Source organism: Phalacrocorax aristotelis, chromosome 3 (genome assembly GCF_949628215.1).
Source record: "Phalacrocorax aristotelis chromosome 3, bGulAri2.1, whole genome shotgun sequence".
In the NCBI taxonomy this organism is placed as follows: Eukaryota; Metazoa; Chordata; class Aves; order Suliformes; family Phalacrocoracidae; genus Phalacrocorax; species Phalacrocorax aristotelis.
The window spans coordinates 22,399,782-23,500,003 of record NC_134278.1 but is presented as its reverse complement, the minus strand read 5'-3'; the positions used below and the strand labels follow the sequence as shown (position 1 = coordinate 23,500,003).

Here is a 1,100,222-nt window from a genome sequence, read left to right as displayed (position 1 = left end):
AAGAGGTCAGTTTTAAGGAAAACTCATGACACACTCTATTTTTTATTTCTTGTTCTATATTTATTATCTTTAAAGAAATGGAGGAATGTACAGCCTGCTCTGTCTGCTTTTATGCTTGAGCTCTTTTCTATTTTAAGTTCTGTCTTCAGGGTGTGGTTGGATATCAAAAATGTGAAAGTGCATCCTGAAGGCTGTGGGGAATGTGCCATAGGCAAGAACCAGCCATGCAGCAGGGCCAGTCCCAGGTTGCCTCCAGATAAATAAATAAATAAATAAATAAATTAATTAATTAATTAATTAATTATCCTGCTTTTCATAGATATTCACAAAACAGAACAGAAGGGAAAACTGCAATATTGTGTTATTCAGTGGTGTTGAAATTTAGGCAGCAGAGCACCTACCATCCAAAAATCATCCGGCACTGTAATTGTAAAATAATTTACATTACTTTCTCAAACTTCCTCCCTGACACTGAAGGCATCTTCCCCTGATCCCTCCACTTCCCAAACAGAAGTTCTTCCCTAAGAGGTGCTTTTTCAAAGCAGAGATTTAGCAGGGTATCAGACGGATTATTCAAGCACTTAAAACTGAGCATGTGCTAAAATCCTTTAGTGAATGTGGTATTTTAGAATTATCTCTCTATCTTATACCAGTCCCTTGATGTGGGTTGTTGAATTGATACAGGCTTAAGTAATGGCTCAACTACTTCCATAAAGAAGAAGACCAAGACCTGAAACAGAGCTTAGAAAAAAGATGCATTAGCTTTGTAGCTACTGGAGGAAACATCAAAACAGTAATGAAATGAAATGTGATGGTGTTAGAGTGGTTTTAGCCTGTAAGAGTGCCTTAATAATGGCCTTGTGCTTTTAGCTTTTTCCATTCCAAGAAAGCTAATGTAGCTTTGTATGGCAGCTTCTGAAGTCTGACTTCGTTAATATGCTAGCCTTTGATTTCTTCAAATGCTTTTACCATATTTATAATTTTATAGGAATTAAAAGATTGGTCTATCCTCATGTCTGCAGCAGTCCTAATTATTCACAAAGGTAAGGTTTCTATAGCCTGCTAGGACAATGGATACTGTGTACTGGTGATCATAAAGAAGCTTCTTGGGTTTCCTTCACAGCTATCCAGGTCTTTGCATCTCCCTTGGCATTACAAATGAAAGACAAAATAATGCATGCAAATTCAACTGTATGAAAAATAAATTGTGCTCTTTCTTCAGTTAGTGCCTTTGGTCAGAAGTTCAGGATTATCAGTTATGGGGTTCATATAGGTACCAAATAGAATGTGTCTTCTTCAAAAGAGAATACCTGAAGGACCTGAAAGACTTAATTAAAAAAATTTTGGAGGCAGTGCACCTACTTATGAAGATTAGCTGACAAGAGAGCGGTAACATACGCACTTGGATGCTGACAGCACTATAAATGTGTTCACACAGCTGAGCGCAAATCTCCGAAGGAAAACACACCTGACTGCCTTTTTCAGGTGGAGAGAGAACAACCCCATCCCAGCTCCTAAGAAGCTTAAACATTTCTCTCTCTACCTCCTGCTTTCTGCATACTTTCATTTTTCTTTATGTATTTTCTCTTCCTCTATTAGAACCTTTTTATTTTCTTTTTTGGTGCCCAACTTGCAAGTATTTTATGGCAGGGTACATGCAGCTGCACACTGTCAAAAGCTAAAACTACCTGTCCCAGAAATGAGGGTAGGTTGTGTGGAGACGAGACCACAGAAGAGCCAAGACATTTGGAGGAGGAGGAGACAAGGAAAGGCTGTGCAGCTCCTGGGAGAGAGGACAACAGCAGCTGCAAAAAAAACCCACTTGCTAGAAACTGTTTTATACAGCCAGACAGGGATTTTCAACCAACAATTCAACAGAGCTAGACTGAACTGCATCCAGAACAGCAGACACTTCTAGTACAAGCCTTTGAACAAATAGTAAAATACCTGAATGTACAAAATGTTGGGATTTTTTTTCCCCTGCAACATAAGATAAAGTGAACCTCTTAGTAAGTATCCTTATTTATATCTAAGAGACAAACACACCACTGAGTTACAGTGAGTCAATCATTTATAAGATATTTAAACATACTCTGTCACCCTGCTGCCCAAGGATCCACTCTGGAACACATCAGAGTCAGTGTTAAGGTTTTACTGACTCAGGAAAGCCCTGATTCATATCCTTCTTGCTTTAATGCCTCTTTAAAAAGTTGGCAGAGGGTTAGCTCAGCCACAAACAGAAAATACGGGGTTGCCTGGTGCAGCAGAATGTTTCAACTACTTATTTTGTGAGTTACTGAAAGTGGTAACAAGAGTATATTTTCCACTGCTTTGGACAGCATAAAATACTCTAGAACTGGTAACAGGCTGTCAGAGACACTTTAATTAAAATTGGGGGTTTAGCCAGTGGGAAAGCTTAGCTAAATACGTTTTGCTAAATTTTAGGGTGAGCCAAGCAAATTGCAGTCTCTCACAAGTTGACATGAAGTTACAGGTCAGATTTCAAATGTTGTTGGGGTTTTTTTTATTTAATCAAATCTTTTCAAATTGTTTCTGATAAATCTTATTGAAAACAACAGCACTTACTACAGGTTATTAACTGTAGTTAGTTAGACAAACCATACCATAGGAGACCCCTCCAGCAGCATATCAGTTCAGTGGCATGTCTACATTTACCATTACAATGAGATATATTTTTCAAGGAAGTGCAAAATAAGGACCATAATGATTTTTGTCTTACCCTGGTATATTTATTCAAGTGTCACACAATACATTCTGCAGATATCTGCTGTAGCAACAGTTATCTCATCAACTCATCTCAATGTCAGCAGCAACAGATTACATCTAGACAGGAGAGATTGTAAGAGGGCAGAGGCAGGAACTAGTTACGCCACAGTCATGTGGCCCAGAGGTTTCATCACCCTGGAAAATGCAGGCAAGACAGCTACAGTCCCGAATCCACCACTGGCTAGCACCATGCAAAAGTCTATTGGTAATGCCTTCAGGCTTTAGTAGCTGCCAGCTGTGACGGTTACTGCTCGTAACAGCATCTACATGCAGGAATCACACCAGACGTAAGCACGGACAGCCCAGTCACAGAAGCACAGAATGGTTGAGGTTGGAAGGGACCTCTCAAGGTCATCTTGTCCAGCCCACCTGCTCAAGCAGGGACACCTACAGCTGGTTGCCCAGGACCATGTCTAGATGGCTTTTGAATATCTCCAAGGATGGAGGCTACAAAACCTCTCTGGGCAACATGTGCCAGTGCTTGACCACCCTCACACTGAAAAAAAAAAAAAGAGTTTCTTGATGTTTGGAACCTCCTGTGTTTAATTTTGTGCCCGTTGTCTCTGTTCCTGTCCCCTCCTCCTCTTGTGTTGGCAGAGACTGAAGGTCACTAGTGCAGGCACACACACGACACTCTCCAGGTTCACAAGCACACACACATTTGCTGTCTGGTCGCCTACTCTCTCCCCGGTCTAGGTCAGTGCTTGCTGCAAACAGATGCACACACTCATACACCCATCCCACGGGCACCCCACACCCACGGGTCCCCCCAATAACTACATGTAGGGTTAGGGACACCTACACCCCCAGTCTGACTCCAATAGCTGGCACCCAGTTCACTCATGCCAGTCTCCCCAGTAACTGGCACTTAGTTCATGCAGCACCCCTACACATGGGATGAAGAGTGAGATTACACACAGAGAGATAGTTAAGAAAGGTTTTCAAGAAGACAGGACAGACCGCAGTGATCACGTGCAGGGCTCAGTCAGACAAGTGTACTGACTGGCCCTGTTTTACTCATGACTGGCCCCTTTTATACCCCTTTCTGCCTGTTCCTCTCTGTTTCTCCCCAATTCCTTCCCCACAACATCTCTTCATCGCTTTGCACAGATCTACCAATTCCCTGCCTCTCTGGTCCAGCATTCAGGATCTTCACCCACCCCATCTCAACACCTCCAGTTGCAAAGTCCAGGTTAGTTTTTTCTGGAATAGCCCATCAATTACTGTGACTGGCAAGGTTTATTTCTTCTCAGATATCTTCTTCAGATGGAGTTCTTCTCCATCATTTTTTGTCAGGTCTGTGTCTCTGTATGTTTATTGCCTTCACCTTTTCTTATCAACCTGATTTTAGGTGCTCCTCAATCAGATCATCTTGCTGGATTAAGCATTCTCACACTCCATTATCCTTATCAGTTAGTGCAACTAACCAGGTTCGTTTCTGGTTATTGACTGTTACAACTAGTCAATCAGGTTTTTGTGTCTGTGTTTTTAATGCTCCCCTTTTCCTTATCATCCCATTTGACATGGTCCTCAGTCACATAATCTTACAGAAAAAAACATTCTCACACTCCACATGTCCTCACAGAGATAACATGCTCCTGTTTCACATGGGAAAAGGAGAAGGAAGGGAGTACAAAACATCACACGGCAGATCACCTGCATGATGAGTCCAGTGTGAGAGCTGACATGAAAACATCAAACGCTATCAAGTTCAGGCATATCTCACTGTTCAGGTTTATTGAACTTTGTGTGGCATATCCATCAGTTCATGTCACTAGAAGCATGTAGCTATGTTGCGTATGGCCCATGCCATGCATGATAGACTATCTGACTTATAAACACACACAAATGTGCTCTAGAGTAATGAGCCTTTTTCTGTATTCCTCAAAGCAGGTTACTCTCATTAGAAACATGATATTGTTTGTTTTCAGGGCTGAATGACTCGCATCCACAATAGTTTGAAGGAATGATGCAGTTGAGGTCTGACCAGATTCCAGCGTAAACAGGCGAGAACTATTGGAAATGCAGCCCGGGCACGATTTTCTTTAGGAATACTAACAGCTGGACCCCTTAATTCCTGATCCTCACTACTGCTGGGTTTCTTTGATTGTTACAACCAAATGGATTGAGTTCACCACAGGTAGGTACAAGGAGAAGCGTGCTAAGACTGCCAGTCCCAGGCAGGCCCCAAATTTACACTGTTTTAACAGATAGTATTTGACATTTTTAGTAACAACAAAGGAAGAAGCCACTGCTTTGCAGAAGTGCCAATGAGTCACACTGATCCTTCTCTAACTGCTCTCTAGTTTCTTCTCCAGGTCTTCAAGAGCAATGCCATAGCGCGTGAAACAAAGCAACATTTCATTTCAGAAAACAGACTGACGAGTCCTACTTGATTATTCTGTCGCAACCTCTAACTACTGTTTCTCTCCATCGTCCATATTCTGCTGCTTCAAATCAAACTACATTTGGAGGTCACCAGTTCTCACCGTTACTGCTACTGCTCCTTAGTTATTGTATGGCTGCAAGTGTTCCTGAGGGGGAGGTTTCGCTGAATTATTTGCCCATCCCATCAACATTATTTACTCTTCTCGCTCTTTGGCATTCAATTATCACTACATCAGTCACCCGCTAGGGTCCTTGGTCCCCAGGTTAAAGAGACCCATTTGGTTTCAAAGTGTGCTTTTGCCCAAATAAAGACTGTAGGGTTGCCCACACAAACGCTCTTCACATTCAAATGCAGCTTAGACAAGATATTAATATTTTGCTCTTTTAAATTTTTTTTGCAAGTCATCTAGCCTGTGTCTTGTCTCACACACTGGGCTTGCTGAGCATTCCTCTGCAACTATATTTGTATCACATGGTGATATTTACATTGCTGACTGAAAATCTTTTACAGATATAAGTATATACATTTTGATTCCTACCTTAATGATATCAAACACTTTTTCCATTATTCTTCATTTTAATCTGAGGAAGTTATGGGTTCCAGATCCACAGATGGCAGTAATTTTTTTTTTTCTCCGTGGGCAGTATAGAGCCTGTTTCTTTTATTCTGAATTTCTATTGCAATAAGGCATCACTAGGTACCACTCTGGATTCTACCGTAAGGTATCCTAAATAACAGGTAGGCAGATTCAGAGAGCTGCAAGACCAAAAAAGGCTTTCTTCCAGCTTAAAAAATATCTTGAGGCCCAGGTCACATCAGAGCAACACAGAATGTAAAGCTTTGAATGCTTAGGACAGCTGTCCTCCCCCCCTGCTCTGTGGCCTGTCTGGTTACACTTGTACCCAATCCCACCCACTGGCAGTGTTCCCCAAGTGACACAAATACTACAGCAGCACAGGAGAGGAAAAAATCTTGAGCGGTCGTCAAGATGTCTGGGCACTTATGAAACAACGACAACAGCAACAAAACACATTATTTTCTTCCTCTGAAGGTGCTCACACACTAACCCTCACGCTTCACCTTCACACTGCAATTGCTAGACAAAATATCTGTTTCTGACCATATGATGCTGGTGCAGCCTGCTAGCACACAGCAGCCAAGACTTCTGTGAACAATGAGGTGGAAAAGACCAAAGAATTAAAACAAGTTTGGTTCTGGGATGTTTATAATAGTCGTTTTCCAGATGTGGGGAAAAGAGAGTGATTACTTAGAGAATATTAGAAGTAGGCAATGAAGTAAGAAGGAAGCTGGCATTATGTGCTAACCTTTGGAAAATTAGTCAGAGATGAGGGATAGACATAGGTCATGACAAACATTAAGCAATGGAAGAAAGAGTTTGCAGTGGTGCATTACAAAAAATGAGTCTTCTAGAAAGAGGAAGCTTGTCAAAAGGACACTTCAGGATTATGCTCTTTGCAGAAGCTTTCTGGGAAATACTAACTGAGCAAACTGCATTGCATTCCTGTACTAGAATATAAAAGCTTCAACTTGAACTTCAGCTGTGTGCACACAGAAAGACAGTATATACTTTGCAGATGTTTTTTCCTGCTTAATCCTAGGTAGAATTAGTATAAAGGTGTAAAGAATGTAACACTGATTGTGATAACTGCTGGCTGAGAGGCTGCCTGATAGCTTGGAAGGTCCTGTCTTCACAGGAGTCATGAAAGGAGCCAGCAGAGGCATGTGGAAGGGAAAGTAAGAGCTCCTTTCTGGTCTTTGTGAGTTTAGATAGGCAACAAAAAGTGGTGGCTGGTTTTCTGTGGATCTTTGATCAATCGCACATTTTAAACTAATGCATGATACATCTGGAACAGAAATGCTGTCTCTGTTTCCAGTTTTAAAAAAATATGGCACTGAAAAGAGAACAGACCACTACACATGTATTTCCCTACTAGCAGAAAGGACACACATGTGCAGTGTTACTCCCTCTCCAAGGAAAGTATGCCAGCAATTTCCTAGTGTGTCACATGCCCTGGGAAACAATTGTCCCTCATGAGAATCGCATGGAAATAGTCCATTAAAGTTCCAGTCTCAAGTAATATACAGCAGTTGTCTCAATATTTGGACTTCAGACTTGCTGTGTGCCTTGCTCACTATTACTCCTTGCTATTCCTCCTCCTCCCACCCCTCTGCCCCCATATAATAATTCTCAAGAAAGAAAAGGGAGATGTTAATTTGTCCCATTACTAATGCCAGCCCAGGGGATGAGAGGAGGACTAGGAAGACAATGCCACCATCTCTCACCACTTAGAGAGACACAGAATAAGCAGGGATACATATAATTTGCCAGCATAACAAATCATGCCGTCCATCAGTCTTCTGATGGGGCTCTCTACAGGCAGTTGCACTTCCTGCTGATGGACCTCACAGGCCCCTGTAAAGTGGTGGGCTAATGCTGGTCCTGAGAGCAGCCCTCCACATCCAGCCCTTCTGAACTCACAGCTGCAAAGGTACTATATTCCTCTCACAGAGCCCTTGACCTGAAATTGGGTGAGAGAAAGGAAACTACTCTGGGGAGCAGCACAACACATAGATTTGCTGTGTTCTTTAAATCCTTCCTAGGGACTTGTTATTTGCCATAGACAGGAAGAAGATACTAAATATACCTCTAGGCCTGGTCTAATAAAGTCATTCTTATGTTAAGGTAACAGTTATAAAATACACACCAGGGATCTAAAAGAGGAAAAGGTCAAAGAATTGATTTGCATTCCAGAAGCTAATGAACATTTGCTTGGTGAATGTAATCTGTTGAAAGAAAAGACTAAGGAACAGCAAGCAAGCAAGGAGGAAAGATAAATCAGAGCATGTATAAAAGAGATCAGAAGAGAAGCCAAGTACCATGACGTCTTTCTAGGTAGATACATTACAGCTAAAGATCAACACCAAAGATCAACAACTCCTTCCAGGAAATAATTTAAATAGTAGCCATCCAAAGATGGGACTGTCTATACAAGGTATTTAATAATATTCAAAATCTCCTCATATTTCTTTAAACTTTCAAGAAAGTTTCATGGCTTGCTAGTTTTGCCCACCATTTACAAGACTACCAACTAGCATTCCATTTACCATCCTTGGATTAATTGTTATGTACATTATTAAAATTTGCATACATAAGCATTTACACTGAAATGCCATGGTGATGATTAAGGGACTGGAGCAACTGACATACCAGGAGAGGGTGAGAGAGCTTGACTGTTCAGCGTGGAGAACAGAAATCTCAGGGGATCATATGAATGTGTATAAATACCTGAAGGGAGAGTGTAAAGAAGAGAGTGCCAGGCTCTTTTCAGCAGTGCCCAGGACTGTGGGGAGCTGGAGACCAGCACTGCTGCAGCATCGCTGGGGCAGGGACTGATGGCCCTGGGGCATGAAGTGGGGCCATGGGCAGGATAAGGGGAGGCTCTTTACATTTGGGAAGGAAAGTTGGTGAAAGCCTTCTCCACACCTCTGACTTCTCTTCAAACATGCTACGCAGTGTTGACCTTCAGTGAAACTACATTGATCAGGAAATGTCTACTGTCTTACATATAACACAAAATATAGCTTTTTGTGAGTAAGGAAAACAAAATAACAGTGCAGGATTTCTGTGGCAGTGTATTTGCACTTAGACAATTGGCCCGTTAAGCTGGTCAATTTTCTCTTAAAGCCTCATTTAACTTCTGCAATGTATTATGACTCACAAGCTCCAGTTTCAAATAGGTAAGTTGCAGTGAGATATTATTCCAGTATTGCCAATTATTTAAAGCTCATGCTGCAATATACCTAATAAATATCAAAGTTCATATTAAATACCATATTTACAGTATATTAAGTATTAGCTTGCATTCATCAGAAAGGGAACCAACATTTTTCCTGTGTAAGAAGTATAAGCCAAGGCCAGCAGACCAGCAGGATGTATCCATACCAGGCAATGACAAATGATTCAGAAAACTCTGGATGGCACCAGCCAAGCCCCTTTAGGACCCAAACACAGTTCAGCCATATCAACATCAAGTTAAACCCAAGTTAATAAGCCAGGCAGATATGAACACAGGGTAACATAGGCACATTCCCACACAGAATGACAATGCCCCACATGGATACCCCAGCTCAGCTTGGTGCCAGTTTACAGCCATCTGAAGCTTTTTCCATCAGCCATGTTCAGTATTAAAATATTTGGAGGTAAGTTGATGTTTTGGGGAACTGAATAAATCTGTATAGGAATTTTTGAGATAAAATTTTTTTTCTCATGGGAAAAAAGTCTGTACCAAAGCCACTTTGCCTCCAGATAATTACATTTGTCGATATGAAATTTTTAGGAAAGACTTCTCAGGTCCAAGGAGATGTTTCAGGCCAAGGTGAAGATGTATTTACATTGTTTATGAATTCTTAGGCTCCACTTGCTTTCACACTGGGAAAGCACAGACCAGAGATTAGCCCTGGGTGTAGGACACCACCTGTACCACGTAGTTTGAGGAAGAGATAAGAGGCCAGGCACGTACCAGGCGAGCAGCTGGATCTGAGGCTGCTCCCACCAGACTTGTAGCTGTCACTGCTGCAGGCTCACTACACTTGAGCCCAAGGCCAGAAGACCTTCCTCGGCATGAAGGAAGCATGAGACCATTTTCTGAAGGTATCCTCAGAGACAGCCTGCCCTCTGAGCTGTGAGAGGAGACAGCCACAGCCCTTGGCCATGCAGCTCGAGGCTTAGCACTCTGCCCTGTCCCCTCCCCTCAGCCCGGTGCTGTTTGGGAGCACCTCTGCTCCTCCACTGCAGCTCCTCCTCTTTGGTATTACCTTCTGCGTGGATTAAAAAAGGGCTTAAATCGTCCCTCTCCAAATGACTTGGTTTTGACACTGTGCCCAGTGTCTCTAAAATTTAAATAGTCAAATATCAAATGGAAATAGCTTAACTAGGAGAACATGCAGGAGCTCAAGCCCAGGACAAGCTCAGTACAGGCAAGAGAAGGAATTCTGATTATGACAAGTGTCAGTACTGCTTCAGTTCAAGAACTTTTTCTGAAATTCAGAAATCACAGTGAAAATTACATTTTCTGTCTAGTCTGGAGTGGAATATAGCTGTGATACAAAGGTTCTTTCACACATCTAATTCCAGAAAACATTACCAGCATTCACCTCTGTCAGCCCTTCATGCCTTTCCTGGGGAGCTGGACTAGGACAATTGTTGGTCAGTGTAATGGGTCTTATGGGACCATTCCAGCTGCTGTAACTCCAGCACTGTGCTTCAGATCATTTATTCTGAAAGTAATTTTTTCCAGGATCATTGTTTTGGAAACTGTTTTAGCCCCTACAGGCTGAGAAACATAGTGAGGGAAAAAGAAAAAAAAAACAACTTAGAGCTTCTCCATGCCAGGGGAGAACTTAGAGACTCTCCAGGATCTGCAGAGCTAAAGATCTGGCCCACTCTGTACGTTACTCCTGAGACAGTATAAAACCAACCTAGGCTATCAAAACAGAGAGCTGTAAGTATGCTGCGAAAGGCACATTGCTTATAGAAGCCAAAGAACAAAATAAGAAAACCAATAGAAAATAATACAAATGATGTGATGTCAATAAGAAAAAAAAGGAAAAATCATTGTCAATCACTTTTTCACACAAAAAGACACACTCACACAGTCCTCCTTTAAAATTCTTCCTCCTTCATAAACAGTAAACTGAGCAGTCAGATTTTCAAGGCATGGAAAACCTTCTAGATACTACATCACTTTTCTTTTTTCCCCCCAATTAAATAAAATTAAAAAAAGAACAACAAAAAAAGAACTAAGGCAAAGGAAAGTGCGAGATTATGGTTCAACAGTCAAAGTTTAAAAAGGCTTATTTCCCAACAATATTCTTTTTCTTTTAGCCAGACCCTCATTTGTCTTCCAATATCTCTACCTTGGGAGTTTCATGCAGTGTTTTTAAATAACACCACTATGCAGCTTAATGAAAATAATCAGCCTACCCTTTATGAAATAACTTTTTGCAAAATAACCCTGTTACACAAATTCAGGACTACTCAGTCTCTAGCCCTTATGATCCTCTCTGAAGATACAGATAGCACAGAAACTCTTCAGAAAGTGCTTTCATCAGGTTTCATTTTAAATTGAAAGACTGCAAGCTATGTACTTGTTACAGACACTCTCTTGAAAATAGCTAGTTCTGTAAAACACATTATTCAGAGAAAAACAGCTTTACCCTTACCAGATAGTTTAGCTAATTCCTTCTTTCTTTTCCTTTTTATTTTAAAAAAGCCGATTTTCAGGCAGCTAGGGCCATATGTTCTGTCTAGCCATCCATCTTACTCCCTCAGGTTACACTGAACGACACTTAAGAGCAATTGAAATCCAAATTTGGCTCACTAAATTAATTTGACAGATGGACTAGAAAAATGTCATTTGTAAAAGAAACTTGGATATAGCCATAAAACATTTTTCCATTTCTCTAGTCACTTTCTTTTCTTTTTCCTAATATGTATGTACAACAAACAGTTCATGCCTGAACATTGTTAGCATTTTAGCAATCTGGCCTATAAGTTCTGTCAAGACAAAATACACATTTTAAATGTTTGGCTCTGAAAGACTTTTTAGTGTCGCTGGAATGCTTCCTTTTTTCAAGGTTACCTAATAAGCCTCTTAACTTATGGTTAACTTCACAGAGTAATACTGATATCCTTGAATCATTTACCAATTACTGCAGCATACTCAGTGAAATAATGCTGCTGCTCCTTTAAAACAATACAAGAAATGCGGGGGTACAGAAGGAATGGATGATGTTCTTTTCTTTTCTTTGTGTGTGCTTTGGCACATAACGCAAAGTAACATTGTCTATTTAGAGAGACACAGAAAAAAATGTCAGCGGGAGAAGATGAACACACAGTGATTTCATTTGCGATTATTAAGCTCTGTAGGGAATCTTCATATCAGCTCTGTTTACTGCTTTCTACCTCTCAAAGCAACACAAACTTGCTTTTGGTGCTGCTCAGTGCAAGCCACTACCCACTAGATGGGGCCCCAAGGCAAGAAGTTCTCAGCTCACAACACCGGGTCCACCCCGAGAAGCTGCAATTCTAGAGAAATATACGGGCAAAAATTGGTCTGCAATATCAGCACCACAAACAAGTTTGAGAGCTCGAGCTGAATTTGGAACTTAGTTCATATGGGGGCTTGAATTCTACTAGCATCTACACCAGAAGGAAAACATACATCCTCCACCGCCAAGTTCTTGGCTACCTAATCCTTAAAACCCAACATTCTTAAGAAAAAAAAAACCCTGAGGTCCCTGTATTCTACCAATAAAATTCATAAGACTTTCACATATCTGTTTCTTACTACATAGAACTACGGCTTCACCTACCCACGTGGGAGGACATGGACAAAATGATGTGACACAAGCAGCATCATGTGTTCCCTCCCTATTGGTCCAGACAACAGCGATGCCAGCATCCCTCAGGAAAACATTTCCAGCAAGCAGTAGTCTTTGGAGACCTGTCAGCTATGGCTTGGTCTGCTGGGCACTCCGCCTCTCACAGAAATGCATCAGCTTCCCCATCCGGTTTCTGCTTTATAGATCCATGCCTACAGAAAATGTTGACCTTCACATATAAAGTAAGAGAAGGGGTCAAGAAACAAAAATCTCTGCACTTCACAGCCAGAGCCATAACCACTGATCCAAAACATCATGTTGATTTGCATTCACTTTGACCCACAACTGTTCTTCGTTTAATCTGTTCAAAATTGATCCTCAGCTGATGATTTACCACCTTGTAGATGATTGTCCTACAATGTGAATGTAGACTGCTATTATTATATAGCTTATCTCCACATTTGTACCTGAATTCATTACCATGGGCTGCCTTTACTGCCAGTGGAGAAAGCTACTTCACAAAGGCACTTCATTCTGTTCTGAAGTAAATGTCTAAAATTGGTCCCCTTAGGTCAAGTAGTTCAGATATAGATGTCGAAGCTGCAGAGGTCTTAGAAGTGGGTAGAATGGCCCCTGCATCTACTTCTCAGAGGAGAAAGATTTTCTTATCTTTGTGTTTAACAACACACGCAGTAGTCTTCTGAGTAAAATCATGAACTTTTCTCTCAGATTCATCAGATTTTTAAAGCAACTTTACAGCCGTCTATCTGTAACCATCTGATCATTTTCTGGGAGCATCCCACTGCTGAAGTGACAAAATTTCAGCTTTTAACTTAATTTATAAGTTACACTTATAATCCTAGGGTTACAAAGTTAACTGCAAAAGCTTAAAAAAATGTTTGAAAGGTTGAAAATGCAGGGTGGGAAATTATTAACATGATGAATCTTATGCAGGAGAGAGAAACATAAACCTTGAGCCTTGAAACTAATTATTTCAGGGAAGCCTAGTCACATTATGGTTAGACAATGCCATAAACCTCCCCACACAGACTTCTGTCAACCTACGGTCTGTTTCCGTTCTTGTGAAAAATCAGGCTTCTGTTGTTTCCCAGCTTGCAGGACAATTAATTTTTCATATCAGCACTGCAACAGCAGCAAGTGTAGTGAGGGGCACCAGATTGAAGACAACCTGGACAGGCCAGACATCTTAGAGTTGCTCATGGCAGAATGCACAATGGCCAAGCCAAGGTTGGCTGAGTAGTTATGCTGTCTATGTCTGCCTGGATCAGACCCTGGAGCATCAGCCTTCTCCAAGAGCAACTTCTGAAGGCAGGAATCACTGGCTACTCATGAACCTAACGGGAGATTCACAGGCATGGTAATGCCACCATCAATACTGTTACAATGCCAGAGTGCTTCTTGGCACCCTTTTGGACTAGGACATATGGTACTTTCCCAAACAATTTCTGAGTACAGGCAGGATTTAGCCTGAGCAAGGCACCATTGCCCATGGAGGTTTGGAGGTGGTCCTCTTGTTCCACTAGCTGAGAGCGCTTTATAGTGCAGGCATGGCCACGCCAGCAGTTCTAAGGAACAGCTGTGACAGCCATAAGCCTGTTCATTTTACTAGTACATATATACAGGTGATAAGCCCAGAACCTGGTAGATTTAAAAAATGGAGCACTTGATGAGAATGAAAAACTGCTAAGCAATACTGGCATTTGGAGGGAGGCCAAGGTAAGAGATACGCACCACAGGAGTAGCATGGAGGTAAAGCAGCTTGTTCATATTAAGGCAAGGTCACCAGCAATCTTGGAAGCCTGTAACCGGAGCAGCGGAGAACAACACGTCATAAGAGAATTAACAAAATTAAAATGAAGGAATGGAATCATTAACATGCAAATTCAGGATTCAAGTGGAGCAAAGAAGCCAAAACAGACAAGACTTTTCTCTTTTCTGTGTCCACACAGGCTGGCACAGGAGAAGGAACAGGAGCTCCAGACACCATTGAGTATTTGCAGTGTCCAAAACAGGAAAGTGCTTCTGACCAGGGAGACATGGGGAGAGCCAGTGCATTCTGATGACGCGAAGCCTTCCTCAGGAGCTCTGCAGGGCAGCTCCAGACTGAAGAGTGCTTTCTCTCTCCTTTACAGCTCTTTCAAACCAGACCCACCTCCATCCAGTAATTTCAGGAAGGGGGGAGGAGATCTATTACTTCATCCTCATGTATGTTGCATCTTTTCTTTGCTGCCTCCTACACTTCATCTGCCACTGCTTTAATCTGCCCACTCTCCCACTTTCACACGGCTTGTTTACAGCTCTGTGTTAAGAAGATAGTCCACCTGCATGCCTCGCTTTGCCGAGGTCGCTTTCCTACATGCCTGCAACTGTTCCTTTTCCCCACAGCAGCTTCAGACATTCTTTTCATTAATCATTTAATCAATCAATCTTTTTCCATGTGTTTGTTATTCTCTTTGAGGGGTTTTGATTTTCCAAGTTACTTTTCTCCTGTGCTTTATTAGACTATAGCATGCTTAGCTCCCTCCAAAGCTCAACATGAGAACTGAATAGGAATGGGGGAGCCTGTAAGCTCTCAGACAGTGCTCTCAAGATAATTAGAAACACATATAGTTAGAAACATGGCACCTTTATTCAATTTATCCAGAAATTACTCAGTAGTTCTGTGTGGCCTGAAGACGCATCAAGAAGTTACCACATGCAGAGTAAGTGCATCTAAAGCACATTTCAGGTACTGAGATTTTTGGTAATAAACCAATGAAGAAATGAGGATGTTGCGCATCCTTAGGTAGACCAATAACAACATTACTACCTTGACAAACTATTCATAGTATTCAGCCTGAGTCTTTTTAGCTGCAGAGAAAGCAAAAATTAACCTGATTTATTCTTGTACTTCCTAAATGAACAAAGAGAACAACTGATCATTATCTTCTTTAATAGCGCCCTTTTACATAATGAAAGACTTCTCATGTTCCACTCTCAGAGTTTAATTTTCTAGAGTAAACATAGCCAGTGCTCTGAAACTTCCTTCATTTCCTAAACCTTATGCTCCCTTTGCTGCCCTCTGAATTCCCTCCAGTGAGTCCATATTTCCAGTCAAGGACAATGCCTGAAAGTAGGTGCAGTATTTCAGCCAGTCTCACCCCTGCCCAGAAGAGAAATGTAATTAATCCTTGCTTTACAAATAATGCTGCTGTTCAGACTTTTTTCTAAATGGCAAATTTCTCTTCGGAACATAACAGAATCACACTGTAACCCAATATCCTTTGCTTTCCAATATCACCCCGAGGGACTTGGTGGGATTCTGCCACCTGGCCAGCTACTCCCTACTTCTATTTAACATTTAATTTCTCATCCACAAGAGCAGCACTTTGTGCCATTCGTTACTTTTCCATAAGGTGTGAGGGAAATACCCAGCTTTTTACTCCACTTAGGAATAGTCCACAGTTTTCATGCCCCTTGCTTTTTGCAGTATCTATTCACTGCATGACTCCTTCCCCAGAAGAAGATGCATACTGTAACAGTCTCTGTTCTGAAGAGCAAATTCCTCCTTGCTGTCATGAAGTTCATTTTTATTGCCAGCCATGGCATATGGGATAAAAGACACACTCAGCCTCCGTGTGCTTGATGCAGAAGGCAAAATCTGAAAAGGAAACAGGAGGAAACTGGAATGCTTGTTACTACAAGACAGAGATAAACATGAGACAGAACAAATGGTTAAAGAAAGCATATATCAGGTGTCCAGGATCTTGTCCAGGAAATTGACATAAAACAGATTATGTGGCATTAAAAATTAAAAAAAAAAATATTAAAAAAACCTGCTTACTTTAAGTTTTACATTGCCTAAACAGTCTGGGAATGGGATGGAAGAAATCTGGCCTTTCATTAAGTCCAGGAGATGAACAACTTTGTTCTGATGAACTCAGGGAAGAAAACTCAAAAGTCAATGGCTTTCAGAGAAAGCCATTCAGGTCAACAGCCTGAGCTCACTTTGGGCACCTGCAAAACCAAAAAAGCCATGGAGCATATGATGTACTTGCTGCCCACCTGGAACATCATGTACAAGGCAAGGCAGTATCAGGTGTGTCTGCCTGCAAACTGCATGACTGTAGTCATGACCCAAGGTAGCAAAAGCAAGGTCTGCATCTACCAAAATATTCACATCATTAGGTACAGTTTTGAATATACTAGGCTGCCTGGTTAAGAGGCTTTATGTCCTCTTGTTGGTGCACCTTCTAGTTATTCTACATTTATTATTTACCATCTCTGTGCTACCTCCTCTTGACAGCATTGCAGGCAGCTTGTCCAAATCTGTCCTGCAATTTCCTACACATTTTCAAAGCCATTCTGAAAGAGAAGAAAGGTAAAGCCAAGGCATTTCATTCAGTCCTAACCTGTTACAGCAAAGTCCTCCAGAAAAGACATATTTTTAATATCTCTACCTGTCATTAAATTTTCTCCCTGAGGTATTCCTCTTTCTGTGCTTGTTCGCAAATACAGCACCACTATGGCAGTGACATCAGCTTAGCTTCCACACCAAATAATCCCACTGAACCCCAGGGTGGAATTCAATCCCATTACAGTCAAAAAAAGGCATGTTCTCTATTGACTCACCTGGGTACAGCATCTCACCAGTGAGACTATACTAGCATGAACAGGTAAGCTATGCACAATATTTTGCAAATACAGAGGTTATTCTAGTTAAGAATTGAGGATATTTTATACATACTTTGGAATAAAAATAACGCATGTGCATGGTGCTATACAATACTCCTTAAATATTGTTAAGGCTATTCAAATGCAGAAAAAAAATCCCAATGTGACACAGAATAATAATTACTTTGATTAATCGGTTATGGTTTTAAAGAGTCAGTGCATTTTACGTAAGCTGCAATGACCTCTTTGAACAGCAGAGGACATTTAGTTACCCCAATTTGTCCCTTGAATGGTATCCAGAGGAGAGAACAGTGGGAACAGTGAGGAGACTCAGCCTGGGGATGGGTGGAGAGAAAGGCCCTTTTGTGCAGCGGCAGAGGCAGAATCCCACACGCTCAATTTCACACACGGACAAAGGAGGAAGGGGAACACTTATCTCTTCTGTTTTTTCTATGGTTTTTTTTTCAAGGTCTGCAGCACAAAATCCCTCCCAGGCAAGTTGTCAGCAAGGAGGAAGCATCCTGCATGCAGAGGCCCAGCCTGGGAGATTAGCGATATCACTTACCGCAAACCCGACACAGCAAGAGAAACTGCTGTGAAAGGACACAGCAGAGGAGAGGTCTGAGAACTGACTGCGTGAGCAAATAGTAAATACAGCTGCTGCTTTAATCATTGCACCAAGTTTCCAGCGATGAGCTGGATTCGCCATGCTACTGAAGCAATATGGGATGCCAGAGGAACTCCACAGTAGTCAGTGGAAAAGCTGGGATGAATTAAAGCTGAAGTAAAACTAGCATGGCAAAGATAAATACAAGCCTAATCCTGTACACCACACTGTATTGCTGCTGCATTGTGACTTCACTTGTTAAGCAAGGCTTATGCACAGCAGCAATGGGGCTTCTCTGCTGAGAGGAATGCAAGCTCCAGGAGGCTGGAGAGACTGCAAGAGACATCGTTGCCTGCAGTGATGGTGGCCCCCAGCTGAGCAGGGACCAACCATGTTGGTTTTTATCCCTGATCCCAGAGGCTTTTGCATTAAAGCTCTGCTGCATAAACAACTGAACAACACTGAGAGCAGGGACTGGAGTCCAAACCTGTCTGCAGCAAACTGCGGTGTCCAGCACCTTCTTGTGTCACTTCTTTCATGCCCCGTATCTCTCAGCATCATAGCACTGTTGTGACAAGAGGGGATGAGACTGCCTTCAGCCTGGAGGGTCTAGAACAGTGTGGTTTTAAACTTCTTAAAGTATGAAAGGCACTAGGAGTGGTCTTAGAGACAACACTATTAAGGAAGGGTATGGCAGCAGAACTACCACAGATTTTTAAAGGGCCAGAGCCAGTCTCACATTGAAAATAGTAATTTTAGGCAGCTAATAAAAGGGATGAATGTGCACTGTAAATCACAGTGAGCTGGAACAGTTCAGTTCTAGAGAGCGACAGCATTTGGGACAAGCCTCCATTCTGTGCTCACTGCCACCCCTGTAAGCATACCAATCATTGTGATGATCTTAAGGGTCCTTTCCAACCTAAATGATTCTATGATGCCATGAAACTAATTCATCAGCATCAGCCTTTTCTCCAGGCACACTTAAACCACTTATCTCCACTACACTGCAGACTGAGTCTAAGTGCCCTGAGAACCTAAATTCCCCCTTGGGCACAACTGAATGAGAAAGTACGGCACTATCATACCGCTCCACGTTTACACTATCTCCACGTGCTGTCCAAGTCCACCAACTAGGCCTACCACACTTACAAGCTCTCATTCAGCCAGACCTCCCAGAACCTCTTTTTTGGGTGAGGATCTGCACAAAATGCAGGGAGAGAGATTAGTCCTGTGTATCAGAGGCAACTTGTCAATGCTTTAATGTAAATGAGTGAAAAACAATATCATCCCTTTTCTCTGCCCAGGGAAAGTGAGCTCTTATTACCACAACCCCTTGATACAATCAGCAGTCCAGAAGGCTTTCTAGATGCCTTCCTCAGTCGTTTCTCTGAAGACTGCTATGTATGGCATTGAATAGTGAAATAGCTGATGGACTGTAACAGGGAAATAACACTATAGCCTAGTTCGGAGAGCAGCCACTGGGAGCGAAGGGTTATGCACTCCTGTCAGCTGTTCAGTGACTCTTTCAAAACCTTTCAGAAATAATCTGGAGTATAGGCATGTCCAAGCCTTTTGATGACTTAAGCTCTAATGTTTGCCCATACCTAGTTTTGCTTTCCTAGTTAGCTCTACCATGAAGCCTTCTTAAGTGAAATGCAGCTGATCCTGGCAGAAAACATTGTCTTAATTATAGCACTGCACCTTTTCCCCTGGCCAGAATCTGCAAGTTTAATTCACACCAGGCCATTCCTGCAATCAGCTGTCTTATAAATGAAGACCACAGTGCTTCAGAGACCCACCACACGACTTCCACATTGCCTCCACATAGGTGTGAGTCCAGCCAGGCTGAAAACCCAACCTGTATATCCTTCAGCCATCAGATAGGTAGCATCAGAGTTCTCCTAGGAAGGACATCACGATCTAGTATGGCCTTAATAAGGGTCACTGGCTTTGCCATGAAGAAAGAGATGGGAGAGATGGAGGTGGTTGGGAGAGGTTCAGGGTGTCAAATGCTGCCCACACGGCAGGGAGCTGCAGCCTTCTGCAGAACTGGGTACTCTTGATAGGACTACAAAAGCTGATGTGCTTCAGATATAGCCTAGAGAGTGTAAACAGAGCAGAGAGCCAGTAGGCTCTGCATCAGAAGTTTCCTCCACCCTGTAAATAGGATGCACAGCTGTAACAAGGGCTATGAGTCCCTCTTTTACCATCCAACCAAAAAATTCCCCACAACCAATGTCTCTACCACTACTACAACCTACTCCTTTTCCCCGCCTGCTTCCCTCAGCCTCCCCTGCCTGCCTGCTGCTGCCGTGGGAACTGATGGGAGCACCACTCGAGGCAGTTAAACAAAGCCGTGAGGGATAAGAGGGATGGAAGAGCAGACTACAGCTTCCAGCCCCTCTGCCGGCTCATGGCAGGCTTCTGGAGGGATCACTCTGGTGGCAGCAGGAGTATCTGGCAACTCACTTCAGCTTTGGAGAGACTGGAGATAGAGACAGGATAGGTTTGAGACTCTCCTCCTGCACAACTTCTGTCTGGCTGCACGTTATGCCATCAGTGTTTCTGAATTTAGATTAAGCCTGCAACAGATAACATTTGATGCTGTTTTGCCCAGGCATCCAGAATGACAAACTCTTTTGGTTTTTGTAAGCATTTCAGTCTTTCCTCCTTGCCCTAATCTGAAACCACAAAATACAAATGGTGTGTCTTCTTTTGATGCAACAACTGATTTCAAGGAAGTGCAATAGGTAACAGCAAACCAAACATGTGACCCAGGGGGGGCATTTGAGCAGGAGCCAAGCAGAGCTCTCAAACACGCAGGCTGCAAACCTTTCACCTGTCACTCTCAAGCCTCTGCTTTGTTTATGCTAGGAATTAGTAGAGTAGCAGTTAGCAATGCTGGTGAAGGAAACTGCAGGCTGGGTGTGGGAACAGGCCTTCTGTCTGAGCACAGTTCTTATCTTCCCTCGATGCTTATGCTCCAGTCACGTCTTATCTACCACGAGAGATCACTATCCAGCCTGCCTGTCCCGGCACTTCTGCACTGGCAGTATCACTTCATTATTTGTCAGCCAACCCACAAGTTTACATGTTTGTGCACATCTTGGCTGTCTTTTGCTTTACTGTTGTTTGCTTCATTTAGATTTATATGCCACCTACTAGTAGTAAGGCAATAATTTTGTTCCTTCTGTAATAAGTAATTTAATTCTGGAAGAAGTCAATTTTATAACAGTTGGAGGAACATTCATCAAAAGACTCAAAATACTGTTTCTTTATCCTGTGATATTTTTGACTGATTTTTCCCCTCTTTGCTCCTATCTCCAATACAGTTCCACTGATGTTTGTAATGGTCAGATAGACAACCTGACTTAAAATACTGCCACCAGTGCTTTAAATCCTGTCTCACATGGATTTCTTTGAGCTGGATTAGCAAGCACAAGTACAGTCCCAAAGGTCTCTTGTAGCTCTCTGGGCTAAATACCAAACCACGCTATCATCATCATAATTCAAACAGTGATTGTAACTATGGGATATTTTTATGTTAAAATATGCTGGAGTACGTGCAGTCACTGTCACCTAGGAGATGCTGAGTGAGTAGGAGTTTAGCCACAGATAATTTTGAAAAGTCATATTTTGCAGGGTGGACCAACTTGTCCTTTCTCTAGCTGGGAAGCTGTCCTTGTGACTATTGTAAAATAAAACATCAGAAACAATTTATCCTGAAAATGTAGATGCTTGCAACTGTAAGCACTTTAAAAATAGTAGTAAAGGGAGTTGGGTAGAAGCAGAAAAGAGAAGAACAGTATAAGAGGGAGAAGCAACACACAGGATAAGGAAATTACTGAAATCCCAGTTACTTCACAACAGACATAGAAGTGAAATCTATGGCTTTTGTATATAATTATGTAAGTTATTACCCTTGGTGCTCTGCCCATAAAAACACTAGTGAATACAATGGAGATAAAAGTGTCTCGTGCTTGTAGTCTGCCTAGACACAAACTTTTGAGGGGGGATAAAAAAATGAAGAAAAAATAAAAAGGTACTCTTTAAAACAAGGAATATTATAACCTTAAAAAAAAGGTCATATGAAAAGTGTCTTGCTTTTCCAAACAGAATAAAAAATTGGAGACAAACAGAGCCTGTAGGCTTAGTTTTGTGTGTCAACACAAACATTGCCCTGCAGACAAATCTTTGTCTATGCCCCTAAATTAAAGGAGCTGTCCTAGAGTTTTCTTAGATCAAAGAGAGAAACAAAGGAAAAGAAAACTATATGGGGAGAGAGAAAACAATAAGGTCTCTGTTTCCTTCATGAAATTTACTGGGAAGACCGCCATTTTACTGCAGAGCCACAGGCCTTTTCTATTTACAGATTCAAAGCCCAGTGCTAAATTTTTGAAGATGCTTGTGCCAGGTTCTGTTTCCAATTACCTGCACGCTGTGTGGTTTCCTAAGTGGGTTTCTGCTGAAACCGTGATCAGTCTAAAGTAATACCCACAAATGCTGGCTTGGATCAACAAGGCTATGCTCCATGCCTCCAGCAGCATCATCCTGCCGGCCAGAAAATGCCGTCTTTACTATCAAAAGAACCCAGCTAAGCTTAGATATATTTGGCTTTAATTTAGATGTAGGCCAGCAGCCCAGGAGAAATGTGGCAAGTGGACATAAGGGGAAACTGATAATAACTATTCTTTCTATAACACATTTTGGTGGGTTTTCCTTCCTCTCAAAGAGCTTGCAACGGTGAATGCAAGAGGTTGCACAGGATGCTTGAGCATCCAGAAGTAACAATTGGCCAGGTTTGCTAAAAACTTGTATCTGTAGAGAATTTCCAGCTTAGGGACCTGCAATTTTCCAGTTTTGAAAGGACAGGGGAGTTACATGCAGAAAGACTGCAGGAAGCAGCTCTTTTGGTAAGCAGGCTGTGCCCTTGAAATGGAGCAAAGCACCTCAATAACCAGTTTGGATGAAGACAGAGTTGATGCATCGCTGAGGGAAACTGGCTAGGTTTGCTCCATACTTTGTTTTGAAATTTTAAATCAGAGATGCTGTGGCAATCACCAGCAGACTGGCAGAAACAAGAACTGGCTGTTCAGTGAACTGCACCACCGAGAACGTTTAAAAGGTCTTGACACAGGGATGGCTAGTGCATTTTAGATACCCTTAAAACCTCCGGTTCTTACACCTGCATTTGGAAAGACACTGGCAAAAGTAACCCAGCAAGCAGATTTTTGGGAATCACAAATCAGCATTACCCTGTTGACTTCACATATCTAGGTTTGCAGCCTTTGACAAAACCTATGAAATCTAATAAGAATGCAGCCCTCTCCAGGGAATACATTTGGTTGTTTCCTTCCACTAAATATTAGAGGGTTTAACATTATTACACTTAATTAATTATTTATTTTTTTACTGACATAATTCTAAATTCTCTGAAGTCTACTAAAAGAAACACTGCAATGCTCTTAACAAGATTTTACTCTTCTAGGACTTCATCCGGAAGAGAAAAAAAAATTGAGTCTCACCTGTTTGAATTCACACAAAGGACTTTAATGACCTGTTCAGTGCTTTGGACTGTAAGAGTTAAGACAAAGACATAATCAGCCCCAAAATCTTAAAAAGTTAACGTTAAGAAAGTTAAAATTTGAACATTTGTAACCTTTACTGTATGCAGACTGTGAAGTACTTCATTTCAGACAAAGGGAGCAGAGAAGAGACTGAGAGGAAGATCTCCACTTTTTCATTGCACTTCTCTCCAGGCTGCATGTCCTTCTACCAGCATGAAGTACATGGGCAAGAGGCAAGGGTAGAGGAACAGCCACAGCAGCGGCAGTACCACTCCCGAACCGTGTATGTCTGTGTATTAACTCACATGCTTCCTCCACTGCAGACATCTGTGCATCAACAGAAAGGCAGGTGTCCCGCTGCCTTTGTCCTGGCTTCAGGGACAAAGGGTGCTGCAAAAGGCCACAAATAGGGACCAAAGTAGGAACAGTTTCACTCCACCTTTTTTATTCTGTTCAGCTCCACAGGAAAAAAATACTTTTCTCACATGGAGCAAATGCAGTACAAAAAAAGGAAACGGTAAAATAATGCACTCTGCAGTATGAGCCAATGTTTCCATAGTGCTTTACTGATGCAGAAGAGGAATTTATTTCCAATATCTGATGGGATGAATCATCCTTGTCTCCCTCCCCACCCCCACTTTTCAGAGAAAAGTGATGCTTAAACAGATTTTCCCTGGTAATAAATGGAAGTTTATGGCAGAACCAGAAATAAAACTAGGTCTTCCTAATGCCTGTATTTCCTATTGCTTATAGAGATCTTTTTCTTTTTTTGACTGAGTGTGTGGTAGCATATGTAGGAGTCCGAAAAATTTTAACAGGGAACTGTTTCCCAGGTAAACCACACCTACGATTTCTTCTTGGCTGAGATGGCTGAGCATGGTTTGCTCAAGCCTCCTTTCGCTCCCCAAACTCTCTTCCCCCTCTGCTGCCCCATCAGCCATGGCTCAGCAACGCAGGGGGTCCCTGCGTAGCTCTGGGGAAGATGAACTGCTGCAGTCACTCAAATGGCTGGGCTCATTTGCCCTTTTTAGTGCCCTCAGAGGGCAGGGCGAGTTCAGAAAAAGTGAACCTATTGCCTGGATCCCTTCGCACTTAAACTCTGCATGATGAAGCCCCAGGACCGATGAGGAAACCTACATTACAGCTGCTTCAAATACAGTAGCAACATCAAGAGTAGCCAATGCAAATACTGTTTTTTTCACTGCCCCTTCAAAAATAACTTCTTTTACAAGTTCTCTTTTACCACATGCAAGCTGAGCTATTTTCTTGGCTCTCGGGAGTGAAGGGCAACCTTGTAATTTGAGTAAGAGGAAGGCTGGAACTGCGCTTTCCCCGGAGACCTGCAAACAAGTAACAACCGAGCTGCTGCGCCTCCCTTGTTCTTGGGAGAGGGAATATACAGCTTCGCTCCTTTCTGCAGGCGCTGAGCCAGGCAGTCTGGTCAGGAAAGCAGCAGGAGCCAGAATGACTTCTGCTCCCTGTGTCCCTCCAGTCACTGCTTACAACAGGGAGTATCAGGTGAGCAGCCTCTGCTCCTTCCTCTTCTCAGCTAGAGGCACAATGCCCCTTTCTAGACTGGGATAAAAGCGTGTTGTAGGCATATATAGTGATACGTATATTGATACAAGCCTATACACTGACAGCTGGCTTGAAAAGTCATAGCAACGACAGCAAGTAAGTTGAGTTAAATGGCATTAGCACGCCAAAGTTAGCCGAATTAGAGACTTGTCTGGGCTAGGCTATTCAAACAAACATTACATATATCAATGTGCACTCTCATCGTACCTTTATGATCCAACTCTGTCAAAGGCAAACCGGAGTCGGACAGAGCCAGACTCTACATTTAAATAACACTTAACTGAAGTAGTGCTTAACAAGGAGATATGAAGGAAGTTGCTGATGAATTAAGGTGATTTCTCTCAAACTTTTCCATTAGTATTTTGACACTTCATTTTCTTTGAGGAGGGGCTGATAGAGTACTGCACCTCCAAGGCATTATCAAATCACACAACATATTTAATTTGTGACAGTGGAGTTAGTATATTCTTTGAAAAGATATGCAGGACAACAGAACTAGAGTAAGAACTCAAAACAAAGAGGTTCAACTTCTCTTAATTAGCCTGTGGAGGTTCCCACGCAGCACTGCCCCCGGTCCAGGAGATCTCTCATGGACCTGCATGATTTTTCCTTATGGTTTAAATCATATTTTTAAGAAGATTCTCTGCCTGACTAGAACTTCATTATGATCCAAAAAGAGGCTGGCAATGATGGCAAAAAGGGATTGTCTTATTTGCATTCCCTAAAGTGAAGGTATTATTAATCTCAGCTTTTATTCCAATCAAGATTCAGCATCTTCTTTATATGTATTTACAGGTATTATATGGCAGAGACATATAATCCAGCACTGCAGATGACAGATTCACTTGCCTGTGCAGAATGGGCAAAAATTTGCTGCGAACTTTCCACTCACCCGCTCTGCAATGTTTTTCCACATGTGCAAAGAACTGCAAAGCAGCAGAGTGAGAACGTGCCTCCCACCAAACAACCCCTTAATCTGCAATGCACTAACAAGCTGTCAATAAATTAGGCCCTGACCACTGAGCTAGTCGTTTCTAAATGGTGTGGGAATTAACTCTGCAGCAGTTTGTGCTCTTGCTTCGTTCCTCAGAGACCTCCTACCTGGTCAATGCTTTAATCCTGCAGTTACTTTTTCTTGTAGCCGCAGTCTGCAGTGACTAAAAGCACAGGTAAGCTTAACAAAACATGAAGAACTCTCGCATTATGACTAATTCAATTGCTCACAACTTTATTTCCTCAGGAAGCAAACAGCTTGGGGTTTATTGTATCATTCTGCCAAGGAGCAGATGGATTGTCTTCCCAATTTCATCTAGAAACTTAGGCCTTTACTAAGGGAAAAAATTAGGAGGTGAAGGATGGAAAGTCTGCCTGCTGCACAAAAGGAGTTTCATTGGTTTCCAGAAGGTAATTTTTCGAAATTCACAGGCCCCCTGTATGACCTATTGGAATATTCAAGCAGAGAGAGAAACACATGCAACCTGCAAAGAACGGGGCGGGGAAAGAGAAGGATAATTGAGGGGGGAAGGAGAGGGGAAAAAAGAGAGGATGAAATAAGAAAAAAAGAGAAAGGAGAAAAATACAAAGAAACAAATGGGGGCGGGAAAAAAGAAAGAAAATGGAAAAAAGGAGGGGGGAGAAAAAGACCTCACCTTCAAAACTCTCCACGCATAAGCTGCTCACTGGGGACTTCCTTGAGAACTGGCACTGCCAGCACACTGAGAGCGGAGCGATGAAGGGCACAGCAGTAGGACTGCCAGGATGTATCGTTTCCTCTCTCCTTCCCAAGGACAGATGTCATTCAGAGGATACTCACTCAGCTCTTTTCCATCAGTGCTACAGCCTCCTGGCTGGAGGGACCTGCCAGGCAGGTGTCACGGTTGTGTCAGGCCCTGCTCTCTGCTCTCGGCAGCTCCGCTTGCCCGCGAATAACTGCTCCCGCTGGTATTTATGAGATGCAGATGTTCTTCATACTCATTTCAAAAAGAAGCCTGCAGGTACGGCCCCAGCTGAGTAATAAATGCCTACTGCTCCCCTGACCTACTTGTACCCACCTAGGCTTTTTTAGTCTGTGAATGCTTTCTCTTCTGTTTGCAGGTGCCTAGACACCGCGGTCCTGAACCAGGACTGGGCCTTCTTTCTAGGCATGGTCCCAGTACTAATGGTTACTAATCATTGAGCTGCCTCTGCCCCACCCGCAATGGGTACATCTCTCCACAGGTTGTAAACTCACATTCACTGACATGGTTGTTTCGTACACTTGATAATGACTTGGTATGACCTGGGAGTTCCCAGGTACGCATGACTTCCCGCCTCGCGCAGTCTAGGAACTGAAGCAGATTTGTCTTTCCAGCAAGACCTCTCTGCCCTCAGGGGAATATAAGTCAACACCATCTGCCTCTGGATGTTTTCATACGAGAGCTTTTGTGATTTTTTGAAGTTCAGGACATGGGCACAAGTGACTCTAAAAACACGTGTTGTACCTGGAAACAGACAATAGCAGGGGATCCTCCGTACCCAACTCAAGAGGACTTTCAAACCTGAATCCTTTGTGCTGCAACTGGTGGTTTCTGTTTTTTCAGAACTGGAAAATTAATCTTGTGACATGGCACACATTATTGGACCCAGCCACAGCATTCACCAGACTGTGGATCCACCTGAAGCTCAAGCCTGGGGCCTGAGCAACCCGAGAGATGTAGGTGCAACGTGTTCCACGAACCAAGCAGGAGTATATACTTGAGATAAAATTTCATCGGCACTAAGCTTCCCGATGTCTAGTTCACAGCACAGAGAAAAATGACAGAGTGAAGGAATTTGTGTTCTAATTAAGTTAAAAAAACCACATTCAAGTTAGTGACTGCTTGAGTCTTACTCTATCAGAGCTTTTCTTCCTCCTTTCCAGTGAGGGTCCCTAGTAAATTACAACAGATTCAAAACTCTGGGGCTGAATGGAACAAGTTTTCTGGCAATCCAAGAGGTCTGGCTGAGTCATTCTGGATTTACCCTGGTTTAACCAGCAGCAGAATTTGGGTGTTCTGAAGAAGATGTAAGAAAGCTGAAATTCGTAGAGCTTGTGTGTTGGGGCAGCTAAGGAAATCATGGAAATGACACCAAGTCCAGCCCCACCTAGTCTTTCTATGAATCTTGGGAGTTTTCAAACAGATGATATGACTTCATTCCAAGCAAACTCTGTGATGAGAAAACAAGTAGGAGACAAAGTATGAAACACAAGTTGTGTTTGATTCTGCTTTTACTTACAGAGCTGTAAATGTACTCCAGCCAAAAATCTGACGTGTGTGACATAAGACAGGAGAGTATCCTGGAAACACCTACATTAACTTCTATAAACAAATAGTGTACTTTAACATACTGACAAGAAAAAAAAAAAAAGAAATAAAAATTAACTGAACTGGAGCTTCTGCTCATCTGCACTTAGGAAAGTGCTCTCACTGCAGAATATTTCATGTTCCCACTGCAGAATATTTCATGTTCCCACTATCCAGGGCGCTGTGAAATGAAAATATTCCCTTTTGTTTAGCTTTAGAAAGATTTCCTAAACTTTTTACCTTTGTGATAAACCATATAATTTTGTCTTTGCTTTATAAGAAGAAATATAATACTGTTTACTGATTGGATGGATGACAAAGAAAAACACCAATTACCCAGAAGTCCCTAAGGGGAAGCATCAGCTTTTTGCATGTATTTATTTAATTACAGCGTAAGTCGGAGTACATAAAAAGCTTTACCTATATATACTTCAAAAATGAAACTGTTAATACATCAGTTACACATATAATTCACCTGAACTGTGAACAGTGCCTAAAGCATTTGCATTAGTTAATCTCTTGTAAGTGGCAGCATTGACATTGTTAGTTCATGACTTCACAAATTTGTCCAAGGTTTATCCACTAAGACTTAAAAGCAAAGCACGACTCCTGCAAAAAGCAGCTTATTAAATGCTGTGGTTATTTGAGATGTATTGCAGGTGCAAAACAATATGACTAACAGCATCATTGGTAAAAACTCGGGCTGTTTAAGAAATATTTGAAAAAAACTGGCCCTGTAGTCATCACTGTCCCAAGTACCAACTCTGGTTCCCCTTTCCCCCTCTTTGTTTCAACTGGATAGATAGTAGGTATTTTTGACCCCTAATTCTTCTCTTCCGTCATATCCCTCTGCCCCACGCTCCCATTCCTTCCCATTGAGTAATTTATGAAAGTTAGAGAGCCTCCAAAACAGCCTGCTGATCCCTAATGCTGATGGGCTCATTCCAGCAGCCCTCAGCATTCAGTAGGCCAAAACGAATGAAAAGTGTGTGATTATATATTCTGAGTGCACAATTTTACTGAGCTCGTGTGTCAATCTCTGCTTTTAGTAGCAGTAACATAAAGTCAGAATAGTCCCCATAATCTACTAAATGTGTGGAACTATTACAAACTTGCATTAAATTATCTCAGGGTAGGAGTTGAGGCAGTAAATATACCTAAATAAAAACATACTTTGCTACAATAGTACGCGGGCTCATACTGGTAATAGCTACACAGAGATGTTCTGTCAAATCCAGTGTGAGTCTGGTGTGCAGAATAATGGCAGGCAAAAAAAAGAAATTCATTAAATGCTTGTTACTACAACTGCTCAATGGTACCACCATTTCCCCTTCTTGTGCTTTCTTGGGTTTCCCAGGAGCAATGCCACTGGAAAAAAAAAGCCGAAACAAACAATTCTGTCTAAATCTTCTGGGTTCGTTCAAGCAGAAAGCACTACACGTCAGTCCAGACACAAAGCAAATCCCGCCAGTACCACTACTGAGAATGAAGGGTAACACATCTATCGAGCAGCCAGCGGAGTGGATACCGTGGAGCAGGAAAAGCAATAGGCTACTCATGAATAGTGATAATCAGGACACGGCACTCTGAGAGCCAATCAAACAGCACAGGAGAGTTACAGCTTTCATGTGAATAATTTATTCTTTTATCACTTTCAATTTTACCAGGTATTTATTTACAAAGAAATCTTCTTTTGGACAGAATTTACATCAGCTACTGCACAATTTTATTCATTAATAGGGTACTATTAACATCCTTCCCATGTCGCTTAACAGCGCCTGTTTTGATCAAATAGGGTTTTTCTTTTGCCAATTATTCCTTTGACTTGGTTTCCAGGTGTAAATAGAATTTGTACAAATGCCTTTGCTGCAATTAAGGTTTCTTTTTATGGAACTAGTTAATAGATGGAAATAATAAAGTTGCATCTGTTATTAGCATTTGCTAAGATGCCTTGTTTCTTTATTGAAGCAGGGGTTTAGTTTCAGATGCAATGAAGGCTTCAGGCATTTCCATGTTAGGCACCTCTTTACCAAGGCGTCCCCCCTGAGAAGAATCCAAATTACCAGCTCGGCTGCCCAGTACAGCACATGGAGTCCCTCACCTCAGACTGGCAGCCCAAAATACAGACCCTGTCTGGAAAAGCTTTCCACAAAAGAAAACTAGCCCAGTTGCATCAACATGCACTAAATGTGTGCTGAATTGCCCATCCAGGAGCTGGAGCCTGGAAGCTACCCACAACTCGAGGTGCAGGAGCCTATGTGTGCGTTTGGAGGGTTTGCATCAGGTTCACTCCTGGAAAAGAGCTGTTAGGATGTGGTCCCGATACTCTTCTTCTAGTCATCTATATCTGAGAACATGCACAGGAAGTGGAAGGCCCGAGTTCAGTCCTTACTCAGCTTAAGGGAATCCAGGCCTACATCCTCTAGCAGATGACTCTGAAGAGAGGAGTACTCTAGGGAGCAGGAAGCAGAAAAATTTATCTCCTGAATGCCCTATTAAAAGTGGGAGAAGGGGACTGTGAGATTCATGGAAAAGACAGACAGCAGAGATGACTATGTCCCTCCAGCTAGTCTCAGATCACTAAGTGAGGGTCGGGGTTTGAATTTACCTACCTGGATCATTCTTGAGATTTTTAGCCCACTAACGTATAATACAAAATGCATAAATATTTAGAGATCAGGGGTTAGCTCCAAGAGGTCCTTCAATCCATTGCCAATCAGGCAGTGGGAGATGCGGACTGAATCCTTTGCAGGCTAAGAAAGCGAACACGTATATCCATGTTCCCATGCAAATACAGTAGCCTTCAGACTATTAGATAAAATAGCTGTTTTAAAAGCAAAACATACGCAAACACAATGTGATGGTGGCCTGGCCCTTTAGTCTGTACCATAAAACCATATTATACCAGTGGCTTCTGGGTATCGCATCATCTAGTTTCAAAGGAGTTGAGGCAGTAGCTAGGTAGGTGCGTAACTGCTCAGGGGGGAGCAGTTCTGAATGGGCAAAGGGGAACTGCTCAGCACCTTCCACACATCAAAGGGACAGAGGTTGCTCAGTTTCAGTTAAACTGGAGAGTTCTGGGATGACAATTTTGGTCTTAAATGCCTGAAGTCTTACCTAAATTCTGCTCTTAGTACCCAAGTTTGGTGGGGTTTTTTTGGATATGCTGAAGATATAACTGGAGGAAAAAACAACTCTCAGCAAACCTGCTCCAGGCTTACCAGGGAGGAAAGAGAGGCCTCAGAGTAGGAAGTCTGGCTAGAAACATGCCTCTGTTGTCAATCATCAGGCTGGGATTATGCAAAGAGTGTACAAAGGAAATAGGTTTGACAGACAGCTACTAATGAAGACCAGACTCTGCCGTCACACTGTGTAAACAGCAAAAGCAGGCAAGCACTTGATTCAACCTTTCCCAACAATATGAGCCAGCAAAAATAGAAACCACTACAAGTTTGTAGCATACTTATTACTGTAAAGATTGTGTTCAAATATATTTCTTCATGGTGTACAGCAAGAAATAATGGAAAAGGATAAGTTTCATTCTTTCCTGAAAGCCTGTGGCACATTTTTGCAGTTTAAATCACAGAGGCTTCCCAGAACATATTTAGCAGCATTTTCAGGCATTAGCAAGAATGAAAATGCTTCATTAATAGGAATGCAAAAGTTGTCTTGATTCCTCACTATGCTGTAGTATAAGAACTATACTACATAATATTTTGAACTATGAAATTTTATTGTATTGTAAGATAAAATAGATATTTCCTTGTGTGTTCCTGCTGACTCTACTAATTCAAAATCTGGTCTAGAGCTTATGTCTTTAGTTTAAGTATGCACTTAAGTGTTTCACTACACAGCTTGAAATACTTTCTACAATTAACATAAAAATGATACTGAAGGCAAACACATAATTTTTCTTTTCTGCTCAAGCTACAGCTCTGTAGTTTAATTTAGAGTCAATGTTTCCAAGGATTCCTGTCTGAGAATTAAGTCCTTCATTCAGTGAAAAAAAATCAATTTCTTTGTGAATCGCAAATGAATATGCCATCTGTGGTATTAAATTCCATTGCACCAACCTGTACTGAGGCTAAGATAAGCATCACACTCTGCAGGCCTACAGCTGCTTTAATTAGCTCACTAGGGAATAGGCTTGCTTGGCTAAGAACTCTTAGGACTGGACCACTGTGTTCTAGAGGATGGCTAATCAGATCAGCTGCATTAAAATCTTGTGCAAGATGGATGGAGAAAAGGAAAAAAAAAAAAACCAACATGAAAGTGAAGGAAAGAAGTATCTTTAAACTTCAGTATTCTCTTTTGTGAAGATGGTGTCTCTTAGGACAGAGCCTGCTGCCTTCCTTTGGAACTAGCAATAACATGTAAGAATGCTAATGTCCTGTTTAACAGAAAAATCTTAATAAAACATAAAAAGATCTGCTTTCTTTGATGTAAGGTCCTTATGTCTTCATAAAATATGAATCTATACTAGAACTTTGAGTATAAACAATTCCCTTCCACAGTCCATGCCAGTTCCAGGCTGAATTACCAACAGCAAAAACACTGGTTCCATTTTTCAGAAAAAGTTTCTCAGTGATTTACTGTAAAGCTAAAACATTTGCCTTGCCTATTGATTTTTTTAATATAAAACGTATAAAATAAATGTATGTGCCCTTTTCAATATAGTCTGTCTGCGTAGACAGTTTACACTTTTCCAGTTATGAGTAACGTGATGAAAAGTATGCTTCAACTTTCCACAGGCAGGAAGAAGCTTTGTATGCTTTTGTCTCTTTAGTATGCTGCTCCACAAACAGTGCTCTCGGGTGGTTCAGAATCCCAGTGACAGCGTACGCTATCAGCACGTACTGCAATTAACAAGGACTTACTGATTACAGCAACCATTAGATCGAAATAAATAAAGCAGTCTCTCATCAAAAGACAGGGAAATAACATCATGCTAGCGCACAATATCATCAACATGTGTAGCTCATTCCTATTTTCCACGCCTGTCTTTGATGGTCTTGCGCTAAGTTGGAAAAGCCTCTTGCCACAGGATACTGAACATACAGTGAAATGTTTAAGCTGTCTGCAGTCACTTTCAAAGAATTTACATTTGGTTTAGGTTAATTTTCCTTGACCTGCAGTTAATTAAAGAGCAGCTGAAGTACAAAATATTTCCCCCAACTCTAGTGGCATACATGGTCATGTCAATCGGTTGCTGTCTGAACAGCTTCAGTTCATTTTTGTTATAATTTAAAATCTCTGATAAAAAAGGTAATAAAACAATGTTTTTATACAGAAACCATTGCCTTTTTCAAATAAAGAACATATCAACATTTCGTATCTGCTATAATAGGCCACATTTTAAAAAGGTAACACGCCATTTTCTGTTTGGTTTTTTTTTTTCCTATTCCAAATACAAACATGTGGCACACGTTTGTGTTACTTAAAACTTTGTCTGGTATCCGTTAAATCATTCGTGGTTGAAATTCCTGGGACCACACAGTGCCGTGTCTTCTTTAAACCATCTATTGCACCAGAAATGAAAGGCTGTGATGGAGATATTCTTCCTACACTTTTCTAACACAGGAAATAGTTGGTTTAACATAAAAATAAATGCAGCTAAGCTACGTTGCCAGCAGTGTTTATCCCTTGGTATCATCCTGGAGAGAAAGAAAACAAATGGCAGAAAAAGCTCCAGCCCAGATTGGAACTTCGTGTAAACACACGACCAACACTAACAGTAACGTCCCATTACGACACTGTTGTCAGGAATTTTTTAGAAATCCAGGTGTAGAAAAGTTTTTCTCAGACTGGGAATTGGCACAAACGTAATCCAGAGATCATCCTTTATAGCAGCTTTGCCTTTCATGTGCTTGGCTTTCCACACAAAGCACAGCAAACATGAGAAGAGTGACAACCGCATTACAACCAAGTGGCTCCAACTCAACATCTTGGGAGCAGAGAGGAGGAAAGGGGGAGCCCCTTCTCTCTGCAGACATGCCAGAGAGGGTCCCCTCCGTAGGGGGACCTAGCTGCAACCCAGCTCTCCACTCAGGATGCCAGAGCCAGGCTGGCTACCTCACAGTGGGAGGGAGCCCTCCTGGTCCCCAGCTTTGTCTGGCCTCTCGGGCAGGGTGAGCACAAAGGGTAGAAGGACACCCTTGGCATCCAAGGGAGCTTTAAGAAGCTCTCCGTCGAAGGTGCCCTTGAGCCCACCATCTGCCTCCACCTCGCCGTCCTGGGCTAGGCTGAAGCGGAGGGTGCCGGTCCGGTTGACGCAGTAGATGGTGTTGCCCAAGGGGGCACAACGGAAGGGCTGGATGGGGCCACCACTGGGCCGCAGGCTGGCACACTGGCTCCAACGCTTGGCCACTGTGTTGTACCGGAAAACTTCAACACCACCACTAGTCCCGCTGCCTGGGCCCTGCTCCCCACCGCGGCCACTGCTCACATCGAAGCGGTAGATGAAACTCTTGAAGGCCACCATATCAGCAGAGCGCCGCCGGCTGCTGTTGTAAGGGCACTCCTGCCACTCGTCACGCTTCGGGTCATACTTGAGCAGACGATAAAACAGGGAGCCTCCTGACACATAGATCTCTCCATTGCAGGTGGTGGCCTCATGAGCCACGGCGAAGGCACCCTTGGGCAGGGGTGCCACGGAGCTCCAGCGGTCGGCCCGTGGGTCATACCTCTCCACGGTGAAGAGGCACTCACCCCCCACGGCATAGAGGTAACCGTCCAGGGCCAGCAGCTTGAGCTGTGAACGGGCCTGAGCCAGTGGCCGCACCTGGCTCCAGGTGTCAGTGAGTGGGTTGTAGCAGAAGACCTTGTCAGAGAGGCGGGCTCGTGGCTCGCTGCCCGCTGGCCCCGCCACAATGCCCCCTGCTAGGAAGAGGTAGTTGTGGAGGACACACATGGCACAGCCCTTGGCATTGGCCTCCTCGGGCAGGCGTGTCAGCACCCTCCACTCGCCGCTGGCCTCCTGGTAGCAGTGGATGAGGGAGCCACTCTCCTCCAGCGACACCACGGAGGAGGGGCTCTGCGGCCGGCTGCTTTCACGGCTCTGTGGCCGGCTGCCGCCACCTGGCCGCTCGAAAGCGTCACTGACCTCAGCCACCAGCAAGCAGGGCCGGCCAGCCTCCATGCGCCGCTGCAGGATGAGGTCCCGCTCAGTGCCACTGAGGCGGCCGTAGACCCCTGGCTCCCGCAGCACCTCCAGGTAGTGATCACTCATGAAGCGGTAGGCGGCCTCCCGCAGCTCCGCTAGCCGCTGCTTCTTGGCCAGGCAGAGGAGCTGGTAGCAGTTGTCGAGGCGGAGCTGGGCACGCATGGCCTCAGCAGCACAGTGCAGGGCACAAGGCATCTGGAGGACGCGGGCACCACTCACCACCTCAGCCAGGTTGTCATGCCGCACCTCGCCCATGCGAGCCGTGTACACGTAGTCGATGAGAAGCCGCAGCGCCCCGTAGCTCACCCCCTTCACCCGCAGGACGTCCCGCGAGGCGCGGGCGCGAAAGTAGTCACTCTTGGCCGCCAGCACTGACTTGTGCGCCCGGATGCGACGCCCCGACACCTCGATCACCAGGTCGGGCTCCTCCGTCGGCCGCTCCCGCGTCCCCACTGCCTCCTCTTCCTCCTCCTCCGGCTGGCAGGCGGCGTTGTTGATCTCCCACTGGCTCTCCACCACCCGGCCGCCGGCGGCGGGCGCCTGCGGCTCGGCAGCGGCGGCGCTGAAGCAGAGGGAGGAGCTGAAGCCGCAGGGGGCGGCCGGGGTGGGCGGTGGCGGTGGCGGCGGGGCGCCGGGCCCGGCCCCGCTCTCCTCCTCCTCGGCCGCGCCGCCGCCCTCCATGGAGGCGCGCTAGCTGCGCCGGCGCCGCGCCGCGCCCGTGCGGAGGGCTGCGGGCCGCCGCCGAGCGGCCATCACCTGCGGGCGAGACCGGAGAGCGCTCAGCTTCCCGCGGCCGGGCCCCGCCCCCCCTCGCCGGCTTAACCCTCCACCACGTCCTCCGCCTTAATATTCCGAGCCGCCCGGGGCCGGCGAGCCGGGTTCCCGGGGCTAAAGCCGCGCTTCTCCTTCCCCTGGGAGCTCCATCCTGCGGCTCGGCCGCCCCCCGCTGCCCGGGGCTAAACGCGCTAGCTTACCCCCCGAAAACCCGAACCTCCTCCTGGTGCGGGAATCGCCCCCAAGAGCACCTCAACACCCTGAAACGCGATTCTGGTCTTCCTGTGACTATGCAAAATTTTAAGTGGTTCGCACACGTTGCGTCGTTTCACGGCAAGTGGTCCCTACGCTGTGCTGGGCAATACAGAAAAACATCCTCTAAAGGCAGATACTTAAGAGTACTATCATAATTTATTCACCTTGTGCAACTTTTGCAGTGGAAGGTAGTGGTTGCAATCTATCCTGGAAGGAGATTCCCCGCTAGCCAAGTGTTCCTTTACGTGACCTTCATGAAGGTTTCTTCGTATCACTGCTCCTCATATGCATTCCCCCTGTTTAAAAGAAAGCATAAAAAATGGATGAGTTTTAAAATTGATACATTCTCAGTTCACTCAGAAGTTTAGGACTATTGGAGTTACATTTCCTTTAATAGGATATCTATAGTATCCTAAAGTGACCAGAGCATGCTAATAGATTTTAATTGTTTACAAAGCACATCAAAGGATTTTTTTTGTTGTTGTTATCACAAAAGCAATCTGACATGTATGTAACAGCATATGTAGCGAGATGTAAATTAGACTTCATAGGGACTGGTTCATGTCTGAAAGATTTATGGCTTCTGCTAACAAAAAGTAGAAGTGAGGAAAAATCACAATAGATAATTAGCACATGAAGTTTCTTCTGGGAAAATGGCAGGCTACAGGGCACGGCTGTAAGTAGGTTAGTCCCTGTCAGCACAATCACCACCCAGTTGTATCTTCATTTCACAAATGTGGTTTTTAGAATTTAACAAAGTGCTGTTTGTTTGCCTCATGTTTGTTTATGAATTTCCCAGGCTAGGTTTAAGTTTTGATGAATGATGCATTAAAACTGTCCAAATATACTTAATTTCATTTAATAAGTATCTGCAGCTCTGATTCTATTTTTAAGGAGGTTATTAATTTCCATTAAAATCCCTGTTGGCAGGTTTTTCACAGTCCTTAAGGAACACTCATTTCTATGTAAAATATGCCTTGTGACTTCCTTTCAGCAGAGATTATTTATTCATCCTTTTAAATTAATATTAGGAAAATCTAACTTTTTGATTTTTTTTTTTAAATGAAAGCATAATTGGTAGGTGACATTGTCTGGAAGCTCCTGACATGGGCAAGAAACCTAGAAGCCCATTCTTGCACAAGCAAACTTCACTTAAATGACAGTATCAATCTTCTCTTATGGGTTTTCTGTGAAGGACTTTCTACGACATTTGACCACATTCAGTTAGACAATAAATCAATACTGAGGTTTGATTTCTCCATATTTGAGCCTTTGAGACCATAACTAGGTTTCAAAAGCATTTGAAAACTCCTTGCTAGAATAAGCAGATTTCACAAGCTTGGTATTTCTCATCCGGATGTTTAAAAGTCGGGCACTTCAGAGCTTTCTATAACATTTGATGAACTTTGGATAGCCCTAGTGGCAAATTTCCTGAGGTTCAGACCCAAACTCAGTAGGTTAGGCTTTACTGACTTCTTTTCTGCAGCTTTAACTAAATGAGGAGAAATGCAGTGGTCTGTGTGTACACTCAGTGTGTCTGTGGAAGATATATTGGTTCGTTAATAACTTAAACTGGGCAGTATCCCAGTCAACATAGTTTTGTTTTTCCGGGAGTCTTCACAGTACTGAATTCACTAAGCATTTTTTATTATGAATTATTGTGCTATAGACACTGAGATTAACCTAGTTTCTGCTCCAGGCCTTCCAGAGCCCTGATGATCAGCTGTGTTCGCGAGCAGCTACTGTAACTGACACTGGTAAAATGACAAAGGTCAAATGGAGATGGTTAGAAAAACACCTAGAATGTCACGCTCTGATGTACTGTTACATTAAGAAAATTGCTACCAGTGTATCATTTGCAACATAAGTAAGTAATTTGTGTCTTCTCTGTTTCTTCTCTGTTCCCTCCTGGGCTGAGTGCCCTGATATTCAACCCTTATCTGGCTACAGTTCTGGATAGCTTGGCCTCCTCAATCATGAACATTCAAAAGGTGCCAATATACTTTCCCCTATTGCTCTCAATACTATGTTCTTTCCTGGATCCAGACACACCTCACTTCTGAGACCTCTTCTACTTGTGTTCCCCCTCTGCAGGAGGGACCGAATATCTTCAGATAGTTTCAAGCTCTCAGTCTACCACTTGGTTTTGCAAGTGAAACTATAAAGAAATAATGAGAGAGAATGCTACCAGAGATAAAAAGTGTGGGTTACTAAATGTAAGAAGTCAAAACCAGTAACTGTAATACCAATAATATCTCCATATGGTGAAATGTATGTCCTGCATCATGTCTTGAAGGAAAATCACCAATTAGAATATTAAAAGTTGTTACCAACAGCATCCAGAAAAAGTGATCTTTTCAACTTTCTTGGGTAATGAAAACAAGCAGGATGAGATTCTCCTCACGCACAGTAATCGCACCCTTCCCCATATTCAATTTTCTGCTTGGCTTAGAAGTCTGACTTGACACTGAAATGTTATTGAGAAAGAAGCTGCCACCCACCATAGCCCTAACAAACACCTGTGTTAACATCCTCTTGAGGAATCACAGGAGGAAGAAGGACTGATGGTAAGGCTTGCTAATGGCAAACAGCAGAATTCTGAAGAAAATTGTTTTCTGGTATATTTATAGCGAACTACCAAGAATATGTTGAATTTCATGCTGAGCATGAGGAGGATTTGAATCAAAGTATCACATGCAATTTAGGCAACAAAGAACTCTAAAGGGAAGCTGAAGACTTAGAAAAGCTAAAGGAGGGTTTGGAGGACTTCATCAATGACAGAGCATTGACTGCTCCAGCAATCTCATCACCTTTGCCTAGCTGAAAACAAAGTAAGGGAATTACACAAAGATGAAGCTGAAAAAACAATTTGGAGAAGTTGTGGAACCTTCCCATTATTGAGCAACAGGAGCGATCTGAGTTAAAAGGTCATGGATTTTGTACAAAACTAGAAGAAGCTGGAAGGGGCTGATGGAAATACAATACTAAACTCCTTCATTCTTTTCTTAGCTACAGTGATCAAAGAGTTGCATTGCTGTTCTGGTGACACAGAACATTCAGAAACTACAGAATCACAGAAGACACTATAGCTGTGCTGATTCAAAAGGATCTGAGCTCCTAGTGATCCCATTTGGCTTAAAACAAACTTGGTTTTAGCACTTTTTTCAAAACTCGTGAACAGGATAGGTACTGGAAAATGAAGCAAGCTGTTTAGAGTACGTGGCATCTGTGGGCTCATGTCACCTTTTATACTGGGGACTTCTAAGTCTGAATTACATGGACTGAAACTGTTTTCATTATCATGGGTTTGGTCTAGGGATGATGTAATGTTAATGGACAGAGGAACTGCCAACAAACACAAACTGTATTTACACTTGGCAATGACACACTTACAATATCCTGGATGTGTGCCCCCAACCTCAGATGCTGTGAGACATTGCTCAAGTAACAACACAGATAAGAAGGCAGGGCTTTTTCTGGCAGAGGAGCTGTAATGAAGAGCTGCAGGTAAAGTTTCCTGGCACTGCATTCATTTGGCAGTTCTTCTGATAAAATCCAATTAAATGCTTGTTTTTCATTGCACTCTCTATTTTTTTTTGTGCAGTGCCAGTAACCTTTGACCCAAACCCTGTCCTCTAGCAAGACCCACTTTCTTTGGGGAATATGCGCATGTGGGAGGAATTGGGTTATGCTCTCCAGTTCACCACTGCAAACTGTTCTGACTCAGTCCCAGGGTAAATAAAAGCAGTGCTTTCCCTATCATAAGTAACTCTAATTTACATAAGTAGGCTGTTCTCCCCAAGAGACACTACACCAGTTCAGAACTGACAGAAAGCTGTTCTGCTCCACCTTAATCCAGGAAATGCTTTTGTAAAAACTTGTACTGCCAAATTTTAGCCCAGTAGAGAATTCCCTCAGGATAGGGGCGTCATCTGATTGGGATGATTAAGGAGTCCAGAGAGGCAGGATCATCAAAAGAGAGAAAACATTCCTTGTGTTTATTTTAAAAACTAAAAGATGACTGTTAAAAGTAGAACTGGCCAGTACTATCATGCAGACTGAAGACATCCAGCTCAGCCCAGGAGAAGGCAAAACCTTCTGGAGGGCAGAGTTGAGTGTAGAGAGGTTTGCATATTTATAAAAATAAGCTGTTACACACCTGCTCATTGAGCAGTTCTGTGAAATTTGCGGGGGAAAAAAAAATGTTCTCTTTGTAGCTGGGGAAAACATCTGGAGCACAGAGATGTCATTTCTCTAAAAGAGCTTGCAGCACCTGAAATCTTGCATCCTATTACAGATTTAAACTCTAGATCTTAACTGCTTGATTAACCTCCTGCTTGTAAAAAAAAAATTGTCTTTCGATGGCCTACCTCAAGAAAAACTGCAGGAAGAATGAATTTTTTCCTTCCCTTTTTTAAAATTAGGAGTGCTTAAAATTGGAGTTACAATACAATCCTAGCATCTTGCCCTGCCTACTGGATGTACGCCTTTTGTAGTATTGCAGCCACATTCAAGTTGCCTATGCAGCTTCCTTGTGACCTCTCAAGGTGCTGTAATTTTCTCACAACATGTAATGGAGGTATGAATATTTTTATCTCCTAACTGCAAAATTTTCATACACCCATAAAGAAAAATAAAACATTTAAGAAATGCAGCTTATGATTACAGACCACACAAGAAACACGTGGGCAGCAGTTCCTCATCAGAAACTCTGAGGAAGAAAAAGGCTGTGTGTGTCTGGGCGGGGAGGAAGAGAGAGAGGAAGTAAATCATAATAAAAATATTCTCAAAAGCCTGATGAAATCAATATTATAGCTAGCAAATCTAAACTAAAAATATACAAGTTCTAAACAGTCGTCATGACCAGAGGAAAGGTTTCCTAACAGTGATAACCATAGAGACAAACATTCTCTAAAACAGAAACTATCTTTCTGAGTTCCTTCCAGTTGAGACTCTTCAGAAGGAGTTAGGGAGGAGCAGTGTCTCTCAGGAGTTCTCACACCGAAAGGAGATAACACTCCCACAAAAGCAAAATCTAGCAAAGGTTAAGTGCAAGTCCTCTCCAATATTCTTAGAAGAAAGAAAGTCTAACAAAAACAGAACAGTCAGAAACAAGTGTTTGAGCGATTATAATACCTTTGGGGAAAACTCCAGGGCTGATGTGATGTCTTCATCTACAGATTGGGAGATAATGGCACGGCAATACCATACTGGGGTTTTTTGTTTACAGTTTACAGCAAACAAAAAGTTTACAAACAAAACTTTTCATGGAGAATTGCTGCTAGTTCTAGACATGTCCTCGTAATTACAGGTCTAGATACAAGGTGAGAGCATGTAGTCATGTCTGATCAACTGAAGTTTGGTTATTTGCATCACATCTGGACTCAGCTAACACCACATTAGATGAACAGCTGTACCTCACATACCAGCACAGTCTACAGCTGAAAGGATGAATGCAGCCCTTGAATGTGTGTCATGGGACAAGGTTACCTTTCATCTGTGACATTAGTAGGTTTGCAGTGGAACATGAGGGAGGGAGGCAGGCCAGCAGGCTGACCGGCATGTATGTTCCAGGCTTTACATTTTGGAAGTAGTATTTAAAAATCTGGGAGGACAGAGAAAGGTACCAAAGTACTTAAGAGCTATAAAAAACCCACTTCAATGAGAGACTCACAACAGCACTCTGCAACCAGACATGAGCTTACTCCGTCTCCACACAGTGTATGCCAGTCTTGAGCCAACTCCAAAGCAAAAAGGTGATACTGAGCTTAGGTACCACCTCACAGCCACACTTCCACAGCTTTGGAGAGAAGGTGGCTTGTGCTAGTAGCTTGGGGAACAGGCAGAGCAAGCCTTAGTCAGCCTGAGAAATGTGGTGCTGACACTTCTTCAAGGCTTGGTATGTTTGCTCTCTGGCTTGATGAGTGCCCAAGTGTAGGCACATGAAAATTCTGCATACTGATGGCCTTCTCAGGCTGCAGGAGAAAGCCCTAAACAAACCAAGGGGTGGAAGCATAAACAAAGCAAAATATTTACACTACTGGGGGGACGGGGGGAAGACTACCACAGCATATTGTGGATACCGAACGTTCTGAATGTTTACATGAATTGATGAGGAGAGTAAAGAACAAGCTCAAGGAAGGGAAATCTATTGAAGGTCACCAAATACACACTAAACACTAAAACTGCATCCAGCTTAGCAGAATCCTGAGCTGGAAAATGGTCAGAGTATTAATATTCAAAGATAAAGTAGTATCTCATGGGGAAATACACATTTTTATCCTGCTACACACTTATTTCAATACTGGATTATGGTCCATGTGGGATGCTGGACTAGGTGGATGTTTGATCTGATATAGGAAGACCCTTATTCTGATGTGATAAAGGAGATCGGGAGTGTGCACCTTGCTGGAAGGCACTTGGGAGTCCAGGGGGAAGAAAATCTGGCAGGAGCAGACTAGATGATCTAGTGATCTTTTCTGACCTTAAATTCTGGAAATTGCTGTCAGTACACCAGGAGTACGGACAGCAAGCAAAGCATCAGCCTGTGATGATTAAAAGCCTCATCTGAGCATTAGTGGCGTGAACTGCTGTAATGTTGATTGCAGAAATGCTTTTCAGCATTAAACTGTGTTGTCAACAAATAAATAATTGCAAACATGTTCAAAGTCTCTGAGAACACTTTGGCAATGTTTGTACTAATACAGGAGAGGAGAATATCCACTGAGAAGCCAAGTGAAGCAAACCAGCAGATTTCTTCATATAGAATTTTAAAAACAAGAGTCAGGCTTGGTTTGCATTCCAAAAGAGCATGTACTGTATACTTGCAACACACCTGCTATGTATTGCATTTACTACAGAAGATTTTTGGAGGAAATCAAATTACTTGTTTAAGATAAAACTGGATTTTGCTTTTAATATCATTATGGAAAGGACATACAGATTAAAGAGCTCAAAGCACGAGAAATCTGCCAAAGTATGTCACCATTGTGCTTGAGAAAGACAGAATTTGAGAAGTAACAATAGACTTCAAAACAAAGCCAACAAAGTCCCATTCATCTGAGACTCAGGCCTACGAAAAGAAAGTAAAAGGAAAACTTCTAGAGGAGGGAATAATGAAAACGCTTCTTTTACCAGACAAACTCTAAATCAGGTACTTAAGGGAAAAAAAACCCCACTTCTGAAGACTGAACAGGCTCATTGATTTCTTGATAATTCAGAAAGCAGTGCTTAGAAAGGCAGAGGTCCTTCAGATACATGGTGAATGGCACCCTTCTCCTTTTTGGAGATCATATATTGTTTCTTTGCCCAGACACTTTTTCAAACTTAAGGTTTACAGTCACTCTAGCCGCAGCTAAAAGTTACACTACATCTAGTTAGACTTACAAAATAGTTCCAGGTTTCTGCAGACATTATCCCTACACAGACTTTGGACTAGATTCAGAGACAGAGAGATGTGCCACAACGCTAAACATGGCAAAAGCTGGCTTTAAGGGCAGTTTTATTTAGAAGATGGCAGTGCAACAGAGATACAAGACCTAAAACAGCCAGATCAGATAGCAAAAAAAACCCCTCCAGCATGACAGCCCTAACCTAAAAGGAGGAAAAGAATTAGCTTGCACAGACTTCCCTCTGCCATGGCAGAAGTGCCGCTGGTAGAGTTTGCTGTTGGGCCTATAACTGTGAACTGTTAGGTGACTCATGGGAGTCTGATTTCTTTTATTTATTTTTTCATGGAAACCAGGCCAGCGTGGAGAGACATGGGGCAGGCCTGAGGCCATATTCCGACACAGAATTGATCTGTGGGTGGGATGCACCTCCCAGTTCTGCAAGGGCAGAGACAGATGTTGTGTGTCTGAGCTGTACAGTACTGCTGTACCTGTACCTGTAACCAGCTCCTGGAATGGAATCTGGAACACATGGACAGGTCCTGTACCCATACACATCACGTGGGTGCAGTTGGATGCCAGTTGACTGGGATCCTCAAAAACCAACCTATGAGAGGTACCATGGGCTAGCCAGTAAATAAATATGAAAGACTCTGGTGATGAAATGCTTAACTTATGTGATCAGGAGGTGGTAGTTTTAACTTTGGGTGTCTTAGCCCAGAATTCTCTCCAAAATAAGCCTAAATTTTTTTAAAAGCTAGCAGTACTGACTCTTGCTGCTGCTGCTTTGCCTGTCTACAATGGTTAGAGCTCTGGCCAAACCCCATTGGAAACTCGCTGCTGCTCCTTCATCTGACAAGATTAAAACCCCCCAAATGTCAACTGAGTGCCCAAACCATCAAGACTATGAGAGAAGAGTTACTCTCCTTCAGACTAAAGCTGTATTACTGTTCACAGAAATAATAAAAGATGTTTAGAGAGAAAGAAGAACCCTGGGTTCTGTTCCCCGATGAAAGGTAACTTTCCATACTTCTTCCCATTACCTTTGGTGGGGCAGGGCTCAGCTATACTGCCTGGAGACCCAAGCCATCATGGCTTGTGCTAGGATTGAAAAACACTTCTGCTGATCTCAAAGCAGAAACACAAGCTAGAGCCATAGGTTCTTTTGCGGCGAGACTTTACTATCAGAAATACTTGTGCGCTGTCAGCACAGATTTCACCAAGCAATGGGAATGTTTTTAGCAGCAACTATGTAACTGAGGGCTTAACAAAATAGAAGGCTACTCCATACGGTCATAGGAACTGAACAAGCGAAGAAGAGAAAATTGAGTGTAATGCATGCTGTTTACATTACTAGAATATAACAGTTGCTGGCCAGTCTGAGGCAGAAATAAAATAGCTTTCTATTAAAATACTCTTATTTCCATAGCCTGACACTTTCTGGATTGGATGCATAACTTTTTTAATATAATGTGAATTTCATATGCTGAGCTTGGGTGTTCAGGCAAAGACTTTCTGGCTGCACTGGTTTCTCTGACTATATTCAACTTTTACATTTATAATTTAGTGCAAGCAGTTTAATATCTCTCACAACAGGGCTTTTTTTTCCATTCCACAGGGCAGATAGGTAACAGTTAGGATGCCTGAATTCAAGGGACAGAAAAGACTGCCTGGCTATCAAATCTTATTCCTGCAAGAATGGGCCAAAGAATTTTACTTCTGCACCAAGCCAATAACTTCTGGCTGAATTAGGTCAAAGCATTGTTCTGCTCAAATCATCCATCTCACATCTATATGGTTTCTTTGTTTTGGCCTGTAACCTTGATGGAAAATCAGGTGTCAGATGGATCATCTTGGATACCTTGAAGAGATACACATCCTGCTTTTCACTTTGGACTTCACTTTTTTTGTCTTCTACACTTTTATATTGCTGACTTGGCAGCATTAGTTTTTCCAAAATGATCTACGTTCTTTCTGAAGAGACATACAGACTGGCAGCGTAACCATAAAGAGTGCCTCAAAACTGTGCCCTCTGCTTTTGGACTTCCTGACGCAGAGGAGAAGTAAAGATTGTAGAATGACTGACTAACTTATGATTCATGCATGTCCTTTTGAAGTGCTACAGATTAAAGGTTTGTTAACGCATGCAGTTAAATTTGCACCATGTGCCACAGTCACGGTGCTATTCTTGCATTTGTTAGGTAGCAATCTGAGTAAAGCTGAACAGAGTCAGGACCTGGAATAAGAACTAAGACCTTCAAATCAGGCTGTGAGGCACAGAGGGGTTTGGTTCTATGCTGATGACTGGGGAGGTGTGAGAAGAAGCACACATTCAGGGGTCCCGGTTTGTGGTTCACGACCATTTTGAGATGTTGATATTTCACTTATAAGTCTAAAGTTTGGTTGCTTCTGACCTGGGAGAGATTTTAGATATACATCAACAACATCTCCTCAAAGCAGATATTGAGGCTTTTCAGCCACTGTACTCTGAAAAGTTGCCTGATTTTGGGGGTGCAATGGAAGTGTTCATTTCCCCATAAGGCTGCAAAATGTCTTGGCAGGGATACTGTCCAGGCATTGGGTTAACAATCTAATACATCCTTGCAACTCTGTTTCCCATCACAAAGGCCTTCTGGTCTTCTGTCACAGAGAATGAGTGGTATAGACCTCAACCTGACCAAAGAGAAGCAGCACCAGTGAATTTTATCATAGGAATGCATACGAACAGTCTTTGCCCTCCTTTTCCTATATCACAGTGTAAAAATTCTTGGGACACATGGCACTGCCTAAATCCAAAGCTCACAAAGCAACACACTCAAATGACATTTGCCATTTCTGCATCTGCTGTGAAAACCAAACTCCTTCGGGACTCTTATTATCAGTTGTTATTAAACAAGAAATACGCCATCTGTGTACTGCCCACTTCCATGGCTTTGGAGCGAATGAGGCTTGTGCTAGTAGCCTGCAGCTAGAAACTTCCACCTAAGTTTCACAGAGCTTTTTGATAAGGTCAGAGTCTGACAACACTTTAAATCCCATCCCTCTTGAAGTCAAGGGAAAATTCCCATTAACTTCATGAGCATCTGGATTTCCTATGCTGTCGTACAAATGTGTACAGTAGCTGTTTTTGAACTGAGGCAGTGCGGGAGTTACAATAAAGGAGAGATGAAAGAAAGCTACAGGATAAGATGAGAGCTCTCCCATGAAGAGATTTGTCTTTGACTGACAGAATCGGAACGTTTGTTGTTCACATGCCATTCCCATAGAAAAGGGTTGGCTTTTGGTTCTTACTGTCTAACACTTTAAAATATGGGTCGCAGAAATAATAGTTCATCTCCAGAGCTTAGGGCCTGTTCTTCCAATCTACTTACAAGAAAGGGAGAGAAGAAAGCAGAACTGCTTCCAAGGAAAAAAAAGAAAAAGGTTGCAGATCTCTGACAGGTTGATAATCTGAAATGACTCAGAAGTCCAAGATCCTTCCAGCAGTTAGAGATCCACATGCAAAGCTTACTCTGCTCCTTAAATACTCCTGGAGAAATCAGTGTCCAGAAAAATAACAAACAGCTTGTGCTAATCTGTGAATGTGTACGTGTAAAATAACTTCAATACTATTAATTAATGCAATTCATGTTGTGACAGACAACATAACAGCATGGAAGTTGCTTGTCCAACTTATGTGAATTTGTATGGAAAGGTTGTGGTTTCTGGTGTGTTTCCGAGTGAATTAAAAAAGGCTGTCAACCCATCTGTTTTAGCCAGAGGCATAGCAATGGCAGCTCGTGAAACATCGCACCTGAAAAGCATTTATGTGACACATCTTTCTTCTCCCTCTGACACACAGTGCAAAATCTGTAGAACTACTGGATTTTTTTCAGCTTGTTTTGCATTAAATAAAATTATTTAACTGATCATTAATTCCTGCCACCCTCACTGATGAGGTATAAGAAACTGGAAAGTACCAAGTGTGCAGTGCAGAACAAAGGACCTAGCCAACTCTTTTTTGCATTAACGCTCAGTCACCCACAACACTGACCCAGCCTTGTAATTCTTTCAAAGCCAAAACTGCCAGTTAGCATCCAAGGAACATTTTAGGATGAGGACAGAGAAAAGGCTACAGAATTGTTAACACTGTCTAAGGAAAACACAGCACGTATGGGCCCGATCTTGCAGAGGGTTACATGCAGATTTAAATGCTCTGGCCACAGGACTAGCCCCACTCGTAATGCCAACATCTATATACGTAAACTGAGTGCTTAATTAACTGCAGGAGGAAGGCAAAATCTCAATCCATTCACTGTACTGTCACGTGGTTACAAGTGCTGGCACAAGGGTGCAGGCAGGAATGGCCCAGGCAGGAGCCCTTCCCGCTCAGTGACAGCTCAGTCATAGATCAGGTTAAACTGGTCATCAAATCCTGAACTGCTATAAAGTAATTCTTCTTCAGTGAAAGGAACTGACAAAGCAACACTGAGACCAAAAATGAAGCAGAAAGAACGGATGATGGCAATTCCATTGAAAAGTAGAACAGCAGACATTAAAATGTCATGTCCCAAAAAGGCTAATGAGACGAAACACAATTAAAATGGGCTCATTTTTTAAATGCGTATTTCTAAGGATGTAAAGTGGTATAAAATGACTTCTCAGCTTCTGTTCATGGGAAAGAAGCAGCCTCCTGATTGCAATGCTGCAGAATCTCTGTAGGGGTAAACAGCAAAACCCCTGCAAAATCCATACAGGATCTTGGGGGAAAAAAAAAAAGTTTAATTAGTTTAGTTCTACTTTAAAAGAAATTGCAGGATTTCCTTTCATGTTTTATTATACCCTTCTTCAGCAGCCAGCTGCCCCTAATATCCTCTTGCAACAGGATACTACAGGATGCCGAAACCCCCAGTAAGTAGGATCTGGATCCAGTCATCTAACCACATCACTGTCTCTACGGTAACCTAGGCCAGCCCTAAATACTATAATCCTGCTTTACTATAGTAAAGCCAGTTAATGGCTTTCATTGAATGTTCCTGCCAAATAATGGTGCTCTAATATTTATTGACATTTCAAATCTGTCCACCTATTTGGACTACTTATTACACTGAAAAGTGATGCAGGCAAAGCATTCGTAGAAAAAAGGAAGCTATTAAGGATTTCAGTCTTTTGATATTGTCAAGGCGCAGTCCTGCAGACTCCAGCTTCTCAGAGCATCACCATTGACTTCAGTGCCACTGCTGCCAGGAGCGAGGCCCTGCGGGGGGGGGGGCGGGGGGGAGCTGGGGCAGGCAAGGGACCAGCCCTCGGCTCTTTGGCAGGTTCTCACCAGACAGTGCCATTAGCACTGGATGACCGGAGGATCCCATTGGCATGCGCTGGATATCCTAGTTAGAGTGAATAAATGCTGTGTGATGGGCTCTGGGAACAGAAAAATGCAGAACAGGCAGGATGGGCCAGAGAGTTAAACTGGGGAGCAAATATTGCTTTGTCAATACTAGTGACAGTTTAATTACTATTTCCCATACACATTCCATTTAATTCCTTTTTGGGAGATAGATGGTTAAGTCTCTGAAAAACAGAGGAGCTCTTTAGCTTCACAGATCGTATAAAAGGATTGTTTTATTGCTATTCGATTTTTATTGCCCTACTTTTTTTCTAGCTTTCTGTTCTAGTTTCTATTGTTCATTTTAGCTGCTAGGGAAAAGCTTTACAGTTTATTATTTCTAGAGGGTTTTTCTTCCTTGACGGGTGAAAAAAGTTGGCTATAGGATTTAATACTATCATTTGCTGCACTACATGTAAGTTTGGGTTTGGGAGCCGGCTTTTTATTGCTTTAAAGGACCAGACAGAAAAGCTTCAGACAAACGAAATTCAGTAGGACTTTTCTTCAGGCATTGCCACCTCCCACCCCTGCAAAAGGCGTGTGTGCACCCAGGGCTTGCACCACTCGTGCGCTTTTAGTAGGATGGGGAAGCACGCCATGAAGAATTTATAGCGGGAAGCAATTTGCTGCTGTTACACATCCCTAAACGTTAGAGCCATTTAGATTTTTAATAGGTCAGCAGTATTAAAAAAAAAAAAAAATACGCAGGCATCAGGTTTGGCTGCTCTGCGACATATGGAGAAGGGATATGGGGATATGCCCGGCCTCCCTCCTGCCCGGGGGAGGTGGATTAAGGGGGACTGAGGGAAGAGAAAAGCAGGATTAAACCTGACGGTGCTCCAAACCCACCCACCCACACCCCCCCGCACGTCTACCGCGGCTCCGTGTCGCGGTTTTTACCTCAGCTTTCGGGCTGATACCGGCACCGATCGTCCCCAGAGGCTCCGCGGCGGCGGGCCGGGAGGAGAGGGGAGGGGAGGCGGGCATGTCCCGGGGCCGGAGCGCTGCTCCTCCGTTCTCCTCCCGGCAGGGCGAGCAGGCAGAGGCTTACCTTTCGGCGACGTCCGGCGAGCCCCGCACCGCCCTGGGGAACCTCCCTCGGCCCCGCCGCCTTGCTCACCAAGGCGGGAGGCGGCGGGGGGAAGCCGGGAAGGAGAAGCGGGAGAAGGGGGGGGGGGTGGGGGGGAAGCGGCGAGGCGATGCCAGGCGACGCAAATGGCCGAAGCGCAGGGGCCGGGCTGGCGGAGGGGGCCGGGCGGCCGCGCTCAGCCCCTTTGTTCGCCTGACACACTCACGCAGGCTCGGAGGGGGCGCAGACCTGTTGCTCGGGGCGGCTCCCGGCGAGGGGCAGCCGCTGAGGCGGGAAGCAGCGGCGACGCCGCTCCGGGTGTTCGCCTTCCCCCGTTGGAGGGAGGCGGGGGAACGGCCCCACCTGCCCGCGCTGAGGAGAAACTCCCTCCTGGCGGCGCCGGGCGGGGAAACGGCGGGTCCTCACCTCCGGGCGCCGTCCCTGCGGCGCCGCTCCCCTGCGTGAGGCAGGGTTTGCTGCCCCGGCCCCAGCGCGGTGGGGGGGGAGGCAGGGCGCCCTGACGGGACCCCGCCATGCCGGAGACCTGACTGACCACCTGCCTCGGCCCCGGCACCCCCTGGCCGGGCCGAGCTCGCTGCCGAGGGGATGCAGCCGCAGCTTCTGGGTTAGCCGGGATTCTGCTGACAGACAACAACAAGGCAGAGGCCAGGTGCTTTCTCTTGGACTGCAGTTTGGGTCTGCGTCCCATCTTGCTCTTCAAAGCTGAGACCCTCGTCAGGATTCCCAGAATTAGACCCATTTCCCAGTTTCTTGAAAAAAAAAAAACCAACTCTTATGTTACATTAGTTGTACCCTGGGTCTGCTCCTGATGCAGTCAGCAGTGCTTACCCAGCTCACATGCCACTGCGGGCTGCAGTCTAACACTGAGACAGCAGACACTGACACCGTGCTATCCAAGCCTCTCTAAACCATTGCTGGTGCCTGGATATATCATATTAATATTGCAACGTATAGTTTTCCTACGCTACTGCTGTCTTAAAACACTATTCATCTGCAGCTTTTCTCTTTTCCCCTCTTTCCACTGACTCCAGGGTCCAGTCAGACTGGTTCTCCTGCAGCCGCCCAGCAAGTGGCTCCCGGCCCTGCAAGACACTCCTGAGCAGACTTGCAAAGCTACTCCCATCTCCTCTCCCGAGTTAACCCGACGATTCATTTCTTCCGTGCTGGCAGTGTAACCAATGTAGCTGTGTGTTCTTCCAGCTTCATGGTGGTGATGGTTAAGAGTGGTTGGGTCTTTTCTTACTCATTTCGTCCCATTGCTCCTACCTTTTGACTTAGTTTTGCTAAAACTCTTATGTCTTGAGTTAGCCCTTAATACACTAAAGTGCTTGCACGCAGTGCTGGGTAAGTGTAACCACTTGAAACCCTTGGATCCGCTCATGTTGTGCACTTAAGTGCAGCGCTTGATTGGAAGGCTGGTTTTCAAACTAAGGTTATGTCTCATCTCTACTGAGAGCATCCAGCATGCATTTTGGTGCTGTAAGATAAATAAGTAATAACCATACAGTGTCACAGGGGTCTTAGAATAATTGGTGACTACAGTGGCCTTGGCATAATTGTTAATTTCCCGCTGTCCCCTGATTTGGGTCCATTACATGATGGGACTGTTAGTTTCAGTATGTGGTTTTGTTCCTGGCTAGCTGGAAGAAGTTTCCATGTGATAAAGCCTGCCAGAAGTAACTCTTTGCTTCTGACATCAGGAACTAATCTTCCTGCTGTTTCATGGTACTTTAAGTATGATATATTTCAAGACGACACTAAAATTAGACAACTGATACAGGTCTGGGAAATTATTTTCACTTTTAAAATCCCTGTTATTCTGTTCCTATGTGGAGGATTGTCTCCCCTAGAGGTACCTGATTTCTGTTCACACTGATGAGAGCTATGTGACTGCGCCAGCAGTATCATATCCAAGATCATTTAGGATCGGTCTGACTCATGCTTTCTGACTATATGATGGTTTTAAGCACTACTGGATTTGCTTAGCTCCTTTTCAGGTTTAACTGTCGCATCGCATTCCAGTCTGTGCAGACACAGAGGTGTCTGAGCTACAGTTTCTGGAGACAACTGAAAAGCAGTGATGGGTAGGAAGTAGCATATTGTGTGTTTATGGGCCATACTTACCCCTGTGGCTGGAGCCAGCAAAAGACCTATACAAAATCCAAGCTCCATGGAGCTTGTAGTCTGCGAAATCAGGTAGCACTTGGCTGTTGCAGACTTTATTCTCCACCCTCATTGAACATTGCCAGAAGCAGATTGGGTAAAATGACCTCAGTTCTGCTTTTTCAAAGTTTAGCTTTGGGCAGTGATTCCCCAACTTTGTGAGCTTTGGTCTACTGTCCTCCCTCCAAGTTGCTTTCCTGTCCCCAATGCACCTTTGTCACCAAACCTTTAAGTGAAAACAGATATAAAGGAGAGTTGCTGACCTGTTAGCAGACCTTTTGCAAAGTAGTGCTGCTCTGTGGATCATAGGCTGGGAAACTTCCCATGGAGAATGAGGCTGCTCATCAACTAGTTTTTCAGTTTTCAGTAGAACTAGAGATGATGCTAAAACCTGGGACACCCATTGTAGAAATCATCTCAGTTCTAGCTGTGCGATTTCCTTACTTAACTTGAGTTCCCTGAGGCTCCACTTAAAATTAATGTACAGGAATAACCATGTCTGGAGGGCAATTTTTCTCACCTGTCTTAGACATCTTATCTTAGGATGAGTTGGATCTTCCTTTGGTGTTCCTTTTTTCTCTCCATTAGCTGTAAAGTCAGACTGGTACAGCTGTAGACAATTAACTTTTAAACACCTAAATTACATGAGATGAATCATTGTCCCAGTGTGGAGAAGGCCCTGTCCTAAAGAAATAAGGTATCACACAGCTCATTAAGATACACCATTTGGTGCCTGTCATGCATTTCTGTAGCTCAGCCAAGAGGAAAAATGTTCAGAGGGACTGGTAGCTTGCAGCTGCTGCTACTGGCCGTCAGGACTTGCTGGGATTGCCATGTTCTGCAAGGGGCAGTTAGCGTGGAGCAACAACAGTAAAGCGGTGAGCACAGCGAGGTGAGTAAACATGGGAAGGGAAGAGCTAGGTGCTTGCTCTGCTCTGCCCCAGAAGCCTTAGCTGGTTCCTGCCTGGTCACATACAGCAGCCGTCCTCTGGACGTAAAGCCCATCCTCTCTGTCTCTCACATACCAGCAATAGCACTCAATAATAAAAAGGAAATAAGGTTTGCAACAGAATAATTTTATCAGATGTTTCTCTGGTAAAAAAAAAAAACACAACCAAAACAAAACCCAATAAAATCCAGATGAAGAAATAGGAATAGGAAGGCTTCTTCATCTTATATACCTTTCTGTCTGTTTAATCCACATCAAGCAAAATGAAAGATTCTGAATTTCTTCTTCCTAGACTATGTCAGACTGTGATGTCTATAGTGCAGAAATGGGCAATAAAGCTGGATGCCATTCTCATGATCCGGTCACCAAATGGTGTCCTGATCCAGAGCGATGTGCAGCTGCTCAGAGCTTATCGGCACCCTGCTCTTCCTGGGAGAGGTGCTGCATTTCTTTTCTTTCCCCCGCTGCTGCAGCAGCAGCAGCTGCATTGCTGCAATTCCCATCTCTGAGGCTGTCGCGCACAACTGGGCTGCTTTGGTAGACTGGAGCAAATGCACTGTTCCTCAGTAAAATTAGCTGGCAGATCACATCAAAAATTAATTGGTGCAGTCTCAGGAGGTTTGATTCTTGGCCAGTGAAGCTACAGAATGTCTCATTTAAGGAGCTTAGGAATCATTTAACAGTATCATTGTTTCACCCAGATGAAATACTCAATCCTTATGCTATGGACCAAGAGGCCTTAAACTTTCCGAGATAACAGGCTCAGAGTGTAGCTCACACAGGCATACACAGACCAGCTTTTACAAGTAGGCAAGGTAGAATCCTGCAGGCAGCGTACCCATGGCAGCACAGAGCTGAGCGTGGGGCCATGCTCAATTATTTACCCAGCTAATTAGGTGGGCTGTGCAGCCTTCACTCGCTGAGTCCATTATGTTGTGGGCACACGTCCAGCACACTAGGTAGGGTTGGTATGCCTACACAGTCTAGGCTTGCTACCAGCGTCTGTGCAGATGCCCAGCTGTTGGTAGGCTATTCTTTTGTATTTTAGATTGGCACAAGGATGTCGTGGATAGATAAACATTGCAGCATCAAAATTCTGGAAATGGCACAGGTGAAACTCAGCAACGTTTTTCCCATGCATGCCAGCATAAGGATCAGATACCTAGCAGCCGTAGCTGCTGGTGGTGGTGGTGGTTTCTGCGGTACCCAGAGATCTGGTTTGTGGCCAGAAGCCAAAAAGTGAAAACAAAACAGACAGAAAAGAAAATGTGACCCCTTTTGCTTATCCTGTGCTTGACAGCTGTGTGAAATGCTTCTTCGTATTATAACACAACAGCCTCAAGGACTGGTTTGATACTATTGCTTGCACAGACAAACAACTTATTGAATTTCTGCTGGGCAGCCAAAGGTGCCTAAAATACGTTTTGTATATTTGGAATAAAAACCCCAGACATGCTGTAGGCATGTTACGTAGGAGGGGTTGAATACGACTGATGCTTACCCGAGCTGATCTGCCTTTGCATATTAGTTTTCACACATCCCTGTGATACATCCAGGTAGGAGAATGGCTGCATGGGAAGGGCCATCAGCCTGTAGCAGGTAGAGTGGTAGTAGTCATAAGAAGAAGCAGATCATAAAGATTTCTTCAGCGTTGGTGTGCATACTTTCATGCACCAGAGACAGATCAATATTGGTTTTAGTTTAAGAAAAAAAAACACATCAGGGGAGCACAACAAAAGAGAGTGTATTAGTGCAGATTTGATCACCCAAACCAATGTTCTGAGTTGCTAGAACAGCTTTTAATGAGGTTGAATGCATATTATAAGGTTAGAAGGTGGAGAACATACAGCAGTTACATAGATGAACAATTGAGAAAGTGTGCACATCGTCTCCTAATTCACTAAAAAGAATAAAAAAGAGAGGATTTGAAAAAGAATGAAAGCCCACCCTTGCTCTTTACAGTGCTCAGAGATTATCCAGTCCACATTTCTTCCCAGTCATAACCAGCCATGGATTGTCCCACCACCTGTCTCTTCAGCATGCGCCCATGACTACAGCTCTTCAGTTTCTGAGCAGAATACCCCGCGATCGGTACAGTTCTCCCAAAATACTGCTGTATCAACGAAACATCATCATGGATCAGTATAGGCTATAACCAGCGTCGCTTGCCTGGACGGTAGGAAGGGCCTGGAATGTGGATCCCACCTGACACAGCCTCAGGATGTGCGTCAGCAACACTTGAAGTGCTCCTGAGTTCAAGCAGTGTAGGTGCAGCTCAAGTTAACTGATGGTGTCAGTTGCCTGTGATTGGGCTTATGAGCATCACAGACTGCTCTGAGCAATGTTGCAGAAAAGTTGTTGTGCTTACAAATCTTGGCTGAACTAGGGGCAATCCTCATTAATGCACGCAGCCTGTGCTACCCAGCTCTCCAGAAGAGAAACCTCTTTAGAAAGGGAACATTAAAAAAACATTTAGTGTAGTCTGACAGGCATGTTCTGCACCTTGAAATGCAGACAGAGAGAACAAACCAGAAAAGCCCACAGGAAACAACTTTTACAATTTGCTTTGGAAAGTGTGAGTTAATACGTTTTTTTGTGCCAACGTTGAAAGTCACCCTGACGCTCAAGGTGAAACCTATAGAATTTCTCTCCGATGTGGTACAATAGAAAGCAAAAATGAAAATTCTGTAACTCTGTAGCTAAGCTGTAATTCTTGAATTTAAAACCTTTCTCATTATCTGAATTTGGGCATGTAAATATACAGGTTTTAGTGGAAATTAGGTACTTCGGTGCTTGAGAAAACTCTGCTGGAGGCTGACCTGTGTCTTTTGATGTCAAAATACTCCTTAAATCACATTTCCAGTGAAGTCTTACAATGATTTCATCTCCCCCAAGGTGTGTCTTTTTAATCCTAAGTGTTTTGGCTCATCTTCCAGGTTGGGACACTGGTTAATGATAAATGTGATTATTCCGGAGTATAACAATACACCCAACAGGAGAACTTGCAGTTCTGCCGTCAAGGCCTGTTTTGCTGGAGTAAAAAAGATTCCCTTTGAACACCTTTGAAGGTCGTGCTGTGAAAGACTAACTGCCTTTATAGGGCGGTTTATGGAGCCTGGCCAAAGCACTTGAATTGCTTTTGGTCATACGTTGACATTGTTGCATTTGAAATGGAGTCACTCGGTACATCTTCATTTGCCCAGGAGATTTTCAGAACCTTTCATCTGATGCTGTTTCAGTGTTGCTATTTTGATTCTTTGTTTTAGGAGGTGAAGAGTGTTTCTGGTGGTTCGGTAGCTGGGCATGTCTTTAAGGAAAATGCTGTGATCAAGTAAGCACAAGTACGAGAAAGCAGCAAATCATCTAATTCTGAAAATCTTGAGCTAGATCAAATAACAGAGAGATCTAGCAGCGTGCATGCTGCATTTGTGAGGAAAGTGGGATGTAGGTTCAACATATAGCTTTAAAATCAGAAAGGGTGAAGGAATTAAACCAGAATTTTGAGCTGTGGCATGGTGCAAGCAGCTGATGAACCATCACAAACTAATACCAAGACTCCTTGTACCAACCACTGCTATCTGTAAGGTAGGTGTCAAGTCTATGCTAGTACATATTTCTTCCTTCTGATTGTATGAGACTGGTCTCAGGTTCTAGAGCACTACGCATCCATCCCATATGCAGTAGGTTCTATGGGTGCATGTTAGGCTGCATCAGTATCAAGAAACCAGAGACAGCCTATTCTGCAAGTGGCACCACAAGTTTAGTTAAATCAGTCTCCAAAATACCCCAGGTGAGCGGCTGTGTGATGGGGGCGGCCCAGGCCAGGCTCAGTCCCAGAGAGCCTGTCATGGCCAGAACTACGATCACAGATCAGTGCTTGAGCTGTCACCCTAGTCCTGGCCAGTTTAGTAGCACAGGCAGTTTCAACAGCCACACGTACAGGATGCCTGCAAGGAGGGGGAAGTTTAAAGGGCTAATCATGGGCTTAGAAAGCAGCAATGGCTTTAATCTTTGTGCTTGTGTAGACTCATCATATGGCTTCAAGTCAGGCAAACACTTTGCAACGCAGTCTCTTCCTAGATATGGATGATATTAATCTGCCTTCTTAACAGGACTATTATTACGTGAAGTATTGTTACTATGAAGATATGTAAAACAATCTAAAAATACCGTATCTACTGCATGGTATCACTCATTGCAAAACAGATTAACTCCTACAGAACCCTCCATTATAGTTGCAGCTTTCAAACAACAGATTTTCCTCACCCCCAAATGCATTTCACAAAACTAATTTGTCTTTAGGCAGTCAGAAAATTAAATAGGACAGAAGAGAGAGGAACTGTGAAGTTCAGGCACCAAACCACAGTTCAGGAAACCATTCCCAATATTCAGTCCTCTCTCAAAGGGGCAGTGAACAATTTTTAGCCCTCAGTCTCCCATCCATAAGTAATGAGTTGTAAATTCCTACTGGGAGAGAATCTGTCTTAAGGTGTGTGAATGAACAGTGTCCTGCACTCACATGATTTGATTTTGATGTGTTTCCAAACCATGTACTCTCACTGTATCCTCCTGGACAAAATGTCCAGCACACAGCTGAATAAACACATAATGCAGCAGGTGAGCAACTGGCTGACATGTCAGGCTCAAAGGGTTATAGTAAATGGGGTTACATCAGGCTGGCAGCCAGTCACTAGTGGGGTTCTGCAGGGATCCATCTTAGTGCCAGTACTCTTTAATCTCTTCATAAATTACTTGCATGCAGGACTGGAAGGAATACTCATTAAGTTGGCTGACAACACAAAACTGGGAGGAGCTGTTGGCGCTCTCGAGGGCAGAGAGGCCCTGCTGAGAGATCTGGACAGACTGGAGAGCTGAGCAATCACCAACCATATGAGGTTTAACAAGGGCAAGTGCTGGATTTTTCACCTGGGGCACGGCAACCCTGGCTGTACACACAGGCATGGGACTGAGAGGCTGGAGAGCAGCTCTGCAGAGAGGGACCTGGGGGTTCTGGCTGATGGCAAGTAGAACATGAGCCAACAGTGTGCCCTGGCAGCCAAGAGGGCCAACCGTGTCCTGGGGTGCATCAAGCCCTGCATTGCAGCCAGTCGAGGGAGGTGATTGTCCCGCTCTGCTCTGCTCTGCTGCGGCCTCACCTCGAGTGCTGTGTGCAGTTTTGGGCACCGCAGTACATTAAGGATATAAAGCTACTAGAGAGTGCCCACAGGAGGGCCACGAAGTTCGTGAACGGTTTAGAGGAGAAACCATATGAGGAGCAGCTAAAGTCACTTGGTTTGTTCAGCCTAGAGAAGAGGAGACTGAGGGGGGACCTCATCGTGGTCTACAGCTTCCTCACAAGGGGAGGAGGATGGGCAGGTGCTGATCTCTTCTCTCTGGTGACCAATGACAGGACCTGAGGGAATGGCAGGAAGATGTGCCAGGGGAGGTTTAGGCTGGTTATTAGGAAAAGGTTCTTCCCCCAGAGGGTGGTGGAGCACTGGAACAGGCTCCCCTGGGAGGCAGTCACAGCACCAAGCCTGGCAATATTCAGGAAGCACTTGGACAACACCCTCAGAGACATGGTGTGAATTTGGGGTTGTCGTGTGCAGGGACAGGAGTTGGACTCAATGATCCTTGTGGGTCCCTTCCAACTCAGGACATTCTATGATTCTATGATATGTTAAAGAGATGTAGTAAAAGCAGGAACAAAAAGGCAGTTTTTACTAGCAACCAAACAGCTCTCAGTAACTCTTTTTGTTTATTTATAACAGTGCAGGTGCACACATAAAGTCTATTGCCCAGTGTGATAAATACAAGTCTCAGAATTTAAACACAGTCATGGGATACTGTATATATCCTTTAGGGCAGATTAAGTAGAACAAATTGCCAGTTAGCAACTGAAAATTAATTTCTCTTAATACTTTTGCTCTGCAATACTAATTTTCAATATTAATGCTTCTCATTTTGATGCATCATGCCTGCTGCCCAAGTGCTGATGCATGCTCCATGTAGACAGCATAGTATAAATTGTGCTGCTTAGGCACTATTTGGCTCCATTGATACAGGGGTCAAACTTATAAGAAACTACATAATTTCAAAACTGCATTTGCTGGTTTTTAAATTCTAGAAACTACAGTACTCAGAAATATACATCTTTGTTGTCCTAATCACATATCCTATTTTCCCTTTCATGAGTCCATTGATATGTTATTCAATAACGCATGCCACAACTTCTAGCCTTCTAGTTAAAATGACGACCCAAGAAATGCACTTCTGAAGTTAATTTTTGCCACGTTTTTATTAAATATTTTTATCAGTTTATACTTTGAACATAAATACACAAGTTTTATGGCTCATGTTATAAAGGACACTACTATGTGTTAGAAAACATATATAGAACATTTTGTAGTGGTTACACTTGCTCCCCTCTTTTCCTAATATTGTCCATAACTCCTATTAATCTAGAAAAGCAGTATCAGAAAGCAAAATCCAACCTACCCAGCAGCACAGTCTACAACAGCTGTAAAGACTATTTGCCAGCTGTAAGAAAAACTTTGGTTCCTGCCTGTTCTCATAGTAAGGTAATACCAGTTAGCTGCATATCAGAAAACAAACATCGCACCTTGTGCTCAGTTAGGTACCAAAAAAACTAAAAATACACATTGTTGTGAACTAAAGACTAACATACAGCTTCTCCTTTGATTTACAGCTTAGTAAGATAAATAAAAACATATTTTCAAAACACTGTAATGTTAATGAGGAACCCTGTTCTGTTCTTACCGAAGTTACTGGCAAAACTCTGGTGTACTTTTAGAAGAGCAGATTTGTACGTTGTTTCTACTGTTTTATTGATAAAACTGAAGAAAATGACACTTCATCTGGAAGATAGAATCAGCTTCACTTTAAAATGCTAATGCATTAATGCTAGCAGATCTTGTAATAACACCATGCATGGATGTTAAATATGTGGTGGACTTTGCTTATGCTCCTTAGTGATGAAGATCTGCACTGGGTTTGTGTAGCAAGGTTTTGGTAGCAGGGCAGGGCTACAGGGGTGGCCGCTGTGAGAAGCTGCTAGAAGCTTCCCCCATGTCTGATAGAGCCGATGCCAGCTGGCTCCAAGATGGACCCGCCCCTGGCCAAGGCTGAGCCCTTCAGTGAGCGTGGTAGCACCTCTGGGATAACATATTTAAGAAAGGGAAAATGTTGCTGCGCAACAGCAACTGCAGCAGTCAGAAGAGAAGGGTGAGGCTGTGTGAGAGAAACAGCCCTGCAGACACCAAGGTCAGTGAAGAAGGAGGGGCAGGAGGTGCCTCCAGGCAGCAGAGCAGAGATTCCCCTGCAGCCTGTGGTGAAGACCATGGTGAGGCAGGCTGTGCCCCTGCAGCCCATGGGGGTCCATGGTTGAGCAGATACCCACCTGCAGCCTGTGGAGGACCCCACACCAGAGCAGGTGGATGCCACACAAAGGAGTCTGTGGCCCCATGGGAAGCCCATGGTGGAGCAGGCTCCTGGCAGGACCTGTGGCCCCATGGAGAGAGGAGCCCACGCTGGAGCAGATTTGCTGGCAGGACTTGTGATCCTGTGGGGGACCCACGCTGGAACAGTCTGTTCCTGCAGGACTGCACCCCTGGGAAGGGACCCACACTGGAGCAGTTCATGAAGAACTGCAGCCTGTGGGAAGGACCCATGTAGAATTTCGTGGAGGACCGTCTGCCGTGGGAGGGACCCCACACTGGGGCAGGGGAAGAGTGTGAGGAGCCCTCCCCCTGAGGAGGAAGGAGCGGCAAAAACGACGTGTGACGAACTGACCACAACCCCCTGCACTGCTGGTGGGGAGGAGGTAGAGAAAATCAGGAGTGAAGTTGAGCCCAGGAAGAAAGGAGGGGTGGGGGGGAAGGTGGTTTTAAGATTTGGTTTTATTTGTCATTACCCTACTCTGACTTGATTGGTAACAAATTAAATTAATTTTCCCCAAGTCGAGCCTGTTTTGCCTGTGACGGTAATAGGTGAGTGATCTCTCCCTGTCCTTATCTCGATCCATGAGTCTGTTGTCATATTTTCTCTTCCCTGTACAGCTGAGGAGGGGAGTGATAGAGCAGCTTTGGTGAGCACCTGGCATCCAGCCTGGGTAAACCCACCACATGAGAGAGTGGACATAATCCTCCAGTCCCTCAGGAGTATGGAGAATAGAGCCTGGGGTCTTTCTATCGCAGGGGTAAAAGGGTACTGCAGGGTAGCAAACGGATACTAGATTATATATGCTTCATACACAGAAGAACCTTTTAACATGTTTTTCAATATACATACATTAAACTGTACAATGTAGTACTTCCACACAGCGGGCACAGAGCAGCTCCCAGGGCCACAGCTATGGAGGAGTGTAGAAAATGCAACTGGCCTTGGTCCCCCAGGCCAGGCAAGCCCAGGCAGCAGGCCAGGGAGAAAAGTTTGGGAAAATGCTGCCAGCTGCCTGGCATAGAGGAACTCTTTTTTTCCTTTTTTTTTTTTCTTTTTGCACCAGAAGTCATGCCAACACTAAGCCCATACCAACGCTGACAACACCCAGCTAAATTTGTGAGATTCAGAGCGAAAGACGCAGAATAAAAGCACAAAACAGTAAGGAAGACCCTAAGCCTACAATCCTACCTGTAATAAGTGTCCCTCGTGACTTGTTGCAGTCCGTGCTATTACGGCTCAAGAATCCTGTTCTGATCAGGATGTAGGATGTGGGCAAAATCTCCGAAAAGAAATCGGGGTGCGTATCTGATTTATGAAATGCCTATTTTGATGCTACCTAGCAGGCAAAGGCCGCGTGCGTTGGCATTCCCTCTGCCCCACATACTTGGCGGCAGGTGGCAGGGAAGACCTGATGCTACTCCAGTGCTCTGCCGAATTTGGTAAGTCAGCCCACCCACTGATTCTGGGGTCACCTTGATAGAGGTTTGCTTTTTACAGCAGACAGACTGAAAATTTGAGAGATACACAAATGTGCTGCAAAATAAAGAAAATAAATTCCAGTAACATTAAAAAAACCCCATATCTACTGCTATTTTGAAAAAAAAACCAACCCAACTTTATCTTATATGGAACAAAATAATTCAGTCGCTAGCACTGATTACTCTGAAATGTCATATGCTGGGAAACACTGTAGTTATGGTTGATGTTGACTTAAACTAGGCAGATTGAAACAAAACATGGTGGAACCAAGGAGTTTGTATTAGAAGAAATAATTTCAGAGCGAGCCACCCCCATACCGGGATAATAACAGTACCAAAGTAGCCAAAAGTTTTACTTGATTCTAGTCAATGCATACATCTGACAAGAGATATATTTAATTTGCATTTTACTGAACTGATGGACAGTGTTAGTGTTCTTAACATATTCAACTGAAACTTAACTGTCCTGATTTCTCTGCATCTTTCAGTGTATTGATGAGGGGGAAAGGATGTTCTCAGTGACTCCATTCAACATGTTACCTGTATTAAACATGCTCTGACAGAAGGATGTGCCTCATCACCACTTTTGGCAATGTCTTTCTGAGCTGAAGGCTTTGTCTTCTATTTCTCATGTGCGGAGACTAACGCAAAAAGCAGTTTCAGTAGGAATCCCAAATTCAGAGTTTCCTTTGGAAATACTTCGATTCATTCAGAAAAGACGATTAGGTCTCTATTTAGAATTCAGCCCTCTTAACACTACCGAAGCAACGCTTGCCCGACTGAGGGAATGACGCTGTGCACGCTGTTCTCACAATATCCATTTACAATACCATGCCCTGCAGAAAGTCTGGGTGAGAAGAGGTGACCGCCACTCAGATATGACCCTATCTCTGCTGCTGCTGTTGCGCTGTGACATGATTTGACAGGTGTTTGCCTGAAGACACAGCACAAATCAACTGACATAGGGCCTACGCCCACAATGATTACCTGCCCTTCCTGTAGATATTCCAATATTAGTATATTTCTCCCCAATTAATAATATGATTATTAATTTACTGGATGCGCATGCCTCCTTCAAAACAGCATAGCCCATGTCTAGCTTTGATACCGAGTTGCTGGGGGAGAATGCGTTAGCAGCACTACAACACACAGCTGTCCTGCGTCTGTATTTCTACTTGCCCTAAACCACAGCATCCTTAGAACTTTCTCTGTATAATAAAGGCGAGTCGCAGACACATTGCGCCTACCAAGAAAATTAGTGCGCTTTATGTACTGCAACATTTTTAATAATACTGAGCATTAGAAATAATAATAATAAATCTATTTTCTATGTTGAAATAAACAAATACCAATCAATTAATATAACTGCTTTTGTCCAGACCAAACTGGCATGCGGAATGATGTTACAAACTATTATAGTAATTACCAAATTAATATTAGCTTGCATTAGACTATTTATTGTTTAAAAATATTTGCTAATTTGTTAAAACCTACAGTCCATGCAATATGTCACTTTGGAAAAAGAAACAGCAGCTGATTTACATAAGCAAAAACCAGCATGAGACACGACTTGTGTTCCTTGCCGTCCCTAAGTGCTGTAGAACATAATTATGATATTTATAAATGTGGATATAAATAAGGTAGAGAACCTAAAACCATTTAAAAGTGTCTAACAGATCCTTTTTGTTCTAAGTATCAAGGTCAGCATCAATGGCTAAATATTTTCCAATCCCCTAACACTGCAGAGTGTTCTAAGTATGTGAAGACCCTGTCTTGCAACCCTTAATGCTGTGATCAAAGCCTACTGAAACTGCTCCCAGGTGTATAAAGTCTATCCATTTGGGTCCTAAGCTGGCATTTGCTGTTAAAGGATATCAGAATTTTTTTAATAGCAGAAAGTATCTTGGATTTAGTTCAGTTAGATATTTAATAGTGGGATTTGCCAGACCATCACTGAAGACACTAGTTCATCTTGTCGCTGCTGCTTAGTCTTCTTGTTCACTCTTCTGTGTCCTTGGCCACCAGAAATGACTAATACTGAGCTTACTTTCATTTTCTTGGATCTCTGTCTTTTACTTTTAAATGAGATATTCTGATCCTTCAAAAGCTCATAAATGTTACTGTCCTCTGGCCTATGTTCTAGGGAACTTGATCCGTGAGACAAAGTAAGGGATCCTGAAGATGATGACAAGTCACTTTTTTGTGCAATGGATCCTACTGAGCCCCCCAGCCAAACTGCGGTGTCATGGGTGTTACTAAGGGAAGAGGAGCTTGGTCTTTCACGGTGCAGAACGTTCTTTTGATCATCATCGTCTTTAGGTTCCGAGCCAGGAGGTAAGCTGTTCCTCAGTTTGTTTCTGTTCTTCTTGTTTATCGATGTAGCCATTATAAGAAACTTGACTGGGCCATTGTGTGCATGATACGACACCATTCCTCTTCCTGGAGCCAAAAGAACAATTAAAGAGCATAATTTATTTTACCAGAGTGTTGCACCATAATTAGTTAATGAAATTTGCTCAGAAAAGCATAACTCTTCAAACCCTATTATATGCATCCAGTCTGTCTTTTGCCTTGTATGTACATGATTTACAGAAAAAAATGTACCAAAAAAATAATCTATTGTACCACAAGTGTTTTAGGACTGTACTAATAAATCAGCTAAAACATGGCATTATGAATTTTAGTTGACATACTTTTGTGCTCTGTTCTCACAACAGAGTGAGTACAGAAATGCTGCTAACTTCTTTCTGTTGGCATTGACACAAATGTAACACTGAGTTTTCTCCAGTATTCCACAAATAAAATATGCGGTTTTAATCCTACTGTACCTCTGTAACTCTCCAGGACAGCATAAGAACATCTGTTTCACCGTAACAGACCCCTCCACACTATCCAGCAGGAACTAAAACACATCCTTCTGAATGGTTGTCTAGTTACCACGGCAGATTCATCAGGAAATGACTGAACGGATATTATTTTATCTTTTTTAAAAAGTATTTTAAAAGTATTTAAACAGTGGGACATTGGTGGTACAAAGAAGATTCACACTGTGCAAATCATTAGAATTTATGAAAAACAAATTGCATATGGCCAAATTCAGAAGCTATAACAATATCAGTATATGTGGCTTTTATAGTAAAAAAAGAAGAAAAAAAAAAAGTAGCATTCTACAAAATCAGCTACAATATGGAAAAGAGCTAGGCTATCAAGGGAAAAACCCATAGCCCTACAAATCACACTGTCTATCCTTAATTCCCTAATGCATTCCAGGTTATGATAAAACATATTCTGCTTTTACAGAAAGTGCAATGATATAAAGATGAATTATCACTATTGGAAGCACAACTGGAAAAGTCACAATTTTTCAGTTCAAATTCCAAATAAGGTATCAAAGGCTATAAAAATAGATCTCTAAATGTAACATTGCTAGATCTGTGAAATCTGACAAATCTTGACCGAAAATAAATGCAAGAATATACAGATGATATAAACCACAACAATCAAAACAGAAAATGGAAGAATAAATTGAGAGATTTTTTGATTCTGCAACTATGCATTTTCTCATATTGTATTTATTTTCACCTAACACAGTTTCCATATTTTGAAGAAGCATCTATACTGTATCATACTAGGTTATTGCTGCATATTTTGCTGAACACAGAGGATTTGGTTTTCCTTTTGCAAAGTTACATAAGGTTTTTTTTTCTTCCCTGAAGGAAGTTGCAAACAGCTTGTCGGATAAAATCTGCCAGCTTCCCTCCACAGCGCAGAAGCTCGAGCAGAATTCTGAGCCCAAAACATAGCACGGCAAAGCCCCTGTTAAACATACTTTTAAAATCTTGCTTCTGCTAGTACCTTAAACATCTGCAAAGTGACACAGCACCATTCATGTGTTCGTATTTCAAGTGGGGTAATATGAAAGTAACTCAATAAATGCATCTCTCCAAAATGTAAAAATCTTAATCACTGTCAAAAAAAAGAGAATATATACTCTCCTATATTCCAAGTCTCCTGTTTTGGGGAGAAAGGGCACAAAACCAATTTACTGAATAACCAGTCAGACAACATACTAAATTTTCAGTACCTATGTCTGAACCTAACACATCTATTTTCCTGAAATCTGGAAGAAAGATTGTTTGCATTCTCTTCTCATCCCCATATACTTGGCCATATTCCAACAGGATTAATGCCTATCCTACTCCTATGCCCTAAAGAAGAACAGTTGTCCCAGCTCAAACAACGGGGACAAAACTAGACAAGTATCTGGATATTCTGTAAAGCTCAGGAAGAGCAACAAATATAATTTCATCACACAGCTCTGATATATATCCAAACAATACATATTATTTGGCAGATTCACTTAAACTACTAAAAGAAGAGAAACGAAGTCTTTGGTATAACACTATTGTACTTGACCCATTTGAGAAATTTCACTCACCAGTTACTTTGGGAATCCCCTGCAAGCGCGGCACTGGCAATGCTACTATTATACCCAGGTTTGTTCCAACCAGCAATAAGCCATGGCACACCAGGAGGCTGGTCACAGAAACACGCTGCTGCCCTGTGAAGTTTAGGAAATGCTCCGTTACTTAGGGGTGATGATCTTTCCCTAGATCAAAGTAACTTCAGGCAAACACAATCAGCTGTACTGTCTCATTCAGCAAAGCACTCATCGCAAAGGCAAATACGTTGCTGGATTGTGGAATTAAACTTCACATACACAACAATTTAAATACTATTAAGCTTCTTCAACATTCTGTCCTAAATCTCTAAACCATAGTATCTAAAAGTAGACATAGATTATCTTTACAAATATGCTTTTATGAATATATTGTTTGTTTATTCTCAAGAATAAAACTGAAGGCATTTATCTTCACAATACTCAATAATATAGTGCCATAACACACTATACTTAAGACTCAAACCTGTTCACGATTACTTTTTTTCTCCTAGTTTTTATTCTGTGAAACCATATCAGAAGTGCTCTGTCTCCCGTCAGGGTTTGGGTCCTCCCATACAAGAATGGCGTTGGTAGGTATATTGGAACAAGTCCAGTGGAAGGCGACCAAGATGATCGGGAGACTGGAGCACACAGTGTACAAAGACAGGTTAAAAGAAGTGCTGTCTGCACCTCTCTGACAGGAGGGTGCACAGAAGAGTGTCAGACTCTCTTCGGATGTGTATAGGGTAAGACACAACGGACCAAATTTGGAACACAGGAAATTTGGATTGTAAGCAAGGAAAAGCTTCTTTGCCATAAGGCTGGTCAAACACTGCAATGGGTTGCTCAGAGAGCTTGTGGAATCTCCATTCTATCCAAAGATATTAAAAATTTGGCTGGACAAGTCCTTGAACAACCAGGTCTAATCAGGCCTACTTCAAGAAGGATGGACAAGATGAGCTCCACAGTAATTCCCAAACAAAATTATTCTATGATCTTCTAGAATATGTTATTTATGGGATTGCTATTTTTCCAACGAAAACAAAGAAATTTTTGCTTGCAATGCTTACTAAATATGTTTGATTCAGCTTAGATGGATTTTCAGAATGGCCTTCCCAAGTTTCAAAAATGGAAACTACTGCCTGCCCAAACTTCTGCCATGGCCCAAGTTCACGTGGAGGAGCATTTAAACTCTGCTGGAAACCTCCAGGTTCAAACCTTGCATGTAAAGTTAATCATAAATCCAAGAACATGTAAGAGAGCAGTCATTCCCATCTTCATCATAGCTCTCAAGCTGTTAATCAGTAAGTAGGGAATTTTGATTCCACGCCTGATATAACTTGGATGAACCCACATGTTCCACACTTTAGAAGAGGACCTTAATTATGGTGTTTCACAAATGAATACATTTTCCATCTTGTCCCTTGAAGCTGAGCCAATTTACATCGAGAATATATGAATCACAGACCCACTGGGAAAGCAGGGAAGGAGCAGCTTGACTAGCCCAAAGCACTGAACTGGAAAGCAGGAGGCAGACCACAGTTCAAGTCTTTCCTCACAGGACTCTACCAAAACAAAGTATTAACCCAGCAGTGGTGTGTTGTAAGAGGCATACGTAGGCTGCAGGGCCAGACCTGGAATTCCAGCTCTGTCTACCTAAAACCACATTCTAAAATACTCTAAAGGCGCAACGATTGGGTCAGCCTCGGCAGGTGTAACAAGCCCAGGTAAGCTGAAGAGTCTCCATCTACTCATGCAGACCTTCAGAGACACCTATGGTGTTTTCCATAAACTGTAGGTGTTTATGCTGGTAGGACTGCATCATCCCTCTTCAGCGAGATAAGCACAGATGGTCTATGCCTGTCAATAAATTACAAGCCCTTTGAAGCTTGGTGTTTGCTCTTTTGATTGGGATTTTTTGTTTAGCTGGTTTGCTTTTGGTGGGTTTCTTTTTGGTGTAGGTTTTTTGTTTTTTGGGTGGGTTTTTTTTTGGTTTTTTTTTTTTTTTTTGAGATATTCATGGCAATAATTTAGTTTCCAAAACAAAGCACACAAAGGCGCTCCTTCAGCACAAAAGAAGTTCAAACGGTGATGCCTGAACACCTCTGTGTATTGGAGTTTTCAGAAATCAGTACTTGAATTCCGTGATTTAGAGCTCAGGCTTGCTCAAGTTATGTATGACATGCAAGTCCTCTCCCACAACCAGTTGTGCCACAACAAGTGCAAAGTAACTGCAAGGTTAGCTTAACCTCACTCCATTTCACTTAAAGCTTGTTTTACAAAGTACAAACGTATATACGTTAAGTACAATTTTTAAACTTCTAAAATTATCAAAACCTCCAATTGTACTTTTATGTCTCAATCCCCTTGCAGAAGCAAGATACTTGCATTTTTAAACAGATCTTTAATGCTGTTTTAAGCATTTAAAATGTAAAATAATATGCATTATTTCATATGCCAACCCTGAAGCAATGTCTAACCAATAGTTTTTACCAGTGAAAAGTGGTAATATGCATTACTATTTCCATGGGTGAAAACAGGAAATTATCAGCCAGCAACTTAGAATCTTAAACACTGAGCACAACCTTTAGAGTGAACCATCTATATATAGTGAGGTCAAAAGGAAAATCGCTTTCTTTGAAATCATGGAAAAGCAGGAAACATCTGCATCTGAAAATATACTTTGAAATACCACATGACAACTCAAAAAATTGTATACAGTTTGAAAAAGCTATTAAAATATCTTAAAATATTAGTTATCTGCTAGCCAAGGTTTGAAATCATACTTTTCTTTGTTATTTTGTGACTTTTTATTTCGATATATTTCAAATTCAGTGAAATGTCCCCCCCCCGCCCCGTAAAACCAGTTCTCTAGAATGCGTTCTGCAGTAAGCACAGAAATTAGAAGTTAAGGAAACGTTATAAACGTAAATGCCAAAACCCACCAAATACTCTTATGACAACTTTTAGATCGGACTGTCCCAATGCAACGACAGAACTGTTAAAACCTGTAAAATAATCTGACCAAGATCATGACTTTACAAAGAACTGAAGCCTGAAGAAATCACCAAACTTAAGAAATTAAGCTTATACATGAACTAATGGTTTTATCACCTATGTTCTGCTCTATGTTCACCTTGCTCAGGTCTCAATTACAATTACTACCAGACCTGGGCATATCCTCATGTGTTCGCACATAGATCTTCTGAAGTCAGCCCTGGGTAGGTGCAAGGGCATACCGATGCATATCCTCTTATATGACCATGCTGCTCTTACTATATAAAAAATATGCCCGCTGTACAGATCTGTTGGGCTGACCTAAAATTTTCCCCAGATTTTGTCATAGTTTCCCAGCAGTAAAATCATAAAACAACTGCATTTTATGGTCTGGCACCTGGTGGGGTGGTGACAAAAGAAAGCCATAAGCCTCAAAGTATATTTTGTTTTCTGCAGAGAGGAAATGATTTTTTTTTTTCTTTGCTCTTCTCATCTCTTTCCAGGAAACACACATGCCATTAGAGGATACATGGATATAAACAGAATACAGCAACTTAGGCAGAAATGACCTCTTTGTTAAACACGTAACCTGTCATCGTCCATACGAGCAATGAAATTACATGTACCGAGGTCACAGAAATCTCTTTTAAAGGACAAACAATTTTAAAGCTGAAAGGAAAAACATGTTTAAGGATGTTCTTGAATAACGAAATATTGAATGTGACTATGAAAAGACAAGTAGGCTGTCTACTGAAGTACGGTATTCTTTATTTTCGGTGCAAGCTGTGATAAAGGCTGGTGAAAAGCTGCCTTTGTTGAGACTTCAACTACAGATCACAAACACTAAGCATAAACTTGCTCTACAAATGGAGTACAGTGCACTAGTGAAGTGGGTATATTTGTCTTCCAATGTTAATAGATTTCTTTTTCTGTTGCTCAGTATGGCCTCTGTTCAGCTAACAGAGCCGTGCTTGGGCCACTTCAAAGCAATCTAGCTGTACTGTGGTTTACTAGATAGTGAAATAAATAGTTACCTGAGCCTACAGAAATTATGCTCTTCCTCTCAACCATTTCTCTTACACCACTTGTGCTTTTTTTGGCGTTTTGTTATAGAACACAAGCTTGTTATACATTATGAGGAAATATTTTTGATGATAAATGAAGCAAAGGTATGGTACGATGATATATGAAGTGGACTACTCTGGACTAATTGTCTATCCTACAGTTGCCTCCATGACCCTTCTTTAACTTCCAGTCCTGTATTCCTACACACAAACTTCCCATAACTCCAGAAAGCAAGAGCCCTCCCAGCTCCATTCTTCATAAGCAGACTGCAGATTAAAAAAGTTACATCCATCAGATAAAAGATTCTGCCAGACACAGTCTGCTTTTTACATTACTAAACTTTGCTGAATGATAAGGACAATCACCCCCTGTGCCATTTCCCTTACACTTCATTCCTCTGTGATTCTGTCCTGCCCACTGTGCTGCAGGGTTGTCTTCCTCAAAGCAAAGGAGGTACATCCTTTACAACAAGGAGAGCAGGCAGTGATATTTAAAGCTGTCTTCTAAGAACAAAATTGGGAAAATCTAATGCTATGAAAACTGGTTACTAAGGTTATGAGAACCTCCTACTCCTCTATCTTAATTAGCTATCCTTTAAATATAGCACTGTAACCCTCAGCAACCACTCCTGACAGGGACAGTATTTTTTTTTCTTTTACTTCCCCTTTATAACAACAAAATGAAACAAAACAACTTCATTAACTTCATGGAGTGACATTCCTCTCGTTTACTTTGCTTTAAATGAAGACACAGATGACATCTCCAGGTAGCCTATCAGGCCAATATTACATATTGTTGTTCCTACTGAAATCTTGGCAAAAGAAGTCCAGCTTCTTTGAAGTTATATTGATATCTTGCCTTTTTAATCTCTCTTCTTAAGACTCTCAGCAATATTTTTACACTGATTTCTTCTCTCTCATGTCAATACAAGTTGAATTTTTACCTATGTTACTTTTGCATATTAAGGAACTTCTGTCAGATTTCAGAAAACTAACAGAGCTGTTTCCTTTAAAACTAAAAATCCTGAAAATCCTCTGTAAAGGCAAATACATATTTTGTAAGTATGCAGCTATTTCACTCCTTTTCTGTTTCACTTCGCTTTTTTTCTTTTTTAATCTCAGTATATACTACAGAGGCCTTGATTTTTGCTTTGGCTGCTTAAAGTTCCAAAAGGTCCTTACTGCTGCTTTATTATGTAAACCTCCTACTCCTCTGTCTTTTATCCTTTGTTGTGGCAGCATTATTGGGATCATATAAACAGGCCCAAGAGCGACTGCTAAATAATTGAAATTCATTTCATTTTTAGAATGGATTCTCCCTGGGAACATTTGCTATAATAATGTTGTTCTCCTGAAATAAATTTCCATTTCCATTCACTAGCATGCTTTTTGTGAAGACACTGAGGAAGAAAAAGAAAGGAACTAAAATGGGTAAGAATGACACCAAGGAGATATAATTAACTACAACTCTTTTACAAAAAATGGTATGTTACATCAGCAGTTTTATTACCATGGCAATGAACACTAAAGCTAAATTTGTTGAAGGTTTTTATATGCAGAAAATATGTATAAGGGAGGCCCTACTTCCCTTTTTCCCCCCCGCTACGAACAGCAGAACATATTAAAAGTTAATCTTTTTACAACTGATCTTGATTTCTTTGCATAACTGTGATGAATCAGATCAAATAACCTGTTTAAAGGCAAGCGATATGCTGCTGTTCAGTGTTGGAGCTAGTCAAACACCACGTGTAAAAAACACCCTGTCTAGAACATGATATAAATGGACACAATTTAAAAGAGCTTTATTGCAAAGCTAATGTCATCTGAAAGAAAAGATGATAAGAAGACAGAGACTGCAGAAGTGAAATATTTCTGATGCAAGATTTATACACCTAACTCTTGTAAGAATATAAATATAATCTCAGTGCAGGAAGAACTGGCTTCTGCTAGAAATGAAGCAATAAAGCTGGCACACACGTTGCCCATAAAACCACAGAAGCTCGGTCTACCGCAGTCTATAAACAGGGAGAGACAGAAAGAACGGCTGTCCCTTTGTGAACACCTTGTGCTCAGCTACACCAGTATCACTCCTCTGTCCATCTCCTAGCGCTGCCACAGCTCCCACCTCAAGTGCATGCTGATGCTGAGGTTCTGGCCACTCACTTGCAAAACTGATACAGGCCAGCGCAACTGTCTCTGACACTGATGATCTGGGGATGGTTTAACAGCTTTTGTCCTAAAACACTTGAACTCTATCCTAACAATGACAGGTTCCATCTTTACTTATAAGACTAACCTTTACTTATAAGACTAACCTTTTAATTCAGCAAGTTAAAAGCTCTGGTCAGGAAACACTGAACACACGCTGAAATGGCAGTGTGAGAGTGGTTCAGCTGAGTTTGCTGTGACTACTGATGTAACTAAAGTTAAGCAAGTGGTGTTTTGGTCTGGATCCTAGGCCAATTGACTCCATCATGTACTTTGACACTAAGTTCCAGAAGCAAATGCTGAACTATGAAAGGCAAACACATTTTCATGGCAGACTGCATTGTCCTACTGTTTCACAGTCACACACCCCCCCCGCCACACCCCCCCAAAGACTAAACAGCAGAATCCACCTGCTTATCTACATAATTACATTCATAACCTCTAAGGAGGAGAGCTGCTACTCAACCAGCTCACTGCAGACATTGTTCTTCTGGGCAGATGGCTCTGATTTACTAAAGCAAATAGTCATGAGACAGACTCAAAGTCCGAGACAGATCTTCTGATTCTGGCCTAACACTCTGGAGAATGACAGTGATAAAGACAAAACAAAAATGTTAGCATACGACATGATTCAGCTACCTGGCAACATATTGTGAACAGGTGTGGCAATGTTAATATCCTGGAGGTGTTTCAGTGTCTCAGTGTGGAACAGGCGAAGCGTGGATCCAGATGTGAAGGCAATCCAGATCCCCACTCCAGCAACAGCCATGTGAGAGATTACCATCCCTTCCTCTTGATGGGCTTCAAAATGGCTCTGTAAGAAAAAACAAGGAATCTGTGGGAAGATGCAACTGAACAACATCATTCAACCCTCCTCATCAGCTCTTCAGTGTAGGCACTGTATCTTTGTCCTCTGTGCCAAGGACAAAGCTAGCTTCCTCTGCTTTGCTTAGGATACGTTCTGGCTGCTGCATATGCCGTGATATTTTTCCTGTTACCTTTTTTTGAAAACACATCCTCATTAGTATGGAAGGATTCTCAGCTTGAGCCAAAGTTCTATGTAATGACAGAGTAACTTCACAGTAACTTAGATATTGTATTTAATAAAAATATCACATGGTAGGAGCTTGCAAGCCTCTTACAGCTCAGACATGAAAGGATTTTGTATTTCTTTATTGATACTCCATTGGGAAAACTACCACAGATGAGGTTCCTGGGAGCGGGCAGATTTTTTTCTTAATATGTTACTTATATCTACAGCAGAACTCTAAGCAATAAAAAATATTTTTCTTCTGCTGTTAGGGGGTCTTTTCAGAACAGGATACTAGAATCAAGGAAAGACTAATCTTTAGAAAGTAGAGTGCTTATGAATATAAATACACAATTATTTGCTCAACTATGTACTTAATATGAGCCTTCATACTGTGGCTTGCTTTTCAACTCATAGACACTTCTGAATTTCACAAGTATTAGCTATTTTGTTTTCCTGTCCTTCGAAATACTGTTGCTTCTCATTAGAAAGGGCAAAATCATCCTTCTCACAATAAGTAATACAAGGCTTGGAGGATAGACCTTTTTCCTTGATCTAGTGCCTTCACAGTTACATCTTCTGCATGGCTCCAGGAAGACAAAACCTCTTACATGCCCCTGTTAACATGCAAGATAAAGCTGTAGTAAATTTCTTTAATCATTAACAAGAAGTAGGGTTTTTTTTTTTCCAGTTTTGTCTTGTAAGTAGACTGTCTCTGAAGTTAGACGCAGCCTTTTAATGTTGTGCCAGCTATTAAGAAATACAGAGAGCTATTCTGATAAACATTAAGCTTCCTTGGCTAAATAAATGACAAACTGTTCCTTGGATACAAATCTCTCTCTGAGGGATATGGAAATAAATATCTGCTCTAATATTCACACCACATATTATATACTCTTAATTATATTTACAGATAAAATGCAGAAGTACCTGCTTCCTCCTTGTAGAAGTACACTTAAATTTTCCTTGTATTACAGTTAAGAGCTACATTTTGGTCATTTTGCATCAAAACCTAAATTACATGTTTCTCAGGATAAGCTCTTAGCCTAAGACAGTTATGTTTTGAATATGTTAAGGTTATAGATATACTGTTCAAATTCTCCATCTTAATTCAACAAGCAGGCCAAGATCAAAGAATAGAAGTTTAGACTTTCAGAAAGTGTAACTTTTGATATTATACTTGGTAGGCACTTACTTTTCCTTTCATGCCTTATTACTCCATAAATTAGTACTTTCTACTAAGAAATTGGCTGTTTAAAAACAAGGAGAATTTTGGTTTTTCATTCATTAACACTATTCTTCAAATGTTCAGTTTTTAGTACATGAACAGAGAAGTTTCTCTTCAGCTATTAGGCAGTGGTTTAGTTTAGCTTTTAAGTGTTACCGTATTACCTTTTGTCTCTTTGAATAACAACACTGGAGAATGCAAGGTAAGCACCTCTGGCAGGCACATTTATATTCACTGTTTTTCTCAAATAAGGTCCACTCATTCTGTACTAAATGATATACACAACTTGAAAATCATACAATTTATTCAACAGAAGAATTCACCCATTAACATCTTTCAAAGCCAAAAAAAGCTCTTATGACTGAATTTCCTGACATTCTCATCATGCATGCTTCATTGCAAAATGGATTTTAAAATAATAACTTCTGTTTACAGATTCATACATCCCTATAGTGATGACCAACTGACTTTTGAAAACTTCTCTGGGACAGATCCAAGGCTGCTGAAGTGAACCTGACCAGCAACTCGCTCTGTTTGAAATTAGAAGAAAAATGAAGCAGATCATAAGAAATTAATTTTCTCTGGAGTGGTCTGACAGCAGCTGACAATTCTGTTGGTGCCACTGTAAACTACTTGCACATGCAATTTTGTCACATTCCATTTTTTTACCAGCCAACTCATTATACTCCCACTCAGTCCATCCTGCCGTTCGTACAGCTGTCTGCTGAAACGCACAGACACATTTAAAGTAAAACTGTAATACTGTCAATACCACAAGAAGCACGTAAAAAGAACTATTCTTCTCATTCAAAGGGTCTTCTAACATGGAGCAGGAACATACCCCAAACCTGTACATTCTTTTACAAATGCGGAGGTTTTTGTATAGAGGAGAGCTTTGACATCTATTTCAATTACATGTTTACCTGAACACCAATAGCTGGCCTTTTTCTTCAATTATTTTTTTTCTTCTCATAACAAGAAATACAAAGGATCTAAAATGCATTATGACCTTTGTTATAAAAAAAAAATTGAACTTCATCCTGCTTTTCTCTTTTAGTTGTCATACCTACGTTCCTCTCTATTCAGAGCCCAGCTTTCTTTCCCTCAGGCTCTCTCATTCAAACTCTATAGCAACACGAGAGCTGCAGAAGACATTCTGGATGCTGCAGCCTGCCCAGCCACGAAGCCCAACACAGCTCACTATTGTTTCAGCAGCGCAGGGCATAGTGGGAGTCTTTCTTCTGAGGGGGTGCTCACTTGCACCAAACAGCTGTGCCAAGAACTGAACCACAATTTCTCAAGCTTCGTGAGAGATGGATAATGGGCATCATTGTCCACAAGGTAAAACAAATGACTTTTACTACTTTAAAGATGTTACAGTACTAAGGCAACATATACTCATGTATAGGGATTTTCATTTGTTTTGTTTTTCCAGCTGAGCATTTCAGAGTAACTTGTGTATAGTTAGCCAAGTTTTAAAAACAAGACAAGACAAAACAAACCAGGATGTAATGCCATTCTGTTGGTGACTTTATTCCGTTAAATACTCTGGCATTTTTTTTTTGTTTTTAAAAAAACACATACTGCCTTTGTAGAGTGTGAGGGTCTACAGGCAGAGACCACTATGGGATCAAGGCCTATACCCAAGAGCAACACAACCATCAGATCTAGAGTCAAGACTAAGGACACATTTCTTCTTCACAGAAAAAGTACTGGTGTGTATAATTATTATATAACACCAATTGATGCATTTCTCACACGTCCCTTGCCAAGGACCTTGAGGCGTTGTGCCAGTCTGGGGCACTGTGCCAATAAAAGACATTTCCTAAAACATTCTATTACAGTAACATATCATTAAAGCAAGTGAATTCAGAGTCTTATTGGTATCAGAGGGGAAAAAAAGCAGGAAAAGTGAATAACATCCAAACCCAATATATAGGATGCCAAACCTGCTAATTTATTAATAGTTATTGAAAAAAAAGCTTCAGTAAGAATCTTAGAAAAGCAAGGAGGCACAGAATGAGATTGTTCTCAAGGATAATGTACTTTGCACTTTGCAAAGGACCTGTGAAGCAGGGAGTGCCTCACAAGGACAAAGTGTACAAAATGGTCTTGAATACGGTCATGATCTTGCGCAAATATGGCCTGAGAAACTAGACAGATGCCTCTATAGATAATGTACATGACACAGAGCGTATGATATGTATGCATGATAGAAGTAAGCAATGAACAGACAAGCAGCTGTAATTTGAAGTATATGGAGTTATAAGGGAGTTCTGCAAAGAGAGAAGAATAACAGTTGAGCCCTGTGCAACATCTGGATTCCTGTTGATACAGCAAAGATGAGTATTATGCAAAAAATCTTGAGTCAAACCATTACTACTAACTCTCAACAAGAGAGAGCACAGAGGGAGAACAAACATTTCCTTGCTGCTGCTTCCCTTCATACAGCAAAACTTCTGCTCTGCACAGTAAGGAAGAGGTAACTCAGATACATTCAGCTGCTGATATTGTTAAAATATTCCTTACAGACAGTCTAAATTGCCTCATGTATAATATAATATTGAAACAATCTTGCCAATGGACATGGTAGGCACATCATAGCAGGCCACTTTTGAAAACATAAACCCAGGAAATTATCAAAACAAGTCAGGCAACTGAGCAGGTAGCAACAGCGAGAACATCGGGGAGGGTTTAGTCCTGTAAGATGGTGAAAACAAGATCAGTACTTGTATGTGTCTTAGGACTAGTAAAGAGGCAACAGAAAATCATAATTTGTTCCAAGTTCTATGAGGAAGATGACATGCTATGGTATGGATATTTGTGTGGAATAAAAAAGATGACCCTCAGCCAGTCACACAGAAAATCATAATGTTCTTGAACAAAATTATGTGTGTCGAGAAAATATTATTCAACCCATATGCACCATTTCCAGATGCACCAGTTGTTATACATTGTTTGCTGCAGCATTCATTGCCTGTGTATTAATTATAGCTATAAAAGTCAGTGGATCTATAATAATCTGAGGTCTGAATACAATGGATGGGTTAGTTCACAAAGCACTCTGGAAAATAAAAGAAACCTCCTGTGATGCTTTTGTAGGAAAATTTGTAGTAACAACTGAAAAATGAAACTACCATGCCTGAGAGATATTGATAGAATTTGTTATTTTATCCCTCTGAACTTCTGTTTTCAATACTGCAATCCATTGTGTTACACTGTATTTTGATAGAGTAAGCTTTTTACGTTCTTTAATCCTCAAAGCTTGTCTAACTCTGGTTTTGTTCTCCTGTGCCAAAATAGCACAGCATAGCCCAAACTGCAGTCATACCACCTGATCTAGGAAGAGCTTTTTGGCAGAATTAGGCCAGAATTGCCAAACTTATTTACAGAGATCTGGCTGTATGTAACCAACCTCACACAGGAACAATCTGGCTTTGATCTCTATATATTTCTTGGTGAGAATCAAAGAGATTCATCATCAAAATCTGTAAGACAGCAACCAGGTGTCCCAGAGCTACCCTGCCCTGGCAATGAAGCTAACAAAAGTCCATTTCAAGCACCTATCCAAATCACTCTCCCAAAGTCTTTCTCTCACCATACCGTTCAAACTATCAACAAAACAAGCCTTAAAGAAAAACAAAGTAGAAAAATATGACCTGAGCATCTACTGGGATGAAACAAATCACCCAGAAAGCACAGATAGAGACAGAGGAGATTGGGATGTTAGCTATTTCCCTGCAAACCCATGACAATGACTCACAGAATCAATTGTACCAAACAGACAATTGTTGGGAGAAAACACGATCATCAATGAAACAAAAAAGCAGCAACAAAGCACACAAAGGATGCGGCTGTGAGCTCATCGCAACTCCTGTTTGAAAGAACTTCATGGCTGTAAACATTATGCAACTCAGTGTAACTCTACTGTAAGTTGAAGAAGAGTCTTAATTCCTAACATTTCATCAGCTCTAAACTTTAGACCACCAAGACATTCTTTGGGTGGCGGCTGCAGTTTTGACAGAAATTAGGGTTTAACACTTTCTGGAAAATGTGGTCACAAATATGAGCTTGAATTCTTAACACACTTCTCTCCTTCCAGAAAAGATGACTTTTGTATGATTATTCATTGGAAAAATGTCCTTACACAAATTTTTGTAGGCCACTGAAAAGCAAAACTCTGAGGAAATATATTATGAAATCATCACAAGTAACAAATAACTATGTAGAGGCAGCCTCTTAATTAAACCTTCTTCTGGAATTAACAGGCAACTCCTATAGGCACCTACTTCTTTGCTGCCTTTCCTCAGATCTCATTTTTAGGCAGACCTTTTGCCCCAAATACTCTGTGAGTTCCAAGCACCTTATGGAAACCTGGGGGAAAATGAAAGCAAACCTAGGTCTAATGACACATCAGCAGAGAACATCACAGCAGAATTTCGAACAGCAGGGAGTGGGATTTAACAGAACTGAAACCATATTTCAATAAAAGCTTCCTGAATTGTGAAGCTGCTTAAACAGATTTTAATGTTTAAATCGCACCACTTATACCCTGTAGCATAGTTATGTGAGCAATGCTTTTAAACACATTTACCTCTATGGAATGTGTCACGGTGCTGATTATAAAAATTTGTCCACCACACGCAGCCCAAATGGTCTCCTCCATCACAAGCAGACTTCTAACAGGCAGAACCCCCAATTTAACTATCTTCTGAGGTTCCGTGTTCCACGTCCCATCTTCAATAAAAGAGAAGAAGAAAAGGTTATACACAACAAAATGGTAATCTTTGTTTCAAAACAGTTTTGAAAACACTATCTCTCAAGCCTACTGCTCGAATCTCTGCGAGTTGCCACTTCAAGCAAGACTGTGATGTACATATATTTAATTTTAGCTTCCAGGGTAGGTTTGTAAGGGTAATGCAACATTAAGGAGAACCACCAACATTTCAAGATGAATCAACTTCCAACTAGGACAGAATAATTTTTATGGGAAAAGTAGTCGGCAAGATTTCTATTGTAGGTTCTAATGAGCTCGGCTGACTCTCTAAGAGCACGCTGATGGAACAGACTTCCTGTGACTAGATGCTTCATTTAAGAATTTTTTTTAAAGAAATTAAAACTTAATTTTGTGCGATGTCCTTACTTCTGTTTTTTTCCCTCCAACTACAATCCAGTGTTTTCTGTAGACAGCAATTAGCAGATCCAAATTACATTATGCACGTGTATGTGGCACAATCAATTATTAAGAGACCTTCTGATAAAAACTGCATGCCGCCACTTACCGCTGTAGTCACCCTCATCTCTTTGAAACAAGGATTAGCAGATTATTTCTCTCCAAATTTAAGAGCTAGCAACATGGGCTTCTTGAAATAGTTGTAGCTGTCTCTTTTATACATACAATTTGACATCCTACATATGTCAAGAATCATTTAAATACTTTTATATTAGTTTATTTCTATTGTAAGCACTCATTGAACATAAAGTCTCAAAGACCACATTTCTACCCATTATTCTTTAGTAAAAATATCAAAATCTGTCCAAGTATCTGTTTTTATATTAGAATAAAATATGTCAAAAAGGACCCATTTCCTCACTTTAAAGCCTTCTTCCTGCATAAGCTGCAGAAAAGTTGTCTACTGACACCTGGTTTCAACTCAGTAACCACTTAAATTTTGATTGATGAGACCAAGGTAAACACACCTCTAGGCATGCACTTAAGTACCACTTTTTTCCTTTTTTCCCCCAATAACAAGTGCATCTTTTATTATCTGCTTAGGTAAAGGGGTATGAATTCTCCTGCTTCACAGTAACAGCAGCAACAACAATAATGAGGAGCCTCAGCTCTGGAGTACTTCTCATTGCTTCTGCCATCTGCACGATGCAACCTTTGCTGAGTCATTCTCAGGATGTGGCCCTCTTCCGAAAGCATCTTTGTAAAAATCACATTTTGTTTCAGGCCATCAAAATTGTTTTCATTATTTTAGTTTGCAAGTGAGAAGAGTGTTACCAGTTATTAGCCTGCAAGCTCTCCCAGCGATGTCAAACTCTCTCTGTATTATTTGTGACTCATATGTGCCATTAGCAATAAACTTCTGCAAAAGTTTTCATTTTCTAGCAACCACATTATTTTCAAATTAAATTCTTAAGCGGAGGCTGCCCATACCCTATGAATGCTTTATCCACTGCAGGCAGAGCACAAAGCTTTCAGAGAGCGGGGCTGCACGTGTGTGTGTATCATGACTTTTGTTGCGTAAGTTATGCTGACTGCAGAGGTTGTAACAGCATCCAGTATGTAGCACCCTCGTCATTTCCTTTTCAGGGACAAAACCAGCATAACTCTAGTATATTCTTACTGTGTCTTCTGAAGGATAAAGACTGTGAATTTGGGCAAAGAGCAGATATGCTGAGCAAGAAGCTATCTTTTCTTCTGTAGTTGTATCTTCACACTGAACAACACATTAATGTACAGACAAAACTATTTACTGAACTCACCAGCTCTTCCTGTTAAACACATTCAAATGATACAATAATCTATACATAAAGCACAGGTGATACTGAAGTGACAGGTGAATAGGAATTTTTGGGATCTCAACTGTGGACTCAAATTTTAAGCACAATTTAAATCCATTTCAAGCATCTAAGGTGGTTTTTTTCCTTTAATCTGGATCTTTATGGCCCCAACTTCTATGCAAATCCTCAGATGTCTAAGCATTAAGCCGTTTTATTAATTTTGATCAAGTCTTATTTAAAATTGTTACCTAGGTTTTGTAATAGTTTTGAGTGAAAAGGAAAATCAGTACTGGTGTCAGGTGGATGTTGACTGCAAAATAAAAATTCTAAAACAACTTACTGCAAAGTTAGGAGATGAGTTCAATATTAGCAATGTTATAAATACTACCAGTGTTATGAATATTTGATTCAACAAATATGCGTATCAAAACTCAGTTCTCACAAAACCATTTTCTGCCGGTGCTGTTATCACAGCACTTAACAATACAGTTAGCCTTAAGAGTTCAGTGAGATTGGACATACGAAAAATGTCTTGAAAATGCCATGTGATAAGGCTATTCTGCAGTGGCTTTTTATTCCTTCCTGCAAGCACTGCTGCCTTCTAGATCAGACAGCACCTGAGACAGATGAGGGGAGGGAAAAAGGAAAGAAAAAAAAAAAATAACAAAAGAGGGGCAGGGGGAGTCTCTCTGGTCTGGTAATTAGGGCAGTATTTAAACGGTGGGTGAGCTGTGTTCTGGTCCCTGCCTCAGTGAATGCTTAATTAATTATACAAAGTGAAATCGCACCGGAAGGAGAAATTAAGCACTGTGCATCTCTCCTCTTATTTTGTGGCAGCCAGGGAAATCGTTCCAGAGTTGGAAGCATGGGTACAAATCCTCTCAAGCAAGGCAAGGGATTAAGCCTGGTAATCCAACATACTTCTGCGAGTGATTTAACCTCAGGCTGCTGGCTAAAAAGCAAGATCATGACTTCATTTTGCTGACCAATAATTTTATCACCCACTGCAAAAATTACTTAGCAAGTTTGTGTCTAGTTCACAAGTTGTTTCAAGACTTATCAAAATCACACTTCTCTTAAAACATAATTCTCTGCCCCTCTCTCTAGATCTCAGCAGACCCTATTTGATACCTGCCTGCACAGACTTCTTGTTTGACACTGGCTATTTCATGTTATATGTCTGATCATTGCTTCTAAAAATCTAAGTGAAAAGAAGCATTATTTCTATTCTACTTGTGTAAACGCCTGCAGATTCAAGCCATACTTATGTTAGCAGGTCCAACAACTGGCACTATTCATGTATTTAATATTAGCTGCAGCACTTGCAAAAGATAAGGATTGGATGTTATAAATCCTTGGGTCGTTACTGATTTAATAAATAATTTTTTTTCCAAGAAAAAAGAAAAGAGGCAAGAAATAGTAGCCATGATAAAACTTTTGCCAACAAAATCTCGAGGCATAAAATAGGACAAAGGCAGTGCAAGCAACCCAGCAAACTATTTTCTGAAAAGCAGGAACTGAGCAAAAGAAAAATAAACAATGGACATGTATATAATGCATCTCCCAGAGACCTGGCTGGAGAATACCTACAGGAGCGCCCACAGAAGTGTGGCTTGTCTTAAAATTCTCTTCAATCAATGCCTTGTTCCTGCTCTCTAAATAAGCACTGTTTTAGTTATAGGAAGATTTTATGGTCATTGTTGTCTCTTGAATGCTGAAAAGCCAGACAATAAAGTTTTCTTCTACCTATGAGGTAAGCATATAGCTACCAAATGAGATGCAATATGCAGTTCCTTTATCCTATAACCAGAGGCTAGTCTGTATGTGGAAAAATCAGTTATCTACACCCTGAGCAAATAGAAGATTGAAGCCTGACACCTGTGGAAACAGGAAGGAAACAGTGAGAAAAGAGATAGGGGTTTTCCTTCTGCTTTGTGAGACAAGTCCGGTCTTGTATTAACAACATTCAGATTGCTGTACTTGCAAGTTTTAGATGACCTGGATCTAAAACTGGCCACATCAAAGCAGGTATAGACTCTTACTACAGAGACACCAAACGCCTAGGCCACAGGACATGAAAGTCACTGGCAGTCTCTATAACATTACTGTAATGGAATATAGGCATCTATATGAATTGCAGGTACAGGTATTTGCAGGAATGAGATATGTCTGCAAAATCTGAAAACAGGGTCAAATATAAAAACAAATCTAGGGGCTTCTAGAAATAAGATATCATAACTTCTGATATTTGCATACTAGATTAATATTTAAAACATGAGAATACAGTGAAGCACTGTTGTGTCTACGCACTAATAGATTTGTATTACGCCACTATTTGTAATACCTTCTGTAAGTCACATTCCTCCAAGTTATGTACCGTAGTTTATACCCCAATGTTGAACAGCATCTTGCAATGCTTGTATCAGACTGTTTAGCTGCATCAAAGTAAGGCATCTTATGCTTATAAAATATTTCCAAGACATTTCTAAGACATGTATAAGGACATTATTTCCATTAGTGCATTTGGTTATTAGTCTCCTGATTTTTATGGATTTTAGAAGAACAGTTATCCTTCTATTCACTCAAATTTAATTAGATAGGAAAGGTTTTAAAACAATGTTCATTTTTAGGACAGACTGTTCGCTGTTTTCTCTTTCTGTGATTTGTTTCCATAGAAGACAATGAAGGAAAGTAATATTATTTTACAATAATTTATAAAAATAAGTTTTATAATCTAATTTATAATTTATTAATATTTAGTGGTTTTAATAATTATAATTTGTTGGTTCTTTCCAGTCTTCATATGAGATAAGCTAACAAAATATAGTTTATCTCCTCAGAAAGTATTTTTAAAGTTTGTAGTAGTTTTCCCTTCCTTTACGCTTTCAGCTGAGCTGAACAGAACGTGCTTTTTAGTTAGTAGCTTCCTCTCTTGCTTAGCAGCACTATTGATGATTTCAGCAGAGCTGCCAACACAGCCCTGGGAACAGCGGTCACTGGTTAATTTGTGCAGTGGAACACAAACATTTTTTCCATCACATGGTACATAAACTAGCACTATTGAGGAGTAAGATGGTAGTTACGGAATTAAGTAGTTTAGCACACTTCTTACCCCTTGGAAATAAGCTGAGAGAGACACCCAGGTCTGCCTTTCTAAACAAGGTGGAACTAGAAATGTCATGTGCTACACATGCATATAGTAATTTTTTCCTACATATGCAACAAATTCTTCATGCTAGATAGCTGACAGAGCTCCACCTAAAATTATAGAGAGGGGTGGTGCTGGAAGTCCCAGCATCAGATATGCAAATAAGACTGATATCAGAAACACCTTGACATTGCTAACAGGTATTAGGTGACACTGCTAACAGTGATAACATAGTCAAGACAACAGTATTTACTTCTTTTTCAATATCACTGCTTTAGTCCTTTCCCTAACAGCTTAATACCATTACTTACTTTTCACAGCAATACCTCTCACCACGTCTACTGTAATTAGCGATCACACACCAGAACTGTATGCTTCAGACATGCTGAAGCAGTGCATGGATCCACCCAAACTCTGAAGTTTGACATCACAGAATCACCAAATCACAGGCTGGAAAGGACCTCAGAGATCATCTAGTGATATCAGTGCTTTACATTCCACATATTCCTTCTTGCCTCCATTTGTCAAAGTACACAATTGTCTTGACAAACTGATCAAGGTATCCTGCTACTCCTTCACTGTTGTAACTGCTTCCCCTTACTCTTGTATTTCCTTTCAGTTTTGGTCCTTTTCCTTGATATTAATCCTCTGATCAGTGTCATGAGGCCTCCTTGGACACGTAACTCATCAAAACTCTTGACCAACTTCAGAGCTGCCTATGTTTTTACCAGTGAAGTCTCTCTGAAGAACGTAAACTTCTGTTCTGCACACAGCCAGAATTGCCTCAGCAATTGTTTTACGTTCCATTGCAATCCTCAAAGTCGTGTGTTTCTTCCTTTCCTAAACCTCAGGGCCAGAACCTAGCAGCATACACCTACAGGAACAAGCTCTGCAAAAACCTACTAGAAGTCACAGCTTTCATTAAAACATGCAAGAAACTTCCTCTTACGGGCGCATGGGCTCAGTTCTCTCTATGGCAAAAGAAGATTCACATCAGTATCACTGGGCTTCCAGAAGAGAAGGTCTCTACCCACCCAGGCAAGGGCTGCTTGGAGGGGCAACAGCATCATTCCCAATCCCTTCTGCATACTAAAGCTGAGCCACTCTTGAAAAAAAGAGTTAAAAGACTGGGTGAGAGGCAACAGAGCAAAAGTTTTTGTATTAAATAATAATTTGATAAAATAGAGATCTCTTCAGCTGAGAGCCTGGTGTCTTAGCCGTTAGGATACTATGAGACATTACATGTTCTATTTCTCATATTCTGTTAAAAAAATAAAGGCATGATTCATCCTCAGCTTAAGAAACTGATTAGAGGTATAAGCTCTGCATTCTGAATCACAAGTGGCACTCCTCTTCCTCAGCAGCACCTGGAAGTAGGATGGCATTAAAAAGTGCCTTGTTTCAATTCCTTACTGGTTTGTTTGGACATTTCTCTACTCACAGAGTCACAGGTTGGAAGAGACCTCTAGAGGTCATCTGGTCCAGCCCCCCTGCTCAAACAGTGCCACCTAGAGCTGGCTGCCCAGGACCGTGTCCAGATGTTTTTTTAATATCTCCAAGGATGGAAACTCCACAACCTCTCTGGAAACTTGTACCAGTGCTGTCACCCTCACAGTAAAAAAAAGTGTTTCCTGATATTCAGAGGGAACGTCCCCTGTTTCACTTTGAGCCCATTGCCTCTGGTCCTGTCACTGGGCACCACTCAAAAGAATCTGGCTCCATCCTCCTTCCACCCTCCCTTCAGGTACTTAGAGACATTGATGAGATCCTCCTAATTCTTCTCTTCTCCAGGCTGAACAGTTGCAGCTTTCTCAGTCTTTCCTCACAGGAGAGATGCTCCAGTCCCTTCATCACCTGAATGGCCCCGTGCCAGACTCTCCAATATGTCCATGTGTTTCTCATACTGAGGAGCCCCAAAACTGGACCCAACACTCCCAACACACCAGTGCTGAGCAGAGGGGAAGGATCACCAAGCATGCTGAGCGCTGTGATTTTAATTGTAGGGGTGAGTGTGCAAGGGCTTGCTCATGTACACATGAGTGAGAGGCTACACATACCAGTCATGGGCCAGAAGGATAGCCATTGTAATCAAAGCAGCATGTCTTTTTTATGCATCTATTCTGTCATATTAAACAAACTACTAATGTATTAATTCTTCTACTCGTTGCCACAATCATTCTGAGGTTTTATTTTCTTATTCCTGTTTTTCTCCATACTCTTTACAGGACTTCATGGAGAGGAAATGTATATCAATGTCTAGAAAAAAGGAAGTAGCTGGAACTGACTACAGTATATCAGGAACAATACACCTATGTTATATAAAGATTGTGATTTCCCTTTCCTGAGATACTTTTGTGAATGGAAGTCAAACACACGCTGACCTTTTTTGCTGTTACATCACTCAGAAAACACATCTGCTGGGCTGCCTGCAATCATCACAAAGGGGTTTTGTTATGGTTTTTAAACAAAGACAATACAATGTCCTTTTTCCTTAACCTCATCTAGAAGTGTTTTGCCTGGAAATATTCCTAATAATTCAGCCTCAGGCAAACACTAAATACACACTATTTCAGACTGATAACTGCAGAAGTTAATAGCACTCTAAACACATTCCCAACGTACAAGGTGTCAGAAACTTTATAATCTGCATCATTACTATTCCTATATGTAACAGTGTTTAATGCATTAGCTGTTTCATGGTTCCTCAAACTTCTCACCCACATATAATTAAGGATTCTTAATTATCAGGGCTCCTATTTTTCAGGATTAACATATTAGCAGACCTACATTCCAGTCTTTCCGTGACATTTTCAAACGTGAGCTAATGTGGTGATGTGTAAGAACCGAGTAGATTTTATGATATCAGTAGCTCATTGACTTTCCTTTTAATTTATGTTCAAATACATTCAGGCTTAAGTACTTTTTAACTCATAAGTGAAAAGACACAGAGGTGTCTCAGGAAAACATGACTACTCTCCATAAAGGAAGAAATCTCACTGTGTACCTTCAGCTCTCCCACTAACACGGCACGTGTTACTCGGTTTCATAGACATATTTTTAAGTTTCCATTTTAAATTACTTCAAGACAAGACTTTCTGCAGCCAGAGAGAACTCTGGCTGCTGCCAATCTGATAAAGTTCTCTTGTGAAGGAAGTCAGAAAAGAGCACTTGCTGTTTGTAAACAAGCTGGGTATTTACATGTACTGAGCCATCTGAAAACAACAGGAGAAATTAGAGCTATTTGGGTATTGAAAACCAAATTACAGAAGTCGTGGGTCTTTGACTACATACATAAAGGTATTGAACTTCAGTGACTGAACTGATCCACTATGCTTTCTGCCCAGAGCGGAAGACACAAGGATCACAACTCTAATAGAGACTGTGAGGTGGATTTTCATCCTAGAAGAAAGATTACCCCTTTTCATTCATGGAGTCCCACAACAGGCTGCACCACCATTTTACCTGTGCATCCCATACATTTTTTCTTCTCAAGCTTCAAATCAAGATGCCTTGTAGTGCAGTGACCATATTTCATGTTCACTTTTAAATCTTTCCTTAATCTCCTTTATGCTGATGGACAAAAACCCAAGTTGAAGTGTATGGCTGGAAAGTAACTCCCCTCTGTAGAACAGAAGGCAACCCTCATGAATTGCATAAAGCTCTCGGGAGGCTGCATTCCCCCTCCCTCCTGTTTCACCACTCGGCTTCCTCTGTTTGGTAAAATAGGTCAGTGCTCATAAAAACACCCCTCCAGGGCTGACTGCCTCACATGACCACAGCAGCCAACTACAAGGAATACGAATGCTAACATGGGAGCAGCTGATTTGCACAACTTTCATGAGGCATGGAGAACTGAAATAATACACACAGACCAAACTGTAAGGAAAGGGACTACAAGATGAGTCAGAAAAACATGAGTGCATATTCCCCATCTCGGGGCTTCAGTGATCCTGACTGCAACAGGTTCTATGAATATCTAGCTGCACAAAACTGGAGTCTTCTGAGGAAGATGAACAGGGGACACTATGATCCTGATCAATACAGCGTCACCAGCTCAAAGTGATTCAGTCTGGTTAACCGCTCTGCCCTGTTCTTAACACCCTCTGTAGACAGCCAATGCATGCATCCTTTCTTACCTCTACTGCCAAGGATGCCACTGATGTTTTTGAAGTGGTCTTTTCTGGAATAAGTTGAGTGACAGCAATTACAGTCTTAAAACAGCTTAAACACACCAATCCCTTTCAGAGAAGATGACAGGTTTACTTTACTAACCCACCCAGGCACGTACAGAAACTGAAACATCAAAGATGATGTTATGAGACTAGGATCAAGGCCTCACTCCTGTGCCTCCAAAACAAAGAAAAATTTGCTATTTAGTGGTAAAAAAAAATTCTTAAAAGGAATTGAAATCTAATGTCTGGCTTCAGATCAGAAACGACAGCTCAGCAGGAAACCTGCTGGGCTGAAGGTGACAACTGGTGACAGGGAATCTTTTTCCCAACACTTTTTTTTCAGATTTTTTTGCTTGGGGGGGTGGGGGGAAGCATCCTGTACCTTTCCCAAACTAAGTCTCTATATTATCTAACACTGGCCATATAATTTGTTCCAAGATTCAAGATACTGAGCTTGGCTCTTTGGTTATAGGCCAGCAGGAGTTAGTAGCCAAGGTATAGTGCCACGCAAATGCAACTGCACTGTTTACAGGGCCCACGCGTTACAGAAGTATGACAGCCATTGTTATGCAGCTCACAATAAGATACACCAGATCTCTGCTGGCTCTGCACTTTGCAAGGTTAGGTGTCTCTGTGCTAACATCTCACTTAAAAAGTCAGGTTTCAAACTTCAAGCAAAGCCTCACTGATTTTGAACTGAATTAACTGTATATGTACACCTCACTGTAGGAAAATTAGTGAGATGTACTGGAAGTACAGGGGCAAGTGCCTGAATGAGCTCTGGAGAAGACAGTTCTGGTTCAGAAATATTACCTGTGATCCTCCTTTACTCAAATTATTTTAGCCAATTACTTCGCTAGATACAAAACAACCAACAGTGATGCCAATGCAAAAAGGAGTCCTACTGTGAAATACATGTGCCACACACATAGGAAAGACTTCTCCTATCTGTACAGTAAAAATGGAGTTGTCATTTCAAATGAGATACACAGGAATCTCTACCAATACGGAATTTTTGTCTTTCATAAACGCTAATAGTGGGTACTTGAGTGGAATTAGCATTGTGCTGTGTAAAGTACTGCCCATTATCACATAAACTTCTGGACTCTTGTAACACTGATGACATTAGGGTTTAAGCTAAAGGGCACAAATCAGTTTTCGTATGTATCATATGGTAAAGTGGGAACAATATCAAAGTTTCTACTATCCTTCAAAAAGAGAAAACAAGTCTTTTCAGAAGTACTGAGAAGTGCAGTAACCTTAGTTCAGCAGTTTTAAAGAGAATTTTTTTGGGAAAAAAAAGAAAGAAAAAGTGGAAAACTACTTCTGCCAAAATATACTGACATGCAGGTTCCTCAGGATGTTATCATATCATATCACTACATTACCTTCTGCTTTTGTGTAGATTGAGATGTTTCCATTTACCAAGCCAGCAAACAAGTATTCAGACATATATGTTAAGCTCATAACAGTTGATTTTTCAGGAGTGAAGAAGTGTTGAAGTCGAATTTTCTTTGAGCCTTGGCAACTTTTGTAAACAGAAATGCTATGAAAAGCAGCAAGAAAAAAAAACACATGTGAAATTATGTTTTATTTAGTTCTTACAAGAATATGCACAAAAGAGGTTTAGAATAAAATATTGGGGGGGAAAAAGATTTCCTTCTTGCATTCATAGGAAGATGAGTAAGGAAAGGAGTATCTTGACCCTCCAAAATGTCTACGTAGACAATTTGCAATTACTTATACGTTGACATATGACGACAATTTTCATATTATCTTGTCTGGAGAAACATATATTCAAAGAGACATCATACAAATTCTGCTCAAAGTCCTTATTATGAGGCTATTCGAAACTTCCTATTAGTTTAAAAAAAGATATGGATTAAGTATTACCTGGTGAACTAGGGAGAAGAGAAGAAAACCTCACTACCAGACAACAATTACACTAAAAATTCCCACCATTCCTACAGATTATTACCATGGGTATGTGAGGAATATGGTATAGTTCTATCTGGAATTAATGGCACTTCACAAGCAAAGATAATCAGTACAATTAGATGTTGGAATTTCTGGAAACATAGCATTTTCTTTGGAGAGTTTTTTTTCTCCTTCATTTATACCAGTTAGGGACACCTTCAAAAATCACATGTAGTTACATACTTATGCCCTCACTAGCTATAACAAGATCTGTTTGCTTACTGACCTATAAGTTTAGAAAATGTAGCTTTGTTCTTCAATATAAATCACGTGATGATGCAGTAAGGTCATCAGTTCAGAGCAAAATAATTCATGTCAATAGTAGACAGCAATATTATTTATACACATGACAAATCCTGCACAATATCGCCGTGCAGAAGGTTAATGAGTCCCTCATTAACACTTTTGCATTCTGAAAATGTTCCAATACCTAAAAATTATGTTGTAACATTACAAAAGTAGTATTTATATTTTTTGTTATTTTGTAACATTACAAAAGTAAAATTTATATTTTTCAGACATGATATATGATTAATTAATTCTCTTTCATTAAAGATATGAATTATTTTAATTTCAAATGCTACACTGTGTATTTTAAAATCACATACGAGTGTTTCTTCCTTGATTTAGGTGGAAAGGATAAGTTGAGGTCACTGGGATATCACATGGATTCCTTTTTTAAAAAGAAAATATTTTATTGGAAGTAACTCACACAGTTTTGCTATAAAATAGAAAACCTAATGAATAAATCATACACAAAACACTAAAAATGAGAATCACCTTCCTTCTTCCATGCCAAGGCAAATAGTAGGCACATTAGAAGATTTTGCAAGAACGTTTTCAGAGTTGAGCCCCTTATTTTGCTCTTTCAGTTTCTCCTCCTCTGGTATGTAGACCATGCAGAGAATCCGTGATTCCACATTGAAGCACTCAATAACCTTAGGGCTGGAGCTCTGAAATGATACTATTGCAATCTGGCCCATCTGATTAGTACAACTGCCAATCTGAATTGGAAAGAGGAAAGGGAAAAAAAAAAAAAAGACCAAGACTGATAACTGTCTCCATGAAGATCAGCATTAACAAGAAGGAACAACTGGAATATTAACTGAAGATTGCATCTTAAGTTATATGCATATATATGCATATATGAATATGAGTTTTCATGCGTTAAGACATAAATAAGAAAATAATTCAGCATAAAATACAAGAGATTTCAAAACGTTATATACACAAAATTTCCTTGTATACTCTCAAAACCAGTTCATTCTTTTTTGAAAGGAGGAATATTATGGCCTATTCTGATGTCTGACTCATACGGATACACATAATGTAATGCCATTACAATAAGTCTCCGTGTAATATTTTAGTATCCAGCGTTCTAAGTTATCTCGGATTCTCTTAAAACAAATAACATAGCTGAAGCCTCTCCTTGGCACAGTAACAGGTCTACAAATAAATGCTCTGTCCAAACAGAAAGAGGGATTATTAATATAATCCCTTTTGTAAACTTGCTGATACAGGATCCTAAAGTATTCCCTGATCCAGAACTAGGCATCATCAATATGTCCACAAATCTGTACACGTTACCGATCTGAGAAGAGTTAAAAAAACCCACAAAAACAACCAACCAAACAAAAAACCTGCAGTAAGTACTTTCATATAGTAACTCTTCATATTTATATGAAATGAAAAACCATAGCAAAGAGAAAGAAAGAACATTTTGTGGCAGTAGAAAGATTTTATTGCCATATATTTGTGATGACCGTTTACAAATAGCAAAGACAAAATGAAATTACATGGGTGAAAAAGACCACTGACACAAGCTATTTCTAACTTCTACTTTTAATTCACATCTTCCCTTAAAATTTCAGTACTGTAGTAACGAGAAAAGCTACTGAAATCATTAGCTTTTGTTTTTTTAAAAAAAGTATTGACTATCTCACTTTGCCTGCAGGAATATCTGCATATTTGGGATTATAAAATATGACAGAATAGGTTTTTCTTTTCCCCTATGTACAAACTTAAGCAGATTATTTATGGCTAAAATATTTTTAAGATATGGAAACAGACAATAGGACAGTGAGAACTCATATGCGTTTTAGCAGCCCTCATTATAAATTAGCACGTAACTCAGTTCTGAATGTGCTCAGCAGTTTGGAATTTGTTCCATGCCACACTAACAAATCACACACATAAGTGACACCCTACAGAGAACAGCAAGATCACATGGACAAAATTACTAGCCATCTTTTATAGAACTCCATCTGAAAACAAACGAACAAAAAAAAACAAAAGAGAAAGAACCCAAAATTTATTTCAGATCCGTATGTTGCTTAGAGTCTTGAAAAACAATGCAGAGAAACAGGAGACAACCCCCTTTTTAGCTTTTAAAGGTTATGCTTACCCAAAGAAAACCATGTTCCATGGCACAGGAATCTGACTCTGTTTCTCCAGAGAGGTACGGTTCAGGATTATAAGCAGCGCATTCAACCTTCAAACAAAGGAGAAGAGAGCAGTTACCACATTAAAAAGATATGCCTGTTTCTGCCTAATTTAGTCTGTAATTAACTAAAGCATTTACGGATATCAAAGAATCACAGAAGGCAAGAAGTCAGATTAGTCTGTCCACCTTCCCATGGGCAGGGTCAGCTGCACGTGTGTTGATCCAGGCACATTCCTTACCTACTCTTACAGACATTAAAAGCCAAAGACTACAAATTCTCTAGCTGACCTGCTGAAATGCTTCATGACCTTTATTAAGTTTTTCCAAATACCCAACCCAACGTAATCCTTGCTGTAATCGTCAATCTGTTACTTCTCATCTCAGCCACCAGGTACTTCTGCAGTGTCCTTTTACATAAGGCTGATATATGTCATGACCCTGCCTGAGCCTCTTCTTCATTAGGCTAAATGAACATTATCACTTAATTAAATTTTAAAATAATAATAAAAAAAATTTTATTCTTTTTAAATTCTTGATTATCACTTTTCAAGCTGGCAACTCTCCAGCAGATATATCAGCTTCATATATCTGAGAGTGCAGAACTTTCTCACCTGAACACGCTATTCTAGCAGAGCTGTCAGCAGCACATCATGATTAGCCCTTCTGAAGCTTGTTTGTACACATCCTATTGATTATTTGCTCCTTGTAACAGTATTACATTCTTAACCAATCCTTAGCTTGTTGGTCTATTAAAAATTACTTTTGCAGACCTTCTACTCAACTACCTCCTCAATCTGTGCTTGTGAAGCTCTGTATTTCTGCCTGAGCATAACCACGTGTCTGTCCTACAGACTGTCATCCCTCGGTTTTTTTTTTGTTTTGTGTGGTCCCCCCACCCCCAAATTATTTCTCCAGGTGCTTTACTCATTTTGAATGCCAATACTATAATCCATAATACCCCTACTCCTCTCAACTTCATGTCATCAGGTTTACTGTCAGTAAATTAATAACAATACTCATGATTTTATAATGCAGGCCATGTAAGAAAAACCTGAAAACTACACCATTCAAGATCCGTATTTAAGTCCATTCCAACTCTGAAAAACATTCAAGCACCCAGGCTCTGAAAACAGGCATTTTTATGAGCAGTCGTGGATTTCTATTTTCCCTAATATCCATGGCAGAGCTCCCTAAAGCTTATATAAACACTTTAAAATATATACAAGCAATTCATAACCATCTAGAGAATAAAAAGGTTTCTGATGAGGTGTGATACTAAATTTTTAGACAAGATTCTCTGTAATTCACACTAATGTTCTTGTCTCAGACATCAATGTCATTGCAGTACCAGAGACAATTTGGTTAGTATTAACTTAGCCAACTTTACCATAACCTGGAAACATCACCTCCCAGCAGTGAATAATTAAAAAAAAGAAAAAAGGAAACAAGCAGGCATAAGTTAGAGTTCTAAATTCCCAGTTGACTTAATTTTCACAAGCGCAAAGAACTTCACAAACCTCCCTGAAGTCAGCAGGCATCACTGAGAGATTAGCAGTAGTAAAAACAACACTATGCATTCACCAAAGCAATTTACGATAAGGATAAAAGATGGAAACCAATAGATGAGAAAAAGGAAAAAAAAGAGCTATCCCTGCCAGTCTTATCATATCTCATTGTCTCATTTAACACCTGCTGAAGCTATCGACTCATAGTGGTGATTTACAGTAGCTGCGACAGCTAAATACATCACTAGCAAAAGAGAAGACAGCCTGCATGCTGGATATTTCTTGGGCTGCTTGTTACACCTCTGTGTTACTTTGCATCTTAGTGAAAACCGATGATGTTTTTCCACAGTTTAGCTCTCAGTCTTGACAGAACTACTTTGCCTGGGGAGTAAACTTGCTCTGATGGAAGATGTTGTTACATGCTCCCTGCACCACCAGGCAGCCTGAGCAGCATGGAGAGAGATAACAAGCAGGATTAGCCAAGCAAAGGGTCTCTCTCCACACCAAGCTGTGGCCTGGTGCCCAAACTGCAGCTGAGGTTGCAGGAAACCCACCAATGATACTTAGATCATCTTTTCCAGTAATACTGAGGACTTAGGAGCATGAGGCATGACAGCTGGGCTCACACCCATGTTACCTTCAGGAGCTGCAAAACTGTCAGTTGACCCAGAGCTCAGACAAATATTGCCACACACTAATTTCCTGAGGTGACCAAGGCAAAGACCATCACCCAGCTGTACGGGCAACAGACCTTCCCTTCCTTCCAGAACAAGCAGATCCTGTTGTAACTTGATTACAAGAGTTGAGCCTGGGCCTTTGCGGCTCCTGGCATGGACCTACAGGGCTTAGAAACACACAGGCTCCAAGGAAATAGAAATATTTTAAGTTTCTGCAAAAAATTAAATTAGCTTGGTTATTTCACCAGTGGTGACTTTATAAAGTATTCAGTACAGAAAAACCTGTTAAATAAGTCAAAAATTACGATGGTTGTATGTGAGACTGGAAACTTTCAGTAGACTTTGGCTGCTGTAAACTGCAGCTCTGCTCCGAAAACCAGTATCACAGGAATGGCTTGATTTAACACTGTTACACATTTCAAATGCATTTCCAGCTAGCAAGTATTTTTCTCCAACATCCAGGCTTGTGTACTCAGACCTGAAGTGAAGCTGCCAGCTGAACTTCCCTCCTGTGGTAGGCTGTCCTAGCAACGAGGGTCTGCAGACTTACTGCTTTAAGCAGTACCCATGCCATGATGTTAATTTAACATTGGGATTCTGGCCATACATATACAATTTTATTTCCATTAGTGTTTTTGCACAAGTGTAACTGACTGATGGTCAATAAGAAATCCTGTTGAAGCACAGGAGAAAACAGTATCCAGCACCTTTCCCTTCCATCTGTTGGTGTGGACATGCTGTACTTACTGTCATCATTAAAGCCAGTGGTCAACAGGACTTCAAACTGACATTACTTTAGGAAATGAAACACTAAGACTACTTCTGTACCATTGTTCAGAACAGAACTACATTTTACGCAAGACCCCACAAAACTGAATTTAAAAAATTATTTTAAAACTATTGCTGTCTGTGTACTAACAAAAATCAGAATTTTGAGGAGGATTAAACACAGTTACACCAGTACAGGGCAGCTATCATGGTGATCAGACTCCTGCACTTTGTAAGCTGCACATTACTTTGGAGCCTCAAACAATTGGAAGCCTCACGACCAATTCAAAATTCCAGACAGTTCTCTTTTCACTGAGTGATGAGCCTACAACTGAACATGAATGCCCAACTACATAAAAGTAAACACTATGTTCCTTAGTGCCTCAAAGATTGCAGTATTTTGCATTCCTATGACCCTCTGGACCTTCCATTGATACTGGTCTTACACCAAGGTAATAACTCAAGAGAACTAATAGATGTGAAATAATAAATGTATTTACAATATGGTATTCTTTAGCAGTTATATCACAAAAAAGCAATTGTAAACTCATACAAAAATTTTGCGCACCTTAAACTCCTGTTGCTTGGCCATCATCACTGGCATGTGTCTAACAAGGAGAGGATGTTTCTCCTTTTTGATTTGATTCCCATCATCTTCCACACAGAACCAACCTAACAGGTTATCCTCCGCTGTAATGGAAAGAACAAACAACAAACATCCCACAGTACTTTCACTGAATAATCACTTACACTTCTATAAAGGAATAGAAAAAAACTCTGTTAGGGCTGGTTAACACTGATCAGGCTGTTCTTATGGCATATATGCATAAAAGACAATGTAAAACTATGAGCAAAAATTCAGTATGGAAGATTACATACATATTGATAACGCCAAAAAAGAACACCTTACGCTAGCAAAATGTTAAGGGTGTTCTCTTAATGATCTTGTCAGTAGGTTATTAAAAGATGAAAAGGCACAAACCTCTCCTCAGGCTCTAGGAAATCGGTTTCGCAAATAGCATTTCTCTGCCTGTATAGGTGACATCACGACCAACTACTACTTATTGTCATTATAAGGATCCTCCTCCTGTTTTATTATTTTGCCTGCCTTCAGTGAGATACCATAAAAGTACTGCATTTTGAGGATGTGCTGGTGAAACTTACTCTATAGCAAGTGCATATCCTTAATGTTTCTCAACTTAGGCATTCAAAATCCCAGGTACCTTTGGAAACCGATAACCCCTGCGCAAACACAGGAGACTCATAATGTCATAGGACAGCACATTCTTTATTGTTCCCACTTAGATTAGGTTTGTTTGTGATAACCCCTTCAGTGAAGGCTACCGATTTATATTAAAAAAAACCTCCCCCCAAAAAACCTCCAGTTTTACATATCCAACTACAGAAATATTGCATTATATTACAACAATACCCATAAGTGTACTTCATGCTCAGAGAGCTAAACAAATGAACCCAACAGCTTTACTGATTTTCTAGCTAAAATCATTCTGAGCTAAAACCAAGAAATCTGAACCTGAAGTTCAAAGTTTAAAAAGTTCATAAGATCTGAAGAAATAAGTTTATAATGGAATAACTTCCTCAGCTGTCTGTCCTGTAGTGTATCTCATTCTTGTTGACTTAGATATAACAACTACTAATGAGTATCACAGACTTCATTAAAATACTGCAGAAATTATACCCCTTCATAATAAAACCCCCATCCTACCTATAACATCATTACGTTGCAGTGATACACAATCACTACTATTTACTATACTGCAATGTTAACACCTGCAGATAGATTTTCACCAAAAAAAATTAAAAAAAAAAATTACACTATACGTTGAGAACTACCTTAACTTGATCGGAAATTTAAGTAACTAAGAATTACCAAGGGCCAGTTTAGCCATTTGTAAATTGTTGATCCAAGACTGTTTGATGGCAGGGGTAAATGTATTGAACACGGCTGTAAAGAAAGTGGGCCGCCCAGACCTGCAAGACACAAAGAAGAGCCACGCTAAATGCACTGAGTATGAGAAACAGTCAAGGCTAGAAATGTTGAGTGAGATGAAATTCCATTATTTTCTAATACTTAGACAAAGACACAGCTCCGATAAAAGCATGCAGGCTATGATATGCCATACTCCCGTCTTCTTACACTTTACATGAGATGCTATGAGAAGAACACCCTCCCTGGTGAAGGAATATAACAGTGGCTGCTCCCTATTAGCTGTCACTGCCACGGTTCCTCTCTTGCTTCTTCAGCCTGAAATGCAGGACTGAGGAATGGGAGAAAAACTACACTGCGGCCCTGGTACATGCAAGCTGCTAGCATTGTGGCACAAGAGCAGAAGTCAGAGGCTAACTGCGGAGACAGAAGAGGGGGGCGAGCTACAGATTCCCAAATCTTCCTTGGTACATCTACGCCTAATATATAAGCCCATTTAGAAAGTTTTGTAATCAAGATTACTACTGACTTGTCCTGTTTTCCTGGGAGTTGCAGCTGAATTCTACAGCGATCTGCCGCTCTGATTTCATCTTCTTTTTTCAAAATCAGTTTTTGTAAACCTGAGGTCCAGTCATGGGCTACAGATTGGTTTAAATTCTGAAAAATTAAAAAAGCTATGATTCAACGCCAGCCTACTGGCCTATTTCCAACAGGCTAACTAAGGTGATCTCTGCATATAACAAACAAATCCTGGCACCTGGGCCTATTTAGTCCACATTTTAATCATGGATAATTTAGCCATATAGGTAAACACATTTCAAAAATATCTGTAAAAAATTTGCTAACATATTTTATCTAATGATTTAATCTCTCATTGCTCAGAGTTTGATGATACACAAATGACATTCCCAAGCATCCGTCAGATTCAGGAATGTGAATTCGCATCAGGTGTATGCACAACCCTTTTACTTCATTTCAACGAGCAGTTATACTGAGCCCGCAGATTTTGTTTCTAAAGAAGATCTCATTAAAATGCCTACAAATCATACTGCCAATATGTTTTTGTTCAAATCTTTGAGCCAAAATGTTTAGAAAGCCACCATGAAAGCTCTCTGTGTGGCTGGACTCTGTTCAAGTAGGATGCTGAAACGATTAACCCTCTCTAAGCTTGGGTGTTCGGTCACCGAGGGTAAAAGCACACCTGAGTGACACTTAAAGCATCATTAGTAATGAGCATTCTTACACAAAAGTACACTAATTTTCCACAGTCAGATTTTTATGAAAATTGAAGTAGTTTTCAAAAATAGAGAAGCTGACCTCGTTCCTCACCTGAACTGTTCTAATTATCTTACACATCTCTACCTGGACACAGACTGAATTTTAAGTTTTCAGATCATAGTTGGCTCCAAATGGCAGTACAGGCAGAAAGCTTTTGTACATGTTAATGGGTGAATGTCCTGTGGCACCTGTGCTATACATATTCCCAATAACAGAGCTGAAATTCACCTTCAAATACTTGTGAAATTTTGTCAAAAATTACTGCTTCCATAAACTTTCTTCACAGTATGTATTTTCACAAAACATTATGTTTTATTTAATACCCTTGACACCGAAGGCAAGATATCACAAGAGACACTCAGCTTTTGTATACACATATATATTTACAGCCTATGGCTGTGTTTAGGAGTTAAAAACTGTACCTAAGCATATGTAAAGCATATAAAACAAAAGGCAAAAAAGCAATTTTTTAAACTCTTAAGACTGTGGAGAACTCCTTCTGAAATTCGGTGTTAAAGTACTGTATCTGTTTGCCAGAATATAAGCTAAATAAAAAGGAAGTGAAGAAAGCCAAAGCAAATTACTTTCAAAGTTCTTCCGAAAATCCTTTCATATTTTTATGATTTGCTCTCAGTTTTAGGTACAGCTCCACCCAAAAGCCAGGATTATGAGCTTGAAAGGGCATCAAAAGAGCTTCCTCCAAACAACCATCATCCTCCTACTACCTTGTCTAACTGCAAGAATCCAATTTCTCAAGATCAAAATGTAATTGTTTCCATCTAAGCTTATCAGCTACTGAGCAAATGCAGACACTTGTAGTACCCACCTACACTTAAAAACAATAACGAAAAACAAGATTAGAGAGACAGCTGTAATCTACTTATAACACTATACAGTTAACAGTAAATGAATTACTAGAAGTAAAAATCATTACACCCTTTACAGAGAGAATAAAAGAATGTCTTGCACAGATCCTAGGGAAAGGCAACTATGCTACTTTGCAATGGGAACATATTTGAAAAATAAATCCAGCTTTGTTTATTACCTGATAGTTTCCTTTAAGGCTGCCTATTAATTGACTAATTTGACCAACTACATTCAAGTCATGTAAAAGGTTCTGCAGATCATGGTACAGTTGCCCTGGTCCCATATAGAGCTTGTCTAAAATGAATAAAAACATAAGGTTATATATAATAAAAAGATGAAATTCTCAGTTGAAGGAGGAAAGCATGGCAAAGATAATATTAACATATATCGCTATTTCTTAACACTATGAAAATTAAGCTTATGAAAAACGGTGACGCTTTCTTTAGATTGCAAAAACAACTAACGCACCGATGTGCAGCTAGGTCGTTGTTACTTCTGAAAGTCAGAGTGGTTCATTTATACATATATCATTGATATTGCACTTTGCTGCTCCAGGCGTTTTTAATGTCCCCGCAGACAGGTAATTGTGAAATGCATCCCAGGAAATTACAGGTAGTAGCAGTTTGTTATCACATATTAGCTTTGCATGTACAGGTGTTATCATAGGCATTTACTTTCAGCTCACCTTATCATTGCCTTTTATTGTTACAATTAAGATCCAAGTTTGTTCACCAGTATGACAGAGAGCAGTATCTATAGTTTTAAGAAGCACGCACTAGAACTGTGACAAATATCACAGCTTCACTGGCCCCATAATCTCTCGCTGACATGGAAGTTTTGCTTTGCACCAAGCAGCAGACTCGCTGTTACACCTTAGTTTAAACATTCTTCCTGAAGGTTGCTTTTGGTCACATGATGAAGCCAAAAAATTCATTTGTAGCATTCACTATGGTGGTTTAAAACTTGCAATTTGTTTAATCAATTGCAAGACAGTTCTGGATGATTTATCCACATCCTACCTCTTAACATGAGCCTGCAATTTCGCCGAAGCATTTGAAATTTTATTGCACTCATGGTTAAGTAAAAAAAGGGTCTGCACTGAGATCAGCAACAAATCTTAGCAGCAGCAGAAATATTTTGCCCTAACCATCAATAAGTACGTATGTTTATGAGGTAACACTTACTCAGAAAAACTCTCTGATTAGAAGGCTAAGATGTCTATTTTAAACGCACAAAGCCTGCAGAGAACCCTGCTAATACATGCTGCCTCCTAGGCATTAAGTTAGGAGCGGAATGGCTATGTAATTCTTGTGGAAACAACACTCTCCCTCTCCCCTAAAACACCCCACCCCAACTCATACAGAGTCAGCATGTTTCCCTTTGGCTGAATGACAGGAACTGGGCTGGATTATCTTTCCAGGAAACCCCTGCAGATTATTTAGCTCACACAGCGTAGTATCCAAACTACAGACCCTTCACCCGTACTGCAACTTTGGAAGCTAGTCCATGGGCAGCAAACTGCCCTGGAGCAAAAGGATTTCAACCCTCTGTTGGCAAGACCGTGATCTAAATATAATGCTGGCTATCCGCTCTGCAGGCAGATCAGGAGCACAGCACGAGCCGTGCCACCTGGCCTGGCCGCCAGGGCAGTTCGGTGCTGGACACAGCCCAGCTGCCAGCTGAGACACTGCTAGCACCTCCGTTCCCTCAGTCTGCTACAGGGACTGGTGTATAAATCTAAATGCAGCAAACTAAACACAAAGCTATCAAAATAGCATAAGCCAGAATAAACATGAAAAATACAACACAGGAGACACTCCTTAAATCATTAGTATATTCTCAGTTATGTATCAAAATGACCGTATTTTCTAAAGACTTTTTCCTATTTGGAGGCATCATACAGATTGAGACCATCACTGGATGTTTTTGTTTAATGCAATTCACTGTATTAAGCTAGGAGTCTGCCTGCCTTAAACCCTGAAGTGTATAAAAATTCAAGGCTCAAGGAAAATGTTAAGGGTTACTTTATCTCTGAATTCTCCATTTCACCACAGAAAAATACAACATAAGCCTGAGATATTACACGTTCCCATAAAATTTTGAATTATCCTCTTGCCTTTAAATCTTCTGGTAAATTGAATCAGTGAAGGGATTTCTGTGCATTGCCCTTCAGCACTTAGCAGGGGAATGACGGCACTTACTACTACTTACCCAGCCAGAGAATAGATGCAACTTTCATCCACCCTTCTTTGCCTGTTCTGAATGTTAATTAAAAGAACAATCTAGCCTTTCTTACCCTTAAAACCAAATCAGTCTGTAAGAAAAGATAGTTATATTTATTGTACACAATGAAAAGAAATGACTGCAAAGTAGACCTAAGTGGAAAAGTTTTGAGATTATGGTTAGTAGCGTACGCTTGCAGATTTGTTCGAAAAAAAACCCAAACCCCACACACTTTTCTGGAACTGCAGACTACATGCTTCCCTTAAGCTGCATTTTCACTTTCTTCAATCCAAATACTTGAAAAATCAACATCTGTAAGTTGTAAATGCTTCTCTCCTTGAATCCCTCTTCTGTTACCTTACACCTTTTTTCTTACTAACATCTACGATAATTGCAGTTTGTTAAGCACCAGAATCACTAGTTCCTAGACACATCAAATTGTTGATTTTGATGGGGCTACTTGCAACAAAAGGGATGGGTCAGTGTTAATAGAAGTCTGGTGAAATCTAGTCAAAAGCCATGATAATGTGTTCTTGCACTGTAAAAGACACAAATGAAATCAGTCTTGTCCCAAATTTCTGTAACAAAAAAATAACTCCTGCAAAAGAAAATTTAGACTGATTAGAAGTAATTGGCAGTTTCTGGCAATTCACTTACCTGTTTTTTATAAACTCTACTACTAAACAAATCAAACTGCTGCACTGAAAAATATACTACAAATATTTTTGAAATTTATCCTTGTGGGTTTGAACCAAGAGAAAATTAATTACCCCCAGGCTGTGAAAAGCTGAACGTTTGTGATAATTCCCTTGTATAGGATGGATATTTTCACTTGAGTGGATTTCATTTTTTTTAAATTTTTAAAAGCCAGGATCACTCTTTGCAGCTTCATAAAGTACAGAGTTACCAGACATTTTATTTTATTATTGAAAGCAAGTTGGAGAACAGACACTAACCTGCCACACAGAACAGCAAGCATTCAGGCAACTCTTAGTTGCTGCAGGACTTTATGCCATGGTCCAACTGAAGCCATAAAGCTTTAACTACTTGCACAGATGGACATGCCCTGTGCGGTATATACATCCACCATGCCTGAAAAGAGCTGTCCTCTACAATTCTCTTTCTGGAGCTTCAAATGCTCTTAACAAATATCCTTGTTCCAGCCTTGGAAATAAGGCATAAATCTTGAATTTCATTCAGTAATTGTCACCTGAGTCTCTTTTGTCTGCGCCATGCATATTTTATAAGCTTTTAATAAGTCAGGATAAAAAGGATGCAATAAGAGTGTCAAAGCAAATAAACTAACCTGACATTTGAAATTATGTCACACAGAAAAGCCAAACAGAAGTCATTTTAGCCTCATTCATTAAAGACCGCATTCTTAGCACAGGAAAGGAAGCCAAAAAGCAAATCAATAAATAATTAGAGAGCCTGCTTCCATCCTCTGATGTTCTAGAAAAGACAAACAGCCCTCTTAAGAAAACATTTTAATAGTTAATCAAGGACTAGATCCATTGCCATGGCTAGTATCATTCTTTCATGGAGGTCCTTAGTGGGGCACAAACTGGAACAGAGGAAAATAACAGGGCTTCGGAGATCAGCAATAATGAGAAGAGAGTTCTCTAAGAACTGACCACTTGGTTTGCGTCTGGATGACGACTTCACAACTTAATCTCTGCGCTACATCCTGTAAAGCTTACCCACAATGTCTCTAAAAAAACAGGATTAGCTTCTCGGTGGTTAACAAAATGTTGACTACCAGTTGATCTGGCTTAGAATTGTCTGACGGAGGGTTTTTCCTGGGTGAAGGAGGTGGGGGCGACACACTAGTCTCTTCATCAGATGCATTTCTCAGACCACAGCCAAAAACTGGCTGCTTCAGCCCACATGTGTTCCCTGACCATTTGACTGCTGGCTATTTTGGGGTGGGTGTTCACTCTTTCTTTTTTCCACAGAAAGCACTGAAAAACTCTTGGCTTCACTCCAAAACAGATACATGGTTGGCTTCTGTTTGTACTTTGAAATGTTTTGCAAATTATAAAGCCGTTTCCTTCCATTTCTAAGCCACTCTTGCTAATTATCAAGCTCCAAACCAACTTATTTTTCCAATGTGGAAAAAAAAAAACCCTCCATGAGTTTAGAGAAGGTTCTCCCCAGCTTTACACATCCCACATCTTACAGAGGACGGTGTGCCCGGGCAAGAGAGAGTGCAGCGTGCTGTAACCGATAACCTCACATGTGGGTTTGGAGGCAACGCTTTTTGCATTCCACCTACAGATCAGGGGTGAAATCTTGGCCACATGTAAGTTAGCAGGAATTTTTTTCATCAACGCCTTTGTTGCTAAGATTTTACCAGAGGAATTTGTGCCTCCCTGCAACAGGCAAGTTTACTGCTAACAACCAGTAATTCATGCAAAATACCTAATTCCTTGCTCAGCTTCATTATGAAATAGATTCAAGGTTAAAAAAGAAAACAAAACTGCCACTTGCTTTAGAGGGAGGAAAGGAGGTTAAAGTTTAAATTGATTTTTGCTGCTACGTAAAATTGGGATGGGAAGATTCTGCTTTTTATGACAACTGCTCCTTAGCTGAGATATATCTGTGTATAATACTAACACTGATTTTACCTGCTGGTTTCCCAGTGTTACACTCAGTGCCACAGCTTTAAATTCACCAGTTTTGCCTGGTTTGTAGTAATTCTTCTGAATTGAAACAGAAGCAATTTTAGCCTATTTACATCCAGGCATTTTCAAAGCCTGCAGGAAACTCCCTGGGTGTGGTTATACTCAGTTTAACTTGGCTCAGGCAAAAGTAGGAATTGGAAGGTTGTGCATAAATACACACCACATGCAAGTGTCTGTGCTTTGGTGTGGGCAGAGGGGGAGAATTCCCACCTCTGGCAGCAGGCTGCTTTGCTAGGGTGCACAGCCAGCAGCTGCAGCTCTTCCCCTGCACAGCCAGCACGGAGGCAGCTGCTTTAATGGGCGCTGGCAGAGAAGCAGCTCCCTTGGGATCGCTGTCTATGCAGTTCATCTAAAATTTCAATTCTCATGGGCACCACAAGCATACTGGATACTATAATCCGGAACTGCTGACACCTCGTTCTTTCTTTCGAAGAATTACTAAGGGACGTATTTATTTACTGTGGTGATTTGCTCCTTGTACACATTTTCCACTAGCTTTTGCTGTGTGTTCTGATTCTCACGTGTGAGTTACTAATTTATCACAGATTTATGCTACTAAAGGGGAAAAGGAAAATATTGCAATGCCTGGAGTAAATGCAGTCACCCATAATCTAAACATCTATTCCTGGGTAAGGTCAGTGGTCCCTTCCCATACTAAATGCCCATTTATTCCCAGTTAGGAGGATTTTTTCATGTAATAGTATTACAGTATTACAGATCCAAATGCAACTAAAATAAAAGCCTCATTCAATATACTGTCAATATTGCAACTATTTTTGCAAACATTTCTGTATTGTTAAATTATCATGTTAAAGCCAAAGACTGTTAATAGATACACTCCTGGGTATCTCTTTTACTGCAAAGTAACTAATCTTGACAAGATCTGCCTTGACTATGATTATAGTAACAACCTTTTCCCCACATGGTTCAAAACCACAATACATCACTGTAAATTGCTTTGAAAAAAGCCATATTGACATGAAGTGAGAACTGATGTGTCATGGAAATTCAAGGTGCTTAGAAAGATTACTTTACTTCTGAGAGACACAGAGCCCTGAAGTCAGAGTAGGTGTTACAAGAAATCGAAGCTCACAAACGCTCACACGTGAAAACCACAACCAAAACCAAGAAAGGCTATTTTTCTTACTATAGTTCCAGCATTACTGAGGGGTAACACAAAATTAATGATATGCTTGAAGAACATGCCACATCTGAAGACTACTCCGAAAGGCTGGTAGATCCCAAATTTGACTTGCCATTTGCAATCTGGTCTTTGAGGCTGAATGCGTTCGTATTGCTTCCTCCCACTGAGCCATCTGTGTGCATCCAGGCAGCATACTGAAACATCAAATGTTATGAAGGGAAGAGATTTGGAAAAGATTCAATCCTCATCTTGAGCATAAAAATCACCTGGGATGAAGGGAGAAGTTATATATGTGGGAGGTAACTTTTCAAGTTGCTGTGTCTGAGGAAGGCATAACAAACTGGTACTTATATAGAATTACACACTCGGAACAAATAATGAAAAAACAGGTCCCTTCCACAACATTTAAGTCTACATTTGAACCCAAGGAGCTTGTACAGTGTTTTGGAAAGGAAAGCATCATACCAGATGAATTCTTGATCAGTTCACAATAAACCGGACAGATTTTATGAGACTTTTTTCCTCTGTTTGACAAGATCTCTTCCCCAGGGCAGCTCTAAGACATTTGTCCTCTGTGTGTTGTGTATGAGTGTACCCATAGGAGCAGGATCCGGTACCAAGTATAGCGGAAGAATTCCTCAATTGCAGTAATTGAATTGTGGGCCTTCATTAATGGCTTCTGGTTTCCCTTCTTTAAATTAATTCTCGAGATCTTCAGAGATTAGGAAATTATCTTAATTCAGGCATAACACTGTGTCTCAAACACTCTCCATTCTTGTGCTTCCTAAGGGTGGGCATCTTAAACTGAGCAGTGGGATGCTGTCAGCCTATTGTTACTTGATTAAAAAAAAAAAAAAAAAATCAAGTGAAACATTTCCAGGACAATCAAAGTCACATTTAAATCAAAACAATTGAACAGTTCTGACTGTACTTAAGTAGTTTTAAATATATTACTGCTACATCAGCATAGTTTAAACTAAACAGGTTAACATTCTCCCTAAGGAGGTCTAGTGGAAGTAATTTTCTCAGTGCACGTAGAAAAGACAACCTTTACATGACATTTTCATACACAAGCCATCTATTTCAGCAACAGATAAACAGAGCTGGCAAAAAGACTATGAATATTGGGAATACCAGGAACACTGTCATTCATTTAGCAGTTGATACTGATGCCCATTGTTAAGTATTATTCCTTTTTCCTTTACAAAAACCTTTGTACCAGAACACCCAGCTCTCACTGGAAGGCCAGTGATGAGGATCCCCTGCTGCACTGACACCTTCTCTTACACAGAACTTGACAAATCTAAGTACCAACTATACACAAGGGAGGTGCCTCCATACCTCTGATACCTTCTGCCTGGAAATTCTGTATAAGCATTAAAGCCAGAGACAAAGCAGATGAGATTTTGCTTTTAGATGCTGAACTAAAAGCTTCCTGCACATTGTGTTATGTAAGCAAAGCCCCTGACAGGTCCCCCAGCACCACCCTCCTCCTATTTGTGTCTTTTTACTAGCTCGCTCGCACTGCTCCTGTTTCCATAGGCACCGCAGAGAAGCATGTGGGTTGGTTGTGTTTTCTCATTTGTCCTCTATGAGAGCACTTTAATAGTCAATTGGAATGTCAGTAAAATAAAAAGTCTCGTGAATCCAAAAATCTGGTTTAAGACCCAAATAAGCCCACAGGTCAGTTTAAAGTTCATAAGAGAAAAGCAGACTTTCTGCCTTACCCGTTTGTTCTTTCATGCCAAATCCAACTCATCATCTCCACAGCCACATGCTCCCCAAAAATCTGAGCCACAGTAGCTCAATTGTAGCTCACCTGAGATCACATCATACTCTCAGGTCCAAACTACACAAATGTTCAGAGAACGGTATCAGTCTCCAGGTTTGGAAATTTAAGCAAATGGGAAGTCAGGAATGATCTCAGAAAACAAGAGCTCAGTTGGCAGCCATCAATGGAAAGCTGAGCAGCTACTCACACGTAGCTTCACAGCACAACCCTAAATTAAGTTCAGTATCCTGGTGCAGAAAGGAGCAGCATGAACGCGTACATAGTATTAGGTGATAAGCAATAAACCCCTGAGACTACTAGAACACAAACTATTTAATTCCAACATGGGGTAAGCAAGCCTAATTACCAATATAGTCAGGATGGATCATAATCATCAACCAACATGAAGGGCATTATCATAAACGTGAAATGACATTATTCACTCTAATAATACTTTAATGATGTAAGCACCTAAAGTTAATCTTTATGATCTTAATTACTGAATCTGATAATCTGAGCCTCTAAAACTCTTTAATGTATTTATTCTCACTGTCATGCAAGATAGGGATGTTCTGCAAGTCCTAATCACAAAAAATGAAGTACCACATGCCACATAGAGCAGAGCTGGGAAACAAACCTCCCAAGTCTCAATTCTGACAAAGTATTTTTAACATGCTTCACCTCCCTGTCAGCTGTTAATACCTTGCTCTCAACTGGTAATTACCTGAATGCTGAGGCCTGTCTCGCTATAAACTCATCATATCAGATCTGAACACCAAAGAAACAAGTTGCACAAGAACTACAGTCCAACCACAAAACTGCTTATTCACACAGCCTGAGCAATACAAAGATAAAATCAACAGCTTGCAACTGTAAGTACTCAGTAAGGTATTAACTTCATAGTGCTATACCATTTGTGTGTAGAATTACAAACGAACACCAAGGAAACGCAAAGCCTTTTGAGAGGGTGAGAAGTAGCTCATACAATGAGGGCATGGCTTCAGGATTATATTAAACTCTAGCTAATCCTGACTGCACAGGGAATTTCAGACATAAAATGCCATAAATATTTTTCCTGCTGACAGAAGCAGCTGTGCTGAGCCAGAGATGAGGAAAGAAGCGGAAGCAGTAGGGAACACAAGGGAGGAACACTGGAGCCCTGATATGCTGACACGTGTGCACCCCACAGCCTGGTTCATCAACATCACACTGGCAGGGACAACAGCCAGGTGTGTTCCCAGGCTGATGTATCAGAGAAACTCCAGTTCCTGGCTCTTCCGACAAGGAAGGAAAATCCTGGAAGCAAAGAGACTTTAAAGTGAAATAAAAGGTACCATGGCCCTTTCCTCTCACAGGTCCTGAGGGGGAAGGCTGAGGGCAGCAGGGACCTGGAAGCCCCTGGCCTCCACAGAACCTGTGGGGTGTGCCTGCATGGGCACGAAGGGCGAGAGAGGAACTGGATGTGAGAAGATAAAGACTGACATAAACAGGCAGTGAAAGTACATGTGTGAAGGCATTTAAATGATAAAAGTACTGCAGAGATCTCAAGACAGGTCTGCAGGTGACTGTAAACCGGCCAAGCTGCCAGCGGCTTACACTGGAGTTTCCACCAGACCCTCTATAACAACTCATGTGGAAATTGTACTGCGAGGAGCTTACCTTCCTCTTTCACACTCACTTGCCTATAGCTAGGTTTCTACTCATTTTACTGCTCTGTGTCAAGAACTGGATGAGACCCCAGCAACACAGAAAAAGGTTTATAGGAGGTGAACATCAAGCCCTGAAACCACTATAAAGAATACAAAAGGCAAAGAGAAGAATCTCATCCTAAATGGGTGAGACAAACATGTAACACGTAATTTATTCTATGCCTAATCCACCAGCTAGAAACATACATCTGCTTAACAAGTGAACTATTTAATGTCACCCAGTTTGCTCAGCTGAACAGGCTATTTCGAATTAGATTAATTTAAAGCCTCTGGTCTTCGTTTGTGTATATCAATGCTAGTTTACATTTATGACCATATTACATCTCCTTTAGTGTACAGTACTATTTTCAATAGTTTTAAAATGAAGATTTACATTATTACTCTATACATATTTCACAGCGATGAAAGTTCACCTAGCAATTCATGCCACATCATCCGTTTTAAAACCTTATCACCAGTGCTAGAGTTGATAGGCCACTTAAATATTTAGCCTTGCTTACTCTGGACATTGTATTACCATTGTCCAGCCTTAAAGTGATGATAAAGCTGACTTCTTTTCTTCCTTCCTCAATTCTGTATTTCTCATTAGACAAAAGAGAGAAAAAAACCCAGCTTTAATGGCAATAGCTATCACAGCAGCACTCTGCCTGGTTTTTAAGAGCTGTGCTTCCATGGAGTGAGACATTGACAGAAACACTAATGCACACTGTAGCCCAAACATCCCTACCTGTTTCCCTGGCAACACTCAGAGACCTGCACAAAGTGACTGCATCAAGCAGAAGGAAACTCAGAAGACAGAAATAATGCCCACACTTCAGTGTTGTCACTACTACAGTTGACAATAAACAAAACCCACAGAAATCAAAACCATGGGTGAGTGGAAGGGGAGCACAAATGTATCCCTGGAAGCCTGACCAGGAAAGGAGAGAAGCCATGGTTTAGCAGTGCTGAGGTTTGATCTCAGTTATGAACTGTAAACTTGTGAAACAAAAAAGTAACACTATAGCCATAGACATAAACGTGATAACCTGTTTTTCATTTTACTGTTATCTCCTACACTCATCACTGCATGATATATAGTACAGATGGGTCTTGCTCATTTTCTCTTTCAGCCTTTAGCCATATGGCTCAAATTAAATGGATCTTTGCTTAAGTAATAGGCTATGCTGTGTAGGGTTCCTAATCAACATCATCAGCAGCAGAACACTGCTGACAGGCACTGGTTTCCCACCTAGAAATGACAGGATGCTTAGCTCTCTCCTTTTGCTTCTTCAGAGCCTCTGTAGTCTGGTCCTCTTAAATAAAATCAAAGTGAAGAACTTTCACAGCTCACCATAGCTGTGAAATGTGAAATAGACAGCAGATAAATCCCTTCAACTACTGAAGATCATTCAGGATGAAGCAGCGTATATTAACAAAATAGATAACATAGGAACAAATGCATTAATTGCTTTAGATGTTTATAGCACCTAAAATAACAAATAAAGACAAAAAATTCACAAAAAATATAGTTAGTGATAACCTAGTGCTTGAATAGTCACTGATTACTCTTTCAATTCCTCTATGAGATAACATGATTATCAAAGATACCGCTTTACCTGTGGGCATGTTTAAGTGATCTGTGGCTTCCATTAGACTCCCTTTGGACACATTAGATGTCTGAGATTCTTTGAGCGTTTAGGGCTCCCACCCAGAGCACAGTGTATCTTATACATGGGGAAACTGAGGTACAGAAGTAACAAGACTCATGACATACAAGTAAACCCATGATGGAGCAAATATTAAAATTCAGGAGCCCTCTAAACTTGATGTCCATTTCCGCAGATCCATAATAAATAGGTTACCTACAGCTACCTTGGAAAAAAGGAAAAGAGAAAAAGACAGGAAAACCAAACCAAGCCAATAACCCAGACGTGAACACTGAATCCATTACTTTCAGTAGCATACAAACAGAGGAGGTGAAATCAATGCATGTACCAACACAATCACATGGAAGAACAGGATTCACTACTTTACATAAGGAAGACAGGTAATTAAAGGAAGTGTCTCTTTTTGAGCTCTTCAACCATTTATAACCTAGGGTCATGTCCATATTACATAATACCTGTGCTGAGTTCTTTTCAGGTCTTGAATCACAGTTCTTGTTTCTTCCATTTAGCAACCTCCTCTACCATTATAGTAGTTTTCATTTCTTATCATAAAAACAAGTCAAATGCTCCCATAACCACCTAAAACATGTTGAAATACCTCTTACTGAACTCCATTAGACAACACAATTCTTCCAGCACAAGTAAACCAAAACTAAGAATATACAACTTCCTGTTTATGACAAAAATACTCCTCTTTTCCTATATTAATTCAACTTTTCAGTACTATGAACGTGTCTGTGCTTCTGCACATGGACCAATTGGGAAGGAGAGGAGAACAGCAATAGCCTACCAGAAACAGTATGTGGATTTACTAGGAAAGAACTTTATCTTCCATCTTTCTGCAAATGTTTCCACAGAAGAAAAATAACACATCGAGCCTCTTTGGCACACAGAGTTAAGACAACTGCTTGCGCAGGAACCATTCAGTTGGGATGCCAGAGACTCATACTCGCAGATTTTCAAGCAAGACTAACTTCAATACATGAAACAGGACCCTGCCTGATTTGCTCAGAGAAATGCAATCTGATAAACATGCTATTTTTTATTGAAGACTGAGAATGAGAAATGTTTTACGCTTTAAATATTGTTACAGGAAGCAAACACAAATTATAATTGCACTCCGCTAGGAAACAGTATTAGAACCATACAAATAAAGGACTCTGCCAAACAGCTGAGATTTCAATCCTTCCCCGTGTTCATAACTAAAGGAACTCATAGCCTACTCCTGGTGCCAGGGGAGAACAACAGGAATAAGGCAAAAGCACACCAAGGACAGGAGCAGCATAGCAGAAGAGACTCTAGGAAAACTTTCCTGCTTTCCTGCCTACACCCTCAGGCCACACAGTTTCTCCTGCCAAAACACAAAGGGCTTAAAAACATGAACTTAACAACCCCTGAGTGTGTTCTCCTCTAGAATTCAGAGAGAAAAGACTGGTATGCAATGCAGAACCAGGTAGAAAACTGCAAACTGATAATTTTGCCAACTGAAAACCAAGCCCACACAGCCCTTGCTTTCCATCTTACAACGGTACTAAAGCATGCCCTTGATTTATACGTACTCATAAAACTTTTCAACCTTTCAGCAGTTGCATATTACAGCCTACTGTACGAGATGAATTGAAATTCAGCTATTAATTTCTCGGTATCACCTGAAGTAAAGTTTGCATCTTTGAACTAGACAGTCCTTTCCTGCAGCATTGTAGAAAGCCGAAAGCACCAACTGCATTTAGCCAATAATAAATAGCGAGATACACTTACAACAGTTACCTTCTCGTAAAAAGGATTTGGCGCAGAAAAGTGTGCCATAATTAGAGGAATGTAACTACTAACCAGTAATCCTCACAAGGACACAAACAGAATCTGTCAAGATTCCTTGCTAATCACAACAGTAATGTAAGAATATCAACCTTACAGGGGTCAAGTACTTAACGTGGTGTGCTGCAGATACAAACCAACTTTTCTCAGTTCTCCAGAAATGGATGAGGTAACCCCCCCTGCTACTTGATACTTTTACACAGAATCATCATTATTCTGTATCTCTCCAGTTCCCACAAACTCAAAATGCGAGCTGAAAATAAGGTCTGAGACATGGTTCTATGTTATGGAACCAGGATTTTGCCTGCAGCATCCCAAATTGTTCTTGATCATTAGATGTTATTAAAAACACATTCTGTGAGGCCACTGGGATTTCACCACAGCAGTTCCTTGGTACTCTTTGAAAACAGAGAGAAACATAACATAACTTTATGATGACTGCAAAGTCATGCACTTTCAGGCAGAGAACAATATTTTGCTGGTAGTGCTTTGTAGTTTGTAGTAAATACCAAATAGTCTCAGCAACGATGCGATACTACCATGAAAAAGATTGTGTCACCGTCAACTATAAAATGCAGGATCTTGGTGGATGTAAATAAACACACAGCAGTGAACTATTACATAAAGTCTTACCAGTCCTTTTCTTTTGCAGGAAGGCTCTACTTTCTGAGCTTCTGTAATCTTTAGCAGCCAAGAAGACCAGAACTAAAGGGACAACTCTAAAGAATAACACAATTAGGTGTATATTCAGACTTGTCTGTGAAGGCCAATTTGGACAAGTCTGCATTCAGAGTAACAGCTAATGCAGACACAGCAGTATATGCAAATAGCAAGTCTACGTTCTTCCTCTTTCATGACTGATTATATTCAGTTTAGTTGGATCACTTGGCAGAAATATTTGATTAAAGCTGAGGAAAGATTTATTCATTTGTATAACCAGTATCCTTCATATTCTTTTTGATTTTTGTATTTGATCCCTTTTATTAGGAAAAGAGTGAATTAATACAACAAATCAGAGCCTACCAAGAGAACAATTAGTTCAGCTCATCTTTTACCCGCTGAGGACCATTTAACCTGAAGGTTGAGACTACAAATGACGTACAAGGTAATTTCATTTTTTGTGATACTGTCACCACACATCATGAAACTGAGACATCTCAAAGCCAAGAGGTTCAGTAGGTTCTAAAGGACTGTTTGGGTGAGGGTTTTTCTTTCTCCCTTCATGTTCCACTTCCCCATGTGATCTTGCTGTCAGGCAAGGATTTGGTCTAATTGGCTGTGAAGCTGCTGCACCAAGACGCAGTAGGAATATTCAACAAGCAGTTCCTCTGACATTCACCTATGAGAGGGACCCCCAATTCTAAGTAATACGCTCCCTTATATACACTCTGCTCGGGGTCATGCATAGAGCATCTGGTAAATGATAATGTAAGAGCTTTAATCTCATTGTCTAAGTAGCCCATTAATGCTTAAAAGGAGTTACAAGAATGAAGTCATCATGGAAATCAAGACATAAGTACCTACAAAATCTTCTGTGGCTATTTACAAAGGGAGGAGCAAGAAGACCTGACAATAACCATCATGGAGAATATGGGGAGTATTAAATGCTGCAGCTGCACCTCAGGCCATTCTGAAGTATAATGTTTATGTCTCCTTACAGCAAAAATGCGGTAAAATTCTTGTGGCCAAGGGTGCAATATTAAGTAAATGTAGTGTGAAATAATGCCCAGAGCTAGCACTGAAACCAATGTAAATTACAGTCTGTTAATAGGGAGCACAATCTAGATATTAAATACACTTAAAAATACAATATTTAGGCAAAATACAGGTTATAATATTAACTCATTAGATATGAAAGGCTAAAGTAAACTCTTGAAATTCATACACCTCTTGAGGGTAGCTGGCAGGCCTGTAGGAGGGATTAACAAGCACAGAAAGAACTTGCAAACTTCAGAGCTCGAGGTCAGTTTTGGAAGGAGGCTAGAAGGAAATTACCTATTTGCATATTGTTTCAAAAATATTAATTAAAATGAAAATGGAAGGTTTTTCTCCTGAAGTGCTTGTTACTCTGCTTGAAGGGTGAGATACTATGGGCTTGAGAGAAGTAAATTCTACCCTGCAGTAACCACTCGTGTCCAGACTTATTCCACAGCAATGAGGAGGCTGGTCATTTTTCTTGAGAGAAACTTCATTGCTTTAACTATGGTATAAAGAACATATGCACGACCAGCTACCATGGGACAGCTGGCACACCACACCAAAACCACCTTTGTGCATGCCCACACACATTCATGCTTTAAAACTCTTTATGCATTCATGCATAAAACTAAACCAGGACACATACAAGCAATTCATGTTGCAAGGCAGGAAACTGGCTACCCCTTTATGGATTCTCAGTTTCCAAAGAAAGAGGTTATATTCCTGTTCATGTTACAGGAGTTTTCATGCACAAAATGCTTCCTTTGTTTTCAGTAGTCCATTGAAATTCAAATATGGATTTTAACAAAAAAAGTCTGTAAAAGTCAGTAACTCCTGTCACTTACTTGGCTTAGAGTTAATGATGACATTTTCAGCAGAGTGTTGGGGTGGAAACCTGCAGTTGTCTCCTTGGCCCTCGCTGCTGCCATACTCTATGACTTCCACTTGTCCCAGCGGTACGCTCCACTTCAATAAATACCTCTGACCAGTTGTCATGGTGCCACTACTTTCGTAGGAAGAGCTGAAAGGTGCACAAATTATTGCTGTGATAAGCAATTATGTTTCATGGCATCCTATTTATTATTTTAGCTTCTAAAATTTGCTGCTTGTCAGTCTGAGTATCATGCACAACTTTAAACAAATACATGCATCAGGCTGACTTTTGTGACTAACCTTTCCTGTGAGTGCAAAGAGCAGCTATGCAGGTGCAGATAATCTTGTTTACAAACAGCTTAGGACTGCCAACAACAGTCCCTACATTTCTATAACAAAACATAAATGACCATCTTTTAAGATTAACATGGATTTTGACATCCTTATGCAAGTGCTTGGGGTGATACTGTGGCTCCATCTTTTCCAAATTCTTTTGGATTGTGCTGTCTTTCAGGACAGTACTTGAAACAGTGATAAAAAGAAGTAACTGCTACACTACATGGATGATGGGACCTGTGAATGACTGGTACTGTGCAACATAACCTCCCAAGGGCTCATAAGCTAACATTTCTCCTGAGCCCCACAGCCCAGGATGTTCTTTACTGCAGACCTTTGCAATTGCTGTGGCTTCCGAGAGCAATCCCACGTGAGCCTCTGTTGCTAAAGGAAGTGTGTATCACAACAGGCGTTTCAGAGGAAACAGCATGCTGAGGAAGCTCACTTGGAATAGAAATGGCATTAATACTCCTTCTCCTTTGTGTCCTTCATTTCCTTATTCACATTCAAGCACATATAACAAACACTTATTATAAAGGACAGAAGAGATGTTAAAGTGAACAAACCAGGTTTACTTCACAGAAAACATGATGAAATAGAGAAGTTAAATTCTTGGGAGAAATCAGCAAAGTATATTTATCGTGAACAGTATCTTAACACTGACATTCCGCTACTCAGCTACCTATTCAGAACACAGCCATACTTTGGTTTCGTTCAAGAGGCAGTATGAACAAAAACCGCAAGTGCTACAGCTTAAGTAAATATTTATAAACTCTCGATCTAGTTCAGAAGAAATAAAACAAGACAAGTCAGGACACAGCTGTTCAGTCACTAGGGATAGCATCCACCCCATCCAAATCCTGCTACTTAAAAGTTAGGTCTCTAGTTAGAGAAGGTCATCTAGACTACATGTGAAGAAGGACTTTCTGAGGGTCATGTATTTCTACAGAGTACATTTCTTTTGACAGCTATATAAAATTGGTCTGGAACCAATGTTCTCCAGGTTCCTGGAATGCCTGACTACTTTTTCTGTAAAGGTTGGACAAAGGCAGTTAAGCAAAATAAGCTGATACATACTGGACAGCTAAGTGTCAAGTTTCTGAAGAAGTCTACTGTTCCAGGGTAAATCTGCAGGCATGCACCTTGAAAGCCACTGCTGTAACAGAAACCTAGCTTAGGTAAGATGCCTAACTTCTGTACAGCTAAAATGATGAGAAATAAAGCTCATCCTACATAAGTCCAACAGGCAAGGGGTACATTCTATAGCGCACACTTATTTTGAACCAAAAATTTTGGACTGGGTAGAGGTGTCATGAAATTTGGCAGTTGATTTCCTTCAGTCCATAACTATATTTTGCATGACAAAGGTAGTCCTTTCTGCACTAAAAATCTAAGAGCAGACCATGAATTAATGAAGGAATCCTGAATCCACACACACAGCTTGCAGGTGGACCCACCTGCAACTGAACACCCTGAGGAACTGACAAACCCTTTTCTTGCTGGTGAATAAAGCTAGAAGTACATTAAACTATTCTAAAACCCCACTGTTACATAAATAAGCAGGTTGGAAAGCAAACCTCAACAGCTAGAGAAAACCACAACTGAACTTTTTCAGAGTTAGCATACCCCCACGACACATGCATGCCCAATTACCATTCCAAAGGAGGTTGCTTAGAACCAGTTAACGTCCAGGGTAACAACAGTGATGCTACTGATAACCAGAACTGTTGACTTAATAAGGAACCCAGAGACTTGGCATAATCATGAACTTTTCACATGGAAAACAAAGACTGCACAGTTCCCACTTCAGCGACAATTACAAAAAAATCCAAGACAATAACATCATACAAAAGATAAAACAGTTAAACACAATTTTGCCCCAAACAATCCTAAGAAAATATCCAGGTGTTACTATAGAAATGAATAAATTGTAAAGGAGTAAAAAGTCATAATTTCTACAATAACTGGACACAAGCTTGTGCATTTTCTAAAGTGCAGTTATTACATGGTACTTCTCACTAACATGAGACCATGCATTCACACAATTGCAGAAATACGTACTGTATTCATACTTCAGTAATGAACTAAGATATCAACTGATATTATGCTTAAGACTTGGAAGTTCTTGGAAGATTTTAATGGTGCACATTTTCTCTGTCTGAACATACCATCACATCAAGCAATTATGTTACAAGCACCATTTGAATACAAGTGTGACCTTGGCATACTCAGAGATGTAGTAACAGTAATAATTGCAGCCAACTAAAACACAGAAGGCACTATGAAAAAAATGCTTTCTTCAAAGCACGTCAGCTTTAATCCTTCAATGTTTGGTATCAGAGATAAAAACTCCTTCCCCAGCTGGAACTTTGTTAGTGAGTTCCAGTTTTTTTCTGGCTACATGCATTAGCTTTGTATTTTTTTTTAATTCGCAGCTCGTGTCAAGTTACAGATTTGTGTGTGTGACAGTATGAATTTAGGAAAAAAATCCTACCCTGGCATGCCTGCACTCTACTAAAGACTAACACACAGAAATAAGTAGACACTGAAGAGCATTTCTATCTGTAATCTCCAACTGATTTAATTTTCTTACAAATTTACTCTAGAACTTCCAAACACCAGCAGGCAATGTAGAGTACTGTAAGAAAGCTAGTTATCCATTTATTTTGACTACTGCTACAAATCATTAGCCATAGTAAAACCAAAAAAGTTTTCAGTGTGTAACTTATTCCAGCTGAAGCTTGAATGATCATTTTAAAAATGAATCAAGTCTTACCGAATATTTACTGTTGCACACATCAGCACATCATTTAACATGAAAAGTCGTCGTTCTTTGGTTTTGATAATTTCTCCTTTATCATTGTAAACTGTCTCAACCATATCATCAGTCCGTATGAGGTATCTGTTTCCACTACTCAGTAGCTAGATTTTAAAAACAATTAACAACATATATTATACATGGTACATCTAACATGCGGTGCAAAAAATAAAATACTATGGGTTATCACTTGCCATCCTAGTACAAGTATTTGCAGGTGGATTTGCCAAGTGAATTAAGTCCCTTTACTGATTTGCCTTTCATTTAGAGAAAAGCAGTAACTTCTGCTGCCAGCAATGTGGCCTGCAGGGGTTTTCGGTCTTAATATGGAACATAATTGCTCTGAAAGTCTTCCACACTGATAAAGGTCACCCAGATTTAAAAAAAAAAAAAGGCATAGATTCCACAATTTCTGTTGTTTTCTTCCCTCATCCCTTCTTTCACAGCCCATTTAAGTGCTACGCATGGTCCCGACCATCCCAAAGGGAGAAGTCAAGGTGGAGGAGGAAGAGCACTCCTGCGCCTGCTCTGCCCACCTGGGCTCAGAGAGCTGGCCGAGGAGTGCAGCTGGCAGCCTTCCACAGGCTGTCAGGAAGATAACATGTACAAAAGATGTATGGCATGTAAATTGCTCCTGCCCTTCTGCCTTGAAGGGCTGAGGATCAACACTGTGTGCAAGCATGAAGTGATTCCTCATAGGTCAAATATACCTCCTTAGTGATCAAAAGAACAAAATTGTCTCTAACTCACCCATTTCCTACCCATCCACCTCCTTTACCACCTGTTCCACCCTGCCTGGCATTGTTCCAAAACTATTAAGCCACAAGGCACACAGGGTGCTACATAATTTGGAGCAACTATCCAGGTATAGCACAATTTGTCCCCCCCAGTGCAGAACATACAAGATTTTACAGTTTATCTAGACTAACAAAAGGAAACCTGTACCACCTCTCAAAATGTACAATCTATGACTTGAACTCCTTTAACCATTTGTAGATGATTAGTAGCTGCTTCAAGAAGCTGGAGTATGAAAACTAGAAAGTAAAGTGTCTGAACCCATCTTCTAATGCACTTAGAATGGAAATACTGTTCCAGTATGACAATAAATTCAGTAGCCCATTTTTTATAAATGGCCCAAAACAAGTGTGTTCTGGTTGACTACTATCTTTCCCGAAAACTATGTTTTTATGCATCACAAACAAAAATACCCTTTGCACTCCTTCAGCATGTCCCCATTACTCTATCCCAGAATGAGTCCAGTGTAATCATCTGTAACTTCATGAAAGCAATAATTGAAGTATTTGTGCCCTACCTCATGGGAAAGGAGGAAACATGTATGATGCAAATAAGACAAGCCTACATGTATCCACAGTACTGACAGCTACTGACAAACTCAACTGAAGATTGTTCCTTTCTTCCTGCTGAATATCTTCTACAGTTCTTCAATGACTTTTCTATTGAATGATCTGAATACATGAATTAAATAGGCTGGGGTGTTCCTTAAAACAAGGAAGACGTTGGACACATTCAATACCATACCTTGAACTGCTCCACAGCAGACGCACTGCAGTGTATGGAACTAGTTCGTTCCTTTATACAGGAGTAATTCCTCAGTTCCAGGATAAATCCAAAATTCAATTTTGACTTTATCAGAAGATGTGCATAAGACTTTACTACAGGACAAGGAAGCAGCTTTATCTATACTCTGCCAAAGAACACTAACACTGCTGCTGCTGCTATTTCAGCATGTCACCCGCTCCAGCACAGAGTGGTTTAACCAGTGAGCCTACTGAGTCCTGTAGGTCGCTCACATCTCACACCTACCACTAGAATGAACCCACAGAAAAACCTCAGGCATCTCTTCGGTGTCTGTTCTAAAGACTGCTCAACAAATAGTATACTAACTCTTCTATCACATGTTCTTACTTCCTAACCTTGTTCAGATAACGTTCGTTCATTGCTTTTGCTATTTGTTTTATTTCACAGCGCTGATCTGCATCCCTTTTCCTTTCATTTAACTTCTCTGCCAGCGTTTCAAGTTCCGTAAGAGCCATCTGTAGAGGTAATCTATCGGGATGTCCTTTATTAGTGTTCTTCAACATATCCTGAGGCAAAGCAATAAAACAAACAAAAAATTTAAGAAAATCAGATTTTACTTCAAAGTCAAGTTCAAAAGATTGCAGGATGTAATGTTATTGCTACATTCTTTAGCCAAGTACTACTAAAGAACAAGATCAATGAACACCTAATGAATACTCAGACAGCGAATCACTTATTTTCCCGAATACCTTAATAGTTCTTAAAGAAAGATACTGAATGGGGTCACATGCTGCTTATTTACAGGAAGAAAGTACAGCAAAGGAACTTGAAAATCAGTGTAAAAAATGCAAATATAAAGGTAAACTTAAAAATGCACACAATGTTAAGCATTATTTGAAAATCAGTAGTATAGTATAATATGTAGGTGTTTGTAAGCAATGATTTAAAATTAAAACTTTCCTGATATTTACTATCATAATGATATTGTATTATCTTTATCACTGTTGTTATTCCTCACTAAAACGCTGACAGCACGGTCATCCCAAAGTAAGAGACATTACTTCATGGAGATTGCAAGAGCCTCTAAAAATCTTTCCCTTTTGTAGGCATGCAGTGGAAAAATTTGAAGGAAATTTCTTTCCCACAGTGCTTAAAAATCCCTATGTATTCACTATGGCTTCCTGCCGCAATAAACTCCATTTCTTTTGCTAACTCAAAAACTCTCACCACAGCTAGCCACCAGCACATTCCCATCACGACTACCTCTGCTCCTTCTCCCTCAATAATTCCTGGATCTGCATCCCAAAGTGTGTCCTCCTCCTCTGTGGCACCCGCAAAACACAGCTAACTCACTGGGATAGACCTGCCGTGGTCTGGAAGGAGTTACAAACAGCATAAGTTGGTCTGGAGCAGGTCTGCGCTGGGGTATTGTGCCAGTCTTCCTTCAACTCCCTATTAGGAAGAGACCCAAGGACTCCCTGTCAAATCCTCAGCTTCCATGGGAAGGAAAACAAGACGTAGATCAGAAGGAAGCTGGTCCACACTCCAGCAGGTCCTGTGAGCCAAGCGGTCAGGGAGAGAGTGCGCTTTTGTTCCACATCCCACATATATTCTGAACTGTCCGAGGCATGAATTACATCCTCTTGCATTTTTCTTGAATGGAAGGTAATGCCACAAAGTTCCTAGCGACGTTTTGAAGTGTTATTACCTAATGAACTGATATGAACAAGTAGCACATTTGAACTACAGCTTTACTGCAAAGAGACTTAAAAGTTATATCTAACCTAGCAAGTAGTCTAAAGTAAATCTGGTTTACTAAGATTTTCCTGCAGTGTATTTACGGCCTGTCCCTGCAATCAGACTATGAGATCAGCATTATTATGATGCACTGAAATTTTTTCTCTGTGATTTCTCCATGATCCAGTGGTCACTTCCACTGCAGTGTGCTCCTCCAGCAGAAAACAGCTACCACAATTGCACAAGCAAACCACTTAAGAAGGCAACAAGAGCATCCCTTTGGTAAATCTTATTTACCTGCAATAGCAGAATGAACTGTGGGAAGCGCTGGATCGGTTTCATCATTAAACCATACAGTGTAATTCGATCAGGGCTTGACTCCTGGCACTGCTGCAATGCAAGAAAGCCACACTGTTTACTACTGTGAGCGTATTTCCATAAGTTGCAGAATGAAAGGAAAACATTTCCTGAAAATTCTTCTACATCCATTCATGCTAATTGTAACAGTGGTGCTGTAAAGATTCAATTTAGTATGAAGATTTCATTTAAAAATATTAAGTCTTTAAAAAAAAATAATTACTAAAATGATGGCATGTCACTGAACTGAAACCTCCTCCTTAAATACAGCTGGGATAAAGCTGCATCAGCAATGCAGCTACCTACGTATATATCGATACAGCACATTCACACTTTTTACATAAGCAGTCCACCGTAACATCTGCTTAACTTCAAGCACAACAAAAGGAATGCACTGGATCGAAGTCTTAAATTTGAAAAACGTAAGTGATCTGTTGATTCATAGACCATAATGTACTATTGCTGCTGTTTCCTGGGGCTAAGAGACCACAAATTTCTAACTACCTATATGTTTTTCAGAGGAAGTCTAAGGAAAACATCATAATCTCAGTGCTATGCAAGCAAAAAAAGAGATTTTCAGTTTCTGTGTTAAAAAAACTAAGGCAAAGTACACTGATTTATTTTTGGGAAATAAAAATGTAAGAATCTATTATTTTGATTATTGGGACTGGCAGATAAAACCAGACAAATTTCATTTGCATGTGCAGAAAAGCCCTGTTTTTGTAAGACATTTCCGCATTTGAAAAATATTTTGGCCAAAATCACAGATAACCCAAAACAAGGAGAGGAAATACTCAGTATTGAAAACAAAGCAAACTCAAACAATATTAAACTGGTGTTGTGCTTAAATTGCTATTTATTTCTACAACTATCAGCTTCACAACAATTGGTTTCCATACTTATCTGCACAAACACTTTGTTTGCCCGAACAGCAGCAGTGAAGATTCTGGTCTTCATTGCTGGTGGACAACATCAAAAAAAAGAAGGTACAGAAATGTCTTCTGTCCTCAGAGTTCAGCTGTGAGCCCCAAGCTCTGAGCAGTGCCAGGGTACATTATGCCCCTATTGGAATAACAGGCTTTTAATAGTGTGAGAGGTATGAAGTGACTATATATGCTCACTACAGAGTTTGGTCTTCATGGTGCCTAAGGCTTTTAGAATATAATCCTGTGTAGTGCTGGCCACACTCCAAAAAGCCGTTAGTTAATGTTAAGATCTGAAGACAGATTAGGAATGAGCCCCCCTAGCCACCCTGCTCTAGGCAATCTAAAAGCTTCACTACTTAGTTTGCCTAGGGCACTAAATTTCAGTGTTTGGCTGACCACTGCAACAGACCTGACAGGGTGACAGCTGAGAGGCACAACTCAATCCAGGACTCTCAGGAAATGGGACAAGCAGAGCTTCCAGGATCTCAGCAGTGTCACAGACAGCCTAAAAGCTTTGCAATGAATTTTGTATACCCTCTGTAAGCTATCACCCATAGGGATTCACAGCACTTCTACTGCATGTACCAGGCTCTCAGTGCACATCATCGGAAGCATCGTATTCATCAGGGTAGTATGCATTCTGCCCCAAAATTTTCAATTTCAAACCAAAACTGGAAACATGATTTTCAAAATACTAGGAAATTGTTGTGGAATGGAAATCAAGTTACACTACTCTACACAATACAATAAAGACGTTAGAAGTAAAATAAATACCAAGTAAGAGGATGCCTCAGATGGTGAACTACTGTTTGAAGTCCACCTGCTATGAAAGAGTCCCAATGTTTTGTCGAGTACAGTCACGCAAACACCAATAAAAACTGATCTGAACAACAACAAAACCACTCTTCACTTCAAAATACATCCTAGATCTAACATCATGTTATTATTCTGAAAATACAGTAGTGGAAGTGAATTCTCTGGGAACTTCCTTGTGACAAACCCATAAAACCAAAGTCTTTAAAGCAGTCACACAATATACAGTATCAGCAATCAAATTTCCTCATAAATTATAATTTATACCATCTTATTTATAACATATGCCCAGATGTTTTAAGATTGAACAAACTCACCTTTAAGAAGTCTAAAAAGGCAGGTTTGGTGGCACATGTTTTCTTGAGAATCCCTACTGCTGTACTGAAGTTGTTTACATATTCACTGTACGCATCCAACACCATAGACTTAGAAAACTGAAAACATAAAAGGGTAAACCTTAACTATAAATACAAAAGATCCCTGAAAGCGTAACTATCTAAACCCCTGATCGGTAAGGACTCTCCTTGCTCAGAGCTAAGGGCTTTGCTTGGCCTAGTGCTGGATCTACAGAAATACTGGTGATGCCTAATACAACCTTTCTGTAGAAGACAGGTTGGAAACCTAAAGATGTAACAGCTTTGAATTACAAAATGTAAATTTACAGAAATAGCTTCATCTTGGCTACAACACTAGGGTAGAGCCTGGGACTATGGGCAATCGAAGGGCATCTGCTGAGATTCAGAGCAGCTGCTGGGATCCCCTGATCATCCCACTGCTGCCTATCTTACAGATTTGGTGAACCAGCAAAGTCCCAGGGCCTTCGTGCCCCATCTTCCACTGGTAAGGGTTTATCAGGAAAGCAGATTGTGTGGCCTGCAATCAGCCATGTGAAGGCTAAGATTGCTGCCCGTTGCCTCCCTAGTAATTCTATCCCTTTCTTCTGCAGAGCTGGTCTCATTAATGCTACCTATCTTGCTTCAGTCCGAACAAGACAGGTTTGCTTTAAACAGCAAATCTTCAGTAACCTTTCATTTTGACTGAAATGGGGTCAAAGCACTCAGACACAGATCCCAGCTCTCTTACAGCAGGCATGAAATGGCAGTAATTTCCAGCAGCTGGGTGGCAACAAAATAAGGTACTCAAACCAGCAGGTAGGCAGCCTTTTCTGTCCACACAACAATGTCTTTCTATCAACCAAGGCCACTCCTTGGTTTCTCTAATTTAAAGCAGTGGCTAGTTCAGTCCTTTATTGGATGGACTTCTTTAAGGGTGGGATAGTGTTTTACAAATACTCTTTACCTCTACCCAGGCTCAGTTCAAATCCAAGAATTCAGGACATCACCTACTGTGTTTTCTTCCTGCTCCCAACCAACATACTGTGTATGAATACATACATTTTAAGAGATGCTGAACCTCAATCTCACTTAATTTTGATGGGTTTGTGAATCTCTATCTCCTGAGAAAAGAAACTGTTTACTTAAGGCTCTGAAAGCTTGATCAAAGCCTGAAAATTTTGCCCACAATCCTTTCACATCTGCCAACCAAGCTGAAGACGCGTTGGTGTCAGTTTCCTTACCAGGATGGTACATACATACTCTGACAGTTGTCACAGGCATTGAAGAACATGGGAATCAGAAACACAGAATCATAGAATAGTTTGGGTTGGATGGATGTTTAAAAGTCTAGTCTAACCCCCCTGCAGTGAACAGGCACATCTTCAACTAGATTAGGTTCCTCAGAGCCTCATCCAACCTGACCATGAATGTTTCCACGGATAGGGCATCCACCATCTCTCTGGGCAACCTGTCCCAGTGTTTCACCACCCTCATAAAAAATTCCTTCCTTGTATCTAGTCTAAATCTACTCCCTTTCAGTTTAAAACCATTACCCCATGTCCTGTCACAACAGGCCATGCTAAAAAGTTTGTCCCCATCTTTATAAAGTAGCCAAGTTAGACAGAGAGATATGGAGATGAAATAACCAGCCTAAAATAAAAACAGATTATCTGTTCAGATGCATTTGCTTACTGAAGCAACAAAGACATCACCAATCATTTCAACAGAGTCCCACTCAGACACACGACTCGCCAGCGCGATCTGAAACATTGAATGGCACTGAAGAATTTCCTTAATTCGATAAAAGACCATTTTGAGTTTTCTTTCACTCAATAATTTTGGTTCCATATCTGAAAGGGGCTTCTCATATTGCTGTGGGGGAAAAAAAAACCAAACCAAACATAAATAGATTTAAACAAACAAACGAGTCTTCTACAAGCAGAAAAAACAACTTATGTAACAGTATATATACACACGCGAAATCTCTGAACATTTGGCATGAAGCATCTGCAGCAAAATCTATGTGAGTCATACTACACATTCTTTAAGGACATGACTATTTTTCAAATTTCCCAATTATAAAATGCAAAGATATTAAGGTACCTCCAGAATTCTTTTGAGAGCATCCACGTAATTCTTCTCACTGTCAACTACAGAGCCCAAAATATACCTTCTCACAACCTGTTAAGAAACAAAGTTTTGTCTGAAGCTCTAATCAGGTAACACGTTTTTTCATAGTTAGAAATGCTGATAATAAAATACAAGAAACACAAAGCGATTTAAATACTGGAACTGCAATAAAATAATACTGTACCTCTTCAAACAGAATTAAATTTACTATTATTGGAAAAGTATTTATTATAAAGAACACAACAGTTATTGGATATCTATAATCTTTACTGAATGTTGCAATTCCAAGCTTTTCTTTTGAAACTGGTCTTTTATTTCAGGCATTAATACAAATAATACGTATAGATGATGATGGCTATTTCAGTGAATTGCTGTAACAAAACAGGTAACCAGTTTTCATAATCAGTCTTCAAGATTAATTTTCTTTTTTAATATGTTTTATAAATTTATTAGGAGTAGCCTGAAGGACAAACAAACAAAAAGATTAATTGCCTTTTTAAGGTAAGGCCACATAAACTGTACCACTGAGAAAGTACCTGAGTAAGTCAGCTTTCTTTTTGGGCATGGAATGTCCTGAGTTGGAAGGGACCCACAAGGATCATTGAGTCCAACTCCTGTCCCTGCACACGACAACCCCAAATTCACACCAAGTCTCTGAGGGCGTTGTCCAAGTGCTTCTTGAATAGCGCCAGGCTTGGTGCTGTGACTGCCTCCCTGGGGAGCCTGTTCCAGTGCTCTACCACCCTCTGGGGGAAGAACCTTTTCCTAATAACCAGCCTAAACCTCCCCTGGCACATCTTCCTGCCATTCCCTCAGGTCCTGTCATTGGTCACCAGAGAGAAGACATCAGCGCCTGCCCCTCCTCCTCCCCTTGTGAGGAAGCTGTAGACCACGATGAAGTCTCCCCTCAGTCTCCTCTTCTCTAGGCTGAACAAACCAAGTGACTTTAGCTGCTCCTCATATGGTTTCTCCTCTAAACCGTTCACGAACTTCGTGGCCCTCCTCTGGGCACTCTCTAGTAGCTTTATATCCTTAATGTACTGCGGTGCCCAAAACTGCACACAGCACTCGAGGTGAGGCCACACCAGCGCAGAACAGAGCGGGACAATCACCTCCCTCGACCAGCTGCAATGCAGGACTTGATGCACCCCAGGACACGGTTGGCCCTCTTGGCTGCCAGGGCACACTGTTGGCTCATGTTCTACTTGCCATCAGCCAGAACCCCCAGGTCTCCTTCTGCAGAGCTGCTCTCCAGCCTCTCAGTCCCATGCCTGTGTGTACAGCCAGGGTTGCCGTGCCCGAGGTGCAAAATCCAGCACTTGCCCTTGTTAAACCTCATATGGTTGGTGATTGCCCAGCTCTCCAGTCTGTCCAGATCTCTCAGCAGGGCCTCTCTGCCCTCGAGAGTGCCAACAGCTCCTCCCAATTTTATGTCGTCAGCCAACTTAATTAGTATTCCCTCTAGTCCTGCACGCAAGTAATTTATGAAGAGATTAAAGAGTACTGGCACTAAGATGGATCCCTGCAGAACCCCACTAGTGACTGGCTGCCAGCCTGATGTAACCCCATTTACTATAACCCTTTGAGCCTGACATGTCAGCCAATGGCTCCTCCATTGCATTATGTGTTTATTCAGCTGTGTGCTGGACATTTTGTCCAGCAGGATACAGTGAGAGACAGTATCGAAACACTTATTGAAATCCAAAGACTTACTGAAATCCAAGATGATCACATTAGCTGGCTTTCCTTGGTCAACTAGGTGGTTATCCTTGTAATAGAGGGTTAAATTAAGTTTGTTAGGCAGGAGTTTCCCCTCGTGAACCCGTGCTGGGTGGGACCAAGGACTGCATTGTCTTTCAGGTGTTTTTCAATAACTCCCAGAATAATCTTCTCCATCATTTTGCCAGGCATTACCACGCATAAGCGAAAACCCCATGCTATCTATATTCATACAAATTGATAGAGTTATAAGACCTTCAGGAAATATTACTGTATTTTATGTTTACAAACTACAGCCTATTTATCACACCTCCTTCTCCACCTCCTGCTTCTGCAATTCAGCTGAAACGCACATTGTACTCATGTGCAGGTGACATGACAGGAAGGACTGCAGAATCTCTTTGGTTTAAAATTTAAACTTACTGATTAGATTTCTTGCTGGTTTTAAGGATTTGTTTTCACTCAAATCTATTTCCTAATCCAGCTCATCACAGGGCTTTCAAAAGCAGGGCTCTGACAGAGAAGACAGCACAAGGGCAGGATCAAACCACTCCCCACAACTACAAGGGATGGCAAAACCACTTCTTTTGCTATTTTAAGCCAGCCTAAATGACCATGAAACTAAAATATCAGACTTGCTTCTCTCTGCTCCTGATCATCACGGCCTCCTGCCTCCTCTAGCATGGCTGCCTTTAATTCTCCACACCTGTATTTTGCATTAAGTGCAGGTTATGCAAGGATATTCTCTCCAGCACTGGCATTTCAAAGGAAGACTTCAAAACTATCTGAGGCCTTCCTTAAAGATATATATGGTAAAATTAGTTGTGTCTAATTTGTGTTTAGAATGGATTTAGCAGTGTCTTATTTGGTGTAATGTATCAGCTGCTCTGGTAAAAGATACTAACTCTACTTTTAGTCACAGTTCATTCTTCTGAAAAGAATAAACATCTGTAGAAAATGTTGGGGGTTTTTTTCAGGCTCTATAAAACACAAAATAGATACTTAATAGTGTCTACAGCTTATTGCAATAGAGAAGCACAACTTACAAGTGGCTTGCATGTCTTATATTTATATTCACATCTTTGCTAGTAACAGTAGCATACAGACATAAACAATTCACTCTAAGAATTCAGGTCCCAGTATTAAAATGAAGCAGAAGATATCATGACTGAGACCCAAGGCAGGACACAGTATTTAAACAGGCACCAGTTTTTAAACAAAAGCTATCATGCCACCTGCTGTTTAAAACAAGTACGTTCATAAAGTCCATGTCATTTGTGGCAAAGTAGTCCAGGTTGGCAAGGGCTTCTGGCCTTCACCCTCTCCATCTGGGAGACCAGGGGCTGCCGAGCAGTTTGCCGGACCCCAGCCTATGCCATGGAGCCAGGACTTGTGTTGGCTTCTGGTGAGCTGCTTGAGTTTTTCTGTCAACCTCAGCCCAAAGCCACACTGCCCAGCAGCCCCACCCTCACGCACATGGCCGCTGCACCCCTCCAATTTGGCATCGTCTCCAAATGTGCACTGCTGCTGGTATTTGGATTGCTAATAAAGGCATTAAACACCACAGACCAGACCAGTAGACTACAACTTTCTGAGCATGGTGTCCTTGCTTGTTTTGCAGAGGTAAGCGGCATCCTCTGCTCTCCGCTGTCCAGAAGCCAGCCATCCCAAAGGGACTCAGCCTGGTCAGGCACAAATGGACTCTGATCCATCTGTGCTGACTGTTCCCAATCACCCTCCTGTCCTTCCAAACCCAGAAAAAGCTCCCAGGAGCATTTGTTCCATCACCTTTGCAGGGACTGAGGTGAGGCCAGCCTGGTTCTTTCTTGCTCTTCTTAAAGAGCACGAGTGTGACTTTTTTTCCAGTCTTCTGATCACTATGATCTTAGACAACAGAGAAAGGCCTTACCCTCAGCACCCCTAAATCCATCCCTTCTGGTCCTATGGCCACCTGCATATGTCCAGCTGGCCTCAGTACACCCTAACCGCAGGTAATGCTTCACTCCAGCAGGACCTGCCTCTAGGCTCAGGGGCTTCAGAGGCCTGAGGACAAATCTCACCAGTAAAAGCTGAGGCAAAGGTGGCACTGAGCACCTTGGTCTTTTCAGCGCCCTTTGTCACTAGGTCCCTGTCCCATCAAGCAGCAGACCCGTATTCTTCTTAGCCTTCCTTTTGCTGCCAATGTACATATAAGAAGCCCTTCATTGTTGCCCTTCACACCTCACTAGCTCCAGCTGAGCTCTGGCTTTCCTAACTTCATTCCTGCCCACTTGGGCGGCTCCTCCTGGGTCGATGCTACTAGTTTGTTCCAAACTAAGAGCACTCTATTCTTCCAAAAGACGGTACATTTATTTTTAATTACCCACAAAAAAAACCCCAGTGAAACTCCCAAACATTTGGAAAGAAGGTATAGACAGCATTCAGATTGATGCTGAGATCTTACATTATTATGAAATCTTACTGTAACGTAACAGTTTGGTAGTTGCATTGTTACAAGATTAGCACTTCACTGTGCTAAACACATTAGAAAAAAAAACCCTCACCAAGTAAATAAAAAGAACAATTTATACCACTCTCCTCAGCTGCCCCTTAATTTGGTTTTTTGCTCATTTTCTGAAGCTACTGACCAACACATGACTTGACACCACAAGAAGCTAAAAACTCTCACAGGATTTATTTCCAGCCAAAATTTCTAACTGATGACAATTTCAGTGTTTTTTGAAGTGGTTTCCACAGTGACTAGAGAGTTTGAGGTAGAGAACAGAAAAATATACTCTTCTGTAGACTTGACTTTCCTGGGGACAAGGTTTTTCTAAAATCAGGAGAAACCTTAAGATTCAAAGAGCATTCTATTTTAAAACAGAAATCCTGGAGCACCTGGAGCAATATCTTCTGACTCAATGAAAATGTTTAAACTCTTTTCTTTTTCACTCAAAACAATCACATTTAGTTTGTGTTCAGGTAGTGAAACAATAGAATTATTACAGATGACTTTATAACACAAAACATTTTGCATCTCTGGCTGAATTCAAGACTGACGCAACTATACAGATGCATACCAATTTTCAAAAAAACTACTTATTCAGTTCTGAATTCAATGTCCACTTCATTTATGTTAATGCCAATATCTTTGAAGAGCAAGGAACCTGGAAGCCATTGATGTAGAGCAGAAGGGGAGGAAAAAGAGGCAGAAGGCCATATTTCCAAAAGCCTACTACCTGCTGTTGTGATAATCCTTCAGGCATAGGAGTCATAATTGCTTCTGTATGCATGCAGTCCACATCAATAAATAAATTTAGCTCCTCTTCTTCCAGGCATGATGCTCTATGATCTACAAATAATTGAATAACCAAAATGTCAACTTTTACAACACGTAGATTGAAAGAAGAAGAAAAACAAAGAAAGCAAAGATCCTATCATCCAAGCACAATCTTATTTTCACTTACCAAACAAAAGAAATTTCTAAGCATTTCTGTATCACCTGTGAAATCACATAAATACCACCACTGACAGGTGCTCTAATACAGAATATCTTTCAAAGGTATCTCAAAATCCTACAATCCACACAGAAGGAGACAACCTATGCATCTTTTTCTTGTCCTTTACTCCCTCTTCAGAGCCAGGAGAACAAGGCTGTCCAGAGTACAGGACGTGATAATCAGGGTTAAAACACTGTGGCTCCAGGGCCAGCAGTTTTAAATAAATGACCTTTGGGAAGAAATTAAACACACCCATAATATGATCTAGCTTAAAAAATTCCATACACCCTTCCATAACTGAACTAAAATAAGTAGCCAAATGCACCAAAATGTTGAATTTAATCAGAAATGAGAGTAAGGGATTCTGCATTGCTTTCTACCTACTAATTTTATGCAAAAAGCACCACCAAAGTGCAGTGATAGGTGGCAGTACACAGCCAGCCAAACAAGCAGACATGAGCAAAGGAGAGATAAAGAAAGAACAGTGTAAGAAGCAGTATGTGTCTTGGGGAAAAAAAAAGGAAAGTAAGGGAAGCAGATCTGTTGGCTGGGAAGAATTAATGAGTTTATGTGACAAATTTGTCGCCTGCTGATTTGGTAAGTGGCTAAGGGATTAAACCATCCACAGATATCCTGTGTTTGCTACCTAACCTCTAGAAATGTAAGGAGGAATGCCAAGTCCACTGTAACACTGTCCCGCTGAAGGAGATAATTTTCTCCTGTGCAACTGCAAGAAGCTGAGGATACATTTTTGATCTCTCAAGTTTGTACAATTCTCTTTCTGTTTTCTGTCTGTGAATTAGGTAGCTTCAGAAGCAGTTAGAGGCCATGGCAGGGATGTAAGATATGTCCTGGTCCTTACAGATAGGATGCAGCTTCACGTTACCTCGCTCACTAAAAATGTCTTGCTCCAGTCTTGTGGGTTTAGCTTCCCAAGATTGTTGTTTTACAAGCTCTGAAGTTACAACCATTCAATTAGCTGGGGAGAAACCTGAGCAGAAACATATACTACCTCTCAGACTTATTCTGAAGAAGTCAGTTTGTATTCAGTTACTACCCCCTGCCTCTTGCAAAAATTAACTGCGGACTGCTGCTGCTGAGGCTTATGGCAGAGAGCTGACATTTGTTCTTAACTAGAAAAAGAACACAAATACTTTTAGCTTTTTGATTTTAGACCACTTTCTGGTTTCTCAGTCCAAACTCAGCTTTCATCAAAAATCACCTGTGATAAACAGGAACAGTCTCTTCCCCTGCTTCCTCTCTTAAGCAAGGAAAGCTTTTGTCAGCCCTTGGCCATGAGAAACTTTCGAATAGTCAACACAACTCCGCTAAAAACCATGTCTTGTCAGCAGACTTTCCTGGCATTCAGGAGTTACTTGATGGAAGGAACTGGACAAACGTAGTACATGAACATAATTTCCATACTTTCGTATACCAATACCTAGATAGCATCTATGACACTGTTCGGTGGGAATTTTTGTTGTTGCTGTTTTTAAGCAGACCCTTCTCTGTGGTGCTCAGGTTTCTCAGGTCACTCAGGTTCTTGCCCCAAACCTAAAACTACTCAAGATGCATTGACCATACTGTCATCTGAACTGACATAATGAAGTATACCATACTTCATTGCTATAAAGCTGATTTCATGCATCCAGTACACAGCTCCCAGTACAAAAACCTGCTAGGCCATTCACTTTTCTCAGAAATTACTAGAGACTAACACATTATAATAGGCACATACCTTGAGAAATGAAGGATTTTGTTCTAATGAAGGAGCGACCCTTTTTCACAGCTGCTTTTGTCTTTTCGAGCCCATCTTTGGTACCTTCTCTAGCAGCTCGCATAAGCTTTTGCATCTGTAAGATAAAAAATACAGTCTACGTGTTCAATAAATAATAGGAACATGCTTGTGCATACCATGCAGAATACTTCTGATCAAAATATCTTTAAAAACAACACTGTCAAGTAGGTTAGGTTATAAATATAGCCCAAAGTCAAAGGAATATATAGTAAGTACACAGATCCATCAAAGCTCAGATCTAAGCACCTATACTTTTTCTTAATAAAATCAAACTTGGAGAAAGGGACTTACTTCATGTCAATATTGTATGCAAGCCTAAAATAGCAGGAATGCTTACGAACCCTTCTGTATCGAGCATCTGAACTCAGTCTCAAATGATCAGCTTTGCATTATGTAACAAATAAATAGTATGAACAGGTCTATAACAGGCAGGGTTCTTGCCCATCTTCCAATGTCCCACTAACTCTGTCAAAGTATTTCTGACCTAAAGATAATCCCCTAGACTCAGTTCTATATTAACTATATTCTTAAACAAACACTGTTTTGCAGAAAATGTTACAACTAATATTTTCATTAATTGAACAAATCAGTTGATATAATTAAGAATTTTATAATTTGATAATACACTACCACACCAAAAAGAAATTTCATTTAAAAAAAAAAAGTGTTGTTTTGCTAGGAAATGTTTACTAAAAATACCTGCTTTGTACTTTTGCTTTCCCAAAATGCCACCATGGAAAAAATTCCGACTACTGTCGGAGCTGTGCTGACACCATCAGCAACATCAGAACACAAACAAAGCTGTCTTGCTGCAATCTGGCAATTTCTCGGTTTGAGCCAAAGCTTCCAGGAAAAACCCAGCCTCTTCATACTGGCTCCATTCAGAATGGAAGGCTCTGAGATTCTGACTCCCGCAATTTGATCCCATGTGGCTGCAGAGTCAGGGTCAGGCTGGCCCTGCAGAGCTCACCCAGGTCTCAGACAGGCGCCGGGGCTGTACGCCTGGCTCACACTCTGGGATAAGGGCACCAGTCAGCAAGGAAGGACAATGCCCTATCTCATCTTCTGAAACTGATACCACTAAGCATGAGAAAAGGTCCTTGACAAAGTACTTTTAAGACAAACTGCATAATAACCCAGCACATTTAGAACTCATTTAATACAAATTATTGCCTGCTTTTTCAAGTTATTATTAGAAGAAAAATATAACATTGTCTATTTTGGAAAAAGCAATCATTCAAACATAGCTAGTTACAAAAATCAACTACGCTACCTTCAGCTCATGTTTTTGCTTTAGTTGCTGAATCTCTACTGCTCCCACAGTGTTTGCCATCAAATCTTTCATCTTTCTTTCATAATGCTCCTTTAAACGCGTTAGGTCATGAGAAAGCTACAGTGTATAAAAAGACACAATCTTTTCAAAAAGCCTGCAGTAAACTTCATGCTAAAGTACTCACGTATATCATGCATGTTGCCCAGTCTGCCTACTGATACACAGACAACTGAGGGAAAATTATCATTTAGGGACACTACAACCCCACGAATAGACCGTCACTCCTGTGCATCACCATACCTTTCAGAAACTCGGCCAGGTGCCCTTGCGCTATGCTGGCAACTATGTAAAGAGAGGGACAAAGGCACTTAGTCTAAGCTAGCCACATATTAGTTATGTTGTGTGCATCTCTTACAAACCATATGGAAACAACGCATCAACTTTACCCACAAGCATCACTGGGTGGAGCACAAACCCTTGTGAGTATATTTCTGACTATCCTTCAAAACAGTGAATCAGAAGAATTCTCAAAGGCTGAAGAACCTGCAGAGGTTGCTGGCACCCAGGAAGGTACAGATCAACAGTTGGACAAAACGACACTAACAGGGGAGGATGCATAGTCTTGTAATTCCCCAGTGCATGGGAATTGGGAAGCACATGCTTTCCCTCAGTTCTATCATATCTTCACTGTATGACCATGGGTGTTAACCATCTCATACATGAATACATCCATTTGCAAGGTAAGGAAACTATCCCACAGAAATGCTCTGGAATACTAATCATCATTTGTTAAACACTGTGAGAAAGCCAGATAGAAGAGGTTAAAATGTAACTATAATACAAGTCTAGTGGAAAAACCTGCAGCTCGATGTCAACAGAATTATTTGGCAACAGATGAAAGAACCAGGAAAGAGAAGGCCTACTGAGTTGAAAATAGGAGGAAGGTCCAGCATTTAGCTCCACTAGGCTGGGTGAGGATGCAATGACCTCCAGCATGATGATTCTGGCATTACAGCAGTATTATTAAGAACAGCATCTGGTTCACAGACTACAAATACTTAATAGCAGAAAAACCTTCCTGTCTCAAAATAAATAAATTTTAAAAAATCAAAAGTAATTAAAAATAAAAAGTTACTTTGAGGGAAGTCATACCAGCACTTACAACTAAAAATCCCACCTCCAACCTTCCCATACTTTTCAGCAGACAGAAAGAACAATAAGCAAGGCAGATCTCTCACAGGGTCTGAAAGACTACAGAAGGAGATGTGCTGGGAAAATACTGTAACACCCATCACAAGACCTGAGGAGAAGTGAGAGTGCAAGGAAAGGATACAGAGAATAGGTATAAAGTGGAGTGGTTTCTCAGCAATCCTGAAATTTGTGTCTTTCCTCACCCTCTGCCAAACCTCTTCTCTAGTTTCGTGACTTCTCTGCGTCCCAGTAACCCATCCAGATGCAGCAGCCCCCCTGACTTCTCCAGCCACCAACTAATGGGTGCCTATGCTCCTCATCCCCATTCTCACAAGGCAACCCTCAAAACCTTTTGTCACAGGCCTGGAAAAGCCAGGTGCAGGGCAGTACCCTGGAGCACGCCTCTGTCCTCCCACCACTCCTTGGTCTCTTGCTCAGATACTCTGTGCCTGATCATGGCATCATCACTCTCAACCCACTGCCAATAGTTTCCTGTGACAGATCAAAGTATACTTATAAGCAATTTAAAAAATGGCTTTAAACCTTGCTTTGTGCACATGTGTAAATAGCTTCCTATAACTATGGCCAAAGCTGAAGCTACAGATAACAGGAAACAATTAAAAAAAACAAACCAGCAGTGATGGTAAGATTACACACCTACTTGAAAAGTTATAAAAACATCCAAAGTTGTGTTTTTAACAACAACAACAAAAAATCAAACCCATTTGTCTTCAGTCTAGTTAAAAAACTCCCCAGAAACAAACAGCTGCAATAGCTTAAACATGTTTTAGTCAGGACAAACCCAAAACAAAACCAGAAGATGAGCTCTGATGATTTCGGTGGGCTCAAGTCTTGCAGTTAATTGCTCCTCCCTGATTTCTGAAGGGCAGGCAGCAAATATGGAGGTGGGGGGAAAGCAGATAACGTGTACTGGAAGGAAACGCAGACAGTGAAGCTTTTATTCCCATCAAGATAAGAAACCTGCAAAATGAAGACAAGAGTCCCATGGAAGAACACCCTGGCTGCTACCCCCACAGCCTCCAGCCACAGGGTGCTGCAGCAGCTAACAGTATGCAGCTGCGAAGTAGCTCTTGGGTGTCTATCCCTAGCCGCCATACACCGGGGGGCCCTGAGGATTTGCAGTGACTCAGGGCACGGAGCCCAGCCCTGCCTGTCCCCACTCTGCCCCACATCCCTATCCTCCAAGTGCTCAGAGCAGGGAACCAGCAGCGGGAGGCTCCCAGGTCCCAGGTAAGACTTCCCTCTCATAGGAGGGCAGAAGGAAAGCAGCTGAAGCAGCGATAGCACAGGAGTCCGAGGCTCATCCTGATGGGCAATCAGAAAGATGCAGCAAGGGCATGCACCCATCAGCGTCTTCCTGCCTCCTGTGGGCACAGATATAGCTGAAGATACTAGACCAGAGGTGTGTCACAGATGCATCATTTTAATCGCACTGCCTCTATTTTCTCCTTAGTAAACAGTACTGGCTTCTCGTTGATCACAAAAACCTATTATTTTGGGGGGTTTTGTTAAGCTCAGTCACCTTCAAACAACCAACATGATACAGATGTAAGACAGAAAAGCAGGGAGCACTGGCAAAGTTTTGTGACTTTTGAGCACCTGAAGAATCCCAAAACTTCATGTCTTGTCAGGCTTACCCCCATTTGTTCTTCACATTATTTTCCACGCTCATTTACCATTTACACTACTTCATCAGCTGCAAAAGAAGAAAAGGTGAGGAACTGCCCACAGGCAAAAATAATCCCATTTTTAATTTCACTTTTCTCCAATTCGAGTTTTTTCTCTTTTTTTAAGGAGCTTCTGTTTAATATTTTCATCTTTTCTTTTTCCTGTCACTCCCACACTGATTCACGTCTCCTTTAAGAAGATGCCGCTGGCATTTGAAACTGGACTGAGAAGGGAAATACAGGTGAGAAAGGTTAAGTGTTGGAAATCAGGATAATCTCAATGACTGAGCAGCACTGCAGGATACATACATGTCTCTTGTGGTTGCCTCGCAAAAAGGAGCTGGGAATTCCATTTTTACACTCAGAATCACTCTGTTCTTCATAGCTTTCAAACTCACTTGAACTCCACCCGTATTCCAGCGAGCTGTTTCCACCATCATCACCGTTTTCAACATCATCATAAATCATTTCCTCTGTAAGAATTAAACCAAAATAAAAAAAAGCTATACTGAAATTTCTGTTTGTTTGAACACCAAAAAACTTGTTCAGGATGTACTATAAAGAACTATACAGACTTCTGTACGCACACTTTAAAAAGTGAATTAAACCCAACATTCAAACAGCCAAAGTGGGTTGTCTTTGTTGGAACAGAGTACGAAAAGAGGACAGTGTAATGGGTGCACACCACGATCCTTTTAAAAATATGCCCTACTCAAACTACTCTGTTCTGTCCAAATCCCACAACATATTTTAGATGAAATTTAGATGAAGTTCGAACTGTAGCTGTGAACACCCATCTGCACTGACATGGAGCATCCTTCCATTTGCAAGCTTGCCACTTGCCCCTAGGAACATCTTCATCATCAGCTCAAATGATAAATGCTAAAAAATTGCAAGAATCAAATGAAAATGTCACTACTTCAAGTAGAACAGATCAGACTAAAGTAGCATGAAACACGTTACACTATCATATTTTATGACTAGTCATTCTTGCAATTCCACCAGTCACTAGGAGTCTCCCATATCTGCAGGTTACCTTGCCCATAGTCTAGTCTAAGAGCTTGAAGTATTAACCTTTTCAAGATCTAGAAAGCTATATTGCAAAGGCTGACTGAAGTATCACCTATTAAAGACACAGGTCTTTACATTGGCAGAGACATCAAGTATGACAAACTGACTCAGAACAAAATGGAAATTTTTAGTGCCAATTACTTATCAGGAAACAGGCGTGCACTGTACATGCAGCATCATTTGTCATTACAAGTACAGAAGTGTGGACACTTCTGCCAGGGATCCCTACTGTCAGAGGTTATAACGCTTCATTTAAAACTGTCTCGTATTAAATTCAGTAAACAAAAGTTGTGTTTTCATTTTAAGACTGAAATTTTATTGAAATTGAGAAAAAAAAAAATATACTCAAAAGAAAAGCTGACATATTTTACATACCTGTCTAAACCCTGGATTCTGTGATTTAAAAACTACTTTTTGACGAATAATAAAATTTTAATACTACCATTAATTAAATCCTTGAAAATTAACACCAAAGAATCTCTTCTAATTTCAAATAATCAGATTTTAACAATTTTTTAAAAAAACCTCCGTGCATATCAAAATTGTCCTTAAAATACACTTATGGAAGAAGACATTTTAGTGGAAATCTAGCACAAGGAAGTAAGTAAAAATAAGTCAAGACTTAGATAAGTCAAATTTGGGGCAGGCTATATCCAGTGATTTGGTGGACGTATCTTGTCCCTGTGTTAATGTAGACAGAGCTCTAACTGCAACTTTTTCAGAACAGTTGTGTCTCCCTGACAAAATATACAATTAATAAACATCAAGATCATGAAGGTACGAAGAAGAAATTTCCCTCGCTACCTATTTTCTCAGAAACTTTCAATGTCTTTGGGGAGAAACAGAAAGCCAAAATTTTAATTAACTTCATCTGGGTTAAGCTGAAAATTCGGATCGAGATGCTCAGCATAGCTTTGCTCCATGTGCCACATCCCACCCAGTGAAGCCCCCTGGCCTTCGTGTACATGTTTCCTGACTGAGCAGCCACAGCGCAAACACATCCCTGCCCAGAGCAGCACAGTGCATGTAGGGAACTTCCAGTAATAAAAGCATTCAAGTCATGAATGTAGCATAATACTTTCAAATAATAAAAGAAACAGATTTCAGTAATAATTTGTAAAACACCTTGCCTGAACAGCACTAAGGACAAGAAATGAAAATGTTAAAGCTTTAAAGATAAATGTGGTTTTCACACAAGAAAGCTTAAGTGTTTTTCTTCAGCACAACTGAAGTTCAAACTACAGTATCTATCAAACTACAACTTCAGTATCAAACACCTACACTGAGAGCCATGACAAGTAGATGCCTAATAAGCTGATCTACTCAAACACAAAATCAGTTACTAGCAACCAAGCTTTAAGCACAGCCTTCACTATAACCAAAAACTGAAAAAAAAATCTGAGCGAGAAGTCATTGAAACAAGCTTCTTGAGCCCTAGCTCCACCATTCCCAGTAAGGGTAAAAGCTTTGCTCCAGCACATCATCAGGAGCTGGACCACTCCAAAGCTGAAATTAAACATTTCTGTACAGTCACAATCCAGACGGTAAATAGCTGTTCTGAATCTCCTCCTCCATCTATCAGGTACTTTTATGTTGAAGGGAGACTTTCAAGAATAGAGCAGTTCCCTCTATAATCATGACAATGATGCATTATCATACATTATTCAACTACGTAAAACACCCTTTTTCCTACCTTTCTTGCCTTGTTTAGGTCACTACAGCTAATACGCCCAACACTGTAATTCTCTAACATACAGAATACTCAAGCATTTGGGACAGGATCTATAGAATATAGCAGAATTCTGCTTCTGAGAAGAGCAGTGTAGGAGACCTGCTAAGATGAAGTCTTCCAAGAGTCAGTTTAATTATGAACTTTGTAAGACCTACTGATTATTGACACAGTGTTAATTCCATTTACATATGTTTTGGTACTTAATGAACGTATCTATTCAGTATACATGCACATAATTCCATATTACATTGCTTTCAATGTGGTCTGTATAACAAAGACCTCAAACCTGGTTCAGAGTCTGAATTTTCTCTTGGCACATCATCATAAATTACTTCATCTGGGTCTAAAAGCAAAACAGAAAAACACAAGTGAGAATCACAGAATCATAGAATCGTTAAGGTTGGAAAAGACCCTTAAGATCATCGAGTCCAACCGCTAACCTATCACTGCCAAGTCCACCACTAAACCATATCCTCAAGCACCACATCTACCCTTCTTTTAAATACCTCCAGGGATGGAGACTCAACCACCTCCCTGGGCAGCCTGTTCCAATGCCTGACAACCCTTTCGGTGAATAAGTTTTTCCTAATGTCCAACCTAAACTTCCCCAGGTGGAGCTTGAGGCCATTTCCTCTCGTCCTATCGCTTGTTACTAGGGAGAAGAGAAACCCCCTAAAATGTGAATGTGACCAACAGTGTTTAAGAGGCATTTGGACAATACCCTTAATAACAATCTTCAGCTCTTGGTCAGCCCTGAAGTGGTCAGGCAGTGGACTAGATGATCATTGTAGGTACAACTTCCAACCTCCTTCCAGCTGAAATACTCTAAAGAATGTTGGTTATATTGGCACATATGACTAAAATGGAGATATGACCCATTCTCCAACTGCATTTTGCCGGTTCATCTAATCATCATTCAAATAATGCAATAATGCACAAAACCAGTATAAGGTATTTGTGAAATTTCAGAGTTTTATCTGCATTGTTTTTGATGAACTTTGGTAGCCTGAAAACAGAAATCCACTTCAACAGCCAACATGTGTCCCTCCTTTTTACAGCACTATGGTATGTTCTGTGCTTGAGGAAGGCTGCTCATTGCCTTCGTAAATGGCTGTAGAGAGGCTGTAATAGACAATTTTTTAAAATAATCAAAACTAAATCATGTTATGATCATTGTAGTACATTAAGAGGCAGGACGAGGATGAAAATTCTTCAGTCACTTCAAGTGACATGTAAGATGAACCTCCAGCCCAGTGGAAACAGGTGAGAACAGGCAGGATAACCTGTCCTCAAACCCCAGTGCTTCTGTTATGGTTTAAAATGCAGCTGCCAGCCAAGAGCACACACTAAGAAAAAGCAGCAATTTCCTGTCTTCCACCTTCTCCAATAACTTCTTTGGCAATTGCTGCATGAGGAGAACAATTTCATATACAGTCACAGAGCAGAGACTGAACTTGAGCAAATTTCCACTGTACACGTACTGATGGAGCCAAATGATCTCCTTAAGACAGTGACAGATGATTCCATAGGCTCCAAAAAGCACTCCACAGAAAACTGAATGTTAACTTTATTCTCAAATACACAATTTTGTTACACTGCTGAATGTTTTAACTGTGGTAATGCTGTTCTGGAACATATCTGAAAAAATATAATAAAAGTGAACATGGAGATATCTGTAAAATATACGTGTGCATATAGATACACACATACTATTGATCACAACTTAAAACTGACCTTCTTCTATAGTTGTACTTCGGTGCTCACCGATACTTACTTTCCATCCATGCTGTATTTGCAGGATCTGCAACCCACTTGGCCAGAGCATCATCCTCTCTCTTGGCCTGGTTATCTTCACTTGGAAGAAAAAAAAGGCCACAAAATAAAGCATTAAAAGCTACACCACACTGTTTTTAAACAACTGTGAAAACAAGACGATAAATATCTTGCTGCCTTCCAGTTCCCACTCTGAGGCTGCTGATTAATCAAAACTGCCTCTTCAGTATGTAATTAGGAGATTAATAATCTATTTAATAATGTGACAGTTTTAGTCAAGAAACTGAAAACACTTCCTTTCAATCTCAAGAAATACACTGCTTTTGAATTCTACCAGAGCACAGAAAACTCTTAGAAAGCAGTGAAGAGAGCTGCTCTTTCCCTGTAAATAAGACTAAAGATGTTCTGGACTACATCATGAGCCGTCGGGCTTGGCAAGGCTATTATCCTCCTCTAGTTGATGCTGGTGAGGCTGAACCTACCAGCAGCACATCCAGTTTTGGCTTCCCAACACCCCCCTTCTAGAGAACTGTGGAGAAACTGAAGTTACCTCTAGAGAGACATGAAATGGGGGACTAAACCACATGGCTTACAAGGAATGAGGTGAAAGACATGAAGCTTATTTAGTCTGGTAAAAAGGATGCTATGGGGTGAGCCAACAGCAGGTACAACTCCCTGAAAGAGAGCTACAGAAGTGATGGAGTTGGGGGTTTTTTTTGTTTGGGTTTGTTTTGGGATTTTGGGAGCTGGTTTTTTTTCAGGTGTCAGATGACACGCAAGGGAGAATGGTCAACAAACTGCAGTTGGAAGATTTGGTTTGGACATTAGGGAAAAAAATTCACCAAAGGGTAGTACAGCAGGGAAGCTGCAGCACCTCTATCCTTGGAGGTTTTCAAGGCTCGGCTACCAAGGCCATGCCTGATCTAATGGCGTGTTGGCAGTGCTCCTGCTGAAAGCAGACTGCAAGATCTCCAGCAATCTGTTGCAGCTGACTTTGCTATGATTCTATAAAAATTAAACCTAGTTTCATCAGAAATGGCATGCACAGTTATACATATGAAACTAGCACTGATTTTGGTATACAGCCAGAGTTACTGAGTTAAGAAAATGAAAATAAACAAACATGGAAGTGTCACAAAAGAAAAATAAAATATTTGATTTATCAAATGTAAGCCTTCTTAGGAATTAAGGTTTTACAGAACATTAAAACATGCTGAACTGGCAATCACCTATTTTGAGGCTCCTCTGAGTTCAGAGAATTACAATGACATTCTTCAGTTACTGACTGTGTACCTGCCAAGTAGAAAAAAATATAATCAGAAAAATGTTTGGAATAAAATGTCAGTGTGGTTCAAATGGTATGTTTTAGCATAACAAACTGATTTTACTAGTTCATTGCTAATGAATAATCTACTTCTCAAAAAAATTTTTATTCTTAAACATTTATAAAAATTTTAGAAGTTTCTTCACACTATTTTTGTAAGTGAAAGAATTCAGAGACACAGCTTTTGGTATAAGAGCTGTTAACAGGAAATTACAATGTCAGATGAATTTAATTGTAATCTCTCAAATACATATTCCTCTACAGGTAATAACAACCACACAAATACATTTGCTTTTACTTGCCAATATTCCCAATGGTGATAGACAGCAAAGGCTGCAAAACCAAAAAAGTATCATAGTACTTGGAATTACAGTAGAATTGCTACCTAGATAGAGAACAGCATATTGAAAATACAAAAATGAAAGAAAAGGCAGGATATAGGGAGCTTTCTGCTCCCCTGCTCTCTTAACGTTAATCTGTCAGCTTTGCCAATTCTAGTTAGCAAATGGAGGACTGTTCCTGTTTCTGCAATAATCCAAAGTTATTTCACTTTCAAGTTTCCTCTTCTGTCTTAAAATTGTTCTATAGGACAAACAGAACTTGTGAAACTATCAAGGAAAACATCCCATAGCAACTCTAAACCCACAAGGATTGGAAAAGAAACAGAAGTTCATTAAAGAAGGTAAAAGGGACAAGAACTCTGCCAGGACATAGATAAAGCATGATAAGGTATGAGAAGAAACCTTTTGGCTTGAACACTGAACTATGGCTCTGGAAATTATTTCATAACATTAAAAGGCAATTAGCATTAATCATTCTTAATGGCAAGATAAGACAGGAATCCTCACTTATACTATATGTTGTAATCCAGTGCCAGCAAAACAAAGATCAGGCATCACCAACTTAAAGAAACGTTGAGAAAGAACTGACTCTGTACATTTGTTTTTTCTTATGCATCTTTACTTAGGTGTCTCAAATCCTAGTACCACAAGCATTTTAAAATAAACTGATGTTTTTCTTCTAAATCTGACAAGAAATTTTAATTCATACTGAGAACTCTTTCTTTTCCTGTTTTGACACAAGATCGCCCACAGACATCCAGGCTAAGTGCTACACAAGCATTTACAAAACAGCACAGGTACCTGAAGTTAAACAAGGATTCCACTTCAAATAAAGTAAGGCGCATAAGTACAGTACCTTCTTCATCTACAGAAACGCTGCGTATTATGACAGGACTGGAGTATGCTGGCAGTATCAAAGGTAAATTAGATGGCACAGCATAGCCACAGGGGACAGGAACAGAATATCCACTGGACAAGTTTGGACTTGCACATTCGTCTTGAGGACTTGGTTCTGGTGATGAGGATAGATCCTTGTCTTGAATTGGTGAAATATTTATGACTGAGTAGGGATTTACTTTGGCTGGAGTGCCTTCCGCAGGAGGCGCTGATGTTCTTAGCTTCCCACTGTCTTCTAAATTATCAGCCCCATTAGCTGAAAAATTAAAGTTTTATTTTTCATACCTGTCCAAGCTGCTTAATATTGGTCTTTGCAAATGTCCTAAACACTGATATGATCCTTACTATACAAGTTGCTTACAGTCTATGACTCAAAATTCCCACACAGTAGTGCTATCCTCCCCATTTTAGATGAGGAACGCAACAGCAGCAAACAAGCTGGCTTACAAGGATGCCTATGGAAAAACAGTAACTGGATTCTAAATCCTGAATAGGAGGATTTCTGATAAGTAGCCAGGGTCCTCTTTTGCTTATCATAAGCACGTGGCTGAAAACAGCCTTAAACACTGAAGGTTAAAATCTGGATTCTAGGTGATTTTGGCTCTTATAAACACAAATACAAGAAACATTTTAGAAATAGCCATGAGGACAGAAAAAGATCACTGGAGGGACCCTCCTGAAAGCACAGTCCTGAAAATGCTCTGTTAAGAAAAGGGGAAAGAAAATAACTTTCCAAGTTTTCCTCTTTGAAAATATTTTCTATTACACAAAGTTCCTGGTATTTCTTGAGACAAGCTGAGGTACAGCAGAACTGTGTCCCACGCAATCAAAACTTTCTGAGCTGTAAGTACAGCCTCACAAAAGGGTGAGCGAGCAACAGATTTTCAGGGAAAAATGGAGTTTTAAGTTCCAGGTTGTCAAACCGCAGTCACCTGAACGGTTATCTATCTTTAATTGCCATGAGCACAAAGACTCTGCTTACAAAAAGAAATTGGATCAAAGTCAGCACAATAAGCTGTTTTCCATTTGAGCAGAATACAGCTATTTCCAGACCACACCTCAGCACTGGGAACATCTGTATGTGTTGTAACAAATGTTTTAATGTTTAATAAAATAAGACTTCTGTTGATGAACAAAACTCATATATTCAGACCCCATTTATTTTTATACATGTCATCTTAAGATCAGCAACCAGCAAGCTTGCCATTAAAACTGCAAGGGCATAAAGTTTTCCTGTAGCATGGCACTGTGACTGAGTCCAATGCATTGGTTTAGAAGTCACACTTGCATGGGAAACCTCACAGGAATTACATGTGATGGTCACTTGGCTCATCAAATCTACCACGAGCGTAACTAGCAGGAATATTCAGAGACACTTTTATGGTATTTCCATGGAAACATCTTTTCACAAGTATTTTTATTGCATTGTCATGAAAAGGCAACCTATAATCAGTCTTGACTATTTAGCCTAGCAGAGGCACAGCCTGACAGGCTGACTTACCTACGGCATTAGCCTCTTGGCGCTCTATGCTATTTCCAGGATCAGGAGGAGGTGGCATAAGGGCTTGCCTGTCTGCTTCTGGTATCTCATCTCCACTGTCAAAGTCAAACTGTTCTCCCTCGTCCCTTTCTTCATCATTCGTACCTGTGGCTTCTGGTTCACGCTCTAGAACTGTGCAGAAAGATACACTTTTGGTTGTTTGCTCTTAATAATGATTTCATGGGACCAGTAAATATTCCACATTACAAATGAAGCTTATACAATGAACCCTCAGATTTTTAGGTTCTGGAAGAGAACAAAAGCTCCTTGACATGTTGATAACCTCATGCAGTTTTCAACAAATTCTTTAATGTAAACAATGAATTTACTTGGAAAGCAATTAAGAACTGATACTGCAAATACCCTTGCTTTTTTCAAAACAAACCAAAACATTTTTAGGAAAACACTTAAGCAGCTGATTCTTTAAACAAGAAAAGTTCACTGATTAATTTATTTGTACAGGGATTTTGGGACTTTATAACTTCAAGTCATTTTTTCTTTCTAACTCCAACTCCTAAGTCTATTCTTTCTTAAAAGTGCCAAAATGCCAGTGATGGTAACTTCCTTCACACACATCATGAGACCAGCAGATTGGTTTTCCTACTCCAGTCTCGAATAGTTTTAAACCAATGACCTTACGCAACATGCTATTAGCCCTATTACCACGCACAAGGTGCACTTTGGTGGAGGTGGGAGGTTGACTTCTCAGTTCTTATCTTTGAAGAAGTAATGGCTGAAATAATCACACCCCAATACAGCTACAGCTAGGAAGTGGGAGCATGGTGGGTATTTTTGTCTTTGCTTGTGAGGACCCTGCAGCACAGATTTGGTGCTGTACACAGGACTAGGGAGGGGGAGCAGGAAAAAGTGCCAGGCAGTCTCCCTCTGTGCTATTTTTTTTACCTGCAGAAGACTTAAGAACCCACAAAGATTTAAAACCCTCACTGCCTTATCCACCGCTGGTTTTGCTGTGCATTCACATCGCAAGAAGCCTGCCCACAGCACCTAAAGCTTCTGTCAGAGATACTGCACAGAGGAAGAATAGCCAGAGCAGCTGCAGGGAGGGATACCCAAACCCACCAGCCTCCTCCCTGCTTCCAGAAGCCTTCACTGCAGCTCCCTGACACAAAAGGGCTTCATCCCTCCCTCCCTTGACCTGCCCTAGCTGCTCTCCCACCTTCTGGAGGAGAAACTCTCATCAGAGGTCCCCTTGAGGCAGAAATGTCATCTGTGGAAATTTTTTGGCCCAGCTAGCCTTCCTCCCGCAATCTGCCTCAAACCCATGATTGATATGTAACTTTTACACAGGTGTTCAGCAACGTATCAAAAATGTTATAAAAAACCCCTCATAACTATGGTATGAAAATACTAAAATAAATATGTAAATCCACAAATATATTATAAAAATATACAAGAAGTTGATACGGTTCCACCTGCCCCCTCTTCAAGTAACACAATATCAAAAACAATGTCTTACAAGGACGACTCAATCTCCTGAGTCATGACGATACTATCAGCTTTTCTACCATCCAGGCCACGTTTTGTATCTTTATGATAAAACCCACACAAACTACAGCTCTAGACTGCTTAGATTGTCATGGTAATCAGCATTCCTGTCAAGGCTTCTCTTTCTTCAGGCCGGCTGAGCCAGCATATTTTATCACAGCCACAAATAAGATCTTTCATGTAGCCTCTCTGTAGGAGAAAAAGTGAACTAATTGCAAAAATAGTAAGGAACAAAAAAAGGGGTTATCCTGCATTTATTGTCATGGTTTATGGCTGAGGCAGCAGGACACTTAATTTTGATGCTTTTTTTTAAATCCTTCCGTAAGAAGTCAGTCTTTGGATTAAGGCTTTTCATTTTTGCTTTTGTCCATTAGCAATTTTTTTCTTCCTGAAAGATGCAAAAATCCTGCAGAGCTCTTCCACATGATTGACAACAATCACAGCATTCTTCCCAATTCACCATCCACCTGACTAGACTTTGTACTACTGCAGTAGTAGACAGTAATGGGGAAAAGAAGGAAAAGGCGGGTGGCAGTGGTGTTTTATGTCTGTTTTTTCAGTTCCTTTACATTTTTAGTACATCTGTGTACTTCAGATTTGGGAACCACAACCCTGTGAAATACTAAGTAGAGTGTTTTTTGCGATTACCAGCGTGTGAAATGTTGTAGGCTAGGCAGATAAGTACGGCGATGGCAGCCACAAGCAGCTAACAGCCACAAAGCCACAATTTTCTGTGTATGTGCACTACTATCCGCCACTCCTCTCGCTGTACTATGTAAGTGAACCACAGCAGTAACCACTTCAAATACATAAAGTAGCTCTGTCTGCACTTTGTACGCTGGTAGGAGGAGGAAGATGAGGTTAGTGTAATGAGTTGATAATTTCTGCAGGATTACGCCACTCTACGAAACCAGGGTGCTGTTGGAGCAAGGCTCAGCCAAGAGTCATGAACCCACCTGCTCACAGGACGTCAATTCTACACATGAGCAAACAAAAAGTATGTATGTTTACAAAATGTCTGAGCCACGCAGGGGAACATCACAGGAGCATCAGGCATGTCTGAGGTTTAGTGGCTGCTAGGTTAGGCAGCTTCTCCATCCACATGCTTCCTCAGCACATATGAAGTAACTTAGGTATCAGATGCCTGATAACTCTCTACTCCAGCACTTTCACACTGACACAATTCCCCATGCACTCAAGTGCAGCGCAGTGCCCTGTGTCAAAGACAGACAAGACCTGCTACTGGCAAAAATAAATTAATTTGAGACCCTACAAGCAAAAGGAATGATCTGGCTGGAGAGCAGCCCACCTGGCTGGAGAGCAGCTCTGTGGAAAGGGACCTGGGGGTCCTGGTGGACAGAAAGCTCAACATGAGCGAACAGTGTGCTGCTGCGGCCAAAAAGGCCAACAGGATGCTGGGTTCCATCAAAAAGGGCATCGCCAGCAGAGAGAAAGAAGTCATTATCCCACTCTACTCAGCGCTTGTCAGGCCACACCTGGAGTACTGTGTACAGTTCTGGTGCCCTCTATACAAAAAGGATGTGGACAGGCTGGAAGGGGTCCAGAGAAGGGCCACCAAGATGATCAAAGGACTGGGAAGCCTGTCATATGAGGATAGGCTGAGAGAACTGGGTTTGTTCAGCCTTGAGAAAAGGAGGCTCAGAGGGGATCTCATCACCATGTACCAGTACTTATGGGGTAGTTACAATGAAGATGGAGACTCCCTTTTTACACAGAGTCCCATGGAGAGGACAAGGGGGAATTGGACACAAGTTGCTCTTGGGGAGATTCCAATTGGACACCAGAGGGAAATTTTTCACAGTGAGGACAGTCACCCATTGGAATAATCTCCCCAGGGAAGTGGTTGACTCGGCCACATTGGACACCTTCAAGAGTTGTCTGGACAGGGTGCTGGGCCATCTTGTCTAGACTGCGCTCCTCCTAGAAAGGTTGGACTAGATGATCCCTGAGGTCCCTTCCAACCTGTGATTCTGTAACTCAGAACCCAGGAGAAAAAGCTGGTCAACGGATGCATAATTCCCCTTCAACACACCTTCCCATTCCCCCTAAAAAAGGAACCAACCCGTTTTTTATGACTGTGGGAAGAAATCCTAACACAGGAATTGATTTCCTCAACTTGGATTAAAAAAATTGAAGGTGCCACCGAATTTTTTCCTGTTATGGCTGTTAACACTAAGCTAACATTTACTTTGCATCAGAAATAAACAAGGCGCAGAACCCTGTAAGTGGGCACTACAGCCTGGAAAGGTCCCCTAAATGCATCATTGATAAGGCAGTCAGTTAAGATTACAAAAAACACACACACACACAAAAAAAAGGTATAAATACTTTTCTCAGATTACATGTCCTTTAGAAAGGGCAGACTGGAGACAAATATTCTCACTTCAAAAGTTTTAAAACTGTATTTCATACATTCTAAATATTCTCCTTTAAGCTTTTAATCTCAACTGTATACTATTTCATTTGATGGAAAAATTATTTTAATAACAAAAAGAGAGGGTGGGAGGCTTTTTGCTTCAACTGAAGAGCTCCTCAGCACTGCAGATCAATAAGGATTTATGTCATACAAAAAAAGACATCTTGAGTAACTACAGTTTTGAAAATAGGTACTCTGTCTACATTGGTTTGTGTTATGTCAGAACAACACACGCACAAAAAAAAGCACTTGGGAAGTGCCAGAAGAAATCAGGAAGACACACAGCACAGTTACACTTGGTCTGAATCTGGCTACAAAAAACCACCACAGATCTTGCAAAATCTCATGCTCATGAAGAAAGCCCCAGTTCTTCCAACCCTTTAACTGGAAGTCAAAAGGACCAACCCAAAAAGTTCATTTCCAGGCAATTGTGCTTGCAGAGAAAAATTGGGCTGGTGAGGGGGGGATTTCCAAAGGCACACACACTCCCACCCCCACAAATCTCACAGAGGATAACTACTTTTGTTGTTTTTGTTTGTTTGCTTGTTGTGGTTGGTTTGTTTTGTGGTTTGGGTTTGTTTGTTTTTTGTGTTTTGGTTTGTTGGGGTTTTTTTTAAACATAATTTTAAAGTGCACTTTTTTATTTGCCAAGGTAATGATCATAGACTGCTTAGCATTACAGAGTCTACCCAGAATTACTTCAACTAATTAAATAAGATACTAAAAATCCAATTTGCCCTTTCACCACTACCCACACCCTTACCTTTATGTGTGCCAACCAGAGCAATGAGAATCCAATAAATGATTAAACTTCTTCATCTGATGCCAATACCATTCTGTAGCATTTACTTTACAAATGTGGCAGGGAAATACTTGCATTTCTAAAAATTTCCATTTGGAGTTTTAAAGCATGAAAAAACATATAATGGAAAAATTGCCTTCAAGTTAAATTAAGTATAAAAGTGCAAATTTAGGATTAGAAAAAGGATATATACTCTCAGAACTGTTAGCACAACACACAGATTTATGCTTTTTTCCTGTGGCATTTTATTCAGTGGAATGACTTTTTCTTAAGCTTACTTCAAAAACAAGCTAACTTGGGCTCTGTTTATGAAGACCTCCTGGGGCATAAGCAAATTTAAACAATTTTTGGTTGCTCCGCCAATTGCAAAGCATTTTTGGCACCATCTGCTTTCTTGTTCATTTTCCTTAAACTATTTATAGTTCAATGTAATACAGCTAAAGAGTTACAAGTTTAAGAGTGACATCAGTTTTAAAGCCAAGATTAAGCTAGTGAAGCTTCGTTAATAGTTTTCTTCAACAGTTTTAGAGATACAGAAGTAAGATAAAATAGCTATGCGCTTACTATCAAGTACACTTCAAATACAGTGCAAACACACAGGAAAAAAAGCACCCCAAAATTCTGTCCTCCCTTGCAATCGTGTAAATCAGATAATCCTGAAGAAGTCAACTGAGGTTTTTCCATGGAAAACCATGATACAGGAAAAAAGAAGCAGATCCCCAAGCAGGAACCATTCAGCAGTCTGGAGCATGGTAACAACAAATGTGGAATCCCAGGACATAAACAGGCACACTGCCATCAAGAATATCAATATCTAATGGTTTAAAGTTTGAAAAATGTCTTTAGAAACCCAAGTCAGGCTTCTGTATAATGAGGAATGTCATCCTTGCAATCAGTTGTAGTCTGTTTGGTTTTTTTTTTTTAAGTCAGCAGGGGACTATGGAACAAAAAGAGGAAATGCACCTATTATATTTGAAAGACTCTATGACAAAGAATTCTCTAAAGACTGCAGGACATGGTAAATATGCATGTTCTCAGAAGGGAAAACTATTTTTCCTTTCTCTTTCTAACATTTTTCTTCCAACATATGAATTTTTTGAATTTTTTTGGAGGGACCAGGGAGGGGCCTCTAGAGTGTAATCCATCTTGTATATTCCCTGAATGCCAATTTTTCTTTTTTTTTTTTTCTAATTGATAAACGCTTCTAGTCACTTTTACCATAGCACCACCTTTCACTGACTGATGAAGAAAATAAGCGTACAATGCTTCAGCTGGAAAATATCCAATTATTATTTAGTGGAAAAAAATTAACACAATTGAACCTAAAGCAGACTGGCAGGAGCTGCTTGTTCTTATTCCAATGTGCAGTTTTAAAACATTTCATTTTTTTCTCACATATTTGGATTGCAACAAGACACTTGGGACTGCATAGACCCACCTTTCTTCAAACTGAATTCCCCAAATGCTTCAACTTCCTACAAATTCTTGAGTATCTTGAAATATGCAAAACTTTTCAGTAAAAAATTTTTTTTAAAAGTTTACTAGTTCAGAATATTTTATGTATTATAAAATTTGGTAAGTTACAAAGGTTGCAAATCAAAGCAAACAGCCAGGCATAGCAATCCAAGTGCTTATTATTTAACCTTGATACACTCCAGACATTTCTCAGATGAGACACGCTTGCCTTTTCAGACCTTATTTCTAAAGAGTTAAAATCCACCCAGCTCCTTACGTAAGTGTACAAGGCACTAGACAGAAATAAGAAATGGAAGTGTGCAGATACCAGGAAATAACTGAATTTTTAAAGTTATAATTACTTTTGTAAAACTAACCATTTCGGCCCAAACATACCATGCCGACTGTACTCCATGATGAACAAGCTTTCAAGCTGTTCACTTTTTATTTTAGGTGAAATTTCATAGCAGAGTCTTGACGTTTGTCAAGAAGGTGAACCTTGTGCTAGGAAACTCTTGTGCCTGCAAAATTTCCCCTATTTGGCCAACTTATAAACTTTTGGAAAATGATGGTTGATTCGTATTCAGCAGGAATGTGACAAAAGGTTTTAAGAGACTCAGTCACCACTGGATAGCCTCTAGTTTCTCTCAGCTTTTTAACACTAATTAGACTGCATTCCTACAGCTAGAAAGCAACACGGTATTTTCTACCTGCTCACACCTCCCACTTGTGACCATGACTTCTTGAGTATCAGGAAAGAAAAATGAAGCTAAGTATTCTCTCGCTCTGGTACCTGCTTATGCGTCTCTCTTGCCTTCCCCAAATGACACCTCTGCTGGCACCTGCACAGGGAGAGGGGTGAGATGTGCAGAGTGTCCAGGCAGGGCAGGAGGGCCCCTGTAAGAGGAAGGCTGGCTTTAAGAGCAAGTGCTCCTGCAAACACTGCCCTTCACCCTCCCTGCTCTAGTTGTACCTGCTCAGGCAGAGGGGTCAGACAAGATGATCTCCAGAGGTCCCTTCCAACCCCTGGCATTCTGTGATTCTGTCACACTTCCAAGTCACAGTGTGACATTTGCCAGCACACCACTGGCATCCATAAATCAGCTCCTCATATGGTCACACAGGTGGAAAGAGTTTTTTTGCTGGGGGAAAAAAGTCTAAAGTAAAACTGTGTATGCAGAAACACTCAGGTGAGCACTCCTTCCCATGAGAAGCAGATCGGAGCCAAGGACTTCCATTCCCTTTTCACTTGCAGTTGTGCTGAGCTGGTGCTGCAGGAAACCCAGGTCCCCACGGTACAGGCATGCTGCTAATTACACACAGCTCATGAACGCATCCAGAGCATGACCACAATGTCACCATTACAAGTCTCTGGGGAAAACAGTTACAAAAACCAAACAGTACACATTCATGCAGAAAGTGTTTCCATCACTGGAAACAAAAGTGAAACCACATGAATGAACAGGCTTTCCCTGCAAATAAACAAAGAAATAAGTAAAAATGCCTCTTTAGTATTTCATAAATACAGACATCACATACTAATTATGTTGTCAAGCATGCACAACAGATACTATTCTTCTGAATAAAAAACAAACTCAAAATTGAAGTCAGAAGAATGATGAATCTGCCTGCTTAAGCTTCAGAGAGATACTGCTAACAGCAGCATGCTGAATACTAAATAATTTTATCTCTTGAAATAAAGCCCAAATCTGTGATGTTAGGAAATATTTACAAATACCAAAACCATTGAACCTTACCAACTACTTAAAATGCTAAAAATTTAAGCTTAAAGTTAGCTTAAAATTAAAATAATCAAGTTGCAATAAACCAGAAGTCTAAAATAAAAACATTAGACTTGAACTAGGCTGTGCAGACAGTAGAAACAGCAACACCAGCAGGACCTGTACTCATTTGTAACTCCACAAGATGCTTTTCAGTGTGCCCTGGTTTTAGCTGGGATAGAGTTAATTTTCTTTGCAGTAGCTAGTATGGGGCTGTGTCTTGGATTTGTGCTAGAAACAGTGGTGATAATGGAGAGACGTTGTAGTTGTTGCTATGCCGTGCTCACACTAGTCAAGGACTTTTTCAGCTCCGCGTGCTCTGCCGGGTGCACAAGAAGCTGGGAGGGGGCACAGCCAGGACAGCTGACCCCAACTGACCCCAGGGATATCCCACACCATATGGTGTCATGCTCAGCGTATAAAGCTGGGGGAATAAGAAAGACAGGGAAGATGTTCAGAAATGTGATAGCATTTGTCTTCCCAAGTAACCGTTACACGTGATGGAGCCCTGCTTTCCTGGAGATGGCTGAACAACTGCCTGACCGTGGGAAAGAGTGAATGAATACCTTGTTTTGCTTTGCTTCCATGCGCAGCTTTTGCTTTACCTATTAAACTGCCTTTATCTCAACCCATGATTTTTCTCACTTTTACTCTTCTGAATCTCTCCTCCATCACACCAGAGGGGAGTGAGAGAGCAGCTGCATGGTACTTAGTTGCTGACTGGGGCTAAACCACAACACAGGGCTGGCTACCGTATAATCAGAAAGGCTGCTAGACAAAATCAGCATTTTGTGACCATTTATTTTAACTGCCTTCATACTTGGCATGCTGGTGACACTGGTATTGCCTGCCACAGCCAGAAATGTAGACCAAGCATAGTCCCTGGATGAGCAGGTCTTTTGCACCTCAGCACCACATTAGTAGCTTCTACCATCAAAATTTCATGAAGAAATGTTGCTGATGTGCAACAAGTGAAGTCCTTAAAAGGAGATGCTCAAAGGAAGGTATGTACAGCTGTTATTTGGAAAACTGCATAAATACATGATAGATCCCTATCTACGCTGAATAACATCTATCCCTATTAAAGGCTATTAGCTTTCCATCAGTATTAAAGGAATACTGATACACTTCACATTTCATAGTATCAAGGTTAACAGTCTGAATTAGTATAAATGACACCAGGCAGCTAACACGAGGTATGGCAGGCAAAACACAAAAGCTACCTTGCTGTCTGGTATGTCTTCTGGTAGAGATAGGTGCTGATGATGGCTGCATAGCCTGCTCTGCCTCAGCTACTGTGCATACAAACTGCTGGACTCGCCTACAATGTGCTGCCAAATGGAGAGTCCACGCAGGGAATGGGAAAACCAGAAAGCTTCAATGAATCAGAAATCAAACAAACAGCAGAAAGATTACGGAGTCATTGGGAAAATGAAGTACCCAGCTCTGGCAGTGCAGGGATGGAACATGTTGGCTGACCATAGGATACAAGTGTCATGTGAAAAAAAAGGAAAGTTGAAAATTTTCTAGGAAATGTAGTTTTGTGCACATAGTGGATATGCTTGTGAGAAAATAACCATTTTTAAGGAAATTGCCACCCGTGCGAGCAGTCTGGCTTGTTCTTTATTCACATTTTTTCCTAGCAGATATCATCTATTAATATCTGGTTTTCTAAATAATTACTTTTTACATTGAAGCAATTACTGTTTAGTGGTTTGAGAAATATGCATTTCTCTAATACAGTTTGTTTAATTCTAATTAGCAACATGAAATTGTTGTATCACCTGATAATACCTCGGACTGAAAGGACTTTAAGCATAATTGGGAATCCCATGAAGCAGAAAGTGCCAGAAGGAGACCTTGGAGGCCTAAAACAGGGAACAAGAGACCCCATTTCTACAGAAAGAAACATACAGTTCAGATACATAAACTGTGTATCATACTAAAAAGAGCTGAAACCCACACAGATCAAAAGCTTAAGTATCCTAGGTCTTGGATCATGTCTAGCAACATCTTTCTACCAGGACATGAAGTAGCAAGGGATTTGACTTAATTTTTGGATTATGTTTTTTTTTTCTCTATCTTGACAGCAACCCTACATACTTCATAGACCGAATCGTCAGGTGACTTAGGCAAAGGGATGCCTAAATTCTGAGTCATTGGCCAAGCTGAACAACCTTTTATCTAGCATTGGCAAAACTGAAGCACTTGCTGGAACTCCCAAAAGCAGCACTTTGAGCCTGAAGGCACCTGACTTCCTCACCAGCACTAGAGGCGTTCATACACTCAGCCTCCTTCTGTGGTAACGACCGGGGCGGGGGCTCAGAAGATGCGTATGGCTTTGAGGGGTGTCCATTTGTCTTTTTGGACACACTATCACATGTTCCTTTTTCCCAACAAAAACTCCATCTAACACTCCCAGAGCGCTGCATACAACCTGTTCACACACTTAAAAATAACTTAGATTTAACTGTGTTTTTTCCTCATTGTATCCTGAACAAGGGAACAATCTAGAAATCAACTTTTACAGCAACTTACAGCATCTTTTACTGCAGAAAAATTTATAGGCTAGAATAGAATGGTTATGTCCTGTAAATCCAGGACAATACTGGACATATTTTGGATTACAGCTGGCTTCTCACCTACTCATTTCTGCTGTTACCCCTTCCCCAACCTACAGAGCGCTATACAGATACACTTATTTGTAAACAAAGTTTAACAGATGCCAAGTTTGACAAATCCATTATCCCAGTAGCTAATGGGGAAGGAGTTTTATAGCATCCTTTTTCTTAGCATTTGTTTTAATTACTGTTTTAACGCATCTTTTTCTTCTTTGCCCTAACAGACTACAGTCCTGTTATACCTCAAAAAAGTATACCTGTGGAATTCAAGCTAACTCACAAAAACAGCAATTCTTATATCAAGACTCACTAACTGAACTTACCAAAATCCTCTTTTACAATACCCTTTTAACACAGTTTCTACCAGCAATTCTATCACCTCAGTGAACACTGGCTTGAGCTGGGCAACAAAGGTGTTTCCTTGGGACCTTACAGTCCATCAGCCTCAGAGTCCTTCTCATTGCCTCCTTTCATGAGCAAGATAAAAGAATTATAACAATGTATAAAAAAAACTAATCTCGGTAAATTCTAGAGCAGAATCATTACAGAGGCTTTAGGCATGGTTAGTGAATATTTACAGGGATCAGTGAAATGGAATCAAAAAAGAACCAAAACATCCCTCGGTTATTTGGCAGCAATTTATCCTGGCCAGTTAATGCTAGATACAAGTGCTAAAAAGGCAAAAGAAGCAATGAAAAAATAATTTAAACCTCTCCTGATATGTTGGCTCACTGTTCGAAATAAAAATTTCAGAACTTAGCTTACACAAATATTCATTGCAAGAATACCTAAAAATCAGTACAAATACCTTTTCAATTTGTTTGTCTTTTAGGCAAACAATACTAGTTATGCTAGACCAAAGATATAGTTTTGCTGCCATCCCTTGGAAGCCCTTTATCTCATCATCAATTGCTCTTTTCGACCTGGGCCTTGCCCCTGCACACAGCTAGCAAGTTAATCCACATTTGATCATTTAACATATTACAAACACCTAGCAAAGATTTTATTGGATTACTTCAAAACAAAATAAGATATAATTACATCCATGCAAACTGTTTTCTTTGTAGATGCTAATAATAGAAATAAGTTTCTAATTAATCTATTTATTTTCTTTCTATTTCTTGTTTTTCCCTAATGCTCAAATACACTTGGCTAGAAGAAAAAATACATAATTAAGAGTGACATGTGACACTGTAGCTACATATTTGCAATGGGAATTTTCTTGTTACTCTTTCTTACACAGCTTGTCTGAATTGTAACACAAAATAATTGATCCTTACCTTAAACAATGCATTCTCCTTTATTTACTGAGAGAAATGTGATCTTTAGAAATAAATAAATTGTTCTGATACAGATGGGATGTCAGACACCAGCAAGCTACTGCCAGCTTTAAAAACAAGGGAGCATTCATAACTACAATTCATATTCTGTTCTCATTCTTCTGAAATCTTGGCTCCCCTTTTACCATCATTTGTAACTGTCTGTATGCTGAAAATAGATATCTAACAAACAATGCCGTTTAGCCCAAGACCAAGTCCCTTTATAGCTGCAGTTTAATTTAAGTGGTGTTCTTATTTTCAATCCTGCAATCACAGTAAGTAACGTCTTTTTAGTTTACTTTAGTCTGAAATACAAGCTTTTGTCCCCCCAGTGTTCTTCACTTCCATAAACTAAATCATAAAACATACAAGTGCTTTTCTTCTCAATATTATAAAAGCCCCAATTTAACTGCTTTTCTGTCACAAAATCAGCTTGCTTGAATAGTTAAATCCTAAATAAACTATGAAATCATTCACTAAACAGCACTACATAACCTGAAAGAACTCTATATAGCACACAGAATAAAAAGCAGTTCTCCCAGCAGAGAAATACAGTTGTCTACACTGAAACACAGCAGCTGTCCAGCAGCCCCCTACTAGGGTCGATCAAATTTTTTTTCTGTTTGGTTTTTTTTTTATTAGACTATGTAAAGTCATCCCAATGGGAATTTTCATGAGAGTATGGTTGTTCCTACTTCACTCCTACCCTAAGACTCAAGCCAGACTTCCTCCTCAGGGCAGAGGAACTATGACTATTTTAGTCTTCCGGTGCTGGCAGGCAAATGACAAAAAATAACCACGGAAGGACAAGATCACAGCACTTGATCACATACAGGATATCTAGATGTAAGTCCTTGGCCTCCTTGCTCTGCGTCTCTCCATATCAGGAACAAAGAAATATCCCTCTCACAGCCCAGGAAAGCTGATCACTTGTATAAAAAGGTATATCAAATGTTTTTACGATCGGTGTCTAGGAGACATCCTCAGTCTCTTTTCAGTTTAAAACACACAAATTTCATCCTATTGAAGAACATCTTAGGTCCCAAACTTCAGCAGAGCAGGGCTTTTCACCTAGCTTTACCCACAGTACTGGGGACAGTGGCGTAGGTGAGTGAACATCCAAGTCTACACCTGGTCTTCAAGGGCACCTCATGCTTCCCAAATGATTAAGAGTTACAAGAGATTCTCTCTCAGGTAAAGAGAATATTTGGCAGTTACACGAATCATAGAATTATGGAATCATTAAGGTTGGAAAAGATCTCTAGGACCATCGAGTCTAACCGTCAACCCAACACCACCATGTCTCCTAAACCATGCCCTGAAATGCCACGTCTACACATCTTTTAAATACCTCCAGGGATGGTGACTCCACCACCTCTCTGGGCAGCCTGTTCCAGTGCCTGACCACTCTTTCAGTGAAGAAATTTCAAATTAATTCTCACAATGTCCTTGTATGAACACTGACATTTCACTTTAAAATTTTAATAGAATATGTTAATTTCCTATAAGTAAAAAACCAAAATGTACTGAGTGTTCACAATTCCAGAACTCTATTGCGATACAGCCATACTCCATATCTCATCACTATATATTAACATACCCCTATAGACTCAATTAATTATAAAACAGAGCTTAAATCTTATTTTAGGTCTTACAACTGTTGTAAAAGGCAACTCAGTGTAGGACAACTGGGATGAATTGGTGGGAAGTATACTCAGTATGAGGAAATACACCCAATGTTTTCTAATAGTTTTCACAAAGAAGTCATATGAAGTATGATGCCATATACCAGAAATAGTGAGACACAGACATATTCAGAAATGAAAATGCAAACCCAGAAGCCTACCTGACACAGAGAGCTCGCCCCCACAGCTTCCCTTGGGCAGGAAGCTGTTCGTCAGGTATCCATCCTGCTGAGCAAACAAAGCTGGTTTTCCTTTTGAAATGGGCCCAATAAACACCTCTTAAGTCCTCACTTAAAGGACTTCCACTTTGCAAGATCATAAGATGTTTTCAAGTAAAGAAATGAAAAACAGCCAGAGGCCACATCTCCTAATAAAGAAGTAATAGCACAAGCACAGGCCATCACACACAAACATCATCCTAGCATTAAACATGCAATCTCCACACCTAGCTGGTCAGTGTGAAGACGACTCCTCTCCAAGAGAAGCACGATGTGATTCCTGGTTCTCAGAATTACCAGCTTTTTTATTCCTCACTGCATAGTCTGCAGTCCATAGCATATCCTTTTCTTGTCTAAATGGGTTTTGTTAAGGACACTCCATTACAGCAACCAATTAACAACATAATTATAACTTACAGCCGTGATAAAATTTGGCATTTTCATTTAGCTTTTGAAAAAGGACTATTTTGTTGTTGTTGACAGAGAGAACAAGAATCATCCTCTATTTTGTTTCACAAAATAGCAATGCAAATTTTTTATGTATGAAATCTTAAATACCAGCACTGCGCATAAATTCATATGCACAGACACGCTAAAGAAGGGAACAGGAGCTAGTACTATCATCTCAAGTGTCACTTTCGGAAGCAGTTTTTTTGGATTATGCTCTTAGCCAAGGAAGCCTTTGCACCTACCCGCCTCCAACTGCTCCCTGGCTGCTAACACATACATTAATTCAAAACATACAGAGAAAAAATCCAGAGAGTTTTTAATCATGGCTAAAAGAAGAATCTATTTTTAAAGCAGTCTGAAGGAGGGAGCATACAGGCATTATTTTTTCTAAAGTTTCTCAGTACTTGAATTTGCTCTGGGGTAAGGGAATTAACCAGCACAAACTTGTCACTGCTTAATTAATAATGCATGAATGGAATGTTCAAACAGCCATGAGCAGATATCTTGCATAAGCATAACAAATGCAATAAATGAAGGTAAAGTATGTTATCTTCCATTCCTTTATCGCATAGTTTTTCCCTACCAAGAAGCAGCAAAAGAAGCTCTACTATTGACCTTAACTGTACCTTAACTTAAACAAGGTAGAGATTCAGAAGGTCATTGCTAATGTAAAGGCATTATTTAACATTAATTTAATCGCATACATTTCATACACATTCTCACAACACCCCCATGACAGAAATGAAGGTTTACCATTATTTTTGCCCTTTGTATACATTAGGAATGATACAAATTTGTGGAAGTTACTTGTCAAAACCATAGAAAACCTACTTGACGAGAATAAAATTGAGATTTATAGTGCAAAGTATACACCTGTAAATGGAAAGGAACCCACGTGACTTTCAATATTACAGCTATGTTTGTTAGGACAACAAATAGGTAAAAGAAAAAATTCCCATGATGTCACAAGAACTTTGGAAAAAAAATAGCAAGGGATTTTATCTGTGGCCCCAGTTCAGAATTTTAAAATCATTATGCAAAAGCTAAAAATATTTTTTTATGATGTACCAAAAGGTCCTGCACCCAGCACACAGTGGGATCCTCATTCTCACTGCCAGCCCCAGTAACCCGCCCATGCACCCGCTGTGTGAAGGCCCTGGCAGGTGCAGGTGGCCAGGGTATATGCATGCCAAAAAAACTCCTCAACCATTAAAGGAAGGGGACATACAGGATTTTTTTGTAATCATTATGTGCATTTGCATCTGTACTTGGCCCTAAAATTCTCACTTATTTTCCACCTGCAAAATGGCTCAGGAGAATTATCTAGAAAGTGAACAAAAGTGCATTTGAGTGTAATTTTTAAAATTTATTTTCACTGATATTCTTAAAAAAGCATATTAATAAAAGGAGAGTTAGCAACAGTGAAGTAAAAAACCATACAAGTTCCAGTAATTTCAGACAAAGCTTTTTGAGATAACAGGGAAAACATCCATTGACACAAGATCAGGTAGAGCAGAATCTCAATTTACGTCAAATAATTCTAACCCCAGCCTATTAAGGAATGACATGTCTGAAAATAAGGATGCAGTACACGTAGCTCTTAATGTCACAAAGAGCTTTGCAGAGAAAGAACCTGAATTCTGGAATCATACTGAACTATGTCACCTTGAATCTCTGTCAGAGTATCCCACACACTGACATGTTGCACAAAGCTGGAGCTGTTGCTTCAATTATTAGCTGTCTTTGAAAAACAGCAGTCCCTGCTCAAGTGGAAATATTGATTCCTTAGGGATGGCTCTTCCCCCACAGCACTACATTGCTTTGGAGATGGATTATCCAATAGAGACAGTTTCACAGTAACTGCCACTAAACAAAACAGAGCAAAATTCAGGGTCCTGACCACATGGACTAGGACAGGAAAGGCATTTTTGCCAACAATAATCCCAGTGACATCTCAGAGCATAAATAAAACTGTCAACAATGCTGGCCAGAAATCTAACCCATTAAAAGCTAATTTCATAACTTTCTGCTTCTTTCACATTCCTGATTTCCTAGGTATTATCTAGTAACAGACCTCTATCTGTGGCAGTGTCTAAGTTAGAGAGGAAGCAGTTTTGATCTAGGATGGCAATTCCCAAATTCCTAAAGAGTTAACAGCTGAACAAAACAAAGAGAAATCCTCTTTCATACTTAAATGACTTCATATAGGTGTAAGCTCTGTGTGAACAATAAGAAAAATGTCCTGTAAGCAATAATGTACATTATTAATATATACACACATCAAGGTATACAACAGAGTGTGAGTCCATAACAAATAACATGTCCTATATGAGGGACAGACCAAAAATTTATGGGAAAGTCACTATCTATACAAACTGTGCTAGCAACTTTACCAAAATAAGAACAGCTGTACTGGGTTCAACCACAGGTCTCCATAACCCATGTCTCCATAAACTTGTGCTTTGGGATGATGAGAACAAGCATATTGTTTCTTTTAAGAAACCTCCCAGCATCCAAATATCAAAAGCCAAATCCTTTTAAGACTTAAAATACATAATACCAAGCACTACACAAAGGTGCGTTTACAGGAAATCAAGCAGGAAAAAAAATTAGCCACATTCTCTTACAGAGAACATAAACGCAGAAGGCAATGACACGGTATCTTTGTACATCCTATCTTTATGTGCTGTGAAATCTGGGCTATACAAGCGGCCATACGGCTACCAGTATACAGCTGGCAATAGGCACCCAGTGCTAACTTTACAGAACCAGCTCCATAGTCCAGCATACATAATACTATTCCATAAATCTGTGCTCTGACCGCACAAGGTTCAGCTACGCATGCTTCCCCTCTTCTTCCCATGGGAACACATGCTGGCTAGAGAACTGCAGCATCAGAAAAAGGTCCTTCAGCTAGAGCCCTCAGCAGACATTGCTCAGTTTAAGTAAGCTTGGTGGAAGCAGCACATGCCCTAACAGAAAACAACTCATCCCTCTCTGTCCTCTCAATTCAGACTCCACATCTGTCCAGGCATTTGAGACACTGGTCCAAATATCCTGCCTTTGCCACAGGCTTCACTTGTTTTTTCTCTACAGGGCACCATGTGTATGAACACTGATGCTGCCAAAGCACATAATGAAGGTGTGATGATAGAGTCCATACAATGCTGTCTCAAAAAACGTGTATTTGCAGATTTGGACTGTAAGGACCAATCGCTCCTCAGGTTTCTTCCCATCATGCCCTCACAACACCAGAAACCAAAGTTCAAGAACAAGACAGTGTAGACAACAGGAGCTCATATTTCAGCAAAATACTGCTGGGACCAAGTCTTAAGGTGATATGGGCAAAGGGAGCATTGGGGAGGTAAAAACACTTTTGGAAATATAATCTAATTGGTACAACAAAATTGGCTTTAAACCCCAAACTATTTCAATTACCTTCTGGTGGTGGGGGAGGGAATTCCTCTGTGTCCATCCTAGTGTATCCACTGCGCCTTTAGCAGACTGAAAAACCCTGCAAAAATGAAGGGAACATGTTTTGTAGCTGAACAGAACTTCCAAACACTGAGACACTCCTTTTCAAATTTGGCCAAGCTCATACCTATTAGCTAATACCATTATGGAAGAGAGGAAATGTGCCTGGCTTCTTGCTTCAAAATACAGCCAGTCCAAATTTTTATGTACACAGCTCTCAGTATGGGAGCCAATTCTTGTAATGATCTCAATAAGCCAGCTGAAGAAAGATGAAGTTTTCAAACTATTTGGTACTCTGCAGCTCCCACTGTGACAATCACAAGCAGATTACTAAAACATGTTATTTCAGTGTCTGTTTGGACTATATATTCTGTTTCAAAATCTTCATGAAGGGGAGGGGAAGAAAAATCTAGGAAGCTCATCTATTTGGATGATGCTTTTCTCCATTTGGCAATCAGAAATCACAAGTTTAAAGAATACACTTTATACACAGCTGCTTCTCTTTTCTTTCTTTTGGCAGTCTTAAAAACTTGGCTTGAGTCCTTTTACTTCCATCTCACCTGAGAGTGAAGCACAGGTCAGCAGTCTCTTGAGCACCTTCTCTTTCCTCCTCTTTTCTCAAATCCTGTTGGGTCTCATGTTTTAAGGAAAAGAATAAACCTACAAAGCATTCCCGTGCTTTGATCCCGAATGCACGCAAGAAGAGAGCAAAGCCCAGAACCCACAATAGAGATTGTCCTTCCTTCCCGATAACAGTAATTAATAGCAATATTCCATTATCATCTGGAAAGACAGACTGGATCTGTTGTGCTGAGCAAAACACACATGCTCTGCCCCAAATCCATTTTCACTCTAACTCAATAGATATTATATCAAAAAGAAAGTTTGCAGAACAAGGCTGAGGAGGAAATGTACGTTTCCAAAAGCCACACAAGACAGTGGAAGAGCCAATGCTAAATTTTCTGTCCTACTCCTGAGTAGCCTGTAGATGTTAATCTCAAGAAGCTACTCTTTCTGCTTCCAACAGCACACAAAGCAGCTCATGCCCTCAGAAAGTCTCTACAATCAAAGTACGAGAAGAGAAGGAGATAGTGAAATTCAAGGTACAGTGGAGGAATAATAAATAAATTAATCGGGATACAGAGGTCAAATAATTTGCCACTTACAGAAGAGGTAGCAGAGGTACCAGGCAATTTACCTCCCTGACATCAGGTATTCAAGGGCAAATCATCAGGACAGCCAGGAAGGATAAAACTCTGGTAGTGCAAGATCCTCATATGAGGAGACAATTCATAACAACTTGCATTTTGTAAGCACACAAAATTCCCTTTTAAATCTCTTAAGCTGTGGCAATTCTTAATCAAGTTGTAGACAAAAACAAGCAGCTTCAGAGCCAAGGCTCAGAAAGGATTCATACACATGTACAACATCTGTCTATAACAGACAAAATATCCACTATGTGCTTTCACTATACAGTGTCCCTTCTAAAGCCTCTCTCTACAATTTATAGCTGCAGAGCTCAAAGGCATGTTCCTGCTTACAAGTGTCTGGAATGCATTTTGCCACACCAAAATCATGAGCCAAAATGAGGGAAAATTATTATTTGAATAAAAGGCTATTTTTCTATATTCTTTTAAAGTTGAACCATCACTGTAACAGATTTTCAAGTGTGAAATGTGCAATAACCGGCAAACCTCCGAAAGCTAGTCTCAGCACCTCTTCCAAATACATCTTTAAGACAGTAGCTAAAAGGCCTTCAGAGTATTTTTTTTATTTAAACATATGATGCAAGTGCTTAAACACCTGTGAAAGTTAACTTCAGCAGTGATTTTAAAAATCAGTTTCTTCCTCACAAGTAACTTAACAACACTCAGAGGTGAGCTATGGAAGTTTTCAGGTTGTTTTCTGTTTTGATCTAGCACACAGCATCATGCTTCAAATTACACAAGAATTGTGTCGAAGAACAACACAGACCCAGTGTTAAGAGTCCTAGCCACTGACCTGCTTGCTCCCGTCTGAACAGTATAGTTATTCACAAGAAGACAGACGCACTTTCTCACTTAAGAATGCCTTAGGGGTCGGCTTATACATTGCATTAATTCATCTTGAGGTTCCACAGATTTTTCTCTACTTTTTAGATGCTGAGAAAAACACTGCAGCGGCAAAGAGAACTTCTGTATTGTACATTCCAGTACTACCCTCCATAAAAGGTAAATAATTGACATCTGATGTAGTATACGGCATGTTCACAGAACAATGTCTAACAGCACCAAATTTCAAAGAGAAGTTTTTCACTGTTCTATTCAGAGGCAGGGGAATTAACTCAAGATGAAGATGTCCAAATCAGGATTAAGCCAGAAGCTTTAATTTGGCTAGCAGCATACAGCACAGTTTGCATTTGTAGCTCAAATGTTTTCCCCGTTGACTGCTCCTAACAGAGTTACACAACACACAGCTATACAGGTGCATTCAAACAATAATTGTGGAAATCACAGCTCAAATTACGCTGAAAGGGACCTCTGAATATTCTCTCATACACTCAGGAAAAGTGTCTTCAAAATTAGATCAGGTTGCTCGGGGTCTTTTCCACCCAAGTTCTGAAACCCTCTGAACATGGAGGTTTCACCAGGTCCCAGGGCCCAACTGGGGTTACCCTTGCGAGCAGCTTGCGGCCATCGCCTCTCATTCTGCTGCTGCGCACTGGCTGTGCCTGGCTCTGTCTTCTTTCCAACCCCCCCTTAGGGAACAGAGGACTGCAGTTTGATCCCCCTCAGTCCTTTCTTCTCAAAACGAACACAAACCCAGTTCCCTCAGCCTCTCCTGACCCGTTCCCAACTTCAACCATGGCAGTGCCCTTCACTGGACTTGCTCCAGTTTGCCAGTCCCTCACTTGTACTGGGCCCCACATCGAACACTGTATTCCAGATGCAACACCATGACCACTTGAGTATATGTTACTTAGTTTAACGTAAAATTATTTAAGAAACTGAACAACTATGTGCTTTTAAGACACAGAATACCAAAATTTTCTTTCAAAGGTATTTAAAAATTCCAATTGGAAAAAACCAACCTATTAAACATGAAACACATGAGCTATTATATTAATGTGTATTGCATAATAAAATTATGAATATGAATAATTGAACAACCACCCTGACATACGGGACATGACACAAAGGTTATCAAAATACAAGGCTTTATTTCCCCTATAAAATGGATTTCTCAAACACAGTGTAACATCTAATGACTTAGACCGCTCTCTTCCAGGCTTCACAGCAATCACAGAAACACAGGGACAGAAAGCAGCCCTTGAAGTTACCTACCCCAAAGGTTAAGATGTCCCACTGGCTTCCCACTGCCTGACAATTCACCTGACCCTTCTTTCCTTCAGATGAGGGGCAATGTGGACCTCAGCGGTGGCCTACAGATTACCTCCTTTCCATCCCTTCCCCCACATTTCCCACGTGCACCCAAAGCACAGCAGATACTGGGAGAGAGGCCAAGGAGCACCCACACACTTTTATGAAAGGCAGGGGACCCATTCTGGCCAAAAGAATTTCCCTTTCTGCTCGCTTCCCCTGTCTGCTTCCCAGTCCTTTCCTGTCAAATTGCTAGGAGGAACAGGCAGCTCTTACTCCTATTTACAGACTGGAAGAGGAAAGACAACTTTCCAGCTGCACAAGTTCCCAGTTTAATTGTTGGCTTATAACAGGTTAGTCATTGAACCAATCTGAGCAAACCCACATAAAGAAAATATTCCAAGCCTAAGAGACTACTGCTGTTAAAAAAACCTGTTTTGTAGCAAGGCAGCGCAGCTGCACATCAAATTTCATTCAATAGCCTTCTCTAACTGTGGAACAAGCAACAGACCACCAGTTCTCACCTATCTGGATATAAATATCGATCAACATCTACATTTCCACTTCATCAAAACTATTTTCCAAAAGTCACTACTTATACAATAGCCAAAAGGCAACAGAAACAGGACCGATGCAAACTCTGACAAAACAACGAGGCAGAGCAGCATTCATTTCTGGTGGCACAGTACCTATCCACTGAGCTCCCAAGAGGCACACGCAGTCAAGTTTTCCAGCTCTAACACCCTAAGAACTGTAAAGGTGACATACCTTCTCTCTAAGGAGTGTGCACCGTAACTGCAGCAACATCAGGATTCTTAGTTCTTAAAGGTGCAGAAAGAATAAGCCAGTGAGAATTTTTTAATAGGAAACAGAAAATATGAAATGAGGAGATGGATTTACAAGGAACTTTGACTCACAGAGAAAGCTTAGTGGTGGCAAGCTGTAAAGCAACTTCTCTGAGAAAGCCTGAAAGCCTAAAATTTTAAAAAACCAAACAATCTACACAACAACACAAAAAACCCAACAAAAAAAAAAAGACCAAAAAACACCATCCTGTGAAGACAAAGCTCGTGAATGTCTAAAATTCTCTTGTGTCCACATCACTTACTGAATATTGCTGTGTAATGTCCAATTGAGTCTTCTTCCACCTATAACTGCAGAACTCCTGCTGGGAATTAAATCTTGCTGGAATTTGATACATAGACTCTTTTCAGAGTGCAGAGAAACAAGGAGAAAAAAGAATGCAGAAGAAGGAAGGTTATTATCTCTTTTTTTCCTCAATACTTCAAGATGTCTGTTACACAGAAAAAATAAAAATTGATAGCACAATTTGTTCTCCATACAAGACTATTCCTAAGAAACACAGACTGTAGGCTTTTTTTTAAAGAGACATTTTTATACTACAGTGGGTGTGAATGAAGCAGGCACTTATTATGACAGCTTACCACCACATGCTGTAAGCCACAGAAGGCAGCTGTATCAAGACTGGATCACTATTTCTTTTAATGTATATTTGCTTTTGTTAATAGCTAACAGTTCTATGCTGTACTAATTTTATTCTTAAATTTATTGAAGAAAGTTACCTAAGTCATAAGCAATGGAACAATAAGGAATTGCAGAGGTTCGAGTAGAAAATAATTATGAAGCCCAGTTCCTGGCTCAGTTAAATCAGGGGAAATTCTACTACCAGCTGCAACACAAACAAGGTCAGATCCACAGAGATGCACATTTTTCAGACTGCATGCAAAATCCACTTCCCCAAAAGCTACTTTGCTTCTTTTTCTGCCACCCTTTCTCACACCAAGCAGCATCCTGATAAAAGCTAGAGAACTATGCAGCAGCAAGGCCTGAAGAAGCAGCAATCCACAGGGACACCCTGAGAATATGCCTGAAGATTGGTATTCTGATCCTCCTTTTTTAAAGGGTATTATTTACAACATTTCTTCACCTAGAGCAGATTCCTGTCCAGTACATCAGCTGCAGGAGGGAAAAAGAAGAAGAAAGCAAAGGCTGCATTTACAGATTTGTCTGAGGGCTCCTAGCCCCAATGCAGGCAGAGAGCACTATGATTTTTTTTTAATATATTTATATTCTTCCCCTCTAAGGACAGATTATTATTGCAAGGCAAAATACAGAATCGCTGTTTCATAGAATCAGTCAGTTTGGCCTGTACCTTAGGAGGTCACATAGTCCAACCTGCTGCTTAAAGCCAGGTCAGCTATCAGCTGAGACCAGGCTGCTTTATCTACTGGGATCCTGAAAACCTCCAAAGACAAGAGACTGCACAACCTTACCAGGCAACATGTTCTCCTGCTTGCTTGTCCTCACCCCCCCCCCCCCCCCCCCCCCAAAAAAAAAAGAAAAAAAAGATTACTGCCCTTACATCTAGTTAGAACCACACTTACTTCAGTTTATAACCATTTTCTATTGTCATGCCACTTTCTTGATAACCTTCTGGCAGGCAGGGGCAGGCTGCCGTTAGGCCCCCATGAAGCATCTCCAGCCCAGCTCCCTCGGCCTCTCCTCCCGGGCAGTGCTACAGCTCCCTGACGTCATGGCGGCCTTGTACTAAACTTGCTCCAGTTTATCCACATCTTTCTTGTGCTGGGGCAGGGTGGGGTGTGGACATGGATGCAATACTACAGGTGTGGTCTTGCAAGCGCTGAGTGAAGGGGAACCCTTCCCTTTGAAGGAGCAATTCCTTCCCACGTGTAGAACCCTGACCTCATCCTTGCTGAATTTCACAAAGTTCACACCAGCCAGCTCCTCCAACCTGCTCAGGTCCTTCAGAATGCCAGTCCTGATCCCAGGCACATCCATTGCTCACCCCTTCCCCCAGTTTGGCATCATCTGCAAGCTTCATGAGCAAGGGCTAGTCACCTCCTAAGCCATGCATAATATTAAACAGGATGCATCCTACAACAGATGGCTGGGGCACTCCACTAGTTACCAGCCTCTAGGTAAGTTATAACCAACTAGCCACCTCTAAACCAACCATCCCACCAGTTTTCACCCATCTAGCAGTATACCCATCCAGATCGTGACATTCTGCAAAAGACCTGGCTGAACCCAATGAGACCATATGTTTTTATTAAGCTTAGCAGCACTGTACTTAATTTACAGATGGGAAAACCAAGACCTAAAAATATTTAAGGAATGAGAGGGAGTATGCGTAAAAAGTTATAGAAAACAGTGAAGGGAACAGGTTCCCAAGCATGCCAGTAGGGCACCTGACTTCTAGCAAATAAGCCTTTGCTCCTGCTTTTGTGCTGGCAACTGTTTGCATACCCAAAGGAAGAAGAGGGGCAGCACCCTGGGTTCTGGAGCCCATCCTGGCAGTCAAGAGCACCATAACAAGCACAAGCATCCAAAGAATTGTAAGTGAATGCTGGCATCACATACTTTCAGTCAGGACTGATTTTTCTGTTGTTGGTTTGTGCCACACAAACTAGAGGGCTGTGTTGCTGGTTCAAGACCACGGTGTTCCACATTGCGCACACAGGCAAAATGAAAATATATGAATACTAAAATTTTTCTTAATTTGCTCCAAATTTGATTGCAATCAGGTAACTTCATCTGGAAAAATAATCTTATTTCTGAATCTTCCTCTTTTAAACTTAATTCAAGGTAGTTCCTTCCAATATTGGAGATGAAGTATTTCCGTAATTGGAAACATCCTCAGGAAGACTTCTATTTTTAAGTCAGAGAGGATGCCTGCATGCTGTGTAACACTTCAATTGTGGTGTAAACCTATGTGTGGTTTAGTTGTATACATGTTATTATAATACACAGATAATTAGAATTATTATGCAGAGACTTTGTAAGTATTTTTTTATTTAAAAAAGCACCAAAATAGTCTTTTACTCTAGTAATTCTGATCAGCCTCGCATATAAAATACAGTATTTTTGTCACAGGGAAAATGCCCCCTCTTGAAAACTATTCTGATTCCCCAGCAAATCAAGTTCTTGGCTTACGGTAAGAAAAAAAATACACAAGAATCTTGGCTTCCAGAAAAGAAAAATACAAGGGTTTGTTGGTTTGTTTGTTTGTTGTTGGTTTGTTTTTTGTTTTGTTTTGTTTTAAAACGGATACAGTCAATAAAGCTTTTTTTTTTTCCCCTCCAATTTTACTTAGTCTGCATGTCTACCCCAAGAGCTGAAAGTCCTGGTCAAACCTGCATTAAATCCATGAGTCCTAGTTTTACAAAGCATAGGTTGTCTTTCAAGATACTGATGACAATTGATGAAAATTTCTACCAGAAGCTCTTTCCAATGATACAAGTGAAATGGTACATTGAACTGAAGATTCAGTTCCTACTGCTTGCTCAAACCTAGGCCCGACAAAGCCACTTTTCCTAAACATTTTCAGGTTTTCAGTACTACTGTCCTTGGAAAAGTAACACTACCATTTCTCATCAAGGACAATCCATTACAGACAATGAATCACATCATTACAAAGTGTCCAACTGAACAAATTTCTTTCACCTGATGAATAATTTTATTAAGAATATAAATACACACTCTTATTCCTGTGTTTCTGAAAAAAAACTATTTGGAGTAAAATATAGAAATACATTTTTAATCAGAGTCATAATGTATGCTCTAGAAAAATAGTACAAACTTCCTTGATTTTGCCTTTACAACACCAAATTATTATTCAAACAAATCAGAAATCAGCTAATGCAGCTATTAAAACATCAATTAAAGTAAGAAAGAAAAATAGTAATAGCACCTGCACAGTACAGCCCTCATCTTCAAAATCTCTAACACAGAAGTCAATTTCCTGTGGAAGCATAAGTTCTGCATCTAGTCCTAACACCAGCAGTATTCACTTTTTCCTTGGTTTGGAAGTGATCAAGTAGACCTCTTCCTTCCCCAGCTTCTATAGTTCAAAAGTGAAGTCTTAAGACTCAAATTAGTCAACCCATGGTTTGCAACAACACTGAATATTACGTATGAAATTCTAAAAGAACACTGAGGATGTCATCAAATGCTATAAAATGGTGAAAAACAAAGTCAAGAGCCATAAGCTCAAGACTCACTGTGGCCCTAGCAGGAAGTCTAGATATTGCTCTTTACTTCCCAATAACTTTTGATCCCATTTTACAGATTAGGAAGTTATGTTTATCCCCTTTCTTGAAATCTCTGAGAGGTATATTCTGAATCTTAAAGGAAAAAAATATTAATACGATTTCTGCAATCTTTCTGAAAGCATTTCTAGAAAAGAGGTTACAGAACAGAAATAAGAGTGAACGTTTGACCTTGAGTGTGGATCCTAATAGTCTGTATTCATGGTTCAGTCCCAAGTAACAAGTGTTGTACAGTACAGTAAGTCACTGAAACAGATTTTCACAAGATAATGCCCCTATTCAGCACCACGTAAGTAGAACAATTTATTTTGCACTGGTTAACTGTTTCACCCACACATTTGACATTAAGCTTCAGGCTTCCTGACTGAGCAGCAAACATGTAGGACATGAATCAATGTTGTGCAGTTATGCATCATTTCCCGCAGTCTTGCTGATTCAGGCAATCAGAGTAATATATGAATCAAGTTTTTGATCTAAAAAACACGTTTGAAAACATATTTTTCAAATCTTGCTTAGCATTACTTGTCATCATTCCCTCAAGAACAAGTTGTACTTTTACAATTCCCTGCTTGCAAAACAATCTGAAGTATTTTGGTGTGACTAAAACTCAGATTCTTTACTGTAAGAAAATGTCCAAATGATTTAAATCTCAAAAGGTGATAATAATGCAGCAATTTCCTTCCACAGATACATGACAGACCTTGAATCCCAAGATTCTGCTCTCTGCAAGCCACATATGCACACAATGACATTACTGAGAAAGATGTGATAACAGAAGGAGTATTAAGACATAGTTGTATAAGTCCATAACAAGAATCTTGGTTTATTTTGCTCCTATACCTCCACCACTCGACATAAAGTGCACCTTCCCCTCATAACACACCCACAGACTCCCTAAGTAATTCTCAGGCTTCAGTTTATGAATTGCTGATAACTTCCAAGCATCCAGGCTTGCAGCTTTTCCACTCTTCAAACTACTTCTACATCCAAAAAGAAATTTACCAATATTAATTTTCCACTAACAGATGTGGTAACAAGAATGACTTTGTACGAACAGGAACATGAACGGAAAAAAATATCTGCAATGAAAACTGTTTTTAACAAAAGAAGGTCTTGGATTTGAAAAATGCCTCACGTTTTGTAGAACATATACAAAACAGAAGACTAATTCATATCACTATCAATGAAGCCTCGTTCATTGCCCTGTAATAATATACGAAACATTCAAAAAACAAGACACACTTGATAAATGTATTTACAGCATTTAACATGATAACTCCAAAGGAAGTTTCTCTAAGAGACAACTGCTGCAATAGATATTCCACAAGAAGCATCCAAGGGTAGTATGGAAATGCACTTGCGGCTCAAAAAGCCATCAGGAAGCTGAACTTCTGAACACACAGTTTCAAAAATGCCTTTAAATTTAGAGGTCATGAGACAATTCCCCATGAGATCCCTTCTACAGTTCTAAATAAAAACTGTAAAATGGAAAGACATAATTAAAGAAAAAGCAAAAAAGGAAACAGAAATCACTTTATAGAAGCAGAAAGGAAATTACTATCCCACATATGTAAAGATGAAGAAAATAAGTACTACACACTGCTCATTTCTCCACCACATACAAAACTAAGAGCAATGTAGTGTTACAGATGCATGAATAAACTGACTGCTGCTCTGCAAGTCTGAATCAAAACTACTCCTCCTCCTCCTGGATGGCAGAATGTTTCCTGACTTCTTCAGAAATAGACTGAAGTTTATAAATTTTCTACAACAGATTCTAAAAATAATTTCTACTTTATACAGCAGCAGTTAATAGACTTCCTGTCTTACAAATGAGTAATGCACTATTCCCAGTTGCATTAAATCCCATTAACAAGTATGGAATTTGACAATAGCCCTTCAGGTTTTAGACAAGCTTGTTGTCTTCCTTCAAATGTTTATGAACTACGCAAGGACTCCTAAACAGCCCAGAACCAACTGAAGAACTCCTCTGGTGTTGAGATTTCTTCATATCAAGTTTATTAATGCTGAGACTAAATACTCTTGATTATAAAAGACATGGAAAGCAAAAGCAGTAAGTAGTAATGTCCTGGCAAAAAGAAAAAAAAAAAAATCAGTACAGGATTTTATACATACAAAATGAAAACCAAGAACACAAACAAACAAAGAAAAAGCTCTGTTAAGAGGAGTAACTTAAATAGACTGAAAGACACAAAAAAACTCCAAAAGCGTTTAAAAAAAAGCTATGACATCTGACATTAAAAATTCAGCCTACTCAAAACTAAGGCTGTACCTTAGTACACAAGGTCTGGGTACTACAGAGTTTACTGTGTAATACACAAAGCCTATGTGTACTACAAAGTTCGGGTTCTGGAAATCTTAAAGGCATGCTATACAGCTACTAGGTTTAGGATAATCAGAACCTTTTATATTTAACATATGACTAAAGTAAGTGTTTAGACTTAGTATTTCAATCCGGTGTAAATCAGCACACTTCCACTGAAGTGAATGGGGTAGAAGAAAAAAAAACACAAGATGCTGAAGTACCTAGACCCTCAATTTCAATCACAATAAAAATGAAAATCTAAATACTATTTCTGTAATACAGTGGATTTTTAAAGTTAATCTCAATCAATGTTAAAGCTTGTTTCACAGCATTGTACTCCGGGAAAGTACTGTTGCAGGCTACTCATGAGCAAAACCATACCCCATCTGCTCAGAGTAACCATAGCTCCTGGTCAGAAGAGGGCATGGAGGGAGGGAGGCAACTGCCTCTGTGGTACTTTGGTGTCCTCACCACCGACCTCTCAAAGCAAACAGCACAAGACTTGCACATTCGCTCTCAACGTCTCAGAGCTGTGATGCCAGCCGGCATGCACCCATCGCACATCTCCGTATCTTGTGGTGTATGGACTCCTGGATCCAGAGGGTCATGCCAGGTCCTGGCACTCAGCAGGAGCTGACGGACAGCAGGTTCCTCAAGCCTCTATCTGCCTCCACTGCCCTTCCCCCCACCGAATCCCCTGGTGGGTATCAGCCACCAAAGCCCGACACACTGGACACCCAGTGCCTGTCCCACCACAAGACACCTGCTGCCATTCACATAGTAGGTCATGTCTCACATACACCACCACAGGTAAGCTAAGAAATCCACAGACTATATAATAAAAATCTTTAAATGTCACTATCAAGCCTTCAGAAATATCAGATTTCAAGGTAGCATCTAAAGAACTACTGTTCATAACCAGATAAACACATGTAACTAGTTCATGGGCTACTCAGCCTGAGGGTAAAAAGAAAAGAAAAAGACGAGATGGATTAAACAAAGTAAATCAGACAGATTAACAAGATCAAACAGATCACCCAAGTGAAAAGAATGAAGGGCCCATTGAAGAAAACAGCTGAACAGCCAGAACCCCTGCCTGAATAATGGCCTTGCAGTCGTAGGCGCCCAACATGTCCCACGTTCAGGCAATAAATCTGTGTCTCCTGAGCGCCACCAGAAAATTTAAAAAATGTAATACTTCATTTCTACTGCAGAACAGATTGTTCACTGTGGTTCACTAGGCAGAGTAAAGGTTTTGAGAAAACATTTATTTTATTTACAATAATAATAGTGACAAACTAACACATGTTAGTATATTCTCGCTGCATTTATTCAGCATGAGACAGTTTTAAACAGCCAATCTTTCTTATTTCCTGACTCATGAAAAAAAACCAAAACAAACACCTATACCTTTCTTTGTTAGCAGTTCAATTGCACAACTGAAAAAATAAGACATTTTTTACATTGCAATTAAACAACTTCAAACCTGCTAGCACAAGGTAAAGGCCATGATCTTAGTAGCTTTGGAAAAAAAGTATTAAACAAACACTGAAATGGAAGAGGACAGAATTTAGGATGGATAAAATATTTTTGATGAAAAATACAAGCACTACCTAAAGGCCTTTAAAACAAGCCTTTGCTATGGGCAAATCATTAATAGCTGTCTTTCCTAGCACCTGGTATTGCCTCTGACAAAGCCCAGGCAATCATCCAGCCCAGGTGAATCACCGGCCAGTGTTTTAAAGCTGCTCGGGCCTTGCCCTGTAAGAACAGCGCACCTTTCAAAAGTAACTACATGGTTTGGGATCACCGCAAGGAACTATGTAACTCCTCCAGTAGTTAAAGTGTTAACTGCAAAGAAACCAAAGACAATTTTAAAACCTCCTTTGAAAAAAAAAACACAACATACAGAAATAGAGTATTTTCCTCGTCTCAAGAAAGCCAGTTTACCTGCAGACGCCAACTACAGAGCTGGTGTTGGACACGGCGGTTACGGCGGGGAAGGAAAGGAGCTCAAGCCGCCCGGGAGCGCGGACTTGCCGCCGCCCGGCCCGTACCCGGCGGGAGGAGCGGGAAGCTGGAGCGGGGCGGCCGCCGCCGCCGGAGAGCGCGAAGGGGCGCACAGGGCAGCGAGAGCCCAGCGAAAGCCCTGGCGGAGGAACTGCACCGACGACCGGAGCAAGAAGTCTGGAAAAGGAGCAGATGCCTCTACTAACGACCCCTCGCACCCTCGCCCCAGCACGGCGCCGCGCCGCCTCACGCCGGCGAAACCAATTTAATGATACATTAAGAGAAGAGGTCGGTGTTCCCCCCCGCGCCGAGGCGGGCAGGGGCCCCCAGCGCCCCGGGGCGGCGGCGGGGAGCGAAGGGACGCCAGCTCCCGGAGGCGGAGGGGTGCCTCCCCCGCCGCACCGAGCCCTGCCTCCACGGGCGAAACTTTCCGTGACTAACGCCGGAGCGAGACCCCGCCGCCACGGGAACACCCACCTCCTCCTCCTCCGAGGCCGCTGCCGCCGCCGCCGAGGGGAGCTCCGAGGCCGCCGCCCCGCCCGGCTCAGCTCGGCTCGGCTCCCCTCAGCGGGGTCTCCCGCGGCTGCCCCGCTCCCCGGACACGTCACTCAGCTCCCGCCACCCCCACGCACCGCACCGCACCTCACCTCACCCCGCCCCGGGGCTGGGGCCGCTGCCGAGCACGCACTCAGCGCCGAGCGGAGTTCCCCAGTCCCGGCGGAGCGGGGCGCCGCCCGCCGCCGCTGCCCTCGCCGCCCCTGGCCCGTCGCCGCCGCCGCTCCCGCCCCGCCGCCCCGCGCCCCGCCCGCTGCCGGGCCGTTTCGGGCAGCGCCCGCCGCCATTGGGGCAGCGCGAGGCCCCGCCGCCTCCCGGTTGGCGCAGCCGCCCGCCGGTCGCGGCGGGGCGGGGCGGGTGTGTATGTGTCCCTGTGTCCGTCCCACGCCGGACCCCCGCCGCATTCCTGACGCCGCACGTGACGACGACGCCCCCCCCCCACGGAGCACCGGCGGGAGGGAGGGCGGGCAGGCGGGTCGGCGGGCGGCCGCCGCCGTTGCCGGTTGCGGCGGGCCAAGAGCGGCGCTGCCCGGTGCAGCAGAACGGCGGCCGGCCGGCCCCAGCGCCCGGGCACACGCGTGACAAACGTGGCTTATTTTCCCCGCAGCCTCACTGTCACGAACAGCCCGTGGGCGCGCCGGGACGCGCGCTAGGCCACGGGCGCTGTGTCGGGGTTCAGCCTCATTTATCAGCTGAAACTCTTTCATAGGTCTGAAAATTAAAGCGCCTCCAAAGATGCTGGCGCCTCGCACCCGCCGCGCCTCGCACCCGCCGCGCCTCGCAGCAAGGCTCGCCGCAGAGCAGAGCTAAGTCGGCCCCACAGTCCCTCAGTGCCCACCTGGCACAAGCACCCAACGCTCATCCTGGAAGTAACGCCGACCACTCGCTTGTACCTTCATGTGACGACGATCCATGACTGAACGTGCCCCTTCCATAAAACTGCAAAAAAACCCTTGCAAGATGCGCTCATTTTGAAAACGTGCTTTACGATATACCCGTGCACGTATCTGTCACACTTGGATGAAAATAAACGCTCTTAAGTATGTTGTAAGTCCTTAAATACATTATAAATCCCTGATACCGGTTACAACTATTTAATATGGCTGAGTATTACATAAAAGCTTTGGGCCACTTCTAAGCATGAAAACTTCAAGCTAAATGCCATTCAAGGATCCTCGCGTCATCCAGCAGCGATCCTTTCCTATTTAAGTGCAGTCGTGCTACAACCAGTAATGAAATATGCCCAGATATGGTAAATTTATGAATTTCTGTTCATCACATGAAAATGCTAGTAGAAAATGGTGGCATTTCAAAAGACATGTGATTAATCCACCTTTTTTCCTGCATTTTTCATTTACCTAATAGTTTAACAATACATATTCACAAGTATCCCATGTCTTTGTGGGGGTTTGTGCTGCTTTTGGCTGGGATAGAGATAATTTTCTTCACAGTACCTGGTATGGGGCTGTGTTTTGGATTTGTGCTGGGAACTACTGATAACAGAGAGATGTTTTCATTCCTGCCGAGCAGGGCTTACACAGAGCCAAGGCCTTTTCTGCCCCTCACCCCACCCCACCAGTGAGCAGGCTGGGGGTGCACAAGAAGTTGAGAGGGGGCACAGCTGGGACAGCTGACCCCAACTGACCCCAGGGATATCCCACACCATGTGCCACCATGCTCAGCATATAAAGCTGGGGGAAGGAGAAGGAAGGAGGGGATGTTCAGAGTGATGGTGTTTGTCTTCCCAAATAACAGTTACGCGTGATGGAGCCCCGCTTTCCTGGAGATGGCTGAACCTGCCTGCCCATGGGAAGGAGTGAACAGATTCCTCGTGTGCACGGCTTTTGCTTTACCTATTAAGCTGTCCCAACCAACGAGTTTTCTCACTTTTTTCCCCTTCTGACTCTCTCTCCCATCCCACCAGGGGGAGTAAGCAAGCAGCTGGGTGGGGCTGAGCTGCTGGCTGGGGTTAAACCACGGCAGCATTCATACAACCTGAATTACAAATTAAGTAGTTAAAAGTATTACTTTTAAAAATGTTTCTGCTTTCACAAAGTTATTTCCTTTTAATACAGTTGATCACTCTAGGAACTTAAAATAGTTCTTACATAGCTCTGTAGGCTCTACATAAGAAAGAAAACGAGAAAAGTGGGACATATACAAAGGTTATGGCCAGGAATACCATTAAGGCATTCAGTTTGGCTTCCAAAAGAGACACCACTTTATCCTGTTGTTTCTCTCATTTTTTTGAAATATGTTGCACTTCACTCCCATCCAGCTGTCATTTCAGGAGTTGAAATGGCAGGGAATCAGCTTTTGGCAAACTGTTTAATAACTGCTTATCATTAGAGGCCGCATTAAAGAACAGGCACGTATCTAGACTAAGTACAACTAGCTCAATGCCATGATTAAAAAAATTATTTGCCAGCAATAACCTTCTCCTTTTGGCAGCCAACTCATTATCCACATGCATTAATTTCTCTTTTCACTGTCAGAGAGACAAACTTCAAATCCTTTCTGTAGTCCATTTTGAAACCCTTTTGATCTCTGAGAACCACTTCTTTGATTCCAGTGACCACACTTAAATATCCATCTCTAATTCCAATAAGAAGTTACTGGGGAAGAAACCTTGTTGAACAAACCCAGCAGGAGCAGATCAACTTACAAAACAGCAAAACTAACTTGCAAAATAACTTCCACTCTTCCTACTGTTTTCTAAGGCGACATCCTATTAGCAGTCATAATCTTGTCACTGCAATCACAAAAACTATTTATCTATCCTTCATTAGTTGTTGATAATTAGAGTACAGATAATGGCTGTCTCCAGCGTTAACAAGATGCTTTTCATAACCAGGTACCAAGATGATGGTGTTCAAATTGGTTTTACTGGTGATACACGTACAACGAGACCTCACCAGAATTTACTTGCTCTCATTACTGCTTACCGAGGCTTCAGCAAAGATACCTCTTACCTCCAAGCTACTGTAGGCCCCGCATCTACTCCAGTCCGTGTACTGGGCATCTTAAGGACACCGTGGACACAGAGCAGTGTCCTGGCCCCATGCGACACAATGCTGTGGAGAAGCGACCCTTCTTTTGTCTCCCTGGAAATTGGGTTGGTTGAATGTAGATTTAAATTGTATGACACCCAAGGACATACAACATCCTTCCTATGGCTTGCTTTCCAAAAAGTTGCATGAAACCTGAACAAAACTTGGGTTACCAAATTACCCAGTGAAGCCTGATTTTCTCAGTTTCTTCCTTCTGTTTACCAGCTGATGTAGTCAGCACTTTCTCTTAGGGAGTTTTCATCCACTGGAAATTCAGAACGTTTTTCTCCTGTTGTTCTCAGCTGTGTCCCCTACAAAGACAGTATGTCATCTGCTTACTGTAATCCTTCAGAAACCACTCAAAGCCGGGACATCAGACTGCCTTGCTTAACTTGAGCATCTACAGAACTCGTGCTGGAGCCTTGTAAAGTTACAGGTCCACTCTACGTCCCTTACCAAACAAGGCTGAACATCAGTACTTTAAAAAATTTTATTTATATAAATATTTTTTTTTTAAGAGGCAAAACACACAGCATTCTGAAATTCAGACTATTACATCAAAATAACATTTGGTTTTATAAAAGCATTGCTCATTCACGTTCTGATATCATGCCTACTGCTGGCCTGTCTTCCAGGTCTCTCTGAAGCACTACTGGGATGTGGTCTGTCAATTCTGAGTGCACCAGTACAGGTTAACCTGACAACTGAGTTTTATAATACTGTGATGTTTTACAAGCACTAGAACTTCTTTCATAAATGCCTTTAAAAACTCCCTGCTTACAAGGAGTCTTTGCAAGTCAAATTCTCATACTGCCGATTCAGACCGACTAGGCACAAGTTTTCCTAAATTTTAATATTCCTCACCACCAGAGCCCTCGTGTTACATCAGCTCCTTGTTGTCGTGGGCAGTACGTGAGCGACAGATGGTACAGCCGATGCCATAACTTATTGTGGTGGGATGACCTTGGCCAGCAGCCAGACCCCCACCCAGCCACATTCTCACTCCCTCTCCTCAACAGGGCAGGGGGAGAAAATAAGATGGAAAGCTTGTGGGTCAAAACAAAGACAGTAGTTGCTAAGTGATGTCCCTAAGTTGGGCCAGACAGACTCAACTCAGGGAAATTACATTTATTGCCAATTAAAATTAGAGCAGGGTGGTGAGAAACAAAGACAAATGTGAAAACACCTTCCCCCCGCCCCCTTCTTCCCAGGTTCAACTTCACTCCTTCATTCCTGGCTCCTCTGCCTCCCCCACACCGAGGTGCATGGTGGGATGGGAAATGGGGGTTGTGGTCAGTCCACAACAGTTCCCCTCTGCACTCCTTCTTCCTCACATTTCTCCCCTGCCCCAGCACGGGTCCTTCCCACAGGCTGCAGTCCTTCAGGATAAACCTGCTCCTGCGTGGGCTCCTCCAGAGGCTGCAGGGGAATCTCTGCTCTGGTGCCTGGAGCGTCTCCTCCCCTCTCTCCTCCATGTCTACAGAGTTGATTCTCTCACTTTTCTTCTTACTTCTCATTTTGCTTGTGTCATGGTTTTGCCCTTTCTTAAATACGCTTTCCCCAAGGTGCCACCACCTTGACTGCAGGACTCAGCCGTGTCCTGGGGTGGGTGGATGGGTTGGAGCTGGCTGTGTCTGGCACAGGGCAGGCCCTGGGCACCCACACCCCATACAGGAATATACACAAGTTATTTCTATAACACAAAATTCCTACTTTTCGTTATTTCATCATGCTGCGATAGCTCTCCTTCATTCTGAAGCTGAGGAAGGGAAACCCTTGAATGAATTCCTTGTCCCAGGAGGACCGTGAAGCACTACAGTCATATAACTGCAAAAGACACATGCAACTTTTGGCTGAAGCAGAGCTATTTCCAGTAGTGGAAAGGAAGTGCTAGTATAATATAAGGTACTGAGAAGACATTATATGAAATACTATGTGCAACTCTAAGCTGCCAACATTTAACAAAACGGAATTCAAGTGGGAAAGGTGGCAAGTAAAAAGTATGAGGATGGCCTGGAAAATACAACAGCAGATTGATTTGTACTTACAAATACTCTAAAGAGCCTCCAGGGGTAAAAAATAATTATGTAGGATAAAGAGGCAAGAATAAATTACTGTGAATTAGAACACACTGTAGGCTCCTTCAGCCCTGGGCAATACATTGCTTGGGAACTTTGATATCCCAAAAAAGGTCCTCAAACTTATCTTCAACCAGTGTCACAGTGGTACTTAAAACAGTATGTTGCTGAGGGGAAAAAAAAAAGAGTTAAAGCATCAGACAATTCAATTCAGCGCTGTACAACGTAACAACCACTCTCAGCTACCACATCCCAAAGCTTCCTAGGTTTTTTTTCATATTTAGTCCCTCTGACTCCTAAGCAAAGCTACTGCTGCTTTCCAGGATACAATTTTTTCCTGTAATTATGACCCACAAGACAAGATGATCAAGCTCTTGTTAGATGCTCCATGTCTACACAAACCACTTCTCTGTATTTTTGTAGTTTGCCTGCATGTCTTTGTTTTTCAAGGTATCGTAGTTATCACTTCGATTTACTCTTAGAAGATCCTGACAGCAGAAGTGCATGGTCCAGAAACATAGAAAAGTCAATCCTCTACCTTCTACAAAATTAGTCCTTTCTCAGGTATATTCCTCCCCCACCCCCGCTCAGTGCAAGCCCCACACTTAAACTTCAGTAAGCACAGTTTTGGTGACAAAATGCAGCATTCACATGGTAAAGTGCTTTTGGCAGCAGAAGTAGCAAAGCAGGAGAGGGAAGTTGCGGACCTATATAGCAATCGCAGTATAGGAGTCAGGCCAGGTTAGTAGCTGGAGCTGCCACAATCAATTATCAGTACTAAAACAAGGCACATCCTCACAAGTATTACTGTAAATGTCAGAGAACATATTGGTGAAAACAATGTCAGCTGAACTGGCACTCTAATGTGAACTAGGCAGTTAAGAGAGCAGAGGCAGCTGAAAAGAGAATCATATGAGGAAACAAGTATTTTAGACCAGAAGTAATGTGCCCTTTATCTGATGAAGCTAGTATTATCTTTCCACGCTCTCTGCTCAGGTCATATCCATAAGGACTCAGAAGCGACCCTAGCTGACTCATCAGAATGCACACAGAGCAGCAAGCAACAGCACAGCCAAGTTCCTTGCTTCCTTTGTGGAGGTGTGAGCCAGGCCTGCTCCTTCCCTTTCAAGCCAGGCCTGCCTGCTGCCTTGGACATGGTCACGTCCTTGCACGTTTACCGCATCATCATCTCTGTCATTGCGCCTCACTCAGCACTGTTTCACTTACAGAAAACAGGAAAGCACAATGTGCTGCAAGAATACTTGCTTCTGCTCTGTGACGCTACCCCTAGCAGAGCACACTAGTCAAACAGCTCCAGAGCGTGCAATGTCTCTTCCAACACGGGAAACCCATCTGGGGGCTGATGACCAGAGCAACAGGTGTGATTTACTTAATGATCATCACTTATTTTCTGTTCCAGATTATGAACTTATATATCAGTGAGTGCCGTGACATAAAATCACAAGATTGTCATTGCTGAATAACAGCATCAGCATAAGTGGGCTCTGATACTTTTCTGGGAATGTGGTTAAGAACTACTAATTAAATAATTTACCTATTAATTAAAAACATATGAACATCAAATCATTAATAACATTGAATTCCTTTCATAGATTATTTACAACAAAAAGGACTTTATTCACACAAATAGCATGCATTGTTTTTCTCATCCCAGTCTGTACCCACACACATTCCACCGTTAGTGGAGCTTTTACACATGAACATCATCTGCTTCAGTTAACCCTGGGGACTTCACTGCAGAGGCAGCTAGCACAACTATGCCAGCCAGTTGTTTACACAGTGCATTCTTGTAAGAATAATTAAAATGCCAGTAATTACACTATTTTCCTTTAACTTGCTAATACTAAAAAGCATCAGGAATTCATTCCTGCAAAGCACCATACAAGGCACATACATTTAATGCTGAGAATTGTATTTTGTTACATAGCAATGAGACAAATTTAAAAAAAAGAAACTAAGGTGGCTGATACTAAACCATGAAGTGCTTCACAGTTAAGAGACTAATGCAGAAACAGACATCACGCTTCAAATACACAGCCGGAAGGGTCATTTCCAAGTGACGCTTTTTAACCCTTTTTAATACATACTTACATGTAGCACAGCTTCTTGTGTTTTAGTCATGTAATTAAACATGCTCATGTTAATATGTTAAGTACTGCTGAAGGGACATTAGTTTATGATGTTTTATAGCTATTTCCATGGATATGACATTACCTTCAACTTTAACAGTATATTTCAAAATAAACAAGTCACCTTTTTGGTGCATGCACTGCAAAAACTGTTTAAGCTACAAATAGCAAGTAAAAAATAACAAGCATTATTTTAATCAGTAAATGAAACTCATAGACAATTATTCAATAAAATACTTTTATTTATGTGCACAGTGTAAAGAAGCTGCACCATTCAACAAAAGTTATATTGTACAAGAGCAGACTTGAATTTGCTTAACACTTCTAAATTCACTTTAAGTGGGAGTCTCCCTGAGGTTAAGAAAGGTGTCTTATAACTGTATGTGACATCAATATTTAATTCGGTGTTATGAGGAAAAACCAAAAACCCCTGAAAGATTTGGACATGGCTATTCAGTGGAAGAAGGGCCCAACAGTATGTCCTGTAAACTATTAGACAAAGACATCACAGATGACCAATACTGCAAGTAAATCTCTCAGAAAAATTGTTGGGTGGGAGGGGAAATGATGACAGGTTTTGGAAAAAAATCTGAGACAGGACATAAATGGAGGCCAATACAAACTGTGCTTGAGGAACACTGTATGAAGGCACCAAGAACCAGATGCCTTGCCAGGGTGCCTTAGATCACACATTTTTCTTAATAACAACTACCCCCCCATCGCTCCAAAACAACCCCCAACCCCCATCCCAACCCCCCACCCCCCAAAAAAAACCCAACAAAACAAAAAACACCAAAACCCACCCCAAACACCCCCATCATAGTTTCTTGGTTTTTTTGTGTAACTTCGGCCAGAAAGGTGACAAACAGCACACCTTGAATAAGCTTGCCCAACAAGAAAGCAGGGTGAGGTCTTCAACAGCCACCCAGGCAAACAAAAAATTAACCCAAATCCATACTATGCTAGAGTTCTCCAAATCATGGCAGCAGCACACCCTGTGACCTGATCCAGCCACTACTGAAGCTGACTGTGAATTTTTCTACATAAAATTGCAGATGAGGCCTTGTAAGAGAAGCCCATCAGGACCAATTAGTTTCACATTAACAAAGTTTATACTGAACTATGGCTAGTCTACCTTTGGGTTGAAAAGCAGCACTTTGGTGTCTAACTTCTCTTACAACTAAACCCTCTGTTAAAGAACTTTTTCAGTCTTGTTTCAGAGCAATGAGACAGTCATCCACAATCATAAACCAGAAAATCCTCTTGAAGGGAACAGCCGTAAGGCAGCAAAGAAAACACTGAAGTACAGAGGGGGGGAAAAAACCAACCAAAAACCACCAAAAAACAGGCTGTGTAACAGAACTGGCAACTGCAACTCTAGGCCATCCAGATGAAGAAGAAAGGTTGTCTTTATTTTTATGTCCTGTTATATTTCTAGCTAGACTGTAAATCTCCTCACCCCCCAAACCAACAGAAATAAAATGAGAGCTGTTATTTGCTTTATTGCACAGCTCTCTTGCTCTAGCAGATCTAGCAGTGCTTAGGTTAACAGGTGCTCTTAGGTATTATTAATTATGTAATTAAGACACACAAAAGATGAGATATGCCATAACAGTCTTTGCATGAAAAAACTCACATTAATATGCATACTGAAAAGATTGCCTTATTATGATAAAAATACTTTTAATGAAATATTTAAAATCCACTTATTAACATTACAAAAGTTAATAATACAAAATACTAAGCTTCAGAAGTCTGGTGCCACTGACACAACTATCCACCTGTCTGCTTGGACCACACCTCATCTCTTTTTTCAGTCCCAAATTCACTACTAACCCCAACCCTCCATATTCTTTTATTTTAGCACATAGAAACTTCAGATTCTTTAGCCAGCCACTACAAGAATTACACATTTGGCCCAAACTCATCTCTCTTCTGACACTTCCATTTTCTGTTCAGATTCTTCAGAATTCTGTAGCTGGGATTTTTGTAATTACCACCTTGTTTTATCGAATCCAAACTTTTAAGGTTTAAGCCGCATAGAGCACACCATCATTTCGGTATCTGGTGACTTCTCCTCCTCCCTCCCTACTGCAATTCCTGCAAGTGAGGTTTGGATTCTGCAAGATACTCATTTGGATTGCATATTTGGGTTCCGCTTCCGAGGAATTCGCCCCTCTGCTTTCTGCTAAAGTACTTTTAACATTACTCTCCCACACAAAACCCCATGGGAGAGGTACGTAATTTCAAGTTTTAGGGAGCCCTTTTTTCTATAGGATGGCATCCAGACAGGTGACACTGCCGAAACACTGCAGCCTCGTTCTGGCCTGCTTAGAAACAAGAAGGTAGCACAAAATTTAGATTTTCTCCAATGAATACCAGCACGATACCAGATAAGGTTGCTGTGTAAAATTACTATGACCCTCTCAGCCTAGTTTTGAATGGGCAGTTTCAGATATTCACCACTTCATCGCTATCAGCAAGATCTGGCTATACGTTTATGACCTAATAGTAATAAGTTTCCTCTCTCGTAGAGCAGCTCTTCAACTCTGCGCTCACACAAAGTGAATTAGGGAATACAGCAACTTGACCACAAGCTTCCTTCCTTCACTCAGAACAAAATCAAAGACATTCCCACAAAAAATTAATAAAATTGGGTTGTTTACACCAAACAGTGCTTCCTTTACACATTTAAAACAATATGCTCCACCACAGATCAGTACAAAAAGCTTCTAATACATGCCTTGACCTAAAATTCTTAACAGCTTGGGTTTGCACAGTCTTATTACTTTGGAAAACAGATCTGTGTAGCAGTCATGTCACACTACAGAACAAAGTTTCAAATGACAGACTTTTTATGTCACTAGTTCAGTGCCCCAAAACTAATTAATATCTTTGTCTTTCTCCTGCCACTAGGCGTCACTCTTCTGTCACAATCTTTATACCTCCGTCCACAGTCCAAGATTCCATCCAGGAACTGTCAGACCAATCCTGTTAGTGGGAGAACATCCACCACAATTTGCCAAGATCCTATCTAAAAAGCAACCCTATTCCTTAGGTCAAGGAAAGATTTAGTGATGCAGCAGATGAAGTGCAAAGGACTGTTAGCATCACTTTGAAGAACACACAAAATCAAATAAAAATATTAGGACAACTGAATTGAAGGTGGTGATGCAGGCTTTCCTCCACAGAGGAGTCAACTCAGATTCTAAAACCCTCTGTAACTAAGAGCATTTCCGAAAATAAGAGGAACAATAACAGGAGCACTAATGAAAATAGCTGCATGACCAGTCATGTGGGACCTACATAGAAAATAATTTTACCAACCAGCAATCTTTTCAAGGATGAAACAGAGTCAAACGTTCTGTTGTTGCCTCTTGCATGTCATGGATTTGAAGTCCAGAAGGGACCACTGTGATTACCTAGCTAGACCACCGGTATAACGAATGACTGCATCCCCACATGCATGTTTGTGGTGGACATGAACTGCTCCCATACTGAGGGCAACCTGGAAACTACAACTCACTTTGACAGCGAACACTTAAACAAATATCTTCCTCCTCCTCAAGTGCACTTAAAAGAACAACAACAACAAAAAAAAGATAGAAGACCCAACCAAAAAAACCCCCCAAACCCAGCCATGACTGCATTCTACCACTGAACAGTTCAGCCACTTGGAATGATTTAATGGCACACAAGAACTAGGTACCCATTCATACCTAACTTGGGTCATAATCGATCTTAATAAACAACATAGTTTCTAGTATCAGTATCTCTGACATGCATGAAATAGGATTCAAGCTAAACTTCATTCAAGCTGAGCTTAGTAGACAAATTAACTGTAAAGCCACTCTGAAGCATTAGGACAAAGGACACCATTAGAGAGCATGTCACTAAAAAATCATGAAGTATTGTCCAACCGGACAAAATTGTTGGCATAATTTGTAACTAAGAGGTTGAAGATCTTATGTGTACGCACATATGAAACACAAACAATGCTTTTAAATAATTCTGATGCATACAGAATACTACCAGCAAGGAATCATTGTGTTGACGAGCTTCTTGCAAAAGCTTCTAGTTCATGGGTAAAGAACTACTTCACATTGTGCTCTTCTGCTTTCCTACTAGGGAACAGCTGTTTCAGCGTTATATCCTCTTCTTTTGATGTGTTTTACCATTTGATTTTCCATTTTCCACTGCTTTATTTTCAAAGTTCCAGTCAGTTGGGCTGAGAAGTTGCCGAGTTTTTTTGTACGTCCAGTATGGGTTAAGTATTAGTGTAACAGCAAATAATCCCGAGAATAAAACAATAAAATGAATAAATCCCAGATTTTCCATCACAGAATTCCAATTGAAAATACACACCCACCACATGTGGTAAGTAAGAATTATGCGGCAGTGAAACAGGTGGATCATCACCCACTGATTTGCCTTCCAGAAAAAGGTATTAGCCCAGCCAGCCTAGAAAAACAAGAACAGAAAGTAATGCAGAAGTGAGATTGTTACTTCAAGAAAAGGAACTAAGGAATCTGTAGAACTAATAAGTATCCAGCTTTTACATAAACACGGTCTCAGGCATTTTTTTCCATGTAGAGCTATGATACTCCACATGCACATGGCATCCCAAACTCAGAATGAATCTATACCATCTCATCACCCACATCCACACAGCATCACACAGAAACCTATATGGAGGACTACAGAAATATCATCACGACAAAAGCAGGTATCAGAATAACACAGGTATCAGTTAAATGAACAGAGTTTTGCTGAAAAGCTATCTAGACAAAGCACACACATATTACCGATGGACAAGTGAGATGCACAAAAACCGTCACAAACATAATTTGAAGATAATCACGTTCTTACCTTTAGAAGTATCCAGGAAATGCATGACGAAGGAGTAGTCATCTCCAGCAATATTCCCATCAAAGGCAGATAATGTCCAGATTTCACATTAATTACTAGACCAGCCAAGCCACCAAAAGCAAGCAAGTGATGAGCTACCAAGAACACATCAAATGTTCTAAAAATAATGTTGGAGATGTGAACAGCTGCATTTTCAAGCAAGAAAAATCCAGCAGCTATTAAGCAGTTAAACCAACTCCACTTTTGCTGTGAATACACTTTGTCAGCATGAAAAACAGGATCTATGAGCAAAGCCCATAACCCAGCAACACAACTCTGAAGTCCAAATATACCACGTGTGACCGTCATATTCCAAAACACCTTCTCCTTTCCATGCAAGGCACGGTAAGTGGTACTCTTCCATGAAGACAACCAGTGAGACAGAAGAAATACTCCAAGGTAGATGAAAAAACCAACAGCTAAAAATGTCAAACGAACTTCCCATAAGAGATAGTCCCAGTCAAAAATGGTCCCGAATGCTGGCTCATCATTTGTAGGATTCATGTCTTCTTTTTTACAGAGCAAAGGCTGGCAAGGGGCTTGACACTTCTCGCCTGCACTACAGCCTCCTTTATGCCTATTCAGCCTCTGCTATTACACAAACCAGAAACCATGAACTCTTCGTTTCCATCTGGAACAAGGAGAAAAAAATTAAGTTAATTTTTAAGTCATCCATATCTGTAGCTGCTAAAACATCGAGAACTCAATTCCACTGCAGTTATGACTTTGGTCCTGTTGCCGTCAGGCACAGTCATCTCAAAGACAGGTAGACAGACAGAGTTAAGCGATATGTTTAAAATTAACTGGCCTGCAAACTCTGTACTAGTACTAAGTAATGCACTGAAACAAAAGCTGAAGAGGGCGAAGTAGGAAGGCAAGAAATAGGAAAAGAAAATACAGGAAGCAAACCCTGGTTTCTTACTTATGCAACTTGTATTTCAACAGTGCGCAGTTATTCTCCTACCCCATTATTCTACTCCCCTGCTTTTCCCTCACTGATTTTTCTACCACTTCCTACAGCTTTGGGTACAACTCAGAACCTCAAATACAAATCCGGGACATAAAACTACAAAAAACTTAATCCAGGACCACTCACACAGAAAAGGGCTTTCAGGATCATATTTCAAACCAAGACTTTGCAATCGGTTTCTGAATTTTAAACTTTACAACAGAAAACGTATTCCAAAAATGCAAGAAGAATATGGAATGCAGACAAACAACATTAATAAGTATTATTAACAACATTAGTGTAATTAACTGAGCAGCCCAGTACTAAGTGCCTCAAGTTAGCTGAAACTTCCCGAACACACCATAGCTCAAAAACAAAGATCTGTGGGGAGGGAAAAGCCAGGAAATACTGAAATATTTGAATACCAGCTCATTTTATGAACGATTTAGGCGATACCAGCACAACCACTAGACCCACCACAGCCTGTAAATGCTCAGCACCGCACCGTGTTTGGGAGTTCGGTGGGAGCTAGCTGAACAAGTCACAAGGACTACCGAGGGCTGAGCCCCTGGCGAGATGCTCCCGCCTCACTCCACCTGCGGCCAATGCCACCACCGCAACCCAGACCCCGTAGGGACCTGCTCACCCTGGCCTCTGCCCGCAGGTGCCCCCCTCCAAGGGGCACCTGGGGGGGACACCGGGGGGGGACACCGGAGGGGAGGGGGGAGGGCGAGCTTCAGGCCCCAGCCCAAGGCCCCACAGCCCCAAAAGACGGAGGAGAAGGTGGGGTCCCAGCAGCCCCACGCTGCCCACATCTCCCGGCAGAAAAAGGGGGTGAAACACACTAACTCGATGGCACGAACAGGCCCTGAACAGCGCGACCCGCTGCGGCAAGCCCTGACTGCAGCAGGGCCCCCGCAGCTCCCTCCCGCCCCCCAAACCCGGCGGCGGCAGCAGCAACCCCCACCCCACCCCACCGAGCCCCTCACGCAGAGCCGGGGCCTGGGCCCAGGCCACACACCCCGCTCACACCCCCCGCTCCTCACCAACAGCGCTGCCCGCAATGGTGGGCCGGTCCTTCCTGGCTCCGGGACGGCTCCGGGACGGCTCCGGGACGGCTCCGGGACTGCCCCGGGCACCGAGCCGCCTCACCGGCCTCCCGGGACCTCCCAGTCCGGCCCAGCCCGACCCGACCCGATGGTACCCGGGAAGCCGCCTTCCCCTCAGCCCCCGCCCTCAGCCGGGCAGGCGCCGTACGTCCTCTGCGCATGCGCCACACGCCGCCACCACCCCCTGCGCGCCGGGCCGTCGGCACGAACCACAGGGCGCCCCGGAGAGGGGGGGCGCGGCTGCACCACTGGGGCAGGGCGGGGGGGGGGTTCGCGCCCTACGCCCGGCTAGAAGGGAGCCTTGTTTACAAGGTGGTTTTCTTCACCTGACAGCAGGCTCATCACCGCCCCTGGAAAGTGAATAATATTTAACACGTACCTGTTCAACAATAATAATAATAAAAAGAAGTAGCAGTGATGCCGTAGCTAGTACCTTTACCTGTAATTTTCCAATTTCGTTAAAGACATTAAATTATTAAATGGATGTCATGAAGTTCTGCTACATGATTCTCTCCATACTTGTGGAAATTGATGCTGTCATCCCAGTGACTCAGCCCGGCTGGACCTTGTGAGCATCCCCTGGGGATGTCGGCTGAAACCCGGCTGGGCTCGGCTGCAGTTCCATGCCTGGGAGTTCACTTGGCTCCAACAGGCGTGACTGGCACTGCCTGCGGGTTTTGCCAGGGAAAAGCTCAGTCCCATCATGGACCACGTGGTTCCAAAAAACAGTGACAAAAAAAAGCAAGCCACAACTTCTCTTACACAAAGATTGGCCTGGAACAGCCAAAATCCTAAGATGGGTCTGCTTGTGGTGAGAGACCTGAGCTGGGAAGTCAGTCCTGGAAGTCTGACAGGTGCTCAGTTTCCAGACAGGGAGAGGGAAGTGCCACCATTCCTTCTGGAAAACTGGGTCCTGCCACAGTAGCCGGCTAACTGGGCAGGAGGCAATTTGTGCATGTGCTTCTAATTGCTAACATGATAACCGTGTCCCTGACGGACACACTCCCACCAAGCTCTGTGAAAAATAAGTTCTGTTCATATGCCACCTCAGTAGTTTGGATACGGGCAGGCTGCCTCAGCTGTTTATGGGAAACGTCTGGAAACAAAATCTCCTGCTTGTGTCTGCTTTTGACGTGCTGGGTGTGAGGCATTACACCTTCCCTCCGAGCTCCTCCACAGACAGCCCCAAGAGACACCAGGGTTTGGCTGAAGCCTTGCCCACATACCCTGACATTACCTGTGTGCCACTGTGGTGAGTCACACACCAAAGCACACCAGCCACTTCACTACCAGTAACCTCATCTCTGCCCGGGAGGCCCAGCCTCAGCAGTAAATGCAGGGTCAGAAATCTCAAAATACTCATTTCGTGCAAAAAACTCACTCTTTGTTAAGTGACAGAGATCCTAATGACATGGGCTAGCAAGTTGGTCTTGTAGACAGAAAGATTAATCTTTGCACAAAAGCGAGAGTAAGCTGTTTGCAAAAATTTGGGATATGGTCAGAGCCACTTACTAACTCTGAAGGGGAAAAAGGGCTATAGGGCCTGAGAGGTACCAAGCAGAAGAATAGGAGGAGCTGTCACTTGAGAATTGCTTCCTAGCTGGTGGTAGGTATTCATTTAATGACCTCTGTTCCCTAACAGATGCCAGACCTGTCCTGGATGACATAAAAAGGATGAGAAAGCTGAACAAGCAAAAGCTGGGTGAGCTACTGTTGGAAGAAATTGCTGTCCCAAGTAACATGATGGGGCTGATGCACCAAGGGCATGTGTTTTAGCTCCCCCAATATTATTTTTCCCATAGCTGTCTTTAAAGAATTCCTTTAAATGGTAACACCTTGAGGCAGGAAATTTTTTTACTTACATATAAGGAACTGTGATCGTACTGTAAAAAACAAGATCACAGATAGGCTGCTGTCTTTCTTGGGGATTTTCCTTCTCTTTGCTGCCTTTCTTGCCTCCTCAAGTAAAATCTGATTTTTTAATTACTACCAGCCATAGCCATGATGTAATGGTTTAGTGTTACTTTCTGAATCTACTGATAGGACAACCATACTTAGTGACAACTGTTTAATAGGTGCCTCATTATGGTAATTATGATCACTTCAAGTATTTCAAAATAGTTCTTCCTGCAGTGCAGCTCACCTTCCATAGTATGTCATATTCAGTTCTCCCTTTTACAGCCATTCTGGTTGGATGCTACAGCATGCCCTGTCCAAAGCTAGATTTCCTGACTATCTGCACTTTCTCGATTTTGGAAGACCTTCTCAACATCTTCAGACTGCCACGGCTGGAAAAGCAAAGAGCACCTCCAGGCAGAGACCTTGTCTGCAGTCTGGTTGATCTGCCCCTTGTAGCTAAGAGCCTTTTTATACTGGTTCAGTAGTGCTTGCCCGCAGTCAAGAACTGAAACTGATTTTTTTGCACTTTACAATATCTGTGTTTTAGTTGCCTCAGTGGTTACATCTGTGCAATCCTCCATGTGGGAGGTGCCTTTTACTTTAAAATGGGGTGGCTACATATCAGCTGCCCATTGAATATGATTTTGGCACACTCTATCTCCAAAAACATCCATAGAAATGGTGGCTTCAGAAGGTATTTTGACCACACTCCTGCTTCAAATGGGAGCCAGGAACTGTCTAGAAAAGTGCTAACTGGCACAGGCCAAACTTCTTCCAGGTAGCATACTAATAATTAAATATTGCATGTAGTAATGAAGCAGTAGCTCCTCTGTTGTATTTACTAATATACAGATAGCTGATAATTAAAAATGTCTTCATTTTTATAACTTTTTTTCCTTCATTCCCCAAATCGGAGTGCCACAATCCCAAGTCCTTCTCCTGCTCCCTCTACTTTTAGAGGCAGACTAATACCCCCACAGTGATGTGAGAGCACCTTAAAAGCAGAGGCTTAGGGGATGAGTATGGAGGACACAAGGCCAACCAGCGAGACCTTCAGTGAGAGGGGAGCCTGCAGTCTGTGCAGAGGTTGCAGGGCATGTGTGAGTGCTTGTGTGTATGTGTGGGGGGAATAAAGAATATACCCAACTGGTGCTTCTGTTGCCATTGGCAGTGGGTTAAGAAATGTGTTTTAGGGGTGGGTTGAGAAAGGAATTTCATTTCCATTAACCAATTAATCCATCCATTGCAGACAACTGTTTATCCTGTAAAGATTTGCCTTGGACATGTAGGGGCAAAAAGTCCAGAATAAGCCACCCTGAATTCTGCCTTTTGTTGTGGCAACAGAGGGGATTTTCTGTCTGCAGGAGACATGGCGTGATGGTGAAGTAGCCAGAAATTGTCTGTGGCAGCAGCAGAGGGATGGAGGTTGAAAGGAGTCCTGCCTGATGAGGCTGATCTCTGATCATTTGATAGCTCGCTCTCATCCTCTGAGTAGCATATGAAGGAACTGAAGTTACTGCCTTAGGTTATCTTTATTAATTTTTTTTTTAATTCCAGAGTACCAAAAACTTGTAGTCAGTGGTACTGTATGTTGGACTAAGTCCTATGAGCATAATTAAAACCTGAGTCAGTAATCTTCCCAGTAAAGGATGAAAAGTCTACTGTGACTTTAAAAGTCAAGACCTTGTTGACTTCTCAAAAGGTTTTAGCCCTCTCTTTCCAAAGTTTTAGAAAAGCTTGCACATTTATAGACACAGATCCATGCATAGATGCACAAATTGTGCTGACCTGTCATGTAATCATATATTTTCAGTGACATGCTTCTTGAATTCTTTTTATAAACTGAAATTTGCTCCTTCACCACCTACTAATCTGCAGTTGGCGTTCAAATCTATTGGAGTTGTTCTACTAATTGTGGGAGCTTTGCTTCAGGTCTGTGGGACGTTTACTACATGCCTGCCTCAGGGAAGTCTGTGGCAATAACAAATGTATAATCTCGCTTTGTTAATGATTTACACATACTCTCAGAGGTCTCCTGATTCTTGTCCAACAAGTAGTTAGGCAGTATACCTACATGCAAACTACAGTTATTCCAAGGAGCACTTTGAACATGCTTGGTTAAGGCATTTTTCCTCTCAGCTGGTAGGAAGCATGCTTGACTTCTTTCAGAAAACCTGTATTACAAGGCTTTCATGTGTGCCAAGGATTCAGAAAGTCTTTACGTTGCATAACATATTCATCTACCCAGGCTGATTTGCTTTCCTCAGTACTTGGAGATCATCACTAGTTGCTACAAACTCTTTCTATTTAAATGAGTTGATCAACTCCTTATGCTCCAGAACAGATAGTGATAATAGTTGCCTTGAATCAACTGATATTGCCAAAATTAAAAAAAAAAATCAAATACTATGAGCATCCAGACTTTGAGCTACCAGTTGTGGGAAAAATAGCAGCAATGAAACTGGCTGTTTCTGCCTGCTTGAATCTTTCCAGGTATTTAAAATAATGTAGAAGAACCAGAGATTCTTTGCTCAGTCCCACTCAAGATTATCCCCCATTTCTCTCTACTATAAGAACATTTTATGAAAATGCTGGAGGTGTACAACTGCTGTTGAATAGTGCCGTATATCCCAGTCTCACTAAAAAAATCTGTATCTTCTGTAGACACAGTTCAGCATGTTTATCATACCCATGCTGACCCTGTGATGTCTGGCCGTTCCTTGTCCACTGCTTAATGGGACCTTACCAAGTACAGCCTTTGGGCAATTATTCCTTCAGTATTTCCTCCCCTCTCATTCTTTTACTTCCATTCAAGGCAAGATATCCTACCCTTTTTCCTTCTGATCCTAATTTATTTCTGTTTTGACACAAGACACTCTCAAGCTCTCTCCTGCTTGGTCCAACCATTTATCTCAAGAATTTCTCTAAATCTCAACTTCTTTCTCCCACTAGCCCTGCAAAGCACAAGGCATTGCTGCACTTGTCTCCTTAAGCTCACACTTCACTCCAAAGCCTTCTTATTCTCTTTTCATTTTGCAACCTTGTCTTTATGTTCCGTATACCATAAACATCTTGAATCTTGAGTCTTGAATCACTGCTTAAATATATCTCATCATAATTTTTTTTCTCTCTCTCCTCCCTAATTCTGTTAGAGCCCTGGCCGGTCAAATGCCACTCTATGTTCCTCCCTGAGGATTTTCACCTCCTAGTGCCCAGTGTCACTGGTGACACTATACCACTTCTTTTACCCCATAGAGAAAATAAATAAGAATAATACCGACTGTATCCAGTCCTGGATGTAAGTTCCTCAGTTGCTTCTGGTTGGCTTCAGGTAACTAGTGTGACGTGATGATACAAGCTTGGGTTTGCAGTTGAACCTTTTTATTTCACCCTCACCAAGCTACATGTCTTAACAATGTTCACTGGAACAAGTTATTCTGCTGTAGTAGTTAGGCTCTTGCTTCACAGCTGTAGTCATGAAGGTTAGTCTAACTGGTGTTTCAGGTTTACCCAGAATCTCTAGTCCTTCCTTCTCCTCTCTCACACAGGTACCTCCAGTTCCTATTCAGGAATCAAATGAAAATCCTGTGTCTGTCTTATGGCATATATGCTTATCATTCTGGAGTTTTATTTAGCTCCAGCTAGTCTCACCTGAATAGAAACTAGAGACTTTGCCATCAGGCAAAATGATGATCAAACCAGGGGTTTGATGCCAGATTACCACCTCAGACCATCTTCAGTTGTATTTGTAGAGTTTCAAACAGTTCCTATGGAAACTATCTGAGATGAAGTCAAGGACCTTACAATTGCTACTTGGCAATAGTGGGCAGAAACCGGGAACATTTCTGTGGTCTCAGTCAGTAATCTAATAAGTTTACTTTGGGGGTTTTCAGTAAAATGATAGCAAATCCATCATATTGGCAAAGTTCTCAACATCTTAAATGACTTCTTGGAATATGCAGTCCATAAGCAGTAAATAGGGTGGAAGGGAACAAGCTATTTTCCTGTCTTCAGCTTCATCCAGGTGGAGACATTCAGGTATTTCACAAGTTGCAGTACTGTGCAATACTGATGACACTATAAGGTGACAATTAATACTAGAAATGGAGAACAAATCAAAATAAAAATTAAGTTTGTCAAAACGTATTGCTAGGGATGGTTGGGAGAAATGTAAGGTGTTTAAAATAGGAGCTGAGAGTGAGCTTCTTTCATGGCAGGTTATTCTAGACTTGCAAAAGATGGAAATCCTTTTTTATGTAGTCTATTTAAATTTATTTAGAATAAGAAGATTCTAACCATTTACTTCAGGAATTCCTAAAAATACATTCTACAAACCCATTTTAATGTAAGTAAATAGCAGTTATCCAGTCTTTTTTAATAGTTAATACAGTTTGTAATTTAACTAAGCCTCTGGTGCTGAAAAAACTTCCTGATACTTCCTTTCTCTCCAAAGCTAGCTTCATATGCAGTGCTCAAGAGTCAAGCATTTGATGTCTGCCACAAATCTACCAGTGTTAAATGAGCCTAGAGTTTTCATCACAGTCTGCTGTGTACTGCATTATAGCAACTCTGTGGTGTGCTGAAACGGAGGGCATCATCCAGCACATGACCACTGAACTGATTTATACCAATTCATGGTCAGGCCCTGTGCAGGCTTTTTCCATTTCGTCTATTCCATCCTTCCTGAATATTCACTTTCAGTAAAATGTAAACTGACCTTTACGCTATTTCACTAGACTCTTGCATACTACAATAGGTTCATCAGGTAGTTCAATATGAAGAGTAAAAGTTAAGGTCTTCCATTCACAAAAGTCATATCCACAGAGGGGAAAGAATATATTTCAAGGGTGAGAAGAGAGAGAAATGTGGCAGAGAATTCTATGCCAGGTTATTCTGTTCTATTTCTTGCAAGCTTAATCTAAACCCCACTGAAATAAATCATAACAGGTTACGGATATAACCCATTTTAGTAGCCTTTAGAGTATTTTAAGGAGATTAAAGAAAACACACAATCAACAAATGACAAAATTTAAAGGAAATAAGGTTTTATGTAATCTTACCATTAGTGCATCAGCCCACAGGAGATTTTCATGGTACCTTTTGAACCAGTTGGCCGGTTTCATCTAAAGTAAATGTGTTCTTAAAAGTTTCATAAAAATCAGTAGAAAGGAGCTCCTGATTAGTACCCCCATGAGAAGAAAGGTTGCACCACAAAACAATAGTTCTCTATCCTGTTTGGCTACAGGCCCATCAGTTATCACAGACAGCCCAAAACCAACAGTACCTGGCCAGATGCAGCCACATGGGCAGCTCACTTTGCAAGTTGTCAATGACTATGCAAGACATCCAGGAGTAATATGTTACAGAAGAATGAGAGAAAGTTATGGCAAAAAAATCACAGGAAACAAGTTTCCTTTGCCTTGCTTCTCTCAAAGCAATTTGATTTTGCGATTAGTAATGGCTACTCAGAAGCACGAACAGGTTTTTCAAGCCTAGTTCTCAGAAAAGTTCACATCCAACTTTGTAAAGATTTCAGTGGGATTTCTCACAGTTAAAAACATGAATAAATCTTTGTGGACTGAGACTGTAATCTGTTAAAACTGTGTACAAATATTTCCTCACATTCAAAGCGTTAGGCTGCAGCATAGCCACACAGGTGACCAGTGGGCTATGGAAGGAGCCAGTGGTCTGCAGGCTAAGCTATGCTACAGTTACATACCCACCCTCTTTTATTTGAAAATTATAATGCTACAGCACAATGCTATATCTGTTTACTAGGTGCACACCACACGTCAGAGATGAGTGTTGGTTACTGTTTGCTGCATGCTTTTATTTCGGAAGACTTAGGCATTTGAAAATACAGCACAAGGAAAATTAGAATATATTCTGCATAATTTTTGAAGTTTTACACTGATACAGTCTCCTGAATAAAGCAGGCCTCAGTGTAATGATTAACTTCTTACTAGATGCTATCTTCTCATCTGTGTTGAACTCGACAACTTCCCTAACTGTGAAGTCAGCCTGGTTTTCTTGTTCTTGAAAAAGGGATCCCCGTTCTATAAATGCTTGTTTTAACTGATTCTTAGTCTTCTTATATCTTCTAAGGCATTATTTTGCAATCAATTATGTTAATAAGGGAAAAGCCCCACTGAAAGTTATAGTAGAGGTCTTCACTGTAAACAGAATCGATTTTTTTCTACAAGGGTGGCAGTCCAGACTGAACTTCCTACTGAAGTTGCTAATTTTGTGAATTGACAGAATGGTGATACCTGCTTGCACAAACTACAGAAATCAATGGCCCTAATTCTTTGCCAGTTATTTGAAAAAGATAGCCAAAACCCCCATGCGTCAGGAATATCTTCTATTTCAGGAATCCAAATGAAATAAATGTCTGAAAAAAAGAGAACAAACTGAAGGCAGAAGAATCCAATTAGTTAGTCAACACCTCTATTATAAGGAGACAGGATCTCTGCTGTTCCAGCATCTCCAACCGATAGGCTATTACCAGAAACTAGGTTTTAGCTGCCAAGTAATTCTAATTCTGATTTGGTCTTGAGCCAATTCCAGGTTTCCTAAAGGACAAATGAAAGATCCATCAGGAAATACTTTTCCAGCTCAGGAACAGAAAGGGGTGAAATGGCTGTGCAGAATGAAACCTCTCTTAAGGTCTTTCTGCAGCAGTGAGCTCACTTTTCCCTATAAAATGAAACCTAAATTTACCTACACTACGAGAAATCAAACTGACTACCAAGGCGATAGCAGGTGTGGTCATGAAATAATTTTAGGAGAGTTTGCTGAGCATTCAGCCCTTCAGCACATATAAAGGGTCTCTGCGCTGACAAGCAATAGATTTCTATTTGCTAGGGTTATAGAAGTCACTGGATTTAAAACTGCATGACAAGAGAATCAGATTAATCATTACCACTGCTGAAGAGGATAAATGCAAAGACAAAAACGTACTGTGAGTACTTCAGAATGACAGATTTCTGAGAAAATCTGATCATCAATAACATATTGTAACAGCAGTAAGTAACAAAACACCAACTTCACCTGAAGCTGGAATACACACTTCTTATTTTACCCCATTTAAGTAGGTATACATTCCCCATTCTCCTCGTTGTATTCAATACAGAGCTAGCAGTGGTAGCTGGAAGCAGCATGAAGGAAGTGAATACATTGGCCCTAGCAACCAATCACTTAAGTGCAATCTATTAAATTAAGTTTTTGTGACTTGAGTTACTATGTCTCGCAAACTCCTCATCTATCACAGAAGGTGAATTTTTCATGAACGAGCTGAAGAATGGAAATGAGAAAATACCTCCAGCTTCTTCCAAAGTAACAGTGAGGAATGAATTCAAGTACTAATTAGAGCGGTACTGCTGCATAACAGAAGTTACAACTATGGTCAAGGCCAGTGTCTTTAGAAGTGATTGAATATGAACAAAGAAGGGAGCTTTAGAGTGCTCGATGGGCAAATTAAAATTCAGCATTAATGGGGAGATATGCAGATGAGATTGGGCTAGGTAGGAGCTGCCAGAGGAAAATCCTACTTCTTATTGTGCTCCTTATTTTAAAGAGATGAGAAATCAAGCTGTCATATACCATTCCCAGATTATTATCCGGAGCGTGACAGTTTCTGTTTATTAATGCGCTTCACTGATGAGACGCCAGGTGGTTAACATATACCACAATTTTATTACATTTTCCACTGTCCTTAAGCAAGTCGCTTTAACCTGTATAGTAAGCTCAATACATAATAAGACAAAAATTGACAGAGCAAGATACATGAAATCGGAGGAAGGAGGATACAACTTATTCAGTGGTCCAGCAGTCCGTGGCAAGGTCAAAGGTGATGGGGGTCTTAAGCCAGCTGCGAAGGAACTCTACCGAGTTGCTCCCATTCTCCAATTTTATACACTGGAGCTGTTGTGAAGCTCCTAGTCCCTACATATCTTTGTACCCAGAGGCTTAATCACCGCGGCACACCCTACTACAACTTCTGGAGCTGAACAGGGGCTGTTTGGGTACATAAAGTAGATAAATGAGGGGAAAGAGGAAGGAAGGCCTCATGGTTCAGCAAAAATGTTCGTGCTTCTATAATTTAAAAGAGCAACACAACTAAACCCTCAACCACGAGTTCTGCTCATGACTAGTGTTTAGTTGCGAGTGAGTGACAGTTTCTTGATTCGGTTTAAATACTTCCCTCAGGGTGTTCTGTTAGAAACTGTCTGGGCTCCTGACATAAGTTTAGACCTAATTTTCTGGCAGGTGATAAGCAGTGTAGGGAGTGGCAGAGACATATCATCGGAGTCTGCACAGCTGTGGCTGCGGGGCTAAGCAAGGCATGACTACCAAGTCTTCACCTAGTTCTGCCCCTCGCCTTGGCCTCATTGTGGCATTCCCCTCTTCCACAGACCCTTGACATTAGTCCAGTCCCAGGGTCAGGACCCCACACAAGCAAAGCTAAGACTGGGGCACATGTTCATTCCAAGATCTGGCTGTACTAGTGGAAGCTGTTGTCTTCAGTTGAACACCTCTCTTACCCACCATCCATCCAACAGCTTGCTACCTCTTCTAATCTGCTCCTGAGCTATTTATACACCATCACAGCAAGCTGGGCTTCTTTGAACAATAACCTTTTTCTGACCTGTCACATTTAGCTCCATGTAGGTAAGGAACACTTCTGCAAGCACCTCAGCTAACAACTGGGAGGGAACGTCTGGCAGGAGAGCCATAAAGGCTTTCTAGCTGACATAGCCTGGAGCTGGAGGACCTGTGCCCATTGTCTGGCTCTCCACAATTAGTGGTGACTTCCACGACTGCCATTTGGCACAATTTAATATGCAAAAGATTCATAAAGCATCATCCTTTAATGGCAGCAAAACCAGCATAAGTGATTTACAAAAGAGAAATCCTCGAGCAAATCTGTACACCATAGACATTAAGTTAGGCCAGTGTGTGATGTGGCTATAATTGGCAGGAGAAAAACACCAACATTGCACCAAATGCAAAATAGCATGTTGTTTTGCTAAAACTAGCAGCAAATTGAAACAGTCTCCTCCCTGAAACTACAATTCTTATTACCTGTATGTGCCAGATGTGAGGCCAGTAGCTGCTAGCAAGTAACTAACGAAAGAGAAACAGGAAATTGTAATAAAAGTGTTGGGTGAAATCTTGCTGCTGAAAGTAGTCCCTATAAACATTATGGTATGGTGACTCACCACATAAGTGTGGTGAGCCATGCCAATGCTTTTGTCCAATTCCCAGAGCTTCAGTATATTGTTTGGTGTATAAGAACGGGATATTCCTTCACCTCTAAGAAATGTCCCTTCCTCAGACTAAAGCCGAGTTGTCTTGGATGACACACAGTCATCACTTACATGGGTGAAAGGCAGTTCACTATGCTGATCTCTCTGAAATACTGAGATGTAACTTCAAGTTACAGCACACTACATAATGCTACCTAATGCTCCCAAGCCCCCAGAAAGCAGATTATTATTGCCATTTGACACACAGTCACAGAGAGGTTAAGTGAATCATCCCCAGCCAAAAATAAGGCAAAGTGATGATTAGGCTTTGAAAATGCCTGACTGTGAGCTTAACAGGAGGCACGCTTAGATGTATATTATCTTGACAAATGAGCACATTGTTCTCAGGCTGCTCTGCAATACATTTTAAAAGGTGCAACAGTAATAAAACCATCATGGGACATCTCTCTGGATATAGTTACAGCCCCAAATAATGTCACCTTTGTAATCCTTTTGGACAACGGTGCCTGTGAAAATATCCCTATTTGATCCCAGTGTGACCTCTGTAAGGGCTTGTTGACAAACACGGCAATATGATTTAGAGGACAGGATGTGTTCCAATGGTCAGTTTTAGGGTTGTTGCTGGCTGCGAGAGGAAGGAGATATCCTCTGCAAAGCATATCTTGATATTGTGATTTGGCTAAACAAATCAAGACATAAGCCTTGCAACACATAACCAAGCTATGAGGTTATTATTTGCAGTGGATAAATTAAAGAACTCAGTGATTAATACAGGCCTTACAATTATTTACTCCAGCCTTTTGAGTAACACAGGCCACTGGACATCCATTAATTAATTTGCTTCAAGCCAATAGATGTTGCTGAATTAAAGCATGTCTATCAAAAAGAAAACCAATGTTGATTTAATTCTTTTTAGTGATGGGCAATCTTTGATAGATTATTTCAACAGTTAGCATGCACACAGATAACTAATGAGAGCATTATTTATGGTCTGAATTAGTTTAGCTTCATCTCCCAGCCACTGAATCTCATTATACCTTCAACAGCTAGATCTGGCATTTATAAATTGTGATCAAGGGGCCTTTAATCTTTGATCATTTAAATAGATCAAGCTTTTAGGATGATTAAGCAATCTATAACAAGGCTTGTAGTTTTCATCTATAATTTTTTTGAATCTTTATCCCTTTAGACACAGTATTCTAGTAGTGGTTTTACCAGCAACATACAGGAAAATACTGTGAAAATGTTATTTCTATTTTCTACCCCCCTGTTTTCACACAAAGATTTCTTTCTACCTTTCTGTTTCCTGAACACTGTTGTGGAGGTATGTCCTATGTTCTTCATGCCTGGACTCATAGTCTTACTTCTGACTAGGGTAACTGTGCAGGCATTCCCTATGTAATCAACCTGTTGATCTCCCACTAATTCACTGCATGCCTGTTTGTGTGTCCAGTTGGCATTCCCATTGGGCTCGTAAGTAGGTGTTAAGCCTCTTCACCTGGGCACAGTTTTTAACTGAGATGTTGTAGTTGAGAACTGATAGATTTTTAAACAATTCTAGAGCTGTGATTGGCTTTGTGAGCTCTGCTAGTCTATTCCTAAAACACAAGACAGTGAACTTAAAACATTATTGAAGGACCTTTGGTTTGACACAATATGGAGGGTCTAACTTACCTACATGCAAATAGGCAGCAGAAGGTATCTATTTGTAGAGAAAAGAGCCTTTATACATGCACATATTTTTAAATAAAACCATTAAACTACACTTCTAAGTACTGTCAACATTTCTGGACAAGAAAACATAGTATAGCTATTTTATTAAAAAGAAGATCTTATGTTTAAAAAAACTTGCTTTTGTAAGATAGTATTAACTGAAATCTGTTTTCAGGAAAGCAGGTCATAGGCAGACATTAGACTAATGAAGGCAAATGAACCACAGAAACAAGTGTGATGTGATGTGCCAGAACCATATCAAAAAAGCTGGGCTGTGATGATGTAGAAACAGCTAGGGAGGGCAGAAAAAATGTGAGGCAGCATGCTGGTCTAAGTTTGGTGTGAGTCTTGCCCAGAAGACTCCAGGTGGTAGGAATGCAGGGCCTTTTAGATAGAAATTACAACTAAATTTACAGATGGCAATTTAAATAACTGGGTGGGTCATGAGGGTCTTCAGCTCACCAACATCAGGCTGCCACCACTAGAATCCTGTGAACAGTTAGCCATCTACAGTGCAACAGCCGCTCAACAGAAAACATTAATTCTGGAATAAACCAGTTTTAGCTGTTGCTGAACAGTGATTTCTCAACAGAAAGGACAGCTAATCTGCTACTGCAAACATATGTTACTGTGCACCATTGCACTGTCAGTAGCTGCTTGCCCGGGAAGAAGGCGTTGGGAGCGTGCTTCTGTGTGCACGGGGAGGGTATTGACAACGATCAGTGTCATCAGGCTTGTCTAATAAATACTCCTGTCACATCTACTCCCTTCTTCCATTTTGCAATACCCTCAAGCCTAATTCTCAAATCCCTCTCACCTCACTTCAGTGTCCACATCTCCACTCTTGTGCTGCTGCAAAGTAACACATTCTCAATCTCTTTTCCCTGCTACAACACCTTCCCTTCCCTGTGCCCCATCCCCAAACCTCTGTTGCCAAACTACCAACCTTTTCTCTTACAAGGCCCTTTATCCAAAGCCATGTGAGTGCCCCTAGGTGTCCTTCTCCCACCACCTCCTTGCCATAGCCTTTTAATCCTTCCCCCTGGTATTCCTTTCCTGTGTTTTGGCCTGCTCACACTCGACAGGTTAGGTTGCATAAGACTACTTTAAAAAATGGAGAGAGTGGCTTGAAAATTGACTTCTCAGAGCTGGCTATGACAGCTCAGTTGGTAGCATGTTTGCTTTCCTGCTGACAGGATAACAGCTTGAGATGGTCTGAAGGGAATCTTTTGCAGCTAAATCTTAAATCTTCTAAAATTAATGCTTGAAAGAGCTCCTTCTTCACAAGAAGAGCAAAATTTAAGGTAGACAACAAGTGAGGCCTTACTTGTATTTCTTATTTAGCACTTCACAACAGCTGAGTGATGTTTCTCCAGGGGCTGACAACCCTGAAGGAACAAATGGCTTGATGCCCTATCTGCTTTCAGCTCAGACTTCTTGCCAGATGTGCAATAGGATGGGAAAAGAGATCAGAAGCTAACTCAGCAGAAATGTACTAAATTTGGGAAGAAATATGGAACTGAGACCATAGAAGTCCATAGCCATAAAAACATTTATGTGCCCTGTTTTATGAGCTGCTGTGCAATCATTAAGCACCATCTGAGGACTGTGAAGGCTGTGCCACAGATGATTTACATCATGCTTTTCACAACTGCCTGAAGTAGAGGACAAAAAAAATGCCCTGTAAAACCCAAGGACATTTTGCATTGGAGGGTACTTAAAATACAAATATTTCTGTGTATGAAGACCAGTGTCAATATTTGAGGAGAGTATAGATGAGAGGACAGAGGTAGTGAACAGAGCGCAGATAATGTGGTAGAGTCATCAGACTGTCAGGCAAATGTTTAATGTGTAGTGTTGAACACCTTGTCTGTTCAGTACATTACAAGGCTCTGCAAAGGGGAAAGAAAAAACTTAAAAAGAGAAGAGACAAAATAGTTTCTGGAAAAAAAAACCTATAAATGTCTTTTTGGGAACAATAAACAAATATAAATTTTAAATATGTGAACAATGTTTATTGTGGAGTACCTCACTGCAGGGATAAGTGCTATTTAATACTTCTGTTTCTAGAAATGCTGTAGAAAAGAATCAGAAAAAGAAAAGGAAGAGTAGAAAAGAAATTTTATTTTTGAGTTTGGGAGGAGTTTCTATATATGAAACTTGTTTGTTCATATTAAACCTGACAGCTGGTAGAAAACAAGTGCAACATTACTTTAAACTAGAGATTTCACACCCTTGTCAGTGTTGCACTTCAATGCTTTATTACTCAATCTTGCTTTCATACTATAGTTAAAAATTTTGATTATGTTCATTGCTATGTCTAAAGGAGACATGATTTTCAGTTTCTTTGTTGTGATTTAGTAAATGTGCAAAATAAGATAATGTTACAAAATATTTATTTCTGAAGATTGAATGTCTACTTAGACTCTGTGAAAGCATTGTTTGCCAGCCACTTGTTTTTCTACCACAGGTTTCCCTAACACCTCTCAGCTATTTTGTTTACTGTGTGTGTTAGTTCATTTTAATAAGTATATTCTAAATTAAGCATTGATTATGAGTTAGAGGGTTTCTTTAATATGACGACATGGCTTTTCCCAGGTAAATGAAAAATGGTATCAGTTCTTTTCAACATCGCAGTATTTTTGTCTCATATATGTATGCATTTATCAATTGACATTATGGAGTTTTCCTTAAGCTAAGCCATGGGTGTACACCTATCATGTGGAAAAACAAGTAGACGTGCTTGTGATTTCTCTCATTTGAATGCATGCTGCAGGCAACTTATCTATGAAATAGAACAACGCGCAGTTTGAATATACACTTTATTTAGGAAAGATTGGTTGGAAGAAAAAAAGTCACAAATGTTCAAGGGTTGCCTCTGCCTTTAGACAACTGGTGAGCAGAGGAGAAAAGAGGACTAATCCTAGAACAGAATATAGTTTTGATGAAGTGGAAATGCAGATGAGCACTGGTGGTCTGTTGCTTGTCCCACAGTTAGAGAAGAGTATTGAATGAAATTTGATGTGCAGCTGTAGCTGAGAGACCGTCTAGTCCTGGAGGCAGAAGGAGTTGCCAGAGGTAGTGAGAGAGGAAACTGAGTCGCTGAGAGGAACACTGTCTTTCTCCTATAGTCTCTGGACAAGTATAAAGGTGCTTTTGTTTTCTTTGCTAAAATTGCCATTTGCTGTGGAATCAGAATTTCAGTCTCATGGATGCCCAGCCACCGACCTTTATTATAGAGGTGTTAGTGCTCTGAGATTGTGAGGTCTGCTATGGGACACTGCAGACTCCCTCCTCCTTCCATACCAGCTTTTGTGGTTGAAGGCAAGCGCTCTTGGTGGAAAACTTGAAATGATAGTTTGCAACAGAGTAGACTATTACAGTTGGAAGGGACCTTCAGCGATCATCTAGTGCAACTGCCTGAGCACTTCAGGGCTGACCAAGTTAAAGCATGCTGTTAAGAGCATTGTCCAAATTCCTCTTAAATGTGAGCAGGCTTGGGGCATTGACCACCTCTCTAGGAAGCCTGTTCCAGTGTCTGAACATCCTCTTCTTCAAGAAGTTCTTCCTAACGTCCAGTCTAAACGTCCCCTAGTGCAGCTTTGAACCATTCCCACGCGTGCTGTCACTGGATCCCAGGGAGAAGAGCTCAGCAACTCCCTCTCCACTTCCCCTCCTCAGGAAGCTGTAGACAGCAATAAGGTCGCCCCTCAGCCTCCTTTTCTCCAAACTAGACAAACATAGAGGTCTTCAGAAAGGAATAAGAGATGGTAGAAAGGGCATTCATGGTGTCTAACTCAGTCTGATGAATCATATCTCCCCAGTTTCCTTCTCTGGTCAATAGACAGAAAGTGTCTTGTCTAGGGAACGTCTCAGCCACTCAGCTCTGTATGCTCTGGGACCCAAAAGACATCAGGGCCTTGGTTACAATCTTCTAGGACCATACCTGTCCTGATAGCTTGGCTGTTGGAAACATGGAGTCAGCAGTAAGAAGATACTCTTGCAGTCAGCATAGGTCAGCCTCACACAGGCAACAAGCAATGCTGGCTGAAGGTCGTGGCTACATGCCTCCCTGCAAAGGGCAAGCATGCCTTTGGGAGAGGTTTGGCTTCTTGGCAATTGCACAGAGAACTGCCCAAGGTCTCAGGTGAGGCAATACCAGTGGGCTGTGAAGACGGGGCCAGGGATCCACGTGTGCCTGCCAAAGCCTGAGAGCCGATCCTCTGCCTTGCTGTCCCTCACTGTTAAGGTAGCTGAGGACCCTGGGTTGTTTCTTTCTGGGTTATCAGCCCCATACTTCCCCATGTCCCTCAGAAGCAGCCCAGGAAGACTTACTGAAGCAGAATAAATGTGATATTGGCAGGAAGGTACAACGCATGTCACGAAATAGCGAGCACATCAGTTTGCATAGGAACCATGCTGGCTAGTACTTTGGGTGAGCTCTGGCAGCCAGGCCATTACATCAGGAGTACAATAGTACTTGCAGAGAGGAGAAGCATCTACATACACCCCACCCCACCTCCCTACAGTGCTGCCTACTCAGAGAAGAGATATCATGGCAGATGTAACCTTCTGCTTTTCCTCCATGTCTTTTCACTACCTCTGAGAGCCACACCAGACAAGGATTCACTATATCTGCTATTTGGCCCTGTCAACTCATCTTCATAAATTACTGTACTTAGGCCTGCGGGTGCATTTCTCGGGTGCAGAATATTCTCCAAATTTTCTGCTCCTCTCCCCACAAATGATCTGGCATCACATTAGGGGAAGAGGTGGAACTTCACAAGTGTTGTAAGGTACAGAAAAACCTCTGTGACAAGATGGAAGCAGTTGGGGCAGATTCATGACAGCTCAAGAGTGTGGTGTCTTGGAAAGGTTGAGGAAGAGAGAGAGGTCCCTTTCACCATCCTCTGTCATGTCTTTGGGATTTCAGCCCTTTTCTGGAACAGTTGTACTGGGTCCCTGCTGTACTGGGACCATCTGGAAGACAGAATAAAGACAAATGTCTTCCATCAGGCACTCCAGATGATAGCTGTGGACCGAGTGGAGGCTGCCCACAGCGACCGAACATCTCCAGTAGCCCACCATGCTTGTTCAGTTTGGCTGGGAGCATACCAGGACACATCAGCTGCAGAGCTAATGGAGTTGGCACTTCATCAGCTGCCTTGAATTCTCCATCTACTTGCCAGAGACAGCTTGAAGCAGCAGGAGGTTCTTAATCTACTCAGATCAGACAATTAGAGACAGAACAAGGAAGTAGCACAGCATTATATCTCTGATATAGGAGGTACAAATTAGCTCATTCTCTCTCAGTTTCTCTATCCACACTCCATTTTGCCTTCAGACTAATCTGCAGACCGCTGCAGAGCTGTGCAGGTCACTAGTGCTGATCCTGGAGCCCGACCAGCTGCCCCAGGCTCATGGGATCCATAGCCAATATGCCAACCAGCTTGGTGCTCTCCTGCAAGCATGGTCTGGTACTTAGTCTGCCTGGGACAGGACATGCCAAAAGATGAACACAGCCTGAGCTCCACACACACAGCTGCTGTGCTGGAGAAGAGCATGACTCAGGAGACTGCACTGAGACAGCAGTGCAGTGACAAGATTGGTAGCTCCTTAGGTGGCTCACTTGTATGCTCTCAAATAACTACTTTGTTCAATTAATTAAATATTTTTGTTTGTTTGAGGTGGTGTGCTTTTTGTGTCTCCTTAGGGATTTCTAAGGCCCTTGCTGTCTCTTTTTTGCCCCTCCCTGGCCTGGAGCGGTGTAGAGGGTGTCTCCTCTGTTGTGAATAGAGGGCAGAGGGTCCAGGATCCAGTGCATAGCTAGTACCAAAGAGGTATCTCTGTGGAGAAGGGAGCAATGGAAATGGGTATCCACTATGGCTCCATCCTGCAGGGCTTCAGCCTTATAGCCGTCAGGGGCCCAGGAGTGCTTAACCCACCAAGCAGGGGCTCAGCTACATGGGAGATGCTGACAGGGCCACAGCACATATGGATGCCTTCCTAGTGCTTAACATTTGTGTCCCACAGCGGAACAGAGTCCAACCTGGTCAATGTGTGCCTAAATGGCCAGACAGCAGGTCTTCTGATCAGCCGGCTTTGTAATGTCAGGAGGCTTCATCTTCCCATACTGCCCATTAGTATGCCCCAAGGCACCGTACGGAGGCAGACAAAGCTGAAGCTTTGGAATTCAGGCTCCACTGGAAAAGAAGCAGCTCCAGATAACATTTGTTTTCCACATTTCTGTTTACTTTCTCTAATTAAAATAGGATATTACTCACAAAAACTACTGCAGTGGCCCCAGATAAAGCAAATTAGATTATTTCAGAAATTAAGGTCTGCAGAAAGCCAGCAGTCTAACTGATCTTATGTTCACAGAGTGAACTCATAGATGGATGTATCTCACAACTCTTCCAAAGGCTCCTCTAACAAAGCAAAGTGGTGGGTAGCACGCAGGTCCTGGAGGCAGGAGTTACTTGGGGATGACAGGGGCTGTGGTGCCCAGGGAAGGCACTGCCAGGCTGGGTCACTGCAGATTTGGTTATACAGTTCTTCCTCCACCCTGTGGCTGCATTTGGCTTTACAGACTCTTCCTGAGCAGCCAGGGACCTGCTGCGGGATATTCACATGCCATTGCCAGAAGTGGTAGGGCCAAGGCCCTTTTGACATTGGGGCAGGAGTTGGGGAGCACAGGGACAGGTCAGGGAATACATTTGGGGTCTCTTCCTCAACTTTACTATCTAAATCCACATCTGGCTTGAGGCAGGTGTGAGGGTTGCTGTTTTGCCTGGTGGTTAGTTTTGAGGCACAACATCCAGTAAATGGGACAGGGTCTGTGGGGCACTGGATGGCCATGGGGACAAGCAGCTTTATGCCACTCAACAGTGTAAGGCAGCATTACCTGGGAGAGGCTGACTAAATTCCTGTACAAGAACTCTAAAATTTCTTGCTCTACAATACTCCCTGAGTATTCAATTTTAGAACTTTATCTAGTCTAAAAGTAGCCTATAAGAAATATAATGAAAAAAATTAAATTGTTGCCCTACTATTCTTATCCACTAATGGGTTAAATGCATGATTTATAATTATAACAAATAAGGTAAAGCACACTGCAGGAGCGAGTGCTATAATAAAAGCTTCACAATAAAACAACTTTAAAGAGCTTTAAAACAGAAGTGTTGTGGCTATCCTGTGAAAGTAAATCCTGTGAAAGTAAAAGTAAAACTCTCCTGAGTTTCAGTGCTCAGAAATTAATTGCTCACAAAGATTTTGGGTACTGTTTCCAACAAGTATTTTGACTACGAAAGACATTTCTTGCTGTGTCTCACTTGCAAGAAATTAAGACATCATTTTCAAAGTGGCATTATAATACACCACAGCAATAGCAGTTAAAGGGTAAATAAATGTAATGAGATGTTCTCTATTAGATGGGAACTCAGCTGTAGTATTCTGTTTACAAAGATCTGACCCTTTTTGTACAACTCTTCATGGGATTTGTCACTTTTTGGCAAATTCTCCTTGCCTGAGATTCTCATTGTAGAACAGCACATGGCTGTGACTTCAGAGTTGCGGGTCCCCAGCTGAGAGGACTTAGGACGAGGCTTGTAGTGCACCTGCCAGCAGATCCCTGCCAGCCCTGGCACCTGAAAGCCATGGCAGGTTGGACCCCAGGTCACTTTTTGAAGGACTCACCTGTGCTCCCAGTTTTCACTATTTTCCTTTTCATTATTATTAATTTTTGCTTTGACACTATGCAAAAAAAATATAAAAATAATCATCTCCTGGGGAAAAAGACCCACACAAACAAAACCTGCAACTTTTCCCTGCCACTTCGCCTCCTGCCCGCTCCCTGCCCACATCCTGCCCGCCACCCCACGGACAGCACGGACAGGCTCTGCCCTGGGTGCGGGCAGTGGCCCCAGGGACAAGGCTGCAGAGGGGCTCGCTCTGCAGCAGGAGGCTGCTGCCACTGCAGCAAGGCTGGGCTGGGAAGGGCACAGTCTGCTGGAACCTGGCAGAATTTGTCTTACCTTTTCCCTGTAGCATTTCCAGTCTGCCAACAAATTACAATGGTCTTATTAGAGGGCTTTAAAGCTTTAAACTGCTTGGTTTAAAGCTCATCAATCCTAAAGCTTCCACAAAAGTTTTCTGCACCAACTGCTTGTCTGTATACAGAGGGGTAGAGGGGGTTGGTGGTTTGGAGATTAGTGTCTCTCTCTGCATGTTTGAACATTAATCCTGGCTTATTACAAAGAGAATGGGACACTCTCCCCTGGAGCAGAAAAACTATCTGTTACCTGTTTCAGAATGACAACAACCTCAAATAGTGAAGTATGGACATATTTCTTAGTGGTACACAGACTCCTAACATGGTTTCCAATCATCTTTCACAGCACTGCTGGCTAACCTTTTGGTGCCTAAGTCAAACCTCCAGACTGTGTTATTTTCAGCTGCTGCACCTCCTGTCTGTCTCTCCACTCGTATAACCCATCTCCTCCCCAGCACTTCCCCTGTGCCGTCCGTGAGCCCACCTGGGGACAGGCTGCTGCTGCCCAGAGCCCTGCTCTCTGCCAGCACCCTAAAGCAGCACTGCAGCTGTGGCAGCCTTCTCTTCCCCCAAGTCAGCAAGAACCTGGTGCTGAGAAGGATGCATGAATGTTATCTTCTGGAAAATAGACAGCAATGCTGCTAGGTAAGGTCAGGACTTAGAAATCACGGTGCCAGACACATCCATATTTAGAAAGAGACTATCAAAAAGGGACACAGCTCCCCACCTGCAGAATGACTCCCCAGACTAAACAGCAGCAGCATCACTTCAACACTTTTCAAGAACCTTACTGTTAACAAATCTGTTCTTCTGTTTAAACTTAACTCAGTGATAGAAATCATTCAAGAATGGAAGATGCAGTGGGAGCTTGCTTTGCAAATAGATACGGTAATACCACTTAAAGAGATGTAGCAGGCAGAAGGCTGGTGTGGAACATGCATAACATGAATCTGCAGAATTTTAATTGCCCTACTGTTTCAAATTAAAAAATAAGCTTTTTAAGCAAACAGTTACTTAAACCTCTTTAGTGTTTATTTGTTGGTAGAACCGAAATGAGGTCTGAAGCTCCCAAAGACTCCCTAGAATCTTGTCATTTATCCTATGTGCCTGAGGCTACAGCATGCACAATGAGTGTCTGTCATTTTTGCGGACTTTGCTGTGATAAATATAATGGCCCCAGCTCTCATTTGTATTAATGCCATATTAGTGTCAAGGGGTCATAAAGTAAATTCTGTTTCTTATCGAGGTTTAGGAGCATAGAAAATAGCAAAGCAATCATAGGCAAGCACGTGGTAATTGTCTCCCTGTTTTCTGAAGAAAAACATAAAATGGAGAAGAAAAAGGTGGATTTGCTGAATTCTGATCATTATGCTGGAAACAAGTACAATGCTGTATTTACTCAGAGCATTTAAGGGTAGATGATATCACTAGAGCATGTAATCTAACCTCCTGCACATCACAAGCCGTTAACGTTCACACAGTCGTTCCTTTATCAGGCTTCATCACCTGAGTTTGACTAATGCCTATTTTCAGAAAGCCAGTTATTGTGCTTCTGAAGGCTGAAAGAAATGAAGCATTTCCTTCTTTTATCAGCAGCTTGTTCCAGGGACTAATCTCAGTCTTAAAATGCATACCTTTTTTGCAGCTTGAAGCAGTCTAGCTTCCCTTTTTTGTGTTGCCCATTACGCTTTTCCTTTCTGGATTAAGAAGCCTATTAACTCCCAGTATTTTCTCCCTGGGAAAATACTGATATATTGTAATCAGATTACATGCTAGTTTTTTGAGCTTGGGAGAGGGTGGGTTGTATGGGGGTTTTTTATAAACTAAAGAGAGTAAATTATTTTTATGCTCATATGTGAGGCATTTTCTGAAGCTTACTATAACTTGCATGACTCTTAAAATTTGCCGGTGTCTTTTAAAGACTATACATGGACTATAAATAGTTCATCAAAAATATCAGGTTTTTTTAAAGCCTAATTATAGCTGAACTTACTTTCTTAGATGTTTTACATGTAAATACTTGTTTAAAGTTGCTTTTAATTTTCGCCATTCAATTAATTCCATCAGAATATTCTAGTTCATTGGTGCTGAGATGATTTTAAAAATTGGGCCATTTTAGGGAGAAATTAGTAATGGATTAGACAACTCATTGTGGATTTTTTTTTAAACTTCTGTTTCTCAACAATTTTTTTTCTTTCTGGTGCAGGCAGCATTTGTCCAAAGAAAGTAGCAGTTGTATTAATAGCAGTGGAGCTACATTAATCCGACATGGTGCAAGAGGAGCCTACTGAGGGGGCTGGCAGAGGAGCTCGCCAAACCTCCATCATTTATCAGCGGTCCTGGTCAACCAGAGAGGCCCCAGATGACTGGAAACTAGCGAATGTGAGGCCCCTCTACAAGAACGGTCGGAAGGAGGATATGGGGAACTACAGGCCTGTCAGCCTGACCTTGGTGCCAGGAAAGGTCATGGAGCAGATCATCTTGAATACCATTATGGAGCACATGCAGGACAACCAGGGGATCAGGCTCAGCCAGCATGGGTTTATGAAAGGGAGGTCCTGCCTCACTAACCTGGTCTCCTTCTATGATAAGGTGACCCACTTAGTGGATGAGGGGAAGGCTGTGGACATTGTCTACTTGGACTTTAGTAAGGCCTTTGACACTGTCTCCCACAGCATTCTCCTGGAGAAGCTGGCTGCTCACAGCTTGGACAAGCGCACTCTGCGCTGGGTTAAAAACTGGCTGGACGGCCAAGCCCAGAGAGTGGTGGTGAATGGAGTCAAATCCAGTTGGCGGCCAGTCACGAGTGGTGTTCCCCAGGGCTCAGTGTTGGGGCTGGTCCTGTTCAATATCTTCACTGATGATCTGGAAGAGAGGATTGAGTGCACCCTCAGTAAGTTTGCAGATGACACCAAGCTGGGAAGAAGTGTCGATCTGCTGGAGGGCAGGAAGGCCCTACAGAGGGACCTGGACAGGCTGGATCGTTGGGCCAGAACCAACAGTATGAGATTCAACAAGGCCAAGTGCTGGGTCCTGCACTTGGGTCACAACAACCCCAGGCAACGCTACAGGCTTGGGGAGGAGTGGCTGGAGGGCTGCCTGGAGGAAAAGGACCTGGGGGTGTGGGCTGACAGCTGGCTGAACACGAGCCAGCAGTGTGCCCAGGTGGCCAAGGCGGCCAATGGCATCCTGGCATGTATCAGGAATGGTGCTGCCAGCAGGAGCAGGGAGGTGATCGTGCCCCTGTACTCGGCACCAGTGAGGCCACACCTCGAGTACTGTGTGCAGTTTTGAGCCCCTCACTACAACAAGGACATCGAGGTGCTGGAGCGTGTCCAAAGAAGGGCAACGAAGCTGGTGAAGGGTCTAGAGAACAAGTCTTATGAGGAGCGGCTGAGGGAGCTGGTGTTGTTTAGCCTGAAGAAGAGGAAGCTGAGGGGAGACCTTATCGCTCTCTACAACTACCTGAGAGGAGGTTGTAGCGAGGTGGGGGTCGGTCTCTTCTCCCTAGTAACAAGCGATAGGACGAGAGGAAATGGCCTCAAGCTGCGCCAGGGGAATTTTAGGTTGGATATTAGGAAAAAATTCTTCACCGAAAGGGTTGCCAGACATTGGAACGGGCTGCCCAGGGAGGTGGTTGAGCCTCCATTGCTGGAGGTATTTAAAAGAAGGGTAGATGTGGTGCTTGAGGATATGGTTTAGTGGTGGACTTGGCAGTGATAGGTTAGCGGTTGGACCTGATGATCTTAAGGGTCTTTTCCAACTTTAATGATTCTATGATTCTACTTCCATAAGGAAACTACTGTCACGATTTTATCATAGAATCACAGAATCATAGAATGTCCTGAGTTGGAAGGGACCCACAAGGATCTTTGAGTCCAACTCCTGTCCCTGCACAGGACAACCCCAAATTCACACCATGTCTCTGAGGGCACTGTCCAAGTGCTTCTTGAATAGCATTGGCTTGGTGCTGTGACTGCCTCCCTGGGGAGCCTGTTCCAGTGCTAAGAAGATAATGAAGATAACATCTACAGATGATGAGGAATATCCTTTATCCTCTCTGCTCTCAACTAGGATGTCCGCTAGTACCCTGGCTACTCCATTTTGACTCTCTCTAGGTAGCTGTACTCTGCCAGTTAGCATCAGACTCCAGTAAATGATCCTTTATTAGTTCTTTGAAAATCCATTTTTTTAGGCCATTAAAGTAAATTGTGAACTGCCCTGTCTTTTCTCTAGGTGGATAAACACAACAGATACTTAATGCTTCAAGAATAGGAACAGCAGATTTTTCCAACCCCATATACACTAAAGGATGTTACTTTCCTCGTTAGAGAAAAGTTACTCAGCTTAGACTGAAACCAGACAGGAGCAAAGCGGCCTTCAGTAATTTTTCTACTTGGCCATTGCCTGTGTTGGTGGGTGGGAGCAGGGAAGGGGGGCAATTACAGCCTTGGTGAAGAAGATATTTCCTCATGTCAGTTTTCATGTTATGACAGTCCGTCCTGATTTTTACCACAAATTCTCATTCTCAAATTCTACTTTTTATTTCCCATATGAAACTAACAGGGTTCCCCCCTCCACACCCCTTCCCCCCAGCCCCGGTATTCAGAAATATGTCCCAAATGCTTGTGCCACAAATCCTTGTGCAGTCCTTGCAAATAAATGGTAATTCATTCTCTAGAGCAAAGCCTAAGTGACCATGTACGTTTGTAAGATCTGTTATTCCCAAGACTTATGTCTTGACTTGTGTTCAACAAATATGCTGCTGACCCTCCCTGGCATACTATGACTGATTATGCATTACTGAAATTAAATTACATTGGCAATATTTCGTAGTGGATTTGATCTGTTGATTATTTTTTTTCAAAGCATTAACAAGACCTGTGTATTACCTACAACTCTGAGTGGGGTGTTTTTTGTAATTTGAGTGAAGAACAACAAATAAAATGAGAAAAATGTATTCTGTGATTCAGCATTCTTGATGTTTTTATTTATCCATTTATGCCTCTTTGCTTGTCTTGTACCTTGTAATATGTTTCCTGGCCGTTAATTAAAATTATTGAAGTTCCTCTGTGTTCAGATAGGAACCTTGTTTAATTTCATTATGTATTTTCCCCCTCGCTGTATTACAAATCCCTGTGGTTACTTGTAGCTTCTCACATTTGCATATGGCAGTGAGAAACTGCACATTGGCAGCACTGGCAGTGGGAAAATGGAGGGAGGGTGCTGAGGAGCCTTCTGTGCCCCAGCTGGGAGCTCGCTCATCCTGCTTTCCACCAGCTCCTTTGGCCTAAGGAGGAGCTGTATTAAATCTGTTCTTTATTGGATGAGTGACATTTTTTCCCCCCTCTAAGCACTCTGCAAGTAGCTTTCAGTGCAGACTACTTAAAATCTACCATCCCCTCTACCCCCAGCTAAAATCCAGTTTGGTATTTAAAAGGACTAGATCCTTCCAACATTTTTACTGGCCTCCATGTGAAGGCTTCTGTCCCAGCAGCCCACCTTGGCCACCTTCAGCTCCTCTTTCACAAGTATTTCTACCCCTTTCCCGGAGCATACCCTTCCCACCCCCCAGCTCTTCTGTTCCTCCCCTCCAGGCTTGCTCCCCTCCTTCCTCAGTATAAGCTAGATTTCTTCCTTGATATCTTTTTCCATCCTGGGCATTAGATGGGAAAGCACAAAGATCCCCAAAGAGGTTTCCAGGTAGCAAAAACTCCTCAATTCCTTCCCCGTCTCTTCAAAGCTGGGAGAAACAAGTAGAGGGAAAATCCCGGTCTCCCATCCTCCCCTGTGCTGGGCCTTACGTGGTTGCTGTGCCCTGGAGCTCCGAAAATACAGCCAGCTTGAGCTGCCCATGCACAAATGGCTTCTGTTTTGTTTTCCACACACGGCTCATGCACAGCCGAGCTTTACTCCAGACATAGCATGGAGTTCCTCAGCGCTACGGCACCGATGAAATGATTCTCACATTTTTTAAAATACAAACAAAATGTGTTTTCTCCTAGTTCCACTTATCGAAATGAATTGTTTTGCCTAAAAATGTCCGGCCAGATAATTTCACCAGAAGCTGACACCTGACATGGACAATCTGAGATTGAATTGGATTAATAATAAGCACTTGTGTAAAGGGAATTTATCATCTACAGACGTGTGCATGCAGGCGTGTGTGTGTTTGTGTCTGTGCACAAAGATGCAAGCCTGATATGCATAGTTGTTATAGCAAATGAAGCTGAAGGGAGGGAAATAAATTAAAATTAAAGCAAAGCTCTTTGAATGACACAAGAATGGTGCAAGGAAACATTTGCAGAACTATATGACAACTTGAAATCCCCAAAACTCTCTGAAAAAGCATGAAATCAACACAATTTCAGAAAATTCTTGAATACGGTGCTTTGTGTTGCAGCATCTGCTGATATAGTCTTTTGATGATTTTTCTGCAATCTCTGTCCACAGGAAAACGTGGATTTCTTTATTACAGCAACATTCACTGATGGTCCAGATGTACCAACACAGTCCCAAATGTAGTTTGCTTCTCACCTCATTTTGTAGGAGTTGTAGCTCCCTGTAGCCCTGCAGGTGTAGTTGCTGCCAATCATGTGGTGTAATGTATCTTGTTGTCAGGCTATGGATGCTCAGCCTCAGACGTTATGAAGACATGAATTTTCTCCTCTGCACCACTGCAACATGCTGACAACATCTGGACCAAAACCCCTGTGGCAAAGGGACAAAGCTGGGGCCAAAGCCTTCCTGGCTGAGAAGAGGCAGGCACCAAAACCAGATCCAATGACTCCACAGTCTGATCACGCTTTGCCTTTGAGAAAGCATTTCCACCCTAACCTAGGCAGACACACTTCAGAGCCCATTTTTCCCAAATATTTCTGTTTGCTGTGGTGGAGAGCTGTGACTGCAGAAAGGGAAATGTGCTATTGCAAATGAAATCTGTTCAGGAGTTTGCTATCACTTTCAGGGGGAATGTGCTCAGATACAGCAATGGGTGGCAGTATAAACTTCTGAAATAGCCGTGTTCAGAAGTGCTGGCTGAGCCTGTTTGGCAGAGCAGCTGCGCTCTGCCTTGTGCCAAGCAGCCCCACAGCCCAGCTGTGCGGCAGGGCGCAAGGTGAGGGTGCAGCATTTCCACTGCATGCCACCTGCCTTTGGAAGGACACCCAGGAGGGCAAGCTGGGAAGGAGACGTGAGGTATTCCTGTCATTCCTCATGCTTTCCAGATCAGGAAAACTGGACTGCCGAATACTTCTTCCCTTCCGTTTGACACAGCCAAAAATAACTGAAGAATTTAGTGCCTCCCCAGACAGTCCCTCCACACAGTATTCAAAGGCATCCTTCAATCTATCCACTTCTGTGTTCCCTTCTTAACCAAGAAGGGTGGTAGGTCCACATTTATACTGGTTTATTATACTGGTTTTACTGGTTCATTTAGCATAATATAAGAAACAGGGAGGTTCCTTCCAGAATAAGGTAAAAAGAAGCAAGGGTCAAAGGAGGTTTGCTGTTCCCAGAGTTGCACAGGGCGGGAACTCCCAGGACCCCAGCAGTGTTTGTCTGTTTAGAGCAAAAGGAAATAACAGTTATACCTTTTGAGAGCTTCAGAAAAGAGGGCAGATCAGCAGAGAGAGCATGGTGGTGTGACAGGGGGTGAAAGGGCTGCCAGCTCCTCTTATGCTTTCTGAAATCCAGATCTCCCTGGGGAAGTGTAAGTTAATGCAAGGAGAATTACAGCAAGTTAGATCCTGTTTGGATTATAATAATCTTTCATTTTTAGCTACTGAGAATAAGCTTGTGAGTGAAAAGCAGCTATTGTTCCCTGCTACTCATCCCTGACATCTCCCACCCACTTCCCCAGGAACAATTTCCCCTATATATTTTACCTTGTAAACTACACCCTTTCATGAATTGACTGAGTTATCATTTGTCCCTGAATTCACCTAACCTTTCTTCACAGGTGAAAATACAACAGCTTCACTGGAAACATTTAATCTTTCTTCAAACAAGTCAAGGGTCCCAATATAGCATTAGACACTAGATAACAAAGATCATCACAGAAGATACTTACAACTATTTCATTTGTGGCAATAAAAACACAGCAGCTCATGGGCCAGCTATTCCATCTGCTTGCCAGAAGAGAGAAGTTTGGCCCCAGAAAGAGGCCAAGGAAGGGTCACAATCTGTTACATCTCACAAGGTAAATGCCATCGAAGCAAAACACATGTCACAGATGGCAAACATGCCCCAGAGGCTTCCTACAGCAAGTCTTTGAAGTGGCCCTGAAGTGCTGCCGCCTGCTCCTCAGGTCCTCCTCCGCGCAAACCCCATCCTTCCGCTGTGTCACCTTGTTCTCCTCTAACACAGTTCATTCAAGAGAGAAATTTGTAACCTCTCACTTACAACAGCCTTTTGATCACACTTATTTTACTTCGATATTTGCAGACAAGCCATCTGGGAAACACCACACAGAGGGAACCTCCCCTCCACGTGTGCTGTCACAGCTGGTACCCGCGTGGCCTTAAATGACCCTTCTGACCAAAGGGATAGATTCCCATTCATCTCCAGGCATTAGGCTTTCTTCTTCTTTGGTTACTATGTTCAGAATGTAAAATCCAATAGAGTGTTACAGCTTCTTACTAATTATTACAAATGAGGAGGCTCATGTGAATTTTTTTAATTCCATGTCACATTAAATAAGTGAATTGATAAAATGTATTTTGGAACGATTATCTTGGGAGAATGGAGTTAATCTGGGGGGAGGAATAAAAGATCTTGAATTTATTATATAGTAGTTTGTCTCAGAATGATACAACTACCTGTCCTACTTCAGGCTGGAAGGTGTCAAAATGCATGAGTTAGCTCGTCTCATGTACAGACTGTTTGCTTTCTGGCACAACAGATATGTATGTATTTGATTTGGGATCTGGCTTTAGAGACAGATACATAATGTGAATTAACTGAAAAATGCTTTTTCACCCTGAAGCAGAATTATGGTAAGATCCTGTTTCAAATCAGCTAAATTAATCATATATTCCTAATAAGCAAAGAATAAAGAATATCACATTTATGTTTGTTTTGATCTATAGGTTTTCCCTTTGCACAGCCCTATTCTCCTCGGCCTTCTTTTTGGCTTCCTCTCTCTGTGACTTAAAGAAGCAAATGGTTTTATCCTGAGATACAGACATGCACAAACCAAACCAAATATACATTTTTTTAATTTTAAAAAAATAAATGTATATAAAATTTACAGTCGATCCTCTTTTATTTCTGTATGGATAAATATACAAAAATACATACATATTATATATATACATGTGTGTATGTATATACACATACACACATACAAAGCCACATAAACTCATACAAATATATAAATATCAACAATCATAAAATTCTAAATACCAGCTTTTTTCTAAGATGTTGTCAATGCTTCATAAATTTATAAATATTTTACAAAATTTACTTTGACATATTCAAACTCCAGAACATAACATTCATCTGCTTCTCTTACTGTTCACTCATGATTTATTTCCTATCTGGCACAACTGATTTATCACCTCTTTTATGATTAGTTTTATGTCACTTTTTAATACTTAGAATCCTTGGTTTTTACCAAAGCTAATTTCCTTTTTAAAATTTGTTTGAAACAGTCTATTATCATATATTCCTCAAGGATCTGCATTTAAATTGATTTGTCATTATTTTCCATTCTGTTGACCTAAGCTCTGTCCTCCTTAAATATTTCAGTGCCAAGCTCTGCCGCAGCTATGATGAGGTTCAGCTGCAAGGAGGCGAACCAAGCATGGCAGCAACGGGTACACAGCTCTTCTGACAAGCCCCTCTGTGCTTTTGTGTATTGTCTAAATAGCTCACACCTATGTGGGCGAGCTAGCGTGGGTCATGAAGAATACAATAACCACACAGCAGTCACAAGGACCTTCTAGCAGATTTTGGCTGAACAAGTTAATTACCTCTATGTCTGGTAAGGATCTGAGCTTCCATTCAGCGGTAAAGGCTGAGGTGATGCTACTCCTCACGCGGCGCAGAAACTTTCCTTTGATTTTTCCCTTAATTGCACCATCTCAAGCAGCCCAGTGCCTGCTAATAATAAAAAGGGATATGAACCTTGCACTGAGAAAAGAACATTGCTGACGCAGCCACTATCACCAATTTTCTACGATCCCTTGATTTTGTATTAAGGCCTTTCATTCCTTTGTGATCTGACAGACCCATAACACACAGCAGAAGAAGCGGAGATCCAGCCATGACCCTGAGCACTCACCTCCCTATGAGCGCTGAGGCCGGCTGAGGTACATGTGAGCAGGGCGATGCAGGGGGACCAGCCGTGGCCATGTGGCTAGTAGCCACGGGGCTAGCCTCCTCCACCCACCTGCCTGGCCACCTTCTCCTTCTGAGAAGAGCTGGGGAACAGCTCTCTGAGCAGCACTTGCAGCTTTGGCAGGTGAATGCCTCTTTTACAGTTGCAAGTAGCCAGCTGCTTATGAATAGGATGGTGTGCCAAGTGAGGGGGGACCGGTGGTCTGGGCACACCCCTTTCAGAGCGTGTGTGCAGCCAGGGGCTGGGTGATGGTTCCTGTGGCTCTCCAGGGGATTCAGACATCTGCAAGGTTGTACAGGGTAGGCTTGCTACCTTGTATTACCGAGTCCTTGAGCTAAATATTTTTTCCCAGGAATCACTACCCTTATCCAAACAAACAAAAGTAAGCTAGACTTTTATGCTAATTATGATAATAAACTCCTTCCAGGCAATGGATAAACAACTGCATTAATGGTTCTTAACACCCTCTTTGTGTTGGAACAAGCTGGTCTTTTCTTGATGCATTTTCTGAACTCTGTTCACTGAGGTCATGCTTTCTAAACCTCTTATAATCCATGTTGTTGTCTTCTGAATTTTCTCCACAGCCTTCTCCATTCCTCCAAAGCAGGATTTAATACTCTAACCAAAACCTTACCAGTACTGAACAGAGTGCAGCAAGAACCTCTCTGTAGCATGCAGGCGATGTCCCTACATCCCCCAAATCTGGCTTGCCATTTTCTCAGTGGCATGACTGAGGACTCAGTGTCACTTCTAGATATTCTGAAACACCACTGCCTATCTACCTCACTCATTCGCATTTTGTGCTTGAGCATTTGCCTGAGATTCAGAAGGTGGTTCCTACCATCTGAGAGAACTTGGGTGGGAGTGGTTAAGATGAAGACAGCGACATTCAGAGAGTCTGTATCCCACCAATACCCAAACATGACAGTCTGGTTCTTAAATGCAGGCAGCCAAGCACACAAAAAGCATCCTGCCCTGTGCCCCGGCCCCACTGTGGTTCAAACCTAGGACAGAGACATGCTCAGCCTCCACCCAAGTCCTGAAAGGGGCTCAGCCTGTTAGAAGTCCTTAGAGACTTCATGTACAGCGAAATGCAGTGGCCAGTGAGATTGCTACTGCGCAGCCTGGGTGGGAGAGGAGGACCCATGCCTTGGATATCCAGGTTTGATTTTTATGGATCTGAAGACTTCTGCCTTCTATGGGTAATTTGTTTTAGCTTGGCTTGCCATGTCAAGTCCAATAACGCGTGTGCGCCATGATTTAAGATTGTGTATACATGGATGATTACACAGCACGATAATTTGTTAAGCCACACTAATTTAATGATATGCTAATGCATTTACTATTAGATTTCCCCTTTCCCTAAGAGCATGCGATTTAGCTTCTGTTGATTTAGCATCAGGTTGACTCTTATTTAGCTTGTGATCCACCATAGCCCACATCTTCTTTGCTCTACTTTTTCTTAAATGGATATTCTGTCACATCTAAGCTTGATCATGTCTTTTCAGTACAGCATTTTGCATTTTTTCTTTACTGAATTTCTTCATATTGGATTTGGAAAGTGTGTTCAGTTTTTTGGGATCACTTAGACGTTCTATAGAGAATATGATCAAAATTCAAACTGCTCCCAGGTTCATATCGTATGAGCAACGAATGTTATATTTTTTAGTAAATCATCAAAGTTGTCAATGAAATTACTGGCTCGTACTGAGACCAGATTTTTGTATGAATCTCCCACTCAAAAGCCCTTCTGATTTCAAAATGGGACAAGGATAATTGTATATTTAAAATAATATTTTCAGCTGCATCAGATTTATTTTTACAACAATTTTATTTATACAGTATTTTCCTAGTTTTATGTAAAAATGTTACACTGGAACTGTATCAAAAGCCTTAATGAAGTGAAGATGTATCACAGCCTACTGTTTTTACCCCTAATCCATTAGGACATTCATCCTGTCAAAGCACAAAATTAAATTGGTTGACACGATAGGATGCTGGCAAAGCCGTATTGCCTAGTTTTTATCACCATATTATCCTCTAGCTACTTATAAATTGATTGTTTAAAAATTCACAGCAGAATCTGTCCAGGGATTATGTTAGGGCTGCAATAGGTTATGTAAGGCACTTGTCTACATTTCAAAATTTTCACACTTCAGCTGTGCTGTTACGGTTAAAACAATAACAGCCTTCCACAAACTCACTGCCAGTGTCAGTGCAGTTCAACTGGAATAAATACGCTAATTCCCGAACATGTATTCTGCACCTGATTATTTGGTTCAGCAATTGAAATAAAATATGCCACATCTATGCTGCAGCTTTACTGACCTTACTAGTTCACCAGCAACGACTGTCCTCATTTGTATGGGTATGCCTATAATACTAAGGCTGACATGCAACCATCTGTAACACTATCGTACAAGAAACAGCCTGCTTGCTAGCCCTGAGATCCTTTCCAGATTGCAGGAAGGATCACCCTGGTTTAGGGAACTCATGAAGGCTAAGACAAGCTAAATGGTTATTGGATTTTCAGCTAGAAGTGATCAAGGCCTTTCGTAGTTGTAAAATATCAGTACAGAACTGCTATGAGTGATGCCCTAGGTCATAACATCTGCTGTTAGGAGATGGACAAAAAGAAGTGCTAAGCTGCTCTAATGACCTCGCTCTCTAAATTTAATTTTCATTAACTGCTGACATACAGCTGGAAAATTTTGAACCTTCCACAACAGGTATTAAAGATTAAAATTCCTCTTTACAAATAATAAGCCAGCAGAGTACTGATTCTTTAATTTTATTGGTCTTACTGCCAAGACCTTTCACAGCTTCGTAAACCACCTGTCCACGGTGTACCTAGCATCATTCATTAACTACGGAGATGTCAGCTACCACCTCCAGTTGACTCATGATGCCAAAATTAATCGTCTCTGCGTTAAATTTTCAAACAAACATCTTTCTTGGACTCCGTCCCTGCTTGGGAAGAGATCCCTGAGGGTTTCTTCCAACCCACTTCATTATCCTCCCTTTTTCTGATGGCTATGAAACAATTGACAACTGATGGGCTGCTGGGATGCTGCAACCACCGCTCTTCATTTTAATTAACAGCGTCTCACTTTTTGCCCTTGGTTTCTCTCCTGTATCTGCCTATCTGTTGTTTCTCACCTAGTGGTTGGGTTGCAAACACTCTGTGTTAAGGGAAATATTTTCATTCTGTAAATGTACAATGTTGTCTTGGTCCATAGCTACGGCTTCGAAGTGTTACGATAGTATATATAATAAAAGAGCAATAAAAATCCAATGATTCAAGCAGCTAAGCACTTTTCTATGCCAAATAAATTCGTATTTGTCACAGTATTTCTGGTACCTCCTTTATTTAGACTCAAAGAGTCCACACATCTTCATTTCATGCCTACTGTGGCTTCTGTCTTAGCAAGAAGTGTGGCCAATGCAAAGTATTGATTAAATTTTTGATTAAATTAAATGCTGAGATGCTAAAGCCATTCCCAGAAGGAGACTTGTCTGCCCTGGAAGGAGCTGGAAAGCATAAAGTGGGCTAAAAGTTCTTTGGGCTATTCTGTTGCAAACAGCAAAAAACACACACAGAGATGCTGCAGGATTCACCTTTCCAAAACAAATTCTTTCAGTTACCTCTGCCCAATAACAATTGCTTACAAGGAATTCAATTTCAGATGTTTTACATGCAAAAGAGGCTATTCTTCTTTCTGTTGATGGCATACAATGGTCTGTTTCAAAATCAGTGCATGATATTCTATACCAAGAGTATTAATGACTGTAAATCAAAACACATTGATAGCATTGCGTAACTGATTCGTTATTTGCCAAATTCCTTCAGATTTTTAAATGTGCCTTCCTTTGTATTCAGATAAAACGCTAACCAAATTAATTTATTGAAACTGAGTTTCCTGACACTCAAAAGGCTACATGTCTAAAGTAATAATTTGGTGTGGTCTACAAATTGTCTGATGGGAAATGGCATATTTTAACTAATGCAAAATTTAAAATGTAATAAAGAGTATACTCTATTTTTCTCAAAAAATTTAATTGCAGAATTATTTACAGGAGATGAACATAAACAATACATAAACCAATTGAAAGAGGCAGCTTCATAAAAGAGCCATGGGGCAAAACAGTGAAGCACATTTTCTTACAATCAGCTGGAGGTGAGTAGAGAATCATGAAAAAAGAATAACTCAATAATAAAACAATTCTCAGATATGTCTTCAAAGTAACAAATAACATTCTGGTAAAGAAGATATTACTGAGAAGCAAGAAATTATTGTAGCAATGAAACAACATACTGTACATTCAATTCAGGTATCCTGCATGCTACTGAATAGAATTTATCAAAAGAACCATAAAAGCATGAGAAAGAGAATTACATAAAATAGTTTAATTCTAGTGAAGTGTAGCTTTATACAGATGGTGAATATTTGGCACTCAGTTCATCCTCATTGTTGATATGATTTCTTATGTATATATATATTTATATATATTTATATATACTTTTAATGATAACTAAACAGCTAGTTTCCTGGTTCTAACATTCCTTGAAATTCTATAGGAGGCATTTAATTTAGTCCTTAGGCCACACGATTATTTTGGCATGTCACATGGTAAATGAAAGTATGAGTTTTGTCTCTGTACAGAAAATCCTGCACAGTCATAGTGGCTTTTCTTCAGGAAAGAACAGTTCTAGAGCAGTATAAGTCAGGCTACTTGAAAGGGAATTTTTCTTAATTCAGGAAAATAATATATAAAGTAGGCTAAAGAATACATACATGCTGAGCCCTTTTTCAATGAGATGGCCATATAATTAAACCTCCAAAGGGTAAATCAAAGCATGGATGTGAGCATGTGGATTCCACAGGTAACGACAAACAAAGCTAGTGTTTCTTTGTGAGGACTATAATCAGAGACTTGAACCTGCTACCAAGCCCTCTGCTTCATTGTGACCTACCCGAAAGGAAGACCTATGCCCTGTGAAGTAATGGCTCATCACTACGTCGAGCGGTAAGTCCTTCCCACCTCAGCAGGACTTGCCAAGTCAGATATTGATCAAATTATACTGGTCCAAATCTGACACTTCTTTCTGATTTCAGTTCCTTAGCGCTGATTCTAATACAACCGAGATCAGAACTTAGCCCAAAGCTCTGCAATAATTCATCTCACAAATAAGAAACTTGTGTAACAGTTTAGTTTTAGGAACAGGAAATTCTGTGTTGAATGAAAGAAGAGTAAGGGAAGGAGAAGAAAATTCCTCACTGATGGGCTGTTTTGGTGACTAACGGCCATATCTTCAGACAAACCTCCCCCTCATTCAAGCTTAGGTGAAAATATTCATGGTTTTGTAATAGAGGAGTAAAAAGTCCTGTCCAACAAGACCGATTTAGAAAAATAACAATTTGGCCTTAATAAAATAGAGAATTAAATTGCCAGCTGATGAAAACTGTTATGTTTGCTCAGTTAAAGAGCAAGCCGTGTAGACATACTAATTTACACTATCTACTCTCTGACTTCAAAAGCCCAGTTCTGTTTCAGCAATGAAAGATAATGGGAGAAACACCCATGTGTGAAAAGGTGGGACTGTGAACATGCAGTCTTCTTCTGTGATCATCATTTACGAAATGCGATATGCATTTAATGAGAAGGGATCTGGAATATGGTTTTTAGATATAATGAGTGCCATGGCCTCTTGCAGCTATTAGAATTTTATTTCATTAAGAGGAGCTGATTCAGCCTAAATATGCTGGTCAAATTCTCTTTTGGGCAACTTTCCATTTCAATTTCTGTTTTATACTTGCTGTCCTGAACAGCCTATTATGTAGTTAAACAGCTGCAGCATTACACCATAGAGGTAGCTGCATTTCAGAGATACATTAAGCGATTTCTGTACATACAGAGGGCTTAATTCCTGCCAGGAGTCTGTGTATGCTTACGAATATGCCATAAAACAGTTGTTCCCAAAAGATGGTCCCTGGAGGTGAACACGGTGACTAGTTGCAGAGGGGCCGTGGGGCTGCACTAAGGCAGTGAAGCTGCCACGGCCGTCAGTGCTGAGGCCGAGCTGCAAGAAAGGGGCATGGTCTACAGGAATGTGAGTGTTGACTGGTTCCTGGGTCCAACCGTCTGGGACCATGACACCGAAAAACTGTTATATCTATTTATATATATCTGTATGTCTATATCCTCCTTATGTTATCTGCAGTATGAACTAGCTGCCTCTAGTCTGCCTCTCCTGTCAATGCTGAGAGGCGTGTCTCCGTTGCTCTGCCGTACAAAGAATCCTTAGGGTTAGAGCTGAGGCTTAGTAAAGAGCAGCTGCCCAAACCAAAGCGTAGTCCTTACGCCTAAGTCCTTTGCCTCGTTATACCTCGTTAGCTTGGCCAGAGGGCAGAGAACAGGGTGCTTGGCAATTATGCCACAGCGGAAGGCTGCTTTTGCAGCTTGTGCCCCAGGTTGATCTCTCCCACTAAGAAAGCCATGGGGAAATGCACTTGCAAAGAAGAGACTTGCTGAGATTTCTGGCCGAGAGGTCTCAGCTGCAGGTGCCATCAGCTCCCATGCCTGGGACTGGCAGACATTGTTCTGGAACCTTAACGTGATGCTTTGCTTTCCCTGCTGATGCCCTGTAGGGATGGTACGAGCATTGCCCTCGCCTCTTCTTTGCTCAGGTCTTCCTCTTGGTTCAGTGAGTCTTTGCTCCTCCTTCAGCACAGGCTCAGACCGTAAGGGTCCTCCCAGGTGCTGCGAGGGTGGTGCAGAAGGAAACTCCCCGGCAGCGTGGGGACAGGCAGGAGAGTGCCCAGCATCTGGCCATGCTGGGTCACCAGGCTATGGGCAGGGTAACCTGCCCCAGCTGCAGCCCAGCCTGGAGCTTGTGTGTCAGCTAATAAAGTGCTTGGAGATCCTTCTGGAAGAAAGGCACTGTATAAATGTGTCAACCTGCCATACACCAGGAAGCACCTCTGTGGACCTTAAGGGGTTTGCTGATATGCCTCACCTCGAATGCAGTTTGAGGGTGGTATCACTACATCATAAGATGCTCTGGGAACAGTATCAGGAGTAACGCTGCTTCACGTTTCTTTTAAGCTCTGTCTAATGCTGAGGCTCCTGCTACAAAGGATTTCACAGCTTTTCAGCGCACACAGCTTGACACATGGAGCTGCCAGGACAACTTCAGCTCTCAAATTAACATGCGCAAAACCAGCGCTCGATGGGTCAGCCTCAGGCGTGCCCCCTGCCGCCACCAAACCCACCAACCAGGCAGGGCAGGCTCAAGGCTTTGAACACACAGGGCTGAGATGGGCTGATCTGCAGGCACGCTGCTCCTGGCGCAGGGGGACCTGTGTGGGGAGGACCTGGCACAAAGTGGCAGTGCTGCCCGAGAGTGTCGTGGGGCCAGGAGCCTCGCAAGGGCATTGCTCCCAGCAGGGCATGAGGAGGCTGCGGGTCACGTATGGCATGTCAGCACGTAGAGGTTGTTTCTTTACCTTGCAAAGCCACCCAATGATGGAACATACCCTCACTTTATACCCGATGCAGTGCTGAAGAAGATGGAACTAGAGTACTGATTTACTGATACGGCAGGACATAGGCTTATTAAAAAAAATTTCCATTATATGAAATGTATTTTTATGTATATATATATGAAATCCACACACCTTCCTATGCATGCTTTAATTCCTTCCTGACTGATCTGAAATCTAACATGGTGACAAGGTTTAAGCATGAATTAAAATGTCATTTTTGGTATTAAACTGTACGACGTTATTAGCCTTTGCACACTGCCAAAGGCCATTCTGATCAGGTCGACAAGAAATAATAAAACACTTCATAATGTGCTTCACCAATTTACAAAGAATTTCAAATCTAAAAAAATATACAAAGCAAAAGTAAGTATGGCAAATATCAACAATTTTACCAGTCAGGTCTTCTTCTTTATTTAAATTTTCATAATTCTGTTTATTATACTTGTGTTTTACAGGCAATGAAGAAATGAACAGAGACTTTCTATAAATTTCATCTGTTAAAATAAATATTAGTCTAATTAGTATTCAGTTAAGCACTAGACTATTCTGCTATATCCAGCTGTTCTGTGTGGGTCTACACCATGAAGTGTCTAAGTAGAAAGCATTCCACTTTCTATCTTTATGTTTATTTATGTTCCTCCTACATTGGTTTTGTAACTGAATTTTATTTTTATGATGTGGGGTCAGATTACAATTGATTTGTTTGTATGTTTATTAAGATACCACATGCTGTGTTTCTCATGTCAGGGACAGAAGCAATTTGACTTTGATTTAGTTGCAACACAAGTATGATAAGCATAATGTTATTTTTTTTAAACTAACCAGATGTACAATACATAAATAGAAATGGCTTATTTGCCTTTAATGATAGAATGTTACCTGTACAAGAATTTAAAATATTGCACTTCAAAACGTAACATGCACAGATAACATATTATCAGATTTTTCAGTAGGCATCCAGTTTACTTTTGACTCTTTTGTTTTTTTCTTTTTGAACAAAGTTGGAACAAATAGAAATCATAGATACCCAAAGCTTATATTGAACATTTCCTCGTAATGGCACAGGAAATGTAAAACACAGAGTTGGCATCATTCACCCAGGCCTATTTTTGCCTGAGAACATCCAATAAAATCTTAACATATCAAAAAGCTATCAAAATATGATTCTAAAATTAAAGACTTATACGGACTGCTCCAAGTCAGCTTTATTAGGTCAGCTGGGATCTAAGCTTATCTGTAATGTGTTGTTTTAACAAGTTGTCTTTATACAGTCTGATTACTGGCAGGTTCAAATACTAATTGTCTTAATTGCATGACCTGTTGCCGCAGGTGGGGGTCTTCAAGCAAGTAAGTCAAGTGTGATTTCTCCTTTAAGTCTACAGGAAAATTAGATAAAATGTATCAGCTGCCATATATATATATATGTATGTATGTATGTATAGGGGTGTGTGCGTCTATTTTAAATTTCTTAATTTTCAGAAAGACACTGGCTTTAGTTTTGTATTTTGTTTTGCATTTTAAATAGGATATCAGTTTTCAAGTCGAAAGTTGCCAATGTCTGCACGTACATTTGTATTTAAAATAGTACAACTAATATAGGAAGTAGCATCAGTATTGTACACTACCCAGGATCCAGCTCTTTCCTTAATAGAAAATGCCTTGAAAACACAAGGGATGGGAAATATACTGTTTTCATCTATAGAAGAATATTTCAGGGATTTTTTTTTTTTCATTTTGAAGGACATACATTCGTCTTGGTTTTTGCTTCCAAATATAGTTTAAGGCTATTTGGTAAAGTATATACCAGATATCAGGCTCAATTTACAGGGTTTTCTCCTCACAGAAACTTCTCAAGACTTCATCTCTGAAGATTCATATCTTGAAGCTAAACATGCTTTATCAGCTGTGCTCCAAAGACAGAACTCATGCTTAATACTACACACTGTAGGAAAAAGAGAAGGAAAAAGAAAAACAAAAAAAAAAAACCAAAAGAAAACAGATTTGAAGCAATGTCAGATCTGCATAACCTACGATACTTCATGTTTTCAGTCATCCGTCAGGCTGCAGGGTGCATGGGATTCAGATTTAAAGTGCTCATCAGGTGAAGAACCAAAGTGCTCGAGTATAATTAAATAGCTGTTCTGCCTATGGCTAAATACATTGCATTTGTTAAAGCAGGTAAACAGGGGGTGCGGCAGTTGGGGCTGTCTGTCTCACTGGGTTCACACTGTTTTGACCTACAATAGTGTTCAGTAGGATTCAAACCTTGGAGTCGGGGGCTGTGGGTTACTCATCTTATTGCGTCTTCACCTGAAGACTTCTAAGTGCTGGGTTGCTCAGTTGGCTCTGGAAGGTAGGTGAAGTGGAATAATTCTGTCTTAATTTGTTTTAAATTAAAGCCTCTTGACCATGGTAGTTACCAACTCTCTCTTCTGACAATGCGAGGCTTGAAAATATATTATTTTATTTTTATTCCATGGCTGGAAACCACTTATGTCTTGAGTCATGGTTGGTTTTGTTTTTAATGTCTGAAGCAAGCAAGAAGCTTATTCTTGCCATAAATGATACTGCATAGAAAAATAGTTCTAAAAAAAATACAACTGTAAACCACAGTTCACCTTTACCTTAACATAACCATTTAAACTTAGATATACTTACCACTCACATTCATATTTCTTAAACTGTTTACAACATCACAACTGGCATTTTAAACAAGCAAGATTTTTTTTTTTTTCTCAAGGATACCCTGGAAACTCAAATGATATAACATTTTGAGAATTTGAAATATTACATGTAGCACAGCTTTTGAAATGAAAGAGAGAAGGTTTATAAAATAAAGGTTAACACATAAAATAACTGTTAAAAATGCAGTGAGTGTTCCAAAGGAGCGAGTATAACTTTTTCTTTACACATCTTGCTACAGAAGATCTAACTTTTTAAGGCTTCCATTTTCCTTTCACCCATCACTCAAGTCCTCTTGCATTATAATTTTGCTTAGGTTTCGGAGTGTCATTATAGTGCTAACAGCAACCGTTCCTCAGTGGGCATTCCCACCACCACCAGACTTGTATGCTTCTTGGTTTCTGATGAACTTTGGAGTTTTAGTGGCTGGATATCCCTGTTCATCTCCAGAAACTTAACATGACATGGGAGGCCTAATGTAATTTTGCAGTAACAAAGACGAGAAGAGTGGCAGAGCACATGGGTAAATGTGTTAGCTGGGTTCTAGGAAAAGAAACTGGAGGTCAGAGAGATAAATGGGTTCTTTCTTTCCTGCTCTTTACATTTGTAGCACCTTCTACTTGGATTAGCTAATGCCTCTAGTGAATGGTGAGATGCACCCATTTATAGTTTGTTATTCTTATCCCTAATTATCACACATTTTATAAAAATATAAATAACAAAAAAGTAAGCTGGGTTCCATCTCAAGAGGTGTTTCTTGTTGTCCTCTGAGAATATATTGGATAAGTCAGGTCTCAACAAGCCCTATCCATTGTAGCTGATTGTAAGTCAGACAATAAATACAAAAAGAAGTCATTCTTGCGGTGAGCTCAGCAAATTCTGAGGAAATCAAAAGCATTCCACTGTGCTTATGGCACAAAGAACACAACAGCAAGGGCATATTTAGTGGAGAGAATGAGACAAAAATTACCAGGTAAGTGACAAACTGTACAAGCATTTTGTTTAAAAAAGGAACTCTGCAGCATTCTGTCTTTAAAGCCGGGTTTGAGCCTCTGGGATATATATCTCGATGCTGTCTGCACGCTCTGTGGCTGAATTCTGCCGGAAAGAGGCTGCTCTCTTAGCAGCCATTAGCCGTCTTCTAGCTTCTTGTCGCTGTCTGTCAGGTAGGTCCAGAGATTTCTCTCTCGTGATAGGGAATTTTCCTTTTGGGGGCTTCTTTGGTACAGGAGGAGGAACCTTTCTTTCTTCCTGCAATAGGGTATTAAAACTGAGGGTGAACTGTGTGCGGAAAGTACCGTCAGCAGAGCATGCAAATCGAAGACATGAAATGCAAAATACTGGTTACATACATCAAGCATGCTCAATTTGTGCTCTCCAATCAGCTGACTAATGGATTACATGGATAGCCATCCACACTAGGGACCCTGACAAAACCCTGTTGTTTCAGCAACCATTACAGATTCTGCAGTCCTGTGACTTAAAAAAGACCTCGCCTCCTTCTACTGTCCTCGCAGGTACGCTGCACATGCAAACTGTGTACCTCGCTTTCCTATGAATTTGTTTAATTTTAGCTGACACGTTATCACATTCATTATAAACAGAAACACACACTGGCTCTCCAATAAGAATTCAGCACATCTGTGTGGTCTCATCAAGTGAAAAGACTGTCTAAGATTAGCAGGACAGGATTTTTAATTAAATTAATCATACTGAGTTTAGCCTCAGCTGGATATGAGATAGCAGCTGCGTATACATGTCTATTAGTTTAGTCTCCTCTATGAATTGCTAAATGGAAGCATGCAAGCACCAACCAGAGAGAGAGTATAGGGCTAATTGTTCTGCTTGCCAGCCTGGACCATTTTAAAGAAAATTATAGTGAAGAATTATCAAATTATGAAGTGAGAGTCAGTAAATTTTGGTACCAAAGTAGCTGCAAATTGCTCTGCAGGTTTTAAATCAAGAATTGTTTTGAAGTATGAAATTGATATTTTACTCTATTTAGAGACACTGAAATATCATATAAGGGCCTTAAAAATATATTGTAGAATCACAGAATCATACAATAGTTTAGGTTGGAAGGGATCTCTGGAGGTGATCGGATACAACCGCCATTCAAAGCCCACTTGAAATTAGATGCAACTTTGAAGTTAAAGCAGGTTTTTCAACATCATATTTAATACTGGACTGAATAGCCCCAAAGAGAGAGATTCCACAAATTCATATGGTTATTATGAACAATCTTTCTGCTATATCACTCTTAAAATAATTGCAATAGTCCAGAGTATGGGCTGTTCCTTTTGGAGAACACAGTTAAGTTGATACACAGCAGGATTCAAATAATGCAAAAATTGAACTGATGTGCCTATGGTTTACAGACTCTTCATCGTTTGGTCTTTTTTTTTAAACTAACTCTGAGTCTAAATAACTACGGTTATTTAAGAACATAGTTCTACATTATCAACTCAACAGGAACAGTGCAGCAGCCTAGATGCTATTCCCCATGACATCCAGGTCTTCCAGTCTTTATTTTCTCTATTTCCTGTTTTCAGCCAGGAACAGAAGGGCTCCATTCCTGTTGTCCCATCTTTTTTTTTTTTTTTTTTTTTCCACTTTTAGTTATTTCCCTCTTAGGAACATCACTGTTGCTGTCACTAAAATAATTTCTTACTTCCAGTTGTCACTAGTAAGCAAGAGTTGCAAACTCACCATCCACCAACCAGTTGGCTGAAAATTAAAATCCAAGAGGAGCATGAAGAAATGAAAGAGTTGTCAAAATGCCTCCTAATTCCTCCCAAACCAAACAAGTATTCACCTGAGGCCAACAGTACTGACTCAAACCAAATGCTGTGTTCATCTGACTGATACAATAATCCGCAAGGATAGTGGGATAATCAAGGTGCGGGATGGAGCTCTAGAAAGGGGAAAGGCAGTTTCAGAATTACATTGCTTTTGTGGGCAATTTGCCACCTTTGGTTTGTAAGCATGGTGGCTGGTGTGTCTCCCAGGTGGTGGACTTACAGGGCAGAGGTGTGGGCATTTTGCCTGAAGTACTCTTTGCCCCGCAAACTTTCGTGGGCCAAGCTGTAGTTTGACCTACACTGTTTTGCCACATGCTTTTATCTCACTCCTGTTCGAGTATCAGTTGAGTCGTACAGGCGGGATTAAACACTGTAGTGCTCAGATCTGAGCTGCCCCAAATGTAGCAGAGTGCTGAGTTTGCCTTGATTGAATTCTTCGGCTATTGTCCTCGGTCTGAACTAATCAGAACATATTTTAGTTCAAATAATTAGAACAAAAGTGATATGGAGTAGACTAACTTAGCAAAAACCATTTTATTTGTTGTATAATTCAGCTCAGCACTGTTAAAAAGAAAAAAATCCTCACATCTGATGAAGGTTTCTGTGTATAAATTGGGCCATACCAATTAGATTTTTTCTAGGGTTAGAAACCTATCATGTTTTACTATTGTATGTAACACAAGGCGAAGGAGACCACAGGACTACAAATGGGGAGTAAATGGTATTGTCCATGGTCTGCTTACCTTCCTTTCAGGTGATTCTATTATTTTCCATTCATTGAGTTTCAACTGGTGCAGTTCATCAAACTTCATGCTGACATCTTCAATTGAGAGCTGCAATAAGTCCCAGAAACCTGCGAGGTCCTGGGAAGTTGGTCTCGGCATGGCACTCGGGTCCTGTCGTGCACAAAGGAGAGAATACGAATAGACCAGGAGGCTTTAAACAACGTGCTTTGAGGCAGGAAAGGCATCACGCCAGATGACATTGCTACAGTGCTGCTTTACAGCTGGGAGCTGTGACTGGAAAATTGTGCCTCCTACACAACCCAAACACAAATGAGTTGGATGTCATACGCAAGCCCTCCAGAATCCGTGCAGCATGGGAAGTTCCTTAGCACCATATGCTGTACTGACCTGCATTTCTAAAAAGGAACAAGCTGACAGCCTCTGTCTGCTGATTATTAAAGGGAAAGGCAACATGGTTCATACTTGGGCCAGCCTGAAGTCTTTCTGGTTAAACATTACATTCACAACAGCTTATTAGAAGACAAAACAAGACCACAAAGAAGTTATCAGCTTATGCTGAATTCAATGTTTACATTGTCTTGTGTTTTCAAATGTATATGTAAGGTATAAAATTTTGATGGGGACGTTAGGACTTTGTTTTCCAGGATGTAGAATCATGGGGAAGGCACTATCCCCATGTACTGCAATTAAGTGGTGCTACGTATGTAGCACCTAATGAAGCAAACATTGGTGGTAACAATTATCAAGATGACCCTTCATTTGACTATCAACCTGATGCCTGTGCTACATGAAAATGATATAAAAAGGTAGTATACAGACTCTTAACCCTATGTTCTATGAGCGTTGGTATTAGTTCAATAAGACAGTCTTGCCACTTCAATGAAATAGAGTTTAATTGATAAACATCTCTGTGCAGATGATGGAGAAATGTCTCTTCCCTTCCAGGGCATGAGGAAGAAGTTAAGATGGTCTACAAAGTAGATTTGGGAGAGATGGTGTTGAAACCAGGCCAAATGGACTCTGGATCTCCTCCTGCCTAGGCAAAAGCCACAACAACTAGTTTTCTACGTTAGAAACACTGGTATTATTGCTGAAGCAAGGCTCTGTACCCTTTCTTTTACAAATCTAGTGGACAAAGACATTTTACGTGTTGAACACAACCCCAGATAGCTGCCTAAAACCTGGCAGATAAGTCAGCATTTCTGTTGAATTCCTCCTTGAATTACACAATTCTAGGGGTGTTACACCAGGAATTGCTACTCAAACTTGGGTTTGTAGATGCCACTGTGGGACCTGAGTGCCTGGAACTGGACATGACAACATGCAGTGTTACCCCTAACTAAACCCCTTTAGGAATCCTGGCTAAGAACCAGCCTAAAGGCCTACCCACTTTGAAGTCTTCTTGACTAGAAGAAAGTCTCCTTTAATAGGGAGATTCAGGGACTTTACAGAACTGGCCATATAGATTATAACAGACTTCTGGGAAACATGATAGAACTCTAGATTAATGTTTGCTGAAAACAACTTGATTGGGTAGATCCCAATTTACTCCAAAACCATTTAAAATTTATGTCAGTAGTATTAATTACTCTAAAGAGGTCAATATCTCAGGCTTCAGGAAACTATTCTCTCTGTGAAACTTGTCAAGACAGTCCCACAGCAATATATCTTATATTGCAATCTGTTCTTTCCAGCCTGGTCTCCTCAGTCCCTCTCCCCAGTTTCCTCAAAATAGCCATAAAACGGTGCCACTCAATGAAATGCCATTGCCTCTGAATCAAGGCTAATTGCTCTTCTGTACCTTTGTGTGCCCCACTGCTCATCGTGTTTGAGAAGATCGAAGCCTCCAGTGTGGCTGCTTGCAGAGGAGCATGTGGTGCATTGTCTGGACACAAGAGGGCTGCCTCCTGCTGCTATCGCTTATGGATCCACAGTCCATGGATAAATGCTGGCACAAATGATTACTATTACAGCTAACTAAGTTTTGTAAAGATTGGCTTAAAGCTGTTTCTTCTCAGAAGCTGCTAATTTATTTGTATCTTATTTGGAATTCAGCTTTGCAGCCCTCCTTCTGAAGGAAGACTGAAGCAAGCAAAAAGTACCCAGCCAGTGCTCGAGCCGCTCTGTTTTTGCCTGCAGCCATGACATATTGAGTGATGATCTCACGAGCTGAGCAGGATCTGTGCCGACTAGAGAGTATGGAGGAAGACACTTCAAAGAAAGACCAGCGTGTAACAGGAGATAATGTGAATAATGCAGAAGGGAGTAGTTATTAATCAGTGATGGTTTTTTTTCTAGCAGTTAGTGGCTACAGTACACTGTAGGAGATAGCCAGCCAGAGTCTTTAAAAAAACTTCATCAAAGCTTACATTTTTATGAATTTACCCCAAGTGAGAGTCTTTGGTAAGAGAACTTAACCCAGAGCATAATAAAATGCATCCCCTGAAGTTCCCATGACCCTTTAGAAAAGTCCATAGGTGATGGGAGAGTTGCCTGGTTATATTTCAGTTGGAGGAAGTATATTCCTCTTCCTAAACCCTTGCTGCATTTTGAATTGGCAGAAGTAAACGCTGTTGTTCTTTGTCCTACATTTATGCTTATTGTTGAACACTGTTAGGGAAACTGTTGTGTGGTAGCCCTGTAAGTGCTAGATGTTTTCAAGTGGGGGAATGCTCTAACTGGCTGCTACCTGGCAGTGTTCCCGTGGGACACCGAGACGCTGCCTTAGGAGCATACAGAAAGCCTGCTGTGGATACGCAGCAAGTGACTATTTAACAACAAACTCTATCATTAGGCATAGGAAGAAAAGCCTCAAAACGTGAATGAGGTAAAAGTCCAGTTTTGCAGTTGCTGCTTTCTGCAGAGCTCATTGCTGATTTAATGAAGCTGAAGAATATTCAGAGCCTAAGTCTTCAGAGGGGGATAAAGCTGCTGTTAGGGAGTTCAAAGGTTTATTATCCAAATAAGAAGGAGAGAAATAAAATCTTGCTGGCTTTTTGTTCATGTTGTCTGCAAAGCTGTAGATTTCTCCTTGTGCTCCTATTGCTTTTGCAGTGATGAATCGTTGGCACTTCCAAACAGCTGAGGGCTGTGCTGAGCAGGAGCTGTGCTTGTTATTACAGTAATGCTCTCGAGCACAAGTGCTGGACCCACTTGAAGCTAAATGAAGTGGAGTGGAGGTTAGGCTCTCCAAATCTTAGTTTGCATAGCTTAATCAATCAGGTAATGAAGGGCACTTTGAAATTTGTAGTGAGAAACTTTTAGACATTGATGAAGATTTCCTTCTTTTACTGTGAAATGAATGGCTAGATAGGGAGCACACATGATGTATTTGATATTACAAACGTGGTCATCTCCTGCTTGCCTGACTTTGCATATTTCCTCTGTCATTCTGTAACAGCTATTAAAATTCTTGTTTTGACAGAGTCTTTGAAGTGGATAATTGGATTCTTTCCTAATGAGGACCACATAGCTTATCACTTTCTATCAGAAGGTAGGACATTTTTGGCATGACTTTCTCGGTAGTATTTGATTGCAGTTTCAGAAATTCTGGATGTTTAACTTTATGGATGGAAAGTAGCAAGTAGGTCTCTGCAGAACAAATGTTTCACCTTCAAAAGTTACGTGGCAAATACTAACAAGTAAAGAAATGTATCTAACCAGACATATAGGTCATGACTGCTGTCACGCACACAACAGAATTCAGCACTTTTAATGTGTGAGGTGTAAGGGCAGTTAAAAGGTGAAAGTTCACATGATTTTCAAGTGAGCCAAAGAAAGTAGGTGCTCTACCACCAGGCACAGCTAGAAGAATTATGTTCTTCTATTGATTAGTATCATCTTGCCACAACATTTATATTACTGGTGGCTGCTGTCATATTCATGAAGATAACATTTAGAATTGAATTAGTCTCTAATGAACTTCCAGAACAATAACAGTAACTCTCACAAGTATTATACTGCATCTGTTCCTTTAGCCCTAGGACATCTTATATATAATTGGCAATGCAAATTATGAAACCCAATTTTATGAACGTTATGTATATTCCCATTTCCAAGACCAGTCCTATTTTCAGGTAGGTAGAAAGTTGTATCACATATTCTCTGCTATTCTGCTATTTTACTATCCTCCACTTACTGCAATGTGAAAAATTTATCCGTTCTTACCAGAAATATAGTTACTATTTTAGGGTATTACAAAAATAAGCCATAACATTATGTCTCAGAAAACTTGCATTTGTTTCCTTCTGATTTTTTCTTTAATAAAGACAGTAAAAAAAGAAAAGATAAAGCACAGCCAGACTGAAATTACTGAAATTACATGTTTTCTTTGACAAAAAGATGTACTAACACCATACTTCAGGATTAAGTTTAAAAAAAAAAAAGAAAAAGAAGAGCAGTAAGGTGAAATGCAAAACACGAAAATGATGTTTCAGAATGCTGCTGTTTGGGTATGCTACACTTGTTTTGGTGTTGCCTTTGGATTAAAAATATTAAATTCCAAAATTGAAAGTTATGTTTTTTATGAATATCTTTAAATTCTTCAGGAATGGCCAGACATGGTAACTTACCAGATTTTGCTGACAAAGCCAATAAAATTGCTGGAATTTCTGAGACATGAGGAGCTGAGCGCTTCCAACAGCACTTCGGATCTTACCTAGGACTAAGCATACAGACACGTTATTACCAATAGATGTCTTTTAGCAGTCAATGCAAAATCCAGTTCAAAAAATATGTAGCTGAAATTACTGTGTATTTTATATAGGAAGTAAATATCTGGTTTTGCTGTTTGTGATTATATATGTAAAATATTTTTGAAAAAGATGAACATATAGCAAAGTTCTGTGGCACCTTACCCTTTGGCAATAATAAACGATATATAAAAACTCAGAACAGCTAAGACTGTATTTGCTTAAGGAAGTAGAAAGAAACAGGGGAATATAGACAGCTTCCTGAAATGGGCATACTGTGCTGGTTTTGGCTGGGATAGAGTTAATTTTCTTCATAGTGGCTAGTATGAGCCTGTGTTTTGGATTTGTGACTAAAACAGTGTTGATAGCACAGGGATGTTTTTGTTACAGCTGAGCAGTGCTTGTACAGAGTCAAGGACTCTCAAAAAAAGACCTTTTCTGCCCCTCACCCCACCCCACCAGCGAGCAGGCTGGGGGTGCACAAGAAGCTGGGAGGGGGCACAGCCAGGACAGCTGACCCCAACTGACCCCAGGGATATCCCACACCATGTGCCATCATGCTCAGCATATAAAGCTGGAGGAGGACGAAGGAAGTGGGGGATGTTCAGAGTGATGGCGTTTGTCTTCCCCAGTAACCGTTACGCGTGATGGAGCCCCACTTTCTTGGAGATGGCTGAACCTGCCTGCCCACGGGAAGCAGTGAATGGATTCCTTGTTTTGCTTTGCTTGCATGCGCGGCTTTTGCTTTATTTATTAAACTGTCTTTGTCTCAACCCACGAGTTTTCTCACTTTTCCTCTTCTGACTCTCTCCCCCATCCCACCCAGGGGAAGTGAGCAAGCAGGTGGGTAGCACTTGGTTGCCAGCTGGGGCTAAAACATGACAGCATACATACATATGTTTTTGAAAATAGTCTTAAATTTCAAAGTAAATTACAACACACCCCCCGATTTACATTTGCTTATGTAAATTGAAAACTATCAAAATATTCTTGCCTCAAGAACCAATTAGTTGCCTGGTCCCTCTGCTGTCAAAGGGAGCTTTACATGTACCTTAAATAATATCTTCTGGTTCTGCAATCACTAATGACTTCACTCTGTTGTATGGATGATCCCTGGATGAGCTCTCTTTATCCTGTCTGTTTTGGGGGTAAGGTTAACACATTAAACTACAACAAAAGATAATCCTACCATAAGGATGAGATCCTCAGAGAAATCATGTCTCTGAGACATGTCTTGGTACCCACATGAGGAATTGCAGGTTGCCTGCCCAGGAAACTACACAAAGACTTAAGCACAGGAGCTTCAGACAAAGTGGAACACAAGGGGGTGCTCCAGAGGTTTGCTGAATGATGATCAGCCCCAGGGTTTGCTGGGCTTTCCCCACTGTCAGTGTACCTGCCAGTCACAGTGTGCATAAGCACCGGGGAAAGGGACCAAATCAATTTTACTTGACTTTGCTTTCCAAGACTCATCTGTCTAAATCAAAATGCCTGGATGCTCTATAATCAGTAATCTGAGCTCATCAGCTCAGCCATGTTAGGCACTTATTTTTAGATGAGCTGAATCTCTTTCTGGATATGCCTATTTCTTTCTATTGACTGGACTGCCTAAGGGACTGGCTTATCCCTAGGAAACTAACTCCTCCTGGACTCCCACACTTGCTGGGAAAAATACCATCCTTGGGTAGGTAGCTATATACTTTCCTACACCTCCTCCCTACACATCCTTTCCTCCACTTCCTTTCCTCCACATCCATCACTATACTGAAAAAGCAACACTTTAAAAAGCATTATAACCTGGAGTTTTAATGGCAGATTGATTTTATCTGGAGAATTTCCAGATCTTTAAATAATGTTTAGGGTAAAGATAGAAAGAGGTAGTGGCAGGTAGGTAGAATTGTGTCCAGTTCTGGGCTCCCCAGTTCAAGAAGGACAGGGAATTTCTTGAGCAAGTCCAGCGGAGAGTTACCAAGATGATGAGGGGACTGGAGCATCTCCCTTATGAGGAAAGGCTAAAAGACTTGGCCTTATTCAGCCTGGAGAAGAGAAGACTGAGGGGTATTTCATCAATACCTATAAATATCTAAAGGGTGGGTGTCAGGATGATGGGGCCAGGCTCTTTTCATTAGTGCCCAATGACCGGCCAAGGGGCAATGGGCACAAGTTGGAACACAGGAAGTTCCACCTCAATATGAGAAAGAACGTCTTTCCCGTGAGGGTGCCAGAGCAGTGGAAGAGGCTGCCCAGGGAGGTTGTGGAGTCTCCTTCCCTGGAGACATTCAAAACCCACCTGGATGCGTTCCTGTGCCCCCTGCTCTGGGTGTCCCTGCTCAAGCAGGGGGGTTGCACGAGATGATCTGCAGAGGTCCCTTCCAACCCCTACCATTCTGTGATTCTGTGAGTCTGTGATCTTTTAATTCAACATGAGGAAAACGATAATTCACACAGGATGCAGAGGGTGGAATGAAGCTACAATAGTACAGCAGAACTGATCTGCAGCCTGTGATATAGAAAACATTAAACTCTGCCAGGTCTTAACATTTTGTTGTTATTTAGAATAAGTATAGAAGGAGAGTGAGTAGCATGTGAAACAATATTTTGGTAGTAGGTATTACATTTTAATTCTGCTCTCTCTATACCAGTGAAACATCTCCTTAACCAAAAGTAGCAGCAAGAGATATTCTGGAAGTTTTAGGCTCCAGTTCTGTGGAAACATACAAACTCTGTAACTTTATAAGCATGTGTTAATATGTAGACCTGTGGTTCTCAAACTCTATTCCATTTTCTGTTAGACAAACAGTACAGCTGCACCACAACACTAAATTAAACAGCAATATGCATAATTCATCAGTCCCATGTGGCATCCATTTGTGAAAGGGTTAAGTGGTTCAGGGCTGCATGAGTAATTCACTGGGGTTTTGTTTTTGTTTTGTTGTCCAAATGAAATGAAGCGTTTTAACTGGTTTGGGGATTTTGATCACCAAACCCCTCACTTTCCTCTATGCTGCTGTTGGCATATGGAAAGCAATGTTTTGGGGTGTTAAAACCTAAACAAACTTACAAAAACCTAAATAAAAAGGAAATGTTTAATATGATCTGAAAGAAACTGCTTTGATTTCATTTTCAGCATTTTCAATAAAGGCAAAGACTTAAGCAACAAACAGCCTTGCACCCTCCTTTTCCCTCAGTGCTCTGTAGCTCAGGACGTAAGGCAAACTCCCAGCGTGGGGTCAGAGTCCCTTCTTTGCCAGGATGGGGAACTGTGCTGCAGCAGCCCCTGACTGCCTATTCCACGCTATGTTCAACTATTCACTGGACAGAAAGAGACTGAGCATGATTCTCTAGGCTGATGGTGGTACTACTTGTCTCATAGTGAGTAAAGTTCAGGTGTTGTTTCCCCTGCTGAATTTCATAATTCATAGCTCAAATGCATAGCCTGAGTAAGGGACATTGGTTTTGCCCTACTGCAGGAATCTCGACAGATAGATCTTGACAGAATCTATATCTGACTGATATTTTCTAGTGAATCTTACAGTTACCCCAACCCCTGTATTAAACATTTGGTCTATCTTCATTATCATGAAGGATCATGTCAACAGGCATTGGTGACTTAAAGCCCAGTCAGACCAGAGAAGACTTAGGCACTGGCAACGCAGCATTTTGGCATGACACACATCCGTTGGTGTTCTGGGCTAGCTGCACGTGTCACTGAGTCACAGTGGTGCATACAAATGTATAATGACAGCCCGACCATTAATTGAAGATCTAACTCTATTTCCATTTCAATAAGTAAATCACATGTAATAAAACACAGAAGTTAGAGTCTCTCATATTCATGCTACTCTGCTCTGCTGTAATTAAATTAAAGTATTAAAACTCTTCAATTCATAATCTTTAGCACAATATTAATAGACAGCCAAAGCCTTGTTATTAATTTCATGCATTGGGGAATTATTCTGATGAATGCAGATTGATTATCTCCATGAAAGAATGATGAATGCTGGAGACTGGAGAGATTGAGATGTTTGGTGATGCCTAGAAGATTTTGCTTGTAAATAAATGATGATAAAATCTACCAACACACATAAATATATATAATTTTCATATAATCCATATACCTCCCTCCATTAAGATAATGTTATATTTACTTGAATGTCAGGAAAGATTCACACAACCTTAATTCTGCTCCCTGAAGCATATGAAGCACTCAATTTTTGTTGTGTAGTCCTGTATGGCTTCTATTTTGAAGACACACAAAACCCTGACCTTCAGTAGAAGCAGACTCAGGATTTATACCTTGGATAGAGATTGTGTCAGTTGCCGGTATACAACATGCACAATGAACACAATGGTGTCTTTTCCTCTGCAATAAGCATATTACAAAATTGCAAGTAATATATATGTGTTGTATTGCTTGAGAAATGCTGCAAAGTCTTGTAATTGAAAACGGTTTCATATCACAAAGGCAGAGGGGGAAAAGTTAGATCTATATTGATGAAACCAAGATTATAGTCTGATGCTGTAACTCTATTCTTGACAGGTTAAAAGCTTTGCTCAATTGTGTCACTGCTGCACCAGCAATGAGAAACTACTAACAATCAATCTGCTTCTGGCATTCATTACTGTTTATTTAAATTGTGTGTTTTAATTTAAATTTTCATTCCATTTGATTGTTCCATTTTTTTTCTATACTCAGAAATAAATTGCTCCACACACAATCTGAGAAAATAAGCTTGGAGAAAATACTCAAACTGGCATTTAGTTCACCCTCCTAACTCAAAGCAGGGCATAATATTTGTCTGATCTCTAAACCTAAATTAGTAATCTTCAGGAATATGTCTTTTCCACCATCAACAAAGCAGATAGGCGTAATAATAAATGTATAATGTTCAGAGTGACATTTTAGGACAGCACAGCTACCAGTTGGCAGTGCTCTGTTGGGTAGGCAGGGCAATGGGATCCTTGTGCACTGAGCGGGGATCGGTGCAAATTCACTTTTTACCTAAATGGAGCTGAGGTCAAAGAGGAGAAAATTTGAGCAGAACAACACAAACACGAGGAGAAATTCTTGGATTCCACACTATGGGACTGTCTTATATTGACTTTAAAGACTGTTTCAGGGCAATTAAGACATTCTGTGGTCATCTGCAACACTTCAGATGTAAATTTCAATGGTTCCTGAAGGATAAGTTTGTGAAAAGCATTAGGAAATTATGTCAGTAATTTCTCTTTGGTTAAAGGATAACCCATATTTGGTTAAATACCTACAAAAGCTTTTATGAATGATTAGTTGGTGAATATACTAAAATAAATTGGTTGTGCGGGTTCATTTGTTTTGTTTTTTTTCGACGTATGGGAGATTTAACTCTATGTTTTCTGTTGCTATTTGGACATGTTACTAAAGCCCTTGCAGCACTGTGGAAATATCAGCCAGAGGATTAGCAAGGAAAATCCAGCACCCACAGAATGAAGGGCTAAGGGGAGAGAAGGGCTTACTCTCTCTAATGCTGTGTTTATACTAGAGATCACTTTACTGTGTAGCTTTGCCTACAGAGGTCCTAACCATGGTGCAGAAGATACCAGCAAAACAACTTTTCTTCTGGCATAGTTTGTACTATAGCTAATTTTTTTGGACCTATTTTAGGACTTTTATATGAGATTAAACTCTGTGCGGCTGTTCTCCATTTGACTTGTGTACTGAAATATTTCAGTGGCCAAGCATGTGGCATTCAGAAGCCCAGGATGTCTTCTGCTCCCCTCTGCCAGACCTTGCCTACAAGCTGTGGGCAGGAACCATGGCCCCCCGCTGGGCTTGCCTGCTCTCCCCCTCCCTGCGCCAGTCTCCCTGCTCCCACCACAGGGCTCGCGGGCAGCAGAGTCCTGGCCCTCTTGGTCTTCAATAGCTTTGTGACAACTGTGAGCGTTTTTCTTGTCATCACTTACACACCAGTAATAGCCAAAAACAATTTTCAGGGTGTAAAACTGAAACGCCAGTCAGCACCCTTGAGAAACACATATTTTTGCTTGAAGGCACCCTGCTAGTGCAAACGACCAGATGACTTACCCTGGGAACAGTTACAGCCACATATATATTTTAGAGAGAGATATATATATATATGTATGTTATATAAACACTGAGAACACAAATAACTGCCCCCACAAACAATATATGAACTTTGCAGAGACTCCAAAATACAATTCATGGAAACTGACCAAATAAACAAATTCTGTGAAAAGAAAGAGAGAGAGGTTATTTCTGCTGCAATGATTATCTTCTTTTCTAAGACCTGATGAGTGAAGTTCTTAAAACAACATTATGGGAGAAAAGCTACAGTCAAAGAAAAAATCAATACAGCAATCAGACAGCTTTCTGTGTTCTCAGGGCTATTGTGCTAACACAGAAAATGAAATTGTTTTCTAAAATGCAATTCTATTTTAACTCTTCCTGTGATTAAAAAAAATAGAAATGATATCATAAAGGCAGCCTTCTCCTATGAGATGCAAAGCTATATTTGGTCTTCAGGTACAATTAATATACCCAGGCCAAAATAAATGGTTCAGCATTAATAATGACAGTTTGAATGTGCAGACTTTGCTGTGAAGTGTTTTGGGAATAGTAGCTCCTGCTGGAAGATGGAAAAACAGATTTAGTTGCTCCTGGCTCCCCCATTTGTGTGTATTTTCTTCAGGGAACTGCCAAATGCTTAAATATGTCAAGATACATTTCATGCTGGGATATCATTAAGCTTTAGTTCTTGTGGATACATACCTTTCAACCTCCATAGCTCAAACTGGGGATACAACATGTGTCAAACGCTCAACAGGGAAAAGATATTCACACTGAAATTTTAAAATGCTGTGAAGCTCATTGCCTCAGTGAAAATAATTCTTTGATAACTTCCTTTTTCTGGATGTAAGCTATATTCGGTGAAGGGATACCATTTCAAAGATAATGTAATTTGGAAATTATTTGAGGAAGATCTCTTGAAATGAGTCACATAAAATGGAGACTAGGAAGTCTGGGTGTCAGTTTTGACAATCAGCTGAAGACAAACATCTGATTTTGCATGTACTGTATAGACCTATTCTATAATAATTTATCTAACCTATTAAGGAGGGAGGTCAAACACAAGTAATTAATCTGTTTAGGTTAGTTTAAAAAGGTGATTTCAAGGGTCCATTTCAGTTGTCTTTTAGTAACTCTGTATCAGAGAATTGCTTTCTTTTTCTCTTACAGAGTAAAGTCACTCTGCAAACAGGGAAACATAAAATGCTGATAATTCATTTTGTTTTCTGACTGAAATGTTTTAGGTTAAAAGAGTGTCACTAACTCTGAATATTAATAAAAATTACTGAAACCCAATTTTTCCTCATGTCGTCTGTACAATTTCCTGAAAACTGTCTTCCTAATCGCAGTTTACCTGTGCAGCAAGGTGTTTCAGAGTCTTTCTGGAGTGCAAGAGCATAGCTTCACATGGTGGGAGGGAGGGTGGTTCTGCACCTGGGAATGGGTAGTCAGCTAAAATCAGCTCCTCCAAGTTTTCCTAACATAGTACACAGACAGCTTGATATCCCAGAGAATACCACTGCTAGCTCCCTGTCTGTGTCTCTGAGTAAGGAAGGAGTACTGAAGTGAGAGTATTTATTTCCACTACTCATTTCATGTGGTTGCAGATTTGATTAGGGCTGTGCATGAGGAAGAGCTTGCAGAGACAGGAGGTAGGAAAAGTCCACCCCTTACCTGCAGACTTCTCACCGGCCTCCCAGGGAAATAGAGGGGCTAACTGCCTGGGTGTTTCTCCCCTTGCTCCCTAATACTTCTCCAAAGAGATTAAAGTCTTTCTCTTTGAACTTCTGCTTCAGAATGAAAGCACTGATGTCCCCACGTCAGTAACAGGCAGCCTTGGAAGGAGGTGCTTTGGCATACTTAATGATGGCAGAGAAATGTCAGTAATCAGCCCGGCAAAGATTTGGTAAATTGAAAAACAAGACTTACACAGTAAGAATAAGTAATTAAAAAATAACCATTATGAAAGAAGGCTTGGAAATCCTCACACAGATTAAGCAAAGGAAAATATTTTATTATTTGTACTTTAACAGCCCCTAGGAGAGTATTAAAGTCTTCACAGTATCAATGCAAAGGGAAAATTCTCAGATCAGCTCTGCCATGCTGAAAATAAGGACAAAAACCTACACTCCAGAAAGCACTGGAGGCTGAAGGAATAAAAACAACCTTATGCTCTCCCCCACCCCAAACCCTATGTTGTTACTTGGCAGACTTGTGCACAATACAGTGGAGAAATATGACTGTAAAATAAAAAATGATGAGGTAAAAATGTAGATATGCTTTCTTTTAAAAAGGTCAGCTCAAGAAATAGGAATTGGCCTTTTAGTCGCCATGCAGGCCTGGCTCAAGACCAGAGGGTACACCACAGCAAGAACTCATTGAAGGGGAAAGGAGACGATCAAGAAAGAATATTCAGAGGTGATGATGAGATTTGTGAGAGTGCAGGAAAAGATGCTAGTAAGAAAACTTAATATGAACTAATTTGTGATCTGAGAAAATCTCAGCTGAGACAATAATTCAGATTGGCAGGGTTTGAAATATTTATAAAACTGAGCCTGAAGAACAGGGATAATTGACCTCAGAGGGAATCACAGGGAGCTGGCTACTCAGTGCTAGGACCACTTTGATATATTACTATCATTAGTGCTGGCTTGGATCTTGTTCCAAAATAGTCTACATTATTTTTCACTTTATCCCATCACTCCTTTCAAGGTGTCCACAGGACGTGGGAGAATCATAATGATTCTTGACAAAATTGTAATAAGAAAATGTAGCTGAACTATCTAATAGTGCATATGCCTGTGTAACTGCAGAAGTGCTTTAACTATTGTTCTTGCCTGCTCCTTTCTATTCTTCCAACAGACCCTTTATGATAGGCAGAAGTGCCTGTAAAGGAATGAAAACATTTAAAAAACGGCAGTTCATCAATACGAGGCAAATTCTCAGGTTTCAGAAAACCGGCAAAAAATGTTTACGTGTGCTCTGGCAAAGGGTCAAGCACTGGCGCCATATGAGTGGGAAGAACGTGTCAGAGTCGGAGCTGTGGATGGAGCTGTTGCACCATTTGAGCCATATCTCTACCAGACTTTGATTCTGCGTGTGACTCTACAGTTGACTCCTCAGCTACTTCTACAAAGCCTTACTCTGGGAAACAGCAGGTTGGACAGTCAGTTGCAGGACAGATATATTTACCTTATATCTAATCGTTCTGTAGAGTGTCTTTGGTGCTACAAAATTAGTAAGAAGAAACTACAGACCACAACTCCATCCTAACAGATTTCTTATTTTAGCAGACATCTATAAGAAAAGATACTGAAATGTTCTTACTTTCTTCAGAAAGATCATTTTCTTCTGCTTCTCTTTCCATTTCTTTACACCATCCTTCCATTCTCTTAGTTTCAGTATGTAGCAACTTCATAAACCAAGATCCGTCCCGTCGACAAGGAGACATTCGTCCAGTCTCTACTGTCTCAATGGCTGGCTCTAGCCAGGGTTCTGGTGGTGGAAGGTTTGAGGTGTCAACTGGGGTCCTATAATCTTCTCTGTAACTGAACAGTCCCTGTGTCCGTACAGTTCTCACTGCGCTGTATTGGGTGGGTGTGCTGGGCTCTGAGTGTTGCTGGAACGACGAGCCAAACTGAAGTCCCTTGTCCTCCATGGTGATGTGTCCTGGAAAGCCCTCCAGTTCCAGGTCAGCCTGGACAGCTGCTGTTACACTGTTTGAGCGCTTGAATCGTCCGTGTCTTGGTGAAGAGGGAGGAAAGAAAAGAGAATAAGGCATATAAATACATACATGGTGATACAGAGGCACAGAATAACATTTCAGCGAATGGATTCTGTCTTTCTCCTTGGACTTTGTGCTAAATATTTTTTTCTTTGTGCATATCTCACAAAAATAAGATAGTGAGTAACAACAAGAGAGGAAAACCAAAATGCATGGTGACATAATTGATCTGAATAAAGATACAAAAGAAAAAAATTTAAATTATCTCTGGAAGCAAATATTGATTTATTCTCGTACTACAAAATACCATGTATCATTACTAAATGAACTAGAAATAACTAGCAGAACTGTAGGGTTACATCTTCTGATAAATGTCTGTAAAGTACCTGTATAAAAAGATTGCAAATATTAAGAATTGTCATTAGATAAAATCTGAAAATCTGCTAAGTTAGGAATGTTGAAAATCCTTTAATAAAAAAAAATAGTAGCAGTAGGTTTAAGACTGTGGTATATTTCACTTGCCTCATAGAATGGCCATTAAATGCTGATTTTCTATTGTGATATGCCATGGAAAAATGACATTTTAGAAAAGCTTTATGTTAAAAAGTTAGAGAAGCAAAGATTATTTGTGAAATGTTTTTATATCTGAGCCTATTGTTTCAAAGAAGTATCTAGTCAATGACAGTAAAAGGCAGTTATCAGCCAGATACTGTTTGACAGCTGCCATGAAATGAGATAATGGTCCCAGTCCAGCACTTAACGGGCAGTGCCTGCCAGGGATAACCTGTGGGTTACTACATTGGCTAGCAGTTTTACAAAGCTAGAGAAGGACTGAACATGGAACAAGTGCAAAAGCTGGTTCTAGTTGAGGATAAAGGTACGGTGGGTTACATCCTAACCATTATATCCCCCTGCGTGGACTGGAAAAGCCTGGATCAACATGAGGCGTTCTACTGAAGGAAGAGTACTCCAATACACAGCTCTTTGTATTTTTTCTGCCAATAATGAAATTATATTAATCCACTACTTTAATTTAAAACTTACACTTCCTTCCCTCCAATTAGAAACTGGAAAGTTAACTAATTGCTAAGGAACTGCTAAGTAATATCTACAAATTTTACCAAATGACCAGCATGCATATAAGAAATTTGGCTTTGTGAATTATTTAGGGGCAGCACTTGCCAGATGTTTGTTATTAACTCTGTTTACAAATGTGCATCGTGTTATGAAAGACTACAGATTTTTGTACATGCTTGAATTACCGTTTTTCATCTTCCACTTGTATTCCAACAGAGTGGTATTCCCGTAGGCCTCTGCTTTCAGTATCTGAATCAGTTGCTGTTTCCACCTAATTCAACAGAAAAGATACACCTGCAGAGTGAGCACCGAGAACTCAGCACTATTTCTACCTGCACTCATTCAAAATAAATTATACATTTCCTCTCTTACTGCTAAGGAACACCTAGCACAGTAAAATAAATGAAATATATATTCAGCCTCATTCAGGTATCATTGGTTTGGTGTTGTGTTTTATAAAGCTTCACACAAGTGCTTCTGTTCTGCTACGTAATTCCCTATTTCAAAGCTAAGCAGATGCAATTACTCAGTTCAGTGGAACCAGGGAGTAAGCCTGGTCTGGAAAAGCTGTTCCTAGAACGAGGAATCCACAGGATAGCCCCTTTTTATAGTATTATAAAACAGTCTCATTATAGTCCTTGATTTACAAAATAAAATAAAATCTCAAGTAGCCCGATAAACTTGCAAGTGATAAAAAGAATTGCTGCAATGAAATTTTATCGACAACTGCGTTGACAAATATAGAACCATTTAAATGACGTGAGGCATAGAGCAGAATGCCGTATCTTACCTTTTTTAATAACATGGACCTGAAAATGCTATATCAAGCAAGTAATTTATGCACTTTTTATAGTATTCCCATCTGAAATATGCTTACCAAAATATATTCACAGTAGAGTTTTCTTCATAACTGAGACCACATTGCTTTTACAAGTTTCTGTGGGATTTCATATAACACTCCCCACGACCACATGGCCCCCAAGTCTTTGACACAGACATTTGCAGTGTGCAAATTATACTGAATCAAGGGAGAGTCAGGAAAAAAGAAAAAGAGCAGAACTGACTTTTCCTTTTGAATGATATTTTCACTGTTAAAAAAAAAAAAAATCAGCAACTAGTTTTTCAACATGCACACTCCATGTGTGAATTGGAAGTCTATCCTATGATGAAGACAAGATAACTTTTCCCCTTGCAGCAGTCACAGGCACCTCTAGAGGAGGCCAATGGCCTTTGCAGCTGTCTCTCACCTGTACAGTCCCAATCCCACCAGGTTTCTGGAAGGATGCAGAGGGAGGGGGGAAGGAGGATGGGAAGTGAATGTACGTGTGGGCTATACATTTTGAAGAATCCAGTTGCTGGTAATGTCGCTTTCCATCTTCAAGCCATAGCTCTATGTACATTTGCATGGAAGGGAATTCCAGCCAGCAATAAGTACACATTCATACTTACCTCAGTGTGGGTCTTGGAGATGTTCATGAAAACAGCTTATGCAGAAACCCTTTAGTAAATGTTAATGGCATGCTTGAACAGTACGGTATAGGATCAGGCACAGGTTTGCCAAAAGCTCCAGATACCAGTGTGGCAACTGTCAGGGAAAGACACATTTCCCAGCAATTCCATTTATTCTCCGTGAGGGTTTTGGGAAAGCACGCATGCTGACGTCTGTTTCCACCTTGGCAGTTCCATGGAAGCTGGCTATATTCACTCGGACGGGCAGTGCACTGAGATAAGTAAGATATCAGACTTGGTAACAGTCTCCAGGATTTGGTGTTGTCAGTAGAAAAAGAAAGATTCCTCTTGATGTTGGTGGTGAAAAAAGCCTCAACCACAGCGGTAGGCAGCTTGGGGAAGAAAACCCCACAACAACCAATCAAAAAAACAGGCAAGTTGGTTTCCTAGTTAAGATGGGTCTTGGCTGCAATTTGGGTGAGAAGCTTAAGCCATACTTGGAGGGTCACCATCTCCTGAAAGAACATTGCAGTAAGTAGAACAACCATAAGGTCCAGTGTCTTAGTGCAAGAGATACCTGTCAGGAAAGACACCCTTATTTATTGCATAGAAGTATCCAGAAAAGCCTTGAATAATAAGTTCAAGCCTAAGTGAGGGACTAGGGACTCACCTAGCCCTGTCAGGATGTGAGAAAAGCTGCATATAAAATATCTTCATTAGAGACAGGTTTGTTTTTCATTAGAGAAGAAATTAATAACTGGGTCAAGAATGAGGTACTCATCTAGCCTGTTGGGGGGGGAGCAGAGAGGCAAGTTACACTTGTAGCCTTGCAGAGACGAGAGCTCAGTCAAATATGCAAAGATATGTTTTGAAGAGTGAAGTCAACTTATTCTCAAAGGTAAAGGAGATGGTAGGTAGTGAATAAGAGCAGATAATACAAAATGCTTAGACTCTTGGGTACACCTGTATGAGTGCTAGCAGGAAGATCATGTCCAACGTGGGGAAACATTTTTTGGAGGAAGCTTTTTTGATGTTGAAATCCATAGCAACATCAGTGGTCAGGAAGTCTAAACTGCTGCTAAGAGCTATGGCATTTTGCTTCATCCCCAAAACAACCAGAGTCAGTCTGAGTTAAAACACATAATTTAGGAACTTGCTGAGTTTAAACTACAATAAATATTGGCATCAAAGGACATCTCTTCAACCAGGGGTTTCACCTCCTTCTGGAGATAAGAAGAGTGGAAGATCTTGTTAAAGTTGCAGAGACCATGGCCTTCTAAGCCATATCTGATGCATCATGTAACATCTGAGAATGAGCTAACAAAGTTATCTTGATCTCAGAGTTACTATAAAGGACTGGAGGAGGACAGTGACAAAGGAGACTGTAATTTCTGTTATTAAAGAACAGAAAGCACCCGGCAGTTTGGAAAGTGACACTGGAGGGATGCTTAAGATCATGACCTCAAAGTCAAGATTTTTTCCCTATCTTCAGAATACGCAGTGGTTATTAAAGTATGTGATAGTGATATAGGAAACCTGATCTCCTGAACATTTCCAGTCTATTGTCTCGGTAGCGAACGGGCATGAGACCGGTAATTACCAGGGAGTATTAGTGGATTTCATTGTGGCCTTACAGGCTTAGCAAAGAAAAGCAGATACCTGGTAGCGTTGTTGTCAGGTTATGAGAACATTCAATTTCATGCATTCTCCTCGAGGATGCATGAAGGTCTGAGCAATTTGTTTCCTAAGTCATGGAAGTTGCGACAGAAGGCAGAGGACAAATCTTCAATGTGTTCAAAGTGGAAGGTAATTATGCAAGTAGGCTCTAACTTCCCAGTGTCCCAGTGATGAGCGTAATACCTCAGGGCAGTGACACAGGGAACAGGGTTTTCCTTTTACATCTCCTCCCTCAGAAGTTTGAAGTAGAATTGACAAAACTGCCAACCTGGACATTATGGACAACAGGCAGTCAGGGTGATTTTGAGGCTGCATCTTTCTCCTTATAGAAGTAGAGGAAATGTCAAAGAGCCATGACCAGTCAGTCAAAGGTTGGAGAAGAGACTGGGTCTTTGTGCACAGCCTCATATGGCAGTGCTTCTGACAAGGTCTAATGACGGTGTAAAGGAGAGTCACAGTATAACTGATGAATGGCAATCCCAAAGTATGCAAAGAGTCATTGATTCTGTCGGGGTTCTTGAGGCTTCTTCACACCAGCTAAGATGCTGATGCTGATGGCATGATGATGTCAGTACACCCGCATTGCTCTGGACCACAGCCAGGACTGTGTTGGACAGCAAACATGGCTTCACTAAGGGCAAACTGTGCCTGACAAATTTTGTGTTTTTCTACGATGGGGTTACAGCATTGGTGGATAAGGAAAGAGTGACTGACGACATCTACCTGTACTTGTAGAAAGCATTTGATACTGTCCCTCACAACAGCCTTGTCTTTAAAATGGAGAGACATGGATTTGATGGGTGGGCTTGGTGGATAAGGACTTGGCTTGATGGTCGCACTCAAAGAGTGCAGCTCAATGTCTGGGTGGAGACCAGAGACAAGTGGTGTCCCTCAGGGGTCTGTATTGGGACCAGTATTATTTAATAGCTTTGCTGGGGACATGGACAGTGGGACTGAGTGCACCCTCAGCAGGTTTTTCGATGACACCAAGCTGAGCAGTGCAATTGATACTCTAGAGAAAAGGGATGCCATCTAGAGAGGAGGACCCATGTGAACATCATGAAGTTCAACAAGGCCAAATGCAAAGTCCTGCAGTCCTGCACCTGGGTCAGGGCAATCCCAAACATGGAAACAAGCTGGGTGATGAGTGGATTGAGAGCAGACTTGCAGGGAAGGACTTGGGTGTATTGGTGGATGAAAAACTGAATATGAGCTGGCAGTGGCCCAGAAAGCCAATGACATCCTGGGATGCATCAAAAGAAGTGTGGCCAGCAGGTTGAGGGAGGTGATTCTCTCTCTCTACTCCATTCTCGTTGAGACCCCCACCTGGAGTACTGTGTTCAGCTCTGGGGCCCCCAGCATAAGAAAGGCATGGACCTGCTCAGCTGGGTCCAGAGGAGGGCCACAAAGATGATCGGGGACTGGGGTACCTCCCCTGTGAGGACAGGCTGAGAGAATTGGGGTTGTTCAGCCTGGAGAAAAGAAGGCTCCAGGGAGACCTTATAGCAGCATTCCAGTACTTAAAAGGAGCCTACAGGAAAGATGGGGAAGGACTCTTTTATCAGGGAGTGCAGTGATAGGAGGAGGCATAACACTTTTAAACTGAAAGATGGTAGATTTAGGTTAGATATTAGGAAGAAATTCTTTGCTGTGAGGGCGGGGAGACACTGGAACAGGTTTCCCAGAGAAGCTGTGGATGCCCCCTCCCTGGAAGTGTTCAAGGCCAGGTTGGATGGGGCTTTGAGCAACCTGACCTAGTGGAAGATGTCCCTGCCCATGGCAGGGAGCTGGAACTAGATGATCTTTAAGTTGCCTTCCAACGCATACCATGCTATGATTCTATTCTATTCTATGATTCTATTGGACTGGGTCAAAAGGAAAGGACCAAGGTAATTACTTTCACTTGTGGGATTGTTGATCAAGATCCTTGACCTTGTTCAGATGAACTGCAACTCCAGATGATGGTGTCAGTGGTGCAGGCACAGGCTCCACAGCATTACAAGACTGAAAGTTTGACAAGGGAAAAGAAGCTTGTGGGTGCCAGGCTGAAGAAGCTGAGCAGATGGGAACATGGGATTCATCAGGGGCTCCTGCTCACTCACACGGCTCAGCATGGACAGAAAGGACATTACGTGCCAGACCAGACCTAAGCCAAAGCCAGACAAAAGAAGCTAAGCTGACATCTCCCCACGTGTCAGTCTTTTCCTCCATTTCTTTCTAAAGCACTGCACTTCCTTCATAGAGTGATATCCTTAGAATGACCATTTCTACATTCTATGCTCCTTGGGACCTACTGAATGAGTCCTGGGGGATGAGGTGGAGGCCAGATTTCTGGACACGGAAACAGGCTAGGAAGGTCAGTGGTACGACTTGCAGGGTTAACATACAGCTAGGAACGCTGTGGAGGTGAGCAATAGCCAATGGACAGGGAAGAGACTTTTACCTTCCATGAGGTGCCCCAGCAGCTCAGACATAGTGCTGTTGGAAACATGATGGCCTAAAGATGTAAACAAGGAAAGATCCCTACGGAGAATATCAGTTCAGCCAATTGATGTTGTTGGAACAAAGCAGGCAGACTGGCAACACACACTTTTCCTCTGTATTGCATATCAAAAGCATATCTGTTTTTGCCAACTCCATTGTTTGGTTTAGTAACAGATAGCATATCTTCTTTTGAACTCTGCTTCGATGTGTGAAGGCAGATTTCCCTTTTATATTTTGGATGGGCTGGTATCTTTCCATTGATGCAACACTGAGAAAAAGTCTTTTTCATCTACCTGTTTTCAAGTGCTTTCTTATTAGTATTTCATCTAGAAGTATATCCTGAATAACTTGCCCAATATGCAATTGACACCTCGAATTTACAGGCATAAATGAAGTAATCTGCTCTAAAATTTTATTCAAAACAAAATTATCAGGAAAATGATGGCCCAGGTATCAAAATAAAAATGACATTAGTTACCTCTAAATTTAAACTCTTGCCAAATTATCCTTCCTTCCAGCTTGCCGAGGCTGACACTGACTAAATAACCTGATGATTGCCTTCATATTTTCATGCTTTAATTTCCTCACTGTACCTTGTAACAGCAGGAGAATGCCCTTTTTTTTTGGTGTGTGTGTGCAATCTAGGATTGCAAATATTGTAACAACCAACAAAAAAATAGATCTGTATAATGGAGGAAAATGCCAACAGAAGAAAAGTGGGAAATATGAAAATAATTTGCACTCACAAAGGAAAAAAATGAACAAATAAATTGCATTTCTGAATGACAGCTATTATAGAGACTCCTGCTAGAAGACAGCAGGAAACTCTTTAGATTTAATCAGATTGGCCAGGCAAATTCAAATGAGTAGAGGAGAAAAAGTAATATGTTTGGTTTGATTGTGTGGCTCCTGAAACTCAAATAAGTCTTAATAAATCTGTTGTTATTCTCCATGATTCATTATTGTTTTAATACTTGCATGGGTTCTAGAAGCCTTAATATTTGCAAATAGGCCCAAAATCTCAGTAAAGCAAAATAATGTGACAAATTATATGTCTATCTGGTTATGAGGGAGTTTCACACAGAAGGTAAAACAAAAAATAGCCAGACACCGATCAAAAGCAAAAGAAATAAGAGGAGTAGATCTAATATAGCAGGTCATCTTCCTCTCTCCTTGCACACAAAGAACTAAAACATCTTAAAAAATGTGGTTCTTTATGCCATGAAAAATGTTGTTTTATGGGCTTATATAGTATGTCCATAAGGCTTATAATATTAATAGTAAGTGTAATGGAGCATTTTGAGACTATTTCTATTTTATTTGTCTTACCTTTCACAAAGGCATAATACTCCCCTCCCTGTTTTTTGCTGCCAATATAAGGAACAGACAATACTATGAATCCTCTGTGATCAGTCACTGCTGACCGATCCAGCCCAAAATTTGAAAAGTAATTATCAGATACCAGCACTGACTCGGTAATAAATGGTGCACAAGTTAATTATACAAACACAAATTATTTGAATAAATGCAAATCACTATTCCAAATAACTTGCTTGTTATAATCCATCTTGGTTTGTTTATAGGCACTCATTCTAGAAAAGGATGCATGAACTGACTAAATTATTCCTTCAAAGTATTTACTAAGCTTTTTTAGATGACAGTTTTAACTACTTAAAAGCAACCTTTATTTCTGTATTAGAGTATTATTCTGCTCTTAAACATAAGCACTGCAACATAAAATTGTAGTGTCCTAAAAATTCCAATCTAAGCTTCTATACATACTGTCTCTAAGGGAGCCTTGAAGTTAATATATCCAATGCGTAAGAGAACAGATTTTAACCTGGTGTCTTTCACTTCTCACTCATAAGCATCAGTATTAAGAGTCCTTCAGGCCACATTATCTCTCCCCATGCAACTTCACTGCCCTCAATGGGTTTTTGCTGCTGTAACCGATTTGTTCTATAATTAGAATTTAATACACAGTCTCTCTGATGATGCACAGGAAGGGAAATAATTCACCTTTCCTCTCTTGCATAGGCTTCCCAGTGATAACAAGAGTGAAAAAGGGAAGAAAACACTAGATTTGACACTAGATCAAGTACATGTAATTGTGAATGCAGATAACCATTCTTAGGTACAGGGAGATCTCATTTGTATGCAGTGACTTCAAAGTAGGAAAAATACTTCAAATAAAACTACAGTACTAACTGCTGCTGCTTTCCTTAACTGACGGAATACTTTTATCATCCAAAAAACATATACTCTTTCAAAATAATTTTTAGAAATCTGCCAAAATAAATCTACGTGTTCATGTTTGAGTGATTTTTTTGTGCCTCACCACCAGACTCCCTTTTGCTACTCTGCTACTTCCCAGCAGAACATCTGGAATACTCAAATACGTTGTGCAGCAGAGGAAGTGCTAATTACCACAAGAATGACCTATAATGGGTTGAAAACTTCTGCTGGTCTTTTAAGAAAGCACTTTTTGCTAAAAATGCGTGCCAGAGTTTAGAAACAGGATTTGTCTGAGAACGAACTATATGAGATAGTAACAACAAAATAATGCACACAGCAGTGGTTGCTCATAACTTTTTTGGTGCATTTAATGCTAAGTGGCAAATTGTTCTGAACCAACAAATATTCTGCAAGGCAGCAATCTGGGTCTTTCCCAGTTTGAATGTTTCATTATTTTAGATGGCAGTTAAGGAAACAAGCAACTGTAATTTGTGAAAAGAGTGAAAAAATAGATGGCTTTAAAATAACTATAGCTTTGTTTTAACTACAATTCCAACTGCTAAGCTTTTTGACAATTGAGGAGGTCAAACTGCAGCCACTGGATGGGAAGTCTGTCAACTGACTAAGCCTGTGAATTCTGACCTCTCTCTCCCTTCCTCTCCCCACCCCATCCCATTAAGGCCAGGTTATAGTCTCTGTACTACAGAGGTGTGATCAAAACTTCCACTGACTTCTGCAGGCCAAGGACTTCACGCACTTCTCTCACAAAAGCACAGTTTGACAGTTATTTTAGGAGCAGAATGAACACTCTTACCTCTAAAACTTTGGATCATTTATGATCCAAAGACCAGTGTAATCAATGCCAATATTTGTTTTGATTGTTGTGTGCACACTGAAGTAGAGCACTGACAAGGATTGTATATCCTAAACAGTACAAAGAAAAATGTAGATGTTCATCCAAGTAAGTAGGCCATGTGGGTACAAAATGCTTTGCCTTAAAGGGAAGTTCCAGTTTGAGACTGTAGAGTTTCTTGAATAAAGTTTTCACCCTACGATGTTAATAATTTCATTAAATATATATATAAATATTATGCAGAAGATCCCTTTCTGACACAAAAAATTAGTCAGGTGAGTTATTGCACTAATCCTCCTGAATACAGCTTTTGATTTATAAGAACGATTTGTTTAATGAAGATTCTGGAGATTAAAAAAAAACCCTAGGTATTCTGAAGCGTGATCTCCTGATGATAAATGAAGATGACAGAGTCCATTCTCTACGCTACAATTAGTGCTCATCTCCAAAAATATCATCATGAATCAGCCTCCACACTTACAAGATTTGTTTCCATCTCATCTACTTCCTGGGTTTCTGTTCATTTTGAGAAGCCTTGATGTCTTTTAAATAGAGAAGAAACAAAGGATTGCATGTTTTGAAATACTTGAAATAAATAAGGAGTAATTTCTAGACATGTTTTCTCATACATTTTACAATCCAAATGCTTTTAATATTAAATGGTTTATAACTAGAGCAGTTTTTGAACGTTAATCATTAGCATGTATACAAGGGTGTGCAAAAGAGCAAGGATAATCCCTGAAAATAAATTAGCAATAACATTGTTCTTAACTTAGTAGTTATTTCTTTACCCTCCATTTTAATTCAAATACTTTGATTAGTCTTCTGCTGTCAGGATAGAAGACCCGTATGAAGGCTATAGCTACTAGTATTCCTAGAGTTTTATTCTTTGTTCTATATATATATTCTTAAGAACGATGACTCAATTTTTAATCCTAGAATCAGTATTTTGCAATTCATTTGCATTTAGGTAGGAATCAACATTTTTTCCAGTGCATACTGACATGTCTGACAATATTCCTCTTGATTTAAATATGGCAGTGAGATAAAAAAAAACAAACCAAAACAAAACCCCAACAGCTATTTTCTGGGAAAGCTTTGTTTCTGAAGCTTTTTTGTTCAAAATTCCCATCTAGGATAGAGCTAACATACTGTGAGATGGGTTATGACATCTAGGATGTTCTCTGTCCTTGCAGACTGGGTGCTACTGATCTGCATAGTAAGTCCAATGCTCCCCTAGGAGCTTGGGCTCCCTATGCATGTGAATACCAGTCCTATGGCACATGGCTAGTACGCCAGAACTTTTTAAAAGGACTTCTATTCATAGCATGTACACTACACAAATCATATATACCAAAGTCATATACCAAAGACATGGGAACCCTAGGCTGGGGCCCTAGCAGTTCCACATGCAGAGACATCGCTGGTCATTCTTTATCTTTGTGCCTCTCTGCTCCTGCATGAAGCTCCATTGGCAAACATTCTCACACTACCGTGTTAGAGGAGTGAAACATTAAAAAATGCACAAATTAACCATCCTGATAGCAAATTAATTAATGCAAATAAATGCAAATTCAATGCATTACCCTGGCATGGCATGCTAATGAGAAAACAAGTCATTTAGTCAATCAAGGAAATATGCAAATAAAAACCATCCTTTTCTAAGGTGCTTTGATGCAGAAGTCTAAAAGAAATTAAATACTTCAACTGTATTTGCGGGGCATAAATTACTATTTACGTAGTTTGCAATAAGAGTATTCTACCCTGTGTTTTTATTCCTTACAAACCTGGCAACAGAAATACAACAGAATGCATTTTCTGCTTAGAAATGCTGCAGAAAGGTGTTTTTCACACTAATGTGAAGTTTGAAACTTACTGCAGAAAAAATACCAAACAACTAAAATGCGCTCTCAGGATACTGTGTTGAGGGCAATTTTGCAGTTTTAACCTTATCTAACACCAAATGGTACAACCAAGTGGTCTGTACTTCTCAAAAGATAACAGCTCATCCTTCTAAGACCTGCTGCTGCAAACAGTATTTGCCTTTTTCAGTGTGTGCACCTGAGGACCAGTATTACGGGCCAAGTATCAGGCGATAAGTCGCTACAGAAGATCCGCTGTCTCCATGGAAATCATTGCACAGATGTTTTTGAGGATTATAAGCACATATTATTAAACACACCACATAACAAGAAGGGTCAGAGCCCAGTGAAAAGTACTGGTCATCATCTGCGGTACGAAACAGGATCAAGTGATGTAATCAAAGTTTCAGAATTAATTGCTGAAATACCAGGACTGACTGAAGCAAGACACCAACATTGTTAAATACCACTGTGCACAGCTGCTGTAAAGAAGAGATAAGAACAGCACCGGGTACTATTCCTTTCTGAGGAGTAAGTTTCAGGTTAGGGGCTAAAAGGTACAAAAAATTACTTGCTGCTCCTTTGAGATTTTCGCTGTTATCTGTTAAGCCTCTCTGAACAATTTAGGATCCACTAATTACTTTGTAAAACATTTGAAAAGTAGCCTCCTGAATATTTTACCATTGCTGTTAAATTGCATTCTACTCTTTTGCATCTAAAGAAGCAGAAGCAAATACTTTTAAGTCGAGAAATGGACAAGCAGCTTACTGGCAAAGCCTACGCCTTCACATTAGTCTAATATGTTGTGGAACACCAAAATTATACCACACTAAGATGCTAAACAGTGAAGTGCAATCAGCAGCTGTGACATGCTTAACCCAAAGACTTTTCTCTGATCGTATTTTGAAATTAATGGAAATGGAATTACTACATTTTAAAGAAAATAATATACTTCCTAGTGGATGAACAGTCACTCACTGGGCTTTGTTACATGGACTATTACCTTCTCAAGAGCTATGTTGCTGCCCTCACAATACCTGAAACACCAAAATACATGGCATTTCTTCTATAGCTGATCTGGCAAAAGTAGAGGTTTTGAAGCACAGAAGTGAACTAGTGATGTAAAAGGGAATATTCACATACTTAAAATTACAGAGGTATCTATGTAACAGCAGAACAGAAGCCTAAATTTGCCTCTACTCCCGTGTCTCAAAGGACTTTGCATTCTTTGCCAGTTCAGCTGATTTTTATTACTACTTGGTATTTCCTAGAGATTTAAACAAATGACCATTGCTATCTGTAGTTAGTGCTTTCCACTTAGTAGAAGGGATAGCGTTCAGAATTTGCATTTGGAACTGTCCTACTTCATTCACCTGAAACAACAACACGATGTAACTCGGCTTTCCACAGCCTGGCAGACATTTTGTCAGGTGAAATAAATATTCCATTTTTTGGTGGACAAATGGAGGCATGCTCAAAGACCGTGCTTATTAATGTTACTTCATTACTTGCCATCTATAATTATGCTGTATCTATACCAGCACATTTATTTCTCTCCTTGGTACCTCCTCCCCAGCACAATTAAAAGTGAAAGTGGGGGAGGCTCTTTTTAGGTAGAATAACTTGAAGATCCAGCAGCACTACACATTTTCCAAGGTCAAAAGAGAAAGATAATGGGAAAAATACAGTCAAGCATTTTAAAGCTGGTGTAATTCTATAAAAAGGACTGTGAGTTCATAGAGGGAAGGAGATGAACATGCTGTTCACCTGTAGCTCTGCAGTATAATTTTCATATCAAGTGTTAATGACAGGTAACCTCCCTAGAGATTTATTCATTCATTTTCTTCCAGGTACAGCATATTAGCCGAAGACTTTTTTGCACAGCCACATTGCCATGATGTGAATTACAATTAACGCTAAGCAGCCAGGGGTTGTTTGTTAGATTATTAGAGCCAGTGAAGCTGAATGACTCATTCTATGCTATTTACAGAAAGAAGGCAAGCAATTCATCACAGAACAGATGTTAATGATAGGCTACCTGGATCCCTATAGAGGAACGTCGACTCTTAAGAAACTCCTCTGCTTTTGTTACTAAAATGGCCTTGTCACTGGTTCGTATCGAGGTGCTCTGGCTCTCGGACGCGTGGCGCTGTGCAGCCGCAGTTTCCAAGGCGAGATTCATGGCCTTGTTACTGTCCAAACTGTCGGTGGAGTTGTACATCCCTCGCCCGTCCTGCGGCCACGGGGAAATCCTCTGAGTCCGGCTGTCGTGATATGCGTCCTGGGTGGATTCTGTGCTGCTCTGGGCCGTGACTGATATCAGTGGCTTGGAAGTGGTACGAGGGGGTACCGGCGGTGGTGTTTTTTTGTAACTTGTGTAAGTTACAGCTATGGAAAGAGTTAAAAAAATAAAAAAGGGACAACACGATTAATCTGATGGAAGCTTTACAACAGAAATCATCTTAACGTTAAGACTATGCTACTTAAAAATGAAGATGGTGCAACATAGCCCTCTTTGTGAACCTTGTTATTAGCTGAAAGTGTCTCTCCGAGTCAGATGGGTATCCACAGCAACATTTTAATTTAACCAGGAAGCCAGGGGTGCAAACGGCAGTTCCAGATTACGGTGAAGATGAAAGAGAATTAGTGAGGATATGTGTGTTTGTGCGTTAAGGCTTGTGCTGGGGAAGTACACACTGGGGCTTCTGAGTTTGTTTCCGCACAGGGTTAAGCTGATAAGAGAAATAAAGGAAAAATTTTTTTCCCTTTTGTTATCATCTGAGCTGTGGGGTCTCTATTGATACAGTGTATTAAGAAAGTAGCATCAATATACGGGAGCAAAATACCATTCAGAAACTTCTACTTTACAGTATGCCACACTTTAACCTTTAAAAATAATTCCAGGTATACTGGCTGGAATTAGGCAAGATCAGCTACTTACACAGGAAGCATATGTTTTAAAAATATCCACAATACAGTTAATACAAGGAAATTCCAAGCTTGCATAAAATGTTACAATATATGCAAAGCTACTAGAAACTTGGACAACAAGCAAAAACTACAAGTAATACCAAAAGCGGTGACTTTTTAGCTATTATCCTGCAGTAAGCCTTAAATCCTTAAAACATACATTGAAGGGAGATACGCTTAAATGCAGAGACTATGGAAATATAGATATAAAAATGGGTCTGAAACAGTAAGAGAACTGGATATGCATGAGCAGAACTAAGACTTTAGTCTGATGAGCAGAGCAGGTCTGAGGCTGGTTTAACATAGACTCTACCCTGCAGCAAAAGGCTCAATAAAACATCCAAGAAAGCTCTACAAATTCAGCATTGTGCCAGTAATGCTTCCTTACAAGATTTTAGAGATTTCATTGAGATAGATATTTAGTCATTAATATCACACATCTAAATATTCTAATTGTCTAAAGCCACTATATTTTTTCGGTACTAATAAGAACATTTCTGTTACAGAAGTATTTTTCCCCTAAAGCACATGTAATTGTAATTCACAGACTTAGCAACTGATACAAAGATGCATTGTGATATAGCTGTCTGTATTCCTGTGCAGAAAAATCAAGTCCAATTCATTTCTTGTATACTTGTAGGAAGATAAAGAAAATTATTATGCTTCCCTGTATCAATAATGCTGAAATAGCATAATGTATACATACAGAGACCAGGATAATGAATGACTTAAGGAAAAGGTTTGCCTTTTTCTAGTGTTGTTGAATGTATTGACATTGCAACAGTGACTCAGAAAACCTTGGAATTGGGGTTACTTGAGTTCCTCTTCCCATTATACAAATATGGGCTGATGAGCAATGAAGTCAGGGGGAGCACCTCTCCCGTCGTGCTTTCTGATATGAGGCTAGGATGCAGGTCTCTGGAGAGAAAAGACTGGTTTAGGAATTTACTAATACCTGGGGCTGCCGGGCCTGCATCGCCAGGCTAGACTGTGGGAAATGTGAGCCTAGAGAAGTCTACTTTTAGATTTTGATTCTTGATAATCATAAATAAAGGGTGATCATAAATAAAAGAGAGTGAGGCAGAGCTAGGAAGTGAAAACCTTCATTGGAAGCACGTTCTGAATTACTACTGATGCAGCTCAATTCTGGTGCAGATTTAAAGAGAGTCTTGCTCTGAGCTAAACTGCTCTAACAGAGTGAAACACATTAAAACAGTCTCAGATTTTGAGACTGTATGCTTTTTTTGAAGTGCCGTTTTGTTGTCCTATCACCAATCTTCTGTCAGTTTTGTAGCCAGCAGTTAAGAAGAAAGAAAATCCCAGTATTTTTTTAGACGCTTTAGGGAATATGGAAGGTTCATGAAAGAAGGGAGAGGCTGTAAAGCTTGGAAATTAAGATGGTGTCTTCTGAGCTCAAGCAGTGGCTCTAAGGAATGTTTCCACTAAGGGAGTTACCATAATTCTGCTCTCCTGCCTTCCCCCTGCAAATGTAGTGATCACAAAGTGATCAAAGTGCTGGGAAACATTAGAAATAGAGACAATGGGGGTCAAATAGGGTGAGGGAAATCCAGAAGAGGAAGCTAATTTTACCCAGAACACAAGATAGCTTATCACTGTTATAACTAATTTACTGTTTTTTACCGTCTGTCTTCATGCAAAAGAAGAGCAGTGAATAATGAAACATATGGTAAATGTGATAATGAAACAGCAGAAGCAAGTATATCCCTACTACTCGGGCAGCAGATCACTTCTCTGTCTAAGGAACATAAATGTTAAACTTCTGTTGCAACCCTTCATAGCTAACTTAATCTTCATTTACATTTCTAAAAAATAAAATTTCTCCTTGTGGCAAACCCAAAACAGTCACCTCCTTTTTTTTTTCTCTCTTTTCTTTTTCCCCCCAGGATTGAAAATTTTATTCTGGAAATTTCTGATTGTTTCAGTAGAGTGACATGTCTTAAAGCCACCAAGTATTACAGTTACTGCAGTATTCTGGCAAGCATTTGATCATGAGCACTAACCAGGAATTAAAAAACCCACAGATGTTCAACACGGAGAAGAAAGCAGCAGAAAGTTTGTGAGAAAGTGGCCACATATTTACAGTGAAATATGGCAGGAAGCAATCCGATTAATTTCTAAGATACAGTCACAGTGATCAAATATTGAGCAGGGAGTAAAAAAATACATCTCTACACAGGTGATGAGTTCATATCTAGAACAACACTTTCAGAGCCACAGAAATCTAGGACTGATTGGAGACTGTAACAAAATCAGGTAAGAGGATGGAGGCGTGAATTTAGGAGGCAAATCTTGCTGCCAAATTGTATTTGCTTTAATCACTCAAGCGGTTATAGTGAAGTAAATCAGATAACTTAGATGAATACTGTGACCGAGACTTGTCTTACATAAACTTGGTATGTGTTGCTGACCTAAGAGATGACCACATAATAGATTAGGGGCTTGGTAAAGGACAAAAGTAACCCTGTAATCCACAGCTTACTGGTCATGCTTGGTCTTAGGTCTCTAAACAGTAGGTACTGGCTTAAGGTCTGAAGCATGAAATTTTATGTCACTTTCAAAAAATTTTTTCCATTATGTCTGTGATTGTTCCTGTTATCAGCAGTAATGTCTTTTTCCATCATGTCCAATTCTTGGCCCTAGCAGTGAGTCGTACATACTATGTATTACATATGGGAAGAAATATTTCCTTTTCCTAGCAGAAAATGAACTTCCTTTTCATTTATCATCCCCTGCTTACACTGATGGACAGGAGCTCCTGTCAGCTTTTCATAATTTGCTACTTTGCAAATTTTATTTGCCTTAGTGGTTATTATTTCAAAGTAAGCACATAAAACCTTCTCAGCACTGCTTCATGTCTTCACCATTTTTTGGTCTACAAACTCCAGAGCTGTGGTGGATTTTGCCATCCCCGCAGGGAGAGCTGATGCTGGGCAATGCAGCCCCAGGGTACCAAGCGCTGGCCCAGGACAGTGCACGAGTAACTCCATCCAGGGCACTGGTGCTGAAAGCTGAACTGGGGAAAAAGAGACTGGGATGGAGGATCCTTGTCTTCAGTCACAGCAGGACAAGCTGGTGTCAGCGCCAGCACATTGGCTGGGGATGAAACACAACGTGAGGACAGCAGCGTGCAGAAGCAGAGCACCGGGAAGACAGAGCTGTCGCAGTATGACTTTAGGCTGATTTAAATTGTGGACTTCAGCAGAAGCAGAGACATGCTTCATGTTTTGACATATAAAATATTAATCCTGGATAATCTTCTGTTGTTTCTGAGGCTCACAGAAGATGACCAAAGATTTCTGATTTCTTTAGTTTTCTGGGCAGTTTCAGTGTGCATATGCTGGGCACTCCTGGCAAGTCTCTTGCCAATCCTGCTGCTGAGCAATGAGGCTTGAGCAAAGTAAAAGCAACAGCCTTCTGCCGTGCTGTTAATCAATTTGTAAAATCTATAGCTGCTCTGAAATGCAAAGAAAAAGAAAGTAGATGGCGCAAGAAGTAAATATACCTTTTTAATGTTTAAACTAAACACAGAAGGAACTATGAAAAAGAAACTAAAATTTTCTTCCAGTTGTACTCAAAGGCTATCTTAATATAGAAAGCTGAATTTAGTTTTTGCATTTTTAATAAAGCAGGAATTTGGGCTCATAAGGTATAGTCTATCTCCATCTGTTAGCTCATGATCATCAACAGAAAATGATAGAAAAAATTAAAAAATGTTCTAATTCTAAACTATATGGGTATTTCAGACTTCCATTTGAATCAAAGTATTAACTGCTCAGGTACTTGCCCCGCTTCGACATAAACACATGCAATCGGCTCCACTGGATTTTCCTTTAAGGAAGGACATTGTAAGAGAAATGGACAGAAAACGAAATGGTTCTGTGCTGCTTCACAGCGGGCTGGACTAAATGATGATGAAAACCAGGTATAAATTGTTTAGGAGAAAGGAGCGGGTAGCAATGCAGCATAACATGCATCAGTTTGCCACTCAAGCAGGAAAAAGCGTAACGCATCAATTTGTTTTTATAAGTATCATTGCCTTTATGTAAAGACTGCAGCACCCATTTATGCTAGCTCCAGTTATCTTTTCCTAGCACATGACTTACATTTGACAACTTAACTGCCAGATGACCCTCACATATACAAGATTGCCTCTCAGTGCTGAATTTGGCACAGAGATGGCTACAAGTGACATGTTCTGACACCGCATTAAGTTCTCCTACCCAGAGTATCAGGCATTAATGGCAATACTGCAGAGTAACCAAGAAGACAATCCCAGCACCGGAGAACTGGCAATTTGAGGGTTTGGACACATACAATAGAAATCCAAGGAAAGCTTGCTGATAATTCATAAGTAACAGGATTTTTTTAAATTTTATTTAATTGATACACCTGGAGGCAGAATACCCCTCTTAATCTACAGTGCATTTGACTAAACTTGCTTAAGGTTACTGTTGCTACAGCCATAGGAATAAGTCAATTGCTCTGCCCATATTTCAGTGTCAACACAGTTCATACTAGAAATAAAATGACTAAAATAATTCAATTTAGATATAACTTCAGGTTATCCATAGAGGTTCACAGACAAAGGCAGAAAGAGAGATGTGATGTATCTGATGAAAAATCAGTGGCCGTAGGTGACATTCAGAACACCTTTCAAAAGGCAGCCTTTTAATAAATCACTGCTCTTGGTCCATTTGCAAGACAGAGTCACCTGAGGGGTTTTTACAAATCAATATAACCACTAAGCACTTAGTCAAAATAACATTATTTAGGCTGAGATCACAAAGTTAACTGGATGATGAATTTACATGAAAGCACCATCAATTAAATGAAATGGTTGTCCCTTATGACACATGGCAGGAGTAAACTGGATTTTCTGTTTTGTAAGGAGGTTTATTCAGAAGGAGGATAATTACTCTGCAGGGAGTGTGGAGGTGCCTTGGAGGCAGAGCTCCCAGGGGCATGTTGCTGCAGGCAGATAGGGCTTCTCTGAGGAACCACAGTACCGAGAGAAACACATGGCAGACTCCCAGGCTGACGCTAGATCTGCTTTGCACAGGGAAGGTGAATGCTAACCCTGAAACCATTTCAGAAGAGGAAAAGGAGACCTCATAATGAAAGGCCACAACTAAATCTAATCCTGTATGAAAAGAGTACTCAGTTATTGGTATAGTCTTTTGACCATCATGAATACTCCTCTGGCCAAAGGTTTTTACCATTCCAGCTAACATGTCCTTGAAATGCCCTGAAATCTCTTCACTGTGCTCCATCATGGTCATCAGGACCTCTGAGCTATTCTTAAAATAAAAATGTACCCATGGATGCATAACAGTTACTTCTCAAAACAAAGAATAATGAATGTTAAAAGACCATTAAGAAATCAAAGGGCACTTGGAGAAAAAAATCTCTGCCACTAAAAGAGTTTATATCCCACAAAAAAAGAACAAACTCTGATGATTTTTCTACCAAGCCATGGATGTAAAAAATAAGAATACAAATCCTTATCTAAAACATGTGTTGGGACACATCTTTTTATATATATCTCGTGTCAACGTCCATTATACACTGGTCTCCAACGCCAAACATAATTAAAAGGAGACTATAGAGTCAAACAGGCCAGTTTAATTTTTACAAAGGAAATCTGGCTTTTCCTAAAGTCAAATTCTGAAATGTTAGAAAGGGATTTCCTTCTTGGATCAGTAATACCTTTAAAGTTCAGTCATAACAAGATGATTTAGAAATGCTTAATTTTGACATGCATAGCCTCTGGCTACTTAATTAAGAAAAAGTGATCAGCTAGAATGAGGGGAAAAGGTTAAGGTAAACTACTCTGGATCCAAGTCTGCTGTTTTCGATGTGTGCCATCAGTGGCCACCTCAAAAACCTACATGGGTCATTTGGGGTCTACTTCCCCTTTTCAGTGCTGGAGCAGTATGTGCTCAGGTTCTGCAGAGAATTGCTCCATTACCTGACCCAAGGCAGTGCTAACTGAATGTAAATGGAAGTCCTTCAAAGTGCTTCTCAAACACATGCACTTTGCACTTAAATTGAAACATCGGCTGTATGTGAATGTAGGGCAGGTTAAGGAAGACATGTCACATTCTCATGCAGTGTGGCTTCCTCCAGCCCTTTTCTTTCCTGCTCCCTGGATAGGCCCACACCTTTGCTTGCTGCTCTGCTAGTGAAAGATCCTGTCATTTCTGAGGGCTTTCCACGTTCAAGGGCTTTTCCATTTGTAAGGTAATGAAAGTGGGGTTTTTTTTGAAATCTAAGTATATTCAAACCTTGCAAAAATAGTCATTAATTCTAACCAATGTCATACTGTGCTTGAAATTCAAGATAGAATTTTGTTTTAAATTAATTCTTTTAATTGAATCTTGGATAGATTTCCCTCAAACATAATCAGAGAGATACCTTAGTTATTAACTTATCTTCCTGCTTCTTCCCTTTTCTCATTCAGCCCTCCACAATTAATCCTAGCCAGTAAAGGGACCAGGTAGTTTCTCAGTAGAGAGTCTGTCTGAGCTTGGATATCCATGAGAAGGAACCTGTTAGAACCCTGTTTCTTGCTTTTCAGATTAAGCAGTAACAAGCAGTGATGTACTCACAGTGATATTTTTGTGAGATATTTTCTTGGAAAGACTGCTTACGCCCAGATGAGTTTTATCAGCACAGTTTATACGATAGGCTGCATTTTATTTCAACTATATAACCCAAAGCATTGTCTGGGTGGTAGGTATCTATAACTTCCTAGCCTTTTGTCCTGATGGGTCATTTTACATATATTATGTCTAGGTCAACCTGCATATTTGTTACACCCTAAAGTCAAATGTTAATTAATTGATCATCTCATGGTGCAATAGTCCAGGGGGAAAAATGCTGCATTTATCCTGTGCCAGTTTTTTAAGTAGGGTCTTTTTGTAACAATGAATTACATCATACCTTCAAGAAACTATATGAGAACTATACATGAGAATCCATCTCACCTCACATTAGTCACTTAAAAAACAGTCATCCAAGTCTAAGTTAGTTGTCTGATCTCTTTTAGAATTGCTGGGAGAAAAATAAGCAATTCTGGGGGCAATTCTCACCCATCTCAGATGCTTTTTTCACGAGGAAATGAATCATCCTATGCAGATGCCTACTTTTCTCCATCAACCGTAAAGACAATCAAGGACTACCAGCTCAGATCAGGACATCTAATTTTGAAATGCCTAAAGGGATGAGATAAACTCCAGCCAAAAGCTCTGTCCATGTGACAGTACTGGTAGGACTCTGGTATGCACTGGGACATAACCTCTCCTGTCTTCTGTTACCTGTGCTCATTGGGAAGATGGGAGCTTCCCGTGCTCTGATCCACAACCCCTGTGAGCTGGCTGTTAAAGCAAGCTTGTGTGCAATTTGCCTACATTAGTGACTGAATCCAAATTTCCTGCTCCTTGATGCCTTTGGCTGGAGCTACTACACAGCAGTGAGTAACAGCTTGGCCCAAGGTCCCTTTGTAGCTCCACAGAGGTATGAAAAGCAAACCTTCTGTATTTCTGTACCTTTTAAATTGATTGCACAGTTTTAGGCACTGGACTAGACCATGCTGTTAATCTCACTGAAGTTGTTGATATTGAAGTCAGTGAAATCACAGAATCACAGAATGGTAGGGGTTGGAAGGGACCTCTGGAGAGCATCTCGTCCAACCCCACTTCTTGAGCAGGGACACCCAAAGCAGGGGGCACAGGAACGTGTCCAGGTGGGTTTTGAATGTCTGCAGGGAAGGAGACTCCACAGCCTCCCTGGGCAGCCTGTGCCACTGCTCTGTCACACTCACAGGAAAGAAGTTCTTTCTCACATTGAGGTGGAACTTCCTGTGTTCCAACTTGTGCCCATTGCCCCTTGGCCTGTCATTGGGCACTATTGAAAAGAGACCAGTCCCATCAGTCTGACACCCACCCTTTAGACATTTATGGGTATTGATGAAATACCCCTCAGTCTTCTCTTCTCCGGGCTGAACAAGGCCAAGTCTTTCAGCCTTTCCTCATAAGGGAGATGCTCCAGTCCCCTGATCATCTTGGTAACTCTCTGCTGGACTTGCTCAAGCAGTTGACCAATCAGACCAATTCACACAAACTGAGGATCTGGACCATTAGCATAACATATTTTTGACATAGCAAGATTTGTACTTCTTATTTACGACTTTTTAAAAGAGTTTTTCAAAACAGCGTGTCACTGAGATACTGCTGTCATACGAATCCCATACAAAATGATGTTTTTTAAGCAGCATCTGTATTTTACATCTCTCTGATAAACAGAATCTATATAGCACTTGTGAAAGAAGACTGAAATCATTTGCATTACACATAACCTCAACCAGAATTCACTGGGGTAAGGCAAAATTACTGTATGAGTTTGTTTTTTTTTTTTTTTTAAATCTGTGTATGCATCAGGTTAGACCCAATATCCAGAGCAGATCCTCTTAGGCTTAAGTTCTGTACATCTCTCTGATTTTGTACAGGAAACTAACAGTTAAACGGGAAAGTGACCTCTAAATTTGGAAAAAGCTGGAATCTAAGTACACACTACAATCTCCCAGGAGAACAGCATAAAAGAAATTACTGTAATCAAGTTATTCAGTGCGTAAGTTGTTACCTCCATATTGAGGAAACTTAGGTCTGTAGGCAGCCCATGTTACGTAAACGATAAAATCTGTTTTGACAGTGTAATTAATGTTAGTCTCAAAACAGAAATGCAAATCAAACAAGACATCAAGATCAGAAACCGTAAGCCTTTGCCAAAGTTAAAATGTATGTGGGCAAGACAAACCTCATGGATTGCTGATGGACTAGTTACAAAGGGTTCTATTTTCGATCAGTTAATTAGCGAGAAATTATAGCCTAACCAGCATCCTGTAGATGGCAAAGTGCTGACAGCTGTTTTGCTCTTCTAAACAGTTCCTATGTGCCTCTAAAATACTGAAGTTGCATTAAAAAACACCATCTCAGTTTTTCAGTTGCAGGAAGCAAAAATGCACCTTTAAGAATACTCTAGTTCATCTACAGAACGTATGTGCGGCTTTTCAGGAATATAGATCACATTTGTTACATCATCAAAACAGTAAGAGACGAAGAGAAAAAAGAGCTCCAAAAGCTGAGAATCGCTCTTATTGGGCTACTCTTTTCACACTGAAATAACAGCAAATTTGAAACTGTTTTTCAGTAGAATCAAACCAATATTGCTGTAATTCTGTACTTAAAAAAACCCCAACTCTTCCTGACCTCCCACATACCCTTATCACTCAAGTCAAATAATTTCCGTCAATCTCCTAATCCCACTCACAGATGTATTACATAGGCTTATCATCAGTTTTATTTGTATATTTTCTGTTCTCATTCTTACAGTAACTGTGTGCAGCTTCTGATTTTCTTCAACTTACATTAAGGAATTCCAAACCGAATCGGATGAGAAAAACAGTTTGCTCAGTTAATCTTTAGGAAGTGTTGCACAACGGAATAATTTTAACAGTTTATTATGATAATGGTCCTACATTAAATAACTTAAATGATTGCAAAATATTTTAATTAAAGATAATTTAACACCTTTAAATCATTCTTTTAATCCACAGAGACCTACAAGTCTGGATACGATCTCAGTGCACTTTTGTGATAGGGAACAATGCAGGCAATACTTATATGAGGAAATCATTTTACCCAAGATGTGGATGGAGTCAGTGTCAGTGTCATAAGCAGTGCTGAGAAAGCTACTGGCAGGCTGCCAGCCCTGTATTTTGGTGCAGCAAATGATGCTGCTGGGTTTGAGCTCTCAACCCTGTAAGTCGGAGCATGGTGCTCTCAGTTATTCTTGTTTTCAGTGGGACAAGGATTTAATCTTTAGTGTCATCCTACAAGGCAATTTGGATAGGCCTGACTTTTACCTCAGCTTTATAGAAGTTACCTAGCTATACTATACCATCGTTGTAGACTATTTTTGTAAGCAAAAGAGAGAAATAGGAGCGTCCAGAGGACAACTTCTTTCATAACAGATACTAATCCTAAAGGAGATAAATCACATTTCATTGACTCCAATAGGACATTAATGTGACTACTTTTGACAGCCACATTTTAGATATATGTGTTAGGTGAGATGAATTTTTATGACTGAAATTTTATGTTTTTTTTCAATTGGGGGAAGCAGACAGAGTGGAAATATATGTATTTTTCTGGACACAAAACTATCCCAAAAGGTTAATTTGTATTTATACAACAAAAAAGAAATGCATATAAAAATCATGACTCATTGATATGTCCTTGATATTCTGTTCTCAGTCTCAGAAAGCGAAGTGATAGGTTACTCACTTCAAACTCAGTATCTTCTCTAAACCTGTTTGGATACCCTATAGTTGCCCTTGAGGATTAGTACTGGTATTTGTGGTTTCCAGTGTGTATATTTTAATGGACTGTATACTGAGACTAAACCTTGGCCTTACAGTGAGTACAAAGTTTGTTGGTAAGTATCAGGGTTATTGAGTGTAAGACATGTCAGTGTAGGTAGGGGTTTTTTGACTGTTGGTGTGCAATGGCATCCATACACTGTATCCAGTCTGAGTCAAACTCACCTAAACATAGGTATCTAATACCTTTTTAGTGGTCCTAGGCCCTTCTGCCTAGCCTACAGCTGCTTGTCCAGGAGGATGCAATTCTCTTGTAGGTCCCGTGTAGATGTCTCAAATGGTACCAGCCAATTATCTTTGAACTGAATTAGAATTTATTGTCATGGGAACTTAAGACAACTAGTTTGCATGAAAGCATCTATGTTTAGATTACTTGATCTGGAGGCAAATCCCACACTATTCAACTAACCTGTCTGGCCAAAGGCTAATTTTGTCTGGTTATGCCCTAGGAATGACACCAATTTTAGTATCTTTATGTTCTCTGATCCTCTGGAAAAATTCTTCCAAGTAATATTTTAAGTATCAGGTTTACCAATTGCCCTTCTAGGGTAGATCTGAGTCTGAATAAAATTCCTGCTACAGCAATGGAGACGTAAGTGCAAGCTTATCTTGATGAAACTCCATTTCAGGGAAGTGAAAATAGAGGATGGGAGTATGGCAGAGATGTGCAAGCATCCCAAGAGGTTTTTTAATATTGAGAAAACAGAGAATTCACTGGGAGTAAAACTAAAGGTAACTATAAAAGTCTTTCTCTTACTTCCGTGCCTCTCCACTCAAGCATAGATACAACTTTATTTAAATAATGAAGAACTTGCTTTGCCTCTACTTTCAAATGCCTCTGTTATTGGGAAGGATTTGGGTGGCAGCTGCCCACTAGCATTCTGTTCTCCTGGTAAAGGCAATTTTGCAAGTTAAAAATAATGTCTCTTAGGAGAAGCATATTTGTAAATGGTGAGCATTAATCAAAATGTCCTCGCCATGAGGCAGAGCAGTAGCGAAAGCACCTGGACTTGCCTCCCTAAATGCCTGATAACACATTTTTGGAAAGAGCTTTACTATCTAATGTACATTCTAGAAGGGAGGCATCCCTGTGGAAGCAAAACTTGACCTGCTTTAAAGTTTATTGCTATTTTGAAATGCAGCTGTCTTTCTTCACACATACCCTCCTCTATCAGCCCTTGTGCCTTTGCTAGGACCCACAGGAGAGGAATTCCTCTGTGGCTGCACACACAGATTTCGGAAAATATTTTTTATTGTAAAGAGCTAAAGCAGAACACGGCTCACACCCTTGTTGTACTGAAAGCATAACAAAGCTAAGGGCCAGTTTGTCAGCAAGCAAAACTGGGTCAACTTGAAGGGCATTATGCTTAGTTACATTAACTGATGGGTTGAGGCCCTGATGGATGAAATATTACATGTGAGCTAGTAAAAACTAGTGTCAGAATGCAATCAAAATTTTGCCTATATCCAGCACAGCAAGCATTGTAGTTCCAGTGCACATGTCATCATTATGGCTGCCTTCAACAAAAACCAGAACTGAATGCATGCAGAGCTCCTGAGAAGAATCCTTAGAGGTTTTTTACATTCACTGAGGAACACAGAAGGAGAAGCACTGGCAGGAGAGGGGTCCTGCCTTCTTTTTCATTACAAGCACAAGGAAGCACTATGAACAGGTACTTCCAGGCTCACTGGCCCTGCAAGCCTCCCACAGCTGCACAGACCCACCTGAGAACAAAACCCTCGGGCAACCTCAAGCTAAATAGCTGGGCTGAGATTTACTTCTGCCACTGTTAGCTTCTAACATGTCAGGAAGGCTTCAAACACCCGAGCAGTGAATCACCTTCCTTGCGTGACTTTTTTTTCTTTCTTATATGTTTTTTTTTTTCTTCCTCATAATATGATACAAAAAATGAACCTGAAAAAACTCTGTGAAAACTGATCCCACAGAACAGCTTTGAAGCCAAATTCTGCCAGGGAAGGGAACACGGGTGTCCTTTTTAATAAAAAAAAAAGAACCAGATGTCTGGCAAATCTAATAGGTTACGGAGGAATTATGTCAAGCACAGAACATCAGGAGCAATGGAGAAACACTCATTACACGTTTTTAAAACTAACCATAGATGGAAGTCAGCAATTTAATTTTTTATCTTTGCCTCTGAAGATCATCTGTATGAAGGAGAGTGAGAATTATGAAAAGCTCCTGGCTACTGCTCCAACTGTTTTCATGCCTCATCAGCCTGGAGAGGCCAGGCAGTCCCATTTAGCACAGCCTTACTCCATCTCAGGGAATCCCAGACTTAGGAACAGTTGCAATGGCCCCTTGGCCACCTTCTGTTGAACTCCTTGAACCAAAGGGCTTGTGTCACCTTCATCTCAGTAACTCCCTGGGCCACTTCCACCACCTAGAGCTGCTATTAAACAGCAGTGTCAGCACAGCAGCAGAACTTCAATATATTTAAAAGAATTAAAGACTAATTATTCCCCCCAGATATACCCAGAGCAATGAAAATGATGTGTGTGTATCCAAGTGTATAACTGGGCTCATCGTTTGTTAGTATAAGATTTATTGTCACAGTACAGGCACACAAGTTGGCATAGCATCAAAGTATTAACTCAGGATCCCCAAGTGCTCCTACAGATATATGGTATGTTTCCTGCAGAGAATTAGAGTGCCAGATAATTCCATGGAGCCCCAAAAGTAATTAAACAAAGTCAATAGGCAAATTATAACTCAGAAAACAGCCTTCTGTATCTTATTTGGACTTAAGGTTTTGTGGTTTTAAGCATACCTGTTGTGGATACCACTGCTAGCTATTACTTAGCAATGGATACCAATAAAAACCTCTAAGACTCAGCATTTATTTCTGTAGAGAGGACAGAAATTGTGGAGATGTTACTTCATACATATGTTTTCCCTCATTTGGCTGGGTTTTCCTAGCCATAGTGCTAGCATTGAATTAAGAAGACACAAGCAGCCACCTGGATGAAGTACCTAATTCTTGAGAAAATAAAAGAAAATCACACATTTATTGATCATAAAACATTTTTCTTTTAGGAATTGAGAAGTGTATTTTTCCAGTTTTTATATTTACATACATTTACAAAATCCCCTCTGAGCCTCCTCTTCTCCAGGCTGAACAGTCCCAGCTTTCTCAGCCTCTCCTCAGAGGAGAGATACCCCAGTCCCTTTGTCTTCTTAGTGACCCTTCACTGAAGTCCAGTAGCTCCATATGCAGTAGTGCTATGACTTAAACTTTTGCCTGGCCTTGGTATCCTCATATCTTTGAAAGAAAAAAAAAAAACACACCAAACCCTAAAAGAATAACTACTGTCATTATTGTTCAGAGAGCAAGCAGAGAATCAGTCCTTTTGGGGTCTGCAGGGGTAGCTGTGCTATGGAACAGTACAGTCTCTTGATGAAATATCATATTCTCATGCCTTTATGTTTGTAGGTACATGACCATGCAATCTTTTTACTGGCAATGAGAATTTTATGGCTGAATATCAAACATGTGCTCTAAAAATTCACCCTATGTAGTCCCTTATTTCAAAAATGGAAACCTGAAAATAGCTTTAAGTCAGGAGAAAGGAAGCTGCAATTCCTTAGGCATTCTGAGTAATCGTATGAGCTGTAATTAAAAACTCCCTCATGCAATGCGACCTTGTTTGTATTAATTGGTTTTGGAATTAGTGCTCAATAGTTCAGTAAACGTGGAATTCTGTGAAGCTTACTCATTGCCAAGGAGAGTCCTACTGGCTGAGAAAAGTAAAATGGACAAAAGACAGTTCCCTACGCCTTGTCTTTTTCAGTGGACTCTTTAGTAAGCTGAACTTTAGTAGAGCTATGAATTAGATAAAAGGAGGTGCATATACAACTGACCTGACAGGTTTGCATTATGCTACATTTTCTAGGCAACTGAAGTCTTTGTAATGCAGTGTACTGGCCACGTAGGCTAGTAACTGTATCCCCTAAAATCAGCAGTGCTTCATGCTAAGTTTCTCGCAAGATCAGCTGGAAATTCCTGACATGGGAGAAACTATCTCGGACATGTAACATAGGACAGAAATCCAGGACGCCTTCATGTACCATGACCCAATCCCGTTGTGCTGAAGTCCATTGCTGCGTGGAATTTTTGTCATTGATCCATTCATCAAAAAATACAGTTGTAGCCAAATAACTTGGGTTAGAGGAAAATGTGAAGTAGTTTTAAGACACTGAAGATGATGGTCTCTTTTATTCATCAGTTTAAATGCACAAGAACTTAACTGAGGCCACTCAGTCAGTGCTTGTTACTGGAGAATGATTTTTTACCTCTGACTGGAGTGCTTCTGTTCCTTCTTATAGGATATTTAGTCTTTTCTGCTTTAGCTGTTTCCATTTGCATATAAAAGCAATATTCCCTGAGCAGATATCCCACCTGACAGCTGAGTGTCCTGAGCAGCAGGCTAGAGCGGCAGTGACTCTCTCAATAAAGGTGAAAGTGCTTTATACAATGTATAATAATGCCATCAGGAGAAATTAAGTGTGCCTCCCACATCTGAACACATGATAACCTGGTGTTCAGGATATCCTGGATAGCCAAAGGTGCAAACACCAAATTACCCTCTGTCTCAGAGGAGGGATTTTAACATGTTCTTCTGCTTCACAACAGACCATCCAAACTGCTACCTCCAGTATCACTGAAACTCAGTAAGTATTTCTGCATTCATGGTAAAATCAAACAACATCAGCAGGAAGAACTGTAAGGAAACATCCTGAAATATTCTATAACATGGAGTAGGTCATATACAGGATTCTCTCTACGTATAAGATGTAATAAAAACTAAGCTGACCTTCTCAGGCAAAGGGGAAACAACCAGAGACCAGGTAAGATCTTCCAGACCTCCTCGCTGGTTGTTTCCATAGTACAATCCGGTGTTGTACCCGGGTATTTCAGTTACTTTTCAGTAGGACAGCCCAGGTATTGCAGGTGGGATAAGGTGTTACTGCGGCACTGCTCCCAGCTCTGTTTCCCAGCAGGACTATATGGACGGGGCCCACTACGTGCTGAGCTGGTGGTGCACGGCTCCGGTACCCCAGGTAGCTTGCATACCTCGCCTCAGCACCCTGCTATGCTAGCCAGACGTTACCAGGAAGGATCCTTCCTTGGAAGGAGCCTTCCAAGCTGACCGTGTAGCATAAATACGTGCAGACACACTTAGACAATAGGGAATCGAGCTGGTATTACCTGGAAAAGTGACCCAGATTTTATGCAATCTTCCTGAAAAGTGAAGCATTGCCTGCAAGACTAGCAAAGATGTAAGGCAGTAGTAGTTAGGATGACTACTGCACACTGACTTCCCATTCAGGAAATTACATGTTGTCTGTGATGGAGGGACAAGGTGGGAGGCAGCAGCAGCTGGAGCTGCAGTTTCTCAGCTGTGCATCTGACAGCTGCAAATAGATACAGTTCAGAGACAGAAAGCATACGCTGTCATTCAGGGTTTTGAACATGAAGTATTTTTTTTACTGGGTTTATTATCTCTTTACAAAATGAAACAGGATGGCTAGAAATGCCCTAACCACAGTGAAGTATGAGTCTTAGCAGGGGTAACACAGAGTCCAGGTGTAGCTTACAGTGTGCCAGCAATGCTGGCTGCCTCCTCTGCTTTGTCACTTGTCTCATTCATTTACACCTGCAGCAACAGGTAGTGCCCTATGTCTTGTCTCTTTAGAGTCTCCATCAGAGGTGGAGAAGCCTGGATCCACAAATAATTAAACTACATGGGTCTGTGCAAAAGTTACGTGCTCATAATAGCCATTATAGCTGCAACCTTCCTACCTTCTGAAAGCTGTTAATGCATCTAGGAATATTTTAGGAAACTGCATGCTGTAAATATATATTCCACACTTTTGTAATTGAATTCATAGATCAAATAGTATATTTTTTATTTTAGGTTTACATTTTTAGTTACATGAATTAATTTTTAGCTAAGTCTGTGTGTTATGATTTAATTGCTTTACAACGTCGATAAGAGGCAGTCATGACCTATATCACTAAAATTTCAAGTAATAATTAAATTGAAATGCCTGTTAATTTTCTAAGAAATCACTTTAGTTTCTTTGCCAAGAAGAGTTTTTTACATTAGAAGCAAAAAAAGAAATTAAGGTAATGTAATTTTCCTAAGAATTCAAAAGACTGAATTGGAACTGAAGGCTGATGTGAAACTTTGACCTTTTTGACATTTATTTGAATGAAGCCCATAGAAATGTCAAATATGTGCCAACACCATTTTCACATTTCAGGCAACTGTTTCTTTTACGATTTTCAGAGAGGGCTGGAGAAGCGAGATTTTTTTTTTTTAATTATAGTAACAATAGGAAGTAAAGCATCTCCCTCCAAAGTGACAGGGGCTGAAGAGAGCAATGTGGAAGAGTTACCCCTAAGGTTTTAAACATGAGAACTTATTTGGCAACTGAAATTTTCCATTAATAGTGAATCACATAATCCTTCTTGTAAATCAGATAAATATTTCTAATTTGAATATTTATCTTATATAGAAGCTGAGGACAAACTTGCTCAGTGGTACAGAGATAATATTTTGAATACAGAACCACACTCAGACCGGCATACAGTCCGTAGGCTTGGAAACAGTTTTGGCTCAGGAAACCACCTCACATCATCTTTTTCTCCACAATGTCAATATCACCTCACCACAACAAAGCGGAAAGATTGCATATCTGGGCAAGAAAATCTATTTGATAAATCATTTCCGAGATGAGGGAGAAGTCATGTGTGAAATGAAGGTTAAAGTTTTCAAAACCGCATTATTTAGCCAGCAGACTGCTAATCAATGCAAAATGTTTTCCATAAGTATGAAAACACTGGGATGCAAACATATTTACTGCCTAATCTGATTATTTTCCCAGGCACATCCTATTATTCAGCTTTGTTGCTCTAGAGAAAATAAAATTAATTCCTTTCAGTGAGAATTTTGGGCTTATCTAGCGTATAGACTCAAGACAGCTTACGTTCAAACCAATCCACCTGGTAACCAAAGTAATTCTGAAAGTATTCCCATTCAATACCTGGAGTCAGACACTAAAATAGATATTCAGTTGTGTCTTTTGCCATGAAAGGTTTCTTCATAATAATCACACAGTACTATATGACAAAGATGAAAGTTAGTCTCTGCGGTAGCAATAAAATCTCATATCATGATGCCATCTCTATTAAACAAAGGACAGAAACATCCCTAGAGGTGGCACTGTAAGCCACAACTTCTGATTTTACACAAAGTTATATATAGCAATTAAAATACTATGCTTAAGATAAAATAACATTTTATGCTACTTCTGGAATGCAAATTTATGTTATTCAACCTCAGCTTGCTTCCTTTCTGAGCTCCCACTGTTCTGTTATACAACAGATGTGTCAAGCAAATATTTTAGAAAGTATTTTTGCATGATACATTTTGAGCTCTATTTTTACCTTTGTAGATGGGTAGCTTGCACTGCAATTTAGTCGTATGCGGCAAGGACAATATCATAATTAGGAACTGACTTTAATATATTTGGAAACATAAAAGTGAATTTGGATGAATTAACAAAGAATACATATTTGTTACAGATTTAATTTTAATTATTTAACTATCTGTGCAATCTTTTCGCTACCAATACTAATCGCTAATATTCTAAAATAAAAAAAGCTATCATCTTTGCTAAGCAGCTAATAAGAGAAAAGAAAGTTGCCAGAAGAATGTTAAAAGATCCTAAAAGTGTATGGTATAACAATGAATGCTAATGGTTACTGAGGAGTAATAGCAGATGCATGAAGCTTGACGTAATCTTTATGATTCAGTGTATTGATACAACTGGTTACACCTTTTCTAAAGATAAGTAATTAATTCCCTGTTAAGTTAATTGCCTGTAAGTGTTTGGACCAAATATTTAAAATCTTGCTTCTCTTTTTCTTTTGGTACTTTAAGGACCTCAGTTAAAATCCCTGCAGCTGATCTCATTTAGAAGGTTGATTACCTGATAGATAAAAATACCTAAACATCTAACAACACCTAAATGATACCATTTGCACTTGCATTTTTATATTTGTGCCTGGATAACTGTATGTATAGGAAATGGAGGTCAACTTAAGGCTATGCTGAAGTACAGGTCCGTTATATTATGCCTGCAGGATTCTCCTCAGAAGGAGCTTATTCAAAGCTGTAGCCACAACGGTACAGTATTAAAAACCTTAAGAATACTGGTATCAATTATTATCACTACACAGGGAAATTGTCCCAGGGTCAAACATCCTTTTACAAAACAATACAACATATTTTTACGTGCAGAACAGTGGAAGGGTCATCTCAGATTTGCTTACCTGTGGTTGACCTGATAGTTGAAGTGATGTTGGAAGATGCCATCGCAGGTATACATTCATCATCTTGGGAATAGCCTGCCTGAATGGCACGCAAGTAACTGTGGCTTCTTGTTCGGAAACATCCAGGGAGGTCAAGGGCATCCATTGCCTGAGCTTCAACTTCACTAAACACTGATTCACACACCGATTCAAATTGCCCATTAACCTCTGCTTCACTCATCTGAATAAACAACAACAATGCATTTGATTTTTGACTTGCTTTTTTGTGATCATCACGGCCTCAACATCTCAAATGGACACCTGTACATTGATGAAGAACTGTTTTAGCAAATAGTTAAGATGTAGTAATCCCTTCTGATCACATTCACATTTTTTAACTTATATCAGCTGTTTATATGTATATAGTAAGTACATCACACATGCCATACAATTAATTTTACATTTTAATATTTTTTGGCATATTCAGAGGATTGTAAATACATTATTTAATGGTAACTAACAAGATCACTCTGCACTGATAGAAATCCATGTTCTGCCAGGATAGGAGAACAGAAATCAGTTATACTAATATTAGCTCTCAAAAGGCGAGGGTGGATTGCTGGGCCTCATCACTTATCGGCAAAGTTACTGCTCATGTGGACATTTACCCTGTGTGGCAGATTGCTGTCTTCCTCTCGCTATAAGGGGGCTCAAGGAAGTATCTCATACCTGAAGTGCAGAGGTGATGATTCTGAAAGGTTTGAGAAATATTGCATCTAGAGTGGTGTCCAGTGAAGTGTGTGAAAGAATAACCATTGACTGAAATAGGGTGAAAAGTGGTCAGACGAGAAAGTAATTCTTGGACCACCTTTAGCTGAGAAGGGCCCTAATCCAAACTCTTTCCCTGGTTAACTGGGTTAGCCGTTGAACTACTGTGGAAAACCCAGATGTGGCTACTACTGCTGCCTTTTCTTCAGCAGCATTATTTTAATTCTGACCCTTCCACCACCAGGTGTGCAGAGGAACCCAGCCTGTCAGAGCACCCTGGATGTGCCTACCCGCATCACCTACCAGGCTGGACCCTTGGGGGATTTCAGCACCACCCTCCAGCTCCCCACAGGGCTGGGGCAGGTGCCAGCATCTACCTTCTGACTCTGCCCTGAAGGTTGGGCATGAGGCAAAACTCTACATTTTTAGGTAGATTTCATGATAAACAGGGTTTAGTCAGGCTGGCCAGGCTTAGGGAACCTCTCAGTAGGGAACTGTGTATTGCAGTTTTGAACATGAGTGCCTAAATTCTACCTAGATCATTTTTAACAGGTTCTCTGAAGTCAGCCCTAACTACCTGTAAATGTACCTGAATAATTCAAAATTATGTTTATCTAAAATCAGGTAACACCAGACAGACAAATGCATGACCTCCTGATAATTTTTTTTAAAAAGAGTGCTAGAAATTGGATTAAGAATAAATCCCAAGTTAAATTTGTAGCATCACTGAACAGCACATCCAGTTGATATTGGTTTTTCTATACATCTGCTAAGTGCATTTTTCATTATTACTGTTGCTACTACATTATTCATTACAGAAACAGAGTAAGTGCAAATGTTTCAAATGTTTTAGGACTTTGATTAAGTAAATGGAAATTTCATACAGAACTTCTGATGATAATGAATAACTGATATTTTAATTTCATGTAAGACATTTTGGCTACAAAATCTCTTCTGAAAGGAATTACATTACCCTCCATAAAATTTGCTTCTAATAAAGTTAAGTAGACTAATGCAATTTCAAAAAGATTTAAAAAAATCTTAGAAATATTTTGCATACATCATTGATCGGGAAATTTATGGTAATGTAGTCCATAAACACTTCAAGTCCTAACCACTTCTTTCAAACTAAGGTCATTGATAACAGAAAAATAAAAGTTTTTGAACTTAAATTAAAAATCTAAACCATGGAACCCAGCATCTTTCTTGACTCTACCCTTGGTAAAGAGAGAAAAAGGAAGGAGCTCACACACACACAAAAAAGGCACTAAAAATACCACAAATCATACAAACTGCTATTATGTAGATGGGACAAAAAGGTGATGGTGTCATGGAAAAAGAACAGGAAACACCAAAGGTTCAGAACTTGCTATTTTAATACATTTACTTTGTGAAGTGTCTGTTAAATGCATTTATTACTGGTCTGGAAAGAGCTGGACTGTGAGGTAGGAAGTATGTTTTTGACACAAGATCACATAGTTTAATAAAAACTGAAAAAGAAAGTAAGGAACTATATCCAGCAGGTTTAGTTGATCTGGCCAATTGAGCAATCTACCTGCAAATGAAATCTATTGTGGACATCTTTCCAGGTAATGCACATTGGAATGAAGAACCTTAACCACTGCTGAAACCAATTAGTCGTTATGGACAGCTCAGTGAATATCTCCATGCACAGACATGGTCAAAGAGGCAGAAGATGTTAGAATAGTTCTATATTATAACATTGTTAGGCGACAGCCAACAGCACTTGCTTTGAATGCAGGATCTAATTCTTGTGAAACTTTCTCAAAACCAAAGTGTAATAAAAATAGAAAATAACCAAACCAGGGTAATGAAAACCAAAGCATGAAAATGATGGGGACAGGTTTCACAAGGGAGCTATGGAAAATAATGAAAGGTTTGGAAAATGACTGTCTGTTTCTAATTCGGATATGTGCTACACAAGATTATACTTAGATTTATCCCACATAAATTAAGGAATTTGACTGAAGGGCATTAGTCAGGCGACTAGTCCCTCCCAACTCTCTACAATCAGTGGAGACTGACAAGCATTTCCAGAGGGCTCTCTGCCCACTTGGGATGTGCATTGTCCTGCAATAAACTCTTTCACTCCATTAACTACACAGGAAGCTTTAGTTGTTGCCTCAGTTAAAAGCCTCAAGTTAGATTAGTTGTATCCAGGCCTGAATAGCCATGCAATACAAATTGAATGTGAATTAATATAAAATTGTTTCCAAAAGATTTTTTTAACATAAACGTTGTGCATAATTAGCTACTATACCCTTAGGTGCCTCACTAAATGTTCAAAGAAAAATAAAGTAACACATCTGAGACAAGGGCAAGGCCCTCCTGTCATGAAGGAACACAGGGAAGAAACATCAGGACCAATGAACATTAAAAACATTGGAAATTTTATGTAAAGTCCTCTGCTAAAGAGAACACGCACATACTTCATAATGCTGCTTGCACTTCAGGCCTGATTCAGATCTCACTTCAACATGAATTAGTACTAACTAACCAACATAAAACCAGCAAGGTGGAAAAATGTCTCTTTTCAGAAGTCCCCATACATTAAATAATTGATGGGACTTATTCTTTCACTCAGGAAGAGTGAGGGATTGAGTTTAGAGATGAATCACTGCTCCTTTGGAGCATAATTATTTCAATCTACATCTTAATCTAGCAACCCACATTTAATGAAATCAGAGTAGATATTTTCAGAGGATGAGTATTGCGGAAGTGTGCCCCTTACAGTCAGTCTGAATCTTAACATTTAAATATTTAATATAGACTGAAAATGAAAATACCAGTATTCATATTTTTAATGAAAATTAAACAGAAAATATTCTGTGTTCCTTTGTTTCTAGCATTCATTATTTTTCTTGAAATTTTGAACAAGGGTTCTATTCCTTAGAACTGAATTACTTTGACAATTCACATCCTTAGTTTGATATTAATTAAAAAAAAACAAAACACAAAAACAAAACAAACCATCTACTAGTAACAACTCTTGCATCTGTGATTAACCTATAAGAAAAGTTATAACAAGAATTTCCCACCTGACTAACACAGCTGGCCTGACTGAGCGTGCTCACTGCTCTCATATAGCTCTGATTCCTTGAGCGAAACTTTGGGGAATTGTAGTTTGCAGAGGGATCCAGGTTGTGACCCCCAGGCACGTCACTTGCAGTTTGAAGGTAGCTCTGACTACAAAGGAAAGAGGAAAAAAAAAGGAAAGGGTGTAAAACTACAGATGAAATCAATTAGGACACTAAAGACAGTCATTTGTACGAGAGACAAATCCATCACCCAGGGTCAAAATCTCTCTCTCTCTCTAAAGCATCATAGATCTGTTGTAGTCAAATGCCTTAGCACAAGCAGAGAACCCATCCGCAGTTCTGCTACCTAGATGATATGAAATTTGAAGTCTTTGCTGTGTTTAAACATCATCAAACCTCCTGGCAGTTAATGTTGAACTTTTCTAAAAGAGAATGTCTAGGTCAACAGGAACAAGAACCAGAGCTAAAGCAGGAACCAAAGTAACTAAAAATGTTTCTTCACAGATAAGATCTGTTACTCATCATCTGTTTTTCATCAAGGTGTTAGGCATCAAGAGACCTTTTATCTTCAAAGGATTGATATATTTTTACAAAAGATCGAAATATCCCACGTTCAGCTAAAAGAAAAATAGATCAATAAGGTACTCAGAGCAACTGCATGAAGCTCTAGAAACGCTTTTCTTACGACAAATCTCCCAGTTCAGAGGACTGGGACCCTGACACCATACCGAGCCCCTTTCAGTACGCTTTCACTACAATGGTATGTTAGTCTTCATCTTTTATATCAAATATATTGTTTATCTATCATTCCAGGAAAATAAAAGAAGCCTAAGAGAAGAACTTCGCTTTGAATACAAAATTTACAAAATTGAAAGTTGTCAACAAGGTTTACCAGAGTTCTCAGAACCTCTGAAAATCAGATTTTAGGAGCCATGTGACACTCATCCCTAAACAGCAGCGCACAAATTAATTCATGTTTCAGAAAATGTTGGGTTTCATGTTGTAAATGGGCATTTTTTTATATTTAATCCTTAAAGGCAGCTTTAACAAACCCACAGTTTCTAGGAACAATAGATTTGTGCCAGTTGAACGTCTGTCAGTACTGGCAATACAGCCATTTGATGCTGAGCTGGCGGAGTTACTCAGAGCAGCCGTGGCTGTGGCACGTGCCTGGGCTGTCAGGAATACCCCTGTGAAAGGGGAAGCTGGAAGGACCAGACCATTCAGTGAAGGAAAACCACAGGTTCAACTCCTGGTGCAGAATGAGGCCCAAACCAGGATCTTGCTCCTTAGACCATACTTATCAAACACTGGGCGTGACCATAGGCCGGTGCTCAAGGAAGGACTCAGCCTTCCTCACTAAGTGGATACAACCTGAATTTGGGACGGCAGCAGTCCCTGAGGAGCACTCAGGGAGGAATCTCAGACCCTTTATCACGGCTCTGACTACAGTAGAAAATAGCATTGAGCTCCATCTCCGTGTGTGGCCATGTCCTTTGATGTCAGACATGTGAGATGGCCCAGGGTCCCTCACATCACCAGCTGCAAGAGCAGATGGGATTTATAGACCCCCCCGACCTTACACTTGGGAGATCTGTTCTCAAGTGCTTCCACGTGTTCTCCCTGGCTTGGTCATCTCAGGGTCAACATAGACATACCCTTGCTTCCTCTGTGCATCTGCCAATGGCTGGGCTATCTGCTTCTCTAAGATGGGCTCCCTTCCTCTTCAAAAAGACAGGTTTTGTCTTCATCTTGGTGGAAGGCAGGCATCTTTTTTTTTAACTCTTAAGAAATTTCTCTGGAGGGCAAACATTTTTTTCTTCCTGTCTTTATTTAGTACCTTCTACAGAATACCTCTGTAACTTCAAGACAGAGGCGAACTATGTAGGAACTATGCTATAACTGCTAAAACCAAAATGAAAATGATTGAGATTGATGCAGGCATGTGATCAGAGGTTAAGTCAGTCATTACAGTCTAAGTGATTTGCAGATTAAGATAGCTGTCTGATAGTGGGTCTAATTTGGTTTTAGATGATGAAAACAAGAACTGTAGCAGCATTTTTTTGTTTCCATAGGTATGAAGACAAATACAATATATTAGGTGAAGTGGTGTAGAGCCTCCCTATCTATATTTAGTTGCTGGATGTAACTAAACCTCTTTTCCTCTAGAGGAATCAGGCTGATGACTGTCACCTGCTTTGTGTCATTCTAACTCTTTGCATATGCTTTACTAAATCTGTCTGGTAGTGTTAATTTAGTATTTTTCAAAACAGTTAGATGAGTCCCCTCTGAACCTTCTGCTTGTCACCAGGTGGTAAAATCTGGGATTCTGAGTTCAGAAGCAGTTTGTGAAAGAGACATTTGAGGTTTCGTCATTAAAACATTGGCCACATTAGGAAAAGATAGAGGCAATAGAATTAAATTATAAATTATTAATTTTTTAATAAAGTCCTTAAAAATTAATTAATCTAAACTCTTTCCTAATAACTGTCTCCTTTGCTAAGTAATGCTCAACAACCTAGTATTTCATTATCCTTGTGAGGTATTGCTATCACTGAATACAATCAACAATTTCTACAGTAATAATTTATTAGGGGAAGAAGCCTAGCATTCCATGGTACTGCTAACCAGCTGAGTTTTGATGGATGTGTTTGGACATCACCTGATAGTGAAATAATTCTTCATTAATCAGAGGAGAGCAATTGATTCATAGGACTGTAGCAAAATGAAAGAAATAATACATATGTTATGTTGTAAAAGCAATTTCACATTCATTTGATTAGTACTTTAAAGTTTTCCTGATAAAAAGAAAGATTAGTTTTCATTTCTAAGATATACACTCAAAGTTATCTTCTAGAATAAATGTCTCAATACATGGTAAAAATTATGATGTCACTACAAACATGATCCAGAACCAAAATGCCATAGACCCAAAAGTTACACCAGGAAGTTGCTCTCAAATGTCATTCTCTGTTGCTCAAGGAACTTTCATGCTTGTCAACAAAGCTACAAAGCACACACCACATGTGGCATTGGTAAATGCTGGCTTTTTAATGACATCCACCCCATCTATAAGCTTAAGAACAAAATTCTTGACCTTCATTTCCAAAACACCACACAGCTCTATCACTTTGATAAAAGAAAATAGTTTTATGCTCTGCAGTAGATGATCTTATATCTCAGCTGATCACTGAAGATGGGCAAGACAAGCATGAGCACATGAGATGGTTTGACAGTTCATCTCCAGGACCACACACAAATATACACATTAACATCAAAGAGGTAATTCTAAAGTTCAGCACTATGGAAAAGGAGGAAGAAGACGAGATTAACAGGTAAAATTAAATTGGTATGTCAGTCCTCTTCCCATTTGTTTTTCCAAACAGAAAGATCTTAGGAATGGATTTTCTTTTAAAAGCCTTTTTGCCCTCAAGGGTTGCTTTCCCCTTTCCATTGGCTAGGGCAAGTCCAGGGCAGCTAGGAAGAGGCCTTAAATTTAATGAGAAGTATCTTGGCTGCAAGCAAGGCTTAAAACCTAGAGAAACTTTTAGGAATGAGGCAGTCCCTGGTAATGACCTTGCAGCTCTTGAGAACCTCTACTCTAAAAGCAAAGCTTTAGGACTCCCAGTGAAGACAGTTAAGGTTGCAACAGCACTTTCAGTGCTCAGCAGGTTGCCAAAGTGTATTCGGGGAAAACAAAACACCATATTATAACCACATAAAGTGAACTACAGTATGGCATGCTTATCTGGGACAATATACCTGATAGATATCTGATAGCGTATCTGGGATAGTATGTCACCCTGATATACAGAAATGGGAAAGAGGTTAGGTTGCGTATTCCAACAGAAAAGCATAGATAAAGAATAAGGGAAGAGGCAGCAGTCCAAAAACAACAACAGAAAAAGAGTCCCTGCTTAGAAGTTTCTAGGAGTCTTGCATCACAGCTTCCCTTTTCTTGCATTCCTTTAGTCTGCAAAGGCTCACACCTCTGTATCCAAACATCATATGCCCTGCTGCCCCTTCCTCCTGTCCCAGAACTGGCATTTACCAAAACCCCCAAGTATAGCTCTCTTTCATTCCTGACCAACCCAGATCCTCATCTTTACTGCTCCCTAGAATCCTCTTAATTCCCAGTTCACAGTTGTCCTGCTCAAGATCTTCGAAAACACCATCACAGAAGCCAGCATTTGGCCACTTCTGTCCTCTGCAGATTTCAAAAGTAGCCTTAACACCCCTATCTGTCAGCAGAGTCCAGCTTACCCTTACTACAGCCATCTAATTCTACTCCCTCACTAGGGACATTGGCTTCCACAAAAGCACAAACTCTTCTTCTTGTAGAAATGAACTATTCTTGCCCACACCTCACCAAAACTGAAATATAAGAGCAGAATGTGGGAAAATAATTGCTGGAAAATGCTTGTTACTTTAGCCCTACAAGCAACAAGATGCGCTAAAAAAAAATATAAAAAATTAAAAAAGATAACATTTTTTACTCTTTTGACTCCAGAAAATTAATTTCCATCTATGATTTGCTGTATCTTGTAGCCAACCTTAAGAGGACTCAGTACAGTAAAAATGGAGGAAGACGTTTAAGTTGACTTACAGTGTAGTCAAAAAGAATTAGATAATATTTTAAAGAGATTTCAGGAGACGGAAGAGCACATCTGCATCTCCTTATCTTTTCCCCACTTATGTCATTGTAACGGAAGACTTGTAAAGCTAGAGAGCTATTTAGAACATGTTTTAAAGAAAGAAACAATCATGGAAGCTAATCCAATAGCTGCAATCAAGCATTAACTAATGCTAAGGGAAGGACTAATTTCCTCATCTTTAGCCATCTATTATTTAGCCATTTATTTCCTCCTCTATTAACTGTGTATTTTTAAAAGGAGTAAGATGCTTTCTTTACTTTAAAGACAGTAAATAACTAACGCTGGATGTTTTTTTTCCCCGCATTTCATTGTTTTATATAACATTTGGAAAGTTTATAAGACCATGGATCACGTTTGAAGCAGCCCGGTGACTTCAGCATATAGTGCTGGGGAATCTGAGGCACTCCTGCTGTGGTCTGTATCACAGCACCTTCCGCCACGCACTTGGTCTTTGTCTTTGTGCAGCACTCAGCCATGCTTTGTCATCACTGAGTTCAGATACTGATGAACACCTGGGAATGTCTGTGGCATGTTTCCTGAAGGCTCTTGTCATTGTTGTATGACAAGTATTACTGTAAGCCAGAATTACAACATGCAGTACCGTACCGTGGCTTATGCAACCACTGCACGTTTCTCAGAAGACGAATCTTTTTGTTATTTGGTGAAAATGTATGTATGATAGTAAAACAACATGGTTTCACTTTTAGGACACCTCAAAATGCCAGATTTAGACTGACATGATTTTACAGCATACAGCTAAGCCAGAGTCAAAACATAATGAAGAAACCCCCTAACTTGTCCCTACAAATTCAGATTCCTGAGCAGCAGTACTTGAGAGTCAAGACAACCCTAGTGGGAACATGCAGTATATGAGCCCTGAGAAAGGGATCTCTGTCATACTGTGTTTTTTTTAACAGTCTGTATTTTTTTTTTCTAATAAGGGTTTTATATCATATACTTTGTCATAAACTTAATAACTTTGTTTAAAAAAGTATGGACATGATGCCAACAATGCAGCAAATGCCATACCCTTGCAAGGTCATTCCTTGCTCTACTCACGTTCAAAACAATGATCACTCCCCAGAGTACCTGTTTTCTGTCAAATGTTTAGCCACCAGTGCACCCTGGGGCAAGAAGATAGCAAAAGTGAATGAGAATATTCCCAGGCCTCTAAAAGTTGCAGCAAAAGTCACCTTCTGACTCTGAATAGGTCTATCAGATTTATTAAGGAAGCATCAGATATAAAGAAATTCCACTTTCCATCAAATTAATTTTTGGAATGGTAATATTCTAAAATAGTACCTTTTTATTTTCATGATCATGCCTGCGTTTGTCCAAAAATCTGAGAATGAATGGGAACATTAAAGAAAGTACAATCACCTCTGTTTAAATCAGTATGTGCAATTCAGAAGTATCATTCTGGGACAAAAAGATAAAATTTGTAAAAGAATTCATCTTGGGCACCTAAAAGGGAGGTGCATTATGATTAGCAAGGTAGCATAAGTTATCAAAACCTATTTTGTTGAGAGATTTGCATTTCAATTGATATTCATTTCTCTGTCTGGATCTATCTTAACTATGTCTTTGTAGGTACATGAAATAACTCATCGATCAGAATCTAATGATTAAGCTTAGCTAGCAGTGCCATTGTATAGCAGCTGCTAGGCATACTGTGTCTCTGCAGATCCCTGCTGAAGTCAATAGAGCTCTGCAAAGGGGCACAGATGTGCCTGTGTGCAGCCCATTGGAGAACTCAGAGTATAGGCATTAAACCCACTTCTCCCTTCGGAATAGCACAGTTAGTCTGATTCTTTGAAAAAACTGGAAGTACACATAAATCTGGTGAATTTATCTGTAGCAAAGAATTTCTTTTCTAATCTTTGCCAGACTGGAGCTTCTCTTTGATCAGTGATAGAAATGAGAATTTGGGACAAATTAAATTTTTAAGATGCCTATATATTTCATCATTGACCCATAGCCTTTTTATAAAAAGGTGCCTGAAAGATATTGAGCATTTGAGTTATTACAGGAATATGTTAGGGAAGAGGTGGAGACTTCTGTTTCTCTCCTTATGAAATGCCTACTAATTACTGGTAGGAGAGAACCTTTCTCGTCAGTATTTAGGGATTTTGTACAACATGAACCAGAAGAGAATGAGAGGAAATCATCTGGAATAGTTAGACAGTCTGGTGGTTTGATCACTCCTTGCAAAGATACAGAGGATGTAGGCTCAATCAAGCCTGTACTCCAAATCAGGCAGAATGTGCATGTGATAAAAAAAGTCTGATGTGGGAAACCTAAACTCAGGGCTATTGTTTGTAAGAGATGACAGATGTGCACATACAGCTAATCTTAAAAGCCTTGTTCCAATATCCTGTTTTGAGCTTGCCCTGAAGAGTAGGCAGCAAAGTGGTCAGCAACAAAAAAACTGAGGCAGATGTTATGGCAAAAATTTAGAGGCATTTAAAGCATCACGTAGCAGTCCAGTAAATGGGTCTGATGAACTAAGCAGAACTCAAATATTGGATGTATGTTCCTAAATCCCTTTATGGCATTGAAATATTTGTAAATTTCTTCAGGAAGCTATCTCAGGGTTTTTTTTTATTTGCTTTTGGTACATACACATGTACACATGTAAAAAATCATAATTAGGCAGAACAAATATAGACTACAGACCATCAGGACTCAGGAAAGCCAAGAGGTCTTAAGTCAATAACTTACTTTATGACAAAGTTGAAGATATTAATGAGACTCTAATTTCTGGGGAAAAAATAGAGTAGAATTGGGAGAAGTGAAAATATATATATTATTTCTGCTTTTTAACAAAAAGCATCTTAATTTTCAAATCCTTGCCTGAAGAAGTGTTTCCACACACATACTTTATAATCTCATTTAGTTTTTATTAAAAGCTGAACAAAAGAGAAAAGCAGCTCTTGATCTTTTTCAAATGAAAAGTAAAACTAACATATTTGTTGAAAGCTAGAATGAATAAGCACCAGAAGCAAGAAACATATTTTCTCTTGGATCTCAGTATTTGTTCTTGCGAGATTGGCCTGAATCTTACTGCATTTTCACTGTAATACATCACATAATTGTATCTTTCAGACCAAAGCCTGTTTTATTCCTGAGAAGACTCTTCACTTCGTTCAGAGCCTTAGGCTCCCCTTTCTGTCCCTAATTCAGGGTAATACATTTCAGCCCTACAACATAAAGCTGGTATTGGCTACAATGAGGCAGGAGAACTGGGCTCAATTACTCCCTGGGTTTCACACCATGCTACTTCTAAGAGAACAAGGTGCCTAACACTTGTGAACGATATTTCCTATCATTCTGCAAAAGAAGAAAGAACAGGGACTGTCTTTTGACCCCGCAAAAGATGCTTCCTAGGTAGCCAGATGACTAGCTGCCCTTCATCAGCGTTCCCTCTTAACCCTGTGGACTAATCTAACCCAGATCTCATTGACTGCGGCAGAGAACACTATCACTGTGCCAGTGGCCCACTGATTGCATTATTAGTTGATAAGGCTTTGTAATTAGCCCTCAAACTCTCCTCAGTAAATCTCCAATTTCACCCCTCAGAGGCTCTGAGTAGATGCTACTACACTATAGGGCCTCAGAAAGCTACTAATGAAGTGTGTAATGAGGCTTTTTAGAGTCAGAAGATTGAGGAAAAAGCAAAGATAAATAAAAAGCATATAAAAGATGAGGATTGCTTTTCTAGACATTTCCCCCCTCTCTTCTACTGAAAATATTTCTCAGGAATGGCTTCAAAACCATTTCAATTTAAAATGCAGAAGAAGAGTTAATGGTAAATTGAAGTTTACCCTTAAAAATTAAAAAAGGCTTGCATCACTGGTGTGCAGCAATGGATAACATTGAGATAGGACATTAATTTCTTTAGCAAGGAAGCTGTGCTTAAACTCTCAATCTGTGATGCTTTTGCAGCACACCCACTCCTCCACATGTGCACAATTACCTACAGTCTGCAATATCAAGACTTCTCTCTGCGTACTTACCAAGTGGTATTTCTCTAGGAGAAATACCCACAAATTTGTCCAACACTAAACGATATGGTGTTGGCACTGTCATGGGCAAAGATGGATGATTTTTTCAGAGGTTTGGTCTCGCGCAGTCCTTCCAAACATCTCATTTGGTTTTCACTTTCTCATGTTTTAAGTGTGCTATGGTACACACAAATGGTTACAAATGGTAGGATTTTTTTTTTAATGGAGATTTCCCACATATCTTGGAGAAGCCTGTGCTGTCCCATGATTTCTGCTGAGCCAAGGGCTCTGGCAGTTAAGTGCTGTCAGATCTTCTTGTTGTAATTTAACCCCCTTGCTGTTTGCTTTGGCAACATTTTTGTTGCCATAATAGTCTCCAAAACAGAACATATGGACATGCCTTGGGTCATAGTCCAGATATTCTTTAAGTCAGCATAAGTTAGTGTGGCCACGGAGAGATGCAATCTCTCACTCTGAAAAGGGGAAGGGCAGGGAAAGGTTATTTTTAATTCAGATCACTAATTTGATCGGGTTTACCATAACCCCAGAAAACACTTGTGTCACAACCATTTCAGGTCATACTTAGGCATATTAACTTAAACTACTGAAAAAAGTGATCTTGCATTGAGACACCAGACTGTGAAGCAGAGTGGATGAAATATAGACATGTCTTGTGCTCTTCAAGTGTGCTGTGGGCTTTGATAGCATCCAATGCAAAGGTGTTAAACATTTGAGGGTGGCATGGCTGCTTTCTCTGAGAACACGACTCAGAGTTTGAGCCACTCACTTCCATAGAGGGGCCAAAACCTGGCAGAAAATTAGATGGAGAATATAGCAAGACAAATCAAAGCACCGCTGGTAGGATACTATGGCAGTCCACCAAAGAATTTGTGCTATGACAGAATTCCTTTCTCATTGAAACTCTACATTTTTGTACTGCCTCTCAGCCCACATGCCTTTCTGTCTGCCCACCCATCAGCTTAAGGTATCTGGACTACCAGCTGCCACAGTAAGGTCTGCCATTAGGGCATCACAACACAAAAGTACACATTGCTGTCAATAATTTTATTTTCTTGTAGCTTAACCTATTTCATCCTCAGCAGCAGCTAGTTTCCCATGAGTCACTTCAGAGCATAATGGAAAACTTCAGCACAGCACGAATATTCATTTGCATGAGCGATACCAGTATGATCTTCAAATAGACTCTGTTAACTTTGGGCTAAACGCTATTGTTATCCCTTTTGACTAAATGGTTAGACAGTTTTCAGAGTCTTTTGCAACACTTCAAAAAGGAGATACTGAAAAAGGAACTTGCTATTTCTACAGTGCTATCCTGTTCATTTACATAATCAGTATATTAAGTACTCTTTTCCTGAAAATAAGAAGCATCAAATAACCAGAACATTATCTTCAGTCATAGAACTGTTTTTCCATCACATAGTCCCAAATTCTTGTTTTCTTTTCAGCTTTCCCTTCTGGGTCCCAGTGTCTCTGATGCTTCCATCTCTCAGCTTTGCTTGTTTTTGTCACAAGTAGAGAGGAATGACATCTACTAGGTTGGAAGGATACCCTTACAAATCTCGTGGGTCTGCCTCTTTTCCAGGATTGCCCAAAACTTATTTAGGGCAGACATTCCCTTTGTTTCAGCTACCAGTTCCATAAACTGTTAAGATGTTTTGACCTTTACTGTAAATGAAAATGCCTAGCAGCATGCTACCTACCTTCTACAAGCTACCTTCTGTAAACTACCTTCCAACACAATTTAACTCCATCCCCAATAGCATCATAGCATGGCAAAAAACAATGGACTGAATTGAAAGGGCTTGAATTTCACCTCCAGAAGACCTGTTATTTTTCATAGGATACCAAAACTGACACCCAAAAGATTTTGTATAGAACCATAATGCAAAACAAACAAACAAAAATTAATATTTTTTCTCCTGGGGCTACTGGGAGTCACAATAACTTCCACAATAAATGGGATTGCTGGCACTGTTCCAAGAAAGCAAAAAGTTGGAAAGGAAGCAGATTCAAGTACGTGTCCTGTCTCCAGCACAGCAAGCCTTATTGCATTATATTTCACTCAAATGCAATTTAATAATGATAATAAATTACACTGGCCTTCGACTTGATGTTATAGGCCTAAGTAGTGCAACATACTACTTAGTCTTTTGAAACAGCATTCACAAAGAAAGAATTGAAATGCATTTATCTTCACTGAGTAATATAGATATTTAGGTGCATTTAATTTTTGAAAAATCCAGCAAAATTTGAGTCACTTAGGTTATAGCTATACTCAGAAACAAGCTAGGTCCATTACCTGACCTTTTGGCCAACTGACCCGTATGGTTAAACTTTCTTATCCTATAGAGAGGGTGGCTGCATCCAGCAGGGTTAGTCCCAGAAAGATGCCTGGGCACTATCTGGAAGAGCTCCAGGTGGCCTATACTGAAAGCGGGCTGGGGATCATGCTGGCTGTGCTAGCAGTTTGACAGAGGTGGTGATCAGATGGCAGTGGTTGGGCATATGCCATCTGTGTAAAACAGCAGTGGTCAGGCCCTGCACTCCTTTTTTATTCTCACTTGGAGTAAAACATACTCCTTTCTAAGAGTAACTTGAAAGTAATAATTTCAGAATTTTAATGCTTCTGTTAAATCATTTACATTTACCTATTTGTATGTTATTAAATAAAATTATTTATTTGGAAACATATGCATTTTTATTCTTTATGAATTTTTCATGTTCAATTTGCTGAATCTTTGAGCAACACAAACCAACAAAATAGAAATTTACTTTTTTCAAAGTAGAAACAGAATTTAAATGGGAAAAAACTCCTTGCAAAGATGCCTGATAAAACTCAGAGAAGAAACATGCACACACGTCAAAGGTCTGCTGAAGGTTAAGGTAAGGCTTTTCTAATTTTAATTTTATCCTATTCAGGATAGTGATAGAAAACTAGGCTTATTCTTATAAAACCCACCCACGTACGTTTTGCAGCCAATGCATGGTTTTATACCTCCAAAACTATCAATATTCAGGTTTCATTAAAGGTTTACTGGTGCTCTGTCAGACCCCAGTTCTCAGCGATCCTGTCCACCCAAGCAGAGGACTAAGAGACTATAAGCCTCATTTTATTTCTGTGCATTAGCTCCCTTCAACCTGGTAAACAAGCTAAAAAGCTGGCTAATGCAGCTGACATCTTGAATTATGCAATTTCTCATAATACATGCCAGAAATGCTATTCAGCCCAGCTATAAGTGCAGGAATGCTGTTCAAAACCTTGGCTTCTGGCTCAGCAGCATGATCAGCAGTACAAAGGGCACTCGGTATGCAATGGGGATTACTGAGCTGTGCCCGAGGAGGAAGGAAGGCTCCATAACCATCATCCCTTGCTACATCCTTCACAGAAATCCACCAGATATAAAAGGTAACCACAGTGACAGGGAGTCAGAGACATACTGGGAGGAGGTGGCTTGTGGTTAAAACCCAGGTTTGGGATCAGCACTTTGTATTCCTGTGAGACAAAAATTTTTCCGTCTGCTTAAGGGCTGCTGAAATTTGCAGGTTTTTGCAGGAAAGACATACAAGAACCACAATAGTTGTTACATTTCTGCCTGAAGTTTACTAGAAAAAAACATGTATGTTAGGCTGGCAGATTCAAGGTGTTGCCCCTCAGTTTAAGGGAAAAACAAGGATTTAAAAGATATTTGTCAGCAGCAGCCTGGCTGCTCAGTTATTCCTAGTGCAGTGTTTGCAACAAATTCTCAACTGAGCCCCTAATAATATTTCACAGTATTACAGAAAGCTTCCTCTTCCGACTGCAGTTAGTGGTAACTATGCCATTAAATCCTTTGGGACCATGAGCAGGCACAGCTGTCAACCCCAGTATACTGCATCACCATCGCACTGTGTTTTAATCAATTGTATTTTGAGTGGTGCATTTGCAATACATAGAAAACTGACAGAAGACACACCATTTAGTATTGACCTTCTAGTAACCATCTGCCTTCAGGATTTAACAGATTAGAAAGGCTTTTTTTTCTTGAAACATAACCTTTGTTTGAATACCTATGTCTAAATGCTCTTTGGATCTGTTCATAGGCTATGGGGGTCTAGGGCAGGCACTGAGACCTGTGACTTGCTGGAAAATTTGTGTTGTTATCTACATTCACTTGGGGAAGGCCCAACCCTAGTCTAAAACAAAGAACAGACTAGAATATATTTTATTTGGTCTCAGTACTTGGAAAGTTAGAACTGTCTCTGAGAAAAGGTTTTAATTTGTGGTACTAGCAGGGATATGACATACTCTCCAAAGCAGGAAGGCCATACGCAAGCCACCTTCTGGGAACAATCCCTAGCCTACACCAGTGCCCAGAACATGGCCAGGCAGTGGCTGGGAAAGTGCTAATAGATGCAGGTGGCAAGTCTGCTGGGGACCACTCCAAAACCTTCTCAGTGTACATGGTCAGGTTTCTGTACTCAGGTCTGTGTTGTGGAAATGTTTAATTTATCAGCAGGAAGACAGCCGGTCGATGTGTGGAAGTCTGAATAAGTCGACTATCTCCTCTATCCCTGTTGCCTTCAGAAGGGCCACTCCTAACAAGCCACAAACATTAAATCACTCTCCCTCAGCACATCTTATCCCATGAGGATAATTGCCATTTTGCAGGTCCCACAGCCTTCAGATTCACTTATGAGAAAATCTAGGACTGCAGAATTCACAACACGTGTCTCCACCATGGCTGAGAAATTACAGGCTCCTCATCCTGAAAGACCTCTACTCCCACTGACACAGAATCACAAGCTGAAAATTAACAGCTCTTTTTTTTGTTTTCCTGGGACTTTCACAAATTCAGACTGAACCAGTCCGTGTAGCCAGTGTGCCTCAAACCCAAAATTCAGCCCAGATACAATGACTGAGGATATAAAAAATTGAAATGTTGCTTCCAACCACTGTCATTAAAAGCTCATCTCTTCAGCTTTAGCAATCAGCCAGGTACAGGTCTGCCAGCAATACTTACGTCATAGGCCACGTTTCATCATCGGAACTAATATTGTAGCAAATCCTTCAGGTTCACATTCAGAACTTGGCTCAGTTGCCTAAACATAGGTCTCCGGCACCCTTTGAGATGCCATAAGGTATCCTGCCTGGATTTTAGTTGCTAATCAAAAGCAGAGACCTGCCAGTCTTGTTTCATGGTATCTCAGAAATCTTGCAGCAGCTCATGGTGCATCTGAAAAGCATCGGCCTTTGTGCATCTGAATTGAGCCTGCAGAGACATGTGAGCAAGCTATCTGAGACAATATAGTTGTAAACTGTTCTCTTCGGGAATAGTGAATGTTGACGGTTTTCTTCCAGATTACAAGCTAAATAATTCAATTTAATTAAGGCAAAAGGATTTTTGCCTAAGGTTTTTGTTTTGTTTTATTTTATTTTATGAAAAGGTGAGTCACTATGGTATTACCTACAGAACAATAAACAACCTTTGATCAAAGGTTTCACTCTTAATTTCTTCTTTTTATGTATTTCTCCCAGGCAAAAAGATCAATTTTCTAAACCGTGAGAAACAGTCACATTAACAGAAGCTGCAGATTTGAAATCAGGCTACTGCTTTGAAATGTCTTCAGAAGTATATTTTAGTTATAAAATATATATATATATATAGAGAAAGGACAAAAGGAGAGAAAATAAAGAACTATTGGAAAATATATATAACTACCTATATTCTTATAGTTTTAAAATTTGCTTTAGTTATTTAATAGGCCATATTGTAGGTAATATCAGTAAAAACCCCAGTCAAACAAATCCCTCCACAATGTGTTTAAATGAGTATGATACAGTATAGCTGATACACTGTACTGATTAAAAGGGTGTTAGATGCCAAATATATGATACAACTATGTATTTGTTATTACACCTAGTATATAATAGAGTGTATTTTCTATTTCAGAGAAAGCAATGAAATAATAAAGAATTATAATATAAAACAATCCTTCTAGAGAAGAAATATTCAGAACTTTAAGCTTTTGATAAAAATATGGATGTATTTCCTTTAGTAAACATAACAAACTCCTTCTGAAGTAGCAGGTCTGTTACACGGTTGGAGATAGATGGCAGATCCAGTAATCACAAGACACTGTAGCTACCTTAAAACAAAGACACAAAAGTCAGCTTTTTAACTACACTATCGTATTTTCTCATGGATACTGACCACAACCAGAAAGAGACAAAAGAAAATTACCAAGTCATGGCAACTGTCAGAAAGGTGTAAAACATGGTATAGTGAAACTTACTTTTGATGATCTCCCAGTGGTCTTTGTCCAATGGATTTTAATAACGACTCTGGTCGAACTGTTAATTTTGGTGATGTCTTGGGGCTAGTATCAGAGTCTCCACTTTCTTCATCTCCCATGGCCTTAATATAGCTCCCACTTCTCATTCTTCTGCAGGGGATCTCTTCGTCCTTCCCACCAGCTGGGTATCCTCCCCATTCATCCTGAGGTACCTAATGGAGACCATAAAACACACACCTGAAATGTGCATTATTCTTTTCATATATTTAAATACTTGCTTCAATTTTTCATTTTACAAAGACAAGTCATGATTTTTTTCTTCTTCAGGAACAGATCACTTAGAAAGAAATTTCTGTGGTCCACAAATGATTTGGCAATTTAATTCCAACTTCAAGATCGGAAATTTTCAGTTTATGAATGTTGGAACTAAGGAACAATCATGGTTTGTGAGCTGCGCTGCAACATCTAGTTGTAGACATGCTCTAAATTGCAGGAATTAGCTTAGCTAAACCTCTTAAAAGTCTGCATACAGATTTTCAGCTGATAAACAGTAGGTTGATCAGGTGTCTCAGACACAAAACTCACTGAAAGCTGAGCACTTCAGAGTCTTTTACCAAGTCTCCTTACATGGGGCTTTGGCTGCTTTTCAGGAAGGTGAATGAAGCATTTAAGTTAAACTATGCTGTGATTTTGGCATAAATGCATAGGATTCTGATTCACAGAAAACTTCGGTTAAAAAAAAAGCAAATGTGATTTGTCTGAAACTGCAAAATAGTTCATAGGGGCTGTAACATATTAGGAACACAGTTAATTATTAATACATTTGGTTGAGACTGCTTTCATGCAGTTGAGGTGGTTTTTCGAGTAGTAAGATTGGTAGTCAGATAATCCACAGCTGTTGGATGGATATCTCTCTGCGCCACAAATCGGCAGAGAACAGTGCAGGAGTACATTGTCCTATCCAAAGTGAAATAAGCTTGTTTTAAGACTTATGGATAAACTCAGCAAGCCTGTCTCTGTCAGTATTGCTGATTCTTTGCTTTTTGTTTAATCTTCCAGGGTGCTGAGTCCTCTGGTCCTAATCCAGAAACACACTTAAGCATATAAGCAACTCTCTGAAATCCACTATAATGGCTCATGGTTAAAAAGAAGGATGTGACAGAATACATCAGTGGTCCAAGGCTGATGCACTTGGCAGCTTCAAATCTTTATAAACATAGTGGCTTCATATATATTAAACAGTACAACAGCATAATTTACCAATATACTATAAATGTAAACTTCCAGGTAAACATACATTAAGGAGTTTCTCCAGAGCAGGATGTCTAATAAAGACTTTCAGGTCAAACATATTTGAGACCTTCTGCCGACAGACTTCACTGCAGAGATGAAGCTGATGCTCCCTTTGGTTTCAGCAGTCTTGGAGATCAGATTTAAATAACTAACATGATCTGCCTGTCATCTTTACTGCCCTTTCAAGATACATGAATTAGCCACACACCAGGTGAACAGACCTGGTGCTCTGAGCCCAAAAAAGGATTAAGAGGGAAATAAAGTTTTAAAAGAGTGTGAACAAGTAAAGATAGAGATATTAAATTAAAGAAACATGCTCAGGAGAGAAAAAAGAGAAGCTGAAGATGAAGTCAGATAAGAAGAGATGAAACATTGCACAGATCAGAAAAATGTTAGAGACAAATATCAGGAAAAAAAAGGAGTTATATTCTCATATGAAGTAACAGGACAGAGCATGAATCTAAGTGAAATATATGTTAGATCATGCAAAGGAACAAACTTTTCATATTACTCAGCTTTGGGTGGTGATTGGAAAGGGAGCATGAAAAATCTTCCCAAACTTGAAGCCTGTAAATGTGATACATCATCCTCATTTCTTTTCTAAGATCTAGTATGTATGAGATTGATGTTGTAGGAAGGATTTTTGAGATTCTAGGAGACCTAAAGGGTATTTACATGTAGTGATACTTGTAATAGCCAGACTTCTAAAATCACACAGAGTCACAGAATCACAGAATGGTAGGGGTTGGAAGGGACCTCTGGAGATCATCTCGTCCAACCCCCCTGCTTGAGCAGGTACACCTAGAGCAGGGGGCACAGGAACGTGTCCAGGTGGGTTTTGAATGTCTCCAGGGAAGGAGACTTCATAACCTCCCTGGGCAGCCTGTTCCACTGCTCTGTCACCCTCACAGGAAAGAATTTTTTTCTCAAATTTAAAAGGAACTTCCTGTGTTCCAGTTTCTGCCCATTGCCCCTTGTCCTGTCATTGGGCACCACTGAAAGGGGTCTAGTCCCATTCTCTTGACACTCGCCCTCTAGATATTTATAAGCATTGATAAGATCCCCCCTCAGTCTTCTCTTCTCCAGGCTAAACAAACCTTGGTCTCTCAGTCTTTCCTCATAAGAGAGATTCTCCAGTCCTCTGATCATCTTTGTAGCTCTCTGCTGGACTCTCTCCAGTAGTTCCCTGTCTTTCTTGAACTACAGAGCCCAGATCTGGACGCAGAACTCCAGATGTGGCCTCACTACTCCAGATGTGGCCTCACTAGGGTGAAGTAGAGGAGGAGGATAACCTCTCTTGATCTACTGGCCACACTCCTTTTAATGCACCCCAGGATACCATTGGCCTTCTTGGCCACAAGGGCACATTGCTGGCTCATAGTCAGCTTGTTGTCCACCAGCACACCCAGGTCCTTCTCAACATAGCTGCTTTCCAGCAGGTCAGCCCCCAGCCTGCACTGGTGCATGGGGTTGTTCCTCCCCAGGTGCAGGACCTTGCACTTGCTCTTGTTGAATTTCATGAGGTTCCCCTCGACCCAGCTCTCCAGCCTGTCCAGGTCTCGTTGGGTGGCAGCACAGCCTTCTGGTGTATCAGCCACTCCTCCCAGTTTGGTATCACCAGCAAACTTGCTGAGGTCATGCTCTGTCCCTTAATCCAGGTCATTGATGAATACGTTGAACAGGACTGGACCCAGCACAGACCCCTGGGGAACACCACTAGTGACAGGCCTCCATCCAGACTCTGCTCCATTGATCACAACCCTCTGAGTTCTGTTGTTCAGCCAGTTGTCTGTCCACCTCACTGTCCACTCATTTAACCCACGCTTCTTTTGCTTGTCTATGAGGATGTTATGGGAGACAGTGTTCAAAAGCCTTGCTGGAGTTAAGGTAAACAACATCCACTGCTCTCCCTTCATCTACCCAGCCAGTCATGCTGTCATTGGAAGCTATCAGGTTGGTCAAGCATGATCTTCCCTTGGTGAATCCATGCTGACTGCTTCTGATAACCTTCTTGTCCTCTACATGCCTGGAGATGACCTCCAGAATGAACTGCTCCATCACCTTTCTGGGGATGGAGGTGAGGCTGACTGGTCTATGGTTTCCCAGGTCCTCCCTCTTGCCCTTTTTAAAGACTGGAGTGTTATTGGCTACCCTCCAGTCCTCGGGCACCTCTCCTATCCTCCATGACCTTTCAGAGATGATGGAAAGTGGCTCAGTGTCAGCATCCGCCAGCTCCCTCAGCACTCGTGAGTGCATCCCATTGGGGCCCATGGATTAGTGAGGATCCAGCTTACCTAAATGATCTCTAACCAAATCCTCCTCAACTGAGGGGAAGTCTTCCTTTCTCCGTTTTCTCCATCTCTCCATCTGGAGAAAATCTCCAGTTTTTTTCTCTCTCCTCTGGGGTCTGGGATGCCTGAGTGCCTGCCTTAGCAGTAAAGACTGAAGCAAAATATACAATATAAATATATTTTCTTAAGCTTTTTTTTTTTTAATCTACAGCTGGCAACACTATTAACTGTAAAAACCTGAATTAGAGAGCTATACTAAGAAACATACTCTCACTTCTAAATGTTCTCTATTACTTGTATGTCAGCATAGCTAAAAACAAAATTCAAATGCTGAAAAAGCATTTATTGGCATCTACGTGGGCCCACTGCAAGATATCCTGTTCAATTTTCTGTACTAAAGCTGAATTATTATGTTCAGTCTTAATATTATTTTTCTAAAAACTCATAACTTTTTCATAGAATAATTATTTTGTCTTGAAATTTCTTCCTTCATTTTAGCTTGAAGATAATTAAATAGAAAGTTTAAAAAGACATTGATCAATAACCTTTTACTTACTCAAGTGTAAAAAATGACTAGTTTCTCAATTTTCTTTTTTTCTGAATTTCCATGTTCAAATAACTAGATAAGGGCTGGATTTAAATGAGTAAACACGGGCTTATTTGTTGAATGAAGTTGAAATCTTATTTTAAAAGATAGGAACGACTGTTTTTTTTCACATTAAAGTATCTAAAAAATTAAGTTTCTTCACTGTGATAAGGAGCTTCATTGGGACACATCTTACAGTTATGTGCATTACTATTTTTGCTGATTACATTTACTTCGCTTTCTGAATTCATCAGTTAAATGAATTCACATGAAAGCTAAAACTGAAGAAGCCCTGCTCCATTTGTGCTTCTGATGTACTCACGGTATACAAAACACACCAAGAATCCCTTTCTGATCAGAGTAACTTGTTGACTATCTCAGAAGCCTTTACGATTGAAAACAAAAATTATTCACAATTAAAATATATGTAATTTTTTACCCTTGAGCCATTCAAAGGAGCAGAATACAAAGAACACAGGGAAAATGCTTCTAGAGCCTGGCAAGGAAGTTTGACAATGTGTTATCTCAGAAGGCTTCCTGGAGTCCTTTTGCTGTCTTCAAAAGCCAGTGAAAGGGCCCTTGACATTGTTTTTCCTTATGGACTGAGAACAGAAGCAAAATTTGAGTCCCAGTACAGCCTGGTTCATCATTTACTTTAGTTATAGGTTAAATACTTGGCAAAATCTTTCCAAATCTAGGCCATCTCAGACCCCAATATAGCTTGAAAGAAAAGCAGAAATATTATACTAGTTCAAGAAAGATTTTTATTTTGAAATATTAACAAAAATATTTAACAGCATGTGTGATGGTCATTAAATGTATATTTTCCAAAACATGAAAAGGGCTTTGCAGCTTGCAGAAATGCTTTCTTACAATAGTTACCAGTGCCTAAAATTCCCATCTGCAGGGCTTGCAGCTGCTAATTGGGAATAATTACCCTAATTATCCACTTGCATATAGTCATGAGTGCTGATATTTATAATGTCTAAAAAGGCCTTCCTCCTGTTCTAGATATTAACATGAATCCTTGTATATGCAGCTTCTATCCACACAGGAGTCAGACTGCATATTACCATATGAACTTCCTTTTGTAAGAACAATGAGCTGACAAGGTCTGGATCTTTTCATTTAATTTTGTCACTGGCTGCTGATTTGCTTATAACTATTAGAGAAAATGATGAGTCTCTTTCATAAATTTCATGCACTGTTTCTGTGAGGAGCAAAACCAGGTTCAGAAAATTTGGGATTTTTTAATTGTTCTGCTATTGTTTCAGTGTAATATCTTACATTAGTCACCTAGGGCCAATTTTGTCAAAACACCTGGTACCTAAAACTTACTACATTTTATGGAGCTGATCCTGATAGTGAACTCCAGAACCTTAGGTAGGACCCTAAATTTCCCATAAAAGGCATTTAGGAGAGCTAGCTCATTCAGAGTAGCATCCAAAAGGAACCAAGAGGCCCCTTCAGTTAGCAACCAAAATGTGAAGCATGAAGAAGAAACTCAAATGCTTCTCCCTTCTTGGGTTTACTGTACCTGCTTACAGGTACAGCAGAGAGGCCCTTCTGTCATTTCCCATTCAAAGCCTAACACCATCTTCTGAAGAAGAAATTAAGAATCTTTTTGCAAAGAACTAAGCAGCCTTGTTCTTTTCTTCCATGATGAAATGGCTGTGGAAGTGGGAGATGTTACTGCTCTTCTAACCAATACCTTCTAATCAGTAGTGGTTGCAGTGGGAAGGAAAAGCCTTAGGGCTGATAAACTAACTGGCATGATCTCCTCCTCTTTTTGTAATTTGTGGCCTTTTCACGACACACTCACGTTGCCTGGGGAGGGCTGGTTAATAGAGAGGGACTTCATGTACAAGGAAGGGTGTGCTGCAGCCTCATGATCCAGGCACTTACCTGGAATGAGGGAGCTTAGTTATAGTCCCTGGACTAGTGTGAATTTTATGTTAAAGAGTGTTTGGATCAAACTTGTGGAGCATTTCAACAAAGAAAAAAGTGCCTTTGCTCCAAACTGTCTTACAGCCTGCTGCTCAGAACGCAATTTGGGGAATTGAGAAGACCGGGGTTTGACCTTGTACAGGCTAAGGAAGTAAATGAACTCACATCTTCACAATGCGTATTCTAGAAACTTTGTTACTATGAAAAATAATTTCCTTTTTTTAGAAGAAAAGTCACTATCCTTGTGTTTTGTTAGAAGTCCTTCCTTTACGTGTCTTGGTTGTGCTCAGATTAGACCTGTCAGAAGAAATGGATTTGAGATCCCTGACTGGACTTTGGCAGTAAGTCTGTCCCCTGATTCTCAGATTGCACAAATTCTGTGTGTAAGCAACAGCATGTTGTCAGGGAAAGCAGGGACGCATTCACCAAACCTCCAGAACAAACTAGGAATCATGGAATTGCTGAGGTTGGAAGGGCTCTGGAGGTCTCTAATCCAGCCTGCTGCTCAAAGCATGGTCAGGTACAGCAGGTTTCACAGGACTGTGTCCAGCTGGATTTTGAATGTTTCCAAAGATGGAAACTCCACAACCTCCCTAGGCAACCTGTTCCAATATTTGGCCACACTCAGAGGGAAAAAGTTTTTCTTTATATCTAATCAGAGATAGGTAATCTAGGCTCCCATTCAGGAACTAGTGCTAGCAGTCTGAATATTCAACCTTGTCTCTAAGAAATGATGATGTCAAAGCTTGAAGAACCGATGAAATATTAATTCTTCTGGACTTTGGCCACTGTTAATTTAAGCTTTTTAATTTCAGTTTAGGTTTTAGCTAAAGAAGTCAAACTGGCAACATCTACTGGCATTTCAACACAGATCTGCTCCTGTTGTTCCACATTTGCTCCCAGCTCCCAAAATTTTAAAGGTGTTCCACTGTTCAGAACTGCTGATCTGCTTAAAATCTGGCATATCACTTTACTATCTAAAATGAAACACTTCTAAATATATGGCTTCAGCTGAGGGAGCTGACTATCACTTCTTCATATTTCTCATTCTCAAAGGTTAAAATGAGGATTACCTACCTCACAGTAGTCCTGTGAAATCTAATTAGCATGCAGGTGTAAAATGCACTGAAATATTCATTATGACCTAAATCTTATTTTAGTAACATAAATTTCACATTTTACTAAAAGCAGAAGCTGTCTATGCATGAAATTAGACTATAGATGATATGAAGAAGGATAAGATATGAAACACTATGTAGTAGATACGTATTTTTTATTTAATTTTATGCTTTCTCAGCCTGGTCAAGAAGATGATTCCCCCCCTCCCACCCCTCCCTAAAAAAAAAAAGAACACAATCTGAAATATAGGTAAGAAATTTTCTCTTAAATCACACCTTCTTCAAGGAGCCTCAGAAAAACAGCCTTTGTGGACAGCTGTGAGTAGATGAAAGTAGACAACAGTCTTGCAAGGCAGACAGAAATGCTTTTTAGCATGGTAGAAAGTTTCCTTGATATTCTAATGGGAGGTGGGAGCTGGACCTCCTGTGTTTTGAAAATTTTTGCTGCAGAAGGAACAATTCTGAAGTTAATGACACTAATGACATTCCCTATTTACTGGCTGTGGACTCTAGAGCCTATTGGTTTAGCTTTTTGCAGAAGGGAAGAGTGCAGTATCTGAAAATAAAACTTTGTTTCCTCAGTAGCTAACCTTGTGTCTACACCTCAACGCCATTCTCAGTGAACATTTTAAACTAGTTTTTTTCTGTGGGTTTTTTTAATGTGCTTATTCATTGTTCAAATAACATGAATTATACAATGAAGCCATTAAAAAATCTCTACAAAATATGCCAGGGACTCCTCCTTGGCACTAACAATGCCAATACTCATAATTAGCTTTAATTTTCACATGCCACCCACTACTCCCTGAATTCCTTGACAGCTCAGAAGCACTGAGAGTTCTTGCAGCATTCCCCAAAAGTCCAACGCCACTGTCCATCAAGGTAGGAGTTAATCTGAGAAAGCAAGAGGCATCTTTGTCTTGCCAGCCATTCTCTCCAGGCCTTGCTATCAACAGCCATAGTATCACAGGACGAGAAAGACAATCACATAGATCCAAAACAATATGTGCTTTACACTGGGTTGAAAACAACTTGAATTCAGGAATTTGAGAGTTGGGAATGGACTGGACACCCATGTAGATCACAGAACACAAACATAATATTCCAGGTGGGAGATATTCCAATAGGCAAATCAGTACCAGCATTTTTTACTGCCTGATTTTAGTTTTTCTTGTGTAGTTCCAAGCAAAGCTGCGCTAACTGATCCTTGATAGAAAGAAGACTTCTGTCCAGTGTAGTCAGGATTGCTTAGTCACCACTTCTGTATTTTCTACTGCACAGTGTTCTTTTCATTTAAATAATACTTTATACCTCTTACCTCAACAGCGATGAGCTCAAAACAAAAAAGAACCAGCACTACGTTTCCTAATTGGTTCTCTAGCAACAATGTGAATTGTAATCTGAGGATGGTTAAATACTGTAAATGGTGGTGTTGTGAGGACTCTGTGACTTTTATTTATATGCCTTGGATGAATGTGGGCCAAATGCCCACCTCATAACCCGCTATGCTCACACTGCTGGCAAAGACCCTTGCAGTTCAGCCACCTACAAATCCTCTGCTAGGTTGCTAGGTCCTTCTGGGACCCTCTGTTGTCATTTCGATGACATCATCATATCATAATGATACGTCATCACATTCCCTCTGTGCCATTTTGACATGGTGGAGCGAGGTGCAGTCCGACGGCAGCAGTGGGCCTGTCCACATTATAAGTGATTTTTGCTTGCTAATCCTGGAGCAAACTGAGATCTTATGCCAGAACTTTGATATGAGATGAGCTTGGACTGAAAGGAGGGCTTGGCCTGTACTTAAATGAGAACCCAGATATACATAGCCTCTCAGTCTAAGACACAAAAACTGTAGGGATTCAACCAAGAAACCTGGGTTCCAGCTGGCTGCATATTTCCTTTGGTAAGTGACCCAGGATGCTGCCTGGTGGTCAGCTTACGCCACTTTAAAATTATACTACCATCAACTTCAGTGGGACAGGTTTTCCTTAAGCAATATTCAGCTTTTCAAGAAATGCTAGTAATGGTAAAGTGACTTACAAGTGGAAAATTACCCTAACAACAATAATAAAGATAAGTAAAGACAAGTATTCAGCTGAACTGGTGAGTTGCTCCAACTCGCTGTGCTGATGCACAGTCATCAGTACTAGCGAGAGAGAAGGCTGAAAATGGTACGGTGATTATCCTAGGGCTGTGCATACGTTAGTAAATGAAGACCACTGTCTTGCCCGGAGGTCAGCTGGCCTGAAGCACTTTGAACTCGTGCTGTTGAGCAGTCTTTGCCTCCAAACCAGTGTGACTACTAGGAACAGTCCCTGACCTGGCTAAGTCCTGAACTGTACCAGGATCTATTTAGGGAAATACTGGCTTGCTTGGATGAAAACAATGCCCAAGACAGGCTGAGCCACATAGCAGTGTAGAGGATCAGGATGCAGTGCCAAGGAACCTCTTCTGACACTATGCAGTTTGATAGCATAGGTGTAGCATAAGGTAGCATAAGGTAGCGATTATTTTAATAATGGTGGTCCACAGAAGCATCAAAGCCCAAAACTTGGAACTTCTCATGCTTGCCAAAAAATGCAGCATTTCTGCCAATTAATTTTCTGTAGTCATGCACCCAGAGTTTGTTTTTCTCTTTGGCTTTTTGGGCCAGCTCATAGCTGTACTTTCCTTTACAACTTTCTCTATAAATAGAATTAATTTAATTACAATGCAAATTCTGCTAAAACCAAGCACAGAAAGGCTAAAGACCTAAACTGCATTGCAGCTTGTCACTCACTACAGGTGAAGGAGAGACAGGAATATACCTGCCAGCTGGGCTGCTGACTGACAGGGCAGCAGACGAGGCCCAGTGTACCACAATATCAGCAACTGAAGCTAAGTACAAGTTTTCCTGGCAGATATTTTTGGGAGAGGTAGACTGAATTGCCTGAACTGCATTTGCAGGGTGGACAGAACCCAACTATCTGCGCAGTGAATAAAAACAGCCTATTTTTTTGACTGATGAAGTTGTGGGAAACAAGACTCCGTGAGTGCGAGGCATGTGCTTCTGCTCATATGGAGTCACCTGCATCCCTGTGGCCTCGCTGCATCATGTCCAATGCTCCCTCAGGCAGCTGGGGCCCTGTGCAGTACAGTGCAGGCATTGCAGTGCCTTACTATTCTATCCTTTTCTAGCCACTTTAGGAAATGGGAAAATAAAAGTATCACCGGCCTCTTCAGCTCAGACTCTCAACATTGCATGACCTATCAGCCAAAATCACCCGTAGGTCCCTCTGGAAATATCTTTGCCTTTACTATTGCAGACACTAAGGCAAACTCAGAGCTGTCACCTTACCATTACCTGTGTGAGTGGGGCAAGACCCCACAGACCATTCATGGCCACACAAAGTATAGAGTAAGAGACAAAAATGCCCTTAAAGGAAGACAGGGAGAGGTGCTCCCAACACAAAACGCACAGCACCTCCAAACCCACAGAGACTGCAGATGTAGCAAGGATTCCAACATTGCAGAGCTGTTACAAGGCTGGAGAGGGAAGAAGAACCTAAAAGGCAGCACACCCAGGGTTGACCCAAAAGGAGGACTGTAGTAAACAGTGTCTTATATAATCTAAGCAGGAAATGATATAACATTTTTTTCTATTTTTATAGGGCTACTACTGAAACAAACAGTGTATGTCTTTAAAACAAATAATTTTAAAGGCTGTATAGAATAGATCTATTTGCTGCTTATCCATTTTTCTCATTTTAACTAATGATTGACAGTTTTGAACAGTTCATAGAATCATAGAATGTCCTGAGTTGGAAGGGACCCACAAGGATCATCTAGTCCAACTCCTGTCCCTGCACAGGACAACCCCAAATTCGCACCATGTCTCTGAGGGCGTTGTCCAAGTGCTTCTTGAATAGCGCCAGGCTTGGTGCCAGGACTGCCTCCCTGGGGAGCCTGTTCCAGTGCTCCACCACCCTCTGGGGGAAGAACCTTTTCCTAATACCCAGCCTAAACCTCCCCTGGCACATCTTCCTGCCATTCCCTCAGGTCCTGTCATTGGTCACCAGAGAGAAGAGATCAGCACCTGCCCATCCTCCTCCCCTTGTGAGGAAGCTGTAGACCACAATGAGGTCTCCCCTCAGTCTCCTCTTCTCTAGGCTGAGTAAACCAAGTGACTTTGGCTGCTCCTCACACAGCTTCCCCTCTAACCCTCCACAAACTTCATGGCCCTCCTCTGGGCACTCTCTAGTAGCTTTGTATCCTTAATGTACTGTGGTGCCCAAAACTGCACACAGCACTTGAGGTGAGGCCACACCAGCGCAGAGCAGAGCAGGACAATCACCTCCCTTGACCAGCTAGCTATAGTTAACTCCAGATGATTCCAATTGTTTAGCTTACAGAGTGAAAGGAGTAGGTTTTTCCTCCCTAGCTACTGCTTAATGCTTAACTATCTGCACACTTTTGAAAAGATCAGTTCCCCTACCAGAAGTACCAGAGACTTTATCCATATAGACGTTCAGCCACTTAAACATATGTGCAACTCCACTTTAAAAAAAACAACCTCTAAGCACTATACTGTAAGATGGACAAAACCTGTTGGGGAAAAAAAAAAAGAAAGCAACATTTATGAATGCTTCACCATTTTTTATAGTCACCTCCTTGCAGGAAAAATGGTATAGACTGCTCAGGAGAGGAGCAGGGTCTGCCCTAAGCAGCATAGGAGGGTGTGAGAGCATTACAGCCCCAAGTGCGTGCTCCTGGCAGTCTCATTTGACAGATGCAACTGGCCTGGGTGTATAAAATAATAAGTTACTCCTTACTGAAAACTTCTTCGGAGCCAGCGACACCTTTGGGTAACTACTGCAAAGGTCAGCCTTCAGCTTTGGTGAGGTGAACATTGAAAAACAATTTGGTAGAACACTGTAGTAATCTTATAAAGGAGGGCAATACCGCCTGATTAAAGGGCAGTGGGATCATGACCTCCCTTTTCTACTCCTAGCTTTGACATTTCTACAGTAATAGGGACTTGTTTCGGCAGGTTTAAGAAAATACCAGCTCTGAAATCTTTCCACTCTTGTTCGGAAAAAAGCTTCAGCAATTCATTTCAGCCAATATGAGCATCCTAGCACAGGGGCATGGAAGCAGTGTGCTGTTGTACCACTGATTAACATTGCGATTCAAGACACCAGTAATCTGAGACAACTGTTTGGTCAGAGCTTTACACCATCACTGACTGAATATATTTATTTTCTGGTTTTGTTTTTGTTTTTTTGTCCCCCCCCGGAAGGGATATTTAAGAAGTATTCTGGGTTTTGTGACACATGAAACTATCAGCATTCTTTAAATACAAGGAAGTGCAGCTTTATTAAATCCTTTTTATTTTGTGTTCTTGAAGTTGTAAGTGCAATACTTCAGAGAGATGATGGGTAGAGAGAACAGTATAAGGAACAAATATGAGTGGCTGAGCTTGCTGCTCTATATGGGAGGGAGGACTACACCCTTGCTGACCTAGGGGATAACTTCACAGAGTGGCCCCAGGTGCTGCAACAGATGTAGGCCAATATTAACGCTGCAAAAGGACTGTGGGGCATTAACTGTCCCATCATTTCCCTTATTGTCTGGGCGTTACAGGTCTCTTGCACATCACTGCTGACCGGGAGGGAACAGGACTAGCTGAGACAGCCTTGTGGGACTGTAATGGGCTGTAGAAATCAAAATGGCACAGCACATGTCCATGCTGATTTAGGTTGTAGACTACCCTGCTACCCTACTAGCTACACTAGCTTTTTGTGGTGTGGAAACAACCCAGTCAATTCTGGAGTGATGGCCAGTCGTAAATCATTGTGAAGGCAGTGTAGGCGATAGTGATTTGGATGTTAGTATCAAAACTCTGCTGGCTCTGGCTAACTCCACAGTATGCATCAGTTGGTAGAGTATTGGATGTAGTTTCTGTAGTTCATATTTGGGTTTATGTCAAGCAAACAGATACCATCTAGTTTACAAAGATGAAGTGTTGAGAAAGGTGCACTGAGTTCAGATCCATCCATCCTTGCAAACCAGAGGGAGAGTGCAAAGCAGTAGCATGCCTCTCAAGGGCAACGGTCTCATTTGTAGGAATCTGTCCTGTCCCCAGAAGAGTTCCTGGAAAAATGGAACTGAGGGCTTAATGCCTATTTATCTATTAGCTTGTCCTCAAAGCTCTTTTCCATGAAGGCATAACTTAAACCAGCAAAGAGCCTTGTTGAAACTGCTGCTTTTTTCTTTTTTTTGAGAGACCAACTCTTGTGCTTTTCTTTCATTCTGTAGAGAACACCGCAGACATTATTACCCACAGGCTTAGCAGTGCCAGTGCTGTAACGGATGACGCTAGTACTTACATGCACTAGGAAGACAGGAGTGGGCTGAAGCCATTTTTAGAACAACAGGCTATTTTCTCTTTTAGTGCTGACTCATTCACTGTACCTTGTGGTATGTTTACCTTGATTGCTTGCCGCTTCACAGGCTGTTGAATGGCTGAGGGGGGAATATCAGTGACATGTAGCACTGTGCTCCAGAACTTCAGTGATGGTGAGTGCTCTGCTCTTGCCTGTCTTTTGGCTTTATTGTAGGGATTACTTTTCTTTAACTAGCATTCACAGTTATTTCAGTCCTGGAAACTGCAAGCGACACTGTTGTATTCATCATTTTAGCACAGCTGTCTGGTTCATATCCATTTTTTCTGTTGAAAATCTTTGTTCCTCACTAGTACTCATATCAGAGTAAAATTAATCAAAGTCATTGCACTGTATATGTGTTGAACCTAATTAGCCAAAACAGCTGATGAAGACAGAATAGATCTCACAACTAATTCATCTTTTTCTTAACATATTTTATATTAAAATTAAAATGACGTGAAAGCAGTAGCAGCCGCTATAGCTAAAGCTATACAAACGTGCTCTTTACTGCATGTGTGATCTCCTTGGACTATTCTGCATGCAGAGTAAGATGACAAAAGTGTTTTGTGTCCAGAAATGCACTTGTAGCTCAATTTGTCTGCATTCAAAACAGAAATTAAAGGCCCATACATAAAAACTGTTGTCAATCATTCACAAGAATGTGATAAATGCTATTACTGTACAGTTACAAACTGCTGCTCTCTGCTCCTGTGGTGGTAGTTGACCGTCTGGTTCACATTACAGCTAAGCTGAATTGACGACAAGCTTAAGCCCAAAGCAGCTTCCCACTCTTCCCCTCTCCCGTCTCTCTGCATGTTCCGGCCACTTCCACTGTAGCAGAAGTGATGTAAGTCTGACCTGAACTTTAGATGAGACAAAGAAGCACTATTTTATACAGTTTCATTTCTACTAATTTAGTTCTCTGAAACTGTCCACTTTAGGACTAGATGACCACCTATGCTGGAACAAGGCATGTTGACTGAATCACCTCTAACTCACAACAGCACACTCGCCATGCAAGGAGGTGCCTCAGCTGCAAGGACTATCTGTGGAGAAGCAGGGAATGTGAGAGGAGCCAGAGGAGCCAGAGGCTAAGCTTGTTGATTTACCAGGTTAAAGAAATACTTGCTTTCAACCCTGGGACATAACTTAAGCATATAATGTGCAGATGCCTTCAAAACCTTTTCTCATTTCCTGTTTTCAGGCATCTGTGAATTTGGTAGAAGGTCACTTCTTGGAAGTAAGTTTCCATTGGTCACTCTTCAGAGTTTCAGTTTTAAGGCAAAAGCAGCTCAGTAATTACCAGGGAAGACAAAATGGAAGCTGAGAAACAACACAGAAAACATGGTCTCAAGCACAGGCCTAAGACACTGCCATGGTCTTCCAGTTTGGGACTCTGTATATTAAAACCCTTCGGTGGAAAATAGAAGTAACAGTATTTTATACAGGTGTTGAAAGAAAAAATAACAAGAAGGAGACCAGTAGATAGAAAAGTGAGTTGGATACAGTGGATCCTCATAAAACTAGGTAGCAGAGTAAAAGCCATATATATATTATAAATTTATAATATTAATATATAAACATAGAAAATTAATTTTTATTATTCTGGGGTATATTTATGTGTTCATATATAAGATCACTGAAGGACTACAATTTCACAGCTTTGTTTTAAAAATAATTTAAAAATATATAGCTGACATCACTCAGGAGAAATGTCTTGTAATATCATGTGTTGCAATGCTATAAACACAGAGATCCTGTGAAGGGCCTCATGTTTTTTGCTAATCTGTTCACTTGTGCACCTCAGGGAAATCTGCTGCTGCATAATCAGCTTCATAATCCCTTCATTTTTCATTTCCAAATATTCTCGAGCAAGGCAGTAAACTCTCCTGGCTAGGGATCCTGACATGTTTCTCTACCTTTCTCAGTTTCTGAACCTAACGATTATTTTTATCCAATCATTATTTAGTGATGCTTCTTACACTCCCGTAAGAAAAGTTAAATATCCTTCCTCAGTTTTGTAGATAAAGTATTTGAAGTGTGCAGTGATTAACAAATTACATTTCCTGGGTCAGAAAGAAAGTTCATGGCAGAGCTAATAATGGGACTTATACTTCTTGTCTTAATGACAACAGTGTGACAGCACAGCATCCCTCAAAGTAGAAGTTTCAAAACCAAGCATTTAGTTATGACATTGACAGATGTGGTCCTTTCAGTTTGTTTGCTGACCTTGGGCTAGTGAATCAGCCAGCCACTTAACCTGAAGGATATCTGTGCTCTGAATGGCATATTCAGAGCATAGATATAGATATATACAGAACATATATCTTACTCAAATATTTTGTAATGAGAATATTCCTGTTGTAGAATTCCTGGTTTTATTGCTTTGGATACAACTATAGATTCTTTACGGTAGCAACAGAGCACTCAAATTTGCAATAGAGTATCTCTGTGAATGGCTACTACCCCATTTTTAAAAGGGCTTAAAATCAAAGATCACAGAGAAAGTCTCTAGTGCAGCAAAAATTTGAATTCACATGTCCTAGATTTTAAGCTGGATGAACCTGCCAGTGGATGAACCTTCCTAATTACTGGATAAAAGTTCCTTTCTGTAGCCATCCCAAATTCACAAAAAGCACGAAACAATGACTGTAAAAAATGTGCTTTCATGCTCCCTGGGCTTGCCATGGGGCTTGATCTAAAGCTTAGTGATAACCAAGTTAGTCTGTGAACTCAGTGTTTCATGTTCATGTGCAGATGCTGGTATAAGTTGGGAGTAAGGAGAAGGCCCATGAAAAGTAAAAACTGGTGGCTTCTCCAAAGGAAAAATGAGATGTAAAGGGGGGAAAGAAGAAACAATGAAACATGGTGAGAAGGAAAGCACAAAACCCAGCAGAGATGTAGAGGAACCAGAGGTGCCTGCACAGAGGTATGGGTACGTCATGGTAAGGAAAAAACTAGCCATACCTATACTTCTCTGTAATTTTGGAGCTGTACACTTGGTTTTAGAACACAGACACAAGTGGAAGTTTCTGCACAGGACGTACTTCCAGTTCTGGCTCATTGAGTTAGATCAAAAACTTCCAGGGAAGTGCAGGCTGTTTTACATACATGAGAACTGTACTTGCATATGATAAAATATCACAGCTGTCGGTCTAAACTGGAATCAATTTGCATGGTAATGCTACGAGGGTTGCAATTTCTTTATTTTCCTTTCTCTGTAATGAGGAACTTTCCCTGTTTCAGTAGGGAAGATTGATCCTGGATGTCTGCATATGCATTTGAGAGTGAATTTGAATGGCTCTTTGAGAGTGAGTCATTACTATTGGTCCCCTGCATGGAAGTACAACGGTTGCTAGTCTGTGTTTGTTGGCTTCTGCAGAGCCCACAGGAACTGAAAATCTCTAAATACGTATATCTGGAGTGGAGAATTACCCATGTTAATGTGAGAATTGGTTAAGATCTGAAGAAAGACAAGTTCCTTAAAAAGAAATAAAAGAGAAGATACTCAGAACAATATGGGCTTTGCAGGCTTTACTTGGTAAAAACACCTAAGGGAATATATGTATACTATGTTCTTTCCAGTGGCAAAGCTAGCCGAAGAAGTTACCCCCCCAGCTATTCCCTTCTTTCTGCTCTTCTCCCACTGCAGTTCTCTGTACACCCTGAGGTGCTAATGACATTTGCCCTGGGACTGTGCTGGACCTAAGCTATATAAATGTCTAAAAAAAGTATTTTGGAAGATAATTTTTAAACCCCTATCCCTTCAACATTCAGATCATCGTGCAGCATCATAAATGGCTACACTAGCATGACTTTGGGGTGGCAAATGTCCGCAAGCAGCAGGTATGAAAGTTTAAGTGTAGGAGAAAGTGGGAGCTTCTTGGTTGCTGCTAAAGAAAGCAAGCGTGTGGAACACCACCACAGACTGAGTACCAGACCTGAAATATTTCTCTCCCTGAGGTACCCATATAGCTTTTAACAAGGATAGCTTATAGTATGCTCTCAGGAGGTTCAGTTCATTATGATTTTGGGTGACCCAGTCACAAAAATGAAGTTTCTGAGTAATCGTCATCCCACCAAAGCAATTGAGTACACCTGTAAATCTATTCTCCGGTTACTTAGAAAAACCTAGAGAAAAGGAATAAAATAACACAAAAATAGAAATTCGCACAGTCTGTTTTTAAAATTACTAACTTGCAGATGTATTTGACACACTTTTTCTGGCCTCCAGACTGCTGGGAGAACTGCCCCTTTTTTAGTCTGATGTATGGATTTTATCAAAATATTCAGTGTGAACTCCAAAGATGAAAACACATCCGCTTACCTTAAACTCATTTCTATCACACCAGTTTTATTTAGTTTTTAATATGTGCCCTATAAACCAAGACAAAGGCCAGAGTTTTTGCACTTAAATGGAATACCTGCATTAGGTGAGCCGTACAGATTTTCTTTAAGAGACATACACAGACTACCCTTGTATTTTTTATGATGACTTAATGGCATAAACTGTGATGATTTTCCCATTAGAAATATTAAGAAAATCCTCCTCTTACCTGAAGGTAATGGCACGGCCTCAAGGAAGGTTTGATTTCCTGATGAACAAGAGGCTTATCTAAGTTCAGTGATGATTTGCGATAAGCTTCTTTAGCTTGACTTACTGTAAGCGTGGACCAAGAACTCCTTTTCATATATTTACCATCAGGGGTCATTGCTAGCCCTTCACAAGCCGAACATTTCACATCATTGTTACTTTTGGAAGTCTTCAATGAGAGATCCCCGAAATGCCCCTGGAGCGCCTCAGGGTAGCAATGGGTTATATGATCTGCATGGTGCCTATTTACCACACTAGGGGTTCGGTAAGTGCTATCACTGTCCAAATTATCATCAGAGCTCCACCAGCTGCTCATGCCAGATTTATGCTTGCTTTCTGGTTTTCGCTCCTTACTTTTACTCCTTTTGCTATGCTTGGAATGGTGCCCGTGATGATGGTCGTCCCCTCGACTGTCTCCCTTTGTTCCATTAACATTGCCCTTTGATGATCCTTCCAGAGAATGAGATTTAGTAAAAAGTTTCTGGACTGAATGAACGAGATGGCGTATTCTTCCTGGGCTCTCACTGCGTTGTTCCGCAGCTGTTGAGGTCCTCTGGTACTGTAAAGTGTGAAACCCATCCCGGTGAAGAGGAAGTTGTTTCTCAAATTGGTCCAAAAGATTCGCCGGAATACGGTTAATCTTAGGGTTACCGTGAGACATGGCGCAGTCGTCTCTTGAGTCGTAATGTGAGCTGTAGTGCATTCTGGGGAAAGTGCTACTTGACATGTGATCGCCCATTACCATGGGCATCATCATGCATTCAGAATGAATGGAGCTGCGTGGTGAGCAACGATGGTGGTCCATCGGGCAACTCTCTGTGGGGCTGAGAAGATACGATTGCCTTGGCTCCTGCCCATGGTGGATATGGTCGTGGGTGTGTTCACAATCTTCAGGGGATGCTAAACCACAAGTATGAGCTGAACATAACTGTGGTTGGTTGCGACTACCAGATAATCCTTTCATATTCCTCGGAGCAGGAGAGTATCTTTCTTCATTGAAGTGCTGAGAAGGTGACCATGAGTACTGCTGGTCTGTCAGGAGAACACATAAAACCTATGTTATGTGTCTGATTAAAAGATTAACTTGCAAAATCCAAGTATATTGCAAAACTAAACATTTTTTCTCTATGAGCTTGATGGAAAATCTCACCATTCATGGAATTTCATTCACCATTTTAAAACTGGTTAAAATTGCTCAGTATGAGCAAATTATGGAGTGAACGCAGCCCCCTTCCTGTTTGCAAAATTGTCTGCTAGCACTTCTAAATTTTATGAAGCTATTCATTATGCAAATTTACTCAAATAGATTTAATGGATACATTCAAATATTCAGTTTATTATTTGATCTTTGGAATTCATATGTCAAATTTTGTGAATAGTCATTTAAGTTACATGGGTCTAGTTCCTATTTTTGTGGTTTCTCAGTTGGATATCTTAACCTAAATGTATCCTTTTTCCATGGAGCCATTTTTGTATCACAAACTGAACTTCGTTTTCTTAAATCAATCTCAGCTTCAGGACCCTAAATTCACTGTTCATAAACATAAATAATAAACAGCAAAGAGAAAATTAATATGTACAGGCTGCAATGAAGCTTAATTTTTGTATCACCAAACAGTTTATGAATAAGCATTTAATGCTATTTGAACATCTGTTATCCTTAGTCCAGAAGTATTATTGCTAGCCCCATACATGTAAAGTCTTCTCTATTAGGCAGTTTTTCCCTTTTTACATCCAAATTACAAAATATTTATTTAACGACTCTGTTATTGCTGATAAATATCTTTAGGTACAAGCTATGAGTTTTTATGTACTCAATTATTTGTTCCTATGGATCATGTGCTCCAAGTTGTGGTTATTAAACGGGCATGATTACTAAATAAGAGTAGCTTGCAAGCAAAGAATTTGATACTCAAGCCTTTGATTCTTTTTTCTCTCATGCAATTTCTTGCAGCTGTCAAATGCTACAAACAGAAAATTAAAAAACTCAGAAATGCTTCAATTTGATTTTCACATTCACTTTCCCTCTTCAATTTCAGCTTATTTAAGCAATATTTCAAAAGCAGACAAAGATATAGGATGCAAGACAATCCTTTAGAGGATCAGACAGATGCAAAAGTGTTTACACAACCCACTTAGCACAGTCTTTCTGCAAATTTGCTATAAAGAATCTAAATAATCTTGCACAGGTGCCTGATACAAGGAAGTTGAAGGCATCAACGAGAATGGAAGCCAGAGCATATGTACTTGTTATATAAAACAACATAACTGGACCCTGGAGACCAGCCTGTAGAGATAACACAGTAGCCAATAGCACTTTGAAGGGTTTCTAAGCATATGACAAAACCCTCCTAAATCATATTCCTACTGCTGGTGAAAACTCAGTGCAGGATATGGTCATGAAACAGATCAATACTCATATCTCTCTAATTTTATTCAACTAGTAAGTGTTATGTCATGATACCTTCAGTACAGAATGCAATTTGTTGCAAGTCTTTAGCATCAGCAATCTCATAACCTAAATGCTCTAAATTTCCTATAGAGGAAGATGCTTACATAATTTTATTACATCCTAATTTCAACAGAGCTCCACATAATGTTTTAAAATGAATGTAGCATTAAACTAATGAACAATAAAGCATTCTTCATCCTAGGCACAATCCTGCCACACTAAAGTCAAAGAGGGGATTAAGGGTGCAGATGTCACCTGCAGACTTCATCATGATGTGAAACTGATGTGTGTGTGCATATATCCTTTACTGCTTCTATTTTGGTTTTATACCAGTTTCTTTTACTTAATTCTTGTTTATTTCACATTAAAATAAAAACTTTTTACTGTTGATTACTCAGTCAGTTGTACTATTTAGGTTATAATACCCTGCATAAATGTAGTTACAAAAAGGAAATAAAACTGTTTCTCTGAAATAGCATGATTTTGATTATCCAATTAAAAGTACAGCTATATATAGACAAGGTAGTAAATTATAACAGTGCATTGGGATTCAGTCACATAAGTAGCACTGTAATTAATGGTACTTAACCCAGTATATTACCAAACATTATCAGGAGAATAGTAATAATGGTCCATGTGTTGAACTTGGTCTGTTCTTCCCATAAAGGGTTCCCAAAGTACCTGACAGAGACTACTGCATTAGTTCTTACGGTCCCATGAGCTGTGGAAAGCACTGTTCTTTTACAGAAAAGGAAGCTGGAATACAGGCAACATCTTCCAAAGTGTTCATGGATTTGCTGACTTTCATTTTCACAGTAGCATTAGATGAGCACTGTTTCCTTATTAAATTGTTATAGTATTCTTCTCTGTTTTATTCTAACCTTGAAAATGAATATTTCCAGGGATTGAGAAGAGTGACTAAGCTGCCAAGTGCAAGGAAGAAATTCTGGAAATGCCTTAAGCTGTGGTTCTTGTCTCATGAGATTTCCAACCTGTTTATGTAGCACAACACCTCGTATAAAATTTACATAAAATTGCAAAGATTGGGTGACCACCTGACTCTAACCTCCAGCTTTAGAAGATTACTTGTATTTTCTGTTACACTGAGTTGACGCATTTGCCCTGCATGCAGTGCATTCACCTATCTCTGTATTCCTATCTAACATCTCAGGCTGCTGACTTGAAATATTGAACTTTGAGGGGTAGCATCCCCTCAAAAATACGTAATATTGTCTCTCTCAGGACTACTGTAACGAGGTACTTCATGCACCCAATCTCCCTGCACAATCAAAGGAGAGAAGTTCTGAGGGCCTAAAGCCAAACACCAAATTGCCCAAGGCTGTCAAACCAACACTAGCCATGGGCTGCACATGGATTCCTGTCTTGTTCTGCACTTAGGCCTGAAAATGAAATACCTCTCTGTTCAGGACCCTGAGCGGTCCTTGTGGCAGGCATATATGGCTGTTTTTTTACTACTAGACTAAATAGAGCTAGAGGATGTGGTCAGTCCATACAGTTAAACTGTTGCCATCATAGTTTCATACTATGCAAATAGGACTCTTCCAACCAATATATAGGTATGATTTCAAGAATAACATGGGCCAAAGATTGTTACAAATAAGCTGCCTGGATGTGGTTTTATTTTGGAGTGTGAGAAACTGCCATGATTCATCTCAGCCTGAAGTACATATCTAAAAAATGTCAGATGAATACCACCCTTCCTGTACATATTTATCTCTGCTGACTATGGTGAAAGCTGTGGATGACAAGTTCTGATGCAGAAAACTACATCATAAATATATACATTTAGGTGAGGCACATGTCTAATGCTAAAACATAAGAAACTATTTGACAGGACAAGCTAATTCAGTGGAACCACATGATGAGTAATGACCAAGGGTAAGGTGTTTTTTATAACTCCCATGTTAGATAAAAATAGGCATGCAAATTCTATTCCTAAAACAGCATCAGTGACCAGAACATAACAATTTGGAGCCAAGTCAGAAAACCCAAAGGGAGAAGTAAGGAGCACGTGGAGTGCACGTGCTGCCATTTATTCAGTACAGTCACAGTTTTGAACGCTGACACAGATGTCTGCAGGTGAAACGAATATTTGATGGCAACCAATCATATTTTTCACATTGGCACAACAATCCTCTGACTTCAGCTCCATCCATCTTTCAAATAGAGGTTAGTAGACTGGAAATCCAACATCCCAAGGGATTTATTTCTGAGATAAATAAGCATGATCAGAGGAAGGGGTGTATAGTAAAAGAGTGCAGAATAACTGTTGATGAATGAGAATGGGATTTTAGAGGTGGTGGGGTGGGAGGTGGGGTATTGAATTTCAGGGGACAGATGGTACAATATACTGGGAGGAAGAAAAGCAGAGAGAACTGTGATCACTGGGGAAAGCTGTGACCAAGGACATGTTAAAGCAAGATTACAACACTGACTGCATGGCATGGAGAACAGGGCATGCCATATGTGAAAAAGGAGAAATGTGGAAACAGTATTTGAGAAATGACGACATCCCACATCTTATGGGTGGAAGAAAGGGCACTTGGAACGTATAGGGAGGATGAGAGGCACAGTGTTGTGCCCATGCCATGACAAAGGGCAGGATGGCAATCCATGAGAGGTAATATGGGATTTGCAAGAAGCACCAGGGTTTGGAGTAGAGGGATGCAGGGAGTCCTCAGGATGCTGTAAAATTAATTTCCATTTTTTTGTGATGTACGATGTCCTATTAGCGATTGGTATGTAGCACACAGACCTGCACAGTGCTTTTCAAGTTTAAAGTTCATTGCCACTATTCACCTTTTCAACAGTCCTGTGACAGAGGTAAGTCCACAAATGGTTTATGTCTAATGGTTTTTTTCCACAGAATCTGTATGATCAGTGAAGCTTTTGAAAAAAAAAAATCAAGTATCAGGATTAGATTGACCTAAACTAACTTTTTTCTGGAGCAATACAGCTGTATGGAGTCAACCAGGGCTTCACTATGTGAATATCATTGAACAATTGGTTATAATGCTTCCAAATACAGACCAGAAGAGCTAACCCAACAACATTAAACTTCTGTTGCTCCTTATTGTGCCCAGCTTTATGGACTTCTTTTCCTGAAGGAGAAAATTTTGCTGCTTGAAGTTACTATGTCAAATACAGGAGACAATCAGTTTCCCCTGGTGTCATTAAAACTGCAACAGTTTTCTCAGCAGTTAAAGAAAGCCAACATCATTGGGTAGTACAGCTCAAAGATATACACAGGAATATACACACAACTCAAGAAGTAAAAGGGAAATCCTTGTCACATTGATGGCAATGACAAATCTTCCACTAACTTCACTGGGGTCAGGTTAGTTCTAAATATTTGCTGAGAAAAGTTCTTGGTCACTTTACCTGTGAATCCTGGTGTCACTTGAGGAGGGCTGTATTTAACAAAGACCACAATTCATGCTGGACTAGAATAAATGTGTTAGAAGCCTGTAAGGGTCCCTGGTCAGGAAGACAATGGCATGGAAGGGTGAAACTGGTTCTGCTGAAATACTGCCATTGATAGCATGGGGCCAAGATTTAATTCCAAGGATCCAAACCGTTTGGACCAACTATTCAGCTGAATGGAAATACCAAACCTCTAAGGTTTTTTTTTCTAATAAGAAATACTTATCATTGTTTCTTAAATGAAAATCAAACAAAAGAAATACTGCTAATATTTATGAACATCTTTGTTGAAGGAAATTTTTTTTTGCTTAGTGTTTCTGGAAGTCTTCTGAATTTGTCCTTTATTTAGGATATCACTGTGGAAGTTTACAATCCTCTGTAATACTGAGGGGACCTGCAAGAACTAATGTTCCTATATCCAAGCAAAAATATTTATCATGCATTCCTTCTATAATTGCCTTTTATTATTTCTTTAAAACATGGATATATTTTAAAGATTTTGCTTATTTTATAGAGCGCTCTCCTGGGAAAGAAATAATCTAAGCATTAATTCTCAAAAGCATTGATTATTGCCACAGAACATACGACTTCAATTTAAAATACCTTTCTACTTCAAAATCCCCTTTACTTTTTTTTTTTTTAAAACATTCAATACAGCTTTTAAATTGTCAGAACTGAAGAAAGTGATTTGATTTTTTGTTTGCTTCAGCATCAGTTCTTTGCAGCCTTTTGATTCACCAAAACTTTCAGAGTTTCAGCCTTGGTCTGACCCAAAACATTTCTTTTACTCTTTGGAGTTCATCATTATCTGCTCAGCCGTACACCCTTGGTGCTGCCTCTTGCTGCTTTGTCATTGTATTGTGAACTTTTCTGCTCAGCTCAACCCACTGAGATGGAGGAGGTCTCATCCTGATTTTCCTATGGGGTGCAGGAAGAAACAGCAGCCTGGTGACAAGTTCCCTTTTAAACCTGTTGCTATAGTAACAGGCAGAAAATCTCACTCTTTCCATAACCTTCAGACTGGGAATTTTTCAAATCAGGGTGCTGCCTCTTTTCTGTCTGGCAAACCTTTGTTTTGGGTCTGTGAGAAACGTTGCAAATATTAATTGCCTTTTCCCACAACCATTAGCGCCCAGATTTTCCATGTGACAAAGGGTCAAAGTGTGAGCCCTGCTCCTGGGACAAGGTGGTGGTGTAAGTACCCACACCCTTGGCAAGTTTGAGACAGGCCATCTTAATATGCTGCTCTCTGATTATTTACAAAGAGAAATGGCTTTGTAAAAAGATGGAAAAACCAAATGGAATTGCACAAGAAATTCACGATGAAAGGTGACAGCTGAACTCACCAGTGAAAGCCTGGACTGTATTAGCTGTATCTGCTGGTCTTTATCCTTCCCCTTAGGAAGACTGAATCAGTGACCTATGCGGCCAGCACTGTGAGAGACAGCTGTGGTCATGTACATCCACGCTGGAAGTACCTCCACCACCCTGGTGGTGCCAGTACAAATTGTCCTGCCCTTGCTAGAGGCTAAGCAGCCTATAACGAAGGTGGAGGTAGAGCACGGCAACTTTTTTCTGGGGAAATGGAGAGCACATCATTTAAGCTGCCCGTAATGGGCATACATTTAAAGGGCTGCACATTTTATCCTTTACAAAGGAGACAACACAATGAAGGCACTCAGTGAAGAAGACAGGCACAGCGAAGCAGTCAGATGAGTCAGTCTCTCATCTCCATCGCAGCTGTTGCACTCTCTGGGAAAGTAAACGTTGCCGATCAACTATGCGCTCAGGTATTCCAGAGGTCGGCAGGGCATGAGGGAGAGAAAAGCATCCCTCCTTTGCTAACACCCCACATCCCATGTGTGAAACTTAACTCAGGCTGTTTCACCTTGTCCCTACTTCTCTCTCTTCTCCTTGGAAAGGTCTTTCATTCGTTCCAGTGCAGACACTGGAATCAGCAGTCCACACGTGGTCTAACAATGGGATGAAGCTTCCCAATTTGGAAAAAACATATTTCCTTTGCAACAGAACTTAGGAGCCTCCTCAGCTGGACAGCCCTGTCAGAATGCACAAATCATTTAGAACAAAAATATTTGCTTCTTGGCAAAGTAACAAATGCGTAAACCCCTTTGTATTTTGTAGTAGAAATGGATGAATAATTCATAACAAATAACCTATTTGATTAATCTTACATCCTCACAAATATCTTCTACTGTTTCTAAATTGACCTTGGGCCTAATGGGATTTTTGCAGTTATCTGACATTATGAGGTGTTTAATTTTTAGAAATAGCTTCTGGTCTGCAGATTGTTAGTAGGCATTTGTTGCCAACAGCCTATAATTAAAAAGCAGGATTGTTAGCATGGTTTTATATGATGCTCAGGCCATATGATATGATTTTGTGCTATGACTGAAAGTAATTCATAGAGTATGCTCTCAAGCATAACTAAAAGGAATTTAAAGTTCAACATTTATTTTCTGAAAAACATTCCCCATTATTTCAATGACATTTTCTGTGGTCTTATCATCATCATCAGTAAACTCCTACAATACAATTTCTGGATACAGGCAAAGGAAGGATTTGAAGTGGAAATGTTTAGAGGTATGATGGAATTAAAAAACAGGCTATTTTTTGCAGAATCTCTTCAGCTAGTCACAATAAGCAAATAAGACACTGACACAGAGACATATCGGGGCATCTTGTATTTAAAACCTCTTCTAAGTTTAAAATCTCCACACCTGTCTACATAGTCTTATTATACAGAAGAAGGATAGTCCTGTGGTTAGAGGACTAACCTGGGAAATCTGCAGTCAAGACAAGGTTTCCTGTACAGCCATGAATTTTTTGTATGGTCCAGTATAAGGGAAGTGATGACAGTGGCTACTGAGAGGCTTAACCTTGCCTCACTGGGTTAAAGTTAACCTTTATGGATATCTCTTGTAGACTCCCTACCTCAGTTCCCTGTAGCACAAGAAGAATAAAAATAACTTCTGTACCTCTGAGGGTTCGTGCCAAAAAGCAGGGAAACATTCAGTCTCTTGGATAATGCCCATCGAAGAATTTAAAATAAAGTATTTGCTGCTGTGCCTGCAGTTTATTCTGTGTGGCCAAGCCCTGTGCCTGCTGAAGTCTTACCAGCTCCAGTCAAAGTCTACGGCTGTTTAACCATCCCTGGATGCTCTGGGGGAAGGTGGACTGAGGCACAGATCTGGCACAGAGGAGAGCCGAGTGCCCACTGCCAACTCCTTCTCTGTCCTTGAGAAAATGTCCTGTCATGCCTGTTATATGAAGCTAAAACCCATGAAAAGTGCAACGTGTTCAGACACTGACTGCACTGAGGAAGGCTGGACAATTAGGTAGAAAGACAGACAGACTGGAAAGTCATGCCTTTATTTTTTTATTTCAAGAACAGCTATATCCTTCCTTTCAACACATAAGGTCATAAAGGCATGATCATGCAATCAACAGTGATTGAATAACCATGAGTTACTGTCTTGACACTTGAACCCTACCAATTAATCAAAAGCACGACTGCATCAACTGTGAAATAAAAATACGTTTTCGTAACCTGCCCTCAAACTCCCTTACAGTTTACTTTGCAATTGGGGCAGGTTAAGAGCATTATTAGTAACTGCAACCTGTTTTATAGGTTTTGACCTTTTTCTTAAGACCAACTCAATATCCCTTCCTGAAAATAGTAATTTACTGAAACAAAAAGTCTTTAGTGTGAGTTCTATTTCTTTGGCTAGCATTAGAAGCTGCTAAGTGTTAAACTTGTGGAAAAATAAATGTTTTCCTTACCTATTAAAAGGAGTTAAATAATTTTTCAAAAATCTATTTTTCCTCCTTTACTCTGTGCATGTACTACCTATTAAAATATGTATTTAAAGAAAAGTTCACCCTATCTTCCCTGTTCATATGTTTCTTTTGCTATTTGAAGGCACTTTGAACACAGCACGTTTTCCATGCCTCTTGTTAAGATTGCACTATTTGTTTTTGACACCCAAAGGAAATTGTTGCTTTATACTGTACATGCCTAAAGTAAATAAGACTGTGAGAAGTTTATGGTGTGCATAGAAAAGAGTAGTTTCATGGCATGCTTACTTTTAAAAACATTAACACTGTTCAGATTTTATAACCACCAGCTAGAAGAAAGCTTGGAATTGGAAGAACTCCAGTTTCCATGAGACACAGAGTGAGCTGCTTGAGGTCATGCGTGTTAGATCTCTTGCCCCAACCACCATGCCCTGCTACCTTTTATCAGGTTGCTTATTTGAGATATTCCTAGTGAAAAGAACAGAATTTTTGGTGTGAGTGTGAATCTTGTAACCATGACAATACTTATCACCCTGAACTCTGTTAACAAATGAATGGTAATGGAAAAGCTATGAAATATTGTTCTTGAGAACAGACTACGAATGCTTGGGTAAGCTTTTTTTGAAGAAATCCATTGCACTTCTGCCTGTTTTAACTAATGAGGTCTTTTATAGAATCGATAATGTAAAAGAGTTGAGATCAGTCCCATCCCTTGATACCTTTTCCCAATTAAGGCAGTGGATCATTGGATTAATAATATTATTTAGTGACTATTCAGCACTTTCACTCTGGTGAGATACTGTGCAAACATTAATTAATCCCCACCAAAGCCCTGAAACCTCACTAGGAGATATTAAACCTGTTTTACAAATAAGGGCCTGAAGCCAGAGATTTTTCAGTACCAGTGAGATCGTAACTTGAAGCTCCTCAGGACAGTGACAGTCTAGAATAATGAATGGCCCTGCAGTTATTTATTGAACATATATAATTAAATACATGTTCCTTTTCCATGTTAAGTATAGGTGGCCTGTCCACCTTGGTAAAGACCGGTGATAATTGTCTTTTTGGCAGGAATGGTGACACATCATGATATGAGCTCCATTGTGTCCCTACTTACTCTCACCCTCATTATCAAAGCTTTTGTCGCCCGTGGCAGCTCCAGGTTCTGCCTGACTTGGGGCAATAATTTCACTTCTCAAGACAAGCCCCTTCTGTGTTTTTTTCAGGAATGAAAATAATTACACAGTCACTGGCGGGGTAGGGGGGTGGGGGAGAGACAGCGCGCCCATTTCCATAGCCTGATGATTAGAGTATCCACATAGATTTAGAATTCTCTCCAATGAATATTTAAGTTTATACATGTGCAACAGCAAGAAAAAGTGGAGACTGAGAAAGATCTAATAGTTTGTAGCTTTTTCACTGATGTTAAGTTCAGTTCATGGATTTGAACTCAAACCTTCAAGTAACAGAAAACAACATCAGGGGACGGACAGACAGACAGACAGACAGACTGACTGATATGTCCCAGCTGTCTGTAGTGGTGTTAATCACCAGCACAGCTGTAACTAGAGTGTGTCTATGCCGAACTTCACTGACTATCCCAACACTTTTATAGAAGTCTTCCCAATTTCCATCTTCCATAGTATGTTCCTTCTTGTTTTTCAGTGATTCTCTCTAAGGGAGAATGGGACATCACAGGTTTTTACATTACTGATGGTATCCAGTCCACCTATTTTGGCCATCTACAGTTTAGCAGCTAAGTCAGGAGGACAGGATTTCCTTCTGAAAATGTTAAAGCCACCCCCTTCTCTCCATTCATTACCTAGCGATCTTTGGTACTTCCTTTCAGAGGACTCCAGTAGGCACCCACAATTTAGGAGCAATGACAGATCTTTCCTTGCTTTTAGTGTATTTTTCTTCCAGTCCTCTGGCCATAAATAGCTGAAGTTTTTAAAATCGGCAGCAGTTTTTGGTTTCTTTGTAGTCTGATCGTGATTTTATTCTTGTTTTTTACTTTGCTGTTCCTCATTTCTGCTGACTTAATCCCCCATCTTTTTCCTAATCAGGGTGCTGGACGATTGATCAGTTTAGCGCATATCTTTGTGTTTATCTTTGATTACCTATTTCATGTGAGGGTCCTTACTCCTGTAGACACCTGACATTTAATACTATTGACTTATACATCATTTACCCTGGCTTCAGAAATTCTGCAGTTCTTTCTCAGCCAAATGGGAAGGAGAGCGACTTCGACATACTTCTAGGGCATGACTCATCTCACCCTATGTTAAGCTTCTAAAGTAGGCCAAATCTGCCATCTCCTAGAAAAGTCTATCAGTCTTCATTGGAAGAATGTCCAGAGATCTACAGTTTAGACATCTACATCTGAATCACTTTCCAACTGTTGGATGAGACGAATTCTACTCTGGGGCATCTGAACTCCTTCCTGTCTGCTCTGAAATGGGGCAGCAGGGCGAAAAAAACCCTACTGTCCAAGAAGGCCGAGAGATGTGCTCATTGCATGACTTCTCCATAGGATTAACTTCTGAAACTCCTATGGAGCCTCATGTTTAACCGTATCCTCCCTCTTACACTATTTTAATGTGAAACTGCCTGAAGGGTTTTCAGTCTCTTCCTTAACACATGCTTCTGTCCAGTCTTGGAACTTATCCTGTAGCTTTTTTCCATTTGTTTTTAATATTAAGTGGACAAACAAGTCCAAGACAGATATTTTTACACTGAACATTTATGGAACTCCCTGACTAGAGTGTAACTGAGTGGCAACACTACTTGTTTTAGAAAATCCTGTTCTAAGAGATTATTTAAACATAATGACATCCCCTGCCTGAATTAATGCTCCTTGTTCAAACTGTTCGTTTTTTTCCTTAACATAGCAACTATGATTTACCTTCCTATCAATGTGCAATAATAAGGTCAGGGCAAGAGTTTATAATATTCTTGTCAAATACAAAAACATCCTAATTACACAAAATAAACTGTCATAATGTATTAACATAAGCATATGCATAGAAGGAGGAAAATTACTGTTACACTAACTTTTGAAATGTAAGTACACTCACTTTAAGAAAAAGGAGCTTTAACTAGCAAACACACAGAAACCACTTTCCCTATTTCTCTTCCAAAAATAACCACATAAAGTAATTGTATATAAATCAAAATTTTGATGGATTTCACATAAAACAGTGACAACCTGAATATGAAATTCTGGGAACAGAAACACAATTTTGCACAGTCTAAAAGGTATATATCTGGCTACACTGAATCCAGTGGGACATTTTACTACTAGCTTTGTGAGACAGAGATATCAAGATTTCAGTCATGGGGTCTATGAGTTTCTGATTTCTTCTTGCTTCTGTTATTTTTTAAAATTTAAAAGGTAACACTGAAATCTCTTTCTGCAATTTTTGTGTTTTCTATGGGGTAACACAAAAATCAAAAGACAAAAGAAGGAGAGAAGATAATTTCCTTGAATGCCTTCTTTTGAGTTCTTGGTTGCCTGGATGTTACCCAAATCTGACATTTTTCTGCTTTTGATTCTCTAACCTTGTATAGAAGGTGAGAAATTCCCAGAAGGATTGGACTGAGAGGTTTTTGGCCGCTCTCGTTAACACCACCTGGTGCCACGGCCACCGGGGGCTTTGTGGCTGGAGGAAGGCTGCACCACCAAGCAGCCTCCTGAGCCGCACGGCTGCACCCAGCCTCTGGATGCACAAGCAGTACAAGTTATCTGAGAGATGATATCTGTACCTAGCTCCTCCTCTGGCGTCCCTGGAAAACTGAAGCCCGACTTGAGCAGATCGCCACCCTCTTCTTCTGAAAAGACAGAAACAAAGTAGCTATTTAATAACTCTGATACTTTAGTATATCCAGACATAAACTCCCCACAGTTTTTAAATCCACTCAGTGATACCTATTACCATTCAGAATCTCTGATGCCATGAAGCTGTTGAGCTGCTATCATCTGCAGTATCTATTCCTCTTTGCCGGTTGTTCTACTGTTCTTCTATTTTTTTTTAATTTTGCCAGACATTTTCACATCACTAGTGTCATAATATTCATAAATGCCTTTTTTTTTAAACATCTGTTACATTGTTCTTTTCAGCTTTGCTTAGTCACATTGAATTCTACTGACTTTTAGCCTTAAAGTATTTATTCCAGGAAGAATCGTTATTGTCAGTCCTCCAGTTGTACCTTTAGTGCTTCCCACCTCTGATGATAATAATGCCACTCATGATTCTCGGGCCACTTTTTTTACCTTTTATTCACAACCATTTCAATTCTGCAGTTCTGAAGTCTGACAATGCTGTGATGGTGAATTTCTCCTATCAATAACACTTACTTTTGTGCCAGAGACAACTTCTGTAATTCTGGAAAAGTACTTAAGCTCAGGTGCTGTGCCTGCTGTATGAATGCAGTGAGGTATGCAGCAACCTGCTCAATGGCCTGAGTGCAGTTCCTATATCGCTTTCAGAATTGCAGCTTGTTGCCTCTGCACTGTGCTCTTGTCATGCTGGTATACAAATTAATTTGGACCTGGCACCTAGCTCAGATAGTTCTAACAGAGGCTGCATATGGAAAATTGGGTCAGTAACACTTCCTTAAGGTACAAGATTGGCTTGAGAATACATAGATTAGGGTACAAAATATCACAGGAACGTGTTTCATGTACGTACACAATACTATCTTTTGAATTTTGTATAAATGTTTTTGCCCTACTATCCATACTTGCTGGTGTCTCAGCTGAGTGGAAGTTTTTGAGTATAGACAGCCTCCCACTCTACTCTTTCTTACCACCTGTGTGTGTTACACACACAGACACCTCAAAAGAACAGCGAGAGAATGGAGTACTCCATAGCCTCTCACTATACGTTCAACCAGCAATTCTTCAGAGAAAGACAAAGTGAGGTATTGCAGGCCATGTTCCTGCAGTAGACAACTGAGGACTGATGAATTCTAAATAACTCATATTAGTTTGTGTTTCTCATATCCTCAGGCAGACATTCCCGTAAGTTTAAACAGGTCAGACTTCTCTTAAAAGCACCTCAATCCCTGCATCAGACAAGCTGGTTTTTGTGGTTCAGCTTACAACAGACACGCTGTTTTGCCCGTTTCAATGCTCCATTTAACAAATACATGCATTTTGCTTATTTCTTGGTCCTGGTTGCACTTTTTATTTGTACTATGATTTCTTCCTAATTACCTCACAGCAAGCAAAATGAGTGAATACACTCGTGTGGGTACTCTCAAACAGTTGTCCCTGGTTTTGTCAATTTGTGAGGTTAAGAATATACGATTGATAACACTGGGCAGTATAGCACAGATACTGCATAGTAAATAAGTCCTGAGGATGTTAAGAATGTTGGATAAGCTGAGCTGTCAGATAAACATCTTCTTTATAGTTCATAAACTCAATTGTTAAATAAACTCACTCTGCTAAAATACAGCCTACTAGAGATCTCGTTAAGTGACGGATAAAAAGTCATACACAATTTAAAAAATGACTGGCATATGAATTTAAATTAAATTTCATTTGGAGAGGTAATGGACAACTCTAATTAAATAAAAGCACAAATTAGGCAGTTTCCATGGAGACTTTGCTCACATGATCTGCCTATATTGTATAACTCATATGCCTGTCCTCTAATTTGGCTGCACAGGAGTAACGAATCAAATGAAAGCTACAACAAAAATATTCTGATGGATCCTTTTTAATCATGTAAGCAACTAGGTGATCTTACAGTTAACTTCATAATAAAGAACCTGCACATTGAAACAGTAGGTTTGTATTTTTGAAAAAAGAAGCTATTAATTTATTCAAAAGTTATATAATGTAAATATATTCAGAAACCCTTATAAAATGATCCAAAGAAAATAAAATGCATAACATTACTTCTCCCTTGTAAGAGACAGCATTATTCTCACAAGCTCTGCCCAAAACTAGACTAAAATTTTAGGGGTAGGCTAAACTAGACTAAATGTTTATGTGTTTGGAGTGTTTGAAAAGAAGAAAATAAATTTCCTTTTCAAAAGGAAAGGGAAAGGTCATGCAATGGGATCCATAAATCAGATTCTGACTTTGCTGTAAGAATTCCTGCGTAAATTTGGGCACTTCAGTTAATCTCTTTCTGCCACAGTTATCCAGTAGAATTAGGATAAGAATTCATTTCTTTCTCATATAGCTACCCTATATGAGTATATTTGTTAGTGTCAGTGAGACTGTTGTCTAGAAGAGCCTATAGAGAGCAAAAAAAGTTAGAATTTCCATCCTGCAAAGAAGCTGTATTCTGTTTTGAATAGCGTCAATTGCAAATGTTTCAAAAGAACTTAGAATTCCTTTGTGATTCCCTTAGGTTTATGAATCTGCAGAAGGGATATGAATAGCTTTTAGTGATTAGTTTACTTCCTAAGTATGAGGACTTCTTATTTCTTTATATTTTATTACTGTATCTATATAGATTTCTAATTCATTGTTTAGACTGTCTTTTCAAAAGGCTACTGTCAGTTCCTTCAGCCCTTGAAGAGATTCAATTTTTGTATTCTGCACTTATGAAGCATAAATTAATCTAAAGTCTCAGTGGCTCTTGCAGTATTACAAAGGCGATCTTTGTGTGAGTTTGAACTGTACTTCAAAGTCATATTATTACTTCAGCAACAGACATACATAGTCTTTGTTTATTCGGTTTACATTTTTCCCAGAAATTACCATTTTTATTATTGACCATAGAAATGAAAAGCATATCCTACATTCATGAGCACAGGAGCAACCTTCATATCTCATGGTAATGAAGTCAGGCAGATTATCGCAGAATTCTTGTGCATGCTGAAATTCAAGTGTCATAAAATGCATGCATTCATTTTATGTCATTCACCTCCTCTATCTCATAGATGCATAGTATTTCAGCTTGCCCTTTGCTCAAGGTGAGCCTACTGGTAGAATGTTCTATACCAGTGGACATAGAGGAAAATGGTAGTCTTAGCAAGGAATGTTTTGATGGGCAATGAACTGCAAACAAAAATGAGATTCTGAAAATAGGGTGATTTACAATTTAAGGTTTTAAACAATGTATGGAACACACAGTCCACAGACAAGGGACACAATTACTAGTTAAAATGCCTTCTCAATATACAAAGTACTGCATCACAGACTGGTCTACATAGAAAGCAAAAACCTGCCTCTGAAACTGAAACTAAAAAATAGTGGGAGAAGTCTTCACTCTCAACAGGGCTCAAAATAGTGACAAAAAATGATAGGCTTTAAAAGTACAGAGATGTCTTCTTCTGTGAAAGCTGAATGTATAGTAAAATGATGCTGCGATCTACATAAATAGGCGAGCACAAACTGTCATTTACATCTAGTATCTCATTTTCTTTTTTTAAAATGTGATGGATCTGTCATGTGTTCCAGTGCAACACTGCACAGATGATGCTCAACACTGTGATAGGAACCTTTCACAGCTGAAGTTCTCCAGACTTAAACTTGGAAACGTCAGGAGACGTTGCTGAGCTGGAACCAGCTTGACAGATCAAGATGGCTCATTCAACCCTGAGGCTACTACATGCACAGTGGGAAATGACATGGGCCAGTGCACAAGATCAAGCTGGCGTGGCACATCTTTCTTTCTCAGAACAGGCTGGATGTCTGTCAGGAGTGCGCCCCAGCTTGTGCTGTTCCTTACCCTGCTAAGGGGACACTACCTAAAGAAGCAGGGGCCAAATCTGGACAAGGACATGTGCTGTGGTAGGAATCATTGCTGCCATTGCTTGGGCGTGTGGTGTGTTCCTGATGAGTTACAAGAAGAGAGGGAGCCTTAGCTGCTTCTGCTCAGTTTTCTGCGTCTAGAGAATAGGTTACAGTCCAATGTAAATCCAGAGTAAAAGTGCTGAGGGCCACTGAATTACATCCATGTAAAACTTGGGTAAAAGAGATACAGTTAATCTCTTGGGGGTCAATTTTGAATGGTGCCTGAGCTGCACTTGGTACTGGATTGCGGGTCAGTAGGATGTTACTTTGTGTTCTGGGTCAGGGAAGTGAAGTTTCTGTATGAGCTAATGGACACATGCTCTTTTCTATCCTGTTCCTGTCTGCCTGTGGTCTAAGTGAGCATTTTGACAGTCACTGGACAGAATCCATCTGATATTGTTGCTTTTCCTCAGTTCAATAATCACTTTACCCATCCTTCAAATTTTATCATCTCAGTTTTAACCTCTCAATCTACGCTCTGAGCCTGACCTATCAGTTTAAATTATCTTTCTTGACCTGCAAAGTTTTGCACCAAGATATGCCTCTACGTTGGCCCTCATTTTTTATGCATTCATTCTGCCCTTAATAACCAGGCATGCTGTTTCCATCTCCTAACCGTACTTCCTCCAATCCTATCCGTCCACAAAATAGGCCCCAGTCTCAGTGGACTTGTTGCTCACATACTTTAAAAGGCTCACATCAGCAAGACTTATAATCAATTAACTGCCTTCTCCATCACAATACGAGAGCAAGATTGAACTACAACTGATATTGAACTTCTCAGTTCATTGGTTTTTAATTTATTTATTATTGGCCTGCTCTGGACCTCCCACCGATTTTTTTCTACGTGTGTTTTTCTTTCAGCCTTTAAGCTCCCTATGGTAACTGATGTTCTTTTAGTTCTGTCTTACATAGCATCTGGCATATTAACTCTGACAACAGATGAAAGAAAACACAGGCCCTAAAATGTCTGGATTAAACAGCAGGTGCAAATTCATTTGATCACATAATTACAGAGCATAAAATGTGTCCAGAGTATGAATACAGGACTCTCACCATATCACTCCATGATCTGAGAAAACCAAATCACCTCTTCCAGACTAGAGATACTTAGAAATCTAGAAGAGATATCTCCTATACCTCGAAGTCTACCAGCCTGCTATCGAATTAAAGCATTTCTTGCAGGTGGCCTTTGACCCTAGCCAAAGATATCCCCAGTCTGTCACAGGGTGTGTATCAAGAATTGTCATTAGGCTGATCCTGACCTAAGGGAAATGGCCGAATGCATGCACACCTGGGTGCTGTTATGGACCCCCACCCCTCCTGGGAGACAGCTAATTGACTTGGTTTGGACCTTCCCCAAGGGGCCAAAATCAGTTTGGCAAACCTATTCCTTTTCTCAACTGATCTCCAGGGAGTCACATCCAATCAATATGACAATATCTATATCGTAAATGATGCATGGGGAAGTCCCGTTCTCTGGCCATGAGGTCAACTGACATGGTGTAGCCATATCTTCCAGAACAGGCTGGCTCCATCCAAACTGTTACTGGAAACGGTCCCTTGCCCACACTAACTCCCTAGACAAGCCTGGGAATTATTTGGGACTGTGAAAATTAGTTGGCCAAGCTTAAAACTAAGACAGGCAGCTCTCTAACCAACATTATAAATAATCAAATTCCTGTTCAGCCTTTGTCCTGGCACTATTTAATTTACTACTACATACGTAGCCCAGGTGGCAGTATTGTCAAACACATTATCCTTGTGCATTGTTTTGATACCATGCCAGTAAGCAACTAAGACACAGAAGCACAGCAGGGCTGGGTAAATTCCAATTGAAGTAAAAATTGAAGATGATAGTAGGAGATTTAAGGGTATCGAGTCTCCCTTTTCAAAAGGCCTGTATGAAAAGTATTAACAGTAAGAGGCAGTCTTACTGTTTAAGTTTAATTAAGCTGCTTTTGTTTTTCTCGTCATGCCCTCTCTTTTTTTGTTGTTATTTTTTTCTCATGCACACACATAAAAGTGTTCCTGATGGATTCAGCAAAGATCTGTTCATCCCATTACGCTGGCTCCAGCACTGGCCCAAAGTAGACACTGCTGGAAACAGGGCAAATACGTAGATGGCCTAGAATATCTTTCCAACTTCCTGCAATCAGCACTTAAGGGACTTCCTGAGATGGAAGTTTAATCTAGAACATAATTTTTAATAGCCACCAATGGATCTATCCTCTATGGATTCATCTAATCTTCTCCGAGCCCATTTATACTGATAGCCTCTACTGCATCCTGTGCCAATGCACCTCACAATTCAATTATGCTTTATTTGAAAAAGAATTTCCTTTTTGTTTGTTTATCAGGATGCCTGATAATTTAATTAGGTGCCCCTAGTTCTTTGGTTGTGAAAAATAATGCATCATCGATCCCTATTCACTATGTCTATACAATTTACAATTGTGGAGACATCTACCATATTCCTGCCTCAGTCCTCTCTTTTCCAAACCAAGGAAACAATCTGTTTAGTATTTTATTATGGCAAAGCCATTCTGAATCTTTCATCACCCTTCTCACTCTTCTTGGTACATTTTTATTACTCTGCTATGCCATTTTCAGACCCAGCAGCCAGAAATTCAAATGGCTTTATGGTATGGGTTTTTCCAGTGGCATGATGTGGTTCTCTGCTTTTTTTTTTCTTTCTTCTTTTTTAATATATTTTGATCTGCCCATTTCATAACTCAGAAAATTCATTACTCATACTAAGTTGTGCCCAAGAGAGACAATTTGTGCGGCTTTCCAAACACAAACACATTTCTTTTATATATTACTCTAATAAATATTGGAAGAATCCCAGCATTTTACTTAGCTAAGGTTACTACCAAGACTGCTAAAACCAATCACCCTCCCCACCCCCAGAAGGTGTGGAATTCCTGGTCTCTTGCTTTCGTTCAGCCTGTCCACTTTTATATAGCATAGTTCCAGACAGCAGGACTGTGAAACCAGGCTTCTGCTATCAAAGAGAGTAACCAGGCACACAGCCTATTAAATCAAGGAGAGGAAGCTGGCTGCGTCTCTCAGGTCTATCTCAGAAAAAGCATAAAATGAAATATATTGCAGGGAATCACAGAAGCTGTCAGAGGTCATCTTGGTCTCGGCAGCACCAGCTTCCGCCGCCCAGCTTTTGGCAGCTGAAAATTATCCACAAAACATGGGTTGCCTTAGCAATATTGTGGTGATCACCCTGAAAGGCTTTGGTTCCCCACAGCAGCATTTACTGAGCCAGCCAGGGTTGTTTTGCTCCTCGGAATCCTTTCTGATCTGCCTTATCCCTTTTACCCCAGAGATCTGCAAGTCCCTCTTCCCTGCTCCTCTTCAAGCAATAAATGCAAAAAGGTGTTGGATAATGCTGTGGAGTGTTAAAGCATATTCACTTTTCAGTCATTCTAGAATTTAAATGAGTAATTCAGTTAAATAACTCTATCTCTCCTTATCAAAAATTAACAAATGACTGCAAGCAAAAAGAGCGAGCCAGTGATAACACATTGTGTTCAGATATGGCTCCATGTGATCGTGCACTTCGAACAGCCTAGGCAATTCCTAAAACCCCTTTATTCCTCGATTTTTCACAGCTGAGTGACTGTGTCAAGCTCCTCAATGAGCTATTTACCTTTTATTGCTTTTCAGGGTCTGTGAAAGTAATCCCAAAACTTCTGTATTAAAAAGTGGGAATATTAAAGAATATTTTAGCGAATTATTGTGAATAATGACCCTTATTCTGTGAGCCCAAGACTTCTGGATACCCCAGAAAAACCTTTAGCTCTTCTCTCCTACAGCTCTTCAGAATCCATACTTTTTCCTCCCCCCAGGTAAAATGCAACAATGTCCTTCTGCACATATTCATCTTCCACCTGCGGTGACAGCTCTTGGAAGGACCTGCAGCTGCTTCCACAGTGCAGTCCTGAGGAGGTCCTAGAAGTTTGTCTTGGGTCTTGACAGAGAGTAAATAGAAAATGCAGGCCAGGAACATCATTAGAATGATTCTACACAGCTGCAAAGGCTTAACTGTGGTGTCAGAGAAGTGAATTGCTAACTGAGTTTATTAAAATACCTGAAGAAATTGTATGAAAACATACTTAAAAGAGACCAAAGTGAGGAAGAATGTCAGGACAAAGTGTAGGACAAAGTCCAGTAGTGAGAGTGTATACAAGTCAGAAAACTTTACTTACACTTCTAGAAATACACAAAATAATGTCCCTGGATTTCCCTGGTTTGTGAAGAGAAAACACAGGACCTTTGGCTTACTGGATGGGTGTAGATATTCAATGATCTTTCTATCTTCTGCATATGCATGAAGAATGGAACAGACATTTAGATAAAATAAACTGTAGATGCAATTAGTCTTTTCAATGTATTTCAAATGCAGTTGGAGGAAAAGCAGTTCTTTTGACTCTCCTTAAAAATAACTGACACCTCTAATGTTAAACTATGTTTGACATGAACATGGGTTTTGTAACCTTTCCATTTTCAGGCTAAAACTAGATATGCTTTCACTATGATTTACTTTACTGTTTGGTAAAAACCATAACCAGATCTACAACAATTATTACTAGCTGGTCATGGCATTCTGTTTTTACAGCTTTGTTTTATGGTAGGGCAAAAGCTCTGAACTCTGTCCCTGTCTTTCAACTGTTCAATAAGTGAGGTTTTTTAACACTAGAGAACTGCATTTGTTACACTGATCTGGGATATACGATGAGTCATAGTGGTCACTGGTTTAGCAAGGTAGGACACATTTAGCACGAAAAACCTTCGACCCCGCTGGGATACGAGGGCAAAGTCAGCAGTTCCACTGAAAACTGGAATTAGCTGTTAGTAGTTGCATCCATGAAAACCCTCAATAAGGCCTTTTCATATTAGATGATGAAGATCTATATTACCAGAGATGGGATGTGTATGGGTTTTTTTGTATGAGAAAGGTTGGAAGGAGAGCAGAGGAAGGGCCCAAATATATTCATTCCTACACAAACCAATTTTGGTGAGGGTTTCTGTGAACACTTGAATGCTGGGGTGGTATGATTGACAGCTGATTTTTTTTTAATTTAGTAAGTATGATTACATAAAATATGATATGTAGCTTCCTTTCGGCAATCTAAGCAGATATGGAAGGCCAGTACCTTTTAAATGAGCCATTTTCCCCTCTCAAAAATAGCAATAACCAAAACAAGGTTTCTTCCTAGAAAGAATCACAGGTCTGGAGCAGCTGTAGCAGGCAAAGACTGATGGATCAGGATGCCTCATTTCCTTGTCCTACATTTTCTTCGTCCTGTGGATACTACTAAAGTTATGCTCAGTGGCTCAGATCCATCCTCCAGAGTTACTTTATTTTCCAGTGATTGGTCACTCGTTCCTACACCCCCCTCTCATCTCCCCCCTGCAATGCACTTGCAATGCGAGTCTTGCTCTCTCAGCCGCTTCCTTTCATCTTTGTGATCTTTAACCAGCTCCCTTGTACCATATCCCTCTTTTTCCCATCTCCTTCAGAGATATGCTTTATTTTTTTCTTCTTTTTCCTTGAACCCCTGCCCTCCCCCACCCCAGGCCTTTCCTCTTTTTTTGGCTCCTCTTCTTCCAACCCCAGCCATAATTCTACTGAGGTGCAAGTAATATGTCACAGGTTAAAACTCACCTGAAGATTTTGTGCATGCATGTGTACTCCCAACTATATGCTCCACTGAGTTATTTATACCACAAGGTCTTTAATGAAAGACTGCAAGTAATTAGAAACATCAAAGAAACTGTTTTCCCTTCCCATAGCAATTTTCAACTACAAATTAAAAAGTCTCAACTTATAATTAACTTAAGATTCAGAAAATTGTTAAGTGAGAGTCTAAAATGAAAAAAAAAATCTGTATTTTCAAAATAACTCCATATGGTTTTGACCTTTTTTACAGGTTTAAAGAGGTCTGACGCAACATATGTTCAAGCTGAAAAAAAAAGGAAATTCTAAAAAATATCAAAATGGGATGCTTCAACAATTGAAAATCTGGGTGGTTTCCCCCACATTTTTACTTAAAGAAGGAATTTGTTTGGAAATGACCTATAAACAGTTTCAGCTTCAGGAAGATTGTCCTTTACAAAGAAAAGGCTTCTGCCAGCCGCCTCACCACAGAGAGCTTTCTCACTAAGGCATTTGTTTATCACTCTGCACAGTGGGTGCAACCCTCCTCGGGACCTCTCTGGTTGCTCTAGAAACCGTGTAATATATAGCACGTATTTCTGGGACTGCTTAGGATATGCAGACACACTGACACATTACATTTTAAAACCAATTACACTGGAGCTGAGGTGGACCTTTTTGTTTGTTGGTTGTGACATTTGACTACAACCTGTGCAGCCGCTGGGTTATTTGGATTTTCCCTATGACACAAACAGAAATGAAGGTGAAGGAGAATCAATTCTCTGTGTGGCCAGTGAAACTGGAAAGCAAAATGATAAACTATGTATACCGGGGTGGGCAGAATCAATATTTAGGATGTTGGAAAAAGGCATGCAGATGCTCAGACAGTTCCTAATCCTAAAGTTCAGTGGATTGATCTCACAAAAAGAGATGAAGTTTTAACTTCATTTCCCAAGCATAGGCTTTTCACTGAAGCACCTTGGAGCCTGGGCACTCTTGTCTGCTGCTGTTCATGGAGAGGAGTGGGCAGCTCTGGACTGATTGCTGCCCAGCCCACCTCTCCAGGGACTAAGGGGAGTGCTGGGTGGCTGGGCTCTTCACCTCCACTTCTCGGTTGATGGCTCAAAGCAAAATGAGATTAAGACAGATTGTTGTGATTAGTTAAAAAGGAATTGAGAAACTGAACAGAAATACCTGCTCTCCCGGCAAAGATGTTATTTGTTCAGGTCATGTCCCTATCTGCATTTATGTTTGTAGATGCTACACTGGGAGGGGGACGACCTAAATTTTGCATTTAGGTGTTGTTAATCCTACTTGAGCTACACAAGTAAAATAACTTCCAGACCTTGTTCACTGGAAGAATTTCTCGTTGAGGTCTGTACGTAGGCAAACCTCTGCACCCATGCAGAGCCAAAGTCACTGACATTATGCACAATGGGCTCTTTCTACTCCTGCACCTGCAGCACACTAAAGGTACTTTGGACAGATGTCAGCCTGGCCTTTTCCTGCCCTGGCAACAATGTATGGTCAGGAATAAATCCAGCTTGTTCTTTGGAGGAACTCACACAGCTGACAAATTCAACAAAAAAAACCCTGTTTAAAAATAACGGCTTAGGTACCCAATCAAATTTTGATGGTTTAATATGCTTAAGCATATCAGTTCTGCTGGTGTAACTATCCATCTGCCTGTAAGGTAAGTCAAATTAGTCAAGCCATAGCCTGCGGGGGTACCTGGAATTAGCTCGTATTTGTTAATAGTATAATGGTGTAAACAAGTTCAGTTACCAGGGCTCAGCAGACACATGATCACTTGCTAAGCTACAGCAACGCAACGGCATGGCAGGGCCCTCCCTTTGATCTGGTAATCATGGACACAAAATATACAGGGAACTAACACATCATTGAATTTACAGGTACATTTTGGGCAGTATCATTACCTTGAACACAGTACCTTTCAACTGCAATCTGTTTTTTGCACAATCTTACTTTAATAACTGTTTAGGACATCCACAAACATTTGCTGTTTGCTGGGATGTTACTTAAAGTCACGCAGTATTTCGGCCATGGCTGCATTTAAAGGACTCCTTTTCAGGGGAAGGAGGAGAAAGGCTTGTATAAGAGTCTTCAAGCTCACATTACAAACAGAAAACAAATTATTACTGTTGGGCCCATTTTGCTTCTCCATATCTTTGTTTATTCAAAGCCATAAGTAGGGCCACCAGAAAGGTCAGGGAGCTGCAAATGGAATATTGAGATTTTAATTTCTGGTGTACTGCTCAAATCAAGCCCAGGCTGGTAGTGACAAACTCATTGGCTGAAAACAAATTAGTGAATTCTATCAATTCCCACAGGAGAGGCGTCCATCACTACAAAACTTTCACCTCTCTTTTGTTGTCTCAGAATCAAAGGGCAAGTGGAATAAAATAACCTGGCAGCTTCTCAGGTTCTCACCCCGTCAGAGTCAAGTCACATCAGCAAGACAGTACTGGGAATCTTGCCTCCACATACCTATTATTCACCTCTGCAATTGGGTATGGTTCCTAGGCTGTCATTCTGATAGCTCTTAAGGACATTTGTGAGTGTTTCAGAGTGCAAAGCTGGTTTAGTCTTATAGAAATCTATGAGTAAGGCCTCCACATTTTCAGCAATTTGGTTTCCCAATAATGGGATTTAAAATGAGTTTAAATCAGTGCTTAATTTCTGCTCTTTCAGGACAATGGCAGTGATTAGTAATAATGTTTGACTTCCAGTTCCATATTTTTATGCAGCTGTAATGCCGTCTGCATTTGACTGCTGCTTTAATGATTACTAATAACTTTATGCTGAAAGTAATACAACTTTTTGTATCCATTCTTTGAACTCTGAGCAAAAAGCTAATTTGAGTTGAATTAACCAGTCCGTTCATACAAGATCTTCAACTGGTTAAACTTTATTTTGAGTCAGACCAAAGTATAATGGCAGAGACACTGAAAACACACCATGTATTTACACGTGGCAGGATGAGCATGACTGTGTGAAAGTGGCAGCTAAAACTAAACACAGCACAAAGACGTCACCCTGATAAGCAGCATATATCAATGCCTTTCCAGCCATCAGTTTCTAGCACTGAAAGGATTTAATGGGTTAAAGTTGACTGCTGCACCCTGAGTTCTTATATGTGGAATCATCTCCCACAGGACAGCAGTGCGGATGATCACCTATCAGAGCACCGATGGCTGCGCCCTGTGCTGTACACACAGCTGCAGTTTCTTATTCAAAACATAACCTTATTGTATGCATCTCAACTTCTTGGATTTCCTCAGGAATTTTTACACGACTTGTGCCTTGATGGATAAATAAAGCTGGGGGGTTTTGTTGTTGCTGGGGTGGGTTTCTTTTTTTTTTTGTTTTGTTTTTTCTTTCTCATTTTTCTAATATTAGAAAATGTCAACTCATTGAGACCAAAGTTTTTCTGCAGGAATGTATCAATTTTGATGAAGGCTTCCTCTTCCAGTCAAAGAGAGAAGGAAATCTGCCTTAGAAGGACTTGCTAATTTTGACACCGATTCAGCCTAGGAGAAGCAGCTGTCAGCTGTTACTTTATCTGGGTCAGGTTTGGGGTTAGAAAGCAAGTCCCTCACACTTTGATCAAGCGCTTAAACTCTCTTGATGTTCTGGCCTTGATATTTCCAAGTTTATTCTGTTAGAACTATTTAAATTAATTTAAATTCATTAAGAAAGAGGGAGGCTGATTCAGCACACCAAAAGTCAAGTAATGTCAAGTAAAGCATAAAAAGCACAAGAATGTGTTTGGGTTTCTCATATTGGCACCATTGGCCATACCCCTCTTCAGCTTTTCATTAAAAAAAAAGAAAAAGGAAAAAAAAAGAAGAAAGGTTTCTGGTGGGTCTGGCTGGGATGGAGCTAACTGTCTTCATGCCAGTCCATATGGTGCTGTGCTTTGCATTTGTGACTAAGTGTTGATGGCACACCAGTGTGGTGGCTATTGCTGAGCAGTGCTTGCACAGTCTCCAGGCTTTCTCTTCTCCCGCTTATGAAAGGGGACGCAGCTGGGACAGCTGACCCAAACTGACTGAAGGGATATTCCATACTATATGATGTCACGCTCAGCAATAAAAGCTCAGGGAAAGATGGAGGAAGAAGGGATGTTTGTGGTTATGGCATTGGTCTTCTCAAGCAAACTTTATGGGTGCCGAGTCCCTGCTTTCCAAGGACAGTCTGGACACCTGCCTACTGACGGGAAGTAGTGAATGAATTCCTCCTTTTTTTTTGCTTGCACATGCAGATCTTGCTTTCTCTATGAAACTGCCATTATCTTGGTCCATGAGTCTTCTCACATTCTATTTTCTCCCCATCCCGTGGGTGCAGGGAGTGAGCAAGCAGCTGTGTGGGTGTTTTGCTGCTGGCTGGGGTCAACCTACCACACAGTTTTGTTGCAGTTCTGAAAACCTGCAATCCTGAAAATTCCTGTGATAGTGAAAACCTGTTTCCTGTTCAGTCCAGTACAAAGCAAATAGTCAATCCACCAGATAAGACCAGTACATGTTCGCATATGCTCTGCACTTATTTTGCATTGCCATCATTTGCACCACCCAAATGCACAAATATGGAGATATTATTTTACAGCTCATTCCATAAAATATGGGGGGAAGGGGTCTTTCTCCAAGGAGTTTTATTTGAAGTTTTAAGGTTTATGGATAAAAGGGGAATCATCAGTGACTAAAACTTGCCACCTTTTAAAGAAATGCAACTGAACAGATGGAATGCTTTCACAGAAAGACACTAAATATTATACTCAAATTCACTTTTTCCTCCCCTCCAGAAGTTTACTACATCATATAGGCAGTGAAGGCAGGGCCTCCTATCCCATCAGAGCTCATTTCTGTAGTTTTCCATCTATCACATGCTGATTAACTGCTTATGACCATCTTGAAACCCTCTGTTCTCACACTTACACTTGCTCGATATCATATGCCCTTCTATTACGAATGATTACAGTATGTGTAACTTTAATTTGCGTATAAATCAACAGCTGCTAGGCAATAGCAACTCAGGCTTTAGCCAACAAGAATATACACAGGATCCTGGCAAAACCTTCACTGAAGCCTAAACAGCAGCAGCTTTGTTGTCATCAAGTAACCTGCAGTATAAATATTTATAATAAATAAACATTGATATAATAAAAATTGGTATAATAAATATAATTGATATAATATAAAAATTGATATAATAAAAATTGATAATGTTGTCCAGGACAGCATGATAGGGCTTACTTTGCCACTCACTAAGTTATGCTGCTGGTGTTCTGGACACACGGAACCAGCCCCACACAGACCCAGGAGCCTCTAAAACATCTCTAGCTGTTTTCCTTTGTTTGGTTTATCACTTGGCGACATCTCTCTTCTTCTCAAAACTCCAATTAAAAGTGATAAATAACAAGCAAAACTCCATTAAAAGAACTCCCAAACACAGAACTAACATGATATCTGTAAATCACTGTTCAGCCTGCGTGTTGTGGTCATTTCTCCTGTTATTTGCTCATCTTGGCATTATGGATTTGTCATGGTTTAACCCCAGCCAACAGCTCAGCCCCCACACAGCCACTCGCTCCCTACCCCCGGTGGGATGTGGGAGAGAATCAGTGATTTCAGTGGTACAAGTAAGAGCTGTGCAGTGTCAGTCTGCCTCAAGGCCAGTGTGATGGCCCAGGTCCATTTTATTTACATGTGTTGTGGTTTAACCCCAGCCAGCCACTAAGCACCACGCAGCCGCTCGCTCACTCCCTCCCGGTGGGATGGGGGAGACAATCAGAAGAGAAAAAGTGAGAAAACTTGTGGGCTGAGATAAAAGCAGTTCAATAGGTAAAGCAAAAGCTGCATGCACAAGAAAACAAACCAAGGAATTCATTCACTCCTTCCCATGGGCAGGCAGGTTCAGCCATCTCCAGAAAAGCAGGGCTCCATCACACGTAACAGTTACTGGGGAAGACAAACGCCATCACTCTGAACATTCCCCACTTCCTTCTCCTTCCCCCAACTTTATATGCTGAGCCTGACGCCATATGGTGTGGGATATCCCTGGGGTCAGTTGGGGTGAGGTGTCCCAGCTGTGCCCCCTCCCAGCTTCTTGTGCCCTCCAGCCTGCTCACTGGTGGGGTGGGGTGAGGGGCAGAAAAGGCCTTGGCTCTGTGTAAGCCCTGCTCGGCAGTAACTAAAACTCCCTGTGTTATCAACAGCTTCCAGCACAAATCCAGAATGTAGATCCATACTAGCTACTCTGAAGAAAATTATCTCTATCCCAGCCAAAACCAGGACAGAAGTATAAATACTAGTCCCTAAGTTTACAGCATCTCTGTCTGTCTGCTGTGCATTGATCAGCTCATGTTTTCCTGATGCTATTATGCTAGACTTAATATAAAAATAATGAAACAACTAGTTAATACTAAACTTGTTCTACTAGTAACTCCTAGTAGTATGATAGTATCAGTCTTTCTAATCTATGTAGAAGAATTATTATTATCAAAAATAGTTTATGAAGGGAGTGCATAACCTGGGGCAGCAAGGACCTTAAATGAAAGTTAGGGCAGCCTGATGTAGCCCCAGCTACTGAATTTTTAATGAAAAATAATAACTTCAAGGATGAGCAATAGCATTAGAAAACTTAATAAAAACAACGACGAAACAAACATTTGGGTCCCATAGGTAGGAAGATACAGATTTCTCTTGTATAAATGACTCTATTCATGTAACTGGCAAGTAAATATTGTGACAATATACACATAAGACTTCTGGAAACAAACTCACTAACCTACCATTAATAGTAAATAAATGGACATGTAAATGGAATGGCAATGTAGGGCTGCACTGTCAATACATATTGAATCCAAAAGTCATCATTAATTGGCATTTGAATTTATTTCCATTTACAGGAATCACACTTCCCCTGGAGATGCATCTAAGACAAACAGAACATGTGAAAGTATGAATAAAAGTGATTTCAGTGTTTCAGTCTAGCTTATGAAAAGTATTGTAGATTTTTTATTTTGCTGTTTATATTACGTAGTATGTTATAAACTCTGAGAGAGTCTCTGGGACTCTTTTCACAAGTAGCCACAGATGCTTCCCCTGGTTGTTTCTACTATTCTTGCATTTCTTCTCTCCATTTGACTATAATTAGGAGGAACATGATACATCTATAGAAAGGAAAACATCTGGCTGAAAAAGAAAACTTTCTTACATCATGATTCATCAGATTATCAGACATAAATTTTACAGGTGTAGTGGTAGAAACCCACTGCCTGCTTACCAACTGCAAACTGGAAAGATCTCTATCCAGCATACTAAGCAGGAGCATCACATTTATAACAGATTACTAGAACCCTTCCTGTTTGAAATATTTAAGACATCCTAGTGTAGAAGTATATATGTGACACTGTTACAGTATCCCTGATCCCAAAAGCCTTTCCTATAACTACCAAAACTTTTTCTTAGCCTTCCCACAACTAGCCCAAACTTTTTTAGCCAAGAATATATTTCTCCTGTTGTTGATAATTCACATTAAGAATTTACATATTTTGCTCAATCTTCTCCATTTTCCAAGGCCACGAAGTAAAAAAACACCTCTCAGAAGATATCACAAGATAATTGGAAGGGTCTTTCATCAACCTAATTACATGTCCAGCCTACTTTCATTGCTGGGATTTCACTGCATGGACTATTTCACTGGCTTCCCTCTTGAATTTTTTTTTTTTTTAAACATGTGTCATTTTTTCTATGGCTCCAGATTCCTCTTGGTGGTTCTGTTATGAAGTTACCTTTCTTATCTTATCAACACTTACAAATATCTGAAGGGGCAGGCATCAAGACTATGAGAACAGACTCTTTTCAGTGGTGCCTAAGGACAGGCCAAGGGGCAATGGGCACAAGTTGGAACACAGGAAGGTCCACCTAAACATGAGAAAAAACTTCTTTCCTGTGAGGGTGCCAGAGCAGTGGCACAGGCTGCCCAGGGAGGTTGTGGAGTCTCATTCCCTGGAGACATTCAAAACCCACCTGGATGCGTTCCTGTGCCCCCTGCTCTGGGTGTGCCTGCTCAAGCAGTGGGGTTGGACGAGATGATCTCCAGAGGTCCCTTCCAACCCCTACCATTCTGTGATTCTGTGATTCTTTCCAATACATGTCCACAACTCACCTCTACATGAAATAATAGGCCCTATATTAGCCTTGCATGTCTCAAACTTGGCTTTTCTCAGTATTTCAAAGCTGCCAATTATCTGCTGAGAAAAGCAACAGGCATTCTTACTTTGTACTTGTGCTCTACCTTAATTAATTTCCTCATTAAACTGTAAGTAATTAACATTCCCTGGCATTTAAATTGCATTTTTTGTATCAGGGTTTATTTATCTAAACATGTTCAAGATTTTCTCATCAGCTATCAACATTGCATTGTTCCTCTCCATTAATCTTACATCTATTTCATCATTCTGAGTCTCCTATAACATGATGTATCAATATACCCCAAAAATTCAGTGTGTTTATTACAACATTTGCCTATGCACATACCACTGGTGAGAAAAATATTAATACCAGCAAAATTAAATGGAATATTATTTTGTCTGGATTTGTTGAAAGGCCGAAATGTGTTTGAAAAGTATTTAAGAACTATAGCATATGAGGTGAAGGACAGTTCATGAGCAGATGAAAAAGAAATAGTTCACACCAATCAAGCACTTGCATATAGCCAAGCCTTCATGGCAAAACTAAAAAGAAATCTTGCTAACACCAGTGCTTCTGTTCACTGGAGTCAAGATGATTTATGAAGATGTTTTTATCCCAACAATTCTTCACCAGAACTCAGCAGGGGAAACAAATTAATTTTCCCTTGGATCCCCTCCTCTGTTCGTTAGGAGCATGGCTGCCGCCTGGAGACACATCCAGGCAGCATTTGCAGCTCTGTGACAGGCTCACCATGGGAACTACCCAATCTGGTGGAATTCTTCTGGCTGAAGAACTTAAAATTTTGGGGGTTTTATGTTGAATTAGTATTAATTAGAATTTCAATAACTTTCATGAAGTAGATTTTAATCCCTAGGTCCAGTTACAGCTTTTACTTGTCTAAAAAATATATTGTGTTGGAAAAAAAAAGGGAAGAAAAAGCCCATCCTGAGGAAAAAAAAAAGCAGAGTTTTTTCTGAAAGGAAACAGAAAAACCATTCCTAGAAAAAGAAGGTGGAGAATAATGCCAAATACAAGGCAGGATGTCTTTTTAAAGGAACTGGTATAAGTCTAAGAACCAAAGAAGCTTTAAGCAATTCTTTAGATATTAATCAACAGAATCTGATGACTGATAACTCAGTGCTTGAGTGGGACATCCGTTTACCTCTTTACTCTAAATGATGATATCCCTCTACCACAGAACAATGCAGTGGTGCCCACCTCCTTCCCCAGAGTCAAGAAATGAATGCAAATGGATAGTCAGGTATCTGGGACGTGAAAGAAGTTTGTGTAACTGAACCTAGTCAGAACTAAGGAACAGAGGGTCTTATTTTTGTGTTCCATTTTATTTGTCTAGATGACTGCTTAAAGACTAGATATTACTCTTCTCCCTTAATCATTACAGTCTAACTGAATACAGTTGGAAAGCCTTTCCAACTTAATAATCAGTTAAAAATCTGAAGTAAAAAAGTAACTTTAAAAAAACTGATTAAAACATAGGGTTTTCCCCATTATTTTGTAAGTTTCAAGTATCTTTTAGTATCAATATTCTACCTGATATACAAAATAACACTTTAGGCCAAAATTAACCTGTCATTTTTTCAATTGACAATGAATTCTGCTTGCTGAATTAATGTGAATTTTGGTGGCTTTATGTGGGTTACATAGTTGCAGTAGGTGGTGCTACCACCTGCTTTTTGTTTTTCTGCTTTTAACCATTAGCAATAAAAATTGAATTTAATTTACTACGTGGCTGGAGTCCTGAGACTTCTGTCTTCAGATATGCCAACTGTCTTGTTTTGACTAGGCAAAGCCAACTTTATGAGAAAAACAAAACAAAACAAAACAAAGCCCAGAAGACAGCTTTTCAAAACTTAAAAAAATTGCTTAAATTGTTTTCCAAGTAACTAAGTCAATGGAAAAATATACTATGGAGATAATATTCTGCATCAGAAATGACTCACCAGACAAATAATAGGTCTTTTCTACTGCTGTCTTCTTAGGTCTCAGGGTATTTTTCAGAGTATCCTTTAATCTAAGTCATTACCTATTTGGGGCCTATTTCTGCTATAACAAAATGTTTATGTCCACCTTTCCATCACTGTGTATCAAAATTAAAACCCAAATGCAATGAAATGTGGTCAATTCACAAACCTTTTTTATTCATCTCCCTTTTTCAATTCTTCATGTTAGTACTTTCTTATCCCTACTATTCTGGTATTTCTGTTGATAACTCCTCTTCATGATTCATACAAGCTGCACTATACTGAAAAAACTGGAACTTCTTTTTTGCTTTCTGAACATTACTCTGTCTGCAGTGCATACCATCTCCCTTCCCTCTCTGGGTCTTCTCTTTTTAGAGTGTTTAGTGCTAAAGGGTCAAGATGCCAGACTTGGGGTGTTACCTCTCTACAGTTAACAGCAACAAGGACAAGGCAAACTACAAAGCCTTAAAGGCAAAAAACCTAAAGGTTAATCATGCTCTGTAAGGTACAGAAATATGCAAAGGGAAACCCACAAGGAGAACATTGCTTTAGTTACTAGAAGAGGATCTCATGATAAAAGACCTCTTCCTTCATGGTGAGGGGTTCCTTTGCTCCTAAAAAAAAATAGGAGTTGATGACAATGACCAAAATGCAAGGACAGGATGGACAGGAGTCAAACACTGCATTGACTGAAAGTCTGAAATAATTAAAGAATATGAAGGCTTAATTTATGTACGGCTGAGCAACCAGAAAGCTGCAAAGAGTATGTTTCAGGTTTTATCCAGACCGTAGGCTGCAGATAGGGCACCTGGAAGTTGCAGAAAAGTTTTAACTTTTATCAGATAGAAATGAGTGGAAGATTCACACATTTTTTTAAAAGATCACCTGTTTACAATGATTCAGAGAGTGGCAAAAGCTACATAACAATTCCCTTTGCAAAGATTTTACTTCCACAGAACTGCTTTTGAGCATACAAAAAAAGCGCACCTACAAGTGTGGAAGAATTATTGACAGGAAAAACAATAAGTAGAAATTGTGAAGCATTGCTCTTGCAGGTGAATGTCAATGGGGCCAAGGGGTTGAATAGCAATAGGATGCAGTTTGCTGAAATAAATGAAGAGTCTGCATGGCAAGGTTAAGAATAAAGGAATATTTTTACCTCAGCTATTCTCCGAAGATATGTGTTGTCCTTTCTGCTGCTAGACCATAATGGAAAAATTGACCTTTCAGCATCCTTTCCCCTAAATTTCTTGTGTTAAATATTTCATTTTAATACACAAAACTGAGTTCAATATCCTATTCTCAGTTTCAAGAGACAGGTTAGTTCCACTGGCCATGCTTTCCAGTGCATGTTGAGGCACTCATACCCTGGTCTTTCAAAAGGAGATGAATTAAAATTCACAATTGCAGTTAACTTTCTGAAAAAGAGAAAAAAGAAAAAAGAATTGTGAAGTGGCAGCATCTGGGCAAATGAGGGAAGGCTGTGAATGAGGAACTCGTGGGTCCTAATTACTGGTTTTGCTGCTGGTTTGATTTTAAACCTCGGGCAAGTGACAGTCTGTCTGCCTCAGCTACTCAATCTCTGTTACAGCTGTACTCTTCAGAGACAGCGCATGAGTTTCTATTTCTGAGTCTATTCCGGCCTTCCTTGCCAAAGTGGCTGCGGTGGGGCCACTGGAAGCAGTGCTGAGATGGAGTGGAGTGGAGTGGAGCGGGCAGTGCTCGTGGAAGGGCTGTGTGCCTGTCCACCTGTTCCTGTACCGCTGCTCATCGCTTGAGCTGCAACCAGGGCAAAAGCTGCTCCCACAGACTGAGGCAGCTTAACACCTCCCCTGATCTCTGCCTGCCCCTGTCCAGCTTGCAGGGTCATAAATATAATGACTGCAAATATGATGGTTATAAAATATAACACAAAGCAACTATTAGTTATGAACTGTTTTTATTTTCATGCCCTAGATCCTGAAACACACATTCTAGGCTTCTAAGAATACTGTGACACCTAATTCAAAATCAGTAGGGACAGAAACTTAAATCCTGTTAAATTATTTTGGATATAGAATTTTATTTCACCCATATGACGCTATGTATAGATCAGGATAGCTAGATGGAGGATTTCAAACATACAGGAGGAGATGCTCCCAGTAATAAAGACATTGCAATGTAAAGACTAGATTCAGCACGCAGATGCCAAAATCTGTCGATAGTTGCAATACTTCAGCAACACTTGGAGAAAAAGAAGTCATGTGCAAAACAAACAAAAGAATGAAATATGGGAAGCAATCTGCTTTTCATTTAAATTGAAGTAATTTTAAGAGAAGGTGATAACACAAGTATTAAAAAAAATGTTGCTTTTCATCAAATCCACATTTTACTACAAAAGCTAGTTGTTTACCTTTGACTAGACTATCTGCATGGAATCATTTGAATTTAATTTTTTTATCTGCTGTCATAATTTCAGTTTGCAATAAAGTCAGTGATGAGAGATTTTCAGTGCAATTAAAGCTAACTATTATTCCTACAGTAAAAATAATAGGAAGAAAACTGACTTGAGAATATACCAAAATACAGTATAAAAATACCTCTAAAAGATAGTCGGCACGGCACTATAGAATAACAATCTCATATTTCCCTGTCCCATGAGATAGATCTTTTTTTTGGAGGGGTGGGTTGGAAAATAGGAAAACACAAATTTATGTTAGCTTCTATTTCCATGTGAGAATCACTCACATTTAGACTATATTTAATATAATTATTGTATACACTTTTGTTAGTTCTACACTACAGTACCATCCTGCCCAAGGCAATATCTAAATTCTGTTTCCATGGCACCGTTTACCTCCCCATGCCACTTGTTCTGTGTGCATTGCTAGAAAACCCTGAGAAATGTTGCATCGTTGTACCAATACTGAGCTATCATCATAAGCTGTGGGAAGGTGGAAACAAAGCAACATGAACCTTATTTCTTGATTTCTTTGATGAGAGTGTGTTTGTAGTGGTTTTTTCCTTCATCTGTAACCAAATTGCTACATTTTATTCACAGCACCGTAATAGTCTTCCAGTCCAGCTGTATTGTGCTGGATTCAAAAGAAGTTATATAGATGAGAAGTACTATCTACAAGCTCTAAGTACAGTAATAAATTAAACAATGTCCAGGAACGTTCCCAGGCTCTGGTGTGTAGTCAGATATATGGATAAATTGTCAGATTGGTCTGCGACATGCTTTTTGCTTGTGCCACCTGGCAAAAAAAAGAAGTACCATAAAGCGTTTCCAGCAGTGGTATGGGATCAGAATCTTTCAGGGAGATGAGCAGATCTCTGCCATTGCCAATGGACACTTGGCATGAAAGCACCCATGCGCACAGGCAGGTTTTGGAGGTTGACGGATTTACTAATAAAAGGTAGGTCAGACTATGCCAGCTGGCTTCACTGCCCAGCGCCATTCCTGGGCATATTTAGTTTACTTGCATAGATGGAGCTACAATATCCACCCCATGCTGGAATGCAAAGGGCAGCAAATGGCTCTTACAGCCATCTATGTTACATAAAGGCATAAAACTTCTAAACCTCTGGCTATAATTTGTTATTCTTTTCTAAGATATTATGGGTGAGATTTAATTCCTTACTAACTACAGACTTAATGAAGGCATCTAGGCTGCTGTGTTCTCAAAGAGTTATTCAGTACAGTCAACGGAGTCTGCACTGTGAGCTGAGACTCCACTGATGAGACCTTCACTGATTATAATGGGAACTTGGACATTTAGTTTGCCTGTAGACACCTATATTTGATATTTTAATCCTGAACTGAGTACTGCCTGACATGTTTGTGCTTGCCAGCGTTACCTAAGGTTGTTCTAAACATAGAGACACTAGAAAAACAGAAAATCATTTTCTTGATTTCAAAATTTTAAGTGAAGCTAAAGAACCAAATGATAAATCAAGAAAGCACAGTTCTAATTTCTACATGAAATCTCATTCCTTATTCTCTGCTCTAGCATCTTGGCTAACTTTAAGGCCAGGCAGCTTGGGGTGCGTAGCTCAGCTGAAGTGTCTCTCATTTAAAACTGGGACTGGAGCATACTCCAGCTCCCATTGACAAACAGGAACTGGAGCATGAGGAAAGCAGGTCCCTCTAGCATGTGGACAGATGGAGCATCCACAACAGAGAGCTGGGAAGTTCTCAAAATATTTGGTGGATGCCCTCTATGTGCCTCACTCTCCTCTCTGCCTTTTGCTGAGGATGGCAACTGTTGTTTCTCTTTTTCATCCCTTTCATTTCACATTCCTTCCTAGTCTCTGGGAAGGTAACTTGAGCAACACAGAACTCATTCCCTGGCAGTAGCCAAGAAGATCTTGGAGTTCTTCCCTTTCCTCTTCTCTGTTTCCTCTGTCTTCCTTCCCATCCTATCCACACCTTCCCCACACTTCCTATTTGGGGAGACGTATTTGATGCATCATTTTATTTAATACGTAACTACATCATGTTTTTTGTAAACAACCCTAAATTTGAGAAATGGTAGATCAGTTGACTATGTTTTAATTCTTATGGTTAGGAACTATTTCTGCCGGGGATACCAAACCCCAAGTTATTAATAATATACAAGTGCTGTTTTTTAAAATACCTAAATGTAATGATTTTCATAATTAAAAATTTTTAGATTCAATGTGTGAAAGCTAACTACTTGTTACTGTTAAACTGCTAAAATGATCTTAGCCAGTATTTCTTTGATGACTATCACCCAACGCATTTAAAAGATTTATATAAGAGAATAATGTGTTTCATCAGTAAAACCAGCTGACTTCATATTTTTAACAAAGGCCCAACTTACATCAACCGGTTTTCATTTCCCTTGAATTGCAAGTAAATTTATTGCTCAAATGATTTCGTAATTCCTCAAATGATATTATTACGACTGCGCAAATAGTGGCATCCTGACCTATTTATAACACTTTTCAAATATATTGTAATGTGTGATCTCTATAGGCTATGTAGCAATATAAAAAATGACAAAAAGAATAAAATATTCCCAGTGAACACTCTTTCAGTTACTCTACCAGTAAATGGTCTAGAGGGTTAGCATATTCATAAATACATATATTTTATGCAATTTAGTGACAGGAGTGCATGATTATCACATTGACAGTTTCCCTCATAATATATTTGCCTTCAGAAATTTATGCTTTCTATAATGAGAATCCTGGCCATTTTATTACATTTGGCACAAAGCACTTAGATAATATTCAAAGCCTGGAGAACAACATAAGATAAATACTCTACCATTAATGGTGCAGCTTTTTCACTTACAAGAACTCAGCTGTGCTAGAGCTGTTACCAAACTATTGCTAAAGGAACCAAGCAGTTTTCCCTCTCCCAACTTTCATTTATTAGATTTTCTTTTTACTTTTCATCAAAAAATAAGGTTCTGGAATGTAAAAGACACTATTAACATGGAGATAAAGGCCATCTGTACTAAACTGCATACTGTTTCAAAATGCATCCTCCAATTTAATTAAGGGGTAGCTACAAAGAAGATGGAGACTCCCTCCCTTTTTACAAGGAGTCCCATGGAGAGGACAAGGGGGAATGGACACAAATTGCTCTTGGGGACATTCTAACTAGACATGGGAATTTTCACAGTGAGGACAGTCAACCACTGGAATAATCTCCCCAGGGAAATGGTTGACTCGGCCACATTGGACACCTTCAAGAGTCGCTGGGCCATCTTGTCTAGACTGTGCTCTTCCTAGAAAGGTTGGACTAGATGATCCCTGAGGTCCCTTCCAACCTGGAATTCTGTGATTACATGTAATTTTTTCTTCTTTTGGTTTTCCTTCTTGCCTTTTTTTTTCTTTAACAGAAATATAAGACTGAAAACTGTAGAGACGAAAAGGGTCTCAGAAACTTGCTATGTGATAGTCTCCTTTTCTACAGGCATTAATTACTATCTGCTTCATCTCTGTGCACAACTGTATATACGCTTGTATCACTCTCATGAAGTTCACATGTTTGCTCATAATTGACAATGTTCTCAAAAGAAATACAGTTCGCATCCTTGTTCCAGCACTAGTATAGATGTGAGATACCAGAATTTAATCAATTATTTTGACAAAGACTTCCTATTTTAAACTTAGAGAACTCACTTTCAGGGCTAGATTTACAAGGGGATCTAGATTCTCAAATCTGGTCTGACTACATATATGTATGTAATATAAATGCCGCCTATCTTTCTAAGCAGGATCTATCCATCTACCTACCTAAGTAAGAGCCCAAAGATTTAGATCTCATATCCGCACTATGTTACGACCTCTAATGTTCCCTTCGAACCAAACATTTTGTCACTAATTTTGTCATCTCATACATACCATACTAGGCAGTGAGTAGGAAGCACCTAAACTGCCTCAGGAGACTCAAGGCAGGCATTTTTTTCACCTTTTTAACCTACTCCCTCAAACTCTTTTTCTAATGTTCTGCACTGAGCAGCCCTTTCAAGCTATCTGTAAAAATTCCTATCTTCTTATATAAATGGATTAAATATTACCCAACAATTATTGGTCAATGAACCAAGAAATAAATAATGATTATAATAATACTTGTCTCTAATATGTACCTCTCTCTTCATCAGCACATCAGTATATCTCAGATTTCTTGATGGAATAGTCAGTGTCATTATTCACAGTTTATGAATTGGGAAACAGTAAAGTAAGGGTTTTTTGCCTGAAGTCAGGCAGCAGGCTACTTTAATAACCAGGTCTCCTGAATCCCTGGGTAAAGCACTATTCAGATAAGCTACGAACACAAAAGAACCATTAAAGAAAGAAGCAATGAGCCAGTTGCTCTTCATAGACTAATAAACAGTCTCTAGCTATTTCTCTGTTTCAACAGACAAATCACACAAAAGGATTTACTCTTGTTCTTTTATGCCAAGTGGAAATCTGAGACTTGGGATGCTTTCCACTGAGATGAAAAAGAAGCAGAGGGAAACTCAGTTAAGGTAATTTAGTACCCCAAATCCCTTTCACATCCCATCTGAGACACACAGTATTCATGCTTTTATAAGAAAACTGGAGAGACAGTTGGGCTTAAGAAGTGTCTGTGTCTCACTCGCATTTCTGCCACAACAGTTTGGCCCTTTCAGTGTCTGAACAGTTATTTATAATCAGACATGTTCACTTGTCCATCCTGTGTAGCTTATGTTTGTAAGATATGAAAAGCAACTTGCATGGTGATGGGTCTGAGCTAATAAGCCTATTGCGAAGGAAGGTATAGCTAATAGCTTAGGGTCAGCATGGTGTTAGCCACATTCAGTCAGCTTTAATCTGCCCTGGAGCAATCTTGCACCTATCTAGAATATAGTCTTTTACACGCAGAACCAACCACTAGCTCCCTCAGCTTCACAAAAAGCAAAACTGGTTATATTGCGGTCAGCATAAAGCTCCTCCAAGCTGGTGTTTCCAGATGTATTGATGCAGCTGCAAAACACTGAGCACAGTGTACAAATAAACAGGTGCATTGAGTAAGTCACACAAAACTGTAGTCAACAATTGCTGCTCTGCAACCCATACGCACAAAACTAGTTTAAAGGTGTCTCAGGATGTGTATGTGATTTGCAGAGAAATTAGAATAATATAGCCATAAAAAGTAAGTCTAATTCTGAACATTTATTATCTGGATACAGAATCCAAATGACTACTTCAATATGTCACTTTGAATTTTGATAAGGTGATTTAGTCTTGGCTGACTACTTCAAAGAGTGACTATCCTTTGAAGTGATTTTGAGCTTTTGCACACATCTGTGTAAAACACCCATTACAGCCATTTCCGGGAACCACATGAGGATAACACACACAAAATATGTCTTGAAGGCTCAAATCCACCTTTGGACATAAAAAGACAGCTCTTGCTGAAGTCAGAGAGTTGCATATGAACCTCACACTAATCGAAGGAAAAAAATCCACACCTTGAGCCTGCTATTGCACACATCTCCAAAGCTGCACCCTGATTAAGTGTTATCTGTTTTCTGTCCCCCCAAGAAATCACTTTCAAGAACTACACTATAGCACAGAGCTTTCATAGCCAGCCTGTAAAATATACAGCCTAAATAAGCCTGAAATAGCACAGATTTCTAAAATGTCTGTATTAAGAATGACATATGTACCTGATTACATGTAGAAAAGTACCATACAGCTATGACATGAAACTATGAAGATACATGCTTGAATAACCCTCGGTGATAATGGGAAGACATTCAAGTACTGCCTTCAGCTGTTTCCTGTGCTTTTCCAAGCAGGCTGCCACTTCACCTGAGTCTGCAGGAGTCCCAGAAAAGAAGAAAAGACCTTGACTGGCTCTAAGTGAAGCAGATGATCTAGCAGAGAGCATCTCCCACACGAGGCATGGTAGCACAGCAGAGGTGTTCAATGTTTGCCAGCAGGAAATGACTATAGGGCTATAGAGAATTTGTAGCTATGAGGACATTCCTCTAAATTGAAAAATGAAAAAATTCCAAAGCAGCTGCTGGACAATGGCATCAGGAAAGTGCTGTTTCTGACTACTCTCCTCAAGACATCTTTTTTTCCCCTTTCCTCCGCCCATTTTCCATACATGCACATACATACCCTCCCTTAATAGATTCAATTTACTAAATCCACCAGATTTTGCATATTTAGTAGATAAAAAAATTACCTAAAACTGTTTCTGAACAATTAATCAGGAAGTCTAGCTAGCCAGCCTCTTCTTCCTCATAAATAATGTTTTTTAAATGAGGCTTAGGTCTTAATTTTAATCTTCATTGGAGCAAGACCAAGACATTTCAAAATTTTTCATGAGGAAGAGAAGATGTAAACACTGCTATTAAAGAACAGCCAAAAGGCAAAGGGTCAGATGCCCCGCTTGGTGTCTATATGCTGCTTGCTTTGATGCAGGGACTTGACTCTACATGTCTCAATGACAGCTGAGTACCCTAACCACCAGGCTAATGTTATTTTCTCTCCAGTTGGAGCTGTTCCATCTTGTTTAAATAATTAAGTATCCAGTGACCCATGAAGATTGTGTCTTTCTAATCCAGTGACTGGGGCATTCGCGTGGCAAATTGACCTGTTGATCTGATAAGAAAGCATTCTGCAAAGACATTTCTAGTCAATTCACCCCTAACAAAAAAGGAGAAAGTTGTTTTGGTTTAGGGTTCTTCCTCATCCCTGCATTAATTCTCTCAATAGCCACCTATCTCCTGACCCAGCACTGGTTGCTGGCTGCCACAGTGCTGGTAAGTTAGCAATTCTCTATGTAGCGCATTTGCAAAGAGTAACAAAATGTTTGCCAAATATGAAAGGGGTATAACATTTTATATATATCATAAAATGGATTTAAAGCAATTACTTCTGAAAATCTTGTTATGATTTGGTTTGGAAATGGGCTAAGGAAGAGTACATATATATACAGTTGCAAAATGCACATTTGGTACACTTACATATACTTGCTCGGTGTACACTTATAAAGTCTGTATGTAGTTTCCATCTCTCACATGGTACCAAGTACCAAAAAACTAATCTTGAGGAGGGTGTAGAAAGATTTAGTAGAGAAACCCATTAGACCCAGAGGGTCTCCAGATGGTGGAGTTGCAGGTCACAAAATTTGTTCTCTGCTGCTGCAGGAGGCACCACCGTATTTAATCCCTTTATGAACTTTATTAAGCAGGACAAATATCATAAACACTGTAAGAATCACGTCTCTGCAGTAAGACAAAAAGTTTGCTAAAGGACTACCAAGCTCTTCCTAGTCAAATCAATGCGCTGAATGAAAAGCAAACCTGGCCCTTCCAGCTGCTCACTCTGCCAGCCCTGCTTAAATGTCTCTGCTCAAAGTGCAAATCTGTATAAAAATCATAGCCCACATTTATGTCATCATGATGTCTGCTTGTTTCCAACATTTTTATCTGAAAACTCATAAAGAGGATTGGGGCAATCATGTAAATATTGTTCCAATTTCCTCCATGGGATTTAACTGTTAGCACACTTGTTGGGATGGGCTGAAGCCTGCCCAACTGGCCTCTCACCACGCAACACCTGGCCATATTTTGGGGCCCTTTCTCCAGGGCATTTTGGATGAGATAACGCTGTCCTGAGAGGGGACAGTTTAGCCACTTACTGTGGCCCATTTTAATTACTAAAATGGATTCAGTGAAAGGGGTTAAGTAGGTACAACTGACAACTTTTGTAGGGCTGAATACAGTTAAGGGGTTACCTGGCTATTGTAGCTTGGTTTCAAGTGCAGCTATGTATGTCTTTGGGAAGAAGCGCTGCGGTGACCTGGTGCTGACACCTCTGGAAAGACCCAGGGGCAGCCTGCCCGTCCTCCTGCCTTCCTGCCATGAGACCTGCAGTGGGGCAAGGCCGTCACAAGAGGCCACTGCTGGGAAAAAGGGTCTGCATCATCCAGGCCTTAGTTCTCCCATTATTCACCCATTTCCTGCCACCCATGCTACAGTGAGGACAAAGTAAAACAGACTACAGAACATACTGAAATGAGGTTAAAAAATGCAGCCCTAAAAAGTCTATATGAAGTCCACACCTGACAGACTGGGCAGATTTTATAAACCTCTCCCCGTTATTTTCCCTCGTGCTGGCTGCTGGCTTATTTTCCTATGTGCGGTTGTTTGGGAATTGGCACGAGGCTCAAGCAATGCAGTGGTTGCCATGGAGAGAAGCTCGAGTTTGCACTTTATTTATTTAATTTATTTCTGAATGACAGTGTGCTGCAGTATGTAAAATCTGCTTGACTTGCTAGCACACCGGATACCACGAACCTGGGGCTGTATTTAAGTGTAGCCTGTCTTTTGAAAAGCTGAACCTCATTTGCAGCTGATTCCATTTCTTTTTTTGGGATTGGATTTCCCTGGAGACTCATGTCTGAAATGTCCACTGAAGCAGAATTAACACTTGCCTCAATTAAATCACAATTTTTTTTGTACCTGATACAAAGATACCTTATGTCAGTGCTGTTACATATGCAATTTTGGGAGTGCGTGGAGCATGGTCTTTTCATTCCGGTTTTTTTTATTTATATAGCAACGAGAACCACGTAGAATCCTTCCTGCCTCCCTGAAAAGGACAGAATTTGCAGAGCAACATTTACGATTAATTAGCAATGAAAGATGCTACTGAATTTTATCCTTCAGCATTAGTGTAAATCTTGTCATGCTAAAGTGACACAGGAGAAACGTACAAATAAGTGAAGGTAATTTTCTTTTTAGGCTCACTAAATATAAAGCCACCAAAGCAGCATGCAATTGTTAGCTAAAAATTGTGTATGGGATAATGAATCTCTGTCCCTCTTTCACGCCCTCCTTCCAAGTTTTTGCAACTTTTAAAATGGTCAGTGTTTGAAACAAACCCACAGGAAAAGTGAGTCGATTTGTACCACTGTCACTAAACAAAAAGGGTAGAAAGACAAAGTAAATTTTTTTAATTATATGGATTATGAGTGAGCTGAGGATGTGGACATGGGAGGTAGACTTTGATCTGTCTGGATATTATAATTCACACTCTTTTATATAGAAAACAATTACAGCTTCATCTATATCTACTCCTTCATAAAAATAAGTTAAATTAAAACATTCACAGGAATATAGTACACTGGGTGTAAGCCGAGATTTTAAAACTCTGCTTCCGTCATTTGGCAGACTCAACCATTGTACTTTATCCAGTGCCTTGTGCATTCCCTGCTGCCTGGGAAAAGAGGCACGCAAAACAGCCATAGAAGATCTTCAGGCTGAGCACTACGTCTTTATTCTTATTTTCCACCCATTATATACTGCCAAGTTGCTTTGACAGTGCTAGCTATCTTTTAATTGGTTTGGTAGGTATTCTACAGTTTAGTCATATGCACTGATGATTAATTAAGCCAGCTCATATCTGTATTTAAATTCAAATCTAAGGAACAATATTAAATTTTGTCCTTCTCTACAAGATGAAATAGAGGGATAATCAAAGGATAAAATAATAGAAAAAGATCCTTTTCTTAGTTATAAAGGATGGAAATTAATAGATTGGCTCTGATTGGCGACTCTGTACTGTGAGAGTTATTTAACGACCCACACACTTGAACTGTATTATAGAATTAATTTTGAAGTAATTTGTTTCATTAGCACAATGTATGTATTTGCATTATGTCAAAGAAGTAATAGCAAGCCTTCATTGTTATGAGATCCTTACCTAAGAAGGTCATATGGCCTGTTGTCCTTGTGTGGGAGAGTAAGCCAATAATTCAGCACTAGAAAAGTTAACATTGAACTTTCCAGAAATTTGCATAGGAAAGAAACCCACTTAATGCATATGAATGTTTTATTATCTTGGTGTGACCTAGATTTTAGAAATTAGTTATGTGATTCAGGCAGCCTTAAATATGGACATCAGTAGAATCAGCTGCTACGAGAGGCCTAGAAATTATCCAGCATCTTCTGCTCTTCACTGGTACCTTCTCAAAAATTCCCTTCATGGTAACATGGTAACGTTTTTGAAAAGTTACTGCTTGAGAACTAGACTTCTGAATCTTTCCTGAGCACTACCACCATCTAAAAATCACAGACCAGGCAGCTGATTTGTTTGAATTTATGCTAGGGCTTGATATTTTAGAGACACTCATGATAACACACATTGACAGCATGGGGTGCAGCACAAAGCCCTGCCATGCAACAGGCGGGAATCCTAATCCTTAGCAGTTGGGAGCTCGTTGGCAGCATCACATGCTCTTTCCATTCCTGCTCTGAATCCCCCACCATGTGCCCTTCGCTGATTGTCTCCCACTCTGGAGGCAGCCATGGAGAACTAGAAGGTGACACCCACCACCTGTGGAGCGGAGCTGGCCAGTCTCCTGCTGGGGATTGCCATTTGAGAGTCTGTCCCTACATTTAGTGGCATGCAGGATATTGACAGTAAAAATCACAACCCCATGAAACAGCTCTAGCTTCAGTTTTCATTATTTACTTTAACCTTTCAGAAGCAGAGCCTAACATTTGGTTTCTCTAGGCTATGCTTACAAAGCCCAGCAGTGTGCAACGAACTGCAAGACACAGTTAACTGGCTGAAATTGCAAACAGGAGGTTTCTAGGCTTTCCCTGTAGAAGTTCCTACAGCAGGTGATATGTCAGCTTAAGAGAACATCAGTAGACTTGAACAGATTTCTTTTTTTTTAAGGGTTTTTTAATCTCCTCCCTGATACCAGAGTGGCATCCACCTGGGCCTTCAGAAGTAGACTGTCCTGCTGAAGCCTGTGCTGTTACAGACTAGAAACTTGAAAAGGGTTAAATACATTAGCCAGTCTACTCAAGAAAGGAACAGGAATGAAAAATGCAACTCCTTAAACCAATCTATCCTCCAGGCAAAACACTCCTATCAACCATTACGGAAAACAGGGTGTACTTCTTAGAGGATAACAGGCAGGAAAAAAAAAGTCCCAAACTCCAACTAACATTTATTTGCCAAACAAATCCAAGTGAGTTCTTTGCAAGGGTGACCAAGGAAATAGATGATAGAAAGGTGATGAAACCAATCTGTCTGTACCCAGGCATTTGATAAGCTGTCACTTCAGAAATTGGTGGGGAAACGAGAAGACAGGAACAAGTACTATATTGACATCATTGATTAAAAGCTGGCTGTCAGCCCAAACCAGAAAATGTTAAGCATTTAAGGTAACTAGTTAAAAGGTGGAGAGACAGAGGTCTTGACGCTGCCACGTCCCAACATCTGGGTTCATCCTGAGATACTTTTACTGTATTTTACATATGGTTTCTCAGGATTTCTTTCAAAGGAATAGAAAACTAAATGAAGAGAAACCTTGGAAAGGAGGACTTGTAACTTCTATGATTGCTACTGCAATTGAGAAAATTATCTAAACTCCACACATGATTTATTTTCTCCTTGTATCTTTATTTAATAACATTATTCTCCCTCATACTGCAGAAGTAGTTCTCTATGAAGACTATAGAAAGAGACTAGAAAAAGAGGGGGAAAAAATCTATCTTTTGAATTCAGTAAAAATAAAACCCAAGTTACTGGAAATTATTTTTATAACTTAAGATCAGGACCATGCTGTACACGCTGCACAAAACACTCAGGAGGACAAACAGTAAACTCTCATTCACTGAATTAAATGGAAAACCCAAGCATTGGTTTTAATAAAACACACACAAACAGATATTATTTCTGCTCCCTACCCAAAGACATGCTAACTAAAGCCCAGGCAGTGGGGAACGTCTGGCATGTCTGGAGGGCCAGCAGAAGTCCAAAGTGCAATGTGAAGACACATATAAAAAATTCAGGACAAATTTGGGATTTGTTCCAACTTGAAGCAGAAAGAAATTAAGTGAAGAAGCACGAGACTCTGTTGAGATTCAAACTAAAGGACATGTTTCTACAAGATCTCTTTCACATCACTCTCTTTGTATATGATTCTCCATTTAATTCTGTGCAATTGCAGCATTTCAGTTTTTAGATGTTCATAATCCAGGATCAGATCTTGTATGACCTGTCAGTTTTTTAATAACGTATCTTCAGTTTACGTTCAGACTTCAAGTAAAATGGGAAATCTAAAAAGATTAAAGCAATTGTGACAGTCCAAAGTAAAGAAGTGCACTTGCCTAAAACAAATATCGTCACTTTTTCCGATCTTATTATTAATAATACATGTATAAAGCATATTAAGAGCTACAAAACACAAACATGTCACTTCTTTCTTTACTGATGGCTCATGAATAACAGCTTCAAAAGCTGTGTGAGGATACACTTCCCACTACCTCAGCAATACAAAGAGCTTTAATCTAATCTCAAGATGGTACATTTACAGAGGTATTACTTAAACACAAAAAATGTGATCAATATGCTAAAAGACTCATATACAAAGTAATTTTTAATGTACCTTTGTACAGCTGAAAAACAATGGACATGAAAGTTATCTATTTCATGTTCATGATACAGAGATTTCCAGATTTGGTCTAGCTCAATATACGAAAGTTATTAGACCATGAAAAATGTGGGGTTTTCTTCTCTCTCTTACTTTTCTCCCCACTGAATATGAGGAATGGATCTCTACCAGAGTCATGTGGAGCTACTGCAATCTAAACAGATATAACAGCAGCAACTCAAAAGCTATTTCTGTTTAAAAACAAAGAAATAACTGTGATAACTCTCACATAATACAATCGGCAATGTTGGGCAGGTAATGGTCCTGATTATATTCCTTGGGTGTTTTGTACTACTGTTATTCAGCTTGCCTTTTCTGACTGGCAGCAGAGAGGAAGGAGAGAGGCAGCTCTTTCTCATGACCACATAGTGCCCTCATCATCAGTTCACGACAGCCCTGACTATTAGCCAGGCTGCTATGTGTACACCATCCTAAATTCCCTCAGCTCAGTGCAGTCACAATGATGTACACTTAATGCAGAATTTCTCCAAGAAAGCTGTACCTTCTGTCATCCCTCAGCCATGACAGTGTTTCTTAGTGGGGACAATTTCAAACAATGACAAAAGGCCAACTGCAACTGAAAAATCAAGGTAATACCAGAAATAAAGTAGATCATATTATTGGCCTGATCTTTCTGTGTGTTCTTATGATACTTTAAGATAAGAATATCAAAGTGTACAAACAAGTAGCTTGTAAATAATAATAACATGAAATTTTAGAATTTCATTTAGAAGCTAAGTTATTCAGCTTGCTTTCTGGTGCAGAAAGCTGGACAGTGTTGACCAAATGAATATAAGGATTCAGCTCAAATTATTACAACAGCTCTTTCAGAGAAATTACTCTTTTGGCTTTTCATTTGGGTGCTTCACCTTCCTGTACAAAGTGCACTAGAGGTCTAATTCTTAATGAAAGGCTTTATGAAAGACAATTAAAAGAAACAATGTAAAAAAAAAAAGCCTAAGCAAATATGAAACCTGATTAAAAACTCTGAGCTACTTTTATTTTAAATAATGTGCATCTGTTTTACAAAAAGCTGGCTGAAACATTTTAGTCCCAGGACCCTTTAAAATCTCTCCCCCGTCCCCCCGTCGCCCCCCCCCGTCATTCCATCCTTAGCTTCTTTTTTGTGTTTATATATCTTTTAGGGTGATTCCAGTTAGAACATCTCATCTGAAATTTGAATGCTAACCCTAAAAGAATGAATATAAATCCTTCTCAAAAATACAGCAGAGATTTGGGAACAGAATTATATTGGCCTTAACACATAAAGGTAAGTGCTCATATGTGACTCAAAACTTCCAGAGCTATCTCTAATCCTATAGTACTTGAAAAACTGCAAATTTCTAGGTGAATGCAGACAAGCAGCCATTTTTAAAAATGGAGATAACAATGTTTTTATAGATTCTTTATGAAAGAGATTATCCTATAGGACTGAAATATGCTGTGAGCAAGTTTCCAATTTGATGAGGAAAGGAAAAATCATTCCCCAAAACAGCTAAGGTAGCCACAGGGCATAACTGTTGTTCTTGAATATTTCTCAAAGCACCAAAGCTTATCTTTGTGTGTGTGTATTTATATTTCTTTGGTGTTTTTCACTATAACATCTCAATACTAATACAACATCTACTCTGTCTGCACTAAGAGATGGGTGGATGTTGCAGGACAAGGACACAAATCTACCTTGATACTGTTTATAATGCATATTTTCAATATCCCATGTGTTTCTAAAATTCTTTTGAGTATCTTGCTTGGGATCCTGGCCTAAAACATTACTGCCTTACTCTCATCTGAATTCCCTACGTGATTAGTAGTATCATGAATATTTGCAGTGAAATCTTGTGAATCTAATAAAATGTTACAGGTTGAGGTTTAAACTACAGTTATTCATACTTAAGAAGCTTCCTTAATACTCCACCTCTGTTCTCACCAGTGCCTCAGTAATGTAAATGCATTTGTTTAACATCAACTTGGGAGTTCACTGAGTCTTATTCAAAATGTAGAAACATTGATGGGACAATTTTCATTGATTTCAGCATTCTTGGCCTGTAGAAATTTAGCCATATAATACTGCTTCTAGAAATAATCACTTATCAGTCCATCTGGAACAGTACTCAAATGCAGAATAAGATAATATCTGAAATATCCAATTCCAAAAACACTTTGAATTGAAGTGGAAACAGCTGCATAGCTAGAAACTAATCACGTACTGGAAACAGTTTTCAGTGAGAATGACACAAATGCAATGCATTAATATTCATGAATATCACATGTATTATTATTATAATTAACCCCTATTCATATATCCATAGGTCTGGATAGGTGGACCACCCATTCTGGGTGGTGGATGGAAAATCAGCTGGATAGCTGGGTTTCCAGTGTTGTGATCACTAATGAAAGGTTCAGCCGGTGGCTGGATACTAGTGGCATTTCCAGAGGTTAAAACTGGGGTCAGTACTGTTTAACACCTTCATTAATGTCTGGAGGAGGGGACAGAGTCCACCATCAGCAACAGTATCAGTTTCAGGGGAAAGGTCAGTATGCTGGAGATTAGGACTGCTATTGAGAAGGACCTGACAGGCTAGAGAAACAGGTTGATAATAAACTCGCGACATTCAAGACAAATGCCAAGTCCTGCACTTGGCATGTAATAACCTCTTGCCACAGCTGAGGTCTGTGGACAATTGATTACAAAGCAGCCTTGCAGAAAAGGACTTGGGGTTCCTGGTGGATACCAAGTTGAATGTGATTTAACAGGGCAGCCTTGAGGGCTGTCAAACATTGGAGCAGGTTTTCTAGAAAGGCTGCAGATACCTCCATCCTTGGAGAGTTCAGACCTTGACTCTACAAGGCCCTGAGCAACTCCAGGTTGGTGTTGCTCTGAGTGGGACCTGGACCAGGTGTTCTGCAGAGGTCCCTTACAATTTGTATTACTTTGTGATTCTAGATTTTAGCAACCCGCTTATAAAAATACAGAATACTACGCATTTATACTAAAGATTACAGAAGTATCAGCTCTGTTGCATACTACGCCAACCCTTCTCCATCTTTTATGAGTGAATAGAGCTGTACTTCAGTGTTCTTGTGTAGCATCATATACATTTCAATTTTCACTTCAGAAAAATAAGATGGCGTATTTGTCATTCTTAAAGCAAGAAATGATTCTGCAAGTCTGACACTGCAACAATGAAAGTACAGCATGCTTATAAGCCAGATATTTTCTAGCTAACAAGATATTTGCTAGTATCTGTTTTATATGATTTAGTGACTACCCTCTGCATAGAGATAGCACACGATTCATAGCATATGCTCTTTGCTCAGTATGTTTAATAAATAGAATGCCTTCTGTTCATTTGACAACACAAATTTACTTGTCTTAAAAAATGACTTTGTATACCCTAAGAAAATGTAACATTGCAGAATTTGATTTAGTCTCTAAAACATGGCATTTTTTTTAAAGTATCATGCAACTAAAGGGCATATCTCTGAGTGTACGCAGCTACCTGGAACATAAAAGTTTACTGTGCTCCTTTCCTCTGACCTGCTTCCCAGTGTACCTCTCCATGAAACTCTGTTTACCCTGTTTTCCTTAGAACTGCTTTTTAGCACCCCATGGATTTTTATTACTTGCAGACTGCGCTTTAGTTAACCTGAAGCCTTTGAGGAGAGATTGGAGACTCTACTGTGTGGTAGCTTGGAGGCAGCAAAGTTCTTTGCTATGGAGATATAATGTGCGCTTGTGTTCGTGTCACAGCATCTGTATAAATATCAAGCTTGTTCTCTGCTGTATGTTGACAATTTTCTGGCTCTGCATGGTGTTCCTTCTGTCTGTCACTATGTTCTAGATGTCATCTTTCCTGCACTTCCTATGGTTTCCCTTTACTGTCTTCTTTTGTCTTTCTGACTTGCAACAGAAAACAACAAATGAATGTCACCTATTATATGACACAATGAATGTGGCTTCATATTGTCTTAATTTTTGTTTATAGTTGCTGTTGTTGTTTTACCCTCATTCATTCTAATTGTCCTTCATGTAATAAAAACATATTGATTTCAAAAGACAGCGAGTCTTGATACCTACCAGGAAGTGATGATCCTTTAATAGCAACATCTACCAATTCAGTACAGTACCACCATCCAGTAATTGAACTTCAGACATTACCTATATCTACATAGAACCAAGAAAAATAAATACCAGCTTTTCTCCTCAGTCAAAGGACTGAAAGCAGCCATTCTCTGAAGCACTGCTGCTGAAGCTCTCTACTACCGAGATATTCTTTGCAGCTCTTCATTCTCTGAGCTCTTCTACTTTGGACGACATCTTTTGTTTAATAAAACTCGATATTAAAAAGCCAAATAAAGTGAGCTTTAATTCCGCTGCAGCAGTGTTTTTCCTTGATTCTGAGGAATTATAATGTCTCTGCTGAGAAATAAAGTACCAACTGAGATTAAATTTCACACAGCTGTATTGATAACCATCCTTCAATGGTCTTCCTTATTTCAATTAGATTTCAAAGGTGCAACAGCAAAAAAGTGCTGGCTCCGGATCTTCTAAATAGGATATATTTCATTGTGCAGATTTTGCAAGTTGATGGAACATTAGGGTTAGTTGATTTGCAATACAGAGTTCTGAATTTCTCTCTTTCCAGAGTTTATTTTTGCTACAGCAGTCATTCAAAAACATCTCATTCACCTGCTGATGGTACACAAGGCAACACAATTTAATTGAGATCACAGCTTCTCCCTCTGAGCACATGTCCAAATTCTGAGGCACATAAAGACTCTAAAGACAAAAATAACTTAACACATTTGAACATTCAGTTTCTATGGAGACAAATAAAAGTAAAATGTCTAATGTGAGTTCTTATTCAGCCTGATGCCTTACAGATTAGAAGCACTTCACTAAGCCTTAGAGACAGATATTATTCCATAAATAAATAAATAAAATAATAAAAAAGAACCACCCCAAATCCCAAATCCTATGTTTCTAACATGCACTTGTGTATTCTGGTTGTGTAAGGATTACTTCTGGCAGTCAGTTCCTGTTCTTCTATTCCCACCCCACATTATGGCCTTATTGATATACTTGAGGTATAGTTTGTGTCATTTTCAATAGCAAAATCTTTTTCTTGAAACATGATAAAACTCAAAGCTCGGGACTTCAAGGCTTCTAGCCCTCACTCCAAGGGTTTAGAGAATAATAGCTACAGAGTTAACTGCTACAGATGCCTGATGCTGCTAGGTCAAAGTAATGAATGTTACATGAACTGTCTGACCTCTTAAGCTAGGATCAGCAAAAAAAAGCCTGAAAAGCACAGCATCATGATTAGAGCTGTAGAAGTCCTTCTGAGACTTCTCACAGGCAGTTGGATATACAGCCCACTTTTTAAAAGTGCATTTTAAGTGGCACTCTTGTTGGTCTTAAAGATCATATTTGAAGAGGTGCTGTTCACAATTATCACTAGCTTTAATGGTGTTTTCTGAATCCTGTGCTTCTGCAAGGCTTATTAGTTATCCTAATGTCTCAGTCAGCTCTTCCCTCACACAAACTGCAGGTAAAATACAACATGAGATTATCAGTACTAAGGGTGTCTATAAAGCTTATTGCAAAAATGCAGGCTCCGATGATTACGTCTGAGCCAACTTCTATGCAACAGCCATGTAAGTTGTCATTAGCACAGCACTGGGCTTCATCTCAGTTCCCAGCAGGGCTTTATTAGCTCCATACTGTACCTCACTAATTACGGCTACAGGTTTTTTTGGCCTGAAGCTTGCTCACAAATGACCAGCTCAGAGCCTGGGCAGAATGAATTCATGCATGACTAAAAATACAGACATATAGAAGAAACATGAATTACAGAGCAGGAGCCAGCCTCAGCCACCTTAAGTTGACCTAACTTACTTGATTTTAGTACTGTTAAGTCTATTTATCCACCTGAGGATCTGCCAAACTTTTTGTGTTAGAAAGGAGCATGTATCTGCTCAGCTAAAATTTATTATGCACAAAGATCACAAAAAGCATGAAACAGTAAGGTAAAGCTGGGTCCAACAGGCTGAAGTCCTGTTGCCTGCTGAACTAACTAAACCCAGTGTAGAGACAGGTAGGGGCCTCACCGTAACTGTTCCCAAGTGAAGGGTAAGAGTGGCAAGGTCCCTCACGCCTGCTGTGGGCAGCCTGCAAGGTCTGCCCCTGCTCGCTCGCAGCTTGCCCTGCTGTTGTGCAGCTCAGAACCAACATGAACTGTTCCTCCTGGAAGTCGGCTTTCAGTTGTGCTTCTCATGCTCACTATCAACACTCTGTGTGTGTGTGTCAGTCTCCTTTACTGGCAATAAGTGTCCATAACAACACTTCAGACGCTGGATTCTCACTTAGCAGAGCCTGCATTTTCCAGCTGAGGATTTGCTGCAGACACACCCAAGGAAGTTCTGTACAGACTGAGCCCTGTCTTTAAATAGTATAGATGCATACCCATGGCACCGTGTTATGAAGATTTAACACTCAAATAAATTTAGGGATATCTCTACTCCATATTCCACAGCATTATTAATATTAGCTGTCTGCAACTGTAATTTCACTACATATTCTGGTAATCTTATTTATATATGTCTTATTTGTACTTTTAGCATAGAATGTTAAGAAGATCTGACTTGTGCAACCATGCCGTCCATTGCTCTGGCAGTTGGCAGTTTCCCCACGGACTAACTCTGAACTCAAGGACCAACTTCACAGAGAAAAAGAATTCCTAGAGATAATTTGTGAAAATCGGAAAACAAGTAGGGAAATGCACAATAGCATCTTCACTGAGGCAGAACCCAGTCATGACACCGGAGCTGGCAGAAGCCAAGTGCACAGGTGGCACACGGGTGTTAGCTGGCCAATGCTCACAGAGTTGCAAGGTAGCAACAGCACTGCTACTGTATGGGCTCTTACGCGGGACAGTAAAGGAACGCTGGGAAGGGGGGGAATGAAAAGTCAGCCAATGAACAGAATTCATAGGAAATTAGACTTCAGTATTTCCATTTGCCTAAATAGGAACTCATTTTGTGCAAGTTATCCTGCTCATCGATTATCCTGATTAATACTCACCTGTATACTTAATACATTACCAGTTCTCATGAAGAATAGCTGATGGAAAAATCATTTTACTTATCGTTCACTAAACCCCATAAAAAGAGATTTGTGCTACTCGACTAGAATTCTACCAAAATTACAACATACTTCCAAGTCCTTTACAAGTGCTACTTCCTGAACTTTTCTTGTGTGCTTATTTGTCTCAACAGGAGCAAGAGTCAACAGCCTAAATGAATCTTAGCAAACAGTGTTGAGTCCATATATAGTCAATGTGGAGATAAAGTGCTATTGGGTGAATAAGGTGCTATTCATCTAATCCTAAAACAGACATCTTAAATAGGTCAGATGAATCATATCCTGAAAGTACTTGCTTCTCTCTGCTTACTGTAAAGTGAGGCCAGAGTAACTAGCTTTAGCATAGAAATCTGTAATGTAAATACTTAAGAGTCAGGTAGAACAAATGTTACCTTAGACTTCAAATGTAGAATCAGATACTTAATATACAACTAAATCATGTCAAAGTTCCTACAGTGAAATTCCTTAAAAAGAAAAAAACCCAAACAGGCAAATCTCATCAAATCCCAGCTGAATTTTTTCTTTTTTTTTTTTTTTTTTTTTTCCCCCTAGAAGTAAAGCTAAAGATTAAATCAGTTTTTCAAAACTTCTTGTTCTGTATCTCCAATACCGAAAACCAACCTGCTGAACATTTAGGCTAACGTGAGACACAGACACACTAGTTACTACTTGGAAGCAGAGGTCTTTCCTGCTGTCTCCTCTTCCAAAGTGAGCTCTTCTGTGAGCCCCAAATTTGGCAGCCAACAGCACTAACTTCCATGCCGGTCTGTGGCATACTGGCAAGAAATACCCAGAGCCCCTGCCTTCCCCAGTCCTTTGCATTTCCTGCACCTGAACCTTATCTGTTTTAACCCAGTTGATTTTGCCCCAACTGAATGAGACAAATAGTTGCCTAGGGTTATTTAGCAAGACTTAAAATTATCTCTTATGAAAAAAGAAGTGAAACTTAAAGCAAAACAAATACGACAATCAATTCTAGACTGAAGTCCGTGCTGACTATTCCTTAACCTGAACCCTTCTAGGAGGTGACTTGTACACGTAGGCACAGTAACTCACACAGGGAAGCCTTACACCACAATGCCTCATGAGTCTGTGGACCCTAGCTTTGATTCACCATCTGACACATACCACTGCCTGCCCCTGAGACCTGGCCCACAGATCATCCAGAGCAGTAGCTGCTCAGTGTGGGCTGAGACTCCTGTATTGCTGATTAACTCGAAGCTTGGAGGCCAGGGCATGAAAGGTGGGAAGGCCACTGCCCTTCCATTTCTCACACCCGCACACATGCGTGTTGTGGTGAGGCTCACATCCAGACCTGCAAACTCAGAAGTGAGAGCTTCCAGCATCCACAGTCCTGCTGCAAGCAGGACTCTTCCACTCCCTGACATATGGAAACCAGCTTTCAGAGCCGACATACTTGCTCCAAGGGAGGGCCTGTGAAGTCCCCCAGCTATGCTCCTGCTTACGTCCATGCCAAGGTCTGGTAATGACAACACAGGCAAACCAGCAATGTAATTTTCAGGGATTTTGAACTTAGTATCAGGGTTTGAGAACACTAAGAGTTGCCGTAACAATCCAGAATAAATTTGTACTACGGTGGTCTGGAGCCTCTACAGATTCACAAAACTTCTGTTTTTCATACTTTTTAGAAATATTAATAATATACAGGCTACCATGAAAACAGTTTAAGATGGCAATAGCTTATCCAGCACTGGTGGGAAAATAGATTAGACTTCAGCTACATAACTATAAAAAAAAACCCTCAAATCTTTTAGCACACCTCTATTTCAAGAAAAAATAATTTGCTGTATTGTGCAAATTGACTAAGACTCTGTTATCCATTTGAGAAAGCTCCTGTTTACAAAACATACTTTCATCTCAATAGATAAAAAAGATACCTTCAAAGACATAAAAAGCTTGAAATATTCACATTATCATCTCCCTAATTCTTATTGCAGACATGCCTCCTATTGCATAACATATTGTGTTGTAGAGGTTTGCAAAAGGTCATGTAAACTGTATGCGATATTTTAAAGACTAAGCACTAAAATACAGAAGGGGTCAAGAAAACACAGACAAGCTATGATCTTAAACAGTAAAATAAGAACGCTTTATGTAACTTTTCAGAATTTATGAGGAAAGAATGGTGTAACATCTATTCAAAGCATGAAGTTAACTAATATCATTAAAATGTGTGACAATCAACAAACACAGCTGTAATCTACCTTGGCAGAAGTTAGTGCATTAAGCAAATCCTGACCTGGGAGTCCTGCCACTTTCTTAATTGGAACAATAACTGGGTTTTTTTTAAAGAATGAAATTTATTCCTCATCTCACGTCATACCAGTGGATAACAGAATAATCAGGCAAAACAGAAAGACTGCAGAAATTACTAGAAAACAGATGTGGTTGCAGAGAAGTTCCTGGTGACAAAATTTATTTAATGGCAAGGAATCAGATCATGCCAGGAAAGTTGTTTATGAGACCATGCATGAAGGGCTTTAAAGCTTTTCTTTTAAAAATACTTTAGGGTATTCTGAGTTAGATCTTGAATATATCTCCAGAAAGCTCTGTAGGTGTTAGAGAGTGAGGATGAATAGGGTTATCATCCTGGTGCACAGGGAAGAGAAATAGCAGAGCAGCGTATCCATTTCTCAGTTGCTGTAAAGTGTCATGGCTCAATTAACTTCAAAGGTGCTACAGTTACATTTACCAGGGGAAGAATTGCCCCACAGTTTTGTTCAGGCCCTAACAGGGAAAACTCATCTATCTGGTGGCCACAGAAGAAACAAATGCAATAGTCTGAATGAGAGAGTATCTCCGTACAAGTACAGACTTGCTCAGGATTATCTGTATGGGATCTGTTTACACGTTGTGCTGGTTTTGGCAGTGGTAGAGTTAATTTTCTTCATAGTAGCTAGTATGGGGCTGTGTTTGGGATTTGTGCTGAAAACAGTGTTGATAACACAGGGAGTTTTAGTTACTGCCGAGCAGGGCTTACACAGAGCCAAGGCCTTTTCTGCCCCTCACCCCACCCCACCAGTGAGCAGGCTGGGGGTGCACAAGAAGCTGGGAGGGGGCACAGCTGGGACAGCTGACCCCAACTGACCCCAGGGATATCCCACACCATATGGCGTCAGGCTCAGCATATAAAGTTGGGGGAAGGAGAAGGAAGCAGGGGACGTTCGGAGTGATGGCGTTTGTCTTCCCCAGTAACCATTAGGCACGATGGAGCCCTGCTTTCTTGGAGATGGCTGAACCTGCCTGCTGATCAGAAGCAGTGAATGAATTCCTTGGTTTGTTTTCTTGTGCATGCAGCTTTTGCTTTACCTATTGAACTGCTTTTATCTCAGCCCACAAGTTTTCTCACTTTTTCTCTTCTGATTGTTTCCCCCATCCCACCGGGAGGGAGGGAGTGAGCGGCTGCGTGGTGCTTAGTGGCTGGCTGGGGTTAAACCACGACACGTGTAAATAAAATGGACCTGGGCCATCACACTGGCTGACACTACACAGCTCTTACTTGTACCACTGAAATCACTTCACCACCTCTTCCACTTCCACAAATAAGATGCCTGCATCAAAACTGCCTTTTGGGAAATATGCACGGCCAACCTTAGTTGTTAAAACACGCCCCGGCACATGCACAAGGAGTGTGCTGGCACTTAACTGTGTGGATGGCCACATGCCAGTGAGGGCGGTCACAGCCCGGCCCACTTCAGTTCATAATGGCAGATGCAGTCACAGGCAGTGGACAATATGGTTCACTGAACTGGAACATATGGGATTCAGATCAGATGTTTACAAAAGGGATGACCCAGTTCTACAATAGGAGAGTTTGGATAAGTATACCAACAAGGAGGAAAGGAAGGTTTGATCAAAGAAAAGAGAGAGCAAAGCTAGTTTTTATTACTATTTTTCTTTCCTGCTGGTACAAAGATCCTAGCATTGACCCACAAAATGCTTGATGACACACTGTGCAATTGTTGTGTCAGAGGATGCCTTGCTTGCCCAAGGAATGCACTTGTTCTGGGATTCCTTTGCGATGAAGACAATACAGCTGAACCTAGAAGACAAATTATCAAGGCAAATGGAAGCCGTGGGGTTTAAAGAAGACAACCACTCTGTTTAATGAGGTTATTCCAAGTTATAAAATGACTGAAAAATAGTATCCTTTTAAGGGGAAAATGCTTCCTGTATTTATATCTTAAATGTGTTAGTGAGTGCATCTCCATAAAGAATTGCTTTCTTCTCATAATATTTATCTATTTTACTTGGATTACATGCTAAACATAAATACAGTGTTCCAGGGAAAATATCTTTTGCTTGGCTTGTTTCTGGTCTCTTACAGATAGATAATCCTCTGTTTATTTAGCAACTATGTAATTTGATAAAATAATATCATGGGAAAATATGAGTTTCAAATTCCAATTTGAGTTTTTGAGACAAGTATAGCACTTTTTACTGAGTAAGAAATGAACAGTTACAGTGGGTGCATCTTGCATGGTGTGGAAAGCGTGTTACGAGAATGCAGGGTAAAAACAAGTGTTTGGCCGGATTCAGTGAGAATATTTTATAAGACATAATAGGAAATCAGGTTTTGGTTAAAACTCATGAGGGGCTTGGACTACACTTCCAAAGCCTATTAATATTGATTATTTTTGGCTGCATCTCAACTTACAACAAAAAGTGATGTAAAGAGGATACTGAAAGGAGGCAGGTACAATCTTAATCGCAACATTAAGAATAAGTGATGTTTGCTTAGACTGATTTGCATTTTCCCGTAACTATACGTATTTAAACCATTGGAAATGGGGATATGAATCAAATTTAAAGGTTGCTATCTTCTTGATTATGTTGCCATTTGAAAACTGCTCAGTTAGTGATTATGAAAGATATTTCTATGGAATAGTGTATTATTTCAGCATTTGCTCCTGGGGATTACTGCCCAATAGTATCACTAGAACCAAGCAAAAACCTGACGCTGGATAAAGTATAAAAATTGCTCTATTAGAATAAGATGTCATAAGAACTGTAGCTCAAGCGCTTACATAAAAATTTGTGAGCTACTGTTCCCATAGCAACAGGCAACATAATTTAGCTAACATAGCTGCTTTCCATTCTAGGGACTTCATTGTCAGTGCAGTTTACAAAATACAAAAGTACTCCTCCTAAGACTGACACAGTAAACAGACAAAATATTGGAAACATGTTGAGGAAGGAATAGTTTTCATTTCATATGCAGGCTAATAAAATACTTCTTTCTCTTCTCACCTGTGTTTCATGGAATTCTCTACCATCCTCAATCCACCATGTACTAATTTAGTTCTCCTTATGGTGCAGGAGATCCAGTGGAAGGCACCTGAAGCTGGCCTGCCTCTATGTTAGTCTGATTCTTTCTGCAATGTGCAGAGCAGCTTCTTGGCTGGCAGAGTCCCTCTTTCTCTCCTTCCTCCCCTCAGTTACCAGAATAAGATTCACTTCAACGCGGAGAGTCAGCACAACATATCTGGGGCACCTGTTAAATCTCATATTGAGCCTACACACAGTTACTAATTTAACACACTGCTGACACACTCCCATAGCCGTAAGTCTTTTGCTTCCCGAATGGTTCTGTGAATCTTGTTACTAATCTGAATCACTTTAAAGTGCTTTTTTTAAAAAACATCTGGCTCCACAGTTTTCAATTAAAAAAAAAAAGTCTGTGAAAAAGTTTTAAAATAAGAACTTAAAGAGACACCAGAACTAATATTTGCACTAAAGGTACTCTGAAAATTCACACTTGAGTAGCTGTGATCTAAATGGAAAGATCAGGGGGAACACCATCAATTCTATCTACTGGAAGTTTAGGATTGCCAGCCTGCAATGCTTGCCTTGCAGAGAATAATGTCTCATGTTATTTTCTTAGTGAGGCTGGAAAAATTCCTTCTGGAAGAGAGATCTAATCGATGTCAGCCAGTGAATCACCACCTGTCCATGGGTAATGGCTGCTTTTGAAAGCAAGTTGTATTGGCCACTGCATTTGATAGACTCCATAATGAAGTGCTGGCTCTGTCTCTGAAGTTCTCCTGTGCTGAGCCCCTGACAGGGATCCTAAGGCACTCACTGCTTCACAGATCTTCCTTCCTGAACAAATATATGGAAGGTAAAAACAGTAAGCTGTTAATTTCACAGCTGAGAATTAATTATGCATGACATTAAGATGCAGATAATTTATCTGACTTCAAAGGTATTTTCTCACTTTGGCGAGTTCAACCATGCACCAAAAGACAGGAACTGACACAGGTAGTTGGAAAAGCAGCTGTGGTGCTGGAGTACAATCACCTGTCCTGTGGGTAGGTAACATGAAAATTTGACAGCTGCAATTTAGGGATCAATGTGTGAGATGCAATATATGCCACTCATGAACTTCACCTAAAAAAACATGTAAAAAGTAACCATGGCAGCTAGCTGTTTTTTTCCAAGTACAATAAAACACGTGCCTTTTTCCAGACAAAGATGCTATGACACAGAAGAATAATCCTCCACTTCTACATCCATCCAAACAAATATACAGAACTTGCCTATTATTTCATTCATACCGACTAAGTATGTAAGATCTAGCACTTTGATGAAGGCTTAAGTATTCAGCTTATATAAAAAGAAAAAAGCATTACACCTGCCACTGTAATTATTACAACAATATTTTTATCCTGCAGTTGAATATACAAAATAAATGAGCATTGGGTTATGCTAGTTAAAATGTGCGTTAGCCTTCATTGTCCTACAGGACAAATTCTGCAATCCCCTATCACAGATTTCATCACAGCAATTTCAAATTCTTGACCTGCGAGGCAAGTTGAGTGTGCCTGCCAAAGTAGAAAGAATAGTAAATATCCTGTTTCTGCAGAAATTGATTGAGTGTAAACCAGCAGGACTATAAAAAGTCACCTCCATATTAACTAGCAGTGCCTACTCTTGTGTTAAAATCAAACACACATACACAAGTCACTGATCTTGATAGATTAGTCTCACACTACCACATCCAAAATTTCTGGTTATAGGAATCGCAACAATATTTAGTCAGAGGTAGAGACAGCTATGGAAAACAGTAGTTCCTATCATCTCTGATCCTTTGATCGCTTCCTGAGCTGAGATCTGGAATCAGGAAACAGTTCTAGAACTACATCAAAAATAAAATCGAAATTCTATCATCAGAGCTTATTTTGTAATAGTAAAGACTGCGTATGGCATTTTAACTTTGAGTAGTGTCATATAACATTTTCAGAAAAACACGTTTATATAGCAGTATGATTTATTCTTGTTAAAAATCTTGTAACAGCAAGGAAATACCTGGCTCGTGATCTATACAATACATTAAACTTCTGTGCAGATTTTGTTGGCTTGTAGAGAGTTACCTGAACATCTATTCTCCTTGGCATAGCTTTCGTAATTCACAACTGAGACTGTTTATTTCAAGAGAAGTAAAAACCTGAAGGTATGAAATACATATAAAATTAAAAAATACAATTCCCCATTTAAACAATATTCTGAGGTAATATTGTTTTAGGGAAAATAACCTTCAAGAAACCAATATTTAAAAAATCACTTAGACCTACACTACGGAACTATTATTTTAAAATCTTCCTTGTTGCATACACAAACAACTAAAATTCATAAAGAAGTGCTGCTTGATCACTTAATTGGCCATTGAGGATCATAATGGTCATGATCTGTATTGTGGCCTGGAAAACAGATATAGATCATAGAAAAATATGTACTAATGCAAACTACTTATTTTGTAAAATATTCTAGGTATAACTTTCAGCTGCTACAAACTGGTCTAAACATGTAACTAAGGAGTAGCTTTGGACAGTATGTAATCACAGTAAATAGAAACCTTGTTAATGCAGTGTTTCGTACTTGTCTATTTTAAGCAGCTACCACCTGAAAACGTAAAAGCATTTTCGATATTTAGCTGTGAAAAAGGCTACATTTAATCCATGTTATGAAAATGAGGAAATTAAAGGAGACAGGTTTTGAAGAGGGAGGCAAAGTTTGCACGAACTCAAGCTGTAACTTGTGATTGTCAGACTTCTGTCTCAACCTTAAGACAATTCTTTTTACTTCCTGACAGCATTATAAAGAAAACAGTCAGCTTATTTCCAAAGAAATGTAGGATCTAGTTCAAAATTAGAACAAGACGGCTTTTAATAGTAACTACAATGGAAAGCTGAATAGCTATACACAATACTTCATAGATATGTCAGAATCTATGAAAACTCTGCACTTTGGCAGATTAATGTCAAATTTATGCCTTGAGCCAACATGGTTGCCCTCTTTTCAATTCAAAATCTAAATTATCCTCCTTAAGTATTTGCCTTTGGGTATAATTCCAGTTTAATATCTTTCTTCATACGAGTTCTTGTGGACTATAGAATTAGTTTAAAACATCTGAATATATTTCTTTTAGGAGACTTTAACATTTCAGAGTCTTCATTGGATCTGTTTCTCTTAACATTATGAGGTGTTGGGGCTATTTAAGATGTTCTGCAGCATAATAGATTGAAAATAATTTCCAGTAGCATCACAGGCTAAATGTAGAGCAAGAACAGTTAAATGACAGTTTAGAAAAATCACTGCCTTAGTAGAACGTTCGGGATAATTTGACAAACCCAATACCGTAATTACTACTGCCCTTACAGCTCTCAAATAATTATGTTTCAGATTTTTCTAAAAAGAAATGTTTAATTAAAGAAGAATCAAGCCATGAATTCATGTATTTGCAAATCAGAGATACATCGTGTAGCTCTGCAGTATCTAGTGGAGTCCGAGTCTTTTTTTTTTTTTAAAATTGTATTTCCTTTTAATTCTGTTTGGTGGTAATGAATGAGGTATATAATTACTCTGATTCATGCTGTACGCTTAACATGAAGTACCCAGAACACTTAAAAACAATAATTAATAAAATATCAAAAAGTGAATTAATTAAAAGCACAACTAAAAATTAAATCCTTAACTTGATATTAAACATGATCAAGAATTGTGCAGAACTCATTGAGACTTGTATAACTCATGTTATACAAATGGCTAAAAATGACTAGTAGTACCTGTACCTCTGTATTAACAGCTATTTATACAGTTCTTGTGGAACAAGTGCAAATTGTAGTGAAGAACCAAATAAATGAGAGCAAATAATCCTAAAAAATAAAATATACTCATGTGGCAAAGCACCAGCATCTTATGTCTGTGAAACTCCTAATTTCAAAGGAGTATATAGCTCCTCCTACTTCTGAAATGACCTCATTTTCAAGAAAAGTTCATATCCCTTTCATTATTTTTTTTTTCATATATTTAAGTGGAAAATAAACAGGTGAAAATGAGGATACAGAAATAAATATTTAAATATAGGAATGAAATTCACACAACTGTCAAGTACCCGCATGATCAGTCATTTTTGTCTGTCTTCCCATCTTTGTTACCCCATGAGAAGTCTGCTCTCTGGAGCAGGGTTACACCACCATGCTGTGCATGCCCCAGCTCAGCTTCCCTAGTGCACATGCCGTCTGCATCCCAACCCCAGGAAAGGTGTGCTAAGTGACGTGCAACCCAGAGGGGAAACTCACGAGCTGTTTTGGACCAAGAGCCTGAAAGAGCTTGGAAATAAAAGAATTCACAAAATAAATGTCAATCAATTAGAAATAATTTTTTCATCTCCCCCCCCGCCCCGAGCAAATCCACATATCCGACTTTTTACCTTGGTACGGTAATACTTGGTTTTCTACCTGAAGGTTCACCTGGTAGCCTGATACTTTGAACAGCAGGACTATGCACAGTTAAATTCTAATCAAGACTCTAAAGGCAACAGAAGGATAGTATACACACAAGCTTTCTCCTCACAGTTTTTACTTGAGACAAAATAGTCAAGGGGCAAACACAGAACTTTAAGAAATTAATAGAGCTAAAAAAGTTAAGAAGCCAGATAAGACCTATACCAGCTGAGGTGCAGTAAATGAAAGGCGGCTATGTCGTCTTTGTGATTCTGTCCATTGAACTTTACAGAACAGGAAGCACAAAGAGAGCTGAACTGTGAGTGACTGTTGTGTTTTGTTTTGTTTTTTATTTCCACCCCCTTATGGTTTGATGGTTTTCATTTTATTTTTTGTTTTTTGCTTTTTTTTTCTTTTAAATCAAGCTTGTTTTCAGCCTAAGCTGAAACTTCTTACTCTTTTTGGACTTGGTGTAAATAAAAAATAATGCTACTAAAGTTCAGTAGAAAGGTTAGGAACAAAAATCATTTAGGCAGACTTCAATTCACTGGGCAGGCATTTCCCTGGATAAAATAGAGAGGATGACTAGCCAAAAGCATCTGTGAAATAATAATTTCTCCAAATTTGTTCCTTAAAGATCTGTCAACTGTAATCAAGTAACATTGAACTTTGATGTTCTGTTGTTGATACTTTTGGACTAAATTCCACTCAGCATTATTTGTTCTAAAAACATCCATTCTTCATTAATATTCTACCCAACCTTACACACATCTTGGGCAAAGGCAGAGAAAAAGGATAAAGACGAGACTTTCTGTGCTTCTGACTCAGTGCTACAGTAGCTGCAAATAATATGGCTGAGCAGACACTTTCAGATAAACTTTGATTTCAGCCACAAAGCCCCAGTACTGGTGTAATGAATAAAATGTCCATTTAACTTTTAGACCTAACAGATCTGTGAATAGGGAAGTGCACAGTTCAGTAGGCTATTAACTAACCTGTGAAATGATGCTTATCATATGGACAAAGTGTTATTTCTTCTGGAAAATGAGCAGGTCACCAAGCAACTGCCTTGATCAGATATACCCAGGAATTAGAGTGGATATTTTGTGTTCACATTTGATTAGCATTTGATACCCTTTTTCTCTAAACACTTCCCACAGGACTGCACGTGCCAATTTCCTACTGTAGCTTGAGTTATTATACAAAGACCTGAAAATGCTCATTACACTTAGCTCTATCTTAGGTTTACCGACAGTGCTGAAGACAACGGTCTTTCCCCTAGACTATTAAATGACTTTCAGAAACAGAAAAAAAAAAAGAAACATTCTGAAGTTGAAATCTAGCATTAGATCACCCACAATGAAGAACTGGTAGAATAAATCACCAGACACAGCTTTGTCCCTGAGGTATTTCATAAAATCTCAAGCCTACTTAGAAGAATTGCAACAAAACAGTATTCTTTATTAACACAATGAAAAACAAAGTCTGTGGATCTTACTGAAGAGCATGGATACTTTGGGGTGCTAGTAAGGAAAGGAGAAAACATTCCATGCTAAAGCAGAATTAAAAGAAAAATCAACAGAGAAGTAGAATGTGCATTTGGATTATCTACTCTAGATTCCTAACTCAGGTGGCACCTAATTAATACATATGGGATCGAGAACAGGAATTCACAGGCATGCTTCCTAGCCATTGGAAAGCAAACTGCTATTAACTACCTTCTCCATGGAGCTCCTATGTGTTAAAGGTACATTCTTAGTCTTCTGAGTGAGTTAATACAAGGTAACTAGGTGTAGGGATCTGGTCTGAGGGATGCGTTTGAACGGGGCACAACCCAGTGTAGCAAAAAGCACCCCGGTGCCTTTGCAATTCCAAGGGCATGAGTTCCCATCTGAGTCTGCAAAAGTAACAGAACTCAAACAAAACCCTTTATTGATTTTTTTTTTTAAATAACAACTATTACTGCCTCTGTCTACAAGGGGAGCTGGGATAGAGCCATTCTCCATCTCTGGGCTATTTCACAGAAATGGGATGCAAGGAATGCAAGAGCTATGCTGCTACAGACATTACTTGAGTGAGCAGTCCATACCTAAGGACACTCCCCTGGGAGTCAGGGATCCCTCAGTTAAGCCTTTATGTTCACTGTAGTCTTATACATATATCCAAAGACTGGAATACAAAACACATAACTTATCCTTCAAGTAAGAACTAGAGTCTAAAACTCCTTTGCTTCCTCACTACCCAGGAAAAAAAAGTTATAAAGAAAGCCATAATTGCTTTGGACAAGCTACTGCAACTGTCTGGACAAGATACAGACACCAAAATGTGTTTTAAAGCAAACAAATAGAAGACTGGGAGCATCTGGGAACAAAGACCTTAGGTTAGACCTACAGCATGGGAGATTCTGTTCTGTAAGGCAAAGACTCAAGGAAGGGTTCAAATTCATTATAATCTGGCCAGTTTTGTGTCACACTTACCAGTCAGACAGAAAAACATAATCCTGGAATCCAGATGTCTCAAGGTTCTGCCATGAAGGCACGGGATGGATTATGAAGGAATGTACTATCTGAGTAAGTAAGAGTAGCTTGGTTAAGAACACTGAGAAAAGCCTTTGTTTACAGGGACTGCCAGCACCACATTTTCTGTTTAGCAGGCTGCTGAAAATTAGAAGGAAATTTTACATCCTTACATGCTTTGAAGTCTCTGTCCTTTTTCTTCATCCTACTCCCTAGACACACATGCTGGCTAATCCTCCTTCCTCTTTGGAATAATGACCACCCAAAACTAGCTGGCCACCTGGGAATGATCAGATTGGAAGAAGCTAAATTTCATGTGCTGCCGTAAGAGGCATCCTCTTCCACCTCTAACCTCGCATTAGCCACATCAAACTAGGGGAAAACCATTAATTCCTGTTCTACCAGCTGCATTTTGGGATTACCACTTGGATTGCTTGACAGACAATCACTGCAACCTGAGCTGGCAGTTCTGAACTGTAGCTAGATGCCTAAAAAGGGGGAGTGAGAAAGGAGATGTTATGTACAAATAAGAAATTACTTTGCTTCCATATACAGCATTTACAAAATTTCGACATGAATATATTCTCTGTAGTTCCCATATGTTTTGAAATAATGGAGAGTTCCTAGGACAGCTGTCAGAAAACCAGTCTTACAGTGTGAGCCTTAAAGAGTACAACATAACCGATTTACCAGAACAAAAGTTGAAAGGTACCTTGACTACTATATACGAATTTTTAGCAGTCATAGGGGTATTAAAATTGTGATAGTCTAAAAGATATGGAAGATGCAAGGTATGCAAGTCAAGGCAATAACCTCATTAGGCCAGGTGGCACAGCCAGGAAAGGTGCTCAAGGTTCTGTGTGCACAGGCTTTTCAACAGGTCACGGCAATTAATCAGGTTTTCACAGACACTTGTTCAGAAAACATATGTGAAAAAGGGAGACTTTTCAGTCTTTCTGACAAAGGCATAGCAAAAGGAAGACTGGCACCTGAAATTAGACAAATTCAACCTTTCCACAACATTGCAACTTCCTAGCACTAAGGGTAATTAAATATTGGAATGGCTTACCAGGGGAGCTGGTGGACTCGCCATTGCTTGGAGCTTTAGGACGAGATTAGATATCATTGTAAAAGAGATGCTTTAATCCAGCTTCTGGAAGTTCTCAACATGCCCATAACACTTGCAGCGCTGCATTAAGACAATGACTATAATCAAATCTCATACTTTAGGGTTTCAGCTGATCAACTGCAAGGGTTATAAAGAATTTCTTTTTTTCTTTCACATAAAAAACAGACACATACTTTGGTGTGGTTTATATCCTGATCTGTCTCTGAAGTAGCAGAGATTGCCCACATCTGCAGGAATCACAGGGGAGCTGATGCAGTGGCCAGTGATGATATGGAAAGTACTTTTTCTTAGCCCGAAATTCACCAAGTGGTCATATCCTAATGTGAGCTCACTTTGAATTCAAAGCCATCTGGATGCAAAACACCTCTGACCTGGGAACTGTGTGATTAGGTGAGTGCAGAACCAGGCTTGATCTGTGTGCCCAGCTAAGGGCCTGGCATTAGCACCCACTCAGCATCGCACTAACCAGCTATGTGACTTTTGGAAAGGAGCCGTTTTCATGCTCTGCTGCTGCAGAGCACTGGCAAAGGGTCAAATGAAAAAACTGTTGGATCACCATACCCTTAGAGGTCTTGTTAATGGATCTTGCTGGATTGGCTCAAAGGAAGCCCTTTTCCCGAGGTGAGATAAACAGAAATCTCATTTGAGTTTGTGTTTGTTCAGTGAGAGATCCAAATCACCTGTTACTACACTAAGATCATCTGGACATATCTCATCTAATTAACTAACTGGTATTGAAGAAGCATACGTAACACCTTGATCTCTTCTATCTCATGAAAATTAACATGCTTTAGCCCAACTAGAGTTATCATGTTTACCCACAGATATGAGGACGGATTTAATATCCTGTGTTCTCCAACGTACCTAGATACAAAAGCATCCCTTTTAGTGTTTAATTTAGCTACATCTGTAACTATACAATCTGCACTATTTTAGCAGAATACTGTCACGACTTAATTATTAAATGCAAGTAAAAGTGAAGACAAGACAAGATATTCTACTGTTTTTACAGTTTTGTGTGAAAAGAGTATGTCTCAACTCTGTCAAATAAAGCATAAAATGAGAATTGGTTCCTCTAGCGATTTCTGTGAGCTGCACAGTGGCATGTCCATACTGTGAGTCTCCAAATACCTGTTTAAGTCAAGTCCACATTTCCAGGCTTTTATTCTTCTCAGCTACCTATACTATTCTCCTACGTCCCTTTGACAGTGAGTTAGCTTCAAAGATATTTCTGTCTGTGCTATATAATGGGCCATTTGATGGAGTTGTGCACAGCTACACCTGAAATGTAATGCAGCCATATAATTAACCTGTCCTGCAATTCAGGACATTTTCCATGCAGAGTAAGGATGGTTTCTCTTCACCACAATTCTGAAGCATACATATTACTATAAGGCTGTCTTGTCAGTATTGGTCATTACCATTATGTTAAGATTGTCGTATTTCAAAGTAAGAATGGGACACACACCTAGCCCTACCTAGTGACACAAAATACTCAGAACAAAAAGCAGATGTAATTTTTAAAAAGGAAAAAAAAAAAGACTGATACTGCTTGTCTCTGTGTCTGTCTTGGTGATACATGCATGTATTTGACAACAGTTGTGAAGATCATGTTTACAAGTTGGCCCTCTTAAGCGGTACATAATTCCATGAGCATCCTTACTGAACCCAAACCAGACTACTCAGAATAAGTCTCCTCATCTGGGATGAATCTGCACTTACAGCCTAGGCATCACTTGGTCTGCTGCTGTATTTGAGTACAAATAGCTCTGACAGACTCTGTACCTGGATCTGCTCCACACTGCACGCAAATTTCGTGATAATGAACTTCTAATCTTTTTTTGATCATTTGTTCCACTGAGAGTCTTATGGCATACCTAATGCCCACAATGCAGGAATGCTTGGAAAACCTCAAATAAATGTACTGTCCCATGATTTTTCAAAAAATACTCTTTTAAACAAAAACTGAAGGAGGAATATTATGTTTTACGATAGACACATTAGAAGCCCATTACATAATAAAGACTAATATCGTTCTAATGATAAATATCATCACAAATTTTGAATAAATTTCTTTGGGATACAAGAATTATGCCTTAGTTTTCACAACCTGTTCATTTGAAGGATTATTCAAGAGAAGTTTGAATACAGGAAGTGTCTGCACATTTGCATTAGAGAAGATATTTACTTTATCTCACAGGGTGCTCATTTATATTCTTCCTGTGCCAAAATTTTTACCCGAGTAACACAGAAATTCACATGATCACTGAGCATCAAATTCTGTACTCTTGTATTTCTGCTAAAAATATCCCAACTCAAAATGTTTGGAATGTTAAGTGATTATAGTCGTAAGATTCTAAAATTTTTAATTGAATGGACTATTTTTAAAGTTAATTTCCATGCAGCATAAACAATGGATGTGTGCAGTAGCATTCAGATAATGAACATAATTTTGTTCTCATCCTTTCTTGATTCTCTACTGAAAATGATGTTATTACTGTTCAAAATCTGTTTCCTGTACATTTCTAGTAGAACTGGAAACTCAATCTTGTATTCCTTGAATTTTAGCCTTCCTTAAACACTGCAAGGTGTTTTATTTCATTCCTTACAAAATCACATGCAAGTTTGAACTTAAAATATTTTTATTAGGATTTGGTATTTAAATTAATGCTTCTCCCACCTTGATTTGCTTAATGTTTAAGACACTACAGTTAACATTTAAAGCAGATTTTCCATTCTATTCTTTAAACTAGTGCATGTAATAGCTACTTCTTCTTCATTTATCTGAAATTTAAAAAAACCCTAACAGTACAATTTTGACATGTAACAAAATGCTGTAAGAAGCATACCTATTAAATTTTACCCTCCCCCCAAAAGAAAACTCAATAAACTCAATATGAAACAAACAAATAACAATCTAACTGTCCACTTCCCTAACAGTACAATTTTGACATGTAACAAAATGCTGTCAGAAGCACACCAATTAAATTTCATGCGCCCCCAAAAGAAAACTCAACAAACTCAATATATAGCGAATAAATAACATAATCTAATCTAACTGTCCACTTTACCTGGAAATGCATGCCCTGTTAGAGAATCCAAATCTGAAATTAAAACAGTGAGAAGATAATCTTTAACACTGATTTAATATTAAAAAAAAAAACAAAATCAAAACAAATCCTGGCACCAAGTATCACATTATCACCAACATAAAATTTTAGTCATATATATGAAAAGAAAAACCAGACCACTTAGCATTACATTATGGAGTTTTTCCTTTCCATAATTATGTAAAGATATAAAGTAGGATCTAAAGATGAAACTCTTGAACACTATGAGAAACTAATTTACTTGACTGTTTAAGACAGACATACCACAATTTAACAGGAATTTTACAATATTTTTTAAATGAACCGCTGCCTTCAGAAGCCTATATCTTCAGTATAGGCATTTGTTCAGACGTCGTACATAAGAACAATAATTAGAAATCCCCAGCATGCTTTTTAGATGATATAGATTATACCATTTAAGAAAGATTTTCTTTCTTGATCATAACAAATAACAGATCAATTTTGTCTATCCTAGTGTTCATTCTTTCCTATTTTTTCAAAAATCAGCTTTTTTAAAAAGTAGAAGAGAGCTCGAGGTATTCCTGCTGACACCACAAAGCATAAATCAGGGCTCCACCCATCAACTCCCATCCGAAGAGAGAGCAGGGAGATGCACCAGTGGCCCTGGTGGCAGCGGTGGCACCAGAATGACCCCTCCCCAACTTGCACCAGAATTCAGAATGCCATCTTTAAAGTGCTTTGCCCCACCTTTGGAAATTCCATGTTCTTAACAGAGACATATAGGGGTTGGACTAGATGACCTCTAAAGGTCCCTTCCAACCCAACCATTCTATGATTCTATATTTAGTAACTTTGAGGTGTTATACTCAGAGATTCACTTGTAAATCTGTAGCCAGAACTAAAATAGTAGTTAGCTCTGATAAATTATGGTCACAATATCAGCGATGGTGGCTATGGCATTACCATGGTGGAAGGCTAATTCTCAGGCATACATGGCCAAAATACCCTTCGTAGGTAGTGTTCTGTCATGCAAGGCAGTGATGTGAGCACATTTAGAAAACAAGTCCTATTGCTAGGAGCATTCCACCAGTTCCCAACCGGCTCACCAAGACAGCATGTGTGACCCTCAGACTGTCCTCCTTCCTATCGACTCACACGTGCGACGGCAGAAGGACGCAGTAGCTACATTCTCTTGGAAAAGCACAACAGGCAGATTGTGCCTGACCTATTTACCCTAATGCTTGTACATATGAGTTCACCTGGCATTTATAGGAATTGAATGTATTTATTAGCAGTGCCTGGAAAAAGGTAATTGGGCAATCCCTAGATTATTAGAAACTTCCAGTACCATTTTTAAACTACTTCATCTTAAAAAAAGATTTTGTTTCCTGATTGCAACAATCAACAGGTACAAGTTTCTAGGTTAATGGTTTAGGCCCCAGAAATCCTGAACCTCGTGTAATACAGTAACTGATTCTAAAAATTAGTGGGAAAATATTTACCAATGAACTCCAGGATATACACCTTCTCCTACCGGGAGACAGGAGGAAAGTGTGCTTGGCTTTAAGAATTTATAACTGTTAAATGAGATAAATTTCCTACGGACTAAGAACGTGCTTAATGTCGTAAGTGAACATGAGAGAAAAACTACCCAAAATGTGAGAAATGTACTGGAGAGAATTGCTTTCTGAAATCCAAGATAGTGAACACAATGCATTACCTAACACTTCCAGCGTGGGGGGTCTCAAGCTTTATCATACCAAACTTTATAAAAAACGACAGCAGAAAGAAAAACTAATCTCAGCATTTTTCTTCCAGAGCCTGAGAGACAAAATATTGCTGTTGCCCCCTAGGGTCCCACAAAAACTCCACCAACACCAGATTATTCATAAATGGAGTATCTAGCTATGCAGGGACTGCTCTTTGAAAGCTCAGAGGCTGGATGCAGCCACCATGCAAATCTGGATCATCCCACAAAAACATGTAATACTTGAACTGCCCAAACTGCTGCCACTGTGCACGCGCTGTGGCTGCACATCCTGCAACAGCAATATTGTGTTTGAAAACATCTGTTCTGTTATTTTAATGATGAAAGTGCCCTGATGCAAAACCTGAAAATACAAGAAAAAGAATGGTGGTGATGGGGGAAGTCTTGCTCCTGTAGTAGTAGAACAATATCTACTCAGACACTGGGATTTAAATGAAAAATAACAACCCAAACCAAAAAAGTGGGACTTATTTCTGGAAAGTGCATGCACATTTTGTGACTTGCAGAAGAAATCACTGTAAAAATATTTTTCTGAAGTAATGCAGATAACTTAATGCAAATTAATTAGGCACTTGTCCCAGGATAAAACAGGACTATTTTGTAATATTCCATGTTAAGCTAATGATATATATTGTGGACGTGTTTATTTTCTTACAAGTCGACCTACACTCGCTGAAAACAAGGTAGTTTGTCACCCGAGCACAAGTGTCCTGTGTGAACTGTTAAATAAAATCAGACCTACTTTGCTAGCTGAAACCAGAAGAGTTTATGGCATATTGAACCCACAAATCATGATCCACATGCCCCAATTCCATCATTACATTTCACAAAGAATGATATGAGCTGACACCACATAGGCAGGCAATGTAAAGTTTCCCACATAAAGATAAATACAGTGTGCAGCATTTCCCTGCTAGACTTCAATACATGCAATTACTGCAGTTATAATGGAATGAAACCTTTGCTGTGACTGAAACAACTGTGGTATTCAGTCTCCGCCATAAGATTTCTTCTACTCTTCTATGGACTCCAAGGGCAGGAGGAAAATCAACATTTCGTGTTATTGTTCAGAAAACTTTGCAGTTTCTTGGACTGATTTTCAATTAAGTAAGCCTGGTCAGGTGGAATCCAATTTTCCTCCATTCCATTTATTTAATGAATTGCCTTGATTTGGCACCATTCACTTTTATTTTCATATGTAAGGCTTTCTAAGCAAAGAGCAGAAATATGAGGTGAAAGTGGAGTACATGCAAATGAAACACATTTCTATCCCCATTTTAAGGCAAAAGAGCTAGCATGTCCACAACAGCAATTAGTAATGAATTGTATTCATGCAATCCATACGTGATTCATACTATAAGTCATTGATTTAAGCAGAAAAAACAGTGATTTGATGATAAACCTGACCTCCAGTTATATTGCATAGCATGATTTTTAAAAAGGGAGAGGATGTACTTCTCAGCAGGCAGTATCCTTGGTACGCCACGCTCATTTCATTAGCTCAGTGCAAAACAGACGTTGGAGATGGTACAAGCTTTTCATGCCAATAAGCTAATTGTTTTTTCCTAGCACTGATTAGCAAAGATAAAGTCCTGTCTATATCTTGCCTCCAGGGCCCTGTTCCTCCTATTTCAAAAACAGTGTACACTGCACAATCCAGTACGCAACCTTTGACTTCCACTTGCATGGTACTCCTATGCTTACAGTAAAATATCAAAGCACGGTATAGCTGTCACTGACAGGCTACTAGTGCCAAATGAATGGAAGGGATGATTTTTACAGTCCACAGAAAACATATTTAAGGTGCAGAGCACATGTAAGTCATTTAACATGGCATTGTCAGTGAGATGATGAAATACTAAGCCTTCTCTGGAAGCTGATACCTTAGAAAGGTTAGGAGAAGCTAAATGAATGCTAAATCACGCTCTTTTGAAAACACAAGTTTTCTTCCTGCTTCTAAGTGTTTAATAGATACTGCCAGCAGGAAATTAGTGTCTCTGCTTTGCTAAACTTCCACAGTTAGACTCAATCTTACTTCGCTAAAAGCCTGTAACTGAGCAGCAGAGCTCAAGAGCCATTGTTGATATGCACAACACCTGGACCATGAATTCTACAAAGCTCATGTCTTCTTTAAACAAGAAGAGAGGAGTGAGGTTCAGCCCCTCATAAAATTGGGAATACGAAAGGAGAGAAAAACGCTGGTCATGAAGAAGGAAGTAAAGAGCTGACATCTAGCTGCAATGGCTGAGGATGTGAGATGGCTTGCATTAACCAGAAGTTACAACTGTAGCTTTGACAATCAGGTCAGTGAAAACTATTGGCATGTAAGTCCTAGGACCGGATTTGGATTGTGAGTTTGGCCGTACCCAGATTTGGGGTTGTATTTGGTACTAACCAAAACTAAAGCCAGAGGCTAAACTGGAAGCAGTTCTTTGCATTAGCCTCTAGAAGGGCAAAGTTTCCTTCAGCTTCGGAAATGATGTGCATTAGTCACTAAAAAGCTGTTTTTGCAGTAGAGGCAACTCTTACACAGTCCCATTGCCTAGACTTGGGTCTGCACTATTTATCATTATCCTGCCACTGTGCCCCTAACCTACTGCAGTGAAACTGCTTTCAGGGTCTTTCTAATTTTCATTGATATATTACTGCATTCATTTGCCACCAACCCTGTTAACAGCACAATTATCATTTTAATGGGAATGTAAACCTTTTCTGAGAGAATTTCCCTGATGAGAAGAAAAAAAGAGCAGAAAGGTTGCACTTAGGAATTCATAATAGCACAATCAGCATCTTACAAACCCACAGCTCACTTGCACTGGTTGTTGCAACTTATTTTTACTCTTGAAGATAATGCAAAGGAAAACAAAATAGCTGAACAGTTAGTTATGAAGACAACAATATGATATTACAAAGCTGATTTATTTCTCTGATTTAACTTGATACCATCAATCTATTGATAAAAAATTGTATCATATCGAGACAGGTAGATCACATCTACAGTGTTAACCGGGGTTTTGTCTTGCCAGCTTTCTTTTCAGAGATATCATGAAGAGTGGGACTCAACTTTACTTTTCCTCCATAGAGGTGTCTACATGTGAGCAAGGTGTCTGAGCTTCCATTAGCTCCAACGAAGAAGTAGTTGAAATTGAGTCAATTGATTACATTGAAAAGTAGAAATCAAACTTGGTTAGATAAATAGTTAGAACAGCTCTTCCCATTGACAAGATCTCTAAGAACTACAGTAGGAGCTTAGACAGCTACATGCATAACCTATAGTGTAGGTATTTGGAGCTGAGTCTCGCCAGGAGAATATCTTTTAGGAAAATAATCTACGTATATGGACTTGGATGAGACAGCCACAAGAATAATATGGGAATGATTTATGCATGGAATATTAGCTGTTTTCCAGTTTGTAAATCTCATAGCCTCAGATCTCTGAAATGGCTAGTTAAAATAAGTCCTAGACAAAAATAATCTTTGAGCCTCTAGTGCAAAAACTTGCTAGTCATTTTCTCCACTCTCTTAAAGTCATAGCACAATTACATAGGATGATGCTTGCAGCCTTATATTTTGACTTCTGATTTGATGCTTTTCTGATTTGATGCTATTTTGCCCTCTGATTTGACTTGGACAATGGGCACAAACTGAAACAGAGAAGGCTCCATCTGAACACCAGGAAACACTTTTTTTTTTTCCTACTGTGAGGGTGACAGAGCAGTGGCACAGGTTGCCCAGGGAGGTTTTGGAGTCTCCTTCCCTGGAGATATTCAAAAGCCATCTGGACACGGTCCTGGAGCACCCTGCTCTGGGTGGCCCTGCTTGAGCAGGGGTGTTGGACCAGATGACTTCCAGAGGTCCCTTTCAACCTCAACCTTTCTGTGATTCTGTGAGATAATACCAATTGTTGAAACAACCCAAGGGCTGCATATGGCTGCAGTGTTGACAGACCAGGAGAAAGAAATGCATTTTTCCTGATGAGGGGATTGAATCATTGAGGGAGACAGATCACAAAAAATATTGATTAGCAGAGCTTTCATTAATAAGCTTGCTCTTATTAACAGGATCCATGTGTTACTATTAATATCTGATAAGCATTCACACTGCCCATGCATGCCTTTGCTCATTCAGCTCACTCTTGCACCTGCATACTCACTCAGCTACCCCCTAGTGCATGGCTAGGACAGCAATCCCAGCTGCTTGTGCAGAGGTGCAGGGTCATAGGAGCTCTCAGGTGGGTGTCCAGAGAGTCACTCAATGGGTCCTTAATTTCATCAGGTGTATATGTAATCCTGCAGCCTGGCTGCATGTAGCAGCAGCACCCTCTTGAATGTGCTCCCATTTACACAACTGGCTGTTGATGCCAGTGTTGGCAAGCGGCCAGGTGCAGCCAACTTTTGGTGCCCCAGGTTTAGCAGTTCTTGCAGAGCCAGCCACACTGCCAATCTCAGGAGCTTATCAGTGCCTGGGAGACTGCTGCACACTGCTCTCTGCAGCCTGCTGTATCCTCATGACTTTCTCCATCCATACACCTAGGTACCTATAGAGATCACTCACACAAGCTCACACGGAAGGCATTTTTATGCAATGCAGCCTCTTTCCCACTACGTGATATGCTTTAGCAGAAGAAGCTAGTGGGAGACCTAAAATCCTGTTGTTCCAGATGCACATTTTTACTTACGTAGTAGTTGTGATAATCACAAGAGCTGGCAGTACTAAAAAATGTAAGTTATCCTTAAAAGATTATATTCAAAACAATATGGTAAAGGAGGAAAATACACTTCCAAATTTAATAAAGCGTCCTATTAAAATAAAAAGCTCTCTTAAGATACAGTTAACTTTTTGGCCTCCCCTTCCCTTGAATAGCAAATATTAATTAAATGTATTTTCTTTAGTTTCCATAGAATAATTTCATTTCTTTGTTCCTGAGTTTATTAGGGCTTTTGTGTTAAAATGTCACCACCCTCTATAGAAAATAAGTTGATATTACATTAAAAAAATTTTATAATATACTTTTATAAAAGCTTTAGGTTATTATATCAAAAAATATTTGAGATATTGGACAGAGGTGATTGTAAACATATCCTCCAGGTCTGGTTTGACTTGACTGAGCTCCTTAAGTAGGTCCATAGTGGGTAACATACTTCAGAGTAGAAAAAACTGAGAACTACTGACCCTGGCCAGCTTAACTGGATCATGGCCGTCTTCTGTTCCTACACAGCTTATGTTTTCCTCATTTCTTTGCTCTGTCTCACTTTAAAAAAACTAAAGAAAAACAACCACCAATTAAAAATGAACTCCCCAAAACCAGTCTCCTTACCTTTTGAAAGCCATCATTAATCCATTTTTTCCTCCTGCTGCTCTCAAGCAAGCTGCCTGCATCATGCTTCCTAGTGTAATCATGGCCTCAGGACTGGTTTATCCAAACTCGGTACAAGGTTTTTAAATAACATCTTAAAATATGTTGTAGAACTTACAGCTGCATACAGCCATCTCAAGATCTGAACATTAATGCTTTCCGAAATAGATCTCATCAGGAAACAAAGTACATTATGGCTGAAATCCCAGCCCAGTTTCCTGCAGTGATGGATGCTGCACTGACAGCGGCAGCAGCACCCACTTTACTCGAGTGCTGAGAGACTTCATTTCGGCAGCATTCGCTAGCACTTAGATAGCAGTGTTGGAGGACCCCTATCATCAGTGGTAGGTGCACTGTAATTTGGAACCCCTTGCAGTTCACAACAGACTTACTGCCCCATATTGAGCCACGATTTCCCAGAGGACTACACAGGCGTGCTGTCCTCACCACATGTAGTAATCCCAACGCTTTGAGGAAGGCACACTATCTACAGGCACACTGTAACAGGGAGCGCTACAGCTCCTAAATCCTACTCGCGTTCAATGTGTACATATGTAAAACTAACTCGCACATATAAATGAAAAAGTTTCTCAGAAACATCAGTACACACATTATTCATGCTTCCCCCGGTGACTTCCACTTGTGCAGCTGGTTTAGCCATGAAAGAGGTGAAAGAACTAATTTCCTAATATACTTTAATTTCTTAGCATGTCTACAAACATTTTTAAGCTCAGCAGCACTTTTAACATGACGAATGGCTGATCATTGAAGAATCAACACCTTATATCCAAAACTTTCTAGAAAGTTTTAATTCTAACTGATTTTTTTATGGACATTTGTGAATTTATTCCAGTCCTCTCAGAACCAAAGCCTGCACGTATCCAGGATCTACGGAGCCATTGTTAGTACTGTGATGTTCTTCACCTAATAACCTAATAACTCTGGGTCAGAGCTGATTTCTAACAAGCTAGCTCAAAAGGCGAGTATAACTCTTCCTTATCTGCCTGAAAAAGACCGTACAGAAACCACACGGTTTCCCAATAAAGGAGATGTCTAACATAGACAGCCATGGGTAATTTATAGTTATTTAACCTACAAAAAATTTTTACTTGTAGGTAGAGTTTCAATATCTGACAGCAAATAGGTGGTAGAATTTTCAAAGTCTAGTTGAATCTGACCTATGCATTCAAGCACACTCTCTTCCCATATGAAAAGTGAAAACTTAAATTTATTTTGCATTAACGTGGAGCATACACACCCCATGACTCAGGAGAAGCAATGACATAATACACATCACGATATGGTGATATCATGACTCTCAGAAATACTGAGATATCTAATTTTCCAGACCAGAAAACCACACAATAGGTGAAGGAAAAATGTGCTAAATAAAAATCAACCTGTTTATGTAATGTTGAGACATTTGTGCAGTCTTCTGATGCCATTCTGGAGGCAGGCACTGGGCAAGTGAGGAGTCTCAAACGGAGGTTTAATAACACTATACCAAAAAATAACAAATATTTTTTTTTAGAAGATCAGTTTCCTGAAAATTGAACTGCAAAATAATATATCTGCTGAGTTTTATTGCAGTCCCTTTCTAAATCTGCTGTCTCCATGAGAAAGGCAAGAAATCCTGTGAAATTCAAATGTTCCACTTTATATCGCTATTCATGTCAAACACTATGTCATGTCTTTTGGAAGCTGCTTCTTCGTGTTGTCAGATTCTTTCAGTTTATCTCATTCTTTCTCTTGTTCTGGAAATGCCTCTTCTCTCACATTATTCCCTGATTTTAGTGACTTTGCTTTTTCCTTTAAGTTTATATAAATATAAGCTCTTGAATCAAGACGCATTTCTAAACAAAATATACTTTTTCTCTCATTTTCACTTCAGCATCAACTTCCTTTCCTCTAACTTATGTCAGATTGCTTTCAGGTTTGTGCTCAGCTTGATCTGGTCTTTCATATATCATTCATTACCTTCTGCTGGCCAAGCCACAGTATTTTTTCATATTCATTTTCCTGTCTTTTTTTCCTTTTATCATATAAAACCGAGAACTTATTATTAAGCAATCTTTCAATCCTTTGATGCCCTGCCTGGTTTCAGAGAGACTAAATAACTATGTTTATACGTTGACATGTAAAGTACCAAGTTGAGCTTTATATGACAAAGCTGACTCAGTGACTTACTAAATATTAGGACAATTCCTGTTACGCTAAACAAGCTGAGTCTTCCAAGTACATTAGATTTGCAAAAGCTAGTGGGAAAAAAGAAAAAAGCATCTACTTAAGTACTTAAAGGGGAAAAAAATCATTAGAAGTGCAGGCAATGAAGCATTTCCATGAGGCAAGCCCAGGAGTTTGCTAACAGATTAATGCCTTTCCAGAAGGAAAAGTTAGAAGAGATTTGGCACAGCCTATGCATATATTTTGTAATCTCCAAAACTGGTATACAAGAGAGACTGATTAGGGCTAGAAGAATGTAGCACTTCTACATCTCAGAAGATATATGAAGGAGAAAAAAAAAGTTGTTAAATGTTAATTTAAAAAACCCCACAAAACAAAAATGCCTACTAACTGACTTTCTACATGAGAAGCAATTATATTTCCGATATAAGGACTAAAAAACTTAAGAAGGGCTAAAAGTGAAAACATGAGAAATTTGTTATAAAGGACACCGGATTTAAAACAGAATTCAGGAACTACACTGGTGAGACTATACAAATGTAAGCAATGTTATTTTCTATGAACTCTGCTTCCGAAGTATTTCAAAGAATAATTGCACAGAACTCTAAGGGCTTTTAAATCATTGAGGTCACTTAACATGAGTACTGCGTATAAAGTTTAAAGTTTATGTCAGGTCAACAAATACTTGGACTCTATTTGCTTGAGAAAAATATCCTTTTTGGGGACCAGCTGTATTACGTACACATCGACGAAATCAGCTTCCATTGCAAAATGTTTCTTTAGCTCTCATGTGGATCTTAGTTCAGAAAACTAGTGTGCTCTGACAACTGCTCTGTGTACTCTGAAAATGAAGACCAGTTTTTCTTAATATTTTGAAGATAATCAGTTGACATAGGTGTTAAAACATTATGCTACAATACAATGGTAACTGCGATTTTGTTTTTACTTTCTCATTACTGCTCACTGCCTCTTCAAACTTTGTTTAGTTAAACCTTTTCAAGCCTGTGGCAATATCTGAAGAGACTGTGTTAAAATTAATTAAATCTTTGAAAATATTTAGCCAGTCCCGCTTTTATTGAGTTTTCTTGAAAGTGATGTCAATGAGAAGAGCAGCAGGTACAGGTTTTCCTTCTGTCCTATCCTATCACAATACTCAGGATAGAGATGGATTCCGGTGTAGGCTTGTGAAAGACAACTTCAAGGGGGAAAATGCTACAGAAACTCTTAATTTTAAGATACGGTACGATACTGTTGCAGAAAAAAAAAAAAAAAGTCAGAAAATATATTTTTCTTTGCCAGGACCATAAAGGGCCTGGAAGGAGATAAGAACTATGATATACCACAAAAGTTCAAAACATGAAATAATCTACTCCATTTCACTGGTTCCCATACTCCAGGCAATGAAGAGAAGTATGAACCAGGCAGGTTGCTAAAGGAAGCCATGGAAATTAGGGAAGTTTATCAATTCTAGACAATTTATATGATGTTGCACAAGAAGCACGCGTGTGCCTGTTTATGCACGCTAGAAACAGGAGCAAAGGAGAGGATGTTGCAGGGGCCCCTGCTGATTCCACGCGCAGCGACCAGCATCACCAAGTAGCAGAGGCAGATTCACAGCACATTGCATCTGAGCTAATAAGCCATTTCAAGATCAGAGGCTGTAGTCCAAAGCCATCTGAACATAGCTACTATGCTTCAGGGCCCATGTTGACCAGTCCACATCACACCAAGCTGTTGCTTTCTTTGAATATCTTTTCCTGAGAGGAAGTCTTTATCAAAAAAAAAAAATATCACAGAACTTCCCTTCTTAACTAGCTGACTTCCCACAGCCAGCATAGAGGCAAAGGGACAAAGGAACCTCCACCATTTAAACAAACACTATAAGAATGGGTCGACAACCCATAACACAAGGCAGCATACAATAATAACTGCCATAATGATATGTGGTTCACGTGTCATTCACTGGACAACAGTGAGCATCTGAAGTGGTGTTTTAAGAAAGTTGTCAATATTTTCAGTGATAAACACCAGAGTTTAATACCAGTGCAAGACCCCCTTTGATTTCATAGTGGTAAGAATTGTGCTGAATTCAGACAGAAAAGACCATGAAACAGGAGAGGGGATTTCATGGGGGAAAGTTTGTGATAATGTAATTAAAATCTCTGTGCACAAGGGAACCAAGTAAAGGATGAATTGGCTTTTGCCCATGGGCATTTCCAGATCTGATTGCTTCACTCAGCTGGTTTGGCATTCTTTCAGCACAGTTTTGTGCTTTCAACATTTTTCATGCAGAATATAACCAGAGGAAAAGTTATTTCATGATGTAACTCACTGGAGTCAGTGGAATTACTCCAGTATGGAAAATGGTTCACCATCAAAAGTGTTTGATTTTGTAGATCTTAAATATTCAACTATAAGATGAAATAACAACTATTTATTCATAACTTAAATCCTAGGTATGACTCTTCTGAACATTATTGTAAAATGCATGAGTGCACAGGTAAAACAGAGCAAACAGTTCGCTTATCTCTAAATCCAGGATGCATACCCATGAGCTACAAGCTAATTCTGGGCACTGACATGCAAATAGGCAAGCTGCCAAACTGTCAGGGGTCTCTCTCGCTTTGACCAACTTTGCCTTTGAAAAGCTTCTCCAAAGAAAATGCACGGAAACCGCTTTGTTCTCTGGGATAGATTCAGCCTCAAAAAATCAGCAGTTTCAAATGGAAGGGAAAGACTTATCAGAATATTCTAAAAATAACTGCATTTGAAGGCCAAGTCTGGTCTGCAGTGTGTAATTTGAGCTGATCTTTTCTAAAGGACAAAGACTTCCTTTCATATTTCAGCATATCTACATATTATATGTCCTGGAGGTTACTTTAACAAAATACCTAACAATAGGAAGGTTGCATTACCTTTTTCTTAAAACCAGCTTTGATACGGAAATAGATCTGCCTCCAAAATGAACTGGTTAGACTTTGTAGAAACAATGTCTTCTCATCTGGGTATATTATGAATACAAAATTCAATGCAACATTAATGTTGATATCGTGAGAGCCATAAAAACAGATCCTTCACTCACCCCCCAAAAAAAAACCAACAAGAAAAACCCCCAACCTCACAACTCTGGAGTTCATCCATAAACAAAATAAAATAAATCTTGCAATTTAGAAAACTCAGAAGAACTCTGGTAACACTTGTTTCTATTCGTAATGTTAATTTACTTCGGTAGCACTGCTTTGTCATTTTATTTTATAGCATGCCTGTCAGGAGCTTTAGTTATAATGTAAAAAAGAAAAAAAAAGTGAGAAAAACAGTCCAAACAGCTTTTGATTCTTGTCTTATTATTAAACATAGCATTTAACCTGATGCAACTGAATTTTATGAGAGGACCTCTTGTTTAATAAGATATGTCATTTTTCCTACTCTTGCTTAAAATGATTCAGGAAGATTCAGTTGTTTTCAGGCACTTATTATCAATGAAATTATTTTTAGGAAAGGGAGCTATGTTTTCTGTGTCTTACAAATCTTGCAGTGATTTAGTTGTTAGAAAAACTATTGCACTGACATAAAGTGGAGAGGATAATATCTATCTTTTACATTTCTTAGTTTAATTGTCTTACTGCAACTGAATATGACACACAATGTAAGAAAGATTAATGATGAGAGAAAACTGAAGTCAGCAGCCTCAGGCAAGACAGTTTCTGAGAACGGGTTTTATAATCTCAGAAGAGATATGATTAACTTTAAATGAATTTGAATTTTTTTCCTTTTTCTTTCTTTTTTGGGACAGCACTACAAGACTCTTTTGATTCCTTCTGCATTCTGAAGAAAATTTACAGCTTTCCAATTCTTGAACAAATTCTACATAAATTCAAACAGTATTTCACCCAAGCTTATTACATAGCGTCACAAATTTGCTAACATTGATAAAGTTCTTAACTATGATTGAAGGTATCCCTGTCATACCCGTCCTAAGTTTCATCAGTAGATTCAGCTCTGTAGTAAAACAAACAAACCAAATGGATTCTAAGCAATTAGAGCAGCAATGGTGAAGTATCATTTCCTCCCGTCCCTAGAAGTCCTGCGGACGTACACCATCTGTCCCCACACACATCAAACTTCTACTGCTCCTCTTCCCTGCAAAGTCTTGCCTGGGCCTTGGCCTCTTCCTCTCGTCCACACACATTAAAAATATAAAGCAAACCTCTTTTCTCATCAGAGAGATATTAGGACATTGGCAACTCATCAGCTTTCTCCTCCTCAAGTCTTTGCTCTGCCGGGAGCCACCCTGGGTCCTGAGAAAGCAGAGGATGTTACAGGAACGAGAGTCGCAGGCTAGTTAAACTGATGGAGTGATGGCTCCCAATATACAGCTCTGGCTGCTTCATCAGAAAACAGGTAAACTCCTGGCTCCCTCACTTCCCTTCTGCCCCTAGATTCAACTACAGGATATGCATGTGCCCTAATTCTCTTCCTCAAAAGTTTTCCTAATTTTTAACAATGTCTTCAGTATTGTGCATGTACCTTCAGGTGGAAGAGATTCTGTCATCAATATCCTTTTATTGACAAGGCTGTTGAAGGAGAATCATACCACCCTTCTGCCAACGAGCCAGCTGTATGTGCTTGAGTTCCCAGTTAAACAGATTTTCACACAAAAGGACCAACCACCATTAGTGAAAGCACTACTGCCACTGATTATATACAAAGGTAAAGTATATGCGCAAATCTTTGCATCTGGGTTGCTGTATATTCTGCACCTGATATGCTGTCTCCTCAGAGAACAGAAAAAATACTCCTCAGGCACTGCAAAATACAGAACCCTCAATCTTTCTGATTACTTGCTGAAGGATTCAGTTCTTTTAAGTAATTATTTTATAACAGTTTTCTTTAGACACAAGACCTGAAACTTTCACATCAAGAACTTCAAAATGCTGAGAGGTTGTGCAGATATACTGCCAAATTTTATCCCTGAGCCCAGGAAACAAAATGTACCAAGAAAAAAAAAGAAAGAAAAAAATGGAGAATCACAGAACCACAGGTTGGATGGGACCTCAGGGATCATCTAGTCCAACCTTAATAATATACTTCATCTTTCCCTTAAATTTTATCTCCAATAACCTTGTTCTACATTGGTCAAAGGAAAAACTATATAATCAGTAACATATAAAATATGTCAAACAGCTGGAATCACATCAAACTCCATTAGTATAATTAATATATACTATCTCAAACCCTAACTGTGAGGTCAGCTTTCAAAATGGTACCTGGCAATTTGATGCATGGTACTTTACTTAAAGTAGGTGCTGGAATTAAAAATACCTTTAAAAAGTAAAATTGAAATATGCATTACATTCAGCAATACTCATATTCTGAGAGTTCTCAGAGTCTCAAGGAAAAAAAAAGACATAATTTTCTATGCATAGACATAGCAAAGGTTGGCCTTTCTAGATTTTAGCTGCATGTTAAAGTTCTTTGTAATACAATGTACAAAGATAACAATAAAAGATATACAACGGACAGATCAAGGAATTCAGAATCAATGGCCTATGCCCAGCTCTAATACTGGTCTGCTGAGTAACTTCAGGAAATATTCTTTTTAATCATATCTGCATGTAGACTATGAAAAGTTAGCTATGTAGTATATGCTGTAAGTTTATTCTCCTTCTATAACCAACAGAGAAAGGCACATTTCCTGGGGGTGATTTATTCCATCTGAGGACAGGTCTGAAAACAGTTAGACTAATGCGTGCGTACAACCCTGGAAAACTTGTGGAACAACTAGTTATAGCACATTTATAAGTAGATTGAGGACAAAAAGATAGTTCATAGAATCACAGAATCATTAATTGCATGCCATTGAATCATAGAGTCATTAAGGTTGGCGATGTCTAAGATCATCAAGTCCAACCATCAGCACACCACCACCATGCCTCCTAAACCATGCCCTGAAGTGCCACATCTACACATTTTTTGAACACCTCCAGGGATGGTGACTCTACCACCTCTCTGGGCAGCCTCTTCCAATGCCTGACCATGCTTTCAGTGAAGAAATCTTTCCTAATACCCAATCTAAACCTGCACTGTCGCAACCTGAGACCATTTCCACTTCTCCTATCTCTGGTTATTTGGGAGAAGAAACCAACACCCACCTCACTACAACCTCCTTTCACTAGTTGTAGAGAGCGATAAGGTCTCCCCCTCAGCGTCCTCTTCTCCAGGCTAAACAACCCCAGTTCCCTCAACATCTCCTCATAAGACTTGTTCTCATTAGTTGTTAGTTATAGAATATTCTTCTTTTTAGTTAAATGATTTTTTTAGTGCCTTTCCGTAATTGGCTTTGCACTGTGTGTGTTCATTCTGGCCTGGCTGAGCAGAGCCCAGTGTAATTAGGGACAGGCACCTGGAGCAGTGGGCTCCCAGGTTTCCGCTGTGCCAGAAGCATACTGCTGCTTGGTACCTGTGGCTTGTAGCACATGCAGGAACATTTATTTCACACAAACTATTAAGTTATGCCAGATCTTGTGGAGAACAGACGAGGTATTAAGAGATTACAAAGGGAAAACAGAGCTTAAACTTCTAAAGGGAGGGGCCAGGGAGCAGAGGAGTTAAAGCTGTAGTCGTAAAGTATGTACAGTCGTAAAGCTGTAGTAATCAGAAATCCTGGAAGAAAAAAGAAATTTTTGAACAAGTAATGGTGTATAAGCACTTCGAAGAACACAAGGAAATGAGAAGCAGGCAACATTTAGTCTGTTTATCTAGAACTGAATGTCTGATAGCAGTCTTATATGTGAGGAGGAGCCATAGATAGCTCTTCTGTTGACTTTCTTACGGCTTTTGACACTGGCCCACATGCCAATGTCATCCATGTCAGACAATGTGAGAGACACGCCATAGATAAAATTACTTCAGATTGAATTGATGGAAAGCCAAAATCTTGCATCACAGACAGTGATTCACAGTTGAAACGGGGCATTCCCATTCAATACTGATGAGCGGGTGATGGCAATGTGAGGGTTTTTTTGGTCACATGGGACAGCATGTCATTGGGACAGCATGAGGACAGGCTTACAACTATCTTGAAAAACTAGAGACATTTCTTCAGGAAAAAAATAAACAAAATAGGATTGGATTCAGTAAGGACAAGTACAAGATACTGAACTCCAGAGGGAATAATTAATTGCAAGACACTAGATAGCGGACAAGTTGTCATGTGTCTATTCTACACAAAAGTGTCTGCTATTACAGTTTAGCACAAGTTAAATACGAGTAGAAAATGTCATACTATTTCTGGAAAAAATAAGCATCTTAATGGGACGTATAAACAAGAGCATAAGCTACAAGACATGGAAAGTAATTCTTTTTCCACATCCACTATAGGTTAGGGGCTCAGCCGTGTGCTGATTTGACAGGGGAGAGAGTACAGACAAGAGACTGATCAGAACTCTGGAAAACATGACCAATGAGAAAAGCTTAAAGAGTATGTGCTTTTAAGTCTAACAGAGATAAGACTAACAGGGTACAGTATCACTCCTCAATTGCCTGAAAGGCTGTTGCTAAAGGGAAGGAATAACCTATTTCAACTTTCATATGCAAAAAATAATGAGCTTATTATGAAACAGGGAAGACTCGGGTCAATCATTAGCTGAACTTTCTAACAGCAAGGATAGAGAAGCAGTGGAAGACACCTGCTGGGGATATTTTGGCCTTTCCATTGTTGGAAGCACTGAAAACCAGGTTAGACCAAACATCTGTTCAGCATCACTGATCCTGCAGGGGCAGGGGATAGGCTGGCTGTTCTGTGCAGCTCTTTTCTTGATCTATTTTTCTGAAAGCGTATGTTCTGTTTATTACAGGGATCTACTAGTAATATTGTGAATGACTATCAGATTGGTCCTTGCCAGTCAGTCGATGGTAGATCTATATATTTTCTACTCTGTCAACATAAGAGGAATCTCAATGCAATACAAATAGCTTAAAAATAAAAAGAAAAGTAAGTTTAAAAGGTTCATAAAAGCTCACATGAAGGAATATTTAATACTTAATGGAATACATATTCACAGAGTTCCTGTGCTGATTCAGATTAGACCAAACTGAAAGAAATGAGTAAAAAAGCAAAATTGAATATCAAAATCAAGAGCAACAAAGAATTGTGGCGAGCACTGTGGCAAATACTAAAATCTAAACGAAGCACTCACATAGTAAAAAAAAATTAAAACCTTTTACAGACTACAGTGTGATCCTTCCTTGAAGCTCCTTATTAAAGTCAAAGCAACTTGAGATCAAATGGAGCAGTGTTGGACAGAAACCTTAATACAATAGCAAAAGCAATGGACATAAAAAGGGCTTTACATATATGCAGTTTTGCATTTTCTTTTACAAGTCTACACCGGCCTTATAAGATATACAATAGAAATACAATTTATCCCTCGCTTATAGGCAGGCTGTAGAAATAAAGCCCTGGTTTGCTCTTTTGTTGGCCTTAACTGATAAGTACCTACTAACACAATCCTTTTGTTTCTAAGCACATCACTGCTGTTATTTGTTAGCACATCATTATTGATATTTTTATTGTGAAAGTTTTACTCTTCCCCAGGAAAGTAACTTTGATTAGAAATCTCAAGTCTCTGTGACGCTTGGGAATGCTACAGGTAGTCTTCACTAAGGTCAACAGAAAAACAGTTATTAAGTAGTCATTTGCTTGGCGTATCAGAAAGAAAGTCATTGCAAAGATCAGCAGGACAAAAGCTGTAGAAAGAGCTTAGATACAGTATGAGGGTTATTTCTTGTCTGTATGGGAGTTCTGCCTGCGTATTACTGCTTGGAGCTCTTAATCTGAAATATTAGAAAAAATCCAATCAAAAGTCCAAGGAATGGTAGCAGGACTGATTGTGGGGGGAAGATTTGAAGAAATCAAGAGAATTCATTTCCCCTTTCCCAAGAATTCTGGTGTGGCAGGGGATTGGAACATCACCTAACATCGCATTCAGGGATGCAAACCCACAGAAGATACTAGTTTAACACCTATTTATTTTTTATTTTCTTAAAGTGCATTAAATATAAGCAATACAAAAATAAGGAGAATGAAGGACATACTCCTGAGGTCTATTTGCTGTTAAATGCAACAATCCTGTTTTCCCTTCTTGTCTCAGTTAATGCTGCTGAGCTAAGAACTCAGACACTGCTCATAAAGTTTACACTTCCAGTTAGCCATATTTCACCAGCCTCTTACTGCTGCTGTGAAAGCATATGAAAATTGTGATGATACTTCTGACTGGAAAGGACTTTGAAATGGCCTCTAGCAACAATAGAAACTGTGTGAACAGCTCACACAAAACCTGTGCTCAAGTGTGTCTAAAGCACAGATATTCAATTTTTTTTGTAGCTAAAACAGAACAACGTTGGTAGGACATGGTAACTGTGAGGCTGTGGGGCTTTAGCTTTGTTTCGAAACCTAGCACAGTGCTGGCACGGACAGTGAGTAAATATATTAAGATTTATGATCTTGTACTATAATGGATGAAATATTGGCTGTGTAGCAATTTGTGGGGATGCATGGTAAATCATGCCATGGAAATTTTCAGATAAAAAGAAATTATTTGGGGAGGGATCGCCTTGGTAATCAGTTTAACATCAGCTTTCAGACCACAGCCTGACAGCTGCAGGAGAAAGACTGAGGTGACGGTGAATAGTAGTACTGTGACAAGAATAAGCACTCATGTAAGGAGGGCTAGCTTTAATTCAAATTGGTCCCCAAAGAAAACCAAACACTGAATAGCTCTGTAATTTACACCTAGTGAATCACTCCTCTGGAATTAAGCACCATCATGTCAACAGACAGAAAAAATACTTCTGATTGTCTTCAATGACACATGCTTCTCTCTGTTGCCTATTTATGGGACTCAGACACTTTGAAAAGCTGAATTTGAATCAGAAGTTGTGAATATTATAATATATTCATAATAAGACAACCTAGGATTGTCCTAGAAATGTCAGTGTATGGACTACAGAAAAGGAAGCATAGCACAATTTCCAATTTCAGCGTCTGGTCCCCAAACTGTCTTCTGAACTTTCCTAAAAAAGAAAAATCTGTCTGGCTGTGACAGACATCTATTTTATTTATCTGTTTTCTATGATGCTACATTCTTTCAATAGGCTATGGTTGGACAGCTGAGAGAAAGCCCTGTTTGCCTTCTCCTGGTGGTTGCACCATCCAACTGGCGAAGCATGCGGAGGGAGGGCAGGGCTGATCCTCTTCCGGGGAGTGCAGAAATGCACTCAGTGAGAGAGGCCTCCAGCACAGGGCCAGAGGAGGAGGGACAGGTGGGTGAGGGCAGCAAACAGAGCCGATTGCACAGGTTGGTATGCCTGTCAGAGCGCAGGGACCCAGTCAGGCTCCACGGTAAGAGAGACTTTTCCTAGTGATCAAGAAGGGACTGCACACAATTTGATACAGTGCAGGAGTCAACTGAAAGGTTCCTGGGCTGAAAGCAAGATAGGAAGAAAGGACCTCTGCCACCATCAAGGACATGGGCGCTGGGGGAAAATCAGAGGACAAATGCCATTTATTTTAGCCCAGTCATTTTGACATTTTTCTATTTTCAAGTGTGGTCTGCTCTAACATCTGTTCAAAGAAAGCTGGCTTTAGAACATGAAGGGCCTTGAGAGCATTTCTGAGGTGCCATTAAAGGTGCAGCACAGGTCATGAGGTACACAGCAAAACATCTAGACCCAGAATGTCCCCCCATTTCCAGCAGATTTTGGCATAACTTTCTTATGAAAAATTGCTTAAAGAATTACAAGACTACGTATACTTAGGTAGAACAGTTTTGCACCAGTAAGTTTCTCTACATAAAAATGTAGAACAAGAGAGTTACATTCTTTGAAGAAAACACACTGTAGTCAGTGTCCCTCTGTTTAATACCCTGACCTTATTCTCAAACCATGTTTTGTTTCAGGTTTTGTGATTTATGTACATTTTTGTCCTGCTTTCAGCTGGGGTAGAGTTAATTTACTTCACAGTAGCTAGTATGGAGCCTTGTTTTGGATTTGTGCTGAAAACAGTGTTGAGAAGATGTTTTAGTTGTTGCTAAGTAGCGCTTACACTGGTCAAGGACTTTTCCAGCTCCCCGTGCTCTGCCAGCTGCACAAGGAGTTGGGAGGGGGCACAGCTGGGACAGCTGACCCCAACTGACCCAAGGGATATCCCACACCATATGGCAGCACACTGGTGGAAGAAGAAGGAAGCAGGGGACATTTGGAGTTATGGTGTTTGTCTTCCCAAGTAACTGCTGCCTGTGTTGAAGCCCCGGTGTCCTGGAGATGGCTGAACACCTGCCTGCCCATGGGAAGGAGTTAATAAATTCCTTGGTTTGCTTTGCTTCCATGTGCAGCTTTTGCTTTACCTATTAAACCATCTTTATCTCAACCCACAAGTTTTGTCACTTTTCCCCTTCTGATTCTCTCCCCCATCCCGCCGGGGGGGAGTGAGAGAGCAGCTGGGTGGTGCTTAGTTGCTGGCTGGGGTTAAACCATGACAATTCTTAATCTCACATGTTTTGTTTCTACTACAACTATGCTCCCTCAGTGCAAACAAAGATTTTATATTGTCAGTTATTTGGTATATTCTTTATGGAATTTCTAGGATTGTGTACTCACCCTGATGTACAGACTGAAGAATTATTTATGGGCAGTTTGCTCACCACTTTCAGAAAATAAAATAAGGTTCCTAGATAGCTGTTTAACAGAATAAGGTACAGTATAGAACAACCACTCTAACAATATATGCTTTCAAATACTGTGTCTAGAGGTCAGGTTTGCAGAGAAGGTAAATTGATGGAGACTTTGGAAGTCAGTAGAGCTCTTACAGTAATCTGGTCCTATATATTTATACATAATACTGTTCATATATAAGAGCTCTTCAAACTCTCAAATATTTGTGGAAGGAAAATGATACTTCAGAAGTTTTGAGATAAGACTTTCAAAGGCATTGAGAAACACTTTACCATGCCATACAGTTATAAACTTCTCACGTAACAAGGACTTGCAATTTCCTCGCACGTGTATTAACTGCAGATTTGAGAAAGACCAGCTTAAGGACCTGACCAAGACCAAACACTTGAATCCTACTAACAGCAGGAAGAAGCTGTAAGCAAAAGCAGAAACAAAGTGTGGATTACATTCTACTGCAACCAAAGCAAGTATGCCAAAACTGTGGGGCAACTGAAAAAAAAGGAGATCCTTTCTATTCAAAAAAGTTGATAACAAGCAGAGCTCAAAGAACACACAGAAATGGAGGCTAAGCAAGGTAAAGATTTCTTAACACATAGCAAGGCCCAGTACAGATCTAGCAATAAGAAAGAATACAACTAGCCATATTTCTTCCAGAATAAATCACCCCAAGGCAGGAAGGTTCATCTGATGACATAATGTCTCTCACACCTGGTATGAAGTTTTATTGTCGATATTAATTTTAATTTAGTACTTAAGTAACTTTACACTTTTTTCCCCTGGCTAAAATCTCAACAGTTGAGTATCTCTGAAGAACACAGAAAAATGACTGAATTAAAACAGGTATTTAGTGTTATTTAACTTGAGGGTACTTGCAGTATATTTTATCAATAATAACAGTAAAAATATCAATATTTTTAATGGAATTCATATTCTTTGCCTATTAGTAAAAGTAAAAATAACATTTCATGAGTATTTGCCCTCTGCCTGGTACAAGCAATTACAGGAGGGTTCTACCAGGTTGTAGTAGAACTGTAGAAACTTGGAAATCATTCTAAGTAAATTGAGGTATGAAATGAAAACGGAGAATCCCAAGGAAATGTAAGCAGATATTTAAATCCCTCTTATAAGCTTGAGGAGCTTACATAGCTTAGTAATAAAATAAAAAAAAATAAAATTGAAAATTGAAGCAATGATAGGAACAATCAGATATTACTAGGCAGGATATAAACTCCCTAGAAGGGAAAAGAGCATGCAATAGAGCTTTCTTCTAGATGGAGTGAGTAGGTATATGTTCTTCTCCTTCAGGTATCTGACTCCCTGCAGTAGGATATGAATTTAAAATAACTTTTGCTCTGATCAAGCAGAAGAACCCATAGGTCCAGAAGCAATACTCAGTAGATTCAACAAGAAACATCATGAGGTTTATCGCTCTTGTAAAGCAAAAATGAAATCTGTCCTTTTGTCTCCTGCTGTTGTTTCTTGTGTCATGAACTTGCACTGTGAACAGGCTGTGTCCTTCTGGGAAATATTTGCAAGAGAGCACAGAAAGCAAATGTGGCAGCCATAACGGAAATTGCTGAAGAAAACATGGCCAATACGACAATAAAAGCAATAATGCATTTTCATTTTAGTAATCCTACTGCAGAAGCTTACAAGCTTACATGGGTGCAATAGTTCCTGAGAAATGTGTTAGAAAACTGAACCTGTCCTGCCATTTTGTCACAAAAGGGGAAAGTATGCAGTACCTGTCAGAAGACATGGTAAATTAAATCATCCATTAGCTTCTGCCCGATCCACCACTTGACAGGGTGCTTGCAAGCAAACACTCAAATGTTGAATAACAAAGAAAAGGACAAGAGTGAGAAGAGCTCTTTTGATGGGCAAGATATTCTTGCTACCAAATTCTAATAAAGCCTCTGACAACTTAAATTACTACAGGTGCTTTCAGTTTAAATCAAGAGTTTTCAAAGTAAATGCATATAAAGCACTAATCCATTAGAATGAGGTTAAGGAGGATAAAAATCCTACAACTGCAATTTTAAGTTACTAATTAGCTACTCAATAGAACTATTGCAGCTGTTCTTTTTGCTAACCATTAAATTATAAAGATATGAAGACAATGAAAGGAGAATGACCTTCTATATGTCAAAGAATATTGCTGAAGGCATCTGCAGCTAATGGGCCTGTGCTTGCTCGTGCAGAAAGAGTAAATAGGTTTATTAGCTTACTCAGCTGGAAAATGCTTAGCAGCTACTGGTCATCTGATAACAAATTTAATTCATAGTTCATTTAGCTACAAAGGGAACTGATTTTTTTTAATGCTGTTATTCAAATGTCCTGAAACATAATCTGTACCCAGAGGGGGTAAGAGAGACTCATGAACCCTAGAACAAAATGTTTTCTACTTATTCTGTCCTGATTTGCATCCTGTACCACTGCATGTGAGTTCCTTACAACTTAAGCATTGATTTCCCAGAAAAAGATTAGTTCCTGTAACTAGAGATAACAAATGGAGAAACTGAAAGCTGCTTGAAATCCATATCAGCCTTGTTGCAACTACATAGATTCCTTCATTATATAATGTGTTTAATTTTTTAAAAATGTATTTTGTAAAAAAATTCCATTGTTTGACTTAAAACCAACATATTTTAATACTATTTTCTCTCAAAACACATCGATTTTATTTGGATCAGATTCTTCTGCTATGTATAAACTACTGTCCTAATGTTAACTGTCTTGTACTAGATGTGAAATCCAGAAAGGGTAACACCTACAAATATTTGCCTGCAGCTGCCTCAGTGACTCTTTCCCAGTCACTGATATTCTGGGAGGTTTTCCCACCCACTGACGAAAGAACTATAGCTAAGACTGGCAGAAAGGGGAAATGAACATTCAGGACAAGGTAGAAAACACTGTACTCGGAACTTCCTCAGAAATTAGTCACAAAATCAGTACTACAAGTTCACCTGTGTTATTTTGTTCCCTATACAAACCCAGTCAATGGCAAAGCCTAAAGCAACTGGAGAAGCTCTTGATAACACAGATCAAATACAACCACACTATCGAGGTGCTACAACAGGGAGGCAATCAAAATCTCTATATAAATAGTATGATAGCGGAGTCCAGCACATATTTTTCATGGGAAGAAGGAAGGGAAAGAAAGAGAAGAGTCTACCCTTACTGAAACAATGACTTACCCCCCCACCCCCCAAGGTTTTGTTTTTGTTTTTGTTTTTGTTTTTAAAGGCATTCATTTTTAAGCCAGGTATCATTTCCTTCAATCCAACAGAATCTTAAACATTCACTTTTTGTTCCAGTAATAGGTTTGTCTATTACAATCTATTTCTTACACAGCCTTTTTACTGTCAATAATAATTCATAGAACAGGTAGAAAAAATAGAAATAATCTTCCTAAATTTCTGGAATATTTACAAAATATATTAATTAATTCTGTAGCCTGAATTATCGGCGAGGGGAGCTGCTCTGGAGCTGGCCCAATCGCAGTGGAGCAGCAGATCTCAGGGCACAGTGGGTTTTCCTGAGGCAGGGAAATGGCAGGGGAGCAGAGAGAACTGCCAGGAGCCAGCAGCTCTCACAGGAGACACTGACAAGGCCTGGGCTTTGCAAGAGCAACTGTGACCACCCCAATGCCTATAAAAAGCAGCCTGGGGAGCGCCAGCCACTAGGAGCGCTGCGAACAGGGTGGGCAAACAGGGCATGGTGCGTCAGCCAGGGCATGGCGTGGCAGTTTGCGTGGTAGGGCGCGTGGGAAGGGCATAGCCACCCTACCAGCTCAAGAGGTGAGATCAGTTGGTCGTCACCACCCTCTCAGAAGGACCTTAGCTATGGTATCCACCCAGTGGAAAGCCACGTCCTCTGCACTCGCCAGAATAGATGTGGCAACACAGACAGAGCTCCCACAAAAACATGCAGCCATCCAGGTCTCAGGCCGCAGAGACTGCTGGAGCCTTTCACTGGTAACGGATGGCAGTAGTGAAAACAGTGGTGTGAGGTGTGACCAGGTGGGCTATTTGCTCAGCAAGGTGGCAGAGCTATGAGAGGAGGTAGAAAGGTTAAGGTATGAGGCTCTGGATGTGGAAGGCCAGTCAATGGATGATGTGGATGACGGTCCATCCACACCAGAGTTGTTCCCAAGGTCAGAAAGGCCTACCCCCAGCATCACAACCACCTCCACGATGAAGAAAAGACAGGTTATAGTTGTAGGTGACTCCCTTCTGAATGGAACAGAGGGTCCAGTATGCCAGACAGTCCATCCTTTTAGGGAAGTCTGCTGCCTCCCTTGGGCCCAGGTTAAGGACATTGCTAGGAAACCTCTTATCCCTTGGACTATTACCCATTACTGCTCTTCCATGTGGGTGGCAATGAAGCTGCAACGCATAATCCAAGGGCAATCAAAAGAGACTTTAGGGCCTTGGGACAGTTGGTAAGGGAATCTGGAGCACAGGTTATTTTTTCCTTTCTCCTTCCAGTGGAAATTTGCAGCCCTGAGGGATATGAGTCAGGTGAAGAGTAAAGTCAGGACCCTGAATTTTGTGAAAGCAAAATTCCAGCTGTTCAAGGAATTAGTCAGTGGGACCCCCCTGGGAAACTCTTCTCAGGGACAAGGGAGCACAACAGACCTGGCAGATCTTTAAGGACGCTTTCCACAGAGCACAAGAGCTCTCAATCCCCAGATGTAAGATATCAGGAAAGGAAGGCAAGACACTGGCATGGATGAGTAGAGACCTACTGGTCAAACTAAAGGGCAAGAAGGAAATGCACAGGCAGTGGAAGCAGGGACAGGTACTCTGGGAAGAGTACAGAGACACTGCCTGGTTGCGTAGGGATGGGGTCAGGAAGGCCAAGGCTTGGCTGGAGCTGAACTTGGCAAGGGATGCAAAGAATAATAAGAAGGGCTTCTACAGGTACATCAGCCAGAAAAGGAAGGTCAAAGAAAGCATACCCCCGCCAATGAGCAAGACTGGCAAAGTGGTAACAATGGACGAGGAGAAGGCTGAGGTACGGAACAATTTTTTTGACTCAGTTATGGATGTTGTCTATCTGGACTTCTGTAGGGCCTTTGACATGGTCCCCCCCAACATCCTTCCCTCAAAATTGGAGAGATGTAGTGGGTAGACTGTTCCATGAGTGAGGAATTGGTTGGATGGTGACATCCAGAGGGTAGTGGTCAACAGCTTGATGTCCAGGTGGATGTCGGTGACAAGTGGTGGCCCTCAGGGGTCCATACTGGGACAAGTACTGTTTAGTGTCTTCATCAATGACATAGACAGTCGGACCGAGTGCCCCCTCAGCAAGTTTGCAGATGACACCAAGCTGAGTGGTGTGGTTGACATGCCTGAGGGATGGGATGCCATCCAGAGGGACCTGGACAAGTCCAAGAAGTGGGCCCATGTGAACCTCATGAGGTTCGGCAAGGCCAAATGTAAAGTCCTGCACCTGGGTCGGGGCAACCCCCAGTATCATACAGGCTGGGTGATGAAGGGATTGGGAGCAGCCCTGCAGAGGTGGACTTGGAGGTACTGGTGGATGAAAAGCTGGACATGAGCTGACAATGTGCACTAGCGCCCAGATGGCCATCCTTATTCTGGGCTGCATCAAGTGTGGCCAACAGGTCGAGGGAGGCGATTCTGCTGCTCTACTCTGCTCTGGTGAGACCCCACCTGGAGTCCTGCATCCAGCTCTGGAGCCCTCAGCACAAGAAGGACATGGACCTGTTGGAGCAGGTCCAGAGGAGGGCCATGAAAATGACCAGAGGGATGGAACACCTCTCCTATGAAGAAGTGCTGAGAAAGTTGGGGTTATTCAGCCTGGAGAAGAGAAGGTTCCAGGGAGACCTTACTGCAGCCTTTCAGTATAAGCACTTTATAAGTAGGCTTATAAGATAGATGTGGACAAACTTATTAGCAGGGCCAGCTGCAATAGAACAAGTGGTAATCGTTTTAAACTAAAAGAGAGTAGATTCAGACTACATCTAAGGAATAAATTTTTTACAGTTAAAGTGGTGAAACAGTGGAACAGGCTCCCCAGCGAGGCAGTAGATGCCCCATCCCTGGAAACATTCATGGTCAGGTTGGACGGGGCTCTGAGCAACCTGCTCTAGTTGAAGATACCCCTGCTCACTATTCTATGATTCTATGAATTATCATTAGTAGTTGTAGTTGCCTAGTGGTTCTGTAAGTTGAGCAGTCATTCTCATACCTGTGAAACCCACCTGAAAAGTTCCAGTTCTTAAAACATAGAAATGAAATTCAAGTTTGTTGAATGACACTGCTCTTGCTTATGACAAGCATTTTTTAGGTTAGATTTATGTCTTATTTATCATAACTTTAAAACAATTGAAGGAAAGTCCTTCAATTTTGTTTGCAAAACTGGGTGAAAAATATTGCACTGATAAATTAAACTGAGAGGTTTGATTAAAATCCGTGCTCAGCACTACATCTTTAGATATCTACAGTATTAAAACATGATGTAATAGAAAAGACAGTATTCATTTGGCATCCTGTTCATCACAGCTTGCTCTTGAACTAGGAAAAAGAGGAGCTCTGGCATTTTCTGGTTTAGCTCAGAATAAATCTAACATTAGTGTGAGCACTTCAGACAGGTTATGAGGGTGTAAACCTCACTACCACAGCCATATTTCCTTTCGTTAAGTCAGTTAACCTGCATATCACAGTCACCTAGGATGCTCTTTACTCTTCACTCAAGAGCTGGCATGTCGCTGTTCTATGAAAGTGCTCTCTTTACACATTAAATGGATGTATGCATGGGTATTTTCTTTATAAACTGTTGCAGTAGTAATTCATCTGAAGAAATTAAATGTTCAGACTAAAGCAGTGTCTTTTATATGCTTTTAGAGATGTCTTGTGGCTCAGGGATATTTTGCATTCAGACTGCCAGATTTGAACACCCACATGAAAAACATAGTTTATATGTGAATCACTCTCTGCAGTAGAAAACGCTTATCAGATTTCTAGAAGGGATTGTATTTTTGTAGAAGATGCATTAGTCTTAAAATATCAGTAGAGGACAGTAATAAATATATCCTATTTACACACATTGCTCCAGCTACACACAGCCTGAAGTCAATCAATGTTCTTGTGCTTGTTTTTCCTATTAACTAGCTCTAAGTAAATAGCTTCCCACCCAAGGGAACTATAGCTAAGAGGAAAGAGCAGATTCTGAGGTATAGATACACCTTACGTTGGTTGAATCAGGACTGCTGTGCTTATTGTAATAATATCTTTCTCCTAGGTGAGAAGTAAAACTCTTTGTACCCACTGCTGTGCAGGTGTAGTGTAAGGAAAAGTCTCTGTTACAAGAAGCATGACTTTTTATAAGACATCAGAGGGAAAACTGAAAAATCAAGAGGAATTAGCAATGTGTTAGAAGTTTCCATTATCTAGTGGAAACCTTGTTTCTTACAACCTCTGCTAAGGTAATGAAAAGTTAGGTGTAAAATGGGTATGAGCTTACAGAGGAGAGATGAATGATATAGGAATTCAAGCAGTGGAGAGGTGAGAGAAGAAAAGAGAAACTTCTCTGCACATGATGAAAAGGGGAAAAAAGAAGGACAAGCCAGCCAAAGAAAGAAGGAAGGTCATGTCATATGCTGTTTATTTTCGCTTGGTAAAAAAATCAGCAAGACTCTGTGAAAAGAGAGAGGTGGAAGCTTTGAGAGGTAACTCAATAGAATGAAGGTTACTGGAATTGTGGGTATGGCATTCATTTGTGCTGAAGACGTAGAGCTACTGCATTCACATGCATTTGATCAAAAAGTCATAGAGCAATAAAATCTTTTTCTTGCTGCGTCCTGCTCTTTTATCATACCTAGAAATGTGTTTGCGTAATGTACTCTTTTCTGTCTTTTTGCCTTTTGGTTTATATATCTTAGAAAATCTTTTTTTGTGTGGGTTTTTTTTTTCTTTTTTCTTTTTTTTTCATCATCCTGAAAGCCTGAAGAAACCTAAAATGAAACTGATGTGGGAGTTTCACATCTTGTAAACAAGCGAAGCATGTGGTGGTCCTTTTTAACTCCCCCACATGTTCCCTAAATATATTTTACAGAAAGAAGAAGAATTAGGCAAATAAAACAGCTGAGTAACTATGCTAGGAGCGCTACTACCAGTGACAATTTGTTTTCTGGAATTTTTAATAGATACTAGTAAAAGATGAAACCTAAAAATATTCTATATGTAGCTTGCTTGTTTTAATTCACTCTTCCCTGAAAGTATGAAAGTATTAATATTTCAGTCTGCTATGAGTACATATTTGTGGGACTCAAAGAATTTAATCTTTTTGTGAGGCTAAACACTGAGGAGGAATAATAACTACTAAATATTTTTCAATATTTTACTAATCAGAGGACTGTATTATTGAAAAAAAAATCTTTCCTAAAAAAATTAAGTGGAAAAAAAACCCACAGGTATTTTAGCTTTGGTACTCTGTATTTATTTACCAATACAATGAACTATATGATTCTGAAAATTTCAGCTCTTGTTGAAAAACTAAAATAGAAAACAAACCCAGGATATTTTAGCTTTGGCACTGTATATTTATTAACCAATAGTCTGAATTGTACTTAGGGGTTTTCTGAAGTGTTTCATATGAGATTTTTTCCTTGTGGCAAAATAATTTCCTGCCCCCATCAAAATCTCTGAAATCCAATGCATTTCATACCAAGCTGCCTATGAGTTATAAAGCTATTCTTCAAAAAAATGATCCATAAAAACTACAAGTAGGCAACAAAATCTTAGGCATTTAAATACAGTGAGCTGGTTTTCAGTTGATGAGAACTTTGGTTTTTTTTAGCTGGGCTAAGAAAATAAGGCTACTGATCATGTAATGTTCAGTCAACTGGGATTCAGTATTTTAAATGGTACCTCACACAGCCTTCAAAACACGAAAAACCCAACTCAAACCCAAATGGCACTGCTCTCCTCAGGATTAAGAAGTTATGAAAATAAAACCATACAATAATACCATAAAGACAGAAACTCCCAGAATATAATAGCCATTCACAATTGGCTAGAACAATGAACACTGGAAGTTACAAAACAGCATACTGGCTTCTTATCAGTAATTTGAACATTATGGTTGACTAATTTCACAAGTTCTGTCCTGCCAATATACTCCACCAGTTTTTGTCAAACTGAAAAAATGTTGAAGGAAAGCCCACAATATTTAGTCACGTTTCATGTGTCAAAGCAGCAGAAAGTACAGTGAGTCAGTATTGTTTCACATAACAGAACTCTTCAAAGATGGACACTGAAAACATACTAATGACAGGAGTATCATTTAAAAATCTGGGTATGCTTCATCTAGTATATACTGTACCAGAGGCAAGACTAAACAGAGCTGTGTCTAATGTTACGGTATTTATGGTTTGGAGGCCCTCTTTGATACTTTCTCTGTATCACCAATTAATGTTATCTCTGTGATAAGTTTTCTGGTTTGTGTCAGATATGGAGAACATTACAAAAATGTATTTTTACTGTAGAACTATACCTATTGGGGGTCCCTTCCTGACTGAGCAATCACGGGATTATAGCAGGTGCCTTTGAGAGTTAAAGCACAATATGATAACAAAAGCCTTAAAAGACAAGCATGGTATGGTATCAGAGAGCGCGAGGGTATGAACACAAATCACAAATGGTCAACTAATGGTCATGAAAGGAATACAGCTCTGAGAACTGGGCTGAACCCATTTTAGGCTATAACAGAGGACAAGGATTATACATTCAACACGCAAACAACCTAAATATAGTGAAAACACTATGGAGGTAACAAGAAGAGTTGAGAACAACAGCCTGTGCAAAAATGGGAGCAGAGAAAGAAGAGGGAGGAAGAATGGATCCAGCTGTGCTTGCCCCGGTCAGGGCTGCTGCACCCTATCAGCACCTGCGGGTCTTCCCTCCCCCTTGGCAGAGAAGGCAGTGCTGCCATTCACCACATTTCACTACTCCAACTGGCAATTGTACCTAAAGTGTTACCTTTTACTGTGTAGCTGGGTTAAGCGAATCAGAATTTGGAAGAGCAGCATGTGTCTCCGAGTATATTCTGCTTCAATTTTCCTCCATGACAAATTGATTGATACTGTGGCACTGAGACACAGTAAAATGGGATGCAACAGGTGAATAATGTTATTGTGTTGCTTACAGAGTCTATTTATACATGACCTTCCTACCACTCTAAATCATGACATCTGCTTCATAATAACTAAATCATACCTGAGTGACACCTACATCCTCAGTGAAAAGGTGTGGAGTTGTTAGCAACTGCCAGTGAGGATTAGGACAACAACTGAACGAGAAACCTCCTTTTTAAAAACTTCTCAGAAATCACATCAATAGCTAGAAGGGGATTATTTTACCCTGCAAGTAACACAACTAATTCACTTGGTTTTGTCAAATGTTAAGTTTGCAACTGGGCCTTTGTGGAGTATTTGCAATGCTTGTCTTTAGGTATCCAGATGCCCCAAAAGGGTCAATAAAAAGTAAAGGTACCTAAATTAGACTTCTACTCCTAGCCTTGGGGACACCATCTCTATTTCTTGATGATATCCAAACCATAGTTAAATGAGCTGTCCAAGTTAGGCACTAAGATGTTTAATGTTAGGTCCTGGGAATACTTCTGTATGCTTTCAGGCGCAAGTTATTATTAATTCAATGTATACAACATAGTAGCATTTGTTGTAGTATATCAGCAATATTCTTTGGTGCCAACCCGTATTGTCAAATAGCTACGGGTCAGTGTTTCTGGCTTTTCTGGAAACGCTCTCAAAGAAAATATGAGTAGAAAATGAAAAGCAAGTTTAATGAGCAGATTTCTCCCACATCCTTTAAAAAAGAAATGGGTCAAATCACAGCACCAAAGATGGCATTTATTTATTCCTGAAACAATAAATCTACCTATAATGTGTCAGCAAACAAGAGGCTGCCATTGTACTCTCACTCAATTATAACATACTGTTTCAGTGTCATCTTTTGTTACCCAAGCAAGTGAGGTTTTCTGGCTCATCCAGCTGAGCGCTGAGCAGCGATATGTAGAAGAAAAAACCCAACTAACAGAACTTAGGAAGATGTTTAAAGATCTAAGTTTTACAGGACTTCTTTCATAAGTTTTTAATTCTAATTTACATAGAGAACTTTTCAGCAATTAGTAAGAAAATAATTGATATATACTAGTAAAAACTTGTATTGAAATCTCTTTTGTGTCTGAAAAATGAAGAAAGTCGTGTTGAAAAGTGGTACTAAAACATTTCTTAGAAGTGCATCGCTATAAGCCACAGTTCATCTATGAATGCTCCCCAGAAAATCTATGTGCATAGGTTTTGTATTCCAAATGTTGTCTTAATATATTTTTATAATAATTAAGAGCTATCACAAGAATACATAAATCTCAAAAAAATTGCTAAGGTCATGAGATGTGACAGGGACAAATAATTGGGCCAGATGCTGTTATTAACATTGACTTCCAAATTACCAGGAACATAGGTTTTTGTTTTCAGTAAGCATGTTTTATTGGTACTATAGGGCAGAAGACAAGTGATTAACCTGATCATACATAAACAAATTTTGTCACACTCCCCTTTTAAAGCAGTACAGTAGAATTTCTCTAAGACACTGTACCAGGCATCAGTAGCATGCTTCCTTTTCCACTTATATTTATCTCTGTGAGAAACATGTGTTGTGGCAAGTAAAAGAAATTACTCTCAACATTTGTATTTGAGTTCCCTCTGTCCTTGTCTAGGGCACTGGTGCAGAACAGACTCTTGTTCCATGTCTTTTACGTAGGAGTCTCTTTCCAGACTTGAGTGCATTAAATGAAGCTGGTAGGATTCAGACATATGCACCAATGGGTCTGTCTTTTGGAAAGACATAGTGATTTTTGTCATCTTGAAGCGTTGAATTCCATGATGTCTAAAACTATGGATTGGCTCTAGTGGCAAAGGGCACATAGGTGGGTGATTCCAGGGATTGTTTTTTTTCACCTAGATGGCTGTTCTCAAACCATTTTTCCATGTAACACAGATTCTTAGACTGTTTTCTGGAGTAACAGGGAAGGCTTTACTCTAATTGATGGCATTACAGGAAAGAATCCATGAAGAGCATTATGTAGTCATTAATATACCAAGTCAACAGAATTTTATGGTGAAAAAAGTAAAATAAAATGACAATGGAACAATGTTGGCCGTTTGAACAAAAGTATTAGCTGCCAGTAGAAATGTTTTAACACTTTTTCTGTCATGTCATGTTAATATTACATTTTTCCTTGTTGTTTCTTTCTGGATAGTTTGTTAATGGAAATGAATACAGCTTGCTAAATTTCCTCAAAAGTGACAAGGTGAATAAAAGAGGTCAAAAGAGAAGCAGGAAAAAGCCTTAGGCAGTATTCACCAAGCAAGAAAAGGAAGATAAGGAAGATCTGCTCTTTTCCCTGCCCAAATATGTAAAGGGTTCTACAGGTTACAGTTACACAAGTGAAAAGACAGTAACTTGGACATAATAGTATTCATATTCCACAGAAGCAAAAAGATCTCTTGTATACATGAAAATTAGGGCGGAGAGTAGAATGATGCCTGTGATTTTTTGATTAACCTATATTAAAGGAAGCCTGTAACTCTACCAATTTGAATTTTTATACTTATTTATTTATGTAGCACATGTGGTTGTATCACCCCAAACAACAACCGAATGCATTGTTCCTCCTCCTCCATTTCCTTCTCTCAACAGTACAGGGTTACATTTAAGCACACAGAACTCAACAAGCTATTTGTCTGAAAAAGGAAACGAATGACCAAATAATCTTTCACTAAAAACATTTCTTAAATTATATTAAAGATTTTTGCCAACATTTTTGATTTGTGTCAGTTACAGCTTTTGCATCTTCAGCTGGCAGTTCATTAAATGAGAAAATCACACAGTTCATCACATCAAGCGTTTGACTGAAGGAATGAAAAATGGCAGGCTGTTATCACATCTGTTTATTATTATTTTAATGCGAAATGATCAGCTGCACTGACAAACAAAATTCATTGCTGGTTAACATGAAGAAGGCACAGCTTGTGAACAGCTTAATAGGAACATTTGGGGATCGTTCTTGCTGCCATTTAAATTAATGGGTATTTTGCCATTGAGTTCAATGGAAGCAAGACCAGATCCTATACAGTGCACCCATAATTATACTAATATAATTTAAAATATCAGTGACAGCAAAGAAAATAGCACAAATTGGTTTGGCATAGACAGAAATACGATGTCCCTTATCTTGGGCTCCTAGAACTTCTGCTAATGAAATATACCTGTACCTACCTACATAACTATGCATATAAAAAAAAAAAGTCAATCTCTAAATTATATTCCAGAGCCTTCCGAAGATTTTTTTTCCAGAACGGTATCACTAGGTGTAATACTAGATTATATTTGTGAACATTTGAAATTTTACCTTTTCATACTCTGTCAAAGTCCATGGAAACCCAGTCTTTTCTAGAGAGAAGATATCACTGCCTTGAGATACAAAACATTTTTTCCCTTCCAGAATTCAGTGCTATTTCTTTAGAAGGGCCGACTTTTCTTTCTCTTAAGGATTAAAATCAGAGTTAAGAACTGGCTCACTGATGTGACAAGACACAGTGCTGTCTGTACAAGACCTTGTAAAAATCATAGCCTATGCAATACGTGTAGGTATTTCCTAACGGTCACAAAGAAGTGGAGGTAGATTACAGCATTTTACATAAACTGTTGCAATGGTCACTCAATCATGCATGTCAGTTTGGCCACTGTTTCTCTGCCTCCAAAAGCTTAGACCTTTCACTATCATCAATCTCTTTTTTCATATCATCCACATACTGATGTCGCTCTCCCTTTTGCCCGTGTTCCTCCACATACATCCTATTCTCTTCCTCTTTGTTCCTGTTTCACACTCAGTTGTTCCTGTGAATCCAGAAAGCACGACAGTTTTTTGAGATGTTTTAGGCCCTACACATGGTTCAGTATAGTAGCTAACTGCTGCTAAGTAATCACCAGAGTGCAGTACAAGTTTCTAGGAGAAATGTCTTTCTCCACAACAGGCAAAAGATAAGGTAGTCATGAGTCACCTCATAAGGTAGTTGAGATAAGAGGAGTGGAAAATTCCACCAAGTTTTGTTTTCTCTTTGTTGAGTCCCACATAGATTAGAGACAGCTAGCAAACCAGTTTATTCACTAATCTGCTTACTACTTCAGAGATATAAAGGATTATGAAAAAAAAGAACTACAGGGAAATGCAGAACTGATATTCAAAGCAGAACTTCATTCATTTATTGAAGTAAAATGTATTTGCAGACACAAATTAAAAGACTTTCTAGAAAGAATACTTCAGTTCAACCAACCACAGCAGCTGGTACCTCAAGCAAGAAGAAAGTTAGGTTACTTGGATTCTATGACTGTTGTGTCTTCAAGAGTTTTTAAATCTGTACTATTTCCATAAAACTAGTTCAAGATAACAGTGCATTTTTCAAGTTGGATGATATGAAAGGCTTTTTTGAATCACAGATTAAATTAAAGGAAGGAAACTGGAGGTACTGTTCTGCATAGTGGTTTAACTGATGGCTGCCAGTTTTCTATTCTTGCATTTAGCATGTTACTTTCCTACCAGGTTTCACTCCCTTTCTTCCTCAAATTAATGAAATGATCAGAATTTTATTTCAGAAATATGACTGAGAGTATAGTATTGCCTGGATCCACTAATTAATCTCCTCTTTTAAGACGGTCATTTTTTTTGCCTGGCTTATGGTTATTCCCTGAAATATTCTAAAGCCTCTTTTATGACAAAAAGTTTTGCCTTTTTTTCTGCTACATCAAAGATAAAGAGTTAAAAAGCATTTTAAAAGTAAAATTAACTATTTCAATCTTTAGATTTTTGTTCCCTAGATGATAATTACAACAAAAAGAATGACACCCATTTAGGCAAACAAAAACTATACAATTTAGAAGTCCAGTTTAAATAATGTTAATTTCCAGCTTCAAAGACCTGGTCAGTATTACTGTGCTAGGAGTGTGTTGTGGTTTAACCTGGCAGGCAACTAAGCCCGACACAGCTGCTGGCTCCCTCAAATTGGGGGTGGGGAGAATAGGAGGGGGAAAAGTGAGAAAATTCATGGCTTGAGATAAAAACAATTTAATAAGTAAAGCAAAAGCCTCACATGCGGGCAAAGCAAGACAAGGAATTAATTCACTACTTCCCATGGGCAGGCAGGTGTTCAGCCATCTCCAGCAAAGGAGGGCTCTGCACACGTAAAGGTTATTTGGGAAGACAAAATGCCATCACTCTGAACATCCCTCACTTCCTTCTCCTTCCCCCAGCATTATATGCTGATCATGACATCATCATATGGTATGGGATATCCCTTGGGTCAGTTGGGGTCAGCTTTCGCAGCCATGTCCCCTCCCAACTTCTTGTGCAGCCCCAGCCTGCTCGCTGATGGGGTGAGAAGCAGAAAAGGCCTTGACTCTATGTAACCACTGCTCAGCAGTAACAAAAACATCCCTGGGTTATTAATGCTGTTTTCAGTATAAAACCAAAACACAGCCCCATACAGCTACTGTAAAGAAAATTAACTCTACCCCAGCCAAAACCATGACAGTATCCACCCGTAGTTTCATACCATTTACATCATGCTCAGGTCCCACACTATCCAATACAGCACTTTCACCGACTTTTGATATACACAGACAGATATCATTACCTTAGTCTATGGGCAATCCCTCTAAAATGTCTGTTGAGTTCATTTAGTCCATGACTTTGGGCTCCATCTGTCATGAAAGTCTTTCAGGGCAGGAAAGATGGTGTGTGGTGTTGGACTGTTGCAGGCTAAAGCCAGTCCTTGTTCCATCACTGCTGCAATTTGCTTGCTTTCATCAAAGTAAATTCTTTATTAATCTGGGTGATTCTTACTGTAATACAGAATCAGAGAATCACCAAATCACAGAATGGTAGGGGTTTGAAGGGACCTCTGGAGATCATCTCGTCCAACCCCCCTGCTTGAGCAGGTACACCCAGAGCAGGGGGCACAGGAATGTGTCCAGGCAGGTTTTGAATGTCTCCAGGGAAGGAGAATCCACAACCTCCCTGGGCAGCCTGTTCCACTGCTCTGTCACCCTCACGGGAAAGAAACTTTTCCTCATATTGAGGTGGAACTTCCTGTGTTCCAACTTGTGCCCATTGCCCCTTGTCCTGTCATTGGGCGCCACTGAAAAGAGACCAGTCCCATCCTCTTCACATCCACCTTTCAGATATTTATAAGCATTGATAAGAATCCCCCTCAGTCTTCTTTCTCCTCCAGGCTGAACAAATCTAGGTCTCAGCTTTTCCTCATAAGGGACTTCCTCCAGTCCCCTGATCATCTTGGCAGCTCTCTGCTGGACTTGCTTAAGGAGTTCCACATCCTTCTTAAACTGGGGGGGCCAAAACTAGACACAGTACTCCAGATGTGGCCTCAGCAGGGCAGAGTACAGGGAGAGGATAACCTCCCTCAACCTGCTGGCCACACTCCTTTTAATGCACCCCAGGATACCGTTGGCCTTCTTGGCCACAAGGGCACATTGTTGGCTCATGGTCAGCTTGTTGTCCACCAGCACACCCAGGTCCTTCTCAACATAGCTGCTTTCCAGCAGGTCAGCCCCCAGCCTGCACTGGTGCATGGGGTTGCTCCTCCCCAGGTGCAGGACCCTGCACTTGCTCTTGTTGAATTTCATGAGGTTCCCCTCGACCCAGCTCTCCAGCCTGTCCAGGTCTTGCTGAATAGCAGCAGAGCCTTCTGGTGTATCAGCCACTCCTCCCAGTTTGGTATCATCAGCAAACTTGCTGAGGGAACAGTCTATCCCATCATCCATGTCATTGATGAATATGTTGAACAAGCTGGGACCCAGTAGAGACACTTGGGGAACACCCCTAGTAACAGGCCTCCATCCAGACTCTGCGTTGTTGATCACAGCCCTCTGAACTCTGCCATTCAACCAGTTCTCAATCCAGCTCACTGTCCTGTCATCTAACCCACACTTCCTTAGCTTGTCTGTGAGGAGGCTATGGGAGACAGTGTTGAATGCCTTGCTGAAGTTGAGGTAAACAACATCTACTGCTCTCCCTTCGTCAACCCAGCCAGTTGTGCCATCATAGAAGGCTATCAGGTTGGTCAAGCATGGTCTTCCCTTGGTGAATCCATGTTGACTGCTTCTGATAACCTTCTTGTCCTCTACATGCCTGGACACGATCTCCAGGAAGAACTGCTCCATTACCTTACTGGGGATGGAGGTGAGGCTGACTGGCCTATAGTTCCTCCGTACCATTGATATAGCATATAAGTGATGATATACAGTATTATGTATCAGTTAACATCATAGCATTTAGTTCACTGGCTATTTTAACCCAAAATTAAATCCCCTTGGAGTATACATCAGACTTCCACATCCTTCCACATCACCCTCTAAGTGCACCCATGTCCCTGAGCAAAAGCAATTTCAAGGATGGGTTTTCCTTTGCCCAAGACAGAAGTAACCCAGACTCACTTCCCCAGCCTATATGTTATATGCACTACAGGTACTTTATCCCCCTCTACAGTATGAAAAAGGTTTGACTGGGCAGGGCCAGCTCAAGTGGCAGATCCCCTAGTTTTAACTAACTAGGTGGCTTTTGCTAAATGTGTATCCAAGTGTTTAAATGTCCCACTCCCCCATTGCTCTCAGTGTAGTCCTTAATAGTCCATTGTATCGTTCGATTTTCCTGGAGGCTGGTGCATGATAGGGGATGTGATACACCCACTCAATGCCATGCTCTTTGGCCCAGGTGTCTATGAGCTTGTTCTAGAAATTAGTCCCATTGTCTTACTCAATTCATTCTGGGGTGCCATGTTGGCATAGGGAGTTGCTTTTCGAGACCCAGGATAGTGTTCTGGGCAGTGGCATAGGGCATGGGATATGTTTCCAGCCATCCAGTGGTTGCTTCCACCATTGTAAGCATATGGTGCTTGCCTTGGTGGGTTTGTTGCATGTGTCACCTCCTCCTCTGGTGATATTCTGAAATCTTTGCATTCTGGCCAGTCCATGATCACTTCCAAGACTCCTGGTGGCTGGGCTTTCCTATTTGAGCCCATTGGGTGATCAGTGTGGCCCATTTACTCCATGTAGCATCAGTTGCATGATACACATGCAACAAGAGGGGACCCTCCCTTTGAGCATTCAGCCCAGCACTGGCAGTTGGGGTGCCAGGAGGAGCTGTGCCTCAGTACCAACCACTTCTGAAGCAGCTTGAACCCCTTCATATGCTGCCAATATCTCTTTTTCAGTTGGAGTATAGCAGGCTTCAGACCCTCTGTATCCTCGACTACAAAACCCTAGGGGTTGACCTCGGGTCTCCCCTGGTGCTTTCTGCCAGAGGCTCCAGGTAGGACCATTCTCCCCAGCTGCGGTGTAAAGCATATTTTTTACATCTTGTCCTGCCCGGACTGGCCCAAGAGCTACTGCATGAGCTGTCTCCTTTCTAATTTGTTCAAAGGCTTGTCATTGCTCAGGGCCCCAACTGAAATCTTTCTTCTTCCGCATCACTTGATAGAGAAGGCTTACAATCACACTGTAATTTGGAATATGCTTTCTCCAAAAAACCACAGCACCTAAAAAAGCTTGTGTTTCCTTTTTGCTAGTTGGTGGAAACATGGCTGCTATTTTGTTTATCACTTCCATTGGGATCTGACGACGTCCATCTTTCCATTTGGTTCCTAAGAACTGGATCTCCTGCACCGGTCCCTTCACCTTACCTTGTTTTATGGCAAAACCAGCCTTCAGAAGGATTTGGATTATTTTCCTCCTTTTCTCAAAAACTTCTTCTGTGGTATTGCCCCACACGATGATGTCCTCAATGTATTGTAGGCATTCTGGAGCCCCACCCCATTCCAGTGCATTATGGATCAGTCCATGACAAAGAGTGGCATATGACACTGGTGTACTCTGTATGAGCTTCCACCACATGGGTCATGTGCACTGGGCTTTATCTGGATCTTTGGATGACTGTTCATTATCCAGGTCACCATAAATCACCTCAAGGACACCTAATTCCTTCAGGTACTGGATATCTCTCTCCATGGTGGTCCATTTGCCTGGGCAACATATAGCATCTTCCTTGAAGGAATATCCTTTAAAACTGACAGGAGTCACCTCCAAAGGTTGAGGGCTTGTACCCCTTTCCAATCGTTTTGTCAATTCCCCCTCACCTAGAAAGGGATCCCAGCTGTTTGGCTTCCTCACCCTGTAATTTCAGGCTAGTGGCCCTGTTGTCCCAGCATTGGAGCAGACAGGTGATAATGTGCTCACCTGAACGACGGCTGAAATCTTTTCGCACATCTCACTTATTAACCTCAGACAAAACCAAAACAGTATACCCAAGAAATACCAATAAATATATCTTAACTAACCAAGGATGTTCAAGACACTGAAAAGTTATTCTAATAAAGGAGGAAACACCATAGAATAAGGTAGTGAAGGTGGCATTCTGTATTTCCTCCACAAAAAACCTCTCAGAGGAAGTAGTATAATTGCTAATTGTCTCCACAAGGTGGTACCTGAAGTGCAGTAATGGCTTCAGTACAAAGCTTAAATACCAGATAAAGCTCAAGGCCAGTATTTTAATAACAAATATCCCAGGTAAACCATCATTAATGACTACAGAGCACAGCAAAGTGCAAAAATCAACAACAATCTTTAATGTGTACAACAAAAAAAAAAGAGCATGGTGCAGATGGGATAAACTAATATCAAGAACAGGTGAATCGATATCATGACCTGCAACTCTTAACACATAAATTCCTTAATAAACTCAGGTTAATCTGTTCTCAAACTCATCAAGTCCCATGTTGGGTGCCAAAAAGGACTGTCATGGTTTGGCCCCAGTTGGCAACCATGCACCACACAGCCGCTCACTCATGCTCTGCCCCACAGTAGGATAGAGGGGAAGAGAATCAGAAGAGCAAAAGTAAGAAAGTCATGGGTTGAGGAAGAACAGTTTAGTAATTGAATATAATAAAAATAATAGCAATTAGAACAACAACAACCACAACAATAATAATAACAGTAAGAACAATAAATTTTAATGAAAACAATGAGAGACAGAGAGAAACAAAACTCAGGAAAAAGAAGTGATGAAGCTGCTCACCACCCACCCACCGACATGCAGCCAGTCCCCAAGCAGCAATCACTGCCCCCCAGCCAGCTCTCCCCAGTTTATATACTAATGTATGACACCATATGGTGTGGGATATCCTTGGGGTCAGTTGGGATGAGGTGTCCCGGCTGTGTCCCCTCCCAACTTTTTGTACACCCCCAGCCTGCTCGCTGGTGGGGTAGGGGGAGGGGCAGAAAAGGCCTTGGCTCTGTGTAAGCCCTGCTCGGCATAAACAAAAACATCCCTGTATTATCAATACAGTTTCCAGCACAAATCCAAAACATAGCCTGTACTAGCTACTATGAAGAAAATTAACCCTGCCCCAGCCAAAACCAGCCCAGAAAGGGAAGTCATAAGGAACTCATCTTTCACGAAAGAATAGTCAGATTAATGTGAGTGGAGCAGATGTCTCAGCAGATCAATAATATCCCCCTGACAGTCACTAACATATGCCAAAACATAACATCTGAAAAACAATGAGGAAGAACAAGACAATAAGCACCTGTTATACTATCCCAATTTTATTGTTAAGGTGACACCAAGCAGTTCAAACTGAATACAAACCATCCAACAGAGAACTTTTACATTCTGCTTAAATATTTAGTCTAAATTTAGAGGAAGAAAATTCAAAGACCACCACTGTAGTGCATGGAAGGCATGGGTTCAATAGTAAGGACAAAAATCATATAATATCCTGGTTTTAAGTGTTCAAAAACATTAATATACTTGAGAATAGATTCAGTCACAGTTGATGTGAGATTCTAGCAGTTAAATTATTCCAAGGTCCCGATTCTACTGCTCTTAAATTAGTTTTTCCTTTATTTCTCAAACTTATTCGTTAATATGGGGAAAAATGGTAGAACCTGCCTTTAAAACAGGTAAAAAAATCACACAGGAGCATGTTCCTTGATAGAGGTATAAGCATGGACAAGGATAGGTGATAAGAGGAAGCTGGAAGAGTGACTTCCTTAGAAGACAATGGAAGACTTTTAATTTATCCACCAGTGTCTATCACAGATACTAGCTAATTTCTCTACATCAGCAACATTGACAACTCCATCTGGATAACTATACTAGGCTTGCCAAAACTGTCAGAGACAACAAAACTTCTCAAAATTCATTATTGCTGATTAATTTTAGTAAAATATTCCTAACTTCATAACTTAATTTACAAAAATAAAAATCACTTATGAACACAAGGCAGAATTGCACACTTGGAACTCAAATCCCCCATTTCTGAAGAAAAGAGGTTGTATGATGACACACCTTAGTGTCTATCAAGCCAAGGTTCATCACGAAGAACAAATGGAAATCACATGCACTCCTTTAAGACCATATCTGTCAGGTCCCTGAGGGCACAAACAGCCCTTAGTGGCCAGCCCAGCATCCCATGGGGCCTCACCCCATCTGCTGCCTAGGAGAAGCCCCATTTCAGCCCACTTCAGAGCCCTCAGTCCCTGCCTGAGCAATGCTGTAGGTGTGTGGGTGTCTCCGAACCTGTCTTCTTGATGGCCCTGAGACCTGTGCTGTTGGTAGCTCATCTCCTTGATGGGCCCCTTGGACATAGGCTGCAGCTTGTGTGCAGTCCTGTTTTTGGACTTGCCTCCTGGAAGGACTTTGGATCCATGTTATAGCTTTGTCTCCAGCCCTGTTTCTGGCCACATCTCCTTTTGCTCTGGGCTGGAGCCCCTGGGCAGACTCTGGACCTGGTTCATTGCTTGCCTTGTCTGCTTTCAGCCTCCCTGCGACTGTGCCCCATAGATGAGGGGACAACCTGCACTGGGTCACCCTGGCTCCCTGGCCCTGAAGAAGCAGCCAGCCCCTTGATCCCCAACTTTTTTTGTCAGCCTCTATATACGTAATGATCCATTAGGAAATGTTAACCTCTTATATGGTGTCTAATTAGGCTGTGATCAAAACTTTAACTTATGCTTTAATAATCACTGAATAATAGAAAAATGGGGCTTGAAAGAACCGTGGGAGGTCATCTAGTTTATCTACTTAGCTGCCAGGTAAGATAAATGATACCTACATTGTTTCCAAGAGCCGTTTGTCAGATCAGTTCTTAAAAACCTCTAGTGGCGGAGGTTCCATCACTTACCAAGAAATCTGACAGTTCTTCACTGACTTTGCCATTTTAAAGTGTTTCCAATAGCAAAATAGGTCAGATTTTCCAGAACTGTAATCCATCTCATTAATTTCTTCTGGACTATCTCCACTGGACCATGTAGTTCTTGAAGGACAATGCCCTGAACTGCAGTTTTCTAGCTGGCTAGTCTATCAGAGGCCTCATTTATTCCTGAGTACAGGATTACTTCACACATCTTGCTGGCTCTACTTTAGCTTTGTGCTTGCTTTTTTTTCACAGCACTGTGGGTTCATGCTCAGTTTTTTTCTGAAAAACTGCTACCAAAGCAGATGTCCTTATTTTGTATCACTGCAGTAAATAATTCCTGTTTATATTTTCACATGCTTTGCCATTGTGTCGTTATCATTTTGAATGCTGATCCCACCCTCCAGTGTATGAGCTGGCTCTCCCAGTTTTGGATCATATGAAGATACACTAAACTCACTCTCTAGTCCACCGCCTAGGCTGTTAATAAAAGTATCCTAGACAATGTACCACATCAAATATAAGATACATGACATCTAGTGCTTTGCTCCTCTGCTCTATTTAACTTTTTGCTCTAGAATTTTTCTGAGGATTGATGTTAACTGACAACAATTGCTGGAGTGTTCTCTTTGTTCTGTTTACAGTCAAGCCCTGTGATTGCCTTTTTACAATTCTCTTGATATCTTGTCTGCTTCTGCAAGATCTCAAACATAACTGTGAAGAGTTCTGGATGCAGACATACATAGGGTAGTAACAAAGTTCCTGTCATAAAACTGCATAGAAGAGTTGTACTGCTTACACAGCAGAAACCCTGGAGTACTCTGCTCTAAACATGAATCATGAGATACCCTGGGCTATGCCAAAGTGGCATAATGCCATGCATTTGTTGGAAAACTAATCACCAGGGACGATCAAAATTGTTTAAATAAAAGGCGAAAAAATTTGTACTGCAGCTGGCAGCCATGCAGGACACAGGGCACATGCTGTGATTGGAACATCAGGTACTACGAAACACAGGCTGAGCAACAATGATGAGGATTCATATTTATTAAACATAATGTTATTAGTTTGGGTCAAAAGTAAGGATGGACTCTTAAAAAGAATTTTAAAAATAAACAAACTAAACCAAGGAACGATGTTGTATTTTGAGATAAGGGTTGCACACAGCTAGCAACAAACTAGCCAACTAGTCCTCAACACTGAGACGAGAAAAATTCACTGGTCAAAATCTAGCAATCCTCCACACAACAGAAAACTCTGTAAGAGACTTGTTAACAGCACACAAGAGCAGCTGTGAAGTTCATAAACTCACCAGGGACAGAGTACAGGCGTACAAAGAAATACTAGGTCTAGAAATGTCAGAACAGTGAACCAGGGAATTGCTGCACAGCTAAACGTTATTCCTACCAGCAATATTAGTATTTGTAATTACAAGACAATTCACAAGTCAGTACATTTCAGAACTGGGCTCAAATCCTGACAGTAACCTATTGGCTCTCCTTCTAGTAAACTAGAAAGAGCTGGTAAGAGACCTATGATCAGACTTCAGAGCTACATAAAATACTTAGCAAAATCTATGCTGAAAACTGGTATTTAATGCATATACACAAATGTAATCCAATAACATTAAATAACTTTTCATTCTGTTTAATGATATTACAGCAAAGTATATCTCTATTTTAAAAAGCGAGCATTAAAAACTGGAAATTATTCACTGCATCCTGGACAGAAAGAGTCCTGAATGTTCAAGGAAAAAATCTAGATTTCATCTGACTCACAGGATTTTGGGTCTATATCTATATTAAAGAAAAAAAAAAATTATATCTATCATATCACATATATTTGCCACCTATATGAATCAGATCCATCCTCATTAGCAACAAAGCTCCTAACAGCAGTTCGGATACATCAGTGAAGCCCCTTCTTCTCTTGTCCAAAACTGAATGCATTTAGAATGACAGCTAAAACTTGGTGTGAAGTCCTTCGTCCACTTAAGTCCCTGACAAAACATGTAATGACGGTTGCCAAAACACGTAATAATGACCTTGGTGAAACAGTCCCTAACAAAGAAGAGTTCTTAGCTATTCAGTATACACATAGTGCCGTACACACATACTGTGAAACTATATTCAAAGGCAGTTGTTTTCCTTTCAGTCTCTCTCTCAAATATTCGGCTTTTATCTGCAACACACCAGTTCTTGGAATGTACCACACAATACCATTTCCTGTTTATTAAAGGTTTCACATTTCATTTTAGAAATAAACAGTATTTTTTTCCAGCAATTTCCTAGGTCCTACCGTATTTCACTATCATGCCTTTTATCTTTCGCTTTATAATTGGAAAAGGGAACACAAAGAGAAAATTTTGAAAATATATGCCAGCGCGGGATGTTACTGATGGAATGCTGGGATGTTTTATCAGCCTTTATTGACATCAATTGTTTGATTTTTATTTGATGTCCTTCTGTGTTGGTCAGTGCATAAGCAGAAATTGAAAGACAATTTATCCTTTGGAATTCATTGCTTCCTGTTGGTTGGATTACAATTGTGATTGTAAAACAACGAGCAAATATAAGAGAAAGGTGAACACAAGTGTGATTGCCTAATGCAATTTTGAGCCTGCAGAGTCTGTTTTAGGTAGGATATGTCAAAAAGTTATCACAGGCCATACCATCTTGCTGTAAGTAGAATCTTTTAACAATTTATTAATGGCTTATTGGTTACGTAAATTAAATGTTACCTTTTTTTTTTGCTTTTTGTACCCAATTTCATGACTTCTCCAGTCCATCATGACAAGCAAGTAACAGTCAATTGCAAGAGCAATCTATAACGCACCACAAACTGCACAGACACTTGTGGAATGCCGTACTGTTAAGTCAAGGTCTTGATGAATGGCCAGTTCAGTGATAAGAGCCTTGTTTAGTGCAGCTCTCCTGTACCACAAGAGAGAAAAAAAAAAAGGCAAACTAGCCAGACTGTTCTTGAAATCTCTTCAGAACAGGAAGTAGTAGAATGAAATCTCTGCAAAATATTATAGTGTGGCAGAATCTGCTATAATTGAGGTGGTAAAGTACTTTCCAATTTAGTTCCCATTTCGCATCCTCATTTTAAAATAATCACCCTCCAGGCTTGACATTTTCCAGACTTCTTTGGTGAAAAACATATTTGTTGATTATATACATTTACAAATACTCTTTCTACTGTTTTGAATTCTAAAATAAACAATTTCAAGTCTCTGTTCTTCCAGGGGCTTAGCATGAGTGTCCCAGCAATGCTGTCACCTTGTCAGTCTCACTGTTGCACACTTTGATCACCTATGCAAAAAGCAAAGAATTTTTCAAAATAAGCATTTGAGCCAACAGCAAAACACCTATTGCCTTCGGCAGGACCAGAACTTCACTCCAACTTTAGAAGCTTGAGAGTGATACGCAGGTGATCTTTAGAGAGGAGAATATCCTTCGCCAAGTTTGTAATTGAAGGGTTTTTTTCAGTAAAACTTGAGAGTGTCGGGAGCGCTGTACTGAGCATATGAAACACATGCTTGAAAGAAGATGTAAGTGTGGCTCAGGCCAAGCACATTAACCAGAGCAGGTCCTGCTCTCCACAGTATTTTTTTTTATGGTCTCACCTTCAGTCTCTCAACTATTGGTTCAAATTCTTCCCAGGATTTCTTTCTTTAAATGAGGCAGCATTAAAATGATCTAAGGCCTTGAAAGCTGCTTAAAAACTTAACCTCTCTAAAGCCTCATACATTTTATGCTCTCTGAAATATTAGCTTGCCTTACATTAGTTTAAAAATAAATAAATAAAACCAACACAAATTTGGTCATGAAGTAGCTGAGAGAGATAGCATAATTTATTAATATCTTGCATTAAGGTTATATACCAGGAGACAGAATAATAGCCTGAAATCCAGACTCTTCAGAGTTTTCAAATCTTAATAAATTTTAAGATTTTTTTTTTTAAGACTAATTAATAAATATTAGGGAAAGTGACTTTGGCTGCATATAAGATGAATCATGACCACACTACATAACACGGTCTGAACTTCTGATCTCTAAAGTCATCCAGAACAGAGACTGGGCCAAAGCATCCTGTGGCTTGTTACCATGTCACAAACCTGGTTGTCCTTGCCCTGGAAACCAGGGCACCCGGAGGGCTAGAAAAAAGAAGGAAAAAAAGGCATGATTGCATCCAAACTCTGAGCTTGAATGTTTAGAGGTAGCTATGGGAGACTTTTTCTTATTGTCCCTACACTTCCCCTTTGGAAAGTGAGGAAAATTTCTCTTGAGGATGGGAGGTATTTTACCTATGATAGTAATGGGGTCATTTTCATTAGACAGGTAAACAGTCACGCAAGCTCAGCACACTTGGTTCACAGTCCACAGGCTCTTTTGCACAGAGTACTTCTGCACAGTTCAGTTCTGCTCGGTTATTTTCCATGATACTTTTGTTTCTAAACCTGGCATTTTTGAAACAAGATATTGGCTAATTTAAGATTTTTCTCTAGCAGGGACAGCTAGCTGACCACTACGTGACAAACTTCAAATAAATTCTTTTATGGAAACATTTGTGAAAGTTTAAAGCTGAACTGGACATTTACATTTTTCCCTGTTGCTACAGCAAGTTGTCATAGCATTTGACCTCTTTGTGCTGTTTTCATGAGTTATAGGGCCTTCTAGAAATCAATCATACATCCCTATGGTACAGAAAATAGAGAATAATTAGAAGTCAGGGCCCAAAAATCATGGGATTGTTCAGGCTGTTGTCTTTCTTCAGACCCTGCAATGACCAGAAGCACATCAGAGAGAAGAGGTGTAAAATGAACAGGGAGGGATCAAACTTAGAGCCTCTGAAATGACTTCCAGGCATGGGATTTACAGACCACAGAGAATACAGATGAAAAGCTTGCAATGTACCTGGCTGTGGACAACTGCTGTTAATGCAAAGACAAAGAGACTAAGTAATGCGCATGAAAAAAAACTTGGGGAAGGTTGCCCACAAGCAGGGAACCAGCCCAAATCATGTACCTCACACTGTATTTTCTATTTGACAGACCTGTTATACCAATGAACAGTATTGATCATTTCCTACATAGATTTAAGCAGCAGGCATACAAATAGAAAAACTGAGTCCAAATTAATCTGTTCATGCTGTAAATAAAAGAGAGCCACTATGAACAGTACTGCCTCCTTGACCTCAAGTATTTTCTCTTACTCCATCACTTTTCAACATTCTAGCATTTTAAAAGCCATTAGTGACAAGCAATTTGGAAATAAATAGCTCACATAGAAAAAATATTTGTAGTATCACACTTCGTATTTGTTTTTTTGTAGGATTTAGACATTTTCCACACTGATCTGTGCCAACCTGGATTAAACACTTGTTTACTCATTAGTGATATTTATTCCTAGTTATTCCCAGAAGGCTCACGATGGCAAGTTGTAGCTGTACGCTTCTACAGGAGAACTTATCTTGGGCCGCATATCTCCGGGACACAGGGCTCTACCCACCCTGGGGACAGTGATGCACAGACATCAATATGATGGATACAAAATGTCCGTTTATTTGGCTGCGTCACACGCTTATATAGCTCTTGCGCTTCCTGTTCCTGCCACTCCTATGGGGAGGAGTCTATCTTTCCGTCACATCCCGTGATCTTCCGGTCGCCGATCCCTGTCTATTCCCCTACAGCAAGTGTTAAAAATACCCTTACAGAAACAGCGCTACTTTTCAAACCTTTTTGTAAAGCAGGAGAAAAAAAAGGAAAAATCAATGAAATATTTATCTTTTTAAAATGGAAATCCATATTTTAGGGAGACACAGGTGTTATCAATTTTAAGAGAAGTACTCAAGTGAATGATCAAATGTAACTGCCCATTGGTTTTACAGCTGAAAGACAGAACAGGTGGTTCAAGGACGGTATCAAGTGAACTTAACATTTGTGAACTACAGAAAACATGGGCAGAGGATCGTGTGATTACAACATTAACACCGAACCACTCGGAAGCTCAGTTTTGGCTTTTTTCCCCATAACATGTGTTTATATTGTCCCTAAGTTCATGATCAATGGGAATCAAACTGTACAGCTCCAACAGTAAAAAATACATTATTAGACTAAGAAAGGTCATTCAAAAAAAAGGCCTTGCATTGGTCAGCACTTGTTAAACGCAAAGACCAATCCTGTTACCATGAAATTTTCTTCATACCTAAGAGGTTTTTTTGCCTTAACCCTCTGAAAACTAAGTGGCTGGTTAGAAATAAAAGGAAGTTTTCACTCATACAGAGAAAAAATTTCATAAGATGAAGTTGCAAGCTATCTTTTTACCTGGAATTTGTGAACAAGTAAGAGCTTGAGGCGCAGCAAAATGTCAACATCTCACTAAGTATCTTTAAAAGATGGATCGGAAATCAGTCACACTGCACTTGACAATACGTAGCTAGAATCAGGTGGTGAGGTTGATGATAAATATTCATTTATGTTACTGTTCGTGTACACAATATATGGAATGTTTATGTCCACACTAAACATCTCACAAAAGTAAAGATAATTTAACCAGGTAAAATGCTCGGATAATAGGATATTGTTTGTTTTTTTTTTTAATCTATGCTGATCTTTAGATTGGGGGAGGTAAAGGGACTGATGCAGCTTAGTTAAATAATGAAAAGGAACAAATAATTCCTGTGTTTGAAAGGTGCAATTTTTATTTATGTCCTCAGATTTCACATTGCCAAAGGCTTCCCAGTAATACAGAACTATCATAGTGACTTCACATGCAAAAAAATTCGATAAAGATACTGCAATTTTCTAATTCGCTGCAAGTGGTGAATAATCAGACATAAACCGTCAGTAATTGAATATACTTACAAACTTTCAGTTTGCCACAGTGATCAAAGGTGAACCCGTTCAGAACATTTGAGGTTTGCATATACATTCACCCTACCTGTTCTCTGCCAAGGCAAACCTTTCCAGTACATTGCTCTTGTGCTTTCATTGGTTTTCATGAAGTCTATCCACCCCAGCCTCTCATTTTCTTATTCCTACTTACTCTAGTACTAAATTTATCACCTTTCTAGCCTCTTACTCATCATTCCCTCCAGTCAGCACCCGAACAACACTGAACATCTCACTAAACAGGTTTGAGACAGACTCTACCACAGTCCAGCAGCGTAACTCCACACCTTTACTGCTTTATGTGGCAAAGGTGCCTGAAACAGCAGGGTACTGGGCTCCACAGTCAGGAGGTCCTTTCCAGTCCTTGTCTCCACATCATGCTGTGCAGCACATGGTGCAAGAGAGAGGGGAGAAGTCTGGCAGGTGGAGCCATTTCCACCCACACTCTCCCCAGCATCTCTGCTGAATCCCAGGCTGGCCATCCCAGCAACAACACCCTCAAGAGACTACCTGCAAAAACCTTTTGTTTAACTAGGACAGGAGGACCAGCTTTTCTCTCCATTACACTGCACCACAGTGACAGCTAAGCCCCTTATCCTCAAGTGAATAAGAAGAAAAAGTAGGAGCATGGGTGCATAAGTGGGTAATTTTTTTAGCATCTGGGCTTATCAAGCACAGCCACTCTTCATTCTCCACACGTTTCACTGACAGTGGTGTCACATACTCTTAAACTAATGTGTGAGAAAAGAAATAATAGGGAAGAACAGCAGGAGGCAGACGTGACATAGTGAAAACAGAAAATGTGGGGATGGAAAGAGACTGGGAGTGTGCTGGTCGAGAGGCTCTGACATCTGTTTCAGAAGGAAAGCTAATAAAAACTACTACAAAACTTTTTAACAGCCCATCTCAAATTTCAGTCTGTCTTAACACTTCTGTTGTGTAATTACATATGAATACAACACGTAAATGTCTTCAGCAAGCTGTACGTGTGGTTGAACAGGTATTCACCTATACATTGCATCCTCTTCTAGTTTGGCAAGAATACACTTAGACTTTTTGTTTAGCACAGTAGAGAGGGACTGACAATCCAGTTTCTTGATTTCTTCAGGCTAGCCCTAACCCCCCAGAGCAAAACAAAGCAGCTAACAGGAGCCCTAATTATTCATCTAACTGTCTCTGTGCTCCCTGCTTGAGAAATTGAAAGGAAAATGGGAAATGGTTGTGGTACAGGTGTCTCAGCAAGGATTCTTTTCTCACATGGGATTTGGGCCATGCATTTATGAATAGATTATGGTTTTGCTTTCCTCCCTTTATTTTTTTTTTGCCTGAAGATACCAGTTTTGGACACTGTAACATATGATTCAATTTTGATACAGACTACCCTCATTAAAGAGCTGAAATGATAAGAAAATTTCAGCACCCATTCTCTTAGCCTCATATGCCTTTTCTCCTTAGGTTACAAAGGTGAACTACATAAATGCAAATTAGCACAGGAAGGACAGGATGGAGAGGAATAGTGTTTCACTGACCAAATATAGAAATCTAATACAGATATTGTATCTACCTTCATCACCTAGGTTGCCTTTAAAGTCAATGATGACAAATAGGCAATTCTAAGGTGTGATTTTACCTTATCTTAAAGCTGAGATCAGATGAGTTACACTCTTCCTTCTCTCCCTTGATTATGAAGATTGCCTTTTACAACTCGTTCTCATACAAAAAATCCAGATTGCAAAACCTCAGGTTAAACGATATTAATTCCTTCCACCTGCTTCCCCACTGAACACCAGCACACAAACCTACCCTCTGTCTCAGAATATTTAGTTATTTTGATTTTTTTAGTTCTCTCCTTTCATGCGTCTCATATACAAATCTACTAAATAGCTTCAAAGCATCACAGAACTCATCCTTACGCATTAACCCTTTATCTCTTTAATCCATCACCCACCATAGTTTTACAGAATCCCTCCCTACCAACTTCCCAAATGCTCAGAAATTGCTCATTCCTAGAAACAAAAGTTTATAATCTCTGATTTTACTGACTAGTTGCCTACCTCATAATAACATCTAAAGATAAATCCTATCTCTTTACTACACTTGGTCTTTTTACTACCCTTTCTTTGCTGCAGATTTATGCTTTCCCCATCCTGTAAAAGTGATGTAAGTTCATGTTTTTCAATAAACCTGAGCAAAATTCATCTTCATCTGCTTCAGTTTATGAATCTCTGTGTTGAGTATCTTCTGATAACATTTCCCATGAAGAATGGTTTGTAAAGTAATATTGTTGCTTTCTAGAGTAGTTACTCCTCTCCTACAAACTAAAGAAATGTTTGAAAGACACTACTACTTTTTGCATTAGTTCACAAGTCAGGTGTGACTGCTGAATACATAGGAATAATTTACATTATGCATTGAAGCTTTTGACAGAAATGCATCTATACAATGCACAAATAAAAAACCCAAAACAAGCAAACAAATAACCCCCGCTCTTGTTTCTCACAGATCTATTAGGTTTAGAACTCAATCACAGCAGACACAGACAATGCAGAGTTCTACATGCATTTGCGATAGTATAGCACAAGTATATACTAACATACATATGTAACCAATAAACATATTGCTCCCATGTCTACACTGGTCCTGCTCTAACCATATTTAACTCATTGCCTCAGGAACTGCCTTTAATAGCTTGCATATAGAAAACCCTTTGCTCCACTTCATACATTTATTCTTTGATAATATTTAATTGTCAGTAATACAGCATTTTCAGGCTAATAATTTATTTTTGGAAAACACAAATATTTTGATATCACAGAATTTGAATATTTAACGTATAAAAAGAAAACCCCAGATGTCGTACTCTTGAACCTGGAGTCATTTGATGTAGCACTGTTCCCAGTAACTGTTACAAAATAAAATCCATCATTGGATGAGTTATTGAAAATGTCTGTTATTAACATCAGGATACACATAAGGAATAGTTAGTCTTTGTGCATGCTTGTGTCTCTACTTTCATGGACCCCTGCATCCCAGGGGGAAAGTATTTTCTTAAGACCTAGTAAATAGAGCAACTCTGAAACAGTTTTGAACTTTTTTACAAATCAAAATACTTTCTTAACATTCATTTCAGAATAAATAATAGAAATATTTATCTTCTTTAGGATTTAGAATGAAAATTTCAGATCGTAAAAAATTCTCTCAAATTTGCAAGCTTTCACCAGCTTTTATATATGACCAGTGTAGTTATGGTCACAATAACTTCTCAGGTGCTTGTTCATCTTGAATGTGATACACGCACTGTTTGCCTTCCAAGCTTTTCAGTATTAATCCAAATAGATTTTTTTCATGAGGCCCACTTTTAACACTCTAATGAAGTTTGAATCGACCTGATTGTACCCTACATTCTCTGAGAGTACATGCGCCCAGATTTACTGTCATTTCTTTGCCAGGTATCCCAGACTTTCTTGTGCTCTATATCCAGCCCTGCCAGGGATGCTAACTCTCCTTTGCCCTAAATCAGAAATGAAAGCTCACTTATTTTCCTTTTGTGCTCTCAGTCACTTTGATCAGCACTAGAGACCACGGTATTCAATAAACGAGCATCTGGTGTAAAGGGCCTTGAAATGTCATTGCATGATAAGGTGATACAGCTTAAATACAACTTAGATAGCAAGAGTTAATCTTGGACATTGAGTGATTCTGCAGCCATGGAGTCAGAAAGCTAGGGAGTCAGAAATTAGATGGAACACAATGGATTTGCCACTGGATGAAATATTAGACCACTATAGAAGACTGCAAACCAAAGGAGAGAGAAGAGTCTCTTACCCTTGATACTTCTAATCAACTCTCAATTGCTAAAACACTTCTGAAAAATCCTCTCTGTGCTAGAAAGCTAGTCTTTAGTAGTAGATTTCAGTAAAAATCCCAACCCAGAAGTGTCCTGACAACATTTTACACAGGATGAAAAAGTATATCTTTTCCACAAAGCATTATTATTTACATGTTGTGGAGAGGGTGGAGATTTTTCTAGCATGTTAGGTTATGTTATCAAAGGCTAATCACCATAAACACAAAGACCCCAGTAAGGACAGGAGGAGCAATGCCAGGCAGAGGAACTCAAGTAACCTAACCAGTGAAAAGTGGCTCACTGAATTGGCTGCTCCCTAAGACCACCAACATGAGTGTTAGACCACGGTCCTGGGGTGAAAACCCCCAAGGTGACCCAATGAAAGAAAAACCCTTGCACGACCACCTTCCACACTGAAGGAGGTGGTTGTCTACAAGGGTTGGAGACTCACTGTGGGATGCAGGGGAAAGGACATATGGAGACTGTGTAAAACTTCCTGGAGGGATGTTTTAAAGAGATTGTAGGAGTGTGTGAAATTTATTATGGGGCATTTAATGGAAGGACTAAAGATGGAGAAAAGGAGGTATCTAGGTGGCTCAGGGACGAAGAAGAGTGGAACATGTGTAGATAGGATATAGTGTAGATAGGATAAAAGGGATCAATCAATGAGAAACAGGCAACGGTACTGTACACCTGTCTGACTATGCCTTGTGCTTGATCACCACAATTTATTCTATATGCACACTGAATCCTGTTTTTATCTAAATTCTGTGTGAACGCACCTCTGTTCTGAGTGGGCTTGGGTGAATGCTAGCAAATGTCAAGCTGGGCTATGTGGCAAATAAGATGAGAGGTCTGAATACCAGCAACCAGACCAGGGCTGCCAGCCTCCAAGGCTCCTACATCTGTATGCCAGCAACTGGGGAGACCCGGGATCCAATGGCCTACTTGTAGGTAGACTGAGGGTCTGAGGCCAGCTGCTAAAGTGATCTGTAGTGTATGGGTGTATATATACACATATATCTGTATATGTATATGTATATATGCATGCATATGAATAGTGATAAACATGTGTGTATATTTACATATATACACGTATGTCTACAAACCTATCAGAAATAGGTGTTCAGCCTTGCTGAACCTGGGGATGCAGAGCCATAGCAGCCATACTGCATTGGGCTACCAGTTTCTGCAATCGCAGGCAGCACCAAAAAGAAATAATCAAAGGTTCTGAACCTAAAAATGTCTAAATTCACAGACATTAGCATACATGTGGTCAGCATCTGAGTTGGAAAAGAAAAAGATATCCAAAAGTAGATGGCATTGAAAAAGGAATCTTCTTAGTAACTCGAGAGGTCACAGTGCTGTGGTAAGAAAGCAAAACCCAAAAGCAATAAAAGGAGCAAGTGAGACATTTTTATGGGGTACTGATGGAAAGCGAGGGAGGGGAAGAAAGGCAAAAAGATTTATACAGAAGCAGAACTATGAAAGGACTGATGAAAAGGAAAAAAAAGAATGAGAAGACTCTAACAGATTCAGAGTTTTGTGATAGGTCTGGGGAACAAAAATGTAGAACTAGATGCAACACATTTGGTATATAGGCGAGATAATATCTTACCTATCTAGAAAGGCCAATGCAAAGGTGGAAATAATCAGGTGTGATGAGGACAGTGTGGAATTACCTCCTGTGATGAGATAGGAGAAAGCAAAAAGTATCTGAAAGGGGAAACCATCAATCATGAGAGAAAAATGGGATTCCCTCAGGGAACATGACCTTGATAGATAATTCTTTTCAGAGAAATTATAACTAGGTCGGTCCCCTTTTCAACAATTCTTCACTTTGTGTTTCAAATTATCAGAGTTATAGTAATAAAGACAGACAGTCTTAGCACTTGAACTACTTTGCACCAAAGTTTTTGGTAAATGATGCTTTTCCAAAAAAGTCATACTATTCATAGCTTCTGAAGCCACAACTTCTAGCCTCTCCCCATTTGACATATCTTAAATATTTTAAAACATATATGAAAATTCTATTAAATATTTAAACACAGGTATGACAACACTTCAAATCTGAAATAAATGTTAACACTTATAAATAAAGAATAGTCAATTTTTATGAATTGCAAAGCAAGTGGTCTACTGCTGAGATTTCAGAAGATTACCATGTATCCATTCTGGGGGAAAGAGTATACAAGTAAAACACAATGAGAGTCTATTACTCATCCCTCCCACATAGTCCAGTAGGAAATGTATTTCTGACATGAAGTTTCATAAGAACTTGTTGATGGCTCTTCTGCACTGCTTTGTTGGAGACGGCAGTTGGTTACACTGGACCGAACTTCTGATTTGTGTTTCAGTATTGCAGAGAATTTCAGACATGGCTACGAGGAGAGGGATGTTCAGTCTGTCAGATGCAAGAGACACAATGAACTGTGCTCTCTGAAGCATACCCTTGATACTTTTCCACATGCTCTGTTCTGAGTTTCTTTGCTATTTTATGCACAACTACCTACTTGGGCTTAGGTTTGTACTACATATCATGGTGAGGTTGCTATGAGAACATTTCTTGGTCCCCATATTTCATTTTGGCAGGTTTTCTGTAGTGCTCCTTTTCCAGCTTTCTCTCTTTGTGATTATGGTGTGCATGGTCCCCCCATAGGGTATATAGGTGCCAAGGAAACAGCCTACACTCCTAAGTGAAGCGGTAGAGAGAATCTCATCTTCCTCTACATAGTCCTGTGGTCCAGGCAGCTGTACATTGTCAACCAATTGCCAAGCTTCCTGAGCTGGCACAAGCACTGGCGACAGCTCTCTTTGGAGAGGGCAATGAGGGAAGACATGCCTTTCCATATTCATCATTTTCTCTGGAGGAAAGTTTATAGGTATTCCTGGGTTAATAAATCGGAGCGTTCAGGCTCAAGGATGTGTCCACAGACTATAGCTACTGCTTGCAGCTCCTGCTGAAATATCAGCTGTGTTGGGTGCATTTTTTTCCTTTTGACAGAATCGATTACTCACAGTGAAAATTAGGAGAAGCTGCTTGATATTCTGGAAAGGTACTAAAAGATACCATTCCACATAACAAATAAAAATTTTAAAAATCCATTGAAAAGCAGTAGGCAACATGACAATTAATCAGACTTCCAATCACAAAACCAAACAGCTGCAGATATGTATTGTCCACACACACACACAATGCATTAAAGAGCATTATTTTCATAAGTGAGAGCGAGCCTTTCAATAGTTAGGAAGTGCAAGAATGAAAGTTTCCTGAGGCAATTTGTCACCCTAGCTTTATTGGTCTTAATTACATCATCTGATTCTATTTTCCACAGGATTCTGGTTTCATGCAGAACTCATGAAGATGGGTGCTCGCTTAACATGTATCTTAACAATATTCTGTTGTCTCAATGAGCAGTCAGACAACATCTGTAGTTATTACTAGCCTCATGGATTACTCAACTCCAAAGTTTAAAAGCATTTCACAAACTGAAGCATTTTCTTTAAGCCCCATTTCGTGCATGAAGAACTGAGGAATACTGAGAAAAAAGTCAGAAGTTTCAACTGACATTCAATGTCCATCCTGAACTGCCTAGAAGCCAATCTTTTAGTGAATTTTGTTTTATATATCGCATCTCATACTCAAACCAGCCTTCCCAGTGCCCTCTGTCCCAGCTGAGGAGGCTCAGCATTCCTCCACAGCAGATCCCAGCACCTCAAATCAGGTCTCAGAAAAGAAGAACCGCTGCATTTGTGACCCTTTGTAAAAAGGATGGTAAAAAAGCACCCTCTAGGAACGGCAAGACTGTGCTGGTTTTGGCTGGGGTAGAGTTAATTTTCTTTGTAACAGCTCCTGTGGTCCTATGTTTTTTGGATTTGTGCTGGCAACTGTTGGTAACCCAGGGATGCTTTTGTTACTGCCGAGCAGGGCTTACACAGAGCCAAGGCCTTTTCTGCCCCTCACCCCACCCCAACAGTGAGCAGGCTGGGGGTGCACAAGAAGCTGGGGGGGACACGGCTGGGACAGCTCACCCCAACTGACCCAAGGGTTATCCCACACCATGTGCCATCATGCTCATCATATAATGCTGGGGGAAGGAGAAGGAAGGTGGGGACGTTAAGAGTGATGGCATTTTGTCTTCCCAAGTAACTGTTACGTGTGATGGAGCCCTGCTTTCCTGGAGATGGCTGAACACCCGCCTGCCCATGGGGAGTAATGAATGAACTACTTCTTTTGTTTTGCACAGCTTTTGCTTACCTATAAAACTGTCTTCGTCTCAACCCATGAGTTTTCTCACTTTTTCTCTCCTGATTCTCTCCCCCACCCCATCGGGGCGGAGTGAGCGAATGGCTGCGTGGGGCTGAGCTGCTGGCTGGGGTTAAACCACGACAAAGACACAGGCAATTTTCCCAGAGCTTGGAGTCTTTCCAGTGTTTTTCCCAGAGTGGTTTAGCAGACCCCTAATGTTTACAACACTTTTCCTTCTTCAAGCATTGAAATCACTAATATTATTTCCTCTTGCTTTTGAATATTATTTAGATTACACATTTCTGTTGTCTTTGGAGGATTCCATGTCAGTTAGTGTGTGTGTATATATATCACTCACATGTGTAGAGCCAAAGAGGTTCTTAATCTATGTAAATGAGTATGTAAAGGATTAAGGGTAGTAGAATCAAAACCTATTGAGAATTTGTTATGAAGAAACATATGTATGCTGTCTTTCACATCCAGTGTAAACATTGTCACTTGTGGAAACAAGAGTAGACTGAATGTAACAAAACTACGCAGTCAGAGTAGGGATAGTCACACTTCTTGATTAGCTCTCAAAAAAGAGTCAGAAAGAATAAGAATAAATTCACACAAAATACTGTGGTGATGCTTTCTGACTTTACTGCATTTGCAAACAGCATCATGATAAATCGAGAGATATTATATCAAGCTTTGGAAATCCGTATAATGCTATTTGGCAAAAATTCTCAACTAAAGTGTATTGATGTCTGCTGCTGAATGATAAAATTTGTCTTATAGCAAAAAAACTCTTTCAGCTGCCTAAAAAATAACTGGTGTCCACACTCTGTAGCTTTCAAATTATTTCCTGACTCAAGCAAGTTGCTGCTTGTATTTTAAAGCTCTGCTAGAGCCTGGTATACATACTTCTACTCTGGAATTCTTCATTAAATCATTTTCTCTTGAGACAGAACATTTTATCTGTCCTACTAAACAACAAAAGTTATACGAAGATTGTTTTCACCATTTCTTTGTGTGACAAAGCACAGGATTGCGATATTGACCTGAGTGGTATGATTAATTTTGTAATGGCGGGCAAAAAAAGAAAGTGTTATACTCCATAAGAAATATGTTTCCTCTGAATTCAGGAAGAAGGAAGAGTCAAGTTTATTCAATGCCACAATAGGAGGTCTGAGAAGAAAATGAAGATGGACAAGGCTTTTCTTTTATTGATCCAGTGAGCAGCTATTCAGATTTAAGTTTAATTAACAGTGAGGAATTGATTAAGAATCTAAAGGGAGAAAATTGATTAGGAAACAGCTATTATAGTTAATATTTGAATTAATTGGAAGGCTAGGTAAAATAAATAAGGATAATGGACTTCAAAAACCTGAAGTGTCTCTTGAAAACAAAATCTAAATTGGAGTAAGCATGCTAAGGGAGGAATGTTGGAGACAGTAGAAGTAGGTAGGTAGTGCTATGAAGCAGGGCTAATACAGGACCAAGAACTAGGAGTGACAGCATAATCAGAGGCATTGATGAAGACAACATTTCCCAGCTGCTGGTTCCTACTGAATTCCAAGGCTCTGCAATTGCCAAGAGCTGCTATCTTGCATAAAAAGAAGTTGTAACTGATAATGTGATTGACGACGTCTGTCTCTTTGATAGGCAATATCTTCCAATTCCTCCTGAGACTTAGCCTTAACCTTTGCAAAACCGAAGTGTAATCCAATTGGCTACGCTACTCTTGATACTGTCCCAACCAAAACACCAAGTGCAGAAGAGCTGACTGTTCTTGTGAACAGCTACAGAAAAGCTCAGTTAAGAACTTCCTAATCTAAGTGACTTGGTTTGCTCAAAGCTGAATCTTTTGCTGTTTCCACTATCATCAATGCCATGAGATGTTTTTCATCTTTGTGTGTACACTCCAAAATCTGTCTTGCCTTTTCTTAGTCTGAAAAAACAAAGTAGTATATTTAGTAGTTTATTTAAAGAATACATCCATGTAAATGCAGAAACAGAGTAAGCCACAGTTCAACTAATCTGAGCATATAGTTTGAAAATATTCCCATGGGCAAGACTGTACTTTTTATTAAAGGCACATTATATGTATGGGAAGGAAATAGAGGAAGCAAAGTTTGAGATCTTCTGGCCAAGCCAGGAGATTTTTAATGACCTGCAAGCAGAAAAGGAACCATAGAAACATATGATAAAGAGCACATATCACTGAGGATAAAGGACTAGTTTATGTTCACATGAAAAGAAACCAGAAACAAGTGTGCAAAAAAAAAAAAAAAAAAGTCTTATTAGAAATAGGAAGAGAAGTAACAGAAAGGGTCCGTAACTACACTTGAATAATGAAAACAAAAGAATGTAAAACAGAATGGAGACTAAGCAACAGATTATATAAAAGAATGGTAACGCATTCGTTGCCTTTTTCCTAAATCATCAAATCTGCACATGAAAGACAAATTGTGAAGACCCACTTAACAGAATTAACTTAACAAGAACATTAAAATGCACTGATGAAGAAGACATGCTGAAAGAAGATGCAGATCAGTCAAATGTGAGCATTGGAGCAGAGATTGAAAATAGTCACTTTGGAGTTTTTATGAAATTAGCCATTGGAATTCTGAATATCAGTATTATCAAGGACCTGTAGGAGTAGGAAAAATAAAACAACCCAGAAAAACTTCTCAGGGCTAACAGAGAACTACCTAGTCAAATTAATAACATTAGAGTTATGTAACAAACATTATATCTGTAAGTTCCTAGAAGATAGTAAAACAACCTATATGAATTTGTCAAAGGAAATTAAGTCAAGCCAGTCTACTCTCCTTCTTTGACAAGATAACTGGATAAAGGGAAGTTGTAGATATGATATATCCTGACTTTTAATTAAAGCTTCTGACACTATTCCATATAATATTCTCATAAATAAACTAAGGCAGGAGATGTAATCGCCATCAGGTGGGTGGACAACCAGTTGAGAAATTGCTTTCAGTGAACACTTATCAATGATTTGCTGTCAAACTGGAAGAAGATTTCAAGTGGGATGAGATCAGTGACTGTAAGGCCTGAGATCTACCAAGCATTTTCACCAGTTCCACAAGTAATGGCAAAGACAAGACCAAACGTGGTTGCCAGACTAAGTGCAGAGGGGTTCTAAGCACATTGGGGGCTGGAATAAGAATTGTTTTTAGACTAGAGGTTGAAATTTCAGCAGCTGGCTGTAATTCAGTAGAGGGAAGTGCGAAGTGTTATACCTAGAAAACGGCAAACACAGTCATAACACACAGAGCAGAAGGGTAAGCAGCAGCTGAGCAGAGAAAGATGCAAAAATTGTGCTCAATTCAGCACCAGTGAGCTCCAAATAATGCAGCGTCCACTTTTCACAACACTTTACGGAAGGTGGGGATAAAATGAAGAAAATTGCAGGGAACAATAAAAGGGATTAGAAAAAGAGTAGAAAAAAACTGCGAGCAAAGGTTCAAGCAATAGAATTTGATTAGTTTAAAGATGAGAAGACTTAGAAGTGACACAGTAATATTCTTCAAACGTGCAGAAATGTGTTATAAGCGAGTAGGTTGTCTGCTTTCCTCAGCGGTCACTATAGTGTAGAGAAGAAACCAATGTGATTTGCAAAAAATACTATCAAAGCTGCATAGCCAGAAACTTTCCAATTGTTAGGGTGAAAGAAATTAGGAGTATTACCAAATCATTTATTTTGAAGTTTTTAAGTACAGATACATTACTGGTCCAGCTTGTTTAGGTATAGTTGATCCTGCCAGAGCTCAGAGACTGGACTAAATTACTTGACTTTTCTTCTTGCTGTCATCTATTTGAATCTGTCATATGATATTGACCACTACAGATGAATGAAGCATGAGCAAGTAATATATGCCACTTTTAATCTCAGAGATTTCTAAGCTAATAACTACTGATGAAGCTACCTCAAGCTTTTAATTTATTCGATGAATACATTATAGCTGGAGATGCCAACTTAGTAGCTGCAGAGTTTCAAATCTTTAAGTAACAATATATATTTAAACAACCAGACAGTTACTGACTGGGAGGAATATAATAGCATCTTTGTCTTTGAAAACCTCTGCTAACAAGGCTGATATTGGAGGAACCACTACAATGTTGAATGGACTGTGAAAACCATCACATTAAACTACGAAGAGGTTGCAGATTTCATCTTTGACATTACGTAAGTTCCTGAGATAATTGGGACAACAATTTTATCACAAAGAAGGCATGTTGGAAAGTTGAATTAGCCTGCCCCATATGCTTCCACAACATTTCTGAACAGTAAGAGTTCTGCTTTGATGTCCAGACAGTCTGGGCAAGCTGAGACCTTCAGCATGATACCGATTACTCATAACTATTATGTGGACATCCAGCCCAAAAATCAGGCTTTAAAATTTTTCACGTAAGCGCACAGTGTATCTTTATAGGGGAAAAATTCCTGATGATCCAGAATCAGATTCAGAACTACCATCTCAAGCTAAAAAACTGGGACTCCCATGAGTTTCACTACATATGTAACATTTCTGCAAGAATAAATATCGTTTCATTTACCAGAGAACAATGAAGCTTAAAGAAAATAGGGCATACTGGTAAATACAACATGATGCAACAGGAAACTGAAAGAAAAAAACTCTAAAAGATCATCAAAAGATATAAAATCTGAAAATACTCAAAGTACTCAAATCTATGTAGAAATGGATTTAGTGCAGCTACAACTAAAAGGTCATCATTGCTTCCAGGGAAATCACCAGAGACATTTATTTTAATATAAATAAAGTGGGATTTAATTTTTAAATTATGTCCTTCTGAAGACATATTGGTATCCATTAGGGGAGTGCTTACATGAAGAGTTTTACCATGGTTCAAAATTTGCATTGTTACCGCAATCATAGCCCTGCATTTCAACAGATAAACAATCCGCACACCTCTAAGTGCTGAAGAACACCTATAGCTTTCAGAAGCAGAACCAAGTTAAGCTGTTACTGTGCTGGAGTGAAAAAAAATCTAAGAGATTTGTGATTGCTAATATGGTATTTTGATGTAGACAGACAGGGAATCAGAATATCATCACTGTACTTTTATTGCCTTTTACTTTTTTATACTAAAAAGCATTAGTTTGCTCAGAGGAAAGTTCCTCTTTTTCACTTTGTTATCTGCATCCTCAGTGAGTTCACTCAGAATTTGGGAATAGATTTTGTTAGGCAGCTCTGGGGAATTGACTCTTTGACAACCCAGCAGAGAACCAAAAAACCCATCCAGCTGTGTGTAGCTTGTACATCATCATGAACCTCTATAGCAGAAATTATTTCTCACACAAATGTGTGATAAAATGTGAAAATGTCACCTATGATAAATAACATTTATTACTTGGACACGCGATTCATTATCTTTCAGGGGAAAAATACAATAGTGTTACATTTCTGTTTGATCTTGTATTTTCATTGTTTATGAGACTTTGGCTTATTTCTATAAAGAGGTCAGACAGGTGTAGCCTCTTGCTTTACAAGACACCTTCCACATCTCGCTGTGGTTCTCCCATATTCATTTTTCAAAAAGCCTATCTCTACCTCTGTATTTTAAATAAGGTGAGACAAGGAAGTCACATTTGTCATTATGCCATTGTCAGATAAAATACAAACAAAAAATTGGCTACATTTGAAGTGGATGCTCATATATATTTACTCCATTGCCTATTTTACCTGATTACATCTAATAGCTAAACAAAAATTAAAAATAAAATTTAATATAAAATTAAAGATGATCCTGAACATCACTGTGGTAAATGAGAAAACTACTCCAATCCAATTGATACTTTATTTTTTCATGACACTGAGCCAGTACTCTTGTACCACACCAGAGAACAGAAAAGGTGATAACATCCCAGCTTGTGTAATATGAACCATCTATCAGCAGTTATTGAATTATACAAAATAGATCTGTTTATCCAGTTCAAGCTTTGAACAGTTTGTTCCGATTTAGAGAAAGGTAAAAGGACATGTAAAACTAACTGCAATAGAAAACACGTCATATGTTGCAAATACACTTTATTAAGTGAACAGAAGACTCAGCAGACCTCCTCAGATTAAGATGTTTGGTTTCATTTAGCCGGAGTACAGAGAAAAAAAAAAATCAGATCTTTATGTTTTATTTTAAAAAATATAAATTAGAGTTAAGATACCTTCATAACTACTGATTTTGCCAAGTACCTTAAACTATTCTATTGCTTACTACAACTTAAATACAGGTGACAGTCCTAGTAAAAGGTAATTAGCATATCCAATGATCCATGAAGCACATAGCTTTCAGTATAGACTTTAATTACCACAATCTCATACTAGGCTGGATATTATGTTGAGATGTATGAGAAAAATATAGGATTATGATCTTGAATGAACTTTTGGCACAAATATGTGTTCTAGAATACCCAGGTAGGCTGAGAACCATAAAAGGTCTTCATGATGGTATGCAGCAAAGCAATTCAGTCCTATGTCCAGGCTGTAGTGTGAGAGGGTTGTCACTGTCTCTAGCACTGCTAGTGCAATAAGAGTTATCAGTTAATAGAGAAACTCATCTAGACCAACAGGTACAATTAATCCAAGCCACACTGTGGATCCTGTCTAGTGGATTTTGAGTCTTACCCATGTTCAAAGGCACATCAGTGTCAACACTGCCATTAGGCTTTATCCAGCAAGAAGACATTAAAATGAAATAACCTTGACTGACCTCACAGAGCCAGAAACAACTAAATTTATGATGAAACATATTAGTGTAAACCCTGAACTACATACAAAGAAAGAATTTCAGAACATATTCTATTTACTTAGTCCAATACATTTTTTCAAGATCTTAAGAGACTTAAATGGCGGCTACTTACCCTTCTTTTAAAGCTAAAATAATTTTTTGCTTTGTTACTTTGGTCAAACTTTCAGCTGAATTTCCAGATGAAAAGAAAATGGAAATTAGTAACTTAATAGAATGAAATACTGTGTTCATGTGATAAAGCCTTTGTGAAGGTAAATATAATCTACGCTGATAGAGCAAACATCCATAGAAGTACATGAAATACTGTGTAATTTCAATAATTCAAACTTTTTTTGTACTCTGAATTTGCTCCTGTATGTCAGAATCTACTGCTGTAGTGGAGTTGGAAGCAGCCAGGGTTGCATGTTGGGGAACAGCCTGCTCAAGTCAAAGACAGAAATGGACAGTGCAGCTTAGCAACAAGAATGTCTTGCTTCTGAAATAAGTTCTTTCACCTTCTCTAGAATTGCTTTACTTAGCCCTTGTACAAAAATACCTAAATAATTAGAAAATATTGGAGAAAAAAGTTACTATTTTCTTGCAGTTCAAGAACAAATCAAGCCAAAGTTTTAGACTCTCAAAATGAAAGTCTATGCACTAAAAAGGACAAGTATCTTTTCAATGAAATTGTGCTCATTTATAACACAAGAAAAAATAGAATCCAAATAGGGTGGAATTGATAAAACTCTAAGCTTTCATGAGACCATAACCTCTACTGCTAAAAACAAGTCTCCCTTGTTTGATCTACATATCTAACCACACTATCTGGCTTTCTATAGTCTGTATATCACCAGACTGGGATATATAATATACTCTAACCTATAGGAAAGTAAAGTTTCTTCTTCAGTCACACAGGTTTCAAAAATACAATAGAATTATTTTAAAAAGAAGACCACAAAACTATTTCAAAACATAAAGAATAAGGTCATACCTGAATAAGTAGAAATGTGACATCTATTGGAATAAACACTGAACAAAGCATGCTGAGGATAACCAAATATTTTGATCATGAATTAGTGTCTTCCTAAATTAACAAATGAAGATTAAACCTGGTAAATACTTCTTAGCATTTCTTGTTAGAGAGCCTAGAAGCACACTCCGCAGGCTTCCATGACAAAAGAAACATCAATAGAAATGCATATTTGTATAGCATTGTCTTTCTTTTCTCAACAGAGTACTATATATCAGTTTTAACCACCTTTAGAGTCAGAGTAAAGTTCAGTAATGCTTGATTTTCTGGGACTGAAGTTACCATCAAAACAGAGAGGGAAACACAAAATTGTAATTTGAACAATACTTCATATACTAACAATAAATCAAACATTTAAATGAAGCCCTGATTACGGGGGGGTGTGTGTGGGGGGGAGTATTTTACAGTTGGGTTGGTATATTATCTTTTGCAGCCATCACTGGGAAAAAGAAAATGAAAAAAAAAAAAGGAAACCTAAACCAAAGTTAGATTAATGAAAGAAATTAAGATATTTAGCTAAAGCACCATTTTGATTTGAAAACGCAGATAAGGACTTCAGATCTCTCAAGATCTTTACTACCTGCATAATGCTTTCCGATAAATATCTTGTTATAAATACCATAACACCTCTGTTTTTACATGCCTAGGCAAAGCAAAAAACGTATTTCTCAAAGATGGTTGTGCAGGAACATAGCAGTTTTAGAAACGTACACATAGTCTTACTTCAAACAAACCTTTCTAAAGCTGCATTCCTGGAACAGCTTTGTAACTGGGAATCTTCCAACAGTCACCGAGTTCCTTGAGCACTGTACTGGCCTGAACTCCCCTTTTCTTCTCCAAGTCCTTTCCAAGCAACTGTACCTACAGATGAAGGAACTCAAGGTGTGCCATCTTCTCCACACTTTTTTGTGAAAGGCTGGTTGCAGTCTTGATCGCAGCAGTGCAACAACCACAACGTGGGTGTTCCAAGAAAAAAACTAGGCAGTTTTGTAACAAGCCTGGCAAACACGTATGCACCAGGAGCAGCAAAGCAGCAAATGTAGTACCTCTGCTTTTCCTCTGCATTCACCCATGGACATGCTATTATATCCAAAGTGCTGTGTTAAGGTCCTAGTATGCCTGTAAATACTAACCCACCTACTTCTGCTTCCAATAGCAGTGATGACTCATCACCCAGCAAGAAACATTTCCTCCTCTCTAGGCACAAAAATGAGAGCATTAGGAGACTCTGTGGAGGCTCCAGAGACAGAACCAGGCAATCCAGACAGTATCAGGTCTTGACTGACTGCTGGATCAAATGACCCCGGCCTTCTAAGAGTACATTTCAAAGAAAACTGGAGCAGTTACTGAGGGTGGGATTCGTCTGACGAAGAGCTGATATCTGCAATTTCCTGTGGCATCTGCTTCTGTCATTGCTTTTAGTCGGTAAAGATTCAACTCATTTTATAGAGGTCTTTAAAAAAAAAAAAAGTCAAATGAGCAGACTTGAAGCACTGTTACTTCTCTTTGTTGCTTGTAGCGGGGGGATAAGGTGCAGGATGTTAGATTATGGCCAAAGAATATGAAAGAAGCAAAACACCAAACAGAAACCAGAATACATAAAAAATATGCAGAGAGAAGTAGTACCAGGATGGAGTGGGAAGAAAGGACAAGAGCTTTGGAGGACAGAACAGGAAATAGAGAGAGAAATAAGGAAAGAAATAAAGAAAAGAGGGCTAAGAAAGTTCCCTTGCTTGAAAAGCAAACACATCCAAAAGGTTAATAAATTCTATTTATTCAGGTACCTAATTGCTTGAATTATTCATTTTTTACAGAGCGCTATTGATGTTCTTGGCACTTAAGAATAAAGTCAAGGCTCTGTATATGAGAAAGTCACAGCTCTTTTTTTTCCTTTTTTTTTTTTTTTTTTTTTTTTAAAAAAATCAGTGAACATGATTAACCACTGGGTCACTTAGGAAGACACACTTGTCTGTCTGCTAAATCTTCCCATCAGAAAGGTACTTTGATAACAGAGGACAACACTTTGGTTTTGTTCAGCCACAGCACAGGAATTAGTGTTCATACGGTGAAGCCACTCTCCTGACACTAACATAAAATCTTAACACCAGGAAAAAAAGAATGCACAGATAAACAGTGACTGAAAGGTTGAGCTGGGCATAAACCTTCCTAACTGCAGTCGTTTAGTTCTTCAGTGACTGAAATAACCTAAATTTCTGCCTGGCTAAAGAGGGTAAGAATAGGGGTTTGGTAGTCAAGTCCTAGCAAGGATTCAAAAGGTGGTTTTGAAGGAGAAATTTTAGGTTGCTTATTGTAATTGAAGAAGGAGGTTGTTCCAAGCATAGAGAGAAAGCAATGTGAAAATACTGCAGGAATTAAAGGTTCTGCAAGGCGGGCAGTCAGTAATGCGCCCAGAGTTCTGGATGGGTGCATTTTAATTAAATCAAAGTAAACAAGTCACAGCAGGGCCAAGTGTGAGCCAAGCTGTAGGCAGGCTTGACATACGAGGTTTGAAGGTGAGTCTGAGGAAGCCTGAAGTTGCTGAGGAATGAGAAAAGACAGCAACAAAGAGAGAAGAGATGGGTAATATGCTTGGGGGAGAAAAAAGGACAGTAACTGTATCTGCAAAATGATGAACAGCCTACAGCAGTGAGAGATGAAGGGTGTACAGGCTGGAGGAGAGATGGTATTACTTGTCAGTATGCGGCTGAGATATATAACCCATCCAGGACTTATTAGGAATAGCGCTCATGGTTTACATGTTTTTCCAGTTCTTATCTTTACCCCAGACATCCAGAACAAAATACACTTTTGAATTATATTTTTAAGATTCATTTATGAGTCACTGACCATATTTTGCATTTTAAAGCAAGTTCACCCATGTATTTCTTAATTCTGTCACTGGTGAATTGCGCAGCAGCTGAGTAATCAACAGATAATCCTAAACTTGTTTCCAAAAATTAGAGTAAGTTTATGAATGTTTGTAGATATTAATAACATAAAAAAGTTCCTCAGCCTTGTTGCCCAGGAATTCTACAGGTTGGGACTTGGGAGTTTATTTAAAAAAAAAATAATAATTTACCTCTTTCATGAGAGGCAGCCCATTCTTTAGGAGCTGCTTTATGTGACTGAAGGGATGAGGAGGACAACACAACGGATGGGTGTACAAAACATATGCAAAATGGAAAACAAATCATAAATCTTCATCCACGACTAACATTACAGAAACGATCATCCTGTGCTGTTCCCCTTGCAGTGCACATATTTTCCCCTCATGTTTTCCTTGGATTGACCAAAAAATAAATATAAACCTTGCTAAAAATCTAAGCTAATAACAAATAGCACTTGTGAGCAAGTGGTAGGACAACCAGTCAAAGTATTTTCCCCCAGATATTTCACTGTCATTTTACAGAAAAAAGTAAATATTTGTATAGCTCAAGTGTTCAAGTGATCTAATAGTTACAGCTGTGATGTGTTGTATATCTAAAGTGAGAATATAAGCTTTTATACTAAAACTGTTAAATCTAAGACCGTTTCTCTTACGACCACTTACACATACAGTACACTGATTCACAGTGAAAATTATGGATGCAGCTGTAGGCACAGAAGAATTTGGTGGATGTATGGAAAGCAGACTTATTATCAATCACTAGAATAGTCCCAGAATTCCCAAAGGTTTCAAGACATAATGAATTCAATTAATTGTAAAATGCTTTTAGAATTTACATTTACATAGAAGAGTTTTACAGGTCATTAACTGTTCATACTTCTCACCAAAGAGGTCTTACATTAAATAGTAAATAAATTACATTAAACATATTAAGTTCAAAACTTATTACAATGATAAAATAGCTCATTTTGAATACATATATGTTTTTCTCTGAATGTCCCTCGCAAGAAAAACAGGCCTGGGCTGGTTTTGTAACAACAAAGACACCTGAAAGGAGACTTTGTTCAACAGCAAATTGAACTTCATTCTCTGTTTACAGTGGATGAGTTAACTGCTGGAGGTATCATGGGATATCTGTATATAGAAAATGCACTAGTTTGATAACATAGATGTAAGCATCCTGACTGTCAGTTAATAACAGCAGCAACGTCCTCATGGAAAGCAGGCTTTTAAAATAGGCGTTTGCATACAGAAAGTATTTCATAAACAGGTCTCATTTCAGATATTTTGAGTTTTTATCATTTTAAGTCATTCCTTATTCCAGCTCTATATTTTTGGTAATTTGATTATGCAAATACAGCGCAGCAGAGATGCATACATGTACCCTTGAAATTCCCAATATATAATATATAGCCCTCAACCCCCGCTTTTTCCACCCCATTTCACTTTGGTTCACTATAGTACTCTGTTTTACATTCTTGACAATTGAGGCTGACTTGTCAATTACAAGCCTAGCCAATACCTAATTTTCAACCAGAATTCAATAGTAGGTGAGGCAGTGCTATTGATCTATAAAACAACCTTTCTTTTTCCACAGCTGTCAAACAAATATACCTAATTCAACAAAAAATGTCAGCAAAGGCTTAAGCTGATTATTATTGAAATACAATGAAATATTTAAACTTGACCGCTTAAGGCAATGCATGTGCTCAATTGCCCAGCTGAGCAGACGTCTAAAAAAATAATGTATTAACCTTTCTTAGGTTGCTGGTTGACACTAATCAGCAATTTCACAGTTGAACTTTATATGTAAAATTGCATATGCTGTTCTTGGTCCAAGGCCTGACAACCATGTGCTTCAGAGATGCTGCAGAGAATTGCTCTCATTGTCCACATGGCCCAGTAGGTCAACAATAGGATGCACAAGTGCCTTGACTAAATCCTTTTACTACCTCACAAGCCTAGCTTCTATATAATATTTTTGCTGCTCCCATGACGTTTCCTTCCTCTATCCTGTGTTGGTTTGGTGTTTTCTTTTTGGGTGTGTTGTTTTGGTTTGGGGTTGTGGGTTTTTTTTTAATAACCACTCCAGTTCTGGATTTTCTCCAAAATTAGATTATTTCACCTTCTTCTAGTAATGGTGTCAATAGGTAGCTTGCTCACCCTCAGCTATTAAAATATTTATCTTAGGGTAATATGCATTCTAGACACAAAGCGCAGCAACTGCAATTCTGCAGGTTTTTTTCCATCTTCACAGCTTTACTGTGCTTTGAGATCAGCCAAAGCTCTGACATGCCTGTATTCTGTAACTACTGAAAGCTCCAGTCTCACCAGAGCTTTAATAGGGATGCCACAGTTGATCAAACAATTGCCAGTCTGTTGCAGATCTTCTGAGAGCTGCGGCAGTTTTCATTCATCATCACACACCCAAGTAATTGAACCTCCAGGGCAATTCTGTCAAGCATCATACTTAGTAGCGTATGACACTTGTGCTGTTATGAGTGCAGTTCCTGGACATTTAGGGAGAAGAGGCAGTGGAAGTAGAGAATGGTCTGAAGGACTTTTCAAAATATTTAATCTTTTCTATACAAGAAATAGAAACTACATGTGGGTCTTAATTTATTATTGCTCTTGTTGCAAGTTTCTTCTCTGACCACCCATCCAGCTATCTTACTCCTTAAGTATACAGCTCTGGAAATAAAAATTCATAAACAAAACAATCATAAGTGTTAACACGTAATTATTTCATTTATACTTTTAGGAAGTCTATTTGATAGAAATAAGACAAACTGGAAAGCACAGAGGGAAGAGGGGGAAATAAGTTGTAGATCAATTTAGTCAGCTTTCTCTTGTGCACGAGTTTGAGAAAAGAGACAAAGAACAGCATGGATTTAGATACCAAGCTTACTGAAGAAACTGAGATGTTCTGTTTCAGGATTATGTTTAATTCTTGCTTAATTACACATTTGATTTCTTTCAATTAACGCCTTTTTCCTTATAAAAAAAATAAAACTGAAAAACAACCCACTTGGTGAAGCTTTGATCTGCACTCAGCAGCCCTTGAGCTCGCCTTTGTTACTTGATGTAAACATCCAGATGTGTTTTGAGGATCAAGGCTGTTTCACCACTCAGTGTAGTAAAATGGCAAGAGACTTAAATTGACTTGAGGGTAAACAAAACTTGTTAAAAAACAGAGAATTAGTTTGTCTTTTTGTTTCACATATATACTGAAAACACAAAAAGCACTCATTAAGTGGCCAGACTTGGATCAGTCAGTCACTGTAGGAAGCCACTTGTTTTAGACTCGGTTTGAAATTAACCCTTGGGATGTGATGGAAGTAAGACAGAGCAAGGCTGGCATGGCAGTTGTCCAGGGGTCAGCAGCCCCATGGCTTTAGCCAGGGCTGTAAAGTCAAGCACCTCAATGTGTACAGTGGATACACTGTACACACTGTCACACTCAAAAGGAAGCTGTCTGCCATAAACAGAATCCAAAACACATAGGGTGACATCAGCATCATAAACTTCATCCAGAAACCTACTGGCAACTAGCACACTAAGCTTCTCCTTTTGTTGTTCCAAATGATACTCAGGAAAATTGCCGCTGTAAATGGCGAGACTTTACACCTAGTAATCTAGTGCATGGTCTCTCCAAAATGTGTGTTTCTACAAATGTCTCTTAAACATGTTGGGATATATCCTAAGAGGCCATGCTTTAGATCTGATTATCCCCATTAACATCTCTTAAACTGGAAAAATGTAAATCATAGGAAATACTAAACAAATTGAAGCTATGAAATGGCATAATTCACTGGACAGAGCTGTTGCCTCCATGTACTTCCTTTGTTTCATTTTTATTCCTTATAAACAGAAATGTAAGAGGTGACTGAATTTTGCTTCCATTTTTGGCTAATGTGTTTATCTATTTCTCTTGCATCATTATGGATAAAAAAACATCTACTGTCTCAAAGAAAGAATGATTACATAGGCCACTGGAGACCTGTTCTACATTAGCCTATTATCCAGACCAAGGCATTAATCTGGAAAAAGGACTCTCAGCTTCAGTGTCCCTCTTCTGAACCAAGTGAACTAGGGACTGAAGGGTCTCTCACATCTTCTGAAGGCAAGCTTGTCAATCAGCTACTGAGTATATTTGTGTTATGAAGCATTAGTAAGCACATTGTCATCTGAATCCCTACATTTCCATGAGAAGTTTTCTTTTCAAGAAGTCTGACCTTTTCTTTAAACATGAACCTCAACCTAAAATTTCAGATCACCTCTTTAAAATTAGTATTAATAAATAGCCACTTCTCATGAGGAGAGATGCTGTATCAATGCTATTCCTCCAGAAATTACGGCCAGAAAGAAGCCTGCCAAAAGTTCAGTACTGCCAGGAAGCTTAACTTATCACTGTATAAGCAATTACTTCTTCAATAAATTATGCAGCATTTATTAATCAATGTATTACCTGTTCAAACAAGAAACAAAATCCTCCACTGTGCATATATTAACATTAGATAGAGTATGATACATTATGCTGCAAGGAAACAGCAAGAAGAATGGTGTAGGGATTTAGGGCTCTAAATTCAGGGTGAGACAGGAGAGATGTTTACCACAGAGTGAAAAATGTTCTATAAGGATCTGGTGAGTTGAAGAGAACATCAAAGCTGTGAATATTTACAATTCATTATCTCTTTCTAAGCCAGTAAAAGAGGAAGATCCTGGCGCTTCCTGGAATTGCCCTGCTGTGTTCCCACATTTTAGTGTGAAAACAATTATCATTCATTTCTTCAAATTACATTGAAGTGTTGCTTCTGCTAAAGAGTGTCACTTTCACTTCATAAATTTCTTTTAGCTTCACTGTACATTTGATCCGGATTTAGATCATACAGCTTATTAAGCAGGTCGCTGTGAACTCAACCAAAACATACTAGACGTTATCTGAAATTAGAATTTAGTTACCAACCAGTCACTACAAAACAAGCATAAACATCCTGAACAGAGTGTATGCATTAGGTACTTAAAACTAGCTATATGTGTTAGGTTCTGCCTCACAGCCTTCTATTACTGTGGTCGCATTGCTGCCTATTGAATGGCACAGCATTGTGTGAAGTGATCATGGCCGATTTGCAACAGCTTAAAATGTGACACTGACCTTTTACCAAATTAAAAAAAAAAATCTGAAAGAACCCTTGTTAATAAACCAGGCTAAAAATCCATAAAAATGTCCCTGTTTGGGATTCCTACATATCTTTCAGAAATAAATTGCAGTGTTTAATTGCACTGTTTACTACCACAGCTTTTAAACCCTAAGAGTCATCCGAATGTTGATTCACTGGGTTTTTTTAATTCTCAGTTGGAAGCACTTAATTCTCTGGCGGAAGGTTCTTCTGGAAAAAAATACCCTCTGACAAAAAAGAAGTACTGAAAACCATATAGAGTGACTGTAATATTTTCCTTTTGTTAGCTACAATAACATTATTTAATATGATATATTATTTAATAATGGATCTGTAGCAGTGTCCCAAAATACAATATAGAACATTACTACTTCTTTTTAATTATAAGAACTGAAATTATATCTCTAGAGTTTGTTGTTTCTGAAGATTCAACTGAAAATGTAACTCATCACGTTAATGGGTAATCTCATATTTAGTTGTGAGGATAACTTACGTTTGCTACAGCATGCTAGTTATTTAGACCCAAGTACTAAGTGTACTTTGATCGCAAGACCATGCGATCAGTCAGCAGGGATAGTAGCCAACTACACAGTCAGCCAGGGCTGTATTTTGTTTCTCCTTCTTTCAGTGTTCCACTCTGGATCCTCCTCCAACTCTTCTGCCTGTTACTCCCATCATTCTTGGAGACAGTAAAACATTGCCTATTTCTTTCCCCTGTGAGTCAGAATGATTGATTTGTCAATGTCTAGTTAAAACTTATTATAAAGTAAGCAAGATCTTGCACAGGTCTTTATATGTCTTTGTATTCAGAGGCTGATCTTTCTAAGAAATAACGTTAGGAATAGAGCACAGAGGCAAGCACAAATTGTTCAACCTCACCTGTCTTGTAGAAGAAACAGTGCAAAACTTCTTTAGCCTTCCCACTTCAAACAAATTATTCATCTCAGTTTGGGATGCCTAGTCATTCAGATACATCAAATCCGGAGCTTGCTAATGTGAAGTAATTAGGGCAGAAAGGTACTCTGTGGTTTAGCAGAGTACAAATATTTTCCACAGACATATTAAAACACTAATATGGGAGCAAATTCACTGTAGGTGTTAAACCTGCCTTCCTCTGGAGGCTATAAACATGCAAAAATTTTATCAATGGAAGAGAGCAAAAATTCCAGTGATGAAATTGGACTTTGTGTCTCTTCTGCTACATCTTCTATCACATCCACAGCTGATCTTTTCTGCTGGATGCTGCTGCTGCGTTTGGTTTCCCCAGTAAGAGACATGGGTGTGTTTAATCTCCTTCCATGGTCTCTCTACAACCACCTCACAGAATGAGAACTTGAAGTTCTGCTATGTTGTTTTGGGGGATCATGAACCTGTTTGTCTCTCCTCAGGTTATGGGTAATCTGAGTTCACCTTCCCAAGGATGAAGACATTGAACATTGACAGACAAGTTAAGATTTATAAAGATTCTGCATATAAATCACATTTAGCTTTGTAACATAAGTCATGATCCAGCACGAGAAAAACAGCTTACACTGTGTCATAAAAATAAAACACAAACAGACATCTCCCTTCTTTCATTCCTTTCATTCCTTGACTATCCTTTGGTGGTAGTTCAGAAGCTCTTTACACTTCACAGTTCTGCTCTGCAAGTTCCACCATCTAAAACCTCACTCCTATTCCACAAATCCAGCTTCTCCTTTGTTAAGTGGAATTTGACCCCTTTGATACCTCAAATCCCCCATCAGTCAGTGAAACTTACTTATTTACCAAATATCTGGAATTCAGACTTGAAAGCTGACTTTGCCCTTGGCAGTATCTCTTGGTCTGCAGGTCCTACAATTAAATCTATGGTTGTTGGAAGTTTAGCAGCCCTCCTTTCTTAGTCTTGTGTCTAAGCAAGAATTTCTTCTGTTACCTTTTTTAGGTTGTCCTGGTTTCAGCTGGCATAGAGTTAATTGTCTTCGTAGTAGCTAGTATGGGGCTATGGTCAGCTCCCCAACGCTCTGGGAGAGGCAGGGCTGGGACAGCTGACCCCAACTGACCAAAGGGATATCCCACACCAGATGAGGATGTCGTGCTCAGCATATAAAGCTGGAGGAAGAAGAAGGGGGGGGGCGGTGTTCAGAGCGATGGCATTTGTCTTCCTAAGTAACCGTTATGTGTGATGGAGCCCCGCTTTCCTGGAGATGGTGGAACACCTGCCTGCCCATGGGAAGCGGTGAATTAATTCCTTGTTTTGCTTTGCCTGTGCGCATGTGGCTTTTGCTTTACCTATTAAACTGCCTTTATCTCAACCCAGGAGTTTCCTCACTTTTACTCTTCTGATTCTCTCCCCCATCCTACCCTGGGGTGAGTGAGGGAGCGGCTGTGTGGTTCTTGGTTTCTGACTGGGGCTAAACCACGACAAGGTTTTAGATCAGTATGAAGACATTCAGTAATACAGAATATAAACTAGCCCCATATTTAAAACAGAGTGCACCCAGACCCAACTTTTGCAGGCAAAGAACATCTGGTATCAAGCAGAATTCTAAATTACATATTGATGCCTCCAAAGAATTTCTCATGGCAGAGACAGTTGTTACATGTTCTTTTCTATGAGCATTTTTACAACATGAAATAAATCATTCCAAGAAATCCTCTCCCAAACTGGGTTTAAATTCTCAGCAGCTGGCTAGCTAGAAAACATAACACACACATAAACCTTATGGTATCAAGAGAGAATCAAATTTAGCTAACAGAAAAACAGGCCAGAATTTGAACTGCATCCTGATCTTAAAGTGTCTAGCATGCTAGCATTGACCAAAAAAAGTAGAATATTTTGGCTTAGCTTCAGGAATATCCTCCAGCTCCTCTGTGCTTTTTCTATGATACAAGGCAAATACTGAAGTGGTTAAACAATCAATCAGACGCTTCACCAGAAAAGTGAAAACTACTATGTCTAGCATGAAATTATTTTTAAAGTAGTTTACATAGAGTAAATACAAAGGAAAACAAAGGTAGAAAACACACATGTTCTTCATCAGTAAGGGAATTAATTTTCTTCGATATCAATATGATGAACTGAAGATTACTAAGGAAAAGGTGAAAATAATATCTCCATAGTGCTGCTCATGACATTAACCTAGAGCCTTATTTCAGTTCACGAAATCCACAGCTTGCAATAAGCTACCTCGGGAATGTGGTTCCATCACTAGTTTTACATTCTCTTGTTAATGCACAAAGACTGCTGAGATGGAATTATCTCAACACTGTAACTATTTCATGTTAGCTGAGAAGCACTTTAAGAAGTTTCTTTTCAGAATGGAGTCTGATTTACAAACACAGACATTCAGTTCTTAAAACAGACACTCTCATGATATACTTGAGAGACAAAAAATGTAATGGCATAAAGAAAATTCAACAAAAATAAAAACCCCAGGAGGTTGCTGTCTCCACATATGCTGAAAGAGAAATTATTTCCATGTTTTAATAACTAGTCCATCTCATAAAGAAGGCTGATAATGGACATTAGTGAAACTGAGTTCAACATTCAAAGTTTCTAATTAAAAAATGAGTCCATCCTAAAAAGTGAAAAAGAAATTATGTTTTTCTTCCAAGTAACTTACTGCACCATGTCTGAAGCTCTATATCTGGCAGAATAAATTTGTCCCATTATCTTTTCAAGGGTTACATTAAGTAAAACAAATACAGACTGAACTGTGAACTTTGTGCTGCATTAAGATAGCAGTTTACTATATTCCTGTTACGAAGCATGCTGAGGCATACAGCGGTAGTTGATTTGTACCACTGAGAAAAATAAGCTGTGGGAAAAGAATGCACTGACTCAAGATTCAGGTATGTTGTATGGGGTTGAAACCTGTAAAACCAGCACTGGGGTAGGAACTGCCCTGTGGAGGACACACTGCCTCTTGATGCACCTGGAAATCAAGTTTTTCAGTAACTGGAACAACACCATGTCAAGATTTTTCAGAACTATTTTTCAGAGGCAAGCACTGAAGAGCTTGCTTAACATTCAGCTGCACAAGCTAATTGTTATTAACACAGTTGCTGCCATCATATTATTCATTTTCATGGACAGTCAGTCAGCAGATACAAAACGAAGTATTTCCAACCACATATTCAAAGCTATTACTTTGTCACATATTATTACAGACAAACGTTGGCTTTAATATTTTATAATGTCTGTGACGATTCCAGTGACTAAAATAGTGATGAAAGCTGATGGAAAATAATCAGCAGATACAGAAGTCTAAATCACTCTGCTTGAAGTTCTTTGCTGTGAAAGTCCTTGCTCTTTTTCTAAATAGTATTTCTACTAACATCAGTTGTACCTCAGCACAAGGTAAGAGCTCAGGATTTTTATACTTTGTTAAGGTGAATGTTGCCAGAAGTTATCTAAGATTTATGCAAATGTACTCTCTAGGAGAAGTCAGTGTTCCTTCAGCATGAAAATCTCTTTTAAATTAATGCAGTTTTTGGCTTCAGAAAAGGGTTCCTTTTCCTAGTACACTGTTTCTTGACCTTTTCAGATTGATGACCCAGAACCAAAGCAAAAATCATTCATGATCTGCTCAGTCAGAATGCAATATGTACACGCGTGCAATAATAATAATAATATAATTAATTTGTGTATGGGTTTCAAAAGATGGATTGGAAATATTTGATCTTGAAGGTTACTGGGTATGGTGATAGGAGAGGAAGTTTTTCTTTGCCTTCTGTCACAGCTGTGCTTCTTAAATCTTACAACCACTGTTTTCTTTACGACTTTCCCCTACATAGAATAATTAAACACTGATTGAGAAACAGTAACTTAATCTTGCATACAGAAGATCCCGTGATACTATACAGCATTTTGCATCTCAGCGGTGTTCAACTTTACATCTAGAATGAGTTTCACCATCTCCTAGAAGAAGGCAAAGATATTGACAATCCCCTTGTAGCATACGACTACTGTTAGATGTTGAAGTACAAGCTATGGCAGGACTAGATTTCCTTATAAACTAGTAACCTGCAGAGGCCAGACTGACCATCTGAGAGCCTGCCCTCAGCCTCGGACTAAGGGACAGATCCAGAGAGTGATATGATGAAAGTCAAATCAAGCTTGCAAACTGTCCACCCCAAGCTATACACTGCAGAACTTAAAATTGACCCGTAAGATCTGCCACTTCAACTTTGCTCAGTCAAATCCTTAGTAACCTAAATAAGGAATGAACGTTGAAATGTGCCCCCTTTTGAAAATAAATAATCTGTATGTTTTAGTAGAAGTCCATCATGTTTCTTATCCTACAAAGGCACAAAAGTATCTTTCTAAAATATAAAGTAAGCTAGAAGCTGCAGGCAATATTCGGGAGACTACTGTTCAACTTAAAGAGATCAGCTATGTGTATGTACAAAGGAGTATTACAGTTGAATGAATACACAAACCCTAAGCATTGCAGAGCATGAAAATAAGAAGCTAAGGCAAAGCACACACAGTTCACACCATAAAAGAAATGTTCTCATTTATGATACATTTCTACAATAACATCTTTAAGAGAAATATGCTACTGCAGAAATTAACATAAGCATATGTAACAAATCTGACATACACGAATGACTACTCAAAACAGGACATTTCATGTAATATAAGAACATGCTAAGCAGTTAGTAAAATTAGAAAAATGGAAAAAAAGAAGTGTGTATAAATGCATACATACTTTTATTCAAAAGTTAATTTAAAATATCAGCATCTTCCAGGCTGCACTGACCTTACATTGGTCCCTACTCCAGCAAACATTGCAGTCCTGACCTCGATAGTACGAAATAACATGCCTAACTTCATTCACTGCTGGCAGAGGAAATATTCACATTTCCAGTTATGCATGCAACCTGAAGTGTGTGCTGACTGTAACGTTTGAGGTAAACTCTCCCGCACTAGAAATCACAAGCTTTTCACTTATTCATTCATATTGGAGCAGGAAAAATGAGATGGTCCTTGTGTTCAGTTTTGTTTGTTTGTTTTTTTTTTTAATCACAACAAAGTAAAATGAATGTACAAATAATACCTCTGCATTTGGGATTATAACCGATTCGTCAAAATTAAATCAGCTTTTTTTTGTTTGTTTGTTTGCACAACCCAGGAGACTGAATTAGTAGATAAAAAAACTGAGAACAACAATGTAGTTTTGAGTACAGCTGTTCCCTGTACATATGAGAAATAGAAGCAGCTGAACAATGAATTTAATTTATTCTAAATATAAATGACAGGTGAAGGCCTGAAAAACACTTTTAAAAGAAAATATTTTCTTTTCTAAAAGTACACCTGAGAATGTTTTTCATTTATTTTAAGACTTTCATTTTAAACTACCACAAGATACTCTGTAAAAGAAATGTACCAAAATTGAGATCACCATATCTCACTCTTAGCTTACATAGGTCCTAGACCTTTAAATATCCCATTCCTCATTTCATACACCTAATAAAATGGGCAACTTCATTCCTTGTATAGACAAAAGTATTCATTTTACTAATGCCATAAATAACCTTGCAGACTCTACAAATATAAATTCTAGAATTTAGAAGAGTTCAGAGTTAAACCTTCAAATATTTCAAGTATAACTAGATACTGAGAGCTTTGTCTGCAACTAAATCTTTAGCAGGCATACTGTAGACAACTTTTGCTGTCTGCCCAAATGCATGCAACATGAAAATAGAGTAGCAACACATTGTTCAATATTGTTTGAATAAATACATACTGTAACTCTTTGCTAAAAATCGTGATACACATCTCATCACTTTATATAACTACCAGCACAGTTCAAGAATAACGAACACTGTGAATATACTATAAGTTGTTATCCTAAAGACATCAATGAGTAAACTCAGACATATTAGCCCGGTGAGAGATTAAAAAATATTTGTTCGTACAATATCCAAATTTTGCATATTATTTTATTTTTAGAAATATCTAGTGGACCTAACTCGCATATTTCCTTTTGATCTAAGAGTTAAAAAAGGTTCAATATTTATAGACTATGCAATGGAGAATGATAACAATACATTTCTATGCAACTTGAAAAAAGTTTCCATGAAGATGAAAAATCAAATCCCTTCAATCTGAGACTTGTAACTAAAGTGTGAGAAAAAAAAAAAAAGGAAAGGTACATGAGCAATACTTGGCTCAGGAGGAAGTTTCATGTGATTTTACCAGAACCTATTATTTAAATGTTAGCAAGGAAGTTGACACAGGCACACAAATGTGACTAGTCCTGAAAACCAAGATGCTGTCATACAAATGGATCAAAGCAGAAAGATCAAAGACCTTGACCCTGTATTTACATAATTTTTTTCATACAGGACTGAATAAAGTTAGCATTATGTCAATCACTTCAGGTAATAATTAGGATTTATTATTACATTGACAGCAGGAACAATATTTAACTGCTTCAGTGGTACATCTACAGAAAAAGAAACCTTCTAATTTGAATAAACAACTGTGACTTTTTTATAATTACCAGGCAAAGAAGCAATATTAAAATTAGTCAAAGTAGATTTTATTATGTGTTATTGTTTCCTTAAAAATACCAGGATTATGTGTTGTGAAAATGTACTTTGCTTCCTCAGGCAACTTCAATTTTTGTTACTGGTAACTTTTTGGTCTAGTAAATACAGCATAAGGATAAAAAATTTAACACTACAGGACTCTCGAAAGTCATTACTAACAGTGGTAATACTGAGAGTTTTCAGTGTGGATTACTAAATGTTAAGACAAATGAAATAAAGATCAGCAAAATTCTCTGGAGTTATTAATATGCCTGTAAGAGTTTTCCATTAGATACCAAAGGAAATGTTCATATTCAGAGCCAGAACTACCTAGATAGAACATCATCAATATTAAGACATATTGCCAAGTTTAGGGTATTTTTTTGAACTACCTATTCTCTGGATTATTTATTTAAAAAAAAAATAACAAACCAAATTTATTTTCCCCCCAAACCCCAACACTAGTATTAACTAGTATTAACCAGAGTGCAAAGGCCACCAAAACTAGTAGTACCTGAAAGAAATCCACCATTCTATTACTGACATAACTGAAAAAGCCATTTTTCCACTCAAGGAAAGAAAGAGGTTTTTGCTGTTACTCTCAGTTGTTTATCTATATTTCCTGTATTTCCCAAATTCTACTTAATATTTTATGCATCTTCTGAGCCAATACAAACAATTCAACAACTTGCTTTGATTTCAAAACATTCAAAACTTCTTTTACAAAAAAATAAAAAGAATCAATTAAATCCATCCTCAACTTTTAATCATATTAAAACCTTTCTATTTTTAACTGACAAACTTCTATATGAGTAAATGAGTGACATACTCTAGTGTTCTTGCAACTTTGCTAAAAATTTTGCACAAACTCATTTCTTCTCAAAGACAAAATTACATTGCCATGTAAATGTAATAAATGTAAATAAATGGTAAAAAACAATCTTAATCTTCTGACTCTTGGATTTACTGTCTGATCATATATAATTGTCAGAAGATTCTCAGTGTCCTGACACTTGGAGTCATGCAGTATCTGTGCATTAGCTGTTTGAACTGTTAACTGTTTAACTTAACAAAAGAACAAGTGTAGGAAAAAACCAATGTTCATCTTGAGATACATTAAGAATTAGGTCTCTAAACTCTCCTTTTATATGGAACATTTATTTTGCTAATTAAAACAAAGTCACTGTTCTAAGGTTGCTATCACAAGCTTTAACCCAGCAAGTCTAACAACCACCAACCACTTCTCGTGCCATTTACTTGCAAAAAATAATAGGTGAACTTAATTCAAACTGGAGGTGCATATTACAGCCCAAAAACCATATGAGGCACTGAGGAAGAATCTGAACTACCTGAACAAATTCTTAGGAAAAACCGTTGAAGGGAAGTGTGTACTGTTGAAGGAAAGAAAGTAGCGAAAGCACCAAAAAGTGCAAGGCAGATTTTGTCAGTACAGGTAAATTCTGCGCCCTTAGGAGATGTCCGCAAAAACATTTTTTTGGTCTACAGTGTTGAGCGTGAGAAGATGGTTACCTGGGGCAAAGAAGATTTCTCCCACTCTTTGAACCTTCTTTCGCCCAGGAATTCATCATTCTTTGCAAGTTTACAAAAGATCATTAAACATCTCTAACTTCATTGCTAATTCATCTGAACTGCAACAATCTGTAAGATCCTGATTCTGGCTGCCACTGGTCACAGGGATAAAAATATGAAGAATATCATAATCTCTCTGCACTGATATTACTGGCTTTTCATACATACATTTTGTACATTGCGTGCCGTATGTGCAGCACAACACTTGTCTGGTTCTGTGGTGTGTGCAAAGTCTCTACTTAGTGGTGGACTTGGCAGGGCTAGGTTAGCAGTTGGACTCGCTCTTAAGGTTCTTTTCCAACCTGATTCTATGTTTCTATGATTTTCTTACGTCAGACCAAGACATTTCTGTATGCTGCCTCTCTGAGTGCCCTTGTATGCTTTGGATGGAAACCTCCACACAGGTTGAGATAACTGCAGTAAATTCTAATGCACCCTAATATGTATTTCTTGGATCTACAGTTCCCCCACTGCACGAATATACCTAAAAATACCCCGCCATCTAGATGAGGTAGGAAAGGGGAAATATTTCCATTTCATTCTTTGGAGGTTGACTCTTAGAAACTCACAAGGCCTTCGCAGAAGGAATACGAGGATTTCCACAGCAGATGAGGCCAAAGTTTTGCACAGTAGGGTATTCAGTTTCTGACTACAGTAACTAAAAAGTTAATAACAAACAAAGGTGAAGAAATTCTTTATAATAACCTACCCTAAGGGATGTATCTCCTTTATTTATTAAAAGACAGGTTGGTTTTTTGTTTGTATAAAAACATATTTTGATAATAACTGGACTCCCTTCTATCCCAAATCTGTTGCAACTGATTCTTCTGTTCACTTTCTTACACAATTCTTACTGTTCGCTGAAACATCCAGTGCTAACTGAATTGGAGGTCAATCTCAGAAGTCACATTGTGGCAGCGAGTTCCACAACTGTTTACTTTTCACTTGCTTTTCTTTAAACTTGTTCTGCTTTTGAATATTTACTTGGTGTGGATATATTATGAAACTGGAATGCATAGTTTCCATGATCCCATGGAAAATGGGACGCATTCATCATCAATACTACAGTATTACGATAGTGCAGTAGATGTATTTTGTTTGGCTTTTTTGTTTGCTTGTTGTTTTTTTTTTTATTCATACCTTCTCTACACACAGCAAACCATCTCAATATTCATTCATGTGGGATTGCTCCTTCTATATCTTGGCAAGTTTACTATATATCTCTAGATTCCTAGACCCTTTGCTATATTCCTTTCTGGTGGTGGTGGTAAGCAAAGATTCAACTCAGTATTTCAGGCTAGAGTAGTTCTAGCATGCACAAGTGGTGTTTTAATGTACTACTTTGTATTCTCCATCTTGTTCCTTACAAATATTCATAATTTGCTTGTTTTAACTATTATCCTAACTAGAGGTCTTTACTGAACTGTTCATAATGAAATGTGAATCTTCTTTTTATGATGTTAAAATTAATATACATCTCAGCAAAGTAGAGAAGTACCATTACTCATAGCCTTTGTGTATATCTGTATCTTTTACAATGCATGGTGAGCCAGACTTGATTACTAAATGCTGTGGAATTGAAAGGACATTTGCCACATAATATGTCTAGTAGAATGAGATATGAATACTACAGTCTGTATGTAGACTGGAAGATCAAGAGGTACCAGATAAGAGTGAATAACATGTAGAACTGCCTGCTACCTACTCCACAGTCTGCATAATTGCTTAGTGTATTCTATACTCTCATAATGGATCAGGAGCTTCTACACAGAGAAGCTTATTTTCATCATAGAATACTTCTAATAAATTGGAAATTACTATCAGCACGACAGTAACAGGAGAGAAAGCTTAACACTTGCAGCAAAGTTAACCTGGGTTTTTCTCCCATGGATATCCAAACAAAATTCTACGTATAGCACTGCTTTTACTCTCAAACTGGTAAGAACCCAACAAGCCCATAAGACCATCGACAGAGGGTCAGATCAAAGGCCAATGTTCTCAGTGTTCTGCCCCCTATAACTGCCAGTAGTTGGAGAAATGCATTTTTCCATGCTCTCCCTAGTCTTGAGAGAGAAGTGCCTAAGGAGAAGCAGAGTGTACAGTGATGCTTTACCTGGATCCAGTAATCTATAGCTTCTAGTGGCTAAAGGACTGCCTTAAACACGTTGCATCTTTATCATTATTTTCTTCTGTTGAAACAGACAATGTTGGACAGAGCCAGACCTGGTATTCCTTGTTCCCAAACTTCTCTAGAAACAACCCCATTCAGTCGTATTCCTTTTTAACACCACATTTTCGAGATCTGTGTGTTCAGATAAAGCTTGTGTTGTCAAAGAATGTAGAAGTGTCTATTTTTACAAAAGTTGAAAAGTGCTGGTATTGTACAGGACTTCAACGATCATAAAATAGAGAGGCAAAAGCCATGAATAGAAACAGTAAGTCACTACTGGAGTTACGAAGGATATTAAAAAACACCTGGAAGAAAAACTTCCATTTGCATAGACAGAGTGATCTACTGAAATCTTAGCTGCCACCAAACTTACTTGTTTGCTCCTTTGGCAATATAGAAAATTATATTTGTTCGTGTAGTCCTTTCAAAAGCTTCTGTGAATAACTGCCAGGTGTTAGAAAGAACAGAAACTTCTGCTTGAGGATTAATAGGGATAACTGTTCCAGAAACTTCTCATGACTACACCAGTCTTTCTAACAGAGTATGTTGGCTGTCAAAGACTGAGCTAGACAGGTGTCTATAACATGCCATCCTCACCTAAAATACGAGCAGGGAAAAAAAAACCAAACCAACCCAACAGTATTTACCATGACAACATAATCTGTCAACTGTAGATCACTTCCTGAAAGGTGACTGTTGTCATCTGTCTGAAAACACGTCATTGCTGCTCTTGCATTTCCAGAAGATGGAGCAGCTAAAGGAGCTACACTAATGGGATTTATTAGACCGCTAGTTCTTCTTTCTGCAACTTTAGTTTCCTGCCAGTATAAAATAGGCCTCCTGGTCTTTAAACATCTCACACTGACAGGAATGGTAGCTGAAATGCTTGTCAATAAGAGCGAGCAAACCCATGATATTTGAAACAGAACACATAAGCCCTTGCAGCTCATACAAACAACCGATTCTCAGAGGCCTAGGTGTTGTCCACTCATTTTCTTTAGATGGGTTGCAAAGGAGGAGGCGTGACACACATTTATCTACGGATCCACAGATACCATAGGTGAAATACTGAAACGTGAAATCTGTATTCTGATAATTTGTATCGCTCTCCCATATTCATATTTTTCCCTCTTTAAAACATGCACACACAATATCCCACACCTGTGCAACAAGGTGTATGCAGATAAATACGCTTGCTTCCTGAAGTGCAGCACTAACTGCTAAAAACTTTGCAAAGTGCCCCCAGCTAAGAGCTCTGTTTTACACAGTCATTTCCTACTACGCTTATATACTGGTAATCCAGGAACAAACTGCTGGTTTTGAAAGGGGATTGGTGATTAGAGAAAGGCTGAACCATCACAAGAACAGTGAGGACTGTAGTTGACCAATGTGGCAACCAGAATTTGTGGCTTGCAATACACTTCCACTCTGCCACCTTTATTACAGAAGGTAGATGTTCAGAAAGTCACCACTAGCTGCCTGGAGGTTTTTCAATAAATGGCATAAGCAGCTTCAGAGGAACTCAGAAGTGGTAAGATGTGAAGCTTTGTCGTCTTCTCTCCCAAGTCAGGGAGATTTCTCCACAACTACTATTTAATGAACAAGTCTCTGCTTACCACTTCGGAAATTAATACAGGAAGCCTACACCATGGCACATCTGTCCTACGATTTTTCAAATTCAACTTAATATACTAAAGTACATTAATGTACTTAGTGAACTTTGATTTTTTTTCTGAAAAGGAGCAGGAAAAAAGGAAGCTGGAGGCAAATGCTATCTACCATTAACTGATATTCTTTGAATTTGCCTCAGATACCAAGAATGCAAACTACAAGCCACAGAGTATCTCAAATTTCTGAAGAAGCCTACAGAGAAAAGTCAGACATTCTAATTAAAACATTGCAAAAAGTTGATTTTTAGTTCCTCCCTAGTTTTCTAAAGTAACTCAACTAGTTTCCTATGAAACCATTGAAAAATCTATAGAATGTTCCAGGGGAAAATGATAATTTTTTGAGGTTTGAGTTGTTGGGTTTTTTGTTTCAGTTTACACAACAAAGATGTGAAGTTTCTTTTAAAATGGCCTTCTAAAAACTAAAGTCATTCTTACTGAGCAACTACTTCAGTGTCACAAAATCACATATAAAAATTCTGGGAAGTTTCAGATTTAGATCAAAAATGATGCTAATCTGGCAAAAACAAAACTTAAGATTCTAAGTCTTGTCACTAATCTAAGCTAACACTGATGTCAATATTTTTCAAATTGAGGCAGAGAATTTATAATTAGCATTCCAGTAATATTCTATTTGAGGGGAGAGTATGGTGATCCAGGAGACATTCATTCCTGGGAAAGTTCATTTCTACTCAGCTAAAAACTGAACATTATGTTCCTGAGAACTGTTCCTGCAGCAATACATATAATTATCTTTTGATTGTGGATTTTTAGTCATGTAAATGTTAAACATTTTATTGCCAATTATTTTTTTACTTCCCTTTTTACAAAGTCCATGTACATTTATTAAAATTTGCAAAGCTGAATAGGTATGAAAGAGCAGTAGTGGAAAGAAAGGAGAGTTATTGTTACAAAGCAGGCATAGCATGTAATAAAACAGAACTTATCCAAGGCATAACTTTAAAGTTGGACTACCTTATGATGAAAGGAATATCTCATGAAAGGCAAAAAACCAACTGTCTTATTCTTCATTTTCATACGTGTATCTGTGGCATTATAAACTTATCAAATAAAGGACAAGTAAAATTAACAAATCAAGAACTGACTGTTTATTAAAGGAATGCAAAGTCAAAACAAATCTCTAAATTATTTGTCAGTAGATAACAAAGGAGAAGCAGATAATTAATATTTAATTTACTAAGTTATTTAATTAGTTGCAAGGTCTCAAAGCCTTTAACTTCCAGGCTTCATCTCTCAAAAAACTGTTCTTTCCTAAAATTATAAAACATTAAAAGTTTAAATTGTTTTTCAGAAACTGTTTAAGATATAAAGCTGAATGTCTTTGGGAACAGCCTAGAACCTGTTTTGTTGGTTTTTTTTTTAATTAATTTACTTTGCTCCAGAATTTACATTTGCTATTTTGGACTACGTTTCTTAGAAAGACTCCAAATGGTTGACTTGAAACTAAGGTCAGCTTTTTGACATTTTCTTTACCACAGCACCAATGTTAATAAATAAATTAATATGAGAGATTTCATCAATAATGACCTGCTTTAAAAATCATAAGCTCATTGCTTCAACATTCATTTATGAAAATTGTGGGTCTCACCTTGGCATTTAATTAGTCACTTGGGAAAAAAGCAAACAAAACAAACCACAAAACGCATTCACGTGGGCACGTATTTGCACTGCATAACAGTTATTGCTTAATTATCGTTGTTTCAGAAGCAATATTTACTCACTTCACCTGCTAAAAATGTTAGCCTCTCACAGTTCTCTGTAAATGTTATATCAAACAAAAACATTTTCTCATTTCCCTTTTATGTCCAATCTCTTTCTTTTCCATCCTCAAAGTGATGTCCTTAAATGTCTCTTCACACTCTCTCTCACCACAAATTAGTTTGACAAACACAGAAAAGAATTAAATATTTCAAATTTTGCTCTAATGGAATATTTGTCCTTTAAGGTGTTTCCTGCCTGGATCACGTGCTCTGCTTTACTCAGCTTAATTAGATTAATTTTTGGTATCTAACATAAGGAGGAATGTCCTTCATTGGTTCTCATCATTTGATACCATTTCCAGTCTATTGTACATGTGTATCATTTGAGCCAAGTGTTCACCTCTAGCAGCTTTGAAAAATATTAATACAAAAACATGCTCACCTTCAGGCTCCCCACAGAGTGTACACTGTGACTCTGCAAAGAAAAAAAAGAAAAATATAATTTATTGATTTTAAGATCTGTCATAATTATATCCAAATATAACAAAACTTATAGAACTCAAAGTTAGCATGAAAAATGCAATTCTATTTTCAGCACCCATTTTTTAACAGCTGCAAAATAGCTTTCAAAAAAGAATTTTTGCAGGAATATTTTTAAAATAGAGCAACATAAATGTCTAGTTATATTTATATAATTATCACCTTCGTAGACTCCAGCTGAATGCATTCATGTAGCAGGACTTTTTGCTTCCACGTGACTTTTCTGTATTTGTAGATGTACAACACTGCAGTGACAACAGTCACTCAAATAAAAACTTTAAGCTTCCTAATATTTTATTATTGGAGGCAGAAAACAGAAATGGTGGCAGAGTTATTATATCCCTTTCTCATAGAAGACTTCCAAGTCCTCCCAGGCAAGAGGAGTAGGTCGAACAATCAATGTAAATGTGCAGTTATACTCTTAAAATATTCAAATATAGAAATGAAGGAAATAAAACTCCATCATAACAAACAGATGGTCTCTAAATGTACAATTACTACTTTATTCACGCACCACTATTTGGAAGTTGGCTGTCTTAAAAAATATTTTGCATAGAGTATGAATATATACACACATGGAGGAAATATTTTCAAGTATCCCTTGAGACTGAGCTGCTTCAGGTGTTAGTATCAAGCTATGGAATGAAGCTATTGTTTATAATCCAAATACCAGAACTAATTGAAATCACAGGGGTTGTAATCAAGTTGGCAGATAATTCTGATATACTGGAAAAAGTCCTACTAGAACAAGACCGCACAGTATATTTTAAATCACAAATCTCTGAAACCTCCATTTTAAAATGCTGAAAATTATGGCTTTAAAATTAAGTCTCTAACAGCTACAAATATGCTGAAGCAAATATATATATGCAGGCGCACACACACATACACGTGTGTGTATACATTTTTATATAAATTCAGTACAAAGAGCAGTTTAACGTGCCTGGTTATATACAAATCCAATTCAAAAGCTTGCTGAAATTATCTCTGGCTTTGACAAACAAATAGGAGATTGGACTTTAGCTGTGATCTTGACTCGAAGGCAAAAAATGCCAGAAACGTAGAATATGAAGCACATACATTGAGTAGATTGACCTTTAGAGCACCACTGTGACATTCCCAGTTATTTAGAAGTACTTCCTCCATACAGATAAGAGGCTGTCTCACAGTAACCCACTGTTGTAATGGTACTTGACCCTACATCTTTTAAATATTTAAAAAATGTTAATCATTGGTTTTTTTACTACTGTCAGAAGTTGTAGTGTGCACGAGGGAAAGGAACGAGAAAAATTCTATTTATCCAGGCAACTCTGCTGCTGATAGGTGGATCACAACTTTTAAAACAGCACAAAGTTGCACGAAAGAGAGGAATTAATTTTGATGCAGTTCAGCACCATGAAACATGTAGTTGAACCATCTATTGATAGCCTCACTAGTGTCCCCAGCAGATCTGACAAACTGCAAACAACACCCCAATGGCAAGCTTGAGAAAAGCCCCCAGTGATAAGCATGAAAACCCTAGTCTCAGATAACACAATCCTGTTTCTTTCACTGCTGGATGAAAAACGCACTTGCTACAATCTGAAGTGATACAGAGGAAGCAGCTCAGGTTTTTTTTTTCCCCTGCTTTTAATTCAAAGACTTCCAGAGGTTTTACCGAGACGGGCTGCCTGTCTGTGTGCAGTTTATTTTCGCGATTGATAAGGAAGAACAAACTGAGACTTGGTTTCTGAACTTCTGACTTTTTGCTGATCCTCTATGTCCTGCTAACAACTGCTTTGCTGGTTTGTTACAATCCAAAGAGCCGGCCTGACTTTTTTTGCAGCTCTAAACACCGTCTTCCAAAGGTCCCCACTCAACAGTACAAATTTTTAGCTTCCTTGTTTCCCCCACTAACATAAATTAGTGCCAACATTGCAAATCTGCAGCAGGGTAGATAGTCTAACTCCAAAATAAGGCTTGCAGCTATGACTGGTGCCAGAAAGTTGTCTGAAAGCTAGCTAGGTGTCAGCAGTATCCCTGCCAGACCACTGCTTTTTTGCACTTCTTTCAAGTGTTTGGTTAAGGTCCCATGTTTGTAGGCAAGCCAGGTGTTTCCTCCCCTACCTCAGCACACCTGGGGAGAGTTCAAGGGGGGATTTTGTTTTAATTCATTGATGCATGCTTTCCAGAGGCTGGGACTCATTTCAAACTGACAGCAACGCCTCTCTTTCTACACTCATAAGAAGCAGACTGTGGATGCGATGATTCACCAGTAAGCCTCTGTGTACGAACTGTCCCACTGCAGTTTGTTACCCTTTTTGTTGTGCATGACACATACAGATCAATTGGCAAATAAGAACTCAACCACTTCTACTGGACACATGAACCACATGACAGGGAGGTTGTACAGAGCACTGTTTTCCACAGAGCCTCTGTGTGTGTGTGTGTGTGTGTGCGCGCGCGCGTGCGTGTGAAAGAAACGAGGCTGAGATCTTTAAGTCTAGTTAGACCCATACATTCTACAGTTATTGTTGACAGATTGCATGCCCTGTTTCCAGGACCAAAATGATATAAAACATACATATCACGGTCAAATATTTGTAGGTTTACGTTATACAGAAATACAGAAATCTTAAAATACTGTAAAGAAATTGTGTCTTGAAACTTATTTTAGCTTATTTTCTCTGTAAGGAAGTTTCTGTATCTTAGTAGAAAAGATCTTTCTGGAAGATAGCTCAATACTAAACACCTGTACTAATTTGGAAAATTTCTAATTTAAATTTCAGTTCTGGGGTCAGATGACAGCAATGAAGGACATGACATCAGTGTAAGAAGTTACCACTCCATCAGGTGAAATGACATTTTTTAGGCTGAGATGCACCTCACCTAAGGTTGGGTGTCTCAGCACTAATGTTCAAAATCTAAACTAGTCTTAAAAGATTTACCAATTAGTGGAAAAAAACAGCCACCCATCCTGCTTTAGAAACCTATCTTAGCATGAGATAAATCAATAAATCGCTTTTTGTAAGTACCCACTCTTTTTTTTGTGTGTTGTAAGAGGTCTTAGACTTAGGTTAAGAGGTCTTAGGCTACACTTTCATGTTCATGGTAAGAGAGAAATGGTCACCCTAAGTGACTTCTGGAGGACATGTAGCTCAGCCTCCCACTGATAGCAGGGCTGCCGCCAACATGAGTTCAGCTCCACTGGGGCATTGACAGTCAGGTCCTGAAAGCCACCAAGGATGGAGATTCCACAATGTCAGTGCGCAGCCTGCTCCAGTGCTGCATCAGCCTTGTAGGGTCCTACTTGTATCTCTCAGTCTGTAGTCCGTGGCCATTCTTCCTTGCTATATCACCCAGCACCACCAAAAAAACTTTGGCTCCATACCATCTGTAACTCTCCTTCAAATAGCTGTAGTCTGCTATGGATCTATCTTCACCTCAACAGACTAAATAAGCCCAGCTCCTTCAACTACTCTGACCGGAGGGCCTTCTGCTAGACTCCCTCCAATTTCTCCCTATGCTTCCAGAAGCAGGGAGCCCCAACCACTGAACACAGTATTCCAGGTGCAGCCTCACCAGGACCAGAGGGAAATAATAACCTCCTCAATTTGCTGATCATAGACATTCTGGCATGGCCCAGTATGCAGTTTGCCTGTTTGCGATGAGAACACTGTCTGTTGACCCATATGCAACTTGGTATTCACATTCCTTCAGAAAAAAATAAACTAATACAATCGAGTCTTAGTAAGATCAGTCCCCTGATCCAAGTCTCCCGCCAACTCTAACAAACAGTGCATGTGTATAGCACAAGGGAACAGGGACCGTGTGGCCAAATGTCGGTAGACCAAGACTGCTCTTTTCAGAACTGGCAAGCCCATAGATTGGCTTAAGCGAATCATGAAATCTCAGCCTCAGAGAAGTAACTTCTGTATGCCCACTCTGGATGAAATGACATCTAAAGTGAAAGTGCCTCAGCTACTGTGTGTTCTGATGGAACAGGAGCAGGGACATTGCCACATTTCAGACAAATGTATTTCTTAAGCTTCTCCTCACAATTCCTAGTAATGGGTCATGCTGCTACATATCTGATTCATCTAAAGTGTTATAATGATACTTTCACAGAACATATTCTTTCTTTTTAATATGTTGCTAATCAGCTGCACTTAAAGATCTTAAGATCTTTATCTTAAGATAAAGTTCTTGCAAACACTCATACATGTGAGTAACTTCTTTGTCATTGCTTTCAAAAGTAAAATGACTAAGATGGACGACTGTTCAGAGATTTGGGACCCAATAAATCAATGCCACAAGGAAAACCTGTATTTATATTATTAATCTCACTCTACCATTTTAAAATTGTCTAGCCAACAGAAATAACCTTCCCAGATATAAGAACTTGCTGACAAAATAGGTCATAAGATCTTTTGAAGAAACAAATTTATCATGAAGACACAGCTCTTTCTCCCCCCAAATAATAGAAAATTTATTTTATTTTGATAGTTTTTCTTGTCTAACCTAAATCATAAGGAAAACTAAAAATAATACATGCAGACATGTAAATGCCAACATTCTTTCTCCAAAAAGCTGAATTCAGTATTGAAGTTTAAATTAGAGTGAAGATAAACTATTCTGCTAAACATGTTTACCAGTCCTTGCTTTGTATATACTTTTCTTGTATGGCTGGTGCAAGTACAATAACATCTACTATAAAGACATACAATAAAGAAAAGAATATATGGGCCGGATGAAAGATACAAAATAGCCATTATGAATAAATTAGAATTCAAAATACCTATGCAAGCTGTATAATGTAATAAGACTAAGACAACACAATATTAATAGTATTTTAAATCACTTTAAACAAAATACTGGATGGTATTTAGTAGTTAACTACACTTTAAAGTACACTATGCTTTCAGCAGGGGTTTACCCAGGTTATGGAGTCCAACCTGGATGAGTTTTGACCAAGATATATGCAAGTGACAGTATGACAAGAAATAATATGCAAAGGTGAGAATCAGTGCTGGGGATAACTTGTCACCTTAGCACCACATTCAGAATATGGATGCAGTCAGCCCTTCTGACTAACCCTTGAATAATACCACACATCCAGTTTGGTGTCCCCACCTCATTTGTGTAATAGACCTTTCTGTCTCTCTTTTCACCTGATACTGCCAGAGACCCTTTGCAGCTCCTCCCTGCTGACAGCCTTCTCTACCTTATTTTAAATTTTAATTACAAACATGTATGCTCTCTATTGCTTGTAGTTCTTTTTTTTTCCCCACTACTGTCTAAATCTATTTACTGAGTGGCCAAATAAGATACCCCTGTTACAAAATCACTGAATATCACTGCTTATTTGAATCCAGAATTCAGTGAACCAGAGGAAAACTGGAAATTATTTTTGCTTCACAGACAAATATGGTTGTACTCAAAACAAACAATTTTCAGTTTGCCTTTTTGCCCCTTTTCATTTATGCATTATCATTATTATCAAGTTCCAGTGAGGAAACTGAGCAGATACTGCTTTAGATTTTGGTTCTAATGGCAAGAAATGCAACTGTTTCTGACACTATTTCATCACTGCCTCTTTACACCATTTTACTGATGTCAGTGAAAAGGAGCTCTGTGACACTTAAAGAGACATAACAGTAGCCATGCATTATACTGAGATTTAGTGCAGCTGAAAAGCAAGGTATAATTTAAGGCTGAACTGTGAGACTTCTAATAATTTTCAGGATTTTAATCCAATACTTGTACCTAAACACAGCTATAATAGTGCTAATGACAGCTGACTGTACTCTGAACTATGCTTTCCCTTCTGCCTTTTCATGTCTATTTTTTCTCCTACACCTTTTTGTCTTGATCTGTAGCTTTTTCCTCCTGTTGATACCTTACTAGTGCACAATACCATCAGCTGAAACATCAGTGTGACAGACCTATAGGATAAACTGCAAGATTTTATCATGTCTGCCAAGATTCTCCCATTCACAATTATCTTTTTTGTTCCACACCGATGCTACAGCAAAACCTGGGGAGATCTCCTGCTCCATGTTCAGTTACCCATCCATGTAGGTAAGCCATTGAGAGACACTGACAAAAAACAACTAGCCTTTTCTTCTGCAAAGCACATTCAAGCTTTACCTACAGAAATTTTTCTAATTTCTAAGGTTCTCTAAACCTCCGATGACAAGGAATACGACCCTGTTCAGGTAAATTATCTCTGCTGCTAAACTACCTTTGCCGTTGGAGGGATTTTTCCTATATAGCCCAAACAGGCATTGATTTTGACTATGCAGATGGAAAATAAAATTATTTAATGCACTTAGGAAATATCTAATTCAGATATTTATTGTTTCCTTCACGTCTTGGTTTTTTTTCTATTCTAAGCCTTCAGTTTCTTCCTCACAGTTGTGGTTGCTAATATTCATCTTTGCTGTTCTGCCCTGGAGTCTTTCCAACTTAGCCATATATTAAAGTTGTAAGTGCCCACACTGGATACTGTACACAGCCTGAACCCTTTGACTGCCAGGTAGAGCAGAACATTTACACTCTTACATCCTTTTTATATTTCCAAGAATGCCATTGGCCTAATTTTGGGCAGCACTATGTTCTTGACTCAAAACAGATCTCGTCTCATCCTATGGACAGGAATTTGACTAGAGGTACCTTGAGCAGCCACCATCATAAGAATGAAATAAGTCAAGGACACTTTGTTGGTCTGCCTTTGCAGTAAGAGCCCTATCCATGTAATCCACGTAAGCCAAGTGAAATCCACAAAGCATGCCAGGTGCTTCTTACAACTTTTTGTTTGCAACTATGAAGTGGCAAAAATAATCAAAATTACACTACACCAAAACACTGTATTTCTTACAGTATTTTGAGTGCTGACCAGCAGTATAACAGGAAGGGAAAGCAACTGTATTTGGACTCAGGTATTGTTTGAGTCTGTTTCCATGAACAGTCTTAAAGAAATAAACAAAAATAATTTCAAGTTATGCAATCAAAAGAAAAGCATGGACCCATACATACATATGCACACACATTTATGTTTGTGTATATATCTGTCTATCTTGAATCCTTTTTCATTCTTCTGAGCAGCAGTATTTACACATAAAACCAACTACCAGCAGTCAGTTCATCATGCAGAATGTACTGAAAAATATAACAACAACAATTATTTAGAACGGTTGTGGATATAGCAAATAAATGTATTTCATCCCTCCGAAACTGTTTCTACAAGCACTTCTTGCTGAGTGTAAGAGCCTGCTTTCCTGCCTGCCTCTCACTGCTGATCACTTACAGTATGACCACTCTCAGGATAAGATTCCCTTGCATTTGCAATTTCAGCTTTCTTGAATCTTTCCTTTTAACTGGGGTATTCATAACAAAGGGCTTATTACTGCCCAGGATCAGGCCTTGGGGTTAGGAAAAACAAATACCTACTAGAGTTTTGGAGAACAGGAAAAGCACGACAGAAAAAACAGCTGCCTGTGAGAGACTAGCAGCTGGGCTATATTGGGAGAGACAGAGAGGGGAATGGGTAGCCCTGAGAAGGGCAGGTACTGAAAGAACTTTAAATAAAAACAGAAAACAGAATAGCTATTATTAAAATAGAATGACCCTAAAGCAGAAGAAAATCAACCAACCTGGCAGCAAATTTTGTATCCTTTTGAGCAAATGAACTGACATCCAAGCAAATGCATAAAGCAACCACTAAGAGCCCATTATTTTCCCCAGAAAAAAAACAAAAAACTATAAGGTTAATGCTCAAAGCAATGCCAGAACTTATTCACAGTACTTGCACATCAAATCCTTCTCCATATGGAGTTTGCACAGTACATGTGCATTAACCAAGCAAAAGAGATTTCAGAAAAGAATTATGAGACCAGACAATCAAATATTTTCATAGGAAAACAAAAATAACTGAAGCAATAAAAAGCAAAATACAAACCACTTGAGAAAGAAAAAAAAAAGCTAATGTTTCTCTTGGTGATCTGAACACAAATACCTTCTTTTCAGAGGAGCAGTCATAAACACAGTAAAAAAATGGATGTGCTTCAGCACACTTCTGATACACATTTCAAATGCACAGTATCAAAGTGCAGGGTCCAAATATCCTGAATGAGCCCACAAAAGACCAGAAGATGTGTTTATAAAGAGAAAATCTACATGTTTTTCTCCTCATTTTTACACCCCTTTTCTAGTATTTGATGATCGAAGGTTAAAGTGAGTCATATTCCTCACAGCCGAGGGAAAGAAACTTACCACCCCCTAATCACATTGTTGCAGCTTTGTGAAAAACAGCATGGAGAGTAACGCTGGTGATAAAAAAATTGTGAGAGCGGGGACCCATGAGAGTGCTGTGAAATACAAAACTGAAGACAGTGTGCACCAGAGGCTTGCTCCAAAAACCCTCTGGAGCCAATGCAAGTGTCTTTGGAGTTCATCAGACTCAGGGTCAAATCTCACCAGCATACTAATGCAAAACTAGCCAGGCTATCTATCACCATCCTTCTGCTTTCTGTCCTTTTTTTGTCTCTTCTTTCACTTTGCTCATTTTAAGAGATTTCACCAATAATCTCAGAGACTCATAAGAACAAGTGAAAATGGTACAAGTCCAAGTTGACCATGAGCCAAATAGATAGATGGCCAAAAATATAGAATGGGACAGCACAGTTATAGAGTAGATCAGAGCACCAGAGGGTCAGAGTACGTGAAGGTTAAATTGATTTTTTCACTCCTTTCTCATTCTTTTCTCTCATACAGGAATCAGATTTCAAAAGCATTTCTATGGAGTGGAGAGTCGACAAACAGATTTAAGGAGGCAATATGAAATACAAAGGGTGTACAAAAAAATGGTGCAACCATTGGAAGGGGTAAGAGATCAAGTCCAGGATGTATCCACATTTGGGCAAAACTGTTGAATGATGTCCTTCATGCAAAGTCAGTAATGTATATCAACTTAGAACAGTACAGGTTGGAAGAGACCTCCTGAGGTCGTTAGAGTTCACCCCTCAATTCACAGCACTGCCAACTTCAAAGTAACGTTAGGTTACTCAGGGCCTTTTCCACCCCAGTTTTGAAAATCTGCCAGGAAGGAGAACCAGCAGTCTCTTTGGGCACCTGTTCCAGTGTTTAACCACCCTCACCATGAAGAGTAACATCTGTCTGTTCCCTCTCATCCCTTCATTGTGCGTGTCCATCTGGCTGTAACGACCCATTAAGCAGCTTAGGACAGCTATTAGCTCTGTTCTCCTCTTAACTTCCTCTTCTTCAGGCTGAACAAATGCAGGTCTCTTCAGTGTCTCCTTGTGCATCATATGCTCCAGTACCCTCCTCATCTTGGTGGCCATCCTGGACACGCTCCAATTTCTCTGTGTCTTTCTTATACTGGGGTGGGGTGGGGCAGGCACTAGAACTGGGCACTAGTCCAACTGCAGCACCTGAAGTACCACAAAGAGGGGAAAAATCACTCCCTTTCACCTACTAGCTGTACTGATGCAGCTCAGTGTGCAGCTAGCCTTCATGGCTGCAGATACACTTCTGAGGTCCTCATAGAAGGGCACTCAAACATGAAAGGGCTGTGATACACAACTAAAGCTTTGAAATGGTCCAGTCCCACATACGTGACTATAGCATACTGACATGCTAAGTGACCACTTGAGGTTAGAGCAGGAAACCCTGACATGCCAGGCAATGTCTCCCAAAAGCTAGAGACCATAGCTCAAGGACTGATCTGTTGTATAAGCCTTGTCTACTGTCCTGACAAGGAATCCACTACGGATTCCTTCTTAAATACAGGCTGGGGGGAACACGGCTTGTTTACAAGAGCACTGAGCTATCCTTTGTAAGGATTTATTTCTTGACCAGTCTATAATGACTTTTGAGATCTAAGGACATTTCTAAATACATCTGCAGATCTCAGGAGAAGAGCTTCCATACAGTCTCTGCTCTCCATCAGAAATGCTGTCTTCAGGTCAGTGCAAGCAAATACACAAGAAACACAAAATCAATGTGAAACATTAAACTTGATTTTAAAAAATTAAACAAAAATCTGTTTATGCTATATAGCATTTGTCACCAAACACATAAGTGTTAATAAACCTAATCTGGAAAAAATTAAAAGTGAACTGACAAAAAATATGCTTTCCTTTCCATCTTGAATATTCTCGGAAAAAAATTAGTCTGCTCTGCTGATGATTTCAGACACTTCCATCTCACTGGATATATAAATGTGACATCTGTCAAAACCATTACAAAGGCACAAAGAGCTCATTGAAGGTCTCAGACCTAAGCTCAAAATAACACAAGTGCTTAACAATTTTAGCTTTTACAATAGCAAATAAAGATTTATTTGTGGTAACAGAAACTTTCCGGTGAGTTAAATAGGAAAAAAAAAAAATTCTGTAAAACAACTATTAATTTCAACTCCAAGTTCCTAACTTGTTCTGGTGAAGAGAGAATCCACACCTGTACAAAGCCCTTCTGCTGGAACAAGGTACAAAATTGGGCCTATCTGGAAACTTCAATAGTTTTCAATAGTGACCATTCCTTATCAATACTCATAAACAAAACCAATCCAGAATTCCAGTTGCAACTAAAGTAACATTAATCAGAACTGTAGATACATCCTTTGACAAAAAGACGTAAAATTGTGATAAAGAAAAGGAGTTGAGAGTCCAAAAATATTTCATGAAGCTAAAATTGAGGTACAGAATTCACTGACTAAAAAACAGTCGGATCTTTTTGCAGAAATACTCATAAATTACAACCTTAAAAAGCCAAAAGCAAAGCTTCAACAGCAGGTTTAAATTTACTGTTTCTTTTCAATTGTATAAGTCCCTTTTCTTTCTTCAGTACATCATGTAAACAGCAACGTGTACCTCTTTCAGCCAACCTCACCTTTTAGATTACTGCAGAAAGCTAGCATTCTCTGTCACTGATTTGACTTTCACTTCCTTTATACTTCTGTAATGCTCTGGTGATTTCTTTAATAGTTAGCTACAAAGAAGTCCAGATCTGCAGTATTAGGACCCTGTGTACAGAGCACAACCATTGAAAGGAGCCCGATGGTTGAAACAAAAATCATTAACATGTACTATGCCATAGTTGTAACTGCTAAATATCACAGATCTCTATGTGTTGCTTAGAAACTTCAGGGAACCTGAAGCGCAAACATCCAAAACTCATATGGGATGCTTTTGTCTGATTCTTAAACATCACTGAAATCAGAATCTCAGCACAAGCCTTGCAAGTATTTCAGACATTGTTATTAATATATTAAAACCCTCATAAAAATCTCAAGATTAAATTATGTATAATATAGTCAGCTAATTAAGTACAAATCATTGGCATTATCATCACTGGAGCAAACTTTCACTGACCAGTCTAGCCCAAGGGCAGGGTACTGTTAATAGCCCCATCTGAATGTTACCACGCTTTGGAAATTAAACGCTTTGTTGTGTCAAACATAAGACGAACTTGTATAATTACACACCACTTTCAAGGCAATAAAAAAGCAGGACTCCAGAAAAGACACTAGTCCATGTTAAGTGCCTGTAAATTCTCAGATTAGTCAACTGAGTTTAAAGCAAAATGTTTCTCTCTACTCTTCAGAACTACCTTTTTTTCCTTCCAAATTCATTAAAGAAAATTTCTACTGTAACAGTCTCTTTCAATCTTAGAATAATAAGAACTCTTCTCTACTTCCTAACAAGACACTGGAAGCAAGTTTACGTTAAAAAAAGAAAAATCACAGATTAAATTAGCTTCTCTTTATGATCCAGTATTCAAAGTGTATGCCAAGAAACTGCCCCCCCTCTGTTTTCCTGCCTTAATATTTAAATGGGAGAAAATGTGCTTCAATATTGAGAAGTTTGTTGTTGCATCCTTTTTTTAGATAACCATACTAAATTCTGACCCCTACACAGTCACCTAAGTGAAGTTATCTGCAGGACTGGGCATGAATTTAAAGACTACAAACATGCACGTTATGTGATTTCCACAATTTTCCTAACCTCCATCAACTTATTTACAAAATGTAACTAATGGGAGAATTCCTGAAAATTTGAAACTGAGGAGATTAACATGGAGATAATATTGAATTACTTGCAAGAGATAAGTAATGAAAAAGTTATGATCCAGCTTTCAACAGAAAAATGATAAATAATTATACAAAAGTTACTCATAAATAAATGTCATAAATGACTAGTTTATAATGCTAAATTCTCTTAATCACAGAAACACCACTGAATTACTAATCAACAGAAAACAGACATACACAGGTGTGAAATTAGCTGTCAGATTTAATATTTCATCCTTTAAAAAAGAAACAACATGATTTACCATAGCTATTCTTAAGCACTATTTATCTATGTTTTCTTATTTAAAGTATTTCAGTTATTGGATGATGTAATTAGAAAAGTACTGTGTGACTTCAAAAACTACCAAAGCTCAGATGTGGGTGAAAAACAGTGAAGCATAACCTTGGCTAAGATGGAGTCTAAACATAAACAAGTTTCCCAATATATACAATTCTCCATTAATATTTCAGGCCCTTTTAATAACCATACGATCTTCATGAACTAATCGTATGATGCACTAGTATTAACATGAATCTATCTGTTTGACTTAGAAATGCTTTGGCTTACATGAAGTTTTATGGTATAAGTGGTCTAGTCTAGTTTTATGTTCTCAATAATAATCCAACAAAAAATCATTGAACGTCTAAACTACCTGGAAGAATATGAATACGTTGAGAATATTCATAAATCATTTCTACATGTATTTTTTATCTTTCTGTGTTCTGAAGACACACAAGATTTTTGCTAGGGTTTTAATTTTAGTTCCATCTGGTTCCATAGCATTAATATAAATAATTAATTACATGATTTTTCATTACAGTAAAATAAAATTGTGGATGTGAAATTATATGCTTTCACATAATTACACGGGATGCAAAACCTACAAAAGCAAACAACTAAATATTAACACTGATTTCAGCAGAATTAAGTCCTCCTTTATACATTTTCTGAAATATGTCTGTTTTGAAATCAGCCCAGATTAGGAGATCCTTAAATGCCCACAGAGTAAAAACAAAGGAAATTTAATAATAACTATTCCCTCCTCTTTACCTTATTTTCTGTCAATCAGGAGAGATCACATACATATTCTGATTATGTTAATGCAGTAATAAGTTGCAGCATAAATAAATTTAACAAATTGGAAAAGACAAGTATTCACGCGAAAAAGTTAAATTACATTTGAGAGGGGAGAAGAAATAATCTCTCAAACAAAGCTTCAGGTAAATCCCCAAATTAGCATTGCCTCATATTGCAAGCATTGAATGAGATGCTTACAATTACCATTCAACTGGTATTTCTTTTTGTTAAGCAGAAAATGGAGATCAATGGCATCCTGCTGTTGAAACAATAATTAGGAATACAAAAGAACTGGTAGCCCTGAGTAGAACCAGGTGGTTTTTAAACTCATCAGTTTGCTTGTCCAGTTAACCAGAAGTCCAAACTCTGCTTTTAAAAACACCTTTGAAAAGAATATTATTGCTGATGCACAAGATCAAATGTTGCAATAAACCCATGTTCCCTAAGACATCATGTCCTTGCCACGACATTTTAGTCACAGCTTGCAAGAGTTATGGTTATATGAAACATTTCTCCAGAGTAGAAAGAAACAGTTCTGTATAGTTTGCATGGTACGTCTCCTTACTGTACTGTCTCCCAAATCCAATTCAGCTGATTTGGAAATAAGAGTCTATCATGGAAGAAAGAGATTTTCCTACGTAGAATCTAGCAAAAGATCTGGAAATATACTGACAGGAACAAAGGGTAAGAATGGACTTTGTGAGAAAGAGCTTGGTAACAAGAATCTAGGACTGAAGAGACCAACTCACAGAAAGAACATATTTTTCATCAGGTAAAGTAACAAGTACTAGAAGGTAAGAAGCATCACAGAATCAAAGTGCAAGGCTTAAAAGAGTTACACCAAAATGGTATACAGAAACACTGAAAAGCTGGGAAAAAAAAAAGTCAACTGATCCAGAGAAACAAGAAAAGATACATATGAGAATTTAGAGGAGGGTAGGGGGGTTAAATGCCGTAAGCATTGGCATTGCAAAACATCTGCAGAAGGCCACATATGCATAGCCACAAATGAATGTTCAGTTCATGTTTACTGAAACATTGAAGCTGTTTGGAAGTGCTACTAAATTCATACAAATTCCCTGGAGAGAGTATACTCAGAGTATAGCTAAATGAAATACTCATTCACAGTAGGAGCTTGGTCTAAGTGTGGGAAACAGCACCAATACTGTGTATGAAAATCGAGAGAGCCGTGACTCAGACATTTATTTTTTTTGAAAGACGGGGAACTTAAAATACACAACAGTAGGAAGTGAAAGAGCAGGATCTCGGTATGCGTCACCACGGCTCAGCCAAAATCAAAGGAATCTCACTGGTTTTTATCAATTATTTGGCCCAAGATCTTCCAATCTGTGGGTAATAACACAACTGGAGACAGAGCCAGTAATTAAGAGAATGCAATTGGATTCAAAAGGTTTTCCATTATATTTTGTGACTGGATGAGCAGATGGCAAATGCAGCTTAACAAAGAAAAAATGTGAGATAATTAGCAGGGAAACCAAACACCAAGTTAGAGAATATGTACTAAATGGAAATCTCATCTAGCAAGCTAATCAAGAGAGGAATTCGGGGGTTATTATGAAAAATAATTAAAACCATCAAATCATTTCGCAGCTGCTGGAAAAAAGAAGGCAAAGATGATAGCAGGTTACATTAATAGATAGATACATCATAAAGTAAAGCGATATTATTAGTGTTCAAGGCATTTATTAAGAACCATCTCGAATACTCCACGTGGGTTTGGCAGGCGTGGGAGTGTGCGGCCAGGCAGCGCATTACAGAAGAAAATTCGGTGTGCTAGCGGTTCTCCCTGAGCACCAGGCTTCTGGTGCCATTGAGACTGAGCCTCTCCCAGTCTCATTCATGACGTGACACATTCCACCCAAACCTAGGTAGGTTATTTTTGTTTCCACTACTCTTATAATGCTGATTCAGAGCCTCAGTCTCAGATAGTTAAAACCATCCTATTAAATTGCGACCCACATTTATTCATGGCCAGTTTATCCTTATGCCGGCAATCATTTAGACTATATCACTCTTTTTTCTTCCTGCTGTTTACCTCCTTGATATATTTCTAGAGAGCAATCATATCCCTTCTTGGCCTTCCCCTTGCTGTGTAAAACTTGTCAACCCATTACATTTTCTCTTGTAAAGTAAGCACTCCTCTTTCTTGATCACCACAGTAGCCCTATAAGCTCAAGTGCTCACTTCTATTCCAGCGCAGATTTCTGCTCTGTGAGCAGGTCTCTGCTCTTGCAAGAATCACGACATCGATATCTACATTAACAAGCAAGGAGCCCAAGGAAAGAGACACGCTTAGCTGTCACAGCAGCCAATAAGTTGGTCCAAGTGACTACTGGGAACAAATCCAGAATGTAAGGGCAAGTCATCAGCTCAGATGTATCAGTATAAATCGCAGAATCCAGACCCGGCTGGGGAAAGAGGCAGATGGGTATGGGGCGCTGAGCTCAGGAGTGTCCCCAGGGAGATATGGCAGTGGAAAGGGTTGGGACCACAAGACTGGGAGACTCTGGGTTGAACTGGGAGTCTGGGGTAAGAATAGGACTAAGGCTGGGGGCAGGGCTTTGAGGGAATGGGTGCATTGTGGGAGAGGAGATTATGTGGCTGCGGGGCATGGGTAGGGGGAGTCTTTTGCAGGATCACAGAGGGGTGTATTGTTGGTAGCTCCAGATGGGCTGGGAGGAATGGGGTTGCTTTAGAGTAAATTCAGAAATACTGGGGAGGCTCTAGAGCAGTGTCACTACTGTTATTCTGGAGTCCATTGGTAGACCAGGACACAAACATAGAAGCTGCTCCCTTGCTCCCACTTCATTCTCTTTTTACATTTTGCTTTGATAAGGAGATTAAATATATGTGACCAAACTGTCTGGCCGTTTGGCAGTCCCCTCACTCTCCTACACACTATTCCCACCACCTTCGCCCACTGACCTGCATTTCAACAGGGAGCTTGACACCTAGAAGACAAGTTGCTAAAAGATCTGAGAATATTGGCATCTGAGAAGAGGAAACAGAAACCCAAATTAGGACCCCCATTGGAAAAGCAGCCATACAAGCTCAGCAACTATCAGATTTGTTCGGTCTCCCAATCAGCACAAGTATTATGTTGAAATCAGCTATTATACAAGCTGCTTCTTCCCCAGCAGCTGGGATTTAGGGGACATGGGAGAGAGCCAAGCGTACTGTGAATAGGGAGGCTTAGCAGATGTTACAGAGGAAGTGAAGATATTACTTTGGGTGGGAGGAAGGTTATTTATAAGGAATGGGAGGAGAGAAGACCAGACTAATGTAACACAGGAACACAGGTCATGAATCTATAAGGTACTTTCATTAGTTCCAGCATTAATCAAACAACTTGGTTGCCTTCCAAATACAATGTGGTGTTGCAGTGTTCAGCATAAACCTAATTTTGAACTAGTAAATTACTACAAGTCATCAGAGCTATGCTACAAGTCAGCAGAACAATTTTAACATAATGGCTGATCTATACCAGGTATTAATTACAGCTTGATCAAAGAACAGAACACATTTATGAATGTTTTCTTTGATTGCATCCCTTAAGTTTGCAGAGAATTAGTGATCTCAAAGTACTTTTTAATCAATATTGAAAAATCACAGCAAAATTTTAACAGAACAGAGAATCTCTAAATTTCTGTTGTTCAGAACACTCCCCTAGAGTTTACCTGTCCTTTGGAGTACTTCCAACACATACCTACAAGACAGAATAAGACCTTTACTGTACATTTTTGTATGCCAACTCTTTTTCTTGTTCCTTTACCTGCTTCCTCTTTTCTACCTGGTAGGCAGGAAACATGCAGTCTTATCTTCATATAACAACACAACCATAAATTTACCTGTACTGAGTAAAGTGGTACTTTGCTTATGTTATTGTCAGTCATCTGATTAGTACTCCACTGGAGTGATGGGAATGAAACTGCCTCTGAGACAGATTTAATCCCCAGGATGCTTCTACGTTCATATAGTTGCGTAGAATTACATTGCCATTTTTACTTTGGGAATACCATATTTATTGTACAAATTAAGGTTAGTTTTAAAGTAACATTCTAAGCCATTGATACCCTATGGACTTAGCATCATTTATAAGGTAGGTTAGTTAACACAAACCAGAATTTCTAACCAATTACAAAGTTCAACATTTCGGCGATTGCTTTTATCCACAACTGAAGTAAAACTACAACATCGACCCATTTTGTCGGTTAAATTACACTGAACTTGGACTAAGCTGAAATGTTTAACTTTAGTTTATCAGAGAGAAAGGAAATGTTTGTTGAACTGTTTGATTTAGTTTGGTCGAAGTCTGTTCCACTGCTCCTGTTTCTCAGGCCTCCTTTCCCCCCAACAAGTAAGCTTCCTAGCAGCTTCTGTGATGCCATATAGTTCCTATGAAAACATATGACCACATACACCATGGGAAAAAGCCCAGTTCAGGAAACCTATTCAGTAAAAAGAGCATGGATACAAGGACGGACTCTGGAAAAGGTACTTAAACCACACCAGTTCATGCAGTTCAGCATCTGTTACAAAAAAAAGCATTCCAGCACAGCACAACCCTGAAACAGGGCTGATCTAACCTGATGCACAAACCATTCCTTTTTGTTATGCAATGTCCAGCAAGTTCAAAATCTGGCAACTTTTATTTTTTTCAGGAAATTATTTCCCCAATCATGGAATATGTAATGAACCATAGCTCTTCTTCACAGAAACCAACTTTTAGTAAAGGTGCCTGTCACAGACATCACAAAACCTGCAATATGTTAAATATTATTAAACAAATTCATGCATTTACCATCCAACAAGAAGGTTCCTAAATACTACTGATATTTTTATTGCTGTTTCTGTTGCAACCTTTTCTGACATTTTTGTAAAGAATTTTCTCAGGTAGAAAATGAAAAGAAGCAGGAAACAGACTTGTGCTGCTTTAATAAAAAAAAAAAAAGAACTGCAAAAGGCTGCTGCAATCTGTTATGTCTCTCCTTTTAGCCTTTAGTCTAGATAATCAGTTCTGGCTACTTTTCTGCTAGTCATTCAAAGCTGTCACTCATTCCCTACCAACCCAGCAGCTAGCCAGACAGACTGGCTTAATATAAAGGTCCCCCCAAAAAGCAGCTGCATTTTCCTTTCTCTATGAAGTTGGAGAAAAGAGCGCTGTGTCTGAAAGAGGTATGTTTTACAAAACTCTAGTGCACTTAAAATATAATCATAAAATAATGCCTTGTGCTCAAAGGTTCTTATAAGTGCTTCTACTGTTTTGTCTCCAGTGGGTACCATCAAGCGATTTTATTTTTTTATATTGACAGTTTACTGTTCAGCAAGTAGCTAGAGAAAGGACTGTCATTTTTCTGAATGTGAACAAGTGGCCATTGGGGGATACAAGTGTTACGGTCTCGTGGGTTGGGGTCAGAATGCTCTAACATACATTTTCATAGAGAACTAAAAAAAAAACCCAAAACTTTCAGCAACTAATATTTTGCTGAAAGCCTGTACATGAGCTAGGCCATGACAATGTTTTAAGAGGAATACTGGAAAGGAAAATTCCTCCCTTAGCTTCCTGGTATCAGTCGTGGTCGCTCATATCTAATTTCATGGACTAAATAAGGTCAAAAACACAACCAAAGACATAAGAAATACTTCCTGCACTTAACTTTGCCCAGGGAAGGAAAATAATAATGATCAATAATTATATTAATGATCATTATTAAAGCTACAAAAGGGTTTCTTGCTCTTCGAGTACAGGCTGGGTCTCTATCTGCCTTGCCTCTGTCTTTAGTTTAATTTTGTTTTTCTGAAGGGGTATGAAGAAATCTGATGTCCTGGCTAGCAGCATATGCTCTAGGTAAGGCGACTGCGGGATGGGCAGGTTCCAGAAAATTAGCTCCACAATCCTATTTGCTGGAAAATCACACCCTTCTACGAGAGTAATCTTACTAACTTCATTTAATCTGTCATTACAAAGCTGAAACAATACTGTTACAAATCAACTGAGACCATATTAATATATTAGATTGCAGTGGCTGAGGAATAAAGTAGGCACTTATAAAACAGGAATCATGATAGTCAAATTTTGTTAGAAGGGCATACAGAAAGGTCATTAAATTATATTAGGCTTGTGGGAAAATTGACTGGTGCTATTGTATAAATTTCATAACACCTAGCTCAGAATCCTGCCAGTTACCAGAGTAATACTGGACAAAAAAATCTATCCATTTTAAATATTCCAACTCTAATATAACATATTCTCTTCTCCCTCATCTGAAGTAAAGTGTACATGTAATGATCTTCCCTTCACTGCTCATGCTATCTAGAGTAAGAAGGCAGTTGTTGATATGCCTATAGGTGATGGCATAGGCAAGGCAAAGCTACGCTGCGCAGTGCACACATGAAAAATGAGAGGTGGCAAGGAGCTATGCAAGGCAATGCAAGTCACCCAAGCATGGAGGGCATGAAGATTGCAAAGACTATGACAGCAGCCACCACTGCCTCTCTCAGGTTGCAGAGGATGCGGTATAACCAGCCTTCTTTGATGCAAGGCATCATGCCAAACCTATCATGCCAGGCAAGTGCTTTTAACAGCTGCAATTAAAAATATACCAATGTCTCTAGAGCAATATATTTTCCTTTCCGTAAGTGCATTTTTCTGCCACTCTGTCACTTTCATTCCTTCCCCATATGACACAATCCTAAGGTCCAAAATGTACAAAAGAACCAGTGACAGGCTTGACATTCAATATCTGGCAATTCCCACCGAGATAGCAAATGGCACTTCATGTTACTGGGAAGTGAACATTCCTCAGAGGATCCCAGCATATGTCTTACAAACCACACTTAAAATGACGGGTTTTGTCTCTGCTGTACAGAAAGCTAGCTTAGATCATTTTGAGTCAGATCTTAGTAATTTCAGTTATAAAGACAAAGGAATATTAAAAAAAATTCCTAATAAGTTTAATCAATATATTATACAGAATTTCAAAGCAGGTTTGTTTTTCTTTTGCATATATAATGTAAAAAGGAATGTAGCATGATATTTATGTTACAAGTGTTCCATGCAAATATGTATTAACCTTTCCACAAAAAGGCTGACAGGAATATTTAGATGTTTTATTCACAATATAACACCTAACTTTTCTCATAGCTTTTACCACATATCATCAGAAGTTACCAGGCAAAAATGAGATGATAATATAGATGGGAGAAACTGCATCTGTAAAGATATCAAAACCATTTTTTGTACATTGAAAAAGCAATAGTAGATGGAGCTATTGTGCTCAACTGTAATGCACTCTGAGATACCATAGAATAAAAAATGGTTACTGTATAAATTTAGAGATTAAAACCACAACTTTAAGAAAACGTCCAATCTTTAATTTTTATACTTCACTAATAAGTTTCAGCAATTCTTAGCCATAACAGCAGAATTTGCTCTGTCAAATGACAAAGAAAACAAGGAGAATTAGTTGAATACCTACAGCTTCTCAGAACATTAATAGTGATTTAACCATGCTGATTATTGTTTACAACAGATAAAGCAGACTTTAAAGGGTTAAGAGCAAAGCAAATACAGTGGTGTATGAGTAGGGCTGCTGAATGTATTTTTCTTTAGTTTAAGAGCTAAAAGAGAATGATTTGAAGTCAGATTGATGACCCCTACTGTGTCAAGTTACTTGCATGGCATATTTAGGCTTTGGTCTTTTTCTGTCTTCTAATCTTTCTGAACTGAGGGACACATCATAAACTGAAGACATACAGGCTTTTGCAGTACCTGAGGACACAAGAGAGAAGAGATGCAGATGGCAAGGCTAGCAAGGCCAGCAGGTAAGATAACAGGACCAAAGGTATAATTCATAACCACAGCAGTGTCAAAACCTTGCGAATCAAAGCCACTGCCTCCTACCTCCTTATTTGTCTGGTTCTGATGGGGTCACTAGTACTTTATCCTATGGCAGCAAGTAATCGTGAAGACTAAAACTGAGTTTTCTATGACTAGAAACTGCTGAATTTTCCCAAATTATCTACATTTATAAGACAATTTGAATTTTAAGCCAAATGTGTTTGATTAGACTAGAAAATTTTATTTGGCTAATTGTTTTTATTTTTGTGAACACAGCACACTAGAGGACAGTAGAAAATTTCATCTGGGATCTGCACAATAACAGCTCTAGAGCTGAGATATACACATACTACATTCTTTACCCAAATGAATGACACAAAGATTGCTTGTCATAAGTGAAGTCAGTGAACATTATATGGAAAAGACATCAGAACAAAGGAGATAATTTGCAGATGATGTTAGTTCTGTGAGAATAAGAGTGATATTTTATCAGTGCCGAGTCAGAACAATAGAAATAATTTGCAGATAAAGTTTGAAAGAAAAGCAAGGGAAAAAATTGTATTTTTATCATAGTTAAAGTCTAAAGTTTGTGATGATTACTTTCCTGAAAGATTAGAATGATTCACTGCAGAAAAAGGAAGCTAAATAAATAATTCCTCTTCACCCAAAAACGTGTCGGCGGAAATCCATGGGGATTTGAAATATATCATTCCATAAGCAGGGGCTACAAAAGCATTTTTCTTTAGTTGTTTTTTTTTTGTTTCCAGTTATGTCCTGTCCCCTTACATACCTATTACTGTATTCTGGGTTCTCCCCATGCATCCAGTCCCTCATGCAGTAAATTAGTTTCCGTCCATTCCTCTTTTCCCTATATTTCCCTGAACTCATCCCAGTCTTTCTCCCAGGCTTCTAATAACTGCTGCCCGGCCATGTGCCAGTACTATGTGCTGACTGGCCCACAGTCACATGCCTATTGCTCATGCAGCTGACTTTGGAGCTGAGACTGAAGTCTTTCTGTCAATCTGATGGCACTGGGGTCTCCCCCCCTTCCCTAGCTGCCTAGCTGTAGTTACAAAAACTAACAAACCTTCACAACTTTGAGATCAGTGCATTTATAAGGGTTTTGTTAGGAAGCCCAGTCCATTCTTCTGGGAGGTCCCTCACTGGCATTATGGAGAGCATCCTGGTTCCCACAACCCTCAAAGCCAGTCAGACACTGGCGTGGCCACAGCAGCAACAGATACTCTGTCCTTCCACAGACTGAACTGATCACGAACAAGCTGCTCAACAGGTACCCCCAAATAGCTCCAAGCAGATAACTTGCTTCACCTTATACTCCCTCTTCCCCTCTTCCCAAGCTCTTCCTTTTACCACCTTCATCCCCTCACAAACAGCCCACTCTATTTTCCTGTTCCTCACTGGCTCTGATTTTGACTTTATGCTCTTATTTGGTGATTGGTTGCCCTGGGACTCCCTGCCTTGGTCCTCAGTTCGCTTCAAGTAGTGGTTCCCTTTCATTGTCTATAGTGTCCTGCTGTCTCTCATGTGGCCATCTTACGAACGTCACCAAAGGACAGGACAGGTCATCTACGTGTACATTACTCCCATTTGGCTATCTGTAGCATCCTGCAGTTCCTGATGTCATTATCTTGTCAGGTGTGCAACAGCTCGGGATTAGCCATCTACACACATACCTTAACCTTTTAAGGGGAAGATTTACAGACAAACAAAACGATTGTGCATGCGTATTAAGCCTAAAACCTAGGAACAACAGCACATTTGCCCTGGTAAAATCCAAGAGCCAGGCAAAAACCATATGAGTCCCAAGGGAAATTGAATCTCAGGAATCTCCCTAAAGACCATGGAGATAACTGATAGCACCTGATGGGAAGCAGAAAGATATTTCAGCTGGGGTATGAGGCAGTTGAATGAGGTCTTGCTACTACAGTAGAGTAAGAGGTTGCAAGAAACCCACAGGTACTTACAAAACACACATTTGCTCTTAAAATACAAATCTAGAAATTAGTCATTGCAGTAAGGCTATAAGAGAAATACGAGTGAGAATAATGGAAGTTTATCTGCATCTTCTGGTAAATGCCAGATATCAGGGTACTAGTAAGGAAAACAAAAACATCTATACACATCATAGACATCACAGAGACACAGTGAAAGAAATTGCTTTTTAACAAACACAGGCAAGAAAGTGTTGAATTGCATATCTGGAACACTTACTCTGAAATTCAGAAAGAACTAATAACCTACTGAACGTCACTGTGTGGATCTAGCAAGAGAAGACAGAGCCATCGCCAGGGAGTAGGTAGGGGCTTGGGGGACTATTTTTGGGGGGCATGACACAATTCACCAAAACTTTGATGCAAAAGTTCACTAAATTTCAAGAGGTGGAAAAAGCTACTGGGAAGAGCTACTGAAGGTTTGGTTTTAACAAATAAGGGAATCAACTGGTAATGCAGAGCTAATATGGGGTCATCATGAAATGATTAAATTTACAATATGAAAAAAAAATTGAAGTCCTTTTTCTGAGTTAAAAACAGATTAAAAGCGGGGGGGGGGGGAGGCCTGGAAAGCCATAGTAAGATCTCTCAAGAAGATAATCTACAGGATAAATGAGCACATGAGAGCCACTACTGAAAGAAACTATATTGAATACACAAAAGCAAACCCCTTTTGAAGTGTAGGTAGGAAAAATATGAAGAGACCATGCTAACTGCATCAGTAGTCTTTTAATGACCTGAAGATAGAAAAAGAATCATTATAAAACTGGAAACAAGAGCACATGATTAATGATAAGCATAATGGATAGCTCACATGCCCCATATGGATAAAAATCAAAAGGCTGGGGTGCAAAATGTGTTTCAGTTAGCTAGAGACATAAAAGGCAATGAGGAAAAAGTCTATAAATACATTAAGCAGTCATGAGAAGACAAAAGAAAGGAAGAGACCATTATTTAATTGGACAGAAGACAAAAGTATGGATGATACACAGAGATGGCTAAAGTGTTCAACACTTTGTTTCAGCTTTCATACATAGAAAAATTAACTATCATCAACTACCAAACAAAATGCATTTTAAACAGCAGACCAATGTGCTGGTTTTGGCTGGGATAGAGTTAATTTTCTTCACAGAAACTAGTACGGGTCTATGTTTTGGATTTGTGCTGGAAACAGTGTTGATAATGTAGGGATGTTTTTGTTATTGCTGAGCAGGGCTTACACAGAGTTCGGCTCCTCACCCCACCCGAGCAGCGAGCAGGCTGGGGTGCACAAGAAGCTGGGAGGAGACACAGCTGGGACAGCTGACCCCAACTGACCAAAGGGATAAACCATACCATATCACATCATGCTTAGCATATAAAGCTGGGGGAGGAAGAAGAAAAAGGGGGATGTTCAGAGTGATAGCATTTGTCTTCCCAAGTAACCGTTACGCGTGATGGAGCCCTGCTTTCCTGGAGATGGCTGAACACCTGCCTGCCCATGGGAAGGAGTGAATGGATTCCTTGTGTGGTGCTTGGTTGCTGTCTGGGGTTAAACCACGACACCAGTAAAAGGAAAGAAGGTGAAGAGTATTATTTGGAAAAGGCACGCATATCAAGCTTCAGAGAATGAATCACTGTAGAGAACTTTTCTAACTAGCCAAAGCAGTCTCAACAGAGAGATCACCTGCAAGAACACAAGGAGGAAGTAGCAGTATAGGAAACACAACACCTCTCTCTACTGGGAAAAAGAAAGACTGAAGACATTCGACACATACAAAGCTAGATTAATAAGCCAAAATATTGCAAAATAATCTTTCAAAAGACAAGATATAAAAAGAACATAAGACAGTCTATAAACAGCCAATAAGAATTTGCCAAGTATAGTAAAGTCAGTGCAATTGCCTGCTGATCAGCAAATATAAGGATAACTTTAAAATTTGTAGCACTGTCACCAACTATCTTAATAAACAATCTTGTTAATTATAACCTGAATATAACCGCTACTACAGAGAAATACAACTGTGGGGAAAAAAAAACCCCAAACAAACATTCCTGCCATTATCAACTATCAGTTGTCAAACTTCGAGTCACCAAACTTGGAGTACATCTTCAGTGCAGTCCCAAATCTGGGACTATAATAAATTTTCAACAATGACTTACACAATTGCAAAGCAACCACATTCATACTACTGTAGGAATAAAAAGCATTTTCCCAGACAGCATGAGAATTCAAAATGGTCTTGACAAAGTTCAGTGTGTTCAAAATTCAGAAGATAAAATTCAACAGAGACCAGACAAAGTACTGACATTAGAAAGGAGCAATCGTGCACTATTACAAAAAGGGGAATATATGGCTAGGCAAGAACTGGCTGATAGGAATCTAGGTGTTAACAGTGATCAAAAAGTAAATAGCAATGCCAATGGCATTTCAGAAAAAGATGTACCTCTTTCTGGGTTGTGTTAGTAGGCGATGACTTGAGACAGGGTGTCAATCATTTGGCTTCCTGAGCTGGTAAATCCCTCCAAAGATTATTATACCTTAAAAAGTAGCTCCTTTTAAGAAGCTACAAACTAGAGCAATTCCAAATGGAAAAAAAAAAAAACAAGCAAACCCAGTACACTTTACATGGTTTAACCATGATGCAAGATTGAAGGAGCTGTCTTACCTCCAGCACACTGATATTATATGGCACAGTGTTTCATGCAAACCTGTTATGGGCAATTGCACCATGGCATATTCTATAAAAAAAATCTGTAATCAGCGCACAGATTTTCATAACAACTCTCTTAATACAATACAGAACATTCTCTGTTCTTTCTGATTCCCCATTAGGGTAATGACCTCAAACTGGAAAAAGATGTATAACACAGTTAAGTAGAAAAATGTAGCGCTGCTGAAACAATGTTTGAATCAGGTCTATTTGGCAAACAAACCAGAAAGTACATTACAATTTATTGTAGCATTCTGTTTATCCTTTCAATGGTTATCAACATTTATATATTCTGGAGACACTAAGCAGGGCGTTTGTATTGTAGAGGCTTTTTATCCCTCTGAACCTCCTGTAGCTCTTAAAAAAAGGCTTATTCTAAAGGTTTCTATGCATAGTCCTCTTACTGTAGTAAAACAAACATTATGCTTCCTCATCAGAACAAAATGTAAAAACATTAATGATCACTATTCACTGTAAGATAAAACATTGAGGTCTAGACTGAGGTATGTGCGAATGTAGCGGACTCCCCTGTTACAACAGGAGTACAAGCTGGATCATGTCAATGACGATACCAGCTGTGGTCGACAGCAGCCTTACAAAGTTTTGCTAGAGTAACTGCTCAGTATGGTTACAATAAAGTCTGCATTCTAGAAGGGATCCTTGAGAGTAAAAGCACAGGATGATAATAGGTGTCTGGAGAGAACAGACTCAGTATAACACTGAGGCCCCAGGGGAGGAAGCACATACTGCAAATGGTCGGCTCCTGGCCACTAAAGGAGTGCAACTTGGATGGCTCAGCAGAACTGCTTTTACAGTACAATAAAGAAAATAAAAATCGTACACAAAACACATTAAATTGGCTACATATAATGAAAATTCAAAGGAGAAAACAAAAAGATATATAAGATCACAGCCCCTACAAGAATGAGCACAAAGGAAAAACAGGGAGAGTATTGCTTCAGCAGTGTCTCCCCTGGTTGAGGATGCTGCACCTGATTAATGCCCTGCACACCTTCAGTAGAGGAAAAGACATGATTTTTGGTTTGCTCTTCATCACATTTTGCTTCTGCAATTCAGAAATCATATAGGAAGTGTTATCTGTTACTATATATTTGTGCTAAGTAAATTAGAATTTTAAAGTGGCAAGTGTGTGTGTGTGTGTTTTATTCACCACTCTCCTACATGGCAAAGTGGTGGATACTGCAGCACCAAATCAGAATAAACTCAGATGCAACAGTGTATCGTATTTAGATTTGAGCTGCAGAAATTTTATATAGACGTATTAAAATGCAGTAAGATTTTTTTTTTAGTTCCCTATAACATAATTAGTGCTGATAACTGGTATTCAGTTATCCTACCATCCTTCCTACAACTGTGTAAGTTCTAAGATGCCCATTCAGTTCCACATACAATGTGTTAGTCACATGCAGCAGTGGCAGAACAAACCTCCATGGGTTGATGACACCAAGTAAAATGGCAAGAAACTTCCACTCAAACCAGCAAGAGTCAGGGAGGGGATACCGTTCTAAAGCGTGACAGATTCTGTTTCAGACTGCATTAGGACTGTATCCATTTGCTGTACAAAACTATAAGCTGTTTGATAAAGAAAAGTTGAATTCATGGATTGGTACAGAATTTCCAAATTATTGGTACTGTTTTACTTGAATGAGTGAGCCAAACTAAAATGCTATGCATTTCCTCTGGGCTGCCATATCACATCTGGAGTCTTCTCTGTAAGGTTTATCTGTAAGTATGCACCCACACAAGAGAGAATGGAGGAACCCTGCAATTACGCGAACTACCCAAATTTTAGGCCTAAGTGTGTAGGAGTAAATGAGACTATTTACCTAGCTATATCTTCTTTGAAACAGGTGAGCAGAAGGAATGTAGGGAGGAATGTATGGAGATTGAAGTATTTTTCCAGACTTGTTGGCTAGACCAGCTGCGCCACTGCAGAGATACACTAATTTCCAGAAGTAAATTACTATTCCCTCAGAGCAAGGAAGAAGCAGAAGAGAAAATGTGATTCAGAGGAAAATCTGAGTCACCATACTTCCCCAGGCTGGCATTACAATGATGCAGTTCACACACCACCTCTTGCTCAAGGCTATGCCAACAGGCTCAATCTTACCCTAAATAAAGAACAGGACAGTTGTGTCAGCAACTTACAGTTTCCATAAGTAAGCTCTACATGCTACTGTTTTAAGGTTTAGGGAAGATCAAGAATCTAGGGAAGTTATGAGACAGAGTATTTGCTATGTTCTCATGCTAAAATATCCCTGTGTCACGTGCTTTATGCCTTTTCATAGCACAGAAAGTCCCCTCTGTAGAATAAAAACCCAGATGGATCATTTTGTAATGATTAGGCATCGCTGTTTAAATGTAGACACCATGAATCACTCTTCAACAGCTGCCAGCGATTTGCCTTGGAAATAAAAGCAATCATCTACCAAGTTTAAAGAGCTACTTTATGGGAAAGGGATGGGAAGCATGTGTTCAGTGAAAAAAAAAAAAAAGTCACAAAAATCCAGAAAAGGGAAGTGATTTAGGAGTTTTGTCAAAATATTCTGTAGTGGTAACAGACTATCATCATTTAGCCTGCAAGGACCTCTACAATCATGCAGTCCAACCACATGGCTGAAATCAGGGCCAGTTTTGAATATTGAAATTCACTATCTAAATGTGATTAACATTATTGAGATATTAATTTTCTTTATCAGAAATGGAAGGAAGGTGCATTGGTACTAACTACTTGGGAACGAGATCTGTTTCGCTTTTAAGAATAAATACTCTATACTCAAAAAGAAGTTTGTTATGTTTTGAGCCTAGGATTTGTAAGTATAAAGAATTCTCTTGCCACACGTGAGAAAATAAGAGTGGTCCTACTTTATCAGATTTTCTGTTAGAAAAATGGAATAAGCATAGAGGAGGAAATACAACTGGCAGCCAAAAAGTGAAAAATCCTATGATGTACATTGGTTGCCATTATATAAGCAGTGTCATAAAACTACCGTGGAAAGAGTCAGGTATTCACATAAGAGCCTTTAGTGTGCATATGCATAAAACTGCTGCTATTTTGAGTTTCTAAAACAGACTTTCTTCACCTACATTCTCTTCAAAGGCTCAGAAGTAGACATGCCCAGCAAGACATGCTGAGAGTCCATCTAAGACACTAAAATCCTTTAATTCAGCAATAAGATCTCAGCATCAGTGGCAACTACCATTGATAACCAAGGCTGATGAGTAAGAATGAAGGGAACTGTTTTCATCTTTTCTATACCAGCCTAGGGTTGCCTTTATCCAAGAAGCAGGAAGACAGGTCTCTTCCAAAGTTGTCTTCAGCAGAAGGGATTTTGCTATCATACCTCTCCCTTCCCAGGAATGTAACCCAGTCACCAGGCTGGAGGAAAGGACTGAGTGGGAGTAATGGTCCCACTGTAGTTGTCGTGTTGGATTGTAAAGAATGAAAAAATTCACAGGGGTATGTAGCTAAAAGACAGGAGGCAATATGATTCTGCATCTCTATTAGAAAGACATTCAGCTGGGAACAGAAATACCCACTTTCTGTCCTTGCAGTCAACCTTGTTTTTGTATATTATCATATGACTAATAAAAATGCAAACATTGTTGTGGGATTTGGAGAATTCATCTTACCACAGTACATTACAGAAAAAAATGTAGGGAGGGTATCATTGGAGTCCACTCTCCAAGATAGGTATAGGCTCAGCACTTGTTACTTGCATCAGTCACTGTAGAAATGGTGGTACTTGCTAAGTTAATTCACCAACCTCTGCAATATCCCCATGTATTTCTACAGTCACAACAGGAAACATCTACTTTATCTTTGTTCCAGGAAAAAGCAACTGTCTGAAAATATTGACTTTCTAATAGGGCCACCTATGAGTTCTATTTTCTTTATAAGCTTGGCTTCCAGTGTCTGTCTTATTGATATATCTTACTTGAGTCTTCTTGTGGACTCACTGAATGACTCCTGAGTAATCCTCCATTATTTCCTTACCAAAAGAATTTAACTTTACGGTAGTGATGTGGCAAGGCAATCATCCAGCCCTCTGTCTAGGAAGTGGATTTACTCTTTGAATGGCAGAGGGCACTGGATCTGAGACCCTTACCCAAAAGCTCTAAGGTGCCTGTTAAGAAGCTGCAGAAGACATGAGGAAGATATTTCTCTCAGCATACTCCCCTAGGAAACCATCTGGCCTGCTGGTTAGCTCACATCCCATGGAAAAACTGAGCCAAACGTCTCCATCCTCCACACAGCTAAAAACATGCCATCATAGACCCAAATGGTTTAAAAGCCACACAATCCTCATTATCACAGAAAAAAATTTAAACTTTAATTTACAATATGAAAGTCACCTATCTACTAAATTTCTTCTTTAAAAATCCATGTGTAGGATCTTCCTGGATGAGCCACACTCTTGCATGCAGTTTTCCTCATGCTTCTAGATAAATGACACTCAGCGAGACGAGAGATAAAAGTTCCCTTAATCACAAATAACTGTGCTATGGCTGTATTTTGAGGAAAAGAAATCACATCCATTTTGAAATCCTGCTGTGAAAATGTAGGCTCAAAATATCTGGCCCCATTACGAATGCAACATTTTTCTATGGCAATATATTTTTGTGGACGTTTTTATTATCTATGAATGTGATGTTTAATGTAAAAGGGGAAAAAGGAAAGGAGCAATGTATTCTGTGAGACTAATGGACAGCTAAACATAATTCATTAGGTGAGACAGGCAGTGTATAGAACGAGAAGGTAAATCAAGCAGCAGTGACCTTGGATAGAGCAGCGTTTCTAAGCTAGTCTGCCGGATTTTAAATTTACTTTGAGCAGGGGTCCTTTTTACTATGCAACAAACACTATAGAGGGGGATTCACATAATCAAATGTAGATGACTACACAGAATTACATATAAGCTAGTAGCCTCACAGTGAAGAGAGAAAAATGGTCACTTTAAGGGCACAATTCATCTCATCTGATGTACAGACCTGAAAAAAGGCAGACCTAAAACCACCTATTTCTCGACATCCATTATAAAAGAAGGTGGAGGTGATTGGTTCAAGATACAGACATCTCTATTATACCAGTACTAGGTGAATTGAATTCCATCCAGAAGGACTAAGAAATTCTGGTCTTTATAGCCAGCTTCAGGCATCCAGCTTAAATTCCAGCCAGGGATTTAATTTTAGAACTGGGTGATGAGGAACATACCAGATATAATAACAGGGCTTACCTCCTACCTCCTTCTCTAAAAATATACAGTTTAGTCTCCCAGTTGCAATATACCTCAAAATACGCAGACTACTGAATCTTTTAAGGGAAATAGTTCTCAGGAATTTCTTCATTTTGGGATTTTTATTCTTTTCAGTCATGAAGAACATTTTTACCTCTCTTGCAAGATCTTCTTCAACAGAATTCAAGGAAAATCTGTGAAGCTATATATTGTTATAATTTTTTCTTTCAAGAAAATATTAGAAAAATAGTAGAGAACACTACTTTGTCCACTTTCTGTCTTAAAGCCTTATTTTCAACTTCAGACTCATTTGGCATCTGGCTAAACTTACTTGTGATGGCAATATAAAGTATGACGTGACGCACATAAAGCAGACACAGTCACAGTGTAAGGTCGCACTGATAGGGAATTGGAGAGCACATCTGTATAGACCCATAGTTTTCTAGTACTACTCACTTTGGTTTGTATTTTAGAAACCAGCAAGGCTTGGAGTAGTTGAGTAGAGTTTGTAAGCACAGGTGTCCAGCTGTGACCCTGTGTTGTGAGGTTTTTTTTGTGTTGTTGCTACAAAATGACTTTAAAAGGCATGAGGCATGGTTTTTAAACAACAAATATCAAATGAGCAATGAAACTACGAAAAAAGAAGCTTTCAGAATGTAAGATATTATTCATCTGTCAAAAGCATAGAAGGTGGTTCTTATTCATCCTCTTCTTCTAAGAAAGAAGTGCTATGCTACCCACAAGGTATAAGGTATAGTACAGTATTTGTTCTAGCTCAGCTACAACAACAGAAAAAAACTGTGATTCATTTATGATTCAAAAGTAACTTTCCGTAAATGAAGAAAAAGAATAATTTTGGCATACTATTTTACATCCTGTTGATAATTATTTTAATTAAGCTTATTGGCTCCTTTCTTGTCCAAGAAATAGGTATAATTATTTTTCATATGATTTTTTTGATATTAAGTTCAATTCCAGTGACTGTTCTTGTGCTAATCAATATACTAGTACTAAAACAGCTATGAAATGTCTGAGTCAGTGCTGAGAACTAGTGACAAAATGCTACACAAGCTTCAAGTCGTTGCCAAGACACAGCGGTATTAAAAAGAGAGTAGGCTGAGGACAGGACTACTGAGTTCTTATGCCAGCGTCCTTACCAGTTTCCTCTTCAGTGTCCATAAAGCTAATACTTCCATCTGAGTTCTCCATTTTGAAGGCTTTGAGATAATAACAATGAGGTCATTAGGTCGCCTTAATAAAGACCACTGAGATATACAAACAGCAAGCTTTAGGGAAATGCAGGTCATTTTAGTAACACAGAAATAGATGCGCATATCTAGAATATTATAAGTTTCATATTCATCATATCTGCTAAAAATCCATGATCATAGAAAAATAAAATTTCTGTAACATATTGCACTGAAATAGGAAAAGTAAGACATTTGCTGCTATAAAATCACCAGCTTATGGGCCATTTTGAAAATGCTTTCAATGGCTTCATCTACTGCAGTGAACTTCAATAGAGCAAATTCTCTTTATTCTTCTTATTCTTCCATTCATCTTTTTTTCCTTTTTTTTCCTCCCCCCCCCCCCCCCCCCCGAGATTCACAATCACTGCACATGAACTTGAGTCCAGCTGTCTAGCCTGTTGTTACAGAGTACTCCCATTCAGTCAGTGAGTTCAGCATAGGGAAGTCTACAACCTCCGGGTCCTTAACAGCGATTAAACCACTAGTTGTGAAAGCAAACAGCTTGCTTGATTTCCAATGCCCATTAATTCAAATCCAATTAAGTATTTCCAATGCCCACTAATTCAAATCCTGTTAAGTATTCTGAATTTTCTTCTTCCTCATACTGTACAATCAATTTCTTCATCTCCATGCAAGCACCACAACCAATGTTCCACAGCCTCACAGATAACTTCACCAGAGCACAATTAAAATTGCACATTCCCAGCAAACAACCACTTGCAAAGGCATTTAGTCATAGTTCTAAAGTTAATAATTTATTGTCTCTCTTCATTAATTATAAAAAGCTGAAAATTTTGCTACAAATGTCTGTATTAAGAAGATCTAAGGAAGACAAGCTTTGGATGTGTTATATAAAAGCATGTAAGAGCAGTGTTACATTTTTAAAGCGAAAGCAGCCTTTAACAGTGGAATTCATCAATATTCACCCCTTTGAGACATTTGGCTAGGAGATAACTGACCTTGAAATAGGTTATGCATCTTCAGTTTAGGATGCATAACAAGTCACGGTCAATTAATACACAACAGAGCCCATAATCATGGAGATTATTGCCTGATCTGGAGAAAACATACTCAAGGGCATTACAGCCTAATTTAGCTTCACAGTCAAATTGATAACTTCGGCACCTCAAGTACTCTGAAACCACAGCAATGAGCGCTCTGAAAACGCACACAGATCTCTAATAAACACTGACACTCTATAATGATGTTTAAAGATGAGCTGTAAAACTTTAATAAAAATAAATATTAGACCCATAAACCTCATTTCATAACCTTGCTAATACATAGTATCATGGTCCAGAATTGTCCCCTACTGCTATTTCTCAACAGAAAGCAGTCACCCAAGGCAAAGAATCCCACTCTGGGCTTCCCCTGGCCAGGGGCAAAGAGATGCTGTCCAAGAAAAAGCTCGACTGGCCAGTTTCTCACTGAGACAGGCCACTGCATGGCTCGGACCAGGCTACCAGTGGAAATACTCCTACAGCTCTTCAGAGCTCCAGACTGAGCAAGCATGATGCATTGCCACCACTTTCCTCCCCAGTATCCTGCTTTGATCAACTCAACCAGAAAAAAAGACCACAGGGGCCAGATAAAGAGGATGACTTAAAAACAGGAAGAAAATTTCAGGCTGCATTTATTTATAATTTAGACTGTGTAGGAGAGTATTGCTTTTAATGTTTCTACTTTTTTCCTGTAGAGCCCCTGAACATCAATAAAACTCTGTTAATTAATTTCCACTGTAATTTTTGTGGATGGATTTTCAATTCAAAGATGAACACCCTCCACCCCTCCAAAAAAAATCAGATTAAAAAATTGGGTCCCAAATTACAATTAATTGTTTTTTAAATTAGAAATGAGTTTTATATATGTCCTGAAGCAGCTGAAAATAAATGAATAATAAATAAGAATGTTTTATACTTGCAGTATTTGGAGCCTTTAATAGTGATCTGAAAAGTATTTACTAATTGACCTTCACTTTACTATGAACAAGACAAATCCCTGTAACCTTCCTTTTAGCTCAAATGAAAAATAGGAGAAAAAAGGAAAGAAATTGTGTGATTTTCCTATTTCATGCCCCCATACTAGCCTACAATCAATAACATGCAGCATTTGCTTGAGGTGTAGCACCTCATTGCCATTCTCCACACGTGCATGTCTCACAATGAAGCAATGTTTTAAACTCTAGCTATCTGTCCTACCTGAACATGAGGGTCAAAGCTCAAATACTAGTGGTACTCCTGTTAGTAAAGCAGTGAGGAGCCAGTGTAGGAAGTGGGTAACCTGATTCTCCCTGTTACAGCTCAAGCCTCTGAGCTACAGAAAAAACAAGAATGCCTCTTCAAACTACCCCCCAGACGAGGAGATGCTGAGGTCAGTATTTCCTTGTCCCCAGGAAATTACCACTGCTGGCATGGCAGGGCTGGAGAATCTCCTTGGCTCAACAGCAGGTGCATCAAGGCACATGAGAAGTGACCTCAAACCTTTAAGGCTGAGGAGGAAATTCCCACCCTGGATCACTGTCCTAAAAGGACAAGTGGGTGAATTAGATTGCTGGCACCATCATCCTGGCCAAGAGATTTGCCAGCAAATGCATTCTACTCAAATAAGTGCCTTGTTTTGAACCCTGTGAAATTGCTTTTTTCAGCAAACAGACCAAAAAAACCAAAAAAAAAACCACCCAGCCTGACTCAGCTATTCTGCCCTGTTAATCCAATCGCTTTGCTGCACTTTCTTAGTTACTTTCCAGTGTAACTTCTCTCACTCGAGACAGGCTGAATTGACAGAAATGAACTCAAATTCTGATTTTTCAGCACTCATGTCAGTCACATTCAATAGATATTGATTCCCGCCTTTTCCACATGAGCTGCTAGCGTGGGAAGGGGGTCCAGGAAAGAATATAGGGATTTTGGAGATTATCTGAGATACGACTCCTTGTCAGGGACAGTAAAGGGGAAAGTCGAGCTGATCAGTGAAATGCTGACTGAAAATTTCCATGTCAGGACTCCTACTGGTGACAGTGAGGATTAGGAAAAAACAGAGGTTGCCATGCACCCTATCATTGCAATGTAAATTATGAAGTTGTGTGAGTTTTAAAACTTGTTACAGGGAAGAGTAAAGGGAATTCTGTAAAAACCAAGCATAATCTGTATGAAAAGCTTAAAATAGGTTTAATTGACACCATCAAAATAGGAATCGGAACAACATGTATGGCTATGTATTCAAAATGTACATGCACATGACAAGTGCAATAATATAACTCTGATTCCACACTAAAAATAAAATTCTGTGGAAGAAGTAGTAGTCTTCATCCTATTTATTTAACAATTGATTTAGATCACAATAACCTTATTAAAATGCTGTATTTGTTTATCAGTAATAGTTCTGTGTTTAGTACTGAGAAGTTATGACTGAAGGATACAAAACAAGGTATTATTGATTTTATCATTCCATACACTTGACCACAAAACTCAAACACTGTGTGTAATTTATTTACTCACCTCTTGAATCTTTTATTGGCTTTCAGTTGTAGCTACCTGAAGAAAGATCTTCTTATTACAAGACTAAAAATTATGTGCATGTGTTGTTTGTTTTTAGGTCTGAAGCCTAAACAATTACCTAGCTAAGCAATTTGGCCCTCATTCTAAGGTTCAACATGCCACCTTCCCCACAGCCTGCCTCTCACCACCACGCTCCCTAATCGCTGTCATCTCTTTTAATATGCAACACCATGCTTCCATGCCTCCCCAGTTACACCTCCATCTCACAGCACATTTTGCAGCACCTTGTCCACTGCTCCAGTTCCACATTTTACACTGCAGTGTCTCCATTTCATTCCTGTGGCCTGCACACTCCTCAGTAATAGAGCTTTTAACAATACTCTCAAGACTGTCCATCTCCATTTTTTACCTTGACATCGGCTCAAGATACTCCATGCACTGTGTTTGCCAGTACACACACGGTGGTTATTGGGTTGAGTGCTACCATGTAGAAATTATACTAACTGACCTACCCTTGCCTCCCATCTTAGAATCATAGAATCATTTCTGTTGTTAATTACCTTTAAGATCATTGAGTCCAACTGTAAACCCAACACTGCAAAGTCCACTACTAAACCGTGACCCTAAGCACCACCTCTACAGGTCTTTTAATTACCTCCAGGCATGGTGACTCAACCACTTCCCTGGGCAGCCTCCTCCAATGCTTGATAACTATTTTGGTGAAGAATTTTTTCCTAATATCCAATCTAAACCTCCCCTGGCAGAACTTGATAGAACTCTCGTTCTATCACTTGCTACCTGGGAGAAGAGACTGACATCCACCTTGCTACAACCTCCTTTCAGGTAGGCATAGAGAGCAGTAAAGTCTCCCCTCATCTTCCTTTTCTCCAGGCTAAACAATGCCAGTTCCCTCAGCTGCTCCTCATAAGACCTGCTCTCTAGACCCTTCACCAGCTTCATTGCCCTTCTCTGGACATGCTCCAGCAACTCAATGTCCTTCTTGTAGTGAGGGACCCAAAACTGCACACGGTACCCGAGGTGTGGCCTCACCAGTGCCGAGTACAGGGGCACGATCACCTCCCTGCTCCTGCGGGCCACACCATTCCTGATACAAGCCAGGATGCTGTTGGACTTCTTGGCCACCTGAGCACACTGTTGGCTCATGTTCAGGCGGCTGTCAGCCAGCACCCCCAGGTCCTTCTCCACCTGGCAGCTCTCCAGTCACTCCTCCCCAAGCCTGTAGTGTTGCATGGGATTGTTGTGACCCAAGTGCAGGACCCAGCACTTGGCCTTGTTAAGCCTCATACAATTGGCCTCGGCCCATCTTGCACTCTCTCCACCTTCTCCTGCCATGGGAAGTGAGGTATTCGTCTGTCAACTTTAGTGATGGGCCCATAATGATTAGGGAAGGGATTGTTAGAGTGATTACATAAACCTAGCCTGCTTAGGAAATAAGGACAGAAAAACAAGGCTAAAAAAAAAAAAAAAAGAAAAAAGCTGAGGACAAACAGAACACATAAAGCTGAAGAACATAATTTAAGGCAACTGCATCATCAATATAAATTTACTCTAAAGACAGATTCACAGCTAGCTACTATTACACAGAGGAGTGTCACTCTATCAAAAGGAGATGTCATTTAGCCATCCTCATTAACAGTGCCTGCCAAGGACAGGTAGAGCGCAACTCATCAGAACTGCGACTCGTATCACCCAGCAGCAGGAATGTAAGAGCTGGAATGGTTCATTGCATAAAAAATATTTACCAGGTAACCGGTTAGGACAGAGATAACTTGGAATGTGTTAATGGGAGCGGGAGGATGGCTGACCGCCTGGTACCTGCAGTGGATGAGATTGGTCTCACACTTATCTCTGAGCAACGGCAGGATTTGCACTGTCTTTCTGCTACAAGTGCTTCAACACACGCTGTGAGTCAGGAGCCCATGCAGTCCCATGAGCAGGGTGTTTCAAAACCATTTGGCAGTTCTCTGTGATGCCTCCCACCTGATCTAACCCGGCTACGCTTGTGACTCATTTAGCCTGCTAATCCAAGGAGAGGCAGGCTTTATTCTCATGCATGTTCCTGTTACTCTGGTGCTTTGCGTGGTTATCTTATGATGGATTCGAGTACATTACGAGATGTTGCTGATTGGATGAGATCAGCTAATTATTTACCCACCTTTGTATCTCCAAAGTTGTGAAGACACAGGTGTTTCTGCTTCCATTATCCTACCTATTCTACATCTTGAGTTGAAATAAGCCAGTCCGCTTTGAACTGACTTACCTCACACTACATAGGAACCATGTAATTCAGCGTAGAGGGTTTGACCCTCATTTTTATATTTATTAATCATCTCTGTATCATCTCTGCTCTGTTAATATGTTCACATAAAAAACACTGAACATATATATCACAAGATATTGGCACAAATTTTCCCATACTTCACTCTAGAATTGAAGTGCTCTCTGCTTTTATATTAGCTAGTCTCTGTCTATTTTGATATCTAGAGCTACAATGAGGAAACCCTGGAAATAGAAAGATTCAGACAGCGTATGAGGCCCTCCATCAATACTGGATATGCCTTCTGTTGTCTCTTTTCTGTCTGTGAACTTTTCTAGTATTTCTGAAGTTCATGGTATTGGCACTTCTTTTTTCAGCATGAGTCTACATAAACCCCTGCGACCCAGGACGGACAGTCACATTGTCCTGGAGTAACAGAGGCAGGTAGGCATGTCTACAGGAGAAAGCAATGGCACTACAACCCAATACATTCTTCCATGCGGTGTGGATTACCAGGCTGGACACACTCGCTAAAATGTGACCAGAACTACCTCACAAATCTGGCTGGCTCATGATGTGGACTGAGTAAATGTGACGCTTTCTGCTCTGATCTATGTAGACCTAGCTTAAATTACATGTAAAACACTAAATAAGGCCAACTACAGTCTGGGAGAAACAAGTATTTTCCTTTGGGGAGGACCATTAGTCTCAGAATTTCCAAAATGTCTAAAAGCATTATGATTTGAATTGAAAATTACCATTTCATTTTCTACTATATAGGTATTTTATGCTTTCTTTGCTAGAGTTTACTTTTAAGAGTCATACTGCAGATAAGAGAGAGAAAAAACTACTCAGCTCATTGTTATAACCAGTCAAAAATGGATGTTGCACAAGCTGATTTTCTTCTTACTCATCACAAACACCTGGAGCATTTTATATTTGAAGTACAAGATATATGAGGACCCTTTTGAAGAAGGAAAAACAAACGAACAAAAAGAAACCCCACCAAAAAACAAACCTCTGTACTATTTTGAAAAGGAACCATGTCAAAATAGCGTGGTTTTACTTACACATATGCATTTGGAGTGTGCAAACAGAAACTGGATTATTCTTCAGATGCACTCTTAGGACTGTTCAACTAAGTTGTACACACTTACACTTGTGCATGCCTCTCAAAAACATAAAGGTTGGTCTGATTTCAAGCTATTCATTTGTTCATACAGCTATATTACGGAATAAGTGATCAGAATAATAAGAACACTTCAATGAACAAGGAACAACCTTTATGTCCTCACACTTGACCACTTCCCCCTACGCAGAACCCAGTTCAAATCAAGAAGTTTTAAATATAATATTTTTAATTTTAGCTAAGACTAATTTCCTTCAAAGCATAGCACAGACATTTAGGATCTTGAACACCATTCAGGAAAGTGCTGTGGCAAATTATACAGCCTTGTTTGAGGACTTTAGAAATACAAATCTGGGTACCTTTAGGTTACTTTTGAAAATAGTGTTTAGCTAAAAAGTGAAGGTTAGATCTTGAGTCCCCTCTGAGATCAGTGTGCCCCTATGCCAGAAGGTCATATTAAGGAGATCTGTCAGATGTCCTTTTTGTGACATCCTGGGATATCAGTTCCCAAAAGGAAAGAAAATTCCCAAGTCGTTGAAGATACTGCTAAATGCATTTATTTTTTAATCAAAGACATTTAAATCTAACTTTAAAACTTCTTTCTGACTTCTTTGTAAGTACTCACAGGACAGTTGTCAGAGAAAAAGCAACTACAGCTTAAGCATTTTAAGTTGTTTACTTCAGAACTAAGTACTAGCTTTCTGTCTCAAAACACCAGAGGTAAAATTTTAACTATCATATTAATAGCTAAATGCTTTACCCAACGAGACTGCAACTAAATATACTCAGAATATGCTCCCACTGTTCTTCTGTTTAAACAACCCATTATGAAAGAGACACTGCTCCTTGGGCATCTGGAAACAAGTGTTCCTCTTGTTAACTAGAAATAAGGTTTTAACAGATGCCCACATGTTCCTGGCAGGCACTTCACAATCTGTAGTTTAAAGTATTTTGCACCATTAATTCATTGCTTTTTTCATGCTTGCAACATGAAATACAAGCTTTAAAGACCACAGGGAAATGATAGTTAAATGAAGAGCACAATTATTAGTTTCCATTGTATCGGCTATTTGCAAGAACTACATTTCACCCCAACAGGGTTAGATGAAATCACAAAACACTTGTCTTCATCTTTAGCCTTGATGATCTTGCGATATTTATGTTCTCTTGTAACATAAACTTCTCTTAGCTGATCATGAACAACCAACAGAGAAAATATGGTTTGGATTTGCACGACAGATATTGATATAATATAGCAGAAGGTTGTGTGGAAGACAAAAAGGAAATATTATGTTATTTATGATCTTTCTCATGGCTGGCTAACTTAGTCTCTTATTGGAACATCTATTAGTATGTTTTCTCCTGAGGACACTTCTCTCAAAAGTGTTCTCTCTTAATGTCTGTTTTCACTGCTTCAACATATTGAGTTTATACTAATTCTTTTTTCTTTTAAGTCACATAAATTCATCCTTCAAAGAACAACAACAACAAAAAAAGTAGTAACAGGCATGCTATCTTCCCTGGAAAAAACTTCGATCTAAAACCTGATTTATACTTTTGATGAAAGCAGATCTGTTGTGGACTCCTAGCGCAGCTTTATACAATGGATGAGTAACATACAGCAGCCTAGAAAGTGAACAAAATATTTGCTTTTGTTGACAGTGAGATAACAAGGCTTTTAAGTTTGTGTGCTTCCACGTTCACTTTCCAGCTCAGAATGTCTTAGCCCATACTGGATAAATTCATTCCTGAATTCCCAGATCCACCGGGTCCACTGTACCACATGGGCAGCATAAAAGCTTTAAAGTAAGGGTGAATATAACTTAAACCAGATTATATTATATTGTTTAAGAATGGAACTAAGAAGCTGAACCTTTATCTCCAGCAACAGCTCCTATAATCTTCACACATGGAGAGCATAACAAACGACACATACGAGCGTTTTGGAACACATGTTAAACCTTTTCAAGAGTAACATCTGGTAAGACTGCAACAGGCCCAAAGCAAGCACTGCCAGCCACAACCAATTATTATATGTAAATATTTTATTATTCAGGCTGGAATTTTGTTTGTGTGTTTCCCCTCTGCTAGTATACCCAGTCATACTAACCACATTTTTATTCAACTTCACCTCTCATAAATGATCTCCGATCTCTGCTTCCTATTACTCAATTATTAAATAGCTTAATATATAGCTTTCTGTCTGACAGACAATACTGACATTTTTGGACTTAATCAATTTGAATCCTATCTTCACAGTCTAAGAATGCTATTTTGCTCCTGTTTAAAGAAAAGGAACAATGCATCGTATATATTTCACAGTACTTAGAAATGTATATTTGCTGTTCCACAAAAGACTGGGAAAAGTCAAGCCCCATGCACAGAGATTCCCAGCACAATTTCTGCTACCACACAACAGATGGTGGTAGCCAATGCATAGAATGGCTGGAGAGCACAGAAATGAGCACTGCCAAAGTAACCGCTCAAGTTAGGAGCACACATTGGAAAGATTTACTGTTTTTCCTTTGTTTGGTTATTATTTCTGTTTTAAATTTATGTATACATTTATGAAGTCTTTGTACAGATATTACTAACACAGTTAAGGATGAAAGACTTCTAGATATGATCTTGAGACTGGTTCCTTGCAGAAGCTAAGCACACTTGCTGTACAAAAGGGTTAAGCATAGGGCTAGCATAAAATATTGAAGAAGCTACCAAAAGCTCACTATTACTGGACACAAAATTTAACAGCCAACCTAGTAGTACTGACAATTACAGGCAACACAGAAATAATTTTTCATAACCTTATAATCCCAACATGTTTACAGCATTTTGCACAATATAAATATAATGCCACAAAGTGACAAAATTTGCAATAGCCAGAAATGTTGCCATGGTAAGTACTAACAATGGCAAAGAACACTAGAGAGAACTCTTCACATCCGAATTACTGTAGAAAGTACAGCCAGAAAATGACTTAAATTACTCACCCAGTGTAAGGCTGGGAAAGAAATTGGAGACCTCATAATTGTGTGTGTGCAGGTAGATAATGTCTGTAGATTCACCCTCTGAATGTGGTGAGGCCTTTCACACTTCTATTGATTCCCACATGAACAGGAGGCGCTTAGCACCCGGAGGAACTGCACTGCCATGGCCATGAATAAGCTCACGCATACCAAGGAACAAGGAGCGTTAGGACCTGCCTTAAGTGGGTCAATTGGAATTAATGGGACAACTCATATGCACCTGAGAATTCAGGTCTGATTCAGTAAATAAGGATTCCTCAGAGAAATTCCCGTGCTAGAAGAAAGAAACCTGTCACAGATGATGTTACATAAATCAATATAAGAGACCTAGAACAAAACAGCAGTTGGCTATAAAGCACTACGACAACTGGTCCTTACACTGAAGCGGGAATCTAAGACTATGCCTCAAATAAACCAATGCCTACTCCTTTTTTTTTTTTTTTTAACTGACAAAATAAAATATAGTAGTAAGGATTTAAAAATCACTTATATTGATTAAACAATTGTGGCAATTCTGAGCTATTATTATTCATTTAGTTCATAAATTTCAGTAGAGTTCTGCTGAGTCACACAAATGGAAAACCTGGCCAGCTGGTTGGATATATGACTCGATTACTATACTGAGATAAAGCATCCCGTTACATTTCTGCAACACAGCTTAGCTTATTGATTTGAATACGTGGTTTGTGCAATTCAGATATTCAGATAGGAGAAACACAGACAGCAGTATTACTCGGGATAGCACAGAGAGGTGAGGGGCAATAGGCAGCTGGCCTGAAAGACTAACAGCTGAGACATCCCACAAACTACGCCTGTGGAACAGAGCACTAATGCTACCTGGACCTGTTTGAAAAACCATTTCTAGTCACTTTATACCTATTCTAACTTTATTATGCTCATTTTTAAAAGGGATATATATCCCAAGGGCAGCCTGGAAGAACAACATCATCTAAATGAATAGTCATTGATGCCAGACATTTGTCTTGCATGCTTGTGTATATTTATCCTACCTGAATGAGCCCTTACCGTAACAGCAATTTCATGTTTTAGTTCCAGTGAAAACCAAGGAAGCGTGAATTTCCTGTGCAGTAAGTGGTGGCTCACTGCCTTCTGGCTTTTCCAGGACTCAGAAATATTTCTGAGAACATTTCACAGGTCATGCTGCCTTCAGTTTATTTTTAGTAACAGAGAAGTTCTTAAGTGAGCAAGACAAAAATTTTCAGTATAAAAAAGGAACATACCTTTATAAGAAGTCAGTCCGAGCAAGTTTCCTACAGCTTGGGTTTCAGTTTCAACTCCATCCACTCCACCTCAACCTCCACACAGGCCACTTTGGGAGGTGACCACTTACTGAGCTGACACGCTACTACTAAAGGGTCGCTACAGCAATTAATATACAAGAAACCAGCGGGGGGGGAACAGCTCTGCTCAGCTGTTGTGAAGAAGGGTCCCCACAAAGGGCCCCCACCACAGCAGAGATGAGTAGGAAGGAAGGAGCAGCAGGCAGAAATGGCGAGGCCCCGAGCCCCCACTCCTGCGCGCCCGAAAGGCCTGAGCGTACCCTGCCGCGGTAGCATGGGGAGTAGAGGCCAGGAAGCCGGGAGAGGTGTCCAGGCTAGAGCTGGGCCTGCCGAACAGGGAGGAAAGGTGTCTTCCCCAAGTGTTTGTGTAAGTGGCTTCTTCATTTCTCAATGCCCAAGTCAGTAATTATGTTAATCGGCAAGAAATTAAGTGAAATTACCCACGTCAAGAATGCTTTTCTGGGATGTACCATCATTTTAAATGGGTGTTGTTTTATCTGTTAGGATCTTATGTATTTTCTGAACCTCTGCTATCCTGTAAAACATTTTTATACATTTTAAGTGATTCACGGTATCTCCTAAAATAATATATTATGTAACATCAATAGAAAAATATACACATTAATGGATTAGCATCACTCTTGGATACATATGGTCTTACATGGGAAACTTCATACCCTATTTATGCATATATACAACTAACGCTATATTGTATGATCGTGAGGGGAGTCTTCACCATCACTCGGACACTGTAGATGTGTAGTGTTTGATATGCAAAACTGCTTCTTTCCCTTTAATTGACCTGTTACATTTGTCTGCTCTCATTAAAAGGAGCGATAGCCTGGTGGTGTACCCTAGAAGGTGTCAGAAGCTGCATGTTTCTCTGGGAAATGCAGCAGCCTTGGCTACTGCGGGGCAGGCAGGAAGAGGGAAAGAAGAGAGAGAGTGAGCACACCCGGATCCTGCAGCTCAAAGACAGCTTGAACGTTTGCTAAGAGCAGCAAAGGGCTACGTGCAGACCAAGAAGAGATACTGCCAAGGACCAATAAGCACTGTCAGAGCTTGTAGGAACACAGCAGCAAGGACATGACTAAAAGCAAAGATCATCCTGTAAGGTCACAGGGAGAAGGAGGTCACTGATTTATAAACCTTGTTGTATTTCCATTCTGCTTCATCTGGCCACTTGGAGTTTTCTATAGCTTTTATTAATTATTCCAGTTCGTAGTCTATGAGAACTTGGCTTTCTGAACTTCAAAGCCATTTGGATCTTCTTTGGAAAGCTCTTTACAAGGAAAAGGTTCAGGCAGCACTACCTCAAAGCTCTGGCAGTTTTGGGCTCTCTCACAGCTCTCAGTTCTCAATGAAAGCTTAATAGAAAGTAGACTACCATGAGGAACATAATGTCTTTTACAAACTATAGAATAGAACCATTGACAAGTACAACATAAAGGGCTTGCTTGAGTATGTCCTGTATCACCTACAGATTTGATTTACTCAGCCATGTGATTCTCCATTCATGTTGCTACTCTCATAAAGGAAAGAGGTGCAGCAGTATCTGTGATACAAAAAGTCCAGGCAAAGAAAGCCTAGCAAGTGTCAGCAGTAAACCAACTGTGAAGCACTGAAGCTGGAGTCCAAGCTGGGATAACTAATAACACACTACCTTAAAATACAGATACCTGTAATTGTGCCAGCAATCTGTGCAGTTGCACAGCTAGAACTGTACTTCAGTGCCTTAGATGCAGCTTTCTGGTATGAATTGTCATTTACAGTATTTGGCTTTTACATAAGCACTTTCATATGGAGGCAAGTCAAGCTGAAACCATTTGAAGTATACCCAATAAAGGCTGTCATAGCTAGCATTAATTTCCAAACATACACTTTAAAAAAAAAATCAGATTTTTAAAGAATATTACTATGATCAAAGAGTTCAGGTTCCTCATCAGCTCTAGATGTTATGGATTATGGCAATAAATCTTAGAGAATCGAATTACAGTGATGCTGCCTTGACATCCCTTCTTACTATCTGCCAGTGTAAAACACCTTGCAAATATAAAGCACTATCTGAGAAGAATGCTGCACATGTGCAATTCCATAACGTTGGAAGCTGTCAGTTTAACACTATCATACTAGCAGGGGTAACAGTAAATAGAGAGGAAAAATATCCTTTCAGAGACAAATTCTCTTGATCTCAGTCATGAAAATTCCCTGTCAGATTACTGCTGTAGAAAACAGAAAATTTGGTCCAATGTTTTAAAGATAACTTATTTTTAAAAAATTGAAAGAAAGCAATTTCCTAGTACTGGGGTTTGAGAGTTTCAAAGCAGATATAGCTATGCTTCTTTTGTAAAGGAAGATGTGCAGATAATTCCCCCTGCTCAAAAAAATTAAAATAATTTGACTAAGGAAAGATACTCTATGAAAACTAAATAGGATATTTGGATTAATGAATATTAAAAAACATTCAAACTCTATGATACTATGATTTTGTAACTAACATATTAGTAGAACAAATGAAATATCAGTCTGGATTAATCAGTTTTCTGACTTTACTGGTAAGAAACTTATCATTTAAGTTCAAAGCTTTGGAGAGTTTGCAAAAATATTCAGGATTTATTTTCTCCGATGGCTGTGCAATTTGCGAATTAAGCTGATGAAAACTGACTCGAAGCCTTTTACATATTTCTGGAATTCTCTCAGGAAAACTGAACAGGTATTGAAAAGTTTTACACTGTGGAATGGACATGATTTACTCTGCCTCTAAATGTACAGTGTCGTTTAGAGTAACAACTGAAGTGGCATTCAATTTCATTCACCTACAAGAAGACAGATTTCTTCACAGCTCCTGGTACTATTAGTATTGTTTTACCTTTCAACAGCAGGAACAGTACTGGTAGCAATTGAGATCCCCAACCACATGGCAAAAAACAGTTCACTTCCATGAAAGGCCAGTGTTCTATACTGTTATAGGACCATAAAGAGGTAGAAAGCCTTCTGTGACTAATTTTTCTACTCCTGTAATACTTTCTTTTCTTAAAGACTAAATATTGCTTCAATAGATGACAGCAAAGATGGCAAAGTTTTCCTTTATTGTTTCTGTTGGCTGTGAATGTGATCTGAACTGGTAGATTTGCAAAATGGATGACAAGATGTTTTCCCAAGTTGATAGCGGTTGTATAAAGCAATTGATCTATTAAAGTATAAAGTTAAATTAATATAAGATATGTGGATAGTTCTTCCCACTATTCTTAAATAATCTGTCTAGATTTCCTATGCCAGTCTACCCACACTATAGTAACAGCAACAAAAGTTTTGCCCCTACACATCTTTCAATTCCCAACTCATGAAACACATCACATTTTATTAGACAGGGAAACCATAAGGTCTCCCCAAATTTATAAGCTTTCAATACAATAGACAGGGTAAGGCTTTAAGATTTTGCCTGTTTGTCCAAAGTCTTATAAATAGAGGACATATTCTCCTTGTTCGTTACAAACTCTCTAACCATCAGGACCAATGATAAGCGTCCCATATAAAGAATTGTGAATGTATGATTCTTCAGAATATACAGATACACTTGCTTAGCAAAATTCTGAATGGAAACCTTGAGGTATTTCTGAATATTTCAGGAGTGTCTTTTTGAGAAATGCAATGTCCTCAAGTAGTTGTGTGGTTATTGATTGCTACCATAAGAAAACTATACAGTTTTTACAAAGCTCCTTTAATAGGTGAATATGTCAAAGTAATGTATAACATAATTTAAACCAATTACAAATCCTTCAAGCATACTGAGCAAGAAAAAAAATAAATAATGTTATACTGAAGGGAGATTACTTTCAGATGGGTATTGAATACTTCAACTCTTCAGTGAAAATCTGTGATGCAGAATGGCTGGTTCAAAACTAATACAGTCCTTGATATCAGCAAGCGTCTTTAGAAATTACAGATGGTACCTACTTTCTATTTTATAGACCTACCCAGCACCTGCAACTGTATTATCTGGGTTCTTCTCAGTCCTATTTACAGGTGGGAGAAAAGTATAGAGAGACTAAGTCCAGTGTCACACAGACCATACATGGAATTTAGGATCAAACTCAGGACCTCATATTCCCAGGGCGAGCTTCTTGACCATCAAGGTGCTGATCCTCACAAGGGCCCTCGTATTCAGTTAGAATCAGCTTTGTTTTCTTGTCTGAATCCTGCAAACAGCTGTTTGATGGCAAAACAGTGTTTCTGCACAGAGCCCTAGAGGCTGGATGAAGTCTTCTGGAGAATCGTATTTAGAGTGCAAATGCAAAGCTATTCAAACCTGTTTTACAGGTGGCTATGTCTTCTAGACAAAATGGACAGTGCCGAATGGTAAATGCTACTGATTATGTTACATGCCTGATGTGTGTGACTTGTTCTTAAGAGGATAGTTTAAAATAGTAATAGACAAAGACATCCCGAGAAAACTTTGAAGACAACTGGGGCTAATATATGAACAGTTTCATACTGAAGTGCTTTTGCTTCAAAAGTCTAGGGAAATTCCATGTGTCCTAAACTGTATATGCATTATTTTTTAAGCTGCATTCTCACAATATGCTGTGGGTGCACACCATAACTTAAAATGCTATGCAGTCCATGTCAACATATTTACCGGTCTTGCTAGCAAAAAATATTCTCTGTAGTTCATATTATGAATCATGCTTATCCCACCATTTGATGCCATTATGTTTTCATAATTTAATACATTATGCCAAAACCGTATTTCTAATGGTATCTGGTTTTGAACAACCACTCTGGCACTGAAGGTGATAGCAAGTAAAATCAATTCCATTAAAATTAAGGGAAAGGTGTGAAAACTGCTATAACAGCATTCACAACTAATTTTACCTTTTTCTTCTGAAATTATCAATGTAATCTTAAAACTGAAAACTTCTTAGTTTCTAATGCAATGATACGTTCCTCATCACTACTGCTGCAAGACTACAGCTACTCATTTCCAAAGTTGGAGTTTCCTTTCCTATTTGTTATGATGCCATCCATACAACAGCATTGCCAGTCACCAAAAAATTCTATTAAATACATGTGGAGATTCTTCAGTCTCCACACAGGCAAAACTCAAAATAATTCATTAGATCTAAAATTTATTAGTTTTCATTTTCTGCTTTGCCCCACAGAGTTAATACCTATTCAATGAAACTTTTGAACTTTTCTCACTGTTTATGCTAATGATACAGGCTTTTACAATGTTCATGATGAACTTGGAGGAAACCACAGCTAGAACAGCGTGAAAAAGAAGTTATTGTCGTTCCTGGAAAAAGAGGTGGAAAGAGACCAAAGAGCCAGGTAAGAAGAACTAACATAACTAAAAGTTTGTAGCTAAACAGTGCAATCTGTGTAAAGAGGTTGTTTTATTGTACACTTGCTATAAAAGTCAAATAAGGAAGTAAAGGGAGTGTTCTGACTGAACAAGGAGCGTGCAGGATGCTCTAACCTGGTTATATATGACTCTCATGAAGAAACTCAAACAATCTGAACCACTGTCAAGATGAAGGTTTTAACTGAAACGCTTCCCCTGTGTTAATAGCTATGGAGCTATTTAAATACTAAAGAAGTTTTTGCTAACACTAGGTGTAAAGAATAGTTATTGGAGGAGTTAAATGGACTCATCCAGTTTGTCAACAGCTACAGGAATTGCTGGCTACCCAGAAAAAGAGAGAGCAATAAATGAAAGTATCAATACAAATGCTTTCACTGTCTTGTACCCTTTCCTTTTACAATGTTCTTGATGAATTTGGTGAACTTATGCCTTCCTCTCAGAAATAAATAATGTGGTAAATAAATCAACCCTAATAATAGAAACCATGACAGTATTTTTTGTTTTTTACTTACTAAGAAAAACAATGTTTTGAAACTTAATACACAAACAAACAGTGACAATGTAAACAAAGGCTTCTGTATGAACCAAACAAATTTTCTGAATTAATATATGGCAGAAGGCTGTATCACCACTCCAATTTTTAGATACTTTATACTGACATTTTATTAGGCCCTAGAAATAAATGTTTTTCATGGCACTAAAGCAGTATAATTATTGTTCCTACCCAGCTAGGTGCTGGAGGCCCATTCTGTTTCCAAAATTAACTCGGTTGGTAGGCAAAATCATTCTGTCTGCATAAGTGTGTATGTAATAATAACAATGCAGAAGGGAACTCTATAAAGTTATTAGGAAAAGAACACTTAAAAACAAGTTGTTAAAGTTTCTGCAACAAATTTATTGTAAAGCCAAAGTCTGGGTTTCCTGTCCGTGTGGGTACATGCAAAAATCCAAACCAGAATCTCCCTTTCTGAAAATTTTCAGGCATTGGAAAATCCATACCCAGAACAAAGCAAACCTGTGAAGTATTAATTTCCCTAGTAGCTGGTCAAACCCATTAGTGTTTGGAGTCCTTTCTCTATTCAGAATGATGAAAGTTCCTGCTTGCTATGTGAAACCTTAACTTTAATAAAACAAAACACTAGAAAAACAGCAGCGAGGAATAAGCTTTCACACGAAAAAGAACAGGTTAGATTCCCTCCTGTTTCAAAGAGCTATAATTTGACAAATGGACTTTAATAATACCCCTGGAAAAAAAATCCCTGGAGGAGGAGAAAGAAATCGTGGACACAGGGATTTCCCCTTCATTGCTTCAGCGCAGGACGAGGGAAGGGTAGTTGTGAGGGTGCTCCCTGTGCTGTGAAGAGCCTGAATGGAAGACTTGAGTGAAGAGTGAAGAGCCCCGTCAGTCTTGCTTCCTTCAGGGGTACTACATTCATTTACACAGAAGACAACTCCTGAGACTGCATAATGTGCTAACAAGAATAATTTTTTCCCTGACAGTGTAAGATCTGATGGTATTATTAACTGATCTCCTCTGTTCTTTTACAGATGGAAAACACAAGCGAAAGGTGGATTTTTACAGTAAATGAAGTATTTCACTGAAAAGTATTTTGACAATGCATGAATATATGTATTTTTATGTAAGCCAAACTTGTAAGGAATAAAAGGAAGAAAGCTGCTTCAATTTTCCTCACATTATCTGGACCTAATGAATTGCTTTTATGTCATCACCAACACAATGGTTTGGGTGCCTACGTAGCATGTATCTTTAACAGGAAAAGAAAAAAGTCATCTCTAAAGACTGTGGCAGTTCTCCGAAACTGTTTCTCCGTATCTTTTAGAAAAAATGGATCCATCCAGTTCTAACATTTTCCACTATCTAGGTGGCACACGAAATAGATATGACAGCATACGGCTGACTAAATCAGAGTTCATGCTTGTATATGCTCAGATTTGTTAAATATTTAGTAAAGGAAGACTTTTTTTTACCTTTCACCTTTTTCCCCAGCCTTTCTCAAAGACAGTAAGAGGTCAACTCAATTCAAGAACAATAATTGTCTGAGAAAAAAATCTTCAGGTGACATGCCACATCTCAGCAACTGATGAGATTTCTACTGAAATTATTTATCTCCTAAACTGAATGATACATGAAATCATAGAATCATAGAATTGTGTAGGTTGGAAAAGACTCTTAAGGTCATTGAGTCCAACTGTAATCCCAGCACTGCCAAGTCCACCACTAAACCATGTCCCTAAGTCCCACATCTGCAAATCCTTTAAGGACCTCCAGGGATGGTGACTCAACCACTTCCCTGGGCAGCCTGTTCCAGTGCTTAACAACCCTTTTGGTGAAGAAATTTTTCCTAATATCCAACCTAAACCTCCCCTGGTGCAAATTGAGGCTGTTTCCTCTTGTTCCATCACTTATTACTTGGGAAAAGAGAGTGACACCCTCTTTCACCAAGAAAAAAGCTAATGAAGAGTAACATTCCTTTATTTTAGTGAGCCTTTCAGCTGGAAATACTATGCCTGTGTTTTAAACAATGTCAGAATAAGTCTACAATTCTAAAGGATCAAGTAAATAGGATGTGGCTAATTTAGGTTTGTCTCAATTGCGCTTCCTACGTAATCTAAGTAAAATCTGTTTCTGTGCACAGCACTAAACGTACTTCAGCAGATCAGAATTCCCATTGATTTAAGTGGGAAGGAAAAAAGAGCTATAATTTGGTAAAGTTACAGCACTCAACTTACTGATAATTATTTTGTTCTCAGTTTAGGAGACAAACTGGTTATTTGTCTACTCAGAAAGTTCTGCAAGACAACAATATCCACTTTTCACCAAAATATTAATTAAGTTTCTAGTATCTAACTGTACTCCCACAACATAATCAATGGATTATTTCCCAGTGCTTCATAGTGTGGGTTATTTACAGCCTTCTAAAATCTTGCTTACTTTTTTTTCAGATTAAATTCACATACGTCATGGTAGTTCCAGTTGCCTTTGGGAACCAAAACATTTCTTCAACATTTTAAAAAAAAAAAAGAAATCCATCTCCACAAACATGCTTTTTTTCAGATTGTCCAGACTGTTTGGGAGAAGATCTTTAGCATAATATTCTATTTTATCTCCTAACAAAATATATTTTTTCTGACCATTTTCCTACCTCCAAGATGAACATATATGCAAAAATATTGTTCCATTTCCAAGCTGTACAGGATTTCTCTACCATTTACTACTTTTCACTCTGCCATTTAATGCCTGTAGTGGTCATGAACTGCCTTCACAAATATGAAAGACTATTCTTATCTTTACTGTGACTTTAAGCCTTTTTCAATTCACATTTTGTATTATTTTGTCTTATATTCTATAATTTACAATTTTATATTTGTTGGTCTGGTAACAGCCTTGACGATACACCATTAATAAACTGTTACTATATCTAACTTTATGTCTATAGATTGCATTTCATTCCAAAACAAGTACTTAAATTGATAATCTACTAATAAATGCAATTCAAGTATTAAAATGCAATTATGCCTATGTCAGAAAAATAATGAATATAACAAACATAACCCTCCACTTGAGATAGAATAAAAGGCAGTTGTATTTTTAAGTACTCCAAGCCTTCAGGACCTTGTTTTTGAAGGTTTGATATTTACAGCATCCTAAAGTTAATTTTCTTTAGCATTCTTGTAGTTTTCTGATCATTAACACTGGTAATTTTCTTTTGAATTTTAGGGTCCTCTCTTGCACTCTCTGAAATTTGCTGTTTTCCTTCTGTGTTTCTGTCATTTAAGCACACGACCGATTTGCTTACTAATACTTTCCAATTAGCAAAGCATTACTAAGCTTTCACAGTCAATAGTCTGTGATGGCAGAACCAGCTCCTGAAGAACTAAGAAGTTGAGACCACAGCCCGCTATTCAAGGAAGTCATGAGATAGGGTTAAATATATAATCACCAGCTACCTCAACATTTTTAATACATATTAAAAACAATTTTGTTGCAACTGGCAAGGGAGCACTGAGCAAAGCTTAATTCCATTAGAGTCAGCCAATATGAATGTCTCACAGGAATGTCTTGCATAACTAAGTTGATAGAAGATAACGCTGCTGTGATAGATGAGAGTGTGACATGGATAGTATGCATTTGTCAAGAAACATTTGATAAAGACTACAAATCAAAGATAATTGGTTATTGTAAGGAAACCTGACATAGAATATAACAAATTTTAGAGACCTGGGAAGTGCATATTGCCATTAATAAATAAAAATTTTTCTTTCGGTAACCATAAACCATAAGACAAACGTAAGACTATTGGTAGCACAGACACCACACTGGACACAAGAGAACACAAGAACCCCAATCCACGGAAGAGAGTACAGTGACATTGTGCTGCACTGAAAGATACGGGTACATATTTCCCAAAATTTTAGTCAAGAAAGGCATCCTTTTCTGGACCATTATTGCGAATAAAAGTGAATCAATCTTTCAACTTTATGCCAGTGCTTCTACAAAAAATAATGTATATGGTGGTGTGACAATGAAGTTGTGCCTCCATTTTTTTTTAACTGAAGGTAGGATGTCACTTGTATACTGATATTTTTTATTTGCTCTTTTTTGTTTGTTTGTTTGCCCCCTTTTGGAGAAGCTGAGTCAAGATTAATTTAAGATTATTAGGAAGACATACTGAGCAGTGAAATTTATTGGACTTTAGAATAATCTCCATATAAAATTACAGAAGTCTTTAAATGCCTTTGCATAAACTTATAAAGCATTATGAAAACATACCAGGGTGACAACTCCTGCAGTTCAGTGAGAGAAGTTAGATGGTTTGAGTGTTCTCTGAGCTGTGAATGATGAGATTCACAGCTGGTGTCTCTTTTGAAATGAAGTTCCCCTAATCTCTGAAGCTCCACCACTGGTCACCTGATATCATAGAATCATAGAATCATTAAGGTTGGAAAAGTCCTCTAGGATCATCAAATCCAACCGTCAACCCAACACCACCATGTCTCCTAAACCATGTACCGAAGTGCCGTGTCTACGTATTTTTTGAGCACCTCCAGGGATGGTGACTCCACCACCGCTCTGGGCAGCCTCTTCCAATGTCTGACCACTCTTTCAGTAAAGACATTTCTCCTAATATCCAATCTAAACCTCCCCTGAAACAGTTTGAGGCCATTTTCTCTCGTCCTATCACTAGTTACTTGGGAGAAGAGACCAACACCCATCTCACCACAACCTCCTTTCAGGTAGCCGTAGAGAGCAGTAAGGTCTCCCCTCAGCCTCTTCTTCTCCAGGCTAAACAACCCCAGCTCCCTCAGCCCCTCCTCGTATGACTTGTCCAAATGATACCCTCATATCATCTCAGCATACACTTCCCTTCAAGACTGATGAGTCTATCATTCTTTCAGAGCAAATATATGCAATCCTGCAGGGTCAGTTCAGTATTCAGGAAGTGTCAACAATGTTTTGTAATTATTGCTTGAATTGTTACACTGCTGTTTAGGAATGGTAACTAACAAAAATGCCATTTATTTGTAAACATTTGAAAACCTAAACATAGCCATTGTGCTTTTGATGAATATTTAGAAGTTAATAGTTATTCTTCACTTAAACTCATATGACAAGTTTTTACATCTAACCCCTGAAATTGTTTCATAATGAGCTCTCAATAATGACAGACCCCACTGATTTACTGTCTAGAATATCCATTGTCTGACTGAAACGATGATGCTGAAGCAATTGTTTTCCCAGTAGCATCTATGCTTATACAGCATATGCAGTAATATATCTTTGGTTTGGTTATATTTAAAACCTTATTCTGAATTCTTTGCCTACTTTCCATATGTCTGTTTTTTACAAGAAATCTGGAAGCACTGAACCTAAGTGCTTATTTTATCTACTGATTCTATTAATCAGCCCTCTACTATATGCTTGCAGTCTCTCTTGGATGTACTTGGTTTATGTCTACCATAGACAGCCTCTTTATTTGGAGTTGTTTTAAAGACTATTTCACAATGACGTTATTTTAAAGCTATACCCTGGTTATGCCAATTATTCCAGTCAAACGCTGATAGGATTGGAAGGAAAGATGACAAATGGCAGGATTAAAAGTTGTTTACTAAGCATTATGTTCCAGTGGTCTTCTAATACCATTTTTGCAGCAATATAGAGTAAAAATTCTAAAGAGTGGACCAGCAAGGACATGCCTAAACTGTTGAGAGAGCATAAAAAGAATGAACTCTTCATCTTATGCTTAAAAGTATGCTTCATACGGTTTTGCTAGCTTTGACAGCTTTTACTGTTCTCTCAAGTTTCTGTCACATGAATGGTTTTGGACTCTCACATTTGAAGCATCTGCTTTTTAGCAAAATATGTTAAAACGCGTTGGAAAAAAAACATGTTCAGGCTTCCCACTCTCACAGATAATTCCTATTCTTTTCCTGCTAGAATGAGCCATTCTTTTGTTTCGACAGACATTTTTATCTAGCAAAATTCCACCTGAAAAGGAACCAGTGGGGAATGTTCACCTGAGAGAAAATTAGCTTTGCAGTTTAGGAAAAATATTTAAGGTTTTTTTGTTTTTGTTTTTGTTTTGTTTTTTTTTTTTTTGGGGGGGGGGGGGGGGAAGAGCAAAATGTTGTTTACTATTACAGATTTAAAACATACTGTATAACAAATTAAGAAGACCTGTCTAGTTGTGTCAACCATAACAAAAAAAATGATGTAAAGATTCTCCTCAAAAAATCAAGAAAGGAACATGGTCTTATTTCTTAGCTTATCTTCTAAACCCATCTATTTTACCAAAGTTCAAAAGTTTCAATGAGATGCAAGTTACCTCAGAATGAACAAGCGAAACTGTGGTCTATAGAAATGAGCCTTAGTATGATATGTCAGCCTTTGCCATCATGCCCTTGGGTCTTCACTTTGGGTTTTAGAATTTATTTTGAAAAGATAACATTTAACTTCCAGGCCTTTTGTATTTAATTGTGTTCATAGTTGGAGTCAGTGCTTCCATATGAGTATGCAATAGCTTATAGGCCATCATAAACTGTTGCTCATCGGTTCCATATGACAGAAAGACTTGCAAAGACATGCAATTCAAAATTATATTTTAGCAGACATATTCATAGACTTAATTTCTGATAATCTGATCTAATTCAATCATTTTAGATGCTTGGCTTTGTAAAACAGCTGAAAATACGTTTTGATGGCATTTTGCAGCATTGAGGTACATCAATATAGATTTGAATCAGGAAACAAGCTTTTCAGAATGGATGTGAATGAGTCAGAATACATCTGACATTAATACATGTACACCTGCAAAGATAAATACACAAAAATATAAAAAATTTTCCTTCTGCTCTCATTTATATTATCCAAATAATTTATCAGTCAAACAAAGACATACGTGAAAAGGACTTCTATTATACTCGCTGGCAGTAGCACAGTGACAGAAAAATTATGTTCAGGAAAACAGGATGAATACAATTATGAAGCATAACTTGTGCAGTGTAGTGAAAGAGACAACTTCAAGATCAAAAAAGACTCACATCCCTAAAAATCAAGCTAAAACAATACTTGTAGGGGAACAGAATACCTCATTTTCCCTTACATGTTTTATAAAGTATTAATAGTTATTAGAGAAAAATAATATTTTTTTTGTGGTGATAGTAGTATTGAAACAACAGATCTTAAAACCTTAAATCATTTTAGTTCCCAGAGATTTTTGCCTAATAATAGCCTTACATATCTTTGCCACTCTAAAATGCCATCAAACAGAGCAGAACACTAACTTTCCTTATACCTGAGATCAGGACAGTGTTAACATTCAGTGGGATTACAATTAAATGAAGAGATTTTTTTCTGCAGTTAAAATTGCACAACTCAACCTCACTCTCCATTCAGAAAGTTTTGTAGAGTGACATGAGTATTTCTGTTAATACGGTTATCGAGATTATTGGTTTCTTACAGAATTTCAGTTCTTTCCACGTAACATTGAGCATTTCCATAAAATGGAAGCTGGAAATATTCCCTCCCTGTACAGCCACTGGGGAGAGACAGAGTTAAACCTCTCTCAGACAGTAAAGGGAGACAACGGAAACTAGCTGTTACTTCTGTCACCTTAAACAAACCTCTGAAAATTACCTGGAATAAATATTGGCTAATGTCCAGATTCAGCCTACTGGGTAAGCATGGGATTATCTTAAATTCTTCTTCAGATAATAAGAAATTATTAATCTGTAAATTAACAGAGTTTCTTATAGACAGCATTCAAACCCACCCACATATGCACTTTTATTCTCACAGATCACTGGATTATGATATAATGGCCGCAAGCCATCCACATATGTGAAGTTTTCTTCAACACTACTTTGATGAAAACACTGGCAGCTGCTAAACTGCTCAGAGCAATGAAAGAATCCATGCTGGATATTTATCCGTTGCGCTATATATAGCCCTGTAGAATGACCTACGTTTGTGAACAAAAAATGTTGGCTGTTTTTCACAATAGATGGTGGAGAAAGAGGTTATTGTCAATAATAAATGTGATTCTGAACAGATTTCCCCAGTAAAACATGTATTATGATGAGCACCAGAGGACAGTCAAAACCTTCACTCATTTATTGGCATTAATATTGTGTAATAATGCCTTCATGCTTTGCTCTAGATATCAGCCTGGATCATGATGCAGATAACTTCCTGGGTCATGAGTCACACCTGAAGGCTTTTGCGCTAGATCTTCATCTCCTATGCTTACTTCCAAGAGAGAATGAGCACTTAACCCTCTTGCAGCAAGATATATTACTGACCAAAGCATGGTGATATAGGCAATTGCTACTACTCTAACAAAGCGTCTGGGACTATCCAGCTCCTGAATTATTCTGAAACAAAGGAGAAACACTGCTGCAGTCTGAAATTCATATAGTACCTGATTTTCAGTCTTGAACGTTAGTTGGTATAGAATGGCATTGAATTCAATTGAGTGACTTGGACACATTGAACTTGTTCAGAGAGCACTTTGAAAGTGAAGGATTTATTTGATCCCTCTTTGCAAAGGCACAGAGAGGTAAGCAAATCATCAAGTCCAGATTTTTCCTCGCATCTACTTTCACACCTCTAACTCCAGTCTGCTCTTCATTTTTCTGGAGACTATTGATCCAGATTTAAAGAATAGAGTAACAACAATAATGATAATTTTATTTCTTATATGTTCTTCTCTTTGTTTCTTAATTAATACAGTTTCCTACAGTTTACAAATTAATAATCATCCCTCTGTTACACTATTCTCAGTGGTATCAAGTGATAGAACAGGAGGCAATGGCCACAAACTGCAATACAGGAAACTCCACTTAAAAATTAGAAAAAACCTTTTTCACTGTGAGGCTGGTCAAACACTGAAGTAGGTTGCCGAGAGAGATTCTGGAGTCCTCACCCTTGGAGATACACAAAACCTGACTGACGTGGACAGTGTCGTGGGCAACCCACTCAGGACACTGCTTCAAGCAAGTGGGCTTTGACTGGAGAATCTCCAGGGATGCCTTCCAAACTCAACTATTTCTGTGTTTCTATGAAATAATTCCACTTTAAAGCATCTGCTGAACATGCACTTCCAGTATAAAAGCTCAAATCGTGATTGTGTTCCCAGAAGAGAACTGAACAGCTAGGAGCTCAAAGACACCTTTGACTTTGACACCAGAGGTCAATACAGTATTTCTTGCCTGATAATCTATGCCAAAGTTGGTGCTTTTGTTGCATTTGCAAGGCAGCTTTCTGGGGCAAATCTTGGCGTGGAAAAAACCTTTTCCAGTCTAGGTAATTTCTTTAAATAAAGATGGTAATAGTAGAGCAAGCTTATATCCACTTCCTATTTTCTTTTAAAGATGGTTATTATGTGAAGGTTCAGTCCACCTTGTTTTCTTGGCTAATCCTTCACTTACTGAATGCCACTCTGGAGTGAGGTAATTGCCCGGTGTTTGAAATAACTCAATTTTGTACATAGAGTTTAGAGGTCACTGCATGGTCAGAAAAGTATTTCAGTACTGCTTTATTATTCCATTTATAGAAGCCTAAAATAATAGTGCATAAGCTGTTTTTCAATCAAATATTTTGAATCAAAATATTTTTCTCCTGCTTCACTACACGGTTTACCTTTGCAGAAGCAGTTTGTGGTTTCTTCTGGCCTACCTAAGCATCCTTAGCTACACTGAAGGGGAAATAAACTACCCCAAAAGTCAACTCCTTCCTTATTCCAGGCAACCAATACTGCTTCACTGATTAAAAAGAGCAGATTCCTTCTTCTATTCATATCTGAGCACAGATGCCGTAAGAGAATTAAGAAGCAGAACTTTCAGATCCATCCCTTCCTTGCCCGTTAGCTCATCTTAGAATACCAACCACTTTCCTGCCCTTGTATAGCTCAAAAGAGTTCACGAGAGCACTGGACATGAGGAAGATTCCCTTTCCTTACATCTTGAATGGCCATAAAAGTAAGGATAGATGTTTGTTATTAGTCATTTAATACTGGTAGGTGAGTTAGAGTGTCCAAAACACATAAAATAACAATACATTTCCCCAAAATCTGGAAGCCAGTGTATATCTAAATGTTTAACCCGCCTTGGATACATTAAAGCTATTATTTAAAACACTTGTAATTTCGTCTGATGAGAAATTTGGCAAAACTTGTCTCAAACTTTGTGCTAAGGTGTCTTCCTGGACTTCAGAAACATTTATTCTGTAAAAATAAAAATCATTAGTAGCCTTCTAAGAGGCAGTAAACAGTTTTCAGCACTTTTTGCTTCCCCTTCTACTCTAACTTTACACTCTTTCGAGTAAAAAGAAAAAATCCTGTAGCCAGGGAGCAAAGGAGACCTGACAGTGGAACATGCTGTGCCCGAGCACTGCCAGAACAGGGAACCATGTGTGAGATTTCCATTGAACAATGCCTCTGTATATGCAAGGACAAGAAAAAAAAATCCAGTGAAGATTGGACACTTCTAATACACTTCATTATATAGTAATATTTAAATAATATCTTCAGAAATTTAAATGAACGTATTAAAGGGGCCTGCTTTTGTTTCTGTCTGTGTTCATAGCAGTAATGAAATACCAGGGGATGAAGTTCACACTGGGAACTTTGTGGGTTTCTACAGCTGCTGTGACCACAGAGCCACACTCACATAGTGTCACTTGCCAGAAAGACACTACCGGGGAGAGGGGAAGGGCTGCCTCAGGAGAGGGAGGTATTCCTCACAGGGATATAAATAATTGTGGAGGATAAAGGACCTTTTCTCTTTTTTTGGCTGGAGGACCTCAGAAGGAAGAAGATTGCAAGAAACGATACTTTTCTTTCTCCAGTCTACTCAACATTTAAATCTTTCTACCTTGGGTAAAGTATTATCTACTACACCTTCTGCATGGCAGAGGCAGTGAGAAAATACTGGAGCCATCCTCTGCCTGTCTGGATCACTTTCTAAAAGGAAAATTATTTCCCTTCTGTCCTTTTCTCCACCGTTGTGCACATTTATCTATTTTCTATCCCTAGTGACCATGTTGGAATACAGACTGTGTGGGAAGTGAAAATATCAGGCATCTAGGGATGCTTAACGCAAGGGACAAGTCACACATAGTAAGAGGAAGAAGGTGTGCTGCGGGCATGACCTGGGAGAAGGGAAAGGGACAACATCTGGCAAGATAGATAGCATGCAGTGAGAAAACCTTTAGTATTTCCAGTTACCAGCAGAACTGCTGGCAAAACTCATGTCAAAGATTCCTTAAGTTGCTGACAATATTTTGTTTCCATTCAATCTGATCCAGTTGCAGCTGGGTGAACACTGTAGTGAAGGAAGTATTGAAGCATTACTAAGACTTGCCCCATGTCAGTCAGAGAGGTATTGCCTGTCTAGAGAGGGCAGTCAGAGGATATAGCAAAGCTCACAGTGACATATGATAGGAGAATGCATTTGTTGTTTGTTATTACAGTTTGCTGTTAGTTGGCTAGATTCACTCTGTTTGCAAGTTTGGATAAATCCTCAAATAAGCAGTATAAGAGGCAGCTTTTCTTCTTGAAGTGCTGCCATGCATAGCTTTATTAATGCCGGTCTGAATTTCTTCATGGCACTCTACGTCTTACATCCATTGTGAAGTGAAGCTGATGTAAGGCACCTGGTAAATGCTATATAATACCAACACATCAACTTGTATGGGCTGCTGCTAGTTCCCAAGTGGTTAATTTTTACATATGGAGTTTTCAGCAACCTGGATTGTGCTCCTATTACCACTCTGTTGCATTAGCAATGAGCAAAGGCACCTGACTTTAAGAAAATGCCCCAAACAGGTGATTTTCTATATAGAAATATAGAACATCTTTTGAACATTTTTTTATTCTAGTCCCACACTAAACTGTATCAACTTAGAAGGGATGCCTTACTGCTCAAAACATCCACAGAAGGGACAGAACAAGAACAAATACCAGGTACTGGGAAGAATATAATTATGATTAATTCCTTGGTTGGATAATTTTATCCAACCACCAGAGAGTGGTGGTGAATGAAGTCAAATCCAGTTGGCAGCAAGTCACGAGTGGTGTTCCCCAGGGCTCAGTGTTGGGGCTGGTCCTGTTCAATATCTTCACTGGTTATCTGGAAGAGGGGATTGAGTGCACCCTCAGTAAGTTTGCAGATGACACCAAGCTGGGTGGAAATGTCGATCTGCTGGAGGGCAGGAAGGCCCTACAGAGGGACCTGGACAGGCTGGATAGTTGGGCCGGAGCCAACGGTATGAGATTCAACAAGGCCAAGTGCTGGGTCCTGCACTTGGGTCACAACAACCCCAGGCAACGCTACAGGCTTGGGGAGGAGTGGCTGGAGACCTGCCTGGAGGAAAAGGACCTGGGGGTGCTGCTGGCTGACAGCCACCTGAACATGAGCCAGCCATGTGCCCAGGTGGCCAAGAAGGCCAATGGCATCCTGGCTTGTATCAGGAATGGTGTGGCCCAGAGGAGCAGGGAGGTGATCGTGCCCCTGTACTCAGCACTGGTGAGGCCGCACCTCGAGTACTGTGTGCAGTTTTGGGCCCCTCACTACAAAAAGGACATTGAGTTGCTGGAGCATGTCCAGAGAAGGGCAACAAAGTTGGTGAAGGGTCTAGAGAACAAGTCTTATGAGGAGCAGCTGAGGGAGCTGGGGTTGTTTAGCCTGGAGAAGAGGAGGCTGAGGGGAGACCTTACTGCTCTCTACAACTACCTGAAAGGAGGTTGTAGCGAGGCGGGGGTCAGTCTCTTCTCCGTAGTAACAAGCGATAGGTCAAGAGGAAATGGCCTCAAGCTGTGCCAGGGGAATTTTGGGTTGGATATTAGGAAAAACTTCTGCGCCGAAAGGGTTGTCAGACATTGGAACAGGCAGCCCAGGGAGGTGGTTGAGTCTCCATCCCTGGAGGTATCTAAAAGAAGGGTAGATGTGGTGCTTGAGGATATGGTTTAGTGGTGGACTTGGCAGTGATAAGATCATGGAGTCCAACCGCTAACCTAAGGGTCTTTTCCAACCTTAACGATTCTATGATCTGGTGATGGAGTTGTGATTAAATAGCCATATTAATGATTTATTTATGACTCTGTTTAAAATATAGGTCATGGTTTCCAAATGTCTCAAGAAAATGCTCTCCATTAATCTATACAGAATAAAATAAAGACATCTAGAGTCATTGGCTCTCTAGCCTGTCCTTAAGCATAACTTCTACCTTCCTGTACTGGATTTGCCTGGCAAGGTTTTGGTAGCAGGGGGCTACAGGGGTGGCTGCTGTGGGAAGCTGCTAGAAGCTTCCCCCATGTCAGATAGAGCCAATGCCAGCCAACTCCAAGACAGGCCCACCGCTGGCCAAGGCCAAGCCCATCAGTGATGGTGGTAATGCCTCTGGAATAACATATTTAAGAAAAGGGAACAAAAAAACCCTGCGCAATTGCAGCCAGAGAGAGGAGTGAGAATATGTGAGAGAAACAGCCCTGCAGACACCAAGGTCAGTGAAGAAGATGAGAAGGAGTAGGTGCTCCAGGCAGCAGAGCAGAGATTTCCCTGCAGCCTGTGGTGAAGGCCATGGTGAGGCAGGCTGTGCCCCTGCAGCCCATGGGGGTCCATGGTGGAGCAGATATCCACCTGCAGCCTGTGGAGGACCCTACGCTGGAGCAGCTGGATGCCCAAAGGAGGCTGTGGCCCCATAGGAAGCCCACACTGGAGCAGGTCTCCTGGCAGGACTTGTGACCCCATGGGGGACCCATGATGGAACAGTCTGTTCCTGAAGGACTGCACCCTATGGGAGGAACCCACACTGGACCAGTTCATGAAGAACTGCAGCCTGTGGGAAGGACCCATGTTGGAGAAGTTCACAGAGGAGTGTCTGCCATGAGAGGGACCCCACACTAGAGCAGGGGAAGAGTGTGAGGAGCCCTCCCCCTGAGGAGGAAGGAGCGGCAGAAACGACGTGTGTTGAACTGACCGCAACCCCTACTCCCCGACCCCCTACACGGCTCGGAGGGAGGAGGTACAGAAATCAGGTGTGAAGTTGAAGAAAGGAGAGGTGGGGGAGAAGGTGTTTTTAAGATTTACTTTTCATTTCTTATTACCCTACTCTGATTTGATTGGTAATGAATTTTTTTTTTCCCCCCAAGTCGAGCCTGTTTTGCCTGTGATGGTAATTGGTGAGTGATCTCTCCCTGTCCTTATCTCAACCCACAAGCTTTTTGTTATACTTTCTCTCCCCTGTCCAGCTGAGGAGGGGAGTGATAGAGTGGCTTTTGTGGGCACCTGGCATCCAGCCAAGGTCAACCCACCACACTTGCCATTTAATTCTATTGAGTCACCTCAAGGCTGAAAATTGCACAGGTGCCTTGAGATGCCAAATTCCCATTCACCTTCATAGGTGTTCAAGGCTTTTTGAATGTCTGATGAAATTCTGACATCAGACTATCTGACTAATGTAGTGGCACCCCAACTGCCTTCAGGGGTCTGCAACTACAGCTGCTGCCTGCCTGCCTGCAGGGCTCTGTTCTCACTCCCCTCACTCTGCAGCTGCCAGCCAGCTCTCCCTGCCTACTCGCAGCTCTTTTTGCTCAGCCATCGCCATCTTCTAGCTCTCCTCAATCCTACAGTCACATCCACTAAACTGTTGTGGTTTCCTCTCTCTTAAGTTTCCTCTCCTACAAAACATAAAAGATTTATCTAGCTTCATGCATGGTTCAGAACATTTCTGAAAGTGGTGTCAAGCTCTGTTCTCTACCACACAGGACCAGTCCTAATCCTATGGAGTCTGGTAAGAGTTTCTGGTTTAATTCACTGGCTTTAGCGTCAGTAAGAGACTAATTAGGCCATTTGATACTAAATTCTCAGGATGTACCTGAATAAAAATAGTGCAAATACTGTGGAACTCAAGCTCTTCATCCATAATATATTCATCTTGAAGTGCACAGCTGCCATGTATGTATTTATGTAATTGCTATCTGTAGAAATATTTAAGCATTCAGTTCAACTCTGAAAAAAAATATTTAGAAAAATTAAGGAAGGCTAAATGGTGAGACCAAGCACAGGGAGAGTCATTAGATGTATATGTTTTCAGCAGGCAGCAAACCACTAACTTTTTTGTCTGAATCACTGAAGAAATATAGCATAGCTAGAAAATGTACAGAGAGGGACAAGGATGACCAGACATATGGAGTAGAGGGAAATCTAAGCAGACCGTAACTTTTCAGCATATAATTAGACAGCTTAAAGCGGCAGTGATAAGCATCTCTGTGAGATACACTCTTCACTTTTCACAGTAATAACACTTGAGGCAATGTGTAAAATCCTCAAACAGGAGGCTTAAAACAAAGACAATGTGATTAATTTACAGAACCCATTTCCATAACACGTTTTTGAAATCAATAATGTAAACAGGTTAAAAACCAAGACTGGATAAATTATTGAGCAATTGAAACATCAGAAGGTTTTGAAAACAGTACAACCTCTAGCCTGAGAGACCAGACCCAGCAGAAGCTGGACAAGGATCAGAAAGGAAGGCAGCAGCACCCCCCACAAGCCCCCTCACCTGTATTGCTCTTCAGCATCAACTACTGGGAGCTCTGGTCTCTCCCGTTATGGCAGCTGTCACACACTTGCCCTACCCTGTACTCAGCCTTCAAAGATAAAAATGCTGCACATAACCTGGTCTCTTTATGCAGTAAGTACTGAGGGCTGCAGGCACATCTCTGCCTCCCCACTCTGCCCAGCTGATACAGCTATGCAGAACCTCCTTACACCTGTCTCTACTTTTTCCAGATTTCTGTTCCCTTCCTTTTAAACTCACCTGTGACAAAGTCTTTAGTATCACATGGTGTTACAACAAAAGCACAGTCATATTAATCAGCAATATTTTTATTCCGTTGCATCTCTGGCAGACTCCTGGCAGTATAGCAACAAACATCCCAGTAATAAATGAGCTTTTAAGTACACCAGTCTTTACTATTCAGCTGCTGGCATGTGGTCTTTGATCAAAACTTAACTTATCCAACCCCTGTAGAGGCAGCACACCAAGTAGCAATAACAGCAACAGCACTAATAAACAATGTTAGACACTGCTCTGACCTCAAGTTAAGAACACAGGTCAACTCTCTTCCTAACTATGCCAAAATCTATTACTTCCAAGGCTCTTCTCCTAAGCTACACCAATACACTACTGAATTACAGTGAGGTAGGTAAGAAGGAGCACAATGCCCATTAAATCTCCATAAACAATTAACTTTCGCAGATGAGCTCTACAACAAAACACCCTGCCTGCTGCCATGGGATGTTGCTTCACTTCATGTAGGTCATTGGTGAGGTAATAGACAGTTTTAACCAGCAATAGCAGAAAAGTAGCAAAATCCCAGCACAACACATCCTTTGATAGGTCTTAATAAAAAATAGATCAAGTTTATAGCAGAAGAAATTGGAAAAAAAGCAATTACCTCATTTTAATGTATTTTAAATGTTTTTAAAGTATACAGAATTTTACTGCCAAAAATACCCCAACAAAACATACATTCAATGTAGAAAAAATGCCTTAAACTTACCTCTTAGTTTACACTGATTTAATATATTTTTTCTTCTACTTTTCAACTTTCCTTGCATCTTGGGAATATAGTGGTTTTCTCCACCCGCTTCCTTCCTCTCACCTCCTCCCCCTCCAATCTGGCCTCCTTTCCTTCCTTGGAGGTTTTTAAGCTTTAATTTGAGAGTGTAAAGCTGAAAAATATTCGATACAATTTTTTTTTTTAATTAGAGAATTGAGTTCCTCACCATGGTTGAAGCATTTCTGGGAACTGCACCAAAAAGCTGGAAGCTACTGCACTGAGTAGCCACAGCATCCCTCTTAAAATCATCACTCATTTATTTTTCCCAGACAACTCGAGTTTCAGCATTTTACTTACAGGCATGACTGCAGTTTAGGAGACTAAGGCTAGAAATGAGTCCGAGTCTCTTTGTTCAGTTTTGGAACATGAAAACTAGATTCCCAAATTCCAGCGTGGGCCCATCTCCAGCTGGAACAGGAAAAAGACTCACCAAGTGGGATTTGACAATGTATGAGCTGAGGCTCGAGTTAGTCACATTTTCAATGAGCTCAGAAGGGTATTGATGATTATGTGTTCTAACTGGAGGAGGTAGTTGTCAGTCTGCCTGCAGCATGCATGTCACCACACCAGGGAAGGGGAAACATTTTAGAGCTTGTGTGGGATTGGGCTTGCTGAATGGAGCACTTGGGAAGTCTCCCCTCCTATAATTTGGATATTGTTAGGGAAGAAAAAAAAAAAGAATAGGTTAGATCTAACAATTTAGTGACTCTGCAACACACATTCACACTGAGGGGTGTCGAAGAGACTTGGCATTTCCATATGCTGGCGAGGGGCAGCCTACAGCCTGTTTTAGGTTTCCATTAATTGACAGTAGGTTGTGCTTTACAGCCTCTGTGTATTTATTTTTTAATTTTTGATGTAATATGGTAAGAGATCGCTTTCACCTAATAAAGCACATTTTCCTGATACAATATCAAATTTGTGGTAATGCTAAGCAAGTCATATTTTCTCTAAATGATTGCAGATACTTCAGGCATATGGATTATGTAGTCTTCCTCTCCATTCCTGGTTTGCTTGGTCATTACAGTTCAGTCTTTCCTCTTAAATCAGTCTACCTAACCGCTGATTTTTTATTTTCTGTTGCTTGAACAACAGCAAATTGCTCCTACAATCCACCTATTTGTGCAAAATTCAGCAATTACTTGTCTGCTCTTTTACACAGTCTATCTACACATTCTTCCAAAGACAGTGTTGCCCCTTCAGGTATTACACTGACCGCAAACTGGACCTTTCTCAACCAGGGGAAAAAAAAAAAATTTAGTGTGATTCAGTGTGTATATTTCTTATACACTTAATATGTATACTTAATATGTATTAGCCATATAAAATCAGTTCTGAAGTAGTTTATCCCAGATGGATTGGCTTATCTTTTTTCCCAATCTGAATATGATACATACGATACATTGATAACTCCTCTTGCTCATGTTTCTAATCTCTAAGTATCTTCTATTTTCTGTTTCCTGCTGTTTACATCATCTGCTGACTTCATTAACATGCTGTTCACTTGCTTTCTTTAATGCTATTAATGAAACTGTTAAATAAGGCTGAAACAGAGACCGATCATTATAGCAGTACATCGGACAACCAGCATGTGTCATGAGCCAGATTTTCTGCAGCAAGGCCTAAAAGCCCGTTTGTCAAAATCGTTTCTTTTAATTGGTTTCAATAAGTTATTATTTGTAGAAGTGACTGATCTTTAATTGCGGCATTTTCAGCAAGCTGTTTGGGAAACCCTGGCACAGGGAAGCCAACTGCTTATGTACGTCTTCTTGTTTACACCAAACCTACAGGAAAGATTGGATTTGCTTCAGAATGGGTTTTAAACTATTTACTTCATTTCTCCTTTCTATTTACCTCTTCATACTCACTATTTCATACCAGAGGTTACCCTTACAGATTTGAGATATTCGAATTATCTCCATGCATTTGATAAAACAATTAAGTTGCTTAAAAGCTGTGCAGAAGGGTACATGATAACAAACAAATAATATCAAATAGAATATAATATTATTTATTTAAATAGACACACATAGTGTGAATATATATGAATGTACAACAGACACAAACAGTTCCAAATACATTTCCAGCATAACTAAGGGAAGCACAAGAGCTGTCTCTCTGTTAAACATCAAAAACAGATAAACTCAGAGAAGGAAAAGACTTGTTTTACCTAATACTGGTCACCTAATTACTGGTGACCTGCAAACAGACTAACTGAGAAGAAATTAGGCTAGAAATGACAAGGTGTACAACAACCATCAGGAACGTGAGGCTTCAGATAAGTCTTCCAGTACATGTAGCCAAGGCAACGAAACTAATGTCTTTAATACAAAGCTGTCTTGGTTCACGAAAGGAGTTGTCGAGTGGTTGCTTGAAAAGGCAGCGTACCCATCCCTGATCTCAGACATGCCCGTCCCTATCTTCTTTCCAGCTCTACAAGCACAACAGTGAATATCAACAAATCTTAAACCCCAACTTTGTCTTTGGAATTAGAAGATTGTTCTCAAGCACATTTTCTTCAAACTGAAAGTCTGAAATTAACAGTGCTCAGTTTTGATGCACCTAAATTGCCTCATGAAATCTAAAAATAAGAAAACAAAATTATTATTCTCCATTACTAAGTAGACACTAGCAGTTAAAAATTTAAGTGCCAGAATTCTGTCCTCTAAAACGTTAATTACCAGTAAATACACAAAGAGGAAAGTTTCACAAGCAAGGGCACTCCTGAAAACAATGGATGTTAGCACAGGCCAAGGTCTTTGCTGAAAAGCTCACTAGTCCTGACACAGAGCAGCTGTGTCGGGGTCCGCTGCCTTCCCCGTCATATCAACAGACCTGGGGAGAAAGGAAATAATCTAGACCACAAGAACACACCCTTGCTATTGTTCTCCTTCCAGTGCCAAAAAGCATGGAAATCTCTCATGGGTTATTAAAGATATAAAGTATTAGAATCCAGGTCCCTGGATTTATTTGGGATCTGTGGAGTGTCAGAGCTGATACTAGGCATTTTTGTACTCATAACATTTTGAGTACATAGGTCATTTCATTCTGAGGTTTTCATCTCTGAGAACACTTCCAGACATGCAAAAAATTCAGCAGACCCCTTTTTATACATTAAAAACTAACCTCAGTTAAAAACAGTATCAAAATATTTGCTCATGGATATGTATGAGATTTCATGGACTGTAGTGTTCTTGGCCCTCCTTGGAGCATTCTTTCTTAAGTTTTTAACCTTACCAGTAGAAGAAGAAACTTTGGTGAAGGGACCTATTTAACCTGTATAGTGCATTATTTACATAGACTACTCAAAAGAAAACTAACAAGGCTGTTACTCTAGGTATAATCTCTTTCTATGGCTGAATAGTTCTTGGCCTCTTGAAAGCACACGATTCATTGTTTTCATCAGCCTATGATCATAATGATACAAAGAAAAATCACAGTAATTATAGAGCAGTCTTCATAAGAGCTATATTTAATAAGCTATGTTCATCTCTGTTCCAACTCCACTAGCTTCTGTCAAAAGCAAGGATATATTTAACCATTATGCGCTAGCTTGCATAGCTACAATTATTATCCTTGAGAAAGCAGTAATGCTCTGGTCCATTTAGAGGTTAAACCTTGCTTTCTATCTGTGAACAAAAATACTGAAAAGTTAAAATAAATTGAGTGTGCAATAAATGTTCATAGAGTTCAAACAAAGCATTCTTACTGAAATCTCATATAAAAAAAAAGGCTTAATTGTAATTTTGGTATGGCAACAAAAAGGGTAACAAAAGGCAAACATATACATGTATCTGTATGTATGCATGTATAAGCATATATACAAACGTATTGGCTAGAAATAGTAGGCAGCAGTGTATCATCAGAACTCCCAATTTTTCATTGGATTACTACCTGCTGTAGCATTTAAGAACTACACTTCAACTTCAGAAGTCTGTAAGAAGTTGACAAAAAAATGGAAGACAAAAATATACTCGTTGTCTAGAGGAGACCACAATCACCATATGCAACAGCAGGAGGAGACAGGCAGCTGTGTGGCACAAAGAAAAGATGAGAAAAAAAAGTTGCTTAGATATATCTCAGCACATAAGTACATAAAGTGAGCATTAGATGTAATCTGTTGCCATCACCAGGTGGTTTACGTAAACATTTATCTGTTATGAGGCCTCTGCAAATGCTATTTTGAATTGTTACTGGAAATCTATTTCAATATAATATGCGGTAATAAAAAAAAAAGCTCAGGGCACCAGCATAGCCTGGTGCTTTTTTACCTGTTGAATCTAACTGGGGGAAAATAATTCAAACTACCTTGCAGGAAGAAAAGGCTTGTTATCGACTTCAAAGGGCTCACTAAAAGTAGCATACAACTTACAGTCTAGTATCATTTCAGTCTCACTGATTCTTGATAATTAAAAATACTGTTTACTTCATAGTAAGTTTTTAATTAAAAAAAAAAGTCATTTACATAGTTTCTTTCTTATGCTTTTTGCAGAAAAGCACGTTGCATTCTGCCACACAAGTCTTTTACTTTCCACTGTCCTGAAGAGGAAGCCTTGCGCACCCAGAGGAGGAAGAACATGGCCTGGAGAATTTGATCTACACAACTGTCACGCAATACTTCACCATTTGGGGTGGGAGGCATAAAAGTTACGAGGGGGGCCAGACAATGGGGCCAAACAACAACTTGGATAATATTAGAAGAATGAAATTCAAAGTTCCCAACAATCTGCTTTAAGGCCATGCCACAACTCCACATGTCCTTCCTATTATTAAAAGGTATGAGGTATCATAAAATCCTCCCATCTCATCTACTGCGTAAAGATATCCATCTTCCCACCCTGCCATCCAATACAGCTCAGAATTACGGTCTTATAAGCCTCAAGATAAAATGTGCTGTTCTCTGAAATAAAACTTTGAACGCACCCACTGTGTTCATAGGCTGGCTCACAGTCACAGGGATCGTATGTGTCTGTGCATGTATATGAGAGTGTATAAGACAAGAGTACCAAACCTATTGATTAATTTCTAATTAAAAGAGAAGCGAGTGAAGCACTGGGAAAAATTCTGAAGCAACCTTGTATTGTGATATGCAGAAGAATGCAAGCTGCAGTTCATTGGTGTCTCCATAGAAACAAGACATATTGGAGGGTGTAAGACATTGTCAGAGGACTAAAAAATTTCAGCTTCAGCAGAAAACAGAAAAGCACCTGAGGGATTTTTTTAACCAGGAAAACAAAATTAATTATTCATTTCCCATATAGGAAGCATCCATTTTTTAGATGAGTTACTTAACATACATCAGGATTAATTTATGGACTGGTTAATCCTATGATTTTCTAATCCATAAAATCGGTAGAAAACACATGGTTACACTTCTAAGTATACCGCCAAAGAGGAATATATGTAGGCTCTCAATGAATAATTGAAAGCTCTATTCAACGTGCTGTTAATTCTTGGTACCATCTTCACACTTGCTTTAGACACAGTGCTTACGCATTCATATGAGTATTGGCCCGTATGCAGAACCCTGTCTTGGCCTGTGCAAAAGGTGGCCCCAGGAAAATTAAAGGCAGCGGGGAGAGGTTGGTTTGATAGGACACTACGCTCTAAACCTGCTCAGCATCCCTCCTACTTCAAATGAACAGAGACTCACAGCATGCAGCTGCGGCAACTATTTTTAAGAAGTTGAACCCACACACAGGATGGATTAAAAAAAGGCTCATTTCCTTATGCCATAACCTGAAGCTATAGGCAGAGGGCTTTTTCATATGTGACACAGAGACCTGTGCCAGCTGGTAGCTTCACAAGCTGGGTTGTTGTTCCCTGGTTTTCTGCCCAGAGCCAGCTACTGCAGCCTCAAGTACAGTCTGCCAGCTGAACCACCCTCACCTCCTCTCCTAAAGATATTCCTTATCCGTGGAGCTCCCCAGTGCTGGAGTTAACTCTATCTCATTTTCTACCAAAACACAAATGCTGGGGAAATTATCAGTTAGCAGTTTCTCCATCAAGTCACTTCTACCACATCTCCACAAATGAGCAGAAAGACTGTCACGCTGCCTCCATTGCCTGGGGGACAGACAAGGTATATACATTCCTGCTTGTGCTATGCAAGCAAACTAAAGTTCACAACTGCCATTAACTTTTGGCTGGAGGTGACTGCAGTTTTAGGAGCCTCTCTGAGGGCTGCATTAAGGCAGTGCATGTCAGACACCAAAAGAGAAAAGGTCCTTCAGAATAATCAGGACTTTTCCTGGTGGCACTGTGTGCCACGATGCTGTGGTGACGTCTATCCCTTCCACAGCAACTAGCGCTTTATGGCTGCTTAGTCAGGAAGCTGAGGATTAAGGAATTGGATGAAAACTATGAGACTTCCCAGCTGCAAAGTAAAATTAAGGGCTCTAAAAAGCTGTATCAGTGTGTGGGAAGGAAAGAAAAGGTTTAAGTTAATGTGAAAAGAATTATCTTGGGGCTTTTTGGTGTGCATGTCACACATAAACAAGTTCTGTACAGAGCATCCATGTTAGTAAAAATATTCAGAGGACATATTGGAGACTATTACGCATCATTTTTATCAGTCCTAATCTTCCTAATAAATATCCAAGCATTAGAGCTCTGCCAGAAAATGCAGACTGCTTCTCTAGCTCACTACAGACTTGCATCAGTATACATCTAAGAACAGAGACAATCCTTTAATTGATAAAGCATGGCATCTTCCACTCAATTGCCAAAATGGATACAAAACACAAAAGTGGGAGTGAGAGTGATTATGGTTCATTTGTGTCCAGCTGTGTTCCAGAAAGATGGGCATTTGTGAAAAGAGAGGAATTCAGAGAAGCGTGAATGACGCTCATTTACACTACAGATTCTCCAATCTGTGCACCAGAGCCAAAAGCAGTGAACTTGCTTACTTATCTTCCACAGAGAGGATCACAAATACATTGCTGCCTGCACAAGGTCTCCAGAAAAAGTTAAAATTGATGCAAAAGGGAAATATTTTAAGAGAGATGCAGAAGATTATGAGAAATAGTTAACATTGCTAATTTGTTCTAAGGAGGATAAGACAAAAAAAAAAAAAAAAAGGGATTTATTTTTGCTTTTCTGCAGACTAATGCAATGGCCCTGTAATTGACTTCTGGGCTTTGGATAATCACTGATATCATCCTATACCTTTGCTTATATGTGCCATTCTTGCCCACATGACCAGTCTTACTGATGTTAAGGCTATTTCGGCTATTTCTCATGCAAGTAAAATTTACTCAAGGAATAAGAGATACCAACAAAAGCATGTTTTTCTGAAGGACATAATTCTAGGCTGCTCCTTTAGGGAATATCTTAAAGTCTCCTTTGTTACATCTAAAGGAAAAGACCAAATTGCTGTGTGATCTCAAATATTCTAGGTTCACATCCTTCACTGTGATCACAATTTTATACCGCCTGATTATTTATAGGCACTGATGTAAATTAGAAAAGGCTAAAATAGTTTGAACTCTCTTTTTCCCTTTCCTGTACCCCTTACCCATTTCCCAAACAAGGCAATGAGAAAGGGGAATGATTGATGTTTTTCACTAGTTGAGTTACTTATTAATAAAAGTCAGACTGAAGGGATGCTAAGAAATAACACTCGGAAAGGAAGAGTGCACCATAACACCTGGTACACAGTTGCTAACATGTACACCGTGATCATATATTACTGCAATTCCAGATTAAATTAGATGGAATGGTGCTGACATATCTCAGGAGAAAATTTGCTATAGCTTACCCAATAAAGTCTTTATTATCCGTGAAGCATGCTTGACACTTATTTTTACTAAGTATGATACTTTATGGGAGGCTATCCAAACACTCTGACTAAATGCTTTATTCTATCACAGTTTATAGCTGCATTCTTTGATATTAGATCTATTGCATCAAGAGCGCATATCTGCATTGTGCAGGGATGGAACTTCAGCATGATATTGACATTAGCAATATACATTGACTTCCCAGTAATGACTAATGTGTTGTGTTTACATGCATGTGTGAAGATGACTTGCACACTGGACAAACCAGAAAAGGCCTTCCCGTACACACTCAGTAGTTCAGCTAAGAGGCAGTTCTACCCCCAGACCTATAGGGTTCAGGTGTACATAGCAATCATCAGTGATGCTAACAAGTTGTTTGGTCCCAGGGCTATGTTAGACATGTTGCAGAGTGATCACAGCTGAATTTTCATAATCTCAGTTCTAGGAACAGTGAGATCAAAGACCTCTGCCAGATCTTCTGTCCCCACAGATGCACATAGTCCCAAATTTTCCAGAAATTCAAATTATCTGGGTAGCCAAGGCTGTCTGAGTCAGCACAGGATATATGAATTTTTAGCACAATTACTGGAGAAAACCCATCGGCCATACTGGCTGTCATAGAATTTTGTCTAACAGTTATCAGATGTGGGGAAAAAATTTTGATTAACTTATATGAAAGACTGAAGTCTACTCCAGTATGTCCATCATTCAGGTCAGTGGTTATGGCTGTAGTGTGAGAGTGGTGAATAATGGGTTTAATTTCATGCTTTGCCAAAAGCTTCTTGGGGGACGTGGGGGAAGTTACAGAGCCTCTGTTTAATTCTTAAAATAAGGATAATGATCTTTCCTCACTTCAGAGGTGTGCTCAGATGAAGACTGAAGCAGGTTGCCATAGTGTGTAACAGGTTCATATTAGTTTGTTCATATATATATTTTTATATAAAAATTTATGTATACATATACATACACATATATATGTATGCATATGGATTCTCAGCAATGAACCAATGTCAAAGACCTCACACAGTGAGTTTAGATAAACATCCCAAGTTCATGTGCTTTCCCAAAATTTGCAGGCAGCACATCTTACTTAGAAGGAGAGATGATTTTGAAATAAATAAGCATGTTTACAGTATACTTCTTAAATCCATCCAGGACAACATAGTGCAATATTCTTCCTTTAGCTATTTTACCACTTTGGCATATAACATATTGATCGTGAGCATATTTAAGTGAGTTTGCTTGGGCTTCTGCATTTTGTATATTTAATGCAAGCTGCTATGAACAACTTTACTACTTTCCTTAATTAAAATAAAATAAAGTAGAAAAGGGACACATTAATTTTCCTGCCAGAGTTGCATTTAGCCCTAAGCACTTTGAGCAAGGCACAGCGATGCACAATATGTTGCATAGTAATTCTGCCTGAGTAAAGCTCCTGATATTAAGGAATAACCATGCATCCAAGAGACAGTCAGACTCAGACGCAGACAGATTGGCACAGCATGGTGCAACATTTTTGTCCAGAATCTGGAAACGCCTGCTTGGGAAACTTTGGCAAAAGTAAATCTGCACCATGTGCACCTCCTTGTAAGTTTAATTGTCTGTATACAAGCTATTAGTCTACCTTCAGGAGCTAGTTTTCTTAACATTTTTTCTCCTCCTTCTCCAGCATTCTGGCTAAATGAATATGATTAAGTCAAGTAAACGAAAGGCGATCCATGGTAATTTAAGGCTTTTGACCAAGCCTGAAGCCAGAGCTGATGAATAAGATACATAAATAAATAAGTGCTTGGCTCTAAATCAGTACTGCTATTCCACAGGCTGAATTGCTCAAGGCAAAGGTTATTTTAGCGTGGACCACAGCTCTCCAAAGCAAATGTGTTGATCTCCTGCCATCATTGCACCATAGTGAAGACCTTCTCCTCTTGTATTCCTCATTATTATGTCTACACTGTAGTAAATAATGGAGCTCTGCTTGATGAAAAAGGATATTAAAAAGCCCATCTAATAAAAAGTCGCACTAAGAAACAGTGGTCAATCCCACTGGAACTGCATGACAGATTCTGCAGCAAAATCAGAGATTTCTTAGAATTGGTATGCTGATTACCTAATTAGTACCAATAATCGAAAGAATGCTATATAGATAAATCAAGACAGCCACAAAGAAAAGGCATTAACTGAAAATAGGCACAATAGATTTCATGTCTCCACCTTGCCTTTCACTGCCACAGCACAATGAATCACTGTGAATAGCATGGTGACGACTTCTTTAGAAGGCATATCTATCTCTCTGCTAAAAAGGATGAGCACACCGTATTATGTCCTGTGTAAGTCTATTCAGATAGTTTAACTACATTACAAACTGTACAGACTATACATATCACTCACATGTGGTGCTTACATTATTGTCATCAGGATAGTCCCAAGATAATGCAATCACACTTTTTCTTGGTGTCTAACTTCCTTTTGGAGTTACAAAATTTTCTTGGATATTTGCTTTGGGCTTGGTTTCATAGAAATCATAGTTTAAACAGGCACATTCATTCTCATCTATCTGTAGGCTACACAAGGCTACATGTAGGCTTCTGTGGACTTACACAGGTGTCACTGCCAGCAAAAACCTGAAAAAGATGCAACTGCATAGTTCTGCCATTGCTGTGGGACCTCTTTGAAGTCATGAACCATTTTGTTCTCTATATGTGTGCTTCTGGAGTTTGGGAAGGAACTGAGCATTGCTATCACGTTGCAGTCAAAGTGATATGGAAGATAACCTACACCAATATGTTGCAGAGCGACTCACATCTGAGGACGTGGTCAAACCTCCACTTGCAAAGGGGGAGATGTGCTGCCTGGTGCTCCCTTCAAAGGAAGCCTTTGGAGGACAAGATGCTGTGCAGTGCTCTGAAAGCAGTCAGACTAGCTGCCTGCCAGTCTGGAAGATGCTCCCCGTGAGCAACTGGGGCTGGTTCCCTCTCCAGCACTAAGGAAAGACTCTCATCCCCTCTTTGTGGGCTGAGGTGAGGACACAGAGCCACACCAGCTGCTCTCATGCCCATTTGCTCTGATTTCTACTGTGTTGGATGCCATGCAACCTCTCATCATTCGGACCATATCAAAGATGGACAAAAAAAAAAAGCATGAATCTAATTGCTTTTACAAATATATTTTTCCTCATATTGAAATATTTCAGAAACAGTTGATCCATACTTTCTCCCTTGAGGATTTTTCTCTAAAAAAACTACAGGAGAATAATACTTAAAAGACCATTTTTATGAATAGAAATGCTATGAAATGTATCCAAATATAGCTATTTTGGAATAATTCACTAAAAAGTGGGTTACCCCACCTGGAAATTTCCTGTGACACTTTTAAGAATCAGTGCAACAAAATCTCCAAATACATCAGAAAAAAATAGATTAGGTTTTAAACAGAAGAAATTCAGGACAACATTGAAATTTCCATTCAGGGTTTCATTTTTGATCCAGGTCTGCCCTAAACTCTTTCCCTCTCATGAGAAAAAGGCAGGACGCAAGTGTGGAAAAAGCTTACATTACTGAATCTGCTATTTACTTTGCCTACACATCATTACCTACACACCACCCATATTACCTAAGGCTCTTTAAATTGCTGCTTCATACTGTGATAACCAGATATATTAAGAATTTTTTATTTTAATCACTTTTAATCAAAAAAGCACGGTACGGGGTGCGGGTGCCCAGGTGCTGGCAGGGGGTGCTGCAGGGTGGCCTCTGTGAGGAGAGGCTGGGGCTGCCCCGTGCCAGACATGGATGGTTCCATCTGACCCACCACAGGACATGGCCAAGTCCCGCAGCCACGATGGAGGCGCCTCAGGGAAACATATTTAAGAAAGGGCAAAACTTGGCAACAGCAGTGAGGAGTGAGGAAAAAAGTGTGAGAAACAGGCCTGCAGACACCATGATGAGAGAAGAAAACGGGGGAGCAAGTGCTTCAGGTGCAGGAGCAGAGATTCCCCTGAAGCCCAGGGAGAGGACCATGGTGGAGCAGATATCCACACTGCAGCCTGTGAAGACGCCACACAGATGCAAGTTTATCCTGAAGGACTGCAGCCCGTGGGGGGGGACACACAGGCAGGAGAGACGTGTGAGGAAGAAGGAGTGGCAGAAAGGAGATGCCATAGAGTGACCACGACCCCCATTCCCCATGCCTCTGCGCCACCTCGGGTGAGGGAGGCAGAGAAGTCAGGTATGAAGAAGCAAGACTGAGCCCGGAAAGGAGGATGCCAAGGGGAAAGTGTTGTTTTCATTTGTCTTTGTTTCTCACCATCCAAACATATTTTAAATTGTCAATAAATTAAATTAATTTTCCCCAAGTTGAGTCTGTTTTGCCTGTGATGGCAACTGGTAAGTGACATCCCTGTGTTTATCTCTTCCCACAAGCTTCTTCACCTTATTTTCTACCCCATCCTGCTGAGGAGGGGGAGTGAGAGCATGGCTGGGTGGGCATCTGGCAGCTGGCCAAGGTCAACCCACCACAAGCACTGAAATTAGAAATATATAATGTTCTAGAAATTAAGTACAGGATCACATCAGAAATTTTGTTAATTAAATAAAAAGCACTGCTTTAAGTCATCAGTACAAAAAGACATCACAGTTGTAGAGGTTTGCAATCGTAGCTAAGAATCACAGAAGAGGTTAACAGATGCATGTTTATCTGTCTTTTATAACAACGGTATTTCATTAAATTTTTAAATAACTCGGTGGAAAATACACTGCTCCTTGTTATTTCTGCAGACTGGAAACAGTGAAAGCCTTCCCCTGCTTGAGGTTATCTAGCCAGCTTTTGATAGTAGTGCAGGGAAACAGACTCCAACATTCTGCCTAGACAACTAATTTTGGTATTGGAAGAGGTACGTTTAACCCCTGTAGTACACCAGTGGCATGTGAAAGAACACCATGAGCAGCGTAGGTGGGAATGGGCCATTTTGTGCGAATAAGCGATCTAGTCCAAGCTACCATGCAGGGAAATCAAACCAACTCTCCAGACTAAGCCTTAGTTACAGCGATGTAAACTTCGAATAATTTAAACTAATGCCTTAACGATTCAAAAGATAATCTTCTTCATATAAATGCTAAAACACTAACCCTTCGACCAAACCAGATTTCAGGTTTTACAAGATGATATATAAACATGTTCTTATTAATCTACATGAATCAACGTCATCTTCCTGAAAATAAGGATCTTTCAGCTCTCAATTCAGATTTATTCTTACTTCTTGGGCAAAGAGCTTACTTTTTTTTCCTCCCTCAACAGCATATGCTACTCATATCTTATTACCACAATACATCTGTCCAATAACTTTCATTCTTGCAACATACTAAGCTCTTTTCTTCATTTAATGTTGTCATTACCAGTGCAACACCACTTTTTGTTTTATTCTTCTTTTAACAGAGAGAAAAGAAAGCTATAAAAAGTCTCCAGAAAAAGTCTCCAGCTGGTGCAAGATTGTTATAATTCTGATTTGTCCAGGTCCCTTTCAACGCCTACAATGTGTCAGGAAAACCAAGTGAGTTTTAGAGCATGTATTTTAAAACTTTCCATGAGCATTCTCATTAAGCCTAACCTGGTTTTCACTGCATGAAGAACAGCTAACAGATTCTCCTGACTTCTTAGTTTACCCCTTAACCCCAAAAATATGATTTTTAAGAGAAGTTTTTCACAAGTCAGTAAGGGCCAAGGCTGTAGCTTTAGGCAGCAACGTGTTGAGCAGAAAGAACCGTGTGTATGTCTTCTAGATGGACATCAGGGTACTCCTACATCAGATTTTGCCTACTAGTAAATACGCCAATGATTTGACTGAGAGGATCTATAATGTTTTGCTAAAAAGCAAATGAAAATCACACTAACATCATTTTGAAACCAACCTATAGAATACTCAGTCAGATATCCGAGTCTATTGATTTTTTAGGTTATGCGAAGGTTTGGTAGATCCCTACTTCCCTTTACTTGAGTACATCTTTTTTTTATTCCTCTCATATTCTATACATCTTCTCCATAAGACTGACCTTCATTTGAAAAGAACAGCTGCTTGCATGGTAATCAGTGTCCCCTTCTGTGTTGGAAACAGTAGCTAGGAATCCTGTTCTCAATTGTTATTTTTCTGTTCATGACACATCACAGCTGCATGAATAAGACCACTTAAATTTGAGCATGAAAACGTTAATTTAAAATGTTTTGTTTGGAGGAATCTCTATTATTCGATATCCAATACTGTTTTGATCTATTCACAGATTTCAATGTCTCTGAAAAAATTTCAAGCACGTCAGCTTTGTCTGAATTCCCTTGGAGCAGGGGCGCAGGTGCCATACCCACGTGACCAGGAGCTACGCAGTCCCCCAGCCTGCAATTCCATGGAAATCTCATCTTTTCATAACCAACTGACTGCCCCAAATTGGATTCTTAATGGCACACTACCTGGAAATTCAAGTGCAGCCTCTTTTATTTTCAAAGTAACCCATTTGAAGACAGACAGTTAAACTTACTTGTTATGACCACTTAACATGAGAGAAAATTCTAGAAAGCAAAAAATACATTCTTTCACCCTTGGGGGATAGGGGGAAAATGTTCATATTGTATTCAGAAAACTGGCAACGCTAAAGAAAAAAAAATTATAATGGTTATCTCTCGATACCTAACTGCTAATAGAATTTGGAACGGAAATCAGTAAAATAGAAATTGTGCCATTAAATTACCATTATAGCAATACTCTTTTGAAATACAATTTTAAATATCTGAGTTGATTTCCAGGTCTCTGAGCTACTTGTGGATATGATTTCTCCTCTTTCTTTCTCATGCACAATGCAAGAGGGCACACACGGTGCCTTTCAGCCTAGCTGTTTTTCTCAGTGCTTCAAAACTAAAACACAAGTAAGCGTAGAAACATTAGAGTTGCACTTAGAGGTACTTCTTTATGACAGTCTTAAACTGAATCTCACCAGTGGCAGTGTCTTCCATATATTTTCAATTTTTAAACCTTACGTTTTGGAAGGTAATGTAAATCTGCATTCTTTATTAGGTCATTAGGTTGGCCCTTGCTTGACTACTGCTATAACTTTAGGTTTTAAATCTAAAGAAGCGGAAAAGATGTTTGAAGAAGAGGTTTGAAAGCAAGCACATTAGTGGTCACAGGTTGCCTAGGTGCCTTCAGTGATTTTTGCATGCAGTCTCTTTCACTGGACTTCTTCAGAGTCCCAGCAGATTGCCAGAAGAGAAACAATGGAAATGTCTGCCCTTCTGTGAGGATAGTTTTCCCTTCCTCAGCATTGACAGAAACATTTATGGATACCATCGGATGTATATTCTATCAATTTATGTCTGTAGTGTTTCCCAAATATATCAAGTGGGCACCTCCTGCACTTTTATCTCAAAGACGACAAGCCTTTTGCTACCTGGTGAAGTATTATCATCTCTACTTTACAGAGGAATGTCTTGCAAAGGAACTGTGCGACTTGCTAACAACCAAAAATGGTTTCAGCACAGTCACATCTCCGCCCTCCACCATGGTGCCTGACAAACTCATCCTGCTCTTCTTTTATCAGGAATAATGTATATAACCCAGAATATTTTTTCCCGAATATCCAAGTAGTAATTTATCATTCTATTATTTGCTGTTCATGGCATGAGCACAGAAGTGAAATAAAAATACCTGAATCAGAGAGATTAATCTGGTAAAAAGCCAGTACAACTGTTTTGTAACTTGTCTGAAAAATCATGTATTAGAGCCACAGGGGCCTGGCTTGTAAGATCAGAATAAACAGTGTCATTGCATGAAACCGTAAAGACTGAAGTATTTATGAACTGGTTAAATTGCAGCCTTGCATGAGAGTTTGGAGGGGACTGTTAATTATTCATGTATAAATTAAGAGTGGAAATTTTAACTTTACTTATCAATGATCTTATTCATTTCAGAATCCCATCACTATACAGTGATGGCTTGTCCAAAATCCACCTTTTACTGATTTGGTTATTTAATATGTAAATGGTTACTGAAAGGGTATATCTGAGGACTGTGCGCCCACATTTAAAAGAGTTAGGACCAGAATTTGAGTCCATCGCTAGAGCTCTGGAGTCAGGCTTGGACACTTTGCTGATTGCAGTGCGTGGGCAGCCCCAGAGCAGGGCAATGAGCTGAGCAGGGAAGGCACCAGGCAGTTTTTAGCATCCTCCTTGGCTTTTGTGGCCTGCGCTATGTGGCAGTATCTCAGAGGAGGCACAAACCGCTCTTTCTGCCTCTCTAACTGAAGCAGGGTGTGTGTGTGTGCATATGAACAAGGGCCTGCCTCTGCTCATGCATAACAGCATTCCTGTACGAGAGCAGGTACAGCAGACATGCCATCCTAGGAGAACAAGAGAAATCAGAAGTGAATCTCAAGATTACATTAAAATAAATATATATCTGTTCTTGCTTACTGAAGCACAGATGTATCCATAAACCCCTGTGCTCAGATCAGACACTGAGGGGTTTAACACAAAGCAGTTAGTGTCTAGACAGCTTTGCCCCATCTAGGGATCAGGAGAACGATAGTCAGCAGGCGCTCACCGCACAACAGGCACATGAGGGATCCATCAAAGTGGTACTACAACTAGCTTCAAGGGAGACCAAACACAAAAGGCTGAGATGACATGCACAGTCCCGGGAAAGGGAGTTTCCCATGTTAGAAAGCATTTCCCTTTCCCACAGGGCCTTATCCCAGAGCCCACTAAAAGCGAGGGGAAGCTTATTTTCATCTAGAGTGCACCCAAACTGTTACTACTACTGCTTTCTTTACAAAGCCACGTTGCATTATAAGACACAGTGCTAATATTGACCTGAGTATAGCAAAAGCCATGCAAGTTGTCTTCCATGAAGCTCTATGAAGGTCTGAACTGCACCAAAATCTATAGCATTTTAGGGCATGGCCATGGAACTGCCTTCCCATGGAGCCTGTGCAGGAAACCTGAAGAACACCCAGAAGACTGTAAAACGCTACTACATAATATTGCTGAAAAGTGTCCTATACCGTCCAACTTCTCTACCACATACCAAAAAAACCCTATATCTAAGTAGATTTGCTGGTATTGCCAGCTCACCGTCCCAAATTTGGATTTTATCTGTTTCATCACCCCACTGAATCCATTTTGACAGCTGCAGGGTGAACACTAAGGACAGGGGTTCCCCTTTGCTTCCAGCTATAAAAATAAGGTCTCACTCAGACAGTGCTTAGTTCCATGAAGTCCTCATCCTTCATTTGCTTTACAGGTGCTGCTAGAATGGCAGTTACACTGATAACAGAGACATCCTGTTCTGCAGTAATATTGAAGAAAAACACTGTATCAAAATTGGTTGCAAAAATCTTGCTAATGCTTCTCCCCTCACGAGATGTTATTAATTTGTTAATAATTTGACCTATTTCAGGAACCCAACATTTAGATCAGGTAAACTTATCAAGCTTGTTAGTATTTCTTTGGCCGTAGATCTGCTTTAAGAGGCTCTTACTGGAAGTTAATCTTGCTGCTAGTTCCAGGTCTTTTCCTGTATCAACCTCGAAAGCCCCAAGTAGTGCTAATCAACAAGTTATCCGGCATGCTTTAAAACAGAACTGTGAAACTGTACATTCAAAGAAAATGGAACTATGCACACGCACAAAAAAAAAAAAAAAAAAAAAAAAAAGAATAAAAAAGGCCTGTTTAGCTTGTCCCTGTGTGTTTTTGAAAAAGCCAGTCTCGTCAAAGCTGTGGTTTGGAGCGTGGCCACAGAAAGAGCCAAGTCAGCACAATTGGGCGCACTTCAGGCAGGGATTGGGAAAGAACAAGTGTCTATGTGCAGGATGTGAACCTCTTCAGATGGATCTGCTAAAGAAATAATGAAATGGTGCCACAACTTCAGTTAAAATATGGGGGAGATAAATGCTTAGAAGGCAGTCCAGAGCAATCGCGCAAATTAATTGTCTAATTGTAAGGTATAATTTAAGCTTTTACTAAGTCTATCAAATGTATGCAGACTACATATTTATGAGAAAAATACCGTTGACTCCATATAATCAATAAAATCGAGAGTCCCTGTGAGATTCAGCTACTCAGCCTGCCAATCTTTATGACATTACAGTATTATTCCTCTTGGTTTAAGATGTTTTCTCCTTTCAGCTGCTGCTGAACAAATGGGAAGAAGCCAAATGATTACACTGAGGAAACAGTGAGGCTGAATAGATGCAAAATGCTGCCGAACACACCGAGTGAACAGGAAAAAACACACCTTTAATTTCTTTTAGTTCTTGCCTATTACTTCTATCAGCAGTTGGGCAGGGGGAAGGAAAATAAATCAGATGTGAGACTGATTGTTGCAATGACAATACCCCACTTAAAGAGCTATTCATAAAATTTATAGGACCAAAAATGCAAGAAGAAAACTGGGACTAAAAAATCACCTCTGGAGAATCGTATAGAATAGCCCCCAAATTCTACGCTCTCTCCTAGCCATGCAGCTGATGTGAACAGCAAGGAATGTGAGGCTTGGGGGCTTTTAACCCAGGCCTCATCTCTGAAAGGAGAGCACCAGCAAGAAGAAGGGCTTTCTAAGAACAAGCACCTCCCATGAAAAGCCCGATTATCTCAAAAACAAGAACACCTGAACCAGGCCCACTCCTCAAAGCGATATCAAGCTCACCGCCCTCTCCAACCCTGCAGCAAAATTTCTATAGGAGATGAACTACCTCCGTTTGGGTTTCCTTGTCACCAGCTAGAGGAGAAGCCACAGTGAGGGAGTTACCGTGGCTGAGTGCTGAATTAACATTGATCACAAACACCTGTTTTCCTTTTTGATCCTCTGCCTTCAAAGCGCAGGACTCCACCGGGGTCCTGGCAGCAGATGCGCGGTGCTCCAGATCGGCACGGTGCTCCCCGGCTGCGCAGCCTGAGGAGCCCTCTGCGCTGGCTCCCCGGAGCCACACGCTCACCAGCTACGCCATCCTCTGCGCTGTGTCACAGGAATATTTATCTCGACGTGCCTGGCCTGCCCGTGCCCCTCTCTCTCCACGGGTAAAGGACACGAGGTCTGGAAGAGCTCTTCCTCTCTGTGAACTGCTGTGAGATTTGTGCCCACAGTAACAGTACTTGGATCTGACAAGTGAAAAAGCAGCCTGATATTTTCTGGCCTTTATTATTAAATGGTGGGTTGCCCTTATCATGATCCCAGTTAAGCCAGTAAGAGTTTTGCCATCATCTTCAGCAGAAGTGTGTTCAAGCCCTAGATACCAAGGATTTGATGATGGCAGGTCACCTCGAAAATGAACTGAAATTCATAAAGGATGTTGTTGATCTCACACAAAAGACAGATAGAGTTGTAAGCACTGGGAGGACAGACGACACATGACTGCTTTCACAACACATTACTATACAGATCAGCTAAAACTTGAACCTGATAACAATGAATGTCTTTCTCAGAAATTGCATGGAAGTGCATGATCCTTAAATGATTTTCTCCTTTGGGTCTCTTTCTCACTTTCTTTTGATGGGCACTAGTAGCCCTTACATCTTTGACTTCGATCCTGCAAGTAATCATTGCTACCGCAAATGCTGCAGTAACCTTTATTAATCGCACACCATTTCTCTTAACATGTTAATAGCGACTATGATGCAGTTTCACTTTCCTTCAGTAAAAGAACTATGAACTATTATGTGGTTTTCTCTATATATCACTAAATGCTTTACTGTGCAGGTTGTCTGACAGTAACAGACTTGTTACCCTATTAGTACCTTAGTAATGCACTGCTAAGAGGAATTAATAGCTTGCTAAGCAGAACTACTTTGCTGCTTTCTGTATACTTTGCTGGCATTCACACTGTCCTGCATGATTTTCAGGCTTTAATATCAATTTTGCAAGTGCGTCTGTCAAAGACAATTAAATTATCTGACAGATATAACTCATATTGGACCAATGCATGCAAATATTTCATTGTTGCAGGTATGAATATTTTATATTACACAATGAGAAACTATAAGCAATTCAATTTGATTTAGCCATGGGGTCTCAAGTCAAGGATGTGTGATTTCGTACATACTCCAGCCCTTTGCACTGACCTTGGGCAGAATCTTTGAAGTATATATAAAAAGAAAAATTGTATTGCCTCTGGTATTCAAAGAAGATGAAGCTGGCACTCACAGACCCTGTGCCATACTGAACTCAGAACAGAACATAACTTCCTTTTAAAATGGGTGTCAAAAGCCAGATCATTTTCCTTACGACTCTAGAATAATTTGTTAGATTTTTATTTTTTATAGCAACAAGGGAACATGGAAATGTGGATCCCATATTCTTTTCTTTGTGTGCACACTTAACTCCCTTTATATTCACATCAGAGACATCTATCTGGTCTCATTTGTACTACACTCGTGAAACTTGAATGCAAGAAAGTCTAGTTATTTGTGATTTGTCCTGATGTGCTCCAGCTCAAATTCAAGCTTTTCTCCTCAAAACTAGAACCAAATTATTAACTACATAAACTTATTGTAATGATGAAGCTAAGAGCATAAAATTAAGTATCTAAGAACAGAAATTCCAACCATATAGACCAAAAAGTTTTCAGGAAAATATGGCTGAGATTTCAAACATATTGGCAATAATAGAATGCAAAAAATAATAAGGAAAATTTATGGAGCACAACTAATATGACATAATCTATGTAACAGAGTTGTTTGACTCCTGGTTATATAATTTAAAAACTTATTAGATAAAGTGGAACACTATGTTCTGTCCTGTGGTCATTCCTCCTTCTCTATGTTTGTTAAATTCATTTAAGAACAGTATATACTGTTTTAAACATAACGGATGAAAAGCTTTTACTTATATGCCCTTCAGCATGCTTATTACTCCAATTATGTTTATTATCTTTCTGATTAATTTTAAAATTTTTTATTATTTTTAAAAAGCTGCTGCCAAATCTGCTTTCCTTTTGTGGGAAATTATGAGAGAGATGTATAACTGGTAGAAAACTATTAATACCATATTTTTTTTAAATAAAGTTTAAAAATTTTAGGTGGACTACAAAACGCAGTGACTACACAATAATTTCTTTATGTTTATTCTCTAAAAGATGCACCCTGCACTCAATATTTGAAATCTGATCAGCTAAGCTACATAACAGTTGTATGCCTGAATTACAGAGCATGTAATTTGGCCTCTACATTCAGTGTATGCCACTTTCCTTCAGCCTTTGCTTAGCATGCATAAATGAAATCTGTGGAAATGTCTTCATTTTTCTAGATCACTTTAAGGGGCATTTACAGTGAAATAACTTACAAGAAACATACTAAGCAGATCTAATCATGCAATTATTAGAACAAAATAGCCTTTATTCTGTGGGTTTTTTGCAAAAGCAAAGGATAATGTCAGGCAGAGTGCTGCTGTTTAATATGATCATGTGCTGAAGTACCTTCACCTGCCTTCTAGTATTTTAAAACAGCATGTTTCATTCAAAAAAGGATGCCAGTAGTCACCAACTTTGCTAAACACACAGATGTTAAGCAGCTAGTAAATATTGTTTAACTGTTTTCACATTTCAGAAGATACATTTTAAAATGTACCTGCACTGGGCAGTACAGGATCATGTTGATCACTTGTTGCTAAATAAAAAGGATGTAGGCTGTCTCAAATGACAGGGAAACATGACAGATATGGATCCATGAACTGATTACGAGCAAATGCAAGAGCTGATGTTAATGAACGCCTGTAAAATAATCATATTGGTTCTAAAGAAATCAAACCTTCAAACTTCTCCTCAGAAGTGAAAAAGCAACAGTAATTACAACTTGTGAATTGCTGAGCCAGCCTGTACCTTTGTTCTTATTTCATACAGACCTCACTTTTTTCCCCCTTTTTGGCTTTTTCTCCTGCATAAAATTTTAAAGAACATGCTCTTTTACTTCAACATCAGAAACCTATACTGGCAAATACAAATGTACTGATTTTTTTATAGGCATATCCAAAACTAGAAGGGCTAATACTTATGGGAAGAAAAAAAAAATAAACCTCTACTGTTGAGAAGTTTAAGACATGGGAGGAAAAAAATATACATACAGAGAATACTTCCCATATCCAAACATTTCAAGCCATCTGAACGTTGTTCACTTGCTGCAAAGTTGCCAGTTCTAAAACCAGGATTGAATGAATCTTACTAAAGCAGACCCAGTAACCCAGTGAGCCTCCAGACCTCCGCTTAAAGGTAGGCTTCTCTAAAAAATTCTTATATCAAATCTTAACCCTTACTGTACAATTAACGTTAGCTATCCAAAAGAGTGCATACTATGTGTGTGATCACAGCACTTTTTTAAAGCCCTTTAAAGAATATTTCTGTTCAACAGCGTTTTCATTCCCAACATTTCCGTAACGTAAAGGCTCCTATCGCTGTGCAGCAAATCTGTGGGTTTTTCTGCTCTTATCTCATGTAGTGCACTTGATGAGGGGTACTACTGAATCTTCGTCTGCACGCTGCATTACAAAGAAAACTGTCTTTTTGTAAGTCATTTTCTCTCCACTGCTTTCACATAACATAAAGGCTCTTGTAACTGGATGTATCTGATTGTATTAATACTCAAATGAAAACCGGAACCCTTCTACTTTATCTGAAGTATAAATCCCCGAAAAGATTCTTGCCTTTCCAATTGTGTTCGTTGTAATAAAGGTTAATATTGAATGGAACTTATCGTATTCTAGCATCACATGTTAAGTTCCAAATCTCTGTGTGTGATCTATTCTCTTTTTTATTGTTGAAATTAAAGAACATGACAAAATGTTGGCAATATTATTAAAAATAACAGAGCAAAAGCATTTTACTTAAAGACAGTTCAAGCCTATTGCTTTCATGAGGAGGAAAAAAACCATGGTGCAAAGTACTGGGGGGAGGGAAGGGAAGAGCATCTGTTGAAAATTAACTACTTCAACCTTAATTAACACATAATTTTCTACCTGATGAGATGGTGTTGTAGAAAGTATAAATTGAAGGCACGAGAGTAAGAAATGAGTCATCTTTGACTTACCGTATCAAAGACTATTGCTGTATTGCAGTCAGCATCCAAACACAGAGCATGAAGCTTCTCACAAATCAGAAAAAATATACGATCAATGAACAAATCAAATGTATTGTAAAAATAAAGGCCAGAGATTAGAGTATGTATCCAAGGGTCTGGTTAGTCACAGCTTTGACTAGCCTGCTACAGAGCTCTGCAAAACAAGTATACTGCAGCAGTGTGGCAAGCATAGGATTGCAATGCATGTCCCATATATTCAAGCATAATAGAAAACATGGTCTGGAGCTTATTCCATGTGGAAGAGGGGTTTGTTTTATGCAGGCAGAAAAAAGAGGGTTTTTTTCCCCACATAATAGAATTAGAAATGAAGATTTTTCTTGATTATTGTACACAATAATTCCCCAGGATATCAATTACATAAAGCAGGTGCCTCTGTCTCCTGTTTCCCAGATAAATGCCTGTAATCTCATTTCACAAATGATCCTATTTAGACAGGAGCCACCTATTGTGATGATATCATTTGCTCTAGTACCCATAAATGGGCAACTTCCTACCAAACGTCATGACCACTGACGACACAAATCTTTATAATATTGAGTGGGCAGGGTGGTTGATGGGGTCCCATCAATCTACAGCAGCTTCTGCTGATGTGATAGCATGAATCCTGCATAATCATCTAAAAGGCTGAAAATGAAGAGAAGCATTAAACCTGTCTGTTGGAGCTCATTAAAAAAAAAACAAAACACCTAAAACTGGAAAGGAAAAAAAATCCTAGAGAGATAGTAAAGGCAAATAAAACATAACCACATAGCAGTGGCACCTTTTCAGATGCCTTCTGCACTCACAAGGATACTGGTAGATACGAACAAAATCACTTTCAGTTAAGAAGTGTAGCTGTCAGTTTCTTTTTAACCAGTAATAAAGACTATATCCTCTTTCCTTCTAAATGCAAAATATACATTGACAGCAAAAAGGACCGGTGCTTCAGTGATGCACAGATTAGCCCACTCTTAGCGAATATTTTTAGAATTAGCAACTGCTTATCACAGTAGCTTGGAATATGAACTCTGTAACAAAATACTCTTTGACTGTTTGAAATCCAGTCTGCTAGACTGGTTTGCTTCATGCTCTAGCTGCATGGATTTCACTTCTCAGATCAGTGTTTTCTTAAGAAAAATCATTCCATTAAATATACATATTTGGGAAACGTTATGATACTCACAGTTAGCTGAAATTAGTTTCCATCTGCCTGCTTTAACACATTGAGATTTGAGGAGAGTTAAAGGTGATACAGGGTTCACGTGCTTCCCCACCCTTTCCCCAAGGGACTCAGTTGTGCCTAGTGGCTAAAGCAAATTTCTTAACAGCTTTGTACTTAATGTTTTTCCTGGCAGAAGTTGGTAAGAACTTCAAAAGAAGGTCCCCAGTTTCAAAAAATGACCTGAGGGCATTTTCAACAGGATCTCCACAAATCTTGCATTACATAGTCCTGCTTTGAACAGACTGAGCTGCATCTCAACAACTTCGTAATACCCAGACAGAAAGGCATAACATTAGGATCCACCCACATTAGTGTTTGGACAATGCCCACCTGAACGCCAGTCAAACTGGGGTTTCAGTGTAGAAACTTCAAAGCTTAAAAGCACAAAATCCAAGAGGACTCTATATACATTTCCACTGATGTAGTTCCATCACAACAGGGTCCACTTCTCAAAATCCAGCCCCTTCAATGCAGATGGCCCTTGTTATACCTTGCATTTACTTCAAAGTATCTTTGAGGCAGGGATCACCCTTTACTAAGTTCCTGTATTACACACAGGGAGGGTCCCAAAGGCAAGCAGTGCAAATATTAATAATAAAAGCAACTCTGAAAGAGTTTACTACCACCACAGTGACTCATATCACGTCTAAACGGGGTGAAAGCAAAATGTGAGCACAGCATCCATGGCTCCAAGACGCAGCTATGCTGTCAAAGCAGAAAAGTCAATGGGTTATCTAAAAGCACCCTCAAGACAAAAACTCCTTTCTCAGAGATTGAAAACAATGGAGAAAACCATTTCAGAGCACTGAATACCCATTTAGACACAAGCAGGTGCTTTCCTTCTCCCTCTCTCTCCTGCGTTCGTCTTCAAGATAATGTTAGCCAATGTCCCTAGATATGCTATCTAGGCAAAGATGTAAGTGCAGCTTTGACTCTGGGGATCATAACCCCTTCATTCCAGTACTGGGTGGAAGTAGAAAAGCATATACTCTGTGTGTCCAGATGGCATAAATATTTTCCATGTGTTTCCATGACAAAAGATAAAGATAACACAAGGAACAGTTAGAAAGTGTAAGCTTGTGTGAGTGTAACTGAGATTGATGGTCCAGAAGTTTCTCTCTTGGCTAGATAAAAGATGATGAAGTGGGAATGAGGAAAACAAAAGGCAGAAAATAGCTAAAAAGAATATTCATCACTGCTCCATCAAATTCAGTCCTGCCTTGAAAAATGCCAAATGTCAGATTTTCCTGGTAAGGTACAAAGACTTTTAAGGCTGTTCCAGTATGTAGTAGGAAACCATGCCTTTTCTTAAAGACAATATCTTTTTCAGCATCTGAGTCAAAGGATGTCGCCACTCTTCCTTAACCTAGTTTTGAGCTTACCAAGCACACCGTGATGAGCTTAGAGCACAGCTTTCCGATGCAGAGGAGGATATTAACATGGTCCAGTGGAAGATGCCCTGATGGTTCTGATCTTTGTTTAAAGGCTTCTAGGCTTTATAAGAGATAGTGCTAAAGAGAATGGACCATCATTCCCAAACGGTTCCCATTTGTGTAGGGCTATACTGTGAGAATATACCCTAAACATATTACTGTCTCAGGAATGGCCTGAAGGATTATGCTGAAAGGACGAGTCACTCCAGTGCAAACAAAGCTGTTTTATTTGGTCCAGGGGGGACTGTCATAAGCCACAACATCTAATGTTACGCAAGTAAACAGTGGACATCTGACAAAACTGCAAACCATAGACAGAATATTCTACCCCTCTTAATGTCTTTGATTTACATTTGGGGTGATAAAAAAAACCCTGATATCCTCACAAATAAGTCTAAACATTCTTAGACCACCCTTGAAATTCCTACTGGTCTTCCTTCTATTGGGCTTATTCTTTCTAGCACACTTGGAAACTGAATCTCTCCAGGCATTAGGGCCAGTCTATAAATCTGCACATTCCTGGGCAGAGAATAAGCAGGCTGGATCTTCTTTAAAATGTCTAGACTTCCAACTAATTAGAATTATAACCTAAGTCATAAAACACCAGTGGATTATTGAAACTCCATTCTGAAAGGGATGGAATTGTATCATCTCTGAAAGAAAGATGCTACCTTCTAAAACACCTACTGATATTTTAGTAGATAATCTCTTTAAAGTAGAGACGGAAGGAACTGCTTCAGTTAAATTAGTCTGTCTGCTGATTTGAGTAGCAAGAAACCCTGCCGTCTCCAGTAAGTGTCACTGTAACTTATATTAATTAGCGGGGAAACACAAAACCAAAAAAAATATACTAAAAGAAAATTGTGATCCTTTCCTTTTAAACTGCAAACAACCAACAATCAGTACGTATTAAAAGTAAATTCTTACATGTCTTCCTTTTCCAGATATAGAGAAGGAAAACAGTTACTGCACATTGTGTGATGCTTCCTTTAATCATGTTACTCAGGTCACCCATGTGTGTGTTAATTAACAAGGACCATGCACACTAAGACATCTAAAAGCTTTATAGGAACTTGCACCTCCACCTGTTTCTACAGCAAAAAATTGGAAAATTAAGAAAGGCTCTTGGACAAGGAAATTTTAGTCTGCTATCCGTTCCAATGTTTGCAGCCAGGATCAGAAATGCTAAGGGCTAAAAAGTGCGTCGTCCTTCTTTTCGCCAGGTATACCTTTGTCTAAAATCTCTTGAAGAGATGAACCTAACTGACAGGACACATTAGACAGACACTACTACAAGATGCATCACATTACTGTACTTAAAGCAAAGATTCCTCCTTAAATTCTTCTGAGATTCATCACTATTGCTTTTCAATAAGACCACAGAAAACTCCAAAGGGGGATTTCAGCCTCATAAGGCCAAATGTAATTTGTCATAATATAATAATGATGATGAAAAATAATCTGCAGGTTTTAATTACTTGTCAAAATCCTATTAGCCAACAAAAAGCTAGAAATATCTATTGCCAATATCATATCTAAACAAATTCTTAAGAATAATAATCACAATAAATTGTTACTTATTAGCTAAAACAATCAGGAGAAAGCCCTGTTCATAAGCTCATTTCTATACCACCAGCTGCAATGCTGGTATCCCAAAGAAAACACAAATGTTCATTTTAATTTCACACTCCATTAGGAATACTGGTGTAAAAAAACCTACCAAATAAAAAGTGACATGTTCTGATGGGAAAACACATAATTTTCATTACCATATCAATATTAAAATAATTGAGAGCAGAAGTGTTTAAAATTTTTAAGGGGGGCTTTGCTTTGTTTTTCAAAGCCTGGTTAGCCAAGTGTTGATTGATAAGGGACGGCCATGGTTTGCATTTAGTGACCCTCCTAAATAAATCATCATTGTTTGGGAGATTGGAAAAAATGGATAAAAAGTTCTGCCTGATGTTATTCTGCCTTTGAAACTGTGCATTTTACTAAGCCATTCTCTTTTCAGTGGAGCTCCCCACTGCTTTGGAAGGGAGCTGTGTTGAAACATTTATGGTTCAAAATTTTGTGCAAAATACTGTTTAATATAAACTACTCTCTTCTACCATAGAGCTCGATGCTGTAGGATGCCTGGCAGAAAGAGCCAAAGGTCAGATGGTTGAAGGCTTCATCTTTGTAGCCTATAAATCTAATTCTTACAGCATTTCACATCAGGATTCTCTACAAATTATAGGTATTGTGACAAAACATTTCCATTGGCAGACAGGTGATTTATGGAGTTAGTTGTCTTCATTAAAGATCAAAGCTATAAAATGGCCCTAACATTGACCAGCAAAGCTATGGTATGGTCATAAACCTGTGACATGAAAAAAGAGGGTCCTTGCAGGTTAGGATCTCAGAAACTCATTATATTACCAACGCGGAAGATGCATCTGTAAGCAGGACAGCTTTGTGAACAACAATACCTCACTCATCCGGAGGCAAGACTGTAAAAACTTCTGGCTACCCTTCAATGCAAGTGTTGAAGAATGGCAATAATAACAACAAAGAGAAAGACAATCCTGAAAAACCATTTATCAACAATAACACACAAAATGTACCATTAATGCCTTCTTTTAAAGACAATGAAATCTCTTCAAAAAGTTCTTTTTTTTCTTCTTACCAATATCTCTAGAGGGCTTAATTCAGAAGCTCTTAATAGCCTACCCTTTCTTTCTTCCTTTTCCGAGCTTCCAGCCTTTTCTTTGCAGTAGCATTTTCCAAATGTACCCGAGAACTTGGTATCTCAAAATGATTATTGGAAAAGAAAAATAAACAGTAAACACCTGCCCTCCCTGTGGAGATGTGTGAGCTTACAGCAGTTAAGAAGTGTCTCAACTTTGCACTGTTAAATTTTAACAAACTTTTTAACTGGGGCATTATTTTTACCAAACCTACAAATATTTTTCTCAGGCAACACTGCCTCAGAAACCACCAGTCTGAGAACGTCAGTGTAGACTTTCTGAGCCTTTCTTGTTTCGAATAAAAATAGCTACCAGTGACTATTGATAAATGGCAGGCTTTTCTCTTTCTATCTTTTTGTTTTCTGATCTATTTCCCATGGCAAACACAGTTCTTTCACTTGCAGTCCTGTGGTCCTTGCCTTGATTTCCCCTTCCCCTTCTCCTTCCCAGTTTTCTAAGTTCAAATAGATAAAAAAGTGATGTGAGAGAATCTTTTCCTATCTGGTTTTGGATTTTACACATTCCTGGTGTCTTTGAAAGATGACCAGTAGATTTTATTACAAAACTGAAGGTGCTGCTCTAAGAAATCATAGTAGAAACTATGGAAAAAATATAATGAAGAGGAAGGACTTCAAGATGACCAAAGGATGATCAGGTTCTGGCTAAATCTCACATCAAGAATCTGTTCTCCCTTAACAAGCTGAAGAACCTAGTACATCTTCAAGTACCACAATTGTATTGGCAGCTTGTAAATGTGATCAGTAGCAGCATTTCAGAGAACTCTGGGATAGGACTACAGGCTTATGACATGCTCGTGTCAGCTGTGTCTAAGGGCGGAAAACATCCATTTTCTTGGAAGCTAGAACCTCCATCTTCACATTTGACTTCATTGACCATGAATGACAATAATGAAATGTGAAGATAGCAATGGCAAAGACTGGAATACCTTGGTTTGACGTTTTAGGTCTTGAACGTATGGCATAAATGCTTGCATGTTTGCACAGAGCACTGTAAGTAACCAAGAATAATTTGCTCTTATGTGCTAGGGAATTCAAATACAATCAAAACATCTTTTATACATATGTGAGATCTGCACTGCAAAAAGCTTGCTACTGTTTATGCTCAGCCACAGGTACTAAGATTAGAAGATATTGGTAAGTACTGAAACTATGAGGATCAAGCTTCTGGTTGAGCCTTACCCAGTCATACAGTTTGAAGTCAAAAATAAAATAACCCAACTAATTGTTAAGTCTGATTTCCTGGAAATAATGATCAGTAAGATTTCCTCTATTTACCTCTGTATTGAGTGTAATGATTTTTGTCTTGAAAAAAGAAAGCAAAAGAATTGGAAAAAGGAATTCACTTACAATACGAGCTGAACTTCTGCTTGAAGAGGAAAGCAGGATCTGAGGTTTTAGTCCAGGGAATATGAAGACTATGACTTTGAGATTTGGCTTTGTGTAAGAAACCAAGGAGAAACCATCAGGGAAAAGCAAAAGCAGATAATTGAGATTCTGGGGAAGGGGGAAAAGAGATGTGTGTCAGGAGCTGCAGACAGCTTGCAGGCCTTCTCAGGGGCCTCAGGAGCCCAAAGGAGGCACCTCATACATGTGAGGCTTCAAGCAGAAGCCCTGTCTCCAAGTCACAGCCAGGAGAAGTAGACAGCCTACAAGTTCTCATTAACATTTCTTGACTACTTGCTAATAACAACAATGTAATCTTGATTGTCTGGTGTGTAAACAAAATTCTGCATCACATAATCTCTGCTTTGTACCTCCAGTATTCAGATATGACTACTGTGTAAGCCCAATATTAAATGTGTGCTGCACTGCAACAGCTGGAGTACCAGAGTTTGGACCTTCTCAAGTTGAAACATGTTGTAGGGTTTGACATCATGTTCAGGTCTTTGTTCTGGCTGATACACAGCGATCCGAGATGACCAACTTTGTTCTGAAGGTGAAACAAAGTCAAGTTCTGCAACTTCAAATGTTTCCATGAGACAAAACAGTCGTCTTCTGGCCATATCTCATCATAGGCGCTGGCACTAATCCATTTCCAGGCATCACAGCTCATAAACTCAGAACTATTATGGACTCGATAAAGTCAATCAATGCATTAGTTAAGTGAGATGGAATGATTTAGCTCTTAGAGAAAAGAATATAGGGCTCAGTACTTTTCGTTGTTATTTTTGAGCATCTCGGAATAACAAATCTCAAGAAAACTCAGTTCAGGCAGACAACCATGTCTTGGCACATTCACTTGAAATAGAATCAGGGAAACAAAGACTTTTGGTTTTGTTTAAATAAATTGAGAGGTTTTCAAAGCAAGGACTGCTTCTTATTATCTGATTTACAAAGCCTTCTTGAAGGGCTTTTCTTCTGAGACCCTGCTTCATACTGAATATGTGCAACAGCTTGACAATATACTGGTTTTGTCCCTTATAAATTTGAAAAGTTGAACTCTAAAGTATCAGCATATCACTGGTGAGTTTTTCAAAAGTGGAAAAACTTACAGTACTTAAATGACTTTTCCCCAGTACAAAAATCTGAGCTAGATATAAAAACATGGTACAGTGGTAATGGGAGGAAATGTGGTACACCGGATGACACAATGTGATTAAAAGCACATTTTGATGCAAATTCTCTTCAACCTTCTATGTTAAAGTAAAAAAGGTAAACAGCTGCACGTATTTACACACATCAATATAATCAATAATGTACGCTGACTTATTGCAATCTTTACAAGGCCTATTTTATTGGTGACTGCCTTTTATTTTAGAAACTATTTGATTTATATTTAATGCTTCCTTTTTTAGAGAAAAAAAGATATTCACTACATGGCATAGGGAAACTGCATTTTTGTAATGAAAGAAACCCCAGAATAGTTTAATGAAATTATGTACAATACTCAATATTGCTATTTTCAATATGCAAATACACAATAATTACATAGAATAGCAGTTAGATCTTCTGCCTCCTCCATCAGCCTACATTTTCATTTCAGAGATCCTTGCTCCCATCCCAAAAGAAAGTTCCCGAGCTGCCATGTACCTCAACTTTTAATTCATTTTTTTTAGCTTTAATAAATCCAGAGGCTTCTAGAATACGCTGTGGCAGATAAAATGTGCAGTGAAAGGACTGTTCAGCATAACTACTAAAAATAGTGAAGTTATTTCTGACATAGCAAACAAAATAGTAGAAATATTATTTCAGGCGATTATTTCTATTAAGTTTCATGTTTCTTGAGGAAAGACAATGCGTGCACGACTACGTATTAACAGTGGTGAGGAAGAAGCTATAAAATCCTTTAGCAATAGCTCAGAAAACCATATTACAGTACATCTGTCAACTGGCTCTTCTTTAAGTGTGGCTGAGGGCCAGAGAATGATATGACAAAAATGTGGGTATCACTATTAGATTATTTAACCCTGTCAGTGTGCAGAGGAAAAGCATCAGCAATAACATTAATATTCACAGTGGCAAGCTTTCGTAATGCTTTTGTAATTTGGATTTGACCTCAGTGAGAAACTTGGCAAAAGATTGTGATCCCAGTCTTTTATGAAAGGACAATAACCCCCCTGCATCAACCCTTCATCTTAATTGACCAATAAAAACCTACAAATGTTCGATAACTAGGATTTTTCGGACTAGAACTGAAGCACACTGACAAAGCTGATATGTGTAGAAGTCACTATGGTTACTGCCTACACTTGCTTTGCCTCCAATAAAATCTTTCATTTCCATAAGCATTAAAATTCACCAAATGCACCAAAATTATTCAGCCAAAAAAAAATCTCTTTGGTTTATAAGACTTTTAGCTGTGTTGTTTTTATCTTTTTAAGTTTAGACTCTTAGCTGAGGCATATTATTACACACCTGTGTATAAGGACAATTACTGCAGTAGAAACCTTGCGGTGGAAAAGCTTCATTAGTCCCCAGCTTCAGCAGCGTGCGCAGAGCAGCTCTCTGCTCTTGGCCAGTGCAAAGCCAAAACCCAGAAAACACTGTACAGGATGCCAGATGCAAAGCATTAGCTGGGGATTTAGCAAGCCAAATTCACATGAATACACTTAGTATTATTGTAAGTCTTCCCACTTCTAAGAAAATTAGAAGTTCATCTTCCCTGATTAGATTCCCTGTCTGTTTTCATAGGAAATAGCTATATGTAAAAATAGGGGGGTCGGTTTGCTTTATCTTATAGTAATCAGCATGATTCTTCCTTTCAGTATTTTCTTACACAAACATCAAACTGGCTAGAGCTTATAATATTTCCTGAATTCACTGTCATTTGGTATACCATAAAACTGTTCTTTAAAATGGTGTCCAGTGGCTGTGTCCTCGACAGTCACTAAAAACTTTTTTTTATTCTTTTACTGCATGTAGCTTTCTACTTAAGTTCCTCCCAGCATGCCAGGTGATTTTGCTCCCTGCTGCTGCCTGTTATTTTGAAAACCTGTCTGAACCGTCACTGCCACTCCTCCTACATCTAAGTAACCTATTCTTCCTCTTTTCATCTCAATACCTCCTTACAGCTAATTGCCTTTAGTCACCAGGTGACATATCTGACAGAGGTAAACCAAACCACTCTTTATCAGTTCAGCTATTTCCCTTCATTTCCCCTGTATCTGATTTTGCTCATGATCCCTTTAGGTGAAAGTTCTTAATATTACTCTTCATAGCCTCAGTGAGGTCCTTTGAGGTTTCACTGAGAACCTTCTTCCCTTCCGCATTTTCAGGAAGGGCAGAGTGCTCACTGGGAAGAAGACATGCAGGCAGAATACTTGAAACCTTCAGCAGGAATTACACTGAACTACAGCTATGGTTTGTAAAGAAGCAACGCCATCAGAGGCTTATTCCTGCCGCTGAGGCAGGATACATAGTCCCCTTGACACCCAACTGCACATAAGCTCTTCTAGCTTTGCCAGCCCCAAGTACTCAAACACCGCCCCCAAAAGTCACAGACAGAGCTTTCCCAAAATCATAAATGCTTTCTTAAAAGATAGATACACAAATTTCACTTGATATTTTTTAGTTGGTAAGGTATATTCAGATCAGATTTGCAACCTGTACGAACTAAGAATACTGTCTGCCATACCATTACTTTCTTAACCCAATTGAAAATCTCAGTTTTTCCTGTAATCCCTTGTTTTCAGAATAACAGACTTTGGCCAACGCATTAAATGTCACATGAAACAACAAATCAGCAGTGATCACATTTTCATGCGTAATTGCCATTTACGGCAGCTAGCTACATTAAAGAGGGAAGAAAGTACTTCCTAGAAGTTCAAAGGACTTAGCTGTTGGTTTAAAGTGTTTAATCCACTGCCTGAAATCTCCAGTCTCCAAGGACAAACATGTCACAAGGCAACTAGTTTATGCCTTCAATGGAAGGCATCAGTATCTACGTAAATCATAGAAAGTGGTATGGATAGTATTGAACAGTTCTCTGCTCAAAATTTTTCAATATAAATGAGAATGTGAGAAAGGTTTTCCTTCTGATTAAGTCTTGCTAAATTAACTTGTGTCCAGGTTTTGGCAAAAATAGAATAGCAATTTAATGGGAGCTTATAAAAGGTGGGTAACTGTGGAAGGAGAGCCAAAGGGCTGATATTTATTGGTAGAGTGCTACTCTGACTTTTAAGCTGTTTTCTGTTACTCTTGCCTACTTACTTGTGCTCCTGTCTTCTTTCCTGGGAGAAATGCCAAAAAAAAAAAAAAGTGACCTCTGTATACTAACTACTAAGTATGTCACATCATGGTACTTAAAATATGTTACAAGCTGGCTGGCACAGAAGCACATTTTCTTTTGTTTGGGAACACATATACCCAGTACACTGAAAATTCACAGCCCCAGCTTCTTGGGAACCAAGCAGTCAGCCCCAAATACGGCTTCATATAGGGGTTCAGCTGCACCATTACAAGATATGGCAGAATATCTTAATCAATAAACAAAATATTTTATAATGGGACAATATTTAAGACAGACCCAGACCTTGTTCAGATTAAATTAATCCAAGTTAGGGACTAAATGACCTGTAAAGCACTGAATTATTCTTTAGAAATCATTGCAGGTACAGCTCGAAGCACACAGAAGACATGCCCTCACTTTACCTAAAGCACAGACAAATATAGTGCAGATTCACAATCATAGCAATTGAGATCATAGTATAAAAACCCCATGGCTATAGAAAAGACATTATCATATAGAACACAGCTGGCAGATAGATTTAAGGAGACAATGAAGATACTGAGGAAATGGCAACTTTTGCAGGCCTGGAAGATGCTGAAAGACAAAGTGAGCAGCAAGTGGTGAACAAGAAGAGAGAAAGCCTGCAAGGAAATAGCCAGGGATGGAAGCAGGGATAAAAGTCTTTGCTATAAACAGGTAAATCTGCCCCGCAGCCTGTTCTACCATACCCACATCTGTAAGACAGGCAGAGGAGAGTTTGTAATTGTTATCCATTGCCATGCTTGAGCCAGGCATCTGCAGGCTGCAGGGCTCTGCTGACCAGTCTTCCAGGAGAAAAGATTTCATCCTGAGTCTTTACGCTTGTAGTAAACTCTGCTGTAACACAAGTGGACAGCTCCATCTAGAGGGCAAAGATTCCCTCAGCTGTTAAAACGGCATAATTGCAACCCTAATGTCTTTTATTTATCCCCAGGTCAGCACATACTCAAAACAGCACCTCCAAGCCATGTCCCCTTGGCAGGGATTTCCAGCAGGAGGAACCAGGGAGGCCAACCTCAAGCCCCAGTCACCTGACCTTCTGAAAAGTCTGAGCAGATGAAAATAAAACCAAAACCTACCTGTTGGTTTGAACGGTCTTCAGTGCCAAGCCTGCCAGACCGATTTTGCAGCATCCATAAAATGCCACAGATTGAAGGCTACTCTCATTCTGGTGAAGGGAAGGGGTCCCAAAGGCAAAGAGTTCATGAACTCCTTACCACCAGCATCTCGTAAGAAATAGACAAAGTACTTCCCACTAATATCTTGATAAACACATTTATATTCAGAAGCAAACAGAAAATCAGTAGTTAATATGAAGTTAAAGGAATGTTTTAAAACGCTGAGATTATCAGAGAGGACGTTTTTAATCCTTTCTGCTGCAAACGCTTTCTCTACTGAATGAAGAACAAGCTATTCTTTTCTATCGGTTGATTAACAAACTTCTTTAGCAATGTACTAATACTGTTAAGGAGCCTGACAATCCTAAAAGCACCAAATCACACACTTTAAAAATGATATGCAAGTCTAACTTCATCCTCTCTGCTGCTGAGATATGGGCTCTGTGCCAGGCTATTCTCACAGAAGAGCTCCTCTTCTTCACTGATCAGGAATAAAAAACATCCTCTGAGTAGATGTTTCCAAATTCCCTTTTCTCCCAGTCACAGGCCAAAACTTGTATCACAATGTCATTTTGAAAGCTTAACTCCACTGTAGCTTACTGTACCCCTGTAAGGGTTTATTCAAATAGGCAACCAGTTATATCAATATTATTCTTCCCGTTCAGTTTTTCAGGCTCACAGGGTATGTATCACCAAATATGCACTTTTTATAAAACAATATATTTAGATTCAGACAAGCTGTGTATCTGAGCAACAGCACAGCAAGGAGAGACTGTTGTCTATGCATTAAATTTCCTCAGATTACTCATTTATTATACAATAGTGTTCTAAATTTTACCCATCACTTTCTTTGGGTATTTTAGTGAGGAAGAAAATTTCGACTCAAACAAACTCACCTTTTTCGTAATGATGCATCCTGCAGGTTAGATATAAGCAGCTAATGTGAACCAATTTAAGATTAAAACTGCTGAGCTGATTACTGTAAGCAAGACATATTTGGGGAAAAAAAGAAAAAATGAATGCTCATTTTCCTATGAAGTTTAATTGTGAACTGGCTACTCATTTCTTAACCTATTCTTCTGAGTTTTTCTTATTTAATATGGATTCTTGCAATGAGAATACAAAGCTAAATAAACAGAAGCAGAGGCAACAAATTTTACAGTCCCAGGTTTGGGGTCTTTTTTAATGGTCATAGAATTCATGAAGCATTGGGTTTTTTTAAGGGATTCATTGCTTAAAACAAAACTAGCAAACTACACAGTCATTTCTTCCCCGACTTCTTCCTACTTTAGGAATTCAGATCCAGTGAGCTGTTATTCAAAACAGATTTAGTTGCAGTGATTAGTCATATTTTTATGGTAGCAAAGAATATAAGATGCATGTCTATTTATGTAGCACATGTATAATAGCGCATTTGAAGTTTTTTAAGGTCTCTCCTAAGAGAAGTGCAAGAGTATGGATGAAGAACAAGCTCAATGGTGGCAACGGAAGAGCCCCATGGACTCTCACATGGGTTTGCAAATATGTACACATATTGTTCAATGGCACTGAATCTGTATAAACAACTATGGTAAGAGTTGGATATCAAGCCAGTGAAAACACTGGAGCTGACCTCGAAGCGGCTCTGCTGATTAGCAATCACTTATGCTCAAAGACATTCCCACCTTGCAAGCTCAGCTTCGTCCCTTGGCTTCAGACCCAGAACAGACCAGTCCTTGAGCAAGTCCTGCCTCTTTGCAGTGTCCGGCACTGATTTAAGACAATGTCTGAAAAACCAGTGGGCTCACTGGCCACAGAAGTGGCAGCATTAGTGCACCTCTGAAACATACCCCACAGTCCCAGTCTTTACTTGGGTTGTCCAAAACTGAAGATATAGGTGAGAGATGGACAACAGACTTTCATTATTTCAGTAAGTTTTTGGAGGCAGCCTCGTACAAAAATCTGAATTTATTTAATTGCATAAAAGAGAAGAATTGTTTTGGTCAAGGCACAGTGCTCAGAAAGGTGAATAAGAATGGAGGACAAGGTAGCATGCTTAGAAAGATGGAGAAGATGGTCCAATACGGTATATACCTAAAGAAGTGGTATAGGGTAAGGATCATTTAAAAATCTAGCATAGCCCTCTCTGTGTGTCAGGAACACACCTGACACACAAAATCCTACCCTTTCTGTGATAATTTGCTTACTCTCCCTGACAATGGTGGAATATACGAACAGTGACTTCCGGAGACTGGACTACAGAAGTATCCATGAGTGTAATCCCAAAACTTCAAATGTCAAAATCAGAACAAGACTGAGACTATTTCAGTCATTGTAGATCAATGTTCCTGGTCTAAATTAGTCAGCTGCCTGTTATGCAAGATCATCCTCCCTGCTAGTCATTCTCACAGGGTATTTACAGAACACTATATGGGAATGGTGAGAATCTGAGTGAAGGTACTACCAGGAGGAGGCTACTTAAAAAAGAACATAGCGCATGCATTTTCAGGCAGACATTTAAGCAGACATTTCTATAAAGTATTTGCTTTTTCACGTTTCATCATATACACATACACACATATATACACACACATGCACACACCATGTTTGCATGTCATCGCAGGTAACGTGGGAAGGAAAGAATACATAAGTATGTTTAAAAAAGTCTTTCTAGGGCATGAAATATTTCTGTTACTTCTGGATAGCACAGGCTTATTCAGAAATAGCTTTCAAAATGCAGCCTTTGGAGAAAAGTCTTTCACAAATCAAACTGGTTCTCTCACAGCTTATTCTGCCATGATAACATTTACTGGAGTCAGAGGAAGAGGGAAGAAAGAAATCAGGGAAATCTGGTTTTATATCACCCCACTGGATTCAAATCTTTCCTATTCTGGATGTTTGATTCAATGTCCTGAACAAGTTGTAAACCGTCTCGTTAAAAAGATCACACCAAATGCACACAAGGAATTTTAGCACAATGATCTGTTGCTTTTCTACTCCCTTTCTGTCTTGCACTATCATTTCCTTACCCTTGCTGGCTTGAGGTCGAGATATAGTTTCATCTGTATGGCATAATTCCTGCCTCCTTAACTCATGCTAAAAGACTTCTTTTCGGAAAAAAAAAACCCATAACAAGTGAAGTGAACATAAGATGGACTAGCTTGAAAAATCTCTCTGAATAGTATTTTGCTGCTTACATCATTGGACATCATTGCTCTGTGTGCAGACTTACCTCAATTACGGTTCTTTCAATACCCCCAATAAAGAAGCCAGGGAAGAGAAGTCAAGAAATGTTCTGATTTGTCATCATTATTTTTACTGTATGTTTTCATTTTTATTTCTTAAGAGGTATAGTACATGAATTAAAAGATGTTTGATTCATTTTATTTACACAGAATACAATCTGATCTGCACTGATTCAGGGTCCATCTTATTTGCTAAGGCATGGGATAGGGAACTGGGATTGTCAAACCAATCCAAGAGTTGGGCTACTTTTGTTTGATAAATCACAGCATTTTTCAATAGCACTTGACCAAAAATGCAGGAGTTTCAGCAAACCCCGCCAAACTCCAAATGGACTGTCTGATGATTTGGCACAACTTGAGATAACGCTGAAAGCAAGTACGGCCAAATTGGTATTTGCATTCAGTTAAAATGAAATGAACTATAATATAAATAGATCAAAATTGGGCCCAGATCCTGCAATTCTCTATGCAGGCATTCTGTCAAGTGCAGAATCAGCACTTTGGTGAGCAGAAATCTAACAAGGGAAAGCCCTAAAAAAACCCAAAAAGAATTGCTAGAGGAAAAAGTATTGAAATCCTGCACAAAACTGAAAATATTTGCTAAATACCACAGACGTTAATGAACAATTTAAGAGCAACTAATTCCAGCCTGTAAATGATTCTCTTAATGTAGTGAAAAGAATTTCATGCAACAATGTGTCAAGCCAGTTCAGAAAAAGCTCTAAAATAAGCCTGACAACTATGTTTACCCACAGCAAAGCGAGTGTTTTAATAAGTATTAACCAGTCCAAGAAGGGGTGCAGTTCCTGAGCACAACGTAAGTGACGAGATTTTGGAAGAAGACTACAGATGAGAGAGAAGGAGCGAAAGGTTAAACATACAAATCCTAGAAAGAAAGGAGTCTTTAAATGCTGGGCTTTTTTGAGAATTGCAGCATACAATGCAGCTCCTCTGCTTCATGTTTGCTCTGAATTAAAAAAAAAATTAAGCAGGTTGGTATTCTTAAAGAACCAATTTTATAGAGAAATCTATATATGTTAATACGATAGGTTGCATCATGTTATATAAATAAAACCTTACACTGTGACACAATGTTCTGCTAGGAAAGTCAAAAATTCGATTGAAAGAGATGCTGTGAAAAATCTGCAAACCTGAACACCAAGGAGAAAAATGAGACAAAGAAAACAGAACAGGTTTCTAGACATTCTACAGAGAAAAATATGTACAAATAATAAAGGAACAACAACAACAACAACAAAAAGCCTTACCATGATGTTTGCACAACTGTGTGTCTGTAGCCCATGCTATAAATGTGGATACCTTCTATTCCCATCATCTCAGCCCCTCTAGTGGCCAGTACCTGAAGATCTTGCCTTCAGGAGGGACAAGATCTATCAGTATGTACCATTTGCTGCTGCTCCTGTATCTTGTCAGAGATTTTTTTCTTAACTGTGTAATTTTTTCTGGAGATATAACTTGTCACCTTTTATTAGCATTTTTGTCAGTGCTGCTGCTACGTGCATACATTTAATTGCTAAGCAACAAAGAGTAAGCTCTGCACAGCACATTCAATTACTGCATTCCCTGTGCCATGCATTGTTACTAGTGCACTTATATAACATGAAATACAGAAAATGGTAAAAATATTTATTTCTGTTTCCATAGCATCTAGAAGCCACAATCTGGAATCAGGTTCCATCATGCTAGCCACCAGACAGAGAGCTAACAACCGAAGATGAGCGCAAGTGAACCGACACAAAGTGGAGAAAAGTTACAAGTAGAGCTGAGTTTCAGCATTTGCATAGATGAATAGGCTAAATTTAAGGTTCAGAGGTGACTATCCACCTACAGCTAGACAGAAGTGGTTTACAGGCATTAGGGAACTATCCCTCTGGCTAAAATTCCTCAAATACTTGAGGCATTTGTAAGCACGGTGGCCTCAAGGCGCAAAGCAATAACGTGTCAAAAGCATATCAGTTTGGAAGAAGAGATACATCTGCACGGTATCAAGAAACAATCTCTCTCCTTCTCCCCCTAAGGTATAGAAAAACCAGGGCAGGCAGTATTTTTTCACCAAAAATTATACTTCATGGTCTGCTTTTCCTATCCAAATGTACATTTGCCCCTATAATTGAAGGGCACTGCCTCCAAAATCCAAGCTTGGTGTGAACATGGATTTGTCATAAAAGAGACTGCAATTCTGTCTTTCATTCACTGAAAAACAGATAATGTTTACCAAAGAGTTCTCTTTAGTCCCGAAATGTAAAAGGACAGTGATGTACTTGCTCTTGGCATGATTACTAGCCATTATACCCATCACAGTCAGCATTGCCTTTCTAAATAGTGCCTTACCTGCCGTATTCAGTGGGAAGCGCAGCTTGGAAAATGAAGCTGTTATTGTTTAGGTGTACAAACTTGCACAACCACATACAACTATTTTATTTCTACTGTTAGATTGGAATTGGTTAGATGGTTAGATGGTATTGGGCCTGACTCCCTCTGTGTCCCTTTAACATCTCCCAAGTAGCCCAAACGGGACGCAATGAGACAATCCCCCTCGACTTTATTTCAGGTTACTATATACCAAGTATGATAGCAGGTATACTTTAAGGCAGCTATCTGGGCTATTAGTCCCAAGGATCAAGAGGAGTGCTAGGAAAATAGGCAGTTGCTGTTAAACCATGGACAGTCATGTACACAGTCCTGCTGAACAGCACCAATATTTCCTCTGGGTTCTAACATTTTTACATACAAAGAAAGTGAACTTCTCTGATAATGAGTTCTGTCTTCTGTGGAGGGACTGAGACGAGGGCTACGGCTGTGTTCTGGGCAGACCGTCCTTTATACTCCCATAGCAAGACCAAACAGCATTCTTCTAAATGAACCACAGCAGGAGCCCATGAAGAACATTATCAAATTCCTGAACTAATTAATTAAAACAGTACTTAATCATACAAAGTGCTTCTGCATTAAGCTATTCAAAACATTAATTACTTAACCCCTAAAATATCTTTCTGAATAAATTATTTTTATTGTTATTTCATAAGAGAGGAGATTGATGCTTGGAGAGGCCATATATTTCCAAGAACTACAGAATCAAGTTCCACAGCCTTTTGATCAAAACCAGATGCCAGGGAACCAGCTGCCAGTCAGGACACCTGGTTCCTGCCTCCTGGGTGACTTTGGATGAGTGCTGTAGAGAACTGAGACAGATATTTGTGAGATAAGTACAGAATAAAATGATGGACTTCCCAGCTACTAGAAGCAGCTCAGTGGTTTTCTTATGATCCAGATTCCTACGGCTTCTCAGACTAAGGGTTCCACAAAAGGTAGCACAGAAAACAAGTTTCGTATCACTGGCTTTTAACATAGAAACTTTGAAGACCCACTGAGTGAGGTAAATAAATGGCATATTACATTATACTTTGTGTGCTGATAGCAGTAAGTACTTAATCATTTCCTTACCATTTAACTTCCTAGTATTCAAAAACTACTAAATGAATGGGTATGCGTCCTCATTTCGTAACACATAGCTCATTTCTGAATTCTCACATTGGACATTAATGGTTTCTCCTGCTTAGCTCAAGACAGCAGGATTACCTTGTTTGGTGGGATTTTCCCTAAGCATCGACCTAAACACCAAACACAGCTGGGCCTAGCATAGCCTTCCTGAATTTGATGACACAGACAATCTCATAAAACTTTCAGGGTTCAACTCTTAGCGATGACTCCAGTGTGACTGTGAAGCACTCAGTGCGCAACGTAGTCTCCGAACCTGAGCTGCAGCAACAACATGCGCAATACAGCCAACAGGGAGGGAAAAGAAAGGTTACATATGACCATTTCAATCACATGCTTTAGAGCATAGAGTTCTGATAAACGCTTTGTTATTCTCACATTTTTCATAATTGCCTTTTCATTCCTTCAAAGAAGAATTGTAGTCATAACCTTTTCAGCTTCGAGGAGTTCAGGAGGAAAGCATACGGGTGAAGTGTCGGTTACAGCAGCCCCAGAGCCCTGGGCAGGCAGGGTGCTGCCCCGCTCCAGCCGGGGGGCTGGGCACCTGCAGCCGCGATGCACGAGCTCTGGGCTAATGGGGCTCAGGAAGGGAACTTTTTTTCCCCATAGAGCCCCATTACAGAGCATGCCTGCTTACAACAATAACGAAAGGGAAACTAAGCCTGCAGTTTCCAGACTCTTAGCCCTCTTTTACCCAATAAAGCACTGACAGCAGCAGTAGCCTTTGCTCGTAGTTCCCACATCATGAAGGTTAATGGGGCCACCCCTCTAAATGAGGTGGCAAGACAAGCCTTATTGGGCTCAGAAAACAATCTTTTTCTGAAAATAATAAAATTTAATTGATTTCTGTCTATTACAATGGCATTTTTCAGGGACTGGATTAATCCTACAGAGACCACCAGCAATAGGATAATTTTCAGCCAGTACTAAGCTAAATATATATATTCCTAACTCAAAGCAACTTCAAAGATGCGTCACAGAAGACTGAGCCCAAGCCAAATTAGAACTGTAGATTAAAAAAACATTTTCAAAAGGTGTATGTGTAAAAGGCTTAAAGATATTTCTCAGTTCAGGAAACAAAACTTGCTTTTTGGTTGCTTTTTCCTTCGCAGACCGATCATTCAAGGGAAGCCAAAACCACACATACTGAAAACAAGCATATGGAGCACGCAAGGGGGTTCTTCCCCAATTGCTGTGCTGTAAGCATACTTAACAACAACAGCTTCCACCTTATTTCCTGAACTATTATTTTCAGTTTTTCTATATCCACCATTTTTGTGAAGTATGACTTTAAACCAATCTGTTAACATATGGAATTAGTGTGCCCTTTCTTGCCACACCACTGTGGGGAGAGGATTTTATCCTTTATCCAGTTTGACAGCGTTCACAGGACAGACAGCAATCAAATAAGGAGCTGAATCATAGCTGTGAATTTTATTGTTGTAATGTAATTAATTTAAGCCTTCTATAAAACAGTGTGTTAGGGATGGGCATGAGGAAGCGGAACATTATAGGAATTTCTGTAATCTAGTGTCTCAGAGCAATGAACAGTAGAGAAAATCTTCAAGTGCTTGTCTCCAAATCGATGCTTCCTTGCTTGTAAGGTAGAGGCAGGGAATGTTTTATTCGCAGTATTTCAGAAATGGCTAAATGCAGCTCACATGAAGAAACTTTACTTAAACTTTGAACCTGCTAGAATCTGGTAGGATTTACACATACAGAAAAAGGGATCTTCAGCTCCTGAATAGTGAGGTGTAGTCAGTCTCTATTATATTCTAAATTTTGCTGTCATAACAGTAAATGAAAAATCCTTCCCAATCCCAAACGTTTCAGTTAGTTGGAAGTGGGTTATGGAGTGGGCGTAGGGGCACATCCCACACAATCAGCATCAATCGTATGGGGGTGAGGGGGCACCAGTAAAATTCTAGGAATAATTCAAATCTTAGAGTAATATCTCTCTGCGTAGAGAGGCAACAAATATTTGATTAAATCTTATCATTGTGTAGGAAGCGCTTTCTGACGTACATCAGTGAAAGAGGTGTTTGTCTGCTGGCTTCATTTGCTCACGACAAGATCAAAACACCAAAATCGACAAATAAAGATTTTCAGCAGTCTTTATTAAGACATATATATTTGCATATCCAGGACAAAACCGAAAGGCTCTCAGCTACACTTCCCAGAGGAGAAAGAAGGGAAGAGGTAGGAGTTAAGACTGTATTGAATGTAGACTCTATTATCCATAGCTGTTGCCTTCTACCAGCTCTTGTGCCCATGCCACTATTTGCATGACACTTAGCAGGTTTGCTCATGTCTTGATTTAGTCCAAATTAGTTCTGCAGGGGATAAAAGACAGGAGGCCTGTTGGGAAAAAAGTAGTAATCAGAAATTTTCAGATATTGAAGATCAGACTGATTTTCTTCAGAAAGAATACTGACTAGGCTGAAAAAAACCTTTACTTTTTTCCTAAAATAATGAAGGTTTTGGATGAGGTGCACGTTGCATTTTCAACTGCAATAAAAGGAGGAACATTTTTTTACTGTATGTTTTAATGTGAAGAAGGAAACTGTGATGTTCTACCAGCATGCAAAAAAAGTGTACCTGAAGCAGCGTCATACTGTGTACAACATAAAATTAAGTACAGCAGAATTATGCAGTATGCTGTCCCTCACCAGCACTGATAAACATCAAGTGTTTTCACAGATGGAACAATAGCATCCATTATGTTGTCTCAGAATACTTATGCTTCATAATTAACATTATTAGAAGAGGAAAACTCTGTTCTGTAAAAGCAGTGCAGTTAAGTGACATTCATAATACCTACCATGCAGTCCATTAACCTCAGCAATTTTAAGCAGCGTCATAGTCATCCATGGCATTTTAGATTTCTCACAGCTTCAAATCTGTGGGCAGCTTCACAAGCTTTTTGCAAAGTTTCTCTTGACTAGGACATCTGTAAAATTCCCTCCAGACCTTTCTTCAATTCATCTCTTCTAACACACTCAGTAATTCACATCTCTGAATAAGGATAAAGGTACATCCTTAAAACTATGCTCTACTGAAATACAACATCTTTTTTTAAAAAACTTATTGGTAATTTTAGGTGCTGTAAGATGTTAAAAGCATACTGTTTCTTAATCTTACCTTTTTTCCCATTTCAATGTGAAGTTTTGATGAGCAGTGTTCCCAGTTGAGTCTCATAGTAAGGAGTCAAAACAATCAGATATCAGTCTTCATGCTTTTACGAACTAATCCACCTTAACACCTTAACATAGGTGTCCTCAACGGTTCTAGCAACTTCACTATGTAGGTGAAAAAAATGTATATATTTTGTGGTTATATGACACAGTGCAACACTGCCTGATGTGTTGCTTAGAGACAACAGCTCAAAGCAGAATCCTAAAATATTCAAGAAATTACAGTATTGTGTGAGTAGCAGTGGCTAATATTTTAATGTTCTGGTTTCGTATTTTGTAAAAGTGATTTTTCAATCCAGAAGACAGCGCAGGGAATCCACGCCTCTTTATGTAAATAGCCATTGAAAGTTCTCTCTTTTGTTTTTTAATTTCCACTTAGTTGCTCTCAAGTTTGGCCTCTCTCCTGAAGTTCATTTTGCTGAAAGTTTTTGTTATTCAGTAACTGTGAAAGAAAGAGTATTAAATACTGCTTCACTGTCAAATTTTCTTCCTGGATGTGTACTCAGAAAATACAAAAGGGTAGAACTGGGATGCTGAATTTTGGCATAGTGGTTTTTGTTAATTTCTTTAATGCACGGAGGGAAAAAATTGGTGCATCTTCATTAATTCTGATCTCCTGAAACAGGTATTCTTTTCCTGCAAGGAACTGATTCAGATTTCATCATCAAAATTGAAGTAGAACTGCTATAACAATTACACCTTTAAGTTACCTCTTTTAAAATGTACTTGTAGTCCTGCCTCCTTGGCACAAATACTTTTGTATTTCTGATACAGGTATGTAAGAAAGGCCTACCTGAAGAAACATAGTATGATGATGTGTACAGGAATTCAGAGATCAGCACACACAGAAGAGGATGTAATCTCTTCCTCTCTGGCTGGCAGTGCTAAAACATGTTGCACTACATAACTCAGTGTAATACAATATGAAAGATACTTAGATCCTCAGAGAACGGTAGTGTCTAAGAAAGAAATACAAAATACACTGAATCTTTCACTCCAGGGCATACACCCAATTTACATTAGTGTTAGAGGCAATATATACACTCTCTCAGAAGTCAAATCCTCCCTATCCAACTTGTTGTTCACCTTGTGTGATGCAGACTGTAGATATAGGGCCTCCAAATGTCACATGAGTGGGTAGCTTTAACTGGTCTGGATTATCCAAAAAAACCCCATGAGATGGTTTAGGGTTTTGAGTCTACATGTGCTTGTAGTCTCATGAACAGGGAGCTAAAAAAACCCAGATTTGTGATCTGAATACAAGGGAAAGACAGTTGCTTTAGATCTTGGTTGTACTACACAACTAAATTTGCTAAACTAAAAACTAAATTTGCAATGGCTCATTTCTATCAAGGTAGTTAGAATTTACCAACTCTAGTGAATGCAGGCAGCAGTCACACCAAATGGCTTAGTGTGCTTTGTTACAGTTTTGCCATGCCAAACCCCACGATGCCAGAATAAAACTCATTTTGGCCTGGCAGCTTTCCTACTCTATATATTGGCCCTAGTTGAAAGGCTCTTTCTGACAGAATGCCTTAAGTCTCCAGGGATTTCTGGAAAAGGGCTCACTAGAAGCTCCTCGAGCCACCGTGTCCCCGGCCGCCAGCAGAGCCCATTGAGCCCCGCAGAAGGCCGGGGAGACGGCTGCGGCACCACCCTTCGCTCTCGGCAGCTCCCACGGATGCCTCAGCTCTGCTCCTGCAGCCCACGCGGACGGTCTGAGTCACAACTCGTAACGTAAAACCTCCGTCTGCAAGAGGGTTCCTTCTTTGCAGGTAATGGGAGATGATACTCTGACTAGGGAAAATGAAAGCCAGAATGTGGCTTTCATCTGAGGAATGATGCTGTAGCCAATGTCCCTCACCCTCAGCCAGCTCCATGTTTGATGTAAACTTGTCCAAATGGCGGGGGGGGAGGAATTTCATATTTGCTTGACATGCAAGATATGACACATCAAGTGAAAGATAAATAATATATAGAGAAATACACTTTTTTACTTTTTAACATATAGCAGTGCTTTCCACAAGTCACTCTTTGTTTTCCAGAGAGAACCATAAACTAACAAAACACTAAGAATATGCTTGATAAAACAGAGTATCCAAATTTGTAAGATACACTTTCTAAAGGTCATTTTCTGTGATGTTACATTGATCACCACCTGATTAAACTGCCTACTGCTCAGAATTTAATGAGAGACTGAAAATTCTCAATGGTAATTGGGACAGCCGATTCTTTAAAGAGAGAAAGTGAGTGGGTAGCTAGTTCAAGCACAGAAGAATGCTTATTAGCGTGGAGGTGGAAGAAGTCCTTACTGAGAAAAACAATTAAAGGCTATTTTATTTGGAAAACATTGAATTTTTATTTGTGCTGGAGTCCTGGATACAGTATCAATTCAAAAATGAGTGGGGGGAAAAAAAAAGAAGAAAAAAACCTAACAACCGTTAAGCCAGCACCCTCTCTCCTGCCTGCAGTTGCATACTGTATGGTACATTTAATGGTTTCACATTTTTCAGTATAAAAGATCTGCAAGTATTGTCAGGAACTCTCTAACTGATTTGTGCCTTGCCCAGTTTTCTTGAAAGTAAAGAAGTTTATTACTGCAAACAAAGCCATTCTCGGGAAATCCAAATACACAGGAAGATAGACAAACACAGTAACGGCTATCTGATTGATCACTACAGAACCACTACATTAGGAAATAAATAATTTCAGCTTAATTAATGTGAAGACCCATAAAAGCACTAGGTATTCTTTATGCTTCTGCAATAAGATTATAAAAAAGTTTTACTGGGGATTGAATGGCACTAAAGTAAACTGATGTTAAGTATATGGCTCAAATGTGCATTAGGAACACAACGCTAAAAGGAAAAATAACTGTATTTTTTAAATCGTAATCAGATTTTTTTCCCACCTAAAAGATACAGTTTGCTTTCAATATGTATTATTTAAAGGAAATCCCATGAACTGCATTATAAAAGACATCAAGCAAGGGAATTGCAATAGACCTTCTGGGTTCATAATCAACAGAATTGCTGATATTTTTATGTCTTTAAGCCTGCAACTCCGTCTTGATATCCATATTTTACCCCGACTTAAAAATGCATACCAAAAGTCCAGACTGACTTATTTGTAAATTAAAATGTATCATAAAAGCAGATTTTTATTTTATAAAAAAATTGCAAGCACTTAAGACTGTGTTTTAAAAATATAGTTGAAAAATGGTTCATCCAGCTACCAGGAGCTATGACAAGTCTGGGATCCTCAGCTCACAGCTGGGAGGGCTGTACAAGCACTCCCGCAGAAAAGTGTTCTTTCAGAAGCTGTATCTGATGCTCTTTGTCCATTCTGTGCCAGGAGCATGTCAAAATAGAGAAGAATTGTGGTTCAAGACTGAGGTTAAAATCTGTTCTCAAGCATATGACCACAGTTTGTTGCTCAGTTGAAAGACTGACTTGTTTTCTAGTTCCCAATTTTCTTTTCTTTCAGAGCAGGTATTTTATTTAGAGGCATAAATGGCTGGGTGAAAAGGACAGACACCAACTGCTTATTCATCCGTCTGGTATAAAATGTTTAACAAGGCACTGTGAGAATGGCAAAATGTGCAAAACAAACAGCAAGCTCAAGCTATAAGCAGCAGAGGAGATCGAAACATAAGCAATCACAAGAATGAGCAACCTGGCCTCTCTTCCAAGCAGCCATGAGAAATGAACTTCAATAAAACATTATTTCCATTTTTAAGAGAAAGCAAACGCAGGTTCGGGCAATTCCCACCAGGTCTATTATTACTTACAAGGGACACAGACACCATTCTTGGCATCCTGTTCAAGGAGAATAGGGGGAGGGGGAGAGCTCCAACTACTTTCAGCAGAAGAGAGGCTTAACTCTTCACAGCACAGTCATTCTTGTGTGCAATGAAACGAGACTACATTGCTCATTATGGCTTACCAGTGCTACTGCATTGTAAGTTATCATAATCAAACAAAAGAAAATAAATGCCCAGGCAGAGATTCAGATTGCCTACAGAAGGGGTTCAGGTTAGAAAACACATGCTTGTTTTGAAAATCTTCTGGCTTATCTTTCCCTGAAGAGACTGAAATCCTTTTGCCTATACCATGAATCAAAATTATCTTCCTCTAACCAAATGGTATTAGTCTACCTCATGGTAGCTTGATGCTCGGAGCAGATAACCCAGTACCTGGTAAGAGGTCTTCTCTGCCCTCAGACCAAGCAGTTTGTAAGGCTTTTGACTGCAAATGAACAAGAAAGAAATCATTGCAGACCCCCCTGCTCACAGGAAAGCTACCCTTGCACCACCTCTTCCCCCCCCCCAGCCCCTCATTTCCTGCGATAGGTATGAGGGACACAGCAGAACAAGATGTCTGCACAGGTGAGAGTTTCACAGCACTGGCACAACCTGCATGGGAACCTTATCCATCAATAATTCAAGTCAACCCTTGAGCTCTTCTAACTTCACGAAGGGTCACAGAGTGCTGATTCCTTTGTCAATCTCATGTGCCTGCACAACTGGAGGTCAGGAAGAGGGATGGCACCAGCTCAGGGCTTATCCTGATGCTTGGAACATGTTGTAACCTTCCTCAAAAAAAAAGGAAGCATGCTACATTAAATATCCCTTTACCTCACTGTATGCCCTTACCAGGGCTTTTGGGTGGGGTTTTTCTGGACCTATTTGAATGTGGCTGTGCAATTATGATAGAACTCTGTTCTGACATAGAGGAAGTTTGGAGAGGTTGCCCCCATCCACCTTATACATGGGACGGTGAGGAGCACTGGTGGCAAAGCCCGCTTCTTCTATCTGGGTCTTCCCTCGCTTATCAGTCTGTGAGGAAAAATAACAACCTAAAAATATTTCTGCTCTAAATGAACTTTCAAGCCTATGTTTACCAAATGGTTTGTAATACTGTGAGGAAAAGAAAAGGAAATAGAAACAGAAAGAAGAGAGACTGTAAAAGCTACCTTAAATGCTCGAGCCATAATATTTCTAGGACTGTTTCCGTAATGCTCAGTTTCCAGTGCCATTGTAAGATCAACATTCAGTGATCAAGTGGGGAAATCACTGTTTGAGAAAGACAATCCCTGACAGAATACAGAGAGGAGAGAAGCAGATAAGAGCAGGAAAGTTACAATTACTAAACTACACAGTGGTTATTCATTTCACCTCTAACGAGAAAGCATATTTTATTATTCACCCCATCTGAACTTTGTTCTGTAAGCCTGGTTCTTTTATACACTGAAGACTATGTTACTGAAGTACTAAATGAACATAAATAACATTTACATTCAACCTGTAGTTCCCATGTCACAAAGCTTAAGAATGTCAAGTAAATAAATCCAAACAAATCTAATTTCACATTTCATGATAGAGAGATTCAGGAATAATAAAGCATAACAATATAATAGTGGAGAGGAAAAAAAAAAAATCCCTGCATCACATTGGGTTTCATTTTATTGTCCGAGAGGTACTCATTGCCGTTAATTCTCCAGGCTGTATAATAAGGCAAGGACATTTAGTCATGAAATTGCTGTCAGTGGATTGGTAACTGTCAAGAATCTGTTCATTACAACACTTGTTTCTTCTTGATTCACTTTAACTTTAACAAAACTGAATATTAATGCACAACAAAAATAGTAGTCTTTGCATGCAAAACTTATGTGTTTCACTGAAGACACCCCCACTTCCTCCTACCAAACAGCTGTGTACAATAGTATATTCCAAAAAATTTTCTTTAATGCTAGAGCACAGAAGAATGGCTGAGGTAAAAGGAAGTCTTTTTGTCAAATGCCTTCTTTAGTGAAGGCACTTGAATGTATTTTTATTTTATTTACCAATTATAAAGCTGCTATCATATTACGTAACTTATCCCAGGCCAGAATTAACCTACAGTAAAGCTATGATCTTCATGAATCTTTAAAGAATTATCGGCACTTTCTACACCATCTATTGGTGAACTAGAAAGAGGCAACAAAAGAGGTCTTTCTAGGAGAATAAGCATTATGGATAGACAGGAATACCTGTCATTAAACAACTATTCATGTGTGCAGGGGAAGCAGAGGCATGTTGAGAAGTGCACTTTGGGTCCAAAATAGGAATAGTAAATCTCAAAATAGATATATGAGCCAAGAACAACAGGTCACAGTATTTATCTTTTGGCTAATTGGTGCACTGAATGAAGTATGTTATTTTTCGGTATGTGCAAGGGCGTGGTCTGAAACACAAGCCCTTTGACATTCTGTTATTGAGACAATTTATATGATGGTGCTACCTTGTGTGTGGATGTGTAAAGTTTAAGTATACAAGCTCATACTAAAGTCTTGATTCTTTCAGCCTGTAGAGAGTTTGTGCAAAATAACATTAGCCAATTCAGGGTAGTTTGAATGCCACAAAGGGTGGTTCTGGGATGATTTATTTCCGAACATGTTTTTAATCCCGTGCAAACTGCAACTGCTTAGTGATGTACTAAAGAGCTTCCAGCCTGGAAGGACATGCAATGTCCAGGTGTGCAGAACCAACGCCAGTTTTCTTTTGTACTGTAGGAAGTTTATACACGGTGACCAGATGGTATTCTCACAAGTTTGTTCTTTTTTTACTAATAAAGTATTCTTGGTGATCAACAGCTTCCTTTAGATTCTGCATTGGCCTTGTGCTGACTAATTTGCCTGCTTGTTGTGCACGGTCCTGAGTATGAACATACCACTTGCCCATTTAGCACTAAATTAGGTTTCCATCAGAGAGCTGAAGAAGCCATATCCTTACTGAAGGACAAGGGAGCTATGGCTAACACCCCTGAATGAAATGGCACTGCGCTGAAGCCTTAGATCCAAGACAATCACTATTTGTCTGTACAAAACTAAAGAAAAAAAGGGTGTGTCTATTACTAATTAGGAAAAGGATTTGTCCCCAAGGCTTTACTTTAAGGAAGAGGTGGCTGAAAGCAGTGCATTGGCCACTAAAGCTCCTGTTTCATTGAGCCATGACAGAGTTAAGTAACCTCTGTTTGGCCCACCAGGCTTCATACTTCAGCAACGTGATTCCTGGTGACCCAAACTTCTCCATTCAACACAGGCAGCAGTTAGGATCTCCTTACAAGCACTGCTCAGGTTGGCACAGAAGGTACAGTTGGAGCTTGGGCCTGACACTAACATAGAGCTGCAGCAAGAGGCACAGACAAGAAAAGGAGAGGGTAGAGGGAACCTGTCATGTATTTTTAAAGAAAAGAGACAGCCTGCTCCCTATGGACTGGACACAAACGTGACAGAGCGTGCTGTTGCTGGCCAGCAAACAGATAAAGGGTTGCGCAGAATGCAAGGAGGAGAAAGACAGGAGAGCTCGTTGGAGATGCTTGTTCATGTGATATTTGCATGGGCAAGCAGAAAACCTGAGAGGAGAACTAGTCCTAAATGAAGCTGTGGGTTTCTCCACAGAGGCTTTCCACATACTCTAAAGGAAGCACTGCTTGAACTAGTACACATGGAAAGGAATTTTGTCATGTTTCGGGACTGAAGTTTGCAAACATGATTGCCAAATATCATAGAAGGGCACTTTTTTGCTTTCAGGAAGAGCAGTCAGAATAGAGATTTTGGGTAAAAGACATAGACTATTGGCCTTTTGCGGGGAGTGGTGGGAGAAACTGAACTACAGCTAAACACCAGATTCCCAGACACTGAAGTTGATTTAACAACCTGCTTTTCAAGATGCTGAGTTCAGTCAGTTATATATAATTTTCCTGTGCTTGATGTTCACTTTAACTGAGTATAGATATGCTAATTATAACCTCGCTGTACTCTTGCTCTCCATGGGGCTCCTACTTTGCATAGGGCCACATTTTAATTAAAGAGAATGTTTTCTTCTGTGCCACTGATACCCTCATTGCAGAGGTTTCCTCTGGTCCAGCTGTGTACATATATAAAAAATGGGTGCAAAGGGGTAAAGTAGCTGCAGCTCTAATGTGATGAAAAATAAAACATCAGGCTCTCTTGCTCACAGGCTGCCTCTTTTTTTCTACAACTTTCAGAGCACCGTGAACACTGGAGTTGATAAGGTTTGCTGCCTCTGCTTGTTTCATTTTTTCTAGAATAATGCTGTAATAACATTGAGACTTCTCCAGAAGTCTCCACAAAAATCAGACGATGAGAGATACTTATATTAATTGGCAAAACTAAAGTAAGAATAGGAAAATGCCTTCTTCCTCAGACCTCAAGATTTCACTGAAAGAAATCTGGATTCAGTATTTTTCCGATGTGGATTGGGCTTTTGGGCACAGACCCAACAGGACAGAGCACAAGTTAATTATTTCCATTTAACTTGTGTTATTCAAAATATAAGGTGCTGTCATGAAGCATGTGCACGGGACCTTAAGTGGAATAACAATAATAAGCCCTTTTCCTTCTATTCCCAGGTATCAGAGAAATAATACTAAAGATAACAAGAAAAATATTCTTATGTTAACATTTCATTGAAAGATTTTGTACATTCAACAGAAATTTGAAAAACTTACTTCCTGTTTGCATCTTAATTCAAAATAATAACCTAATTAAATTTGTGTAAATGGTAATCTACGTCTCTGTAAAATGCAATTAAGAGAAAACAGTTCATACACGAAAAAGTTAAAATGCTGTAGAAAAATCCCTTCTGCACACAAAGGTGTCTTGCCCTAACTACAGTTTTGTATTTCAGGTCAAAAATATTGGTCATAGGTGATCTTGCAGGTGTGCTACCGTATCCTTCGTGTCAAAAAGATCGGCACTAAGCTGCTCAATGATCATACAGAAACAGTTCAACTAACACAGATGTCACTGGCCTAGGTGACATGGTTATCATCCTTCCCCTTGCAGCAACAAATCTACTAGTAGAAAACTTACTGCCTCCTCAGTTCCACCAAATTGTCTGTCTATATGCAGTTTTGCCATTTTCCTTAGAATACAGAGGTAGCTACATATTGCCCCACTAAAAAAATGTGTATTTCTGCTTTACCAAAGCTTATTTGGCAGAAGCTGAGGAACAACCTGGCAGAATTGGGAACTTCTGGAGGACATACAACAGCGATCAATGAGGCACGGGACACCCCTGCCTTGGCAAGGCAGTAGCAGGATCTAACCCTGCCCTTTCTCATTCCTGCTAGTCCACCCTCAGCTATTCTCATGGATGCTGCCAGTGCATTACTACTGTCATTCTAATATTTATGCAAAATTATTATTTTAGTGAGAGCAAGCTGTAAGCCACTGTAACTGTTTTTCATCAGAATACAAGATGTGGGTGATTCAGCACCCATGTCCTTTTACAATCCCATGTTCCCACCAGTTCCAGAAGAGGCACTATCACCATGCCACAATGGCATTTCAGTGTGTTAGCCATGAGTGATCAAGTATTAGGAAGAAAGATGAAAGCACTTGATCAACTTCTACTAAGAACACACAGAGAATGGCTGAGCCAAGAATATGGCCAAAGATCAGTACAGAATATATGGCATTAACAAAGTTACTAATTGAAAAAGACCATTAGAATAATATAGCCTCTGTTCTTAAACAGAGTAGGTCACTGTCAGCTTCATTTGCCTTTTTACTGGGGTGACACGAGGACCTCAGATGTGTGTGTGACTACTGTGAAGAAAAAAAGAATTCAGGGCATATGAATATCTTGTTTATACTTCAAGAGTTTTCTTCAGACACTTGAATGCCCACATATGAGCAATGCCCATTATTATTACTATGTGTGTGTATATGATTACCAAGAGGTTGTGACCTTTTCTCCCAGGCACTCAAATCACTAGTTAGAAAAGTTTCTAAAAAAAAAAAAAAAAAACCATCAGGAGAAAAAACAACTTTTGGAAATTTAGTGAGTAGCTATTGAAAAAATATTATCTCTTTACTTTGCAGTAAATCTCTATCAATACCTAACACTGCAGATCTGGGAGTGCTGGAAGCTGGAACCTTTCACAGCACTGCTGAGAGACAGCTCTGCCACCCCAACATTTGACCACTTGGTTCTTGTGGCTTTGCAACGGGAATTGCAGCTTCACAACTTGGAATTAATACAGGTTACAAGAGCGAGTTTTAGTCTGGAATGGTTCTTTTCTCCCCTTCACTACATGCTCACACAGATGTTTCCATGAGCTTAGCAGTGGGGGAGTGTAGGATCCATCAGCCCAGCTCAGTACTGGCTCTGCCCATCTTGCCATCACCGTAAATCACTCTTGGGACCACATGGCAAGGACAGGCAGCCAAACTCCTCTCCACAGTGCCCTTGTAGAGGCAGCTGCACATATAACTCCAGCAACGTGAGCCCAAGTTTGCAGTGCCGTCACCAGTAAGTTTCTAGAAACATTAATAAATAATCAGAAGTTCCAGAAGACCTGTGGGACCTACCACAGTACAAAGAACAACAATATTTTGATCTCCCTCTTACTTGATTTCTCACTTTTGGATTCTAATATCACTGCTGAAATAGGATAGCATCACAGGCCAGAATTGGTACTATGGGAAATTAATTTATGACTGAACATGAGTAATTCAAGACGTGTCCTGCTTTCAGCTTCCCCCCCAAAAATGTGGACTTCATCCCCCAGTTGCCCCCCTCCCTTGCCGCACTCCCAGCATATGTTCAGAGACAGCTTCGGTTTGGCCCTTTTCTCCAAGAGGGCAGTTTCTTACCATCTGAGTGCCTCTGCAGCACAGCTCACAGATAATACTGCCTCATCAGGTTTTCAAAATGTTCCCTATCCATCTTCCCCATTCTTTTCACCAGCTATTGTCAGGAGCTTTACATATTTGATAGCGTAATCTTCTTTGCTTATTATTTGTTTTTATTATTATTGTACCATTATAATCTCATTATAGTCTTTTCTAGTTTCAATTATTGTATTTATTTTTTACTGAGTCACTGTAATTGCTTGTGGTTTTTAATAATGTTTAAAATTTCCACTCTCTGAAGCACACATTACCATTCCCATTATAAAATTCAGTTAAGAGGTTGTCAACAATCTTGGTTTGCGTTAGTCTTCGATTGATCTTTTTGCAGTGCATGAGACATGGAGCCTGCCTTGCCAATGCCTCCAGCCTACAAAGGTAGATTCACTTTTAAACAACAGGCTCATCAGCATGTAAGAACTCATAGCAGAACTGATCTTCATATTTGTGCGGAAGAGAAGTATTTTATAAAATCCTTAAAGCCTAGGAACATTATAAACTTATTTTCCAAACCATCCAACTGTGGGAATTACTGGTTTTCAACTCTGGGTGTGCTTGGTAAACTACAATTTTATGACAAGACTCTGAACTTTTGTGAATGAGTGACCATTAAGCTTACAAACAACAATCACATCAATAAAGTGTAATAAAGTAACTCCCCTTTGACAGAAAATACGAAGACATTCTCCTCATTTCCCAATTATTTATCTCAAACATGAGATTAAGTGTATATCCACCAATCACACACATACCCCCAAAGAAAAATTAAGTAAATACGATCTGAAAATCAATCCTGAAGTATTTTGCTGCACAGGAATCCTGTAACCTGTCAGGAACCCACTTAAAATCAGTACAGCTTTACTTGGTTGAGTGGATTGTCCCTGAGAAATGTTCGCAGAAGCATGGATTCAAATTCTAATGATGCAGTTACTTAGTTAACAGAGATACATTTGCTGTCACATCTGATTAAATTAATTTACATTTTTCTGATTTACCACAATTTATGTTTTCCTAGATATAGAACTAAATGAAACTAAAATGCATTGATATCATAATACAGTTTGGGTTTTAGGTGGGTTTTTTTAAAAAAAAAAACAAAACACAAAACACCAAAAAGCTTAACTACTCTCTTGTGTAGGCAAGGCACTTATGTAGTAAAAATACTTTTAAGAAATTAGGGCTTCCTTTTTTAAAATAACTTTGGACCTGAATTTATCAACAGCTTGGCAACAACCTGAGCCCTTCTTTATCTAGGAACATTATTTAAAGATGTGCACAAGTCCCACTGTAAGAATGACAGAATTCTCATATGCAACAGAGAAAATATTGCACTACTCTGCTCAGGAAACACTTTTCAATGTTTTGAGAAACATGCCGCAGCACTTAATCCCATGCAAGTTGCATTCATCATACACATATTTGCATACTTCTAAAATTTGTCTTTGAATTCAGCAATTAGATGCTTTAGGACACAGCACATGCACTTACTTGTGTGTAAAACTAGATTAGAAAAGGTTTTGAGTATTTTGTGATACAGGAGGTGGGGGAGGGTGGGTCTAGCGGATGGGTATACTTCTCAGCAAGGCACGGCTTGACATCTTGTTATTCTGTATCGCACTCAACGCCCAGATTCATTCAGCGGTACTGCTATGAAATTGCTCTTCAGCTTGTTCATCTGCATAACTAATGATCACTTCAGAGACAGAAAGATCCATCCATGATAACATTAAGATAAAAGTTAAAAGCTCTGAAGTTACAGACAGCTGGGAATAAGATAGTAATTTAAGTGTAATTTTCGGGAGAATATGCAGGCTACATTGTACCGGTAACAGGGTGTGATGAAGAAAGCATTTCCGCCTGTTCCTGAAGCTCTTAATTATCAGAAAACCAACTCCCATACAGTTCATTTTTTCACAAAGAACTGGAAAGGATCATTAAATCATCTAGTTTGTTCTTCATTTCTCCACAGACATCTACATTTTACATAAAAACTCCAGTCAACTTGGTTGCCTAAAGCATAACCTCTTAAAGAGGCACACATCAGGTCTATGAAGTGGTCTTATTGGCAGCAGCATCTGCATGTTGGCCATTGAAATGCCAATGCTCAAAGCATTTGCAGAAAAACTGCGCACAATAAAAATGAAAAAATAAAATGGTGTAGATGAAATAACAGAGAGGGGAAAGGGAATTCAGTGTTTTTAAAGTTTAGTGCTTACCTCACTACAGCTAATATCTAATTTTATATTTAGTAAAATTGGCAAACAGCAATTACATTCTTAAAGGCAATCAGTACACGCACCCAGCTATGCAAGTAAATAAGTAAAGCGGCACAGATGAGGTTCTTCAGATTTATCTGAAGTGCATTAGCAGGGTATTTGAACGACAAGTATCCTGCAAATTCCCATAAAACAAGGTCAGAAAGGCTAAGGAGCCTGGTGTTCAAAAGGGTTATCATTTGGCTAAATATCATAGCGCATGTCTCACACATATTCTAGAAATACACCTCTGACTCGACAGGCCTGGCCTCTCTGAGCTGAAAGGGTTAACCCAAAACTCCTCACGTATGACAGATATGAGACAAAACAGACCTGAGTGGGAGCTGTTCAGAGATGAAGAATTTGCTATGGGAAGTGGATCACCCACTGGCCATTTCCATCACCATGGAAAAAAATTGCCTTATATGCAGTCTGTCTGGGTCCTTGTTCTACTTTTCTCAGCTAAATTGAAGAAACTTGTATTAGATGAGCCTTTCACCCTGCAGTGATGCTCATCTGGTTCATCAAAATACACCTCTGTCTCTGAAAAGTCAAAGATCGAGCTCTACGTCTTACTGTGAGGCATTTTCCCTAGGTCTTAAGGGTTTTCTTCTCTTTTCTGCATGCCCATACATTTCTCCAAGATCACTTGAAAAATGGAGGCAAGAAAACTGTAATGTTTTAATACTGATTTTAAGAATATCATTTATAATGCTGAGACCCTCTTCCTGTTAACTAGTCCTCTGTTTAAATACCATATCAATAAGTTAGCCCTTCAACACCCAGCACAATCTTAAAACAATGTATTGAGTTCCTTGTCCAGCATCATAGAAGAGAAAAAGTTGAAACTTCCAGGAATATATTCTCTGCTATTCTGGTATTGTCAATTCCTTCTTTGGTCCCAATGGGCCATTTCGTTTTCTCCTAAACCCAAATTACTTTCCTGGAAGGTGTCTAGCTTACTAGACACAGATGAGATATAGATTGATTTATACAACTGTCCACTCTAATAGCTATTCATGGTGTTCTAATTGTTTGTTTCAGATGCAAGTTTTAGAATACTTTTTTTTTTCAGATTTACCTCCAGTTTAGTTCTGAATAGGGTTGAACCTGGTTCCACTTATTGCACTTATTCCAGAAACAGCCCTGTTTCACTGCCATCACAAGAACTTTTTGAGATCTGTCTTTCAACCGGTGTCCAACCCATTAAGTCTGTGTTCTGCTATAATGGAGCAATGGTTTTAAAATAATCTGTATTAAAGTCAAACAGCTTACAGCACTCTATAAACATTTGGCTGAAATTAACTGAAACCTTGAAAAAAATTGCTGTTGGCAAGACTTTCATAAAAACATGTGAAAACCCATTACAGAGTCTAAACCTGTAACTGCTCACTAAACAAAAAAGATGAGACAGGACTCAGGTTTTATATCAAATGAAACTAATTTGTTTCTGGAGTTATCCTGATTGTCACTTTGAATACTGGTATAATACTGACACTTACAGAGCCTTCTCAGTTATCCTTGAGTTATTCTAGTATCAACAAAGAACCAGAAAATTTTCTCAAACAACAGCTTCAGACTCTTGGATGTAAATGGCGTGACTCTACAGATACTAACATTATTACTAGATACCACTGGCACCAAAAGTCTAACTGAATTGTATAATACAAGGCCTTCAACCTGAAAAGTCAGATACAGAATAGAAGCATTTATTGAAATCCTCTAATTTCTTTTATCATCAATACTGCAACTTTTTTTTCAGCTACAATGGGTTTACTCCTCTGCTAAATATTCCTTGTTCTTAATTTATTTAAAATCCTCCATTATACTTCGTTCTGCGAATTATATTTTTCAGTAATGCCCTTGAGGGAATACATTTTTAAGTGCTTTGCTATATAAGGTCCTCAACAAGGAAGGACTCGGGCCTATGGAAACTTTCCTATCTGTGATGACAGAAAGCCCAGGAGCCAGTTCCATATCATTTTAATCTACACAGCCATATTTGGAAATAATCTTTGTATTTGTTAACCAACCCAAGGTGATCCTGAGCAAAGATAAACTCATTGAACTCTAAAATATCACATTAATAGATTCCCCAGAAGCATAAGTGAACATCCCAGACAGAAGATAAAGCTACTTTTGGATTGCAAAACAATAGTCAGACCTAAAATTCAATAGAGAATTAAAAAAAGGCGAGAAGGAAAAAAAAAAAAAGAAAAAAGAAGTAAATGCATCCAAAAGCCTCAAGAAGTTAGAATTTGACCATAGCTTCTTCGGGCCCCTTCATTTAAAAAAAAAAACTAACTAGCATGTACAGGCTGAAGAAAAGTTGATCAGCTTTTAACATTAAGAAATCTGCAGGAGAACAAAACCTAGACGGAAGCAATTATGCAGCCTTTACTATATGCATATATGTCCTGTAATTAATTTGCATAAAATACTTAATGTTCAAAATCATAATTGCAGCAATATGCCTAACTGGATTTGTATATTTTGTATAACATAAAAAAACAGAGTCATTAAACTCCTACAGATTCACTTCTCAGTGTGTAATATGAACATGAACATATTCAATTAAAAACACTTCAGTAATGGAAACAAGGATTATTACTGGGATGGTAGTTGTTTTATAAAAATATGCCAATATGAAATGCAGAAATAGTCAAGGGTCACTGATAGTCAATCAGATTATTTTTTACTATCATTTATTCATTAACCACTAAACTTCCAGTATTATCTGTGCATCCCGAAGTAAATAACTATAACATAAATGAAGCTTTCATGTTAAAAATTCCAAGGCTGAAATTAATGAGAACAGGCTAAATGTTTTTCTTGCCCTTCTGCAAAGACAGCTTATGCATTAATTCAGCAGAATGAAGTAGATATTATGAAGGAGATACACAGAAACATGAATACTTTTTAAAAAGTGCTCATTTTACCACAGGTGGAAGAATGGGGAAGGAAAGAATGGAGAAAAAAGTGTATTTCATAATAAAGAAGTTATCGTGCCCTAATTCCTATTTAACTGGAAGACAATCCATAACTGAATATATATCTGACTTCTTAAAACTAAGCTTTTAAACTAAGACTTCCTTCTTATGCTTCCAATTCACATAGCTTAAGGAGGATTAATTCTTTGGGGCTGCTGTGTTGGCCTATGTCATTTGCTTTTCACCTGATGTCAGAAACAGAGGCAAAATTTAATAGAATTTTTAAAAAATTTTAATTTGGGGTTAAAAAATAACTACAAGACAAACATTCTTGTGATATACAGACTCTGATGACATTTTCTTACCTCTGAAAGAGGAAATTTCAATGCACTCACATCACACTTGAGAAAATTGCTTTGAAAGAAAGAATACAAGGCAAGATTTACCTTTTCCCCCAAGGTTTAGAAAAAAATGGTCAAGGGCCAAGAAATTATTTTAGCATTTTTTTCTTGAAAAAGAGCAATCTCAAATCAAGGGTACTCGTTTCCAGAAATATAAAACGCCATTGCGAAAAGAGATAACAATCACCTATTCTCCATGTCTATGGTAGACTGAACAATAATACTAAGTTTAAACTTGCAACACGGTACATTCAGGTTGAAATACTTTGCACAATATCTAACAGTAAGACTAATCAAAGACGGACCTACATTGCTTCAGAAAGTTGTGGAACTTGTCATAGGCTGCACAACCATCAGGAATGACCTCCAGGCAGGCACGACAGAGCTTGTGTTGGACAAGCATAAAAAACTATATGAGCTGTTCAAATCCTCCTCCAGACCTAGAGGTCTTCTGTGATTATTTGAATGAGTTAAAATGGAAAAGTACATGAAAAACCTGTGGCCATCATATCAGATAGATACAATTACAATGAAAAATGGTTTAAACAACATGCCTTTAGGCAGAACCCTTGCACATATCACATTCTCAAAAAAGTTGAAATTATTGTGAAATTATTTCATTAAATTATATGCAGAATTAGTCATCAATTCCATAAGAAATTTTGCAGATAGGCAGGTTGTGTTTTAAGTTAACAGTTACCATCCACAAGGAAGATATCAAATGTTACAATACAGAACATGCTCGCGAAGACACAGAGAAAGATACTACTCAACCGTACCAGGAAGCCTAAATTATGGACAAGCCTTATAATCGTCAACAAACTTAGGAAATGCCAATCCAGGATACTTGGAAAATAAGAAAATTTCAGAAAAACAAATCAGTGGCAGTAAGAATCGATTGTGTTAGAAAAGACGTGCTGTTTGTGGGAGTCTGGAAACTCCCTCTAAAGAGCAACAGCACTGTGGTATGACTGGCCTGCCTTCACCCTGGCTGGCTAGGATGCAAATAGAAAAGACAGTGAAGTTAAAAGAATGGATGCAAATTCTATCCTTAACTTTATTGCTCACCTACAAAAAAAAAAAAAGTCCACAACCCAAAAACACAACAACAACAACAACAACACCACCCATACCTTTGTTTCTGTTGCAAAATGAGCTGACTCTTGGCACTCCCATCCCAGCCTATTCACATGGCTTGAGAGGTAAAATTCGAGAATTAATGTGCTGTGCACACGTGCCCCATGCCAGGAGGAAGCAGAGAGGAACAAAACGGCAAAATATTTGTACTGCAAATTAAACCTCCTAGGTTCTCCTAGAATGCTCAAGGTTAAGCCTTGGCTAACATCAGATACATTGAATGGGAAAAGAAATATTTATGGTACAGTATTTATACCTTAGTCAAAAGAACCAGCAGGAAGGCAACAAAATTCAAGTTAAGTAACAATACAGTTTTGTAGGAAGCCATATGTCTGCTAAAATGCCAAGCAAAGGTGTCTTTGCCAGTTAAGGATGCTCTGCAGTTTACTTTTGAGATTTATTTGTGAATAATTTGCATGACGATATGCTAAAAGATTTTTTCAGATAAATCAGCCCAGCATTACACAATGTCAAATAGGTAAGAATCTGCTAGCCCAAAAGACTACATTACTCAAGTGTAAGTATAGTCAATATCAACACAGGAAGTGTTTCTTACATGATTAGGAAAAAAAAAAAAAAGAGAAAGAAAAATTCAGGTAAATTATAAAGAACAAAATTAGAAGATCAAAAAGAAAGGCAGCAAAACTAGAGACAATAATAAGTGCATAAAATCCTATCAGGAACTGCCAAACATTAGGCATGGAAATCAGCAAAATATCTAATAAAGTGATAAAGCTGCCAAATAAAAAAAAAGGGGGAATGAAAAGTACTACCAACAAGGGAAAAGATTGGAGTTATTGACTATGCTGTGTTATGAAATGCCCTAAGGAAAAGGAAAACACAAAACATCAGAGACTGTACCTGTGATCTGCAATGCTCTTGAGTTACAACTCAACAAAATAAAAATAATGAAATGGCATAGGATTTCTTCCACAAGGACTTAAACGATAGAGTTTCAAAAGAAGAAAGATGACTGCAGGCTCCCCACACATAAATTGCTTGAGTAAACAAGTCAGAGACCAGCTCTAGCAGAAAACAAGGACTGCCGTCCAGCAAATATTGCTTGTAATGATTTCCAGCAGAGTAGTATCTTCATGGCTACAAGGCTGAGATTCTGAAGATGTCCACCATTAAGGCCAAAATCTGCCTTTCACTATGAAGGTGAATCTCGTGCCAGTTAAAAGGACAAGCAAAGAAATCTGTCTCAGAGTTTACCCTTTCTTGAATTTTAATTCCAATAACATCAAGTCCACCAAAAACAAACAAAAAAAAAATCATAGAATCATAGAATGCTTTGGATGGGAAGGGATCTTAAAAATCATCTAGTCCAACCCCCCTGCCATGGGCAGGGACATCATTCACTAGATCGGGTTACTCAAAGCTCCATCCAATCTGGCCTTGAACACTTCTATGGAGGGGGCATCCACAGCTTCTCTTCTTCCAGTGTCTCACCACTCTCATTGTAAAAAATGTCTTCCTTATGTCCAATCTAAACCTACCTTCTTTCAGTTTAAAACCACTGCCTCTTTCCATGTCACTACAGGCCTTGGTAAAAAGTCTTCCTCTGTCTTTTTTGTAAGTCCCTTTTATACATGAAATGATGTAAAATGCAACCTATTTTCTTTCTTTCGAGTTAACAAGAAATGGAAAGACAATCATATTGAAGGCTTAAGATCTGCCCATGAAAAAACAAGCAAAATTAAATACTGTTATCTCCTTTAAAACCATCTTCTCTGCCTAAGCAGGCTGATGTGCCTTCATCAGCACCTTGAGCTGATAGTTATGAAGAAGCATAGAAGCTTCTCAGCTTCTCAGAAGCCCTCAGCATAGAAGGCCCCCTCACAAAGCCAGTCTCTCTGAAGTGGTAGGAAGTATCTGAAGAGTCCCTGTCAAATCTGACGGCCTGCCTAAAGAAGCTGTCTCAGCTGGATGATACCAAGACACTTGTGTCTGCACAGACAGAAGTAGATACTTCAAGTACCATCCAACAGCCTACTTCTTACTGGACATCAAATCATTCTGTGCCTTTGAGGAGCATCATTTGTCACCATTATATCCAAAATCCAAAAAGTTTCCAAATCAGACAGATTATCGCATTCCCTCTAGCAACAATGATATCCAGATTATTGCTAAAGAATCTGAAAAGAAAAAACCTACAAATTGGGGTTTTGGTGTCTCCCATGACCACCACCAGAAGAACAGCAAGGCATTGAGTGATGATCTGCATTTCTCTGGGTTAATATCTTTCCTTCATGAGTGCTCTCATCCCCATCAATTTTATTAGAGCATTTTTAAAAGCAACTACCATTAAATAAAGTTATCAAATGATTTTGTTAAATCCTTAACACAGCTGGTCTTCAATTAAATAAGCATCATAAATTGTTCATAGCAAAGAAGAAGTATCTTGCTTATTGTATGATAGTTCTCTGTAAGTTGCTGAAGTGTATTTAATGTTACAAACTGAAATAAAGGTGACTGCCTCATTGCCATCCTTCAGCCCAGAGGAAGAATTCAGAGTAAATTTCCAGTAACTTGAGTGCCAGCAATCTCTTCACTACACCAAAACCAAACAGGCTTCCCCCATCCTAACTTTGATCATCTGAGCTTTGACTTTTTCACTCCCCATAAACCACCCCAGAAGTACAGCATAGGCATATCATTCACTGAGCACTTGAACAATTTATCCACAGTTTGAATCTTTGAAAACCTGACTACCCCTTTCAGCATTAGGAAGTCAACTTGAAACTGGTTTCAGAGAAGGAAGTTTCTTTTATAAAACAGACGGCAAGCTCAGGAATTGTTCAGGAATTTCATTATACTATCAGTAAGTATGAAGTTTGCCTCCTCAACTCAAGCTCCCTGATTCAGCACACGTGCCTGCAAGACACATGGTCCTCAGTGCTGCAGGTGATGCACTGCGTGTGCCTGTCTGCAGCCTGCCAGTCCTGCCAGGCAGAGCAGGGGTAGATGGAGGTCAGCCTCCTCACTGTACTTGCAGCGCTTGGCAGTCCAGAACATACAGAGCTCTTGTTGCTGTGCAAAATACTTCAAGGACCGCAGTTGTGCATTGCTCCAGAAGATGACACTCCACTTTGCGAGATGTAATTTGTTCCATGAAAGGCATATTCTTTATTCTTAGACAGCAGGCTATGCCTTTCCAGCTATGCCCTTGGAAGACCGTGCCACATGTGCACTCAAAGGAACCGCAGGCAAAAGAAGGGTTTTCTTCTGCATTAGCTAGCAACAAGTGTACTTCTGCACTTTAAGATTTTCCTATTTCTGAAGCACTTCCTAAACATTATTAAGCACTCACTACTCTCCTCTGAGCTAAGCAAGTATTACCAGTAGTAATGTACTAACCAGTGGCACATACCACCCCACCACTGGGTGAGGAAAATGATTAAAGACGAAAGTAAAAGCCCTCAAAGCTAGAAGATAAGTCTTCAGTGAAAATGAAACACATACTTTACTGTTCAGATGGTCAAACGCACAATACTTGTCACCAGACTAATTTGGACAGATACTAATAAAACGAATGTCCTGCTAAAGAGGAGGCTTATAATACAGTGCATTTGTTTACTGTGTCTTCTTACTATTACAGTTTCCATAGAAACAGAAGAGAGAAAGTTTCAGCACTGGGCAACAAATTCTAATGATCATTTTTAAAGAATCATTATAATATATATTTAGTGCAAATAGCGTACATCAGCAAAATTTATACTCAGGTATATGAAACATGGATCACTAGTCATAATGCAGAGGTGCTCATGACTACAAGATTTCTATGTCTTTATGGCATCAGGAGAAAGAACACTTCAACACACATGAGTAACAGTCCACACCATGCTGGTCCTTCCTCTTCAGGCTTTCCAATTTCATTTCACTTCCTCCAACTGCCTTCCAAACAAGCAGGGGACCAAGAAGTACTGAAGCATTTTCAAAATATACTTCCCTTTCCCTGAAGCTTATGTGATATCTTATCCCTTAAATTTATAATCACCTACAGCTTAACCATGATGTAATTTCTTATGCCTTGTGGGCTGATTTCTGTGACTCACAATTTCCAAATATATTTGTGAAGGTGGTTCATGTATTAAACTTCTGTCAGCTGAAGCCTCCAGCATTGTTCTGCCCATGTTCAGTATGGAGGCTCCTGGCTCACAAGAAGTTTTAATGGTACAGTACAGAGGATCAGTCCCCGCTTTATAAAGGACACTCAAGACGCCATTATATAAGGTAAGGCAGACTGCAAATGCCTCCATGGTTTTTTGTCAGGCCATCGTTATTCTTTGGTAAGTTTAGATTTCCTATATATACCTATATATACCACTGAAAATCTTCAGATGATTCATCCCCTAGGTTTGCTGTCAGATGAGCACAGTTGTGAGTTATGCTTCTCGTAGTTTCTCTGGTACTGTACTCTTTCCCATCGCTTCTTCCCTGATTTTAAGCCATGTCCAGATAGGACCTGGGGAACTATGGGACAGCACCCTTGGTCAACTACAAATTCACATATCCTCACTTAAGCATTTAACTACCTATGTCTAGCAAACCAACATATTTAAATAAAACTAATATAATCTACAAGTGACAACAAGCATCTGATCTTGTAAAATTACTTTCACAGAGGTATACTGAAATACCACCTTCCTTTATGGTGAAGCATCTTCACCTTCTTCTCTGCCCCTTCCCTGCCCCAATGATCTTTGCCCCAAGAAGCTAATAGGAGAGTTTGTGCTGTTCCCGAGCTCTTGCCATGGTTTGGGATGGGACGGAGTTAATTTTCTTCACTGTAGTTGGTATAGTGCTGTGTTTTGCATTTAGTATGAGAATAACGTCAATAACACACTGATGTTTTAGATGTTTCTGAGTAGCTCTTACACTAGTCAAGGACTTTTCCAGCCTCCCATGCTCTGCCAGCTGCACAAGAAGCCAGAAGGGGAGGGGGCACAGCCAAGACAGCTGATCCAAACTGGCCAAAGGGATATTCCATATCATATGACGTCATGCCCAATATATTAACTGTGAGGAGCTGGCCAAGGGAGGGAAGCAGCAATCGCAGCTCGGGGAGTGACGGCATCAACCAGCAGGTGGTGAGCAGTTGACTCATTTGTTGTTTGGTTGGTTCCCCCACACCAGGTTTCACCTCTCTCTCTCGTTATTTCCCTTTTCATTATATTATTATTGTTATCATTATTATTATTACCATTTTTACTATTATTACTATTACTAATGTATTTTAATTATTACACTGTTCTTAAATCAACCCATGAGTTTTCTTGCTTTTGCTCTTCCAATTCTCTCCCCCATACCACTGGGGTGGGAGGAGTGAGTGAGCAGCTGTTTGGTGCTTAGTTGCTGACTGAGACTAAACCATGACAGTCCTTTTTGGTGCCCAACATGGGGCACAAAGGGTGTGAGATAATAAAAACTGCTAGTCACAGCACTGACTCATCTGTTCTCAATACTAGTTCATCCGATCTGTACCACGCTCTTATTTTGGAGTACGTGTTAAAGAATGGTGTTGGTTTGTGTAGTCTTCTGTGCTCTGCAGTGATTAGTGATTTTTTTGCCTAGGACAATTGTTACTAAAGCACTGGTCTTGAGCTTAATCAGTTATTTGGGTTTTGTATTGAAGGTGTTACTATACTTTGGGTACCACCTCATGGAGACAATTAGCAACTACACCTCCTCCTCTGAGAGGTTCTTTATGGAGGAAATAAATACAAAATGCCACCTTCGCTACCTTCTTCTATGATGTTTCCTTCATTACAGTAATTTTTCAGTATCTTCAACATCCTTGTTAAGATACATCTATTGGTATTTCTTGAGTATACTGTTTCGGCTTTGTCTGAGGTTAATAAGCAATTTAAGAATATCATCCAGAGATCTGCCCCAAGGCTCAATAGTTATGAGTGGCAGGGTGTGTGGGATAGCATCAGCAAACGCCTAGGATGGTGGGCACCTCCAGCGTTTTGGAACTTCACCCCCGAACAAATGCAGAATCCTGAAATATTAGTAGAATATTTGGAGAAAGTATGCTGTCACCCTAGCAATTCCAGAGAGATACAAATCACTGCAGTGTGCTGGGGCCTGGCCCATGCCTACCGAGCCCTGTTCAACACTATTCAGTACCCTCAAGGGGAAGAGGCGGCCTCTGGATCTAAAAAGACAAAGAAAAAAGAAAGTGACAGGCACTGTGACCACTCCAATCCCCACAACAGGCACTGCGGCTGAACCAGAGAACCAACCCATGCCAGTATCAGTTGCCCCTATACAGATGAAGAAATCCTGGAAGAGAAAGTCAACTTGTCTAGAAAGAGATGATGGACGAGCAGGGTCACCATGAGGAGAGGAGGAGGAAGAGGAAGAATTCATAAATGAGACAGAAACCCCCTGATCCCTTTCCCTGAGTGAGCTGCAAGACATGCGAACAGATTTCGGCATCGTTCAGGTGAGCGCGTTGTCACCTGGCTGCTCCGATGCCTGAATAATGGGTTTAGTAGCCTGGAATTAGAGGCGAAGGAAGCCAAACAACTGGGATCCCTTTCTGGGTAAGGGGGCACTGACAAAGCAGTTCAAAAAGGGGTACAAGCCCTCAGCCTCTGGAGGCAACTCCTGTCAGGTGTGAAGGAAAGGTATCCCTTCAAGGAAGATGTTATATATTGCCCAGGCAAATGGACCACCATGGAGAGAGATACCCAGTACCTGATGGAATTAGGCAGGCTTGAGACGATTTATTGTGACCTGGATAATGAAGAGTCATCCAAAGATCCAGATGAAGCCAGTGTACATGACACATGTGGCGGAAGTTTGTACGGAGTGCATCACCATTGCATGTAAACTCATTGGCAGTAATCTCCTGGGAAGATGATGAGGCACCAACAGTGGCGGACATGATTGATAAACTCTAGGATTATGAAGCAAATATCTCTTCCTCCCTTGTCTCTGCTGTGGACAAACTGTCCTGGGAGTTCCAGCAACTCAAAGAAGATATGTCACACTGCCCACCTGTACAGACCAGTATCTCAACCATTAGGAGTAGAAGCAGTGATTTTATTTCTGAGCTTAACAAAGGGACTTTTGATTTGCATTAACAACAAGTGAGTAGCAAATAATACAATTAGGACTAGAGGGGCCCTGCCTCCAGCCAGGTGGAGGAGAAGGACAACCGGGTTTACTGGACTATGTGGATCCGATGGCCTGGCACACCAGCCCCACAGGAGTATAAGGCTCTAGTGGACACCAGTGCACAGAGCACCTTAATGCCATCAAACTATATAGGGGCAGAACCCATCAGTATTGGTGGAGTGACAGGGGGATCACAAGAGCTAACTGTATTGGAGGCCGAAGTGAGCCTAAATGAGTGGCAAAAGCACCCCGTCGTGACTGGCCCAGAGGCTCCGTGTATCCTTGGCACAGACTACCTCAGGAGAGGGTATTTCAAGGACCCAAAAGGGTACAGGTGGGCTTTTGGTGTAGCTGCCTTGGAGACAGAGGAAATTAAACACCAGTCAACCTTGCCTGGTCTCTTGAAGGGCCCTTCTGTTGGGGGATTGCTGAGGGTCAAAGAACAACAGGTGCTGATCACCACCACAACAGTGTACCAGAGGCAATATTGCACCAACCGAGACTCCCCTGATTCCCATCCCTCAGCTCGCTTGTCGACTGGAGAACCAAGGAGTGATCAGCAAGTCTCGCTCACCCTTTAATAGTCCCATATGGCCAGTGTGGAAGTCTAATGGAGAGTGGAGAGTAACAGGAGACTATCGTGGCCTGAATGAAGTCACTCCACCGTTGAGTGCTGCTGTGCTGGACATGCCAGAACTTCAATACGAACTGGAGTCAAAGGCGGCCAATTGGTATGCCACAATTGATATTGCTAATGCATTCTTCTCAATCCCTCTGGCAGCAGAGTGCAGGCCAGTTTGCTTTCACTTGGAGGGGCATCCAGTACACCTGGAATTGTCTGCCCCAGGGGTGGAAACACAGTCCTACCATTTTCCATAGACTGATCCATAATGCACTGGAATGGGGTGGGGCTCCAGAACACCTACAATACATTGATGACATCATTGTGTGGGGCAACACCACAGAGAAGTTTTTGAGAAAAGGAGGAAAATAATCCAAATCCTTCTGAAGGCCGGTTTTGCCATAAAACAAGGTAAGGTGAAGGGACGCGCACAGGAGATCCAGTTCTTATGAACCAAATGGAAAGACGGACGTCATCAGATCCCAATGGAAGTGATAAACAAAATAGCAGCCATGTCTCCACCAACTAGCAAAAAGGAAACACAAGCTTTTTTAGGTGTTGTGGGTTTTTGGAGAAAGCATATTCCAAATTACAGTGTGACTGTAAGCCCTCTCTATCAAGTGATGTGGAAGAAGAAAGATTTCAGTTGGGGCCCTGAGCAATGACAAGCCTCTGAACAGATTAAACAGGAGACAGTTCATGCAGTAGCTCTTGGGCCAGTCCGGGCAGGACAAGATGTAAAAAATATGCTTTACACCGCAGCTGGGGAGAATGGTCCTACCTGGAGCCTCTGGCAGAAAGCACCAGGGGAGACTCAAGGTCGACCCCTAAGGTTCTGGATTCTGAAACCTGCTACACTCCAAATGAAAAAGATATTGGCAGCATATGAAGGGGTTCAAGCTGCTTCAGAAGTGGTTGGTACTGAAGCACAGCTCCTCCTGGCACCCCAACTACTGGTGCTGGGCTGGATGTTCAAAGGGAGGGTCCCCTCTTGTTGCATGTGTATCATGCAACTGATGCTACATGGAGCAAATGGGTTGCACTGATCACCCAATGGGCTCAAGCAGGAAACCCCAGTCGCCCAGGAGTCTTGGAAGTGATTATGGACTGGCCAGACAGCAAAAACTTCGGATTATCACCAGAGGAGGAGGTGACGTGTGCTGAAGAGGCCCCACTGTTTAACAAACTGCCAGAAAATGAGAAGCAATATGCCCTGTTCACTGATGGATCCTTTCATATTGTAGGAAAGCACTGAAGGTGGAAACCTGCTGTGTGGAGTCCTATAAAACAGACGTAGAAACTACTGAAGGAGAAGGTGAATCAAGCCAGTTTGCAGAGGTAAAGGCCATCCAGCTGGCCTTAGACATTGCTGAATGGGAAAAGTGGCCAGTGCTCTGTCTCTATACTGACTCCTGGATGGTGGCAAATGCCTTGTGGGGCTGGTTACAGCAGTGGAAGCAGAGCAACTGGCAGCGCAGAGGCAAACCCATCTGGGCTGCCACATTGTGGCAAGATATTGCTGCCCGGGTAGAGAAACTGGTTGTAAAGGTATGTCACATGGATGCTCACATCCCCAAGAGCTGGGCCACTGAAGAACATCGAAACAACCAGCAGGCAGATCAGGCTGCCAAGATTGAAGTGGCTGAGGTGGATCTGGACTGGCAACATAAGGGTGAATTATTTCTAGCTCGGTGGGCCCGTGACACCTCAGGCCATCAAGGGAGAGATGCAACATACAGGTGGGCTCGTGATCGAGGGGTGAACTTGACCATGGATGCTATTGTGCAGGTTATCCATGAATGTGAAATGTGCGCTGCAATCAAGCAAGCGAAGCGGGTAAAGCCTCTGTGGTATGGGGGACGATGGCTGAAATATAAATATGGGGAGGCCTGGCAAATTGACTATATCACACTCCCACAAACCCGCCAAGGCATGTGCCATGTGCTTACAATGGTGGAAACAACGACTGGCTGGCTGGAAACATATCCTGTCCCCCACGCCACTGCCCGCAACACTATCCTGGGTCTCAAAAAACAAGTCCTGTGGCGACACGGCACCCCAGAGAGAAATGAGTCAGACAGTGGGGCTCATTTCTGAAATAACCTCATAGACACCTGGGCCAAAGAGCACGGCATTGAGTGGGTGTATCACATCCCCTATCACGCACCAGGTTCTGGGAAAATCGAAAGATACAATGGATTATTAAAGATGACACTGAGAGCAATGGGGGGGGTGGAATATTGAAACACTGGGATACACATTTAGCAAAAGCCACGTGGTTAGTCAACACGAGGGGATCTGCCAATCGAGCTGGCCCTGCCCAGTCAGAAATCCTACATACTGTGGAAGGGGATAGAGTCCCTGCAGTGCACATAAACAAGATGCTGGGGAAAACAGTCTAGGTTATTTCTTCCTCGGGCAAAGGCAAACCCATTCATGGGATTGCTTTTGCTCAAGGACCTGAGTGCACTTGGTGGGTGATGCAGGAGGATAGAGAAGTCCCATGTGTCCCATCAAATCCCATGGCATTTGATTTTGGGTGAAAATAGCCGAAGAACTGCATGGAATGATGTTAATTGCCATATAATATTATATGTCATCTCTTATGTGGTTGGTATATGCCATAACAATGGTATCACAGTAGGAATCTTCCAAATTAATGCAGAAGGAACTTTGATGAAACCAAATAAAGTGCAGCAGTGATGGAACAAGGACTGACTGCAGCATGCAACAATCCGACACCACACACACCACCTCTCCTGCCCTGAAAGGCTGTTATGATAGATGGGGCCCAACGTCATCGACTAAATGAACTCAGTGGACATTTTGTGGACATCTGTGAATATTTTACAGATATTTTGCAGGGTGGTCCGTAGACTAACGGAATGGTATCTGTGTATTATAGCAAAAGATGGGAAGGGGGGTGGTGCTTAATGACGCTGTATTGGATAGTGTGGGACCTGAGCATGACGTAAATGATATTGAATAAGGGGTGGATACTGTCCTGCTTTTGGCTGGGATGGAGTTAATTTTCTTCACTGTAGTTGGTATAGTGCTGTGTTTTGCATTTAGTATAAGAACAATGTTAATAACACACTGATGTTTTAGTTGTTGCTAAGTAGCGCTTACACTAGTCAAGGACTTTTCCAGCTCCCCAAGCTCTGCCGGGTGCAAAGAAGACGGGAGGGGAGGGGGCACAGCCAAGACAGCTGATCCAAACTGGCCAAAGGGATATTCCATATCATATGATGTCATGCCCAGTATATTAACTGGGAGGAGTTGACTGGGGGAAGCAGCGATCGCAGCTCGGGGACTGATGGCGTCAACCAGCAGGTGGTGAGAGGTTGCATCATTTGTTGTTTGTTTGGTGGGTCCTCCACCCTGGGTTTTGCCTGTCTCTCTTTCTCTCTCTCATTATTTTCCTTTTCATTATATTATTACCATTATTGCTATCACTATTATTACTAATTTATTTTAATTATTACATTGCTCTTAAATCAACTCACAAGTTTTCTTACTTTTGCTTTTCGATTATCTCCCACATCCCACTTCTGCAGGGGGGTGACCAAGCAGCTCTGTGGTGCTTAGTTGCTAACTAGAGCTAAACCATGACAGCTCTTCATCTGCTTTTCCCCTCCCAACAGAATCCCTCCTCTCAGCTGTCGGTTTGGGAGAGATTCTTTGGAGATACAGCTGGTGTCCTATCCAATGCAGAGTCATACTGAGACGACTAAAGCACAGGCGTGGAAGCATTTCCTCCAGTTTAATCTCAAGCGCAGAGGATGCAGCACTGCCTCTGGTAATATACTTCTACAATAAACCCCACTAACAGCTTTGGGGATATGCATTGTCAATGCAGAAGTGTTTGATATTTCCCATCGTGACAGAAAGGAGACAGGTGGTTAAATTACTGCCTGTTGTGCATGACTGTAGATATTAGCAGCTGTTATTTATAGTGCCTATTATGTTATAGTATCCCAAAAGACAGAAGAACCACATCATACAGCATTACTACAAATATAGTCATTCTAGCACAAAAAAAATATAATTAAGCATAGAGAATATCACTGTAGTTTCTCTTTAATTGGAAAGCATGAACAGCTCAGATATTTTGATTAAAAAAATATATGTTTTAGTACTCCCAACCCCCAACTGATACAAGAATTCTCCCCTGTCCTTCCAGTTGCAGGGAATGATGAGGGAAGAAACAAGAAGGGCCAGCAGATCAATATTTGGCTCTGACACTGGTGTCACTGGTAAAATTTGAGGGTTTTTGATCATGGGTTGGCCTAGAGGACACCAGGCCTGCTGGTGACAGATGGGGTACGCCTGTCTCAAAGGGGGAAATGATCTCTGCACAGGAGTTAGCAGGGCTCATTGAAAGAGCTTTGAACTAGATTTGAACAGGAGAAAGGGATAAAACCAGGCTTGCTACAGATAAGCCTAGAGGCAGCACACCAAAGTTTAAGGGACAGTGTGCTAGCAGTGTCCTTTGGTCTGTTGCCTCAGTAGAGGCAGAGGATGGAGATCCATGCAGCCACAAAGACGCAAGTGTTATTAATGTTCTAGAGACCATGGAAGCACCTGAGAACGGTCATGTAGAAATTAGGGCTTCTACCCCAAAAAAGGTAGTGGGATCAATAGTCCAACTGCAGTGCATCTACACCAATGCACGCAGCGTGGGCAACAAACAGGAAGGAGGAGCTGGAAGCCATTGTCCAGCTGGAAAACTCTGATATAGTTGCTATCACAGAAACATGGTGGGATGATTCGCACAACTGGAGTGCTGAAGTGGATGGCTATAAAATCTTCAGAAGGGACAGGCAAGGCAGGAGAAGCGGTGGGGTAGCCCTGTATGTTAAGGAGCGTTTGGATTGTCTAGAACTTAATGATGGTGACGATAGGGTTGAGTGTTTATAGATAAGAATCAGAGGGAAGGACAACAAAGCAGATATCATGGTGGGAGTCTGTTACAGACCACCCAACCAGGATAAAGAGGCAGAGGAAATATACTATAAGCAGCTGGGAGAAGTTTCACAGTTGCTAGCCTGTGTTCTCATGGCGGTCTTCAACTTACCAGATGTCTGTTGGAAATACAATACAGTGGAGAGGAAGCAGCCTAGGAGGTTCCTGGCGTGGGTGGAAGATAACTTCCTGACACAGCTGATGAATAAGACCTGGACTGGACCTGTTATTTGTGAGCAGAGAAGGACCTGTGGGTGATGTGATGGTTGGAGCCCATCTTGGGCATAGTGATCATGAAATGACAGTGTTTTCGATTCTCAGAGAAGTATGGAATGGGTCAGGAGAACTTCCACCTTGGACTTCCAGAGGGCAGACTTTGGCCTATTTAGGAGCCCGGGGACAGAGTCCCTTGGGAGGCAGTCCTGAAGAGCGAAAGAGTCCAGCAAGGCTGGGCATTCTTCAAAGACGAAGTCTTAAAGGCGCAAGAGCAGGCTATCCCCATGTGCCAAAAGACAAGCTGGTGGGGAAGAAGACTGGCCTGGCTGAACAGAGCGCTCTGGCTGGAACTCAGGGGGAAGAAGAGAGTTTATGGCCTTTGGAAGAAGGGGCAGACAACTCAGGAGGACTGCAAGGATATTGTGAGGTTATGCAGGGAGAAAATTAGAAGGGCCAAAGCCCAACCAGAACATTATCTGGCTACTGCCATAAAAGACAATAAAAAAAGTTTCTATAAATACTTTAACAAAAAAAAGGAGGGCTAAGGAGAATCTCCATCCTTTACTGGATGTGGCAGGAAACATAGTGACAAAGGATGAGGAAAAGGCTGAGGTACTTAATGACTCTTTGCCTCAGTCTTTAACAGTAAGACCAGTTGTTCTCTCGGTATCCAGCCCCCTGAGCTGAAAGACAGGGATGGGGAACAGAATGAAACCCCCATAATCCAAGGGGAAATGGTTAGTGAACTGCTACACTCCTTAGACACACACAAGCCTATGGGGCCAGATGGGATCCACCCAAGGGTACTGAAGGAGCTGGCAGAAGTGCTCACCAAGCTGCCTTCAATCCTTTATCAGCAGCCCTGGCTAAACAGAGAGGTCCCAATGGACCAGAGGTTAGCAAATGTGACATCTGTCTACAAGAAGGGCTGAAAGGAGGATCTAGGGAACTACAGGCCTGTCAGTCTGACCTCACTGCCAAGGAAGGTTATGGAGCAGATCATCCTGAGTGCCATCATGCAGCACATACAGGACAACCAGGTGATGAGGCCCCGCCAGTATGGGTTTAGGAAAGGCAGGTCCTGCTTGACTGACCTGATCTCCTTCTATGGCAAGGGGACCTGCTTAGTGGATGAGGGAAAGGCTGTGCATGTTGTCTACCTAGACTTAGGTAAAGCCTTTGACAGTGTTTCCCACAGCATTCTCCTGGAGAAACTGGCTGCTCATGGCTTAAACAGGTGACCTCTTTGCTGGATAAAAAACTGACTGGATGGCTGGGCCCAAAGAGTTGTCTCAGTACTGGGGCCAGTTCTATTTAATATCTTTATCAATCATCTGGATGAGGGGATCAAGTGCACCCTCAGTAAGTTTGCAGACACCACAAAACTGGGCAGGAGTGTTGATCTCCTGGAGGGCAGGAAGGCTCTGCAGAGGGACCTGGACAGGCTGCATTGATGGGCCGAGGCCAATTGTATGGGGTTCAACAAGGCCAAGTGCTGGGTCCTGCGCTTGGGTCACAACAACCCCAGGCAATGCTACAGGCTTGGGGAGAAGTGGCTGGAGAGCTGCCTGCTGGAAAAGGACCTGGGGTGTTGGACGAGAGCCAGCTGAATATGAGCCAGCAGTGTGCCCAGGTGGCCAAGAAGGCCAATGGCATCCTGGCTTGTATCAGGAATAGTGTGGCCCGCAGGAGCAGGGCAGTGATCGTGTCCCTGTACTCGGCCCTGGTGAGGCCGCACCTCAAGTACTGTGGTTCAGTTTTGGGCCCCTCAGTGCAAGAGGGACACTGAGTTGCTGGAGCGTGTCCAGAGAAGGGCAACGAAGCTGATGAAGGGTCTGGAGAGCAGGTCTTATGAGAAGAGGTTGAGGGAACTGGGGTTGTTTAGCCTGGAGAAATTACCTGCTCTTTAACTCTACCCACACACCGCACTGTGCTGGCCAAGTTGTACATTTTGGCAGTAGACTTCAAAATTGTGTTCCTCCGCAAGAGAGTGCCTGTGTATAGTACACTCACACACACACACATACCCTCAGTCCACGTGTATTATATACTGCCTGGGCAACCATTTCACAAATAGATGGAAGCACTAAAAAATAAAAATCCCAAACTCTGGCATATAGAAATTGGTCATTCTACACAGTGCTTTCATTTAGCAATACTTAGTCACCTTACTAACATGACTGGTTATCAGAGCTGCCTGCAGTTTCTGCTGCTGCTGATGTATGCTACTTCTTCCTTCAGTAGCTGAGCTGTACGCATTGGGCATGCTTTACAAAACATTCTAGAAATAAAGGTCAAGTAAGCTTTTTACCAAAGATGCTGGTTTTTGGATAGAATTTCCTTCCTACACACCTTCAGCCACCACAGCTCTTATGATGTTAGGCAAAGAGACTACAAACATACATACTCATATTTCTGCCTCTAGAATTAAGCTTCACTGAATTAGAGACCCTTCTTCAGCCCTTGCTCTCCCCACACGTATGAGGGTGAGACTGTTGTGAAAGTGCTGTTTTGCAGCTAACGTTTATATCCAGTTCCGAGAGCACAGGGGCTAGTCAGCACTTGCCTTTCAGGGGGCCAGGTTTTATTGATCTTGGGACATCTAATGTGAGATCTAGACCTCCTCTTCCCATGGATAGGCAAACACAAAGCCATGGCTGGGGTTCAGGCACTGGGAAACAGGCAGAAGAACGTATGTAAGAATATACTGCTTGCAGTAAAGAGAAATTTTACCTCACCATACACACATCTGTACGTAACTGCTCCACAGTCCTGACTTTGCTGGTATGGTGGTGTCAGTAACACGGAGGAAAAAAGGAGAGCAGGAATCTCTAAGGAAACACGAGAGTCCTAAATTATGTTCTGAATGCATTAGATTATATTCCTTGTTTCACTTTCAGTCCAGAGCTTTTAAATTAGATCTTCTCCGAACTGGATATTTCCCTCCCCCAGGTTCTTGTGGCACTATTCAATTAATTACTGTCAACATTTTTCACAATATAAGCTATGTCTGACAAGAAATTCTGTCACAGCTTATCACCTCTGCCACTGGGTACTGCCTCACACCCTTTCATCAGTTTATCCTTGCACAGTCCAGTTCAGTTCTCCCTTCTTCATCCTTTACTAGTAATCCCCAACACCTCTACGGGGTGAAGGTAACATGTATTGCTCATAATAGCTCTATTGACAGGTTTTATTCATTTTTTATTTTCCAAAAGTTGGCATTATCGCCTACCCAACTAAAAGCAAAACAACCTTGATACCAAGGTATAAGAACTTCCGGATTAACTAGAAGATCAAGAAAATACTTAGTCTCGCTTTATTTTCACCCCTCTAATTCCCATTTCCATGGAAACAGGGCTGGAAAGTACCAGCAGGCAGCATGCAGCTGAACATCTGAATGAGAACGCTCATGTTGAACTCAGCAAGCAGACAGCAGGTGAAGTCTGCAGGACCTGTCTAAAAATCTATAGGTACGCCTTGAAAGTAAAAGGACAACCTCAGTTTAAGCAAAGGACTCCTAAAGAGGATGATACATAACCCTAGTGAATGTTCCTGCATTGCACCAGCTGAAAACCTGACTTTCTCTTTTATAAAAGATAGAAATAAAATTTCTTTATCTCAATGGCACAAGACAAAAATTCGTCACAATTAAGTACTTCAAAATGTTCAGATGGAAGAGGAAATGCTAGTGAATATGGTAAGTTATTTTTGTGTCAGGACTTTGGCTTCTGAACATTGTCCAGTAATTCCTTCTGTGAAATCAAACTGGCTGCTGAACAGTTCATACATATGCATTGTAAGCCCAGTCATTTGAATGGCTCTTCTTACAAACAACCATTGCATTTGAATAAATACATATACCAACATATTTGATAGTTATAAAGCACACTGGTTTTGAGCACCAATCCACACTTCTTTTAGTTTAAAAGCTACTAAGGCAACACAGTTGTAGATATAGTTAAGAAAAAAAAAAAAAGCAATGTTAACTTTTTTGTCCAATTTATTAAGTTTAATGCAGGAATTCTTTTTAATACCATCTTAGATTTTTCTCCTGTTCAATATTTGCTCTTCAAGCAACAGGAAGAAAAGCAAACAAGCAAAGGATGAAACATTACTGTCTTGGGCTATACTTTACCCAGTGAAGAGATTGGTTATTATTAAACTCCTGCTTTTGTATCTAAAGCAATTACACTCTCTCAAGAAGATATTATTCATTTTTTGCAGAGAGCAGAACATTGGTCACATTTTTTTTCAATTTACTTTTAGCCAATCCAGTGGACAAAAGAGAATGATTATAACGAAGGATTTAATGTCTTGTGCAAGTTCAATATCAGCACACAAGAGCTAAGCTGAAAATGGATGACGAAAAAACTTGAGACAGCATAAATCTTTTTTCTTTTTTTTGAAGACTGTTTAAAATTTAAAAGAGCTATTTATCAGAATCAAGTTAGCCAGATAGGTGCAGATGCTCTTTACTGTACCTATGTTTTTCACTATCAGAGAGGAAATGCAAGCTTAAAGGAGCAGAGAACGAATCAACCCAAGAAGCTGTTAGTGACTATTGATTCATTCCTTCCTTTGGGATCTTCAGTGGAAAAAATGAGCCCAAATTTGCAGTCCACAACTTATTAAACTCATGGCTATGATGGAAAAGGATAGTACACAAGCTATTTGTGCAATTTCCTTGCATGACAGAAAACTAATAATCGTGTACCAAGAGCAGAACAGCGGCAGACAAAGCACACAGCTATCAGTATCTTTGCAGTGCAAGAATGCCCATTTAACAGCTGCAGCAAAGGTAAAAATTGCACAGAGCGACTTCTGCTAATGAGTCCCATCCATAACTCACATTTTAGTGCACCAAGTATACTTGTGCTCACGTTGAGGATCATTTACTGTGCTAGACCTCGATACAGAGAGGTTTGGGATAAAAAAAAAAAAATCAAACTCCAAATAATTCATTTATCTGGTCTAAGACCGCTTAAAGACAAAATACACAAAAGCATAAGCTTTCAGACATATTTTCTTTTTTTATTTGTTTGAAAGTATCTATAGCTAAACAACCCACATGCACTGCCTGAAGAGCTCTATTTCAAGCAAGACTGGAAATAAAAATAAATTCAAAACATACATAAATTTAAATAAAAAGCAACCCACATCAGGGAACACTAACTTCTCTGTTTCAAAGCTCCATTCCTACCCCTTAATTTTTTCTGCTTTTTAGGAATGCATGAGCATGTTCTATTTAACAGGTATCTTATATAGAGGGTAGAAACTGAATGTACTGCTCATACTGCATGAACAGCTCAGGAAGGGGGAAGGACAGCCTTCGCATCTGTCTAAGGTTTACAGAAGTGACCATACAGTAACGAGCGGGGACTTCTGATTTGGTTGAAGAGGTCCTGTTAGCAGGGGATTGATCATTGCTGGGAAATACACTAATGGGAAATAGAATGCTGTCATGGATGGCTACATACCTTTTAGGAAAGACAGGCCAACAAGGCCAGGCAGGAGAGTTGGTTTTTATCCGAGGGAGCAACTGCAATGTATCAAGCTCTGCCAAGGGGTGGAGGAAGAATAGGTCAAGAGCTTATGGGTAAAAATTAAGGGGCAGGCACAAATGGGTGACACAGTTGTGGGTGATTGCTACAGGCCACCTGATCAAGAAGACAGGGTCAACAAGGCCTTCTACAGAGAGCTAGAAGTAGCCTCACAGTTGCAGGCCTTGGTTTTCATGGGGGAATTCAGCCACCCTGATATTTGCTGGAAAAGCAACATGGGGAGGCGTGCACAATCCAGGAGGTTCCTGCAGACCATAGGGGATAACTTTTTGGCACAGGTGGTGGGTGGATGAGCCAACAAGGCGAGGTCTGATGCTGGACCTTATGCTAACAGACACAGAAGGTGTGGCTGAGGATGTGAGGGCTGGGGATAGCCTTGGCTCCAGTGACCATGAGATGGTAGACTTCAGGATCCTGCATGGTAGAAGCAGGGCAACAACTACGATTACAACCCTGGACTACAGGAGAGCTAACTCTGGCTTCTTCCAAGATCTGCTTGCAGGAATCCCAGGGGTTAGGGCTCTAGAAGGTAGCAGCGTCCAAGGGAGCTGGTCAATATTGAAGTACTGCTTCCACCAAGCTCAAGATCAGTACATCCCTGTGAGGAAGAAGTCAAGCAAAGGAGCAAGACGACCTGCATGGATGAGCAACGAGCTTCTAGAAAAGCTCAAATGGAAGAAGGAGGTTTACAGTATGTGGAAAAAGGGACTGGCCACTTGGGAGGAATATAGGAACGTTGTCAGGGTATGCAGGGATGCAACGAGGAAGGCCAAGACCCACTTGGAACTAAATTCTGGCAACGGATGTCAAGGATAACAAGAAGGGCTTCTTCAAAAACATCAGGAGTACAAGAATCACTGCGGATACAGTGGGTCCACTGCTGAACAAGGTGGGTGCCCTGGTGACATAGGATGCAGAGAAGGTGGAGTTACTGAATGCCACCTTTGCTTCTGTCTTTACTGCTAAGGCTGGCCCTCAGGCATCCCAGTCCCCAGAGGGGAGAGAGAAAATCTGGGGAAAGAAGGACTTTCCCTTGGTTGAGGAGTGGGTTAGGGATCACCTAGGCAAACTGGATCCTCACTAATCCATGGGCCCCAATGGGATGCACCCATGAATCCTTAGGGAGCTGGAAGATGCTGACACTGAGCCACTCTGCATCATCTCTGAATGGTCATGGAGGACAGGAGAGGTGCCCGAGGACTGGAGGGTAGCCAATGCCACTCCAGTCTTCACAGAGGGCAAGAAGGAGGACCCGGGAAACCATAGGCCAGTCAGCCTCACCTCCATCCCCAGAAAGGTGATGGAACAGTTCATTCTGGAGGTCATTTCCAGGCATGTAGAGGACAAGAAGGTTATCAGAAGCAGTCAACATGGATTCACCAAGGGAAGATCATGCTTGACCAACCTGATAGCCTTCTATGATGGTATGAATGACTGGGTAGATGAAGAGAGAGCAGCGGATGTTGTTTACCGCATCTTCAGCAAGGATTTTGACACTGTCTCCCATAACATCCTCATAGACAAGCTAAGGAAGTATGGGTTAGCTGAGTGAACCATGAGGTGGATTGAGAACTGGCTGAACAACAGAACTCAGAGGGTCGTGATCAACAACGCAGAGTCTGGATGGAGGCCTGTCACTAGCGGTGTTCCCCAGGGGTCTGTGCTGGGTGCAGTCCTGTTCAACATATTCATCAATGACTGGGACGAAGGGATGGAACGTAACCTCAGCCAGTTTGCTCATGATACCAAATTGGGAGGAGTGGCTGATACACCAGAAGGCTCTGCTGCCATCCAGTGAGACCTGGACAGGCTGGAGAGCTGGGTCGAGGGGAACCTCATGAAATTCAACAAGAGCAAGTGCAAGGTCCTGCACCTGGGGAGGAGCAACCCCATGCACCAGTGCAGGCTGGGGGCTGACCTGCTGGAAAGCAGCTATGTTGAGAAGGACCTGGGTGTGCTGGTGGACAACGAGCTGACCATGAGCCAACAATGTGCCCTTGTGGCCAAGAAGGCCAACGGTATCCTGGGGTGCATTAAAAGGAGTGTGGCCAGCAGGTTGAGGGAGGTTATCCTCTCCCTGTACTCTGCCCTGCTGAGGCCACATCTGGAGTACTGTGTCTAGTTTTGGCCCCCCCAGTTTAAGAAGGATGTGGAACTCCTTAAGCAAGTCTAGCAGAGAGCTCCAAGATGATCAGGAGACTGGAGCATCTCCCTTATGAGGAAAAGCTGAGACCTAGATTTGTTCAGCCTGGAGGAGAAAAAAGACCGAGGGGGATTCTTATGAATGCTTATTAATATCTGAAGGGTAGATGTGAAGAGGATGGAACTGTACTCTTCAATAATGCCCAATGACAGGACAAGGGGCAATGGGCACAAGTTGGAACACAGAAAGTTCCACCTGAACATGAGGAAAAGTTTCTTTCCTGTGAGGGTGTCAGAGCAGTGGAACAGGCTGTCCAGAGAGTTTGTGGAGTCTCCTCCTGTGGAAATATTAAAAAGCCACCTGGATGAGGTCCTGTGCCCCCTGCTCCAGGTGTACCTGCTCAAGCAGGGGGGTTGGACAAGATGATCTCCAGAGGTCTCTTCCAACCCCTACCATTCTGTGATTCTTCGAAATATTTATAAAGGCAATTACAGCTAGCTGCATGTATATACAGAGGGTGGTGGTTGTCCATCAAAAGGGGTGGGTTATGTCTCCCATGGAGCTGGAGAGAGAGAGAGAGAGAGGGTTATAATTCAAGAAAATGACCAAGCTGCTCCCCAGCAGGTCATTAGTACCTTCACACTGTTTCTCCTCATGATCTTGTTAGTAACACCTGTACAGAGCATGTAACTGCTTTGCCTGCAATTAGCTTTATAACTGCTGACATATCACAGTTGTTGTTGGCTGGTTAAGTTACAGGAGATGGAATGCAACTGAGAAGGGATATCAATACAGCTCTTATAGTATGTTTATGACATATAAGAAGGAAGTGCAGAATAAAGATGTCTTATCTGGGATCTTATGCTTCTTAAGGCATAGGGTATGTGACAAGTACAGGTTCTGGATATCAGTTAACATGATAATGAACATGCATCATGCCAGTGCATGCTATATGAACCTTCAATTTAGTAATGAAAATATATTTATGATTAATGGAAAGCCACAAATAAATTAACACTTAAGAAATGAAACATCACTATTAGAAAAGCTTAATGCAAGAAAACAACTAGCAGCATTCCATGTTTTATTTAGAGATTGAGATTTTGTAAATGTTTTACACGTTTGAAAAATGAATCATTCTTGAACCTTTAAGACACCTAATCTTTTTAAATACATGTCTTCTTCCAAAACTGCATTGCCATGGAACAGCTGAATTACTTTTTTTATCCTCCCTTTTGAAAGGCTCTGCAGGAGATGTTTTTATAGCCCAGTTATAAGCACTGAGAGTAAAAGTTCATGGTAGAAGTACTAACACACCGTCACCAAGGGAAGGTGATCATTGCTCCCATGTACCTTTCTTTCCATGTGTAGCTCCCTTCTCCACTTTAAAAATACAGAATATTAAAACTCATGGAGTAAGTGTTGCCACTTCCAAGTCTTACAAAGTGTAGGGACAGCGGGGCATGCAATTTTCTAGGGCACAGGCAATCTGGGTCCATACTACTTTTAAGGCTAATTGCATATATTCTCCAAGAATCGAGGTGAGGATAGGTCTGAAGGACAGCCAGACGAAAGGGTGGCCTGGCAGCACTGGCCCCATCATTCCCAAGGGCTTGTTTCTTTTTCTGGGGTGCAACTCCTCTGCTAACAGTGTGAAAGAGGCTGGTCTTGGGTGCACTCTTGAATGAGGAGCCCACGACCCCCAAGCTGGCCACTCCTGAACTGTTGAATGGATATAAACAAGTGGGGAAACTACTACTGCGTGTCTTCCTTTCACCCATGTCTACTCCCTACATTAGTATTCTTCCCTAAAGGTTTTGAGGGTCTCATTTCATGTTTCTTCCCCTCTTTCTTCTCCCATCCCTCCCCCTAGTCCATCTGTCTTAATCTATTTCTCCTTTTTATGAGGAACAACACCTAAGTCTGCACATGGCTAAATTCCTCCAAATGTCGGCAGCTGACCACAGACGTAGACCTACAGCTTGTAATCAGGCCATTACTCTGGGCTCACTTAATGAGAATGGAGTTGGACAAGATTATATACGATGTATACATTTGAGTGCAAATAGCATGTTTCACATTTACACCAATTTAATGAATGTCGTCTTAGTTTGGACAAGGTAATTCAGACATAATCAAACAAGATAATGGTTCACCTATCTCTAATAGACTCAATGAATCAAACTCAAAAACTCAGTTGTTCTTTTCCTCCAGAAAGGAGATGAAAAATCCCCCACATGCTGTCTGAACTCTTCTTCTCCTTCTCTCTGCTAGTATTTAAACACCATAAATGGGGGAAATGGGGAAAATGGAATGCAGACATCATTTACTTTGCACCTGCTGGCAACTCACAACTGTATAATAGGTAGGCATAAAAATACTTACTGCAGCAGTCACACAGAAGCAATGCAAATTACAGTTCTTTTCATACCTAAGCGTGCTTGGGTTGTACAGCAGTTGTTACGTACCAAAAGCTGATAGGTTTCCTCTTCAAAGAGCTTTGTTCAAAATTTTCAAAACCAAGTTTTACATTAGCAAGCTCCTCCCTTCTCTTATGTCCAAATAAGGCACTTTTGAAGGTAATGGGATTTTAGATAAATGGCTTTCTTGATATAAGTTATAAAGTCATATTTCTCCCTTTTTAGATAAATCGTCAGAATCTTACTGCCCAACTCCAGACCATCACTTCAGGTAACATTGGCTTTGATATCCACTTGATACACTTCTGTACAAGTCAAGAAGAGTTTGGTCATCAAAGGAATCTGGATCAAATCTTATATTACAAATAAAAGAATAAAAAAGATAATTGGCCCAGGATATTAGCACAGGAGCACAGAGACTGGGCTGAGTTATTATACCATGATTCCTTAGTCCAGTTTTTGTGAAACCTTGAAATAAATATGAAGGCCAAAGTCCATCTACAATCTGTTCATTAATTATAAACTTTCAGATTCTTGCTAGAAGAAGTGTATTATTAACTTTCTTACTAGAACATAAATCTCGCATGTTCACAGATGAAAATTGAAATGAGATTTTAAATTTCATTTGAGCAGTTGCAGGTAGCCACAAGTCACACCACAGTTCAACACAGTTGTCAAGTTCTCTATGCAATTACCCTTACCGCAAACTGTGCCTAAAATATAAGTAATAGCAAGCCAGGGAACAAAACGGGTTTTTTTAATATTAGCCACTGGAGCAATGAGGAATGAAGCCTTAAGAGCTGCAAGCAATCACATATGTTCCATTAAGAAGATATCTAAAATAAGCTATATTTTTCCTTCTTCTCTGAAATTAGTCTGTTAAATCAAACTCACAATTGTATATGGAGTCATTTTCACCCAATTTATAAAATTATAACAAGGATTTTAAAACTTATTTTTAAATAAATTGTTTTTCCTTTAAGAAAAGAATGTAAAATTAAAACATCACTTTCTTTTCATCCATGTTATTGTTCCCACGAACTGATTTGTTCTGGTCACAAAAGTATTACTTTAATTCTCCTCCTGCACAATAGCAAGGCATCATTACAGATACTCCTTCTGTCTACTCCTTTAGTCTACACCTCTAGTCTCTGAAAAATAAGCATAAAGCAAGCATTTATCTGCACACATAAGATTTACTGCTTAGCACCTTTGTGAATCAACAGGACCAGACTGCAGACTCCAGTACTAAACCCCTTTCCTTGCCAAAATTGTGACTTTTAAACTAGGAGTAGAAATGCTTCAGAAGTTCATACAAATACCTTCACATGCAAGACCTAATAGCAGTCTCTACAACAGAAATAGCTCCATGAAGTTAACAGAATACACAAAATCTTCACATGAAAGATGGTAATTTCAACAAAACATCCAAGTTGGCACTTCCTAGAGGAGAACTTCAATGACCGTAAATAGCAAACAAGACTTACTCCTCTGTATTAACCAATTTGTGTTTACATTTCTCCAAATTATATTACATTAACTCATTAAGAAAAAAGTTTACCTGTGTTCCTGTCAGGTAAAATACAGCAATGCTTCTGCAGTATGCCAGGCAGAACCTGTTGCAACAAAGGAACAGACATTAATGTACACATATATTTTAACATCATATGAAGAAGAGACAGTAACTACTGGAGCGCACGTCCAATCAAGCTTTGTGCTCTCATACAGCACCCAAATCAGCTATCATGCAATGCCAATGTGAACCCCACTCATTAGCAGCTGCACGCAGAGACAAATCATACAAGATTAGCTGCTTACTACCTGCATGTAAAGCTAGTTTCATCCTCTCCCATAGACTACAATATTAAAAAGCTGAGTAAAAGAACATAAAAACATAATTAATCATGCTCAGTTTAGAATAACAGCATGTTACCAATGACACTGCTGTTCCCCATTTTGCATATGTGGCCCTGGAGATATAAGATCGACCTTTTCATAAATCACGACCAAATTCCAATGAACAGAATTTACCTCCTCACACACCCAGTTCCAGCAGACACCACAAAATCCCAGAAACTTGAGCAGGAAACTCAAGGAAACAGGGACAGAAAAGATCCCAAGCTTGTGGCTCACCATGTCCACCATGCTGATGCCACTGGCAGCAGTGAGAAATGCTACAGAAGCCTCCCACCACCACTGGCCCTTTCTTGCAGGCTCACCCTTCTTCACAGATTTAACACATTGAAGTCACCTGTATTGGTGCTCCTACCAGCAGCAACCTGTGCTTGAAGCACCCACGGTCTTCTTATTTTAATCTGACTTTTAAATCTGTAACTGACACCCTGTACAATGTTATCAGCATCTGTAAAACAGTACCTTAAAGTTTAATGGCTTTTCCTTTGCTATTTCTGAGAAAAAGACAATTAAAAAATCATGCTCTGAGATGGCCTCTCTAAATTTTCCCAGGGGGTGGCGGGGTATGAATGTGCACCCTTCTGCAGACAGGATGCCTCAGCTTCTGTGTCCTCCAGCACAACAAATTAAAGTCTTAAGAAACTTGCTGCACTGTGCTTCTTCCTGAATGCACACATGCAGAGGCAGGGCCATTGCAAAACCTGTACTTTTATTGCCATTATAAGCTGAAAAGTCAGCCTGTGCTCAACAAGCTGCCCTGGACAGTGGGTAGAACTGTCAGGGATAAGAACAGTTCCTCCCTCAACTCCTCTGTACTCCACTGAATGCAAAGCATGTAAATGTAAGCTCTTACAAAAAAAAAAAAATCACTTATTCTGGCATAATTCTAGAGTTAAGCTTGTGGATAAAGGGGAAAACAAATCAGGTTTAAGTGGTAGATGTTAGACACAGGGTAATCAAGTCAGATCCCCAGAGACACGTCTCAGCAGATCCCCCCAACAGCTTATCAGGGAACTGCTTTGTTGCAAATACAATTATGGTCACATTTGAGGCTTTATCACATTACTGTACATATATCTTGTAAATGTGCTTGACTTGCCAATTAGCTTATTTTTCTCAAATTCCTTCTAGCTCACTCTTTCACACACACATGCACGCGGACTTTTGTCCTGGTGTAGGTCTGTAACTGCTGGTGCTTCTGGAGGCTGCCAGACCAGTGCTTCCTTCCCTAGGCATGACATAAGACCTCATGGGTCACCACAGCCACTCCTGAAAGTACACAAAATTTGAGGGATAAAGCAAAACCTACGTTAGGTTCACAGCCACCTACTTCCAAAATGTGTGCCAGTCTTTTACTTCACTCTGTTGCAACCCTGTTTAAGCAGCTTCCACCACCCTGAAGTTGAAGTACTTGACATTACGGCTCCCTGCCTACAGAAATACCCTCACCAGGAGGCAGACCATGCTGAGACACACATGTGGACATCTCATACTTCTGAATTTCTGCATGCTCAGCTATACCAGCTAAGTACTGTCCCTTCTCATCTCTTTTGGTCTATACAAGACCTTTCAATAAGTAAATGGCTTCCTTAAGTAGAAATCCTTCTCCTTTGAAGTAGTCTCAAAACTAGCCTGTTTGCTTCAGGGAGGACTACTTGAGGCAACAAAGTAGGACTCGAACCAAAGTATCAGCTTGCCTTACCCCAATTCACAGGCAGTGGGCAGCTTGTATTTTAAGAAGAACCCATAGCTCAAATAACAATCTTCTGAAAACCACACTTATAATTCTACAGTGTTTCTTAAAATTTTAAAATTAAAAAACGCAATAATTCTTAGGATTATAACATCATACATACAAACTATAGCATTTTACTTATGGCCATGGATATAAATAACAGCACGGTCTTACAGGCATCGAAAGCATAAAAATTAGAAGCAGAGAACAAAGAAATCCTAAAATGAACAGAGACAGTCTTTCAAAGCAGTGTAACACAAAGACTGAGTTTTAAAAAAACACTGTCTTACTCAGACACAAAGTAACATTTAGTTCCTAGTGAATCTGTCACATTTTCTTCCCCACATTCATGAACCATGGAGAAGCATTATGAATTTATTATGAGCACCCAGTTAATCAAATTAAGACTGAAATTAAAAGAAGAGACAGAAAAAGCAGGTCTGGAGCAGCAAGACAATTTCAATTGGGAAAAAAAAAAGCTCTAGAACATAATTTTCCCTTCCTGGTAGACTGGATATAGATAAGAGAATAGGCATACTGAAAAGCACAGGCCGGAAAAACATTTATTTGTCCCTTCTCTTCGCTCTCTTAAGTGTTAAGTAGGCAAACAGCATGGCAGAGGCTAAAACAATGCTTCCCTCTCTCCAGCCCTTTAACATGTTTACCCGGCTCAGAGCCAGTTTCTGGCTGGTAGGAGTTTGATATCAACCTCCCACTTACTTATCTACAGTATACAGATTTTTACACTGTACCCATCTCCATGGTATCCAAGAGCCTCTTCACACCGCTCTCCTCCCACTTTCTCCCCACTGTTTCTCTCCTCCTTAGGGAAAATGACAGGAGAATTCCTCAGCAAAACTGTCACCTTTCCTTCTACATGTCTCTCCTTTCCCCTACTGCTTTTCTTTCATTCATTTGCATGCTGTAATCCTAAATTTATTCCTTAAAATGCCTTATGTCTCAGAGCTTTTTCTTTAATTTCAGATAATCTCTAGATTAAATTTTAAAACAAAAATGGTTTGAAACTTTACCTACACGGGCAATTTGAGTGAGAATCCTCACCCAAATCACACCTGAAGTGATTTCTGCTGTAGGAATCAAAACTTGGGAACAACTGGAGGGATTCACATGCAGGGGAAAAAAAAAACCACAAAGAGAATAGAATATTGTTTTAGAACACTTCTTTCTCCTCAGCAAAAGAGAAACAGGTTTCAACTATATTAAACTGATGATTTAAACTTCAGGGTTTTTATAAGCTCTCAGCTGGGAGCTAAGGCATTGCAATACTAAATTAAAACTGGACGCAGAGATGCAGAAATTTCATGCAGAAATCATGCAGATGATGAATAAATAATACAGCAGGTGGTATGTCCTTAACATCAAGGTGCTTCCCTAGCAGTAGCCAAATTAGTTCTGTCCACAGTACACAGTTAGGCGGTCACATGTAGCAGGAAAGTAGTCTTTGCCCACGAATCCAAGCTGAAAGCTTCCTCAAATTCACTGAAAAACTCTAACTGATGTTGGTGGATATTGATCAGGACCTACTTACATTTGTTTTCACTACAGCTTGCTGTGCTCAGAGAAATATAACTATATAGCTGCCATAATTAGTGTTCAAATTTTTAGTTGTAGCTATATAGGTATGCAGAAAGCTTCTCAGAGCAGCACAGGGTAGTAACGTAGTTGTCTGCAATTTAGTGAAGCTCATATTTTTATATGTCTGCTTGGAGACTTTCCTTCATTTCATAAAAATAAAACACCTGAGTCGTCTGAGTTTTCAGCATGCAATACTTTTTTAGAGTGGTTTAACAGGAACTAGAATTAATTCCTACAAAATCATTTTAAGTTTGGAAAGTACTAACCTCTAACATAATTTAAAAAAAATGTACAGAGAAGTGGAAACATGTGAAGCAAAATAATTCTTGTACAGAAAAATGCTTCTGTGAAATGGATATCTACTCACTTAAAAGGATCTGCTGCACAAAGATGTTCAGGCCTCTCTGTGGCACTGAATGATAAAGATGTTCTGCTTTCTACTCCACGTAAAATTGGTCTGCTAAGATGGCCACAGAAAAGTGAGCTGGATACTATTTTCCCTTTGTCTGTTTACTTTTTTTTTTTTTTGCTGAAAAGTAAGTCAACTGAAAATGAGCATTTCACAGCTCCAAAATTACAGAACATGTGACTGAGGTGTCTGAGTGCTCTACAGGTGAAATTCAAGGCAGAAGTTAACAAGGATTTACACTATGGTTTATAACTTACCAGAAGGAAGGAACCTCAACTTGAATTTCAGGTCCCAAGCTGAGATATGATATTTGTCTCTGCTTTTTACATCCCAGAAATACGGTGATCCCAAAGATTGCCAAGTCAGAATTACCCTTTCGGCCATGCCAGACACACAGGCCATGTACCCGGTCCTTGTGCTCATGTTCAACCACTTCTAAGGACAGCCTCTGAGATAGCCCCCTGCCCTCCTAACCTCTCTCAGCCAGAAAACTATTACAATTAGCATGTGAAATACTTTGATTGCAAGAACATGGTAATTCAGAAGAAAATGTGTCCAACATATAGTGGGCAAACTCACATCGATTTATAATATTTTAGAGAAAATATATTCCAGAATTTGAGCTTTACTCATATACCAATGATTACAAAGAAATGGTCCTTGGGCAGAGTCATCCCATAAAGTGTGCCTTGCATCTTCTGCGGAAGCAGTGTAGTACCAAAGAGAAGAGAGGTTAGATATTTTGGTGTGGTCTAGTGAGTTCCTATCTTTTTGTCTTTCAAATGGTGTGTCACTTCTTTTGAAAAGGTAGGGACCTCCTAGACCTTGCTATCTGCACTGCTCCGCGCTAAGCATTGCTGCTTTCCCATCATCTGCACAAATCTTGCAGAAGGAATTTTGTTTTCACTCTAAGGATCATATTCATTATATCACAGCATTTGCTTCTCCTTGTCTCAGGGCTTTTGTTTTAGGCAAGATTTCTTTGTCAGCTCAAAACAGATATGTTTTGAGACGACGTTCATAATAACTAGATCTTAAAAACACCAGAAATCATGCACTCACGCTTCTCTGAATGTCTTGTGTGGCCTCCTGGCATTACAGAGGCATATTATATTTTGGGTTTCCTTTTTATTATTAAGTATCCTTCTCTTTTGGACTTCATACCTGAGGGTTTTAGATGCCTCTGTCTCAGTGACACTGTTAAAAGGGGGAAATCCTGCTGCTCTGGAACCAACTCTCTGCTTCTTGTTAAGCAGAAGAGAAGCGTTCGGGATGTGGTCGTTCATAGCGGCCAACTCTCTAACAAGTGTGTAACGGTGTCTGCCTTCAGCCAGGACATGAAAAGTAGGCAAGGTTTCTTGACCACAAGCTGTTGCATGATACAAACCATCATAAATCGAGGGTTTATCATTATAGCATTTCCATATTTCTTCTTTCAGAGCAGACAGGTTCTTGCAACCAGGTGCTGAAATGCTATTGCCTTCAGCTTCCTAACAATATACAGTTGGTTCAACCTACAAGAAGCTAAATCTGATATTCATTCCACTCTCACAAGCATAATTATATCCCTTATGTTTTTAAGGGTTATCTAGGGAGTATATCAACAAATATCATTTCAGTTCCTGTAAGTATTCAAAAGCAACCTAAGATTACCAATGGGTTTCTTCTGTGTCTCACTTGATACAATCCACACTGTTGCATTAGCAACAGTTCCAAGTAGCTAATAAAATCAGTCCTCAAAATGTCTGGCTCTGGAGGAAGAAAGCAAGAGGACCAGAGGGACCTGCCCTCCCAGAGCCTACCCAAACCCGTGCACGTTCCCTGCCAGAGCAACACAGACCCAGCTCATAAGGCCAAAGGTAGCACAAATAGAAAATAATAAGATTCCTTTTTTTGTGTGCTGCTGAAAACAGTAAAGATTTTGCAAGACCTTTCAATCATTCCCTGCTGGCTGTCAGTTCCTCTGCCCTCCCAAGGAAACAACCTTTCACTGTAGCTCCTGATGAGCTGCACCCTGCTGCAAAGGCAGCCTGTGCCAAAATGTCTCCCACCACGGCGATGCAAGCAAGTGCCTGTCTTGTCAGTTTATTTCATTGTATTCTGATGAGATGGCCCAGACTTGTCCAATTATGTTTCTTCAAGATTTTACTAGATTGCTCTTGTCCAATATCCAATTTCACATATACACTGGTGAACCTTCATGGTAATTTAATGTCAAAACAGAAGTTGCTAATGATTCAGCTGCTTTGTGGGGATTTTAGTAAAAGTATTTTCTTCTCTTATCATCCTCTACCTTAGTCCACCATTCCCAATTAGATATGAAGAACATAAATAAAACATAAATATTTTGTTGAAAGGAGTTACACTGAAAAAAGAAATAATATCTACCACATATAAAATACTTCGATATTGCATCAATGTATTTATCATATCAGATCAAATCACATTTAAATACATATATTGTCTCTTTTCTTCTTGAATAAAAGGAAATGTTGAGTTACGAAAGATAAATTTCAGAAATATTCTGGAAACATTACAATACCCATACTAATATGTGTTCTTTCAGATTGTATTACATCTCAAAAAATGGAAATTTTCTAAAACCTTTTCCATGATTAAAGGAAGTACAGACACCAATAACAGAAGCAACATTTCTTCAGCGGAGTTTTCAACTAAAAGTGACAGACATTTAAGTGATGAGGAATTCACTGACTGCATAATCTATTTTGTATACCTGAATCAAAACTAAATAATGGAAAACAACCCTAGGAAAAAAGTTATAGTGTTATAAGGGCCCTGGATAACATAGCTCAGCTCCATGTGCTGTCTTTGGCTTCATTAGTCCTTTTATCCAAGTCACCATGCCAAGTTAAGCTGAAACACAGGTTTGATCATTTTTTTGATAGCCCAGAAAAGAAAACATTATTATCTATGACGTATTTCAGACTCATGTTAGCATGAGTCTGCTTTAGCATGAAATAAGTAAAATTGTCCTGTAATTAACATCTACTTATAAACACGAATCTTTTAAAAGTTATCATCTAAAGTATAATTCCTCCACATAGCTTTCATAAGAATATAATATGCAGACTAAACAGAGTAAGTAGGCAAGCCTATAGAAAAAAAAAAACAACACGTACTCTGCAAGTTAGCCGCACATCTTGCTCTGAAGCAAGCCAAAATAATACCTTTAGACAGCCTTTTCCCTGTTTAATGGCACAGGAAAGTAAGTGGTAGTTCTACCAACAGCCACAAACCCTGTTGCTTTCTGACTCCCTATTCAGTGTTTAGACTTTTTGAGAACAATAGATCATCAACAACAAAAAGTCCTTTATATCTTTCGCTTTTCAGAAGAGTACACTCCTTACTGACAGAACCAGACTTTGCTATAGTGATCCCTATATTTGTGACCTCCAGGTCCAATTACTGTAATTGGTTGCACTTACAATAAGAATCCAAATTATTTAAGATGCCTCAGACTAAATACAGCATGGTAAATATGGGTCTTTTGGGAACCCAACAGTTTGTTGTTCAAATAATTGCACCATTGCACCACTATCCAAAACTAGGCCTTCAAAAATATGAAACAAGTAATGTGAAAGTGCTCTGAACCTGAGAGATTACGGTGTTGCCCCTCCCAGGGTAACATTGCTGGGAGGAAGAGACCAAGCATTTTTCAGCTGATGCTGTATTTTTTTTCCAAAAGCAAATGAATAGGATAAACTTCAGGACCACACCAACTGTATTTTCAACTTTCCTTCAGATGAAGTATTCCTAACCAACTCATCCGATGTACAGTCATTGCACTATACATAAAGCAACCAACATACACGAATTCACTTGGTCCTGCAACTGGACCTGAGAAACAGGTTTTGGTATACACCAGAAATTACAAACATTTCTTTTGCCTGTTACCACCCTGAGCAGCAGCAGCATGTCCTACCTAACAGCAATACCTGGATGCAAGATATCCTACCTCTGGCATGGATCATGTGGGTCATGGGGCAAAACTAACTGTAGCAGATCACTAATACTCCAAAGGTTGGTCCCAATTCTCAACAGAGACTCTGCAGGGGCAAGAGCCCAAGCCTCATCTTGGGCTGAAGGAGAAGTGGACAGAGACAGCCCTTAAAGAGGGGCTGGCAAAGACCCCCCACAGTAGTGGGGGGTGGCAGCTAGTGATTTCCAGGGGCCAGAAAGTGACTGAGCGTAATCCACAGGTCACAAAAAGAAAGTAATGGGTAACAGCAGTTGGATATTCCCTTCTGTGGGGACAGAGGCAGTTAGCTGCTGACCGGACCAGCTGCCTCAGGAGTTTGCTGCTTGCCTGGAGCCCAGTTCCTGCATCTCCTACAGCAATTGCAGAGGCTCACCCAGCCCCAGGGCTACACCCCTAAGCTGTGCATCCAGGAGGATCGAGGAAGGGATCATTTAAGCTAACTGGATATAGTCCATGGTGCTGGTTGGAGTGCGTCCAAGGGGTCCAAAAGTGATGACTGAGTCCTTGCTCTGTTATTTTTGGAAGATGGTCACCTACTCAGGGCAGGAGGTAGGGGGATCCTGAGAAAGAGAAGAGAAGAGAAGGCTAAACAATTGCACTAAAGTATTATCGAGAAGACGGAGGCAGACTCCCCTCATAGGTGCACAGTGAAGGGACACGAGGCAGCAGTTTCAAGCTGCAGCAAGGGAAATTCTGACTGGACATGAGGAAAAAGAATCCCAGAGATTTTTTTGTGGAATCTCCAACCTTGAAGATTTTCAAAACTCAGATGAACAAAGCCTAGAAGAACCTGCTCTAACTTTGAAAATAGCTCTGCACTGAGCAGACGGTTGGACTTGATGACCTCTAGAAGTCTCTTCCAACCTAAATTATTCCACAGTTTTAGTATATTAGATTTGATGTACTCATACAGTCAAATGTCACACTAAAATGTAGATTAAAATGCAACAGTTCCTCCATCCGCTTTCAAATATATTTATAATTGACATATGCAATTTCTATTTCTACTAATGAATCTTGAATTTAAATAATGAGCACATTTACATCCACCTGCAAAACCCAAAGGCCTTATAGAAGCATAGTAGCTTTAGGAGCCAGCTAAAGACAGCCATTCCCTCAGAAGTTACAAAGTAGTCACCCAAGCGCTGCAATTGTTTCATTAATTTAACAGTAAGCCATGGAGAGTGACTTTGGTGCAAGAAGTTGCTTATGAAAAGAAATCTTCAACTGAGTTGTTACGACTTATCTTTAAGCACCTGGTTGTGTTTTGAGCAAATATAAATTTCAGAGCTTCCTATATATTTATTGGAGCAGAACAAGCATCTTCATTTTTGTTCTTTAAAATACAAAACATGACAATAATAGTTCCTTTTTTCCCCTGCACTAATCTATTTAGATATGCGCCTTGCAATGCCTAGACTGCAAGGTCTCCTAGTCAGAGATCATGGTACTACAGCGGTACAGATGAATATGAGAAAGCAGTACTCCCAGGGAAAGGATGCCCTAATATTATTCCTGTTATTGTGGTACCATGAGGGCCCACACCACAATCGCAGCAGGGTTTGTGCAGATAAAAGTGAGCATAGAGCAAGGCTACTGCAAACCACATTGAGTGTTTTCAGCCTAGGGAATTTTAAGCCCTCTGGCAGATAGGTCCCGGCTACCTCCCCGCACCTGTCACTCGCCAGAGTTGGCTGACAGCCTGTCAGCACACAGGTACTGCAGATACCACTGCCGCCGTCCCTGCCGCAGAGATTTCTCGTCTCCTCAGTTATTTCTCCGGAGTAGAAGTCACAGTCCCCCTCATGGGTCAGCTTGGATCCTTCATGCGAAACTGCTCTTTCCACAGGGCTCAGGGCTGAATCCCCACCAGGCAGAGCTGCCTGGGGCTGCAATAGCCTGCAGTGGGTGTACAGGGAGGCAAAAAATCCTCCTGACTCAGGAACAGCCTCCAGTGAGCACACCAAAACCAGTGCTGGAGAAGTGGAGGTGCCTGCCCAGCGGGGAGAGGGCTGGACCTGGTGGCACCAACCTGCACCATGCCAGTGTGCCTCACTGAGCAGTACTTGACCCCTCAGAGATTTTGTTAGAGGAGAGTGGTCTCCTTGCTTCCACCTCACCCACACATCACTGAACAGAGCCGGCCATGGCTTGGTCCCTCAGGTTTTAGTCCGGGAGGGTATTGTGGAATACGTTTTTATTGTGGCTTGTTGCAAGAAGTCTTTTTAATGCGCAATGTCAATAAATTATGTGATTCAGAAGCAGAGATTATTCAGATAGTACTAATGTATACAAGGTAAATGCCAGGGAATCCCAAGTGTTATTTCTTCTTGCTGCTCTGGAATTGTATTTATGTCTGAAGCACAAGGAGCTTAAAGATTTTGATACCTGTGTTTGCATTGCAGAAGCAAATCCATTAAACACATAAAATAGAGTAATAGTCCTTCCCTGCATCTTTGTTAGAAATAAACTAATCTTCATTAAAAATTAAAGTTTATGGCTTTGTACTAGGAGTTGGGAACAAAACTCTCCCAATGGCCTGCTTTATTCTACTGTGTAGGAGTCACAGATACACAAACAAATTCAGTTCAAAAATTACGAGTAAGGTGAGAGAGGATGTTTTAAGCATAAAAGTTACCACAACAAAATAAAAGGAAACATCCTAACTGTGTACCTGCCTTTATAGTCCTGGTATCACAGACCTTCCTCACTGTGAATCAAAGAATAACTCATGTATCAGAAGCGGTGAATCATGACTTAACTAGCAAGGAAGTCTCCTAATAATTTATAATTTATTAGCAGTTTAACTATGGCATATGGTTGCTTTTAGAAGCTATTTGTTATGTCCAATTTCAAGTTTATTAATAGCAAAGCAATAGAAGTCACCTATGTAAGTGGGAGAACTGAAGTCCCCACTGTGTTAGGACCGGAGTATATCTGTTGAAACTATCTAGTCTTCCACTTCAAAGGAAGCTTTTCTACGTTTGTCACTTTAGAGAACTTGAACTCTAGACATAACCAGCAGTCTCTGTCCTTGATGGGACAATTGCAGAGATGAATCATATGCCTGCAATTTCATCTAGCTGTTTTCCCTGGCCAGGTGAAAGGTGCCCTGAAAACTACAAACGAGGCATAGTTTTTCCAAAGACGGTTTTGCTCTTCCATGGAAGTCAAGTCCATTTTATCATCTTTTGGCCCAAGACACAAACTGAAGTAGCAGCACGCTACAGAATTCATGCATACACAGAACTGGGACATTTCACTCCTGAAGGACAACTGCAAGTGACAGCAAGAAAACAGAGAAGGAAGGATTATTTTTAGGAATACTTAGTTCATAGATTTAGGTTACACATATCTTTCATGCAAAACGAACAGAGACGGATGCCTGCGCCTTGTTCATACCCTTAGCAATGTTTGATAACACAGGGGGAAGGGATATAGATTTCAGCACACAAAGCGACTACCTACACAACAAGCAGACATTCTTATGGAAATAATAGCTTTCTCTTTAAGACAGAAATTTGTCTTCGTTACCCATGTTTCATTCAATATTGAACAATATGATAGCTTATTGCAAGCCCCAGTCATTTTGTGAGATTTTGCTGAAGGTAGGATAAAGCAAGCATAGGTCTCAGTGAGCTGGTTATAATCTTTTCAATTCCAGTTGAACTGTTATACTTCTGGCGGGGATTTCTGAGGAAGGAGACTGCATATTTTGTGCCATCAGTTTCTGAGAATACAGAATGGGAAGAGCAGCAGAGCCATTTTAATCTGTGAGCTGATGACAACCACACTGTTAAAAGTTCTAATCTTTAATCAGCTTAAGATCTACATACTAATACATGACCCAAAGATGCACACACAGAAGGAGTATTTTTAACACCTATAAAGGTGAAAATATAGATCAAAAATGTGCATGAAGGTGCCTTTTCCTTTGCAAGCTTATGCTCCTCCAGTGCTGAGGAGGGAGGCAGGGGGAGCCAGGAGAATCCCCAGGAGTGTTAACGAAGCTGGCAGTTATCAAAGACCTGATATGCTCTTTGGGAAAGTCTTAAATTGAGCACGGGGGATGACAGCACTGCCTCACCTCTTGAGAAACAGGCAACAGAGGCACAACTTATCTACAATATGGGAGATTGAGCCGCAAGTCAAATAGAGATGCTAGACTCTTATCTTTTAAAAGGCTGCCACAATCAGTAATTGTGAGACGACATTCATCTCTGATGAAGATTTTCTTGATTTTGCACAATTAGCAAAATGCTACTCAGATGACAAAGAGCTCTATAATTTAGCGGTCAGAGGACTCGGAGAAAAGAGAAAAAAACCAAAACAGCAAGTTCCTGCCTCTTTGCTAACACTCATTTAAGTATTTTGTACAATGCAGAATTACTTTCACTGAGCCCAGTGAAAAGTCCCCAATGTCAGAGTACCAGAGAGGGTTACAGCACCCTCCCAAGAACAAGGAAGACCAAAGGTAGGCACCTCGCTTGGAATTAATCAGAGGAGCATATGGACCCGTGCCAGGCACATCCCAGAACAGCATGCTAAGTACTCCCCTACAAAGAAACAATTACCCTTTTCTTCAGCTCTGTATGTTTTGGGGGTTTTATAAGGCTTGCAAGGGGCAATGGTGCTGCACAGAGTTAATTAGTTTTCTGACCTGGACAAATATTTTACTGTTCTTTTGTGATGCCTCTAGCGCCTTCATTTGCCATCAGAGAAATAAGTACAAGAACTGGTGGAAGGCTAGGGGAACATTTTTTTGTTGGTAAATGTATTATTTGGAATGACAGAGCTTCTACATATGTGCTGTCTTAACTACAAGCTAAGATAAATGTAGTTTTAGAGGGATTTTTTTTTCTTGCTGTCTTAGCTACCCAGTTGAAAATAGGTTGTTTTCAGCCTGTTTATTTTTACTTCTTCCTTTCATGTTGCTTTCAAGGAAATGTCACCTCCTGAGAACAAAAGGTTAAGTCACGCAATACTGAACTATATAATCAGTCTGCTTGGCAAGCGTAGTCTGCTGAAAATACTAAAGAATGAGCACCTGACCATAAGACAAGCTATCTCCATTGACATAAGTCCCTGTTTCAGCATTTAATTATCCTCAGGGGTCATCCCATCTTCAGACACATCAGCAGTGATGCTACCTTATCACTGGTAAATGCCAGCAATTCGTTTTTTCCAAGGACTGAACTCTGCCTCTTCAAACCAGAATCTACAATTAGCAACAAAATTGCTTGAGCCTGTCCCAGTTGCACCGTCCTGATAAAAGACCAAGGGGCTCTGCCACGCGCTATTTGTATTGCTTCCTCTAGCCAAAACGATGTTAAGAAAGCTACCAAAAGTGTTGTTTTGACACCAGCCGATATTCCAAGGTGGAAGTGGCCTGTTTATTTACACAAATATTCTGAAAAACATTTAAGCAAACCATATTGTGCAACTGAAGTGTTTTTGTGGTTCCTGAATGCATGACTAGCACTAAAAATCTTGCTATATTCCCAGATAATAACGGTATAAAATTTTGCAAAATATTGCCCACTTGGAGTTAATGCAGAGTACACACCTGGACGCTTCTGACAGTTTAGGAAAGTACTGGTGCAATATCCCACTGAATTTCAGACTGCCTTAGATCAGTTTTTATTATTCAAACAAACAAAAAGCCGTGAACCAGCTAATTTGCAGTTTGGAGCGCTTGGAGTAAACTTTATAAAAAGTTGAGAGCTTGTTGCAATCAATACAGATAGCACAGAAAACACGCAATCAAATGCTAGGACTCTTTGGATGTTTCAAAATATCCCCCTAGAATCCTGAAATTTTTTAATCCTTTTTCATTTTCCTGTGGTTATTTTATAGTGTCTCATGGCAGTAATGGCAATTCATTTTGTTGAACTATCTCATTACAACACCAACAGGAAATACTGTGATCTATGAGCTAGAACAGAAACATTATTGTTATGTGTCATACTGTGGAAATTCATATCAATGCAAATGTGAAAAAAATAAGTGTTAAATAAAATAAACTACTATTTCAATACCTCTGGGTATGTCCCTTTGACCCAGCTTCAGGAAAGAATGTTCCTTTAAACATCATACTGATTTTTGTGGCAGGTCAGTAAATGTTTCCTGTCTTTCAAAGGTGACCTGTTATTTGCTGCCTATGTTTTTTAATATCTCAAATAATGAAACCAGGACAAATAGCAAAATTATGTATATCATCATACAAGGCAATACTTAATTTTTTCTACATTGTGTTACTGATGAAAATGTTTCCTCCTATTCAGTTATATAAAAAAATACTTAATTCATGCTGTAGCCTAATCAGATTCATGGGTATGACATAGGCTGTGGTTGATCATAAAGAAAATAGCACGAATGCTGGTCCACTCCACAGTGCTGGATTCCTCACTGGCATGTATTGTGAGCTCGTCATCCTTCCCAATGACGAATTCAAACAATTAGAAATGGGAAACAGACACCTGGCACTCTTTGCTGGAAAGGAGACATTTGAAAACATGGAAAACTGAAAGTCTGAATGTGGTTACAGATTCAACAACAGGCATCAGGGTCAAACAACGTAATAAGCCTTTGTTTAAAGTATTTGCACAGTAATGTCAGCACGCAGTAAGATTCACAAAAATTGACATATAACTGGAGGAAGCATGTAACAGAACAGTATTAATTAGCCTCAGAATAATACAATAAATATTCCAGGGGTCGCGTGTGTTTGTCTTTGACTCAGCACACAGATGCTCATTACGGTGTAGTATTTTGTTGTGGTTAATACCCATTCACAAGTCACTGACTCGAGCCTTGATTCAGCAGTACGTCCACATTTAATCACACACTTAACTTTAAAGTATATGGCTTCGCATTTTGTTGGGTTGCAGCATAGACATTATTACTAGCACATCTATTCTTAGATTAATAAAGACTTAAATTAGTGAATCTAGTACTATTTGCCACGAACATGTTTGGGTCACAACTTCAAAACCAAAGTGTACGAGTATTTCAGCTGAAAAAGTTAATATACAAGTACGTAACGCAAAAACTAAGCAATTGTCCCCATTTTCTACCATTTCAGAGAGACATGTAGCTATTATGCTATCACCAGTACTCATGCAGTTTATACGTTTGCCACTCCCTGTGTCACACTGTAGGTGCCAGTCTATCTCACAGTGGCCCTGAGCACGGCTCGTCACATCTTTGACACTTTTGGAGTCTTCTGTTGAGAAATACCAGACTAGACAACAGAAGATTACAATTAATTGTCTACTGATTTGCTTATGGAATCCATACACAGGGCTTTGAGTACTACTACTTTGAATACTCAACCAATTTCAACATGCCTTTGCAGAAGCAAATTAGGAGAATATACTTCTGATTTCTAATTATTAGTGCCTTTTCACACACACACATACACAGACATAAACGATAATCACTTTCATTTTTGCTCATATAAGTAAATGAAAGTTCTGAAAGATTTGATCAATACTTTTATGTTTTAGTATCTAAGGGTACAATTCATCCTTCAGGCACTGCTTTGAGAGAAGGATGAGGATAACACTCACTAAAGCAGAAGCAGTCCCAGGAGGACGCTTTGCAAGTCCAGAAGTGTACCAACAGCAGCATCACCTCTGCTGACTCAGTTACAGTGGAGCGGGTGGGTTTGGAATAAGAGGACAGGCATTGCCAAGGGTATAAAGGAAAACAGGAATATATACTGTGTGCTCCCATATGTATGTTTATAGTTTTTAGTCCATACAATGTCAGTAAAATCTAGGCATATGCATTTTCTCTGAATGCATTTGGGGGGGCAGAGAGGTTGTAATTGTCTTATTCATAGTATTTAAACTAATGCTGGCTATATTTCCTGCATTTTTGATGCCCACTAATGCAAATGAGATGATAATTTGGCCCTACTCTCTAAAGAGCTACAAAAATGTAGGAAATGCAGAACGAAAAATAAAACATGCAGCACCATTCCTGGGATCTGGGGGATAACGCTTTGCTCCCTGCTATTTTGTCCAGCACCACAAGAGTAAAGAAGCAAAAAACTCATAACATTCCAATAATTCAATGGTCAAATTTGTCTCTACCAAGTTATGCAAAAGAATCATCTCCAAAGCATCACAGAAGAGCTAGACCATAAAAATGAATCTGGCTATGGTTCAAATTAACCCAGTAGTCTTTCACAGTATCAGTAAATTACTGATGACATTTGTTACAGTAACAGTTAGGAATAATAGCCTTTTGTTCTTCTAGTTTATACTGAAAATTTCTGATTTACTATGGTGAAGGATACTACAGCAAACTAGTGGTGGTTGTTTCATGGAGGGGTGATCAAGTAAACAAGAAGAAAATGTGAACGCACGGCCTAAAATATCATAAATTTTCGTGCTTTCTGATACTTCAGAAGAGCATTATAACTTTGTGTTTTTCTCCAAACATGTAATTAGCTTACATATTTCCATATACACCTTTACATTCTACACAGTATCCTAGCTATGTTATTCAATAATTGCTAAAAATAGTAGTGTAAATAGACAAAACAGTAACTCCTTAGTCTTCCCACATTTTTTAACTGATTAGATAGCATTATAGCTTTCACAGCAGCAAATACTATAATTAAGTAGATCAATTTCATTACAAGTTCACTGTTTTCACCTGCTCATTCTCCTTCTCCAAAATAATCCTTCTATAGCATGTTTCATCCAAAATAGCACCTGGGATGAACTACTATAATTTAGGGTGTATTGTGAATGCTGGTTTTGGAAAATCCATAAAAAACCCGTTCACCCCTGTGAATTGGGTATACGGGATAAAACAAAACAAAGACGGGCTCGCACGCAGCGTTGGGGATGGCCTGCCTCGAGAAGGCTGTTGTGGTTCCTGCCCCTTGCCACCCACACCGTCCTTGTCGCAGAAGGTACATCTGCATTGGAGGCAGCTCAGCCACCAGACCGTCAGCTAGTCGCTGCTGAGCTGCCTCCGCCTGCAGCACAGGGGACTGGGAGGTGACTAAAAGAGATGAGATGAGCCGGTGCTGCTGCCAGCAAGAGAAGCTGTCCTGCTCCTCCCAGCCGCTGCCCAGACACCTCCTCTGAGGCTCACTTGGCTGCGCAGCCAGCCTGATGCTCAGCCCATTCAGTTCACTGAGCTGACAGAAAACAAATCCAGGAATAAATGAAAAATTAAATAGGTTAATTTCTGCTGGCTTACTGAGCTAGATCCCGGCCTCAGAGAGAGGGCAGGGGCACACAGCCAGGAGGAGCTGGAGGTGAGACTGAGCAGAACGACCTCATTTCACATGAGCAGGACCAGCGGCTTGAAAGAGATGAAGCTGGCATTCTCTAACCTCATCCTTAGTGAAACAAGCACTGATTTCAACAGTAAACCCTTTTGTTCAGTGTTTAAAAGTTAAACTGAGGCCTTTAAACAGGACAGCCCTAGAGCTGAGGGGACAATAACCTCAGTGGAAGGGTAAAGGTAATAAGCAGGCAGGGGCACACCACGGCAGGGACTCCCTTGCCTGGTTGAGCTAAGGCAGATCCCAACTGTGCGTCTTCTCTCGAGAGAAAACTTAAAAGAGTTTAAACTTAAAACATCAGAATTTAACAGAAAAGGAAAACAGTTACTTTGCAAGAATTGGAGACAAGAGCAGAGTCAGGAGGGTTTTCAAGGCTTAGTGTCATGAAAAGCAGGAACTGAATCCAGTGGCATCAGACGCTCCTGGGAGGTACCCACGTCAGAGTCCTTACTCAGTCAGCTACACCGTGATGGCTACAAAGGTCATTTCTCAGAGTACTGATATAGCCAATAACAATGTATTTTTAAAAATTCATACTAAAGGTCAAATTTCCAGTGAATTATCTTTGCCAATACTAAGGCTGTCATTTTTCCTTAAAACATACCTGAATTCTTTCAACCTCCCAGGACAGTGAAACTACTCTGTGTGAACGATTCTTTCACATGAAAAACTCGCCTGTGCTCTGCAAGCATAAAAGGAGCTCAGAAATTATGTCTGGCGAAGTGGATATCTCTTATGAGACTGCCAAAAGAATTTATGAGCAGTTTATGAAATGTGGGTGACATTACAAACCTGCCGTACCACTGAAAGCCTTTATGTATGTGAAATCTGCTATTTCTGGTAGCATTTCTGTCATTTATCTCCCAGGCCAAAGACAGTGAACGATTATTACACACAGAACGCATCCACATAGGTGAGACAGTCGTGAAGCAAAAGGCAGGCTAAGGACCAGGCATGACTTGGTAAAGCAGCTCCCTACCTTTGTCTTCAGAGAGAACATCTGAGGCAGTGAATTTTCCCTGGATGGCTTCCAGATTTTGTTCAGTGACTATCTAAATAAAAACACACAAGGCAGTCGTGGAAGCAGGGATCAGAACCACACACCTTGGCTCCTGGTGGACAGCCCTGAACAGCCAGCAACATCTTATCTTCTCCTGGAGAGTGGCTGAATTTCAAAAGAAACGCAGTGCAGAGCTTTTCTTCTCTAAAATGACCCATAGCAGTTACAAGACTGATTATGACTCATGTTTATACCTCCAACGGCTGAAAAATTAGACTTCCTCAGCTGCTAGGGACGGAAGCTACTCCATAATAAGCTACGTCTTAGATATACCCTGTGAGTTGAGCTCCCACAGGCAGGCACCCAACTTAAGAACCTTTTGGGTCTTAACTGCATTTCCCCGGCTGCATTTATCTAACATTTTTTCTCAGTCAGCTGCTCCAAAGCTGGTCTTGTTCTTGTACTGCACACAAAGATCATTTTTCTTTAGGCAGTTTGCTCTTGAATTTAATGTTAGATGTTGTAGCATATGGACTCATTTGCAGATAAATTCACAATATCCTATGAAATTCTGGCAATGGAATAACATTTTGCTGTCTGTACTTTGGCCTCTAGAAATCTTCTTGTTCACTAAGTGTAAGTATTATAATGTTAAAATTAATATACTTGTTCTCTCATTCTGTCATTAGAGATTATCTTTACGACCTTATGCTAATGTGCTATTTTCCACGTGTCCAGTGATTTACAAGATGCCCTCATGCCTTGAAACAAGCCATTACATATACAACAAAAGCATTATAGCTCTCCATTCTCAGTCTAATCATGTATCGCTGCATCTCTGCTCTTTCCCAAGGCTTCTTTGATTTCCAGAAACCCAAGGCTGTAGTTACAAAAAACTAATGTAACTGATGCCTATTTCTCTACAACATCCCATGTAAGATGGCAGGGGACAGCAATAACATGTCATTAAAATCAGAAATATACAGACTTACTTTTTAAAATCTTTTTATCTTTTATTAGTCAGATAGTTGTCTGGAAGAAAAAGATGAGCAACAGTTCTTTAAAGCATCTTTACCAGTTCTTTGTAGTTCAGATCTTGTCTGATCCAAAGCACTGCTGGCAGCTGCACTATTAATGCGCATCATCCAGAGAGAAGAGAGCAGACTTCTCCTTTGCTACTCTTTTTTTTTTTATTATTTTCTCTCAGAAATGCTCTGAAGCGATTGCAGAAGTCTGGATGCCATGCTCCAGATGGGAGAGCAGAGAGGAACACACGATGGCTCACTCTCTACTTATGTGTTTGGGTTTCTGTCCAACAAACAGTGAAGGTCTGGCCTGAGTACTCCGTTGAAGGGACTGGGAAATGCTCCAAAATCTCCCAGTTCAGATGTGCCCAAAGCAGCTCTTATGGCTGTATTTACTTTTAGCATCCTTTGCAGTCCTTACTGACACACACACCACATTGATTTCAAAGGGAAATTATATGAATCCATAATGACACTTCCAACATTGACACTTTCAACACACTGACCTTATGCTTTTATAAATGTAGCATCTTTAGCTCTTCCATTCCAGCATATTGGCTAGAAACAGTTACTTTCATGACTTGTTTGTAATAGTGGATGCTGCTCGAACTCAACTGAATAAGTTACTCGTGCAAGTCATGTGGAAAGGCTGCTGAGATAAAACGCTGAGAAGAAATGAATGGGGTGGATAGGAGGCAACTGTGCAACATCATTTGCAGCTGCAATCAAGGAGCCCGGAGGAAATATCTGGTCTAGGCAGAGTAACGGGAATAAATTGTGATGCAAAGTAAAAAACAAAGCTGACATGACAGAGAGGGAGAGAAACCACTTAGGAGGTGTCCGTAGTGCAATGTGCTGTAACACAGAGCTAGCTCAGGCACAGAGTTGCTTTGCTAGCAGTAGGAGGAATACAGAGCTCCAGCGTGCTTGAGCTCTAGCCACCACCCCGAGGGTAGCTTTGGAGGAGGACGGTGTCAGCCAGTCTGACCTTTCTCCCCGTGGCATGGTGAGAAGACATGTTGCAGCATGGGGAATCCCTGACTTTCGCACCAAGCAACAAGTAGGCAAGGTACGCTGAGAGGCACTGCACTCTGTCAAAGCCATCAGGAATCTATCAGTATTGAGGGAAAATGCAGCATGGGTCTGCCCACAGAGAACTGTAAACGGGCAGATATTGCTGGAGGATGAGCAGATCAAGCAAGATCTGAGGACAGACCCAGGGTGTGGAGAAGGCTGCAAAGGGAAGGAAAATTCTGGAGCTTGTCAGGGGACTACAGTCCCAAAACAGTGCTGTCTTTGCCACATAAGCACAGCCCCATGTCCTGATAGCAGCTTCTATCTTTTCTAAAGCCTGATGTCTTAAAAGTAAAGAAAGGAAAGGTACAACAGAGGTGTATGTATCATCTGCTGCCCTCTAAACACCTCTACCAAGAACTGAGCTGCCTGGAGGTATCTGCCTGCCCGTAATGCTTGAGTATCAGCTTTCGCCCAACTGAAAAGAAGCTTCGAAGTTGCCCAAACTTCAAAGTAGCTTGTTTAAGACACCTTAATGAGTGCTTAACTTGTGGAAATGTTAGGCTGTATGTTTTGGTGGTGATGGGCACTGGGATGGCCACAAGTTGCCCTAACACAAATGCCAGAAATAGAGGGACATACAAGTCTCAAAAACTCGTTATTGCCAAGTACAGATGAGCCTTGCAGGACCAGGGGTTATACAGAAGGTCTCGGGAGGTGAGTTCTAGCCAGAATTACCTACAGGGACTATTGATGTCTCTCCTAAGGAAAAGTCAATGAAAGAAAAGATCTGCTGGAGAATAGAGGAGAGAGAATACTCAGATGCTGATGAAGACTCCACTGGCTATCACTCAGGCTAGGAACAAGTCTTCAGAATTTTCAGTTTTGACAAAAAAAAAAGTTGACATTTTAATGATCTGTGACACAGGTGTGCCAAATGGTTCAAAATATACTACTGTCATCTTTCCTTACATCTATCACAACACGACTTAAATTGGCCTGTTTGTACAGGAACAATTTAGATATAGGTATCAGTAAGGCTTGGCCATTACTAGGATAGACTGCTTTGCAGTTCTTTGCTGGCTGGGTATACTGTGCTGCAATATCTTCAGAATATCTGAAGACCCGCTCATAATTCCTGTTCCTAAACAAAAGATGACAAAAAAAAAAAGCCTTAGAGGGATGAAGCAAGAAGTCTGACTCAAAAACTAGGTTCAGTTAGTTTCCAAAGTAGATTCAAGAAAGTACAGTATTTAGGTACTTCAAAGCTGACAATCATTCTTTAAAATTCTTCAGTGGTCTATCTTCTAAAGAAAGCTGTATTGATAATAAGAAGAGAAAACTAGTTTTGAAAGCAAACATTGGCTTGGGATTAGGGGAATTTGATAAGGAAAATATCTTTGTGAGCCACAAGATTTGGTGCACAGTAGCCAGCAACGAGGAAGACGAAGTTTTCCATGGGATTTAAACTATTCATCTTGGGGTTTGTGCCTTTAACCAGCCTGCACCTGGCATTGCTTATAAGGTATGTGAGATAAGTTAAACATGACATTTACTTTGCTTTCATGCAAATTTCTATTACTTTTACTTAGATTACTTGTCGTAACTGTGACTTTGTATAGACATGCTTTCTCCTAGACAAAAGACCCTTATGATTTGTAATAAGCAATGCCAAAAGGTTAATGGAGTTCAGAACTGAAAGCTGCCTCACAGTCATATTTAAAGGGTTTGCTCAGAGCAGACTTTGCCCTTTTGTGCTCCTCCACTGTTACCCGGGTGGGGTGCTGGAAGCAGCATCAGCTGCTTGGAGAAATGGTGGGGAGCATAAGAAAGGAAAAAAGTGGCTATAAATCCAGAAGCCCTCTGTCTGGTGCCTTCAAACCAAGGTGGGCCACGAGCTGTACAGCTAGTTCTGGTGGCAGTGAAGGTCATTTCTTCCTTGAGGACCACAGGTGTGAGAGACATGGCTGAGAGCAAGACAGATGTCTGGTACGCAGTTGAATCCCACCACACCATCGAAAGGAGACCACAGGGAGAGGGTGGTGTGAGCTGGCAGGTAACGCATGGATTACAGGTTGGTCACGCCTGATCTAGGAGAATTCTTTGGGTACATTAGAGCACAAAGATGCTTGAGTGATTTAACTGTTCAAGGATGGCAGCCCATCACCGCAGAGATAATATTTGCACATAAACATCTACATTCATATGAAAGGCTGATGGCTGGTTCATTAAGAGTGGCACAGATTTTTCTGTGGCTTGATTTATTGCCCATATGAATTAATTAGCCTTCCATACGCACTTTCTTCCCCCCAGAGGCTGCAAACACATCATTACAAAACTGGAGCCTCACACTTTTTAGTGTGAAGGCTTTAAATTGAATTTAAATAAATATGGAAAATTGCTATATCTACTCATCTTTTTTTGTGTGTTCTTTATTTTTGTGTCAAAATTTTCAGTCATTCGGTAAGATAACAGGAAGTATGGTATAGCACTGTCAACTCTGGTATTTTTATTTTACTTTCCATAATTTCTTCTTGAGGCTTCAGATCATTACATCAGGAGACTGTAAAATAAATATAAATTCCTTTACTAAAAAGCATTTGAATTGACGCTTGCAAAGAAAAGCTTGAAAATGTGAGGCAAATGAAACCCAAAGGCTCAGAAGCCCAGCAGAAAAACAAACTGTAAAAGTATTTTTAATAGGAAAAAACCCACATAATTTTTAAACAATCCCATGATTTTTTGAGGCTGAGTCATGATTTTGTAATGTTTAAAGTTGGCAATACTGATACCCTGTGATTTAGATGACTAATCACATACTGAAAAGCTAATAATCAAAGTAAGCAGTTTGTGAAGTACCCACAGACTAGAAAATATGTATCTCAACCACTCAGCAAAGGCTTATGCATAAACTGACAACAAATAGAATCAGTTTATATAACTGCTTCACAAAGAGGGAGAAGAGCTAATCAGTTAATCAGTTATTTTCTTTGTATCACATAATGCTACCAGCTGCAGTAGTGAGTGTGAAGAGGGAAGAGTATGGAATACAGAGAATAACAGGGTAGTGCTTCAGCAATGCACTCACAGGGAACAGGGGAGCATGGACGGAGTTCAGCATGCAAAATGCAAGAGTAAAAATTGACTGAAGGAAGGCTGCAGTTACGCTGCATGCCAGACAAGGAAATACCTGGGGAAAGAAGGGAAGCAAGCACAAAAGAAAGTCAGAAGAGAAGTGGTCAGCTGGCTACAAAGAGTTAAATCTAGGTGCAATGTGCATGAAGGATGACTGTGGGAAGGAATAAAGAGAATTAAAGCAGCAGAGAGAATGTCATTCAAAGACAGGTGGAGGCAACAGGGATGAACCGTGGCTTCTCGGTGGGTTTTCTGATTAGATCACTTGTTCGTGCACAGCAGTGCTCAGCTGGACTCTTTTCAATCTTCTATCTTATCTGATATTAAGCAGAGAGCAGGAGGAGGTGTATGTAGCACGTGCTTGGCACCAACTATGTTTCCTAACAGGAAGATGGATTCTTTTCTGAAACTGCTCATAACAAAATGACGCTGATAGAAGATAAACCATCTACACGTATTGATGCTGCTCAAACACCTTAGTTCCCTCAAAATAAAAATGGCAAGGAAGGGTGATTTCTAATTTTCAGGAGTTAAAGACAAATTGAAGAAATATAGCGAATATGGTGGGACTTCATTTATTGACTTGCAAAGGCAGAAAACAAAACCATTTTGGAAAGAAACACTACACTTCTATCTGAATAAGTATTTTTGTAGCTACTTCATTGCAAAATATAAATAATATGTGGCATTGGCCTACAAGTTTGTACCCTCTTTATCTAAAATTTGTATTCTTTTTACATAAAATTAAAGAGAGCTGTTAGTAGTTTCAGAAAATTCTCCTGCAAAGGCATATTTAATTACAAGTCTGCGAAATGGGAGTTTCATTTTCTTTTGAAGAACCTGATACAGGCAGGATATTACATTAGTAGGATCTCTAGTCTGATCCTGTATGGAAGGTCCTATATCCCTGGAAAGAGAAAAAAGAAGCCACACACTATTTGAAAATGAAGGTCAAATCAAAGCAAGCAAAACAAAGAATCTGCAGCGAATGGGGCAGAATGATCCAACTGCATTAGGGCTTTCTATAACAGCTGTCACTGACCAGCCATCACCGTAGTGTCTAAGGTGCTGCGTAATTGGAGCGGATACCAAAATTTGAGGAGAGACTGCAGACTAAACGGGAAAGACGGAGGGACATATTTCACAGCTGTCAGCCAGATATGAAACATATTCCACTCCTTGCTCCAGATGGAGAGCGGCTCACATTTTGATGCAGTGAGTGAGGGGGTGACTGAAATGCACGAATTCATTCATGAGCTGCACGTACAACACAGCTTTTTGATAAACGCTGTAGTAACGCACAGAAAAAGGTGAAGGGGGGAATCAGCATAGTTAATCCCTTGGTATAGGAGACACAGGGGTCACTGAAACTGAGTACTGTCACAAGACACATGCCTCACATTCAGACCCTGCCTATTTTGTTTTTTCATTTCTTTTTAATAAATGCCTCAACATTAACTATGGCAGCCTAGCTGCAGTAGACCATTCTCTGGTGACAACTTTCTACCTCTGTTGACGTAATCTCTTAATTAACTGCAAATGCGATATTTACTAAAAAATATAAATATTTTTATAGGAAGGCATGAAAGCACATAAATTTTAAAAATGTTTAAATAAATACATCGGGGGGGGGGGGGGGGGCGACAGAAGAATCAATTACTAAAAGCCCTAACAATGTGTCATGCAGGAAAAACGGAGAGCTCTGACATACGTACATTAGGTGGACAGAAACTGCTGTAAACATTCACAAAGAACAACTCACCATGCAATATACTGCCAATGCACTGACAAAACGGCCAGTGTATTTTCAAGGGGTACTTCTAATATCCAGAACATTTCAATGCATTAACTTTACTGAAACAAGCCACTCAATATTGATGCAAAACATAAAAATTAAAGCAAAATCAATCTTCATTATTCTGCCTCGGCATATAGACTTTGAACAGCACATCCTGCATATTCTACCTGTTCCTACTATTCACACCATTTAATACATGTTTATGTGATACTGTATAATATTGTTCCACCTAGCTCACTTCTCCCTAGGTGCCTGTAAACTAACATACGGTAGACACTAAATATGACAGTTTGGGGATCTGCCTAGGGGAACTCATACATTTCTATTTCATGAACATTTTGCAAGCTTGTACCCTTGTTTATGGTTTTTATTGCAACCTTGCTTCATTTGTTTTGTTTCAAGGAAAGGAGATACTGATATATGAGGGATGGCTTGCCTGTGCTTCTCTCTTGTATTTTGCCTAAGAAAAAAGTCTGATTAATGTAATAATGCCTTTGCCAGGAGGCTGCCTGCCCCTAACAGCCACAGTACCTGAAGAATGAAATGGCAGAATAGGCAGCATGGGAGAAATATGAAGGAATTGTGCACAAACTGGTGGGAGAACAGACTCTCAGCATGACTCTGGAGGGCAAGAGGAACTGCACCATGGAGCTCAGCCCTCAGCCTTGGTGCCTGTATCCTCAGGCGACTTTGAGTGATCACTGAGACATAGAATCATTTAGGTTGGAAAAGACCCTTCAGATCATCGAGTCAAACCATTAACCTAACCGTTAAGTCCACCACTAAACCATGTCCCTAAGCACCTTGTCTACGCATCTTTTAAATACCTGCAGAGATGGTGACTTGACTGCTTCCCTGGTTGATGCCAAGGGACAGGCCAGGGCATCCATGGACAAAAGTCAGGGAGTCACAGAAGTCCAGGATTGTCTCAATACTTGAGGGTTGGTTATGAGGGGAGACCGGCAGTGGGTGCCGATCACAGTAACAGTGATCACAGTAACAGCAGTCCAACAGCACTGCCCAGAGCGGCAAGCTCTAGAGTCATCCTGCAGAGGAGAGGCTCCCGTTAATGCTCTGAAACCCTACCAGAACCTCCTTTATCCCAGATAAATGCTCTGCCCTTAGGATCATTAGCTCACTGTAGCTGGGTATCTCTACCTGACCGATTTCTTTCTTCCCTCAAAAACTGCAAAATGTGGATGCAAAATGACAATAAAAACAAAAAACTAGCAGTACATTATGCATGAACATGAACTTTTGTATTTCGGCCTGCGTGACACCCAACAAAAAGCTGCCTGATGCTCACCAGCACCTCCTCTTTGTTCCACTCCCCACACTCACATCTCGCATGCTGTGCAGCCTCTCAAATGTCCACTGAAGCCTCCATAAGTAGTCCTTTGCTGAAGACCTGTTAGCCTTCAACAGATCTGTGATCTTTGCTACAGAAAGAAATAACAGGCAGCCATCACACAGTACTGGTAGGGTACATTTGATCACTGCAAACTTCCAGGATATAACCCTTAACTCCTCCACTGATGATGATGCTGTTAGATCCCCTGACCCACAACTAACAGATCATTTAGAAACAAGTGACTGTGCCCCCAAGGAAAGCCTAAAAGCAGACAACCAGCATTGCTGCAATACAACAGCTCTGGGCCAAGGTCTGCGATGGGCGAGCTCGTCTCGTAGCAGCAGTATACCTGGGGATGAGACCGGGCTGCGGGCAGGAGCCTGCTGGGCAGATGGCAGGGACCACCAACAGCCTCAGAGAGCTGCCAAAGAGGCTGGGAGTAGCAAAAAGCCAAACCACCACAACCGTATAGCTGCTGTAGATATAGTGGATAGGATTCATATGATTCATATTCATGCTCTCTGTAGGCAACAGAAAGAAGCAGGCACCCTGAGAGAGCGATCCAGATGGGTTTCTATGGCAGACAGATGAGCCATCTCTGAAAGCCTGTTCTCTCCATTGACTGCAAAGGCTGACTACGCAGCATACTCTGCAGCTTAAAATAACTGAAAATGATCTCACCAAAGTTAGATTAACTCCATTTTTTAAATATACAATTCATGCTGGACTTCTATGCTTCCTGAATTTTGAAAACCAATTGCTTATTTCTGCTAGTTTAAATACTACAGTCACCTGCCAGTCAGTTTTGTATTTTTCTTCTTTTATATTATATGAAAGGCATGAAAGACTTTTATTATAATATTTATATTTATAAATATATTTACACACATTTATTTAGCCTACACATGACACATGAATGTGAAATTTTTTAAAATTCCATTGCCAGCCTTCACTGTCAAGTATAATTGTTTTTTTAAAAAGCATTCACACGAATAATTACATTTGAAAGCGTGCTACTAGAGATTTACAGCATGCTTTTAACATGCTGTATCTCAAATGCATGTAATTATATACATCTCATTATTGGTTTTTTTCAATAGACTGTGGCATAATCCCTTTTATATTTTGCTGGGCTCTTCTGCAGCCTTTGAAACAGCGATCAATTTGCAGTGATTTCAAGGGCTTTGGATTGGACTTTGCATTACCCTATTAAGAGAGGTAGCCAGGTTTACTTCTATTTCAAAATTCTCCCTAGGTTGGGAGCTAGAGTAGTAACACTGTTGCTCTGAGAAATGCCATACACCTCACCTGAGAGGCAAAATGCACCTCTTGGACAGAGGTGTTTAGAGAAGTAACATGCACATTTGGAAAGAAAACTCTGTCATCGTAAAAGTCACAGGTACCACGAGGCTGGAAGTGAAAAGTACCGTATGTGGTGGCTAACCTCAGCCTCATATCTGCTTCATCCTGCTGTATCATCCATTTCTACCTAGGCTGATGTTCACGTTGCAAGGTCTACATGGAGAGTTGTGGCTAAATCCCCAAGTCCCACTTCAAAGCTCATGTTAATTTAACTTCATTTCCAGCCATAGGTTCTTGCTTTGCCTTTGCCTGCAAGGCTGAAGAGCATGGTCCCATCAGACCCCTTTGCTCTGCTCAGGGATTTGTGTTCAGTGATCTGGGGACCTCTCCACTTCCCCTTCCACAGGAACAGACGTGGCTCCTGGCATGCCCTTCACAGAGCTCTGCGCCTCTGCTCCTGCAGATGGTCCCCCTGGGATCTCCCTCCAGCACCTCCACATCTGCTGGGAGATGTCACCAGAAGACAGCAGCCCTACCCATTCAGGACAACGTTCCATCTCATCTTCTGCCCAGTACTCCCTCATATGCCTTCATTCTTTGTCTTCCATTCTTTATATTGCACTTAGATTAATTAAACCAGAATTTTGAACAGAAACTATTTAGAGAAGAATTCACATCACTACATAGCATCTATGTGCCTTCTTCACACTTTACCAGGAATGTTTTCATATAGCCATTTCCAAAAGTACTGAGCAGCTTTCAGTCAATAACCAGTCTCTGCAGATCCTCTCTAGGAAAAGACATGGTCAAACCTGTAAATGAGACAGTTGTTTATTCCTCCTAACACAACTGTAGGTTTTAATCAAAATACCCTCTGATACCAAGGCAAATACTCTGGAGAAATGACATTGCTTCTGTATCCACACAGTTGTTTCCATCAACCAATCTATAATCCTGTCAAAGAAAGAGAATGGAGTCGACAAGTCTTTCTTGCCATCAAACCATATTGACTGGCATTATTTGTATTTGTTAACCTATCCTTTCTGTTGGCTCTTCCAAGCTAACTGTTCTAGTATTATACTGGAATCTGGATTCATGTAAGGGAGCATTTCTAAGTCCCATTTTCTATCCTTTCTTGACATTTGAACTGCATTAGCACTTTTCCAAGTCTCTGAAATTTTCTTAGCTCTCCAGGATTCACACTAGTTGTTCAGAAGCCGCCTCAGCTATTTTCTCCATAACTCTTGGGGTGGGGGGGAACTACCCAGAACTGACAACCTGGGAAAACCTTGGAAGATTTCCATCATCCAAGGCAGGCTCACAGCTTTCATGGACAGCTGTCTGCCTTTTGCTGAGACAAGACGGAGAGCTGGGCCACCTCTGCCACAGAAAGGGAGAGCTGGGGCTGGAAAAACAGGGAGTGCCTTGAAGAGTCAAGGTTGTTCCCATTGCTGCTGTTCCTGTGCACCTCTCCTCGGCAGGGAAGGCACACCTTTCTTACCATTTCACAATTTTCTTCTAAATACAAATGTAATTAGTGCAATTATTATTCAAAGCAATCCAAGAATTTGCCACTACTTCATTGTTACCTGCCTGCCCAGGTCGAGCAGAACATGCACGCTTCCAGATGGGCTTCTCAAGGTGAAGTGCTGCTGGTAATGCAACTGCTACTTCACCTGCTAAATAACTGAACATTTGGTGGGAGAAAATGAGGAAACCTAACTAGAGGTCCAGCAGGAGAAAATAAGGAGAAAGAACTCAGATTTTATCGTAATGACAGGGAGGAAATCAAAGGATAATGATTTGTCTTTTGTCTTTTAAATGCAGTATTTTGTCTGTCAGATTCATTCATCTTATACAAAGAAGAGTAATAGTATACATTTCCAAGATAAAATCAATTATGCATTATCTTAGAGTTGTACAATCTCATTCTCCACAGAGGCCTTAATATGACTTACATGTAGCATAATTCTTATTCCAGATCTCTGAACAAAACTAAATTTCACTGACAGTTCATTGTACAAATTCCAATTTAAGGTCAGTTTTTCCAGTATTCTCAGAGAGTATAAAATTGCAAAGGCCATCTCTGCTTGAACTAGAATATGATTTTTGAAATATAATGAAAATAAAGGAGCAAATTAAGAGACTCGTTTGATTCAATTCATTACCTCAGAGCACTTTTGCTTAAAATACCCTCCCGTATTTTATGTCAGTTTTTTAAACAAGTGGAAAAAGGCTTTGTCCCTAAAAACTCCCAAACTGTGGCCAAGTTAGCAACACTTTAATTAGTTTCTTAATTTATCTCCATTATGAAATAAAATAGTGAAATAATTCTTGTTTCTGTATTCCATTAAAATGTTTCTCTACAAGTTAAAGACTATTTTGTTATCATGGTATTCCAAGTTTTAAGCAACCTATTTTTGTAAAAGCTAAAAATAGTATATCACACTTTAGATTATCTTCATTTGCCAAATTTTGGCAGAACTCACAAAGGCACAGCAGAATTTGCTGGAAAATCTGGAGGGTTTACAATGCTTAGCTCTTTTTCAAAGGAAAAGATATCCCTAATCAGTTCATTTCCATTTCCAGGAAGATTCTTTCAGAAAGAGCATGCTTTCTTTGTTTTTTTTTTTTAGCATCTCAGGCAGTTGAATTTGAGCTTGACTATCCGAGCTGTGATCATGTTGTATTTCAAGAGTGCTCTCGCTGGCAAGACCATGGCCAGCGTACAAAACATCTCACTCTATCACTCTGAACAGATCTATTCCCATTAAGTCATTCTCGTGACATCTCTTACACAAGCCAGGAATGGAAGGACAGCTGCAAGCTACTGGGAAAGTGACGCTCCATGCAGCAGGGCAAAAGATATGTTGAAAGTGTGAAGCACCAATAGGTAAAATCCTAACCTGGACAAAATTATGCTTTGAGATCATGGACAGTGTAAGGTACATCCATTCAGTGTGTCCAGGGTCTTATTTTTAAAAGGAACTATCACCAAAAAAACCCCAACCATAATCATTCAATCTATTGACAGACCAGCTGAAGAGTGTGCGCACAAACAGATGAAATGCGAAATCTCAGGAAGGAATGAGACATCTGTCAAATCACCTATGTGAACTGTGCATTCTTAACAATAAACTTGAATTTCTAAATAATTAAGTATTTCCTAGAAGGCCCTCAGTGATAGTATTTTAGGGGGGGAAACATGTCCAAAATGAAGTGTAGCACGTCAGCAAAGAACAGAAGAGCATTAATTGCAATGAACACTACAGGATAATGAAGATACTCCAAAGTCTACTTGATGTGGGAGTATCTGATGAGGAGGAGTGACATGTACCCAGCAACCCCTGCAAGATGCAAAATAGACTATTTATGCAAAAGAATCTGGCAGAGACTGATATTCATAACAACCACATGACTTCTCAGGTAGTCTGCACTGAAATGTGATTGTCCAAGTTGAAGAGCAAGACTATTACAGTGTACAGCTTTGATCATGGTCATAAGAAAGGCACTACCTTAAGGTCAATATGCTCAAGTCCAGCCACTTGCCGCCAATCTTGTGGACAACAGCAGATGCTCCCTCTCCTCTCTCCCCTGGTTTAGCTTTCAGATTCCCAGTCAGAGCCACCACCATGCCTGTGCCTCCACTGGCCTGTCCTAGGCAGCCACTTCCTGCCTCTCTGCCTCTAGTGTCCCTACCTGGACATGGATCAAGCACACATTTAGAAAAATCTCCCTAATAAGCAACTCTGTATTTTCAATAACTGTGATATTATATATTTACTGCCCACTGAGTGCTATATGCCTCCTGATAAGGAAACAAAATGGCAGACTCATTTATGGAGTCAGGTGCTGCGAGACTTAATGTTCCACTTGTTGCCTACTGCAACCAGGAAAACTCCATCAGGGACCTAGGAGTGCATATTCTCTATAAAACTCATGAAAACAGGTGCATAAAATGGGAATCACAAGACCACTGTAATGACCAGGGGCATTGCCTTGGCCAGCCTGTGGAAATAACGCGGAAAAACAGCAATGGGACCTGAAGCCTATTTCTCTTAGGCACTCAAATTCAAGCTGCTGGACTTGCCCCGCTGGAATTTTCTTCCACACGTGTGCCTATGGCAGCTCTTTCCCACATCTCTGAAAGGTCATGGAGGACAGGAGAGGTGCCTGAGGACTGGAGGGTAGCCAATGCCACTCCAGTCTTCACAGAGGGCAAGAAGGAGGACCCGGGAAACCATAGGCCAGTCAGCCTCACCTCCATCTCCAGAAAGGTGATGGAACAGTTCATTCTGGAGGTCATTTCCAGGCATATAGAGGAAAGAAGGTTATCAGAAGCAGTCAACATGGATTCACCAAGGGAAGATCACCAGAAGGCTCTGCTGCTATTCAGCGAGACCTGAGGCTGGAGAGCTGGGTCGAGGGGAACCTCATGAAATTCAACAAGAGCAAGTGCAAGGTCCTGCACCTGGGGAAGAACAACCCCATGCACCAGTGCAGGCTGGGGGCTGACCTGCTGAAAAGCGGCTCTGTTGAGAAGGACCTGGGAGTGCTGGTGGACAGCAAGCTGACCATGAGCCAACAATGTGCCCTTGTGGCCAAGAAGGCCAACGGTATCCTGGGGTGCATTAAAAGGAGTGTGGCCAGCAGATCGAGAGAGGTTATCCTCCCATTCTACTCCGCCCTGGTGAGGCCACATCTGGAGTGCTGCATCTAGTTCTGAGCTCTGCAGTTCAAGAAAGACAGGAAACTGCTGGAGAGAGTCCAGTGGAGAGCTACAATAATGATGAGGGGACTGGAGCACCTCTCTTATGAGGAAAGGCTGAGAGACCTGGGTTTGTTTAGCCTGGAGAAGAGAAGACTGAGGGGGGATCTTATCAATGCTTATAAATATCTGAAGGGTGGATGTGAAGAGGATGGAACTGTACTCTTTCCAATAGTGCCCAATGACAGGCCAAGGGGCAATGGGCACAAGTTGGAACACCGGAAGTTCCACTTAAACATGAGGAAAAATTTCTTCATTTTGAGGGTGACAGAGCAGTGGAGTAGACTGCCCAGAGAGTTTGTGGAGTTTCCTGTGGAAATATTAAAAACCCGCCTGGATGAGGTCCTGTGGCCCCTGCTCTAGATGTACCTGCTCAAGCAGGGGGGTTGGACAAGACGTTCTCCAGAGGTCTCTTCTAACCCCTAACATCCTGTAATTCTGTGATTCTGTATGTTGAGTTCTAGGATTTAGGTGGGAGACCTCATCTGCTGCAGAATAACTTCCTGTTTCTATCACATCTCTTTGAGATACAGAGCAATTTAGGCTTTGATAGAAATGAACTGTCTTTGAAGAGCACAGCTACAGCATAGTTTTGTGGGGATTGCTGCTCACAATACAAAAGGGGGAAGAGGGTAGTGCCAAAATCAAATCCAGCCATCCCAGGAATCAAAATGATGCAGCAGTTGTTCTCACTTCCCCTGAGAGAACACCTCCACCAGCACAAGGCTGAGTGTCCCTTCAGCAAATGAATGAAGGGATCCAGGACTTTCTGATTCCCACTAGGCTTGCTCAGTGGGTTGGGGTTTTTCTGTTATTGTTGGAGGTTTTTTCCAAATCCCCATGAGATTAGTCAGTGGTTAGGGTAAGTAGACTCCTTGCTTGACTTCATCTGGACTCTGATGAAACAGCCTAGTCTCACCATCTGCTGTGCCTTTGTCTACACACAAACTAGTTAGTATTTCTAGTGTGGTATAATACAGTACTCTATAAAGGAAGAGAAAGTGACACCATTTACTGATAACAATCAAACCATACTTTACAAATCTTCCCGCATATATAGCAAACATAAGTCAGAAAAACAGGCTAAGAAGTATTTTACACATACTAGGTTAAATCCACAATGGTAAATACCACTCAGAACTAATTTCCTTATTTGAAGCTTAAGAAAACTGCACACAATTCACATGATATCATACATTCATTGACCGGATAATAGCTGGGGGGAAGACAGCTCTCATAGAAAGAGATGAGAAGTAGTGGGGAATTCTGCAGCAGGTACCCTAGCATGCATATATATACATCTAGATGTATATACACCCTTACACTGTCTAGTAGGTGTAGCTAGGTCGACTAACTAAATTATCCTGCAAAAGCTCCAGGATACCTAGCTAGAGTTTAACGAGGCAAAGCTAGCATCTAGGGACATGGTTTAGTGGTGGTCTTGGCAGTGTTAGGTTAACAGTTGGACGTGATGATCTTACAGGTCTTTTCCAACCTAAATGATTCTAGCTCTGCAAACATGCCATCAAATTCTGTCAGGTAAACAACCAGGAACAACAATATTTGAGTTAGATTACATTATTTGAGCACGTGGTGCAGCCTGATCATTTACAACAAACTCAGCAAGTCACTTGTCTATTAAAACTTTCTGGACATTTACAAAAAAAAGGCTATGCTTCTTTTAAGTGTTTAAAAAGAAACTGCCATTTGAAAACTCTATCCTTTCAGGTATTTTTTGTCTTTGGCGTTTGTTTAGGATCATGTCTGATGATTATTTTTAATAAACAAAAGAGTGTATCGCAGTAGTTTGGCATAGATATGGGACTGGTTACTTGTAAAAGAAAATGTAAGATTATAATGTTTATCAAAGTTTATCAAAACTTTGGAGTATGCCACAGATTGCAAAGCAGGATCATTGCACATATGATCCAAATTATGCACTGCTTTATAAAGCATCAGCCAGACTCAACAGAGAGTCAGTTAAACTCCCGTATCGCTGGAGTTACTCATTTCAATCTATTTCAACCGCATTAAAATAATACCACTATCAGCATGCACTAGTTACAGCCTGTGCAGAGCTTTATTTCAGAAAGCGTTGCAACAGTCAAATCACGTGGCTTTCCAAGGGAGTTCATCGCCTGTGCGACCCTCAGACAGCACTCCATGAAATCCACAATAAGTATAAAGTAATAGCAATAAGAGAGGATTTGGGACCCAGAAGGAGTTAAGACTACCTGAAGCCAACCATTTCTGCCTTCGCAATGGAAAGTTCTGATTTGGCCATCATAAACAGAAAACACGCTAACTGCAACAGATAACTGCCAGCAAGGCAAGCCTGAAGTGACATTGCTCGTCTGCTTTTATGTGCCATCCACCCATAACTTCTGTTCTTCCAGGGCACAGGGCTATGGCCGATGCAGGGCGATCACATGGAAGATACCCACACTCCTCCACATGTACAGCTGAAAGAGTGAAGAATAGCAAAGAGTACAGCAGAGCCCTCATACAGCTCCGGGAATATCTGTGCAAGCCAAAGGGCTGTATAGTAAGATCCAGGAAGCAAATTAGGGCCTGGTTCCCTGCATCTGAGCTCGTGTGGAAGGGGTGGTGTTTGGAGAGCAGGTTCGCCTTCTACAACTGACGGAAGGACTGGCCCCAAGATCAGTTCATTAGACTTGACTGCATTAATCTCGGCCAGTGACATGAAACATGCTCAAGACTTTTGGTGGGCTGCAGAGAACCAGATCTGCTCTCCCCTGCCTGGGCCTGCCCAGGGCCTTCCCACCCCCTTGCTCTGTGTCCTGCTGTGCTAGCAGAGAGGCCATGTCCCTGCATTGGTTTGCCCCACACTCAACGCTAAAAAGATGGGTTTTCCATTCCTCCATGGTGCCCTGAAGCGGATTCCTCAGTGCGAGCAAAGCCAAGGAGTCTGGCGCAGGGTGAGCTGCACACTGGCAGAGCCAGCTGCAGGTGCCACCCCCCTAGAAAAGGCTCAAAACAGTACTGAAAGTGACATGAAAAATGGAAAAAATCTGCCCCTAGCCAACAAAATTAGCTAATCCCGAGTAAAACATTTGACACATCCTGGCAGCCCAACAGATATTTTGGAAATCAAAACCTGCGGCCTCTGTGTTTCTCCTCATTTCACTTCTCAGACACAAAACTCAATAGCTTTCCTTCAGTACGTGTCGCAAGGCAGCTCTTGCTTGATTTTAAGGCCATTTAAATTCTCTTCCTCTACCCTGCTACCTGTGCTCCAGTGAAACAAACATTTTACCTCTGCGGTGAGCATCACGCCAGCTAAGTTGAGCTGCCACATCTCATCAGAGCCACCCAAACCCTGGCACTTGGCTTACCCCTTGCTGGGGGGTGTCTGTGCCCCCCAGGCTGATGATGCTGGGTGCCCAGCAGCACCCCACCGGGCCTCCAGCTCCCTCCCCAGAGGCGCATGGCTCCACCACAGATCTGGCACCAGCCCCAGCGAGATGACGTGCGCACTCTTGAGCACCTCAAGAGAAGCCAGAAGATGCTGGCAGCTGGACTGAGCCCTTTGTGTTTAACTGCCCCCCACACATGATCCTGCCCTGAACCTGACTGATTCGAAAGCTCTAAAACTCCCAGCACCTGAAGGGTCTTGCAGCAAGGACTATCACAATTTATCCATGCAATGTATGGAGCCCTTGCCTTTCACATGGCCCGAACCCTGCCACCTGCAAGTTTTGGCTAATGCCCCTACATGGGAAGAAAGAGGTTTTCCTCGTTCACCTCCTCCCTATCACTTGCAACTTTCAGGCACCTCCCAGCTGTTTCTTTCCCAGCCTGACCCATTCCAGGCTATGTAACCACTCACAAGCTGTTCCAGATCTTTGTCTATCCTCCTTCCTATTTGCTGTGGTTTTTTTCCACTTCAGCTAATTCTTTTTCAGATGACCAGCTTCAGGAAAATCAGAACATCTGCTTGGTTTTTTTATCAGTGATATATTAGGTGCAGCCTTTGTATGAGTAACTCCAGGCTTGATTAGTATTTATTTTTATTTTTAAAAGGAATGAGTGACTAATGGGCTTAGTTTTCTCTATAATTTGTATCTGTGGTGAACTTCTGTGTGACTGGATTTGAATACAACAGGAGAAGTAAATAAGCAGATTGGTAGTTTAAGTTTGCGGCATGCACACCAGAGGGAAAAGGTTCTTTGTATTGGCCATGAGGATAAATAACATCCATGTCCATAGAAACCAGTTGCTTCTGCCTGAAATTTAGAATACCACAGTTCAGCAGCCTAACCAAAATGAGACACATATCCATGCTCCACTTCAAATGGCAGCTGAGTTATCAGCTCTTGCGGAACTGTTTCTGTAAACTCCCCTGCTCAGAAAAGGGATAATTTGACCTTGGAAGGTCACTAACACAGAAGCTGTATCTGCACGAAGCTATGCTGAAGAAAAAGAACTTCAGCTGCATCATGAGGTAAACTAGACCAGGTCAACCACACCAGAGATGTCATTTGATCCTCAAGATTTTTCACCTTTGGAGAAAAACTCATGTTTTTTTCCTACAGTGTCTTTATCTCAGGATGGTTCGTGTGAATTAGCTACCCTGCAGCAAAAACACATTTTTCAGGCCAAAACTAACTGCTGTAGTCAAGTACTAAGAGCAGAGATGAAGACAGCAATCAGCCCCCTCATTGGGGTTTGCGAGGCAGTGGAGCCTTGCTGGCAATTGGACACAAGGAATTACTGATGTGCAAACAGCACTTTGCACCCAGTTTTAATTTATATATTTAAATAGACAACACAGATTCCACTAAATCTGTTATATGTGTACCCTTCCCCTGCAACAAAAAAATTGCCCTTACAAAGTAAATTCATTTGATCGTGATATGAAGGTTCAGTACCATGATCACTAAAAGCAAACACACTTTCTCTGTCCCCAGTTTTAGTCAGTGCCTTTCTTTATAAAGAAGCACAACGTTACGATGTTTTCCTGGTTTTCATCACTTTTATTTTTAATCTTTGAGGCTGGAATTATTCGTACTGCAATTTATACCTCCCTTCCTCCACATCAGTTGCCCTTCCTTGCCCTTAGCAGTAGCCTAGCAAAGGCGATAACATTTATGGGAGATTCCTTAAAACCTGCTCTGCCGTTACATGCAGTCACACAGAGGAAAGGTTCAGAATCACTGGCTTGGGTGCAAAATGGTTTTGGGGCAAGGGGACAATGGAAGACCTGTGAGTTGCTTAAGCTCCGCTTAAGCCCTCAGAAAGCACAGACTGGACCCCGAGTCTTCACAAAGACACAGGCTTCTTATTTTGCTTGGTTAGAAATGGGTTCTGGGTGTAGTGCGTGCATCAGGATAACTGCATGCAGATATAGCAGATGCTAGATATTTCGTCACGTTGCTAGAGCTGCGGTTATAAAGTATCTGATTCTGAATATAGTAATAAGCTGAAAGGTGAAACAGAACAAAATGCAGTTCAAAGGCTGCTGTACACTGGTGCCACATATGCACAGACAGTGAACTGAAAGATTTGAGAGGTCATCATATGGTTGCAGTTGGTCTATTCCAGAGAAACCACAGCATTTGGTAGTTATGTAGGTAAGTGCCTAATAAAAGAACATTGAAAATGTTAAGATTTTCATCTAGGTCAGCAAGAGTGGCTACAAAAGAAGTATTAGGAAAGAAAACAATGGAATAAAGAAGACAGCTTTCAAGATTATACCTACCTTATACTCAACCAAATACATTTAAATTGCTAGGTTTGGAAAAGGTCACGGTCTTTATGAATCATCCATAATGCATTTTTACTGGGTTACTTTACATATGATGACATGTACCTTCCTCCTTATAAGGACACGTATTTACATCGCAGGCACAGCCTGTGAATGGAAGGCTATCTACTAATGCAATTGCTTGTATCACTGCAAAGAGAAGTAGCCCACTCATACTAGCGGCCAATAGTTTACTTGCAAAGCAGATTACGAACTGAGAGCCCTTGAAACTAATACCCCTCAGTATTTCAAATTTAGCAAAGCTATAATACAAAGAAAACAATAAGCTTCACCCAATCGAAAGTATGTATCTGGGAAAGATGGGCTTGGATTCATTTCCTTTGGTGTATTCACGTTTGTATATTCCACAAAATTCCTGTGTTGTGGCCTTAATGCCTCCAGAAACACTTTTGATGTCAAAATGTGTTCTTAAAGCATATGAGATAAAGAACTTAAATTGCATTTTGTACTGCATCCACCACCTCTTCACTTTCACCATTCATTTTTCACCATCATATGATTACTGTGTGTAATTAGAAACCAAAGTGAATGCCCAGAAAGTGGATAGCTTGAACAGGATTTGTAAATGATGCTATGATGAGAGTTTGAGCGTGAACTTTTCATCCACATTTTTAGATATATCTTTAATAATCAAAGACTGTAGAAATATTAACAAACAAAGAATGACCACACAAAGAAAATGGAACCTATACAGCTGCCCAAGATCTATTGCATGTGTATTGTATAAAACTTTATTTACAGCTAACGTAGTTTATAATCCACTCTATTATCAGATACCATAACCCAAAATTGTACTTCAGGTCCTGCTCTCCTACTTACGGCACTGTTACTTAACTAGTTATTAACAAATAAAAAAACCCTACATTTAGTTCAGTTCAAGCGTTTTCTGAATTACAGTAACATATTGATTCTTTCAGTGTGATACAATTAAATCAAATCCCAACAGCACATGAACACCTAAAATGGACTTAAGGCTTCGAGTTTTTCTCTTTCTTTATTTCTTGAGTCGCAAGTTGAGGGGGAAAAAATGTTACAGTATTGAGAGTTTTGTAAAATTAGTCATTGTATTAAAAAAAAAACCACAGATCACTAAACACAGACGGACAGACTCACACTTTCTTTTTTTTCTAAGGCAGAAGATTTCCTACTTCAAAAAGGTCAGCCAGCCAGCTCCTGCCCTGCTCCCGACGCGGCCGGCGCCGGGCTCCGCGGCCGGGCGGAGGCGGCCGGGCGGAGGCGGCCGGGCAGGGCGGCGGCCGCCGGGCGGAGGCGGCCGGGCAGGGCGGAGGCGGGCGGGCAGGGCGGAGGCCGCCGGGCGCCGCCCACACTTCGCGGGCGCCGGCACTAGAGGGCGCTGCTGTAACGCGCTCAGCGCCCACCCCGCCGCGCCGCCGCCGCTCTTCCCACGGACGTGAGCCGCCTCCAGCGCCAGCAGCGCTGCTCTGCTCGTTAGCGTGTTGCAATAGCGACGTGCCAGCCATAAAAACTTCGTCACGTTCAAGCAGCCAAAGAGCTTTCTGGAAAACATGTTAATGTGCTGGGTTTTCTGCCAGCCGTCCGGGCGCATGGTCAGGCACAAATAACTCCCCTTTGGGCCCCGACCTCCCACGTGTGTCTGGCCAGCGTGGGCCTCCCACTTCTGCTGCCCCGCAGCAGCAACCCACGGCGGCGATGGCCACGGCGGCACGTGCCGGGGCCGTTCAGGCTGTCGCTGCACGGCAGACGGGCAAAGGAGTTTGGGGAGGTTTCGGGAGTGCCACTGCAAGCGGAGTGACAAGCATCGCACGGGAGCAGTAACCTCGTCTTGGTCTCCCCACCCCAGAGGCAGTACCACACGTGGGCCACGCTGTCACGGTGAGGCCTGAGTACCATACTGCATCGTCAGCCCACTGCCTTCTCCAGAAACCCTGGCTGTTGTCCTCGGAGCCGAGAGCAGCCCTTGAGCTGTCCCCATACTGTCTGAGCCTTGTGCAATGCTGCAGGGACCCACCTGGAGCAGCTGTGGGTGAACCTGGGGTTCTCAGCCTCATGCTTCAGAGGAGGAGAAACCCTAACATGAGGAATGAATAGCAATGGAGGAAATAAGGTAAAAATGCATGACTCCACCCCAAACGAAAGAGAGAAGGAGGAAAAAAAAGGGAACGGGTTTTAAGTTCTTGTGGTGTGCACATAAAGCAAAAATAAAACGATGGTCCCAAGAAGGTTTTCATTTAATCAAGCACAGCAATGTTGCGTGCAACAAACAAGCACAGGGACACATGCTGCCCGTTAACAACCATACTGTGGAAAACCTTTTTGGTGCCATCATATACTGCAAACGTTTATAACAATCCTTTTACTTCTTACATGCAAGATACAGGAAGAGAGAGGCAATCTGTAATTGAACCACCTAGTCATTCATTCACCAAGTAGGATGGACATTATCTGTTGGAAACACATATAAGTGGTTAGATTGAAAAAAGAAGTGAGCTTGTTTAGGATAATCAGCATAGCAATACAGGTAATCAGAAGCCCACTGAGTGGAAAATGCAAAGTATTACTCTACTGAACCCTCCTCTAAACAACCTGAGAAATGCGATACCAGAATGGAAAAAAGGAAATGTCACATCACTAAGAAAAATTAGTTAAAATAATGATCCTAACTAATACCCAGTGCCTCCTGGGTCAAATCAATAAAATCAGCAATGCAGTCAAACAAGTTTTGTATTGTAGAGTAATAAACAAATAAAGCATAAAGGTGCATCTTTTGCAAATGGGGACACATGGTAAAACTATACAGTACAGCAACAGTGAATCTGAGATACCTGAGACACATCAGACCCATAGAGCTGACCCCATATCTGTGTGCCCTACCGAGCTGACCCATGCATGAGCAAGGATTGTGTTTGGAGGACAGTGCTATTGTTAAATTAATGCGTGACAAAGCTCTAAGGGTATCCAAGGGACACTTTGAACAACATGGTAACTCAGCTGACAAGCAGGAACTTGTTAATCTGCCATAATTCAGGCTCATTGCATTATGTACTCACACCCTGTCCTTGGTTTAGTAATTGATGAAACAACACAAGCTGAATTTCATGGTAAAATGTGATTATCCCCAGCAGAAGCTCCACTGTGGTGGCCCTGAGGGGTTCCCTGGGCAGACACAAGGAATAGGACGTTGACATATTGGCAGCTATTTGTCCAAGTGTCTGTGAAATGAGCTAAAAATAAGGAGACAGGAAGAAAACGCTAATAACCTGGATCTGAAAGGACACAGACAAGGCCTTACGCAGCACAGAAAGCTAGCTGGGAAATACACTACCGCTATTTGTACAGCGTTCAAGGAACTCAGGTTTTAGTTTTGTTCCACAATGCTAAGCAATGCAGCACCTCTACTCCGAGTGACTGTCCAGACACCTTGAGTCAACAACATCCAAGATTCAGTGTTTAGGCTTCCTACACCATTTCCAAAGAAATCTGAGGTACCTGAAGGTGGGTCCCACATAAGCCAGCACATTAAAGCAATCTACTGGAGGTTATGGAGATGGTTGAATTTTACTACTTATTTTGCTCTGAAATTCAGGACCTTTCCAGCAAACAGTGGGAAGGAACTTCTTTCTCCTTGGGGACTGAGGCACTAAGCCATGAGCCCTGGAGCTGCATTAAGAAATACTTTTTTTCTTTCAAAAACTGCAGAACTGTGTCCTTTCTTTCAGAAAATTCCCAGAGAAATCCCACTTGGTAGAAGCAAGATGTGAGTTCCAGAAAATACTCTCATGAATTCTCCCTATAAATACGGCCACTGCAACACTTAGGACAGGTGGAACCTTACCAACAGAAACTCTTTATCTTTTAGGACTTTTTTTGGATTGCATGCTTATCTCCTGCCTACAGTTCTTTGAAGATTTTGCTCTCTACATGCATCCTTTGTAGACAGGACTACACTAAGGTAAAGAGCTGCCTTATAAATCTGTAACTCTTTCTGCTGGAAGTACCTCAAAGCACTCCAAACACACTGCAATGCTAAACTCAGGGTGCACTGGTATTTAATTGCCATCAATATCTCAGCAAGCCCAAAACCCTTCTCACTCTTCTGTGCCTTGATTTCCCTGGGATAGCATTCCCCTAGCTCACTGTGCTGGTGTGAAGATAGGTACCATGGGGCCTGGATGATGCTCAGGTATCACCTGAAACCCCCACAAGAAAGTACGGAAAAGCTCAGAAACCCCTGCAAGAAAGTAAACTGAGTCATCTTCTCAGTCGCACCACCCCAAAGGCAAATACAACAGCTGAAGACCTGGAGCCGTTCACTCTTGAGATAAGGGCACCCTGAGGGACAGGGTCACCTCTTAATAAAAGGGGCATCTAAGTTCCCTCCCCTCAAAAAAAAAAATGCAGGGCTGCATTAGGGGGTGCTGTTATAGCCAAGCACTGTGTATGCGCAGCAACGATAGTCTCAATCTACTCCTGAGAGATGCCCACAGCAGTGTAGACACAGCCAAAACCACTTGTGTTAGATGTATCGGCACTTAAACCTGAGCTAAGCTCTTTGGTTTGATTTACAGTAGAAATAGGGTATTTTTACTTTAGCAAAATCAAATCAAAACAAGTTAATTCCTATTCAGAAACCAGTAAAATATTTCTTCTGTAGCCTTTAGAAACAAAATGTTAGTTTGACTTGGCTGTCAGCACTGAACACTGAATTACAGCTCATCTTCTCTCAGCCTAATAAAGACTGTTTGTAGATACCAAGACAGCTTGTATGATGTTGGAGAATTCACCCCTGCTTCCCACCAGCTTTAGTCTGGTCAGCAAGGTCTACATTCTTGCTGGATGTTTATTTTCCCACTGCTTTGCTCTATGATGGTTCACAGAGAAAGGGCACCAGCTTGCCTGAGCTACCAGGATGGTCTTACACGGGAAACAGAGTTTAGCATTACTGGATAATGCGACAATTTGGCTTTCTCAGAATTTTACCTCAAACTCAGCTGCAGTGACAAAAAACATGCTAACACATACCGCCGGAGCTGATGCCTCACAGCAGAGTGCATCCGCCCCAAGGGTAGGTAATAATGAAACCAGCATTAACCAACTGTGCTGCCCACAGACCCACGTCTACCAGCAGTGGAGGAGGAAGCCCACTAGGCAAACTCAGAAACAAGAGCCTCGAAATTACAGGACAAGCCCGAGTGGGGTGAGCGCAGCCTGACTCTACACTCACAACACCAAGCAGAGCAACCACAGACTTGAGGACAGGGTGGGCTTGACCCTCTGGCAGGGTGACAGTCACCAGCCCCTCACCTGACCTCCCCCTCCAGGCCCTGCGCGACCACTCTTTTGGGCTGAAATGCTGGGTTTTAGGTCAAACCACTGCAGGACATGTGTCTAAGTGCAGAGAAAGAGGGACTGACAGGCAGAAGGGGTGTCAGAGAGGAGGCCAGAGGCGCAACAGCTCATTTAGCACCGGGCTGCCCCAGGGCTGCAGCACCTCATTCCTCCTCCAGCCTCAGAGCCAGCATTTCACACTCTCTCCAGGCTGCTTCAGTGCAAAGGAGCGAGAAAACTCAGCCCCAGGCTGCTGCAGCTCGAAACCACAGACACCACGCCGCTTCCTTGTGCAGCCTCCTACAGACTGGGGGGTGCAGGACAGGAACAGCCTTTCCTGTGCCCCATGTCCCAGCAGGAAGGTCCCCCACCCTGTAGAAGTCTTTTCTATCACATCTGCCCCTCCACCTCTGGAGACATGCTTGGAGACAGCATAAGGAGCAATGTTAGCAAAACTAGTAGTTCTTCATTAATATTTTTAAATACTATTATTTATATTTATTATTTTTATATTCTTACTGTTCTAAATCATAAATTGGATTTATTTGGATAGGATTGCATTAACTGGGTTAGTTTATTTAAATTGGATTTATTTAGTAGTGCACCCCACCTCCTCACCTGACCCTCAGGACAGAAAGTAGTTGAGACCAATCACCTTTTTCAGGTAGGAGAGAAAATTACAAGACTAGGTGATGCCTTTTGTGAATACCCCAGGGTTCAGAACAGGACCAAAACCACAGCCGGACATCGATTTTGCTTCAGAATAAAACCTCAGAATAAAATAAAGAAAGAGAGGGTATAATCATACGTGTTTATGAGTAGTTAGTATTTTCAAATCCGGAGCAGAGGGAGGTCCCTGCCATATGTATCTAAATCTTGCAAAGGTCTAAAATGTAGGTCACATCTATTTAGGACACGGAGCATCCCTTTTGGCTAGTTATACATGGCTTCACACAGAACTACTTGAAGAGCTGTCTCGTTCAACATGCTAGCCACTTAACATCCAATTCTGAAATGCTCTTCTCTCACCCCAGGTGCTGTATAAAGTTTCTGTGGGCTTCGTCTCAGGATTGAGAACTCTACTTTAGGGAAACAGGACCAAAAAACAGGCACTGCAGTGCTGGGAATGGGAGTGCACGTCTTTCACAGATGCTTCCCTGAGTGCTTCATTGGTAAAGATGTCTTAAAGTGAAAGCAATAATTTAAGTCATCTGAATAGCACACAATTCCTTTGTGTAATGAAGAATCTGGCCAATTTTACCTTGACTATTAACTTACTAATATTTGGGTCAAAAATTAGGAAAATTCAACAGGATTATGAAGAATGATTTCTCATAGGAATATGCATGGCCAGTTCTTAATCCTGACCTTTCTTATTCCTCCAAACTGCCAAGACCAGCTGAATTCCTCCGAACAGGTGTTTTATCAAAGCTTTTGCATGAACTTATGAACCAAAGGACACATTCAATCCTGTGTACATTCCTTGCTTGATGCTAGACCCCCTGCTGATTCAGGAAAATACATACGTAACTTTAGAGGGTCATTTGGTTAAAGTTTCCTTTGAAGACAAAGGATAGGTAGTAACTCAGACAAACACAACCAATGCATCTAAGAACTGAACCTAAAACATGGATCGACTTGATGTTTTCATATTACTTTAAGCTAATGTATTACTTTGTTGCTCACTGTCTCTGAACTAACACAATACTTAAAAAAATTTGAAGTAGGAAATATGGGGCATAAAAGGGAAAGCAAAGCATCTCGTCCTCAGACGGGGTTTTATAACCATCTGATTTAATGCAGAGATTATTTACATTTATAAGCTCATTATTTACATGGCAGTCTGGGGCCCTGTTTTCAAACTAGATAGTGCATTTGGGCATTATTTTAGATTTTGGCCCAAGCAGAAGCATTAACTACAAATCAAGGGTTACTTCTGGGTGTTTTTGGTAATATGTGTCAGAAAGGACAAGTACAAATAGGCAAGAGCAATGTTTACCTTTGTGAATTAGAGTTTTCTCCTTCCATTTGATAACCTGTGCTAACACATAGGCTGGAAATATATGTCCTCACTGCGAACAGGGAAGGCAGAGATATTTTTCAGTTCTTTTTACAGAGTAGTTTGTCTATTTATCCATGTATATCTACCAAAGGCTAAAGAAGTATCGGGTAGCAAAGGTTATTCAAACTTGAGAGCAGGAGCATACTGGAGTGAGAAACAAATTGGCTCTAAACTGCTAATTGTTGAAAAAATAATCTTTTTCTTACGAATACAGTGAAACTGAGTCATTACCTTCTCATCTGCTCCAGTAACCATCTTACACTTCAATTGATTTATTGATGAAAAATTTAGAAAAAGAGCTAGTAAGCATCTTGGAAACTTTAAGGCACATTTTTATTGCTCAGAATTGAGATCCCTTGAGCTTGCAACACTGCTGCAGATGAGTAAGCTGGATGGCCACCACTTCTTGTCTGAAAATGTTTATCTACAACAAACTTCTTTACTGTAGAACAGATTTCCATAACAATGTAAAAATGAATAAGTACTATGTATTTCTACAATGTCAGGTTATTGCAATCTTGCCTTTGCATTAGCAGAACTAGTCTCTTCATACACAATCTTTTCCATAGACGAGATGCTTGGAGAATATAAAAATTTACAAGCTTAGGCTTTCCTTGCTCATTTGAATTTCACAGATGTTCAGGATAATTATGGCAACTATTTTCTTTCATTGTGGAAGATCTCTATGCATCAGGGAAGATGCTCATCCTTGTAACTATAAATCTGTATCTATTGTCTCAGCACACGTGTGTCAGGTCTGGAACAGAACTTTAAAATGCCTGTTTTGTTTAGGGTTCAGTATTAACTTACCTGATAGTAGTTTGTAAGGATTAGTTAGTGCTGTTTTAGACATATGTAGAACATTTTATGGAAACCTTTAATTGCATATTACTGGGACCATTTATTCAGGAAAGCAAATGAATGTAAATCTTCTAAAAAGTAGAAAAAGGGGAAAAGAGAGACCTTTTCCTGTGTAGATTTCAGGCTGCAATGAGTATAGTCTCCACACGAAAACCAACACAATTCTAACACATTCTTCAGAGAGAAAAAAATGAGACCAACTTTTAAGAGTTTCAGAACTCTTAAAGCAACTGAGTTTTTAATAAGCACTTTAGAGTATCTTCTGGACCCTAAGGAGGCCTTGCCCTAGGTGTGGATTGGAAATGCTTCATTTAAGACAATGTTTTCGTAACACCGAAGTGTGAGTATACAAGTAGTACATAATCTTGTATTTACATTTGAATCTGTTTTAGATGCAATAGCAAGCTTTCACACAGTAATTTTTGACACTTTAATTATGAAAGTAGTAAAATGTTTCACATATACATACAGCAAGTTCATCTGTAGAATGAGTTTGGTATCTAGCAGTAGCGATGCCTCATCTCTGCTATTGAAGACTGACAAAATGTAAGGGGTAACACTGGCAGAGGCTTGGATCAGTGCAGGAAACCTAACAATGCTCTGAGAGGTTCCTCATAAATGAAAAACACTTTCAACTTCATGGCATATGTATCAGCAGATTGCAAATTCACGTGTTGGAGGGGCTCCCAAAACAATCTCGCAAAGACAGCTGAACACCAATGAAAGGCCAACAGTGGCTGATATTTGAATCCAGCCAGCCCACTAAAGTGTAGGTTTTTTCTGCCTTTCCTCTTTCTTCAAAAAGATTTGGGAAAGACATGAATCTCTATGAACCAAGAGAATAAAGAGCAATACTCTCAATTCCAGCCTATTAATTTCCAGAAACTATCAGGAGCCGCAAGGAACAAAGAAGAGAGAACAAAACAGAGTAACTTTATCCTTTTACCAGCATTTTTGCAATGCAATGGCACCTCTGAGACTTTAATATGAGTGCTGAAAGGGGTTTTAAGCACTGCACTGCAGTGCCAATTTGCTTGGAAATCGCATTATAACCTCTATTTGCTAGACCAGTTGAAGCTTGTACTCCTGTACCTTAGCCTGTGACTTCAGCAACAACTGAAAGATGCCACTCACATCAGTTTGTTGTTGACTTTAAGAAACAGCCTAGGAAATTATAAAAACTAAAAAACCAAAACAAACAAACAAAAACAACCATACAAAAAAACCCTGCACGCACCCATCCTGGGCCAGAGGAAAGAAACTGCAGTCCATGGTGAAATTCTAAAATCAATCCGTTTATGAGTCAAAACAATTGGAAATTGACTCTTTCAGAAGTGTAACAACTAGTTATCACTTTTCTTTGGATCAGACAGTTTCAATAATGAAATAACATTGAAAATTCTCAACCAAACAGTCCAAGTCTGTGCTGTGATGGTGAACTTATCAGTGGCACAGTCTGAGGTGCATGCTGACCCCTGCCCAAACCAAAGATTTAAGTTGATGAGTTGGACCATCTGAGAATAATAAATACTTCCAGTTAATTTTTCCACAGACACCAAGTAGCGATCAAAAGCCTTTGATGTTAAATGGGTGTAACAGGCAAACTGCCGGGCCACCACCTTGGCGGTGCACTCCTGGGCTAACTGGTACAAAGATGTTTGGTACAAAATAAGGGCTTTTGCCTGAAAAACTGTTGGTCTGAACTGAGTGCAGGCCCAGCTGTGCCAGGAACAGAAGTGAGACGTGGAGTTTCCCAGGCTGGGCCCCAGGAGAAACAGGCAGTGGGGAGGCAGCCGCAGCAGTCTGGGGAGGGGGAAGGTGCCGGGGAAGGTGCCAGGGAATGAGAGGGGCTGAGTGGGCCTAACCCAAATGCCAACTCCTGGAGTAGCTCCAAAGGGATCCATGGCCAGAAGGACGAAGCACACAGCAGTGAGGGGAGAGGAGAAAGCAAAAGCCCTGAGAAATGCCTAAAAATGTTGGGAACTGCTACACTAAAAACATTTAACTTTCTTAAAATGAATTGGCTTTATCCCTTAAAAAAAGAAGTCAATAACTTGTCTGCATGGTGCAGCACAGGATAGCGTACAACTAGATAAATATGTAAATTGTCTGTGGCTTTAAAATACTTTCCTCTAATGTTTTGTCTCACTGGCTAAATACTGCCTACAGAGTAGCTCCAGAACAGGAAACAGAAGAAGCAGGAGCCTTCAGACAACTTGAATAAAAGCTGGGTAACTCAAATAAGAGCTGGAACAGCACCTAGATTCTGGTTGCAATGTAGGTTAAAGGCTGAGCTTACATCCAGACACAGGACCAGGCATCAGACCTGACACCTGGAGGACTCATTCCAGGGGGACCAAAAATGGGACAGTGATACTATTAATTCCATAACTGTGTCACCAATCTTAAGCAAGGACTCATGGCCAGAAACTTCATAGAACTATACAAACCTATCTCTTACTGCTACTTCTCTGTCTATACTATATATATATATATATATATATGATTGCCTGTATCTTTTAAAAAATGGCCAACCCTTTTCTGGTCTGGTAATACAGTCCTTGAAATACTCTCCATAGGAATAATAACAAAAACAACAAAAACAACAACAGAGTCCTCTATAGAAAAAGATGCTCTAAAACTATACATTGTTCACACAAGGGACAAAGGCTTAATATTTTACTCTTCACCCCCACTAGTTACCAAGAACAATTATGTAATAAAAACAAAGGATTCCCAATTGTTTCTGAATACCTTCTGAGCAAAAATAAATCACTTGAACTCTGGAGATATTTCTGACAGTGAGCTAAAGGTGTATTATGAGAGAGTAGGAGGCTCAGTGGGTTAATATAATAGTTTCTTACCTATTAGGAGCGTATTAGAATCCATAAAGAGAAATGTGTGGTTGCCCCATTTAATGGACATTAGCTAGATGAGCAGTCACACAATTCATCTTTGCTAGCAATTCTGGTGAGTGTGGTAGGGATTTTTAGAGCAGGGCCATACATCAGCATAAACCACAATTATTAAGCTGGATAGCAAAAGCTAGTGCAGCACCTCTGCTTCTGGTAAATGCTATTGCTCACATTTTCATAAGCACAGAGGAACCAGAAGAGCACACACTTTCATTTTTGGCATTCCACTTCAGATTTCTTATCTAATTCTTCATGTAGCTAACTCTTACTCTCTTCTCAGTATTTTCTAATAACTTCAAAATCATCTAAAAGTAAACCTGCAATCAAGCACTGACCGTTTGAAAAATATGCTTTGCCCTATTAAGAGAATTCCTTTGAAATGCACATAGTATTTCTTTTAAAATATTTTGTTAAATTGTCATGTAACATTAGTATATCTAGTGCATTATATACCATGGTCTCCACTGAGTCTTGACAAAACAGCTTTGAAAGAGATGGGAGCTTAGATAATGGGGTTTGGTTATGTAAAATGTTGTTAAATTCTGTTTGTGTGTGGGATCTCCTCTTCTATATGTTCATATTAGGACACTGTGTCAGGATTTGGCTTTTGCCAAACTGGGCAATACAAAGAAAATCAATCACAGTTGCAGCTCCACATTTAACACGGGCAATTTTATTCAGATTCACGTCATTCATATAAAAAATTAAGGAACCAGTGGATTGTTTTAATATACTGAATTAGAGATGGTTTCAATATCTTTGTTAATTTTGAATTATTTCAGCTGAACCCTCTTTCACAGGGCAATGTAATCCATGACTAACACCTATATTACAATTTTCCTCTGCTGAAGTGTCCCTTACCTTCAAGACTCATCTTTGCTGAATCTTAGCATCTGATTTGCAAAGCCAGGGATGCTGTCCAAAAATATGTTCCAGTTTCCGCACAGTATGTACTCCCAACAAAGTGTTTCACTTACACATTTTTAGTTAGAGTTCAGTATTACACATTAAGCCTAGTTGTTGGTTCCAGCATTCATAATTACATTATTTAACCATACAAAAGAAGCTGAGTTCTGTTTGGTTTTCACTAATTTGACCAATATAATTAGCATTTCGTAAGCCCTCTGATAAACAAAACACTGGGTCAGATCAGTTATTGGTATAACTCCACTGAAAACAACAGAGTGACCCCAGAGAATAATTTAGCCTATTTAGTTTTCATTTAATTGGGAATACTTAATCCGTAATTATCTGCTTATTAAAACATAGCTACATCCATTCTAGCTGATGGGTCTGGGCTACATCCAAAGGCCATCCTAACAATTGGAAGACTGTCCACTGACCTTGGAGGGCCTTAGGTTGGGTCCAAAATACGCTACACCTGAGACTTCAAATTCAGCAGAAAATGCATTACTCACTATCTAGCTCACCGAGCTGAGGGTATCACCTTAAACCAAGACCTCCTCTGCCTGACCAAACAGCCCTGTAGCAGGAGAGGCTCAACAGCTGTCCCTCCCTTAGATCCACAGCCAAAGCAGTGAGATAAAATAGGAAAGGCAGAGGAGAAAAGGTATAAATGGAACTATAAATCATCGCTTGAAATGGCATCCCAGAATAAGAAGGCTGATGAATACCTGGCAATGTTTTATGCCATCCCAATACCCTGCTTTACTACTTCCCCAGCAGAAGAAACTCTTACACAAGCACCTCCCGTCACAAGCAAATAGGCGTATTTCGGAGTTTATAGCAAGAGTCCTGTGCTCTAAATTTAAAACTTCTAATAAAGAGAAAGGAAGCACCTGAATCTCTTCTATACCATAATGAAAATCCAATAGGTTTCTAGGTGGGAGCCAAATGCTAGCTGCGACCTACAATGCCTTGTGTGATTTGGGACCATATTACCTGAGAAATTGCATCTGTCCCTGTGAAATCTTACTGCAACCGAGATCCACAGGGATGCTCAATTGTGGTTTATGGTATAAATGAGAAGGCTTTTTTTGTGATGGGGGCTCAGTTTGGGATTCACTTACCCCCAGGGTTTCTGAAGGTTCTGGTTTGTTAACCTTCAAAGTGTGCTGTAAAACTCTCTCTTTTCTTCAGCTGCAGTACAAGGTCGAGCTAAAAGCAGTGGAAAATGTTATATTCACAAGCTGTCTTCTAGCACTGTTTAATGTGTGTTAATGTTCAGAAAAGATATGCAGAACACAGCTGTACTTGTTGCACTGCGTGTAATGACAGCTTATGTATGGAAAGAAGAGGGGCATGTGGAACAGGTGAAGAAAAAGTACTGCTTAGTGAGTTATTAAACCTGCCTAATCAGCACCGACCATGCCGTCAGCTTAGAACCGGAAATTCATCCCACTATCCTGCTCATAACAGTATTGTCTTCCCTCTCTCTTACTGCTCCATTGCTATTGTCTTAAATCTTTTGTTTGAAAAAAACAACTCATCTATATTATTTCCCTTCTCTATTTTCCTGTATTTCATCTACTTCTATTCCTTTCCTCTAAAACAATACTTCCATTCTCTTTCAAGAAGTTGATGACTTGAGGCAGGAATTCTTGGATGATATTTTAGGGGAGGAACATCGCACTCTTTGCTGTCTGATGGGCAGCAATCACTGGTAACCAGTTCTGGAAAATGACGTATTTTGCTGTGTCAGCCTCAACTTTAGATTTCTTAATTTCAAGTTTCCATGAGCAACAACAGGCAGTCTTGAGAGAAGCATGGGTTGAGGATCATTGGTCCCTCACCAGCAACATTCAGGAGGCAAGTTCAGATATTCACGGTAGCATATTTAGCTTTAAATTCTGCAAAACAGTGAAACTCTACTCACTACTCCAGTGTCATCTTCTTTCTAGACCATGTCCCATAACATAAGTGTAAGAGGTCACTAGACCTGCCCCACCGCATTGCCTCAAGCAGGTGTCCAGGCCATCCCCACACTTTTACAGGTGGTGGATGGAATGTGATACAAAGCCGAAACACCATCTGACATGGAAAATTTATAGACAGGAAAGAGTACTTCTACAAAAGGGAGAGGGAAAGCGAAATGATGATGGAAATGTTGCAAGTTCCCATGACACTACACTGAACATGTGAGGAACAGGGACTTCTTGATAGGGCTGCACCCTCCCAAGAGAAATAAGAGTGTGAACTAGACCTGTCAAATTACCATCAAAACTGCCTGAAGAGATAAAAAGGGACAGAGGACTCTGAGGTACCAGTCATGATGTCCAAGAGAGGAATTCTGATGCAAGAAAGGCCTGGAGGAAGCTAAGAAGACGACGCACTGTGAAGTGAAGGAAGCTGAAGCAGCATTTAGCATGCGGTCCCAAACCTACAAACATGTAGCTAACTTAAACCATGAGTTAATTCAATTTGTTTAAGTGGAAAATTCCACAAACAGAAACACTGGCTCTATTTGGTGCTATCTTTCTGTAGACTCTGAGATACACTGAACAGGGAAGAAACAGTAACCCTTATAGTTCCATGATGTATTAATTTCCTCTATAAAATTTTTGCCATTTCCTTTGAAACATTCTCTTCACAATTTTCTACAGACTTCAAACTTTAGCAGGCATATAAATCAAAAAGGAACTTTTTGCCTTGCCCTTGAAAAAATCCATTTTTATTTGCAGTTGATCACTGAACGCCGGCATTTCTTGTCCATGTGTCAGACAGTACCAGGAACTGTTGTCAGTTTGCTAATACTCTTCAACATTTTATTTCTACTCTGCATAAATTGTTTTAGAATTAATATTGATATTGGTTAGGAACAATTTGATAACATAGGTATTTTACTTGGAACAATACTCAGTTCCTGAAAACACTTCTCAAATTAAAGTGATATTTTAGTGAGAGTGGGGAAAACAGCTAACAGTCTTTTATCCTGAGCAATGACCAGTGACGTGGAAAAGACAAATTAAGTTATGCCACTAAATCTATGCACAGTAAGAACTGACTATTGGTCTTCCATTTCCTAGACAAGCACCTTAAGCATCCTGACAGTATTGTGGTGAGAGAGGAAGGGAAGGGGAGTGCTGTCTGATATAGCAAAAAAAAACCAACTTAGTTTGTTTTAAACACTTGGAGTTGCAAGAATCTAGAACAGCTTTCCAAAATGTGAAATAAGGACAAAAATAAAAATAACCAACAATGAATATAAATGGGACTTAAATCAGTCTTATTGAGATATATGATGATATCTCACCGATTCAGGTGATTCTTTTCAGTCCTAAATGCTGTATTCCTAACAGAGTAATTTTTAATGAAATTCTTGTTTACTGGGCAGACCTATTCCAGCCTCTCACTATAGCTATCATACAGCCACATCGGGGCAGGGGCAGAAAGGAAGAAAATAATTAACAATCATCAAATGCTTCTGCTGCATCTTTTATTTCTTTATCTGTTTATCTATTTACTTGTTGATTTGCTGCCCCTCTGGCCATGAAGAAGCTGCGTAGCTCTGGGAAGCAGAGCACCATCCCTTCCAGCTTCACTTCTGCAGGTCCCCTGAATCCTGCACGCTTCCCGGGCTATACAATGGAGCAGAGCTGCACAACCTTGTCTGGCATGGTGTTGTCTTGTGGAGAAGACACTTGTTTTGTAACCTCAGACAAGACACTACACTTCCCTGTGAGTGCTTTTCTTCTAGACGGTGCGTGTAATAATCGCTGGAGGTGACTTAGAAATTAAACGTATGTTTTTAGAAAAGGCACAGCATTGAAGAAGCTGTCAGGGTGAAGTGCAGCTGCTCTGTGAGGAATCCATTCCACGGAAGTTCCCTAGTAACCATAGATGTCAGCAATGCCAGGAAAACTTGGCGTGCTGACTCTAAGAGGAGTTGTCCGGAGGGTGGAGTGGTGTGGAGGCATCGCGGCCAGGCTCTGTGATAAATGGGAACTTGAGGTACCATGGAGCTGGTACGCTGCATATTTGCCACCCTGAACCAACAGTCCGTAATACTTCTGACAAAATGCTGTCCTTTTGGTGAACTTTGCTCATTATAATATCATTATAATACCAAAACACATCTCCATCCCAAAAGTTATCCACCTGTAAGGTGCGACAACCCCTCACTGAGTATGCACTTTGAATTTCTTCTAGTCTATGCTTTTAGAAGTAAAGCAAGGAAATTCTACACCAATCATAATAAAGGTATGTATGACTAGAGTCGCTCAAGCTCCGCCTGAAAGGTAAAATACAGTACAAAATATGTTAAGAGAAACAGGGTGTTGGGGAAGATACCATCGCGTACTACTCTGACTTCTGGGACCAGTCGATGGGCTGAGCCTCTCTTCCCCCCCCACTGGGACGCCTTTGGGTAAGATCAAAAACATCTGGGTATACCATCTATTTCCCCAGGAAAACTTAGAAACCTCTCTATAGTTTCACTTTAAATTGCCAATGCTTCATATTTGCTTAATCCATTTGTAGCCTAGCAGCGTTACTCATCTTCCTAGTATTTGTGTGCGTCTTGTAACCAGCAATCTTATCACTGGTAATCCAAAGAACCTGTGTATCTGTTGCTTTAATAAATTGTACTATTCATTACTAACAACAAATACTCTGATGAGTGGTTACTCCTATAACCCTTAGAAAATAAACCGTTGACCAAGTCTGAGACTAAGACTGGACTTAGCCGCACCTAGTCTCCTCTCTGAGGAGTTTAGAAAGCAAGGGGGTCCTATCTGAACCTTGTGACTCAACGGTAGGGTCTCCCCCAGCCACTCCTCAGACTCCTACCATTAATGCAACACAGTGTTATGAAGACTGGGAGAAACAAATCCAATCAGGACCTTTAGACACATGTGCTACTGCAATACAAATAAATGAAGATAAAGAGAAATACAGAAAAACTAGGCTATGTAGGTACACTGTCTCTCAAAGTCACCTAAGTATCTGTGTGTAGCTCCAGCTGAAGGCACTTCCCACCATTCCCAATTATTACCCACCTTCTCCCCATGGCTGGTCTAACCAGAATAAATGCCTTCTCCTCCTGTTGGATAAATGTCGTTCTTAAGCATGGGTGAGAGGTGTGTGGCAGCTAAGTGTGTTACTGATGCCAAGTTTATTAAAAATAAGAACTTTTTTTTAATCAAAAAGGATCTAGAAAAGTAAATGAAAATAAAATATTTTAGGTTGCGAAGTCAAGCACTTGAAAGTCAGGGAACATGAAATGCCTTTATTTGGGCACTTCTGAATATGCATTAGGATACAAACTTAAATTACACAGTGACTGACTGATGAGCAGAAGGACTCCCATTTCATCCATTCAGTGCAAAAAATAATTGTCACCTTGTACATAAAGTCATGTTAATGATTAAGGAAACTCCAGTGTTGCTAAGGGTAATAGCAGCCACACTTCACTAAGTGTACACGGAAGAGGATATTAAATTACTTCAGGGAACAAGAAAAATGAACAACAAGAGCACATCCAACATCTAAGCCATATACAGAATAGTTCAGAAGAGATTCACAAAGTCCTTTGTGCAAAGTGCAAGAGGGGGTTGAAACTGCAAGCAAAGAAATATTTTCATGTTTCTCAGGGGCGGGGTGGGGTGGGGGGAGACATTACTTCAGTCTCTAAAGTTTAACAGGGAAATCAAATCTATGCTCCAATCAAATAACCTGAAAAGCTCAAAGCAGGGATAACCTTTTAATCTGTAAAGGGATAACTATATGTAATTACAGATTTAGACAGCCAAAGTCTGATAGCCAAAGGCTTACATGGGATACATTAATTAAAGTAGTTTGGATAATTTACTTTCCTTGCTGATGAGCAGTTTTCAAAGCTATTGACTGGGAAGCTGATACTCTTTTATGTAATTCCTAAAAACTAGAATTAAATTCTGTAAATCCCTATACATGGTTGATACTTTCAGAGAAATACGAGACACTAAGACACAAACTCAATTTATGTAAAGTGCTTTAATTTCTTTAATGCAAATATAAAGAATTTTACTAATTTAGGATTTGGCAAAAAGTCCACATCCTTAAGAGATTAACCCAAGAATGGCTACACCAGCTCAGACCAGCAGCCCATGTAACACTAATGCCCTGCTTTCACCCACAGTTAGTAGGAAACACTTCAGAAAAGTGAAGAACAGAATGACCCTTCTCTGGACACATACTCCTGGCTCTCAGCAGCCATGGTTTGAGACCCTCCTGACTAGAAGCTGACTTTGATCACTCTGTGAAATAGCTGTAAAGAGCTCATTTTTCTATCTTTTGTTCGGGAAAGTAATTCTTTCTTGATTAGCAAACACATAAAAATCAATAGAACAATTATATGAATGAAATTACCTGCATGTGAGCCTTTCTGAATGTAGCCATGTCCACCACTCTTCTGACTCCTCACTCCCTTCTAAGTCAACTTCTCACATGCCATCTTTTGAGTTTGAGCTGACGACAGCTGGACATAAACAACTGAAATACAAGTCCTTAGCGGTTGGGAGAGCTGTGTTACCAGGAAATAGCAGGGACTCTGGGAGGATACACAGGCTCTTTGAATATGCATTGCTCACAGAGAAGTTCCCAGAAGCAGAGGTATGGCTCAGCCATGAGGACTGAGAAGCAAGGCCATGGAGAAAAGAGTAGGGGAACATAAATGGATGATTAAGGGTGTGGCCAGAGTATGATAAAGTAAAACAAGTAAAAATAGAAAAGAGCATAAAGAGGAACAGAGACACAAGTCATTCAATGAAAGATTTTGTAGACAATATAAGCTCTCGTCTGATGAAGCTTTGTGTTGCATTAAGCGTTTTTAATAATCTGATCAGATTTTTAACTTCTTCTCCATCATTCATATAATGTAGGTTTCTTTTGTCAACTCGATTTTCACAATAGCTATTCAGACTTCTAGAGACTTTTTTTTACCAGTTATATCCATTCTTGATATCAAAATCTGCATTTTATATTCATATTATACTGATGGAAATTTAGACAGATAATCTGAATAGCAAGATAATCTGAATAGCTGAGTTGCTTTTCGTTCTCCATTTTGGACAGAAACACCTTGATTCAAAAGCAATCACATAAAGGTACACTAAAACATTTAATAGGACTGATCTAAAAATGTTTATTGAAGAGGGACAACAATGCTTGACAGGTTTTAAGGGATGAAATAAACCATATTCATATATAGTCTAATAAGACTCCTGCTGAAATTAATATCAGGGTTGTGGCTTTGAACACAACTGCCCTTTGTATTTATGAGTAATACCATCACAGAATTGTGTTATCACACTAATGGCATGAGAAACTACTGAACCGCTACAGACTGCGCACAACAGACAAACATTTTTCCTCTGTTTAGTTATTCACTTACATCTTTTCTAAGCAAGGGCAAGGTGACTAGAATATACCACCATCCCAATCTGTTTACCCTCTCACCCAGCAAAAATTTCTTCACAAGTACATGACAAAAATGTGATCCTCCCCTAAGAAATCAAAGTGCCTGAATTGAGAAGATAGGTTAATGCAATAAGATATTTGTATATTAAGTTTTTGTAAGCCTTGATAAGTTTACAGACACTAAAGCTTCAGAATAAATTTCAGAGTGGTGCTAAATGTAACAGAAACCTTCCTTTCTACCCACTCAATTTGAAACATTAGTTAATTTCCTATAGTTATCTCTTAAATGCCAGTCATGTAATTTCTGAACGTGCACAATGAGTTGCCATTTTCCCAGGATACACCACGGCCAAGCCCTTATGCTCATCAGCAAAATTGGCAAGAAAAATCATTAAAAATCGCAATTTATACATTTGTTCACGGACAAAGCAGCACTTATTAGACAGTGTAGGGCATCGTCCTCACACACCTTCACAGCTTTTGGACGAGAGGAGATACTCCTTCACAGTTTGCTTTCCCACCCCTCCATTTAGTTATGCCATTTACACTGCTCCTGATGGAGATGGTGAATATAAGGCTGCTGTGGAGTAGGTACAGGTAAAGCAAATACAGACTTGCCCACCGCTCCGCTTAGATACACACAGCTTCTTAGCATGATGCACGTTATTCTTTCTGTAAGCCTATAGTTTGTAATCTGCCCTTCCTGTGGATTCCCTGCCTGGCAGACTGCTAACACTTCTGGCCTCTTTTCTTGCCTGGCATTTTCACTAGCAAGAGTAAGGGCTCTAGAGTTTGTACTAAATCTAGATTGGTACTAATGGACTTGCCCTTCTTAATAATCATAGCTTACATTTGAACTTTCCCAAGTTTAAATACTAAAAATTTATGACTGATTTTTAAAATATAAGATATTAAATACATGCCTTGCGGCTACAGCACTTAAAGCAGGTTTCAGGATATCTACGTTCTGTGGCTTGACTGGCCACACTGACTTGGAATATTTATTCCTTAGGAAAAACACCACATGAATCACTTAATACTCTCTTGCAACTACTATGGTTATCCCACAATGCACCACTTGTGGTTTCATAGCAAATATAGAGCTCAAATATTCATCCACTTTAATGTGAATTAGCTACATGCTGTTTCTTTTTCATACTTAAATCATCTAGCATTTGAACACAGAATGGAATTTCAACGAATTTCTTAGTAAATTTTGTGATCAGCATGTGAATAACATTATTTTAAAAAATCTGTCAGAAAGTCAGCATCAAACTATCTGTTGGTTTCAGTAACGGTGATGCAGGTCCCATACATAAAAATATACTAAAATCTTACATAGAGACTTTCTTACTGTTTTAATTTGCCTCACAACTTTTGGGGGGCAGGGTATTTTTGTTTGTTTGTTTGGAAGCAGGGGATTTTTGCTATATTGCTGATTACTAAGACATCCCCTACAAGCAAAAGCTAACAGAAAATTGCCATCACCCATAGAAGCCCACAGGAATCTACTTTCTTCCAACATGAAGCAATCTCCAAGTCTTTTGAAAGTTGTCAAAATCCACTAAAGTAGTTCCTGGATTAATTTGTGAAGCACAACGTCAATATCCAGTTATTGCTGTAGAAGAAACATTTGATTATAGAGAATAACAAAAAATTTACCATAAATCATACTCACTCACTGTAAAAGACTAATGCATTTTCACAGTAAGAAAATTAGGCATGCCTATGAAAGAAACAGGGGAGAAGGAAACTACAGATAATTAGGATGAGAATGAGAGCTCAGGTCAGGAAATGTGTGTAGTTCCAGTGTGGACGATCTATGCTGAAATTCTCAGTGCAGCAAACTACAGTCTAGAACATGATTTTCTTCTAGATGAGGATAACTTTGAGTTTAAAAGATCCAGACATAGTTTTTTGTATATTTGTGCCTACAGATATGTTAGGTATAAAGCCCTTCTTCTACTCAGGTGAGATCTAGGAATCAATACAGTTGCTTAAACGCAGCTGTCCAGTGCTGTCTGAGATAGTTTTGGAGACAAATCTAACAATTTTGCTCTGTGGACGCCAAGTTTAGATGCCTTAGCAGTAAGGAAGGTGCAAGGCGGATGACCTCCTCCTCCATCTCCTGAGTATGCATGTTTTACTACATTAAATAATGAGTTGAATTGACTAATTGACCATGAAAATATAACAGTTAGCATACCAACACCCTCCTACATGTAGACAAGTGAATTTACAGACCTTACTCTTGATGCAGATCTTACCAACTGTTCATATATGATGTCCAGTGCCGTCCCAAGACACGCAGGTACCAGTACCCAAGTCGCCTGCACAGTGACAGGTAAGATATAGAACCCATAGAAGATCACACCTTCCTTAAGGGCCAGCTGGAGATAAGCACGGTTACACGAGGGCATCCAGTATTGCATTAGGCATGTGGGCAGCCTGAACAAAGTTCTGAGAGATCACATTAAGGAAGAATGTAGAAGTCCTAAAAATTTTGTCCAGTTCTCTACTGCAAAACCTGGCTCATCACCTTGCCTGCTGCTCCAGATGACCCACGCAGACATAATGGGTATTCACCTCATGTTTGTGTAAAACGATAAAATAATTATTTGGTATTTTTAATGAAATGAAAATTCTGATATGACAATCTGTGGTAAATGCTTAGAACAGACTTATTCTGAGACACTTCTACATCTGGTGTGCTAACTGTGGCTCAGTAAAGTTAAATGTGTATTTTTAAAGACAAAATCATAGCAGTTTTGCCCACGGAACAGGTAGGAGGAGATCCAGTTCTCCTACATCTGAACTAGTCACCCCCATGTATCCTTTGCAGTCAGCCTGATCTATTTAGACACCTACTTTAGGAGGAGATTAATTGCACTTTACACTGACTAGACCTCCACTGACTGTAAAGAAATGCAAGGGCAACAAGCTCAGATGGAGACATCTGCACTGTATGAATTCCACACATTGTGGTAAATGCAAAAAAGAAGTGTGCACCGAGTCCCTATTTGCATTATTTTTGGCTGCAAAAACACCCCTGCACTTGCCATTTTAGACAGCAATACCCTCCCAGTTAGCATAGCCTCCCAGCACCTCACTGAACACAGACGAAGCACTACTATCCAGCTAAAATAGAAGGTAACAGTATGAACGATTTTTCCAAGGTTTCAGGAAGAGTTTATAGCTTCATTTTTACTCAGTACTCATTCTCACAGACATGGGTATCAGCCTCACTCTGGTGTATAAGCACTTTACCCTGTTGTGACGTCAACTAATATTTGCGAAACACATTTAAATCCTTCAGCGATCCAGAATGGTGAGGTATCACTGCTGTTATTATTGCATAGTTTGACTTTGGCCCTGACTTGTGTTCATGCTGCCTAGATATACTCTGTTGGGACGGCTCAGATTCCACACTTCAAGCACTTGAACTTCATAAAATTGAAGTGATGTTTGAGCAGTAGAAGGGCAATGAAGGACTCAATAAAGAGCTTGTAGACATGACTCGCCAACCATGTTCCTAGATACTTAGATGTTGGGTCATTAAAATTAGTGATGCTTGTTCAAAGATTTAATCAGGCACAAAAGATGCACAAAACAGGGTTTTGTTTGGATTTTATGTGAAAATCTTGAATAAGATTTATAGCCCAAACAGCAGAGAAAGTTAGTTTATGGGAACAGGACTCTTCAGCTGATGAACAAGTAGTTTCTCATATATAAGTGACAACGAAGCCTTGAGTTCTGACAGACAAATAGCTATACAAGAAAATTATGTTAAATTATTATCCAGGTCTTGAGCAAGGTGGAATTCAGCTCATAGATCTACAATGCTCAAATTCAGGTGCCTACAGTTACCAAAATGCCTATGCCTCTAGTACAGTCAACGGTGCCCACGATCATACATTGAGGGCTCAATTCCGTTGCTTACATACCAGTGCCTAGTGTCACTGCACGTGCTCTCAGATATTATGCCTCACCTCCATCTGCCATTTCTAAAGAACATACACACTCTGTGGGTTCTACAACATATGTTCTAGCCCATGCAGATGTCTCAGATAACCTAAAGCATCTGAAATACCATCGGGTGCTTAAGTTTACTGCATACATAGTGGCTGATCAGCTGAATTTTTCAGTTGCTTTCACTGCACCAACCAGATCTTCATGCACTATAGTGGGATCTTAGGCATGTAGGGACTGAGTCAGTGCATAAATACAGGTGTCTAATGACTTTTGGGGCTGCCTATTTGCTCACGAACTCTGCTGAGACTGACACACATCACACAGGACATAAGAAGGACTGGAGTCCTTTAGTGTAGAAGCTGAGAGTCACATGGAATAACTTAGGGCTTCTGAAAAGGCAGCAGATGTCTGAGTTGATGCAGCTGAATCCTCTCATGTATAGGCAGCCAACTACATTCAGGTATTTTAATCCTGAACGGAATATCATCTTTAGATTCTGACAGAAATGGTACCCCAAGAATTTGTAGCTAGATTGTAGAGCTCGTTAGAGCAATCGGTCATAAAGAATGTAATTTTCGAAAATGCTCAGAGAACAGAAAAGGAGTCTGACGGAAGCAAAGACAGTGGTGCACACAACAGTGACATTTAACAGCTTAGTAGAAAACACCAACATGCCTTGCACACACTTTATACAGAAGTGCAGTGAAACATTTTTAACTGAAGAATTTACGGAGTGGTGACAACGCATACAGGCTACAGTTGTGCAGAATAAAAATGTTTATGGTTATCTTTCCTACATAGTATTATTTATATATGCTTAAATCTAATTTATAGATATGTACTACACCTATGTATAGTTAATCTATAAACTACCTCTTTCATTTTATGAATAAAAAATATAAGTGTTTTACATGTCTCTACAGTATAGAATGCAACTGATAACGACAGTGTTGATGAGGATTAGAGGGAGAATAGTCATATCTGTATTACACAGCTATCTTCTTTTTCCTCAGTGCCCTGCAGAACTAGGCTAAACTAAATACTCAATAATCAAAAGCAACAGAAAACAGTTTAGAAGACAGTTGACACATAAAATGTAACCTGCCCATGCAGCTTAAACACAAAGCATACAGGCTCACTGGAGCCACAAAAAGTGCTGTATTTCTAATAGTAAAAATATTTAGGGATCTACTGTAAAGCCTATGGAATAAAGAACCACAAAAATTGATTCGATTTCATACTTACGGGTCAACAGAGAAGGCGCTGTATTTGTATGTATGTATGTATTTGTATGTATTTGTATGACCATGGTCCTATTGAGTATGCTGAGCTCGGAGGACTAGGGTGACTTACGAGTTTCATATGGAGCAATGCCAATATCTAGTAGGGCTTTTTTAAGTGTTACAAGCATCCAAATGTAGAATGTTTTGCATATTTTTTTTTACTTTTACATATAAAAAATTTGAAATCTTACTCTGAATCATTCCAGGCATTCCCAGTTGAAACCTCGTAACATTGACTCAATTTGAGAGAAACTTTGCATGCTTCTAAAAACAGTTGTGTGTGCAGCTTGGTACATGCTTTCAAATCCTAACAATAAAGGCTTCATTTAATTAAAATAATTTTTTCAAACCTTAAAAATTGTCAGATGTATCTGCTACTGACAAAGATAACAGGCATGTGCATAATGATGTCCATAATGTATACTGACAATTTATCCCTTTTACATTAGCAGGATTATGGAAATACAACTTTTGGCAAAACGCACCATTTCAATGGTAACTTTCTCTTTAACATTCTAATGGTCAGCAGCAGACTTCATTCACAAAAATGCCAAAATAAGTTCAGCTGGAATTAAAATGCGAAAAAAATTTGTTTTTATTCTAAAAGAGTTAGATTCTTCTCTTACTTTTTACTTGTTTTGTTATTCTAACTCTGGGATAAGTTAAAGGCAGCACAGTACAGTGTTGCCGCTTCTGAGGCTGACAGCAGATCAGCCAAGTAAATGCAGGACACATATGTCCCAAGAGCACTATGGATGGAGCTGGCATTTCCACGTCACTATAGGGCTTTCCATTTTTTAGCATTTTGAAACCAGCACCCCAACTATCTAGAATGAAAAATCTTCATATTAAAAGGACCCACTTAGAGATCAAAGCTCTCCAGTTCAAACATAGCTAGTGAGGGAACACAAACATGTTCCTTACATGACTGCTAAACTTCCCTCACCAATACTTGAAGCAACAGCAATATCAGGTATTCCAAGTAGACACTTTTGCATCTGCCTTATACTCCTGAATTCTTAACTGCACCCTGTTTCTTTACCCATCTACTTTTTTTAATACCAAAATATTTTATGTCCCTGATATTTTTATGTACTTAACTACAGGCAGCAATTAGAACACTGGCACTTCCTGGCTACTAACATTTAAAGCTTCAATCACAAGAGAGGAGCATGTCATGTACTCATAAGGAATAGAATCATTATCAACAACTGCTATTATTGGCAAGTTCCAAATAAGCTCCAAACCAGACATTTCTATGTCTTAATCTCCTGTTGCTCAGCGAGGAATAGAAACACTAACCATCTCAGGAGATCAGGTAAAAATGTATTTACTGATTTAAAAAAAAAAAAAAAAAAGGAAGAAGAAAAAAAGCCTGAACCCCAACCAAGCTTCTGTGTGAGACTGCTCCAAATCAGACTTTTTCTGCTACAAAAGAAGGGTGTGCATGCAGGACACACAATTCAAAGTTAATGCAATGTTATGACACAATTTTCAACTTCCTGTAGAATTCAATGCGTGAGAAAAGTGGGCTCAGTTGCACCCTTACACTAATGGAAGATCAGTTATTTCTGATGGTTTTATGCACAGATGCTGATTTAAAACCATCTTGAGCAACAGTGAGAAATTACAACTAAAAGATTCATTCCTTCAAGAGCCGTTTAATTGTATTGCCAAAATTCTACTGGAATGTATTAACAAAGAGACTACCGGTAGATTTCCCTGATGGAATTCACAATACCAATATATACCTCCTTTATGATAGAAATCCGCCTCTAAGTCAGTCACCCCAAGCTTTGGTGTTGAGATAGCTGGCACTTCTCAGGTGTGATGCAGCTAACCTGCTTTAGGGAGAGGTTGCATCATCCCTTAGAGCTGCCCATCTCACTCCACTCAGCAGACAGGGAACCAAGAAGTACCAGTAACTGCTAGTTACTGCTCAGATGGAGGCAGCTACTACGCATTTAATCAGGTGAATCTCATGTCCAGCAACAAAAATCTCAAAGAAAGAACTGAGTCCACGAGTCCACTTGACCACAATTTCTCGTTCCTTTAAAATCAGGATCACAAAAGCATGTAAAATATATCAAATACTGTGAGAAATAACAGATGTAAGTTATGAAAAGGAACTAATGTATTTCATCAAGATTCACAGAATTTGCTAGGCAACACTTCCCAGTACCATACAGATGGGACCAGCGCTATCCACAGATGTAAGCAATGTTCTTATTTATTTCAGAAAATATTCAATACAGCAAATGAAAGAACCAACAACATCAGAATTATAATGGTGAGGAAAGGAGACAGCAAAGAGAGAACATTAAAGGGAAAAAAGCCAGCAAGGGAGAGCTGTATTAATTTTTATAAAGAACTTAAAAATGCTTCTCTGTTGGGAAAATCCAGTCCATTCCAAGATCTTTGGCTGTCAGAGCAGGGACAGAGGAAAGGCGATCTCCACAAGGCAAGGCAAGGCAGAAGCACCACTTTACACTCCCCAGCACACATGGAACTCAACCATTCAGTACCAGTACGGAGGAGTTCATTAACAGCGCAAGTGAGGGAGGTGCAAATCAGGATTTTGCCAGCACCTGTCAGCTTTAGTAAGTTCTCTGCTTTACAGAAAGGGGCTACTAATTAGCTAATAAAGGTTGTCATATCAGCCCTGACACATATGATAAATACTGAGAGTCACTGGATTTTTTTTTCCTCACTTAAACCTTATCCTATATTTAATACTGCTTATTGATTTCATTTAGACCAAAAATATTTTCATCTTCTGAAGCAGTATTTAAAATAGATCAAGCATTGTCAGCTCTTTCAAAGGAAATTTCTAAAAATTATGGAAAAGCACACACAGCCCTGCCCAGGCTAATCACTAAATCTGTGCCCCTTCTCGGTCCTTACTGGAGATGAGCAGAGAGGAGTGCTGACTGTGGTCTTCCCGAACACAGCCACCTGAAGGGAGGTCAGTGTGCGTGCAGCGGGGTGAGATTTAGAGCTTGCAGTTATGGTTTGGCAGTGAAATGCAATATGCTGCTCAGTGTTAGCATGGCCTGAAGACGTCATCTTGGAAGGAGAAGGGAGCAACCTTCAGGTGCCCCCCACCACACACCTCCTTCAGGTTTCTCTGATGCCAGCAAAGGAATGGCCAAAACCACTCCAGTAATTCCCATCATGCCTGTGACTGGCGCAGCCCACAGCAAGTGCAGAGAGATGGGCAACTCACTGACACCACATAAAAATGGACTTGCACACTTGCAGACAATTAACAGTCATCCACAAGCCCCAAAGATGGTACATTCACCATCAGTGCAGAGGCAGGGCAAGTGCTGCTGTGGCACCCATTCAGTGAAGTCTTGGTCTCAGGCACCTGGCACACCTTCCCTTGGTGGTCATTCACGGGAAGGGAGGCTATCAAACAAAGGGGACTGTAAAGTTTGGGGAGAATAACTTGGTGATGCTCTCTCTTCAGGCACCAGTAAACCAATACCCCAGCCTAGTGTTCTGGGGTATCTGGCTACTTTTCTGACAAGAGCAAGAACAAAAAGAAAATGTCGTTTGCCAGTTTTCCACTACAAGAAAAACAGGAACATAATTTGCTCATATACAACGTAGTAGAACCAAAAATATAGCTTCTTCTGTAGACAGTCTTAGCTCTTTATGACTTGAAAATGCCCATGCTTGCTCTGTCCAAATTAGGTGATTTTTTTTTTTAAGCACATTTTGCTCAAAGAGTTCATATATTTAAGTCACCCCTGGATAAGGTTAGAATTAAAAGAACTGAAGTATGACACAGCCCAAATACGATGCTGTATCAAAAGCCCTGCTTGTGGTGAGGTGTGAGCTCAGGGATGCCTTTGCCAACTGGCACCCAAAAAACAGGTCTGAGTTCACTGGCAAAACCTTCCTTGTTCACCCATAACTCAAACAGCTGAATTCAAACACTTAAATATTTGAGATGGCTGGATTTCACTGGGAAGTAGCCTTATTTGTGGAAACTAAATACAAATAAGATGAAGTCTGAGCAACAGACAGCTTAGATTTGCACACAGGCAGCACAATGTTCTCCAAGCATATCTGGAGAACACTTTTATGTGTGCTCATTTTTTATATCAGATAACAAACACAAATGCATTTAAACCTCTAGGATCTGTTCATTTTAAATTTGTCTTCCCTGTGAAGTTGTTTCCATCATAGTCAATGCTTCCAGTTAGGTACAGCCTCTTAGTCTTAAAGAGCTTCCCTTGGTGTGATTGAAATACACACCTAGGGCAGGATTTGGCTGCTTGCAAATTGGTGCCTGGTGTTCTTTGGGACACCCTGAGATACCTGAGGTCAGCAGACACGTATCAAGTTGGTAGATGTGGCACACGGGTTCCATGCAACCCCCTCCTGGGGCAATGGTGGAAGGGCAGAAGGGTGAGTGACTACCTAGAGTCCCTAACGTGACCCTGAGCTCCTCAGCAATGGTAGGGGAAGCCCGTTTGGGCAGCTGGTGCTCCCCAGGAGGTGCTGGGTATCCCTGGCCCAGACTCCAGCCACTCTTCTTTGTATCGGCCAGGTCTGCACAGGCATCTTGGAGATGCAAAGGTACCTCAAGCAATGCTGGGCCCTAATGGGAGCCCAACTGCATCTAGTCGCTAGCACAAGCCAGTGTATTAAAACAGTTCCTCCTGTCAAAAAGCAGGACGCTGCTTTTCCTTCACCCCACAGCTCACCCAGATGACAGAGAATCAAGAACAGGTAAAGCAAATAAACAGCCAGTGTGACAGAGAAAGCCTGCCATTTTCATAGGGGCCAAACCACAAACAGAAACAGGGATTTCATTCAGTCCTTTTTACTGCATCAAGAAACTAAGTGAAGGCCCAGGTTCAGGAACAAACACACATGGAGGGTATTTTTAAGTGAATTCACAAAGATATTGCTTCAGCATCAGCTGAAATTTCCAAGTAATCTGCTTGGGGGTGGGGGTGGGGGGGCCCAGGGGGTGGAACCACCAATAAAAATGTTATTATCAAGGAAATTCAGAAAGATGTCATTGTTTCCCGGTGACAACAGGCAACATTCCAGGAAATTTTCATTGATTACTGAATAAAAATTTTAAGTCCTACATAAGGAAGAAAAAAGTCCTATACATAACCACTAAATGGTATTATATATATTTCAATTTTTACAGTAATCAGTTCTATTCTGGTTTAGTCTTTCAGTTCATGAGTTTTCCCACATACTTAGGAACAATTAACTGCCTCCATATGGAAAAACATGAAATGATTACCAGTTTCATCTTCATAATGACTATATGATTATTAATTTGCCGTTGCTCAGTATTGGTAATTCTATATTATCTTCTGACTTTCCACTTTGTTTTGTTTTATCCTTTAGTCACTTTTTTTATCTTTTTTTATTCCTGTGGTAATTTCTAAATTACTCTTAAAATTTCTGTGAAATCTAAGGATACTAAAGATGTTGAAAAGTTACTGTTAGGTCTGCAATCTTAACTCTTTCTCCATTCTCCTTTGTGGAAGGTATTTAAGTGCTTGGGTAGAATCACAATTTGTCGCTTATGTATACAGTCGATTTTCCTAATAGGTTTATTGTATATAGGTTGGCACACATTTGTGTTTAAAAAATACATGAAAAATCAATCAAGAATAACACCACAAAATCCTCTAGATCAAGCCACGCAATATTTAGTAGCTATATCAAAAAAACAGTAGTACTGGACAGTAAATTTTCATAGATACTGTTTTAAAGGGAACATATCAAGAAGTTTTTACTGAGTAGTATTTCAGTGTATCCATCACTCTTTCATAACCAGGACATCTTGCATGCACATACATTGCTGTTTATTTTGGTACTTCTTGCAAATCCTTCACATGAGATTTCACTGGTGGTAGAATTACAAGAGCTGGACATATTTACGAAGGGAGGACAAGGCTGGAGAAGACAGTTTAATGTTTTGCTCTGAAAAAAATGAAGACTAATGATCATGCTGTCTTTCAGAAGAGAATTCACACGGGAACAGCCTGGCTGCCAAGAATACTTTGTTCCCTGTGCTCCAAAATCAGAAACATAGGAAAAAATTGTTCCATTGGTCAAGAGGAACACGGCTTACATGGCAAGTTGTGATAATAACGAGGAAGATATTTCTTCAGGGTAACTCGGACCAGCCCCATGAAAGATGTTGAAAAAGAGGCAAATTTTATTCATCATGATGTGGAAATATGCAACTGAAATTAAGAGCGGTATAAAGTTTGCTTGCAGTAAATTACTTCCTGGGTTTTTGTCTGTTGTTTTTTTTTTTTTTTTAAAGTTACCCTGTTTTACGGGTTATCTGTTTTCCAAGAACACTACAAACACAGCCTGGCAGCTACCTCACATCAGCTGAGCTCCTTCTATACATTTTCACATATCAAGATGCATTATACGATACTCATGAATGCTTCTATAGTCTGTGCAGTTTTATCCTGTACACATGAAACTATTTAAGTCTGTCAATCCTTCACAATACAGTTTGTGAAACGTGTACGATACCTCTGGAAAGAGATGTTATGCAGCTTGTTCCTGTCCCTTACATGTAACCAGAAAAAGACAACCAAAATAGTCATCCCCTGTACTGCCTTATCGGGTTCTCTTAACCATTATATTCAGACATTTTCACCTACATCCTTGATCGTTTGTCTCCTTTTATTCCGGTGCCAGGCAGATGCTTCCCTAACCCTCTCTGTAATACTCTCTCTTTTTTCCAGCATTAACCTGGGCCTGCTCTTGCGTCTGCTCACACTTCAGCTGATACGTTGCAACATTAAAAAGTGCTGGAAAACACAAATGTTAACACGACACACTGTACATAGAGCACTGATCTTTCAAGCAGTGAAGCAAAATACTATCTTTCATTTCAACACTGTAATCAGAATGTAAGGCTTCACAGATTCTCTTGGTTCTCATCACACTAGTTTGCTAAGTTTCAGTGGAGTAACAGATGGACACTTGTCAGAACATTTTAAATGAAAATTCCATCAGATTAGGAAGCATACCACAAAGTTTTTAAAATAATGGAGTGCAATTTAAAGAAATTAATAAACACTTAGAAAATATTCTGTTAAATGAAGTTTGGAAAAGGCATTTGTTATCTTTCTTAAAAAAAAAAACCTGAAAAGAAAAACAAAATGTATGGCATTACTTGGGTATGCAACTAAATAGAAGGTTGCCTACAAGCAGGTGCCAGGAAAGCTCCTGAAAGAGATTGCAGTCTGAATGTGACACAGGTGCATAAGAGAAACTTTTCTATTTTATTGATCAAAGCAGCATTCTACAGCCTGGCATACACTGCGCTTCTCAGCTTTGTAGTTTGATCTTTCTGCATTATTTTTAGGACAGCAATTCATGACAATTTTGGAAAGTAAAAAGAAATAGAAAGTCACCAGGAATTGATAAGAGACCCGACACTTGTTAGCAAAGGAAGTGTGTTTCATAATTTATCCACAGTAAGCAGTATTTGAATGACTTTCACCCTGCTCTAAAATCATAAGCACAGTACATGTTAAAAATATTAATTTTTGTAATGTATCAGATCGTATCTGATGTTTGATGTATTGAATTATTATTTCTGTATGCCTATCCATATTGACCAATATAAATATCAGATTGTATCAGATGAGACGCTTACTAAGGAATGTACAACCTCCAAAAGCACCACAAAATGAAAATGCTATTTTGTAATACCATAATTAAGAAAAAGAAGAATGAAATGTATGTCAAAAAATAAAACAACACGCAAAACCAAACAATATAAAAGAATATAGAATATTAAATGGACTATAAATGACCTCAAGAGTGAACAGACATTACTATAGGAGATTTTTTTATTGGTGGATGTGAGAATATTTCCACTGATTTATGTAACCTTTAACGATTTATGTTAGCTGTAGAGAAACATTTTAGGGAGGAAAAGGAAAAACTTTGGGAAGCATCCAAAATTAATATATCACTTCTTAATTTGAAAAGAAATATATCAGACCTTCAAATTATTGAATTTAACTATTTAGATCTATTATAATGCATTGGTCATCCATTGCATTATTTTCAAAGGTCAGTGAATGTGTCTCTGAATTCATAAAGTAATATATAACTTCCTAAATCTTGTTGCAGCTGAAATCTTGAAGCATAGAAAGTTCAAGTTTTCCTAAGAAGGTCAGTGCAATGTAGGAACACACCACTTTATAGAAGATGGAATAGGGATGAAAAATAACGTAGAGACAAGCCTTCTCTTTTAGAAGTGTCATATATGTTAAGATTTTGGAGTAGGAAATTCTAAAATTACCATGTAAAAAAACTGTTACCAAATTAATTACCATTCGTATTATTATAAAAGTACAGAATACCAGAACTAATAGCATCCCTCTTCAACTTCATCAAAGCAATTTATTTTGAAACACCTCACTTACACTCACCTCTTGCATCATGAGTGAAAGTTGACACGCATGGAGATGGGAAATGCTGTAGAATACAGCGCATTTCAGGACTGGCAGCAAAAGTAATGCTGCGTTTTCAGATGTACTGCTGCCTTTCCTGCAAACAATGCTATAAACTGCAGATACTTGTGACAAAAACACTGTGATCTACAACTTATAGTATACTGCAGTTTAAATAAACTGTGTGCTGGGAAGGAGCCATGCCTAGCCTATATGTAATATGTTGATTTCTCAGCCTACTGAAACTTATGGGAAAAAAGCAGCAGTCCTGATTATCCATCTGAATTCCAGAAAGGAAAAGAGTAAATTTAAATTTCTATTACGCTACTAAGAAACCTCACTTACATTAGTTATTTTAAAATTAATCTCTTAAATATAGGAGTTATTCTCTCAAATCCAATAATTTATCTAGCTCTGAACACTCATTTTAGGCATTTGCAGTACGAATACAAACTACAGTAGCTGTTCCTAAATTACACCATTTGTAAAGAGACCCTCAAAGGAGTGAGATCAAAACCTCAGATTGAAATAAAAATCAAATTACAGCATATAGAATATATAGCAGGAACACTTAATCACATTTTAAAAATGTCTTCCCTTTAAGTAAAACATTACGGCAAAGATAACCCCAAAATAGCCAAAAAAGCAGGCCAGATGCTGCATAACAAAGCCATCAAAGAAAAGATCAGTTTCGCGTCCTGCAGCCAGAAAGGGCTGGAAGCATCAGAGGGGCTTGAATTCTCCTTCAGAGGGAAGGTGAACCTTGTGTCACTCTTACCAATGGGAGCCCAAAGTCTTCCCAGCTAGAGGATATTAATACTTCTTACTCGTACGCGACATCTTCTTGCTACGCAATGTCTTCACGCCCCAATTTTAAAAAAACAAATAAACATTATTAAGTATAGGTATTATTTCCTCTCATCATGTTATTATGAAGAAGCCTGGTTAAGGGTATGATTCAGACAAATACGTAGTCTTTTCAAGAAACTTGATTGTGCTTTTTCATTTCCTTTTCTAGCATAAAAAAGGCCCAGATTCTTCCTGTAGATTTGAAAGGCTGCAAGATCAAGGGAAGTAAATCAAAGGAAAAGAAGCCAGTGTTTTCTGCTAGTCAGGGAAGATAATTGTTATCAATCTCTAAAACTAAAGAATATATTTGTTCATGTAAGTGAAATCTGCTGTTGCGCAGAGGATAAAGGTTGCCTTACACTGATGCTCTTTGGAAAGAATTTCACTCCACATGAAAAGTGTCATCTTTTATCTTACTTGGACTCCGTTTAGACAAATTCGATAGAGTAAGAGTGTTTATGCTCCGTAGCTTTATATCCCAATGACTTATTAAGCCATAAATCAATAAGAATGTGAAAGAAGAAGATCCTCTGGAGTTTCTTCCTTCCCCTCCTATTTTTAAATTACTTTGTAAGAAATAAAAGGAGTAGTAACTACTTGAGATTCTCTCTCCACTGTCTGCCATTCAGGGGGAAAAAAGAGGGTCAAAAATAACCTACTTGTGGCAATTGAAGCTATTTGTTCTGTGTTATTTTTATGGGCTACTTGTGAAACCAGAAGGCAGGCGTGAAAGCTGGGAAGTTCTTTCTACTCCTCACTGCCAGTAAAACGCAGAATAATACAATAACATACTTCTGTACCCCTGCAGCTGCACGAGCTCTAAAAATGACCATGCAAGAGTGAAATGGTTTGGACAAAGTTTCCTTAAAGGCTGGGTTGATTATCTGCAATAATACCGTATAGGGTTTCTATGAAAAGTCACCAGCCTATCCCACTGGGAAACCGGAAGAATTGCTGGAAACTCTGCTGATATTTTATGATATGTAATCTGCATAACATTATTAAGGCATTACAAAGTTTTACAATGCAAGTCATACTGTCAAGAAGTAAAGAATCACAGGTAACTAATTCAGTTGACCTCCAATGCACAAAAATAAATCTCATGTAGGAAATCAACATATTAAGAACCTCCTGAATGCTGTGGACAATTAGATTCCAGACAAGCTTAAACAATTAATCTGCATTCTCCCCCACGTCTTCAGGATTACTGAAAATACAGTATCACCTAAACTAAAGAAGATAGATAATAAGGACGTGGTACAAAAAAAATGTTTTGAATTGTTGTTCTCAGTACTGACCTGCTACCCTCCCAGGGCAATGCAGGAGAGTTGCTCCCTCTGAAAGGCAGTGCTCCAGAGGCTGAATACTGCCCCAGCAGCCTCTCAGCTTCCAAGATGAAATATGTATCAGAGACACCTTAAATGACCACTACACAAGAGGCTGGTGACCAATTTCTCCCTAAATTCATGTTTCTTAGTTTCACACTTTCAACTTCATTATCAAGACTTAACCTTTACATTTGCTAGAATAAACTCTGGCTTGCAACAACTTTTTGTTGCTCAGGTCAATCTGACAACCCTAAGATGCTCTTCTTTCCTTTGGCATAACAAATTTACATTTTAAAGAGAGTGTTTAAGATGGAAGACACAAAACAGAGTGGTGGAAGGATTTTGGGTGGAGAAGGAGCAGCTACGAAGGGCCCAAGATGGGGAGCTATAGATAGAAAGCTCTGGTGCTTACTTCTCTTTCTATTATTTGTGTATGTACAATCTGAATCTCTAAATTACTGATTTTTGTCTTGTTGGATTTATGTATGTATTTGACCATATTTCTGACACATTTCATTATTGTCAATTTATCTACACACAGCGGTAGCAGCATCTACTGAAGATAACAGACACTGATTTCCCCTTGTGAGATAAAAGCCTTCCTACATGGCGTACCTCTCTGCTCACGGCAGGTGTATCATACATTTACGACCAAAAGTGGAAAGAAAGTCTTTTTAGATTGTAAGACTATATGGTTATAAAAGTACAAAAACATTTAGAGGGCTAAAGGCCAATGCCATACTGGAAGCTATTTTTTGTTCATTTACAAAACCAGCAAGGACAGAGAAATGTAACAAGTGTGGAATTAAAATGCATGGAAGATAAGTAAATTTTATGCACAAAACAAGTATTTAAGAAAGTACAGTGAGAAACAGATAAAAGCAAAGTGAGACCAAATATATATATATGCATGCGTAGATACACTGATTGAGAACTCTAACTGCAGTGATTTCCATCCTCTCACCACAACGGAGCGTGTACGAAATGAATAAACTGCTACTTGACATTTCCTAAAGAAATATCATGGGAAGAGCACTTATTTTACTTTAATGAATCATTTCGGCCCCTACAACAGACAGTAGCTGTGATGAACTATAATCTGTTTCGGGAAATAAAGCTCTATAATGGAGATTTATATATGGCCTGAAATATGAGTAGCTTTGGTCTCCAACAGGTCTACTTTAAAAGAGATTCTGATTCATCCATGCCCACTTCTACTTATATTTGATCACAGCTGTTGACATGCTGTATCTGCCATGCAGAGAGATATTTCTCTACTAGAGGTAGGAAAGCCATATGGTTCGTGGATGACTACGAATTTTCGCAAGGCAAACTGAACTACATGTATTTTTTCTCTTTAGTTATTAAAACAAAATTACCCACGTAGCAAACAGAATATTTTAGATTCAGGTGGGATATTTTGGCCCATATAATACATTTCTAAGAACTGAAAAATCTCTCTTGAATACAATCCTAATTGATGAGCTAACACCAACTTTCTGCATTAATCGTCCTCTCACTCACCATGCACGGTTAGATAAACAAATTCACTGTATTGATGAACTGAAGGAGCAAATAAGGCTTGTCTTGTTCATGGAGTAGAACTGAAGCAGCTGTTTTTGTTTGACTGATGCAGTTTGAAAGGGCCCCCTGATGGTGTACCTTTGAAAAAACAAGGGTTTATTTCAATGTTCCTTTTATTTCCAAAACTACTCATAGGATCATCATAGCTAGACAAGGAAATTGCTTTGACTATGTGTAATTGCAAACAGAAAAAAAAACAGTTCCTGCCAAACGCAGGTGTAAAATAACATTTTACCACCTTCGTGAAGGCACACAAAAACTATCCCAATAATTACTGCAGTGTCCATAATTTACCCACACGAAGCTCTCAATCAAGCTCAAATATAGTCATCTGGACTGTGTCCATGAGTATCTCCTATTCGAACATCCGCTGTCAGAAAAAAACTGTTGTAACCCTGAAGCGGTGACCTGACCAGGCCAAGCCATACTCAGGAAAACCTGCGGAGAGTTCCCTCTGGGCAGGACACTACTTGGTGTCCAGACACAGTGGCAGCTGAATCCAAGCTTTCCTCAGATCAGGTACGAGCATCCTATACAGGAATGCATTTCTCCTATCCCATCCACCAACTAATATTCAAGTAACTTGCTTCATATATTGGAATTTATTAGAATATAATTTTTAGTTAGCCATAATGGACCGTGACTTTTTTGTCTTGATGTGGTAACTTTTTCTTTTAACAGCTTGGCGTAGCCAACAATATCACCATCAACACTGGTGGGACTTTGCCCTACGCAAATGTGAAACTCCGATCCCAGTAAGCCATTAGGAATATTATCAGCGATTCAGCGAATCTTGGATCCAACTGTGCGGTTTTACACATTATACAGACAAAACACATTCTCCTCAACACCTCTGTCGAAAGCAGTCTGTGTTTGCTGGTTGTTAAATGCTTGCCTGAAGCATTTCTGATTCGACTCTAAACGTAACTTCAACTTGTACCAGAAATTTAAACTCATTTCAGAGGGACTAGAAATTCTAAGAAGTTAAGAAAGAGGTATGCCCTAAATTGTTCTAGTACAAACTAGATATATATGTAACTAAATGCAAATAGCACTTTATAGTACTAAAATGAGAGAAGCTAAAAATAATCTAAAATAGCATCAACGAATTTATTTGACAGTCCTAGTTTTTACTTCGTGTGTATCTGAACAATGGCACAATAAATGCATTCTTTAACTTTGGAGTATTATGGCAGATCACACAGGGTCTGACTACAGCACTCAGAATTAAATCTCCAATGCATAACGTCGTAATTCATAAAACTATTAAACGTCATCTGAGTCAGTTTTAATCACATACCAGAGGTCTTGAAAAGCATGCAAAATGATGATGGGGGCAGGGGGGACAACTTTCAAATATAAATAATAAAATCTGGTTAGCACTGCAAAAATAGCTACATGCAGTAAAATTTAAACTTGCAATTCTGGAAGAAAGTGCTTTGCGCAAACCATCTGGAAATTACTTGAAAGTATTATTACTATATTGCTGGAAGCTCAGAAATATAAAACTTCTCTTCCTCCTCTTTCACCTGTTTTCCAGATAAAACACAAAGACAGAAACGAAACTAATCACAGATGTGACAGGCTGTTACCTCAAATACATTTGCATCGTAAAATAGCATCGTCCCCTGCCCCAGACTAGAGTCGCTTTTTAAAACAAGTCCTGTACAAGTAACAGGCTCCCCCGACATACCCCAGGCTGCAGGACAAAGCGTGCAGCTACTGAGACCCCACACGAGATTCCTCAGTCATCCGCACTTGGATTTGCACCCGGTCACGTTGCAGGTGACCCTTCCTCCTAGCAGGATGCCCCCTTCCAGCCACCTACTACCTAAAGGACTTGAGGTATTCAGTATTTCAAATTTTCGCTAGTGCTCTGCTCGCGACGCTGCTCCGAAGCACATGGAAATGTGCACAAACCACTCCAGCACTGCGAAGGGCACTTGAGTTTCACAGCCTTGTTGTGGGGCTCACGCCTCCTAGAGTGATCGGAGCACTTGATCTCCTTTCTAAGTGCTTTAATTTGGAGGAGATTCAAATATCACCTGCTCCCAAGACACATTTAGCCAGCGGAAGCCTGTGCCGTAACGAAGCACGATCGGAAACAACCAACTAAAGGTTCGTCGCTGCAGATTAGCGACGCTTGGAAGTTTCAGGCAACTTGAGGCCGAAGCACTTCCACACGCGTTTACCGCGAAACGCCGAGCTGCGCGGCGGCGGCACCGCCGTTACAGCCGGGGCGCCGGCAGTAACAGAATTAGGTTGCGAAGGCGGCCGAGAGCGGGGCCGCAGCAGCGAGCCCCTTCGGCGCTGTCCGTCGGCCGGAGGGCTCCCCTCCGCCGCACCGCGCCGCGCCGCGCCGGGGCGAGCGTCTCAAAGGCGACAGCGGAGGCGCTCGGCCGAGCCGGCTCCCCGCGGGGAGACCCACCCGCGGTCGCCCCGGCCGCCGGGGGCACCGCGGCAGATCCCCACGGTCCCCGGCGCCCGCCGACTCTTCCCCGCTGCGCCGAGCCCTGCGCGCCAACGGCGGGGCAGGTGCGCGGAACCGGGTTGGGAAGCACCCGCCGCCCGCCCCTCACCGGCTACCGGGCTGCGGCCCCCCTCCGCCGCCGCCCCTCTGGGGGCTTGGGGGTGCCGGTGGGAGCAGCGCGGCCCCCCGACGGACCCGCGCCCTCCGCGGCGCGGCGGGGAGGGAAGGGGGGAAAGCGGTGTAGGCGGCGGGGCGGCTGCAGCCCTGGCCCCCCTAGGCGAGGGGGGCAGCCCCGAGAATCACCCACTCCCAAAATTTAAACCGCCGCCGGTACTGCGGCTCCCGGCGCAGCATCCCCACCAAACCGCCACTCCCTCCGGCCAAACCGGCCGCACGGAGGCTTCGTCCGTCCGTCCCCACCCCGCCGCGCAGCCGTCCCGCCGGGGCTGTACCCAGGAGGGAGCCCCGCCACAGCGAGACACCCCCCGCGGCCGGCGCGGAGAACGGGGGAGGCCACCACAACCGACGGGGCGGCTGGCGCGCCCTCGCCCCGCTGCCCGTCCCCGACGGCGCCGGTCGCCGCACGCAGCGGCTGGACCCGTGACACCGGCACCCCCGTTCCCTCCGCTACCTGGGCTGGGGGGGGGGGGTTGGAGGGGGGCCATCCCGCGAGCGGTGCGCCCGCTGCCCCGACGGCGGCCCCTTCCCCCCGTTCCGTGCCCCCTCTCCCCGTACCTTTTTCAGCGCTGACATTCTAGTGCATTATTAAGGCGGCGGGTGCGGGCTGCGCGCGGGGCCGCCAGTCAGGTAAAGCAGGCGCCCGGCCGGCGGCAGCAGCGGCGCGCGCCCAGCATCACCCCGCCGCCGCCGCCGCCGCCGCTCACCCCGCCGGGGCGCCGCCGCTCCCCGCGCGCCGCCCGCCCGCGCGCGCGCGCGCGCACCCCCCGACACCCGCCGCCCCGCGGCTCTGCGCAGCCGCGCTCCCCCTGCCGGAGCCCGCGGGCACAGCGGCGGGTGTGGTGGGCGGGGGGGGAGGGCCCGTCAGCCAATGGAGCGCCTCCAGTCCCGTGACGGACAGGCGCGGCGGCGAGCCGGAAGGAGGCGGGCGGGCGCGGAGCTGCAGGCCGTGCGGGTCCTGCTAGGCTGCGCCGAGGGGCCGCCTCTGTGGCCGGGACCATGGCCCTCAGCAGGAGGGAAGGTACGGCCGGGCCGGTCGGGGAGCGCCCAGTGGGGGTGTCGGAGGTGCTGGGCCACTGCCAGGCCTGCTTTTCGGGCCTGGAGACGGAGGCAGCTGGGGTGGGTGGCCTGGCGTTTAGCAGCCCCGGGCGCGGCCGCCGCCCTCAGCCGAGGCGCGCTCCCTCCCGGGTGCCCGGCGGGTCCCGCAACTGGGCGCCCTCTGCCACGGTGCGGGAGGCTGGGAGGGAGGGGAGCCCGGGGGCGGCTCCCTGCCGGAGAGTCCCTGAGGGGAAGCTGGGGAAGGGCCGGGGTTCGCGCGGTCCGAGCCCTCCCTCGCGGAGGAAGCTCCCGTCCTGAGCCCCTCTGGCTCGGGGCGCCGAACGCGGAGCTCCTGCTGTGTCTCCTGACTGGGGCTGGCGGGCTGGGGGGGCGTCAGTTAAGTTACTTCTTTAATCGCAAAGTATTTTAAGGTGAGCACCTTTTTTCTTCAGTGTGCATACGCAGGTGTACTCGTTAGTGACCAGGCAGCTTGGCTTATTCAATGTAGCACAATTCTGAAATAACCGTGGGACTGTGCTTGCAAAGAAAAAGGAAAAAAAAGCCTTCCCTGCGCATAACTTCAGTCCATTCAGTTTGCCTTTATGTTTTAAAAGGCGCACCTTGGGCAGGAAGACTGCAATAATAAAAATACAGGTGTTCTTCAAGTGCGATCTTATTCTTAAGGGGGATTGAGTAGGGCTGAGCTGTAAGAGAGCTGAAAGCTTGCCTGCTGTAGCGACTTTGTGGCTGTCTATTGAGTTTTCAGTTCCAGCACCCTGAAACTCATCTTCTTCCTGCGAGGATGACGATGTGAGAGTGAGACTGAGCAGCAAGGGTTAGTGTTTAAGCTATTTGCTGGCTGACTGCAACTAGCGATAGTTTTGAAGGAAGAATAAAAACATAGTATTCTCTCTGGTTTAGATGCAGCTTCATTGAGAGAAATGGGGAAGGCTGGTGGAGTAACTTTTTTGCTTCTATCATGACTTCCTTTGAGGAAAGGCAGAGAACTATATGTCTTCTGGGAGAAGGTTAGAGAGTTGAGAAGAGTGAGTTCATTCCCTTGTAAAAAAGCTTCTGACTTCAGAGCTGACAGTGGGGGAAACGAATTCCAAAGCACTCGAGTTGTTTAAAACCAAAGGTCAAATAAAGAACCATTTGTTTCTGTAGGGAGGAAGAGAAAGCTAAAATTATTGTGGTGAGTGACTGTCTTTACTGTGTAAAGTGAGAAATCACTCAGGTTTTCTTCCGCTGCTCCAAGGAGCGATGACTTAAGATCTGGGAAGAAAATACCATAAGGAATAAAAGGATAATGGGATGCCACATGGTCATCCAGGATGAAATAACAAAGTTGGAATAGTTTACAACCTCGTCTGATCAGCCTCTGCAGCTGATAGCATCTATGGAAACTGTTGACTTTCTGTTGTGTAAAACTATATATATATGCATTTCTGAGAGAGGTGTCCCAGAAAAGAGCTGAAAAATTAGGTTTAGATGCTTCTCTTTAAGGCTGTTTTTGCTCCTGTGTATAGGAGTAGGTTGAAGATGCTGAAAACAGACTTTTGTCTGCATTACAGGTGAACACTGGAGCTTTTTATTTTTTATTGAACTGAGCGATAGTACAGAATCAAGTGGTCAACAGCTAATAGGTCATGGGTCTGATTGTCAATGAAGAGAATGTAAATAGCTGAAAGACAGTAAGCCAGTGGTGCAGGTAAGTAAAATGCACTTCACTTTGCCAGGAAGGGTTGCGCAGGTGTAAATGAGAAAGTGCCAAGATTTTTGGTTTTTGCGGGTCTTTTTGTTTTTTTCTTTGCTCATGTACCAATGGTTTGTAACAGGACTAGAGGTACTAGCAGTTGTCAGCATATGAATTACTGACAGGATGATTATCCTCTCTGGGACAGCTGGATTCATAATTCGTAGCTGTTAAACATCAGTTGCGTCTTTAAAGCTGTAGTCATCATCCTTGAAAGTTTGTGCAGCCCCAAGGTTGCACTATCGTAAAGGGTTATAGAGCAGTGTTCCAGCTGCTGAAGGGTAAAGATGTTGGTGTAGGTGTGGTACACATTACCAACCTAAACTGTGAATGAGAAGTGACACAAAGTCAGTGAGCTGCACAAAAGATGATCTACTGGTGTTAAGGCAGACTTTGTATTTGAGAGATTAAACTGAAAATCAGATGTGGCCAACTGATAGTCATCAGTGACAACAGTTACAAAAGGTCTTAAACAGTGAGAGCATTGCATTGAAGAGTGCTCTTTTCATCTCTCTGTGATGAGTCAAATGACTTGGGCTTGGGGCAGGAACCTCACACTTGTAACAGGGACTGAAATGAGGTTGCAGTTCCATAGTTTTAGGAGTTGTTTAGGTTTGGGGTTTTGTTTTGTTTTGTTTTTTGTAATGACCATATCAGAGATACACCAGCTTAACTCTTGCAGAAAAAAACACATCTTTTCTATTTCCTTTTTCTGATTCTTTGGATCAACAGATTGGAACACAGGAAGTTTCACTTCAATATGAGAAAAAAAACTTCTTTCCTGTGAGGGTGACAGAGCGGTGGAGCAGGCTGCCCAGGGAGGTTGTGGAGTCTCCTTCCCTGGAGACATTCAAAGCCCTTCTGGACGCTCTAGGTGTGCCTGATCAAGCAGGGGGGTTGGACGAGATGATCTCCAGAGGTCCCTTTCAACCCCTACCATTCTGTGATTCTGTTAAAGAACAACCTTGCTCCCTCCAGATCTTTATTTAATTTTTCTTATATTTTCATTTTTTAAACTCAGCATAATTTTTGGAAAATACTTTAAGGCTTTTTGTGCAAAAAAGAAGATAAACCCCATTAGGTGGATTCCTTTTCTTTCATCAATATATGTTTATCAGTAAGGGAAATATTAATTAGAAATGGAGTTTGATGCCTGACATCAAACTTTTTTTTGCTCTGGGAGAGGTATCTTTCTCCCCTCCACCCCCAGTAATTAACAATATATGTTGCTTTCAGTCACCAAAGATTTATTACAGCTTACCAAGATATAAGTTTTATTTTGATTGTAGTTGAATAAATAATGAATATCTGGTTTTTGTGATTAAATGTAGAAGTTGCACTAGAACAAGTGTAATTGACTCTGCCATTAAAACCTTTTGTGAGGGGGTGGGGAAGTCTTAGGTCTTTTTTTTGTTGCTGACTTCAACCGTGTGCCTGGATGAGAAATTTAGCCAAGGAGAAAGGCCAATATGGTAGTGAACTAAGGCAACTAAGCCCCATGCAGCTGCTCGCTCACTCTGCCCTGGCGGTATGGGGGAGAGAATTGGAAGGGTAAAAGTGAGAAAACTCCTGGCTTGAGATAAAGACAATTTAAGAGGTAAAGCAAAAGCCATGTGTGCAAGAAAAGCAAAACAAGGAATTCATTCACTGCTTCCCATGGGCAGGCAGGTGTTCAGCCATCTCCAGGAAAGCGGGGCTCCATCACACGTAACGGTTACTGGGGAAGACAAACACCATAACTCCGAACGTGTTCCCCCCTTCCTTCTTCCCCCAGCTTTATATGCTGAGCATGATGGCACATGGTGTGGGATATCCCTTGGGTCAGTTGGGGTCAGCTGTCCCAGCTGTGTCCCCCCCCAGCTTCTTGTGCACCCCCAGCCTGCTCACTGGTGGGGTGGGGTGAGAAGCCGAACTCTGTAAGCACTGCTCAGCAATAACCAAGACATTGATGTGTTATCAACACTATTTTCAGCACAAATCTAAAAAACATAGCATCACAGGAGCTGTTAGAAAGATGATTAACTGTATCCCAGCCAAAATGACCACATTATTTTTCCAGTAAGCAATATGTGGCTTCTTATGTTCTCAGTTGTCTTTATCTGAAAAGGTTGAAAACTGTTGTTTAGAAGTTTGCATTTCTATTAAGAGTTGCCTAATGGCTTAAATTAGAAGTCCCTTATGACTAGAAAGAAAAGAAAAATTCTCTCTCATTAAAACTTCCAGTACTTTGTAATGATGGGATATTTGGTATAATACTGATTTCTATCTGGGGACACTTGCAGAAATCACTGGGTATTATGCTACAATCAAATATTGAAGTCACAGCAAAGTCCAATATATTTACTCCCTGAAGAAGGCCATGTAGACATTCGATTGTATTTACATTTTATATAATATGAACTTAGAAAGATTCCTTTTAAATAAAAATTCAATTATGCACAGTCTTGTTGAACTCTTGCCTATGCCCAGTGATATTACCCCGGCCAGTTTCATGGTTTGTTTTGTAAATGCTGGTATATTGAGCTTCATTTTAGTTTCATATGATCAGAGAGAGCAAGCTGTTTCTTTAAAATTTCCAGGTGTTTTTCTCTTCAGTAATCTGAATTCTGAATTCCTTTTTTTTAATACTGTTTTCAGTTGTTATTATGGCAGTGCTTTAGGCCATTTTAGTACTGTTTGTCCGTTTTCTGTGTTACCCCCAGCATCTACCATAATATTTACCTTTAGCCCACATGTGGTATAGATTTTGATGTTCGCTTCAAGCTGTATGGTGTTTGCATCCAAATAAGAGTTCTTCAGGTTGAAATAACATTTAAACTTACTGAAATTTAGAAAGTTTACACCTGTGCTGGCAGAGGACTGGTCTTGGTGACCTTGGTGTTATAGACACACATTATAAATGCATAGCCTTCCCTGCACACACATACCCACTCTCCAAATGTGTCTCAGGGGAGAGAGAGAAGTCATCTCTTATAGCTATGTCTTACAGTTGGCCCAACTTTGGGTGGCTAGAATTGTCATTATTCAGCAAAGTTGAGCTTCTCTAGTAAGGGTGGGTGAGGCATCTTTAGATGTTTCAAGTGAGGTCTGTTTGATTGTGCCAGGTAAGATCAAGATAATGGTGCAGTATGAGAAATGTATTGATAAGGATTGTGAAAGATGCTTAGAAAAATGGATAGAGTGCACAAATTGAAATAGTGGTGAAGATGTGGTTTTCCCAGGACTGTAGTAGGTAGTACACATCTTACAAGGTTTCCCTGTGAGGCAGGCAGGGTTCTTATGAACAGCTGGAAGAAAATTCTGATGTTCTCACTGTGTTGGTTATGTAGCTTGGTATCATCTGTGTCATGTCAAGTCAAGTTTACTAGATGTCTAGGAGCTCACAGTTGTAATTAAGGTAGCCTACTGAGAGATCTCTGAAGCCTTTGTTGAGACAGGATGGCATGATCTATTAGTCAGATTCTTACTGAACTACACAGTCACGCAGAATTTGCTGACAGATGTAACACCAGTCTTACAGATTTGAAACTGCAGTGTGACACACAGGTCGTGCTTGGTGAAGCTGAATTGGTTTTGTCTAAGCTAAGAAGAGAAAACAGGTGTCCACTTTTTGCAGCAATTAGCTTACTGTTTGGTATCTGCAATCGCCATGAACTGTGTCAGCCTGGTTGTGCACAGGTCAGTCTGAGTGGTAAATCACCCTCCCATTGTGACTTGCTCCTTAATTTAAGTGAATGCATAAATGTGAGGTATGTAATCGCTATATCCTTTTCCTTTCCTTACTTTCTACCCTACTGACATGTGCTATATACTTAAATATTTAAGTTGCTCTTGTTCAAAAGTTGCCTCGAAGATAGAATGGTATATTACTGAGCTTCAGATAACAAAGTGGTTTTCCATATATTATAAAAATTAGTGCTAGGTGAAAAGACGAATGGAGCCACGTTTTATGGACTACTTTTTAGAGCACAATACTTTTTACACTATGAGGTTCTTGAACCGTAATAAAGAATAAGACGGGATAAAATCTAGGCAATTAGCACCTGATTTTAATGTCTGATGGGGCATAGAACACTAATAGATGCTGTTTCAGTGAGAGTTATGTCAGATGTCTTGAGACAAACCTCGATGTCATGAAGCTAGTATTACATGTTAAATAATGGCAGCATCTGAGCTTCTTGTACAGCCCCTGTGGTGTTTTGGTGCACACTGAGATGCAGACAGCTGATAACCTAATATTTCAAGCGCAGAATTCACGTGACCTTGAATACAAGTAAATCCTTCTGTTATTTGATTCCCAAGCAGTACATCATATTTCTCACTAAATATGTAATAATATTTTTAGCAGTTGAGAGTAAAACAATCTATGTTATATGGGATATCAGTGAGAACAATTGTAAAACTGAGAAAAAGGACCATTCCTGCCTTCTGTCAAAAACTGTACAATTTTTCCCTTTAAGCTGACATTCAAGTTTTTTGAGGCCAGTAGGACTAAAAGATTGTGTAAAGAGCTAGTCCAGTTAAAAATAATCGATTTGTGATATCAGCATTTCACCATGGTGGGTCTACTCAGTCTTAATTCCAGAGTTTTGTACTTCTAAAAAAAAAAAAAACAAAACCAAAAAACAAAAACCAAGCAAGTCATCTACCTGGACGATAATAGCTTGGAGGGGAAATAGAGTGAACAGCTTTTGTTCAAAACAAGTGCTTTCTTTGCAAAGGCAGATATTTAAAAGTAAGGTATATAAGGCTGAGAGGCTGTGCCTTCCAGACGAAAAGGCTGCTCTTCAGAATCAAGGTTTCTAACCTGTAGGGACATCTTCATAGGAAACAAATTACTGTGTAATCTAGGATTCTTTAATATAGTAAGGAGATGCAGAAAAAGGACCAAGGCCAAAAAACTTCAAGCTTTTCAAATGTGAGTAACAAATATGTTCTATGTGATTTATGCCAAAGGTGATCAAGCACTGGAAAAAGCCTATTGTGAACTATTTAGTTCCTCCACTTCTTGGAGAGCCCCCAGAGTCTTTTGAAATATATTAGAAGTATTCAGGCACAAGTTGTCAGTCTCAGTGCGGGTAGGTGCGTAATATTGCTTCTTCCAGACATTCAGACAAGATAGCCTAGTGCTTATTCTGGCCTTAAGGTGCAGGTGAAGTTCCACTCTCAAATTTGAAGCTGAAAAATTACTTGGTATCTTCCTCAAGAAAGAATTTCAGAGAATAACAGTGCTCTTTGGAAACAAGGACTATAAATTTATAGGTATGTGCAGAGAAGTCTGAAGTATGAAAACTGAAGATGATGTAGATGATCTACAGAATGGCATCATGTTTGACCAAGCACAAGACCTTGTGAGATGTTAGCTTCTGTGTTTGTCTACAAGTGCCTCTTTCAAGAGATAGTCAGCTTTAGCTTGAACTTTTCTGCAGTGATCTGTCAGTACATTCTTTTATCCCATTTTGTCCCTTAGCTACTCCAATAAGAGCTTGTTATCATAGCCTCAACTGCAGGATGAGGACTCCTTGCAGACTGTAAACACAAAGGAAAATACTGTAAAACTGGAGGCTTCCTATTCCTATGTACATAAAACTGTACTTCGACCACAGCTAGAATTCTGCATATTTCACACTCTGTGTGCGCGCACACACACCACCCCCCCCCGGAAATACCAGTTTTGTTATTCCCATGACTTTGCGTTGGATTGCACACACTCTATTTGTGGTGGAATGGAAGCATGTTACTCTTGGCAAAGTTGACCTTGCTGGTAGCAGGAAGATTACATTTTCTTTTTCTTCCTCCTGACTTGAACACGAGCATCCCTTGTTAAATATAACATATATCGTTCTGATGATCTGAAACGTCAGGCTATACGGTTGTGATTGCATGTCACTGCATTCTTCTTCTTTTCCTCGTATCTCTGTGCTGCTTGAACATTTTTGGAAATAGGAAAGTCATATAAAAATGAGGGGGAGTGGGGGGAAAAACGATACCCTGTTCAGCTGCCATGGAATATTTTGTTCTAGTGAATTCCTCCCTTTCATCTTTATTTGATTGTAATCTGTTGGTAGTTGCTGAACTAGTCCCCCAGGTCTGGGAAATCTCAGCAGGTAAGTGATCTCTACTCAAAGATTTTTTAAGGTAGTGGTGAAGATGGGTAAGTCATTGCCCTCAGGCAGGGGAGGGTGAAGGAGGGGGAGTGTGTGAATGTCTGTCGACTTAATCCAAGCCTCTGGTCTCTGCCATTTCTAGCAGGTGTTCTGGGGTCTTTGAGCTTTCAGCTCTATCCTTTTTTGTTTGCTTGTGGGGTTTTGGCTGTGGGAGTTGATGGGAGGTTTTGGTTTTGTCTGGGAGCAATGTGTGCGTGGTTTTTCTTGTATCATGAAATTCAGGTCAAGATTAATAAATTTATTTGTCCTCAGAGGTCCTGTGTATTGATTTGCTTTGACTATAATGGGGTTTTGTACTCAGTGCAGTATCATCTGTATTTGGTACATCTTGGAGACCCAGTGGCTGGTCAGCAGAATTGGTGCATTGTATACACTAGGTATCTGGAGGGGTGTCTAATGTATAAACACAACATGATGCCTTGCATGTGTCTACCATTAGGCATCATAACTGCAAACTGAATTTTGCCCCTAGTGCCTGAAATGTAAACTAGGTGCCTTTGGCTTTTTGAGATTTACAGAGCCGAGACCCAAGAATCACTGTGTTAGGCCAGACAAATACAGAGTGAAGGCCTTTGTTCATCAGTTTGGCCAGTTGAGCAACCCCTTCAGAAAGAATCCAGAAGACCTAAAACATGAAACTCCATCCTTTGTGATTAAAGGGCAAGTAAGCTTTGTGGGGAATGGCTTAAGTGAAAGGATAGTAGCTCCTAGCCAGAAGTTATCATCAGTCTTCCATCTGCTAGATGGTAAGCATGGCAGTCTGGGTAACATTTTCTGTATGTAGCAGTCTTAAAATTAAAATGCCTTTACACCCTGTTGCTTTGGGTCATAATGAAATCCAGGTATTTCTTTTTCAAAAGCCACACTTTTTCAAGTGGTCCCCTTGAGCGTGTCTGGTCAAGAGTCCAGCCATGATTAGAGAAGAGGAGATTATCCAGGCAGTGGGGTTGTTTTACCTAACTAGGCAAGGCCCTAAGCAGTCTGCTGTAGTTGATCATACTCTGAGCATTAGGGTTAGACTAGATCATGTCTGGAGGTCTCTTCCAACGTTAATGGCTCTGTGACTTTTATGACCATTCTGTAAAGTAACTGTCCTAGCCTGGCCTTTGTAGGAGATGTGATACTTACATAATAAAAGAGACTTCAAGGATTTAAATCCTTTTGAATATCAGAGAGTACTGAACATTTTAATGAAGCCTTGCCCATATGTTCTGCATGTGGATTATCATTCTGTCTGCTCTTTCCATCCTTTTCTGTTCTGCTGTACTATCTTTTCTTCTGCTTTAGCAGAAATAGCATGTTAACACATCTTATGCATGGGATGGTTTCAGAAGAAATTCCTGACTCTTCCCTTTTTGGAAAACTTCTGTTTGTAGAGTAGAGAGACCAAGTAGGGCAACTCGGAAGCTTCTCAGAGTTCTAATGTGTTCAGCACTCTTGATGCCACTTTATTCTTGCTACCCAAGTTGCATTTGAATAGGCAGAAGGCAACGAACTGAGAAACATGGTGGGGTGCTTATAGGATATACGGCAAGTAGCCAAAAGTATGCGGCAAGCATTCTCCACGTAAATGTTGAGGAAATTGTCCTCCTATACTTAGCTGGACAGGAACACTTGTGATGTTGTTCAGAACTTTATTTGTTTAGTTATTCAGCATGCTTTTGTTACAGTCTGTAGTCTTAACTGAGTTCTAAGTCATGCTGTCAATCCCAGGAGAACCTTTATAAACCTGCAGTGCTGTTCTAGTGTTGGCATGTGCATGTTTGTGTGTAGTCTGCTTATGCACATAAGAAACTTAGTGGTGTTGATTTAGTACATAGATGCCAAACAATGCATTTATTTGAAGGAGGCTTTTTATACTTTTCACAAAATTGTGGTGCAAAGATCCTGGATGTTCACAACTTGTATCACTAGCCAGCATGTGTTCTGCACTCTATTTCTTGGATTATACTGTGCTTTGTTTATGCTATGTCAAACTGTAAAAACCTGGTGCTTTTTCAGTTTTCTGATGTATTTGTACTTCACTATTTTCACACGAGTTGTCAGGAATTAGCCATGGAACTAGTTTGGTACCTATGGCTTGAGAATGACTTGTTCCCATTTCTGAAAATACTGGCTCCTTTTTGTCACTGAGGAATTCCTGGAAAGATATGTCTTCTGGTGTTGCTGCAGCATATTGCACAGACAGAACATTCAGTGCTTTCAATTAAAGGCTGGGTATTTTGATAGTGTTTCCTGTTTTCAGCTGGAAAGTGAATTTGTTACACTTCTGAAATCTGAATAGAAAACTTACTCAGAAGACAAGAGTAGAATATGTAAGCTTTTCACATTTGTTGGTCTACTAGAATTGAAGTTTCCTACTAAAAACTTCCAGGCAGTTGGGCTAGATAGTAGTTGCAGGTCCCTTCCAACAGGAGTATTCAGAGAGCACCAACTGCTCTCTTCATCTTGTGTTTACATTTCTCTATATGTCAGGCACAAGACCACAGTGGTTTTTGAAGCTATAGAAGTGCACAGAAGCCACATACTTCGCTGTAAAATGGTGTAGGCTCTTAATAATGCTGTGAGGAAAGCTCATCTGTTTAATTAAATTTTGAATGAAAGTACAGCTGCTCTACAGATGAAAATCTTCTGCCATTGGCTTTTTAAACTGTTATTTGCCACTACTGTAAGCCAAATAACACTTAATTTTCTTTAAGTGGTAAACTTGATGTGGGATTTCTGTGAGGAAGCTGAGCAAAATCTCATCCTATTGCTCTAAATGAGTTGTGTATATGCATTTTTATCTACAGCCCTTAAATGCAACTGTGCTTTAGGTATTGCTGAAGTAGTAAGCAAAGTTCAGGATCCTGGTTACTGCACTAAGATGTTATGTGGTTTTTATCCCTTTAAAAAAGCAACAGCCATGCAGTGGGTGTAACTAGTAACTTACTCCTCTTCATGAATGTCTGTCTTCCACACCATTAGTGTACCTAATGAAAGGCAACTTATCTGGTATTGTTTGATAATGTGATGACTCCTTTTTTGCTAGCTTTAACTTCAGACACCTGTTTTATACCTCTTGTTAGCCTAGTTTTATCATACAGTGATCTAAATCTATAGCACATATAATGAATCCAAAATCTCTTTTGTGTAATAGATCCACCATTACATTAGGAAGACTTTTCTTTCCCTGGCGAACTTCGTAATAATTAAGATAAACTTTGTCCGCTTCCTTTTAACAAATAGAAGGATCCAGTGTGATCATGTACATCTGATCTCTGGCTAAGTTTGCAGACATGTCAGTAACCAAATGTAAGGAACCCTGGAGCAATCAGAGAAGAATATAGCATTAAAAGCAGTCTTCAGCACAGTTGGTTTTAGTCCTTTCTGTTTGCAGTCAGCGGTGTAGTGTATAGGAGTTAGAGCCTAATGTCTATGTTGTTTTATTTTCTCCTGTTAGTTTACTAGAAGAATTTTGCAGTACTTCTAGATGTTCACCAGTGTGTTGAGACTGGTAATTCTCATTCATCATTAGTCTCTAATATTTTTGTGGCATGATCTAATGCAATCTTATCCTTGAGCTACATAACACTTCTCACTACTTGTTTAAAATTCTTCTGACCTTTGTTTGCTTATGCTAAACAGCCCAAGCTCTCCTTGTTCTTCTGCGTCGTGTTGGTTATTGTAAAAACTCTTCTCTGTGTCTGCTTAGGTTTGAGTTGAGCTGGTTTGTACACAGCAGACTTAAGGCAGTACAAGGTTTTCAGTGAGATCTTTCTAGATTCGTATATCAATATAGTTCATTTTTCTGTCTCAGATTAAAAAATACTTATCCCAATAGGGTCTTGGATCCCATTGTCATTGTACATGGCCTCCATCACAAGTGGCTCCGTCTCTCTCGTGATTTATTAAACACACATTTTCATCTATAGTCACCTGCATCTTAGTAATCTCCCCTTAGGATGTTTGCTTGTCCCCCTAAGCGTGGAGCCTCCCCACGCCCCAGGTGAAAAAAATGTCCATAACGTTTCAGTTCTGTCTTTAATCTTAATAACTTTGTTAACAGAGGCAGTGTTAGCATAGCCTGTTCTTCCCTTACAGCAAAAGAGCAAAGACTTTCTTTAGACCTTTAGGATTTGGGCCAGGTATTTCTGTTAATATTATTGCTGTCCAGTACCTCCTTTTGGCCATATGCCTAGCTCTAACATTGTGAAGTTTCTGTTGTACTCCCTTGAACTCTGTTCAGTCTATTCCGCAAAACTGGCGTAACATGCATAACTCCTGCCCCCATCACCACATGTGTGCGCACACAATCTGACATCTGGCAAATCCAGGTAGATTCAGAGCAAAACCATCTTTAGTTGATGACCATTCAAAGTCTAATGCTTCTATCACCTTCACATACATTCAGCGTCTTGTTTTCAACACTATACATCTCACAGCATAAAGAATCTATCCATTGTAGTATTAAAGTCCTGTCAGATTGCTGGAGGTGAAAGAGCAAAATGTGGCAAGCACTTCTTCACAGCTCTGTTTGCACTTCTGTTTGGGCTCTGGAGACATCAGCAATGGAAAAATCTTTCCACACACTACTCAAGACTAAAATGGCAACTAAATCTGCTATGGGAATACAGAACTGCAAAATATGGTGGTCCCTGCACCATGCTCATCTAACCTAGAGGCTTAGAGCTTCTTCCAGTTGTCACTTTGTGACCAGGTGTTCAGAGCCATGTCTTCCTTAACGTATAGCTATGGGGAAATTTTTCTTCACATTGAAGAATACATTTCCTATAGAACTCAGAAAACATCTTTAATCTTTGGTAGGTTGGGAGTGATGAGATATGAATTATAACTGAGAGAAATAGACCCATGATAAGCTATTGTGGTAGTTTTTAAATACTTATTGTGGACTGGGTGAAGTCTTCCTTTCAATTAATTCTTGCCTGGTGTATACCCTATAAAACTTTTTGGATTACTGTCTGCTATCCCAGATTTTGTAGGGAAGTAAGGACAGATATTACATATCTGCCATGTCATGTAATGCAGTGCTAATGCAGTGTTTGTTGCTTTCAGCTGTGTCCACATCACTTCCATTCCTGGCCCCTAAACCTCTTAGCTTATCTGCTTTCCTCTCTCACTTTCAGTTTCTCATCTGTTAGTTCCAGAGACTGCTTTGTTCTAAGAGGAGAGATATATTTGCAGCAGTCTGTGCAACAAGGCTTCCCTTTTCTTCCTTGTAATTGGCTTCTTATTGCAGTTCACATTTCTTTCCTGTTCGATTACAGGCTCAGTTCCAGAGATAATTCCTCTCAAACTATTCTTTTTCTTCCAGACTGGAACACCAGGTTTTGTAATATGTGAATACAGTTTTCAAGAATGTCCTCAAATAATACCCAGTAGAATAAATTAAATTAACTTCTTTGTACCCTGTGCATGAATGCTGTATGTAAAGGTGGCAATTTTCATTTGTTCTGACTCCAAACAGTGCATCCCTTATCTTTCTGTGGTGTCTCTTGTCTTGTCTTGAGGTCTTCTTAAAAACATGTCTCAAAATTGTATTTGCTTGTTTAGAGACATCAGTCTGCTGCAAAAAGTGTTCCCAGATCGGTCTATTGAAAGACCACACGAATCTGTACAGATCCTCCATCAGTTACGTTGACTGGAAAACAGCAGCAACAAATAACCATATGTACTTGGCTGTGCTATGGGTATGGTGAGAGTAAGTCTTATTCCATTTTGGAACTCTGATAGGTTAGATCTGTCTCTGGAAGTGGATATTTTTCTTTGAATTTTCTTTGTGGCTAATCTCCTGTTAAAGAGGTAGTTATTTTTAAGGGTTTGAGCAGTTCTTACCAGACAGACTGATCTCTGATGCAGCGTAGTGCCAAAGACATCAGGTCAAGGAGGGTTTTGAATAGGGGAGAAAAGCTGCTCTCCAGCATCAGGCAAGACCCACCTCCTGTGGTTAAGCCAATGCTCATGGATATCAGAGAATATCTTTTTTTTAAGTAATTGCAGCAATAAAACCCTGAGGAAAGAGCATCCTCTGTCATCTGAAACACGTTTTGGTGGCTCAGCTCAGACACTTTTAACTGCAAAGCAGAATACTACTTTGGAGCATGTAAAGCTGCTGAGTACGGCAGGATGGCTATTCCTCAGAGCCTAATCTCCTTGTTCGTTGATATGCAGGACAAACTTGTTCAAAAAGTTATGGGCCACAGGCAGATTTTTTCTTTATTTTTTTTCTTCCAGGCTAGCACATACTTAGGTTTCCAAATAGTTCAGACTGTATTTTCAGCCGCTTTCTACAATACCACCTTCTTCACTCTCCCAAGGAAGGTGTACTGGTGGGATACGCTGCTTCCTACTGTCTTCAGAAGGCTTGAAATACATTAGGTTCCAAACAGGGACCTAGTCATGCTTTGGTGTCACCGCTGCTCACTTCCATTCTGTTGTGGTTATCGGGAATTACTAGTCCTCTTAGGAGATGACTTTGCAGTGCTGAGGTGTGCTGACACAGGTGTGAAAGCTTTGCAGGCAAATAAAGACCTCCCCCACTCTGCACCCAGCTGCTTCTTCCTGTGTCTGCTGAAAACTCCAGCCTGTAAGATTGGATACTGCTGTGGCATTGGCAGTGAAACCACATCTTTGCTGAAGTAAATCTATCACTGCTAGTGATCTAGATATTTCTAAGCTTGAGAGATTTGTGTAAAAGAATACTTTCCTCAGTATTCACACCCTCCCAAGGCAGGCGTTGTTTCAGCTTGCTTTCTCAAGCATAGGTATTGCACATGGGGAGAGTCCCATGTGAATGAGAAGGAATGAATGTATCAAGACTGGTCTCTTATTGCTTTCTGAAGCAGTGTTAATGTGCGTGTGAGTATAGTGCCTGTATTTTAAAAAGGAAAGAAAAAGAGCAAAGTCGTCAATTTTTTTTTTTTTTGTGGGGATAATGGAACAGATGACTAAAGAACTCCGATTTCAACATGGGGAGCATAAAATCAACTGTATGTATGAGGATGCTGGCTCTCCTCAGCAGATTTGGAGAAAATGTATTTCCATATATAGATTCATTTGTTTCTCAGTGACCACTTGCTTTGGAAGAGTAGCTTCCTCAAGAAGTGCTTGAACGTTTTGTGTACTGTTTTTGGCAGTGCTAAAGTTATTTTTCTTCATAACAGCTCCTGTGGTGCTATGTTTTTTGGATTTGTGCTGAAAACAGTGTTGATAATGCAGGGATGTTTTCGTTACTGCTGAGCAGGGCTTACACAGAGTCAAGGCCCTTTCAGCCTCTCATCCCACCCCACCAGTGAGCAGGCTGGGGGTGCACAAGGAGCTGGGAGGAGACACTGTCAGGACAGCTGACCCCAACTGACCCCAGGGATATCCCACACCATATGACGTCATGCTCAGCATATAAAGCGGGGATGTTCAGAGTGATAGCGTTTGTCTTCCCAAGTAGCTGTTATGTATGCTGAAGCCCTGCTTTCCTGGAGATGGCTGAACACCTGCCTACTGATGGGAAGGAGTGAATGAATTCCTTGTTTTGCTTTGCTTGCACATGTGGTTTTTGCTTTACCTACTAAACTGTCTTTATCTCAACCCAGGAGTAATCTCACTTTTACCCTTCCAATTCTCTCCACCGTTCCACTGGAGGAGGGAGGGAGTGAGTGGCTGTGCAGGGCTGAGCTGCCTGTTGGGGTTAAACCATGACATTTAGTAATGGCTCTACTGGAGTTCATTAAAATGCTGCAGTGTTAGTAGCAGTACTCAGGGACAGGATCCAGAATAAACCTCTTGGATAACATGCTTTCAAGTCAGAGATCTGCAAAGGGCAGTTAACTTTGTCTTACTACACTGCTTATTTCGGTCTACTTTCTCTAGCTGTCCTCTAAGGAGAGTAATTATGGATTTTGCCTTTCTAGCTGTAGAATATCCTGGCAAGGGAACCTCATGAAAAGAAAATACCCAGTCACTTGTTGATGTCTGTCTTTCTGGGAACAGTAGTCTTAACCCCTAACTTGCAAAATGGATTGTGCTTACTTAATGGGAACATTGCTGGCAGCTTGTCACAGGTTTTCTCATGTCACTGAATGATGAATAAGTGTAGAAAAACAAAAAATTGGACTTCATAAGCAAAGCTTTCTGCACAAGTATCTCCTCAGGCTTACTTCTTGTCATAGACCTTTCATAAGGTCACTGATTATTCAAGAGATTGGGCACAAGCAAAGAGTAAGTGATCATGTGTAAACTATAAGAGCTCAAAAAAATATGTCTTAATAAGACATTCTCCCTCATAGAGCTGCAGTAGGAGCCATTCCTCTTATATCAACATAAGTCCTTTGCTCTTGGCAGAAATATTTCTGTGCCAGGTTGCTTGTATAGTGTCCATACACTGTATATTAAATTTAAAATTGGAGCTTAGATAACCTTTTCTTTTTTTCCAAGACTCTGTCTTCCATCTTCCCCATATCCCGCAATATCTGCTTGACCATGTAGAATTCATGAAACTGAGGGTGTTGTTTTTAAATAGATAAAAAATTTATTAGTATTACTTTATGTTTTTATATAATACGTAATTTCAAGTGATTGCAATATGCATGCATCCATATAAAGATGATAGTTTCGTGGAGTCGATTATTTGCATATATTTCTTTTCTTTAATCAAATGATGCTTGCATTTGAGTAACTAGTAGCAGATTGCCAGTGTCGTCAGAAAGGCATCCATAAGAGGAAGAGGCGTACAAGAATACTGCTAATTCTGTAGAAATAATTGGGTTACCATGTGTTTCTGCTCCTGTCTACTTCTAGTTTTTCTATGTGATTAAATAGTTGTAGCTTACTGATTTTAATGAGTGATTCAACTGCAATGCCTCTGTGCCAGAGGAGACCTGCATTTTGAGCAGCCTTATAACACTTGTGTAGGAAGGTACTTGTTTTAAAAGAAATTTTAAAAATTAGTGTGTTTAGTCTGTAAATTTACTGTATTAATCTATTGCCAAAACAGAGCCAAACAGAAGACTTTAAATGTAACCTTGCTAGTGAATTCTGGGGTTTTAAAGCTGCTTTTCTGACTCAAGTTTAGGACTTCAATATATTATTTTCAGCTCTACCTGTGAGAGGTAGGGACTCCTGAAGACAGACTAGCATGGAATATGAGGGAAACTGCCGTGTACCAATTAGTTATTTTAAGATGTAAAAACACAATACCTTTAAAACACTGCATTTCTTTCTGTTTAAAAAAGTTTTCTTACCCCACAGTGTTCATAGGGAAAGTACTGAAACGACTCTATGCTGAAACTTCATCGTCTTCACTTGTGCATACTTCGAGTAGAGAAGAGGAGGCAGTTCTCAGAAATCTGGGCTCAAAATCTGAAGAAGAGAGTTTGGATAATGTTCAGACTTCATCAGCAGATGCTAGCACATCAGTGGATACACCCTGCAAATCATTTCAAGGTGAGACTATAAAGTCCTTTTTCTGATGATATGCTTTTAAGTATAGTTATTTTACTTGAGAGCAGTGTAGTATCTACTTTTTTTCATCTATCGATACCAACAGACAAATTTGAATACAAGTGCTAGTGGTACTGAATACCAAGAAGACTTGAGGTCAGTGCGTAAGTCCTGTGAAAGCCAAAAAATAGCCCTGGTGTATATGCGTGAACAATGTGTTTAGTGGTAGCTAATACGAAACTTCAGTGTAAGCTATAATTGTCTTTGATGTAACGTCTGTTGAAGAGTGAGAAAATTACTTATACTGGTACAACTCTGCTGAGTTATTAGAGGTACACCCAAAGATTGGTGGGAATACATGATCCAGGACTTTCTCCTGCCCTCACGTTGCAACAGAAAGCCCATGGGGAAGGTAGACCCAACAGAAGGCAAATAACAATTCAGGCGCTACGTTAGTACCCTGCTAAAGAGCATTCTTTTGTGTGTGTTTATGCAAGTGGCACGTGAGTATTTTGAGACGTAAGTAAAAGACCTTTTTCAAACGGGTTGTAGAATGTGGATGCTATGCCAAAAGATGAAGGAGTTGCAAAATGAGGTAGCTGTGGTATTACTTGTAGGTGAAAGGCTCTAGGCACAAGTACAGAAGATGTGTGAATTGCTTTGTGTTGTAGCTCATCTAAAACCAAATTTTGCCATAACTGAAAGAGGTTGTTAAACTGACTTGTGTCATGGTTCAGCCTCAGTCGGCAACTAAACACCATGCAGCCGCTCACTCACTCCCTCCACCCCCGTGGGATGGGGGAGAGGATCAGAAGAGCAAAAGCACAAAAAAGAAACCAAAAAAACAAACTTGTGGATTGAGATAAGAACAGTTTAATAATTAAAATAAAATAATTATAATTATTATTATTATTATGATAATGATATGATAAAAAGGAAAAGGGGAAAAAAAGAAAAAAACAGAAACACAAACGATACAACGGCTCACCAGCCACCGACTGACACTGCCCGTCCCCAAGCCGCGATTGCTGCCTCCCTCCCCCAGCCAGCTCCTCCCGGGTAACATACTGGGCATTATGTTACATGATATGGAATATTCCTTTGGCCATTTTGAATCAGCTCTCTTAGCTGTGCCCCCTCCCCTCCCAGCTTCTTGTGCACCTGGCAGAGCATGGGAAGCTAGAAAAGTCCTTGACTAATACAAGTACTACCCAGCAACAACCAAAAAATTGGTGTGTTATCAATATTGTTTTCATACTAAGTCCAAAGCACAGCACTATGCCAGCTGCAGTGAAGAAAATTAACTCTATCCCAGCTAAAACCATGACAACTTGCAATAAAAAGGCATGTTTCCTGAGAGTATTAAAAAGCTTTCTCTAGGGGAGGTACTCAGTTAGACCTGCTACTCACAAACGAGGAAGAACCGATAGTGGATGTGGTCTGGGACAGGAGACTAAAGTCCTGAAAGAAGTGAGCAAAATGAGTAGTGGGATTAGAACCCTGTCCTACTGAAGAACAGATGTTTGTCTTGTTCATGGATCTGCTTGGTAGGATTGAATGGAAGGCTGGTCTGAATTGCAAAGGAGCTCTGGAGAGCTGGCTGATCTTCAGGAATAACCTTCCCAAAGCACAAGAATGTTTTGATGTGCAGAAAACTGAGCGAGTGTGGCAGGATGCCTGACTGAGCTCAGATATGTCAGGGAGGAGCAAGGGGAAGGTGAGGGAAGGCTAGCTGGAGCAAGGCAGGCACAGGGGCTGTGTTATCACTGTGGAAGCAGTCCCATAGTACCTGAACAAGGAGAGCAGAACATGTCTGGTAACAGTAGCCAGGTTCAGCCAACAGCCTGGTGATACCAGGCAAGTCAGTAGTGAGTAGGTAGGCCTGAGGTCAAGCCGCTGTCTAAAGTCTGTGAGTCAGGGTGTGCATCAGCTGGGTATGTGCCCAGGCACAGGCATGGCTGCAGTCAAGCTCAGGCTGAGAGTTGCTTAAAAGCCTCACCTTAAAAGCAGCTCCTGAGTGATGTGAGGGGAGCCCCTGCAGAGGTGGCTTCTTACAGGTCTTTCATAGCAGCAATTTCTTCCCAACAATCTGGATCAAAAGGTGTGTGATATCAGAGAGCTGCCCGTAAGTGCAAGCAGCTAAGCTCCTAAGAGGGAGGTCTGGGCCTTTACAACACAAAAAGAAAATACAGAGGAGGTAAAGCAGGTATTAGCTACCTGAGAGAAATATAGAGATGTTGCCTGAGTATGCTAGGATGGGGTTAGGAAGGCCAAAGCTCAGCTGGAGTTCAAATTCATGAGGGATGTGGGAAGAAACAAGAAGGGTGGGGGCAACAACTGGAAGGCTAAAGAAAATTTGGGCCCACTGCTCAATGGGCAAGCAACTGGCGATAGAAGACAAGGAAGAGGCTGAGGTGCTCAGTGCCTTTTTTGGCTGTTCTTACTGGTAAGATTTGTTCTCAGGCATCCCAGGCCTCTGAGCCTAATGGTAAAGTCTATGGGAGTGAAGCATTACCCATGGTAGATGATGATAACTGGGGAGTAGTTAAGCCAGTTGCACAATGGCTTGTCAGTGGGACAAGATGGTGTGCGTCCAGGTGTGCTGGCTGATGTTATTGTGACGCTGGCTTCTATCCTTTTGGAGAAGTCATCGCAATTGAGAGGTTCATCGGTGACTGGAAAAGGCAAACATATCCATTTTCAAGAAGGACAGGGAGGGTCTGGAAAACTGAGCATGTTACAGAGTAAATCCTTCTGGAAGCTCTGTCCAAGCGTGTGAAGGACAACAAGAAAATTCAGAATAGTAAGTGTTGATTTACCAAAGGCAGATTGTACAACCCAGTTGCCTTCTATGACAACATGACTGGCTTGTAGATAGGGAGGGCACAGTGCATGTTCTTTAATTTTTTTAGCAGGGCCTTCAATATAGTCTCCCATAGTATTCTTATAGCCAAGACAGTGAGATATCAACTGGGTAGGTGAATGGTCAGATAGACTGCCAGGGTCAAAAGATGGTGACCAGCAGTACAAAGTTCAATAGATGGCCATGTGCCAGTGGTGTACCTTGTGGATTAATACTGGAGAGCAGAGTCCTGTGTCTGACATGGAATAATCATCAATACAGGCTGGGAGTAACCTGGCTGGAAGCAGTTCCACAGGAAAGGACCTGGGGTTCTTGTGGATGCCCAGTTGAACATGAGTCAGCATTGCGTCCTTGCCACAAAGGCGGCTGATGACATGTTGTGCTGTATTGGCAATGTAGCCAGCAATTTGAAGGAAGTGGTCGTTCTTTTTGTGAGACCACACCAGAGCTGCATTTGCAAGTCCATAAAGGAAGTACTGTGACTGGTGGGCTCCTCAGTAAAAGAAAGGTAGTGACAAAGTGGAGTGAGTCTCATGGAGGGCACCATAATGGCAAGAGAGCCAGTTGACATAATGTATGAGGAGAGACTGAGCGAAATGAGTTTGTTCAGTCATAAGAAAAGAAGGTTGAGAGGAAATCCCATTACTTCAACTACCAAATGGGAAGGAGGAGTATAAAGAAGACTGAGCCATGCACTTTTGGGAGGTGCTCAGCAACAGGAGAAGGGGCAACAAACAAGTTGTGGCAAGAGTAATTCCAACTAGATGAGGGAGGGAATTCCACCTTGGGGATGATCAGCCATTGGGAACGGGCTGCCAGAGAGAGTTTCGGTATCTCCATCCTTAGAGGAGCTGAAAACTGGACAGTGTACTAGAAAACTTGATCTAATTGGGTCAAATTTTAATGGTGTTTGGGCTGATGACCTCCAAAAGTCCTTTCCAACATCCATGACTCTAGAAATCTGTGTTACTGGGGTGGTTTTTGTTTGTGGTTTATTGGTTTCTGGTTTGTTTGTGTTTTTTAAAAAAGGCCCTGACCCAATCTGTTACAAGGATGGCTAGTAGCAGGTTGGCCATGGGGCTTTCATACATGTGTCTGTGGTAGAATTTGCTTTTGAAGGACTGTGTGGCTGTTGTCTTGTATTGCATCCTGTTACTGTGACAGAAGATTGACTGGAAATCTCAACTTGTTGCCGTTCCATTTGTTTGATACCCATTTTGGTTTTCTACATCAGTACTTCTAGTACTTCTTTTGTGTAGTCAATAATGAGAGGCACATTTTCAAAAGGTTGATAAAGCTGATTAAGCTTATTCTACAAAATGATATATGATAGCATTGGGAACTAATTGTCCTTTTGAAATAGGTAACAGGCTGTTTGTTGGCTCTATGATAAAGACAGGCTAAATAAACCTGACTATGGAGTAATTGGTTAAGCTAAAAACACCTTTATTTGTAGTGGATCTATACCATTCCTTATAAATTCGGGCCTGCCCAAACTCCCACTGAAGTGGGAAAGACCTTGTGATATATAACTCCTCTGTTTGTTTATACCCATTTCCTAATACAGTGTTCTTCAAGTTAATGAAACAAAATCTTCTGATCCAGAATCCTAGTACAGCTCATGGGAAAGGGAACATGGAGCAAAAAGAACAGTTCTGTATCTAGGATTTTCACAGCAAAGCAACAAGGCTGTTTATGAAATTAACAGCAAACTAACTGTGCTTGTCTTCTGTTGGAAGCAAGCAAATACTAAGGTAGTACAGAAACGGTTCTGCCTTAAATAACAAGTTTTACTAAAAAACGCGTCACAATGTTTTACTTACCTTTAGCAGTTGTTTTCAAATTGTAAAAATACCATTACATACATTCAAGCTAACTCCCCCTGGATTTTTATACTTACTAGGATGCAGTTCGCAGCATTGCCTTAAATGTCTGCATCTTGGAGCATAATAAGGACTTATAATTTTTAGATTTTATTGGTATGCTTTTATATCCTGTAAATATTTGCATGTATATGCCTCTTTTGAGATCAAGTTGAAGTTGGAATGCTATATGCTATATATCTATATACTTAATATCTTAATATACTTAATATGGACCAGGACCCATGTTAATGATTGGTTCTTATTGGATTTTGGAAGTCAATAATTTAGTATCAGAAAGGGCTGTCCTGTAAAGGAGCTTTATGGACATAGGACATATTTCTGGAACTGAAGCTTACAATAAGATCCAGAACAACTGGAGACTGAAGGAAAATTCTGAGGGACGCTCTCCTTTGTGAGTACGGAGTAAGCTTCTGAATGGTATTTGGATTTTATTTAGGATGGTGGTAGTTCTGTTAGGGATAGAGAAAATGTGGCATGCAGGTGCCGTGCTTCTTCAGAACCCCCAAAAAAGAGGGTAGTCACTTGTATCTTATCTCTTGAAAAGAGAAATTTTTAAATTTTTTAAGTGACTTAAAACCCAACAGATCCAACCACTGGCCAAAATTTCCATTCAAGGGCATACAAAGATGTACCATCCCTTTGTATTCCAGTTGCCCTAAATCAGATTTTTCCCCCCTATTCTATCAAAATACTCAGTGAGAAAATTAATGTAACCAAAATAGGAGCGTTCCCCCCTCCCCAGGACAATTAGATAAGACTTTCTAAATATTTATCCCCTTGAGGAACCCGATTGTTCCATTGCAAGAGCTATCATTCTTATTTTCAGATGATGTAAGAATTTTTTCTTGCTTCAACATAAAATTAAAGAGTGTCTAGATAACCAGCTTTATTACCTTAAACCATTTAAAAGTTATGTGTACATGTAATAAACCTGAGCTTTCTTGGCAGGCAAAGTATTAAAAGAGAGCAAATGGACAACTGAAAGCTCCTACAAATAAGAGGACTTCATTTCTTTTTGCTAAGTTTGCGAATATGCTTCCAAGTGCAGTATTATAAATGCTTAAAAACTCCATGTACTGCAAAAAAAGAAGTGTCTGGCAAAAGACTGAGAAAGCATTTCCAAGTATGTACTACTGGCTTTGATACGGTCTTTGACTAAGTTTTGTTCTGAGGATTGGTTTTGTTTGTTTCTAACCCTTGTTATGGCAGGATCTACCTCCAACAAGCACTAATTTCATGGAGAATGTTTCTCTTGAGGTCTGCAGTTCTGTGATTTCTTTACTTTTGTTGATACTATAAAACCTCACTATTTTTAATACCTTTATGGTATATATTCAAAGCAGACTTCTGACTAGTCAGTAGTCTCTTCTGGCTAGACTTGCTAATTGTAGAATTGGCTTTCTTAATAGCCTCCTTAGTCTGAGGCATTTTTCTTAGTCAGAATTACCACCACTTTTTAAAGGACTTGGGATTTACTGATGTTTAGCATTTTCCTTATAAAGAATTAAACAGTTGCTGAAGAAGGTCAATTGTATACAGGTGAAATGTATAAGTATTCAGTTTTCCGGTATAAAGCATGCTGTTCCACTTTTGGGTTTTGTGTTTTCCCTAATTCTGAAAAAGGAAATTGAAATGCAAGAGGTCTCCACATGGTCCAAGACTCTGCCTAGACTATTTCATTTTTTTGTCTCCACTTATTTGGGAGGTAATGAAACTCAGCTTTTATTGCTCCTAAGTTTTAGGGGTTTTAAAAAAAGGAATCCATATTATGCTATATAAATAGACAAAGTGCAATTTACTCCATATTCATTAAATAAAAGCATGAATGTCTATCAACTGTGAAATAGTCCACCACTGTTATCCTATATAAGGAATTCCTGCCAAAATTCAGTACAACTGTGTGACTTCTTTGTGGGTGGGTGGGTGTTCTCCTTTTTCCATTAAAGTTATTAACGCTGACAGTATAATGCGTTTAAGAAATCATCAATGGGACACCTGGACTGTGTCCTTATTCATGTCTTCCTGCAGCTATTCTATTGTAGAAAACTTAAGTTTGTGACAGATGTACCTAGAAGATAAAACTTGTCTAAAATATATGCATATATGCACTGACTTTTAGTTGATTGAATTGATGAAGGTGCATATGCTTGAGAAATTAAACTCTAGCAGTACCCAGTGCAGTAAACATTGGTCCTTATGGGTGATTTCAACTACCCAGATATCTGCTGGAAGAACAAGACAGCAGCTCGTATGTCATCCACCAAGTTCCTGCAATGCTTAGAGGACTGTTTCCTGATACAAATGTTAGATGTGCCAATCAGGAATGAGGGACCGCTGGACTTGCTGTTCGGAAACCGAGAAAGCCTGCTTTGTAGTATCTCGGTTAGTGGTAGCCTTGGCTGCAGTGACCACAACATTGTGGAGTTCGGGATCCTGCTGAGCGTGCTGAAGGTCAGCTCTAACACAAGGGTTCTGGATTTTAGAAGAGCAAACTTCAGTTCATTCAGAGCTCAGTTGGGAGGGATTCCATGGGATGCTTCCATGGAAGACAGAGGAGCTAGTGAGTGCTGGGAGTTCTTCAAGAAATCTCTACTGGAAGCACAAAGCCAATTTATCCCCTACAAAGGAAAAGGAAGTAAGCAGAACAAGAGGCCCCCTTGGCTCAACCATGACCTGCTGGGTCTACTCAAATCCAAAAGGGAAGCGTACCAGAGATGGAGAAGTGGAGGATTACTCGTCGAGAGCTACAAGAGCATTGCCAGAGCATGCAGAGATGCAGTTAGAAAAGCAAAAGCCCAGCTCAAATTGAAACTGGCTGTAGACATGAAAAAAATAACAGGAAAGGTTTCTTCAAACATGTCAACCACAAGCAGAAAAAGAAGGAAAAATAGGCCCACTGTTAAATGGAAAAGGAGAGTCAATCACCAATGATGCTGAAAAGGCAGAGGTCCTCAAAACCTTCTTCACCTCTGCCTTTACCAACACTGTCGGGTCCCAGGTTTTGGGACCGAAATTGCCGGTTGATCCAAACACCGACCCACCATCAGTGAAGGAAGAGTTAGTACATGAATTATTACAGGAGCTTGACCCCTACAAATCAATGGGCCCTGACGCCATCCACCCGAGGGTGGTGAGAGAGCTGGCTGACATCATTGCAAGGCCACTCTCCATAATCTTCGAGAAGTCGTGGAGAACAGGGGATGTCCCAGAGGACTGGAGGAAGGCAAATGTTACCCCTATCTACAAGAAAGACTTGAGGGGGGATCTGGGTAACTATAGGCCCATCAGCCTTACTTCAATCCCTGGGAAAGTTATAGAACGAATCCTCCTGGGGACCATCACAAGTCAAATGAAGCACGTGATTGGGAAAAGCCAACATGGCTTCACTAAACGCAAATCGTGCTTGACAAACCTGGTGGCCTTCTATGGCAAAGTGACTTGCCTGGTTGACATAGGGTGGGCGGTGGACATTGTCTACCTGGACTTCTCCAAGGCCTTTGATACGGTCCCCCATAGTCTCCTCCTGGAGAAATTAATACGTTATGGCCTAGGCAAGTGGTCTGTGCAGTGGGTGGGGAACTGGCTGACAGGCCGCACCCAAAGGGTGGTGGTAAATAGCTCTTTTCCAAGTGGCAACCTGTCACAAGCAGGGTCCCGCTGGGATCAATAATGGGCCCAATGTTATTCAACATCTTTGTAAGTGATCTGGATAACGGCATCAAGTGTAGCCTGATGAAATTTGCTGATAACACCAAGCTGAGTGGGGAAGTAGACACTCCAGAAGGGAGAGCTGGTCTGCAGGGAGATCTGGATAGGCTGGAAGAGTGGGCCAGCAAGAACCTTATGAAGTTCAACAAGGAGAAGTGTAAGGTCCTGCACCTGGGAAAACATAATCCGGGAGTGCAGCACAGACTGGGATGCACCTGGCTGGAGAGCAGCTCTGTGGAAAGGGAGCTGGGGGTGCTGGTGGACAGGAAGCTCAACATGAGTGAACAGTGTGCTGCTGCAGCCAAGAAGGCCAATGGGATGCTGGGTTGCATCAAAGAGGGCATCACCAGCAGAGATAAAGAAGCCATCATCCCACTCTACTCAGCGCTTGTCAGGCCACACCTGGAGTCCTGTGTCCAGTTCTGGTCCCCTCTATACAAAAAGGATGTGGACAGGCTGGAAGGGGTCCAGAGAAGGGCCACCAGGATGATCAAAGGACTGGGAAGCCTGTCATATGAGGATAGGCTGGGAGATCTGGGTTTGTTCAGCCTTGAGAAAAGGAGGCTCAGAGGGGATCTCATCACCATGTACCAGTACTTAAGGGGTAGCTACACAGCAGATGGAGACTCCCTTTTTACAAGCAGTCCTATGGAGAGGACAAGGGTGAATGGACACAAGTTGCTCTTGGGGACATTCTGGTTGGACACTGGAGGAAAATTTTTCACAGTGAGGACAGTCACCCACTGGAATAATCTCCCCAGGGAAGTGGTTGACTTGGCCGCATTGGACACTTTCAAGAGTCGTCTGGACAGGGTGCTGGGCCATCTTGTCTAGGCTGTGCTCTTCCTAGAAAGGTTGGACTAGATGATCCCTGAGGTCCCTTCCAACCTGTGATTCTGTAAATAGCTTTAGAGACTTGTTAAACAATTCAGCTTCCTTTTAGTTAATTACTCTGAAACGCTGGTTATTATGAATAAGCTAAAGAGCAATGGAGATTATAATTATTATACAACAAAGTGTTGTCACACACTCTTATGTTCTTCTCTCAAGGGTTTCAAAATTCTCTCATTACATACTATATTACAATGGCATTATACTGTGAAAATGGGACAGATACATCCAGAAGTAAGAATATTTGACTGAAGACACCAACCTCTGGTAGCTGTGGTAGAAATGGTGCCAACCAGCTGGTACCTATATGCTTGGGGGAATGTAAAGCTCTGCGGGGGGGGGGGAGCGGGGGGGGGGCGAGAACCCAAAACACACACGAAAAAAAAAACAACAAACCACCAACCTGTCTCTGTTCAGACTGAGTGGGCTGCCTGTATATCTGGAACTTCTGTTGTGACAGATACAGCCTTGTAGTTTAGTCTCTGGTTTCCCCTACCAATGCTTGCCTTTTTTTTTTTCTTCCCCTGCTCCTTGGCAGATTCCTTCCTTTCCCAGTGCTCCTGTGTGCATACATTCGCTTATTGCTTTCTGCTCTTCTGCATCTTCATTTCAAACAGCTTAGCTGTCAGAGAATTCTGCTGGCCTCTGACAACTGAAAGCAATTTAACAACTAGCTCATCTGATAGTATGTAGTGGTTGCCTAATTGGAGTAGAAAATGCCAGCTTTAACTGTAAGTGTAAACAAGCTCTAAACCTAAATGTAGCCAGCTGCAGGAAAACTAATTATCTTGTGAAAGAAAACAGAAAAATGGCTTGTGTAAGACCTTGATAAAATGGACTTGTTCCAGCTAGAGAAGGACTGATAGTCCTGAAGTAAATCTAACTGTAGCATAGCAATTGTGTGTTAGTGTTCTCAATGTCCCCCTTGTCTCCCTGTTTGAAATTGTGTTTACAGTATTGGTGATAAAACAGGTCGTGTGAGATGTCTGTCATGCTCCTGTGTGCACTGGGGAGTTTATTACTTTAAGTTGCCGTTGTCAAAATCATAGTTATTCAGAGTTAAATTTCATGTTTTCTGCTCTTACACGTGCTTACTTGCTACTTGTCTTTCCTACCAACTCTATCTTCTAAACGTTATTTTTAAAACGGAAATGCTTATAAAGTGAACTTGGTACTGAACTTAAGTTGAGGGCAAGTGATTTTCCATAATTTTTGTGTTTCTGTGGTTTGCATTATTTTTGTACACAGAAAAGAATGGACTTCTACTGATGATTTCCAATTAGGGAATAAAAAAAATGGGGGGGGGGTGGCAGTTTAGATCTTTAAACTTAGTTTACTTTTCTGATGAGCACATCTGTTTATTTCCTGGACTAGTTTCCGATGAGACCCAATAATGACATAATCACTTAATCAGTGGGGGTAATTAACTAGTTGCAACTTAGACATGGCCTTTTAGATTCAGTGTTGTTGCATTTACTTTTAAAAAGAAATTGATTGGCAGGGATGTGTTTGGCTTCTGAAAAGTGTGTTGAACAAATAACACCTGCAGCATGAGGAAAAATAATGGAGCTGAGTACCAACTGAACATTTAAGATAGCTGTATGGACAGGAGAATAAAGCTAGATTTCTTAGACATCTAATCAAAATATTGCCTATAATCGTATACCAGGACATCTATGAGACATTGAAGCTTTTAAGTTAAACAAAAAATAATAACTAATAAATATTTAATACATAATAAAGGAATGTAGATGTTTTAACGGTTCTTAGGTAGAAATTCTTCCTCAGGTAATGAGTGAGAACAAGAGGAAGAAGCATTTCTACTTTTTTAATCTGTTTTCTGTGACAAAGAATGTGTGGCACTCCTAATGTAATGAAACTGAGGCTGAGCTACAATGGTAAGCCTTGTCTTCAGTAAAATGGGCTATAATACAGCCTTTCTAGGTCTAGGTGTCTAAAAAAAATAAAATCTAAGAGTATATGTGTAGGAGGTGGTGAGTGAAATAAATTTGAGATCTCTTGTTCCTTGTTTTTTATGAATTTCCATCCCAACTTCAGGCCTTGTAAAATGGGTATATCTTTATTGACCTCAATTTCTTTTGAAGTTTTTGGTTTCCATCAAGCTGAAGGAAAAGACAATAATGAGGGAAGTAGTTCTGAGGATTTTCTCAAGCTGTTTTTCTTCTTTTAATGGTCTAGTCCTCTGAGCGTCAAACCTTTTTTGGTCCCTCTTCCCTGAAACCTTTACTGATATAATGAGGCCTGTAAATTCCAAGTTTGACTATGTCACTTTCATAGATAACTTTTGCATTTATTCCACTGGAAATATTAACAGACAACAGAATGGTTTTAAAGTGTGTTTTAAACCAAACTTCAGTGGTCATATCATTTTTAGTAGCCACAAAAAAACTCTTGTAAAGAATGAAAAGCAAGAGAAAACAGTGCCTTGTTTTGGTTTGGTTTTTCTTTTGTAAAATGACCTATGGCAGAGTTTAAAATAGGAAAAAAACCCTTTGTATTAGTTTTTAGTTCATCTTACTCTTGTTTCAGCCCTTAAGAAAGAAATTGGATTCCTGCTGTTAATACAAATGAAAATATGATAAGGCCTAGTATTCAGTGGAAGAGAATGTTAATTTTATATTGAAGTAGCTGCAATCTACATTGAAATAAAAAGCTGTAGAAAGTGTAAGTAGTGCAAATGTGTTTGTGGAAATAAACTACTAGCCTTTAGAATGAGAGAAATCATAAGACAGTATGGCAAAATGCTATTCTATGGGAAAGACGTCACTAAGCCCAAAGTAGTGTGCTTTGAGACAGCTTTGAGAAATAATTCTGGGCAAATAATTGCCACAAAATTGCCCTTCATTGTGAGTAAACCCTAACAGCAGTTTTTGGAGTTGAAAATCTCGACACTGCTGGTAACAACACTAGAGTTATGAGCTTCTCAGTTGGATGATGAATCTGAATAAGGAAGTGTCAAGATAACCTGTAACAGGTGTTTTAACCTTAGTAGAGTAGATTTTAATAAAATTGGAAGTTAATTTAAAACAAAACAGAATTTAAAAACAGAATAAATAAAAATCCAAAGTCAGTGGCTTTTCCAAAATGCAGAGGGCTTAACAAAAAGTTAACTAAGTGGGCAATATATGTAGAAGCATTTGAGACATTTAATGCAAGATGACTGCATGGATCATCGTTCATTTTGCTGCTGTCATTATTCCTCTTTCCATTCTCCCTCCCTCTATTCATACTTGCGCTTGAACAGGGTTGTGATTTGACCCCAGTCAGCAGCTAAGCACCTCCCAGCCATTTGCTCGCTCCCTGGACGGTGGGATGGGGGAGAGAATCAGAAGAGTAAAAGGGAGGAAACTCATGAGTTGAGATAAAGGCAGTTTAACAGGTAAAGCAAAAGCTGGATGCACAAGCAAAGCAAACCAAGGAATTAATTCGCTCCTTCCCATGGGCAGGCAGGTGCTCAGCCATCTCCAGGAAAGGAGGGCTCTAACAGGCATAACAGTTACTAGGTAAGACAAACACCATCACTCCAAAGGTCCCCGCCTTCTTCCTTCTTCCCCTGCTGTCATATGGTGTGAGATATCCCTGGGGTCAGTTGGGGACAGCTGTCCTGGCTGTGCCCCCTCCCAGCTTCTTGTGTACCCGGCAGAGCGTGAGAAGCTGAAAAAGTCCTTGACTAGTGTAAGCACTACTTAGCAGTAACGAAAACATCCCTGTATTATCAACGCTGGTTCTAGCACCAATCCTAAAAATATAGCCCCATACTAGCTACTGTGAGGAAAACTAACTTTATCCCAGCAAAACCAGAACAGGAAGGCTGAAATGTAGCTTGTCAAATATTAAGTAGACCCTTCTTTCAAAAAATGCTACACTGTGCTTAGTTGAAAAGGGTTGGAATCCATCCCACCAAACTCATGGGTACCACCGAATGACTGTCTGGCTTTAATGAAAATCTAGTTATCATCTTAGTATGCTGGAAAGGACAAACTGTAAGGCTGGCCATCAGCTACCCTTTTCCTTTTGCGTTCTCTTTAATTTGAGTGCTCTCCACAGGGGAGAGAGCTGGGAGGAGAGCTGCTATAAGGAGTTGGTTCCAGACCTGTTGTTGTCTGTGCTAAGCCATAGGCAAGTGTAGCGTCCTAGGAATCTGCCTGGTGAAACCCTGTACTCATCTGAGCTCCTAAGAAGCCTGGTGGTCATGAGGACCATGCAGAGATTTCTTAATTCCCCACATGTGGAAAAGGTGGGAAGAAAGAGAAACTACTTGTGCTCATCCATCTTGCTGGCTTTCCATCAGTGTGATAACTGGCACAAGTCATTACAGGCTGAGCAGCCACAGGCTGTGGGCAGAAGAGGAATTTTCATTCAAATCTTAATCTTGCTGACCCACTTATATTTATCTAATCAAGTGTACTGAGTCACTAAGTCATAAAAAGGAATGCTTAGGAAAGATTTCCATAACTACAGACTTAATTTACTTTATAGTCATTTCCATTATTTGAGAAGAGGGAACAGCCTCTGTCATCTAGACTTTCTAATGAAGTGAAGCACTTCTGGTGATGCAAAGCGTCAGGAGGGAGGTTGGAATGAGCTGACTCGAGTGACAACATGCTACCAGGCACAAATGGTATATACCCCAAGAACTGGGAACAGTCTTCTGTGATATGGCTAGGCTTCTTTTTTTAAAAAAAAACCAATAATCTGGGAATGCAGTGAAAACATACTATTTCTTGAACATGAAAGAATAAGGGACTTTTTCTGTTTAGAGATAACTGAATAAAGTAGCAGAGATTAAGGTTAATCCAAAAAATTTAGTACCGCTGTCTGCACTAGTATGTAGTAACCAATAGTATTGTCAGAAAGAGTATTGGAATAAAATGAGTGGACTGTTCTACTTCCCCATGATGTTCTCCAACAGTTTGCTGCTTGAGGATTTTCTGAGCCAGAGGACAACATGTATCTGATTTTTTTTTTCTTTAATTAACTTGTTATTTGAATCTATGTAGTCGTACAACTTGGAACAGAACTATATGCTTTGAAGTTTTACCTGGCAAGCTGGGAAATTTATCATTCAAAACAGCCGATATCTTCAAAATTTTAAAGCTGAAGTGAAATCTGCAGAAGAAAATGCTTTGTCAGTGTTCTGTTACAGATATTGTTGCCAATAAAATACGTCACAGTAGCAAACAATCTAATATAAGACAATTAGATGTCTAAAAGATATTCAGTAAACTTTTTTTTTTTTAGAAAGAGACGAAGAATCTTTGGAAGGAGTATATCTTCTTCAGCCGAAAACTGGCTTGACTGACTGTCCTTGTTTATTCCAATAAAGTACAGATAATGAGGGGGATGGATTGGACACTAATATTTGCAGATGAGAGGAATTTTTCTGTTAGTTAAATTAGTAAGATTGGGCACTAGAGGTGTTAAAACAAGCTAAAGGAATTAGACGGTAATAGTAAACTATATTTATTAGCTCTCCATAAAGGAAGTTCCATAATTTTGAGAGGCAAGCTCCTATCATCAGTAGTGAATTTGTACAGAAATAATTCATCAACTACTCCAATCACCCAGCAAAGTAGCACAGCATTTCCATTGTTGTGTGATGGTTATCATTTGAGTAAATGTCCAAATGTCCATTCTTTGCTAAGTTGCTTATTATCATAAGCATTTTTTCCTCCCTACCCAGTGTGACTTACGTAGTATTGAGGGAGAGAATCCTGCTGAAGACTGAGGTCAAGCAGCAGGAATTATGCAGCACTCCAAGGAAAAGGTTTGTAATATCCTATCGCACAGAAGGTTACTTGAGCTAAAGAGTTCTGCCTTTGTGGAAAGCACTCTAGTGTGGGTGTTGACTTGAGACAGGAAAACAATCTGCGAAAGTCAACCTGTGAACGGAGGATGATTGTACACAGTATTAACACCTCATGTCCCTGAAGTTCCTCTCACATACCTTACCACGACAGACTAAAGTAATTATAGCTTGAGTGTCACCTGAACAAAAGTATGTATGCATTGAGGGATGGGGGGGTATTCAGGATCACCAGATTTGTTTTATAATGTTCATGCTGATGAAGCACAATTTGATGTCTTCATATTGATCATCTGGAAAAGTATCTGTTTTTCAGTACACAGTGCAGGAGGACCCTCGAGGTGTGTATACTTTACAGTTAGTCACTGATACAACCTTTGCTACACTTCAATTTATGAAGGTTTTTTTGGAGGAGACAAAACTCTCTTGCCTGGGATTTGCACATTCGCTGTCTTTAAAGATCCTTGTCTTGCTAGTCAATGAAGGGAAAAGTGATAGTGCATCTATATTGAGTAGAGAAAAAGAGGAGTTGTATGTGTGCGTCGGGGATTGTCATAGTTTTCAAGCTGTAGTCTCAATCTCACGTAATAAAAATGAGGAATAGCTAGAACGTGGTCATAGTCTAGCTTACATAATAAGTAAAAACCTACTTTAACACAAACTTTTTAAAAGAGATAACAGACCTTCTTGAAGCCTTATTTTTTGTCCGGATCATATCTACTGTAACAGCGTGCAGTAAGCGCTTACTAAGAATAATGACTTTCGTAGAAGGTATGACACTGAACTAATTAGGTCTTGGATTTGATTCACCATCAATCCCTCGCTTTTCTGTGAAGACTCTTTTCAGGGATGAACTCTTTTCTTCCTTTTGGAGAAGTGATAGCCATGTGTTTCCAAGGGATAATATTGTGGAGGAGATCAGTCTTGATCAGACTGGGCTAACCTGATGGTTTTTTGAGGGAAGCTGCAAGATGTTCTAGGTGACCTCTGGGCTTGGGTCCTCTATTTGCTTTATGAGTCCTGCCCTATGGGAGCGCAGCAGTAGGTTCCCAAGGCTTTCTGAGCTGTAGAGAAGCACATCATGGGAAAGACAAAATTTCTGTCCAAGACTGTGAAACTGCACAGGGTGCAGACGCCCAGGCGCTGGCAGCGCTGTGCGGCTGCAGGGCAGCCTCTGTGAGGAAAGGTCAGGGCTGCCCATGTTGGACAGAGCCTGCTCCAACCCACACACCCCAGGGCATGGCCAAGCCCCACAGCCAAGGTGGTGGTGCCTCAGGGGTGACGTGTTTAAGAAAGGAGACAACACTCCCGAGAGAGGAGGGAACTAAAAGGAGTGACAAGTAACAGTGGGAATACCAGTGTCAGAGGAGGAGGTGCTCTGTGGTTGATCAAATGTTCCTGAAGGACTGCAGCCCACAGAGAACCCCCACTGGTGCAGGGGAGGAGCAAGAAGGAAGGAGCAGCAGAGAGAAACCATTATATACTGACTAAACACCCACCACCTAGCACTGCTCCTTGTCTCACTGAAGGGACTGAGTGTAACCTGCAGTGATAGTAAGCAGGGAGGAGAAAGGTTTGGAGTAAACATACGCTGGGGAGGAAAGGTGGTTTTCCTAAGTGTTTTAATGTTTGCTTCTTTTTATTTTGTTTCTGTTTCCCAATACCTGCACCAGTAAATAAATTTTCCAGTAATTGGCAGTAAATTAAGTTAATTTTCCCAAGCTGAGTCTGTTGTGCTCACAGCAGTAATTGGTAAGTGATCTCCTTGTCTTTGACCCATGAGCTCTCTCATTCCTCTTCTTCCCATTTTTTCCCCACCCCACCCTCATCCTATTGAGGGGGGAGTGAGGGAGTGCGTTGGGGGGAGTTAGCTGCTAGCTGGGGCCAACCCACCACAGAAACTAGAAGTGATTCTGTGTCTGGCCGGGGTTTAATCACTCTTACTAGGTAAAAGGACTAGGGTTATATGAATGTGTGTTCTGGCCGTGTCTGTATTCCAGGTGTGTCCAAGCATGCTTTGTGTTAGGCGATCTGGAAGCCATGTGAGGGTTATGTACTACTATTCTGGGCTGCAGCTAGTGGGAAGTTTAAGGATACTGAAAAATAGCCTTAAACCGAAATACATTGTGTCTACCTAAGATGATGACAGACTGCATGGTTGGCAATTTTACATGACTGAGGCAAGATGGAAGCTTTACCCTCAGCTCCTTCTCAAAAGGTCTGATACTTGTTTGTCGAAGGATGTCAAGAGTTAACATAGCTAGCCAGGTTACTGACATACTTGCTGATGCAGCCTTGGTAACATCGTAATTTAGATGCCCCTCCCTGCTCTGTGCACAAGGTTGATCTACATGCAAAGGAGCACTTAGTGTGGTGAATGTTGTGGAGAAGAACATGAATAGGAGACAGTTTGATTCAAAATATTTATTCTGTATTCTTAGTTTGCCTTTAAGAGTAATGCTTTGGGTTTTCTGTTTTGAAAACATCCTTTAGAGTTTTTTTTCATAAAACAAAACTTCAGAAATGGGATTCATAACTTCTAACTAGTAGAAAGAAGAGTATTCCGTAGTATGTCCAGTATCTGATTACTGTTGTTAGCCAAAAACCCCTTTTTATGTCACATTTTTATAAGCGTAAGCCATTTGCTTTGCAGCAATGTTTATGACTTTATAACAACCCACCTCCTTCTAGCCCAAGGAGACTATGGCCCCAGGCTGGAAAAAGCCAGACTTAATGGCTTGAGACTGGGAGATTTGTTGATACACTGAGATTATACAGTTGTGTGTGTACTTTTTTTTTTAATAATATGGTAGCAGTTTGATTTGACATACTTGCACAAGATAAGCAAAGACTAATGCTTGATTTATGTTTTGTAAACTATTTGAAGATGCATACGGTGTGAATAAATATGTAATTTGGGGACTTCCATTTAAACGGGTAGATGTAAAAAAAATTGTTTTGAGTCACCACTCATTTACATAGTAAAAATTGCTACTGTTCTTTGCAGGGTAAGTGTTACAGAAAGTCCCCCAAATTCTCTCATGTGTAACCATTTTGTCCTGGGAAGTTAATATCCCAATATATCTACTCCTTTTATGATTAAAGGGTTTGAGTTAGTCCAATTGAGTTTAATGTTTTCATGGTCATCTTTTGTTCTATGAAACCTAAATATAAAGGGAAAAAAAGGGAAACTCAGTTATTCTGAAGGGAATAACTCAAGCAACATTTAAATATTTAAAGCTATCACCAATTAGCACTTCATCATTAATGAATTGGGGGGGGGGGGGGGGGGGGGTGTTGGGCACACAATTGGTGCAAGTATTGCCAGTTCAGTGATTTGGCATCATCTTTATAGAAAGGATCTGTTGAAGAGTTATTCCAAATTAATTTTTAGTGGATCTTTTTCAAATCACATAATTTCTCTTCATCTTTCTGTATTATTTCTTTCTTTTCATTTATTAACCTTTAAAGTAAGGATCTTTAATATAATTTTGAGATTTTCTGGCTTGTTTACAAAAAAACAGTAACTTTCTAATGTGTTCTCAAAACAAATTACTACATCCTGATGATGAAAACAACTGTGGTGTAGCTTTTCAAAAGTGCCTGAATGTTGTGAAATGTACTTTATCATAGATACCTAAGGTGCTGAACTCTTTGAAGTGTGTTACCTGAGAAATGTCAGTGTAGAGTTAAATTACATATTTGCATATGATGTGTGTAGTTAAATTGCGTATTAGAAACATATATCCCTAACAAGAATTATTTCTGTCAGACATAAATGCATTTTAAATGTTTAGGTATTAGTCTAACCATAGCTGCAGCTTGGTAATACACTCAGATCATGTGGGATCTTCTAGCAAGTTTGTGGTGTAAGGAGGTTAATTGTGTCCACCTGCCAAAGATGTTTTTACTGTAAATTATTTTAACAGTTCCATTTTTGTGTTTTAAAGGGGCAAATTGCCCCCAAGAAGGGAAGGTTAGTGCTGTGTGTGTACCAGCTTATGGAGCTGGCTGAGTGTAAAAAGAACATAACCATCTAAAATTATATTGCAGCATCTGAAGACACCCTGAACATCCGGGCCTTCTGGTAAGGTTTTTGTCCCCCTGTGGTTGATCTCTACTGTTGTCGCTACTGAGAAAAAATATGGTCTGCTGTTCGGACTGATTTCATATAACTGTAGCAGAGAGATGTGTCTCTGACATTCCAACAAGAGTTACTTCTTTTCTGGTGAAAAAATAGGAAGTTTATACTGCCACCTTTTAAAAGGGAAAGAAATCCTACAAAAACAGTCTGCTGCCATCAGCATAATTAGTTTCCTATACCATGAAATATTTGGAAAGCTGGCACTTTTCCTCCCCCAGAAAGAAGCAGAGAAAGGATGAGAAGGTGAGCCCTCTTGGGCAGGCACTGCTGAGGCTTAGTCAAGTGTGGCTTTCAAACTTTCTTTATCTTTGCGCCCTTCAGAACAGCATAGGCTACGTTTAAAAGGTCTGCAAATGGACAAACCACAGTTCTGAGATTTTCTGTTGCTGCTGTCATTTCATAATCAGCTTGTATCTCTCCATCCATCCATCTTTTATGAAACAGTTCTTAAAGAAATAGCATCTGCCCATGTTGAATGGCGAAAAATGTGTAGTGTCTCTTAAAAATCACTCCTAAGTAAAAGCTTCTTCTGAAGTTAAGGCAGAAGAGTTGTCTGATGCAAGGGGAAAAAAAAAGTTATTTTGGTAGAAAGAACTAACCTGTGGAATATTTGTTTGTTTGTAGCTGCTGCAGAATTTGGTGCAATTTTGTTGGTCATAGGATAATTTTGGTATTCCACACCTGACTTTCTCTCACTTCCTTTTCTTCTTTAAGGATTTTTGAGACCACATGCTATCATTGCCCTTGTTGGGAAAACATTTGAGAAAATCTATACTGAGATCAGTAACCAGACACTTTGTTTTTTATGTTTTGTAGGTAATGACAATACAATCCTGTCTCCAAGGAGAATGTACACAGTGACTCTTCCTCCAGAGGGTTACGTTGCAGTTACTCCAGATGCTACTAGTATTTCAGTTTCTGGAACCTCAGATGCTAGTGCTGACTCAACAGGTAAGTGTGTACCGTGGTTACTGTGGTGGATTTTTCTCAAGAGAAACCTCTTAGCAACTCTTATGAAGTAGTTCCAAATTGCAACAATTACGTTTTTAAACTGTTGCTGCCAGTGGGTGTCACTGTTTTGCAACATAAGCAAAATGAGGATGTACATCCCTATGAGTTCATTTCCGTTGTTAGAGTTTGAAGACCAGATTCAACATTTGGTTACAGTCGTACAGTGCCACTGATCTTACTGCAGTTACATAAAGTGTAACTGAAGATAAAGTCTTCAGCTTCTCCCACTCAGTGTCACATGTATATTCACATTATGCCTGCTTACAGTCATATTCTTAAGGGTAAATGTTAGATAAAGCTGTTTTCGTAGGTCTTACTCCTAGTGTTCTGGGGAACTGGGCAAAGACTTAATTACCTTTTAAATTTACCTCTCCCAATTAGAACAGACATTCACCTGACTAGAGTTGATCGGGGGAGATACCAATGCTTTAGTGCTGAGAGGCATTCTAATGAGAAACTGTGACCAGGTTAACTTCAGAACCAATATTTAGTGTTGTCAAAGGATACAGGAGAAGCAGCACAGAATCTGTGAAGAAGTGGGTTCTAAGTTGACCTCAGTTAAAAACAATGTTTTCCGAATGATGTTGCCAGAATTAAATTGATTCTGTCTGTTTTAGAAAGAAGTCCTAGGCTTAGATAAGACAAATTAATTCAGTTTTTTCAACTGCTGTGTTCCTGTGGATGTATGTTTGTCCAAAATTGTGTGTCACTGTCATTTGCTGCTAAGGGAAGTCTATAGCAAAAAATGTATCAGGGGAGTCTGCTGTAGTAAAACACTTGATAAGCACTGTTTATTAAACTACTATATTTACTTCAATCTGGAGGCTGTCTCAATATAAGGAAAACCTGAGATACAATGTGTAGATAGAGAAAGGCAAATGCTTCTTGCCTTTGAAAGCAGTACCTGCAGGGGTGAGTTTTCTGCTTGGAAATTGGGTCTGAACTCTATGTCTGAGCTCCATCCAGAATCTGAATATATCAAAGTAGCCCAAGAGATTGAAGCTAAGTACAGCATGACTGGTGGCACATCAAGAACGTCTTCCTTGGTGTGAAGTGGCTTAGAGATGTTTTTTGGATTGGGGAAGGAAGTGACTTTATCAGAGTAATGTAACAGTAGGTCTTCATACTGTTGGGATTATGGATAGGAATGTGTTCTAATGCATAGCTGCCAGGTTGTATTTTCTCTTTATGTTAGGGTTCATGTTCAGAATCCAGAGTCTGTTTCTAGAGTATCCTTAAATTACTTTAGTTACACAGTGCTCTTTGGACAGTTCATTGGGTTTCTGTTTCCCAGCATGTCAGACTCAAGCTGCTTATTCTGATATTGAAGTACCCTTTCTCTCCCTCCATGCCATATAATCTCAGTTTATTCTTTGATGTCATCTCCTTTCAGATATTAGAGGGATATTCCGCTGCTTCTGTATTTTGCTAATAAGACTAAATGAATTTTTGTAATACTTTGTAGGTAAACAGACCTATAACATTCACCTTTATACAGAGACTTAAGCGACTTCTAAATAAAACACTAGATGCAGGTTTCTGAACACTACTGCTACTGAGATATATCCTTATTAAGGTATTAGCCCAGAACTTCTGTGGCAAATGTACTCAGCTTCTGTTTAAAAATCTATGAATAAATCAGTATGTGGTGCATATTAGATGTTCATATATTGCATAGCAGTGAAGTAGAACAGAATTTAGGATTGCGCTATATTGTCCCCTTTTAGGGTCATATAAAATATTTTTCTGGTTTTACAACAGATAGATAATTGAACAATGACCTTAATTGCTCATTTTTTAGATTTAATCTTTTCCTCTAGTATTTCAAAACAAACGTACCTCAACAATGATAGCAATAAGCAGTGTTCTGTTAGTTGCTTATTGACAGTATTGGCTGGTTGGATGATGATCTCTTAGCTGATCCCAGTCTTGGTGTTCAGGGAGAGTAGGTTTTGGACTTCAGCCGCTTTTTTTAACACTTAACAAAAGCATCTGGAATTTTGGGAGGCTTATTTTTGGATTGGTTTGTTACTTGCCTTTACAGTTTACCACAGAATCAAGAAAAAATAAGTTTGAAGTGGTCTTTGGAGGTTTTTAATCTACGTTCCCTTTGTGAGGTAGGCTTGACTATAAATGTCATTCTTGCCAGGTATTTGCCTAATTTGTTCTTAAAAACCTCCCCATAGGAAAATCTTTCTTACATGCCCTTTTCCATTTGCTCTAGTGTTTCACTACCCTTTAATGCTAGATCTTTGTTGCTGCAGATAAAGGCCCTTATTTGTTCTAAATATGGATTGCAGAATTAGACATCTGTGCTAATCCTGCAAGGTTGAGGGACGTGGTTAGCTTTACTCATGTATGTCTTTTTATGAATATGCTTAAATAAAATACTATAATCTGTTGCAGGATGAAGGCTGTGATTTCAAGCGGTGCTCATAAAATAGTAAAGTAGTAGTTTAGACAGTCACACCATGGATTACTTAGTTTGCTCACCTAGATTTAGTTGTATATGCCTTATTTAGATATTTTTTGAAAGGAAAGCTCCAATGAGAGCCTTTGACACTGAAGAAAAAAGAGGGAGCGTGCATGTCTATGTACGAACATTCTCTATATATAAAATAAATCTGTTTTGTTTAGAAGTGCCACAGGTATTCCCAAAGAACCAGCTCCATAAGGTAGAAATGCAGATCTAGTGTTTTCACTGTTTTACTCCTAATACTATCTATGTCATATATTTTGAAGGGCAACAGGCTATCTTCTGCCTTGTTTTCTAAAAAATGGAGCATACAGTATGCTGGTTAACAAAAGGCTACCTTGCTAGCCTTTTCTAGACTTTGGACCTAGAAGTAAGGGAAATAAATTCTGTGGAAATTCAAACAAACAGAAACCTGACTCAGAAAATAACTTTGTTGTTTATCAAACCTGTCTCAAAAATTTTAATCCCAAAATACATTCAGAGTATTTTCCAGTTGTAACTTATATATCAGTGTGATTTGCTATGTCTTTTCAGTAAATTAAGAAAACCAAATCCTTGTCTATCTGAATTAATATAATAAGATTATCAAGAGGAATAGATATGCCATAACTGGTATTTCATTGTGTTAAATTAATCTGTGGAAGAATGAAATATTCAGTCACTAGAACATGAATTTACACATCAGCTGTTTTTGAGAAGTTAGTTAAAAGTTGAAGTTAATTACAATTATAAATTAAAATGATTTCTTGTCAGCTCTAAAATATGTTTGGGTTTGTCCATTATTATTATTCTTTAAACTAGTGGTTACATTATGGTTGATACTGTCAGAATGAAACTAATCTTGCTCAGACTAGCTTCTGAACAAGGGGGGGAAACACAAAACAAAAAGCAGGTCTGTGTGATTATTTCAGTAGGTCTTTCTCCATCTGTCTCTGCATGTTGTTTTTAGCACTTCAGATAATTTGTCAATTACTTTTAAATCTTTTTCTCTGTTACGTGAAATAAGGGCATAACTGGTCACAATTTAACATTACGCAGTCACCTTGTGATGCAAGCATAAATGTCTAATGGCATTGGGATTTAAAGTTTTGTGGAGCATCTTGGTTTCTACGTGTAAGTCTCTTATACATTTCCCAGAGGTGGGGGGAATAAAGCTGCTCTTTCAAGTTTGTTTTCTTCATGTAAGCAGGTGATTGATGAACCTATACTAATGAGAAGACAAATCTAAGACTGCCTTGTCTTTCAAAAAAATAATGAAAATTAAATTTATCCGTCATTCTTAGAATAATAACTTGGACTTAGGTGTCTAATTCTAAAAAAAACCCTTGACTGTTTTGGAGGAATCGGGTCACTATGACAGTGTGATCATGTCAGCCTTCTGTTGACTGAATTGAGTAACAGGAATTTAGATAGTCAAGGGAGGAAGGAATGCAGAGAATTTCTTCTGGTTTTTTCCCATCATTTTCGTATTGACTTTGGTAGATGTTAAGGCATTGCGAACTTCCAGTGATAGACTTTATACTTTTGACAAGGTCAAATGTGTAATGTTCAAGCTATAGATAAGTTATCATCCATCAAATTCTGGTTGTAAACTCAATATCCTCATAGCTTAAAGCTCTTTAATCAGAGATCAAAATTAATTTATTTTTATTATCTATTCATTCAGAAATATTTCTTCAGGAGTAGACACTTCAGAGATACACCATTATGTTCTATATGAAAGGAGAATCCAGGAAACTTTAATTATGTGATCCTTAACTTACTAGGAAGTGGTAGCTTACTTTTGATTAGGTTTGTGCTTTAGTTTCATAAGATGAAGTTGAATTGTGGGGTTCTTGCTTCTTGTTGTCAGACAGGTGAAACAATAGGAAATACTGTATCTTCCATTAATATAAAAATGCTAAGAATGTAACCTTACTCCTTATAAAAGACGGACTGTTTGTTTTTATTTCTTGAGCAATGTGTCGTCTTAGATACTCTAAGCTATGATAATAGAACATAACATACAAAATTGTTTTGTACACAGAACAATGTGATGGATTATGATTTCTCTCTGAAGTGCTTTAATATTAAATCCATATTTTTATGTAAAGTCCCAAAGTGGTATTTGGTGTTCCCTAAATTCATGGCAGAGCAAACTCCTGGCTCAGGAAAATAAAAAGTCTATGTACACAGGACTTCAGGAATACGCAATAATTGAGGGCACCTGAAAGAACAGAGAAAGAGAATTCAAGAAAAGTGTTCTTAAAGTATTTTATTTCTTATTTCATAACCCATTCTTTTTGTTCTTATCAAGTCTCACTCATTTTTCCTTCGTATTTTTGAACTGCAATGCAGTATTGATCTGATAATATCCTGTTGTTACTATCTTGATAACAACCTCCCCAGTTTTGGTGAAACCCTTGATATAGACAAAGGGAGCAAGACCTAACTGTTCTTTATCCTCCCTCCTAATGGGTATGTTATGAGGCAGTTTCAGCTAGGAGGAAGGGTCCAGGCTGTGTGCTCCAGTCCCATGCTGAGAGGAATTCAAGTTAGGGAAATAGCAGCAAGCAACTTTTTTTTTCTTTTTGTCCCTGCCTTTTGGCAGCTGGCAAGTCTGAAATAATGTGGAAGGTGCTACTTCTGTGGGACACTTCCTGACTGTGTTAAATTTGCTTGTTTGCCTGAGGCAGTGCAATTGTCCATGATAGATGTATACAAGTTAGTTGTAAATGTAGCTGCCCTTGGGACTTTTGCTTTTTTTATTTGTTTCTGTCAGGGCAATACTGAAAAAATCACTACTGCTGCAGCAAGAGGTTCAAGCTGAGGGAATGAATTTAGAGATCTCTGTCATTTACATACAAGTAAATCAAGTTATTCAACTGAGATGCGTCACAGGAAATTATTAGCTATGTCGGTGAAGAATAGTGACATTGCGGAGGGGCCCTTAGCAGACTTCCTAAAAACTACTACATTTCTTGAGTTTGGTTCTGTTTGCAAAAATGTTTGGACTTACTGATCAGCAGAAGATAAATTCGGTAAAGGCGTAATCAGGTAGTCTCTTATCTGTCTGTAGTGTCTTGATTCACTTAAGGTTTAAGGCAGCCATTTTAGGAAGGCTTAATAATGCTTAAGCCTGTGTTTGTTGTTAAGGAGAAGCTGGTATGAATCATGTGTTGACTACTTACCTTCTTGGCAGGTGTTTGGGAATGTGATACATTACTGAACTGATACACTCAGCGCACCCAGGGAACGATAAGTTTTAAGCAGCTAACCTTTTTCACTGGTAGGTAGCACTAGTTGTGAAACTCGTGCATTATGAATCTTTTTGTAGCCTTGAAACCAGAGGGATTGTTAGACAGTGTAATTTAATCTTCTTGTACCTGTTAGAGAGGTCTTACCCCTTATTGAGCTCAGCAGTTTTTTTGCAAAAACAAAAAAAAACCCATGCACATTTCAAAGATGTCACAGAAGCTCCACTACATTCTGGTAATTTGTTCTAATAGTTAACTGGCCTCGCTTGATTTTTAACAACAACAACAACAACAAAAAGCCACAACCCAACCTGAAAATTGCTTTTTTTTCCTGCCTTCCTCCATTTGAGTAAAGAGCCTTGTTTAAGCAATATTTGCTTCCCATGAAGAAGCACAGTAATCAAGTCACCATCAATCTTTTTTTATTAGATAAACAGATTCAGTTGTGTATTGTTCTAAGTTATTTATTTCAATCGTCAAGTCACTTTTGGAGCTCTTTTCACAAGATCCTTTTAAGAATATAAATTCCAGTACTGCATGCAGTATTTGTGGTTTCAACAAGGCCGTTCATTGAAATAAAATAGTCTTTGTATTTCTAGCCACTAATCTGGGGTTTTTTATGTCAAAAAAATTGCATCAACATTTTTCTGCCCCAGCATTCTACCCAGAACTCCTGTTATTTGATACACTGATTCCTTCATCATTGCCAAAAGTCAGTCTCTTGGAAAATGTTTTCTGATAAACAGCTGCATTTGACCATGTTTAAAATTTGTGTGTTTTAGGGTCTGGGTTCTTTGTCTGGGTTTTTGGATATATTTTTGTGTGTGTGGTTTTATTTATTTATTTATAATAGGTTATCGAGTAGTGCTTATGTATAACTTCCCTGTTCTCACTGCCCCCTTTTTTTTTTGTATCAAGAGTAATTTTAATGTTAGTCATTGATGAAAAAGCCAAGTAGCTGCAAGCTTCCTGCCAGTCCCTGCAGAACTGGGCATTTTTAAATGGACAGGTTTATTTTTTTAAGTTGCCTCAAACTGTATCTCGAAATCTCAGTGCTATGAGTTCATAGGCTGTACATCTTGCAAGAAAAGGGTATCCAAAGCTGTAAGTATTTTTATTTTCCCTATATATTAATATAGCACATGTACAATTGCTTTTCTGAACCTAGTACCTGAGAGAGAGCTATGGGGGGGAAAAAATCAAACTGTGAATAATGTTGTCTTTTACTATGTTCTGTCAGGTTGACTGTCCTGAGTCTTCTGGCAACTTTCTCATTTTGAATATTTAAAGCTTTTAACAAGACAAATTGAGAGAACTTGGGAGATTTGGGACTCTGCGTTTGGAAACAAAAAGTAATAAAAATATTTCCAGTTTTAGTCTATTAAAAAAAACCACAACAAATCTATTACAGGATGCTTACAGATAAAAATTGTATCTAATTTAGAAGTTAATTAAGTATGCCCAAATTATGAAATAAGCTAAATAATCATCTCCAAATAATGAGATGCTAAAGTACAGCTCTTAACTTAGTATTATAGTCAGTGTTTTGCAATACAGATGCACTAAATCATATTTCAAATTCTAGCACTAATAAGTGAATATGATTGATATGCAGATCTCCAGATTTTTCTTAGAACTTGCTGAAAGGAGAGTTTTCCTGTCCCGCATTCAGCTACTTCTAAATTATTGCTGTAAGGTTTGTTTCTGTCTCATTATTTCCTCACACTTGTTAGCATGGGTCTTTCCTCTTCTAGAAAGGATAGTTTGGACTTGCAGGTTGAAAACCTATTTGTAAAAGAGTTATTACTTTAAAAAGTGTATTTTGATAATTCAGCAAGGAAGAAGCAGTGATTACATGGTGGTTCTGGCTCTTTTGTATTTTTAATGGTCAGGCTGAGTCATCTTTCATTTCTATTAATTAATTCCCCTAGTTATTTTTTTTTATGTTCTGGTTTTAATTCTCTGCTGGTTTCAATGTCACTGTTCATTATTAAAACAATATCTTTGTGCATGATAAAATTATAGGTGATAGCATTCTGAAATTTAGCTCTGTCCTTGCAGAAATTAAGATATGGTTCCCAGTTTGTGAATGGCAGATTTTCCTGAGCTCCCAACAGTTTCAGGCATTCTCATGTATGTGTCATCCTCGGAAAGCAAACTGTAGCAACAATGACACCTCTGTTAAGGCTGTTAATATAAGCCTTTCCATAATGTTGCTGGTGTTTATAGATTAATCAATAACTTGGAAGGGGAGATGTCTGTGAGGTTAAGCAATTTTCGCCTCTACACAGCCAGTTTCGTCTTCAGCTTAAGTGTACTTGACATTTTGGAACCAGTTACAGGAAAAGATGCCACAAACAAGTAGAGATGTTGGACAGCTATAGCAGTAGAATCTGTACTTCAGATGTTTTCTCCTTGAATACCTTTTCTGCAGACCTTGTCTTTGTTGATAGATGCAATGACATTCCTCATAGATAAAATCACCACAGGCTACTTTCTGAAATTGAGTAAGATTAAATAAGCATTTTTATTTTCAGAGTTCAGATAAAGTATTTAATCATTTGTTATCTCAGGCTTAATTTAAAAAAAAAATCTAGATCCATAGTGCTCATACTTACACTGACACTGTTGTCAGTTGACTTACATCACTGGAATTAAACAGCAAAGTTAAGACAGACCTAGATCAGCTTCTCAAACTTAATATTGCTTTGGAAAATTTTAAAATCCTGTTCTATATGAACAGGAGGTTTCCTTTTTAAAGTGAACCTGATTTGAAAGTCATCCAAAATTCTAGTCATGTGTTTAATTTTTACCATATTGACTTCCAAGGAATTAAATGTATGTTTTAAAGGAGATGCTTGCTGCAAAAGCTAGCTGACTAGTGTGATCACTTCTTGGAAATCTTTCTTTACTGTACTACAGGTGATACAGATGATAAACATTTGAGGTAGGTGTAGCTTGGGCAGTCGCTTATAGAAAATGTCTCCAGACTGCGGGTATCCTGTAGCAGTAGTATAAAACATTTCAGTGATTTGTCAAGCCACCAGGTAGAATGGAGTAATCACCTCTCTTGGTTTCACAACAAACAAGTCTGAACCTCCTGACTGTATGAAATTCCAAGGGTTTTTAAACACAGGATTGGGCTATCAGTTTAAACTGTAAGTATGAATCACTATGTATTAGGTTTATATACAGTGTAGAAACCAGTCATTTCTAACTACCACTGTCTGTAACTATTTGCATTTTCTAAATGTCAATATATCCACAAGCATATGGGACTATTACAGAACTCGTGCATCATGGTATGGATTAGGAGTCGCTTAATGTCGCTGAAGTCTTCAGTAGTTCTTGTGTGATAGTTTCTAACATTCAGGCATTGGTAGACACCCTAGTTAAAAAAAAAACACACAGACAAAACAAAATACTCTGGAAAATGTCTTTAGAAGTGGAATGGCAAAGAATTCTGCCCCAGATTTTTAGTCCAAATTTGTGTGTGGTGTTAGGAAAGGCTGTAAATGCTGAAAATGTATTAAGGAAAAAATAAAGCTTTGTAATGTGATACACTGGTAGTGCTTTACTTTAGCCATGACTGCTTGTTAATGGTTTATTAACTATCTTTGATTTATATTTCTATAACTGTAAATAAGTACACTTCTAAATGCTCTAAGTATTGGTTAACTTTCTGCATGCTTTTGAGAAAGCCTTGAACCCTTGAATAGCAAAAATGTACCTTTGAAATGAGATCTCATTCCTCTGTGTTACTGTAGTGCAGAAAACAATGTACCCCTAATCCTGGTTTATGCCTTCACATTTTAACAAGGTAAGAGAGCACTCATTTGGAACCCAGAGGGCAGATGTGTGCTTAAGCAGAGTAAGAACTTCCCACCAACTGCATTTTTAATGGCACATATTTACCCTGGCTATTACCTTCACTTTCTGTGGTGGTCTTGTCCTTCATCTTTTCTTTGTTTCTTATTCCTCCGTGATACAATCAGCGTCTCAAACTGAATCTCCTCTTGTTTACATGCCTGTAAGTCTGAAAGTAATTCAATTAAAGTAGGTTCTGCTAGCCGGGTGGCAGTATGCGAAGCAGGAGGAGAGGGAGTTAGGGCCTTCATCTCTGTGGCAGTTTTTTTTCTTTTTGTTTCATTTTAAATTACAGTGATGACAAACATTTTGACTGAGCACCCCCTCCTCTAATAGATGAGCCTCACAGAATGAAGAGGCACTGTTGCCCTCTGTTTTCTCTTCTTTCCTGACTTCCCTGACTGCATCCCTTTAGCTTCCCATATCATTTTTCTATTCTTGCCCCCCACCCACTGAGTCATTTCTCCCCTCTCAGCTGGAGCGTGCTCTCCCTTTCTCCCTCCTCACAGCTGTGTTGCAGGCTTCCCGTCGTCATAGTGACAGTAGGCAACTGATGGGGAAAAGAAAAAGAAATAGAGAACAGCACCAACAACCACTTTAGATCCCTGCAAAAAGCCAGCACTGTTATAATTGCTGCCTCGCTTGAGCAGACACCCAACACTTTGGAAATCTGACACTGCTTGACTACTTTCACCTCCTTATTTCACAACAAAAACATAATCAAGACCTAAGTTTTTGTATTTAAGTAGTCCTGGAGCAGCAGGGTAAAGTGAAAAGGGTGCTGGATTAGGGGTAAAGGCATGCTGGTAAATGTACAGCTTGGTCTCTGGCTGCTCAAGTGCTTCATCATTCCATATCTCAGTTCATCACCTGTAAAAGCAGGACATTTTATTTTTTTGTAGATCTTGGAGAGGTTTCTGATGTTATTTTGATTTTGGCTATTAGTTTTGTAGTTGGTTGCATGTAAAATTATAACCTCCACTGCTCTGCTGTTGCCTGTGAACCTGTTAGTGTTGAACCAAAACAACATGTTGCTGTCCTGCATGTCAAGATACAAATACCTGCTGACAGACAACACATTTGTGAATACTAAGCATGAGAAGATGACCCTGGCTCATCCTCTCGCTGTTAGGGCTCATGTTGTTCTTTCTCTCTAACGCGACTTGTTTCAATGCAGTAGTTTCAGTTCTCACATTCAAGGAAATAATAGGGAGCAGGGGAAGAGGAAAGCATTTGAATGCAGAATTTCTATTGTTATACATTACCCTGCTGTTTAAATACTCTGGATGCTGTAAAAACAGAGTAGAGAGCTTGTTTCTAACACAAAGGGGCTTACAGTCAGTATGGCTGAGTGACAAGGAAACTGAAGACAGCAGGAAAAATAATGTGCGAATAGCAGTAACCATGTCTTTTTTTTCTTAAACAGTTTTATGTAAGTGTTTGGTATAACATACAGAAAATGCTGTCTCATCTTGGAAGTCAGAATCAGGCCTACCCAATTATTTAATTTTATTGTTGTTATCCTATAGCAGCTGTTCTAATTTATGGCAGTTTGTAGGCTTACAGCCACATGTTGATATAGCTTCCAGCAATCTGTCTCCATCCAGTTTCCACTGGGAAATTTCTTGATCTCATATCCTTTGCAAAATTCACAAGTAGCAGTCTTTTAAAGTACTGAACAATCATCTGTACAGCTGTTAGCTGTGCCAGGGAAGCTTTGCAAATCACCCTCCATCCATCTCCCTTTCCCAATACTTTTGTTAAATAATTTTATTTGCTAGTGTCATCCTATATTCCTTCCATTTTATCCCTGCAAGTGGAAATTGGTTCATAATTGGAGTATGCCCTGTTAGTAGTTTGAACTCTCTCTGAACCTTCTGTATAGTAGACTAGTGGAGAGAAAGGAAGTCCCACAATTCACTGTCAAATCATGATTGCTCAGTAGTACAGGATTTGCATTGCACATGCCACGCATCAGTCTCCCTCTCCTCACAGCAGTCTGTGGAGGGCTGAAGAGAATCGAAGTTACATTGATATAGCAAAGACAGAAATACCAGTGCACACAAATTTATTGCTGTAATCTAGCCAAAACGCACTACAAGCAACCTAAGTGCCTTCCAGGGATCCCCAGCTGCTTTGAACAGCATGTTCTGGCTGACCAAAGCTACTGCAGTTTTTCTTGCTGCTACCAAAATTGTGTATTCCTTTGCTGCATCTGTGTACCATTTCCCAGCTGCTTTGGCAGTATGCGACTGCAGAAGTAGGCATTAGGGCAAATATGCAGTCTCTCCTGATAGAGAGCAAATCACTTAAACAGCTACACTTCTGGTTCACAGTATTAGATGATTTGTATCCAGGTGATGATGCTCCACCTCACAAACTCTCTGCAAGAAATCTGAATGTTCGCAGACTCTCAGCTGGTATAACCAGCACAGCTGTACTGGCGTGAATGAATCTGCTAGTTCACAGAAGCCGAGCACCTCTCTCTGTGGTTGTAGTGGGGAACACGACCTTCGCTGACCTGTGGGCCACTGCCAACATCTGACATTTTACTCCTTTTCGTGATGCAGGTATTTTAAACTGTAGTCTTGAGCCACTGGTCTTTGCCTATCTGGCCTAACAACAAGTTTTGTGTGAATACATACCTGTTCTGCCTGATTCTGTACTTTTTCATAAGAACTGAGTCACCTTACTTTCTCAGAGCTATTTATTTCCGGGTGGGTTGATGATACTTGGCAAGGAATTCCATATATCTCTCCCTACAACTCTCTCTCTGCATCTTGCTGCTGAAGGAGTAAAATAGAACTCAGAACCAGTTTTACGGAAATTTTTTTGCTTCATTAGGCTGATGATAGCAATTTTTCATTAATCTAATTTAATAAGCATGAATGAAAGGTTTCGTAGGTTGCTTTTTTACAAGGGATTGTTTAAAAGCTGAATTTATAAATGTTAGGAACATTGAGAGAATGCAACAAAGTCTAATGTACTGATAAGTCCAACGTTAAGGTGTGCAGAATAGGATGAAAAATGCTGTGTGACCTAAAGCCCTGTCTGCTAGAAGCAGAGTCTGCCAAGTCAATTTTGTTTAGTACATGAGTCTGTGGGTGATGTGGTGGTGGGATTTTTGAAACAAGGATCAAGGTGTGAATGTAACACTGAACTGGATATCAGCATCCTTGCACAGCTAGCTGCAAAAATAAATTTATTTTGTTACTTTACTTTTCACTGGCAAATAGAAATTGCACTGTCCCAATGCCAGATATAATATGAGATAAAAACTTTGTTTTGGTAGCTTGAGTAATAGACTAACTAGAGCAAAAATCATAAGTATAATGGAGCTGTAATGGTTGCAACACCTTAAAGAGAACCTAACAAACATTTAATAAAAAAGAGGCGTCCTTAACGCATGATGAGCTTAATGCCTTTCATGCTTCTGTCTTACATCCAACTTAGGTACTTTCTCATCTGGATGGCTTAGGTTTGCATTGTGTTCACAGACCGTTCCTTGCTGTTTACATTTTCAGTATGCACTCCATTAGTATATCAGCATTTACTGAGTATTTACAAATGGAAACATCTTTTCTCAGTCTGGACAAATAAATATCTCTGTCTTTTTTTATATCTATAGAATGCAGCTGTTGAGTTGATAGGAAAATTGTTTGCTGTGAAACCTTATGAAAAGTGACTATCATTAAATATAGAATTGTATTAAATAACCATCAGAGGGCTGGAACACCTCTACTGTGAGGATGGGCTGAGAGAATTGAAGTTGTTCAGCCTGGAGAAGAGAAGTTTCCAGGAAGACCTTATAGCAGCCTTTCAGTGCTTTAAGGGGGCCTATAAGAAATATGGGGGCAAACATTTTAGCAGGGCCTGTTGGATAGGACATGGGGTAATGGCTTTAAACTACAAGAGGGTAGATTCAGACGATAGGTAAGGAAGACATTTTTTACAATGAGGGTGGTGAAGCGCTGGCACAGGTTGCCCAGCGAGGCGGTAGAAGCCCCATACCTAGAAACATTCAAGGTCAGGTTGGACTGGGCTCTGAGCAACTTGATCTAGTGGACAATGTCCCCGACCATTGCAGGAAGGTTGGACTAGATGACCTTTAAAGGTCCCTTCCAACCCAAACCATTCTATGATTCTGCAATTCTATATCTGCAGTTATTCAGCTAGCATTCTAGAGGAAGCAGCAAATAAAGTGAAAACGTCTTAAGTAATGCTTAGTGCTCAAGTGTAGCACCTATTCTTTTCCAGCCTTCATTCAATATACTAAAAAGCCTTAGTTCTTTTTATACTTCACTAACAAATTCAGGTTAGTTTTCCATTAACTTTTAAGTCCGTTATTTGTCTGTTTTCAGTCTTGGCTATTCCCTTGCGTCTTTATATCTCTTCCCCATCATCTATATTGATGCTGACACAGTAAGTTCAAAAACATCTTTGGGTGCTGTTTTAATAAACAATTTTGTTGGGTTTAAAGACAAGATAGCTGAATTAAGTGTGCACCTTCATTAAGAGTCGTTCCCCAGAGAACTTGACTTTACTGAATGTTGAGATCAATGCACTTTTCCTATCACAAGCTATGTAAAATAGTAAAGATTCTGCTGTGGAAGCCCAAATGTATAAAGAGTAGAGCAAAAATATGCATATAGGAACATGGTTAAAATTGAGGCAGTACTGCTAGATCAGCACAGAGGCAGCAACTGCTGCAGGCTCCAGGGCTGGTCTGCAAGTCTGTAACACTTCATATCCTGAACTGCTGCAATAGAACAGATTTGTGCAAGGACCTGATTTTGTTCCACCTCTTCACTGAAGCGTATAAAGGAATACCCTGCTAAACTGCTCGTATAATTAGAGGAGTGATATCTAGCTATATTATCACAAGTGATGATAATAAAGTCTAGCTAGCATCAGACGTAACGTTGGAGGAGCCTGTCTCTTTTTATGTGACCACAGAAAGGGGAGTGAATATTATGGTAACTTGTACATCTCAGTTCAACATCTCAGTTAAACCTCTCAGCTGACCGTAGTTTTTTTACTGAAAAGAACATAGTGTCTATCCTTCCTGTTCTTGTGCCAGAAAAAAAGACTTGATTGACTCTTTGTTCAGTACTTTATTTGGTATATAGGGAAACACTGTAGAGGAGAGGAATGTTAATTTGTGCTTGTTACCGCTCTTTAAGAAATGGAAATACATAGCCTTAGGATAATTGGGAAGACTTAAAGTAATAAAACAGTGATACAGCTCTTCAGCTTTCATCTCAGGATCCAGGTTTAATCTTGTCCTTTTTTGCCAGCTTTTCTCCTCCTGCAAAAAATGCTGGATTCTATCAGCATCTCCTTTGCAGCATTTGCCAATGGAAATCTCACACATACCTCCATTACGTACTGTCTCTTCGGCTTTTTGTGTTTATTTTGGGCTTCACCACCACCACCACCACCCATTTTCTGATGCTGCTTTTGGTTTTTCTGCTTCTCAGTGATTCTTTAACTATATTTACCTGTGATTGTTTTAAGGCAAACAGGTGCCTGGTGAAGTAAGTACTCATAGTCAGTTCTGAAATGCTGCTCAGCTGAACTTTGGTCCATAATCTTGAATATACTCTCGATGGGTGGGCTGTTTAATGCTAAGTATGACACAACTTTGGATGGCGACTTTTTTTTCTTCTCTAAAAGGGAAGAATAATATATCAAGGAAGAATGAAAGATTATCAAATACAATATGCAGTGTTTCCTTACTTCATATGTATTACGCACAGGTATGTATCTGTGTTTCTAATTTCAAGCAGATTGTAAGTTATTTTAGTGATTGCATGGAACTTAGATATATGTTTAATCTCAAATTACTTTTCCCAATTAAAAAATTATGTTACATTATTTTTCTTTGATACATATTTAGAAATTGTAATGGTATTCAGCATCCACTAATTATCAGAAATATTTGCATTTGAAAATAAACCTTTGTTCAGTGCAAAACTATATATGCACATAGAGAACTTCAGCAAAAACTGTATAGATGAGGTAATAACTTTTGCACATATGCACAGAAATATCTAAGTAAAAATGCAATGGTTAAATTACTTGAATGTATTCTGAGGTGATTATCTACAGACTTTTCACTCTAACTCTGACATTTTTCTTTATTAAATACATTCTTGGTTAAATATGTGTATCAAGATGAAACGCTTCTAGCAGTTACATTACAAGCTGTATAAATTTTCATTGTGTATTATAGATCCGTTAGTTCAAATGTATTCACAAGGTTTGTATACTTCCCTTTTTTTATAACTTGTCTTTTAATGGAAGTGATTCCGTACACTTAAACTTTCTTGCAGAGGAAATACTTATTTTAAAAGCCAAGTCAGTGGAAAGCCCTGAAATTTTTTTAAGCTATTTGCAGTCTATTTTCTGGTAAAATTGTGCCAGCTTTTTGTGTCACTGTTCTTGTTCGTAGAGTGGAAGTTCTCTCTACCTGCTACAGTTTAAGGTAATAGCAGAACTGAATCTTGGGTGAAGTCCTGGTTAGTGTGCATCTGCTTCAGAGTATGAGTGAGTAGTAAAATTAAGGCTACAGTCTCCCCTGATGTTGCTCAGCCAGAGGAGTAGCTGGCACCACAGAGCCAGGCACCTGCTGTCTCCATCCACATGGCTGCTATTCCCGGTCCTGCTTTCACAGGGGTCAGTACTCCGGCCTCTATCTCCAGAGAACCTAAATCCATTGCTGCGGTTTGTTGGTCGTGTCACTTGCAGTAAGATTTTTGTGAACTCTTTAGTATTCCAAAATGAAAAACATCCTGCGAACACAGGAGCTGACTCCCAAAGTCAAACGGCCAGTTCTCTGAGAAGACAGAAACCTGTACTGTGTGGGTCCTTGTCCACCTTGCATAAAGATAGCTATTTTGAAAGGGGCGGGGGGGCATTTAATAACCGTTGCTTGTGGTGATTTCAAACTCAGCATTCCAGCGAGACCCTCAGAAACTTGGTTTTGCTAATGAGATGCGCAGGTAGCTTGTAACCTTACTGCAGATTTCCTTGTCTTTATTTTTGGTTTAAAAAAGTTAATTCTGTTGAATTTCTGTCCTGCTTTCTCTTTGCTATTCATCAGTGTATAAGAAAATGACCCACTTTATCCTGGTTCATTTTGCATCTCTTTTAGTTGTCCTTTTGGAAAGAATTGAAACAAAGCTGAGCTGTGACTAAAACCCTATATCTTTAGGACCTATATAAAACACAGTATGTTGGGGTTTTTGTTTCGTTTTGGTTTGTATGGTTTGTTTATTTTGGGGTTGTTTGGTTTGGGTTTTTTTGTTTTTAAGCACTTTTTCATAAGGTGAACAGACTTCCAGGAGTCTTTACACACAAAAAAAAGAAACTTTACTTGCCAAGAAAGCAATTTTGATCTGTATCCCCACAGAAAATGTTCAGGTTGATACATACGCAATAATTTTTCATGTGCTTCATGGTTAGCATGTGATACAGAGAGTAATGGTAGTGTAGTGGTGAAGCACAGCTGTAAAAGTTTGTGTTCTTAAGGTAAAAAAGAAAAGAACAAATGAAGCTGTAGCCTTTGACTCCAGCAAAACATTTGCATTTGCAATGAGTTGTTTCACCGGACATGCATTTGTTAATTAAAGTTAAGGAAACTGTTACCACTTAAACAAATTGAAATTGTTGTCAGACCTATGTTCCTTGCATCTAAATCCAACATCTTTGCTTTATGCAATTAGCTTAATAATGCAGGGGACGATCTTGTAACTGGAGCCTTCAAGCAGGCTCCCTTTTGTTTTACGCAAGTAAAATGAAGAAAATTTTACATTTTCTTGTTTAAACAACATTCAGTGTGGGATGTCATCAGGCTCTGAATACAAAAATATAATATTCCTTTAGTGTCAGAAAACTTTCTGTGGTGTAGTAGTGATCTTGGGAAAAATCAGATATGATTTGGCTGCCCTGAGTATTGGTGGAAGCAAGTTTTACAGCTTAAGCATAGGAAGCCTGAATACCCCTTTGACAACAAGCATCAGTCAGATGAGAGAGACCAGAAGCAAAGTCTTTGTGAGGGGATAAAAAGTTATGTCATTTAATTAGTTTCCAGCTTTTGAGAAGGTTCAGATTAAATCATCGCAGAAATCCAGTGCAAATATGTGCCATTTTGTAACCATCACTACTCCAAAAGAGCAGCGTCATTGACTTCAAGCTGACTATCTTACACAAGTTGTACTAAAGGTTTGACAAAGTTCTGAGTATCTCACTAGTGGAATGATGTGGAGATACTCCTATTCTAGAAATGGGAAGCAGTACGTTTTTCACTCTAAACTGGGAAGAATAATGTCAGATTATAAACATATAGTGAGGCAACAATTTTGCACAGCATCTCAAATTAATTCTAGGTGGAACCAGACTAGGAGGACAGAAGCGGGAGTTTTGAGGGGTTTTTTGTTTGTATGCACTTGTTTAAGGTTCTGATCTGTAGTCTGATGTCTTCATCTCTTCGGGGAAAAAATTATCGAGTAGGTTTTAGTGATGAACTGTAGCAATGTTAGAGGCATTGCACAAATACTGGCAGCATAATAAAAGGAATTTTTATTGACTAGCTGAGAAGGCACCCTCAGAACTATAATGGCAGGAGGGTGAGAAGGTAACCAGAACAGTTCTGCTCAGGTTTTTTTTTCTTTGCATCCCAATCATGTGTAAGCCTTTGATATGTGTTATTAATTACTACTGAAAGGTTAGGGAGAGCAAAAGAAAGTCTGAAAGGATTAAAGGAAAGGTGAAATATACTCTGCTGTGCTGTCCAGCTCCATCAGGGTGAAACCATCACTCAGTTACACCTCTCTCGTTTTTTCAGATTGGAAGTGGTCAGTTTAAATTTAAGACAGAAGAAGAGTGTTTATCTTTGAAGCTTTGTCATCCCTAAATCCAAAAAGTCTTCAAAACTAACTGCTTAGTCAATGGCATATGTACTGACAGTATCCAGTACAGCTCCAAATGTTTACAACAAATCCTAGGTCTGTCCCTAAGCTGAATTCAGTGACACAGTAGTACAATAGCCTCTTACGTCAGAGCTGCTGAATGACTTGTGTCACAATTTCTTTGCCCAAATTTGTTGTCTGGATTGTGGAAGATGCACAAAGGAAACATCATTAGGCCCTAGAGAGGAACTTACTAGACCTGGATTTATTCCTTCTCTCCTCTCACAGATCACTTACCTGCTGCTGGGTATTTCATTTAGGGAGAATGTCCTGCATAAAAGTCAGTCAGCATATAGGTTACATTTAGATGCTTGTGGTAGGATAAGCTTTCTTTGAGAGAACCCTTTTATTGGCCTTGAGGGGATTTACCTTCCTCCCAATGGGATTAATAGTAGTATGCATCAGCCAGTTCACAAAAGCACGTGAGAGGTTCACTTAGCAATGAGCATCTAGGTACACGTATAGATATAGCAAAGGAGGGAAAGAAAAATTATGCACATCCATAGCGTATTACATGTAGTCTGTGACTTATAGCTATTGATACCTAGAGTTCTATGAAGTGGAAAAGAAAAATTAAACTTTTAAGTTTGTTGAGGTGTCAGGCAGTGCACCAAGTAAAGAAAAAAAGCAATAGCATCACCATGACTCTGGACTGGGGGTGCAGCATTTGGTGGAAAAAACTGTGCTGCAACCAGATGACAAATCTTAAAATTTTTATGAAATACAACGTCAGGTGTAGACAGATGAACACATTTCCCTTTATCATAACAGGGTTATTTCACAGATTGTGTCATGTAACTGAAGGACAGTAAGAAAGTCTCTTATTTTCAAGCGAAGATACTATGCTTCAGTGAGACGCAGTGCAATGCCTGTTTTTTCCACAGATTAAATGGGAACTAAAAAGAACTTGACACTTTACTAAGCTGAACAGGCAAGTCATTGTGCTCACATTGCCGTTTTAAGTGCTTTCTTTTGGGAAGCAGCACGAGAAGTCCTAGAAATGACAAAGACTGAATGATCCATGTTATCCCAGTAACATTTTGCTGTGCCTACAACTAGGTGATCTAACAGTATAAAGGAGATGATGTACAGTGGGATCAATCCCCAGGAAAATAGACTATGTGTGGTACATGATTTCTTGTTGAGAACACGTGACAAAATTATTTCCATCACTTCCCAAACATTTATTTGTGTAGCAGATAGTATCAGTTGGGGTTTTGGGGTGTTTTGGTTTATTATGAGTAATCACATGTTTATGTTATATATCATGTTTCATTCTTTGAAAGGCTGTAGCTGGCCAGTAGAAAAGCCAGGATGGAACCCTTATGAGATAAGGAGACATTTGCTGAGGGAGACTGTAGAGGACAAACGGGTTGCAGAGGAACAACGGTGGCCAGGGAATAAGCCCTATGTATAGCAGAGACCAGATGTCTGCTGGGAACAGCAGGAAGCTGGGCTTCAGAGGGACTTTCCTCGGAGACCCAAAGGGGACTGTGGAGACTTTCCTGCAACTCTGGAAGTAGCCGATGTGCTGGACTGAGAGCAAGCCTAAGCAAAGAGGATTGATTTACAAGGATGGAGTGGGCAAGGTGGAGATACAGTTACGTATTGTTTTGATTTTTCTCATTTTGAGTTTACTCCTCAAAAGAATTACCTGTTCTAGTGTCCTAATAAAACATACCTTTCTTATTTAAAAGCTGATTTGGAGTGTTTACTGTGGGGAGAAAAAAGGTTTGTGCGGTCTGACCTCACAGCTCTGGCCAGCGCAGAGCCCCATTGCAGCGCATGCAGTCACGAACAAACCTGCATCACTGGGAAGACTTTGGCACCAGATTCCCATCTGTTACAAACTGGCAGATTACCAGCTTACACAACTATTCAGGATCTTCCCTATGGTGTTTCTCATTTTTACAGCATAGCTGTCTGCATATTTATATGTATGATTAGCTTAACATAGAGCTTAGTCATTAAGAAATGACTTATATTAATGTTTTCAACTATTCTCTAAAACGTAATTAATTTAAAATGTGATTAATAAAAATAAGCTGAACCCAGACCCTAAAACATCCCTGTTTCTACAAAGCTGCTTAGAAAATATGTAATTAAATTGAAATCAAATCGGAGTTAAGATCCAAATATAAATGGGTAAAGGAAATAGTTTAAAATAAAACACTTGGAAGATTTGCAGTCTTTCAGACTTTCCTTTTCCAAAGTTTTTTAAAATAGTATTTACTTGAAAGAACCACGTAATAAATTGTAATTGTGGCAGCTCTTTCGTATGTGGGGTTAAATGTGATTGGTAATTGGATGGTGTGTAACAAGTGAAGAAAAGTTGTGAAATACTGCAAAAATTGAATTGAGGTATCATATTTAAATATTTGATAACTGAAGTTTATAAATTGGGGCTGGGTTTTGTTGCTGAGTATCTTCATTTTGCTATGCCAGTGTCTGTGGACTTTTAGATAGCTCTCTTGTACAAAAGATTATACTTTTAGTTTAGATCTGCTCTTTGATACTGTTTTATCACAGGGGAAAACTAGATCTCAGTTTTCCTTTAGGTTGCTTATCATTTAATAGTCTGTGGTCCTGTAGTCAAAATAACTTCTTACACTTTGCACTATTTTAGCTGGTATATTTGGAAAGAATGTTCTAAATGCTGAACAGGATTTTAAGATTGCAGCTTTTCTTATCGTTTCTGTTATTATCCTGAGCAAAGAGAGAGCTTTGGATTCTTGAAAATAAGCAGTGGCTGAAAACCAGCTCTGGGGAAAAAAAGAGACTTTAAAGAAAATTCTGAATGTGTATTTGTGTCCTGCAAAGGTAAAAGAAATAACACATCTGTTAAGTGAAAATGTGACATCAAATGTTTAAAATGTTTCCAATTTTTTAATAATCTCCCTCTCCAATTCTTGGTGATGCTTTCTGTTCAAATACAAAGACATAATCTTATTAGCCAAAGACTAAAGATTTATATATTTAGTAGCAATTAGTCTTTGTGACTGCTAAACTATAGAAACTTCATAGGCAGCTTTAGGATCCTTGAGTATTTCTGATTTAGTAGCCTTCAAAAAAGTTGCTGATTGTCATTGAATCTCTGTTCTTCTTTCATGTCTGTGAATATGCTCAGCTCCATGATTTGATTTTATTTTCCTCACTGTGTCAACAATAATAATCCTCAGTGGTTTTGGGAAGCACCACTGAGCCCATTTAGGGACTGCTGCGTGATGCCTCGATACAACGGTGACTGACTTGAATTGTTCGCATATGACCCCAAAAAAGCCAAAATGAATGAAGGTAGTGAGCTTGAAAATTAAAAAATAATAATGAAAAAGATCAATAAAAGGTCAAAATATTTGCTTTTGTTTAAAAATGAAGTCACTGAACAGTATAGAATTTGTGTCAGAAAAGTTGTTATTTAAGAAAACTTGGGGGCATCATCAAGCATAGCTTTTTGCATAAAGCGGCAGGAAGCTCAAAACATTATTGTCAAAATGAATTTATTCTTTGGAATAGTTTCAAATATCTCCTGGATGACTTAGATCAACGTGTGTGTGGACTGAGTGTATGTATCAAAAAGCAAAGCAAGCTTAGAGTCTGTTTCATCGTGCATCCAGCTGGGATTGTGAATACTCATGGCTGTATGCTGAGAGATCAGAGAGGCAGCAGAGTAATGGGATCTTCAGTTTCTTCCTGTTCAGATGATGCGACTGCCACATCAGGATGCTGTGAAAAGTCTCGGTTTTTAGACACAGTCAATAACCGAGGCATTGGTTGGTGAGGCTGTGAGAGGAAATGTGTCCTGGGTGGAGTTAGGCTCTCAAGGGGCACATTGCAACAGCAACATTAGGTTCAACATCCTGCTGAAACAGCAACAACCGAAAAAAAAAATCCACAACAATTGTGATCCACTTCAAGAAGGGACACTACACAAAAATAAAGATACTTACTAAAAAGAACCTAAAGAAGGTCAGCTAAGGGAAGGAAGTTGTACCAGCTGGCGTGGAAGCTACTTAAGAACACCATATGTAATTTTCAAGGCCAGCTCCCACCACCTGTCATGAAAGGCTTAAGAAAAAGCAAAAGGGAGACAGCAGAGCTAGACAACTGAGTAAAGGAAGTTGTTAGGAAGAAGTAAGCATCCTTTAAAAAGCTGAATTCACACCCAGATGATGTTTTAAACAATTTTAAATGTAAAAACATGGTAAGACAGACATAGGACTATCTGAGCAAATGGTACAAAGAATTAAAACGAGTAATAGGTATCACTTCTGATGCATCAGGAGCAATGCACCTGCCAGTCTTATGAGCCAATGATCATGGTGTAAAAGGAGTACTTAGGGGAGGCCTGTTTCAGAGAAGTTAAATAAATTCTTTGCATTTATGTTATCTGTGGAAAGAACTATGGAGAACCCCATGCTGGAACACTCTTTCTCGGACTTTCTCAAAGTTATGTGAAATTGAAGTGATTTAATAGTCATGCAACAAAGTAAATTATAACATAAAACTACCAGTACCATATTTTATTCACCTAAAATTTCTGAAAGAATTCCAGGAAAAAAATTGTCCACATTACTGACAGTGATGCATAACCACTTGCTTTTCAACATTGCCTTGTTATCAGAGGCTTTGAGGCTGGATAGTGGTAATGCTAGGTTTTTTAAACAGTTCTTAAATCATCCAGGGAACTGTAGGCATGTAATCCTGCTGTTTGCCTTAGGCAGTTCAGCACAAATTATAATGCAAAATAAGATTAGTGGTTGCCCGAAAACCTGTGATCTGCATGGGAAAGACAAATGTGAGGTTTGCAAAGAGAGTGTCTTACACATATCTTGGAATTCTTTGAAGAGCCAGGAAATATGTGGATAAGGGTGCTACAGCTGATGTGGTTTCCTTGAATTTCGACAAGTTTTTGATAAAGCACCTCACCAAAAGGGGCACACAGACATAGCGTGAAAGGGAAAGTCCCAGAACAGGTAAGTAGATTAAGAGAATGCAGCAGTTCCCAAAACAGGGAGGTCACAACTGGAGGCTTGTGTTTGGTAGGTGGGCAAGTAAAAAGAGTGAACAGTGAAGGCTGCCTGATGACTACACAGGTACCAACTGAACTGAAGGCAAGAGCTGGGTGCAACATTTCTCAGATTGAGTGATTTGTCAAAAATGGCAGGTGAAACACATTTTGGATAGTTCTGAAGTGATGTACTTAGGGAAAAATAACCAGTCAAAATTCACCTGCAAAATGGTGTGCCCAGAGCTGGCTGTTACCAAGCAGGGGTAAAATTTTACAGTATGATAAATGGCCCTGTGAAAACAACATTTCAGTGCTCAGCAGCAGTCAAAAAGCAAATAAAATGATGGCAATTGTTAGGGTAAATCCAAAGTTTGCCTTACCTCAAATGCAGTGTAGGGCTACTGTTTGATGCAGGTTATAGTACTTGGTAGGTGGTTGTTGTGACCAAGTGCAGTCCTCTTATGGGAGAAGTTTGACATAGCTTTCAAGTAAGAGAAATTTTTCTGTATATACACTCAGATAAACATTTAGCATCGAAGACTATTGCAGACCATGATATCTGCCTTTACTTAGCTTTGTTGTTACTGTTAATTGGATTTGCTTTAAATCCAAGTAGTAGTACTCAGTTGTGGTAGGCAGCGTATATGCAACATTTGCCAGTTTGAGATGAATTCGTCATTTGTGAGTATACAAACATAATATGAATGAACAAACAAAAGACTGTCCCTTTCCTAAACAACTTCCAGTCTTTCGCAGTTTTCTCCAACATCAAAAGTGCTGTAGATTACTAAAACCTTTGAAGTGGTTTTTTTCTGCTTTCAAATGATGATTTGAAACAATTTTTGAAAGCAAGAGTGTAAAAATATTAACGTCATCTTGTGATCCTGAGATCTTTTCAGTATTGCTTTTATTCTAGTGAACCATTACATTTTATTGCACTCGTTAGCCACAGCTTTTCACTCCTGGCCAAATTGTAGCTGCTGATATCTTAATTGAGACTAAAAATAACATTTTTTTTCCCTTGCAACATCCTAAATCAAAGTTAAATTCCACTGCGCTGACTGCGTGGTACACTGTGGAAAATCCGTCCAGTGTATCAGGGAGAAGAGTTCAAACTGGATGAAAAATCAGGAGAGGCGCATGTCCTGTTTCAGCTGAGCAAAAGAACAAAATTACCATGAACAACATCCAGGAAGCTTACTGTGGGACTTGGTCCATGAGCAGGGGAGCCGGCTGCCGTACTTGAGCCATGATGAGTACATTACAGAGGAGATTTCTAAAGCTCAGAGGATATTGTTTGACTATCTTCTCCTCAGTCTGCTTTATCTTTTTTTTTTTTTTTTTTGTATTGTGCTGTTCTAAAGATTTGTTCTAATAATATTTAGGGACCTGATTTTTAAAAATCTCTAGTATGAGCTTATTCTCAGATACTCAAAGCCAACCTTCAGTTTGGCATGCTGTGGAACTTTGTATACCTTAGACTTGCAGACAGTTCAGTACCTAGCCTCCCATTTTCCATTGTCTTGTACGATGATTACCCTGAACGTTTGAGGGTTTCCATCTGCCATTGTCTGAAGGAGTGAAATAATACGGATAAACTTGAGGAAGCTCATCTTTTCAGTCACAGAGTTGCCAGCAATGTGTTCATGCTGATGGTTAGTCTAGATGGGAAGAACAGTCAGCTGTTCCTGTTAGCCTATGTTAAGATTTATATGTAATCTCTTTGTGTCTTGAGCTGCCCTGGTGATGAATACAGAATAACTTGCTAATATAATAGAAGTTAATAAATAAAAGTCAGCTTATTTGGAGTCTTGATGTAATTTTTTTATTTTATTTTCTATTTGTCCTTGAAGATATAAACTGGATATGCTGACTTTTCATTATCAAAATTTAATAAACAGTATCTATAAACTGGGTCCTCTCTTTCATTTTAAGTCTGTTTTTTGACATATTTCTGCCTCTGTTCTATTAGGAGCCATGTAGTTTGCACGGAGGACACTTTTTAATGATTCAGACCAGATGAGGTAGGCTGGTAGAAGCTGACTTTTTTCTCTTGGTGCTGACTTTCCTTTTCAGGGTACTCATTCCCACTTCCGTATCATACTGTCAGTCAGGCTTGTGTGATTGTGCAGCTGCATGGCAAACTGCATTGGGAAAGTAATCTAGACTAAAAATAATTGGGGGGGGGGGAAACACCACAAAAAAAAAAAAAAAAAAAAAAAAAACCAAAGAAAACAGTTATTTTTAACTCTGTTAAAAACTGGTTCCTGAGGAGGGTTGTCTTATTAGGCTGAAATAAATGCTTATGAAATTATTACCATGGCTGGAAAATGCATGTGGCCATTCTGTCTGGAAGCCACTTGGCTCAGTCTGAGAGGGCACCAAGTCCAGACTAAACAGGTTAAAGATAATTGCTTCTGGATAATTGGATTATGGGATAAACTAAGCCACTTGTGGAGCAGAGATGGATCTTAGGAGGGAGAGGTGTGGCAGGCCATTCTAGAACAGAAGGAGGAGAATCACTAGCTCTTGTGGAATTAGGACAAGCTGTAGCTGCAGTTTTGGCTATAGTTAGTGTGGTCTGAAAGCTGATGTTCCTATCAATGTTGCTTAAGTATGTATTCAACACCTTACTAAGATTTCTTGTGTAGTATATGTTCCTTGCATTTGTTATAGTTACGCTGCTTTGACATAACAATCTTTTTCAGTCAGTGGGAAAAATTATTGGAACTAAATTCATATCTATTGATATTTCATCAGGCCTCCCTATTTGTTTGAAATGCATACAATCAGTCAAAAGTTGTTTGATTTTTTGATTGGGTTTTTTTCATAAAACAATGGATTTTGTTAATTAGCAAAAATCAGTCTGATAAGCAGATTCATGTTAAGAAGCACCTTCCTGTTAATTTTTGTAAAAAACTAATCCTTCTCAGTTGTTGCAAGCATCTAGTCCAAATTCATTGTCTGCATTTTCTTTGTAGTTAATGGAAGACAGAGAGAGATGAAGACCCTTCAGGGTGTTCTTCCATCCCAGCTGATTTAGGATGAGGTGAATTGCTTCATGAAGATGCTAGTGTCGCTTGGTTTATCAGAGGGAGCATAGGTCAAAGTATGCACTAAGTATTTTCTTTTCAGACAGCTAAAGTTGTGGGAGGTGAATCCCACTGAACATTTCATTTGTTAAGATCATTGTGTGGGCTGTGACCTAAACATTATGGTGTTTATTTCTTGTACAACTCTTATTTGTGTTTTAGCATGGCTGTTATAGCCAGCAAGGCTACCTGATTATGTAAACAACCAGTTCTTGAATCCCATTAAGCTCTTGGCTCCTGTGCATAACACACACATGTGAATTCAACAAGCAAACTGTACCATTTGTAAAACAAGTATTTACTTTCTTCTATTTGCTTGTGAAACTGCTCAGATTAATTAGATGTCAACCTTGTTCTTGCATGAGGAGGCAGAAACAGAGCCCATTTTATTACTCTTTGTTTCAAGTCAAATCATACAAATCCTTTTGGAGTTTCTTTCTTTGGTAACTTTTGTGAGAGTCCTCCTCTTGTCTGCCAAAGTCTTGTGGTGCTGGGATTATGCTAAGAAAAGAGTGTTACGAGCTTGAAGAGTACAACAGATTTGTATAATAGCTTTGGAATGTTTTCCCTGTTATTGTCTATCCTCTTCTGTATGCAAACAAGGTGTTTGCTGTTCTGATCACTTATACCCACTGAGCAAATGTTTTCATTGAGCTTTCCATACTGATGCATAGGTCTGGCTTTTGTTTTGGTTTTTCCAGAGCTGATAACTGTTCCCTCTAACCCCAGCAGCGAGTTGTTCAAATTAATCCCTTTTGTGTGCATTGGTTTGCATTTGTCAAAATCTAATTTCATCAGTTCCTGATCTTGAATCACTAGTAGCTCCCACACGTGGAGCAGTAGATACTAAAAAGATATTAAAATATGGGTCAAAGAATGACAAAAACTGCTAGAAGAATGCCAGTTTAACTCCTCAAGAGAGCTACGTAAAGTCTTGTATTTGATTTGTTTTCTGTGTTGGAGGAAACTCAGCACAGTTCTGATCTCCTTTCAGCTGGGTATTTATCTTAATAACATACACATGGGAAGACTACATTCATTCTGCCTTTTGACAGCTTCACGCTGGTCTCTTCAAACCTTCTGCTGTCCTGAGCTACTAAGTAAACTTTTGGATTTGACTCAAAACATCAGTTTCCTTAAGCTGCGTTCTGCCTTCTGCACCACTTTTTTTCAAGTGGCTTCAGACCAATTGAGGGTGCGTGGCTGCATAACATGCTGTAGTTCTGCTGAGATTTAGTGATTCTTGGATGCTTAAAGAGCACGTCAGGCCACTTTGCTGGGAGCACGGATTAGAGTAGCTTTATTAGCAAACAGAGTGGTTGGGATTAACAGAGGGCTGAGAAATTGTATGGAATTATGTACCTATGTTTACAGTGAAATTCACCTATTATAACACAAACACTCCCATGAAAATCCAAATTAGATCTTTAGATGAAACATTGATGATTTGTTTATACCATCTTTCACCATTCATATCTGCCTTCAGTTCTGATATTTTATTCCTACAGGATGACACAGACGTTATTTTTCCCACATCCCATATGTCCAAATCATGTATAAAGATATTTAGCTGAAATACCATGCGTGTGAAACATTCCACAGTGTGGGTACGAGGTGACGTTTGGTGTGTCTTTAACATGCTGTGGTGTTCAATTACAATACAGCAAATTTATTTTTATGCAGTTTTCTTCATAGAAAGTATGGAAAATTGCTTTGCAGTGAGTCATCTGTCAGCTAAAGAACTAAAAATCTTGTAGTGATATTTAAAGAGAGAAAGTGGCTCAGAGCTGACAGAGTTCAAGACAGAAAAAGAAACAGAAATGAGAGGGCCTCCAACCATGGAGAAAATAGAGGCAAAGACTGGTAGGGGGAGGAGTGATAAGAAAGCTGAACAAGCTGAGAATGTCAGAGGCAGTTCAGGAGACTATGCAGGTCATTTGGAAACAAGCGTTGGGCTACAGGTATCTCTCCTACATTACACCAGCCAAACAAATATTCTTTGACCCTAAGGGGATGGTGTAAAACCAGGTGAATAAGAGCACTGAGCTCAGTGCACTGTGAGGAATTTAGAAACAGGCAGGTGGAGGCTGAGGGAAGGATAAATGGCTTAACTTTCTAGAGCAAGACATTAGAATAACACTGTCATTGCACTCCATGATATTTAAACGTGAGGATTTTGTTAGACCCTGACAGAGAGAATTTCACTTAATTAGACAGGAATTATTATAGGCACGAATATGGACTTCAGCAGCAATGCAGTGAAAGGAAGATGGCACTAGCAAGGGAGCACTGGCAGAATCTGGGAGGGCTTACACTCAGAAGTGAGCATGTGGGAGAGGCAGTTCAGGATCAGAGATTACTTTAGAACTCTGGCTTTCTGAGTAAAAAGCATGAAAGCTGTCTTGGAGAGCAAGAGGGACTTCTTTCCCTTGACATTTGAGCCTTCTGAAGAATTAGTAAGGAAGTTAAAATGTAGCAAGGGAATGACAGAACCAAGACCAGCTGTTAAAAAGATCAGAGATGACTTGGCAAGGTCACTGGTGCCTTGCATGCTTTCCCTATAAAGTTGATGTCCAAAGCTGAGCTAGCAGTAAGGTATCCCAAAGGAGAAGGATGTTTAAGGAGGAAAAAGTAGAATAATCAGAAACAGATGCCTGGTGTTTTTAAGGGAACAGCACTATTGTGGAGGGATATCATCGATATAAGCACTATTATCTTGTATTGTGAATTACAAGCATTCTTCTGGTGTTCTTGGTCAAGTCTACCAACTGGTGGTGTGGGGCTCTGGGGGGACCTCTCTCAACCCATGTCTCCCAACCTGCCCATGCTGGTTTTTGCCCTGGTGGTTCTTCTGACCTCACTCTCTGTATAGAACCATATTATCTGCCTTGAGAAGGTAAATGTGGTATGAAGTATGTAGTGTGAAGGAGAGTACAGTCTTTATTGAAAGCAGAAGGGAAAAGAAATTGTCTTCTTACTCAATGCATTCAGAAAAGTTGGCTTTGACGTTGTATTACTGAAAGGCATTCTAAGTGTAAAAGTAAGGTTAGAGCCACTCAGACATCCCAGAGCGTGAAGGGAGTAGTATTTCACTGTGTGCAGTTCCAAAATGCTTATTACTGATCTTCTCATTTACAACTATCGTGTCTCTTTTGAATCTGCAGAGGAGGAATATCAAGGGGAAACCAAGAGAAAGCGCATTCGAAGGAAGAAACAAAAGAACAGTTTGCAAAACTCTAATAATTTACATGGAGAACAAGCAGAGTCTGGAATGCAAGAGACTCTTGTTCAAGATAATTTACAGCTGCAGCAGACAGACAGTCCCAAAATAAGCAAAAACAAAAAGAGGAAAATGAAAAAGAAGCGTCAGAAAGAAAAAATGAGAGCAGCTGGCTTGGTAACAAAAACTGCTGGTGTGGATTTTACATATCAGCCTGACAAAAACAACAGAGAAGAAGCAGCAGGCTTGAAAGACATAGATGAAAAGGCAGATAGCATCCTGGACTTCCTGCAGGCAACACAACAAATTTATTTTGCTGACAGTATGTACCACTCTTGCTGCTTTCTTTTCATGAGAAAAACTTATGGGAAAATAGATGTGCGCTTCTTGCTGTGGAATGGGCCAAATCTAATAGAGGAGTGTCTTTTTTGAACTCAGTAAGGCATGCGAGTACTTAGTATTTCTCCCATTTTCTGGTGTGTACATGAATATGTAGGAATCCACAATATAAAAAACTGTAGTCCTAATCTCTTTGTTTCTCTGTCTTTGAAAATACACCTAATACTCCTTGGTTTTTTTTTTAAAACATTGGGGTAAATGTAGTGGTTAAAATGGACCAAATTCTTCTTTCCTCTGCAAGCAAACATCCAGAAGGATTACTTGCCTTCAGAGGGCTTCAAATGAGGTCAATAACTGCTATCCTAAACTACTTTAGTGCTTACTATCTCTGAACCAACCTACTTTTCAGAAAGTTGTTCTTCCCAGGAGGGGATTTATTTGTAATATATGAGGCAGCATCCAAGAGAAAAGGGGAAGATACTGTTGGCACTGGGGAAGTGTATTGGCATAGAGCACTTGTGAACAAGATGAACGTGAGCTGATACTCAGTGCACATTCCATAGAACTTCAAAAAGAATTGCACAGGTGTAATCCCTGATGGCCTATTGAATATTCACCTGGCCACTAAAACCAGAGAAATTCCTACTGTATGTTTCTTCTGTTGCCTTCCTAAAAAGCTGCTTGTATGTCACTTATGTCAGAAATGCCTTTCAGAGAGAATGTAGTTCTAATACTAAGTATAGTAAATATGTGTACATACACCAGATTATGTTGGTATCATCTAGAATTAAATATGTATTCTTAAGGGCAAGCTGGTGTGTTCTTTAGTTGCTCAGCTCAGAACATAGTTTTAAAACAATAACTGTCTTGTAAAACTGGAAAAAAAGCAGTGACATTTTTTCAAAGTGCATGGCCTTGACTGTCTTTGTGGAGCTGAATGAGGAATATTGAACAGCTTACCTACCTGTATGAGTGCATCTTCAGTCAGAGCTGTCAGCTCCTAGTCCCATAAAATTAATCTTTGACTACAGATTTACTTTTAAAACCCCGTTAAGATTACATCAGGGATTTCGTGTTAATTTTTTTCTCAAGATTTATACATAGAATTTTCTTCGCTTACTGTTAAAAAATTTCTGCTGTGTCAGGTCTTCTTACTAAGCCTAGCATTTGAAATCCATCCTACTTTCTGGCAAAAGTATTTCCATCACCAAAAATAAAAACTTTACTACTTCAGTGTATGGCTAAGTAAGCTAAAATGCATGCATTTGCGGTAGTGTAACTCCAGAGTAACTGAGCAAGATCATAAACTCAGTTCACAGTTCTACTGTTAATATATGACCCAGAACAGAAGCCTGGTGAGTTATCCACAGCTGTGTTGCATGTTGAATTTTAAGAAAAAGTGTTGAGCTTCCAGCTTTCCTAGAAGTCAAGTTCAGGTTTTAGCAGTGGTTTAGTGGTTTTTAGTGGTTTTAGCCAGACGGACTGGCCCTGCTGTCAAACCTGCAGGTTGGAGCATTGAGCCAGTGAGGACCTTGCAGTCCAGAGAGAAATTCTCAGGTAAAAGCAAGTTCATCTGCAGATGAGATGTCACATCAATAGATCAGAGTGTGACTAACTTTCTTGTTAGGCAAATCCCAGTTTATATATAGATCTGACATCATGCTGTTTGCCTTTTATAGTTGAGTGACTTTAACACTCCCCATTTTTTTAGATAAAATTGGAAGCCATTGCTTTTAGCAGCATTTTCAAACGGTCACATCGGATTATACTTCTTGTACTTATGTCGGAAAGCTGAATCGGGAAAAATCTGTTCTTCTCAGTTGGCTTCCTGGTAAAAACAGAAGAATTAAAGGGATTCTGGTTAAAGGGACAGACTACACATTGTTACTGGAATGGAAGAATGAATTTATGCTTTAGTACTCTAGAAACAATGTACGTCCTTCTCTGCTGTCTTGCATGCTGCAATATCTGCTTTTTAAATAAAAATGTAAAAGTACAATAACAAGATAATTGGATGCATCCAGAAGTGCTTTACAGTAGTTCCACAGAGTTCTTCCCTGTCGCCACATGTGTGTGCATTTTTATAACACACAGTGGGTAGGAAGCAAAACCACAATGCTGTGGCCACAGTATAGTTTCTTCATCACACCTTCTTCCTGTGCTGATCTTGAAAATTTAGATTCTCCTTGCATTCCTGTCACTATGAATCCTGTTATCCCTTTTACTTTTTGAATTTGATACTTTCCCCTCTTATCATTGTTTGAGTATCTAATGAAAAATGGGAGGGGCAAGCTGCTCTTTAGTACCTGATATTTGGTTGTAATTTGTACTAAAAAGGAAGATCCTGTCTTTGAAAATAAAGTATGATTAAGAAAATTCTCTGTGCTCACTGGGGATTTTTAACGTGGTTTTCCAATTGTTTTTCCAGATAAATCAGAAGGCACAGATCCTGCTGTAAATTCAACAACTGCCCAGGAGCTTTTACAGAATCTTGAATCTCGCACCATCTCTCCCTCAGATGTGACTCTCCTGCATCAGCTGAAATCCCTTGTATTGCTACAGGATATTGAGAGATTGAAGGATGCTTTGAAACAATTCCAAGAACAATCCATGATGCCTCCTGGTAGGTACCATTCACTGATGTTCTTTTCTGTGTGGATTAAAATTCAGATTTGTCACAGAGTTTTATTTTATTAGGAAGCTGTAAACAATTATATAGTGGCAAATATATACTACCACAAGATTTATAAGTATAATTCCCACCAAAAATACAGTGATTTTTCCCTGTTTCTTGTTTGGTTATAATCGATGCAGGAACTTTCAATACTTTGCAGCAGCTATGGAGTACAAGATCATTCAGGTTCTTAAAACAATAGTTTTTAAATCTTACCTTTTTTAAGATTTAATCATGTTTAAGGCATATTTTTAACACATTATCTTTGCAGACTTTTTAAATTATGGGAATTGTTTATCTTGGAGATTCCACTTATCCAATTAAGGATTAATTTTACATGCATAAGAATCGATAAAGCCCATTATTTCATTTCTTCATGGTCACCTACGTGGCTTCTTTAACACAGAGATTTTGCATGCCAAAGTTTGATTAGAGCTTTGTTTTCATTTAAATATGAACATCTGGTTTAAGTTTCAAAAAAATACTGTAGATTATGTAAAAATGTGAAGTCACTCATTATGAAAATTATATTATAAAGTCATTCATAAAAAGAAAAATTATTCTGTTTCTAAATCTTTTCATCCCTGAGGCACAAGTCTGATTTCATTCATGCTCCTTTTGTTCTCTGTTATAACCCCTATAATTTCAGTAGAATTTCTTTTTGGACAGTTAACAGTTCCTCAAGTGAATGCAGGATCAGCATGTAGCCCATAGAAGGTATAATAAGTCATTTTCCAAGTAGTCTTCATTTAAACAGTCATTGTTACTTGTCATTAGTACATTTGTTGCAGCATCAGCCAAATCTAGATGATGTGCTGAATTTTCTTGCCTCCCAGAGAATTTAATCGGTGTTGAGAGCCCTTGCTATTGCATGAGAGTGTCTCAACCATTTTGGATAGTGCTCTAAGTCTTTTGAAGTGTAACGACTGAACTGGTAGTAATGTGGTGACAGAGTTAATAAGATGATAGCTTAGCAATAACATTCAAAGAAGAGACTACTGCTTGTAACATCGTTAAATAATTTACTGCATTGTAGTGGCTAAAGATCCCAGTCAAGACTGGAGCCTACTGCATGCTGCACATTGTAAAAACACAGAAAAGAGAGATCTCCTGCCTGTAGAGTTCATAGCTGATAAATTTTGAAAAGGACACTCTTGCATATGTAGTCTTCAAAGTGTACATATGGAGTATGACAGCCCTTAAGGTTCTGATAGATCTGAAGTATCCACATACACATGGAACAAAATCCTTCTGTGCATTCAATAATTAATTTCAAGCCTAGATTCTATGATCTTAATTATAATCAGATAGTATCATTGGACATGATACACATTTGCAAATTAGGTAGGACTCAGCAGGAATAGTGGTAATGGTATTGGCCCTTTATTAAATGACCTAATTCAGCTTCTCTTGATTAAATCAAAATGGGACAGTTGAAGTGACCACATTAGAGGCCTTATCCAGATTCTATTCAATTTCAATACAGTAGGAATTCTGTTGGGTTTTTCAGCCTTGAGGCAAGCTGCTCTGTTTACTTTTATATAGCAGAAATGTCAAACTGAAGACGGAAGAGAAAAGTTAGAAACAATTCCATGCAACTACTCTAATTTTCCAATGTATGTATTTGTCACTTAGAAAAGCAGAAAACCATTTTCTGAGGAATTTAAAAAATTCATTTGTTTCTGCTGATACAGCCTGAAATTATTTACTCTTCCAGTTAATTTCCTCCCACCCCAGTAACTATTGTCACTCCAGGCTCAATTCACATCTCATTCCGAGTTCACAGTGGTGTAACCATAGTAGTTGATTTGATATTCATGAAGTACAACAACATAAGAAAGAGGAAAATACATTGTTATGATTTATTAAAGGATAATTAAGCACCGGCTAGATATTAATTTGCGTCAGCAGAGTTTAACAATACATTCTATTTGTAATTCAGGAATTTCAATGAATAAGAATACAGTGCTCTGAAATTTTACCTTGAATTAGGCTTTTAATTATTCTTTTTCCTACTTTTTGGCTCAAAAATAGGTCATCTTGCCCAGTTTTTTTAAATTTTAGATTTCATTCCCAATGAAGAGGTGATAAAAGTTAAGACTTTTTGTAAAAACTTGCTGTCTCAGCAAATTCAAGTTCTTGTTACAGAAACAGGTTAGGGCTGTTTACAAAGATGAAAATGTACAGCACATCGTAGTAGTCTTTTATTATTATTATTATATTTTTTCTGTTTTGTTTATTTTTACTGGGGTATGAGGTACTAGAAGAAAAGGTAATTCCTTATTAACGTGACATGAGGAAAACAATTTTTCTTAATTTTAGCAAGGTGTATTATTTTTACGAAACAAACCTATTTTTAGTTCAAGAAGCAATATGTTAACCCATTTTCCCATGGTTATGATTCTACTTAAGATGCCAGCATCAAAGGAATAATAATCGGTGCTATTTTTCGTTTAGTTTTGTCTCTAATTCAAGGAAGGAAAGCGTAGGGAAAAAATGAGGAGTGAGCCATCTTTTTCATAGAAGTGCACATTCTCCATTAGTAAAATTTACAAAGTAAACATACCATTATCTATCTTTTATTTCCTGATAAATATGTTACAGTACAATCCAATTTTCCACTGGGGCTACCAAGTGCCACTTGGCAAGTTTATGCCTACTGGTGATAAATTTGCTTTTCTTAGTTTACAGACCCTTTAGAGTAAAGCTATGGTAGAGCAGCCCAAGGTCTGCAGACCACAAATTGAAAAACAGTAGTTCAAGACCAAGTTTTGGTATTTTCTTCACACGTCTTAGCATGTTATTCAGATTGGGAATCATGGTTCAAACAAAAGAAAAAAGAAACAACAAAGAAAAATGTTTCTATTCTATCTTAAGCTCTTAGATCCCACTATTTGCCGTCATATCAAGGAAAGGTCTAATGAGGTTGGTGGTAGGGTCTGAAAAATTTTGCAGGTATTATCCTTCACCCTTCATTTAAATGAGAAAATGTACTTGAAGAAGAAAATCTCTGTGGTTAAGGGATACTGGTGGTTCTGTCTGGTTGTCATCCTCCATCAAGTTACCTTGTGTTTTGTGCTTCCAGTTACTCCATCGAGTTACCTTTGACCTTGTACTTCAGCAGTCGTATAAGGTTGCAGTTGGTCAAGAGTTTTTGTTTGAGCATGGCTCTTCAAAGTGTCATCATTCTCAGACTGTAAAAAAACCCAAAATGTCTGGTTACTGTTTCCATTATTTTGGTAGTCTTTAACAAAAAGTACTTACCTCTTCTATAAATGCAGGGAAAAGAATGTTTAGAAGCCAACTAGACATGCATTTCTTGTGATGGGGGCTTGACTGATCCCTGTCAGAAAGTCAGTGGCCATTTGCAAAAAGAAGCCAGACTCCTTCATGATCCTGCACAGTGCAGTAGGCAAAGGAGAAGAGCTGTGACTGGAAGTAATGTTCCATTTGCTGTTGGAAACTGTAGCTTTTAAAATGAGGGCCACTTAATTCTCATTTCACATCAATTATTAAAGCATAGGTGATCGCCTAATTAAAAAAAAAAAGTCATTATCTCCTAATTTATGAACTCATTCAGCTTCTACTCATCAACTCCATTCCATTATCTATTAACATTTTCCCTTTGTTGGTTAGTATCAAGTCTCAAATATACTCTTCCCTTGTTGCCTAGGAAATTATCACTCACAGAAAAGCTAGAAGCTTCTTTTTACTGCCTTTTTTTGGAGAGTTGTCCTTTATAGAAGTCTCCGTTGTTGGGGTGGAAGGGGTACGTTTTGCAGACCAAAAGTAATAGAGTTACTGTGTGCCAACAATGCACAGCCTGGATACACAGAGGCTCTAAAATTATTAAATGTAACTTTTTTTTTTGAACGAACATTCAAAGAAAAGGAAATGAAATGTGCAAGCTGTATTAGCATAACATTATAGATCATCTTAAATGTGATATTATGGGGTAAGTACTGTAGAAAGTCCTGTCGTTAAAAATAAATAAAGTCACATATAGTCTCTGAATTAAGACAGAAGCCATGGCATTTCTGAGGCTTTAATGCAGCTGTCTGTACAAGACAACTCATTCTCATCTGGGGCTTCTAGGTGCTGCTGTAAGTTAAATAATAATATGTGAAATTACTCTCCAGACAGAAAAAAGTGAAGATTGCACTCCTTTAGACTTACCCATATGATCATGTCATTTCAATCTCCTTTCTTTCTGAATTATTGAATCATAACAAATAGGACATCTCAAAACATAGAACCAAAATTGTTTCTCATACAAATAACTGACCTAAAAGAAAATGCACCTGTTTATCTAGAAATTCATATGTATTAGTCTTCAAGCTCCGATATCTGCTTTGGTTTTACTGAAATGCTAATATTGAATGGAAACAGATGTCCGCACAAGTCTCTCTCTTTAATGTTCAGAAATGTCATAGAGGTATTTCAGGAGGAATGTGTTTTCTTTGTTTCAGATCATACCAAGATAGCCACGTCTCTGTTCCACTACTGGATCACAGATATCCTTCCTGTGAAGAACAGGAAATAAAGCCTTGCCTGTGTCCATATGTGCAGGGTTAAAATTTAATATACAAACTCTAAATCAAGTAGCAATTGTTCAGGAAGAGCAGTGTCAATACATTTTCTACACCTTCAGGTAAATTAATTTATTTTCTGTGTTAGAAACTCCAGAAGACAATAAACAGGGTATAACTACATCTGATTTTTGGTTGGTTGGTCAAGAATACGCATATGCTGTGTGGCCTGAGTCTTCAGCTGGATTAGTATGTATGTTTCACTGTAGGACTTATTGGGAATGATAAAGTCTGTATCAAGTATTTTGTTTAAGAACCGTGGTGGGGTTTTTTTTTGTTTATAAACCAATCATTCCATTGTGGAAGTTTTATTTCTTGACTTTTCTTGTTCGTGTGATATATATATATCAGTTTACCTGAAAAACAGAAATATATTTTTATATTTAAATTTAAGCAACAATAAGTCTGAGGAATGTATTTTTGCTGAATAAACTACTAAACTGTGGAAAGAGATTAATTTCTACATGTGGGCCATGTAGGTATTGTTTAGAGTTATGCAGAAACTTGGATGGCATTTTCAGAACTATTCCACGGTCCAGCCTGTTACAATCTGATGGGCTTCACTGCATAATTATGGGGCTGATTACTGTGTAGTCTTTCTGCAACTGAATTTATCCATGTGTAGATGACACAATATAATATCTATGGTTGTAAAATGGTTTGGAATCCTGGAGAAAAAAAACATGTCATAAGTGAGAGGCTCTTCTCTCAGCTGAGTCATTCACCTGATAGGTGATACAGAGGAAACCATTCCTCATATCCTAGTGTGTTAGCTTCCTCATCAGTAGGACAGGGGCAACATGTTTACCTCCTCCAACATGTGCTTGGAGGTATATTACTGATGAGACTATATATACATTGTGTGGGTTTTATTTTATTATATTGCCTGATATATCCTATTGCAAGGCATTGTTTTAAGTGATGCTGAAAAAAGTGGAATAAAATAACAATCAGACTTCTTAATTGAAGAAGTTAAAGGGTTCCATGTCATGCCAAAGGATTGCAGGTGCAGAAAAAATGGTCTTATGGCTAAGGCAGCTGCATGGAGCTCTGGAGAACTTCAGTTAGGTCTATTTCTGCAAGGAAAAATATTTAAACCAGACTTTGCAGTGGGGAAACTGTTCCCTGTTTTAATGCTCCTGGCTTGCTAACACATAGGGACAGAACTGTAGCTGTGACTTTTCACTGAGATGCTGTGCCTCAGACCCAGATCTGGAGAATGAAGAAAATATCACTTGAATGTGAAGCACGTAGATACTCTATTGACAGACACCACAGAAAATTAGTCGCTTCATCCTCAGATTAAGGTTTGAATGTTGTGCGGTAAATGAGGCCTAGGAACCACACAAAAAAGATATACAGCAACTCATTAGGTAAGCATCATCTGTCCTATACGCTGAATATGAAAAAATAAATGAGATAATGTAATTAAAGACAGTATTTTGAAACACAAATACAAACCAGGTCAAATTAGGACCATACAAACAACTGTAGTGCCTGCATTTCCTGATACTCGAGTGACTGTGGTGAGGGATGTTATAAGGCTGATGTACCTGGACACCTGGATGTCTGTCTGTCCCGTGCTGGTGGAGGCGACTGCAGCTTTCATGTTTCCAGGTTCAGCTGGTAGTGAGGCTTAGGACACACCTCAGGGACACGCACACATGCGTGCGCACGCACACATATGATGCTCACGTGGCCGACTGCGCAGGCTGCCACAGCCTTTAACACCACCAGTGACAACAGCCCTGCCAGGACTCACATGAAACACAAGTTCAGTTATCTTCACAAGTTCACAAATGAAGTCACACGGGCCTTCACTTCCTAGATTCACAAGCATACCCCCATTCGCAGATCCTTCGAATACCAGCACAGGCCCCCAGCCTCTCATATCCCAGCCTGGATCCTGGACCCTCTGCTCTGCAGGTCTCCTACTCACCAGCTAGTCCAGCCTGACGCACGTGTTCACACAGTCATCTCACAAGCACTGACACACTTGTCTCACAGCTTTGTTTATTGCTTTAATTTCGCTTCTTTATTATTTCTGTTTCAGTGCTTGGCCATTTCTCATAATATTAAAGTGATTTTAAATAGCTGCATACAGAGGAGCAGATTTGGGTATCTTTGACAAACAGAAATATTTTGTACTATCAATAATCTAATTCCAGAATGTGAGTGAAATTCCTCAGGTCAAAAATGTAATTTGCTTGAATTGGGTATTAATGGGGAAGAGATTGCTTTCAGTCTCTCTTTTTTCCCTTTCACTTCAGCCAACTCTGAGAGCCTTATATTCTGTACAGAGATCTGCTGGTCCAAACAAAGCAAGCCTGGGAACAGTTTCAGAATGTAGCTAGTTAGTCAGTCATACCTGATGTTTTGGTAAATGACCTGCAACAGGAGCTGAATCTGAACACTTATTAAACCTGCTTATATTACACTAACAGGGATTATAAAGAGTGGTGGATAAAGTAAAATCTGAGATGTTGGAGAGTTTAGAAAGTTGGACGAAATTCAAGCAAATAAATTGTAGATTGTCAACGTAGATAAATGCAGTTGCATAAGAGTATTTGTTTCTGAAACGTGCCAAACAACAGTGTGCTGAACTGCAACATGCATGAGGACGTTTAAGAGAATTACATGAAAGAACACAGCAGAAAAATCTAGTTTAAACGCAAAAGAAATGGACATTACTCTTCCTATGATAATATCAATTAGGCAATGTACTAAAAATGTCAGAGAGGAAGGATTATTTGGTTCCACGTTTAACATCCTATTTGGAGTCAAAAAGATTTCACACACCAGAATTCTAATACCTGGTCACTTTCTGTGCTTCTTCCCTGAAACAAATGGTGCTGAATCTCCCTACACCTTTTATAGTTTATTTGAGCAACAGTATAACCAACACAGCTGGGATATGAAAACTGGAAGATTTAAATTAATACCTATCAGTGAACAGAATGTGGTTTACGTTTTACTACACATGGCTCCTTCAACATAGCAATGAAACATTGATCACTTCGGGTTTTCATGCTAAACTCAAAAATGGCAAAGGAGATGGTCCTGAATTTGTACTTCTTCCACATCATTCAGTCTAATGAATGTGCAGTACAGTGGAATTTCTGAGGCATGGAAGAGTTTTTTAGTGGACTTTGCATCAGAGAACTGTACAGTTCTGTGTACAGACTGAACCATACACACACTATCACCAGCATGTTTCAAATTTCTGGGGAGACATATCTTTAAAATTTTGTTTTTAAAACTGACATGGACTTTAACAGTAGGAAGAATCTAAGGATCAACTAGAGAGTAGCCTGCATGTGGCTTCAGGAGTTAACTTTCTAGTTTGAATAATTAAATGTTACACAATAAGGAAGGAACAGCAGCACAGTGGGAGAGAAATCAGGCTCTGAGTAGGTGGTGGTCCCTTCCCTAGGCTCCGTGTGCAAGGAAGACCACAGAGGCTAAAGTAGTTTTGGGCGTCTGTCATAGTGAATAGCTGCTCACTACACTTGTGTGCAGGGGTATAAGTTCAAACCCATTGTCTCTATATATAGGTACATGTTTTATTCTCAAAATTGCCTGTAAGACCTTAATTCTTCTCTCTTGTGGATATGTAATGTGGTAATCAGGCTCTAATATTACAGATTTTTACTGCTTCGTAAGTGGTGCAATATTTTATATAGTACTTTACATTCATGTAGAGTTATAAATTCTTTAATGTGTTTTCTGTGACAGCTGACTTTTCTCCCCTGCACCACTGCAGGGGCTACTACTTAGTAGGCTGAATCTTTGAAATGATATCTCAAAAGAAAAAAAAGACCATTTTAAAAAAAAAGACAAAGAAGGGGAAAAGTGGTGAGTGGCAGCATTAAGGCAGAAAATTGTTAAGCTGGCTTTGACCAAAGAAAACATATTGCACCAGTAATACCTGGTATATCATAAAACCAGTCCACAGAAGTCCAGTGGAAAGTGGTGTATGTTATGCTTGTATAGTACACTACACATTAAGTATAATAACAAAGAATGGTAGTGAAAAAAACCAGCAAACTAAGATTGGAAAAATGCATTGTATCTAATATTTAGGCCAACCTCAGGTTATAGCTATGTAGATTTTGTGATTAATTGCTTCAGCCCTAGATTGCACCTAAGGAGGGCTGCGTTGCTCATGTTTATGCAGCTAATTTAGCTTCACTCTTAAGTACTTTATCCTCTGTGTTGCATCTTAAGTGAATTCTGTTGAATAGGATAATTATAACGTCTGAGTATTTCACAATTTTTACTCTATGTTTCTCTTAGATGAGAAAAATATATATTCTTAAACTGCTAGATGTAGGCTGAACTAAGCCACGGGGGAAGAGCACTGCATGAGCATAAAGAAAAAGCAGAAATTTACAGATGCTGTATGCTTCCTACATTTAAAGCTCTAGAAAAAAATATATTATTTGATTATTTGAAAAGAGTGTATATGCATCACAGTCACTCAAGGTCAAATATATAGCTTTAATAAGGACATTCTCTAAGTTGAGTGCTTAACGATGTAGAATTAATAATCTGTAGTCATTTTAATGAACTGTATACATTTGTAAAATGTATAAGTAAGCTATAATTCTCTTTTACATTATTACTGCAATGCTACATCCTGTTTTAGGATGCATAATGCAAAAAAAAGTAAGTGTTATCTAAGATTGAAGAAGACTACACAAAAATAGAGAACGAATGAATCTGTGGTTCAATACCTTCTTTTCTTTTGCATCAACCCTGAGCTCCTCTAGGTTGTATCAACTAGAGGCTGCTTTTCTTCACTTTCAAGATCTTTACCAGTCCCTCAGTCAGTGCACAGATGATTCCTCCATCCTCTCAGGCTCTGGTACTAGCTTCCATCATCCACTTGCTACGTTTTCAAATTTACACCTTTGTGCTTTTTCCCACAATGCCTTCCACAGCTCTCCACAGAGCAGTCTTTCTGTCGTCTTCCTTTCGTTCTTTAAAACTCTCCTTTGCCACAATGCTGCCCAAAAGCTTGGCAACAGCTAGGTCAGTAGTACGCTAAGACAACTGCCTACTGTGCTGACTAATGTTGCCTTATTGTATCTGTGTGCTCCCACATCAATCTGTTTATTTTCTCATCTGTTTTCTTTCTTAAACCAGTAGTGATTTGATGCAGGGTTTGGCCTGCTGCACAGCACCCAGCCCAGCGAACTTCTGTTACAGCTGAGGTGCCAGTGTGCTAGAGGAAAGTAATAGACTTAACTACAATCAAGAATATGCTAGAACAGGTAAGCAAGGCTGCTGATAGTTAAAAATGGCATCGTAATTTTACGTTGCACACATTATCAGTCTAGTAGAACGGGGGGGACCTGGTTCTTCCTAGTAGACACTTTGGAGGCAGTGCTAAGTGCAGCTTGCTAAGGAGAGCTTGGAGGCATGCAGGGTGGGATTCATTTCTCCTGACTTCACATGTCTACAGTGCATATGTTTCCATCTGAGCTCCCTATCCTAAAGAACTATAATCACTGGGATTAAATATATAATTCTACAGCCCAGTATAACTGATTGCTTCTAGACATCTATTCTAGGATAAGAACAATGGTAGAAATAGGAGAACTTATGTCTTTATGTTGACTGTTATGGGAGCATAAACGGGTAGGGCAGATGGAAACATCTGCACTGCAGGCATCTGGATCTTGTAACAAAAAACTCATTTGCTGCATCTGAGAAAGGGACAGGAAGGGACTGTACATGTTGCACGACCAGAACACCACCTACTCCTGGTGCTGGTCTGGCTGTGGCAGGCTCCTTCAACTTGGACAGGGCTGTGACCCCCTGCCTTGCTGCTTTTGTTTCTTTCGTATCATGCACAAAGTGGCTGTATGTTCTTTTGAAGCAGTATCGGGTGTTACCACCACTTCTCAGGTAGGCTTAGCAAAAGATTGCTGTGTGACGTATTCCTCCTGTCGGTAACAATAATAAAGTGGAAGTGACTATAAACGCACAGAGGAGGAGTAACCATTGCTAGGAATATCAAACTGATTACCCATTACCTGTGTTCTAGAGAGTGAATCAATAGCAAGTATATTTTTTTTAGAATCACTGGAGTAATCACCAAACTCCGTAGACAAAATGATAGCTGTTTGATCTGCATCTGGCATGTTGGAGCTTAAAATGAAGGTCATGTTCAAATCTGATTGGAATTCAGGGAAAGCATCTTAGCTTATTACCATTACTATAGTGCTGGATTCTATTTACATTGGTAAACAGTTTAAAATACTTGACGTGTTATTCAATTAAATCTGTGATTGCTAACTGACAGACCAAAGTGCATTGATTTTTCCAACCACATTAAGCAAAGTACACGGCACAGTGTTTCATTAGCCTGTCTGCTTAACCCTTTCACATTAATTCAATTACCCAGTATAAAATTAATGTGTAAAATATTAAATAACTCTAAATTTCTAAATTAGGAGGCATTGCAAGAATATATTCATCTTGATAGTCTCTGACATATATTTATTACTGGGTGATTTACAATCTGCTACAGATCACATTGTTATCCAGATGACAAAAGTCACTCAGAAAGTTTTTTTTCTCTGTATTCACTTAGTGAACTGATAGATTCATAGAGGGTAAGACAAAAAAGGACATGTGATTATCTTCTCTGACCCCATCTAGATCCCTAGTCATAAATTTTCCTTTTACTTCAGGGTGAAGACCAGTAACTTGAGTCTGACAAAAGCACAATTTGTGGGTTTTGCTAAAGCAAGCCTTCTGCAGAGGCAGGCAAGCTTGATTTAATGACATCAAGAAATGAAGACTTAGCCCCTTCTCTGGTCATTTATTCCAGTACTCAGTCATTCTCACGGTTAGAAACATGTGCTTTATTTTAAATTTGTATTTGTCTAGATTTAACTTGGAGCCATTAGTTCTTGGTATGCTTTTCTTCACTAGATTAAGTAGTCCCTCACTAGCCACTATTTTCTGTCTGTGAAAGTTTTTGAACAATGTAATCAAGCTACAATGCAACCTCCTTTTTGCTACCCTAAACATTATCTCTTTACATTATTTGATTTAAGGCATTTTCTACAGTCTTTGTGTAGAAAATTGTGCCTGTCTTGTACATTCTCTCCATTTTTTCCCCCACCATTTAGAGACAAGTGTGCTGGGACTGCACATAGAACTTCAATTAAAATCTCAGCGGTGCCAGCTTTCGTACTCACTACTCCATTGTTTGCGGGTCCACTTTTTGCCATAGGGTTGTATAGGGAGTCCACGTGGGATTATTTGTCATAGTAGTCAGGTACTCTTGAAATCTGTTGCTTTCCAGGATTCAGTCCCTGGTTCCATCCTTCTTGTTCTTAAATGCCTGACTTTCTGTTCGGCTGTATTAACGTTAATTTTCTTTGACTATGTCTAGATTAGGAAGTGTTGGGTTGGTCGATGTGCCTGTGCTGCTTTTGTTAGTATCGACTATCAGCTAATCTTGGTGTCATCTGCAAACGTTACCAGCAGTGATTCTATGTTTACTTACAGCTGATTAATAAAAATGCTGAATGGTATCGGGTACTAGTACTAATCTTTGTGGGATCCAAAGAGAAATAACATCAATCAGTCGCGATTCCCTGATTATAACCTCCTTTCTGAGAACAGAAAACTGAGATAATCTAGCAGATTACTAATGTATTTGGCATGTACTTCGTTGTCCTATATGCCTTTTTTGTTTTGATCAGAAAGTCATGTGGCACTACGTAACTTCACGGGAGTCTAAACAGCACAATGTCTAATGGTTGTCTGCTTCTGTCAAATAGTATTTCTTCAGTTTACTACAAGAACAGGCTTTAATTTTCTTAGGTAAGGCTAGGAGTCCAAACTAAAGACACTGGACAAAAAAATTATGGAATTGTGTTTTAGAATGTGTTTAAGGGGAAGCCAAATAATTGAAAAGTATTCAAAGTAAATAGCCTTTCAGATTTTCTAATGTGTTTTCAATTTGTTGCTCTGCAGGGAATGATTTGCATTAATTAAGGATGACTGTTTTGAAAGATGCCTTATTTTTAAACATCAAAGGCAAATTCATATTTATTTCGTTTCCTGTGAGATGTGATCCATAACTTCAGTTATGAAGGTGTCTAGTGTGTGCATTATCTGTTATGTTGCATTTCTTCCAGCTGGTAGTTGTAGAAAGATCCTTGCAATAAGTTCATTAGCTACTGATGAAAAAAACAGGTTTGATACTTAGAATTTTGCTTAGAAAGTTGCATTCACAACTTTACAGTGGAATATGCAAATTTTCAGTTTTGTACAGAAGCAGTTCTCTGAGCAGATTTCCAGGCCACAGCACAGACTTGTTAACTGTCAGTATTAGCATTAACTAACTAAACCCTAAGATACTGTTGGAGACCAGTGTAAGGATTCATCAGAGAGATTAATTGAACTTCAGCTTAGTCTCCCAACTTCTGCTGCTCATGGAAGTTGGAGTTGGTATCATGAATCAAAATGCTGGCAGCTTTAATATTTTCTGTTAGAGCTAGAAATGGTAGAGGGAAGTCCCCGTTGCTCTCTGCCCGGAGCTGTCACAGTCCAGAGAGAAGCAGGAGCAGATTCTCAGGAGGATCCTTGTATGAGACAGAACCGCTGGTGGGATTCCCACTTCACTGCAGTGGTTCATCACTCTCATGGTTCCCTTTAGTCAAGGCTGTGTCACAGGCTGGCCTCAAAGCTACACAGTAGGAAAACAGGGGAGTAGTAACAGCGTAGCAGCCCAGTAACCAGCAACGTCACAGTAGGGCCAGTTAGCACAGGAGCTAAACATGAAAGAAAAAGGATTTTAAAACAACTTGCAACTGGAAGTACCACTCCTGCACCAGCTGCAGGAGCCCATAGTTCAAAGGCAGAAAAGAAAACGGAAATTGCAAAAGAAAAGGAGCCAAAGAGAAGAGATACTCAGAGCAATACATTGATTTGTTTTCTCAATGTGAATAAAGCTGGTGAACGCAGTTCTGTTGCTTTATTTGAGGAAAGTCTAATTGCCCTAGCCAGAATCTGACCTGTGGCTATATAAACCCCTCGCATACAAACAGCATAAAGCCTCCAGCTCCCAGGTTCTGGCTCTCAGAACATACCTTGCAGGATTCTAGAAGGTTCCTTAACTCTCCCCTATGCTGGAAGCCTTAGGAAAAAAAGCAGTGTTTCTGTCAAAATGCCCTGGCAGCATCCTTTCTTTCAGTCTGACTCCCTTATGCATAAGCAAAAAACACCAAAGTTCAATATCGAAGCCAAAAACATTTCAGGTGTCGTTTTCAGGGTACCTGAGACACAAAGACTTAGCTGACTGTCGTGTTTCTAGAAGTCCCGTGCCCATCCACTTTCTCCATAAATTGCAAGGCCTTGCCCTGTTTCCCAGAGTGAAAAGCCATCTCAAACTACCTTGAGGTACCATAGGATGAGAATCTGAAGATGGGCAGATCCTGGGAAGCAGCTGGCAACAGTGACTTACAGAGGTGATGTGAACAGGAGGGAAGGAGAGATGGGGCTACGTGAGTGTAGCTTTTCCCTTGAAGGTAGCAATGGTGATTCACAGGCCCATTCTGCTCTGTGCTCAACAACGTTCTCATGGATAACCTGAGACTTGCACTTTCAAATGAGAGTGGTAGGAAACTAGGAAGGTGAAAGTCACAAAGATGAGATGGCGATGAGCAGTTACCTCTAAGAGGATAATGAGGCTTTTGAACAGTAACTAAGGGTCCTCTCTATTAACCTTGATGCAGCTTCAGTTGTCCACGGCTGATCTAAATCGTAGTAATTACTGGTATCCAGAAGTCATAGATGCTTTGTAGAGCAGTCTCTTGCATGGTGCTTTGTTTGAAGCCAACCAAAAAAGGCTGAAAAGAACCCTATAATACCACAAAAACCATAAAACTATCTGTTAGAAATCCAAACTAGGCCAGTCTTTGCCACCTTTTTTTTGTTTCCCTGAGTCCCTAAATTGTTGTTATTCTTTGTGAATATCCAGGATAAGCAAGTCATCTGAAAAACCTACCCAATGAAAGCATTCTACCCACAGTTGCTGTTCCTTCTCTTCTCTGGGTTCAAATCTGAGTCCATGGACCTGAGTATTATCTCAGTGCATGGAACGGTGCACTCGCATTCCCATTTTGCCCTGCAGGGGATATTCATTCCCTTTCCCAATCTGGCAGCCTGTGCTTGTGAGCGAGAGTCATTACAACTGAGCGTGCTGTTCTATGGTATGCCCTAAGGCGGCGGAAATGACTGCAGTCCAACTCTCAGCTCAAGAGTATTGTGCACCAGGATATTAACTGTAAAACTGGCAATATTGCTTTGGTGCAGAGGCTTCCTCCAGGCACCCACAAGACAGATGGCTTTATCAGTACACAGCCATTCACCTCTGCATTGCAATTGGGAAGAAATACAAACAAATTTCCAACTATCTTTGCTAAGCAATTTTACAGCTGTCTATCTGAAATTAAAGCACCCTCCCTTGGTTGTGCTTTGCATTTTTATAGTGGCTGGCAATCTTTTTTCCACAATGCTACGCTCAGCCTTCCACAGAGTTTTTAATGCTCACAAAAATATGTGACACTAACTTAAGGAAGATGAGTGCTTCAGTCTGTAGGGAGCCAAACAAAGGAGGGTTCTGCGTAATCTGTGTAATTGGACACTTCCTGTAGACCAGTGTAAAAACAAAATCATCTCGGGTAGTGAAAGGCTTTTGTATAGAAGTTCGTAGGAATGCACTGATATGCACCTAATGGGAAGTCTTTGTAGAGCCTATACAAAGGGCAGCTTCCAGCCTGCAGCCCATCAGTCCTGTTGCTCCTGAACGCAACTGTGCACCGGCCTTTGAAGTGATATGAGCCAAGGATTGAAGCAGTGCATCTCTCGGTAACTGAATATCTGCCTTTGGCTCGAGTGAGCGGGAATCCATGAACATGTCTCTGAAGTTGGAGTGAGTTTTCCATCACAATCAAAAGCTGGTCAGAGCTAAATTTTAAGATGATGCAGGCAGGGCATTTGCACCCCCTGGCTGTTGTAGAGCCTGTGCTCTGTGTTGACAGGGTCTTCCCATAATGACAGGTAAGACCGAACCAAGCTGAACTAGTAGTACCACCTTGCCTTCAGGGAAAAGCAGTTGGCTGAGATTTCTATAAGCTGTGAAATGGGAGGAGTTTACAGTCAGCTCTGAAAGTAACTTCAAGGTGGGGCAATCTGTCACAGCAGTTCCTAATTCACAGAGAAGCCATGCACTGAGAGCAGTCTCTGCCTCCAAACTGGAGAAGACAGTGTCTGATAATCAATAAAAATCTTGTTGACAAGGCTATGATGCAGGTAAGAGGTAAAAAACTCAAAGGAGGATTTTTTTTTTTCCCTTTGAGGTGGGGGGCAGTGAATCCTTATGCATTTCCTGCCTTGGAGAAGGAGTATGGGAAGATGGGAGGAAGCCCTCCCTCTAACTCCAACTGAGGAAGGAAAATCCCAACAGCTTGTATTTCAAACCCTCCATTTGTCTGCAGGACTGGGAAGACTATGGAAGTGTTGGTAAGAACACAGTAACATGAGAGGCAGAGGAAGACCTGTAGAGGTAAGGAAGTAGGGAAAAAAGAGTAAAAGAACACATCCAACTTGAAGAGTCCTGTTTGCTCGTTCTTCATAAAGAAACTTCTCTTTATACCCATTTTGCCCTTTCCTGTATCTTTTCCAAGTCTGCTTCATCCTTTCAGAGATAGGAGGACCAAAACTGCCCGTGTTACTAAAAATGCAGGTTCACCATGTATTTTTCAAAGTGTGTTTTGACTTGTTCTCTAGTCCTTTCCAAATAACTTGGTTGTTTTTTAACTCCTTACTGGGTACTGAGCTGACATCTTCATAGAACCGTTACTTCATTTCTGAACAGTCCTTAGCAGTTTAAGTAATTATGTGCACTGCTTTGCAGTGCCCTGCATGGAATTTCATCTGCCATTTTATCACAAGTTGTTGATGATCGCGGTGCTCTTCTGCAGCTCTGCACAGTCAGCTTTCAGTTTTGGTCCCTGTGATAACTGTAGTGGAATCAGCAGTCTCTGTTCCCCATTATTCATCACCTTTCCCAGGTCATTTAGGACTTTGCTGAGCAGCACGGATCCTGGCACAAAGTCCTGTAGGATTGTGTTGGCGATTTCCTTCCACTGGAAGAAAAACTTTTTTCTTTCTTGTCTTTTAACTACTTATTCATTCGAATGAGGATCTTATTAGCCCATGAGACTTCCTTTTTGAGAGCTTTTTCTCCCCCAATGAAATTTAAAATCGCACTTTAGTACACCATGTCTGTTTATTTGCCAGTTCCTCAAAAAAAACCACCAATAGGCTTGTGAAGTATGTCTTCCCTTTACAGAAGCTTAATGGAGTGCTTCCCAATATGTTTTTTCCATTTATCTGCTCATTCTCTTCTTTGCAATGGTTCCTATTGAATTACTGAACAAAGATACCAGGTTCCTTAGATCACCCTTGGAACACTTTGTAGAAATTAGCCGCTTCACCACCTTCCCATCCCCTGACACAGAGACAACTCCCAGTGAGAGGCTGCACTCCACAGCTCGCAGTTGTGTTATTTCATCCCTCGGTTGGTTTAGAGCTCTTAGGTGAATACCATCTGGTCCTGGTGAGCTGTTCGTGTTGTGCCATGGGAAATACAATCTCTGAAGAGAGAACTCCATGATAGGTCCAGTGCATCGTACTTAAGTGCAAGTGTTCACTACTGTTCCCCTCCTGTTTTGTTTTCCAATGCTAGGTAATCTGAATTCTGCTTCAGTCACTTCTGCTCGGCCTCACAGTCAGCCAGCCGTAGCGCTTCATCAGAATAAAGGCTACCTAATGAAAAAACAAACATTATAGAAACACTACTCTTGATTAATGTATTTTTCATGCTTTATTTCCTGCATAGATTGTTTTGCCGCCTTCTTAAGTTGATGAAAGAATCTTCCAGTGTTCAGCTAGAGAGTTAACAACATAAGACATGTATCTTTACACAGGATTATACCTAAGAATAGGTTACCAATCACGTTAAATAGCCACAAGTGTGCTGGCACAATGGCGTGCCAGAAATAATAGATGTCTCTTTAAGGGATTAAGACATTTAAATAGGAATACGGATAGTAAGGGATGGGAACCATATGTAAATGGCAATGTGAAGGCAATTTCAAGGAGACAAAACAAGGGGATATGTCAGAAAGTGTGCGAGAACTGAAATTCAACTAGCAAGGTTCCCACTAAAGCTGTGTACTTTAGTTTAAAGCTTTGAAGCATTTCCTATCATGCTTGGAAGGCTCCAGAAATTTATATCTTTTTATACTGCAGTTTAAAGTCTTACAAGAGAATTTACCTTTTGTGTACAGTCCTTTGTGTAGCCTGTTGCACGGGAAACACGCAGCATACGGTAATATATATTCAGGCCTTTATATCTGCAAGGATGGATTAAAGCATTTGAAGTTTCTAAATTAGAAACCATTTTTGGATGTTACAGATCTAGATATCCATTACTGCTAAATGTAAGTAACTTTCCTAGCAGACTGCTAAGGAAGGCTTTAGAACCTCTTGATGTTTAGGTACATTTGCTTAGGCAGAAATGGTAAATGTCAATAAATTTCTACATTTTGATAATAACTCCAGATTTGTTTTAACTGTGATCCCATGTAGAACAAGTTTCAGCCCTTCCACAAAGAAGGTTCTCCAGGTTTGTTTAGAAAGTGGATCAGGTGCTTTGAAGTGTACACTTAAAGCTTGGGTTTTAAAAAAAGAGGGGGAAAAAAAAGCAAACTGTCTTTGTAGGGTTCGTGACTCACTTATAAAGCCATATGGAATGTAGTAACCCACACATTTTGACTATCTGAAAATTTTGTTTGAAAAGAACAGAGAGGTACCAGTGAAATGACTGACTGAAGTCGTGTACTTCTGTTGTAAATCAGTGCTTTAGAATTAGAGCCAAAATTGTGGTCATGCTTTGAAGGTATCTATAGTATCTTCTTAGAATGAATCCTTTTCCATTCCAGAGTCCTGGTATCCCAAACGCCTCTAAGTCTGGCTATTTTTTCACACTGTGGCTGTGCTCTGAAACAAATTAAAAATGTCCCTAGCTACAGAGGAGCACAGTATACTGTATGTTGGGGTCTTTCTCGTACATAAAATATGGCAGGTCTTTGCAAACCTCCCAGTCATTTGCAGGCATCACAGGAGATCTCGTGGCCTTCTATCCTCAGCTGCCATACCCAAATACCTGCACTTCTGGAACTGAATGTCAGAAGGCTGCTTCTTAAGCTCTCATTTGTGTGATTCACATTGAAGATTCGGCATGTGTGTAACAGGGTTGCAACGTGGGATGCAGAGGAGGAAGAGGGAGAACCCTGCTTAGTAGTTGCGTACGCATCTGCTCATGTGCACAGTTTTACTGAGGAGAAGATTTCCCAGCAGCAATATAGAACCTCTGGGAATGATCTGCTTTTTGCAAACAAGTGGTTCAAGTTCAAACGGCTCTGGGCTGTGTGCATGCGTGCATTGGACAGGTTACAACCCTACGCAGGCCGGTATAGCTATACACCATGGATCAAGCTGCAGAAGATATCTGGGATGCTGCAATGGAGCGTCTCATAATCTGGGACCCTCTGCAGATGGAGTGAGGGATGCCCATGAGAACATGGAGTCTGACAGTCCAGCTTTTTATCTCAGCAGGCCCAGAAGCAGCAAAGGACACGAAGTAAAGAGTTCTCATCACAGATTGTAGTATAATTTCTCATATCAGCTCTCGCAATGAAAAACACCCACTGAGGCTTGGCTAGCCAGGAACACATGTTCAGCCTGGCACAGGAGCCAATGTATGGTGGGCGTCTTCATGTAGAGACCCATTTTAGTGGACTTTGGGGAGCAGAGCAGAGTGAGAGGATATGCCTTGCTCTGTAACGAGCTCACCCTTCTTTGGTCCATCTCTTCTTAAATGGAAAGGCATTTGCAGGCTGTTCACAAAAAAGAGCCAAATGCCTTGTTTCTTTGCAAAATAGCAGCCATTGTATATCACTCCTTTAGAACAAAAAATAGTATACTGTCTTGGATTAATAGCAGCTAATTGGCACACACAATCGCAGCAGTGGATGTGCTCTTGAGTAGTGATCTCTTGCGAGCCTTATGTATCAAGATATATCCATAGGTGTGCCATAGGCTTCCTTAGTCAGATCAGCAGTGCCTTGGTAGCTGAAAAATGACATTATGTTAAATGATGATGACCTTCTTCACATACTCTCAGGATTGCACTGCGTGTCCTTCCAGTTCACTACCTTGCTGAAGTGGTTCGTATGTGCTTTGAATACTGGGACCATTGCAAGACAGCGCAATACACTTGGGAGAAAAAGGGAGCTCAACTACCAACTGCTTCCAGGGTTAACTGAGACTCTGGACCTCTAGTGGAAGCCTGTCCACTGCCTCCCAGATGTGAACCTTCCCAGAATAATGGCTATGGATAAATCTTTCCAGCAGTATGCACCCAGATAATTCTCAGGCCAATGAGGACAGCCCACAGTGTTCCAGCTTCTCTGCTAGTATGTTGGGCTGGTTGATTCCTGAAAGCACCTCAGAAGCAGCAAAGCACAAAGTTGTCACTCAGAAAAGACAGCGTTGTTCTGCTATGCGTTTTAAACGCTCGACCCACTTTCCAGGGGTGGGTATTAACAAAAGACACAATGGGGAAGTGCCTGTGATGCAGTGTCACTTGCACAGCAGAGGCGGACAAGCTTCTCCCTGCCCATATCTCCTAGACCAGTTTACTGTTGCAGTCCAACCTACAGCTTCTGCAAAGTTGTATAAATCATTAAGGTGAACCCAAACATCAGAGTTGTCAGTGGTTGCTGTGAGTGTAGCAGCACCTTTTTAAAATGCTGCTAGCTTCCATTAAGCTCTGACCTGACCCCAAGTCTCTCTGTTAATGCTCATTGGATATATTCTTGGTGTGGGGTTGGTGTTGGCTTTTTTTTCATTTTGGTGGGGTCTTTTTTGGTTTTCAGTTGTAAAGTGACTAAATACATCTCTACAAGTACACACCCTAGTTACAGAAAAACTGACAGCGAGTTTATTCACCCAGCTGATCGCCCGCGGATCAGTAGCAGTCAGGACTGGCAATGTTCTGTAGGACAATGACTGTCTGCTGGGACACTGGAGATGGTCCCCCCAAAGTTGCTGTACTTGCACATCAGGTCAGACAGTACCTGTTTATGCAGAGCTTTTAATGCAGTCTTTCTCATGTGCTGACTTTTCCATGTGTAGTGGGCCACTCAATTTTACTAGTGTTGGTTTCCTTCTATGAAGACCTCCCCCGAGCAATGGGGAGCTAGGCTCCTGACCACATCCAGTAGCTGGGGAATGAGGCAGGAATCAGTGTTCAAGGACGTCATCACTGCTCACCAGTATCTAAGAGGAGAAGAAGTGTTTAACAATCCTTTTGTGAGGTTAAACATTTTTAATAGCTTCTTCTTTTAATACATGCTTTTCATTTGCTTTGGTCATTTTAGTAGCTGTTCTTCATACCAGCTTCACTTGGAATTCTTCTGCTCTAATCCGTGGGGTGCCGTTCACATGACTGGCTGTATTTCCACTACTGATGTCTGTGCCTGCACTAGTTGAATTAACTCACTGTACTGTCAAGCATCACTTCTTTCCCTGATCTTACCATAAACATCTAAAATAGGTAAATTACAATGGGAGTTGAGAGCGACTAGTTGCAAGGCAGGCATCTGTGTGAGCCACATCTGGAGTTAGGAGAGAGGGATCCAGCCCTGCTTGACCAGAACTGGGTTCCAGCTGAGCTGTGCTAGCGCCTTTGTGCTGCGCCTGTGCTGCTGCTGCCAGTGACCGTAGCACTTACCTGCCTTTGCTTTGGAAATACTTCAAAAAAACATTCCAGGATTATTTTTTTTTCTCCTGTAGTTTCTAACATACACAAACTGCAGCAATCTCTAGCATAAAATTTGCTTTCATTGCAGAAGTTCTCCTTTCTTTGTAGCAGAAATTAACTTGATTTTCTGCTATTAAGTCTTTTGCCATTAAATTTCTGTCTGTTTCTATTATTTCGTTCCTCAATGGCATTAAAGGACTATGGGTAGGCAGGCTGCAAATACAGGAGTCACCGCTTGGCAGCGGAGCTGAGGGAAGTGAACAAGTCAATTCTCAGCAGGAAATAAATCAGTAGTTTAAGCTACTTCAGTGGTAACTCCATAAGCCTCAGCAACACAATCTCTTACTGCTCTCTATCCGTAACCTTGGACGACTTTGAGGACTGAACTATCTGCAATTATCTATGTCTCAGCCCATCTACCCAGTATTCTGATCTTCTGTTGACAGCGTTTCCTACTTCTGTCATCAACATATTCCAGTACAACTCCCTAATTTTGTGCTCTGCAAAGATATTACTGTGTAATGCAACAACATGACTAACGTTGTTCCTGTTCCTTGCCTGCCTTATCATCTTAAAATTCATTAACCACCTTCACATCTCTCCTTAACACTGTGCTTTGCTGCAACGCCTACAAAAATTTGGAAACAATCTGACTGTGAGTGAGCTGAGAACATTGCCTCGCATGCCAAGCGATATATTCTCTTTGTTTCCCTGTGCTCCTCCATCTGTTGGCATCCATCTGCCTCCCCACGGACTGTAGGCTCTTCGGGGCAGGACTGTCTCCTTCTTCTATGAGCTGACAGTGCCCAATCCTGTTACCCCTACAAAGCTGGTGTTTTAGTTACCTTTAGTTTAGGCATAATTCCTTTTAGTTTAGCTTTAATTTTTAAGGAATGATTTGTGAGGATGTGCTCTCAGATCTAATAACTGTTGAAGTCAAAAAGCCCAGGATTAGTCATACGGTTGTCTGCAGAGGAAGATTTGCTGGTTTATTTTCTTTATGTGGTTTGTTTCATTTATTTGCCTACAGTGACAGCACTTTGTGTTTGCTCTTATCCTGCACAAAGAGCTACAGTGGGAGCCATAGGTAGGTTCATAACCCTGCCCATATTCCTCTACCCTGGCCACGTTAAGGATGATGAATTTTGGAAAATAATTCTTCAGTTAAATATCTGAATCATTTTTAAAATTATTACTTCAAAATAATAAATTTTGCTACTGCTGTCCATGTATAGAATGAAAATTGTGTATGCTTTACAAGAAATCCTTTTTAAAATGCTTCCCATGTATCAATGTGGAAAGCATAGAGTAAATCAAGGTTAATGACCCTCAAAGCCAGTGGAGAGTCTTTCTTTAAACCAGTTTATTGTTCAGAAAAGTGACTGCACATAGGCAATGCCCTGCAGTGTTCTACCTGCAGTCTTCATCCGTCAGGTAGAGGCAGCAACTCTTGGGAGACATCAGCTCCAACCACTTTAGCATATAGTGGGTCACAAGTAACGGATGTCTGTAAGCGTGCACACTTGCCACTTCATTGCTTTAGCCTTCGTGCTGCCGAGAGCCTGTTGTCTGCAGGTGTGCCATCTGCCTTCCCCTGGCAGTGAGGGGTGCCTGTCATCTTTATCAATCACCTGGAAGAGGGGATTGAGTGCACCCTCAGTAGGTTTGCAGGCACCACCAAACTGGGTGGGAGTGTTGATCTCCTGGAGGGCAGGAAGGCTCTGCAGAGGGACCTGGACAGGCTGCATTGATGGGCCGAGGCCAATTGTATGGGGTTCAACAAGGCCAAGTGCTGGGTCCTGCGCTTGGGTCACAACAACCCCATGCAACACTACAGGCTTGGGGAGAAGTGACTGGAGAGCTGCCCAGTGAAAAGGACCTGGGGGTGCTGGTCAAGAGCCAGCTGAAACACGAGCCAAGAAGGCCAATGGCATCCTGTCTTATATCAGGAAGAGTGTGGCCCGCAGGAGCAGGGAGGTGATCGTGCCCCTGTACTCGGCCCTGGTGAGGCTGCACCTCGAGTACTGTGTGCAGTTTTGGGCCCCTCCCTACAAGGACATTGAGTTGCTGGAGTGTGTCCAGAGAAGGGCAACGAAGCTGATGAAGGATCTGGAGAGCAGATCTTATGAGGAGAGGTTGAGGGAGCTGGGGTTGTTTAGCCTGGAGGAGGCTGAGGGGAGACCTTATCGCTCTCCAACTACCTGAAAGGAGGTGGTAGCGAGGTGGGTGTTGGTCTCCCCTCCCAGGTTACTAGTGATAGAACATGAGGAAATGGCCTCAAGCTGCCTCAGGGGAGGTTTACATTGGATATTAGGAAAACTTTCTTCACTGAAAGGGTTGTCAAGCATTACACATGGGCTGCCCAGGGAAGTGGTTAAGTCACCATCCCTGAAGGTGCTTAAAGGATGTGTAGAGGTGGTGCTTAGGGACATGGTTTAGTGGTAGACTTTGCAGTGTTAGGTTTGTGGTTGGACTTGATGATCTTAAAGGTCTTTTCCAACCTAAATGATTCTATGATTACAGTCTAGTTTCAGTCTAAATATGTGAGGCATCTGTATTGCAGTGGTCAACAGCACGGGCTTGGTGTGGGCCACAAACCTACAAAAAGAGAAGGGGCCTGAGCTACATGCTGCAGTGCTTGCCCTGCCGCTTGGCACTGAGCTGTGGTGGGCAATGCTGACATGAGTGTCCCTGCACCATGCTGTGGAGAGGCAGGGATGTGCTCGCAGGGAGCACAGGCAGCACAAATTGCTTTTCAGGGAGTGCCAGTCAAGGAGGGGCTTCTAATGCCGTAAAAAGAAGTTGTTTGTGTTGGTTGATTCCTGCTGCTTTTAGGGAAACAGCCTTTGCTGGTCCCAAAGGCAGAGGATTACAGCAAACAAGCATCTAACTTCATTACCAATTTCTCCTCTTGATGGAAATACAGCACAAGGTGGTGAATATTGGCAGCTGGGTTCAAAGTGTCCCTCACCTTTAATTTTGGTATGGGAAGGATGTCAGCATATCATCTGCATTCTTATGTGCTTGATGCCTATTAGAAAACAGTGTCTCCATCAAGTGATGGAGATGAGTAGTCTGCACTGCACGTGGGATCCCCGTGTGTTTGCCAAGAGAGCCCTTTACTGCTTGGGCTTTCCTGCTCCGTTAGCTGGTCCCCTGCCCAGGGGGGCACGTTCGTCTCTGCATCATGGCAGTTGGGACTCAATTCTCAGAGGCTTGAACTTTGAAAGGGATGGAGGCAGCCCCTTGTTTGTTCAAAGTCCTCCTGAAACAGCCTGAGAGTGTTATTCTTTCAGAGTCCTTGGGAATGTAATACAGATTTTGGTAACACCTGCAATTACAGAAAACCTTCTACAATTCAGCTGTGTTGAGCATGGCCAAGAAATAATTTTTAAAGACAGCTGTGGCATTCAAGGCCTACCCTTTCCCTTCCCTTTTATTTTCCACACAAAGAAACTTGGTTGGAAAGCTCTCCTTTTCTGAATACTGTGCCACAGGAATCTCACTGCCGTTCCCTGAACAGAAAGAATTGCACCTGCGATGACAGAAGTTGTTAGTAATGCATTTTTTGCAGCTCCTGAAACTCTCATACTGCAGTAAGTAGGTTTTTCTTTGAATGCAGTGAAGGCTGGAAATTTAAAGGGAAAACTCAGAGTTCTGTGTATTTTCAGAAGAACACGGACTCTGCAGCATTAGCTTTGTCCTGCTCTGGGCAGCAAGCCCAGGTGCTCTCCTGTTTGGGCAGAAAAGTTAGCGTGGGGCATATGGTGAGAAAGAAGAACAGTAAAAACAACTTTGCCTTTTTATAGTATAGATTTTCACTCCAAATACATTTGGGCAGGTATGGTGACTTGTGTTTACTGATACACTTTCCATTAACTTCAGTCAGCTCCCAATTTTATGTTGATTGTTTCCTGTTAATACAATATTTCCTATGGCTAAGGTGTACAGCACTTAAGGTTTAGCAAGGGGTCACTGTGCAAGTTGCATACTTAAAAAAAAAACCAACAGATTGGCAGGTTCCCAGTCTCTTGCTTTTAGTATTTAGATTGACATTATAGGACTAGTTCAACTTAAGTTACCCTTTTTGTAAATGAGACGTAGGTCCACTGGTGCCAACAGGGTTCACGTGGTATAAACATGGTGCGGCGAGAGGAAAAAGAGATCTGCCCGCTGCGCGCTAGGTAAGGCAGAGCCTCAGAAAAAAACAGCATCGTTCCTTTATATAACGTTAATTAAGCACCTGCTGAAAAGTAAACGAGTTACAAGAATTCTTGATAAGCAGTATCGTTGTGGAATACCTAATGTAGAGGATTTCTCCAAGTAGAAACATTTCGTGCTTCTGCTCTTTTACAGCAGGAATATTTCTCAGAGAGGTTTAGGCTGCCGTAGCAGAGACTAAAGGGGTGTAAATCACCACCGTCCTATGGAGCACTTGTGGTGAAAACCGAAGTGGGCTCACAGTGCACGCTGGTGCTATACTGACCTACTCCACCTGAAGGTTTTTACTGTGCATGTTTAGAAGTATGACTGCAACTGGAGCCAAATTCTGCCTTACTATCCTTATTCAACATTGCGTGTATTGATAATGGGGGAAAGGAGCTTTCTCAGCACAGTCTATCCACGGACACTCCTAAAAGAAAGAGAAATTACTTTCCTAGATTAGATTTTACCACCATTTCTCACATTGTGAACTCTGTGACCCCAGGAGCAGAACTGAATCCAAGCTCGCTGCAGTGAAAAGAAATCACTGTTAACACAAAATAGTAATAACAGTAATAATAAGTATTAGATTAAGTATTTTTAGTGGTAAAGCTTTAGCAGTAGAGAAGGGGGCAAGAACATGCTTAATGCTAAGTAAAAGAGAATGCTATCAGAAAAGAAAGAACTTATTTTTAAATGTGTCTCCAAATAACCCTCTTATATTAGCACATCCTTTCAACTCGGGTCATGGCTGCATTAAGCTTCCTATCCAGTCAGGTCATCCTGTGGGTATAAACATATGCTCTAAGTTACATAAAAGCCATCCAATCCTATTTGCATTGTCACTCTATGATACAAAATGCTATATTGACCCCCTTTTTTTATGTCCAGTGCTATCTATAAAGCAGGCTTAGGACCTTTTGTTCTTAAGGAGGTCAGCTGTCGCGGTGCTCTCTTAATGAGCTTCAGCCATTCCCAGAGAGTTTTCCAATATTGCAAGACATACCTGGCCCCAGGCGGGACAGTTACCGCTCTGCCAACACCAAAGCGGTGCAGACAGATCCCATGTGACAGGTTATGAAACAGAGCCGGGCTTTATATACCCCTAGGATCTTAAGCATGTAAAGGGCTCGAGGGAAAAGAGCGTCAGGTGAGGAAAAAATGCTTGCATACTGTGCTTCTTGGAGTGCTTTTGGGTTTGTAGCAAAACCATATTAGAATAAATCATCTGTTTCATTAGGGGGGCAACTTGTAAAAATCCCTGGGATTTAGTAATGTTTTGTGTATTCTAAAATTGTAGGGGCTGAAATTCTACGAAGACTCAGAAATCATGGTTATTCCTCTCCGGAGAATGACGCCTGGGTATATAAGGTTGTTGCAGGTATGAAAATTCTGTCCTTTCTTCTGCTTTTAATTGGATCTTTGAAATACCAGTATTTCTCTTGCTCACACTGATTTTATTTCAAATTATTGCATGACCAACCCAAGGGAACACTGGCTTCTGGCGGGTTAACTTGCATAACAACTCAAAGAAGTCTTAATTAAACCTCTGCTGAAAAGTAAATGAATTATGATAATTCTTGATAATTGGTATCATCTTGGAATATCAAATGCAGAATACTTGGAAGGAGTTTATGTTTCTGCAGTGCTTAAACAGAAACTACTTCTCCATCATTTTCTCTTGCAGTGGTTTTGTGTGTTTGGAGCAGTAGGAAAATGTTAATGGGAAGAAGGATGCCAGGTGCCTGAGCAGCTCAAATGAGCTGTCAGTGAAACACTTCAAGCAGCTTCTATGGTTATGATGAAGAAACTTCAGTCAGTATTGACCTCTGAAACATTGGGGGACCGGAGTATCAATCATTATATGAAGAAAAAAATAAAAGCATGCCTAGAAAATATTTAAAATCAGCTAAATATTTGAGAATAAAACAGCCAAAAAATATATATATATCATCTTTTGATATTTACAAAGTATATATTGTTTTGTTGGGAAATCTCACAGCTCTTAGCAATGTGATCCGCATCCAAAATCATAGACTGCAGTAGCTGAGAGGTGATAGTTGAGTAGTGGAGAGGCAGAGCTAAAGATACTGTGTTCCAGTCCTAACAGTGAATTTCTTTCATGCCTCCCCGCATATCTTTTGACATCACCTTACACAGTAATTTTATTTTGAATTTATTTTGTCTTTATTTATTCTGCTGCTGAAGCAGCCACACTGTCAGCCACATTTATCAAGGTCAGAGCACTCAGCTCTGGTTATTTAAGCTCATAAAAACCTAGAATCTGGAAGTGAAAATCAGGCTCCTTGGCATCGTCACTCCTGTCCGTGGTGCCATGCTTTCTGTGCAGCCTTTTCCAATTAAAAAAAAAAATCATTTGTTGAGGCCTAGTCCTCATTTAATGAAAGAAATGCTGCAACCAGAAAGCCACATGGTGTGTTTTAACTCAGAGTGCCAATAAATAAAGGAATTTGAATTTTTTTCTCTCTGGGGAGTCCATGCAACTGTGTTTCTGCTTCTTGGTCAGTTTATCATATGTACTAGGCAAGCAACAGTAACTTAATTTCTTTTCTGATTGTTTTTCAGATAATCAGTAAATAATTAATATTTTTCTTTACTTTGATTGGCATTTCCTGCTTCTCTGTTGGACTTGACAAAGAGACCACGTTAAGACTTGTCTGCTTGGTCTGGTCCTGCCTGTGGAGCTAATAAAAGGTGTTACCGATCCCATTTAGCCTTGCTTTCCTGAATTAATAACCAACATTCAAGGGAGCATCACTGTGTTGGTAGCTAATCTGCGGGAAGGAAGAGATCTTTGTACTTTGCAGAACAAGAAAGTCCCTTCTCCTTTATGCCTAAGCCTCCATGCTTGATTCAGCTCTCCCTCTCAGCCAAGTAGCCAGAGGGAACCCCATTAAAGTCACTGAAATCAATGAGTTACAAATGAAAGAAAAACCATATCAGAAATGTGTCCTTTCTTTTACAAAGTGATAAAAAGGGGGGCCTTCCAAATGTGCAGTACCTTGTGCTGAACGCTCTTCAGCAGAAAGCAGAGTCATACTCTATTAAATGACATAGAGAAGAAAAAAGTGCTTTGTAGGTTCCGAAGACCTGCTTTTGTGTTGCTCTCAGCAGAGTCAGCGTGTAACTTGCCCTGTTTCTCCCATAGACTCAAGCTGCAGGGAAAATCGTTATCAATTCATCAGACACGCTGCTGCAACGGGCGGCGTTGCTGCTGGGAATGTTTGGGATCAGCATATCCAGCTACAGCACACACCAGCTAACTCAAAAGAAGGTACTTCCCTTGACCCGTTAAGCCGCGATCGGCATGTGACCTGAGAAGTAAAGGCTTATGTCCGTAGTGCTGACGAGTGGCTTTTCTGCTGCAGCTACCCGTGTGGAGGTAACGAGACACTTTGCAGCCGTGGTTTCTACATGCAAAGTTAAAAAGAAGAATTACTACAGAGTTACTTCTTTTCAAGAAAGAAAAAAAGGATAATGACGAGCAGAGGCAAAGAAGATAAACTGTCTGTAAATACAATGGACTTCTTTTGTTACCCAGTGTATACATAGAGATACAAAGGTATAAAATACAGTTACAATCGGAGTAGGGGTGAACAGATGGATGGGGTTGCCGTGCCTTGTTAGTGTCACCTTGTTGCAGATTGGCAAACTGACTCCTATGCAAAGAGTGGTTTCGAAAAGGAAAAGTTAGAAGCACTATATTCCTCATGCCGAGAGGCAGACCAAATAAAAATCACCTCTCGTAGACTCTTTGTACTGTTGTATCTAACTAGGTATGTACGTTTGTTTTACAGAATTTGTGCACTCTAACCTTTCCTATTGAGTGTTAAACATTTCCTGATGCCTTCTGTGTAGGAATGTTGTGTACTGTAACACCAGCTGGTAGCCTCCTGCAACAGCAGGGGTGGCCACAGGTTACACCAAGGAGCCATGGCACCAGACCAGGTAACTTTGTAATTCTGTACAGAAACTCTTTACCCTAGAAAGTAGCAGTAAAAATATTGGGTTGGGTTTCGTTGCAGTGTTAAATATCTGATCATATTCCTCTGCAAAGCCCACTCATCCCATAATATACAAACTGATTGAAATAAAGATTGACCTTTTTTCCCCTCCTTTTATCTTGTTTTGTGGTTGTTCTCGCTCGATGCAATAGCTTATGCAGGAATGTTCTCTTACTATTGGTTTGCATTTTTCCAACTGTTTCTGATGTTTTATGTAAACGTGGCTTTGTGGGCTCCTCTGTGCATATGTTAACGTTTAAAATCCTTTGCTCTCAGCTACTGAATACAAATATTATTTAGGGGGGTTTTATTCAGGTTTAAAATTATTTCTTCTGTCAACAGTGTTTATATTCAGCCACTAAGGGGCATCCTACACAGTTGAATATTCTGAAGCCTTCAGATTGCTCATTGCAACATAACAAACAAGAAATTGAATCAGGTTGGAATTTTTACCTTTTTTTAATTTTTCAATTGGTCTTGCCCCATTTCCCTTTCTCACCCACTCCAAGCAATGACCCTCCTCCCCCGACAACTGTTGTAAAATTGAGGGGGATGAGAAAATCAGTGTTTGCAATGTCATTTTTTACAAGGTACCAGGTCATAAATTACCTCCATCTTGTATAGCCTTCTGTTTATATTTAAAAGGAAAAAAATCGTATACTGGAATAGTTCATCTTCTGCCTTCACCTACAAGAAATGAAACAAAATACCTGATCCCTTTGACAAAAGAATGATATCTCTGAAAAGAATTTAATCACATTGAAGATTTACAGTGTGGACCCCACCATCATTCTCAACATGCCATATTTGTGGCTTTTTAATTAATGCCTATGATTTTGGGCAGCTGCATTTTTGTTGACTAATTTCCTGCTCCCATGCAACATGAATGTAAGATCATTAGCTGTTTTCAGTGCCATTACTATGCTAATATGAGCTCTTCTGTTAGATAAAAGCTAAGTGTAATAACAATATAATTTTAAGAAGATAGACTAGAATAAAATAAATGATAACTTGACTGCTGAGGTGTTCCCATTTTACTGTATCATGGAAATTATGCTCAGGAGGAATATATATTTTTTCCATGAGAACTGCTTTGAATAGTTTTGGAGGTTTTATCTGGTACCCTTGAAAGTGACAGGAAGACAACACAGGCAAAGTGAGTGTGGCGACACTCAGGTAAAGGCACGGGGCTTAGGAGCCTCAGGAACATACAGTGAAGCACCAGGAGGGTGTAATTGAAGCAAATTACAAAATGGATATGTTTAAACTTGATGCTCATGATTTGAGCCTGGGCTGAAAATCACCTTCAGTTGAGAAGTTGGGACTGCATCCAGCAGAAGGTGTAGGCATCTGTAGCTAACCTTTCTGCTCTTGTAAAAAACTAAATGCAAAATTTCAGTTTTCTAAAGTACAGCTGCCACCTTATGCTGGGCACGACAGTCGGCCACGCGCGCATCCCCCTCACTGCTGCGGCTCCCTGAAAGATCTGCTTTCAGGCTTCCCCTCAGCCGGGTGAGGCTTGGGCATATTGAGCACCAAGACATCGAAACCTTATGGGGGTGCACAACACTCTGCCCATCTTCCCAGCCTCCCTGTGGCTGGAAGCACAGAGGTGGTCTGGGGGCTGCCCAAAATATGACTGGAAGCTAATAACCCCTATCCCCTTTTGTCCTGCTCTTTGTTAGAGCAAACACTTCAGCAGAGGAAGGAGAGGCACCTGCACAGCAACTCTCACAAAGGAGCCCGTGGTGCTTGTACCTTCCCTCGGCATGTTCTTCTGAAGGACTGGCATGGTCCCATGGCATCCTGGCTCCTAAAGGAGGCTGACCATAGGAACCTGTCCCAGCTCTGCATCCACCACAGCAAAGGGCCCAAATTCACAGTTAGGGCAAGGTAAAGACTTCTTCTTCCTAGATGCCTATTAGCTAAGTTTGCCGCCGTCCCTGCGGTAAGCGTGCCATGTGCTTGGACCTTACCTAAGTTTGCCATGACGTCTAACTCCAGCCTGCAGGCTCAGTACGTGGCTGGGCTCCCAAACCCTGGGCAGGATACTGCTCTGTGCTGCAATTCCCAAACCTCCCTGTGAATTTCGTCTTCAAAGCTCTGAGCATGCCAAACTTCAAGCATATGTTTATGTCCTATTGAAGTCAAAGGGGGGTTTGAGGAACATCCTTATATCCTTTGCCAGACCGGGTTATTTCATCTCGTCCTTGATCTCCCCCAGTAAAGCATTTACATTTTAAACATACTTGTACTTTTGTTTATACGACTTTTATTTCAAAAATGTTGGCAATTCATCAACAATTGAATGCTGATGAAAGTGGGGAGCCTGGTGAGCTTTGGGAGGTTAATGCTGCTTTACTTAGTTTTGCAAAGCTTTTAAGAAACACCAGCAATGGATTTCATTTGGCACATAAATTGTTATGTTTGAGGAATTACGCTCCAGGAATTACTTTTTACCTGTACTGTTTAAGCTAGTAAATATTAGACCTTCTTTACAAATACACTTAAAAGCCATTTCATAAAATTTATTGGGTTGGTTTTACCCCTAATATCAGGCAAATATAGGTTAGTGTCTCCTGATGCCAAACAATTTTAATTAAACTAATCCACTTCTAACAGCAGTGACTTCTCTAGTTTGAATTATGTCTTGATACATCAAGTTAATTATTTTATTCTTTGAGAAGGATTCCCAAGAGATTTTGTAGCTGTTTGGTTTGTATGCCTGTGTCCACCTCCTAAAGGCAAGTGAAATGAAAGTATTAAATAATCAGAAAATCAAACATGGTTGGTATTCTCTTCAAATAGATGTAGCGTGGACTGGAGAGCTGTTTGAGATAAATGGCACTGCTAGTGACTATCAGAGAGCATTCAAGCTTGATCTCTTGTGCTAAATAAAGTCAATTAAATTCACTTGACTGTTTTATGAAAATCTCTTTCACATACATATAGTAAATTGTCTAAAGCAGAATTTATGTATCCTTCCATCAGGACGGACAGCCTGGAACAATTACTCACGGTAACACTCATTTACTAATAAGGGAAGTATAAAATGAAGACAAGGTCTCTGACATCTTTTCACGCATCTTCTGGGAATTATGTTTCTGCATCAAAATTACTGCTCTAGACCATTACTGACCTTAAAGCTGGAGATTATAGAGCTGCAGATTGTGCATCTCTAAATATGCCATAGACCAAGAAGGCGAACTTGAGTAGCTACCCATCAGCGGACACTCCATCACTTACTAGGTTGTGGTAATGTCATCGTGACGCGGAGCTTTTAATTTGTATATTAAACTTCGAAGAGAACACAAACAAGAGAATTAATTTTTCTACCCCTAAATTATGTGCATGTCTTTTTATACAGCAGATGTGCTGCAGGTTGGAGAATCGGATCCCTTGAGCTCTCTTCTGTCCTTCAGCTGCCCTGAGGTTTCACGCCGTGCAGAGCTGCTATCTAGTTTATAAAGTATCCGCCACAGCCCGTGACGGAGGTGCCGCACGGCTTGGGGGTTGTTCTGGCACCGTAACCCACCGGTGCCTTGCTCAGAAGCCCTTCATTTTAGACCATGCATTTTTACTGGTGCCAGATGCATGGAAGTCTGGCCTCAGCTGAGGTTTCGGGTGCTGCTGTAATGGTAATTAATGCCACCAATAAAACTGGGGCACTGACACTGCATGGGAGCTTCCTTCTTAAAATGTTCTGTGTCTGCATCGCCCTTTCAATTGCAAGTTGTAGAGTGGATTTATCAGTGGCAGCGCTGTGTGTTAGTGCTAATTCACCTCCCTGGCTTCAGTCAAACACGGCCACAGGGATTTAACTGAGAAATCGCTTTACCCGTGCAGTGCAATGGCACTTCCCTATGAATATATTAGTGATAAAACAAAAAAAAAAACAAAAATTATTGCTTGTCACGTCTTTTCCTACCTTGGATAAAATGCCTCTTCCCCTCTTAGTTATGAGCAGTCGATGACAACACAAAATAACCTCCTAAATCAGACTTGTCTTTCATATGACTTTCTTGTTACTCTTCTATCACTATCGCAATGTAATAAGGTAGCTGAAAGGTAGTTTAATCAAATGGTAGATTAATATGGTTCCTGGGGCTATGTTCACTTCAGTTTTTAACTAAACGTGTAATCATGAGCTACGGTGTGTCACTGACTTCTAATCAGAGTGCCCCCGTCTCTGTAGTGAGTGTGTTGGCAAGCATAAAAACAGCCAAAAGGGCCCCAAAAGAGATGGTTCTTCACCTCCTTAGCAGCATTTTTGCAAGTGACCCTTTTTAAGAACACCAAGTGCTTTAAAACCAGTAATCCACACCTTTTCGAAAGCTTTTAGGAACTTCATGTAATCCCACAGCACCCCACTGACAAGGTCCGTCCTGCAAGGGAGACACAGGAGGCAGCAGGGTGGTTAGAAGAGGTGTCTGATGCCAAGCGGGATAAGGGCTTGAATCAACTCTCGGTGCTTCCGTGTGTTTCCATTCAGAAACGCCGGGCGAGAGGAGCTCAGCTGACACGAGCAATGGAAGGGTTGACCCAGTCTGCCAGGGCCCTTAGCTCCCTCTGCAGACGGCAGCGATGGGTCCTGGGGGAGCCACCTCCACCCTGGCAGCGGCCTGAAGGCACTTTAATATGAACTGAAGGAATATGGATGGTTTCTGTACATGTGAAAGCACTTGATGTTTGGGGGTTCTTTTATTTTTCTGTAATTTTCCTGACAGGGGAAAAGGGCTGTATCTTGTTGCTGTTATTTAAACCTGAATAAGGAAGAAATACCAAGACAGAGGGACCCTGCTGCTGATAATCTTTAAAACAACAAAAAAAGGCAAATAACAAATTGTTTTGTCCTTCACTCCGTGTTCTTCAGCAACGAATTATACGAACTTGACACTCATAGCCATATTTCCTTTTAAAAAAGCAAGCTTTGCTCTAAGGGAAAAGCAAGCACATAGGGCTGTGCTCTGCTCCCCCAGGTGCTCTTCAGCTGCACCGTGGTAGATCCTCACTGCAGGTGAGGAGAGGAAGGGTGGAGGAATGGCAGCGAAACCTTTGCTTCACCGCGACCTTCTGATGGAACAAGAGCCCCTTGGCTGCTCCTCCAGGCCAATACAACTAGAATATTGTTGAGCCTTTGGTGAGGCTCCACATCTCTGTCCCGACTGCTGCCTCCTGCTTCCAGCGCTGCTTTCTCACTCCTCTGAAGCATGTGGAGCTGTGACCGACCCTCTGTGTTTGTCTGTTTGTCTGTGCACATAAGGGAGAGAGGGCGGGAGCAGCCTCTGGCCCTCAGGCGGCAGGAGGTGGAGAATACCAAAGAGGCATGAGGAGGGAAGCCATCGCAGCATCGATGATTTGTGCAAATCCCTGGCTCTTCCCTGAGTAACATGCAATATCCTGCTGGGTCTTAGCTGTCATCTGCAGCACAGCTCTGGCGAGAGCTCTTTCATCAGGAAATTCGGAGTCTGCTTTTCACTCACTTGCCCGTTCATTAGCCCTGGAGCTTGCCTAAGGGATTATTTGTAATGTTTCGTCCCCAACTGAATTTGACTGTTAATTTGATAGCATAGTATCAAGAAGAGAAACTAAAAAAAAAAAAACCCACTGAGAGTGTTTGCCATGAAAAGGTACCTGCAATGTCTCTTTTCTCCTTATTGTCAATTTTTCAATAACAATTCTGTTCTTGTATGCATGTCCCTGCATCTCCCTGCCTTTTCCTTGCCAACAGAAAGTCCTCAGCTGACCCCATCTTGCAGAACAGCCTGCAATGGGAGGAGAGGCATCACTCAGCGAAGGAGAAGGAGAACAAGCATCCCTCCCACCGGGTGAGAGGAGCTGTAAATCTCAAAATGCGGCCACACTGCGATCCCGGAATCACACTGAGCCTAGGGTGGCTTTAATGAGCTAATGCTCCTGCAGCCATTTAGCAAATGAGAGTGTTCCAGCCCTCTGGATCATCTTCGTGGCCCTCCTCTGGACCTACTCAAGCAGGTCCATGTCTTTCCTGTGCTGGGGGCTCCAGAGCTGGATGCAGAACTCCAGGTTGGGTCTCACCAGGGCAGAGCAGAGGGGCAGAATCATCTCCCTTGACCTGCTGGACACACTTCTTTTGATGCACCCCAGGATATCACAGAATCACAGAATGGTAGGGGTTGGAAGGGACCTCTGGAGAGCATCTCGTCCAACCCCACTTCTTGAGCAGGCACACCCAGAGCAGGGGGCACAGGAATATTTCCAGGCAGGTTTTGAATGTCTGCAGGGAAGGAGACTCCACAACCTCCCTGGGCAGCCTCTTCCACTGCTCTGGCACCCTCACAGGAAAGAAGTTTTTTCTCATATTCAGGTGGAACTTCCTGTGTTCCAACTTGTGCCCATTGCCCCTTGGCCTGTCATTGGGCGCTAATGAAAAGAGCCTGGTCCCATCATCCTGACACCCACCCTTTAGATATTTATAGGTATTGATGAAATCCCCCCTCAGTCTTCTCTTCTCCAGGCTAAACAAACCCAAGTCTCTCAGCCTTTCCTCATAAGGGAGATGCTCCAGTCCCCTCATCATCTTCGTAGCGCTCTGCTGGACTTGCTCAAGCAGTTCCCTGTCCTTCTTAAACTGGGGGGCCCAAAACTGGACACAGGACTCCAAATGTGGTCTCATGAGGGCAGAGTAGAAGGGGAGGATAACCTCTCTCAATCTGCTGGCCACACTCTTTTTAATGCACCCCAGGATATCGTTGGCCTTCTTGGCCACAAGGGCACATTGTTGGCTCATGGTCAGCTTGTTGTCCACCAGCACTCCCAGGTCCTTCTCGACAGAGACGCTTTCCAGTAGTTCAGCCCCCAGCCTGTACTGGTGCATGGGGTTGTTCCTCCTCAGGTGTAGGACCTTGTACTTGCTCTTTTTGAATTTCATCAGGTTCCCCTTGGCCCAGCTCTCCAGCCTGTCCAGGTCTCGTTGGGTGGCAGCACAGCCTTCTGGTGTATCAGCCAGTCCTCCCAGTTTGGTATCACCAGCAAACTTGCTGAGGTCATGCTCTGTCCCTTAATCCAGGTCATTGATGAATATGTTGAACAGGACTGGACCCAGCACAGACCCCTGGGGGACACCACCAGTGACAGGCCTCCATCCAGACTCTGCTCCGTTGATCACGACCCTCTGAGCTCCGTTGTTCAGCCAGTTCTCTGTCCACTCATCCAACCCACGCTTCCTTACCTTGCCTGTGAGGAGGCTATGGGAGACAGTGTTGAATGACTTACTGAGGTCGAGATAGACAACATCCACTGCTCTCCCTTCGTCAACCCAGCCAGTCGTGCCATCATAGAAGGCTATCAGGTTGGTCAAGCATGATCTTCCCTTGGTGAATCCATGTTGACTGTTTCTGATAACCTTCTTGTCCTCTACATGCCTGGAGATGACCTCCAGGATGAACTGCTCCATCACCTTTCCAGGGTTGGAGGTGAGGCTGACTGGCCTATAGTTCCCCAGGTCCTCCTTCCTGCCCTTTTTGAAGATTGGAGTGACATATGCTGTCCTCCAGTCCTTGGGCACCTCTCCTGTCCTCCACAACCTTTCAAAGATGATGGAGAGTGGCTCAGCAAGAACATCTGCCAGGTCCCTCAGCACTCGCGGTTGCATCCCATCGGGGCCCATGGATTTGTGAGTATCCAGTTTGCATAGGTGATCTTTGACCAGTCTTTCTCAACCGATGGTAAGTCTTCCTTTGTCCCATATGGTTGTCTTTCACACATTGCTGGCTCTTACCTAATTCCTTGTCCACCAGTATCCCCAAGTCCTTCTCCACAGAGCTTTTCTAATCCATTCATCTTGCAGTCTGTGCTGATATTGGGGATTGCCCTGACCGGGGGCAGGACCTTGCATCTGGCCTTGTTGAACTCCATGAGGTTCACACAGGCCCACCTCTCTAGCCTGTCAAGGTCCCTCTGGGTGGTGTCCCTTCCCTCTAGCATATCAACTGCACCACTCAACTTGGTGTCGTCTGCAGTCCTTTTCAGAAAGAAATAACGTCAGAGATACCTCACACCCCAGCACCGTGCAATGCATGTTGAAAGGGGTGTGAAGCAGCAGAGCGAACGATCTTCCATGTGTCATCACTGAACTCCCTCCAGCCCTGGGCTATCTTGTGTTGCTCATGAGCTTCACTGTCATCCCTGAGATTTGATTTAAAAGTGAGTTGTGCTCTACCTCAATTTTCATGATTCCTTTAAAGCTGGATTTCATGTACTCGTTGTAGTCTACAGCCTTTTAAATGAAATATTCTGTTATCAATACCTATACTATAATATTCTTTCTGTTAACACAATGTTTGGCATAAAATGTTTCTGGTTATTATATCCTTTAATCCCCGGGACCACTGAGAAGTTTACAATAAATAATAATTTTCATTTATTTTTAACACAGGTATCTATAAGTAATTTTGTAATATTGCTAAGGGCGAATTATCTGCAGGTCCATGCTGCACTGTAAGTAAAGGGCTATGTGTGCCTTGTGCTATGTGAGCTGAGGTGGTGCCAAGAACCTGAAATCATCCACTTTACCGAGAGAGAGCGAGAAAAAGAGGGGGTGTATGAAGAACACAGCTCAAGTTTTACATTTCCGTCTCAGTAGGGACTCCAGTAGTTGTTTCAGTTCCTCACCTGCAACAGGTAGGTAATTATATTTCCCTTTTCTCACACTTCTGCTCTGCTGATGGCAGTGGAAGGGGGAGCGGTGGTCGCCCTCCCCATGCAGGCAGCATGTGCTCCAGGTGCCAGTCCCCTCAGGCAGAGACCCGCTCTGCACTTGGGCAGCTCGGGTTACCCTGGTTGACCACAGCCCCCCCCCCCCCCCCCCCCCCCCCAGTTGCCCGATATCATCAGGTGCTTGCACCAAAGAGTCTTGGTCTTTGCATGGAAGAATATGAGCTGCTGCCATAGGTAAGGATGCAACAGTAAAAAAACTAGCCTGTGGCTTGAAAAAAAAAAAATCTTTTGAATAGAAATGATGGCCTCCTGGGTGCTTAAGATCCTCTCCTCCTGAGAAAAATTCAAAACCTGACAAGATCTTAAGTCATCTGGCTCCATATCTAGCTGCAACTGACTCAGCAGTCCTCCCTTCCTCCAGCTGCATAAGTAGCGTGTTAAGTGTCCTAAAGCCAGGGATGATATCAGTCCTTGATGAATGAACATCTACTACTCCTGCCACAGGCACTCTGAGAGGCCCCCAGGATGTCCCTGCTGCACTTAGGCATGTGCCAACATGAAACACAACTTCCCGCCCCAGTTAGCTTTCCATGCAAATTCAGTGTTTCAGAAAAGTCAAAGGTAAGCAATAGAATTTTTCTCCTGCCTTTTTTGCCAGTGGCTCCTAGCAAAAGGAGTGGGAAAAATATCAATATGCTTGCACAGTGAGAACAAGGAAACAACTGAATCACTCAGACCATCAACCTCACTGAAAATGTCAGTGCTGTATTAGGGGACGTTGAAGGGAAGTTATGCTAATGCTTCAGATGCTTTGTACATACCCCGTCTGAAACAGTGATACCTAATAGTTGTGATATCTAATTAATATAATCAGTACGTTGTTATTTTAAGTAATATTTTAGTATCAGAATCCATTTGCTTCCACTACCTGAGAGGTGCTGCAGCCAGAGAGCAAGCATTCACCTAATAACTATGCTATAATCAGGTGGACCTAAGGAAATTCACTCTGGAGTACTTTGGGATCTGGCCGAAGGAGTCTCAGAGCCATTAGTGGTTATAGCTGAGGTTCATGAAGGATGGGGGAGGTCCCAGAAGACTGAAAAAAGGGTAAATATCTTTCAGATGGAAAAGCCTGGGATCAGCTTTGCCACTCAACAGTACTCGACAAGCACTCAACAGTACTTGACAAATAATCAGAGCTATCTGCAAAGCCATAGAAAAATAAGAGGATAAAAAGCACCTAACATGTTTACCAGGAATAAATCATGTGCAACCAACCCAGTTTCCTTCTTAGACGACATTACAAGCAAGTGAGCAAGCATCGTAACGCATGACTTCAGTAAGATGGTCGCAAATGATATTCTTATACACGAGCTGGGAAGTGGAAAGCACTCTTAAATGAACTGCAGTAATGAGATTACAGGTCTTGTCTGAAAAACTACAAAGAATGAACAGTATTCTTTGAGTGTCTGGAAAAAAAATAGTACAGAATGGGCTGCTGCACACTGCTGTAAACGGGGGCTGCCTGATATTTTTGCTAATGACTCATGTTATGAGAGTGGGTATGCATAAAACATCAACCTTGGAAGGTCTGCAGGCACCGAAAGACAGGAGCAGAATTCACAATGATATAAAATCTGCAAAGTGCTCTCAGATCAGCAGTGGGATTGAAGAAGGACAAGCACAAATAGCTTGGCAAAAGCTTGCTTTGGCAAAAGCATCAGCTGTGTGAACACAGGGTGAGGAGCAGAGCAAGATCAATGGAGTGAATCACAGCATGAGGCAGCAGCGTCAAATTCTTGCAGGGGTGGGAAGCAGTCTCATGGGGATGTGAAGAGTGGGGTGCAGGCTGGAAAGCATGTGGAGGGGTCCTTCTGCTTTGCCGGGTGCTGGTGAAGGCTCAGGAAGACCGCTGTGTCCCGTTTTGGGCACCACCCCTTGAAGAAGACGTGGACCAGTTAAAGACAGCTCAGATGAAAGAGACAAAAACAAGAAGTGCAGAAAATACAACCTGCACAGAAAGACTGAACAATCTGGTAGCCTGGAGAGGGAAAGGCTGATAAATACCACAGACCTCGTCATCTCCCCACCAGCCCTGGCCGCGGACACCGTGCCCGCCGTGTGCACCTCTGCTGACTCACATAAAGCAAGCATTTTTTTCGCTGACCTACCATACACTTTGTGTTGCAGCACTCTGGTAAAGCTAAGGCTGCCCTGCCTGGTGATGCTTTAGTGGATCCATAATACACACTGCTGCACCACAAAGCTAATACTGGATAAAACTGTTTTGAACAGGAGGCTCAGGTGTAGTTGGTTATTCTGGAACCGGCCAACAGCCTGCCCACCACTCGATACTGCAGAGTCACCACAGGGAAGATGCCACCTAAGGTGCAAGCAGCAACAAGCCATCCCAGACCTTTTCTGTCCTGCAGGTTGGCATCCAGGGGCACCGATGTGCATGGCTGCATTGCCAAGGGCTACCAAGGGTTGTCCAGTACTAAGGAAGTGCTGTTTTCTCTTTTATTTGGTAAAAGAATTTCCAGCAGTCGATCTCTTGCTGTTCTTTCCACTCTGCCTGGAAAAGGGTCCACAATACTGGGAGGGTGGGGGGGGGGGTGGGGTGTGAGATGTGTGTGTGGAAGCTTGGCTTAGGTTTGTAAAGGCACTGAAGGCAAAATCATGACTTCCTACTTCAGGTGCCTTTCTTTAGGTACCACAATGCTTGACCTCACCAAAATGAGCTGTACCGTGCCAGGAGGGTGCCAGGGCTCCCCGCAGGGACAGGGGAAAGCAGAGAGACTGCAGCACAGCCCAGTGGGTGTGCAGCATGCTAGCCCCTGCTGGCGCAGCTACTCCAAAATATCTAAGCCTCCACCAGTGCTTGGACACTCTTGGTCACTTGTAACCCACCAGCCAGTGGAAACCTCTTCCCAACGCATGTATCCACAGACAGCTGGTGCCTCTGGACGTGCAGCTGGAGGGGAGCAGGCAGTGCCACTCACTCATCCCCAAAAGCCCAGCAGTCAAAGCACCTGTCTCAGGATGACAAAGGCTGGAGGTGGCACGAGGCTTATTGCCAGGAGCACTGTGTCCCTGGCCCTGGCCCCCTCCCAGCCCCACGAGGTGCCCCCAGCAGCAGGCCTGGGCAGGAGGCAGGTCCCCGCTGTGGGAGAGCTGGGCGTGGGGACACGGAAGGAGCAGGAACACAGCTGTAGGCGAACAGCTAGCATGGGACAGGAGGCCAAAAACTTTAAACCACAGATCTCCTAGCGCCTGCCCTGCTTCCCGTGGCTCCCCAAACAAGTGTAATTAAACATTGAGAACAGGCTGGCTGAACTTCAGCATAAGTAATCTATTAAATTTCATTAATTCTCCTTTCCATTATAAACTCTGAGACAGAGCCTTAATCTTTTCTGTGCTCTGTAGAAGATTGTTTGCAAGTTGTAAACAACTGTAATTATCTCCAGTGCATTACCCAGTCAAATACCCAAATGACTCACACACGGCAAGACTGCTCAGTTCGGCAAGTCTGCCATCGCTCACGTAGGTGGAGAGAGGCAACAGCCTCGTGTCTACACTCGCCTCCCCCTTCCCCAGCGATGTGGGGTTGTTGGAGCCACTGCAGCCCTTCAGCCTTAGACATCTGCTCTCGCCATTCACAGGTGCACAACCACGGGGCAAGCCCTCCCCCGAGGCACTTCAGGTGGATCTCCTCTGTACAAGCCTCCGCTTTGCTCCATTGACCAGAAGATGAGGTTTGTGCCCAGCTTTGGTGCAGGAGCCCAGTTTCAGGTACATAGGATATCGGCAAATATATTCATACTGCTGACATACCTAACACACTGACTGGAGCAGGAAAGCCATCTGTGACTTGTAACGGTTGTGCCATGAAAAGTCATAAGCTGTGCGCTCAAATGTCCTTTTTTAGGTAACAGCATAAAAATTTTAAGCAAATATCTGCTCTTTTCAGTACTGTTTTTCTTCCCATCCTGGAGTTTTGACTCCTTCCATGTGTCCAATTTATGCCCAGTTCTAGCATTTGACTTTAAACATATGTGATTTCTTTTGTTATTCTTATTGTCACACATGGTCCAATTCATTAGCCTGATTTTTTAAAAAACAATTATTCAATATCATAATAGTTTATATGCCTAAGGTAAAGTCAATGTGACAGCAGAAATCCCTAGTTTATTTTTAGGAACAGAGCTTTTGTTTCATATGCTATTGATCATGGAGAGACAAAATGTTATTGCAGATTTCCTCTGAACTGTTTCTATAGCACCAGCATGGTGGGAGTATGAAGATCAAAAGAGCAGAGAAATTATGTTTCATTCAGATGTTTAGATGCAAGTAGAACTGGTAAAAAAAGAAAAAAAAAAAGGATAAAAATATTTAGTGAAAAGTTCCATCTCTCTGTTAACCTCCTGTTGAAATTTAGCTCTTCTTTTGACCAGCTCTAGGACTTGGGGTAACACCAGACCAAAACTATTTTTCACAGTGTTCAGAAAGTATTGTCTGCCTTTTGCTGTCGGACATGCAGAGGGGTTTAGATTTAAATATTTGCTGTCAAAACTGGCATCATTTTACTGTAGTTGCAAAAGCCAGTCAATGCCCTTGCCCTGGAGAAGGTGATTACCTCCGTGCAAGCCCTCACCGAAATGTCAAGCCATGGTAAATGAGCTCTCGAAGCGAGCGTGGCCGTCCCACAGCTGGCAGCACACTGGGAAAGAAAGTGGGTCTGGAGCTCAGTGTACCCTCAGGATCTGTTTTGATTCACTGTATATCATATTTCCATGTTGCCTACCGAGGCTCTTCTACAAAAATGATGTACGTGTTTCATTTTAAGTAATCTCTGGTGCCTCATAGCCTTGCTTTTTGAAATAGCCATATCTGAATATCCATCACTGCAAGGTATTTGAGGGCAGATTTTCAGACATAATTGTTAAACCATCCCTGTAACATCTATGTGTTCACAAATCCACTTCTGCAAATTCCTGCATTTACAAAAATTAATTTATTTAATGCAAAATTATTTCTGCCAAATCTGAGAATTTTCACAAGGCAGGAACAACTAAGGATTTGGTCAACCCCTTGCATCTGTACTTAAAGAATACAGGAAGAAGTGGAAGAGGAGTCTTGAAAATGAGAATAAATCAACTCCAAGCCCCAGCTGCTTATTATTTAAGTGCCATGGAAACTGTAATGTTAGCAAATTTATCTTTTCCACCTTTCTGTGAGCAATGAGGTATTTTCTTCTTTGGGAGTCTGTCTGTGTGCAACTGCCATTTGCCAGCTGAGCACACAATGAGGTTAAACAGTTTAGACAAATTAATCATCTTCCTCATCCCTACCAAAGAACTGTCTCACCCATGGAATCTCTTATGGGGAATAAGGTAATCTCTGTCACTTTAAAACAACTAAATATCTTTAAAGAAGGCAGAGGTTATAACCTTGATGCAAAACCTCCTGGGTGAGGCTCTTTCTGGTGCGCTGTGGTCTCCCACTCTGATTTCACATGTAATATGCCCTTCTGCCTGCTAATGCACTTGTGGAGAGTGTGCGGTGAAGTACATGGGGTTACTACCACCTCAGGAAATGCTGGGGGCCGAAGGCAAGGGCCAGGCTTTTTGAGTGGTCCAGTTTGTTCCTTGTGCAATGTATAGAAACAGAAATTGCATCAGGCCTAGAGGTGTGGTGAGCAGCTTTGTAAATCCCATCTATATGCAAGTGCCAGAGAGCAAAGCCTACTCCATCTAATGGGCGTGAGAGGGGATTTCTGGGGTGGATTTGCACTTGAAGTACTTCTGCATACAAAGAGTGGGGCAGGGGGAGGAGGGGGTTTGTTGTTTTTCCCCTTCACTCTCATTCCAATTTTGGACATTTAGATGTACTATATCTACCTCAGTACTGATTTAAGTGCATATGTTTATGCCACCAATATGTTTCTTTAACGGCTTTAAATATTTCTAAAAGCTCAAATACCTGCCTTGGTAACAACTCCCACGGAAGCACAAGCCTCATGAAATTCCTCTGTGTTTAAATGACCCACGAACTAGGAGGAGATAATTTGGGATAACATAAGAAACTCTCAAGTCCTGCAGTGGGGCACCATCTCTCCATTCAAGTTTTCCCTGAAAGAAAGCATTAAAAACAATTTTGTCAGAAACACCCTATACATCATCCATAGGAATGACGGTCCCCAGTAAGACTCGCTAGCACCTCTGTGTGCCAAACTCATGCTGTCAAAACACCAGTGAGAGTTGTTATTTGTCATGTTATGGCTGGGACCATCTGCAAATGCCATGTGTACCCCCTCCTTGTGGGCCCTGGGTGCTGCAGCCCCACCATGGGGTCAGCCACACACCCACCTGCACCGCTCCTGCTGCCAGAAATTTGTTCTCATTTCATAGACATCCTACAAAACCGTTGGGAGCTTTTGGTGTATGTTCAGGGAGAAGAGCCGGCATCACACCCACCACCACCGCACAGCTGTAACGACAACACCCCTTCACCGAGATGGTCCCAGGGCAGCGCTGTGAGCCAAGTTCCCCCCAATATAATAAACATATCACGAGGTCAAACCCGCTGGCAAAATACAGATGGGTTGTTATTACAGGAAGGATTCAAGGTCACAAACTTAAACCCATAAACAAGTTTTTCTATAAACTTAGTGTTATACTAAGTATATAACCATACACATAACCCATTAAGAAGAACTATTTGGGTTTTTTTTTACGCTTAACGGTATACCCCAGGGGACGGGGCAGGGGAATACTCTGTAGTTAATCTATGAGCTGATGAAATCTTGCTCTTTAGTGCTTCTCCCTGACACACTGCTACTAAAGTGGTGTGACTCCGTGAGACTTCATAATTTTCAGGAGGTGGTTCAAAAATAAAACCCCTTCAAAGGAATAGTTGACTGACATAACAGAATATAAGGCAGGAGTTAGTTCAGCCTGTGGGACAAACACTGCAAGGTACCTCAAAACACCTCAATCCTAAGTAGCTCCAGCACTGCTCTATCGCTTTGGAAAAATTCAAATTTTACCCACGTTGATTCATCCCCACTGAATTTGGTAGCACCCTGCAGTGTTACCAGAGGGGATGATTTGACAAGGCAGTCCTTCAGCATCAAAATGGATTAAATTCTTTTCCTTGCTTGCACCTCATTTATAGCCCTTACTGTCTGCTTCAGGCTTGACTTTGCAAGTGTTTGTTGCGTTCTGACTTCATTTATTGGTAAGATGCCTTCTGACTACTGGGCTCTGTGGACGTACTTAAATGTGCTAAGAGAGAACAAGCGCTCGCTGGTCACAACGCATTGACCCACTGTGACAACACGCCATGGGCAGCAGAGATGGTCTGCTGACCATGACACTCCTGGTGTTGACTTCATTGCGTTTGGATTAGGATCTAAATTCATGCAAATCTGCCATCAAATCAACCTCACAAACCCTGTAATTTTGTGTTTAACTCTTGGATTTTCCAGGCTGATTTTTCCTTATGTGGTAGAGTTGTTTCTAAGTATCAAAAAAGAGAAAAAATAGTGTTATTTAGTGATCCATATTTTACGCACTATTATTGTCTTACCCTTGTAAGAGTATGAACTTTCAAAATATTTTCTCAGAAATAAATTTTAAAAAGACTACTGCCAATTTAAATGGAGAAACCGGAAGTTCTGTCATAAAATTCAGCTGAAAGCAGTTCAGGAAAAGCACAGAGGAAAACACATACACAAAAAAACCCACCACCTAAAATGAAAACCCCCAAACTGGTGTGATTAGATCAGTGTTGGTGTAGTTTGAGACAGGGAAATCAATCACTGCTCTTGGCTGTCTCTACACATGTCTTCCTGTGCCCAGTTGCCCAAAGCTATTTCTCAAAACTCCTGTCTGAAGCCTCTTCCACCACCACACTGTCCTTCGTGTAGTAACTCACTCTTTTTTTTTTTTCTAGATAATTCTGAATATTTTATTCCTGTAAGAAGCAAATGCAATGGTAGGTATTATCTTGAAAGTATGAAAGAGCACATTCTGCCCAACAAATACTTTCCAAGTACTTCAGATAATCAGCTCTTCAGATGTTTATACCAAGGCAGCTTCACGGCTCTGGAGTGCACCGTGCATTGTCTTTATCCCAGGACATAAATCTCACCATTCCCAGGGATATCTCTAACCAACCACCACCCTCAACAAAGGAGTCATCTTCAGAAATCTTTACTCAACACTTCATTTTTGCCTGAGCTATTTCCTGGGAATTAAACACAAGCCATAAGAAGAAAATAACCAGCATCTGGGCAAACACATCAGGGCAGGGATGTCCTGCAGCAGTGGGGCAACATCAAAAGAGCTGCTACATAGCCCTCTTACCGCCACCAGTGCATTTATCTTGAAAATGCTATCAGTGGAAAAACAGTATTACAATGAAGAGAAGCATGAGCTGGACACCACAGTGTTATTTCTCATTTAGAAATTTTATAAGAAGGCACGTTAAGTCACCCCTGCGCTCCTTGTGCCTCCTCTTCAGGAGCCGCTCTGCACCCTTCCCGGTTGGTAACAAAACTACCTGTCACTGCAAAGGCAAAAGCCAAACCTGACAGATGCACTCACGTATTTCAGCTAAGGTTTTTATGTATACATATAGCATTATGTATAGTAATGATCATACATATTATAACATGTATATATAATACAACCACTGTATATTATATGTATATGTTGTTATGTATATTATAATGTATAATTATAAAATACAGTAATATAAATCTATTATATTGCATAATAATATACATGGTATTACATATACCATATATATTATATACTACAGCTTATCTGTACGTAGATATGTACGTACACAGCCCTGTCTCTGCTCTGTGATGGACAGAGCCAAAGGCAGCCTGGATACAGGGCCAAATTTGGAAGAAATAAGCACAGTTTCTTATTTCTATATATTTTTGTGTAATTAAAAAAACAAACACCCTTTCAATGATTCACAACAATTTTTTGTCAGAGTGTTCTACTTCAGTATCATGGTCTTCAAGCTCCCACCGTCATGCTGGAGGAATCAAGATTGCCTATGTTTAAAGCTTTGGAAATAGTCTTTCACTGGTGATACTCATTATGTTTCATGCTATTCACCTCAGGTTAACTTTTGCTTTTGGACATTTAATACCTACTATGAAAAATAGCAATGCAGTTGATGTAACTCTATGTAATGAAACCAGTCAGTATTTTTTAAAAATAAAAAATAAAAATCCTTTCAAGTGTAACTCCCTCACCGGTTATAGCACTTCTGTATAGCTTCTTATAAATGTAATATATAATTACAGGACTTACAGCTTCTTGTAGCCCCAGTTACTTCACCTTACAGAGCTGCTTCTTCACCCAATAGCGCTTGTGTAAAACACAGCTGAAGAGCAGATAACAACTTGCAACTTCATTTTACCCAGGGCTCTATGAATATTACATCCTTTCTCAGGGCACTCCAAGGAAGAAGCCACCGAGGCGAGCCCGACAGATTAAATGACAGCGACCCCAAGCGCTCCAAGGTCACGGGTTTTTGGCTCTCCTTCCTGCGCACTGTCCACTTGCCATTTATCCAGAACCCCAGGACATCAACAACAGCTCCGATATACAGCTCCTAGAAAACATATACATATGCACACACGCACCGCTGTACGGACATGTAAATTAATTTTATATCTGTATACAAAAACTCAAAATTGAACCCCATTTTCTTGCTAGCACTGTCATCAGTAATGCAAGTGAACTGCCACATGATGAGGATTTGGAGCTACCAACAAAATCAGAAAAACAAAGCCCCAACCCCTACAAATAAACACCTCCCCTTGCCCCCACCTCAACACCCTGCTAAAGCTGCAGCTGTCTTGTGTTTAAAGTAGTCATGAGACACAGCAAAGGCTTTTTATGGGCTGGTGTGGCAGAAACCAGAGCACCCTCAGCATGAGCCCACAACACCAAGGCACAGGCAGGGCAGGCACATGTGGAGGGAGTCTGTGAGCTGCTGCTCTCCAAAGGGAAACAGGAGAAAACACCAGCACACAGAGCTTAGAGAAACCAAAGTCAACACAGGAACTAGCCTATGGCTCGAGACAAGGAAATAAAAGCAACTTTTCTGGCACACCCTGGCAGGGAAGGAAGCTGGGATCCCCCAGCAAGACCTTACCATCTGCTCTGTAATTCCTGTCCTCATCAGGAAAACAGCTGCATCAAAGAGCCACCTGGGCCCATCAGCAATTTCTCCATCTACCTAGCAAAAAAGTCTTTCAGCTTACAGCTTTTCTTAAATTACCTAGTTCAGGGAAGAGAGCATAACCTCCTCACCTGACACAGCTGCAGAGGTTTTCTAAATATACAAACAAATGCAAAGATAATTATCCTGATTACATTATGTAGCAAAAGATTATTAGTTGTTTATTTCCTTTGTTCCACTCTGATTGGAATCCTAATTCATTTTAACTGCTGAACAACCTATTCCTATTGTTTCCTCAGGCTTTTGAGCTTGATGCTGCTCTCAGGATTACGGACCTGTAGACATGGTATCCTCTGAATTTCCTGTGTGTTAGCTACAGCACAGCAACTGCTAATCTGAACAATTTCACTCCAGAGCAAATACAAGATTGTCTAACTCTCAGCAGAAACCAAGCACCCTATCTGGAGCTACCCTGTATTCCCCATTGGTAAGCGAAATGTATTTAGGCAATTACTGTCAAGCAGTTGAATGAAAGTAGCTTGTTAATCCCTGGTGTGTCAATGTTCTCAGTTACATGGGTGTGAATCAGGACTAGTTCCCTTGAGGTCGACAGGTGAAATCCATCTTTCAGTAGCACAGCCTGATCTGAAAGGAAGCACTTGTATCTCCCTGCCTTGTTGTTATTGCTTTGGGCTGAAGCATTCAGCCATGCCTTGCTGTGGTGTGAATTGGGAACATCTTTGGTGCTGTCCTTTCCATTTCCAGCAAGCAGACACAAGAGGAGGGATGTATGCTATCGACATGAGGGGTCCTTTTCCTTGACTTTTGCAATCAAGGAGAAGCTTTTTGCTTCCAGCACATGGATGTGAACAGCTGCGCTACAACTAAATACCCAAACTCCTGAATTTGGTATTAGATCCAAATACTATTCTATCCAGGCTTAAGCCTTCCTATGTGGCCCAGTGTTTTGGCCTGCACTCTGCCATTTCGGTTGTTGTACTCCATAAAAAAGTATCACACTGGAGGGTAATCTGCTAAAATACCTGCAACTATAGACCTGCATAAACCCCAAGAAAACTCTAAAATCAGAATGTTACACAGGATATTTGACACATGAAACCTCCCTAAGTCAAATTTGCATTGAATGGCCAAGGCTGAATCATAGTTCCTGCCTTGCTCTATAGGTCTCTTTCTGGGGAAGGTTTCTGTAGGTGCTCTCCCCTGAGCCAACACTGGGCTGTCTACTGGAAGACCATCAGGTTTGGATGAAGACCCTGACCCTCCTTCTGCAGCATAGTTCCTTGAGAGAGCAGAATTGATGCATAGGTTAGATTAGGCACCTAGAAGAGCTGTGTTAACCGGTGTCACCTCCTCTAACAAGGAGCTATTAAGTTCAGATTGGCTACATCCTCCTGATTGCACGTAGGCCTCTGGGGAGAAAAAAGCTTAGTGGAAAGGTGTAGGCTTCAGCTACTGGTCTGACATGATGGGAAAGCTTCTTTAAGACAGCCTGTGCTGGGACCACTTTTTGAACAAAAGGCTCAGTATTGTAAAGTGCCCTTGAACGATCTCTGGATATTTCCTTCTACTGATGCAATAGGTATGCTGAAGAATTGGTTTGAGGATGGAGGGTTTAGGAGAACACTCAATTTATATGTCAGGTGGCCTGTCGTTGCTGTTGACTTGTGGTGATGGGAAAGCAAACTATATCTATATTTCTGTCCATAATGCAATGGACTTTTGAACCAATAACAGGAGACTATGATAAATAGGCATTGCCTTCCTCGACTGCATGGTAGAATGAAGATGTTTTTATTTGAATACATATAAATTCCTCCTACTGTGAAATTCCATATAGCAGCCTGGGCTGCCTTGCAATCTAATGTGACGTGTGACAAATTAAACTTGTTGCTCAGGGCTCAAAAACTCAGAATAGATGGTCATATCCTTCTGAGACCCATTTCGTACAGCTAGAACTGATTGAGGAGTGTTTACGTATTCCAAAAAATCTGATCGTGGTATGAACTGGTAAGGGCAGATAAAAGTCTCATGACTTGCATGGAACTGATAAAATGCATGTGTTCTTTTTTGCATGTTTAATTGACAACACAGCACAGCGCATGTAGGTGCAACCCAGCCAACTCATGGGTGCTCGCTTGCCTGGAAGCCCTGCAGTCTATCAGACAGGTTTGGTTTGATTTCTACAGATGCTGACTGAAGAGAGGTCACTGCTGGGCTAGAAAATCAAGTTTCTGTGGGTTAATTCTACCCACAACCAGCTCATAGTGGGGCCAGCTCACAGGAGTGTAGGTTATAGTCTGGGGCAAGATCTACCTTTAACCTGCAAATTATCCAAGTGAAAATGGGATTGTCTTCTCTGCGTTGTGTAGAGACACACAAATTCTGTGAGCTTGCCATGAACAGCTGACAGCAAAAAAAAAAAAAAAAAAAGTCATTTAGATTAAAAGCTGCAAAAAAATATCCAGGTTTTCTGAATCCTATCTTTCTTGGGTAAAAGGAAAAAGAATCTTTGCTTTAAATTACTGAATGGAAATGTCAGGTAGTGAAGTTTCTTCTTCCTTATATTGTAGGTGTATCTGCCTTGCAGCTTGCGGGCCGTACCAGGTGTAGTAGGAGAGATCTTGACTGCTATTTCACACTGTAATTATTTTTATACTGTTTGATGCTTTGATAAATTTTCCTCAAATGACAATGCTTTTTTTCCATGACTAATTTTACACTTTCTTTTTTTAATTTTGAGAAATAGTTTCTGATCACTTGAGTGATTGGTACTGTATTCAACAATCAGTAACTGTGGGACAAGGTGTTCTTCAGATATTGCCTCATACAATTTCTGATCAGCAAGAGTGTTTTTACTTGCAGAAAAACTACTCATTTGAGGCTTATATTACTGCTTTTCATTTTTTCTTTCCTGACACCAGGAACACACACGTATGTTAACACTGGGACCTTCTCTGTAGATTTTACCTCTTCCATTGCAGCAGTTCATTTACATTTCGTTGTCAGCAGGGCATTATGAAGGCAGGGAATAATCTGTAAAGCTGATTAGGGGGTCTGAGTTTTAGCAAACCAATAAACATGTGAAAGCAACTTGTAAACTTTTGTAGCTTCTCTGATGAGTTCTCCCCTTTACTGTTTGTATTAATTAGAACGTGTGTAAATCAAACAAATATAAATGTCAGTGAAATCAATAGTTAGCAGAAATTTAATCATGCTCTATTTCCTTCTCTGCTGTATTTTCTCCTTCTGATTTCGCTGCAAAGGAGCAGGAAAATGAAGGACCACAGGATTTCCTTCCCCTTTGTTGAGAAGAAATGTGTAAAGAAGCAGAAAGTGTTAACTAGGAATAGGAATGATAGACAGGAAACAGAGTAAGAACTGGGAAAAAGGGAGGAAATTTAGAAAAATGTAATTACATTTGGAAATATGAAAGACAAAAGGAAAGCCTCTGCATGGTAATACTTGTTCCAGGGGTTACTTTAGGATTTACTGCTTATTTATTCCTTGTAATAATGAACATAGAGGATGCATTTTATTTCACCAAAACCAATTCAGCCATCATTACTACTTAATGTTGATGTCATACATTAAGAGTAATAATTGGCGGTCACTCACTCTGGAAAACACTCAGGCACCTGTACCATTCTGAAGCTGAGGAATGGTAGCTACCAATAGCTATTTAACCCACTAAAACCTGTTTATTACTCACTACACTTAAAACTAGTAATTAATCTCAGGCTAGTCCTGCAGGAAAGAAATCATTGCAAGGAGAGTCGTCATTTTATAAGATCAAGATGGCTGTGGATGATAGAGGCAAGACACTCGAACTCTTTGCTAGCAAGCATCCTTTGCCTAAAAGCACAGCAAAATATAATAACCTGTTAGCGGTGTGGTTTCTCACACTGAGGATTAACACATTTACTCCCGGTTCAAACAAACCACAGGCTGGGTGTTATTCCTCTTGGGGAGGAGACAGGATCTTGATGGATGGTTCTTCACATGCCCTTCAGGAGGTACGGGGTGGTGGAGGAGGGGGGCTCCTGTCTCTTACAGCCAGTAAAGTCCTGTGCTACCTACACTTTAATTCCCATTAGCTTCTATATGCACATGGCTAATGCATTACAGGTGTTGGCAGGTTATCTGGCAAGACAATGAAATCATCCTATTTTCAAGTTACCTCATCCCAGTTTCATATGAAATCTTTTTGTATGAACTATGGTTTCATTTCAACAAGCAAGAAATACACCTAAAAATTCCAAGTAGCAGCAAAAGATTCTTCACCACTGCAGCTCTCAGCAAAAGAAGAGTTTAAGAGTTTCTGCCGGACAGTGATTAGCAATTGAGTGATTAGCAAGTCTGCGCCTGGGCCTGAAGCACTGTCAGTGCCGCCAGGCTTCAGCAGGGCTACAGACGGCTTCAGCAGAGTTCATCGTGGGGATGTCAAAGTTTTCCGTTTTCGAGTTTTAAATACACAAGTAGAATCCTCAAATGCAACAGATCAGACATCATACTTTCATTCTTTCCATCACAAGCGTTTGCCTTGTGTGCAGTGACTTCTGCACCCCTCTCATAGGAGAAAATGATGACGGTCAACTATTTCTTGGATACAATTATGTTTATTGGCAAATAATGTTCTCATAAGCACAAAGATCATACACCGCCAATTTCCCTTTTCATATTTCCAAACCCAGCCTTTAACTAGCATTCTGTCCAAAAAGCGGTCTTCTGGTTTTCTTTCTAACTTACAAATATGACTTTTCCTGTCTGCTGAAATTCTGCCTGTTCTATAATGCGCACACCCACAAGCCCTGAACTAATTAATTCCCAGTGTTAGTGTTTATGTTCGGTCTAGTCCTTGGCAGCCCCTACCATTGTTTTAGGTCTGATTGAGCAGTGGGATATTTAATTGTTTGCTCATTTAGTCTGAAGAGAGAGCCGCCAGCATAACCATAAAACCCAGCGAGGATTGTATGTGACCAGCTTGAAAAACAGATATATTTGCTGGATTTCACACAATCTCCTGCAACACAATGCTTCAAAAGTGCATTCGGAGAAGGGCTGCCGTCCTCATGTGCTGATGGAAAGACTCAAATAGTCTTTTATGTTCCCAGCCCCTCTGCTGCTGCTTGTTCCTGCCACCATGCATTCCCACCAAGAGAACTGTGTAATTAAAACTAATAAAAAGGAAAAATTCTGGAAAAGGAAGCTACTTCTAAAAATGTTATTTAATACACTTTTAAAAAAAAAAAAATTGGGTTATTCTCCTGTGTGGAAGCAGTCCTATGAGCAACTGTCCAGACCTAGCTAAGGAGCACAGCAAGCTTAGGGGCAATGGATAGCTTAGGCTGGGGTGATAAGCACAGCAATGCATTAAGCCAAGCATTGCCACCAGTGGTGAAACTGGTACATCAAACTTAACAGGCAGAAAACCCTGAATCTTACTTTCCTTGCCAGTTCTGTGCCTCAGATTGCCCAGCCCTATATTTCTGAGGACCACCTTAAGACATTATTTAACATCAGGAGAAGCTTCGATGTTCCTGAAAGGGAGACAATGCCATTTATAACAGAAGTTTGTTTACTTCTAACGCTTACAGGTTATACATCAATAGGACCGTTTCCACCACCACAGTCACTCTGTAAAGATACCGTGTAAGTGTTTGCACTAAATGAACGACTGGAAGAAGGAACATAATTTGCATAATTATTTCATATCTATACTTTATACATTTCCAACACCCATTAACTCATAATTCACAACAACAATTTATTCCTCTCTGCTCACCCAGTATTCATCTCTCTGCCACAAATAGTTGTGGCCTATTTTTGGCCAGAGATAGTAAAGATATTAATAGACTGACTTTATGGTAATTAATTACCTGTCGGCCTTCTAGCAGTAACTGTGAGAGTCCTGACAGCCTGACATCTGTCTTTCTGGTTCTTGAGCATAGATGTAGCGAAAGTTCAGCCTTCCCCTTGTTGCTGTACGCTATAATTTCATTACAGACCTAAGTGTTCGGAGAGCTGTTAACACCACACACTGTAAGAGCGCCTGTTTGAGAGCCAGGTAATCTTCCTTTACAGGAAATGGAGAGAAAGACTCTAGAGAGCACTTCAGAGCACCTCAGCTCGGTGACTGCTTTGACTTGTCCACTAGTAGTAGTAGTCCTTCACTGGACTACTGACTGTGAAGAACGGCAGCTGCCCAAGTACCTTGAGCTCATGGCACTGGTGCCTTTCCTCCCATGCTTTCTGACACCCAGCTTTATTTTTTATTACTAGAAAATGTATTAAATTGACAGTGTTCCTTAGCGGAATATATACAACAAACAAACAGTCGACTCATTTGGTCCAGTGGCATTTCTGCTCCAGTTGGCATTTCACTGTGGAGCTGCTTGGGCCAAACATGAAAAGCAAAAGGTATGAAGGGCCCCCCAGGCAGTTTCCTTCAGGCCCAAGGGCACAGAGCCGACTCTGTCTGCTTTGCACTGCCTGGAGGCTGTTGTAAAAATTCAGCAAATTGTGCCCGAGCATGTGGACAAGAGCCGTGCAGTGTGGTTTGAACTGGTTGTATCCACGCGGCATTGCTGGTGAGCCTGGGTGTGAGCCAACACCTACCTGCTACCTGAGTTTCCCCACCTGGCAAGCCTGCTGGCTCGCACCAGGGTGTTTGAACAATCAAGTAATTTTGGTTTAAAGGAGAACCTGACACCCAAGCAGAACCTTGAGATTACTCCTTGAGTACCAGAGTCCAGCACCTGTTGTCAGTACCTGTAGAACCCAGTCTGAATAACAATGTCAAAGAAATAAACGGCTGTATTATTTCAGCATCCTAAATGGCATTCCTCTTCCTTGCCATTAATTGCCCATGAATCATCTTTAATTAAGTTCAAGGCAATGAGTAACTCAATGACGCAACGGAAGCTACAGCTTGGAATTCATCTCTTCAGGCACCAGAAATAAAGTGTGATACCTTCGATTGATCTATTGTCAAAATATCTGCAGTTTAGAGCAGCATTTCTTTTTAAAGGGTTTCATTTTATTTCCCAGGATTAGGCAAAAGGATTTCTCTTCACCTGATTGAGGAAAACACAGGTGCTAGAACACTCTGGGCTCACCTCCATGTGGAAATACACTGGAAGAGGTATTCCTGAATAACTGTGTCTGATGCAGAAATGAGAGCTGTGATTATTATTCCAGAATAATTATTTTTGAGTAGCTATTTTAGTTTAAGTCTCCGTGCAGTCACACTGTTTCTGAATTAGCTCTGAATATGGATTACTGTCAGTCCGAAAAGCACTCCTATTCTGAAATAGGAGCATCCAGAGAGGATGTACGCCCAAATAATGTTCTGGAATAGCTATTTCAGAGACTTTCCAAGTGCTGAGGAGCCCTGAGGGCAGGCAATCCGAGGTCTTCCAGCAACATCAGGGTGGCCAAGTTTTGCATCGCCAAAGTGCAAAGTGCTGTCAAATCTAGGGTGGAGTGGGGAAAGCTGCTGCTACCAGCCCTTTGTGGAGCTCCTGGCGGGGTTTGGTGTGTGGGGTTTCTTGCAGAGAAACAGATCCTGTCCTTGAACACACATCTCCCAGCTCACAGATCTGAGTATGCCTGATGCTGAATGGGCCTATGTCCCTTGGTCCCCCCCGGATATTTTAGCTTGGCCTCATCTCTCACATTTTGGCAGATGTGCAGTTATTTTGGTAGAGTTAGCCCAAATACATATGGAATATACTGAAAATATACATTTTAATTTCTGCTTCTCATTTGCCCTATAACACTGTACATGTAAAGAACTCTTCTGCATCCCTTTTTATAAGGCCAAAATTCAGTACAGGATCTTACTATTCACTCAAGAACTGTTTATCTCATTGGTTTAGATTTTCTTTTTTTTTTTTTTTTTTTTTTTTGATAGAACACTAAGGGCAGGGGTGTCCCAAATAGATCTAGGAGTCTGGAAAAAGAGGTAAGTTCTCAGAGAAAAATTGATTTTTGTTACCCATTCCTACTCTTTTTTCCTCACCTGCATAGAGATCTGAAGAAAAATTGAAATAAAACTTTCATGTGAAACATCTTTTTTTGGACTGAACAGTGAGATAATCGTCTGAGGTTTTTTTACAGTATAATGAATGTATAAATGAAATTATAAAAAATTTGCATATTTATTTTCCTAGCTTCTTCTATAGAAATACATTTTTTCTCCTCTATTGCATTAAAACTTATTTACATATACAATTATAGTTTTCCTTTTTTCTAGTGAGTCAACAGCCATGCCTTGTTGGCAGTGTTTCTATTATTTTCCTAGTATTGCAGACATATGTTAACAAACGCACTATATATGTAAGTAACTTTACATTCCTCATAGATATGAATGCTTTACTAATTGTATTTGTTATAACCCAAAATAAAAACATACTTATTTCTTAAAGGCATATAGAAGTTTTTTTGATCTACACAATATACAAGGTATCTATCATTACTGAAGAAATTAGTAAGTGCTGTTTTGGTAAGCATGTAGCTACTTTAGGTCAAAGAATCACAGAATCCCAGGTTGGAAGGGACCTCATGGATCATCTAGTCCAACCTTTCTAGGAAGAGCACAGTCTAGACAAGATGACTCAGCACCCTGTCCAGCTGAGTCTTAAAAGTGTCCAATTTTTCCATAGTTCTATTGTTCTGGAAGATATTTCTAGGGAAATTTTGTATTTCTATCAGTTTTCTTCTAGAAATTGTACCTCTTTGCCTTGGTAGGAGTCTGGTAGCCCCCTTGCATCCCTGAATACAGGCAGGCAGAACTGACCTGAGCAAATGGCTGATGGCATACAATGATGCTGGAGTGTCGCTCAGGCAGGCAAGCTGACACCAGCCCCATACAAGTGGGTGGGTAGCTTCAGTCCGGCTCTGCTCTCCAAGCAGCCCTGTGGCATGTGCTCCCAGCAGGGCCTGACTCCCAGTCAAACAAAAACATCTCAGGAGTTCTGAAGCAAATCCAACCAAAACATAGCTAAACACTTGGAGCTTGAAGTGAAGCAGCTAGGATGTTTGCTGATGGCGGGTAAAGCTGATACCAGTGAAAAGCGGCTGCAAAGCAAGGGGGGAGAATGAGCTGAGGCTGTGGGTCCTGATGCAGTCGTGCCAAGAGCACCACCAGCGTTGCACAGGGCTGTCTGTGGGTATGAGCCACAAGCCACACTAGGGTGCTAATTAAGGAAACAGGCTATTAATGCAGGTTGTTCTGCTATGGTTCTTTAGGTAGGTGAGTTCCTTGATCCACTTCAGCACAGGCATGCAAAAGGTTAGCAGTAAAAGGAGGTAACAGAGCCCCAGCAGCCATTGTGGGTAATGGTAACGAAATATCAGGCAGAAACACAAAATCAGGGTTTGCTAGGAAACATCTAGAGAACAAACCAGAAAACATTGTGTTGTAACAGAAATTCACAGTGTAGCTGCATCTTGAATACCACGTGCTCTTTTCTTTTCCCACCTTATATAGTGAAACAGAACTTGGTGCAGCAGATTATGTGTGTCTCTGATGACAAGATCTGACCATGGTCATGATGATGCCATAGAAAGCACGAATGGAAGACAAATCATATGAAGAGACTATGGCTCATTACCTTGAAAGAGGTAAGAGTGATGCCAGATTTGAGAGAAGTCTTTAAAACCATTAATAGCATGGATACAAGAATTCTGAAGCATCTGAAATCATCAGGCAAAGTTTTGAAATAAAAAAGAAGAAAACACTCTTTTTGTGCACTGGAAAACTGAAACGTAAACATGTATTGCTGCAGGACGTGAACGGCTGCCTTTTGTCAAGGTTTAATAGCTTCATTAAGTAGGAGATTGTGGGAAGCTAAAGGGATGATGTAGTCAGAGAAACACCACTCTATATTGTAATACTTTTCCCCTGAGGAACAGCTACCGGCTGTTGTCAGCCAGCAGAAGGAGAGACCTTTGGTCTGACTCACTGCAGCTGCCATTATCTTTGTGATGAAAAACTGCTTTTCATCAGTGGCTGCATGAATCTTTCCTGCAGAAAAGTTTCTTTAGATGTTGGCATATTCTGTAATGTAGGATCACTAAAAGGAAATAGATGCTTCAAAATAATTTCAAAATAATAAATAATTTTTCTTTGAGGCATTCACAGAAAGCTCAACTATATTAAAGATGGTGGGGAAAAAACCAGATTTTTCCTTTAGTAAGTTTACCCCAAGTGGCCCCAGGTGATTCTATGGGACACCAATTGCCCTACTGTTGCTATTGCATGAATTATTTATTATCTGTAAAAAGGGCACCTCAGTGACTATGGTACAACCCCTTCATTTCAAGTTTAATAAAAAAACTGTAAGAGGCCTTCTTCAAAGTTTATGCTTATATATCCTAATTCTCTGAGTCCCTCTACCTGATCCTGAGGATGGCAGATATTAGAAATAGTGGGAGGGATGGTACACCAGCTAACAAAAAGACTTAAACCCTCAAGCACCTCTTACATTACCAAACCGTGGCACTCCTCCCCTCTCTGCTTTCTCCTCCATGGTCCATTGCTCTTGCGTGTATCCGTCTTTTCAGAGGGATTTCGCACCGTATTTCACGAGGCATAACGAAAACACAAGATGGTAACACTGTGGTAGGGGTGGGGTTTCCCTTGCACTCGGTGCACTTGCCAAAGCAATATAGTGCTAGTGCAGAGATAAACCTGTACAGAAACAATACAAACCTTGATAAAGTGTGTCTAAGTGTGTGCGTATATGTTGAAATATGGCCCAGCTATTGCCAGAAATGGTGAAGAGAGCCAGCCATTGTGTTTCATGCAATCTGTCTTGGAGATGAGGGATAGGAAAGGCTGTGTGAATGTTTGCGTTTTTAATCACTGTTTTCAGAAGAATAGAAGGTATCTGCCCAGCCACAAAGGCACCCAACTGGAAGAGGTCTCTTTGGTCCTTCAGGGAGAGGGACAGTTTTTGATGTTGAAGGGAGAGACTTCATGAGGTCTCGTAGAACAGGAATGCAAGTACAGATTGGATTTTGTTTCTTTAAAGAAAAACCACCCAAAACTCTAGTTCAGCTATTTCCTATCCAGCGCTAATGATCAGTATGCTCTGAATGCATCTTTTTCTTTTCCTCTTCCTGCTGTAAAACCATACTCACTGCTTTGCTCACTCTTCTAGCTCTGGAAAAACATTTCACCTTGTAAATATACCCCTTGTATTTTCTTTTGTTCCTGGATATAACCAAACCTTTTTTACTGAAGTAGGGTGCTCTTTCAGGCTTTAATGCAATTCAAATACAAAGTACTTATATACCGCTACTGAAATTTTTACTAGCTTCACGTAAGCAGGAAGCAATGAACATGCCCAGCTGGTTTGTGTCACATAGGAGGTTTTAATTCCCTTTCTGCATATCTTGAAAGACACCAGAACTGCTCTGTTGGCTGCCAGTGTGAGAGGAAGGATGTCCTATTCCCACTGGAACACCTGAGGTGGAGCAGCACAAATGCCAACGTGACCAAAGCCACTGTTGTTTCTCAGTTGCCTACAAAAGGCTAAACCTGAGCCTGGAAAACATTGTGTTATGTTAATATTGACTAGGAGTGCTATTTTTAAGACTTAACCAATCATATTAGCAAATTATACTGGCAAAAACCATGATAGTTGTTTTTGTATTCACCTCTTTGCAGTTTGGAAAATGATATTAAGATCTACCAACAAACCCCACAAAAACAGGGAAAGGCTAAAATCAAGGGGATCCGATGGCACAAGGAGAAAACATTGCATTGGTGTTCAGGTTAGTTTGGTGATCCATTTGGCTTGGACTGCTATGGTATTTTGATCTAAAACAAATGCATATCATTTCCTCATGGAGTCGGCAGGAGATGAATGCGTAATGTATTATTACTGCTGTTAATTCAGCCATCTGCGTACAGAGGTACAGTACGCTTACCTAGGTGGTGTCACCTACTACAATCACCAGCTATCAGGCACTAAAGAGAAAGCAGTAAGTATTTCACCAGGTCTTTTGTTCTCCATAGACTATCAAGCCTTGAAGGGAAGGACCAAATCTCAGATGTACCTGTGAGGCAGAAGGGTATTTTCTGGTTATCACAGAATGGCAGGGGCTGGAAGGGTCCTCTGGAGATCATCTCGTCCAACCCCCCTGCTTCAGCAGGCACACCCAGAGCAGGGGGCACAGGAACGCGTCCAGGCAGGTTTTGAATGCCTCCAGGGAAGGAGACTCCACAGCCTCCCTGGGCAGCCTCTTCCACTGCTCTGTCACACTCACAGTAAAAAACGTTTTTCCTCATATTTAGGTGGAACCGAATTATTGGTATATAAATCTCAGGGAGTGTCTGTTCTGACCTCTGCACTGGCTGGATGACTCCTTTAGTTTTGCTGAAAGTTAATTTGAGCACCTCTGCCTGACCCAGCACGGATGCAACCCTAAGCCCAGGCTGTCTCTGTGGTAGTTAAAAGGGTGCAATAGGGTGTCTTTAGGGCAGGAAAAACCTCCACCTTGAATTAGTCAATGAACATCCTTGCTCAGCCATACTTTGGGCAGTGCAAACACAGATCTCATTTAATGCCCACCCCACACAATGTGGCTAAAGGTACCTTTTAAACTATTTGGCAGCAAAGCAAATGGAGTCACCTGCTCTGCTCTGCTTCCAGCATTGCTCCACATCCTCTGACAGCTCTTTGCTTTACGTTCAGCTGCTTACAACTGTGCAAAAGGGCAGAAAGTGCCGAGAAGTATGCAGAAGGGAGTAAAAGGTTACTCCCACACTGCATTTCTTTCCACTAACTTAAGTATGTACAGTGTGCTGTGCCTGCTGACTCTGGCCCAACATTTTTATGTTGGCAGTTAGTATTTCTGCCAGAGCGTTGCCAACTGTTGATCCAGAAGAATGAGATTTAAGGAGTTATTTCATCACGTAGAAAAGAAGAAACCTGTTTTCCTCATGGTTTTGCTAGTGTTTACCGAAAGTTGTCCAATAGATCTTCCCAAGTTTGGAAGAGGCTAACTGCTACTAACAGGGGATTTGGGTTTGGGTTTGGGGTTTTTTTTGGTGTTTCAGATATCTAGAGATTTCAGACAGCACCTTCAAAACTGATTGTCTAAAGTTACTCGAAGCCATATTTGAATATCAGTCCAGTTCTCTCCTGGTGCCAAGGGGCTGCAGTATTCCCAGCATCTTTTGAAGACTGTGACATATGGAATTGTTCAGCAGCTTTAAGTTCCATCCCCTTTAGGTGTCTAAGCATGGATTAAAAAAAAAACACAAACAAAAAAACCCCACCAAAAAAAGTATCTAGATCTTAAGATACTCATTATGCTTCTTTCTCTCCTTAAATATGCTAGCACAGTCCTCCCTTGTGCTCACATTTATATATAAACCCTGGAAGTTCTCAGTCAAAACTCCTCCCACATGAGAAATACAGACTTTGATCAAAGTGGGTCACTGTCATTATTTCCATTATGTCAGGTCCCTAATACATGACCTCACCAAAGCTCAGAGTGATAACAACAATATTTTATAGTTCTCTGGTGCCTGTTACTCAGGAATCTCAAAAAGAACTTTTGAAACACTGAGCCAAGTAGAACCAGAGGTGAAGGTAACCCACCTATTTATGTTTGGAGGGCTTCTGCTAGGTAAGTAGTAACCAGTTTTACAAATTAATGAACTGACATTTGGTAAAAGTCACAGAACAGAAACAAAATTTAAACTGGAGATGAGTGCAGTAGTAACAAGAAATAAATAAATACTTTGTATTCTGTTTTTGTCATCTGAACTTTTCATTCTCTGATGTTTATTTGATTAGCTTTCTTCCCTCTTCCCAGGACTAAGGCAAGGATTCTTCTAGATATGGTTAGATTTAGAACTTTCTCTTGCTCCAACTTTGTAAAGGAGCAGAATGATGTGCTTCATAATACGGAGGATCTGATTGCACTGCTTTTCCCTAGCTTTGATTTCAAGTGACCTTTTTTCCTACCTCTTTTTCCCCTTCCCACTTGTCTTGCACTTCTGCTTTTTCTCTGGAAGGCTGTGTCTGGATGTGCTGCTAGGTGTACTCATACTCAGGGGCACATCATAAGGAACTTGCCTGGGGCTTGTTGTGACTGCCTTACAGCGTGCAGGTTTGGGGCAGCTTTCTGTGGAAACTGAAGCCCAGGGAAGGCAAGCCTGGTGCACACTCAGGTCTGAACAGCTCAGGTCTACTACAAAACCTTGGAGGTCAGGAGCTCTGCCTTGCAGACCTAGCCCAGCAGACCTTTAGAAAAGCCAGATTCTCCATCCTCCTAGTATTTGCAAGGAGGAAAACAAAACAGACTAATGAAGTAGTTTTTATCAACAGAAATATGTAGTCTTACTAATTGAGTGATTCCATAGAAAAAAATACGTAGAAAAATGGCTCATCTTTGTGGGTTTTTTTCCATTATTTTTTCCCTTATATGCTCTTGCCATTCCATACTCAGATCAATATGTAAGGAAAAACAGGGCCACACAAAGCTCTAGGATCTACAAACTTGACATTTCTACCTTGCTCTGTTACACTGTATTCAGATATAATAAAATTTTTAGCTCAGTGAGTAATGCTGGCCACTTTGTACATCACATTATACACCATAAACAGCAATTTTAGACTGAATATAAAATTTACCTTTCCACTTTTTTGCTTTGTACAGCTTATGTCATAACCTTAATAACACTCACACACATTTTTTTCTGTGTTACTATACAATAGGTTAAATTATCAGCCAAAATCTTTTCAGCAATGCCAGTTCAGTAGAAACTCACTAAGCCTCAATGCAGTTTTCATCCACAATGTGATAGCTTCAAGCCACAACTTGCAAGCCTCCCTAAAGTACTCAAATGTTCTGTTGCAGCAGCTTGGTAACATTCCCATAGCCACTGGCAGTTCTAAGTCATAAGCTTTAGATTTCAATACAACAGCTTAAAATGAAATACCTACTGACCACTGTAATGGGCAAGAGAAATAACTTTACTGTAGGGTCACGTTTCATGGAACACCTCCAACCAAACAAGATATTCATTAGCTGAAGAGCAAATGCTACCAAAGAGTTTGTTTTCTGCCTGCACTAAATCATCATGAGGGGCTCTGCTATTTCTGATGGCACAGCATATGCACTGCGCTCTCAGGCTTTTGGTCAAGACATTAAGAGCAGTGTTACCTTAAAGTGTTCTTTTCTTACATTACAACTAACAAAGAAGCATTACTGAACACATAAAAATCAAAAATATAAACAAGAAAGTTTTGAATACCAACATCTCTCTGTGATGAAGAGCATCTTCATTCTGTTAGAAATTGCACTTTTTAAGGCACTGTAAATGATTCTTTCATGACAAAGTTAAAACACTCACTTCCATTTTCTAGGATATGAATACTACAGAAAGGCATAGTACAAAACTATTTTCTTAGAATATTTATGCATTTTATAACATTACTTACTCATAGGTGTCTTAATCGTTCACAGATGGGAATTATAAGATAGCAGATAACAAAAAGGGTGATAGATAGTAATGACCATGACAGATTCCTTATAGATTATTTTAAACTCAACAGCATACAGATTTACAGCACAACGACACACTAACAATCATTTTGACCCATGCATAGAAAGGAATAAATGTTCCATTAAATAGAAAATATTACTCCTTTTATGATGGGCAGTAGTTTTGCTCATTCTGAGGTTGAAATTATAGATTGCTGCAACAACAGCTCTCCCTCATTGCCCTGCAGCTGCAGAATAGGATTAGGCAGTGAAACTGAAGTGTCTTACCTTGGTACTACACATTGGTGCTACGGGTGGTACTCTGCCCTATCAGCCAATGCACTTGGCTAAGCTGCTATGTACCGCTTTATAAATGTAAGGAAATTTACTGGCAAAGCCACTGGTTTTTTGCTAGTTAAACTGGTAAAAATTGACATTTACCCTGCAATCAAGATATTTTCTACTGTTAATCTACCTAACATTGCTCCAGGAGCAATGTCTGCCTGCAGAGAAAGGCCAGTATACCTGGAGAGGTGCAATTCTACTGCAGTACTGAGGAACTCCCCCATAAGCACATCACATAGGCTGTGAGACCATTTAGGCTATATTGCATTTCTAGAGTGTAATTCATCAGCTAATTTACATCTCTGGTAGGCATATCTAGGAATAACCCATTAGAAATGCAGCTACCCTGCCATTACGGGTGGGTAAGGAGTATTCACCATCTAAGTCACTCTCCAGCTGTGTTTGCACAATTTAGACATGGTGCTTTGCATCTAAGACTGTGCAACATTATTAACTTCTGCCTTCAGAAGGCAAAAAAAAAAACCTCAAACAAACAAAAAAACCCAACCCCCAAACCCAAATACCTTTTGGGTATGAGGTCTCTCTGAGCTATTCCCTGACTCATGTCATGCATTATAACCCCTGCTTGGGATCGTACTGAAAGGCAAAAGCTAGGCTTTATTAATGTAATATTATTTTTTCCACAGACCCTCAGGAGAAACACCAGTGACTTTTTTCATAAAGGGGGGGTCAGCATTAGGATGGGTATTTTTATTGACTAGATCTATTGATTCATATGCTAGTGTAATTCAGTTGTTTACTCAGGCATTTCCCTGAGGATTCATTTAATGGAGAAAATCTCTGCATATACGTATGACTAGCAGAGTTTCTTTGGACTTTTATGTAATTAGTTTAAGAACTTTTGTTTTGCTTGCCTAGTTATTGTTATGCTTATTGTCAGAGATAATGTAATGACCAAGTTTTCAAAAATTACACAATAAAATTATGCTTCCAGATCTCTGCAGAACACAGGTTCAAATAATTAAAGAAAAATATGCAACATTTTATAGATTCAAGTAGATGCCCTCTAAAAAATTCTCATTCTTGCTTGCAGTAGTGGTTAAGGCAGAGGCAGCGTGAGGTTTATCAAAGACTCACAAGAGGAATCCCTCATTTTTGTGGGTTCAGGTCCTGCCTGCTGCGGGGCTTTCTTCCGTAGCATGAGGAATACTGGCAGTGGATTAAGATGGTCACTGAACAAACTGGAAATTGATGTACCACCATTGGGTCCCCCTACTGAGCCACCCATCAGATGGCATCACCCTTGCTGCAGCCATGCAGCCTGAAAAGACCTACTGTGAGCCAGACAACCAAAACCTATTTGAGGGAGTGTGGTTGTGCCCCCCCTGCCACTCTGCCACCCAGGATAAGCCCTATCATGCTGTTATCTTGGTCATAACAACTTGAGCACGGATTGTGGGGAGAATGTAAAATATTGACCAAAGCCAATCATCTCAAGATCGTATAACTAGTGACCCAAGACGGACACCCTCTGAACTCTGAGACCGCAGCGGGCTGTGTAACCCTGTGTCTCTCCCTGGGCTGGAATGCCTCTCAGGGTAGATTTCACAAGGATTGAAGGATTGTCTGATGACAATTTCGTGAGGACTTAAAGGCCTTCGTGAGGTTCACCAGCTGTGCGCTGATGGATGCCAGCACATAAAAGTGAGTAAATAATGAAACTCACGAAAAAGGAAATTTTAATCACAGGTTAACCTCGGGGTGTGTGTGTGTGCGTCTGTGCAATTTGACTACACATACATATATATTATCCCTATACACATAAACTGTTGACCAAGTCTGAGACTATGATTGGACTTAGCTGCACATAGACTCCTCTCTGAAAGGAGTTTAGAAAGCAAGGGGGTCTATTCTGAACCTTGTGAATCAACGGGATGGTCCTCCTTATCCCCTGTATCCACGATCCCTCTGTGAATCACTCTAACTTGAGCATAACTGAATTTTCCTTTGTGCGCTTCTTCCATGTAAGTAATAGAGTGAGCCTTGCCATTCTTGAACCTTTAACTAAGTCACTATGTTGATTGTAAAAAATTCCTTTAAACTGTTGTTTTAAATTGGCCGATGCTGTTAAGAATTATACCACCTAATACTGTGATCTGTCTCAAAAATATTAATAAATCTTAAATTGCTAACCAATGCCGTGTAACAAATCATATTCGTGACAAATTGGTGTAGTTGGCAGTATCCACAAATCTGTATTTGCAACAGGGATCTTAGCAGAAATAAGATAGTTTCCTTCTTAACACCAGGCTACTGTGGAGGTAAGGCAGGGGCCAGCCTCCCACCTCCCCTCAACTGGGTGCTGCTAAACGTGGGGATGCTGCAGTACAGGGAACATCCAGACCCAGTACTTAGAGGGTTTGTTGCTTAGTTTAAGCCTTCCCACTGAAATGACCTCACTGCAGGGTTTTCATCAGCTTACATAAGAAAGATGTGGTGCAACAGCGTATTAAGATGCCAAGCCTTCCTTTGCAAAGAAAACAAAAAAGAAGGGTTAAGATCTATCAGTATAAATTGATTAATTTGGTGGCTTGATAGCAGAGTTATCCTCCACCATCTGAAACAGTTCAATATTTGCCTTTCAAGGCAGCAGCAAACTGATCAACTGCAGGCTCCGATGCTGCTGAACTCATCCAGAAACCTTGCACAGGATGACCAAACCAGATGTTATTTGCTTTGAAATTCAGAGAAAACTTCACTTACTAGGTATTTCTTAAGAGCAAAACATAGGATGACTGACTTTGCACACCTACATAACGGCTGCTTACCTTCAAGATCAACAGGCCAACTGCCAAATCGAACAGAAAGATTTAAAAACAATTTTGCAGAAGCAGGATTATGTGATTACAGCACTATACAACAATGCAACAGAACTGGGGAGTTATTTGCAATGGCATTTATAAATCTAAACATTTGTCCTCATAGGAAATGTAAGATTCCCAGTTTTCATACGGATCTACATATTTCCTGAAGCATATGAATTTCTTGGTACCGAGTAACTGATAAGGGTTTTTTTTCTTTTTGTTGTTAACAACAGATGTAAGTTCTTGACCAAATGTAAAACTACACTAGAGCGTAAATTATCATGATATTAAAAGCAAAAGGATTTACGCAAAGTACATATTGAGACTACTAAAGCCAGGAGGAGGATACAGTGGAGTTTCAAAGAAGCTAGTGATTTTAAAGTGTCACTGTAATATGCGACATCAACAGTGGAGAAAGGAAAGGAAAACTATGAAAAAAACTAAATTACATTATTTTAAATCTAAGTAAAACTAAGCAAATTTAAATTACAAAATTCTTTTGATAACTAAGTACTGGTATGCAAATTTCCCCACAGAAGATAAACTCTTCTAACTGAAGCCTTTGCTAAAATCTCTGAACTCTCTAAATCAAAGTAAGCTTCTTAAAGCATAAGCAAATTCTCAGCCAGTAGAAATCTCTCCAGCTTTAGCCTAAACTGAATTCCTAGACTGGAATAAACCCCTTGTGGCTGAAGTAAGCTTTATATTCCCTTACTCCCAAACATAAGGGACGTAGTCTCTTCTACCTGACCTACATTAAGCATAAGACACGCAAAGCACTATAAGCTTTTAGAAAGTAACTATCTCAGCTATATCTGCTTTACAGCAGACTTTTCTGTCAAGTATAACTGAGCATATTACTAGTGAACACCGGGGGAAAATTTATCTGGAGCTAAAATTTTAAATGCTGTAAAAAAGTGGAAAATCTAGATTATTGTAGATTTATGTCCCACTGGAGATATGCTAAGAAAATTGTAATGTAGCAAGCTGCCAGTTTCCTTGGTGATCTGCACTGGATTTACATGCCAGTGTATTGAGAACAGCAAGTAGCAGCAACTGATTGTTGAAAACCTCATGACTTTGGAAGAACTTTGTATTTGAGTTCTGGTTTCAGAATAATTAAATGCTGAGAAAACTATTGTCAATGAAGGTGAAGTTAGAGACAAGCAAATCTGCAAAGACTCAGCCACATAAACTGCTACCTAGGTTTCCTAAATTTATATTATCTGTACAGTTGGATAAAGTAAGTAGAAAATTGGCAGAATTGCTTGTACGAGTTGGTCTCCAAGGACTAACTTTAACAAATAGTCATGATTAGGAGATGCTTCCGCTTCGAACTCTAATCCTGACTACTTTTTCTGTCTACAGCAGTGTACAGAAATCTCAAATTTCCCCAGAAGACAGATCAGTGTTTTCAGAGGGCTGGAGCTCCAATTTTGGAGCTCAACTTGTCATAAGGTGAGAGGTGCCTCAGTGTTTGGACAGGCTTTTGATTGGTTCTGGGTTTGTTTTTTGGGTTTTTTGTTTTGTTTTATTTTGGGGTTTTTTTGTGTTTGTTTTTTTTTTTTTCAGTTGGACATTTGTTCGAACTGTTCAGGTCAAATAATTAAAAAAAATCAAATAATCTGAATTTTACCAAAGTAGAACTTAACAGCCTGATCCAACATCCACTAAAATCTACACCCCATTTCAAGAATTCTTTCAGAAACATTTTATGTAAGTCTCTGCCAAGGTCTCCTTTCACTTTACGTATCTGGTGTTACTACTGTGATCAAGTGGGAACAGAGAGGAAAAAGAAAATCACTCCTTTAGTTTTTGAAGCAATTGAAGAAAATCTTCCTCTTGTGAAATTTAAGTGGGTAACAAAATCTCATTTTTAATACTGATCTCAAAGGCATAAGAGAGAATAAAACTACTTGGATGGATTATCAGTTTTTTTATTAACAGATTAGGGAACCTCAAATTACAAACATCTCGATCTGTCCATAGGGAAAACTCTTACCAAGAGCTAATCTGCTAAAATACCTGTTTAGATTGCATTGATGTTCCCACACTGTACGAATGCAGTTTTTTTCTCTCTCTTCTCTGTCAGGTTATTTTGAATTAAAACGCACCTCTGCTAAAGTCAGTGAAAACTTTTATCAACCATGCCAATGAGGTCAAGATTTCAGCAAGTTCGTCTAAGCATAAAAAAAAGGCAACTCAGTCTTGCATCATTAGCCTGTGCATGGGAACATATTTTTTCATGCTAAAGAAAATTAATAGGAATGGCAAATACTCTAGGCAAATTTAGGCAAATGCCACTGACTCCTGCATATTTTATTAGAAAACTAATTAATAATCACAATTGAGTAATGAATTCTGTAGAAATATTTATAGCTCTCTTCCTTACTCTGTCATTATCCAAGGCTACAGCAGAGTTTCCCATATTTGTATGTCACACTAGCCTTGATTGTGTAGGAGCATTCAGGAAAATGATCTAACTACAGGTGTGACTTTGAAGTGTTTTAATAAAACTCCCTTTAATCCTGTGTGGACACTGGTTCATAATGAAAGCACTTTTAATTTAATTTTGCATACTTCAGAAGCAAAGTAAACAAAGTGAAATCAAGGTCAATTCAATAGTAAGACTATATATATCTGAGAAGTAAATATAATTCGATCTACTTTTTAAGGACTTCCAAAGTATATTAAGCAAAACTCTTGACTGCAAAATGCTTCACTCTGAATAAGACTGAAAATTATTTTGAATTTTCAACTTCCATGAATGACAAGTCTTATGCTACAGAAATCTATGGAAAACATATGGGTATCATTTCACGAGCCATAACTCTAACTCCATCCGTCACACAATTGGCTCAGTTTTGTTGCTTAGCTAGTATTTTGTTACTTTTCCCAATTCCCATTAAACTTTTAATTTCTCAGTGCTTTTGATTGCATTCTTTTATTTAACTAAAATTCTCTGCCTCCATAGTATGTTTCTATACTATGTATAATTTTATACTTCTGTAAATTAGAAACCAAGCATATTTCTCAGACTCAGACTCTGTATTCCACCAGCGTTCTCATATGCACAGATTATAGACTGCTGAGTGTTTAAAAGGGCAAAGATTATGTGTCTGGATCTTATAATGACAATAAGACTTGAGATGCTTAGTAGTTTGGGCTAGACCTTTGTCTTCTGCCAGCAATAGAAAGTTAAATTACTATAAGCCCCATCATCCTCTGAAAGTCTTTGCTAGAGCAAACACATACCCAGGTGCTGGGCACCCCAGCTGTGTGCAAAGGTGGGTGGAAACTAGAGGGCTGTTCCGATGGGCACGGGCTGTCCTGCGGCAATATGCAGGGGGACTTTTTGCAGCAGATGGCATTGTTCCACCAATAGGACTATGACTAGATTTTTTGGGGGCAACCTTGCCCCATATTATCTTTCCCATCATACTATTAACATTCCTAACTTTTGTTCTGTTGCTTAAAAGCAAAGTTCTTTGTGTGGGGTTTTTTCATTCAATTAAAAAAAAAAAAATGAAAAAAAAAGGAAATACTTTTTATGCAGCACTGTAAGAACTTGAATCCGTAGTGAAAACTCATGGAAGAAAAGTCCATCAGGTTTTATTAAAACCAAAGATGCTGATCTGGCCTCTAGATAGGGAGCTGATGCTGGCCGGATATGCCAGAGGAAGTATCACCCTGAACTTGCTCTGTGCCCTGTCTCTTTTCTTAAACACCATTGTCAGAGACAGGATGCTCGGGCAAATGGACTTTTGGCCCAATTCAGGCATACTAAAGCAAGTATCCCTTTAATGTTCCAGAAGGATGTTTGTCTTTTAGCAATATTGCTTCTCATTCCTTGGGTTTGCATCTCTGCTGTTGTCCTCATAAACGTGGCTATTCCTACAGTTACACCATAAACAGCCTTATACATTCCATTCTCTCTGGGGTGAGGAGATTCATACTCTTTCTTTCTCTCCAGAGAGAAACATGGCATTTAAGTGTCTTCTCAATTTATGTGAGGCAATGTCGGCAATGTCTGCCTGCCTGCAATCTGGGCTAGCAGTGGAGAAAATAAAAAGTATTTCTCAAAGATGAAGGTTTCATATCACATTGATCCTATAGCAATAGAAATCAGAACTGCAATGGGAGAATTGCTCTCAGGCAACAGGGCATTGTGGAACTGGAAGATTGTTAGGAAAAACATAAATGAGGCAACATCTATGCTCCTGTTCGGCTGTAGGCTGGATAAAAGCTTCTGTGGCTTTGGGGAGGTTGTATGGCTCAGACGAGAATAATTTTAGGTTTTGATCTCTTAAAAAATATATTTGTAGGTATACAATCGTGACTACTTGTTGACAGTTCTGCAACAATACTTGCTAGTGTAGATGTTTTATCAGAAAAGAAAGTGGCCTAGTGGATAAACAGCAAGAATGCGAAGTCAGGAAATTGCTGCTTGCTTAGTAACGGATTTGACAAAGCTTGCTAGAAAAATCTGTGTATTTTGGCTTCCAGCATCTATAGCTGTTTATTATTAATCGTGATTTGTTGTTTGATTCCAGTAATAGCAAACTTTGAAAAAGAGGCAAAAAAGATATGATGCAATTTCCAGCTATGAAGATGCTATTTGAGAAATACATTGTCAGGATTAATTCACTAATATGTAAGTACTTTCAGATCATTGCACTGAAGCTGCACTATAAAGGAAGTATGTAACTTGTTTTCTCACATCAGAAGCCCGTTATTAATATAGCAAATAAGGAACATTTTAAATGGCAAGGAAGAGTAGAAGTTACAAATAAACAAAATTCTGTCTCGAATAACACATGACATAAAAAAGCAGGCTTTCTCACTGCAGAACAGTACTTCAGTCCTGCCTAGATCAAAGAATATTTATTCTTCCAACACATTTTCATTAATGATTACTTGAGATATTGGTAACACAATGGGCAGTAAACCCAGGACCTATTCATCAGTCTCCTCCTGCTCATGGCCAATGTGGCCTTTGACGCCACCAGAAGAAGCAAACTCAGTGCAGAGGGGACCTGCCAACTGCACCATCTGCTTCCAGTCCTTCATCTTCTCATGTCAACAAAGAGAGCACAGGCAGGCAGCATCCATTGCTTCCCTGGGCACATTCTAGGAGTGACTGATGCTGTTGGGGTCTGCCCTCCTCCGGTGCCCCTCAATGTATTTTTGAGTCTGTGACAATCACACATCTTCCATTTAACCTTTCTTGTCCCCGGAAATCACTTTTTGTTCTCTCTGTATCTCTTTTTTCCTCCAGGCCTCTCTCTGCTCAGAGGGCTTGAAGGTTTGGTTAGGGTTGAGCTAGAACCTGGCTCTAAAAGAAAGAATGTCAGCTAACATGGTTTAAACAGGACTTAATTAAAACTTTTTAGCTCCTTCCTGCATGGTCTAGTGAGAGCTTATGTTCTCACCGCATCACTGAGAAATACTTGCAGAATAATTGGCCCCAGGAGAATCATATGCCAGTGCCTTGAGGTTTTTCCTCCACATTGAGTAGTTTCCTTTGTTATCTTCCCACTGCTGATGTCAACCAGCAAAAGAAGTGTTGAACTGGAATGTTTCTGGAGTAGTTTTCATTGCCAATCACTTTCTTCTGGGTGTCTTTTCAGAGATTTTTTTTGTGAGAACTGGCCTCACAACACTCTGAGCAAGGAGAGAATGTGGAGGTGAGCTTTGCCCTCTCCAGAGTCCTTGTGCTGCAAATTTGGACCAAAACTGTAGGTAAGAAGCAGGTCTCCAAAGAAAACTGAGGCTATCTCTGCTATAGCCTGGCATACCCTGATAGTGCAGAGATGTCATTCATAGCCAGACCAGCTGCACTGGTAGATAGCTGTGTGTAGGCAAATCAGTCCCCCTTTCTTCCCCCAAAACACTTTGCTTTGCTCAGATAACAATAGAACTACAAAACAAAAGGCCCTATCTGCAGTAAAAGTGCTTTGCCTGTTTGGAGCACTGGTTTATCCATGAAAATATTTCAGGCTGAGATCACCACTTCACCAGGCAGGGAAGGCCTGAATCTGCAACCAAAGTTTTACTGTTGACTTAAATAAAATGCTGGGGAGGTTTCTTTAGGTTTAACTCTTTACTACTTCTCCTGGAAAGCAGATCACTGAGTAGTCTAGAGGATGACACATGTTTGATTACATTTACCTATCCTTGTGTGAGTCCGGGCAATCTCTCTCATGAACACTGTACCCTGTGGTTTCAATATTCAAAGGTTAGCCTCACAATTTTTCATTTTTATTAGCTTTTGGTAATTCAAAATTGTAAATGCACTAGATTTCTTGAAAAACTGTTTCTGACCAACATAATACAAAATACAGCATACCTCAAAAAATGGAGAACTGCACCCACTTCAGATTATGACATTTGTTTCCTGCAGACAATGAAATTTTAGCACTTGCAGTCTTCTGAGTGCACTTCTACCCACTGTATGTACTGCAGAGAACAGCAGTGTTTCAGGCCGTTTTATTTTAACTCTTTTGTGCCTAGGAAAACATGTTGAAAAAGACTTGTGGAAAAGAAAAGGAATGTAAGACCAGAGAGCTTAGGTAGTGGTATGCTTTATCTAATATTCTATTTCCAGTAGAGGTCACTGCCAATTTGATTTACATTACAGCAAGATAAACTGCAGTAGAAAATAATGGAATATATTCTCGAAAAGCTTTGTTATTAACATCTAGCTTGTGAAAATTAGCATGTTCCCTGATATCTGAGCCTAATACATCATATTAGCTTCTTTGGTTTTACTTGCGTTACCTGATGTTCTTGTCAGCCTCATAAACTTCCTGCTTCTTGAATCCTGCTTTAATGACATTCTTTGGAAATGAGTTCACACAGTGTGCAATCACACAGTTGAAAAATATCTATTTCCTTTTTCAGTTATAAATGTATTATCTTCCCACTAAATGCCTCCTTGTTTATATTCGATGACAAGAGGCAATTCTATTAGGTCTCTCTACCTTTCCAGTCTTCTGCATACGTTTATTCCATTTCCTCTTATTTATTTCTGGTTTAAAGCATAGTATTAATATGTCTTCATAAGAGTATTCTTCCATGTCTAACAGTCTTTGTCATCATTCTGGCCTTCTTCTATTTTTGCTATGTCATCCCTGGGGACATAAAATCTCTATAATAAATTGTAATGACAGAGTATAAATTAATTTAGCATGCATTTGCATGCACTAAATCTGCATCCTCTAAGACTCTTGGTATTTCTTGAACTGACTTCCAGCTGATTCAACCAGCTGTCAAATTTTTTTTAATAAGTGTATTTTCTAGAAGTATTCCACTTTTCTCTCTCACACATTTTCTTTGGACAAAGGGCCACACTGAACAAGTTATATGCCAAGCCACAAACAGCTCTCCTAAACATGTTAGTATTTTAAATCAAATTGGGTTTGTTATCAATAAGAACGGAGTTTGGCTAGAGACAGAAGATTTCCTTCCTTACAGGGTTGGACCTCACTTTTCTATCAGTAAGGCTTAAAATAGTCATATAAGAGTTTAGAAAATAAGGTTAGACTGTTTTGGGCTGTTTTCTGGTTCCTAAAACTGCTATGTTTTACAAATTGCTTTAATTGGGAGTTACACTTAAGTTCCAAAAAAGTAAAATGCAACCTTCTTCAAATTGCTCTAGAACAACTTTTCTGTAATAAATGTGACTTATACACATGTATAGAAGGGTAAAATGTAAGTATTTTATTTGAATGAAATTGGACATTGTGATGACTTGCAGAACTCATGTACTGTAGTCATCCAGAATTCATATTAATAAAAATTGCATATTGTATCACACAATATGTATTCTCTCATACATACTACATATGTTTTAGCTTAAAGTATTGCTAGGGAACTGCTAGAAGTTATGGGGGAAAGCACAAAGAAGAAAGTCTTGCCATCCCTGGACTCTGTTATTGCTAGTTGTTGAACCTTCCTCCCCTTCTGCAGTTCAGAAGATGTAACCCTGGCATTGCTTACTTTTGTGAACTTCGGTATGGTTATAGCTAGATGCCTATAGTAAACACCTAAGAACGCTAAGATGAAAAAGGCAAAACCACACAGTACTTCTCTCCACCAATTAGAAAGGAAGAATAACTGAGATTAGACATCTAGACATTTAAAATTTCATGAGATGAATTTCAACCTAGGACTCCGGCACTATCAGCTTCCAGAAAGTGAAAAACACTTCTAAACATGGGTAGGAATCCAGGAAAGGATATATGGATAGTCCAGTATCCGGCACAATGCCATAAAGACAGTTTTCACATTAAAATAGCTAAGAATGGGCCACTGCAGGAGGAGAAGGATGTCTCTGCAATGCTCGTGGTGAATGCCTAACACTGCTGGGAAGTTGTGAACCTCATCTTGCTGGCAGTAGTTTCCAGCAGCTTGGTAAACACTCTGAGTGCCTGTGCAGCTGAGAAGGTTGCCAGTGGTGGCAGCAGTGGTGGATGTGTGGTCTCCCATACAACGTGGCTCACTGTCCCTACGCTTCTTTTTGCTTCTTGCTTAGAACAGCAGCACTGCAGCTGTGCTTGCTTCTGCATGGCTTGCAAGCTTTTCAGAACAAGCAGCCACGGCAAGGTTAGCCTGCCAAGTGAAGGGTGGTAGACCCTCTCACCTAAGACACTGACTGTGGCACAGATGAGTGAGGGATGCCAGAGACCTGTCAGGATAGATATAGTACGTGAAACCACTGTGCATGTACCTGAGAGCATGGCAATACCCAAAGGGCCTGCAGCCTGAAGTCACTAAAGTAGGCTAAAGCCACTAAGTGTCATGCAGTTTCTTGGTATGACAGAGGCAATCATCTCTACTGCTCTTTCCTACCTTTCCCATTTTTGCTTTTTGCTGTCTCCTGAGAGCCTGGTTTAGTCCGCCAAAAGAACTCCACCCTTTTCTCCCCTGGGTGAGAGCCTGGAGTAAAAAAGCAAAGGAGAAACAAGTTTTTCAGTAGCATATTGTTTTGCCAGGTCATGAAGTGGCTGGTAAAACCATGTCGTCTGGCTTTGCTTTCAAAACAGCTCAGTCTTCCAAGGGACTCAGAGACAAAGGCTTCATTTTCTGTTACTTCTCTCACTTTTTTTCCCTGCTCTGTTTGTGCGTGTCCCTTAAGAGAGATGGGATCAGCGTTCAGAAGAAAAATCATCAATTCTTCCTCATAATGATATTTATAAAGATGTTAATAACATTTTAAATACCATGCAATAAGTTTTTCCAACAGGTTTTGACAGCCTTCCCCTGCTTACAACTTAGGGAAACAAGTCAATGTAGTTGCTTAGAGGATGAAACTTTGTATTTAAGTGTTTTGTATTCTTTTTCATCCTAGGCAGTTCCAGTCTGTGGAAGCTTCTTACTCTGGAAAAGTCTTTTGATTAGGTGCATAAAATTAATTTTAGAAGGAAATAATAAATTTGTGAGCACAAAGTCTGCAGAACAGATCAGCAGAAAATAATATTCCTTTTAGAAAAACAAGAGATAGTGCTCAACCATGCCTTGGGGTCTTGAAGACAAATAGAAAATCTGGACTGAAATTCTCACCTCTCTGAAGTCAACTGGACTGATTTTCAGTGACCGAAGTAAAGCCAGGATTTCACACCAGAGTCCAAAATCTTAAGAGAAAACCTAAGGAAAAAAAATTTGAAAACTTAATAAAACTAAAAAAGACCAAAGGCATGTAGTTAATTTTATTTTTGTGTATTGGGAATGCTTTGTGGATTTCTTCATGAGACCAAAACTGAGCAGAATCATAAGTATTTGAAGGATTTAAGCCTAATGGTAGAGCTGGTATTTCAGATAACCGTAAGTAAAATAGCATAAGAAAGGCACTGTATTAAAACAGTAGGGTCACATGGTGGCTAATAACTTACTTGATCTTTTCAAGGGTCTAAATACAGAACTCAAGTAAAATGAAATTGTTGTTTACCACATAAAGTTACCCAAACATGTGTCAATGTAAATTAGAAACATTCAGTGCTGCCTATTGAGTATTTTTATTTATAAATTCGAAGAAGGAGTAAGATATTAAAGAACTAGTTATAAATTGACCCAGCCTTCTAGAGGAAACCCATGCTAAATCTGATCTGTCTCTAATAACTGAGAATGTGTTCTCTCTCCTACCCTCTTGAGATCTGGTTAATATTAACACAAGCTGTGACAGGGAATTCAGTGCTTCACTTTTTAGTAGATTTTAGTCTTGTAAGAGAAGGGATTGAAAATGAGATAAAGAAGATTTTGTTCGGAAACTTACTGTAAAACTAAAGGCTTTTGCAGTCCTTCAAACACTTGTGCACTTGCTTTATGCACATCAATACGATTTTGTGAAGTTCGTTTTCAAGACAGAGGGATAAAAGTGCACTGGTGTAATTTCCACAATTTCAGGTTTCAAGTGAAGTCAGTGTGTATCTCGTGCAGTTAGGTAATAAATTATAGTTAGCTACACGGCATTCCTAAGCCATTACAGAAACCCTTAATCAGCATAAAAGTGAGATTACAGTGAAAACCATGATGCCTCTGAAGCTAGCTGTTATGGATGTTTTATGACAGAAAAAGTAGTGTTTTTTCAATGATTTGTAAACCTTGACTCTGCGGGTGTTCATACGCCACTGGTGGGGAGTTTCAGCCGCTCCCCGTAGCACGGGCAGCACACCGAGCAGGCGGCCGGCGGGAGCCCGCGTCCCAGCCCCCGCGGTGAGCCCGGCTCCGGCTAAGCAGGTAGGAGTGCGTGGCCGCCAAAAGCACCCTAAGGAAAGCATCGCTGCTGCTGCCGCTGCTGCTGCTCGGCCCCCGAGAGATCAGGCAGTCAGGGCAAGACTTGCAGGTCTTTCATGAGGGATCCTTGAGGGTTATGGCCTTTCACTAGAGAAATCAGGGTAACATTAAGGAAGCAGAACAACCAAAAATGGTATTTCAGAATACTTTCGCGGTTCTTTGGTCGTCAGACCCTAACTCACAGTTCAAAATAATGGATAAATGAGAGCCTGGGTGGGGACTTTTATGGGAAAGTATGCTAGCACGTCTGTTTGAAAACACAAAAATACCCACCGGTACACAGGGCAGGTTACATCTGGATCATTCAGCCACCGAACTGGGAGCTACTGGGACTCACTGGCTTCCAGCCGGGCCTTCCCGCCCTGGCTGGGGAGCTCGGGGGGGCTGGGGCGGCGGGAAGGGGAAGGCTGCGGGGCACGGCTGTGGGGCCTGCCCTTCCTGGTGGCCCGTGGTGAGGGGCCGGTGGGCACCCCGGCGGGACACGGGTGGGCACGCCGGGGCCGTCTGGGGTGCTGCGTTACCCCCAGCACCACAGAGGGGCCCGAGACCACCTCAGTGCGCCCGCGTTGCCCGGCCGGACGCTCGGCGGTCACCGGCCACCGGGCAACGCCGCACCGCATCCCCCGCGCCCCCTTTTCTGAGGAACCTGGGGGCCCTGGCGCGGCCTCGTCCCGGGGGACCCTCCCCTGACAGCGGAAGGCTGCGGGGGCTCTTCCCCGCGGGGCGAGCCCGGGGGCGCTGTCAGAGCCACAGCGAGGCCGCCGCCGGTTGCCGTGGAGACGGGAACCCCCCCCCCGCAAAGATGGCAGCGGCGGCGCGGCGGCTGCGGGCGGCGGCTCCGGCGGGGAGAGGTGGCAGGTGAGGAGCGGCGCAGCGGGGAGGCGTCCCCCCGCCCCCTGCCCGCCTTGCCTTGCCTTGCCGCGGGTGGGACCCTCCTCACACCCGGCTCCTCTCAGCCGCCGGGCAGGGCGGCGGGGCCGGGGCAGCGGGCCGGGGCCACTAGCAGGCCGGCGGCTGAGGCGAGGCGAGGCGGTGGCGGGGGGCGGGCTGCCGGCACCGCCGGGCAGCGCTCCTCCCTCCCGCCCCGGGAGCCCCCGGCCGGGTGACAGCCCAGCCGAGCCGAGCTCAGCTCAGCCGCCCCGGCCGGGGCTGCGGAGGCAGCGCCCGATCCGGGCTCGGCCCTCTCGCTGCCGGGACGCAGAGAGGCGGGAGCCGCCACCCCCGCACCCGCCATGTGGAAGCTCAACAAGAGCAGCAAAGTTCTGCTGGACGACTCGCCCGAGGAGGAGGAGACGCGTCCCCGCGGCCCGCCGCCGGCCGCCGCCTGCGCCGCCGCCTTCGCGGCCCCCCAGGTAGGAGCGCGGAGCCCGGCGGGGGCGGCGGGCGCCGGCGACGGGGGGGGCCCGGCGGGTTCGAGGAGGGCTCCTGGGGCTCGGCCCCGCGCCCCGCTCCCGCTCCCCTCCTCGCCGGCGGCATGAGTAATCACTTTTCCCACCCCTGGATGCGCCGGCAGGCTGGCCCTGGTCGGAGAAGGGGATGTTTGCGACTGTCACCCGAGTTTTGGGGGTGCCGACTGGTCTGCCCTCCCCCCTTCCAGCACCCGGCCTCCGGCATCGCTGGGACTGGCTGTCCTTCATTCCAGTGGCTTCGTACCGCAGGGTACTTTCTCTCCCAGCCCTAGGCAGGAGCACTGCAACCCATCTGTTAAGCACAATACACTAAACAGTGATTTGCAAGAGCATAATCTTCGTTTGCAGATGTGTGCGCGTTTGTGTAGAGCGCCGACGTTTTGGCAGGATTGCTTTTTCTATAGTTTCGATAATGGTAGTTGGCTATCTTTAAATAGCCGCAGTCTTATCTGAAAGCTTTCATTGTTAAATGATAAGTTAAATACCAGCAGTGACCTTCTGAAAGCACCGGTTGCCTAACAAATACAACCTGAGAGGAAGGGTATCATTTGAGCATCAGGCAAAACAACTAAAAGAATGCTTGTTGACTTGCATTCAAAAACTTGATAACAATTAGGCATCAATCCAGCTCAGAAGCCTATTAACGCTGGCCGATACTGCTTTGTTGCTGAACTGATCTTCTGTTGCCACAGAGTATCTTTAGATATTGTTTGAGAGGTCGCAGGAGACCTGCATATCTAAAGCAAGCAGTTGCCCAGGTCTGCAAACTGCTGAGGTTTGTATTCAAAAGAAGGTACAAAACCCCACCCAGCTTCCTATCCTATGGCTGTCTTGCCTACCTTGCTGGAAGGGCTGGAGTTTATCTGGATAATCTGCTTTCTGCTGGAGTTTCTGGTTGACAACTGCTGTGGGTTAACATGTGTGGCTACTAAAGAGCAGTCTCTCCCAGTTGCAGCAATTATTCCCTTCATCTTCCAGTAGCCAAAATCACCAGTCTACTCCCCAGTTCATTCTTGCCGTGTCCTTTCCCCTGCCCAGTGAACAGAAGAACCCTAGCCCTTGCTACTTGTTTGACAGCAGCTGTGGAGATTCATACGGATCAACAGGATGATCTCCTGTCGGAAAGGAAGAAGAGACACTCATTTTTGGAGACCCCTCCAGGGGATGAAGAGGGACTGTGGGGTTGGAGGCGACGCAAAGTGTCTCCCACAACCTCTCATACAGCTTCTAACCTCTCCCTTGTCCAGTTCCTATCCTCAGGTGCTTGGAAACTTTCACTGTTTTTGCTAAGCTGCCGGCTTGTGCTATCCACAGCCCTCCTAGACTCGCTTACCTCCTGCAACGCTCCTTGAACACCAAACATCACCAAAAGCTTCCGGTAAATCCCACTGACTATTCACAGCTTCTTATCGCAAATGTTCCAAACCCCCTCTGAGCTTCCCATAAGATGATTCTTTGGACTTCTGTCCTCACAATTCTCCCAATCCTCTACTTTAGCAACAGAGATTGAGTTGGGTTTTGTTGGTTGGTTGGTGGTTTTTTGTCCTGTCCAATTGTCTTTACTGCCCTGAGCTTCCCTTCCATTAGTGGCAGTCTCAAGTTATAATGGTGATGACAATGATTTCTGGTGCAAATGGTTTGCCGTTTTCATCAATTTTAAGAAAATTCCTTCCCAACTCCTACAGTGTCTATTACCAACAGCGCAAGAACAAAATATGCTCTTTTGATATTGGAAGTGGCAGGGAAAACAAATTATTCTAAGGCACTAAATGAAATATCCTTTAAGATAAAGGATTCAGAAAAGTTAGCAAGGCTGTAGTGTAGCTTGGCACAGAAACTGGAGACCATAAGCCATTTGTTGTTTTGCCTGTTAAAATCAAGAAGATTTGACAACTGGGGAAAAAAACCCTAACCCCCCCCCCCCCCCCCCCCAAAAAAAAAGACCCATTAATTTACTTGTAGTTTAGAGTTTATGTACACTTTAAGGAATGACAGACTATATGGAAAACTACAACCACCTGATTAACATTGTAATTCTCATGATCTATCAAAGGCTTAAACAGGTGTCAGGGAGAAAGTGTGAGGTAACTGAATGTGCTTGTTCAGCTTGTTATAGCTAATCTGGTTCAAGGGCCTTGTTCTTCGCCTTTGACATTTTTGATGTTTCATCAGAACCTGTTTTTGCTCCCAGTAATATGATTGCGAGGGAGTGAAAGCCAGTAACGTGTAGGGGGATTTGGTAATGATCTGCACTTTGTTACTGCTGTGTCCTGGCCTGCATCACCCAAACCCCTGACTTTGGAGGCCATTACACCAGCAGAGCGTGGAGGAGTTATGGGGGCAGTTGTCTTGGTACCTTAGCTGTGCATGAGGAAGTCCCAGTCTTCCTCAGCCTCTGTTTAAGTTGTCATGCTACAGCCTGCTTAAGCTGTGAGTGAAGGGTTACCTCATCGAGAAGAAGGGAATCCAGGACTTCCCTAATTCTCTGTCTTGGGGGCCAAAATCCAGTTAATTTGCTTGAGTGCTTTTTAGTAAATTAAGAAAGTCCAGCACTAGATTTCATGCAGATGTTTACTGTTAGATTTCATTTTCTCTAGGTTCTTTTACGATACATTATTTGGTAGAAGAGAAGACGAACTGTAGTCATTGCATTTTGACTTTGATTTCTAATATGTTGTTTTCCCCAACAACTCTGTTGTCTTTATTTTAATTTTTAATGGGCACGTGAGTAGAATCCTTAGGCTTCTACCATTCATGCTGTAAATAATGCTGCAACTTTTGACTTCAAAGAAAAGAAATTGGTAGTCACATCTGTGTCATTAAAACAGACCAGGTTGAAAGTGTTCCAGTGTAATGAAATGTTGGTGCTCTATGTTGTTTCTTCAAAGCTGAGAAAGAGTGAAGGAGTTCTCACTGTGCAACCTAGTAATTAGGACATTGCAGTAGCAGACAGCAACAAAGAATTAGGCTACTATAAGTCAAAAAAAAAACCAAACACAAAAAACCCCAAACCAAGTCCCCTTTGTTACTCTACAAAAATTTTAATCATCCTATTTAGATAGGGAAGCCTGATCTGGGCTTACTCAAGCATACATTTGAATTTGTAGAACTTCATAGCTCTTAAATAGAAAATCTTCATTTCATCTAAAAAGAGAAGTTTTGACAGTTCTGGTTTTGTGCAATACAGAATGGTTTAATTTTGTTCCAGGGGAGAACAAAAACAAATTTTAGAACATGAAAATTGCAAGAGGAGGGAGTTGTCAGCCTCTGGCCATTTTTTAGCAAAAGTTTCTGCATACATTGAAGTACTTTGAATTGTTAACACTTATTTAAAATAGTAAGGTGTTTCCTGAGATAAGAAAGATAAGAAAATTTTGAAACAGTTCTTGTGTAAATAAATGTGTGGATTATTGTATATTTTTTGAGACCAGTTTCAGCCTGAATCTTAGAAGCTAATTTTAATTTATGCTTCAAAGCATAAATATTTTTAATTTATGCAATGAAGGTGCTTTATTGGTTAAAGTTACAATTAATACATGAAGGCACTTAACACATGTAAATAGTACACATGTATAAAATGAAATTAATGTGCTTGTTATGTGTGTGTCTCAAAATATGCTAGAAATGTACAGTGATGCATGCCAAACTTGCATTCAGTTTGTAATATAGTAATTATGTTCAAACTGTAGTTATATTTTTGCAAAGGGAGAAATGTTGGGTTTTGGCTTCTGGAAGACAATGTTTCAGCAGTGGTGCTAAGTGCTCCTTGATTCAAGCCTGCTATCATCTAGTCAGTCCTCGGAGATGTCAATGCTCTGTCAATACCCCATATAACTCTGACGTAAAATGGTGCTTGATTTTAAAATGCATCTATATACTAGGGTAGTGGATGGGTATCAGGCTGACCTATATTATCTTCTGCAACTATCTTTCATGTAAAAGTATTTCAGATCCTTAGCCGTGATCTGTTCTTCCTGATTGTATTTTTTTGATATGTTCAAAGAGAATATGTGCAAAAACATGTTTTATGCTGAATTTTGTTTAGACTTGCTCACTGGATGTTTTTAGAGTTGGCTATACAGAATTTTAGTTATCTATTTTAATGGAGATGTTTAAGTCTCTGGTAAACTTTTAATATCAGCTTTCATCTTGGAATGAGTTGAACTCAGACAGGCCCTGCAGGAATGGGTGGGAGCTGAGCAGCACTTCTTATGTTCTACTAATACGTTGAATAAGGGTATTTTTTAATTAAAAAATAAAGCAGTCGGTGTTAATCCAGCTAATGGCTTTCCTTCGCTTTCTAACGATTTCAGTGTGTCTCAGGCTTTGTCCGCAGTACTCTTATAATTCCTTCATACCTTCTCTCTGCTAGCCTATTTTTTTTCCTTTCATTAGAGTTGTTCTTGTGATATTTCAGTGACATTTTCCTGGCTAAAATCCATCACCTGTATTCTGTCATTATTCTTGAACATTAGATTGTGGGACTGACAGCAGAGACTTTCTCGAGCCCTTCCTTCGCCTGCCTTTCTTTCCTTTCCTCCTTCCTGTCACATTCATCTTTCAGCAGCTACTTGAGTGGGTCCTGTTTCTTTCTCACAGTCTTCTTGCAGCTCTACAGCACTGACGGGGTCTTCTGGGGCTTTAGGCTTTCTTTTTTTTTTAATCCCTTTCATTTCTAAGGTGCTTTGCTTTCTGATTTATACTGTCATCTTTACACAGTTGACCTGGATCAGATCTGCTTCTCACCTCTTACACCCTCTCGGTTCATTCTGACTCCTGCAAAGCACATGTATTGTCTAGTTGGTCTCCTACTACAGACAACATCAGTGTCTTATCTTTTTCTTTGTCAAGCCTGTAAGCTGAAGGTTGTCGGTGGGTTTTAGCTATTGTGCAAAAGAGAATTTGTGACCAATACTTTACTGCCATTTCCTTTATAAAATCCAGGTCTGCCTTTTTAAAATTTTTTGAATTATTATTATTTTTCTTTCTGTCTAGACAGCTGAAATTCTTGCACAGACCCTCACTTCCCATCCTGATGGTGATTACTTCCTCTGCAACTTCTAATACCTATGCTGCGTTTCCCTACCCCTTAGTCCCTGCAAATCCAATTGCTGATATTAATGTTGTTACTTACGGCATGAAGTTTAAGTCCTCCTCATCCTTCAGTTTCCGTTTCTTCAGCAGGCCTCCCTTTGTTTCAGGACATTTACATTTAAATTTCTGTCCTTGCTTTCAAGGTTTTTCTTCGTACATCCCCTTCCTCTTCCCCATTTGTCATTTTTATCACTTCTTGTATCTTTCTTCAAGCCAGTTCTGCTTTACCGGCTCCAATCGCCTTGGTTTGCCAGCAGCCTTGTCAGTCTTCCTCCCCTCCAGTTTAATACAGAATTATGCCCTTTCACTGATCCACAAAACCAGTATCTGCTCCTCCATATGACTGCCTGAGATCCATTTTCCCTAAGCTATTTGTTGTACTTTCATGGGATTTTGTGAGGTTTCTGGAGCCACGATCTCCTAGCAGTGCTGGACTTAATACCATTAATATGCAAACTAAAATCTATTGCTTTTTGAGAAAGAATTAATTGTTTTAATCTATTTAATTATTTACTGGTAAAATAGGTGTATATTTTTTTTCCTCGCTTTTGTAGAAACTATTTGTCAGATTGCGTGAGGATGTCCATAACATAAGTAGAGTTATTAGAAGTTACTGAACACTTTACCAGGTTGACTGTCATTCAGTTCTGTCATCATCAGAGGTACACTTCCAACAAGTTTCGCTGCTGACTCTTTGCAAGGAGCTCCAGGACAGGTCTGTGTGAACAGAGCAAGTGCTGATAAAAGTCACATGTCGAAAGGAAGCTGGTGAGCACTATAACCAAAAATAATGTGTTCAACCTGTTTTGCAGAACTATACTATGAAAATATTGCCATTACTCATACAAAAGCTTTTTTTGAAGATAAGAAATTTAACTGCAATAAAAATTGTATGTCAGCTATCGTCTTTTGAATTAGCATCCATTGGTTTGTTTTCTGGATCAGAAGAAAGCAAATAGAAACTTCTGGTATGGATAAGTTGTTAAAAACAATTGACAGATTTTCAGTCAGAAGTTTAATCAAAACTGAAAACTTCACTGGAATATTGGAATTGTCGCAGCAGTTGAAGTCAAATTGATTATTTGACCTTCTTTCTTTCAACTTTGACACTGATGGTATTTTGATCTTAATACAGCTGTTTCCGTTTCTTGAAGCATATTGGAAATATTATAAATTGGGCAAAACTAAATTCTTAATGAGCTGAGCTTTTTAAAATAGTTTTAAGGTGTTTAATCTTTAATAACATTGTTCCAAAAATATTTCAGAGAAGCAAAGTCTAAGTAAGGTGTCTTATAACCCCTTACTATGGAGATGCACAATAATGTGAACAATTAATAGAATAACCTCATGTGTTGGTGTAAAAGCAGAGAGCATAGGAATCTGGTGTTCTGATGTTTCTCTTTGTAATGCCAGTAAAATGCAGAACTATAAAAGTATTCTTATGTAAATACTTACATTCTGAAATTAATCTTCTCCAGTACGCTTGGCCATCTCTCTCAATTGACAGTAAAAATATGGAAATAATTTAGATATTCTATTTTAAAATGCAATGGAATGTGAAGCAATAACTGAAGTGGTTGAACGAAACAGAGTTTGTGAAAATGCTAAACAAGTTCTTGACAGCTGTCGATGCTAAAGGAAAGAGCATCATCTTAATTTTACTTTATTCAGTATTAATAATAATTTGAAAGGTGAAAACATAGGAAAAATATTTTTCATCTTCCAGTTGGTCTGGTGAATAATAGGCAGTTACGAAAGACTGGATAAACTGATGGAAGAAGATAGAAGCATTGTTAAATACATTGAATGGGTTGTCTGCTGTATCTGAAATAGTCACCTAAACTTTTTAAAGTCAGCGGAGTGAAATAAGTTCTTCTAGAAACGGTCTGATGAATTATATTTTAGAAACATGTTTCAAGATTAGCGTAGTCCACTATATATATCCCAAGATGCAAGTATAATTCCTTAACATACTTAGATTTTTACATTTTCCTTTTCTTTATGAACAACTATTTTCAGTTTTGCCACAGACCGGCAGAGGAAATTTGCAGGATAGGAGTCACTGTCACTATTTAGTTGCAGTGGCATTTGAACTGGTTTATTGTCATAATGTAGATGTTTTTCTAAGTGTAGTGAGCAATCTAGAGTGGAAGAGTGTTTTTTTATAGAAGAGAAAAATTAATTTAAATTACCAAGTTACTCTTGAGCATGAACAGACTTTAGAAATTCCTAGGTTAATATTTTTCATTGGTGATATTAATAGGAAATTTTCAGTTTACACCACCTGCCCAGATGGCTAGTTTGGTTCCCTTTCTTGCTTTAGGGACATACAAATGGAAGACTGAGATCTAGCAGTAGATGAAATATGGACAAGACTAATGAAATGATCTTGATCCCAGTCTAGGCTACCTGTGCCAGAAAGGAGCAGAGACAATTCACGGTTCAGCACGGGAGTTATGTCTGCTGAACACATAGCCTCATGTCCCAGAAGAAAGCTACATATGACTGAGTAACACATCCTTCAGTTGTTAGAATTCCAAACCTTGTTTTTCCTTAAAGGGCATATTCAGTTTTGTGTGAGTGTTCAGGTACAGTTCAGCTTTACTTTTTGGCTGTGTTGAAAGAATGTTGAAAATAGTATAGTTGTTTCAGTACCCATTTACATTTGATCACTGCCTCAGTTTCCTGACTCAGCATACATCCACATATTGAATTTTTCCAGCTGAATATTGTAGGTGCAGCAAAGAAAATGAGGCCCAATGCCACTGATCTTCTGCTGGTAACTTACTTTTTACCGATGTTTGAGTGTATTTTGCATTAGTTTTGATTCAGTTCTAAAATTAGATAGGCAGAATGACTTTCACATTAATAATCTGCTTTAGCCTTGTTTCATTTGCCGTTACAGCAAGATCTTCCTCAAACCAAAGGAAACAGTTTCTTTTGTAAGCTGTATTTTAAGATGGTGATCTGTGCTGACTGTTTCTGATCAGGCTGTGTATATGTAGTTGTTCAGCTGTTTGGTTTGTAATCAGTGTTTTGGGAGACTTTCCAACCTCAGAGGTTAACTTGCAGGTTTGTGATTTCCTGAGTAATTTTTTTAGGTGTTTTGCATTTTTTTTTTTCTTTTAACATTCCCCTCCTCTATCACTAAATTATTTAGTGGGGCTTGTGGAATACTGGGAATTGTGTTAAATTCTGCCCTGGAGTGTATCATGAGGTGGTGTTTGTTCTGGTTTTTTTCTCACTTAAATTTTACATTTGTGGTCCGTAATCTAATTTGCACTTACAGGCGTAATAACCTAGACTTCAAGTTACACTCAGTCCTTGATGAGACATGATGATAGGCAGCAGGGATGTAACAGGTCAGTAGAAGGGCAAGAATTTGCACAAAAAGGACCTATTCTTTTAATAATAGCTTGTTTACGGTTATGTGTGTTTGGCTGTGACAGCTAGTGTGTGTACGATAGGAAGGTTCCACAACTGGATAGTGAAAATCGATAATATGCCATTTTATGTACTAGAGCAAAAGAAGGACATACAGGGTGAGATGATGCTGTTATTTGCCTTAACTCTTTGATGTCCAGCATTCCTCATCTTGGTCTGAATTATGAAAGTGAACGATCTAAAGAGACTAATTAATTACTTTACCACAAAGGAAGCGGAGGGAAGTAGATTACAATTTTGATCTCTGTACAAAAAGGTTTGTGTGCTAGTTGAATTAATCCCTTGAGTACCTTATGGTTTGCAGTATGTCCAACAAAAGGGCACTTGTTTCCTTATGAAAACACACTGTGCATACCAGCCTTCCCCTGCCAGAACTGGAAGGCTATTAAAGTTGCTGATCAGCATTTCCCACTAGCGTTAGCATTTAGTCATCTATTAGTTATTAAATACTACAGTGTGGTCTGTGTTTTTCTTTTTAAAGTGAAGTTAAAAATGAATTGTAACAATGGTGAACTGCCCATATTAAAATACACTAAAATAACTTGTAAGTGTTCAGTGTTAGCATGTGTTACTCAGCATGATAAAGCTCATCTTTACTCTTTACATGTAGCTGTACAGTAGATTATCCCCTAAAGAAAATTTGAAGAATCAAATCGTATGCTCCCTGATCTGTAAACGGTAACAAAAGTAGATAATATGGATCAGAAAAGTGTGTACTAATGTGTATCACTGAACAACGCAAATTATTCTATGGTTAACAAATGAAGATGGGTTGTGTATGACTTCTCGTCTCTTCTGCTTGGCTCTTGGTCCCCTCCCTCCCTCTCCCCTTTCTTCCCCTCTGTCACTTTGTTTTTTTAATACACACCCCATCCCTACCGCACAGTGTGCAGGTTCCTCCCCACAACATGGGCCATGGCTGGCTCTGAACCTCCACATGTGCTCCTCCCGTGCTCTCTTCCTGCTGCGGGGGCATTCGTCTGCTTCTCTCCGCTTTCCCTAGTGATGGATTTTCCACAAAATATTTCAAAATCTAGTTGCTTTGAGACTGCTGAGTTCAAACCTACTGGCCAGTTTCAATCAAGAGTTACTATGAGCACATGGGATGGACGGATGGACATCACAAGCACACCACAGTTGTCCAAGTCTCCTTTTCTTAGGCAGTGTATCTTAAAGGGATATTATGGATATCTGATAGGTCTTACACACACACACACAAAAATGTATTTTAGGTATTGGATTCTCATCAGTGGCTTCGTTGAGGATTTCATATCTTTTAATCTTTATATTTCGTATCTTTTAACTTTGTGTTGTTTTCTTACCATCAGCCTCTGCTGCATGAGCATTGTTAATGTAAGCTACTGTCTTATTCCTTATGAGGTAGCACCTTGTATGTCCGTGAGTAGTAGTGCTGTATTAATGCAGAAACACAGCCCTAGTGTCACACTTTTAATGAAGCAAATAAATACCCCTTTTTATCTGCTGTTTATTGGGAATTACATCTTTTATCAACAAAGGTATTCACATTTTACTGTGCTGACTCCCTAGCTGCATGAGGTGCTCATTGCATCTTGGTTTTCCTGTAAAAGCTTTCACTGTGAAAGTTGCATCGTGCTCTTGCTTCCCTGTGCTCTGGCTTGCTAGAGGCTGTATGCCTTCACACTCCTGTCTTTTCTCTTCTCTGTAGTAGAGCGTGAGGTCTCTTTATGCATGTGCATTTTTTTTATTATCCTTAAGATAAGTGGAGAGCTGGAAGAATTAAAATGAGAGATGTTATTTCTCTGGAAGGTACTAACAGTGTCTTTGTTCTGGAGACAGTATTGTTGGTTGTTGAAACTAGTAGCTCTGCCAGCTCTGGATGTCTGAAGTAATTTCTGCTCTTACCACACCTCCCCTTGAGGCTTTTCTAGTTCTTGGGTTTTTTTTTTTTCTTCTTGGGGAAAATTTCAGACAAATCAGATGAAGCATTCTCTAGCTCTTACCCTGTGTCCAAGCAGAGATGCCATCATGTTAAGTGAGTTGCAACCTCATCTAAAAGTTTGAGAGCTGAGAGTGTTGAGGAGAAACAAGGAAACTTCTGAAATGGTATGTGTGTAGCATTTCCATTTAAAAATTGCCAGTGATCCTCTTTAATGGAGGAAACAAAAAAAAAAAGGGGGGGGGGGAAGTAATTGAATTTCATTTTGGAGTACTACACAAATCTTAACTTTGTCGTTTTTGGTATCCTATCTACAATAAGATCCTCCTGTGGTAAAAGACAGGTAACCGAAATCTAAAGTTAAATAACTTGTTAAGATCCACGGGAAGTAATATTCTCATTTTGGATGATAATGGGAGTTCCTGACTCTGTGTTCTGCCTCAGCAAGTAAAACTGTCTATCTACAAATCGCTCTATTTCAACATACAGTTATTACTGAACTATAGTGTGATAGTCTTCATACTCATTCTAGAAATGCTCCTAACTCCTTCCTTGTCCTTTGTATAATATAAAGTATTGCCTATAAAGTAAGTGGAAACATTAGTAGGCAAATAAATAAATATAAAAATAGATTTATAAAAATAAATATAACCAAAACCGATGCATGGTATCTGAAGCAGGTCTCTTAAAATGGAGCTGATACATCTGGGCCCCCACACAACTAGAATACCTAATGCTTCTCATGCCAGCTTTCGCACCTCTTTCTTATGCTGTTAGCAAAGTGAAGGAGGTCTTTGGGTAGTGCTAGGAGCTGGAATACTGTGTGTTTTGGATGTCTTGGGATATGTGTGCGTGGAGTTACCGTAAAATAAAAATTGAGCTTATGGAGCAAAGAGTGTATCAACTCCATAGCATTTACTCTAGTTGAAAAGGAAGGAGTTGATAAATTGGATTTTGAAACAGTAAGTGGCTGACATAAGCAAAAAACAGACCCAGGTGAACACAGGGAAATCTGTGAAACTGACACTTCAAAGATGCCTTCTGTAAACCATTCTGTTGTAATTCTGTTTTCTTGGAACTGGAGTTAAATATTTTCAGTTATAGGTACCTGTTCTTGTTTTGTACTTGAGGACTGTTTGTATATGGAGTTATTACTCTTTTTTTTTTTCCTACATATGTTTTCTCATTAAAACACAGGCTGAAGAAAGCGAAAATTACACAATTCCTGTACACTATGCCCCACCTTCTCTATCTTTCTTTGGCCTCTAAAGTACTTCTGGCACTGATCTTACCTGCCCTGTCTTGAAGAGAACGTTGATAGTAGCAGGATGGCCTGAGTGTGCTAAGACTCCAGCTTAACTCAGAGATGGACAGAAATGCTGCCCTACTGAATTACCTTCACTAGCATCTTCAGTACTCTGCTTTTCTTCAGAAATCTACAGTTATAAATGGAGGGGAAAGGAATGTGGGCAAAAGACTGTCCTTGAGTTAAGGAAATGTAATGCTTTTTAATGTGAAGGAGGAAATAATCTTGGGCCATTCCTCTCCCCCCAGCCTACAGACACTGCATAGACCATCATCTAGTATGGTATTCAGAAAATCAGTGTATATCAAAAAAATAGAGACACAATTATTAAGATCAGATTAAATTTTGAATTTTAATTGTACTAAAATTGTTATGATGCAAGGGTTTCCTTGATCCCTTTCTGGGGTGTGGGGTTTTTGGTTTTGTAAGTGTTTGATTTTGTTGTTTACATCTGGTGCAGCATTTTTCATCATCTAGGTGCAGTTTTGTTCACATTTCTTATTTTAGTAGTGGTGTTTGCTTAGTTTTGCATTGTGATCATATTTTGTCAATTTTCTGTTATGATGGGCTGAATAGAATAAAAGCATTTATGAATACTCTAAAATGCGTCACTGCTAATTGCCAAACTAAAACTGACTATGGGCCTTTTTTATCTTTATCCTTTTTTTGAGAATAAAGACCAGTTTCTTCACGATGAAGTTTCATCTTCAGTGTCACAACTTGCAACAAAGGTAAATACCTGTTTTTTTGGAAGCGTGACGTTTTATATAATATATTTCAGTCAATGTATGTTAGGAAGTTACCTGTTTTTCATGTACAGCCTGATTAAGGAGGATGTTTATGTACTTCATTGATGATTCTATAATTACATATGATACTTGGTCATGGGGTTCTCACTGAAGTAATATTAGCAGTGCAGTTTTAGTTAGAAAGCTGCCTTATTTCTTTTCATTAATGGGGAGGGGAACATATCTTAAATTTTCTTTCTTCCCCATTATAGATATTAAAACACAAAATGAAAGAAAGAAGCCACAGGAACAACTGAAGACAAAGGAAGGACTAAATTCTAGCTGTAACTGGCAATGAAAACATGAGAAGTAGAAGGGATTTGGATTATTTATTCTATTATATGTAGCTCAGCTGGCTGTTTGACCACAAGAGATTAAGGGCTTTATCTGGTATCTCTTTCAGAAAACAAAAGTAGGCATGTAAGTTAAATCTTTTTTACCTTGATGTGTCCAAGAATCTTTATTCATGTTCTTAAAATACATTAGTAGAAGATGAAAGAACTGGAAGTTGTTATGATATGCTAGAGCTTGTTTTGAAATTCCATAGGTATAGAGAAAAGCATTTAAATTAGGTTCATTAGTGTAATAGGATACTTACATTAATATGTATAAACTGAACATCTGTCTCTGTTACTTCTTTTTGTTCTACTTCAGAAGCACCATGATTTTCACTGAAAATAGAAGTCAGATTGTACTATACCTTTTTCTACTTTTTAGAAGAAATGTATTACTTTTTTATGAAAACACAAATTACTGTTTATTTTATGCCAGATGATGAATGTTTAGGAAGAGAATCTTAAAATTGCTCTATTTTATATTTAAACTTTTTTGCCTCTTAGTCATTCAAGAAGGCTTGCTAAGTGTGTGTTTTGACTTAAAAAAAAAAAAGTCACCAGGCAAACCACTGAGCTCCAGTATTTTTGCATTTTAACATAAAACTCTCTTGTCTTAAAAATTTATTCACCTTATCCTTCTCATCTTTTTTTTTTGTTGTTGTTTCTGAAAGCACTTCTATATTTTATCTGGTTGTTCTGTTGTCTTAGAAGCTGTCAGTTCAGTGATATTCCAGAAGTTCCTAAATCTTTAATATGTTAATAAAAGGCTGATGAATTATATGTGTGGCCTTTTCAGTATGCACATGTCATGAATAAAACAGTTTCCATGTTGAAACAGTATGGTGAAAGAACAACAAAGTTCTTGAAGGAAAGAGCAGTGGATGAAGGGTATGTCTGCCCTTTAAAGAGGTGGCCTTCCTGCTCTCTTAAAGCCTGGGTTTTAAGACAGTCCTGATGCCCATTTGCAGAGGAAAGCCTTTGACCTAGGAGGTGCAAAAGTGGGAGGTAGTCATAATGGCTGGAGATGGAGGTTGGAAAATGGTCTTAGTTTGCTTGTGCAGGAAGCTGCCCACGTAGCACTGAGGACAGGCTAACTTCAGTGCCGAATTTTTGTAGTTCTCTTTTAACAGCTCTCCTAAAAGGCAGGTAGAGCTGGTTAAAAAGCTTCGGGACATCTCAAAGTGAGGAACTGTGAACCCTCTAGTGGTGCTCTGCAAAATGCAGAAATCTGGCACCTGTGTTGATGCTGCGCCTGGCCCTTCAGCTTCTGCACAGCTAATCGTGGGTGTTTTACCTACATGCTGAGGTTCTGAGTTAAAAGTACTCATCTTCATCTGTAGATGAAGAGGGGGCTTTTCAAAAGAGTCAGAGTTTTGAGAAACAAACCACATAATTTTAATAATGAAATTGGAGATGTTGGGACATTCTGGTAGCGCCAAATCCTGGAGCTTCAGCTCATGTGCACCACAGTATAGAGTAACTGTTGGTCTGCATGCCAGCAGTTGGCTGAGTTGAGAAATTCTTGGGTTTCCTCCTCCCAAATGCTTTGATATCTGGAAGACAAATTTGGGAGCAGGTTGTTTTTTTCATTTGCTGCTATTTGAGTTCTTGCATGGTGTGAATAGGTTTGCTCTAATGTGGGAACAATGCTTCTTCAATTAAAGCTGATTGGCATTTTTTTATTATAAAACACTTGTAAAGTTGTAACTTTATTGAATTGCAAGGTACATATATAGAAAATTCTATCTCTAGATTTTTATTTTATGTTCCTTTTTTTCAAGGTGAGGAGGGAGGGAGGCGGTAGAACAAACAATTGTTTCTTCTCAGTTAAGGTTAAGAGGAAAATCCATTTGTTTTGCTTACATTTACAAAAAATTTCTGCAAATGTTTTGTGGAGTGCCTCTACTTTGCTGGAGGGTTTTGATTCACCAGTTGTCAATCCTGTGTGAAAATACTTGCGACGGTCTGCTAAAACTTGGCCAAAATATCAATTTCTGGAAATCTCATTTCATACATGCTGAGCAGTGACTTTTTAGGGATTAACTGCTTAACTACACAATGCCATTGAACATGCTGATTCTCACTGCAGGTATACAGCAAGAATCTCCTGTAATTGCTCTTTTTGGTTGCTAAGACTCTTGTCATGTAGCCGACAGAGACTGACTTCTGTGCTCCAGAGCCCTGCTGGTCAGGCAGTCAGGAAGTAGAACAGTCTAACTGGAATATATTGAAAGTACCGGTACCACTCCTAAAACAGTACCATTTTTAGAGTCAAAGTCATATTTGAATGTACTTGAATCTGTTGCTTTGAAATGTAAGCTGTTTGTCTTGGACACTGTGTTAGAGGTACCAAATCCTTGCTATTATTCTCTGGCTTGATTGAATTATGTGCTTTTTTCCCCTCCCATAATAAGGTGTTAATGTACATTTTTCACCTCCATCTGATGGATGGATTTAACTGTTTTCAGTTCAATTTACACAGTCTTCCTCCTTAGTATATGTTCTGCTATTTCTACATAACTTTCTTTTTGCAATGTACTTTTTAAAATTTGCTTTTAGGACTGGTCTACTTCTTTAGTTTATACTCAGCTGTTAGTATTCCTGGTTTGTTGCCTTTTAGCCTAATTTTTCATGAACCTTCTTGCCTCTAGTAGAGCTCTAATGATGGGCTGTGTACCTTTGACAGTAAAATTAACTGAAAAGTCGTCTTAGTGATGCTTTACTGTTGCTCAGTAGACTCTTTGGTTGTTCATTTATTATTCATGGCCTGTTTACCTAGTATGGGAAGCTAAGAGTCATGTAAATCATTAGAATTTGTTGGTGTGGTGAAGAATGGTATCCCTAAAGTAATTTTTTTGTAATAATACCTTCCAATTTTGTAGGAGACTTCCAATTTGAGAGGAGCTCCCCCTTTCTGGGGGACTTCATGAAGTTAACTGTCAGTAGACATTTGTTCCCTGTTTTATCTAAAGAAAGCAAAATTATAGTCAACATATGCAATTTATGCACAGTTGATTCACTTGAGTCAGTATAGGTAATAAAGCAGAAAACCCTTACTGTAATGGTTGAGTTCAGAGTGAAGCTGATGGGGTGAATTTGGGGAAGCCATTCTGTATGTACCAAGCTATATGTATGGAAGAAAGTGGATAGATGACAGCAACTTTCAGCGGGTGCTTGAGCTGACGTAGTAGTTGCTGCTATGGAAAAGGTGCTGTTGCCCCTAACTTCCACGTTCTTTGGTGTCTGTCTGACTTTGACATCTTTTGATAAGTTGATTCTTATAAGTAACCCAAAAGAATGCAAAAAAATGAATGAGTTACATTTCACTAGGCTTAGTGTATTGAACTGGTTTTCCACAGCCTCACACAGGTACAAAGCCATAGTGTAAGGAAGACAGTATAAAGTGAGCTGGCCTGGGCTGACCCTTTGCAGCAGCAGTGTCTGATAAACCAGATCTGCCACCTTGTGAAGCTTCTCTCCGGGAATCTGTCTGACAGATGGGCACCGATTCTGAAGCATTGGCAAAGCGGAGGTGAGGGGAGCAAGGGGGAGAAACAGCAGACAGTCTGACTAGGGGTACAGACTGCATCCTTTACATGATGTTCTAGAAGTGACTACTGGTACTCCTAGTTTCAGAAGATACGCTAATTAAATGGCAGCTTTTCCATAGTGGAGAGAGAGTACTTCATAAACTGGATTTTCCTCTACTGAAGGGGAAGAATCTGTGCTCTGGGCTTGAGCTCTTTAGAAGCCTGTTGGGACAGACAGTGATGATGGTTTTTCAGTAGTCTGCCAGTTGATGGATTGCCATGTGTGTGTAATTTCACTTCTACCTACTGATCCTTTTAGGCGATTGCACAGGACATAGTGCTGCACTGATTTCTACAATCTAAAATGGAAGACATGGGAGAAACTTTATTAATGGCTGTTCTGATAAGCATACTCCATGATCCCATAGTCAAATGGTACAAGACCAGTCTGTAATCCTACTTGACAGAATACTGAAATGGCCTCTTGAGAAGTTTCTGCTTTGTTTCTCATCGGTATTTTTGAAAAACAGTAGACTGCAGCATGTGACCTGGTCCTCTAAAGGTTTTGCCTGTCTAACATCTGATGTTACAATTCTAGTCCTTCTTAATAGTGCTGTCTTTTTTTTTTTTCTTCGCAGTCTCTTATGGGCATTTAACTTGAATATTTTTTTTTTTAAACCTGGAGTTTTGACTGTACACCTGGTTCTGTTCTAGTGGTATCAATCAGCTTTGATTTTCAAAGGTCACCTCCTCCAAGCTCAAGAATAGCCTCTCCTATCAAGCAGAGCAAGAAGCAAAGGTGGCAGGGGGGCCTGTCTGGATGAACAAGTTTTTCCTGAAAAACCTCAGTCATAAAAAGGAAGCATACAGGAGGTGGAAGCGGTGTCAAGTGACCTGCTGGGAAGATACAGACACACTCTGAGCATGCAGGGATGGGGTTAGGAAGGACAAAGCCCACAGAGTTAAATCTGGTGAGGAAAATGAACAGTAACAAGAAACGTTTCTGCATGTACACCAGCAGCAGGGAGGGTGTAAAGAAGATGGAGCTTAACTCCTCTTGGTGGTGCTCAGTGAATGGGTGAGAGGCAATGGGCACAAACTGAAACAGAAGAAATACCATTTAAACATAAGAAAAAATGTTTTCACCATGAGGGTGGTCAAGCTCTGGAACAGTTGTGGAATCTCCAGCTGTGGAGATATTCCAAACCCAGCTGTGCATGAGCCTTGGCAATCTGGTCAAGCTGACCTGCCTTGAGCAGTGTGGTTGGACTAGATGGTCTCCAGAGGTCCCTTACAGCTGTAAAGGCTCTGTGATTCTGTGAACTTGGGCTGTTGAATTATTTCTTTTTCCACTGACACATGGAAAAATACTTTAAAGGTTTGGGAATACATGCTAGTCAGTTATGTATATAAGTTTTTAAAAAATTTTAGTAGTAGTTTTGACTTTTGTGTAGACAGTTATATCATAAAAATGAAATACAGAACTTCTGCAAGTGTCTTGATGTTTTACAGCTATATTAGTACTGTATTTTCATACTTTGCATACCTTTAATCTTTTTACATAAAATAAGTTTCTGGTGAGGAGTCAACTTACCGAAGCGTCATATCTTCTCTACTTATTGACCTTCCTTTGACATCCGTTGCAAGGCAGCTAATTGTTCTGGGGTATGGGTCTTTCTCCATGTGCTCTGTAAGACTGTAAGAAGTTCCCAGCTGATTCAGAGACTGGCCTGCTTGGTCTGGCAGTCTGTCTTTGACTGTGGCAGCAGGAGATGCTGTTCAAGGAGAGCATAGCTTGGCCAGTTTCTAGGGCCTCTTCCCCTAACCTCAAGAATAATTGTTTAGAGATAGCAGAGGGTGCATCCCTCTCAACAGAGTGTATCCATTTATGGACCTGCTGTCTGAATTTGTTCAATCCTTTTTTGTGATGGCTGCAAGCATTTTTTGGCTTTGCAGCTGTTGCAAGTCAAACTGATGGTTTCAGAGAATGGTAACTTCAAGATCTCCTTCCTGAGCTGTACCTACCAGCAGGTACAGTTTTAACTGTGGTGGTGCTGCATATGTTTTGTTTTGTTTTTTTAAGTATGTGACAGTTACATGACAGCCATAGTCAGAAAGAAAGACTGTTGTCTTAACAAACAGTTCAGTAGTGAGAAAAAAATCTTCTGTAAGTGGGAAATAAGTATTTGAGCTCCTCCTTTGCTAAGGTTTATATTCTTAAGTATGGTACCTCTGAGAAGACTATCAAGAGTGAGCTGTTCGCTCCTTTTCACTTGAGTGAAAGGATGCTTCAGAGGATCACTGCCAGTGCAGGCAGGTGCAGAAGAGGAGGCTTAAACATGGTAGGCAGAGTTTCTGGTTTTAATCCTGCACTTCTGGGGTTTCTTTTAGCCTAGTCCATTTAATAACCACTAGACTTTGTGCAATGAGTTTTATCACATATTAGCAAAATATGGTCTACTTGGACATTGATGCTGTTATGTAGATTATCCTAGCAGTGCTTCCTCTGGAAACCCCAAATAAATAAGTGGCAGAAGTATGTCTTAAAGGTTTAGTGTACATTTCCCCTAAGGGCTAGTTGAGAGAGGAATAAATCAGTTAGAATCTGCTACATGGTTACTACCCTTTTATGTACCTGCCAAATGCCATGGATCCATTGTGGGACTACTTGTTTATAAAAAATATTGAAGGAATGGTACAATGTATACATAGGTACTGATTTACATACAGGTAGAAGGAGTGTAGAGTTTGTAAATTTTTATCTGGAGACCTGCGCACGCTATCTGCTTGACACTTAGTAGAACTTTTCTAATAATTTTTCTTAAAGATACCTGTAAATGAGAATTGGGCTTAATTAAGTTAAATTTTAAAATATCCAAAGTTAAAAGTATGGAAAACCTGTGGCTAGATATTAACAGGATTTTAGGCGGAGGGTGTGTTTGATTTTTTTGTTTTGTTTTGTTTTGTTGGGGGTTTTTTTGGCTGGAGAATTGCTTGGGTATGCAAAACAGTGCAGCAAAGGTTGGAGTTGTATCAGTGAGGTATATATGATGTTCTAGATTAAAAGAAAATGTATGTGTAGGTATATCCTTTTTTTACATGAATCTAAGTGGTATATAAATGCTTATCTCCTAATAGTCTTTTGTCAATGCTGTTTTTTAAAGGCACATGTAATTTAAGTTACGGTAGTTGTCTGTGATTTAAATTGCTATCTGAAACCAGTAACAAGGTGGGGTTTTTGGTTTTGTTTGGTTTTTGTTTTTTTTTTTTTTATAAATCTGCAGGTTTATTATGTGGCAATGGCTTGATGAAACATCATTAATGAAGAGAGACAAGCTGATATATAAATCAGATCCCTGAGGTATATTTGGGTCTTTTTCCAGTTTAAAGACCTGAAGTATTAAGTCAGTAAGAGTTGTTACGTGCTGCTTTTAATTGTGGGTTTGCCTATGGTGGCAAAGGCTCCCTCTCAAAAAGGCCCGAAACAGTAGAGTTTGAGTAAGACGACAGAAGATGGAGGGTTTTTTTAACATATGAAAAGCTTAAGTGCCTTCTAGAGTTTATCTTTTTTTTTCTCGCCTTTCTTTCTTTAAACAGACTACTTCCTTCAGCAGCTAACTTTTTGCAGATTCTTCCCTTTTTTTTTTAAGTTTGTTGTGGATTAACTACTTTGCAGCGAGAAGAAGCCAATTCAGAATAACAAATCCTCATATTAAACCTGTTACAGAATTTATCTGAACAACAGAAACAGCAGGATTAAGCCTTTATGGACAAAAATTGAGGGTTTAGACCACTATTTACATCACAGAAGCATTAAATGTTGAGTACTGCTTTCAGAGGCTGATAGTTTAAACACAAGAATTTTGTATAGCAAGATATCTGGTTGAAGGTATCATCTGCAGCTTGTCTGCTTTTGTTTTATATTATTGACAGTAACAGCCTTCTATGAGATGGGTACGGTGAGTCTGCCACAGGGGTGCAAAGTTGAAGTGTCTACGTATTTTTAACATAACTAAAAATAGAAAGCATATGTTTAAATTAAACACGAGGGTTTTCTTATTATAATCTGTACTAATTTTATTATAACTTTGGGAAAAAAATATATATAACCTGTTGCTTTTCATGTGAAACCATAAACCATAGCACTCCCGCATGGCAAGGTTAGGCATGGGTTTAGGAGGAGGTGAGCAGATCAGTTGTGGAGGCCTGGGTTGTGGTCTTGGGTACCTAGTCTGTCCATATCCCGTGAATGAGAGCTGGAATTGGCTTTGAGCTTGCTCAGCCTTCCCTCTTCAGAGTTCTCCAGAGCTTTGCCCAAAGCTGGATCTATGTTTGCATCTAATCAAAGTGAAACTGAGTCTACGTTAGACCTTCCTCCTGATCCTAAAATGGACCTGCTATGCCTCCTGAGTTGAGTAGCTGAGGCAGTTCAGATGTGAGTAGGGAAGGTGGATGAGAAGTGAAGGTGTAGACCATAGTGGAACAGGAGAACAAGAGATGGAAACACTCCATGACTAACGTGCAAGATAACAAGGGTGCTGTTTTACCCCTGTAAATGGTAGAGGACATGGGTTTCTGAAAGGTGAGGAGGTGGCAGTACCAGTATTTTCCTAGCTGGTGTTTGTGCTGAGTTCCTAGGTGATGTTTCACATTTTTTAACGCCTATGTGGACCTACCAGTTATAAACTGTAATCAATTGAAATATAAACATCAAATTGATAATGGTTTGCACTAATGAGTAGTCTGCGCTCACGCTGACAACTACAATTTTGTTTCGATTGTTTATTATACTAACTAGTGTATTGTTGTATTTTTTAATGTAATCAAGTAACACTGATAGACTGTCACTCTGCCATTCTTACTAGACCCTGTAAGAAAGAGCAGCAACTTCCGTATTCTGTGCTTGGCACACATGTGTACATTTCTGTTAGAGTCCCTAAGCATGCCATCGGAATAAAATAACCAATACCTTTTATTATTATTATTATTTTGCTTTGGGGGGAAAGGGAATCAAACCTTTAATAATGGTGAAAAAATAATTTATGTGACATGTTTAATGGTTGCAGTAAATTTAGAGAGCACACGGTAGTGAGCCACTGTTCTTACCCTTTGTGCTTGCAAGGCCACAGGAAGTAGTTTTGGTGAGTTAAAAATAGGAACGATGAGTGCAAAGCAGGTTAAATCTGAAGAGTTTCATAATTCAGTCGGCTGTCCTGGCTGTTGCGGCCCTTTCCAGCAATTAGTGTTATTTTCTGACTGCTGAAGCCCTCTAGACTTTCTTAAGCTGCCTATATTCATTCCCTTTTTACTGTGATACACTAAAACAGAGCCAGCAGCTCCTGCCTGCCGAAGAGCATCTAGGGGGCCAGCTCTACTTACTGACATCACTTGCCAGGCTCTGCAAACCAGCATGGTTTTGTACTCTGTGCTCAGCAGGAAAGAGCTCTTGCTGCAGTGACCCAGCCTGCTGGTTTTCAAAACGTGGCCATCCTCTGCGGGCTGTACAGCGCCACTGCCCTCCCAGCTGCACAGCACACTAGAGGTAGGGCTGTTGCTGCCTTTCAGCACCCAGGGTCAGGACTGGCAGCCATTCTTGTTTGTAACTCTCTAATTGCAAGTCATACATGCTTTTAAGTCTGTAATTCACATTTACGAGGATGTTTACTTCGCTGTATAGGTTCAAGGTGCAAGTTTCCGGGGTTGGAAGGAAGTGACGTCTATGTTCAATAAAGATGATGAACAGCAATTGCTAGCAGGATGCAAGTCTCCAAAATCCAAAGGGTAAGTAAAACCAATTGGTCTATCTGCTATTAAGATACATAAGCTGGAACATAAAAGAGCGTGCAAAGTAGTGAAGGTAGACACTGAGAAGCAGTAGTGTTCAACTCCTGGAAGTTAAATCACAGAGAAAGGTTTATGTGTGTTTCAAAACTATGTATATGTTAAGCTTACAATGAATAAGGTGTGCTGTATTAGGAAGGAATGGATATCGTTGATAACCTTTATAGGTCTGTCAGGAAGAAAAGGAAATTTAGCTGCATAATAATTTTTTACTCTAGAAAAGGAGTAAAGGTTTCTGAGTAAAAGGGTCATTCCCACCCTCCACCTTTCCTCTTAAGGTTTAATTATGGTTGAGTTTGCAAATTCCTTTTTTTCCATGGTTTACTTTTCTTTTGAAGTCTTGTCTACACCTAAAAAGGTTAAGTGGAGTAGCTATATACCAGGATCTGCAAGTCTTCCCTGTTTACTTGGAACAGTTCTGCTGCTGGTAGGGTTAGATGTGTTCTCTGAACAGAACAGACCTTTCCAGGACAGGCTGTTTTGCTGTTACAAGTATATGCAGTCTTTACCTACGTGTGCTACCGAACTACCTTGGTTACTAACAGGAAAAAATGTACCACCTATAGCTGTTCCAGCCAAATATTAGCTTTGATAATCATAGAACCATAGAATCATTAAGGCTGGAAAAGACCTCTGGGTTCATCAAGTCCAACCGTCAACCCAAAACTGCCATGCTTCCTAAACCATGCCTGATGTGCCACGTCTACAAGTCTTTTAAATACTTTCAGGGGTGGCAGCTCTGCCACCTCTCTGGGACTTGCTGTAGTATGTTTTGTTTCCAGTTTACTTTGAAACGTGTGTATTTCGGTAAGTAAGTGTGTGTGTATATATATCTGTAAAAATTTAGAATATAAATACATGTATTTCCATTTGAGCCTATTCAATAAAACTTCCCAAAAGTTCCCAGCCACTGTCCCTGTACACTTTTATGGGTGTTATTAAAAGACTGGGTTGCTTCAAGGATCCTTTGCAACTGATGCTGAATATAAGAATCAAATAACAAAGTGAAGAGAGCAGAAGTATGAAAACTGAGTTGCCACAACTGTAGAAAGCTATTTTAGCATTACTATGAAAACTGCCTGAATTTTAAGTTTTGGGGATATTCTTCTATAACTGTATACTACAGGTTTTTACTTTACTTTTAAAGAAAAATGCAAGTTTTCAAGTGTGCTACTCACGAAATATGAGAAAAGTGTTTGGATTCTGTGACTGGCTTTAGCAAGGTGAAAATTCTGAAAAATCTTATCATAAATTCAAAATTCTGTAAAGGAAAAATAATATAAAAGGTATTGGTTCAGTTGCTTCTATTTAAACATGATAACGTCAAGCTTTCACTAATGGAAAAAAAGCTCTTTCAATAGAAATACTAAAAAAATTTCAGTAGTGGTTTTATTTGTGGCTAAGGAATTTGTATGCTACTAGTACAGAATGTTTTCTATTTGCTATTTAGCTCATTGAACCCTGAAGGTTGTGTGTGTCACCACTGGAATTCAGCCTTTCCTTTGACATACATATCCCTGCATATAAACTTATGCATAAACATTTGATGTTCTGTATTTTAAATACTTCACACTGCAAATATGAAATAATTCATATTGGAGGTTATTAATGGGATAAGAAATGTAATTATATGAGTAGCCTTTCAAATGTCCCTTTGAGAGAGAAATTACAACAAAGGTTGTTTTTTCTTGGTTTTGGAAGGGGATTTTTGGGAGTTATTACTGGAAATACAAAACAGCTGTTTTCAAGATATTGTGCAGATCTTTATGAAAAAAATGCTGGCGTCTCTAAAGCCCTCAAAATGCCTATACCAACTATTTTAGGGTATAAGGTTTATTTGGCAAGGTGATAACCAGTATATGAAACTGAGGAACATAGTGAGTGATTGTTAAAGCTGGTGGTAGACAAAACATTTTCATATTCCTTCTAATCTCCTACCTCTGGGTATGGGTTTTGGGTGTTTGTGGTTGAAGTCCTAAATTGTTCTAATGCACAATAAAATACTTCATACATTTCGAAAGGCAGTTCTGTGTAATTCACTGGGGAGGGGCAGGGGGAGGGGGAGCGGGAGCGTAAGTTCTCTTAGAATAGGAAATGGCCACACTCAGTCCACTTCTGATTTATCACCGCAAGATTGTGCTGTGTTTAGGCTTACATGTATATAAGAGTGTTTTTCCTGAAGTTGACAGTAATGGATGTGCTGTCATAGGCTGACAACTGTTTAGCATTCCTTACTATAAAACATAATAAATTAATTGAATGTTTACTATTGCATGCCTTGTTAAAAGAAAAAATTAATCACCTCATCGTTGTTATTTTCTAGAACAAACCTAAAGTTAAAGGAAGAGATGAAGTCTGAAAAGAAGCCAGGTTTTTGGGACAGTTTGGTGATAAAGCAGAATGTCCCATCTAGGAAACCAGATGAGATTGAGGGATGGGAACCACCGCAGATTACCGCTGCTGACTCTACCAGCGATGCAGCAACTGCTTTAAGTGACTATACAGCCTGGTCAGGCTGGGAAGATGAAACCAAAGGCTCCACAAAATACACAAACCTGGCCAGCTCAGGAAACAGTTCCAGGTGGAGTATCAAATCAGCTGGAAAGCTTGTTAGTATTAGACGTCAAAGCAAAGGTAACCTTACTGACAACTGGGAAGAACTAGAATGATACTGGTAATATGAAACACTTTATAGATAAGAAGAGAAAGGTTCCATGATTTACTCGTATGTTTAAACCAAAATCAAATCTGCTCAATATTGCACCTTTATACAGTACTTTGTTTTATTCAGATTGTTAAAAATTTTTGCTCACCTGATAGTAAATTTTCTTATTACATTGTTAAATAGCTACGTTTTCCACACTTAAAAAAAAAAAAAAAGTAGAGAATCTATTTTGTGCCTATATTTCACATTCAGACTCTGCGGTATGTTGGATTGTTGGTTTTACCAAAAAAATGTAATTCCTTAGTGAATGTATACACTGGTTGTAAATTTGATTGCCTTATGTAGGAACTTCCACTAGCTTGAGGTCGTGGGTTTTTTTCTGGTAATTGAGGGCCACTCAGAATTTTAGTTTTGATGCTGTCCCTTTTTAACAAAGAATACTGACCTGTCATTTGCAGGGAGAACGCTTATACTTAGTAGACTGTTTTCCAAATCTTCAGCCTCAGCATATGCTTCAGCCTGTGCACACAAGATGCTCAACTGTCACAATGTGCTATACTGTGTATGAAATGGGAAAATAATATTCTCATGTAATTCCTTCCATTGCAGGATCTTCGCCAATAGTCAGGTCAAATGGGTCTTCCAGAGTTCGGGTTGTGGTTTGTGTTTTTTGTTTGGGTTTTTTTTTTTTTTAATAGTGAACGTTGTTTGACAAAGCTAAGTTTCTCAGTTTTTAAGATGCATGTTACACCAAAAAATAAAAATGATTGAAAATTTGGAAAGCAGCAGTGAGTAGAGTATAAGATCTCGATATTCAGTATCCATAGTCCTGAATCTAGGTAGAAGAAGGGCTCCTTATGGAAGGGCATATAGTTTTGTTTTTACCAGAGCTGATCCTTGTTCTCCAGACAACCTTTTTGTTTTGTACTGTGTTGTTCCTTCTCTCCCCGCCCCATAAGCAGTGATTGAATTACACTCTTGGCATTTTCAGGGTAACTGGGTAACTGAGCCATTGCAAGTACGTGCATGCGCACTTCGAAGCATTTTTGTTACAAAGCTCTGTCTTATTAGCTACTGACTCTTTAATTTTTTGGTAAAAGAAGGTGAAGTGTTAAACTTGAGATTTGAAATGTATATAAGAATACTAAAAGTGCCTCTTTCTAGCATATTGTCTCATTATCAGTGTGGCTGATGTCAGATCCAAAGTTGGGTTCCATTTTGTTTATATGACCTACAGAAATACTACTTTAACATTCATGGGAAAAAAATCAAACCAAAAGTTTCATAAAAAAATGAACAGTAGGCCTTTTCTCTCCTGATTGTTAAACTGGTATAACAGAACTGAAAACTTGTTGACTGCCTAGCAGTATGGCAAGTAAAGTCAGAAGATCAAGTTAGTATTTCGGAGAAAATTAGCATTTTTACGAGAAAGCATATACCTTTATATGATGTGTGTCTTGTAAACATATTTTTGCAAGAAGCTTATGCTGATGAAAAGGGATGCATGCAATTTTTTCCAAGCTTGTACCTTGTTTCTGTTCCCGCCACATTACTCCTTTCTTAGCTCTCTCTTTCTCCTCTCTCTTCCAATTCATGTATAGTTTTCTGGCTTACAGTTCCTGCATAGCTGTTTTTTTGGAGATTCCTGTTGAGATGTGCCTGGAGGGAAACTGTAGCAAAATGCTTTTGGTTTTGTTTTTGTTTTTTCTGGTATTAATAGGATGTTAAAAGACATTGTTCTTAAGTTTATGTGAAAGAACGTCAGTGTGTTGTGCTACAAAACAGGATCTTGTAACTGGCAGATGTATTTGTAAAATTGGCATTATATGTTTTAAAAAATACTAATAGAGGAGAAAGGGTTAGCGTTTATATTGCATCGTTTAGTCTGTGAGTAAACTCTGTATTTGCCTTTGGCAAGTACGTATGCTGAGGTTAATTATAGGAAAGAATTAGTATTCTTGGGTAACGTATGCTGCATTTTATAGTTTATGGAATACCCTCTAAGGCGTGAGCTAGGATTTAGTTTGGTTGTTGGTGCTGACCTAAAAGAACGGGAAAAAGATCTGCTAGCAGCCCTCAATGTTTTGCTCTCAAAGATGGGCTCACAACTTTTAATTTCCCTCCTGAGGAAACTATTTATACTGTGACCAGTAAAGGTTTTGCCTTGCACATTATACTGTCAAGTGCCTGTTTCTCACCTTGATGATGTGTTCGATGCACAGCTTAACTGCAACATTTTTCAATTTGTTTTTAAATGTATGATAAAGAATATGCTCACAAAGCTGAAGCCTGTTATAAAAAAAAATTGCATCCCAGTGGGAAATTGAGATATGTAAACTTACAGTTGAACTCCTGGTGATGGAAGTTTTGGTGTGCTTTTTGGGTGATACTTCCTCAGAAATAACCATTCTAAGGATGAACATTATTAAATTTAATATAATTTATTGTTATGCTTTAATAATGTATTTGTCTTTTGAGAACTCACTGATGTGAGCTTTTCTTCTCTTATGTTTATAAACTTGTCTGAATATTCAGAATGGGGTCCTCTTCTCTTTTACCTTCTTTAGATGCTTAACTACATAATACGTTCATGGGCTTAAGGTATACACAGCTCCACATATGGAATAAGTGTAGAAGATGTCCCTTAATATTTGTTTTGAAATTGCATTTCAATCTATGTGAAATGGTTTAGAAGAAGGTAGCATTAAGATTGTACGATAAGATTGCACAAAATAAAATATAGTTTATATTGCTTTCTCGTAGCCAATCTGCATGACTGCTGGCGTGGTTTTAACGGGAATTAAAAGCTTCATGTGGCTGTAACTAGTCACTTAACTCTAAGCAAAGTTCTTTCCAAGTATTTTTATTTATTAGCATCATTTGCAAAAAGAAAAGTAGTATTTTCCATATGAATAAAGATTTAGTTTGAACTGAAATGCCTTATTCTTTGATTTATTTTTTTTTTGGGGGGTCCCATTTTATGTCACACAAATTTGTTTCCATCTGCATGGATGTTACTTGCATCATTGCAGAATACAGCCAAAGAAGTAATAGCTGTGTTTGATTTGTGCTGTCTCAGAACCTGCAGCATCCTAGATTTAAAGCATCACCCGTTGCTTCCACAGTGGGAAGAATTCATTGGTTTTGACAAACTGCAAATATTTTGGTTTACTGGTATTTATTGGTTTAAACTTTTTTTTAAAAAATTTATTGGCTGTTACGAAAGCTTGGGCAGAGCAGCATTCTTTCCCTGAAGATTTCACCAGCTACATGTAAACTGGAGGACCTGGAATGCTTTTGCATACACTGGCCCCATAACGAGGTGAGACCTGCACGTCCTGGACTGTGACAAACGTGAGATGCAGCCGCTGTTACCACTAGATCGGCTGTAGAAAGAAGCGTGCTGTCAGCTTCTCGTTCTTCCACTCCCATCTGCTGGCTTTGTTGTTGTTTAAATAGACTTAGCAGGGAACATTTAGGCAAAAATGTTTCTTAACGGAGTGTGTGAACTAGCTGAAACGGATAAGCTTATTCATACAAGGTACATTCTTAGGAGAAAAAAACCTGTATGGAGATGCCTCTGACTATATCCAGGTGGGTCAGGCTCACGTCTGGGCAGGTAGAAGGGAGTGAAGGGACCTGCATTTCCAGACCCTGGTAGACAAGGACCCTGCCACATTTTGAGCATGGCTGTTCCCACAGCCCACATGAATTCAACCTGACATCTGTCCCCATTTCCAAAAGTTTTTAAAATGCTGGTTAATGTATATGAATGTCAAAGAACAAAACAGCAGGTCCTGTCTCTGTACAGTCTGAACAGAACACAAATGTGCATGTTATTTAGCTGATCCTTGCATATCTGAGCTGTTCTTACTGATTTTTTTTTTAATCCCATCCCCCCTCCCTCCCCCCCCAAGTGCTTGCTGGTTGGTTTCTGATGTATCTGGGAAATATAACCAGTGCTATGAAGAATTTCTTAAAAGGCTTAGTCACTGGTGATAGTTTGCAAAGGAGTGTATCATTACATGTCTGTCTGTCTCTCAGAAATGTCTTGTGGCATGACTGCTTTGTACCACACAAGACAGGGAATCGGACAGAACAGATAGGCAAATAATCCAGTTTAGAAGCTGGAAGGAGAGTTGCATTTCTTGTAAGTGCAACCAGCATAATAGGAGGAAAAAAAACCCGCTTCTGTAGTTACAAAGGAATAAAGAGCATGAAAACAATCAGAAAATAGGGATATAAATAATAGAAAATTATATTAAATATTTAATAGTAAACAAACTGTAAGGAGAAGATGTTTTTTCATATGATAGTTACCAACTTTATCACTGGTACTGAATAAAGAAATACCTGCTTTGTATTTGAGAAGAAGATTCTCCTATTCTGCGCCTAGTATTTACTAAAAGATGCAAGGAAGTGACTATACTCAAGTCCATAATAATCTGGTAAAAGCTTGGCTGGCACTTGAAATTTTTATGCTCTTGAGACCCAAACAGCACTAGTGAAAGCTTAATAACATGTTTTGAACTGTGAGTTTGCTGTTGGAAAAGAAAAAGCATTAGTCTTGGCAGAGAAAAATGCACAGCTGTATTTTGTAAGACTATTTTGTCCACTACTGAAAGTAATGATACGTTGCTTTCTAGTTGCTCTAACCCCTTGTACTGAGAAGACTAACTGAACAGCTGAGTTTAAATAATTTTTCAGAGAATTGGCTGGTTTAATTCCTGTATAGAAGAACAGCTCAGATTTGATACAGAACCATTCCCTTAAGTTATCAATGTCTTCTGGCCTGTATCTTGTACCTCTTTCCTTGAAACCCCCAAGTGCTGTTGTCTTGAACGTTTTGTTTGTCCTTTTGTAACCTTGTGATTCTCCACAAGGTTACACTGCTAAATGCTTCTGGTGTTGGAGAGACAGATTAAAAACTGGTAAATGTTTGTGCTGGAGAAAGGAAGGGAGACTTGTGTATACTGACTCCAAGTACTGTACTTCGTTTTGGGGGGTTTGGGTTTGTTTCCTTTATTTTCTGCTGCTTAAGCTTTCTTATGTGCAAGATAATTAGAGTCATAGGATCACAATCACAGAATCCCAGGTTGGAAGGGACCTCAGGGATCATCTAGTCCAACCTTTCTAGGAAGAGCACAGCCTAGACAAGATGGCCCAGCACCCTGTCCAGGCGACTCTTGAAGGTGTCCAACATGGCCAAGTCAACCACTTCCCTGGGGAGATTATTCCAGTGGCTGACTGTCCTCACTGTGAAAAATTTCCCTCTTGTGTCCAACCGGAATGTCCCCAAGAGCAACTTGTGTCCAATCCCCCTTGTCCCCTCCATGTGACTCCTTGTTTGTTTAAGTTGGAAAAGACCATTAAGATCATCACATCTAACTGTTAACCTGACACTGCCAAGTCCACCACTAAACCGTGTCCCTAAGCACCACATCTATATTTCTTTTAAATACCTCCAGGGATGGTGACTCTACCACCTCTCTGGGCAGCCTGTTCCAATCCCTGACAACCCTTTCAGTGAAGAAAGTTTTCCTAATATCCAATATAAACCTCCCCTGAGGCAGCTTGAGGCCATTTGCTCATGTTCTATCACTAGTAACTTGGGAGGGGAGACCAACACCCACCTCGCTACAACCTCCTTTCAGGTAGCTGTAGAGAGTCTTCAGCCTCCTCCAGGCTAAACAACCCCAGCTCCCTCAACCTCTCCTCATAAGACCTGCTCTCCAGACCCTTCACCAGCTTCGTTATTCTTCTCTGGACATGCTCAGTGTCCCTCTTGTAGGGAGGGGCCCAAAACTGCACACAGTACTCGAGGTGTGGCCTCACCAGTGCCGAGTACAGGGGCACGATCACCTCCCTGCTCCTCTGGGCCACACTATTCCTGATATAAGACAGGATGCCATTGGCCTTCTTGGCCACCTGGGCACAGGGCTGGCTCGTGTTTCAGCTGGCTCTTGACCAGCACCGCCAGGTCCTTTTCCTCCAGGCAGCTCTCCAGCCACTCCTCCCCAAGCCTGTAGTGTTGCATGGGGTTGTTGTGACCCAAGTGCAGGACCCAGCACTTGGCCTTGTTGAACCCCATACAATTGGCCTCGGCCCATCAATGCAGCCTGTCCAGGTCCCTCTGCAGAGCCTTCCTGCCCTCCAGGAGATCAACACTCCCACCCAGTTTGGTGGTGTCTGCAAACCTACTGAGGGTGCACTCAATCCCCTCTTCCAGGTGATTGATAAAGATACTAAACAAGACTGGCCCCAGCACTGAGCCCTGGGGATCCCTGCTAGTGACTGGCCACCAACTGGATTTAGCTCCATTCACCACAACTCTCTGGGCTCGGCCATCCAGCCAGTTAATTGTTATTAATAATTTGTATTAATTATTCTTTGTTTTATTTTTGTACTTGTCCCCATTAGCTTTTTTCTTTGTTTCAGATATGTGAAGTGATCTTCTCTGATTACATAAAGACCTTATCTTTGCTGTTTCTCTCATGACAGACGCTGACTTTTAGGCGGTCTTGCCTTCAGTTTAATGCCTGTAAACTTTGTCTTTTGAATATTTGGACAGAAACTTGGCAACCAACATTTGACAGGACAAACAAAGGAAAACAATCAAGCATCACTTCCCATTAGGAAGTAAACTATTGTTTGATAGGATGGAGCACAAGATTCCCAGAAGTCATGCTACAGATACAGTAGTGCTGCACATAATGTTATTTTGAAAATTAGAGACTTAATGAAACACTCGCTTTTTTTTTCATTTTATAAACCTGCATGTCTCCTGAAGCGTGGTAACCTGTTCTGCATAGAGTGGCTGTCACGCTGCTCCCCGCAAGAGAGCACGTGGGTGTTGAACCAAACGGTTGTGGCCAGGATAGGCGGCCTGGTGGCAGCCTAAGCCACCTGTGCTCCTGAGCTGCGTGGTGAGAACTGGCTGCGCTGGGGACACAGGGAAGATTTTCAAGACAAGTGAAGGAGATGATGTTCTGGCGTCGAGGAATGAGGCACGGTATAAAGAAAAGTGAGAAGTCCAGAACATGTGAGATTGTTCCGGGGTGTGTGTGTGTTAGTATTAATATTTACTATTAGGCCAGGCATTTAGTGTGAGAGAATCAGAACTAACACACAGCTAGTCCTCTTTCCTAGTGTTTTTTCTTGGTCATCCTGTTCAAGAACTGGATTTTTGGCCGTGATAAGCAATTGGAAAGAACGTCCCCTGGGCACAGGTACAAAATGAAGAGTTTTGGATGCCTTTAACATTAGTGCTTTGTAACTCACAGCAGGCACTTCTGCAGATCTATTCCATACGAGCATACCTATAAATTGGACTTAATTGGTCAAAAATGTAGAAGGTGAGTGCAGGTGGTAGAAGACTGTACCTTTAAACACAGGGTTAGTAGAAGGCATGTGGCCAACTTGCAGTAAGAACTTCAGCGGTGGTGGGATTAAGCTATTGAAGTTTGAGCTGAACTGAACAGCTCCATTCAGTATCCTGCTGCTTCAAATACTGTACTTTCAGCCTCCTCTGCGTCTCTGCTCTCCTACCAGATTCCTGGGATCTCTAAGAGCTTTCTCCATCCTTCCCTTTCTTCCCTGACATCCGTGGTGATTCTCCATTAGTGTCAGGAATTTTTTCCCCTCTCAGTGGATGAATTATGTGCTAGAGGTAGACTTTTTTGTTTGTTTTATTGCCTCTAAGCCTGGAATCTGGAAACTTATGAGGCATCACTTGGAACTTGCCCATTTTGGAATGGGTGAGACCGTGGTTCAAGTGCTCTTCACCTGGCTTCCACCTCCTCCCCCAGGCATGCCGGTTCAAGCAATCAGAAGCTGCACAAAGGGTCCTCGCAGACTTACTGGTGGGGCCAGATCCTCAAAACACATGTGTGTGAGCCTTCTCGGCAGAAGTGCGTGAGGTGGGTGTCCTGCTGGCTCCTCTGTGGCTGCGATGCACGTACCTGCAATGGGTTGAAGGCCTCACGCAGCCTTATCGGGGCACAGGCTTGTTCCCGGGCCTCTTGGCGGAGTGCAGCAGCGGCTGGCGTTTCAGGTTGGGGTGCTCCCCCCTTACTTGTTACAGTTGTTGCATTTGATGTAGGGTGGCTAACGAGGCAGTGGAACAGCACCATCCTGGTTACTGGTGGTCTCAATTTTGCCCAGTGGCTGTTTAAACACGGTCATCCTTCAGGGTAAGAGGAGGGGAGGCGTTGCAGGTGAAGGCACAGGATCAGGCCATGCACCGTGTGGCTGAGTAAGGAGAAATAGCAGAGTTACAGGCTAGGACATGCTACTGCAGGAGCTGCTGCCTTATAGGCAAGCAGATCTAGTTTTAGTGACTTTTGAAAATGCTGCCAAAGGATTGCTTTTATAAATTAGCCAAGTTCTAAAGGGATACCGTTGAGTGAAGAAGGGGACTACAGGTTCACAGCTTTAAAAGTCTCCAGTAGGAAAAAGTCTAAAAATAACTGCTGCATCTGAGAGAATAACGGGGACTGAACCATGGGGGAGAGGTGCTCCAAGCACGCAGAACTTTGTTCCATAATCTAAGCATTGTGAGGGAATGACAACTGACTTTAGCAAATGAATTAGTCCTCCATTATTATTTTGTTATAAATACTACAGGAAAACAGCATTCAAGTGGAAAAAGCATATAAGAATCAAATAATTTTAGAATTAAGTGGCAGCTGTTTGTGTATGCCTTGAAAATTGTTAGGCTTTCAGCTGAAGGTGCAATGGCTAAGTACCCATAAAGTGCAATAAATGTAAAGCTGGACATGTTTTATTCATATTTGTAGAAGAAAGTACATGTAAACCTGCAGGAAATCAGCATTACCACCAGCATGTCTGAAAGGCTGTGGGACAGGTCTGTGTGTTGCGCAGAGAGCAACCCATGGAATTAAAAAGAAGCTTTAGTGGCAGTCTTGCCTTTGCCACATTCTGAATCCACTTATCTGTCATGTCCTTGGGTACAGACCTTATAGGCTTTAAAGGTAACCTTCATCCTACTGAACTTTGCTGGAGTTGGGAATTATGTTCCAGTGTCTTTTAAGGGGTCAGACCTGATCCTTGCAGCTGAAAGCAGAGAAACAGTGCAAATGAATAGCGTAATTAGCCAATACTTCAATATTCTGAACCATAATTTAACAACTATTTCCAAACATTTGATATTCTTTGCTTTATTTAATGTTGGTATCTTTGTATTGAATTGGCAACCTTAACTGGTTATTAAGGGTCCAGCCATACTCTGATGCCCAAGGTGCAGAAGGAAAAAATATCACTTCATCAGTGAGGAAATATCCTCAAGCTGCCTCAGAGGAGGTTTAGATTGGATATTAGGAAAAATTTCTTCACTGAAAGAGTGGTCAGGCATTGGAAGAGGCTGCCCAGAGAGATGGTGGAGTCACCATCCCTGGAGGTATTTAAAAGACGTGTAGACATGGCACTTCAGGGCATGGTTTAGGAGACATGGTGGTGTTGGTTTGAGAGTTGGACTTGATGATTCTAGAGGTCTTTTCCAACCTTAATGATTCTATGATCAGGACCACTTCCTGGGACAACAGGAGGAGGGACTGTAGTCCCCTCTCTTAGCGACATGTGCTGGGGTATGTACACTTGGTCGTATGATGCTGCACAGCTCGGTAGCTGCTGCCCGCATTTGGCTGTGATGCTTTGACCCTTTCTTTTTCTTAGGTGAGTGGCTGAACACCTAGCCCCATGGTTAAATGTTGACTGAGGGCTAGAGAAAATTAATTACTATATGGGAGTGGAGTAGGTTCAGCTGAAAAGGCTGAGGAAGAATGGAAAATTATCCCTAGAAATAATTCATCGTTTTGGTTGGGTCGGTAACTTGAACTCACTGGCTGACTCTGCAACTGCATCGATGCCTGCCATAGCACAGGGGCGAGGAGGGTGAATGTGACATGGGACACAACACAGTCTCAAATGTAGCTTTTGGGACAGGGAGTCCCCAGAATTAATGTTCTAATTGTGAAGATTTGGGGTGAAATGGGACCTCTCATGGACTTTGAAAGAGGTGAGCTCTCCTCAGCTTTTCAAAGTAAGCGTGCAGGTGACAAGCTCCCAGAAGATTCATATGCTTGACCTTGCTGGAGATAAGCCTCGCTCTCTCTGGTCAAAAGGTAAGTACCTGAGCCCATTTTCAGTATGCTGCTTGACTTAGTGTCCCGTTTCTCACTAGCCATTACAGAGTGACTTATTGGCACTTTCCTCATGTCTTCCATAAGCAGCTATGAAGTACTTGGTTTGTTAAATTTGAATTATGGGACTTTGAAGTATCAGATGCTGAAGTATCTGGGACTGATTCTGTGAAGTGTGAACGTTTTTGATGAAATCAGCTTCCTAAGCAATTGTCTGACTTCAAGTGATAAGGCTTAAGAAATACATACACTCTGTCTCACTCTCTTTCTGTAGGTACATTTACATATAAACAATGACTTGGAGGTTGAGAGCAATAGCATAAATGCAAAATTAATAAATTTTTCCTTATTCGTTGCCTCCTTTCTCTCAAAGTATATGAATTACTTTCATGCCTGTTATTGGCTTAAAAATATGCTCATCGACAAGACTATTTGGCAAAGAAGGAATTCTATTAGCTAGTGATGGAGCTGTAAATATACTAATTTGTGCATCAGGCAAATCCAAAAGGTTGGGCTACTCTTCTCCATTCCACCCTCTCCCTTCTGCTGGCCTGCATTGCTTCTATCTTCCAGACCACAAAATGGCACTAGTCTTTCAGTCCTATTCCTAGTGGATAGCTCTTTGAGCTAGTTTCTTCTTGCATTTCAGCTTCTTCCTACTCCAAAAGCAAGTTTATGCATTTCCCAGGAATGAGGAGCAGGGTAAAGGAAAGGAGCAGGGTTCTGCTCCTCTCCTTTTTCCAGGTAAGAGCCTCAGTCCTCCCTGACATCCAAGTAGAAAGGCTCAGTCAGTGCTCTCTGAACAGGGCCATGCCTACTGTCTCTACAGTGTATTTTCCCAGAAACAGGAGAACAAAACTGTTGGGAGAGAACGCGCTACACCAGGTCTGGAGTCTCAGAGATGGATTTTGGAGTTACTGACTGGGGATGGGGCAGGTGCTTGGGAGGTGAAAGGAAGATCCTATTTTTCAAAATCTTAATTTCAAGCTCCTTGTGGACTGTGGCAGAGAAATGTCTTGATTGCCTTTGAACCAGTGTTGTTTCTCAGAATTGTAGAATTCAATAAAACCCAAATCACCTGAGATTGTGAAGTGACGACATAGGGGCCACAGTTAAAACATGGTTTCCTAAAGCTGCCACTGCAAAAATCTATATATAAACAGATCCAAGGTCTTGGGACAAAAGCTGTGGAGCAAAAGAAACCTGTAGAGATCTGGTATGTGTTTCAAGGCACACTTTCTGCTTTAGGAGAGCGCGCCTCCCTTTCTTTGCGTAAGACAGCCAGCACACAGAATGAAGGTTTCACTTTCAGGCATAACGCTTGTCATGGGTTACACCACTTCAGGTTACATGTGTCTGTGCTGGTGTAAAGGCAATGAGATTAAATCAGGTTGTTGAAATATGTTCTTTACTACAAGTGAGGCATTAACAAGGTTGTTATCCTGAAGGTGAAATAATCTTTGCATCTCATGAAGAGATTTAAAAAAACCCAACGTGGCGCAAACCCTATTATTCAAAATCACTACCGTAGCTTTTTGCTTAGGTGACACAATTAAAAATCTGTCTTCTCATGCATCTGATGACTTCACACCATGTAGTCACTTTTAACCAACTCTGTTATTTGCCTAGTCTAAGAAATAAATCCGCTAAATATTTAACCAACTTAACTTGTGGAACTACTGCCAAAGCTCAGTTTTGCCAAGTGTTAAAAGCTTGTAACGCTGCTCATGACAGTGTAATTCTGCACTCAACATTTTTAAGACTTAAAAAAAGATTGTAATAGCCCTGCACTGAAATACTTGTGTGCACATCTCCTCTCCTTTTTATTTTCTTTTAACCTGGCTTTTGGACCCAGGGGTCCTGGTGGACACCAAGTTGAACATGAGCCAAGCAATGTGTCCTTGTCACAAATAAGGTTAACAGTACCCTGGGCTGCATCAGGAGGAGCCTTGCCAGCAGGTGGCCAGAGGTGATCGCTCCCCTCTACTGGTGGGAGCCTCACCTGGACTGCTGGGTCCAGTTCTGAGCTCCTCAGTACAACAGACATGGACTTACTGGAGTCCAGTGAAAGGTCATGAAGATGGTGAAGGGACTAGAGCCTCTCTCCTACAAGGAAAGGCTGGGAGAGCTAGGACTGTTCAGCCTGGGAAAGAGAAGGCTTGGGGAACTCATCATCTACATGTACCTGAAGGGAGGGTGGAAAGAGGATGGGGCCAAGCTCATCACTGGGCATCAACTGAAAGGACCAGAGGTGATAGGTGCAAACTGGAATATAGGAGGTGCTGTCTGAACATCAGGAAACACTTCTTGTTACTGTGAGGCTGACCAAGTACTGGCTCAGGTTGCCCAGAGAGGCTGTGGGGTCTCCTTTGAAATACTCAACAGCCATCTGGACATGGTCCTGGGCAACTGGCTCTAGCTAGCCCTGCTTAAGCAGGGGGGTCCCTTCCACCCTCAACTGTTCTGTGATCATAGAATGAAGCCTCTGGTGTACAAGACCACAAGCTAGAGTCCTGCTTCTTGTCACCTTAGCTACTGCCACCTCAGACCAGTGGGAGGGCCTTGTTACCCTTAATGTCCTACACAGGAAAGTGTCCCTGAAAGTGTCCCTTCAGTGTCAAAGACTTTGGTACAGAAGAAAGAGCAAGACAGCAAGTAGTGAAAGGAAGATAAACCCTGACTCCCATCACCTGACATTTGTAAGAGAACTGAAAATTAGTTATTATAGATACTGATTTTTGACCTCCTTACAAGCCATATTAAGTCCCCTCGCTCCCTCCTCAATTTAGAGATATGGGGAGGTTACGCTCAGCTCTCTTAATACTTTTCCCTGATTCTCACATTATTGGCATCTTCCTTGTGTGTCCCTTAAGAGCTTGCATTCTTGGTGTTCCCTTGCGAGCTTGCATTCTTGGTGTTCCCTTGCAGTCCCCGATCGAGACCTTCAGTGAGCATGACAAGTGAAGAGCTCAGCCCAGTATTAAACCAAATGCTCTCAAAGAAAGCAGGTAGCATCTATGTAGATGTCTATAGGAGGCTTCATGAAATGTGGCAAAACTGTAACCATGTTAAAAGAGTGACTAATGGACACCAGCCACTGTCAAGGTTACTGAGGTCATGTAGGGTCACAGAGGCAGGAGAGCAAGTCTACAACCATTACATCAGTTAAATAAATGGGGTGCAAACTGTTGTGAAAGAAGAGCTATTGGTTCCTTAACAAATCCAGTGGCTACAGTAGTGAGGCTTGCAGCAATGTTGTGACTAAACAGGAACAAGAATGGATGCCATTGGCTCTACACCTGAACATTACCATGCCATAGCAGGCACCCTAATCGAAAGAAGGAAAAAACCCACAGAAGCCTGTATTGAAAAATCCACCTATCAGCAAATTCAATAGATAAGGTTGGTATATCACTGAAATGGAAGTTAAAGTGAATAAAACTATTTTCTGAGGAAATACATATTCTCCTCTTCTTGTGCAGCCTATTAACAGTCCAGGTATGCTATTAAAAAAAGTGCTAATACAACCAGTTACTGAAAAGCAACGTCGTGTGGACCGCTTGTACGCGTCTCATTCCATTCAACTACTACAGGGAACGGGTTGTAGAAAGCTCTTACAACTGTCAAACTTGACTCCCCTGTATGCACAAGAGCCTTCTAGGAATAATAGATAAACATGATTTATTACACTGTACAAAACTAGATTCAGAACAAGCAAGTGCAGAATATAGTACATGATTTATTTTTTCCTGTACATTACATATTATTTGTTAAGTTTCATTGACAAACCCCAAAACTTCCCTAGTCTTTCCTTTACCTGCCTAAGCCAAGCAATTAATTTTGTTCTACAGGAGAAAATAGTATCCTGGAGAGTTTATTGTCTGATGAACTTGGCAGAAGGTGCTTCAGCTCAGACTGATCTTCAGTGTTTCCCATAGCTTGCAAAGACTTGTCAGGTTAGAACCTCAGTTGGTAGTATGACGCCCTGCCACTGTACCAGCCCAGAAACAAGCAACTCCATTCTCATTAAATTTCAATAATGTCTTCTTCTTAGAAGATGAATTAATGCAGTTGCATTTGTAGACATACTAAACAGTATAAATGAAGGCTGTAGCTACCATCAAAAAAAGAAGTCACTTTCCAGTAGCCCCAGATCTGCCTCTTGCGTTACGCAGGATGTGCTGAGATAGGTTATGTGTTTAATAAAGTCCTTAAGAAAAATAAATATTTTTGCATAATGTATGTACAAAGATTGGTTGATTTCCTTCACTCATAGGTTCAGATATAACCACAGCTGTATTTTATTCACTAGCTCAGAATGATTCATGCCACCTTGGTAACTGATATACTAAGAGTCCTAGAGAATATTGGCCTATTCTTTATAATATTGCAAGTTATATGGAGGTGTTTTAAAAACAGTGGCTTAAAGAAAGAAGGATTAACAAAAAAGCACCTCCTTTGGTCCCTGTAAGAGTAGTTCAGCTCTTCCATTAAATTTTCAAAACTCCCCCACATAATTTTAACCAACTATTAAGGCGTAAAAAGAATGGATTTAAAGTTGAGATTAAGATGGTCTTTCTTGGACTTGAAAAGAAGTCCACTGCAGATTTCCTGACAAAAGTAGCTTTCTTAATGTTTTTCCTCCTCCTCAGCTCTTTTCTGCACAATAACAAAATGCCAAATAAACCTGCCTGATATTCCCCCCATATCTTTTTTTCAAACTACAACAAAACATTACACTTAAATATATTGCACAAAAAGCATAATGTATCCTGCCTGACTCTTCACAAAAATGACCACAAACACAGGAGAACAGCTACTGAACATCTCAAAATTTGAAGAGATCAATGAAATGCTGAGGAGACACTGGCATGAGACAGGTGTTTGGATCACTGGCTGTGCAGGGGTGTCCTGTATCCTGCAAAATAAAGGAGATGATTAAAAAAAAAAAGTTCTCTTTCCATACTCACAATCTCCCTCCACCCCCAATTAAAAAAAAAAAAACCAACCGAACAAACGCAAAAATTCACATATAGACACATGCAACTACTTCCACTGTAAAAAAACTGATAGGAATTTACTTTTAAGAATTCACCATATTTTAAACTTTTTTAGACTAAGTGGTTCAGAAAATAGCCCTTTCCAGTTTGACTATGATAGTGCAGGGTAGCTTCAGATTTCAGAAAAAAAACCCCAACCCCTCTCCTCCCAAAACCAGAACCAGTGTCAGAGCTCTTAAAAAACATTCCATATTCCTTATGCTTATAAAAAAAATAATGGATAACTAAAAAAAAAAAAGCAACTGCTTTGTTGAACCTAAATTATCTGTTTAATTCTGAAAATCTGAAGTCAGCTACTACTTTAAGGGGGGGAAATATGCTCCTTGCTTTCAAAGTGAAGGGCAGCAGACATTTCCCAAAGCAAACCTGAGCAGCATGTTTGGAGTCCCAGTCATAAGTGCTGGGACAAAACCTTGCTTTGTTTTTCCCCTCGCAACATCTTTTTCTCTGCTTTCAGTACATTTTTCCCCACCTGAAAGCATTGCCTGAGAACAGAAGTTAGCACCCAAGCACGTTAGGAATATAGAAGATGGGCAGGATGGAAAGGCTTTGTCATTACAAATTCACTAAGCCTGCAGTGCTTTCTTTAATGTTATAGAAACTTGAACTCAGCACAACTGTCCGATAAATAATCAAATTCCTCCTCAAATGAAAAGTTCAGTTTTGCACCTTATTAGAACCCTCTGAAGGAAGGAAACACTAGAGGTGTAATGAGAAGGTGGTCCCAGACAGCTCAATGGGCAGGTTAAACACCTTGATCAATAATGCTGTCAGGCTCAGAAACTGTCCTCCCCAGATTTTAAGGGCTTTCTCTCCCTCTTCCTCCAGTGTTAATGAATTCACCGTGTGGCGCAAGAAACTACAGTAAATACATGGTAAGTAGGCCACAGACCAGTGCAGTCTTCATTTCTTTCATTTGCACAGGAAACTAAGTTAGATGCAATTCAGTTAATAGAAGGAAAAAACCTGTAAGTGAAATTTTTTTCCTCACTTGGAAACTTACATAAGGAGAGTGCTGTCAAAGATGCCACACTGCCGTCCAAAGTCTTTGCAACACCAAAATGCACTAGGTGGAATACATTCTAAACACTATTCAGTTTTTCCAATGAAAATTGTTACTCCACAGATAGGTTATCTGTATTTTTCCATTAAGTAAACAGATGACTACATGAAAGTATCAAGTGGTATCACCTCCTCATCCTCCCACTTTTTTTAATAATTGCTTTAACATCACCTGAGAACCAGTTGTTACATCAATGAGAGGAAAAAAACCAAACAAAAAAAGAACAGACAAATAGATTAGGCCCCAGGCAGAGCTGCCCTTCTGGGGAAGTTGCAGATAAAGAATAGAAAACGAAGACCAGACGTGTTAAACTTAACACCTTCATCTTGAGATGACATCTGCAAGGGAAAGATACACCACAGCAGAAACACTCTCCAAGGCAGTTGCTAATGAACTATCACCTTCTCTGTCCGTTGCCTCGTCAACATCATGTCATTACTTTCCTAGTTTCCAGGTTTCCAGGAAAAAAACACCATCAGAATTAGGATTCTGGGAGAGAAGCTAGGGTTTATCCTCTTTTAGAGCCTATTTATACTTCTAAATATTTCAGGCGGAATTTGTAACATGCTGTCTGCTCTGCTCTGCACATCATCATAAAAACAGTTTTGAAAGTTCTGCTCAGTCAGGAATCACAGGTCCAATAAAAATCTCAGTAAGATCAGTTCTTGAGGGTTTTAGTTATTAAAAACAGCGATTTTACAGTGAAAAAGTGATGAGGACTGAAAAGAAGAATCATAACTTTGCTGTAATTACGAGTATTCCTCCTTCCAAGAAAAGTGTATTTCCTTTGAAGTTACATTTAATGAATAGTGTTGAAAATGTATTGATTTTCAAAACAGAATTCTTCTAAATTAACAAGAGAATTCACCGGGAGATGTGTTTACTGGCAAATGTAGTTGTTTTCCTCCTCAAATTTTATTGTAACTGGACATTAAGAGCATGTAGCTCCCATAACAGCTTTGGAGCTACAGTCCTTTTCTGTATAATTATTTCCACCATTCCTTTATTCAGAAAACACCACTGTAATTGCCTTCCCACACTCTCCCAAGTCATATGCAGCCTGTTTGGGGAATTCGTTTCCAGAGAGAACTTTTTCATAAAAGTATGTAAGACTACAGCCTTCCAAGTGGAATAAAAATCAATGTTAGTACCTTTACATTCAAGAAGGTTATCTGAGGGTCACATTACTCTCTTCAGATTTAAGTACCATATTAAATACCTCAGGGAGCATGGGAACAGTTTATAACACTGAGTGCTGAGAAACCTATTTCTTAGCCAAATCTGACTGATCTCACTGACACCATGCACCTATGTTCAGTAGAAGTTGAATTATGGTCCCTAGTTTAAATCGCATTAGCAGGGAACATGACAATAATAAAAACCAAATCTGATTAAGAACTGAGATGGAAAGTCATCACCACCTTATCTAATAGGGAAACAAAGTATTCCTGCTGCTAAATTGATGTGATGAAACAAAAATCAAAACAAAGAGTATCAAACAATTAGAAATGAACATGTTATTTGCTTTGACATTACAGAACAGTCAGGAGTGAAAACAGATGAGACACACAGGAAATACCTTGAGTAACAATGCAAGGTGGTAGTCCTTTGAGATCGTGAAGGTGGAAGCAGGAAGGAGAGCCGTAAAGTAAAAGAAGCAGAGTTAAGGTTTACTGAAGCTGAGGTTCCTAATGCAATTTAGAAAAATAGTCTTTTATTCTTGTGGCAAATCACAAGCAGTTGGAGAACCAAAGCCAGCACAAGCCCCAAGAAGACTAAAGCCAAGTGTGAAGCATATCACTTATGCAAAACAATTACATTATTTTGCATAAAGCCCTGGATATTGAAAGAAGAAAAGGTATTTCAACCTCTGTGGCCATCTCTGGCAGAACTGAAATGTGCTACTGAGTGAGCTAAGAAAATAAAAGAACTGCCTACAATTGCAGCATTGCCTAGTGGAACAGAAGAAATAGTATACACAAACAGCATTCACAGAGGCATCAGTCAATAATTAGTTTGCCATTACTTTTACACTACTGAAATAACATTTTTCTCACTTTTCATCATGGACAAATCCTTTACCAAGAAGCCACTTCCGAAAGATAGTCATTCGATATGAAGAGTTTCATATAATCATTCACTCTAACATGCAAGAGTACAAGATGTTCTATTATATCACTGTACTTCCTACAATGAATTTAGGAGTCTCCTTCTTATTGTATTTAACATTACTATGATCACAGGTTTTAAACAAATACAGGAATACAAATGCCACTTCCTAAAAAGCTCTTAAAGACTTGTTCAAGGTAACAGTCAGATTATTATAGCATACTGGAAGTAATTTCCCTACTTCAACAGTTTGCTAATTCAATTCAGTAGCCATCAGTCCCTCCTTTTGCCCGCTTTCTTTAGAAGGACACAAAATGGAGGACAGTTTTCTGTGTGTAGCCCTCTCATGTTGCTAGCAATTACATTATATTATCAATTTCATAAACTGATGAAAATTCTTCCCATCACTAGCTAGGCCTGTGCTTCGTAGCTATTTCAGAATCTCGCAGCTTTGGTTCCTAGAAACTCTTAACTCAGCATACGTTTACCCACAACTAGTTCCTACAACTTATTTGCATCAAGGATGTCCCTTAGCTTAATTTCCCTGAGTAGTCTCAAGTTTATTCATCCCTCCTCTGTCTCTGAGAAGGCTCTATGGAGAGCAGTCACATTCCTCATTAGCTTTAACACAGCTAACTTGAAAGAAATTACCCTCTGCTAGTCTTCATGCCCTGATCACTGAAGTACTTTTTCATCCACAACTATTCCGATGTTTTGCTTTGCCCCTGAATGAGGGGAGGAAAAAAATAAGGTGCAATACCAAGAAGTGTTCAGCTTACTGCCTCAGGTTCTTCTGAATGCCCTTGAAAGCAAAAGCTGCCTGATTTTTGAAGTGTACCATTAAAAGAAGGAACTAAATTTTTACATATTGTAAACTGTCTGAAGAATCCAGTGCTTCCATTTGTTTCAAGATTCAAACACTCGCTACTTTTCCTCTTTAATGTAACTATGATTTCTCTTTTAAAGTTTGTTTGTGGTGGTTTGGGGTTTTTCTTTTTTGCTGTACACACAGGCAGAGTAAAAGCTGCAGGTGAAAACAAAAATCTGTACATTATAGATACAATTATATGTCAACCACTCATTTACATATTCAATTTCATCTGTTTAATCAGGTATGATACTGAAACTTGAATGAGTTGTCAAAGCCTGATAGAAGTTCTTTCTGATTAAGAAATATTTTCACCTAGCAAAGAATTTGTCTGGATATTATACATACCTCCTTTCCCGCTGCCCCCTGCTTTGCTTTTCTTTAGAAAGCTTGGAAAAGGATATAGATAACAAGTGCCTGAAAAAGCAGAACTGTGTTTCCCCCATATAACTCAGGTGACTAGCACTACTTTACTCACATTGCCCTGTAAACAGAGGGACTGTTTTTCAGACCAATGATTAACCTCAGTGTCCCTGCTGGTAACGGTGCCAGTTGTGCAGAAATCAATTTGTTTAACAATCTATTCCAGTCTGATCAAACGTTTGTTTTAAGATGGGGACAAGGCTTAGATTCCAAGACCTAGAGAAGGAAAACTGCAATGGAGGCTTGCAGAATAATCAGTTTAGGAGACACCTCAAATAGTCTCTAGTCCAGCCTTCTGGTCAAAGCAGGGTAAGCTATGAGATCAGACCAGCTCACTCTGAGCTTTATCCAGTCAGGTCTTGAAAACATCCAAAGGAACTGGACAACCTCTATGGTCAAACCATTCCCTTGCTTGGCTGTCCTCAAGGCAGGCCCTTAGGTTCCTCTGAAGCAGTCTTCTCCAGCCTCTCCTCACAGGGCAGGCCCTCAAGTCTCCCTGATTATCTGGCCCTCACCTGAACTCCATCCGGTTTATCAGTATCTTTTTTGAACTGAGGACCCCCAGCTAGATGCAGTATCGCAGATGCAGTCTAATGAGTGCCAAGTGAAAAGAAATAATCACTTTCCTCAACCTGCTGACTGCACTCTTGTTAGAACAGCTGATCCCAAACACCTGCTACAGGATTTTAGTCGAGAAGCATGAAAATTAATCTATAACCACGCTGTCACTTTGAGACTTGCCCAAGTCTCCTGGATGAGGCAGTCAGCACTAGAATGGTGATCTAATAGGTACTGCTCATCAATCCAAACACTGTACCTTTAGAGCTTACTGTGTTGTGTTTCACTAAAAATATAAAACCACAAAATTAGTGCTATTATTCCAGCAGTAGATCGGAGTAGTCAGGTAACAAGACACCTGCCTGCACAGGTTCACTGCCTCTTACTGTCACACATGATCCCTGAAGCTAAACATTTAATTCCAAACACATTTCAGTCATTCTTAAAGTCATTCTATACTTTCAATTATACCAAGATCAGAATTACAGAAATTTACTGTAGAAAGCATTAACACTTTACACAGCAAATTCAGACAATCCAAACAAATCTGATACCAAAAGTGCCCACCTGCATGCATGCTGTGGGCATACCTTTAAAACTTTAAAGAGGAAAAACTTTATCCTATGTCTCAGGCAACATGATAAAGACTTATTCCACTGTAATGAACAGTTCTTAATCATTCTTGACACAGGTTCTTCAGCAAATGCCCAGGCTTTTCACAGCAAAAGGCAATTCTGACTACCTGCTTTCCTACTATTCATTTAGCAAAACATATTAGTACCCGGAAGGGCTCGTGTGATATCAAGAATACTCAGCTTTAAGCTAATATCGTTCAGTAACATGCTACCTCTATGAAAGCTAGCTTATTCTGTTAAACAGCCTAGGTTTTTAATATGAAAAATAAAAAAGCCTCATACTGACATGCAACTCCTCCTAAAAATCACAGAAAGACGACACAAGGGCAACTCATTTCTGTGAATTAGAATGACAATCGTCCAAGATTTCTCAAACATTTATTGCTCTTCGCTGTCCACTTAGCACTACCCATATCTTGTCTTTGAGCTGTAAAACTAAAGTCGTCTTACCAACCAGAAGGCTAGATTATGGTGCACACAAAGTAAAGCAGGACTATGTTCACACACAAGTTAAACATGAAAATAATCTACATGGTAAACATCAACATAAAATGTGTTTTGAATTAAGTTTCAAACACACCTCCTAGCTTCATATGAGACAGAAGCAAGACTATAAAAATAGTGTTTTACACCAATGTGGCAGGAATAATATAGTAATAAGTTCTATTTAGAGACTTATTGATTGCCATGCCATCGTTAGAAAATGCTGTGTCAAAATGGCTAACTTCATAGAAGATGCTAAAAACTTTACGTAACGTTAAATAGATACAAGAAGTCACAGAGTGCAACACTTTCCACATGGCACTCTTCCTTGCAGTTCTAAGTATTGAGGCTACCACATACCAAGAGCTAAGAATACTAGGTAAAAAACAACTCTTGAATTTAATACTGATTTTATGTGGAAGTTTTATATATTATTTAAAAGTTAGATATTAATTGTCCAATCACATTTCACATGAGAAAGCTGACAAGATGATCTTAATATTTTTCCTTTCACACTACCACCAGTAGCTGTTTGAACTTATTTCTGATTATCTATTTCAAAGCTCTTACCTTCCAAAAGAGAATACTACAGTGTCGACAGAAATGCAAGGTGTCCCCATACTGTTCCTTTACTGGGTAATATTTCTGAAGTGCAAAGTACATGAGCTTCCAGTCAATGTGACCCTTCTCTGATGGAATCAAATGCCTACAAAACTGAACATAAAATTAATTACTTCCTTTAAAATTGCTAAGGAGCTAGTCAAATCAGGTAAAGGACTGGAAAAAAAAAAAGCGTAGTTAAACTGAAGTTTTGTAACTGCTATTCTTTGAAGTCAATAATCTGACATCATACATCTCTGCACAGCAGAAAGAGATCTAGCCACAAAAAAAAGGTAAAACACTAAAAATAGTGGGGGCATATTTGCCAAGAAAAAGTAGGCCATTCAGAGCTAATCTAACTCTACTGTCTTGAAATGATTCTAATTATAGTCAAGAACCATGTAACAAAAACAACATTTAGAGACATAATTAATTTTATACTTAAAAACCCTCAGGAATGAGATTAAAAAATGATTGTGGATTACAAATAGTGGTTTCCTGTTAAGACAGTAACTATGGATTCAAATACTGCTTTTTTCTTTCATTCTAAAAGTATATACATGCTTATTTTTCACATTTACTTATGGTCTTTCTAGAAGGACAGCAAAAATCAGTGATTGGTGTACTTCAGCAGTGATCAGCGTACTTCTTGAGGACATAATCTGCATGTAAAGATTAACTGATGCACAATAGCTATTTCTCCCCAGCTCAATAGACAGCCAAGGTTTATTAGTTATGTATTTGTAAAAGGCTTCTGTTCCACTCAGTGTGGATTAATGCTAATACATTAAGGGCTTTCTTCATTCAGAAGACAACTCCTAGATGGGGAGGATAGCACTGCTTTTCTGATTTCAGCTACACTTCACTTTGTTTTGTAATGGCTTCCTTGTGTAGAGTTCTTGTTTATTCCAAAAGTGCTCTTCAGATACCAAGTGTGTTTTTGTGGTTGTTTCAATGGCTCAAGAAGTATACTGCAGAGGACAGGAAAAACAACCTAACATGATTCTGTGGCTTATTGAGGTAGTACGCTTTTAAACCAAAAAAGCGGAATTAGATATTGGAAAGTAACTAAAATAATTAGATTTCTATCATTAATAACCTAATAAGAAAATTAATGTGAACATTTAGAAATGCATGGGAAACACTGTGTGCAAGTGTCCTTTATAAGGCACAGGGCTAGCTAATTCTGCTGAAATGCTTAAGTGATCTTTTCCCCAGTATTACCTTAGTATCAGAATCACAGAATCCCAGGTTGGAAAGGACCTCAGGGATCATCTAGTCCAACCTTTCTAGGAAGAGCACAGCCTAGACAAGGTGGCCCAGCACCCTGTCCAGACAACTCTTGAAAGTGTCCAATGTGGCCAAGTCAACCACTTTCCTGGGGAGATTATTCCAGTGGCTGACTGTCCTCACTGTGAAAAATTTTCCTCCAGTGTCCAACCAGAATGTCCCCAAGAGCAACTTGTGTCCATTCCCCCTTGTCCTCACCATGGGACTCCCTGTAAAAAGGGAGTCTTTCTTGTAGATAGGGGTAACATTTGCCTTCCTCCAGTCCTCTGGGACATCCCCCGTTCTCCATGACTTCTCGAAGATTATGGAGAGTGGCCTTGCAGTGATGTCAGCCAGCTCTCTCATCACCCTCGGGTGGATGGCGTCAGGGCCCATTGATTTGTAGGGGTCAAGCTCCTGTAGTAATTCACTGATGGTGGGTCGGTGTTTGGATCAACCAGCAATTTTGTTCCCAAAGCCTGGGACCCAACAGTGTTGGTAAAGACAGAGGTGAAGAAAGTGTTGAGGACCTCTGCCTTTTCAGCATCATTGGTGATTGACTCTCCTTTTCCATTTAACAGTGGGCCCGTTTTCCTTCTTTTTCTGCTTATGGTTGACATAACAGCTTCCTCTCCAACAAGTTTTGTAACTGTTCAATAGAGCTTACCTCATCTAGCCGCAAAATCCGCTCATCTGCTACATTAAGCTTAAACTTTTTATTATCATAATTTCACCTTGCATCCTTCTCAGCTGCTTGTGAAGGAGGATTTTTCCGTTTGCCTTTGTTGTCTATATTCTCCATGAAGTTCATCCTAAAGCGTTTCATCTGACCAAAACTCTTATTTGGGTCAACTGTACATTAGTGAACTGATCTTCACTTCTACTTTTTCTGTTATAATGTTACTTAATCTGGTAGTCACTGACTAAATGGTATCACTTCAACCTGTCAGATTAAAGAATGCATATTTTCACTTCCTCCAGTCTGGAATGTACTAGGTTTTTAAAGTTCTTCCTTCAGCTCTGATGAGGTAACTTCTAATTTTCATAGCTTTATTTTCACCTAGTCTGACTTTGTCCCAGCATATACTACTGTCAGACAACGAAGGCAGTTCTGGAGGCATTCCTAGATTACTTTGATGCTTTTATGAGGAAGCAACAGTAAAATACCATTTCTCTTTTTGTTCTTAATTTCAAAATCTCAAGCATTTGTTCTGTTCATGTTTATGTAGCCTAAAAGTTTGAGCAATCTGTCTGTCTACTGTGGTTCATAAAACAAGTTCTACTTTAGGTACTAAAATTAGAAACACCTTAGAGGTATCCTCTACCACACTTGTGGGTGACTGCGTAGTTTGGAAAAAAAAAAAAATCATCTTACAGTTGACATTTTTTAAAATAATGCAGGGAAACAGCCTGACAGTTATCCTAAACTCACAGGCATGTTGAATACCATTTTTAGTATCAACCAAGCCCCCCAAAAAAGAACATTTACACTATTACTCCACACTGTCACATTTTTATCTCAAAAAGGGTGAGTTTACACTTCATTATTAGTATACCATATTGCAAAGATAAGGACCACATTTATGCAAATGATAGGGTTTATTACCTGCTTTTCCGCAAAATGGTACTGGCAGAGTTTTTTCCACAACTGCCTGTCTTCACTGAGCATGTACAAAGTTGGGGTCACTTGACCCAGAGTAATAATGTCCCAGCCATCAGAGAACCTATATAAGATGTTATTCAGCATATGGAGAGGGAGATCGCTAAGCGTAAGACCATTGTTGACTTGCTGGAAATAAGAGTTGAAGACTTTTAACTACAAGAAATTGACAGTATAAGGTACAAATAAGATTCTTACTTTAGAGGTATCTCATGTCTTTGTTTAGTTTGTGCAAAACCATTCAATAATATCTATGGTTAATTCTGCAATACTTAGAATAACAGTAGCCAAGTAATCAAACTGCTGTTGCTGAAAACTTAAATGGCTACAGGCACAGAAGGAGCTACAGTCTCCAGCTTTATAACATAGCTTTCCTACTGTTAAAAAATGTATCCTAAATTCTGTATTTAAATGTAAAATTTTTTAAGACACTCCTTTTCTCAGAAAATAGTTCAAGAGTATAGTCTTGAAAACTACGATATATTCAGTTCCACCTCTGAAAGAAGTATGCTAAAACCCTAACTCTAATAAAGGTACAAGCCAGTTGTTTATAATTTGTTGGATAACTACAGTTTCTTAATTTTTATTAAGAAAAAGAGCACATGTCAATTTGCCTTAAGACAACTAGAGTACAGAAAGTAGTACAGAATATAGGACTGCAGAGCAGAAATACAGAATGAAAACATTACGAAAGTCAGAGGCAGAAGACAGTCAGTTAATTTCTGAAGTCTGGACATAGTTCCCCTCATACGTAAATGAGGGATTCTGCGGGGGGTGACAGATCAGAGCACTGAGAAAGTTTTCATTGGGAGTATACACCTCTGATAAACTTTACCAGGGTAACCTACAGCACAACTCAGCTGAGTGAGTCCCAGGCCTACACTGCCAGGTGGCAGAAAGCCCGACACAACTGAAGGCAGCATCCCAGCTGGCGAGGGAGGGAGGGAGCATGAGCAGCTGCCGGCCCTACCTAGCAAAGCTGCCCAGTCACAAGGCACTGGCAGCACAGCAGCTCTGCTCCAGCAGGCTCTCACTTATGTCTTGTTTATTTCACAGCCATTCATCTCACTTATAGACTAGACTTTCCATTGTGTCATCTGTTATAAACATTTCTGGGACTATCATTCTGTTCAGGAATATGTGAGCATTGCAGATGCAAGACTTCTCATTGGTTATTTCAACCAATGTAAAACAGCTCAGATGCAAGTGGCATGCTGGAAAGAAACAAACGCAGCAACTGCAGCGTCTCGAAACTGTGGTTGCTTGGCATATGAAAACTGCTGAGACTGGGTTCCCCATTTCTCCTTTCTATTCCAAAATTAGCTGTTTTATTCAGATACCTGGCACACACAGCAAGGACAATTTCAAAAATTCATAGTTGAAAGCAAACAGATTGAAACAGTTTTATGACTTTACAGTAAGTAACATCTTGCAGCATTTCTTCCTCCAGGAGTAACCCAGACAGGTTAAAAAAAAATGCCTACTTATCATTAGAAGTTTCCACTATAAAAACCTGGAACAGGGCATACAACGTGCTTTGAACAAAGTCGCATGATCAGAATCCAGATGCTCAAGTCATTATCCTTCTTTTTTGGTTTTTTTTTTTCTTTTTCTTTTTTTTTTTTTTTTTTTTTTTTTTACAAAAAAAGCACAACTGTGCTAATGAATAAAGCTGTAAAATTGCTACTTGAATATTTTATTTCTGTTTTCTTGATCCACCTCTAAAATTCCTTTTATTTCTTGAATAGTAGAACATTTACTTTGGAACTAAAAATTGTTGGGTTGGTGGTTTGTTTGGTTTTTTTTTTTCCCCCATATCTATCTGACAATTTAGAGACAAGCACTTTGAAATTTTTTGGGGTGAGAGAAACAATTACATCTATAAATCTCTACTACAAACCAGCAGTACAGGCACTGTAGCAGCCCTTATTAGAAAAGGATTATTAAAACATTAGAAAATTAAATTGATTCCATTTCATTAATTTCATATTACTTCTCTAAAAACAAAGAAAACAAGTAAAACTCAGATGTATTTGAAACTTTCTTCACTTACACATCACAGACCAATGTTCAATACAATTCTCCTCCCCCAATTATTTTTTTAGCATAATTTAATAACATACCTTGTTCATCTGAAGGTTTTTTAGTTGTTGTTGCCACAGAAGGATAGTTTCTAATCGGCAAATCCAAATATTGATGTTCCCTACCAACACAGATTTTCCTACTCCCCTAATCAGTATACAGAGAGTAGAACTCAGATCCTGTAGAAGATCTTTGATTAATCGTGGATTATATTGGTCTTCCATGACTGGAAAACAAAACAAACCAAATACAGTTTTGGTTAACTGAGTTAACCAAGCTAATACAGTTATAGCTCAAGCTAATCAACACTTTTTTTTTAGATGAACTAATTACAACTCAGCTGTTTGTGCGCAAATAGCTGCTCTAATTCCCACCATGACATTCATTAATGCTGTTCCATAAATGCAAGATCAATAATTAACAATTTCACAGGCAAATTTGATGTAACATTTCATGCTATGCATTTAATAAATTCAATGCTGAAAAACTTGTTATAAATCCAATTTCTTCTGCTCAAAGCTGACAGTATTACATCTCCATTTAGTGTGGTTACCCAAAATTTTTTTTTAATACATAAGTAATAGCTTTTTAAAAAAAAATAAAGAAAAGCAGTTATGTACTTTAAATCTCAGTACATCATGCAAACTGAAAAACAAACATGTTATTAATCTAAAAGCTTTCACATTTCATAAAGAGCATAATTTAATAGTAACCAATAATTTCTGAATAGAATCTAATTATCATTTAGCTACAATGTGTTCCAACAGACATGATTCAATAATCATGAGAAAACAACTTATTGCAACTGTGGGATGGGAAGTACGAAATCTTTCACTAATTAAATATGCTATTGCTTTGTCTTACAATGTAAAAACGGTAGTAAAGCTAACAAAAAAAATAAACTGATAGCTTGGTCACAGCAATTAAAATGGGCAAGCAGATTACAAAACCTTCGGTCTTACCCTTCCGCACAATTTTGTCCAAAATGTTAAAGTAGTTCTTCTGTGCTGCACCACTCAGTGAAGTTAACTGGGATTTTGCAATTAACTGCAAAAGCTAGGACAAAGAATTAACACTCTGAAGAATGACAGAAGTAAAGGATGGTTTCAAATACAAACTTTCAGTACATACATTGACCTACAACAGCCTAGAGCACTGCAACTGTATTGTATGAAAACATCACTACAGAGTTCAGAAAACAAAGCAAGACAAATGGAGAAAGCTTTAGGCATTCCCACTGGCATCCCCTGAACAACTCGAAGAGATGTACATTTCCAAAATACTATACAAATACTAGTGTTTATCTCTGTGATAGAACACATTGTCTTTATAAACTGTAATGAAACAAGGAAGGGAGTCTGTTTTGGAGGCTCACAAATAGAAATGCAGTGTTTGATGTGCCTGAGTCCTGAACCCCCTGACAGATTTGGTGGCCAGGAACATCACTCTGAATGGATGCCAACTACCAGACTTCCAGCTCCTAAGTGACAGCATCATACTGGTCAAACTGAGGTGTGCGATGAACTTAGTGCACTACTTTTTGCTCATGGAGAGGAGATGCTGTATTTTACCTAAACCTGGAAAAAAAATTCTGAATTATTCCCACATTCAGGTCCCTGGTAGAAGAAACCACAGTAATCTAATAATGAGCAGTGTACACACTGTACTAGTAACTTGCCCCTAACTATATAGTAAGGATCTCTTAACTGCCCACACATTTCTCCTTGGAACCAGTGTGAACAGAAGAGTGGCGAGAACAGTGGGAATGGTCTAAGGGAAAGTAGCCAGAATAGCTGAAGTTCTTGCTGCACATAAATGCCAAGCTACAGCTACTAGAGACAGCCCGTGCTCCATTCTGACACCTTTGCTTTTACATTTTAGATTCAGCTTTGTAGCTGACAAGGACCATTGCCTCTTCAACAAAAAAATGTGCTTTTAGTATGAAATATGACAGACTTCGATGTTACGACAGTATTTCAATGTTTAGAAGTGGGGCACTGAGCTTTACAGTTGTGATTCATAATGCTGAGCTCAGAACAAGTGTTCTTAATACATCAGAAAGGGAAAGCAGGGAGCAGACACCAGCATCCCCTACAGAGTGCTCGAAATACTAACCTGCAGAGCCATGCTTTGTAGGACAGCATGAACTATTGGCACAGAGGGTGAACAAAGTCTAAGCCTGCCAAAAATTTTGTATCTTCATCTTTAAAACACTGATTTGACACTACACTCAGTATTAATTTTCCTTTGGAGGAAGAGAGAATACACCTGTTCTCTCTCTCATTTAATAACATTCCTTCTGGCTTCTCTGCATGATCCTTGACAAAACATTATGTGCTATGAAAGGATGAAATAATTCTCCTGATGTATTTAAATACAAGCAATCTATTTATATGATTTTTGCAACTAGATATTTAAGACCCCTTTCTTGGTGTTTTCAAAGCTTTTTAGTTTGATTAATAATTTAGAGCACACATAGAAGTCTCTGGCAGTTTGCCAATTCAAGCAAGTACGTACATTTCTCTTGATTAATTTTTAAAAAATTCAGTTATGTTACTCAGACTACAGATCAAATCAAAGAAACAAATTCCACCTGGCTGATTTTAATGAAGATTCCAATTTCAATGAAGGTTAATATGCAGGGATTAAGACAATTTTAGCAAGTTTGTGAATACAAGGATCTGACATGAGTTCAGTTTTGCGTGCACAGCCATGGCTTATGTTGTCCACTAGAGATAACTTTGAATGGATCAACTGTTTATTCAAATGGAAACATTTTGAAAAAAAGACCATCCATATTAAACTCAATGTATCAAACATTTAACAGCTAAGAAATGATCATTATACTACAGCATAAACAAGTACAGCAAAACAGCTGATTCCACCTCCTCCCCCCACAGCCCACCCTAAAAGGGTCCTGGGCAGATGCCTATATTAACTTTTAATAATGACTGGGAGGTTTTTAGTTAGTTGGAGAATCAGAATGGATTATCTTGGTGCTCTGGGATCAAAGAAGAGCTAACCAGTAGGGCTTGGTATTTAAAAAGTCTTGATTTATATCTTGCTATCTTAAATGCAACAAGCAGAACAACATACAAAAAAGTAATCATCACTCTGTTCATGCATAACTAGGAATAATTCTTCAAAGAATAAAAATAGGAACTGCTGCACTGCATTAAATGAGATCCACGCAAAACACCTCCACCATTAGAAACTTCAAGGAGATAAATAAGAATTTGTATAAAGCAGATAGACATGGGGTGACCTGCTTCTTACATTAGGTCTCAGTTACAGACTGGCTTAAAAAGCCACAGAGCAGATAAAACATCCTTTTTAAAAATCTGTTGCAACTTCACATATTACTGACATCCACACAGATGTTTTGTTACATCCAACACCACAAATGTTTCTCGAGTTCTACCGCTACAGAATGAGCAGCAGCTGTCATTCATATTGATCATGTTTATTATTTATTACTGATACTAAAAATCAGTAATTTTTAAGGTCTGAGATATCCAGTTTCTGTACCTGTTGATAAAAGTCAGTTTGCCTCCATCACCACAGAGGAACTGATGCAAAGATTTAATTAAGCTTTTGTAACTGTAAAACAATTCTAAAATTTTAAAATTTTCAAATAAATTCTAAAATGTTGAAAGGGTTTTGGAAGTCCACCTGCTATTCTAAATCCACCCTAATTTCTTAGGGTCTACTATTACTCTAGTAATGGTTTGGATCACAAAGCCAAATTTCTGAATTTTAATGTATTGCTTCTTTCTCAGCAACCTTAAGACTGGCTAACTAAGCCAGCCATTTTATATTCTTTGGCACACAGCAGAGAAACTGGTCAACATGCTTAAGTTGGACTTTGCACTTTGTTCCCATCAACTGTTCTGCACAAGCCAGCTCAGTCACTGCAGCATCTAAAAAACACACAAAATTCTAGTTCTGGATTCATTTTACCTGTTTACCATTCAAGTAAGGCACTCATGGTTGACACCATTTGTAACGCAAATCACCTTTTTTAGGTGCTTTTTTTTCCCCTTCCTACTGTTCAAGGCTGAAAAGTCTTGGGAAAGATCGAGGTGGTTCTTTCCGCTCCCAAAACAGCATTAAAAAGCCATGTTCTCAACTACAATGCACACATATACCAAAAAATCTGCAAGGAGAATAGAACAGGCAAGTACCCTAACCACTAGCCTGGAAGCAAATCCTTTTTTTTTGTTCCCTTTGGTCCCACATCTCTTGTTTTTCTAGAAGTATAATACACTGTCTCAGCTTCACAAGGATGGGTAGAATGTGTTTTCTCTCCAAATATTCCATGGCCTAGTGGTAAGGGTGTTCTCCTGGTATGTTTATTTAATTTTGATCCGTGTCTTTCCAAGTTCTGGATGCATTCCAACCACTACATTATTTGTGAACAGCCTCACCACTGAACTGAACTCTAGTCCTAATATGTCTCACATTTTGAGCTTCTCTAGGAGTTGGGACAAGCATTTTACTACCTCAAGTTAGATGACAAAAAAACTTGGGGCTAGAGAAAGATCAGTATCTCCCAGAACAGGTATTTCCAAGTAGGCAGCTGGTTAGGTATTGAGAAAACGAAGGCATAACATTACGTGGCTCCCTAAAGTACAAGTTACGTAGTTTGGGAAAAAAGGCAGATAGCACTGTTGTCCAGAACTTACAGGTTTCATACACTTAATTCTCAATGTATGACTAGACCTGACCCAAAGAAGCTAACATAGTGAGAAAGGGCCTTTCCAAGGAATCATGAGATTAGTATATCATAATTGTTTCTATAAACTTCATGTCACTATGTTATTTGTAAAAGACAACTTGCAAGAAAGGAAAGACGGAAAAAGCTGGAGTCTCAAGTTTTAAGGAATATTAACAAAGGTAAATGCATATATATCTTGTCCTAGATTAAAAAAAGTGTTCAATGAATCACAGGACTGTTAAGAAGCTGCAAAAGAAACAGAAACTGCAGAATATTCTCACATGAAATATTCTTCTGGAAATTGCTATTTCAAGCATATTTAAGATGTAGTAAAGTATATTAAAGATGCTATCTAAGATGTGCTATTTTTGGTTGTATAGGAATTATTTTGCCTTTAAAGAGAATTTACTACCCAGACTGATGAACAACAACTGAAACTACCATCAGTGTTTCCCTGTAAGTACACAGCATACTGGCCATCACCATCTTCCTCAAACTATAGGCTTTCATAAAGCAATATAACGAGTTTTCACCGAAGAAAAATTACTCAGTTTAATGTTGCTTCATGCAGCATAAACTACATATGAGCAGGATATGTATACAATCACAAATCATCAGCTGTTCAGTGCAAAATTATTTCTTTTGTACATATAGGCATATCAGCAAATGCATTTTTAAAACATGCGTGTAAAATAAAGAGCTTACTTTGACCACATAATTGAACCTTCTGATGTCCTGAATTGCACTTGAAAAGTCTAAGCGGTTAAAAGCTTCTCCCAAAGTGCAATAGCCGTGTCTCTGAGAAGAAGAACAAATACACTTTAGAGGGCAAGAAATAAAGATACAATTGAGGAAGACATTCAGAAAAGCACTCTGCCATGCTTATGTATACCATGCTCCCTGGAAATATAATGTATGTGGACTGAAGATTTATTTAATTTCTTGTAGAACAAATGAAACCAGATATGCTACTTGGAACTAACAGGTACGCAGGCAATATTACTTGACAGCAAGGCCTTTGAATTCATACTAATGATGCAATCACTGGTACCTGAGTGTCCTGGGAACCTACTCCACTATTGCACGGCTGCAACATTGGCACCCTCTCATGGCTATCCCACTTCCCATTTGTCTCAGCATAAGGTAGAACTTGTTTGTACAGCAGCCTGAGCTTACAAACATAAACATTAGTTGACTGAGTTTATGTTCACATTTGAGGGTAAAAACACAGCTAATTGCTCCTGGGATTGAAGAACAAATGGTCTCAACATCTGGGTGCTAGAAGTATAAGCACTGTGTTTCTTAGGTACCAAGAGCAAGAACAATTGCATTTTCTTTCGGTACTCCTGCACAGGTGTCCTGAGGTTAAAACAGAAGTTTCAGAGCTGTTGTGGAACTACTCAAGGTGGTAGTAGCAGCCTGAAATGACATGGGAGCACATAAGCTGTCTAAATTTAAAGCCACAAAACCACATGGGAACCTCGGAGAAAATCTAATAAGGCTAGAAAACCCTACAGCTTGTAAAAGAGATACTTGCACTTGCAGAGCAGTGTGCTAGTATGGCTTACCAGCCCCGGGAAGGAGGGGGATAAACAACTATTTGAAGTTCATTCCTAGACAGACTTCCTCAATAAATTATGTGATGATGAAAAGATGGCAGTACAACTTAATGTTCCTCTTTGCAACCCAATGAAATCTTACGCTGAGCATACCCCAGTGGGACAGGAGACGGTTAACTATTCACTGCAGAGTGGTGGTAATTATTGTCTATTGGTTAATGACAGAATTCATGACTGTACTGCTTGCTCATCCAGTTAATACACCTGAGATCCAAGCATGCTGCATACTTCACAATATGCACAACTTGGTGCTAATAGCAGTGAATGAACACTTACAGGCAACAAAACTTCTGTTGAAGTGTAAACATTTGTGGCTGTTCTTTGGCTAAACAGTTATCAAAAGTTAATTATAAAGTTATATTTATAAAAGTTATTGAAAGTTATCTCTTCTTTGGAGACATTAGTCTGCTTTTGCAAATTCTTTTAATTTTAGTTCAAAGACATACAGTACAGAGAGACAGATGGGCTTGGAGAAGTAGTGGATAACTGTATGTCCATCCTCGCAAGTTCCCACATCTCTGCTGTAATGACCCACATAAAAATCACTTTCCTAGCTGCCTTTGCCTCACCATGTGCAGGTGTACTATGTTGCCATAGAAGAGACAGTTGAATATAACCCCTAAGACCACATAGCATAACTGCATTTTTTTTAATATACTATTTGTCAGTTAAGTACAAAGGTTGCAGGAATTGACCCAGAGTGTGCAGGACTTACTTCCTTGGTGCTTTCTTTATGAACATAAATCCACTTTTCACGATAAAAACCTAAAATAAAAATAAAAATATAAGCATTTTTAGGCTCCCAATTTAGATAATGCCTTCTAGAACATAACAGACCATCCTCAATGAAATGTTTCATAAGACAGGAGAAAGATGGTAGAACCGTTTTAATGAAGGAAGTTTACAAAGGCTGAAAAAGATGACTACAAATTTTCAGAAGTTATCTACTTCAAAAAAATAATGGAAAAGTTAAACAATTTTATAAATCAAACAGAAGAGTTGGGACACAACTGGCAGATAGTACACAGGTTGACAAAAGTTGTGCTACAACAGTCAATTTATCCTGGAAAAACCCTAAACATTTTTAATCTAACAGGCTCCTTAGCACTTAAAACAGGGAAGTACAGAAATGAGCAACCTCTTTTTTGTTCCTGAACACTGCACTCCTCTAATCTATTTCCTTCTGTAAAGGTGCCTGCTCTGCATCCACTTGGTTCAACTAGTTGGGGAATGCTGCGGGGAAGTTGACTATACAAGACAAGACTAATAAAGGCAATGAGGCAGACTTTTAACCTTCAGAAGTCTGATATGTTGTCAAGTGAAAGCATGCTCTTACATAAAGCCACTTCAATCTTTTGAAATACTTTATGGCCAGACAAGCCTGGGGAAGCTCGCAGCTTTCTGCAAGACCATCTCTGTTAGAATTTTAGGAATGTACCAATAATGGAGAAAATTTCAAGATCAAAGCATTAGAAATATGAAATTTCTTACCCACTTACCTTTTTTTACCTACTCTACAAAACTGTCTACTTCAATAACTTTACTTGCTGTCATACACATATTTGCAGTCTAAAGTAGAGCTGATCTTTTAAAAATGAGAACTGATGAAAAATGGCTTTCATATTTTAACTTTTTTTTTTTTTTTAAAAGGGGACTATTCAATACTGATAAAGTCTTTACCAAGAGCTATAGGTATTATGACAAATATATTTATGAACTGATTCTAGAGCTGTAACACTAACCAGAATTTGCAGCAAAAACAAAACACTTGCTTTGGTAAGCATAAGCTTCACTGAGAAGAATTTAATTTGAAACCTGTTCACAAAACAAAACAGTGGTTAGTACCAGAAGGCATTTATTATTCAAGAATTACTATTCTTAAAAGAATTACCTTTAGATCTTTGGAAAAAAAAAAAAAAAAATCACCCAACAGACGATCCATGGTACAGTTCAGTTAAGATGTATCACTTCTGACACCAGAATTTGTTGCCAATACAAAAGTAAACATAACTCAGAAGGCTACTCTATAGGTGAATATAAATAAATAGCTATTATAAAATTTTGCTGAACCTACAAGAAGCTGCTAAAATAAATTAAAAATCCCCAAAACTAAAACCACCAAGCCTTACATTGTGAATCTGTGTTATTCCTAAAATGGTCTTTTTTCCTTTTCTTGGCTGCAAGCTCACAGTCTTCAGTACTGTATATTTCTTCATCTTCATCATCACCAGTTAAGATGCTGAAATGAACATATCTAATTAGAACAGCAGTGATAAATATTTAAGATGCATACAGCTTATAATTCTCTCCATGAACATCTGCCAGCTGGGAAAAATTATCCTATTTTTAATGATGTTCCTCTACCCGATCATCTATAGCAACACATATCTTGAGAGAAGTTGTCTTGCTCTTTTCTTCCCAGGGGGTTGAATTTTGTGTCAAAGTGATTAAACACAAAGAAGTATCTTCCTAAGTGGTATCTTGTAAGTCATTACTGACATTTAGGAAGGACTACTGAGGGGACAGTACTAACTGGACAGCTAGCTGTCTGCAAAGCTCTAGTGTACAAAAATTATTTGAAATGAACCAAGCCTTGAAAAACTGTGCACACAGATAAAAGTCAGTGCAGAATTACTGTACATCCTCACATAGGCAGAAAGAGAGTAAAGAAAGACATCTCTCTTAACTACTGTCAACTTTGGGGCAAAGAAAGCCTTTCTTCTATTAAATGCCTGAATCACAACACTCTCCATAATTTAGGTGTCACAGTAACTTTTTACCAATGATTTGTGCGGCATCAAGAACCATGCGGTCTACCCTCCTCTCTCCCAAAGAGAATTAACTATACCTATGTCACTTCTGACAGTTAACTATGTAACCTAACACTGAGGACTATACTGAATAGTTACATATATAGTGTATAGATAGTGTGAGTGTATACATATATATAAAAATATATAAAAACTATTTTAAAAGTTTTGCTGGATCAACTAACCTTTCTAAAATTCATATATATTTAAAAACTTCCTCTGCTACACAAAGTCTACACAGCTTCATAAAGTTTTGCTTTCCATTTTTGCAGATAATAAGGAACAGACATACAGATTAGAATGGGTGTTCCATTTTTCTAGCAGAGAAGGAAGATACTTCATACAAACGCCACAGCCTTGCATAGATAAACTTAGAACAACTAAGGATACGTGGTAGTGAAGCTTAACTGTAGGACTATATTATTTCCCCATTATTGTTCTTTGACAAGAAAGTTGTACATAAAATTCATTACTATTTTTCAATCTGAATTTGCCAGATGAATCTATTAATGTCAGTTTTAACTTCAAATTGCACCAGCAACAGCTGAACATTGTAAAACTGAAGGACACCAGTTTATTCAAAAATAACCTGTAGCTGGGCATTAAGTTGCAAAAATTAAATTTTATGTTTATTGCTAGTAGTTTATACAGTCAAAATTATCAAGCTTGAACCATCTGTTAAGGAGGATGACTAAACAACTCTGTAAAAAGCTGGTTTTTTTAATTGCTTTAATCAGTAAATGCTACCTCAGCTTACAGATACACAAGTTGAGAGGGCTCAGTAGAAAGTTGTTTTCATTTTAGGTTTAAATCCTGAAAAAAGCTAACATACCTCTGCATTCAGATAGAGCTCAGTCCAAGGTGAGGGTCTTAGTTCATGTCTTACCATTTTTAAAGCAGAAGATAAAGACTCAACAGCTTCAATATTTTATGCAACATTGCCAGATATCATGTCTGGTCAAATAGCAAAACAATTTGGAGAAAAGGATCTGGCAACTGACAGAACCAAAATATCAATACTGACAAGTTGCTTAGATTATATAACATTCCAATCCATCAGGTTTTTTTCCAGAGCTATTATGAAGCAAATATCTTTTTAAGCTCACTAAAATAATTAATTTAATTCTGGTTTAGCATATTGGCTGCATCGCCACAACATGTGAGAAGTTAATGCAGAATCAGAGAATTTGCTACCGAATTAGAAATACAGCCCAAAGCTGCCAGACCTAACTTTATCACCCCAATAACAGATACAAAGTAGAGAGATACGACCTGATAGTCTGCAATATAATTCTGGCAAAATGGAAAGACGGCCATTCCCGTTGACCCAGTGTGATGGGGAGAGGAGGGGAGGCAGCATTCCTGAAGGCCAGCTTTAGAAGAACAAGGTTAATCTAGCACAATTCCTTATTTTTTTCCTGGAGAGGAAGTGTGCCTAGAGGACAATTTAGACCAGTAACACCTAAAGTGATTTAAAGCCCACCCCTGCCCCCCCAATATTATATACTTCCTTCAGCATCGGATAAACAAGCAAGGCAGCTTAAGGACAGTCAATTAATACAAGGAATAGTGAAGATGAAGAGGGCTATTTCAACCACCTTTGTCTGACATTCGAATTTGCCTGTGACATTCCTGGAATTCTTTGTCATTTTAGAGAAAAAGACAAATTTGACTGTATCTCTGAGGATCTTCTCGTATGAGGCTTTATTTCCTTATGTTCCGTCCCACGTCATGTGGAAAGTCTTCCCCTGCTTTTCAGTAACCGCCACCATTCTTCTTGACAAACTTTAAGTCTCCTACCAAGAATGAGAGCAAGGGTCCCACGGGCATCAGAATGGGACAGAAATACAGGCACTTCCCCAGCAACTGTTAGCCTTCCTTCCAGAAACCTAGAAAGCTGGCTGATTTCTAAAAGCAGGCCCTGCCCCACACCCCCAAACACCAAGCTAAGATACAAGAAACCAAGTGCTACACATGCCACATGGTGTAACAGAGCCTTAATTTAATATTTTTCTCATAATATTGCACGACTGCACAATCTGAGTGCACCTGGAAGGTTTTAAATACATATATAATACTGCCAATTTACAGCTATTCTTACTTTCTTGTCGTGATGCACTTCATAAAAAATATTCCAAAGCTTCTAAAAGCAACGTACCTGGTGTCCTTAGAACTACAATACCCTACATAAAGCATGTAGGAATTTCAGCTTTTTCAAAAAAATGTGTTCATAGCAGTATTTAAATAACCTCTTGGGTATGACACTTAAAATGCTGGAAAACTTGACAGGGCTATCCGAACTCCAACTACTCTTCCTCATCCCCTTGCTTCTTTTCTCATGGGGGAAGAAGTGCTCTTAAGTCATGCAATTACCTACAGAGACACACTAAGTGTTTTAGAAGAGACTCAAAGCCATTTACAGCTTGGCCACCCATGGAAAATCCTGAGGTAAGTGCCTGCACCAAATAATGTTACAATACATTTGTCAAATGCCAAAATTATCTAAGACTAGATTCAAATCCAAGGACTTCTATCCAGTGCCAAAACCACTTTTGTTAACACCTTATCTCACTTACAGCATTAGACAACAGACACTGCAGACTCAAATGACTACTCTGCCAGCCCAAGTAGTTCATATGAGCCTAACACAAAGAAAAGGAATATCACCATTATGAAAACCTTATTAGATTAATCTGATTCTCTTTCTTTTACCTCAAAAGGGAAGCATAAACCAGCTTTACTCTTAAGTTGCATGCTATTGAGAGGTATTTACATAAAATTCTAAGGAGGTGGCTGTTCTCTCTTGCCCACCAAGCTTCAACAACACAGTGCCATGGCACTAGAAATATATATCTGTGCTAGAATTTATAGGTACAAATTGCAGGCAGTCGTGGCCCACAGAGCTTGAGTGAGCACTGCCTCAACCACATTTCCAGCTCCTGATACCTTGAACACAGGGGACTCCTCACTTATATAATAATTACCCAAATAAGTAAGAGCTACAGCATGGAGGGTCTCATTTTTTCCATCTCAGTTTCCACAAATCGAACTAATTTAAAGTGCAACTATTCCAACATTATTCCAAATCATTGAAATTGTTCCTGCACAAATGACTATGATTGTTCAAGGATGTTTATCATTAGGTCCACTAATTTTTACTAATTCATCAACTGGATTCACCAAGGCACTGGATGACTAATTGAATGAGGTAAAAAGTTGTATTTTAATAAAAATATATCCTTTAATTCATGTAAGTTATTTACACGTCTTGAAGGTTTATTTCTGAATCTGTTTGCAAGTACATATTTTTAATTTCTGAAGGGGAAGTATTTGTAATTGATAAAAGACAAAGTGTGGCACGTAACTATCACAGAGGAGCATACAAGTAATAGTAAACAGGGTTTCAGTTCACTACATAGCTTGAATTTATTACTTTTTAAAGGTAATGTGCTGTAACTGCTCCCTGGAATACAATACTCAAGTACTACCTTTAGCATAGATTTCTACAGAATATTTTTGTGAAAAATATTATTTAATGAGTGAAAATGAATAAAGCCCTGTTAGGACAGCCAGACTTGCATACACCATCATCCCTGTTCACTGGGCAGTTTAAAAAGAGTCAAATAAGTACTTTTGTATTGTTTACTATGTGCTTCTTCCACAAGGAAGGAAGCATTCTATCAAGCCTCATCCTTACTCAGAGTTGTAGCATGTTAACAGATACCCTAAGCTGAACTGCCTATTCAATATACACAGATAATTGTTTCCAAATAGCTTCAGATGGCACAGAGAACCAGCCAGGAAGACACAATACACTGCTGTACTTCAACACAAAGCCCTGCACATGGGATAGAAGAACCCCATGCCCGGGTATATGCTGCATACAGACTGGACAGGAAGCAGTTTTGCAGAAAAGGAGCCAGGGGTCTTGTGGATAACAAGCTGAACAGTCAGCAGTGTGCCCTTGGGTTGTAAAATCCAGCTGCACCCTGGTCTGAGTTAATAAGTATCCTGTAGACTGAAAGAAGTAATCATCCTCCCTTTATTTGGCATGAGAAACTGCATCTGGACTATTGTGTCTATTTGGGGCTCCCCAATGCAGCAGAAACATTGGCATACTGGAACAAGTCAAGTGGGGAGTTACCAAGGTGATTAGGTACTGGAGCACACAATGCACGAGGGTAAGAGAACTGGGCTTGTTCAGTGTTAAGTAGTAGTGGTGGAGGGAAATCCGATTACTGTCAATATCTAATATGAGGGTATAAAGACAACAGAGCTAGACTGTAAGGTTAGAGATGGTAGGCAGTAATAAGTCAAGTGGTAATGGACACAATCTGTGATAAGAGAAATTCTAATTGAGTTGGTGGAGGGGTGGGGAGTGATGTGGGGCCAAAAGAAACATATCACAGTAAGGGTAATGGAACTTGGAACAGGAACCCAGAGAAGAATCTCCATTCTTGGAAATGCATAAAGCTCAACGGGACAAGGCCCTATACCACCCAACCTCAGCTGGCCCTGCTTTGAGCGTGTGTTTGGACCAGATGACCCTTTCCAACCTGAATTTTTCTATATTATTGTGCAAACAGACATCAATTGTTGCTCAGCAGCAAACGTTAACTCACAGATCCACAGTTCAAGTTTTAATCATAGAACCCAAATTAAACTGCAGTGACATTACTCCCAAGTAGTGCTACTTTGCCAAGAAGTACCAACTGAATTCTGCAGTCTAAGTTTGGACAATATAAATTTTTAACTGAATAGACAGAAGCAGAATTTATAAAAAAAAAAAAAAAAAAGGGCTACAGAATACGGTGTGGTTTGGCTTCACTAAGTAGGAGATATACAAGATGGAGATGGGGAACTGGGGAATCGCTACAGATGAGGTCATCTACTGCAGACTAGGTTGGTCCCCGAGTTTGGGGTTCTGACAAATCGGCAAGCTAGCCTAAGAAACGTAAATCATGAAACACCTCAGATTTAATGAAAACTTTTTTTTCTCCCCAGAGCATTTCATGGCCAGTCCTTTCGAATTAACGTACCTATTTCAGTCCTGAACTTCAATACACTTTTATCTTTCCAAAACCAGTTGATTTAAATCTGTTTCTAGCAAGAGAACTCCAGAGGAGTTCAATACTAAGGTGCAAAAAAAAACCAAACTGGCATTTTTGCTTGAAGAAGCAATAAAAATACCTCACCTTGCTCTCTGGAGAAAAGATAAGTATATCTCAACATATAATTGGGATCAGAAGAACAAAAGTCTTAATGATATTCACAAAAACGATAATCATTTATGTCATATTTGCCAAACAATATTCATTAAAGCAACCTACAAAATATATTTAGTAACCATGCAAATAGCTATAAAAATTTAACTAGATTTTCTTTCGTTTGCCAGCTATATTGTTAAAGATATATGAAAGAGGGAAGAAAAGCTTTTTTCAAAAGTATTTAAGACAACTTTTATGTTGGAGGCCTACTGAACACTCTTCCAGGCAAGCATAGTCGTTTGTATCCACAGTGGCCAGACTATGTGGAAAAAGAGACCCAAATAATATCAGGTACAAATGAACACAAAAAGAAAAAAAATAAAAAAAAAAAAAACCCATTAAGAAAACAGTAGGTCAAGATAAGCTTAATAATAATTCTTCACTGCTTGATAACTCTTGAGCTTGAATTACAAGTTTAGAAAACACAGGTGTATAAGTACAGCAAGCCCTAGCTTGTGAAGCAATTCCCTCTAAATCAGATCAGTTACTGTATCATTTACTGGACTAACAAAACACTGAATGTTTCCTTTTCTCATTATGAATACATTATGCTGGAATTTATGACCAAGAATGCTATCTCTCAGAATTCCTTCTTGGTGGAGAGACCAAGTAGAAATTTGTTTGGACACAGCTACTTATACCACACCGGTCTGCCACAAGTATTACTCTGTTTAACTAATATATTTCTCACCTGTTCTGTAGGAGCACATACAGCCATATACTGTGTTAGAGAATTACCATAAAACTGCCATTAATTGTGTATTTGGAGCACAGGCATTATATGACTGCCATAAAGAGTCCTAACCCAACACCCAATCAGCAGAAAGTGTTCATTCACTTCCTGGTAACATTTTAATACGCCTGTTGAACTTCCAATTTATAAGTATCACTTTTATCTTTAAATAGTACTTGACAGGTTTTTGTTTGGGTTTTTTCATTTTTTTAATTACTTTTGAAGACATACAACATAAGATGGGTTCCGTCTGCCTAACACGAGCAACTCATGAAGCAGAGACAAAAGACAGACAATCTCCATAGGGGCCTCCTGTCTGCCTAACTAAACAAAACACAGGGTTGCATTTGTATACTTCTATACATCTACCACAAACACTTGCAGTCTGAATGGAAATTAAGTCAATCTTTGTCTTTCCACCTGCTACTGACTTATGCAGAATCACTTACACAGTGTGACTGATATCACTCAGCTGATTATTCCCATCCTCAAGTGCAGGACTGAAGGGTTCACATCGTTTCCATCCATCTTCTGTTTTAACCCATCTCCATCCAGGGGATCTCCAGTCTTGGCCCAAAAATGGCATGGTTACTCTATCAGCAGCAAGAAGATTGATTGTGCATTATTTAATTATTTAGAAAAGTTGCAAAACTTCTTGTCATTATTTCAGTTTAACGTTAAAAAAATATAATGATTACCTTAAGGAAAGAAAGTTCTCTACAGAGCACCCTTTTAAGAAACAGATTCAGTGGTTTCTTAAGTACATTTTTGGTTCTGTAACCCCATTTTCTTGTCTTTCAGCATTTCTTAGATAAAGGTAGGTTTCCTAGTTCTTTAGAGAACAAGGAAAAGAATCATGGTAGTCCAGGAAGTGGATGATACCAGAACAAACAAAATTGTATGCTGTCTGATCATGGTGGAGCAGATTACACAGATTTCTGATTTTGAGACCTGACTAAAATGTTTGTTAAAGAGTTTGACTGGCCACGAAATCAATGTTGCTCCTTTTATTTTCCTAAGGCTTATAAATACTGAGTTTGTGCTACACTGTAGTGATGTTTCAGCAAAGGAATTTTCATTTCCCTAAGTATTTTTTCAGTTGTTGAGGGTCACCTCCCATGCTAGGCTATTAATTGGATACTAGGACAAATGGGGACTACAAACATAAAGTCAATTGAGAAATGTCTCCTGAAATTCCTACAAACAGATGCAAGTCATCACAGGTATATCAGTCAAACAGTGTTCTGCTACCCTTTTTCGAAAGGGAGATTCACTTCTGACATATTAAGTAAAAATTTGAACAAAGCAGTTTTCTATGCTTTGAAGACTCTGACCTTGCTAGCTTTTGCCCTCTTCTTCCCATTCATCAGGCATGCATGTTGCTCCTTAGTTTAACTAGAGATTTCACATGCAAGCTATACAGGGAAAATAGCATTATCTTACTTGAAACATGTTAATATATAACACCAACAGCTTTGTTCCTAACAAGTATGCATTTTCTAACATGTTTTCAAGTTGAAAAAATATTAGGCCACATCATTCAAATATCACTATGAATTTATCAATCCATTAACACTCTTGACCAGCATCTGCCCTATATACTAGTTAGAACAGGAGAAGGCACAGATACATAAAAAGCCTGAAGATATACAAGCTGAGTGAGCCAGTGGTTTTTTTTATTAAAAAACCACACACCACACAAAACAAAGTGCATTGTCTAGCCCTCAGCATTGACTAAGTCCCCTTCCCACTCATAATTCAGTCTTCCTTTGCATTTAACAGGAATCTTTTCCAGAATTTACCACATCCTTTCCTCCAGCCACCACAAACTCTATTCATGCCTATCTGTTTTTCCAGAGTAATATAAATCATAGCGTACTTTTTTTCCAAGCTGTTTAGAACTCCTTTCACTTTGATGGAAATTAAGGCCTCTTGTCTTTATCATACAACTATTTAAATAGTTGGCACTCGTGAGTGCATTTCAGAACAACATTGGTTAAAGTATTTTTACTCCTGCCAAGATAAGCAGAATTTCCCTGAAAATTTGTTAAATCACTGGAAGAGACTAAGAAAACAGCAGACAGCAAGTCAAAAACATCACTTAGACAAACATAAACCAAAAGTTTCTGAACCATGTCTAAGAGATACAGAGCTCACAATCTATTCCTGGTCAGCAGCTCTGATAGAAAAATAAAACACTATTGTAGGTACATGCCATTACTCAAAAATTAAAATCTAGAGAGGATTGAGAACCATGGAGATCATTATAGGCTGAATGGAATAACCTGAAAAAAAAATGTTTTACAATATTTCAAGAATACTTACATCGATACAGAATTTTTGGGAAAAGGAAGTGAAAAAACAAGACCACATACTTGCAGCAAGGTGGGAACATGTATGGCTAGAAGATAACAGGATGAGTTACACAAAAAACGAAGATAAAGAAAAAACTTCCTGAAAACAATACAGGAAACATGGAGTTTTTTGTTCAAGTGGATGGAAGTAGCTGAAGTCCAAAGCTAATCATAATTTACACAATAGGATGCTTAGTGTGCTTTACAAATTCTTAAACTTTGGAAGAAAACCCTGTGATTTCAACGTATCAGGCCACCAGTGTACGTACTATGTGTAGCTTTCTCCTGGGAAGCTGACATTTAAAATGACATGCTTCAATAGTTACAAGCTCTAAACAAGACTACTTTCTAGGTCTTTGCAACCTGAAGAATTATGGTCTTTCATTGCAAGCTTTCAACACAGAATAAAGTTCAGTCATCCCTCCTCAAAAAAATTACATTCTCTTCAAAATAATAACAGTGGTATCAGGAAGTGCACACACACACACACGTCAAAGACTACTGTTGTCTGCTCCAGAAATCCTGGAAACCATACTTAAGACAAAAAGCTCATAGAAAGATGAATGATTTCTGTATACGTATAAGATATTCAGCACATTAAGTTTCTGAGAGAAAAAAGGAAAAAGCTATTAGAAAAAAAAAATCACAGATTAACTACTTCAAAATTACTTAAACATTTGTGGAAGATGACAGAAAGTCAGTAATTCTGTGAAGTTTGTACATTTTGGCCTATTTTTTTTTCCAAAGGAACAGATATTCTTAGTCTGAGACATAGTTTCACTGTTGCACCAGCTAAGAGTGCATCCACCAGCGGCAATTCCACAAAATCACCTGTACCCATGCTCAAAAGTTGTAGCTCATGGAGTCAGAAACATAAAAGTATTCTTTTAGTAACAGCGCATATACAACGAGGAAACAAAAAAATCCCATTGCTTTTCGATTCCTGTAGGATTGAAGTATAGATTCGATTGTTGTTCAGAAGTAAGTGACCAAATTTTCAGAAGCTGCAGTGTATCATAAACATCTCTCCTATGCGTCTCTTTCATATGAGAAGCAATCATAGAGTATGACAAATGAGGAAATTCATGCTTTTGCTTTGCCTCCACTCTGACTTTGTTTCCAATGACAGCATTGCCCTAAAGCACCCTTGTGGCTTCCAGACCAGAACTTGCTTTCAAGAGTTCCAGCATACTTCACGTATTATACCTTCAGTAATAGCAAGCAGCTGTTTACTTATTAAAGCTTTTGCCACAACAAAAGATGAGCTCCCTAGACTTGGATTTTGGAGAAAATGCACTGGGACAGTGTTCTTTAATGCAAAAAAGGACTGGGAAAGGAATGTGATCACTAACAGTAAGGGTTTAAGACAAGACATTGATCACATTTCACTTTTCCCTAAAAAAAAACCAAAACAAAACAGTTCTTCACTTTGCGTCACATACCTTCTCCTCAGGAGAGGGTGGAAAAGGACTGAGGAAACAAGAGCCACCAGAAAGAAGCACAGAAGAGGAGGGATGTGCATGCCAGCTTAGTACAGTTTGTGGTTACAGTAGCTTCTCCAGCCATTCTTGCACTTGTAAGGAAGTTCCCCTTTCTGTGAGGTAGATAACTCACCACTTGAGCAAAAATCACTGCAAAGCCATCCAGAATCGCAGCCACTCATCCTCTTACTCTGCCAATGGAGATCTGTCTATGTATTCCTACACTTCAGAACACGTCATTATGACCCAAACCATTCTGGTTATTCAGTAGCAATACTGTTGCCAAGATGATGGGAACAGGCAAGGTTCTCCGGTTTCCTAATAATCCAACAGCACACCCATCTCTTCCTTCAGCATGCCAACAAAATCTCTTCAGCAGCTCAACTTTCATCAGAAACCACTCCTTTACACTCTCACTACAGGCAGATGACTTAGAATCAAGAATCATAGAATGTTCTGAGTTGGAAAGTACCCACAAGGATCAGAGTCCATCTCCTGACCCTGCACAAGACAACCCCAAAATTCACACCATGTCTCTGAGGGTTTTGTCCAAGTGCTTCCTGAATAGTATCAGGCTTGGCACTGTGACCACTCCCTGTGGAGCCAGTTCCAGTGACTTCTAGACTACCTTCTTCCAGGAGCCAGCCCAATCAACCTCTCACCGAGAGGTCTGAGTCCACTTACAGACTTCATCCCACCCCATGTTTTTTCACACCAAATAACTGTCTCAAATAAAGTCTCAAACCTTTGCAAGACCATGGTTCACCAACTCCTCAGCTCTTCTCTTGCCCACTATTCTGATTGTTATTTCCCCACACAATAACGTTAGCACACCCAAGCCATGGGGTTCTCAGTTCCCAACAGGCACTAATGCTCTTTCTCTCCAACTGAGCTGCCTACTCGACGCTTCGCCCCTCCAGCCTGCTGCTGTACCAGCCCTCGTTTCTCCCGATTCCCCACGCGAGTGGAAAAATAGCAGCCTACTGATGTCCCAACGCCCCACTCCTCCAGGCAGGCTCCAGACACCCCACCCACCTCCAGCCCCCTCCATGCTGCTCCTCACTCTCAGCCCCAGACCCTTCCCCAAACCCATCCTAACGCCTTCTCCCAAGGTCCCCCAGCTCCACACGCCCCTAAGACCCAGTCTCCAATCCCGCCAGCCACGCCTGCCCGTTCTACCCGCACTCGGCCCCACACCCCCGGGCCCATGACCCTCACGTACACAGCCCCGATACCCCTCGGAAGTATACTCGGCCCTCCACGGGGCCGCGCCGCACCGCCCCCCTCCCCAGCCAAGGGCCCACCTCACCTCACCTCACGGCAGCGGCAGCACCACCCCCCGCAGCGCTATTGCCGGAAGTAACATGGGGCCGAGCTGCCCCCGCCCCCCCGCCCCGCTCATTGGCCGCCGGCCGCGGCGCTTGTTGCTACCCGGCAGCGCCCTTCACCATTGGCGGAAGGGGGCCGTGGCGTCACCGCCAGGCGCGGGCCAGGCGCGTCACGTGAAGGGGGAGGGGAAGCGAGGCGCACGTGTCAATGTTTTGGTCGGCGGGGGGCGGGGCGTGTGGGGCGAGCGGAGCTGGGCAACTGCCGCCCGCGCGCTCCCGGTCCGGCCCCCGCCCCCGGCCCCGCCCCGCTCCTGCTCTTGCTCCCGCCCCCGCTCCCACCCCAAGGCCGGTCGGCGCGCTCCCGCCCCCGCCCCGCTCCCACTGACTGGGTTTTCGGAGCGTGGGCGCAGAAGTCGGTGCGCGGCCGGTCCGTTCCGTCGTGCGGCCGGCCGGGGAGGCTTTCGGCCTCGGCAGCGCCCTCGGGGAAGAGCAGATCACCGAATAGAATGGAATAGGATAGAATAGAAAAGAATCATTAAGGTTGGAAAAGTCCTCCAGGATCAGCAAGTCCAAGCGTCAACCCAACACCAGCATGCCTCCTAAACCATCAACACATCTTTTAAGTACCTCCAGGGATGGTGACTCCACCACCTCTATGGGCAGCCTCTTCCAATGCCTGACCACTCTTTCAGTAAAGACATTTTTCCTAATATCCAATCTAAACCTCCCCTGATGCAGCTTGAGGCCATTTCCTCACGTTCTATCACTAGTAACTTAGGAGACCAACACCCACCCCGCTACAACATCCTTTCAGGTAGTTGGAGAGAGCAGTAAGGCCTCCCCTCAGCCTCTTCTTCTCCAAACTAAACCCCAGCTCCCTCAGCCACTCCTCATAAGACCTGCTCTCCAGACCCTTCACCAGCTTCGTTGCTCTTCTCAAATTGTGCTGCCTGCCTGTCCTTGGCTGCAGTTTTTAAATGCGTTGGCTGGTTTCAGCGGATTGGAAGCAGAAGTGGTTCTTTCAGAGATACTTGAGTTCCCTTAGGATGTATGAAAACAGGAAGCTGGAGGGAATCCAGGCTGCTGGGGGAGAGCAGGAGGAGTTCAGACATCTGGGAGCAGCTGAGGAGTGTGGGTCAGTCAGTCCCTTGGCCAGCTGCCCTCCTTGTGTGCACCCTCCCTTGACAGGGCATGTTTCCTTTTGGTGGCTTAGAGGTGTTACACGAGGGTGGGAGTTACACTAGGGTTATTTTTGTAAAAGAAGAATTTGGGGGAAATGGGAAACAAGTCCATAGGAAACCAAGCTCATCGGGCTCCTTTTTTCTTAAAGCTTAAGTCATGAATATATGATTGTATGAATGTTTCAGTGTTCACTTAAAGATCACTAATTTTCCCCTGTATGAATGTAGAGAAAGAGAAAGTCAAGGAGCTAAAAATAAAATAGTGTTTTGAAGCATTCAAATCGTTCTTAAATATTTTGTGCTGTAGAACAAGGGATTGATCTTTAATTAGAATGCTTGGGATTGACAATACTGCAATTGCTGCAACTTGTCCCTACCTGTAATCATTCCCTAATCCTTTTGCAGCTCCTTCCCGTACAATCTTATAAAATAACCTCAGTGCTATAAGAGCACAGAATTCAGCATAGGCTCAGATGTCTTAGAAGGGTTTCTTCTCTGTCTTTGGTCTTGAAAAAGTTACATGAGTCGTTCTTTTTGACCTGGAATGGGTTTATTATGTTCTCAGTATGTCACTTCTAGTAATTAAACTACTGTCTTAGAGGTAGGATTAATCTTTTTTCATTAATAGAGAAAATAAGACTATACCCTAGTCCTTTTCAAGACCCTGTAGTCAGGACACAAATACAGCCATGGCAAAGGTACTGTCTTTGCATGGTAAAAGGCTGTTGGCCACCCTGTCTGCCAGCCTGATTGCCACATTGGCGAATATAGTGATTGAAAAGAGTTTTCCAGCCTCACATTTGGAAAGGATGTGAGTCAATATTGATGGTTTATGCTGGTCTGGAACTTTTTGTGGGGCAGTGCGCTCTGTCGTAATGGTTTTAGCCGGGCTAGCCCCTCTCATTTCTTCAACTCGTCTAGATTCTTGCTGACATCACTGGCTTCTGTGGGCAGCCTTCAACCAAACACAGCTAGCGAGACAGTTGAGTCTACCTGCTGTTATCCTCACACTCACTGGCCTGAAAGATTCTGTCATAAATGTATCTTGCAGCCACACTATGCCAGGAAATTGTAACAGAACCATAGAATCACAGAATGGTAGGGGTTGGAAGGGACCTCTGGAGATGCCCAGCCCATGTAAGGGTCTTTTTTACTCTTTTGGATCTAGATCTAGAAAATTCCTTCATACTGTGGCAAAAATCCTTTGTCTCTAGGTTCCTTCTAAATTTTCTTTCCACCTCTTGAGGTATCCTGTGGCATGTGGATATATGAGTACACAGTTACCTCGCAGCTCAGGTGGTAGGGCTGATCTCTTAGGGCAGGTGGGATTCGACTAGTAGAGCGTCATGAGCAAAACATCTAATCCAAAAGTGATGCAGTTCAGAAAACATGGTGTAGTACTCTCGTGTTTCCCTGAGGACTAGGCAGCACTAAAACACTGAAAGAGAGTGAGCTGGAGCTTGATTCCTGAAGGAGTGAGCCTTGTGGGAAGGACCTACACTGAAGCAGTTTGTGAAGTACTGTGAGAGGGACCCAATGCTGCAGCAGGGGAACACCGTGAGGAGGAAGGTTTGGCAGAGACAAAGCATTATGAACTGACCCCAGCCCTCCTGCAGCACTTGTGGAGGGGAGGAGGCAGCAGAAGAGTCAGGAGCAAAAGAGTGGCATTGAGTCTGGGAAGAAAAGGGGACTGGGTAGAAGGTGTTTTTAGTTTTGTTTTTGTTTCTCACTATCCTATTTCAATAATCCACTATTTTTAATTCACAATAAGTTAAATTAGTCTTCCCCAAGTTGAGTCTATTTTACCTGTGGTGGTAACTGATGAGTGATCTGATCTCCCTGTCCTCATCTGGGCCCATGAGCTTTTTCATCTCATTTTCTTCCCCTGTTCTGCCGAGGAGGGGGAGCGAGAGAGCGGCTGGGTAGGCAGCAGCAGCAGCCAGCCAAGGTCAACCCACCACACTCCCTGTCATGGTTTAGCCCCAGCCAGCAAGCAAGCCCCACACAGCCACTCGCTTACTCCCCCCCCCTTGGGATGGGGGAGAGAATCAGGAGAGTAAAAGTGAGGAAACTCATGGGTTGAGATAAAGGCGGTTTAATAGGTAAAGCAAAAGCTGCATGCACAAGGAAAGAAAACATGGAATCAGTTCACTCCTTCCCATGGGCAGGCAGGTGTTCAGCCATCTCCAGGAAAGCGGGGCTCCATCACGTGTAACAGTTAATTGGGAAGACAAACGCCATCACTCCAAACGTCCCCTCCTTCCTTCTTCTTCCCCCAGCTTTATATGCTGAGCATGATGTTGTATGGTGTGGGATATCCCTTGGTTCAGTTGGGGTCAGCTGTCCCAGCTGTGTCCCCTCCCAGCTTCTTGTGCACCTGGAAGAGCACACGGAGCTGAAAAAGTCCTTGACCAGTGTAAGCGCTACTTAGCACAACTAAAACATCTCCGCATTATCACCACTGTTTCCAGCATAAATCCAAAACACAGCCCCATACTAGCTACTATGAAGAAAATTAACTCTATCCCAGCTGAAACCAGGACACTGCCTTAACTGTGAAGCCTATCTGGTGGATGGTACCCTGAGTGAATACCTCACACCTTAGGAGGGGTGCAATATGGAAAAAGGAAGCAGAGGAAGTGTTGTGTTTCTTGTACCTTTTTTCTCTTATGGAATAGGTTCTAGAAGGGCAAGGATAAGCATGCCTTCCCACCTTGAGCAGTCACACTTCTTGACATGTGATGCAAATTTAATAAAGTCATTAATAGCAGAGGTACATAAGTAATTGGGTTTTCCATGACAAGTCTCTTTCCTGAATATTCACTGCTGGTCATATCCAGCTATTATAGTATTTTACCTGCTGGCTTCAACGTATTTCTATTAATTATACATTAGAGGGACCTGCAGTAATCTGATTTTTTTTTTTTAAGTGCACAGCCACCTGGTATCAGACTTTGTATATACATGGTTTCGGTCCAAACATATAAAAATCTTGTGCTAATTCAACAAGCAGATGTAAAGTGATTATTGCCAATAGTTAGTGTTGAGCCATCCTCTCTATTGCAAGTGTAATTTTAGCTCTCTGTACTTCCTCACAGAAGTCTTTTTACTGTTTTGTATTTATGATTTCTGTCCATCTGCCTTTTTTATTTTTTAACTAAAGCTGATAAATTTTCAAACAGGCAAATTTAGAGATATTTCCCATGGAAAGAATAGTTTTTATCTTTGGAGTCTTAGTTCCTACCTATAAAAAATTGATCTGGGGGGATTCAAGTTCTAAGACTGTGAAATTTATTTTTAAACTTTTTTTATGTGTAGTGATTGTCTGTGTAAAAAAGGTGCAAGAGAAAACATGTTATCTGTTTTTGGGTGATTTGTAACATAAAACCAGCATAATGGAATGTGGAAATTTTTAAGGTGATTCTAATCAACATTGAGCAACACATGCAGTTCTTGAGAATTTTAATGAAGTTTGACACTATTCTGCTTCAGACATTCTTCATAAAGTTCTATGTGAATTTTTCTATTCTGGTGTCACAGTCCTCACCTGGAGCTTCTGTATTATGTTTCATTTAATACTGAAAGAGTTTAAACCTTCACAGTGGAAATGGAACAAACTGATCTGCAGTGTGACTGATACTGGTTTTGATTATTTCAGAGGGATGTGAAGTGAAGAATGCATTAAACCCAGATTGTCTCCTGTTTGCAGTTGGGATGGTTACCCTTGCTGTTGGTGGTAGGCCCATGTGAGTAGTACAGATGAGACACACTAGATCGTTGCTGCGTTGACATGAGATTAAGAGAGCTAAATAAAATGGCAAATTCAATCTTTCCCATTTCTTTCCTAAAAAATGACTTAAATTATGGTTTCTATTTAACAAGGCACAACAAAGTTGAATTCTCTAAATGACCGTGTGCTGATGGAAAGCCAAGTTATTTTGCCTTTATTTTGCTTGTAAGAGCTGAGAAACAATTAAAAGCAAAATAAGTGGTGTTATTCAGGGTGGCTTACGATAACCTAATGGAGGAGGTGAAGCACTTTTTCATCAATATTCATATCTCCTGAGCTACCTGGTTTGGAAATATGCATCACTTTTTAGGAGTCCCTTTCATTTTTTCTTAGAAATCATCTGAAAATGAGGGTTGTGGTAGGTGCAAATGGCCTTCTTTCCCTTGGGAGAGTAATTTTTGTTTGCTGAGTAATCTCTATGCATATTTTAAAGAATAGAGCAGTTATGCCAGATAACACCACACCTGATTCAGTTACTTAGCAACATTTAATGCTAACAAAAAGAAACAGGAAAGTGATGCAGCAGCAATAAAATCACTAGACAGCAGAAGAGGGCTTATGACAATGACGAAGACAGAAGTCATAGTATTTTATAGGTTAAACAAAAACTGGAAAAGAACACGTAATCCAAGCAGTTGTCATTTTTCCAAGGAGTTGGTTGCTCATAGTTTCATTTTTCAGAAAAGCTTCCAACCTGTACAAAAATACAAAGCTTGAACAAAACCCTCATTGTCCTAAATATTACTGAATGTGTTATTTCCAGCGCATTGCGCAGTTCTTCAAAGGTTTATTTTGCAGTTGGCCTCCTTTTTTTCTAAATCTTTACCATCAGTACTCCCAAAACAAGAGGTAATGCTGCTGCTCATCCTTTATTACATTTATGACTCTCCCTGAATTATGAAAAGATTTAAATGTGTTGGGATAACTATAGGTGCATAAGAGAGCACCCCCTTTCCTGGAGGCTTGGCTGCTGGATCTCGGGGCCAGCTCAGAGGTGGTGCAGCCCAGGGCAGCCTCCATCCCTCTGGGGACAGTGGAGAGAGGCTCCCAACAGCACTGCAGGGAACCAGCCTGCCCTGGCCATCTGACCTGCTGACCAGGGCCTAGACCTGCAGACTGACTTCCCAGCATGACCTGGGACCTGCCTCACCAGTTGCCTGGTCATCTGGACTCTTGGTTGACCCTGGCCAAGGTCTGTGAGCCTGCCCTTGTCTGCTTGCCTCATGCGGACAGGCCCTGGCTGGTGGGGCCCCTGCCTTGCCAGCCCCAGGATCCCACTCAGCTCCTCAGTCCACAGGGATGTCATGTAATCAGACAAATTGCTCTCCAAAGACTGTGGGGAATGGAAAGCCTTTATGGAAAGCCTCACAGATTATGTGAGGTTTGTGAAAAAATTAATTCACAGATACACGGTAGGTTATTAACACTTACTTTCAAAGATGTAATTATTTTCAGATTCACAAATCAATGCTGGACATAAAATTTTAATATGAAAGCTATTTTATTACAGCATAATTCGCTGTCAAATGTACAAACAGATTTATTTTGGTTGAAAGAAACTCTATATAGTGTAGGGCAAAGAATTCTGAAAACTACTAATTATACTAGGGAAAAAATGGTTAACAGTTTGCTGGGAAATAACATTAAGGGAGAAATAAAAGAAGTTTCAGTGTTGCAGTGTAAAACATGATTTTAGTTAAACTCCGGAGAAACAACCTGAAAAACAACATGTACCATATCTTGAGACAAATCTTTAATTGAAAGCACTGGGACACCTGCAAAAATTACACTGTTTGATCAATGACAGGTTGGATACTGCAACTAACTCATTTGCAGTGGGGGAAATGTGAGGTCAAAACTGTTTTGGAAAAGAAATACTCATTTTTCAAAAAATATGAGCTTTGCCTATGTAGGAGAGAGATAACTAGGAAAGGAAATGAACTACCTTAGGAGTTTGCTGTATGGGGCGGAATTTCATGGAAGTTCAAGCTATAGAAACTGGTAAGAAATTAAGTATAAAAGTGAGGTTTATTGCTTTTACGCTAATGAAGAGATTTTCTAACCTACTACTTGAAACCTCTAATCAGAAGAAAACAATTTTTAGAAGCAGGCTTCACATATTGGTACATTACCAGGTGTTTTCACCACATTTGTATGCATCTGTACAACCAATAACTTGTTTTGTATCAGTGGTTTCAAATATGTTCATAGGAGAAAGTGATTGCTGCAGCAAAAGCTAGAGACATACAGCTAGAGGAGAAAATGGATCAAAACTGAAGATGATGTTGTAATAATTAAAATAGATATAAAATTACTCTATAAATTAAGATATATCTAACTGTTATAGGAGAGAGATTCTCTCTCCTTTTCCACTCTTTCTCTCAGCTTTTCCCATAGGAAGAATTGGAACAAAGAAATCTAATTTTAAAGAGAAGCTTAATCAGTGTATGAAGGGAGCTATATGATGTAGTCGAATCGGACTGCAGGGGACTGAATGAAAACTACTAGAGGTACTGGGAAGGCTAATAACTAGTCTACTATTAGTTCTATAAAGCGACATGCATTGGTGTTTACTAAAATGCTCAACTAAAGGAGATGGCTAACAGAATGGCTAGCTGCAAAGGGTAGGTTTCCAGAGGAAGACAGAGACAGAGAAAAATAGAGGTTTCCAGAGAAAAAGGAAGATAGCTAGAGAGTATTTAGAGAAATTAGATGTTCACCAGTTTGGCTGGACCTGATAAATTGGGTTACTTAGACAGTAAGCAATTTTAAAAGTACTAGCAGTTATGTAGAAAACATATGGAGACCGGAGAAGAATGGCAGAACTGCAAAAGGGCAAATACAGTGTGTATTAAAAGAAAAATGGAAACAAGAAATTATAATTTGTAAATTTAACTTCTGGTGGAGAAGTCTGGAACTAACATGATATCTTGAGTGAGCTGGAATACAGAGCAGACTGTAGTAAATTGCAAGATGGTAGGAAACTGGCAGGATCTCTAAGAATGCAGAAAGATATGCTAAGAATTAAAAATGACCTTGGAGAAATGGTCTGAAAATCAGAATGAAATTCCCTACAGACTTACTTTTTTTACATATAGACATAATTAAAACATCTATCTGTAATATGCTTCTATCCCATCTAACTATGCCTGTGATACAACCACCACCTAATGGAGTTGCATAAAAACAGACAAAATTACTAGTGCTATCAGTAACTGTCTTTATCTCAACAACAGAAGCTGTACCTGATATGATGGTAACCTTATTTGGATAAACCTGAGCATTCAGGAACTAAAAAAAAAAAAGCATTTTGAAGAACATAAAATACTGAACTTTGCTTTGCTTTTGCTTACACAGGTGAAGCACCCTTAAATAATAGTTGTGTTGGTCAACTCACATTGTCTTGCTTCAGGTAGTGTGAAAACAGAATCAGGCTCTCTGATTTATCAAAAATTTTAATGGAAGCCAACAAATACATTTTAATCTGAGTGTTTCATCTACATGAGATGCAAAATCCTAACTTACAGTAAAGGTAAAAATAAATGTAAAAATAAAGGTAAAAATAAATGCGGTCTTGGTTTACACATATAGTCATTGCACTTCAGCTCTCTGGCGTCAAAGAAATGTGGTTCTGGCTTCCTAAATGTCCTGTTTGCAGTTTGCTTTTTGAAGTAAACTGCAGACACATGGTAAGGAAAGAGAAAAAGTCTTGTACAATAAAAAATCTGATTGAAGACCCTTAAAGTCAGTGTCTCTTTCCACTGACATATCAGACTCCAGAGTAATTTCTGAAACAAACTAACCAATTTCTTACTTCAACTACTTTGATACTAATATTATTTTTCAGAACTAGAACATCTTCCACTCCTACTGGAAATTTTTTCTTGGGTAAATTTTTGCACGTTGAACATAATTTCTTGAGGTTTTGGTAGTTTTCAGTTTCCATGTCTTATGTTCTTGCAATTTTGACGATGTAAAGGAGGGGAGGGGGCTAGAATGAGATAGGGGCGCAAGGAAGAAGGGGAGATGCTGAAATAAAACCGATTATTCCCGTAAAGGTAGGTAGCAGAATTAGGGTTTTGGGATAATCACACGATGAACACTGGAGCATTGTAAATTCTGCTGGCATGTATGTCTGCTTCTGTGGGATGCAGGCTTTGCCCTGACACTAGTTTTTTTTATTACAAATGTAGTTAGTACCATGGGTTACCTTTATTACCTCATTCTAAGATTTAAAACAAGAACAAAATTGAGTGACTTTTTGACAAGAAGTGATGTTTTAGCAGCTTTGGGGCACTGAGTCATCATAGTTGTTTGTGTATCAGATTGGTTTTTAATGGCTACTATCTTTGAGATGTGTTATGGCTGCTGTTAATAGTGACAGACAGATGGATAGATACTGTTTATGCTTTCATCCTTTTCAGGTGTTCTTTGAAACCTCGCATTTTCACTGTCTTCTTTCTCAGGAGGTTCTGAGTTATGATGGCTTTCTCTTCAAAGCCATTGTTCATTCTTGAGCTCAGGCTGTTCGTGGCTTTGGCCAGAGGGAGTCACTGTCATATTTAAAATGCACCACCTCCTCACAGCAGCTGGAAATTAGTGGTTTTATCTAGTCTTTGTGCTCATGTAAGCTTGCCTATTGGGCTTTTTTGAGAAATAAAATGTGGTTATATAACATAACGTTGGGGTTTTTTCAGTAGAATAATTTGCAGAGCTGCTGAAGGAGAAACAGCAAGCAAGCTGACAAAGCCTTTAGTTGGTAAGGTATTAGAGCGATGGGGTTCAGAGTAATTTTAAACTTTCTTGGAAAGATGCGAAGATAACTGATTCTAATGAGTGAAACCAAAACCTGAAGACTGACTATTATAGAGGTTGCTTTGTAATATATGCTATATATACAGCTAATTTAACTACCCAGAAGCCTGTCAGAGATTAGTACATGATCAGTAATTCTATACCTCATCATTAGTAGTCCTCATGGTTAGTAATCCTATGTGATCTGTGGTTATAAAGAGTTCCCTTTGGAAGCACTAACCAGAGGAAGTCTTAAACAGTAATATATTTTGTGAAATAGGAGCAAAATATACTTTTATGATCCTTATTCATAGTCTTGCTCACTGTGTAATTACAATGCCTAAATTCACATTTCCTACTGAAGAATCCGAAATACTAGCTTTTATTGTTATTGTGGGTTTGTCCAGCAAAGCTTTATGCGTTGAACTTCCTGTATTTGGTTAATTGTTCTTTGCTCACTGTATTAATATGAACATCACTTTGAATGACAGCCTTCTGAGTGCCATCCAAGCCCCGAGGGAGTCAAGGAGGATTTTGACCTTTATGTCACAGGAAATGAATCAGGCTTGTTTATACAGAAGAAAAGCAACTGCATATATGCAACTATAGTTCTAAACTTCATAGTTAAATTCAGTGCCAGTCTAATACTAAAAACAGTCATGAAAGATCTGGGCAAATTTCAAGTTTGTTTTCTTGGTGGTTTTGGTTTTTTTCTTTTTTTTTTGCCTTGGCAGAGGGAAGAAGCAAAAGCAGCATTTTATTCAGAGCCACCAATGGACGCGTAGCTCTTGGGACTATTCTGTTCCACAAAGCAGGACTCCTTGGCAGTCTGTTTATCCAGTTCTCAGCAAGGTTTAGAACTATTAATTCTGATGTACATTTTTTCACGTGTTTGTTAGAAACTTTGATTATGATTTGATAGCTATCTTAAATATAAAACCTATGGAAATGGGTAGGAATTTTTAGGAAACAGTTAAATGCCTTGTGAGTAGCAAAATTCTTTTTTCTGGCGCAATTTGATAGAAAAAGGAGGATTATAATTAAACTAAACATAGTCATTTTCAGAACCACATAGGGCTGGAAGACACGTATATTTCATTCATTCATTATTTGAACACAAGCAATATGCAAAGAATTAAATTATTTTTAAAGCCTCTTAAGATAAAACTGACTCATTAACACTCATATTAGACTAGAGAAACAGCAGGAAGTGAGCAATGTGCCTTTCAAGTTGGAAATTCATGTTAGCAAATAGTAATAAACAATGTGAATAGTCTTGCTGATAGCATTGGAAATGCTATTTAGACTGACATTGCATAGCTCAGCGTACAGTTATCCCACTATCTAGAAGCAAGGATAATTTTTCTCATGCAAGCACCCTAGTTAAATGAACATGACTTTTACTGCAGCAATGTTCGCCTATCTGTACCCAAAGGTTAAATAAATGTCTTTAAAACTCTGAGAATGGAACAGGAACCACATTTCCTTGATTCTCATTTTTTTTTTCTTCTCTTTCTGCTTCTTTCTCCCTACCTTGACGTTCTAGGTTTCAGACAGTGTATGTCCTACACTGCTCCTCAGTAAAAAAGAAAGGGCTTACACACACAGAGCAGACAGCTGTGGGCTGGTGGCTTATCTCCTTTCAGATGGTTTCTGGGTTCTGTGGAGATTTTTGTTCTTCGCAGTTCTGACCTAAGAGAAAGGCTGCCCTGGACCAGTATTGTCTCTCCAGACTGTGGTCATTCTCTGCTCTTTTAAACATACGGTGTTTAGCATCTAGGTGAGCCTGTGGGGCCTTTGAGAAAACAAAATGGTACCCAATGACTACATCTACAATGTCATATTAAACATCTGAAAAATGAATTTTAGAGCAAAATGACGTTCTTTTGCATCTGATCTAACCTAACAGGCATCTCAGATATCTCTGACGTATGCACTACTATCTCCCAAAGAAAACTTTGAGTGCTTACAGTGCTTAAAACGTCCTGCACAGTGCATCACCTGCTGCGTGGATCTGGCACTCTGCAGGCTCTGGATGTTCCAGCTGCTCTTGCAAAAAGACAACCTGAAGGAGAACTCTTAAGTGTCCTTCATAGAAAACAACCAGAATGCAGGCTGCCTGTGAGCACAGTATGTAAATCAGAAAGATGCGCTATCTCTAATGGTCTATAAGTAATGGTTTCACCTTCTCAAAGCTGAAGGATTCATATAATGGGGAGGTTAGCAGTCACTCCTAATCACTAACGGTAGACCTGTGGGTCTATAAAGTGCAGTAAAGATGCAGCCAATTTGTTTAAAGATAGAGCTGACTTGGTTAAAGGCGGCCCAGTCAGATCCTTTATATTCTATGATTGTTATAAAGGCCTGGTCTGTGATGCCACCAGTAGTCAAAACTACTGAAACTGAAAGGAAATTTGCATAGGTAATGGCATGAGGATTGCACCCCATAGAATTCTGTTCTATGGGATCTTCATCAAATTTAAATCAATATGCTTAAAAGAACGTATTTATGATTGTACTAATAATTAGTTGTTGCTGTTATGCTCTACTCTTACATTAATTCTACAACTGCGGGAGGGTGCAGCAGTTACCTATTGATCATTAGAGTTAGCACATGTCTCTGATTTACCTGTCTGAAAGATTACAATTTGTTGTTGCTAAATTAAAAACAGTTAATCCCTTTCCTGTATTCATTTATATTAAGGAGATCATTTCCTCATTAAATTTGCTGACAGTTGTAAAACATAAGGGCATGCCACATACTATTTTTGTGTCTCTATTTTATAGCATGGTTATATTTTATTAATTTAATTAAATAAAAATATGAACAAAAAAGTAATTTATAACTTAGACACTCAATCTTTCAGATCCAGAACTGGGATCTGTACAAATCATATTTGGTAAGAGGGTCAGAGGAAAAGTGTTTTTCCAACCCTTAAAACAATACTAGGCTGAGCTTCTATAGTGACAGATGAAGTTTTATCTGGGTATAACTACCATTTTGGATGCTTATTCCTTTAGTATTGACTTGCATGCTTGTTATCTGATACCACCTGTGTTAGGGAGTGTTAATCCCATGATAGTAACTGGAATAATGTGGTGCTGCAGAGATTACATCTGTGAGATGAACTGGGCTCAGTAACTTCAGTTGGAATTTGGCAAGGTGAGGAGCGGCCCCAAGATACTGGCCAACTACTGCCCAAGAAGTTAAGTAGGAGGTGCAGCATCTCTTGAATACAGGTTATGTTATTCTGTAACATTAAGGTTCTATCACACTGGAAAAGCTAATTGCCAAAATAGCTGCACCCAGAATCAATGGAACCCCCAGGTTATGGAGCCCGATGCTTGTGGATGTGGGTACAAGGTTTAAGTTACATGCTTTTAAAAAAGCTCCCATTTATTTCTCAACACAGCCTCAATCACATCTCACAGCTCTTGCAGCAACTGCACTTCTAGACCATCCAGCTCTTAATACTTTTTGTGTGATCACAGAAAGTAGATTACCACTGACAACACTGTCTTAAGTCCGGTGTCTTTCCCATGAGGATACTGAAGGCAGTTTCCACCCATAATTTTGCCCTAACTGATTAGTCAACATGGCTAGCAGCATGGCATGGTTTTCATGGGACCGGGTTCAAAGCCTTGTACTTGGCATGTTCTGGTCTTGCAGCCTTCTTCAGTGCTAAGGGAGGTGAATTGCCTGCACATTTGCTCATAACATGAATCCAGAAGTTGGCAGAATCTTCCTGTGGGTGAAGAAGGAAGAATGAGACAGGCGAAACTGTGTTCTCTATGGTTTTTATCCTCCTTAGCTAAGACCAGCACATCCTTATCCTTAATTTTTATGGTATCCTAGCTGTTATAAATATGGTAGAAAGAGAGGCAGCAGGTTAACTGTAGACATAAGAGATAAAGACAGGATTTTTCAAATAAGTCTGTGCCATTCTGGAGAACTTATTTTATTTTCATGTCAGAAAAGTTACTGAATTAAAACCAATCTGAAATTATTTACCCTTACTTGAGGCCATCCATTTAATTTGATGCAGTACCAGCCATAGGTCTGATTTTTTTAAACAATTTTTTGTAGTATGTACGTGCTTTGGGCATGAAGTCCATCAGAAGATAGATGTTAGCACAAACTTCACAGCTTCCAACACTGCAAGGACGTAATGGGCCCCACAGACTGGGAGTCCTGGTGGTGGGAAGAATAACCTGATGAATTCTAGTGGCAGCAGCAGCACAGTGGCTGTAAAGCACTGAGTTCAGAGGATGAAAATGCATTAGGCAAGTGCTATATAGTTTCAATAATCTATCACAGCACAATCTATCATGCATCGCCTTTTCTTTGGGTTAAATTGCCTTCTAGCAACGTCAGCACAAATATTTGGAAGAAGACAGAGAAACATATGGCTTGCAGTACTTCACTGACAAATTGCTTCAGCAGAAAGCATGCCTTTTCATTTACCTTCTCAGCCAATGCTTAGAGTTAATCACAGCAACTAAGTGCTACTGCTGTGCCATATGGAAGCAGAGCTAACTGTGTTAACATAAATTTAAACACATGGGGGGAGAGACACAGGAATTACGAGACCTGGGTGTGTACATTTAATAGTCAGACAGGAACACTTGACAGAAAAGAGAGGAAAAAGTTGCACACTTTTTGAATCTTACTTTTTCCAAGACACTCCCTTTTGGCTTAAGCTTTCACCTCATACGCTCCTTCATGTGTCACTGTGCTCCATAAGTTTCAGCTACTTGATAGAGTAGGCAGCAGTAACACTGAGAATGCAGTCCTGATCTCATGAGCCAGGGGCGAGACTAGGGTGAGGCAAAATTTCTCTTTTAATGTAGATTCAAGTCTATGAAAAATGTTGGCTTGAAAAAAATAACAAAACCAAAAACATTTCTGCTGCCTTCCTAACTGTTACAGGAAAATGCCACAACTGGATCTCTCTTCTCCAGTTACTTGCCATTATGATGAATTATTGGGTTGTATTGTGCTTTGGGGTTCAAGGTCTAAAGAGATTGTCTTGGCAGCTTTGCTGTATCTTCACTTTAATCAATTATATAATCAAATTGTCCTTCCTCCTCCAGTGTTCAGTAGACCTCTCTTGAAAATATTAGAAAAGATTTAGAGGATACTAGATGCCTTCAGTGAGCACATAACTCAAAAATCTCATTACCACTCACAGGAATATTCAGAACAGGCCTATTTAAATGACAGGCTCAAGTCCAAATTTGGACAGTTAGTAAATTCTTTCCAGACCTCATGAGAATGAGTTAAGGTAGGTTCATCTCATCTGACTTTATCTATCCCTAGTTTAGGTATCTCTACCTGAGCTTGCTACCTGATGCTATCTATATGCTCAGGGTGGCAGGGGTGGGGGGATAGGCAATTTTAAGGCACATCAGTAATTCATCCTGTTTTACCCTTCTACTTTAGGATGACATGAATTGTTTCCTGAGAGTGTCTGTGCCTTTCCAATGGCTGGAGAGGGAGCCTAAAAGGTAAATATGTCTAGTTAGGTGAGATTCACTCCCTCTGTGACCACCCTTCATTTTCCTGCAGGACATCCCATATTCCTCCCAGCTCCTGGGGAACAATTTCAGTTTCCACTGTAGTTCCCAACTGCTGTACCATGACTAGGTGGCCCAACAGAATTAACCAAAGCACTGATTCCAGCTCCAGCTGACCTTGGAGAAGTTATGCAGTAGACATGGTAGAAGCTGGGTAGCCTTTACCACAAATGGTCAATAAGATGAAAAGAATGGGTACAGAAGAGAATCAAACTAATTTAATCATTAGTGGAGATATATAAATATATGCTTAACATAAAAATGGAAAATAAACTTTAAATACACCGCTGTTTTTTTGACACTAGATGGCAACAGTATACATCAGAAATAGTGGATTCTCAACCAGTAAAAATAAACATTACTCAAGGAATTGAGTGAAGAAGAATCACAGAGATTGTTTTCTAGAATAGATTTTGCATGAAATTAGAAAAAAATAGGGCATGTTTAGAGTACCATGTTTCTGCTATCAAGATATAGAACCTAGAGAAACTGATCTAAATCAAATAGAAAAATTTATAATTACTCTGAGATAGAATCTGCCCTCCCATGAAAGAATATTTATTAGAGGTTCATCAGCCTAAACAAAGGCTAAATGTTGCTTTTACTGACTGGATGATTACAGAGGGTCTGAACGTCAAAGGGCCCACTCCATGGCTCCTCAACTTCCTAAACAAATCAGTGTATGCATAGAGCTTGAGAGCAGTTTTGTTTTATGATCAAATATATTTGTAGAATTGACGAATCAAATTTTCATTTCCATCTCTGCAACAGAAAGTAGTAGACACTATGCTGTATGACTCATTTAATAATAAAAGACCCGAAAGACTGCGGAGAGATGAAGTTGTGGCATTAGTTCAGGAAAAGAAACTGCAGCGGCACTTCTTTCACAATGGCCTAAACCTTTTGGTTTGGTTGGTGTCATTAGCCAGTGCAGAGGAAGAGGAAGTGAATTTTTGATACCATGTTGGGGCAATAGCATGGAAGTATCTGTATAGGACTTCCCAGCTGCTCAGGGAAACTTCCCTAATCCTCACTGCTCATTGGTTTAGGATAATTTTTCTGAATATGTCTTTTGTACTGTGGTGACTTTTAGGATAAATACCTCCATCCCAGACGGACCCAGCATGCTCTCATTTGAACTTGCCAGGTTCCCAGTGGTGTAGTTTATGGAGCATCCCATAACTGGCAACATCCCATGAGTGCCGATGAGTCATTAGTTCTGTGATACCATAATATGATTTCGACAATGAATGAGGACGTTGGACCTTTAAAGAATAGAAGAATGGACTATTTAAGGATTAATAGAATGTGGCGTAAAATTCCTAGACTATTCACAAATATATCCTTCTAATATTGCTACTATTTTGAAAGAAAAAAAATCTAATTTCTTTTGTAGAATATTCTTCAGGGCTATGGGTGAGTTTCCTGTAAAACAAAGTAGGTATTGACTCAATTAGCATGCTGCAGCATTTTCTGCAGAACTAAAACCACAGCAGTGCTCATGTCTTCAGAATAAAAGAATATAGAGATCTCGGGATGGGGGAGTGAGGGGGGTGAGGATTACCTGCTTTTTTGGTATAAAATCATACAGTAGAGTAAAGATTTGGTACATAGGCACTGAGGCTGTCTTCCCAACTGCAAAAGTTGCATCTATATTGTCTTTTAAGTGGACTCTTCCTTCCACCTTCAAGCAGCGGCTCACTAAGCACCCACATTACCTATATTCAGGTCTGTGCTATGGTCAGATAGTGTATGTATCCAGGATTCAGGTTATGAACTTGCCAGTACATATTTCTGTGGAGAGAAATTCTGTAGCATCAAGCACAGGCAAACTTTTAACCCAGTCTCAAAGGTTCACAATCCACAGGATAACTTTCAGTTCTCATGTGACTTTGAGGTGAGGCGTGTCCTAAGGGAAATATTTTTGGAGGAGAGAAACAATGACTTTTCTTTACTGTTAGGTGAATATGGTAACTTCATATTTCACAGATGTGGAGTATGAGGCAGAAAGATTAAGTGAACTGCTCAAGGCTATAAAGAAAATTTTGTATCAGAGCCCAGATCAGAAGGGAGGAACTGCTGACTCCCAATGCTATGCTAAGATACCTCTCTCTGTTAAAATAGGCCTATGAATCATCCTAAAAGACAACAGTAATGCTTTATGAGTCTCAGCACTGCAGATGCTATTAGTACTGTTTAGAATGGACTTCTTTATGAATGTGCAGCAATAATCATTCTTAACTCTTATAAGCATTCATTCATATTCAAAGCATTCACAATCTAAATCCAGCAAAATACATGGTGTGTCAACCCTGCCTTCCCAGGACTGTCCTTGGATTTGCTTTTATCTAAAAGAATCCTATCGTTATTGTTGTTTTTCAAAATGTAGTTTTCAAAGCCTGTAAAAAGGCAGCTTCCTGACACTGCCTTACTTTTCCAGCCTTAGGAGGTATTTATAAGATATTGTAAGCTTCCTGGTGGGAACAGTGCACAGAGAGAGAAAAAAAATCCTAATGTGAGCTTTTTACTTCAGTACATATCTCCATTTGATTATGAATGATAATATCTGCTCATTTTCTGTCCTCTTTCAGATATGAACAATTTTATTGTTCCTGTGGTGAACAATGTGTCTGCATATGAGACAGGTTCTGTGCACTTGTCTTTCCTGACACAGCCAACAAGAGCAGAACACTCAGCCAAATGATCCTTTTACTAGGGGAAGGAAGAGAATCTAGGATGTCTGGGAATAGCAGGAAGACTCCCCTGGACACTGCAAAGCTACGTTCCAGAAAATCCATGTTTTAACAGAAGGAGATTTTCAGGTTGAACAAGAGCAGACCTGTTGAATACAGGTCTACATGGGTGTAGGTGGTACATTAACTTAGGCTAGTACATCTCAAAAGACAATGATTCAACAAAAAACATGCTTGACATAAACACGTGGAAATCCCTCAGAGGTCAGTGGGATTTTAGGATATACTAACTAATGCACCTGCCTTATCTGAAGCCTTTAGTTGCATAACAGTATAAGGCATTTCATTGTTGCTCTACAGCTTGGCAGAGAATATTCCAGTTCCCAAACCTTGGGAATTGGCTTCCCATAGCTATATGTTGGACCTAAGGACTTGGACTATTATATTTATGGTGAAACAAGGAAAATATTTTGGCAGTATCGGGGTATTTTTTTAACACATCTACCTAAAGGTTATAATATGATGATTTGAAAGTAAAATAGAGGTAAAACCAAACACCTCATGCTTGAACTATTGAAGTGTGTCAAGACACAAGAAGATTAAGACACTGCCTTAATGTCAAATTGCCTAATTAGATATGTTGTGGAACCAAATATACTGCAGTGCATCAAGAAAACAATCCTGGAGGTTAAACTCCAAACTGAGGAGGTAGGAGATAAAGAGCATTTGTAGTGCAGAAGCTTTGCTGGTGTCCCTCAAAAGGCTGTTTCTATGGACAGATTCAATGGGTTCAGAAAAGAGAGTTTGCCATTGGGAGGGCAGGTCTGTGCAGAGGGGACAAAACACAGCACCTGCTCTCGAGCTGTACCACTGTTGCCCCTTGCAGGATAAAAATTGCTGAAGAGCATCTGCTTCCAATATATATTTGAAACTGAACAATTTCACTTACACTATGTACTAGCACTCTAATTGCTTCTGAGGATCAACTATAAAGTAATTCTCAGCTGGACTGCCAGTGAAACTCCTTTTGCTTCAGTTACTTTCTCCTCAGTTAAGATCAGCTGGATCACCTTGGCTGATAGTTCCTAAAACATGTGAATTTGGAGTCAAAAGGCACACTTCCCTAGGTCACCACTGCAGTAAGTCAGGAGTAACTCCACTTATTGGTGCCGCAGTGGTGTATGAGGAGGAAGGAGGCCAGAAACATCATGGGGGGGTTGGGGGTGGGGGGTGTTCTCTTGGCAATCAAACTCACCTGGCTGAGGTGATGATTTTCAGAAAATAATGTCACTTATTCTACTGAATAACTGGATCTTCTCTCTCTCTCTGAACATGATAAGCTTCCTAGCAGTTCTAGATAAGAAGGCAAATTTCTGATGCATGTGGGATGTGATGGGGAGCCCTTTGCATTCTGGTATTCCCCAAGTAATAGCCCCCAGAAATCAAGATCAGGTAGCTCAGATGGGCTTGGAGAGGTATCAGTGTCTGGCATAGCATAGAAAGGGCTCCAAGACTGTGGTGTCATCTGTTATTTTCTCTCAGCCATGAAGTGAATTATTGCTATAAAGGAGCAAAGCCTTGAAGAACCAGGCCTGAAGTTTTATAGGTTATGGAGGACATTTGCACACTTGAGTGTGAAATGAACTGAAGTAACTTGAAGACAGAAACAGTATAATATGTTGCACGCAGCCTCACTTACAAGTGAGTATTAAACATGAAAGAGATCTAGTAAGATGTCATCCAGACTCAGTGAGCTCTGAAGTGATGCTGTTAATTGTTGTCTGATGTCTCAGACAAACGTCCCACCATGTTCTCTCATCTGGAAACAAAAATTAGTTTTCTGTGTTGTTAGTAGGTTTTCACTTGACCTTCAGCCATGAGCTCATGCAGATGCTTAGCAAGAAAATCTGCACAGGCTTGTTTACGTACAAATACCGTAGCTCGTTGGCTTGATGTCCTCAGAAAACAACTTTTAATTAATTATGATTTTTTTAAAATCATAAGTGTAGTTCCAGGTTTTTCACTGAAATTAAATGCTGCATCCTGGACCTAATTCCGCAACAGAGAGATACGTAATACTGTTTTGCCTTAATTGATTTTTTGTATTTAGTCATCTGCATAACTAGTGTCTTTGGAGCTATCAACTGTTTGCATTTATCATATAAACAATGTCAAATTTTCTTCTTCATTTGGCTGTTATCTCACTGATTGTCCTTGATTAATGTACTTAAACTTCTGTGGGCCACCATTGCACGGCTTGATCTAGCATAGGTATTCTGCTTCAAAGTTGCCTTTTCTATTTTCTGTGCTTTCTTAGTAATGTCACTCCCCATATGCACTATGAAATCTGCCTATAAACACATTACCATAAGGGAATTTAAGTGTCAAGCATTTTATACCCTTCAGGAACTGTCATTAAAATGTTAAATTCTAATTAAAAACAAAAACAAAACCCCCCAAACATTTCTCTAAAGTAATATTAGCCATCTCTTTCAGTAACTTTGTTCTGTAGCTGCTACAAGTCACTTCAGACTGTGTTATTAACAACTCCCAGCAATCAAGTTGTTTACATCCATCCAGCACATTGAGAAGAAACCAGAGTCTTGTAGACAGTGTTGGTGATTGTGCAAGTCTGATCCTGCTGTCATTCAGATGAATCAAACAGTGCAGCTCCAGTAACCAGTTGTCCGGGTTTTAGGTGTGAGTACTATCCAACCCAGAAGTGATAATGTAACCCAGGAATTAACAATTCATGGGACCCTCAAAATGAGAGGGTGGCTGTTGTGCCAGTGAAGAGGAATGGCTGGTAAAAAAGTATGGTCCTGAATAATTTTGCTTGTGAAATAATCCATGCCTTTTTCTGAAAGTGCTGAAATACTAATTCAAGAGATCCCTTGGAGTCTAATTCAGATAACTTCATCCTGGATATGTAAAGTGTTGTCCATTTTGAGCAGTGTGATATTATTTCCTGACTCAGGGTGACTTGAGCTGTTAGTATTAATCAAATGCTAGAGGCAATTCCAGAAAGTCTTTATATCTGTAGTGAAGAATGATGGATAGTTTGTAAAACGTTTAGGCATCCTTCACAGAGAAAAGTGCTAGTTAGGTGTGTGGTATTTTTATTATGGTAGGTCAGCACAGTTTGTGTATTAAGAACAGCAACAGGGGAATTACAGTGCTTAACCAATGTTAAAATCTGCTATCCTATTATTACCATGTCTAAACACCAAATGTTTCAGAAGGAGATTTAATCAAGTACTTAATACAAACATAGCTTTACTGTAATTTCATGGAATAAATCCTTCCAATGATACTGGTATTGAACTATAAATGCAGAATCAATGTAAATCATCCACGGCACTTCAGATTATATCGCCATAGGAAGGCAGTCTTCAAACTATTTTACTGACACAAATTCATATATGTTTACTTTTTTTTAATACCTGAATGAAACAGAAATAATGAATATCCTGATCCCAGAGTGCTTCAATTAAAAGTTATAAAATCCATATGGCTACTTCATGAAAAAAGTATGAAACTGACATTTGGAAAAGACCCCCAAAGAATTAACTTAGAGCAGGATGATCAGAACTTGCACCTCTGCCTGTTATTACAGATGTATCACACTTCCATGATCAGATGACATTCTCAGTTGTTCATAATGTTAGTACTTACACCCATCAGAGCTTAAACTTGGAGACAGTTTATACCATGAGGCTAAATACAGCCAGGGCACTTGACTGCTGGTACCGCTAATTGTTAGCCTGCATCCTGGCAAAACTTTGTCCTGAGCAAACCAGCAGTGTCCCAGCTGATGCTTGGGCATAGTTCAGTCAGCACATGCCAGGGAGACAGTCAGGCTGTGGCCATTCTGTTTGGGACCTAAGAAAATGTAGTGGTATGTCTGCAAGCCATATTGTGATACTTGGCTACTCAGTACTAGAGAACCCTCTTCAGAGTATTTTATTTACTAATACAGTCATAGCATAAGTGGCAGGTGCCAGCCTCCTCCTAATACTTGTTTGGAAATTTTCAGTGAAAATAAAGAATTTTTTTACTAAGAATAAAGTAAAAGAGAAATACAGTTGTCTTTTCAAGGTAAAACATGCTGACAGCCTTTTCTGTTCAAATATAAAGTTCTCGTGCCTTTGAGGCAGGTCTTCCAAATTGGTTGGCTTGGGATGGGACAACGGGGCATTTAGCACTTTTGTCAAGCTGCCAGCTCTTAAGAAAGACAGAAAACAAGAACATAGTGATTATCTTTAAAATACTTATCTAAGAGGGAGCCTGGCATCACACAGGAATCTGGAAGAAACAGAGACAGAAAACAATTGCTGGGAGGCTAGAAGCAAAAAGGGTGAGCAACAAGGAAGCAAAGGATGAGGTTCACAGTATGCGGAAAAAGGGACTGGCCACTTGGGAGGAATATAGGAATGTTGTCAGGGTGTGCAGAGATGCGACGAGGAAGGCCAAGGCCCACTTGGAATTAAATCTGGCAATGCATGTCAAAGATAACAAGAAGGGCTTCTTTAAATACATCAGCAGTAAAAGGAAGACTGGGGATACAGTGGGCCTGCTGCTGAACAAGGAAGGGTCTCTGGCGATGCAGGATGCGGAGAAGGCAGAGTTACTGAATGCCTTCTTTGCCTTGGTCTTTACTGCTAAGACTGGCCCTCAGGCATCCCAGCCCCCAGAAAAGAGAGGACAAATCTGGAGAAAGGAAGACTTACCATCAATTGAGAAGGATTGGGCTGGAGATGACCTATGCAGATTGGATCCTTGCAAATCCATGGGCCCCGATGGGATGCAACCGCGAGTGCTGAGGGAGCTGGCAGATGTTTGTGCTGAGCCAGTCTCCAACATCTTTGAAAGGTTGTGGAGGACAGGAGAGGTGCCTGAGGACTGGAGGACAGCAAATGTCACTCCCATCTTCAAAAAGGGCAGGAAGGAGGACCTGGGGAACTATAGGCCAGTCAACCCCATTTCCATCCCCAGAAAGGTGATGGAGCAGTTCACCCTGGAGGTCATCTCCAGGCATGTAGAGGACAAGGTTATCAGAAGCAGTCAACATGGATTCACCAAGGGAAGATCATGCTTGGCCAACCTGATAGCCTTCTATGATGGCGTGACTGGCTGGGTTGACAAAGAGAGAGCAGTGGATGTTGTTTACCTCAACTTCAGCAAGGCTTTTGACACTGTCTCCCATAGCATCCTCACAGGCAAGCTAAGGAAGTATGGGCTGGATGAGAGGACAGTGAGGTGGACAGAGAACTGGCTGAACAACAGAACTCAGAAGGTTGTGTTCAATGGAGAAGGGTCTGGATGGAGGCCTGTCACTAGCGGTGTTCCCCAGGGGTCTGTGCTGGGTCCAGGCCTGTTCAACATATTGATCAATGACCTGGATAACGGGATAGAGTGTACCATCAGCCAGTTTGCAGATAATAACAAGCAGGGAGGAGTGGCTGATACACCAGAAGGCTGTGCTGCCATCCAATGAGACCTGGACAGGCTGGAGAGCTGGGCCGAGAGGAACCTGATGAAATTCAGCAAGAGCAAGTGCAACGTCCTGCACCGGTACAGGCTGAACTGCTGGAAAGCGGCTCTGTTGAGAAGGACCTGGTAGTGCTGGTGGACAGCAAGTCAACCATGAGCCAGCAATGTGTCCTTGTGGCCAAGAAGGCCAATGGTATCCTGAGATGCATTAAAAGGATTGTGGCCAGCAGATTGAGAGATTGAGAGAGGTTATCCTCCCCCTCTACTCAGCCCTAGTGAGACCACATTTGGAGTACTGTGTCCAGTTTTGGGCCCCCCAGTTTAAGAAGGACGCAGTACTGCTTGAGCAAGTCCAGTGGAGAGCTACGAAGATGACGAGGGGACTGGAGCATCTCCCATATGAGGAAAGGCTGAAAGACTTGGGTTTGTTTACCATGGAGAAGAGAAAATTGAGGGGGGATTTCATCAATACCTATAAATATCTAAAGGGTGGGTGTCAGGATGATGGGACCAGGCTCTTTTCAATAGTGCCCAATGACAGGCCGAGGGGCAATGGGCACAAGTTGGAACACAGGAAGTTCCACCTGAATATGAGAAAAAACTTCTTTCCTGTGAGGGTGCCAGAGCAGTGGAACAGTCTGCCCGTTGAGGTTGTGGAGTCTCCTTCACTGGAGACATTCAAAACCCACCTGGACGAGTTCCTGTGCCCCCTGCTACAGGTGTCCCTGCTGAAGCAGGGGGGTTGGACAAGGTGATCTCCAGAGGTCCCTTCCAACCCCTACCATTCTGTGATTCTGTGAAAAGATTTAGTTGCCTTAAGCTTGAGATCAGCTTGTTTGTTCCAGAAGTACCCTGCGTCATCCACTAGAGACCTTCTTATTCCCTCAGAATATGAGACTGCTGCAGATAAGAGCCTCCTTCAGTATCCTGCCTTGATTTCATCCTCAGCACAGCTTGGGAAGAACTGAATGTGGTATGTAATTAAACATTGCACTAAAGAAGACATAGAAAACATGTCAATAATATTATCCACATGATGTGGAAACAGGTATGTCACTCTGTTGGTAGTTCTTGTTACTGTATGCAACATTTGCTATGGCTCGCACTCCTTCCTGTGACAGTCCCAGCACTAATCAAGTAGCTTGATCACTGCAGGATTTTTATCATACACTCTGGATTGCTCTGATGTTCAATCTATGGTTTCATCTTGGTGCACCCAAGCTGTTCCATTAAGGAAAATTCCTAAATCTCCTTTAAAAGAAGTTTTACTCCCTTCCTTGCTCTCTCAGCCTCAGGTATGTCACAAAAACATGGGGACATGTTGTTTTCTTCATGCTGTTTGCACTGTTGCACTATTGCTTACTGTAACTGTCAGCATGTAGTAGAGTATTTTCAGAGCATTTTTCTAAATCTCCTTGAGATTTGATTCAAACAGAGAAGCCAAAAGGGACTAGACACAACCATGGTGGAGCAGACTACAAGACCCACCTGTTTGCTAAAGGCTTCTAGCCATTACCAATAAAGATGAGGAAAGCAAACACCAAGCAGTATTTCGTAGAATAAGAGATGGTTCAGGAGCCAAGTCACTGGTGAGTTTGATCTGTAGAAGTCACAGCGAAAATCTGTCAGCTTATACCTTAAAGAAAATTGTAAAAAAATATAGGATAACAGAAATAATATTGACTATGAAATATATGAATTTCCAGTCTTAAATTTTGCAATGTTTACTGTCATAGTCTTGATTTCATTTCCTCATATAAATTCTGGGTTTTTCTCTTGACTTTTAAATGAAATTTGAAATTAACAATGATTTTTGCTTCTGTTAGCATATCTGTGGGGGGGTTGAGACCTGCACTTTTTTTACCTAGTTCTGAGACGTATGAACACAGGATAGCACAAGTCCTGCATTATTAGTGACAATTTCTATATTTTACTGGTTTGTTTTAATTATTTTTATGTGATGGTAGATGAAAATGAGAGGTAAATTCATGCTATGTGGAGATTTTAGAGATTTTGTATAGTTGTGAGGCAGGTTGTCAACCAAACCTTTCGCTATTACCCATTAAGCCATTAAGCATCATCCATTTAATTTCTGAAGTCATAAGTCCGGGAGAAGGATCCCATCTGAATGTGACTGTATAAAAATTCAGGAACTGCGAAGCCCCAGTTCTGCTCAACACCTTCTACCTTTTTTCAAAAGTTAAGATGAAAAAGAGACAAAAGCAAGTACTATTCAATGCAGAACCTTCTACAAATGCTGCCAGTCAGGTTAGGGCAGAAGGGAGGGGAAGAGGGCATTTCTGGAATGAAAGGTACATTCTCACAATATGTACAGTTACATGGTATCTTGTCTCCTGAAGGCTGTGAAATAAGGAAATCATTTATTTCAGCGTCTTTTGGATGCTCTGATAGACGTTAAGAACTGCATTCATTGCAAAGTAGTTCAGACCTAGCTAAGAATAAAGGCATCTTCACACCATCTTTCATCTTTACCTTCATTTTTCTGTCCTTTGTCTTCCCAAAGAGCACCACTGAGTTCCAGCTGAGGAATGTCCCTTAGCAATGGGGTTATGGGGTTATGTTTTTCAGCTCCTTTTTGGTGACTTTATACGTCTCCTTTGTGCACTGCAACTTGTTCTATTACAGCGTTTGACAAGTAGAGCTTGGTTACACTTGACTTCCAGCAGCACAGGCACTGCAAGTAGTGAAAGGTGCCTTTAACTGTCTGCCAGATGTTGGGTTAACTCAGGCAAATAAATTCCTTGTCAGGTCTACACTTCCTACAAATTCAGTGTTCAGGAAAAGGTAATACTTTCCTCAGAAGCAGAAAAGAACTTAACTGAAACAACTTTTCCTTTGCTCATATCAGTCACTTCTCTTTGGCTGAGCCACTATGCAGTATTGAGCATGCAAACGCAGAGGCAGAATGTGGAATTTAAACTGTTTTTGTAAGTCTCTGGTTTCTAGGTCATTATCTCACTTGTTGACAAATACTCTGTTGCTGACAACTGAGCTATTAAACATTAGTTGAAAGGAAGAAAATAAATGCAAATTCTCTTTTAATTACTTGAAGGATTTTCCACATCACTCAGTACCATAATAGCCTTCTTCACCAACATGCATATCCTCATTAATACTCCTATAAAGTAAGGAAATACTGTTATTCCCGTTTTAACAATGAAGTGTGACTAGAAAAGATGAAGTTATTTGCTCAAAGGTACATCAAGATAGTAACAGAAAGTTCAAAATTCTTAATTCTTGAGTCTCAGTCCAGTTCCTTAACAATAAATATCCTTTCCTAACCAATTTTTGTTCCTCTAACCTGTACTCTTCTATCACAATTTCAGTATTTTAGCCAGTTATTTAAGTTGTAACTGATATTTCTGGTGATTGCACATTGGCTTGTAATTTATTTTTCAAACAGAAAGTTTTAAAACATAATTTCATAACAGAAAATCACAATAAAAGTGGAAAATAACATTATAATGGTAATGCTGTTCTTTTTACCTACATTTTTTCTTGAAAGTATGCAGGGGCAGAGAGATGTATAGCAGAACATATTTTGCATTCCAGTTACAAATATAATCGTTTAAGAGAAACTGACTCACTTCTCATCATTCTAAAAGGAAGTATATCCAGTACTGATATTTCCACACTGAGAGAGAGATACAATATCATCAAATGATCATCAAACTTTAACATCCTAGGATGAAAAACCAAATGAGTTGATCAGTGAAGGAGCTCTCTCTGTGAAGGGCATGCAATGGTTTCTTTCAAAGCCGCCGTTCGCTCAGTGCTCTGTGAGAAAAACAACAGTTCCTTTCTCCTGCATAGCAGAATATAGGGCTTTCCCCAATGCCCAGCTTTAAGTCTAAATGAAAGTTCCACAAATTCTGGTTTAGGTTTGGTATTTTGAATGTTTTCACAAATAACTTGAGGGATGGAGTAACATTTGAGGGTGACAAATAGCTGCAATGTCCACAGAAGGGTAGAAAGCTACCACGTAGCTATATACATCATGATAACTTTCCATTGATTCCCGCATACAAAAAGACATGTCCTCTGTCTCTGATGAAGAATCAATATGACATGGAAATCTCTTGAATTAACTGTTAGGATGGTTTGTGTTGAGACACGTAGGCTTGAGCTACATTAAATCGATGCTTCTAGGTGAAACTACCTAAAAATACATATTTTTAAAATTTTTGTCCATGGAGAATGGCTTACTCCCCAGAATTGGAAATGGCTTTTGTAGCCACATAATCATGGACGTGTTCATCAGTCAGTGATTTAGGCACTTGGAATAAGGGAGTGTGAGTCCTGGGTTTAAGACCTTCCTGCTAGTGCTGGTTCTCCACTGCATGTAGGAATATCACTGGGTAAACTCTGCTTGCTCTCTTGGGAGCTGGACTCTGCGGAGGTTTTTTAGATCTAAGTACTTTAATCACTAGGCTATATACCTGGCTAGAAATATTATATTATGTGTCGTATGCATTGTATATCTGTCTGGTTTTGTTTCTGCCTACTTGTATATGTAAATATGCATAAGCTATGTTCCTGCTGTCTTGTTTTTTTACTCTGTGATTTCATCAGTGTCCTCTTTGCTGAATAATGGCACAACTTCAACAGGGAATGGCAGGCTGTGTAGCCTCCTTCCTACAGCACTCCACCAGGAAGGAACTGAATTCAGGTTTCCTGCTTTGTGGACCCTTCCTAATTTGGCCTTGTTTTGGATGAAAAGAGTGATTCCTGCCTAGGATTTGAATAATAATTATATTTGTCCGTAGAAGATGGTACTGAGCTGTGGATCCCTGATCAAGGATCCAACGCCAGAGAAAGGGAGACTTTTGTAAAGATCTACCCTGATGGAGTCCTACTATTGAGCTATAAGCAATTGCATTTAACTTTAAATACCCTTTATAAACATGTAGCTCTCTGTGTAGAGGTTATAAATTTAAAATGCGGGTTTCCATTTTCAGAACCTGCTACCAAAAGTTTAGATTCCAGTACCCATTAAGATGTCTAGCCCATGGGCCTTAGACAAAAGTGTCAAAGTCTGTGAACTTTCCAGATAACGGGTTCCTTTTCCTGCTCAGTAAATCCAGTGAGTCAGTAAAATTAGGAAGCACATTTATATGAAGTATGACTCACTTTTTTAATTAAAAAGTTGGTGAAAATAATAGAGGACATGTCTTTTTGTAACACTCATTTTGCAAAGAGTATTAAACTGCTGCCAAAATTTCTGTCATTACTGTGGTTATTTAGTCCCATTAAGAATATTTCTTTTGGTCTACCAGATCCTAAGGGCTTATTTTTATGGTCACGTGGGAGTGATGTGTTCAAGTAACTCCTTTTCTTATGAACTAGTATAAAGGGCCTAAGCCAGGCATGGAGTCCTCTAGATTTCATTTTGAGCTGCAGTCAATATGGCCAGCAGGTCAAGGGAGGTGACTCTCCCCCTCTATTCCGCTCTGGTGAGTCCCCACCTGGAGTCCTGCGTCCAGCTCTGGAGCCCTCAGCACAGGAAAGAGATGGACCTGTCAAAGCGGGTGCAGAGGAGGGCCACAAAAATGATCTAAGGGCTGGAGCACCTCTCCTGTGAGGACAGGCTGAGAGAGTTGGGGTTGTTCAGCCTAGAGAAGAGAGGGCTGTAGGGAGACCTTATTGTGGTCTTTCAATATATAGAGGGGGCTCTAGTGACAGGACAAGGATCAAGAGTTTTAAACTGCAAGAGGGTAGATTTAAATTGAACATAAGTGACTTTTTACAATAAGGGTGTTGAGACACTGGCATAGGTTGCCCAGAGAAGTGGTAGAAGCCCCATCCTTGGAAACATTCAAGGTCAGGTTAGATGGGGCTCTGAGCAACCTGCTGTAGTTGAAGATGTCCCTGCTCACTGCAGGGGGGTTGGACTAGATGATCTTTAAAGGTGCCTTCCAACCCAAACCATTCTGTGTTTCTGTGATCCTATGATTTAGTACCTTTCTAGCAGAACTGCCTGCATGTAGCTCTCACATAGGCAGAAGAGAACAGGCATCTTTAAAACTCAAGTTCCATATGTTTTTAAACAAAAAAATTCCAGTTATGTGTCTTTGTAACTCAGGCTTCTCTGTGTCTCCTCAGTATTGGCTTTAGATTAGCCTCTGACAATTGTATTAATGTTTAGTGCTACAACTTGTCTCATCTTTTCTGGAATCTGTCCAGGGATTCACTCTGTGTTTTTCTTTCTTAATTCAAATGTTGGAATGCTAGACAAACCTGAGGCTAAGAAAGAGCTGATGAAAGAAAACCAATGGAAGCGACTTGTTATTCTGCTATTTGCCTGCACACACGGATGATACCTACATACTTAATGCACCTCATTTAGATGAAAATGTCCAGATGAAGAGAAATACAGCTTGTAAGACATACGAAGTAATCCTTAGTCTTTAGAGCACAATAGTGAGGTTTCTGTAGAAGCAGAGGCTTCCAGTTTGTGGAAGAAGAAAAAGAGAAATTCAGGAGATCAACAAAAAAGGACCAGAGGTCTGGAAAACATGACCTACAAGGAAAGACTGAACAAACAAGGGTTATTTAGATGAAAGAGAGAGGATTGTCAAGGAAAAAAAACAAGGAAAGGAGCGTCAAACTTCAAATAAGTAAAGGACTTCAGCAATGATCAAGGAAATAATTCGTTCTTTATGTCTATGTACATATATATGTATGCAACAAGATATAAGAGTTTAAATTACATCACAAAATTCAGGTTAGACACCATGGAAGTTTTCTAGCAGTAAGAATAGTAAAGGGATGGAAAAGCTGCCTGGGGAAGGTCATGGCATCTCCATCTTTGAAGAATTTTAAGAACAGGTTAGAGAGATGTCTACCAGGAATAATCTGGGTACAGGTGACCCTGCTTTGGTGTAGGATGGCAGAATGGAGGAACTTAAGGTTCTTTGTAGTTGCTGTATTCTATAAGACTAGTAACAATAATAATTTATTTTTGTAGACTCCACTTGTGCTTTCCAGACAGTGTCTGATGCTAAGAGCACAAAATTCTTGAAGGGATAAGCAGAGATTTTTATGGTACTGGCAAAAAATTTAGATTTGATGAAGTCATTGCTAAGGAACCAGGAGAGAAACTCATAAGGCTGAGTGAGATGGGTACTGAGATAACTGTGTTTATTTTGTAAGGAAGGAAGTCAAAGAATAGCTCCAACCTCTGACTACAGGGGAACGTGACTGGGTACAGGAAAGGCAGTTATTCCCATGGAGAAAGGCAAGTGTCTCTTTGAAAAAGGACTTAATGAAATGAGGTTAGAGTGGAGGGTGAGTCGTTCACAGGGTACTGGGCCATTTGCTTTGGATTCTGAACTTAGGAAGCTGCGAAAAAGTGTGGCTATCAGGATTCCAGCATACCAGTACCCCAGAATGATAACATGCTAGCACTGAGAAAAAACAGTGGTCTGAAGGAAACATGAGTGAAAATTATTTTGTACAAAAGATGTTGATTTCTGTTGATAAGAAACTTAACAATTAAAAGCTAACTTTTAATTGCACTACTGCAGACTTTCTTTTAGTGAATGAATGTCATGTTGGCATACGGGAAGCCCAGAAGGCGAAGTGGCAACATCACCAATGTGCAGTGTTCCCAGTGGAGGGAGGGCTTCTGTTGCAGTTTAAGCTGACTGCTGAGATGCATAGAGGGGCCGGAAGCACTGCCACAGTGGCTTGTTATCAACACGCTCCTGCCTGACATGGAGGCAAAAAACTTCAGGGAGCTGATGAATGGTCTTGCACAATGCTGGCAGGCAGAGACTCTAGAAGCAGTGTGCTCTCTGGTACCTGACGAAACTCATCGGGAGCACTGGCTCCCACTGGGAATGCAGACTTCTCACCTTCCCTGATCAGTAGTATACGTACCTTCAAGGTGAAAAATGGTGGTATGCTGTACAGCTCCATATGGCAGCAGCAACAACAATAACTGTAATCAGAGTGGAGCTCTGAGTAGCTAGGAGGGGACAAACTAGATTTCCTGTTTCCTAAAGCATAGGAGGCTTGGTTCAGTATGTGAACTTTGCTAAAAGAGAATGATTCAAAAGTTGTTGCTAAAATGCCAGCAGAGACTTCAAGCAGTTCTTAGCTCATTACCCATATGCTCACCCATACTGGCAATAACTTTATCTCATGGTGGGAAACATTGCTTTATTTTCATGGCAGGAGTTCTGCATAGACTCAGACTAATGAATTTTCATTTTTCAGGGTGCCTTGGGAGGATGCTGTCACTGATTTCATAGTTCCTAGGAACTGTCCCTAAAGATAGGAGTTTGAGCCTGTTTTATGGAAATTCATAACATGCACAAATTTCAGGGATGTCAATAAACAGTGAAGGTTCTTTACATGTTGGAAAACCAGATGCAGGTACCAGACGATTATCAAAACCTGTATGTAGTACGGAGGGCAGAAGGAACTTCCTACCATTAGGAATGACACTGCTAACATATGTGAAATATCCTTTGACACGTGTAGGGGATACAGTAAGAGTCACATTTCCAACCAGTGCCAGAGCTGGTGCTCAGCATTTAATCTATTGGTATTAAGTACAGCTATTGATGTAGCATTTCCAATTTCTGGGGAAGCTTATTTAACAATGTTGAAGCTATTCTAAAAACATGTAGAGAAATCTGTGACAGCTGGTCAAATATATCTTACGTGTACTTCACTGAAATTAATCTGGCCCAGATAGCGTTTTCAATTTCTTTTGAAGTGTGACCACAATGTACAGGCTGGAATGGAGAAAAAAAATCAAGATGTCAATCAGTTTCAATTGTAGTAGTGGTATTATAGTGAATATAGTATTCACTACTATATTATAGTAGTATTATAGTGAATAGGTCTGACCTGTGAGATACCACTATAAATGTAGAAGGCACGATACTAAGGAATTTAGGAATCTTGTCAAAATTAGATGTAATAGCTTAATTTATTACTAAGCAGTAGGAAAGTTTGTTTAATCGAATCACACTTTGTTGTTATTTTTCTGTTGATAAGAAATATATTTCACCTTGTGCTGCATTGTGGAAGATGATTTTCAGAGTCATCAAATGGTTTTTTTTTTCTTCATATGAATTGCCATTTACAGACTGGGGCCACATATCTTTAGACAAGATTAACCTTTAAAGCATGAATTTGTCAGGGCTCTGAGAGCACTAATAGGCTTCAAGGAGGCCCTTACATGGAGCGTCCAGCCCCACCACTGCTTGAGGGCTCCATTTCAGCTCTGGTCTGGGCATCCAGTCCTGGCCCCAGCTGTGCTGTGTCTGATTTGTGTCCTCACTATGTCTGGGGCTGTCCTTGCACCCTGTTATCATTACTGCTGCACAGATGCTGCAGAGCTGTGCCCTGGTCAGTGAGGATGCTGCTGGGTGGGCAGTCACCCTCAGCTCCCAGTTTGCCTTCCCTTAGGGCATGGCCCTGTCGCTTGCTGCTTCCTGCCTGTAAATTTGTCTGCCTGTAAAACCTGAGTGTTCTGCAAAGCTTTTTTATTTTCTGTCTTCAGTCCTGTCCTAGTTAATTTTAAGGACTTCTGCTGTTACTCCAGACATTTTGCATAGTAGCTCAGTTAACAATAGGTTATAATTAGGACTGACTTACAGAGGTTTAGTATATATCAAGGCCTAACACTTTATTTCTGAGCCACATGCAGGATCTTGCCTCTGAAGTTCTGCTCCATCCCTGTGCCTTGACATTCATGCTCTACTATAGTAGTTGCTTTGAGAGTAAATAGATAAATGACTGTTAGACATGGGTGTTTATTTTCATGGTAAATACTTAGAATCACAGACTCATGGAAAAACACAGTTTGGAAGGGATATTGGCAGGTTATCTTGTTCAGACTCCTGCTCAAAGCAGAGCTATCTTTGAAGGTAGATGGGGTTTATTCAGGGCTGTGTCTAGCTGAGTTTTGAGTATCTATCTCCAAGGATGGAGATTTTACAGTTTCTCTGGGCATTTACCTTCGCTGTGGATTTTTTTCCTCATATGTGATAGGAATTTCCCTTACTGCAGCTTGCATCCTCTCTTGTCCTTTTACTGTGCAACTCTGAGAAGACTCTGGCTCCATCTTCCCTATAAACTCCCTTTCAGAAATGGAAAACTGTTACTAGGTCTCCCCTGCAACCTGCTCCTCTCCAAGCTAAGCAAATGCAGTTCCTTCAGCATCAATTTGTACATCAACTGCTCCAGATCTTCAACCATTGCAGTAACGTGCTGCTGGGGTTGCTCTGATTTGTCCTTGTCACCGTTGCGCTGGGGGCGAAAAGTGAAACCACAGTATTCCAGATGCAGCTGCACAAGTGTCTGAGTACAGGAGAATAACAACTTCCCTTGACCTGCTGACTATACTTTCACTCATACAGTCCAGTACGTGGCTGTAATTGATTTATATATGCAGCAGAAGGCTGAGCGTGGCCACACTTAAGCTCAACGAACTGCAAAACGTCTCAGTATTTCCCCTTTCTGACTGAGCCTGGGGGCTGCACTGAACAGGGGTAAGGGATCTAATTTGTGTGTGGGCAAAGCTGCAACTTGCCATCATATTCATCCATCTGCCAATTCTTTTTTCTTTTTTTTTTTTTTTTTTAAGAAATAAGGAGTATATAAGTGAGCCTCTCTGCTTATTACTTTGAAACTCTGCCCTTCACATTCGTCATCCTGCAGAATGTGCAAATGATGGCCATTACATGTACCTGCAAGCTCAATGGATTATGAGCTTGCTGTGAAAAGCCCTACAGTTTGCTAGGGCTGTTAATAACAAGTGTTTGGTAAGAATTTCTTCTGACTCCAGTGACAACAGTTTACATGAGACAGTGGTTAGGGTCTGGCCAACATCAATGGGAACATACAGGTCACTGCACTGCCAGATGTGCTGCCATCTGTGAGCAGAAAATCTACTTGGTCCAAAGTATCCCAGCCTCCATACTCGGCATACTGACAAGCCCATCTTTTTGGAAAGGCATATAGGAGCAGAGTGGCTTCGGAGAATTTTAGGGCAGAGTTTGGGGTTTTTTTGAATATGTTTGGCTGGAGTTGTTTGCTATAAAAGAGGTATGGAGAGAAAAGGATTACTATTGTGTGTTTATAGCTGCTAATGTATTAGCAAAAGTACTACAGCGCAGGTAAAATCTGTCCTTTTAGTATGTTGATTTAAATACCAGGAAGAGAGAAAGGGAAAAGGAATATACATGGAACCATATTTCATTCTGTTACAGCCTGCCATTACAGAGGTCATTGACTCGATTGTATGCAACATTCAGCCGCAGAGCAGGGAAGATGTGTGCATGATGCTGAACTGTATTTACACTTTTTGTGCTCTCACTGGACAAAACCCTGAAAAATGCTAAGCATCTATAAACTCACGAGAGAGAGGGAGAGAGAGAGCAGTCGAGGGAAATAATCTTCCTCTTCACCTGAAGAGAACTTAACGCTCCTCTGTATTTACATCTCAAACACACAGTGAATGTGCGTTTCCTTCTCCATACTTTAGTTGGCCTTAATTGAAGTACTTGGCTGTTGTTCAGTGAAATTTATGACATTATTGAAGGTTTGAAGCCAGAAATATTTGTGCCTGTATAACAACATAGTATGGTTAAGTCGTTTTTACAAGTTGCTACTCTGCAGCACGGAGAACTGAAATGGCTTGTTCAAAATAGTACAATGGAGAGAGATACTCTGTGCAGTAACACATGCTTTTCATTGTAACTGCCTCCCTCTGCAAGCTGTCAAAGGTCTACACAACAAAAAGTAACAATGTGGAGTCTCTTGTCTCTGCCTCAGGGATCAAGAGTGCTTCAGAGCCCTGAACAAAGGAAAAACCACCAGAAACCTGCTCATTTTGAAAGCAGAATGATAAATCTGTCTCATGTAAGAAATAGGATTCAAAGGAACTACATTATTTCTTTATTTATTTGCTATTTTTAATATAAATACCAGTGAAAAAAAAATTAAGGTGAACAGTGTGTTCTACAGCTGAGGAGAACTTGCAACCTAGTTAATATTGACTTTTCTAAAAGAGCATTTTGAAGATTTGGGGTTTCTGGGCTAATGAAAGTAACTTTGGGGTCTGTTTAATTTTTAGCTCTAGCCTTGTCCTGTTGAAGCCAGTACTTTGGCAACTCAGTTCAAGTCTGGAGGAGTACTTAAGACAGGGAGCAGTGTTTATATGTTTATACAATTTATCTCATAAAAAGCAGTGGCCAGAAGAAGATATTACTGATGCAGAGAGTGTTCTTCACATCCTCTTCAGCTTCCATGCAAACATCTCTGAAATTAAGGTCATAAAAATAGTTAAATATCACACTCAAAAAGGTGTCCCAGTGGAGCAACTGTAGTGTGTAGCTTTTATACTGTATGCTTTTGTTATGCTCATCCTGTAATGCTGGCACCCGAATTAGGTACTGTCGTCCAACTGAACTATTACCAAAGCAGAGCAGAACAGAAATATTACTTTCTTATGTCTTTAGAGGCATATTTCTGTTTATGTATGCCACTACGGCTTTCCTCCACTAATATGCCTTCTGACTTTTCATCTTAATTTGGCTTCAGTGCTAAACCTTTTTTGAAAGAGTACATACTCAGTTATCCCCATACCTGTAGTTCTGCAAATGATTATTGCTCCTGAAAAGTAATATTCTGCACTTGTACCTATGTTTTGAGACCACTTCTCCAATTTGTCAAATTTGTTTTGGATTATAGCTCTGTCCTTCAATAAAATTCTTCAGCTTTATGAAGTGCACATCTAGGAAGCGAATTCCATCCCTTGAAGAGAGCTTGAAGAGAGCAGGGAAGACTGCTTCAAAGTTTTACTCAATGCATCCTCTGATTTTGAAAGCGGACTACTGATTACTACCCCCTTAGTTGTTACACAGTGTTTGAAATAATAGTCTGTATTATATCATCATCTGGTTTATGGTAGATTATAGGAGTGACCTTTATAATACTGCAACTGTGCAAAAAATTTAATCTCTTCTTTTTGTAAATTCTCACCTGTTTACTCTACTGGGGCAGATGATGCAATCCAATTACTCTTTCAGGGCCCTTTCTCAGTCCACAGTGTTTATTACAAAAAAATTCTAAATGTGCCAATCAGAATCTGTAATTTATAGCTTTCTTTTTTTTCCTCTTGGATGATATGTTGTGGTGTATATAAAAGTCTTCGCCTAAAAACTGTCCATTTTTAGTACTAAAATTATTAAGAAACTCAAGACAAATTTGGATATGCCAAAACCAGAGTCAGTGCATATTGCTGTTGTACTCAGGGTGCATAATATTTTAAACAAAAGTCAATAATCATGGTAGAATATTCCTGTATCTTGATTCTTTTCATGCCAGGTACTTTGGCATGTTTATAAAAATATTTTAAAAAATACTTCGGACTGAATTTGGCTCTCAGACACATTTCTGCAAATCTGGAGGAATTCCCACTTAGCTAATAGAGTTACTGGAAATTTAGCATTGCTGGAACTGTGAGCTAGTGCCTGCATTTACTGAAGTATGTAGCAACCTTCCCACGGATTTCATTAGACTTTGATTTGCAGCCTCCAAATCTTAAAAATGTTCTTTTTATATGTTAGTGTATTCAAAATATTTTATTGTGTCAGGCGTCATGTACAGCATCTATGTTTTTAATGTCCAAGCAAGTATTTAGCTTTAAAAATGACAAATTATGTAATTTTGTTGTTGCTAATACAAAGTCCTGGGTAGAGAAAATTCCGTGTGCAGAAAAAGATGATGTTCTCTGTTTTTTTAAAGTATAATTATTTATTGAATGGAATTGTTCTGTAGAAGTTGAACATAGGGACCAGGCTCAGCAAAGGAAGGCCTGCCTTGTGTAGTGTTTGTACTGCCTGTAGCTAGTACTGGCATATATGTATGAATAAAAGCAGCCTCTCTGGCTACATCTGTATTCATAAATTAAGCCATACCAGAGTATAGCCCTGGGTGTGGGAACTAGATCCTCTCTATTGCTAAATTATTAGCATGTTTTTTGACAAGATTTGACCCAGGCCAAGTAGCACTTGGCAATTCCTGGGCACAATTTCATAGTTAGCACTGGTCGTTCCAAATGAGAAATTTCTATGGTTGTAGGGGAATAGACAGGGATCGGCGACCAGAAGATCACGGGATGTGACGGAAAGATAGACTCCTCCCCATAGGAGTGGCAGGAACAGGAAGCGCAACAGCTATATAAGCGTGTGACGCAGCTAAATAAACGGACATTTTGTATCCATCATATTGATGTCTGTGCATCACTGTCCCCAGGGTGGGTAGAGCCCTGTGTCCCGGAGATATGCGGCCCAAGATAAGTTCTCCCATAGAAGCGTACAGCAACATATGGTGATGTTGCATTTTGCAAGGTAAGAGAGTTTGGTATTATGGGCATAGGCTGGAGCTACTGATGGCCGTAGAACAGCCTTGGACACATGCTTTTCAGCATAAAACACCTTAAATAGCAAAGCCCTGAACATGTACTGTGGTGCTGTAGAAACACTATCAACAGATGGGTTCAATTAAACATATGGCTTCCTGAAGTTAGATACATAAACCACGTCTATGTTAGTAAACTCTACAAGGACTGGACACAGTCCCATGGTGACACATCTAATGCTTTCCCAAACAGCGTTTGGGTATAGTTTGGGGAACTTCTTGGCCATCCCATCCCATCCCAGCATCTAAGACCCTATTTTGGACTGGAAGAGAAGTTGTCCATGTGGGTGTGAGGCTTGCTGCACAGTTTTGTCTCTGGACTAATTTTGTTTACTAGCACAGATGTCTTCCTTTGTTTCAGGCATGCCAATTAATGTTTAAGTATCTAACATAAGCTCTTAGCTACCTTGCAACAGAAACTGGCTTTGAACTTTAGTTGAATTAGAATACTGGGCTCATTAAGCCTGCTTAATTATCGTAATGCAATATTTGGTGCACTTCTCCAATATACAGCAGGCTTCTGTCTCTCACCGAACAGTTCAATCACTCTTCAGGGCACCACACTGCCAAACCTGGGCAATGACTTCATTTTGGGCAGGTTTATCTGTATGTCCAGGATTAATTAAAATTGTCTTCTCTGTATGTAGAAATAGAAATTATTCTAGTAAGACAAGCACTGCATTAAAACATCACCCAGAGGTGATGTAATGGCTAAAAGAAATTCATGCAGTCACAGTAAGATTTGCAGAAGGACATGGTTGTCATTTCCCTGGTGCTTGATTTTGGGGACTTGCTCTCTGCAGTCCTTACCTGTAGACAAAGAGCCTTCCACACCATATTTATGAGTATTCATGTTGATAAGGAACTTACACAAAAATGTAAGTGTTTGTGGACTGCATTTTTGTTGTTATGGCACCTTGGGAGTGTTGGGTCCCGCATTCCTTTTGCATGTTGCACTGTAGCTCGAGTGTTAGCCACAGCTGCAACCAGGTGTCAGAGGGAGGATCAGAGAGATAACCTCTTGTGAGAAATACTGTGAGCACAGATTAACTCCTGGCATTTCAGCAAGCATTTCTGTATCTTACTTCTATTTTTAACTCAGTTTTGTGAGGGTGTAGGCTTACTAAGGCAGGAGACTTTAGGAAAAAGAGAGCTAATTGCAAACTACAGAGATAAGAAACCTTCCTTTCACATATCCCGGTGCACTAAAGCTTTCTGAGGCAATGGATTAGCTGCACAAGAACAGTTAGCTAGAAGAATGCTCTAGATGCTGATGTGAGTAGCTACATGAAATATTTCTGCTCTCATGCTGAATTCCCTTACCTGTACCATTACCACTGCAATTCCTTCAGAAATGCAAGAGGATTTGACCTGGCCTAATCTGCAAAATATGTTCCAAATCTGAGGCTTCTAGGCACTTTTTCAAGGTATTGGACCATTCTATAAAGGTAGAGAACTTCCATAAATGCCACTGCACTTTTGTTGTTAAAAAAGAAAGTTTTGCTTACCCAGAAAGCCCCTAAAGGAACAGCATAGAAGTTCTGAACCCCTCTGGTCATCTAAACTTATTTTGGGGTAATTTTCCTTATTTAATGAAATGGAAGTGGTATGTTTTGTCTTCATTCTTTTCCAGCTTGCAGAAATAATCACGGGTGGGCTGGTAGGCATTCAAAGAAAATCTGGAGGTGTTTAATTTCCTACCTTAGGTACTTCCTTTTGCAGACAGGTGAGGTTTGCTGTCACCGGTGCATAGTTACATATTTTAGAGAGTGTCATGCAAAGCACATAGGAAGCCAACCTGACATTTGTCGTCACTAAGTAATACCTATACTTAGAACAGGGAACTTAGAGGGAAGGATCATCATTTTTGTTCTGTATTTGTACAAAAAGGGCCCTGATTTGTGACTGTGATGTCAGTGCTGGCACTTTAAAGGCAAATCAAATAGACTTGCCTGTTATTGTTACCAAAGGCTTACAGCTGAAGTTGAAATGGTTATTTTATTGGTCATAGTCAGTGATCACACTGATTTCAGCTGTGGGAGATGAAAATACCCCTTTTACCCTGAAAACTTTTGTAATAATTTCAGGCTATTGCTATTTCTACTATAACATTGAGACTGAGTTATGTGGCTAAAAGTGATACATCCTGATGTGAGGGCAACTGCAAGGAGCAGCTGTAATATTACCAATTTTCTAAGTTACTTGTTTGTAACATTTATGGTGGTGGGAAAGAAGGAATCATTATGATAACATGGTCACTGATCAGTAAAATGCAGCACAGTGCTACTTTTCTTGCTGAGCAGAAAAGGAAGTGGGGAGTTTGGCAAACAACAGGGAACATACCTTTTCTGCAAGCTCACTCTCTTATATTAATAGGAATTTTCCATTGTTTTGTTTAACATAAACCCAGTTTGTTTATTTGCTTTTAATTTCAAAGAGTTTTTGGTGCATTGCAGTCACAGTGCACCCCACTGAGAAAACCTAGAAGGGCATTATGTTTTCATGCACAAGGAACAAATCATGCTCTTGCAGGCTGTAGCTTCTTTAATTTCAATTAAGGAAAGCAACAAGAAAAAAACAGAAAACAAAAACTCTGTGAAAGAATATAGGAAGAATGTCTCTTTTATTGTGTATTGCAGAAAGCAAAACTTGGCATAAAGAAAAAAGCAGCAGTTTGGAGGTGGAAACATAGATGTGTTTAGTATTCCTTATGTTTAAACTGTACGTAAGAACACCCATCAAAATGAAGGCTTAGGAGTCCACAGGAATCTCACAAAGTTTCATGGTACCATTGAACAACACTAATTTTAGATAGGTATTCATTCAGGGATAGGATTTGGAACAGGAAGACAATTTACACTTAGAATCTGCTAACAGCTTTCAAAATAAAGAAAAAAACCCTCTTCACTACTTCTATTTTAATGGCATATCCTTAAATGGACCAACTCAAAGGTTGTTTCCACTTGATTACATGACATTAAAGAAAGCTTTTGCAGGGAAAAAGTTTCAGCTATGTGTCCCAAGTCTCAAAATACAGATAGCAAATTTTAAAAAGGCAAGAAATGAAGTACTATTTGATTTTAAGCTACTCACCCAAGCACTTCATCACACTTCTTAAGACTTTGAGTAGCTGGGGACAACCAGCCTAAATCAGAACTTAATACCTGTTAGAATTTAAAAGAGATCTGTAGGATTTTTCCTAAAGTTCTTACCAATGTGAAGGGTGCAGTGGTCAGCAAATGTCCCATGGCAAAGGTCATTCCCATCTGCCAGTCTCTGTTGTTGGCTCTGAAATGTCTGTGCCTTGTCCAGAGTACCCTGAGCTTGTCCTGGCACCCTGCGCACTGCAGAGGGGAACCAGTCACCCTGTTTGGCGCTGCCACCCCTGTGTGAATAAAACCTCTGTGGCCTGTCAGGTGCTTGGATACTGCCTTGAAGAATGGGGAGATGATAGGTAAAAGCAAAACGAACTGATTATCATGCTAAAATGTAAGACTTGTGAAATAGTTTATTTGTAGCAATATACAGCAGAAAACCCCAGGTTTTTTTGAGCTTCTGATGCTTTGCTTAGTAACTTCAAGGTGTACTCTAATCCATTGGCCAAAGAGCTATTGACAGTCGTGCAGCTCTGCCAGCTAGGACCCAGACAGTTTAAAACATCTACCTGCATGATTGCATTTGAAGGATCAGAATGTTGTCTGAGATCATGCCTTTACTTTTTGGCCCTTTTTGCTGGGGACTCCATTCAAAATCAAATGTATTTGCCTGGTTGCCTTCTAATATGAAAATCAACAGTTTTAAACCAAAGTCCAAAGAGCTGTGGATTTAGAAATGCTGATGTCCCCAGGGCACATCAGACACAGTTAGCACTTGGCGAGACCGTAAATAAAACATTTAACCAGTAGGTTGATACTTGACAGTAAACAGATCATTTACCTGTTGAGAATTAAGTGTTCTTTGCAGGCTGTTAAGGAGTGGTATAAACCTTAGTGCGCAGCCCTTTATATCATATACATCAGAAATATGTTTTATATAAACATGAAAGGAAGAATTATGAAAGCACCTTATTACTAGTTATTGACAGAGGCTGGAAGTGATGACAGCCAAGCAGGTTTGGACTGATGGCATGTTTGGGATGAGAGCCCTCCCCCAGATTTGGCTTTCAGGGAGTAGAGACACCGTGGCAACCTTATGTAAGTGTGGTGAGATTCAGACACATCATATTTTCCCCCATGTCAGAGTGAATTAATTAACCACCACCACAGGTAACTGCTTAAATTGGCCTGTATTCATCATCGTTGTCAAGAACAAATTTGTGCTTATAAGGTTTGATTTAGTAACTTTTTTAAAAAAGAATTTGAGATCTGAAGATTATGATATACTAGTCAGAATGGGAAAAGGGGATCAACAAATTCCAGAAGTGTTCAAATTCAGCTGAAAGTTTCAGCTATGTATTTTGAAGTGTTAAGAACCACCATGCCAATTATCTACGTTACTCTGAAGCAGCAGTCTACATATTGTCTTCATCAGTCCTTTTTCATACCTGACTCCTGTTGGCATCCAGCTGCCTGGAATTTCTCCAGAGTTCTAAGATTTCTTGAAAAATAACATCAGAAGGATTAAGACCTCCTTAGACAAGTCTTCCAGATTTTTAGGTAGGGGTTATGAAGTTTGCAGATTTTAATGTTTGTCCCTCATAGATACCCCTGGTAACTAAAAGGGGAGAAAGTTCTTCAGTTACTCATGTGTACACCATCCTGCTTCATCCCAAATCCATCCATTAAACCTGCCATTAAAACAAGTTGAGATTTTCTTTTAAAACATTACTTTCAGATCAACTTTAGTCATAATTTTCTGCAGTGAAGCTGTAAATTATATATTGTCAGAGTGGTCCCCTAAAGTGCCAAATTCCAATCTCTATATTCTTTTTATTTGTCACAAGGAGGTCTTTAGTGAAGTTATTTGATGTAGTGTGAAATCCCTTGGGAAAAGGGAAATTGCCATTTATAATTTTAGGAACTCCAGTTACATTTGCTAACTGACCCTATAAGGTCTCCTGTACATGTCCATCAGACTTGCACACTTTTAAAAATTTTACTCTATCCTGTATTTGCTTAAAACGCAATGTGATACATCTTTGGTGTTCTTGCTTGTATGCTAAATGCTTTGCTTATGTCTTTTTAATAAATTAGTAGAATAAGTAATTCTGATGTTGCTTATTTCTAGTTAATTAGTAATGACAAAATCTAGAGGAAAAAGGAGGATAGAAACTGTATTACTCAATGCCTCTTTTGAGCTTATTCCCCAAATAATTTAAATTGCAGTGCAATGAATCTTTTAGCTTTGACCTCGGTATTATCCTTAGGTTGGCAGTTGCTTCCAAGATCGAGTGTACCTCACTGGAACATTGTTTACCTGTCCAGCTACACAGTTTTTGTAGGACTTGGGGCAACCTTCGCCTTCCTATGCACATCTGACACATGTTGCCCTGCTGCTCCTGTGTGAGGTGCAGAGATTGCAGTGGCGGGTGCTGTGGCTGCAGGCTGTGGAGCTGAAGCCTCTTGCCCTGGGAGTTTTCTGCTTCACACCTTGGCTTCTGAGAGTGAAATTCAAGGTCTGCTTACAAATCAGTCCCATTTATGGAATGCTGAAGTGCTAAAAGTTTTCTTTGCATTTTGTTTGGTTACTCGGCTTTAAAACTATCCCTCAAGATTAAAAAGCAGAAATGTTTACTTATGTGAGACAGCAGTACATAAAGTGCTTGTACATGAAATGAGAGCATGCCTGCACCAGCTGTCAACAGTTATACAACCACACACCCATTTTTCCACTTATTAGACCTACGTCTTACACAAATTTGAGCTGATCCTTTGATACCTTGTAAGCCTCCCAGAAAATCTTGTATACCATGCAAGTCACGTTTCAACACTGTAACATCCAGAAGCCTTGTGGTAATACAAAGATATATGAGTCAGATAATGCATTAAGCAGCAAAAGTGAGAGTCTTTTATAATATTCAGTTGTTGCTTACTATGTATTTTTTTCTATAGATCAGCAGGTTAGCATTAGACGCATGGAATGGTAATAAATGAATCTTGGACTAGTTGCAAAAAGCCAGAAGGGACTGGAGATACAGCTTACACACTGCTAAGTAGCACATGTAGCGTGTTTGTGGTTAAGGCTTTGGTTCTATTTACAGTGGAACAAATCTTAAGTGAATCATGGTTCCTTTGATCAACTTACATACGGAAAGGAGATGCAAATTCCCAGAAGAGAACAGCCCTTGCCACGGGAAGCTTTCTGCCAGACTGATCGTCTCTAAACACATATGTCTGGGCTTTGCTTCCCTAGGCGTACGGGTAAGCAAGGACTGGCTCCACTGGCATCGCTCTCTGGACTCCACACATAAGCATAAATGGCACCAGGGCTAAAGGCTAGCCCTCTTGGCCAACCCACAGCAGCTGCAGTTCCTGCCCAAATAGAGTCAAACCATTTATTTTGGGTTTCACTGACAAGCTGGGGCTTGGTCTTTAAATTGGCTTCATCAGGAAAGAACTAAGGCAGATATTATGTAAGATGCAGACTGACTTACCAGTACTACCCCAAGCAGCATTTGGAAGGAAGGGCCCAAGGAGGTTACAGATCATCCACTACCAGCCTCCTAAAGGTTACCTTGATCAGCTGCAGAAAGGACAAGGAATAATAGCACCTGGCAGGGGAGGAGCTCAGGTGTTCACAGCTGACCTCCTACAATTTGTACAAAGGAGGATGGGAAATGTGGCTGTTTTCTGCTTGCTGTTCTTTACCACAAAACATACTGTGGTTTATTTTCTCAGAATGGCTGCCTTACAAAGGTAGGGTGAACCCTTTACTTTTGGCCTGGATTTTAATTTTTTTTCTTAATTTTTCAGCTTGTTTTCTAACAATAAGAGCAGGAAGTATTCTGTCTTAAAATATTTCAAAGCACGTTACAAAAATAAAGTAATTGAAGCTGAATTCTGCTATTGTCAGTGGCCTCAGTGGTATGAGTGAATGAAAAGACTACTTGATCTCAAAGCTTTACACCTGGGATTCAATTCAGAAGTTAATATCCTTACATTCAGGTGTCTACTTGTAGGTATGTACAGACTCACTAAATATCTAAAGTTTCCTCCATAGTCAATGGAGATCTAGTTAATGCAGAGCCAAGGAATGGCTTGTCTAACCCTCAAGACAGTTCAAGGAGAATTTAAGTGCCTATCTAGTGCCACTGTTGAGCACTGCCTACCTGTAACATGAGCAGGAGGGAGTATGTGTGTAGGCATGTATGGAGAGGGGAGGCTAAACCAGAGGCTCTCAGAGGGGGTATTGGAGACGTGTATCATATCCTGAGGCGTAGGCGAGTGACAGAAGGAAGTGAGAACTGCTGCAGTGGGTGCTTGCCTGGGAAATACCGGGTGTACCCTTCCCTTGGGTGAGGCATTATGAAATATCAGGTTCAGAAGGGGAGGTTCCCTTTTCAGGGTGGTATTATGAAGTTCAAAGTATTTCATGACTTTTGCTCAAAGCTGTAAAAGAGAATGTGTTGGGTCCCCTCTGTTCACAGAGCAGGCTTTTCTTTTTATTATTTTTACCACTTGTGCTCATTCTTAAGTGGTAGGATATTTATGCTCCCTTTGGCAGGATCAAGCAGGCTTATATGTGGATAGATGATGATACATTTTGTCCTGGCACATCGACTAATGAAAACCCCCACAGCATGAAAAAAAATTAATTAGATCAGTGGATTTTTGTAGAGCTAAACCCACTGTAGTAGTTTTGGTGTAATGATCTAGTACTCCAAGTGTTTTTTGTACACTTCACGAAAAATGCTGTCCTGAAAGATAAAAGTTGTCTCGTTAACATTTTGATTTTTTTATTCTGTGCATGAGTAGCTGAATTCTCTTGTTAAATAGGCAGAAACCAAGGGACCTGATCTCTTTGAGTAGAGCTTGACATCATAAATAAAGCAGAGATTCTGCTGGAATATCCCCTTTTACATAATGATGTTCACTAATGGGCTTGCTAGAGAGGCCTGCGGATTTGCACTTTGGTTTGAAGCTCTGTGCTGTAAACAGATCATTGATTATGACCAAGCTTAAAAATATTCTTGAAAAGATAAGTCAGGAAACTATATTCTAAACTCCAGGGAAGATCCAGAGCACATTCCCCATGCTGTAGATATATTTGGCCTGTTTATCTGTAGAGATGTGACGCAGCTGAAAGCTTTAGTATCGGCACCCTGATCTACCGGGTCAATATTTTTAAAAGAATTCCAGTTTGTCATTCAGGGAGCCAAGTAATATTATGAGTTGTGGAAATGATATTTTAATATGAATAATGTCTAATAAATAGCCAAAGTCCCTTGCTAGTGAACGGCCACTAGATTAGAAGTTCTTTTAAATTTTTTTTTTAAGGCAAATGCATGTGGACAAGTAACAGTTTTCTGTGATGTCAGCTTATGAACAGATTGTTAAAAACAATGAGATTAACAAAAATGTAATTATATAACTATGACTAGATGATATTTTCATTGTAATATAACATATAAAATTCATAATATTATATTATTTAATATAATATACTATATTACATATGCTTTATAATATATAATTACAGCATATGTAATATAGACCATTATATAACATAATACTATAGTAATTCATATATCGCTTCCAGTAAATAATATAAGGCAACATTAACAGTGCTGGATTTGTTACATGACACAGGATTGGCTGAGTGAAGTAAGTTAAAGTGGTGATATAGTAGCTGAGATATGAAGCAAGAGGCCAAGAAATTTACAAATTTAGTTTGATAAGAAAGAAGGCATGTTTGTTTCATTTTATTATGGGGAATTTGAACAACGGGCAAAAAAAAACCTAGAAAGGAACAAAATGTGGGACTAAGGATCAAATATTAGGAACAATGGATATGACAGCTGTTCACAATACAAATAACTAATGTCAGCTCTTGAAGCTCTGGGTTTATTTAAGCATGTCATTCATGCTGGAATCTCTTGGATTTTTTCAGTGTTTCTGGGTAGTACATATTGTAGACTCTGCAGTTCAAGACAGAGTTCAAATACACTCTGTGAACCAGAAAAATCTCTTTTTTCTTGTGGAATACTTTTGTGTATGAACAGTAGTTTAAACAGTGTTCCAGTGAACTAGTTTTGCTTAAGCATACGAAATCCATCAGCAGGATTTTGTACAAATAAGTAGACTTCAGAACCATGTGTTTGGTGGTCCACCGATGGCTCAGCACCTCGCACGCTGGACTTTTATTAAATAGCCTTTCTTAACATTGGAGATGAGAAGACAAAATGATTCCTCCTGTCTCATTTGCTTCATCTAAAGTGTCTGCTAACTAGCACTCACCAGGAGATGGCTGAGCATAGAGTATACTGAACTTTTAAAGACATTTTGAAAAACATTCTTGAAAGAGAAGCTTGCCTTGCTGGTGGAAAGGTGCAATTGTTGGTGACAGAAAATTGATTGATTTCCCCCCCCCCCAAAACCACTGATCCCTTTAAATCTTCTGTGAACCACTGGGGCCTGATTTTCCTCTCTCATGTTGTTCACCATTATTGACGTCAATAGTTTCTCCAGGTTGATACTACAATAAATGGGAGAAAAATATTTCTCCTGTCACTCTAAAAATGAGCTTTCTTTCTCATCAATAAAAGGGCAGCCAGTAAAGAGAAACAGGACAGTGGTGGTTTAGTCAAAGTGATAAAAAATAATTTTGGGTGAGTTGACCTCTCCTGTGCACAGTGGATCACACCTGACTCTTAAAGTCACAGGCTTCGTAGAAGTGGCAGTTATGGAGTAAGCTGACATTCAAGGCTGGGGAGAAGCAGTACGCATTTAACTACAGGTTAACAACACTGCTGTGAGCTGTTTTGGCTAACAGCTGGAAAGTTCACAGAGCAACGGTATCCTACTGTTGTACTTAGTCCTGACGGAGACTGCTAGCACTGTGTTTCTGGGTGATTCTGGTGCCAGCCATCACAGGGGCAGAAAGAAGACTGAAATTACTAGATGTCCTTACAGAGTACCAGGACCTGCAGGCGCTTTGGTCTGTGCCTCTAACCTTTCCACATGTGCTCATCCCAAACCTGGGAAGAGAAGTGCCCCAGGGAATGTAGGCCACCAAGCTCTGCCTTGCCTGGGCAGGCGCTCCTCTGGCTGTGGTTTGGTGCATGGCTAAACATGCCAGCACTCTCTGGATGATACCTCTGCTCTCCAAGCACTATCAGTATGTTCACCCAGTTCATGGTATCCTTATTACTGAAAAGGGGTGTGTGGACTTTGCCATTTTGTGTGTGTATTTACCAAAGGTTGTGCAGGGAATAGTGAGCAGAGGTGGATCTAATCTTAGAAAGTGACTGGTTTCCTCTCCATGGAGATAGGGCTCACAAAGCCAAGCAGCTGAAAAGCTGCCTTCTGCTATTTCTGCCACATGCTCCTGAAAGGGCTGCTGCTGCTCTCTGCCGGTCTGCTTGATGTCACCGAGCTGTCCCATCTTCTAGTAAAGATGTTTTTCTGCAGACAAAGCCACTGCTCGCAGACAGCTGAGCTGCTAGCTTGGATCAAGGGGCCTCTGACCGCAAGAAAGAGGCTGACCTAAGAGCAGTCATTATTCAGGAATTGACTGTCTGCCCACCTACCAAGGCTGCGATTTCTGCATCCCTCTTCTCATTCTCTGCTATTTTTGATTGCATTTCTCACAATTGCACTACAGGCTTTCCAGTCATACTGCTCTTTGCAATGCAGGGAAATGATGAAAAGACAATTTTTCCTTTTAAAAACACAAGAAAATAAAAGGGACTTCCCAAACTCATCCTCAAGAAGTCTGCAAGGCTGCAGTTGGAGGTCTGTGGATAATACTCAGAACAGCGTTACCTTAATGCTTTTCCCATTATGTTTCAGCTAAAGGTGGCAAAAATGTTGGGAGGTGATAGCAGTACAAGTGGTTTAGAAACTTTGAATGATGTAGCAGTCAAAAATGCTACTCAGCATGAGCAAAGGATAGGGAAACCACTAGAAAGGGCTATTCTGGTATACAAATGGGGTATACATTTTTAATGCTAGAAAATCTAATCAGGAAATCACTTTTTCTCTGGGAAGTCTACAGATCATGGCTTAATACTTTTGCTCGGTGAACAGTCTTCAGCAAAATGTAGACCTGAACTCTAAAATGATGAGCATGTAACTTTGCAGCCAGTGTTTGGCAGCCACCAAAAGCCACCACCCTGGGTCTGCATGAGCAGACGGGGAGCTGAAATGGATGGCAGGGAAGGTGACTCTGTGGGATCTTCAAAGTGTTCCGCGGTAGAGGAAACGGTCTGTCATCTCTGGACTATTTGAATCGATGGATTTGTCTAACGTCAACATTTCTGCTTGGGACCTGTTTTTCACAAAGCACCAAGGACTTTTATCATGCAGTATAGAGCTGCATACCAGCTGTAGACCACCTTCTATGGCCTCACAGCCCTCTCACGGTCTTCAGACCATAATCCGTGTACCATAAATGCCTATGTGCAACACAGATATGGAAAAGAAGTGCATCCAGGCACATTTTTTGGACTAACTTTGGTTAAGCAAAAGGTTGCAAGGTGCTTCTGAGGCATTTCTAAGCTGTGGTTCCTCTTCCCCAGACTGTGCCCTAGCTTCCAGCCTAGGAGTATTCAGAGGAGATAATGCTGGGAGGTAAAGCCAGGTGGGAGAGGGGATCAAGGAAGAGTAGCCTCCGTATGATGAAGGTAGTACACAGGCAGGAGCACAATCAGATCAGAAAAGATAAAGCAAGCATCTGAAGCCTTGTGATTTGGACACGTATAAAGACCTTTCAGGAGGAGAGCTGCATTTGGTTCCCAGGTTCTGCATGTGTGCACAGACCACTGCCTGCTTCTGTCTTGCTGTATATATCTTGGGGGAGCTATGTGCGCCTCTCAGCACCGCTGGTGTTAGCAACCAAGCAGTACTAAAAAGTAGACATTCTGGATTGTGCTCCTGGACACTGGGACATTGGAGCTGAATCTTGCCGAGTTTTATTTATTTCCAGCTAATCTTTTTCCTTTGTATCCCAAAATAGAGCCCTGTGTGGCTTTCACCGTTCTGATGTGATCCTTCACGGTGTTTCCCACCATATTTCTATTATTTCTTTTACTCCAAAATGTGAGAAACACATTACTCATAAAATATTCCCTGCCTCCCCCTTTCAGTTTTCAGTTAAATAATAAAAGGCCTGCCACAACTTGTGTGCTTTAGTCCTCATTATTTCTACCCTGTTTTCAACAGTCACTTCTATCAGGGAGTATAAAACCTCCAGATTCAGCTTGCATGCCAAAGAAAACAACTGCAGTTCACAGAAATCCCTGAATAATTTCAGCAAAATGCCGAAGGAGGAATTTTGTAATTAAAGATTTCATATTTTCTCACTTGATGTTCCATGCTAGGCTGGGAGGATTTTTTCTACCGATTCCATGACACCACACTGGGGGGGGAAATGGTTGCACAATTGGCAAGTTTTTTTTGGACTAACTTTGTCATATTGTTATCTCTTAGATTAATGGAATAAACATTTACCTGTATCCTTTTTCCGGGCAACCTTCAAATCAACATTTTCCTCATTAAATTGTTGCAGCATTTAGATTAAGTGCTTTGGCAGAAGAAATTAATTCTATCCCAAGTTTGTGGATTAGTGCTTGGCAAACCTTAATACATAACAAATCAGTGTGATTGTATCAGGGTTTTGTGCCATGCATCCTGAGCTGCTATGCTGACTGTGGAAGATGGAAAGAAGCAAAACTTTGGTCATAGTGGAAGCTCATAGGGATATGATACCTATAGAACAACTGTTCATGCTCTGTCTATGATGTGCATGGTTGTTTGTCGTGGTTCAGCCCCAGTTGGCAACTAAACACCACGCAGCCACTCGCTCTGTCCCCCCACCCCTGTGGGATGGGGGAGAGAATTGGAAGAGCAAAAGCAAAAAAACAAACCTTGTGGGTTGAGATAAGAACAGTTTAATAATTAAAATAAAATAATAATGATTATGATAATAACAATAATGATTATATAATAAAAAGGAAAAGGGAAAAAAAAACCCAAAAATGATACAACCGCTCACCACCTGCCAATTGACGCTGCCCGTCCCCGAGCCGCGATTGCTGCCTCCCTCCCCCAGCCAGCTCCTCCCAGTTAACATACTGGGCATGACATTACATGATATGGAATATCCCTTTGGCCAGTTTGAATCTGCTCTCTTAGCTGTGCCCCCTCCCCTCCCAGCTTCTTGTGCACCCGGCAGAGCATGGGAAGCTGGAAAAGTCCTTGACTAGTACAAGCACTACCCAGCAACAACCAAAAAATTGGTGTGTTATCACGTTGTTTTCATTCTAAGTCCAAAGCACAGCACTATGCCAGCTGCAGTGAAGAAAATTAACTCTATCCCAGCTAAAACCATGACATTGTTCTTTTCACTAAACCTCTGGGGCACAGCCAGGAGGAACTTCCTGATGTCTATACTCCCATTCCTGTGTTTCAGGGACATAATTGTGCTTTCTCTCACAGGAATTAAAAAGGGACTGAAATTTATCCAATACCAAGATCAGCAAATGATCTTTTGAAATCATGCAGGATATTAAATTTCTTCCTGGCTTACCAGTAGGTATGGCCAGACAACATGTAGCTAGCTTCTAGTGAAGCACACTCAGATGTTTCCAGTACAATTGCTCCTTGTCTTCTAGGACATGATTGCTTTTCCTCTTCTAGATGAAGAAAATGCGTTCAGCAGTCTGAGCTGGAGCACCTGCGTACTCCTGCTTTATGAGTTTTACACAATAGTACTTTCTTGTGCCCTAGACTAACCTGTTTTGTCCAAAGAAGTCGGTCTGACATTAAAAGATAACTCAGTCCCTCATTTTCTGAACCTTTTCTGATAGGAATGCTTACTGCTGAAAGTGCTGAAAGCTCAGTCTTTGGAAAATTGAGAGCTCTGCTAGCCTTAAGAAGTCAAACTGAAAAAAAGAGAAAATTCCTACCTCTCTATTCTTTTTTATGCACATGTATAATGATAACCAATAATCACTGTCATTGATAAAGTATGTGAATTAATAACAGGAAAGGGTCAATATATTATTGCAGCAGATTAATGAATGCCTAAACATATGATGAAACAGTAAATTTAAAGATAACTTCTATATATTATAGTTTTGTCCTCTTGTCTCTCTCTTCTTTTTATTAGTACCTTGGTTTATTAGCCTATTTCTAAAACTCTTATTAAAATGTTGCTGTGAAGTGATATATTCTGTTGTGTAATGTTCAATTTTAGGACCTGCAGCCTAGCCATGCAGAAATCTCTGCAGAGTCAGCAGAATGGCAAGCGCAGAGTTTCTGCAGAGAAAGGTATCGCCTCCCCTGGCTCACTCTGCCATAGACTTGGAGTATAGATTCAGCCGCAAGCCAGAGAGAGGGAGAGCTTTGAGGCAGACTTAACTAAGTGGTAGAAAAAGGAGAAAGCAGAGAATGAGGACACTAAAGCTGACTTTAATCTGCTTGATTATTATTTGGGGGAGCATACAAATTTGGTCCAATGTTGACAATTTTTTGGAGAGCAAGGTTGGAATGTTTATGGCTATAAAGACTGAACTTCTTGAAAAAGAAAAAGATAGCTGAAAACTGTGATGTAAACTCTAACTGAAAAAACCCAGAGTATTCTGGTAAGAATACATAGATGTACATTGATGCAGTTTGCACCCATATGGATTACAAGAACAAAATTATAGCAGAAAAGTCCCCAAGATGTAAAGTAGACTTTACTCCGTCAGGTCAGATTTCTACATCCATCTCCTTCCATCTTTTAAATTATTTTGTTAGTTGCAACTCTGCACTTCCATGACATCAGCTAACACCAGATTATACTCACTTATTTGGATTTATCTAATTTCTAATGAATGTTACATATGTCTATTCATTGCCCATACATAGCTGAATATATCAGTTACAGCCACAAACGTGCATGCACACGTTCATACAGAATATTGTAATTCTAAAAGCAAACCTACACAGTTTTATATCTTATTTGGCCAAGTGAGGAATTTAGGCATGTAGTCTGTAAGAAATTGCCCAATGACAGGCCAAGGGGCAATGGGCACAAGTGGGAACACAGGAAGTTCCACCTCAATATGAGAAAAGACTTCTTTCCTGTGAGGGTGACAGAGCAGTGGAACAGGCTGCCCAGGGAGGTTGTGGAGTCTCCTTCCCTGGAGACATTCAAAACCCACCTGGACATGTTCCTGTGCCCCCTGCTCTGGGTGTGCCTGCTCAAGCAGGGGGGTTGGACGAGATGCTCTCCTGAGGTCCCTTCCAACCCCTACCATTCTGTGATTCTGTGAAATAATATATTATGCTTCCTTGGCTTTTTTTTCTCCTGCTATTTTTTCAGTCTAAAATAGAGAAACCCACAACTTCTAGATGCTTCAAAAGGAATGCAGCAAAAATAAATGTTTGGGTTGAGTGCACTCTAGTCTGTTTAAAATAATTCATGGCTGTCTCACTGCAGGAGTCGTAATTATTGATCAATCTCTTTTTTTCGTTCTTTTTTTAAAGTGTTTAAGTACTGTAACCAGCTGCATTTGTAGAGGGCTTTGTGAACTTGGCTTATCCACTACAGCTCAGCCACTGCAAAGCTAATGAGGCTGCTGACCTTGACGACAGGAAGGTTACAGGCCTCACAAAGTGAGTATAGGACACTGAAAGATGTTTTCTTTCTGCCATTTTATTAAAATGCATTTTTAAAGTTTAATTACTGGTACAAATAGCAAAGAGATCAGAACAAGGAGTCAGAGAAGAAGCCACACTCTGTTGCTATTCGCAGATTAAAGAGTCTTTCATGGCAGAGCTGAACTGCTGTCTTGGTCATTGAAGATGCATTCTGTCAGCGTAGAGAAATTCCTTCAGTTTTCACGAAATGTAACTCTAGTCCTCTTTTGACTATCCAGTCCTTTATCTTGGGATCAGCCATTGGACAGGTCAGAAATCCTGCCTTGGAAACAAACAGAAAATTCCCATCTGTGTCCGCCATAATCTAAATTAAACCCTGTATTCAAACCAGACTATGTTTAACATTTAGACATTAGAAACCATACTCATAGAACATCTTTGGTTTTAATAAATACATCTTTGGCCCTGCATCACAGGGTTTGTTACAGTGTTTGTCTTGGCAATGTAGATTTGCTAGTATTTCTTATCTGGCTTTCTTTTGCAGCTGTAAGGGGACCATGCAATATTTCCTTTCCTCTTTTTCAGCCCATATGAAATATGCTCCAGCACGATTTTTTTTAATGGTATTATGCTTTGAACAGAAATTAGAAACCCCCCCGGTGATAGCCATTTGTCCTAGTATTTAATTCTTCAGGGTTCTTTCAAATCTTGGCCTCCTTGCTGAGATGACCAGTCGGGGTGATAACGAAATGTATCTGTTCAGGGTATAAATACATAACCGGTAGGAATTATGCACAGTGTTTCAATTCATAAAGAAGACTAAATATTCTCAACATGACAGTGACCACTTGTTACCTGCATTTTATCTATATGGTGCTAAAATTAAAGACTCTCTTGCCATCATTGTGATTATATTTAATTGTAATAGAAAAGTTATGCAATAAGCACTTTCTGGACACAGTTTCAAAGAACTTACTGGATGGTGCAGGCTTCCTGCTCAGTACTGGCATGCTATGAAGCATTTCTCATGCTTCCTCTGAAAAATGTCATTGCTGCTCTTCAGTCCTAATAGATGTCTCCCACCCTGCTGTTCCTATTGAACTCAATAATCCATGCTGGAATGAAGCCTGCAAGAAACTGTTGAAAAAAGCCAAAGCCTAGAGCTGTCTTGCGCTCTGGCTGTGCAGAAAGCACAGTATGAGAGTGTGTTTGCTAACAATATGTCAGTGGCTTTCTTACAAAATCTACAGCCAACCCTTTTTCCCCTTTTAATATTGAGAAAGGGGAGAGTCTCATATAATTATTCTGCTTTTAATTCTAATTTTGTCTATCCCTGTGTCTTGTGCCTCATGCTTATCAGCATGAAGATTCACCAGTAGGAGCAATTCACCCTGGCTGGCATGGCTTCCAACTCCTTCTACATGGCTATTTGAGGTGCCTGTGCATCATCTCAACCACCAATGCAGTGTATTTCATGCCACTGTCCACGGCACAGTCAGATGCAATGGACACACTTCAACCAGACTGAGGGGGGCTGTTCTGCTGATATTCCTCATACGAAGTTACAGAGAGAGTATCATACAAAAATAAAGCTGGAGGTGACCTCAAGCATTCGTCTATTTCAAATGGATGCCACACTATAGCTTTTTTCTCTTTTTCAAAGATTTCTGGGGATGGATATTCAACAACGTCCTTGGGCAATCCATCCAGTGCTTCACCATCCCTGTCATTAAAAAATTCGCCTAACGTGAATCTTTCTTACAGCCATTTAAGTTCATCACGGTGGGGTTAGCCTTGCTCAGTGGAAGCCCCATGAAAAATGATAGCTATTTCCCCCTGGGAAAAGTTGCATGTGAAAGTTTAATGCATTTTGCAAGCCTGCCTGTGCATTCTGCATTTCTAAAGCACTTCAAAGAATGTCAAGAGAAGCTGTGTTTCTGCATTTAGGGTCAAAAGGGCTCCCTATCTTTTAAGTATAATGGGTAGCATCCAAATGCAAGGTCTTGTGTGCCCAGTGCTCATAACAAGGTTGTGCTTCGCCGTCTCTCAGTTCACTGGAATGGATCAGGCATTCCAGCATCTTCTTGTGCCTGTCAGGCTGGGTGGTACCGGGAGTCATTTAGCTTTTGCGAAAAGGGAAACAAGGGGGACCAAGGAGGGTAATATCACCATTGTCAGCAAGGGAATTTGGAAAGCTGCCTACATACTACACAGCCTCCCTTGAAAGAAAATTGTCCAGGGACCAAGACCAAAACTGTGGGATGTTCTTTTATAGAGGTGGGAAATGGGAACTACCTACTTTTAGTGGAGCTGGTCAAACTGCCTGTCAAAATTTCGCTATAAATTCTTTGCTAGAAAATGAATAGGAAAAGCAGGACAATAGCGCAAAGTTAACCTTGATGCAGATATGACAACTGACTGAAACTAACCAATAACTTCCGTCAGCTTCTAGTCATCCTGTCAATTAACACAATTGATTTTCTTTTGGACCTGTCAGCATAGCTATGATTACAAGGATAAAATGATAAAATATGTAAGGGTTATAATACATTTAATATTTTAAAAGTGGATTTTGTTTTGCTTATTATCTCATAGCCAAACACAATTCTGAACCAGAGTGTGCCTAAACTATTTGAAGATGAAAGGCCAGATTCTGTCATTGATTATATATGGCTTATTTTGTTTCAACAGCAGAAAATGCACATAGCTGACCTGAAAACATGTTTGCATGGTACACAGAATTTTGCCCCTACTTAACAAAAGAATATTGCTGTCTAGATTGCAAAAACAGAGCAAACTATACAGATACACACCATGCTGTGAGCTTTTATTGTCTAACTGTGCCTAATGGTCGAACTGCCAAAACTAGCAGCGGGACTAGAATAAATTATGAACAGATGAAGAATTCTCTTATTCTTGTGTGATAATCCAGAGTTCCCTTATCTATAAATAATGATCCCAGAATTTGCAAATGAGAAGCACAAATGTTATGTGAACAAATGGTAGGAAGCATTTACATCCTTGATAGCATGATCTTCTCTGACAAATCAAACATAAGATACCTAATCTATACAGGATGGAAACCCTGTAAGTTAAATATCCATAGTAAATATATGACATGCTTTACACATTGAAATTTGGTGTGCACTTCTGTCTCTGCTTCTGGGTAACATTAGTATTTTGTATTCATGAAATCTATTTCTTGTATCCAAATTTAACAGAAACTCTGAGATATATGAGACATATTTTCTTTAGTGGCATGGAATTTTCTAATACCTCCATTTTGGTTTATTTCACATACAGGGGCATTGTCCATGGTATTAGGTAACAGGAAATGTTAATTATCATAAGCTACTACTTCTAACACGTCTGGAAATAGAAATATTTCTTACAACATCTGAAGTCCAGCTAAATATGGATTTTTTTTTTCTCTTTTCCAAAGTAACTATTTTTACTCACTTAAATCATATAGTTTCTAAGTGAACTGTGCTGGCTTCTGCTAGGAACATGAGAACACGTAGCAGTTGTGCAGGATGCAACTCTATTAATTTAGAATTGGAAGTGATAATAGTGCAGCAGGAAAACATAATCAGATGTTTGCCCTGTTGTATTTTGCAAAGGAACACTGGTGGATTTTCTTTTAGAAACTGCATTATTTGTAAGGGTAGTCCAGTGAGATCTTAAAAATTAGGGCATCTCATGAATATAATGACTTTGCGACTCAACAGCCAGCATTCCCTTTTTAGTCAAGAAGAAGCAGGTCCATTTTGTACAACATATTGCTGAACCTAGCAGTTTATTCACATAAGCAATACCATTGAAATCAATAGTTTTCCTCACATGAATTTTGTTTCCTTACAGTAATTTTGCCCATGTAAAGACTGGCATGCTTATTTAAAACTGCTTACCAACATCACTAATGCTAATTCTTCATCATGTGGATTTATACTGGTATAGTTGTTTCCATGAGGGATTCGCACTCCTAAATCAGGCAGCTATCCTCATACAAATTAGGACTAATAAAATGCATATTCACACATCTTCTATATTTAATGATCAGAAGTTGAAATGGGACTTATGCTTCAAGTTGAATATGATGGGGAAAGAATGAGAAAAAGAGTGTCAGTGAAAAGAGGAGAATAACAGGCAAGAGGGCAGGAAAGACAAGGCGACCTTTAAGAGGTCCATCTTCTCTTTAAGTTTTGAATGTTCTGGCCACCTGAAATCATTATTTGGAGCTAATAGCAACTGAGGCTTATTTTTACCAGCACCTCAGGTACCTACCTCCCCTCCTCTGGTTACTATGGTCTCCTTTGGTAATCTTTTTTTTTTTTTACTTGGTAATTACTTGGTAATTTTTTACTTGGTAAAAAACTTTTTACTTGGTAATTACTATGGTAATCTTTTCCCTCTTTCTTCCCATCCTTGTTTAATCTTTTAAATCTAATCTAGCCCAGTTTTTTATCCAGTTCTACCTACAGGGAGACTCTGCTGCTGTGGAGCCCCAGTACAGCATAGGGTAAACATCATGTGTTTTAAATGGGCAAGAAGTGCCCTACCATGGCTGAATGCTGATAAATTATTTAAAGCATAATAACTAAGGCATGCTATGATATGAATTATTCTTTATATGCTTACATCCATTTGTTGCCTTGGCCCATCAGCTGTGCCATCTGCAGAAATGTCAGTCCATATGAGCCTTTTAACTCAAATACGTACGATTAGGACATAGAGCAAGAAGCTGAAAGCAGCCCAGGAGCTAAAATATGCAAATAGCATTAATACTTCTGCATATATCTGATGATAAAGAAGAGTAATCTAGAAGTTTCATATAGGAAGGATTGATAGGATTAAACAGGAAGATCAATAGAATTCCTAGTACAAAGTTGTCATTCCAGAAAATACCTTGAGCTCCAGGTCCGTGCATGGATCTTGAATTTTGCAAATTTTTTTCTTTTATTTGTTGTATTACTATAGCTTGACCATACAGCTTGTAAACAAGTTCCACAATATGTTAGACATGCTAAGCATGTAACTACTGACATCCTGCATGGTGACAAGAATCCAAATTCAGTTTATGTATGGAGGGCTCTAGAAATGAGAAGAATATGGGATTTAAACCCTGGCTGAAATATAAAATTCTTGTCTCTGCCTTGTTCTGAAAATAGGCCCAGAAATTGTGATTTCCTAGACTCTCTCAGCATGGAAGCTAATTGAATCAATCTGTTTTAAGAACTTTGCAATAATTTTGAGGCTTTAAAAAAATAAGTTTGTTTTTCAAAATGAAAGCTGCCAAAATAAGTTGTTTGAAAGATCTATTTCATATGCACAAAATACCAGGCCTGGAAGCTCATGCTGCTTTGAGACTCATTTTGCATATACTGTGGTCCTGTTAACCTAATAGTTGAAGTGTAGGGAAGACAAAATAAGTTGTAAAGAAGCTTGAATCAATCATTTTCTCTAGACAAATATTACATTTCAAGCAGATTTCAATTTTTTTCCTTTTGAACAGGTTCCTCTGACTACATGTATGTGCTGTCTGAAGTTTCTTACCTGAGTGAAAGTCGTTTAGGCTAACAAAATAAGTTTATTATTCTTCAATTAAGAATACTGCTGAACTAAACCTGGATAAAATAGTTAAAGAGCACAGCAGAAATAACTGGTTAATTTTAATTAACTATAATTGTAATTATCTAGCTACATTCAGATCTTCCCTAGATGACAGTGTGTGACAATACGTAGTGCTTTCAATGCATATCCAGACAAGTAGAGGCTTCAGTTGGAAAGGAAATGCTTCTACGTGGCGTTATACAGCTCAGTTTTGTTTGGACTGTGAATGGACCTTTGGCATGATTTTAAGCTGTGTTTAAACTGGTTTAAATTATGGTGACCTCAGTAGTCACAGAACATCTATAGTATGAGCTATGGGTCAGACTTAGTATCCTAACCCTGACATGCTCTTTGTCATTCTTTGAGCTGATGGGGCACTCTTTTGCCAGCTTGTGCTTCTGAACAAGCAGATTGACAACACTGAATATAGGCAAATGTAATGCTTGTGATGCCAATACATGTGTGCAGGTACTGAAATCAAAAGACTTTTGGGTTCATAAGCAGTTACTGCACAGTTTCCTATAACCGGCACTGCAGGAAACTGCACTTTTTTTCTCAAGATGGTTTTATATTTTTTCCAAATGTGTACCACAAACAGGGTGAGAATAGAGAGAGGAGGGACTGTTACTGGATGCATGTACATTTACTTTTGCATTATTAGAAAATTTAGAAGTGTAGCAAGTCTGGTAACACAAGTGATCGCTAACATAGTTTGTAGAGGGGGCTTGAAGGAGGCAAAAACCATAAAAAAGACCATATTAATAACGGATGTGTATGGAGTATTTGTGATTATTATACACTCAAAACTGAGGTTTAGGAGAGGTCTGCAATACAGATTCTGTGTGAGCTCCCAGATTTCTGCTGACTACAGGATCTTAAAATCTGTAAAATCAGCCTTTTATTTCACAGCATACACTCACGGGATATTTCAGTTCCAGCCTAGCAAAAGAAAAAAGGCAGCTGCCATGATCTCTGCTTTGACGTTTGCAAAAAAGTGGAGTGGTCAAGGATTTCTGAAAGGAGATTAGTAAAATCACATATACCCAAGTGAAGCCTTGCCAGGCTACATTTTCTATGCAGGATAAATTTGATTTGCAAAAATGTGGAATATAGATTACTAGATTAATGAATTAAAAGAACAGAGTTTACTCTCTGTCTTTTGCTCATTTTCTGTCTCATGGGAAGAATAAATTATATTCTGTCTACTCACTGGAATAATTACAATTTTGAAGAACATGCAAGTACACTATTGAATAGTTACTCATCAGCTTCCTGTTTTGCTGAACGTTATCACAAAGCCAACGTCAGTCTCTGCACCTAGTCATTAAGAAGAAATAAATGCCCCACTCAAGCCATAATTTTTTGCTACCTTTCCCACTGATTTAGAGAATATGTCCAAACTGGCAGTTTTAAAATTTTTTAATATTTTTTCCATTTCTTGCTTCGTCACAATTATTTTTTTCACTGGCTTTGGGTCCTGAATCAGTTTTGCAGCTGTCAGTGAATATTTAGAATTTTGTCTGTGAAATCTGTGGGAGGAAGGCATCTCACACGAAGGAAGAATCTGGTGAGAGGTCTTTATCCAGGGTGCAGCAAAGCCTGTGAGATCCTTTCTTATGTCTTCTGTGGGCCCACAAGTGGAGACAGAAGAGCCTCTGCCCATTTCAGGTAACAGGTAAGTATACTTTGAGTGGAGATAATAGTGGAAACAATCAGCCTCCAGAAAAAATGTACATGCAAGAAGCAGGACAATCAGCAAAAAAAGAGAAAAGACAAAAAAAAAAAAAGGTGCATGCTGCATGATTCTGAGAAAAAAAGAGATTTTGAGCTTATGGGCAGGCAGAAAAGGGGCTTGGTGACAAGGAGAGAGAAACTTTATTGCGCTGTTTGATTCCACGTATGGGACTCCAAAGCAGATGTGGACTTGATGGAGGGTAGGAGTAATTCTCCCTCTCCAGTCATAGGGAGGTCATGTTTTACTGGTTGGGCTACTGGAAAGAGGACTACAAGTCTACTAGTTTCCCTGCTAAATCAGCATCATGAAGGGAACATGAGTGCTTGCATTTTTGTCATTAATGTTGTGAATAGATGGGACCACATATAAGAAATCCCTGACTTCTTTATCAGTTTCTCTCTCTGGTGTAAACAACCTATAGGAATGCAAACGCGGGCTGATAGTCCAGGACAGGTAAGAATCTCTCTATGTATAGACTCAGTGTGTATTTGAATAAAAGATATCTCCTCTGAGATGGTCCCTTTGCAAAACTCCTATTTCTGTCAGTTTAGATTAGGCTTCTAAACTTTAGTGCCAGCAGCTAACAAGCTTAACAGCACAGCCTTGTAAATCATCTGTCTTGCAAAGGCACTTATGTGGAGGAGCTGAGCATCTCTGAAAATCAGGCCATTTCATTTTACTGGCTATATATGGATGCAGCAGCTTACATTAGGCATACAGAAATGTTAGCAATGGGATTTTCTAAAGATTGATTGCTGCTTGGTTATTAGAGCATGCTCCAAATGCTTGTTTTGTGCCAGGAAAGATATGACGGCAATACTTCACTAGCCAAAAGGACAGAATGACCTTTTTGAAATGGCTCTGGCATGGGATGGGGCTGACACAGCAGTATCAGTGCAGGCAGGTGGATACTCAGAAACTCAGGGGTTCAGCTGACACAGAAGGTAATTTTCAGCTAAGGAGGTGAACTCCAGATTTAGTAATCTCATGTGGCCACCCCACAGCCCTGAAGGTGAAGTGTGGGGAGCTGGCTTGGGCAGGTTGATGATGATGAGGGTATATGGCTGAGAGTAGGAGTTAGGCAACACTAAGTGTGTGCTGAGCCAGTCGTTGGCAACCTTTAAATTGTAGAGCATGTAGCTTTCCAACTTAAGGATAATATGCTCGAGGGAGCTGGGATCCTTTGCCTTTCAATAGTAGTTCTCTCAAGCTACTGCTTTCTAAGTTTGTAGACAGGTGCCAGCTTGGCTGTGTGGCAAGTGAAATCTGTGTCCTCTGTGCCACGGGCTGCTGGCTCTGCCACCAGGCCACTTGCCCAGTGATGAGTATTTAAGCTCTGCCCCTAAGTTGGCATGCTTGCTGCCCACAGGCTCGGTCTTGTGTTGCATAGCCAGTGAGACGGTCCACAGCATTCACAGATACTTGGTCAGCTTCCCACAAAGCTCTGAACATCACTGAAATATCTTCTTTTTCTGTGAATGGGACAAGATCATACGGTCACAGGCTGGTGTGTGCTGGGGACTGTGTCTGCATTTGCAGCCAGGAAAATAAAACCTATTGAACCTTTGCTGTGCGGCATGAAGCCTGACTAGTGTGCTCTAACCAGGTCCCACAGAGAGCAGCTGCTGTGCTCAGGATTCTTCAAATGGGACTCATCTGTGCTGCTCCCTCCAGGCTCATCTCTGGCTGGTGGTACAAATGATCATCGTCGAGCGGTTGCACTGTACTAACTGCAGATGCTGCTAACTGGGGCATAAGGAGGGACAGTGCCGGTCTTTTTGCAGTTCTAAACTAATTGCTGTGACAAGCTGCTATGAGAGGAAGTGTGATCCCTCCATTTAAGTAATTGCAGTCTGAAAAAATTAACCTTAATTAGTGAGTTGTTCTGACTTGCTCTGGCTCATGGTCTTGGGTGCTTGAGAAATACCAGCCAAGCCATGGTTTGATTTGGACAATTAATGCTTGCTTATTTACTGAACAAGGGCTTGTGTCTTGCTTGAGGGGTGGGATTCTGCTTTCAGTGAAATCAGTGAAAGTTTTGTTGTTTTATTTTTTTTCTCTGAAAGTTTTTATTTTAAACAGTGATGGTTCAGTGGTAGAAGAGTTGGTTTGTGTTAACATCGCTACAACAGCTACAAACCCCAGATACTCTCACTCTATTGACTCCTTCAGTGTCACTACTCTGCCTAAGTGTCTGCAGAAAATAAACATCTGAAGGGGAAGGTACTTTGAAATTAATTCCAGAAATTCATGGTTGCCCCTCTCTGATAAGCAGAATTGGAACCAGATGACTCAGCTCTGCACTTCGGTGACTGTGTTACAGCTGAGGACACAGATGCCTGCTTCTGCTTTTGGAGTTCATGCTCGCTCCTCCTTGGCATTGACTTATGATCTGACATTAGTTTAATTTAGTCACAGCACTGTCATGGTACTCTGTGATCTGTTTTCTGTCTGCTAAAGGGTTCATTCCATTTAGAGGAGCTAACAACATCTACAGGCATTAGGCTGGCAGTGAGAAACAGAGGCTAAGGTGATGAAAGTAAATAAAACAAGGCTAGGGCACAGGTTCCAGCACTGGCACACAATTGTCCAAACTGGCTGTTAGTATAACCCCTGGTACGGGTTTTGGCATGCGCCAACTACCTCTCCCCCAAGGAATGCCTAGGCACAGCCTGGATGACAGCGTCTGTCAGGGACTGCTCCTAAAAAATCGGTGCGAGCAAGGGAGGAAGCTGTATGGATGCAAGGTGTGCTCTGCCAGTCATCTCAGCGCCCATGGTCCCTGGCCCATTTTACTTTCTGATATAGACAAAGCTGGAGATGCCAAACATGTGAGCTCTTTTTCCTGAGTCTGAGAAGCAAGAGTGTCTGAAATATACCTCAGCCTTGGTACTCTAATGATAGAGCTGTCCAGGAACTTTCATAGCCTGAGACTTCATAATTCATAAATTGCTTGGATGCAGGACTGGAAGGAATACTCATTAAGTTGGCTGACAACACAAAATTGGGAGGAGCTGTTGGCGCTCTCGAGGGCAGAGAGGCCCTGCTGAGAGATCTGGACAGACTGGAGAGCTGAGCAATCACCAACCATATGAAGTTTAGCAAGGGCAAGTGCTGGATTTTGCACCTGGGGCACGGCAACCCTGGCTGTACACACAGGCATGGGACTGAGAGGCTGGAGAGCAGCTCTGCAAAGGGGGACCTGGGGGTTCTGGCTGATGGCAAGTAGAACATGAGCCAACAGTGTGCCCTGGCAGCCAAGAGGGCCAACTGTGTCCTGGGGTGCTTCAAGCCCTGCATTGCAGCCGGTCGAGGGAGGTGATTGTCCCGCTCTGCTCTGCTCTGCTGCGGCCTCACCTCGAGTGCTGTGTGCAGTTTTGGGCACCGCAGTACATTAAGGATATAAAGCTACTAGCGAGTGCCCAGAAGAGGGCCACAAAGTTTGTGAAGGGTTTAGAGGAGAAACCGTATGAGGAGCGGCTAAAGTCACTTGGTTTGTTCAGCCTGGAGGAGACTGAGGAGAGACCTCATCATGGTCTACAGCTTCCTCACAAGGGGAGGAGGATGGGCAGGCGCTGATCTCTTCTCTCTGGTGACCAATGACAGGACCTGAGGGAATGGCAGGAAGATGTGCCAGGGGAGGTTTAGGCTGGGTATTAGGAAAAGGTTCTTCCCCCAGAGGGTGGTGGAGCACTGGAACAGGCTCCCCAGGGAGGCAGTCCTGGCACCAAGCCTGGCGCTATTCGAGAAGCACTTGGACAACACCCTCAGAGACATGGTGTGAATTTGGGGTTGTCCTGTGCAGGGACAGGAGTTGGACTAGATGATCCTTGTGGGTCCCTTCCAACTCAGGACATTCTACGATCCTATGATTCTATGATTTTAGGGATTTCTTTTGTAATAAATGCTTAGGCTATGTACAGTTTTATGCTGGAACTGGATGATGCCCTTTCTTCCAGAGGATCTGTAGAAAGTCCGCACCCTTTTAAAGAACTACATGCTGTGCTTTTTGTACTGCAGGTCCAGTAGAACCTGGGTAAAGCAATAACAGCTGGCAAACATGGTCACCTCCTGAGAGCCATCCTTGCAATCAGAGACAGTCTGCAGCTTTGCCGTAAACTACATAGCAACAGAAGCTATAAGGCATTGTTTTATTCTTTGGAAGGAAAAATGCTTCTTATGCTGGCTGGATTATCTTTAACGCCTTTGAAATCTAGCACAGTGATTTTCTTCATGCTTTGGGAATTCACAGTGAGGGATGAGCACAGCTAACGAACCACTTTCAAGGAGTCTAAACTTAGGTAAAGCCTGTTCATGAATCCCTTTGATAATCAAGAACATCAGCGGAACAAGGGTGAAAAGACAAAAGCCTACAGCTTCACTTTACACTGTGTACAAATTAGGGAACTGACTCTTTCATTTGATCTTTTAAGTAAAAGGGTAAAGTATGGTCACGTTTATGCTTCCCTTTGCCTCTCATCACCTCACTCTGTCAGTTCAATTTGAATGGTACTGATCTGTGATGCCGCTGCTTTATACATCAGCCCAGCCGGATTTCAGCTACATTTCCACATGTTGCCATTGCCATGTCCTGTCTTTGAACTGAAATGTTTGCAATTTGTCCTGCTATGGCTTCTCCCCTTGACTGTGAATGCACAACCTAGCAGATATTCCTCCATTCTTCCTGGTTACTGGAGAATGAAATACGTTTTGGCTCTTCTCAGCAGACTGAGCATCTGTATTTGTTTGCAGTTAATGGGAATGTGAAGCCACGCTGCTCGATGAGCCCCATCCCGATTTCATTGAAAACCAGGGTTGGGCAGCACTTCACAAAGCTGAGCGTGAGTTGGCAATACCCACTTGCAATCAACAGATTGTAAAAGGGCTCCACTTAAAGGGAAGCAAAACTCCTGAGCAGATTGTCTTTAATATGTCTTCTTTATAGAAAGAGTTACAACTGCTTTGTTGCTGTTGGGTTTTTTTTTTGAGGGATTGCTCCACTGCTATTGTACTGATTAAATTTGTCCATTTGTTAAGCAGTCTAAATTGCCTTCATTCCCAGCTGCTGCACAATGCAACTGTAATAGTGCAGATTGTTTTACAGAGATGGTTTGATTTTTGTGGTAGGCTATATAGTAATGAATTGTTTGTCAGAAAAATTTAGCTGTAAATGCAACACTATATGCACAGGCTGAAGTAATGACATTTGTGATCATGATAATACTGCTTTTCTATTTTATGATATAGTCAATCTGTCCTTCCCTTAAAGATAAAAAGCCATGTTTGATGACTCCTAAACAAAAGAACGGATGTTCCCTGCTCAAAGTTGAGTGTACAAAGTGTGAAACTGTTTTATATGACCTAGTGAGAGCTCTCTGGAAAGGATGTATTTATAAAATATTTTGGATCTGGAAAAGCAGAAGATAATTATAAGACTGATTATTTTAAGTTTCAGGACTTAAGCACAATCCAATATTTGGCTGTAAACTGTTTAATCACCTCTCTGAAATTTTTTGGTCTCTTGCTAACAGGAAGACTGTCTCCCTGAGCAATTTAGCAAGAGCAGGATAGCTGCCTTGTAACGGCTGCAAGCCAGATGTGGTAGAGATGAGAAATCTACAGGAAACTTTTTTCCTAGAACTTGTTTTCACAGCTAGATATTACAGCAGAAAGGCTAGCTGGGAATCAGCACTGAAAATTACAGCAAAAAGAACCATTTGGGAAAATATCAGTAAAGTTTCCTATGGTGGTTTCAGTAAATGGCTTGTGCATTACAGGAAGGATATCATCAGATCATCCTCAGACAGGTGCTGCAGGTCAGTCACACAGCTCCAGTGTAAGGCACAGAGGACAGGGCTGACATGGAAAGAGGAAACTTCAGATGGTACAGCCATCCTCATCTCAGCTTGTTTTCTAAATCACAGAATCATAGAATCACTAAGGTTGGAAAAGGCCTCTAGGATCATCAAGTCCAACGATCAACTCGACACCACCATCTCCTTCTATGACAGGGTAACCTGCCTAGTGGGTGAGGGATAGGCCATGGACGTTGAGTACCTGGACTTTAGTAAAGCCTTTGACACTGTGTCCCACAGTATCCTCCTAGTGAAGCTGGCGGCTCATGGCTTGGACAGGTGTACTCTTGACTGGGTGAAAAACTGGCTGGATGGCCGAGCCCAGAGAGTTGTGGTGAACGAAGATAAATCCAGTTGGTGGCTGGTCACAAGTGGTGTACCCCAGGGCTCAGTGCTGGGGCCAGTCTTGTTCGATATCTTTATCAATGATCTGGATGAGGGGGTCAAGTGCAGCCTCAGTAAGTGGGCATATGGCACCAAGTTGGACAGGAGTGTTGAGATACTTAAGGGTAGGAAGGCTCTGCAGATGGACCTGGACAGGCTGGATTGATGGGCCGAGGCCAATTGTATGAGGTTCAACAAGGCCAAGTGCTGGGTCCTGCACTTGGGTCACAACAACCTCATGCAACGCTACACGCTTGGGGAAGAGTGACTGGAGAGCTGCCAGGCGGAGAAGGACCTGGGAGTGTTGGTCGACAGCCACCTGAACATGAGCCAGCAGTGTGCCCAGGTGGCCAAGAAGGCCAACAGTACCCTGGCAGGAGCTGGCCACACTGTTCCTGATACAAGCCAGGATACTGTTGGCCGCCTTGGCCACCTGGGCACACTGCTGTCTAATAAGCTGCCTTTACTATGCTCCCTTTACTGTCAGCGGAGAGAAATACACACTGAAAAAGCAGGCATCCCTTAAAGTCAGCAAGGAAGAATAAGAAACTCCAGAAAACAATGATCTATTCTTGTATAATGGAGGCAGAGGATGAGTATTTATCACCTCCCACTAGAGCCAGACTTTGGTGACTAGAAGAGAAACCTCAGGTGGCTAAGGTAGATGACTGATTAAATAACTAAGAACAGGTGAAATAAATCCTATTCAAGCATTGGTGGAATTGTGTCAATGTACAGAGTACAGTACATCTTATTTCCCATCCAAGTATATAAGCACTTTTAACCAATTATGTTACATCCAAATGAAAAGGTGCCGCATCACACCATAGTTTTAGAAATATTAGCATTATTAAAGTTCTCCGGCATTTGAAACACTTTTAGAGCTTCCTTGCGCCTGTGTTTCCAGCTGAATGTCTCAGGAGCAGACAAAAGGAAACCAAAATAAAACAAACCGCAAAAATGTCTTCTCCATGAGGGTGAAATGAAAGTAGCTTTTTTTGCATCTCAGAACTCTATATGATTATTATTAAGATAGCTGATGAAAGCAGTCCTCACAGAAATTAAACAGTGTAAAACGAATTCTGATAAATGTTAAATGATGCTCAAAATGCTTTTGTGATCTGTGAAGAAACCTGAGTTCATTTTTGTCCCTGATTTGCCAATTTCTAGTCCAGAAGACACGGAGTGCAGAGGAGAGCAGCAGACTCGAGCATGGGACGGGGTGTCTGACTACGCAAAGTGGAAGCCATCCCACATGTGGTGCTGACATGGTCCCATTGGTGGTCTACATATTTAGAAAATACTTGCATGGGTTGGCAATATGTTGTAGATAGAAACCTGACACATGTGGTTCCAAGTTATATGTATCCTGTGCAGCAGCTTTCATCAGTGTGCTTCAGTACCTACTTTCTCCCTCAGCTAAATTATGCCCCACTAATGTTTGGATTTGTCAGATACAGTGACTTTGGATAAAAGCGAGGGAGTAGGGAAGAGGAATAAAACAAGAATTTTTCATTTTCTTATGTCACCAAAAACAACACAATTTTTATTTTAAATACTGAATTTGAAAAAAGGCCACTTTCTGTCAACTTGGAAAATGTATCTAATACCCAGTTTCTTTAGAAAGAGGTATGGGAACTAGTATGTATGTATGCATGGCACTTGCCTTCATAAGGCTCCTCCCTTGAACAATAACGTTTGTTGTCCACCTCCTAGAGCAAACCATGACCTCTTGTTTGCTTTGGGCATTGCCAGATGTTTTCTTCTGCCTCTTACCTATTTCATCAATGCTGGATCTGGACTCTGGGAGTTAAGTGGAAGGTTTTGGTTTGCTCGCAGGGGCATGGAAAGCCTGATCCTAACTGTGGTAACAGGCACTGAAGGCCACCTTCTGCAGTGGACCCCGAGTTAATTTCTGTAGAGACTTGTTACAGAAAATCACTCCACTTTTTTGGCCTCCAGATATGAAACCACCTTTGTCCCCATAATATAAAAGGTTTCGATGGCACCAAATGTCTTCTCTTGCAGTTAGAACAACTTGGTCCAGTGTCAGCTATACAGCTTTTTCCATAGTTACCTAGAGACTGAGTAAAAAGAAATATGTGGCCTTTACTGAGCTTACCTGAGAAGATTAATGCTTTTCAGCAGTCAATGAACCTTAGACAAAGTAATAAGAAGCTGCACCTCTAATGAAAGAGAAAAAAGAATTGCCATTTCCATTTGGTATCTGTTTCTTCTTCCAAATCTGATGAAGAGTGGAATTGGACTCTTGCATTGTTTGGTACTAACTGATAGGTGATGCTCATTCTTACCTTTCATTTATTCCTAAAACAATAAGGTTAACTTTGATTTACACAGTTTACAGATTATTGGCATTTTATATTTTAATTGTTTATCTAACTGATAAGAATTTCTAAAATAAATATACTGAATGCATAAAATGAGAAGGAAATCTCATGTTTTATATTAATTTTATTTATACATCCATTTACACACCACGAAAAATTGAACAATAGACATAAGTAGGTATGTGTTGTGTAGTAAGAAAATTTTTTTTCTGACAAATTGCTGACAACCCTTTTTTTGGGGGAGGGCACCATGTAACAGTTATTTAAAAACACATCATCTATAACTCCCATCAAAGTGCCTATCTACAAACATCATGCCATGTATTTACTGAAAATTCAAGTGTGTTTGACAATCTGTAGTTTACTTTTAACACAAATGCCCCAAACAATTTAATCACTCAGTGAATGGACTCCTGTAAAATATATGTGATGAAGCCTATAGGTATTATGTGACATGTTTTATGTTTTCTTTCTTTGATTTTGCTCTTACTTCCCCCAAGTCAACATTTGAGTAATAGACCAATGTATTTATATTATCAATCTGCAGTAGTAGCCTTGATGGTCTAAGGTTATGAGCATGCCAGGGTTCATAGGGAGAGACAATATCTTCTATCTGACTGATTTAATGAGAAAACTAGACTGGCTTTCAGTGGCACAGACTGTATCTAAACAGTCAGGTACCCGAATATTTGTCCAGTTTTCTTTCAGCAGTTCCCTACCTTGAATTCCTTGTGTCCTGTTGATTCTTGTTCTAGTGGCAGTCATCACAAACAAAGGTTTGTTTTCAGCTGTTGCCTTTGTCTCAAAAATATTTACTGAAAGACGTAACCACAGGAAGGTTACTATGGATGGGGTATTATGTGTTACCTATAACTTTTGTACTGCAAATGCTTTTTAAACTCAAATGAAATTCAATATGTTCTCTTTTAAGAACCTAAGCCCCATTTTCCAAATAAAATCCTGGCCATCCGGACATCAGTTTTGGTATTTGCCACAGTATAGCTAGGATTTCACTTTTCATCTGGGCGGCTTGTTTGGTTAATTACAAGTCCCTGAAGACCAGGATCTTACTGGGTTCAGAAAAAGAACCACCTGCTGGTGTCATGGCAATTGTACCTATAGTCATTTACACATATAGCTTTGTGAGTTTATGAAGGATGTATGACTACAGCTCTAATTTTGAAGCACCAATCCTATAGTTAATTACACATGGCAAATCATAACACTTGTACAAGTAGTATAATACCTGAGGCTGTGCTGTAGCAAGTTCTAATTTGTACAGAACCCCTTGACCTCCCTCTGATTATAGATGCATATTAAGGTATAAAGGATAAATGTGACCTGCAGACCTACACCCTGAATTTGGAGTAATTGTACATAATATTAATCTTAATGTGCTCTGACTTAGGATGTTTAATATTGATTTTAGGATTATTAATTAAAGTACGAATGAATGAGTTTTTCTGGAAGAGATGAGTATCCTCCACTGTTGATAGGGAGCTGTGTTTTGTATGAAACACTCCTTACATTTCTGCATTAAGTTGAATTCTTATCCATCCATCCTTCATCTTGACATTTTTAGCTGTAAGAAAAGGAAAAAGGAAGTACCTAAAAGTGGGAAGAAAATGTCAAGAAAACATTCTGTCTCCAAACTATAAGGCTGTTATCCTTTATAAGTAATCTTTCATAATTTTTTTTAAGCAAGTAGCACTGTAAAAGGAATCCTGGAAATAAGAAATAGCTTGATTGGCAGACCGTGCAGTCTGTTCACATTATGGGGAATGACTAGAAGTCCTGAAATGGTATGTATTTATTTCTTGACCTATATAATGTGCTAATCTACAGTGGAGAATAAAAAGTCTGCTTTAGAGTACTCACATCTTTTTCTGTGTTTCTCTAGATAGTAGTAATGAATTTCTGAAGTTGTGGATGTCTGCAGTGAATTTGCCAATGATTTCAAAGACACAATCTTCAAATAAAAATCTCAGGATAGAGCAAGAATAGACAGACACTCAATTAGATAATCCGGTGGGTATGCAGCAAGTTACTTATGCAGGTGTGTTAATTCAGCAAAGACTTCAGCACATGCCTTTATCTCATATTGTTTAGTAACTGTATTTACTAACTATATCATTAGCAAAATGAAGGTGATGGCCTGGATTAAAAGTATTCTACACTGAAGGTTCTCGTATTAGCAGAGGAGAGGCTACCTATAAAAATGTGACATGGGCTAGCAAGGAGAATGCAAGCCATCTGTGGACTTTGAACATCGCGTATTTTCATCCTTGATTCCTTTAATGGCTGTATTACTGGGGGTAGGTGGCAGGGTTGGGGATTTCTTCTTTGAATTGTTGTTCTGTTATGGTTCTTCTGAAGATGCAACTGTTAAAGAGAGAGCCAATTTCCATCTAACACAGGACCAGTGACACAGCTATAGAAGGGCACTGTGTTTTATACTGTGCCTCAGATATATAACCAAAGGTTTTTGCAGTGCAGTGTGGCAACCAGTACTTATTTCTCCTCCCTGATTAATGGGTCTAGGTCTAGTGTTGTCTTGTGCAGAGCTGATGTAGCTGTCTCTGGACCTGTGGCAGAAATCGGCCAAAGACATCTCCAAGTACCCACCAGAAGAGCGTATTAGCCATGGTAGCAGTGCACTGTGCAGAGCTCCCATCTGTCGGCGCAAAGCTTGGCTGGTGGATTTGGCCACGCATGGAGGGCAGGCAGCTCCCATCTGCAGCTGGCTATGTGGTAGATGGGGAGCGATGGTGTCCTTCCAAGACAGATGCAGCACTTTGTGTGTGTGAAAGTATTACTTAATGCCTCACCAAAAATTTTGTAGTGTCCTTTGGAGTATGGCTCACTGGTATTTAAAAGCTTGGTTCTGTGTGGGTTCTTCTTTAGGCACTTTTGTAGATCTGGACCATAATCATTTACCCATTTATGACAGTCATACATCTTAAGATGAAGCAAAGTTTCCCCTACAAGTAGTTGATTAGGAGCCACTGGGGCAATCTACTCTTCATATCTTAAAATCTAAATTTAACTCACTTGTAAAGAAACACAGATGGATCAGTTGCAATTTACATTTGGGGAGGACCTCTATTTGCAATGACAGCAAGCTGTCAGATATTCAAAATAGGTTTTAAAATAGCAAAGAGGAAGTTATTACGTTCTTTTGTGATGGGTGAAAGGGAGAAGTCCATTGGTATGTTATGTGAAGTAACAACTCGATTAAATACAGAAGGACACTTTCTGCTGTTTACATCTAGGTGATGCTCTCAACAGCTAGCTGAAAGAAGGTTGTAATGAGGTAGGTGTTGGTCTCTTTTCCCGAGTAAGAAGTGATAGGACAAGAGCAAATGGCCTCAAGTTGCACCAGGAGAGGTTTAGATTGGATATTAGGGAAAATTTCTTCACCAAAAGGGTTATCAAGACTTGGAACAGGCTGCCCTAGGAAGTGGTTAAGTCATCATCCCTGGAGGTATTTAAAAGATGTGTGGATGTGGTGCTTAGGGACATGGTTCAGTGGTGGGCTTGGTAGTTTTACGTTAACAGTTGGGCTCAATGATCTTAAGCATCTTGGCCAACCTAAATAATTCTGTCTCTGACACACATCTTGAACACAGAGCACAATGTGCAGTGTTGACATACACACAGAGTAGAATCATAGAATCGTTAAGGTTGGAAAAGACCCCTAAGATCATCGAGTCCAACTGCTAACCTATCACTTCCGAGTCCACCACTAAACCATATCCTCAAGAACCACGTCCACCCTTCTTTTAAATACCTCCAGGGATGGAGACTCCACCACCTCCCTGGGCAGCCTGTTCCAATGCCTGACAACCCTTTTGGTGTTCAGATGATGGAACACCTCTTCTATGAAGAAAGGCGTAGAGAGTTGGGGTTGTTCAGCCTGGAGAAGATAAGGCTCTGGGGAGACCTTACTGCAGCCTTTCTGTACTTAAAGTGGGCTTATAAGAAAGAAGGGGGCAGACTTTTTAATAGGGCCTGTAGCAATAGGACAGGAGGTAATGGTTTTCAATTAAAAGGGTAGATTTAGACCAGATATAAGGAAGAAATGTTTTACAATAAGGGTGGCAAACGCTGGAGCAGGCTGTGGAGGCCCCATCCCTAGAAACATTCCAGGTCAATTTGGACAGGGCTCTGAGCAACCTGATCTAGTTGAAGATGTCCCTGCTCACTGCAGGGGGGTTGGACTAGATGACCTTTAAAGGTCCCTTCCAACCCAAACCATTCTATGATTCTATGATTTCATATAATGTTCACGTGAATCCCTCAAGTAAAATTTGTCCCCCAAGAGCTGAGATTTATAAATTACTCATTGAAAGCTTGGATTTGCTTTCACTGCATCAGAAACAGAAAATCCTGAAGAATTAAACCGTTAAACCAGCCAAGTCCCTCAAACATGCAGCATATCCATGTGCTGGTTTAAAATTTCACTCTAAGTAGCAGAGATGTGAAAACTTTCACTCAAGTCAGTGGAGTTATTCTCAGTTATAGCAATGGAAAAGAAAGCACAATATAACTCACTGTCTGAGTAGGAAAAAAAAACCCTTGCTATGAATGAGGCACAGAAAGTGTTTTATTATTTTGTCTAAGTAATATCTTGAAATTGCATTGTTATTTGAAAATTGCTCCAAAACTTGCTCTTTCTTGAATCTGTGATAGCACCTGCAGGGCTGACAATTGCGCAGTGAATAAGACATCTGGTCTGGAACAAAGCTGTCTTTTAGCCCAGAATAAATGTCACTTGTTCTTCAACCACAAACAGAAGACAGAGGTAGGGATGAAAGCCAGGTGAATGTTTCCCAGTGCATATCAAAAGTGATTATAATAATAATAGCTTACAGGGCATGCAATTTAATTGCCTCCCCAGAATCCAGGGTGTTTGTCTGCTCTTTGTTTTTACAGAGACCTCACTGGGGTTAATCAGATTTGTTTTTCCAGCTGAAGATGGTGTTGCAGCCCACCTCATGAAGCTATGCGGGGCAGTATCTGTGTAAAGCCTCTTTTCTGTTTGCCCAGCTGCCCATGTCCAGCAGAAGGGACTGGGAAAATGTGTGGTCTCTGAAGCACTCCTGCTCTCCTGCCAGTGGGCTGCTAGCATTACCTGCTGTGTTGAGTAGTGGTGATGAAGCCTGGCGAGTCTCCCCCTATGGAGGCAGTTCTCTGGTGATTTTGCCTCTGACCTGTGAGAAGGTGCCAGATGCCATGGGAAAGCCTGTGGGGCCAGGCTAGGAATATGCCTTCTGGCAAGGATAGCTTGAATGTTGTACCAACCTGGCAGCAGTACATCCCTCTGATGCTCCTCTCCCACTGGCATCCTGGCCAGGCCGGCTAACTCCTTCGAGCACGCGGGACTGCAGAGCAGGAGAGGTGCCACAGTGACAGGGGAGCTTTAGCCTTGTCTCTGTGAAATGATTAGGAGAGAATGAACTGCACAGCCTGTCAGTTTATGGGGTTTGACAGGGCTGTTGGGAGTTGAAGGGAATAAAACCAGACAACTCTTGATGTTCTAGTCCTTGGCACCCTTTGCAAGGGCACAGTATGAATAAACTGGGATGTGACTAAGTCAGTATTCAGCCCTGGGCCTGCCAAACATTTTCATTGCCCCTAAAATCTATAAAAGTGACAGGGTTTGAGTGTAAAAATTTGAAATAGGTCTTGTAGTTGAAACATTTTTGGATGCTTTGCAAATTAGAAACAGTTGGCAACCTGCTAGCAAAAATATGGTTGCTGACTTTGTGAACTATGTAATTTCTGATAATACAGGCAAGAAATACTATTCTTAAAAAAGAAAACAACCCCCTCCCTGCCCCCTGCTTTTTTTCTGGCTTGGCAACATGTTCGCTGTATGGCAGAGCTGGGTGCATGACAGGGAAGAGACACTTAGTCCTCCACCAGTTGCTTCCTTGCGCAGGGAGAAGGAGGATGATGACTCATTTGGGACTGAATTTGAGTTCTCTTCAGGGTTTGTGCTTCTGACTTCATACAGCCTTTTAGGTAGTAAAAATTTAATTCCTTTTTAGACACTGACTCTTGGGAAGGTCATTTCAGGGCCTGGTGTGATAGATGGATTTTCCTGACAGAAATATTTTTGCAGGCTTCAGTGCAGTATGTACCTCTTGGGCTTAATACATTTGGGAAGTATCAAACCTACTGTGCATGCATTGATTCTTCATAATAAGTTAGACACCCTGAGCATGTCAAACACACAGCAGAAACAGATCATCTACGAAGTCCATGCACTAAAATCAAGGCCCACCCCATTCACAAAGATCTGGACTTTTGAATATGTACTGAAGAGCAACATTCCTCCCCCACATATATCTCCATGGTTTCTGGATGCTGGGCAAGCCAGAAGTCATGGACAAAACCAGAGAGAGAATCCTCCTGTTTTGCCCAGGTGGCTTTTCTGAGTTGGAGAAGCAAGTGTTGCAGAGAGACCCTCTTGGAAAGAATCACTGTGGGAGAGAGGCAAGAGGTGGGACCAAAGGGGTGCCATGAGAGGCTGCCTGCAGATCTTAAGAGGAAGAAATTCTGTGGAAGAGGACTTTTTATTGTGTTATTTCAAGCTTGTCCTGATAATTGCATGGACAAATTTACCTGGACACAGCCTGCTTTTTTTAGGGATGGCAAACTCAGGTAGAATTCCCATGTTTTGCTTTCAAAGAGCTCAGTAGATATATTGGCTTGCTGCAGGGACGGCATATGTACAACTGAGCAGGAGATTACACAATTTCTGCTTGAATTTACCCTACAAACCACAGCAGGTTTTCAGCACAAATATTTCACTGATCTGCAAATATATTATGGGTCATTATTAAAGCTGACTTCTCTATTAAATTCTCTAAGTACTTTTTACAAGGTGGCCACTAGCATCACCTAAGACACCCATTAAAGGTAATTGAGACCTGCCTAGAAGAAATGTCTTTGTGTAAGACCGAAGGGAAAGAGGTGAAAAGACCAGGAAGTCCTTAAAACAGATTAGCATCACTAGCGTGACTTTCTGCCTCAGAAGGTCAACAATGTTGACTTCTTGTTATTTATGTTCAAATTTTACAGGATTTTAGGAGAGCGTGAAAGGTTCTTCCCAGAAAACCATATGGCATTTTTCATTAGTCTTATTTTGAACCCTGTGATACAGCTTTCATTCCCTGGTGATCTTCTGTTGTCTCTTACTGTCAGAGCTGGCATGGTTTTAAGAAAGCAAAACTTCTTGGTAGGATGCCCATGTAGAATGAATTTAATAACTTCTCTTACCTTTAGAGTTCTTCTAAATATAGGTAGTTCTCAAAGCAGCCCCGAGGGGCATTTTTCTCAGGGTACCGGTTGCGGAAGCAGCTGTCAATACATATCTCAGACTTGTTAAACACAAATAACTTTCTAAGTTACTGACCAGCAGTTCAACAAGTGAAAGATTTCCACCTCCTTTTCAACGTATCCCATATACCAGAAAACAAGAGCTCCTAAGGCTATAATGTGAGTCACAGAGGAGCCAGTTTGGCCACAGTAAATTAAGCCTTATAATGGGCATGTTGAACTGTGATGACAGCTACTGCTGGGTGACGTTAAATGTGTGAAAAGTGCTGCGGAGAGGGCTGGAGGAAACCATTGGAAAACATGTTAATATTTGCAGATTCAAGTCAGGTAAGGACTGGAGGAAAATTTAGTGCAGAGGAAAAGGTTTGCAATAAATTCTGGTAAGAGGTAAGTCATTTCTGTGATCATACCTCTCTGTGTGGATAAAAGTGTTGAAACTGAAGGTAGAACCTCTACCAGGGAAACTGGCAAAAGGGTGCAGAAGAGAATAGCTGCCAAAAAGGCTGTACTCAGCCCAGATGTGTCCCTACAGCTTTTATTACAGTCACTTTCCCCTCACCAGGCTTCCCTGCAAAAAGTCACAGAGCTGTGTCCACTGAAAAGGAGTATCCATGTAGAGCAAAATGAATGTTTTTCAAAAGTAATAATTGTCTTAAATTGCAAAAGGCCTTTGCAGGATAAAAAGGGGATTTTGCAGAGGTTAAAGTGCTCATGAATGTTTTGAGAACAAAGTCTAAATAAATCCAGAAATGAAACTGATTTTTGAAGTGTAAGAATGGAAAAGAAAACAAAACATTAAACAATTTGGTGGATATTTGTTTTTGCAAAGTACAATACCTCACTCCTTTATAAACAGTAGCAATACCAGTGTATTTCAAGAAGTTTTTTTTTAAATGAAAGAAACTACAAATAAAAATAGGGCATGCATTTTTATTACGGAAATTTGGGTCTTATGTTTTTTGTTTTTTTTTTAAAAAAGCACAAACTAGTCTGAATTATTTTTCTTTTATACATGGTTTGTGAGGTTTTGGGTACTCATTTTCAAGCCTTCCTCCACAGAAGTGAAGCCTGACAAACCTAATATTTATTTTAACGATCTGAGATTTCCACATAATCACTTAACTTGATCAGGATTTTAAGCATGGCATTAAATGTTATGATACAGCTCATGTTATCTGATAACACTGTTTGCTTCACAAAACTTACCAGAGAGCTGTTGTATGCTCCAGCAAGTCAAGTGAAGTGGCCTTACATGAGAGGGTCTTAACTAGCAAAGAGAAAAATTAGCTTAAAAAAAGACCTGTTTTCCTATGGTTTCACAGCAGCAGCGTATCGATATCTCAACAGGAAAGGCAAACCCACTGACTAGATGGTCTTATCTTATTTAGAGTACAGCCTTGTCACTTAGAGAAAGAGGTATGGTAACAGCTTTTTCCAAACAGGAAAACCTACCAATTTAATTGGCCTTGTTGTATTTGAGCAAAGAGTATTCCCTTGCATGCTGGTGCAGCAGCTCAGCGTTTTAGATAAAGAGCTGTTGCTTGTTCATTTCCTATCAGTCCAGCCCTGCTATGAGAGAAAACAGAAGCAAACTCCTGTCTGGAAACTCCTAAGGAACTGGGGATTAATTTCATGAGGAGCCTGGCACGGGACTGAATGTCTACCAGATCCTGATGACTACTTGATAAGTCCTGCATTTACTTATAGAAGGCTTAATTGAGTTGACACAAGAATATTCCATTTGCAGTGCAAACAAACAAGTTAAAAAGGCTTAGTAAGAAATTCTTAGTGGAGTCAGATTAAACCTTGATCCTAGCAAAATGTATATGTTCTTCTGTTTTCCATGACAGATAGGCAGCCTGCTTTACTGAACAGCATACCTTTTCTTATGCTTAGCAACAAAAAGCTACACTGATCTTGCAACAGAGTTCAATATTATAGATATGGGGAGAACGATAGAGGTACAGGGAAGATACGCCAGTAATGTTAGCATCCACCTTGTTCTGCATCCAAAGTGCTTTCCTCAGAGGTACTGGAGATACCTTAGTCAAATGGTTTTACAGCAAAGCTTTAAAAATTTAGGCCCTTAAAATTAAGGAAAGAAGAAGCCTTTAATAAATATTTAATTTTAAGACAGTGATCAAGTAGCTATTGTAATCAGTAATAAGCAACAGAATTTAAACTAGTTGTTTCTCCTTTTACATCTTCTGACAGGTTATTCATGGGCATTACTACTATGGATTAGGTCATGAAAACAGAAACATCTCACCTGAGACAGCTGCCAGTTTTCAACTTTACAGATTGAACTATATAGCTTAATACTGAGACGTTTTTCCAATGCACTTCCTAACAAATATTACCAGTGTGAACCCTGGCACCCTGATTATTCTACAGATGTGAATCAATTGTGAGAGGGCTGAAATACCTATCTCATGTTGTTTGCCCCACATAACATCCTCCAGAAGGGTATTTACCTTCATCAGATGATTCAGTCTTTGTCAGACATGGATAAAGCTTCCCTATCCCCATCATGGTCTTCAGGGATACCTCTGCCCCTGCCCTATGACAATGGCATCTGAGCAGCCAGGCTGTCAGGTAATGCCCCGGAGGAGCTGGATGATGCCAGATGCAGCCACTGAGGAGCCTTGCAGAGCCCGAGCCCCAGCGTGCAGAGGTCAGCATATCCATATATCTTTGCAGGACCAAATCTTTCAGTGTAAGTCTACCCTTATCATTCTCCCTGCCTTTCAGTTCAGTTTCATTTGTGGCTAATTTGTTCCTGCAAGCTCTTTGGGAGGCATATTTCTCTGCACCTGCCAGGCTTGTTTTTCAAGGTCATTTTGCCCACAGAAAGTGATGTTTCTGCTGTTTTTCCCAAGGGACTTTTACAAAAAATAAATAATTTAAAAAAAAGGTGGCAACATTACACTACATTCAGACCACTGTCCAGATTTATGATCATGGAAACTTGTTTTGACACTGTTGTTTCTGAGTGAGGCTGTGTTATCAATCTGTAGAAGGGGCAAGATGGTGTTTGCTATCTTACCTCACTGTCAGCTCACTACTTCCCAAATCAATATTATGACTGCAGTTCAGTTCATATTTGTGAAGCCCTGATAAAATGTTAAGCACTCCAGAAGTGCTGAAGATTAATATTATTTTCCTCTGCAGAGCACAAGGCTACCTCAGTAAGCTGGAGCAGTCCAAACAGGTCTTGACAGTGCCTGGATAAGCAAACAACTAACATCATGCAACCCCTTGTTGCATTCATTTCTGCAAGCAAAGGAGTGAGAGGTGTCTGCCTGAAGGTCATCTTTCTGCATGTGTTTCTCTAAAATACCTTGCATCATGGTATAACCTGCAGGAAGAAAGCTAAAGAAGCTGTCTTTATTCACGTTTCTTTACAGCGCTGATACCTCTTCCTGTTTAGAGTAAGTGCAGAAAAGCTGTACTTGCTGTGATTTCTTTGATATTGGACTGGCACCTGCTGGGACAGGGACCTGAAGGCACTGAATGAATGATGGTACAGCATCAGTCAGCTACAGTGAGGTTAGAGATCATGGTGTTGATGGGCAAATGTAGGCCCATACTTCCCATTGCACTTTCTTCAATTCCATTTCTAATTCTCAGAGTATCTGATTTGAGAAGTAACAGCTGTGAAAGATGAATAGCAGTTCCAGGATTGCCTTTCCTGCCTGCCAGAAAGCCTTGTGAAGTGCACTGCAATCAGCTTTTGAAGAAATACATGTATTTTCTCTTTGAGGAGTCCCAGACGTGTTCACACCTGGAATGCCCCACCTGATCTCACTGCTAAAATGGGGTTGTGCACTGTGTGCTTCCTAAACCACATCTCTCCTGGCAGGCCACAGGCACTTAGCTTGATTAGTGGTCTTTGAAATACAATCTAATGAGTAATACAGTCAGCAAGGAATAAAGTAATTTGGAAAATAACAGAGAGAAGGAGAACAGTATTTTTTAAACACTACACTGCTGCATTTGCTTCTGCTTGGCTATATTAATAAAGTTTAATAGCCAAAGACATAAACAATCCAGATTTTCTCAACAGTTTCAGAGTAAGCCACAATGCATGGAGGATTTTTTTCTGTTTGATTGCTTGCTAGAAAAAGTTACAAAAAATGGCTTACCGCGTCCTCACACCCACAACAGTATTTTTTTTGCACCCACTACAAGGCACATGTAGGCGGTGCAACTCATGGTGCCTGTGTTCAGTGGAGGCGTGAGAATTTTGCCCAGACTGCCAGGCCCCAGCCCTGCATATAGTCACTGGAGACAAGTAATTAAGGCATCTACTATAAGATTGGATTAATTTGCCCTAACTAAAGCATCTAGAATTCAGCCCATGTTTAAGGATTTTTCAAGGCTGTGGTGTATATACTTCTAACCTATGGCAGACTTGCTTTCCCAAGCAATCTTCATCCCTACTTTGCCTATGCCCAAAGCCAATTCTGTGTCATGGTGTTGGTATTTCTTTAAGAAGGATAGTTTAAAATTCCTATCAACTTGACATTTTTAATTGCATCCATGGTACAGAATTACTAGCCTAATCATAATATGACAAGTCAATAAAAGCCATGTATTACATTTTTAACCTGAGGCTTCAGAAATCCATGTATTTTTGTAGGTGTGTTTCCTGTACATGCTTTGAAGCCCAGGACACATGTAGCTTAAGGGAACTGTACAACCTACTTCATTTTATACAGGCAGCCTTGTGAATGAGTGGAACTTACAGCTTTGGTCCACACCCACAATAATTTTTCTGTGGTTGGGAAGTGTTCCTTTTTTCAAGTATATGCGAGCATTAAATATCTTGGAGGAACAGAAATAATGACTCCACTTCATGGCTTGACTCCAAAGGGGAGACTTCTGACAACAGAGACTCTGCCCTGTGTTTACACCTGCAGAAGAGGTGCCCACATCTACTTTTTCCAGTTTAGGAGTCACTGACAATTTGTTACACAAAGTGAATATGAAGCCAAGTAAATGTATTCTCTGCCCAAGAAAAAGAACAATCTGTGCTTTATTCTCATGACTATCAAATGAAAAAAACATTACAGTTTTGCCAAGGTATTTTCAGCCTGGCAGCTAACATGTCCCTCCCTGGGGCTCGGGCACTTGGGATGAAGAGGCTGCCATCTCCAGCATCATTGCCAAGACAGAAGTTACCATCCTCCTAAACCTTTTGGCTCAGTGCAGACTCCTCCACCTCCATCACTCAAAGTGAGCTGGCTTAGCAAGGCCTTGTCTCTGTTTAAACTCTTCAGGCCAACACTGGCTCATTTCAGCTGGGATGAGCAGAAGGTGAGAAGGCAGTAACGTGCACAAGCAGCCCCAGGGGAGGATGTGCTTCAGCAATGACATGTTTGGATGTGTGTGCGTGGAGTCTCCCAAGCCGGAGCACAGACTTTGCCTGGGAGGAGGACAGGGTGCATCATTTGTTCAGCACTTTAGGGAATTAGCAAGTAAAAGCATCTGGGAGATCTCAGTCTGGCAAAGCATTCAAGTACATGTTAAATTTTAATCAAATCAATAGCTTGTTGACTTTGGTGGGACTAATGACGTGCCTCGATTTAAGGCTGTGTTTAAGTGCTTGGCTGGATTCAGGTTTGAAATATTAATTGCTGTCCAGTTTTGTGTATTCTAACACAGGTAAGTGTGGCGAAAACGGAAGGTGATACCACCCCTAACATGAATGCTACTAAACTTGTTTTGGAAGAAACAGATAATTGCGGTTCAAGGTGGAAAACTAGCCATCTGTTTTAAGTAAGAACATATTTTACAGTTTCCTCTCCTTGCTCACTTTAGGGCACTCTGCCATTACTGTATTTTATTTGCCTTGCCCACCTCCAAGTCTCTTCTACCCGTTTTTCTTCCTTGTTTCACTGTTCTGGGAACTGGAGTTGAAAGGAAAGCAGAGCCCCTTTGACTCTGCAGCAGCCTGGATTAACTGGGAAAAGCAGCCCTCCCTCCCCTCCCCTGCCCTGCTGTTTGCAGCTGAGTGATAACATCAACTGGCCCTTGTTCCTCCCTCTGTCCCATGTCTTTTCCCTTTTTTTTTTTTTTTTAACCTGTCACTGGCTTTAATTCTACATGCACCAGTGAACAGCAGCCACTGATGCTTGATCTAACCACTACACAAGAAAAGCTTTTACACAGGCTGCAACCTGAGCTCCTCCAAATGCATTTCAAACCTCCAGCTGGTCAAGGTGCACCTCTGCTCACATTTCCTTTTATCAGAGGGCTGCAGGGGACTGTGCTGAACAGACTATTTACTCTCCTCTGTATGCAGCCTTGCTGGCCTGTATTATCAGGGGCAGCATTTTATACTGGAGGTTGCCACCCAGTAACTAAACACAAGATAAATAGTTGTGGGTAAAACATAGTTGCTCTTTGCAGAATACAGTAAGATCATTAGGGGATCACCCACTGTTCATTTACCCAAATGAGCAGGCAGGAGTCAAGTAGCAGAAGATTGTCTGTATTGATACTGTCTCCCCATTCATTTTTAACCCTTTGTGGCAGCATAGCTGGGAATCCAACATGGGTAAAATATAAGAATGCCAGGATCCAGCTCCCCAAAAGGACATCACAGGGTATGGTGGTAAGGCACAATAGTTGATGTGGCTTGCTACTGCCTGGTGTTATTTAAAAAGACTTTGAAAAGGAGTCTGATCCTCAGCAGAGGCTGGCATGGAACATTACTTCTCTATCCAGAGCAGGAAGGTAAGAAAGACCAAACACCATGAAAATGCCAAAAGGAGTGGAGGAGAACCACATGTAAATATGCAGGAGGAACATGAAAAGGCTGCCAGGGCTGTTTCCTCCAGGGTTTCTTCACTGTTGTTATTGGCTGAAAAGGACAAGTCACTTTTGCAATGAGGTGGCTGGGACTTGAGCTGTGTCTCAGGGACAGGCTGGGGAGATGCTGCTCCTCCTTCCCCAGTGACTGCAGAGGAGGGCAGTGAAGTTCCATCTTAGCCTCTGCTGTGAGGCACGAGTCCAAGCCTCTGCCTCTTTTGTTGACACCCTTTATATTTAGCAAAGAAACAAAAATGTCCTTGCAGTGTGTGGACCTGATAGGCACTTGCTTGCTCTGGGTCTCCCCAGGGAGTTCTCATCTAGTATGCATCCTTCTGCATTGCACCACTTTGGGGAAAATTACAGAGCTCCCTCTTGCATGTAACCATGTTATGTAAAGCATCAGAATATGCCACACTCTAAGGAGACGTGCCAGCTCCAAGAACCTCATTCAGATATTTCAGATATTATAATGACCCATTTAAATACTAATTAAGATTGGATGAGTTTCATATCTCCCCCAGCTTTGGAAAAGAAAAATCACAGGCCAAATATAAATTTCACAAATGCTTGATAAAACCTCCGCAGGAAGGAATTTGGCAGAGGGCATCGAGACCAGGCACTTCTGAGCAAATGAAAACCTATAGCAAGGCTTTCAAGTCTGACCTTCACAACGTATAATAATATACTGGATGACGAAAGTAATAAATGCCACAGAGTGGGACAAAATGTATCTAATTAAGCAGTTTTACCTATGCTTTGGTATTCTTTTCAAATATGCTTCTTTCCAGAAGTATTTTCAAACTTATCATCACAGCTTTTCAGTGATGTTCGTTCTGAAAATACTGGGTTTTTTTCCTCCATGCAAAGCAGCACATCATCAGTAATTTTATAGTACATCCACTTCAGCGGTGTCACTTCCATTACAGCAGTGGAAAGACCTAAGACAGCTGTGACTAGCGATAGCCATCACTTCACTGAGAACTTTGGGCCAAGCATGTTCTTCTGAGCTTTCTGTTAACATCAGTGGATAAGCTAATTGGATAGATACTGCCATGTGAATGGGAACCCCAATGTCTTCTCTGGGAGGACAGACTAAAAGGTGTGCTTTCTTACTCTTGCTGTCTTCCCAGAATCACAGAAGAGATGAGTTAGAGGGGACCTCTAGAGGTGTCTAGTTTGACACCCCCCCCACTTCTGTATACCTCCATTGGTTATTTATACAGAGTGATAAGATCTCCCTGAACTTTCCCTTCTCCAGGCTGAACAGTCCCATCTCTCTCAGCCTCTCCTTGTAGTGCACATGATTCAGTCCCTTCATCATACCCATGGCCCTTTGCTGGACTCTCTCCAGTATGTCTATGTCTCTCTTGTACTGGGGACCCCAGAACTGGACACAGTACTCAGATGTGGTGTCACCAGTGTTAAGTAGAGGGTAGGTTCACCTCCTTTGACATGCTGGTAACACCGCTTTTAATGCAGCTCAGGAGGTTCTTGACCTTCTTTGCTACAATTGTGCATTGCTGGCTCATGGTCAGCTTGTTGTCTGTCCACCAGGATCCCCCACTGTCCTTCTCTGCAGATCTGCTTTTCAGTTGGATGGGTCCCAGAGCCTACTGGTACAACTTGATCTAGTTGAAGTGGAACCTGATCTAGCAACCTGATCTAGTTGAAGATGTCTCTGCTCACTGCGGGGGAGTTGGATTAGCTGACCTCTAAAGGTCCCTTCTAACCTAAACCATTCTATGATTCTATGATTCCAGGGTGCATGGGGCTTTTCCTCTGCAGGTGCAGGACTTTGCACTTCACCTTACTGAAATTTATGAGATTTCTGTCAGCCCATTTCTCCAGCCTGTTCAGGTCAGGTCCCTCTGAATGGCAGCACAACCCCCTGGTGTATCAACCACTCCTCCCCACTTTGTATTGCCTGCAGTCTTGCTGAGCCTTCACTCTGTCCCAACACCTCGGTCATTAATGATGTTATGGGAGGCAGTGTGAAAAGCCTTGCTAAAGTCAGGATAAGCATCCACTGCCCTGCCTTCACCCACTGAGCCATTTATTTCATTGTAGAAGGCTATCAGGTCAAGCATGATTTCCTCTTTGCAAATCTTTGCTGACTACTTCCAGCCACTTTCTTGCCCTTCATGTGTTTGGAAAAGTTTTCTAGGATTATTTGCTCCATCACCTTTCCTGTGATGGAGGTGAGGCTGCCTGGGCCTTACTGGCCGTATCCTGGGCCGTATCCTCCTTCTCACCCTTCATGAAGATAGTGACATTTGCTCTCTGCCAGTCCTCATGAGCCTTTCCCAATTGCCATGACTTTTGAAAGATAATGGAAAGTAGCCTTGCAGTGACATTGGTCAGCTCCCTCAGCGCTCGTGGGTGCATTCCATCAGGGCAGGGGCCATGGACTTCTGTTCATCCAGTGTGTTCACATGTTCCCTAAATGATCTTCCTCCAGCAAGGCAGTCTTTTTTGTTCCAGTCTTTCCCTCTGGTCTCAGGGCCCTGGAATTGCTGAAGGCCAATACCAGTAAAGACCAAAATGAAGAAGGCATTCAGTACCTCAGCCCTTTGACTACTTTGTCTTTTGTCAACAGGTCCCCTGCCCCATTCAGCAGCAGGCCCACATTTTCCCAGCCTTCCTTTTGCTGCTGATATACCTGTTGAAGACCTTCTTGTTGCCTTGCATGTCCTCCACCAGATTGAACTCTAGGTGGGCTTTGCCTTTCCTAACCCCATCCCTGCACATTCAAGCAATGTCCCTGTATTTCTCCTGGGTTACCTGTCGCTGCTTCCACCTCCTGTTTGTTTCCTTTTTATGCTTGGGTTTAGTGAGGAGTGGCACTCCTCCTGCCACATTTGCTTTTTTTTCTTCTCATCAGGATGGACAATTCTTGAGCTCAGAGGAAGTGATCTTTGAAAATAAACAGCTCTCCTGGACCTCTCTTCCCTCCAGGATTTTATCCCACACAGTTCTTCTAAGCAGGTCTCTGACCAGGCCAAAGTCTGCTCTCCTGAAGTGCAAGGATGTGATCCTGCTGGTAAAGCCCAGGAGCGGATGATGAAGCAAACCTTACAGGGATTGGTCACAGACAAGGAGGCAAGGTGATTTCCTCCACGTTCCTTATTCCTTGCCCGGGCTCCTGGTTCCAGGATCCAGCACAGCTGTGCAAAATGATCGTGCATAATCTGTGCTGCCAATTTGTGGCATAAATCCTTTTCCCAAAAGACACCCACAGAAAGGCTGTTCTGGCACTGGCCCCGTGCCTCAGGTGCTTGCTTCACAAACTGTCCTATGTAACAGGAACTTGCAAGGCTGGGAAAGGGTGAGACAAAGTACAGATGGCTTTAGGATCTTTAGGTAAGGGAACAGACAAATCTGATATCCCAAGGAGCTTTACAATACTTATGTCAGGGACCAATACCAATACATGGAGGGCACATTTGAAATTCTGAAGGCCTTCACTTGTGAGATCAATTCAATCATTTTATGTAGATCTGTGCGCTCTGTTTGAGCACCTGCTGGAGGAAGAGTGGAGGGCTGTCAAACTATAAGATGCAAAAGGCCACTTTCCACAAATAAAGTCATGCTGGATTCTGGGGTAGGCTGAGGAAGAAGGTGCAGACTTGCATCTGGTTTGCTGCCCAGTCCAGAGTATATGCATCACGCTCTGCAATTGAGAAAAACTCTCTGAGGACACCAGAGAGACTTTCCAAACTGAGTGCTGTAAGAGGTGGACACTGAATGGTCCATTACAAGTTACGACCAACGCTATCTGGATATATATCACAGAAATTACTTCCTTCATACTCCAAGATAGAAGATACCATGTTAAAATCTGTTAACGCTAGTACTTCTGCTTGATCTTGAGACTCACTCCTCCTTTCTTTCCCATGTCTTCCAAGCCACTTTTCCCAACTGTAGAACAGTTCTTGTCTTTTCTATCCCATCTTCATATTTGAAGACGGTGGATTTTGCAATGCTACAGGCTTGCGGAAGAGTGACTGGAAAGCTGCCCAGTGGAGAAGGACCTGGGGGTGTTGGTTGACAGCTGGCTGAACATGAGCCAGACATGTGCCCAGGTGGCCAAGAAGGCCAATGGCATCCTGTCTTGTATCAGGAAAAGTGTGGCCAGCAGGAGTAGGGAAGTGATTTTGCCCCTGTACTTGGCCCTGATGAGGCTGCATCTCCAATATTGTGTTCAGTTTTGGGCTTCTCAGTACAAGAAGGACACTGAAGTTGCTGGAGCGTGTCCAGAGAAGGGCAATGAGGCTGGTGAAGGATCTGGAGAGCAGGTCTTATGAGGAACGGCTGAAGGAGCTGGGGTTGTTTAACCTGGAGTAAAAGAGGCTGAGGGAAGACCTTACCACTTTCTACAACTACCTGAAAGGAGGTTGCAGCGAGGTGAGTGTTGGTCTCTTCACCCAAGTTACTAGTGATAGGATGAGACGAAACGGCCTCAAGCTGCCTCAGGGGAGGTTTAGGTTGGACATTAGGAAAAATTTCTTTACTGAAAGAGTGGTCAGGCATTGGAACAAGCTGCCCAGAGTGGTGGTGGAGTCACCATCCCTGGAGGTGTTCAAAACCGTGTAGACATGGCACTTCAGGGCATGGTTTAGGAGACATGGTGGTGTTGGGCTGGCCGTTGGACTTGGCAATCCTAGAGGTCTTTTCCAACCTTAATAATTCCATGATTCTACGATTTCCTCATCTAATGCCATAACAGCATACAGCAGAGTGGACGTAATTTTCAGTCTTTGCTAATATTACTTCTTATTGAAAACACCTGCCTATGTGGAAATTAATTTCTGATTGCATACAGTTTGCCTAACCTAGGTTCCTGAACTGTACTTAATCACCCAATGCTTGGTGAAGCAATCCTGCTGAAATAAGGACTTCACAGGGGCACCAGTCCTCACTAATTTTTCACACTTCTCACAGAGGCATTCAGAGACCCACATGCCCTGCTGAATCACTTACCCTCTGGGGGATGTCCTCTGTGCCCTGGCTGAAGTCATCTTTGATTCTGTGTGCCATCACAACAGGGTGACATGCTTTCTGCAGACTGACAGGTCACTGGAGTGGTAATGGAAGATGGTTCTCCCAGTCCTCAGGCTTTGAATTGTGTGGAAGAAAAAGCTTTTTATTTCTTGCTGAGCTGGGTGACATGTGCTTCTTGCCGACTCATAGAGATATATTTGGGGCCAGTGTGGTTTTCCTGCATGGGGACCTACTGCAACATGCATATAACTTGGTGGCTTAACAGTAGGGGGTGCCAACGTGGGTCACCCCAGTGCTGTCCCTGGGAGCTAAGCTGAGACATCAGTACAAGTGTATAACCATGGTAATAATTTTTATATAGAAGATATGGAAGATGAATAACAGTGCAATTTGTGAATAGTTTTGCACTCCATGTGTTGTTCAAGGCGCTCTGTTGTTGCTCCCAGACTTTGCAAAACTACCCCCAAAATCACTGATCTCCTTGGAATGCCTTGTATTTTATTGCTTAATTATTTTACATGCCTCCTATTAATTAGCCATGGCTGGTATGTACATGTTTGTGCACTGCACTGACTGCACCCTAACATGCACATACCTGAATATTATATAGCATGATGAATGGTGAGTTCTTCTTAAACACCAGCTTTGCTGGTAGAGAGATTGAGTGCAGTTATCTGGGTGACCTAAATTACTTCATGAGCTGGGGCTGCTAAAAGAGAGTGAATAAGTGATGGCATTATGAAATCATGTTTTCTCTTGTGTAGCTAAAAATGTCTCCAGCCAAATAACACAGGCTCTAAGGTTGCTTTTGGGTGTGGTGAATTTGTATGTTTGCAGTTTCTCACAGGAAAGGAAGGAAATAAAAAAGTTCCTTCTCTGAAGGGCTCCTTCACTGAATTTTAAGAGGATTGGGCAAGAACTCCATATTCTTGCTGAATGAAACATTTGCTAGTTGTGTTTGCCCTCTGCCAATGGACATTTCATACTAATGGGTTTACAACAACCATTACAAACCAGGTACATGCAGCTAGAGATCACCTACTGTGACATAAGCAATGCCTGGCAGCTCCCGACAGACCCTGGCCTGCAGCAGCAGCACCAGCAGAGCAGCTGTATTGAAAGACCAGCCTGGAAGGTGTTGGATGTTCTAAATTTTCACCAATAACATGAAGGGTCAGCATGTTTCAGGTTTTCATGAGAACGTTCTGCATCCAATGGATTAAAAAAAAATAGTGACTGTTCCAGTAAGATCAGGATAAACCACCTCTTAGTTTAAAAAGAAAGGAAACCCAAGATTGCTTCTGACAGCAAGCAAGCACTGCATGGCTTTGTACCTAGGTTTTGTACAGCTCTTGTTTTCCTTGTTCACAGTGAATGTACATGAGGCCTTTAAATGGTTAAGCTAAGTACAGATGAGTAAAGGGAATGTTCAAAGCATCATGCTGAGATACTGTGGAGGGGATTCTTGAATATCCCAGAGAAAATCAAACCAAACTCCTCAAAGATATGTAGATGCATTTCTTGTTGTGACATGGAAATGATGATTATTTTTTACTGTGATAAGGGCACATAAAACCCTACATCCCTTTGGAAGAGCCAAAAAATATGAAGGCATCTTGCAGGGATCAGGGAAGTTGTCAGTTGAGTAACTGGAGTTAAAAGGCTGTATTCTTATTTCACAGTTCCTGCCCTAAGCAAAGACTACGGATTGGATAAACTCTTAGTACTGGGAATCATGGAGCAAAGAGGGGCCAACTGACAAGGTGCATTTATTAGTAACTATAAAAGAAAAAAAATATTTTTTGAGACACCACCCATTTATGTTGCTGCATGTGTTTAAGGTCACGGTAGCTCAACTGCAGCAAAACCAGCTGTCCTCAGAAGAGCACAGGTAGGTAGGACTATGGCCTATGTGACTCTAGAGAAGAGCATTCAACACTGTTTCCAGCATCTCAACTGATGAGTGTGTAAAGTTCATTTGAGTCGTGGGACACTGAGGGAATCCCTACAATGCCAAATGCAATATTCTGCCACCTACTCCTAGTTATCATTGTTCCCTACAGAGAACAGGTTTTACATTTGTTTCTATTTCTCTTGAAAAAAATCAAATTGCAGTTCTAATTCTCCTTTTGCTGAAGTAATAATGAGGTTAGAAGACTCAGTGGCCATAAACTATGCTGCTGCTTTTCAACAGAAAGCTCTCAAAATTGCCAGCTTAAACCTTTTAGAATCACTGAAACCAAATGTTTTAAGGTTCCAGCAGTCGGGTCTTGTACAAAATTAAAATAAAACCCATTTATTATTCAGGCTTGCCTGAATTTCTGTGGTAAAAATATTGTTTTCCTAAGATGAAAATTTTATTTTTTGATAGTTCTGAAATAAAAGCTTCGATTGTCTTGCTAGCGTGGGGTGTTCCATACTAATATTTAATAATCCCATGATTAGTTATTGTTTAAGCAGTATATTAATCATGTGAAGAGTTTATCAATTTGCCCTTTCTCTTTGGCTTATTGCCTAATTAGGAACATGACTTTGATAATCTTCCACTTCAGCAGGTTTTGGTGCTTCTGTTATGTAAACATATGTGGAAGTGGCTATGCATATCACAATGATTAATCTGCATAATTAATATGATTAATATGCATATCACAATCGTTAGTGTCTGCAAACTCCAGAAATGTTTGTGTTGTGATAGTCATTTTAATTGCTAACCAGACAGTGTTAATTAGGGGAAATCCATGATATTGTAATTGGTCTGTCAGCTCTTCTTTCACAGTAGTGAAACTCTCGTAGGAAAGTCACTGAGGAATTCTGAAGAGAAATTGCTCCTAATGGGTGAAGCATGCAACTGAATGGAAAGACATATGATAAAGTCATGATAAAATAATTTAATGATTTAGAACATTAGTCATGTTTTAAAATTATTTATGTGTCTGCCTTTCTTTCTGCCTATTCATCTGTTATTTCATGCGTCCATATTGCTCTCCAAAGAGTGGCAGGTATTCCTAATTCTAGAGAAGGAAAGAGAGTCTGCCTGTAGCTCTGTTTTTTATTTCAGGCTGTTGCTAGTGACAGGTATTTATAATTCTGGAGAAAAGTCCATATGTAGCGCTGTTCTATGTTTCAGGTTTTTGCTAGTATTTTCAGATTGCTGTTAACTTTTTATTGGTTGATAGATCAGAAATTGGATCAGGGATGTGTGTTTACAAACAGGTCTGCCAAAATTAAAAAAAACAAAAGGCAATAAAAGAAGAGAGGAGAAATGTTGATATATTTCATAATTCTGTTTTGTGTTTGTTTCTCTTAAAAGAGTAAGTCTTTATCAAAAAGAGACTGGAAAGATTTGTCATTATGAACTGTGCTTTTATTGATTTTTTTAAAGCTAGGTTCAAATCCATACAATCATTTGGTGATATAATGTACTTTCTATCCAGCACTGCTAATATCAAAGCATTGAAAGAATAGTGAAAGCCTACTCTGAAATCTAAATATTGAGTGCATGTTGAGCCTATATTTTCAAATATAGTATTTATAATCAGGCATCCAAAACAAAATTCTCAAAATTTTGAATTATCAACTACAGGAGACACATTGTCAAGTAGGGTTGTGTTCCTATACAGCATTTCTGCAAGGCTGGACTGTCAGACATGTGTGAAGTTGGCCTTTCTGAATCATATCTATTAAAAATCCCTGCTTATTTTTTAAAAGCTCAGTCTTACACTTCTATTCAGGCAACAACATGTGACCTCTCCTTTGGTTTTTTTTTTCAGAATTGGAGAACTTACACAACTGTTAATGCTTTTAATGAGGACTGTGGTTGAGTAATTAAGTTGCCCAACTATAGATTAAGTTATCTAGCAGTATTTTGAAAATGTTGGCTTTGTTTTAACTTGTGCTTTTTGTATTTCCTGTAGCTGTCTGTCATTTCTTTACATCTCTTAGAACGTAAACTGCTTTTGCTGCAAATATATTTTTGGTTTGTGTTTGTGCCGTATCAAGCAGCGTGGGCACTTAGGGATGCAGCGTCTGAAGGCTCTCCTGTGCTGGTGCAGAGAGCACCATCCTACAGCTTTGGGTGGGACCCGAGCTGTGTGGATGCATTTCCCACAGCACAAAGCCTGGTGCAAAGTAGGCGGCTTCCTGGTGGATTCACACAAATACTGAAAGTTGTCCCAGTTACGTGTTTTGGCCTTCACAGCTTTTAATCTTTGACAATTTAGTCATTTTTTTCTTCCTCAGAACATGTGTGGATTTTCTAAAGCCAATAAAACAAAAATACTGATTCATTTAGTCCCATATCTTATCTTCAAAAGTAACCAGTTCAAGAGACTTCAGAGAAAAAATTAAATGTATACCAAAGAGAGAAAAGCCCTTAGGTCTCAAGAGCAGAGGAAAGGAGCTGAAATGCTATCAGAAAGCTGCTGGTTAATTTTTAGTAGACAATAATAAGAGATACTAGAGTCTCTTTTAATAACATTATTATTACAAGCCTTTATTTTAATAATAAAACAGACCACTATTCCCTCCCTACCAATCCTCCCATGACATAATATCACATATCTCTGGTCAAAAAGTTTTTTCCATTACTTTGATCTGCAATTCCCTTTCAAATTACCTCCTCTCAGCTCCTTCTTTGATCACCTTTGACAGACTGCTAGAGCATGGAGGACTAGTGTATTTAGAAGGGCAAGGAAAATCTCAGGGTACAAAACATATTTATATGAAATACAACATAGATGTGTCTCCAATGCACAAAGTCAAAACAAAAGATATATGTGCTAGTGCAAGGAAATGGCAGGAGCAAGAAAAATTGGCTGGTGTCTCTCTGGTGCTGCAATTCATACTTTGCCTTGGGGTTTCAGCAAACAGCATCTGCATGAACCTTGATGGCTAGAAATCAATAACATAGATTTCATCTGCAAACAGATGAAATCTCTGTCCCTTTATGGGAGGAGCAGCTAATACCTCAGGCAACCACAGTGCATGACTTTCAGGTACGCCTAGCGTATGCCATGGGGAGTGTTGTGTAACCTTGCAAGCAGCCTATTTTCATAATAAGCATAATGACAAATCAAAGGGTCAGATATGAGGGGGGAAGAATGCTGGGGAAGGACAAATTTAGGAGTAAAGTGTAAAATAATGACGTCAGAAATGGTTTATGAAAATCACGTGAATAAGACTTTAAGAAATATTAGCAGTGAAATATTAGAGTGAAATTTCTTAGGGAGGATAGCTGGGTATATGACACCCTTGAGCCACCAACAGGTCACAGGCTTTATTTTAAAGTATTTTATGGCTTTCTATTTCCTAACCACTTTTATTTCAGCCTGATGTTACCTACAATTCCTTCCTTCCTTTTTAAATTTTTTCCCCTGTATTTTTCCTTTATAGTTCTCTTTCAGAGATGATATTTTTTCCCTTTAGCATCAGCATGCAATTTCTCCATTTTGATGGAATTTTCATTTATTTTTGCTTCAGTTTTCTACCTGGAAATAAAGACAGCATTGATTAATAATCTGAGAGGATGTTACAAGAGTTCCTGGATGATTTAAGAGTGTTTCACAACAGACTTACCTTTCATAAAAGTAGAGATAAAGTGATAGCTAGGGAGGGCACTTACACCTTTTCGAAAAAAAGAGAGCTAAAAGTGAAATTGCCTTTACTTGACTCTCTGCTGCAACTGTATTTAAGATGTTTTATCACAGCACATGTAAATCACAAGTTTTTGATTGTAGCACAACTGTTAAAACTGCAAACAGACTCAAACTATTGTTCCAAAGTATCTCTCACTTAGTTACACATTAACAGCTGCAGCAGTTGTACATTCACATATTAAGATTTCATCCAATTTTAGAGTTAAAATGAAAGCTTCCTTTTCAGTGCATTACCACTGAAATAAGCGTATACATTTTTCTGGAGAAAGTAATGAATCTTTATATAGCACTCTAATGGCCTATAACATATTTGGCTGAGTGGATTGCTAACAAATATTAAACTTTAATCTTAATAGACTACAGAAAGTGTATGTATGTATTGAAATTTTAAGATTTAGGGGGGACGGTGTCTACACTCAGCAGTGCTATTACAGAATGCTTTGCATTAATGGTATCATAAGAGCTCTCTAAAACTCTTGTCACAGCAGTTCCGGCCCTTACTTATAAGAAAAAAAAAGATGTTACACATTGGATGCACTTTCAAACTACTTCTTCCTCCTTACAGTTCAGCTGAACAAGTAATAATTAATTATATTCAACTTTTCCATGATTCACCCCCACCCAAAAAACTCACCCTGAAAATGAGCCTATTTCTGTGTGTGCCAGATGCTCTGGGCATGCTGCTTCCTCTACTATGTGCTTCCTCTACTATGTATGCCATGTTTTGCTTTGATCCTGGGAAAAATATATTGGTTTTTATAGATTTGTAATTTTGTTGGAGACTAAAAAAATTTTTGTTTGAGGGGTGGATTTTATTCAGTACTTTTGTGAAAAATATGAACCCAATAAAACCCAAGTTTCATTATGAAATATTTCTGTTGGAAAATTTTTGGCCAGCCTTACCATTTAAATATCTAGATTTATGTACACGCATGACTCACACGTCCTTCCCCCACTGATTTTCAACACCTTTGCTATTGTTTTCACAAACTGCTCTTTCCTCTCTCATTCTGAAAAAATACAAAGGCAGTTGTAATCAATCCTTGCCTTGCTTTTCCTTGCCTGTCTAGCAATTGCTTCATTTTTTGGCTTAAGACCCAGCTCTTTTCTGAGATAGGCGCACACCTCTCTCGATCTTTCAGATTTGTCTTCTGTGTTGTGCTCTCTCAAAGGGATATACCAAATGTCACCATGGCTCAGTTAACATCACTTAAACTGTGGGTTGAGAGTTTAAAATAACTTTAAGAAAAGAGACTGAAGGGAGCAGACAATGCAGAACTTGTTCTAGACAGCCGCACTCACGGAAGTTAATTAATATGCCAAATGTTTAGTTTATCTTTAACTAACTTGCCTATCCCTAAAGAAGTAAGCACACATTTTACACTTCCTCTCAATGTTAGGGTACCACTGTGGTGCCACATTTCCCAAGCCCCACCTAGCCTGGAGGCACCCGGCATCCTTTGCCACATTGGGACTTTCTGCCAATGACCATGTTGGCTCTGCAGCATTTCTTCTGGGGAACTTCAGTTTTGACAAATGTTGTGTTCCAGCCACACCTTGGTGAGGATTTTCAGAAGCAGTAGCCACTCTGACGGAAATGTTTTATCTCAGTAAAGGACTGAAAAAAATCCGGAAATCCCAGTAGGCTTTATGGCTTCAAACAGACACTACATTCACAATGTTATAAGTTATAAACATCAGCTGAGGGTGGGATTGATTGCTCTTGCCTGAGTTTAACTGGCGAATGTTTAGTAGTCTAGCCTAAACTAGTCAGCTAGTCTCCCTCTGTAATCAGCAGTGAAATATATAGGTAGCTCCAGAAGTGATTCATGCCTTGTATCCAAACCTATCTAAAGATGGATGAGTCACTGACTGCAGAGGGAGCTGCTAGGGGGTTAAAGTTAGGTGAGATGTATTGTGCTGCTGGACATTGTGTTAGCCTGCCCTCCTAACAAACCAACACGCCTTAGCTGTAAACTACTTACAGGCTAGGCTGCAACACCTCTTGTCTGGAGCAGGGTAGGAGCACGCAGCTGGACAGTCACGGCAGCTCACAGGACAAGTGCTGGCAGGTTTAGCTGCCATAGCTGAGTCATGTGGCTGAACCCTTAGTACCAGCATCTGTTTGTAAAACTGGCTCCGAGATACTTCTGGTAAAGAGAATTATGACTCTGAATGTTGTGAGTGCTTTTGAAATGTTACACCATATAGCTCAAGCTATTACCAAATATCTCAGCACTCCTCTTCTTGACTGCAGTATCATGTATCTCTTTCTATCCACAGGTACTAACAATAATTAATGAATTATTTCATTAAGCACACTGAGCATCTTTGAGCCTGAAAAGCAAAAAATTGTCCAAAGTCAGTATCTAGCCCCTATGACTTCATTAAAATGATTCTCACGCCAGCCATCCTGACGATTTATAATTAATCCAAATAGTTCATTTGACCTTTCACTTTATTCCTGATAAATTTTTCTTGCATTCCCCACATAATTCAAAACCCCATCATCACAGCTACATCTTATTCTTTCCACAGTCTGGGAACTTTCCAGTTCACCTCAGTCCTTGTAGTTTTCATTTTTTGAGAATCCTTCTTGAACTGTATTTCATTTTCGTCTCCTCATTCAGCTACTGGCTTTGTTCTTACTTCTGATGGATTTGTTGCTATGTAATACAATAATACATCCATGTTCGAATATTTTGTGTTTCCATTGCACCATCCCATTAGATTTCACTCAGAACCACCCGTGTTTACTTCCTGCTTGATGGAATTTATTCTCTTTGCTTTTTGTCTCATCCTTGGTCATAGTGGCAAAGGTATAACTGTGACTGTTCAGACACCGTCAGTTTGTCTCCAGCTATGTCTCTGAGGTTAGTCACAACAGAAGCATTAGGGAAGGCTGGGAAGGCTGCAGGAAACCAACATCACGGGGTTCTTAATAATGGGAATACTTGTACCAGCAATGTTTGTTTTTCAGTCATGCCTAGGACCTCATCATGCTACATACTATACACCTACAACAAAACACAGCACTTACCCATGGCCAACACACCACATACCCTAGGTTCCTAGCGGCACTTGTGCCTCTTCCACTGAACCATGAACTTGGGTGAAGACCAGGCTTGAAGCAAAATGTAAAGTGGAAAACAGGTGGCCTTCTTTTTCTTGCCCAGATTCAATATCTGAATGGTCTCTAAATGTTTGGATGTTTTCGAACTGGGTCTATAAACTTTGTTTTTAGAACCATGAAGAGGTTTTCTGTGAGAAGAAATATACCTAGATAAGAAATATACCTAGGTATGCCTTGAAAAGATATATACCTAGAAGAATGTTGAGTAAAATCAATACAGAACCAGTGCAGGAGTCCTTGGTCAGCATTTATTTTAATTTAGGAATGAGCTAAATCATTTCAAGCTGGACTGAAGCTGGAAATGCATATTTGCAATTTGTTTAGAAGTGCAAATATAGGATTGCTTGAAATGGCAGAGCATTCATTTAAATGAAAAGAAACCCTGTCCTCTTCCTTTAACTCACTAGTATGTATTCTACTTAGACAGTGGGCTTGGGCCTTGCAGCTGATACAGCTACTTTTGAGGGATGAGTTCTAACAAGCAGTTTTAGAGTCCAGGTCAACCACTCGCTCTTCCTCGCAGGCCTCCTTCACAGCAGTCCCCACTCCTTCATCACCTCCTGCCACACGGACAGTAACCTGAGAAGATGCCCAGGGAAGTGCTGAATCACTAAAGCAGGACTGGAGGTGGCCAGGGTATGTTCTTTTGCACTTTGGCACACTTCAGAGGCTGGATCTGCCGCTGAGAGATGGTAACTAGCTCAACTGCAAGGGCATTGTACTTGATAGCAGACCTCATTCTGTGGCCACATCTCAGCTAAATGAACCTTTCAGAGTTTCAAATCTTTTCAGTTGGCTTTCTGTTCAGCTGCAACCTGTGGCTAGTTGATTTGAGCTAAACAGAGAAAGGATTGCTGAAGTACAACTGTGCACATGGAGGTTTGCAATGCTTCTGAATCAATTTTATTTTACAATTAAAGTAATAGGAATAGATTTAAATCCATACTTGTAATTAAAACAACAGTTTCCTGTGCCTTCCAACTGCAGGCAGAATCTGAGTTTTATTCTGTGAGGAATCGTTCCTTTTGCAATTTACTGCAGTCTCCCCAGATCTTGCCAGCTCTGCTAAACCATTAGATATGCTATAAATGCATTTCTTAGGGTACTCTGAAGAAAGCGGGCCGATAACTTTGGAAGTCTTTTTTCATGTTTGATCTGTTCGAATCTATGGGTAGGTATTGAGAGTGTGGGATTTACATGTTATGCACATAACGAAAGACAGAAAGTATATCAAATTATGTAACTTTGGGAATTAAATATTTCCCCAAATTCTTTTTCCTTGTTTCCTTGAATTTTGCAGGAAAAAACCATTTTATTGCATCATAGTAATTTTTTCCTTAAGAAATCTGCCAGATTATCCTATGTACTGTGGATTAATCAGCAGAGTTAGATTTTTATGTACTCTGGCATTTGTACAAATGTTGTACATATGAGGACTACTGTCGCTAATATTGGCATCTGTCCTCAGGTAGGACAAGACGCTAACATAATACAAAACACACTGATTTATTTTGCAAATATTTGAACATCAGGAGAATTTATTTGTGACAGTTTGAGATCAGGTGTGGGTAGCTGTAAATGGGAATTTTAGACAAAGTGGCCATGGAAGAAAACCACCCTGTTGGATAGTGCATGATGAGACTTTGTATCAGCAGGCAGAGAAGAAGCCCTCTTCCCATCCCACCACTTTGTTTCTGCAATGGTTTTAGAGTGATATAAAATGTCTATGAATGTCTCATGCTCTGGAGGAATGAGATGGTCTTTCTTCCAACAACTGTAGGGTAGTAAAGTTACATGATCTAAATAACTGAAAATTCAAGAAAATTGGAGCCTCCAGACTATTAGTCTGTTTTGGAAGGTTACACTGAAGGCCTATTCTCAGAAATTACACCATTTTCAGCCTCTTTTTAGAGTCTCCTCATGTCTATAATGACACCAAGGAATTGAATCCTTTTCTATAACAGGGAGGAAGAACAGAGACCTATTCTTGCTGCCACCACAGCAGATGGAGGCAGCTCTGGGAGACACTCTTCTTAAATGCAGTAGATGCCTGGAGAGTCACCTCAGCTTGTGTTTGCAGGTGAACCCAATAGACAACATCACCATTTGATGTTGGTTTACTTTTGTGTGTGATAAACTGCTTCTTAAATTTACTTTCCTGCAGAAAATAAATGTTGAGTGGGGGCTGATTCTCAGGAAATGAGGGGCCAGCTGCATCTTTCCAACAGGTTCAAGAGATACCTTGCTGTGCTGGGTCCCACAAAGAACTGCTGCTGGTGCATTTCTTTTTTCATTCCTGTTGCTGCCAAGCTTGCCCAATTTGCTTTCACTGGCCTGATGTTCTTTTTATTGGGCCGCACTGAAGTTCCTAGAAGGATTAAACTGTACTTCACCATGAAAAGACTTGTGATTTGGCATTTGATTTTTCAGTAGCTCTGCTCAGAGCTCTTTGCAGACAAGGTGTCACACTCTGAGAAACTTATCATCTAAAAGACCAAAAACCAAGCCAATGGTGATGTTGCAAATGGTATCAAAGAGGAAAACAATGAAAACCAATATGCTAAGTTACGCAGGAAGAGCTATGTACATGAAAAAGGACTGGAGGGTAGGTCTGTAATGTAGTAAGCCTCTGCTTAACTATGCAACTCATTCATTTCTTGACTGCTTGTATGTTTAGTTTTCAGTTTCCTTGGGTAGGGACAGATAAAGATTGAGCAGAAAGCTGTAAAACCTGACTGGAAACATTATCCAGAAAAAAAGACCTTACAAGAATAAGGATAGATAGAACAGCGCCTTGAGTAACATGATTGGCACATGAATGGAAACACAGAAAGGGACTGTCAGAGAGGACATAAGATGAGCAATTCAAACTGATGAATAACTGTGGGAGTGGTTAAGACTTCCTGCTCACCAATGAGAAAAAGTGATGTGATAAGAGGTTGGGTTGACAGGAAGGAGTAAGAGCAGCATTCCCCTTAGCGTGCTCAGCTGTGTCTGCCTGCGAGAGTCTAAATCTTGGCTCTGGTTGGTTCAGCACTGTCTTATGTTGATCCTCACCTGATGAATAATCATGTGGTTTTGTGGGTAACTGTCAACGATTGCTACCCTCTGGTTCTTGCTACAGCCTATGAAAAAGAACATAAAATCGGTACTCCCTCCTGAGTATTGAGGTGAATTGTGAAACCCAAACAATTAAAGCTCTTAGATTTTTTAATCATATTAATTGACGAGGTAACTCAGCTCCCCTACAAACGTGCAAACTAATTTTACAGGATTTTATGTTCTTCCAGGAGCTAGACTGATTTCTGGAGATGGATATATGTAACTCACTCTGACTGGAGGTTGCTTTTCTCTGACACTGTTTGTTTTTCTGGTATATCACCAGTTTTATTGGCAAGTGTAAACAGTCAAAATCCTCAACAGCTTTTTTCATGGAGATCTCCCTGGACCAGGCTGCTTGTTACATCATTGCCTGCAAAGAAACTGAGTGGTCCTTTCTAAGCCCATTTTATTCCAGAGATGGGGCATCTACCACCTCTCTCTGCAACATTCCATTTAAGTGAACTGATATAGTCCCCTTTAGTCCCGCAGGATAAATCCAGCCCAATTATTAAACCTCCTCAAAATTTGGAGGCATCTCTGCAAGGTAAAGCTAAGCCCTCTATTTGCTTATTTGTCTGCTGTTGACATAGACCATTCTTTGTCAAAAGCTTTTGGAGACACTAAATACTTCTGCAGTTCTGTGTTCAGAATGCACCAACTTCTACAAAACACCTGAAAAGCCCGTTTTCCAGTTACTAGATCTTTGTGGAGTTTCTTCCCAACACCTATTTACTACCCAGAGATGAATCAAAAGAGAAGCAGTGAATCGGTAGTAACCTGTGGATTTTAAGAGGTTGCTTGCACCACACAGCCCAAGAACAGGAGCTTGCAAATCCTTATTTCTGGAAAAAATCCACTGGACTTTATAAAATATGGGACAAAGGTGCCATGTGAAAAATTACTTAAGAACAATGCTCTTAAATGCTAAGCTGGGCTGTTGCCTAAGGATATTCACAGGCTACAGCGGCTCCTTCCTCTCCTAGGTAGCAATACTGCCCAAGGCTTGCTGTGGGACATTAACCTCCACAGAACAGGGGATGCACAAATTGTCACCCCTTTCCAGACTTGCTTTGTATCTTGCACTGAGGTCAACCAGGGCTTGTGTGGGGAAGGCTATATGTCAATGATGATAAAGTTGCTCCTGGGTTTTTGTGGAAGAGCCTAATCTGCACAGCAAGCATCAGTTAGCGCTACCTTCAATTGTGTTCAAATGCTCGCTAGTGAAACACTTGTGTCTGAGCAGGTTAGAGCATACCAAAATGATAATTATGCAACTGGAGTGCATTGATCTCTGGTAAAACCTCACTGTATGCAAGTTATTTCTGCTGCTTTTTTCACAAAACACACACAGAGGGAATTAGCATCATATATTGAATTCTTCCTGTGGAATCCAGTCAAACAACAGCTTGTTAATAAGATTCTGGAGGTATGGTTTTTCCAAGAACTTCAAACTCCCCGCCACTCTGAACACTGGCTGTGATTAATGTGGTACTGCCTGCAGCACACTGTAGTTTTTGACAGTGAGTAAACCCAAATATAATACTAAAGTCTGGAAAAAAATAACTATCCCATCTATTTTTTTAGCCATATTCTGAAATGAAAGATATTAAAGAACTGTGGAACAGCCCTAGCCTCATATATCTAAAATTTACTGATAACTGAGAGGAAATAGTTACCATGAGTGCCGTCTCCTTACAGGATTCCCTGCCTAAGCTCTCAACCAGGGGTCTGGGTATGGCCCAGGGAAGCACTGTGCTTTTGGATGCTCAGAGTCTAGTATCACCTGCACTCATAGCGAAATTAATTCCCTAATGGGATTCTGGCTTTAAAACAACAGCACTGTAATGGAGACAGCAAAATAAAAGTATACTTTTTCAGAAAAACATTAACTTTCAGAGTGGTATTTTTATTTACATGCATTCAGTAGTACACAGGTTCTTTCATAGGAATATAAACATAGCAACTTAGAAACGTCCACACCAGATCTGACCAGTACTCCATTTCAAATGATTCAAAAGCAGATGCAAGAAACTGCACAGGAGGCAATGACAGGACAACCTGCTCCCAGGAGAAAGTTTCCATTTAATCTCCATCGACACAATGTTTGGCTGATTTCACAAAACACGAGGGCTTATATCCCTTAGAAAAGTAATATATGTATTATAGAACAATCTGTATTTCTTACTTATAGATTTCTGTACAGTAATATCTACAATATATGGCAAGGATTACAGTCTCTATCGCATGTCTTTATTGCAAATACTTGCATATTCCTGGTCATAAAAACCAGACTTTGTACCTTTTGCCTGTTAACGCTACAGCCATGGACGTTGCCCCTTGCCACAGCGTTGGAGCAGCTTGAAATGCTTGGGTGTAAACAGCAGTTAGCACTGCATGCTTGCACTCCATCTGACTATTTTAGTTTACATAGTTCTAGTCAAACAAAATAATTCAATTTATGACTTGCCTTTGCCCTCAGCTCCAGTTTTAGGTTTCCCAAAAGACTGGAAACCCAACTCCATTACTAAAACTTGTGTTCATACTGCAATGGCCCACATTATCACAGTTCATCACTAAAGCTGAAAAAATCCCACCCCTTTCAAAGACATATAATTATCGTTACATGTCTTCTATAATCAAATAATAATAAAAAAAAAACCTTGGGAATTTTTTGGGGAAAAAGATAGGTAGTGACTAACATTAGCAAGTTTTTCTCATTTTGAGGCATATGACTGAAAGACCCAGCAGAAGGAAGGAAAAGCCTTTACATGTAACAGTTAGAGGAGCTGAGTGAAGCCGAGAGCTCCCACTCTTTTGAAAAAGCACTTAATTACCCATTCCCAAGATGTACGGAGAAAGAGGACTGTCATCTACTGTTATTCTGGCATACTGGGAAAGGTAGATTATTAGCTTACCCAGAAGGTATTATTAAATAAAGAGAATCTATAGCTTAACAGGGAAAGATCTTAAATAGGTTCACATCATCTCTGAAGTACGTGATACCTGGGAGATCTTGGGGTTCTTCTCAGAGCTTGAACAAAGCCAGGGAAATTTTGCCACATCTCAGTGTGGAAAGTGACCTCAACCCTGCTGAACTGTTCATAAAAACAAAAAGGGGGATTAAAAAAATACTCAGAATGGGGCCAGTTCTGATTTCATTAACCTCTGCCACAAAACCTTCATTGATTTTGAGAAAGGCTGATGTTCAATACCTTCAAGCAAATTAAATATATTCCTCCCTAACATTGAAAACTCATGACCAATGTATCTTTCATCTTAACTTTCGAGAGCTGCTCAACTAAAAAAGCAAAAACAAACAGAAATTTGAAAATGAAACAAAATATTTCCTTGGAAACAAAACAAAATAATTCTCTTCTCCTGTGGTGTGCCACTTATTTGTAACGCAAAAGATTTTTCCTGCACTCTGAGCATATTTTCAAAGAAAAGCAGTCCTTAGCTCTGACAAATGCATATAAATATTTATGTGATACCACACCTTGCAAAATGAGCATGAAAAGAACAGATATGGCATGTTGTGTCCTGGCTAATAAACCTAGACTGCTTCCCTTAAAAACCTGCACCTGAAGTGCATAAATCCTACCACATTAGCAGCATCTTGTGTTGGGAGTTTTCTGAGAATCATCCTTTAGTAATAATACAACAAATATATGTGGAAATTTCATTATTTCATGAAAATATCCCCATGTATTATCTTCCCTCTAAGTCTGCAGAAGCTCACTCATGCAAACTATTTAGTTTTCTCCCAAGTGGAAAGCAAGTTCAACAATTATTTTATCTGGAATTTTTATCTATCTATCTCAACAACTTCAGACATGTAGACCTTAGTACATAACACTAGAAAATTAAGACAAATGGCCTGCATTCTCAAACCCTTGCTGTAGTTGGGAACTAACCATCCAGGGACTGACACGCACATTTAAAACATATGGAAATACAACCCAGATTATTTTGCTGTGAATTTAGCTGATGTCAACTAAACTGCTTGATGAGTGCTTCAAGGGCAACTCTTCCAGTGTGCAGCATTGGCATAGGTGAAAATAGGCAAATGTTCTTCCTACCACCAATGCTTTATTGAATCATCGCCACTTGCCCTCTCCCTCTCCGCTCCTCCAGATGTATTTATGGAGAGTAGCAAACACTTGAGAAATGCCTCAAGTGCTCACTTGAGCTCAGCACCCACCTGGCTGCACCGGCAGCTGTTCTGGGGCAGGAGAGGCAGTGGCAGGAGTTGGCACAGTGCGGGCAGGAGGAACATGGAGAATGAAAGCTGGTGTTTCTGGACTCCTCACGCTGCAGGTCTAGTGGCCAGATAAGCTGGATGCCACATCCATGGTAACACAAAGCAAACTTTCAACCTCTGCAGGACTCTTGGGTCTAGTCGCTGTTCTACCAGCAGGGCAGCTCTCACAGCTGGGCATTGGTGTGACTGAAAGGGGAACTGGCTTTGGCTTTGTCTGCGGGGTTCTTGCATTCTTTTGTGGTTTTCAGTGTCCACAAAGAAATGCTTCAGTGCAAGACGTTTCCTAGCAAGCACTGACAGATTGGGGTAAGTGTTTGAGGCACGGCCAGCAAATTCCATGAGTTATTGTAGACGCCCCATTATCATCTAAAGTATTTCTTATCAGCTTTTAAAACACATTTAGCACAGCCAGCCCAGATGAAGCATTTTATTCATGATATTGAGTAAAGTGCTGTCTTCACTGGGTATCTCACCCCATCAGGATATTTACCTGGCACGGCTGTGTCCTGACATGCCGACTTGCTTTGTGGTGCAGGGATGCCATCCTGGACATCCCAAGCACAGCCTTACCCTAGACCCACGCTAGGAAGTGTGGCCTTACATAGCCTGGGATACAGTTTACTAACGTGATTCTGTAAGCCCACTGCTCGCTCACAGTGCATAAAATTAACGGTGTTAAACCACAAGCTGCCAAACTGCAATGTTTGCATTATCGGAGTTGGAGACATACTGCGAACAAAGCGGAGGACCAATGTACATGTGAATTCTACTGTTCTGCAGCAAGGCAGCAGCAACGCAAAACCCTCTCTCATTTTTGACTACCTGTTTCTCAGACCCGTGCTCCTGAAAAGATTTCGGGCAGGGGTTTAAAGGTTATTCCTCCCCACTGGCTGAGCAAGCTGTGTGACAGAGCAAACTAGATGGATACATGGTACTCCAATTTGGCTTGAATACTCTCACAGAAAGAGAAGCTTGGCAGGGATTTAGCTTACAACATATTTGCCAAGTATCCCAGATAAAGCTGCCGCAGTTAGTCCTCACCAGCCAAGCAAATAACATCTAATGATGTCAGGATGAGCCCTGGTCAAACAGCCCTGGTAAGAAAGAGCCTTTGAAAGTCCAGGTGGAGCCTGTCTGCCTGCAAGGAAATGCCTGACCCAGAGGTCATTGACACTTCATTCCCACTTTCTCCTCCCATCCCTGCTGACAAATTCATTGCTGGAAAGAGGCGGGTGCACAACACAGACCTTCTGTCACAGCCCGGAATGGCATCCTGGGGCGGTGAGATGATGCTGAATATTATCATGGATGGCAGCTGCTGCCATGCTTCACTTTTCCAGGAGCTTTTGTTTCTCACTGCTTCTCTGGGGCACAGTTCACAATCTCCGCTTGTCATTGTGCTCTTGGACACCCCTGTGCTTGTGACAAGATTGAGGCTGCCAGGGGATGGGTGCGAGGGTAGGAGGCGATAATGAAATACTAAACTTGGACAAAGTAGTCGTGAGCCAGATGAGGGAAGAGTTTCTTCCTGTGTCTGGATTGGTTCAACTTCCAAGTCAAGGATTCTGAAGAAAGAGGGGAAAAAAAAGTGTCATTTATTATTTATCGTATCAGACAAGCATAAGGTGACACTCTAAAGCTTTTATTCAGCTGCTTATGGCTATTGCCAACATTGTAAATTCCCCTCCCAGGAGATTTCCACTTGAATAATGAACATCCATTTAAGAATGGTGCTGAAACTCAAGGCTGAATAATCTTGATTCAAACCTGGAAGGAGGACGCAGAGTGAAGCAGGACTGACAGTGAGAGGAGCTGAACTGCAGGGGTGAATCCAGGCAACATGCCACCGTGAAGCAGCAATGCCCATCTCGCTGAGGACCTCAGTTTTCTGAAGCTCACAAGCCACACTCGGACCCTGCAGTCATCACTCTGATGAAACATGTTAGGGAACCTGATCCTTCAAATAGCTGTTTTATTTAACTGGTGCCCCACTGGGTCCCAGAGAGCTCATGAAAAATTAATTGGAGAACATAAAATATGAATGGGATGATCACCAGCCCATAAAAGCCCTGCAGTTCTTGAAAGGTGTTTTATATGTAATGGATGCTAGATTTTAGAAAACATGTTTCTGCCTCTTTTTCCAAAGAAGGTGCAACAATTTTCAAGCCTCTGTGTAAAACGAGGCACCTCCAAAGACGTGCCTGGGAGCGCCAGGGAGAGCACATTGCTCCCGCTTGCAGCAGGTGTCCCTTAGCACACAGGAGTCCACTGCCCATTAATAACCAGTAGACAAACTAAAAAGAGCCAAATACATGGATATAGTGAAAATACATAGATATTTAACTTGATGTTACATTGTCAGAGAAAGTGTAGAACTGAAACGTGAACGTTTGATCAGAACTACAGGACTCGTGATCACGTGGTGATAACTCTCAGCTTATACTCTGCCTAGTAAATGTAATATTTAACTTACGGTAGCTCTTGATTACTCTTGTTCTTTATTCTGGGTGCTGCGTGCAGCTATTTTTAGCTGACCTTTCTGAACCTTCTGTGTCTGTGGCCTAAATGGTAAGCATGTTCTCAGTTTTCAGAAATTACCTTGGAAACAATCACAGCCCTACTGCTGAGGCCTATCAGCTGAGAGTCAGCCCTCGTATGTTTAAAATCAGGTTTATGATATGGACCCTATGGATTAGCATTTCTTAGACCGCCAAAAATTTTAGTGCCAAAGGAAATTGATGCCAATGTAAAGAACTCCCTTGTTCTAGGTATTAAAATTATTGCAGAATGACCATATACTTGAATAAACTTGCTGTTTACTTCATGGAGGTCTTTTCACCACCCTGTTAGGCTATGCGATGTGAACGGTCATTTTGTCTCAGATGTTCAAAAAAAAGTGATTGACCATGCCCATGTGGGGTTACACCAGCTCAGCCCCTGGAAAAGAGCTTCCCCCTGTCTGCCCTTGCCTTTGCCCTGGTGAAGCACCTCCTGCCCTTTGCCTCTGCAGACTGCATGCTCCCTGGGGTGGTCACCAGCATCTCCTGCCTCAGCCGCCACGCTGGACACGCTTAGCACCATGCAAATGGTTGGGGAAAGGGCCAACAGCTCCCTCCTGAGCAGGCTCTGTGGTGGTGACCACAGTTCTGGCTCTGGACCCTACCCCCAGCAAGGATATTCAGGAGTGAACAGACCTTTATTTTGCTTTTCTTCATGGAAATGTGGTTGTGTTTGTTACGTGGTTCCTGCTTGCAGTGAAATCTGCCTCCCATTCTCTGCACTTAGCAAGGGCGGCAGCTGCAAAAAGCTTCGCAAACCGCCACCTGCACCATTTTGTTTTGTGTATCTCCCTTGCCTTTTATCACAGAAGGATGAGCAAGGAGAAATGATTAGCTCAGGAGGGCCCTTTCTTCTCTCTAAGGTAATTTGGGAAAGGATCTGTCACATAACAACACATCTTCAAGTTGTCAGCTGGGTACCTGACAACCGTTCTTATCTACAAGGGCTTGAAATGTTTGTGTGAAAATGGCTCTGTCTCCCTTCCTCCTGCCTCAGCTTGCAGGAAAAAAACAGGCTTTTTAAAAAAATCCAAACATTAAAAGTGATCCAGACTTCACATAACTAAAACCGATTTCAAATAAATGGATTTCTGCATAATATACATTGAAGGCATTGGGAGTGACAGCCCTACATCTACACAGGAAAGAGGCTCAAGCACTACATTTCTGCACGTTCCTAAAGCCCACGCTCTCTATCAACAGCTGTATCTACACTAAATGATGTTCTTCTCACGCACCAATTACGAACTGTCAGAAAATATACACGTAATCCTCCGTATCAAGGTCTGCTCATGCAATTTTTAAATACCACACTCTAAGCTGTGGTACTTATCCTGAGGGCTTCATGTACTGGAAGGAGAAAAAACTGTTATCTACTAGATCATCAGTACCAAAGGCTCCAAGAATATGGTTCTTTTTCAGGAGATCAGATGCAAAATAAACACAGCTTTTATTAAAACCAGAATATCGGCTTTTACCAGGGCTAAATTTGTTCTGCTTCTGTCCATGAAGTAGTTGATTTCCAAGTCTAGATGACACACATTTGTATTAACTACCTTTAGTTTAAAACAGTGAAGTACCCCTCTAACCAAGGCAAACCGCACAGCCTATTTCCAGCTACCGGTGCCAAACCACACAGCAAAACCCACTCCAGGAGAGCCAAAGCCACTAGAGTCAAACAGGACAGAAAACTTCAAGCCTGTCAAATTCTTCGGGGTCACCTGGAGCAAACTTTTATGGACCCAGCAGAAAGCTGTGGGGGAAACAAGACTGCGAGCAGGAGCACTCACTCGGCTTTGCTTTCCTGATACTTGGGGATGCCTATGTACAAGGGGAAGGGAGAGAGAGTGAGGGAGACTAAGGAGGGGAGAACTGTAGCAGCATAGTATAAATTCAGTATACTCCTAATTAGTAATAGTTTCAGTTCAGTCTGTTATCTAAGCAACTGTAATTAAGGGCTGAATACTTTTCTAAGTTTTTTTTTTTCTAGTGTTTAATGCAGCAGAAATGAGAAAACAAGCTATTTACAAAGCAGGAATCTGCAAGGACAGATCTCCTTCATAGACACTGACTCTTTCATTTCATGTGGGGGGGTCTGATCTAAATCTGGCAAACATTTATTTGTTTGTACTTTGGTTTTTGTAACAACAGGGATTTCTGCTTTGCAAAAAGGCCATACTGGAACACGTAGTATACAAAATACATTTTCCTTCTGCCCTTCATGAAAAGACTAAAATAAACTAAGAAAAGCCAACTGCGTGCTAAAGAGGAAAGAGAAATACATAAATCAACAGGGCGAGGCATAGCACACACCTTGAGTTCACCAGACTGCGATGCACACTGAAAGAAGCCATCATGCCAGTTCCTGGATCACCTTGTTAGTCTCCTTGGCTTTCTTACATGTGTACAGCCATTTGATTATCCGAGCGTTGCGCTCGACCACAGAGGTGCTGCTGGGGACCTGCTCTGTGAGTTCATCCTCCAGCAGCCCCTCGTCCCCACTGTGCCTAGTGAAGTCGCTCTCGGACGTTGCCACGCTGATGCTGCGGATCTTGAAGGAGACATTGTCAGACACCACAGAGAAGTTCTCTCTCCCAAGATCCTCGATGACCTCCTGCTCCAGGCCACAGTACTTGAAAAATGTATCAAACTCGGAGAAGGACTTGGAGTAGCGAGAGCTGATGTCCGACTGGGAGCGCTGGAGACCTCTCCTCTTCACCTCCTTGACCTCCTCAGGAGGTACACTCGGTTTTGAGGGTCTCTCATGCTCTTTTGTACATACCCCTGAGGCTTTGGTGCTCACAGCAACAGTTTGCTCCGCTCCATGGTTGCTCGGCTCATGGTCACCGTGTTTTGCTGACAGAGGCTCTTTGCTCTCGGTGGCTGCGGTGTACTCCATGACTCTGGGCATCTCTGGGGAAGCCAACTGCTTCTCCTTTACAGACCCTTGGAAGATCCTCCTCACCAGGCTCCCTCGTGAGCTGTCCTGGCTTTGACCTCTCCCTAACTCACATTTCTGGCGGTAAATCACCAGGGAATCCGGCCGCATCTGCCTCCTGGGGGTGCTGCGCCTGGCAATGGGGGGGCCATGCTGCAGGGGGGCACGGCAGGAGTACACCGCCTTAGACAGCTCCAGCGGCTTCGCGCCCTTCCCTCTGCCAAAGTCCCTACTGATTTTTTTGCTCTCCACTGAACAGGTCTCACTGCTGCTCTCCGAGGCTGAGCTAAGCACGATGACGGGCTCCTGCTTGGTGCTGATTACCTGCTGGCTTTTTACGTACTTGGCCTTATCGGCTGCCAGCCTCTCCACGGCACTTTTCCTGCCGGGGTTGCCTGCCTCCATCTGCCTGCGGAGGTACTCGGGCCCCTTGTTGAGGAGTCGCAGGGTGAGGGAGGAGTGGAGGTCCGAGATGGCGTGCATTCTCACGGCCCGGGAGAGTTCAGTTGGCATAGCAGTTTCAGGGGCGCAGATCCCGATTCCAGTCCTGGGAGGAAAGGAAATAAAGAGGAAGGAAAAGAAAAAAGGGAAAAAGAAAAAAAAAAAAGCAAAAAAAAAAAAAGAGGAAAATCTGGGCGCTGGGGGCGGCGGCTGCGCCCCTCCGACGGCCGAGCTCCCCCCGCGCGTCCCCGCTGCTGCCGTCGGGGCGCTGCGTGTGCGCGCTGCCGCCCGGACGCGCGCGCCTCCCGCCCCGCCACCGCCCCGCGCTCCCGCCCGCGGCTGCGCCCGCCCCGCCGTCCCGGGGCAGCCAATCCCGCCGCTGCGCGCCGGGCCCGTCACGGCAGGCAGCGCGGGGCCCGCCACCGGCGGGGGGGCGGTGTGTGTGTGTGTGTGTGGGTGTGTGTGGGTGTGTGTGTGGAGAGCTCCCCGGCGGGCAGCGGCCGGGGGCACGGCGCACGGAGCGGGGGCGCGGGGCCCGCAGCATGCTCACCGCCGGGGCAGCGGCCGGGGCAGCGGCGACCCTTGGACAGACGTTTGTGGGTGCCCCGCGGCTGTGCTGCGGCGGTGCGCCCTTCAGAAGCACAGGGCAGGCTTCCGAAGGGGCAGAGTTCCCGGCCGGCGCGGCCATTCTCAGCAGGCAGGACGGAGCCATTGGCTGTAATTTAAACACCTGGAAATGAGACACGTAAGTCATGGGTAATCGCTGCGGGGCAGCCCGTGCGTCCCACTTCTATTCATGTGATCTCATCTGAGATGCACCTCCTCTGTGGTTACTCATAACTGAATGATAGATAACTTTCCTCTTTATATAGAAAAGAAAAGGTTTTCCAAGCATAGTTTCCTTTCCTTTCCTTTCCTTTCCTTTCCTTTCCTTTCCTTTCCTTTCCTTTCCTTTCCTTTCCTTTCCTTTCCTTTCCTTTCCTTTCCTTTTTTCCTTTTCTTTTCCTTTTCTTTTTCTTTTCTTTTTAATTTATCTGCTACTTCTGTGAGATTCTAATCATAGAATCATTAAGGTTGGGAAAGACCTCTAGGATCGCCAAGTCCAACAGCCAGCCCAACACCACCGTGCCTCCTAAACCATGCCCTGAAGTGCCATGTCTACACAGTTTTGAACACCTCCAGGGATGGTGACTCCACCACCGCTCTGGGCAGCTTGTTCCAATGCCTGACCACTCTTTCAGTGAAGAAACTTTTCCTAATATCCAACCTAAACCTTCCCTGAGGCAGCTTGAGGCCGTTTCGTCTCATCCTATCACTAGTAACTTGGGCGAAGAGACCAACACTCACCTCACTACTGCCTCCTTTCAGGTATTTGTAGAGAGTGATAAGGTCTCCCCTCAGCCTCCTCTTCTCCAGGCTAAACAACCCCAGCTCCCCCAGCCGCTCCTCATAAGACCTGCTCTCCAGACCATTCACCACAATAAAAGAATGCTTTTCTGGCAATTGACTCATACTTGATCTTTACAATCACTAAATTGTGGCAAACAAATTTGCAAAGGGAGAGATGGGGTACAGGGCTCCCTGTTCGTGTTACAGAGTTTCAGGGTACACCACTTTTCCACCAGGAACAACTTGGTCATAGCTGTGTGGCTGGAGAGAAAACATACCAGGCATTGCTGGTGTCAAGAAAATGTAGGTCGAGTGTTGGGTACGCTCCCGCTCTGCACCCTGCGAGAGCAGGCAGTGGGAGCCTGGGTGCCTCTGGTGCACGGAGCTGCTTTGCTCCGGGACGGGAGAGCAACAGCTTTTGTGTTTATACCCCCTGCCAAGAGTGGGACTACCCAGACTGAGCCCAGCTATGATGGCTGTACCCAGACACTGTGTCGTCACCATAGGGTCAAGCCACGCGAGTAGCACCAACGCGGTCCTCATTCAGGTGTAAGAGGCTACAAAGTACTGAAGTATGACTTGAGCAGATGGGTTTTCAGTGGAGCTGTGCTCCTCTGGGCACATGCCTACCTTTTGTGGGGGTATTTCCATGGTTTTTGTGTGCTATCAGAACAATGCTATGGTTCATACAACAGTTTGGGTTGGAAGGGAACTTTAAAAGTCACGTAGTCCAACCCCCCTGCAGTGACCAGGGACATCTTCAACTAGATCAGGTTGCTCAGAGCCCCATCCAACCTGACGTTGAATGTTTCCAGGGATGGGGCATCTACCGCCTCGCTGGGCAACCTGTGCCAGTGCTTCACCATCTTCATTGTAAAAAATCTCTTCCTTATACCTAGTCTGAATCTACCCCCTTTTAGTTTAAAACCATTGAGTTTTAATAACTTTGGGTTATTGCCTGAGGCACCACAGAAGACATGGCCCAACTTCCTGAACACATTGCAGGGCACTGTATGCTCAGTTTTGAGTGTTGTGAGTGTGGAGTGATTTCGTCTTTGCCCTCAGTGCAAAGCAGAGTCTCCAGTCGTGCTGGAAGTATTGGCCACATTTTAGGCTACCGCCCTGGACAAGCCCAGCAGGCTTGGATAAAAGGTTCTCACTGTGAGAAGGGAAGGGTTAAGAGCAAACCTGGGGTAAGAGTTTGGGCTACATCTTCGGTGAAGACCTGCTTAGAAAACCACAGAACAGAAATATTCTCTTGCCAACATGCTTCTACTGCTGGTTTTCCCCTTAATTTTGCATCCTCTTTTTTCCTAGGCATGTAGGTCTGAACTCCAGAAGCCCCTTAACACATACTTCTGCCTGTTCACAGCAAGGATCCCAGATGGGATGCTTGCCTGAATCAGGACTGAAACTTGTGACATACTTTGAGATCCCTCAGAGTGAAATTCTTTTGGATGTGTAGAATGGGCATATTTTTTTTGCGGAAGAACTTTTTTTGTTCTCCAGATATGCACGTAGATCTGGTCCACATAATAGCTTACCTAAAAATTAATGTCCTCAAAAACTGATAGTAATAAAAGTATAAGCACAGTTAATTACCAGGGAGCCCTTCCCTGTCAAAGCAGCTCATACACAGATGTGTAAGAGTGTAGTTAATATGGTTACGTATCTTAGGAATAAGCCAATAGATGTGATAAATTATAGTAATGAAATTAAGGTTTCATTCCCATTCCCATATTGTTGAATTTGTCTTAATTTTTTCCTTCAAATTTTCCTTGGAGTTCTATGATGCTGGTAATGTAACAACACATATTCACAGCCCTCCATGCATTTTAGTTTGTGTTTGTTCCAATTTCTTGCACCTTGTATCTCTGAGCTTTAAGAACTTAAAACAAAACCTCAGACATGGTTTGTTTGCGTTCATTTAAAATAATGAGAAGAATGAATATCAGTAAGAATGGTCTTATTAAGCAACTCCAATTCATTTCTTTATTAAAACTGTTTATTCACTCCTTGCCACATGCAAAAGCTACTAGCAAGAGCAGATATTATGTAGTTTTGTCACTGGACAATAGCTTTGTATTTAGAGTTGCTATTCAAAAACAAGTGAAAAATATTGATTGTTTTGGATGACAAAAGGGTGTTTAGACATAAAAAACATGGAGATATTTTCCTTTAACTTAAAATTTCCTAGGTTTTGAAGGCGTGCCTGAAAGACAAACCTGGATGCTTTTGATGGAACATTTTTCATTTTCAACCAGTTTCCTCCCCCTCTCACCAACAAAGGAAGACGTGAGTTTTGATTTTCCACAAAGTGCACGTCACAAGAAATTTCTCAGGAAAAATTGCAACAGCTTTTTTCAGCTGAGTTTCTTGATATGTGAGATACTTCCCCCTGTGAATCTTGGGTGATGGCAATGGCATTTAAAGTGGGAGAAGGGTATTCCCAAGGTCAGAAAACATTGTGAGCAATAAAATTTTTCAAATTTGTCTCCCCCCTTGATAAAGTACATTAATATATCAGCTGCACAGTTATGTGATAATTTAAATATATTTAGGTCACTTATTTAAGAACTTAAATATATTTACATTTAAAATATATTTGTTATATGAGATATTTATGTATCTTGGAATTAGCTCTTATATTTGTGGATACACTCTTACAATGTTCAAAGAAGAGAGAGCCATTCCATTTCTTCTTTCTGGAAAGCAGAGTGGAATATAGTGTGTTATGAGAGCCCCAAGCAAACCAGCTTTTCCCCTGGCCCAGCACAGGGTTGTAGACAATAAAATGGAAATAAAAACGGGCACAGCAGCACCCATCCCTTAGCCTGTCAGCTGGCATTAGTCTTTCTCTGGCATTGATGCATGAGGCGAAGGTAAGAGAAGCAAATCCTGCACACACTAAGCCTTAGCCCACACCATGAGTTTTCCCACGGAAGAGGAGTTTTACAAAAGACCTCTGAGTCAGCTGGCATTTCAAGTTGCTGCTAAATACAAAGCAGTGGAATTTTGTGTGGGGTAAGACAAACCACTTCTCGCTCTGTTTGTATTAATAAGATGTGTCCGGGGCACATTTTCCTGCTTCTGGGGACTCGAAAGCCAGTAAAGGACAGCTGCTGCAACATGACTGCACGTAGAAAGTAAAATGTGTGCCATGCTTGGGTCATTGCTGTCTACTGCTCCCACCCCATTCACCGTGTCAGTGACACTCCTTTGATTTATAGTGGTCAAAGGGCAAAAATGAAGCAGTGGCAATGGGAGGTAAAAGGCAAGGAGAAGAGAGGAGAAGAAGAGGGAGCTCAAGCTCTAACAGAAGTGGGATGCTCCCATTTTGGAGACCCCCAACACAGCTGTGTCCCAGGGCTGAGGTCTCTCCCCCATAGCAGCTCTGGGTGCTGGGCTCAGGTGTTGCCTGAAAAGCAGGAGCAGCTCTGATCAGAGGGTGGCTCACTCCTGCTGTGACATGTTGAGTGGTGCCACTGGGTGTCCTGTTTGCTGCATTCGGGTGATGTGAAGCAGCCACAAAGTGGAAATGAACAGTTTAAAACCAGCTGTCTCCACTGGGGAGACTTCAGGCCCTTTCACATAAAATCCGTGAGGGTCACAATTCACCCTCAGATTCATACAATAGAAGGTACATACATGCCTGCACATCTTCAGGCAGAATTTTAAGACTTGGGGCTTGAGCACAGTACAACAAAGATTTTGGTAGAGGCAGATCCGCGTCACTTCTCTGTCCTCTTTTAGCTTCTTCCACCACTGCCAGACTGCTTAGCATCCTTTCCCACCCCTGTAATGCCCGGTTGTGCACTTCATTAAATACCTCAGCATCTTAGTCAGAAAACACCTCCCTCATAAAATGAATCCAGCTTGTTCACAATTGTCATTAGTGGCCTTTATGTTTAGTAGAATTATTTTAGACCGCTTTCGAGGTTGAAGAACCATCATGGATCTCAACAGGCCTGTGTAATTTACCTTGCAGTGATTCATGTCAACATATGGGGAGCCCTATTAGAACAAACGGCAGAAGAAAAGTGACGAGAGCAAGAGATGACAGGGACAACAAATGCAACATGCATTACATTACACCAGGGAGTGCCAATGGGGAAGGTGCAAGCCATGGCGTGCTCCCTTGCCCTCTTATGTCCTTTTGTCCTTGCAGTACATCTGAGCGTACACTAACTCCTTTTTTCATACACCATTGACATACATAACACATGTAAAAATAAAAAAAAAATCCAACCCAAGTTTGGTACCTAACATATTCAAGTGTGTGTTAAAATGTTGAGATTGAAATTTTTATTTAAAAAGACTGATCTATTTAACATGGTGTCTGAGGCATCAAATTCATTGAATAATGTATAAAAAGATGGGGAAGAGCCGGAGTTTTTGCAGTAAAATACAGCTATGACACTGCAGAGGAAATAAATGAGTTAACTCCCAGAACAACTCTGATCCAGAAAGGGATCCTTTGAATTTTGAATTGAAATCCTTTATGAATGAATGTATGTTACATGCATTAAAATAAACTTTGCACTCAGTAAAATGTTCTTACTGTTGCTTATGTCATGTTTAAGTTGGATAAATGTTCCCACAGTCTTGCCCTTAACCACAGTCATAGCTGCAGTTGTAAAACTGCATCCCTTGGTGGTTGCAAAACCCTTTACAAACCAACTAAGCTCAGGATGGGACAGGGTGCTTCTTTAAGTACTTTACGCATTTGTAGGCAGCATTACTGCAAACCTCTCATCAGCATATTTATCTACAGTTTTCCTCTTGGGAACTACTGTTAGCATAGTCTCATCTATAGCTAGCTTTGGTCATGGAAAAGCCCTTTCACCTAATCTAAAGATAAAACCCATAAAGGGTTTCAAGCTGTCCAGATACCTGTTGTTTTAGGGAACTTCCAGCATCTGTGTGTCACTGGGATTTTCAAAACTCTCTGCTGTCTCCTTGCTCTGTAGATGCCTAAAATAACCAGCGCAAAGGCTGTTGTGGTGCCAAGGCATCACACGTTTACCCATGGGCACAAACACCATCATACATCTATTGTGGTGAGAAGCTGAGAGACTCAGTGCGTGCTTACGTCCCATGAATTCCTCTGCTTACCCTCACACATGGGCACTCTCAGAGTGCACCTGCCAGATTAGGAAGCATTTGAAAGGTTGCTGATTACTGAACTTCTGACGGAGGTTTGCCTGTTATCTGTTATGTATCATTTCTATCCTGCTAGTTGGGGTACTCACCTGGCAAGTGCATGAGGCCATCTTCCCCTCCCAGATTTGTAGCAAAGGTTTGAAATCAGATTTCTTGCTTCCCAACACAGTAGTCAAAATGTGGGTGCTGTAGTTCATTGTCATTCTGCTGCTAAAAATGGTTTTGTTTTGCTTGACTAATTAGAAATTTACCGAAGATAGTAGGCAGAAGATATTCGTTCTATAACCTAGGGTCCGTGCGCCTAGGAAGTGGGGATTACCCTGTGAATCTTTAGTTACCCTTGCAAAGTGGAAGGATTTAAACAGGGAAGGTTGAAAAAGTCTCACCTTCAATGCTGCTCAAGCTGTTCTCTGGAGATGTGGGTTCAAATCACATTATAATATCAAAAAACATCAGCTTTTGTAACAGGCAGGCTTTTATAATCTCTCCCAGTGTCATTTTCCATGATATAATATTCATGTTTGATAATCCTAGTGATACATAGGAACTGAACTACCTTCAGTTCAGTCTTCAGACATTTGAGCGTCCTACCAGTTTATGCAGGTGTTGCCTCACTCAGACACTGACTACTAGAAATCCCGTTCCCTATTTATCTCATTCATTTTCCATAGAATATATTAAATGTTTTATAGCAAGTGATGGTTCACTAAGCCCAAAATGTTTACAGTTAGGCAAAAATTTTGACACATTTTCCTTGAGAGAAAAGTCATGGAAGTCTTGGCATTGCAGCATTTCCTGCCATAGCTGAGCATAGGCCTGCTTCCTTGTTCTGGTCAGAGAGACCCATAAAAGCCCATAGCGATCCCTGAGATGGCAGCAGCCATGCTCTGCATTTTCAGTATCTGCTAAGCTCCAGTAGTGTTTTGAACCGGGCAGCTTCTCAAAATCTGGCTGGTTGCAAGGAAGATGGCAACACGCACCAAAAATCACTGCTCATTGCAGAGGACTTTTTAAATGTAGCTGAAAAAATTTGTCCGACACTACCTATCATGGACACAGCTCCTAACGTTTAAAGAAATGCATCTATCAGTCAAACACCAAAACATTGCAGATATCGCCTGCAAAGCACAGTGCCAGAACTTGTAGCGTGTAGACGTGTAACATACGAAGCCTGTCATCTTCTGTCTAAGGTTTTAATAACGAATTGGATGAGATCATGATTGCTTCCTTCCTAAGGATTTCTTGTGTCTATGAAATATTCTGGCTGAAGATATAGCTAGCAATATCTTGCTAGCTCAACCTTCCTTATCAGTGGTGGCAAATGTTATCCTCTTATGTAATCTATGAAGAAGTGACTGAAGACAATGTTTTATCTGTACTTCCTATATATTAATTTAGATCTGAAAGAGATCTTGCATGGTCTCTCTAGCAGTGTTACTGGTGAGTGAAGTCTGCACATTACCTTTCCGCAGAAGGACCTAGTGCTCCTCACTGCTGAGATGCGTGCTGGTTACCTTTGATTTATGAGGAGCTTAAAGTCTTTCCCATATTCCCTAGTATGTGGGTCTGCAGTTCGGTTCTTGATGGACATGTGATAATGGAGACTGCTGGAGTACAGGCTGTCTGAGGGCTCCAAAGGGTGGTTGCTTTTTACTGTTTGTTGTAGGCAAAGAAATATGCAAATCTAGGAAAACTGACAAATGTGCTTATATGTATTTCTGCAGCTTGTTTTCTTCCCCCTTCTAGGTATTTTCAGATCTCCTTTGGTTCTCTGGTGCAAGAGCTTATTTTGGAGTTTAGATGGGAAAATGAACTGATTTATCAAGACAGTTCCCCTGACAAGGACAAACTTTTACATCTGATGGTCATCAGTCACTATATCTCTGAAGGTGTGGCAGTTTGTCCCGTCATTTTCCAAAGGGCTTTTCTTCAGTTCAGACATAAAAGACAAATAAAAAAGGGAGCCTGCAGTCTGCTTTGTATGTAGGTGCAGAGGGGATGTATAAGCTACGTTTCCTTTGCCTAACTTCGGGAGTTAGCACAGGCTATTGGCTATTCCCAACTATCTTGTTTGGCTAACAAGAGAGTGAAATAGTGTAGATGTGGTCAAGTCACATCTGTTTTAGTCTTGGGGCCAGAGGAGAAGTCTGAGCCCATAGATGCAACTCTGAGTCCTCCGTACAAATTTAATTCATTGTCTGGCCTTCTCTAGATATTCACCATAACATGCAACCGTTTTATATGTACACTAATTCTGAGTTTGACTGAGTCTATTTGATAATTTTAAGCTTTGATTTAGGTTGATAAACAAGTTTCTCTTACACTACACGGTTGTGTTTTAACTAAGCTTGGGACTATCTGTGTTGTAAGTGGGTTCTCTGACACAGTTGTTTGCATTGTGAAATCAAGCCATGTCCCACAAAACTCATTAATGCCCTGCCCTTTGCATTTCAGAATCCTTCTAAATGTAAAACAACATCACCTGAGCTCTGCATAACAACAGAAGAGTGTTCACAATACTCTTGGGATGACCTGACTATAGATTCTTGATTTACAAGAATTTATCTTGAAACTGATAATAGATTTATTCTAATCTGATTGACTCTGAAGATTAAATAACATCTTGGATAATGAGAGTAAAATGGCTTAGCTGTTCTGTATAATTATATCAATTCCAAGGCTATACAAAACAAATAAACATAAGCCCCAGTATTCAAGCCTCATTAGGTTTACGTTGCAACAGCTGCATTAAACAAAATTACAGATTCAGTCAGATCTTATCATGCTGGTGTTGTGGCAGCTGCTCTGGACAGGATCACACAGTTATTCATACTGCTGGGTTTTTCTGGGAATCAATGGTCCAGATTTCTTTAACAAACACCTCCACCCCTGCCCTGCAATCATTAACTCAGGTGCTAGCAAGGCATTCAACTCCGGCTTAAGCTGCGTTATGTCCACTTCTGGCTGCTGCTGGGCTGCAAGGATTCTCACACCACTCTTGTTTCCTGCCCTGAGAAAGAAGATCCCATGATCAGAAAAGAGCTGGAAGTGTTGGAGATTTTAATAATTTATCCCATATGACTCTTCAGTGTCCAACCAGAAATGTACCTGTCAGAAAATATTCTTCTACCTATTTCGTATTTTCTAGCTTCCCAAGTAAGAGCTGGTACAGGAGCTTTATTTAGGGCATCCCATCTATAAACAAACCTGTATGTTTAAGACTTTCTAAGATACCTTTTACAGAGAAAAATGAAAAGGGAAAGACTTCCTGGTTTTCTAAATTAGGTGCCCAAGGTTTTGGGGGTTTTACCAGAGTCTGAGTTGCATGGTGGTGAGCTAAACCAAGGGATGGGTTATGATCTGTTGGGTATGAGGGGGCCAGGGAGGGACGACAAGCACTCCTCTGGGATAGGCAAGTCTCCTGGGTGCTGCTTGGAGAGATTTCAGCCCCAGAGCCCTTCTGGAGGGCTGTGTGGACAGGGCTGCCCCAGGTCTGGCTCCTTCTGCCCTCCATCTCCTGAACGCTACACCCCTGGGCAGGTGACATGTGGTCTCCAGCACAGGTAGTTCATCCTGGTGGGCCAAGTACGACCCTTACTTTTTAGATGTTTTGGAAAAAATGACCCCTCTCCCACTCACAAAGATGGTAATTATGTTTCAGGAGTAACACCAGAGTCCAGAGCGGAGGGGCATGGGGTGGGTGGCTGTAGATTGGCTGTAGGTGTAGTGTGGGTACAGGTGGTCTGCTTTCACTCGCCAGTGGCTCTCTCCACCCTCAGCACTGGGGCCAGCCCCAGGATGTGAGGGATTCGACAGTGTAGAAGCAGCCCATGAGCGTGCTTCTGCTCAGAGATGGGGCTAAGTGGACCAGCACAGATCATAGGATCACAGGGAAATTCAGGTTGGAAGCAACCTTAGGAGGTCTCTAGAGCAACCTCCTGCTCCAAGCAGGGTCAGCTGTGACACCAGAGAAGGTTATGGACTAGAAATAAAAATAGTGTTGTGAGGAAGGATTATATAAAGACCAATCAGATTTTGCAGAGGAGGAACAAGGCAAAAAATATTAATAGCTGATAATTTGGTATTCTTGAACACCTATTTCATTTCCATTTTAACCGTGATCCATTTGTTTAATTTTTCTATATAGATTTTAGGCTTCTGGTTTGTGTGTTAAATTGGTCTGTAAATTACCTAGAACAACTTTAGGCATAAAATAAACAAATTATGGCAATATTAAAGTCAACTGACGTACAAAGAAATGTGATATGCTATTTGTTTACAGTAAAAAGTAATTATTTATCCCCACTGAAAGTCAGCCTTCACTGGAGAGAAAAATAACCTCAGTTTATTGTTCTCTGGCTTTGAATAGAAAGTCTATATTATTTTAGTACCAGCTGAACTTAGAGGGAGGCCTGTGATGTAGGCCTAAGAGAACTCACTTGTTGTTATTAAAAGAGTAACTGCAGATAGTAATTACAAAATTACTTTAAATTTCTCCTTAGAAAATAGCCTCCACTGCCCCATTTGCTACTCCCACAAAAAAATCTCAGCCCCCTAAAAAAAACACTTTTAAAATATTTTAATGATGAAACTGGTTTTTTTTCCTTTCACATCACAAGAAAATGTTTAATTATCCCATTGCCCTGTTCAGGATCTGTGTCCAACTTCTTACAGTAGTGAAGAAAATAAGAATTGATACACAAACTCAATTCATGCAGTATGTTGTAGAAAAAGGATTAATCGAAATCCTTAATCCTTTGGTTTAAGACTGGTACTAAATAATGAATGAACAGATAGTTCTCATTATTAGCATTTTGGGTTACCAGGAAAAAAATACTTCCAAAACCCCATAATTATTAACTTTTCTAATCTGGGGTTTTGCACACCATGTGTGTGGTTCTCCCAATGACCCCAATTACAGATCACATTTGGACCTTCCAATTTTGTACCAGTGTGCATCCCACCCAAACTGAACTAAAGCACCTTCCTGGAAGGGGAAGATGGTGGGGTAAATGAGCACTGACACACCCAGTCATGCAAAATTTGAGTCTCCTCTTGAGTCTCCTGGTGTCTTTGTGCACTGTGGGCATTCAGCACCTTGCATGGTCAGCCATGATGCATGGTGGGGGGAGATGGGGTAGTGCTCGGATTAGCACCATCTAACCCCTCTGAAGCTGGAAAAGCGAAGTCCAACTGTTGCAAATATTTTGTTGAATGGGGGCCGCTCTCTGGGTGGAAGAGCAGGGCCCTGAAGAATGTACACCTGCCGGGGGCTTCCGCAAATCCAACTCTGGCTCTGGCTTCATGTGCTTCCTTGTGGTGCTTATAATAACCCTTGATCTGATTTCAGCAGAACCAACATTTGCTGAACCATTTGTGAATCACTTGAGGCTTGCACAGACTTGTTGAGAACACCAAAGTCATCTGCCAGGCCACAATGTTCCTGGTTTTTCTTTCCTTCTTTCTTCAGCCAACTTAAATTATATGAGCATGGCAGGGGGGAACAGATAGGCTATAGGTGGTGAAAAATAACAGTGTCCTCTTGATAGGTTCTTATGCAAAAATGAAGACTTTCTGTGTGATGTATCATTGAATACTGTTAAGTTATAAACAGCTCTAGTCCCCACTGGCTTCCGTCACAGATAAGGACATGCAGCACCAGGCAAGTTTGTTTGCTCAGAGATACAATCACTCAAGAAATAAAAATATCTTGCATCCTGTCAAGCTAGCTGAAGACGTCAGTGCTCATTGAACCTTTACAAAGGCTTTTGGAAGGAGACGCATACTGTAAAGAGCTTAACTTATCACTTAACTAATGATAATTATTATATTTTAAATTAAATTAAATTAATTATTAGATTATAATTTAATCTTTATTGAACATTTGTCCACAGTACTTTTAAACTTCTAAAAAGTATGTGCACATTGGATTACTACTGTCTTATTTCAGAGGGTTTTTTAATATTATCTAGGAATTTCTAACACTGAATATGTAAACAGATATGACATATCAAAGAGTTAGGTTGCACCTCTGACCTTTAATGTCAGCACTCTGCCTTTTATGCTTCTATACTACTCTTTGAAAAGGCTGAGATTAGACATTGGTCACTAAGTTGCCCTACTATGTTTTAAAGGATTTTAGAGATTGAAGAAGGATGATTGGTAAAGAAGTCAGGTGGCAAAATCAACTTTCAACTCCATCTGCTGCACAGAGCATGGAAAAACAAAGTCACAAAGTCTTTCCTTTTCCAGACAAAGAATACAGATAATAGGCAATGTTTTTATTGAACACTTAAATAATTTTACACATAATTTGAAGTAGTGACACTTCCAAATCCTTCTGCTAGCAGAGCTGTTACCTAGTGTGGGTCTCATGTTTCTAGTTGCTGAGTATAACTAGAGCATTGCTGCAACTCTTGCCTTGGGGATGGCACCACATGAAGGCTGTGCTCCACACCAGTCCGCCCTTACCTTCCAAACGGGGCTTATGACCCTCCAAAGCCTCTGCACTGAAGAATGCATTTTCTTCTGCATGAATATGAATTTTCCTTCCATTTGAAATGGAACTATTTACATGAAATATTTCTGTTCTGCCTGCTGCTGAGGGTCTGACAGCCCTGGCATAGACTGCACAGGTTTGAAGCCTGGTCCATGACTACTGTTTGCACAGCACTGAGTTCTTTGCAGCTCAACATGAGAAATCACAGTAATGCCCATGGAAATGGGGGTCATGTTTGCTAGCACAACAGCAGCAATTTTTTGCATTCTTTGCCAGCAAGGCACAGCTATTCATCCCTGGTTTAACACTGTGTGGCTTGAGGTAAGGAGTATTAGATTACTGGCAAAGTCATCAGACTAAAGCTTTGCAAGAGGGAAGGCTGAAACGCATTTGCTGACATACCTGGTTGGTATTTTATTTTATCTCAGTCAGAGCACATAAGTCCTGCTGTCCATCTTTTCCCCTTGCTTCTCCTTCTCAGCTCTTCTCCTCCATTATCGCTCTCCTTCTCTTTGTACTGTTGCTCCCTACCACTGTCTTTGGCCAAGCCTTCAGCAGCCTGCAGGGGAAGTGTCCTTCCTCATCACACTTGTGTTAATTGGGGCCTGATGAAAGGCATTTGCTTTCCCCTCTGTGCTTATGGCTCCCCAGCTGGGGCCCTGGCTCACTCTCCTCTTTCCGTGTCTCTCGGCTGTTCCAGGAGGAGAGCAGATGCTCCCTCGCTCCCCTGCAGAGAACATCTGTCTGCTATTGCTGCCATGTCACGGACCAGCTTGTGATTCATGCCACCCAGCCAGGACACTTGGAGTCCTCCACCGGGATCCTGCTCTGCAGGGAGAGTCTCGTGCTGCAACAGAAATCATAATTTTCTCTCTCAGAACAAAAATAATCAGTTGTGTCCTGGCTGCAATGTTTAAAACAGGAACCCTCCAAGAACAGAGAGCATCTGTATTGAAAAATACACACAGATTAATGCAAAGATCACTGTGAAAATGGCTTTGTCATTTTTAAATAGTAACATGGAGTCTGAAAAGAGCCGTATCCAATGGCTAAGGGCAAGAAGGGCCCTCACGCCCCTGCTCAGTGTCAGGGGTAATCCGTTGGTGTATCTACATTGATTTTAATTCAGTTCAGGTGTGGGTTTTTCAACACAATCTCCTGATCATCTCCTTTTACTGCACTTTGATTTGCACTTTAGAGTGATCTCAGATTTCCTGGACTGGATCCTACGTGATAGAAGTAGACCAGAGCACCATACATCCCAGCTACTAACAGGCAGTGGATGGGGCCTGGTCCAGTCTGGGTGGGAGGTCCGTGGATGTGCCCCACTTGTGCTGTGCTATCTGCTGACCTTATCCATGTGTCTCCCAGAGCAGCAGGTTCTGGCCTGACTTTCCCCAAGATGATAGCAAGAAACTGAGCTTCCAGCCTGTAATTTCAGGCTGCCTGACAGAGCCGGTCCCCCTTCTCTAAACATGTGGTTGTGGACATGTGTGTCTATGCGTGTGCACTGTGCTGAAGGGAGAGCATATTCAGAGCCTTTCCAGAGACTGCAGCACCTTCATTCCCACTCTGCTCCTGGAAGTGAGATGCTGCCAGGGACTGCCCACTCAGTACAGCTGCAATCCAGTTCATCCTCCAGGTGGTTTCTTCACTCCTTTCGATCAGATCATTCCTTTCTGGGAACAGATCTAGTTTAAAAGCATGATACAGGAAATTTCAAGATCGTTGTGGGAAGTCACTGAAGCTTTGTTTTGCTTGCAAGCAGAGAAATGCTAAGTTAGTTGTCTTTAGCCTTTAGTGTACTGTTTGTAGAGCAGGTTGTGGCCATTTGGTCTGTGGTCACTGAGAACACACACAGAGGCTCCCTGACAACTCCACCTTAATTAGGGCCTGATCCCAGCTTTCTCACGAGCCAGCAGAAACAATGTGTTTTTGTCAAGTATGAGAAATTCTCCCAAGCTTGTGGGTTGGAAAGGAATAAGGGTAAAAGAGGAAAAACTCTGTTGTCACTCAGACCTTTTTTTTTATTTTATAATATTGCAATTGGCTTTAATAATTTTACCATGTAACTGTATCAAAGTAGCTGAGGTTAGTAGAAGGTGCTGAACGCTTATTTTGAACAATGCTTCCTTTGAGCTATTTATTCATGCAGTGCTCTGCTGGAATGTAACCAGCAGAAATAATATATGATGGGCTTGTACAAGGCCCACTTTAGGTATATTATGTTGTCAAGGCAGATCTGTAAACTGGCTCATTCTGAAAAGGGTCTGTGTGTTTGATCTTAAATCTTCAGAACTTGGCATGTAAGCTGAGGGGAAAAGCTATCACTTAGTCTTTGTCCACATCTCCGTTGTGCTGCAGTGAGCCTTCAGACCAGGAAAGTCCAAGCTCCTATGATCAATATATTTTAAATAATCTATTATGTATCCATATACTCTGAGAACATGGCTAGATTCATCTCACCTAACAGTACTGGTGGGGTTCAGCATTAGAGCAGATGTTAAATGTCTCCATGTAGGTGCAATGAATCTAAATTGCACCCATGGTCAATGGAGGTCTAGTCAACACAATCACTAGAGAATCATGTATGTCACCCTACAATCCACCTGAGTGTAGCTGCTTAGATGTAGGCCTCCTGCACCATTTGAGATGCTTCAGGGTCAACCCATGGGATCTCCAGCTCCTGATCTGGAAGAACACTGGTGCATTATAGGGTATGTGCCATCTTTGATGGCTCCGTGGGCCACTTTATACATCCTGTTGTGACTCAAATGGCACCAGATACCTACACTTAGGGAACTTGGTCCCAGTGTAATATCAACACTGTAGACTTCTATGTTTGAACTACTCCTTCTGTGTCATTCCCCTCTGCTCCCCTGTTGCTTGCTGGTGACATCTGTTTTATTGTGAGGTGAACTCTGCCTTGCAACACCTCTTTTACTTCATCAGGACTGCCCAGGTGATGGGCTTCTGTGCAAGTGTCTGCAGCTTTTTCTTGCAATATGCCTGCTTTAGGAGGACATGTAGAGAAGTCTGCAGAGGATGATGCTGGGTGTTGCCCTGGTGGTGTGCCGGTAAGGCTCTTGAGTCACACCCTGCTCCCACACCACTGCTCCTGTTATATAACTACAGTTCGCCCTTTGGTCAGGACTTTTGGCAATTTTGTAATACGTCCTTGGCTGATACTGCTGCTGAGTTCACCCAGGGTGTGGCACAGGCACAATTAGCACACTCCTGCCCTGAATTTCTTTAAAAAAAAGTTCAGGGAAGATAAGAATTTTCAGCAAATAACCATAGCAACAGTATAATGATTGATGATCCCCCCGCCCCTCCCCCCCGATTATCCTGAGTTTAAAACAGAAGAACTGACAATTTCCAGTTCTTATGCAGTCTTGCAGCCTGTGGACTGTGTCAGTATTAAAATAATAATAATATTGTTTAGCTGAGGGCTTTCAAATCTACTGCTTACACCCTTCTCTAACTCATATTTTCAGCCATGGCTGACCAGTTTGGAAGTCCTCTCAAGTGTTTTCCACCCTCTCTAAGGGTATGCATGCATGGACAAGGTATTCCATAGAAAACCAAGGTGTGAATTTACAGTGCAAATAGTAAAATAAGGGTCTCTCCATTTCACAGAATCACAGAATCACACAGAATCACAGGTTGGAAAGGACCTCAGAGATCATCTAGCCCAACCTTTCTAGGAAGAGCACAGCCTAGACAAGATGGCCCAGCACCCTGTCCAGACGACTCTTGAAAGTGTCCAATGTGGCCCAGTCAACCACTTCCCTGGGGAGATTATTCCAATGGTTGACTGTCCTCACTGTGAAGAAATTTCCTCTCGTGTCCAATTGGAATCTCCCCAAGAACAACTTGTGTCCATTCCCCCTTGTCCTCTCCATGGGACTCCTTGCAAAAAGGGAGTCTCCGTCTTCTATGTAGCTGCCCCTTAAGTACTGGTACATGGTGATGAGATCCCCTCTGAGCCTCCTTTTCTCAGGCCTGAACAAACCCAGGTCTCTCAGCCTATCCTCGTATGGCAGCTTCCCAGTCCTTTGATCATCTTGGTGGCCCTTCTCTGGACCCCTTCCAGCCTGTCCACATCCTTTTTGTATAGCGGGGACCAGAACTGTACACAGTACTCCAGGTGTGGCCTGACAAGCGCTGAGTAGAGTGGGATAATGACTTCTTTCTCTCTGCTGGTGATGCCCTCTTTGATGCAACCCAGCATCCCGTTGGCCTTCTTGGCTGCAGCAGCACACTGTTCGCTCATGTGGAGCTTTCTGTCCACCAGCACCCCCAGGTCCCTTTCCACAGAGCTGCTCTCCAGCCAGGTGCATCCCAGTCTGTGCTGCACTCCCGGATTATGTTTTCCCAGGTGCAGGACCTTACACTTCTCCTTGTTGAATTTCATAAGGTTCTTGCTGGCCCACTCTTCCAGCCTATCCAGATCTCCCTGCAGACCAGCTCTCCCTTCTGGAGTGTCTACTTCCCCACTCAGCTTGGTGTTATCAGCAAACTTCATCAGGCTACACTTGATGCCGTTATCCAGATCACTTACAAAGATGTTGAATAACATTGGGCCCATTATTGATCCCAGGGGGACCCCGCTTGTGACAGGTTGCCACTTGGAAAAGGAGCTATTTACCACCACCCTTTGGGTGCGGCCTGTCAGCCAGTTCCCCGCCCCACTGCACAGACCACTTGCCTAGGCCATAATGCATTAATTTCTCCAGGATGAGACTATGGGGGACCATATCAAAGGCCTTGGAGAAGTCCAGGTAGACAATGTCCACCGCCCGCCCCATGTCAACCAGGCAAGTCACTTTGTTGTAGAAGGCCACCAGGTTTGTCAAGCATGATCTGCCTTTAGTGAAGCCATGTTGGCTTTTCCCAATCACGTGCTTCATTTGACTTGTGATGGCCCCCAGGAGGATTCGTTCCATAACTTTCCCAGGGATTGAAGTAAGGCTGATGGGCCTATAGTTACCCAGATCCTCCCTCGAGTCTTTCTTGTAGATAGGGGTAACATTTGCCTTCCTCCAGTCCTCTGGGACATCCCCCGTTCTCCATGACTTCTCGAAGATTATGGAGAGTGGCCTTGCAATGATGTCAGCCAGCTCTCTCATCACCCTCGGGTGGCTGGCATCAGGGCCCAAATTTGGACAGTCTTGTTCCCTATCCTGGGCACATCTGAACTCATGGGGTCTGTGGCACCTTATTCTCCCTCTCCATGCTTGGTTTGGACAGACATGGACTAGCTCTACTCTGGAAGTCATGTAAGCACATTACTGCAGCACAGAGCATGAGCTAAGGTGCTGGCCTGTGCTGAGATACTCTGTGAGCTTTGTGCATATTGACTTAATTTATTTCCAAAATTCACCAAGCTAAATGAGACAAAGAACTTTTTGAACAAATTGTCCACCTGAGATTCACCATAACCTGTCATTCTGGATCACCTCCTCATAAAGAGATGTCCTAAGAGAAAATCTCCAAGCTTTGTGTTTCTGGAAGGTATGCTGTCACTCTGCTTAGCTGTCAGTGAGATACAGAACTACTCACAGAAGAAACCAACTGTGTTTGGGAATTTAGAAGGATCACACTCTTTCCCGAGGAACACCAAGAAGACAGTTTGTTCAGTGGCTGTGTCACAAAAATGAAGGGGGCTTAGGGCTGCTCCTGCATAACCTTTCTTTATAACCAACTGATCCACAGCCAACTGTTTTGCGGATGTAAAAAAGGACTTGAGATATTTCTTCTTTTTCTTCATTAGCGCCTGACTATGGACCTAAGAGAGCAGTTTGTGCTCTTCTGCCTTGGCTTATGGCAGGCTCAGATGAATCAGAATCTTGGTGTTTATTCTGGTTATACATATTTTTAGATAATGTTGCCCTGGCAGTGAGCATGGGACTCTCTCTCTCTCCTGTCTGTTATGCCTCCACTGTCAAGGCTTAAATTTCTGTCTCTTTGCTGAAAGGGAGTTTTTCCACCTGCTTACTCAGTTTCACCATGAGACAGGTTCAAGAGCAGGAACCACCTGCGATGTAGCAGGGCTGCTCATGCAGTGAGCAATGTTTTGTCCTCATATATCTAATAGGGCTCAGCTCTTTAATACAAAGATAGATTATAGCTGCCTGGTTACATTAAGTGCATGTACAGTAAATGACTATTTTACATTTGGCCTTAAGCTCAGTCTTTTCTCTCCAGGCTAGTGTGGTCCTGGATTCTTCATACTGCCAAAACTCTTTCAGAAGTCTACATCATACAGACCACATTATCTCATATATTATGTCAAATGCATTACATCATGAGCTAATATTTATATTTCCACCTTCACAATTTCTCTCTATATATTTTTTTCATCCTGAGAAATTATTTTTTTTTTAACAAAAAAACACCCAAAACAAACAAAAAAGTAGGTGATGTTTTATGTTTGACTATATTTTTATCTGGGTTTCATAATGATGTGCTAATGGTCCTAAAGTGCTGTTAGCATACTGTGTTCTTTTCCCCCTTTTCAACTGTCTGTAATTCTTTAAATTTAGATCTGCTAGCTAAGAAAATCCTGCAGCAAACAGAAGAACTTTAGATGGTAAAAGGCACAGGTAATTAATGTCTTTAAAGACATTCCGAGTGAGTATACAAGAAAGTAAAGAAGAATGCCGGGAACTGTCAGTTTGCTAATCATGGTTTATTTGAACAGGGTTATTAATGACATTCTTTGGATAGTTAATTGCTCACTTTTCTTTAGCTGAAGCCTAACTAGAAGATATGACCACCAAGACTCCAATTATTCTTTTTTTCCCATACAAGGGCAATATGCACCTTTAAAGAGGGTGCAGACACATACAAATCATCTCATGATGCACATACAAATCATCTCATCTTGTGTGTTCCATAGAGCTCAAGAGCAATCAGTTCCCAGGTGTAATAAATCAGGCAAGCAAGGGAAGAGACCAGCATGGCTGAGTCAAGACATGCTGGTCAAACTAAAGAGCAAGAGAGAGCTGCACAGGCAGTGGAAGCAGGGACAGGTACCCTGGGAAGAGTACAGAGACACTGCCTGGTTGCGTAGGGATGCGGTCAGGAAGGTCAACATGCAGCTGGAGCTGAACTTGGCAAGGGATGCAAAGAATAATAAGAAGGGCTTCTACAGGTATGTCAGCCAGGAAAGGAAGGTCAAAGAAAGCATACCCCCGCCGATGAGCAAGACTGGCAAAGTGGTAACAACGGACGAGGAGAAGGCTGAGGTACTCAACAACTTTTCTGCCCCAGGCTTCACTGGTAACCTCTCTCCTCAGCCCTCCCAAGCCAATGGACTGCAGGATGGAGACCAAGGGGATAAAGCCCCACTCACTGTAAGGGAAGATCTGGTTCATGACCACCTGAGGAACTTGGATATACACAAGTCTATGGGACCTGATGAGATGCATCCCAGAATCTTGAGGGAATTGACTGATGTAGTTGCCAAGCCACTCTCTATATTATTTCAAAAGTCATGGCAGTCAGGTTAATTCCCTGAGGACTGGAAGAAGGGAAACATTGTGCCCATATTTAAAAAGGGTAGAAAGGAGGACTCTGGGAACTACTGACCTGTCAGCCTCACCTCTGTGCCTGGGAAGATCATGGAACAGATCCTCCTAGGAGCTGTGCTAAGGCACATGGAGGACAGGGAGGTGATCTGAGAGAACCAGCATGGCTCCACCAAGGGTAAGTCCTGCCTGACCAACCTAGTGGCCTTCTGTGATGGAGTGACTACATCAGTGGACAAGGGAAGATGTATGGATGTCACCTCTCTGGACTTCTGTAAGACCTTTGACACGGTCCCCCACAGCATCCTCTCTCTAAACTAGGGAGATATGGATTTGATGAGTGGACTGTTTGGTGGATAAGGAATTGTTTGGATGGTTATATCTGCAGGGTAGTGGTCAACAGCTTGATGTCCAGATGGAGATCGGTGATGAGTGGTGTCCGTCAGGGGTCCGTAGTGGGACTGGTACTATTTAATATCTTCATCAGTGACATAGACAGTGGGATCGAATGTGCCCTCAGCAAGTTTGCAGGTGACACCAAGCTGAGTGTTGTGGTTGACATGCCTGAGGGATGGGATATCATCCAGAGGGACCTGGACAAGCTCAAGAAGTGGGCCCATGTGAACCTCATGAGGTTCAACAAGGCCAAGTGCAAAGTCCTGCACCTGGACTGGGGCATCCCCCAGTAACAATAAGGCTGGGGGATGAAGGGATCAAGAAGAGTCCTTTGGAGAAGGATTTGGGGGTACTGGTGGATGAAAAGCTGGACATGAGCCAACAATGTGCGCTCACAGCCCAGAAGGCCAACTGTATCCTGGGCCGCATCAGAAGTGTGGCCAGCAGGTTGAGGGAGGTGATTCTGTCCGTCTTCTACTCTAGTGAGACCCCACCTGAGAGAGTTGGGGTTGTTCATCCTGAGGAAGACGAGGCTCTGGGGAGACCTTACTGTGGCCTTCCAGTACTTAAAGGGGGACTATAGGAAAGACGGGGGCAAACTCTTTAGCAAGGCCTGTGTGACAGGGCAAGGGGTAATGGTTTTTAAACTAAAGAAGCGTAGATTTAGACTGGATATAAGGAAGAAATTTTTGACAATGAGCGTGGCAGAACACTGGCACAGGTTGCCCAGAGAAGTGGTAGATGCCCCATCCCTAGAAACAAGATCAGGCTGGACGGGCTCTGAGCAACCTGATCTAGGTGAGGATGTCCCTGCTTACTACAAGGTGTTTGGACTAGATGATCTTTAAAGTTCCTTTCCAACCTAAACCATTCTATTATTCTATGATTCTATGATATCAGATATTTAAGGAGACTTCCTTGTTTCTCCTAGAAGATGCTGAAAAATTGATGTATAATATAGCCCATAATTAAGTAGGATGAAGACCAGACTGTTTTCTCATCCAAATTCATAGTGACATATACAATGGTGGTGTAAATTGCATGTAAGTGATCTGCTGTGTGAAAATTGGAGGCTTAATTTAATGAACACAGGGGAAGGATGGGTTGTAGGTGAAGAAGCAGGCAAAAATGGGTGTAATAAAACCATATGAAGGACAGTACTTGGTCAGACTAAAGTACCTAGTAGCCCAGTATCCCAGTATTCTGCTGCTGGTAGGGGCCAGTAATGGATGCTTAGACAGCACACTCAGGAACCTGGCAGGGATACTGCTATATGTCTGTCTCTCTCTGGTATAAGCACACTTGTTTTCATTAAGTTGTAAATTGCCTGTACTGTGCTTCTCCTTAACTGGCTTATCCTGTGCTGACCATGCAGCTTTCTCTGGACTACCTGGAGAATTATTTTTTAATGAAAATTTCAGAAATTCTATTAATCAAAATTAAAGTAAAACAAAAGAGGGGAAAATCCCACTGTACGTACAGATGAGAAATGAATGTGGTAACTCATCAAAGGCAGGTTTTAGGGAAAGTCTTAAAGAATGGACATAAAGTTTACAGAAGGCAAGGTCTTCATGCAATAGAGCGCAGGATGGCAGGGGGTTGACATTAACATAGAATTCCACCATAATCTGGCACTTAAGATGTGATCCCTTAGCCTTGGGCTTTAATGAAATATGTATTAGAGCATGAAATTCCTACAGCAAAAGTGACATCTGTGTATACTGGCTGTTGTCTGTTGCTAACACTTCCAAGTTTGTAGTATCTTTAACTAACCCAACGCTGTTTTCTGGGAAGTGACCAAGTATCTGGCAGGGGGGGTTGCTGTAAAAGCTTAAAAACAATTCATAAGAAAGGAGCAACACAGAAAAGGACCACCTAACTGCTGTTTATTTCTTACAGCTAGAAACAATGTATAATAGAAAATATCAGCGTGTTACCTCTACAATGACAGCAGGGCCATAAAAGTTGAATTATTATATAAAAATGAAATCATTTTGTGTATTGTAAATGGAGCAATAACAGTATCTAGCAGATACAGTCATTTTACTTTTGCCATTTTAAAAAATGCCTACAATACTAAATTTCTACACCATTTAGATGAAAAACTATCTAGCCTGGATAATTCAAACTATATTTATATGATGTACAGTAGATCTGAAAAAGGTGTATGACAACAAAAAGGGCCACTGCAGCTTTCTCCAGTGTTTCTCAGACCTTATATAGAGTATCAAATTGTGCCAATATACAACGATGCAGAGGGTGAGAAGCCAATGTATTTGTGCTACTGTCTTGCACTTGTCACCAGTAGCACTTCTTCACTCTTCTGAATGTGATGTCATTACACAGGGAGAAAAAAGGTATTTGTTTTAGAACAGTCGGAAGGGCTTGCAGCCCAGGGTTCCTATTATTAGTCAACTTATATTCACTGAATTCACCTAACCTATTCTAAATTGCATGCAATTTTTTTAGAGGCTACAGGAACAATTATAATCTCCGCACTCATCTGAGCATAGAAAATGTCCCCAGGTCCACCTCTCTGGGTGGTGGTGACTCCAGAATAAGTCATTGTAGAAAGACCATGGTTGTCTTCTGGTTCTTTCCCTAGTGTAGTATAACTTGCTGCCACCCATTTGGGGCTTTGGCGTTATATTGAACAACCAGCCTTCAAGATCAGATCAACTGGAAATACTCACTGCAAAAAGTATGGGTTTTTTGCACGTGGGCACACCAGATACTTTGCTCTACTGCACAAAAAAAAGTAATAGTTCTCTCTTCTAAATAAGTGTGCATGCTCCAGATGTAGTAGCTATCCCTGAAATAACAGATGCACTTAAATATGCCCAGAGTGTAGTCTCATTGACTTCAGCAGGACAGTTCACGTGGTTAAAATTAGACAAGTATAGGCACTCTCACAGGTTGCAGTCATCAGGATGTCATTACATGCCCCCAGGAACTCTACAGCTCAGTGAGATCAGCTTTCTTTTGTATAAACAAATAATAGCTTCAGGATTTAAAAAATGTTTTTGAAGAGCTGTGAAGGGAGAGTGACATGGCAGGAAACAGATTTACCGATTTCAGTGACAGATGCTGGAGTGTGGAGAGAGGGGCAGTGATGGCACAGGGGAGTTACTGGCCTAGTTCTGTTTTGGAGGGTCCTGTGGATTTGTGTGAGCACAGCCAGCATTCCTGGGTCCGGTGCTCGGTGTGATGTGGCAGCCTGCACAGCTGAGTAACACACAGGTAACCAGGGAGTGACGGGGCTGCAGCTGTCCTGTGGTGGCTGGTGCTTCATTGGCAGCTCTCCTTTTGACTAGAGGTTTCAAAAACCTGAGGTTTAGCTCCCTCCTGACTTACGACATAAAGCATCCTTTCCTTTGATGGCTTCTCCACTATGGATTGTGCATTCCTCAATGCACCGAGTTGTAAGAGAGATTAAAGGAAGAGTCCTCCTTCTTCTCAATTACCTTTGTATGAATTGATAATGAATTCAATCAAGTTGAGGGCCAAAATCATGGTCTGTGTTGGCAATTAATTTGGTTCAGCACAGAGTGATGCTATGAAGCCATTTTTATAGCCATTGATGCTGGGGGTTGACTAACCAACGAGGCTACAGAATATTTCAGAGGCTGAGGCTTACATGTTTCTGGTGTGCAACTTTCAGGGCGCCAGGTCTAACTCCTTCCTGGAAGAGAGACATCGGTGTTTCTCCAGAGAGCTGGAAAGATCTGAACTGTCTCTGTGTTACAATCTCATACGTCAAATTATACAGGTATAAAACCAGAGAGGAGAGGTTTGAAACCACAGGCTTCATCTATTCAAGTAAATCAAATGTGCTGGAGTTGCCCAACATTGGGGCTGACCAGCTAAGGCAGCCCATGCACATGGCACTGAACTTGCCCATCCTCCCAACCACTGGGACCCCATGCAGCCTGCTCTGGGGTGGGCCAGCTGCCAAACCATACCCCAAGACGGTTCGGGAGATTGCTTGTAGACCAGGACCTGCATGCCAGGGACTGTTCAAACAGTGCAGGCAAATGAGTTGCGAAGCCTGGGACCATCTAATTTGCCATTTTAGAGCTAACCACAGTGTGTACTTGGGGAAAGGCTCCAGTGAGGTTAATGCTAGGGTACTTCGGTCCGTGTATAACCATAACAGATTACTCGAACTTGCCAGTTTCTCTGATGAGTAGAAGATATAGCTGGTTCTGTATGGTTTTCAAAAGTTGATCAAGCAAAGGCTAACTTGCTCTTCTGTCTTCTAGGAAACCCATTGATATGCACAAAAGAAGAACCCCCTACCTGAAAGGAGGTTGTAGTGAGGTGGGTGTTGGTCTCTTCTCCCAAGTAACGAGTGATAGGACAAGAGGAAATGGCCTCAGGTTGCAGCAGGGGAGGTTTTGATTGGATATTAGGAAAAATTTCCTCACCAAAAGAGTTATCAAGCATTGGAACAGGTTACCCAGGGAAGTGGTTGAGTCACCATCCCTGGAGGTATTTAAAAAATGTCTAGATGGGGTGTTTGGGGACATGGTTTAGTGGTGGACTGGAAGTGTTAGGTTAATGGTTGGACTCGATGATCTTATGGGTCTTTTCCAACCTAAATTATTCTATGATTCTATAAAATCAGGGCAAAATGCAGCTACTCTACCTCACAAAATTGTTATTAAGTGTTCCAAGTCAGTTTGTTTGACAGTTTGTCCTGGCTGTGATAGCACATAAAAGACAGTGCAAAGCTTTGTGGAGACAAAGGAACAAGGCCAAACTCTTGTTGTTAAACATGGACCAAGCAGACCTTTTGATCTTTAAGACGAAAAGGAGACAGAGTTCAGTGGAAGCTGCTTGATCTGCTGAGGATGATAAAGGATGTCGCACATGTCTGCAAGCCTCTTGTTCAAATTTATGGGTTCCTCTAGCATTGTGTTCTCTGGTTATCAGGTTATTACATGGATATCACTTTATCAGGTAATAAGTTAAAATACCTAAATTCTACTTTTTAAAAGAGAAAACAGGATTCAGAATTGGCAATGGAGCAGTGTGTAGAATATAAACCTTGCTGCAGTGTGAATAGACATGAGTATTATGGGATGTACCCTCTTCAGTGCTTTATTTTGACAGCTTATCCCTTGGAGTCTGCATGAGGTGAAAGTCTTTTATACAGAGGCTTCTTCCTCGGATGCTGCCTTAAGGGAATGAAGGATTGGTTTGTAACAGTGGACGGGGAGCTGAAGGTCAAGAATAAATTCTGTTTACTAAAACATATTCTGGTGCTTAATCTGATCCTGGGTGAGCTCGGTAACACAGCAGAATTTAGAGAAAGGAAGAGGAAAAACCTTGGCAACTTAATTAAAATGATTGGTGGTGTGTGTAGGGAAAGGAGAGAAGGACAAGAAAAGATCCTGCTAGTACAAGAATGGTAAGTACTGGAGAAGATGAATCTTATTTTCAAAATAATAACTGTTTTGGTCAAGTGTCTCCATAAATCTGTAATATAGACTAGGATTTGAGAACTAAATCCTTTTTCTTCCTGAAATAATTTTTGACACAGTATTTCCAGAGCTCTTTTTAAGAATCTAACATAGGAAAAAAATAACTGGTATGTATAATTTTACTCAGCTAATTAAAATTGTATTTTTTCAGCACTCATTTGGCTTATTTATTTGGAAAGATCTTTCTGAAACCAGTAAATTGTTACTCAGCACCAGGCCTTGCATTTTGTTCAGAACTGTCCATTGACCTGAAAAAAGTATGGTCTATTAAAGCACCTGTTTGGAAATAATATGATGCATAATCTTTGGCCCTCTTTCCATTGCTTAACATAAATGGCTTTGAGGTTAGTCGGTTGCATATTTAAAAATAAGGTACTGGTTACTTAGTACTTTTCATTACTAAGATGGCACTTTTTTTTTTTTTTTAATTTTAAGAGCATAGTGATCACAAAAAAATTCTAAGTTCAGTCTGGGACACCATCCTGAGAAATGTGCTGTATGGAAGGTACCTATGGAAAACGTCTCTATCTTTTCCCCCTGCAGCACACAAGCACAGTCCTTGTCCTGCCAGGAAGCACTGTCAGAGCCCCTGTCCGGTGGTGATGCCAGCCCGTGCCAGATTTGGTGTGTGGCTGCGCTGCTGAGCCTGTGCACAGCCTCTCCGTCGCTGTCCTGATGTGTGCTAATTGATAGAGACCAAACTATATATTGCTGTGGGGAAGTTTTTAAACTACTTTGTGGTCAAATTGTAGGTGACACAGATCCTGACATATTTAGTGCGAGGGGAAATGACTGCCAAGTCTCTCAAGAGTCTGCTTCATAATTGCTTTTGCCAAAGCATTGTTATTATCACTAATAAAAGGGCTGGAGCTGAAAAAATGAGCACTCATATTTCGGAGCTGGATGTGCAAGGGGGAAATGGAGCAAGTAAGCAGATGTCAATAGTTGTCAGCATCTGAATTCTCCAGTGGTGGAGATACAGGAGGTGGAATGTTAATTGCTTTCCTGGAATATGCCCTCTAATATGGGAATTGCTTATATGAGTCTTCTGTAGTCCTACAAGCTTTATTTGAAATTCAAAAATATGTTTTCTCATCAGTGCATACCAGCCAGAGTGACTTTTAATTTCACATTTCCCTACAGACTTTCAGCAAATGTTAATAAGTGTTTGTACGCAGCAGACAGTTGAAGGAAGCACCTCAGAAAAGGTTGCAGGAGCACTTTATGCCATAGTTTGTATCAAGATAGTGTCCCGGGATCCAATATTAATTTGTATTGGTGCAGTTTGTTTTCTGTGTGCTTTGCATTTGTGTGGTTTTCGACCTATTAAGCTTCTTTCATATATGAATCCTCTGCTGCCTCAGCAGATCACAAATACATAATCTCCATGATGTGGTGGGAGAAGAAATAAAGGCAGTAGAGCTGAAGAGTGGGTGCCCAGCCTGGCTGGTACCTGCAGGTCAGGGTGATAGTGGCTGAGGTGGAACAGGAGGATATTTGGGACTGGTTGTCTTCAGCTCTGCACCGATACCTGATGACAGACAGTAAGTGCACTGAGGAATTTATAGTTTGAAGGATGAGATGAACAGTGGGAAAAAGGAAGAAGTTCACTTCAAGTGACACAACAGATCCAGGCAGACCTACAAGAAAGATCCCAGGACCACCAAGCATTGTACAGCCCCCATCCGCCGTACATTGCACTGTCTTTTAGGCATTGCGTGCACAAGCGACAGCTGATATAAGAGGCTGCCCTGCTTTGCCTCTTTGATTTTCTGCCGGTGAGTACCAGCAGCAGAGGTCTATGTCTGCTCTGAGGTTCATAGCCTACCACTCACACCCGGGCTGGCAAGGCTGAAACGGGTGCAGTGAATTATGAAAAGGAGTCTGCACAGAGAAAATGTCCCTTGTTTTCTGCCTCCACTGGGCACCTGCGGGCGGGAGTCCCCAGGCAGCCCCCAAGGGCAGCCCCCAAGTGCATCTCCCAACTCCTGCGCTGCTGCATGGAGGGCAGAGCAAGGCACCCTCCTCCCAAGCAACAGCATGGCTCCTGCAACCATTCTGTGCCGCTGCAGCTTTCAAACTTGCATTGCTTTGATGGAGTAAAACCTAGTAATAATTTTCTTACCCATGAAGCCTGATATTTCATTCGGGACATGAAAGAGACATTCACAGGGTTATGCACCCTCACCATCTTCTACCATCAGTCTTCTTCCCTTTGAATTCTTCCAGGTATGAACTGGATTGGGATCATGTAGTACTTAGACAAGGGAAACTTGAAACTGGGCAAGGCTTTCAAATGCTTGATTTGAAGACATAAATGACACAGAAATGAACATACAATAACATGCAATTCTTTCTGATTTTCGTATTCCAAAATAATTAACAGGGATGAAAACATGTTCATATTTTGCTTCAGATACTTCAAATGATGCTTTCCAATAGAAGTTACAATTATATCTTTGGAGGCTTTTATGAATACAGCAATATTACAAAGAAATATTCTTTTTAATCAGTTGGGCTAAGATTTTATTTGCCTAGCTCATATGCAGAACTCTAGGATCTCAGGAGAAAGAAATAAGAATAATAGAAAAATGCAGCATGTGTCAAAATATCTAGAAAGATATGGGAAGTCTTAAAAGGTGTTTTAAAACCTGTTTTCATCTAAAAAATCAAGAAACTTTGAATTAACTAGCCTTAAAATCATTTAAAGTTCTACATACTCCTTTAAAAAGAGATCTTTCTTGTGAATTATTTCCAATGTAATGTAGAGCTTTATTTTTCAAATGACATTACATCAGAAATACCTTTACATTTAATATGAGCATGATAAGTACTGTGGTAAGTATAGTAAGGACGAAGAAGTCTATAAAAGTATTCTTTACCAAGAACTAAAGTACCAGTCACCAGTTTGCTAATTTTACTTTTCCCAAAACTTGAAGTTCAGTGTCCAAGCCCTGCTCAGACAGGAGCCTTTTGCATCTGTGAAGAATTAATAATCAGGAAAAAGCATCTCTCACCTGGCTGAGCATTTATGCAGTGACTAAATATGTCATGTGTGACAGATATGTGACAGCAAGCAGGACATTTGAAGTTTGGAGAATGATCCAACAGTCTCGGTCAAATGGTTCACTTGCTCCAAGACAGATCACAAAATGAAAGTCACCCACTGAGTAATTTATATAATTATGGTAAAACTATCTTGTTTTTATTTCGTATTATTTCTCAGTTTTTGTTACATCTTCTTTTTATGTATATTCTATGTCTGTTTTAATATATATTCTATTCATTTTTTTGTCTGACAGCATGATAATATTCTTACATCTCCAAAAATATGTCAGACTAGCTTTTCTGTATGAAACCTCAAGCAAGTATCTACAAAAAGTCACTCTGCAAGCTGGTAGCTCCTCCATTCATTGCGGTGGGTTATTAACCCTGGAAACTAATGGTAGACAATTTCAGTATTGTGAACAGGTCCTGCACAGGTCATTTTACCATATTTCCCCTATAGGCTGCTCCAATCAGAACCCACTTCTAGGTTGATTACTATAGGAGAAGAAACGGATGAAAATGCCACTGCTGTCTGGCTGTGACTGTTGACAGAGGGCGAGAAGCGTCATGACCCTCTGCTCCTGCATGTCTGGCTGGTGCATGGAGGAGAGCTGGGGTGGGATGCTGAGTGGTACCCAATGCAGGAGGCAGGGCAGGGGTTTGGCCCCTGGGCTGGCCGCCCCCATCACCATGTACTGACCAGCCAACTGGCCGGCACATGCCAAACTCGGGCCTGGGCATGGCATGAGGTGCCTTTTGCCACGCTGGTGTTTGGGGAGCTGAGGACTTTGTTGGGGATGGAGGATGGGTTGTGTTACACTGAGAAAGAGAGACAAGAGGAGACACTGTCTGGGATGGAACTGTGGTGGCAGGAAAGGGGGTGCAAGACCCTGCTGTTGGGGCCATGTCAGGCAGTAGGAAACAAGGCTCTGGGAAATCACACTGGCAAAACTATTCGTGTTAGTACATTTGAACCCTAACCAACTACTGACCTTGAAAACCAGGAACAGGACTTTTGAAATGGTTATGGGAAAGATGTAAGAGGCAACAGAGGTTTCCAAAGGAGGAAGCAGGGAGCAGACACCCAGAGCCTCTTCTTCTGGCAGCTGACAGCCCCAGGATGTGGTGAATCAAACGCTGACAATAAACACAGAACTAAAGATTCTTCTCATCTCCAGGGCTTTAATTTTACCTGTACCAGGATGTTTAAGAAGATATCTCAGCCTCTGGAAGGAGGCAATAGGAAGCTTTAAACTCAAACAATGAGCTCTTTCTTCTCTGGCAGAGGAAAGAGCAACTTAATTACCCTGTTCTGCTTTGCTTAGCCATCATGGAGTTCCTGCTGAAAACAAAGTGCTGAGCAGGGGTGGGGCTTAATAGAGGAACCAGCACTGAGCTAATTCATTCTGTTTTGAGAAACAACTTATTATTTATTTGCTGATACCGGTTTTGCCATTAGCTCTAAGGAGAGGAGTAAACACTCTTTCTCTGACGCATCCATCATCTGAAAGTCCTTCCTTAAAATGCACGATTTCTCTGTTCTTGACTGGAGATATTTTTATTTTCAGGGTTGCAAGCATTTTTGCTGTCCTGCTGCCCTCTTGCCTGTGGCCACTCTCCGATGCTGGTGAAACTTCACTGGACCTGAAAGTTTGTATTTTTAATGCACAAAGGCTTGCTGATTATATCAGTAAGCTTTCATGTACATTCCACCCCATTTTCTTCCCTGTGGTAGTCCAATGCAATGATTTTAAAAATTCAGAAAAAGCTATTTTCAGGTAGCTGTTTTTGTAGCTCATTTGTCAGAATGAGCTTTTTAAAGCTTGGGGGGGTGGATTGTGGTTTCATTTTTCAATTTTTTAAGGTAGAATTGTCTATAGTAATTCAGTCCACCATTTTATGCAGCAAATATGAGCCTGATTCTTGTCGCTGCACACCCAAACCAAAGTGAATGGCTACCACAGATGTTCAGCCTTTTAAAAGGAAATAATAAAATTTTTAACAATGAACATTTTGGCTGATTTTTTTTTTTTTAGTTTAAAGGATCTCAGTGTGTAATCATTGTTTTGGACTTATTAATAAATAATCTTCATCTTCAAAAGTTTATCTTATTCTGCATGGACATTTTATTACCAAAGGGAAAAGAAAACAGAAGCCCTTTAAACATGCCAAATAGACATTTACAAAGGACCATTTTCTTTATCTTACTGAAACTTCAGACAGGGGAGTTGAGTCACTTACAGAAGGAATTCTGATGTCAGTATTATAAAAACATACATTCTTCTGCTGGGGGAAGTTCATAAACTTGGAATTTTTTAAAGCTTTTCTAACATCAGATAAAAACCTGTGAAGAGAAAAATCCTGGGCTGAGATGCGTGTTTATTATTCTTCACTTTTGACATTTTATGATCTCACACAGACTAGATGAATAATTTTGTCACTGCTAATTCTAACCAGATAAGCAAGCAAAGTGTGAGTAGAAACATTGCCACTGTGGGACTACATCCCCTCTGAGACCTCATTCACATTTTCCTTTCTCTGAACCTTCCTCTGGCTCCCATCTCTGTCCTCCACATCCTGTTACCACGGTAAACTTATAACATGACAAGGTTAGTGGATGATCTTTTATATTCTCATACAACTTCTGTATTTGAAAGCAGTAGATAAGCTTTCAGGCACACAAGTCCTTCTCTGGATATAAAACAGAAGCAGCAAGCTTCAGGGCTAAATCCTAGCTACTCTGTATTTAATTAGATATGTAAATCATTTAAGACAACTGAGAGTGCCTGGGCAGTTTGAACCTCAGCAATAGCATGGGGTATGCTAGATAAGAAGGTGATTATCACTTACTGAAAGAAAGAAAAAAAGGAGCAGGTAATGTATTGCCTAAGGAAGAGGGGAAGCTTAATGGAGGGATGGAGGAGAGATATCACAGCATGCCATTAAAAACATCTCTCTGTTGACTCATAGTTTTATGGATTTCAGTTCCTAGCATCATCTTTTGAAAGTGTTTTGTATACCTAGTAAGGAAAACAAAGGAAGGGAAAGCAGTGGAACAGTATAAGAGAGAACTGCTTCTCTGCACCCATGTGGTTGCAAAGCCATGCTCCTCTAGGGCAGTGCCTAAAAAGTAGAGACAAAAGAGTACTGGAAAAGAAAAAGAAAAGTTTGGTTGTGGAATGAGCCATTGTTTGAGACAGAACAAGTTCCACAGCTGGTCAGCTGCAGGACAAGGTGCAATACAATGATTTTCACAGTTACAAAAACATCTTGTAGAGTCCTTGTATGCATGTACCTAAAGAGGAATGGCCTAGAATGGCTAAATGGGCAAGAGAGGAAAATTTTTTATAAGATAACAGATATATATTATGAAGATGTAATTTATTGTGAAACAATTATTGTAGAGGCTGTAAATGAGATAAACTGTAAGACAGCTTGTTCATTGTAGCACACAGTGCATTCTATATCATAATAACTGCACCCTACTGATATGCCAATACTTCCAAAAAGCTTTACCCTGTCATTTCTCTTTTTTCTTTGTAAGCTCCTGAAGTAGGAAGAAGATTGTCCTGTAGTGATAGAGATTCAAGCATGTGATCCTTGAAATTATTTTGCTAATTATGTTGTAGAAAGTCCTGTCACAATAATGTCTATTCTATAGATTATCATCTCACCATAAATAAAAGCCATTTAAAAGCCTTATGAGTCAACACTTTGGCACAGCTCTATTTATAACCCCCTCCTCTATATGGAGGCTATCTGATTATGCTTTATATTTTGCCATTTAAAAAAGCAGAGACTCTTTAAAGCTTAAAGCACAATACCTGAAATAATTTACTATTGTTTGAAGAAGACTTTCAAATACAGCTCCTTCCCCAGGTGCTTCTGAGGTGACTCTTCACTCTTTTCCTGCTGGTGTCAAAGCTGAAGGGTAGCAATGCGCAGTGTGGGGTGAACTCCCCACAGCGCGTGGGGATCAGCCTACTTCCATCAATTCACATGAGCCATGGGCTTGGCTTTTTACCACATGTCAGCGGAGCTATTTGTAAGTACAAAGAGTGTCATGTTAAATTACCAGTGGCAGAGGCAGTGGATAATATTTGTAGAAATTGCATTCCTATCTCACTCAAATGCAAAATAACACCCTAAAAGGAACTTAGTTTTAGAGAAACTGTGAAAGTAAGAGCTGTCCTGTGATACCTCATGTCTGAGGGTATTTCTCCTGCTTATGCTCAAAAACCTCTGGACTTGTCGTGCCCTTCATTGCCTCAGGGCTATTTCACAATAATGGAAATATTCTAACAAGGGTCTGAGCATTGCAATAGATTTGACAGAGAAGCAGGCTGAATCCCAGATCCTGGGCTCTGTAGATTAATTGCAGTTTTCTGCAGTATCCAAGTATTTTAACTCTGGAGAGAAACCCTACCCTACCCTCCTGTACTACTGCCTACAGAGTCTAGGAGTGAGTTTCTCCCATAACTCCTGCAACCAGTATAGCCACATCTAAAGCACTGCACTATGCCTTAGCATCTATCCCCATCAGAAGAAGTAAGACCCACTGCTTGGTTAAAACCCTTCATTACTTGACCCATCCCAACTTGAGAGATTGGCCAGCTTGATTGTCTCCAGGGGACAGTCTGCACTGCATTTATAGAGGCCCACTAGGAGCAGTGTTCTTCACAGTTTGCCATCACTGAACAACCAGTAGTGAATCAATTGATGGATATGGATTTGACAGCCAGCATGGGTTGTTCTGGCCACAGTAGTCTTGCTGTGGGAATTAGACCTGGTCCAAACAGGATCTGTGCCTTTGAGCCATTCCTCACCTGTGAGAAGAGTGCACTGAAATGGTCATCAGAAGAGAAGATTTTTATGGAAAAAGGTAAAAATAGAAAAGCTCTGTTACTTGTGTCTCTCCAACAGTTTTCTCAGTCCTACACAGAGTCTTCTAGTGGTGTTTGGACTGATCCCAGCCAGTCTTTTATTCACAAGGTATTTGGCAGGAGCTATAGCTCTTGAGCCAGCCCCAGCTGGAGTCACTTGGCACTCCGCTCTCAGCTGTGGTAGGTGTATATGCCACCCTTGGCTGGCATAATTCCCAGAAATACCCTGTGAATACAAGTGACACTGAAGAGACCCAATATTTGTGTTACAGGCTTTTTCCCAAGTTGTTTGGCTCTTAAATTGTATTTGCTAGAGCCCTCCAAAGCCATCATGGAGCTTAAAGTCATTTCTCTGTCACAGAAAACTTTCTACTGGTTGTAAACCACTTCTGAGTTTTACTAGTGTCATCAGTCACTCTCTGGAAGAACACAGTTCAATGAAGTGGACCAAGACCCAAAAACAATTTCTGGCCGAAGAGACTGGCATGAAGGGTGATTTACACACAGGAGGATTAAAGTACATTACAAAGCAACCTGGAAAGCTGAGAGCAGCGGGGAGTGCAGGAAAGTAAAGAGGATTTTGTATAGTAGGAACTTGAGGTGTGAAGGGAAATTAAGATCAAGGTTAGAAAATAACTGAGCATAATCAAACAATTACATCCATCTAATTAAAGCAAGTTTATTTTCAGCTCATTACCTTGCTATACCTTTCTCATGTATTTGTGCTATACCTTTAGTCTTTGATGAAGAAAGTTAAATAAAACTGTCCATCAAAGAAGGTTTATTTTATCCATCCTTTGAGATGCACTGGCCATACGCGCACTCAGGCAGTGGGAGATCTTTCCCATGGCACTGTAAACTGGAGGATTTTGTAGCTGGCAGTAACTGCAGAACCAAGCCTGAAGCTGTCTCTTCTGCACCTACCTCCTGCAGCTGCCACAGGGGCAGATCAGGGCATCCTGGCAGCTCCTCCAGATGCAAAAGCACAAAATTCATCGTGATCTGAAAGAAAGGGGCAGGAGTGCAGGCTGTGACCATGCACACCAGGACCACATCAAGGAGAGTGGTTGCGGGTTAAGAAAGTCTCTCTTCTCTTTCATGTGATTATCTACAGGTACATTCACACTGTGGCTCACTCTGTGAATCTCACCTGCTTGCCCAGAAAACTGCTGAAAAAAGGCTTTGCTCTTTGAAAGCTAAAGGAAAGAGCAGGATGCACAGATTAAAAAGTCTTGGCTATGAAAAATGAAAGAAGTGGGCTCAAATCTCACTGGGGAGTCGGCTTACAAAGGGAAACACTGAAAACTCTCTTCAGCTGAGTCACAATACAGTAAGATGAGAGAACACTGAAAAACCCACATTTCGTGGATGCAAAGCAGATAAATGTTTCCTTCAGCTGTGGGAATTAGGTCTGCACCCTTTACTAGGTAATGATGATGCTCTAGAAGAGGTTTTTAATATAGATTTACACCTGCCTGAAAATCTGGTCTATTTGGCCAAATATTTTTTAATGAAACTCCCCCTGCAATTACTGAGAACACCATTACTAAGGATAAGCAAGCTTGCTTTAGCCTAAGAGCTAGCCCAGGATCAGCCATCACTCTACTGCTTTTATGAGATCCAGGTGAACAGAGGGGAACTGGATGTTCTCCAATGGCTCTTGCAAATATGAAAATCTCTTTGGCTATTACTGCATGGCTATAGAAACATCAATCACAGGATTATACCTATACACAAGCGCTTGGAAAAAACCAGTCAGGTTGTTTCTTTGTTCCTATGTATATTTAATAATATTAATACATTCCCTGCTGAGTTGCTTCATTTAAATAGGAGTATCTGCGTGCACTACAATGTGTTGCTGGGTTAAGGCTACAAAACATGGAAGCATCAACGATATATTGCTTTCTGGCAGGAAGGGTTTATTATATTTTGTTAGGCAAGAGTTTCATTTTCAGCCCAGTGTACTGTGTGCAGGATGGGCTTTTGCGTTAAATGGATGTTTTAAATGAGACAGAAGTGTTCCAGGGAAGAGACTTTAGCTGAAAATCACACATCTTCTGGCATATATTTCTGGTCCATAGTTTAGACACCTGAATTAAATTAAATTGGTATCTCTATTGCTATTTCAGGAGGAAAATTTTCCAAGCTTCAGTTGTTGGAAAGAGGGTCCAAAGGAAAGGAACCATTTGCAGATAACTAGCAAATTATAAACACCAAAATGAAACCAAGGTTCAGTAATTATGCTAGAATAATCAACAGGACTTATAGACAAAAACAGAGCCTAAAAGACTGAACCAAATATTTAACATGATGCAAAATTCAAAATCTGGAATTGCATTTGCATTGCTTTTGCATTTCAGAAGTTGTGTGCAGAGAAATTTGAATTGAACATAACTGATTTCTCAAACACACAAACTGACTGAAGGTAAGGTGGAAAGTGAGTGTTTAATAATCATTACTCCCCGGCTTTGCTTGTTAATCCTTCCTTTAACTGAGGAGAAACAGCTGATTCAGTACCGCTGTAGAACTTTAACTTTTCTGTGTGCATTATTCCTCAGGAGGACTCAAGACACAATCAATACATTTTCCATTGTCAAGAATTTGCACAGACTACATCCTTCAGCATTAAATACCATGACTGAAGATTATTATGCAATAAAAAACATGACAGACAAGGCTTTAATTACGTTGTGCATGGGACTTCAGTGCCTTCTGTATCAGCTCTGATTATGGGCCTGCCAGAGCTTGGCATCTGCTATTTTGGAAGCAGACAAATGACAGTGAACATTAAAAGAAAACAATCTTTTTTGTCAAACCAAAGAATCATTTCATTTTACCAGAATACAGGAAGCATAAAAAGAAGAAGGTTCTACAGTCGTGTTGGTCTTATCCAGAGGCAAACCTAAAGATCACCCAAACAGTTTCAGGTTACTGAAATTTTGATGAAAACAAACATCTTAGTGATTTTAGATTTCCATACCACTTGAATATGCAGGAGGCTTGTGTCAGACATCTGTTCCACATATCACCCTTTGCTTTTATCACATATCTTTTTATAGCATGAATTCTTACATGGTTGGAGCAACCAAATGGAGCTTATAAAATAGTTATCCCTGCATCTGAATTTTAGCCCGGCTAACAGTGGGTGCTGGAGCTACTGATTAACAGTAAAAGGTACATACTTCAAATAATGGACTTTGGGGTGAACAGTGTTTGCACTGCTTGTCACAATTTTCATTCCCACTTAATATCTCTCTGAGAAATTGAAAGTGACACATTACAAGGTAGTGCCCTCTGTCCAACCCTGCTGGGAGAGGATGTTGAGTGTAGAGTATATACACATGAAATCATTTGGCTCTGCAAAAATAATCAAGCCAAGTTCCAGCTTTGTAACATGCCACTACAATATAAATATACTTTTTAATCTTACTTTGGTAGAAGCTTGCTAGTGGATGGCCTGGGACAGATCCACACCTAATGTGAATGGATGGAAGTGGGTGAAGACCTCAGGAGATTTTTCGCTTTCCACTTTGAAACACCCTTATTTTGCTATTTCTGAAACGTTTGAGTGAGGTCCTTCCCAGCACACAGAGAGGGGAGAGGGGAATGAGGGTCTGAGGCCAGCAGAGGTCCAGTGGGCAGCGGTGGGCCAGGGAGGGTGGGGGGTGTCAGGATGGATTAATCCATCTAGGAGAGGATTCATAAAGCAAAATACTTTGGGAAAATTCTGTTTTCTACAATCCGTACAAGCACATTTTTTCCTTGTGCAGTTTGTGGGACTGCTACTTACATTTCAGCCTTTTAGGCTGAAATTTTGTGAACATGGAAGGGTTATGTTTGGTTGTACTGTAAGAAAGTAATGCAAATAAGTTGTTTCTGCCTTTAACTCAGCTTGAAGCACAATCTTGTTGTTTACAGCCAGGTTACAGCAGTTCTTCTTTATCAGCTTGTACACACAGACATGTTTATTGAATTTACATTTCTGCTTACTGATTGCCAGCCCTGCTTTTTACCAAGGCTGCCAATAGCTGCATTTTCATCTGAAAATGTTTTCTACATCTGTGGTGTTTGTTTGTGGGTTTTTTTTTTTGTTTGTGTTTTAACTTCTCACAGTTCTTGAAAAATTTTCTCTTCTGGAGAAAGGTAACATTTTTCTCTCCATGAGGAATTGTATTACTTTCAAAGATATTTTAGTCCATATCATAAGAAATATGTGGAAAAGTCAGTCACTTTAAAATGTTACTGCACTGTCAAGGTTCCTTGTTCTGCATATTCTGGATACTCAGGAATGAAGACTAAATGAGTCGGCTGCCAAAAAAGGAGGCATCGCAGTTGCTGGGGGCTCACTTGGGAAAGATGCGTGGCACAGGGCAGGAGAGCGGGCCAGGACCCCAACCCAGAAATAACCTCATTTTAATTAACTGACTCCCACCCAGGCTTTCTGAGTTTGCTTTTCAGAGACGCTAGCTGCAGCTCAAGGTGAGTTTAATTGAAACAGCTGTTGTTCTCTGCTGCCTGTGAGTCTCCTCACAGTCTCAGGAGGTTTTTTGCAGGTTATGCAAGTGAAATGTGTGGTCAAGATATTGGTGTGTCCGTTAGAAAATATGAAAAGCACTACAAAGCCCAGACTGATTTTACACGGTGTAAGCATACAGACTCCCTTTTTACATGGAGTCACATGGAGAGGACAAGGGGGAATGGACACAAATTTCTCTTGGGGAGATTCCAATTGGACACGAGAGGGAAATTTTTCACAGTGAGGACAGTCACCACTGGAATAATCTCCCCAGGGAAAGGGTTGACTCGGCCACGTTGGACACCTTTAAGAGTCGCCTGGACAGGGTGCTGGGCCATCTTGTCTAGGCTGTGCTCTTCCTAGAAAGGTTGGGCTAGATGATCCCTGAGGTCCCTTCCAACCTGGGATTTTGTGATTCTGTGTGATTCTGTGATTTCTATGACTGTTCTTCACATTTTACTGCAGTAATTCTTCACATAAGTTAGAATTAATTTTCTTCTTATTTCATGTTACTAATCTTTTAACCAAAAAAATGGGGGTTTTTTTTGCATATTGAGTGTCATCCAAAATCCTAGCACTATGGAACAGATGAATTACCATGAGCTGTTTGCAAATGCACAGTCTTGGCTATGACGGCAGGATGCGACAAGCTCAAGGTCAAACAGTGAGGCAATACTGAAGGAGAAAACATGCCCTGCACATCCTGATTCCTGTTCCAGCACCCCTCTGCTGGTCTGTCACCCAAATTAGTGTGGGCATGGAGGGAAGCCTTAGGAAAGGTGCCAAAACCCAGTGTACCTAGACAAATGATAGCAGAGAAGAAAGGGTGTGTACCATGTCTTTGAATCCCTCCCCCTGCCCAAAGGCAGGTTTATTTATCTCCACCTCTGCCACTCCTGTTAATTATTTGTCCAACCTGTTCTTAAAAAAACTAAACTGGTGATTCCCTCCCTTCCTTAGGCAACCTATTCTGGGAACTGGCCTGCATATCCCAGGTCCCTGGCTTTCATTGAAACTGTTCTAGGGAAATGCCATTCATAGGCTGACTTGTTGTGGCTAGTCGTCACAAAACTCCACAAGATAAGACACTGCATGGGCTGCTGCCTTTTGGGCTGTTTGTCTTTGTGAGTGAGGGCAGGAGCCGTCAGAGGCTGGAGCAATGAGGGAGGTTTTGCATTAGCTAGGGAAGTGGGGATGTAGGCTGTGTGTATGCATGAGGGGTTTGCAGACATATGTAACATAAACTCTGGCAACTAGAGCTCTTAGGTAAAAGTTATAAGGTGCCTGGCCAAGCTAGATAGCAGGGCTAATGTTGCTGTGGGTATGCAAAGTGGTAGCACAGCAGAAGAGTTTCAGAGGAGGGTCTTTCTGGGAGAGGGAGAGTCACACTAGCTTTAGAAGCAGGAGGACAACAGCATTAGGAGTGAGCGGAGACTAGGAGGGAAACAAAACATTGGAAAGGATGTACATTTTTAGGATGGTACAATATAAAAGTGGTCAGGCTTTTTGATAAAACCTAAGGGATGGATTTTCAAACTTGCAGCCCTAATGGAAGAGAATAAAATATTAATAAATCACATTTCCTTTCTTTTTTTTCATTGAGCCTTGGTCAGTGCTTTTTTTTATACCACTCCTTGTCTACCTAGTACTTATTCTCTCCAAATATCAGCACATGAGTTAATATCTATAAATCAAGACCAACATGTATCTCTGAGCACATTAGCCCTTCCTCGTGACTACATCCATTGTAATGAATATTGTGTTTTAATAATTGATGTTTCACATGCTATATTTTGCCCTTCTTTGCACTGGGAGCCTAGCCAGATGCATCTGAAGCACTTCTTGTAAGTGGAAGGTAATGTTAAGTGAAATGACAATACGATCTTTTTCCTTTGGCGGAGGGGCAGAATTTACATGCTAAATTCAAGTAAAATTTCAGGTCAGCCACTGGATCCTTGTCAAAATGCGGAGGAATCGAGGTTTTGAGGTACCTTCTACAAATTCACAGGAAAGGAAGTAATGAAACATTCATGTAGGTAAATTACAGCTCCACACCTTATTAGTCATAGAACTTGAAAGTAATTTGAAATCTTGAGTATACATGAATTATTGAACAATGGGTGAAAATGAAGGAAAAAGGGGACTATAGCTTGCACTTCCACCATTTGTGTAAATTGCTACTGTGATCCTTCTGTTCAGTAATTTAAGGGCAGTGTTGAAAGAGCAGCAGAAACCTGTAATATTTAAAGACAGTAGGATCCTTATTACACAGCAAAGCCAGAAGGCAGAAACAGATCAAAGATGAAAAAAGACTTAAAGGGAATGTGAAAGGTTCCTGTTAGTCCCACCTGAGCTCATGGCTGGGTTGGGTTCTACACCTTTTCAACTGGTTACCCTACTCCCATTTAGTTGGTGGAGAAGGCCACCATATTTTGTTAAAATCAGCTGGGGCCAAGCCATAAACCGAAGTCTGCTCTAGCATCGTCCCTGGCAGTGGATGTGAGATATGTCCAAGATATATGGGATGAAAGAGGCAAAGTGAAGCTACAGAAACATCTCAAACACTTTGAATAAGTGTTGTGAGATGAAGAGTCTAAAATGTATTTAATCACCCAGAAAAATTTCCTGTCATCCAGGAAAAGAGAATAACAGAATATCCATTAAATGTATTAAAGATCACAGTGAATTTTGAAGTTACCTGTCAACTTCATAATACAGGGATAGGCACTGCAGAATAGCTATACAGAGCTACAGATTCAGCTTTTAGAATTGATCTCTGAGTAACCTTGAATTTTGGAAAAGCTCTTTTTCCCCCGTGGGTTTGTTTTTTTACACACACCCAACATAATTTTTACATAGCTGTTTACCTAAATAATTTAACTTCTTTACATTTTCTCTTTTTCTTGGCATGAAGCTCTGAACAGCACTTTTTTTCTCTCTTTAACACCCAAGTCTCATTCAATTTTCCAAACTCCTCAGCACCAGTGACTTCCATTAGCTCTTCCTGTATCCTACATATTCCCCTTCTGAAACTGGAAAATCTTTAATATGGTCTCTTTTTTCTGAGCCTTCCAGTTAATTTAACCCCACGTGAAACAGGACAACTTTCTGTTGCCAGTACTTTTACAATAGCCTCATGTTCTAACAAGACCAGATACAAATCCCTTCTTTGTTCTGGAATTTGTCTTTCAGTTGCAAAGTGATGAGGAAATTTCTTGGCGATCAAACCAGATATCTGATTTTCATCTCTAATTGATATCTGGAAACTGAAAACCTTTCTTAATTATATTTCTTTTATAGTATTTATTTTCCTATATTATTAATTCTAGTAATCTTAAGGAATCTTTTTCTATACCATCACCAGTACTGAAGAGATTATGGCAGTCTGCTAGTTATTTCTCTTTTCTCATTAGCGTAAATGCTTCAATACCAGTAATCAAATCTTGATCGGTGTTTGACTGTGTTTCAGTTTTCCCTAGAGTATTTATTTTTACATTCTACACAGTACTTCCAATTCCCAGATTTTCTTGCCTGGACTTCTTGAACTTCTTGTGCATCAATTCCTTAGTTGTTTCTCAATGCTATCTTCTAGTCCTCTACATGGAAATTCATTAACCATAACTTCTATCTGATGACTTTTACGAGAATTGTTCTTTCTGCCAGTTCTGCTTTTGCTGTTTAATTACCCATTACTACGTCCTTACTTTCTTTTCTTCCTTTTTTTTCTTCTTCTGATCAATAACAAGGATCTCCAAGAGCCTCTACCAATCTTCACCCTTTAGTTCATAAATTAAAATTCGTAGCCGTGCACAGACCTCACACATAGATTTCGATAGAGTTCAAGAGGGGTCCTTTCTCTCTACAAGTGCTTTCTGATGCCTTCTAATAAAAAACTTTCTTTTACCATCAATCCTTGTGTTAGCTTTTAATATTTATTGTTTTGACATGTCACTTCATTAAAGCCAGCCAAGGTACAAAAGCCTGTTAGTAAATGAGTTTTCTAACCCTGTCTATACTAGAAATCTTGCTTCACTGTTTTCTCTGAGATGATATGATCCTTCAGTTGTTAAAAAAAATTATGCTGGCAAAAGGCAAAGCTGGAAAGGCAGACAAGTAGTGTGCTTCTAGTTTATTTTAAAGTGAGCCGTAGAAGTTAGCTATAAAAGCAGTTTTGGCGTGTACAAGCTGTACTTTCACAATGATCACACTGGCACAGCCTACATAGTACTGGAAGGGCCAAGTGGCAAGGTCAATCTGCAGTCATGAAATGAGATGTTGGTCATTGTCCATGAGTATCCACATGAACCTCAGTATGCTATTTGTTAATTGTCACAGGAGACTTGTATGACAAGTTTCCAATCAGCAGTTTGGAGCCAGGCCATACAGCTTAGTCTGCCAGTCTAAATCAACAGTTCACAAACAGGTTAGTTTGTGTAAGTTATCTCGCACCTAGACAAAAGTTAGACTGAGAGGAAACAGGAGTCCTTTGTGAATGTCTCACAAACAAGAAACTAACTTGATCTAGTACTATAGAAAATAGATAGTATGATCAATTCCAGTTTTAAGCCAGAGCAGTGTTATTGAGCTAGCTGTAAGAATACGAATCCAGATTTATATAGTGTCAACTTGCTAGCTAGCTTTTGCAAAATCATTCTGCCATTTAAATAGTTAATTCTTTTCTTTAGGTATCAGGGCCCCAGGCAGTGATAAGACAGCTTGTGAAAAGGTGGTTTGGGCAGTTCAGGTGCTTGCTGCTTGGCAAAGTATTTATAGGATACCTATGGTTATTCCTGGTGAGGTGGACTGCACAATGTCATGCATACTGTGGTTAATGTAGGCTAGGACAGGCAATACCTTAAAGAAAGATAGAGTGCTCGGAATCCAGGGGAAAAGGGGAAATCCTGTTTCTCCTTTACCTGTGTGAATATAATGCATCTCTCTTTCCTGTTTTGTAGCATGCAATTTCTATACATCCATTTTCAGTGTGATAAACAAAAAAACATAAAAGCCTTTGAGTAAAAGTATAACCTGAAAAATAAAAATGGGCCAGAAGTTTTACTCAACTCACCAAGGGCACTGAGCAATACCCAGAAAGGTCTCTTCATCTCAGTTTGTACCTCTGGACAAGTCACAGGATAACCAGTGTCTGGCTTTCTTCTCATTTAGGCTTTTAACCCCATTGTGCAAACCCAGGGAAGAAGCAGCAATGGTGTAAGGAGGTATATTAAAGACTGGGAATGTGATCAAATCTGATCGCTGTTCCCACTCCTTTTTTCCACCTCCCAGATTGATAAAACTAATACCATAATTTTTAATGGTGATGAAGGGGTAGCGAGCGGTTAAACCAGGATATGAGTTCTGGCTGTGACAGAATGCTCTTTACCATTCACCAAACCTTTTAGGACCTGCAACGGGCCCGTGGGAATTCAGTTCGTTTGCATGGGGAGTGACCAGACACAGTGTGAATTTTCTGTTGTTACTTTATTTAGCACTGCAAAGGAGTTGCCAATTCTATTTGAGGCTCCATCAATGCTGTTAAAGTTGCCACGTTGGGTAGGCTGAGTTTATCTCAGCAGGTAGTCCTCAGAGCCTGATAAATTTAAGTGCTGATGTTAGTGTTTGAGAAGTAAAGTTACACCAACAGTGCCAAGCCAAAATAAGATCCAGATAAGTGGAGCCATTAAAAACATGGGCTATTACTGCTGGCAATATTCTGTTTCCTCTTTCAGCGTTACTTTTATTTAAACAACAGCACTGTTTACTGGAAACAGCAGATGGAGACTTTTTTACTTATTTATTTTTTACAATATTCATTCTTTATGATCAGCATTTCACAAACTGTGAAAATGGTAGCATAGGCCTATTTCATTCCTTAGTTTTAATTTTCTGGCACTGGACATGTCAGCACCGGTGTGTGAAGCACTGGTCACATCCCACAGCGAGGGGAGGAAGCACCACACAATCCCGGAGGGTTCTCCAGGCTGCTACCTGCTTTCTTATAGCAAATATGCTGCCCATACACTGGGACACTGTTGGTGGTGTGGACTAGGGGAAGGCATTCAACCATGGTATATGACTCACTGCTGAACCATCGCATCAGCTGGTATTAGTTCTGCTACCTAACACATATAAATCCTATTTAATATATGCCTATTCAAGTGTATGAAGGAAGATGGGCATAGTAAAGGTAACACGAAGAAGAAAAAGAAGGATTGTGCAGGCATCGTGCTATAGGTCCTTGCTGTGACATACACAGCGCACTGCTTGGCATGATCAGGAGTGATGTTTGGCAACATCTTGCTTTTATTGTGGTTAAATAGCGCTTTACACAAAGTGCCCATGGACACAATGGAGCATTAGTCACTACCAGAAGACAAGTTTTAAATACCATGCACAAAATAATAGTGAACTAGTACCCAAGCAGAGTCTCACAGGAGAGGGAAGTGTTTCTCTGTTCTTTTGGTGCAGGTGCAGGCATAGTGGTGCCACATTCCTGCTCCTTCTCCTTCCACAAAGCTCCCCAAAAGCCAGCCAGTTCCCTGCTCTCTGTGGACAGAAAAGCCCTTTCCTCCCCTCAAAAGAAAGCTGAAGTTTTCTGGTGGAGGAATACCAACTCGGTCAGTGACTGACCATTAGAAAGCAGCCCTCTTTACCTGGAAGTTAACTTAAAATAAGTTGCATTTTTGATGCTGTAAGAAAGTTTGGCTTGTTACTCCTCAAAGATTACAAAGAAAAGAGAGAAGGGAAGCTTCCTGTTGTGCTATGGCAACTGTCAAAACTCTTGTATATATTAGCAAGATCAAGCATTTGCCCAGCCTGGGAAAGAGCAGGTAAACACCATGCTAATTCCTCTGGAGCTGTGAGGCACACAGGCTGCCAGGACATACTGCTTTAATCAAGAGTGCAAGAAGTCAGTCAGGATTCGTTTTTCTCCTTGCAGTTTGTTTATTCAAGGTACCTATGCTCTGATGGTTCATGCTTTACAAGGCTGCCCTACTTGTTCCTTGTCATGCAGCCGTGCTGATTGAAGTACAAGGGAACATAGCACGAAGGGAGAGGGAAGCTTCAAAAGGTCAGCTTTGCACTAGAAAAGCACAGAGCAAGCTGATAGCATGGTCCCAGGGACGTGTGAGTCAGGGGCGGCAAGCTCTTCTCTTCCTTAACCATCAGACCTACCTGGCTCCAGCAGTATATTCCCAACTAGCTAAACTGGGTGTTGAGGATGCATTTACAGCATATGATAAAAGGCCTTTGAGCCTATGTGGAAAGTACATAGCCAACTAGGACCACTGCTTATGGGGCAGGGGTACCGTGAGTGATTGAGTGCCTGAATCAGGGTTTCCCCATGGGTACCTTCATCCCTTTGGGATCCAGACTCCAAAGGCTGAGGGTTGGTATGATCCAAGACAAGCTCAAAATGATAGCAGATAGCTTGACTCCAAAATGCACCTGAGCTAGATTTTATTTTTATATCCTCCTTATAATACTGAAAAAAGATTGTGCATATCTGTACCAAGACCTCAGACAGTACTACAGATTGTGCAGAACACAATTGCTAATAGCCTCAGAAGCATAATTATTATCAGGCCATGTAAACGGAAGGAAAAAACTTGATTCTGAAACATGATTAAGCATTGAGGCAGACATTACCAGTGGTGCCTTTACTTTGAATCAAGCCAGCCTGCTACTATGGAAGAAAAAGAAAATCCTGAAGAGTAGAAATGGCAGTGAGAGATCCTGGTGATACTGGAGGGCTGTTTCCTCATTTATTGGGACCCATTAGCATCTGAGGAGCAGTGGTTTGCCTGGGGTTCACTGGATTATGTTAAAGAGAGTCTGGTGTCTGTGCAAATTGTTTAGGTTTTCTTTTAACTGTCTTTCCAAACCTGTTTTCTAAATCCTTACTCAAACTTTTTAATAAAAAAAATAAAGATTCGTTTAGCGGGGTTTACTGGGTGCTAGTGGCGAGTAGGGCCTGCTAAGCCTTGGGGAGGAAATGATGCTTCCACAATGTGAAGATGTTGACATGAAATAGGATGTGCAAGGGGGAGACCTGCCCCTCTCCACCCATCCTGCTGAGCAGGATCACTGCACAGCCAGAGGTGCAAGTCAGCCAGTGACCAGGGAGCTGTCACAAGAGCTTAGCGGCCAGGACATCGCGATAAGGTACAGACAAAACCCAGGCTGCATTCCTGTGTCCTGCAATGTTTACAAATGTTTCCTGAGACAACAGAGGAAAAAATAATTTGGGTTTGTTAATCTAAAGGAGGTGACAGATACACTGCTTTACCGACACAACCCAGGTGAAGACACAAAATCACACATGCAGGGAGCTGAGGAGAGTTGGGCAACTCTGCATCTTCTGTATTGAAAAGGTGTCCTCAGCTGAGGGGCAACCCAGAGAGGACAGTGAGGAATACTCTTCCTTGTCTGAAACTAAGGGAGTTTTGGGGTGGAAGTGCAGGAATGCATCTCAGTTCATGAAATTTTGTAAACTGCATTGAAGACGTTGATCAAAGTCCAAAATTTACTTTTCATCCCTTGAATCCCACTTCCTGTTGCTTGTGTAGAAAAAATTATGGGTTTGCTGTCTTAAGGGGAGGAGATCCTGAAAAATTCAGAGGGCTCACAAGCCAGTGGTAAGGCAGAGTTGATAAACTGGCTGCTCATGAACTGCCACCTCCAAGAGAAGGGAGTGAGTGTTCATACTGCAGCCATTAACTGCAGTGAGTCTTGCCCTCTGGTGCTAAAGCTGCCTCAAATAGTAAGACAAGGTAGATGACTCAAAAAACCCCACAACTTTCCAAATTGTTTTGGTTCTGATTTTTCTTAAAAATGTGCATGTCACAACTACAACTGGCAAATTTTTAACTTCTGAGGGCAAAAGCCGTGCTTTTTCTACATTTCTCTACCACATAGCAAGTAAAAGAGTCCTTAGGCTACATCATCTCACTATTGCTTCTACTACAACCTGAATCCAGTGAAATTGGTGGAAGTTTACTAGAATAAAATGGCCAGAACTTATAATCAGGCTGAACACCCTGAAAAAACAGTGACATGTTCCTGACATGACAAGTAATCCAGTTTATATTTCACTGTTTACTTTGTAAGCAGGGAGAGCTTTGCTCTTATCAGATTTTTCCATTCAGTTTTTAACAGCAAGATGAATGTATGGCACTTTCTGAACGCGACAGCTGAGTTCAGTTTCATTGCTCTTTAAAATTTTCTCTGCTTTCTCTCTGTTTAAGGAAAATCAAGGAATGCAATAATTACTTATCAGGGATTTGCTTTTTACGTTACAAATGCAAATGCATGGGATGACAGCTGAGCTTCACTGACATTGGTGCCTGCTTTTAAGCAGAACCGTCTTGTAAACAATGGCATTTGAGTCATCTCGTCTGCCTCCTCACAGTCATACAGAAACTATTGAATGTTGAGGCAATGAGGGAGGTAGAGGAACTCTTTGGTTTATGATGCTGTCCACAATGTTACAACCCATGAAAGTTCAGTCTAACTAAGAATATTTATAGAGTTTGGAGATCTTTTTTATCTGTGTTTCCTACCTATATAAAATAAATAAAAACCAGAAAAGAAAGCTTCCTAGTAGGGCAGTCCAGATCTGAAGAGCAAATTAAGGTCAATTCCTGCAAAGAATTCAAGCGTGAGCTACTCTTCTCTTTCCAGTAGTTTTACTTATGTTAATAGCCACTGTTCCTCACTTTATGAATTATTCATGTGCACGAGTCTCCACAAGACTTGAGCCTGCAGGTTACAAACTTGTATAAAGCACTAGAGTGGCTTAAAAATATATTGGTAAAGAAGTACAGAACAACTTTTAATTGGTGCTAAAAAAAATACCAGTAGCAACAGTTAATTATTGTGAATAAAGATGGTTAAACAAACACTTTCTACATAAGGAGAATGTAGTAAATATCCTCAATACCTCTTCAGCATGCTGTATTGCCTATTACGCTTTCATTTTATGCAGGAACATTTTTAGGAGCGTATGGCCACATTCATCCAAAGGAAAATACACACACATTAAGCAGTGTATATCAGGCAGAGGTTTTGGCAGAAGAATGACAACTCCAATTTAAAATCTTGTTTATTTTCTCTTTATATCCACCAGTGTGTTCTCTACTCTTCTGAGCAAGGTGAGCAATAGTTTTGGGGGTGTTGTTTGTTCTGGTGATGTTTTTTACAGTGGTGGCAATTCCTGGTGGCTTTCACCACCTCAGTGACTAATGGCAAGCAGTGTAAGCCTTCAGGACCTGGGTCCCCACTCTGCACAAGAGATGTCTGTTAGCATCGCTCGGGATACTGTACGACTTGGCAAAACAGCATCTTCAAAACGCATGAGGAGTCTCACCTGCGACCAGGATCCTAGGAGGTCCTGTCTGTATTTGATCCAAGGTTCCCATTAAACCAGCAGAGGAAGCTTGTAAGACCCGATGGCTTTTGCCTGTTCCTGTAGAGGTCGGTCCACAGTCACTCCCCTCCTCTTGTAGGGTTTTCCCACCCATTGTTCTTCCCTCTGCTGAATCCAGCAGGGGTCAGAGAAGCAGGGTCCACAGAGGAGAGCACAGCGTAGAGGCAAAATCAGGTAGGGAAGGGCAAAAAATTATGGCAGCATGAAGAAGAGTGAGGAGGGTACACGTCAGGGAAGAATAAGAACCAGAGGCAGTGGTGGATGTGGGTAGGGAATGTCCCAGCCACTCATGGGAGGGTTGCAGGGCTCTGGCTGTCTGTGCATGGACACACTGGAAGGAGGCTGAAATGGCGTCTCCTCCATACCAGGGCTAAAAATTCTGCAAGAGCTACAGGTTTCAGTCATGAATTGGTAAGGTTCTGCATCAAGTAATTTTTCTTCCACCTTGGTGCTTGTTCGTTGGGTTTGTTTTAAATAACTAACATGTGGCAGACTTACCACATGTGAAACTTCTCCAGGAAAAGCTGAATGTGTGTATTTTTTTTTAATCTGTATACCATATCTGTTATGCACTGTGTGCCAAAAAAAAATGTTAATACTGAATAACAAGACGTGTTTTGGAATTGGAGTGAGTGCAAGAGGTCAACTGCACTTAGCAATGGCAGGTTGCAGCAGATTTAATCCAGTCCTTTGCACTCAAGAGTTCATGCAGTTGAAAGGCAGCCACACTCAGAAAAGCACTGTGAAATTTCCAAGAAAGAAAAAAAAACCCTCAGCCCAAAGACAGGTTGTTCCTGTTTGCTTACTGAATTTGGGATTATGCATGTACGTTCAAATGGCACTGCATGTATAACTGAAACTCCTTGGGTGGCATGGTGGAGGAGAAAGCAAGATGGAAATTGTTTCTCTGAAATGTGAGGCAGCAACAAGGTGCAGGCGGGTGTCCCAGGGCACAGGGTGTGAAGGCACTAATCAGCATTCACGTGGCTGCCAGCAGCTTGGTCGTTCCTCTCCAGCTCACCCCACACATCATGTTTGTGCCCGGCACAGTGAAAGGCAGCAGCTCTTCCCCCTCGCTCCCAGCATCATGACTCTCCTGTGGCCACCAGGCTGCAGTGGGGACCACACCATGAATCGGGGAGTGCCATGTGGCATGGGTGAGCCTGATCCTGCCAGTGGGGCAGGAGGGTCAGCCCAAGCACCATAACACCCAGACACTATGGAGGCAGTGGTGGTAAATGGGGGCAGTGACTCTGACACCTACTTAGCTAACAAAAAGCTCTGCACTTAAAATGCAGTCAGTCCTGCTGTATAAGTGTGGAAGAAGGTATAATCTGTACCTTCACCTCAACAAACTTGTTTTCACCCTGGGTCCTTGCCCTGAGTCAGGGGTTGGGGAACGCTGCACCCACCAGCTGCAAACACTGGCCCCGGTGGCCCCAGCCAAGGGACCTCTGGTCTTTTGCGCCATATTTTCTGCTGAAGCCATTAGTTTTATCCCTTGTATCTGTCCTCTTTGTCTCAGTAAACCTGGTAACTATCTCTCACTCTGTGCACCTTATGCCACAAGTTGAAATTTGTCTCCTGCCAGCTGGTGCTGTTTTCAGTTGTTCACCTGGCAATGTCTAAGAGCTCCCTCTGCTCCTGTGACCTGCCCCAT

The 1,100,222-nt window shown here is 40.4% G+C and overlaps 8 protein-coding genes and 2 long non-coding RNA genes across 29 annotated transcripts; 3 read left to right on the top strand and 7 right to left on the bottom strand.

Moving 5' to 3' along the window:
- Window positions 1-15,211: 15,211 nt before the first annotated feature.
- On the bottom strand, window positions 15,212-17,653 carry LOC142054402 (uncharacterized). Its single transcript, XR_012659515.1, has 3 exons — window positions 17,527-17,653; window positions 16,860-16,945; window positions 15,212-16,241 (listed from the first exon to the last, which is right to left on the bottom strand). It is a non-coding gene; the product is annotated as an uncharacterized LOC142054402 (long non-coding RNA).
- An 11,037-nt stretch (window positions 17,654-28,690) lies between these two features.
- Window positions 28,691-50,701, bottom strand: KBTBD11 (kelch repeat and BTB domain containing 11). 3 transcript variants are annotated; one of them, XM_075086932.1, is made up of 3 exons: window positions 50,592-50,701; window positions 36,685-36,816; window positions 28,691-36,247 (listed from the first exon to the last, which is right to left on the bottom strand). In XM_075086932.1, the coding sequence occupies exon 3, from the start codon at window positions 36,170-36,172 to the stop codon at window positions 34,403-34,405; it is 1,770 nt and encodes a 589-aa protein (XP_074943033.1). In that variant the 5' UTR covers window positions 36,173-36,247; window positions 36,685-36,816; window positions 50,592-50,701; the 3' UTR covers window positions 28,691-34,402. The 3 variants fall into 3 exon arrangements, with proteins under 3 accessions (XP_074943033.1, XP_074943032.1, XP_074943031.1); XM_075086931.1 differs by lacking the exon at window positions 50,592-50,701 and adding an exon at window positions 50,174-50,583; XM_075086930.1 differs by lacking the exon at window positions 50,592-50,701 and adding an exon at window positions 50,325-50,583.
- Window positions 50,702-61,960: 11,259 nt separating this feature from the next.
- Window positions 61,961-178,372, bottom strand: ARHGEF10 (Rho guanine nucleotide exchange factor 10). 10 transcript variants are annotated; one of them, XM_075086920.1, is made up of 30 exons: window positions 178,239-178,351; window positions 177,532-177,768; window positions 164,771-164,846; window positions 147,020-147,190; window positions 145,478-145,774; window positions 144,186-144,249; window positions 142,958-143,037; window positions 141,470-141,526; window positions 138,690-138,853; window positions 135,502-135,618; window positions 134,169-134,283; window positions 132,170-132,282; window positions 127,206-127,283; window positions 126,795-126,974; window positions 125,085-125,201; window positions 122,969-123,061; window positions 121,330-121,500; window positions 119,354-119,499; window positions 116,214-116,389; window positions 100,854-100,969; window positions 99,060-99,187; window positions 98,474-98,574; window positions 97,136-97,272; window positions 93,594-93,680; window positions 91,970-92,193; window positions 90,601-90,758; window positions 79,977-80,119; window positions 73,764-73,938; window positions 66,853-66,975; window positions 61,961-64,853 (listed from the first exon to the last, which is right to left on the bottom strand). In XM_075086920.1, exons 3-30 carry the CDS (start codon window positions 164,805-164,807, stop codon window positions 64,333-64,335), a joined length of 4,089 nt encoding a protein of 1,362 aa, XP_074943021.1. In that variant the 5' UTR covers window positions 164,808-164,846; window positions 177,532-177,768; window positions 178,239-178,351; the 3' UTR covers window positions 61,961-64,332. The 10 variants fall into 10 exon arrangements, with proteins under 10 accessions (XP_074943021.1, XP_074943020.1, XP_074943023.1 ...); XM_075086919.1 differs by lacking the exon at window positions 177,532-177,768; XM_075086922.1 differs by lacking the exon at window positions 177,532-177,768 and having other exon boundaries at window positions 97,151-97,272.
- Window positions 178,373-187,098: 8,726 nt separating this feature from the next.
- On the bottom strand, window positions 187,099-192,469 carry CLN8 (CLN8 transmembrane ER and ERGIC protein). The gene is made up of 3 exons (XM_075086918.1): window positions 192,328-192,469; window positions 190,294-190,963; window positions 187,099-189,885 (listed from the first exon to the last, which is right to left on the bottom strand). The coding sequence occupies exons 2-3, from the start codon at window positions 190,834-190,836 to the stop codon at window positions 189,571-189,573; spliced, it is 858 nt and encodes a 285-aa protein (XP_074943019.1). The 5' UTR covers window positions 190,837-190,963; window positions 192,328-192,469; the 3' UTR covers window positions 187,099-189,570.
- A 35,260-nt stretch (window positions 192,470-227,729) lies between these two features.
- DLGAP2 (DLG associated protein 2) lies at window positions 227,730-715,630 on the bottom strand. 2 transcript variants are annotated; one of them, XM_075086917.1, is made up of 15 exons: window positions 715,496-715,630; window positions 636,714-636,768; window positions 483,583-483,615; window positions 394,269-394,301; window positions 335,844-335,909; window positions 322,329-323,398; window positions 304,107-304,318; window positions 289,154-289,301; window positions 285,348-285,567; window positions 265,597-265,946; window positions 253,184-253,269; window positions 251,525-251,940; window positions 242,011-242,102; window positions 237,437-237,589; window positions 227,730-235,143 (listed from the first exon to the last, which is right to left on the bottom strand). In XM_075086917.1, exons 1-15 carry the CDS (start codon window positions 715,511-715,513, stop codon window positions 234,925-234,927), a joined length of 3,171 nt encoding a protein of 1,056 aa, XP_074943018.1. In that variant the 5' UTR covers window positions 715,514-715,630; the 3' UTR covers window positions 227,730-234,924. The 2 variants fall into 2 exon arrangements, with proteins under 2 accessions (XP_074943018.1, XP_074943017.1); XM_075086916.1 differs by lacking the exons at window positions 394,269-394,301; window positions 483,583-483,615; window positions 636,714-636,768; window positions 715,496-715,630 and adding an exon at window positions 391,138-391,250.
- Window positions 715,631-715,837: 207 nt separating this feature from the next.
- ERICH1 (glutamate rich 1) lies at window positions 715,838-802,686 on the top strand. 2 transcript variants are annotated; one of them, XR_012659514.1, is made up of 8 exons: window positions 715,846-715,958; window positions 733,142-733,336; window positions 753,469-753,603; window positions 783,479-783,856; window positions 786,302-786,496; window positions 791,017-791,198; window positions 796,285-796,412; window positions 802,524-802,686. XR_012659514.1 is itself a non-coding variant. In XM_075086915.1 (6 exons), exons 1-6 carry the CDS (start codon window positions 715,937-715,939, stop codon window positions 791,088-791,090), a joined length of 999 nt encoding a protein of 332 aa, XP_074943016.1. In that variant the 5' UTR covers window positions 715,838-715,936; the 3' UTR covers window positions 791,091-791,585. The 2 variants fall into 2 exon arrangements, 1 of the variants encoding a protein (XP_074943016.1); XM_075086915.1 differs by lacking the exons at window positions 796,285-796,412; window positions 802,524-802,686 and having other exon boundaries at window positions 715,838-715,958; window positions 791,017-791,585.
- Window positions 802,687-865,476: 62,790 nt separating this feature from the next.
- Window positions 865,477-893,952, top strand: TDRP (testis development related protein). 2 transcript variants are annotated; one of them, XM_075086913.1, is made up of 4 exons: window positions 865,781-866,038; window positions 878,529-878,588; window positions 888,188-888,291; window positions 890,675-893,952. In XM_075086913.1, the coding sequence occupies exons 1-4, from the start codon at window positions 865,919-865,921 to the stop codon at window positions 891,018-891,020; spliced, it is 630 nt and encodes a 209-aa protein (XP_074943014.1). In that variant the 5' UTR covers window positions 865,781-865,918; the 3' UTR covers window positions 891,021-893,952. The 2 variants fall into 2 exon arrangements, with proteins under 2 accessions (XP_074943015.1, XP_074943014.1); XM_075086914.1 differs by lacking the exon at window positions 878,529-878,588 and having other exon boundaries at window positions 865,477-866,038.
- Window positions 893,953-904,895: 10,943 nt separating this feature from the next.
- Window positions 904,896-938,351, bottom strand: FBXO25 (F-box protein 25). 6 transcript variants are annotated; one of them, XM_075086906.1, is made up of 11 exons: window positions 938,282-938,351; window positions 933,582-933,725; window positions 926,452-926,561; window positions 925,038-925,087; window positions 923,409-923,501; window positions 918,949-919,042; window positions 918,028-918,212; window positions 915,851-916,033; window positions 912,946-913,089; window positions 908,879-908,905; window positions 904,896-906,094 (listed from the first exon to the last, which is right to left on the bottom strand). In XM_075086906.1, the coding sequence occupies exons 2-11, from the start codon at window positions 933,716-933,718 to the stop codon at window positions 906,005-906,007; spliced, it is 1,113 nt and encodes a 370-aa protein (XP_074943007.1). In that variant the 5' UTR covers window positions 933,719-933,725; window positions 938,282-938,351; the 3' UTR covers window positions 904,896-906,004. The 6 variants fall into 6 exon arrangements, with proteins under 6 accessions (XP_074943007.1, XP_074943009.1, XP_074943008.1 ...); XM_075086908.1 differs by having other exon boundaries at window positions 938,272-938,350; XM_075086907.1 differs by having other exon boundaries at window positions 938,277-938,349.
- Window positions 938,352-1,040,905: 102,554 nt separating this feature from the next.
- FAM110C (family with sequence similarity 110 member C) lies at window positions 1,040,906-1,049,607 on the bottom strand. The gene is made up of 2 exons (XM_075086905.1): window positions 1,048,153-1,049,607; window positions 1,040,906-1,044,846 (listed from the first exon to the last, which is right to left on the bottom strand). The coding sequence occupies exon 1, from the start codon at window positions 1,049,288-1,049,290 to the stop codon at window positions 1,048,193-1,048,195; it is 1,098 nt and encodes a 365-aa protein (XP_074943006.1). The 5' UTR covers window positions 1,049,291-1,049,607; the 3' UTR covers window positions 1,040,906-1,044,846; window positions 1,048,153-1,048,192.
- Window positions 1,049,608-1,055,583: 5,976 nt separating this feature from the next.
- On the top strand, window positions 1,055,584-1,058,280 carry LOC142055727 (uncharacterized). The gene is made up of 3 exons (XR_012660011.1): window positions 1,055,584-1,055,805; window positions 1,057,517-1,057,659; window positions 1,058,225-1,058,280. It is a non-coding gene; the product is annotated as an uncharacterized LOC142055727 (long non-coding RNA).
- Window positions 1,058,281-1,100,222: the final 41,942 nt, after the last annotated feature.

What these genes read in the sequence shown, in the direction of transcription:
- ARHGEF10 (XM_075086920.1), bottom strand. Translation starts at nt 164,807, where the DNA reads ATGGACACAGAGGAATTCCCTCCCCCACCACCAGAAG. An exon ending in AGCAAAAACATGAGCTGAAG is followed by an intron (nt 134,284 to 135,501) that starts GTAGCGTAGTTG and finishes TTTATCTTACAG; the next exon opens with ATGCAAAAGCTTATGCGAGC. An exon ending in TTAAGGTGCGCAAAATTTTT is followed by an intron (nt 93,681 to 97,135) that starts GTATGAGTTTAC and finishes CTTTGTTTGAAG; the next exon opens with GTTGAATGCGCTGCTTATAA.
- FAM110C (XM_075086905.1), bottom strand. Translation starts at nt 1,049,290, where the DNA reads ATGCCAACTGAACTCTCCCGGGCCGTGAGAATGCACGCCATCTCGGAC.
- FBXO25 (XM_075086906.1), bottom strand. Translation starts at nt 933,718, where the DNA reads ATGCCATTTTTGGGCCAAGACTGGAGATCCCCTGGATGGAGATGGGTT. An exon ending in GGTTCAATTATGTGGTCAAA is followed by an intron (nt 919,043 to 923,408) that starts GTAAGCTCTTTA and finishes TCTTTGTCCTAG; the next exon opens with CTTTTGCAGTTAATTGCAAA. An exon ending in ACCTTGCATTGTTACTCAAG is followed by an intron (nt 906,095 to 908,878) that starts GTATTTCCTGTG and finishes TTTATTTTGCAG; the next exon opens with GATACAGGACACCCCTGCAC.
- KBTBD11 (XM_075086932.1), bottom strand. Translation starts at nt 36,172, where the DNA reads ATGGAGGGCGGCGGCGCGGCCGAGGAGGAGGAGAGCGGGGCCGGGCCC.
- TDRP (XM_075086913.1), top strand. Translation starts at nt 865,919, where the DNA reads ATGTGGAAGCTCAACAAGAGCAGCAAAGTTCTGCTGGACGACTCGCCC. An exon ending in CCGCCTTCGCGGCCCCCCAG is followed by an intron (nt 866,039 to 878,528) that starts GTAGGAGCGCGG and finishes CCTTTTTTTGAG; the next exon opens with AATAAAGACCAGTTTCTTCA. An exon ending in AAGTCTCCAAAATCCAAAGG is followed by an intron (nt 888,292 to 890,674) that starts GTAAGTAAAACC and finishes GTTATTTTCTAG; the next exon opens with AACAAACCTAAAGTTAAAGG.
- ERICH1 (XM_075086915.1), top strand. Translation starts at nt 715,937, where the DNA reads ATGGCCCTCAGCAGGAGGGAAG. An exon ending in TGCTAGTGCTGACTCAACAG is followed by an intron (nt 753,604 to 783,478) that starts GTAAGTGTGTAC and finishes TTGAATCTGCAG; the next exon opens with AGGAGGAATATCAAGGGGAA. An exon ending in ACAAATTTATTTTGCTGACA is followed by an intron (nt 783,857 to 786,301) that starts GTATGTACCACT and finishes TTGTTTTTCCAG; the next exon opens with ATAAATCAGAAGGCACAGAT.
- DLGAP2 (XM_075086917.1), bottom strand. An exon ending in AGGCCAGCTGTGTTAGTCAG is followed by an intron (nt 285,568 to 289,153) that starts GTGGGAAATTCT and finishes TTGTTTATTCAG; the next exon opens with ATGAGTGAAGCAGAGGTTAA. An exon ending in AACTATCAGGTCAACCACAG is followed by an intron (nt 265,947 to 285,347) that starts GTAAGCAAATCT and finishes CTCTTTCCATAG; the next exon opens with CTGTAACTTACACAAGTTAC.
- CLN8 (XM_075086918.1), bottom strand. Translation starts at nt 190,836, where the DNA reads ATGAATCCTACAAATGATGAGCCAGCATTCGGGACCATTTTTGACTGG. An exon ending in TTTCCTGGATACTTCTAAAG is followed by an intron (nt 189,886 to 190,293) that starts GTAAGAACGTGA and finishes TTGTTTTTCTAG; the next exon opens with GCTGGCTGGGCTAATACCTT.